At 47.0% G+C, this 1,153,433-nt stretch overlaps 1 protein-coding gene across 3 annotated transcripts; it reads right to left on the bottom strand.

Annotated features, from left to right (window-relative positions):
- Positions 1-194,304: 194,304 nt before the first annotated feature.
- On the bottom strand, positions 194,305-1,141,339 carry CFAP70 (cilia and flagella associated protein 70). 3 transcript variants are annotated; one of them, XM_069210675.1, is made up of 28 exons: positions 1,141,208-1,141,339; positions 1,091,663-1,091,750; positions 1,068,729-1,068,776; positions 1,019,666-1,019,852; positions 988,749-988,847; positions 963,530-963,606; positions 931,051-931,227; positions 899,406-899,588; positions 898,956-899,050; positions 832,220-832,319; positions 831,917-832,051; positions 829,690-829,848; positions 826,432-826,512; positions 786,417-786,508; positions 762,089-762,149; positions 696,690-696,881; positions 666,360-666,491; positions 664,917-665,042; positions 625,580-625,713; positions 575,882-575,997; positions 569,897-570,061; positions 559,728-559,864; positions 412,874-413,026; positions 394,211-394,372; positions 321,844-321,933; positions 314,919-315,020; positions 228,100-228,147; positions 194,305-194,621 (listed from the first exon to the last, which is right to left on the bottom strand). In XM_069210675.1, exons 2-28 carry the CDS (start codon positions 1,091,738-1,091,740, stop codon positions 194,541-194,543), a joined length of 3,210 nt encoding a protein of 1,069 aa, XP_069066776.1. In that variant the 5' UTR covers positions 1,091,741-1,091,750; positions 1,141,208-1,141,339; the 3' UTR covers positions 194,305-194,540. The 3 variants fall into 3 exon arrangements, with proteins under 3 accessions (XP_069066776.1, XP_069066778.1, XP_069066779.1); XM_069210678.1 differs by having other exon boundaries at positions 194,455-194,621; positions 228,100-228,142; XM_069210677.1 differs by lacking the exon at positions 1,068,729-1,068,776.
- Positions 1,141,340-1,153,433: the final 12,094 nt, after the last annotated feature.

Raw genomic sequence — 1,153,433 nt, 5'->3', positions numbered from 1 at the left:
AGATGACACAGGGGCATGTATACCTGTACTTGGCACTCTACAGAGGTGGGGTGGAGTGCCACATGGCCTGCATTATGGAGGGGCCTAGCCTACGGAACTTGCCCTGGCCTAGGGGAACCCACAGCTCTCCTCCCTCACCCAGACACCTCCACTGCGCGTAAAGTCCGCAGAATGATGTTGTACTCACCCCCTTGTGTCTGCTGTGATGCCCTCAAGCGCCCATCCAACTCAGGGTAGGCCACCGCCAGGATCCGGAACATCAGGGGGTCATGGTGTGACGGGCACCCCTCCCACGTTGGGAGGCCATCCCCCACCGAGCCTCCGCCGTCTTCTTGCTCCAGCACCGAATGCCCTCCCATCTTTTACGGCAGTGGGTGCTCTGTCTGTGGTGGACCCCCAGGGTCCGGACGTCCTTGGCGATGGCACGCCAAATATCCTTCTTCTGGTGGGCGCTGACCTACATGAAATGTACAGGGGCAGAAGAGAAGTCATTACCAACTGCACCGTCAAAGTGAGTGGCCCACATCCCTACCCTTGCCATGTGGCACATGCATTCACAGTCCTTCATGCACGCAGAACTGTGGCCCCTTCCTTCTTTCAACCAGCCATCTCCACTCAGGCATGGCCCATACAACGTGCTCGCTGTGTACTTACCTGTTGGTCTGGAGGACCGTAGAGTAGCATGTACTGGGGGAGGACCCTGTCCACGAGCTTCTCCAACTCCTGTGCAGTGAAGGCCGGGGCCCTTTCCCCAGACGCACGAGCCATTGTCCCTTCCAGACCGAGGTCACAGCAGCACTTGCAGTGTAGGTCCTCTCCTGTCGAAGATCAGATATCGAGTGATTGAACAGATAGAAAATGTTGGTCAAGTCCGCGGCGGTGCGTATCATCACCGCCGGCGCACTTCGTCATTGGCTCCTGGGACCCATAGGGTCCAATGTTAACCAATGCAGCATTGCGCAGCGGTCTTCGGCCGCCTACAGCGACGGTGTACAACGCCAGCGCAGTTACCTCACATCCAATTGTCCCACTTTAGAGGTCAGGCAGCCGCCATTTCAGGGGCCCACATGGCCTAATTACCAACTGTGTCACACTTACCTAGGCCTAGACTCAACACACATACAGGCACCTTTTTGGATTATGTTTCGTGTCCTGGTTAGACTGTGGGTACATACCTCTGAGTTGTTTGACTCTGTGGTCGCTGTTCCTAGGCACCGTCCGCTGGGACATGTGAGGAGATGGTGGAATCCTCCGGTGTACAGACCACTGGTGGACTTGTTGACAATGGAGGAGCGACATTTAATCATCACCTACAGGTTTGACCGTGCCACAATCCAGGAACTGTGTACCCAGTTGGAGCCTGACCTGATGTCAGCAATCCGCCATCCCACAGGGATGCTATCATTGCTCCATTTCCTTGCAAGTGGGTCATTTCAAACAACAGTGGCCATGGCATCAGGGATGTCCCAGCCTATGTTTTCCAACGTGTTGTCCAGAGTGTTGTCTGCCCTGCTGAAACACATGCAGAGTTACATCGTTTTCCCTCAGGTGGAGGATTTGGCTACAGTTAAAGGTGACTTCTATGCCCTTGGACATATCCCTAACATCATAGGTGCCATTGATGGGACCCATGTAGCTCTGGTCCCCCCCCACAGGAGTGAACAGGTGTACAGGAACCGGAAGAGTTATCATTCCATGAATGTACAGATGGTATGTTTGGCAGACCAGTACATCTCCCAGGTAAATGCTATGTTCCCTGGCTCAGTGCATGACGCCTACATCCTGCGGAATAGCAGCATCCCTTATGTAATGGGTCAACTCCAGAGGCACCGGGTGTGGCTATTAGGGGACTCTGGTTACCCCAACCTGTCATGGCTACTGACCTCAGTGAGGAATCTCAGGACCAGGGCGGAGGAACGCTACAATGAGGCCCATGGGCAGACTAGGAGGGTGATCGAACGCACCTTCGGCCTCCTGAAGGCCAGGTTCAGGTGCCTCCATTTGACAGGTGGTTCCCTATTCTACTCACCAAGGAAGGTGTGCCAGATCATCGTGGCCTGCTGTATGCTTCACAATCTGGCTTTGCGATGACAGGTGCCTTTTCTGCAGGAGGATGGTCCAGATGACGGTTTTGTGGCAGCTGTGGAGCCTATGGACAGTGATGAGGAGGAAGCAGAGGAAGAAGCCATTGACAACAGGGACTCAGTTATCCAGCAATATTTCCAGTGAGACACAGGTGAGAACACATTCCTGCCTACTACAAGTACTTTCACACTTCACCTCTATCCTGTCTGTCGATTTCAACCAGTATATGGTAACTGAGTTGTACATTTCCATTACAGTTTCACAGGTGTGGTTACCAACGTGTGTCATCTGCTTAGATTCCTCATGGACTTGAGATGTGTGACATAGGTATGTTGACATTACATTTGACAACGCATTTTGTCACTGTCATTGCTAAAACACATTTTCAAAATCACAGACTCACTCTAGATTGTTTTGTGCTTCAAGGGTGTTTATTGAAGTGCTAAATATTGGAGGGGGTGGTAAAATGGTGAGGGGTGATGGTGGAGGAATGTCCATGGCAGAGTCCAGTCTATTAGTCTCACAGGTGCACTGCCCATATGGGCATAGGAAGTGGAGCTGGGGCAGTTCCAATATGGACAGGGCTACAAAGTGGGACAGTGGGATGACAATCAGGGTGGTCTCATTTCTTGGCAGGGGTCTTGGCATCGTGCTCTGTCCTGTTCCTGGATCTCAGGGACCGCTTGCGGGGTGGTTCTCTGTCTGCAGGGGGTGGGGTGCTGGTGTGGTGGTCCTGTGGCAGTGCCTCGTGTCCACTAGCGCCGGCGGAGGTGGTGGGCAGTTCTTCGTCCATGCTGGTGTCAGGGGCCCCTTGGAGTGCCACTGTGTCCCTCCTGGTGTTAAGTATCTCCTTCAGCACCCCTAAGATGGTGCCCAGGGCGGTGCTGATGGTTCTGAGTTCCTCCCTGAAGCCCAAATACTGTTCCTCCTGCAGGTGCTGGGTCTCCTGAAACTTGGCCAGGACCGTTGCCATCCTCTCCTGGGAGTGGTGGTGGTAGGCTCCCATGATGGAGGAGAGGGCCTCGTGGAGAGTGGGTTCCCTAGGCCTGTCCGCCCCCTGTCGCACAGCAGCCCTCCCAATTCCCCTGTGTTCCTGGGCCCCCGTCCCCTGGACCATGTGCCCACTACCACTGCCCCAAGGTCCCTGTTGTTGTTGGGGTGGTGGGTTATCCTGGGTTCCCTGTAGTGGTGGACACACTGCTGATTGACGTGTCCTCGGTACGGAGGTATGGGCCCGCTGGGTGGGTGCTGTGCTGGTGTTACCAGAGGGTGGAAGGTCTGTCGTGGCCTGTGACTGGGAGTGGGGAACCGACTGTCCCGAGGCCCACGATGGTCCGGGCTGGTCATCTGGATCCAGTTGGACAGAGTGGCTGTCATCACTGTGGGCCTCTTCTGTGGGTGGGGTAGAGATGTCTGGACCCTCCTGTCTGGTGACGTTGGGTAGTGGTCCTGCAGGGGTGGAAAAGCATGATTATTGCATCTGGGTGTACCATGGTGTGCAATGGGTGGGTGAGCGTCTACACAAGTGCTAGCATTCCTGTGTGGGGGCTTGTGTGATGATGGTTGGGGGGGTGTTATGGGTATGTGCAGTGGGCATGCTTTAGTAAGGGGTGTCCATGCTTTGTTGTGTCATGCAGGGCTTGGTGTTGGGATGGGTGGTTTGTGTTAGTAGTACATATGTGAGGAGTTGGAGTGATAGGGGAGGGGGTGAGGGTGGGGGTCTGTGATAGCATGCAGGTAGGGTGGGGGATATGATAGTTACGATTTGACTTACCAGAGTCCATTCCTCCACCGACTCCTCCGAGGCCCTCAGGATGCATAATAGCCAAGACCTGCTCCTCCCATGTTGTTAGTTGTGGGGGAGGAGGTGGGGGTCCGCCGCCAGTCCGCTGTACCGCGATGTTGTGACTGGAGACCACAGAACGCACCTTCCCCCGTAGGTCGTTCCACCTCTTCCTGATGTCGTCCCGATTTCTTGGGTGCTGTCCCACTGCGTTGACCCTGTGGACTATTCTTCGCCATAGCTCCATCTTCCTAGCTATGGAGGTGTGCTGCACCTGTGATCCAAATAGCTGTGGCTCTACCCGTACGATTTCCTCCACCATGACCCTGAGCTCCTCCTCCAAGAACCTGGGGTGTCTTTGCCGTGCCATGGGGTGGTGTAGGTGATGTGTGGGGTGGTGGATGTGGTGATGAGTGTGGTGATATGTAGTGGTGTGTGGTGTTTTGTGCATGGATGTAGTGTGGGTGATGGTGTTGTGTGCCTCTGTGTGGTGGGGTTGTCTATGCTGTGCTGTCTCTCTGGCCTTTGTCAAAATCTTTGGTTGTAGGGGTTTGTGGGTGATGCAGGTGTGTGTTTTATATAGTATTGATTGTGTGGGGTGGTGTGTGTATGTTTATCAGGTGTGTGTATTTCGAATTGTCCAATGTGGCGGTGTTTTGGAGATGTGTGTGTATTTTGAGCACGGCGGTGTGTACCGCCAATGGAATACCGCGGTTGAAAGACCGCCACGTGGATTCGTGGGTCGTGATAGCATGGGCGTGTTTCTGTTGGCGTGACGGTGGAGGTTTTGGTTTCGCCAGTTTATCACTGACCTTTGGTGTGGCGGACTTGTGTGGGTGTCTGAATTTTGGCGGATTCCGAGCTGTGGGTCATAATAGCTGTAGCGGAATTCCGCGGCCGCGGCGGTGTGTTGGCGGTCTTCTGCACGGCGGTAAGCGGCTTTTACCGCCAATGTTTTAATGACCCCCTAAGACTCTTTTTACTTTAAAAATTGATATCTTTGTTCATGTATGTTGGATTTTTGTTGTTTTAGTCTTGTTTGGTTTAGGTAAATATTGGCTATTTATCTAATCTGGTGTGGAGTCCTTTTGTGGTATTTTTACTGTCTTGCTATGTGTGTTGGTGCAAATACTTTACACATTACCTCTGCGATAAGCCTGACTGCTTGTGCCAAGCTAACAAGGGGGTGAGCAGGGGTTATCTGGGTTGTGTATCCTTCTGATGGTCCCAACTTGGACAGGGTGTAAACTGACTGACCCCATTTCTAAGACTAGTAATCAGTGGTGAGGATAGGACTTGTATTTGTACTTTACATACAGTGATTGGTGTACACTACTGTTTTTTTGAAGACCATTACACAACCACGTACTCCTTTTCTCTTGGATTTCTTTTGCTTTTCTTTTTGTCCTTTTTGGAATCTTTATGCCTTTTGAGTCTTTGCACCTCTATTAAACCTTATCCACAAACATGTCTCATTCTGGAGAGCTATCATCAGTTGTTGCAAAAGTGGTGTTTGAGTTGGAAAAATTGGAAGATTACACAATGGCCCAGATCGTGCAATTTTGTAAGGAGTTCCAATGCCCAATCAAAAGCTCCCTCCAGAAGGATGAGCTACAAAAGGCGCTTAGGGCCTGGTTGGCAGCAAAGGAGGCTGAGGGGCACACAAAAGAGGAGAATATGGCTGCGGATGAGGAGGTGCAGAGCATGCATGGTGATTTGTGGATAGGACCTGCCTGGAGAGTGGGCCTCTAGGGCAGGTAGCAGTGTTTCTTATAAGGGTCTGACAACAGAGGAACTGAAGGACAGACAAGCAGAGATAAAGCATCATTTGGAGCTTGAGAAACTCAAGCTGGAATTGGCCTATAAGGATGGAGAGGCAGAGGTGAAGAAAATGGCACTGCCCATGGAGGAGTGAAAAAAGTTCTGCACCCCCACCAGGATCCTCCCAACTCACCCTTGCCGCCATCCCCAGAATCAGGAAGAGCACAGCCAGGGGCAGATCCTTCTCTTAGCTCACAGCCCGGACATGGAACACGCTCTGTCTCAACCTCAGACAGGCCGCCTTGTTAAAGCAGTTCAGGAAAGACCTCAAGACCTGGCTCTTTGAGTGAGCAGCAGGCCCGCAACAGCGCCTTGAGACCCCATGGGTGATAAGCTGTGCTCCATAAGTCTCTGATTGATCAATTGATTGAGTTCATGAGCTGAGCTTAAAGGAGCTGGATCTGAATGGCAGGTCCAGCACAGATGGTGGCAGTAGTAGCCTAGTGCAACTTGAGATGAGAGTGTATATTCCCAACGATCTTGTAAAGGATTATAAGAGGGAAGATGACATACACTTGTGATTTAAGGGGTATGACTCAGCACTTCACATTAATCTGGTCCCTGAAGTTCACTGGGTGGGGGGTGTCTGTGAAAGCACTTTGAGGTGGAAAGGAGGGACACCTAGACAGCCCTAGGGGATCCTCAGGGGCTCACATGAAGGATGCCATACACACAAAATATGATCTCACTCCACACCAGTACAAGTAGAGATTCAGGTCTTACAAGAAGGGGGATTCTCAAACTTAGTTGGAATGTGTTGATTATTTTTGCCGGGCACTGGATGGATGGGTGAAGGGCAGCAAAGTAAAAACTTACGAGGGGTTGTACAATTTGATTGCACTGAAGCACTTGTCTAGTCTTTGTTTTCCAGAACTGCACCAGCACCTAATTGACAGCAAGCTGACTGCCCCCAGGAAGCTTGCCCAGGAGGCAGACCAGTGGGAGAGCACAAGGGTCCAAATGAGGTATGGGGAAGACTCCACCAAGGGTGGGCAGGTTCCCCACCAGAAGAAGTAAACGGGTAAGGGTAAACAGGAGGGTCACATTAGGGGGGATCCCAAGTGGGCACTGGCACCCACTGGTGCACAGTCACTGGGTTTGGCCAGTGTAGCGCTTGGGGAGGAGTTGGTTCCAGGAGAAGGGTGGAAGCCAGCTGACATGACCCTTGTCTCACTAGGGAACAGTGAGATGGTCCATAGGACCCTTGCGCCTGAGAACACTAAGAAGTACAAGCAGTGGGTGACCATCAATGGGCAGAGGGTTGAGGCTCTGAGAGACACTGGAGCCAGTGACTACTGTCAGGTGTCACCTGGTGTCTGAAGAGCAAGTGGTTCCCAATGTGCTTCACCAAATAGTTGCGGTAGACATCTCAGAGTACCTTTGTCAGGTGGCGCAGGTTCCCTTTGAATGGGGGGGGGGGGGTCTTAGGTTTCTTGAGGGTAGCTGTGAGTCCAACCATGCCTGTTGACTGTCTGCTAGGTAATTGTCAGAGTCACCAGATCCTCGGGGTCTGCGCATGTTCCCAACACGTCCACCACTAAACAGCTCCAAGACTCTGATAAATAAATCACAGAGGCTAAAAGAGTTCAAGAGGGGAAGAGGGGATTAGGAAGGGAACAGCTGGGAAGGAGACCTATAGTAAGAAAAAAGTTTAAAACACACAATATCAAAAATTACCTCTCATGAAATCAGTACTACACTATGCCTCTAAGCTTTGTCATTCTGAGAACATGAAACAGCCTAAGAGATAGGCTTAAAATGACTTAGTTTAAAGATGGCCAGATAGCTGTAAGGGAATCAAGATGGATTAAATGGAACTTTCAAATGCAAATATTTTCCTTTACATGAGAATCAAGAAAGCATTCTGAATAAATTCTAAGCCAGTCATATGAACCCTTTTTTTAGAATGTATATTAAGACCATACAGTAGTGTATCTAAAAACTCTGGCCATTTGTGTTCTCTTGAAAGGTTTCAACACGAATTGTGCACATTGCGGATTTTCATATATACAGTATATATATATATATATATATATGTATATATATATATATATATATAGTAATCACCATGGAAGACTTGTGCACCATGAATAACATAATTTGAATTCAAGAAATAAATCATTCAACTTGTCAAGTCGAATACTTCCAAATAAATGTCTTAAAATAGTGGCATACAATGAACAACATGAATTATGCTCAAGGAGAGAATCTTGTGTCTTACCGATTTGGAAATCACCATGTAAATGTCCAGAAATGGTAGGACATAATGAATAAACTTATTAATTCAACATGAAACGAATTGCACTTCTTGCCGATTTGAAAACCACCATGTAAATGTCCAGAAATAGTAGCGCGTAATAAAAAACAATGTCAAGTCAACATGAAATGAATCACGTGTCTTGCCGATTCGGAAACCACCATTTAAATGTCCTGAAATGATAGAGCGTAATGAATAACAATGTTAAATCAACATGAAATGAATTGCGCTTCTTGCCGATTCGGAAACCACCATTTAAATGTCACAAAACACTCAAATGTACATTTCTCTCACGCAATGTAATCTGCCAAAAACAAAAGAATTAGGCCCAAGAACATGGGATGTCTCAACAACGGCGTCGGGGGTTTAAGCCCAACCACCGTCTTACCGCCCAGAAATGAGGATCACCAAAGAAGGATGAAAGGCAGAGGTCTGGAAGATCAAATAGGCCACTGGGACAGGAGCTCAAGAAGTAGCTGCTGCTCTGCACCGGATCTCTGAATAGTGAGCACTTGGAGCTGGGCTGACTTCCTTTTTATAGAGTCTTGGCCCATCCCACAACCACAGCCAGGCATATTGCAGGGAAAGTCTCTAGAAGGCCCTGGAAAGGGACCACACCCTAACACACTCTGAAAACCTGCAGCAAAACATTGCAAATGAACAGTATTTGTAAGCACATTAAAATAAGTCTTCAGGATTGAACTCTGCAATGCAAAAGGTTAAACAACAACATATCAACACAATGCATGAATTACGTAGTTTTGAGAGTTCTGGTTTTTGCATTCTAGTTGCCAATAGAGCGTGCAATGCCCTGGTGTTGACAGTAATGACCTGGAGGATTCCCCATGGAGTGAGGTAGAACGCGGTCACACTTGGAGATGTTGGCTCTGCCTGGGTGGGCATACATGATCACCTGGCCTATGGCAGCCAGTCAGGGTGATCAGGTGGCCCTTGGGCCTGAAAGAGTGGCCCAGGTGCCTGCCAGTGAAAGGAAGGGCAAGTGGCACATGAAACCTGCTGCAATAGTTCCCACAGTTCGCGAGGAGGCTGAACCTGAGGGGGACACCCCAGAGCCTATAGGGGAACAAGTGGCTAAACTGGGGATGTGCCCGAACTGACACATTGGCAGCAGGAAAGGGGTCCCACCAGGGATGAGTTCTGCAAGGCGCAGATGTCATGCCCTTCACTTGAGGGTCAGTGGCGACAGGCTGCAGACCAGGCATCTGGCGAGGAGTCTGAATCACACTGGATTTACTGGGAGGATGGCCTTTGTTCAGTGACCCTAAGGTTGCTGAGCCTGGGGCAGCCCATGTGCTGGTGGTATCTCAGCACTTCAGAACTTTCCTACGGGGGCTGGCTCATGATATGCCTTTGGCAGGACATTTGGGGCAGGACAAAACTTTTGAGAGGATTGTCACCCACTTATACTGGCCCCAAATGCTCAGGCACTATGACACCATTTGTAGGCCTTGCCAGACTTGCCAGGCAAGTGGCAAGAGTGGGGGTAGATGCAAGGCTTCCCTCCAACTATCCCATGTTTTCAGCACCCGTTTTTGAGCAGGTGGGAATTGATAGTGTGGGCCTCTGGACTCCAAGACAGCCATGGGCAACACGTTAATCCTGGTCCTAGTGGACCAGTACCAGAGGCCATTCCTCTGAGATCAGTGACAGCCCCCGTGGTGGCCGGGCATTGATGGGGATTTTTTCCAGCACTGGGTTCCCCAAGAAGGTGATATCTGACCGGGGTAGCAACTTCAGCTACCTATATGAAGTCTCTGTGGGGAAACCTACAAGTTCACCATTCCCTACCACCCCCATGGAAATGGGTTGGTTGAAAGATTCAGCTGGACATTGAAAGGCATGATTATGGGTCTGTCAAAATACATGAGGCATAAGTGGGACGCCCTCTTGCCTTGCCTTCTCTTTGCATACAGCAGTGGTTTTCAAACTTGTTAATGCTGCGCCCCCCCAGTGGGAAAAAAATAAATAATCGGGCCCCCTCTTCAGAATTTTTCAGAACTATTCTATTAAGTTGGTAATTTTAAATAAGTCTAGATCCAAGCCCTTGGAGAATCTTCACAAGCAGAATACACAGCAAAGTCCAGTCTTTGTCCTCTTTAAGGCAGAAGCAGCAACTGCAGGCCAACCCAGCAAAGCAAACACAGCAAAGGGGCAGGACTCCTCCTCCAGCTTTTCAGCTCTTCTCCTTGGCAGAATTTCGTCTACATCCAGAAGTGCCTGTCAGTCACACTCTAGCTCTTATGCTTTACAGGTGGACGTGCGGCTTTATTTTTCACTCATACCAGGTACCTTGTGCTAAAACAATGTATTCATAGATTTCTATAGATTAAGAATCTTTTTACTTTAAAAATGCATACCTTTGCTCATGTATGATGGAGTTTTGTCATTTTGGTCTTGTTTGATTTAGATAAATGTTGTCTATTATTCTAAACTGGTGTGGAGTCCTTTTGTGGCATTTTCACTGTGTTACTTTGTGTGTTGGTGCAAATACTTTACACATTGCCTCTGAGATAAGCCTGCCTGCTTGTGCCAAGCTACCAAAGGGGTGAGCAGGGGTTATCTGAGCTTTGTATGTCCCTTACACTGACTAGAGTGAGGGTTCCTGCTTGGACAGGGTGTAAACTGACTGACAACTAGAGACCTCATTTCTAACACTGCCCCTGCGACTGTGAGAGGAGGTTTGCCCTGTGAGAGAGACGTAGTAGAAGGCATAGTGACAGGTGAAGAAGGTCTGCACCCTTCATGGTCAATCTGGGGCTACGAATATGACTTGAGCCCGGACTTGGCGAATCTTCCTCAGAACTCAAGAAATCAATGATATGAGGGGAAACTAATAAAGCAGCTGGGAGCCCGAGTCCATTTGAAACGTGTCTCCCAGTGCCCCCGTACATCGGATACTGGATGCTGCAGAATGACAGGCAGTGCGCATTCTTGTGACTGGCAAACAGGTCTATCTGAGGAATCCCCCACAGCCAAAAGATGTGAAGCACCATCTCTGGATGGAGACGCCACTCGTGATTGGCTGAAAAATGCCAGCTGAGACTGTCCGCAAGTACGTTCAGAATACCAGCCAAGTGATTTGCGACTACGCAAATCAGATGGTTCTCAGCCCAGAACCAGAGTCGTACAGCCTCTCTGTTGAGAAGATATGACCCTACACATCACTTGTTTGTTGATGTACCACATTGCAGTAGAATTGTCTGTCAATCCCTGCACTGACTGACCGCAAATGGAAGGAAGGCCTTGAGAACCAGACGTGTCGCCCACAATTCCAACAGGTTGATGTGCAACAACTGTTCCTCAGTAGACCAAAGAACATTGATCTCCAGATCCCCCAGATGTGTTCCCCACCCTCGAGTGGAAGCATCCATTATCACTGTGGCCACTGGAGGCAGAGGAGAAAACAACTTCTCTTGAGATAGACTGCCGCCCAACACTCTGCCATCGAAGATCTACTGCAGTGTTTCTGGATATTTTGACCGACTGTCAGAGATCTTCATTGTGCTGAAACCACTGCCTGCAGAGGCACCACTTGAGGGCCCTCACGTGCCAGCATGTATGGGTGACCAACAGAATGCAATAGGCTATCAGACCAAGCAGGTACACAACCTTCAGCACTAGAACTATTGCTCTGAGGAGGAGGGTGTGCACAATTCACTGTAGTGTCCAGTACCACCCCTATGAAAGGGCTTTAGGTGAAATTTGGGCATGTTGATGAAAAAGCCCAGATTGCACAGCAACTGAGTTGTCAGCTGTAAGTGATGCAATGCCATCTCTGGAGACTTGGCTTTGATCAGCCAATCATCCAGGTAAGGGAATACTGGTATTCTCCACCTTCTGAGATGTGCTGTGACCACTGCCATCACCTTCATGAAGACTTGAGGTGCAGAAGTAAGCCCAAATGGAAGGGTTGCAAACTGATAATGTTGAGACCCCACCATGAAGCAATGATACTTCCTGTGTGACTGCAAAATGAGAATGTGAAAATATGCATCCTGCAAATCGATTGAAACCATCCAGTCTTCCTCGCCCAGGGCAGGAAGCACCTGTGCTAATGTCAGCATTTTGATTTTTTCCTGTTTGAGGAACCAATTCAAAATCCTTATGACCAGGATCCGATGTAAACGACAGTCCTTTTTGAGAATCAGGAAGTACAGAGAATAGCATCCCTGACCCTGTTCCTGCTTTGGAACTAACTCCACTGCACCCTTTTGAATAATGGATTGAACCTCCTGTTGAAGGAGCAGCAGATGTTCTTCTGAACAAAAAACTTTTTGGAGAGGAAAAGGTGGGGGAAGGACCTGCAAGGGTAGGGAGTATCTATTTTCTACAGTACTCAACACCCATAGGTCGATGTTACGGACCTCCACTGTGGTAGAAAATGAAACAACCCTCCTTCCACTGGCAACATTTGCTTCAAAAAGGTGAAACTAGGGCTGCTTTTTTCTGACTTTGGTCAGGGTAGAAGATTGGGAGGAGGAGGAAGATTGATGGGTGGCTCCTGGCTGTCGCCTTTTGCCACACCCTCTGTAGGAGTTGTAAAGTGCATTGGCAGATTGACGCTGCTGCCGAAACTGCTGTCTGCCATGAAAGGAATAGTTCTGGACAAATCCCCAGAACTTGTAAGCAACCTGTATTCTCTGGGCTGAGAGTGTTGGCCTAAAACTGTTGATGTTGCTTTGATGTCCTTGAATATCTCCAAGGCAGGATCCACTTTGGTGGCAAACAGTTGTACACCATCGAAAGGCAAGTCCAACAGAGTGGACTGCACATCAGGCGAGAATCCATACCCTCTCAGCCAGGTATGTCTTCTTGTAGCGACAGAGGTCCCGATTGCTCTAGCAACCAAATCAGCTGTGTCCAGGGTGGACTGAATAACTTGTCTTGCTGACGCCTGGCTGTCATTTAACAATTCTACAAAGTGCCCCTGAACATCTTCCAGCAGCTTTGTAACCACTGCCCTGGCAGAATCCATCAAGGCATGAATACAGCAGCCCAAGAGACACGTAGCTTTTGCCGATTTCAGAGCTGTACTTCCCAAAGAAAATACCTTCTTCACAGATTGCTCCATTTTCTAAGAATCCGCTTCTGATGGAAAAGTTGGAAAGGACCTAGGAGTCAACTTCGAGGAACAGGAAGCCTGAACCATTAAACATTCGGGTGACTGATGTTTGCTCAAAAGCATAGGATCCCCTGGACAAGTCTAGTACCTTCTGGTATTGGTTTGAGACACTGCCAGAGTTGAAAGGGTTTCTGCCAAATCAAAAACAGGCTCAGATAAGACCTCATTAAAAGGCAATAGTGGTTCTTACACAGAGGAAGCAGAATACAACATTAAGTCAAAAGATTAGGCTTATGTTCTGCTGGAGGAAGGGGCAATCCCAACATGTCAGCAGCTTCCCTAATCACTGCACAATATGATGTGACCTCAGGAGGAGGCGTACCCTTTGGTGCCAATAACTCCAATTCTGTGGAGGTGTCCAAATCACCTGCAAAGTCCAATCCCTCAAAATTTGCATCATGCGAAAGAATTTCACCTTCTTCAAGCTCAGGATCCTGATGAGCGCACAAATGTTGCTCCTCCTCCAAAAGACACTGAGGGGGTCATTCTGACCCCCGCGGGTGGCGGTCGCCGCCCGCGTGGAGGGAGCCGCCATATGGCCGCTACGCGGTCGAAAGACCGCGGAGGCCATTCTGGCTTTCCCGCTGGGCTGGCGGGCGACCGCCAGAAGGCCGCCCGCCAGCCCAGCGGGAAACCCCTCCCCACGAGGAAGCCGGCTCCAAATGGAGCCGGGGGAGTGGGTATGTGCGACGGGTGCAGTGGCACCCGTCGCGTATTTCAGTGTCTGCATAGCAGACACTGAAATACAAAGTGGGGCCCCCAGGGGCCCCGCGGCACCCCCTACCGCCATCCTGTTCCTGGCGGGAGACTCCGCCGCCATGGAGGATTCACAAGGGCAGCGGAAAACCGGCAGGAGACCGCCGGTTTTCCTTGTCTGACCGCGGCCAAACCGCCACGGTCAGAATGCCCTGCGGGGCACCGCCAGCCAGTTGGCGGTGCTCCCGCATCCCCGGCCCCGGCGGTAAGGAACCGCCGGGGTCAGAATCAGGGCCTGAGTTTCCATACGGGATCTTTGCCTTGACTCCAAAAGCGGCACCACAGCAGAGTGGATTGGTGGCATTGACGCCGTAATTTGTGCCAAAAAACTTGGACATCTGAGCAGCCAAATATACAGTAGAGGAACTGGAATAGAACGATGCAGTGCTGGTATGGAGCCTTCCATCGTCGGTGAAGGTGCTATTGGCACTGCTGACTCCTGCTGTGCTAATCAGCGAAGGAGTCACCTTCCTCAGTGCCGGAGAAGTCCAGATTACCCAGGCCATCAGCATGAAGGGTAGGAATGTAGCCTGCTGGTACTGCGCTGGGAAGCTTCCCAGCGAATACGATATCAGACCCATAGGGCCGCAGGCACGCCAGTTGGAGTCATGTCCCGGCCAAAAATGCTATCCATTACATTCATGAAGTTGGAAGAATCTGTTTCTGGAGCCACAAAAACAGGGTACCCTTGCTCCTGTTGAGGGAATGGAGGATGAACTGGAGGAATCACCTCAGGTTCCGGATCAGAGTGCCCGGGCTAAGTAGGCGGTCTTACTGGACCTGAAGGTAACACCAGACAGCCTACAGGAGATGGAGCTGGAGAGCCTTCCCTCGACCTCGGGCGTGGACATGCACAGTTTTTACTTCATTAATTTGATTGTTAAGGCTTCATTGATATTTTTAATTATGTTATAAAATTTGTCATGATTGCTTTAATATCTGGGCTAATTATCAGTGCATGGTGATGGCGCGAGTTATAGTTACCTTAGGTCTTGAGTTATAGTTACTTGAAATATCTAACTATAACTGATGAGTTTCTAAGGTTTTGTAAGAGTAAATTTAGAATCTAACTATAATGTCCCTGTAATATCTGTTTTTAAGTGAATTTCTATGTTTTTTAAAGTTCTGTTTATTAACTCTAATATCCCTGTAACCTTTGGGTTTTTTTCATTGAATGTCTGTGTTTTTTTTAACGTAAAGTAATTTTAATTACTATACGTTAATCCAACCAGTGACGCTCATGGTCTTTGGTCGTGCGCAGCTGGGGTTGCCTGCAAGGTCTGGCCTGCGCCCATCTCCCTATAACCACCCAACCCCTACTGTGCACAGCTGAAGGGTCTTTCTCTCTGGGTTTGAGAGGGTGTCTCTGGGTATGAATGTCTGACTGTGTGTGAGAGTGGAAGCGTGAGGGTCTGAGTGGTCCTGTGAGTGGCTGTGTGATGGTCTGTGGGGCTGTGCTGAGTGTCGCAACGTATTCGTGAATTCGGGCTTCATATATATATTTTAAGGTCATAATTTCACCCTCAGAGACCCCCATATCACAGTCCTGGGGTCAGGGTACCTCCACCATGACCCCTTATGCCATGTTTAATTTTATTTTTCTGCCCCGGGAACCATGTCCTGTTACCTAAAATGGCAGCCACAACTTTCTAGTTAGGTTGCGGTCATCCAGTTACAGCATTCCTATTAGTGCACGCATTCACGAATTCACTGCAATTGCCGCAAAAACGTTGCAATGGATCAGCGGTCCTAAATGTGGCAAATTTGTTTTTCCCTTAATTTGTCATACTTTTGAACAGATTTACACCAAATAACAAAAGTGTAATCTGCGTACCAAAGGCTACCTTGCTGCCAAATTTGGTCTAATTCCATCCAGCAGTTCGGGCTGTAGTCATGTTCAAATTCCCTATGGGAATTACCATGGTGTTAGAAACGGGGTCTTTGGTTGGTAGTCAGGTTACCCCCTGTCCAAGCAAGGACCCTCACACTAGTCAGCATAAAGGAGAATCACCCTCAGTTAACCCCTGGTCACCCATTTGGTAGCTTGGCACGAACAGGTAGGCTTAACTTCAGAAGCAATGTGTAAAGTATTTGTACCAACACACACATTAATTCAATGAAAACACTACAAAATGACACAGCACAGATTTAGAACAATAGGTAATATTTATCTAAACAAAACAAGACCAAAACAACAAAAATCTAACATACACAAGTCAAGTTATGAATTTTCAAAAGAATAAGTCTTAATCCTCAGAAAACAGTGAGAATGTGTTGTTACATAAAGTACCTGGTTAGCGTAAAAAATAAAGCTGCACAGGCGAGCGTGCATCGGAAAAGGGCAGCGATGCATCGATTCCTTACTTGCAAGTAAGGCCATGCATTGTTTCCTTCTCCGGTCGGGTTGGTGATGCATTGTTTTTCTCCCGCAAGAGAGCGATGCATCGATTTCCGGACGGGGCACCTTGGATCTGCGAGTCGGGTGGACTTGAACACCCAAGGACGATGCATGAAAATCCTATTGCACAGTATCAGAAGCCCGCGCTGCTTAGGGTTTGCGTCGATATCAGCCTCCGTTAGCAGGTGTTGTGTGTAATTTCTCCAGCTGCGTTGTGTCGATCTTCCAGTCGCGATGCAGGTGGAGTGTTGATTTCAGCCGTGAAGTTGGCGGTGCGTTGTTTATCAGCCACGTCACGGAAGGTGCGTCAAAAGTTTCCCAGCACGGAGGTCTGTGCATGGATTTTCAGTTCTTGTCTGCCAACTTCACCTTTCAATGGCCCAAGAACTGACTAGGGCACCACCTGGCAGGGCAGGAGTCTCAGTAGAGAGTTCAGGTGCTGGCATGGGAAGTCTTTGATGGCCCTGAGACTTCAACAACAGGAGGCAAGCTGGGTTCAAGCCCTTGGAGTTTCTTCTCAACCAGGAATGTACAACAACGTCCAGTCTTTGTCCCTTTTCACAGACAGAAGCAGCAACTGCAGGATAGGCCAACAACGCACAGTCAGAGGCAGGGGCAGCACTTCTCCTCAGCTCTTCAGCTCTGCTCCTTGGCAGAGGTTCTTCTTTGTTCCAGAAGTGATCTCATTTTTAGGGGTTTTGGGTCCTCTCCTTCTACTCCTTTCTCCCTTTGAACTAAGCCTACTTCAAAGAGAAGCTCTCTGTTGTTTTAAAGATCCTGCCTTGCCCAGGCCAGGCCCCAGATACACACCAGGGGCTTGTAGACTGCATTGCGCGAGGGCAGGCACAGCCCTTTCAGGTGCAAGTGACCATTCCTCCCCTCCCTCCCAGCACAATGGGCTCATCAAGATATGCAGGCTACACCTCAACTTCCTTTGTGTCACGGTCTAAAGAGAGGTGCAAACGGCCTAACTGTCAAACTGACCCAGACAGGGAATCCACAAATAGGCAGAGTCACAGAATGGTTTAAGCAAGAAAATGCCTACTTTCTAAAAGTGGCATTTTCAAACACACATTCTAAAATCCACCTTCACTAAAAGATGTATTTTTAAATTGTGAGCTCAGAGACCCTAAACTCCATATTTCTATCTGCTCTCAAAGGGAATTTGCACTTTAATAATATTTAAATGCAGCCCCAATGTTAACCTATGAGAGAGATAGGCCTTGCACGGTGAACAGCGAATTTGGCAGTACTTCACGTTGGAAGGTATCGCTAAGGAGCTTGCGTTAACCCAGAACTGGAAACCTAGCTCAGGAGCACAGAGGAGGAGCGACAAGGAGTGAGGAGGGATGAGCGTGGGCGCAGACATGTGGAGAGATGGCAGCAGACTCTTCCTTTTGAGGTCAGGGGCCCAATGGGGCTTGTGACTGATCAGCGAAACGAGCGCTGATCTAGCAGGTCTGCGGTCACAAACGCGGTCAAAGAGGCAGAGGTATGGAGAGTATGTACAAAGAGCCAGGGAAGCAGCCTGAAGAAGCGGGGGAGCCAGAAGCAAATTAAAAAGCCAGAAGCTGTGAGCCATGAAAGAGAAGCAAGTAGGGAGTGGCAGGAGGATGCAATCAGGGGGCACTCAGCCCAGCAGGGGTCTGTAGCTGGTTCTCATTGTGGTTCCTTCTTTGGTTCCTTGGCTTCCACCTTTGGTTTCCACCTTGGTTTCATGGCTCCCACTTAGGTTTCCACCTGGCTTCAAAATAGTCCCCCTCCCCTCCAGAAGCGTACAGAAGCCTAGAGACAGAGTTGAGTTGCAGCTGCAGTGAAAGCGCGGCTTGATTACTTAGACAGAGGTGATGAGAGCAGTGAGAGCGGAGAGGGCAGTTAGAAGAGTGCTCATAATTGGCAGAAGTGAGCGGTAATGAGTCTCGGGTGGTCAATATTTTAATCAGTCCACTCAGTTTCAGATTGTCTTGGATCTGTCAAGTTTGCTTTAAATCCTCCCAACCCTCCTGATCCTGCCTCCCGCTCTAGCCCCTGCTCCAGCTCCTATTATCGTACCTGCCAATTGCAGCAAGTTTGTCTGTTTCCAGTTTCTCACCTGGTCAATCTGCTCAACATGTGCCAGCTTTAGTCGATATCACCACATTATTGTATCATCATGTTTTTGCAGCACACTCAGTGGCACAATGAAAGTTCTTACGACCTTCAGACAGAATCCATAAAGTAAAAGAGGCGGGCAGAGGTGAGCGACGGGCTTGAAGTGGAGGAGGCAGAGGAGGTGTAGCACCGTGCAGATGGATAGACTATAAAGCCTCTGGCATCCTCAGAGCCCTTGGTTTTTCAAAAGGATCTACAGGGGTGTGAAGCGTGGGGAAGTTTGGTGCTAACGGTTAAACGTCTGAGGCAGTGTTGCAGAAGCAGCTACTAGTCCAGGATTGTGACTTGCAACCAGAAGGGTTTAAGAGGGGTTCAAGACTGAGTGGTGCTTCATTATTCCATCTCCAGTTTAGTTCCACCTCACCCTCTACTTCATCCTCTATCCCCCCCACCTCCACTTTATGGCCTCTGCATGCTCGTGCTCCTCGACTGTTGAATCGAGGTGAGGTGGCGCATTTTTACCCCTAGAGTCAACAAGTCGGTAAATGTCCAAAGCAAGAAACAAAGTAACCAAGGAAAAAAGTTTATTAATCGGGAGGATGCGCTCAGGGAAAGAGAGGTCATCTCATCCGTTACCAAAAAGAAGCAAAACAAAACAAAAATCTCCAAGTTTACAACCAGCAAAGTTAAAGCATTCATAAAATAATGAGGATGAACGTCAGACCCTGATTTTCCCTATAGCCTGTATGTTTGGTAAGGAAGTAAAGATACCATTCAAATTTGACTTCCTGCGGAATCCAGTGGAGGCGACATATTCAACCTCCAAGGACCAATCAGCTCTTCCTCAGCCTATTTCCCCAATAAACAACGACAACAGTTTAACATTAGAAAACGGGAGAAAGGGGAAAAAATGGGATCTGTGGAGTTATGTGTGTCGCCAAATGCCCTGGGTGTGTTCATTGTTCCCTCCACTCCTAAGGTCCATGGTGCTCCTCAAATACAATTTTCGTCAAATAAATAGGAGGTAAGTGGGGGTAGCTTGAATTACTATCTAGGAAGCCAAGATGGTCTAGAAATCGAGGAGGAGGGGCCAATAATCTCCCCGGGTATACCAATTAAATCATCCATAGATAATATTTGGTGCTCAATTACAGATCTGGAGTTCCTTACCTTAAGATCTCCTACTCCATTAACATCTCCACAATGACAATCGGTCCGCGTGAGAGTTGTACCCGGATTCCTCAAGAGGTGAACATTACCATAAAGAAGGCTTCTAGAAGCCTAAATATAATCACAAATAAAGAACTTCAGGAGGGAGACGATCAATGTTGTAGTTCAATCCTTTGATCTCCCCTCAAGCTTTGAAAATTGTGGTTTCCAGCCTAACAATGGTTAGCGGATGCATAGATAACGGGTGTCCATGTGTACCCATATCTGCCCTGGTAAGTGTTATCTCAATGGCTCTAAAGAAGAGGGTTCATCTGAGCCTGTGAATACATTTCAAATAGCATTGCCCGGTGGATGAACAACCCTAAGAACTTCTCATCTCAAGGTCAAAGAGCTTTAGAAGGCACTGTGTCGTCACAAGCACAAGGGCTGGATGTTCCAGGTCAAGACGCTCCAAGTCAGGAGGAGCATAGCAACCATTCAGAATCCACACAGAATTCTTTAGGGTCCTCTGAACAAAGCAAAGCATGGGACATCTTTTTTAAGACGTCACAATTGACTTTGGACGCTCTATCTGATCAGTCCACAAAAATAGATGTACAGGTGGACCTTTCAAACATGATGGCTCAGTCAGTCTCTGGAACTAATCAAAAACTGGCCGACCTAATGACTCTGATTAAACGAGTTCAATCCTATGCAAAATCAATTGAGCATGATTGTACTTGTGGCCCAATCGTTAGTAAGCTTGTATCTCTACCGGAGGTAATAACTGCATTAATGGACGATTTTAAGGCAAATCTTCCCTTGGGGAAGAGAATTAATGATGAGTTAGAAAGGTGCTCTAAATCTAAACTAAAGGACAATACCCAGAGGAAAGAGGGGGAACAGATGGGTTGGGAATATGGGGGAATGGAAATAGAGAGTAACACTGTGAGAAGTATAAAAGAGGTTAAACAATGTTATGAAAATGAAAATGTCATAGAAATTCCATCAGAAGAGGTAGTCTACATCCCGAAGGAATATCAAACTAGATCTTGCAACCCTCCTCAGTTCCCATTTTCCCGTCTTCTAATGGCCAAGTAGAAAAGCCGTTGAAAATGCCAGTTACCAAAAGACAAAGGACAAAGGAAAGAAAAGCTAGGAAAAGGTTAAAGGGGGCCCTCGGAGCAACCTGTGAAACTATGACCAACACAATAAACCTCTTGAACACCGATAATATGACTGGAACTAGTCAAAAGAATTAAATAGAGGATAATAGTACTCAACCGACTCCCAAATTATTTCCTTTATATAAAATTCAAAAAGGGGGGAATGTCTCTTCAGGCCCTGAGGAACCAAACCCAAGCTCTGGGGAGATAGTGGTAAGAGCAAACAAAGTAAGCCCGGATCACCAAAAAACAAAGTCACAAGTGGGCCAGATTGTTGGTTGTAGAAATCGTAAAGAAGGGACTGAAAAATAGTTCTCAATTGAAGAGAGATTAAGGAAGAGCTCTAGAGCGATGTAAATTGAGAACACCATCGAAAATGTAGCTCTAATAGTAGAGGCCACAGCAATAACTAATCATGACTTAATTAGTAGACAGCTATCTCCCACAGGGCAGGGACTTCATGAAAAGGATGAGTACCCAGGACCTTTTACAGACCACCCAAAATCAGTTAGTACAAATATAAGCTCAGACCAAATCCCACAAGCACGGTCAAACAGGGAGAGGACCCCATTTAACTTAAATAAATCCCAGCAAGGCCACTTGTGAGAAACCAGCCAGGACACCATAACATAACTTTGCCAGCAGGACATGCCTGGGTTAGGGAAAAAGATAATATTCTCACCTCAGTAGCAAACTAGGGGCCCACATGATATATTAAATCGCAGCAATATTTTAAAACTTTTGGGTGCTATACCCTCATTGGATACCGTACCGCTCCTGATATTTAATATTATATTCATCCAAACCACCACTCTAAGAAACTCATGACCTCAAAACTAGTAGTGAAAATGTTAATAGGTTTGCAAGAATCTGATGATCCAGAGCTTCTAATTGTGGGTGATTTCAATATGAAACTATTGCAACCCTTTGAAAGAGAGGAACAGATTGTGCGTCAGGGCCTTCTGTGGTCTGTCCTTCAACAAATCCTAGGGAACAGTGGTACAGGCCCAACTAACACTAAGGGGATAACATTCATTAAGAACTTGGAGGCATTAGGCCTCAGAATCCTGTAATGGAAGTTTCCATCAGGATATTCCCCCTGCACCTACCTGTTGCGACTTTGGGAAGCACTCCGTAATTGATTATATAGTGGTCACCCTATCTCTCCTAATCCTAGTTGTTACATACCATATAGTTATGACAGATCTGAGTGATCAAGGTTTGCAAAGCATGGAAATTAAATATAGTTAACCAATGCATAAATTAGCTGCTACTCATCCCAGAAATATTACCATGACAAATTATAAGAAGCTTTGATGAGCTGGTGATTTGATCGAAGCTATCGGTATTAATTCAGAGTTGCTGTTGAACCAAATTATTTGTAATCAGGCCTTGGTTCCAACTGGAGATCCTAATCACCCAGTGGTCAGCTTTTTTGGACAAATTTGCAACTGACTATCTTTCTGAAAACCATTATAAGTTTCATCAGTATAATGCATTGGGAAAAGCAAGAAATAGAGATAAAATAAAAATAACAACTGTTATCGCCCTAATGAGGAAAAAGAGGAATAGGCTATTAAGACTTGCAAAAAATAATCCAACCGATCCTTGTATTCAGAAAGAGCTAAAAGATTCAAATGACCTTCATAGGAAACAGATGTGGGATGAAAGAACAAGGAAAATATAGGATTTTTGGGTAAAGGCCTTATCTCTAAGCAAAAAAAAAAAAAAAAGAACTCCCAGGTATTTTGGAAAATGGTAAATGTTAGAAATAGAGTCTTTGGTTGGCAGTCAGGTTACCCCCTGTCCAAGCAAGGACCCTCATTCTAGTCAGGGTAAGTCACACACAATCCAAATTATCTTGTGCCCACCATCTGGTAGCTTGGCACTGAGCAGTCAGGCTTAACCTAGAAGGCAATGTGTAAAGTATTTGTGCAATAAATCATGTAATAACACAGTATATCACCACAAAAATACACCACACAGTGCTTAGATAAATATATAATATTTATCTGATAAGATGCAGGTCAAAACGATGAAAATGCAATAAGTATATGCTGAGATATCACTGTAAAAGTGATATAAAGGTAGTCATTACAACCCTGGCGGTCGGTGATAAAGCAGCGGTAATTTTTTTTTAATTACGACCGTGGTGGAAACCGCCAACAAAGACAGCCACTTTAACACTCAGACCGCCACAGCGGTACAAACAAACAGCTTGGCGGTCACCGCCAACAGACAGGCGGAGGACAAAGTACCGCCCACAGTATCACAACCTACCAATCCGCCACCTTTTCCGGGGCGGATTCACCGCATACAAAAACATGGCGGAAACAGGACCTCGAAGGGAAAATCCTCACCTCTACACACCCCACGAGGAACCAGGACGCCATGGAACCAGAGCTGCAGATCCTGCCAGCCCTTATCTTCTTGGTCCTCTACCAGGAACACAAACGCCGGCGGCGAAGACCACAGTGAGTACTGCACCTACGACACAGGGGAGGGGAGAGGGAGAAAACAGGGACACACACATGCAACACGCAACACCCCCCACCCCCACCCTCACCCACGACAACACACACACTAATACGTCATGATTCATTATAGTTACACCCTCAACCCCCCCCGGAAGAATGCAAAGACCAAAGAAAATGAGTGTAACCATTGTAATATATTAAAATGCAGTACTCAAAAATATACATATATACACTATAAACAAAATATACACCAAGAATAGTAGTCCAGGTAGTGCTCCATTGAAGTCCGTGGAACACTGGGCCCACACGGTATGGGCGAGGCCCACACAAGATCACCGACCAAGACCGAGAGAACACTGCAGGGGCATCAGATAGCAATGAAACAGGCACCTCAGGGGGAGGGAAAGGGGGGGCACCTCAGCCGATTGAGTGCACAACGCCAAATCCACGAGGGGGCCACATGCCCACTGTTCAATCCTGGGGAATGCAAAGCCACAGTCTCACAAGTCTCTACAGTGGGTGGTTTGCCCACTGTTCAATCCTGGGGAGTGCAAAGCCACAGTCTCTCAAATCTCTACAGTGGGTGGGTAGCCCACTGTTCAATCCTGGGGAGTGCAAAGCCACAGTCTCTCAAGTCTCTACAGTGGGTGGGTTGCCCACTGTTCAATCCTAGGGAGTGCAAAGCCACAGTCTCTCAAGTCTCTACAGTGGGTGGGTTGCCCACTGTTCAATCCTGGGGAGTGCAAAGCCACAGTCTCCGCTGGTTCTGGAGGGGGCTTGGTGCCCAGAGTGCTTCATCCTGTCTGGAGGGGGCTTGGTGCCCAGAGTGCTTCATCCTGCCAAGGACTGAGGTAGTGGATGGATCTCTCCACTGGTTCTGGAGGGGGCATGGTGCCCAGAGTGCTTCATCCTGCCAAGGACTGAGGTAGTGGATGGATCTCTCCACTGGTTCTGGAGGGGGCTTGGTGCCCAGAGTGCCTCATCCTGCTCGTGATGGACTCAGTAGCGTCAGTGCCCTTGGCGCTCATGGGCCAGCAGTGCATGTGGTGGCGGTGCCCTGTTCAGCGGTGCTTGTGCCGGTGGTGCCCTGTTCAGCAGTGCTTGTAGCGGCGGTGCCCTGTTCAGCGGTGCTTGTGGCGGCGGTGGCCTGTTCAGCGGTGCTTGTGGCGGCGGTGCCCTGTTCAGCGGTGCTTGTGGCGGCGGTGGCATGTTCAGCGACGCTTGTGGCGGCGGGGTCCTTTGCAGTGACTCAGCTGCTGGCGGTCCTGTCTGGCCCAGCGCGGCTGGTGCTGTTGGTCCTGTTTGGCACAGCGGGGCTGGTGCTGGCGGTCCTCTCTGGCCCAGCGGGGCTGGTGCTGGCGGTCCTCTCTGGCCCAGCGGGGCTGGTGGTCGTCTCTGGCCCAGCAGGGCTGGTGGCGGTGGCCTCTTGGGCAGCAGGGCAGGTGCTGGCGGTGGCCTCTTGGGCAGCGGGGATGATGGCGGTGGCCTCCTGGGCAGCGGGATGATGGCGGTGGCCTCCTGGACAGCGGGGATGATGGCGGTGGGCTCCTGGGCAGCGGGGATGATGGTGGTGCCCTCCTGTGCAGGGGGGATGGTGGCGGTCTTCTCCGCCGTGCTGCTCTTCCCAGACCTGCTGACTTTCTTGTGGCCCTTCCCCACCTTGGAAGGTGTTGCAGCTGACTCCACACTCCCACCTGTACCCCTGGGAGCGGCTTTGGTGGCTGGAGTCTTCCCTCTCTCCTGCGGGCACTGGCCAACTTTTGATGCTTCACAGGTGGGGGACTGTCCGTGCTGTGGCTCTGTGCCACACTGGCTGCCCTGGTGGCCGGTGCACTCCAGATTCCGGTGACTACAGGCACCACTGGTCCCGGAGATGTTGTGGCTGAGGTGCTAGGTTGGGACCTGGAGAGTTGGGCCCTAGGAGACAGACAGGGTGGGGGAGGTGTGGGAAAGAGGTCAAGGTTGGACAGGAAAAGTTTTTGGGAAACATTGGAACGGGTAGCTGGAGGGGGTTGGGAGTGGAGGAAGAGGTTGTGGTTGTAGGAGGTGTTCATTTGGTGACTTTGGGTGAAGGTGCATGCGCTGGAGGCTGTCGTGAGGTGGATGGCTGTTGGGTGGGTGTGTGCCTGTGTTTGTGTATCTTGGGAGGTGGCGCCACAGACATACTGGGAGAGGACACAGGGAACGTGTGAATGGCAGTGGGGGTGGTGACTGCACGTGAGCGGGGTGTGGTGGTGTGTGTGCTGGTGATGGCAGTAGTGGCTGTAGATATAGTGCATGCAGGTGTGAGTGGAGACGAGACTGGGAGGGAGGAGGGAGATGAGGAGGATGGGGACACAGTGGAGGCAGTGGATGTTGGTGTGTCTGCATGTGTGTGATGCTTGCGTGAGTGCCTGTGGGATGTTTGGTGCTTATGTTTGCCTGAGGTTCCCTTGTGTGTTGACGTGTGTGCATGCTGGTCTGAAGATGTGCTTGGGATAGGCTGGGGTACAGGGGATTGGGTCTGGGTGGAGGAAGTTGGAGGGGGAGGCTAGACACAGGGACAATGGCTGCCATCAGAGCTGAGGCCAGAGTCTGAAAAGCTTGCTGAAGGGCCGCCTGACCAGAATGAATGCCCTCCAGGAATGTATTTGTTTGTTTCAACTGCCTTTCTACACCCTGGATGGCATTCAAAATGGTAGACTACCCAACAGTGAGGGACCTGAGGAGGTCAATGGCCTCCTCACTGAGGGCAGCAGGGGTGACTGGGGCAGGGCCTGAGGTGCCTGGGGCGAAGGTGATGCCCACCATCCTGGGTGAGCGGACACAGGGCAAAGGCTGAGGGGTTGCTGGGAGGGCAGTGCTGGTAGGGGGGTGGCGGCTGTACCTGTAGATGCGGGGCACAGATGTTGCTGCCACCACAAGGGAGCTCCCATCAGAGGACGAGTCCGTGTCACTGGTGTCAGATCCTGTCCCCGCCGTGGAGCTCCCCTCGCCCTCCGTCCCACTGGTGAACTCCGAGTCTGTTGTCTCACCCTCCAGGGCCATGTGGGATGCAGCTCCCTCCTGCTCCGTTGCCAGTGCTCCTTCGCCTGATGATGCTAATGCACACAAGAACAGGGAGACCACAAAAAGGGGGGGGACGACGACAGAAGAAAGACATGTTGAGTGCATGCATTACCGCTACCGTTGGAGGACACGATAGACACAGAAGCCACCTGCACTACGCCTCGCACTTGGCCTCCACTGTTCAATCCATGGGACATGGCCTACAAGGCTATGGACGACATCTGCGCACATGGATGACACAGGAACCTGACTAGGTGTACTTGGCACTGTACACAGGTGGGATGGGGTGCCACAGGCTCTGCCAGAACAAGGGGACCTTGCCTCCTAAACTCGCCCTGGCCTAGGGAAACCCACAGCCCACCTCCCCCACCCAGACACCTCCACTGCGTGCAAAATCAGCAGAATGAGAGTGTACTCACCCCCTTGTGGCTGCTGTGATGCCCCCAAGCGCCCATCCAACATAGTACACCACTGCCAGGATCCTGAACATCAGGGGGGTCATGGTACGATGGGCACCCCTCCCACGTTGGGAGGCCATCCCCAGCTGGGCCTCCGCCGTCTTCTTGCTCCTGCGGCGAATGTCCTCCCATCTTTTCCGGCAGTGGGTGCTCCGTCTGTGGTAGACCCCCAGGGTCTGGACGTCCTTGGCGAAGGCACGCCAAATATAATTTTTCTGGTGGGTGCTGACCTACACGAATTGTACAGGGGGAAAAGAAAAGTTATTGACAAATGCACCGTCACAGTCATTGGCCCCCATCCCTACTCTTGCCATGATGCAAATGCACTCACCGTCGTTTTATGCACGCCTCAATCTCCCTCCCCCATCTTTCATCCACCCCACTCCACACAGGCATAGCCCATACAGCATGCTCCCAGTGTATTTACCTGTTTGTCTGGAGGACCGTAGAGTAGCGTGTACTGGGGGAGGACCCCATCCACGAGTTTCTCCAACTCCTCCGATGTGAAGGCAGGGGCCCTTTCCCCAGTCGCACGAGCCATTGTCTCTTCCAGACCGAGGTCACAGCAGCACTTGCAGTATAGGTCCTCTACTGTCGAAGATCAGGTATCGAGCGATTGAACAGATAGAAAATGGCGGTCACGTCCGCGGCGGTGCGTACCGTCACCGCTGGTGCACATCGTCATTGGCTCCTGGGACCCGTAGGGCCCAATGTTAACCAATGCACCATTGCGCTGCGGTCTTCGACCGCCTACCGTGACGGTGTGCCACAGAGTGTCCCTCCTGGTGATGAGTACTTCCTTCAGCACCCCTACGATGGTGCCCAGGGTGGAATTGATGGCTCAGAGTTCCTCCCTGAAGCCCAAATACTGTTCCTCCTGCAGGCGCTGGGTCTCCTGAAAATTGGCCAGTAGCGTTGCCATCGTCTCCTGGGAGTGGTGGTAGGCTCCCATGATGGAGGAGAGCGCCTTGTGGAGAGTGGGTTCCCTTGGCCTGTTCTCCCCCTGTCGCACAGCAGCCCTCCCAGTTCCCCTGTGTTCCTGGGCCTCCGTCTCATGGACCGTGTGCCCACTACCACTGCCTCCAGGTCCCTGTTGTTGTTGGCGTGGTGGGTTAGCCTGGGTTCCCTGTAGTGGTGGACACACTGCTGATTGACGTGTCATGGGGACAGAGGTATGGGCCCGCTGGGTGGGTGCTGTGCTGGTGTTTCCAGAGGGCGGAAGCTCTGTAGTGGCATGTGACTGTGTGAGGAGAACCTACTGTCCCGGGGTCCCCGATGGGCCAGGCTGGTCATCTAGATCCAGTTGGACAGAGCTGCTGTCATCACTGTGGGCCTCTTCTGTTGGTGGTGTGGACATGTGTGGACCCTCCTGTCCGGTGACGTTGGGTAGGGGTCCTGCAGGGGTATAAAAGGATGTTTATTACATCTGTGTGTGCCATGGTGTGCAATAGGTGGGTGTCCGTGTACCCCAGTGCTTGCATTCCTGTGTAGGACCTTGTGTGATGATGGTTTAGGGGGGGTGTATGGGTATGTGTAGTGGGCATGCTTTGGTGATGGGTGTCCATGCTTTGTTGTTGCATGCAGGGCTTGGTGCTGGGATGGGTGGGTTGTGATAGTGGGACATTTGTGAGGAGTAGGAGTGATGGGTGTGAGGGTGAGGGTGGGGGTATGTGATGGCATGCAGGTAGGGTGGGGGATGTAATAGTAAAGCTTTGACTTACCAGAGTCCATTCCTCCATCTACTCCTGTGAGGCCCTCAGGATGCAGAATTGCCAAGACCTACTCCTCCCATGTTGTTAGTTGTGGGGGAGGAGGTGTGGGCGTATTTCTGTTGCCGTGACGGTGGAGGTTTTGTTTTCGCCAGTTTATCACTGACCTTTGGTGTGGCGGACTTGTGTGGGTGTCTGAATTTTGGCAGATTCTGTGCTGTGGGTCATAATAGCTGTGGCGGAATTCCGCGGCCGCGGCGGTGGTCTTCTGCACGGCAGTAAGCGGCTTTTACCGCCAATGTTGTAATGGCAGCCAAAGTGTCCTAAGTATTTTAAAAGCAATAAATGTCTCTTTCCAGCACAAAGTACCTGGTTCGCATGCAAAATCTCGGCAAAGAACGATGTCTTGGGCTGCAACACGGCGATGCGTCATTTAGTTTTCAGTCAGGAACAGCTGTGCGTCGATTTCCGGCGCTCAGTCGTGGATCCTCTTTGGGTTGCGGGATTTTCTGAACCCCCGGAGAGGATGCGTGGATTTCCTGCGCTGGCAGGACGAAGTCACAGGAGCTGTGATGATGAAGCGGGCGCTGCGTGGAAATTTCACCGCACGGCAGGCGCTGCGTTGATTCCTCCCTGGAAGTCTGGCTGTGTTGTTCCGGTTCAGCTGTGCGTCGATCCAGTGGGCCGTGTGTCAAAGTTCCAGTCGCTACGCTGGCACTGCGTCGATCTTCTCAATGCGAAGTTGGGCTGCATCGTTCCAGTTCGTGTGGTGAATTTTTCACCACAGTGCCTGGTGTGCGTCGTTCTGTCAGGCTGTGCATCGAATGTCACCACACAAGGAGTCCTTCTTGTAGAGATGAAGTCTTTTTGGTCCTGCGACTTCAGGTAACAGGAGGCAAGCTGTATCCAAGCCCTTGGAGAGCACTTCTTCACCACAGCTAGAGAGCAGCAAAGCAGCAGGGCAACAGCAAGGCAGCAGTCCTTCTCAGAAAGCAGACAGGTGAGTCCTTTGGGCAGCCAGGCAGGTCTTCTTGGCAGGATGCAGGTTCTGGTTCAGGTTCTCTTCTCCAGGAAGTGTCTGAATTGGTAGGGGCAGAGGCTTAGAAGTGCACAAGGTCCCCTTTCAGTTCAATCCTGTCTGCCAGGGTCCCAGTAGGGGGTGTGGCAGTCCTTTGTGTGAGGGCAGGCTACTGTCCTTTGACATGCAAGTGTCAGGCACTCCCCCCTCCCAGCCCAGAAAGACCCATTCAAAATGCAGATGTATGCAAGTGAGGCTGAATATCCTGTGTTTGGGGTGTGTCTGAGTGAATGCACAAGGGAGCTGTCAACTAAACCCAGCCAGACGTGGATTGTAAGGCACAGAAGGATTTAAGTGCAGAGAAATGCTCACTTTCTAAAAGTGGCATTTCTAAAAAAAGTAATATTAAATCCCACTTCACCAGTCGCAGGATTTTGTATCACCATTCTGGCCATACTAAATATGACCTTCCTACTCCTTCCAGATCAGCAGCTACCACTCAAACAATATATGAGGGCAGCTCCAATGTTAGCCTATGAAGGGAGCAGGCCTCACAGCAGTGTAAAAATGAATTTAGGAGTTTTACACAAGCAGGACATGTAAACTACACAGGTACCTTCCCTGCCTTTTATTCCTACACAGCACCCTGCCCAACGGGTTGCCTAGGGCATACCTTAGGGGTGACTTATATGTAGAAAAAGGGGAGTTTTAGGCTTGGCAAGTACTTTTAAATGCCAAGTCGAATTGGGAGTGAAACTGCACACACAGGACTTGCAATGACAGGCCTGAGACAAGGTTAATGAGCTACTTAAGTGGGTGGCACAATCAGTGCTACAGGCCCACTAGTAGCATTTATTCTACAGGCCTGGGCACATATAGTGCACTTTACTAGGGACTTATAAGTGAATTAAATAATCCGATTGGGTATGATACAATGTTACCATGTTTAAAGGGAGAGAACATATGCACTTTAGCACTGGTTAGCAGTGGTAAAGTGCGCAGAGTCTTAAAACCAGCAAAAAGAACAAGTTACTTACCTTCGGTAACGAGGTATCTGGTAGAGACTCTATCTAGCTGCAGATTCCTTACCTTAGAATTCCCTGGCGTCAGCTTCGAATCCAGAGTTTTTTCTGAGCAGTACCCTGCGCGAGCGCCGTCGGACGATGTCGTTCGGATCCGCGTGAGTCGAACAGCTCCGCGTGCGTCGTCAGCGTCGTTGGAGTCGTCTATGACGTCACGGTTGTCTATATAGACGCTGTCTCGGCACGCGTACGTCAGTTCTTTTCCACAACTTCCCGCGCCAGAAGCACAGAGTCATGGAAGAACCAACCAATACACTTTTAACCTCTTTGACTGTTTGGAGAAAAACACTTTCATGCCTGTAAGAAAGGCAAAAGTTGCCAAAATGAAACATATACATATGTTCACATAGAAACATATATACATATATATACACATATGCACATGAGAAAAAATGTCCCCAGAGCGGGGAGGCTTGGGTGGGTGTAAGGAATCTGCAGCAAGATAGAGTCTCTACCAGATACCTCGTTACCGAAGGTAAGTAACTTGTTCATCTGATAGAGACTTCTAGCTGCAGCTTCCTTACCTTAGAAAAGATACCCAAGCTATAACCCATGATGGTGGGTCTGAAGGAGATTTTTTTTTTTTTAATATAAGGAAGTCCTGCAAGACAGAACGGGCAAAATGCCCCTCTCTTCTCACCTGGCTATCCAGGCAGTAGTGCTTCACAAACGTGTGTAAAGAAGCCCACGTTGCGGCCTGACATATGTCCACCACCGGGACGCCATGTGCTAACGCAGTGGTAGCAGTTTTCCCCTAGTGGAATGAGCTCTCAAGCCCTCAGGAGGCTGCTTCTTCGCCAAAGTGTAGCAAATTTTATACAGAGAACGACCCAGCGCGAAATGGATCATTTCTGTACTGCCCGACCCTTCTTTGCACCAACGTACCCCACAAAGAGTTGGTCGTCCACCCAACTCTTTAGTGCGGTCAAGGTAGAACGATAATGCTCTTTTTGGGTCCAGTCGATGGAGACGCTGCTCTTCCTTAGAGGGATGCGGTGGTGCAAAGAAGGTGGACAGGATGATATTTTGACCCAGATGGAAAGGGGTCACCACCTTGGGGAGAAAAGAGGCACGAGTTCTTAACACCACCTTGTCAGGATATATCATTAGATAAGGAGGTTTAGAAGATAAAGCCTGCAACTCACTCACTCTCCTGGCAGATGTAATTGCCACCAAAAAGGATGTCTTAATAGTCAGCAGCCGGAGAGAACAGTTATGCAAGGGCTCGAAAGGAGCACACATAAGGAAGGTAAAAACCAGATTAAGATCCCACTGGGGCATAACGAAAGGCACAGACGGGAACAGATGTACAAGCCCTTTCAAAAACCTCTGTACTATAAGTGATTTAAACAGAGATGGTTGATCAGGCAACTGAAGAAAAGCCGATAAGGGTGCAAGATAGCCCTTGAGACTCCCCAAGAAGGAACCCTGCTGGGCGAGAGACAAAATAAAGAAAAGGATGTTAGACAGAGAAGAAGAAAGAGGGTCAAAAGACCTCTCTGAACAATAAGAAACAAAACGTTTCCAACGGCAGGCGTAGATCGACTTAGTTGAGGGACGCCTGGCTGCCAGAATGACATCACAGACCTCGGGAGGGAGGTCATAAACCATCAACTGTTGATGCTCAATCTCCACGCATGAAGGCGCAGAGTTGACAGGTTCGGGTGGAGAACCTTCCCCTGCTGCTGCGACAGAAGATCCTCCTGAAGAGGCAGACTGATTGGAGGACCGATGCTCATTTTGAGAAGCTCTGGATACCAAACTCTCTGTGCCCAATCTGGAGCCACAAGGGTTACTTGGGCCCGGTCGTTCTTGATTTTATTGAGAACTCTGGGCAGAAGTGGTATAGGCGGAAAAGCGTACAGGAGGCCTGAAGTCCATTCGCAACAAAAAGCGTTGCCTAGCGATAGCCCCCTTGGAAACTCCAACACTCAAAACTGCTGACATTGCGTGTTCTCTGCGGAGGAGAACAGATCTAACCAAGGCTCTCCCCACTGCTGAAAGAGTCCTTGCGCCACCTCCGGATGGAGACACCATTCGTGATCCTCTAAGTATTTTCGGCTGAGTTTGTCTGCTCTGGCGTTCAGAGAACCTGCCAGGTGTTGAACCACCAGGGTCATGCCCTGCTGTTCCAGCCATGTCCAGAAGCGTAAAGCCTCTTGACAAAGGGTCCACGACCCCACACCGCCCTGCTTTTTGCAGTACCACATTGCGGTAGTGTTGTCCGCGAACACCTGCGCCACCTTCCCTTTCACAACAGAAAGAAATGCTTTTAATGCTAGCCGGATCGGCCGAAGCTCCAACAAGTTGATGTGGAGCCCGGATTCCGCCAGAGACCAGTGACCTCTGATCTCCACCTCCCCCAGATGGCCACCCCATCCCAGAAGTGACGCATCTGTCACTACCGTTAGATCTGGTTGGGGAAGGGAGAGGGGTCTGCCCTTGACCCACTCTCATTTTTACTAACCACCACTGCAGATCTTCCGCAGTCCTCTCAGAAATCTGAACCACGTCGGTAAGATTTCCCTGATGCTGTGCCCATTGGAACTTCAGGTCCCACTGCAGAGCCCTCATGCGCCATCTGGCATGCTTGACCAACAGGATGCAGGAAGCCATGAGTCCCAGCAGCCTCAGAGTCTGTCTCACCGAGATCCAGGATAGAGGCCGAAACATCGGAATCATAACCTGAATATCCTGAACCCGCTGATCGGGAGGATAAGCCCGATACTGCACTGTGTCCAGAACAGCTCTGATGAAAGAGAGTTTCTGAGTGGGAGTCAGGTGTGACTTCGGCACACTTATAGTGAACCCCAGCGAATGCAAGAGGTCCGCCGTCGTCTGGAGGTGGGTGACGAGAGCATGGGGTGTAGGAGCCTTCAACAGCCAATCATTCAGGTAGGGGAAGTCTGAAATCCCTGACCTGCGCAAATGAGCTGCCACCACCGCCACCACCTTTGTGAACACCTGAGAGGCACTGGTGAGACCCAAAGGAAGCACAGTAAACTAAAAGTGCTCGTGGCCCACCTTGAACCGCAGTTAACGCCTGTGGCTTGGCAGGATAGGAATATGGAAATACGCATCCTGCAAATCCAACGCTACCATCCAGTCTCCTTGGTCAAGGGCAGACAAAACCTGAGCAAGAGTGAGCATCTTGAATTTCTCCTTCTTGAGGAAGAGATTGATGTCCCTTAAATCCAAAATAGGGCGAAGGCCTTTTTTCTTTTTGGGAATCAGAAAGTAGCGGGAATAACAACCACTGTCTACTTCTGATATCGGGACTCTTTCTATGGCTCCCTTGGCCAAAAGAGCTGTATCTTCCTCGCGGAGCAAAGCTAAATGGTCCTCCATCAGCCATTCCTTTGTCGGAGGGATAGAAGGAGGGAAAGACTGGAAGGGAAGGGAGTAGCCCTTCTGTATGATCTGCAGGACCCACTTGTCCGTGGTGACGGAAAGCCAGTGAGGGAGATGAAAAGGAATCCTCCCTCCAACTGGACGGACGTGATCCCGCAGAACCACACTAGGTGGGCTTGGGCGCAGTGGAGGGGGGCTGTGTGGTGGCCGACCTCTGGCCAGACCCTCTGGGTCTGATGGTACCACAACCACATCCTCTTCTGGGATGCTGTGAAGCCTGAGGACGGTGGCTAAACTGTGACTGGCATGGTACCACGCCCCTCCCGAAGCCTCGGAAGGGGCGAAAGACAGACTGCTGTCGTGCCGGCGTTGAAAGGCCCAAGGATCTGGCCGTGGCTCGAGAATCCTTGAACCTCTCAAGCGCAGAGTCTGCTTTTTCGCCAAATAGGCGAGAGCCATCAAAGGGCATTTCCATCAAGCTGGACTGGACATCCCCTGAAAAACCAGTAGAAGGTAGCCAGGCGTGGCGACGAAGGGCCACTGACGATGAAATTGCTCTGCCCAGCGAGTCAGTCGTATCCAAGCCACACCGGATTGTAAACTTGGCTGTATCTCTCCCATCCTTTACAGCCTGGGTGAGAGTGTCCCGTACGCCCTCCGGGACTTGGGGCAGCACTAGCGCCACTGTATCCCATAAAGTATGGGAATAACGGCCCAATAGGCAAGAGGTGTTTACAGACCTCAATGCCAGGCTGGAGGAAGAAAACATCTTCTTTCCAAGCTGATCCACCCTCTTGGATTCCCTATCCGGGGGAGCGGAAGGGAAGGCACCACGTGAAGTAGACAACCAAGCTCTCAGGCGTGGGGTGTTGTGTCAGGAAACTAGGGTCGCTGGGAGCGGGTGTATGGCGGCAGCCGACCTTCCTATTCACAGGAGCCCCTGTGCTGGGTTTGGACCACGTACCCAGAAGAACGTCTGTAAGAGCCTCATTGAAGGGCTACAACGGTTTCGATGTTGACACCCCCGGCTGAAGCACTTCTGTCAGGATATTTGTCCTGACTGGCATCGTAGGCAAATCTAGGTCCAAGACCTCAGCTGCCCTACGCACCACCATAGCGAAAGAAGCCCCCTCCTCCGTAGCCACATTAGGAGGAGAGAGCATACCAGTATCTGGAGATGTGTCCAGTCCACTGGCCTCCCCTAGATCCACATACCAGTCCTGCTGCAATCCTGATTCTAAAGGGTCCTCAGACCCCTCCCATTCCTCTCCTGCGTCTGGCTGTTCCACATAATGCTCAGACAATGATCTGGGCCGAATCGGCTCAGTCGAAGTCGGAGTCGACGTCGCTCTAGCTCCGGATCATCCGGAATAAGGATGGGGCTGCCACCGGTGGGCGTCGGTGGCGGAATGGTCGACGTCGGACCCGGCGCCGAAGGAGGTCGACTGTGAGAGACCGGCGCCGGTCCAGATCCGTTATCGGATCCTGAGGTCCCCAACGGCGCCGAGACCGAAGCCGCCGGCGTCGAATCCGAAGGGGCCCCTGCTGACCCCGCGGGGCCCGAAGACCCACCCGAGGGTACAGCCAGCTCAAAGACGAGACGCATGGCCTCGTAGAATTCTTTAATTTGCACGGGGTCGATCCGGTCCCCGGAAAGGGGGGGAAGACGCGGAGTCGAGCATGGCGACGGCTCCGCAGAACCGCGCTCGGAATGGCGACGTTCCTAGACGCCTCGTCGGTCGATGGGCGTGGCAAAGACGAAGTCCGCTTGGACTTCTTCTTCTTCTTGTGCCTCTTACCTTCCGATGACCTCGAATGCGGGGAAGAGGACTTGGGGCTCCGGGAGCGATGCCGCGACCTCCTCCTACTGCGAGACCGTGACCTCCGCGGAGTCGCGCCGACTGAAGACGAATGTCGGGCCGCAAGAAGCTTAAGGCATCTCTCTCTCAAGGCCTTCAGTGCCATGGCCCGACAATCGGAGCACAAGATGGAATCGTGGTCCTTGTCTAGGCACCAAAGACAGAGAAGTTGCCTGAGGTTTTTAATAATGCACTGGAGTTTAATGTTATTTCAAATTGGTGGCAGGGTGCAATCATCCACCCAATTTTTAAAGGTGGTACACGTACCAATCTTGAGAATTATCACTTAATCACCCTAACTGACTAAGAATCCAAATATTATGCTGGCTCCCTCTTGGAGGATCTCAAGAGTTGGGCAAACAATAACAACATCATTCGAGTCAATCAGACAGGTTTTATCAAAGGGCCGGGAACAGCAAGTACTATTTTATCTCTTACCACTATTATAAATATATTAAAAATAAGTGTCCTTTGTACGTATGTTTCGTGGACTTAAATCTGCATTTGATCTGGTTCAGCGTGGCCAGTTATGGGCAAAATTAACCCAATGGGGCATACCAGCGCAGAAATTAAGAGGTATTCAGATGTTATACACTGACATTTGGCTTAGGGTTAAAGTAGGGGACGGCTCGTTTTTATCAAGGAAAATTAAGACCGAACGCGGTCTCAAACAGGGTTGTGTTCTTGCCCCTTATCTTTTTTAATCTATTTGTATCTGCGCACCCTCCTAAGATTGGGGAACTCTCTATTTCAAATTTGTTATATGCGGACGATATAATACTTTAAAGTTACACGAAAATAGGATTACAACGACTGATATTTAAATTAGTAGAATTCACCTAACAAAGTGGATGGTTATAAATGAGAAGAAAATGAAGACTATGGAAATAGGTAAAAACATACATAAAACATGTAAGTGGTATCTTTAAGGCCATGAACTTCAACAAGTAAAACACTACAGATACCTGGGGGTGATATTTGATGAGAAGGGGTCTTTTACTCTCCAGCAAGCTGACATACTGCATAAAGGAAATGCTCTGTTGCTTGCCTTCTGTACCCTGAGAAGATCAATAGATGGCCCTTAGCTATCACCCTCTGCTTCAAGTAATAACTGCTAAACTAGTCCCTAGTATCACCTATGGTAGTGAAGCTTTGAGGGGCAGAGATGCAGCTACCCTGAATGGGATAGTTAGTAAAATCTTCAGAGCTCTTTCCCATCTTCCAGTAAATGCATTGCATGCCCAATTAGATTGGAGTTTGGGTATACAAATAAATTAATCGCTAAACAGGGTGCCTATATAAAAGTTTGAAAACAGGTTCAACAAGCAAAGGGGAATGGGTTAAGTCAAGCACTCTTGCCGGAGCTGAGTTCAAACCCAAGCTCTCCATACCAGGTATATTTAGACAGAGCCTTAGACAATCTGGGGACAAATTCTTTGTGGGACGAGAACCTGTCTCTTACTTAAAAAAAAAAAAGGTCAATTGTATTATGAAGAAAAAGTCCTTGGTTATGGGCAAGGGTCTTCTGACCAACCGCTCTCACTCCTGGGTTATAATAAATGAGTATAAAACTATCAAACACCAGCAGTACCTGGAGTCAGGATGGCCAAAAAAGGTAAAAGATCTATTTATTAAATATCGATTTGGCCTTCTCCCAGGAAGTGCTGCTGTCCCCCACAGGAACGTTCTAATTCAAATTCCCCCTGTATTTCATGCAGGAGTGGAGTTGGGAACCTTATACATTGGATCTGTGTATGTCAAGGTTTAAAGCAAGATCACAGAAGATATCTTAAGGAGGCTTTTAACCACAGGAATATACGTACATATAGGCAAGCAGTAATCACCAGTTTTAAATCATCCGATATTAACTTAAACGCAAGACTAACAACATTTTTAATCAAGGTTGCCAAAAAAATGGGTGTTCAAAGTAAGTCAAATTTTAGTGAGGCCACTGTATAAGGTGGTGGTCTTTTAGCATGTTAAATGATATTGAATACATTTACATGGGCAAAGTGCAATAAGGTGGTCGATGCCTGGTAGCTGGCCAATACAGTATACTTGGACTTTAATCAAAGTTTTAGGTTATGAGTACTTTTTACAAACTACATTAGAGATTAAGAATCATGTGTAAAGGTCAAGTAAGGCTAACTTACATTTATAAGCAAAGCAAAACACAAACGCTGTGGGATAGCGTAACTGGATGGACGGAATGCGGAACCAATCAAACATTCACCCCCAGTCACAGATCTGGGTTTAATCCATCCATTATTTTGCTCACCATGCCACCCCAGTTTGAACCCAGCCATATGCAAATCAGTCTTGACCCTGTTCCTCATGGGAACAGTCCAGCCCGAACTGCCAGGCCAGGTTCTCCCTGGACCGGAAACAAGCATCCTGGAACCGGTTTCGGGGTTTCACCCCTCATCAGCCAGGCTAGCTTGAATCCAGTGGCACAGTGAGCCCGGGACCCACGTCTGGGCATACCCGGCGCACTTAGGGCGGCAAAAGCAAAGCAAAACACAAACGCTGTGGGATAGCGTAACTGGATGGACCGAATGCGGAACCAATCAAACATTCACCCCCAGTCACAGATCTGGGTTTAATCCATCCATTATTTTGCTCACCATGCCACCCCAGTGTGAACCCAGCCATATGCAAATCAGTCTTGACCCTGTTCCTCATGGGAACAGTCCAGCCCGAAATGCCAGGCCAGGTTCTCCCTGGACCGGAAACAAGCATCCTGGGACCGGTTTCGGGGTTTCACCCCTCATCAGCCAGGCTAGCTTGAATCCAGTGGCACAGTGAGCCCGGGACCCACGTCTGGGCATACCCGGCGCACTTAGGGCGGCAAAAGCAAAGCAAAACACAAACGCTGTGGGATAGCGTAACTGGATGGACGGAATGCGGAACCAATCAAACATTCACCCCCAGTCACAGATCTGGGTTTAATCCATCCATTATTTTGCTCACCATGCCACCCCAGTTTGAACCCAGCCATATGCAAATCAGTCTTGACCCTGTTCCTCATGGGAACAGTCCAGCCCGAACTGCCAGGCCAGGTTCTCCCTGGACCGGAAACAAGCATCCTGGGACCGGTTTCGGGGTTTCAACCCTCATCAGCCAGGCTAGCTTGAATCCAGTGGCACAGTGAGCCCGGGACCCACGTCTGGGCATACCCGGCGCACTTAGGGCGGCAAAAGCAAAGCAAAACACATACGCTGTGGGATAGCGTAACTGGATGGACGGAATGCGGAACCAATCAAACATTCACCCCCAGTCACAGATCTGGGTTTAATCCATCCATTATTTTGCTCACCATGCCACCCCAGTTTGAACCCAGCCATATGCAAATCAGTCTTGACCCTGTTCCTCATGGGAACAGTCCAGCCCGAACTGCCAGGCCAGGTTCTCCCTGGACCGGAAACAAGCATCCGAGCCCGGGACCCACGTCTGAGCATACCCGGCGCACTTAGGGCAGCAAAAGCAAAGCAAAACACAAACGCTGTGGGATAGCGTAACTGGATGGACGGAATGCGGAACCAATCAAACATTCACCCCCAGTCACAGATATGGGTTTAATCCATCCATTATTTTGCTCACCATGCCACCCCAGTTTGAACCCAGCCATATGCAAATCAGTCTTGACCCTGTTCCTCATGGGAACAGTCCAGCCCGAACTGCCAGGCCAGGTTCTCCCTGGACCGGAAACAAGCATCCTGGGACCGGTTTCGGGGTTTCACCCCTCATCAGCCAGGCTAGCTTGAATCCAGTGGCACAGTGAGCCCGGGACCTACGTCTGGGCATACCCGGCGCACTTAGGGCGGCAAAAGCAAAGCAAAACACAAACGCTGTGGGATAGCGTAACTGGATGGACGGAATGCGGAACCAATCAAACATTCACCCCCAGTCACAGATCTGGGTTTAATCCATCCATTATTTTGCTCACCATGCCACCCCAGTTTGAACCCAGCCATATGCAAATCAGTCTTGACCCTGTTCCTCATGGGAACAGTCCAGCCCGAACTGCCAGGCCAGGTTCTCCCTGGACCGGAAACAAGCATCCTGGGACCGGTTTCGGGGTTTCACCCCTCATCAGACAGGCTAGCTTGAATCCAGTGGCACAGTGAGCCCGGGACCCACGTCTGGGCATACCCGGCGCACTTAGGGCGGCAAAAGCAAAGCAAAACACAAACGCTGTGGGATAGCGTAACTTACATTTATATTTGTGAAATGAATTTGCACTGGAAAAAGTTTTAAGTGTTTTGTATAAGGATATTATTTAGAACTGGGTACTGTACTGCAAAAAATATTTTTATGTGACTCTATGGTATTTTATGAAATGTGTATTGTAAATTTTATCTTATTAGGGATGGTGTAAAGGTTTTTATTAACTATTATGCACCTTAATCAATAAAACAAAAAATACATATAAAACACATTAGTATATGTCCTAACTTAAACATACACTGCACCCTGTCCATAGGGCTACCGAGGGCCAACCTTAGGGGTGCCTTACATGTAAGAAAAGGGAAGGTTTAGGCCTGGCAAGTGGGTACACTTGCCAAGTCGAATTGGCAGTTTAAAACTGCACACACAGACACTGCAGTGGCAGGTCTGAGCCATGTTTACAGGTTTACTAATGTGGGTGGCACAACCAGTGCTGCAGACCCACTAGTTGCATTTGATTTACAGGCCCTGGGCACCTCTAGTGCACTGTACTAGGGACTTACTAGTAAATCAAATATGCTGATCATGGAAAGTCAATTACACATACATTTTACATAGGAGCACTTGCACTTTAGCACTGGATAGCAGTGGTAAAGTGCCCAGAGTAACAAAAACAGCAAAAACAGAGTCCAGCACACATCAACAACCTGGGAAACAGAGCCAAAAAGTTAGGGGAGACCACGCCAACAATGCCAAATCTAACACGTGTCCCCCCCGTCTGGATATTACCCATTAAATCAAACTTCCACAGGAGCAGATGCCTTTTACCCAACTCCCTCCAACAGATGCATGCTCAGACTTTACTGATTATCTGAACCCTGCATCCGTTAAGGGGAATGGGAATAGATAAAGAGAGACCACTTCCAGATCCAGTTCCAGCCCATGTTTCCCACTTGAAGATAGGATATTCAGAGGGTCATTCTGACCCTGGCGGCTGGTGGCCGCCAGGGCCACCGACCACGGGAGCACCGCCAACAGGCTGGCGGTGCTCCAACGAGCATTCTGACCGCGGCGGTTCAGCCGCGGTCAGAAGCGGAAAGTCAGCGGTCTCCCGCCGACTTTCCGCTGCTCGTGTGAATCCTCCATGGCTGCGGAGCGCGCTCCGCAGCCATGAGGATTCCGACCCCCCCTACCGCCATCCTGTTCATGGCGGGAAAGCCGCCATGAACAGGATGGCGGTAGGGGGGGGTCGCGGGGCCCCTGGGGGCCCCTGCCGTGCCCATGCCAATGGCATGGGCACGGCAGGGGCCCCCGTAAGAGGGCCCCGCAAAGTATTTCAGTGTCTGCCTTGCAGACACTGAAATACGCGACGGGTGCCACTGCACCCGTCGCACCTTCCCACTCCGCCGGCTTGATTACAAGCCGGCATCCTCGTGGGAAGGTCGTTTTCCCCTGGGCTGGCGGGCGGTTTTTCAGCAACCGCCCGCCAGCCCAGGGGAAAACTTGTAATACCCGCCGCGGTCTTTTGACCGCGGCGCGGTATTTCGGAGGGGGGAATTCTGGCGGGCGGCCTCCGCCGCCCGCCAACATTGGAATGACCCCCTCAGTGTGTGCTTCTGTAACCTGCACCTTTCTTTTTATTGGGATTTCTTTAAAGGAAGGACCTGCAGTCGGGTGATAAGAGCATAGATAAGTACATTCCTACTGTGCATTCAACTGTTCAGCTATTCACATTCACCCAATTCCATCGTTCTCCTAACCTGGATCTTTTGAGAGACTAGCCTTTCTCTAAGAGAACAAAGTTAACTTAATATCTTCTTTTCACCAGGCGTCAGAGGCATCCATGGTTCTCTGGAGAACAGTTCAAAGGTTCACAAATATACAATCTATTAATGTCTTTTACAGGAAACGAAAACTCCTTCTCAAGGTTCATTTTTCTTAATCACAGTTTCTAGGAATTAGTCTGAGCACTGAGGTTTGTCTCTAAAACTGGCAAGTCTGCAAGGCAAACAAGTTTTGAATGTATATGTACATATATATATATTGGCAAGTCTGAAAATCATACAAAAGGATTCCTTACTGCAGTTGCTTAAAGTTCTGTTAATCCAAAACAAAATCTCATCAGAAAGCCGATAGCCAGTTTTTGGAAGAAGGAAGAAATTCAGCTTCCCCAGAAGGGAAAAAGTAGCTGGTGTGCACACCGTAACAAGATAAAGAATTAATTATTAAAAACTGGAAGAATTCTCTATGAAATAAAGCACCTCAGGAACACTACGCATTCTCCCCAGGATGACAGTTGAAGTGCACAGCTCCCAGAGAGAAACAGCTGGAGGGAAGCTTCAGCACAAGACTAAGGTAGAAACACTAGACACCTCACAAAGATTTGCGGCCACCATCTTGAGTGCAGTTAAACCTGAAGAAGCTAGTTCTAAGAACAGCCTCCGCAGGAGCCATTGATAGTGAGGACGCCGCTGCAAACAACGTGGGTACAAGGAAAAGGGTAATCAATTTTGCTGAGGGAAGAACTTAACAACACTGGCAATAGTTTTCCTGACACCCCCCAGCTGAAAGTGGGGAGGAACTACCCATTCTCATGGGAGTTCTCATCACTAAGGCAGAAGAATCTGGACAAACAATCAGCATTGGCGTGTTCTGTACCAGGGTGGTGTTCCACTGTGAAGTCCATCCCTTGTAGGGAAATGGACCACCTCAATAGTTTTGGATTCTCACCCCTAATCTGCATTAACCATCTGAGGGGGCTGTGGTCGGTCTGAACTCGGAAGTGAGTCCCAAACAAATAGGGTCTTAGCTTCTTCAGTGCCCAGACCACAGCGAAACCTTCACGCTCTATCGCATTCCACCTATGTTCCCTGCGCAGTAACCTCCTGCTAATGAAGTCTACAGGTTGGCCTAGGCCCTCTTCATTAAGCTGTGAGAGTACTGCTCCTATACCATGCTCTGCAGCACCTGTTTGCACAACAAACTCCTTGGAGTAGTCATGTGCCTCCAGCACAGGTGCTGTGCACACGGCAGCCTTCGGGGCATCAAAAGCGGCCTTACAAACCTCGATACAGATCACCTTCTTTGGTTGCTTCTTGGAAGTCAATTCATTCAATGGAGCAACAATGGTGCCATATCCCTTTACAAACCTCCTGTAATAGCCAGTGAGGCCTAAAAAGGCCCGCACCTCAGTCTGAGTCTTGGGAGGCTCCCAAGCCAGAATGGTGTAAATACTTGGCTGTAGAGGTGCCACCTAACCAATTTCTACCTGGTGTCTCAAATACACCACTGAACCCTTCCCAATTTGGTACTTGCTTGCCTAAATAGTGAGGCCTGCCTTTTTCAGGGCCTCCAACACTCTGCAGAGGTGCTACAAGTGTCCCTCCCAAGTGGAACTGAACACTGCAATGTCATCCAGGTATGCAACGCTGAAGTCATCCAGCCCAGTCAACACCTAGTTGACCAACCTTTGGAATGTGGCAGGGGCATTTTTCATCCCAAATGGCATAGCTTTAAACTGGAAGTGTCCATCTGGGGTAGAAAATGCTGACCTCTTCTTGGCCCCCTCAGTTAGGGCAATCTGCCAATACCCAGAAGTCTCATCAAAAGTGCTGAGGTATTGGGCAGCTCCCAACCCATCGATGAGCTCATCAGCTCGGGGGATGGGGTGCGCTTCAGGTTTAGTGACCACATTGAGACCCCGATAGTCCACACAGAACCGGAGTTCTGGGGTAGACCAGGATCAGCAGCTTTTGGGACCAAGGCCACAGGGCTGGCCCAAGGACTGCTAGAAAACTCAATCACCCCTAGGGATCACATCTTAGACACCTCATCTTTGATGCTAGTCATAACCATATCAGTCACCCTGTAAACCTCCTGTTAATGGGTGGACTGTCTCCAGTGTCCACATCATGTGTACACAAGTGTGTGACCCCTGGGATCAGGGTGAACAGAGAAACTGACCCAATACCTGGCAGCAGTTGTTCTGAAGTCAGGGAGGGGGTGAGGTTGACTCCCTCCACAAACACATCCTTCTCCCCAGCAGTCAGGAAGTCCAGAAAAGGCTAACTCTCTTCCTCCACCCCCATCATCTGTTGTTAGGAGCATGGACATTTCAGTCCGCTGAAAGAGTGGTTTGAGACGGTTCACATGCAGGATTCTGAAGGGGTTCCTGGGAGTCCTCAAGTCCACCAGGTAGGTGACTTCGATCTTGCGCTCCACCACCTCAAACGGCCAAGTCCACTTGTCCTAGAGTGCCCTGGGCTCCACTGGCAACATTACCCACACTTTTTCCACAGGCTGAAACTTGACCAGAGTGGCATTCTCTTGTGCAAGAGCTCTGAAGCAGGCACTGTGATTTCTGAAGGCCAGCATGTAGCTAAATATATCCTGGAGAGGTTAACTGGGGGCTTTCTCTAAGCTCTCCTTCACCAGACTCAAAAGTCCCTTGACAGGATGGCCATACAGTAACTCAAAGGAACTAAATCCAAGCCTTTTATGAAGCACCTCCCTGTAGGTCAGTAGAAGGCATGGCAATAGGACGTCCCAATTCCGCCTCAAGGGCTCTGACAGGCCCAGGATCATGCCTTTTAAGGGTTGGTTGAACCTTTCAACCAGACCATTGCTTTGGGGGTGGTAAGGAGTGGTGAACTTATATGTTACCCCACACTTCTGCCACAGAGACTTCATAAATGTAGATATGAAGTTGGTACCCCTGTCAAATACCACTTCCTTGGGGAACCCCATGCGGGTAAAAAAACCCATCAATGCACGACCCACCACAGGGGAAGTGATTGATCTCAGAGGAATGGCTTCTGGGTACCGGGTGGCATGGTCCACCTAGACCAGGATGAACCTGCTGCCCATGACTGTCTTGTAATCCAGAGGCCCCACAATGTCAATACCGACTCTTTCAAAGGGGGTACTGACCACTGGAAAAGGTTGGAGGCTTATATTTCTCCCCACTCTTGCCACTTGCCTGACAAGTCTGGCCAGACCTACAATGAGCATGAGTGCCTGTGCATTACGGGCCAGTAAAATTGGGTGACAAGCCGTTCAAAGGTCTTGTCCTGCCCCAAATATCCAGCTAAAGGCACATCATGAACCAGACCCAGTAGGAAGGCTCTGAAGCACTGGGGTACCAGTACATGGGCTGACCCAGGTTCAGCAACCTTAGGCTCACTATACAGGAGGCCGTCCAATAAATCAGGTGAGATCCTGGCTCCTTGCCAGCCACCTGGTCTGCAGCCTGCTGCCGCAAACCTACTAGAGTAGGGCATGTCCTCTGTGCCTCCCAGAATGCCTCCCTGGTGGGTCCCCCTTCCTGCTGCCACTGTGACAGCTCAGGGAACTCCCCCAGTTCAGCCACCTGCTCCCTTGTAGGCTCCTGGCAGTCCCCTGGGCCACTATTTCAGGCTCCAGGGGGTCCTGACCACCCTGACGAGCTGCCATTGACCTGGTGGATAGGCATACCCACCCAGGCAGACTCAACATCTCTAAGTGTGACCTGTGTTCCACCGCCTTCCAAGGGGAATCCTCCAGGTCATTGCCAAGCAAACAATCCACAGGCATGGTTGGATTCACAGCTACCTTCAAGGAACCTGAGACCCCCTCCCATTCAAAGGGAACCTGCGGCACTCTGCACAGGTGCTCCGAGTTGTCCACTGCAACTATTCAGTGAAATACACATGGATCTATCTGCTCTTCAGACACCAGGTGACTCCTCACTGTAGTCACACTGGCTCCTGTGTCTTTCAGAGCCTCAACCCTCTGTCCATTAATGGTCACCCACTGCCTGTACTTTTTAGTATTCTCAGGCATTAGGGTCTCTGGACCATAGCACTGTCCCCTAGTGAGACAAAGGTAATCTCGGCTGGCTTCCACCCACCTGGAACCAATTCCTCCCCAAGCGCTACACTAGCCAAACCCTGGGACTGAGCACCATTGGGTGCTGGTGTACTCTTTGGGCATTTGGGGTCTCCCTCACATGACCCAGCGGGTCACATGCATATCACTTACCTTGGGGACCTCTTTCCACAGGATTTCATTTGGAGAATCATGGCTTCTTTTCATGAGGGGCTGGGAATCCTTACCCTGGGAACTAGGTTGGGGCCCTTTTGAGAACTCCCCCTGTTTACCCTTACCCCCAGCCCTTTCTTCTGAGAGGGACCCTGCCCACCCTTGGCGGGGTCTCCCCCATACCTCTTCTGGACCGTGGTGCTCTCCCAGTGGTCCTGGGGTCAGTCAGCTTGCTGTCAATTAGGCACTGGTGTAGCTCTGGAAAACATAAAACTCCCAAGCAATTAAATTGTAAAGCCCCTCAAACATTGTCACCTTACTGCCCTTCACCCAACCATCCAGTAACCTGCAAAAAGAATCAACACATTCCAACCATGTTTGGGATTCCTTACTCTTATCGGACCTAAACTTGTCCTTCTACTGCTTGGGGGTGAGACCATGCCTTGTGAGTAGGGCATCCTTCATGATAGAGTAGGTGAGCACCTGAGGATCCCCTAAGGATGTCAGAGTATCCCTCCCCTCTACCTCAAAGTGCTTACACATGATCTGCCCCCCAATGAGCTTCAGGGACTAGATTCATATGGAGAGCAGACTCATACCTGTTGAACCACAAGAATGTGCCATCATTCCGTTTGTAATCCTTCACAAGGTCTTTAGGAATGTGCACCCTCCTCTCAGACTGCACCGTGATATTGCTGCCACCATCCCTACTCAACTGGCTCCTCTGATCCAGCTCCCTGAAGGTGAGTTCATATGCCAGCAGTATCTTCTTCTCCTCTATGGGCATCCTCCTCTCTTCCATCTCCCTTTGCATCCTAAACGTTTCCAACTCCAGTTGGTGAGCCCTCTCTACCTGTCTGTCCTGTAACTGTAACTCTTCAGGAGTCAGACCCTTGGATGACCCACTGCTACCTGCCCCGGAGACTCCCTCCCTGGACATAATGGGGCCACCCACTATACCATTGTGTATGGATTGCACCTCCTCACCCTCATCCTCCTCCTCTTTGTGCTCCTCAGCTTCCTTGGCTGTCATCCAAACCCTCAGTGCCTTCTGCAGCGCCTCCTTCCTCGTACAGCCTTTAATGGGACAAGCAAGATTTTTGCGGACCTGCCTCAACCTCGCAACTGTATAGCTCTCCAGTTTCCCTAGGTCAAAATCAGCTTCAGCTGATGCATCTCCAGATTGAGACATGATGAAGAGTCAACAAAAGTGCAAGTTCCAAGACAGAAAAAAGAATTCCCAATGAAGTTCAAAAAGTCAATCAAAGATCAGCAAAAATTTGGAAGTAGGAAAAAACAATCCAAAAGAGAAAAAGCAAAAACAGTATGTGGTCACGAAATCGTCTGCACTGAAAACAGTAGTGTACACTTAATCATTGTATGTCAAGTACAAATACAAGTCCAATCCTCACTGCTGATCACCAACGTTAGAAATGGGGACTTTGTTAGGCAGTCAGGTTACCCCCTGTCCAAGCAAGGACCCACACTCTAGTCAGGGTAAAGGAGAATCACCCTCAGTTAACCCCTGCTCATCCCCTTGGTAGCTTGGCACCAGCAGGTAGGTTTAACTTCAGAAGTATTTGTACCAACACACAGTATTTCAATGAAACCTCTAAAAAAGGACAGAACACAGGTTTAGAAAAATAGGTAATATTTATCTAAACAAAACCAAAACGACAAAAATCCAACATACATATGTCAAGTTATGAATTTTCAAAAGAATAAGAGTCTTAATCCTTGGAAAACAGTGAGAATGCTGTTGTTACACTGAGTCCATGGTTAGTGTAAAAAATAAAGCTGCATGGGTGAGCGTGCATTGGAAAAGGGTAGCGATGTGTTGATTCCTTACTTGCAAGTGAGGCCATGCATCGGTTCCTTCTCCAGTCAGGTCAGCAATGCGTTGTTTTTCTCCCGCAAGAGAGCGATGTGTCGATTTCCGGACGGGGCACCTCAGATCCGTGTAGGGTCGGGTTGACTTGGACGCCCAGGGATGATGCGTGGAAAATCTGGTCGCACGGTATCAGAAAAATCCGCTGCATGGGGTTAGCGCTGTATCAGCCTCCGTTACCAGGTGTTGCGCATCGTTTCGCTAGCCGCGTTGCGTCGATCTTCCAGCCACGATGCAGGTGGAGCATTGATTTCTGAGCTCTTGTGTAGTCATTTTAGCTATAGTTTCACACTCATTATTTTAGCCAACTAGGCCTGCCGCTGTGCACTTTAACCTAGACATATTTTATTCAGCTTCGTTTTTATTATTTTAACAATAGCCACATTTGCAGTCTTGTTTTAGGTTCTCTATCTAGCTGTTCTTTGCCTAGGCCAACACTGCGTTCTTAAACAAGATATTTCTTTCACCCTGTGCTTTTCCCAAGGCTGCAGAAATATAGGTTGCCGGCAAAAGTGGTACGCTTTGTCTCTAATGTTCATAGAAACATACACACTCTTACGTAGGGATCCGTTCTTGGAACATCAGCTGTTTTATTATAACAACACTACTTTGACCCATGTACGTTAGAGCGAGATTCCAGCCAGATGACCACAATTGTATGCTGATTGCTGAGTGCTTCCTGCAGCTGCTTATGTAGACTTCAGGCCTCTTACTCAGGTATGAGGGATGATGTCTCCCCAGGGGAACCTGAAGGGCAGAATTAGAGCTTAACATGCTGTGCTCTAACATAGCCTAGGCAAGAGCTATTCTTAACAATCTTAGTGACAATATGATAGAGTTATTTTTATCTTTCACTCTACCTGTCACAATTTTAATTCTGTCATGCTTCATCGTCCTAGTTATTGCAATACACGCTTTATTATCTAAGATGCACTTACTTCAATAAAACCTTATTGAACTATACTCTTCCTTTGATTGTCCTTGCATATGTGAAACCAATGTAACTGAGAGAAACAGATGAGATCTGAGTGATCACGATTTCCCTGAGGAGTCAATTGTGTCATGCGATCGGTTGCCCAATCATCCCTGCTCTCGGATGGAGATGAGGCATTGCTAGTTAGCTGGAGCAAAACCCGGATTAGGCCGACAGGTGTCACCTGTAGTGAGTTCAGACTCAGTCCCCTATAGTGGAAGTGACCCTGCCGCCCAAATCCAGTAGTCTCAATAGGATAATGAAAGCCTACGCAACACCGTGCTTGTGTTGAAAAAAGCCCCTGGGTGGGCCAGGTCCCCAGGGCCACTGGGGGAAAAGCTCACAGGCTGTGAAAGCAAAGTATGTTCACAAAAAGGCATTAATCACTAGCGTTCTGTTTCCTTTTTAGTGCGTCATAGTTTTAAGCATGGAAAGCAGGCCACTCTGATAGTGGCAGCTCTTTCGCTATGGCGGAGGAGTATCGCCCCTCCCCTCCCCCCCCAGCCGCCAAAAGCAGCATCAGCTGCAAAACTTTAAAAATAAAATGATAATAAACAATGTTTATTATTATTTTATTTTTAAAGGTGCAGGACCATGGGGATGATGAGCATGGAGTGGGTGTGGTGTGCACTCCCCTCAGTGCGCATGAGTGCTTGGCCAGCCGTCTCACGACGGCCAAACACACATGCGCACTGAGCTCTTTCGAACCTGGCACTGTATTACCAGGTCGGAGAGAGGAGGCGCAGGCTCCCAGTCTGCCTGGGAGCACCAAGTCAGGGCGCTCTGTCCAATCCTATGCCAGCAGCATGAAAGTAGCATTGGGATTGGCCGCAGGGCAGGCTGGGAGCCTGTGACCGCAGGGCAGGCTGGAAGCCTGTGCCTGCAGTGCAGCTTCAAGACCGGTGATGCAGCGGGGGACTCGGGAGTCAGGTAAGTTTATTAATTTTTTCCATTTAATTTTTTGTTTATTTTTTTGCCCTCCCTCATCGCGTGCCACCCCACCCTTTCACTATGCAGCGAGCCGCGACTGCAGGCTGACAATAAGCCTGTGCTCTTGTACTTATGGTGAACATGGATTAAAAGCATTTAGAATCTAACCTACCTTACCAGCAATATTGATAAACTGTGTTGGTACTCGTTATAAAAGGACAGTGGTAGTCAGGCAGTACACAAGCTTTGTATATAGGATGTGTCATAAACTCATTTGTATGAAAGACAAATTTGAAAATGTATGCTGTTGCTGGCAGATTACCCAAACATCGCGCTTTCACATTAAAGAACAGACATGCTGCTGATTCAACTAAAAGGTGTGTTTTTTGTGTATTTGGTCTTTGGCGCGTTAATCGAACAGAACACCTACCACGTTCTGACGGTGGAGATAGGTGTTGAGCAGGCCATAAGGAAGTCCATGACTTCCTGAAGTAGATGAAGTAAAATTATGTGGCTGCTTGCCTAATGAAGCAGTGGCCCATGGGAGTTCAGTATCCATGCACAGCCACTAAAAGGTTTACCCAACGGCAGCTCCCCCTCAGTTGATTTCCCAGAACTTTGCTTCAGTATGATACAACATAAAGCAATTAGGGATACAAAGGCCTGGCCGAGATTGGCACCTGGGACAGCAATATCGACTCTCCTGCAGCTTTCCATGTTTGGAGCACACTTTACAGTGATGACATGGACAATCCTTTTTGGGTGTTTTAGGAATGCGATCAGCAAAGGGTTGCTCCTGCAGCCTTGCCACATCCTCCAGAACATAAGAGGTGGAGGCTGCTGCTTTAGTAACAGCAGTGAGGCTTTACATTGCAGACAACTGGAAGTCAAGTAAAGTCATGATTCTTCCTGTGGTTGACTGACGATAAACAGCATACACATATGTTGCCATCTGGATCAGGTGGGTAAAGAGTTTATTGTAGCAAGTGTGAATTTTACAATACGCATTGTATGTTTTAAGAACCTGGTCGTTCTTGTCCACTCCGCCCATGTACTTATTGTAACCAAGTATACAGGTGGGCTTGTGGACTTCGTCCATCTGACCTCAAACCGTGATGGGGGAAGTGCTCTCATCATGAATTGTAGTGAGCACGTATACATCATGCCTATCAGAGAATTTGACAGCGAGCGGTTTGTTGGAATACAACACAGTACTCTGGGATTTCTGGAGCTTCTTGCAAACAAGCTCCTGTGGGAATCCTTTGCGGTTACAATGAACTGTACTGCAGGCCAGAGTACCAGCTTTGTAGAGCTCACTGAATAGCTCTACTATTGTATAGAAGTTGTCCACATAAAGGTTATAGCCTTTGTGAAGGAGTGGCTGGACAAGTTCCTGTACAATCCTACCTGTGACCCATAACGCAGGAGGGCAACCTACAGAGGCAATCTACAGGGTTTAGGGTGGTGTCCTTCCCTGTATACTCTCTCAAGATGTAGACATAGTCAGAAGAGCTCTCACACAGCATGTACAGCTTGATGCCATAGCCAGCTCTTTTGCTCGCAATGTACTGTCTGAACAGCAACCGCCCTTTGTACAGGATCAAGGACTCATCAACTGCTATATTCTTTCCAGGAGCATAGATCTCTGGAAACCTGGCAGACAAATGTTCGATGACAGGCCGAATTCTGAACAACCTGGCATGGTCTGGATGGTCCCGGGGCAATGCAGCAGATTTGTCAATGAAATGCAGCATGTGGTATGAAGATGGAGGTTATCAAAACTGTGCGGTCCGTCCAGTAGGACTGCAAGGTGGGTTTCTGCACTAAACCCATTTTGAGCGTAAAACCCAAAAATATCTTCAACTCCGCCAGCGAAGTGGGAGTCCACTGGTGTGCCCTAGAACGGAGCCCTAGAGTGCCTCCATGCTCCCTTAGAAATTGTTCTGCAAGCAAATTTGTTTGCTGCACAATTTGCTGAAGGAAATCAACATCCAAAAATAGATGGACGTAGTCGACTAGCAAAAAGTTGCCCGTATCGACTTTACCTCCAGCATCACCAGTAAAAGGTGGAATTTGGGGCTGAACTAAATTGGGGGCAGCCAAGAGAGCACCCTCTCTGTGCTTGCCACCGCATGCACCTGCTCTCCGGGTTGGGCTAACCCACTGTTGTCCCGCTGCACAGACTGTGCTTGCAAAGGGACAGCATGACTGTCCTCATCATCTCCCTCAGAATCACTGGAAGAGATATCGTCAGATGGGATCTCCGTTGACTGAAAAATCACTCCCAGATTCTGCCCCATTGTCCTCTCCCTCAGATGCTTCAACGAGATGCCATCTCTTCTACTGGCTACAGTGTCCCTCTAAAGCACTAGCCTATGTAGAAGGCAGATAAGGTCACAAAATTGCTTGTGGGTGTGCGTGTGTTTCTGATGTGTGCAACAGTAAATATCAAGCCACCTCTCATTCACTTCTTCTCTGAATCAGAAGATTCTCTGAAGACACTGAAAAAACCCCAAAAAGACACATTATTACTTTACCTTACCACATACCCATCATCACAGCCTTTAGCGCTGGTAGCACCCAGTGCGACAGACACACAACAAAGTGCCCTTCATCTTTCCATAGCCCCCTCGCACTTACATTTCATTTGTTTTAAAGTACAGGTAACGCCTGGCTTTACTAATCCACTCAGCTAAATACATATCTATGCTTTGCAGCTGGCAGCTTTATGGCTTCAAAACTGCCAATAGACAAAAACCAGATCTATCTCTAAAAAGAAAGAAAATATATATACATACATATTACTTTTATATATCTGTGGTTTCCCTGGGGGCCGATTGTGGCTCCTGGAAAACAACACATGTAAAAAAGTAATATATCTATCTATCTATAGGTACATATATATATCTCTCTACATCACTTTTTCTTTTAAAATTCATGTGTGTTTTCCCTGGGGCCGATTGAGACCCCACGGCAAACCACACATACATAAAAAAAAATATAGATATGGCCCGATAGGGGGTTCCAACATCTTCTTTTCGAATATATTCCCTAGGGGTGCATTTTTTTTTTTAAATGTACAAATTACACCCCAAACGGTAGGCCCATATGAGGGCAGACCCCACAATTTTTTTAAAGACATTTTCCTCCCTGGGGGTCACGATCTTCCCCCCAGGAGTACCCCAACATTCTTAATTTTCAAAATTCTGCCTCCACGGGGAGGACTGGCCCACTTACCCAGGGTCGACCCACCCTAACAAGATCCCTGTTGTCTAGGGCTGTTTCCTGGCCTTGGATGGCAGCCGCGAGTGGGGAGAGGACGCTCACCTGCTCCTCCGCTGCTCCGGTGGCACGCTGATGTCACAGATTGGCAAGTGCAGGGGCTGGGGGAGACGCAGAAGTTCTTCCGCATCTCCCGGGGTTAAATTTGTTTTTAAAACCTCGATTTTTAAAACCCCTCCCTGGCTTCGGCCACTGATCATAATCCACACCAGGGAGGGTGTGTGTGCGTCGGCCAGTAGCCGACGCACGCATCAAATAGGTTATCACACTTGGAGTTATGGTATGTAATGTTTACAATTACAAAGCACATCAAAACGAAAGATACTTTCAAAGGAGTTACCAGAAAGCAAACTACCTTCTAGTTCGAAACATACTCTAAATAGCAAACAGCAAATAAACAGGCGCGGTTCCTGCACTAGGGCGGAGGAGTGTCACCCCTGCCAGCAGCAGCAGCTGCAAACCTTTTATCAAAAAATTATAATAAACTATGTTTATCAATGTTTTTTGGTAAAAGGGGCAGGGTCACAGGCTGTGATGAGCACTGAGGGGGAGTGCACAGCACTCCCCCTCACTGCTTATCTATGTTTGGCCAGCCGTCTCGGGATGGCCAACCACACATGTAAAGTAGGCTCTCTCAAGCCTGGCACTGTGTTGCTGGGCTGGAGAGAGCAGGCACAGGCTCCCAGTGTGCGTGGGAGCGCCCTGGCTGGGCACTCCCATCCAGTCCTAATGCTGCTCTGAACAGCATCAGGATTGGTTGCCCAGCCCCTATTTAGTACTGTAAACCCCTTCTGCTAATGAAGCCAGCAAGACCCACCCTCAGATGTGAGACAGGAAATTTAAAAATAATGAGGACAAATGGTGCATTTTCCAGCATAACTTTCAAAATGATCTTGTCACAAAGTTAGCAAGTTTCCAGAGAGTTCTGCACAGGTACCGATTAAGTACTCCTAACTAAAGTCGTAAGTGTAAGTAGCTCACCCATAACTATTCAAGTGCAAACTCACATTCACTCCTATTTCAGGATAGCAACTGGGCACCAATAGGTTTTTCACAATATAAATTTTACTGGTAAAGCCTGCACATATCAGAGATCAAACAAACACACTAATCGCACAACAGAGACTACAGAGTTCTCAAGAAAAGCTGGAAATGATGAAAGACTGGCTTGCGCTGGTGTTAGACACACACAACTGCAGAAACACTAAAACCTTCAGGTCGGGCTAGCAGAGGTTATAGATCCATTACATTGCTCCAGGTTTCCATAAGTAGAGTCAGAACTAGTGAGATTGGACATGGCAACTTTTCGTTATTATAGGGCTCCCACTCCTACTTAGTTTGTTACCAGTTTTGCACCCCCCGCAATTGTTACTTTGGTGTCTTCCCTCAGCTTACATATTCATTCTCCTAATTCAGACACTCTGAAGACTTACTTATCTGTTACCTCATCTATGAAGATTGTTCATTTTAGGACTGTTAGACTTAGTAGCCTGTAAACATGGCTCAGACCTGCCACTGCAGTGTCTGTATGTGAAGTTTTAAATTGCCAATTCGACCTGGCAAGTGTACGCCCAAACCTTCCCTTTCGATACATGTAAAGCACCCCTAAGGTAGGTCCTAGGAAGCCCCATGGGCAGAGTGAAATGTATGTTAAAGGTAGGACATGAACTGGTGTGTTTTACATGTCCTAACAGTGAAATACTGCCAAATTTGGTTATCACTGTTGCAAGGCCTATCCCTCTCATAGGTTAACATGGGGTGTGCCTTTACATATCTTTTAATTGCAGTTTCCCTTTGGGAGCAGATAGCAATAGGGAGTCTGGTGTCTCTGAACTCACAATTTAAAAATACGTAAAGTTGTTTTTTAAATTGTCAATTTGAAAATGCCACTTTTAGAAAGCGGGCATTTTTTTGCTTAAACCAGTCTGTGACTCTGCCTGCTTGTGTATTCCCTCTCTGGGTCAGACTGACAGTTGGGCTGTTTGTGAATCCCATCTAGACAGCGAAACAGAGGGAGCTGGGGTGTAGCCTGCATATCCTAATGCACCATTTGGGCTAGAGTGGAGGGAGGAGTGGTCACTTACACCTGAATAGGCTGTGCCTGCCCTCACACAATGCAGTCTCCATTCCCCTAATGTGAGTCTTGAGCCAGGCCTGTGCAATGCAGGATCTTGTAAACAACAAAGACTTTCCTTTGAAGTTTGCCTTCTTCAAGGGCAGAAAGGAGTATAAATAGTGGACCCAAAACCCCAGATTTTCAGATTACTTTTAGAACCCAGAGGAACCTCTGCCAAAGAGAAGAGCTGAAGAGGAGTACTGCCCCTTTGCCTGGGACTGTCCTTTGCTGGGTTGGCCTGCAGTTGCTGCTTCTGCCTGAAAGAGGACAAAGACTGGACTTTGTGGTATATTCCTGCTTGTGAAGAATCTCCAAGGGCTTGGATTGAGCTTGTGTCCTGTTTTGAGGTCTCAGGAGCATCTAATATTTCCTCTGGCAGCACCTAGACTCTATGCTGAGACTTCTGCCCTGCCTATGCTGCCCTATCAAGTGCCTGGGCCCTTGAAAGGTGAAGCTGGTAGAACAAGGACTAAACTCCATGCACAGGAAGCCATGCAGGGAAAATGTTGACGCACCATCTGCATCTCGGCTGCGAAATCAACTAATCACCTGCCTCACGGCTGGAGAAATGACACAAACACCCACTTGTGGCTGCTGAAAATAAAGCAAACCCCACGCATAGCGGTTTTCCATCATTGTGCGGACGGATTTCTCACGCATCGTCGATGGGTGTCAAAATCATCATGAACCTGTGAGGATCCGAGGTGCCCTGTCCGGAAATTGACGCATCACATTCTTTCAGGAGAGAAAAATTATGCATCGCCTACCTGACCGGAGAAGAAACAACGCATGGCCTCACTTTCAAGAAAGGACTCGAAGCGTCGCTGACTTTTCAGACGCACGCTTGCCCCATGCAGCTTTATTTTTTATGCAAACTAGGTACTTTGTGTAAAAACAATGTTTCCATTATTTTCTATGGAGTAAGATTCTATTATTTTGAAAATTCATAATTTCACTTGTGTATGTTGTATTTTTTTTGCTTTAGCTTTGTTTGATTTGGATAGATATTGCCTATGTTTCTAAACTGGTGTGGTGTCCATTTTGTAGTGTTTTCACTATATTAATGTGTGTGTTGGTACAAATACTTTACACATTGCCTTTGAGATAAGCATGACTGCTTGTGCCAAGCTACCAAGGGGGTGAGCAGGGGTTATCTAAGTGTGTATCTCCATTGCCCTGACCAGAGTGAGTGTCCCTGCTTGGACAGAATGCAAACTGACTGTCAACCAGAGACCCCATTTCTAGTAAGGACCATAAGGAAGTGGTCTAATGATGTGGAAAATAATGGCTCCTTTGGGGTCCTGGGGCCTTTCCTGGTGTCTGCATGCAGTCCATTTTGTTTTTAGGTTGAGCCTAGGCAGTGCGCGTGCTTTATGTTTGTACCGCCTTGAGGCTGTTTTGTCCCCGCCCTGAAGATTGACACTATTACATGGATTATTGCATGATCAGGCATATACCTTACTGTCGGCGCACTAATTTTTTTCTTTTGGCTCTCCGCTTCACACTTGTGGCGGTATGTTGTTTCTACATCTGGCATCTCGCTGTTTCCTTGCGGTGTCTGCGCTGACAAAGGCTGCAAGCTGAAGGGGGATTCTTTTTTTTAAATATATATTTAGTGAACTTGACTGGAAGATTGGAGTGCTTTACATGAGTACCGGTTAAATGTGCAGCCCCATTCCTAAATTCTTTCCAAGTTTAGCAGTTGAAAAATATTCAATGTCTTTTTAAGCTCTCTCATGGCTATAGCTTTTGTTTTACAGATTAGAGTAGTTGTGTTTCAAGGGGCTTGATGGTAATAATATTCTAGCAAGCCTGAAAATGTGTAATGCACTATGTCCTCAACGGGCTGAATATATGGTTAAAGTGCAATGCTCTCTGCTCTTCTCTTATCATATGGTTATGCCCTCTAAGGGCTAACTATATGGTTGCATGACCATGTGTCTTCCAAATGCTATTTTTGTTGGGGTGCCCTCTAGGGGATGCTCTGACCATTACAGTCTAATGCCAAGTATATGAAGGAATGCACAAACACAGTTTATTTCTGATAAAGGTCAATGCTTGTTTTTCTTATGAAGGGACAGCTGAATCACTTCCATGGCATATTTATTTTGTTCAGGACGAATTCATATATTAATGGTGTTAGTCTGCTCTTTATTTTAGAGAATGCCTCAGACACAGATGTTACCCAGCTTCCACCATTCTCAGTATGAGTGCTAAGAAATTCCTCTTATAATAGACGACTGTGCGCATTGTCTGTGTTCCCCTCTTTCCATCATGCTGAACTTGAAGCTGTATATGATAATTTGGTGCACAACCTTAATATCATTACAAAAACATAATAAGACAGACTATTGCAGGTAAGAAAATATGTTTTTTTAGTGTCTGATTTCATTTTTTTAATATTGCTGTATATAATAACACATTTTTTTTATTTTATGTTTTATTGCATTTTAGTGTTATAACTTAGTATTATTTTAATATTAATGATATGTAAGTCATTTTGATATAGTTTATTTTATTTTTCCTTTGAAAATGTATGTGCATTTCCTGTATAATGTTTTGAGTCTTTGATTCCTATTCTGAGTAGTATTTGTGTGACTGTGCTCCTCTCTTCCTGAGTACCATGAGATGGACTCTTGTATTTTGTTATAATACTATGTTGGTAAATGGGTTTGCTAGCATATCTCTGGCCACCAAATTACCTGTGACTAACTATGTTTTAGTATTTCCGTGTATTAACTACAGTGTAGTATCAATAATATTTCTTAAATTCATGTTTACTATTAATTTTCCACTACTGTTGCTTTTATTTGTTTATGTTTGGTAGTGGGTGTGTAGGAATAATTGGGTGGGTAGGGATATGTGTATATATATATATATATATCCTACCAGTAGGCAGTTATAGTTAGGATCACGTTTTCATAAGGAATGTGTTTTTTGCCTTGCCTATATCTTTGGCGCCGTTTGACAAATCTTTATGAACTTTTCCCAAAAAAGTGTTTCAGACTATCTTGCTGTACATGGGATGTTTTGGGGTGATCCATCAAGCAGGAGCTGAGAAAACGTTGGGTAAAAAAAGTGTGTTTTCCACTATAATTCTCATAGGGATTTTGAACATGACTACAGCCCAAACTGCTGGAAGAAGCCTTTTAGTTGTTTGGTGGAAATCTTGTAGGAATCTGGCCTGGTGTGTGGTGGGTACCTAAGGTACTTTCACCTTACCCCAGGTCTAGGTATCCCCTATTAGTGTAGTGCAGATAGTGTCTATTAGCCAGGCTCTCTAGAGGTAGCTGCGGATGAGCAGCCAAGGCTTATATCGGAGACATGCAAAGCTCATGCAATACCACTGTAGTCACACAGCACTTACACACATGAAAGAAAACACTCAGGCTCTCATTACAACCCTGGCGGATGGTATTAAAGCAGTGGTAATACCGCCAACAGGCCGGCGGGAACAAAAATTGAGTCACGACCATGGTGGAAACCGCCAACATAGACAGCCACTTTAACACTCCGACCGCCACGCCGGTAGAAACAAACACTGCGGCGGTAACCGCCAACAGACAGGCTGAGGACAAAGTAACGCTCACTGTATTTCAACACGCCTATCCACCACCTTTTCCGGGGCGGAACCAACGCATCAAAAGCACGGCGGAAACAGTACACAGAAGGGAAACCACTCACCTCTCGACACCAAGGAAAAAATTAAATGATTCTAACAAGTGTAATCATGAAAAATCAGATAGTAAAAGTTAAAAAATCAGTATATACAAATATGTACACCAACTACACAAGTCTGGATAGTGTACCAATCATTGTCCGTGGACCAGTGGTGCCAAAATGCATGGGCGAAGCCCACACAAGATACCTGTCTCGAAACGGAGAGAACCCTGCAGGGGCATCAGATGGAAAATACACAGGCACCTCAGGGGAAAGGGGAGGGGGGCACCTCAGCCAGATGAATGCACAAAGCCACTGCTGCTCGAGGGGGCTCCATGCCCACTGCTGTATCCTGGGGAGTGCAAAGCCACAGTCTCTCAAGTCTTTCCAGTGGGTGGTTTGCCCACTGCTGTTCCTGGGGAGTGCAAAGCCACAGTCTCTCAAGTCTTTCCAATGGGAGGTTTGCCCACTGCTGTATCCTGGGGAGTGCAAAGCTACAGTCTCTCAAGTCTTTCCAGTGGGTGGTTTGTCCACTGCTCTACCCTGGGGAGTGCAAAGCCACAGTCTCTCAAGTCTTTCCAGTGGGTGGTTTGCCCACTGCTCTATCCTGGGGAGTGCAAAGCCACAGTCTTTCAAGTGGATGTCAGTCTCCACTGGTTCTGGAGGGGGCTTGGTGCCCAGAGTGCTTCATCCTGCCAAGGACTGAGGTAGTGGATGTGATTCTCCACTGGTTCTGGAGGGGGCTTGGTGCCCAGAATGCTTCATCCTGCCAAGGACTGAGGTAGTGGATGTGATTCTCCACTGGTTCTGGAGGGGGCTTGGTGACCAGAGTGCTCCACATGCAGTGTGGCTGGTCCCATTACGTCACATGGGTGTGTGTGCGATGAGGTTGCCTAGGAACAGGTAGCATGATACGCCATGGAGGCAGAGACATTCCCCACCCTGCTGCGGCTTCGTCTTCCACCTGCAGGTGCAAACAGTGATGAGAGTCATGCCTCATGGAAGCTGGGCAGGGTCCAGGAAGTCTCCTCCAGCCTTGGACGGCTGCCCACTGGGGATGGTAGCCATGTCAGCTGTGGTGCCACTGTCCGAGCACGTTGCAGGACTGGTGGCAGTGCTTGCGGCGGTGTCTGTGGAGGCGGTGCTGGTGCATGTGTCAGCACCTGTTGAGGGACACAGCAGGATGTCTCCTGCAGCCTCGGACGGCTGCCCACTGGGGAAATTGCTGGGGACTGTTGCTGAGGCTTCAGACGTGCAGGTGGCGGTGCAGGTGGCTGTGCAGGTGGCGGTGCTGGTGGCATGCTGGTGGCGGTGCAGGTTGCGGTGTTCGCCGCCGTACAGGTTGGTGTAGTCATTGACAGGGTGACACTAGTCCCTCAGTCTGTGCCACCGTGCCCTGTCCTGACCTGCTCTTTGGCTTCTGTACCTTCACCACCTTTGATGGTGCCGCAGGTGTCTTGTCACTGTCCCCTTTTGTTTTGGAGGAGCCCTTGGTGGCTGGTAGGTGCGGCTTTTCCCTCCGGGATGTGGGCACCTTCTTCACCTTGGCGAAGGAGATGCCCACCCTCCTGGGTGAGCAGGCACGGGACACACGCTGAGGGGCTGCTGGGAGGTTGGTGCTGGTAGGGGGTTGGCGGCTGTACCTGTTGATGTGGTGGGCACAGAGGTGCCTGCCACCGCAAGGGAGCTCCCATCAGAGGAGGAGTCGCTGTCGCTGGTGTATGATCCTGTCCCCATCGTGGACCTCCCCTCGCCCTCCGTCCCACTGGTGGCTTCAGACTCCGTTGCTTCACCCTCCAGGGCCATGTGGGTTGCAGCTCCCTCCTGCTCCGGTGCCACTGCTCCTCCACCAGATGATGCTATTGCACGCAAGAACAGGGAGACAAAACAAAAAGGGTGGGGAAGACAGAAGAAACACATGTTCAGTGCTTGCAACACCACTACCGTTGGCGGACACAACACACAGGGAGCAGCCCTATGCACTAAGCCATGCACTAACAGTTCCTAGCAAATTCACATGCTCATGGGGGACGAGGCCTAAGCCCAATTGCTGCACACCTGGAAGTCACAGGAGCCTGACTAGGTGTAGATGGCTATTACCAGTGGTGGGGTTGGGGAGCCACAGAGCCTGCCTAACAAGGGACCTAGCCTACCAAGATCGCCCTGGCCTAGGGGAACGCACAGCCCACTTCGAGCACCCAGACATCTTGTAAAGCGCGCAGAGTCAGCTGAATTAGAGTGTACTCACCCCCTTGTGGCTGCTGTGATGCCCTCAAGCGCCCATCGAACTCCGGATAGGCAACCGCCAGGATCCGGTACATCGGGGGGGTCATGCTGCAACGAGCACCCCTTCCACGTTGGGAGGCCATCCCCATGCCATCATCCATGGTAGACCCCCAGGGTCCGGACGTCCTTGGCGATGGCACGCCAAATACCCTTCTTCTGGTGGGTGCTGACCTAGAAGAAAAGTGAAGTAAAAATTGATGTTTCTAGCCTGTACATTTCATCTCACGCATTGCCAAACAACTTCCACCCTGGCCCAGCCATACATACACACACAGTCCTGACATGCTGGCTTGTACCCCTCCCCACCCTCTTCCATCCATGACTCTCCATACACTCATGTGCCATCCACCATGCTCACAGTGTACTCACCTGTTTGTCTGGATGACCATACAGTTGATTGCCCTGGCGCAGGACCCCATCCACCAGTTTCTCCAACTCCTCCGAAGTTAAGGCAGGGGCCCTTTCCCCAGACACTGTAGCCATCATCGCTTCCAGACACAGGTCACAGCAGCACTTGCACTCTTGGTCCTCTCCTGTTGAAGGTCAGGTATCAAGTGAGGGAACAGTAAGAAAATGGCGGCCACGTCCTCGGCAGTGCGTACCATCACGTCAATGCTTGTTTTTCTTATGAAGGGACAGCTGAATCACTTCCATGGCATATTTATTTTGTTCAGGACGAATTCATATATTAATGGTGTTAGTCTGCTCTTTATTTTAGAGAATGCCTCAGACACAGATGTTACCCAGCTTCCACCATTCTCAGTATGAGTGCTAAGAAATTCCTCTTATAATAGAAGACTGTGCGCATTGTCTGTGTTCCCCTCTTTCCATCATGCTGAACTTGAAGCTGTATATGATAATTTGGTGCACAACCTTAATATCATTACAAAAACATAATAAGACAGACTATTGCAGGTAAGAAAATATGTTTTTTTAGTGTCTGATTTCATTTTTTTAATATTGCTGTATATAATAACACATTTTTTTAATTTTATGTTTTATTGCATTTTGTGTTATAACTTAGTATTATTTTAATATTAATGATATGTAAGTCATTTTGATATAGTTTATTTTATTTTTCCTTTGAAAATGTATGTGCATTTCCTGTATAATGTTTTGAGTCTTTGATTCCTATTCTGAGTAGTATTTGTGTGACTGTGCTCCTCTCTTCCTGAGTACCATGAGATGGACTCTTGTATTTTGTTATAATACTATGTTGGTAAATGGGTTTGCTAGCATATCTCTGGCCACCAAATTACCTGTGACTAACTATGTTTTAGTATTTCCGTGTATTAACTACAGTGTAGTATCAATAATATTTCTTAAATTCATGTTTACTATTAATTTTCCACTACTGTTGCTTTTATTTGTTTATGTTTGGTAGTGGGTGTGTAGGAATAATTGGGTGGGTAGGGATATGTGTATATATATATATATATATATATATATATATATATATATATCCTACCAGTAGGCAGTTATAGTTAGGATCACGTTTTCATAAGGAATGTGTTTTTTGCCTTGCCTATATCTTTGGCGCCGTTTGACAAATCTTTATGAACTTTTCCCAAAAAAGTGTTTCAGACTATCTTGCTGTACATGGGATGTTTTGGGGTGATCCATCAAGCAGGAGCTGAGAAAACGTTGGGTAAAAAAAGTGTGTTTTCCACTATAATTCTCATAGGGATTTTGAACATGACTACAGCCCAAACTGCTGGAAGAAGCCTTTTAGTTGTTTGGTGGAAATCTTGTAGGAATCTGGCCTGGTGTGTGGTGGGTACCTAAGGTACTTTCACCTTACCCCAGGTCTAGGTATCCCCTATTAGTGTAGTGCAGATAGTGTCTATTAGCCAGGCTCTCTAGAGGTAGCTGCGGATGAGCAGCCAAGGCTTATATCGGAGACATGCAAAGCTCATGCAATACCACTGTAGTCACACAGCACTTACACACATGAAAGAAAACACTCAGGCTCTCATTACAACCCTGGCGGATGGTATTAAAGCAGTGGTAATACCGCCAACAGGCCGGCGGGAAAAAAAATTGAATCACGACCATGGCGGAAACCGCCAACATAGACAGCCACTTTAACACTCCGACCGCCACGCCGGTAGAAACAAACACTGCGGCGGTAACCGCCAACAGACAGGCTGAGGACAAAGTAACGCTCACTGTATTTCAACACGCCTATCCACCACCTTTTCCGGGGCGGAACCAACGCATCAAAAGCACGGCGGAAACAGTACACAGAAGGGAAACCACTCACCTCTCGACACCAAGGAAAAAATTAAATGATTGTAACAAGTGTAATCATGAAAAATCAGATAGTAAAAGTTAAAAAATCAGTATATACAAATATGTACACCAACTACACAAGTCTGGATAGTGTACCAATCATTGTCCGTGGACCAGTGGTGCCAAAATGCATGGGCGAAGCCCACACAAGATACCTGTCTCGAAACGGAGAGAACCCTGCAGGGGCATCAGATGGAAAATACACAGGCACCTCAGGGGAAAGGGGAGGGGGGCACCTCAGCCAGATGAATGCACAAAGCCACTGCTGCTCGAGGGGGCTCCATGCCCACTGCTGTATCCTGGGGAGTGCAAAGCCACAGTCTCTCAAGTCTTTCCAGTGGGTGGTTTGCCCACTGCTGTTCCTGGGGAGTGCAAAGCCACAGTCTCTCAAGTCTTTCCAATGGGAGGTTTGCCCACTGCTGTATCCTGGGGAGTGCAAAGCTACAGTCTCTCAAGTCTTTCCAGTGGGTGGTTTGTCCACTGCTCTACCCTGGGGAGTGCAAAGCCACAGTCTCTCAAGTCTTTCCAGTGGGTGGTTTGCCCACTGCTCTATCCTGGGGAGTGCAAAGCCACAGTCTCTCAAGTGGATGTCAGTCTCCACTGGTTCTGGAGGGGGCTTGGTGCCCAGAGTGCTTCATCCTGCCAAGGACTGAGGTAGTGGATGTGATTCTCCACTGGTTCTGGAGGGGGCTTGGTGCCCAGAATGCTTCATCCTGCCAAGGACTGAGGTAGTGGATGTGATTCTCCACTGGTTCTGGAGGGGGCTTGGTGACCAGAGTGCTCCACATGCAGTGTGGCTGGTCCCATTACGTCACATGGGTGTGTGTGCGACGAGGTTGCCTAGGAACAGGTAGCATGATACGCCATGGAGGCAGAGACATTCCCCACCCTGCTTCGGCTTCGTCTTCCACCTGCAGGTGCAAACAGTGATGAGAGTCATGCCTCATGGAAGCTGGGCAGGGTCCAGGAAGTCTCCTCCAGCCTCGGACGGCTGCCCACTGGGGATGGTAGCCATGTCAGCTGTGGTGCCACTGTCCGAGCACGTTGCAGGACTGGTGGCAGTGCTTGCGGCGGTGTCTGTGGAGGCGGTGCTGGTGCATGTGTCAGCACCTGTTGAGGGACACAGCAGGATGTCTCCTGCAGCCTCGGACGGCTGCCCACTGGGGAAATTGCTGGGGACTGTTGCTGAGGCTTCAGACGTGCAGGTGGCGGTGCAGGTGGCTGTGCAGGTGGCGGTGCTGGTGGCATGCTGGTGTCGGTGCAGGTTGCGGTGTTCGCCGCCGTACAGGTTGGTGTAGTCATTGACAGGGTGACACTAGTCCCTCAGTCGGTGCCACCGTGCCCTGTCCTGACCTGCTCTTTGGCTTCTGTACCTTCACCACCTTTGATGGTGCCGCAGGTGTCTTGTCACTGTCCCCTTTTGTTTTGGAGGAGCCCTTGGTGGCTGGTAGGTGCGGCTTTTCCCTCCGGGATGTGGGCACCTTCTTCACCTTGGCGAAGGAGATGCCCACCCTCCTGGGTGAGCAGGCACGGGACACACGCTGAGGGGCTGCTGGGAGGTTGGTGCTGGTGGGGGGTTGGCGGCTCTACCTGTTGATGTGGTGGGCACAGAGGTGCCTGCCACCGCAAGGGAGCTCCCATCAGAGGAGGAGTCGCTGTCGCTGGTGTATGATCCTGTCCCCATCGTGGACCTCCCCTCGCCCTCCGTCCCACTGGTGGCTTCAGACTCCGTTACTTCACCCTCCAGGGCCATGTGGGTTGCAGCTCCCTCCTGCTCCGGTGCCACTGCTCCTCCACCAGATGATGCTATTGCACGCAAGAACAGGGAGACAAAACAAAAAGGGTGGGGAAGACAGAAGAAACACATGTTCAGTGCTTGCAACACCACTACCGTTGGCGGACACAACACACAGGGAGCAGCCCTATGCACTAAGCCATGCACTAACAGTTCCTAGCAAATTCACATGCTCATGGGGGACGAGGCCTAAGCCCAATTGCTGCACACCTGGAAGTCACAGGAGCCTGACTAGGTGTAGATGGCTATTACCAGTGGTGGGGTTGGGGAGCCACAGAGCCTGCCTAACAAGGGACCTAGCCTACCAAGATCGCCCTGGCCTAGGGGAACGCACAGCCCACTTCGAGCACCCAGACATCTTGTAAAGCGCGCAGAGTCAGCTGAATTAGAGTGTACTCACCCCCTTGTGGCTGCTGTGATGCCCTCAAGCGCCCATCGAACTCCGGATAGGCAACCGCCAGGATCCGGTACATCGGGGGGGTCATGCTGCAACGAGCACCCCTTCCACGTTGGGAGGCCATCCCCATGCCATCATCCATGGTAGACCCCCAGGGTCCGGACGTCCTTGGCGATGGCACGCCAAATACCCTTCTTCTGGTGGGTGCTGACCTAGAAGAAAAGTGAAGTAAAAATTGATGTTTCTAGCCTGTACATTTCATCTCACGCATTGCCAAACAACTTCCACCCTGGCCCAACCATACATACACACACAATCCTGACATGCTGGCTTGTACCCCTCCCCACCCTCTTCCATCCATGACTCTCCATACACTCATGTGCCATCCACCATGCTCACAGTGTACTCACCTGTTTGTCTGGATGACCATACAGTTGATTGCACTGGCGCAGGACCCCATCCACCAGTTTCTCCAACTCCTCCGAAGTTAAGGCAGGGGCCCTTTCCCCAGACACTGTAGCCATCGTCGCTTCCAGACACAGGTCACAGCAGCACTTGCACTCTTGGTCCTCTCCTGTTGAAGGTCAGGTATCAAGTGAGGGAACAGTAAGAAAATGGCGGCCACGTCCTCGGCAGTGCGTACCATCACCGCCGGCGTACATTGTCATTGGCTCCTGGGTCCCATACGGCCCAATGTTAATCAATGCTGAATTGCGCCACGGTCTTCGACCGCCCACCGCAACGGTGTACAACTCCAGCGCAGTTACCTCATTTTCCCTTGTCTCACCTTATAGGTCAGGCAGCCGCCATGTCAGGGGGCCACATGACATGGAAAAAAACTGCGTCACACCTATTTAGACCTGGAATACAGACAGATACATGCACATTGCAATTTTCCAACATTGTGATACCTAAGTGTTGGATGACCCTCTGCTCGCTGGTCTTCTCCATATGGCACATCTGCTGGGACAGGTGATGAGATGGCGGCATCCTCCGGTGTACAGACCCCTGGTGGACCTGTCGACAATGGAAGAGACACATCATTAACACATACAGACTTGATCATGCAACAATCCTGGAACTGTGTGCCCAGTTGGAGCCAGACCTGATTTCAGCTATCCGCCATCCCACAGGAATACCCCCTCTAGTGCAGGATCTGTCTGTACACTATTTCCTGGCTAGTGGGTCTTTTCAAACAACAGTGGCCATGGCATCAGGGATGTCCCAGCCAATGTTCTCTAACGTGTTGTCCAGAGTGTTATCTGCCCTGCAGAAACACATGCACAGCTACATCGTTTTCCCTCAGGTGGAGGATGTGCCCACAGTGAAAGGTGACTTTTATGCCCTGGGACATATCCCCAACATCATTGGTGCCATTGATGGTACACATGTGGCATTTGTCCCCCCCCCCCACAGGAATGAACAGATGGACAGGAACCGGAAAAGCTACCATTCACTGAATGTGCAGATGGTGTGTTTGGCACACCAGTACATCCCCCATGTGAATGCCAAGTATCCTGGCTCAGTGCATGACCCTTACATTTTGAGGAATAGCAGCATCCCTTATGTGATGGGGCAACTCCTGAGGCACCATGTGTGGCTAATAGGTGAGCCCAAGATCCCAACACAGTTGACATAGGTGTCTGGGTATGGGGTTGTCCCTAAGGGTTAGTGTCTGCCTAACAGTTGTCCCTCGACATTTGCAGGTGACTCTGGTTACCTCATCCTGTCATGGCTACTGACCCCAGTGAGGAATCTTGTGACAAGGGCAGAGGAACGCTACAATGAGGCACATGGGTGAACTAGGAGGATTATAGAACGCACCTTTGGCCTCCTGAAGGCCAGATTCCGGTGCCTTCGTCTTACAGGTGGCTCCCTATACTACTCACCGAAGAAAGTGTGCCAGATAATCGTCGCCTGCTGTATGTTGCACAACCTGGCTTTGCGATGCCAGGTGCCTTTTCTGCAGGAGGATGGGCCAGATGGTGGTCTTGTGGCAGCTATGGAGCCTGTGGACAGTGAAGAAGAGGAGGCAGAAGAAAAAGATGTCGACAACCGAAATAACTTCATCATGCAATACTTCCAGTGAGACACAGGTAAGAAGATGTAACTGCTTCCCACATCTCATACTACTGTTGGAGCTAGCATAAGTCTGTCATTTTCACTCAGTGTATGGACCCTGGCTTGTTACTTTGCCTTTCCATTTCACAGATCTGGGTCCCACTTTGTGCCCTCTGCTATGTTTACTGCTGGCCTACAGCTGTGTTACATTGGTATGTGAACAGGTGCATTGACTTTGCTATATTTCAGAGGTTTTGCAATTACACATTAGTCAAAGCACAGACAGACTCCAGATTGTTTGTGATTCAAGTGTGTTTATTTCTGTGAAAATAAGTGGAGGGGTGTGTGAAATGGGCTGGGGTGATGGTGGAGGAATGTCCATGGCAGAGTCCAGTCTATTTGTTTCACAGGTGCATTGTCCAAATGGGCATAGGAAGTTGAGCAATGGCAGTTTAAGGTGGACAGGGTGACAAAGTGGGACAGAAGGGTGACATTCAGGGGTGTCTTATTTCCTGGTGGGGGTCTTGGCAATGTTCTCTGTCTTTTTCTTGGATCTTAGGGACCGTTTGCGGGGTGGTTCTTCCTCTGCAGGGGGTGGGGTGCTGATGGCCTGTTGTTACTGTGGTGGTGCCTCTTGTCCACTAGCGCCGGCGGATGTGGAGGGCTGTTCATCGTCCAGGCTAGTGTCAGGGGCCCGTTGGTGTGCCACTGTGTCCCTCCTGGTGTTGACAAGGTCTGCCACCACCCCTGCAATGGTGATCAGGGTGGTGTTGATGGACTTCAAGTCCTCCCTGATTCCCAGGTAGTGTTTCTCCTGCATCTGCTGGGTCTCCTGAACCTTGGCCAGTACCGTGCCCATGGTCTCCTGGGAATGGTGGTAAGCTCCCATGATGTTGGAGAGTGCCTCGTAGAGAGTGGGTTCCCTGAGCCTGTCCTCCCCCTGTCGCACAGCAGTCCTCCCAGCTTCCCTGTTATCCTGTGCCTTTGTCCCCTGAACCGTGTGCCCACTGCCGGTGCCCCCAGATCCCTGATAGTCCTGTGTTAGTGGGTTTGCCTGGGTTCCCTGTAGTGGTGGACACACTGCTGATTGACGTGTCCTGGGGACAGAGAGATGGGCCCGCTGGGTGCGTGCTGTGGTGGTGTTTCCTGAGGGGGGAGGTTCAGTGGTTGTTTGTGACTGTGTCAGGGGAACCAACTGTCCCGAGGTCCCTGATGGGCCGGGCTTGTAATCTTGATCCAGGCATGCAGAGCTGCTGTCATCACTGTGGGTCTCTTCTGTGGGGGGACTGGATATGTCTGGCACCTCCTGTCCGGTGACGTTTGGTTGGGGTCATGTTGGGGTGTGAATGCATAATGTTAGTATCTGTGTGTGCCATCATGTGCAATGGTTGAGTTAACCTCTACTCCTGTGCTTGCATTATGTCCGTGGCCCCTGTGTGATTGGTGATTTTGGGGCATGAGTGAGTTTCTCTACTGTACATGCTTTGGTGATGGGTGTCCATGCATTGGTGTTATATGCAGGGCTTGATTTTGGGATGTGTGGGTTGTGGTAGTGGGGTATCTGTGGGGTGTTGGGGTGATGGGTGTGAGGGTGAGGGTGGGAGTATGTGATGGCATGCAGGTGGGGTGGGGGGATAAAGTAGTAACGATTTGCCTTACCAGAGTCCAGTCCTCCTGCTACTCCTGCAAGGCCCTCAGGATGCAGTATTGCCAAGACTTGCTCCTCCCATGTTGTTAGTTGTGGGGGAGGAGGTGGGGGTCCACCGCCAGTCCTCTGTACAGCAATCTGGTGTCTGGATACCACCGAACGTACCTTCCCCCGTAGGTCATTCCACCTCTTTCTGATATCATCCCGTCTTCTTGGGTGCTGTCCCACTGCGTTGACCCTGTCGACAATTCTCCGCCATAGCTCCATCTTCCTAGCAATGGATGTCTGCTGCACCTGTGATCCGAATAGCTGTGGCTCTACCTGGATGATTTCCTCCACAATGACCCTGAGCTCCTCCTCAGAGAACCTGGGGTGTATTTGAGGTGCCATGATGTAGTGTGGGTGATGTGTGAGGTGCTGTCTGTTATGATGTGTGAGGGGATGTGTTGGTGTGTGGTGTTTGAAGTGCGTGGATGTTGTATGAGTGATGGTGTTGTGTGTCTGTGGATGCTAGTGTTGTGTTAGGTAATCTCTCTCTCTGGCCTTCTTTCAAAATTTGGGTTGTAAGGGTTTGTGGGTGATGTGGGTGTGTGCTTTATATTGGATTGGGTGTGTGGGTGTGGTGTGTGTATGTGTGTCAGGTGTGTGTATTTTGAATTGTCCAATGTGGGGGTGTTTTGTAGATGTGTGTGTACTTTGAGCGCGGCGTTGTGTACCGCCAATGGATTGCCGCAGTTGAAAGACCGCTGGGTTGATTAGTGGGTCGTGATACTGTGGGCGTATTCCTGTTGGCGTGACGGTGTAGGTTTTGATATCGCAAGTTTATCTCTGATCTTTAGTGTGGTGGACTTGTGTGGGTGTCTGTATTGTGGCGGATTTCGAGCTGTGAGTCGTAATACCTGTAGTGGAATTCCGCAGCCGCAACGGTATGTTGGCGGTCTTCTGCACGGCAGTGAGCAGGATTTACCGCCAGGGTTGTAATGAGGGCCTCAGTGTTTTAAAAAATAAAGGTACTTTATTTTAGTGACACAATTACCAAAAAGCACTGGAGAAGCAATCCTCCAATAGGAGGTAAGTAACACATTAAATATGTACACTAGTAATCAGAAGTAGGCATAAAAAGTTATAGAAAACAGTGCCCAAACCATAAACCAAAAAAATGCAATGCGAATGCAGGACCCTCACCTAGGTAAGTGGGATGTGTAGAGGGGAACTGGAGGAACTAGGAAACTCCAAAGTTAAGTACCACAGTGCCCCCCAGCGACCAGGGAGAAAAGAGTAAGTTGTTGGATTTTCCCCAAACCACCCAAAGGGAAAAAAGAAGATAATTCAACACCCAGACAAGACTGCAAGAAACCAGCAGTGGATTCCTGAAGCAGAAGACATGTGGAAGAAGGGGACCAAGTCCAGAAGTCACAGAAGAGTCCAGTGTGGACAGGAGCCACTACCCACCTCTCTTTGGTTGAAGGAGTTGGTCCACGGTAGGACAAAGAAGGTCAGCAATTCAGCCCTGGAGTTGGTGAAGAGTTCCTGGAGGATGCAGTTGAGGTCCCAAGCCGGATGGATGATTGCAGTCAGTCAGTGGCATGGAAAAGCCACCAACAACGCTTGGCAAAGGCAGAGGTCGCAGTGAAGAAAAAGTGGATCTGCCGGGGACCAGCAAGGTCCAGGAGAACTCAACCCACGGTGGTGTCCTAGGGGTTGACTCAACAAGGCAGAGAGTCCACAGAAGAAAAGACAGCCTCCACAGGAGACTCACTGGAAGAGGAACCAGGAGTCACACAGGAGCCCACGCAGCACAACTGGAGAAGGGTCCCACTCCGCTGGAGAAGCACGCAGAGGGCTGTACATCGCAGGAAGGAGTGCTGGCAGCTGGGGCTACAGGAGCCTGAAGTTCACTTGGAGGAAATGCCAACATGCCTTGGTAGGTGCAAGAGAAGTAGTGCACAGGAAGGCAAGGGCCTATCTCCACTAAAGTTGGATAGCTGACAGAGAAGACCAAGAGGACTATTCAAGACCACAACCTGTGATGCACGATCCATGGAGCTCAGGAGGAGAGGAGATTCACACAGCCGGTCATCATTGCAGTTGCTGCCTGCAGATGCAGGTGAGTGACTTCTTCACTCCAATGGAGATTACTTCTTCCTTCTCACGCAGATGGAGGACTTGCCACCCTCAGAGGATGCACAGCTGGGGAAATGTTGCAGAAGCTTAAAGGAGCGGTGGAAACAATGTTGCAAGCAGAGCCTTCGTTGTGGATGCAGATTCTTGGTTCCTGGAGGGTCCAGTCATAGTTCCAGTGGCTAGAAGTTGAATTAGAGGTTACAGATTAGTCCTGCTGGAATCTTGCAAGCCGGATCGGAGTACTCAACCCAGAGGAAGACTCTAAATAGCCCTGAAAGTGGGATTGGTCACCTAGTCAGCTGACCACCTATCACGAGGAGACTCTGACTTCACCTGCCTGACCTCTCCACTCAGACGCTCCCAGAGGCCTCTGCCCACCTGGGATTCAAGATGGAAGGATCCATGGACCCTCTGGAGGTGCTCTGGGTGGCACCCATGGGGTGGCGATGGACAGGGGAGTGGTCTCTCCCATTTCTATTGTCCAGTTGTGAGCCAGAGCAGGGACTGGAGGTCCCTGAACTGTTGTAGACTGGTTTATGCATGGAAAGCACCAAATGTGCCCTTCAAAGCATACCAGTGGCTTGGGGAGGCTACCCCTCCCAATCCATGTAACACCTATTTCCAAAGGAAGAGAGTGTTACCCCCCCCCCCCCCCCCCCAAAGGAAATCCTTTGTTCTGCCTTCCTGGGCCTGAGCTGTTTGTAGCAGCAAGGAGGGCAGAAACATGTCTGAGGGCAGCCAGGAGCTTGGGTTACCCGGAAAACCATAGAAGGCTGGTAGGAGCAATGCTGGGGGTCCTCTATAGACCCCCAGAGTGCATGGAATCATACTTCCAATACTGGCAACTGTATTGGGGTATGATTCCAACATGTTCGATACAAAACATGTTCAGGTTCGGTACTACTATTATGTAGCTGGACATGACCTATAGCCAGTACATGCATAAATGGCGTCCCCGCACTCACAAGGTCCAGGAAAATTGAACTGCCTTTGCAGGGATGCTCTTACACACAGGTATGTGCACCCTGCCCTCTGGGATAGGAGGGCCTACCATAGGGGTGACTTACAGTGACCTGGTGCAGTGACCCGTAGTGAAAAAGATGCATGCACCTTTTCATGCAGGCTGCAATGGCAGGTCTCCAGTTGCATTTTACATGGGCTCCCCATGGGTGGCACAATAAATCCTGCATCCTATGGAGATCCCCTGGTACTCCAATGCCCTGGGTACCTGTATACCATATTCTAGGGACTTACATGTGGGCACCAGTAAGCCAAATGTGGGGTGTGTGTGGTGTAAGCAACCAAATTTAAAGGGAGAGAGAGCACAGTCATTGGGGTCCTGGTTAGCAGGATCCCAGTGAACACAGTCAAACACACTGACAAATAGGCAGAAAGTGGGGTAACCATTCTAAAAAGAGGCTACTTTCCTACATAACCCTCCTCCCCCCACCAAACAAAGGACAATAAAACCTTGGCCAGATGAGCCTTTATTGCCTAGGTGGAGATAGCTGGAGAGTAGCTCTCATTAGAGTGGTTGCTCCCAGTATCATCCACTGTGTGGCCCCTTCCATGTGGAGAGGTGGACCACACTATCAGTTTGATATCTTCTCCTAAAATGTGTTTCAACTGTGGGCCCTTTAGTTCCCTATTTGGAGGTTGTGGACTAAAGGGTATTAGAGCAGGGCAGAGTGGATGTTCCTGTGGTGCTATAGTAGGGCAAAATGGCTGTCTGAAGGGGTTTAGAGCAGGACAGGGGTGCTGCCTTAAAGGATCTAAAGAAGGACAGGGTTGCTGTCCTATGTTGTCAGGGTTGTCAGGGGTGGGGCAGAGGTGCTGCCCCAAAGTTTCCATGGGAGGACAGCATGTCTGTTCCAAGCTTTCTAAGGCAGGGTAGGATTGCTATTCTACCTTAGTGTTCTCCCAGAGGGATCCATTTACCACTATGAGTTTAGCTGCAATAGTTTTAGGCTAGGCTCCTGTGGTATAGGTTCCACCCTGGGGGTAGTTTCCTTTCTTAGAGGAGTGGGTTTCCTCAGTGGGAGTTTGGACCGGAGATAACGCTGTAGTCTGCCTGTCTTGGATGTTAGGAGTGTACTGGGCCATTATTCCAGGGTTCTTTTCCTCTTTGACCTTTAGCATGTGTTGAGGTTGTCAAGGAGGTGTTTAGGGATTTTCAGCATGGCTGCATGGGCTTGAAACTCTACTTCAGCCCAATCTGAGGTCTCCAGGTCATTACCTAGGAGGCACGACACAGGTAAGTTAAAGGAGACTACCACCTATTTAAGGCCAGTAATCCACCGCAGCTAAAGTCTACGATAGCTATGGGGAGGCTCTGAGTGGAGTTATTTACATCAGTGACTTGGTACTTGTGACCAAGTAGGTTTTGTTCAAGTGACACTAACTTTTCATTTACTATGGTGACACTTGGCACCTGTGTCCCTGTTGGCCTCAGCCTCAACACCATTTACTAGAATATACTGCTTGTACTTATCCATGTTGATGGGACAAGCAGCTAGGGTGGCAAGGCCAGTGCCACCATAAGAGACAAAAGTTGTCTCAGGGGTTTCTATATCTATCCCAGGCCCTACTACAGATCCAAAGGTGAACCCAACTACACTTCTGGGTTGACTACTGCTGGTAGTCCCAACACTACCACTATTGCTAGGGGCACTAGAAGTGTGGGGAGTAGTAGTAGTGATAGGCTCAGTGCCTTTCCCAGGACAGGAGCTGTCTCCTGGCCTATGTCCTTTGTTTTTAAAAACATAGCACTAAGGCTTTTTAAAATTGGCGAAAGAGGAAGAGGTTTTTGACCCAACCCCAGAAGAGTTTTGTGGGCCTGACGAAGACTCCTTACTTTTGTCCTTACCCCACTCTTGTCATGAGACTTACCTGCTTCTTTTTTCTTGTTATCACTCCCAATATGAGCTTTTCTGCTTACCCTAGTTCTGACCCATTTGTCTGCCTTTTTTTCCCAATTCTTGGGGAGAGGTCAGATCAGAGTCAACCTTGTAGAAGGGAACAACCTTGTTTAGATTCCTGGAATCAAAGGATTCCTCCTGATTCTTTGTTCCCTGAAACTAAAGCGGCTGCCACCATGGGGTGCTAACTCCAAACCCTGTCTCTCTCTCTCTCCATTGCCAAGTCCTCCCTAACTAGGGCTAGCTAGGTGCTGCTGCAGCCTCAGCTTGGCCTCCTCCAGTCTCAGCTGTCAGAGTTCCCTATCTAGGGAATCTTCTCCTGGATTTGAACCGTGTGTCCTCTCAGAGACTGAGGTGACATGAGAGTGAGCAAAGGAAGATCAGTTCCTATTCTTAGTGGCCCCCTCAACTAACCCTCAGGGACAAAAGGGGGCCTACTGGTATGGCTTCCCTTCTCACTACCTGAAGTGCTCCCAGCTAGGCTAGGTGATTTACTAGGGACTTAGTGAGCGTCTGAGGGACCCTGCTGACCAGCCTCAGTGTCCAGAGCCTGTCTTTCTAACACTCGGGGGCTAGAGTGTGCATCTTCCTCCCCCTTCTCCTGCTACCAGCATGGTCCTGGTGATCCTTGAGGAGCAGGCCCAGAAGCAGACTCTTGTTAGGTTCCCTCCCTGTCTTCAAGCTCTTTTCTGAGCACATCTCTTCAACTCTTGGAAAGTTAGGCCCACAGATTGTGAATCCATAGCCTGAGATGTGTTCTGCTATGAAGACACGTTGTGTGGTTAGGGTGGTGTATGTGTTCCTAACTACCCTAACTCCTAGTCTCTCCAAAGACGTTTGGAGCAAGGGCTATGCCTAGACCCCTATCTTACCCAAACTTAAGAGACTATCTCCCTGGCACTATGTAGAGTGTGTACACCTAGTCAGTAAGGATAAGTTGCTTACCTGTAATCCTAGTTCTCTTCAAGGGGAATCCTCATAAAAGTCATAAGCACTGAATTATTCCCACCCGCGTGGGGTGACCCCACCCCGGAGCACGATACATATATATATATATATATATATATATATATATATATATATATATATACACATATATATACACATATGTATGTAGCCTATATTATAAAGGTAAAAAGCATGTCTAATTTTCGTTGAGTTTTCCTTTAATACATTTCAAAAAGGATTCCAGATTTTGTTTAATTCAGAAAGAAAGGAGGCATAGATAAAACTGTAATGAAAAGCACAGACATTTTTAGCCAATAGGCTGCATCCAGATTAACATGGTAAAGCAAATAAATGGCACCGTGCCTTTAAGGTCTCAGAGACCTCCGGTATCCCACCATGCCTCATAAGTCTGAGAAAGGTGACAGTTAGGTGACAGTTAAATCAGCTCTTTTTTAACGGTGAAGTAGAGAATGAGAAAACTCCACTAAAACAAGAACTGCTGTATGCAAAGGTTTGCCTGGGGAGGTGGGAGGGTTGCTTATGACTTTGATGAGGATACCCCTGGAAGAGAACTAGGACTACAGGTAAGTAACTTACCCTTCTCTGCTCTGCTTTTTCATCAATAGTCATAAGCACAGCCTAGAGTAGCAAGCCCATCCCATACCTCTGTGGACAAAGCTAGATTAAGCTACACCAGTTGATCAGTTAATTTAAACTGCTTTTGTAACGAGGCCTGTCCCACTTGGGTGTCTGCTCTAGTATCTGTAGGGAGATGGACCACCTCAACAGTTTTGGATTTTCACCTTTCATTTGCATCAGCCATCTGAGAGGTCTATGGTCAGTTTGAACTACAAAGTGAGTACCAAAGAGGTATGGTCTCAGGTTCTTCAGGGACCAAACCACAGCAAAGGCCTCCCTCTCAATGGCACTCCAACGCTGCTCCCTGGGGAGTAACCTCCTGCTAATGAAAGCAACAGGCTGGTCAAGGCCATCATCATTTGTTTGGGACAAAACTGCCCCTATCCCATGTTCAGAGGCATCTGCCTGCACAATGAACTGCTTGGAGTAATCTGGAGCTTTTAGAACTGGTGCTGTGCACATTGCTTGTTTCAGGGTGTCAAAGGCCTGTTGGCATTCTACAGTCCAGTTTACCTTCTTGGGCATTTTCTTGGAGGTAAGTTCTGTGAGGGCTGTCACTATGGATCCATATCCCTTCACAAACCTCCTGTAATACCCAGTCAAGCCAAGGAATGCCCTGACTTGAGTCTGGGTTTTTGGAGCTGCCCAGTCCAGAATAGTCTGGATCTTAGGCTGGAGTGGCTGAACTTGGCCTCCACCTACAAGGTGTCCCAAGTAAACCACAGTTCCCTGCCCTATCTGGCATTTGGATGCCTTGATAGAGAGGCCTGCTGATTGCAGAGCCTTCAAAACCTTCTTCAGGTGGACCAGGTGATCCTGCCAGTTGGAGCTAAAGACGGCAATATCGTCAAGATAAGCTGCACTAAAGGACTCCAAGCCAGCAAGGACTTGATTCACCAACCTTTGGAAGGTGGCAGGGGCATTCTTTAAACCAAAGGGCATAACAGTAAACTGATAGTGCCCATCAGGTGTGGAGAATGCTGTCTTTTCTTTTGCTCCAGGTGCCATTTTGATTTGCCAGTACCCTGCTGTTAAGTCAAAGGTACTTATGAATTTGGCAGCACCTAATTTATCAATCAGTTCATCAGCCCTTGGAATGGGATGGGCATCTGTCTTGGTGACAGAATTAAGTCCTCTGTAGTCCACACAAAACCTCATCTCTCTCTTTCCATCTTTGGTGTGAGATTTGGGGACTAAGACCACTGGGCTAGCCCAGGGGCTGTCAGAGTGCTCAATGACTCCCAATTCCAGCATCTTGTGGACTTCCACCTTGATGCTTTCCTTAACTTGGCCAGACTGTCTGAAAATGTTGTTTTTGACAGGCATGCTGTCTCCTGTGTCCACATGAATTGCTACATGCACTACGTGCAAGGTAAACAGTGGTGCAGGGTGTGGACCATTGGCCTCTGCTTCCATTGGCCTTCGCTTCCATTTTGGTTCACGACTCCATTTTGTCGAGTCTGGTTCTGTGCATAAGGCACTGTTCTGTGTTTTTCCACAAGCTTCGGCAAGCTGCAGGGTGGGGTGTTTTTCTGCTCAACTTCGCTCCATCTGCCTGATACGAAGGGCGCTATTTACATTCCACGAGCTATCAGTTAGGACAACAGGGGGATGCGCCTGTACTCAAGGAGGAATGCAAACTTCACCTTGGAGCCCTCTTCTGGGAACCTGGCCCGTTCTGAGGAGACGTCTCGAAGGGTGAACAAGGTACCGCCGATTGCACAATTTGTAAAGGAGGGGGTCTTTTTCTAGAAAAGACTCCTGGGCGTTAGTAAATACTATAAAGGTCAGGAGCCTGGATGGACTGGTTGAGGAACTCTCTTCTGGGTTGGACGCAACGCCAGGAGGACTGATTGTCCCGAAGGAGACTCCCTGTGCCAGTCGATTTGGGTTCCCCGGCTTGGTGTGCGGCGGAGGGATGCAGAATCTCTTTTCGGTGAACCCTTTCAATTTATAAGCATTGAAGTATATTGTGTGTGCGTGTGTTATAGGCACTTATTCTTGCAGTTATTTTCATGCTATTCTTCATGATATCACAGAGTGCTTATATTCTCACCATTATTCTCATGTTATTCTCTTGATATATATATATTAGTGTGGTTAGTTTTGCCATATGAGAACTTGCCCCTTAAATAAACTTGATTATTCTACTCACTAAGGTGTCTGAGAGTGATTGCTTTACATTGTGCCTTAAACTATCCTGAAGTTCATAGTTCTGATATTCTGAAGAGTATAGCAACACAAATTGGCGTAGTCGGCAGGATTCAAAAAAAAAAAAAAAAGGAAAATGCTTAATAAGATCAAAGCGAGCTCAAAAGCAAGTTCTCATGTAGCAAATCCGGACATAGAAATACCCGGGTGGGAAACTGCCCCGTATAAACTTTTAGCTCAGGAATGGTCACGTTGTGCTGGTTTGTGTGAAAATTGGAATGCGTGTATGTTAAATGCAGAACCTGAAGATGTTCTTACATGTTTACAAAAAGTGTCAATTGACAAGGGAAGGGAGATTTGTACGTTGGGGAGGCGAGGCTGGATCTTGCTTTCTGCGTACCGAAAGTTGTATGAAAAATGTTTACAGTTACAAAAAGACCACGAGCAGCTGGAGAAGGAGTTAGTAGAAGCCCGAAATTCCTCTACCATGTTAGCTTGTCAAAATAAATTGTTAAGTGATAAGCTTGAAATGTACCAGCTGGTTGCAGAGAGAACGGCTGTTAGCGTCGCTCAATATAAACACAAGAAACGAAGAAGGAAAGTTAATAAAAAGAAGGTACATTTAGCTATCTCTCAGGCAGGATTAGCCTTTGACCCTGAATTTTGGGATGGAAACATCTGGGATACGTCTGATTTTTCAGATGAGTCAGAGGGTGATAACTGTCAAGATGTTAGTCAGGAAAAGACAGAGCGCAGGAATGTTGTCCGTGCGCAGCCCATATATTGACGAAAGTTACAGCATAGCCCAGCTAACCCTGGAGGGGTGATGCTGGATGCCCTGGAGGATTATATACAGCAAGAACTAAGTGATGTGATAGACAGATTTTGACAGAGGTCTGGGGAAACATAGCTTACGTGGATGGTGCGAGTGCATGATATGGGGGGAAAGGGGGTCCAATTGGATCACTGCGACGCCCCGAGGCTTTGTATGTTAAGTACAGACCCGGTTATCCAAAATTAGTTTAGAACTTATCCAGAGAATGGTCCCATGACCAATTTGTTGGAGTTAGCAGCGCAAGGGTGTGCTCAGAAGTATCCGACAGAGTCAGACTGGCCGCCTAACGATAAACCTTGGTATACTTTGAGAGATGCAGTACAGAGATTGAAGGAAGAAGGGATGAAAACAGCTATCTTTATGGGTAATGCTCATAATTTGATGAATGGAATTTTAAATGTGTCTGTGCGAAACCGGTTGATTAGGGCCGCTCCTCCTGCATATAAGCATGTCATCATGACTTTGTTAATCAATCAGACTGGTAACCCATTGTCTCAGGTGGTAGAAGCGGTGCGTGAGTTAAGTGATTTAGGGGAGTGGACAAAGCCAGAGAGGAATTCACGGTCTGAGAATCGTACTGATAACAACAGGGTGTCAAGGCGGGATATGTTTCTAGCCTTGCTGAAAGATGGGGTGGCCAGGGATGACATTGATGAGATAACCACCAAGGACATGTGGGAGATGTACCGCAAACGCGGTTTGGATAAAAAGGAGGGGAGCAGGAAAGCGAACAAGAAGGATAACAAGGTGGTGAACCAGAGAAAGGCAGGATGGGAGGAGCGTGAGGGTGAAAAGAGAGAGAGAAAGAGAGAGCCCCACAGTAGAGAGAGATCCCCAGATGATGGAGATTGGGAGCAAGAACACCGAAGCTCAGAGGGAACCCGGAGCAGGGAGAGAGACCGGGAACTGACAGGTTCTGAGAAAACTCGAGGAAGAGAGTGGGAGAGGGAGCTGGTAAGCTCAGAGAGGTTGCGAAGCAGAGACAGGGAGGAGTAGTTCCCTGGGAATTACCGCAAACTGTATCCAGATCTGACTTGGGCAGACTCTGATGTGCGCAGAGTGAAAATAGATTAGGAAACAGGTCAAACTCCAGTGCAGGGATGGGCTCACAAAGATAATAGACCTCATGTCAAAGTAGAAATTTATTGGAAACGTGGAAATGTTCAAAAAGTTCGTGCCCTTGTTGACACCGGAGCGGAGGCCTCTTTGATTCATGGAAACCCAAGAAAATTCAGGGGACAGTACTTCACCATTACGGGATTGGGCGGAAAAGAAACCCCGGCAGTGCAGATAGTGGTTCCCATGAAAATAGGGGCACTTCCAAAGAGAGAATACACTGTCTTGATTGTGCCCATTCCCGAGTACATTATTGGGATTGAAATTTTGAAAGGGATGACCCTACATTTGGAAGATGGATGTTATCAATTTGGTTCCAAAAGATTTGTATCAATAGCCGCCGCAAGGGTGGGGCTGTTGAAGATTCCTCCAGTAACACTTCCCCAAGCCACTAAGGTGATTCAAATGAAACAGTACAGAATACCGGGAGGACATGAAGAGATTAGCCAGACTATACATGACTTACTGGAGGCCAGGGTAATAATTCCCATCACCACTGCGTGGAATAATGCCCTCTGGCCTGTTCGTAAAAGTGATAACAGTTGGAGGATTTGCATTGATTATTGCCAATTGAATAAATATACACCTCCTCTGACTGCAGCGGTCCCAGACACCATTACCTTGATTGAGAACATACAGAAACACAGTGGGACTTGGTATGCCACCATTGACATTGCCAATGCGTTCTTTACGATACCAATAGCTACTGAGAGCCAGCCTCAGCTGGCATTCCAGTGGGCGGGGCACCAGTACACCTTCTGTAGATTGCCCATGGGGTATTTACACAGCCCCACTATCTGTCACCGGCTGGTGGCAGAGCATTTGGATGAAGTACCAGTGGTTCCCGGAGTGCAAACTTCCCACTATATAGATGACGTGATGATGCAGGGAGAGACACAAGAACAGGTGCAGATTCAGCTAGACAGGGTGGTGGAACATTTGCAGAATAAAGGGTGGGAGATTAACCCCGAGAAAGTGCAGGGACCGTCTCAGAGCGTGACATTTTTGGGCATTCAGTGGAATCAGGGACACAGAGAAGTGTTGCCAAAAGTGAAACAAAAGATTAAGGAATTTGCAGTGCCGCGAAATCGGAAGGAAGCCCAGAGTTTTATTGGACTATTTGGGTATTGGAGACAGCATATACCCCATTTGTCTCAGATATTGGCCCCATTGTACAAAGTTACACGAAAGAAGAATGCATTTGAATGGGGAGAGCAGGAGCAGCGCGCGTTTGAATTGGCGAAAGACGCCATTCAGCATGCTTTGGATTTGTGGCCGATTCGGGAGGGAGACATCGAGTTGAATGTGACAGTCCAGGGGCAGCATGCTAATTGGAGTTTGTGGCAAAAACAAGGAAGAAAGAGGGTGCCCCTGGGATTTTGGACAAAGAAGTTACCCGAGGCAAGAGAGTGATATAATCCCTTTGAGAAGCAGCTGCTGGCCTGCTATTGGGCCCTGGTTGATACTGAGCAAATTACACTGGGACTCAATGTGATTTTAAGGCCTGAAATTCCCATCATGCAGTGGGTGATGAGTTCCCCTAAGACTCATAGAATTGGACATGCACAGGAAGCCAGCATTATAAAGTGGAAATGGTATGTCCAGGACAGAGCACGAGCGGGTCCAAAAGGAACAGCCGTTTTGCATGAGCAGGTAGCGCAGGCTCCAGTGGAGAATTCCGAAATGTTGCACGATGTACCTTCAGTGTGTGAATCCCCAGTAGGGTGGGGCCAGCCGTTCGCAGACTTGTCTGCAGATGACAAAAAACATGTGTGGTTCACAGATGGCTCAGCAAAATATGTTGGAGCGAAAAGACACTGGAAGGCAGTGTCCTATAATCCTGTTACAAAGAAGCTTTTGACAACTACAGGACAGGGAAGAAGTAGCCAGTTTGCAGAGCTTTATGCCGTGTATCAGGCTTTAAAGCAAGAGCTACCCGGAAAATGTCACATTTATACAGATTCCTGGTCTACCGCCAATGGGTTAGCTACTTGGCTTCCCACGTGGCATGCACATCAGTACAAAATCCATAACAAAGAGGTATGGGGGAAGGAGTTATGGCAGGAGATCTGGGAAATGTTCCCTCAAAGCACCGTGACTGTCTATCATGTGGACGCTCACTGTCCAACTGATTCATTAGACCGATGGTTCAATTGTCTTGCAGACGATCGAGCCAAGATTCAAGAGGCTGAAGTGGAGGCGCAGAATTCTGATTTGGTGGGAATGGCTAAATGGGCACACCAGAAATGCGGACATCTTGGAGAAAAGGCTACTCACAGGTGGGCAGAGATTAGAGGGATGCATCTTCCCCTAGATTTGATTAAAACAGCAATCATTGAATGTCCCATTTGTCAGCATCCACAGCACAGACCGGTCCCACAGGTGGTGAGAGGCCAGCTAGGCAGAGGTAAATTGCCAGGACAGATATGGCAGATTGATTACATTGGACCAATGCCAGTGAGCAGAGGGTGTCAGTATGCCTGCACAGTGGTAGACACTTACTCTGGTTATCTCATAGCCTTTCCCTGCAAGCGTGCAACCCAGCAGAGCACCTTGAAAACAATAGATCTGTTGATTCTGTACTATGGGGTGCCACTCCAGATTCAAAGTGATAACGCTAGCCACTTCAAGGGCAGACTAGTGCAGGACTATTGTGCACAACACAATATTGAGTGGATTTTTCACATACCTTACTACCCACAAGCAGCGGGACTGATTGAGAGAATGAATGGGTTGTTGAAAGAACAATTGCGTAAACTGTCTGATGGGACACTGAAGGGGTGGAGGGATAATTTGTACGATGCTTTGCAAATTTTGAACAACCGACCCCTTACAAATGCGAGACACCTCTCATGAGAATGCTCACGCCTGCTTTACAGATTAATCCGTTTACAGCGAGCAATACCATTGTGTATTGGGAAACAGCTCCAGGAGCTTTGGCCCCATATCGAGCTACACCAGAATCTGCAGGACTTGACTTGCATGCTTTACACATGCATCGATTGAAGCCTAGAGACATCACTCTGATTGAAACTGGGGTGGGAATTCAGATTCCCCCTGAGCATTACGGTCTGATCGCCCCTCGATCTGGGCTTGCCCTGAGAGGCATCCAAGTTTTAGGAGGCGTGATAGATGCAGACTACCAAGGCGAGTTAAAAGTCATTCTCTTGAACAGTGGTGACGCAGACCTAGTGGTGCAACCTGGTGATCGCGTTGCCCAAATTGTCATCATGCTGGTCTATGGAGGTGTTGTTAAGAAGGGGAGCACCCCAGCTCTTCTCACTGTAAGAGGCAAAGGAGGGTTCGGATCTACTGATAAGAACCCAGGGGCCAAAGTGTGGATTGAATCCCCAAATAACCCTCCTCAACCCGCTGATGTCATCGCCACTGGACCAGACAATGTCCTGGTAGTTATGCGACCTGGTCAAGACAAATGGGAACATGTTCCCGCTGACAAATGCTATTTGCGAGAATGATAATACGTGTTTTGTCCTTTGTTCTTTTCAGATCATCCTGTGGAGTGCCTGTGCCATGAGTGTGGTGTATGGAGCCCGTTCGGGAGACTCCACCGGGGAGCGGGAGGGGCTCATAGCCCAAAAATTCAGCCGTCAGCCGCAGATGCCGACGCTACTGCATCAACCGAACAATGTTTGGATTCATCTAGCGCAGGAAGTGCTGAATATATCTCACTTCTGTATGAGTAACATGCAAAGCGTTCAAGATCTGATTACCACTTGTCTAGTGGCAGTGCCCACTCCTGCTGCTATATTATTGCACATCTTTAACAATACAAACCAGGATGAAATGGTGGATGTGAGTGACGTTCGCTCCCATCTGTCACTCTATGAGTACTGCCGTCATTGCCCGGAGGTGGGCAGGCGGTTGTGGAGGAACATGACATCTATACACACGTTTAACATCTCAAATGGGGATGTGTGCTATTCATTGACCTGTGATCCTATGAAGATAGGTAAATGTACTCAGCTCAAATTGGGGAAAAAAGACGAAAACTTAACTGCTGCACAACGGACATTGTGCCACTCACGGAATGACCTGACCTGTTTGAATGTAAATAATTCAATGTTCTGCCAGAATGTGGTGCCTGCTGCCAGCCACATTCAAAATGTTAAGTTGCCTAAAGGTTGGCTCTTTTCTTGTGGTAACCTTTCTTTTACTTATATTCCAGCCAATCTAACCGGAGGGCCTTGTGCCTGGTCACGCTTAGGCTTTCTCATGTTTCTTATGGATACTGCTCTACACCCTCGCTATACCAGAGACACTATTCAGTTACCTACGGACTGTGATTCTGAAATTTCATTGCTTTCCAAAACAAAATATGTCAGTTTGGCTGGTTCTATCGTAGGGGTGCCAGGACTTGCAGGTTTATAATACCAGAGTTATTAATAAACTTGTATGTTTAGTAGTCAAGAATATTAACTATACATCAGCTGCCTTAGCTGAGCTGTTATTAGATGTACAGGGAATTAGGAAAGCTGCTTTGCAGAATCGCGCTGCTATTGATTATTTACTGCTTAAACACAACCATGCCTGCAGTGATTTTGAAGGGTTGTGTTGCTTCAATTTATCCGACCACTCCATATCAATCAACTCCCATATAGAGGCCCTGCATAAGTTAGTGAAGGGGGTGCAGCAGGATGTTGACAAGGGGTGGTGGGATTGGGCTTTTGGATGGCTGCCTAATTTAGGCCAACTGCGTTATATCCTTGGTGTAATCATTATCGTAACAGTTATTTTAATTTCGTTGTATTCAGTGTGTGCCTAACCTTCTATCTCAGTGTCGCCCAAGAGCATTGCCATTTCAGCTTATAGGATATACTTAGTTGTAAGGTGGCCAAATGGTCCAAGGGTGGAATGTATTCCTACATGCCCTACGTGCAAAGTAAACAGTGGTGCAGGGTGTGGACCATTGGCCTCTGCTTCCATTGGCCTTCGCTTCCATTTTGGTTCACGACTCCATTTTGTCGAGTCTGGTTCTGTGCGTAAGGCACTGTTCTGTGTTTTTCCACAAGCTTCGGCAAGCTGCAGGGTGGGGTGTTTTTCTGCTCAACTTCGCTCCATCTGCCTGATACGAAGGGCGCTATTTACATTCCACGAGCTATCAGTTAGGACAACAGGGGGATGCGCCTGTACTCAAGGAGGAATGCAAACTTCACCTTGGAGCCCTCTCCTGGGAACCTGGCCCGTTCTGAGGAGATGTCTCGAAGGGTGAACAAGGTACCGCCGATTGCACAATTTGTAAAGGGGGGGGTCTTTTTCTAGAAAAGACTCCTGGGCGTTAGTAAATACTATAAAGGTCAGGAGCCTGGATGGACTGGTTGAGGAACTCTCTTCTGGGTTGGACGCAACGCCAGGTGGACTGATTGTCCCGAAGGAGACTCCCTGTGCCAGTCGATTTGGGTTCCCCGGCTTGGTGTGCAGCGGAGGGATGCAGAATCTCTTTTCGGTGAAGCCTTTCAATTTATAAGCAATGAAGTATATTGTGTGTGCGTGTGTTATAGGCACTTATTCTTGCAGTTATTTTCATGCTATTCTTCATGATATCACAGAGTGCTTATATTCTCACCATTACTCTCATGTTATTCTCTTGATATATATATATTAGTGTGGTTAGTTTTGCCATATGAGAACTTGCCCCTTAAATAAACTTGATTATTCTACTCACTAAGGTGTCTGAGAGTGATTGCTTTACATTGTGCCTTAAACTATCCTGAAGTGCATTGTTCTGATATTCTGAAGAGTATAGCAACACACCACACCATGGGTACACAGGTGTGTCTGACCAGGGGTTAGGGAAAAGAGCTCAGCAAACTGCTGCAGGACCTTCCTACAGTCAGATTGCTGTTGGCTAGAGAGGGTGTCTGAATAGATCACTCCATCAACTGAGCCATCTTTAGGGTTTGATGAGAGGAGATCAGGGAGAGGTTCACTCTCAGCTTCCTGGTCCTCATCTGTTACCATCAACAGATTCACATCAGCCCTATCATGGAAGAGCTTTAGGCGGTTCACATGGATCACCCTCTTGGGGCTCCTGCTAGTGCCTAGGTCCACCAGGTAGGTGACCTGACTCTTCTTCTCTAGCACTGGGTAAAGGCCACTCCATTTGTCCTGGAGTGCCCTGGGAGCCACAGGCTCCAAAACCCAGACTTTCTGCCCTGGTTGAAATTCAACCATTGCAGCCTTTTGGTCATACCAAACCTTCTGGAGCTGTTGGCTGGCCTCAAGGTTTTTACTTGCCTTTTCCATGTACTCTGCCATCCTTGAACGTAGGCCAAGTACATAGTCCACTATGTCTTGTTTAGGCTCATGAAGAGGTCTCTCCCAGCCTTCTTTCACAAGAGCTAGTGGTCCCCTTACAGGGTGGCCAAACAGAATTTCAAAGGGTGAGAACCCTACTCCCTTCTGAGGTACCTCTCTGTAAGCGAAAAGCAGACATGGCAAGAGGACATCCCATCTCCTTTTGAGTTTTCCAGGGAGCCCCATGATCATGCCTTTTAATGTCTTGTTGAATCTCTCAACAAGGCCATTAGTTTGTGGATGATAGGGTGTAGTGAATTTATAAGTCACTCCACACGCATTCCACATGTGTTTCAGGTATGCTGACATGAAATTGGTACCTCTGTCAGACACCACCTCCTTAGGGAAACCCACTCTGGTAAAGATACCAATGAGGGCCTTGGCTACTGCAGGGGCAGTAGTCGACCTAAGGGGAATAGCTTCAGGGTATCTAGTAGCATGATCCTCTACTACTAGTATGTACATATTCCCTGAGGCTGTGGGAGGTTCAAGTGGACCCACTATGTCCATACCCACTCTTTCCAAGGGGACCCCCACCACTGGAAGTGGAATGAGGGGGGCCTTTGGGTGTCCACCTGTCTTACCACTGGCTTGACAGGTGGTACAGGAGACACAAAACTCCTTGACTTTCTGGGACATGTTGGGCCAGTAGAAGTGGTTGGCTAGTCTCTCCCACGTCTTGGTTTGTCCCAAATGCCCAGCAAGAGGACTATCATGGGCTAAGGTCAGACTGAACTCTCTGAACTCCTGAGGCACAACCACTCTCCTAGTGGCACCAGGTTTGGGATCTCTTGCTTCAGTGTACAGGAGTCCATCTTCCCAATAGACCCTATGTGTTCCTGTTTTCTTGCCATTGGACTCTTCAGCAGCTTGCTGCCTAAGGCCTTCAAGAGAGGGACAGGTTTCTTGCCCCTTACACAACTGCTCCCTTGAGGGTCCCCCTGGGCCTAAGAGCTCAACCTGATAAGGTTCTAACTCCATAGGCTCAGTTCCCTCAGAGGGCAGAACTTCTTCCTGAGAAGAGAGGTTCTCTTTTTGTTGTTGTGTTGCAGCTGGTTTCCCAGTTGTCTTACCTTTTCTCTTGGTAGGCTGGGCCCTTTTTCCAGACTCCAGCTCTACTTTTTCACCCTGAGCCTTGCACTGTGCCCTTGTCTTGACACACACCATTCCAGGGATACCCAGCATGGCTGCATGGGTTTTCAGTTCTATCTCAGCCCATGCTGAGGACTCCAGGTCATTTCCAAGCAAACAGTCTACTGGGATATTTGGGGAGACAACCACCTGTTTCAGGCCATTGACTCCTCCCCACTCTAAAGTTACCATAGCCATGGGATGTACTTTAGTTTGATTGTCAGCATTGGTGACTGGATAAGTTTGTCCAGCCAGGTATTGACCAGGGGAAACCAGTTTCTCTGTCACCATGGTGACACTGGCACCTGTATCCCTCAGGCCTTCTACACTTGTCCCATTAATTAAGAGCTGCTGCCTGTATTTTTGCATGTTAGGAGGCCAGACAGCCAGTGTGTCTAAATCCACCCCACCCTCAGAGACTAATGTAGCTTCAGTGTGACACCTGATTTGCTCTGGGCACACTGTTGATCCCACTTGGAGACTAGCCATTCCAGTGTTAGCTGGAGTGGAGTTGGAAGTGGTACTTTTCTTGGGACAGGCCTTGTCTCCAGTTTGGTGTCCAGGCTGATTACAGCTAAGACACCAGGCCTTTTTGGGATCAATGTTTTTACCCTTGTACCCAAAATTGTTTTGTGAAGAGGCTCTGGGCCCACCCTCCTGTGCAGGTTTTTTGGGGCCTGAAGAAGACTCTTTACTATTTTTGTTTTGGGATGTCTCCACACTCTTCCCCTGGGGAGGCTTTGTGACCCCTTTCTTTTGGTCACCCCCTGTGGAAGTCTTGGTCACCCTAGTCTTGACCCAATGGTCCGCCTTCTTTCCCAATTCTTGAGGAGAAATTGGTCCTAGGTCTACCAGATGCTGATGCAGTTTATCATTTGAACAATTACTTAACAGGTGTTCTTTCACAAATAAATTGTACAGCCCATCATAATCATTAACACCACTGCCTTAAATCCAACCATCCAGTGTTTTCACTGAGTAGTCCACAAAATCAACCCAGGTCTGTCTCGAGGTTTTTTGAGCCCCCCTGAATCTAATTCTATACTCCTCAGTGGAGAATCCAAAGCCCTCAATCAGGGTTCCCTTCATGAGGTCATAAGATTCTGCATCTATTCCAGAGAGTGTGAGGAGTCTATCCCTACACTTTCCAGTGAACATTTCCCAAAGGAGAGCACCCCAGTGAGATCTGCTTACTTTTCTGGTTACACAAGCCCTCTCAAAAGCTGTGAACCATTTGGTGATGTCATCACCATCTTCATATTTAGTTACAATCCCTTTAGGGATTTTCAACATGTCAGGAGAATCTCTGACCCTATTTATGTTGCTGCCACCATTGATGGGACCTAGGCCCATCTCTTGTCTTTCCCTTTCTATGGCTAGGATCTGTCTTTCCAAAGCCAATCTTTTGGCCATCCTGGCTAGCAGGAGGTCCTCTTTACTGAGGCTATCCTCAGTGATTTCAGAGGTGCTGGTCCCTCCTGTGAGGGAAGCAGCATCTCTGACTATCACAGTTGGAATCAGGGATTGAGGGTCCCTGGGTTCCCTAGTTAGGACTGGAAGGGGGGAATTCTCCTCCATGTCACTAACATCCTCCTCTGGGTTGTCATCCTCAGAGGGGTTGGCTTTTTCAAACTCTGCCAAAAGCTCCTGGAGATGTTGTTTGGAGGGTGTTGAGCCAATTGTGATTTTCTTTATTTTGCAGAGTGACCTTAGCTCCCTCATCTTAAGATGGAGGTAAGGTGTGAGGTCGAGTTCCTCCAAATTCACATCTGCACTAGACCTTATGTTTCTAAAAGTTGGAATACTTTTTAAGAATCTAAAACTAGTTCTAGAATCTAATTCAAACTTTCACAAAACTTTTAAACTCTAAAAGAAATGCTAACAGGGACTAACACAAGGCCCTAGCAGGACTTTTAAAAATTTAGAAAAATAGTTCAAATTGCAAAAATCAATTTCTAATGAAATTTTTTGGAATTTGTCGTGTGATCAGGTATTGGCTGAGTAGTCCAGAAAATGCAAAGTCTTGTACCCCACCGCTGATCCCCCAATGTAGGATGTTGGCTCTATATGCACTATTTCAAAGTAAGGAATAGTATGCACAGAGTCCAAGGGTTCCCCTTAGAGGTAAGATAGTAGAAAAAAGAGATAATACTAATGCTCTATTTTGTGGTAGTGTGGTCGAGCAGTAGGCTTATCAAAGGAGTTGTGTTAAGCATTTGTTGTACATACACACAGGCAATAAATGAGGAACACACACTCAAGACAATTCCAGGCCAATAGGTTTTTGTATAGAAAAATATCTTTTCTTAGTTTATTTTAAGAACCACAGGTTCAAATTTTACATGTAATACTTTGAATGAAAGGTATTGCAGGTAAGTACTTTAGGAACTTTGAATAATCACAATAGCATATATACTTTTCAAATAAAACACATATAGCTATTTTAAAACTAGACACACTGCAATTTTCACAGTTCCTAGGGGAGGTAAGTAATTGTTAGTTCTTGCAGGTAAGTAAACCACCTACGGGGTTCAAGTTTGGGTCCAAGGTAGCCCACCGTTGGGGGTTCAGAGCAACCCCAAAGTTACCACACCAGCAGCTCAGGGCCGGTCAGGTGCAGAGTTCAAAGTGGTGCCCACAACACATAGGCTTCAATGGAGAAGGGGGTGCCCCGGTTCCAGTCTGCCAGCAGGTAAGTTCCCGCGTCTTCGGAGGGCAGACCAGGGGGGTTTTGTAGGGCACCGGGGGGGACACAAGTTAGCACAGAAAGTACACCCTCAGCGGCACGGGGGCGGCCGGGTGCAGTGTGCAAACACACGTCGGGTTTTCAATTGGAATCAATGGGAGACCAAGGGGTCTCTTCAGCGATGCAGGCAGGCAAGGGGGGAGCTCCTCGGGGTAGCCACCACCTGGGCAAGGGAGAGGGCCTCCTGGGGGTCACTCCTGCACTGGAGTTCCGATCTTTCAGGTCCTGGGGGCTGCGGGTGCAGAGTCTTTACCAGGCGTCGGGATCTGGGAAGCAGGCACTTGCGGTCAGGGGGAGCCTCGGGATTCCCTCTGCAGGCGTCGCTGTGGGGGCTCAGGGGGGGCAACTCTGGCTACTCACAGTCTTGTAGTCGCCGGGGAGTCCTCCCTGAAGTGTTGTTTCTCCACAAGTCGAGCCGGGGGCGTCGGGTGCAGAGTTGCAAGTCTCATGCTTCCGGCGGGAAACGCAGTTGTCTTTAAGTTGCTCCTTTGGAAACAAAGTTGCAGTCTTGGATGAACAGAGCCGCTGTCCTCGGGAGTTTCTTGGTCCTTCTAGAGCAGGGCAGTCCTCTGAGGATTCAGAGGTCGCTGGTCCTGGGGAAAGCGTCGCTGGAGCAGTGTCTTTTAGAAGTGGGGAGACAGGCCGGTAGAGCTGGGGCCAAAGCAGTTGGTGTCTCCGTCTTTTCTGCAGGGTTTTTCAGCCCAGCAGTCCTCTTCTTCTTAGGTTGCAGGAATCTGAGTTCCTAGGTTCAGGGGAGCCCCTAAATACAGAATTTAGGGGTGTGTTTAGGTCAGGGAGGGCAGTAGCCAATGGCTACTAGCCCTGGGGGTGGCTACACCCTCTTTGTGCCTCCTCCCAAGGGAAGGGGGTCACATTCCTATCCCTATTGGGGGCATCCTCCATCTGCAAGATGGAGGATTCCTAAAAGTCAGAGTCACTTCAGCTCAGGTTTCCTTAGGGGCTGTCCTGACTGGCCAGTGACTCCTCCTTGTTTTTCTCATTATCTCCTCCGGCCTTGCTGCCAAAAGTGGGGCCGTGGCCGGAGGGGGTGGGCAACTCCACTAGCTGGAATGCCCAGTGGTGCTGTAACAAAGGGGGTGAGCCTTTGAGGCTCACCGCCAGGTGTTACAGCTCCTGCAAGGGGGAGGTGATAAGCATCTCCACCCAGTGCAGGCTTTGTTACTAGCCACAGAGTGACAAAGGCACTCTCCCCATGTGGCCAGCAACATGTCTCGAGTGTGGCAGGCTGCTAAAACCAGTCAGCCTACACGGGTAGTTGGTTAAGGTTTCAGGGGGCACCTCTAAGGTGCCCTCTGGGGTGTATTTTACAATAAAATGTACACTGGCATCAGTGTGCATTTATTGTGCTGAGAAGTTTGATACCAAACTTCCCAGTTTTCAGTGTAGCCATTATGGTGCTGTGGAGTTCGTGTTTGACAGACTCCCAGACCGTATACTCTTATGGCTACCCTGCACTTACAATGTCTAAGGTTTGGCTTAGACAATATAGGGGCATAGTGCTCATGCACTGGTGCCCTCACCTATGGTATAGTGCACCCTGCCTTAGGGCTGTAAGGCCTGCTAGAGGGGTGACTTATCTATACTGCATAGGCAGTGTGAGGTTGGCATGGCACCCTGAGGGGAGTGCCATGTCGACTTACTCGTTTTGTCCTCACCAGCACACACAAGCTGGCAAGCAGTGTGTCTGTGCTGAGTGAGGGGTCCCCAGGGTAGCATAAGATATGCTGCAGCCCTTAGAGACCTTCCCTGGCATCAGGGCACTTGGTACCAGGGGTACCAGTTACAAGGGACTTACCTGGATGTCAGGGTGTGCCAATTGTGTAAACAATAGTACAGGTTAGGGAAAGAACACTGGTGCTGGGGCCTGGTTAGCAGGCCTCAGCACACTTTCAAATCAAAACATAGCATCAGCAAAGGCAAAAAGTCAGGGGGTAACCATGCCAAGGAGGCATTTCCTTACACTAGTTTATGCACAGAGGGCACCAAATGTCCTCTTCAAGGCATAACAGTGGCTTGGGGAGGCTACCCTTCCTAAGCCATGTAGAACAAGTTACTTACCTTCGGTAACAAAGTATCTGGTAGAGACTCTGGCCCTCATTCTGACCTTGGCGGTCGGCGGAGAGGCGGCGGTCGGACCGCGAACAGACCGGCGGTCAAAAAAATGGCATTCTGACCGCGGCGGTCACCGCCGCGATCGACCGCCACTTCCCCACTCCGACAGCCACGGCGGTCATGACCGACGGGCTGGAATCTGCGCACTCCGGTCCGGCGGTCGACCCAAGACCGCCAACGGTATCATGACCCTGCTTACCGCCGTGGTTTCTGGCGGTCGGGAACCGCCATGCGAACCATGGCGGTAGGCACTATCGGGGCCAGGGAATTCCTTCCCTGGCACTGATAGGGGTCTCCCCCACCCCCCACTGCCCCCCCGAGTCCTCCCCCCACACCCTCCACCCCCCTGCCACCCCCCAGAGGTGGTACGAACCCCCTCCCCACCCCCACCCCGACATGCACATACACGCACCCCGACATGCACACACCCCCAACATGCACATATACACACCCCCTACACACACACATACACAACAGGGACACATACCCGCACACATACATGCCGACATGCGCACCCGCCGAACTACACACATTGCCCATAGGCACAGCAGCACTCCCCGCCCGCATGCACGCACTCACACACCCCCTCTACACACTCACACGCACACCCCCATGCACGCACACATCACACAACACCCCCCCACCCCCTCCCCTCACGGACGATCAACTTATCTTGTGCGTTGGTCCTCCGGGAGGCGACAGGAGCCATGGGGAGGTGACCGCCAACAGAAGACCGCCAACAGAAGACCGCCACACAGAAATGTGGGTCGTAATTCTGTGGGCGGTGTTCTGCTGGCGTGGCGGTGGAGGTTGACCAGTCTCCACCTTCCCGCCGACCGCCAGTGTGGCTGCTGGCGGTTTTCCGGCGGAACGCTCCCAGCGGTCGGAATGCACACAGCGGCATACCGCCGCGGTCGGCGGTCTTCACCGCGGCGGTAACTCGGCGGTCTTGCGAAAAGACCGCCAAGGTCAGAATGACCCCCTCTATCTACCTGCAGATTCCTTACCTTAGAATTCCCTGGCGTCAGCTTCGAATCCGGAGTTTTTTGTGAGCAGTACCATGCGCACGCTCCGTCGGACTGCGTCGTTTGGATCCACGTGCGTCGACCAGCTCCGCGTGCGTCGTCAGCGTCGTTGGAGTCGTCTATGACGTCACGGTTGTCTATATAGACGCCGTCTCGGCACGCGTACGTCAGTTCTTTTCCACAACTTCCCGCGCCAGAAGCACAGAGTCATGGAAGAACCAACCAATACACTTTTAACCTCTTTGACTGTTTGGAGAAAAACACTATCATGCCTGTAAGAAAGGCAAAAAGTTGCCAAAATGAAACATATATATATATATATATATACACATATGTACATGAGAAAAAAATTCCCCAGAGCGGGGAGGCTTGGGCGGGTGTAAGGAATCTGCAGCTAGATAGAGTCTCTACCAGATACTTCATTACCGAAGGTAAGTAACTTGTTCAACTGATAGAGACTTCTAGCTGCAGCTTCCTTACCTTAGAATAGATACCCAAGCTATAACCCATGGTGGTGGGTCTGAAGGAGATTTTTTTTTTTTTATATGAGGAAGTCCTGCAAGACAGAACGGGCAAAATGCCCCTCTCTCCTCACCTGGCTATCCAGGCAGTAGTGCTTCACAAACGTGTGTAAAGAAACCGACGTTGCGGCCTAACAAATGTCCACCACCGGTACGCCACGTGCCAACGCAGTGGTAGCAGCTTTCCCCCTAGTGGAATGATCTCTCAAGCCCTCAGGAGGCTGCTTCTTCGCCAAAGCGTAGCATATTTTTATACAGAGAACGACCCAGCACGAAATGGATCGCTTCTGTACTGTCCGACCCTTCTTTGCACCAGCGTACCCCACAAAGAGTTGGTCGTCCACCCAGAACTCTTTAGTGCGGTCAAGGTAGAACGATAATGCTCTTTTTGGGTCCAGTCGATGGAGACGCTCCTCTTCCTTAGAGGGATGCGGTGGTGCAAAGAAGGTGGGCAGGGTGATATTTTGACCCAGATAGAAAGGGGTCACCACCTTGGGGAGGAAAGGGGCACGCGTTCTGAACACCACCTTGTCAGGATATATCATGAGATAAGGAGGTTTAGAAGATAAAGCCTGCAGCTCACTCACTCTCCTGGCAGATGTAATTGCCCCCAAAAAGGCTTTCTTAATAGTGAGCAGCTGGAGAGGACAGTTATGCAAGGGCTCGAAAGGAGCACACATAAGGAAGGTAAGAACCAGATTAAGATCCCACTGGGGCATAACGAAAGGCACAGGCGGGAACAGATGTACAAGCCCTTTCAAAAACCTCTGTACTATAGGTGATTTAAACAGAGATGGTTGATCAGGCAACTGAAGAAAAGCCGATAAGGCTACAAGATAGCCCTTAAGAGTCCCCAAGGAGGAACCCTGCTGGGCGAGAGACAAAATAAACAAAAGGATGTTAGACAGAGAAGAAGAAAGAGGATCAATAGACCTCTCTCAACAATAAGAAACAAAACGTTTCCAACGGCCGGCGTAGATCGACTTAGTAGAGGGACGCCTGGCTGCCAGAATAACATCACAGACCTCGGGAGGGAGGTCATAACCCATCAACTGTCGCCGCTCAATCTCCACGCATGAAGGCACAGAGTTAACAGGTTCGGGTGGAGAACCTTCCCCTGTTGCTGCGACAGAAGATCCTCCCGAAGAGGCAGCCTGATTGGAGGACCGATGCTCATTTTGAGAAGCTCTTGATACCAAACTCTCCGTGCCCAATCCGGAGCCACAAGGATTACTTGGGCCCGGTCGTTCTTGAGAACTCTGGACAGAAGTGGTATAGGCGGAGAGGCGTACAGGAGGCCTGAACTCCACTCGCGACGAAAAGCGTCGCCTATCGATAGCCCCCTTGGAAACTCCAATGCGCAAAACTGCTGACATTGCGCGTTCTCTGCGGAGGTGAACAGATGTAACCAAGGCTCTCCCCACTGCTGAAAGAGTCCTTGCGCCACCTCTGGATGGAGACACCATTCGTGATCCTCTAAGCATTTTCGGCTGAGTTCGTCTGCTCTGGCATTCAGAGAACCTGCCAGGTGTTGAACCACCAGGGTCATGCCCTGCTGTTCCAGCCATGTCCAGAGGAGTAAAGCCTCTTGACAAAGGGTCCACGACCCCACACCGCCCTGCTTGTTGCAGTACCACATTGCGGTAGTGTTGTCCATGAACACCTGCACCACCTTCCCTTTCACAACAGGAAGAAATGCTTTTAATGCTAGCCGGATCGCCCAAAACTCTAACAAGTTGATGTGGAGCCCGGATTCCGCCAGAGACCAGTGACCTCTGATCTCCACCTCCCCCAGATGGCCGCCCCATCCCAGAAGTGACGCATCTGTCACTACCGTTAGATCTGGTTGGGGAAGGGAGAGGGGTCTGCCCTTGACCCACTCGCAGTTCACTAGCCACCACTGCAGATCTTCCGCAGTCCTCTCCGAGATCTGAACTACGTCAGTAAGATTTCCCTGATGCTGTGCCCATTGGAACTTCAGGTCCCACTGCAGAGCCCTCATGCGCCATCTGGCATGCTTGACCAACAGGATACAGGAAGCCATGAGTCCCAGCAGCCTCAGAGTCTGTCTCACCGAGATCCAGGATAGAGGCCGAAACATCAGAATCATAACCTGAATATACTGAACCCACTGATCGGGAGGATAAGCCCGATACTGCACTGTGTCCAGAACAGCTCCGATGAAAGAGAGCTTCTGAGAAGGAGTCAGGTGTGACTTCGTCACATTTATAGTGAACCCCAGCGAATGCAGGAGGTCTGCCGTCATCTGGAGGTGGGTGACGAGAGCCTGGGGCGTAGGAGCCTTCAACAGCCAATCGTCCAGGTAGGGAAAGACTGAAATCCTGACCTGCACAAATGAGCTGCCACCACCGCCATCACCTTTGTGAACACCCGAGGGGCACTGGTGAGACCGAAAGGAAGCACGGTAAACTGAAAGTGCTCGTGGCCCACCTTGAACCGCAGGTAACGCCTGTGGCTTGGCAGGATAGGAATATGGAAATACGCATCCTGCAAATCCAACGCTACCATCCAGTCTCCTTGGTCTAGGGCAGACAAAACCTGAGCAAGAGTGAGCATCTTGAATTTCTCCTTCTTGAGGAAGAGATTGATGTCCCTTAAATACAAAATAGGGCGAACGCCTTTTTTCTTTTTGGGAATCAGAAATCTGCAGGAATAACGACCACTGCCTACTTCTGATATCGGAACTCTTTCTATGGCTCCCTTGGCCAAAAGAGCCGAAACTTCCTCGTGGAGCAAAGCTAAATGGTCCTCCATCAGCCATTCCTTTGTCGGAGGGATAGAAGGAGGGAAAGACTGGAAGGGAAGGGAGTAGCCCTTCCGTATGATCTGCAGGACCCACTTGTCCGTGGTGATGGAAAGCCAGTGAGGGAGATGAAAATGAATCCTCCCTCCAACTGGACGGACGTGATCCCGCAGAACCACACTAGGAGGGCTTGGGCACACTGGAGGGGGGCTGTGTGGTGGTCGACCTCTGGCCAGACCCTCTGGGTCTGATGGTAGGAGGGGGGCTGTGTGGTGGTCGACCTCTGGTAGCACGACCACGTCCTCTTCCGGGATGCCGAGAATCCTTGAACCTCTCAAGCGCGGAGTCTGCCTTTTCACCAAAAAGGCGAGAGCCATCAAAGGGCATGTCCATCAAGCTGGACTGGACATCCCCTGAAAAACCAGTAGAACGTAGCCAGGCGTGGTGACGAAGGGCCAATGACGATGAAATCGCTCTGCCCAACGAGTCGGTCGTATCCAAGCCACACCGGATTGTAAACTTGGCTGCATCTCTCCCATCCTTTACAGCCTGGGTGAGAGTGTCCAGTGCGCCCTCCGGGACCTGGGGCAGCACTTGCGCCACCGTATCCCATAAAGTATGGGAATAATGGCCCAATAGGCAAGAGGTGTTTACAGACCTCAATGCCAGGCTGGAGGAAGAAAACATCTTCTTCCCAAGCTGATCCAGCTTCTTGGATTCCCTATCCAGGGGAGCGGAAGGGAAGGCACCACGTGAAGTAGAGGCTTGGACAACCAAGCTCTCAGGAGTGGGGTGTTGTGTTAGGAAACTAGGGTCGCTGGGAGCGGGTCTATGGCGGCGGCCGACCATCCTATTCAGAGGAGCCCCTGTGCTGGGTTTGGACCACGTACCCAGAAGGACGTCTGTAAGAGCCTCATTGAAGGGCAACAACGGTTCCGATGTTGACACCCCCAGCTGAAGCACTTCTGTCAGGATATTTGTCCTGACTGGCACCGTAGGCAAATCTAGGTCCAAGACCTCAGCTGCCCTATGCACCACCATAGCGAAAGAAGCCCCCTCCTCCGTAGCCACATTAGGAGGAGAGAGCATACCAGTATCTGGAGATGTGTCCAGTCCACTGGCCTCCCCTAGATCCACATACCAGTCCTGTTGCAATCCTGATTCTAAAGGTTCCTCAGACCCCTCCCATTCCTCTCCTGCGTCTGGCTGTCCAAATAATGCTCAGACAATGATCTGGGCCGAATCGGCTCCGTCGAAGTCGGAGTCGACGTCGTATGACGTCGCTCCGGCTCCGGATCATCCGGAATGAGGATGGGGCTGCCACCGGTGGGCGCTGGTGGCGGAATCGTCGACGTCAGACCCGGCGCCGAAGGAGGTAGACTGTGAGAAACCGGCGCCGGTCCAGATCCATTATCGGATCCTGAGGTCCCCAACGGTGCCGAGGCCAAAGCTGCTGGCGTTGAATCCGAAGGGGCCCCTACTGACCCCGCGGGGCCCGAAGACCCACCCGAGGGTACAGCCCGCTCAAAGACGAGACGCATGGCCTCGTAAAATTCTTTAATTTGAGCGGGGGTCGATCCGGTCCCCGGAAAGGGGGGGAAGACGCGGAGTCGACCCTGGCGACGGCTCCACAGAACCGCGCTCGGAACGTCGACATTCCCTAGACGCCTCGTCGGTCGACAGGCGTGGTGAAGACGAAGTCCGCTTGGACTTCTTCTTCTTGTGCCTCTTACCTTCCGATGACCTCGAGTGCGAGGAAGAGGACTTGGGGCTCCGGGAGCGGTGCCGCGACCTCCTCCTACTGCGGGACCGTGACCTCCGTGGAGTCGCTCCGACCGAAGACGAATGTTGGCTTGAATCCTGTCTTTCTCGAAGACATGACTCCAAACAGTCAAAAAAGCATCGACAAACTGTCGAAGCAGGGTAGCTCTTTCCAAAACTGCGCTTAACCGGCGCGGAAGGAAAAGAACTGACATACGCGCGCCGAGACGGCGTCTATATAGACAACCGTGACGTCATAGACGACTCCAACGATGCTGACGACGCACGCGGAGCTGGTCGACGCACGCGGATCCGAACGACGGCGTCCGATGTCGCGAGTGCAGGGTACTTCTCAGAAAAAACTCTGGATTCGAAGCTGACGCCAGAGAATTCTAAGGTAAGAAAGCTGCAGCTAGAAGTCTCTATCAGATACACCTATTTCCAAATGGGGAGGGCATTACCCCCCTCTCCCAAAGTAAATCCTTTGTTCTGCCTTCCTGGGCTTGAGCTGTTTGTAGCAGCAGGAGGGCAGAACCTTGGGCTGCCCAGAAAACCCCAGAATGCTGATAGGAGCAATGCTGGGGGTCCTCTAAAGAGTCCCCATAAAAATGTAACTGGAGTTCATGGAGGGCACCTCTGCTAGTGCAGGTGTACCCTCACACACAGGTACTTTCACACTGTCCTCTGGGCTAGAAGGGCCTACCATAGGGGTGACTTACAGTGACATGCTGCAGTGACCTGTAGTGAAAAAGGTGCAAGCACCTTTTCATGCAGGCTGCAATGGCAGGCCTGCCGTTACTTTACACATGGGCTCCCCATGAGTGGCCTAATACATGCTGCAGCCCATAGGGATCCCCTGGTACCCCAATGCTCTGGGTACCATATTGCAGGAAGCTGGACTGTTGTGTGGTGGGTACCTAAGGGACTTACACCTTATACCAGGTCCAGGTATCCCCTCTTAGTGAATTCTAAGCAGTGTCTAGAAGCCAGGCTCTCTAGAAGTAGCTGTGGATGAGCAGCCAAGACATACAAACCTCATTCAAAACCAACCACTGTAGTCACAGCACTTACACACATGAAAGAAAACACTCAGTTGTACTAAAATAAAGGTACTTTATTTTTTTGTCACACAATACCACAAAATACTATAAGGGCAAGCCTCCAATAGGAGGTAAGTAATACACTAAATATATACACTAGTAAACAGCAATAGGCATAGAAAAGGTTAGAAAACAGTGCAAATGTACAATAGATTACCAATAGTGACCCTAGAGGGAGCCCAAACCATATGCTAAAAAATTGAAATGCGAACACAGGACCCCCACCTAGGAAGGTAGAATATGTAGAGGGGAGCTGGGAGTACTAGAAAACCACAGGGGTAATTAACACAATACCCCAAGTGACCAGAATAGCACAAGTAAATCACTGGAATTTCCCCAAACCACCCTTATGGAAGGAAAAGAAGAAAAGAAGACACCCAGACAAGATTGCAAGAAACCAGCAGTGGATTCCTGGAGAGGAAGACTTGTGGAGAGAGGGGACCAAGTCCAAGGGTCATAGTGGAGTCCAGGAGGAATAGGGGCTACTACCCAACCAGCTGTCAATGCAGAAGTTGGTTTACAGTGATGAAGATCAGGTCAGCACTGCAGTTCTGGAGCTGGGAAAGAGTTCCTGATGGATGTAGAAGATGTTCCACGCTGGAATGAAGATTGCAGACGGGTGTCACTGCAGGAATTCCATCAACAAGCCTTGGCAAAGGCAAACTCGCAGTTAGTACAAAAGTGGTTCTGCCAAGGACCAGCAAGGCCCAGGAGGGGGACTCAGAGGGGACCCTCAGCATCACAGAGAGCCCACAGGAGTGGAGGCATCACCCACAGGACAAGGACACAGAAGTTGCAGAAGAAGCCCACGCAGCATTACAGAAAAGAATCCCACGCCACTGGAGAACCACTCAGAGGGCTGTGCTTTGCAGGAAGGAGTGCTGGGGACTGGAACTACACATTGCCTGAAGATCCCTTGGAGGAGATGTAAACCAGCCTTGGCAGCTGTCAGAGATGCAGTGCATGGGAGTACTGCCCCCTCGTGGGAAGGCAAAGGCTTACCTCCACCAAAGTTGGAACGCTGTCAGAGAGGACCAAGAGAAGTACTCCAGAACACCACCTGTGATGCAGAATCCATGCAGCTCAGGATGAAAGGAGATCCACGCAGCCGGTCGTCTTTGCAGCAGACGCCTGTGGATGCAGGGGAGTGACTCCTTCACTCCAAGGGAGATCTTCTTGTGCAGACTGAAGAGACACCGCCTTCAGTGGCTGCACCACCAGTGGAAATGTTGCAGTTGCTGGCAGGAGCCCTGGAAACAATGTTGCAGAAGTGTTCTTCTTCTTGGAGGCAGATTGTTGGGTCCTGAAGGGTCCAGTCGCAGTTCCGGAAGCCAGAAGTCAAAGTGAAGGTTGCAGAGGAATCTTGCTGGAATCTTGCAAGCCGAATCTGAGGACCCACCCAAGGGAGAGACCCTAAATAGCCCTGAAAAGGGGACTGGTCACCTAGCCAGGGAAGCACCTATCAGGAGGGGGCTCTAACGTCACCTGCCTGGCCACTCAAATGCTCCCAGAGTTCCCTGCCAACCTTGGAAACAAGATGGCAGAACCCAGGGACCCTGTGGAGGAGCTCTGAGCACCACCCCTAGGGTGGTGATGGACAGGGGAGTGGTCACTCCCCTTTCCATTGTCCAGTTTCACACCAAAGCAGGGACTGCGGTCTGTGCAGCGGTGTGGACTGGTTTATGCACGGAGGGCACCAAATGTGCCCTTCAGAGCATACCAGTGGTTTGGGGAGGCTACCCCTCCCAAGCCAATCACACCTATTTCCAAAGGGAGAGGGTGTTACCTCTCTATCCCAAAGGAAATCCTTTGTTCTGCCTTCCTGGGCTTGATTAGATCAAGCAGCAGGAGGGCATAAACATGCCTGAGGGGTGGCAGGAGCTTGGGCTTTCTAGAAAACCCTGTAAGACTGGTGGTAGCAATGCTAGGGGGTCCTCTAAGGAGCTCCCAGAGTGCATGGAATCATACTTCCAATTCTTGCAACAGTATTGGGGTATGATTCTGACATGTTTGATACCAAATATGCCCAGGTTTGGAGTTACCATTATGTAGCTGGACATAGGTAGTGACTTATGTCCAATACACTCCTAAAATTGCGTCCCACACTCACGAAGTCCAGGAAAATGGAACTGGAGTGTGTGGGTGCACCTCTGCTAGTGCAGGGATGCCCTCACACGCAGGTGCCTGCACCCTGCCCTCTGGACTGAAAGGGGCTACCATAGGGTGATTTGCAGTGACCTGGTGCAATGACCTGTTGTGAAAACGGGGTGCATGCACCCGTTTCATGCAGACTGCAATGGAGGTCTGCAGAACCTTTTGCATGGGCTCCCTAAGGGTGGCAAAATAACTGCTGCAGCCCATAGGGTTCCCATGGTACCCCGATGCCCTGGATACCACAGTACCATGTACTAGGGACTTACATGGGGGGACCAGTATGCCAAATGTGGGAAGAAAAAGGTACAGTTACCAAAATCTACAGGAGAGAGCATAACCACTGGGGTCCTGGTTAAAGGGATCCGAGTGGACACAGTCAAACACACTGACAACAGGCAGAAAATGGGGGTAACCATGCCAAGAAAGAGGGCACTTTCCTACACATATACTAGGGACTTACATGGGGGCAACGGTATGTCAAATGAGGTGTGTGTGTGTGGTCCAAGCAACCAAATTTAAAGGAAGAGAGTACAGTCACTGGGGTGCTGGTTAGCATGATCCCAGTGAACAAAGTCAAACACACTGAGAAACAGGCGAAAAGTGGGGGTAACCATGCTAAAAAGAGGCTACTTCCCTACAAATCCATTCAGTAGTTTTTGAGATATTAAAAGAAAAAGAAATATAGTTATCTAGGGGTGCGAAGGCTTCGCAAATCCTCTCGCTCTTGTGCAGAGATCTGATTGGCTACCAACACTTCAACAAGGAAGTGTTGGCAGCCATCTTGGGACTCGAAGGTTGTGAGTGGTGGTGGATGGATGGTTGGATTAACATACAGTAATTAAAATTACTTTACGTTAAAAAAAACCAAAGTAATTCACTGAAAAAAAATAAGGTTACTGGGACGTTATAGTTAGGCTCACATTTCACACGTACAAAACCATAGAAATAAAGCAGTTATAGTTAGCTGAGCTAACTATGACTTGTGCCCCCATAATGCGCTGCTTATGACTTCCTATATTACATTACTCATGACATGGTCAATGACATTCCCCTCAATCGGGACGGCTACATCCTGAAGAGTGGTGCCACACCATCTTGCCTGCCAGAGGGACTGTTCTCACAGAGCCATTGTGACATGGCCTGGCAGTCGAAACATGACTTGGAGTCTCGGTCACGCTCAAGATGCCACAAGCAGACCAAATGGGGGGTCTGTAACCAACATGGCATGGTGCCAGGTGCCACATGGCTTAAATCCTGTCTTCATCAAAGACATCCTCGACATACCGAGAAAAGACATTGACAAAACGTCGAAAAAATTGTCAAAAATCGAAAGAGGGGTAGCTCTTCTTTGGGTCAGCGCTAACTGGTATGGAAAGAAAAGAACTGATGTCCGTGTTTCGAGGAAGCGCCTATATTGGTGACTGTGATGTCACTTCCTGCATGTACAGGGCCAACAATGCTGCACGCAAACTGAACAAAGTGCAGGGGTACTGCTCAAGAAAAATCTTCCAGACCCAGTCTGACGCCTGGGAAATTCAAAGGTAAAGATTCTGCAGCTAGATGGCTCTCTTAGATATAATAATAAAAGAAAAAGTAGAAAAGGAGAGGTATATACTATATCAAAATGAGATATAGGTGGTTATTACAACCCTGGCGGTCAGTGTTAAAGCGGTAACACCGCCAACAGGCCGGCGGAAACAAAATGGAATCACGATCGTGGCGGAAACTGCCAACAAAGACAGCCACTTTAACACTCCGACCGCCACTTCGGTACAAACAAACAGCGTGGCGGTCACCGGCAACAGACAGGCGGGAGACAATGTACCGCCCACAGTATCACAACCTACCAATCTGCCACCTTTTCTGGGGCGGATTCACCGCGAACAAAAACACAGCAGAAACTGGACTTCGAAGGGAAAACGCTCACCTCTACACACCCCATGAGGAACCAGGACGCCATGGAATCAGAGCTTCATATTTTTCCAGCCTTTATCTTCTTGCTCCTCTACCAGGAGCACGAACGTTGGCAGAGAAGACCACGGTGAGTACTGCACTTATGACACAGGGGAGGTAAAAAACAGGGACAATCACACGCAACACGCAACACCTCCACCCTCACCTATGACAACACACACACTAATACAGCATGATACATTACAGTTACACCCCCCAACCCCCCGTAAGAATGCAAAGACAAAAGAAAATGAGTGTAACCATTGTAATCTATTAAAATCCAGTACGAAAATATATATACACTATAAACAAATATATACACCAAGAATAGAAGTCCAGGTATTGCACCATTTAAGTCCGTGGAACACTGGGCCCACACTGCATGGGCGAGGCCCACACAAGATACCCGAACATGACTGAGAGAACACTGCAGGGGCATCAGATAGAAATAAAACAGGCACCTCAGGGAGAAGTGAAAGGGGGGCACTTCATCCGGTTGAGTGCACGACGCCAAATCCACGAGGGGGCCACATGCCCACTGTTCAATCCTGGGGAGTGCAAAGCCACAGTCTCACAAGTCTCTACAGTGGGTGGTTTGCCCACTGTACAATCCTGGGGAGTGCAAAGCCACAGTCTCACAAGTCTCTACAGTGGTTGGTTTGCCCACTGTACAATCCTGGGGAGTGCAAAGCCACAGTCTCACAAGTCTCTACAGTGGGTGGTTTGCCCACTGTACAATCCTGGGGAGTGCAAAGCCACAGTCTCTCAAGTGGATAACAGTCTCCACTGGTTCTGGAGTAAGCTTTATGCCCAGAGTGCTTTATCCTGCCAAGGACAGAGGTAGTGGATGTAAGTCTCCACTGGTTCTGGAGGGGGCTTTGTGCCCAGAGTGCTTCATCCTGCCAAGGACAGAGGTAGTGGATGCCTTTCTCCACTGGTTCTGGAGGGGGTTTTGTGCCCAGAGTGCTTCATCCTGCCAAGGGCAGAGGTAGTGGATGTAAATCTCCACTGGATCTGGAAGGGGCGTTGTGCCCAGAGTGCTTCATCCTGCCAAAGACAGAGTAGTGGATGCCTTTCTCCACTGGTTCTGGAGGGGGCTTTGTGCCCAGAGTGCTTCATCCTGCCAAGGACAGAGGTAGTGGATGTAAATCTCCACTGGTTCTGGAGGGGGCATTGTGCCCAGAGTGCTTCATCCTGCCAAGGACAGAGGTAGTGGATGTAAATCTCCACTGGTTCTGGAGGGTGCTTTGTGCCCAGAGTGCTTCATCCTGCCAAGGACAGAGGTAGTGGATGCCTTTCTCCACTGGTTCTGGAGGGGGCTTTGTGCCAAGAGTGCTTCATCCTGCCAAGAACAGAGGTAGTGGATGCCTTTCTCCACTGGTTCTGGAGGGGGCTTAGTGCCCAGAGTGCTTCATCCTGCCAAGGACAGAGTAGTGGATGCCTTTCTCCACTGGTTCTGGAGGGGGCTTTGTGCCCAGAGTGCTTCATCCTGCCAAGGAGAGAGGTAGTGGATGTAAATCTCCACTGGTTCTGGAGGGGGCTTTGTGCCCAGAGTGCTTCATCCTGCCAAGGACAGAGGTAGTGGATGCCTTTCTCCACTGGTTCTGGAGGGGGCTTTGTGCCCAGAGTGCTTCATCCTGCCAAGGACAGAGGTAGTGGATGCCTTTCTCCACTGGTGCTTCATCCTGCCAAGGACTGAGGTAGTGGATGTAAATCTCCACTGGTTCTGGAGGGGGCTTTGTGGCCCAGAGTGCTTCATCCTGCCAAGGACAGAGGTAGTGGATGCCTTTCTCTACTGGTTCTGGAGGGGGCATTGTGCCCAGAGTGCTTCATCCTGCCAAGGACAGAGGTAGTGGATGTCATTCTCCACTGGTTCTGGAGGGGGCTTTGTGCCCAGAGTGCTTCATCCTGCCAAGGACAGAGGTAGTGGATATAAATCTCCACTGGTTCTGGAGGGGGCTTTGTGCCCAGAGTGCTTCATCCTGCTTGTGGCGGACTCAGTAGCATCAGTGCTCTTGGCGCTCAAGGGCCAGTGGTGCTGGTGGCGGCGGTGTCCTTGGCAGCGGTGCTTGTGGCGGCGGTGTCCTGTTCAGCGGTGATGGTGCAGCGGTGTCCTGTTCAGCAGTGCTTGTTGCAGCGGTGTCCTTGGCAGCGGTGCTTGTTCCGGCGGTGTTCTGTTCACCGGTGCTTGTTGCGGCGGTGTCCTGTTCAGCGGTGATTGTGGCGGCGGTGTCCTGTTCAGCGGTGCTTGTGGCGGCGGTGTCCTGTTCAGCAGTGCTTGTTGTGGCAGTGTCCTTGGCAGCGGTGCTTGTGGCGGCGGTGTCCTTGGCAGCGACTCAGCTGCTGGCGGTCCTGTCTGGGCCTAAGGGGCTGGTGCTGGCGGTCGCCTCCTGGCTAGCAGGGCTGGTGCTGGCGGTCCTGTCTGGGCCAGTGGGGCTGAGTGCTGGCGGTCCTGTCTGGGCCTGCGGGGCTGGTGGTCGCCTCCTGGCCAGCGGGGCTGCTGCTGGCGGTCCTGTCTGGGCCAGTGGGGCTGATGCTGGCGGTCCTGTCTGGGCCAGCGGGGCTGGTGCTGGCGGTCCTGTCGGGGCCTGCGGGGCTGGTGCTGGCAGTCGCCTCCTGGCCAGCGGGGCTGCTGCTCGCGGTCCTGTCTGGGCCAGCGGGGCTGGTGCTGGCGGTCGCCTCCTGGCCAGCGGGGCTTGTGCTGGCGGTCCTGTCTGGGCCAGCGGGGCTGGTGCTGGCAGTCCTGCCTGGGCCTGCGGGGCTGGTGCTGGCGGTCGCCTCCTGGCCAGCGGGGCTGCTGCTGGCGGTCCTGTCTGGGCCAGTATGGCTGCTGCTGGCGGTCCTGTCTGGACCAGCGGGGCTGGTGGTCCTGTCTGGGCCAGCAGGGCTGCTGCTGGAGGTCCTGTCTGGGCCAGCGGGGTTGCTGCTGGCGGTCCTGTCTGGGCCAGCGGTGCTGGTGGTCCTGTCTGGGCCAGCGGGACTGGTGCTGGCGGTCCTGTCTGGGCCTGCGGGGCTGGTGCTGGCGGTTGCCTCCTGGCCAGCGGGGCTGTTGCTGGCAGTCCTGTCTGGGCCAGCGGGGCTTCTGCTGGTGGTCCTGTCTGGGCCAGCGGGGCTGCTGCTGGCGGTCACCTCCTGGCCAGCGGGGCTGCTGCTGGTGGTCCTGTCTGGGCCAGCGGGGCTGCTGCTGGCGGTCCTGTCTGGGCCAGCGGGGCTACTGCTGGTGGTCCTGTCTGGGCCTGCGGGGCTGGGGCTGGTGCTGGAGGTCGCCTCCTGGCCAGCAGGGCTGCTGCTGGCGGTCCTGTCTGGGCCAGCGGGGCTGGTGCTGACGGTCCTGTCTGGGCCAGCGGGGCTGGTGCTGGCGGTCCTGGGTGGGCCAGCGGGGCTGGTGCTGGCGGTCCTGTCTGGCCTGCAGGGCTGGTGCTGACGGTCGCCCCCTGGCCAGCGGGGTTGCTGCTGGCGGTCCTGTCTGGGCCAGCGGGGCTGGTGGTCCTGTTTGGGCCTGCGGGCTGATGCTGGTGGTCCTGTCTGGGCCTGCGGGGCTGCTGCTGGCGGTCCTATCTGGGCCTGCAGGGCTGCTGCTGGCGGTCCTGTCTGGACCAGCGGGGCTGCTGCTGGCAGTCCTGTCTGGGCCAGCGGGGCTGCTGCTGGCGGTCCTGTCTGGGCCAGCGGGGCTGCTGCTGACAGTCCTGTCTGGGCCAGCGGGGCTGCTCCTGGCTGTCCTGTCTGGGCCAGCTGGGCTGGTGCTGGCGGTCGCCTCGTGGCCAGTGGGGCTGCTGCTGGCGGTCCTGTCTGGGCCAGCTGGGCTGCTGCTGGCGGCCCTGTCTGGGCCAGCTGGGCTGGTGCTGGTGGTCCTGTCTGGGCCAGAGGGGCTGCTGCTGGCGGTCCTGTCTGGGCCAGCAGGGCTGGTGCTGGCCGTATCCTGGGCAGCGGGGCTGATGGCGGTCTTCTCCGCCGTGTTGCTCTTCCCAGACTTGCCGGGTATATTGTGCCCCTTCCCCACCTTGGAAGGTGTCGTAGCTGACTCGACACTCCATCCTGTACCCCTGGGAGCGGCTTTGCTGGCTGTTGTCTTCCCCCTCTCCCACCGGGCACTGGCCAACTTTTGATGCTTGACAGGTGGGGGACTGTCCGTGCTGTGGCTCCTTGCCACACTGGCTGCCCTTCTGCCTGGTGCACTCCAGAATCCATTGACTACTGGCACCACTGGTCCTGCCGCTGTTGTGGCTGAGGTGCTAGGTTGGGACCTGGAAAGTCGGGCCCTAGGAGACTGACGGGGTGGGGGAAGTGAGGGAAAGAGGTCAAGGGTGGCCAGGAAAAGTTTCTTAGGAACACTGGGACGGGTAGCTGGAGGGGGTTTGGGAGTGGAGGAAGAGGTTGTGGTTGTAGGAGGTGTACGTTTGGTGACTTTGGGTGAAGGTGCATGCGCTGAAGGCTGTCGTGAGGTGGATGGGTGTTGGGTGGGTGTGTGGCTGCGTTTGTGTACCTTAGGAGGTGGCGGCACAGACACACTGGGAGAGGACACAGGGGATGTGTGAATGGCAGTGGGGGTGGTGAGTACACGTGAGCGGGGTGTGGTGGTGGGTGTGCTGGCGATGGAAGTAGTGGCTGTAGATGTAGTGCATGCAGGTGTGAGTGGAGATGAGACTGGGAGGGATGAGGGAGACGAGGAGGAGGGGCAGACAGTGGAGGAAGTGGATGTTGCTATGTCTGCATGTGTGTGATGCTTGCGTGAGTGCCTGTGGGATGTGTGGTGCTTATGTTTGCCTGAGCTTCCTTTGTGTATTGAGGTGTGTGCATGCTGGTCTGATGGTGTGCTTGGGGTAGGCTGAGGTACAGGGGATTGGGTCTGGGTGGAGGAAGTTGGAGGGGGAGGCTAGACACAGGGACAAGGGCTGCCATCAGTGCTGAGGCCAGAGTCTGAAAAGCTCGCTGAAGAGCTGCCTGACCAGAATGAATGCCCTCCAGGAATGCATTGGTTTGTTGCAACTGCCTCTCTACACCCTGGGTGGCATTCAAAATGGTAGACTGCCCAACAGTGAGGGACCTGAGGAGGTCAATGGCATCCTCACTGAGGGCAGCAGGGGTGACTGGGGCAGGGCCTGAGGTGCCTGGGGCGAAGGAGATGCCCACCCTCATGGGTGAGCTGGAACGGGGCAAACGCTGAGCGGCTGCTGGGAGGGAGGTGCTGGAGGGGGGGTGGCGGCTGTACCTGTAGATGCGGGGGGCACAGATGGGGCCGCCACCACAAGGGAGCTCCCATCAGAGGACGAGTCTATATCACTGGTGTCAGCTCCTGTCCCCGCCGTGAAGCTCCCCTCACCCTCCGTCCCACTGGTGGCTTCAGATTCCGTAGTGTCGCCCTCCAGGGCAATGTGGGATGCAGCTCCCTCCTGCTCCGGTTCCACTGCTCCTCCGCCTGATGATGCTAATGCACACATGTACAGGGAGACCACAAAAAGGGGGGGGGGAGACAGAAGAAAGACATGTTCAGTGCATGCATTACACGACAGACACAGAAGCCCACTGCACTACGCCGCACACTTGGGGTCCACTATACAATCCCTGGGACATGGCCCACAAGGCTATGGCCGATATCTGCACACATGGATGTCACAGGAGCCTGACTAGGTGTAGTTGGTACTGTACCCAGGTGGGATGGGGTGCCACAGGGTCTGCCTGAAAAAGGGGACTTAATTAGCACACTCACCCTGGCCTAGGGAAACACACAGCCCACCTCCTCCACCCAGACACCTCCACTGCGTGCTGAATCAGCAGAATGAGTGTGTACTCACCCCCCTGTTGCTGCTATGATGCCCTCAAGCGCCCATCCAACTCCGGGTACGCCACCGCCACCGCCAGGATCCTAAACATCAGGGAGTTCATGGTGCGATGGGCACCCCTCCCACGTTGGGAGGCCATCCCCAGCTGGGCCTCCGCCATCTTCTTGATCCAGCGGCGAATGTCCTCCCATCTCTAACGGCAGTGGGTGCTCCATCTGTGATAGACCCCCAGGGTCCAGACGTCCTTGGCGATGGCACGCCAAATATCCTTCTTCTGGTGGGCGCTGACCTATATGAATTGTACAGGGGAAAAAGAGAAGTTATTACTAACTGCACCGTCACAGTCATTGGCCCGCATCCCTATCCTTGCCATGTGGCACATGCACTCTCCGTCGTTTCATGCACACATCATTCTCCCCACCCCTATCTTTCATCCGCACAACTCCACACAGGCATTGCCCATACAGCATGCTCCCTTGCAAGTGGGTCTTTTCAAACTACAGTGGCCATAGCATCAGGGATGTCCCAGCCTATGTTTTCCAACGTGTTGTCCAGAGTGTTGTCTGCCCTGCTGAAACACATGCGGAGCTACATCGTTTTGCCTTAGGTGGAGGATTTGCCTACAGTGAAAGGTGACTTCTATGCCCTGGGACATATCCCCAACATCATAGGTGCCATTGATGGGACCCATGTGGCCTTGGTCCCCCCATGCAAGAGTGAACAGGTGTACAGAACCCGGAAGAGTTATCATTCGATGAATGTGCAGATGGTGTGTTTGGCCGACCAGTACATCTCCCATGTTAATGCCAAATTCCATGGCTCAGTGCATGATGCTTACATCCTGCGGAATAGCAGCATCCCTTATGTGATGGGTCAACTCCAGAGGCACCGTGTGTGGCTATTAGGTGAGCACCTGGAAGCAAGTCAGTGGGAATAGTTGTCTGGGGATATCCCTACAGGTTAGTGTGTGTCTAACAGTTGTCCCTCGCCATTTTCAGGCGACTCTGGTTACCCCAACCTGTCATGGCTACTGACCCCAGTGAGGAATCCCAGGACAAGGGCAGAGGAATGCTACAATGCGGCCCATAGGCGAACTAGGAGGATTATAGAGCGGACTTTCGGCCTCCTGAAGGCCAGGTTCCGGTGCCTCCATATGACAGGTGGTTCCCTATTCTACTCACCAAAGAAGGTGTGTCAGATCATCGTGGCCTGCTGTATGCTTCAAAACTTGGCTTTGCGACGACTGGTGCCTTTTCTGCAGGAGGATGGTCCAGATGGAGGTGTTGTGGCAGCTGTGGAGCCTGTGGACAGTGAAGACGAGGAAGCAGAAAAAGAGGACATCGACAACAGGAACTCTGTGATCCTGCAATACTTCCAGTGAGACACAGGTAAGAAGACAAACCTGCCTACTACATGTACTTTAACACTACTACCTCTCTACTGTCTGTCCTTTTCACCCAGTGTATGGTCACTGAGTTGTCACTTTCCCTTACGATTTCACAGATGTGGGTCCCACTGTGTGACATCTGCTTTGTTTCCTCATGGACTAGAGCTGTGTGACATAGGTATGTTGACATTACATTTGTCAGAGCATTTTGTCACTGTAATTGCTAATACACTATTTGGAAATCACAGACAGACTCCAGATTGTTTTGTGCTTCAAGAGTGTTTATTTAAGTGCTCAATACTGGAGGGTGCTGTAACATGGTGAGGGGTGATGGTGGAGGAATGTCCATGGCAGAATCCAGTCTATTAGACTCACAGGTGCATTGCCAAAAGGGGCATAGGAAGTGGAGCTGGGGCAGTTTGAGGATGGACAGGGTGACAAGGTGGAGCAAAAGGATGACATTCAGGGCGGTCTCATTTCTTGGCGGGGGACTTGGCATTGTTCTCTGTCTTTGTCCTTGATCTCAGGGACCGTTTGCAGGGTGGTTCTCCATCTGCAGGGGGTGGGGTGCTGGTGTGGTGGTCCTGTGGCGGTGCCTCCTGTGCACGAGCGCCGGCGGAGGTGGTGGGCAGTTCATCGTCCAGGCTAGTGTCAGGGGCCCCTTGTTGTGCCACAGTGTCCCTCCTGGTGTTGAGGACTTCCTTCAGCACCCCTACTATGGTGCCCAGGGTGGAATTGATGGATCTGAGTGCCTCCCTGAAGCCCAAATACTGTTCCTCCTGCAGCTGCTGGGTTTCCTGAAACTTGGCCAGTACCGTTGCCATCGTCTCCTGGGAATGATGGTATGCTCCCATGATGTTGGAGAGGGCCTCGTGGAGAGTGGGTTCCCTGGGCCTGTCCTCCCCCTGTTGCACAGCAGCCCTCCCAGTTCCCCTGTTTCCCTGGGCCTCTATCCCCTGAACGGTGTGCCCACTGCCATTGCCCCCAGGCCCCTGGTGTTGTTGGGGTGGTGGGTTAGCCTGGGTTCCCTGTAGTGGTGGACACACTGCTGATTGACGTGTCCTGGGGACAGAGGTGAGGTGTGGGCCCGCTGGGTGGGTGCTGTGCTGGTGTTTCCAGAGGGGGGAAGCTCTGTGGTGGCCTGTGACTGTGTGAGGGGAACCGACTGTCCCGAGATCCCAGATGGGCCAGGCTGGTCGTCTAGATCCAGTTGGACAGAGCTGCCGTCATCACTGTGGGCCTCTTCTGTTGGTGGTGTGGACTTGTCTGGACCCTCCTGTGTGGTGACGTTGGATAGGGGTCCTGCAGGGGTGTAAAAGCATGATTATTGCATCTGTATGTGCCACGGTATGCAATGGGTGGGTGACCGTGTATCCCAGTGCTTGCATTCCTGTGTGGGGCCTTGTGTGATGATGGTTTAGGGGGGTGTATGGTTATGTGCAGTGGCCATGCATTGGTGATGGGTGTCCATGCTTTGGTGTTACATGCAGGGCTTGGTGTTGGGATGTGTGGTTTGTGATATTGGGACATTTGTGAGGAGTAGGAGTGATGGGGAGGAGGGCGAGGTTGGGGGTATGTGATGGCATGCAGGTAGGGTGGGGGATATAGTAGTTAAGGTTTGACTTACCAGAGTCCATTCCTCCAGCTACTTCTTCGAGGCCCTCAGGATGCAGAATCACCAAGACGTGCTCCTCCCATGTTGTTAGTTGTGGGGGAGGAGTTGGGGGTCCGCCGCCAGTCCTCTGTACCAGAAGGTGGTGTCTGGATACCACGGAACACACCTTCCCCCATAGGTCGTTCCACCTCTTCCTGATGTCATCCCTATTTCTTGGGTGCTGTCCCACTGCATTGACCCTGTCCACTATTCTGCGCCATAGCTCCATCTTCCTAGCTATGGAGGTGTGCTGCACCTGTGATCCGAATAGCTGTGGCTCTACCCGGATGATTTCCTCCACCATGACCCTGTGTTCCTCCTCAGAGAACCTGGGGTGTCTTTGCCGTGCCATGGGGTGGTGTGGGTGATGTGTTGGGTGGTGTGTGTTGTGATATGTGGGGTGATATTTAGTGGTGTGTTGTGTGGGGTGCATGGATGTTATGTGGGTGATGGTGTTGTGTGCCTGTAGATGCTTGGTTGTAGATTGTAGTGTCTCTCTCTGGCCTTCTTTTGGGATTTTGGTCGTAAGGGATTGTGGGTGATGTGGGTGTGTGTTTTATATTGTATTGGGTGTGTGGGAGTGGTGTGTGTATGTGTATCAGGTGTGTGTATTTGGAATTGTCCAATGTGGATGTGTTTTGTAGGAGTGTGTGTATTTTCAGCGCAGCGGTGTGTACCGCCAATGGAATACCCCGGTTGAAAGACTGCTGCGTGGATTCGTGGGTCGTGATAGTGTGGGCGTATTCCTGTTGGCGTGACGGTGGAGGTTTTGTTTTTTGCCAGTTTATTACTGACCTTTGGTGTGGCGGACTTTTGTGGGTGTCTCAATTTTGGCGGATTCCGAGCTGTGGGTCATAATGGCCATTGCAGATTTCCACAGCCGTGGCGGTGTGTTGGCGGTCTTCTGCACGGTAATAAGCAGCTTTTACCGCCAATGTTGTAATGACCCCCATAGTGTGCACAGAGTCCAGGGGCATAACAGAGGCTAAAGTAGATAATACTAATGCTCTCTTTTGTGGTAGTGTGGTTGAGCAGTTAGGCTTATCAGAGGGTAGTGCAAAGCATTTGTTGTACACACACAGACAATAGGAGAACCACACACTCACTGACTTAACGCCAGACCAATGGTTATTATATAGCAAAAATATATTTTCTTAATTTAGTTCTAGAACCACAAGATTCAAGTTGCAGGTAAGTACATACATTAATAAGTATTTCACATATGTATCAGTACCACTTTGATTGGAATTGGGAAGTTGTACTGTTTTTGAATAAATGGCAATAATCTGTTTTAAAAGTTGACAGTGCAATTTTCAGAAACAGTTCCTGGGGGGAAGAAAAGCTAGTATGTTTTACAGGTAAGTAATTGACTTACAGTTCCAGTCTCTGGGGGTTAGGAAGTCCACAGGCTGGGGTTCAAGTTAACCCCAAAAACCCACCACCGGCAACATGGAGCCTGCTGGGTGCATAGGTCGAAGTTGAGGCAAGTTTACATGGGGGTTGGGGGCACTCGGTTTCAGTTCTGCTGGCAGGTAAGTACCTGCATCTTCGGAGGGCAGACCGGGGGGGTTTAGATGTGCACCAGGTGGGGGGACAGGTTAGCACCAAACACGCACCCTTAGCGGCACAGGGGCGGCCGGTTAGAGGGTGCAAACAGAGCGTTGGGCTCCCACTGCGTTTCTATGAGGGAACTCCGGGGGTCACTTAGATGCTGCAGGCTTGGTCCAGGGGGTTGGTTTGGGAAAACCACAGGCTGGATAAGTAGGAGGGCCACTGCTGAAAGTTGCTGCATGGGTGGTCGGGTTCTCCAAGGCCAGGGGGCTGGGGGTGCAGTGTACCTTTAGGCATCGTACAGCTTCACCCGGAGCTTTCACAGTCAGGGGGGTCCTCATGATTCACACTGCAGTCATCGTTCTGAGGGGCAGGGGAGGTCAACCCAGTGTAGGCACTTGCTCGGAATTGCTTGGGGATCCTCTCTAGCTGGTTGGGCCACCTGGACAGGGTCGTGTGCGTCGGTTGCAGAGTTGTCAGGAATCTGGGATCCGGGGAGGGTCTGGAGTCCTTAGCTATTAGTTCTTCATGTACAGGGCTGGTGTCTGCAGGAGTTCTTGGACCTTTGTGATGAAGGACAGTCTTCTGGAGCTTGGCAGAGGTTGCTGGTCCCACAGGATGCGTTGCTTTTCTTTTGCAGATTCCCTGAAGCAGGAGACATGCCGGTCTTCCTTCTTCGCTGCTGGGGTTCAGCTTAGCAGTCCTTCTTTTTTCTTGTGAGGTCTCCAGGAATCTGGTGAGCTTGGGTCAGGGAAGCCCTTAAATACTAGATTTAGGGGCGTTACAGGGGTCAGAGGGCAGTAGCCAATGGCTACTGTCCCTGAGGGTGGCTACACCCTTCCTGTGCCCACTCCCTTTGGGGAGGGGTGGCACATTCCTAATCCTATTTGTCCCTGTCCTCCAAACCAAGATAGAGGATTCTGCAGGGAGGGGGTCACTTCAGCTCTGGACACCTTAAGGGTGGTCCCAGCCGAAGTAGTCACTCCTCCTTGTTTTTTCTAAGTTTCCCACCGAACTTGCACCAAAAGTTGGGCTTTGCCTAGGGGGCTGGCATCTCCACTAGCTGGGGCACACTAACATGAGACCTGTGCCTTTGAGGCTCATCTCTAGGTGTTACAGTTCTTTATTTCTGGTCTCAGAAAGCACAAAGGCTCTCACCCCATGGGGTCAAACACTTGTCTGCTAATGGCAGGCTGGCACAGACCAGTCAGCCCTACACTAGAGGATTGGGTAAAATACAGGGGCAGCTCTAAGATGTCCTTCTGTGTGCTTTTTAGAATAAAGCCAAAACTGGCATCAGTGTGGGTTTATTGTGCTGAGACGTTTGACACCAAACTTCCCAGTATTCAGTGAAGCCATTATAGAGCTGTGGAGTTTGTAATGACAAACTCCCAGACCATACAATTAATATGCCCACACTGCACTTACAATGTCTGAGAATGGACTTAGATGCTGTAGGGGCATATTGCTCCTCCAGCTGTGCCCTCACCGGTCTTTTAGTGCACCCTCCCATGGGGCTGTAAGGCCTGCTAGAGGGGTGGCTTACGTATGCCACAGGCAGTGTTTTGTGGGCATGGCACACAGAGGGATTCCATGTCGACTTTGCCTTTTTCTCCCCACCACAACACAATCTGCCATGGCAGTGTACATGTGTTTGGCGAGGGGTCCCTTAGAGTGGCACAACATATGCTGCAGCCCTTAGGGACCCTCCTGGCCACAGGGCCTTTGGTAGCAATGGTACCCTTTACAAGGGACTTATCTGTGTGCCAAAGGTGTGCCAACTGTGGAAACAATAGTACAGTTTTAGGAAAAGAACACTGGTGCTGGGGCCTGCTTAGCATGATCCCAGCACACTCTCAGTCAAATCAGAATCAATATCAGGCAAAAAGGTGGGGGGGTAACAGAAACAAGGGCCAGTTTCCTACATAGAGCATATGTGAATAGTCTGTTTGAGAACATGTTTACTTGGGGATTTATCTGATTGGCACATGGCGCTGTGGTGGCCTTTCCTTGCTAATCTTCATATACCAAAAACCTCCACATAGAATGTCGTACCAACTATGAAGGTACAACAACAGGTGATCTCTCTTTACAAAACCAAAGTTTCAGAAAGAATGATCCCCATTCTACAAATTAAATCAAGATCTAGAGGCCATGAATCCACTCTCCAGCTGCCAAGCTACCATTTGAATATCTGGACTGCAAGCCATCAATTCTCTGAGTCTAATGCATGTAAACATATGTGAGGCAAATATATCCAAGGAAAGAATATCTCAGCAGTTCGCAATTGCCCTAATGAAGCGATCATGCTCAGGTCTCCCCTTGCAGTAGTTCCCATATAGTTTCTGCAATCACCCCTGAAACCAGCATTATGGGGGGGGGGGGGTCAAGCGGGTAAGGTCACAAGACAAATCCCTGCAGGGGAATGCTATTCAGGATTTAGGCATGGAGTAGAGGTCACAGTGGTCAGTGTTCTCTGCAATTGTCACTGGAATCTTCTGACTCAAAGGTGAGAATATCTCGTAGGTAAGGTCTAGGATGGGAAATAGGGACACAAGAAACAATGATGGAACAGATTGGAGAAGAACAACGAAAACTAAATAAAATTAGACAAAATAACTAACCCTACAAAATGGTATATGTGAATTATAGCAGTGGAATGAACTGCATGCAGTTGAACATCAAAGTAGTATCCAATCCATGGCAAATACCTGAGTCTTAATCTGTTGTTAATTAGATAATGGCATTCCCTTTACCAAACAAACCACCATCATACAGGTATACCCTTCAAATGATAGACAGTGGAGAACTTCATGTTTTTGTTCTACTTCACATTTACTGAATGTCAGATTTAAATGTCATTGCTGGCCAACAGATTTCTCAGTACCCTGTTCAATAATGACTATAGGTGATAAGGTACAATGCTAATATGCTTCACTCAAACTGGACAGACACCAGTTATTTAAAAACGAATACTTCGGGTCAATCTTTTTTGCCCACATCTGGCAAAATCACTCAGGGCTCTCTCTTATCTCAATGGCAATTATCTTTTAAAAGTAGCTCTGCATGATCTGACTGTTGACCCAAAGTATTGCCCCGGAGAGCGCGGGTCTAAATCAGAAGACACTTCTGCTATCATGAGTAAAAGAAGTGCATTACTTGTAGTTGGACAGTTCCACCACAAGCTACTCAGTATGAAGGAAAAGGATAGAAACAAAAAGGACAAAACACATTAAAAAAAGACTCAACATGTTTTGGATAGACCATGCATAGAAAGGTTGCTAAACGTAAGAGACAAAGGTTTTCTATTCACACCATTTGAAGGAAAAAAAAAAACAGTGAGGGCAAACATACATGGAGGTGTGGGGTGGTGCTGCATAAAATACTGCTGCAAAAATGTGATAAAGGCATGCAAAGCTTGTATTAAAATAAGCTATAGAAACAGTTGTGTGTCCTTCCATTAGATTAAGAATGGGACAGAGATATGATGGGCTTGATGACCCATACTCCAAGAGTCTGTGACAGGTAAATAAATAACAATAGCATTCCATACTTCATAGACTGAGTAAAGGGGGATCACACATACACAAAAGGTGCGACAAGTGCAAAAGTACCCACCAACACCATTCCCATAATCTCACAAATAGTAGCCATAGCATTGCTTTCTGCACTGAAGGCATAAGTCACCAGCCAACAAGCGTGTACTACCCTCTGTGCAGCAATTGTCACAAGTAATGAATCATGCTTCATTTAGGACATGGGGACCTTGGAAACAACCAGATGGATGCCAGGACACCCCAGCCACCTCAGGAACCACCAGCACAGCCATAGTGGTTATCATAGTGGTTATCCTCTGAACCAGCAAGCATATTCCATGGACCAACTCTCCCAACTACCAGCCACACCTTGCTAGCGATCATCCACACCCGAAGACCGACCAGCCAGACCTTGTAACCTGCAGCCACACCTGAAGACCCAATAGCCAGATAAGGTAACCTGCCAACCTGACATCATCACCAGTATACCAACCTTTTCAACCCACCACCCAGACCTCATGACCCACTGAGACCTCATGACTTGCCAGCGATACCTTGTGACCCACCAAAAGGATCTCACAACATGCCATCCAGACCTTGTGATCCTTCAGCCAGATCTCGGAGCCCACTAGCCAGATCTCACAAACCCACACCACATAGACCTTAGTAAACAGTTGCCTGGGATCTGAGCATGCCAGCCAGTCTTCAAAACACATCAGCTAAGCCTCATAATACACCAGTCTAGCTTTAGTACCCATCACTGTGGATTTGGGAAACACTAGCCTGTCCTCAGAATCTACAAGCTGTATCTTGGCACCCACCAGCTAGGTGTCACAGCCCATGAACCATATCTCAGAAGCCACAATTTGTATATCAGGACCCAGAAGACAGACATGGGGACCTATCAGCTGGACCTCAGATCATAGGAGCCAGAGCTCAATATACCCCAGCCAGGCCACACTGCACAACAGCTAGGTATTTGTACTTGTCACACTGGCTCAGAACACAAAGACCAGACAAGAGGAACCATCAGTCAGGCTTCAGAACTGGCCACCACTGTCTCCTGGACCCTCTGCCACACATACCAATCCACAAGCTGGATCCTGGCAGCTTACCAGTCAAGTGTAAGAGACTTTGTAACTCAAAACTCACCAATAGGACCTAGGACTGACCCTACCAGACCCTCTGATTCAACAGCCAGGCCTATGTACCCGTAAGCCATGTGTGCTGACTGCTGATCCCAGCCCCCCACACCCACAATGCTACCATCACAAACAACTCTGCCCCCACCAACCAAATGTCAGTCTTTATCGGCTGGGCTGCGGGACTCACAAGTCAGGCCTTCAGACCTGACAACCAGGCTTGAGGAGCCACGTGGCTGACCTTGGGAACAACCCTTGTCAAAGCCCATCAACTAGACATTTCAAAAGGCCTATCATACCTTACAACCCTTTTTCTTGTCTTTGATACTTAACACCTTGTTCAGCTTACCTGCGAGGGATTCTAGATCTAACATTAGTGACCCTAATAATTCAAACTCTGACTTCAGCTCCATCAGCTAGAACACATCTTCTACCAGATGGACCACATGATCCTTCAGCCTAAAGTCAGGACCAATCAGCCAGTTCCTACAAACTCACAGTCTAACTTTTGAAACCACCAGAAAAAAGATAGACCCTCGATATCTACTAGAAGAACTGCATAAACAAGCAGCCAGAGCTTATGATTCACCAACTGGACCTTGTGACACACCATTTAGACCAAAGGACCCAGCATGCAGACTCCGGAAGTCCACAAACAGGCTCTCAGAAGCATATCAGCCAGATCTCATCTAAAACTAGCATGACCCCAGGACCCCTCAGAAGCAACATCTGGCTATCAAAAACCACCAGTTAAACATCAGGTCCCCGGAGCTGGACCTCAGCTCCCACCAGCCGGATCTCAGGATCCATATTGCTGGCATCCGGAACCTTCAGCCTGACAGCAGGACCTACCAGCGGGACTTCTGTATCCACCAGCTGGGACTTGTGAATCTACTAGCCGAACATCAGCTGCTAACAGTCAAAATAATGCTTCTACCAGCCAAACTTCTCAGTTCTCCAGCCAGACATCTGACCCCTCAAGTCAGATTTTGTAACCCATCAGCCAGACCTCAAGCCACCATAGTGGTTCCCCAACTTCCAAATGGGGAGGACAAACTTTGGTCTGGACGAGAGGCAGTCATTCCAATTTGCAGCAGGATTCCATCTCCACCAAATCCTAAATGTGGCCTTTTATGTCAACAACAGTATTCCAAGCCATTGTGAGTGAAGTTTAAATTGTAAATGTGTTGAAGAATGACAACACTGTAATTTCATTCATGTACACAAATGTAGGAAAGTGCCTCTTTTACATGGCCATGCATCCACTTTTTGCCTGGTTTCTGGTGCAATTTCGACTGAAAGTGCACTGGGTTCCTGATAAACAGGTCTCCAGTGCCAGATCTCTTTCCCACAAAACTGCAGTCATTTTTCCCAATTGGCAAAGCTTTAGCTACCATTGTAAGTCCCTAGTAAATGGTATTACTAGTACCTAGGGCACAGAGTACAAAAGGAAGGCCCCCAAGGGCTGCAGCATGAATCGTGCCACCCTCAGGGACCCTCTCACTAAGTGCATACAGTGCTTGTTTCGCAGGCTGTGTGTCTTGGTGCAGAACAAACATGACATGGCACACAGCCTGTGTGCCCTGTCCCCTTTACACTTCATGCAATATATGTAAGATACTCCTCTGGCAGGCCTTCCAGCCCTAAACGCAGGGTGCATTATATTACATGTGAGGGTATACCTGCATGAGCCGATATGCCCTGCTACGTCTTTGTCGATTCTCAGACATAGTATGTGAACAGGGAAGACATTTTAAGTACATGTGCTGGACACTGGTCATTATGAGTTCCCCAGCTACATGATGGCTTCACTGAAAATAGGGATGTTTGGTATCAAACATCTCATATTACCAAACCCTCACTGAATCCAGTGATGGATTTATTAATACATGCACTCAGAGGGCACCTTAGAAGTGCCTCCTGAAAACCTACCAACACCTAGTCTGGACAGTGACTGGTCAAAACCAGTGCAGCTGCCTTAGACAGAGGTCTGCCCCCCTGAGGTGACAGCCAATGCTCTCGAGGGCTCAGAACAAAGGCCTGCTCTGGGCGGAGATGCTAACACTTCATCCGGGCAGGATCGACATTCCAGGACGGGGAGCTTCATAAACCTTACCCTCTTTGTAATGCGACCCAGACCTCTCCAAATGGTAAATAAGGCCAATCCCCAGTTCCTGACCGCACTTTTGGCTACAGGACTGAGGGGAAAAGTAGTTAAATTAGGAGGAGTGCCCACTTCATGCCAGCCCCACCCCTAACGTGGACGAGCTTAAGTGGACACTACGTTTTAAATTCCTCCATCTTGTTTGGAAGCAATTAGGTCACAACGGAAGTGGTCAAAAAGGGTGTAGTCACCCTGAAGGTGAGTAGCCCATTGGCTACCACCTGGCTCTCCCTATAATGCCCATAAAATCAGTACTTAGGTGGAACCCCTGAGCCCTAGAATGTCGATTCCTGACAACCTAAGAGTCAGAAACTACAGAGTTGCACCAGCAGAGAAGACTACAGATACCAACTGACTTGGCCCCTGCCCAACTGGCCTGTCTACTGCCCTCGACAATCCTACTCCAAAAGACTACCTGTCCTGCAGCCCAGCAACCTCCAAAGCCTTGGGAGGCCTGTCTGCCTTCGACAAAGGTCAACATCTCCCCAGAACAGTGGACCTGTTCTGCATCCAGAAACCAACTTCAAAAGAAAAAGGGCTCTGCTTGAGGAACCGCAGACCAGCCTTCGGATCCACCCCTGCACCCGACGCCCACGGCCTGAGTCCAAGTGGCCCACCGGTCCTGTGAAGGTTTCCCAGCGATAGTGAGTACGAGTCTACTGTAGCCAACCCCTGCCAGCCTCTGCCTAAAAGCATGCAGACTCAAACCATAAACTCACCCTGACCACGACCTGCTGGGTGAGCTGTTCCTGATGACAAAGGACACCCCTGTACCCGGAGCCCCTGGATTTTGAAGATCTGGACCATTATGTCTCTATGTCCCCTAGCATCAAAACGTACCTAGGCAGCTGCGGGCTTTCTTTGTTCAGCCTCCTGGCCCGAGCCTGCAGCCTTTTTACAAAACTAATCTCCCTCATTGATTTGCAATGAGCACTCAACACTGTGTTGATACTCTGCACCGACCTCCCCTGTGCCACTGAAGGTTTAAGTTGGGTGCTGCCTTGTGGCCCCCTTTGTGCTTACCTCAACCCCAGGAGATCGACCCTTAACACCTCTTTACTCACCCGTGAGCAAGAGGCATAAAACGGTTAGAAAACAGTGTAAAATAGCAATAAGCAATGGTAGCCCTAGGAGGAGCCCAAACCATATACTAAGAAATTAGAATGCGAACACAGGGCTCCCATCTAGGGAAGTAAATCGTGTAGAGGGGACCTGGGAGTACTAGGAAACCACACAGGTAAGTAATGTAGTGCTCCCCAGCGACCAGAAATGCAGGAGTAAAACACTGGATTTCCCCAAAACCACCCCAAAGGATGAAAAGAAGAAAAAGAAGACACCCAGAAAAGTCTGCAAGAAATCAGCAGTGGATTACCGAAGGTGGATACCTGTGGAGAGAGGGGACCAAGTTCAGACGTGTCTGTGAAGTCCAGGGGGAATAGGAGATACTACCCATCCAGAGGTACCTTTTGGAGTTGGTCAACAAGGAAGGAAGACAGGTCAACACTGCAACACAGAAGTTGGAGAAGAATTCCTGATGCATATAAAAGGTGTCCCACGCTGGAAGCTGGATTGCAGATGGGTGTTGGTAAAGGATGTGCATCAACAAGCCTTGGTAAATGGAAATTTGCGGTTGGAGTAAAAGAGGTGCTCCCGGGGACCAGCAAGGTCCAGGAGGGGGACCAGCAAGGTCCATGAGGACTCTACCAAGGAGGGGGTGTCACAGGGGACCCTCCGCATCACAGAAGGCTCACAGGAGCAGAGGCAGCACCCACAGGTGTTCCATATGACAGGGACACGGAAGTCGCGAAAGCAGCCCATTAAGCACCACAGAAGTTGCTCCCACGTCGCCGGAGGACCACGCCAAGGCCAAAGAGTTGCAGGAGGGAGTGGTGGGGGCTGGAGCTACAAATTGTCTGAAGTTCCCCTTGGAGGTGAAGCAAACAAGCCTTGGCAGCTGCAAAAGATGTGGTGCATGGGGGTGCTGACTTGCGTGGAGTGGAAAGGACTTACCACCATCAAAGTGCGACAGGTGGTAGAGAGGACCAAGGGAGATTATCTGGACCACCACCCATGATGCAGGACCCATGCCATTCAGGATGTGGGGAGATCCACGCAGCCGGCTGTCGATGCAGCCAGGTACCTGCAGATGCAGGTGAGTGATGCCTTCACCCCAAGGGAGATTCCTTCTTCTTGTGCAGGCTGAAGAGTTGCAGTCTTTTGAGGATGCACGTCCGGAGAAATGTTGCAAAGGTGGCAGGAATTCTGTATACAATGTTGCAGAAGAGTCTTCCACGTGGATCTGCAGCTTGTAGGTTCCTGGAGGGTCCAGTTGCAGTTCAGGAGGCCAGATTTCTAAGCAGAGAAGTCCTGCTGGAATCTTGCAAGCAGAATCTGAGGACCCACCCCAGAGGAAGCGTCTATATAGCCCAAAGAGGGGGCATGGATACCTAACCAAGTAACTATCTATCAGAGAGTGCCTGTGATGTCACCTGCCTGGCCTGGCCACTCAGAGGCTCCCAGAGGTCCCTGACTACCTTGGAATCAAGATGGCAGAACACAGGGACCCACTGGATGAGGTCTGGGCACCACCCCTGGGGTGGTGATGGACAGGGGAGTGGTCACTTCCCTTTCCATTGTCCAGTTTCGCACCAGAGCAGGGACTGGGGGTCCCTGAACCAGTGTGGATTCGTTTATGCATGGAGAGCACCAAATGTGCCCTTCAAAGAAAACCAGTGGCTTGAGGAGGCTACCCCTCCCAAGCCAGTCACACCTATTTCCAAAGGGAGAGGGTGTTACCTCCCTCTCCCAAAGGAAATCCTTTGTTATGCCTTCCTGGGCTTGATATGATCAAGCAGCAGGAGGGCAGAAACCTGTCTGAGGGGTGGCAGCAGCTGAGCTGCCCGGAAAACCCTGAAAGACTGGTAGTATCAATGCTGGGGGTCCTCTAAGGAGCCCTCAGAGTGCATGGAATCATACTTCCAATACTTGCAACAGTATTGGGGTATGATTCGGACATATTTGATACCAAACATGCCCAGGTTCAGGGTTACCATTAAGTAGCTGGACATGGTGACCTATGGCCAGTACACATATAAAATTGCATCCCCACACTCACAAAGTCCAGTAAAATGGGGCTGGAGTTTGTGGGGGCATCTCTGTTAGTGTAGGGGTGCCCTCACACACAGGTACCTGCACATTGTCCTCTGGGCTGAGAGGGCCTACCTTAGGGGTGACTAACAGTGACCTGGTGCAGTGACCTGTAGTGAAACTGGGTGCATGCACCCAATTCACGCAGACTGCAATGGCAGGCCCGCAGAACCCTTTGCATAGGCTCCCTAAGGGTGGCAGAATAACTACTGCAGCCCATAAGGATCCCCTGGAACCCCAATGCTCTGGGTACCTAGTAGGCAATTGTGGGAAGGAAAAGGTTACTAGCAACCAAATTTAGAGTAGAGAGCATAATTACGGGGTCCTGGTTAGAAGGATCCCAATGAACACAGTCAAACACCCTGACAACAGGCAGAAAATGGAGGTAACCATGCCAAGAAAAAGGGCACTTTCCAACAGGCACCCAAATCCGAATTTGACCTCTGCACCCGGCTGCCCCTGTGTCACAGTGGGTGCACTCTTGGAACTGATTTGAACCTTGCCTGGTGTTGACCTAAAAGTCCGAAGACTGGATTTGTAAGTCATGTACTTACCTGCAAAACTGCATTTTTATTTTCCTCCCATAGGCAAACATTGTGGAACTGAAAAAAATGCACTGTGTTGATTTTTGAAATTGCAAAGTATTTATGTTTGTAAATCTACTTACCTGGTTACAAAGTTCTTGGGTTTGAAACATATATAAAAAGAAATGTTATTATTCTAAATTGGTCTCAGATTTTAGTGTGTCTGTCATTTATTGCCTCTATGAGTACAACAAATGCTTAGCACTATCCTCTGAGAAGCCTAACTGCTCACCCACACTATCACAAACTAGAGCACTAGTCCTAACTACTATTGCCTCTGGGATCCTGTGGACTCACTGCACAGTGTACTTCAGCACTCTATAGAGAGCCAGCGTCCAACAACAAACATTTACAATTATTTTTGTCACACATTGCACTTATAAATATATACCTAAAAGCCATCCTCACCCTTCCACAGAGATTGGCAGCAGATGTAGTGAGCAGCAGTTGCTCTGATAGTACGGCAGTTGTTGATGACCCGGTTCCAGCGCTGAAGGTTCCAGACGTCTGGAGGGCTGAAGCGAATGGAGCCCAGCATGAAATCCTCAAGGATCCTGTAGAAAAATGCCACTGTTGGCATGGTCACCCCCCACTTATTGCCTAGTGTTGAGGCCAGCTTTGATTGGAAGTGTGCTGGGACCCTGCTAACCAGGCCCCAGCACCAGTGTTGTTTACCTAAAACTGTACCTTTGTTTCCACAATTGGCACAGCCCTGGCACACAGTTAAGTCCCTTGAAAATGTTACTCCTGGTACCAAGGGTCCTGTGGGCAGGGAAGGTCTCTAAGGGCTGCAGCATGTATTATTCCACCCCGGGAACCCCTCCCTCAGCACATGCACACTGCCTGGAAGCTTGTGTGTGCTGGTGAGGAGAAAAAACAAAATCGATATGACACTCCCCTCAGGGAGCCCTGTCCCTAAACCACTGCCTGTGGCTTAGGTATGTCACCCCTCTAGCAGGCCTTACAACCCTAAGGCAGGGTGTACTATACTACAGATGAGGACATAGCTGCATGAACAATATTCCCCTACAGTGTCAAAGTCAATTCTTAGACATTATAAGAACAGGGAAGCCATACTGAATATATGGTCTGGGAGTTTGTCTTAACGAACTCCACAGCACCATAATGGCTACACTGAATACTAGGAAGTTTGGTATCAAACGTCTCAGCACAATAAACCCACACTGATGCCAGTGTTGGATTTATTGAAAAATTCACACAGAGGGCATCTTAGAGATGGCCCCTGTATGTTAACCCAACTGCTAGTGTAAGACTGACCGGTCTATGCCAGCCTGCCACTTCCAGACGAGTTTCTGACCACATGGGGTGAGTGTCTTTGTGCCCTCTGTGGTCAGAAACAAAGCCTGTCCTGGGTAGAGGTGCTTCACTCCTCCCCCTGCAGGAACTGTAACACCTGGCTGTGAGCCTGAAAGGCTCAGGCCTGGTGTTACAGTGCCCCAGGGCATTCCAGCCAGTGGAGATGCCCAACCCCTGGACGACCCCCAACTTTTGACGGCAAGTCCAGAGGGATAATGAGAAAAACAAGGAGGAGTCACCCTCTGTAGGAGGCTGGCCTGGTTTGTAGTGGGTACCTTGGGTACTTACACCTTACACCAGGTCCAGTTATCCCTTATTAGTGAAATGTAGTAGTGTTCTAGCAGCTTAGGCTGATAGACGTAGCTATAGCAGAGCACCTTAGGCTGAACTAGGAGACATGCAAAGCTCCTGCAATACCACTTATAGTTACACTGTACTTATACACAAGTAAAGACAGTATTCAGTGTTACCAAAAATAAAGGTAGTTTATTTGGGTGACACAAGGCCAAAAATATCTTAGAGGCAATACTCTTCCTGGAGGTAAGTATTATACACAATATATACACTAGACACCAAAATAAGGTAAGTAATTAGAGATAGGATAGTGCAGACAATAGGAAATGCTCTGGAATGCAATGGGAGAAAATAGGTCATGGGGCAAAACAATCCATATACTAAGAAAGTGGAATGTGAATCACAAATTCCCCCCTAGACAAGTGTAGTGTGTAGAGAATCGCTGGGAGAATAAGAATACAGCAAAGGTAAGTAAAATACCCCACCCCAGAGCCCAAAAAGCAGGAGTAAAGTATTGCAAGTTTCCTTATGACACACTACAAGTCGTGATTAGAGTTATTGCAAGAACCAAGCAAGACTGCAAAAAACAAATGGTGGATTCCTGGACCTGAAGACCTGTAAAAGAAGGAGACCAAGTCCAGAAGTCAAAAGAAGTTCCAGGAAGGACAGGAGCTCCTGCCAACCCGTAAGAGGATGCAAAAGAAGGGTCCCAGGTTGGACAAAGACTGCAGAAACGCACCCAAGGAAGATGTCAGCGGGGTTCCTGCATGATGCACTGGATGTCCCATGGAGAGAAGTTGGATGCAGGCAAGTTTTGGCATTGGATTCCTCCAACAAGCCTTGGTTCCGGCAAAGTTGGGTTTTGCGTCAAAGTGGCGCTATTTGGACCGAGGAGGGACCTGGGGGCCTCAACTCTGTGTGAGGAGGAAGAGGGGGCTCTCAGCACTTTAGAGAGCCATTAGAACACCAAAGAGCACCTACGGGAGTCCCAGGACATGGGGACAAAGGAGGTACAAAATGAGGTTGGTGCAGCACTACAAAAGGTGGGTCCCATGCCGCCGGAGGTCAACTCAGCGAGTTTAGCGTTGCAGGATAGAGTACTGGGGACCTGGGCCAGTCTGTGCATGAAGGAATTTTGCAAAAAATGTACAAAGGCCTCAGGACATGGTGCACAGGGGTACTGTCGTTCTCGGGGAAGGCAAGGTTTTACCTCCTCCAAATTGGAACAGCAGGACCTCAGGACAGTCTGTGTCGATGGGGTCCACCCTCTGTGTTCCAAGGAGAATGCTCGTCGCCAGGAGAGGAGTCCAAGAGAACCTTTTGTCGACTTAGAAGGTGCCTGCTTGAGTAGGGAAGTGACTCTGTCACTCCACAGGAGATTTCTTCGGTCCTTCGGGTGCAGAGTGAAGAAAGGGAGTCCTCAGAGCGTGCATACTGTGGAAACTGTTGCAGTTGCTGGTTAAAGCTGAAGTTGCAGAGGAAAAGTAGCCCTTCTGGATACTTTGCTGCTGTTACAGCGGTTCCTGGAGCAGTCTGTAGTTGATCGGAGGTCAGAGGATGAAGTAGTAGTTGCAGAGGATTCCTGCTGGAGAGTCTGAAGAGAACCCACAGGAGAGCCCCTAAAGAGCCCTGAGAGGGGGATTGGCTACCTTATTAGGTATGGACCTATCAGGAGGGGTCTCTGACGTCACCTGCTGGCACTGGCCTCTCAGAGTGTCCCCACACCTTGGAAAACAAGATGGCTGAAGTTTGGGACACACTGGAGGAGCTCTGGGCACCACCCCTGGGTGGTGATGGACAGGGGAGTGGTCACTCCCCTTTCCGTTGTCCAGTTTCGCACCAGAGCAGGGACTGGGGGACCCTGAATTGGTGTAGACTGGCTTATGCAAGGAGGGCACCATCTGTGCCCTTCAAAGAATTTCCAGAGGCTGGGGGATGCTACCCCTCACCCGCCTGTAGCACCAATTTCCAAAGGGAGAGGGGGTAACACCCTGCTCCCAAAGGAAATGCTTTGTTCTGCCTTCCTGGGACTGAGCTGCTAGGACCCGAGGAGGGCAGAATCCTGTCTGTGAGGTGGCAGCAGCTGTAGTTGCATTGCAAGCCTTAGAGAACTGGTTCATCAGTACTGGCGGTCCATGGTGGAGCCCCAGGATGCATGAAATTGGCTCTGCAATGCGAGATTCGGAAAGGGGGGACAATTTCATGATCTTAGACACCTTACATGGCCATATTCGGAGTTACCATTGTGAAGCTACATATAGGTATTGACCTATATGTAGTGCACAATTGTAATGGCGTCCCGCACTCACAAAGTCCCGGGAAATGTCCCTGAACTATGTGGGGGTACCTTTGCTAGTGCAAGGGTGCCCTCACACTTAGTAACTTTGCACCTAGCCTTCATTAAATGAAGGTTGGACATATAGGTGACTTATAAGTTACTTAAGTGCAGTGAAAATGGCTTAGAATTAATGTGTGCACTATTTCACGCAGGCTGCAGTGACAGTCCTGTGAAAGGGTTTGTCTGAGCTCCTTATGGGTGGCAAAAGAAATGCTGCAGCCCATAAGGATCTCCTGGAACCCCAATGCCCTTGGTACCTAGGTTCCATATACTAGGGACTTATAAGGGGGGTCCAGTTTGCCAATTAAAAATGGTAAATAAAGACACGAGCCTATAGTAACAAATTTAAAAGCAGAGAGAGCATAAGCACTGAGGTTCTGGTTAGCAGAGCTTCAGCGACAGAGTTAAGCACCACACACACACACACATATTAGGCCATAAACTATGAGCACTGGGGTCCTGACCAGCAGGATCCCAGTGAGACAGGCAAAAACATACTGACATACAGGTAAAAATGGGGGTAACATGCCAAGAATTATGGTACTTTCCTACACCCTCTCAGCCAGGACCATCCCTAAGGTGTCCGGAGCTGAAGTGACCCCCTCCTTGGGAAATCCTCCATCTTGCTTTGGAGGATTAGGAACGACAGGGGCGACCCTGAACCCAGCTCTTCAGATTCCTGATGACCTCAAGAAAAGAAGAAGGACTGCTGAGCTGAAGAACCTGCAGAGAAGAGAAGGAGACAACAACTGACTCAGCCCCAGCCCTACCGGTCCGTCTCCTGCTTTGAAAAGCTGCACAAGAAGAAGCAACGCTTCCTGCATCACCAGCGACCCCTAAAAAGCCTCCAGGGGGCTGCCTGCCTCACCGAGGACCAAGAAACTCATGTGGACAGAGGACCTGTCCAACAAGAAGACAAAGAAACCATATTTAAAGGGATTCTCACCTCACTCCAGAAGTGTGATTGCAAACTACTCTGCACCTGTCACCCCTGGCCCGTGTCCAGAGTAACCAACCAGCCGGAGAGGACCGCAGGCGATCCCGACCAAGTGTCCACCCTGGGCTGACCTCTCCACCCGCCACAATGATGCCTGCAGAGGGAAATCACAAGGATCCCCCTGACCGCGACTGTCCGGGACAAAGATATCCGACATCTGGAGAAGCACTCCACCCACAGGCCCCAGACTCGAGAGAAATGGACCACCAGTGTAGAAGTGACCAGCAGGCGACCCTCCTCCCTGCCCAGTTGGTGGTTGCCTGAGAAGCCCCCTTGTGCGTTGTCTGCAGCACCTAAGTGACCCGCTGGTCTGCCCATTGAGTTCCATTGGGAACCCGACGCCTTGTTTGCACCCGACCGCCCCAGTGCCGCTGAGGGTGCATGTTTGGTGCCTACTTGGGGCCCAGAGTGCTCCTCTAAACCCCCTGGTCTGCCCTCCGACAACACGTGTATTTACCTGCAAGCAGACCGGATCCGGAGTACCCCCTGTCTCCATTGGGGCCCACGTTATTTTGGCTCCTGATTGACCTCCGCCCCTAACCGTCCCTTTGTTGCTGGTACTGGGTGTTTGGGGTTATCTTGAACCCTCAACGTTGGGCTACCTGTGCCTCGGAGACTGAACCCGTAAGTTTGTTACTTACCTCAAAAACTGTACTTTACTTACCTCCCCCAGGAACTGTTGAAAATTGCAGTGTCCACTATTATAATAGCTTTATGCCATTTTAAAGAAAACTGTGTATATTGTTGATTCCATTCAAAGTTCATAGTATTACTATGCAAAGTACCTTTCACTTAGTGTACTTACCTGCTAAATTAATCTTGTGGTTCTAGAAATAAATTAAGAAAGAATATTTTTCTATATAAAAAAACCTATTGGTCTTGAGTTAGGTCATTGAGTGTGTGTTTTCACTTATTGCTTGTGGGTGTACAACAAATGCTTAACACTACCCTCTGATAAGCCTAGCTGCTCGACCACACTACCACAAATAGTGCATTAGTATTATCCAATATTGCCTCTGTCAAGCCTCTTGGGGAACCCCTGGACTCTGTGCACACTATGAGAGTCATTATGAACATGGTGGTAAACACCGCCGACCACCGTGCTGGCGGCCAACAAAAGACCGCCAGTGGTAGTGGAACGCACACCGCCGTATAACAATAGCAAAAGAAAAAACTCCAAACATTTTGCAATCTCCACCCACCGCCAGGGCCAACGATGGTGAAAACGCAGTATACCTCACCCAGCCACCAACATGCAGACAAATCCGCCACCCACCAAATAATTATGCACAAATCAGCTCGGCGGACAGTGAATGTTGAATGACCATTAGCGAGACCGACCGCCACGGCCAGCAATGGGACCCGCCAACAACAAATGCACACATTGGCAAGTCTTAAAAGCAGCCACCTGACACACATCCCAACCACTATAAAACATACACATACCCACCCTATAATCCTTTCCAACGCCAACAGCACGACAAATATTGACACCACAACATGCATACACGGAACTAACCATCACACAAGTATAGTCAACAAGGTCGACACCGTGGTAAACCATCCACGCACAAGGGATGACATCAGCAAGAGATGGCATGACCTGCAGGGAAGGTGCGTTCCATGGCATCCAGGCACAACATCACCAAACAGAAGACTGGTGGTGGTCCCCCACCTCCTCCCCCCGAATGTACCGATTGGGAGGAGAAGGTCTTGGCTATCCTGCACCCGGAGTGCCTCAATGGAGGACTGGATTTGGGTAAGTTAACTACAATACCCTAACAGTCACCACAACTGTAATGGATGTATCACCCCATCCCTCTCACTACTACCATGCTCCCATCCCCTACCCAACCCACAACACCCACACACTCATATCCGTGTCACCTGCATGCCCACAAACCCCCATACAAATCACCATCCAACCCCCTGTACACAGTCACCAACCCATGCATGTAATGTCAGGAGCACAATGCACCACCCCTCCTCAAAAAATGCATCCAAATGAACACAAAGGGACCCTGCATGCCAGTACATGGGAATATAACCACCAATTACTGCTGACCAATGCTGCAATTGACAAGAAAGTGCAGGACACCCACATCTCTTTTCTTTCACACACAGGCACCACCACCCATGCCACCGGGGCGGAGACGTCAAGGAGTGCCAGTCCACCACCTGAAGACGAAGGCCCCACATATGAGAGTGCAGAGGAATGTCTGGACACAGAGGAAATCCCTGGCCCATCTCACAACCCTGGACAGTCACCCTCCAGAAACCCCACCCAGAACACCACTGACACCCCTACCACTCAGCCACCACCATCAGCTCTGGCCCAACGCACTCACACCAGCCCTGTGCAGGGGACAAAGGCACATGGGGCTAGAGCCTGGGGAGGGTATCCGTGGCCCGGGGGGCCCAAGGAGGGATGCTGCAGCCCAGGAGGTCATTGCTGAGGTCCTGGGAGCATACCACCATTCCCAGGGCAGGATGGGCCAGATCCTGGCCATGTTGGAGCAGAATCAGAGGCTGCAGGAAGCACACCACCAGGAGGCCATGGAACAATGGAAACAGCTCAATGCTACCATGGCCTCCATTGCAGGGGTGCTGCAATGCCAGACAAACATCCAGCCTGAGTCCTCCACCCATCTGCAGGCCCCTTATACCATCCAGTACGCTGCCCTGCCATCTACATCTGCAGCAGCTACTGGACTGGTAGCACTGCCAGAGGACTCACAGGACACCAGCCCAACTTCCCCCTCGCAAACGTGGCCTCAGACCTAGACATCCCACTGAAACACCAGCGAAGACCAATACCACCACTTGGAAGTGACTCAGCCCTGAACTGTCTCCCTTGGTTGCCACTGAGCTACCTTCTTGACATGCCACTGCCATCTCACCATCTTCCAATGGCCCCATGGACGATACCCCTGTGCTACCAACAGCTGAGCAAATGTACCTGAGTATGTTGTTCACCATGTGCCCACTCCCTTCCACTGTCCCATCACTCATGGATGTTTGACTTTGAATAAATACACTTCTGCACTCAAAATATCTGTCCTTATTCAATATGAACAATCAATTGTGAAGGTGAATGCGTTAGCCAGTTACCATCATAATGCCGCTTTTATTGCAGGAGGGGGTCTAACAGACTGTAGTGTCTGAAGTATGTCACACTGTACATTCCATTGCTTTAACACACATCTGTTTCTTCAGTCGTAAAGTTGCCACATCACTGGTAAGGGACACTGCAGCACTTAGTACATTGGTTACCGTAAAACAATGCAGGAAAGCCATTGGCATAATAGAAAATGTGCCTGAGAGTCACTGGAAGTATAGCCGTATTAGCCGGGTTCTGGAGTTTATTTTTTCCCCTTTCTTCTTCTCCATCACTCTCGTCCATCCTCTGAGTTGTCAGGGGTGGTTGGACAGCTTTCTCCTCTTCCAGAAGTGGGATAGCTTTCCTCACAGCCAAGTTGAGCAGCATGCAGCAGACACACCTTGTCAGGGACCTAGAACAGGGATCCCCGAGAGAGATGTAGGCAATGAAATCTTGCCTTCAGGTGTCCTATGGTCCGCTCAATCACCCTTCTAGTGCAACCATGTGCTTCATTATAATGCCTTTCTTCATCTGTCCTGGGATTTCTCACACTTGTCAGGAGCCATGTTTGGGTAGCCAGAATCCCCTGGAAAAATGGGTGAAAGAAAGTCAGGAGGCACACTTTGTACTTGCATACAGCCTGCCTGGCAGGTATGTCACTAATACGGAGTCATTCACACTCACCTATAAGCCAAGCTCTGTCCCCCTGTAGTTGTCCCATAATGTGTGGCACACTGCTGTTTCTCAGGACAAAGGAATCATGGACTGATCCTGAAAACCTTGCATTGACATGTGATATGCACTGATGAGCAGTACACACCAAGTGGACGTTCCTGGAGTGAAAGTTTTATTGATTCCTGAACACCTGTTCATTTACTCTTGGGGGCTATGTGGGTACCATCAATGGCACCTATCACATGGGGGATATTTGCAAAAGCATAGAATACGGATTTGATGGAGGTGAGATCAGCCCTTTGGGGAAACTGGACATAACTTTGTAGGTGTTGCACAAATGCATTCAGGAAGTTAGACAGGCTGTGGCTGAATATTGGCTAAGATACCCCGGCTGCCATCCCCACTGTCACTTGGAATTAGCCGGTGGCCAAAAAATGTAGCACAGATAGTACCTGCACAGTTGTAGGTATGGCATGGGGAGTCCTATTAGCTGGCCTCAGAACAGGCTCCATTTCTGCACAAAGTTCAAGGATTGTTGCTTGATTCAGGGGGTAATTTGTGATGATGTGACGTTCCTCCATCGTGGCCAGATCTACCAGGGGTCTGTAAACAGATGGGGCCCTTCCTGGCCACATGGGTCTGTACCTATAGTGGAAGAAGAGAGACACATTGAGTCTGGGACATACAATTGCATGACATGGTAACACAATTCATGTTCTACATGTGACACAATTGTACCTCACACAGACACAAAGAACGAGGCAATCCTGTCAGGCTAATGTGTGGTGAGGTGTCTTAGTTTTTATGGCATCACAGTGTAGACACACTTCCCACCATGATTCCATGAGGAGGACCACTAATCATGACAATACTTGACAAAGGGAATAGGGAATGGAGCCATGGATTAGGCCCCCGGCCAGGCTACGAAGGTCGGGTGGATGTTAAATGGCAGCCCCCTGCCATACATGTAGTGTAGTGTGAAAATGACTTCATTCCGCTGGTGTATGTCGTCATGTAGGTAGGCGGTGTTCAACGCCGTGCACCTAATCATTGGATAACATGGTTGTCAATGGGGAAGCAGGGCCAATCATGATCACCGCCGGCGGTGACTGCACACTGCTGCGGTATCTACCGCCATTTGCCATGCCTTTGGCACTTGACTCCTGCACCTCAAGTAGGGAAGAACTCCACTGCGTGTGCTGCTGTATCCTGACTCTGATCCCTGAGATGGCACGTGCTACAGGGGAACGAGCCCAGGCCTTCATCATGGAGAAGCTGGAGAAGCTGGTGGACGGGGTCCTACCCCTGTATGCAAAGCTGTATGGGCGACCAGAGGAGCAGGTGAGTTGCTATTTGTCCTGCTTAAAAGTGTGAATGTGGCGAATAAGGCTGATGCCTGTAGGCGTTTTTGTTGGCTGTGTGAATGCTCACCCATAGTGTGCCTGGCATTTTTTGTCTTAGCTATTGTCTATATGTATGTCTCCATGGGCTATGTCAGGTTAAACTGGCATGGCATGTGTATATGGGGCACCCACACTGACATCTGTTTCTTTACTCTGGGTGTCCCATGCAGGTCAGCACCCACCAAAAGAGGGGGCTGTGGCAAGCCATCGCCAAGGAAGTGCGGACGCTGGGGGTCTACAACCGGCAGAGCACCCACTGCAGGAAGTGGTTGGAGGACCTGAGACGCTGGGCCAAGAAGACCAGAGAAGCCCAGCTGGGGAAGGCCTCCCAACGAGGGAGGGGTGCCCATCGGACCCTGACCCCCCCCCAATGGCCTGCATTCTGGCAGTGGCCTATCCGGATTTGGATGGGCGCTTGAAGACAGCAAAGGAGCCACACAGGGGTGAGTACCAACACTGTTGTGATGCTACTATGATGAGTGTAGTTAAGTGGTAAGGGGTGCATGCATAGTGCCAGGCACATAGACTGGTGTGTCCCTGCAGTCCTGCCCCCCTCTACGTCCGTGGGATAGTGCTTTAGGTAGTTATGGCAGGGACTGTGGGCCTGTGAGGGGTCTCCTGTCTGGGCCATTGTATTTAATATAGCCTCATGGACTTGCAGATGTGTTGTCTTGGCATTGTCTGTCATTGTTTCACATTGCAAAGTGTATCAGAGTAGAGGGCCAGGATGGGAATGTAGTGCACTGTGGGATCATGCCAACCAGTCAGGGGCACATTAATTTCATATGTTGTGTCTGCTGAGGGTTAGTGCCTGAGATGGGTGTGAGTGTGTGTCCCAACATGTATATATTTATTCTGGAATTGACATACTTCTTTCTTGTTTTGTGCCCCCCTCCCCCCTGTGCTCTTGTGTCCTTGTGTACTTTAGTATCATCTGGCGAGGGAGCTGAGGCCCCGGCGAGTGGGGATGCTGCAGCCCACGGGACCCATGAGGCAGAGTCGAGCGACACTAAAGGGACCAGTGGGTTGGAGGGTGAGGGGAGTACCACAGGGGAGGCAACTACTACTGGAGGTAGTTACTCCGACACTCCTTGCTGGAGGCAGACCCTAATGAGCACACCCATTCTTTGCCATCTTCCGCCACCCCCATACCATCACCGCCCTCCCAATAACTCCCCACCGAGTTGCCCATGCCCGCTCACCCAGGAGGGTGGGCGTCTCCTTCGCCCCAGGCACCTTATCTCCTACCCCAGTCAGCCCTGCTGCCCTCACGGAGGAGGCTATTGACCTCCTGAGAACCATCTCTGTAGGGCAGACAACCATTGTGAATGCCATCCAGGGGCTAGCATCCAAGATGCAGCAATGCAATGCATACCTGGATGGGATTCATGGTGCCATGTCTGGCCTACAGAGATCTTTTCAGGCTTTGGCCTCCTCTTTGATGGCAGCCAGTGACCCTGGTCTTTCCGTTCCCCCACCCACCACCTCTACCCCTTTCAGCACCCACACTCCCTTCACCCATCCCAAGAACACATACAGACAGCCATGCACACAGACCAACAGACAAGAAGCACACAGAGAAACACAAGCACCACACGTCCCACCACATGCAGGCACACACCCAACATACCAAAGCAGACACACCAACATACAACACCCCCACTGTGTTGCCCCCCTCCCTGTCTGTCACCTCACCATGCACACCCACATGCACTGCACCCTCTCCATCTCCACCTCTTAAACCTAAGCCAAAGACCCCTTCCAAAGCTGAGTCCTCACCCCCATCACCCTCTGATCCCTGAGGTGCCTGGCTGCCCCATAGATGCCCCTATAGAATAGTTTCCTTTTCCATCGTAGGGATCAAGTGAGGGCTATATTTGCCCTTCCGGGCGTTCTATATGGACTGGCCTATGGCTTTGTTTGGACGTTATTGTTTATTTATTCAGATCAAATTTTAGTGTCCAGCAGACATGTTGGCTCAATATTGACCCGTTGTGCAGCATTTCACTGTGGGGGTGTGGTGTACACAGGTGTGTGCACTGATGCAGGTATTTGTTGGCTTGTGTCTGGTAAGTACATTTTGTTAGGGTGTGTATGGCTTGGGGTGGATGGAGGGGTTGGGTGTGCGTTGTGGTGTGGGTGAGGTGGGTGGTTGTGTAATTGTGCCCTTTTCTCCCATGTGTGCTAGGCTGTGGTACTTACCATTGTTGTCTTCGTAGGCGGTCACGGTCCTGAAGGAATATTGCTAGGAGAAGCACCAGGATTATTTCCAACTCTCACTCCATGTCGGCATAGGCGTGTTCTGTGTGCCTCTGGCGAGTGTTTCCCTTTATATGGATCGTTCCGCCAAGCTTTGCGTGGCGGTAGTTACCGCCCCGGAACTGATGGTGGTGTGGTGTTTCATTATATGGTGGGCGGGTAAGACCTTTCCGCCGGGCTGAAGATGGCCTCTGCCGTCGTTGGCGGGACTACCAAAATGGTGGTGGGTGGATGGCCCACTGTCTGTTTCTCATGTTCTTCATTATTTGGCAATCCGGACCGCCAGCCTGTGGGCGGGAGTTACCGCCACTGGCGGCGGTGCAGTGTTTACCACCAGATTCATAATGATCCCCTATATCTCATTTTGATATACTATATACAGAGCCAGCTTCCTACTTTGGTGGATCAGCGTTGGGGTTTACGACTTTCCATTTGCTGGACTACTCAGCCAATACCTGATCACACAACTGAATTCCAAAATTGCCTTTAGAAAATAGATTTTTGAATTTTGACTATTTTTCTAAATTTTTAAAAGTCCTGCTAGGGCCATGTGTAAGTCCCTGTTAGCATCTCTTTTTTAAGTTTAAAGGTTTTTATAAAGTTAAGATTTAGTTACTAGAAGTAGTTTTTAGTTTCTTAAAAAGTAATCTCAACTTTTAGAGACATAATGAGTAACTCAGAGTATATAGTGATGGAGCTCAACCTCACCCCTAACCTGCATCTATGGATGACAGAGCTAAGGTCCCTCTGTAAGTTAATAAAAATCAAAACTGGGTCCAACCCCACCAAGGTCAAGCTCCAGGACCTCTCGGCAGAATACACCAGGGTCCACCCTACTGAGGAGGAAGACCTCCCCTCAGATGGGGAAGAAGTTAGGGATCAGGAGGTAGAACTCCCCGCTCCTAACCTAACTAGGGAGACCAGGGTTCTAAGATCCCTGTCTCCACAGATAAGACTCACAGAATCTGGTTCTTCCACAGGGGAGTCCAGTTCCTCTGTAAACATTGAGGGCAGCCTCAATGAGGAGGACATCCTTTTGGCAAGGATGGCCAAAAGATTAGCTTTGGAGAAACAGCTCCTAGCTATAGAGAGGGAGAGAGCAGAAATGGGCTTAGCATCTATATGGTGGCAGCAATATAAATAGGGTCAGACAGAATACTGACTTTCTAAAAATCCCCAAAGGGTTTCTCTCAAAATATGAAGAAGGTGATGACATCACCAGATGGTTCACAGCTTTTGAGAGGGCTTGTGCAACTAGAAAGTAAAACAGGTCTCACTTGGGAACTCCTTTGGGAACTGTTCACTGGTAAGTGTAGGGATAGACTCCTCACACTCACTGGTAAGGATGCAGAATCCTATGACCTCATGAAGGCAAGCCTGATTGAGGGCTTTGGATTCTCAACTGAAGAGTACAGAATTAGGTTCAGGGGGGCTCACAAAACCTCGAGCCAGTCCTGGGTTGATTTTGTTGACTACTCAGTCAAAACACTAGATGGTTGGATAACTGGCAGTGGAGTGCATGACTACGATGGGCTGTATAATTTATTTAGGAAAGAACATCTGCTAAGTAACTGCTTCAATTACAATTTGCATCAACATCTGGTAGACCTAGGTCCAATTTCTCCCCAAGAATTGGGAAAGAAGGCAGACCACTAATTCAAGACAAGGGTGACCAAGACTTCCAAAGGGGATGACCAAAAGAAAGAGGTCACAAAGCCTCCCCAGGGGAAGGGTGGTGAGATATTTAAGGACTAAACTAAAGAGTCTTCTCAAGCGCCCCAAAAACCTGCTCAGGAGGGTGGGCCCGACCCTCTTCACAGTCCACAAATGTGTAGAACGGTAAAAACTTTGATCCCAAGAAGGTTTGGTGTCACAACTGTAAACAGCATGGACACCAAACTGGAGACAAGGCCTGTCCCAAAAAGAATCCCACTAGCTGTACTCCAGTTAGTAGTGGAATAGCCCGTCTCCACTACAACAACGTTCCCAGAGCAAATCAGGGTTCACACTAAAGCTACTTTAGTCACTGAGGGTGGGGCGGATATAGCCACACTAGCTCCCTGGCCGCCTAACATACAAAAATACGAGCAGCACCTCTTAATAAATGGGACAAAAGTAGAAGCCCTGATGGACACAGGTGCCAGTGTCACCATGGTGACAGAAAAGCTGGTTTCCCCAGGACAGTATCTGGCTGGACAAACATATCCAGTTACCAATGCTGATAATGAAACTAAAGTCAATTTCATGGCTATGGTGACTTTAGAATAGGGAGGTGTTACTTGCCTGAAACAGGTGGTGGTCTCTTCTGCAATCCCAGTAAAATGTTTGCTAGGGAATGATTTGGAGTCCTCAGCATGGGCTGAGGTAGAACTCAAAACCCATGCAGCCATGCTGGGTATCCCTGAACTGGTGTGTGTAAAGACAAGAGCACAGGGTGAAAAAGAAATGCTGGAGTCTGGAATAATGGTCCAACCTCCCAAGAGAAAAGGTAAGAGGACTGGGGGACCAGCCTCTGTATAACAAAAGAAACAGGGCCTCTCTTCCCAGGATGATGTCTTATCCCCTGAGGAAACCGAGTCCATGGAGCTGGAACCTTACCAGGTGGAGCTCTGGGCCTAGGGGTACCCTCAAGGGAACAGCTGTGCCATGGACAAAAAAACTTGTCCCACTCTTGAGAGCCTGAGACAGCAAGCTACTGAACAGGAGAAAGGAGATGTCAATGGCACTCACAGGGTCTACTGGGAGGATGGACTCCTTTTCACTGAGGCAAGAGATCCTAAACCTGGTGCCACTAGGAGAGTGGTAGTGCCTCAAGTGTTTAGAGAGTTCATCCTCACATTTCCCCCTGACATCCCCCTAGCTGGGCATTTGGGACAGACCAAGACATGGGACAGGTTAGTGAACCATTTATATTGGCCCAATATGTCCCTGAAAGTAAGTGAGTTTTGTAGCTCCTGTATCACCTGTCAAGCAAGTGGCAAGGCAGGTGGCCATCCAAAGGCCCCCCTCATTCCACTTTCAGTGGTGGAGGTCCCCTTTGAAAGAGTTGGTGTGGACATTGTGGGTCCACTTGACCCTCCCACAGCCTCGGGGAACCAATACATACTGGTAGTAGTGGATCATGCTACCAGATACCCTGAAGCAATTCCCCTTAGGTTGACTACTGACCTGAAGTAGCCCAGGCCCTAACTGGTATTTTTAACAGAGTGGGTTTCCCTAAGGAGGTGGTTTCTGACAGAGGTACCAACTTCATGTCAGCTTACCTCAAACACATGTGGAATAAGTGTGAGGTGACTTATAAGTTCCCCACACCCTATCATCCACAAACCAATGGCCTTGTTGAAAAGTTTAACAAGACATTGAAGGGCATGATCATGGGGCTCCCTGAACTCAAAAGGAGATGGGATGTCCTCCTGCCATACCTGCTTTTCGCCTACAGAGAGTGCCACAAAAGGGAGTAGGGTTTTTCCCCTTTGAGCTTTTGTTTGGCCATCCTGTAAGGGGACCACTGGCGCTTGTTAAGGAAGGCTGGGAGAGACCTCTCTATGAGCCTAAACAAGATGTGGTGGACTATGTGCTTGGCCTCTGCTCAAGGATGGCTGATTACATGGAAAAGGCATCCGAAAACCTTGAGGCCAGCAAACAACTCCAGAAGTTGTGGTATGACCTAAAGGCTGCAATGGTGGAATTCCAACCAGGGCAGAAAGACTGGGTTCTGGAGCCTGTGGCTCCCAGGGCACTTCAGGACAGATGTAGTGGCCCTTACCCAGTTCTTGAGATTAAGAGTCAGGTCACTTATCTGGTAGACCTGGGCACTAACAGGACCCCCAAAAGGGTGATCCATGTTACCCACAGAGTGAACTTCTCCCTGACCTCTTCTCCACTGACCCTAAAGATGGGACAGTAGATGGAGTGGTCTAATCAGACACCCTCTCTGCCCAACAGCAGGCAAGTCCTGAAGCAGTATGCTGAGCTATTCTCTTTGACCCCTGGTCAGGCACACCTGTGTACCCGTGATGTGGACACAGGAGACAGTTTACCTATCAAAAACACAATATTCAGACAGTCTGACCAAGTCAAAGAGAGCATCAAAGTGGAAGTACATTAGATGCTAGAGTTAGGGGTAATAGAACACTCTGACAGTCCCCAGGCTAGCCCGGTGGTCTTAGGGCCAGATGTAGCAATTTCCAAATTTGTGATTTGGAAATTGCGAGTTGGTGTGACTCGCAATTTCCGAATCGCAAATTCGGATGCAGAACGGTGTCTCAGACACCGTCTGCGAATCGCTATGGGGTCGCAAAGACCCACCTCATTAATATTAATGAGGTGGGTCGCATTTTGTGACCCCATAGCGATTCCCTGCACTCACAGGGATGGTACCCTGCTGGAGACAGCAGACCTCCATGTCTGTGACTGCTTTTTTAAATAAAGCAGTTTTCTTTTTTTTGTATTGCAGCCCGTTTTCCTTCCCTTTTGCGAATGGGTTACCACCAGTGTGACACTGGTGGTAACTGTGAATTGCTTTGCGACCACGTTCGCGGTCACAAAGCAATTTAGCATTGCGGTGCAAGTCGCAAATAGGAGTGGGACACCCCTTCCTATTTGCAAGTCGCATTCACATTTTGCGAGTCGGTACCGACCGGAGCACCCCTTATCTCCATAGGGGCCCATGTTATTTTGGCTCCTGTTTGACCTGTGTTGCTGGTGCTGGGTGTTTGGGGTTACCTTAAACCCCTAATGGTGGGCTACCTATGCCTCGGAGACTGAACCCGTAAGTTTGTTACTTACCTCAAAAACTGTACTTTACTTACCTCCCCCAGGAACTGTTGAAAATTGCAGTGTCCACTTTTAAAATAGCTTTTTGCCATTTTAAAGAAAACTGTGTTTTGATTCCATTCAAAGTTAAGTATTACTATGCAAAGTACCTTTCATTTAATGTACTTACCTGCCAAATGAATCTTGTGGTTTTAGAAATAAATTAAGAAATAATATTTTTCTATATAAAAACCTATTGGTCTGGAGTTAAGTCATTGAGTGTGTGTTCTCACTTATTGCTGGTGTGTGTACAACAAATGCTTAACACTACCCTCTGATAAGTGTAACTGCTCGACCACACTACCACAAATAGAGCATTAGTATTATCTATTATTGCCTCTGTCAAGCCTCTTGGGGAACCCCTGGACTCTGTGCACACTATGGCCCTCATTGCAACCCTGGCAGTCGGTGGTAAAGCGGCAGTATTACCGCCAACAGGCCAGCGGTAAAAAAAATGGAATCATGACCACGGGGGAAACTGCCAACACAGACAGCCACTTTAACAACAGACAGGGGGAAGACAAGGTTCCGCCCACACTATTACAAGAGGCCTATCTGCCACCTTTTCCGGGGCGGTACCAACGCCATCAGTAGTATGGCAGAAACAGTGTTCTGAAGGGAAACCACTCACCTCTCGACACTCAAAGAAGAACCAGGATGCCATGGAGCCCGAACTACAGGTGTTACCCATGATGGTGTATCTTCTCATATACCAGGAGTACCAACGCTGGCGACGACGACCACGGTGAGTACTGCACCTAGTACACAGGGGAGGGTGGGAGGAAAAAGAGAGTGAAACACACATGCAACATGCAACACCCCCACCCCAACACCATACACACAAACAGATGCTATAACATTACATATACACCCCGTAACTCTCAGGAATAAAGCAAGGGCAAAAGGAATGGAGTAAAATGAGTGTAATAGTACAGTTTTAGATATATACGTCCTTAAACAATAAACAGTATGTACAATACATACATACAAAAGGAGGGGCAATGCCCACTCCAAAATGTAAGTGGCCCACTGGGCCATAACACATAGGTTAGTGTGTTTTTACTGTGTCACTGGGATCCTGCTAGCCAGGACCCCTAGTGCTCAAAGATAAAACCCTATTTGTCAGTGTGTTTTGCCTGTATCACTGCGATCCTGCTAGCCAGGACCCCAGTGCTCATAGTTTGTGGCCTAATATGTGTGTTGTCAGTAGTGCTTAATTGTGTCACTGAAGTCCTGCTAACCAGAACTTCAGTGCTTATGCTCTCTCTGTTTTCAAATTAGTCACTATAGTTTAGTGACTTCATTTACCAATTCCAATTGGCACACTGGACCCCCCTTATAAGTCCCTAGTATATGGCACCTAGGTACCCAGGGCATTGGGGTTCCAGGGTATCCCTATGGGCTGCAGCATTTCTTTTGCCACCCATAAGGATCTCGGGCAAACTTTTTCACAGGACTGCTGCTGCAGCCTGTGTGAAATAGTGCACACACTATTTCACAGCCATTTTCACTGCACTTAAGTAACTTATAAGTCACCTATATGTCAAGCCTTCATTTACTGAAGGCTAGGTGCAAAGTTACTAAGTGTGAAGGCACCCTTGCACTAGCTAAGGTGCCCCCACGCAGTCCAGGGCTAATTCTTCAGACTTTGTGAGTGTGGGGATACCATTACACACGTGCACTACATATAGGTCAATACCTATATGTAGCTTCACAATGGTAACTCCGACTATAGCCATCTAAGGTGTCTAAGATCATGGAATTGTCCTTCCATTCCAAATCTGGTATTGGGGGGCCAATCCCATGCATCCTGGGGGCTCCACCTTGGACCCCCAGTAATGCCAAACCAGCTCTCTGAGGCTTGCACTGCAGCTACAGTTGCTGCCACCTCACAGACAGGGTTCTGCTCTCCTGGGGTCTGAGCAGCTCAGGCCCAGGAAGGCAGAACAAAGCATTTCCTTTGGGAGGCGGGTGTTACACCCTCTCCCTTTGGAAAGAGGTGTTACAGGATTGGGAGGGGTAGCCTCCCAGAGACTCTGGAAATGCTTTGAAGGGCACAGATGGTGCCCTCCTTGCATAAACCAGTCTACACTGGCTCAGGGACCCCTTCTCCCCTGCTCTGGCATGAAACTGGACAAAGGAAAGGGGAGTGACCACTCCCCTGTCCATCACAACCCCAGGGGTGGAGCCCAGAGCTCCTCCAGTGTGTCCCTGGTGCTAGTCATCTTGTTTTCCAAGGTGTGGGGACACTCTGGAGATCTCTGAGTGGCCAGTGCCAGCAGGTGGCATCAGAAACCCCTCCTGATAGGTGCATACCTGGTTAGGTAGACAATCCCCCTCTCAGGGCTATTTAGGGTATCTCCTGTGGGTTCCTCTTCAGATTCAGCTTGCAAGTTTACATCAGGAATCCTCTGCAACTCCTGCTTCATCCTCTGACCTCGGATCAACCGCAGACTGCTCCAGGGACCGCTGTAACTGCTACAAAGTATCCAGAAAGGCTACTGCGACTCAGCAACTTCAGCTCCAGGCAGCAACTGCAACAGTTTCCACGGTGTGCACGCCCTGGGGACTCCCTGTCTTCACCCTGCACCAGAAGGACAGAAGAAATCTTCTGTGGAGTGACGGAGTCACTTCCCTGCTCCAGCAGGCGCCTTCTAAGATGACAACCGGCTCTCTGGGACTCCTCTCCTGATGACGAGCGTGCTCCTTGGAACACAGGTGGTAGACCCCTTCGACACAGACTGTCCTAAGGTCCAGCTGTCCAAATTTGGAGGAGGTAAGAGCTTGCCTTCCCCGTTTGCAACAGTTCTCCTCTGCACTGTGTTATCTTCACCTCCTGAGGCCTCTATGCACTATTTGCAAGAATCCTTCATGCACAGCCTGGCCCATGTCCCCAGCACTCTAGCCTGCAACGCTCAACTCGCTGAGTTGTTCTCCAGCAGCGTGGGACCTTCTTTTGTAGTGCTGCAGCAACTGCAACCTCCGTGGGTGCTGCCTGGTCATCTGTGGGTTCCCTCCAGTGTTGGGAGCCCCCTTTGCCTCCTCAGTCCGAGTTGATGCCCCCAGGTCCCTCCTGGGTCCAGGCAGCGCTATTTTGATGCACTCTACGACATTGCTTGAATCAAGGCTTGTTGGACGAATCCAGCACTGCAACTCACCTGCCTCCAACATCTCCACATGGGACATCCTTTGAGTCATGCAGGAAGCCGCAACCATCTTCTTTGGTGCTTTTCTGCAGACTTCTTCCAACTGGCGAATCCTTTTTTGCACCATCTTCTAGGTTGGCAGGGGCTCCTGTCCTTCCTGGAATCTTCTGCAACTTCTGGACTTGGTCTCCTCTCTTTACAGGTCTTCAGGTCCATAAATCCACCATTTGTTGCTTGCAGTCTTGCTTACTGGACCTGATATAAGGTGTAAGTACCCAAGGTACCCACTACAAACCAGGCCAGCGTCCTACAGCTGCCCAAACACCTGTGAATCATTTGTACTTATAGCCTTTTCTGTGAAGTATTCCATTTTCTATATGTACTCAAATACTTTTCTTTATCAAATTGAAGCACTAGCTTGGAAAATCTTATCTCACTGTTGAATGATTGTTGGGTTCTGAGCTTGAGCACCCCGCTACCTCTTTGAGAGGCCTGTGCCTATTCACTGAGTCAAGTGCTGAATGGGTTGTACTTGGCCAATTTTACAGACCTGTAGTAAGACGGACTTCCAGTACATCATAGCTCCTGCATGCCCTGTGCTTTTGAATGGGTTCTGACAGTAAATCGCTTGATTTAGGTCTACTACTGTAACTTCTTACTCAGTTGAAAATAGTCCAAAACATGCCAGCCAGGCCCATTTTTTGCTATCCACATTTTTCCCCAAATCTCTCTATATCTCTTTTCTTTAAATTTACTTCGGAATGACAAGACCATTGTATACAAAAGCCTATGCCTTGTTCATTGTGCTTTTCTCAAACCAGGCCCTGCTTCAGTTCAATCCAGTTTTCTCAGATGGGCCTCTGCAAAAAAAAACTTCAGCGGACCAATGACTAATTTCTGTGGTTTATTTCCTTTGTGGAAGCCATTTTTATCTTTACTAGAATCTATTTGGTCCCTTGCTTTGTCCTCTGGCGTGTCTAAGGTCAGATGACCTCATGTAAACTAACGTACTCTGCTGAGCAGCTTGTAATGTAAGGCTTGCACAAGACATCTCACGTGGTATGCATTGTCTTGTCTGCCCAGAAACAGTAATAGTTAGATTTATCAATGACCATATGTAGCCAAAGTCTTAAGGATTTACATCTGATTGGGTAGGAATTGTGCAGAATCATCCTATTTGCGCATGTACTATGCCCCACTATGGGGCATGCAAGCTATCTCTGTATCACACTTCGATCAAGAGTTGTCATTTAATTTTGTTTGGCTGGATATTTTGATGTTTTTGTAACATCTGTACTTTTAGATTAACAAAATGCCATGTATTTGGTTATAATGCTGAAGTAATCATTATTTCTGTGTTTTATATTTCTCAACAGCTCCCGCTGTTGTGATAAGGCCTTTATTGTTGTATTGGTTTATTTCTCTCATATTCATTGCATTTGTTGGCATTGTTGACAAGGATGATTTCCATTTTGTTGTTGATTATGTGTTCCCCACATTTTGGATATCATGTACTCTTTTTCAGTATTACCACATGGTACCTAGTCCCTCGTTATGTCAATGGTGGTAATGTCCGCCTACCACCGTGGCGACGGCAGCCATACACCATCACCGCGGCTAACTACTGTCCGCCATATTAGGACCGTAGCCAGAATTCTGCCAGAAGGCTGCCGGAATGCCGGCTGCAGCCATGGTGGCGGTCGACGGTAAGGTGGCGCTGCTGCCAGCAGCAGCGCCACCCCCGTAGACTGCCGCAGACTGTATCATGACCCATGATACGGCCTGGCGGTGTTCTGATGGCAGACGCTGCTGGCAGCAGCGCCACGCCCTGTCTCCTGCCGGAGGACCCCCTGCAAGCAGGTAAGTTGGGTGCTCTGACAGGGGAGTGGGTGGGGTGTTGTGTGTGTGTGTGTGTGTTTGTGCGGGGGTGTGGGTGTATGTTACTGTGTGCGTGCATGCGGGTGTGTGGTGTGCGGAATGCATGCGTGCATGAATGGGTGTGAGTGTGCGTGTATGTTGTGTGAATGCATGTGTGCTTGTATGTATGTTATTAGATGTGGATGTGTGCGTGAATGGATGTATGCATGCGTGGGTGAATGTGGGTATGAGTGTGTGTATGCGTGTGTATGTTGGTGCGTGAATGTGCATGTATGTCGTGGGGGGGGGTCTGGATTGGGAGGGGGAGGGTGGGGGAGGACTTTGGGGAGGGGGCGGAGGCGACCCCTATCAGTGACAGGGAAGGAATTCCCTGGCACTGATAGTGCCTACCGCCATGGTTTTGTGGCGGTCAGAAAGCCACGAAAACCGTGGCGGGTCATAATCCTGCACGTGGGACGGTGCCAACATAAGAGACTTACGTGTGTCACAACTTACACACCTTTCAGTAATCAAATAAAGCAAATTATCAGTAAGAAATGGCCTATACTAACCACAACAGGGGAATCATTTGAGCTCCCTCTTTTTGCATTCAGGATAACCCAGAACATCAGGGATCTGGTTATTCATACCAGACCAAGATGTACCACAACCTCTAGTACCACGACAGCACAGACCTGGCTTCCTGTTAAGGGACACCATCCTTGCGGCAACTGCAGTATTTGCTCTCTATCTATGACCACTACTGAGGTTGATGTTGGAGGAACCGGAGTCTGGCACTTACATAGACATACTAATTGCCACACCAACAACTGTATCTATATGATTCAATGTCCATGCAGCCTCTGCTACCTAGGAATGACTACCAGAATGGCAAAAGTCCTCATCAGTGAGCATCGGAGCACCATAAGATGTCAGTGGGCTTTCAATTAATTCCCGCTGCTAATCTACTGCAGCACCCTCCCATGACGATGTTGACACTTTCCTATCCATGTTGCAAATACCTCAGGTTACGTCAGAGCAAAGATTGGAACTAATTGAACCCATTACTTAAACTGGGGTTCAAAATGCCATCATTGACCTTGCTCTGTGAAAAAGCCCTGGCCCGGACAGATTGCCGTCAGAATTTAACACTGCAAAAGTACCATTGCTTGCATCCTGCGTACATACACTCTAAGAGGAGGCGCTTGCCACCACATGCCTCCCTGACACACTATGCAACACATTCCTAATCTCACTACCCAAACCACATAAAGACCCGATGTACCTTCACTTCTACAGACCACTGGCCCTGCTGAACTCTAACTATAAAATCCTAGCCAAAATATTAGCAGACCACCTAGCACACCTGGCCCCCACGTTGGTCCACACAGATAAGAATGGATTTGTGCCAGCTTGCACCACATCGCTGAACATACGCGATTCTTCCGAATCCTCAAGTATGCCCCACTGCATTGGCCTCAATGTCTGACCATGGCTTACTCACTGCTGCTCCTTCACTACTCTGGCGACCTGACACTTTCCAATACTTAAGTATCCAGCTTTATCATTCAGATCTGAATTTACTTGAGGGGAACCTTAGACGTGACAACATCACTCAAATCACAGATGATCTTCTGGAAAACACTACCCTTATTGGTAACAGTTCATGTGACACTACTAAAGAAGGTGGCCCTACCTCAATATTCTACTATTTTGGTAATCTTCCACTATAGGTTCCCGCCTCCTTTATCCGTTTCGTTGACCATGTTTTTTGAGAATTCATCTGGAACAATTCCTGCTGTAGAGTAGCGCTTAGGAAATGATACAGAGCCACTGATCAGGATAGCTCGGCACTCCTTAACTTTGAAAACTACTACCTTGCAGGCCAACTGCAATGGGTATCACAATGGCTAGCCTCCCGCAACCTGACTTGCATGGCCAAAATGTCTCTGCCCTGGAGCCTCCATGACATATTCTGCTTGTTTCATCCCTGTGCTAAGAACCCAGCACCTCAGTCCCAACTTCTTCTTGTAGCAGACTGCTGTTTCAGTAGAAGACTGTATCTTACCAGAAAGTCGATCCCTTATGCACCAGCCATTGCTCCCCTGGGGATGCTTTGAGGCCCTCGCAGTACAACGCTGGTGGAACTGACACTGTGGCATGCTGCTGGCATCCACACACTGGGCAATCTGTGAAAACCTAATTTTCCTTACATATAAACGCTCTAATTGAGGAAACTGGTCTGCCTCCTGGCAGCTTTCTTCTTCATCACTCGCCCATTGGAGCACTGGGTCAAGCATGTGGCGACATGACTCAAGAACCCTCTACGCACTTCATGTTACAATACTTGCATGTTTTTGGAAGGGGCAGTCATTTGGTACATTGGCTGGCAGATTCATTAAGACAACACACTTCACCGTTCACACCACTCCGACACCACTGGGAGGCCACCTAAGGCACATCGTATACAGACAGGGATTGGTCCAAAGTGTTGGAGAGCCCAATGCGAGTACGATGCAAGACTAGATTCCACCTAATCCAATAATAAACTACTCAACGGGCTTACCTTACCCCTGCCAGCATCAATAGATACTTTAATCATGCAGACACAGAATGCCCAGGCTGTCACTTACTAGCCACAGACCTAATAAACATGCTACGGTCTTGCTCACACTTACAACAATATTGGAATGAGGTGGTGACTCGACTGTTACATTGTGTGAACCATACCATCCCTCTCACTTGGGAAGCCTGCTTACTGGGTCTCTTTAACAGGAACAAAAAACACAGAGTTGCGACACGGTTTTTAGACCTGGGCCTCATCTTAACCAAGAGACTCATAACTTGCAGATGGTGGTCATCAGACCCACTGCGATATCATGCCTGGCTACAATCCAAGACAACCTAGGTGCAGGCAGAAAGCGTTGCCCACCACTGAGAAGATAATCTAGGCCTCCATAAATATCCAATAGCCACTAACTGGACCAAGATACTAGCTGATCGACATACACCAGTACTGGCTACACTTTCACATGTTGCCTTAACGTCAGCGGGGAACACTACGGATGACATGGGACTGCCACCTCAACCCAGATCCCCATAGGAGTTGTGTACACTCTACTAATACCTACCCCGCACACTAGAACACACATCAAACCATTACTTAACAATTCTGTTATCAATGCTATACAGTCAGTACTAATGATCTGTCATCACTCCCTCCTGCACAGGTGTGATGATGATTCTGTAACTTGCCTGCTAAAGATCCCAACTAAGTTCCTCCCTCTTATTTTGGATTTCTCCACTCCCAGTTCATACACTTGTTGTACTGTTTGGGTTCAGATATATTTAACTGTTCCAACATAATCTAGTGCCGCTGTCACACATGCATACATACTCGCAACATGCTCATTTGAATCAGTCTACTGAATATCCATGATAATGACTCAAATGCTGATTGATAACGCTCACCTTTACCAACTGTATCACTGTCATGCTATCTCTACTAAATACAGAGTAAGAATACTACAAGTATATGTTATGTACCCAAAGTCACAGCAGAAATATAAATATTGTAATGAAAATAGTGTTAAATGGTTTATCATATAATGGAATAAATAATAATAAAAATAGATTCAAACAAAAAAAATAAATCAGAGTCGGGTATGTGGAAGACATTTTAATCTTCACTAGAATCCAAGTCCCTTGCTCTGTCCTTTAATAGTCAATGATTACAAGGCCTGCATGAGCTGTCTTAAGTCCGATGACCATAAGTAAACTAATGTACTCTGTTGAGCAGCTTGTAAAGCAAGGTTTGCACAAAAGACATCTCACATGGTACGCATTGTCTTGCCTGCCCAAAAACAGCATTAGTTAGATATATCTATGATTATATATAGCTGGTTAGTTAAGAATTGTGCAGAATCATATAATTTGCGCATGTACTTGGCCCCTACTATGGGCATGCAACCTATTTCTGTATCACGCTTCTATCACAAGTTTCCATTTCATTTTGATTCGCTGGTGATTTTGATGATTTTGCCATTTTTGTACTTTTAGATCAACATCATGCCATGTATTGGTTATAATGTTAAAGTAATCCTTATTTTTGTATCATGATTGGATGTACATTTGCATACCCTTTGTGGTTTTCATGAATAAAAGAGCAAATGGAAGTTCTGCATATTGGTCATGCAACTGCCAGCACCTTGTCCTGATGAATTAATGTACAAACCTTTGCCTATGAAATCTAAAAGTTGGCTGTGTTTCTTTTATTGAGGTTCTGCACCTTCTTGTCCTAACCTGCTTGTTTTCCTTTTTTGCCAAAGAAAACCTATGGTTCACAGTCTTGGTTCTTCATACACATACCAACTGTGTCGAGTTGTGGGAGCCTGGTGTATATTGTGCCCAGATCTAGATGTCTCATCTCAAGCATTATGTCCAGTTCTAGATCAAAAATCCAGTGAATTATGTTCAGTTCCAGAAGTAATTTCACTTGAATACACATATAGTACATTTAACCTCCCAAATGTCTAAAACCTTCCCACTGTGGTTACATTTCTAGTGAGAATAGTAAATTGAACCTCCCAAAAGTCCAAACACTTTTCCCAATGTGCTTATGTTTAGAGTGGGAATAGTAAATCTAATCCTCATCATCTCCTAAAAACGTCCAACACTTTTTCCAATATGGTTAATTTTAAGTGAGAATAGTAATGGTAACCCCACTCCAAAAAGCCCAACATTTTCTCCAAAGTGACATTTGAAGTGATAAATCTACGGTCCCATTTCCAAAAGTCCAACACTTTCCCCCAATAGGGTTATAGTTAGAGTAGGAATAGTAAAACCAACTCTTACAAAGTCCTACACTTTCCCCAATATGGTTACATTTGGAGTGGGAATAGTAAATGTAACCCCTCCCCCTGGCCAAAGTGTAAGACTTTCCCCAATTGGATTAAGGCCCTCATTACAACATTGGCCGTAAGTGCCGCTTACCACCATGCTGACTGCCGCCAACATACACACACAAGTCCGCCAGCCCAAAGGTCAGTGATAAAATGGTAGTACCAAAACCCACACCGTTACGCCAACAGAAATACGCCCACAGCATCATGACCCACGAATCACCGCAGCGGACATTCAACCGCGTAAACCATTGGCGGTACACACTGCCACGCTCAAAATACACACACACTAACAAAACTACACTACATTGGACAATTCAAACTACACACACCTGACACACATACACACACCACACCCACACCACTATAAAACACACACAAACACTACTCACAACCCTTTACGAACCAAAGATTTTGACAACTGAGAGAGAGACAAGCCAAGAGCACCCACTGAATCTGAGCCACAAAACACCATCACCCATACACCATCCAGGCACCTCACAGCACATACCCCAACACATCACCCACCACACACTCACACATACCACTCACACTACACCCATGGCACCACAAAGACACCCCAGGTTCTCAGAGGAGGAGCTAAGGGTCATGGTGGAGGAAATCATCCGGGTAGCGCCACAGCTATTCGGATCACAGGTGCAGCAGATATCTATTGCAAGGAAGATGGAGCGATGGCAGAGAGTCGTGGACAGGGTCAACGCCGTGGGACAGCACCCAAGAACAAGGGATGACATCAGGAAGAGGTGGAATAACCTACGGGGGAAGGTACGTTCCATGGTTGCAAGACACCAGATAGCTGGACAGAGGACGGGCGGTGCCACCTCCTCCCCACAACTAACAACATGGGAGGAACAAGTCTTGGCGATCATGTTTCCTGAGGGCCTGGCAGGAGTAGCAGGAGGACTGGGCTCTGGTAAGTTACATTTCTACTACTTTATCACCCTCCTACCTGCATGCCATCACAAACAACAACTCCTACCCTCACCCCATCACCCACCACCTCATATATACCCCACCATCACAACCCACCCATCCCAATACCAAGCCCTGCATGCAACACCAATGCAAAGACCCCCATCACAGACCTGCATGGACACCAATCACCACAGCATGCACACTACTGACAATCACTTAGCCAACCAAATCACAACTCACAAAAGCCAAAGCTGCCTTGCTAATAACAACCATAGAGGGAAACATACCCATGCACAAGATGGCACACGCAGAAACAATAACACTGCACTTACATCCCCACAGGACCCCCACTCAACGTCACCGGAGAGGAGGTGCCAGCCACATCTAGTCCCCCCCAGAAGAAGCCCACAGTGATGATAGCAGCTCTGCACATCTGGATCACGATGACCAACCTGGCCCATCAGGGACCTCTGGACAGTCGGTTACCCAGGCACAGTCCCAAACCACCACAGAGCCTCCCCCCTCAGGAAACACCACCACAGCACCCACCCAGCGGGCCCATCCTTCTGTCCCCAAGATACGTCAATCAGCAGTGTGTCCACTGCTAAAGGGAACCCAGGCAACCCCACAAACACAGGAATATCAGGGACCTGGGATGAGTGGCAGTGGGCACACGGTTCAGGGGACAGAGGCATAGGACAAAAGGGAACCTAAGAGCACTGCTGTGTGACAGGGGGAGGACAGTCCCATGGAACCCACTCTCCATGAGGCACTCACCAACATCCTGGGAGCATAACACCATTCCCAGGAGACCATGGGCCAGATCCTGGGCAAGCTGCAGGAGACCCAGCGGCCGCAGGACGGACAGTACCTGCGGATCAAGGAGGACTTGAGGGACAGCCACACCACCCTCGTCACCATTGCAGGGGTGCTGACAGACATGGCCAACACCATGAGGGAGGCAGTGGCACACCAACGGGCCCCTGACACTAGCCACACCGAAGAACAGCCCTCCACCTCCGCCGACGATAGTGGACAGGAGGCCCCGCCACAGGAACAACAGGCCACCAGCACCTCACCCCTGCAGAAGGAGAATCACCCCGCAAACAGTCCCTGCGATCCAGGCAGAAGCCAGAGAACATTGCCAAGACTCCCGCCAGGAAATAAGACTCTCCTGATTATCACCCTTCTGTCCCAATGTCCACCTTGAACTGCCAGTGCTCCACTTCCTATGCACAATGCACCTGTGATACAAATAGACTGAACTCTATCCTGGACTTTCCTCCATCATCAACCCAGCCCATTGCACATCCCCTTTTACTGCTCAGCACTGAAATAAACACCCTTGGAACTATTCCAAGTATGGAGTCTGTCAATTGTTTGGCATATGTATTAATTTAACAAACTGTAAACATTGCAATTCACATTTACTGTAATATTTACATAGGTATGAACTGTAGTGGGCAGCAATAAACAAACCAGGATTCAGAGTGAGGCACTGAAAATAGAGATGCCAAAGGGTACAGTAAGTGGCCATGGATATAAGGAAATCAGGCTGCCATGTTCAATGTCCAACATAAATCTGCAATGGAAGGTGAAGTTACAGTGTCTTACCTGTGTGTCACTGGAAGTACTGTTGAATTAGTGTAGTTCTGTTGTCCATATCCTCTTCCTCCTCTTCGTCACTGTCCACAGGATCCACCGCTGCCACACGACCATCCCCAGGCTCATCCTCCTGCAGAAAAGGCACCTGGTGTCTCAAGGCCAGGTTGTGCAACATGCAACGATGATCTGCCACTCCTTCTCGGGTGAGTAGTACAGGGATCCACATGTCAGATGGAGGCACCAGAATCTGGCCTTCAGGAGGCCAAAGGTTCGCTCAATGATCCTCCTTGTTCGCCCATGTGCCTTATTGTAACATTCCTCTGCCCTTGTCCTGGCATTCCTCTCTGGGGTCAGTAGCCATGAGAGGTTGGAGTAACCAGAGTCACCTGCAAATATCGAGGGATACCTGTTAGCCACACACTCACCCTTAGGGGCAAGCCCACATCCATATAACTACATCAACTGGGTGGGGACCTTGGGCTCCCCTATTACTCACACCCTATGCCTCTGGAGTTGAGACATCACATATGGGATGCTGATATTCCTCAAGATAAAGGCATCATGCCAGGATACTTTGCATTGACATGGGAGATGTACTGGTCTGCCAAACCCACCATCTGCACATTCAGCGAGTGAAAGCTTTTTCTATTTCTGAACACTTGTTCATTTCTCCGGCGGGGGACAAATGCAATATGTGTACCATCAATGGCACCAATGATGTTGGGGATATGTCCCACTGTATGGAAGTCAGCCTTCACTGTGGCCAAATCCTCCACCTGGGGGAAAACGATGTTGCTGCGCAAGTGTTTTATCAGGGCAGACAGCACTCTGGTCAGCAAGTTTGAGAACATAGGCTGTGACATCCCCGATGCCATCGCCACTGTTGCTTGGAAGGAACCACTTGCCAGGAAATGGAGCCCTGACAGGACCTGCACTAGAGGGGGTATACCTGCGGGGTGGCGGATAGCTGATATCAGGTCTGGCTCCAATTGGAAACACAGTTCTTGGATTGTTGCCCGATCAAGTCTGTAGGTTAGGATAATGTGCCTGTCCTCCATTGTCGCCAGGTCCACCAGGGGTCTGTCTCCATCTCCTATTCATCCTCAGTGGTGGAACTTTAGGGTGAAAAACGGTGAGCTGAAGGTCATATTCACACTAATATGCAATTTTTGCTTTACAGAAACAGTATGTGAACTCGTAAGTCAGTTGATGTGCCAATGTCTGCTGTGACGCAGTTAGATGCCATGGCATGTGCCCCCCTGAAATGGCGGCTGCCTGACCTGTGAGGAGGGACAAGTGGAAATGAGGTAATTCCGCTGGCGTTGTGCGCCGTTGCGGTCGGAGGTCGACGACCGGCGTGCAACACCGCATTGGTTATCATTGGGGCCTATGGGTTCCAGGAGCCAATGGTGATGTACGCCGGTGGTAAAAGTATGCATCGTTACGGATGTGACCGCCATTTTCTATCTGTTCACTCACTTGCTACCTGACCTTCAACAGGAGAGGACCTACACTGCAAGTGCTGCTGTGACCTGTGTCTGGAAGAGAAAATGGCTCGAATGTCTGGGGAAAGGGCCCCTGCCTTCACTGCGGAGGAGTTGGAGAGAGTGGTGGATGGGGTCCTACCCCAGTACCCTTTACTCTATGGTCCTCCAGACAAACAGGTGAGTACACTGTGAGCATGATGCGAGGGCCATGAATGTATTGATTGCTGTGGGTGTAAGCCTTGCGTATGGGGGCTCTGAGGGGTCCTGGGCAGAGTGCTGCATGTATGGTGGTCAATGTATGTGCGTAAGGGGATATATTGGGCCATGAGTATAACAGTCTGGATGGTATGACTAGTACCTTTTCTGCTGTTTTTTTCTGCAGGTCAGGGCCCATCAGAAAAAGGGTATTTGGCGTGCCATCACCAAGGAGGTGCGGACCCTGGGGGTCTTTGACAGGCGGAGCACCCACTGCCACAAATGGTGGGAGGACCTGCGCTGCTGTGCAAGGAAGAAGGAGGAGGCCCAGCTGGGGCTGGCCTCCCAACGAGGAAGTGGTGCCCGTTGTACCCTGACCCATCTGATGTTCCGCATCCTGGCAGAGGCCTATCCGGAGTTGGATGGGCGCTTGAAGGCATCACAGCAGCCACAAGGGGGGTGAGTACAGATTCAGAATCATGACTTTGTGCATGGTAAGGTATTAGCTGGGTGGGGGATGTGGGCTGTGGGTGCCCCTCGGCCAGGGCGAACATGGCAGGGTATGTTCAATGATGGGCAAGCTCAGATGCACTCCAACCCCTATAATGTTAGTGGGCATCTACTACTGGCAGGGTCCTGTGGGTTTCAGGTGTGCAGCTAATGGTGTTGGGCATTGTACCCCATGGGCTGGTGACTAGCATTGTAACTGGTAGTGCATGGCCTAGTGCATAGGACTGTTCCCTGTGAGTTGTGTACGCCAACGGAAGTGTTGTTGTTGGCATTGACCAAGTGCATCATCTGTCTCTCCCCCCCTTTTTGTTTTGTCACCCTGTCCTTGTGTGCATTAGTATCTGGTGGAGGAGCAGGGGCACCGGAGAGAGCTGCATCCCACATGGGCCTGGAGGATAAATCCACCGACGGTGAGGGCACCAGTGGGACGGAGGGCAAGGGGAGCACCACGATGGAGACAAGAGGGAACAGTACCAACAGCGACACCTCCTCCGATGGCAGCTCCATGGTGTTAGTGGACACCTCTGTGCCCACCCCAACTACAGGTACAGCCGCCACCCCCGTACCAGCACTGCCCTCCAAGCAGCCCCTCAGTGCGTTTCCCGTACCCGCTCACCCAGGAGGGTGGGCATCTTCTTCGCCCCAGCACCTCAGGCCCTGCCGCAGTCAGCCCTGCTGCCCTCAGTGAGGAGGCTATTGACCTCCTGAGATCCCTCTCTGTTGGGCAGTCAACCATACTGAATGCTATCCAGGGTGTAGCAAGGCATTTGCAACAAACAAATGCATACCTGGAGGGCATTCACTCTGGCATGGCGGCCCAACAGAGAGCATTCCAGGCTCTGACCAACTCACTGATGGCAGCCATTGTCCCTGTCTCCAGCCTCCCCCCTCATAACTTCCTCTACCCAGTTCAAATCCCCTCAACCCCAGCCTATCCCAAGCACACCTTCAGACCAGCAATCACCCAAATCAACATGCAGAAGTGGCTCAGGCAAACACAAGCACCACACTTCATCTCACAGGCACTCACACAAGCACCATCCCCATGCAGACACACCAACATCCACTGCCTCCACTGTGTCCCCCTCCTCCTCGTTCACCTCCCTCCCAGTAGCATCTCCACTCACACCTGCATGCACTACATCCTCATCCAGTACCTCCATCACCAGCACGCCTATCGCTGGAAGTCACCACCCCCACATCCATGCACATGTCCCCTGTGTCCTCTCCCACTGTGTCTGTGACCACTCCTCCCAAAGTACACAAACACAAGCACTCAGACACCCAACAGCCATCCACCTCCCAACAGCATCCAGCCAGTGGACCTGCACCCAAACACAGCACACAGACACCTCCTACAACCACTCCCTATTCCTCCACACCCAAACCTTCACTCTCTTCCCCCCAGTGTTCCTAAGAAGCTTTTCCTCACTAACATTGACCTCTTCCCTATCCCTCCCCCCCTCCTTTACCTCAGGCCAGGGTGGCCAGAACCCAGCCCAGCACCTCAACCACCCAGTCCACGGCCACTGTGCCACCACCACCTGACAAGGCCAAGAAGGGTCCGCCACCTAGCAAGGGCAAGGAGGGGACACCAGCCAGCAAGGGGAAGGAGGCACCATCAGCCAGCAAGGGCAAGAAAAAGTCACCAACTGGCAGAAGCAAGGAGGCACCACCATCTGCAAAGGGCAGGAAGGGGCACACAACACCAGCCATGGCACTTCAGCCGTTCGAGGATGCAGATGAAAGCCTGGAGGCTACCACCACCACTGCCAGAACCGCAACATGCACCGCTGCCAGCAGCACCACTGGCAGCAGCAGCAGCCCCAGTAGGCAGCCGTCCGAGGCTACAGGTGAAGGCCTGGAGGCTACCACCACCACTGACAGCACCGCCACCTGCAACACAACTGTTATCCACTGAGCAGCCGTCACTGTCGGCAAGCAGTGTGTAGTGGTGACTACATGGGCTGCAGTGCGTCCCTGTCGGTGTGACACCCAGGTGAGAGACTGTGACCTTGCCCCATCCAGGATGAAGCACACTGGGCAGAAGACTCCCTTCAGAACCAGTGGAAGAAGATATCCACTCAGCCCCTCCTTGCCAGGATGAAGCACACTGGGCACAAGGCTCCCTCCAGAACCAGTGGAAGAAGGCATCCACTCAGCTCCTCCTTGCCAGGATGAAGCATACTGGGCACAAGGACCCCTCCAAAACCAGTGGAAGAAGGCATCCACTCAGCCCCTCCTTGCTAGGATGAAGCACACTGGGCACAAAGCCCCCTCCAGAAACAGTGGAAGAAGGCATCAACTCACCCCCTCCTTGCCAGGATGAAGCACACTGGGCAAAAGGCCCCCTCCAGAACCAGTGGAAGAAGGCATCCACTTGAGAGACTGTGGCTTTGCACTCCCCAGGACCAAGCAGTGGGCAAACCACCCACTTGAGAGACTGTGGCTTTGCACTCCCCAGGACCAAGCAGTGGGCAAGTCACATACTTGAGAGACTGTGGCTTTGCACTCCCCAGGACGACGCTGTGGGCATGGAGCCCCCTCCAGGTCAGTGGTGTTGTACCATCTTCCGGCTGAGGTGCCCCCCCCATTCCCTGTCCCCCTGAGGTGCCTGTGTGTTTTCGACCTGATGCCCCTGCAGTGTTCTCTCCATATTGAGGCAGGAGTCAAGTGTGGCCTAGGCCTATATGTTATGGCCCAGTGGGCCACTGACATTTTGGAGTGGGCATTGTCCCTCCTTTTGTATGTATTGTACATACTGTTTATTGTTTAAGTACGTATATATCTAAAACTGTACTATTACACTCATTTTACTCCATTACTTTTTTATCCTTGCGTTAATCCTGAGGGCTACAGGGTGTATGTGTAATGTTATTGCATCTGTTTGTGTGTATGGTTTGGGGTGGGGGTGTTACGTGTTGCATGTGTGTGTCACTCTCTTTTTCCTCCCCCCTCTCTTGTGTGCTAGGTGCAGTAGTCACCGTAGTCGTCTTTGCCGGCGTTCGTGTTCCTGGTGTATGAGAAGGTACACCAGCATTGGAAAAAAAGTGAAGCTGAGGCTCCATGGTGTTGTGGTTCTTCCTTGAGTGTCGAGAGGTGAATCGTTTCCCTTCAGTGTTCTGTTTCCGCTGTGCTTTTGATGGTGTTGGTACCACCCCGGAAAAGCTGGCGGATAGACCTGTTGTAATGCTGTGGGCGGTACATTGTATTCCGCCTGGCTGTTGACGGTTACCGCTGCGGTGTTTGTTGCTACCGCCGTGGCAGTCGGTTTGTTAAAGTGGCTGTTTGTGTTGGCAGTTTCCGCCATGGTCATGATTCAATTTTTTTTTACCGCTGGCCTGTTGGCAGTGTTACCACCACGTATCACCGACCGCCAAGGCTGTAATGAGGGCCTAAGTTTGGAGTGGGAAAAGTAAAATAAATCTGCTAAAGATTGACATTTTGCCCACTGTGGAGAACATTGTGGTAATAGTAACTCTGGCATCCACGCACGTCCAACACTTTTCCTACTGTGCTTAGGTTTGGAGTGGAGATAGAAATTCTAACCTCCCCACAAGTTCAAAACTTTCCCCAAATTCTTAGGGTTAGAGGGTGAACTGTAAATCCCACCCCCCCCAAAAAAAAAGAGTGCAGCACTTCCCCCATTGTGGCAAAGTTTGAAGTTGGAATAGTAATTCTAACTATTCCAAAATCCAATACTTGCCCCACTATGATTAGGAGTATGAATAGTAAATTCAACCTCCTCAAAGTCCAGCACTTTCCCCAATGTGGTTACATCTAGAATAGGAATCCTAAATCTTAGCCCTTCACCCCTGGCCCACATGGGTGTTACACAGACCCCTGCAACCTCTGCGATGCAGGGGGATCGCAACCCTCCTGTGGTCCCCAATTCAGGCAAAGGACAATGAATACCTGCAGGGTATAGGAGAGTCATGGCCCCCCCTTGTCATTTTGTGTAATGCAGCTGCCCCGTCCCCTCCACCCAAACAAAGTCTAATACTTTCTATAATTTTAAATTTGTGGGAAAGTTATATCTACCACTCATCAAAAACACACACACACACACATGCACGCATACACACACAAGTCCAACACATTTCCCTTTGTCATCAAGTTCAGAATAGGAATAACTCAGCTGGCATCTAGAGAAACCTAGCCAACCTATACATTTTTTAAATCTAGACACCTAATAGTATCAAGGGTGGGCTGACTTGCATGGCTCTCACTACATTTTGTTACCCAGAATCAATTGCAACCCTCAAACTTTGACTAAAAAACTAAGGCCCTCATTACAACCCTGGCGGTCGATGTTAAAGCGGGCGCCAACAGGCCGGAGGTAAAAAAAAATTGAATCATGACCACAGCGGAGACCGCCAACGCCTACAGCCACTTTAACACTCCGACCGCCACGGCGGTAGCAACAAACACCGCGGCGGTAACCGCCAACAGCCAGGCGGAAGACAATGTACCGCCCACAGCATTACAACCCGCCCATCCGCCAGCTTTTCCGGGGCGGTACCAACGCCATCAAAAGCATGGGGAAACAGTACTCTGAAGGGAAATGACTCACCTCTCGACACTCAAGGAAGAACCACGACGCAATGGAACCCGAGCTGCAGGTTTTCCCCATGCTGGTGTATCTTCTCATACACCAGGAACATGAACGCCGGTGACGACGACCACGGTGAGTACTGCACTTAGCACACAAGGGAGGAAAAAGAGACACACACATGCAACATGCAACACCCCCACACCCACCGTCACCCCAAACACCATACACACAAACACATGCAACAACATTACATATACTCCGCATAACCCTCAGGAATAAGGCAAGGACAAAAGGAATGGAGTCAAATTAGTGTAATATTAGACATTTAGAGAAATACGTTCATAAATAAATAAACAGTATGTACAATAAATACAATATATACAAAATGAGGGGCGATGTCCACACAAAAATAGTCCGTGGCCCATTGGGCTATAACACATAGGCCAAGCCCACACTTGACTCCTGCCTCAAAACGGAGAAAACACTGCAGGGGCATCAGGTCAAAAACACACAGGCACCTCAGGGGGATGGGGAAGGGGAAGGGGGGGCACCTCAGCCAGAAGATGGTACTACGCCACTGCTCCTGTAGGGGGCACCATGCCCACTGCTTGGTCCTGGGGAGTGCAAAGCCACAGTCCCTCAGGTGGGTGGTTTGCCCACTGCTTGGTCCTGGGGAGTGCAAGGCCACAGTCTCTCAAGTGGATGGTTTGCCCACTGCTTGCTCCTGGGGAGTGAAAAGCCACAGTCTCTCAAGTGGGTGGTTTGCCCACTGCTTGCTCCTGGGGAGTGCAAAGCCACAGTCTCTCAAGTGGGTGACTTCTTCCACTGGTTCTGGAGGGGGCTTTGTGCCCAGTGTGCTTCATCCTGCCAAGGACAGGGTGAGTGGATGCCTTTCTTCACTGGTTCTGGAGGGGGCATTGTGCCCAGTGTGCTTCATCCTGCCAAGGATAGGGTGAGTGGATGTCTTTCTCCACTGGTTCTGGAGGGGGCATTGTGCCCAGTGTGCTTCATCCTGCCAAGGATAGGGTGAGTGGGTGCCTTTATCCACTGGTTCTGGAGGGGGCGTTGTGCCCAGTGATGCAGCACTTGGGGGGTGCCAGGTCACAGTCCCTCATCTAGGTGTCAGAGCCACGAGATTTACAGTGACCAGGATGCACGATAGTCCATGGAGGCAGGGCTACAGTCCATCCGCCGGCGGCTACGGCTGCACATTGGTGGTAGTGCCGGTGCTGGTGGGGGTGCTGCCAATGGTGGGGGGAGGCTCTAGCCCTTCTCCTACAGCCTCGGACGGCTGCTCACTGGGCCTGCTGCTGCTGGCAGTGGTGCTACTGTCACAGTGCCGTGGTGGTGCTTGTGGTGGGGCTTGCGGCGTGCGGCGATGCAGGTGGCAGTGCTTGCCGCGGTGGAGGTGCCGGTGCTGCTAGTGGTGGAGGGAGGCTCCAGCCCTTCTCCTGCAGCCTCGGACGGCTGCCCACTGGGGCTGCTGCTGCTGACAGTAGTGGTGCTTGCGGCGGTGCAGGTGGCGGTGCTGGCCGCAGTGCAGGTGGCGGTACTGGCGGTTGCACTGGTAGCCACTAGGCCTTCACCTACAGGCTCAGATAGCTGAAGTGCCTTGGCTGGTGTTTTGTGCCCCTTCCTGCCCTTGGCAGATGGTGGTGTCACCTTGGGTCTGGCAGCTGGTGTCTTTGAGGTAGCCTTGCTGGGTGGTTGTGGCTCCTTCCCCTTACTGGATGCTGTCCCCTTCTTCACCTTGCCAGGTGGCAGAATGTTCTTTGCCTTGGCAGCGGTTGGTGGCACACTGGCTGGGCTGACGGGTGGCCCCTTTGAGCCTCTGACAGCTGCAGAAACTACAGCGGACGTGGACTTGGTGGCTGAGGTGCTGGGCTGGATTTTGGCCACCCTGGCCAGAGGTGAAGGACGAGGGGGGGGGGGGTAGGGAAGAGGTCAATGTTTGCTAGGAAAAGCTTCTTAGGGACATTGGGCCGGGAAAAGGGTGAAGGTTTGGGAGTGGAGGAAGAGGGAGGGCTTGTAGGAGGTGTCAGTCTGCTGTGTTTGGGTGCAGGTGCATAAGCTGGAAGCTGTTGTGAGGTGGATGGCTGTTGGGTGCTTGTGTGCTTGCGTTTGGTTACTTTGGGAGGAGGGGTCACAGACAGTGGGAGAGGAGAGGACACAGGGGACGTGTGCATGGATGTGGGGGTGGTGACTGCCAGTGAGGGGTGTGTAGTGATGGGGGTGCTGGTGATGGAGATAGTGGATGAGGATGTAGTGCATGCAGGTGTGAATGGAGACGCTACTGGGAGGGAGGTGGATGACGAGAAAGAGGGGGACACAGTGGAGGCAGTGGATGTTGGTGTGTCTGCATGGGGATGGTGCTTGTGTGAGTGCCTGTGAGATGAAGTGTGGTGCTTGTGTTTGCCTGAGCCACTTCTGCGTGTTGATTTGGGTGAATGCTGGTCTGAAGGTGTGCTTGGGATAGGCTGGGGTTGAGGGGAATGGGACTGGGTAGAGGAAGTTGGAGGGAGAGGCTGGAGACAGGGACAATGGCTGCCATCAGTGCAGAGGCCAGATCCTGAAATGCTCTCTGTAGGGCCGACACGCCAGAGTGAATGCCCTCCAGGTATGTATTTGTTTGTTGCAAATGCTTCCCGACACCCTGGATGGCATTCAGAATGGTTGACTGCCCAAGAATGAGGGATCTCAGGAGGTCAATAGCCTCCTCACTGAGAGCAGCAGGGCTGACTGGGGCAGGGCCTGAGGTGCCTGGGGCGAAGGAAATGCCCACCCTCCTGGGTGAGCGGGCATGGGAAACACACTGAGGGGCTGCTGGGAGGGCGGTGCTGGTAGGGGGGTGGCCGCTGTACCTGTTGTTGGGGTGGGCAGAGAGGTGTCCACCACCGCCAGAGAGCTTCCATCGGAGGAGGAGTCGCTGTCCGTAGTGTCCCCTCCTGTTTCCGTCGTGGTTCTCCCCTCGCCCTCCCATCTGTGGATTAGGCCTCCAGGCCCATGTGTGGTACAGCTCCCTCCGTAGCCGGTGCCTCTGCTCCTCCGCCAGATGATGCTAATGCACACAAGGACAGGGTGACAAAACAGAAAGGGGGGGGGAGAGACAGAGGATACACATGGTCAGTACCAGCAACAACACTGCAGTTGGCGTACCAACACACAGGGAGCAGCCCTATGCACTAGGCCATGTATTACCAGTTACAAAGATAGTCACCAGCCCATGGGGTACATAGCATACCGCCATCAGCTGCACACCTGAAACAAACAGGGCCCTGACCAGTAGTAGATGCCCACTAACACCATTGGGGTTGGAGTGCTTCAGAGCCTGCTCAAAAAGGGACCTACCCTGCCATGTTCACCCTGGCCTAGGGGCACCCACAGTCCACATCCCCACCCAGGTAAAACCGTAACACGCACCAAGTCATGATTCTGAAATTGTACTCACCCCCTTGTTGCTGCTGTGATGCCCTCAAACGCCCATCCAACTCTGGATAGGCCAACGCCAGGATGCAGAACATCAGGGGGGTCAGGGTACGACGGGAACCCCTTCCTCATTGGGAGGCCAGCTCCAGCTGGGCCTCCGCCGTCTTCCTTGCCCAGCGGCGCAGGTCCTCCCACCGTTTGTGGCAGTGGGTGCTCCGCCTGTCAAAGACCCCCAGGGTCGCACCTCCTTGGCGATGGCACGCCAAATACCCTTTTTCTGATGGGCGTAGACCTGCAGGAAAAATACAGCAGAAAAGGTATTAGTCATTCTGTCATACTCATGGCCCACCATATTCCTCCCATCCCCTTACGCACATACATTGACCACCATACATGCAGCACTCTGCCCAGGACACCTCACCCCCGTACTTACACACACAGCACTCCATACATTCATGCACCACGCATCATGCGCACAGTGTATTCACCTGTTTGTCTAGAGGACCATAAAGTAAAGTGTACTGGGGTAGGACCCCATCCACCTGTCTCTCCAACTCCTCCGAAGTGAAGGCAGGGGCCCTTTCCCCAGACACGAGCCATTGTCGCTTCCTGACACAGGTCACAGCAGCACTTGCAGTGTAGGTCCTCTCCTGTTGAAGGTCAGGTAGCAAGTGGGTGAATAGATAGAAAATGGCGGTCACGTCTGCGGCAGTGCCTACCATCACCGCCGGCGTACATCGCCATTGACTCCTGGAACCCATAGGGCCTAATGTTAACCAATGCGAAGTTGCGCAGCAGTCATCGACCGCAACGGCGCACAACGCCAGCGGAATTACCTCATTTCCACTTTTTCCTCCTCACAGGTCAGGCAGCCGCCATTTCAGGGGGGCACAGGCCATGGCACCTAACTGCATCACAGCAGACATTGGCACATCAACTGACTCTCGGATTCACATACTGGTTTTGTAAACGAAGCGATGCATCATTATTTCAATAGATGTGTGAATTTGACCCTCTGCTCACCATTTCCCTCCCTAGACTTCAACCGCTGAGGATAAATATGAGATGGAGACATCCTCCAGTGTACAGACCCCTAGTGGACCTAGCAACAATGGAGGACAGGCACATTATCCTGACCTACAGACTTGATAGGGCCAGAATCCAAGAACTGTGTGCCCAATTGGAGCCAGATCTGATTTCAGCTATCCGTCACCCCACGGGTATCCTCCTTTAGTGCAGGTCCTGTGAGTGCATCATATCCTGGCAAGTGGTTCCTTCCAAGCGACAGTGGCCATGGCATCAGGGATGTCACTGTAGGAAAGTACCATCTTGCCTGGCATGTTACCCCCATTTTTACTGTATGTATGTTTGTTTTTGCCTGTGTCACTGGGATCCTGTTAGCCAGGACGCCAGTGCTCATAAATTGTGCCCTGTATGTGTTCCCTGTGCGGTGCCTAACTGTATCACTGAGGCTCTGCTAACCAGAACCTCAGTGTTTATGCTCTCTCTGCTTTTAAAATTGTCACTGCAGGCTAGTGACTCATTTTACAAATTCTTATAGGCACACTGGAACACCCTTATAATTCCCTAGTATATGGTACCTAGGTACCCAGGGTATTGGGGTTCCAGGAGATCCCTATGGGCTGCAGCATTTCTTTTGCCACCCATAGGGAGCTCAGACAATTCTTACACAGGACTGCCACTGCAGCCTGAGTGAAATAACGCCAACGTTATTTCACAGCCATTTTACACTGCACTTAAGTAACTTATAAGTCACCTATATGTCTAACCCCCACTTAGTGAAGGTTAGGTGCAAAGTTACTTAGTGTGAGAGCACCCTGGCACTATCCAAGGTGCCCCCACATCGTTCAGGGCAAATTCCCCGGACATTGTGAATGCGGGGATACCATTACACACGTGAACTACATGTAGGTCAATACCTATATGTAGCGTCACAATGGTAACTCCAAACATGGCCATGTAACATGTCTAGGATCATGGAATTGTCCCCCCAATACCATTCTGGTATTGGGGGGACAATTCCATGCATCCCCAGGGCTCCAGCACAGAGCCCTGGTACTGACAAACTAACTCTCTGGGGTTTTCTCTGCAGCTACTGCTGGTGCCAACCCTCAGACAGGTTTCTGCCCCCCTGGGGCCTGGGCAGCCCAGTCCCAGGAAGGCAGAACAAAGGATTTCCTCTGAGAGAGGGTGTTACACCCTCTCCCTTTGGAAATAGGTGTTAAGGGCCTGAGAGGAGTAGCCTCTCCTGGCCTCTGGAAATGCTTTGAAGGGCACAGGGTGCCCTCCTTGCATAAGCCAGTCTACACCAGTTCAGGGATCCCCCAGCACTGCTCTGGCGCGAAACTGGACAAAGGAAAGGGGAGTGCCCAGAGCTCCTCCAGTGTGTCCCAGACATTTGCCATCTTGAATGCAGAGATGTGAGGGCACAACGGAGACCTCTGAGTGGCCAGTGCCAGCAGGTGACGTCAGAGACCCCTCTTAATAGCTGCTTACCTTTCTCTGTATCGAATCCTCCTCTGAGGGCAATTTAAGGTCTCTCCTGTGGGTATCTCACCGGATAACGAATGCAAGAGCTCACCAGAGTTCCTGTGCACTTCCCTCTTTGACTTCTGCCAAGGATCGACCGCTGACTGCTCCAGGACACCTGCAAAACCGCAACGGAGTAGCAAGAAGACTACCAGCAACATTGTAGCGCCTCATCCCGCCGGCTTTCTCGACTGTTTCCTGGTGGTGCATGCTCTGAGGGCTGTCTGCCTTCACCCTGCACTGGAAGCCAAGAAGAAATCTCTTGAGGTCGACAGAATCTTCCCCCTGCTAACGCAGGCACCAAACTTCTGTATCACCAGTCCTCTGGATTCCCTCTCATCTTGACAAGCATGGTCCCTGGAACACAGGAGCTGGATCCAAGTGTCCCCGACAGTCCAGTGGCCCTTTTGTCCAAATTTGGTGGCGGTAAGTCCTTGCCTCCCACGCCAGACAGTAATCATCTGTACTGCAGCTGCTAGGGCTCCGGTGCACTTTTGCAAGACTTTCTTTGTGCACAGCCTAGCCCAGGTCCCCAGCGCTCTGTCTGCATTGCCCAGCTCGCTGAGTTGGACTCTGACTTTGTGGGACCCTCTTTTGTTGTGCTGAGACGACTGCCGTGCTCAGATCTTCTGAACGCCTGTTCAGGTGCTTCTGCGGGTGCTGCCTGATTCTGCGTAAGCTCTCTGTGTTGCTGAGCGCCCCCTCTGTCTCCTCCTCCAAGGGGCGACCTCCTGGTCCTTCCAGGGCCCTGACAGCACCCAAAATCCTCAACCGCGATTCTTGCAGCTAGCAAGGCTTGTTTGTGGTCTTTCTGCGTGGAAACAACTCTGCATCCTCCAGCACGCCATGGGACATCTTCTGACTGAAGGAGAAGTTCCTGGCACCTTCCGTTGTTGGAAAATCTTCAGCTTCTTCCACCCGGAGGCAGCCCTTTTGCACCTTCACCCGGGCTTTAGTGGGCTCATGCCCCCCCTGGACACTTGTGTGATTTTTGGACTTGGTCCCCTTCCTTTGCAGGTCCTCAGGTCCATGAATCCGTCTTCAGTGCTCTGCAGTCAGTTGTTGTCTTTGCAGAATCCCCTATCTCGACTTTACTGTCTTTCTGGGGTAGTAGGGTAACTTTACTCCTACTTTTCAGGGTCTTGGGGTAGGGTATCTTGGTCACCCTTAGTGTTTTCTTACACTCCCAGTGACCCTCTACTCACTACACTAGGCCTGGGGTCCATTCGTGGTTCGCATTCCACTTTTGGAGAAAATGGGTTGTCTGTTCCCTAGGCCTATTTTCTACTATTGCATTCTATTGTGTTCTACAGTGTTTGCACTCCTTTTCTAAGTGTTTTACTTACCTGATTTTGATTTGTCTGTATATTTTGTGTATTTTACTTACCTCCTAAGGGAGTATATCCTCTGAGATACCTTTGGCATATTGTCACTAAAATAAAGTACTTTTATTTTTAGTAACTCTGAGTATTGTGTTTTCTTGTGATATAGTGCTAAGTGATATAAGTAGTATAGTAGGAGCTTTGCATGTCTCCTAGTTAAGCCTAAGTGGCTCTGCTATAGCTACCTCTATCAGCCTAAGCTGCTAGAACACTACTAATCTACTAATAAGTGCTAACTGGACCTGGCACAAGGTGTAAGTACCACAAGGTACCCACTATAAGCCAGGCCAGCCTCCTACAGTCACACCCTATGTTCTCAAACGTGCTGACCAGAGTGTTGTCTGTCCTGCTGAAAAACATGTGCAGCTACATCGTATTCCCATAGGTGGAGGATTTGGCAACAGTGAAAGCTGACTTCTATGTCCTGGGACATATCCCCAACATCATTGGTGCCACTGATGGTACCCATGTATCATTTGTCCCACCCCGGAGGAATGAACAAGTGTTCAGGAATAGTAAAAGCTATCACTCTCTGAGTGTGCAGATGGCGTGTCTTGCGGACCATTACATATCCCAAGTGAATGCCAAGTATCCTGGCTCCATGCACGATGCCTTCATCTTGAGGAATAGGAGCATTCCATATGTGATGTCCCAACTCCAGAGGCCCAGGTTGTGGCTAATAGGTGAGCCCATGGTCCCCACCAAGTTGATGTAGGTATATGGGTGTGGGGTTGTCCCTAAGGGTGAGTGTATGTCTAACAGGTATCCCTTGAATATTTGCAGGTGACTCTGGTTACCCCAACCTCTCATGACTACTGATCCCAGTGAGGAATCCCAGGACAAGGGCTGAGGGACGTTACAATGAGGCACATGGGCGAACAAGGAGGACCATTGAAAGAACATTTGGCCTCCTGAAGGCCAGGTTACGGTGCCTCCATCTGACAGGGGGATCCCTGTACTACTCACCCAAGAAGGTGTGCCAGATCATCGTTGCATGTTGCACAACCTGGCCTTGAGACGCCAGGTGCCTTTTTTGCAGGAAGATAAGCCTGGAGATGGTCTTGTGGCAGTGGTGGAGCCTGTGGACTGTGAGGAAGAGGAGGCACAGGAAGAAGATGTGGACAACAAAAGATCCCTCATACAACAGTACTTCCAGTGACACACAGGTAAGACACTGTAACTTCACTTTCCATTGCAGTTTTGTGTGTGACATTGAACGTGGCAGCCTGATTTCCCTATATCTATGGCCACTTACTGTACCCTTTGGCATCTTTATTTTCAGATCTCTGTGCCCCACTCTGGCTCCTGGTGTGTTTACTGCTGCCCAGGTCATACCTATGTATACATGACTGTACAGTTGAATTGCAATGTTTACAGCTTGTTAAACAAATACATTATTTGACTCAATTGACAGACTCCATACTTGTATTTGTTTCAAGGGTGTTTATTTAAGTGCTAATAAGTGGATGAAGTATTGCAATGGGCTGGGTTGATGATGGAGGAAAGTCCAGGGTAGAATCCAGTCTATTGGTATCACAGTTGCATTGTACAATGGGACATGGGAAGGGGAGCATTAGCAGTTCAATGTGGACAGGGAGACAGAGTGGGACAAAAGGGTGACAATCAGGAGAGTCTTATTTCCTGGCGGGGATCTTGTCAATGTTCTCTGGCTTCTGCCTGGATCGCAGGGACAGTTTGTGGGGTGGTTCTCCTTCTGTAGGGGGTAGGGTGCTGGTGGCGGGGCCTCCTGTCCAGTAGCGCCAGCAGATGTTGAAGGCTATTCATCGGTGTGGCTAGTGTCAGGGGCCCATTGGTGTGCCATTGCCTCCCTCATGGTGTTGGTCATGTCAGCCAGCACCCCTGCAATGGTGACCAGAATGGTGTGGTTGTGTTTGAGGTCCCCCCTGATCCCCAGGTACTGTCCCTCCTGCAACCGCTGGGTCTCCTGCAACTTGGCCAGTATCTGGCCCAAGGTCTCCTGGGAATGGTGGTATGCTCCCAGGATCCCTGCAAGTGCCTCGTAGAGAGTGGGTTCCCTGGGCCTGTCCTCCCCCTGTCAACAGCAGTCCTCCCAGCTTCCCTGTTGTCCTGTGCCTCTGTCCCCTGAACCGTGTGCCCACTGCCACTGACCCCAGGTCCCTGATTGTCTTCGGTTTGTGGGGTTGCCTGGGGTCCCTCTAGTGGTGGACACACTGCTGATTGATGTATCCTGGGGACAGAGGTCTGGGCTGTGCTGGTGTTTCCTGAGGGGGGAGGCTCTGTGGAGGGTTGGGACTGTTGCTGGGTAACCGATTGTCCAGAGGTCCCTGATGGGCCAGGTTGGTCATTGTGATCCAGGCGTGCAGAGCTGCTGTCATCTCCGTGGGCCTATTCGGGGGGGAGGAATGGATGTGGCTGGCACCTCCTCTCCGCTGACTTTGAGTGGGGGTCCTGTGGGGATGTAAATGCATTGTTATTGTATCTGCGTGTGCCATCTTGTGCATGGGTGTGTTTCCCTGTATGGTTGTGATTGTCCTGTCAGCTTTGCCTTGTGTGAGTGGTGATTATGTGGGCAAGGTGGTGCTCTTTAATGTGCATGCTTTAGTGATGGGTGTCCATGCAGGTTTGTGATGGTTGTCCATGCATTGGCGTGACATGCAGGGCTTGGTATTGGGATGGGTGGGTTGTGATGGTGGGGTATTTGTGAGGTGGTGGAGTGATGGGGGTGAGGGTAGGGGTGGGAGTTTGTGATGGCATGCAGGTAGGGTGGGTCGATACAGTAGTAAAGATTTGACTTACCAGAGTCCAGTCCTCCTGCTACTCCTTCAAGGCCCTCAAGATGCATTATTGCCAAGACTTGCTCCTCCCATGTTGTTAGTTGTGGGGGAGGAGGTGGGGTCCACCGCCAGTCCACTGTACGACTACCTGGTGTTTTGCAACCACGAAACACACCTTCACTCGTAGGTCGTTCTGGGGTGCTGTGCCACGGCGTTGACCCTGTCCACGACTCTCCACCATAGCTCCATCTTCCTTGCAATGGACGTCTGCTGCACCTGTGATCTGAATAGCTGTGGTTCTACCCAGATGATTTCCTCCACCATGACCCTTAGCTCCTCCTCTGAAAACCTGGGGTGTCTTTGGGGTGCCATGGATGTGGTGTGAGTGATATGTGTGAGGGTGTGTGGGGTGATGTTTTGGGGTGTGTGCTCTGAGGTGCGTTGACGGTGTATGGGTGATGATGTTCTGTGGCTCAGATTGAATGAGTGCTCCTGGCTTGTCTCTCTGTCAGTTAGCAATCTTTATTTTTCTTAGGAATGGTTGTGGGGAATGTGGGTGTGTGTTTTATAGTGGTCTGAGTGTGTGGGTGTGATGTGTGTATATATGTCGGGTGTGTGTATTTTGCATTGTCCAATGTGATGTAGTTTTGTTGGTGTATTTTGAGCGCTGCGATGTGTATTGCCAATGGTTTCCCGCGGGTGAAAGACCGCTGCGGTGATTCGTGGATCCTGATACTATGGCATATTTCTGTTGGCGTAACGGTGTGGGTTTTAGTACCGCCAGTTTATCACTGACCTTTGGGCTGGCGGACTTGTGTGGGTGTCTGTATAGTGGCGGATTTCTCTGAGTGGGTCCTAATACTCGTAGCGGTATACCGCCGCGGTCACGGTATGTTGGCCGCCGTCAGCACGGCGGTTGGTGGCATTTACCGCCAATGTTGTAATGAGGGCCAATATCTCATTTTGATATAGTATATACAAAGCCAGCTTCCTACGTGCCCTCACTGGAGGCAGCTGCGCCTCCGACATCTTTATAACAATGCAAACAAGCAAGGAACAGCAAAAACTACATTTTACATCAGGCAAGATGGCAGTTGAACTGAGTCCCTCATAGAAGGAATGGGCACATGGCATACTGGGAAACATAGGCCCTCATTAGGACCCTGGCAGTCTTTTGACCTCCAGGGTTAATATGGCGGTATCACCGCCAATAGGCTGGGGGTGTATACCGCCACATCTCCACTCATTCCGCCATGGCGGTATGAACCGCCGGGCCGGAGATGTACATCTCCGACCCAGCGGTCCACAGAAGACTGCCGGCGGCATCATGGTTTCTGTGGCTGTAGCACCGCCATGAAAACCATGGCTGTAGGGCTACCTGTGACATTGAATTCCTTCCCTGTCACCGGTAGACGGCTCCCTCCCAGCAAGCACCTGACCCCCCCTACACAGGTAGCGCCTCCCACCCCTCCTACAGTCACAGTGCCCTCCTACAGTCACAGCGACCTCCCTCCTCCGTGCATAAAAGCACACATTCCATTCACAATCATCTATACAGGCATTCACTCACACATACTCACACGCATTCAGGCACGCATACACACTGACATGTAGACACGCACTCACTTCAACATTCAGACACGCATTCACTCACACGCATATGACCACGCATACACCACAACACTCAATCGCATTCACAGGTGCAACCACACATTCATACACACATGCAGACACCACACACTCACACACAACACCCCCCACCCTCCCCTGTCGGACGCTTGACTTACCTTGTCTGGCGAGAATGTTGTCCGGCAGGGAACAGGAAGGGCCCCACCAGCATGCCACCGCTAGGCCAGATTAATGGTCTTAATATGGCTAGCGGCGTCCTTCTGGCCGGGTAGTGCAGGTGGTAGCAACACCAGTGCGCAGCCGTCCGCCAGCATGTGTGGCTGAAATCCATCAGTACCCACTATATGGCGGGCAGAAAACCGCCTGCACTGGCGGTCCTTTGGCACCTGGGGCTTTGGCGGTCTCCCAAAGAATGGTTGACTGCCCAAGAATGAGGGATCTCAGGAGGTCAATAGCCTCCTCACTGAGAGCAGCAGGGCTGACTGGGGCAGGGCCTGAGGTGCCTGGGGCGAAGGAAATGCCCACCCTCCTGGGTGAGCGGGCATGGGAAACACACTGAGGGGCTGCTGGGAGGGCGGTGCTGGTAGGGGGGTGGCCGCTGTACCTGTTGTTGGGGTGGGCACAGAGGTGTCCACCACCGCCAGAGAGCTTCCATGGGAGGAGGAGTCGCTGTCCGTTGTGTCCCCTCCTGTTTCCGTCGTGGTTCTCCCCTCGCCCTCCCGTCTGTGGATTCGGCCTCCAGGCCCATGTGTGGTACAGCTCCCTCCGTAGCCAGTGCCTCTGCTCCTCCGCAAGATGATGCTAATGCACACAAGGACAGGGTGACAAAACAGAAAGGGGGGGGGAGAGACAGAGGATACACATGGTCAGTACCAGCAACAACACTGCAGTTGGCGTACCAACACACAGGGAGCAGCCCTATGCACTAGGCCATGCATTACCAGTTACAAAGATAGTCACCAGCCCATGGGGTACATAGCATAACGCCATCAGCTGCACACCTGAAACAAACAGGGCCCTGACCAGTAGTAGATGCCCACTAACACCATTGGGGTTTGAGTGCTTCAGAGCCTGCTCAAAAAGGGACCTACCCTGCCATGTTCACCCTAGCCTAGGGGCACCCACAGTCCACATCCCCACCCAGGTAAAACCTTAACACGCACCAAGTCATGATTCTGAAATTGTACTCACCCCCTTGTTGCTGCTGTGATGCCCTCAAACGCCCATCCAACTCTGGATAGGCCAACCCCAGGATGCAGAACATCAGGGGGGTCAGGGTACGACGGGAACCCCTTCCTCATTGGGAGGCCAGCTCCAGCTGGGCCTCCGCCGTCTTCCTTGCCCAGCGGCGCAGGTCCTCCCACCGTTTGTGGCAGTGGGTGCTCCGCCTGTCAAAGATCCCCAGGATCGCACCTCCTTGGCGATGGCACGCCAAATACCCTTTTTCTGATGGGCGTAGACCTGCAGGAAAAATACAGCAGAAAAGGTATTAGTAATTCTGTCATACTCATGGCCCACCATATTCCTCCCATCCCCTTACGCACATACATTGACCACTATACATGCAGCACTCTGCCCAGGACACCTCACCCCCGTACATGTGGCTTACACACACAGCACTCCATACATTCATGCACCACGCATCATGCGCACAGTGTATTCACCTGTTTGTCTAGAGGACCATAAAGTAAAGTGTACTGGGGTAGGACCCCATCCACCTGTCTCTCCAACTCCTCCGAAGTGAAGGCAGGGGCCCTTTCCCCAGACACGAGCCATTGTCACTTCCAGACACAGGTCACAGCAGCACTTGCAGTGTAGGTCCTCTCCTGTTGAAGGTCAGGTAGCAAGTGGGTGAATAGATAGAAAATGGCGGTCACGTCTGCGGCAGTGCCTACCATCACCGCCGGCGTACATCGCCATTGACTCCTGGAACCCATAGGGCCTAATGTTAACCAATGCGAAGTTGCGCAGCAGTCATCGACCGCAACGGCGCACAACGCCAGCGGAATTACCTCATTTCCACTTTTTCCTCCTCACAGGTCAGGCAGCCGCCATTTCAGGGGGGCACAGGCCATGGCACCTAACTGCATCACAGCAGACATTGGCACATCAACTGACTCTCGGATTCACATACTGGTTTTGTAAACGAAGCGATGCATCATTATTTCAATAGATGTGTGAATTTGACCCTCTGCTCACCATTTCCCTCCCTAGACTTCAACCGCTGAGGATACATATGAGATGGAGACATCCTCCAGTGTACAGACCCCTAGTGGACCTAGCAACAATGGGGGACAGGCACATTATCCTGACCTACAGACTTGATAGGGCCAGAATCCAAGAACTGTGTGCCCAATTGGAGCCAGATCTGATTTCAGCTATCCGTCACCCCACGGGTATCCTCCTTTAGTGCAGGTCCTGTGAGTGCATCATTTCCTGGCAAGTGGTTCCTTCCAAGCGACAGTGGCCATGGCATCAGGGATGTCACTGTAGGAAAGTACCATCTTGCCTGGCATGTTACCCCCATTTTTACTGTATGTATGTTTGTTTTTGCCTGTGTCACTGGGATCCTGTTAGCCAGGACGCCAGTGCTCATAAATTGTGCCCTGTATGTGTTCCCTGTGCGGTGCCTAACTGTATCACTGAGGCTCTGCTAACCAGAACCTCAGTGTTTATGCTCTCTCTGCTTTTACAAATTGTCACTGCAGGCTAGTGACTCATTTTACAAATTCTTATTGGCACACTGGAACACCCTTATAATTCCCTAGTATATGGTACCTAGGTACCCAGGGTAGTGGGGTTCCAGGAGATCCCTATGGGCTGCAGAATTTCTTTTGCCACCCATAGGGAGCTCAGACAATTCTTACACAGGACTGCCACTGCAGCCTGAGTGAAATAACGTCAACGTTATTTCACAGCCATTTTACACTGCACTTAAGTAACTTATAAGTCACCTATATGTCTAACCCTCACTTAGTGAAGGTTAGGTGCAAAGTTACTTAGTGTGAGAGCACCCTGGCACTAGCCATGGTGCCCCCACATCGTTCAGGGCAAATTCCCCAGACATTGTGAATGCGGGGATACCATTACACATGTGAACTACATGTAGGTCAATACCTATATGTAGCGTCACAATGGTAACTCCAAACATGGCCATGTAACATGTCTAGGATCATGGAATTGTCCCCCCAATACCATTCTGGTATTGGGGGGACAATTCCATGCATTCCCAGGGCTCCAGCACAGAGCCCTGGTACTGACAAACTAACTCTCTGGGGTTTTCTCTGCAGCTACTGCTGGTGCCAACCCTCAGACAGGTTTCTGCCCCCCTGGGGCCTGGGCAGCCCAGTCCCAGGAAGGCAGAACAAAGGATTTCCTCTGAGAGAGGGTGTTACACCCTCTCCCTTTGGAAATAGGTGTTAAGGGCCTGAGAGGAGTAGCCTCTCCTGGCCTCAGGAAATGCTTTGAAGGGCACAGGGTGCCCTCCTTGCATAAGCCAGTCTACACCAGTTCAGGGATCCCCCAGCACTGCTCTGGCACGAAACTGGACAAAGGAAAGGGGAGTGCCCAGAGCTCCTCCAGTGTGTCCCAGACATTTGCCATCTTGAATGCAGAGATGTGAGGGCACAACGGAGACCTCCGAGTGGCCAGTGCCAGCAGGTGACGTCAGAGACCCCTCTTAATAGCTGCTTACCTTTCTCTGTATCGAATCCTCCTCTGAGGGCAATTTAAGGTCTCTCCTGTGGGTATCTCACCGGATAACGAATGCAAGAGCTCACCAGAGTTCCTGTGCACTTCCCTCTTTGACTTCTGCCAAGGATCGACCGCTGACTGCTCCAGGACACCTGCAAAACCGCAACGGAGTAGCAAGAAGACTACCAGCAACATTGTAGCGCCTCATCCCGCCGGCTTTCTTGACTGTTTCCTGGTGGTGCATGCTCTGAGGGCTGTCTGCCTTCACCCTGCACTGGAAGCCAAGAAGAAATCTCTTGAGGTCGACGGAATCTTCCCCCTGCTAACGCAGGCACCAAACTTCTGCATCACCAGTACTCTGGGTTCCCTCTCATCTTGACAAGCATGGTCCCTGGAACACAGGAGCTGGATCCAAGTGTCCCCGACAGTCCAGTGGCCCTTTTGTCCAAATTTGGTGGCGGTAAGTCCTTGCCTCCCCACGCCAGACAGTAATCATCTGTATTGCAGCTGCTAGGGCTCCTGTGCACTTTTGCAAGACTTTCTTTGTGCACAGCCTAGCCCAGGTCCCCAGCGCTCTGTCTGCATTGCCCAGCTCGCTGAGTTGGACTCTGACTTTGTGGGACCCTCTTTTGTTGTGCTAAGACGACCGCCGTGCTCAGATCTTCTGAACGCCTGTTCAGGTGCTTCTGCGGGTGCTGCCTGATTCTGCGTAAGCTCTCTGTGTTGCTGAGCGCCCCCTCTGTCTCCTCCTCCAAGGGGCGACCTCCTGGTCCTTCCAGGGCCCTGACATCACCCAAAATCCTCAACCGCGATTCTTGCAGCTAGCAAGGCTTGTTTGTGGTCTTTCTGCGTGGAAACAACTCTGCATCCTCCAGCACGCCATAGGACATCTTCTGACCGAAGGAGAAGTTCCTGGCACCTTCCGTTGTTGGAAAATCTTCAGCTTCTTCCACCCGGAGGCAGCCCTTTTGCACCTTCACCCGGGCTTTAGTGGGCTCATGCCCCCCCTGGACACTTGTGTGACTCTTGGACTTGGTCCCCTTCCTTTGCAGGTCCTCAGGTCCATGAATCCGTCTTCAGTGCTCTGCAGTCAGTTGTTGCCTTTGCAGAATCCCCTATCTCGACTTTACTGTCTTTCTGGGGTAGTAGGGTAACTTTACTCCTACTTTTCAGGGTCTTGGGGTAGGGTATCTTGGACACCCTTAGTGTTTTCTTACACTCCCAGTGACCCTCTACTCACTACACTAGGCCTGGGGTCCATTCGTGGTTCGCATTCCACTTTTGGAGTAAATGGGTTGTGTTGCCCCTAGGCCTATTTTCTACTATTGCATTCTATTGTGTTCTACAGTGTTTGCACTCCTTTTCTAAGTGTTTTACTTACCTGATTTTGATTTGCCTGTATATTTTGTGTATTTTACTTACCTCCTAAGGGAGTATATCCTCTGAGATACCTTTGGCATATTGTCACTAAAATAAAGTACTTTTATTTTTAGTAACTCTGAGTATTGTGTTTTCTTGTGATATAGTGCTAAGTGATATAAGTGGTATAGTAGGAGCTTTGCATGTCTCCTAGTTAAGCCTAAGTGGCTCTGCTATAGCTACCTCTATCAGCCTAAGCTGCTAGAACACTACTAATCTACTAATAAGTGTTAACTGGACCTGGCACAAGGTGTAAGTACCACAAGGTACCCACTATAAGCCAGGCCAGCCTCCTACAGTCACACCCTATGTTCTCAAACGTGCTGACCAGAGTGTTGTCTGTCCTGCTGAAAAACATGTGCAGCTACATCGTATTCCCATAGGTGGAGGATTTGGCAACAGTGAAAGCTGACTTCTATGTCCTGGGACATATCCCCAACATCATTGGTGCCACTGATGGTACCCATGTATCATTTGTCCCACCCCGGAGGAATGAACAAGTGTTCAGGAATAGTAAAAGCTATCACTCTCTGAGTGTGCAGATGGCGTGTCTTGCGGACCATTACATATCCCAAGTGAATGCCAAGTATCCTGGCTCCATGCACGATGCCTTCATCTTGAGGAATAGGAGCATTCCATATGTGATGTCCCAACTCCAGAGGCCCAGGTTGTGGCTAATAGGTGAGCCCATGGTCCCCACCAAGTTGATGTAGGTATATGGGTGTGGGGTTGTCCCTAAGGGTGAGTGTATGTCTAACAGGTATCCCTTGAATATTTGCAGGTGACTCTGGTTACCCCAACCTCTCATGACTACTGATCCCAGTGAGGAATCCCAGGACAAGGGCAGAGGGACGTTACAATGAGGCACATGGGCGAACAAGGAGGACCATTGAAAGAACATTTAGCCTCCTGAAGGCCAGGTTACGGTGCCTCCATCTGACAGGGGGATCCCTGTACTACTCACCCAAGAAGGTGTGCCAGATCATCGTTGCATGTTGCACAACCTGGCCTTGAGACGCCAGGTGCCTTTTTTGCAGGAAGATGAGCCTGGAGATGGTCTTGTGGCAGTGGTGGAGCCTGTGGACTGTGAGGAAGAGGAGGCACAGGAAGAAGATGTGGACAACAAAAGATCCCTCATACAACAGTACTTCCAGTGACACACTGGTAAGACACCGTAACTTCACTTTCCATTGCAGTTTTGTGTGTGACATTGAACTTGGCAGCCTGATTTCCCTATATCTATGGCCACTTACTGTACCCTTTGGCATCTTTATTTTCAGATCTCTGTGCCCCACTCTGGCTCCTGGTGTGTTTACTGCTGTCCAGGTCATACCTATGTATACATGACTGTACAGTTGAATTGCAATGTTTACAGCTTGTTACACAAATACATTATTTGACTCAATTGACAGACTCCATACTTGTATTTGTTTCAAGGGTGTTTATTTAAGTGCTAATAAGTGGATGAAGTATTGCAATGGGCTGGGTTGATGATGGAGGAAAGTCCAGGGTAGAATCCAGTCTATTGGTATCACAGGTGCATTGTACAATGGGACATAGTAAGGGGAGCATTTGCAGTTCAATGTGGACAGGGAGACAGAGTGGGACAAAAGGGTGACAATCAGGAGAGTCTTATTTCCTGGCGGGGTCTTGTCAATGTTCTCTGGCTTCTGCCTGGATCGCAGGGACAGTTTGTGGGGTGGTTCTCCTTCTGTAGGGGGTAGGGTGCTGGTGGCGGGGCCTCCTGTCCAGTAGCGCCAGCAGATGTTGAAGGCTGTTCATCGGTGTGGCTAGTGTCAGGGGCCCATTGGTGTGCCATTGCCTCCCTCATGGTGTTGGTCATGTCAGCCAGCACCCCTGCAATGGTGACCAGAATGGTGTGGTTGTGTTTGAGGTCCCCCCTGATCCCCAGGTACTGTCCCTCCTGCAACCGCTGGGTCTCCTGCAACTTGGCCAGTATCTGGCCCAAGGTCTCCTGGGAATGGTGGTATGCTCCCAGGATCCCTGCAAGTGCCTCGTGGAGAGTGGGTTCCCTGGGCCTGTCCTCCCCCTGTCAACAGCAGTCCTCCCAGCTTCCCTGTTGTCCTGTGCCTCTGTCCCCTGAACCGTGTGCCCACTGCCACTGACCCCAGGTCCCTGATTGTCTTCGGTTTGTGGGGTTGCCTGGGGTCCCTCTAGTGGTGGACACACTGCTGATTGATGTGTCCTGGGGACAAAGGTCTGGGCTGTGCTGGTGTTTCCTGAGGGGGAGGCTCTGTGGAGGGTTGGGACTGTTGCTGGGTAACCGATTGTCCAGAGGTCCCTGATGGGCCAGGTTGGTCATTGTGATCCAGGCGTGCAGAGCTGCTGTCATCTCCGTGGGCCTATTCGGGGGGGAGGAATGGATGTGGCTGGCACCTCCTCTCCGCTGACTTTGAGTGGGGGTCCTTTGGGGATGTAAATGCATTGTTATTGTATCTGCGTGTGCCATCTTGTGCATGGGTGTGTTTCCCTGTATGGTTGTGATTGTCCTGTCAGCTTTGCCTTGTGTGAGTGGTGATTATGTGGGCAAGGTGGTGCTCTCTAATGTGCATGCTTTAGTGATGGGTGTCCATGCAGGTTTGTCATGGTTGTCCATGCATTGGTGTGACATGCAGGGCTTGGTATTGGGATGGGTGGGTTGTGATGGTGGGGTATATGTGAGGTGGTGGAGTGATGGGGGTGAGGGTAGGGGTGGGAGTTTGTGATGGCATGCAGGTAGGGTGGGTCGATACAGTAGTAAAGATTTGACTTACCAGAGTCCAGTCCTCCTGCTACTCCTTCAAGGCCCTCAGGATGCATTATTGCCAAGACTTGCTCCTCCCATGTTGTTAGTTGTGGGGGAGGAGGTGGGGTCCACCGCCAGTCCACTGTACGACTACCTGGTGTTTTGCAACCACGAAACACACCTTCACTCGTAGGTCGTTCTAGGGTGCTGTGCCACGGCGTTGACCCTGTCCACGACTCTCCACCATAGCTCCATCTTCCTTGCAATGGACGTCTGCTGCACCTGTGATCTGAATAGCTGTGGCTCTACCCAGATGATTTCCTCCACCATGACCCTTAGCTCCTCCTCTGAAAACCTGGGGTGTCTTTGGGGTGCCATGGATGTGGTGTGAGTGATATGTGTGAGGGTGTGTGGGGTGATGTTTTGGGGTGTGTGCTCTGAGGTGCGTTGACGGTGTATGGGTGATGATGTTCTGTGGCTCAGATTGAATGAGTGCTCCTGGCTTGTCTCTCTGTCAGTTAGCAATCTTTATTTTTCTTAGGAATGGTTGTGGGGAATGTGGGTGTGTGTTTTATAGTGGTCTGAGTGTGTGGGTGTGATGTGTGTATATATGTCGGGTGTGTGTATTTTGCATTGTCCAATGTGATGTAGTTTTGTTGGTGTATTTTGAGCGCTGCGATGTGTATTGCCAATGGTTTCCCGCGGGTGAAAGACCGCTGCGGTGATTCGTGGATCCTGATACTATGGCATATTTCTGTTGGCGTAACGGTGTGGGTTTTAGTACCGCCAGTTTATCACTGACCTTTGGGCTGGCGGACTTGTGTGGGTGTCTGTATAGTGGCGGATTTCTCTGAGTGGGTCATAATACTCGTAGCGATATACCGCCGCGGTCACGGTATGTTGGCCGCCGTCAGCACGGCGGTTGGTGGCATTTACCACTAATGTTGTAATGAGGGCCAATATCTCATTTTGATATAGTATATACAAAGCCAGCTTCCTACGTGCCCTCCCCGGAGGCAGCTGCACCTCCGACACCTTTATAACAATGCAAACAAGCAAGGAACAGCAAAAACTACATTTTACATCAGGCAAGATGGCAGTTGAACTGAGTCCCTCATAGAAGGAATGGGCACATGGCATACTGGGAAACATAGGCCCTCATTAGGACCCTGGCAGTCTTTTGACCTCCAGGGTTAATATGGCGGTATCACCGCCAACAAGCTGGGGGTGTATACCGCCACATCTCCACTCATTCCGCCATGGCGGTATGAACCGCCGGGCCGGAGATGTACATCTCCGACCCAGCGATCCACAGAAGACTGCCGGCGGCATCATGGTTTCTGTGGCGGTAGCACCGCCATGAAAACCATGGCTGTAGGGCTACCTGTGACATTGAATTCCTTCCCTGTCACCGGTAGACGGCTCCCTCCCAGCAAGCACCTGACCCCCCCTACACAGGTAGCGCCTCCCACCCCTCCTACAGTCACAGTGCCCCCCTACAGTCACAGCGACCCCCCTCCTCCCTGCATACAAGCACACATTCCATTCACAATCATCTATACAGGCATTCACTCACACATACTCACACGCATTCAGGCACGCATACACACTGACATGTAGACACGCACTCACTTCAACATTCAGACACGCATTCACTCACACGCATATGACCACGCATACACCACAACACTCAATCGCATTCACAGGTGCAACCACACATTCATTCACACATGCAGACACCACACACTCACACACAACACCCCCCACCCTCCCCTGTCAGATGCTTGACTTACCTTGTCTGGCGAGAATGTTGTCCGGCAGGGAACAGGAAGGGCCCCACCAGCATGACACCGCTAGGCCAGATTAATGGTCTTAATATGGCTAGAGGCGTCCTTCTGGCCTAGTAGTGCAGGTGGTAGCAACACCAGTGCGCAGCCGTCCGCCAGCATGTGTGGCTGAAATCCATCAGTACCCACTATATGGCGGGCAGAACACCGCCTGCACTGGCGGTCTTTTGGCACCTGGGGCTTTGGCGGTCTCCCTTAGATATAGCCAAAGTCATAATGAGGGCCATAGTCTTTTGTGCAGTAAAGCCCCTCCCGGAAATAGTCCACAGCACCGAACATGCTCGGAGATGTAGTGGTTACATTCACCTCTCAGGTATGACAATGAAACAGTGATGAAGTTTGCCACGTGGCGAATAGGCTAATGTGTTTTTGTTCATAGAGCATGTGGGGAAGTGTATTTCTTTCATCTATAGTCAGTGCACATAATAAATGTAATCGATTTCCACTAAACATTGGAGGGCATGAGGCTAGAATTCCCAAGGAGTCCCAGCTGTGGAATTTACCACATTTCCCATGGAGTCTGCTAAAATAAATGAACAAGTAGTGGATTTTAGTCAGATAGGCTAATGCAGATGTCAAAATGTTGTTTCTTAATTTAGTGGGCAGGTGTTGTGGTGACACACATAATTAAGATCCATTTATTTTATCTGCATGTTGGTCCTGTTCGTACGGAGAGGCAGCCTGAATCCAGCGAGCCTGCCCTTCTGAGGGATTCTGCACTGAGATCAGCATGCACCCTCAGAGATCTCTGGGGCTGGTGGTGGTATACGCCATCTGGTCCAGAAAGAACAGGCAACCCTGGCCAAGATATCAACAGAATCAATTAACATTGACCACTATATTCACCATCTTTGACAATTCATGGTAACATCAAACTCCAGATCTGCCCACTCTGATACAGTTTAGACTCAACCACATTACAGCAGATACTTCTGACAGAACTACTATTCTGAAGTGTGTGGGGGGCACAGCATCCATACTGCTTTGCGTGTGGAGCCGCTGCTTGCAACAATTTGGCGCCTTTGGGTGCATTAAGTGCCGCAGTCTCCCTCTGCGTGGGTCATCTGGAGTGTGCCGGGGGCGGGGCCGACTACAGCATCCATACTGCTTCATGGCAGGAGCCACGGATTGAATCAATTTGGCACCACAGAGTGCATTATTTGCTGACAGTGTCCTGTCCTCATCCGTCAGCGACAGGAAGAAGCAGGGCAGGGCCATCCCCCTTATCCCCAGGGTCAGACCTGCCGCAAGCACCGCTGCCCTGGGGATTATGAGTCCCCGACCGCCAGCCTGTCCATGGCTGTAGACACCGCCATGGAAAGGCTGGCAGTAAGGGGCCGCACGGGGCCCCTGCACTGCCCATGCACTTGGCATGGGCAGTGCAGGGGCCCCCAGGCGTAGCCCTGTCGCGCTTTTCACTGCCCGAATTTCGGGCAGTGAAAAGCGCGACGGGTGCTACTGCACCCGCTGCACATCAACATTGCCGCCGGCTCGATTACGAGCCAGCAGCAATGTTGATGTGCCATTTCCGCTGGCCCAGCGGAAATGTCGGAATAGGGAGGCATAAATACCACTGGCACAGGCGGTATTCTGTTTCCCCCGGCCTCGGTGGTCTTGAAAAAAGACCACCGAGGTCGGAATGGCCCCCATAATCTGCTAAATAAGACCGTGGGGTGGCTAGTGTGTCATTGAGGCTTTCCTCTTGCCCTCACCAGAAAGCTGCTCCATGTGAGGAGAGTCTAAGAAGTGTGGCCTGGATTGGACCAGGCAGGATGGAACAAGATGGCGACTGTCTCATCGTCAATTTTAGATCGATGTCCCTAGTTAAATGCGTCCTGTTTGATGAGCATCTAGATAGGTCCTGTATAGAGGTTCTTTCCTTAGGTTAATTCTCTCTATCCCTGGCCACCCAAAACCCAGCCCTTCCTCATTTGGCTCTTTCTCAACGTATAGAGGAAATTCCCCCTGTGCCCAGATTGCCTTATGGGCCACAGGATGCTCTATTTTCAATTCCAACGCAGAATTACTTCATCATACTAGACGGGGTCAATTGACTGCCCAGGGAAAGGAACCAGGACCTTGCTGGCTCCATGAAAGGTGGGGCAGTGGGGTCTGATTCCGTCCCATGAGGTTTGCGGGCTAGTGCTAGTAATATCCCAATAGCTAGGATGGGTAATCCCAGTCGGCAAGATGCGACCGATAGTTCCATCTTCAAGGTTGGTCCGTGTCCACTAAGTCAGGATATGCAGACAAAGGTTGATAGCTCTAGTGGTGGAATTGAAGTGTTAGCCAATCACCCAGTGTCTCTAGTCCTTGTCCACTAGGCCAGGATATACAGACAAGGGTTGATAGCTCCAGTGGTGGTATTGAAGTGTTAGCCAATCACCCAGTGTTCTCTAGTCAGGGCGAAGTCCCTCAAGACAAAATTGGGGCAAAAAGGAGAACATGATGCTCCCACAATACTGACTGAATCTAGCTGTGGTGAGGTACTGGTGGAAGCATCCAGGTTTGTCAAGGTTTTTTCATGGAATGCAGCTGGGTTAAAGGGGAAACTAGAAAACACTGACTGGGCTGCATTCGCAACCCAGCATGACATCTGTATGTTTCAAGAGACGTGGTTGACAACTGAAATAGAGGTTCCAGGGTATGCCACCTAGTCCAAAGTGGCCAAGAGCAGTGCTGGGGGCCTATCATCTTGGGTGGCTTCAAATCTGGGCTGTTTGGTTAGGCAAGTGGAGACAACTAGTGATGACATTTTATGCCTTTCTATCCTATTTCCAGATGCCAGTGAAGTGTATTTGGTCAATGTGTACTCAAGACCTGTTAGTACAGGTCGTGAGTCTTTGGTGATGTTACCTCTCTGACTTCCTCTCTACTCTGCAGGGGGGGGTCTACAAAGTACTTTGCGGGGATTTTAATAGCATTTTTTAACCATTAAGCGTTTTCACAGATGATTTTGCCTATGAGGAAGATAGGTTATGGGGAATCCCAGCGTTGATGATTGATCCGATTAAGAAATGTACACCACTGGAGCTCCAAATTAATGCCCTTGTATTGAACCGTTCGATTTGAACTTGCAATGGGCGATCTAACTCGGATAAGTGTGGGTCTCATACATTCAACCATCTGGGGTTGTCTTCTACTATTGATTATATATGTGTGGATGTCAGGTTATGTCCTGACTTCATTGACCTGGAAGATGTCATAGTAAGGCATGATAGTGACCATAATGTTTTGTCCCTTGAATTGGCGACTTCATCTGTAGAGGCTAATTTTGGGGAACCCTCTGGATTGGATCAGAGGATAGTCCTGGAGCCTAATAGGCGCACAGTCAAATGGGAGGAGCTCACTCGGTCCCCTGAATCGGTCTAGCAGTTGTATGGAGTTATAAGACTGGCTCTAGAAAAAATGGAGATGTGGTTAGATTTGGCAGAGCAATCGAAACGCTGGTGCGGAATCTTGGCAATGCACCACAAACTAGCGGAGGAACTCAAAAAACAATTCCAAAAGAAGGTTTCTTGGGGGAACTGAAGGAAAATCTGAGCTGGGTGGTACAGTAAACAGTGTAGCATGGCCAAAACTGAACTGTTAAATGCCATTAAATCCAAGAACGTAGTGTAGGTTCAATCCACCAGGAGTAATTACAAACAGTGCCTAACGTACACCAAGAAACAGTGGAAAACACATAAGTGAGAGGCCTTGAATAGGGCACTCAAACATAAGGATTTTAGGCTATTCTGGCAAGTGGTTGCCTCAGGGTCTCCAGGAGTAATAAAGAACAACTTCTCAGCCACACAGTGGTCCACTCATTTTGGTTCCCTGTATAATTTACATATAGGGGACAAGGCTTTGGTGGGTTCCAGTTTCTGTGGGTCTCTAAGCCCCTATGGCATTGATGCATACCCCATGATCACTAGGGACGAAGTGTCTAGTGCCATCTAACTGATAGCTCCTAGAAAGACCCCAGGAATTGATAGAATCCCAGGAGATTTATACCGTTCAGTGTCAGAAATTAGGATCCCCTACCTCACAGTTTTTCCAATGCTATTCTGGAGGGAATGCCCTCTCCCCTGTGTCCTGGGCAGAAATAATCCCCATCTATAAGAAAGGTTCCCCCCTTTCTCCCAGCAAATTACAGTTCAGTCAGTTTGATCGATATGATGCAAAAATTATTTGCATGCGTGATCTTAGGGAGAATACAGGGGTGGATGGATGACAGTAGTGTCCTTAGTCCCCTACAGGTGGGCTTTAGGCAGTCTACTTCTACTATGGATCAAGTATTTCACCTTCAGCTTCTATATTGGAAGACAGTAGTTCTGGATGGGTGTAGCCTTTATTTAATATTCTTTGACTTAAGGCAGCCTTTGATTTGGTCTCCAGAGAATCCTAGTGGCAGGTTAAAGCAGGCATGGGGGTTCCTGGATATCTTTCTAACATCATCCAGAGACTCAATGAGGAGAACTTCGCACAGTTTCAATTTAGTAAGTTAGGGAAACTCACAGACGCGTTCCCTGTAAGAATGGATGTGAGGCAGGGTTGTGTCTTGGCCCCCACATTATTTTTATTGCATCTTAATAATCCTAGAGGTTTACTCAACAACTTTACCAATGATGCACCGAGACTAGCTTCATTAATGTTCTCAGACGTAGGGGACTGGAGATCAATGTGAGCATAACTGAGTACATGGTCTTCAATCCTACTCCAACCACCTGTAAAGGCTCGAAGCTGAATGGGGTTTTCTTGGTGCGGGTGAAGGCATTTGAATAATTAGGGGTATTATTTGGGGAGTGCATGGATTGGTCCCTAAACATTGATAGGCAAAAGCTTAGACTGGCACAGATCACGGGCAGCTTGGCAAGGGTCTTTCAAGACTCCTTTTTTAAACCTGTGCGTTGGGGCGGTTCTGAATGGGGCTGAACTTTGGGGACACAAAGCAGGTACTGGGATACAAAAGCTTGAGAATGTTTTTTTAGACAGCTATTAAGCCTTCCATCAAGCACACCCCTAATTTCGTTGAGGTTTGATCTGGGGAAAAAGACCAACTACTGAAGATCTAGGGCTCAGACCTCTTCATTTTTGGAGGCGACCCTGGGACACCCAGAAATTAGAATCTTATAGGAGAGGATTGGAAGAAATCATGGGCCTTATGGGGGCTAGGAACCTGCCTCAGTTATGTTACATTAGGGATACGTAGGGCAAGTCCAGGTTGTGGGAGGATCCTTCAGTGGGTTGCCAGTCACTGTCTAAGACAGAACTTACAGTTTCATGCAAGCCTCTCAGATTGTCTATGATCTTAGAGATCGGTTCCCTGGGTCCACTGAGCCAAAGATTCTTAAAGTTCAAGGACTACTATGGACACGAAGAACAAGTTACTTACCTTTGGTAACGCATTATCTGGTAGAGACTCAATCTAGCTGCAGATTCCTTACCTTTGAACTCACTGGCGTCAGCTTCGAATCTGAAATCTTTTTGCTGAGCAATAGCCTGCGCGCGCCATCAGGTGGCTTTGTTTGGATCTGCATGCGTCACCCGGCTCTGCGTGGCTTCGTCAGCATCGTTGGAGCCGTCTGTGACATCACGGTCAACTATAAAGGCACCACCCCGGCATGCGTACGTCAGTTCTTTTATCCACAAAAAGTACACGCCATAAGCGCAGAGTCCTGGATAGGACCGACAATTTGTCTGTGGAAAACTAGGGCCCTGAAAAGGATAAATCCTAATACTTCTAGCTGCAGATAGCGACTTCTAGCTCCAGATTCCTTACCTTTAAATAGATACCGAAGCCATAACCTCCTGGTGGTGGGCTGTGGACACTACTCCTTACACTAAGAAGTTCTGTAGGACTGAATAGGCAAAGTGCCTGTCTCTTCGTACCTGACTGTCCAGGCAGTAATGTTTTGCAAACCTGTGCAAAGATGCCCACATTGCCGCCTGACAGATCTCCAGGACTGGTATGCCTTGAACTAGCCCAGTGGTAGCAGCTTTGCCCCTGGCAGAATGAGCTTGCAAGCCCTCAGGAGGCTGCTTCTTGGCCAATGCATAGCAAATTTTAATGCAGAGAACAGCCCAGCACGAAATGGTTTGCTTCTGCACTGCCCGGTCTTTCTTTGCTCCAGCATACCCCACAAAGAGTTGGTCATCCACCCGGAACTCTTTTATGCGGTCAAGGTAGAACGACAATGCTCTTTTTGGGTCCAGTTGATGGAGTCTCTCCTTTTCTTTAGAGGGATGTTGTGACCTAGATGAAATGGGGTTACCACCCTGGGGAGGAAAGAGACACTAGTTCTGAGTATCACCTTGTCTGGGTAGATAGTGAGATACAGTGGCTTTGATGACAGGGTTTGCATCTCACTCACCCTCCTGGCAGATGTTATTGCCACTAAGAAGGCTGTCTTGAGGGTGAGCAGACGGAGGGAACAGTTGTGCAAAGGCACGAAGGGAGCACACATTAGAAATGTGAGGACCCAATTTAAGTCCCATTGGGGCATAACAAAGGGCGTAGGGGGAAACCTATGTACAAGCCCTTTGAGGAATCTATGTACAATAGGGTATTTAAACAGAGAAGGCTGATCAGTCAGCCGAAGAAATGCAGATAAGGCAGAAAGATAGCCCTTGAGAGTCCCCAAGGCAGAACCCTGATGGGAAAAGGAAAGAATGAAGAGAAGAATACCAGAAAGAGAATCAATAGACCTCTCTGTACAATAATATACACATTTTTTTCAAACAGCAGGCATACACCGTTTTAGTGGAGGGACGTCAGGCTGCCAAAATAACTTTACAGACTTTGGGAGGAAGGTCAAAAGCCATCAACTGCCACCACTCAATCTCCACATATGAAGGCGCAGAGTTTACAGGCTCGGGTTCGGGTGCTACTTTGGAAACTCCAACACGCAATACTGCTGACATTGTGTGTTCTCTGAGGAGGTGAACAGATCTAACCAATGCTCTTCCCACTACTGAAAGTCCTTGCGCCACCTCCGGATGGAGATGCCATTTGTGATCAAGTAAGCATCACGGCTGAGTTTGTACGCCCTGGCATTCAGAGAACCCACCAGGCGTTGAACCACCAGGGTTATGCTTGCTATGCCAGCCAGTTCCAGAGATGCAGGCCTCTTGACAAAGGGTCCACGACCCCACATCGTCCTGCTTGTTGCAGTACCACATTGCAGTGGTGTTGTCCGTGAACACCTGCACTATCTTCCCTTTCACAGCAGGAAGAAAGGCTTTCAATGCCAGTCGGATTGCCCGGAGCTCCAGCAAGTTGATACGGAGTCCGGATTCCGCCGGAGACCAAAGGCCCCTGATCTCCTGCTCTCCTAGATGGTTGCCCCATCCCAGAAATGATGCATCTGTCACTACTGTGAGATCTGGTTGGGGAAGGGAGAGAAGTCTGCCTTTGACCCAATCGCAGGTCACTAACCACCAAGGCAGATCTTTTGCAGTTCCCTCTGAGATCTGAACCGTGTCGGTAAGATTTTCCTGATGCTGTGCCCACTGGAACTTCAGATCCCACTGCAGAGCCCTCATATGCCATCTGCAATGCTCGACCAATAGGATGCAGGAACCCATGAGTCCCAACAGCCTCAGAGTCTGTCTCACTGAAATCCAGGATAGAGGCCGAAACATCAGAATCATAACCTAAATATCCTGGACTTGCTACTCAGGAGGATAAACCCGAAACTGCACTGTATCCAGAACAGCTCTGACGAAAGGGAGCTTCTGAGAGGAAGTCAGGTGTTACTTCGGCACGTTTATAGTGAACCCCAGCGAATGCAGGAGGTCCGCCGTAGTCTGAAGGTGGGTGACGAGAGCCTGGGACATAGGAGCCTTCAAAAAACAGTTGTCAAGGTGGGGAACGACTGAAATCCCCAACCAGCGCAGATGAGCTGCTACCACCACCATCACCTTGGTGAACACCCGAGGGGTCTGGTGAGACCGAAAGGGAGCACGGTAAACTGAAAGTGCTTGTGGCCCACCTTGAACCGCAAGTAGCGCCTATGGCTGGGCAGGATGGGGATCTGAAAATACGCATCCTGCAAGTATAATGCTACCATCCAGTCTCCTTGGTCTAGAGCACACAAGACTTGACCTAGAGTGAGCATCTTGAATTTCTCCTTTTTGAGGAAGAGATTGATGTCCCTTAAATCCAAAATAGGGCGAAGACCCTTGTTCTTCTTTGGAATCAGAAAGTAGCGGGAATAACAACCACTACCTACTTCTGACATTGGGACCCTTTCTATGGCTCCCTTGCCAAGAGAGCCGTAACTTCCTCACGGAGCAAGATTAAATGATTCTCCATCAGTTCTTTCAATGGAGGGATAGAGGGAGGGAAAGACTGGAAGGGAATAGCCCTTCTGTATGATCTGCAAGACCCATTTGTCCGATGTTATGGACTGCCAGTGAGGGAGATGAAATCAAATCCTCCCTCCAACTGGACGAACATGGTCTTACAGAACCATACTAAGAGGGCCTGGGTGTTGCAGAAAAGGGGGGCTGGGTGGTGGCCTGGTACCTCTGGGTCTGAAGGTACCAAGATCTCGTCCTTGCAGTGGATGCTGTGAAGCTGGAGGACAGTCGCTAACCTGTGGTTGGTGTAGTACCCCACCTCTCCCCAAGCCTTGAAAGGGGCGATAGGCAGACTGCTGGCAAGCAGGTGCAGAGAAGCCCAAGGATCTGGCCATGGGTTTTGAACCACTCAACGCCAAGTCTGCCTTCTCACCAAAAAGGTGTGAGCCATTGAAGGGCATGTCCATCAGATTTGCCTGGACATCCCCCGAAAAGCCAGTGGTATGCAGCCAGGCGTGGGGATGAAGGGCCACTGCCGAAGAAATCGCCTTGCCCAGCAAGTTGGTCATGTCCAAGCTACATCGAATGGTACACTTGGCTGCATCTCACCCATCCTTGACAGCTTGGGTGAGAGTGTCCTGTACGCCCTACAGGACCTGGGGCAGCACCTGTGACACCGTATCCTATAAAGTATGGGGGGAAATAGCCCAATAGCCATGAGGTCTTTACGGACCTCAATGCCAGGCTAGAGGAAGAAAACATCTTCTTCCCAAGTTGGTCCAGCCTCTTGGATTCCTATCCGGGGGAGCGGAAGGCACCATGGGATGTGGAGGCTTGGACCACCAAGCTCTCCGGGGTGGGGTGTTGGGTGAAGAAACTAGGGTCGGTAGGAGCTGGTCGATGGCAGCGGCCAATTGTCCTATTTAAAGGAGCCTCTGTGCTGGGTTTGTACCACGTTCTGAGCAGGACATCAGTAAGGGCCTCATTAAAGGGTAACATTGGCTCCGATGTAGCAACCCCCAGCTGATGCACCTCTGTCAGGATGTTAGGCCTGACCGGCACCGTAGGCAACTCCAGGTCCAAGACCTTAGCAGCTCTATGAACCACAATGGCGTATGATGCTCCCTCTTCCATAGACACTGAAGGAGGTGAGAGCATACCAGCATCTGGAGAAGTATCCAGTCCGCTGGTTTCTCCTAGATCCTCATACCAGTCCTGCTCCTCTAATCCATATTCCAAAGGGTCCTCAGACCCTTCCCACTCCTCACCTGTGCCTGGCTGATCAAAATAAGCCTCAGGTACTGATCTGGGCCGAGTCAGCACCGTCAAAGTCGGAATCGGTGTCGTACAATGTCATTTCGGATCATCAGGAATGAGGATATGGCTTCCACTGCCAGTGGGCCCCGGTGGTGGGTGGAGCGTCGACATCGGGCTGGGCGCCAGAGCAGGCCGACTGTGAGGAACCAGCACCTGTTCGGATCCGATATCGGATCCTGGAATCCCCAATGGAGCCGGGGACGAAATTGCCGGCGTCGAACCCGAGCCCCTGCTGACCCTGTGGGATCCGAAGTCCCACCTACAGAGGCAGTCCACTAAACAAGGAGGCACATGGCTTCGTAAAAGACTTTTCTTTGAGCGGGGGTCTCTCCGGCTCCCGGATAAGGGGGGGAGACGCGAAGTCGGCCTTGGCAACGGCTCTGCGGAAACATGCTTGGAATGTCGACGTTCCAGAGACGCCTCGTCAGCTGAACGGCTTGGCAAAGTGGAAGTCCGCTTGGACCTCTTCTTCTTGTTCCTCTCCCTGAGGACCTTAAGTGGGAAGAAGGAGAGGACTTGGGGTGCCTGGAGCTATCTTGTGACCTCCTCCTTGAGCGGGACCATAACTTCAGAGGAGTCGCACTGACTGAAGTCGACTGCTGGGCCGCCATGAGCTTTAGAGACTGCTCTCTGAAAGACTCCGGCGCCATTGTCAGAGCATGACTTTGAGTCGTGGCCCATGTTGAGGCACCAGAGACATACCTGGTGGTGGTCTGTCGCTGACATGGTGCGATGACAGGTGCCACACGGCTTGAACCCGGTCTTCCTAGATGACATCTTCCTCGCACAGACGAAAAAATTCTTCAAGAAAAGGTCGAAAACAGGCTTGCCAAAAAAAGCAAAGGGTAGCTCGATTCCAGACCTGCGCTTAACCGGGGTGGAAGGAAAAGAACTGACATACACATGGGGTGGTGCCTTTATAAGCGACCGTGACGTCACAGACAGGTCCAACGATGCTGACGAAGCCACGCAGAGCTGGATGGCGCAACGGGATCCGAATGATGCCACCAAACGGCACGTGCAGGGTATTGCTCAGCAAAAAGATTCTGGATTTGGAGCTGATGCCAGGGAAGTCAAAGGTAAGGCATCTGCAGCTAGAAGTCTCTATCAGATTATTTTCTTAGATAGATTCACCCACTGTTGGCACACAAACTGTACAGTTCAGGCATAGTTCAGTGCTCTTTTTTGTGTGTTTACAAGTAAGTGGAGGGGGGCAATAATTCTCAGGATTTGGCCTGCCCTGCTTGTGGGACAGGAGAGGAGTCTAAGGCCCAAATCTTTTTATTTTGTAAAACCTATGCCCACTCCAGAAATAAGTGTTGCTCCCAATTTGTAGGCTTCTGGGTATTGGGAAATATAAAGAGGCACTCAGAATTTCAAAAATCAATGCCTGGCAACCAGTTGTTTTCTCAGTTGTGATATTCTTATTCACTATAAGGTGTATTTGTAACACCCTGAATCTTGAGCAGTATTGCACTTGTTACCCAAAGGAGCGATTTGTTGATCAATTTTATGTTATTCATGTTTTACATGTATGTGTACAGTATTGCACTTTTTATTAAATGAAGATGCATTGCCGTACAATTCTAATCCAATCACAGTACATATGTATATTTTAAGTATATATTTATTGATTTTATAATGTGCTTTTATGACTGCCAGCCGCAATAAAGTATTTTTTGATCGACTGACTGACAAATAACTATTTACATCAATAAGGGATGCAATATTTGTAGAAGTCTAAGTGTAAGGGGGCTCAATAAGTATATGAAAGAACCTCACACACATTTATTGATGGGGTTAGGGGATCAGTTTTCACAAGGAAAAATGTTGCCACATGAATAAAAAAGGGAGTCAGGAAATGTTAGATTGCACTTATGCCTGGGATTTTCATTTAAGCACACAATCCATTGGTGCAGGGTTGTGCCTGCCAATTGTCCACCAGGGTTATCCCTTCTCACTTTTTAATCAATAGGGTGTAATGCAGTCTTAATATTACCTAGACAAATAACACATGATTCTTCATTTATGCAATGACTGGAATGCTGGATGGAATATTCTGATATGGCATTAATTGCAAAGGGAGTATCTTGATTAACATTGTTTCCTTTTTGCAGATTGCTAGAAGATCCAGTTTACCTTAAAGACCTTGTGTGCGCGCCAAAGATAGGTTAATACTCTTTGGAGCATATGCACTCTGAACTTTATTTTTCAGCCTCCAAAAACTCAATTTTAATATTAATAGTATAAATCAATTTGTAATTTCTTCTAAGCAGGTCATAATAGTTCTTAAACAAGTGATTCTGTATGGTATAGTTTACATACTAGACATCAGTGACTGAATTGCCATTAGTGCAGCCAACAAATATAGAGTTGAAAGCAATTTCACAGTGAAACTAAAAAGAACATTAAAACATAGATTATCAAAGGAACATAGACACACTATGGTTTTATATTTATTTAAAATATAATACAGAGCCCATCTCCATTATTTTAATGTAGTTCTACATCCTACAGACTCGACCATGTCACAAGAAAGAGACGCATCCCCCTTGTTATTGCAGTCCTGGAGTATGGTAGTAACTAATCTTGAAATCCTCTTCCAGACAACCTGGCCTTCTGTTTCCCCTCTGTGACAGAGCTACAGTAAGCCAGTTCAGAATGATGGGTTGCCAAATCCAACCAACTCTTGCATCTCGTGTACCTCTCGGAGTAAAGCTTCATCTTGCAGATTTAACTGTGTTGGGGGAACCAAAAACATGAATCAGTCAAATACATGCCTGAGAAAATACTTAGCTTGCTCATTAAAGCCTTAAAAATATGTTTATGAGGAGGAGGTGGGCAGAGGCGAGAGGGTAAGGTTTATTATAGTTCATCAGCTGGAGTGCAGGAGATTCACTTGCAGGATTAATGGAGGTGATTGCCTTTAGGATTGAGAGCAAATAAGTTTACCTCTACAGTTAAAATAAAGGATCTCTCCAAGGGTCTGAAGGTTTACTTGTTCAGGTCAGAGCAGAAGATTAAATCCCATGAAAACTCATCTCAAAGGAAGCAAGTGGAATATAGCTTACATACAGTGACAACGTTTTACAACAACAATTGTGATCGCAAACCACTGATAAGTTACTAACCCCCGAGCTGGAATGGTTACTGATTCGCAAATGGGATGGGTCACTTTAGGACCCATGTCCTTTGGAAAGCCTGTTGGTAGCCTCAGGTAGAGCAGGCAGTGGTCTGAAACACAACTTAAAAAACCCCAAAAAGCAGCACTGGTTCCTTTTCAGGTCGAGCCTAGACCGCGCGTATGGACTGCCTGCAAGACCTGTTGGAATGAGTAAAGTACATTGCTCCAGCCTGCCACTTACCATAAGTTGAAGGTAGTGTCACTCTTCTTTGCTGCCTCCTAACTGGTTATGCAGCTGATATGTCACTTCCTGTTCTTGGCTGAGGAGCACCGGTCGAGTACAGTTTAATTATGCCTGAATTGTTTTCTATTGTTTGGACTGACTATTTTTTGGGTTTCCTGCCTCTCATGTTTGTCAGTAAGCACTTGTGTTCACACAGCAGTTCGTTTTCCACATTTGTCCTTCACTTGTTCCTTACCTTACATTATCAGTAAATACATGTAGGTGTGTCTTGTGTGTTTTGTACATTTTTTGTGGCTTTATATAGCATGAAATCGACCCAGGTATTGAATCCTCAACAGCGGCTCTCCCTGCACAGCGGGAGAGCCGATACTACAATATTCACTGTACTCAGGGAAACCCACCTCATAATGCTTTGCAGGCATTCCTTTTACAACACAGTGTTGCCCATGACAGCCTGTGGTGGTCCTAGGACAATGGGACCACCACCAAAACATTCATAACGATGTGCTCTTTCTGTCCAGGTCAGACTAGGAGAGAGGGGACCCAGAATGATAACCTATCTCACTATTAAATGTATATTTAAGCTCTCTTATGGCTGGAACTTTTATTTTTTATAGCTGAGAGGAGTTTGTGTTAGAAAGGCCTTGTTTGTAATAATATTCTGGCAGCCCTGCTAGGCCTGCAAATGTGTAACGAACTATGCTCTCCAGGGGCTGAAGGGTGATAAAACTGCCCAAAGGCACAACTAAATCAGTTGAAAGCTACAATTGTAAGGAAATGCCTCCTTGGCATGGTTACCCCCTGACGTTTTTACCTTTTGCTGATGCCAATAATGATTGAAAGTGTGCTGGAACCCTGCTAACCAGGCCCCAGCACCAGTGTTCTTTCCCTAAAATGTACCTTTCTTCCCACAATTGGCACAGCCCTGGCACCCAGATAAGTCCCTTGTAAATGTTACCTCTGGTACCAAGGGCCCTGATGCCAGAGAAGGTCTCTAAGGGCTTCAGCATGTCTTATGCCACCCTGGGGACCCCTCACTCAGCACATGCACACTGCCTCACAGCTTGTGTGTGCCGGTGGGGAGAAAATGACTAAGTCGACATGGCGCTCCCCTCAGGGTGACATGCCCACCTCACCCTGTCTCTGGCATAGGTAAGTCACCCCTCTAGCGGGCCTTACAGTCCTAAGGCAGGGTGCACTATATCACAGGTGAGGGCATATGTGCATGAGCACTATGCCCCTACAGTGCCTAAGCAAAACCTTAGACATTGTAAGTGCAGGGTAGCCATAAAGAGTATATGGTCTGGGAGTTTGTCAAACACAAACTCCACAGTTCCTTAATGGTACACTACATTCTGGGAAGCATGGTATCAAGCTTCTCATCACAATAAATGCACACTGATGCCAGTGTGGAATTTATTGTAAAATGCACCCAAAGGGCATCTTAAAGATGCCCCCGGAACACCAGCCCGACTCCTAGTGCTAGGCTGACCAGTTTCTGCCAGCCTGCCACAACCAGACGAGTTTCTGGCCACATGGGGAGAGTGCCTTTGTCACTCTGTGGCCAGAACAAAGCCTGTATTGGGTGGAGGTGCTTCTCACCTCCCCCTGCAGGAACTGTAACACCTGGCGGTGAGCCTCAAAGGCTCATGCCTTTTGTTACAGCACCCCAGGGCATCCCAGCTAGTGGAGATGCCCGCCCCTCTAGCCACTGCCCCCACTTTTGGCGGCAAGGCTGGAGGAGATAATGAGAAAAACAAGGAGGAGTCACCCACCACTCTACAAGGACATTGACCTGTGGCAATGCACCCTTGTGCCGCTGACTCCAGAGTTAAATATTATTTAAAGGCCTGCTAGGCCTAAAAATGTGTTATACACTAAGCCCTCAAGGGGCTGATTATATGCTTACACTGCTATGTTCTTTGTCACACTTTTTTCATGTGGTTATGCCCACTAGGGGCTGACTAAATGGTTACTGTAGGAAAATGGCTCCTTGTTGCAGTTACCTCCCCCAACGTTTTGTCTGATATTGATGCTGACTTGACTGAGAGTGAGCTGGGACCTTGCTAACCAGGCACCAGCACCAGTGTTCTTTCACTAAAAATGTACCATTGTTTCCACAATTGGCACACCCCAGGCACACAGATAAGTCCCTTGTAAAAGTTACTAGTGGTACCAAGAGTGAGGGCATAGCTGCATGAGCAATATGTCCCTACAGTGTCTAAGTCCATTCTTAGACATTTTAAGTACAGTGTGGCCAAATTAAGTATATGGTCTGGGAGTTTGTCAAAACAAACTCCACAGTTCCATAATGGCTACACTGAATACTGGGAAGTTTGGTATCAAACTTCTCAGAATAATAAACCCACCCTGATACCAGTGTTGGATTTATTAAAAAAAAAATGCACACAGAGGGCACCTTAGAGATGCCCCCTGTATTTTACCCAATCCTTCGGTGCAGGACTGACTGGTCTGTGCCAGCCTGCTACTGAGAGACGGGTTTCTGACCCCCTGGGGAGTGAACCTTTGTGCTCTCTGAGGCCAGAAACAAAGCCTGCACTGGGTGGAGCTGCTTTACACCTCTCCCCTGCAGGAACTGTGACACCTGGCGGTGAGCTTCAAAGGCTCAGGCCTAGTGTTACATTGCCCCCAGGGCACTCCAGCCAGTGGAGATGCCCGCCCCCGGACAAGCCCCCACTTTTGGCAGCAAGTCCAGAGGGATAACAAGAAAAACAAGGAGGAGTCACCACTCCAGCCAGGTCCACCCCTAAGGTGACCAGAGCTGAAGTGACCCCCTCCTTGAGAAATCCTCCATCTTGCTTTGGAGGAATAGGACCAATAGGGATAGGGATGTGCCCCCTCCCCAGAGGGAGTGGGCACAAGGAGGGTGTAGCCACCCTCAGGGGCAGTAGCCATTGGCTACTGCCCCCTGACCCTAACACACCTGACCCTAAACCCAGATCATCAGATTCCTGATGACCTCAAGAAAGAAGAAGGACTGCTGAGCTGAAAACCCTGCAGAAAAGAGAAGGAGACACCAACTGACTTGGCCCCAGCCCTACTGGCCCGTCTCCTACTTTGAAAAGCTGCAAGAAAAGAAGCAGCGCGCTCTGCAGGTCCAGCAACCCTTGAAAAGCCACCACAGAACTGCCTGGCTCTACAAGGACCAAGAAACTCCTGTGGACAGCGGACCTGTCCAAAAAGAAGATCAAGAAACCAACTTTAAAGGGACTCTCAACTCACTCCAGAAGCATTGAGTCCAACTACTCTGCACCCGATGCCCCCGGCCCGTGTCCAGAGAAACCAACTATCCAGAGAGGATCCCCAGGCAACTCCAACGATGTGTCCACCCTGGGCTGACCTTTCTGCACCCCCACGACAACGCCTGCAGAGAGAATCCCGAGGACTCCCCTGACCTCAAATGCCCGGCACGAAGATATCCGACACCTGGAGAAGCCCTGCACCCGCAGCCCCAGGCCCGTAAGAAACCGGCCATCGGTGCAGCAATGACCAGCAGGCAGCCCTCGCCCTTGTCCAATCAGTGGCTTGCCTGAGAGCCCCCTTGTGCCCTGGCTGCAGCGCCTAAGTGACCCTCGGGTCCCTCCATTGAGTTCTATTGAGAACCCAACGCCCTGTTTGCACACTGCACCCGGCCGCCCCGTGCCGCTGAGGGTGTGGTTTTTGTGCCTACTTGGGGCCCCCTCCAGTACTCATCCAACCCCCCCTGGTCTACCCTCCCACAATGCAGGTAGTTACATGCAAGCAGACTGGAACCGGACTACGCCCCTGTCTCCATAGGCACCCACTTTATTTTGGCTCCTGTTTGACCTCTACACCTGACCGGCCCTGTGTTGCTGGTGCTGGGTGTTTAGGGTTACCTTGAACCCCCAACAGTGGGCTACCTTTGCCCTGGAGACTGAACCCGTAAGTGTGGTACTTACCTCAGAAACTGTACCTTACTTACCCCCTCCAGGAACTATTGAAAATTGCAGTGCCCACTTTTAAAATAGCTTTTTGCCATTTTAAAGAAAACTGTGGGCAATATTGATTTAATTCAAATTCCTAAATATTACTATGTAAAGTACCTTTCATTTGATGTACTTACCTGCTAAATGAATCTTGTGGTTCTAAAAATAAATTAACAAAAGACAATTTTTACATATAAAAACCTTTTGGCCTGGAGTTAAGTCACTGAGTGTGTGTTTTCACTAATTGCTTGTGTGTGTACAACAAATGCTAAACACTACCCTCTGATAAGCCTAACTGCTCGACCACACTACCACAAATAGAGAATTAGTATTATCTATAATTGCCTCTGTCAAGCCTATTGGGGAACCCCTGGACTCCATGCACACTATATCTCATTTTGATATAGTGTATACAGAGCCAGCTTCCTACAGTTACATGACCATATTTCATCTAAATGCTATTTTTAATGTCCTGCTCTGTAGGGGCCGTTCGGACCATTCCAGTCTAATGCCAAGGATATGATGGAATGCACAAACACAGTTTATTTCTGATAAAGGTTTAATGTGCTGCTTGGCTGAATATTTCAGCCATTTCACTGAGGACCTGGTATTTCTTCTGCGGCTTCTGGGTTTGAGGGACATTCTGAGCTCCCGATGTCAGAAGAACTTCTGGCAGCGTTCTGTGACACTGCACTCTGAGTGCTTTGGCTCCTGAGGGACATCTAGCCACAACCAGTGGTACAGTACCTTCTGCTGTTGACTCTATAGGCTCATCTGCCATGACCAGCGGTACAGCACCTTCTGTTGTTGACTCTACAGGGAAATCTAGCCATGACCAGTGGTACTGTACCTTCGGCTGTTGACTCTACAGGGACATCTAGTAACAACCAGTGGTACTGCACCCTTGTGCCGCTGACCCCACAGTTAAATGTTATTTCAAAGGCCTGGAAATGTGTAATGAACAACTTACTTACCTTCGGTAACGCAATATTTGGTAGAGGTGCAGATTCCCTACATTAGAATTTCCTGGCGTCAGCTTTGAATCTGGATGTTTTGCTGAGAAATACCCTTGCGCGTGCCATCGGGTGGCGCCGTTCAGATCCGCGAGGCGTCGTTAGCGTCATTGGAGCAGTCTGTGATGTCACGGTTGCCTATAAAGGCACCACCCAGACATGTGTACATCAGTTCATTTTCCACTAACTTCCACACCAGACGTGTAGAGCCATGAAAAGATCTAACCGTTTGTCTGTGCAAAAATGAGGGCCCTGAAAGGGACAACCCCTGACCCTATTAAACGTGTCCACACAGCGGGGAGGCAGGTGGGTGTGAGGAATCTGCAAGCTAGATAGAGCCTCTACCAGATAATGCATTATCGAAGGTAAGTAACTTGTTCATCTGATAGAGACTTCTAGCTGCAGATTCCTTACCTTAGACTAGAGAGCCAAGCCATTAACTCCTATTGGTGGGCTGCGGACTAATCTCCTTATACTAGAGAGTCCTGTAGGACCGAATAGACAAAATGCCCATCTCTATGGACCAGATTGTCCAGGCAGTAGTGTCTTGCAAACATGTGCAATGATGCCCACGTTGCTGCCTGACAGATATCCAGGACCGGAAGATCTTGTGCTACCCCAGTGGTAGCAGCCTTACCCCTGGTGGAATGAGCCCTCAAGCCCTCAGGAGGCTGCTTCTTGGCTAGTGCATAGCAGATCTTAATGCAGAGAACATCCCAGCATGAAAAGGTTCATTTCTGCATTGCCCAACCTTTCTTTGACCCACTTACCCCCACAAAGAGTTGGTCATCCACCAGGAACTCTTTTATGCGATCAAGGTAGAATGACTACGATCTTTTTGGGTTCAGTCGGTGGAGTCTCCTCTTCTTTAGAGGGATGCGGTGAAGCAAAGAAGATGGGCAGGGTGGTGTTTTGATCCAGGTGAAATGGGGTCACCACCTTGGCGAGGAAAGAGCCATGTTTCCTGACTACCACCTTCTCTGGGAACAAGGGGCCAGATGTACAAAGCTGTTTGCACCATGCAAAAAGCACATTGCGATGCTCATTCCCATTTTGCGAGTCGGTAACCTGGTTACCGACTCGCAAAATGGGAATGCGACTCGCAAATAGGAAGGGGTGTTCCCCTTCCTATTTGTGATTTGCATCGTGATGTAGAATTGCTTTGTGACCGCGAACGCAGTCGCAAAGCAATTCGCAGTTAGCAACCATTTCAAATGGGTGCTACCCCATTCGCAAAAGGGACCCATTCCCCTTTATGAATGGCTCTGAAAAAATGAAACAAAAACGTTTCATTTTTTCGTGTGTATTGCAACTCGTTTTCCTTTAAGGAAAACGGGCTGCAAAACAAAAACAAAAACTGCTTTATTAAAAAGCAGTCACAGACATGGTGGTCTGCTGTCTCCAGCAGGCCATCATCCCTGTGAGTGCTGCGAATCGCAAGGGGGTTGCAAATTGCGACCCACCTCATTAATATTAATGAGGTGGGTCTTTGCGAACCCCTTGCGATTCACAGATGGTGTCAGGGACACCATCCTGCATCTGGGTCTGCGAATTGCAAATTTCGAGTCGCTCAGACTCGCAATTTGCAATTCGCACACTCGGGCTTTCCTACATCTAGCCAATGGTGAGATACAGCGGCTTAGATGAGAGCCTGCATCTCACTCACCCTCCTGGCATATGCTTTTGTCAGTAAGAAGGCTGTCTTGATGGTAAGCAGCCAGAGGGGACAGTTATGTAATGATTCAAAGGGAGCACACCTGAGAAATGTAAGAACTAGATTTAAGTCCCACTGAGGCATAACAAAGGGCGCAAGGGGAAAAATATTTATAAGCCCTTTGAGAAATCTATGTACAACAGGATACTTTAATAACAAAGACTGATCAGGCAGTCGAAGGAATGCTGATAGGGCGGAAAGATAGCCTTTAAGAGTCCCCAAAGCAGAACCCTGCTGGTCAGGGATAAGATAAAGAGAAGAATGTCAGAGAGAGCAGCAGAATGAGAATCAATAGATCTTTCTGTATAATAATTTACAAATCGTTTCCAATGGCAGGCGTACACTGTCTCACTGGAGGGACAACTGTCTGCTAGAATAACTTTACAGACTTCGGGAGGAAGGCTGAATGCTGTCAACTGCCGCTGTTCAATCTCCACGCATGAAGGAGCAGAGTTGACAGGTTCGGGGGGAGAACCTTTCCCCCTGCTGCTGCAACAGAAGATCTTCCCAAAGGGGCAGCCTGAACGGAGAACTGATGCTCATTTTCAGAAGCTCAGGATACCAGACTCTCTGTGCCCAGTCCGGAGCCACGAGGATTACTTGGGCCCGGTCGTTTTTGATTTTCTTGAGAACTCTGTGAAGAAGTGGTATGGGCAGAAAGGGGTACAGGAGGCCTGAACTCCACTCGCAACGAAAAGCATTGCTGAGCGAGTGACTCGTAATACTGCTGACATTGCACATTCTCTGTGGAGACGAACAGATCTAACCAAGGCTCTCCCCACTGCTGAAAGAGTGCTTGTGCCACCTCCGGATGGAGACACCACTCATGATCTGCTAGATATCGAAGGCTGAGTTAATATGCCCTGGTGTTCAGAGAACCTGCTAGGTGTTGAACCACCATGGTTATGCCTTGCTGTTCCAGCCATGTTCAGAGATGCAGGGCCTCTTGAAAAAGGGTTCATGACCCCAAACCGCCCTGCTTGTTGCAGTACCACATTGCGTTAGTGTTGTCCGTGAACGCCTGCACCATCGTCCCTTTTTCAACAGGAAGAAATGCTTTCAATGCCAGTCGGATCGCCTGGAGTTCTAGTAAGTTGATATGGAGTCCGGATTGCGCTGGAGACCAGAGGCCTCTGATCTCCACCTCTCCCAGATGGCCACCCCATCCCAGAAGTGATGCATCTGTCACTACTATGAGATCTGGTTGGTAAACTAACCCAATCGCAGTTCACTAACCACCGTTTCAGATCTTTAGCATTTCTCCTTGACATCTGAACCTTGTCGGGGAGATTCTCCTGATGCAGTGCCCATTGGAACTTCAGGCCTCACTGCATAGCCCTCATATGCCATCTGGCATATTTGACTAACAGGATGCAGGAGGCCATGAGGCCCAACAGCCTCAGAGTCTGTCTCACTGAAATCCAGGATAGAGGCCAAAATGTCAGTATCATAAGCTGAATATCCTGCACTCGCTGCTAAGGAGATTGAGCCCGAAACTGCACTGTGCCCAGAACCGCTCCGATGAAAGGGAGCTTTTGAGAGGGAGTCAGGTGTGACTTTGGTACGTTTATAGTGAACCTCAGCAAATGCAGGTTTGCCGTAGTCTGAAGGTGGGTGACGACAGCCTGGGGAGAAGGAGCCTTCAAGAGCCAGTTGTCGAGGTACGGGAAGGCTGAAACTTCCAACCTGCACAGATGAACTGCTACCACCGCCATCACTTTAGTGAACACCAGAGGGGCACTGGTGAGGTCAAAGAGTAGAGCAGTAAACTGAAAGTGCTTGTGGCCTACCTTGAACCGTAAGCAGCGCCTGTGGGCAGGCAGGATGGGGATGTGAAAATACACATCCTGTAAGTCCAACGCTACCATCCAGTCTCCTTGATCTAGGGAAGACACGACCTGAGCCAGAGTGAGCATCTTGAATTTCTCCTTTCTGAGGAAGAGATAGACTTCCCACAAATACAGCGAAGACCCTTGATCATTTTGGGAATCAGAAAGTAAAGGGAATAACAAACACTGCCTACTTCTGACATAGGGACCTTTTCTATAGCTCTCTTGGCCAAGAGAGCGGTAACTTCCTCACGGAGCAAGACTAAATGATCGGCCATCAGCTGTTCTTTCAATGGAGGTATAGAGGGAGGGAAAGACTGGAAGGGGAGGGAATAGCCCTTCTGTATAATCTGCAAGATCCATTTGTCAGATGTTATGGACAGCCAGTGAGGGAGATGAAATTGAACCCTTCCTCCAACTGGACATGTGGTCTTGCAGAATCACACTAGGGGGATTTAGGCACTGTGGAGGAGGGGGGCTGGGTGGATGTTGACCTCTGGGTCTGAAGGTGGCACAACCTCGTCCCCACACACGATGCTGACCCGACAACAGATGGTGGCTGGTCTGTGGGTGGCGTAGTACCCCGCACCCCTTCTGAAGCCTCAAAAGGGACGAAATGCAGACTGTTGATGAGGGGCCACTGAGAGGCCCAAGGACCATGTCATAGCCCGAGAATCACTGAATTTCTCCAGTGCCGAGTCTGCTTTCTCACCAAAAAGACGAGACCCATCAAAGGACATGTCCATAATGTTTGCCTGGACATCCCCTGAAAAGTGAGCGGTACGAAGTCAGATGTGGAGACGAAGGGCCACTGTCGATGAAATCGCCCTGCCCAGCAAGTCGGTCGTGTCCAAACCACACCGAATCGTAAACCTGGCTGCATTTCTCCAATCCTTGACAGCCTGCGTGATAGTGTCCCGTACGCCCTCGGGGACCTGGGGTAGCACCTGTGACACTGTATCCCATAAATTATGGGAAAACCACCCAATAGGTAGGAGGTGTTTACGGATCTCAATGCCAGGCTGGAGGAAGAAAGCATCTTCTTCCCAAGTTGGTCCAGCCTCTTGGATTCCCTATCCAGGTGAGAAGAAGGGAAGGCACCATGGGAAGTGGAGGCATGGACCACCAAGCTCTCCGGGGTGGGGTGTTGGGTGAGGAAACTAGGGTTAGTAGGAGCTGGTCGATGGCAGCAGCGAATTGTTCTATTTACAGGGGCCCCTGTGCTGGGTTTGGACCATGTCCGCAGCAGGGCATCAGTAAGGGCTTCGTTGAAGGGTAAGATGAGCTCCGATGTAGCAACCCCCGGCTGAAGCACCACTGTCAGGAGATTAGTGCTGGCCGACACCGTAGGCAAATCTAGGTCCAAGACCTCAGCTGCTCTAAGCACCACTGTGGCATACGAAGTTCCCTCCTCCGTAGCCACAGAAGGAGGTGACAGCATAACGGTATCAGGAGAAATATCCAGTCCATTGGCTTCCCCTAGATCCTTATACCAGTCCTGCTCCTCTAATCCATACTCTAAAGGGTCCTCAGACCCCTCCCATTCCTCACCTGTGCATGACTGTTCAATAAAGCCTCAGGCACTGATCTGGGCCGTGTTGGCACCGTCAAAGTCAGAATCGGCATCGTATGACATAGTTCCAGCTCCTGATCATCTGCAATGATGATGGGGCTCACACCACCGGTGAGCACTGCCAGTGTGGGGAGCGTTGATACCGGGATAGGTGCCAGAGGAGGCCGACTGTGTAGAACTTGCACCGGTCTGGATCCGACATCGGATCCCGGGGTCCCCAATGTTGCTGAGGCTGAAGCCACTGGCGTCGAACCCAATGGGGCACCTGCTGACCCTGCGGGGTCCAAAGACCCACCTGCGGGGGCAGCCTACTCAAATACGAGGCACATAGCTTCCTAAAAGTCTTTGATTTGAGCAGGGGTCACTCCAGCTCCCCGATAAGGGGGGAGACGCAAAGTTGGCCCTGGCATTGGCTCCGCGGAACCGTGCTCGGAATGCTGACATTCCCGTGACGCCTCATCGGCCGACGAGTGTGACAAATTCGAAGTCCGCTTGGACTTCTTCTTCTTGCGCCTCTTCCTTGAGTGCGAAGAAAAGGACTTGGGGATCCTGGAGCAGCCCCGCAACCTCCTCCTTGAGTGGGACCATGACCTCCTAGGAGTCGCATCAACCGATGTCGACTGCCGGGCTGCCATGAGCTTCAGAGACCGCTCTCTCAAAGCTTTTGGGGGCCATGGCAAGGGCAGTCGGAGCACGACTTCGCATTGTGGGCTATGTCGAGGCACCAGAGACATACCTGGTGGAGGTCCATCACCGAAATGGTGAGATGCCAGGCGCAAACGGCTTGAACCCCGCTTCCTCTATGACATCCTCGCACAGACATGAAAAATCTTTGACAAAAAGGTCGAAAAAAAACCCTGCCAAAAAAGGCAGAGGGTAGCTCAATCTCAGACCTGTGCTTAACCAGCGCGGAAGGAAAAGAACTGACGTACGCGCACCGGGGTGGTGCCTTTATAAGCGACCATGACGTCAGAGACGGCTCCAACGATGCTAATGATGCCACGCGGAGCCGAATGACTCATGCGAATCCAAACGACGCCATCCGACGGCGTGTGCAAAATATTGCTGAGCAAAAAATTCCAGATTCTAAGCTGACGCCAGGGAATTCGAAGGTAAGGAACCTGCAGCTAGAAGTCTCTATCAGATAGGTCTATTGTAGCAGTGGGTAGAGCCTTGGTGATATCTATTCACCTCCGAAGAGAACACGCAGTGTCAGCAGTATTGCACATTGGAGTTTCCAAGGCAGCACAATTGCCCTGTGGTGCATTTCGTCACCAGCGGAGCTCAGGCCGCCTGTTAGCCCATACCACTCCTGTCCAGAGTTCACAAGAAGTTCAAGAGCGACCGGACCCAAGTAATCTTTGCGGCTCCGGACTGGGCATGGAAAGTCTGGTATTGCGAGCTTCTGAAAATGAGTACTGATCCTCTGACCAGACTGCCCCTTCGGGAGGCTCTTCTATTGCAGCAGCAGGGGAGGGTCCTCCACCCAAACCTGTCAACTCTGGGCCTTCATTCGTGGAGATTAAGCAGCGGCAGTGGACAGCTTTCAACTTTCCTCCCGAAGTTTGTAATATTATCTGGGCAGCCAGATGCTCCTCCACAAAAATGGTATAAGCCTGCCGTTGGCAAAGATTTGTACGAAATTGTACAGAGAAGTCTATAGATTCTTTCTCTGCTTGCCTCTGATATTCTTTTCTTCATTTTTTCTCTTGTTCGACTGGGTTTCTCTCTGGGAACACTGAAGGCCTAGCTCTCTGCTCTGTCAGCCTTTCTGAGGTTACCTGATCAACCCTCTCTTTTCAAGACCCCTTTTGTAAATATGTTTCTTAAAGGGCTTGTAAATATGTTTCCACCTACGCCCTTTACCTCATGTGCGCTCCTTTAGAGCCATTACACAATTGTCCCCACCGGCTGCTCACCATCAAGACAACCTTCTTAGTGGTGGTAAGATCTGCCTGGAGGGTGAGTGAGATACAGGCCTTTCAATCTAAGATGCCATATCTCAGAAATGGTAGTGCTGAACACCAGTGCCTCTTTCCTCCCCAAAGTTGTGTGTCAAGCTGTCACCTTGCCAACTTTCTTTGCTCCCAACATCCCTCTAAGGAGGAGGAGTGACTCCACTGACTGGACCCCAAAAGAGTGCTATTGTTCTACCTTGACAGTACAAAAGAGTTCTGGGTGGATGACCAACTCTTTGTGGGGTATGTGGGAGCAAAGAAGGGACGGGCAGTACAGAAACAGACCATTTCATTCTCTGTGTTAAGATCTGCTACACCCTGGCTAAGAAGCAGCCTTATGAGGGCTTAAGGGCCCATTCCACCCAGGTACAAGCTGTAACCATGGTGTTAGCAATTGTAGTTCCAGTCCTGGACATCTGCCAGGCAGCAATGTGGGCATCCCTGCCAAACACTATTGCCTGGACAGTCAGGTCCGAAGGGATGGGCATTTTGCCTGTTCGATCCTACAGGAGTTTTTAGTCTGAAACATTGTCCGCAGCCCACCACCAGGAGAATATGGCTTGGATACCTAACCAAAGGTAATGAAGCTGCAGCTAGAAATCACTATCAGATGAACAAGTAACTAACTTACACAAACAGGTCTGCTGTTGGTGAGGGAGGACGCCCATTACCCAAAAAGACACTGGGTCATCGCTGTCTGCAGGCTGATCTGTTCGCCAGGGTCTGCCCCCCTGGACATACATCCGGAACTGGCATCAGAGTTCCCAGTGTCTTAGCGCAACTGGCTTTGGTGGGGGTTCCCTCGCAGGCGAGTCTCCTTGCTTGTACTTACCTGACCCCCTGAAAGGGGCTGTTTTGATCAAACTCCTGACATAACTCCTGGACAAGCTGGGTGTTACTTCTCATTCCTGCTTGGCGCCGGTGAGGTTGATCCTCTGCTGACAGTTCTAGCCACTATGGTGAAGGATAAAAGCTCCAAGACAGCGCAGGCAAACAAGGTTGTTGATTTTACTCACTCCCCACCACCTACTCCACCAGGTGAGGAGGACACTACCGGTACCCTAGGGGTGTGCAGCTGGTGACTCTACCCCCTCCATGACAGACCTCATGACAATGATCCAGGGCTCCAAGACTGAAGTGGTCAATAGGACTGAAGCGGTCGCCAACCTCAAAAAATTGACAGCACGCCTAAATGAGCACACAGAGGACTTTGAGGGATACTCACGGAGGAACAACCTCTGATTTGTTTGATTTTCCGGAGAGATCGGAGGGACTGTCCATTGAGCTGTTCCTGGAGGAGTGGATAACCACATCCCTCCTACCAACAAGCTCTCCAAATGTTTCACCACTGAACAGGCCCACAGAGCCATGACTCCTCTGCCAAAACCTGGGGCCCTTCCGAGGGCCATCATTGCCTACCTTTTTAATTTCTGTGATCGTGATGCCATTTTACAGTGGGTCAGATTGTAGGGACCTTCGCATTTTCAAGGTAAACCAATATCTAGATTTCTGGACTATACCCAACAAGTACAGGACCAGAGAGAAACTTTCCTGGCTGTTGAAAAGTGAATGAGAGATATGAACTTCAAATATAGCTTCCTGCTTCCTGCGAAGCCCTGAGTACAACATGAAGGATCAGCTTTTTTTTTTTTTTTTTTTTTTTAGCTCACTAGAAACTAGTGATTGACTGGATGCTCTTTCACAGACTGTGGATGAGAATGTGGGCCGCCGGACCGAGGCTCCCCTGACATAACACCAGTCTAAGAGGGGGAAGGGAAGATGGAGGAGTTTAGATAGCAACTAACCAACAGAAAGAATAAAACTTTGTTTGGACAGCACCTTATGTGCACCATCTGAGATTCCTGGTTCCGAGGAGTCTTTATGACTGAGCAGCAGTGCTCCTGATGTCACCAGTGACAGCATTGGCATGGACTGATTCTGGGATCTTGAAAGCCATTCTGAGAGTACTGATCACTTTGGGGGGGGATGCACTGCCTGCATTATGCATGGTGATCCGCATTCTTGGAGTGCACCCCTGGGGGAACTGATAAACCTGGTGAACTTTTGACAGTTATGAGCAGCAGTCGGGTTGAACTGATGTGTGAGGGTGCGGGGGAACCGCATGGGGTAAAACATTGTTAAATGTTGATCTCTTCCTACTGATGTCCTTATAAAGACTGGAGTCTCTAGAAGTGAGTTGTGAGATACAGAGTGGGAGCTTGAGTGTAGTTTGCCTCGCACCCTCCCTGGTATCGTCAACACTAGCGTAGCAGACTAGTTTCACTATTTGTTTGGGGTCTTGATATGTGTATTTTAGTGTCATGGGGTGGCCAGGACAGGCCTTTGGCTAACATGGCTGCTTGGTGGGAGGTCTTGGCACAGCTGCCCATGGGGTAGGGGGAGTTGGGAACCCGTTTTTGGTTCAAAGAGTTGAAGTTTTGGGATATTGTATATTGCACTTATACAAGGTGGATCCAATTACAGTTTCTGGATCAGCAGACCAGCGAGATGCGGGAAGCAAGAATGTATATGTTGGGAGATGGGGAGGGAGTACTAACTCTGGAAGCTGATGAATCAAACAACTACATGTATGACATGGAATGTCCACAGTATTGCCCAGTTGAAAAAACATAGGAGGGTGGATGCCTATCTTAAACGTTATCAAGCCTCCATTGCATTTCTACAAGAGACACATATTTGGGATGACTGTATCCGCTCTCTCAGAAAGCTCTAGAGGGGAAAGATATATGACACTTTTTACTCTGGACATGCCCGAGGGGTATTAATCTGGGTATGTCAAGGGGTCCCCTTTCTTCACTGGGACCACGTTGTGGATCCTGGTGGCCAGTATATGGCCCTTAATGGTTTGCTGGATGGACACGAGATTTGTTTGATTAATATGTATGCACCTAATATCGATTGTCACACATTCTACACAACTGTGGCACAGCCACAGTCCCCTTACTTGCAGCTGATACAATTATGGTGGGAGACTGTAACTGTGTTTTAAATGGCAACATAGATCAAACCCCACCCGCTAACATAATAAACCTCATTTGACAGATACACAAAGGAATATAATATCTGAACTGCACCTCAGCAACATCTGGAGGGCCCAACATCCACACACCCAGCAGTTCTCATGTTACACTCCCACTGCTGTTACCCATAGCCAATTAGATTACTACCTGATTTCCAAGGTCCTAGCACCTTGCGTATCCAATATCACCTTTTTGCTACGATTTCTGTTGGACCTCTCTCCTGTGCTTTTATCTCTGGGGAAAGGCATGGGGAGGCCACCGATCCCGCTTTGGCACCCTCGTGCAGATGTGTTATTGAACCTCTTCCCCCTATCCAGTTGGTTCAGCTACTATAAACAGAATTATGTCCTGAGTAAGAACGGGTAAAAATGTATCAGATTTATTCACTATCTGTAGGGGCAAACGACAGGGATGCCCACTCCCGCCGCTCCTCTTCACGCAAGCGATGGAGCCCCTAAAAAGAGAGCTTCACCAGATACTGAATCCCTGGGGAAACACAGGAGTGGGGGACCAATCATGGGGTCTCTGTAGGAAGCTGGCTCTCTATAAAGTGCACTAAAATGAAGTACACTGTGCAGAAAGTCCAGTGGATCCCCAATTGGTTTTGCAGAGGCAAAAGTAAATAGGACTAATGCTTTATTTTCGGGTACTGTGGGTGAGCAGTTAGGCTTATCAGACGGTAGTGCTAAGGAATTGTACTCACAGAGGCAATAAATGAGACACACACTCAGAGAATAAATCCGAGACCAATTTAGAAAAATAACTCTTTTTATATATGTTTCAAACCCAAGAACTTTGTAATCAGGTAAGTAGACTTTCAAGCATAAATACTTTGCAGTTTCAGAAATTAATAATAAGTGCAATTTTCAGAATCGCTCAATGTTATCCTATGGAGGACAAACAATGTGCAGCAAACATAGGGTTAACAAGGACTTACAAAGTCGAGCTCAGGAAGCAAAGTTAAGTACTGGGTACGAACCAGAACCACACCAGCATGTCACACTGTGAAGCACTGGGGTGGCCGGGTGCAGAGGTGCAGTAAGGCGTTGGGTGCCCAAAGGTTCTTTAAGGGAGTTGGACCTGGTGACAAAAAGGCTGCAGGCACTGGCTAGGAAGCCAGTCAACAACAACAAGCAGATAGGTAGTAGACTTGGGGTGCTTGGGACATAGTTGCACATTTGGTCCTCTTCTCCTGTGCCCAGGGGTGAAGGATGCGGGAGTGTCTTTAGGCATTGTGTTTTCCCGTCTGTGGGCACACTCGCTGTCAGGTGGTCCAGTGTGTTGAGGCTGCCGGCAAGTGTGGACCCAGGGTGGAATCAGAGGTGACTAGTGGTATGGTTGCTGGAGGTGTCGGCTTTCCTCTCACCACAAGGCTGCAAGAAAGGAGGGGCCTATGTGCAGAGGCTGCAGACGTCTCAGGTGTATGGACAGCTGGTGACCCGCACTGGCACCATTGGTTGGTTTCACCTTGGGTTATAGGCGTTAGGTGCAGAGTTCATTTCAGGTGTCGAGTCTTTGGGGTTCCAGCAGCTGCAGAGTCTGAGTCTTTTCTATGGAGTTTCTTGTGGCAGAGCCTGTCTGCTGCTCATGGGAGACTTGAGTTTTTACTGAAGCATGGATGAGTTGGCATTTTGGGCAGAGTCCTTTGAGGTCAGCAGGCAGTCCGGTGTGGTCAGCTGCTTCTTCTTTTCCCTCTTCTGTGGGTGCAACCCTTCCTTGTCCTTGTCTTCATAGGTTGTCAGGATCGGTGTTCTAGGGTTCAGGGGTGCCACCTAAATACTCAATATAGGGGCGTTGCAGGGAGCCAATGGGCTGCCCTCCTTTAGAGTGACTACACCCTTTCTAGGACCACACCCACTGGGAAGTGGGCATATCCCAATCATGGTGGTCTAATTCCTTCCAAACAAGATGGAGGATTTTAAAAAGTACAGTCCACTTCAGCTCGTTCAGCTTAAGGGTGGGACTTGCATGAAGTGCCCATACCTCCTAATCTGCCTAATTTTCCTTCCTGTGCTGCCACCAAAAGTAGGGTCAGGGCAGCTGGGGTCGGTCATCTCCACCATCTGGAGAGACCTGGGTTGCATTACAAATGTGGCTAGACCTTTGAATCAACAAAGACATAGCAGGGGCATATCTGCTCATCCAGATAGGCCTTCACATGTAATAAAATGCAGCCTGCCTTAGGGCTATATGGCCTAATAGCGGGGTGACTTACATATATTGCTTGCTGTGTTTAGGGGATATGGCACACAGGCTGGATGACATGTTGGTTTCAGTTTTGGGTAGCACCTTGTCATGCAGCCTGCAATGGAAGACTCATAAGGCTGGTGCTTCCCTAAGAGTAGCACAAGTGGTGCTGCAGCACTGGGGGGCTTTCTTCAGTACCCATGCCCTAGGCACAAGGAATACCATTTACTAGGGACTTACGGTGGCTGAAGGGCCTGTTCACATGGGGATCGAGTGACCAGGTGTCTTGTTTTAGGGAGGGGATACTGGCACTGGGGACTTTGTGTAGGCAAGGTTACCCCTTTATCTGCCTTTTTCAGTGTGTTTGACTGTGTTCGTTGGGATCCTGCTAACAAGGACTCCAGTGATTATGTTCTCTCTCCCAAAAGTCTGTATTTCACCCACAATTGGCACACTGGTGCCCCATTATAAGTCCCTAGTATATGGTTCCTAGGTAATCAGGGCATTGGGGTTCCAGGAGATCCCTATGGGCTGCAGCATATATTTTGCCACCCATATAGAGCCTAGTCAAAGGGTTCCACAAGACTGCCATTGCAACGTTCGTGAAAAGGTGCAAGCACCCTTTCACTGCCACTTTTCACTACACCAGCTTACTTAGAAGTCACCCCTATGGCAGGCCTTCCAGCCCAGACGGCAGGGTGCTAAGTACCTGTGTATGAGGACACCCCTGCACTAGCAGAGGTGCCCCCACAAACTACAGGCCCATTTTACCGGACTTCATGAGTGCGGGGATGCCATTTTATACGTGTACTGGACATAGGTCACTACCTATGTCCAGCTACATAATACTAACTCCGAACACAGGCATGTTTGGTATCAAACATGTTTAAATCATACCCCAAAGCTTTTGCAGGCATTGGTTGTATGATTCAATGCACTCTGGGGGCTCCTTAAAGGACCCCCGATATTGCCATTACAACCTTCCAAGGGTTTCCAGGCAGTCCAAGCTGCTACCACCTCTAAGACAGGTTTATGTCCTTCTGTTGCCTGAAAAGCTCAAGTCCAGGAAGGCAGAACAAAGGATTTCCTTTGGGAGAGGGTGTCCTTTGGGCGAGGGGTGTTACACACTCTCCCTTTGGAAATAGGTGTTACAGGCTTGGGAGGGGTAGCCTCCCAAAGCCACTGGAAATGCTTTGAAGGGCACATTTGGTACCCTCCTTGCATAAACCAGTCTACACCAGTCTTGTAGGGAACTAGACAAAGGAAAGGGGAGTGACCACTCCCCTGTCGATCACCACCCCAGGGATGATGCTCAGAGCTCCTCCAGAGGCTCTCTGGGTTTTGCCATTTTGGATTCAAGGTTGGCAGGGAAGTCTGGGAGCATCTGAGTGGCCAGTGCCAGCAGGTGACATCACAGCCCCATCCTGATAGGTGGTGACCCAGGTAGGTGACCAATCCCCCCTTTCAGGGCTATTTAGGGTCTCTCTCTTATGTGGTTCCACAGATTCAGATTGCAAGACTCCAGCAGGAATACATTGTGCAGAAAGTCCAGTGGATCCCTAATTAGTTTGCAGAGGCAAAAGTAGATTGGACTAGTGTTCTATTTTCTGGTAGTGTGGGTAAGCAGTTAGGCTTATCAGAGGGAAGTGCTAAGTGTTTGGGGTACTCACAGAGACAATACATGAGACCCACACTCAAAGAATGAATCTGAAACCAATTTATAAAAATAACTTGTCTTATATATGTTTCAAAGCCAAAAACTTAGTAATCAGGTAAGTAGACTTTCAAGCATAAATACCTTGGAGTTTCAGAAATCAGTACTTAGTGCAATTTTCAGAGTTCTCTCAATGTTATTTTATGGAAGAAAAACAATGTTCAGCAACAATGACTTATGAGGTCCAGGGTGCCATGCCCACTAACCACTGCCTGTGGCATAGGTGAGTCACCCCTCTAGCAGGCCTTACAGCCCTAACGCAGGGTGCACAATACCAAAGGTAAAGGCATGGCTGCATGAACAATATGTCCCTACAGTGTCTAAGTCCATACTTAGACATTGTAAGTGCATTGGATACACTGAAGGCTGGGATGTTTGGTATCAAACATTTCCACACAATAAACCCACACTGATGCCAGTGTGGGATTTATTGTAAAATGCACATAGAGGGCATCTTAGAGATGACCCCTGGATTTTACCCACCCTTTAGTGCAGGACTGACCAGTCTGTGCCACCCTGCCACTAACAGACGAGTTTTAGTTTTAGACCCTTTGTGCTCTTTGGGGTCAGAAACAAAGCCTGCTCTGGGTAGAGGTGGTTCACACTTCCCACTGCAGGAACTGCAACACTTGGCTTTCAGCCTCAAAGGCTCAGGCCTCCTCTTACAGTGCCCTTGAGCACTCCAGCTAGTGGAGATGCCCGCCCACCGGACCAAGCTCCCCTTTTGGCAGCAGTTTTGGTGGGAAAATTAGGTAAAACAGGGAGGAGTGATCAGAGGATAGGGACCAATAGGATTAGGAATGTGCCCCCCTCCCCAAAGGGAGTGGGTACAGGAAAGTGTAGCTACAGTTAGGGACAGTAACCATTGGCTACTTCCCTCTGACCCCTGTTACACCCCTAAATCTAGTATTTAGGGGCTCCCCTGAACCTTACTCAGCAGATTCCTGGCGACCTCAAGAAGAAAGAAGAAGGACTGCTAAGAGGGCCCCAGCAGAGAAGACTCCAGACAACTGACTCGGCTCCTGCCCTACCAGCCTGTCGGAGGTTTCAAAGACCCCTGCTCCAAGTAGGCGATGCATCCTGCAGGACCAGTGACCTCTACAAACACCCAGAGAATTGTCTGCCCAGCAGAGGACCAAGAACTCCAGAGGACAGCGGTCCTTTCCAGAAGAAACCTCCAAACAGGACTTCAGAACAGCCCTGGATCCGCGAGCCCTGCCCACTCTGCACCTGACACCCACTGCCCCAGTCCAAGATGCCCACTGGTCTAAAGAAGGTCCCCAGGCGATTCCAACCTTGAGTCCACCCTGGGTTGACCACTCCTGGCCAACACATCAACACCTGAAGCCTGAATCCAGAGGACCCCCCTGACCGGGACTGGTTCCGACAAAGATTCACGACGCCCAAGAAGACCCCTTGCTCCTGCAGCCCCCCTGGCCTTGGGGAATCTGACCAATGGTCCAGCGATGTCCAATGGGTGCCTCGTCTGTCCATCCTTTGGTTTCCCAGAACCAACCCTCTTGACCCAGCTAGCATCTTTTGTGACCCCTGTGGTCCTCCTACTGAAAGGCATTGAGCGCCCATCTCTGTGTTTGCACTCTGCATCTGGCCGCCCCTGTGCCACTGAGGGTGAGTGTTTGGTGTAGACATGTGGCCTCCCCAGGGCTACTCCATACCCCCAGGTCTGTTCCCCAAGGACGTGGATACTTACCTGCCAGCAGATCTTTTTCAATTGCCCCCAGTCTCCATAGGATCCCATTCTAAACCCGACATCAACTTTGACCTCTGCACCTGGCCGGCCCCGTGTTGCTGGTGGTGCATGTTTGGGGTCAACTTGAACTTTGATCAGTGGACATCCTAACCCCCGGAGACTGGAACTATAAGTTGAGTACTTATCTTCAAAACATATTAATACTTTTCCTCCCCCAGGACTGCATTGGTTCCTATGAAAAGATGTCAACTTTTGAAATAGAAAATTGCTACTTACTTGTAAACTGCTTTATCTGCTAAAACCAAAGTACATTTTATATATATGCTTGATACCTAATTACAACTATACTTACCTGCAACAAAGTTCTTCTGGCTCTAGTATCAAAGTAATAAAATATAGTTTTGCTATATAAAAGAATTGGCCTGGAGTTAGTCATTGAGTGTCTGCCTCATTTCTTGACTGGATGTGTGCAACAAATGCTTTGCACTACCCTCTGATAAGCCTAACTGTTCGACCACACTACCACAAAAGAGAGTATTAGTGTTGTCTACTTTAGCCTCTGTCAAGCTTCTGGGGAACCCCTGGACTCTGTACACACTATACCTCATTTTGGTATAGTATAAACAGAGCCAGCTTTCTATAGGACTGGCATGAAGTGGGCACACCTCCTAATCTGCCTAATTTTCCTGTCTGTGCTGCCACAAAAAGTGGGGTCAGGACAGGGGGGGGGGTCGGTCATCTCCACCATCTGGAGAGACTTGGGTCGCTTTAGAGATGCGGCTAGGCCTTTGAAGATCCCTACCCTGGAATGTTCATCCTGCCTGGGTGATGTGAACCCCACCCCCCTCCCCCAGTGTAGGCCTTTGTCTCTTGCCTTCGAGAGCACTGGCTCTCACCTTGGGGGGCCTAAAAAGCATCTGTCCTGGCCTAAATGGTCAGGACCAGTCAGTCAACCCACTAGTAGCTGGTAGGTTTTAAGGGGGCACGTCTGAGGTGCCCTCTGGATGCATTTATTAATAAATCCCTCACTGGCGTCAGTGAGGGTTTATTAATCTGAGATGTTTGATACCAAACATCCCTATATTCAGAGAAGCCATCATGTAGCTTGGGAACTCGTAATGACCAGTGTCTAGCACATGCATTTAAAATGGCCTCCCTGGTCACTTACTATGTCTGAGAATCCACAAAGACAGCAGAGGCATATTTTCTTATGCAGATATGCCCTCCCATGTAATATAATGCACTATGCCTTAGAGCTGTAATGCCTACTGGAGGAGTGATATACATATAGTGCATGCAGTGTTTAGAGTACATGGCACACAGGGTGGTGACATGTCATGTTGTCAATTACGGGGAGCACCTTGTCACGCAGCCTGCAATGGCAGACTCAGGTTGGTGCTGAGTGCCTCAGAGTGGCACAAGTGGTGCTACTGCTCTGAGGGACCCTCTTCAGTACCCATGCTCTAGGCACCGGGGGTACCATTTAACAGGGACTTACAGAGGGCTGAAGTACCGGGTCACTTTGGGATCATTTGACCTGTTTCACTGGTTCTGGGGACCTGGTTAGCAGGAATTCAGTGCACTTCAGTCAAAGTTGCATCCAAAACCCAGGCAAAAAGTGGAGAGTACTGCAACCAGAACACAACTCCCTACAGTCTCCCTATATTCAGATGACATCCTGATATACCTCAGCCGTACAACCTATTCGGTTCTCATACTCATGAATGTAATGCAGGAATTTGGGGAGGTGTCTAGATTCGAAGTAAATCCTTCTAAATCCAAACTTTATCCCCTGGGGTCGTTGACTGGATTACTGCGGGAGGCTCTCCCAACGTTGGAACTTCCTTGAGAACTAAATGATGTTTTTTACCTAGGGATTCGGTAAACACCGACCAAGAAAACCTATCAGGACTTCGACATAGGCAGGGAGGTACAGGGGCTCTGTGCCTCTGTGAAGTTCGGGGGAGAATTACCCCTATCTCTCATTGGGAGAAGTGCATTTGGTAAAATGATACTATTCCCTTGATGTCTGAATGTACTCCAGGGTTCGTTCTATAGCATCCCCAGAAAGTATTTTTAAATTATTGATAGCATAATTGTTGACTTACTATTGGTGGACAAACGCAGATGAGTGGGTCTATCCACAGTACAACGGATGTGGGTTCAAGGGGAACGGAGGTCCCTAACATGGATCTATACTCTAAGGCTGCGCATTTACAACTTGCCATTCCCTGGCTTGAAATGAGAGATTCCTGGGAAAAGACCCTTTCAAGGGGGTCTTATGAAGAGGGGAATCTCCCTTTGGTCCTGAAGAGCGGTTCTAGGCCCCCCCAATACTCCTTATTTCATCAGACAGGTGGTGGACGCTTGCAAGGATGTGGTTAGGTGAGTGATCTGCTGGGCGCCCTTTGCCCAGATTGGCACGTTTGGATTCTGCAACCCTTTTGCAAGATTGCAGAATCCATGTCGATCCAAAGATGAAGGATGGAGGTTACACTACTATGGGGGATGTGTACCCGGAGGGAAGCTTCATAACAATGGCCACTGCGACTGAATCATTCCAGCTGGAGCCCGGCCAATTCCTACAATATAGAAATATTACCCTCAGCGAGGGAGTTATGGCCTACTTTCCCAGATGCCCCTCCCTGATCTGACACATTAACTGCACTCTTGGTGATGGCAGGGGGCCGGCGGCTATTATCGCATATTTATAGAGCGTTGCATGAAGACTTACCTTAGACAACTTTACCAATCCAGTCTAGGTGGGAGGACTTATTGCCAGAACCATTATCCATGGTTAACTGTGACGGGGCACGGAGCTACCCAGGTGGTCAGGAACCCAGATAGAAATCTAATGCAATGCTTCAGATAAGGAGTGATTGGAAACAGTGGGCAATTCCAGATATTGGTGTGAATACAAAACAAAAGTGCTCCTTCTACAGCCATTGGTAATACCGCTACACAGCCCTTTTTTTAAACTCATGCAGTACAATTTTATACATCAAACTTACCTTCCCCCTAGAGCCCTACACGCAAATTACCCTGCGTGCCCCGACATATGCCACCAGCGCACTTGACAGAGAGTAGATATTGTATACATGCTTTGGGACTGCACAGTTCTTTTGATATACTAGAGCTCAGTCCTAGAATCCCTTAATAGAACCTCCAGCTGGCGAATACAATTAGATGTGCGACAACTTATATTAGGCCTTACCCTCTCTCCTAATAAAAAAATAAGCATAAAGTTTGTTCTTCTGGGTCTTACTCTGGCAAAACGTCGACTAGCCATAAAATGGCTATGCCTGGAACCCCCAGATATACAAATTGGCTTCAGGACATTATCAAATGGGCCGTGGCTGAAAAGATCTGTATGAAGCATGCCCGTTTTCACAATAAAGTGGAGGACGATCTGCGAGCCTGGGCACATATGCTCAATGACCTTAAAGACCCTACTGCTGTGATCTCTGATCATGTCGTTAATGGAGGTCCATGCCAAAGTATAGACCATTCTCTACCAAAACTGTCTTATGCATCAACTTAGGGTTATGCTTCTTAAGTCTCCCTATGGACAACTGGCATGTGAGCAGGGGGGATAGTTATGGATGTTAAAGGGCATGTTTTTCATGTTTAAACTTCAGCGAATTTGATCTTTTTGACCTGAGATTTTTCCTACCAGCGACTGAAATGTACAAGATTATGTAATGTATTCCTGCATTTATATATTTTTTTGAAAAATCACTAAAGAGCATATTAAATATTTGTATTTATATTGGTTAGAATGATGAATATTTCTCATTTATTGGCATATTATGCTTGATTAAATCAGGTTTCCAATGATAATCAATTATTTCATGTGACTTAAACAAACAGAATGTAATTAATCCCCATCATACACCGCTTTTTTATTTTTGTATGTTGAAGCCAAGGCGGGGTTATATGGGCTACCCTGCCTTCTTTTGTCCTGCATCACTGCAAATGAGGCACCCTTTTATATTGGTGGCCCAAGTGGGGAGTCAAGAACTGTCAAACGAGTTGTCCAGCCCACTGGCATTTTTTAAATCAAGGTAGAAGGCATCATCACTCTAATAAGGGGGACAAGCAATACCCATCACCCTCATCATCATCAACGCCTTGTGGTGCTCCCTGCTCTAGCACAGGATCACGGTCACAATCAAAAAGATTAAGAAGCCTCTTCTGGTAGGTGCAACATAGCAGAAGCACTGGGTTTGGTCATAGATCACAACGACTAGCTGCACTTTTCTTGTTTCATAGCGTGGCATTGGTCAGAATCGAGCGGAAGTCAGTTCAGGTTCCAACATTGGCACCAGCACGAGAGTAGCAGTTTACATCAGTGTCAACATGGGCCTAACTAGTGGGTCCCAAGGGGACATGAGGTGCAAAGGGTGAACCCTCTGCTGGTAATCAGACTGGAAGCCCCTGAAGTCCATTGGGGCCTGAAGGCATGCCAGAGGGAGGCAGAAACACACCAACAATTTGCAGCTTGGCCACTGTGAAAGCCAGAATCTGCTGCAAGGTCAACAACCGTCTAGGAAATTTGGGCAGTGTCAGGATCAGCTGAGTAATCAGCTTAGTGACTGGTGGCCTTGATGGACTGTAACTTGGGTCTTAAAATCCTGGTACTTTCTCTTCGAAGTCAGATGCATGATGGGGTGCAGTCCAGCTTTGCTTTCTTATGCTTGGACTTAACAGAATACTTTGAGTGTGACACTAAGTGGTAGGCGGAGCAGCCTCAGGTCCAGGACTAGGTCCAAGCCCATGACTTGGAGCGTGAGTGGGACCTATATGAAGCCTGTGATGACTTCTTGTACTTGGTGAAACATAGCTTTGTCTTCGATCTTCAGGTGCCTTAGGATACACTTATCCCATGACTTAAAGATGTGTCCAGAGCACTTGTACCCCAGATATACCTCATGTAGGTCCATGACTAACATCTGCTTCCTACAATCAAAGCATGGCTTGAAACCTGTAGTTTTCGTGGGGAGGGTGGGTGCCTTGTTCCCTAGCACACTGCTGAAACCACTCCTAAGCCACAAGAAAATCAACAAACACAATGAGAGTGGCGCTCTGGATTGGCACCAGAAGGTGTTGAAAGACAGGAACTGATGTCAGCATGCAGGGTTGGCACTTACATGCAGCTCCAGTCTGTCTCCTACGGGGTGGTGTGGAGTGAGACAGAGACCCACTCATCACACAGAGTGGCACACAGAAACACTGCTATGGAAAAGTTTTCCAAATCCAGTGTGAGGCCTGAGAAAGACTCTAAGGTGAGGGGTTTGTAGCCAGAAGTATCCATCAGAATGTGGGTTTCTTTGGAAAGGAGTGTAACCGTGTCTTCCCTCCTTCCTTATGACTTAAACTGCAGTTGTGTTGCCTATGTGTTTTCCTTCTGAAATAACATTATTCCTAAGGATGTAAACAGTTACCTGTAATTACAGTTCTTCACCTTTGAGATATTCCATAGATGCTGCTTTAATATTTCCACTGGTCAGCTTGGAACCCTTGGTAAATACCATTCAGCAGAAGTGTACTTCGGCACGCAATAATTGTCAAAACCCATAAACCAGACCACTTACATCCTATCTATCTGAGTTTAATGACCCAACCCTTCACAAGTGAACAGATGGGCCAACTGACAAAGCTGTCAATGCTGCAGCCAGTATTTCGAAAACGGAATTCTTAATCACAGACATAGACATAGACAACTTACAGATAGCTTGCCGTAGCAGAGCTTGGCATCGTCGACAAAAAGAAAACTTGCAGCAAGTTTCCCATTACTTTAGCTGCCACTGACAAAGAACATGACTGCTTCACAGCTGATAAAGCAGCGAAGCTAGATTCAATTGTGCCCTGATGATGGAATAACGGTCGAAGGAACTGTCACTAACAAGGGGCTTTTTTGTTTTTTTGGCTGGAATTTAGGATTCAACAGAGGAATGTTTAATTTTATGAGAGTGTTTCAAAGGGCTCCTACACTTCTGAGGCAGTTGTTGTGAGGTTAATATTTGTTTTGTTTTTTCCTTCTTTCTTTTTCTCTTCATGTCTCTTCCCCCCTCATTTTATGGGTGACCATACGTTTGAACCTTCAGGATCAAGGGGCCTCCTTTCTGCAATGTGTTTAAGTGAAAGGCATCTTTTTTTTTTTGATAAAGAGATTTTATTAAATTTTGCATAGAACAAATATGAATACAGTACAACATGAAGCCAACGGGCCTCAAAACAATAATGGTCCAGTCCTCGGTCCCTGCCGCTTTCATTACTAATGTTACTCACCATCCCCTCTTAAAGGCCCGCTACATCCTCCCATTTCCCCCATATCTTCTTGTGTTTGTGTAAGCAACCTCTGACCTCGTACACAAGTTTCTCTCGCTGCGCACACCAATCCACTCCCCGTCTCCACTTAGCCAGTGCCGGAGCCACCCTGGCCTTCCAGTCTGCCATTATGTCCCTTTTGGCCACCAGACAGAAAGGCATCTTTAATACTGCCATTACATGCAGAGGCCTCTTCTGATGCTTTACTTGTGCAGGAGTACCGGGTACACGTTTAATTTGCTCCTTTGCTAAACACCTATTTCTGTCCTTTGAAGTTTTAAGACAACTTACACAAATGTCACAAAAAATAGCCATGATCCAGAGCAGACAGAGAATGCAGAGTGTATTCTTGTATCTGTTAATCTTCTTTTCTCTGCATTTTGAACATCCCTTGTACATAGGCTCCTTTAATGCTTATTCCATCATCAGTGAGACACATTGGATCGGAAAAAAAGTTAAAAATGGAAATTCTGAAGGAAAAAAAACACAACTCTTTTCTCAAAATAAATGGAGCAGAGCTCTTGAGGATTCCCTACACTGATGTGTGGTGAAATATGTGACAGCTGGAGCCTCTCATAAGAGTAGAGATTGTTGTCTGTCACTCTGTTTGGCCAAAGTTCAGGTCATACAATGAGGTGGATGGGATGCATGTTGAGTATGTCTTTTCCCAATGTTTTTATGTGTCTAGGTAAACTCCTATAGGTTACTGAGGGGTTCAAGTCTGATGACGTGGAATATTCATACATGTGAACCTATGAAAGATCCACTGCTGAAGAAGAAGCGCCTTTAGCAGAAGGTGGACTTCTCAGAATTACAACATGATTATATAACAAGTCTCCTCTTTTGGTGATAAATAGCCTTAGGCTGTCATGTTGCAAAGAAGTGCTCCACACCCTAAAGAGATGCATCACAGATGCTGCTTACTTCGGTGTTCTGTGTCAGGAATGTCATTCTCTTCATGTTATTTATAGTATCCAACCATCAACAGTTCAGTGCTGAGGATGGAACGGTTCCGTCCTCAGCCACGGTGTACACTGCTTTTCACAAAATAGGGATTTCCAGTTTTGTTTTTTAGCCTCAGGAGCTGGGGAAGAGCTGCCCCTGCCACCCAAGACATTTGTTTTTTTCACTATAATGATGATTGGCATGCATGGCAGCTCATTTCACTTTCACTGCTTTGGTGCTGGTGTGGCTATCTCAGCCCCATAAAGCCCCAAAGCACATGGCAGAGGTATAGTTGGAAAGGGGATAATCTCCCCTTTTCAAAGACACCTTTCCTATGTGTATCCCTGCTTGGTGACTGCCCAAGGAGGGCAAACCCCAAGCAGGGATCCACTCGACTAGGCCAGTGCCAGTGACAGGAACAGATCCAATTGTGGCCAATAAGAGTCTCAACGCAAGGGCTCCCATTGTCCTTGGCTTGATCCGTTCCTGTCACAGCACTAGGTCCAGCCACACAAGTGGAGCAGCACTTTTATTGGCATAGGTGGGGCAATGCTGGATGGTAGGAATTTTGTGAAATCCTGCAGATTTTGAAGTTTCCACCACAGAAATGTATGGAAAATATGTGATTTCAAGAAAAATTGTGAGGTTACCAGGGCATTGTGGGTAAAAAAAAAAAAGGCATGACACTCCATCCTGGGTTCCCCTATGTGTCTAGTTTTCAAACATTTAGAGGTTGGCTAGGTTTTCATAGGTGGCGGCTGAGCTGGGGTCCAAAATCTAAAGCTACCCACCTCGGAAAAAGAGGGTCAGTTGTCGGTGGAAAAATGTGCAGCATCCATGTTGTGTTTTGGGTTGTTTCCTGTAGCAGGCACTAGGTCTAACCCCACAAGTGAGGTACCATTTTTATCGGGAGACTTAGGGCAACGCTTGGTGGAACAATGTTTGTGGCTCCTCGCAGATTCCCAGACTTTTCATCACAGAAATGTGAGGAAAATGTTTTTTTTTGCCATCGTTTGAGGTTTGCAAGGAAGTCTGGTTAAAAGAACGTTGTGAGAGCCATGAAAGTCAGCCCACCCTGGCTACCCCTAGTTGTCTAGTTTTCAAAAATGTACTCGTTCACTAGGTTTCCCTAGCTGCCAGCTAAGCCTGGTCCCAAAATCTAGAGCTACTCACATCTGAAAAATGGGGTCAGTTTTCGGTGGAAAACAATGTGCTGCATCCATGTTGTGTTTTGGGCTATTTCCTGTCATGGCACTATGTCTACCCAAACAAGTGAGATACTATTTTTATCAGGAGACTTGGGGGAATGCTGGGTGGAAGGAAATTTGTGGTTCCCCGCAGTTTCCAGAACACTCCAGTACAGAAGTGTGAGGAAAATGTTTTTTTTTTTTAGTAAAGATTTGATGTTTGCAAGGGATTCTGAGTACAAAAATGTGGGGAGAGCCACACAAGTCAGCCGATTCTGGTTACCCCTCGGTGTCTAGTTTTAAAAAATGTACAGGTTGGCTATGTTTTCCTAGGTGCCAGCTGATCTAGGGTCCAAAATCTAGGGCTACCTACATTGGAAAAAATGGTCAGTTTTCAGTAGAAAAGTATGATGCATATACATGTTGTGTTTTGGGCCATTTCCTGTCACCAACACTAGGCCTACCAACACAAGTGAGGTACCATTTGTATCACAAGACTTGTGGGAGTATATAATAGTCGAACATTTGCTATTACTAATTGGATTTCACTGCATTTGTGCCTTTCGAATGTAAGCCAAGGTATAAGAAAGATGACATTTTGAAAAATACCCTCAAAATCATATGCTAGTACGGATCCCCACAAATTCATAGATGTAGAAATAACCACTGCTACTAATCTCTATATCTTGATCCCATTTCAGAAATATATAAGTTTCCTTGATACCCATTTTTCACTCTGCCTATTTCACTATAAGAATTGGTCTATACTTGGTACTCAATGAAAAACCATTGTACTGTGCAGCTCAGTTGTTTGGTCTGGATGCCTTGGGTTCTTGCAGAACCTACAAACCCTATATATCACCGCAATCAGAAGGGTCTAGCAAATGTAATGATATACTGCTTTTGTCAATCGGCCATCATGACAAAAAATTTACAGATGAAAATGTTGTCACAAATTCCTGTTTTTGCCTACTCATTTTCAATATTTCTTTATTTCAACAATTATTTTCCTTGAAAAAACCTTTAGGGATCTACCTATATTACCCTGTGCTCAATTTGGATTCTGTCTACTTTTCAGAAATCTATAGCTTTTCTGGCTCACCCATGGGTTTCATACTGGATTTTACCACAAACTGGAAGTAGGTTGAGAGCACAGAAATAGAGAAAATGGGCTACCTCTTAGAAAAATGCTAAAACTGTGGTACAATTTTTTGTTTGTTTTTGATTTAGCTCTAGATGTTCCTGAAAAGTGGGAAGATGGTGACTTTAGTACAGCAAGCCATTCGTGGATGCCATTTTTAGGGAAAAACAGAGAACGTTTTCCCTTTATTCTCAGACAACAAAAAATGTAGCTGTATTTTGCCTATTTTCTCAGTCCTCTCTAGGGGAATCCACAAAATTTGGGCACCTTTAGAATTCCCAGGATGTTACGAAAAAGGACACATATTTGGTGTGGATATCCTATATGGACAAAATGTTATGGAGGCCTAAATGCAAACTACACCAAATAGCCAAAAAAAGGCTGAGCATTGGGGAGGAATAGCAGCAAAGGGGTTAAGGAATTTTGCCGTCTCCTTGCGGGGATAGTCTTTTACCCCTAACCTAATTAAAGCGTGATGTCACTGGCCAGAATGGCAATACTGTAGCAGTTTCACGTGGAGTAAAAAATATGTCTAACATGTGTCTAACATCAATGGCACCGTTCAAGGTCACAGACACTGCCTCTGGAAGAATAATTTGAATTCTAAGTACTTTTTGGTGATAGTCAGATAAGAAAATGGAGATAGGCATTCTAAAGTGCTACGGTATAGTCAATTTATTTTCTCAATTGAGGGCATTACTTGTTGTAAAATAACATTCTGAATTTCTCTTTTTGATAAACCTGTTCATTAATGACAACACCAGATTATGCCCTTGCCCTCTAACCAGATTGTACACAGAATATAATCTGTTTTTGCAGGCAAATTAGAAAATGTTTGATTGGACTCCTTGCCACACAAGATGAAAACTCCTTGCTATAACGGGGTAGGTGCACAATATGCAATTGAACAGCAAATGCCTCCTTTGGTATAGAATCGAATTTCAAAGTATTCTTCATAAAATCCAGCACTCCAACATTTACTGGGATATCACTTTAATCCGGAAGGAAGCTAAATATTTACCCTTCAGCCCAGGTGCTGAACACTGCATGGGCTTCAATGTAGTGATGAGGCTACAGGGGGCTGTGGAGCGGTATTACCAATGGCTGTAGAAGGAGCACTTTTGTTTTGTTTTCACACCAATATCTGGAATTGCCCACTGTTTCCAATCACTCCTTATCTGAAGCATTGCATTAGATTTCTATCTGGGTTCCTGACCACCTGGGTAGCTCCGTGCCTCGTCACAGTTAGCCAGATGGCAAGCAGTTTAGCAAACATCAGAACTGCTGGCGCAACAAAATGTATACTCTTTCACTGTTTCTATTTAAGTTTTGCTATCTCCCTTGGAGATGTAGCTGTAGATTTTTGCCTAGTCTCCAGATCATGTGGGTAGTTCCCAGCCTCATCACAATTAGCAAGTGCTTTGGCACACATCAGAAGTGCTGGTGACAAATGTACATTCTTGCATTGTTTATATTTAAGTTATGCTATCACCCAAGGGCCTCACTTGAAATAAAGAACATTGGTACACCATGTTTCTCTGTACGCTGCATATTAGAGAATTGAATTTTACTAATAATTTCCAACAAAATGTCATGGTTATGGGGAGGACAAGAGCTGCCTATGGCCCTATAACCATGCCCTTTTTCCGTCAGAACCTGACAACGGTCTGCCTCTAGGAAGTCTTCTGTAATGGAACTTTTATGTTGCAAGCTTATGAGTTCACTGCTGAAATTAGGATTGCTCAAAGAAAGAACCCATCGCAGTGATGCGTCAACAATGCTTGATGACCTCATAAGGATGATCGATGAGACAGTAGTGGAGGGAGAGAAGGCATAACAGTTCTTTCACAAATCAACCTGAACCAAGGTTGATATACACTTTATTGATTGAATCTCACTGGTGTACTTTGGTTACTGTGTGTTTTTATGACCAGTGATATAATAAAAACAGTTTAAAAAGCGTTCACCGCTATAGTGAACTCGAGAAACTCACCACTTGAGAGACAACCTAATAGCTTCCCTCTACGTGGTCACTGAGGGGTGAATTTCTAAAACACAGTTATGAAAAAAGGAGGCCTTTAAAGGTGAGAGGAGAGATGATACCTATAAGCAAGAGGTCAGTGGGTAAGAAGGAAGATAAGAAACCTCAGAAAGAGTCATCCCCATAAAAACAGAAGGTAACTGTCACTAATACCCTGATAACAGAACGTATCACAAAGGTTGACATTTGAGGCTTTGTGCCACAGCTATGTATTAATCTCTTGAAGTGTGAATAGATTCACAGCATTAGATGGAGGAAAATGCACCCTCATTAAAAGAGTCTCCTCTAGGGAAGTAGGTAAACATTTTTTTAACAGAAGAGATGTTTTTATTTCTAGGGACAATAGCCAAGGATTCTCCTTCGTGATAAACAGAAGCGGCAAATAGAATATTTCTCAACTTTCATAACAGTTCACCCTATGACTGAGGTACGGCCACAGCACAAACAGATAGTGTAAAGCACTGTCTGGAAACTGATGGTGCAATACACACTCACCTTCATCATGTATTTGTAGGATTGTTCTGCTTCCAGCTGTCTTCTAGTCTTGAAAAAATAAGAAGTGAATGGAACATAGAAGTTGTAAGTAAACAAAAGTGAAATAATAGGTAGCCAGGAAAAATTGAGTGCCTATGCTCTTAAAGTCACAGATTTTTACATCACGCCACACTAGGCTTCTTTATGTTTACATTGGCTTCCTGCCCTGAGCTTCTCTTTTTCATGATACTTTTCTATTAATTGAATTCAGGCCCTCCCTTCTAAAGTATATCTCTCCAGGTGCAAAAGAAGAATTCAGTGCACCTTTACATGTATCCCATTCTTTTTCATCATTCACTAGTTTAAAAATGGAAACTAACCAGCTCTGGAATGGCCACTTTACCAGATGGGGGACAGGGGCAGTAAACATTTCTAAACTGAATCGCCCAACAAGCCAGAAACATGTCTGAGATTACTCATGTTCACAGGCAGAGATGACATGGTTTAGGATGTTCTTGCTGCACTGTCATTTTATGGATCAAATCTGTTTATTAATAGTTTCAATATAACAATACACGTATAACATCACAGAATGAGACCGATGCCATATCATACATTAAGTTCTGTAAACACTGTCATTTTAATGGCGGTCCAATACTGATTTGATAACTCTTGATTACTCTTGTGCACAGTGAGCAAAAAATGACGGACTTGGTTCTGGCCAAGAATAATTACCAGTGATGGTTAATGCAACCATTCGTCACATTTTTGTTTTTCTCATTAAGATTCCATGACATCAACACTACGATCTGGGTGGGATGACAGTCACTGGTCACTTACCAAAGGTATACTAATTGTTATAGAAATAATTGAGGACATTACTATTTTAGCCAGAGATATTAAGAGACACTCAAAGGGGAAAGTCACAAGCAGATAGCGAGAGATACTAGTGTGTTTGCTGCCTCTTGTGCACATTTTAGTATTTTAAATTGCAGCTCTCTGCTTTAAAGAGGGGATCGCACAATGGCACACCTGTCTTTAGGCTAGGTCAGTTGGGTAAAATGTTTACTTACTTCATGTGCACTCAAACCACAGTTGGCAAAACAGTGGCAGCTCTATCATATCCACCCCAGACCACGCCACCCTACACCTTATCACCTTTTATATAACGTTAGCTTAACTATACCAAACCCTCATGAACACAACATTGCATCAATCATATCATAGCTATTTGTTTGGATGACAATGTTGCCTAGAAAATAATGAATTACATGGAGCTTTGGCGAACAAGCCATAACTAAGCTAATGAAAAATAGCAGGTCTCCCACCATATCAATTCATACACAAAATTCATTTGAAAGGTTTGCAGCAGGATCAAACTCATTTCACTTTCACATTAACCAACACAAACCATGACTAAACTAGTCAAACCTCCACTAACCATACACATCTAATCTATATAAATCCAAGAATCATATGAAAAGGATACCCAGGTTAAAAAAAAAGAATATGGTGCCAACCTAATAACAGAACGTGGCTATACAAACGTTGATACCATAACAAAATGAAGTGCAACTTGTGTCATAGGATGCAAGCCTCACATCCTGAATGAGGTCAGCAAGGCTGAAGCATGTCTAGGGCTACTTGTGTTTCCATGTATAGGAGACATTGCCTTGTATTTAGTGCTATACTTTTGACTTTGGCCGACATCTGATGTGCAAATGGATAGTCCCTGTGAAGCAGCAGAGTACACAAAAAAAGAAAAAGATAGGCTGGAAAATGCTGGCTCCTCATGTAGATATACATGAGGAGCCGGAGTACCATAGAGAGCAGTACGTTTAAGGGAAGGATGCAAGAATCACAGTCCACATGGTATTTTCTGACGAAGATCACTTCGTACCGCCTAGAAAAATAGGAAAAAAGGGACAACAGCAAAAGTTACAACCAGAATGTGCCAGCAAGACACCAGACCTGTGAACTTGTGTAAAAGGTTGAAAAATGAGTGCTTGCAAAAGAGAGAGTCATTTCCTGAAGCATCTACCATACAAAGCAAGGTGGTAACAGAACATGTCGATCTTCATGAAAAGCTCAAATATATGCTGGATCATTGTATTTATTGTGTATAAATACAAAAAGATTAAAAACAGTTTGACATGAGATTTCTGACACAATTTTTGTTTTTTTTACCTTGAGCCTTAAAGTCAATTTTCAGAGGCCTCAGTATGCCCAAAATGTATATCAATGCCAAAAAGGAATGGGGACACAGTTGCATTAGTATAAGGCAGTACACCACCGATATCGACCTAGGAAGAGACAGCAGTAGGAGTCAGGGTGGGTTTGGGGAGTTTGATCTTATATCAGTCTTCCGTTTTAGTATGATTTGCCCCAGTACATCTTGCGATCTAATGGAATTATCATCATGACTTCTCCAGGCTTCGGACAACCCTGGCACATGACTGAGCTGCTGATTTCACAAAGCAAGTTTTTGATACTGGAGCGGTCTCCAAAATGGTTGACTGCTACCAACTATTGGTCTTTATTGAGGGGGAGGTGGTATTGCTCTACAGTGCTGTGCCATGAGGTCATTTTAGGGGCAGCTGATATGTCCAAAGATCTGTCTCTTTGTTTGGACAATTAAACTCTCAGTTGCATGGTCCATCTTTTGTTACCATTGAGAGGCATGGTCAAAATTGTCTCCTGGACATATGATCCCACAATTAGAACAGGTTACTCACCTGCAGTAACGCTTTTTCTGGTGGGTACTTTATGTAACGCCAGATTACTCACCAGACTGAATCCGGACGATTTTACAGCAGTGTTCCAGTGTCCTGCTAGGTGGTGTCTTGCAGCTCTACATGAGCTTTATTCTGCCCAGAAAGTGAGGGAACGGGGCTGCATATAAGCACTGGCAGCCTGATGTCAGTTTCTTGCTTAACTCATCTTCATCCTTGGATGTGGAGCACAAAATCTTTAGAGTTACCAGTGTGCAGCTCTCTAAATTAGAAACTTTTTAGATGGTAAAAAGAGACCTTCACAGAATGGGGAGGTGAGCAGCAGTGAGGTATTTGTGGTTAGACCGAGTATCCACCAGAAAGAATGTTAACGAAGGCTAGTAACTTGTTCTTGTAGTAGATACTTTTAAACACGGATTTGTCACCTTTAGAATAGATACCAAAGCAGTATATCTACAGCTGGAGGGTCTGTGCAGTGGGTTAAGACCAAAAAGTCCTGCAGGACCAAACAGGTAAAATCCCCTTCCTCACAGACCTGGCTGTAAAGACAATTGTGCTTCATGAATGTGTGCGCAGAGGCCCACATCACGGCCTGCCAGAAGCCCACAACAGGCTTGCCACTTTTAATGCAGTGGTGGTGTTGGAATGGGCTCTCGGGCTTTCCAGAGGCTGCTTTTTGGCCAGTGCTTAGCAGATATTAATACAGAGGACTATCCACCCTGACAAACAAGTTACTTACCTTCGCTAACATTATCTGGTAGAGCCTCTATCTAGTTGCAGATTCCTTACCTTTACCTTTGATTTTCCCCTGGCGTCAGACTAGATGCGGAAACGTTTGCTTGAGCATTACCTCTGCGCGCGCTGTCAGTAGGCTCCATTCGCCTCTGCGTGACGTTGCGGTTACCTATATTGGCGCCACCCAGGTGTGCGGGCATCTGTTACTTTAATCACAACTTTCCACGCCAGAAGCGCAGAGCCATGACAATAACTGGGGCATATGTGTGTCCAAACAAGGGCCCTGAAAAAGGGATCACCCTTACCCTGATAAACAAGTCTGCAGAACGAGAAGGCATGGGTGGGTGTAAGGAGTCTGCAGCTAGATAGAGTCTCTACCAGATAATGTGTTACCAAATGTAAGTAACTTGTTCATCCAACAGAGACTTCCAGCTGCAGATACCTTACCTTTCATTAGCTACCCAAGCCATATCCTCCTAGCCGTGGGCTGCAGACAAATGTTTTCAGACTAGAAAGTCCTGCAGGACCAAACAGGCAAAATGCCAGTCCCTGTGGCCGTAACTGTTGAGGCAGTAGTGTTTGGCAAACGTGTGCAGTGACGCCCATGCTGCTGCCTGACTGATGTCCAGGACTGGTACTCCATGAGCTAAAACCGCCTTCAGTAATGCATTATCTGGGGAGAGACAGTATATAGCCACAGATTCCTTACTTTAGAATCCCCCCATCTACCAGCCTCAATCCGGAAACTTTTCTCCCATACAGTACGTTAGATGGCATAGTGCAACTGAATATCGATGTCATCTATCAGAGGTGACGTCAACGGAGTCCATATAACTCCCTCTCTGACGTCAGTTTCTTCAGTGACTATTTCCGCTCTCAAAATGTGGAGTCACACACAGAAACTGCCTATCGAAACAGTGTGCTTCAAACAAAGGACACACTTTGGTCAAATAATCACTGAATTCTGAATTCTAGATAATGATTTCCAAAATGAAATCCTACTAGACAAAAGAGGAACTCAGTTCGCAGAGCAGAGAGGGTGGAAGGGTCATTAAGGAATCGACGGCTAGATCCTGTCTGTACCAGAGAATGCGTTATTGAAGGTAGGTAACTGTTCATCTGATAGAGACTTCTAACCGCAGATTCCTTACTTTAGAATCAGATACCTAAGCATAATAACTTGGAGGCGGGACTGTGAACTGAGACTCCTAAAAAGTCTTCAAGTATTGTAAAACCCGTCCAGAACCAGAGAGAAAGACCAGAAACCACAGGCAACTATATATATATATATATATGTATATATATATATATATATATATCAAAACCTAGTGGTTAGTTATAGTTAAGACATTGTTTCCAACGAAAGTGCTTTTTTTGACTTGCCTATATCTTTGGCACCGTTTGCCGAATCACCATGCAATTTTCCCCAAAAAAGTGCACCGGTGATTGTTGTTGTGCACAGACCGTTTTGGGGTGATACGTCAAGCAGAGGCAGAGAAAGGGGGGGGGGTTAAAAAAAAGTTTTGAGTTTCCCATGTTAATTCCCAAAGGACCTTGGGACACGACTACAGCCCGAACCGCTGGACAGAATTAGAACAAATTTGACAGAAAGCGAGCATTTTTGATAAGCAGATTGTGCTTTCGCTTATTTGGTATAAACCTGTTCAGTAGTTTTAGCGATATGAAAGAGAAAATAAATTTGTATATCTCTGGCCGCGAATAAATGGCAAATATTCGCAAACGTGCAGGCGAATAGAAGCACTGTAATTGGCTGGCCACAACCTGCCTAGAAAGTTGCAGCCGCCACTTTATGTTATTGGAGAGGGTCTTAGGGGCTGAAAATATAAATAATAAGTGGTATAAGGGGTCAGGGTGGAGGTACCCTCACCCCACCGGTGTGATATAGGGGTGTTTTAAGGTCAAATTATGGGTTTAAAATTATTTTTCTTCATTGTGCGCAATATTTGTGAATATCCTCAAATACTGTCGAATATTCGAGGATATTCGTGAATATGCAAAAAATAAGAAAAAAATAACATTCACAGACTCATTCATACACAAATTCATTCACTGGCACATGCACTCAGACTCACACACCCACTCAAACGCTGATGCACCCACTCAGACCCACTGATAGACTCACATACCTACTTTCAGACCCAGTCAGACACTCACATACCCACTCACAGATCTACTGAGAGAGACAGGTGAACAAGTTACTTACCTTCGGGAACGCATTATCTGGGAGAAACCCTATCTAGCTGCAGATTCCTTAACTATGAATTCCTTGGTGCAGCTTCGAATCCGGAATCTTTTTGCTGAGCAATACCCTGCACATGCCGTCAATGGTGTCGTTCGGCTCCGTGTGTGTCATCTGGCTCTGCGTGGTTTCATCAGTGTCGTTGGAGCAGTCTGTGACGTCACAGTCACCTATAAAGGTACCACCCCAGAGCACGTATGTCTGTTCTTTTATCCACAACACTTCCAAAACACTTCTAGAAGCGCAGTCATGGATAGAACTGACATTTTGTCTGTGCAAAACTAGGGCCCTGAGAGGGATAAACCCTAACCCTACTAGATATATCCGCAGAGCGGGGAGTCATGGGTGGGTGTAAGAAATCTGCAGCTAGAGAGAGTCTCTACCAGATAATGCATTACCGAAGGTAAGTAACTTTTCCAACTGATAGAGACTTCTAGCTGCTGATTCCTTACCTTTGAATAGATACCCAAGCAATAACCTCCTGGTGGTAGGCTGAGGATATTTCAACTTACACTAAGAAGTCCTGTAGGACTGAACTGGTAAAGTACCCGTCTCTTCGTACCTGACGGTCCAGTCCAGGCAGTAATGCTTTGCAAACATGTGCAAAGATGCCCACGTTGCTGCCCGACAAATCTCCAGGACTGGAATGCCTCGTGCTAACGCAGTGGTTGCAGCTTTGCCCCTGGCAGAATGAGTCCTCAGGAGGCTGCTTCCTGGCCAATGCATAGCAGATCTTGATGCAGAGAATGAACCAGCATGAAATGGTTCGCTTCTGCACTGCCCGACCCTTTTCTCCAAAGTACCCCACAAAGAGCTGGTCATCCACACAGAACTCTTTTGTGACGTCAAGGTAGAACGACAACAATCTTTTTGGGTCCAGTCGGTGGAATTGCTCCTCTTCCTTAGAGGAATGCGGTGGAGCAAAGAAGATGGGCAGGGTGATGTTTTGATCCAGATGAAATGGGGTCACCAACTTGTGGAGGAAAGAGGCACGAGTTCGGAGTACCCCCTTGTCTGGATAGATAGTGAGATACAGTGGCTTTGATGACAGAGCTTGCATTTCACTCACCCTCCTGGCAGATGTTATGCCACTAAGAAGGCTATCTTGGTGGTGAGCAGCCAGAGGGGACAGTTGTGCAAAGGCTCAATGGGACACATATCAGAAATGTGAGGACCAGATTTAAGTCCCAATTGGGCATAACAAAGGGCTTAGGGGGAAACATATGTAGAAGAACTTTGAGGAATCAATGTACAATGGGGGATTTAAACAGAGAAGGCTGATCAGGCGAACGAAGAAATGCCGATAAGGCAGAAAGATAGCCCTTCAGAGTCCCCAAGCCAGAACCCTGCTGGGCGAGGGAAAAGAGAAGGATATCAGAAAGAGAAGCAGAAAGAGGATCAATAGACCTTTCTGTACAATAATTTACAAAGCGTTTCCAACGGCAGGCGTATACTTTTTTAGTAAAGGGACGCCTGGCTGACAAAATAACTTTACAGACTTCAGGAGAAAGGTCAAAAGCCATCAACTGCCGCTGCTCAATCTCTGAATCTCTCATGAAGCCGCAGAGTTGACAGGTTCAGGTGAAGAATGCTCCCCTGCTGCTGTGACAGAAGATCCTCCTGAAGGGGCAGCCTGATCAGAGGATTGATGCTCATTTTGAGAAGCTCTGTATACCAGACTCTCCGTGCCCAATCCGGGAGCCACTAGGATGACTTGGGCCCGGTCGTTCTTGATAACTCTGGCCAGAAGTGGTATGGACGGAAATGCGTACAGGAGGCCTGAACTTCACTCACGTAGAAAAGCTGCACCTACTGGAACTTCAAGTCCCACTGCAGAGCCCTCATATGCCATCTGGCATGTTTGACTAACAGGATGCAGGAAGCCATGAGTTCCAACAGCCTCAGAGTCTGTGTCACCGAAATCCAGGATAGAGGCCGAAACATCGGTATCGTAACCTGAATATCCTGGACTCACTGCTCAGGAGGATAAACCCAAAACTGCACTGTGTCCAGAAGAGCCCCGATGAAAGGGAGCTTCTGAGTAGGAGTCAGGTGTGACTTCAGCACGTTTATAGTGCACCCCAGAGAATGCAGGATGTCCGCCGTAGTCTGAAGGTGGGTGACGAAAGCCTGGGGTGTAGGAGCCTTCAACAGCCAGTAGTCGAGATAGGGGAAAGACTGAAATCCCTAATTTGCGCAGATGAGCTGCCACCACCACCATCACCTTGGTGAACACCCGTGGGACACTGGTGAGACCGAAGGGAAGCACGGTAAACTGAAAGTGCTTGTGGCCCACGTTGAACCGCAAGTAACGCCTGTAGGCGGACAGGATGGGGTTGTGAAAATACACACCCTGCAAGTCCAACGCTACCATCCAGTCTTCTTGGTTTAGAGCAGACAAGCCCTGAGCAAGAGTGAACATCTTGAATTTCTCCTTTTTGAGCAAAAAGATTTACGTACCTTAAATCCAGGACACTTGAGGGAATACCAACCACTGCATACTTCTGACATAGGGACCCTTTCTATGGCTCCCTTGGTCAAGAGAGCCGTAACTTCCTTGCAGAGCAAGGATCCTCCATTGGCTGTTCTTTTAGTGGAGAGATAGAGGGAGGGAAAGAGAGGAAGGGGAGGGAATAGCCCTTCTGTATGATCTGCAAGACCAACTTGTCTGATGTTACAGACCGCCAGTGAGGGAGATGAAATCGAATCCTCCCTCCAACTGGACGTATATCGTCTTTCAGAACCATACTGCATAAAAGATTCCTGATTGGAAGCTGATGCCAGGTAATTCAAAGGTAAAGAATCTGCAGCTAGAAGCCTCTATCATATTGACTGTGCATGGCATGGGGTTGGGTGGTTATAAGGGCTTGGCTGCAGGGCCTGGCGGTGGTTGGATTAATGTACAGTAATTAAAATTACTTTGCATTAAAAAAAAAAAAAACATAGAAATTCACTGAAAAAAATCAAAGGCTTCAGGGACGATATAGTTAGGTCCTGAATTTACTGATACAATACCGTAGAAAAGTTAATTGAAATAACTAACTATAACTTGCACCCTAAGGTAACTATAACGTGTGCCTCGCATGCACAGCTAATTACTCCACATATTATTATATCATTGATGACATCTTCTATGGCATCTTTGACATTATCACCGCAACATATGCAATAAAGTTATTGATAAGAAAACTGTGCATGGCAACGGCGCGAGTTATAGTTACCTTGGGGCATGAGTTATAGTTACTTGAAATAACTCACTATAACTTCTGAATTTCTATGGTTTTAGTCTGAGTAAATTGAGCAGCTAACTAACGTCCCTGTAATCTTTCTTTTTTTTTCTGTGTATGTGTGTACACATATATATGTGTATATATATATATATATATATATATATATATATATATTGGAAAAGCAAGGAAGGACCCTGGTTTAGTGGGGGAAACCGAAACAGAGGGCAATATAAGACTCTATAAGTAATAAGAGGCATCAAGATGCACTAGAAAGATCCTCAAGGACAAGGACTATGAAATGGACAAGACGCTCAAGAAAGAATCTGTCAGAGTGTGCTGAAAACATCCAAGGACAACACGCCTTCAAGTGTGAACTCAACTACAATAAGTAGAAGCTAAAGAAAGGAAACTACTACTGACATACCTGGAGAAGAACCCTCACTGTCGGTATGAGGGTCTCTGACCCTAACCATTAAGGAACTCCATGTAAAAAGTAATTGTACCCATATGAGCTATCAACAATAACCTAATCAAACATTACAGATATAAAATCTTCACAAAAAAAGAATCCCTGAAAAGGGTAATATCCTTACAAGGGAAGGACCATGCAGTCTGGCTAAACCCAAAGGGGGGTTCAGCTTGTGAGGGTCTCCGGGTGCTAGGAGCACCATCGGTTCTTCTGGACTCGGGCTGTAGGCTCAGGTGCAGAGGTCTTCGGTCCAGTGGATTGTGGCAGTCAGAGACACTCAGTTTTTAATGCCTGAAAGATGCAGGAAAGCAACTCCACTACTACATGGGAGGTGCTGGCTGCTTGTTTAAGCGCTGGCAGTCCTCCCAGGCTTTTGGAGGTCGCAAAGCAGCAGGATGAGTCTTTGCAATTGTCGGGAGCAGCAGACAGGCCGGTAGGTTTGCCACCATATCAGTCGAAGGTCCTCAGTTCTTGCTTCTTCAGCTCTTCTTTGTCCTTCTTCCTTTGGAGTCAGTCAGATCTGGGTTTCTGGCATCAGGGGTGCCACCGAAATACTGAATTTAGAGGCGTTACAGGGAATGACAGATAGTAGCCAATGGACTACCTACCTATAGAATGACTTCACCCTCTATATGACCACTTCCTGTGGGAAGTTGGCATAAACTTGACCCAAAGGACCTAATTCCACCAAAAACCAAGATGGTGGCATCTTCCTAGTCGTGTGTACTTCAGGTACCCCACCTTAGGGGTAGGACTAGCCTGCGGGTGAACACACCTCCTGGCTAGATAATTTTTCTTCCTGTCCTGGTGCCAAAAGGCAGGGGATGGCATTTCTCCTGTATGGGGGGAGTGTCAGGGTTGCATATCCAAGGCAGCGGAGGCCTTTGAAGTCTCCTGCTTTGATATGCTGATTACCAGTGATCCTGCTTGGAGGAGGTGACAACACCCTCTTACCAGAGCAGACATTGTTTCCAAACTCAGAGAGGGTAGACTCTCACCTCCAGGGGGTAAGAAACACATCTTTGGTGGCAGGCTGGTTAGGACGGGTCAGCCAGCATACTAGCAGTTGATAGGTTTACAGGGGGTACCTCTAAGGTACCCTTCAGGTGCATGTACTAATAAATCCATCAAAGGAAGCAGTGTGGGTTTATGTGTTGGATACCAAACACCATAGGTTTCAGTGAAGCCATTTGTGGCGGGGAAACTCGTTTTGATCAGTGCCCAGTACATACAAAATGGCTTCCATGTTCACTTGTTACTGTCAGTAATTGAAGTGGCCAGCACAGGAGCAAATCTGCTCATGGAGATATACCTTCACATGTTATAGAATGTACCCTGCCTTAGGGCTGTAAGGCCTGCTGTTGGGGTGACTTACAAATAATCCATGCAGTGTTAGGGGATATGGCACACAGGGTGTGTGCCATGCTGTGTTTTCACTTTTTATAGCACCTTCTCATGCAGCATGCAGTGGCAGTTTGCAGGAGTTTGGTACTGGTTCCCTTGGAGTGGCACAAGATATGCTACAGCTCTTAGGGGCCCTCTTCAGTACGTATGTCCTGGGTACCACCTACTAGGGACTTAGAGGTGCTAAAGGCCTTGCCAATTGGGGATCAACTGACCAGTTACATTGTTTTGGGGAAAGAACACTGGCACTGGGGACCTCATTAGCAGGAAGCCAGTGCACTCCAGTCAAAGTTGCATCAAATACAAGGCAAAAAGTGGGGGGAGTACTGCAACACAAAACAGTTTCCTACAGAAATGGTGTGGAATGATTCATACAACTCTTCACTTTATGGTTCAGAGGGGCGGTTGGTGTGTCCTGTTGACAATAATGGCAGCAATGTACATTTTTAAAACACTTCCGAGGGCAGACCAGACTCCAGATATGTCCAGTCTCAACGCTCAGTGTAGTAACTATCAACACTGTGGTTTAGTTATGTCAGCAATGGTAGAGCATTCCACATTGTCCGCTGCTAAGCAACATTTATCTCTCCTTTCTGACAACATGGATTTTCAGGATTTTCTATTGGATCCCAGATCTCGACATTCAAAACGTTTTCTCTAAGCTATGTATAGTTAAGTTTGAAAAGCTTCCCAACAAGAAGAGGCTGAAAGGTTGCAAGTGACAAAGAAAATTTTGAAAAGGCATTTGCTGCTGTTGATAATGACATGACTACACTGTTGACTCACATTTATTCACTGAATAATATTGTGTCATCTGCCTTTGATATTATGGAAAATGACAAGTCTGTTCTGTTACATGGTCAAAATCAATTAAGATCAATTTTGCAATTGAGGTGGACACTGCAGGTTTTACCATCAAACTATGTGCCATGGAAATATTTGAATGCAACAGAATTGTTTTTTTCCCTGCAACTTGTCATGTTTCCAACAAGTCATGGCAAAGAAAGACGAAACATACACTGTTAATATTGGGAAAGTCTATGTCGATGTGCACCATGACATGATCACATATACCATTGAAACAACATCACTATTAGCGAATCCATCCGACATGAACTCTCCATCAACCCAGACTCCAAGATACGTGGTCAGGCAGGCTTTGAGACCTACGTTTGAGATTACTGACTGACAGGACATAGGTGGGGCAGCACATAGCCGGCAGACACAAGTGTGAACAGGAAACTCAGATCAGAGAGGCGCAGCAACAGCACAATGGTCCAAGGAGATTGGCCCCCAAACAACATACATGGTCGGAGGGGTGCACGCATTCCCAAACACCATAAAGTCGGATGCCACATGAAGTTAGGAACACACAGCCAACCAGAACACAGCAGGCATATATGGAACATGTGGGAGGGACTCAATACCATAGGAGGTCAAAGCAGTGGCACCATCAAACATAAATGAGTAGGTTTGTTTAGGAGACAAGCTCGATCACCAGTGACAGGTTGGTGCCTGTGAGATATAGCCCAATTACCAGCGGTAACTGTATCAGGCTTAGCCCAAGCCCCCAACAAAATGTCATGTGGACTTCACTACAAAGAAGTACTGGTTCAACCCCGTTTGGCCTTGATGAAGGACATAAATTAGGGGATCCAAAGATAGTTCCACTGAAGGAAGTGTTAGATCCAAGACTAGAGCAACCCTTCCCAGCATGTAGGCAAGAAAGGAGCTCACCTCTGTAGCAAGTCCAGGGAGGGGGGAAAGTAAGCCTGAGGCTGGGGAAGAATCCAAGTCACTAGCTGCAGCTAAGCCAGCTAGCCAGCTGTCCACTCTATGAGGTTGATGAATATCTAACTCCACTACCACCTCTCCTCCATGTCCCTCAGAAGGATAAACATGAGGGGATTCTCCTGAATGTGGAAAAAGATCAGGGATAACGGGCATGACTGGCACGGTACCGGACGTTGATTGGCATTGAGAAGGTGATTCTTAATGTCAATTTCTACTTCAGACAGAGAGAGGGATTCAACTTCGATTGAAGCCGCCAGTGGAGTGGCTGGAAGCAGCTGATCGCATACCGACACTGACGGTGGAAACCCCGAAGGGGTGTGCACTCACACATAACAGCTTTTTTAACTTGACGCTGAACGCCTAACTGAAGCAGAGGGTGAACCCGCTGGAGTGGACTCAGTCAAGGCACTTTGCACCTCCTTGGGACCCACAGGCGCTCTAGAGGAAGGTGCTTCACTAAAGACAGTGTGAAGGGAAACACTATACTCACCCATCTGGTTTAGAGTCACCCTAGAGCCTGGAAAGGGAGGGAAATGCAGGATAGACTCTGACCTTGACTTCTCAACTGAGGAATGGTGGGAGGCCGTATACGATGAAGTTGGCAACTCCTGTGACCTTGACCCCTTGCGTTGAGACTTACCTCTTGACATCTCTGGAGAATGGCCTCCACAAGAACGACTCTTTGAATGGGCCCACAAACATACGTCAGTATGAGGAGGAGACCTTGGTCGTGAGAAACACGGGACGGCTCCGACAACTGTGCCACCACAATCTTCTTTCTACGCTCACGCAGAGCTTTCAGCCGAAGTTGATGATAGAAGTTGCACTCTGCAGCGTCATGTTGCTCACCAAAGCACCAAATACAAATCAACTGGGGGTCCATAGCAGACATCTGTCATCCAAGGTGTAGAAGGCTGGCCTGGTTTGCAGTGGGTACCTTGGATGCTTACACCTTATACCAGGTCCAGTTATCCATTATTAGTGAAGTATAGTAGTGTTCTAGCAGCTTAGGCTGATAGAGGTAGCTATAGCAGAGCAGCTTAGGCTGAACTAGGAGACATGCAAAGCTCATACAATACCACTTATAGTTACACAGTGCTTATACACAAGTAAAGACAATACTCAGTGTTACCAAAAATAAAGGTATTTATTTGGGTGACACAGTACCAAACATATCTTAGAGACAATACTCCTGGAGGTAAGTATTATACACAATATATACACTAGACACCAACATTAGACAAGTAAATAGTCACAGAACAATGCGAACAATAGGAAATGCTATAGACTGCAATGGGAGAAAACAGGTCTAGGGGCAACACAAACCATATACTAAGAAAGTGGAATGCGAACCATGACTTCCCCCCTAGACAAGTGTAGTGTATGCAGAATTGCTGGGAGAGTAAGAATACAGTAAAGGTAAGTAAATTACCCCACCCCAGACCCCAGAAAAGCAGGAGTAAAGTACTGCAAGTTTCCTTAGGACACACTACACCTTGTGATTTGGATTTTGCAGCAACCAACCAAGTCTGCAAAGAACAACTGCTGGATCCCTTGACCTGAAGACCTGCACATGAAGGGGACAGAAGTCAAAAGAAGTTCCAGGAAGGACAGGAGCCTCTGCCAACCCAGAAGAGGGTGCAAAAGAAGAGTCCCTGGTTAGTCGAAGACTGCAGGAATGCACCCTAGGAAGGTGCCAGCGGGTTCCTGCTTGATGCAAAGAATGTCCCATGACGTGAAGATCGCTGCAGACGTGATTTCGTGTTGGAAGTCACCAACAAGCCTTGGCTACGTCAAAAGTGCATTTTGCGTCAATATGGCGCTGTATGGACCCAGGAGGGACCTGGGGACCTCAACTGTGTGAGGAGGAAGAGGGGGCTCTCAGCAATTTAGAGAGCCCTCAGGATGCCAGCCAGCACTCCTGGGAGTTGCAGGATCCGGGGACAAAGGAGGTGCAAAACGTGGTTGAAGCAGCACAAACAAAGAAAGGTCCCACGCTGCCGGAGTGAGCGTCACAGCATGGAGTGCTGGGGACCTGGGCCAGGCTGTGCATTAAGGAATTTTGCAAATAGTACACAGAGGCCTCAGGAGGTGAAGACGACCCAGTACACAGGGGTACTGTCGCTCTCAGGGAAGGCAAGGTCTTACCTCCTCCAAATTGCGTCAGCAGGACCTCAAGACAGTCTATGTCGCTGATGTCCACCCTTTGTGTCCTTAGGAGCACGTGTGTCGCTGTGAGAGGAGTCAAAGGGTACCGGTTGTCGTCTTGAAAGGTGCCTGCTGGAGCAGGGGAGTGACTCCTTCACCCCACGGGACATTTCTTCGGTCCTTCTGGTGTAGGATGAAGACAGGGAGTCCTCAGAGCGTGCACACCATGGAAACTGTTGCAGTGGCTGACTTGGAGCTGAGGTTGCTGAAGAAAAGTATCTCTTGTGGATATTTTGTTGCAGTTACAGCGTTTCTTGGAGCAGGTTGCGGTTGATCCGAGGTCAGAGGATGCTGAATTAGACGTAGAGGATTCCTGAAGGAAACTTGCACGCAGAATCTGAAGAGAACCCACCGTAGAGACCCTAAATAGCCCTAGAGGGGGATTGGCTACCTTATCAGGTAAATCTATCAGAAGGGGTCTCTGACATCACCAGCTGGCAATTGTCACTCAGAGGCCTCCAGAGTCCCCCCACACCTTGTAAAGCAAGATGGCTGAGGTCTGCGACACACTGGAGGAGCTCTGGGCACCACCCCTAGGGTGGTGATGGACAGGGGAGTGGTCACTCCCCTTTCCTTTGTCCAGTTTCACACCAGAGCAGGGGAGAAGGGGCCCCTGAACCGGTGTAGACTGGTTTATGCAAGGACGGCACCATCTGTGCCTTTCAAAGCATTTCCAGAGGCTGGGGGAGACTACTCCTCCCTAGCCTGTAACACCTATTTCCAAAGGGAGAGGGTGTAGTACCCTGCTCTCAGAGGTAATGCTTTGTTCTGCCCTCCTGGGACTAAGCTGCTCAGACCCCAGGAGGGAAGAACCCTGTCTGTGAGGTGGCAGAAGCTGTAGCTGCAGTGCAAGCCTCAGAGAGCTGGTTTGGCAGTACTGGGAGTCCTTAGTGGAGCCCCCAGGATGCATGAAATTGGCTCCCCAATACCAGATTTAGAATGAGGGGACAATTCCATGGTCTTAGACATGCTACATGGCCATATTCGGAGTTACCATTGTGAAGCTACATATAGGCATTGACCTATATGTAGTGCACGCGTGTAATGGCATCCCCGCACTCACAAAGTTCTGGGAAATGGCCCTGAACTATGTGGGGGCACCTTTGCTGCTGCAAGGGTGCCCTCACACTTAGTAACTTTGCACCTGACCTTCAGCAAGTGAAGGTTAGACATATAGGTGACTTATAAGTTACTTAAGTGCAGTGAAAAGGGCTGTGAAGTAGTCTGTGCACTATTTCAAGCAGGCTGCAGTGGCAGGCCTGTGCAAGGGTTTGCCTGAGCTCCCTATGGGCGGCAAATGAAATGCTGCAGCCCATGTGGACCTCCTGGAACCCCAATGCCCTGGGTACCTAGGTACCATATACTAGGGACTTAAAAGGGGGGGTCCAGTGTGCCAATTGAAATTGGTAAATGAAGTCACTATCTTTCAGTTACAAATTTAAAAGCAGAGAGAGCATAAGCACTGAGGTTCTGATTAGCAGAGCCTCAGTGACACAGTCAAGCACTATTGACAACACATACATTAGGCCACAAACTATGAGCACTGGGGTCCTGGCTTGCAGGATCCCAGTGAGACAGGCAAAACACACTGACATGTAGGTTTTTATCTATGAGCACTGGGGTCCTGGCGAGCAGGATCCCAGTGACACAGTTAAAACACACTGACACACATTCACAAACATGCTAGAAAGAGGCTACTTTCTCATACAAGGACCCACATAGTTTGAACCCCAAAGACATGGACAAGAAAAAGCACACTGTTCAAATGCCGAAAAGTCAAAGTAGGCCGAAAAAGGCCTACCCAACTGTTACCGGATCTACGTTGCAAGCGCAGAAAAGAAGGAACTGACGTTGGCAAATGGGTTATATGGACTCTGCTGAGGTCACAACTGGTGGACGATGTTGCAACGGTGTCGCGCAAAGCCCTCTTCGGACACGCAGACGTGCTACGGGAAAAAAGTTTCCAGATCCAGACTCACCAAAAAGTAAGGACATTCCATGTTGGATCGCACAAAATCAAAAAAGGTTGAAGCAGTGTTTCCCCATAGGGAACCCCAAGATAAATTTAGAAATCTCACTGTGTGTCTACCTCTTGAATGGTTCCTCCAGTTGAAGACTGTGCTACTTGGGGTACGGTTTTTGCTGACACATGTACTATAACATTCGGTACCCCATCAATTGCTGTTTTGCCTATGGTACACCTTCTCTGGATTTTGGGATGAGATTGATTGGCAATTTTGTCACAGTATCCTCAATGATTTTCAGTAATATTAAAGGGGAGGCAGCATCATTGGCAATATGCCAACATCTCATGCCAACCGCTCCTGCTGACCAGCAATGGAATCTTCTTAAAATAATTTCTGGTACCTATGCATCTATAGGTCATGATAATCTGGGAAGAAGGCATGGTAAACTACAACGTAAAACAAAAGTGGATTCATATACCACCAAGCAGACATCTGAATCTTCTTAAAAAAAAAAAAAAAAGGCTGGGATAAAACAAATAAAAAAGAAAAACAGAAAACCCAGAGTGGAGCATTGTTACAACATCGGTACACTCAAACAGCCTGATAGGTATCAGTATACTGATATAAGTCCTTCTCATTCCTTTCAGGACTCATCAGAGAGTAGGACGAGGTGAGCACAGACAGGAAGAGCAAGTGAATCCGAAAAAGGTCTCAAAACCCTCTTCTGACATCATCATAAAAAAAGTAAGAGAAGATTCCACAATGAAGACCCCAATTCAAAAAGTAGAAGATGGAAGGAATTTCTGCTAAATATTCCACAAATACTGAGGATGTTTCTTCTGAACAAGACGTGGGCAAGAAAACTGTTCGACAACGCAGCAGTGGTCACAATAGAATGCCAGACCTTTCAAGAGTTTCTGTTAGTGAGACCTACTAATGATTTCATTCAAGTTGAAACTCAAGATCAGCGGCCCAGCCTTCCAGACTTTTTGATTTGGACGTCCAAATTGAGGCTGATATACTGCATACTATTAAAGTAATATTCTGGTCACACTTGTCTAATGCTTATGACATTCTTGTGGCTGATGTAGATTGGCCACCTGAGTTTGTCTGAGATGTCCCACAAGGGGAGGAAATAATTTTACCATCCTTCTCTAGTTTTGTTCAAGAGGAACTTAAGAAGAGTATGCCACAGAATGTGCTCTTGCGCAAGCCCCTGCATTATATTGCAATGAAACAGTTTGGGATAAAGATTCATATCATCATGTCATACCTATAAGGTTCAGGCCACATGCGCAACCACAGTACCCTATTGTAGGAGGCTGGTCTGGTTTGTAGTGGTTACCAAAGGTACTTACACCTTATACCAGGTCCAGTTATCCCTTATTAGTGAAATGAAGTCAGTGTCTAGAAGCCAGGATGGCTAGGGGGAGCTGTAGCTGAGTAGCCAAGGCTTATCTAGGAGACATACAAAGCTCATGCAATGTCACTGTAGTCACACAGTACTCACACACATGAAAGAAAATACTCAGTGTTACAAAAATAAAGGTACTTTCTTTTGGTGACAAACACCAAAAATACCTTAGAGACTATACTCCCTTTGGAGGTAAGTAATATACACAGTATACACACTAGAATGCAGCAATAACTGTAAAAACAGTTAGAAAACAGTGCAAATAGTGAAAATTGCAATAGGTTGCAATGGGCCTAGGGGGAACACAAACCATATATTAAAATAGTGGAATTCGAAAGTCGGTTTCCCACGTAGGCAAGTGTGGTGTGTAGAGGTGTGCTGGAAGTGTAAGAAAACACCAAAGGTAAGCACTAGAGCCCACCCCAGAACCCAGGAAAACAAGAGTAAACCACAGTAGGTTTCCTCGAACACACAAGAAGTCGTGGTAGTAGATAATGCAAGAACCAGAAGAGACTGCGAGACAGCAACAATGGATTCCTGGACCTGAAGACCTGTGGAAGAAGGGGACCAAGTCCAAGAAGCACTGAAAAGTCCAGGGAGAACAGGAACCCCTGCTAACCTGGAAGACGATGCAAAAGAACCACCACCGGTGAAGAATAACAGTCAGTATTGCACCTAAGAAGACGGATGTGGGTTTCTGGTTGGTGCAGATGATGTCCCACGCCGAATGGAAGATTGCAGTCTGGTTTGCCTATCTGGATTCAGCAAAAAGCCTTGGCCCCCGCAAAGCTTGCGTTTAGGGGAAAATGTCACTGCTGGGGACCAGGAGAGACCTGGTGGCCTCTACCCAGGACAAGGAGACAGAGGGGGCTCTCAGCAACTCAGAGAGCCCTTTGAAGACCAGGCAGCATACACAGGAGTCCACCAGCATGGGGACAAAGAAGGTGCAAATGGAGGCCCATGCAGCACAACACCAAGGGATCCCACGCTGCCGGAGAACCCCTCAGGAAGCTGTGCATTGCAGGAAGGAGTGCTGGGGGCCGGAGCTGTGCTCTGCGTGAAGAACTTCTTGGAAGGTTGCACACAAGCCTTGGCAACTGCAAAACATGTGGTGCATGCGGGTACTGTCTTGTGTGGCGAGGCAAGCTCTTATCTCTACCAAAGTTGGACAGCTGGACCTTAGGACCGTAGGGACAACTTCAGTCCACCACCCATGTTGCTGGATCCATGCACTTCATCAGGAGAGAGGACCCACACCACCAGTCGTCGCTGCAGAGGGGTACCTGCTGAAGCAGGGAAGTGACTCCAAGGGAGATTCCTTTGTTCTTCTGGTGCAGGCTGAAGACAGGCAGTTCTCGGAGGATGAACGACCTGGAAACAGTTGCAGTTGCTGGCAGGAGCTGAAGATACAATGTTGCAGAAGTCATCTTTGCTTCTTTGTTGCAGTTTGTAGAGTTCCTGGAGGGTCCAGAAGGAGTCTTGTCAGTAGATGCTGAAGCAGAGGATGCAGAGGAGTCCTGGTGGAGTCTTGCAATGCGAATCTCAAGAAACAACCAGAGGAGAGACCCTAAATACCCCTGAAAGGGGGATTGGTCAGCTACACAAGTAAGCTGCTATCAGGGGAGTGCACTGGCCACTCAGATGCTCCCAGAGTGACCCTCCACCTTGGAATCCAAGATGGCTAAACCCAGGGACTCTCTGGAGGAGCTCTGGGCACCACCCCTGCAGTGGTGATGGACAGGGGAGTGGTCACCCCCCCTTCCTTTGTCCAGTTTCCTGCCAGAGCAGGGACTGGGGGTCCCTAAACCGGTGTAGACTGGATTATGCAAGGAGGGCACCATCTGTGCCCTTCAAAGCATTTCCAGAGGCTATGGGAGGATACCCCTCCCATGCCTGTAACACCTATTTCCAAAGGGAGAGTGTGTAACACCCCTCTCCCAAAGAAAATGCTTTGTTCTGCCTTCCTGCGCTTGAGTTGCTCAAGCGACAAGAGGGCAGAAACCTGTTTGTGAGGTGGCAGCAGCTGGGGCTGCCTGGAAAACCTCAGAAGGCTGGTATGGCAGTACTGGAGGTCCACTGTGGAGCTCCCAGAGTGCATGTAATTGTAAAACCAATACTAGAATCAGTATTGGAGTACAATTCCCAGGTGTTAGACACCTTACATGGCCATATTTGGAGTTACCATTGTGAAGCTGGACAAAGTTACTGACCTATGTCCAGTGCACGTGTAAAATGGCAGCCCTGCACTAACGAAGTCTGAGAAAATGGTCCTGGACAACGTGGGGGCACCTTTAGTAGTGCAGGGGTGCCCTCACACACAGGCACTTTGCACCCAGCCTTCAGGGTGTGAAGGTCTGGCATATAGGTGACTTATAAGTGACCTGGTGCAGTGAAAATGACAGTGAAAGGGTGCATGCACCATTTCACGCAGGCTGCAATGGCAGCCCTGCAGAAGCCTTTGCATGGGCTCCCTATGAGTGGCAAAAGTAATGCTGCAGCCCATAGGGATCCCCTGGAACCTCAATGCCCTGGGTACCAAGGTACCATATATTAGGGACTTACAAGTGGGCACCAGTATACCAATTTGGGATGAAATACTGGGTTACCAGTATATAGTGACAAATTTGGGAGAAGAGAGAGCATAATCACTGGGGTCCTGTTTAGCAGGATGCCAGTGACACAGTCAAAAACACTGACAAACAGGCCAAAAATGGGGGTGACCATGCAATAAAGAGGCTACTTTCTCACAACTATTAAATATGAAGCTAAATGCACAGTTAGGGAAATTCTATCACAGTTAGAATATCAAGGTGTCACTGAACCTTGTACCTCTCCTATGAATAATCAATTTTTTCCTGTAGTTAAACTATATAATTCCTATCATATAGTCTTAGATTATAGACATTTAAATAATCATGCCCGTACCTTGCAATACAAAGCATTCATAGTACAGATCTGATGAGCAACACTGTTCGTAAAAAGAATACAAAACAACATTGGACCTCTCCAATGGCTTTTTCTGTCAAAATATAGTACCTGAAAGCAGAGATTTGACAGTCTTTACCACTCTAGGGTCACAGAGAAATTTCTGTTGACTCCCTCAAGTTTAATAACAACCCAGGACTTTTTGCTGCCCGTGTAACATCAATTCTACAAGAACTTACTCAGAAGTGTTGTCATACACTAAAGATAATTCCCTAACGGATGATGATATAAGTACACATTTGGCCAGAGTGGATCAAGCATAATCCTAAAATTTGCAGACCACAACTATAAATTCAACTTTCAAAAAGATTGACTTCCTAGTGTCCTGTTCTTAGGATATGAACTATCAAATGAAGGCAGAAGTTGTGCACCACACTTCTTAGAGAAGGGTGCTCTTCTACAACCACCAAATACATTGCTAACGCTACAATCACTGTTAGGCTTTCTAACTGTTGGTAGAACATGCATACCAGATTATGCAATACAGGGTAAATCATTATATGATTCAATTTGTCCAAATTTTTCTGACAAACTTTCCGCTACAAAAAGCACCAATATTCTTAGAACATTGCAAACTGACATGCTTTCATCCAAACACTTACATACTTGTATCAACAAAACAAATTTGATCATCCGCATCATTGCGGGTTCCACTGGCTATACACATATCACCTTTAATGAAGGTGAAACAGTACCAAATGCATATAAATTGCATTTATATTGTAATGCAGAAATGTGTTTTGCATTGATTGAAAAATTCTGACCGCAGTTCAAACAGCTGTTCTAAGGGAGCATCCATTGGCTCAGGGAAAGCAAATAATTGTGTTTTCTTCCACTGCAGCCTTACAGGTTGTTACAAATGTGAGATTTCTTAACGCCAAAGCCTTACATCCATGATGGATAGTGGGCCACTTCCTTGACAGCTACTGAAGTAGATTATGGTTTGACCCTACATTAAAGTGCACATGAATTCCTCCAGTATGAACAAGTGTAGGAAGCTGGGTTCTGGTTGTATAACCCCCCCTACCTTTTGCCTGGTGTCAGTGTGTTTAGACTGGAGTGCCCTGGGATCCTGCTAATCAGGACCCTAGTGTCTGTGCTTACTCCTCTAAATTTGGTTGCTGGTAAACTCTTACACTGCACAATTGGCATATAGGTGCATCCATGTAAGTGCCTAGTATATGGTACTTAGGTACCTAGGGCACTGGTACACCAGGGGACTTCTATGGGCTGCAGCATATATTGTGCCACCCATGGAAGCCCATGCAAACTGCGCCTGGAACCCTGCCATTGCAGCCTGCATAAAATGGTGCATGCACCTTTCACTTCAGATATAAGGCCTGCCTTGTATCACAGTCACTGCATTTGGACATTATAAGACACCCCTCTGGTAGGCCCTTCAGCCCAAGGGCAGGGTTCTTGCCCCTAAATGTGTACCCCAACATGAACAAGGTACCCCTACAAACCCCAGACTCCATTTCCTGGGTCTGTAAGTGCAGGGAAGCCAACTTAAGGTATGTAGTGGACACTGGTCAACACGAGTGGTCCAACTACATAATGGCTTCTCTGAACCGAGGCATGATTGGTATTAAACATGTTGGGATCATGCAACTGCACTGATTCCAGTGCTAGTTGCATGATCCTATGTACTCTGGAGGTTTCCAAGAGGACCCCCCAGTTCTGCCTGTGCACTTATACGGGGTCTGGCTGTCAGCCTTTGCTGCTGCCGATCCTAGACACTGCTCTGCCCTCCTGCTGATGAGCCTAACTCAAGCAGGGGAACGCAGAACAAAGGATGTCCTGCAAGGGTGTTCTGCTTTCCTGCTCTTATCTCATGACCGAGCTTACAGAACTTCTCTGGAATGCACTTCTTAGTTTAAAGAAGACATTTATTGTTATTATTACTTCACCACGAGGTTCCTGAAAGACGAAATTAGTAGATTGGCAGCACATGTTCAAAAGTAGTTGCAGCAATGAAAGCAAAATATATCAAAGTACTTCTCAGTTGCAATGTACATAGCAAATACATGTGATTATATTATAGCATAACTTCAAAGCAAAGCATAAAAGTCAAAATTGCATCACCGTAGGGCAAGGCTGTAGGGCCTATAACTCAGCTTCATCTTTCTGGGGTCTGCAAGTTGATGACTCTGGTTCAACTGCGAGAAAGAGATTTTCTACCCAAACAGGAGACAGGCAACTGACGCCTCCGTTCCTGTCTGAAGTCAAGATAGTTTCAATCTAACTCTGCTGTAGTCCAGAGCCATCCTTAAAGGCAAACTTAGTGTGAGAACCGAAGAAACTTGGAGAGTGGCCAATTCTCCGAGCCTCACTCGTTCTCAGACTGGATTGATAGGTAAACACAAACTCTACGTGCTCTTATCAGCTAGGGTCTGGTGTGAAAAACACAGCTTGGTCTATCTTGTGGAAAAACACAGCTTGGAAAAACACAGCTCATCTGCAATGTCTCAACTGCAATGTATAACCCCATGTTAAAGCCAATAGGCATCTAACCTAAATACCAAATGTAATGTCTAATGCCATGTCAAAGCCAATAGGCAGCTAAACTGAATGCAGAATGTAATGTATAATGCCATGTCAAAGTCAATAGGCAGCTAACCTGAATACCAAATGTAATGGCTAATGCCATGTTAAAGCCAATAGGCAGCTAAACTGAACACAGCATGTATTGTGCTACTGATGAACATTGAGCAACTAATATGCGCAGTGGTGAAACACAAAGTCATTGGTCAAACACAATTAATAGCATCACAAAGGGAGAGGTGTGACCACCTCTCCCTTTGAAATAGGTCTCTCTGGGCTGTGGTAGCCTCTGAGCGCCACCGGACTACTTTGAAGGGCAGATTTGGTGCCCGCCTTGCATAATCCAGTTTGCACCAGTTAAGGAACCCCCTGTTTCAGATCTGGCACTAAACTACACAAAGGACAGGGGAGTGACCATCCCCCTGTTCAGCTCCTCTCTTAGGAAGGTGCACAGAGCTCTGTCAAGTGGCCTGTTGATTCTGCCATCTTCGAAACAAGGTGTGCAGAGGCCACTGAGAGCATCTGACTGGTTAGGCCAGGTAGATGACATCCGTGACCCCCTCTGATAGGTGGGTCACTACAGAGAGAGACCAACCCCTTTTAGGGTTACTTAAGGGCTCCCATGAGTATGGGACCGCAGATTCATCAAGCAAGACACTTCAAGGAACTCTCTGCAACACATCTTCTGCTCCTGGAATGCTGAACTGCTTTTGGAACTGAAACAAGACTGCATCCAGTTGGGAGGGCTCCCACTGCAACATTGTTTCTCCGGCTCCTGCAAGATTTCTGCAACATCTGTGAATGTGCTCCTCCAGGGTCACAATGGCTCTTCCTGCATCTAAGAAGCAAGAAGGAATCTCCCTTGAGTGAAGGAGTCACTCCCCTGTATCTGCAGGCACCTCAAGATGACAACAGCCAGCTGGTGGATCATGCTGTCCACGGACACCAAAACGGCTCTGCTCACAGGTGGTGGTTCTGTGGTCCTCTCCGGGTCCAACTTGTCTGCTGACCAAATTGGGAGATGATGGACCCTTGCTGCAGCCACTGGAACGGAACCCCAGTACACTGCAACTGTTGTTCTTGCCAAGGCTTGTTGGCTCTTCCTCCAAGAGATCTTTGAGCTCCTAGAAGCCCCAGCCTCCAGCACTCTACAACTCCAAAATCAGCTTCTGTGACATGGGACTCCTGTTTTGTTGTGCTGCTGAGGCCTCTCTGTGTCTCCCTGTGCCTGCTGCCAGTGGGTTGCTCGTGGGGGCTCCTCCAACTCCGGCTGACTTTCCTTCCTGCTGAAGGCCTGCCATGACTCCCCTCAAATGGTCAAGTCACACGGTCCTTGCTGGTCCTGAAAAACCTGCAATGTTCCTTGCATCAGCTATCTGCATTTGCCCAGGCTTGTTGGTGGTCCTGCTGGTCACTTACCCTCCTGCAATCCAGCGACGGACATTGGACAGCTCGTGGGTGACTCAAAAGATCTCCTGCATCCCCCTGGAATCCGCAGTTGGACTCTTCTTTCACTGCTCTGCAGAAACTTCACCTCCAAGATGGTGTGCATTGCCTTTTTGCACTGCCTGGACAACTTCTAGTGGGCTGGACTCTGCCCCCTTCGTTTTCAGGTTATTTACATCTGGAATCCACCTTTGGGTTCCACCAAACTGGTCCACGGGTCACGACAGCAGCTAGACAACCAAGGCTTCCACTGACTCCAACAAGGGTTTCCAACGCCAATTCACCCCTTTGCACCTGGGCTCCCTAGTGTAGGTACTCCAGTCTTCTGGGTATCCACGGGTGGGGACACTTCAACCTTTTTGTGCCAACTGATTTTCCTCTGGGTCCACTGGGAAGGGTCCTGAAACCATAAAATCCAACCTGCGATGGTACTGTGTTAGCCTATGGGACACCCGACTCGATAACTCTGCACCAGGGCACCTGTGGGAATTCTAGTACTTACCTTAGTAATTTCCGACACCACTGTCCCTGGGATCCTAACACACTAACCTTGTGAGCACTGCCCCCACCCCATAGGGTCCCATGTATTCCTATGCTTTTGCTGCTTGTTGCTGAGCGTATATTTTGTGTGTTGACATCTTGATATCTCCAGGTGGCGATATTCTAATGTTAGTATAGTCTTAATGTTGTAATAAACAATACTTTATTTTTGCAACACCTGGCGTGGTTCATTCTTGTGTACCAGTTACTGACTGACTACTGTGGTACTGCAAGCAGATAAGCTTTAGCTGCTCACCACAGCTACCCCTAAAGAACTTTTGCTATCTGGACACCTAACCACTATCACTACGGGTTGCCTGGTCTCAGTATATGGTGCCACACCATAGGTGCACACCATAAATTGAGCGAGACTCCTGCAACAAAAATATCCCATGTAGACTGAATCTTTGCCTCTAGATTAGTATGTTTTTATAATATATACTGATGGTTCAGCACAGCCCATGGTTGGTACTAACCCTAAATGCTTGGCAATATGCACTGCAGTGAAGGGTGTCATTAAAAGCTGAGAATTTCAGGCACAAAAAACTTATACAGAAACCTTGGGTGACTTTCCCACTTAGCTGGCTGAATTAAAAGCTTTGGTTCTGGCACTGCCGAATACAGATCCTGAATTCCCAAAACACTTAGGGCCTGATTACAACTTTGGAGGAGGTGTTAATCCGTCCCAAAAGTGACGGTAAGGTGACGGATATACCACCAGCCGTATTACGAGTCCATTATATCCTATGGAACTCGTAATACGGCTGGTGGTATATCCGCACTTTACCGTCACTTTTGGGACGGATTAACACCTCCTCCAAAGTTGTAATCAGGCCCTTAGTGTGTGATTTTTATTAATGCGTCCAGTTCTATAATGATAATTTACATAATTGGCACCTGAATGGATTCAGAGACTAACAGTAACACTATTAAGCCTAAATGGCTTTGGGGAAAGGAGGGAGGCCTAAAAGATGCTCAGTCACAGGCTCATGTAATACATACATTGAGTCATCAGTATGTTGAAATACACGTTGTAGGGAATTCACTGGCTGATGAAGCTCCTAAGGTGGCTGTCCAGACTGTACAAGTAGCTGCGATTACTCATTCCCATGCGAAAACTGATGATGACACCATTCCCAAAACATTTTCCAGCAATATACTTCTATCCGTTGAGTGCCCAAAACATTCACTTTGCTCGCATTCTCAGGGTGGGTGATCGGGTGATACCCTACCAGGACCGCAGGCTAGAATTAATAGTTGCTGCTTATGAAGGATTAGCATCTGCCCATGCAGGTGTTGCGGCTGCACTTTCCTTGTTACGGAAATGTTACTGGTGGCATGGTCTATATAAACAGACTAAACAACATGCCCTCACTTGTGACATTCGCCAACAAATTAAACGTTCCACCACTGCCTGCCCACCCCAGACACCCTCTCTAGTTTCTAATAAACCAAAAAGGTGTCAATTTGGATCACGGTGACCCACTCCATTTGGATAGTACATTTAAATGTATTTTATTGGCTGCTGATTCATATTCTCCATTTCTATGGGTACGGCAAGGCCGATCAGCTGACGCTCAAACTGTTATCAAGGACTTCAAAGTCTTCATCTGTACATATGCAGTAGCAGCATTTCACTTAGGCTAAGGACTGGCTTTTGCCTCTAAGGCTTATCAGCACACTAGAGGAACCCTAGTTGCTGTGCATTATTTCTCCCCCTATCATCTGGAGAGAAATTTGATAGTGGAAAGGAAGAACCGTGAGATAAAACAGTCTCTGAGAGCTAGAGTATTCGCTTCAGGTTGTAGTTGGATCCATCACATGTATGGAGTCTAGCGTGCTTTAAATAACCAGTCTAGAAGATCTTCGGGTGGTAGTACCCTATACAAAGTCCTCTTGCGGGTCCAGATGTATGTTCCAGATTTAGATAACCCTGGCACAGTGGCGGCTGAAGCCCACTTTGACATAAATGAATGTTTTGTTAATTTACAGTATTTACAAGATTTCCGGCATGAGCGCTTGAATGTGAACTCTAAACGTTCTGCCACTGACGAGGTGAAGGAGCAACCAGCAAATTCTGACTGGATTCCTAAGGTTTGGGATCTGGTACGGGAGAAGATTTCAGACAGGAAAGATTTCAGCCCATCATTCAGAGCTCAGGCGTCTGTTCTTGCTGTTCAAGGTACTCAAACTGTGACTTTGCCACCGCTTGCTTGTAATAAACAGAAACAACAAGTTTCCATTAATTTAAACAAGCTCCGCCTTGTGGCCACTCCTAAACAGTAGTGAGGGTATCTGGGTAGTTCCTTTTCTCCTCTCCATGCCCTGCAGAGATCCCTCTACATCCATTAAGCAGTCTTGGTACTTTAATTCACCGGATGGGGTCTTCTGATGCTAGACATGCACTTGCGCCTGTTACTACAGCCAAAAAAGAATATGACTCTGATGTAGGTATACAATGCTCCACTGCTACTCTTGGCAACTAAATTATATATCATCAATCACCTTTGGAGGTAACTACAGATCCCCCTTTGCCTCATACCACTCCTGTGTTTGCATAGACCGCTATTTTGAGAACATTGATGATTTTTCTTCAGATTCTTCGTGCACTTCCTTGCATGATGCACGTGCACAATGGTTTTAGTTGTAAAAAACATATTTGATTCATCCATGGTATTACCTTTTGATTGGTCTTTCCTTATTTTTTCTCTTCTTCTGGATTGGATTTGTTACTGTCCTTCCTCCTGTTGAATGGACACTATCTCCTAGAAGGTTCTTCTCCAGAACTGGTAGTTGAAGTACTTAAGCACCATTCTTCATAATATAAGGTCTGAAGAGCTTGGATTCCCCACTAACACCACTCCGACACTGATAAGAGATGGAAATAGGCAGGGAACTGAGGGGCAAAGAGTGGGAAATGGCGCTGTCCCACCCAGAGAGAGTTTCCTGTATCTCTCAGTTTAAGAATGTTCAATTTCTTCACAGGATGTACCTCACTCCAGCCCAACTGAATAGGTACTATCCCACAGCACAAATCACATGCCCGTGTTGTCCCCAACTTGGTGCAGATTTCACCCACATGTTGAGGACCTGTCCAGTGCTGCATCATTATTGGCCCACGATCCACAACACATTAAAGGAAGTGACAGTAATGCAGACCACCAAACATGAGAAGCCTGTGCCCTGGGTATTTCAAAGAGAAAAAAACACATAAGGTGCAGTTCCACTTCACAGAACTAGCACTCCTGTTAGCAGTACGCACTCTTACCCTGCACTGGCGAACAGCCTCCTCGCCTCCTGTGGAGGCTTGGAGTGGGGCCCTGAATAAATGAGAGGGTGGCGGAGAAAGAAGTACTGCACTGTGAAGAACTGAACGGACTCCATCATTGTCCCATCTATAAACACTGGGTGGTGATTCCTACACATTTTCAGCAACGCACCCTTGGCGACACCTTGCCGCCCTTACACGCAGCACCCAGTACACAATCAGCTGTGACGCCCTCCCACTGGTACAACCACCCACTGCCGCAACAGGGGACAGACCGAATCCACCCTTATAGGTGACCCACTTACCCCTTTGAACCCACTGTCCAATTAGTGTGGTATACATTAACTGGGTCCCCCTCTCTCTCACATTTATTACTCAATAGGTGAAACACCACACTATTCACTTCAGTACAGTACAAGGATACAGCCCATGCCCACTGAACCCCACCCTCACCCAGTTCTACCCAGTTTAATCCCCTGTACCGCATACAGTGCACCATCACATAAATAACTACGTCAAAACTAGAACCCTTATAGATTTGCAGAGAATCCATCTTGTAGTGACGATGACCCAAGACTGTCTCTAGCACTGATATTTACACTTAATAATATCCTCATTTTCATAGCTGCAGGACGGATGATGTAAATGCTATGTCTACATTGTGTGCCAGTTCTGTTTAAATAAAACAAACATACTAATTAAAAAAATATTTATATAAGGTCTGACATTTTTGGTCCCAGAGAAACTTTACAAATTCCGTATGTTTTCAAGATCACTATGGATGGGTTTGTCAACCCTGGTGCTGTTTCTGATGACTTGGATGTCATAACTGTCTCTAACATTGTAGGAAAGTACCATCTTACCTGTCACGTTACCCCAATTTTTACTGGTGTGTCAGTTTGTTTTTGCCTGTCTCACTGGGATCCTGCTAGCCAGGACCCCAGTGCTCATAGTTTGTGGCCTGAATGTGTTCCCTGTGTGGTGCCTAACTGTGTCACTGAGGCTCTGCTAATCAGAACCTCAATGCTTATGCTCTCTCTGCCTTTAAAATTGTCACTGCAGGCTAGTGACCATTTTCTCCAATTCTAATTGGCACACTGGACCCCCCTTAGAATTCCGTAGTATATGGTACCTAGGTGCCCAGGGTATTGGGGTTCCAGGAGATCCCTATGCGCTGCGGCATTTCTTTTGCCACCCATAGGGAGCTCAGACAATTCTTACACAGGACTGCCATTGCAGCCTGAGTGAAATAACGTTCACGTTATTTCACAGCCATTTTACACTGCACTTAAGTAACTTATAAGTCACCTATAAGTCTAACCATCACTTAGTGAAGGTTAGGTGAAAAGTTACTAAGTGTGAGGGCACCCTGGCACTAGCCAAGGTGCCCCCACATAGTTCAGGGCAATTTACTCGGACTTTGTGTGTGCGGGGACACCATTACACGCGTGCACTACATATAGGTCAATACCTATATGTAGCTTCACAATGGTAACTCCGAATATGGCCATGTAACATGTCTAAGATCATGGAATTGTCCCCCCCATGCCAAATGTGGTATCGGGGTGCCAATCCAATGCATTCCCGGGGCTCCAGCATGGACCAATGTACTGCCAAACCAGCTCTCTGGGGTTTTACTGCAGCTACCGCTGATGTCAACCCACAGACAGGCTTCTGTGCCCCTGGGGTCTGGGCAGCCCAGTCCCAGGAAAGCCGAACAAAGAATTTCCTCTGAGAGAGGGGGTTACACCCTCTCCCTTTGGAAATGTGTTAAGGGCCTGAGAGGAGTAGCCTCTCCTGGCCTTTGGGAATGCTTTGAAGGGCACAGATGGTGCCCTCCTTGCATAAACCAGTCTACACTGGTTCAGGGATCCCCCAGCCCCTGCTCTGGCATGAAACTGGACAAAGGAAAGGGAAGTGACCACTCCCCTGTCCATCACCACCCCAGAGGTGGTGCCCAGAGCTCCTCCAGTGTGTCCCAGACCTCTGCCATCTTGAATGCAAAGGTGTGAGGGCACAATGGAGGCCTCCGAGTTGCCAGTGCCAGCAGGTGACGTCAGAGACCCCTCCTGATAGGTGCTTACCTGACTAGGTGGCCAATCCTCCTCTGAGGGCTATTTAGGATCTCTCCTGTGGGCTTCTCTTCAGATAACGAATGCAAAAGCTCACCAGAGTGCCTCTGCATCTCCCTCTTCGACTTCTGCCAAAGATCGACCGCTGACTGCTCCAGGATGCCTGCAAGACTGCAACAAAGTAGCAAGAAGACTACCAGCAACATTATAGCGCCTCATCCTGTTGTCTTTCCCAACTGTTCCCTGGTGGTGCATGCTCTGGGGGCTGTCTGCCTTCACCCAGCAATGGAAGCCAAGAAGAAATTTCCCGTTGGTCGGCAGAATCTGCCCCCTGCTAACGCAGGCACCAAACTTCTACTTCACCAGTCCTCTTGGACCCCTCTCATCTTGAGGAGCGAGGTCCCTGGTTCACAGGAGCTGAATCCAAGTGACCCAGACAGTCCAGTGGTCCATCAGTGCAAATTTGGTGGAGGTAAGTCCTTGCCTCCCCACGCCAGACAGTAATCCTGTGTACCGCGTGAACTGTAGCTGCTAGGACTTCTGTGCACTTTTGAAAGGAATCCTTCGTGCATAGCATAGCCCAGGTCCCCAGCACTTCGTCCTTCATTGCTCAACTTGCTGAGTTGACCACTGGCTTCGTGGGACCCGCCTTTGTGGTGTTAAGACTACCGCTGTGGTCAGTTTTCTTGAACCTGTGATCAAGTGCTTCTGCGGATGCTGCCTGCTTCTGCATGGGCTCTCTGTGTTGCTGAGCGCCCCCTCTGCCTCCTCCTCAAAGGGGCAACCTCCTGGTCCTTCCTGGGCCCGGGCAGCAACCATTTTCTTCAACCATGACCTTTGCAGCTAGCAAGGCTTGTTTGCAGTCTTTCTGCAAAGAAACAACTCTGCATCCTCCAGCACACCGTGGGACATCTTCTGTGCAAAGGAGCAGTTCCTGGCATCTTTCGTTGTTGCAGAATCTTGAGCTTCTTCCACCCAGAGGCAGCCATTTTGCACCTTCATTCAGGGTTAAGTGGTTCCCTTTCTTGGCAGGTCCTCAGGTCCAGGAATCCTTCTTCAGTGCTTTGCAGTCTTTTGTGGTCTTTGCAGAATCTCCTACCACGACTTTAGTGTGTTTCTGGGGAAGTAGGGTAACTTTACTCCTACTTTTCAGGGTCTTGGGGTGGGGTATCTTGGACACCCTTAGTGTTTTCTTACACGCCCAGCGACCCTCTACACACTATACTAGGCCTGGGGTCCCTAAGTGGTTTGCATTCCACTTTCTTAGTATATGGTTTGTGTTGCCCCTAGGCCTATTGTATTCTACAGTGTTTGCACTACTTTTCTAACTGGTTACTTACCTGATTTTGGTTTGTGTGTATATTTTGTGTATTTTACTTACCTCCTAAGGGAGTATATCCTCTGAGATATTTTTGGCACATTGTCACTCAAATAAAGTACCTTTATTTTTAGTAACTGTGTGTATTGTGATTCTTATGATATAGTGGTGTAGTATGAGCTTTGCATGTTTCCTAGTTCAGCCTAAGCTGTTCTGCTATAGCTACCTTTATCAGCCTACACTGCTAGAACACTACTAATCTACTAATAAGGGATAACTGGACCTGGCACAAGGTGTAAGTACCATCAGGTACCCACTTTAAGCCAGGCCAGCCTCCTACAGACATGTTATCTGAACTAGAATCTTACACAGTATTGAAAAATGAGGACTTGTATTTGGACTCTGCAAACTATGGTGAAATGTTTTGCTACCATCATTATGCTGGTCATTTCTTACACAGACCAAGTACACCAGGAACTGTTTTTAACTATGCACAATGGAAGCACCACCTAACACCAACCGCAGGGAGACCCCATCAATATTTGAAAACATTTCCTAATTTTTGTGGTTACGTCCCCACAGACTGTTTCGTTTTATTATTAACACCATCATCAGCAAAGAAAAATATGCTGCCACAAACAAAATTAATTGCTCCTGATTACTGTCTCCCAATTGACAATGAAGGTTTATGAGTACTTGAAAAGAAACATTAATTTCAAATTAATTTGTGGTATAAGAGACTGCCAGGTCCAGGGCATTGATGCTTAATTCAGGGCTTTTGTGATGCCCAGGCAAATTATATAAATATATATTTTCATAATGTTTATTTGGTTTTCTAGCATTTCATGAATGAAGCAGAAAACATTGCACTGAGGCGAAGAACATGCGCCAAACAAGAAATACTAAACAATGAAGGAGGCATGCACACACCCACTACCATGTGTAGGAAAGTGTCCTTTTTCGTGGCATGGTTACCCCCATTTTCTGCCTGTTGTTTGTGTGTTTGACTGTGTTCACTGGGATCCTGCTAACCAGGACCCCAGTGATTATGCTCCCTCCCTTCTAACTTGGTAACTTAGTCATTTTCACCCCACATTTGGCATACTGGTGTTCCCATGTAAGTCCCTAGTATATGGTACCCAGATACCCAGGGCATTGGGGTACCTGGGGATCCCCGTGGGCTGCAGCATGTATTTTGCCACCCATGGGGAGCCCATGCAAAGTGTTGTGCAGGCCTGCCGTTGCAGCCTGCATGAAAGGGTGCATGCACCCTTTTCACCACAGGTCACGGCACCAGATCGTTGTAAGTCACGCCTATAGCAGGCCCTTCTAGCCCAGACGGCAGGGTGCAAGTAACTGTGTGTGAGGGCACCGCTGCACTAGCGGAGGTCCTCCCATGAACTCCAGTTCCATTTTCATGGACTTTGTGAGAGCGGGGACACCATTTTACGCTTGTACTGGACACAGGTCACTACCTATGTCTAGCTACATAATGGTAACTCTGAACAGGCATGTTTGGTATCAAACATGTTAAAATCATACCCCAATACTGCTGCCAGTATTAGAAGTATGATTCCATGCACTCTGGGGGGTCCTTAGAGGACCCCCAGCATTGCTCCTCCCAGCCTTCTGGGGTTTTCCAGGCAGCCCAAGCTGCTGCCACCCCTCAGACAGGTTTCTGCCCTCCTGCAGCTTGAACAGCTCAAGTCCAGGAAGGTAGAAAAAAGGATTTCCTTTGGGAGAGGGGGGTAACACCCTCTCTCTTTGGAAGAACAAATTACTTACCTTTGGTAACAAATTATCTGGTAGAGACTCTGTCTAGCTGCAGATTCCTTACCTTAGAATTTCTTGGCTCCAGCTTCGAATCCGGAATTTTTGTGCTGAGCAGTACCCTGCGCATGCCATTGGGTGCCATCGTTCGGATCCGCGCGCGTCATCCGGCTCCGCGTGGCATCGCCAGCATCGTTGGAGCAGTGTATGATGTCACAGTTGTCTATATAGACACCACCTCGGTGCGTGTACATCAGTTCTTTTCCCACAACTTTCCACACCAAAAGCGCAGAGTCATGGAAGAACTAACAGTATGCAGTTTAGCTTTTTCACTTGACTGTTCGAAGATTTTTTTTTACATGCCTTTAAGAAAGGCAAAAATGGCAAAAACATGAGTGGGTGTAAGGAATCTGCAGGTAGATAGAGTCTCTACCAGATAATTTGTTACCGAAGTAAGTAACTTGTTCATCTGATAGAGACTTCTAGCTGCAGATTCCTTACCTTAGAATAGTTACCCAAGCTATAATCCATGGCGGTGGGTCTGCAGGATACATTTTATACTAGGAAGTCCTACAGGACTGGGCGGGCAAAATGCCCTTCCCTTCTCACTTGGCTATCAAGGCAGTAGTGTCTCGCAAACGTGTGCAAGGAAGCCCACGTTGCCGGATGACAGATGTCAACCACCGGCACACCACGAGCTAACACAGTGATAGCAGCTTTCCCTCTGGTAGAGTGAGCTCTCAAGCCCTCTGGAGGCAACTTCTTGGCCAAAGCGTAGCATAACTTTATACAGAGAATGACCCAGCGCGAAATGAACCATTTCTGTACTGCCCGACCCTTCTTTGTACCAACGTACCCCACAAAGAGTTGGTCATCCACCCGGAACTCTTTTGTGCAGTCAAGGTAGAACGATAACGCTCTTTATGGGTCCAGCCAATGGATTCGCTCCTCTTCCTTAGAGGGATGTGGTGGCACAAAGAAGGTGGGCAGGGAGATATTTTGGCCCAGATGGAAAAGGATCACCGCCTTGGGGAGGAAAGAGACACGAGTTCTTAATACTACCTTGTCAGGATATATTGTGAGATACAGTGGTTTTGAAGATAAAGCCTGCAGCTCATTCACTCTCCTGGCAGATGCAATCACCACCAAAAAGGCTGTTTTAATAGTGAGCAGCCGGAGAGGACAGTTATGCAAGGGCTCAAAAGGAGCACACAATAGGAAGGTAAGAACAAGATTAAGATCCCACTGGGGCATGATAAAAGGCACAGGTAGAAACAAATGCACAAGCCCTTTCAAAATTCTTTGTACTATTGGAGACTTAAACAAAGATGGTTGATCGGGCAAGCGTAGAAAAGCAGATAAGGCAGAAAGATAGCCCTTAAGGGTTCCTAATGAGGAACCCTGTTGGGCAAGAGAAAGAATGAACAAAAGGATATTAGAAAGAGAAGAAGAAAGAGGATCACTAGACCTCTCTGTACAATATGAAACAAAACGTTTCCATCAGCAGACGTAAATCGACTTAGTAGCGGCACGTCTGGCTGCCAGAAAGACATCACAGACTTCGGAAGGGAGAACATTAACGATCAACTGTCACCGCTCAATCTCCACGCATGAAGCCGCAAAGTTGACAGGTTCGGGTGAAGAACCTTACCCTGCTGCTGCGACAGAAGATCCTCCTAAAGAGGCAACCTGATTGGAGGACTGATGCTCATTTTGAGAAGCTCTGGTTACCAGACACTTCTTGCCCAGTCCGGAGCCACTAGGATTACTTGGGCCCGGTCATTCTTGATTTTCTTGAGAACTCTGGGCAGAAGTGGTATGGGCAGAAAGGCATACAGGAGGCCTGAACTCCACTCGCGACGAAAAGTGTCGCCTAGCGATAGCCCCCTTGAAAACTCCAACGTGCAAAACTGCTGACATTGCGCGTTCTCTACGGAGGCGAACAGATCTAACCAAGGCTCTCCCCACTGCCGAAAGAGTCCTTGCGCCACCTCCGGATGGAGATACCATTCGTGATCCACTAAGCATTTTCGGCTGAGCTCGTACGCCCTGGCGTTCAGAGAACCTGCCAGGTGTTGAACCACCAGGGTTATGCCCTGCTGTTCCAGCCATGCCCAGAGGCGCAGAGCCTCTTGACAAAGGGTCCACGACCCCACACCGCCCTGCCTGTTGCAGTACCACATTGGGGTGGTGTTGTCCGTGAACACCTGCACAACCTTTCCTTTCACAATAGGAAGAAATGCTTTTAATGCTAGTCGGATCGCCCGAAGTTCCAACAAGTTGATATGGAGCCCGGATTCCGCTGGAGACCAGTGACCTCTGATCTCCACCTCTCCCAAATGGCTGCCCCACCCCAGAAGTGTTGCATCTGTCACTACTGTGAAATCTGGTAGGGGAAGGGAGAGGAGTCTGCCTTTGACCCAATCGCAGTTCACTAACCACCACTGCAGATCCTTTGCAGTCCCCTCTGAGATCTGAACCACGTCAGTAAGATTGCCCTGATGCTGTGCCCATTGGAACTTCAGGTCCCACTGCAGAGCCCTCATATGCCATCTGGCACGCTTGACCAATAGGATGAGGAAGCCATGAGTCCCAGCAGCCTCAGAGTCTGTCTCACCGAATTCCAGGATAGAGGCCGAAACATCGGTATCATAACCTGAATATCCTGAACTCACTGCTCGGGAGGATAGGCCCGATACTGCACTGTGTCCAGAACAGCTCCGATAAAAGTGAGCTTCTGGGAGGGAGTCAGGTGTGTCTTCGGCACATTGATAGTGAACTGCAGCGAGTGCAGGAGGTCTGCCGTCGTCTGCAGATGGGTGACGAGAGCCTGGGGCGTGGGAGCCTTCAACAGCCAATTGTGGAGGCAGAGGAAGACTGAAATCCCTGACCTGCGCAAATGTGATGCCACCACCGCCATCACCTTCGTGAACACCCGAGGGACACTGGTGAGACCGAAAGGGAGCACAGTAAACCGAAAGTGCTCGAGGCTCACCTTGAACCGCAGATAAAGCCTGTGAGCTAGCAGGATGGGGATATGAAAATACGCGTCCTGCAAGTCCAACGCTACCATCCAGTATCCTTGATCTAGGGCTGACAAGACCTGAGCAAGAGTGAGCATCTTGAATTTTTCCTTCTTGAGGAAGAGTTTGACGTCCCTTAAATCCAGGATAGGGTGAAGGCCCTTGTTCTTTTTGGGAATCAGAAAGTAGAAGGAACAACAACCACTGCCTACTTCTGACATCGGGACCCTTTCTATGGCTCCCTTGGCCAAGAGAACCGTAACTTCCTCGCGGAGCAAAACCAAATGGTCCTTCATCAGCCGTTCTTTTGTCGGAGGGATGGGGGAGGGAAAGACTGGAAGGGAAAGGAATAGCCCTTACGTATGATCTGCAGAACCCACTTGTCCATTGTATAGAAAGCCAGTGAGGGAGATGAAATTTAATCCTCCCTCCAACTGGATGGACGTAGTCCTGCAGAACCACACTAGGAGGGCTTGGGCACAGTAGAGGGGGGCTGTGTGGTGGCCGACCTCTGGGTCTGATGGTACCACAACCACATCCTCTTCCGGGATGTTGTGAAGCCTGAGGATGGTGGATAAACTGTGACTGACGTAGTACCATACCCCTTCCGAAGCCTTGAAAGGGGCAAAAGACACTGCTGTCGTGCTGGCACTGAAAGGCCCAAGGATCTGGCCGTAGCTCGAGAATCCTTGAACCTCTCAACCACGGAGTCTGCCTTCTCACCAAAAAGCGAGAGCCATCAAAAGGCATGTCCATCAAAATTGACTGGATATCCCCCGAAAAGCCAGTTGAACGCAGCCAGGCGTGGTGACGTAGGGCCACTGACGATAAAATCGCTCTGCCCAGCAAGTCGGTCCTGTCCAATCCACACCTGATCGTAAATTTGGCTGCATCTTTCCCATCCTTGACAGCCTGGGTGAGAGTGTCCTGTACGTCCTCCGGGACCTGGGCCAGCATCTGTGCAACCGTATCCCATAAAGTATGGGAAAAAAGGCCCAATAGGCAAGAGGTGTTTACGGACCTCAATGCCAGGCTGGTGGAAGAAAAGAACAAGTTACTTACCTTCGGTAACACCTTTTCTGATGGATACACTAGCTACCTGTGGATTCCTCACCTTATGAATTCTCCCCCGTGCGCCAGCATTCAACGGAATTTTTCTTCCCAGCTCTGCACGTCGACGTCACAATTGCCTGGCTCCACGCGACTTCGTCTGATGTCATTGTGGCAATAGGAGGTCCTCGCTTGCATGCTGACGTCAGTTTTCACCATATTTTACGTGCCTTTGAGGCAAACAGGTGATCACCAACTTCACAAACTCAATATATATTCATCAATCAAAAATAATACATAATATTTATTCAAATAAAAAGAGCAAAAACGAATATACATAAACACCCAAAGAAATCTTGATATGGCCAGACCGGCAACATGGAGGCAGGTGGGACTGTGAGGAATTCACAGGTAGCTAGTGTATCTACCAGAAAAGGCATTACTGAAGGTAAGTAACTTGTTCTTCTGATTGATACAACTAACTGTGGATTCCTCACCTTATGAATAAAGTCCCAAAGCAGTACTGCACTCGGAGGCGGTTCCTGAAAGGTCACACCAAGAAATCCTGCAGCACAGAACATGCAAAATAGCCATCCCTCCTAACTTCTGAATCCAAGCAATAATGCTTTGCGAAAGTGAGGAGGGAAGCCCAAGTTGCAGCCTTACAGATCTCAGCAACCAGGACACCTCTTGCCAAAGCTGAAGTGGCAGACCTAGCCCTGGTGGAATGGGCCCTAATTCCAACAGGAGGAACCTTCTTTGCCAAAGAATAATGCAAAGAATGACCCACCTGGACAGTGTTCTCTTGTGGGCTGCCATTCCCTTCCTCTTCCTCTCATAGCCAATGAAAAGTTGATCGTCCACTTGAAACTCTCTAGTCCTTTCATTATAAAAGCTTAAAGCCCTCCTTGGGTCAAGTCGATGCAGTCTTTCCTCTTTCGATGGATGGGGAGGAGGGTAAAAGGACGAGAGAGTGTTATGGATGGCCCCATATGAAATGGAGTAACTACCTTTGGTAGGAAAGCCGCCCTGGTTCTCAGCACTACCGTGTCTGCATGAAAGTATGTGATTGACCAGGAAGGCAAAGAACAGCCGACAACGCTGATAAATAGCCTTTCATCGTTGCAACTGCGCAACCCTTCTGTGCCAATTAAAGTGCAAAAAGCAAAATATTAGGTAAATGGGCCTTTAAGGGATCAATTTGTCTCTCCCCGCACCAAGTAACTAATTTCGCCCATCTACTGGCATAGACAATCTTGGTGGAGTGTCACCTGGCCGATAAAATAACGTCCACCACTTCTGGTGGGAAAGAAAATGAATTCAGATTGCCCTGTTCAATCTCCAGGCATGTAAGTGCAGGCTCTGGAGGTGGGGATGTAGAACCTGCCCCTGAGACTGCGACTGCGAGAGGAAGTCTACCCTGTGAGGGAGACGGAGAGGAGGGCTCAGTGAGAGTTGGAGAAGGTCTGTGTACCACACCCTTCTTGGCCAATCCAGAGCTATTAAGATAACTTGGGCCCGGTCTTGGCGAATCTTCCTCAGAACCCGAGGAATCAAGGGTATGGGGGAAACATGTAAAGCAACTGGCCATTCCAGGACATCTGAAACCCGTCCCCCAACGCTCCTTGCACCGGATACTGGAGGCTGCAGAACAACAGGCAGTGCGCATTGTCCCGAGTGGCAAACAAGTCTACCTGGGGAATCCCCACATCTGGAAGATGTAATGGATCAGGTCTGGATGAAGAAGCCACTCGTGATCGGCCGAGAAATGCCGACTGAGACTGTCTGCATGCACGTTTAGAACTCCAGCCAGATGGTTTGCTACTAAGCAAATCCGATAGTCCTGAGCCCAGGACCAGAGCGGCAGAGCCACAGAGCCTCTCTGCAGAGAAGGTACGACCCTACTGTAGGAAGTTGGCTCTGTATGTACTATTTCAAAGTAAGAAACAGCATGCAAGGAGTCCAAGGGTTCCCCTTAGAGGTAAGATAGTGGCAAAAAGAGATAATTCTAATGCTCTATTTTGTGGTAGTGTGGTCGAGCAGTAGGCTTATCAGAGGGTAGTGTTAAGCATTTGTTGTACACACACAGGCAATAAATGAGGAACACACACTCAAAGACAATTCCAGGCCAATAGGTTTTTATGTAGAAAAATATATTTTCTTAGTTTATTTTAAGAACCACAGGTTCAAGATTTACAAACAATACTTTAAATGAAATGTATTTCACTCAGGTATCTTAGGAACTTTGAATCATCACAATAGCATGTACAGTTTTGGCAAAAATGGCAATAAGCTATTTTAAAAATGGGCACAGTGCAAAAATCAACAGTTCCTGGGGGAGGTAAGTATTTGTTAGGTTCACAGGTAAGTAAAGCACTTACAGGGTTCAAAGTTGGGTCCAAGGTAGCCCACCGTTGGGAGTTCAAGGCAACCCCAAAGTTACCATACCAGCAGCTCAGGGCCGCTCAGGTGCAGAGGTCAAAGTGGTGCCCAAAACACATAGGCTTGAATGGAAATAGGGGTGCCCCGGTTCCAGTCTGCCAGCAGGTAAGTACCCGTGACTTCGGAGGGCAGACCAGGGGGGTTTTGTAGGGCACGGGGGGACACAAGCAGGCACAGAAAGTACACCCTCAGCAGCACAGGGGCGGCTGGGTGCAGAGTACAAACAGGCTTCGGGTTTGCAATAGGATTCAATGGGAGACCCAGGGGTCTCTTCAGCGATGCAGGCAGGCAAGGGGGGGCTCCTCGGAGTAGCCCCCACCTGGGCTAGGAAGAGGGCCTCCTGGGGGTTACTCCTACACTGGAGTTTGGCTCCTTCTGGTCCTGGGAGCTGCAGGTGCAGTGTGTTTACCAGGCGTCGGGTTCTTTGAAGCAGGCAGTCGCGGTCCGGGGGAGCCTCTGGATTCCCTCTGCAGGCGTCGCTGTGGGGGCTCAGGGGGGTCAACTCTGGCTACTCACAGGCTCGCAGTCACCGGGGAGTCCTCCCTGTAGAGTTAGTTTTCCGCAGGTCGAGCCGGGGGCATTGGGTGCAGAGTGGAAAGTCTCACGCTTCCGGCGGGAAACGTGTGGTCTTTAAGAGCTGCTTCTTTGTTGCAAAGTTGCAGTTTCTTTGGAACAGAGCCGCTGTCCTCGGGAGTTCTTAGTCCTTTTAGATGCAGGGTAGTCCTCTGAGGCTTCAGAAGTCGCTGGACCATGGGGGACGCGTCGCTGTTGCAGTTTTTCTTGAAGTGGGGAGACAGGCCGGTAGGGCTGGGGCCAAAGCAGTTGGTGTCTCCGTCTTCTCTGCAGGGCTTCAGGTCAGCAGTCCTTCATCTTTAGGTTGCAGGAATCTAGTTTCCTAGGTTCTGGGGAGCCCATAAATACTGAATTTAGGGGTGTGTTTAGGTCTGGGAGGGCAGTAGCTAATGGCTACTGTCCTTGAGGGTGGCTACACCCTCTTTGTGCCTCCTCGCTGAGGGAAGGGGGGCACATCCCTATTCATATTGGGGGAATCCTCCAAAATCAAGGTGGAGGATTTCTAAAGGCAGATTTCACCTCAGCTCAGGACACCTTAGGGGCTGTTCTGACTGGTGGGTGACTCCTCCTTGTTTTTCTCGTTATCTCCCCTGGACTTGCCGCCAAAAGTGGGGGCTGTGTCCAGGGGGCAGGCATCTCCACTAGCTGGAGTGCCCTGGGGAATTGTAACACGAAGCCTGAGCCTTTGAGGCTCACTGCTAGGTGTTACAGTTCATGCAGGGGGGAGGTGTGAAGCACCTCCACCCAGAGCAGGCTTTTGTTTATGTCCTCAGAGAGCACAAAGGCCCTCACCACATGGGGTCAGAAACTCGTCTCTCAGCAGCAGGCTGGCACAGACCAGTCAGTCCTGCACTGAACAATTGGGTAAAATACAGGGGACATCTCTAAGATGCCCTCTGTGTGCTTTTTTTAAAAATAAATCCAACACTGGCATCAGTGTGGGTTTATTATTCTGAGAAGTTTGATACCAAACTTCCCAGTATTCAGTGTAGCCATTATGGAGCTATGGAGTTCATTTTTGACAAACTCCCATATCATATACTTAATATGGCCACAACTGTACTTACAATGTCTAAGAATAGATTTAGACACTGTAGGTGCATATTGCTCATGCAGCTATGCCCTCACCTGTGGTATAGTGCACCCTGCCTTAGGGCTGAAAGGCCTGCTAGAGCGGTGACTTACCTATGCCACAGGCAGTATTTTGTGTGCATGGCATCCTGAGGGGGATTTGCCTTTTTCTCCCCACCAACACACACAATCTGCAATGGCAGTGTGCATGTGTTAGGTGAGGGGTCCCTTAGGGTGGCACAACATATGCTGCAGTCCTTAGGGACCTTCCCTGGTCACAGGGCCCTTGGTACCACTGGTACCTTTTACAAGGGACTTATCAGTGTGCCAATTGTGGAAACAATGGTACATTTTAGGTGAAAGAACACTAGCTGTGGGGCCTGGTTAGCAGGGTCCCAGCACACTTCTCAGTCAAGTCAGCATCAGTATCAGGCAAAAAGTGGGGGGTAACTGCAACAGAGAGGCATTTCCTTACACCTACTCCTCTCTGCTTGTTGATGTACCACATCGCGGTAGTGTTGTCTGTCAGGACTTGGACCGACTGACCGTGAAGGGAGGGGAGGAAGGCCTTGAGAGCCAGACGTATCGCCCGTAATTCCAACAGATTGATATCAAATATCTGTTCCACTGGAGACCATTGACCTTTGACCTCAAGGTCCCCCAGATGTGCTCCCCACCCTAGAGTGGAAGCATCCGCTATGACCGTGGCCACCGGAGGCGTTAGTGAAAATGGCCTTCCTTGTGAAAGATTGCCATCCACAGCCCACCAACGTAGATCCACCGCAGCATCTCTGGAGATCGTTATCGACTCCTCGAGATCCCCTTTGTGTTGAAACCACTGCCTGCGGAGGCACCACTGAAGAGCCCTCATGTGCCAGCATGCATGAGTGACCAACAGAATGCAAGAAGCAAACAGAACGAGCAGACGTGGGACCTTGAGGACTGGAACAACTGCTCCATTTCGAAACATTGGAATCAACACCTGAATGTCCTAAATCTGCTGAGTCGGAGGAAAGGCCTGATCCAACATTGTGTCCTGTACTCCCCCTATAAACAGGAGGTGATGAGAGGGCTCCAGGTGAGATTTGGGCCCGTTTACCGAAAAACCCAGATCGAACACCAACCTATTTGTCATCTGCAGGTGATGCAGCACAAGCTCTGGAGACTTGGCTCTGATCTACCAGTCGTCCCGGTAAGGGAATACCAATATTCCCTTCCTCCTGAGATTTGCTGCAACCACCGCCATCACCTTCGTGAAGACTAGAGGTGCTGAAGTAAGACCAAAAGGAAGGACCGCAAACTGTTAGTGTTGCGACCCTACCACAAACCGGAGATACTTCCTGTGCGACTTCAGAAAAGGGATATGAAAGTAACCATCCTGTAAGTCGACAGCCACCATCCAATCCTCTTTGTTCAATGCCAGAAGCACCTGCGCTAGGGTCAGCATTTTTAATTTCTCCTGTTTGAGGAACCAATTCAAAACCCTCAGGTCCAGGATAGGCCTCAAACGACCATCCTTCTTGGGGATCAGGAAGTATCTTGAATAACACCCTGACCCCTTTCCTGCTCTGGAACCAACTCCACTGCCCCTTTTGATAAAAGGACATGAACTTCCTGCTGCAATAACAGGAGATGGTCTTCTGTGCAAAAGGATGGACGGGAGGGAAAGGAGGAGGAAACTCCTGAAAAGGAAGGGCATAACCTTTCCCCACAATGTTGAGAACCCAGGAGTCCGATCTGACTAACTCCCACTCGCGGAGAAAATGAAATAACCTTCCCCCTACAGGAGAAGCAGAAGTCATAATGGGCGGAGAACTAAGGCTGCTTTCCTTGTTGTGTCCCCCCCGAGGAGGAGGCAGTGTGCTGCTGGGTGGACCCTCTTGTTCTAACCCTACCCTGCCCTCCTAAGGACCCATAGGGCAGACTTGAAGGCTGTTGGGCTGCCGACTGAGGTCTCCCACGAAAGGCAGTTACTCTCCCGAATCCCCTAAACCTTCTGAAAGACCTGAATGGGGTGGTAGTGGAAGCCTGCAGGCACAAGGAATTGGCAGTAGCCCTGCTTTCCTTAAAACGTTCTAAGGCAGAGTCAGCTTTAGCTCCAAATAATTTGTCCCCATCAAAAGGTAGGTCTAAAAGGGTCATCTGGACATCCGTAGAGAATCCTGAAAATCTCAACCACGTATGCCTTCTGGTGACAATGGAAGTGCCAATCCCCTGGCCACAGAGTCTGTAGTATCCAGGCCCGAATGGATGACTTGCCTAGCTGCAGCCCGCGCATCCGACAGGAGTCCCTTCAATTCTAGAGGCAGTTTTAGCTGCGTCCATCAGGGCATGAATGTACCTGCCGAATACACAAAACGCACAGGAAGATTTGAGGGCCATGCTGCAGGGTGAAAAGGTATTTTGGCCGACTGCTCCATCCTCTTGGACTCCCTGTCTGAAGGTATAGCAGGGAAGGAACCTGGAGCCGAACGAGAGGAGCAAGAGGCCTGGACCACCAAATTCTCCTGAGTCGGATGTTGACAGCTGACGAAGTCACAGGCTTCTTCCAGACTTCCAGAATGGGCTCCGTAAGAGTATTGTTAAAAGGAAGTAGTGGTTCTGCAGCAGCTGATGCAGGATGCAGGACCTCAGTCAAGATGTTGGTCTTAACCTCTGCAGCAGGTAGTGGGAGGTCCAGGAACTCTGCTGCCTTTTGTACCACCGAATGAAAAGAGGCCGGCTCTTCTGTGTATTGTCCTGGAGAGGCTAGATCCCACTCAGGGGAAGTGTCTAAACCACTTGCTGAGTCCAAGCCCTGATAGTCCCCCAGGGGCTCAGCAATTTCTCCTTCATCCAGGAGATGCCTGTGATATTCCTACTCTTCTAAGAGCCTCAGTGCTCTTCTCCTAGATCTTAATCTGGCCTCTAATTTCGGCGTCGACATGGAAATCGCCGATGTTGGCGACATTGGCTTCAAGTTCGACTGACGACCAGCAGACACACCTCGATTTCTCGATTCATCCGGCAGTGAAGATATCGGCCTCAAAGTTCTTCCAGGCGATACGATCGGCACCGGATCTACACCCTCCGCAGGATAAAAGAGCATAAACGGCACCGGCTTGTATTGAGCCGGAGTGCCCAATGTTAAGGCCAAAGGACCTCTGGGACCAGCCGGTGCACCACCAAGAGCCATGGTGTTAAAGATGCCTTAGGACTCTGTGGTGGAGTCACAGTCAGACTCACCTCCCACGTCATATGACGCCGACTGGATGGAGACCTCGACCGACCTCTATCCGAACGATGCCAGGAATTATGTCAATGCTGTTTCTTGTGCGACTTCGAGGGTGTTCCAGAAGACCTCCGATGACTCCTGTCCTTCTTTGCCTTGGCCAATAATAATTTGGCCTCCCTCTCCTTGAGCACCTTCGGGTTCATTTTCTGGCAGAACCCACACTCCTCCACGTCGTGCTCAGAACTCAAGCACCACAGGCAATCATTGTGTGGATCGGTCACAGACATGCAACCCCGCACTCCCGACAAGGTTTAAAACCGGATTTCCTAGGAGGAGACATTGTAACAACAATCAATACCTCCGACAACAGTAGCCTTTCCCAAGAGCTTGGAGAAAATCGTTATGCTTCGAAGCCACGGAAAAAAGGGAACTGACACCAGCAAGCCGGCGAGGACCTCTTATTGCCACGAAGACGTCAGACGGAGTCGTGGGGAGCCGTGTAATTGTGACGTCCTTGTCGATGTGCAGAGCTGGGAAGAAAATTTCCGTTGAATGCTGGCACATTAGGAGAATTCATAAGATGAGGAATCCACAGGTAGTTGTATTCATCAGAACATTTTCTTTCCAAGCTGATCCAGCCTCTTGGATTCCCTATCAGGGAGAGCGTAAGGGAAGCTCTCCGAGGTGGGGTGTTGGGTCAGGAAACTAGGGTCGCTCGGAGTGGGTCTATGGCAGCGGCCGAATGTCCTATTCACAGGAGCCCCTGTGTGGGTTTGGACCATGTACCCAGAAGGACATTCCTTAGGGCCTCATTGAAGGGCAACATCGGCTCTGATGTTGTCACCCCCGGTTGAAGCACCTCTGTCAGGAGATTCGTTCTGACTGGCACCATAGGCAAGTCTAGGTCCAAGACCTCAGGACTCCAACAACGCTGACAATGCCACGCGGAGCTGGACGACACATGCGGATCCGAACTACGCCACCTGACGGCATGTGCAGGGGTACTGCTCACCAGAAAAATCCCAGATTCGAAGCGGACGCCAGCAAATTCTAAGGTAAGGAATCTGCAGATAGAAGTCTTTATCAGATATAGGCGTTACATGGCTTGGGAGGCACAGTCTCCCTAAGCCACTAGTATGCTTTGGAAGGGCACATTTGGTGCCCTCTGTGCATAAACCAATTTACACTGGTTCAGGGACCTCGAGCCTCTGCTCTGGTACGAAACTGGACAATGGAAAGGGGAGCGACCACTCCCCTGTCCATAACCACCTCAGAGGTGGTGCCCAGAGTTCCTCCAGAGGGTCCCTGCATTCTGCCATCTTGAATCCAAGGTTGGCAGAGACCGCTGGGAGCATGTGAGTGGCCAGGTCAGGCAGGTGACATCAGAGCCCCTTCCTGATAGGTGGTCACCTGGCTACATGACCAACGCCCCCTTTCAGGGTTATTAAGGGTCTCTCTCTTGGGTGGGTGCTCAGATTTGGCTTGCAAGATTCCAGCAGGACTCCTCTGCGACCTCTACGTCGACTTCTAGCCACTGGAACCACGACTGGACCCTTCAGGAATAGACAATGTGCATCCACGACGAGGACTCTGCTTGCAACATTGTTTCCACGGCTCCTTACAGCTTCTGCAACATTTCCCTGGCTATGCATCTTCGAAGGGCAGCAAGTCTTCAGTCTGCATGAGAAGGAAGAAGGAATCTTGCTTGGAGGGAAGGAGTCCGTCCCGTTTCATCCGCAGGCACCAATTGCAACGACTCTTTGGTGGACTCTTTGGTGACTTCTGGACCTGGTCCCCTTCTTTCACAGGTCTTCCTCTTCAGGAATCTACAGCTGGTTTCTTGGAGTACTGTCTGGGTGTTGCATTTTCTTCCTTTTGGGTGGTTTGGGGAAAATCCAGAAGTTTACTCATTTCCTCCTGGTCGCTAGGGGCCACTGTGGTACTTACCTTTGGGGTTTTCTAGTACCCCCAGCTCCCCTCTGCACATTCCACTTACCTAGGTGGGGGTCCTGTGTTCGCATTCCATTTTTTTAGTAAATGGTTTGGGGTTCCCCTAGGGTCACTATTGTCTATCTGCATTTGCACTGTTTTCTATCACTTCCTATGCCTATTGCTGAATACTAGCTAATATCTAGTGTGTTACTTACTTCCTATTAGAAGGTTGCCTCTCTAGTACATTTTGGTACTGTGACACTAAAATAAAGTACCTTTATTTTTGTATCACTGAGGGGGGCATTATGACCCTGGCGGTCACTAGACAGCCAGGGTCACGGGCGTGGTCATAGTGGCGGTTGCCGCGACATTATGACCGTGGCGGTGCCGCCACGGTTAAATCACCGACTCTGCCAGGCTGCCGCCAGCCTGCAGCCTGGTGGTCCCGGCGGTTGTTACTAGCCTGCCACAGTAGTGGTCATAGAGGCGGTCTGGCTGCAGCATTATGACCGTGGCGGAGCCGCCACGGTCAAATTACCGACACCGCCATCCTGCAGCTTGGTGGTCCCAGTGCTTGTAACCCGCCAGGGCAGTGCTGCAAGCAGCGCCTCCCTGGGGATTACGAGTCCCCATCCGGCAGCCTATCCATGGTGGGAAAACACCACCATGGAAAGGCTGGCGGAACGGAGGACTCGGGGGCCTCTGAGGGCCCCTGCACTGCCCATGCATTCGGCATGGGCAGTGGAGGGGCCCCCATGCAAAGCCCCATTGCTCATTCCACTGTCCGAATTACGAGCTGCACCCGCTGCACCGCCACATTGCCGCCGGCTCCATTAGGAGCCGGCTGCACTGTTACACCCTGTTCCCCGCTGGGCAGGCGGGCGGAAACTCTGTTTCTGCCCGCCAGCCCAGTGGGGAAGCCATAATAGGGCCGGCTGGGTTAAGGCTGCACAGGCAGCCTTATGGCGGGATGGAGGCTGCCCGCCAATGTCAAAAAGAGGGCCTGAGTGTTTTCTTTCATGTGTGCAAGTGCTGTGTGACTACTGTGGTATGGCATGAGCTTTGCATGTCTCCTAGATAAGCCTTGGCTGCCCACCCACATCTACCTCTAGAGAGCCTGGTGTCTAGACACTGCCTACACTACACTAATAGGGGATTCCTGGACCTGGTATAAGGTGTAAGTACCTTAGGTACCCACCACACACCAGGCCAGCTTCCTACCCCACCCGATCAAGCACAAAGGACAATTGTATGACGTTTCCATATACAGGAGAAGTCACCATGTTATTTACAGTAACGGACCCACACATCACTACAATACTTTTAATGTCAAGAGAGTTTCAACTCCCTGTGACAGATGGATATCATAGTGTAAGGAAATGCCTCCTTGGCATGGTTACCCCCTGACTTTTTGCCTTTGCTTATGCCAAGTTATGATTTGAAAGTGTGCTGGGACCCTGCTAACCAGGCCCCAGCACCAGTGTTCTTTCCTTATACTGTACCTTTGTCTCCACAATTGGCACAACCCTGGCCCCCAGGTAAGTCCCTTGTAACTGGTACCCCTGGTACCAAGGGCCCTGATGCCAGGGAAGGTCTCTAAGGGCTGCAGCATGTCTTATGCCACCCTGGGGACACCTCACTCAGCACATACACACTGTTTGCCAGCTTGTGTGTGCTGATTGGGAGAAAATGACTAAGTCGACATGGCACTCCCCTCAGAGTGCCATGCCAACCCTACACTGCCTATGGAATAGATAAGTCACCCCTCTAGCAGGCCTTACAGCCCTAAGGCAGGGTGCACTATACCACAGGTGAGGGCATAGGTGCATGAGCACTATGCCCCTACAGTGTCTAAGCAAAACCTTTGACATTGTAAGTGCAGGGTAGCCATAAGAGTATATGGTCTGGGAGTCTGTCAAATACAAACTCCACAGCATCATAATGGCTACACTGAAAACTGTGAAGTTTGGTATCAAACTTCTCAGCACAATAAATGCACCCTGATGCCATTGTTCACTTTATTGTAAAAATACACCCAGAGGGCATCTTAGAGATGCCCCCTGAAAACATACCGACTCCAGTGTGGGCTGACTAGTTTTTGCCAGCCTGCCACAACCAGACATCTTGCTGGCCACACGGGGAGAGTGCTTTTGTCACTCTGTGGCCAGGAACAAAGCCTGTACTGGGTGGAGGTGGTTCTCACCTCCCCCTGCAGGAACTGTAACACCTGGCGGTGAGGCTCAAAGGTTCACCCCCTTTGTTACAGCGCCACAGGGCATCCCAGCTAGTGGAGATGCCCGCCCCTTCGGGCACTGCCCCCACTTTTGGCGGCAAGGCTGGAGGAGATAATGAGAAAAACAAGGAGGAGTCACTCCCCAGTCAGGACAGCCCCAAAGGTGTCCTGAGCTGAGGTGACTCTTACTTTTAGAAATCCTCCATCTTGCAGATGGAGGATTCCCTCAATAGGATTAGGGATGTGCCCCCCTCCCCACAGGGAGGAGGCACAAAGAGGGTGTACCCACCCTCAGGGCCGGTAGCCATTGACTACTGCCCTCCCAGACCTAAACACACCCCTAAATTGAGTATTTAGGGGCTCCAAGAACCGAGGAAGATCGATTCCTGCAACCTAAAGAAGAAGGACTGCTGACCTGAAGCCCTGCAATGAAGATGGAGAAGACAACTGATTTGGCCCCAGCCCCACCGGCCTGTCTCCCTACTTTGAAGAAAACTGCAACAGCGACGCATCCAACAGGGTCCAGCGACCTCTGAAGCCTCAGAGGACTACCCTGCATATAAAGGACCAAGAAGCTCCCGAGAACAATGGCCCTGTTCAAGAAACTGCAACTCTTTGCAACAAAGAAGCAACTTTTATAGACCACACATTTCCCACCAGAAGCGTGAGACTTTCCACTCTGCACCCGACGCCCTCGGCTCGACCTGCGGAAAACTAACTCTACAGGGAGGACTCCCCGCCGACTGCGAGCCCGTGAGTAGCCAGAGTTGACCCCCCTGAGCCCCCACAGCGACGTCTGCAGAGGAAATCTAGAGGCTCCCCCTGACAGTGACTGCCTGCTTAAAGGAACCCGACGGCTGGTAACCACACTGCACCTGCAGCCCCCAGGACCTGAAGGAACCGAATGTAGGAGGCTGGACTGGCTTGTAGTGAGTACCAAGGGGTACTTGCACCTTGCACCAGGCCCAGATATCCCTTATTAGTGTATAGGGTGTCTAGCAGCTTAGGCTGATAGATAATGGTAGCTTAGCAGAGCAGCTTAGGCTGAACTAGGAGACGAGTGAAGCTCCTACAGTACCACTAGTGTCATATGCACAATATCATAAGAAAACACAATACACAGATATACTAAAAATAAAGGTACTTTATTTTTATGACAATATGCCAAAAGTATCTCAGTGAGTACCCTCAGTATGAGGATAGCAAATATACACAAGATATATGTACACAATACCAAAATATGCAGTAATAGTATTAGAAAACAGTGCAAACAATGTATAGTTACAATAGGATGCAATGGGGACACATAGGGATAGGGGCAACACAAACCATATACTCCAAAAGTGGAATGCGAACCACGAATGGACCCCAAACCTATGTGACCTTGTAGAGGGTCGCTGGGACTATTAGAAAATAGTAAGGGTTAGAAAAATAGCCCACCCCAAGACCCTGAAAAGTGAGTGCAAAGAGCACTAAAGTTCCCCAAAGGACATAGAAGTCGTGATAGGGGAATTCTGCAGGAAAGACACAAACCAGCAATGCAACAACAATGGATTTCCAGTCGAGGGTACCTGTGGAACAAGGGGACCAAGTCCAAAAGTCACAAGCAAGTCGGAGATGGGCAGATGCCCAGGAAATGCCAGCTGTGGGTGCAAAGAAGCTGCTACTGGACAGTAGAAGTTTAGGTTTCTGCAGGAACGACAAGGGCTAGAGACTTCCCCTTTGGAGGACTGATCCCTCACGCCGTGGAGAGTCGTGCAGAAGTGTTTTCCACCCGAAAGACTGCCAACAAGCCTTGCTAGCTGCAAATCGTGCGGTTAGTGTTTTTGGATGCTGCTGTGGCCCAGGAGGGACCAGGATGTCGCCAATTGCGTCAGGGGACAGAGGAGGCATCGAGCAAGACAAGGAGCCCTCTCAGCAGCAGGCAGCACCCGCAGAAGTGCCAGAAACAGGCACTACGAGGATGCGTGAAATGGTGCTCACCCGAAGTCGCACAAAGGAGTCCCACTTCGCCGGAGAACAACTTAGGAGGTCGTGCAATGCAGGTTAGAGTGCCGTGGACCCAGGCTGGACTGTGCACAAAGGATTTCCGCCGGAAGTGCACGGAGGCCGGAGTAGCTGCAAAAGTCGCGGTTCCCAGCAATGCAGTCTGGCGTGGGGAGGCAAGGACTTACCTCCACCAAACTTGGACTGAAGAGTCACTGGACTGTGGGAGTCACTTGGACAGAGTTGCTGGATTCAAGGGACCTCGCTCGTCGTGCTGAGAGGAGACCCAGGGGACCGGTGATGCAGTTCTTTGGTGCCTGCGGTTGCAGGGGGACGATTCCGTCGACCCACAGGAGATTTCTTCGGAGCTTCTGGTGCAGAGAGGAGGCAGACTACCCCCACAGCATGCACCACCAGGAAAAACAGTCGAGAAGGCGGCAGGATCAGCGTTACAGAGTTGCAGTAGTCGTCTTCTCTACTATGTTGCAGTTTTGCAGGCTTCCAGCGCGGTCAGCAGTCGATTCCTTGGCAGAAGGTGAAGAGAGAGATGCAGAGGAACTCGGATGAGCTCTTGCATTTCTTATCTAAGGAATCCCAAGAGACAGAGACCCTAAATAGCCAGAAAAGAGGGTTTGGCTACCTAGGAGAGAGGATAGGTTAGCAACACCTGAAGGAGCCTATCAGAAGGAGTCTCTGACGTCACCTGATGGCACTGGCCACTCAGAGCAGTCCAGTGTGCCAGCAGCACCTCTGTTTCCAAGATGGCAGAGGTCTGGAGCACACTGGAGGAGCTCTGGGCACCTCCCAGGGGAGGTACAGGTCAGGGGAGTGGTCACTCCCCTTTCCTTTGTCCAGTTTCACGCCAGAGCAGGGCTAAGGGGTCCCTGAACCGGTGTAGACTGGCTTATGCAGAAATGGGCACCATGTGTGCCCATGAAAGCATTTCCAGAGGCTGGGGGAGGCTACTCCTCCCCTGCCTTCACACCATTTTCCAAAGGGAGAGGGTGTAACACCCTCTCTCAGAGGAAGTCCTTTGTTCTGCCATCCTGGGCCAGGCCTGGCTGGACCCCAGGAGGGCAGAAGCCTGTCTGAGGGGTTGGCAGCAGCTGCAGTGAAACCCCGGGAAAGGCAGTTTGGCAGTACCAGGGTCTGTGCTACAGACCACTGGGATCATGGGATTGTGCCAACTATGCCAGGATGGCATAGAGGGGGCAATTCCATGATCATAGACATGTTACATGGCCATATTCGGAGTTACCATTGTGAAGCTACATATAGGTAGTGACCTATATGTAGTGCACGCGTGTAATGGTGTCCCCGCACTCACAAAGTCCGGGGAATTGGCCCTGAACAATGTGGGGGCACCTTGGCTAGTGCCAGGGTGCCCTCACACTAAGTAACTTTGCACCTAACCTTTACCAGGTAAAGGTTAGACATATAGGTGACTTATAAGTTACTTAAGTGCAGTGTAAAATGGCTGTGAAATAACGTGGACGTTATTTCACTCAGGCTGCAGTGGCAGGCCTGTGTAAGAATTGTCAGAGCTCCCTATGGGTGGCAAAAGAAATGCTGCAGCCCATAGGGATCTCCTGGAACCCCAATACCCTGGGTACCTCAGTACCATATACTAGGGAATTATAAGGGTGTTCCAGTAAGCCAATGTAAATTGGTAAAATTGGTCACTAGCCTGTTAGTGACAATTTGAAAGAAATGAGAGAGCATAACCACTGAGGTTCTGGTTAGCAGAGCCTCAGTGAGACAGTTAGGCACCACACAGGGAACACATACATATAGGCCCCAAACGTATGAGCACTGGGGTCCTGACTAGCAGGGTCCCAGTGACACATAACAAACATACTGAAAACATAGGGTTTTCACTATGAGCACTGGGCCCTGGCTAGCAGGATCCCAGTGAGACAGTGAAAACACCCTGACATACACTCACAAACAGGCCAAAAGTGGGGGTAACAAGGCTAGAAAGAGGCTACTTTCTCACACCGAACTCCAGTGCAGGAGCGACACCCAGGCAACCCTCTGCCTAGCCCAGGTGGTGGCTACCCCGAGGAGTGCCCCCTCTGCCTGCCTGCATCGTTGAAGAGACCCCGAGTCTCCCCATTGATTCCTATTGAAAACCTGACGCCTGTTTGCACTCTGCACCCGCCCGCCCCTGTGCCGCTGAGGGTGTACTTTTTGTGCCTGCTTGTATCCCCCCCGGTGCCCTACAAAACCCCCCTGGTCTGCCCTCCGAAGTCGTGGGTACTTACCTGCTGGCAGACTGGAACCGGGGCACCCCTATTTCCATTGAAGCCTATGTGTTTTGGGCACCACTCTGACTTCTGCTCTTGACCGGCCCTGAGCTGCTGGTGTGGTAACTTTGGGGTTGCATTGAAGCCCCAACGGTGGGCTACCTTGGACCCAACTTTGAACCCTGTAAGTGTTTTACTTACCTGTGAACTTAACATTTACTTACCTCCCCCAGGAACTGTTGATTTTTGCAGTGTCCACTTTTAAAATAGCTTATTGATATGTTTGCCAAAACTGTACATGCTTTTGTGATAATTCAAAGTTCCTAAAGTACCTAAGTGAAATACCTTTCCTTTAAAGTATTGTTTGTAAATCTTGAACCTGTGGTTCTTAAAATAAACTAAGAAAATATATTTTTCTATATAAAAACCTATTGGCCTGGAATTGTCTTTGAGAATGTGTTCCTCATTTATTGCCTGTGTGTGTACAACAAATGCTTAACACTACCCTCTGATAAGCCTACTGCTCGACCACACTACCACAAAATAGAGCATTAGAATTATCTCTTTTTGCCACTATCTTACCTCTATACTTTGAAATAGTATATACAGAGCCAACTTCCTACACATAGTATCTCACTCCACTTCCCATACTTTGTGGAATTTACACAGACATCCCCTACTTTTGTATGTGACCTTTTTAGCTGCCATATATGGCTCCATCCCTCTCTTCCATTCCAGCAGTGTTGGGGCTTCAGGTGCCCCTCAATATCATGCCACATTTTGCTTGGCGACTACCGAATCCAAATAACCAAAAAAGGAGTTGCGCTCTAGGGATGTCAGCATCTTCTGCCTTTTCCTGCAGGATATACTTGGGATCAAGAGGAATACTTTCACCCACCACCTGACTCAATTCGCTCACCACCCGTTGTCCAGAATGTCTGAATGGCCGAGCAGCTCCAAAGCGTAATAAAATAAGAACCCCTCGTGCCCCTGCACTGTAGACAATCTGGGGAGGCCGCCCTCCCCATATTTTGTAGTCAGTCCCTGTCATAATATATCAGATGGAGAATCTAATATTGTAGGAGGAACAGGCAGGATTTGATTTCTACCTCTCTCTGGAGAATCAGGGCTGCCTCCCAGTCCATGTCTTTCAGGGCCCCTACCACTAGGCACCACCTTTGCCTCAATCTGATCAGCCTGTCTGCCATGCTATTATTGAGTGTATTGTACATGAGGGATATAGCCTTGGAGGACAGTTCCTCTTGCAGCAGCTGTCCCTCCAGTGAGGCGAAATCAGGAAAGTCCAGTGTCTCTATGCCCTCTGCCCACCAGGCATGCAGCAACTGGGCATACTTCAGAAAGTGTTTGCTATGCATGGAGTAGTCACATTGGCGAGACGCAAATGGCACCAGCTTGCCATCTTCAAGGAGATCTCCTATGTGTGAGAGCCCCAGTAGGTCCAGGTTCTGAACCCTCTAAGTTTCCCAATCTCCTTCAACAATGCCCCCTCCCAGAACGGCGTTTCTTGCATCATCTTACATGCCCCATCCATAAGGCCAGTGCTCCTCTGTCTGGTCTTTAGTGCCACCTGAGTGGCCGGCAACAACAGTCGAACTCCCTCCCCCCCCAATACAGGAAATTAACATTGGAGCGGCTAGTGAACTGGTTGAGTTCCAACCTGTAGGTGGCACTGGAAGGCGAACACCTAATCGCTCCCTGTCACCAGGTGTGCAGCCTGACTGTAGGCCTTAATACCCGGGAAAGCGATACCCCCATTGTATGGGTTACACTGAAGCATGGAGAACGCTATCCTAGGGTACTTCCCACACCATAGCAGGGAGTGCAGATTGCTCTCCAGCTTGACAAATAGGGCCCTGAGGAGTGTAGGAAGTTGGCTCTGTATATACTAGCTCAAAGTAAGAGATAGTGTGCACAGAGTCCAAGGGTTCCCCTTAGAGGTAAGATAGTAGCAAAATTAGATAATTATAATGCTCTATTTTGTGGTAGTGTGGTCGAGCAGTAGTCTTATCAGAGGGTAGTGTTAAGCATTTGTTATACACACACAGGCAATAAATTAGGAACACACACTCAAAGACTAACTCCAGGCCAATAGGTCTTTATATAGAAAAACATATTTTCTTAATTTATTTTTAGAACCACAAGTTCAAGATTTGAAGTAAATACATAAAATGAAAGGTAATCCACACAGGTAAAATAGGAACTTTGAATTAGAGCAATAACATATACACTTTTTGTTAAAATGGCAATAAGCTATTTTAAAAGTAGGCACAGTGCAAAAATCCACAATTCCTGGGGGAGGTAAGCATTGGTTAGATTGTGAGGTAAGGAAGACACTTACAAGTCTCAGTTCCTGGGCATAGGCAGCCCACCGTTGGGGGTTCAAGGCAACCCCAAAGTTACCACACCAGCAGCTCAGGGCCAGTCAGGTGCAGAGGTAAAAAAGATGCCCAAAACACATAGGCGCCTAGGGAGAACAGGGGTGCTCCGGTTCCAGTTTGCCAGCAGGTAAGTACCCGCGTCCTCAGGGCACAAACCAAGGGGGTTTTGTAGAGCACCGGGGAGAACACAAGTAGGCACACAACACACCCTCAGCGGCACATGGGCAGCCGGGTGCAGTGTGCAAAGCAGGCGTTGGGTTTTGTATAGGAAACAATGGCGGGACCTGGGGGTCACTCTAGCTTGTGCAGACTGGCACAGGGGGGGCTTCTCGGGCCAGCCACCACCTGGGCTAGGTAGAGGGTCACCTAGGGGTCACTCCTGCACTGAGGTTCGGTTTCTTCTGGTCCTGGGGGCTGCGGGTACAGTGCTTGGTCCAGGCGTAAGGTCCCTTGTTACAGGCAGTCGCAGTCAGCGGGAGCCTCTGGATTCTCTCTGCAGGAGTCGCTGTGGGGGACCAGGGGGGTCATCTCGGGCTACTCTTGGGGTCGCAGTCACAGGGGAGTCCTCCCTGTGGTGTTGGTTCTCTGGATCTCGAGCCAGGGGCGTCGGGTGCAGAGTGTGAAGTTTCACGCTTCCGGTGGGAAGACTGAGGTCTTTGATGTTGAAGAAAAGGCACTAAGTTTGTTGCAGGATGTTGAGCAGAGCCGCTGCTCACGGGAGTTTCTTGGTCCTGGAGGTCAGGGCAGTCCTCAGATGCTTCAGAGGTCACTGGTCCCTGTTGGATGCGTCGCTGGTTGCAGGTTTTCGAGTCAGGAGACAGGCTGGTAGGGCTGGGGACAAAGCAGTTGTCGTTTTCCATCGTCTCTGCAGGCTTGTAGGTCAGCAGTCCTTCTTCTTTGGTTCAGGTTGCAGGAATCTGATTTCCTGGGTTCTGGGGTGCCCCTAAATACTAAATTTAGGGGTGTGTTTAGGTCTGGGAGGGCAGTAGCCAATGGCTACTGTCCTGGAGGGTGGCTACACCCTCTTTGTGCCTCCTCCCTGAGGGGGGCACATCCCTAATCCTATTGGGGGAATCCTCCAAAACTAAGATGGAGGATTTCTAAAGGCAGGGGTCACCTCAGCTCAGGGCACCTTAGGGGCTGTCCTGACTGGTGGGTGACTCCTCCTTGTTTCCTAATTATCTCCTCCAGGGGAAACACCCAGAACAACGACTCCAAAACCACAAAGTCGTGAAAAATGAAAGCGAAACAACGCTTTCGTTTTCCACGGCTTCCTGGTTTTGGTATCTGAACCACATACATGCGTGGTTAAGGTACATAAGAAGGGAGTCAGTGTTGATGCGGTGAAGGAGGAGGTAAGTTGGGCTGGGACTGGGGCTGATTTTTGGGGGGGGTGGAGAGGTTCGGGTGATAAGGGTTTGGGGGAAGGGGGGTCAGGGTTTAGGTTTAAGGGGTGGGTTGGGGTGTTTAGGTTTTAGGGGCGGGGTGGGGTGGGAACTCTGGGTATTTTTAGTTTTTGGGGTGGGGTGGGGGACTGGGGGTGATTAGGGTTTGGGGGAGGGGGGTCAGAGTTTAGGTTTAAGGGGTGGGTTGGGGTGTTTAGGTTTTAGGGGCGAGGGTGGGGACTCTGTATTTTTAGTTTTTGGGGTGGGGTGGGGGGCTGGGGGTGATTAGGGTTTAAGGGAGGTAGGGGGGCAGGGTTTAGGTTTAAGGGGGGGTTTAAGTTTTAGGGGAGGGGGTTGGGGTTCTGGTAATTTTGGGGGTGGGTGGTTGGGGTAGTTGCGGGGATGGGGGAGTTGCTGTAATTTTTGGGGGTGGGGGGCTAGGGGGAAGCATGCTGGAACCGTGCATGCTGCTCGCTAATGCCTTTACAAGGAATGCGTTTAAAACGGTAAAATCGTAAATGCATTTGTGGTAAAGGCATTAGTGACTAGAAAGAGGTTGTTGTTCCGACCTCGTTGTTGAGCCACGGGTGCTTGAAGCACCTGTGGTTCCGACATATAACCCTCCTCCAGCCTTGCTGCCGAAAGTGGGGGCAGTAGCCGGAGGGGCGGGAATCTCCACTAGCTTGGATGCCCTGGGGCGCGGTAACAAAGGGGGTGAGCCTTTGAGGATCACCGTCAGGTGTTACAGCTCCTGCAGGGGGAGGTGTGAAGCACCTCCCCCGGTGCAGGCTTTGTTCCTGGCCACAGAGTGACAAAGGCACTGTCCCCATGTGGCCAGCAACTCTTCTGGTTGTGGCAGTTTGGCAGAAACTGGTCAGCCCCACACAAGAAGTCGGATTGGTATTCAGGGGGCATCTCTAAGATGCCCTCTGGGTGTATTTTACAATAAATTCCACACTGGCATCAGTGTGCATTTATTGTGCTGAGAAGTTTGATACCAAACGTCCCAGATTTCAGTGTAGCCATTATGGAACTGTGGAGTTCGTGTTTGATAAACTCCCAGACCATATACTCTTATGGCTACCCTGCACTTACAATGACTAAGGTTTTGCTTAGAAACTGTAGGGGCATAGTGCTCTTGCACATATTCCCTCACCTGGGGTATAGTGCACCCTGCCTGCTAGAGGGGTTGACTTACCTATGCCACAGGCAGTGTGAGGTTAGCATGGCACTCTGAGAGGAGTTCCATGTCGACTTAGTCATTTTGTCCCCACCAGCACACACAAGCTGTGAGGCAGTGTGCATGTGCTGAGTGAGGGGTCCCCAGGGTGGCATAAGACATGCTGCAGTCCTTAGAGACCTTCCCTGGCATCAGGGCCCTTGGTACTAGTTACAAGGGACTTATCTGAGTGCCACGGCTGGCCAATTGTGGAAGCAAAGGTACATTTTAGGGAACGAACACTGGTGCTGGGGCCTGGTTAGAAGGGTTCCAGCACACTTTCAATCAAAACTTAGCATCAGCAAAGGCAAAAAGTCAGGGGTAACCATGCCAAGGAGGCATTTCCTTACACAACACCCCTCCCCCCCAAAAAAAACGAAAGAGGATGAGACTAACCTTTCCCAAGAGAGTCTTCATTTTCTAATTGGTAGAACCTGGAAAGGCCATCAGTATTGGCATGGGCAGTCCCATGTCTGTGTTCCACTACAAAGTCCATTCCCTTTAGGGATATGGACCACCTCAACAGTTTAGGGTTTTCTCCTTTCATTTGCATTAGCCATCTGAGAGGTCGGTGGTCAGTTTGAACTATGAAGTGAGTACCAAAAAGGTTTGGCCTCAAGTTCTTCAGGGACCAGACCACAGCAAAGGCCTCCCCTCTTAATGGCACTCCAACGCTGCTCCCCAGGGAGTAACCTCCCGCTAATAAAATCAACAGGCTGGTCAAGGCCATTATCATTTGTTTGGGACAGGACTGCTCCTATCCCATGTTCAGAGACATCTGTCTGCACAATGAACTGCTTAGAGTAATCTGGAGCCTTCAAAACTGGTGCTGTGCACATTGCTTGCTTCAGTGTGTCAAAGGCCTTTTGACAGTCCATGGTCCAGTTCCCTTTCTTAGGCATTTTCTTGGAGGTAAGTTCAGTGAGGGGTGTCACTATTGATCCATAACCCTTCACAAACCTCCTATAGTACCCAGTCAAGCCAAGGGTTGCTCTGACTTGGGTTGGAGTGGCTGAACTTGGCCTGCACCTACAAGGTGACCCAAGTAAACCACAGTACCTGCCCTATCTAACATTTAGATGCCTTGATAGAGAGGCCTGCTGCTTGCAGGGCCTACAAAACCTACTTCATGTGGACCAGGTGATCCTGCCAGTTGGAGCTAAAGACAGCAATATCATCAAGGTAAGCTGCACTAAAGGACTCCAAGCCAGCAAGGACTTGATTCACCAAACTTTGGAAGGTGGCAGGGGCATTCTTTAAGCCAAAGGGCATCACGGTAAACTGGTAGTGCCCATCAGGTGTAAAGAATGCGGTTTTCTCTTTTGCTCCTGGTGCCATTCTTATTTGCCAGTACCCTGCTGTTAAGTCAAAGGTACTTAAGTATTTGGCAGCACCCAATTTGTCTATTAGTTCATCTGCTCTTGGAATGGGGTGAGCAACTGTCTTGGTGACAGAGTTATGCTCTCTGTAGTCCACACAAAACCTCATCTCTCTCTTTCCATCTTTTGTGTGAGGTTTGGGGACCAAGACCACTGGGCTAGCCCAGGCACTGTCAGAGTGCTCAATCACTCCTAACTCCTGCATCTTGTGGGCTTCCACTTTGATGCTTTCTTTAACTTGGTCAGACTGTCTAAATATTTTGTTTTTGACAGGCATGCTGTCTCCTGTGTCCACATCATGGGTACACAGGTGTGTCTGACCAGAGGTTAAAGAAAAGAGTTCAGCAAACTGCTGCAGGACTTGCCTGCAGTCAGTCTGCTGTTGGCCAGAGGGGGTGTATGAATAGATCACTCTATCTACTGAGCCATCCTTAGGGTCAGTGGAGAGGAGGATCAGGGAGAGGTTCACTCTCTGCTTTATGGTCCTCATCTGTAACCATTAACATATTTACATCTGCCCTATCATGAAAGAGTTTGAGGCGGTTAACATCACCCTCTTGGGGGTCCTGCCTGTGCATAGGTCCACCAGGTAGGTGACCTGACTTTTCTTTTCTAGAACTGGGTAAGGGCCACTCCATTTGTCCTGAAGTGCCATTGGAGCCACAGGCTCCAGAACCTAGACTTTCTGCCCTGGCTGAAATTCAACCATAGCAGCCTTTTTGTCACACCACATCTCCTGGAGTTGTTGTCTGGCCTCAAGGTTTTTGCTTGCCTTTTCCATGTACTCTGCCATCCTCGAACGTAGGCCTAGTACATAGCCCACCACATCTTGTTTGGTCTCATGGAGAGGTCTCTCCCAGCCTTCTTTTCCAAGAGCTAGTGGTACCCTAACAGGATGGCCAAACAGAAGTTAAAAGGGGAAAAACCCTACTCCCTTCTGAGGCACCTCTCCGTAGGCGAAAAGCAGGCAAGGCAGGAGGACATCCCATCTCCTTTGAGTTTTTCAGGGAGCCCCATGATCATGCCCTTCAATATCTTGTTGAATATCTCACCAAAGCCATTGATTTGTGGATGGTATGGTGTGGTGAATTTATAAGTCACCCCACACTAATTCCACATATGTTTCAGGTAAGCTGACATGAAGCTGGTACCTCTTTCAGAAACCACCTCCTTAGGAAATCCCACTCTGGTAAAAATACCAATGAGTGCTTTAGCTACTGCAGGGGCAGTAGTGGACCTAAGGGGAATTGCTTCCGGGTACCTAATAGCATGATCCACTACTACTAGGAAATACTGGCTCCCTGATGCTGTGGGAGGTTCAGGTGGACCCACTATATCCACTCCCACGCTCTCAAAGGGGACCTCCACCACTGGAAGTGGAATGAGGGGGGCCTTTGGATGGCCACCTGTCTTACCACTGGCTTGACAGGTGACACAGGAGGTGCAAAACTCCTTTACCTTCTGGGACATGGTTGACTACCCTCTCCCATGACTTGGTTTGTCCCAAATGCCCAGCAAGGGGAATGTCATGGGCTAAGGTCGGAATGAACTCCCTAAACTCCTGAGGCACTACCACTCTCCCAGTGGCACCAGGTTTGGGATCTCTTGCCCCAGTGTAAAGGAGTCCATCTTCCCAAGAGACCCTGTGTGTTCCACTGATGTTTCCTTTTTCTTGCTCAGCTGCTTGCTGTCTTAGGCCTTCAAGAGAGGGAAACGTTTCTTGCCCCTTACACAGCTGTTCCCTTGAGGGTCCCCCTGGGCCCAAGAGCTCAACCTGGTAAGGTCCTGGCTCCATGGACTCAGTTCCCTCAGGGGATAGAACATCTTCCTGGGAAGAGAGGTTCTGCTTCTTTTGCTGTGTTGAAGCTGTTCCCCGGTCTTCTTTCCTTTTCTCTTGGAAGGTTGGGCCATTATTCCAGACTCCAACACTTCTTTTTCACCCTGAGCCCTGCACTGTCCCCTTGTCTTGACACACACCAGTTCAGGGATACCCAGTATGGCTCCATGGGTTTTGAGTTCTACCTCAGCCTATGCTGAGGACTCCAGATCATTTCCAAGCAGACATTCTACTGGTATAGCAGAAGAGACTACCACCAGTTTCAGGCCAGTGACCCCTCCCCATTCTAAAGTTATCATTGCCATGGGATGGACTTTAGTCTGATTGTCAACATTGGTGACTGGATATGACTATCCAGCCAGGAATTGTCCTGGGGAAACCAGTTTGTCTGTCACCATAGTGACACTGACACCTGTATCCCTCAGGGCTTCTACTCTAGTCCCACTGATTAAGAGTTGCTGCCTGTATTTTTGGATGTTAGGCGGCCAGGCAGCAAGTGTGGCTAGGTCCACCCCACCCTCTGAGACTAATGTAGCTTCAGTGTGAACCCTGATTTGCTCTGAGCACACTGTTGATCCCACCTGGAGACTGGCTATTCTAGTGCTAACTGGAGTAGTAGTTGTGGGTCTTTTCTTGGGACAGGCCTTGTCTCCAGTTTGGTGTCTATGCTGAGTACAGATGCGACACTAGGCCTTTTTGGGATAAAAGTTTTTACCCTTATACTTAAATGAGGATTATGAAAAGGCTTTGGACCCACCCTCCTGAGCAGGTTTTTGGGGCCCTGTAAAAGACTCTTTACTCTTTCCATTGCATGTCTCAAAACTCTTCCCCCAGGGAGGCTTTGTGACCCCTTTCTTTTGGTCACCCCCTGTGGAAGTCTCGGTCACCCTAGTCTTGTCCCAATGGTCTGCCTTCTTTCCCAATTCTTGGGGAGAAAGTGGACCTAGGTCTACCAGATGTTGATGCAGTTTATCACTGAAACAATTACTTAAAATATGTTCTTTCATAAACAAGTTATACAGCCCATCATAATCATTTGCCTCACTGCCATTTATCCAACCATCTGGTGTTTTGACTGATAAGTCAACAAAATCAACCCAGGTGTGGCTCGAGGATTTTTGAGCCCCACTGAACCTAATCCTGTACTCATCAGTTGAGAATCCAAAGCCCTCAATCAGGGTAGCCTTCATGAGGTCATAGGATTGTGCATCTTTTCCAGAGAGTGTGAGGAGTCTATCCCTACACTTTCCAGTGAACATCTCCCAAAGGAGAGCACCGTAGTGAGATTTGTTTACTTGTCTGGTTGCACAATCCCTCTCTAAAGCTGTGAACCACTTGGTGATATCATCACCATCTTCATATTTTGTTACAATCCCTTTGGGGATATTTAGCATGTCAGTATTCTCTCTGACCCTACTTATGTTGCTGCCACCATTGATGGAAGCTAAACCCATCTCTTGTCTTTCGATCTCTATATCGCTAGGAGCTGTCCAACGCCAATCTTTTGGCCATCCTGGCTAACAGGAGGTCATCTTCATTGAGGCTGCCCTCAATGCTTCCAGAGTTACTGGTCTCCCCTGTGGAAGAACCAGTATCTCTGACTATCACTTGTGGAGTCAGGGTTTGAGGGACCCTGTTCTCCCTAACTAGGACAGGAGGGAGGGAATCATCCTCCTGATCACTAGATTCCCCCTCTGCAGGATTATCCTCAGAGGGTGATCCTTTGCAAACTCTGCCAAAAGCTCCTGGAGATTTACTTTGGTAGGGTTGGACCCAGTCTTTATATTTTTCAGCTTACAGAGGGTCCTTAGCTCTGACATCCCAGATGCAGGTAAGGGGTAAGGTTGAGTTCCATCACCATTCTCATCTGTGCTAGACATTATGGCCCTCATTACAACATTGGCTGTAAATCCCGCTTTCCGCTGTGCAGAAGACTGCCAACACACCGTTGCCGCAGCGGAATTCCGCCACAGGTATCACAACCCACAGCTCAGAGTCCGCCACAATACAGACACCCACACATGTCCACCACACCAAGGGTCAGTGATAAACTGCCGATACCAAAACCCACACTGTCACGCCAACAGGAAACAGGAATACGCCCACAGTATCACGACCCACGAATCAACACAGCAGTCTTTCAACCACGGTAAACCATTGGCGGTACAAACCACCGCGCTCAAAATACACACACACTTACAAAACACAACCACATTGGACAGTTCAAAATACAGACACCTGATACACATACACACACACACCACACCCACACACCCAATCCAATATAAAGCACCCACCCACATCACCCACAAACCCTTACAACCAGAAATTTGAAAGAAGGCCGGAGAGAGAGACTACGTAACACAACACCAGCATCCACAGACACACAACACCATCACTCATACAACATCCACGCACCTCAAACAACACACACCAACACATCACAACAGACACCACCTCACACATCACCCACACCACATCATGGCACCCCAAAGAAACCCCAGGTTTTCAGAGGAGGAGCTCAGGGTCATGGTGGAGGAAATCGTCTGGGTAGAGCCACAGCTATTCGGATCACAGGTGCAGCAGACATCCACTGCAAGGAAGATGGAGCTATAGCGCAGAATTATCCACAGGGTCAACGCAGTGGGACAGCATCCAAGAACACAGGATGACATCAGGAAGAGGTGGAACAACCTACGGGGGAAGGTACGTTCTGTGGTATCCAGACACCAGATTGCTGTACAGAGGACTGGCGGTGGACTCCCACCTCCTCCCCCACAACTAACAACATGGGAGGAACAAGTCTAGGCAATTATGCATCCTGAGGGCCTTGCAGGAGTAGCAGGAGGACTGGACTCTGGTAAAGCAAATCTTTATTACTTTAGCCCCCCACCCCACCTGCAAGCCATCACATATTCCCACCCTCACCCTCACACCCATCACCCCAACAACCCAAAGATACCCCATCAACACAACCCACACATCCCAAAACCAAGCCCTGCATGTAACACCAATGCATGGACACCCATCACCAAAGCATGTCCAGTAGAGAGACTCACTCATGCCCCAAAATCACCAATCACACAAGGGCCAAGCCAATAATGCAAGCACAGGAGTAGGGGGTAACTCACCCATTGCACAAGATGGCACACACACATACAATAACTATGCATTTATACCTCAACAGGACCCCTACCCAACGTCACCGGACAGGAGGTGCCAGACATATCCAGTCCCCCAACAGAAGAGGCCCACAGTGACGACAGAAGCTCTGCACGCCTGGATCAAGATGACAAGCCCAGCCCATCTGGGACCTCGGGACAGTCGGTTCCCCTGACACAGTCACAAACCACCATTGAACCTCCACCCTCAGGAAACACCACCACAGCACCCACCCAGCAGGCCCCATCCCTCTGTCCCCAGGAGATGTCAATCAGCAGTGTGTCCACCACTAGAGGGAACCCAGGCAACCCCACTAACACAGGACGATCAGGGACCTGGGGGCAGTGGCAGTGGGCACACGGTTCAGGGGACAAAGGCACAGGATAACAGGGAAGCTGGGAGGACTGCTGTGCAGCAGGGGGAGGACAGGCCCAGGTAACCAACACTCCATGAGGCACTCTCCAACATCATGGGAGCTTACCACCATTCCCAGGAGACCATGGGCACGGTACTGGGCAAGGTTCAGGAGACCCAGCGGCTGCAGGAGGAACACTACATGGGGATCAGGGAGGACTTGAAGTCCATCAACACCACCCTGGTCACTATTGCAGGGGTGCTGGCAGACCTTCTCAACACCAGGAGGGACACAGTGGTACACCAACGGGCCCCTGACACTAGCCTGGACGATAAACAGCCCTCCACTTCCGCCGGCGCTAGTGGACAGGAGGCACCGCCACAGGAACAGGAGCTCACCAGCACCCTACCCCCTGCAGATGGAGAACCACCCCACAAACAGTCCATGAGATCCACGAACACGAAAGAGAACATTGCCAAGACCCCCACCAGGAAATAAGACCCCCCTGAATGTCACCCTTCTGTCCCACTTTGACACCCTGTCCACCTGAAACTGCCATTGCTCCACTTCCTATGCCCCACTGGACAATGTACCTGTGAAACAAATAGACTGGACTCTGCCATGGACATTCCTCCACCATCACCCCAGCCCATTTTACACCCCCCTCCACTTATTTGCACACAAATAAAAACATTTGATTCACTAAACAAGCTAGGGTCGGTCTGTGCTTTCACAAATTTGCCATTGCCAAATCTCTGTAATATACCAATGTAAATTTACTTGTTCACATACCAATGTAACACAGCTGTAGGCCAGTGGTAAACATAGCACATGGCACAATGTGGGACCCAGATCTGTGAAATGGAAAGCCTAAGTAACAAGTCAGGGTCCATACACTGAGTGAAAATGACAAACTTATGCTTGCTCCAACAACAGAATGAGATGTTACATCTTCTTACCTGCGTCTCACTGGAAGTATTGCATGATGATGTTGTTTCTGTTGTCGACATCTTCTTCTTCTGCCTCCTCTTCTTCACTGTCCACAGGCTCCACAGCTGCCACAACACCACCATCTTGTCCATCCTCCTGCAGAAAAGGCACCTGCCGTCGCAAAGCCAGGTTGTGCAGCATACAGCAGGCCACGATGATCGGCCACACCTTCTTATAGGGAGCCACCTGTCAGATGGAGGCACCGGAATCTGGCCTTCAGGAGGCCGAAGGTGCGTTCTATAATCCTCCTAGTTCGCCCATGTGCCTTATTGTGGCGTTCCTCTGCCCTTGTCCTGGGATTCCTCACTGGGGTCAGTAGCCATGACAGGTTGGGGTAACCAGAGTCACCTGCAAATGTCGATGGACAATTGTTAGACACACACTAACCCTTAGGGACAATCCCATACCCAGACACCTATGTCAACTGTGTTGGGACCCTGGCCTCACCTATTAGACACAGAGAGTGCCTCTGGAGTTGGCCCATCACATAAGGGATGCTACTATTCCTCAAAATGTAAGCGTTGTGCACTGAGCCAGGATACTTGGCATTCACATGGGAGATGTACTGGTCTGCCAAACACACCATCTGCACATTCATCGAATGGTAGCTTTTCCGGTTTCCGTACACCTGTTCATTCCTGCGGCGGGGACAAATGCCACATGTGTACCATCAATTGCACCAATGATGTTGGGGATATGTCCCAGGGCATACAAGCCACCTTTCACCGTGGGCAAATCGTCCACCTGAGGGGAAAATTGATGTAGCTGCGCATGTGTTTTTAGAAGGGCAGACAACACATTAGAGAACATTGTCTGGGACATCCCTGATGCCATGGCCACTGTTGTTTGAAAAGACCCACTGTCCAGGAAATGGAGTGCAGACAGAACCTGCACTAGATGGAGGATTCCTGTGGGATGGCGATAGCTGAAATCAGGTCTGGCTCCAACTGGGCACACAGTTCGAGGATTGTTCCACGATCAAGTCTGTATGTGACTATGATGTGTCTCTCTTCCATTGTCGACAGGTCCACCAGGGGTCTGTACACCGGAGGATGTCGCCATCTCATCAGCTGCCCCAGCAAACGTGCCCTATGAAGGAGAACAGTGAGCAGAGGGCCATCCAACAATGAGGTATCACAATGTGTAATTTGCTGAAACATTGGTAATTCGCAATGTGCCGATCTCGGTCTATATTCCCGGCCTAGATAGGTGTGATGCAGTTTTTTTTTCATCCCATGTGGGCCCCTGAAATGGCAGCTGCCTGACCTGTAAGGTAGGACAAGGTGAAATGAGGTAACTGCGCTGGCGTTGTACACTGTCGCGGTGGGCGGTCGAAGACCCCAGCGCTATTCAGCATTGGTTAACATTGGGCCCTATTGGTCCCAGGAGCCAATGACGATGTACGCCGGCGGTGACGGTACGCACCGCCACGGACGTGACCGCCATTTTCTATCTGTTCCCTCACTTGATACCTGACATTCAATAGGAGAGGACCTACACTGCAAGTGTTGCTGTGACCTGTGTCTGGAAGCGACGATGGCTACAGTGTCTGGGGAAAGAGCCCCTGCCTTCACTTCGGAGGAGTTGGAGAAACTGGTGGATGGGGTCCTCCCCCAGTACACGCAACTGTACAGTCCTCCAGACAAACAGGTGAGTACACTGTGAGCATGCTGGGTGGGCAATGCATGTTTAGAGTGGTGTGGATGGGAGATACATGGGTGGGGGGGCTGAGGCCTGTATGTGTGGATGGTGAGTGTATGTGTGGGCATGGGTGGGAACTGGTGGGCAATGAGTATGACGGTCCGGACGGGTGAGTAATATCCTTTCCTCCTGTACCTTTCCTCTAGGTCAGCGCCCACCAGAAGAAGGGTATTTGGCGTGCCATCGCCAAGGACGTCCGGACCCTGGGGGTCTACCACAGACTGAGCACCCACTGCCGTAAAATATGGGAGGACCTGCACTGCTGGAGCAAGAAGACGGCGGAGGCCCAGCTGGGGATGGCCTCCCAACGTGGAAGGGGTGCCCGTCGCACCATGACCCCCCTGAATTCCCAGATACTGGCAGGGGCCTATCCGGAGGTGGAAGGGCGCTTAAGGGCATCACAGCAGCCGCAAGGGGGTGAGTACACTCTCATTCAGCTGACTCTGTGTGGGTTCCCCTAAGCCAGGGTGGACTTGGTAGGCAAAGTCCCTTGTTAGGCAGGCTCTGTGGCACACCAACCTCACTAGTGGTAATAGCCATCTACACCTAGTCAGGCTCTTGTGACTTCCAGGTGTGCAGCAATTGGGCTTAGGCCTCGTCCCCATGGGCATGTGAATTTGCCAGGAACTGGTGCATTGCGTAGTGGAGAGGGCTGCTCCCTGTGTGTTGTGTCTGCCAACGGTAGTGGTGTTGCATGCACTGAACATGTTTTTCTTCTATCTTCCCCCCCTCCTTTTTGTTTTGTCTCCCTGTTCTTGTGTGCAATAGCATCATCTGGCGGAGGAGCAGTGGCACCGGAGCAGGAGGGAGCTGCAACCCACCCTGGAGGGTGAAGCAACGGAGTCTGAAGCCACCAGTGGGACGGAGGGTGAGGGGAGCTCCACGAAGGGGACTGGAGCATACACCAGCAACAGCGACTCTTCCTCTGATGGGAGTTCCCTTGTGGTGGTGGGCAACTCTGTGCCCACCGCATCTACAGGTACAGCCGCCAACACCCCTACCAGCACCGCCCTACCAGCAGCCCCTCAGCGTGTGTCCCGTGCCCGCTCACACAGGAGGGTGGGCATCTCCTTCGCCCCAAGCACCTCAGGCCCTGCCACAGTCAGCCCTGCTGCCCTCAGTGAGGAGGCTATTGACCTCCTGAGATCCCTCCCTGTTTGCAACAAACAAAAGAATACCTGGAGGGCATTCAATCTGGGCAGGCGGCCCAACAGAGAGCATTTCAGGCTCCGGCCTCAGCATTAATGGCAACCATTGTCCCTGTGTCCAGCCTCCCCCCTCCAACTTCCTCCACCCCGACCCAATCCCCTGTACCTCCACCTATCCCAAGCCCACCATCAGACCAGCATTCACACTCATCAACACACAAGAGTGGACATGACAAACATAAGCACCACACATCCCACAAGCACTCACACAAGCACCATCCCCATGCAGACACAGCAACATCCACTGCCTCCACTGTGTCCCCCTCCTCCACGTCCTCCTCCTCCCTCCCTGTCTCGTCTCCACTCACACCTGCATGCACTACATCCTCAGCCACTACCTCCATCACCAGCAAGCCCATCACCACACACCGCTCACGTGAAATAACCACCCCCACTACCATGCACACATCCCCAGTGTCCTCTCCCAGTGTGACTGTGAACCCCCCTCCCAAAGTACACAAACGCAGGCACACACCCACCTAACTGCCATCCACCTCACAACAGCCTCCGGCCCATGCACCTTCACCCAAATTCAGCAAACGTACACCTCCTACAACCACTACCTCTTCCTCCACTCCCAAACCCCCTCCATCTTCCCGTCCCAGTGTGTCTAAAAAAACTTTTTCTGGCAAACCTTGGCCTCTTCCCTTCACCCCCCCCACCGTCCTTCCCCTAGGGCCAGGCTTTCCAGGTCCCAGTCCAGCACCTCAGCCACCAAATCCTCAGGCACAGTGGTGCCAGCAACTGGGGAGTCATCGAGTGCGCCACCCACCAGGGCTTCCAGTGTGCCACGTAGTGAGGGCAAGGACATTCCGCCACCTGCCAAGGTGAAGAAGGTGCCCACATCCCGGAGGGAGAAGCCGCACCTACCCGCCACCAAGGGCTCCACCAAAACAAAAGGGAACAGTGGCAAGACACCTGCAGCACCATCAAAGGTGGGGAAGGGACAAAAGCAGAAGAGCAGGTCAGGACAGGTCACAGTGGCACCGACTGAGGGACTTGTGTCACCCCTTCTGTCCATGACTGCACCAACCTGTACGGGGGCGAACACCACAACCTGCCCCACCACCTTCTCTGCCACCTGCACAGCCACCGGCACAGCCACCGGCACGTCTGCAGCCTCAGCAACAGTCCCCAGCATCTTCCTCAGTGGCCAGCCGTCCGAGGCTGCAGGAGACGTCCTGCTGTGTCCCTCAACAGGTGCTGACCCATGCACCACCACCAGCACCTCCGCGACAGACACCGCTGCAAGCAACGCCACCAGCCCCGTGACGTGCTTGGACAGTGGCACAACCGCTGACATGGCTACCAGTGGTCAGTCGTCCGAGGCTGGAGGAGAGTTCCTGGGCCCTGCCCAGCTTCCATGAGGTATGACTTCCATCACTGTTTGCACCTGCAGGTGGAAGGCGAAGCCGCAGCAGTGTGGGGTATGTCTCTGCCTCCATGGCGTATCATGCTACCTGTTCCTAGGCAATCTCGTGGCACACACACCCAGGTGAGGGAATGGAACCGGCCACACTGCATGTGGAGCACTCTGGGCACCATGCCCCCTCCAGAATCAGTGGAGATTGACATCCACTACCTTAGTCCTTGGCAGGACGAAGCACTCTGGGCACCAGGCCCCCTCCAAAACCAGTGGCGATTGACATCCACTACCTCAGTCCTTGGCAAGATGAAGCACTCTGGGCACCAGGCCCCCTCCATAACCAGTGGAGATTGACATCCACTACCTCAATCCTTGGCAGAATGAAGCACTCTGGGCACCTGGCCCCCTCCAGAACCAGTGGAGACTGTTATCCACTTGAGAGACTGTGGCTTTGCACTCCCCAGGATAAAGCAGTGGGCAAACCACCCTCTTGAGAGACTTGAGAGACTGTGGCTTTGTACTCCCCAGGATAAAGCAGTGGGCAAACCACCCACTTGAGAGACTTGAGAGACTGTGGCTTTGCACTCCCCAGGATAAAGTAGTGGGCAAACCACCCACTTGAGAGACTTGAGAGACTGAAGCTTTGCACTCCCCAGGATACAGCAATGGGCATGGAGCCCCCTCGTGCAGCAGTGGCGTGCATTCATCCGGCTGAGATGCCCCCTCTTCCCTTCCACCTGAGGTGCCTGTTTATTTTTGATCAGATGCCCCAGCAGTGTTCTCTCCGTTTCGAGTCTTGTGTGGGCTTCGCCCATGCATTTTGGGACCACTGGTCCACGGACAATGAATGGTACACTATCCGGACTTGTGTAGTTGGTGTACACATTTGAATATACTGAATTTTTAACTTTCCCTATCAGATTTTTCATGATTACAATCTTTACAATAATTTCCATTTGTCCTTGCGTTCTTCCAGGGGGTAGGGGGGTGTATATGTAATGTTGCTGCATGTATTTGTGTGTATGTTGTGGGTGAGGGAGGGGGTGGGGGTATTGCGTGTTGCGTGTGTGTGTCACTCTCTTTTCCCTCCCCCCCTCCCCTGTGTTGTAGGTGCAGTACTCACTGTGGTCGACGACGGCGTCTGTCCTGCTCCTGACAGAGCAGGAGGAAGACCAGCATTGGTAACACCTGTAGTTCGGGCTCCATGGCGTCCTGGTTCCTCGTTGGGTGTCGAGAGGTGAGTGTTTTCCCTTCTGTGTACTGTTTCCGCTGTGCTTTTGAGAGCGTTGGTTCCGCCCCGGAAAAGGAGGCGGATAGGCCTGTTGTGATACGGTGGGCGGTACTTTGTCCTCCGCCTGTCTGTTGGCGGTTACCACCGCGGTGTTTGTTTCTACCGCTGTGGCAGTCGGAGTATTAAAGTGGCTGTCTATGTTGGCGGTTTCCGCCATGGTCGTGATTCCATTTCTTTTTCCCCCGGCCTGTTGGGGGTATCACCGCTGCATTAACACCGACCGCCAGGGTTGTAATGAGGGCCTATTTCTCTAAAAGTTGGGATAACTTTTTAAGAATCTAAAAACTACTACTAGAACTTAAATCCAAACTTTTAAACTCTAAAAGAAATGCTAACAGGGACTTATACAAGGCCCTAGCAGGACTTCTAAAAATTTAGAAAAATAGCTCAAATTTAAAAAATCAGTTTCTAATGACAATTTTTGGAATTCAGTCGTGTGATCAGGTATTGGCTGAGCAGTCCAGCAAATGCAAAGTCTTAGATCCCACCGTTGATCCACCAATTTAGGAAGTTGGCTCGGTATATACTATTTCAAAGTAAGAGATAGTGTGCACAGAGTCCAAGGGTTCCCCTTAGAGGTAAGATAGTGGCAAAATTAGATAATTCTAATGCTCTATTTTGTGGTAGTGTGGTCGAGCAGTAGGCTTATCAGAGGGTAGTGTTAAGCATTTGTCGTACACACACAGGCAATAAATGAGGAACACACACACACACACATTCAAAGACTAACTGCAGGCCAATAGGTTTTTATATAGAAAAATATATTTTCTTAGTTTATTTTTAGAACCACAAGTTCAAGATTTGAAGTACATACATAAAATGCAAGGTACTCCACACAGGTAAGTTAGGAACTTTTAATTAGAGCAATAACATATACAGTTTTTGTTAAAATGGCAATAAGCTATTTTAAAAGTAGACAGTGCAAAAATCAACAGTTCCTGGGGGAGGTAAGTATTGGTTAGATTGTGAGGTAAGTAAGACACTTACAAGTCTCAGTTCCTGGGCATAGGCAGCCCACCGTTGTGGGTTCAAGGCAACCCCAAAGTTACCACATCAGCAGGTCAGGGCTGGTCAGGTGCAGAGGTCAAAGAGGTGCCCAAAACACATAGGCGCCTATGGAGAACAGGGGTGCTCCGGTTCCAGTCTGCCAGCAGGTAAGTACCCGCGTCATCAGGGGGCAGACCAGGGGGGTTTTATAGAGCACTGGGGGGGACACAAGTAGGCACACAAAACACACCCTCAGCGGCACAAGGGTGACCGGGTGCAGTGTGCAAAGCAGGCGTTCGGTTTTGTATAGGAAACAATGGAGGGACACAGGGGTCACTCTAGTGGTGCAGGCAGGCATGGGGGGGCTTCTCAGGTCAGCCACCACCTGGGCTAGGCAGAGGGTCGCCTAGGGGTCACTCCAGCACTGCGGTTCGGTTTCTTCGGGTCCTGGGGGCTGCAGGTGCAGTGCTTGGTCCAGGCGTCGGGTCCCTCATTACAGGCAGTTGCAGTCAGGGGGAGCCTCTGGATTCTCTCTGCAGGCGACGCTGTGGGGGTCCAGGGGAGGGTCGTCTCAGGCTACTCATGGAGTTGCCGTCGCCGGGGAGTCCTCCGTCTGGTGTTGGATCTCTGGATCTCGAGCCAGGGCATTGGGTGCAGAGTGTGAAGTTTCATGCTTCCGGCGGGAAGAGTGAGGTCTTTGAAGTTGAAGAAAAGTTGCATATTTGTTGCAGGATGTTGAGCAGAGCCGCTGCTCACTGGAGTTTCTTGGTCCTGAGGGTCAGTGCAGTCCTCTGATGTTTCAAAGGTCGCTGGTCCCTGTTGGATGCGTCGCTGGTTGCAGGTTTTCTAGTCAGGAGACAGGCCGGTAGGGCTGGGGACAAAGCAGTTGTTGTTTTCCGTCATCTCTGCAGGCTTTTAGGTTAGCAGTCCTTCTTCTTTAGTTCAGGATGCAGGAATCTGATTTCCTGGGTTCTGGGGTGCCCCTAAATACTAAATTTAGGGGTGTGTTTAGGTCTGGGAGGGCAGTAGCCAATGGCTACTGTCCTGGAGGGTGGTTGCATCCTCTTTGTGCCTCCTCCCTGAGGGGAGGGGGGCACATCCCTAATCATATTGGGGGAATCCTCCAAAACTAAAATGGAGGATTTCTAAAGGCAGAGGTCACCTTAGCTCAGGGCACCTTAGGGGCTGTCCTGACTGGTGGGTGACTCCTCCTTGTTTTCCTAATTATCTCCTTCAGCCTTGCCGCCAAAATGGGGGCAGTAGCGGGAGGGGCGGGCATCTCCACTAGCTGGGATGCCCTGGTGCGCTGTAACAAAGGGGGTGAGCCTTTGAGGCTCACCACCAGGTGTTACAGTTCCTGCAGGGGGAGGTGTGAAGCACCTCCACCCAGTGCAGGCTTCGTTCCAGGCCACAGAGTGACAAAGGCACTCTCCCCACGTGGCCAGCAACTCGTCTGGTTGTGGTAGGCTGGCAGAAACTGGTCAGCCCCACACTAGAAGTCTGATTGGTATTCAGGGGGCATCTCTAAGATGCCCTCTGGATGTATTTTACAATAAATTCTACACTGGCATCAGTGTGCATTTATTGTGCTGAGAAGTTTGACACCAAACTTCCCAGATTTCAGTGTAGCCAGTCGTGTTTGACAAACTCCCAGACCATATACTCTTATGGCTACCCTGCACTTACAATGTCTAAGGTTTTGCTTAGACACTGTAGGGGCATAGTGCTCATGCACATATGCCCTCACCTGGGGTATAGTGTACCCTGCCTGAGGGCTGTACCTATGCCACAATCAGTTTGAGGTTAGGACGGCATTCTGAGGGGAGTGCCAGGCCGACTTAGTCATTTTCTCCCCACCAACTCACAGAAGCTGTGAGGCAGTGTGCATGTGCTGAGTGAGGGGTCCCCAGGGTGGCATAAGACATGCTGCATCCCTTAGAGACATTCCCTGGCATCAGGGCCCTTGGACCAGGGGTACCAGTTACAAGGGACTTATCTGAGTGCCAGAGCTGTGCCAATTGTGGAAGCAAAGGTACAGTTTAGGGAGAGAACACTGGTGCTGGGGCCTGGTTAGCAGGGTCCCAGCACACTTTCAATCAAAACATAGCATCAGCAAAGGCAAAAAGTCAGGGGCAACTATGCCAAGGAGGCATTTCCTTACAAGGAGCAAGCAGTATGTTTTTTGCATTGCATGTAGTAGCTTTGAGAGTGTTATCATTTTAAAGATGACTGCTCTCCCCAGCAACGTGAGGGGTAGCACATGCCACCTTGTCCACGTCCTCCTGGAATGTCTTAATCACCCTCCCACTGTTTCTGGTGAAACACTGCTCCTGGTGTGGTGTCACATACAGGTCCACATACTGAAAGCCTTCTTCAGCATCTGGAGCCCTCGAGGACGGCCGGTAGGGTCCAGAGGGGTACATGGATGGCAAAGCACAGATGTGGTAGCCCAAATGAGACCCATATGCCTTCAAGGTATGAAGGATTGCAGGGATGGTTGTCTCGGGTTCAGTGACGTACAGCAGAATGTCGTCAGCATAAAGAAAGATATTTTCCTCCTCTCTGGCCACCACAGAGACCCTGAACCCCTGAATACTCTGGTGGGAGGAAATCACTGCGCTGAGTGGCTTGATTGGGAAAGAGAACAACAAGGGAGCAGGTGGCATCCCTGCTGGGTGCTACGTTCCACCAGAACAGCAGAAGAGAGAACCCCTTTCGCTCAGACTACCTCTGAAGGGGCCTGGTACAGCAAGGAGGTAGATTGTCGAAAGCAGAGACCGAAACCAAATTTACAGAGGATTGGTGAAGAAAGGGCCAGTGTATGGCATTTAAACGCCTTTTCTGAGTCCAATGTTAGGAAGATATTGGGATCTTCTCTCAGAGCTGCCTCCGACATCCAGTTATGGAGGCATAAAAGGTAAAGTCTTGTGGACCTACCTGGCATAAAGCTGGACTGATCTCTGTGTATGAGCGGGATGATTACTGTCAGGAGTCTCAAGGCAAGAATGGTGGCCAGCACTTTCACCTCGATATTTAACAGAGAGGTGGCTCAATAGGAGCTGGAGATGGTTTCCAAAAATCCAATGTTCTAGGCTTTCGATCTCCTCCTTATGTTTTTTTGGACATACTGTCTTTCAGTACTATTTTATGGGCCCCCCCCAGAGGAACACCGCTGACGCGACTGTCCCCTCGTTTTCTTGTAATTAAAACTCTGAGTCAATGCTGAGTTTGGTCGCAACCTTTGGGTCCCTCCGGTCCCACATGTTCAGCAGCCACCCCGCTCCCAGAGTACGGCCTCTGCCCTCCATCGCAATCTAGAGGTGGGAGTGGTCCTTACCCACCAGCACAAAAAGATATTCTAGCTGAGAAAATGCCTCATGGACCCAAGAGAAATAGGAGTAGTCCCTGCTCCTATGATGCTTCCGTCTCCACAGATCGCAGAGACCCAGCGAGTGTGCAAATCTCCCTAAAGCCGTGATCCCCTCTGGGGCAACAGCTAAGCTCGAGGGGTCCAGGACTGGGAGCATAACGTCATTGAAATCCCCGCCCACAGCATTGACAGCAGAATCAGCCTCCAAAAATATTGCCGTCCCCTGATCAAGTACTGGTTACTGAAGTTAGGTGGAGCGTAGACACTTAACAGTGTGAATCATACCCTACCCCATTGTCCCTGGACTCCCATGTATTGTCTATTCTGGTCTATCCATGCCCTGGACACCAAAAAGGGGGGCATTTTTTCACACGTATCACTACTCCCCTTCACCAGAGGTGTACCTCGCATGCGCTAGTACCATGTTAGCCCCTCAGCTCAGGAAAATACATTAAGTCCGCCTAAGCTGGGTCTCCTGGAGCAGGACCACATCAGGTTGCTGACGTCTTATATACTGTGTGACCAAGCTTTGTTTCACCTTATTGCCCAGTCCATTGACATTCCAGGACATAACTGTATAACTTGGGTAGTCTGGCATCTTACCCTGTGTCATACTGTAGCAGGTGTATGGCGCCAACAGCCCTGTCTACCATTGCAGTAGGTGAGGTGTATCCATGTGTGTCTCCTCCCATAAGTGAACTGGAACTAACTAAAGCCCCCAAATCTCCCAACTTCGCACCCCGCCACCCCTCCTCCAATCCCGTTGCTGCCCCCCAACGAGTATAGGAACACAAGTCAACTAGATAACTTCTTGTGTGTGAGGCAAGAGAGTTCTGTCACCTACCCGCAAGCCCCTGGACACCCAATTAGTGTCTCAACTACGGCAAAATGTAATAATCAGGAAAAATGAAAAGACACATCCACCCCTCCCGAATCTTTATACGAATAGAATAGGAAGAACAAGTAAAGTGAGAGTCAATCCCACAGAAGGGCAAATCAAATGGAGAGAGAAGATTTGGTGGGGTGGGGTTTGTTCACAGGGCCTATGCACCAGCCTGCGCACTCCTTTCCCACCCTCAAGTGCCCCAAATTCAGTTCAAAGAACTGACTTTTCCCCCAACAGATCTTCACCCAGCAGGCCCGGCACAGCCAAGCACATCTAGTAATGCAGAAGCGTCCAATCCTGGACTATACATAGTGGGGGGTTGGTCATTCAATTGCTAAGGGCCTGATTTAGATATGGCAACAATACGTTAATCTCACAGAAGAACAGCTTAACGAAAAGATGCAGAATGGTGCATTCAACACTTCACTTTACGGTTCAGATGGATGGTTGGTGTGGCCCAATGAAACTAAAGACTGAAATGCATGTTTTTCTAAACTCTTATGAGGGTTTCAAAGCTAGCAAACCAGCCCCCAGATATGTCATATGGATAAGTTATGTCAGCAATGGTAGAGCAATCTACGTTGTCCGTTGTTAAGCAACATTTATCTCTCCTTTCTGACAACATGGATTTACAGGATTTTCTATTGGGTTCCAGATGTCCACATTCAAAACGCTTTCTTTATGCCATTTATAATGAGGTTTGGAAAGTTTCCCAACAAGTAGCAGCTGAAAGATTGCGTCAAACTGACACATAATTTTTAGAAAAGGCATTAGTTGTTGTTGATAAAGACATGACTACATTATCGACTCACATTTATTCACTGAATAATATTATGTCAACTGCATTTGAAATTATATAAAATTGCATGTCTGTCAATAAAGATTGATTTTGCAGATGAGTTCAATGTTGCAGGTTTTAAAATCAAAGCCATGTAAGCCATGGAAATATTTGAATGCAACAGAACTGTTTTTGTCTGACAAATTGTCATGTTTCCAAAAAGTCATGGCAAAGAAAGACACAACATATACAATTCTTACCAAAGAGCATTTAGAGAAATTGCCTTTTCACTGTAGATGAGACACCTTGAGATGTGTGGTTAATTCATGGTTTAATTACTTTATGAATTTCTATGTTTCATTTCACGTCTTGTCTGAAACACTTTCAGGTAGGCAGATATGACCAGATGGGTGGGAGTTTACTTCATGAGATATGGTTTCTTCCTTTTAATTACAAATATGTGAGTGAGGCCGGGAGGTTTTTCTAAGTGGGAATAAATGTGGAGTTTCTTTGGGCCATTCACTGCTTTGTAAGGAGAAGGAATCAAATAGCACTTGTAATGCATCCATATGCAACTTGGCGTGTTATTTGAAGGGTGTTCGTGTACCCTTGATTAAGCCAGTTTTTTCCCATTATTTTCAAATGGAAGGTACTTGATCCTGAATGACAAAGGTTGTTGTGGAATGAAGCCAGGTGTCCCCTATAATGTAATAGTTTCCAAGGCCTGTTGTATGAATGTTTTATACTCTCCAAGGGATGCAGTAGGGGAAATAACCTTGTAGCCAACAGTCCCTACTTCCAAAAATAACTTTCATGTGTTAAGCCGACTGAAAGTCCTATTGTTCGATAATGAAGTCGCATTAACATCTGTCAAAGAAACGTTTGATTTCCAAATTGGTCGGTCATCTTCAGAAGCACAAATCACTGCTGCACACTACTTTGCTGCTGCATTTCTGTGAACTTGGGCACCGCATTTTAATGCTTCAAACACCGCTGGTGTAGTACACTTTAAGTCGACTGGGTCTGGGGATTAGTCTCAGCAATTCAGACTGTAATTGGAGAGATTCCATCATTCCTACATTCTTTATTTTGAAGTGTTTTTGAAGGCATTCAGTTGGTACTATTCCTGCTGTTTTGGTCCTATTGTTCTTGCTCTGCAATGGATGTGCCACAAAACGGCCAAATGGTGATGCAAATGCCACACGTCCTTCTGTACTGTAAACGTATGGGGCAGTATTTTGGACTGTCTTTGCTACTGGAATTGAATGACAACTGCTCTTTGTTTTTCCAGCCTGTGCGCTTTTGGAGTGTACAGCCTGTGTTCAACTGTCTCTGATGCTATTTTGAGTGCACAGTAGACATATGCCTTGCTACGCAATTGACCCGGACTATGGACATGGATCTGTTAATGTATTCTCTGAGGATGCACATCCGGTGTTGTCCTATGTCAATACCTGAGCTGAAGGATGCTTATGAGTTGCCCGCACCAGACTGGATGTATGCTTTCGCTCCAAGATCTGTGTTGCCTGGCTCCTCGTCTGGCTAAGTTTGTTCTTTGGAAGTTGCTCTCCAGGCTACCATGGATCTGTCGTCAGCAAATGGGGGATCCCTACAAGACTGAAATGATTTTCTGAATTTGGTGGACCTCCCGGATCTACGGTCCTGTAGTAAGGATGCCTCTTAGACCTTTATTTTGGCATTTTTGCTTTTAAATTGTTTTTATTGATCTTTTAAGTAGTGCAGTGGTATTTATTATATGGCTTTCACTTGTGCTTAAAGTATTACAGTTTTATATTCTACAATGCTATATTATATAAATGGTATTAGGGTCACTAGCTTTTCAAGTCTCCTTATGACCAAGGGGAGTGTGTTCACAGCCTGCATGTAGTTACCAGTTTAGATTCCATTCCTTAAGTCAACATCTCCTTTTCCACACTTTAGTAGGTGAATGTGCTATATGTGCATTTCTGATAGACATTCTAATCTGTACAGCTAGTTCCAGGGTCACACATTATAGAACACAATGTCATTTCTTTGTTTTATTGGTGTGCTCATTAGGAGACACTTCATTTTATCTAGATGAAACGAATGAGCTGCTCTGCGCCTCTTTCACAGTGTGATAGGAACACTACTTTATTATATAAATAGTTTCTGTGCTATGATTTAGCAAGAGGAGCACTTCTATGCAGGGATTATCGCACAACCTCTTCGAGCAGTGACTGAGATGGAGCCCTGCTTACTCCCAACCTCCATCCTGCCAAGCAGGATAACCTGTACTGGCTTTGAGACATCTAACACCAAGGTTTGGGGTGTAGACAATCCTAACTGATCTGGCAGAGGGTACCCTCTGCTATGGTCTCTTTAGTGTAGTATTAGAGACAGATAAGAGTACGTAACCATTAGCAACAATTACCATTGTTGAATTGTTCATATGGTTAGCACAGATCCGGAATCGAGCTAGCCTCTGTCTTTTTTGACAGGCCTTTTTTTACCTTTTTGTCGAAGATCGTTTTGCTAGTCTGTGTAGGAGGTCATCTAGGAAGATGGGGTTCAAGCCGTGTGGTGCCTGCCACTGTGCCATGTCGGTGACGGAACCCCATAAGGTATGTTTCTGGTGTCTGGACCGAGACCTCGACTCAAAGTCATGATCCGACTGACGGGCCATGGCTCTGAAAGCTCTGAGGGAGCGGTCCCTGATGTTCATGGTGGCCCAGCAGTCAACGTCGGTCTGCATGACTCCTCTGAGGTCCCGGTCAAGGAGAAGGTTGCGGGACCACGCCAGGAGTCCCAAGTCCTCTTCATCTCACTCGAGATCCTTCGGGCACTCAGGGAAGAGGCACAAGAAGAAGAAGTCCAAGCGGACTTTGCCTTCACTTCGCCCGTCGGGTGACAAGGCGAGTCGGGAATTCCAACGTTGTGAGCACCGTCTAGCGGAGCCGACGCCAAGGAAGACTTTGAGCTTTCCCCCATCTCCGGAAGCCAGAGCGAGCCCCGCTCTACTCAAGGAGCTTTACAAGGCCATGGGTCTCATATTTGAGTGGGCTGCCCCCACTGGTGCGCCTTCGGGCCCGCAGGGTCTGCAGAGGCCCCATCAGGATCCACACAGACGGCTTCGGCCTCAGGGCCGATGGAGTCTCTTGGATCGGAAATCCACACAGTCGGCCTCCTCTGGTGTTGTTCACAATGTCGAAACTCTCCACGCCACCGGTGCCCACCAGTGGTGTAAGCCCCATCCTCATACCTGATAATACGGAGCCGGAACAGTGTTGTATGATGCCAATGCCTGCACCAACAGCTCCATCAGGGGCCAGATCATTGCCTGAGTCTTATTATGATGAACTAGAGATGGGTGAGGAATGGGAGGGGTCTCAGGACCCTCTTGAGTATGGATTGGAGCAAATGGACCAGTATGAGCAGTTAGGAGAGGCCAGGGGACTGGACACCTCTTCAGATACTGGCATGTTCTCACCTCCCACCGTGGCTATGGAGGAGGGAGCATTTTATGTTATACTGGTGCATAGAGTAGCTGAGATCTTGGACCTAGATTTGCCTACGGTGACAGTTAGGGCTAACCTCCTGACGGAGGTGCTTAAGCCGGGGGTTACCACATTAGAACCAATGTTACCCTTTAACGAAGCCCTCACTTATGTCCTGTGGGGATGTGGACCAGACCAAGCACAGGGGCTCCGCCACCCTCATCCAGCTCCAAATGATCATAGCTTCCTCACCCAACATCCCACCATGGAGAGCTTGGTGGGCCAAGCCTCCATCTCCGATGGCGCCTTCCCTTCTTCTCCGTGGATAGTGAATCCAAGAGGCTGGACCAACTTGGGAAGAAGATGTTTTCTTCCTCCAGCCTGCCATTGAGGTCCTTAAACACCTCATGTCTATTGGGCCATTTTCCCCATAATTTATGGGATATGGTAGCGCAGGTGCTGCCTCGTGTGCCGGAGGGCATGCGGGACACTCTATCACAAGCAGTCAAAGATGGGAGAGATGCAGCCAAGTTTACAATTAGGTGTGGTTTGGACATGATTGACTTGCTGGATAGAGCGATTTCATCGCCGGTGGCCCTTCGTCACCATGCCTGGCTTCGTACATCTGGCTTTTCGGGGGATGTCCAGGCAAACCTTATGGACATGCCCTTTGATGGGTCCCTCCTTTTTTGGTGAGAAGGCAGACTTGGTGCTGGAGCATTTCAAGGATTCTCGGGCTACAGTCACGTCCATGGGCCTCTCGGAGATTCCTCGCCAACAATCTGTTTTTCGCACCTTTCGAGGCTTCAGAAGGGGTGGGGGTACCACGTCCCCCACAGACCAGCCACTGCCTGTCATGTCAGCATCCTGTGTGGGGACAAGCTCGTGGTACCTTCAGACCCAGAGGGTCTGGCCAGAAGTCGTCCACCACCCAGCCCCCCCTTCTACACAGCACTCAAGTCCTCCTAATTTGATTCTGCAAGACCACATGTGTCCAGTTGGAGGGAGGATTACATTTCATCTCCCTCACTGGCAGTCCATAACATCTTACAAATGGATCTTGCAGATCATACAGAAAGGCTACTTCCTCCCCTTCCCCAGTCTTCCTTCCTCTATGCCTCCACTAAAAGAATGGTTGATGGAGGATCACTTAGGGCCTGATTCTAACTTTGGAGGACGGTGTTAAACCGTCCCAAAAGTGGCGGATATACCACCTACCGTATTACGAGTTCCATAGGATATAATGGACTCGTAATACGGTAGGTGGTATATCCGCCACTTTTGGGACGGTTTAACACAGTCCTCCAAAGTTAGAATCAGGCCCTTAGTCTTGTTCCAAGAGGAAGTTATGGCTCTCTTGGCCAAGGAAGCCATAGAAAAGGTCCTGATGTCAGAAGTAGGGAGTGGTTGTTATTCCCACTACTTTCTGATTTCCAAAAGAACAAGGATCTTCGCCCTATTCTAGATTTGCAGGACGTCAATCTCTTCCTCAAAAAGGAGAAATTCAAGATGCTCTCTCTGGCTCAGGTCTTGTCTGCTCTAGACCAAGGAGAATGGATGGTAGCAATGGACTTACAGGATGCGTATTTTCACATCCCCATCCTGCCTGCCCACAGGTGCTACTTGCAGTTCAAGGTAGGCCACAAGCATTTTCAGTTTACTGTGCTCCCCTTGGCCTCACCAGAGGCCTTTGAGAGTTCACCAAAGTGATGGCTCATCTGCACAGGTTAGGGGTATCACTCTTCCCCTACGTTGATGACTGGCTGTTGAAGGATCCTTCACTTCAGGCTGTCATCACCCACCTTCAGACTACGGCAAACCTCCTGCATCTGTTGGGATTCACTATAAACGTGCTGAAGTAAGACCTGACTCCCTCTCAGAAGTTCCCTTTCATCAGAACTGTTCTGGACACAGTGCAGTTTTGGGATTATCCTCCCGAGCAACGAGTCCAACGAGTCCAGGATGTTCAGGTTATGATACCAATGTTTCTGCCTCGATCCCGGATTTTGGTGAGACAGACTCTGAGGCTGTTGAGCCTCATGGCCTCCTGCATCCTGTTAGTCAAGTATGCCAGATGGCACATTAGGACTCTGCAGTGCAACCTGAAGTTCCAATGGGCACAGCATCAGGAGAATCTCCCCAACACAGTTAAGATTTCAAAGGGAACTGCAAAAGATTTGCACTGGGGGTTAGTGAACTGGGATTGGGTCAGAGGCAAACTCCTTCCCTTCCCGAACCAGGTTTCACAGTAGTGACAGATACATCACTTCTGGGATGGGGCAGCCATCTGGGAGAGGCGGGGATCAGAGGCCTTTGGTCTCTGGCAGAATCTGGACTCCATATCAACTTGGTGGAGCTCCGGGCGATCCTACTGGCAGTGAAAGCATTTCTCCCTGTTGTAAAAGAGTAGATGGTGCTGGTGTTCACGGACAACACCAATACAATGTGGTACTGCAACAAGCAGGGTGGTGTGGGGTGGTGGACCCTTTGTCAAGAGGGCCTGCATCTCTGGACATGGCTGGAACAGTAAGGCATAACCCTGGTGGTTCAACACCTAGTAGCTTCTCTGAACGCCAGTGTGGACGAACTTAGCCGTCGATGCATAGGGGATCATGAGTGGTGTCTCCATCCAGGGGTGACACAAGGACTCTCTCAGCAGTGGGGAAAGCCTTGGTTAGATCTGTTTGCCTCCACAAAGAATGTGCAATGTCAGCAGTATTGCACATTGGAGTTTCCAAGGCAGCAATTGTTCGGCAACGCTTTTCGTCACAAGTGGAGTTAAGGCCTCCTGTATGCTGTTCAGCCTATACTACTTCTGCCCAGAGTTCTTAAGATCAAGAATGACCTGGCCCAAGAGGCTCTCGGACTGGGCATGGACAGTCTGATAACCCGAGCTTCTGAAAATGATCATAGATCCTATGATCAGGCTGCCTCTTCGAGAAGATCTTCTGTCACAGCAGCACTGGAATGTTCTCCACCCAAACCTGTCAACTCTGTGCCTACATGCATGGAAATTGAGGGGCGACAGTTGACAGCTTTCGATCTTCTTCCCGAATTCTGCAAAGTTATCTGGCAGCCAGGCCTCCCTCCACTAATACAGTATATGCCTACCATTGGATACACTTTGTATATTATTATACAGAAAGATCTATTGATCCTCTTTCTGCTTTTCCATCTGAGATCCTTCTGTTTATCTTGCCCGACAGGGTTCCGCCTTGGGCAATCTCAAAGTCTATCTTTCTGCCTTATCGGCATTCCTTCACCTGCCTGATCAACCTTCATTGTTCAAATCCCCAATTGTACATAGATTTCTTAAAGGGCTTGTAAATATGTATCCTCCTATGTCCTTTGTCATGCCTCAGTGGGACTTGAATTTGGTCCTCACTTTTCTCATGTGTGCTCCCTTTGAGCCACTGCACAACTTTCTCCTCCGGCTGCTAACCATCAAAACAGCTGTTTTAGTGGCAATATCGTCTGCCAGGTGGGTGAGTGAGATGCAGGCTCTTTCATCCAAGCCACTGTGTATCACCATGTTTCCAGGCAAGGTGATACTCAGAACTTGTGTCTCTTTTCTTAAAAAAGGTGGTGAACCCATTTCACCTGGGTCAGAACATAACCCTGCCTACCTTCTTTGTCCACCGCATCCCTCTAAAGAAGAGGAGCAACTCCACAGGCTGGACCCAAAAAGCGAGTTGTTGTTGTACCCTGACCGCACACAAGAGTTCCGGGTGGATGACCAATTTCATTTCTGAGACAGCTGTGGTAATTTGAAGCTGGGGAAATGTAGAAAATGCCATGGTTATGTGTACTTTTCATATTGGGGAAACGTGGACACATCATGGAAGTAACTGTAACCTAATTGATATCTTTAATTCCTGAAGCATGAGTGTTTGTAATAAGTACCAGACAGCAGTCCTAGGACCTTAAATAACAGCCTTGCATCCTGAACAAACTCCCGATACAGGTAGACATCACTTCTCACACAAAGCAGCACTGAGCTTTTGGAGCATCAAGGATAACCCTTGAGCAGGTATCATTTGAACACTACTCTGGCATACTGAATCAGCACTCCCTGCAGGTTACCATATTTAGTATAATTGTACTGACAAGAAGGCATCGTCATGAACCATTAACTGGCAAAACAGAATAATGGGCATTAAGTTTTAGCATAAAATTTAAATTCTTCCAAGAGCATAGGTTTAGTATGGGTACTTTCTCAGTGGGATACACCATATCAAATACACACTGCTTCTCCCGTGGCACATATATCTACCTGATGTGCATGCTGATTTTTTTGTATTTGTCACATTCATGGAGAAATATTCTTAAGTGCTGCAGAAAGATCCAGATCAATAAGTATTGAAGTAAATTGTTAGTTCCCCTCCAGAACTGCTAATAAATATTATGGCATCTTCACCAAAATATTTTGAAATCATTTTTGTAAAAAGCACTGTTTGGAAATATGTTTTATAATATGGGTCTTCTACACCTTCTGTGTTCCCAGGAGAGGATTACTTAGCCCATAATGATAGTGAGCATAGTACAATGTGGATGGTTTGAAAATGTTTGAAGAATTAGCTTATTATTTTGATGTATTGTTGGGTATGTATAAGTTTAATGGACCGCTTTCTCAATACATTGCATTTTGACTGACTGGCTGTAGCATTCTCCAGCAATGGGTCTTTTGCTGATTCACTTGCTTTATGGAACATGCTCTGGCATTAAACTGGGAATCTGGACAGTGGTTGGTTTTAGGTGGGTTAAGAATAGATGACTGTCTACACCGTTATCAGCAGCAAGCAAAAGCAGTCTTTGTCTGAGGAGAAGAACAAAAAGTTCACCGGAATAGTCAAAAAGTGACTTTGTCCAGGGAATCAAATATCATTATATTATCCCTAGTCCTGATGTCAGCGAATATTATAAAACAGACCACATCACTCTAGGAAAGATACCAATATTGGGAAATCACAGTAAAAGGTAGATAACCAAATTTTGCCTACTAAGAAATTAGAAGTGTTAAACCAAGATAAAAGGTAGATGACCTAATTTTATCTACTAAGAATTTAGAAGTGTTAAACGAAGGAGTCTGACCAGGGAAATAAACAATCTAGACTCAGAAACTCACCTTCAAGCACACCAAGGCAAGGTAGCCCCAAACAACTGCATCACTGTTATTCAGAGTGTTGGCCTCAGCCAGCGCAGCTTCTGCCTCTGCCATATCTCCCAGCTTTAAAGAAAGAAAGAAAAATGACATATTGTTTGTAGGAGCCAGGCAAAAACCCACAAACCTAGAGTAAAGGTGGCAAACATTCCACACAACAGCAACTATTGGGTATTTTTGGCTCACCAAATTTGGACTGAAGAAACTGGATTTCACAATCCTCCATCATTGTCTCTTCATAATGCTTTAATACTACGAAGCCAAGATCCCTTATCAACTCAATCTATGATGCTCAACCACCTCCTTGTTATAATTCAGTTTGGCCTGCTTTCTCTTTTAAATGTATTGTCAACCCCTTCGGAAATGTATTGACTGTGTAACTGAATACAAAAAGCCTGATTTAGAGTTCTGCGGACAAGTTATATCATCACAACCCTGACGGACATGATAATATGCAATGTCACTTGTAATACAGTGGATGGGATATCTATCAAGTTTATGATGGAGTAACCCATCCGCAGAACTCTAAATCAGTTCCTAAGCCTTTAACTCTATTCTTGTAGAATGCCCTATTCAATGATTCTCTTTAGCAACCAAATATGTTAACTAATTTTTATCAATGTCATGTGCCATGGGGCGTTAGATGCTAATTTGTACTCACCCAAGAATGTATCTCAAATTTCAACAAAAGCAGTTGTAGGAAACTGGCCCTTGTTCAGTTACCCGCCCCACCCGCCCCCCACACACACGGTTTGCCTGATTTTGATGCTGACTTGACTGAGAGTGTGCTGGGATCCTGCTAACCAGGCCCCAGCACCAGTGTTCTTTCCCTAAAAGGGTACAGTTGTTTCTAAAATTGGCACACCTTTGGCATGGCACAAAGATAAGTCCCTGGTAAAAAAATACCAGTGGTAACAAGGGCCCTGTGGCCAGGGAAGGTCCCTAAGGGCTACAGCATGTGTTGTGTCACCCTAACAGACCCCTCACCAAACATATGCACACTGCCATTGCAGATTGTGTGTGTTGGAGGGGAAAAAAAGACAAAGTTGACATGGCATCCCCCTCAGGGTGCCAAGCCCACAAAATACTGCCTGTGGCATAGGTAAGTCACCACTCTAGCAGGACTTCCAGCCCTAAGGCAGGGTGCACTATACCACAGGTGATGGCATAGCTGCAGGAGCAATATGCCCCTACAGTGTCTAAGTCCATTCTTAGACATTGTAAGTGCAGTGTGGCCATATTACGTATATGGTTTAGGAGTTTGTCATTACGAACTCCACAGTTCCATAATGGCTTCTGTGAATCCTGGGAAGTTTGGTATCAAAACTCTAGGCACAATAAACACACACTGATGCCAATTCCGAAATTATTCAAAAAATCACACAGAGGGTATCTTAGAGATGCCACCTGTATTTTACCCCATCCTCTAGTCTATGCCAGCCTGCCACTAGCAGACAAGTTTCTGACCCCATGGGGTGAGGGCCTTTGTGCTCTCTGAGGCCAGAAGCAAAGCCTGCTCTGGGTGGAGGTGGTTGACACCTCCCCTCTGCAGGAACTGTAACAATTGGTGGTTAGCCTCAAAGGCTCAGGCCTTGTGTTACAGTGCCCCAGGGCACTCCAGTTAGTGGATATGCTCACCCTCTATAAAAAGCCTCACTTTTGGCAGCAATTTCGTCGGGAAACTTAAGAAAAACAAGGAGGAGTGAACTTTTCAGCTGGGACCACCCCTAAGGTGTCCAAGCTGAAGTGACCCCCCCTGCAGAATCCTCCATCTTGGTTTGGAGGACAGGGACCAATGGGGTTAGGTCTGTGTTCCCCTCCCCAAAAGGAGTGGACACAAGAAGGGTGTAGCCACTCTCAGGGACAGTAGCCATTGGCTACTGCCCTCTGACCCCTGTAACGCCCCTAAATCTTGTATTTAAGGGCTTCCCTGATTCCAGCTCACCAGATTCCTGGTGACCTGGCAAGAAGAAGAGGGACTGCTTAGCTGAACCCCAAGCAGAGAAGAAGAAAGATGACAAATGATTTGGCCCCAGCCCTACCGGCCTGTCTCCTGCTTCAAAGAACATGCAAAAGAACAGCGACACGTCCAACAAGACCAGGGACCTCTGCCAAGCTTCAGGGGACTGCCCTGCACCCAAAAGGACCAAGAAATCCAGAGGACAGTGGACTTGTCCAAGAAAAAACAACAACCAAGGACTCCAGCCTCACTCCGAATGTGTGACTCCTGTCCACTCTGCACCCGACGCCCTCAGCCCGTGTCCAGGTGGCCCAACCAGCTAGAGAGGATCCCCAGGCAGTTCTGAGCAAGTGCCCACCCTGCGTTGACCTCTCCACCCCTCCACGACGACATCTGCAGATGGAATCCCGAGGACCCCCATGGCGCGAAGCTCCGGCGAAGATTTCCGAAGTCTAAAGACACACTGCACCCGCAGCCCCCAGGCCTTGGAGAACCCAATCTCCGGTGCAGCAACGTTCAGGTGGCCCTCCTTCCTGTCCAGCCTGTAGTCTGCCCGAGATGACCCCCTGGACCTCGTCTACAGCCTCTGAGTGACCCCCGGGGTCCCCTCATAGACCAGCATTGGGAACAAGGCGTCCTGTTTGCACCCTGCAATGGGCGCCGTTGTGCTGCTGAAGGTGCGTGTTTGGTGCCTACTTGTGGCCCCCCCAGTGCTCCTTCAATCCCCCCTGGTCTGCCCTCCAAGCCGTGAATACTAACCTGAAATTCAAACTAACTTTTCTTCACCCCAGGAACTGTTTCAGAAAATTGCAGTGTCCGTTTTTAAAACAGATTATTGCCAATAATTCAAAAACTGTATGACTTATCGATTTCAAACAAAGTACTGTTGATACATGTGTGAAATACAAATCTATTGAAGTACTTACCTGCATCTTCAATCTTGTGGTTCTAAAAATAAATTAAGAAAATATATTTTTGCTATATAAAAACCATTGGTCTGCAGTTAAGTCATTGAGTGTGTGCTCCTTCTATTGTCTGTGTGTGTACAACAAATGCTTTGCACTACCCTCTGATAAGCCTAACTGCTCGACCACACTACCACAAAAGAGAGCATTAGTGTTATCGACTTTAGCCTCTGTTAAGCCTCTGGGGAACCCCTGGACTTTTGATATAGTTTATACATAGGCAGCTTCCAACAGCAGTTTTTTGTAACGGACTTCCCAACCCCTAAATAGTCGGCTTGTTCAGTCGATAACCATTACATAAACAAAAAGTGTAACTTTTGGCAGCTAAATTTACTTTCTATATCAACGATGTCTGGCCGAATACTTCACATTCTTAAATTACTACCAATTACATTTTTAGACTACGCCTTGAGGACGCAGATGCCTTCATCTTCTACATTACTGTTATTGACCACTGAATTATTTCAATATTTTGTATGGTTATTTTTTATCTCCCATCATTAAGAAGGATTTTTACAAAGCTTTGTATTGTAGGAAAGTACCCTCTTTCTTGGCATGGTTACCCTAATTTTCTGCCTGTTGTCAGTGTGTTTGACTATGTTCACTGGGATCCTGCTAACCAGGACCTGATTATGCTCTCCCTTCTAACTTGGTAGCTTGCACCATTTTCACCCCAGATTTGGCATACTGATGCCCCCATGTAAGTCCCTAGTATATGGTACCCAGGGCATTGGGGTACCAGGGGATCCCTATGGGCTGCAGCATGTATTATGCCACCCATGGGGAGCCCATGCAAAGTGTTCTGCAGGCCTGCCATTGCAGCCTGCATGGAAGGATGCATGCACCCTTTTTCACTACAGGTCACTGCAGCAGGTCGCAGTATGCCACCCCTATTGCAGGCCCGCCTAGCCCAGAGGACAGGGTGCAAGTACCTGCGTGAGGGCACCCCTGCACTAGCAGAGGTACCCCCACGAACTCCAGTTCCATTTTCATGGATTTCGTGAGTGCGGGGACGCCATTATACGCGTGTACTGGACATGGGTCCCTATCTATGTCCAGCTACATAATGGTAACTCCGAACCTAGGCATGTTTGGTACAAACATGTCGGAATCAGAAGTATGATTCCATGCACTCTGGGGGCTCCTTAGAGGACCCCCAGCATTTTTCCTCCCAGCCGTCTAGGGTTTTCCAGGCAGCCCAAGCTGCTCCCACCCCTGAGACAGGTTTCTGCCCTCCTGCAGCTTGAACATCTCAAGCCTGGGAAGGTAGAACAAAGGATTTCATTTGGGAGAGGGGGGTTACACCCTCACCGTCTGGAAATAGGCGTTACATGGCTTGGGTGGGGTAGCCTCCCCAAGCCACTGGTATGCTTTGGAAGGGCACATTTGGTGCCCTCCATGCATAAACCAGTCTACACTGGTTCCGGGACCTCCAGTCCCTGTTCTGGCACGAAACTGGACAATTGAAAGGGGAGTGACTACTCCAGTGTTCATCACCACCTCAGAGGTGGAGCCCAGAGCTTCTCAAGAGGGTCCCTGCATTCTGCTATCTTAAATCCAAGGTTGGCATGAACCGCTGGGAGCGTCTAAGTGGCCAGGTCAGGCAGGTGACGCCAGAGCCTCTTCCTGATAGGTGGTCACCTGGCTGGGTGACAAACCCCCCGTTTCAGGGTTATTTAAGGTCTCTCTCTTGGGTGGGTCCTCAGATTCGGTTTGCTTCAGCAGGACTCCTCTGCAACCTTACTTCAACTTCTAGCCACTGGAACCACAACTGGACCCTACAGGAACCGACAATCTGCATCCACAAAGAAGACTCTTCTTGCAACATTGTTTCCACGTCTCCTTTCGGCTTCTGCAACATTTCCCCGGCTGTGCATCCTCTGAGGGTGGCAAGTCTTCAGCCTGCATGAGAAGGAAGAAGGAATTTCCCTTGGAGTGAAGGAGTTAATCCCCTGCATCCTCAGGCACCTACTGCAATGATGACCTGAAGTGTGGATCTCCTTTGATCCTGAGCTGCGTGGATCCTGCATCACGGGTGGTGGTCCAGAGTAGTCCTCTTGGTCCTCTCGGCCAGCTGTCTAATTTTTATGGAGGTAAGCCCTTGCCTTCCCACGCAGGACAATACCCCTGAGAATTGCGTCTTCTGCAGCTGCCAAGGCTTGTTTACATCTCCTCCCAGGGATCTTCAGGCTAAGTATAGCTCCAGCCCTCAGCACTCCTTCCTGTGATTCACATCCCTCTGCGTGGTTCTCCTGCGGCGTGGGACCCTTCTCCAGTCGTGCTGCGTGGGCTCTTCTGCAACTCCTGTGTCCCCATCCTGGGGGACTCCTGTGGGTGCTGCCTCTGATCCTGTCAGCTCTCTGTGTCGATGAGGGTCCCCTCTGACTCCCCCTCTTTGGTCGAGTCCTTGCTGGTCCCCAGCAGCTCCACTTCCCGCCAACTGCGACATTTGACCTTGCCAAGGCTTGTTGGTGGAATTCCAGCACCAACACCTGACTGCAATTCTTCTTCCAGTGTGGGACATCGTCTGCATCCCTCAGGAACCCTTCAACGACTCCAGGGCTGCAGTGCTGACTTTCTTCACATCACAGTTGACCAACTCCTGCATCTACAGATGGGTGGGTAGAGCTCCTTCTCCTCCTGGACTCTACTGTGATTTCTGGATGTGGTTCCCTTCTTCACCAGGTCTTCCTCTTCAAGAATCCACTGCTGTGTGTTGCATTTTCTTCTTTTCTTTACTTTTGGGTGGTTTAGGGAAAATACAGTAACTTACTCCTTTTCTCCTGGTCACTGGGGGGCACTGTGGTACTTACCTTTGGGGTTTCCTAGTACCCACAAGCTTCCCTCTGCACATTCCACATACCTAAGTGGGTGTCCTCTGTTCGCACAACATTTTTTTTAGTATATGGTTTGGGCTCCCCTAGGGTCACTATTGTCTAACTGCATTTGCACTGTTTTTTATCACTTTCTATGCCTATTTCTGGTACCTAGTGTATATTTTTAGTGTGCTACTTACCTCCTATTAGAGGGTGGCCTCTCTAGTACTTTTTGGTATTGTGCCACTAAAATAAAGTACCTTTATTTTAGTAACACTGAGGGGGTTATTCCAACTTTGGAGGAGGTGGTAATCCGTCCCAAATGTGACGGATTTACCACCAGCCGTATTACGAGTTCCATAGGATATAATGGACTCGTAATACAGCTGGTGGTATATCCGTCACTTTACCGTCACTTTTGGGACGGATTACCACTTCCTCCAAAGTTGGAATAACCCCCTGAGTGTTTCTTTCATGTGTATGAGTGCTCTGTGACTACAGTGGTAATGCATGAGCTTTGCATGTCTCCTGAATAAGCCATGGCTGTTCATCCACAGCTACCTCTAGAGAGCCTGACTTCTAGACACTACCTTCACAACACTAATAGGGGATACCTGGATCCGGTATAAGGTGTAAGTACCTTAGGTAGCCACCACAGACCAGGCCAGCTTCCTACAGGTATGGGATGGCTTCTCGTGTGAGCTGAATCACACGATGGACGCCATCATGGTTAAACCTTAGTTGACGTCTGTCGTGCAGCACTTTTTCCACTTTGTGATAGACAATGATAACAAAATTGGGGCACCCTCGTCTCTTTCCTCTACTACAGGGACTGCAGAGTAAAAAACATAGAATACCAGTGCAATTAAATATAAATTGAAAAAGAGAATACAAAATAAATGTCAATTTAAAGAAAATACAGACTGGAAAATTAAAGGGGCCTTTGGAACTGTACCTTTCCACCAAAATTTGTACTCTCTCTTTTTCAAACTAACAGGTGCAAGACAGGTCAAAGGAATTAACAAAGTCGATGATTGAATGCAACCTCCATATCCTCCACTTTTGACTTTGTTCTCACATCTATGCCATTCCAACACCCATCAACAATCCTGTTTGAATCCACCATTCCTGGTTCAAGATGCTCTTACCCTGTAACAGGCGATCCCTGTTCCCAGCCAGGTGAGGCATGTTGGAGAGGTCTTACATGCGTGCAGGTATGTGTCCTTGGCCTTTTTGTACTGAGAAGAGATATAAATACAAATAAACAAATATTAGGCTCTCTCTTGGAACAAAGGCAAGAGAAATAAACAAAGATCTTAGGGCTTTCTCTTGGAACAAAATGTATAGTTTTAGCAGCCTAATTAGTTTTTCAAGACAATCAGTGAGAACAAAACTGTACAAGGAAATGTTACTTCCCTGTTATCCTATTTCACCTCCAGGGGATAGCTCATTATGTCGCGTAGGCTCATTATTCTAATGAGACTACTGGATTTTGAGCAGCAAGATCGTCCACAGTGTGAGAGACGGAGTCTGACCCACAGTGGGTGACACCGGTCGCTCCAAATCCGGGTTTTGCATTGGCTAACTAGCAGTGCCTCATCTCTCCCGAGAGGTAGAGATGATTGGGCAGCCGAGCGCATGACATATCATAACTTCTCAGGGTAGTCGTGGTCACTCAGGTCGCATCCGGTTCTCTCATTCACAATTCGGTCTCATATATAAATGACAATGAAAGCAGTAGAAGTTTTAAAGACTGGTTTAATAAAACAACTGCATTTTTTATAGCAAAGTGTGAGCTGCAAAAACCAGATAGACACAACACAACAATATTAAAATGGTGACAATGCGAGTGAAGCATAAGAATAATGCTATCACATTGCCACCTAAGTCGATGGACTATTTTCTATTTAAATCATATTTTGAGCACGGCATGTTAAGCTCTAATTCTGCCTTTCAGGTTCCCCAGGGAGGACATCAACCCTCATACCTGAGCAAAGGCCTGTAGTCTGCGTTAGCATCTGCAGCGAAGCATTCAGCGTACTGTTGTGGTTCCTTGGCTGGAATCTCCCTCTTAACGTGTAATGGGACTAGGATGTGTTTTTTTTTAGTAACACAGCTAATGTTCTAAGAAAATGTCCCTACGTAAGAATGTGTATTTTCTACGAATGTTGGAGACTAAACTTCTACCACGTTCACCGGCAATGTACCAAACTGTAGCCTTGACTGAAGCACAGAGTGATCAAGAATGCGTTGTTTGAGAACACAGTGCTGGGCTAAGCAAAACAGTTAGATAGAAGAAATTACAACAAGACCGTAAAACTGGTTATTGTAAAAATAACAATGCGAAGCTGAATAAAATATATCTAGGTCAAGGTGCACAGCGGCCTAGTGTATTAAACTAACCTGCATGGAGCTATAACTAAAATGTCTACACAACACCCTCCCCTTGTCGGTTGAAAGTGGTTTAAGCCAAAGCTAAAATTTCTCAACTTAAGATATATATAAAACCCTGGTCAATTTTGACAAGTTCCAAGAACACACAAGCATACCACGTGGCAATTTAAAACATAAGCATGTGACTTGTAACCAAATTCGAAAGACTTGTCAATTTAGAAAAGTTCCAAATTAAGTAAGAGTCATGGAAAGTAGGAGATCTTCCACTTCAGCAGATGACAGAACCGGAAAGTCCGTGGCAAAAATGATCGAGGAGCAAGTGTGTTCCATAGCCCCAGTATCAACCAAGGCGGCATCCCGTGGAGTGCCCATTGATGAGTTGTCGGTAACTTCCTCCAGGAAGGGTAACTCATAATTAGCTTCACGTAGCAAACGCAACCTCAGTGCACATGTCTGGTAATGAACCCTCAGCGAGAACATCAACAGATTAGCATCTATTGCAGGGGGGCGCTGCTGTGAAAGACAGATTTCCAGTGCATGTTCGAAAGAGCACCAGAGGCACCGGAACAAGGGCTGCACACAATACAAAACCGGTCTGAACGACAAAGACCAGTCACACTCCAAATGCTCCAGGATTGTTGCTCCAAAATGCTGCATCATACGTTCACGACATAGCTGCGCTGATGGGAGCGCCGTCATTTGTCCTTGTTGCGGTGGGACCGCCATTGCGCATAAACAACAGCAATAGCAGGATGCCGGCTAATAAAGCCAAAGTTATCGGAAATCCCCCCAAAATACTACAGAAAATTGAGTGGATAGCTGTAGGTATTAAACCGTATATGGAGGAGAAGGTGTGAACAAAACCAGAACCAACAGCTTTGAAAAAATTACCTATTCCAGTCGTGCTGGACGCATTAAATATTCGTCCCACGAGTTCACCAAAGTGTCTCAGAAAGTTCGTATTTAACAGGGACTGTATTTCTGCTGATGAACTTGCCACTTGAAGTGAGTAGGTCTCACGTGCAGATGTAAGGGCCACATGCTTTTGAAACAATAAAGCCTTGAGTCTACTCAACTTGTCAACATTCACATTTGAAGTAGCAATGTAAGGTCAGATATCAGCTACCTCCTTAAATTTAGTGGGGGGAAACAGTACGTTCCTGCAGCATGTAACGACCTTAGAGACCGAAACAACGTAAACTATTCCGGCTCGCATGCCACAACAGTCTTCACTATTGAGAAGGACGTAGCTGCCGATTGAAAGCACCTGGAACGTAGGTCTAATCAAGGGGACTGGAACTCCCTTCAAATAACAAGCCAAGTTTGCAGCTGAGGCGTTACACGCCCCATGCAAGGACAGCTGTTTACAAATCAGCAAATGGCTGACAGAAGTCTCGCATTCACTACCGCTAGGAAAGACCTCTTTCATGCCATTGAAACTTTTGTACGAGAAGGGAAGCTCCCACACCTCATGGATGTAACTATCTCCCAGCTTTTCATATCTTGCTACCGGAATGTGTTTCAAACAGGCGGTGAATTGTAGTGTGGAAATAGGCAGATTAATAACCCTGTGTATTAACCACTCTGCCGATGGTATTTCGGCCATGGTAAAAGGCAACTTTTCTAATTTCTTGATGTTAAGCATGACATAAGTCACTTCTTTCTTAGCCATTAGTTGTTGTTGTCGCATTAGATTAAAAGAAGAAAATATCTCCCTTGCACTGACATGCTGTCATGGAACGCGACCCGCCTTCAATGTTTGAAGCGTCCAACCCAACTGCATAATGGACCTGATCTGACTCTGTCCATGGTATAAAGAAGACATATCAGATTGTATAATGTCTATAGCAGAAGAGACAATGTTGTTAATTGTATATATCCGGTCAGACAAGGTGTTAATCCCATTATCCACACAGCTAATGCCTTTTTTAGATTTTCCTGATCTATTTGCCTTAACCGGGGAGCAGCATCTTATTGGGAAAGTTTCCATATTTCATTGTATACTGCATATAGGAAACGCCTCCTACGTGGTGTTCTGGGGCCTGACAAGAAATCTTGTAAGTCGGTGGAGTTAGACAGGAGATTGAGGTGTTCTTTAACCTCGTTTAATGAGGATGATTTTAGTCACTGTTGGCATCATTTCCCTACACTATATGTTGTAATGATATTTGCATGTTCTGGCGATATATAGCCTGGGTCTGGCCTGCTCGTCCTAAACCCCCCTAGGAGTTAATGAAACGTTGATGACACCCATTGGTATCTATTGGCCACAATAACCACCAGCCTGGACGTGTCAGTGAAGCATTAAACGTACCATTCTGGACCCACTCATTGAGCTCATCTTTAGTTGCATTCGTGTATTTTTGCCATTTGTCAAATTTTGCAGGGGCAGGTATACTGGGCATATTTAATTCTCTGATTGTTGCTTAGCCTAAACAACTCCTTTGTTGCACAGTTTCATTTAAGAAGATCATCTGAACAGGAATAAGACATGCTCTAAACAATGTTTCTTTTCCCTTAATTTGCCAATTTTTTGTTCCCCAGACACTCTTCAGATTAATTGATTTGGACCAATATTCATAGCCTTCTATTGATAACCGGGAAACAAAGGATTCCAAATATATAAATTTCGTATTAGTCAATAACATATATATACCCTTAGTAGGTGGTACCTTAAAGTAGTACAACTCCGCATTCTTTTGATTGTGCCCAGAAAAATATGCACATTTTTCTGAATATGTTTTAGAACTCCTATGCGGTGGAGTTGGACAATGTTCCCATTGCGTGTAATTAAATACCATTTTGGGACTGCTCGCTCTATGTATGAAGTGGTGCCCATAATAATTATAGCAAATCAAATCACCATAATTTTCTTTGAATTGGTAAACATCTTTGTTTTCAAAGACAGTATAATATTGCAATTCTGTCATCACAGAATCAACTGTTTTCACATCCCAATCACCAGATACAATGCCTGGTATTACTATATCATGCATTGATAATTTGAACACATACGGTATTTGAATAATTTCCGTGGGACCATATATATCAAACATTACTTTGTCCCAAACAATCCCATCAGGAATTGGCACTGCGGAAATGTTCACAAAAGATTAATCTCTTCGGACTTTATGTGATGAAAAATGTGGTTTCAAAACCTCCTCCACCTGTTCAACTGTTGATCTTTCAGGAAGAAAATTACCATGTATTAATAAGAAAAAGGTAATAACAAAACCAATCCAAAGTAGAAAGGCTAGGACAGTCAGAGAAAGCCATATATAGTTCCATGGAAAAATTAAATATGTTTCTTTAAGCCAGTTTGTTTGTTTACGTGCACTTGACAAATCAGCTGCCGAAGAGGCGAATGAGTCTGAGAAATCATCGCTGAAGTCGGCAAAATAACCAGAGGCAGTTTGTGCAAATGGCGTAGCCGTTGTCAGTGGTGGAGTTGGTGTTTCCTGTGGTGGCACACTACAGACAGCACCATTCGTATGGCTTGTAGTCGAGATGACTTGGTCAAATGTTTCTAAGTTAGTTGATGTTAGTGGAACTAATGCAAGATCATCTTCCACCCTCCCCAAGCTCGGAGAGGTATCAGTGTTGATGTAAACAACTTGTAGTGGAACTTCTTCGCCAGTAGTGAGAGGGATTCGGGAACTACTGGATGTTCCTCTTGGTCGGCTGTGCGGGATCGGCCACATTGTGTAGTTTGACATTGTCAATGGAGACAAAATGATTTTCTTTGGCACCTCCCAACAGTGGTAGAATAACAGTTCTGGTATCGTGTATACCTAGTACAGGGACTGGTGCTCGATAAGAAGGGCCAAATTCCTTTTTCACTGCGACTTTTTCACGCACAAGATCCCCAACTGTGGGAATTGGTAGATGTTATTGGCACATCCTTAATTCCTGTGGAGGCGGCACTTTTGGAAGAATTATCATCACGGAACTGTTGCAATTCCTGTAAGACAGTGACACGTTCATTTATGTCAAAAGGTGTTTCTGCTGCCTCCACGCCAGGACCATCAAGATCCGGAACATACATTCAAGTTCCGAATAGGCACTTATACGACCCCCGAGGGACCTTCTAGGCAGGTTATTTAGTGCTCTCTGGACTCCATACAGGTGATTAAGCCAACTACGACCCGTACCTAAGACTCTGGGTGTTAAGGATTGCTTTAAATTGCGGTTTAATCGCTCCACGACACTATTTCCCTCGGGATGAAATGGAGACAAGTACTGCAGTTGGACCCCCAACGAAACCATGGTGTCCCTGAATGCCCTTGAGGCAAAAGCAGGGCCCTGGTCCAAATGGAACGCTGCAACTGCATGTGTACCGATAAAGACTTGTAAATCTTTAATAACAGTCCGAGCGTCAGCCAAGCGTTGTAGCCACACCCATACAAATCTGGAGCATGAATCAACAGCGACTAATATGTATTTGTTGCACTATCAGGTGATAGGGGACCGCAGTGGTCCAAGTACACACACTGTAATGGTTTGTTTGAAATTAAGAGGGGTGTCTACGGCGGGCGCTTGGCCGTGGAAACTTTGATTTGTTGACAGATGTCACAACAAAGGACATACTGCTTAGTCTCTTTGTAGAGACCTAGCCACCAATAACGGGCCTGTAAGATTGAAATTGTAGCCGCCACACCAGCATGTGCAGATGCTAGCCCCTCATGTGCTGCTTTAATCAATTGTGATCTTATATCTTTGTTAGGGATGTCTCGTACGCCTACGCCAGGTATCTTAACTTCAGCGTTCAGCATACTTCCCATATGATAATGATATTTGTTAGGAAATCCTTTAGGATGGGGCGTACCATCAGCCATAGCTTTCACTGCAGCCCTGATGTCTGTATCTGGTTTAGAACTCGAGCGAGTCACTGCAGCCACAGAAGCTACTGCCACTGCTGATTTTGCGGCTTCATCAGCCAATGTATTTCCAGCAACGTGTATTCCAACGCACTGATGTCCAAGTGTATGCACAACATGGACATTCGGTAGTGTCTCTTTCAGGTCAGCTACTTTCCCCCACAATAGTCTGTGTTTCATGTTGTTGCCTTTGGAGTCTCTGAACCCATTCTGGTGCCAATAATGCAAGTATTCATTAAAGGACTGGACACAATAATATGAATCACAATCAGCTTAGGCTGTGCAGGATCTGTGTGTTCCAGTGCCATCAGTAGAGCTTTTAGCTCAGCCAATTGTGCTGAACAATCCCCTAGGGTCTGTGTAAAGGTATGTAGAGGACAAAATGTATCCCCTTCCATATAGCCACTCACGACTGCGCAAGCAGCAGAATATTGATGTTTAGTTCCAATTGCAGGTTGTGCAGAGCCATCAGTATACATGACTCTATGATACTGATCAATAGGCAAGGTATTTGCTGGAACTGGATATTCTACCTCATATTGTAGGAATTCCTGAGTATCTAATTTTGGGTAAAAAAAAGTAGTCTACATCAGTGGCTGTTAAAGACGTAGCCCATTGTATCCAACGTGGATGTAGTGCTTTTGCGTTCGGAACGCTAGCTTTTGTAACAGCCTCTAGGGCTGGGATTGGAGAAACAACAATAATGAGTTTTCCTTGGGCAAGAGGTCTTTCTTTAATAACAGCCATCTTTACAGCAGTGAGTATTTTCTCTGTGGGAGCAAAGCGTTGTTCAGCTGCTGAATACAAATGTGATTTGTATGCAATCGGGACTATCTCACCTTCATTAAATGTCACATAGGTGAAACCAATGGCCCCAGCTATTACCCTGATGACCAAATGTGTTTTGTTGTCCCTTGTGTGTAAATGTTGTGCTGCAAGCATGTCTGTCTGTAATTCTCTAAGGATGCGTGTATGTTCAGTTGTCCAGAATTTACTCGAAAAATTGTGACGTATTAAGTTGTATAAAGGTTTTATGCGCGTAGCATAATCTGGAATGTAGGTTCTGCCAAACTTTAAGAAACCCAATAATGATTGAAGTTTTTTTAATCGTATTCAGTTGTTGTAACTGTGCGCATTTTTCTAAACATTATGGCACTAGTCTCTTCCCTTCACTTGACAGCTCATATCCTAGAAACAGGACGCTGAGGAAGGCAATTTTTGTTTTTTTTTTAAGTTAAATTTGTAGCCAAATTCGGCAAACCCTACAACAATGCAGGCTACCCGTCTTAAATGTTGTAGTAACTCATCATCCGTGAGATATACATCATCTACATAGGACAATGCCATAGGACAATGCTTCAGGGTCGATCACGTGTAAGATGGCAGTGACACGAGCCGCAAACAGTCCTGGGCTGTTCTTATACCCCTGAGGTAAACAACAGATTTTTTTCTTAGAGCCTAGTGCGCTAAAGCTTGTTAAGTCCCTGCTTTGAGGCGCTATATTCTGGCAGAAAAACCCATTGGAAATGTCTAATGTTGTTTTGTATTTCTTAAGGACTATGTTGTTCATTAGTGCAGTGCTATGTGAATTTTGTATAGCATAGGTGCGTGTATGACTGTTTAGATGTCTGTAGTCTAAGACTATTCTATATGAATGGTCCGGTTTAGCTACGGGGAATAAAGGGTTATTCATTGGCAAGACACAGGGTTCAATCACACCCTGGTACTCTAATTGTGTGAGCATTTCTCTCACTGGTGCTTTTGATTAATGTTTTATAGGATACTGCGGTTGTGGCTGAGGTTCACTTTTAATGGGAATTACATGGTAGGGGGAGTCTTTATCCCATCCTACGTGATTTCTGTATAATGCAGGTGCTTGTGCTGAAGCCCATTCAATGGAATCGGATTCAGCTAGTACTTCTGGAAAAAGGGGCGAGAAGGAAGGCTTAATGACATCTTTTCCACATGGGCAGGTATGGACAAAGTCAGGCGGCCAATCTTGTTCGGCCAACAAGACATCACATTTTACTATTCGACCCCAAAAGATTGCGTTTACTGTGCGTTCAATGTCTCCTAATTGCGGCGTTACTTTGTACACCCTGTCAGCCTTGGAGACACGCATGTCCGCTGTTTCTACTTGTATAAAGTCATCAGTTGCTTTCACCTCCAGATGCTCTATAAGATTCCGATGAACTATTGTGACCTCTGCCGCGCTGTCTAGCAATGCTAGAGCCAAATTCTTGTTCTTCAAGAGGACCCTCTTCCTGTGTGGCATGTCGGGCTGCGACTGCTGCCACCTTTTTCTTTTTAAATTGTTTCTTTTGTTGGGCAGGTTTCTCTTCCTTTTTAACAGAAACATGCGAAGAGCGTTGTAATTCCTATCTTGGTTTCACGTACTCTGTTTTTCGCTCTGATCGCCCACCTCTCTCATTTCTCTTTTCCAATGAGCCCTGAAAGGAACGAGATTGGCGTGTATCAGTACATTGATATCTATCAGGCGTTTTGATATTATCTCTATTTCTGAGATTATACCTATTCTGTGGGGTCTCCGTATGTGGAGATTCTCCCCTTTCTTTTTTAGGCCTTTTCTGTTATTTATCCCAGTGTTCTTATTACCCTCAGGTTGTTGTTTGGAGTTATCTTTATTTGATTCACCCTGGAATTGAAGTTTTTGTGGTCTGGCCCCTAGGCTATCTCGACTGATACTTGAATAAGTTTCTGCTATTATTTTAGGCAGCTCTCGTTCTTGATCTTGTTGTGGAACGTCACGAAGCCGTATGCGCACTGCAAGTGCGACTGCTTCCCCTTTAAGGTTACTTAAAATGATTGAGGACACTGTGGCAAAATTGCCCATCAATTGCATCCCCAAATCTAGGGCCGGGGCAGCCCCATATTCATCTTGAATTTGTTTCAGCACTTCCAGTAAATTGGAAAGTGTTGGTGTACCGTGTGCGGTTGTGTAGAGCGCGGCAAATACCGTACCCCAGGTATTACAGCTTTCTACTGTAGGGACCGTCTCAAAGGGCAAGCACATCATCGTTTCTATGTTTATCCTGAGGTCCCGTATGGGGAAATACTGCCTCCAGCGTATTAATTTTTGTGCTAACCAAAACGGAGTTTCTTCTCGTTTGGCGGGTACTTTACTCATAATCGAATGTACAGTCGCAGGATTTATACCTGGTGTTACTGCATGTGTGTGCGCTGGAGAAGCACGTGCTGGGTTTGTATTCAATGTTTACATCACGAATTGTACTAATCGTCTGTATATTGCTATTAACCCAATGTATAAGCGACAAACCTCAGCTACCGCTAAATTTCCAACCGCATGATGTGGTGTATAGGTGGCCAATAAAGGCCAGGTAGGACCATCATTACTTAGTGGGCCTAACATTACTGGTAATATTGTGGGTGGCATCAAGCCAATTATTATGTTCTTGATAAGATAGAGGTCTCTCTAAATATGCGTATGCTCTGTATTGTCCAGGCGCATTCGCAGGTGTATATTGGTGAAATGTATTAGTGTTCCCATCAACTGCTGGAAATGTGACCCAAGAGTAAAAAAGTTCTGTTCTATAAGCTGCGTGGGCGTCCACCACAAACGTGACTGGACCTCCCTGGGCCGTTAGGCCATTTGCTAATAAGTGTGCTGTGAAAGGTTGTCTCATGTTAACAGCTATTTGTATTTGTTGGGGATTCGCCATGATAGTAACACTATGAGTTCAGAGAAGGCACGCCAAAATGGGGTTTCCTTTTAAAGTTCAAGCTTGAACAACCACCAGTTGTACTAGGATTACCTACAGAGCTGTGGTGGAAATCCTCAATATCACGGACGTCTCCGCATATGGTAATGAGGAGCCATTGTATATAATGAGACAGAGATACTGCGAAGGACCCGAAAATTAGAGCCTGACCAAACGTTGGCAGTGCCATGTTATGTAGGCTCTCATTATTCTAATGAGACTCCTGGATTTTGAGCAGCAAGATCGTCCACAGTATGGGAGACTGAGTCTGACCCACAGTGGGTGACACCTGTCGCTCCAAATCCAGGTTTTGCATTGGCTAACTAGCAGTGCCTCATCTCTCCTGAGAGATAGAGATGATTGGGCAGCTGAGCGCATGACATATCATAACTTGTCAGGGAGGTCGTGGTCACTCAGGTTGCATCCGGTTCTCTCATTCACAATTCGGTCTCATATATAAATGACAATGAAAGCAGTAGTAGTTTTAAAGACTGGTTTAATAAAAAAACTGCATTTTTTATAGCAAAGCGTGAGCTGCAATAACCAGAACGAAACAACACAACAATATTAAAATGGTGACGATGAGAGTGAAGCATAAGAATAATGCTATCATATTGCCATTAAAGTCAATGGACTATTTTCTATCTAAATCATATTTTTAGCACGGCATGTTAAGCTCTAATCCTGCCTCTGAGGTTCCCCCGGGAGGACATCAACCCTCAGGCCTGTAGTCTGCGTTAGCATCTGCAGCGAAGCATTCAGTGTACAGTTGTGGTTCCCTGGCTGGAATCTCCTTCTTAACGTGTAATGGGACTAGGAAGTGTTTTTATAATAACACAGCTAATGTTCTAAGAAAATGTGACTACCTATGGATGTGTATTGTCTACGAATGTTGGAGACTAAACTTCTAGCACGTTCACCGGCAATGTACCAAACTGTAGCCTTGACTGAAGCACAGTGATCAAGAATGCGTTGTTTGAGAACACAGTGCTGGGCTAAGCAAAACAGTTAGATAGAAGAAATTAAAACAAGACCGTAAAACTGGTTATTGTAAAAATAACAATGCGAAGCTGAATAAAATATATCTAGGTCAAGGTGCACAGCGGCCTAGTGTATTAAACTAACATGCATGGAGCTATAACTAAAATGGCTACACAATTATATCCATAAGCACTTAATTGCCAGTTGCGGAATCCAAGAACATTCTGTTTGTTTCTGAAAAACAATAATGACATCTCCCACCCTCCAACATCTTGGGGGTTATTTTATTTTTCTATTCATTACCGCAAGGTTTTACGAGGTAGGGGCAGATAGAAACAAAGAACATTTGACTGTCTGCTTTAAATAGGATGCATGGTCTGATACCCTTACTCTGGCGGTCCCTAATTCTTCAGACCATCGGAGTACGTTTTCTGATGAAGCAGCCAGTGTGCGCACTGCTGTTGATAAACCAAGGGTCCACTTGACTTAAGATAGAGCAGGAGACAGACAGTTTGGCGGACAGGTACTCCGTCACATTTGTTACAAAGTTCACTGTCTGACAAACTCTAAATCAATCCCTTAGTTTCTCCTTTTGCTTGACAATAAAAAATGGGGAGTAGTCACACTGTTTTCACAACAGTGTCTTGACTTTGGGCTAATAATAAACAAAATCTCTCTGCATCAGTCTGACTACTCTCAACTCAGTGAGTTCTTATGTGAAGAGACTTTACTTGTTGGTTCAGGAGGCTCACTGTCGCAAGTGCTTGAAGAACCCTTCAACAAGGCATCTATTGTTAAGTGGAGGAAGGATTTTGATTCTGCAAGTCCTGCTCCGTGAATGAGTTCTCCTCCTAAACCACCTAGACAGCGTCAGTCTCATGGGTGAGGAAATAACTATTGGATAATCTCCATGTTTTGAGATCTTCTGCCACTTAAGTTCCACTTTCTCTTAGAGTGGTCACATTAGCAAGCAACATTGATGCAATAATGAGATACATGATGACATCATTCCTTAGAGAACTTTGTACTTACGGGCAGTGATCCTGTTTTTTAAATGAATGTATCGAGCCAAAACAAAAGGTCTCTTGTTAATTTTTGCAAATGAAACACTTTTAAGGGCTTTTTGCATATGTGTGCTTCCAAAAAAAGTTAGATCTTTCAGGCAACAGAAAGGATTTTGCTACTTTTCGCGTCAGCCAGAGGTGAGTCAACAGTGTTTATATTGCATTGTTCACCCCTTGCTTTATGGGTGCCTACATGAGGAAGTCATCTCCAAGATGACATAGATGGGATATCACTGGAGTCAGGCATTTTGTAAAGTTGTGTGTAGCTGACTTATGGCCAAACAGCAAAGCTTTGAACAGTGTTGTCTGTTGACCATAAATCCTGGGTTTTGTCCTTGTCAAATATGAACTGGTATGTGGAAGTATGAACTGAAGGATGTCTTACAAAGTAACTATTTTGAACCCCTGTTTTTTAATGAAATTATTTAGAGCACTTAAGTCCAGATTAGAGAGCCAGTCTCCTGAATTTTTCTTGATGAGGAAAAACCTGTGATAAAATCCTTCATTTCTCTGAACTCTTGGTACAGGCTCTGCTGCATTTTCAGGAGGACTTTGAAGATCTCTTCCTCAAGGCCTCATACGTATGGGTGACTCTTTCCTTGGGGGACAAGGACCCAATATGGAGTTAACCTCAACTGAATGTCCCTACTGGATAACATTCCACACCCAGCAGTCTGAGGTGATGTTGCGAAACTGAGGATGAAATGCTTGAACTTCTCTCGCTAGTGGCATGGGTGGGTAAGCCAAACATTCAAGTCTGGCAGGTTTGGTCATGGCCTGTAGAAGAGGAGGCCTTTTGTCTTTCCTATTGACACTAAGATTACCCTTGCTAGAAGCAGCCTTGTTTCCAGTGTAGAAATATGGAGGACTGTTGGTAACACCCTCTTTGTAGTACCATATTCCACAAGAATAAGATTGCAGCCTATGTTCATTTTAATGGATTGTAGAATATTTTCTACATATTTTACAATAAGGTGTTTTCCATCAAAGGGCATATTCTACACTCTATAATGCACCTCACCTCTGAAAGATGTGTTGTGGAAATGACCATAGCACCTCAAGGTAGCCCTGCTGATATCATGACAAAGGAGATGTTTGTCGTACCCACTGAGGTATCGATGAAGGCTGCACATGTGAGTAGCTCTTCCTTCAGGATAGCTTTTGCATGTGTGTGTGTGTCTCGCTCTAACACAATTGGCAATCACTTCAGAAGATGTGAAATTCCATGTCAAAATTGTGTGTGTAGCATGGAAAAATAACATAGTTGAGACATTTACAATCTTAGCTGAAGTAGCTGCGAAAACACCAATATATTTTCCCACTGTGTCCAGACTGCGGTCTCCCTTCTCTTGGAGTACAGTACAAGGAGCTGTAAGGTTATGTGATCAAGCCTGTGATGCAGAAATTACAGCCAGTTTTCATATGGTTTAAAAGACAAAGAGTAAAGTTTTCATGGCCTGTATTCCTTCAGTGGCTGCCACCAATGTGGATGCAGTAGACAGGTTTCTCTTCAAAAGAGACCTTGCTTCCAAAGGTGATCTAAAAATCAGAAAGGATCGGATCAACCTCTTGGCCTTGTCTTTAAAGTGAAACAAAAAACTGAATCTGACTCTGGTTGGAATTGGTATATTACATTTTTGAGGAGCACACTCTATGAGGCTATGAAATTTAACAGTGTCACATGTTGGAGGTCCTGTGCTCCGGGATCTTAATCTGCACCCTCAGAATGTATATAAGCAGCTCATTCAGGAGTTTGGTTTTCTGGAAGGGCTAGATCTTGTGGTTCACTCCCCTTGGTCATTATTGGTTTCATCCTTTAGTTCATGACTTTCATTGACCCTGGAACCAGGCATATCTAATCAATTGGCTGGTGAAGCTTATATTATAGCCCAGGAAGAATGGGCTGAAGATCAAGAGCGACTGGTTGAAGAGGTTCTGGAGTAATCTCCAGAGATTGTGTAGTAGGAAGCTACAGCCACTGAGGAGCAACCACTGACTGTGGTTGTGGAGGCAGAGCTGGAGTTGTTTAAGGCCTGTACTACTGCAGGTATGATGCTGTGGAGGCAGTCTGGCATGGAAACCTTGCTTTATATGCTTCAATGAGTCTAGAAAAAAACCCTGTGGGCACCTGTACCATTGGCGGTATATAGAAAGCCCACTGCTCTCTGAAACTTTGTCTATCATCATGTAGACACCAATGATGGTAACCTTCCTCCTCCTCAAAATCATTATGGATGAAATGAATGTCTAGATCCTGATGACTAGTAGCTATGGATTTATCTTGATTGCTCCACTTGTCAACTGAGTAAAGTTCCATTTCTTCATGTGCATCTGTACTCATTATTAGCATTGTACTCCGAGTCATCTTTGGTGTCATTGTAATCCTTGTCGACAAGTTACTATCATTGGGACTGGAGTCAACAATGTTTCTGGTGCTATTGACAATATTGTTATCAGCGTCACCGTCATCGACAGAGTCACATTAGGTGGTTTTGTCTTTGGAAGAATTGTTGTTGACAAGTGTGCCACTAACAGAGATGTCATTGTCAATCGAGCTGGCAACAGCATCTTGCTGATCAATGGAGGTGCTGATGACATTTTCTTCCTTCACGATGGAACTTGCCTCACCTTACTAGTTGAGAGTGTGACAAAGGGATGTTGGCGGAAATATTTATTGTGCATTCTTTGAAGTGAGGCAGGCTGCTTTGTCATCAGTTTTGCAGATTTCTAGAGTAAGAAAAAGACTTGTCACCTACACCTGAAGTATGGTCCTCACAGACAGTACCAGAGGATGCCAGCCCAGGCGAAGTGGAAGACTTGACTGGATTCTTTAAGATGACAAGATCATTTTTTTTTTTTTTTACTTTTGGCCTTAGCTGCGGGCTATAGGGAAGCACTTTTGACAAACTTACTACCAGGAAACTAAGATTTTAGAGCCATGTGCCGCAGTGCTTCCCTGTCTTGAAGGGAATTGGAGCTGAAGGTTGTAAGAAGTTGGCTCTGTATATACTATCTCAGTCCAAGGGTTTCCCTTAGAGGTTGATAGTGGCAAAATTAGATAATACTAATGCTCTATTTATTGATAGTGTGGTCGAGCAGTAGGCTTATCAGAGGGTAGTGTTAAGCATTTGTTGTACACACACAGCCAATAAATGAGGAAGACCCACTCAAAGACTTAACTCCAGGCCAATAGTTTTTATAGAGAAAAATATATTTTCTTAATTTATTTTAGAACCACAAGATTCAAGATTTGAAGTAAATACATAAAATGCAAGGTACTCCACACAGGTAAGTAGGGAACGTTGAATTAGAGCAGTAACATACACAGTACAGGTTAAAATGGCAATAAGCTATTTTAAAAGTGGACACACTGCAAAAATCAACAGTTCCTGAGGGAGGTAAGTATGGTTAAGTTTCTGAGGTAAGTAAAGTACTTACAAGTTTAGTTTCCTGGGCATAGGCAGCTTACCATTGGGGGTTCAAGGAAACCCCAAAGTCACCAGCAACACAGGGCCAGTCAGGTGCAGAGGTCAAAGGAGGGCCCAAAACACATAGGCGCCTATGGAGAACAGGGGTGCTCCGGTTCCAGTCTGCTAGCAGGTAAGTACCTGCGTCCTCAGGGGCAGACCTGGGGGGGACACGAACAGGCAAACAAAACACACCCTCAGTGGCACAGGGGCGGCCGGGTGCAGTGTGCAAAGTTGGCGTCGGGTTTGCTATTGAAAGCAATGGAGGGACCCGGGGGGTCACTTAGGCAATGCAGGCAGGGCACGGGGGGGCTTCTCAGGCCAGCCACCGACTGGGCTAGGCAGAAGGTCGCCTGATGGTCACTCCTGCACTGGAGTTCGGTTACTCTCGGTTCTGGGGGTTGCTGGTACAGTGCTTGGTCCAGACATCAGGTTCTTTGTTCCAGACAGTCGGGGTCAGGGGAAGCCTCTGGATCCTCTCTGCAGGCATCGCTGTAGAGGTGCAGGCGGGTCATCTCAGGTTACTCACAAGGTCGCAGTCGCCTGGAAGTCCTCACTGCAGTATTGGTTCTCTGGAGCTTGAGCGGGGGGCGTTGGGTGCAAAGGGTGAAGTCTCACGCTTCCGGCAGGAAGAGTGAGTTCTTTTAAAAGTTGCTTCAAAGTTGCAAAAATGTTGCTGTTGGTGAACAGTGCCGCTGTTCTCTGGAGTTTCTTGGTCCTTTGGTTCAGGGCAGTCCTCTAAGCCTTCAGAGGTCGCTTGTCCCTGTCGGATGTGCCGCTGTGCAGGTTCTTTGAGTCTGGAGACAGGCCAGTAGGGCTGGGGCCAAGTCAGTTGTCGTTCAGGGCTTTCAGGTCAGCAGTCCTTCTTTGTGTAGGTTGAAGGAATCTGATTTCCTGGGTTCTGGGTCGCCCCTAAATACTAATTTTAGGGGTGTGTTTAGGTCAGGAGGGCAGTAGCCAATGGCTACTGTCCTGGAGGATGGCTATACCCTCTTTGTGCCTCATCCCTGAGGGGAGGAGGCACATCCCTAATCCTACTGGGGGAATCCTCCAATCTCAAGATGGAGGATTTCTCAAGGCAGGGGTCACCTCAGCTCAGGACACCTTAGGGGCTGTCCTGACTGGTGGGTGACTCCTCCTTATTTTTCTCATTATCTCTTCCAGCCTTGCCGCCAGAAGTGAGGGCAGAAGCCGGAGGGGCAGGCATCTCCACTAGCTGGGATGCCCTGGGGTGCTGTAACAAAAGGCATGAGCCTTTGAGGCTCACCACCAGGTGTTACAGTTCCTGCAGGGGGAGGTGAGAAGCACCTCCACCCAGTGCACGCTTTGTTCCTGGCCACAGAGTGTCAAAGACACTCTCTCCATGAGGCCAGAAACTTGTCTGGTTGTGTCAGGCTGGCAGAAACTGGTCAGCCTAGCACTAGGAGTCAGACTGGTATTCAGGGGGCATCTCTAAGATGCCCTCTGGGTGCATTTTACAATAAATCCCACACTGGCATCAGTGTGCATTTATTGTGCTGAGAAGTTTGTTACCAAACTTCACAGATTTCAGTGCAGCCATTATGGAACTGTGGAGTTTGTGTTTGACAAACTCCCAGACCATATACTCTTTATGGCTATCCTGCACTTACAATGTCTATGGTTTTGCTTAGACACTGTTGGGGCATAGTGTTCATGCACATATGCCCTCACCTGTGGTATAGTGCACCCTGCCTTAGCGCTGTAAGGCCTGCTAGAGGGGAGACTTACCTATGCCACGGGCAGTGGGAGGTGGGCATGGCACTCTGAGGGGAGTGCTATGTCGACTTAGTCATTTTCTCCCCACCAGCACACACAAGCTGTGAGGCAGTGTGCATGTTCTGAGTGAGGGGTCCCCAGGGTGGCATAAGACATGCTGCAGCCCTTAGAGACCTTCCCTGGCAACAGGGCCCTTGGTACCAGTGGCACCATTTACAAGGGACTTATCTGTGTGCCAGGGCTGTGCCAATTGTGGGAACAAAGGTACAGTTTAGGGAAAGAACACTGGTGATGGGGCGTGGTTAGCGGGGTTCCAGCACACTTTCAATCATAACTGGCATCAACAAAAGGCAAAAAGTCAGGGGGTAACCATGCCAAGGAGGAATTTCCTTACCAAGGTTATATATGTATGCAGCAGAAAATGTGAGTAATTGAGCCTCTGGTAGGGAGTGGAGCTTTAAATCTTTCAACCAGGTGGGTTAAAGTACAGGTTATAAAATGAGGCGGGTAGACTACATGTAGGCTATAGCTGCTTTAATGATATTTGTGTACATATGTACACTTCTACATTAGCATTTGTTACTGAGGGTTTCCAGCCTGATCTCCCAGAATAGTTCAAGCATGTTAATCTGTGAAGGATCCCATGCAAGGGAAACAACGATTACCATCTTTATAAGTCTTTGGGAGGATTTTCATAATCACCTCATCAAAATTTGAAGAACCTCTTGAAATACGTCTACAAAGATTACCACCAACTGTTGAGAAAAGCTCAATTAAAATTGTTCAGAAATTCTGCAGTTTCAAATTTTCTTGAACTGTTCAAGATGAATATGGTTAACGTAATGTCAGGGATTGTGATTAGTTACTCTACATCTGCTCTGAGTTCCTCTTCTAAGACAGGAAGCATCACTGCATAAGGTCATCTTTCACCTGCTCTGGTGTTCCCAGAAAGGCTGGGTTAATATTTAATTCATCAAAATTGGTTTTACTTTTACCTTGTGTCAGATGTTATATGTTTAGTACCTTCTCATCTTCAGTAGCCATGTCATTGTTCCACTGGCTTAATTCTCTTCTTGATATGGTCTGATCAGGTATTGCCACTGACATATTTATAAGCAAACAACTGCCAATGGTGAGGTCTCATAGTGCTTTTACCATATTCTATGAGTGGCTCAAAGGTGCATGAGCGGAAGGAGGCCTGTAGAGGAGAGTTTAATGATGTGCATGAATGCCAGCAATATGTTATGAATACATCATAGCAAACAGGATGACATGTAGAAGTTGTTGGTCTCACAACCTTTCCTCTTCTGCACAGAAAAGGCAAGTAGCGTTCTTCAAGCTGCTTGCTCTTTTACATCTATGCAGCAGTTTCAGGCCGCACATTCCCCCTCCCCTCCTCCAGGCATTATCCAATAAACATTGCTTATCAAGTTTCTTATGCCAATGAAGATATTTTATCTCTTTTCTCCTTCACTGATTTTACATGTGATCGGAAAGACTACCTAAAGTGGATATGGAATATCGTTAACAGACAGAGCTGTTTGCAATCTGTGTCTGCACAAAGCACTAAGAGGTCAAGTAATTAATTAATGTTGTGCTGATTAACTGGTGCATGCATGGAAGGAGTCCTACAAGGGAAGAATTGGGAGTCACCCATGAGGGCCAGAAATGTGCTCCATGCAGTTTGCTGCTAATCTGATTGCAAATATCAATGAAAGTGTAGCTAGTGAAGAGGTCTTATGCTAATGCATACATCAGTATGTCCTCTGAGTTCACGTTTTAACTGATAATTAGCTATTCAATATAGATGGGTAGGGGTCAAAAGAGGTGTCAGCAATGATGAAAGCATTCAGCCGTGCAATACCGTCCAGGTCAGAAGTTCTCACTTCAGGAATATAGTGTGGGTAAAGGTACTGCTTTAGGAGGGCACCAAGAAATCTTAGGAGAAACAGTGTGGAAAGCTGCTGTTACTTGTCAACACCGGAAAGCAATGTTTTAATAACCCTCTAGAATGATGGGTGGTGTTGAACTCTTTGGATGAGGCCTGGAAAAGAGTTACAGGACTAATAAAATAGTTCCATAGTTTTGCAGTTTCGTTTTTTACTGCAACTGAAGAGCTCTGAATGCATGAAGTATACAACTAGGAGATTGCAATCTGTAGTTGGGGGTTTCTGTAAAAGTTGTGTCAATTCTGGCTGCAACACAACCTCTATGTAAGAAATATTTTTCTAACTCCTAGAATACGGTGATACACACTGCAGAAAGTCTTTAAAGAGAGCATACGAGGCCACTTGCAGCCAGAAGGAGACTTGCAAAAGCCAGAAAATTATAGTCCCAAGGTTGGCGATCAAGAAAGAGTCCTACAATCAAGTAGTGAAACCTCTGAGTTCTGTGTAGCTGTTCATTTGTAGGCCATTGTTTGAGTCCAGATGAAAATGACAAGTGCTACAGTAGTTTGCACCTGCTGCTGAAATCCCAGGAAGGGGATTGTCAGAGTAGAATGAGGTGATGGAAGAAAGATATGACTACAGTTTTGACTTGTGGGGTACAGGTGGGGTTAGTGTCTAAGGTGACTCAGAGGCTCCTCACAAATTCTGAATAGGCAACTGAAGGGCCTAACTCAGTCAGCCAATGGAGTGCTATTTGGACCCGAGACCCAGATTTGCTTGACTGCACTTTACTCTTTTTGATATATATCTTTATAGGTGACCTAGTCATCCAGTCTTCAAATGGGAGTAGGCAAGGTTCAAGCATGCATGTGTCTTAGACAGGTCTCCGTTCTAGTTCCAGGATGACCGGCATGCCATCAGCATATCTGTAGCAGGGGAGGCCAAAGGACTGGCTGAGGATTGAGAATTGGCCTGAGACATATCCTAAAAAGGTGGGGGAAATATCAAAGCCATCATAAATCAGAGATAAAAAGGGGTTAAGAAGATAAAACTGGAAGGAAAAATACTTAGACAGTTTAGATCTGAAGAGGGTGATGCAAGTGCAAAAAATAAGTCTAGCATAATAATAATAATGATACACTATTTACTTAATTAATTACTACATGTATATAGTGCACTATTATTAGTTTTATCAATAGGCACTGATGACAGGCGTTCTTATTACCCAAGTTAATGGCACTCCTTTTTGTCACCCTCAGAAGCATGAAAGTCTCTGTGGACCTGCTGAGATTCACATCTGGGACCTTCAGGGTTACACACAGATCTCTACAATAGATGCATTAGTCCACTGAGCTGCCTTAACAGATGAGTGTTCAGGAGGCTGCGTGTAAAGTGCACTCTCTCCCATACTTGACCTGGCGACTATTGGGTTTTGCCTAAACGGGGCCAACCCTTGGATCGGAGTGATTTGTATCACCCAAACTCGCTCATTAAGTCAGAGGCAAATCTACTTGCTAAAACTGGCTAATCAGTTGCTTGCAGTCCTCCCACATCTAGTCCACCCAGATCAGTGTGGGTTCATGCCCCGTTGAAGCACTAGACATTGCCTTTGCAGGGTGCACATAGAGCTGGAGTGCCTCTCTTTGCTATGGGACCCAACCGCTCTTCTTTTAGATTCTGTGAAGGCTTTTGAGTCTCTTAGTTGGGCCTTTGTGGAAGAGATAATGGCTAAAGTGGTCATGAGGACTTGATTTTGAGCCTTTGTTCTTGCTCTATTCTAACCCTGGGGCCCAGGTGTGGGTAAATGGCACCTTCGTGCCCTCCTCACCAATGCCGGGGCACATACCGAGCTTGCCCACTGTCGCCACTTCTTTGTGCTCTTGTGATCGAGCCACAAGCTACTTGTGCCCTGTGCGCTACTCAGGTCTGGGGCTTTGACTCGGGGGGTTCAACAAATGATTGCATTGCACTAAATGCTGATGATGCGCTTTTGTATATCTGTAGACTATCTCTTATGAGACCTGGAGTATTGTAGATCCTCGCCCTCTATGCTGTCGAATAATGTGAAATGGTTGGCGCGGCTTACGGTGAACAGGCTGAGTTACCTATACTTGGGAATGTATGTGGCTCTGGAACTGGGTCTTACCTGGAGTATTAATATCTGACCCCTATGGTCCCACCTAATGAAAGATCTTACCAAATGGGCTAAGCTTCCTCTTAATGTTCTGGGCTGCATTGTCCTATTTTAGATAATTGCCCTTCAGAAATTTGCTGTATATATTGCAAATGTATCCCTTGCTTTTAGTGCACCTCTGGTGGACCCAGCTGCAGGCCAAAATCCGGCCTTGATATGGATTAATAACTTCCCATCCCCATAAAGCCTATGAGAAATGCACTGAGTCTACCTGGGACGGAGGATTGGGGATAGACAATGTGCACCTCCACTACTGGGCGGCTCATCTGCTTGTGGTCAATGACTGGCAGGGTGGGGGCTAGGGAGGACCTGGCCTTCTGGCTGGAAGTGGCCAGGTTAGGCCTGGATAACATCAAGGGGATGCTGTACTGTGGTCCTAGCCCCTCACACAATCCAGAGCCCACAAGGGTAGTTCTTAGGATGTGGCTTATAGCACTTAGTGGATTGGTTGGGATTGGCTGGTTGACGCTTGTGACTCCCCTCTGGATGGGCAGTTGGTTGGGCCATGCCTACTCTCTAGCGAGGTTTGGTGGTTAGGGCAAGACTGGGAGTTCTACAGTGGGAGATATTTTTGGCAGGGGATGCACTCTAGGTCCGATCAGTAGGAAGAGTTTGACTTGCACAGGTCTCAGCTCTTTAAGTACCTTCAGCTACGCCATGCCATGGAGCAGCACTACCACTCACTTGGGAGTGTTCCCTAATGCAGCCAGTTGGAAATCGCACATGCTTATTGGACACATTGTGGAGAAGCGGATTTTGCAGATTTATAAATCCCTCGTAACTCATAATTCATTCTCTAGATCTATTTTTTGCCCTTCAAGACCTGATGGGAACATTCAGTAAGGCCCCTGGATGCTTCTGACTGGGGGGATGCTGCATGGCTACTTACATATGACCTATAAGACAGGGGTACGGCTTTGGTGTGCAGGTGTGTTACATTCGCTGGTGTGTTGGCGCTTTTTGGGGATGGCTGCTCATTTCTATCACATGGTGTGGGCGTGTCCAGTGATCAATGGGTTTTGGGGTACAGTACTTAATGCACTGCCCAGGGTGAGTGAAAGACTCATTGACAGCTCCCCGGTGCTCGTTCTTTTGGAAGTCCTGGAGTGGGTTAGTTACACCATTGGAGATTGCACTCAGGTGAGGACTGGTGTGGTGTTGGTGCAGAGAGACTGCTAAATGGTGGCAGCTGGCCTCTCCTCCTCCAGTAGCTCCTTGGAGGCAGGCAATAGACTGGTATGCCACACAAGAGAGCGCGATGTAGATGACTTGGGGATGCCCCAAAAACCATGCAAAGGAGTGGAGGAAATGGCTGGATTATCGTTGTGGGATGCTTTGAAGTATATGATTCTGTACGGTGTGATAATGTACAAATTGTGGTATGCTTCCATATTCTGGCTTGTGGATTTGTTGTGGGATGTTTTGTGCTTTAAAATGAATAAAATGCAGTATTTTTTTTTTTTTAAACACCTAGGATTGCCAATGGGAGCACCAAGGGACTTCAATGTCCCTCAATCAAAAGCCTCAGGAGCAGAGGAGGGGTTGTGCTAACTTTACTGCGTTGCATGCTTACCACCTCTCGCAGCTTGGGACGCCCGGGATTGCCATTGGGAATGCCAAGTGACTCACTGTCCAACAATCATCAGCCTCAGGAGGAGAGGAGGGGCTGTGTTTACTTTCCTGCACTGCACGTTTTCAAAAGCGTCTACCACCTCCTTTGGTGCGGGATTGCCAGTGGGAGCGCCAAGGGACTCACTGTCCCACAGTCATCAGCCTCAGAAGGAGAGGAGGGGCTGTATTGACTTTCCTGCACCGTGTGCTTTCAAAAGCACCTGCAGTATGGGATGCATGCAGGCCACGTGAAGCCGGAACCAAGGGAAGGCCTGTCCTGCAAAAGAAAGAGCCAGGGAAAGACCACCCCCCCTTGGCTCCTCCTTCAAGGATCCTACCTCCATCCTTGTAAGTGCTCACCCCAGTTTAAATATCCCTGCGGCACTCTCAGCTTCCAGCTGCATCTGGTCTTTCAGACATTGCTCGGTGATTCCTATGTGGCCATAGAGTGGTGGACAATGGAAATTGTGTACCTGGCTTGCGAGGGCTCATGGTTTACTTGCCGCTAAGGTTGTGCCCTGTTCTCACAAGCTATTGATTGTGGTTGATCATGTCCTTGCGGGGCTCAGTTGCACAGTAAAAGTTGCTCCTGGAAAAGCACCTTTATCTGATCAGGGTGCACTTGTGCTCAGTTCCTTTTGGTTACTGCACTGACTAGGGGGGATTTTGTGTCATCTTGCTTAGCGACTTCTGTGATCCCTGAAACTGGCAGGGCTATTGCTTGAGAAAAGGAAGGGCTGTTGCACCCCCTTCCTCCCCCCAATGCACCAAGCATGTTGTGTTTCTACTGCTGGATGTCCTGTTTGTTTCTAGGAAATCTGTACCTGTGCTTTATCTCGTGAGGAGCATTTATATATCGCCTCACTGTCCTTGTTCCATTTAATCTGCTCCAGTAGGCCTGCTCGTCCCTTAGTCCTCATTTGTCTCAATGTACATCGTCTAGCTGCTCATAATGGGCAAACGCAAGGCCACTGAGTCATCGGGTGCATACAAACTCAAAAGTTCTAAACTGTCAACCCCTGATGCAGCACCTAAAAACCCTCCTAATTACAACATGTGAAGACATTGATACTCTAATAGAGAAGGTGGGGTTGCTGCTGGGAGATGACAAAATTGAAGACAAGTGTGCATGGAAAGGGACTGTTTTTTTCTTAGTCGCTGCTATTTTCAGAGGAAGAAAGGAAAGTAGTACACATACCTCCAAAGCAACTATGTCCACCCACCATGGATGGCCTAGATCTGTCCCAAACACAGATGTCAAAAGTTGTGGGATTTAATGTCATTACCTCCATCTCCTGTCCTACCATTCACTTGGACCAACTATAGTAGAATCAAATAGCCTTACTGTTCTAACGACCAATCATCTGTGCCTGGACCCTGCTGAGGCATTAGCAGGCATTGATCCAACATACAAGGAAAGTCCTCAAGCACAGAATCCACCACAGGCCATGAATATTCAGGAGCCAGTGCCAGCTAGTCTAATGTTAATCCCCGGACTACAGGATGAGATTAGAGGTCTGACTGGAAAAATGGTAGCTTTAAGAGCAAGGGTTGAAATAATGCAGACCGCTAGGAACTGTACATGCAAGTGCCAAGACCCTGCTAACCTATCACTCCTGTTATCCTGCTCCCGCAAGGGCAATTGCCAGGTTAGTTCTACTCAGGATCATGGTATCCACACTGCGCAGGGGTATATGTTCCAGATGATGGTTGTCTCTATCTCTAATTTATATGCAATACAAAGACCCGAACACATTGCCACCTGGCTTGGGCAGACAAAAGGATCTGTCTCTGACTTTAGTGTAGGCAGTAATGCTCATCATCAAGCAGAACACCCCAAACAGTATTTGGAGGGAAGTTTGATTAACAGCTTGAGGCATGCAGAGAGCTCTGGCCCCCCTGGAAGTGTGCATTTGACCAACGTGACAAAACTGGCTAATAGGACAAAAGAAGACATGGACTCCCTAGTGAATACATTTATTGATTTGATAAGGTCAGCTCAGCACTGCCTTTCTATCATCTGTTCAGATATTGTTCATGCAAGAAGGTTCCCTCGGAAGGTCTTTCATTATATTTAATTAAAGATCAAGCATGCTAGCTAACTAGATGGTCTTGTAAACCCTGATTTGCGCAAGAATCCCCAGTTGTCACATCTGTTTTAAGTATAACCCCCCCCCCCAAGTCTGCCCACATAGTCCTGCTCTACTCACCTAGCCCCTAGAGAATCAAAAGCAACATTAGAGCCACCCATGGTTGATTGAATTGAAAAAGGCATAGACAAGGGGCCTTCTGTATTGGAGACCAAGCATTGTAGAGCCACCCCAGAAGAGACCGAGCTTCAATGTAGGTCCCCGCAGGGAGTTCCAGCTAGCTCTATGGCATAAGCTAAGTCCAGCAATTCAACCAGTGTTAATATTATATCATGGAACATAGCTGGTTTTAAGTCTAATTGAACTGACCCTGATTGGGGTACATTCGTAGACCAATGTGACATATGCATGTTCCAAGAACCCTGGTGCCTAGAAACTGTACATAGGAGTGGCTATGTGAATTTCCCTGTCCACACCCAATATAAGGGGAAGTGTCGTCCCTCTGGTGGACTAACTATCTGGGTCCCTGCCTCCTTAAATTGTAAATTAAGTCCCCTTGTTATGGTCTCACCCGACTTTCAGGGGGTAGTTATAGCCTTAAAAGATGATCATCTTTTTATGTATATAACAGCAAAGTAGGAGAGTTAAGGGACCCAAACTTTAAAACATTTTAAGGCCCACACTGAGCAATCTGACCAACATAATTGTATGATTTTAGCAGGTGATTTACTATCACTTTTGAACTTTTGGATTTTGATGGTAACACCATTACAGAGGCCCAGGAATGGGGCTTCCCAGTGATTAATACATCATCAGTGGAAGGCTAGATTGATGCAGTACATCAGCTGCTACCCTTGACACTAACTTATGGTTTGAGAGCCTGCAATGGCCAAACTCAATCGGATTTAAAGGCTCTCCTTACCGATAACTGACCAGGGCTTACTAGTACAATAGTTTATGTCTTGGTGGCTTTACCCCAATGAAAACACATACTAGATGTGAAGGTTCTACCCAGGAGCAATAGCGACCATCATGCCATCCATTGCACCATTCAAGATATATTTAGACATCCAGTTCAAGTACCTCAATATTTATTCTGGGATTCTAGGCCAGCAAACAACAGGCAATCATTGAAATGGCCATGCATGTCTTCTCGGCCAGAGTCTAGAGCCTTTAAAGCCAAGCCTCTGTTTGTTGCTCAAATGGAGCTAGGAAAACTATAGCTCTCTGACATTCACTCGGTTTTGACTGTACATGAGAAGTTTTCCCTGTTGTGGGTGAGTGTTTTCACTGGAACCATCAGAGGGGCTCACTGGTTAAAAAATCTCAGAGGTAGAGGTTTGATAAAGATTGTAGGAGAGCCTAAAATGATCTTTATCAGACCTTGAAAAGTGCCGACACCTACACATTTAAATTGAAAAGTAAAGCACTATAAACTAATGTAGGCTAGGGCTCGCAGGAGCTGGGATACACAACTTTGATCAGACCTTTACAAAACCGGTATGAATAATGATACCAAGAAATGTTGGCACATAGTGGCCAACCAGGGCCAGTGTGGGAAAAATCTGCTGGCTAGTTCAATCCAAACTTACACGTGGCCAAATTATTTCTCCAATTCATACAGACTATGTCCCAAGGCTGGAATACACCCTAGGTGCCCATAGGTGACATGGATTACCTGCATCTGCAATTCCCAGTTAGTTGACCACAAGGAAAGAGTGAGGGCTATCCAAAGTATTGCTCCTGGTGAAGCAGTTGGCCTGCGTGAAATCCCAGATCTCTTTTTTGCTGACACCGCGGCCTAGGCCAAGTAAATCAATAATGAAAATGTCACTTACCCAGTGTACATCTGTTCGTGGCATCAGTCGCAGTAGATTCGCATGTTTTGCAATAGCTCGCCATCTGGTGTTGGGCCGGAGTGTTACAAGTTGTTTTTCTTCGAAGAAGTCTTTCGAGTCACGGGACCGAGTGACTCCTCCTTTTGTCTCCATTGCACATGGGCGTCGACTCCATCTTCGATTGTTTTTCCCCGCAGAGGGTGAGGTAGGAGTTGAATTGTAGTAATAGTGCCCATGCAATGGAGTGACTAAGTATGCACCTATTTAAGGTTGAGATGATACATATATAAATAATTGAAGGTAACTTCCAAACTGCTACAGGCTCCCGGGGAGGCGGGTGGGCACATGCGAATCTACTGCGACTGATGCCACGAACAGATGTACACTGGGTAAGTGACATTTTCAGTTCGATGGCATCTGTCGCTGTGGATACGCATGTTTTGCATAGACTAGTAAGCAGTTATCTCCCCAAAAGCGGTGGATCAGCCTGTAGGAGTGGAAGTAGTCTGAAATAATGTTCTTAGTACGGCTTGACCTACTGTGGCTTGTTGTGCGGATAACACGTCTACACAGTAGTGCTTGGTGAATGTGTGAGGCGTAGACCATGTGGCTGCCTTACATATTTTTTGCATTGGGATGTTTCCTAGAAAGGCCATGGTAGCACCTTTCTTTCTGGTTGAGTGTGCCCTTGGTGTAATGGGCAGCTGTCGTTTAGCTTTAAGGTAGCAGATTTGGATGCATTTAACTATCCATCTGGCTATACCTTGTTTTGATATTGGGTTTCCTGCATGAGGTTTTTGAAATGCAATAAATAGTTGTTTAGTCTTTCTGATGTTTTTTGTTCTGTCAATGTAATACATCAATGCTCTTTTGACATCTAATGTATGTAGTGCCCTTTCAGCTACGGTATCTGGCTGTGGAAAGAACACTGGAAGTTCCACTGTTTGATTTAGATGGAACGGTGAAATAACCTTTGGCAAAAATTTAGGATTGGTCCTTAGGACGACCTTATTCTTGTGTAGTTGTATAAAAGGTTCCTGTATTGTAAACGCTTGAATCTCGCTTACTCTTCTTAGGGAAGTAATGGCGATGAGAAATGCCACCTTCCAGGTTAGGAAATGTATGTCGCAGGAGTGCATGGGTTCAAAAGGTGGACCCATAAGTCTAGTTAGGACAACATTTAGGTTCCATGAAGGAACAGGAGGTGTTCTTGGTGGTATAATTCTCCTAAGGCCCTCCATGAATGCTTTAATGACTGGTATCTTATATAGGGAAGTTGAATAGGTAGTCTGCAGGTATGCAGATATTGCTGCAAGGTGTATTTTAATGGAAGAGAAAGCCAGGTTAGATTTTTGTAAGTGAAGCAAGTAACCCACTACATGTTCTGGAGTTGTGTGTAATGGTTGTATTTGATTAATATGGCAGTAGCAAACAAACCTCTTCCATTTACTTGCATAGCAGTGCCTGGTGGATGGCCTTCTGGCTTGTTTTATGACTTTTATACATTCTTGGGTAAGTTGTAAGTGCCCGAATTCTAGGATTTCAGGAGCCAGATTGCTAGATTCAGCGATGCTGGATCTGGGTGTCTGATCTTTTGGTTGTGCTGTGTCAACAGATCTGGCCTGTTGGGCAATTTGATGCAGGGTACTACTGATAGGTCTAGCAGCGTTGTGTACCAGGGTTGCCTTGCCCAAGTTGGTGCTATCAATATGAGTTTGAGTTTGATTTGACTGAGTTTGTTTACCAGGTAAGGAAGGAGAGGGAGAGGAGGAAAAGCGTAAGCAAATATCCCTGACCAGTTCATCCATAGGGCATTGCCTTGGGACTGTTTGTGTGGGTATCTGGATGCGAAGTGTTGGCATTTTGCGTTCTCCCTTGTCGCAAACAAGTCTATCTGAGGTGTTCCCCAGAGTTTGAAATAAGTGTTCAGGATTTGGGGGTGAATTTCCCATTCGTGGACCTGTTGGTGATCTTGAGAGAGATTGTCTGCGAGTTGATTTTGGATCCCTGGTATAAATTGTGCTATTAGGCGAATTTGGTTGTGAATTGCCCAACGCCAAATCTTTTGTGCTAGCAGGCTTAACTGCGTGGAGTGCGTCCCCCTTTGCTTGTTTAGATAATACATTGTTGTCATGTTGTCTGTTTTGACGAGAATGTATTGGTGAACTATGATTGGTTGGAAAGCTTTTAGTGCTTGAAAAACTGCTAGAAGTTCTAGGTGATTTATATGCAGTTTTGTTTGATGTACGTTCCATTGTCCTTGTATGCTGTGTTGATCGAGGTGTGCTCCCCACCCTGTCATGGAAGCATCTGTTGTTATTACGTATTGTGGCACTGGGTCTTGGAAAGGCCGCCCTTTGTTTAAATTTATGTTGTTCCACTACAGAAGCGAGAGGTAAGTTTGGCGGTCTATTAACACCAGATCTAGAAGGTGACCCTGTGCTTGTGACCATTGTGATGCTAGGCACTGTTGTAAGGGCCTCATGTGCAGTCTTGCGTTTGGGACAATGGCTATGCATGAAGACATCATGCCTAGGAGTTGTAGTACCATCTTTGCGTGTATTCTTTGTGTTGGATACATGCGTTGTATGATGGTGTTGAAATTTCGAATTCTTTGTGGACTTGGAGTGGCTACTCCTTTTGATGTGTCTATTATGGCTCCTAGGTATTGTTGTACCTTGCGCGGCAGAATTTTGGATTTTGTGAAATTGACGGTGAACCCTAGTTTGAAGAGGGTTTGTATGATATGATTTGTGTGATTTGAGCACTGTATTAACGAATGGGCCTTGATTAGCCAGTCGTCTAGATATGGGAACACATGTATTTGCTGCCTTCTTATGTGTGCAGCGACTACCGCTAGACACTTGGTAAAGACTCTTGGTGCGGTAGTTAATCCGAAAGGCAGTACCTTGAATTGGTAATGTATTCCCTTGAATACAAACCTTAGGTATTTCCTGTGCGATGGGTGTATTGGTATATGGAAATAAGCATCCTTGAGGTCTAAAGTTGCCATGTAGTCGTGTAGTTTTAGCAATGGCAATACTTCTTGTAGTGTGACCATGTGAAAGTGGTCTGATTTGATGAAAGTGTTCACTACTCTGAGGTCTAGGATTGGTCTCAGCGTTTTGTCCTTCTTTGGTATCAGGAAGTACAGTGAGTAAACTCCTGTGTTTATTTGTGTGTTTGTGTGTTTGGTTAATTCGATTGCATTCTTTTGCAATAGTGCCTGCACTTCTATCTCCAGGAGATTGGAATGGTGTGTTGTCAAATTTTGTGCTTTTGGTGGTATGTTTGGAGGGAATTGTAGAAATTCTATGCAATAACCATGTTGGATAATTGCTAGAACCCAAGTGTCTGTAGTGATTTCCTCCCATGCTTTGTAATAATGACTTATTCTTCCCCCCACTGGTGTTGTGTGGAGGGGGTGAGTGACATGTGAGTCACTGTTTAGTAGTAGGGGTTTTGGGGCTCTGAAATCTTGCTCTATTTCTAGGGAATTGCCCTCCTCTATATTGTCCCCGAAAACATCCTCTATACTGTCCCTGGTAACTGGACGGTGTTGCTTGTGAGGTGCTGGCTTGTGTGCTCTGACCCCGAAACGCCCCTCGAAAGGGTGTTTTACGGAATGTGCTGTAATTCCCTCTGCTCTGCGGGGAGTAGAGTGCGCCCATGGCTTTGGCAGTGTCCGTATCTTTTTTGAGTTTCTCAATCGCTGTGTCCACTTCTGGACCGAACAGTTCTTTTTCATTAAAAGGCATATTGAGAACTGCTTGTTGAATCTCTGGTTTAAATCCAGACGTTCGGAGCCATGCATGCCTTCTGATAGTTACAGATGTATTAATTGTCCGTGCAGCTGTATCTGCAGCGTCCATGGAGGAGCGGATCTGGTTGTTGGAAATGGTCTGTCCCTCCTCAACCACTTGTTTTGCCCTATTTTGTAAGTCCTTGGGCAGATGTTCAATGAGATGTTGCATCTCGTCCCAGTGGGCTCTGTCATAGCGCGCAAGTAGTGCCTGGGAGTTCGCGATGCGCCACTGGTTTGCAGCTTGTGCTGCGACTCTTTTACCAGCTGCATCGAACTTGCGGCTTTCTTTATCTGGGGGTGGTGCATCTCCAGATGTGTGAGAGTTGGCCCTTTTCCTAGCTGCTCCTACAACGACAGAGTCTGGTGGCAGCTGTGTAGTGATGAAAACCGGGTCTGTAGGAGGCGCCTTATACTTTTTTTCCACCCTTGGTGTGATTGCCCTACTTTTGACCGGCTCCTTAAAGATTTCTTTCGCGTGCCGGAGCATACCAGGGAGCATAGGCAGGCTTTGGTATGAGCTGTGGGTGGAGGAGAGTGTGTTGAATAAAAAATCATCCTCGACCTGTTCTGAGTGGAGGCTTACGTTGTGAAATTGTGCTGCTCTAGCCACCACTTGAGAATACGCGGTGCTGTCTTCTGGTGGAGATGGCTTTGTAGGGTATGCCTCCGGACTGTTATCTGACACTGGGGCGTCGTATAGGTCCCATGCGTCTTGATCTTGGTCACCCTGGCTTATGGTGGTGTTGTAGGAGGCTGGACTGGCTTGTAGTGAGTACCAAGGGGTACTTGCACCTTGCACCAGGCCCAGTTATCCCTTATTAGTGTATAGGGTGTCTAGCAGCTTAGGCTGATAGATAATGGTAGCTTAGCAAAGCAGCTCAGGCTGAACTAGGAGACGTGTGAAGCTACTACAGTACCACTTAGTGTCATATGCACAATATCATAAGAAAACACAATACACAGTTATACTAAAAATAAAGGTACTTTATTTTTATGACAATATGCCAAAGTATCTTAGAGTGTACCCTCAGTAAGAGGATAGGAAATATACACAAGATATATATACACAATAGCAAAAATATGCAGTATAGTCTTAGAAAACAGTGCAAACAATGTATAATTACAATAGGATGCAATGGGGAAACATAGGGATAGGGGCAACACAAACCATATACTCCAAAAGTGGAATGTGAACCACGAATGGACCCCAAACCTATGTGACCTTGTAGAGGGTCGCTGGGACTATTAGAAAATAGTGAGAGTTAGAAAAATAACCCTCCCCAAGACCCTGAAAAGTGAGTGCAAAGTGCACCAAAGTTCCCCTAAGGACAAAATAGTCGTGTTAGAGGGAAAATGCAAGGAAAACACAAATCAGCAATGCAACAACGATGGATTCCTGACTGAGGGTACCTGTGGAACAAGGGGACCAAGTCCAAAAGTCACAAGCAGCTCGGAGATGGGCAGATGCCCAAGAAATGCCAGCGGTTGGTGCAAAGAAGCTCTTACTAGGCTGAAGAACTGTGAATACTGCAGGAACGACAAGGGCTAGAGACTTCCCCTTTGGAGGATGGATCCCCCACGCCTTGGAGAGTCGTGCAGAAGTGTTTTCCCGCCGGATGGACGCCAACAAGCCTTGCTACACGCAAATCGTGCGTTTGGCGTTTTTGGACGCTGCTGGGGCCCAGGAGGGACCAGGAGGTCGCAAATTGGACCTGCAGAGAGAGGGGACGTCGAGCAAGACAAAGAGCCCTCACTGAAGCAGGTAGCACCCGGAGAAGTGCCAGAAACAGGCACTACGAGGATGCGTGAAACGGTGCTCGCCGAAGTTGCACAAAGGAGTCCCACGTCGCCGGAGACCAACTTAGAAAGTCGTGCAATGCAGGTTAGAGTGCCGTGGACCCAGGCTTGGCTGTGCACACAGGATTTCCGCCGGAAGTGCACAGGGGCCGGAGAAGCTTGCAAAGTCGCGGTTCCCAGCAATGCAGCCCAGCGAGGTGAGGCAAGGACTTACCTCCACCAAACTTGGGCTGAAGAGTCACTGGACTGTGGGGGTCACTTGGACGGTGTCGCTGGATTCGAGGGACCTCGCTCGTCGTGCTGAGAGGAGACCCAAGGGACCGGAGATGCAGCTTTTTGGTGCCTGCGGTTGCAGGGGGAAGATTCCGTCGACCCACGGGAGATTTCTTCGGAGCTTCTGGTGCAGGGAGGAGGCAGACTACCCCCACAGCATGCACAAGCAGGAAAACAGTCGAGAAGGCGGCAGGATCAGCGTTACAGAGTTGCAGTAGTCGTCTTTGCTACTATGTTGCAGGTTTGCAGGCTTCCAGCGCGGTCAGCGGTCGATTCCTTATCAGAAGGTGAAGAGGGAGATGCAGAGGAACTCGGCTGAGCTCATGCATTCGTTATCTAAAGTTTCCCCAGAGACAGAGACCCTAAATAGCCAGGAAAGAGGGTTTGGCTACCTAGGAGAGAGGAAAGGCTACTAACACCTGAAGGAGCCTATCAGCAGGAGTCTCTGACGTCACCTGGTGGCACTGGCCACTCAGAGCAGTCCAGTGTGCCAGCAGCACCTCTGTTTCCAAGATGGCAGAGGTCTGGAGCACACTGGAGGAGCTCTGGACACCTCCCAGGGGAGGTGCAGGTCAGGGGAGTGGTCACTCCCCTTTCCTTTGTCCAGTTTCGCGCCAGAGCAGGGGCTAAGGGGTCCCTGAACCGGTGTAGACTGGCTTATGCAGAATTGGGCACATCTGTGCCCAACAAAGCATTTCCAGAGGCTGGGGGAGGCTACTCCTCCCCTGCCTTCACACCATTTTCCAAAGGGAGAGGGTGTCACACCCTCTCTCAGAGGAAGTTCTTTGTTCTGCCATCCTGGGCCAGGCCTGGCTGGACCCCAGGAGGGCAGCTGCCTGTCTGAGGGGTTGGCAGCAGCAGCAGCTGCAGTGAAACCCCAGGAAGGGCAGTCTGGCAGTACCAGGGTCTGTGCTACAGACCACTGGGATCATGGAATTGTACCAACAATGCCAGGATGGCATAGAGGGGGCAATTCCATGATCATAGACATGTTACATGGCCATATTCGGAGTTACCATGGTGAAGCTACATATAGGTAGTGACCTATATGTAGTGCACGCGTGTAATGGTGTCCCCGCACTCACAAAGTTCAGTGAATTGGCTCTGAACAATGTGGGGGCACCTTGGCTAGTGCCAGGGTGCCCTCACACTAAGTAACTTTGCACCTAACCTTTACCAGGTAAAGGTTAGACATATAGGTGACTTATAAGTTACTTAAGTGCAGTGTAAAATGGCTGTGAAATAACGTGGACGTTATTTCACTCAGGCTGCAGTGGCAGGCCTGTGTAAGAATTGTCAGAGCTCCCTATGGGTGGCAAAAGAAATGCTGCAGCCCATAGGGATCTCCTGGAACCCCAATACCCTGGGTACCTCAGTACCATATACTAGGGAATTATAAGGGTGTTCCAGTAAGCCAATGTAAATTGGTAAAAATGGTCACTAGCCTGTTAGTGACAATTTAAAAGTAATGAGAGAGCATAACCACTGAGGTTCTGGTTAGCAGAGCCTCAGTGAGACAGTTAGGCACCACACAGGGAACATATACATGCACACCTATGAGCACTGGGGCCCTGTGTGACAGGGTCCCAGTGACACATACATATAGGCCACAAACCTATGAGCACTGGGGTCCTGACTAGCAGGATCCCAGTGACACATAACAACCATACTGAAAACATGGTGTTTTCACTATGAGCACTGAGGCCTAGCCATCAGGATCCCAGTGAGACAGTGAAAACAGTGACAAACACCCTGACATACACTCACAAACAGGCCAAAAGTGGGGGTAACAAGGCTAGAAAGAGGCTACCTTCTCACACAACCCCCCCCCAAACGAAGGACAATAAGGCTAACCTTGGCCAGTTGAGACTTTATTGTCTAAGTGGTGATAAGTAGAGAGTAGCTCTGCAATAGACTGGTTACTCCCTTTATCACCCACTATATGGTTATTTCCCTGTGGGGATGTAAACCACCCTGTTTGAAGTTTTTTAGCTAAGCAACAATGTGAAGATGTATTTTCAGAGTTTCTATCAGTAAGTTTTAGTTTAGAGCAGTGGGAATTGTCCACTGAACCTATTTGTAGTGATGGAAATGCCAGACAGGGATGCTGTCTCAGAAAAGCCATAGCTGGGCAAAAACTTTGTCCATATGGCTGGAAGAGAGAACAGGGATGCTGTTTCTCTTGGGTTGGAGCAGGGCAGGGATGCTGTCCTATCAGCTCCACACTAGGGCAGGGATGCTGTCCTAAGTGTTGTGAGGCAGTGCAGAGTTTCTGCACTAAAGTTTCTCTGGGAGGGTTGGAGGGATGCTTCATGTTAACTAAAATGGTGCTCTTTTTCTCACCAATGTTAGTTATCCCACAGAGAGGTACTTCCACCTCAGGGAGTCCAGCTTTGCCAGCTGATGATTCCCTTGGAACAGGTGCCACCCCAGGAGAGGTTTCTCCCACCACAGGAATAGTATCCTGAATGGTAGGGTGGTTAGGGGATACTGTGATACCCTTTTTACCTGTTGATGGAGAGGGATCCTGAGTTTTCAGGCCTTCTCTCCTTTGCTTTTTCATTTCACTTGAAATGAGAGGGAACAATTCCTCAGGGATGCCCAGCATGGCTGCATGGGCATAAAACTCTACATCAGCCCAACCTGAGGCCTCTAGGTCATTACCTAAGAGACAGTCTACAGGTAAGCTAGGTGATACCACCACCTGCTTAGGGCCAGTAACTCCACCCCAACTAAACTGAATTATAGCTAAGGGAAGAAACTTAGTGGAGTTATGGACATCAATAATCTTATACTGTTGTCCAATGATGTGTTGTTCAGGAGGCACTAGGTTTTCAGTCACCAAAGTGAAACTGGCACCTGTGTCCCTGTAGGCCAAGGCCTCAACACCATTTATTGAAACTGTCTGCCTGTACTTATCCATTGTAAGGGGACAAGCAGCCAGTGTGGCAAGGCCAATGCCACTAGGTGTGACAGAAACTGTCTTGGGACTGATTACATCAGTTTCCACTATGGACCCATAAGTGAACCCAACTACACCCTTTGCTTGACTGTTGCCAGCAGTCCCACCACTAGTACCACTACTGCTAGGGGCACTAGAGCTTGCTGTATTAGTGGTGGTAGGCTCAGGGGGTTTACCTGGACAGGACTTATCCCCTGGCCTATGGCCTCTGTTTTTACACACAAAGCACCAAGGCTTTTTAATGTGTGCAGGTTGGGAAGAAGAGGAAGAATTTGTTTTATCCCCACCCTCTGAAGAGTGTTTAAGATTTGAAGTGGGATCTTTGGTTTTACCCTTATCCCCATGCTTATCTTGAGATTTTTCACCATCTTTCTTCTTATTGCCATCTTTGTCACCCCCTGTATGAACTTTTCTGTTCACCCTTGTTCTGACCCATTTGTCTGCCTTCTTTCCCAATTCTTGGGGAGAGGTCAGATCAGAGTCTACCAGGTACTGGTGCAACAAATCAGACACACAATTATTAAGTATATGCTCTCTCAGGATTGTGTTATACAGGCTTTCATAATCAGTAACTTTACTGCCATGTAACCACCCCTCCAAGGCCTTCACTGAATGGTCAATGAAATCAACCCAGTCTTGTGAAGACTCCTTTTTGGTCTCTCTGAACTTTATCCTGTACTGTTCAGTGGTTAAGCCATAACCATCCAGGAGTGCATTCTTAAGAACTTGGAAATTGTTAGCATCATTTTCTTTTACAGTAAGGAGCCTATCCCTACCTTTTCCAGTAAATGATAGCCATAGGATAGCAGCCCACTGCCTTTGAGGGACATCCTGTACAGCACAGGCCCTCTCAAGTGCAGCAAACCACTTGTTAATGTCATCCCCCTCCTTGTAAGGGGGAACTATCTTATGCAGATTCCTGGAATCATGCTCTTTTGCAGGATGACTATGGGGAATACTGCTGCTGCCACCATGGGTATCTAAACCCATTTTCTGTCTTTCCCTCTCTATTTCTAAAGACTGTCTATCCAAATCCAGCTGTTGCTTCTTGAGCTTCAGTCTGGTTTGCTCCACTCTCAATCTATTGAGCTCCCTTTCCAACAATCTGTCATCAGGGTGGGTGGGAGGGACATTTCTAGATACAGAGGTATGATGGGAATGAACAGAAGGAGACCTGTCCCTTACAGAGGGCACCCTAACAGCTTGGCTACCAGTATAATGTGAGAGCACATCATCAGTATGATGTGATTCAACCTCTGTACCAACTATGCTAGACTGTCTAGTAATGGGCAGGCTGAGAAGTTTCTTTCCTGAACCTTTTCCTGGGGGAGTCCCTGGATCAGATTGAGAACCATTAGCTACTTTTTCTACAGATTGGGCACTTATGGCCTTATCCTGTACTCTAAGCATATTAATTAACAGTTCTAAGGAAGGATTCTTCCCTACACTCAAACCTCTCTCTATGCAGAGACTCCTTGCTCCTTTCCAGCTAAGGTGATCATATGCAAGTTTGGACAGTTCAACTTTTTGGCCTGTGCCAGACATTTTTAGAGAGAGTTAAAGTGATAGACAAAGAGAAAAAAGTTTTCAGAACTTTTTGGAAAGACAGAAAAAAACTTTTTAAACTTTTATGAACTTTTTGAAAGTTTAGAAGTACTTTTCAGCACTTAGAAAAGAGTGAAAAGAGGAAATGCAAAACTTTTTGGCTATGTGTATATACACTGACCTTGTTTTGTATATTTTTCTCTTATGAAAAGTACAATGACAAGAGTGGTAAGTAGTCTCAAAGCACTTATCCCACCGCTGCACAACCAATGTAGGAGGCTGGACTGGCTTGTAGTGAGTACCAAGGGGTACTTGCACCTTGCACCAGGCCCAGTTATCCCTTATTAGTGTATAGGGTGTCTAGCAGCTTAGGCTGATAGATAATGGTAGCTTAGCAAAGCAGCTCAGGCTGAACTAGGAGACGTGTGAAGCTACTACAGTACCACTTAGTGTCATATGCACAATATCATAAGAAAACACAATACACAGTTATACTAAAAATAAAGGTACTTTATTTTTATGACAATATGCCAAAGTATCTTAGAGTGTACCCTCAGTAAGAGGATAGGAAATATACACAAGATATATATACACAATAGCAAAAATATGCAGTATAGTCTTAGAAAACAGTGCAAACAATGTATAATTACAATAGGATGCAATGGGGAAACATAGGGATAGGGGCAACACAAACCATATACTCCAAAAGTGGAATGTGAACCACGAATGGACCCCAAACCTATGTGACCTTGTAGAGGGTCGCTGGGACTATTAGAAAATAGTGAGAGTTAGAAAAATAACCCTCCCCAAGACCCTGAAAAGTGAGTGCAAAGTGCACCAAAGTTCCCCTAAGGACAAAATAGTCGTGTTAGAGGGAAAATGCAAGGAAAACACAAATCAGCAATGCAACAACGATGGATTCCTGACTGAGGGTACCTGTGGAACAAGGGGACCAAGTCCAAAAGTCACAAGCAGCTCGGAGATGGGCAGATGCCCAAGAAATGCCAGCGGTTGGTGCAAAGAAGCTCTTACTAGGCTGAAGAACTGTGAATACTGCAGGAACGACAAGGGCTAGAGACTTCCCCTTTGGAGGATGGATCCCCCACGCCTTGGAGAGTCGTGCAGAAGTGTTTTCCCGCCGGATGGACGCCAACAAGCCTTGCTACACGCAAATCGTGCGTTTGGCGTTTTTGGACGCTGCTGGGGCCCAGGAGGGACCAGGAGGTCGCAAATTGGACCTGCAGAGAGAGGGGACGTCGAGCAAGACAAAGAGCCCTCACTGAAGCAGGTAGCACCCGGAGAAGTGCCAGAAACAGGCACTACGAGGATGCGTGAAACGGTGCTCGCCGAAGTTGCACAAAGGAGTCCCACGTCGCCGGAGACCAACTTAGAAAGTCGTGCAATGCAGGTTAGAGTGCCGTGGACCCAGGCTTGGCTGTGCACACAGGATTTCCGCCGGAAGTGCACAGGGGCCGGAGAAGCTTGCAAAGTCGCGGTTCCCAGCAATGCAGCCCAGCGAGGTGAGGCAAGGACTTACCTCCACCAAACTTGGGCTGAAGAGTCACTGGACTGTGGGGGTCACTTGGACGGTGTCGCTGGATTCGAGGGACCTCGCTCGTCGTGCTGAGAGGAGACCCAAGGGACCGGAGATGCAGCTTTTTGGTGCCTGCGGTTGCAGGGGGAAGATTCCGTCGACCCACGGGAGATTTCTTCGGAGCTTCTGGTGCAGGGAGGAGGCAGACTACCCCCACAGCATGCACAAGCAGGAAAACAGTCGAGAAGGCGGCAGGATCAGCGTTACAGAGTAGCAGTAGTCGTCTTTGCTACTATGTTGCAGGTTTGCAGGCTTCCAGCGCGGTCAGCGGTCGATTCCTTATCAGAAGGTGAAGAGGGAGATGCAGAGGAACTCGGCTGAGCTCATGCATTCGTTATCTAAAGTTTCCCCAGAGACAGAGACCCTAAATAGCCAGGAAAGAGGGTTTGGCTACCTAGGAGAGAGGAAAGGCTACTAACACCTGAAGGAGCCTATCAGCAGGAGTCTCTGACGTCACCTGGTGGCACTGGCCACTCAGAGCAGTCCAGTGTGCCAGCAGCACCTCTGTTTCCAAGATGGCAGAGGTCTGGAGCACACTGGAGGAGCTCTGGACACCTCCCAGGGGAGGTGCAGGTCAGGGGAGTGGTCACTCCCCTTTCCTTTGTCCAGTTTCGCGCCAGAGCAGGGGCTAAGGGGTCCCTGAACCGGTGTAGACTGGCTTATGCAGAATTGGGCACATCTGTGCCCAACAAAGCATTTCCAGAGGCTGGGGGAGGCTACTCCTCCCCTGCCTTCACACCATTTTCCAAAGGGAGAGGGTGTCACACCCTCTCTCAGAGGAAGTTCTTTGTTCTGCCATCCTGGGCCAGGCCTGGCTGGACCCCAGGAGGGCAGCTGCCTGTCTGAGGGGTTGGCAGCAGCAGCAGCTGCAGTGAAACCCCAGGAAGGGCAGTCTGGCAGTACCAGGGTCTGTGCTACAGACCACTGGGATCATGGAATTGTACCAACAATGCCAGGATGGCATAGAGGGGGCAATTCCATGATCATAGACATGTTACATGGCCATATTCGGAGTTACCATGGTGAAGCTACATATAGGTAGTGACCTATATGTAGTGCACGCGTGTAATGGTGTCCCCGCACTCACAAAGTTCAGTGAATTGGCTCTGAACAATGTGGGGGCACCTTGGCTAGTGCCAGGGTGCCCTCACACTAAGTAACTTTGCACCTAACCTTTACCAGGTAAAGGTTAGACATATAGGTGACTTATAAGTTACTTAAGTGCAGTGTAAAATGGCTGTGAAATAACGTGGACGTTATTTCACTCAGGCTGCAGTGGCAGGCCTGTGTAAGAATTGTCAGAGCTCCCTATGGGTGGCAAAAGAAATGCTGCAGCCCATAGGGATCTCCTGGAACCCCAATACCCTGGGTACCTCAGTACCATATACTAGGGAATTATAAGGGTGTTCCAGTAAGCCAATGTAAATTGGTAAAAATGGTCACTAGCCTGTTAGTGACAATTTAAAAGTAATGAGAGAGCATAACCACTGAGGTTCTGGTTAGCAGAGCCTCAGTGAGACAGTTAGGCACCACACAGGGAACATATACATGCACACCTATGAGCACTGGGGCCCTGTGTGACAGGGTCCCAGTGACACATACATATAGGCCACAAACCTATGAGCACTGGGGTCCTGACTAGCAGGATCCCAGTGACACATAACAACCATACTGAAAACATGGTGTTTTCACTATGAGCACTGAGGCCTAGCCATCAGGATCCCAGTGAGACAGTGAAAACAGTGACAAACACCCTGACATACACTCACAAACAGGCCAAAAGTGGGGGTAACAAGGCTAGAAAGAGGCTACCTTCTCACAGGTGTGAGCTGGGGAGTGTGATGGAGTTCGTGCTGGTGAGACGTTAAGCACGGGCGGAGGAGAGGGTGGTGGGGTAACTCTTTTCACCACTTTTGGTTGTGGTGTCTGTTCAGTTTGGAACTCCAACCTTCTCTTTCTTCTAATGGGGGGAAGGGTGCTTATTTTTCCTGTCCCCTGCTGTATGAAGATACGCTTTTGCGTATGGTCCACATCAGTTGATTGTAGCTCTTCCTCAAACCTATGCTTTTGCATTTGGGAGGTTAGCAAGTGCTCTTCTGTATAAGAGCCTGAAGCTGGGTCGCTTGCAGTTTGTTTCGGCACCGAAACCTTGTCTGCGTGTTTTTTCGGCTCCGAGGTGACTTTTTTCTTTTTCGGAGCCGAAACCTCTCGGCGTCGATCTTCTTCGGTGCCGCTGTCTCGGCGTCGAGCCGTGTCTACACCGGTATCTCAGTGTCGAGGCTTGTCTCCAGCACTTTCTCGGTCCCGAGAAGGCTGCGTGCCAGTGTCTCGACCGGAGTCGGACGATCTCGGCACTGTTTGGGCCTTTTTCGGTGCCGACGGTCGGTCACCGAATTTATGGGTGGAGCCATGGCCTGATGGCAGTGGCGTCCCCTGGGCCTTGTAAATTTTCCTCTGTGTGGTTTTCGACGTCTTACTCACGGTTTGTGTATCGTCGAATCCTTCGGAGTCCGATTCTTGGATCGAGAAGGTACCTTCCTCTTCCTGCTCCTCGAACTCTCGGTGGGCTGTCGGCGCGGACGCCATCTGAAGTCTTCTAAGCTCGACGGTCTCGGAGTGTCTTTCGGGACCGGAACGCACGACAGGCCTCACAGGTGTCTTCACTGTGCTCAGGTGACAGGCACAGGTTACAGACCAAGTGTTGGTCTGTATAGGGGTATTTATTGTGGCATTTGGGGCAGAAACGGAACGGGGTCCGTTCCATCGGCGTTCTTCAGCACGCGGTCGGGCCGACCAGGCCCCGACGGGGGATCGAAAAACTACCCCGAAGGGCACCGGAGCTCTTCGATCTTCGATGCGGTGTTGAATCCGCCGATCCCGAACGCAACAATACCGACGAAAATCTTCCGAAATTAGCTAATTTTCCGTTCCGAAACTCGGAGCGACAGGAACACGTCCGAACCCGATGGCGGAAAAAAAACAATCGAAGATGGAGTCGACGCCCATGCGCAATGGAGACAAAAGGAGGAGTCACTCGGTCCCGTGACTCGAAAGACTTCTTCGAAGAAAAACAACATGTAACACTACGGCACAACACCAGATGGCGAGCTATTGCAAAACATGCGTATCTACAGCGACAGATGCCATCGAACATTGACTTTTATCCTGCTAGGTGCAGAAATTCCATGTATCTGAAAAGGCATGGAAATTATTCCACTCCATAAGAAAGGCTCCAGGGATCTCCCGGTAAATTACAGACCCATTAGCTTAATCAATGCTCTACAGAAGGTCTCTTGTAGACAGATGTTAAATAGATTAGATCAATGGAATGAGGAGCAAAATAGCCTGTCCTTTTTACAAGCTGGTTTTAGGAAACACATCAGAACAGTTGATCTGGTGGTGAGGTTTCTAACTATCTGCTGGAAGTACGTAGTTCTACAGAAGCAACATGTTTATGTTGTGGACCTAAAGTTGGCATTTGATCTGGTCCTACACTGCAAACTCTGGGAATTATTAAAGTATAATGGTGTACCCTTAGATTTACTTGCCATTTTAATTTGTCTTATTAAGGGTCTTTCGCACAAGTTAGATGGGACTCCAGCGAGAACTTATTGAATGAATAGTAATCCAAAACGGGGGCCGGAAGGGGTGCGTCTTTGCCCCCGCTCTATTCTCTATTTACATAAACAATGTTGCAGCCTATTTGGAGAATTGTAACAATGATGCCCCATGCAAAGTCAGCCAAAAAATTCCTATGCTCCTCTTTGCAGATGACACACTGCTTGGTTTCTAAAACCCGGCAGGCCTGCAGGTCCTTGTAGACCGTTTTGAAGCCTTTTGTCCGGACAGGGGATTAGAAATTAATCATTCTAAAACCAAGTTAATGCCTATAAATACTCACAAATCATTTAAAGTCTTTAAAAGGCTGGGCAGTTCTAACATGGACAGGGTCTCCTGATTTGATTATTTAAAAACTAGACTCACACAAAAATGTCATGGTCCACCCAAGTAAAGAAAAGCAGTTAAGTAGTGCCAGCATGCTGGTGCGGTAACTAAATTCTATAACTAATCAAAGGCAAAGCACATCTCTCCAGCTATTAATGTGTACAATGCAAAGGCGGCAGGAAGCATGCTTTATGAGGCTGAGTTAGTGGGGCCTCTCCCCTGGTATCTGTTGAAAATAGCTTCTTTAGATATTTATTATCTTCAAAGCCCTTAAGTGTATGGGGGGGGGGAGGAAAAGGGGAAGAGAGAGAGAGAGAGAGAGAGAGAGAGAGATATATATATATCAAATAAAGATATAAATCGAATGACAGACAACATCAACCAGAGGGCTGGACTCTCTGGATTCAACATTTCTGAAAGCTCAGAATTGATAGCCATCAATGAGTTGGATCGTGACAGCGATGAAGCTAGATGTTCTATACATGATGATACAAACAAGAGCACTGATATGCTTAATCAGATGGGATTTACAACTAACCTCTATGAAAAAAGTAATCTAAAATTGTTGAGTAGATTTAATCCTCCACTACCCAGTGGTAACATGATAGATATATTTCATGAGTTAGTGATCAACGATATTGACAAATTTCGCAATAAAAGCACTTTAAAGATATCGAGAAAGACGAGACCTAATTTTACGCAACAAGATTGGCATGATCTAAACACACTGAGGTCGAACTCTTCTATCATCATCAAGCCCTCAGATAAGGGTGGCAACATTGTTGTCATGGACACAACTGATTACACTAAGGAAGCATATCGGCAATTGATGAATAGAGAGCATTATGAGAAGTTGAAGATCAGCCCCCTATCTCAATACCAAGGGACATATCATGATATGTTAAATGAATGGTATACAAAGCAATTGATGGATTATGATGAGTTTATGTATTTGAAAATTGATCATCCTAAAATTCCTTGTATTTACTTCCTACCTAAAATTCATAAGAACAAAACCCATCCTCCAGGTAGACCAATAGTTAGTATGAATCAATCACTACTTGAGAATACCTCACGATATTTGGACCTGTTTTTATGCACCTTTGTCACAGAATTACCTTCATACTTGCGTGACACCAATGATTTTCTGGCCAAGATACATGACATCCCATGGCATAAAGACTATTTATTGGTCACCATGGATGTAGCATCACTATATACATCCATTAAACATCAATATGGATTACAGGCATGTAGGTATTTTTTACAAACACGATCCATTGAATTTTTGGAACATACCAATATGCTCCTATCGATGCTACAATTCTGCCTGACACATAACCTGTTCCTCTTTGATAATGAAAGTTTCTTACAAAAACAAGGGACAGCTATGGGAGCATCCTTTGCTCCCACCTATGCCAATCTATATATGGGCTGGTGGGAGAAGGAGGTGGCATGGTCAGAAAGCAATAACATCTATATGGATAGAGTGATATTGTGGGTGCGATATATCGACGATCTGTTCATTATCTGGGATGGCACAGAACAACTGCTGTTGGAATACATAAATGTATTAAATAATAATCAATTCAACATTTATCTAGATGCCATCTACATTAGAGATACCATCTCTTTTTTGGATGTCCTACTACAAGTAGAAAACAATCATTTAAAGACATCCATATATCGAAAGCCCACGGCTTGTAATTCTATATTACATGCCAATAGTGGACATCCCCACTCACTGAAATGGAGCATTCCATATAGCCAGCTACTGCGGGCCCGCAGAATATGCTCTGATGAAAACCAATATGAGTTGGAATCTAAGGCTATGGTGAACAGGTTTTTAAGTAGAGGCTATCCTCCAAAAATCTTAAATGATGCTTTACACAGAGTACGGAATAAAAGCAGAGATGAGTTACTTTTTAATAACTCAGTAACTAGTAATGATTTCCAACATTCAGCACCTAGAATATTTCTCCAGTACAATCAACAACATGAGTCACTCAGAACTATACTCCCAAAAAATTGGCATGTTTTACAGAACGATCCCATTATTAATGATCACATAGAAACCCATCCGTCCATAACATTTCGTAAAGCACGTTCTTTGGGAGACTATCTAACTAGAAGTTATTTTTCAGTAAAAACCAATACATCTTGGTTGAGCCAAAAAAGTTTGGGATTTTGGAAATGTGGCCACTGCAAGGCCTGCAAGTATGCTAAAAACACATACAAATACCAAACTTTTGATGGTCGACAGTGCGAGATCAAAGATCGGATTACATGTGACACTGAATTTGTGATTTATGTCATCGAATGTGGATGCCAGAAAAAATACATTGGAAGTACCATTCATAAATTAAAAGTTAGGTTCTTACAGCATTTTAGAGCCATTAAAAATCAGGACAAGACCTATCCTCTGGCTAAACATTTTTGGGAAGTACACAAAGGAGAATGTGGCACTTTAGCTTTCTATGGCATCAAACACATTAAAAACAACTCCAGAGGTGGCAATAGAACACTCGAGCTCAGACAAATGGAATCCAAGATGATTTTATTATTGGGATCTGAGTCCCCATTGGGGCACAATCTTGATGCTGAGCTCTATGTCCATCTTAGATGAAAACACACTGTTCATTGCTGTTTAGATGGAGACTCCCCCTGTGTTTCAATTCCTAAAAATAGTAGTGCTAATTTGGCAGTATGTTATCTATATTTCCTTTTTAGGAAGATGGGTGATAAGATCTTATCTACTTAAATGATCGTGCCATGATGTAATCTGTAAAATAGACATGACTTAATAACTTTCCCTAGTTTGAATTCATATCACAAACTGATGAAACATAGATGGAATTAGTTCGTATACAGATTTGTACTGTACCATTGATGATGATGTTTGATTCCATTTTATTCTTCTATAACTTGGCGACTGAAGAATATTAAATATCATATATAGAGTTATATATGTACATCTAGATTATAACATGGACCAAAAGATCAACAGATCTGACTGTTTTTAATTGGAGTTTTTGTAACACTTCTATGCACTTTATATGCTCTTTTGCACTTATTATTAGTTTAGTTTTTCAGCACATTGCACTTTACGCCAAGGCCTCATTTTAATACAACATATTTATATGTATGTGTATGGAATTACCTAGTATACAGATAAGGACAGTGAGGAACTAGATTTGACTATACGGGCATCCGATAAAAACTATGGTATTAAAACATAACTATTGTCACTACCTAAACATGATTTTAATACAAGACACTAATTAATTATAAATAATTATATGTATATATAACGAATGATAATTTAAACATTGTAAAATTGAAAAAATTGATATTACCGTTTCTTCGTTTATATTTATACTATTATTGTTCTTGTTATTTAATTAATGTTTTTATATGATCAAACATTATGAATTATTGGAAGCAATTGTCTTTTTTCCTAATATATTTATTATTCAATATTTATTCCTTATGACTGTCCAATTTTAACTTTGATGTTATCTGTAAATATTGGCATCAATGTAGGTTTATTCTTCTATTAATTGTTGTATCTATAATAATTATAATTACACACTTCAAAATGGCCGCCGCGTTTGTAGTACATCACAGTGTTATAGAAATAAATGTAGGACGTAATAGCTATATGTAAATGATGCCGGATGATTAGCCAAACTGTCCAGTAGAAGGCATTTTGCCGAAACGCGTTGACAGACATCTCATTCGGGACTCTGAATTACCTATATAAGCTAAATAAATAAATTTATCAACTAAATACGAGCGCTTTGGACTCAATTGACCTCGACACTTGGGAGATACGTGATGGGATCGGTGCAGCCGTCAGATGGCTATCAGTCCATCTGTTGAAGAAATAATATATATATATATATATATATATATATATATATATATATATATATCTGATAGTCTCCAGGAAATGCGTTAAGGCTACTTTTGGGGCTTTTCATTCAGGTCTGGACGTGAGTAACAAGAAGCAATGGACTCTTACCTGTACGTTTATGGCCCTTAAGGAGAATAGTAAATTTGAAGACTTTCTTGACTACATTACTATTCCACTAGCAAAGCAACTGTTCTTGAAGATTCAGTATGTAAATCTCCCAGTTCATTCCCTTTGCTCAAAGTGGGAGAATTATGGAGCACAGAACAATACCTGCCCTGTCTGTTCAGGACAGTGGAGACAGTGCCACATTTTTTATTTTTTCGCCCAGGCTATTTTCGACCAAGAAAGCGCTGGATATTACTTATCGGTAGACAGGTTGCAGACATGATCTTGTGACTCTGAGGCTCCTGCGAGCAGAATCTAAAGAATCAATTGTATGACACCTAGCCAAGTTTCTGCATTGGGCATGGATTATAAGGAGTAAGGCACTAGACTAACCACTCTTGCAGCATTTTCCAGAATTTTGCGTCATACAACTGTAACAAGTCATGACAACTGTGTCATTGTTTTAGCTATATCATTTTCTGTTGTTAATTATAATGTTGTTGTCTTTATTTGTGTCTCTGTGTTTTGTTGATAGTACTGTTCTAAGTTTGACACATTACATATAAAATCTAGGGCCCTCATTAGAACCCTGGCAGTCGGTGTTAAAGCGGCGGTAATACTGCAAACAGTCCGGCGGAGAAAAAAAATGGGATTACGACCGTGGCGGAAACCGCCAACATAGCCAGCCACTTTAACACTCCGACTGCCACGGTGGTACAAACAAACAGCGCGGTGGACACCACCAACAGACAGGCGGAAGACAATGTACTGCCAACCCTATCACAACAGTCCTATCCGCCACCTTTTCCGGGGCGGAACCAACGCGAACAAAAACACGGCGGAAACAGTACACAGAAGAGAAAACACTCACCTTTCCACACCCCACGAGGAACCAGGACGCCATGGAGCCCGAATTGCAGATACTGCCAATGATGGTCTTCCTGCTCCTTTATCAGGAGCTCCAACGACGGCGGCGACGACCAAGGTGAGTACTGCACCTACAACTCAGGGGAGGGGGAGGGAAAAGAAAGTGACACACACAAGCAACACGCAACACCGCCATCACCACCCACAACACCATACACACAAATACATGCTGCAACATTACATATACACCCACCTACCCCCAGGAAGAACGCAAGGACAAAATGAATTGATTTGAACGAATGTAATCATGTGAAATATCATTATCAAAATTCTAAATCCAGAATATACAATTACGTACACCAAATACACAAGTCTGGATAGGGCACTAATCATTGTCTGTGGACCACTGGGCCCAAAATGCATGGCCGAGGCCCACACATGATACCTGACTCCAAACGGAGAGAACACTGGAGGGGCATCAGATAGAAAATATATAGACACCTCAGGGGGAGGGGGGCACCTCAGCCTGATGAACGCACAACGCCACTGCTCCACAAGGGGGCTCCATGCCCACAGTTTGGTCCTGGGGAGTGCAAAGCCACAGTCTCTCAAGTCTTTCCAGTGGGTGGTTTGCCCACTGCTGTATCCTGGGGAGTGCAAAGCCACAGTCTCTCAAGTCTCTCCAGTGGGTGGTTTGCCCACTGCTTTATTCTGGGGAGTGCAAAGCCACAGTCTCTCAAGTCTTTCCAGTGGGTGGTTTGCCCACTGCTGTATCCTGGGGAGTGCAAAGCCACAGTCTCTCAAGTCTTTCCAGTGGGTGGTTTGCCCACTGCTGTATCCTGGGGAGTCCAAAGCCACAGTCTCTCAAGTCTTTCCAGTGGGTGGTTTGCCCACTGCTTTATCCTGGGGAGTGCAAAGCCACAGTCTCTCAAGTCTCTCTAGTGGGTCGTTTGCCCACTGCTGTATCCTGGGGAGTGCAAAGCCACAGTCTCTCAAGTCTTTCCAGTGGGTGGTTTGCCCACTGCTTTATCCTGGGGAGTGCAAAGCCACAGTCTCTCAAGTGGATGTCATTCTCCACTGGTTCTGGAGGGGGCTTTGTGCCCAGAGTGCTTCATCCTGCCAAGGACTGAGGTAGTGGATGCCTTTCTCCACTAGTTCTGGAAGTGGCTTTGTGCCCAGAGTGCTTCATCCTGCCAAGGACTGAGGTAGTGGATGTATCTCTCCACTGGTTCTGGAGGGGGCATGGTGCCCAGAGTGCTTCATCCTGCCAAGGACTGAGGTAGTGGATGTATCTCTCCACTGGTTCTGGAGAGGGCATGGTGCCCAGAGTGCTTCATCCTGCCAAGGACTGAGGTAGTGGATGTATCTCTCCACTGGTTCTGGAGGGGCATGGTGCCCAGAGTGATCCATGTGCAGTGTGGCCAGAACAATACACTCTCCTGAGTGTGTGTGCCACAAGATTGCAGAGGTACAGGTTGCATGAGACGCCATGGAGGCAGAGACATACCCCACACTGCTGCGGCTTCGCATTCCATATGCAGGTGACAACTGTGATGACAGTGATGCTTCATGGAAGCTGCCCAGGGTCCTTGAACACACCACCAGCCTAAGACGACTAGCCACTGGGATGGTATCCATGTTGGCGGAGGTGTCACTGTCTGAGGACGTCGCAGGGCCGCTGTTGGTGCTTGCGGCGGTGCTTGCAGCAGTGTCAGTCGTGGCGGTGCTTGCGGCGGGGTCTGTGGCGGTGGTGCTGGCTGCGGGGTCTGTGGTGGCAGTGCTGGCGGAAGGGTCTGTGGCGGCAGTGCTGGCGGAAGGGTCTGTGGCGGCAGTGCTGGCGGAAGGGTCTGTGGCGGCAGTGCTGGCGGAAGGGTCTGTGGCGGCGGTGCTGGCGGCGGGTTCTGTGGCGGCGGTGCTGGCGGCGGGGTCTGTGGCGGCAGAGCATGTGTCAGCACCAGCTGAGTGAGAAAGCAGGATGTCTCCTGCAGCCTCGGACGGCTGCCCACCGGGGAAGAGGCTGGGGACTGTCGCAGCGGCTGTAGACGTGCTGGAGGCGGTGCAGGTGGCAGTGCTGGTGGCAGTGCAGGTGGCCGTGTTCTCCGCCATACAGGTTGGCGTGGACGTGGACAGAAGGTGTGACACTGGTCCCTCAGTCTGTGCCACCATGCCTTCTCCTGACCTGCCATTCTGTTTTTGGCCCTTCCCCACCTTTGATGGTGGCGCAGTTATCTTGCCACTATCCCCTTTTGTTTTTGCTGACCCCTTGGTGGCAGGTGTTTTCGGCTTCTCCCTCTGGGATGTGGGTACCTTTTTAACCTTGGCAGGTGGCGGAACGTCCTTGCCCTTGCTCCGTGGCACACTGGCAGCCCTGATGGTTGGCGCACTCCATGACCCCGCAGTTGCTGGCACCACTGTGCCTAGGGATGTGGTGGCTGAGGTGCTGGGCTGGGACCTGGAAAGCCTGGCCCTAGGGGAAGAACGGGGGGAGGTGTAGGGAAGAGGTCAATGTTAGCCAGGAAGAGTTTTTTTAGACACACTGGGACGGGAAGATGGAGGGGGTTTGGGAGTGGAGGTAGAGGTAGTGGTTGTAGGAGGTGTACGTCTGCTGAATTTGTGTGAAGGTGCACGGGCCGGAGGCTGTTGTGAGGTGGATGGCTGTTGGGTGGGTGTGTGCCTGCGTTTGTGTACTTTGGGAGGAGGGCTCACTGACACACTGGGAGAGGACACTGGGGATGTGTGAATGGTAGTGGGGGTGGTGATTGCACGTGAGCGGTGTGTGCTGATGGGCGTGCTGGTAATGGAGGCAGTGATTGAGGATGTAGTGCATGCAGGTGTGAGTGGAGATGAGACAGGGAGGGAGGAGGAGGACGTGGAGGAGGGGGACACAGTGGAGGCAGTGGATGTTGCTGTGTCTGCATGGGGATGGTGCTTGTGTGAGTGCCTGTGGGATGTGTGGTGCTTATGTTTGCCTGAGCCACTCTTGTGTGTTGATGAGTGTGCATGCTGGTCTGATGGTGTGCTTGGAATAGGCTGAGGTACAGGGGATTGGGTCTGGGTGGAGGTAGTTGGAGGGGTGAGGCTGGACACAGGGACAATGGCTGCCATCAGTGCTGAGGCCAGAGCCTGAAATGCTCTATGTTGGGCTGCCTGCTTAGAATGAATGCCCTCTAGGTATGCATTTGTTTGTTGCAAATGCCTCGCAACTCCCTGGATGGCATTCACAATGGTAGATTGCCCAACAGTGAGGGATCTCAGGAGGTCAATAGCCTCCTCACTGAGGGCAACAGGGCTGACTAGGGCAGGGCCTGAGGTGCCTGGGGCGAAGGAGATGCCCACCCTCCTGGGTGAGCAGGCACGGGACACACGCTGAGGGGCTGCTGGGAGGGCGGTGCTGGTAGGGGGGTGGTGAATGTACCTGTTGATGCGGTGGGCACAGAGGGGCCCGCCACCGAAAGGGAGCTCCCATCAGAGAAGGAGTCGCTGGTCTCTGCTCCTGTACCCACCGTGGAGCTCCCCTCGCCCTCCGTCCCACTGGTGGCTTCAGACTCTGTTGTTTCACCCCCCAGGGCCAGGTGGGATGCAGCTCCCGCCTGCTCCTGTGCCAATGCTCCTCCGCCTGATGATGCTATTGCACACAAGAACAGGGAGATCACAAAAAGGGGGGGGGGGGGAAACCGGAAAAAGACATGTTCAGTGCATGTAACACCACTACCGTTGGCGGACACAACAGACACAGCAGCCCTCTGCACTACGCCATGCACTTATAGTTCCTAGATTAATCACATGCCCATGGGGTACAAGGCCTAAGCCCGATTGCTGCACACCTGGAAGTCACAAGAGACTGACTAGGTGTAGATGGCACTAACCACTAGTGGGGTTGGGGTGCCACATAGCCTGCCTCACAAGGGACCTTGCCTACCAAGCTCGCCCTGGCCTGGGGGAACCCACTGCCCACCTCCCCCACCCAGACACCTCGTAATGCACGCAGAGTCAGCTGAATGAGAGTGTACTCACCCCCTTGTGGCTGCTGTGATGCCCTCAACCGCCCATCCAACTCCGGATACGCCACCGCCAGGATCCGGAACATCAGGGGGGTCATGGTGCGACGGGCACCCCTCCCACGTTGGGAGGCCATCCCCAGCTGGGCCTCCACAGTCTTTTTGCTCCAGCGGCGCAGGTCCTCCCATCTTTTACGGCAGTGGGTGCTCTGTCTGTGGTGAACCCCCAGGTTCCGGACGTCCTTGGCGATGGCACGCCAAATAGCCTTTTTCTGGCGGGCGGTGACCTAGAGGAATGGTACAGGGGGAAAGGAAATTCTTTACCCGTCTGGACCGTCATACTCATTGGCCCCCGTTCCCACCCTTGCCCTGACGCACATGCACTAACCGTCCGCACATGCAGGCCTCAGCCCCCCCCCATGTATCTTCCATCCACACCACTCCAAACAGGCATTGCCCATACAGCATGCTCACAGTGTACTCACCTGTTTTTCTGGAGGACCGTGCAGTTGTGTGTACTGGGGGAGGACCCAACCACTAATTTCTCCAACTCCTCCGAAATGAAGGAAGGGGCCCTTTCCCCTGACACATGAGCCATCGTCGCGTCCAGACACAGGTCACAGCAGCACTAGCAGTGTAGGTTCTCTCCTGTTAAAGGTCAGGTATCAAGTGAGTGAACAGACAGAAAATGGCGGGCACGTCCGCGGCGAAGCGTACCGTCACCGGTGGTGTACATCGTCATTGGCTCCTCGGACCCATAGGGTCCAATGTTAACCAATGCAGAATTGCGCTGCGGTCTTCGACCGCCCATCGCAACAGTGTACAACGTATGTGCAGTTACCTCATATCCCCTTGTCCCACCTTACAGGTCAGGCAGCCGCCATTTCAGGGGGCCACATGGCATTAATAATAACTGCGTCACACCAATGTAGGCATTGAATACACACAGTTACAGCACATTGCAGATTAATAGATGTGTGCAAATTACATTTTGTTATGTCTCAGTGTTGGCTGACTCTCTGCTCGCTGTTCTCCTCCATAGGGCACGTCTGCTAGGGTAGGTGATTGAGATGGCGGCATCCTCCGGTGTACAGACCGCTGGTGGACCTGTCGACAATGGAAGAGAGACACATCATAGTCACCTACAGACTTGATCGTGCAACAATCCAGGAACTGTGTGCCCAGTTGGAGCCAGACCCTGATGTCAGCTATCCGCATCCCACAGGGATACCCCCTCTAGTGCAGGTCCTGTCAGTACTCCATTTCCTGGCAAAGGGTTCCTTTCAAACAACAGTGGCCACTGCATCAAGGATGTCCCAGCCAATGTTCTCTAACGTGTTGTCCAGAGTGTTGTCTGCCTTGCTGAAACACATGCGCAGCTACATCGTGTTCCCTCAGGTGGAGGATTTGCCCACAGTGAAAGGTGACTTCTATGCCTTGGGACAAATCCCCAAACATCATTGGTGCCATTGATGGGACACATGTGGCATTGGTACCCCCATGCACGAGTGAACAGGTGTACAGAAACCGGAAGAGCTACCATTCTATGAATGTGCAGATGGTGTGTTTGGCAGACCAGTACATCTCCCATGTGAATGCCAAGTTTCCTGGCTCACTGCATGACGCTTATATTTTGAGAAATAGTAGCATCCCTTATGTGATGGGGCAACTCCAGAGGCACAGTGTGTGGCTTACAGGTGAGGACAAGGACCCTATACAGTGTGAATAGGTGTCTGGGTATGAGGTTGTCCCTAAGGGTTAGTGTGTGTCTAACTGTTGTCCCTTGATATTTGCAGGTGACTCTGGTTACCCCAACCTGTCATGGCTACTGACCCCAGTGAGGAATCCCAGGACAAGGGCAGAGGAATGCTACAATGAGGCACATGGGCGAACTAGGAGGGTGATTGAACGAACCTTCGGCCTCCTGAAGGCCAGATTCTGGTGCCTCCATATGACAGGTGGTTCTCTCTACTACTCACCAAAGAAGGTGTGCCAGATCACCGTGGCCTGCTGTATGCTGCACAACCTGGCTTTTCAACGCCAGGTGCCTTTTCTGCAGGAGGATGGACCAGATGGTGGTCTTGTGGCAGCTGTGGAGCCTGTGGACAGTGAAGAAGAGCAGGCAGAAGAAGAGGATATAGACAACAGAAACAACATAATCATGCAAAACTTCCAGTGAGACACAGGTAAGAAGATGTCACTGCCTCCCATATCTCATACTATTGTTGGAGCTAGCATAAGTCTGTCTTTTACACTCAGTCAATGGACCCTGATGTGTCACTTTGGCTTTCCATTTCACAGATGTGGGTCCCACTTTGTGCCCTCTGCTATATTTCCTCCAGGCCTACAGCTGTGTTACATCGGTATGTGTACAAGTAAATTGACATTGCTATATTCCATGGTTATTGCAATTACAAGTTTGTGAAAGCACAGACTGACTCAAGATTGTTTTGTGATTTAAGTCTGTTTATTTCTGTGCAAATAAGTGGAGGGGGTTGTAAAATGGGCAGGGGAGATGGTGGAGGAATGTCCATGGCAGAGTCCAGTCTATTTGTTTCACAGGTGCATTGTCCAAAGGGGCACAGGAAGTGGAGCAATGGCAGTTGAAGGATGGACATGGTGACAAAGTGGGACAGAAGGGTGACATTCAGGGGGGTCTCATTTCCTGGCGGGGGTCTTGGCAATGTTCTCAGTCTTGTTCCTGGATCTCAGGGACCGTTTGCGGGGTTGTTCTTCATCTGCAGGGGGTGGGGTTCTGGTGTTGTGTTCCTGTGGCGGTGCCTCCTGTCCACTAGCGCCGGTGGAGGTGGAGGGCTGTTCATCCTCCAGGCTAGTGTCAGGGGCCCCTTGTTGTGCCACAGTGTCCCTCCTGGTGTTGACAAGATCTTGCAGCACCCCTGCAATGGTGACCAGGGTGTTGTTAATGGACTTCAGGTCCTCCCTGATCCCCAGATAGTGTTCCTCCTACAGCCGCTGGGCCTCCTGAAACTTGGCCAGTACCATTGCCATTGTCTCCTGGGAATGATGGTAAGCTCCCATGATGTTGGAGAGTGCCTCGTGGAGAGTGGGTTCCCTGGGCCTGTCCTCCCCCTGTCACACAGCAGTCCTCCCAGCTTCCCTGTTATCCTATGCCTCTGTCCCCTGAACAGTGTGCCCACTGCCACTGCCCCCAGGTCCCTGATTTTCTTGGGTTGGTGGGTTTGCCTGGGTTCCCTGTAGTGGTGGACACACTGCTGATTGACGTGTCCTGGGGACAGAGGGATGGGCCCGCTGGGTGGGTGCTGTGGTGGTGTTTCCTGAGGGGGAGGCTCTGTGGTGGCTTGTGCCAGTGTCAGGGGATCCGACTGTCCAGAGGTCCCTGATGGGCCGGGCTTGTCATCTTGATCCAGTTGTGCAGAGCTGCTGTCATCACTGTGGGTCTCTTATGTGGGGGGACTGGATATGTCTGGTACCTCCTGTCCTGTGACGTTGGGAAGGGGTCCTGCAGGGGTGTAAAGGCATGATTATTGCATCTGTGTGTGCCATTGTGTGCGATGGGTGAGTAGCCCTGTACTCCAGTGCTTGCATTCTTGGCTTGGTCCTTGTGTGATATTTGGTTTGGGGTCTGTGTGGGTATCTGTAGTGGACATGCTTTGGTGATGGGTGTCCATGCTTTGGTGTTGCATGCAGGGCTTGGTATTGGGATGGGTGGGTTGTGATAGTGGGGCATATGTGAGGTGTTGGAGTGATGGGGGTGAGGGTGGGAGTATGTGATGGCATGCAGGTAGGGTGAGGGGGATAAGGTAGTAAAGAGTTGACTTACCAGAGTCCATTCCGCCATATACTCCTGCGAGGCCCTCAGGATGCAGTATTGCCAAGACCTGCTCCCCCCATGTTGTTAGTTGTGGGGGAGGAGTTGGGGGTCCACCACCAGTCCGCTGAACCGCAAGGTGGTGTCTTGAGACCACGGAACGCACCTTTACCCGTAGGTCGTTCCACCTCTTCCTAATGTCATCCCGATTTCTTGGGTGCTGTCCCACTGCGTTGACCCTGTCCACTATTCTTCGCCATAGCGCCATCTTCCTTGCAATGGAGGTGTGCTGCACCTGTGATCCGAATAGCTGTGGCTCTACCTGGAGGATTTCCTCCACCATGACCCTGAGCTCATCCTACGAGAACCTGGGGTGTCTTTGCCGTGCCATGGGGTGGTGTGGGTGATGTGTGGGGTGGTGTCTGTGGTGATAAGTGTGCTGATATGTAGTGGGGTGTTGTGTGAGGTGCGTGGAAGTTAAGTGGGTGATGGTCTGGTGTGCTTGTGGATGCTAGTATTGTTGATGGTGGTGTCTCTCTGTGTGCTTCTTTCTCAATTGTGGTCGTAGGGGTTTGTGGGTGATGTGGGTGTGTGTTTTATATTGTATTGGGTGTGTGGGAGTGGTGTGTGTATGTTTATCAGGTGTGTGTATTTTGAATTGTCCAATGTGGCTGTGTTTTGTATATGTGTGTGTATTTTGAGCGCGGCGTTGTGTACCGCCAATGGAATACCGTGGTTGAAAGAACGCCGCGTGGATTCGTGTGCCGTAATACTGTGGGCGTATTTCTGTTGGCGTGATGGTGGAGGTTTTGTTTTCGCCAGTTTATCACTGACCTTTGGTGTGGTGGACTTGTGTGGGTGTCTGAATTTTGGCGGATTCCGTGCTGTGGGTCATAATAGCTGTGTTGGAATTCCGCGGCGGTGTGTTGGCGGTCTTCTGCATGGCGGTAAGCGGCTTTTACTGCCAATGTTGTAATGAGGGCCTAAATGTCCGAACACTCAAGAACTACCTGACTGACAGTAATAGGTTGTGGATACCTATTCATAGAAAGAAACAAAACACCTGAGAAGAGCAACTTGAGAGAAAAATGCTCTATTGTTAACATGCACTAGAAACGAAATCCGTGAATATGCTTTGTGATAAAACACCGCAAATCACTGTAAACACAGGTGCCAAATTACATGGTAATAAAATACGAACATGCAGGTCCTTATTATTACAAATATAGTGCCAACCATTGCTAATCACTGTACCCACTCTTACCATAAACTTTTGGGATACGGGCTAGGACTGGGGCTGATGCCCCTTGTAGTCACACACTGTGGAGAGAATAAAATACTCAGGAGGGGGGCATTGGTTCATGTCACCAACTACAAATCTCCTGTTCGAGCCTGGGGTGGGAAATGAAGACAATGTGTGGGCATTTAATGTGACTCAAGAATCTTGCAAAGTAATATTTCTGCATGTATTGTTGTTGCGTCCAATCGCAGGAAGAAATGGAACCAACACCACAGACAAAGGAAGGTTATACCTGCACTGCCATTTATAGTTCTTTTAGCTGGTCTAGCCACTGGGAAATCCCACCAGTGGGCATGGCGGCCCATACCGCCACATAATGAAGCCCCCACCGCTAGGCTGCCTCTGTCAGGCAGGCTGGCGGTGGATGGCACCATTATCCAACAGGGCAGCCCAGCTGCCGGCCCAGAGGAATGTCCATTATACGGCCGGCGGGGGTCACTGAGAAGACCGCCAGCATGAACACGGCGGTTTTGACCGCCATGTTCATAATGAGGGCCTTAGTTTCCAGTGCATGCTAACAACAGAACATTTTTCTCTGAGGGTGCCCTTCTCAGGTGTTTTGTTTCTTTCTATGAATAGGTATCCACAACCTATTACTGCCACTCAGGTAGGCCTTGAGTGTTTGGATTTTAAGTGTTCCTTTCCAGCAGTGGGACAGAATAATATTTACCTCACTTATGTACGGTTAGGAATCTTTGGCCCTGAAGAATGCCCCAACCAGCTGTGGCTGAACGTGAGGGCAGAAACATGTTGGCTTTATTTAACGACGAGGTGAGTCATTATACCCACACATACCGTAAATTCATGTTTTAACCTTACCAACAGACACCACCATTAAAGGTGTGTTAAAACTGGTCGTCTGTTAGGTATTTTTAAATGCGACTGGATCCCTGTATTATCTAGAAAACTTTCTCTAAGAACTCCCTCTGGGTGCATCACACCGGGAGGTTTAGTCTGGCCTGGTGGCATTGTCCTACCAGTGTGGGGATAGGTGGTCTATGATGAAGCATGGCACTAGTAAGTGTGTGAGACCACCTATTCCAGAAGGAGGAATTCCCAGCACAGGTCCCAATATTACAGTCTTTAATACAAACCCCAGATAATACTGACATGATCACAACCGAAGTGGTTGCTGCTGACATATTTATCTTATTTCCTCCACACTTAGGGGGTGATTCTGAGACTGGCGGGCGGCGGAGGCCGCCCGCCAGTCTTCCCCCGACAAAATACCGCTCCGCGGTCGCAAGACCGCTGAGGGTATTTTGAGATTTGCCCTGGGCTGGCGGGCGGCCGCCAAAAGGCCGCCCGCCAGCCCAGGGCAAATCTACCTTCCCACGAGGACGCGGCTCCGAATGGAGCCAGCGTAGTGGGAAGGTGCGACGGGTGCAGTTGCACCCGTCGCGTATTTCAGTGTCTGCTTTGCAGACACTGAAATACTTTGTGGGGCACTCTTACGGGGGCCCCTGCAGTGCCCATGCCATTGGCATGGGCACTGCAGGGGCCCCCAGGGGCCCCGCGGCACCCCCTACCGCCATCCTGTTCCTGGCGGGAGACCCGCCAGGAACAGGATGGCGGTAGGGGGTGTCAGAATCCCCATGGCGGCGGAGCGCGCTCCGCCGCCATGGAGGATTCTCCCAAGCAGCGGAAAGTCGGCGGGAGACCGCCGACGTCAGAATGCTCGACGGAGCACCGCCAGCCTGTTGGCGGTGCTCCCGTGGTCGGTGACCCTGGCGGTCACCGACCGCCAGGGTCAGAATGACCCCCTTAATGTGTATACCCATCTGATAGAGACTTCTAGCTGCAGATTACTTACCTTTGACTAGATTCCCAAGCAGTGCCGGATTAAACCATGTGGAGGCCCCTAGGCAGTCAAAGTTTCAGGGCCCCCTCATAAATTATCTCCTAACGCGTTTTGAATTTTACCAACTAACAATTTTAACAAAGTAATTTTATTACACAAAACTAAACATTACACGTACATAGTTTGCACCACATATTTTTACAAACTGACAGCAGATGAGCTTTTAAGAGACAAACTGTTATGTGAGTCTGATGTCTATAGTTTATGTACTTTAAGTTGTTAATCGGTACATTATATTACTACAGTATTTTCTCTATAGAGTCTCTAATGTAAAGTTTTCGTTTCTTTGAGTGGATTCATTTTTTTCTATCTTTTGGAAACAATTTAAGAAAGCTTGATTGTAATTTTCTTTCAAGATCAAATCAATATTATTTTGATCCGTTGTTGTGGGGCCCATAGGCTTGTGCTTACTTAGCCTGTATGGTAATCTGATCCTGTACCAAAGCCATATCCTCCAGGTGGTGGGCTGTGGACACATTTTCTAAACTAGAAAGTCCTGCAAGACCGAACGGGCGAAATGCCCATTCCTACGGACCTGACTGTCCAGACAGCAGTGTTTGGAAAATGTGTGCAGGGATGCCCATGTTGCTATGTGACAGATGTCCAGGGCCGGAACATCACATGCTAATGCCGTGGTCACAGCTTTTCCTTTGATGGAATGGGCACGTAAGCCCTCAGGGGGCTTTTTTTAAATCCAGAGTGTAGCCAATTTTCATACAGAGAATGAAAATCCCACAAAGAGTTAATCGTCCACCTGGAACTCTTTTATGTGGCCAAGGTAGAATGATAACGCTCTTTTTGAGTCCAGTCAATGGAGTCGCTCCTCTTCCTTAGGGGGACGCGGGGAAGCAAAAAAGGTTGGCAGGGTGAGTGTCCCAAATGAAATGGGGTCACCACCTTTGGAAGGAAAGAGGCACAGGTGGAAGCATCACTTTGTCAGGAAACACTGTGCTATATGGTGGCTTGGATGACAAGGCCTGCAGCTCACTCACCTTCCGGGCAAATGTTATGGCCATGAGAAAGGCTGTTTTGATGGTGAGCAGCCGGAGGGGACAATTGTGTAGCAGCTCAAAAGGAGCACCCATGAGATCCGTGAGAACTAGATTCAAGTCCCACCTAGGCATAATAAAGGGCAAATGGCAGAACATATGTACAAGCCCTTTTAGAAACATATTTACAATATGCTTGTTGCACTACCACATGGTGGTGGTGTGGTCTGTGAACACCTGCTCTAAACTTTTCCTTGACAGAGGGAAGAAATTCCCTCAATGCTGTTGGATTGCCAGGAGCTCCGAGAGGTTGATGTGGAGCCCGGATTCTGCCGGAGACCAGAGTCCTCTGATCTCCACCTCTCCCAAATGGCCGTCCCATCCGAGAAGAGACGCATCTGTCACTTCTATGAGGTCTGGTTGGGGAAGGGAGGGAAGTCTGCCTCCCACCCAATTGTGGTTCGTAATCCACCACTGCAGGTCTTTAGCAGTTCCTTCCGACATCTGAACCATGTTGGAATGATTTTCCTGATACTGCGTTTACTGGAAATTCAGGTTCCACTGCAGCCCCCGCATATGTCATCTAACATGATTTACCAGCAGGATGTAGGAGGCCATGATGCCAAGCAGCCTCAAAGTCAGTGTCACCAAAACCCAGGATAGAGGCCGAAAAATTGGTGTCATAACCTGAATATCATGCACTTACTGTTCGGGAGGATAAGCCCAAAACTGCAGTGTGTCCAGAACAGCTCCTATGAAAAATAGCATCTGAGAGGGAGTCAGGTGTGACTTTGACATGTTTACAGTGAACCTCAGTGAATGCAGAAGGTTTGTAGTAGTCTGGTGATGGGACACAGCAGTCTTTGGCGAGTCTGCCTTCAACAGCTAGTCGTCGAGGTAGAGAAAGACTGAAACTTCTGACCTGTGACCACCGCCATCATCTTCTTGAACACCTGAGGGGCACTGGTAAGGCCAAATTGGGGCATGGTGAACTGAAAGTGCTCGTGGCCTACCTTGAACCGTAGATAATGCCTGTGGCAGGCAAGCTAGGAATGTGAAAATACACTGCCTTTAAGTCCAGCGCTACTAACCTGTCTCTTAGGTCTAGGGCAGACAAGACCTGAGCCAACGTCAGCATTTTGAACTTCTCCTTCTTGAGGAAGAGATTGACAGTCCGTAGATCTAGAATAGGGCAAAGACCTTTATTCTTTTTGGGTATAAGAAAGTAGCGGGAATAACAACCACTGCCTACTTCTGATATCGGGACCCTTTCTATGGCTCCCTAGGTCAAGAGAGCTGTAACTTCCTCTCGGATCAGAGACATAAGATCCTCTGCCAGACGTTCTAATGTTGGCAGTATTGGTGGAGGAAAGGATTGGAAAGGCAGAGCATAGCCCTTTCAAGTGATCTGCTGTACCCAAGCCTCTGATGTAATGGACTACAGTGGAGGAGATGATGTTGAATTCTCCCACCAACTGGGCAAGCATGGTTTTGCACAATCAATCTAGGAGGGCTTGGAGGCTGCAGCTGCTGGGGATTGGGTGGCGGAGGACTTCTGGCTTCCAGACCCTCTAGGTCTGAAGACACTGCACCCACATCCTCGCATAGCTTGGGTAGCTTAACCAGAACGGTGGCTGGCATAGGGCTGGCATGGTGGTACACCCCTTCCGTGGCCACAAATGGGGAAAAAGGCATACGGTGGATAAGGTGTTGCCAGCCCGAGAGTCCTTAAAGCGTTCAAGCGCAGAGTCTGCCTTCTTGCTAAACAAGTGAGTCCCGTTGAAGGGCATGTCCATAAAGTTTATCTGGATATCCCCGGAAAAGCCAGATGTTCTCAGCTAGCCATGGCCCGTTAGACCACTGATGAAACTGCTCTGCCCAGCGTATCCAGGCCACACTGAATATAAACTTTGCTGCATCCCCCTCATTTTTCCCTGCTTGAAAGATGATGGCCAAGGCCTCCTCCGGGAACTGTGGCAGCACTTGAGCAAGCATATTCCATAAAGGGTGTGAGAAACGGTCCAATAAACATGAGGTGTTCACTGACCTCAAAGCTAGGCTGGTGGAAGAAAACATATTTTTCCAAAGCTGGTCCAGCCTCTTTGATTCGTTGTCTTGGGGAGTGGAAGGAAATGCACCATGGAAAGTTGAGGTTTGGACTACCAATCTCACAGGGGTGGGCTGTTGGATGGGGAAACTAGGGTTGTCTGGTGCAGGGAGATGGAGGCAGGCAATCGTCCTATTTAAAGGAGCCTATGTGCTGGGCCTGTACAAGGTTCCCAGCAGGACATCACTAAGTGTCTCATTAATGGTCAAAAGGGGTTCAGAGGTGGAAGCCACTGGTTCAAGCACTTCAGTCAAGTTATTCATCTCGACAGCTAACAAGGGCAGTTCGAGGTCAAGGACCTCTGCCGCCCTATGCACCACCCCTCCTCCTTAGCTACAGTGGGTTGAGAGAGTAAGCCGGTATCTGGAGAGATGTCCAGTCCACTGGCCTCTCCTAGGATCCTCATACTAGTCCATAGGCCTTTCAAATTGGTGTTCTAAAGGGTCCAGTGACCCCTCAGACTCTTCTTCCTTGCATTGTTGCAAAAAATAAGGCTCAGGCAACGATCTGGCATCTGTAGGCACCGTCAGCGCCAGAATCATCATCAGGTGGTGCCATTCTAGCTCCGGATCATCCGGAATCAGAATGGGGCTTGCACTGCCTAAGGACTCCAGGAGCATCAGTGTTGTGATGGGTGCCGGAGGTCACGTGGGTACGACCGGCGCCGTTCCAGAATCAGATCTGTGAGACCTCATCGGAGCCGAGGCCGAAGCAGCCGGAGCGGAACCTGATGGGACCTCCTCTGACCCCGCGTGGCCCAAAGGTGCTCCAGAGGGGTCAGTCAAATATCAGGTGCATGGACTCGTAAAAGTTTTTGACTTGAGTGGGGGTCGCTCTGGCTCCCAGAAATGGTGGGAGTCAGACTCTGCATCGATTCCGTTGAACCGAGCTTCGAACACCAATGTTACGAACTCGCCATGTCGGCTGACGGGTGAGGTGAAGTCGGAAGTCCATTTAGACATCTTCTTGTGCCTCTTTCCAGAGTGTCATGACCACCTTGAATGGAAAGAAGAGGACTTGGGGCTCCTGGAGCTTTGGGGGGGGGGGGGAAGATCGGCATCTCCCTTGAGGAAGGCCAGATCTGCCTACCAAAGGTGGTGGGCTTCTTTGAAGCCTCCTGTCTTGGAATGTAGATTTGCAGATCACCTTGCTGGGAGAGATGTGTAGCACCCCAATGCAGGCTTTGTTTCTGACCTTCAGAGTGCAAAGGCTCTCACCCTTATAGGTCAGAATCTCGTCTGTTGGTGGCAGGCTGGTTAGAACTAGTCAGTTAGCCAACCAGCAGTAGTTAGGTTTTCAGGGGGCACATCTAAGGTGCCCTCTGGGTGCATGTATTAATAAATCCATCACTGGAATCAGTGAGGGTTTATTAATACAAGATGTTTGATACCAAAACATCCCTATTTTCAGTGAAGCAGTCACGTAGCTGGGTAACTCGTATTGACCAGTGTCCAGCACTTGTATTTAAAATAGCCTCGCTTTTCAATTATTATGCCTAAGAAACGACAAAGACATAGTAGGGGCATATTTGCTCATGCATATATGCCCTCACCTGTAATATAATGCACCCTGTCTTAGGGCAGTAGAGCCTGTCGTAGGGGTGACTTACAAATATAACAGGCAGTGTTAGGGGACATGGCACACCAGAGTGCGCCATGTTGTGTTTTCACTTTTTGGAGCACCTTATCATGCAGCCTGCAGTTCCAGTCTGCATGTATTTGGTGCTGGGTCCCTTTGAGTCTTAAGATACAAGGGTGCGGACAAGGGACTTATTTGATGAAAATAGTTATTAGAGCAGATTATTCTTAGTTATATGATGTTCAAATTAGAACATCAGAGGAATCAAACAATGCTATCCATAAGCGCACAGGTTGAGGAAATAAATGGCAAAGAAGCAGGTGTATGAATCCATTATACTATGTATTATTCAAAGAAAAGTCATAATTCAAAATGAATCAAACAGGGGTACACATTCAGAAAACCTTCAGGAGAGCATGGGCAAGGCAACAATTAGATGATCTCAATTAGAGTGACATAAGCCACAGGTCCATGCTGGAGTAGCCCACTCAATGAAGCTCATGGAAACAACAGGTTTTTGTGTCAGGGAAAGTTCTACTGTTCATGAAGAAGAGCTATGGTTGAGGTGGATGGTTCATTGACAATTCTGTCCAAGTTGCAGAAGTGTGAAGGAGCATCCTCAGGACTGTGGATTAAGTGAAGAATGATAACCCCCCTGAGAGAAGTATAAATGATAAGTTCATACTCTACACCTTCATAATGACAAATCAGGAAGAGAAAGAAAGATACAAGCCAACACCAGCAAAAATAAGATATCAAACTCGTGTAAAATAGAGGTAAAAAGCACAGAGTCGTAGGTCAGAGTGGTGTTAATGGTATCCATCAGTGTTTAGTTAGAGGCAAACGGAAGAGATCACAAAAATTCTTTAAGTTTGTGAATACATTTGCTAAAAAACATAACCAATACGTACAGTGCCCAAGCAAGCAACAAGACCAGAATTAATTGTAGGGTATCATGGATTCAAATAATGAATACCCAGTGCGCTGAAAACTGGGAGGACTTAATGTGTACAATTCAATTAGGCAATTGAGAAGGGACCATATGTCCTGTGTTATGATGATGTATTATTCATAGTAAAATGGACTTTCTACCCAGTTGAACAGTAAAATAGCTGAATGTGCGCCAATACATGCAGTGCACATTGACATAGTTATCAAAAGTAAGGGCACCAGAAGTGTGACCAAGCAGTTTCCAGTGTGCTAACATATGAGGACTTACTACATCCATATAACTCAATCGAAAAGGAATCTTGTATCCTATGGAATAACAACATGATCATCTGTATAAACATACCACACACTGCGAAATAGATACAAAACCACTCAGTAGGTTAACTTACCAGGAGGCATAAATATGTCAAGATAAATAGGGGCCTCAAAGTGGAACCCAGAGGCGGCAGGAGCAAGCAGTCTCCTCGCCGTGTGTACTGCGTTCACCATCATCGTCTGATTGCATCGTAAGCCAGACAATGGAGTAAAAGCTGCTGCATCAAAGCATCTAGAATGTATGTTGATGGTCCACCATATTGAGACAAGCTTGTGACAGAACAAACTCCTAGTACTGGTTTTGAGTTTGTCTTTGTCCTGGTGTATATTGATTGCAATACCATCTTTATCTCCCGCCTCTCTGTCTTAAGCGGGGCCCATGTCCACAGTAGGTGTTGTCTCAAAAAAATAGGCTGGTATGACGTGGAAGATGATTGCTGTAATTGCTGCCAAGAATTGAACTAGAAGCTTGATCACTATCAGAATCTGGTCTCAGATAAGGATGTGTGCGCTCCTTATTGTGTCTCCTAATGTCCTTAGGGAGTTTATCTTTTTTTTTTTGTGATATTGATTTGTTCAAAAGCGGTAACAGTAGAGAACCTTTCATCCAGTAGCATCTGGCAATTTGATATGAGAGTAATGTTTTTGATTTTCATTTCCAAGAGCTCAATTTCTTTGAACAAAGTCTTAATATGACAAGTAGCCATTTCAATACTAATAACCATCCAGCATCTAGAGTATTTGTTAGCAACAAAGCTATTGCTGGTCTTAAATTTGTTGTTGTCAGTAAAAAATATCTGGCATGTTCTGAAACTGCAATCCTACAGGGATAATATTTGCATTAAGAAAATCAGTTAACAATTTAGCATGTAGCTCTGTTCTAATCAGTTTTTTCTTCAGGAGATCTCATTGAGCAAGGTCAGTATCATAGGGATGCTGTGTGGAAGAGCCTTTCCTACCAAGTAAGAATGGCCCACTAGCAATTTTATGAATATAATCATTCGTATAGGACAAGGACTCAGGTTCCGACATTGGTGAAAGAAAGCTGATAGTGTATTCACAGGCAATTGAAAAATGTAAAAGTAAAAATTCCAAACAGACAGAATCTGCACTTCCAATAGTAAATACAATAGGACAAATCAATACACCCTTGAGAGCATGGGTATATACATATTAAGATACAAGGGTGCCATCAGCGGACTTATTTAATGACAATAGCTATCATAGGAGATTATTCTTAGTTATACGATGTTCATATTGTAACATCAGAAAAATCAAACAATGTTATCCATAAGAGCACAAGCATGCAGATATGCCCTCACTTGTAATATAATGCACCCTGCCTTAGGGCTGTAAGGCCTGCCATAGGGGTGATTTACAAATATTACAGGCAGTGTTACGAGACATGGCACATGTCGCGTTTTCACTTTTTGGAGCACCTTGTCATGCAGTCTACAGTGGCAGTCTGCATGAGTTTGGTGCTGGGTCCCGTAGAGTGGCACAAGTTATGCTGCAGCTCTTAGGGGCCCTCTTTAGTACCTGCGCTCTAGATATCAGAGGTACCATTTGCTAGGGACTTCCAGAGGTGCTAAAGGGTCTGGCTACTTGGGGATAAAGTGACCAGGTATCTTGTTTTGAGGAAGAACACTGGCACTGGGGACCTGGTTAGCAGAAACCCAGTGCACTTCAGTCAAAGTTGCATCATAAAACAAGCAAAACGTGTGGGCGGGAGGGGGCACTGCAACCAGACTTCAACTTCCTATAGTTGGTATCACTAGGATGCATCACAGTAAATTGGATAGTGTCCAGTACAGTGCTTTACTGTTCCTAGAAAGATGTGCAGTATAGTGGACTGGTGTCCTGTGGCTACACTGCAATGTTGTTGAACAATAGGAGGTAAGTAAATGCACTATATATATATATACACATATATATATATATATATATATATATATACATACACACACACACACATACATTTACATACACTAATACACAGTAAGAGGCACAAAAAGGTTGGAAAACAGTGTAAAGTAGCAATAAGGAATAGTAGCCATAGGGGGAGCCCAAACTATATACTAAGAAAGTGGAATGTGAACACAGGGCCCCCACCTAGGTAAGTAAATCGTGTAGAGGGGAGCTGGGAGCACTAGGAAACCACACAGGTAAGTAATGCAGTACCCCCAGTGACCGGGAATGCAGGATATCCCCCAAACGACCCCAAAGGATGAAAAAAGAAAAATAAGACACCCAGAGAAGCCTGCAAGGAACCAGCAATGGATTACCGAAAATGGAGACCTGTGGAGAGAGGGGACGAAGTCCAGAAGTGTCTGTGGAGTCGAGGGGGAGTGGGAGATATTACCCACCAAGAGGTACCTTTTGGAGTTGGTAGACGAAGCTGGAGAAGAGTCCCTGATGTGTGCAAGACGTGTCCCATGCTGAAAGCTGGATTGCAGATAGGTGTCGGTAAAGGATTTCCACCAACAAGCCTTGGAAAAGGCAAATTCGCGGTTGGAAGAAAAGAGGTGCTTCTGGGGACCAGCAAGGTCCAGGAGGAGTCTACCCAAGAGGAGTAGTCACAGGGGACCCTTGGTGTCGCTGAAGGCCCACAGGAGCAAAGGCAGCACCCACAGGACAGGGACACAGAAGTCGCTGAAGCAGACCATGCATCACCACAGAAGTTGCTCCCACGTCGTCGGAGGATGACGCAGAGGCCCTTGAGTTGCAGAAGGGAGTACTGGTGGCTGGAGATACTCGTTGCCTGAAGTTCCCCTTGGAGGTGAAGCAAACAAGCCTTGGCAGCTGCAAAGGAAGCAGTGCCCGGGGGTGCTGTCTTGTGTGGAGTGGAAAGGACTTACCACCACCAAAGTGCAACAGCTAGTAGAGAGAAGCAAGGGGACCCCTCCGGACCACCACCACCGGTGTTGCAGGATCCACGCCACCCGGGATGAGGGGAGATCCACACAGCCAGTCATCGATGAAGCCAGGTACCTGCGGATGCAGGGGAGTGAGGCCTTCACCCCAAGGGAGATTTCTTCTTCTTCTTGTGCAGGCTGAAGAGTCGCAGTCTTCTGTGGATGCACGGCCGAGGAAAGTTTGCAAAGTTGCAGGAATTCTGGATACAATGTTGGGGAAGAGTCTTCATCGTGGATCTGCAGCTTGTAGGCTCCTGGAGGGTCCAGTTGCAGTTCTGGAGGCCAGAAGTCAAAGCAGAGGTTGCAGAGGAGTCCTGCTGGAATCTTGCAAGCCGAATCTGAGGACCCACCTAAGAGAGAGACCCTAAATAGCTCTGAAAGGGGGATTGGTCATCTAACCAGGTAAGCACCTATCAGGAAGGGGATCTGACAACACCTGCCTGGCCAGTCAGATGCTCCCAGAGTACCCTGCCCCCTTGGAATCAAGATGGCAGAATCCAGGGACCCTCTGAAGGAGCTCTGGGCACTACCCCTGGGGTGGTGATGGACAGGGGAGTGGTCCCTTCCCTTTCCATTGTCCAGTTTCGCGCCAAGCAGGGACTAGGGGTTCCTGAATCGGTGTGGACTGGTTTATGCATGGAGGTCACCAAATGTTCATTTCAGAGCAAACCAGTTGCTTGGGGAGGCTACCCCTCCCAAGCAAGTGACTCCTATTTCCAAAGGGAAAGAGTGTTACCTCCCTCTCCCAAAGGAAATCTGTTGCTCTGCCTTCCTGGGCTTCATCAGATCAAGCAGTAGGAGGACAGAAACCTGTCTGAGGGGTGGCATTAGCTGGGCCCTTAAAATGGGTCTGGAGCTCGTGGGGGCACCATTGTTAGTGCAGGGGTGCCCTCACACACAGGTACCTGCAGCCTGCCCTCTGAGCTGAGAGGGCCTACCATAGGGGTGACTTACATGACTTACAGTGACCTGTAGTAAAAGCGGGTGCATGCACCAAGTTCAAGTAGACTGCAATGGCAGGCATGCAGAACCCTTTGCATGGTCTCCCTATGGGTGGCAGAATAACTGCTGCAGCCCTTAGGGATCCCCTGGAACCCCAATGCGCTGGGTACCCAGGTACCATATACTAGGGACTTACATGGGGGGACCAGTATGCCAATTGTGGGGATAAAACGTACCAGCAACCAAATTAAAAGGCGAGAGCACAGTCACTGGGGTCCTGGTTAGCAGGATCCCCATAAATACAGTCAAATGCACTGTCAAACAGGCTAAAAGTGGGGGTAACCAAGCTAGAAAGAGGCTACTTTCCTACAACTCTGTATAGTGTGCTATTAAAATTTAGTGGCTAGACAACTAGGCAATGTCTTTAAGGTGCGTACAGTGTGGTGGGTTAGTGCCCATTGAGGCTGTGCAGGGGGGCAGGTTACTATTTGTTGGATAAGGTACACTGTGGCAGGTTAGTATCCCCAAAGTACACTGTTGTGGGTCAGTGTCCCTAGGATGCTGTAAATTTTCATGTGTCGACATCTCTAAGAGATATTTTTGTGGATTAATACCCATACCACTATATTCTGCAAGCTCTTCAATTTTCGAAAGCTACATCTCTCCTCAAATTATACTGGCTTCCTATTCACAACAGAGTGCTTTCTGAATGACCTAATACTGTTAATAAATGTTTATTCCGCCACGCTTTGGACTTTCTTAAACCCAGTTTGATCCCATATACGACTGGTAGATCTGCCCTCCTCCAATCTACTTTATATACCTAGGTTGAAGAAATCCCTTAAAAGCTGTTTTTGGTCCTGCCGCCTACATTTTGGAACCAGCTGCTTCTGGAAGTAAGGCTGACTCACTCTCTTCTGTCTTTTAGGAGAAAACTTAAATCTCTTCTATTTCCTACTTAAATGCCCTTCTTCAAAAGCTTCACTACTGTCATGAGACCCTCAGGGGAATAAAGAGCTTGATAAGTGATTTTAACCCAGTATAATTATAAGAAGCTGTACAAAATGATTAACAGTGTCCATAGGATACAATGAAGTGTGACTTAAGATGCTATGCAACATGGAGAGGTAGCCCCTAACATGCACTGCAGTTTACTAGGTTAGTCTTTCCTAAAAGTTGAGATCAGAAGCCAGAGCCTTGACCACACCACTGTTACAAATAGGAATAGAGAGTTGTTGGACTTGGCCTTTTCTGCAGGGTCATCCCAAAACGTTTTGCCTTTACCCTCTTGTTTTCTGAATCCGTCTTCTTAGCTTTGAGGAATCTGAACACTCTATCACTTTTACCCAGTGCTAACGTTTTTGTGCTCTTTCCTTAAAACATGGTAGAATTGGCTTATTCCCAATTGGCATATTTAATTTACTTAATATTACCTAGTAAAGTGGCACTACCTGTGCCCAAGGGCTGTGAATTAAATGCTACTAGTGGGCCTGAACCACTGATTGTGCTACCCTCCTAAGTAGCATTTTTAGCACCTCAGGTCTCCCATTGCATCTGCGTGTGCAGTTTTAAACTGCCATTTTGAACTGCTAAAATAGACCATTTGCCACACCCAAACCTTCCTCTTTAATAAATATAGCACACCCCTGGTGCAGACCAAGGGCAGGCCAGAGGCCAGGGTACAATGTATTTTAAACGTTTTACATGTCCTGGCAGGAAAAAAAACGTTGTTTTTCAATACTGCGAGGCCTACCTCTCCCACAGGATAACATTGGAGTTACCTTATTACAGTTAATAAGCTGCAATTTCCGAATAGGAACAGGTGATCAGTTCATGTTTGATGTCTTTATAATTATAATGAAAAGTCCTAACTTATTGTGAAGTCAGATTTTAAATTACAATTTGAAAATGCCACTGGTAGAAAGTTGGCATTTTCCTGCCCTAGCCATGTGGTGCCTGCAGCCTGTATCTGGGTCAAATGACTGGGTGTATTTGACAGTGAGCCTTTGTGTATACCACATAAACAGCCACACACAATAGGGAGCTTAGGTGTGCCTAGATGAGCCGTCACTGGTAAGGTGGAAAGGAGGAGCTGGGTCTAGCCCCACTCACACTTCAATGGGCTGTGTCCTGCCTCCACACACAGGGATGCATTCTTCCTGTAGTTAGTCTGGAGCCAGGGCCAGTAAGGTAGGTGCACTTCAAAGGCCTGCCTCTGGAAGCGTCTCCCCACTTCAAAGGCACAAAATGGTATAACTAGTGGACATCAGACATCAACCTTTCAGTACACTTCTGGACCTGTGATACCCTGCCAGGAAGAAAGACTGCTGTACTGCTGAAGGGACACCTACTCTGCTGCTCTGAAGGACTGTTGCCCTGCTGTGCTGACCTACTGCCTGCTGCCATCTTGCTTGGGTGAGCAGGACTTGACCTGCAACTCTTGAACCCAGAACCCCAAAGTGACTCCAAGGGCTAGTTTGCTGGTCTCTGGATCTGAGGCTTCAGGGACACAACAAGCATCCAACAATCCTTCACCTGGACTCTGCCACCTGTGAGTCTACCCTGCCAAGTGGTGCCATCCCAGTCCTAGACACTTGCAAGTCAGCTGACTGTGCTCTGCCAGTCTCTGTGGATTCAGAAAAAACATGCATCTCCTCTGCTGTGCAGTGCAACCCGAGCAGAACTGCTGCATCTCCGCTTCTGCATGGTTTGGACCCGTCATAAAGACCCGCATTGCCTCCACAGCCTCATCAGATCCTCAGTGCCGTGATGCGTTCTAGGCACAGACTCTCACATCCCTCATTGACGGCAGCCTCAATGACTATGTTAAACTCCACATCGCAAACTCACAGCTCCTCAGACCCAACGCATCGCCCTGACTGTGCCACACATCCTTGATGCCGGACTTTGCATCGCAAGCTCTCATCGATGGGATCCTCAATGACAGCGCAGGACTTCACACCACAGACTCAATGCAACTCGGAACCAACGCATCGCTTTGGCTGTGCGGTGCATCTTCGACGCGGATCCTTGCAATGTTCCACAAACCAGAATTTGAGGTGCTCTGTTCAGTGGGCCTAAATGGGTCCCTGTGGTGTGCCACGCTCCATTGAGGTCGACCTGTACTTGTAACTTTGTCCTGGTCTTGGGCGACAATACATCAACAGTTGGCGATTTGTGCTTTTTGTCTCCATTTTCACTAAAATCTTTGAAATTACATATTTCCAGTTCTACTGATATGATTTTTGTAGTTTTGGTCATTTTATTTATTAACAAATACTGTATTTTTCTAATCTGGTGTGACATCATTTTTGTGTGGTGTTTTCATCTTATTACTGCTTGAAGCGTTGCACAAATACTTTACACATTGTCTTTAAGTTAAGCCTGACTGCTCTGTGCCAAGCTATCAGAGGGTAGAGCACAGGTTAATTTAGGGTTGGCTTGTGCCTCACCCGGACAACGAATGTTGTTGCTGCTTGTCCAGTGCTCACACCCCAGTCATCCAACCACCCAGTTTCTTGCAGAAGTCCAATTCAAATGGCATACAATTCAATCTATCCATGTCAGGTATGGCATTTGCAAGGCAAGAATTAACACCAATTAGCACCCTTGGACTACTATCTCTTACAGCTATGTGAATATGCTTTTGAAGAGACACTTGAGTTGTACATGCATTACTTTAGCAGCTAAAGTGTTTCGTCCTGACAGGCCTGATAAGGAAATATCAGAGACAAGCCTAAAACAGATCTTCCATGGCTTTCAAAAAACATAAAGTGATACACAGATAGCTTGAATTAGTCTCAGGCACTGGTAATCACTCTGGGCCACAATCTTGTCCCTCATTTTTTGTCCATTTGTCCATTATAACACCTAAAACAGGAAGCAGCCATGTGCAAATCAGCTGTACTCCTTCTCCAATAGGAACAGTACAGATTGAATTGCCAGGCCAGGCCCCCTCAAAACAGGAAGTTAAGAAACCCCAGACTGATTTTAGCCATTTTGGGCTTCGTCAATAGGGTATAGCTTGAGTCCTATGGCACAGTGAGCAAGGCATTCAACAGAGAGGGACACTACTTACTTCCCCTTCCTGCAGGTAGATGGATCCCAGGCGCAAGAAGACTGGGTGAGTTTCGCTTGCGTCCGTCACAAAGCTGAGTGTTCGCTCATAGCAGGCCTTGGCCTCAGTCTTGTTGCCCCGCAGGAAATGCAGGTGCCCAGTCATGGCCCAGACATCAGGGTTCTGGATTGGAAGAGAAGAATCTGAAGTTAGCCACAGCAGGTTGGGCACAGGGTCTAGAAAATTAGGTGAAGGAGGCAAGTACAAGTTAACAGACAGAGGAAGAAAGAGTGTCATGTCACTATGAGGCTTTGTGAACAGGGATGTAAATAAAAGGAAGTTAATATATAAGAACTGTATCTGCATGAGAAGAGGGATCTTAAGCCTAAGCCCTGAAAGCAACTTGTTACAGAAAATTCGCTGTGGAATGACAGAGAGGGGAAGTTTAGAAAAATCAAGACACAACTAGGAGCAGAGTTTTTTCCTTGTTTGCTCTCACCAACGTTAATTTGGCGAGCAAGGAAAATCACCACCTCCTAGTGAGATTTTTTAACGTGGGGGGTCGCGGATGGTCACTACTGCTTGCGTTGAGAAATCTTCAGTTTGCGTTGAGGAAGTTGCCACTCGAGTACAAAATTTACTCGAGTGGCAGAAAAGATACAGCGCCTTCTTGTGCTGCGTGTGGTGCCAGGACGAACACCTGGTGCTAAAAGTCAGCATGAACGGCGTGACCTAATACACTCCACAGCTTGTGTAACTTGGAGTAGCATGGCAGACTTTTTGGGTCACTTCACAGAGTTTCGCCTAGTGGAACACTGCAAACTCCTCCCAGGCCCAGATACAACGAAAACAAGGGTCAGCAAGTTAAAAAAAGATAAAAGAGAGGAAAGATGTGAAGTAAGAGAGGGTATCGTGGAACAGAGGACACGGTGAGAATATACTGACAATTAAAAATTTGGGGCTTTTGTACAGCAAAAAAGGTCTCTTTAGTAGAACACAGATACAACGTGGGAAATGCTTGAATTAATCTTGTGCACTGATATTTACTATGGCCAGAATGCCAGTCGTTCAGTCTAATTCAAGCATTTCCCTCTATTACTGTCCCACTCAGTGAAATTTCCCATAGTGACAGGGGTATGCTCAGATGCCTGCTGAATTCTAAGGCCTCAAGTAGCACCTTGGCTTCCCTCACACACACAACAAAGGTACAGCATGTGCAGCAACAGTGCAAGAACCACACACACACTTTCTCACATACCCTCCCTTCACCTCCCAACACCTCTCTCTAGCCCAGGTTTTCCCTCCACCCACACACACTCCCCATTACTTCTCCTCTCCTCTCATCCGTCAATGTACTGCACCCCTGCGGTCCTTTTTTTAAACATTTATTTTTTGGAGTGTCAGTCAGCAAATCATTGCTGTCCATTCTACCCTTCAAAAAGAAGTTTCACACCAGTGAAATTACATTGTTTTATTCATTAATTCACTTTGGAGTGGCAAATAAAAACAAATAGCACCCTTGTCATTTTGTAGAAACATGCACGTGGTGACACATGCACATACCTACAAAATGACTAAGCAGTGGCCTCTTCTTTCACCTTTATTCTCTTTGGCTGGCAAAAATGCTTGTTGCCGCTGCTGCATAGCATCAGAAATCAGTACTGTCAAAGCCAAAAGGTCCAAAAGGCAAGACTCATTGGCTTTGCAACAGATTGCTTATATTTCTCTTGCTTCAAGTTGACCTGCAAGCCTAGAAATTGGGTCATAAACTTGTAGAGTCTTTGACAAGTAAATCTCTTTCAGTAATCCCAAGATGCTTCTCTGACTTGACGTGCACCTGTAACACTGTGTAGATGTAGACCCCGCACAAACAAATACTAGGACTGGACAAGATTTTTCAAGGCAGAGTAATCAGACATTTGCTAAGGGTATTCTTTCTTGGTACTTGTGTAGTTCTCACTGAACCCTTGGGTGAGCACACTGATATCTAAACCGTGTTCTCCCCCTATAGACCAGTAAGATTGATTTGATGCCTGTAACCAATAACTACATTTCATCTGCTTGCACACAGCATCAGAAGCAACAGGTTTTGAGGGACTTACATTCAAAATAGCTATCTAAGAATAGAGAGTTACTGCTTGCTCAAAATACCTACTCAAAAAGAACAAGTTACCTACCTTCAGTAAGGCCTTTCCTTGTACAGACTCTAGTTAACCACAAATTACTTACCTTTTGAATATCCCCTAGCGTCAGCCGATCTGGAAACCTTTGGCACAGCAATTTCTTCACGCACCACAAGATAGCATTGTTCTACCTTATGCTGATCTGTCCCGCACAAATGTGACTTAGGGAACAGCATATATACACCACCTGCTCACACTGGTGTAAGTTTCTTTCTGAACTCCGTCCACGCCAAGAGATTTGGATCCCAAAAAAAACGATATGAAACAGTGTGCAGAACTTTTTGAGTTGGAATCTAATTAAGACTGGACTGAATGAGACCATTCTACAGAAATGAGAGAAGTGAGAGCAGGTGAGGAATCTAGGGTTAGACAGAGTCTTTAGCAGAAAAGGCATTACAAAAGGTAAAAAAGGTACAAAAGGTAAATAACTTTTCAGATAGATATTTATAACAGCAGATTCCTACCATTTTGAATAGATACCAAAGCAGTACCTCCCAAGTGGTGGGTTTGTGAAATGACTCAGACCAGGAAATCTGGCACTACAGATCAGACGAAACGCCCATCCCACTGGATCAGGCTGTCCAGGCAGTAATGTTTAGGGAATGTATGGCGGGATGCTCACGTGGCAGCCTGACAGTTATCCAAGACTGGCACACCGTGCACTAGTGACATGAAAGCTGATTTTGCTCTAGTGGAGGGAGCACACAAACCTTCTGGGAGCTGCTTTTTGGGTAGCCCATAGCAGATCCTAACACACAAGACATTCTAACTAGAGATGGTTCATTTCTCACAGCAAAACCGACAAACAGTTGTTCATTCTGTTGAAATTCCATATTCCTCTTGATGGAAAAATTGAAGGTCCTATTAGGTTTGGCAGGATGCCGCTGTTCCTCCTTCTTTGATGGATGAGGTGGTGCATAACATTTTGGCAAAGTGATGTGTTGTTCTACATGGAATGCTGCTTTTGTTTGAAGAGATAATTTGTCCGGGAAAAAAGATAACAAATGGTGGAACATAAGGCAAGACGTGAAGCCTGTCACTCATCTGGGAGATGTTATAGTGATGAGGATCACCTTTTTAAATGTGCGTAGATGTTACAAACAATTGTGAATATGCTCAAAAAGCATGCACACCAAATAAGTCAAAACAAGATATAAATTCCATGGAAGCATTATAAAATGAGTAGGTGGGAACATATGAGTCAGCCACTTTGAAAGACACATCACAACAGGTGATTTAAAGAGGAATGGATAATATTGTAAACGTAAAAAGGACAAAATTGCTGATAAGTAACCCTTCACTGTGCGCACAACAAAGCCTTGCTTGGTAGGTGATAAAATAACAAAATATCAGTTAAAGGGACCGATTTAGAGTTTGGCAGACAGGTTACTCCAACACAAAGTTACGAATATCCTGCTCGCCGTATTATAATCTCCATAAACTATTATGGGATTATAATACGCAGACAGTATATCTGCCACGTTTGTGACGGATTAACCCGCTACAACAAACTCTAAATCAGGCCCATAGCTGGATGTGAGGAGAAGAACACCATCCAAAAAACTCCTCTCAGCATCTTGCATAGATATACCTTGTTGAAGGGTACCTGGCTGTCTGAATAACACCAACTACCTTAGGAGGAAGCTTGAATGTCATCAACTGTTTCTTCTCAATCTCCACACACAGAGGTGTAGGTTGTGCAGGCTCGGTGCAATAACTAGCCCTGCTGTTGCAACAGGAGATCCTACAATGAGTTGAGCCCGGTCTCTCTTGATTTTCTTAAGCACCCTGGGCAGTAGAGGTAGAGGTGGAGGTGGAGGTGGAAAGGTGTACCAGCATCCTGAGACCCAATATAGGCAAAAGAAATCCAACATGCAAAAGCTTGGACTTTGCACATTCTTTGTGGATGCAAATAGATTGAGCCAGGGGTCTACCTATTGCTAGAAGATGCCTTGTGCCATCTCAGAGTGTAACCACCATTCATGATCCGCTAGGGCACTGTTGACTGAGTTTGGTTGCCCTTGTGTTTAGAGATCCTGTCAGGAGTTGGGCAATCAGGGGGAAATGTTCTGAGCATTTAGCCACTTCCCAAGGCATATAACCTCCTGGTAAAGGATCCATGACACTACTCTGCCTTGTTTGTTGCAGTGCCACTTGGTGGTTGTGCTGTCTGTGAGAAGCTGCACCAGTTGCCCTTTGATTGTTGGAAGGAACGCTTTCATTGCCAAGCAAATCATATGTAACTTTAAGAAAGTGATATGGAAGCAAGCTTCTGCCAGAAACCAAAGTCCTCTGATCTCCACCTCTTCTAGATGACCTCTCCAACCCAATAACCAGGCATCATTCATAACTGTTACTTCTGGTTAGGGTAGGGTGAGGGGTCTGACAATGGTTCCATTGCAGTTGAGCAGCCCATTGTAAGTTGTTCTCAGTCTCCTTTGACACTTGGATGGAATCCAACAGATTTCCTAAGTGCTGAGTCCACTGGGACTCCAGATTCGACTGTAATGCCTGCAAGTGTCTCCTGTGTGATCCAAACGTAGGATGTAGGAGGCCCAGAGGCCAAGAAGTCCTAGAGCCAACCCCTCTGATACCCAGGCTGCAAAGGGAAGGCACAAAACCGCACCATATCGAAGATGGTTCAGATGAAGGGAAGTTGTTATGAAGGAGTCAGGTGTGACTTTGGCATGTAGATGGAAAAGCCCAATGACGTCAACAGGTTGGAAGTAGTCTGAAAGTGGTTCAGGACTGCTTAGGGGCGAGTCCACCTTCAGTAGCTAGTCATCAGCGTATGGGGCAACTGGTAATCCCAACTTCCACAGATGATCTGTGACCACCACCATCAACTTTGTGAACACCCTAAGTGCAATGGCTAGGCTAAAGGGAGCACAATGAATTGAAAATGCTGTTCAGTGACCTGAATTCACAGGTAAAGCCTGTGAGACTGCAGGGCAGGAATGTGGAAATATGCATCGCATAAGTCCAGCTCTACCATCTAGTCTGCCTGATCAAGAGCAAATAGAACTTGGGGTGTGACATAGATATTGGGGGAGGGGTTAGTCCGCCACAATGGTGATGGATATCCCATCCGCCCGATTTAAATCCCAATGGATATAATGGGATTTAGATTTTGGCGGACAGGATATCTGTCACCACTGTGATGGTGTAACCCCTCCCCCAATATCTAAACAGGCCCTTGGTCCAGAACGAGCATCTTATACTTGTTTTTCCTTAGTAAGAAGATCATATGGCAAATACCTGGGATGGACTAAAAGTCTCTGTCCTTCTTCAGTATCAGAAAGTAATGGAAGTAACTCCCAGGTCAGATTTCTGACCCCAGCACCCTCTCCATTGCTTTGTTAGTCAAGACAGTTAGAACTTCTCCTTGCAGTATAGACAGTGATCCTCCGGGATATGCTGTGGTGTGGGTGGTATGTCTGGACAATAGAAAGGAAGAGTAGGGAGTAACCTTGTTCCACGATCTGGAGCACCCATTGATCCGAGGTTATTGTACTCCATCCAGGCAGGTAAAAGGAGATCCGACCTCCAACCAGTGTCGATCATGGGGTTGCTAAGATTAAATTAAATGGGTTTCGCTGTGGATGCAGAAAGGTGAGGAGGGCTGGGGGCTAAAATGGCACTTGGGAAGAATTGTGACCTTGGGAACCTGAAAGATGTTTGCTAGTTCGTCAACCTCATCCCCCAAGGGATTGAGAGGTCTGTTGTTGCTGAGATGAATACTGTCTTTGTCTTTGCAGATCACTTCTTTCAAAGTCTTGAAAAGGTGCAATTGTTGGAGAAGCTGCTTAACTGATGGAGCTAAACCCAAAGAGTGGACAGTGGCCGTATTCTCCGGGAACCTTTCAGGGCTGAATTTGCTTTCTATATCTGTCCAAATGCATGTCCATAAGTGACTACTGGATATCAATGGAGAATCCTATGGACCAAATCCAGGCTCAGCACCTAAGCACCACACTGTTGCAACTTCTCTCCCTAGATAGTCAGTAATGTCCAAACTTGACATTGCTGAAAATGTTGCAGCATCCTTTCCATCCAAAATCAAGCACTGTAGGATTTGGAAGACTTTATCAGAGGCCACAAGTAGGACATCAGCTACTTTGCCCCATAAGATGTGTAAGTATCTCCCACGGAGGCATAGGCCCTCATTATGACCTTGGTGGGTGGCTGAAGCCGCCCGCCAAGGTCTGACCGCCGGGCGGCCGCAGTCCAGCCGCAGCCATCAGGAGATCCCCGCTGGGCCGGTGGGGATCTCGGCCGCAACACAGGAGCCGGCTCCAAATGGATAGCATACAGTGAAAAGCTGCACGGGCCGTGGCAGGGGGCCCCTGCACTGCCCATGCCAATGGCATGGGCAGTGCAGGGGCCCTCAGTTGCCCTGCGACTCCCCTTTTTGCCAGCCTCTTCATGGCGGTGCAAACCGCCATGAAAAGGCTGGCGGGAGGGGGACTCTTAATTTCCTGGGAAGCGCTGCAAGCAGCGCTGCCCTGGAGGATTACTCCCGCCGGGAGCAAAGTGGCGGGAAACTGCCGGTTCCGGCGTTGCGACCACGGCGCTTCCGCCACGGTCGTAATACAAAGGATTTCACCACCAGCCTGCTGGTGGTGAAATCCGCCAAAACAACCCTGGCGGTCTTTGACCGCCAGGGTTGTAATGACCCCCATAATGTGTGTAGGAGGTTGGCTCTGTATGTACTATTTCAAAGTAAGAAATAGTGTGCACAGAGTCCAAGGGTTCCCCTTAGAGGTAAGATAGTGGCAAAATTAGATAATTCTAATGCTCTATTTTGTGGTAGTGTGGTCGAGCAGTAGGCTTATCAGAGAGTAGTGTTAAGCATTTGTTGTACACACACAGGCAATAAATGAGGAACACACACTCAAAGACTTACTCCAGGCCAATAGGTTTTTATATAGAAAAATATATTTTCTTAGTTTATTTTAATTTTAATAACCACAAGTTCAAGATTTGAAGTAAATACATAAAATGCAAGGTACTCCACACAGGTAAGTTAGGAACTTTGAATATGAGCAATAACATATACAGTTTTTGTTAAAATGGCAATAAGCTATTTTAAAAGGGGACACAGTGCAAAAATCAACGGTTCCTGGGGGAGGTAAGTAAAGGTTAGATTGCGAGGTAAGTAAGACACTTACAAGTCTCAGATCCTGGGCATAGGCATCCCACCATTGGGGGATCAAGGCAAAACCAAAGTTACCACACCAGCAGCTCAGGGCTGGTCAGGTGCAGAGGTGAAAGAGGTGCCCAAAACACATTAGCGCCTATGGAGAACAGGGGTGCTCCGGTTCCAGTCTGCCAGCAGGTAAGTACCCACATCCTCGGGGGGCAGACCAGGGAGGTTTTGTAGAGCACTGGGGGGGGACACAAGTAGGCACACAAAACACACCCTCAGAGGCACAGGACGGGCAGGTGCAGTGTGCAAAGCAGGCATCGGGTTTTAGATAGGAAAAAATTGAGGGACCCGGGGGTCACTCTATTGGTGCAGGCAGGCACAGGGGGTTCTCGGGACAGCTACCACCTGGGCTAGGCAGAGGGTCGCCTGGGGGTCACTCTTGCACTGAGGTTCCTTCAGGTCCTGGGGGCTGCGGGTGCAGTGCTTGGTCCAGGTGTCAGGTCCCTTCTTATAGGCAGTCGCGGTCAGGGGGAGCCTCTAGATTCTCTCTGCAGGCGTCGCTGTGGGGTTCCAGGGGGGTCGTCTCGGGCTACTCACGGGGTCGCAGTCGCCGGGGAGTCCTCCCTGTGGTGTTTGTTCTCTGGATCTCGAGCCAGGGGCGTTGGGTGCAGAGTGTGAAGTCTCACGCTTCCGGCGGAAAGAGTGAGTTCTTTGGAACTTGATTCTTTGTTGCAAAGATGTAGCTGTTTTTGAGCAGAGCCGCTGCTCATGGGAGTTTTTTGGTCCTGGAGGGTCAGGGCAGTCCTCTGAGGCTTCAGAGGTCACTGGTCCCTGTTGGATGTGTCGCTGGTTGCAGGTTTTTGACTTAGGAGACAGGCCAGTAGGGCTGGGGCCAAAGCAGTTGTTGTCGTCCGTTGTCTGGGGTTCTGGGGTGCTCCTAAATACTAGATTGAGGGATGTGCTTAGGTCTGGGAGGGCAGTAGCCAATGGCTACTGTCCTGGAGAGTGGCTACACCCTCTTTGTGCCTCCTCCCTTAGGGGAGGGGGGCACATCCCTAATCCTGGCATCAGTGTGCATTTATTGCGCTGAGAAGTTTGATACCAAACTTCCCAGATTTCAGTGTAGCCATTATGGAACTGTGGAGTTCGTGTTTGACAGACTCCCAGACCATATACTCTTATGGCTACCCTGCACTTACAATGTCTAAGGTTTTGCTTAGACACTGTAGGGGCATAGTATTCATGCACATATTCGCTCACCTGTGGTATAGTGCACCCTGCCTTAGGGCAGTAAGGCCTGCTAGATGGGTGACTTACCTATGCCACAGGCAGTGTGACGTTGGCATGGCACCCTGAGGGAGTGCCATATTGACTTAGTCTTTTTCTCCCCTCCAGCACACACAAGTTGTGAGGCAGTGTGCATGTGCTGAGTAGGGGGCCCCAGCGTGGTATAAGACATGCTGCAGCCCTTAGAGACCTTCCCTGGCATCAGGGCCCTTGGTACCAGTTACAAGGGACTTTTCTGAGTGCCAGGGCTGTGCCAATTGTGGAAGCAAAGGTACAGTTTAGGGAAAGAACACTGGTGCTGGGGCCTGGTTAGCAGGGTCCCAGCACACTTTCAATCAAAAATGAGCATCAGCAAAGGCAAAAGGTCAGGGGATAACCACGCCAAGGAGGCATTTCCTTACAATGTGTTTATTGATCTGAGAGGAAAACTGGTTAAAAAAAGTATATGTGCAAAAACCTCCATTGTCTCTGACTCCATATCTGGAGGAGTGGTAAGAAAAGCCTCCCGGCTTGTACGGCTCGTACATGTCTGTACTACAAGACTCTCTGAAGTGGGGTATTGTAGTAAAACATCTGCCTCTCCAGAAGCTGGTCTGTGCCATCTTGCCACCTGCCTATTAACAGGAAGGCAAGGCCCCGGTTTTGTGTAGGTCCCCCTAGTATATCAATTAGGTCCTCATTGAAGGACAATAAAGGTTTTTGTGAAGATTGCCCTGGGGTTAGAACCTCCATCAGAAGTGTTGTTTTAACCACCTGTGTGGGTAAGAAAGTCAAGGGTCTTGGGTACCCTTCTGATAACTGTGGCAAATGATTAAGTTCCCTCAGTAGCTATCAAACATTTGGGGAAGAAAGGCCACTGTCTGGCGAGGCATCCAGACCTCTGGCATTCTGAAGACCTACAAAAACATCCTCTTGTTCAAATGGATGGTACTCTTCATCAAAAATAAACTCCTCTCGTGAATAATCTGATTCGGATTGGGCCAAGAGTTTAGATCTAGGCTGTGGAATGTGTCTCAGAAACTGAGTAAACAATCTGGTCCTCAAACGGCATTGTTTATGTTAACACTTGTGACACTGCAACCAGCACCATTAATGGAGCAATAGGTGTAATTGGACCCAGAATCAATGAGACTGGAGCTAAAGATGGAACTGGTCTTGGAATGAGGTACAAGGGCAGAGCTGGCGTTGAGGAGAAATCCACTGATGGTAAACCAGCTGGAGGCCCTCTTAGATCTATAGGGCCTGAAAGCACTACAGTGGGATCCGGTGTGGCACCAAAGAGGCTGTCTATATCTAATTTAAGCTGTTGGAGCTGTTCCGGTGTCGCTACTCAATCAGAAGAGATTTCTCACAGAATCAGCATTGAAGCTGACTCTGCTGGGTGAGATTGGCTTTGCGGCCAGGAGATGCTAGGCATGTCATGCAACTCTAAAGGGTGCAAGAGGCGAGAGCAGATGATCCATGTTTGGATTTTTTACCTTTTCGTGGCTCCATTTTGACTTACCTGACTTCAACAAAGACCGGTTATGAAAGTAGCCTTGAGAAAGAGAGCGTGCTCATGCTTTTGACTTCGACAAGGATCGGCACACCCTCGACTTCGATCTGGAGCAGGTCTTTGACTTCCTTCACTCGGCAAAGGCGGGCTTTGCCTCAAGGATTGCCTTTTTGTTCATCTTGGCCCACGACAAGCATTCCTTCCAATCATGATTGGGGCCAAGGTTCCAAAGACAGACGTAACAAGGATCTGTAACTGACAGCCATATGTGACCTTATCGACGATGTCATCAATTATGTTGTTTGAGATGGCATCGGGGATGTCATGCGTGAGGTTGAGAGCAACACACAGCGTGAGCTATAGTTTTCATAAGTAACCAACAGTTTTTACATTTGATTTCATAACCATAATTACCCTTTATCTGTTTTTTTTCCAGTGAATGTCTGATATTTTTTAAACATACTTTTATAATCCATGTACACAGCAGCAAATGAATCTAATGTTCTAAAGTTTATGACTATCAGTGAAGATCCTATGAGGCAGAACCATAACTGACACACAGCACACTTTTTTCAGTGAATCTGTGTGTGTGAGGGGGGGTGGCTGTTGATGATATGCTTCTTGTAGCTCTCAAGTTATTACATTCTCCTCTTATCAACACGTTTTGTAAGCAATTGCTGCTGTACACAGCCTTTGGTTATGCATAGTAGGAGCTATCATGTCACGTGCCCAACCTCCTGTGTGATGGGTAGGACCAACACAGAGGGCATCAACATTCCAATCACAGCACACATCTGTTATCCATATATGCCACAATTGCACTGATTCCATGTAGCAACCTGAGAGCCAGAACCTCACTCACTCAACACAAAAAGTGAGTTGATGAATACTGCAGGAGCTGAAACTTCCCCCCCCCCCCAACATGAAGACACTGCCCGGATAGCTCGCAGTACCCACAAGCACCTATTGGCAAACAGCAATGTTAAAAGGGGCAACAAGCAATAACGAGTTAGGCAGGCAAAAGCAAGACTTAACAAAACCCCAAGCCCTGTATGAAACAAGACAATAGAAGTGCAAAGCATCCAACACACAAGCATCCATCACCCAAGGGTAAGGACATACAGTCTCAGTCCTTCAAATAGCAAGGAAGGAGAGAAGGCATTAATCATACAACTGAGAGCCATTCTTTGCCAACAACCCCAAAGTCCTCTTCCCTGCAATGCAACAAATAGTGGGGCAAGGATGCAATGAAGGAGGTGCAAAGGAAGTAGCCAGAGGCCCAAATAGGATCACCAACACACAGCCTCAGAAAGTTTGAACATGTACAAGTCAAGGACACTCAAAAAAAAAATCAACAATTCAGAATGCTTGAAACTCAGCTACATATAATGCTGACTCAGAGATGCACACTACGATACTGCAGATAGATCCTGAAACAAATTAGGCCCAAGTAGGCAAATACTTTATTGACAACCTAGACAGGCAGAACAGACCCAATAGACTGCTGTACTGAGATGGCTATGCATCAAATAACAGAACAACTGTGATTGTAGGTTGTTGATCATGTAAAACAAACACCCAAAAAATTTAACCTGTTCCCAATATTCACCTGCATGGAATGAAAACTGGTGATGGATACATATGCAAGGCACAAATTATTATTTTGAGCTGATATTTTTTTTTCTTTGAATGCTGTTTGAAAAGGCTACTTTAAATTAAAACATAAAAAACAATGCAGAACAACCCATAGCAAAAATTAGTCTGGGGGAACAAATAGCCAAATACCTCACCAGGAATAGCCCAGATCACTTTCAACAGGATAGAAGTGTCCCACCCTGAGAATGTCTAGTCCTCAAGCACATCAGTCCTCATGCTTTTAGCCCCCATACCAGAACAAAAGGGAAAGGGGTAGGACCCACTTAATAAAACTTTGATTGTGCCATCCGATTAAATTTAACAAATTGGGACAGAGGTTCAGGAAGCAGCACTGAGGCACAGAGGTCAGCATGCCAAAAGCCCTGAGTCCAAGAAGCAGCCCTGCCAAGTTTTCCAGGTCCATGCGTGATGTGTTGCTCTAGTCCAGGATTCTTATTGGAATTCTGAGACTTGTAGTCTTGTTTATCTCATTAAAAAACCTGACCTCACTTCCCAGAATTTAAAGGAGAAAACCTGGGCTGGAGTAGCACCTCACGCATGGACCTGGGAAACTTGGCATCTTTGAAGAAGTGCAGGAAGTACAATCAAAGGAGACCAAAGGGGTATAGGCACCCAACCCAAACAGTAAACAGGATCAAGAAGGTACACAGAACCACTAAAATGAGAGTCGATAGAGGCACCAGGGCAGACCATGACTCAACCACAAAAAAGGCAGTTGGCTGGTCTCAAGCAAGGAGTTCATATACCATTTTACTGGAATTGAAGCAACCAGGAGGAGCCACCACCACTCAACAGAAACTACATAGGGAAAACTAGGGAAGTGACCCGCTAGCCCCTGACCCAAAAGGGATTAAGATGAATCACAAACAGATGGACATGTAGCAGACTTGTCCAAACCAGGACACAACCATCCATCTCCTGGCCTGGCCCAGCAAAAAGTAGAGAAATGTCAAACACCAGAATGCACCTAAAGAGAAATTAGGGTTATAAACGTCAGACAGGAAGGCAGCAGCCCCACACAGAAAATGGGAACACCCCAGCAAATATCAGCCTGGGGGACAGAAGAGGTGCAAATTAAGCACCCCAAATCAAGACAAAAGGAGCCACACCCAGAGGACGTCCATCCCAAGAGTAACACAGAGCGGGAAGTCTGGAATAGCCACCAACATCTCCCACATCAGACACATCAAAGGTTACATAATATAACAAGGAGTGCAAGAACCCTCTTCACAAACACCAAGTCATTGAAGAGTGCTGAGGGTGAAGCTATCCTCCAACACCCCACCCCCACCATTCATTCATAAGCAACATGAAAATCCAAAAAGGGGTAGCAAACCAGGACTCGCATAACAAAGAGAAGGTCCAACAAAGTCCCAGGCACACCAGGAGCACTGGGGACTTCCCATAACAAACCTTTACACCAAAAAAGGATCAGAAAAGGTCATAGGATGGGTGGAAGCTGAGACCCAAAACCCTCCACCTCACAAGCACCAGGCTATCCAGCAAAGGACAAAGTAAAGGCATGGCCAAGCAAGGAATGTCACAAGGGACAACCCATGTCAAACCCTCAGTCCCAAGAACCCCATCAGGCACACATCCCAAAAACCTCTAGCTCAACAGGGTGCACAAATGAAAGCCAAAATCCAGCAAGCACTCGGACAGACCACTTAGGCAGATATACAGTTGTGACAGGCATGTTCTAGGGTGAAACCCTCACTTTATGCTGTGTATACGTGGCCCCCACCTAGGACAGACCATAGTGTACAGTGTGGTATGCTTGTGGGGAAACCTCCAGAATGGTCTTGCAGTGATGGGAGATGATTGGAATGATATGATGACTCCCAGATAGACAGATACTGCACGTGTGATAGGGTACCGGGCCCTGGTAGATCTTAACTATTGGTAACGGCAATGGTCCTGGGATTGACTGATGTATGGAGAGCCCACTACCCAACATGACCTGGTTACACACACCTTTTAGCAGTACATCTCTCCCATCTCGACTATTTTTTGGTCCCCACCACGCAAGTTCGCAGAGTCACAGATCTGGTGCTTCAGGCACGGGCCTATCAGACCATCCGCCACTGATTATGGGGCTTAGTCTGGGACCCAAAGGACTTCCCCTGCGGATGGCATTTATTGCTATGGAATCTACAAAATCCTACATACAAAATGACCCTCATGCTCAGCATTGATGAATAGTTTGCAGTCAACACCGGCACACTGTCAAATGCCATGACGCCCTGGGAAACCTTTAAAATGGTCCTGCACGGATAGACATCAGCTTCTGTGAGGGCAAGCAGAGATTCAAAGTGCAGCACCTGACTGAGCTTGAGACGCAAATGAGTAACATTAAGGCCCGCAGTTGTCAGGCGGATGGAGAGATCTCTCAGCAGCAATTAGGTCTCGCGCAGCAGTATGGGCAGCTCCTCCTAGACAAGACCAAGCTTATGTGGCGGGCGAAGCAAAGCAGAATATACCAGTGGGGTGATAAATCTAGTAAACTACATCAGCTTTGTCAGGCGGCAAATCAACCAGCAGCCCTCCCACTGATTAGAGATGAACAGGCACCCTGGTTACTGATCCTGGGGATATACCTCTCAGGTTTGGTAATGTTCTTTTGGGTGACATATACAAGTCAGGACTCACAACCACTTGCCCAGTTCACAGATTTTGTGGATGTGTGCTCTTACAGACGCTGCCAAATGATGCCTGAACAAAGTTTGATAAACAATTATCCAAGGCTAAGTTTTCATCAGCATTGGCTGGCCTCTGGGCGGTACAGCCCCAGGCTCGAATGGGCATCCAGGAGAATTCCTCAAAGTATTTACGTCTAAATTGGGGAGGCATATCCTGCAGGCTGTCCATGCCTCTGTGAACACAGCGGCACTCCCACCGGATTGGAGACATGCAGAGATTGTAGTTTTCCCCAAGCCGGGCCACCCCCCTGAAGACCTTACATCACATCGCCCGATTTCCCTACTGAATTTAGAAGCCAAGTTTTGGCCAAGCTTCAAGCTAACAGATTGCTCCCATATATCACAGAACTCATGCACCCTGAGCAGGATGGCTTTATGCCGGGATGCACTGCATGACACAATATCTGCAAAACCTCGAAGGCACTCGGATGTCGCCTTGGACAACCCGCTGCTATTCTTTCAGCCAATTTGGATAAGGCGTTCAACTCTGCGAGTTGGGAGTACTTATTCGCCTTACTACAGAGACTGAACTTCGGGTCCAGGTGTACTTCCTACATATGCCTGCTATTCACCAATCTGACAGCAGCTATCCACATTGAATGTCACGTATTCGGGACCTTCCCGATCTAGTAGTGGACATGCCAGGGATGCTCTCTCTCCCCCCATTGTTATTTGCGCGGGTGATTGATCCCTTAGCCGTGTGCGTCAGAATGGATGCTCAAGTATGAGGCTTTGAGTGGAACCCAGAGTGTTCGGACAGAATCTCACTGTATGTAGACAATATATTATTCTTCATGACTGACCCTGAATCTACGGGTCCACACATTCTCCAAGTTAAGCAAATGTTTGGTGAAATGTTGGCCCTCTAGAAAAACATTTACAAATCTGCCTTATTACACTTAAAATGGTACACAGGTCCTTTAGTGGGGGTGCTGGACATGAGTCGCAAGAGAGGGCCTCAAATATCTTGGGGTGTACTTATCCCCTAACAGGGAGTGGTCATGGGCTAGAAATAGTGAACGTGGTCCAGGCACAGGACGAAATTAGGGCATGGTTGCTCTTTCTTTTATCGTTGATGGGCCGATCATCTATCTTTAAAATGGTGGCCCTTTCTCGATTGCTATATCAGATATAAAACTATGCCTATGCCATCCCCAGTGGTTGGTTCTGTCAGATTAACCCCATCCTTTCAGGGTTCTTTTAGAACTGGGGGAGGGATCCCATATTGCTCTTGCTACTTGATTTGAATCCCCCTATAGTGGAAGCATAGCCTCTGCTGAAGTGTACTCTTATTTTGCAGCTTCACAACTTTTGATAATCAATGAATGGTGGTATTGCCATTATGGTGACCCAGCGAGTCAACTGAGAAGTGGGTGATGGGTAACACCCCACTACTTAAATACCTGTATAGTAATGTGAAAATTGACCAACTCCCCCCCACAAAACAGGTAGTCGTCAACACATGGCGAGATACACAACAACGCATGGGTAGGTGAGGCAAACTCACAGAGTTGAAGCCATTATGGCACTCCATAGTCTTACAACAGGTGATCCAAATAGAGGGGTTTGGGAAGTGAGAAATTATATGCATCTTAACCCTTGGTGACATCACGGACGGCACAGTCCTGACACACACACACACACACACACACACACACACACACACACAAACAATATACGGGCACCCAGGGAGGCAGCCATTTTGGCACGCCCCTGCCTTATTAAACTAAAATACCTTCACAAGACCTATTAAACAAGACATCCCCTGCGATTCCCCATTATGCCTCTGGTGTCAGACAACAGATGCCACATTTATACATCCTGTGTGGAGGTGCCCCACACTGGATCACTTCTGGCGGGATGTCAATAACCTTAGTGAGGTTCTCTCCTGGACCATTCCATTAGACCCAAGATTGATCTTATTACACATCTCCAATAGACTAGGGGTAACAGATATAGGTGGGACTTCCCTCTCCAAGTTTTCACCACTGCAAAAAAGACATAGCTCGGGCATGGAAAGTGGATAGTGCACCCTCTCTAAATGTATGGAAGCAGGACCTGAATTACTCTTTGGAGCTCGAAAAATGAGTGTTCCTTGTGAACATCCCAAAATATGTCAGAGATGGGCCGATTACAGGGGTCTAATGCTGGCTCCTGTGCGCACACACAGAAGATAAGGTCAGAAATGATTGTGCCTTATGATGTGATCAGGGTCATCAGATGTGCACAATATAGTTTTGGGCTTCTGGGAGGCTGAAGCAAGGTGGGGGCAGTGGGTGGGTGGCTACCTGTTCTTGATTTGGGTTAATGTTTTGAGTTTTTTTATTGCAAAGTATTTTCTGTACCCTACCAGCATAGGGAAAATATAATAAAAATTGTTGAGAAAAAAAACACCAAACATAAGGAGAAATGGGGTGTGATGGGAGGCACCCAACCAACGTGTTGTTTTGGGGGCACTTACTCCTCACACACAACAGGCATACCTCTTGCCCAAAGTTTAGCAGAGAGCATAAGGGGAAGTTGCTCAAATATAGCTCAGAGTAGGGGTGGGAAACTGCATCCAGCAATCAAGGAGAGCAATCTTAACACCAGCCAGGACCAACACCACACTGCACCAAAAACGCCAACAGAGACAATAACACAGCAGAGGCAATGAAATGGGAAAACAAGGCATGCATCCCACAAACCCCAAGTTCAGTAGGTAGTACATGACAGAACCCATGGGCAGTGGCACCCCCAGCTCCAAAGAGGGGGGGGAGGGACACACAAATACCCAAATGCCACACAGTGCAGGTATGCACCAACCCCAGCCAAAGAGTCGGAAAAGTGCAGGCCAGACAACCAAATAAATAACCTACAACCCCCAAAAACCCTTGCAATGGCACACAACTGAACAAAAAGCCATGACACAGGGAAATGGAGAAAGATCACACATCCAATAAACTGCAAGCCCAACAGCGGCAACAACGAGAAGCCAAAGTCTAGCCCATGTTCCAGAAAAAAGGTGGTCCTTGGGCGAAGGGCGGTGCAACACTACATACTACATACACATCCAGCCAAATCCTGGCCACAAGAACGGCAGGGGAAAAGGTAGCTTGCAAAGAGTGCAACACACAGCAAAAATAAACTGCTGACAGAAAAGAGAACAAGCCCAGACAAGGGCTACAGTGTAAAACTCCCATTCAGAGACAGTAAGAACAGGGTGATTGCCTACTAAATGAGAGAAACAAAGCAGGAGGATTCTAGGTAGAGGTGCAACTTTATAGGCACGTATTAAGTTAGAGGCATTTAAAATATTTCATGTTAGGTAAACAGTGAGGTTCTTGTCTCCAGGATGTAGATACACATTATGAAATGAGAACCAGCTTAGATTATGACATCAATACCACTTGTGAGTTAATAGTAAATATTAAATATAGTATATAGCAAGACAGGTTGTTTAGTTAAGAAAGTGAACAATGCCTACACATTAAAATGCAGGAAGCCAGTTGATACAAACTGCAGTGGTAAGAAAGAATATGGTCTGAGGTGCTAAAATCGCTACTAACGCCAGTATTTCTTAGCCGTTCCACTAATGCCCACTTCAATTGTATCATGTGCTCAATTGAGGATAAGGGGAGGATATTTTTGTGAATGGCATGGACTAACACACAAATAACATCTACAGCACACCCACACTCATTTCATATAGATCTGTAAACAACAACTGGCTAAGCCTAGGGAATGAAAGAATCTTAAGCTCCAATTGACAAAAAATGACTGGCAAACCTACAGTAAACACACAAGCATTTCAGATAAATTGGTCTTAAGGCTAAATAATCTAGGTGATTGAGGTGGCGTAGCTGAGTCCTGTGGAGGTGGTGCAAGGTTGATACACATGAATCACAGTGTCCATTATAAATGTATTTATATATTTTTCAAGAGAGTTCACCCGAAAGAACAAAAGGGGGAAGGCACGGGTGATCTGCTTGTGAAAAAGGAAGATCTTTAAGCGCCTCCAGAATCGAACATAAACAGAAGCAGAGCAGATTCCCACAGAAACACATTCCAGAGTTGAGGAACCACCACTCTGAAGTGACAGCTAGCCAGACTTCTGGGTCTGGATTCAAGGTAAAGGGCCTAGTATGGGCTTAAAGTACAAGGGACCAGACATCTGATTTTCTACATAGCTCTCTTGATATGGAAACGTCTTTAGTGCGCTTCCTGTGTTCTCACCTGGTAGTTGATCTGGGCCGCTGCAGTAAGATCTTCTTCAGTCTCAGCAAACTCCTTTTTCTGCAGATGTGTCTTAGCCAGTGCCAGGTAGTACTTACAGCTTGGCCCCCCATCCTGTGAGAGCAGCTCATGGGCCAAAGCCTGCTGGACAAGCTGAAACAGCAATGAACATAAGACTAAAGCACAAACACAAGAGGAACATACAATACAAAGGATTTATTTATTGTGTGCATGTGAGTGAGGAAGCACAGGGAGACTACGGAGAGCCACACAAAGCACTAAACCATCTATATTCTTGATGAGCTGCAATGAACTAAGCTAGTGTTCCCCCTTCTGATTTCTCTCTCCATCAAGACTTGAAGCCTCCCTTCAGCTGCTCTCCTGATCCCCATTCCCACTCTCCTGTTCAGTGCCACATCGCCACCTAAAACCCTTCTTGTCTCATTTAGATGTGAGAGGAGCCTCATTACAACTGCGGGTGGGCGAACCAACCAGGGCTGGAACCTGGCCCATGGCAAGTGTCTGTTGAGGCAGCACAGGAATGCCAGGACTAAGGAACTCACCCTTACTGTAGGAGGCTGGACTGGCTTGTAGTGAGTACCTAGGGGTACTTGCACCTTGCACCAGGCCCAGTTATCCCTTATTAGTGTATAGGGTGTCTAGCAGCATAGGCTGATAGATAATGGTAGCTTAGCAGAGCAGCTTAGGCTGAACTAGGAGACGTGTGAAGCTCCTACAGTACCACTTAGTGTCATATGCACAATATCATAAGAAAACACAATACACAGTTATACTAAAAAATAAAGGTACTTTATTTTTATAACAATATGCCAAAGTATCTTAGAGTGTACCCTCAGTGAGAGGATAGGAAATATACACAAGATATATGTACACAATACCAAAAATATGCAGTATAGTCTTAGAAAACAGTGCAAACAATGTATAGTTACAATAGGATGCAGTGGGGACACATAGGGATAGGGGCAACACAAACCATATACTCCAAAAGTGGAATGCGAACCACGAATGGACCCCAAACCTATGTGACCTTGTAGAGGGTTGCTGGGACTATTAGAAAATAGTGAGGGTTAGAAAAATAGCCCACCCCAAGACCCTGGAAAGTGAGTGCAAAGTGCACTAAAGTTCCCCAAAGGACAAAGAAGTCGTGATAGGGGAATAAGGCAGGAAAGACACAAACCAACAATGCAACAACGATGGATTTCCAGTCGAGGGTACCTGTGGAATAAGGGGACCAAGTCCAAAAGTCACAAGCAAGTCGGAGATGGGCAAATGCCCAGGAAATGCCAGCTGCGGGTGCAAAGAAGCTTCTACTGGACAGAAGAAGCTGAGGTTTCTGCAGGAACAAAAAGGGCTAGAGACTTCCCCTTTGGTGGACGGATCCCGCTCGCCTTGGAGAGTCGTGCAGAAGTGTTTTCCCGCCGAAAGAATGCCAACAAGCCTTGCTAGCTGCAAATCGTGCGGTTAGCGTTTTTGGATGCTGCTGTGGCCCAGGAGGGACCAGGAGGTCGCAAATTGGACCAGGAGGTAGAGGGGACGTCGAGCAAGACAAGGAGCCCTCTTAGCAGCAGGTAGCACCCGGAGAAGTGCCAGAAACAGGCACTACGAGGATGCATGAAACGGTGCTCACCCGAAGTCGCACAAAGAAGTCCCACGTCGCCGGAGAACAACTTAGGAGGTCGTGCAATGCAGGTTAGAGTGCCGTGGACCCAGGCTGGACTGTGCACAAAGGATTTCCGCCGGAAGTGCACGGAGGCCGGAGTAGCTGCAAAAGTCGCGGTTCCCAGCAATGCAGTCTAGCGAGGTGAGGCAAGGACTTACCTCCACCAAATTTGGACTGAAGAGTCACTGGACTGTGGGGGTCACTTGGACAGAGTTGCTGGATTCGAGGGACCTCGCTTGTCGTGCTGGGAGGAGACCCAAGGGACCGGTAATGCAGCTTTTTGGTGCCTGCGGTTGCAGGGGGAAGATTCTGTCGACCCACGGGAGATTTCTTTGGAGCTTCTAGTGCAGAGAGGAGGCAGACTACCCCCCACAGCATGCACCACCAGGAAAACAGTCGAGAAGGCGTCAGGATCAGCGTTACAGAGTTGCAGTAGTCGTCTTAGCTACTATGTTGCAGTTTTGCAGGCTTCCATCGCGGTCAGCAGTCGATTCCTTGGCAGAAGGTGAAGAGAGAGATGCAGAGGAACTCGGATGAGCTCTTGCATTCGTTATCTAAAGTTTCCCCAGAGACAGAGACCCTAAATAGCCAGAAAAGAGGGTTTGGCTACCTAGGAGAGAGGATAGGCTAGCAACACCTGAAGGAGCCTATCAGAAGGAGTCTCTGACGTCACCTGGTGGCACTGGCCACTCAGAGCAGTCCAGTGTGCCAGCAGCACCTCTGTTTCCAAGATGGCAGAGGTCTGGAGCACACTGGAGGAGCTCTGGACACTTCCCATGGGAGGTGCAGGTCAGGGGAGTGGTCACTCCCCTTTCCTTTGTCCAGTTTCGCGCCAGAGCAGGGCTAAGGGGTCCCCTGAACCGGTGTAGACTGGCTTATGCAGAATTGGGCACATCTGTGCCCAAGAGAGCATTTCCAGAGGCTGTGGGAGGCTACTCCTCCCCTGCCTTCACACCATTTTCCAAAGGGAGAGGGTGTAACACCCTCTCTCAGAGGAAGTCCTTTGTTCTGCCATCCTGGGCCAGGCCTGGCTGGACCCCAGGAGGGCAGATGCCTGTCTGAGGGGTTGGCAGCAGCAGCAGCTGCAGTGAAACCCCGGGAAAGGCAGTTTGGCAGTACCAGGGTCTGTGCTACAGACCACTGGGATCATGGGATTGTGCCAACTACGCCAGGATGGCATAGAGGGAGCAATTCCATGATCATAGACATGTTACATGGCCATATTCGGAGTTACCATTGTGAAGCTACATATAGGTAGTGACCTATATGTAGTGCACACGTGTAATGGTGTCCCCGCACTCACAAAGTCCGGGGAATTAGCCCTGAACAATGTGGGGGCACCTTGGCTAGTGCCAGGGTGCCCTCACACTAAGTAACTTTGCACCTAACCTTTACCAGGTAAAGGTTAGACATATAGGTGACTTATAAGTTACTTAAGTGCAGTGTAAAATGGCTGTGAAATAACGTGGACGTTATTTCACTCAGGCTGCAGTGGCAGGCCTGTGTAAGAATTGTCAGAGCTCCCTATGGGTGGCAAAATAAATGCTGCAGCCCATAGGGATCTCCTGGAACCCCAATACCCTGGGTACCTCAGTACCATATACTAGGGAATTATAAGGGTGTGCCAGTAAGCCAATGTAAATAGGTAAAATTGGTCACTAGCCTGTTAGTGACAATTTCTACAGAGAGAGCATAACCACTGAGGTTCTGGTTAGCAGAGCCTCAGTGAGACAGTTAGGCATCACACAGGGAACACATACCTATAGGTCACAAACTTATGAGCACTGGGGTCCTGACTAGCAGGGTCCCAGTGACACATAACAAACATACTGAAACATAGGGTTTTCACTATGAGCACTGGGCCCTGGCTAGCAAGATCCCAGTGAGACAGTGAAAACACCCTGACATACACTCACAAACAGGCCAAAAGTGGGGGGTAACAAGGCTAGAAAGAGGCTACTTTCTCACACTTACCTTTCCTAATATAGTTTTAAAAACACAAACATTAAAATTGTTAAATGCAGGACAGCCTATCATATATACCAAACATGGGTACTTTTCTAAAATCAGAGTATGTAAATTAATGTCTGCCCGTAGCCTGCTGCACTTTTTAGGGTCGATTGTGGAAAGCGCTCTGTCCCTGTTATAATCTCCCTATGGGCTTGTAACCACAGCCATGTCAACCCCATCAGGTTGGTTGGTTTGTTGGCTTGCCTTTTAAAATGAGCTTGATTTCATTAGTGAAAGGCATGCATACGTCATACCTTTTTCCGGTGTTTAGTCGTCGTCGAGCTCACCGGCCAACTACTGAAAACATACCAGGCTCTATGTTTTCCGTATGGCTTCTGGACTACTTTTTATTTTTATTTCTTAAGCAGCGCGATCTCTCTGGGCAGTAGTTGAGCGCTTTGCATGACATTCAACCCTGTTACATGGATAATTGCACTTTTGCCAATACGTTTCACTTCGAGTTCTGTTTCTTTTTGTGTGTCTGCTTTGCGCTCATGGTGGCCGTCGGCTCGCTTATGTGAAACTGTTTTACTTTTAATTTTCTGTTTATGTGGGAAGAAAAGTCCGGTTAGGGGTTTACAACGCTAATAGCTTTAACTCGTTCTGTTTTGGTTTTATCAAATACACATCTAACACAAACCTAGTTTTACTCTCTTGAGTTTATTGCAGCCTCACCCCTTCCTAATGGTCCGTTGCCTCTCTCCTCAGCCTAATTTGTTACTTGTTTTACGCTCAGGGCAGAGAAGGTGCTCATTGTATAGTGACTGCCCAGGCTCCTGCTTTAATTCTCTCTCACGGTTGCGCATTTTCCCTTTTGTTCCTTTTTAATTGTCATTTATAAGTATATTTGTACATTGACACCTTATAGATTTGTATAGCTGTTTTACTACTTTTCTCCCGTAATCATAATGCTTTTATTGCAAAGCACTTGAATACCCTTGGGCCCTGTTATATAAAGCTGTCAAAATAAATAATTATTAGATAACTTATTGTATGAACCCAGAAAGTTAAAGGCTTAATCAGGGAGCAGCACTCGATCTGGAGGTCACACAGATGCATTTTGCAGAGTAGCCAACCTGTTTTGCTATCTCACAGGGGAAGGTACTGAACAGTTTGTTAAATTCTATTCTCAACCATTTATATAGGAAACAGTTCTCAAAGTAGTACTTAGGTTAACAGCCTTAGCAAGTTTTTAATCACTTGCTTAGCAAAGACAGTGATACAATGGGATTTATTCACAAAGAAATTTTGATGTCTGTAGGTTAGCACGCCTGTAGAACAAATTACTTACCTTCGGTAAAACATTATCTGGTAGAGACTATCTATCTGCAGGTTCCTTACATTTGAATTCCCTGGCGTCAGCTTAAAATCCGCAATTTTTTGCTGAACAACACCCTCCACCTGCTGTTGCTTGGTGTCGTTCAGATTCGCGTGCATCATTTGGCTCTGCATAGCATTGTTGGAGCCACCTGCGATGTCACGGTCACCTATAAAGGCACCACCCCTCGTGCGTCCTCTGTTATTTTACCCACAAACTTCCACGCCGGAAGCACAGAGTCATCCACAGAGCAGGGAGGCATGGGTGGGTGTAAGAAATATGCAGCTAGATGGCGTCTCTTCCAGATAATGTGTTACCAAAGGTAAGTAACTTGTTCATCTGCTAGAGACTTCTAGCTGCAGATTCCTTACCTTTGAATAGATACACACGCCATAACCTCCTGGCGGGGGGCTACGGATACCTCTACTACACTAAAAAGTCCTGTAGAACTGAACCGTACCTGATTGTCCAGGCAGTAATGTTTTGCTAACATGTGCATAGATACCCATGTTGCCGCCTGACAAATCTCCAGGACTGGAACTCCCCGAGCTAGTGCAGTGGTATCAGCTTTGCACCCGGTAGAATGAGCCCTCAAGCGGCTACTTCCTGGCCTGGCCTGATCTTGATGCAGAGAACAACCCAGCGAGAAATGGTTCGTTTCTGCACTGCCCGACTCTTCTTTGTTCGCACATACCCCACAAAGAGTTGGTCATCCACCTGGAACTCTTTTGTGTGGTCAAGGTAGAACGACAATGCTCTTTTTGGGTCCAGTCAGTGGAGTCGCTCCTCTTCCTTAGAGGGATGAGGTGGAGCAAAGAAGGTGGGCAGGGTGATGTTCTGGCACGGATGAAATGGGGTCACCACCCTGGGGAGAAAAGAAGCACACGTTCTGAGAACCACCTTGTCTAAATAGATAATGAGATATGGTGGCTTTGATGACAGAGCTTGCACCTCACTCACCCTCCTGGCAGATGTTTTTACTACTAAGAAGGCTGTCTTGATGGTGAGCAGCCGGAGGGGACAGTTGTGTAAAGGCTCAAGGGGAGCACACATCAAAAATGTGAGGACCAGATTTAAGTCCCATTGGGGCATAACAAAGGGCATAGGGGAAACATATGTACAAGCCCTTTGAGGAATCTATGTACAATGAGGGATTTGAAAAGTGAAGGCTTATCAGGCAGCCGAACGTCTGCCGATATGGCAGAAAGACAGCCCTTAAAAGTACCCAAGGCAGAACCCTTGTAAAGAGAGAAGGATATCAGAAAGAGAAACAAGCAGAAAGAGGATCAATAGACCTTTCTGTACAATAATATACAAAGCGTTTCCAACAGCAGGCGTATACTGTTTTAGCGGAGGGACGCCTGGCTGCCAAAATAACTTTACAGACTTCAGGAGGAAGGTCAAAAGTCATCAACTGCCGCCACTCAATCTCCACGCATAAAGGCGCGGAGTTTACAGGTTCTGGTGGAGAACCCTTCTCTGTTGCTGCGACAGAAGATCCTCCCGAAGGGGCAGCCTGATGAGAGGACTGATGCTCATTTTGAGAAGCTTGGGATACCAGACTCTCCGTGCCTAATCTGGAGCCACTAGGATAACTTGGGCCTGATCGTTCTTGATCTTCTTGAGAACTCTGGGCAGAAGAGGTCTGGGCGGAAAAGCATACAGGAGGCCTGAATTCCACTCGAGACAAAAAGGGTCGTCGAGCGATTGCCACCATGGAAACTCCAGCGCGCAATACTGCTGACATTGCATGTTCTCTGCGGAGGCGAACAGATCTAACCAAGGCTCTCCCCACTGATGAAAGAGCCCTTGCAACATCTCTGGATGGAGATACCATTCGTGATCCGCTAGGCATCAACAGCTGAATGAATCCGCCCTGTAGTTCAGAGAACCTGCCAGATGTTGATCCACCAGGGTTATGACCTGCTGTTCCAGCCATGTCCAGAGACGCAGAGCCTCTTGACAAAGGGTCCACGACCCCACCCCACCCTAATTTTTGCAGTACCGCATTGCAGTGGGTTTGTCCGTGAACACCTGCACTATCTTCCCTTTTACAACAGGAAGAAATGCTTTCAATGCCAGTCAGATCACCCGGAGGTCCAGCAAGTTGATATGGAGTCCGGATTCCGCTGGAGACCAGAGGCCTCTGATGGCCGCCCCATCCCAGAAGTGACGCATTTGTCACTACTGTGAGATCTGGCTGGGGATTCGAGAGGAGTCTGCCTCTGACCCAATCACACTTCACTAACCACCACTGCAGGTCTTTTGAAGTTCCCTCCGAGATCTGAACTGTGACGGTAAGATTTCCCCGATGCTGCGTCCACTAGAACTTTAGGCCCCACTGCAGAGCCCTCATATGCCATCTGGCATGTTTGACTAACAGGATGCAGAAAAGCAGGAGTCCCAACAGCCTGAGAGTCTGTCTCGCCGAAATCCAGGATAGAAGCCGAAACATCGGTATCATAACCTGAATAGCGTGGACTAGGTAGGGGAAGACTGAAATCCCTAACCTGCACAGATGAGCTGCTACCACAGCCATCACCTTGGTAAACACTTGAGGGGTGTAGGAAGTTGGCTCTGTATATACTATCTCAAAGTGAGAGATAGTGTGCACAGAGTCCAAGGGTTCCCCTTAGAGGTTGATAGTGGCAAATACTAATGCTCTATTTTGTGGTACTGTGGTTGAGCAGTAGGCTTATCAGAGGGTAGTGTTAAGCATTTGTTGTACACAGACAGGCAATTAATGATAACACACACTCAAAGACTTAACTCCAGGCCAATAGGTTTTTATATAGAAAAATATATTTTCTTAATGTATTTTTAGAACCACAAGATTCAAATTTTAGGAAAGTACATAAATTGTAAGGTACTTCACACAGGTAAGTATAGAGTTTTGATTTAAAACAGTAGTACACACAGTTTTGGTTAAAATGGCAATAAGCTATTTTAAAAGTGAACACAGTGCAAAAATCAACAGTTCCTGGGAGAGGTAAGTTTTGGTTAGTTTTTCAGGTAAATAAAGTACTTACAAGTGCAGTCTCCTGGGCATAGGCAGCCCACCAATGGGGGTTCAAGGCAACCCCAAAGCCACTGCACCAGCAACACAGGGCCTGTCAGGTGCAGAGGTCAAAGGAGGGCCCAAAACACATAGGCGCCTATGGAGAACAGGGGTGCTCCGGTTCCAGTCTGCTAGCAGGTAAGTACCTGCGTCCTCGGGGAGCTGACCAGGGGGGTTATGTAGAACACTGGGGGGGGGTTGGGAGGGGGGAAACAGAAGCACACCCTCAGCAGCACAGGGGCGGCTAGATGCAGCGTGCAAAGTAGGTGTCAGGTTTGCCGTAGCAAACAATGGAAGGACCCGGAGGTCACTCTGACGATGCAGGCAGGGCAGAGGGGGGCTTCTCGGGCCAGCCACTGACTGAGCTAGGTCCAGGCATCGGGTTCCTTTGTTACCAGGCAGTCGTGGTCAGGGGGAGCCTCTGGATCCTCTCTACAGGCGTCGCTGTGGGGGTGCAGGAAGGTCGACTCAGGGTATCCACGTCGTTGGAGTCGCCTGGGAGTCTTCTCTGCAGTGTTGGTTTCTCTAAACTCGAGCCGGGGGTGTCAGGTGCAGAGTGTGAGTACTCACGCTTCTGGCGGGAAGTTGGAATCTCTTTAAAGTTGGTTTCTTGTTGCTGTTTTGCAGTTGTTTCTGGACAGAGCCGCTGTCCTCGGGAGGTTCTTGGTCCTTTAGGTGCAGGTCAGTCCCCTGAGGCCTCAGAGGTCGCTGGTCCCGCTGGATACGTCACTGTGCAGGTTCTTTGAGTCTGGAGACAGGCCGGTAGGGCTGGGGCCAAGTCAGTTGTCGTCTGCGTCATCTCTGCGGGGCTTTCAAGTCAGCAGTCCTTCTTGTTGTAGGTTGCAGTAATCTGATTTCCTGGGTTCAGGGTCGCCCCTAAATACAGAATTTAGGGGTGTGTTTAGGTCTGGGGGGCAGTAGCCAATGGCTACTGTCCTTGAGGGTGGCTACACCCTCCTTGTGCCTCCTCCCTGAGGGGAGGGGGGCACATCCCTATTCCTAGTGGGGTAATCCTCCAAAACCAAGATGGAGGATTTCTTAAGGCAAGGGTCACCTCAGCTCACGACACCTTAGGGGCTGTCCTGACTGGTGGGTGACGACTCCTTGTTTTTCTCATTATCTCCTCCGGACTTGCTGCCAAAAGTGGGGGCTTTGTCCGGAGGTCGGGCATCTCCACTAGCTGGGATGCCCTGGGGCGCTGTAACAACTGGCATGAGCCTTTGAGGCTCACCGCCAGGTGTTACAGTTCCTGCAGGGGGAGGTGAGAAGCACCTCCACCTAGTGCAGGCTTTGTTCCTGGCCACAGAGAGACAAAGGCACTCCCCCAATGTGGTCAGAAACTCGTCTGGTTGTGGCAGGCTGGCATGAACTGGTCAGCCTAACACTAGGAGTCGGACTGGTATACAGGGGGCATCTCTAAGATGTCCTCTGTGTGCATTTTTCAATAAATCCCACACTGGCGTCAGTGTGGATTTATTGTGCTGAGAAGTTTGATAACAAACTTCCCAGAATTCAGTGTAGCCATTATGGAACTGTGGAGTTCATAACTGACAGACCCCAAGACCATGTACTCTTTATGGCTACCATGCACTTACGGTGTCTAAGGTTTGGCTTAAACACTGTAGGGGCATACTGCTCATGCACTTATGCCCTCACCTGTGTTTTAGTGCACCCTGCCTTAGGGCTGTAAGGCCTGCTACAGGGGCGACTTACCTGTGACACAGGCAGTGGGATGTGGGCATGGCACCCTGAGGGGAGTGTCATGTTGACTTAGTCATTTTCTCCCCACCAGCACGCACAAACTGTGAGGCAGTGTGCATGTGCTGAGTGAGGGGTCCCCGGGGTGGTATAAGACATGCTGCAGCCCTTAGAAACCTTCCCTGGCCACAGGGCCATTGGTACCAGGGGTACTAGTTACAAGAGACTTATCTGTATGCCAGGGCAGTGCCAATCGTGGGAACAAAGGTACAGTTTAGGGACAGAACACTGGTGCTGGGGCCTGGTTAGCAGGATCCCAGCACACTTTCAATCATAACTAGCATCAACAAAAGGCAAAACGTTAGGGGGTAACCATGCCCAGGGAGGCCTTTCCCTACAAGGGGTACTGGTAAGACCGAAGGGAAGCACGGTAAACAAAGTACTCGTGGCCCACCTTAAACCGCAAGTAGCACCTGTGGGCAGGCAGGCTGGGGATGTGAAAATACACACCCTGTAAGTCCAACGCTACCCTCCAGTCTCCTTGGTCTAGGGCAGACAAGACCTGAGTAGTATGTGAGCATCGGACAAATGGTCAAACATTTTTTAGGCATGCCATCTCTTCGAATTACACTGGAAGTTTTGAGCGCTTGTACACCTAGTGCTTTTTGTTCAGAAACTGTGTTACATAGATGTTTTTTTGGTGTGTTGTAATGTGTATATATATGTTTTAGCGATGTTCGTTGTGTCAGGATTTCAAAATATATGTTTTTGTAGGAGAAAGAGTGAGACAAAGTGTGTTAAAATATTAATTTGTGTACACCAAGTGTGAATGCAAAAAAATAATAAGTTTCCCAGTGATCAATTAATCTTTTCACTGGCAAGGTGAATATTTTTATTTTTCCCTACTCTATACCACTTATATATTAGTTTTGTCAGGCACTGATGTGGGCTGTGTTGGCGCCGTTAAAGGTGGAATTTGCGTCGTACAACATCCTTCCAGCTATAGAGCACCCAGAATGAGGATGGGGCTCGCACCACCAGTGGGCACCTGTGGTGGGGGGAGCATCAGGACCTGTGCCGGAGGAGGCCGACTGTGTGGAACCGGCGTTGGTCCGGATCCGATATCAGATCCCGGGGTCCCCACAAGAGGCGAGGCCGCAGCCGCCAACGTCTAACCCAATGGGACCCCTGCTAACCCCGAAGGGTCCGAAGAGCAGCCCGCAGGGGCAGCCCGTTCAAATACGAGACGCTTGGCTTTGTAAAATTCTTCAAATTGAGCTGGGGTCGCTCCGGCTCATGAGTAGGGGGGAGATACAAAGTCGATGTTCCTGTAATGCCCTGTCAGCCGATGGGAGTGGTAAAGTTGAAGTCCGCTTGGGCTTCTTCTTTTTATGCCTCTTTCCTGAGTGCCCGGAGGACCTCGAATGAGAAGAAGAGGACTTGGGGCTACTTCAGCGGTCAGTGACCTCCTCCTTGGGTGGGACTGTGACCTCCTTGGAGTGGCGCCTACCGATAATGACTGTTGGGCCGCCATGAGCTTTAGAAACTGTTCTCTCAAAGCTTTCGCGGCCATGGCCCAGCAGTCAAAGCACAACTTTGAGTTGTGCTCTCTGTCGAGGCACCAGAGACATACCCGGTGTAGGTTCGTCACCGACATGGCGCGATGGCAGACGTCATACGGCTTGAACCTGTCTTCCTCGATGACATATCGCACAGATGAAAAATCTTCGACAAAAGAGTCGAAAAAAGTCCTGCCAAAAAAGGAAGATGGTGGCTCGATCCCTGACCTGTGCTTAACTGACACAGAAGGAAAAGAACTGACGTACGGGTGCCTGGGTGGTGCCTTTAAGATGACCATGATGTCACAGATGGCTCCAACAATGCCACACGGAGCGGAACTACACACGCGGATCTGAACAACACCACCCAACGGCACGCGCAGGGTATTCTGGATTTGAAGCTCATGACAGGGAATTCAAAGGTAAGGAATCTGCAGCTAGAAGTCTCTATTAGATCTACTGTTTCATGCTCTTTCATGCTTTTATGAAGTGGCCTGCCCCTTTCCCATCCCCTGACCCTCACCCCTTGCTGTTGCTCCAGCCATTGTTCCATACCAGGTCCATTTTCCTCCCTTTTACCCTATGTCCCTATCTGTGGTTTCCACTCACTATGTCCCTTTGCAACTCCCTATCCATCTTGCCTTCACACATCTCTGCAGCTCTCTTCTGTTGTTTTCTTTACATTGTGCCATATCTCTTGCACAGCGTTATCATCTTCAGTGTTGTTGCATCCCCCACATACTTCCACCTTTTTCCCTGTCCTCTTCTTTCCATATCACACTCTAGCTCTCTATCCCTCACTGTGATTATGCCTCCTTTGAAAATCCCCTTTGCCCCGGCACCCCACCAAATTCCTTAGTTTGGTTTGAACCATGTCCCGAGCACCACTTGCATGGCACCAAGTTGTAAGTATTCAGGCACCCAACCAAAGCACAAAACTGTTACTACACAGTACCCAGTCATATAGCAGTTCATCTCATGTTAGAACCCCATTCAACCTGACCCTTCCTAAGGTCATATCAGACCATGCTGCAGGATGCTGGGTTGCTACGAGTTATTATGCTTCTTTGCAGCTCAGATTCAATGTGCAGACTATGTAGAGACAGTGTTCTTCGGAGAAGCCTACCTTATTGCGTATTGACGTTTACAATAGGTGTTTTGAATTTATGATACACAGTTCCTCAAAAAAGTTCAAACAAATTGACTTTTTAGTTAAGATGAAATTAGTTATGTATTGGCCATGAAGAAGCAACACATTCAAATTGATTTCTCAGTCTGGAAACATGAGTTGGCCAAAACCTTTGGATATCCATTTCTTTAATTTTGACTAAAGTACGTCAACTTTAAAATCTGAAGAATAATTTGAATTCTTTTTTATGTAAACCTCTTCATTTCAACAACCTGTTCTGCATACTTTTCCTGTATAACTTCCCAGGCTTTACAAGGAAAGCAACCATTCAACCTAGCACCTCACATAATACTACATCACACCACACACCAATACACCCTACTTGACCACCCACAGTATGACACAAAACTATTCCACACTGAACCACTTAATAAAAAAATACCACTTCACACCATAACTCATCCCACAAAAACCTGCAGAATGGAAGGGCACACTCAACATACTGTATGTCACCACCAATGACCCCACCATGATACACCACGTCACACCATATCACATGCTATGACTGACTGACTAAGACATGTCTGCTGTGTGGACATCCATTTCCTTAACCTGCAAGACATTATATTGGTGCAATTGTAAATCTTTAAATGTTGCACATGATATGTTTATATCCTCAGAAATAGCCAATGATCGAGCTTAGAAAGTTCATAAGATTGAATGAAGGCTTTTTTTGTATTGATCACATTACATTTGCCTACAAAAGGGCAACAAAGCACCATCCAATAAGCTTGATGAGTGTGTGTTTCAGCTAAATGCTGAGACACAGAAGTCTTTATGGGCGATTGTCGAGCATTACATTCAATAACAGGCTGAAGCCAGTGAAGCCTACACAGGGTGAGGAGTATATGCTTACTTCTTGAAGTAAAGGGAACACTTTCACAACTGACTTGCAAAATATAATTCATTAAAAAAAAATATTCTGGTAGATGAGCTATTATAGTTTCTATAAATGATTTGCAGAGCAATTAAGAAGTGCATCAATATAGTATTAGCAGGCTGTTTAAATATAACCAAAGTTTTTACGGTCTTTAGTGAACAGCACGTACAATATTATAATTCAAATAATACATATTGCACATTATGTTGCAACAATTAAAGGAGGCAGGGAGATCAAATGGGGTACTGTGGTGAGTCTATATTGACACAGATTAAATGCCTCATCAGAGAAAAGGCAAGTTTTTATAGACCTGTATTTAAGGGTGGTAGGGGCGGAATATCTGTGAGGTCAGGTGTGTGGCCATCCCCTGCCTCAGGGCCAATAGATGAAAAAATAAACCATCACATCACCAAACGGCACCGTAGCACTCTGCCCTTCACCTCCTGCTGACAGAACATGACATATCACTATCAGACTTTAACACACTATATAGACTCTTCACAAACTCACATTACATCATGTGTACTACACACATAGGCCCATTAAACTACTGTTATAACAAACATCACATCATGAAAGTCACCATTCGTATTCTACTCTCCTACTTTTCTTTCTCTTTTCTCTGTCCTCTTCTTTCTTTTTCCATCTGTTCCAAACATATTATCTCCTCTACTCTATCCTCCTCTCTTTTTGATGTCCTGCTTCTCCGTTCCTTTAACCTCTTGCTTACCTCTTCCCCTCCTTCCTCTCCATACTAGTTTGTTCTTTTCATATATTTTATTTCAGCTATTCCCTGCAATGGCCAATTCCTTTTTTTCTATTCTGGTTCTTGCATCTCTTCCTTCTCTGAACTCCCCCCCCTCTCCTGCTTCCTTCCTCATCTTTTTCTTTGCTCCTTCCAGATGATTTGCTCTCTCCTTTCTCCCTCCTCTGCCCCATGTATTTTACCTACTACCTCTTTTCTTATCTGCTTCCATTGCTTGTATGTTCCTTTCTCCCACCCTCCTCGTTCTCTTGTTCTTTTCTCCCCTTGCTCATTCTATTTTTTGATTTGTTCCCTATTTCCACCTCATCTTTGATTTTTCAGTGTTCCCCATTTTAGTCCTCTTCCTTATCCCCCCTCACCATTTCTCCACTTCATCCCCCTCTTTTCTCTCTGCTTTCTTTGCCTCTCCTTTGCTTTATTTCCCTTCTCTCCTTCAGTATTTCTCACTCCACTGTCCGCTTCCCCTGCTCTACCAGACTCATTTTGTCATCTTCTGTCTCCTCCATCCTCTCCTTTCTTCTCTTTCCCCGCTCCTCTGTAAATTGGTCATCACCCCTGCCCAGACTTCTCCTCAGTAATCTCCAGACTCTAATCTGCTTCACCATCTCCTTCAGCTGTATTTTTCACCCCCTAGCTTCGCTCTCTCCTGCTCCCACCCCTGACTGTCTCTGAATCTCAAAGTATCCTTTTTATGTTTGGAAGAGTACGTACAACAAGCATCATACCTAGGGTTCTCCAACGAGTAACTCGTGAGCTATTGGTAGCTCTCCAGATACCCATAAGTAGCTTTTCAGTATGCGGCTCAGCTAAATAAATTAGAATCTTTCAGTTAGTTGAATTCATATGCGTACCAAAATTGAAAAGTGTGCCTTTAAGATGAAACTGTGTATATTTTCAAAACTCATGAGGTCATGTTTGAGGAGACTTATTACTAGTATTAACATCGCAGCTATGGTTGTTTGTATTACCCATGGACAGGGATTCCACACTGACAAAGCATTTTTAACATTACTGCTGGGAACCGCGCCTGATGTACTGATGTGATCTTGCATATCGAGGTCACTAACGCAAATTTGCCTGATGTAGTCGGTGCTAAACCTCTAATAATATTAGAAGCTCAGGATGATTTTCATTGAACATAAGTAACTCTTACTGCAGAAAAGGTTAGAGACCCCTGCTCTAACCCCTCTTGTATGTATATTATGACATTGAGAAAAGCAGGTAATGTGCTTACGTTCTCTTTACCAAAACAATCTTGATCTATATTTGGTAAAAGGGAACATATTTTAGTTGGTTATAAACAGCTGGTATACTCCGGAAATCTTAGACAGCGCTCCGCTTACCCCCCACACCCTCATCCCCCTCACCTCCAGAAAAATGGTGTGTGAGCCACACCCCTACTGGACAAACTTTATGCTAACCCAGCACCAAACCCAAAAATATTGGAGCAGGATAGCATGCCCTTCCAACATATAATATAAAGCTAAATAGCACCTCGATGTAAATAAGGCAGGCCCTATTACAGGCAGAACCAGCCACTCCTGAAATGGCATGATGCAAGAGCTCTGTATCTATACTCACACACATTCAGTCTGTTAACATAGCCAATTTATGGAAAGCTAAAAGAAAACTGAGTGTTTCCTCAGTACCAGTGGTTGCAAACTTCATTTTTCGGGATCAGGTCTCTTCATCATCAAACTTAGACCAGTGGCGTACCAAAAGGACCCCGTGGCCCCTGTGGTGCAGGGGGTGGGGTGAGTTCCAGGGGATCCCCTTAGTCAAATACACTTTACATGAGCTATGAGCCCCTGACTGGGTCCAAGGGGTAGGGGGCCCGTATCACGTACTTTGCAGGGGGCCCCCCTCAAGCTTTGTTACACCAATGACTTCCACCCAGAGCATGAGGTGGAAAACATAAAAGGGGGAAGAAGGTTAAAAAGAAAGGGAGAAAGCAGAGACAGGTTGGGACTGATCTTTAGGGCAATCAGACAGTGTCAGAAGGGCTGGTCTGCCTAGTGGGCCCGGTTTTACTGTTGATTTCAATTGTATAACCACAAACACTGCCTACAGCAAGAACAAATGCAGTTCTCCATACCTTGCAAATCGCCTATAAAGCACAGTTTTAAAAGTTCTAAATTGCCCTGATCTGCAAAAGTGGGCCACGTTTTTAGCTATCTGGTTCGCTAAAGGGAGACTTTTTAGGTCGAGAGCGCAAGCGCTCTGACGTGTTGTAATATATCTGTGGGCTTTTAACCATGCCCACACCATGCCCATCACTATCACTCGTTCATCGGCTTGCCTTTTAAAAATCCTTTGTTATCATTGGTAAATGCTTTACGTTTGTCCCTCTCCTTGGGGCGGTTTTGTTACCACCTTGGCCATCCACACTGTTCCATGGATAATTACACGTTTGCAGATACGTTTGACAGTAAGCAAACTTCTTTTTCCTTTTGTGTCTCTCCTTCGCGCTCATGGTGGCCGTGGCGCTTTGAATCAACTTGCTTATGTCAACTGTTTTCATTTTCTTTTTCAATTTATGTGCCAAGAAAAGTCCAGTTAGGAATCTACAACGCTAATAGCTCTAACTCGAGCAAACGCGAGACCCACTGAATTGCAAATGCTTGTTAAATGTGTCTTAAGACCTGCATCCCAATATTACCCTCTGTGGGATCTTTGCGGTTACTTTGTTTTGCATACCTCATCTATTTTACGATGGTCACGGACGTACTGAGCTGCTAAAATCGGAGTGGTTTTGTCAAGTCAGGGGAAGCAAGTGATTTTAACCAAGTGCCCTGCCTTACTCTTAGCATTGTACTGATGCCTAAAAATACTTTTATATAACGTGTAAGATTTATTTAACTTAATGTGTATTTATTGAACATGAAGTACTATTTTAGCTCATGAAAGGGCTGAACACAATCCACTGTCATTGGTTGTTAAACGGGGGATCGAAGAAGATACCCATCCATGGGGTGAATTGGGCAATGTACAACCAAGAAACATGGTCTCAGATCACACTTGATCAAATTGTGTGATCGCAGGCAAAATCACTTTACCTCCTTCTCAATACATATGACTAACCAATCTGAGAGAACATTGAAGTAATTCAGTTCAGGGTTTGCATTACACAAAAAAACCTAATTCGTAGGCAGTTCAATAGAAGAAAATATTGTTTCACATATATTAACAGTAGTGCCTGTATATACAGCACAAACATGACAAACTGACATTTTTCTAATTTAATTCCTGGAAACCTCGTCAAGACACAGAATTATTCTTGAGCGTTCCTAAATTCATATTTAAAAATATTTCCTAATTAAATGTCACTTCATTCAATTTATACTTTAATGTATTAAAACTAACAATTTACAAATGTTAGCCTAAATACCATTTCATTGAATTTTAAAGAGTGACAAATGTGCCGCCAGCTATCATGCATGTTGTGGTGTTTGTCACAATGCTCGTACCCTGTCATTTAGATCATGACAAATAAGTTCCAAAACAAATGGCTACGTACATACCAGTACTTTCATCTGCTCTACGTCTGCAGGAACAGGTGACAGCCCTGCAAGCAATTTATTTGGTTTTACTTTATGTTAAACACTCAAACCGCAGATGGCCATCTCAGAGTGCTGAGTTGAGGAAAAGAAAGACGAAAATTAAATTTCCGAAGCTGGTAAATCTTTAAATGTGAAGTTATGTGAAAGCTACATTCTATCACTGAGTGCCCCAGTACCATGGTCGGAACGACATACTATGGAAGACAAATTGCCACCAACCACAACAGAAAGTCAACACCTTCTAGGAACTTGATCTCTAAAACAGGAGACAATACCTACAGGACAATACCTATAGGAGCATCATGCAGCATGCCTGTTGTATACATAGGGTACCATATCTTAATGTAACACTCATATCGTCACCAGCTTTCTTTCACAATGTGCTACTACGTCTCACTTCCACTGTCATAAAAAATAACTTAATTAGAATGATGCACATGCAGGGGATACACCTGCAGCCATTCCAGACCCAACACAAGACAAATTAACGTCAGTTCTGTGCACCTGTTCGCCTGAGTTAACACTACTCACACTTATAATGTGTCAAAATCAAGGAGGACAAATGCTGCGAGAAGGCCCAGAAAAAGACAGCATGTCAGAAGGACAAAATATGACCTGAGCGCTGGAGAGACGGTCACAGTTGGTAAAATTGGTGTCTTGGGAGTATGGAGGGTGGAAGGTAGTGTTAGAGGCACTTATAGTTCTGAGGCACTTTTGGTAGGAGGACCTTTTAATTGCATGGGTTCTGGCCAGGCTTGGGTTCTGAGGGGGAAGCGGCCAGAGAGATGTTCAGAAGGTGAGGTGGCAGTAGCCTCCTTTTCACCCCCTCGTTCAAAGAAGAGAAAAGCAGGGCCCTTTCATGTGGAAGGAGGTTTTGAGGAGAAGTGGATGCACCTGCATAGGAGACGTTTCGCAAGCATCCCAGATGAACAGTGTGGCTTGCAGCAATTAAGTAGGAGCACTTCAGCACTTCGAGTGCTGGCGAGGGTGGAACAGGGCCGTCCATAGTGGACCACTAAAGATCACCTGTTGTGATGTGGGACCTCTGGGACGGGATGCGGCAGGACTTAGAGCTGTGGCAGGAGAGCCCCGGCAGGAGTAGAGTGTGGTTGAGGTGTGGGGCTGGCAGATGGTGTAGATCACAAAGCCAGGCCCTCCTCCGTGGCCATCAGTGAAGTGGGGACGGGCCGGGGTTGGGTGAGGATTTATGTTGTCAGATCCTCCTTGATAGAAAAGGTCACAAGAGGCAGTTACGGCAGCGGTTGGCGACCTGGCTATGTCGAGATTTTGTGGATGGTGGCAGAAAAGGAGGGTCATGCCGGGTTTGAAAAGGGCAGAGTTATTTACGGGCAGGAGATAAATGCATGGCAAGAAGGATATACAGGAAATGAGGGAGGATCCCGAGTTTAGGAAACAGACATCGAGCAATACTAGTCAGGCAAAGAAGAAGCTGATGCCACTGGGTTTAGGGCAACAAGTTGATGATATATGCAGTGCTTATGAAGGGAGAAGGGGTTGGAGTGGGGAAAATGATACACCATGGAAGATGAGAGAACAAGTCAGAAACAAACAGCCAATAGGGCAAGCAGATGGGTGTGGTAGGAGGAGGGTGAGGTGGGGCTGTGACTTCATGACAAGTGCAGCTATTCCTAAAGGTAACCTTGTGCGGGGATGAGTAGGGTAGGACTAAGACATCAATGGTACACAAAACTGTGTGGGGTTCGAGTGGTCCCACACCACTAGTCAGAAGGGGTTCCCTGTCATGGCAGTGGACTCTTCAAGACAGTGCCTGGGAGGGTTTAATGCAGCCCCTAGGGGACGCATGGGAATGTCTATTCAGTTGTTTTACAATTGGGATGGTGGTGTGGGACAGTTAGATTTCCTGTATGAGTGGAGCAAGAGAGAGAAAGATGCAGAGGCCACCAATTTGGATTACGATGAGGATGTGAAATTGGAAGAAGGTAAGATTGTGGAGTGTTCATGTGAATCTAATGTGCGGAATACACAGTGGTAGTGACACTGGTGGAGAGGAGGTTTACAGGGCTGCCATGTGCCCGAGGTACCTAACAAGTGGGCAAAGTTATTGTATTACAGGAGCAGAGAGGTGTAAACGTCTTGAAGTAGAAGCCCAAGGAGATTTAGATGATGATGATGGTGGTGATGGAACAGTAAGGTTCAGTGTGGCCCCTGGTTATAAAAGCAGGTATGCTAAGAGAAGGACAGATGGATGTACCAAATGTATTCTCCACTGGTGTACGGAGGTCCCAGATAAGGAAGTCTGTGAATGGAAAAAATTTTGTTGAGAAGGGCATGGGCACCGAAGAGGTTGCAGTGGAGATGGAGAATAAAACAGTGGCAAGTTGTGTTTGTTGGGGGTGGATTAGATTCCAGAGATAAAGCAGGAGGGGACAAAAACAAGTAAAGAAGTTAAACAGAAAAATGTGTCATACATGAGAGTGACAAAGCATTTTGGGGCACATCGGGGGTCTATCTCAAAGGAAAAGATTTGAAAGGGCGAATATGCAGATATTTTTAAATAATTAAATAGGGAAGCATGGGCCAAAGAGAGTTTAAAAAATGAGGAGGGGGAGTTATCAAGACATCCCAAGTTCCAGATATGATTTAGATCTGGATGGCAGATTTCCCATTTATGCCGGCGTCTATTGTAAGAAACACCCAAAGAGGTGTGTTGTGCTTTTTTAATATTTGGATATTATACATAAAGGACGGAAAACTTTTGGGGGATTGACCTGGGTTCAATATGACGAGGATTATTGAGCAAGACTAGCCGAAGATACTGAAGAGAAGTGGGGTGAAGTAGATCAGTACATATGGCTACAGAGGATAGCCCAATTCAGGCCAGTACCTACAACTTATACAGCAAGTGGTTTACCTGTGGTTTATTGGCCCTATCAAGGGTAGTCCACTAAGGGGTGGGTGCAGCTGAGGGAGAACAAGCTGCACAGGTGAAAGAAGGTTGGGCATTTGTTACAGAATACTGCAAATTTAAGTATGAATGTTCAAAGAGTAGCGAAAAAACACAGTGATGCAGTGTTTTAGTCGCTGTTCAAGGGACAGTCGCAGGTAAATAGAGGTAGAGCGGACAGAGACTTTTGGGAAAATGCTCATACTCCCGTAAAGGTGGACGTTATGAAAAGGTGGTAACCATTTATAGGATGAGGCTGAGTATTTGTTCAAAGGTTTTATTGATGGTTTTCAATTAGGTTATGAAGGATCTAGAACTAGGTGGTGGGTAGAGAATTTGAAGTCTGTTAAGGATCATCCTGAGGTGATTCCAGAGGTGGCTTTAGAAAAGATACAGAAGGTAGGGGTTAAATGTACGATGGATGGGTTTTTTGATGAGTGGCCACTGGACAATTTGATAGTGTCCGCTATGTGGGTAGAGCCTAAAATAGAAGGACATTTCTGTTTAATTCAACATTTTCATGGTGAGAGGGGAAATCCATGAATGAATACTTACCAAACACACTTTCCTCTGGGTAGTATGCATTGGTAGACGATGCAGCAGCACTCATGAAAAATGGAGGCAGGGGCACAATTGGAAAACGTGATATATAATTTACTTTTCAGCTGCTGCCAGTTCATCTTGAGGATTATGAGTTATTGGGCATTAGTTTTCACAGCACGTTTTATATTGATAAGGCGCTGCCAATGGGTGGCTCTATTTCATGTGACCTGTTTGAAAAGTTGAGTTAATTTCTGCAATGGTGTTTTATCAAAGAGTCAGGTAGTGTTGTTAGTGTTACACATTACCTGGATGATATTTTCATTATTGGCTCACAAAAGGTGGTGTGCTGTGAGGCACTGAACACACTTGAGAGTCTGATGGACGAGCTTGGGGTGCCTTTAGCACCAGAAAAGATGCTGGGTCAGGCGTCCACTTTGACTTTTTCAGGAATAGAAATTAACTCTGTAGTGATGGAGTTCTGGCTCCCAATGGACAGGAATGTGGTGATAATTGCTTTGTGGAATAAACGTTTGGGATGTAAAGGTGCAGGTGTGATGTGTCCAAGTTATGCAGGGTCAATTGAATTTTGCCTGTCGTGCAGTTAGGACTTCAGCAGGCGATTAGGATTGACAGTCATTGCCACATCAAAGAGTAAGGTTGTCAACAGGATTGAGGGCAGATACCATTTTAAAATGCTAGCTCTTTGATCCTGCAGTTAACAGTATCTCATTGATCCTGCAGTTAACAGTATCTGACCCCCCTCCTCTAAAAAGTGCTGAAGGACCGGCCCATTCAAACCCAGTCTTCCTTCCCATTTAGCATTCTGGACCTCTAGGGCATCAGGTAGAGCTTGAATTAGTAGTTTATAAATATACCTAATTTTATCACAACACACAGCGACTCCTATAATGGGGATTTTACTGGTTGAGACCTGTTCCTTACCCAACTTGTTAATAAAGTCTTTAATTTGCAAGTATTTAAAAAATGTTTCTCTTGTCAAGATATACTTTTCTTGTGACTCACTAAATGAACAGAGCTTATCACTATTGAAAAAAAACTCTCCAAATCTCAAGATACCACCAAGTTCAAAACTTCTACCCATATTATCATGAAAGATAGCAGGTAAGGCTGGAGAGTCCCATAGGGATGTACAGTGGTTAACCCTGGTGATACCAATCCTCCTCTTCACTTGTTGCCAAACTCTATATGCCCTTTTCACAGTTATAAAGCTAGCTTTTTTTTAATAATAACTTATTTCCATGTTTCTCAAACAGCAGCCCTTGGCCTCAGATCCCAACGTGAGCTTATATATATAGTTGGTACCTCAGCCTGGGTTCAGTTATGGGTCTTGCCAGTGATCAAAATCCCCATGTGATGAAGCATACAGGACCAGTAATAAAGTGTGATCCTGGGTACTGCAGACCCCGCACCTGACTTAAAGGGAGTATCATAAATTTAGACGCCCTTCTTGGCTTCTTAAACTGCTAAAGAAAGCTTAACATAAGCTTTCTAACTTAAAAAGCCAGCGTTTGGTTACCTCCAGGAGAATGGTTCTCAAGAAATATAAAACGTTTAGCAAGATAATCATCTTCAGGGCGTTACATCTTCCTACCAAAGATAGGTGCAGATTATTAATCCTGGCTGAATTCTGTCTAATCTTAGAAATCAGGGGTAATAGATTTAAGTCCAATAATTTATCGAAGGTAGATGTAATCTTAAACCCCAAGTAGATTGGGTCCTCTACCCACAGGGGGAACCTTGTACTAATTCCTGCATACTACCTGGGTCTTGCCCTCATTAAGAAGGTACACTGCTATTGACCCAAAATTATTGGCCTCATTCTCGATGGCCGTCAAAGTTCCAATAGGATATGAAGCTACCACACTAATATCATCAAGCCAACACTTTGTATTCTACCTGCATAACAGAGATTGGATGAATCCCAACATTTTTCTCAAGTTGTGAGCTAAAGGGGTCTATATCTCGTGAGAATAACGAAGGTGAACACAGACAACCTTGTCTTGTCCTCCTGGTAATCAGGATCTTTTCTGATTTCGCCCCCATTGTCTGAAGCCTGGCAGTAGGAGCCTGATATAATACCCTAATGGCTTTAAGAAAACCGGGACCAAGTCTCTTCCATCTTAAAACTTCCCAAAGATACCCCAAGAGACTTGGTCAAAGGCCCTTTGGGTATCCAGCAGTATTAGTTCCATAGGCGTCTTTGTTGCTTCAGCAATATCAAATAGGGAAATTACCCGTCGTACATGGACTGTTGTTCCCGGTCCCAGGATAAAGCCATGTTTGTGGGGGGATACCAAATTAGCAATTACCCCACCTAATCGCTTAGCCAATATCTTGCCATAAACTTTAGCATCACTATTCATTAATGATATAGGTCTATAAGACCGTGAATATACATGGGGCTTACCCTTTTTCTTAAACACAATAATGTTTGTAGGCTCATCTTCTGTGCCCACAGAAAAGTAGCAGCCATAACTTTCACAAGCACTGGAAGTAATATCCTATAGAATTCCAAAGGAATCCTATCTGGTCCAGAGGCTTTCCTTAAGGCCAGGGATCTGTCTCTTTCCGCTACCTCTTCGGAAGAAATCAGTAATTCAAGAGAAGCCCATTCTTCATCATTCAGTACGTTCCCAGCTACTGTGCTGAGAAATTCTACACAGCTTTCTGATAACGGAGATATATCCTCCGAGTAAAGATCCTCATAAACCAAGACACCTATGGAACTAATACTGCTGTATGTCCAAAGGGCCTTTGACCGAGTCTCTTGGGGGTATCTTTGGGGGGTTTTCAGATAGAAGATCCTCATTTTAACACCCTAGTGAATTCAGCAGGTATTTCGGTCTTACGCCCTTGTTTATTTGTAATAGCATCTATCCCTCTCTCTCTGCATCTTTTTGTCATATATGGTGTGCCAATAATCTATCAGTATTCTCCCCATATTCAGAACACTCCAACTTGTAGTTTTGAAACTTAGCAGCTACTTCTTGGATATAATGCTGGTTGATTCTAGCCTTAAGGACTGCAGATTTCCCTGCAATCCATTCCCTCTATTACAGACCTTGTCAGAGTTGCCTCAAAGAGTAAAAGATCCTCATGCAGCCCACGATCTGATTATGCCTCTGCTTCTGCTGATACATGCTATAACTGAGGGATTCACCCCGGATCCCAGCTTTTAGTGTATCCCAAACCATACTATCACTGGCAGTACCATAGTATATTACTAGGAAGTCTGTTAGCCATTTATGCATACGACCTACATATTCTGTGTCAAGAAGAAGCTTTCTATCGAAGGTTCAGCTACCTCGTATTTATTTACACCCGTAATTGGAAATCCGAACACCAAAGGGTTAATGTCTATTAGCACCTTGGATATTTTTCAATTTCCCTCTGTCCAACAAGTGATGCAGAGATGACGAAATAATCCAGGTGCACCAGCTTATTATGAGGAATGGAAAAAACACATACCTGGGGTCTGGGGCCATCAACTTATTCCAGGCATCCATCAACCATTGGTCTTTGGTTGACCGTTGGACTGTTCGAAACACCAACGGTTTCCTTCCGGTGTATGGCTGGTGTCCCATGGCATTACCACCAACGTTCATGTGCAGATGGAGGTTGCCACACAGAATATGTGAGGTTGGCCAAGTCAAAAGCTCCAAATGTAAATGACATGAGTACCAGCCTTATCTCAGTTGGAGCCACATATGGAGCATAATGTGAGCTTCCCAGACCTCACATGAAGCTCCAGGATCACTCATCTCCCGGATTTATCTGCCAAGCTCTGAGTTACTGCACAGCATGCTTTGTTGGTGATGACAGCAACCCATCTCTAGATGCCACTCCTTGTGCTGTGCAGCTAAGGAGCGAAAAACCTAAATTCTCAAGCAACCTCCTTTTCCTCCCCAAGGGATATGTGTTTCCTAAATACGTATGATGTCAAATTTCATTGCCCGAATACCAAGAGGAATTCTACCCCCTTTAGACCTATCATTTAGACCACAAGCATTAATCGTGCAAATACGCATGCTATTTAGAGACATTCACTAATCTGATTTGGGCCCTGACATCTGGCACATCAATGAATACCCTTTGATAATCTCAAAAATATCCTTATGAACCTGCTAACATGCACCTATACAAATGACTACCTCAATTAAATCTCAAGATGCATGCCTGCAAAAATTCCATCCTGAAATTTACCTACAAATATAGCAAATATAGGCAACCACATAAGAAATATACATCATCAATCAGAAGCCACCATCAGGCCCTTACGTTCTTCAGTAAGCCCCCCTGCTCCATACCAGACTTCAACCAAGTTTACCCATGACTAATCAAACCATCAAGCCTAGGCCATTTTGTCTTGGGAGCCTAGAACTACCCCAGACTTTTGAAATACTATTTTGCCTTAATTTATTATCCTGCATAATAACTTTTAGTATGGCCAGGTTCATCAAAAACACTTGGGCCCCCTTAGACTGAAAAAGTTGTATCAACTGCCTCAACCACCATCTCCTTTCAGCAGTAGTATGGCAGAAAGCTGTCCTAACAAAAAATGTGCAACTTTCTGCAGTTCGCTTTGAGCCTGGGTGGGCTTTTTCGAGTACAAACTGTCTGATGAGAAAATTTCTAAAAATACTACAACGATATTTGACCTATATTATACCCTGGCTAAGTTATTCAAATGGGGTAGGAAACTTGACTAAATGTCATTGGTGTAGAACAGGCAGATACTCTACAAATGTTTTATTCATGTCCAGGACTAAACGGATACCTTCAAGAAATTTAGACTTTCATTTGGTTGATTATTAAGAGACGCATTAAAATTAGCCCCCTAGCAATACTGTTGGGATTTACCGAAGGTTCTGAATTCTGAAAAGGGGAAATCTTATTTGATATTTGTGGCTATGGCAGTAGCTCGCATGTGTGTAGCCTCGGGATGGATAAGCCCTGATCCACGATCACCCCCCTCCCTCACCCTCCTCAGTACCACCCCCCTTCAGCACCTTAAGACCCTCAAGGGTGAGTAGTGCGCTTTACAAATTTCTGATTGATGGATTGACCTACCTTCTCTGAATGGAGGGCACGATTCCTAGCGATGTATGATATGGAAAAGGGCCTATATGAAAGTAGGGGTTGGGACGCCCAAAGACGGGGAATTTTAATCAGGTCCCCCTTGACCAATTGGATAGGAGTTTAAATTAGGGTGCCTAGGTAAGGGGATGATGTATTGCACTTAAGCACTTTATGATAACGATCTAAGCTGTGGTTAGATATACATTATGACCCTATCTACTGCACTTTTTTGCACTTTCAGCTTTATAGGCCACCATCTAGGGGGGGGCAGATCTTAAATGGAAGATGTACCTCAGAATAATGCATGCATGTGACTGCATTGAAGCACGCTATGATAATGTGTGCCTTAGCCTTCTGACTGGTGATAGGCTATGATATTCTGCATCTGCTGGGGCGTATTGTACTTTCTGATTTATACCTTTGCTATTTGATGGTGATCTGAGAAACTGCACTTGTGCACTTTATCGTGAAATGAACTCTTATCTTGCCATTTTTCACTGCGTTTAAGTCATCCTTCCGTTAATGTCATATGAAATGTGTTAATGTATCACCTCTATATAACTTATAAAAAGAAGTAAAAAAATATATATTTTTAAAAAGATTGAGGGCAGACTTGAGAATGTGATTGACATTTTTGAGGCATTTCAAATTGTAAGAGTCTGGATAGCTGGGGAATGAAGCGGAGTGGAGTATACAATTTACTTTCTGAAGAAGCTAGTGGTATGGGTTTCAGACTGTCTTGGGAAAGGACACGGTGTGTAGAGCAGTTGCAGGCAGGTTGGAAAGAGAAAAGATGCAGCATCACATTTCTAGAATATGTCCCTTTGGTGGTTGCTTTGGTTTTGTAGGGGCAGGTACTTCCTGAATGGCTAAGTTTAGTTGAATGTTGACAACATGGCACTGGCTCACTTGTGCGAGACGCCGCTTCGGAGGGTAGGTCCTCAGTGACGGACCTGGACACAGACGCAGTGTGTTTCCAAGTCCCCGAAACGTGCCTCTCAAGGAACCCTTTCCTGACTGGGAGATGGGCGACCTGACTGTGACGTAGCCAGTTTACTTGAAGTGTAAGTGACCGGTATATATATATATATAATTTCCGTCACCTTCCTCTTTTTTTTTTTAATTGGAGAAGAATTGATATAAAATTTTCGATTGGTCCTGATGAAGCGTCACTGGATCCTGTAGGACCACACGACGCGAAACATGTCGACCCTAATCTGAGTGTACTATTAGAATTATAGTCCCCGTCAGTTTGTTGCTCTTTGAGAGTAATTGAGCATCAATACTCAGTTTATTACTTTCTTTTTGATTTTAATCTTGATCTTCATCCTAGTATATTGATTAAAGTTATGAAATATTTTTGGGATGAATAACGAATTTTTGTCTTACATTCCATTCTCTCCGAGCGTATGCTGGTGCCTGAATATAGGCATATCTGTCTGATTAGGTCAAATTTACGAGCTACCATCAGAACAGTACGGCTGAGTGCCCCCCTTCTTAGGGGAGCCTGTCAGGCGTTGCAGCGCCGGCCTGGCGAGGAGCAATTCCCAATGATGATGCCAGTCATCCATTGTGATGCTTGAGGGCTCTTGCTCCTGACACCTCGGGTGCCCTAGGCTATTTGAGCACGTGTGGAACAGTGTACCTTTTTGTTTATCACATTGTGAACAGACAGTTTTCACAGAATTTGAGGGTTTTACTGTTCCTAAGAGTTTAAATTGTGGGTTGCTAACAATTTTAAATTATGTTTAGAGCACATCATGTGCTGGGAGTAGATAACGAAATTTCAGATGCTTCATCTAGTTCGCGGTGCAGGAGGTTTTGTGACTTGAACCCACTGACTGAGTGTAGTTGAACCTATTCCTTCCAGACAGCCACAGAATAGAGGGATTAGGATACCTGGAGGGGCCATCACTAGCAGGGTGAGGGTGGGAGAGCAGGGTACAGCCCCACTGCCCACAGAAAAGGCTGTGCCTTGCCTTCACATAAAGGACTTGTCACCATTGCATTGTTCATACAGTCAGCTTAGTGCCAGGGCAGGGGAGGCAGGAATCTTCAAACAATTCAAAGAGATATTTCTGAAAACTTCTCCTATTTCAAAGAAGCACTGTAGTGTGGTCAGTTTTACGTATATTTTGCGCATTAGCTTCAGGCCTTAGGCCTCTGTGCACTTTGCCCTAAATATATTTTATTCATTTGCTAACAGCTTAGAGCCTCTGTGCACTTTACTCTAAATGCTTTCTATTAGGCTTCGTACTGTTATTTTACAGAATAGCCAGTTCTACGGTGTTGTTTTTTATTCATATCACACTGTTTTGCCTACTTCAGCACTGGAGTTCTTCATAACATATTCACTCTGTGCTTTAGTCAAGGATACAGTCTGGTACATTGCCGATAGACGTGGTAGGAGTCTAGACTTGCCATTCCTGCGCAGGAACATTTTGTGATCACGATGACATGTTAGTTATAAAATCACTTCCTTGTCCCAATACATGAAGAGGGAGATTCCGACCAGGGAACCACAACTAGACGCTGACTGCCTCGTTGCAGATGCTGAACCAGATCACAGGCCTTTGCTCAGGTATGAGTGTGTCCGTCTCCCTAGTGATACAGAAAGGCAAGCTAAAAGCTTAACATGCTGTGCTCTAAATAGAACAAGCAGAGGGAGAGTAGAAACGGTTAGGAATTATGATAGCTTTATTTCTATGTTTTACTCTCCTGGTTACTATATCAATCCTACTATGTTGTATTGTTCTGGTTATTGCGGCTCACGCCTTAATATCTAAAATACAGTCGTTTTATTAAAACATTATATAAAACTTATACTGTCTTTGTCATTTGTATATGAGACCATATAGTGAATGAGAGAGTTGGTTTGGATCTGAATGACCACGACTTCCCTGAGAAGTTCCAAAGATGTCATGCGCTCGGCTGCCCAATCATTTCTTCCCCGTGGGAGAAATGAGGCACTGCTAGTTAGCCGGAGCAACAACCGGATTTAGGGTGACAGAGTTCCTTACACGTGGGTCAGACTCAGTCCCCCACACCGTTATCGATCCTGCTGCCTAGAAATCCAGTAGTCTCATTTAGGATAATGAGAGCCCACGCGACATGGCACCCAACGTGGGGCCTGGCTCTAATGTTTGGGTCCGACTGACTCTCTCGGTCTCGTATATATTTTGACTCCTCGGTTCCGTATGCGGAGATGTCCGTGGGGCTGAGGGTTTCCGCCACCACAGGTTGGGTACATCCTATTACTTAGTGGTTGGTTGGTCAAGCTTGAACTTTGAAAGGAAATACCCCGATATTGGTGTGCCTTCTCTGTCCTAGAGCTATTATTGTTATACTAATGGCGAATCCAGTTGTAGTAGATATACCGCTTAATATGCGATTTCCGCTCACGGGTCATCTGATAGCACATGGACTGACGGTCCAGGGGGGTCCGGTCACTTTTGTGGTGGACGCCCATGCAGCCTATAGATCGGAACTTTTTTATTCTTGGGTCGTATTTCCGGCAGCTGATGGGGGTACAAATACTTTTCACGAATATACTGTTGCGAATGTCCCTGGACAATACAGGGCTTATGCATACTTAGAAATACCTTTATCTTATCAAGAACACCATAATTGGCTTGATGGCGCCCTCCCACATTCAATAACACCAGTACGGTTAGGTCCGTTGAGTAATGATGGTCCGACCTGGCCTTTATTGGCTACATATGCACCATATCCTGGAGTGGCAAATGTGGCAGTGGCTGAGGTGCGTCGTTTATATGTGGAATTAATTGCAACGTACAGACGATTAGTTCAGTTTGTGATGCAGACATTAAATACTAATGCAGCGCGTGCTGCTCCAGCTCATCCACATGCGGTGGTGCCGGGAATAAATCCGGCCACTGTACACTCTGTAATGGGCAAGGTACCGGCTAAACGTGAGGAGACTCCATTTTGGCTGGCGCAAAAAATTAATACGCTGGAAGCAGTATTTCCCCATACGGGACCTCAGGATAAGCATAGAATTTTGACGATGTGTTTGCCGTATGGGATGGTTCCTACGGTGGATCTTTGTAATACTTGGGGCACGGTGTTTGCCGCTCTCTATACTACAGCACACGGTACACCGACTTTGGCTAATTTGCCAGAGGTGCTTAAACAAATTCAGGATGAATATGGGGCTGCCCCTGCCTTGGATTTAGGCATGCAATTGATGGGTAATTTTGACGTGGTTTCTTCTATTATTTTGAGTAATCTCAAGGGGGAGGCTGTAGCACTAGCAGTGCGAATGCGTCTTCGGGACGTTCCGCAGATTAATCAGGAGCGGGAACTTCCGAGAATAATAGCTGAAACATATTCTAGTATTGGTCGTGATAGCCTAGGGGCTCGACCGCAGAAACCACAATTGCAGGGTAAAAATAATAAGGATAATTCTAAGCAACAGCAACCTGAGGGTGCGAAAAAGCGCTGGGATAAGAAACAGCAAACACCTAAGAAAGATGGTGGGCAGTCTCCGCAACCGGAGACCCCACAACATAAGTATAATCTCAGGAATAGGGATACTTTGAAGACGCCTGATAGATATCAATATACTGATACGCGCCAATCTCGTTCCTTTCAGGACTCCTCGGAGAAAAGAAGTGAGAGAGGTGGGCGGTCAGAGCGGAGGACGGAGTACGTGAAACCGAGACAGGATTCACAACGCTCAGCGGAGGTTTCTATTAAACAAGAAGAGAAACCGCTGCAACAAAAACAGCAGTTTAAAAAGAAGAAAGTGGCAGCAGTCTCAGTTAGACATGCCGCTCAAGAAGAGAGTTCTCTTGACGAACAAGACATGGGCGTTAGCGCTGTTAGACAGCACGGCAGAGGTCACAATAGTTCGCCGGAGTCTTCTAGAGCATCTGGAGGTGAAAGCAACTGATGACTTCATACAAGTCGAGACGGCGGATATGCGAGTCTCTGATCCTGATCAAGTATATCTTGTGACTCTACGATTAGAAGGGGACATTGACCGTGTTGTACACGCCATCTTTTGGGACCATATGGTGAAATCATATGATGTCCTGTTGGCCGAACAAGATTGGCCACCTGACTTTGTCCGCGACTGTCCAGTTGGGGAGGAGGTTATTGCGCCTTCCTTTTCACCACTTGTTCCGAGAGAACTAGCGGAGTCATATGGTAAATCATGGGCTCTAGCACAAGCCCCCGCCCTATATAGAAATACTGTGGGGTGGGATAAACAATCACCTTATCATGTCATTCCCATTAAAGGAGAACCTCAGCCACAGCCGCAATATCCTATTAAATTTGAAGCAAGGGCATCGGTTCGGAAAATTCTTACACAATTGGAGTACCAAGGTGTGATTGAGCCTTGTGTCTCGCCGATGAATAATCCCTTATTTCCGGTTGCTAAACCGGACCATTCCTAAAGGATAGTGGTGGATTACAGACATTTGAATAGTCATACACGCACATATGCTATACAGAATTCACATAGCGCTGCGCTTATGAATAATATAGTGCGTAAAAAATACAAAACAACCTTGGATATCTCGAATGGATTTTTCTGCCAGAATATAGCACCCGAAAGTCGGGACTATACCGGTTTCAGTGCGTTTGGCTCTCAGAAAAAGTTTTGTCGTTTACCTCAGGGGTATAAGAATAGCCCAGGACTGTTCTCGGCTTGTGTGACTGAACTTCTGCACGAGTTGGACCCTGAGGCGTTATCATATGTTGATGACATTTATTTGACGGACGATGAGATTCTACAACATCTCAGTCGCGTATCGCGCATTGTTGTGGGTTTTGCTGATATTGGTTATAAGTTTCATTTTAAGAAATCGAAGATTGCCTTCCTCAGTGTTATTTTCCTGGGATATGAGTTATCGAGTGAGGGCAAGAGCCTGGCGCCAAATTTTTTGGAGAAATGTGCTTTACTGCAGCCTCCTAATACGGTTCGGAAGCTCCAGTCTTTGTTGGGGTTTCTGAATTTTGGCAGAACTTACATTCCTGATTATGCTACACGTATAAAACCCTTATATGAACTGATTCGCCCGAATTTTTCAAGTAGATTTTGGACGATTGAGCATACACACATACTGCGAGAGCTGCAGAATGATCTCTTAGCAGTTAAACATTTACACACGCGGGACAATAAAACTAATTTGGTCATCAGGGTGATTCCTGGGGCTGTTGGATTTACGTATGTCACCTTTAATGAAGGGGAGACAGTCCCGATAGCATACAAGTCCCACTTGTATTCTGCTGCAGAACAACGTTTTGCACAGACTGAGAAAATTCTCACTGCAGTACAGATGGCTGTGATCAAAGAAAGACCGCTAGCCCAGGGCCAACGCATTATTGTCGTTTCCCCAATTCCGGCCTTGGAGGCTGTTACAAAAGCGAGTGTTCCTAATTCGAAAGCTTTACACCCGCGGTGGATACAATTGGCTACGTCTTTGACGGCCACTGATGTGGATTACATATTTGACCCTAAGCTGCAGACTCAAGAATTTCTTCAATAAGAAATAGAGTACCCGGTTCCTGCTGGCACATTACCTATTGACCAATATGAAGTGGTCATGTATACCGATGGCTCTGCGCAACCGGCGGTTGGGACTAAACAACAGTATTCTGCTGCTTGTGCGGAGGTGAGCGGGACTATGGAGGGGGGAGTTTTCTGCCCCCGACATACTTATACTAAAACATTGGGAGATTGCACGGCGCAGCTGGCTGAGCTCAAAGCTCTTTTGTTAGCGTTGGAGCATGCAGACCCGGCGATATTGACCTTGCTAGTCTGTGACTCCTACTACTGTGTGCAATCCTTCAATGAATATCTGCATTATTGGAAAATGAATGGGTTCAGAGATTCTAAAGGCAACACCATTAAACATAAATTGTTGTGGGGTAAGGTTGCGGGTCCGAAAGAGACGCTTCCTAAAGTCCATGTTGTACATACACTTGGACACCAGCGCGTTGGAATACACGTTGCTGGGAATACTTTGGCTGATGAGGCTGCAAAGTCGGCAGTGGCTATCGCAACTGTAGCCGCGGTAACTCGTTCGAGTTCAAAACCAGACATAGAGATTTCAGCTGCCATAAAAGCTACGGCTGATGGCACGCCATTTCCTAAAGGATTCCCTTCTAAATATAGTTACTGCTTGAGTGGTGCACTAAATGCTGTTGTTAATATTCCAGGCGTTGGTGTACGTGAGTTACCGAATAAGATTGAGAGACCTCGATTAATTTCTGCAGCGCATGAAGGGGTGGCATCTGCGCATGCTGGTGTGGCTGCCACGATTTCGCTTTTACAGGCCCGTTATTGGTGGCCTAGTCTCTATAAGGAGACAAAGCAGTATGTCCTTTGTTGTGACGTCTGTCAACAAATTAAAGCATCGTCGGCTAGACGCCCGCAGCAGACTCCTCTTCTGATATCAAATAGACCATTACAGTGTGTGTACTTGGACCATTGTGGTCCACTGACACCAGATAGTGCATACAAATACATATTGGTTGCTGTAGATTCGTGCTCCAGATTTGTGTGGGTCTGGCCACAGCGCTCGGCTGACGCTCGGACTGTTATTAAAGATTTGCGTATCTTTGTCGATACATTTGCAGTTGCGGCTTTTCATTCGGACCAGGGCCCTGCTTTTGCCTCTAAGGCATTCAGGGACACCATGGCTTCGTTGAGGGTCCAACTCCAATTCTCGTCTCCATTTCATCCCGAGGGAAATTCTGTCGTGGAGCGTTTAAATCGTGATTTAAAGCAATCCTTAACAGCCAGGGTTATAGGAACGGGTCGTAGTTGGCTAGCCCACCTGTATGGAGTACAGAGAGCACTTAATAACTTGCCTAGAAGGTCACTGGGGGGTCGTACTTCAAATGAGTGCCTGTTCGGAACACGAATGTATGTTCCTGATCTAGATGGTCCTGGTATGGAGGCGGCAGAAACGCCCTTTGACATAAATGATCGTGTCACTGTTTTGCAGGATTTACAACAATTCCGTGAAGATAACTCTTCTGCAAGTGCTGCCTCCTCTGGAATTAAGGATGAGCCAGTAACACCTACTGGTTGGATACCCAGGATTGGGGATCTAGTGCGTGAAAAGGTCGCAGTAAAGAAAGAATTTGGTCCTTCTTATCGAGCACCTGTCCCGGTGTTGGGGGTGAGCGGCACGAGAACTGTGATTTTGCCGCCGCTGCAAGGGGCCAAAGGAAATCGTTTTGTTTCCATTGATAATGTCAAGTTACAACATGTGGCCGATTCTGCACAGCAGACCAAGAGGGACACCCAGTAGTTCCGGCATCCCTCTCACTACTGGGGAAGAAGTCCCGCTGCAGGTGATTAGCACCGACCATGTTTCCTCTCCGAGCTTGGGGAGGGTGGAAGATGATCTTGCGATTATTCCACAGTCAACGATTGATATCGATTCTTTTTCTCAAGTTGCTGTACGTTCTACTGATGTTTCTGAACATGTGATTTATAGCGTACCTAGGAGAGAACCTCCATCAGCTTCCTTGTTCACTGTTGCACCTTTTGCGAGAACTGCCTCTGGCTGCTTCAACGACGCGGATGCAGCTGTATCCAGCTCTTCGACTTCGCTGTCTTCAATCCGAGGTCCACGTAAGCTACTAAGTTGGCTTAAACGTACATATTTTGTTGTTCCTTGGAACTATTTGTGGCTTTTTATGGCTGTACTGACTATTTTATTATGGTTGGGATTTGTGGTTACCTTTTTTCTGGAAATACATGGTCATTTTCTTCCTGATCGATCAGACATTGAGCACGTGGAGACTGTGTTGAGACCACATTTTTCGTCTCATATGGTTCGAAGAGACTTATCCAATGTGAACATTTCTGCAATACCAATTCCGGATGGAATTGTGTGGGATAAAGTAATGTTTGAAATATATGGTCCCACTGAATTGATTCAAATACCGTATGTTCTTAAGTTATCAATGAATGATATTGTTATTCCAGGTATTGCTTCTGATGATTGGGATGTGAAGACAGTAGATGCTATGCTAAAAGATTTGCAATATTATACTGTCTATGACGATGAAGATGCTTACCAATTTAAAGATAATCATGGTGATATGTTTTGCTACACCTATTATGGACACCACTTTATTCACAAAGCGAGTAGCCCTAAGTCCATCTTTAATTATGTACAATGGGAACATTGCTCGACTCCTCCACAAGGGAGTTCGAAAACGTATAATGATAAATTTGCATATTTTTCTGGCCATGATCAGCGAAGCGCTAAGTCTTACTATTTTAAAGTGACACCGTATTCTAATAAGCAGATTTTGTTGACCGATACTAAATTACTGTATTCTAATTCATTTGTATCTAAACTTTCGGTCGAAGGATATGAATACTGGTTGAAGACTGTTGACTTGAAAAGTGTTTGGGGTACGAAAAATTGGCAGATGCAAGGCACAGATACATTATTTCGAGCATGCATTATCCCTGTGCAAATGATTTTCCTCAATGACACAGTACAACAGACTAGTTGTTTGGGCTTGGCGTCGATTAGAGAATTGACTTTGCCTAGCATACCTGTCCCTTCTAAATTAAATAACTGGCAGCACTATGTGAATGCTACTTTTAGTGAATTTACGCATTGGGTCCAGAATGGTACGCTTAACGCTTCATCGTTACATCCGGGCGGGTGGTTATTGTGGCCTGTAGACACTAATCAGTGTCATCAACGTTTTGTTACCTCTTCTGGGGGGTTCAGGACTAGTAGGGCAGACCCTCGTTACATTTCACCAGAACATGCAGATATAATAACTACATACAGTGTGGGGAAACTTTGTCAACAATGGTTGAAGTACTCCACGCTGGGTGCAGTTAAGTCACACCTCAAGTTACTGTCTAATGGTACTGATTTACAAGATTTCTTGTCAGGTCCCAAGGTGCCCCGGAGAAAAAGGTTCTTATACGAAGTGTATAATGAGTTTTGGAAACTTTCCCAGCAGGAGGCTGCAGCCAGGTTAAGACAGATTGATCGAGAAAATCTGCTGCAGACTTTGTCTGTTGTTGATAATGGCATGCATACCCTTTCTGACCGTGTTTACACGATTGACAGCATTGTCTCTTCTGCTATTGACATTATAAAATCAGACATGTCTTCTTTATATCATGGGCAGAGTCAGACACGATCTATCATGCAGCTGGGTTGGACTCTTCAGACCTTGAAGGCGGGTCGCGTTCCATGGCAGCACATTCGTGCCAGAGAGATCTTTATCTCCTTTAATTTAACTCGTCAACAACAATTGATGGCTAAGAAGGAAGCGACGTATGTTATGTTAAATATTGAAAAGTTGGTGAAACTGCCTTTTACGGTGGCTGAGATTCCGTCAGCTGAGTGGTTGATTCATGGGGTTATTAATTTGCCTATCTCCACTCTGCAATTTACTTCTTGTTTGAAGCACATTCCGGTGGGAAGATATGAACTATTGGGTGACAGTTACATACACGAGGTGTGGGAGCTTCCTTTTCAGTACAGATGTGTTAATGGTTTGCGGGAAGTTTTTCTTAGCGGTAGCGACTGCAAAACTTCTGTTAGCCATTCCATGGTTTGTAAACAGCTGTCCTTGCACGGAGCGTGTAATGCTTCGATTGCTAACTTAGCTTGTTATCTGAAGGGAGTTCCGGTAATTAAAAACACTTTCCAGGTGCTTTCTAACGGCAGTTACATTGTTCTTAACAGCGAACGCTGCTGTGGCATGCGTGCCGGAATAGTTTACATCGTCGTTGTCAACAAGGCCGTTACGTGCTGCGGGAATGTGTTGTTTCCCCCTACTGAATTTAGGGAGGTAGCGGACATCTGGCCTCATATTGCTACTTCCAAGGTTGATTTCGACAAGTTGAGTCGGCTGAAAGCTTTATTGTTTCAAAAGCATGTGGCCCTTACATCTGATAGCGAGATCTACGCACTTCAAGTGGCAAGGTCATCGGCGGAGATACAGTCCCTTTTGAATACTAACTTTCCGAGTCACTTCGGTGAACTTGTGGGACGTATATTTAATGCATCCAGCACTGCTGGTATTGCTAATTTTTTCAAAGCCGTTGGTGTTGGTTTCGTTCACACCTTCTCTTCCATATTCGGTTTGATACCTTCGGCTATACACTCTATTTTCGGAAGCATTTTTGGGGGTTTCCCAATTACTTTGGCTTTATTGGCTGGAGTTTTGCTATTGTTGCTATTTTTTCGCAATGGCTGTCCCGCCGCAACGAGATCCTGTATTGCTGCTCCCGTCAGCGCAGCTGTGTCGTGAACGCATGATGCAGTGTTTTGGAGCAACACTCCTGGCTCATTTGGAGTGTGACTGGTCTTTGTCGTTCCGACCGGTTTTGGATTGTGTGCAACCCGTGTTTCGATGCCTTTGGTGCTCGTTTGAACATGCACTGGCTTTCTGTCTCTCACTGCAGCGCACTCCAGTGGTTGATCTTGATCTGTTGATGTTCCCGATTAGGGCTCATTCCCAGACTTGTGCACTACGGTTGCGTTTGCTTCGTGAAGCGGATTATGAGATTCCCTTCCTGGAGGAAGATGGTTTTGTCTCTTTCCTTGGCACTACACGGGGTGTCGCCCTGAATGGTTTTGGGGCTTTGGAACACACCTGCTCCATGGTACTTTGTGGCGTGGATCTTCCGATATTGACATATCTCGAGGTGGAGGAGCTTCTACGTTCTATTGCTTCTGTCTGACAATTGGATTTTTTTTCTCTCTCTCCCGACTAAATTGACACTATATTGCAATTCGCTCTATCGTCACATGTTTCCTAAATTTATGACTTTGTTGTCTTCTCATCTTGTCGAAATGTTGGGTTTAAATTTAGGTCATGTTTTTTTTTTATGTTGTTAGAACCACTTGCTACCGACAAGGGGAGGGTGTAGTGTGGTCAGTTTTACGTATATTTTGCGCATTAGCTTCAGGCCTTAGGCCTCTGTGCACTTTGCCCTAAATATATTTTATTCATTTGCTAACAGCTTAGAGCCTATGTGCACTTTACTCTAAATGCTTTCTATTAGGCTTCGTACTGTTATTTTACAGAATAGCCAGTTCTACGGTGTTGTTTTTTATTCATATCACACTGTTTTGCCTACTTCAGCACTGGAGTTCTTCATAACATATTCACTCTGTGCTTTAGTCAAGGATACAGTCTGGTACATTGCCGATAGACGTGGAAGGAGTCTAGACTTGCCATTCCTGCGCAAGAACATTTTGTGATCACGATGACATGTTAGTTATAAAATCACTTCCTTGTCCCAATACATGAAGAGGGAGATTCCGACCAGGGAACCACAACTAGACGCTGACTGCCTCGTTGCAGATGCTGAACCAGATCACAGGCCTTTGCTCAGGTATGAGTGTGTCCGTCTCCCTAGTGATACAGAAAGGCAAGCTAAAAGCTTAACATGCTGTGCTCTAAATAGAACAAGCAGAGGGAGAGTAGAAACGGTTAGGAATTATGATAGCTTTATTTCTATGTTTTACTCTCCTGGTTACTATATCAATCCTACTATGTTGTATTGTTCTGGTTATTGCGGCTCACGCCTTAATATCTAAAATACAGTCGTTTTTATTAAAACATTATATAAAACTTATACTGTCTTTGTCATTTGTATATGAGACCATATAGTGAATGAGAGAGTTGGTTTGGATCTGAGTGACCACGACTTCCCTGAGAAGTTCCAAAGATGTCATGCGCTCGGCTGCCCAATCATTTCTTCCCTGTGGGAGAAATGAGGCACTGCTAGTTAGCCGGAGCAACAACCGGATTTAGGGTGACAGAGTTCCTTACACGTGGGTCAGACTCAGTCCCCCACACCGTTATCGATCCTGCTGCCTAGAAATCCAGTAGTCTCATTTAGGATAATGAGAGCCCACGCGACAGCACGAGGTACAAAAATAGGACGCTTAGACTCACTCTTCAGATCACTTTCTGATCTGGACCTGCGGAAAGGCTCTCAGAGGACTGTCTCATGCCGTGCCCTTCTGTGTAATTCAGAAGACTGCTTTGCTGCACCTGGAAGGATTGCTTTTCTGCTGCTTGAAATCTGCCTTGAACCCTCAGAGGCTTGCATATCAGTTTGAGTCCTATTCCACTTCATGAATCCAGAACTACCAGAGTGACTCCAAGGACTAGTTGGCTGGGCTTCTGATCAAAGCCTCAGGGACAGAAAAGCCTTCAACCCTCTTGAACCTGCACCTGGACTCAGCCTGATTGAGTCCTAAACCCTGAGTGGTGCGCCCCTCCAGGCCTGGACCCTTGGCTGTGGTTTTATGGTGTACAGATAGCCAAAATCCAAAACTTGGAACTTACAAATATGTTGGCAAAAAAATGCTCTGAGAACAGAGAGGACACAAGACCAACCTGTTTGTCTATTTGCCCAAGTTGCATCGCCGATCAGCCGGACTTCACAGCAGTTCCACTACGTTCTTCTCTGCAGCAGCAAATCCTGTTCAACAGTCCTCTGCCTCGTGGAACTCTCACCGGCTATAACCTGCAGCTTCGTTCTGCTGGAGATTTTTAGCTTCCAAAAAAGAGACTAAGTCTGAACGTGGAAATCTTTACCACAACTTCGTCCAGCAGTTCCCCCAACGACAACACCTCTTCCTTGGACAGTGCCTGCAGCCTTGCCCTGCTGAACGTCTACCATAGCAGAAAATTTTTCTTAAAATGTCTTCTAATTGCAAAGGTAAGCGTTGACCACGCCCAATCCACTTTTTGTATCCAACTCGCGCTCCATCGCAGTCAGTAATATTTTTTTTGACTGTGACCCAGTTTCGCACAACTAGATGTCTGCGGTTGGCGCATTGATTTTTTATGTGCAAGTTTTAAAATTAAACTTTAAAAATTCATGAACCAGGTTCAACTGATTGGATTTTTGTTGTGTTGCTGTCAAATAATATTACAATTTATTCTATTTTTAAAAATTGGTGTGGAAAGTTTCTTATGTTTTGGACACAATAAAACTCACGTTTATAGGAGATTAGTACTGTAGTACGGCAGGCACTGTCACTGCAATTACTTGCAGTATAACATGCCTTTAAGGTAGTGAAGGAGTGCAAATCTTTCTAGTGCTGCCGTGCTGGTAAGGCATCGATTAATAAAACACGCTTGTATGGTAGCATTTGAAAGAACATCAATAATGATAATAATGGAGAATCACTATGAAACCCTTAAGGCCAACATGTAATGAAAAAAATATAGGGATCCCATTTAAAAGAATGCCACAACAGTGCCCTCAGAGTTCTCTTACCTTGATGCAGATGGATGGCTTTCAGGAATACAAACATTTACAGAAGTGGTCCTGAAAATAAAACTTCTAGCAAAATATTGTGAACTCAATTTTGCAATGTGCCAACATACATGTGTAAAGTAATTTTCTACTTTTTTCTCAATTGGGAAAATATTTCCCATGGAGAAATTCCTTTCCCTATGGTTCCACCTTATTTTTTGGAGGGGGTGGTCCCTTCCCACCCTGTAAAAGGTTCTACTCCTATACTTGTCATGAGTAACAATTATTTTTCCAGGATGGAACTTTGTTCCAGATGAACTATTCCAGCAGTGGAATTACCACTTCCAGCCTGTACACAGTTTTGTTTATATGAAAATCATCATATGAGGAAATCCTTTGGTAAGTGCAAAGCAAACATTTGCATTTGTAACCTTCCCTTTTGGTTCTGACGAGACCTTGCAGAGTTCATCTAGTTTCAAAAAGTAAACCAGTCATCAATTGCTCACAATTGTGGCAAACAAGGGAAAGGAACCACAATAAGATGAAGTGATTTGCCCAAGAATTGCACTGTGTGTTCAATTGGAGAAGGTCAGGTTAGTCTTGTTAATCCTCAGGTGGTAACCTAGAGACCGCAAATATAATCTGGGTTTATTTACAGTAAAGGTTTGTAAAATCAAGTGTATGCTTAAAAGGATATTTGACAAAGCATTTCACAAGATGCTTCCTTAACAATTATAGTCAGAAGGATGGCGGTGGTGCAAAGTATATCCGGAACTCTGTTATAATTTGAACTCTGGCGTATTCAGAGCCCTACTATAATTAAAAGCTGCATTCAACAGAGACCGTTGAGAAAACAAATATGAAACCCAGCATATTCAGGGAGGATATATGCAGATCTCTGATGTGAGAACACTGGCATATTTGTCACCTCACTGAATGACATCAAATGGGCCAAGTAGATTTTTATACAGGGTATGCATATTTACTAATCATGCCACCCTTTGGGCAGTAGATATTTTATAACAATCCTGGGTATTGGGTTGGTGAGGCATTGGTGACAGGACTGGTGTAAACTGTTACTGGTGTAGTACTGGTGGTGATAATGGTTGTAGTGGTATTGGTGGTGGTGCTTGTACTAGCAGTGTTGAATAGATGGTATTTTTTATTTCTGTATGTGGCATTGGTTGTGGCATTTTTATTGATACATATATATAAGGCCTCTGACCTCTATTTGAGTATCTGCAATATTTTATAGGTCTAGGGTTAAAGGTATGACTTTTGGGTGCATCTAATCTAGGTAGCTCCATCTTTTCCATCTTTCCCATTTGGTTATAAGATTATAATAATGAGAAGCAAGGATAAATTGCTTAATTGTAATCCTAGTTCTCTTCCAGGGGAATCCTCATCAAAGTCAAACATAAGCACTGAAGAGCAAGTTACTTACCATTGGTAACACCTTATCTGGTAGAGACAGACTACCTGCAAATTCCTTACCTTAAAACTCTCCCCAGACGCCAGACTGGATCTGCAAAACGTTTTCAGCAGTACCTCTGCATGTTGGTAAATGAGTCATGCGACTCCGTATCGACGTCATCCTCCGGATATGACGTCGACGGAGTCCATATAATTCCTCTCCTGACGCGCTGATGTTAGTTTTTTCTGTGACTAGAATCTGCACAACAACGCGGAGCAACTATAGAAACTAGTAATGTGACTGTGTATCACAAAAGAGAAAGATGCAAATCTGATTTTACAAACACTAAATAAAAAACATGGCAAAAGAATGCCAAGAAAGTGAAACTGAAGTAAGATAAAAACAGTTTGCAGATTGGGGAGGATGGGTGGCTCGGTAAGGAATCTGCGGCTAGTTTATGGGCCTGATTACGACCTTGGTGGAGGAGATTACTGTGCCACAAACGTGACGATATCCCATTGTAGGAAGGTAGCCTCTTTCTAGCCTTGTTACCCCCACTTTTGGCCTGTTTGTGAGTATATATCAGGGTGTTTTTACTGTCTCACTTGGATCCTGCTAGCCAGGACCCCAGTGCTCATAGGTTTGTGGCCTGTATGTGTTCCCTGTGTGGTGCCTAACTGTATCACTGAGGCTCTGCTAACCAGAACTTCAGTGTTTATGCTCTATCTGCTTTCTAAAATTGTCACTGCAGGCAAAGGACTAATTTTACCAATTCTCATTGGCACACTGGAACACCCTCAAAATTCCCTTGCATATGGTACCTAGGTACGCAGGGCATTGGGGTTCCAGGAGATCCTTATGGGCTGCAGCATTTCTTTTGCCACCCATAGGGAGCTCAGACAATTCTTAGACAGGACTCCCACTGCAGCCTGAGTGAAATAACGTCCACGTTATTTCACAGCCATTTTACACTGCACTTAAGTAACTTATAAGTCACCTATATGTCTAACCATCACTTAGTGAAGGTTAGGTGCAAAGTTACTTAGGGGGTCATTCTGACCCTGGCGGTCGGTGACCGCCAGGGTCACCGACCACGGGAGCACCGCCAACAGGCTGGCGGTGCTCCGTCGAGCATTCTGACCGCGGCGTTTTCAGCCGCGGTCAGAAACGGAAAGTCGGCGGTTTCCCGCCGACTTTCCGCTGCTCGGGAGAATCCTCCATGGCGGCGGAGCGCGCTCCACCGCCATGGGGATTCTGACACCCCCTACCTCCATCCTGTTCCTGGCGGGTCTCCCGCCAGGAACAGGATGGCGGTAGGGGGTGCCGCGGGGCCCCTGGGGGCCCCTGCAGTGCCCATGCCAATGGCATGGACACTGCAGGGGCCCCCATAAGAGGGCCCCACAAAGTATTTCAGTGTCTGCAAAGCAGACACTGAAATACGCGACGGGTGCAACTGCACCCGTCGCACCTTCCCACTACGCCGGCTCCATTCGGAGCCGGCGTCCTCGTGGGAAGGTAGATTTGCCCTGGGCTGGCGGGCGGCCTTTTGGCGGCCGCCCGCCAGCCCAGGGCAAATCTCAAAATACCCTCAGCGGTCTTGTGACCGCGGAGCGGTATTTTGTCGGGGGAACATTGGCGGGCGGCCTCCGCCGCCCGCCAATGTTAGAATCACCCCCTTAGTGTGTGCACTAGCCAAGGGGCCCCCACATTGTTCACGGCAAATTACCCAGAATTTGTGAGTGCGGGGACACCATTACACATGCGCACTACATATAGGTCAATACCTATATGTAGCGTCACCATGGTAACTCCAAACATGGCCATATAACATGTCTAGGATCATGGAATTGTCACCCCAATACCAGAATGGTATTAGGGGGGGGGGGGCAATTCCATGCATCCCCGGGTCTCTTGCACAGAACCAGGATACTGCCCAACTTGTTTTCCGGGGTCTCCACTGCAGCTGCTGCCAACCCCTCAGACAGGTTTCTGCCCCCCCTGGGGCCTGGGCAGCTTGGTCCCAGGAAGGCAGAACAAAGGATTTCCTCTGAGAGAGGGTGTTATACTCTCTCCCTTTGGAAATAGGTGTGAAGGGCTGGGAAGGAGTAGCCTCCCCCAGCCTCTGGAAATGCTTTGATGGGCACAGATGGTGCCCATCTCTGCATAAGCCAGTCTACACCGGTTCAGGGATCCCCCAGCCCTGCTCTGGCACGAAACTGGACAAAGGAAAAGGGAGTGACATCTCCCCTGACCAGCACCTCCCAGGGGAGGTGCCCGGAGCTCCTCCAGTGTGTCCCAGACCTCTGCCATCTTGGATTCAGAGGTGTTGGGGCACAATGGACTGCTCTGAGTGGCCAGTGCCAGCAGGCGACATCAGAGACCCTTCCTGATAGATGCTTACCTCTTTCAGTAGCCAAGCCTTCTTTCTTAGGAGCCATACCTCTTTTTCTGACTATTTAGGGTCTCTCCTCTGGGCTATTCCTCAGATAAAGAATGCAAGAGCTCACCAGAGTTCCTCTGCACTTCCCTCTTCGACTTCTGCGAACGATCGACTGCTGACTGCTCCAAGACGCCTGCAAAACCGCAACAAAGTAGCAAGAAGACTACCAGCAACATTGTAGCCCTTCATCCTGCAGCCTTTCTCGACTGTTTCCTGGTGGTGCATGCTCTGAGGGCTGTCTGCCTTCACCCTGCACTGGAAGCCAAGAAGAAATCTCCCGTGGGTCGACGGAATCTTCCCCCTGGTAACGCAGGCACCAAACTTCTGCATCACCGGTCCTCTGGGTCCCCTCTCATCCTGATGAGCGAGGTCCCTGGAACACAGAATCTGGGTCCAAGTGTCTCCCCCAGACCAAGGGCCCTTCTGTCCAAATTTGGTGGATGAAAGGCCTTGCCTCCTCACGCCAGACAGTAATCCTGTGTACTGTGTGATCTGCAGCTGCTCCGGCTTCTATGCACTTTTCCAAGGATTCCTTTGTGCACAGCCTAGCCTGGGTCCCCAGCACTCCGTCCTGCATTGCCTAACTCACTGAGTTGGACTCCGACATCGTGGGACCCTCCTTTGCGACTCTGAGTCGACCGCTGTCCTCAGGTCTTCTAAGTGCCTGTTCCGGTAGTTCTGAGGGTGCTGCCTGCTTCTGTGGGGGCTCTCTGAGTTGCTGGGTGCCCCCTCTGCCTCCACCTCCAAGGGGCGACATCCTGGTCCTTCCTGGTCCCCAGTAGCACCCAAAATCTTCAACCGCTACTCTTGCAGCTAGCAAGGCTTGTTTGCGGTATTTCTGCCTGGAAGCACTTCTGCACCCTCCAGCACGCCGTGGGACATCTTCTCACTAAAGGGGAAGTTCCTGGCACCTTCCGTTGTTGCAGAATCTTTGGCTTCTTCCACCAGGAGGCAGCTCTTTTGCACCTTCATCTGGGGTTTTGTGGGCTCCTGCCCCCCCTGGACACTTGCGTGACTCTTGGACTTGGTCCCCTTCCTTTACAGGTCCTCAGGTTCAGGAATCAGTCTTCAGTGTTTTGCTGGTGCTTGTGGTTCTTGCAGAATCCCCTATCACGACTTCTGTCTTTCTGGGGTAGTATGGTAACTTTACTTCTACTTTTCAGGGTCTTGCGGTGGGGTATCTTGGACATCCTTACTGTTTTCTCACAGTCCCAGCAATCCTCTACAACCTCCCATAGGCCTGGAGTCCCTTTGTGGTTCGCATTCCACTTTTGGAGTATATGGGTTGTATTGCCCCTAGGCCTATGTCTACCTATTGCATCCTATTGTGATTCTACATTGTTTCCACTACTTTTCCTACTGTTACTTACCTGTTTTGGGTTTGTGTACATATAATTTGTGTATATTACTTACCTCCTAAGTAAGGGTATCCTCTGAGATACTTTTGGCATATTGTCACTAAAATAAAGTACCTTTATGTTTGGTAACTCTGAGTATTGTGTTTTCTTGTGATACTGTGCTATATGATATAAGTGGTATAGTAGGAGCTTTGCATGTCTCCTAGTTCAGCCTAAGCTGCTTTGCCATAGCTACCTTCTATTAGCCTAGGCTGCTAGAAACACCTCTATTCTACTAATAAGGGATAACTGGACATGGTACAGGGTGTAAGTACCTCAAGGTACCCACTATAAGCCAGGCCAGCCTCCTACACCCGTCTACAGTATTACAAGTTGCGTAGGATATGATGGAACTTGTAATACGGTGGGCGGGATATTCATCACATTTGTGATGGAGTAATTAGGCCCTATGTCTCTACCAGATAAGGCGTTACTGAAAATAAGTAACCTCTTCATCTGATAGTGACAATTAGCACTGATTCCCTACCTTAGAATTAGATACCAAAGCAATATCAACCCAGGAGGAGGGTCTGCAAACCCATCCTACCCAAGTCTTGCAACCTTTCTTAATAAAGGAGTAGTGGACCAGAAATGAGAGAGACAAAGGTGAGAAGAAGCACTCAGCTCACCCGAAAAGAGTGGACGGCCCACAGAAAATTTCAAGAAAATATGAAATGCCATACGGGCCAGAGCATATGGTAATGAAAATGAATCTGTTGGTAGAGTACAACAACAGGGGAATAACATAAAATGCCCCAAAGAAGGAGCGGCAGGAGTAAGGTGCAAAAACGCTCCAAAAGTCATTGAGATAATAGGAATGGTACACCCATCAAGAGGTAACACTAGAGGATATGAAAAAAGGGAAGTAATGCATATATGCTGCTTCCACGAGGGTGCATGTGCAAAACCTGCAAGAAGCAGGAAGCTTAATGCCGGAAGGGGAAGTAACTCAAAAGACAGAATTTATATCTCCAGGAACACGCAATGGGAAAATCTGAGGAGAGATGTAACAGAACTGAGAGACACATAGAGCCAGTTGACAGAAGAAACAAAAGGTTTGCCATATGCATGCCACAAAATGGGTAAATGAGGAGGTCTGGAAAATACATGCTGAGACACCCATATGCACAGATAAAGATGTAAAGACATGGATATGTCCATACATATGTTGTTTATAGATAATCATATGATCAGGTTAACACAGATGCTGATATAAAAATAGAGACAGACTTATGAAGCAGAAATGATACATGCCTATATATATATTATAATTAGAGAAACATAGAAAGAAAAGAGTCGCGCAACAACACAGGAGTAAAAGAAAAGAGAGGGAGGGAGGAGACAGAGAGAGGGAGGGATGAGAGAGGGGGAGAGAGAGAGAGAGAGAGAGAGAACACCCCTCAAGAAAGAAAAGCCAGCTAAAGAGAAAAATCTGTGCTAGCAGACTAAAGTAAAAATAGGTTGGTAGAACCATCTGCTGAGAGAAACCAACAGAAACCTTGCTGTTTATGAAAAAGATCAACACGAGGCACATGAGTAGATGCTGACCACAGAAAGGGTAAGGCAACAGAAATGACAATCCAGCAGACAGGAAAAAAGTAACTGAAGAAAGGACTGAAGGAAAAGCGGCAGAACCCCAGAGGGACAACCAGCGTATAAGAATATGATCCAATATGTGTACCCAATAATGAAATATAGTGAAATATAAGGTATATGAGACTTCGACCCCCAGAATGGGGTCCTAACACCAGACCTGAAGAAGTCTGCAAGGCCTTATGTGAATGCCCATATACATGCACAACAATCCTAAATACTAAAAGAATACGAGGTAGGAAGGAGGAAATGTCTGGCAGAATGAAGAAATATGATTACTTTCTTGCAGCTGACATAGTAAGGATGAAGCAAATGAAGCAGTCAAAAGATGACCAAGGATTCACACCCAGAAGGGGGAAGAATCCCAGAAAGGGAAAGAAACCACCTAATGGGACAGGAATATAAGGACAAGAACCCATTCTCAATTGGATGATGCCACAGACTTAGAAGAGCAGGGCAGGGGAAACAATAAATAGGCACATTAGCAGTATGGAAAGAATAGCCAATTGTCTTATCAGTGGTAGGATACATCACTTGTCCTGGCCATCGTGTACTCATGAGCACTAGATATTTCCACTGGGCAATAACTCCATACCCAAAAGGAAGAAGTACATGCACATATGGGAAATATATATATATATATATATATATATATATATATATATATATATATATATATATATCTATGGAAAATGTCACTTACCCAGTGTACATCTGTTCGTGGCATGTTCCGCTGCAGATTCACATGCTATGCACACGTCTGCCATCTAGTGTAGGGCTCAGAGTTACAAGTTGTTTTTCTTCGAAGAAGTGTTTTCGAGTCACGGGATCGAGTGACTCCTCCTCTTCGGCTCCATTGCGCATTGGCATCGACTCCATGTTAGATTGTTTTCCCGCAGAGGGTAAGGTAGGAGTAATAGAGTATAAAGAAAAGAGATGTCCATGCAAATGGAATATATATATCTACATATGTACAAGTGTTTGTTTAACTTAAATGGCTACAGGTTTCCGAGGAGGTGGGAGGGTGCATGTGAATCTGCAGCGGAACATGCCACAAACAGATGTACACTGGGTAAGTGACATTTTCTGTTCAATGGCATGTTTATCTGCAGATACACATGCTATGCATAGACTAGAAAGCAGGTATTCCTCCCATAAAAGCGGTGGTTAGCCTGTAGTTGAAGTTGTTTGAAATAATGTTCTTAGTACAGCTTGACCTACTGTAGCTTGCTGTGCTGCTAAAACATCTACACAATAATGTTTAGTAAATGTATGTGGTGTTGACCAAGTAGCTGCTTTACATATTTCAGCCATTAGTATATTTCCTAAGAAGGCCATTGTAGCACCTTTCTTCCTTGTGGAATGTGCTTTAGGTGCAACTAAGAGTTGTCTTTTAGCTTTAAGGTAACATGTTTGGATGCATTTTACTATCCATCTTGCTTAACCTTGTTCTGAAATGGGGTTACCAGTATGATGTTTTTGAAAAGCTACAAATAGTTGTTCAGTTTTCCTGAATGGTTTTGTTCTATTTATGTAGTACATTAGAGCTCTTTTAATGTCTAATGTATGTAGAGCTCTTTCTGCCACAGAATCTGGCTGTGGGAAGAAGACTGGTAGTTCCACTGTTTGATATGAAAAGGTGATACTACTTTAGGAAGAAATTTAGGGTTAGTTCATAGTACATCTTTATGTTTATGTACTTGTATGAACGGTTCTTCAATAGTGAAGGCTTGAATTTCACTAACTCTTCGCAATGATGTAATTGCAACTAGGAAGGCAACCTTCCATGTTAAGAATTGCATTTGACATGAGTGCATAGGTTCAAATGGTGGGCCCATAAGTCGCATAAGCACTATGTTTAAATTCTATGAAGGAACTGGACGTGTTCAGGGTGGGATGATACGTTTTAAACCTTCCATGAAGGCTTTCATAACAGGAACGCTAAATAAAGAGCTCTGCTGTATATTTTGCAAATATGCGGAAATTGCAGTGAGATGTATTTTTATGGAAGAGAATGCTAAATTTGATTTTTGTTATGAAGTAAATAGCATAAAATATTCTGTATTGATGCTGAAAGAGGGGCATTTTGTTTAGATTGACAGTAATATACAAATCTTTTCCATTTGTTGGCATAGCATTGTCTGGTAGTGGGTTTTCTTGCTTGCTTAATTACTTCCATACATTCAGTTGGTCGTTGTAAATACCCAAATTCTATGACCTCAGGAGCCAAATCGCTAGATTGAGTGTGTTGGGATTTGGGTGCCTGATCTGCCCTTTGTTTTGTGTCAACAGATCTGGCCTGTTTGGGAGTTTGGAGTGTGGTACTACTGACAGGTCTAGTAGTGTTGTGTACCATGGCTGACGTGCCCACGTTGTCGCTATGAGTATCAGATTGAGCGTGTTTTGATGCAATCTGTTGACTAGAAATGGAATGAGAGGGACAGGGGGAAGAGCGTAAGCAGATATCCCTGACCAATTGATCCATAGAGCATTGCCCTTGGATAGGGGATGTGGGTATCTGGATGCGAAGTTTTGGCATTATTCATTTTTGCTGGTGGTGAACACATCTATGTCTGGTGTTCCCCATTAATGAAAGTATTTTTGAAGCACCTGAGGGTGAATCTCCCACTTGTGTGTCTGTTGATGATTTCTGCTGAGAATATCTGCTAATTGGTAATGTATCCCTGGAATGTATTGTGCTACCAGGTGAATTTGGTTGTGTATTGTCCATTTCCAATTTGTTTGAGTTAGGAGGGAGAGTTGGGACGAATGTGTCCCTCCTTGTTTGTTTAGGTAATACGTGGTGGTCATGTTCTCTGTTTTGAGCAAGATATTTGTGAATAAGGAGAGGCTAAAAAGCTTTGAGTTCTAGGAAGACAGCTAAGAGCTCTAAGTGATTTATGTGTAGCTGTTTGTGTTGGGCATCCCATTGTCTTTGAATGTTGTGATTGTTGGGGTGAGCTCCCCAGCCAATCATTGATGCATCTGTTGTAAGTGTGGTCTGAGGCACAGGGTCTTGAAATGGCAGCCCTTTGTTTAGATTTGTGGAATTCCACCACTGAAGGGACATGTATGTTTGGCGGTCTATCAACACTAGATCTTGAAGTTGACCCTCTTCTTGTAACCATTGTTGTGCAAGGCACTGTTGCAAGGGTTGCATGTTTAGTCTTGCATGTGGCACACTTGCAATATACAATGCCATCATGCCTAATACTTTCATGATCAATTTGACAATGTACTGTTGACCTGTCTGTATTTGTGCCAATATATTGTGAAATGCTTGTGTTCTTTGCGTATTTGGACTTGCAAGCGCTTTTTGAGTATTTAGTATTGCCCCTAAATACTGTTGTATTTGCGCAGGTTGTAGGTGTGACTTTTGGTAGTTTATGGAGAACCCTAGTGTGTGCAGGGTTTGTATTACATAATGCGCATGGTTTTGACACTGCGTATCACTGTTTGATTTTATTAGCCAATCGTCTAGATATGGAAAGACATGAATGTGTTGTCTTAGGTAGGCTGAGACTACCGCCAGGCACTTTGTGAATACCCTTGGAGATGTTGTTATTCCAAAGGGTAACACCTTGAACTGATAATGCTTTCCTTAAATGACAAACCTGAGATATTTTCTGTGTGCAGGATGGATGTGTATGTGACAATACGCATCTTTGAGATCTAATGTTGCCATGAAATCGTGTTGCTGAAGTAGTGGGATAACATCCTGTAGTGTCACCATATGAAAGTGTTCTGACAGGATGTAAAGATTGAGGGTTCTGAGATCTAATATTGGCCTTAAGGTTCCATCCTTTTTGGGAATGAGGAAGTACAGTGAGTAAACTCCTGTCCCTACTTGATTTTGTGGCACAGCTTCTATTGCTTGTTTGAGTAATAGAGATTTTACTTCTTCTTGTAACAGAGTGATATGGTCTGTGGATAGCCTGTGTGGTTTTGGTAGAATGTTTGGTGGAGTTTGTATCAATTCCAGGCAATAGCCATTGCGGATAGTTGATAATACCCAGTTGTCTGTGGTAATGTTTAGCCAATTGTTGTGGAACTTTTGCAGTCTTCTCCCCACAGGGGAAGTGTGGATTGGAAAGTATTGGCACAAGTCACTGTTTACTTTGTTGTGAGGCTTGTTTTGGTGTTTGATATTTTCCCCTGCCTCTGTGGTACTAGCCTCTATAAGTGCTTTTGAAACCACCTCATTGGTATTGAGGTTGGTAGGCTGGCTTTGGCTGTGATGTGGATGCCTCTGCAGTTTGAGCTCTAAATCCACCTCTAAACTGGGGTTTCGAAAGGATCCCCTGTATTGTGTGGTGTACAGTGCACCCATGGCTTTTGCGGTGTCTGAATCCTTCCACATTGTTTCTATAGCAGTGTCCACTTCTGGGCCGATAAGCTGTTTTTGGTTGAATGGCATATTCAACACTGCCTGTTGGATTTCAGGTTTGAATCCTGAAGACCTAAGCCATGCATGTCTCCTTATGGTTACAGTAGTGTTGATGGTTCTGGCTGCTGTATCTGCAGAGTCTAAGGCCGACCTTCCTCCAATATCTGTTGTGCCCTTTTTTGCTGTTCTTTGGGGAGATGCTGGATTATATCTTTCATCTCGTCCCAGTGGGCCCTGTCATATCTAGCCAACAATGCCTGAGAGTTGGCTATTTTCCACTGGTTGGCTGCCTGAGATGCCACCCCCTTTTCCCTGCAGCATCAAACTTCTTACTCTCTTTGTCTGGTGGGGGTGCATCACCTGACAACTGTGAGCTCGCTCTCTTCCTGGCAGCGCTTACCACTACTGAGTCTGGAGGTAGTTGTTGGGTAATATAGACAGGATCGGAAGGAGGTGGCTTATATTTTTTCTCCACTATAGGAGTAATTATTCTTGCCTTTACTGGATCTCTAAATATCTGATCAGCATGTTTTAGCATGCTGGGAAGCATAGGAAGCGACTGATATGTTGCATGCGTGGAGGAGAGTATATTAAATAAGAAATCATCCTCTAAGGGCTCAGTATACATGGTGACATTATGATAAGTTGCCGCCCTAGTTATCACTTGAGTGTAGCCTGTACTATCCTCTGGTGGTAAAGACTTAGAGGGATAGCAATCTGGGTTATTGTCTGGAATGGGGTCTGGATTATAAAGATCCCATGGATCCACATTGTCCTGCTGCGAATCAAATAAGTGCGATGGTGACTGCATACGTGTAGGACTGGTAGGAGGAGACATATGTAGATGTGGAGAGTGAGGATGAGACTGAGGAGGAGAAAACTGAGGAGGTGGAGGTCTCTCCTTTGTTTTTGGCACTTTAGCTGAAGGCTGTGTAGTGTCCAATTCCCCCTGAAAGGCTAATTTGCTCCTTGGTTGTGGAGGAGGTGCAGTTAAAATTCTGCCAGTTTCTTTATGGATATAAATCCTGGCTTGCCTTTCATCCATTGCTTCCATTTGTGAGTCCTCCTCAGTAGTTTTGTGGCTTTCTCTAAGTGCTTTTGAAAGTCCATGCTCCTCAGTATAACTAGGTTTTTTCGGCTTCGAAGCTGGCTTTTTTGGTATCGAAAAAGATGGGGTTGAAGATGGTCTCAGCTCTGAAAATGATTTTCGAGATTTCGACTCAGAGCGGTGTTTGCTCGGTTCGGAGCCGGAGATTCGGTTTGAGTACGATGGCTTAGGAGGGGTGGACTTCTTCGGTGGTGAGCTGGTGGGTTGGTCACCGAGTGTTTTCTTTCGGGTCGAGCCATGGCCTTCTGGCAGTTGCGTTCCCAAGGCCTTATGTTTGGGCTTAGATGACACAGGGGCAGGCGTACTCACGTGCTGTCCCGCCGTGACCGGTCTGTCCTCCTCGGAATCCTGGTCAGAGTCGGATCCTCGAAAGGAGACTGTGGTCTGCAGGATTTCTTCCTCTTCGATGTCGAGATGTTCGATGCTCTTTGATGCTCTACTGTCCCAGAGTGTCTTTTTCGACCGGAAGGATCTGCAGGCCTCGCAATTTTCTGCTCAATGGTCGGGGGAAAGGCAGAGATTACAGATGAGGTGTTGGTCTGTATAAGGGAATTTAGCGTGGCACCGAGGACAGATTCGGAATGAAGTCTGATCCAAGAGGCTTCCACACAGTCGGCCCGACCAGGCCCGAGTTGGGTGCGTGCGCGCCCCGAAGGACGAGTAAAAATGTTTGTTTCAACGGTACGGAATTGTCAATCGAAGGTGTAACGTGATCGAAAACAATACCGAGGAGAAATGAAGAGTTTTTAAGCTTTTCCGAATCGAACTATTGCAGCGAAAGGTAACACGTCCAAACCCAATGGCGGAAAGAAAACAATCTAACATGGAGTTGATGCCCATGCGCAATGGAGCCGAAGAGGAGGAGTCACTCGATCCCGAGACTCGAAAACACTTCTTCGAAGAAAAACAACTTGTAACACTTTGAGCCCAACACTTGTTGCCAGACGTATGCAGAGCATGTGTATCTGCAGCTACACATGCCATTGAACATATATATATATATATACATATATATATATATATATATATATTTATATATATACTTCAGCAATTAAGGGACTGTCTCCCTGACCGGACCGATAGGTCAGAAGGAGGACGAAAATGTCCAGGAAGAAGATAGAAAGATTAATGTGGCACAATGCCAGAGAGAGAGCAAGTGACAACAAATCAAAGGTAGAAAGTAGTGCCCTAAAAGGACGACATAATATGCTCCCTAGTTCTAGCATATAATAGCCAGAAGAGAGGCATTTGGAATCGAAGAGGTGCCAACATCTCCAACGGAAGCAAACCATGGAAAAGAGGCAGAAAACCATCTCCCGTTGCACCAATGGGAAAGGACACTTGTAAACAACAGCAGTAGAATCCTTGTTGACACAAGGAACTACACTGCCCCCATGAGGAGCAATGAGCAAGCTCCCAGTAGGGAACAGATAAGTATAAAAGAATGATCAAAAGCCTACATTAATTGCTCTAAAGAGCAGGGAATGAAAACGACTCCGACACGAAGAAGAGCCCCATGGAGAGCACTTATGTAGGCAACCCACCTATCAGCAGAGTGCAACAGAGAACCCAATGTTTAGAGGCATGCAACCGAGACAAGGTGAGGAAATAATTATGAAACCTGTCCACCATAGTGGGAAACAGAATCACAACACCTGCAAAGCAGGTGTACCACCTTGAGTGCTAGAACATAATAAGAAGAAAAGCACCTGCGAGGAGCAGGAACACCACACTGGGTGTCACATGATAAACAAGAAGCACACCACGTCAATGGCGGTAGAAAAAAGTACAACAGGAAAAAAAATACAACTGCCACTGAACAAGGAACCAAGCCAGAAGAAAGCTCTGTAATGTGAAGAGGACTTAAAACTGAGTCCCACCATGAGCATCTCTACTGTGGGCTAAGGCCAGGTCAACATACGCCCCAAAAAGGGAGGTGCCATCAAAAGACATATCAAGCAAAGAAGCTTGCACTGCTTCTGAAAAATTGGAAGAACGTAACCATGCCCTTTGTTGCAGCGCTACTGAAGAAGCCATAGTCCTTCCCACAGAATCTGTGGTATCCATACCACATCTAACACTAAGCTTGACAGCCTGCTGACCATCCCGTACAAAAGACGTTAGAGCATTTCTAGCCTCCTCAGGCAGAGAAGGCAAAATGTGCTCCACTGAGTCCCACAAAATGTGGGAGAAGCGAGCAAGGACACAGGAAGTATTGGTGGAACACAAGGCATAACTAGATGAAGCAAAAATTAGCCTACCAGAAGCATCCAGCTGTCTGGCTTCTCGCTCTGGTGGGACAGGAGCAACCTGCGTAAAACTGTGTGCAGCCAAAGCAGTTTGCACCACACAACTTTGAGGGGTTGGAGGCTGCCGGGGTCATGACGGATTCTATGGGGCTGCCCTGTGTCTATGTGAGAAAGAGCACTCCACAGGGGAAGCAGAAACTGGTTGGGTCCAAACTCCCAAGAGGATATCATAAAGAGCCTCACAATAAGGAAGGACCAGTTCCACAGAAGACTGGTCAGGATGAAAGACATCAAGCAAAGGGTACGTGGACAATTGAACAGTAAGAAGTTGTAAATGCAATTCCGACACACACTTTAACATGTCTGCAAGAGCAGAACTAGCCTCTGAAGCCAACCCAGGGGATGATAGGAAGCTGGAAGCCGGCGAGGACTCCAGACAGCTAGAATTGGCTAAATCAACTAACCAATGCGAGGGATGAAGTGGAATGGTTGCAGAATTTGGAGGCCGAGAAAGGAAACCGGGCCCCTCCGATGGAAGAACTGAAGGGTGAGCCTCAAAAAGCACAGATTGAAGACAAGCGACTCCAAAGGCGCCACGCCCGGTGTCGGAGTCGATGTCGATCAACGCCGGGAGGGAGAGACCTTGCATTGGAGGAAGGTGCATCATCCGACTCTGGGGATACAACAATCGGGGCATCAAGTGAAGTCGTAGGCGCCATGACAGCTGACGTCGGCAAGGTAGAAATGGACACCAAAATTAGAGACGTAAGTAAGGAGACAAGTGCAGAAGGTGGAAGCCGTGGGAGGCTGTGCATCGGTACCGATCCGACCTCGGAGTTAAAGTTGAGGGGCTCAACGGGCACTGAGGATGAAGCCAAAGGTGAGGATCCCACCACGGCACCCGCCACCTCCTTAAGGCCCTAAGTTGCTCCAGAGGGAGGGATAGACCAATAAACAGCATAAAAGGACGAGTAATAGTCCTGCATCTGGGCAAGAGTCACCCCAATGATGTGGGAGGCACAAGGTTGACTCCGGCGGAGGCTTGTCCTCAGAGGAACGGGAGGATCTGCAAAGGGGCGGTAAAGCCGGTGGTGGACACGGCTTCAATCCTGGATGACGCTTACCTTAGGCAGTCGCAGGATCTGGAGACATCGAAGGAGCCGTATGTGAGCGACCCCCGGGAACGGTCGATTGGATGGGTTGTAGAAGAAGGACTACTATGCCTATGAGAGGCCTGTGAAGACTGTATCACCCATGTCGCCAGGAGCTTCATCCGCTGCTTCCGCAATGGCTTATGCCTTAACTGTTGACAGGCATGACAGTCGTAAGTCTGATGGTGGGTGCCTAAGCACCAAATACAAACAGAGTGGGGGTCCGTGATCGACATTTGTTGAGCACAGGACCCACAAGGCTTAAACCCAGAAGGCCTAAACGCTGTTCCAATGATGAAAACTGCTGAAAGGGAAGGCCAAAAAAATGGCCAAAGGTAACCGCTTCTCCGGATCCACATTGCTGCGCGGAAAAGAAGAAACTGACATCAGTGCGTAGGGAGAGAAATTATATGGACTCCACTGACGTCATATTCAGAGGATGACGTTGATATATAGTCGTACAACACCCTCTACTTACAGGCAGAGGCGCTGCCAAAAACTTTTTCCAGATCCAGTCTGGCACCTGGGGAGAATTCTAAGGTAAGGAATCTGCGGCTAGTTGTCTATCAGATACGTCCCACACATGCGCTGGGACCCCAGATCACTTTTTAAATATAATAGTATGTGTACATAGAAACCTTGTGTGTAGTACTTAATACATACATATGCACATACACATCTACAGCCTATAGAAAAAGTAAAAACAAAATGGCCAAATTACATTTGCTTTTCCCTTTTAAAACTACATGACTGAATACATTGCATGTTAATAATGAAAAGCTGACCTTATGAAGCCTTTCAGAAACCTTTATTTAAAAGGAAAAGGAAAGGGAATATGTGACATTGTGACCTACTAGGTGCCATTGAAACAGAAAGCATAAAACTAGCACTGTGTCTTTAAAAACCTTACAGTACCCCTGTATCCCATCATGCCCCCAGGTGACAGTTAGGTCAGGTGATTTTTTTATGGAGAACAACAAAAGTATCCTGTATACAGAACTTGTTAAGAACTGCAATGGCTTGAGTCTGAGGAGGTGGATGGGTTGCTTATGACTTTAATGAGGACTACCCTGGAAGAGAACTAGGATTACAGGTAAGCAATTTATCCTTCTCTTACACAGGGTCTTCCTCAATAGTCATAAACAGTGACTAGAATGGCAAGCCCACTCCACAAAGAGTGGATTTAGAAGACTAAAACAGTTCCAACATTTAACCAAGCAGATTTCTCAAAGAAGCCTGTCCTACTTGAGTATCTGCTTTAGCATCAGAATCTAAACAATAATTCCTAGTAAATGTACGAGCAGATTTCTAGTTAGCGGCTTTACAAATTTCAGCAATTGGAACATTTCTCAACAGAGCTGTATTAGCAGCTTTTACCTTGTAGAGTGTGCTCTAGGTCTAACAGGTAACGACTTGTTAGCTAGCTGATATGACAGTATAATGCAAGAAACAATCCATCTGGAAATAGATCTTTTAGAGGAGGCTAAACCTTTTCTCACCAGACCATATTTTACAAAAAGGTGAGTCGATTTTCTAATACTCTTGGTCTTATCTAAATAACATTGTTACACTCTCTCAACATCCAGTGAATGTAATGATCTCCCAACTGGATTAGGGGATTTGGATTTAAAGTAGGTAAAGATATGTTCTGATTTATATGAAAATGTGTGTAGGAAAGTACCCTCTTTTTTGGCATGGGTAACCTCATTTTCTGCCTGTTGTCAGTGTGTTTGACTGTGTTCACTGAGATCCTGCTAACAGGACCCCAGTGATTATGCTCTCCCTTCTAACTTGGTACCATTTTCACCCCACATTTGGCATACTGGTGCCCCCATGTAAGTCCCTAGTGTATGGTACACAGTACCCAGAGCATTTGGGTACCAGAGGATCTCCATGGGCTGCAGCATGTATTATGCCACCCATGGAGAGCCCATGCAAAGTGTTCTGCAGGCCTGCCATTGCAGCCTGCGTGAAAGGGTGCATGCACCCTTTTACACCATAGGTTACTGCACTGGGGCACTATAAGTCACCCCTATAGCAGGCCCTCCTAGCCCAGGGGGCAGGGTGCAAGAACCTGTGTTTGAGGGCACCCCTGCACTAGTAGAGGTATCTCACGAACTCCAGTGCCATCTTCATGGACTTCGTGAGTGTGGGGATGCCATTTTACATGTGTACTGGACATAGGTCGCTACCTATGTCCAGCTACTTAATGCTAACTCCGAACCTAGGCATGTTTGGTATCAAACAAGTCGGAATCATACCCCAATACTGTTGCCAGTATCGGAAATATGATTCTGTGTACTCTGGGGGCTCCTTAGAGGACCACCAGCATTGCTCCTACCAGCCTTCTAGGGTTTTCCAGGCAGCCCAAGCTGCTGCAACCCCTCAGACAGGTTTCTGCCCTCCTGCTGCATGAACAGCTCAAGCCTAGGAAGGCTGAATAAAAGATTTCATTGGAAGAGGAAGGTAACACCATCTCCCTTTAGAAATAGGTGTTATGTGGAGTGGGAGGGATAGCCTCCCCAAGCCACTGGTATGCTTTGAAGGCACATTTGGTGCCATCCGTGCATCAACCAGTCTACACTGGTTTAGGGATCTCCAGTCCCTGCTCTGGCACAAAACTGGACAATTGAAAGGGGAATGACCACTCCCCTGTCCATCACCGCCCCAGGGGTGGTTGCCAGAGCTCCTCAAGAGGGTCCATAGGTTCTGCCATCTTGAACCCACGGTTGGCAGGAACCTCTAGGGACATCTGAGTGGCCATGCCAGGCAGGTGACATCAGAGCCCTCTCCTGATAGGTGGTCACCTAGCTATGTGACCAATCTTCCTTTCTGGGCTACTTAGGTTCTCTCTCTTGGGTGGGTCCTCAGATTCGGCTTGCAAAATTCCAGCATGACCCCTCTGCAACCTTACTTCAACTTCTGGCCACTGGAACTGCGACTGGACCCTCCAGGATCCAACAATCTGCATCCACGACAAAGACTCTGCTTGCAATATTGTTTCCACAGCTCCTTCCAGCTTCTGCAACATTTCCCCAGCTGTGCACCCTCTAAGGGTGGCAAGTCTTCAGCCTGCATGAGAAAGAAGAAGGAATCTCCCTTGGAGTGAAGGAGTCACTCCCCTGCATCCGGAGGCACCAACTGCCACGAGGACCGGCTGCGTGGATATCCTCTCACCCCGAGCTGCATGGATCCTGCATCATGGGTGGTGGTCTGGAGTAGTCCTCTTGGTCCTCTCTGCCAGCTGTCCAACTTTGGTAGAGGTGAGCCCTTGCCTTCCCACACACAACAGTACCCCCGTGCACTGCATCTCTTGCAGCTACCAAGGCTTGTTTGCATCTCCTTCAAGGGATCTTCAGGCTACGTGTAGCTCCAGTACCCAGCACCCCTTCCTCTGATGCACAGCCCTCTGCATGGATCTCCAGCGGCATGGGACCCTTCTCCTGATGGGGCTCTTCAGCGACTCCTGTGTCCCCATCCTGTGGGACTTTTGTGGGTGATGCTTCTGCTCCTGTGGTCTCTGTGTGTCGCTGAGAGTCCCCTCTGACTCACCCTCCTGGGTTGAGTGCTCCTTGGCCTTGCTGGTCTTCTGCAGCTCCACTTTCTGCCAACCATGACATTTGCCTTTGCCACGGCTTGTTGGTGGAATTCCTGCACCAACAGCCAACTGCAATTCTCCTTCCAGCGTGGGACATCGTCTGCATCCCTCAGGAACTCTTCACTGGCTGCAGTGCTGACCTTCTTCACATCCCAGTCGACCAATTTCTGCATCCACAGTGGGGTAGGTGGTTAGCACCTACTCCTCCTGGACTCTTCTGTGACATCTGGACTTGGTCCCCTTCTTCCACGGGTCTTCCTCTTCAGGAATCCACCACTGGTTGCTTGCAGTCTTGTCTGGGTGTTGCATTTTCTTCCTTTTGGGTGGTTTGGGGAAAATCTAGTAATTTACTCCTTTATTCCTGGTCGCTAGGGGGCACTGTGGTACTTACCTTTGGGGTTTCCTAGTACCCCCAGCTCCCCTCTACATAGTTCACTTACCTATCTTTTAGTATATGGTTTGGGCACCCCCTCGGGTCACTATTGTCTAACTGCATTTGCACGGTTTTCTATCACTTTAGATGCTTATTGCTAATACCTAGTGTATATATTTAGTGTGTTACTTACCTCCTATTGGAGGGTTGCCTCGCTAGTACTTTTTGGTATTGTGTCAATAAAATAAAGTACCTTTATTTTTGTAACACTGAGTGTTTTCTTTCATGTGTGTGAGTGCTGTGGGATTTAGTGGTATTGGATGAGCTTTGCACGTCTCCTAGATAAGCCTTAGCTGCTCATCCACAGCTACCTCAAAAGAGCCTGGCTTCTGGACACTGCCTACACTACACTAATAGGGGATGCCTGGACCTAGTATAAGGTGTAAGTACCTTACACACCAGGCCAACTTCCTACAATGTGATACTATCTTTGGAAAAAAACCTCAGTGTAAGGTAACTCCAAACACAAAGCTTGAATTTCACTTACACTATGGGCGGAAGTGATAGCCAACAGAAACTGCTTTCTAGGTGCGATGTTGCAAAGAGGCTTTATGGATTGTCTCAAATGGGAGGACCCATCAGTTTGGAAAGGACAATGTTTAGCTCTAATGGAGGAGAGGGATTCATAACTGGGGGAAACACCTTTTTGAGCCCTTCATGAAAATCGTTTATTTCTGGTATTTGGAAGAAGGATGTTTGAGATGGAGATCTCCTGTAAGTTGTAATGGCTGAAAGGTGTACCCTGATTGTAAAAAATTGTAACCTTGATGTAGCTTAGTAGATACAGAATAATTACATCTTCTTGACATGATATTGGATAGTAACTATTCTGTGTTCCCCACAAGTAGAATCTCTTCCATTTGAATGTGTACGATCTTCTAGCAGAAGGACACCTAGCCTCCCTGAGAATGTCCATACATTCTGTACAAAGCCCTAAAGAACAAGTTACTTACCTTCGGTGTAAGGAAATGCCTCCTTGGCATGGTTATCCCCTGACTTTTTGCCTTTGCTGATGCCAAGTTATGATTTGAAAGTGTGCTGAGGCCTGCTAACCAGGCCCCAGCACCAGTGTTCTTTGCCTAAAACTGTACCTTTGTCTCCACAATTGGCACACCCTGGCATTCAGGTAAGTCCCTTGTAACTGGTACCCCTGGTACCAAGGGCCCTGATGCCAGGGAAGGTATCTAAGGGCTGCAGCATGTCTTATGCCACCCTGGGGACCCCTCACTCAGCACAGACACACTGCTTGCCAGCTTGTGTGTGCTGGTGGGGAGAAAATGACTAAGTCGACATAGCACTCCCCTCAAAGTACCATGCCAACCTCACACTGCCTGTGGCATAGATAAGTCACCCCTCTAGCAGGCCTTACAGCCCTAACGCAGGGTGCACTATACCACAGGTGAGGGCATAGGTGCATGAGCACTATACCCCTACAGTGTCAAAGCAAAACCTTAGACATTGTAAGTGCAGGGTAGCCATAAGAGTATTTGGTCTGGGAGTATGTCATACACAAACTCCACAGCACCATAATGGCTACACTGAAAACTGGGAAGTTTGGTATCAAACTTCTCAGCACAATAAATGAACACTAATGCCAGTGTACATTTTATTGTGAAATACACCCAGAGGGCATTTTAGAGATGCCCCCTGAAAACATACCCGACTTCCAGTGTGGGCTGACTAGTTTTGCCAGCCTGCCACACTCCAGACATGTTGCTGGCCACATGGGGAGAGTGCCTTTGTCACTCTTTGGCTAGTAACAAACCCTGTACTGGGTGGAGGTGCTTCTCATCTCCCCCTGCAGGAACTGTAACACCTAGCGGTGAGCCTCAAAGGCTCACCCCCTTTGTTACAGCGCCACAGGGAATCGCAGCTAGTGGAGATGCCCGCCCCTTCCGGCCACGTCCCCACTTTTGGCAGCAAGGCCAGAAGAGATAATGAGAAAAACAAGGAGGAGTCACTGGCCGGTCAGGACAACCCCTAAGGTGTCCTGAACTCAGGTGACTCTGACTTTTAGAAATCCTCCATCTGGCAGATGGAGGATTCCCCCAGTAGGATTAGGGATGTGGCACCCTCCCCTCAGGAAGGAGGAGCAAAGAGGGTTTAGCCACCCTCAGGGCTAGTAGCCATTGGCTACTAACCTCCCAGACCTAAACACACCCCTAAATTGAGTATTTATGGCCCCCCGGAACCAAGCAAGATAGATTCCTGCAACCTGAAGACGAAGAAGGACTGCTGACCTGAATCCCTGCAGAGAAGACGGAGACACCAACTGCTTTGGCCCCAGCCCTACCGGCCTGTCTCCCCACTTCAAGAAAAACTGCAACAGCGACGCGTCCCCCAGGGTCCAGAGACCTCTGAAGCCTCAGAGGACTACCCTGCATCTAAAAGGACCAAGAACTCCCGAGGACAGCGGCCCTGTTCCAAAGAAACTACAACTTTGCAACAAAGAAGCAACTTTTAAAGACCACACTTTTCCCGCCGGAAGCGTGAGACTTTCCACTCTGCACCCGACGCCCCCGGCTTGACCTGCAGAGAACTAACACTACAGGAAGGACTCCCCGGCGACTGTGAGCGGAGAAAAATCAAATGGTCCCCCATCAGCCGTTCTTTTATTGGAAGGATAGAAGGAGGGAAAGACTGGAAGGGGAGGGAATAGCCCTTCTGTATGATCTGCAAGATCCATGTGTCCATTGTGATGGAATGCCAGTGAGGGAGATGAAATTGAATCCTCCCTCCAACTGGACGGACATGGTCTTGCAGAACCACACTAGGAGGGCTTAGGCTCAGTGGAGGGGGGCTGTGTGGTGGCCGACCTCTTGCCAGACTCTCAGGTTCTGATGGTACACGACCACGTCCTCCCCCAGGATGCTGTGAAGCCTGAGGGCGGAGGCTAAATTGTGGCTGGCGTGGTACTGTGCCCCTTCTGAAGCCTCGAAAGGGACGGAAGACAGACTGTTCGTAGCTCAGGCCCAACGATCTGGTCGTAGCTCGAGAATCCTTGACCCTCTCAGGCGTGGAGTCTACCTTTTCACCAAAAAGGTGAGAGCCATCAAAGGGCATGTCCATCAAACTCAACTGGACATCCCCTGAAAAGCCAGTAGAACGAAGCCAGGCGTGGCGACGTAGGGCCACTGTCGATGCAATCGCTCTACCCAGCGAGTTGGTTGTGTCCAAACAACACCTGCAGAGCCCGAAGACCCACCCGAGGGTCCAGCCCACTCAAAAACAAGGCACATGGCCTCGTAAAACTCTTATTTGAGCAGGGGTCACTCCGGTTCCTGGAAAAGGGGGAAGACGCGGAGTCGGCCCTGGCGACGGCTCCACGGAACCACGCTCGGAACGTCAAAGTTCTCTAGATGCCTCATCTGCCGACGGGCGTAGCGAAGTCGAAGTCCGTTTGGACGACTTCTTCTTCTTGTGCCTCTTACCTGAATGATCGGATGACCTTGAATGCGAGGAAGAGGACTTGGGGCTCCAGGAGCGATACCACGACCTCCTCCTACTGCGGGACCATGACCTCCTCGGAGTTGCGCCGACCAAAGACGGCTGTCGGGCCACTAGAAGTTTGAGGGATCTCTCCCTCAAGGCCTTTGGAGTCATGGCCCAACAGTCGGAACATAAAGTAGAGTTGTGATCCTTTTCCAAACACTAGAGAGACATTCTGTGCAGATCCATGACCGACATGGTGCAATGAAATGCACCACACGGTTTGAATGCTGTCTTCCTGGAAGACATGTTCAAACAATCAAGCTGAAGAACCTCGACAATCATAGAAGAAAAAGGGTAGCTCTTTCTGGATCTGCGCTTAACTGGCGCGGAAGGAAAAGAACTGATGTACGTGCCCCAGGGTGGTGCCTATATAGAAGACCGTGACGTCACAGACGGCTCCAATGACGCTGATGACACCACGAGGAGCCGGACGACGCAAGCGCCCTGACCAGTCCATCAAAAGGGTATTCCCCTTTGACTCTGGCTGGGGGATTCTGGACGCATAGTCTTGGCATTTTCTGTTGTTAATGTCTGCGAACAAGTGTATCTGAGAATAGCTCCATTCTCTAAATTTCTTCACAGATGGCGTTGTTGAGAGTCCATTCGTGATTGTCTTGAAAATTTCAACAGAGGTCGATTGCCTAAATGTTTTGAACGCCAGGCAAATGGACGACCATTATTCTTAGTTTCCAAGATAGAAGCCAATTCCAGACGATCTGAGTCTTGAGTGAGAGAGGGTAAGAATGGGTTCCTTCTTGTTTGCTCAGGTAATGCATGGTCGTAGTGTAGTCTGTCGGGACAAGGACGCTTTTGGTTGTGATTGCTGGAAGGAAATACTTCAGAGCAAGGTGGACTGCTCTCACTTCCAGCATTTTTATACAATAAGTCTTTTACTTGTCTGACCAAACACCCTGTGTGTAAAGGGAACCCATGTGAGCTTCCACCCTTGGAGGATCAGAGTCTGACTTGGTGGGTCCTGATGTAATGGTACCCCTAACATCAGATTGCTTCGCTGAATCCCCCATGGAAAAGACTGACATGCGGCTTGAGATGTTATCAACCTATCCTTTCAGCAGTTGGAGAGCAGGTTCCACTGGTCTTTCAGGCATTTCTGAAGGGGCTTATGTGCAACCTCGCATTCGGGACTATGAAGAGGCACAAGGCGACTGACCCCAGCAGAGTTACTATTTGTCTTACCGAAGAATGGCGAACATGCAGAAGATTGAGACATTTCAAACTGATGGATGATAGTCTCTCCTCCGAAGGATACACTCTCACGGACTCTCTATCCAGTATAGCCCACAAGTAGTGCAGTTTGTGTGCAGGGTGAGCGGTAGACTTCTGTAAGTTGATTTGTAGCCCCAAACGTGTTAGATTTTGTACACAAGTGCGAAAATGCTCCCTTGTTTGAGATGGATAAGAGCTTTGTCGAGGTAAGTATACACAAAGATCTTTTTCTCCCTTAAAAGTGCTTTTTGAAAATGTTTGAGGGACTAACTGGAGGATGTATTGGAGAACTTAGTATTGGTAATGTGGAGATCCTACTTTGAAACAGAAATTTGCAAAGTTTCATGGAAATCAGGATATGGAAATATGCATGATGGAGGTCTATCACACACATCCAGTCCCGTTGCTGAAGTGCACCCTGGACCAATCCCAATCCGGATTCTGCAGCAACCACCGCACCGAAACTGCCCTTAGTGCCGCCACCGACGATATCAGAACCATACTGGACAGCAGCGAAACCGCTACCCTCATCCTCCTGGACATCTCGGCCGCGTTCGACACCATCTGCCACCACACCCTACGCTCAAGCCCAGCAATGCTGGACTGGGTCACCTCCTTTCTCACTGGCAGAACCCAGAGAGTCCGCCTCCCCCCATTCTGCTCGGAGGCCACCAAAATCATCTGCGGCGTACCCCAGGGTTTGTCCCTCAGCCTGACCCTCTTTAACGTCTACATGGCCCCTCTCGCTAACATCGCCCAATCCCACAACCTCAACATCATCTCATACGCCGATGACACCCAGCTGATCCTCTCCCTCACCAAGGACTCCGCCAAGACCAACCTCCATGAAGGAACAAAGGCCATCGCGAATCGATGAAGAGCAGCTGCCTCAAACTCAATTCCGACAAAACAAGTCCTCATCTTCGGCTCCAACCCCTCCGCATGGGATGACTCCTGATGGCCTGCCATTCTCTGAACCACTCCGACTCTTACTGACCACGCACGCAACCTAGGATTTATCCTGGACCCCTCACTATACATGACCCAGCAAGTCAACGCCATCTTCTCCTCCTGCTTCAACACCCTCTGCATGCTCCGAAAGATCTACAAATGGATACCCAATGAAACCAGAAGAACAGTCACCCAAGCCCTCGTAAGCAGCAAGCTGGACTACGGCAATGCCCTCTACGCAGGAACGACAGCCAAACTCCAGAAGAGGCTGCAACGCATCCAGAACGTCTCTGAACGCCTCATCCTAGACATCTCCCGCCAATGCCACATCACAGACCACCTGAAAAACCTGCACTGGCTACCAGTCAACAAGAGAATCACCTTCAAACTCCTCACCCACGCTCACAAAGCACTGCACAACGCCGGAACAGAATACCTCAACAGACTACTTTCCTTCTACACCCCGACCCGGCATCTCTGCTCCGCCAACCTTGCCCTCGCAACCATCCCACGCGTCCGTAGGACTACAACCGGCAGTAGATCATTCTCGTACCTCGCTGCCAAAACGTGGAACACTCTTCCCACCCACCTGCACCAGATCAAAGACCTCCTTTCCTTCAGGAAACTTCTCAACCACTTACCCTAGATCGGGGTGTTCAAACAGGGGGGCAGTCCCCCTATGGGGGCCTCAAGGGATCATGGGGGGGGGGGGGGCGGTGCCAGGAGCTGGACAAAACAAGCAATATGCTGATAACAGGGCTTTGTTTTAAGCTGAAAATTAGCAGCACTAAACAACTCTGTAATGAGCCATTACTAGCATGTTTTGTCATTTACATCCCAGTTGGGAGTCAGTGTCAAAAGGGAAGTGACTTCAAATACTCTTCAAAACCCCCACCCCACGCCCACTTCTAATAATCACTCTGTGGGTACTTTTACATGTTAGTAAGACATTTCTGGCCAGAATAGTATGTTTGGCATCATGACTGCATTTTCAAAACAGTATCAGAACTCAACTGTAATGCTTAAATAAGTGTAGACATATTTAAACATTGCTGATTTAATACAATAATTGTGAAAAAAATTTGGGGGGGCGAGTCTGATGATTGTTGTTTTTCACTAATGTATTTGGGGGGGTAGGGCGCTCAATTAAAAAGTTTAAAGACCACTCCCCTAGATGATCTTCGAGGGTGGAAATGAGAGCATGACTGCTGCTGTTGTTGCTAACAATGAGGGGCTTGAACTCTCTGTTGGAAGATCGCCTGTCGTAGGGCCTGCTACACTTGCAAGAATTCCTTCTTTCTATCCAGGCCTATTGCTTTTAAAGTGTCCTTTTCAACCTCCATACTGGACATCTCTATCATAATGTGAATCAAAAAGGGGCTGAGAAAGGAAGGTTCAAAATCAGATTTTGAACCTCCAGCTTTAGCCCTTTAAGGCGCAACTAGGATGATCTTCTTGCATATATGCCATGTCCATAGCCATCTGCTGCCAAATCCGAGGCATCTACAGCAGCGCTTTTAGGGCCTGATTAAAACTTTGGAGGAGGTGTTAATCCATCCCAAATGTGACAGTAAAGTGACGGATATACCACCAGCCGTATTACGAGTCCATTATATCCTATGGAACTCGTAATACGGCTGGTGGTATATCCGTCACATTTGGGACGGACTAACACCTCCTCCAAAGTTGTAATCAGGCCCATAATTTGGTTAGAGATAAGGTCCCTTTCATTAAGCACCCCCCAGAAGTCTTGCCTATCTTCTTTAAGCAACTTTTCAGTAAATGTGGTTAATGAATCCCAGAGAGATCTATCATAATGTACCAAGAGAGACGAAGAGCTAGCCACTTTCATAAAAGATGCGGATGTATCACACATCTTTTTGCCAGCGCATCCATGTGCTTCCTTTCTTTGTCTGATGCGACCAAAGATAAACATGAGGAAGCCGAATGGGACTTTTGTGCAGCTGCTACTATTACCAAGTCTGGAGGGAGGGTCAGCGTGAAGAAATAGTGGACCTTGATGAGGAACCTTATATTTCTTTAGAATTCTAGATGGCGCTGATCTCAGAGAAGCTGGAGTTAGAAAAAACTGCATTGCAGGTTCTAGAAGGCCCAGCACCTGGGCAAGAGTTGTCTAGAAGCTGTCTTGTGATGTAGGGTTTCAAAAACCACAGAAAATCATGTTGTTGCTGTTGGAGTGTTTATACTGAGTTTCTTAGCACCTCTTATCAAGACATTGTTAAATGTCAATAGGTCATCAATCTGTGAGACTCGTGCTGGAGGTGTGTCCAAGAGAGTAGGAGAGTAGACGTTGTAGAACAAGATGGTGTTTGTCTTGTGCAACATCTGGACCTTCTGGATCTAGATCTAGTTGTTCTATGAGATCTAGAACGGTGTTGAAATAGACTTTTAGATCTTCAGATGCTTGAGGACGTCTATGAGGTGCAGTTCTTGTAGCTGTCGGAGGTACTTTTACTGTATTGGGAGAAAACCTTGGTGAAGGTATTCTTTTAAAATATGGTGTAATAGGACTTGATGGGGACCATGCCTACGAATAGTCTGAGCCTGAATGTTGTAGGCACTGGCCTCTTACTTAGATTCTGAGGCCACCTTGGAGAAACATTGACAGGTGATGAGGACCTAGAGGCTGATCTTGGTCTTGAAGAAGGCAGGCTTATTGATGCAATCGGGACATCGGGAAACTTCTGTAAGGCTTTTGCAACCTGCGCCTCTGTTGACGTTGAAAGTTGCTCTTTCGACGTTGTGCGGTGTGGCATTTCCTTTGTTTTTGACATTGAAGGTTTCCTTGACATTGATGGAAACGTTTCTGTAGCAGAATGCCTCCACTGCCTATGCCTCAATATCGAGGGATGTCTATGAGCTGCCGGCATTGACTTTATTGGCGAAGGGCGCCTTGATGTTGAGAAATGTTTTGTTGTCAACTGGTGATGTCTTGACGTTGAGTATTGTCTTGATGCCAAATGGGTATGTGTCCTCGATGGTGATGCCTCTCTCAACGTCAACTGTAGGGCATGTTCTGACGTTGACAGATGAGTCGACCCCACCTTTGAAGGCATCTTCGACCACAAACAGAGAGGATTTTTTTTCAATGTCCTATCTCCGGATGTTGACGGGGAACTTGTTTTTCACTGTCCTTCAAAGTACACTTGGAAAGCTTCTGGCAGTAAGAACAGGAATTAGGGCAATGAGATTCTGGTAGGCATACAATATAAACTGCATGAGTGTCAGTTTGCGCCAGAAAGGGCACTTCACAAAGAGTGAAGGCATTTTTAGACAGAAATAAAAATGCTTTTCTGTCAAAAATCAGGCTACTAGAACAGCAGATACTGGTACCTGTGAATGAAAACAATTTAAAAAGGTTTTATATGATTTTTCGGACAAAATAGTAAAAAAACAGAGCTCAGTTCTCCAGGATCCTAAGTAAAAGAGCCGGAAAAATGAGCTAACCTAACTGTCACCTGTGGGACATGATGAGATATACAGGGTGCTGTGAGGTTCTTAAAGGCACAGTGTTTTATACTTTCTGTTTCAACGGCAGCCGACTGGGTAACAATTTCACATGATACCTTTCCTTTTAAATAAAGGATTCTGGAAGGCTTCCTATGGTCAGTTTTTCATTATTAATATGCATTGTATTCAGTCATGTAATTTTAAAGGGAGAATAAATATAATTTGGCCATTTTTTAAACATTTTCTATAGGCTGCATGTATATATATATATATATATATATATATATATATATATATATATATATATATATATATATATATATATATATATATATATATATATGTATATGTTAAGTACTATGTAAAACGTTTCTCCATACATATATATTACAGTTGAAAAGTGCTCTGGGCCCCGGCGCGTGGGCAGGACTCTTCAGTGCTTATGACTATTGATGAGAATCCCCTCAAAGAGAACTACCAAGTTTGTGTGGACAGTAATTGTCACAAATATATTTGGAAATATAAAAAGTTAAATTATCATAAGGATTTGGCAGTGAAAAAACATATATTTAAGCAATAAGGACATATTATTTAGTACAAATTGAAAAAAACATCTTAGGAAAGAGGTTGGGAATCTGTTGTTTTTTTCAACCAACTCCTTTTTGCCCTGTACACTGCATGAGGCCTGAGGCTTTCTCAAGGCTCCTACAGGAGGGGATCCCCCTGATTTCATCAGAGATAAGATAAAATACTGAGAGTTTTTGGTCTTGTCATAGGTATAATCTGTAGCAAGTGATTTTGCCTTGGCATCAAAGTATTTCAAAACTGAGGAAACCCAGATAGTTCAGTTTGATCAGAGAGGATGCCAGAGAATGTTATGTGTAAATCTCTTGCAAACTACCAGCTACATAAGAATTTCATCACGAACAGCAGTATGATGAACTACTCCTCGGCTCCCAACAGCACAATATGTGGCGCAGCAATACCACACTGAAAACATGGGAACATGCTTCCCAATAAACCTTGCTCTGACAGTTGTGTTTGTCCCTATGTGCAAGTGAAAAGCAGGACCAGAGAAGAATGAAAACCTGTAACTCTAGTTCTTCAGAATTGGTATCTTTTATAGCTTCAAATGCTTGCCTCATCCATCTCGTCAAACTGGGCGTCCCAAGTAACATCTCAATAGCAGTTTTATGCTAATCTAAACATAAGGCTAAAGCAAAGACTGTTTAGTAGCCTAGTCACACCATTTAAAAGGAAACACGTCAACCAATCAGAGACAATTAGCCTGAGGACTACACCCTGAGATGCCAACATCCTCCAGATTTCTACTGCACTTTGTGTGTGAAGGGAGTCCCCTGACCTTTTCTCAATTCCTCACAGATGAGTGCTTTTCTTTCAACTTCAGTTTTGCTAGTCATTGAAGATTATGCCACATTTTCATAACCATCTAAAAACAGACAATGCCTGCCATTTCGGAAACAGGTTTTTTCAGGCCTTGTGGTAAAAAGGGATAACATTCTGAAGACACTCACAAAAACTCTATTTATTGTCTCTACCCTAATCATAAAGCAAAGGAATGCAAATATGCCTCACCTTCTCAAGTAAAATCTTAAAAAACAAAGAAGGGAGACTTTTAATTTGGTTATAAAAGATGACATTTAAGGAGACAACATCTTCTGAAGAAGACTCAGATCATGCTTTAAAAAATCATAAAATGGTACATTCTGAGGAGAAACCACCTGGATTTTCAAGGTCTGAACAATCTATCTCTTAACACAGTTCAAAAGAAGTCAAGAGAACAAAGTCTTCTTTCATAGGAGAAAGATATCATTGGGAAGTCAAAACCTAAGCCAGTACCTGAACCACTGATGTCAAGGGAAAAAAGCGATTCAAATTCTCAGCAGGACCATCAACAGCGATACAGTCGTTAACAGAATCATCACTGTCGACAAAAAAGCATGAAAACACCCCTCAAGAAAAGGCATCTGCTACGGTAATGGCAATAGTGACAAAAATAATACAGCCAACTTTGTCGATGATAGCAGATCACTTGAGAGAAGCAGACAAACTATCATTCATGCTAGTTTGTCTATCATTTCCCTGTTTACCCTTTGTGTGGTTTGTATCCGTGTTATCTTCATAGTTTTCCCAGCAGACTTCCAAATTTCCTGGTCATTGCCTATTCCAACCTGCTTCAGTCCTCAGCTTCTGCCCTACCTTCCTCCCAGCCCTTAGGTGCTCTCTTGTCCATATAGTTACAATTTCCTTGGACATTTCTTATCCCTGCAGTCAGCAAGCACCCTCCTCTTACCTTGCCCTGTACCAAATGTCAATAGATCCCTGACACTTTACCACTGTTGAAGATATTGTTGTAGAACCCTACATCATTGATGATCAAAAAACTCCTCATCTCCCAAGACTCAAAAGAAGCCTAAGGTCCTGCTAATTTCAGAGAGAGGAACTACAACTATTCTAATGCCAGGGCATACATCTCCCAGTAAGGTGCTGCCAAACTCATCACAACACCCTTTTTGAATTCAAGGGCTCTGAAGAAGATGGCATGTTTGGGTAAGCATATAATCCAACACAGCTCAATATAAAATTTCAGGGTCTAGATGATGACAGTGATGATGACAATCATCCACAATATCTCTAGGACAGACAGGCAGAAATCCCTGCATCCAGAGTTCCTTTTCAAACTTTCCTGGAATATCAAGAACAAGAAAGGCACTACACGCACAAACCTTATGAGGGTAGCACACAGGTCTTGGATCAACCTATGGTGCAGGTCCCAAAAAATCTTGTTAAAGACTTCTATTTAATGCTATAATATTACTCTTCAAGATTCTTTGAACCAGCTTCACTGGCTGAAATGAAACGAGTTCCTCTGCCAGGTTCACCACCAGCAGCAGTGCCAAAAACACAACCCAGCTCTCCCCTAACCCATTCAGGGGTACCACTCAGGCTGTCTGCACTGGTTCACTCACCAGCAGCATCCCCTGTACAACATTCAGGACAGTCTGATAATGATGACTGATATACTGATCCGCAGAAGCATGTGACACTGGCCCGAGGGAGATGACTATATTTCTCCGGAGGAAGGAGATATTGCACCAATTCTCCTCCATATGATTTAGGTGTTTTTCACAGTGTAATAGAAAGGGTGTCTAAAAGATTTAACCCCCTCCCAGCTACGGAAACAATTGAAAGATTTCAAAGAGCCAACCAGGAAGATGGTCAGAGCGAGCAATCTAAATAATAGACCACATATGGTCGGAAGACCTCAAAACAATGAAGAGCACGGCAACAGTAGCAGCTGTTTTGCCAAGTCAGGATAAAAAAGTGTAAAGCCTCTGACAATAATCTAGTGTGCCTGATTGTATAACCATATGCAGATAAGGTGATGACGCAAACAGCACAGAGAAGATCTTGTACGCCAAAGTCAACCTTTTCTGCTCCTTTAGACAGGAAAAAGAGAGGGTAAGATAACATTGGCAAGATATTCTCTGCAATGGCAGCCACTACTATATGAGCATTCAATGCCTTAGCAATTTTAGTTTGCTATGATAGGCAAATTTGGTCTGATATTGCACCATACTTGTAGATGCTCCCTGAAGGTAAGAAAGCTGATGCCAAAGTAATCTTATAGTAGGGAGAGAGAACTTCTGCTATTTTCAATGCCTTAATGGGCATTGCCACAACTATTCTTAGGGAACTTACTGGTACAGCTGTACTAAGAAGGAATGGGTTGTTGAAAGCAACATAATTTTGATCAGAAGTACATGCCTTATGATGATGACTCATCGTTTGGCAAACATGTTGATGAAGCACTTTAAACAATCAAAAACGTCAGAGCATAACCTTTAGGATCGTAACAGCAGTGTCAAACCCAGCCCTTTTTGAGGAGTAAAAGGGACAATCCAGTTCACTTCTAGAGGTGGATACAAATACAAACCTAACCAAATATCACCCTCACCTACAACCCTACTGCCAGCTATATAATCCGCAGTACAGACCACAACCACTAGCGTATCTCCAAAGATAACCTCCTTGCTGAAGACCTGTAATCAGGGTAAAGGTCAAGAATCATCCACATTTTAGTGATAGGTATCTGGCAGCTGAAACATCATGTCTCATCTTCTGTAGTTCAAAAGATCTCTTCTTATATCAGCGGGTGGAAAATTACAACAGACTGATGATTTCTAGAGCTAATAAGTCTGGGGCACACACTGGAATTCATGCAAAAGCTTTTGCTACTATCCAAGAAAAAGCATCAACACCTACAGCTGTTTCAAGCAGAAATATCCATATTAATGTCATTGGTGGTGGGTTATTGATAGTAGTGGGTGTTGGTGATAAGTTATAGTGGTAATGATTATTGGTGTTGGTGGCATTAGTGGCCATTGTATTTGCACTGCTGGCTGTGATAGTACAAAGTGCTGAAGAGAAAGCTTTCATGCTTATCTACGACAGCACCATTTTCTCCTCAGGTGAAAAGAAGTCAACTGTAACACTCTCACCATTAAAGGAACCTAAATCCTTCACACAGTCGGCTTCGGTCGACGACCAATCATCAGTGACAGTGTTGGCAATGAAGAAGAAGCAAACGTTGAATGATGCCCAGAAAATGACAGAATCATGAACAACCACACTGCTGCTGATGACAGCAATGATGATATTTTGGACTGAACTATCAACAACTTGACTGGTGCCAAACAACTCACTGACCAGGGATCCTATAGTATAAAAGAAAATATTACCACTTGCAAATCTGCCACCATAGATATCCCCAAGCAACATACCACCTCAATTGTCTGCTAACCTGTTGGAGACAACACAATGAGTCAGATATAGAAGACTCTTACAATGCACAGGCCAAGTTAAGATCAAATAATAGGAGTGGGGCTACTCACCCCAAAAACAATCTGGATCAATAACCATAAAAGCATCATACGAATTATTCAAGAGTTTAGAAACAGGACTGGCCAGGAGATTGTGCTCAATAAGAACAATACTGCAGGTGGACTATGGAAAAATGCCACAACCAGCCCATCATGCAGGTGCCAGTGGATCTCACTATAAATCTCCAACACATTCTTCCTCTGCCACTGGAGGCACAATCTAAGCAACCAGTTCACATGGCACCACCAGTTCCTGTGACATTGATCCCCCAAGACTTATTCTTGCCAGCAAACCCACGATTCATGATAATTACCAATGGATATATCAGAAGGCAATCAGAGTTTAAATGATGATGCTGAAGAAGGGGAACTTTAAGAGGAATGGGTTGTTACCTGTAATCTTAGTTCTCTCTCAGGACAATCTCCACTGAAGTCATAAGCAGGGAATAGTCCCACCCATGTGTTGGGATCCCGGAACACTTCTTTACAAAATTCCATCTTAAGTGTAGATGTTGGCCTTTCTTCAGTTAGGCCTGGAGAGGTACTTAAGACATTAACGCTTTGCAGCCTATATTATAAGTAAAGCTACATTGGCAAGTTGGTTCAGATTGTGTATTTACAAAAGTGTAATAACTATACAAACAATTCAAGCAACCTAACTGGATTGTTAACTCTAACTGTATAAATCTCATTCACAAACACTTTAAAAAAAAGAAAAAGTTGAAGGAAGATAGGACAATGTAGCCCCATAGGATGCCATTACATAAATGTGAAAAGAGCATCTCCACCTTTAAGGGCTCACAGTCCACCAGTATCCCATCATGCCCATCAGGTGGCATTTGCCTCAGTTCTCTTTTACCAAGACAATGGCAGAATTGTGTAGACAAATTGTTCATTAATCGTCTCCGTTACATCCACTGAGGAGGAGGGTTGCTTATGACTTCAATGGAGATTTCCCTGAGAGAGAACTAGGATTACAGGTAAGGAAACATTCCTTCTCTTTCAGGGGATCTCCACTGATGGTCATAAGCACTAACTAGAGTAGCAAGCCCAGCCCCATAAACTGTGGTGGAAAGAAAATACAGACAACCCACAGACCAGATTAAGCAAACAAGTTTCTCCGAGAGGCCTGTCCTACTTGAGCATCGGTTGAAGCATTTGAGTCCACACAATAATGTTTGGTAAAACTGTAAACAGAACTCCACATAGCCACTTTATGTATTTCAGAGATTGGTATAGTCCTCATTAACTCATTAAAGCAACCTTAGCCACTTTTCCTCTAATGGAATGAGCCTTAGGTCTACCGGACAGCATCTTATTTGCTTTCTGGTAGCATAACAGAATACAAGACGCTATTCAACGGGATGTAGTCTGTCTAGGCGTGGCTAAAACTGTACGGGCTGGCCCATAGTTTACAAAAAATTGGTCTGACTTGCAGATATTCTTTGTTTTATCTAGACAGAACTTTAAAACTAGCCTGAAATCTAAAGTATGGAGAGTTCTTTAAGCTGGAGTAAAAGGTTGCTGAAAGAATGTAGGCAAAGAACTGGATTGGTTAATGTGAAAATTTGAAACCACTTTGGGGAAGAATTTCAGATGAATACTCAATACTACTTTCCCACTATGAAACACAGTACATAGTTCATGACAACAAAACACCTGAATCTCACTAACCCTACGTGCTGAGGTGATAGCTACGAGGAAAGCAGCTATACAAGAAAGGTATTGCAATGAGGATTTATGAATGGACTCGCATGAGATGTGAAAGGATTCCCAGGGAAGAGATTAGTGCCGTATTTGAAGGAAAATCTTTTTCAAACTCTCTAAGAAGCCCTTAATAATAGGAGATTTGAAGAATGAGGTTGGTGAAGGACATTGCCTGTAGCCAGTAATCGCTGCCAAATAAAGGGGGTCATTCTGACCCTGGCAGTAGACTACCGCCAGGGCCAACGACCGCGGGAGCACCGCCAACAGGCTGGCGGTGCTCCCATGGGCATTCTGACCGCGGCGGTACAGCCGCGGTCAGATACGGGAAACCGGCGGTTTCCCGCTGCCCAGGGGAATCCTCCATGGCGGCGCTGCAAGCAGCGCCGCCATGGGGATTCCGACCCCCTTACTGCCAGCCTGGTTCTGGCGGTTTTGACCGCCAGAACCTGGCTGGCGGTAACGGGTGTCGTGGGGCCCCTGGGGGCCCCTGCAGTGCCCATGCCAATGGCATGGGCACTGCAGGGGCCCCCTAACACGGCACCACCAAAAATTTCAGTGTCTGCCAAGCAGACACTGAAAATCACGACGGGTGCAACTGCACCCGTCGCACCCCTTCCACTCCGCCGGCTCCATTCGGAGCCGGCATCCTCATGGAAGGGGGTTTCCCGCTGGGCTGGCGGGCGGCCTTCTGGTGGTCGCCCGCCAGCCCAGCGGGAAACTCAGAATTACTGCGGCGGTCTTCTGACCGCGTAGCGGTATTCTGCCGGCGGGACTTTGGCGGGCGGCCTCCGCCGCCCGTCAAAGTCAGAATGACCCCCAAACTTTGATAGAAGAGAAACGTAAGCCTGACTTGGCCAGGTAAAGCAACTATGAACCAATCACTTCTTCTTGGCAGTTCGTTGGATCAAATTTCTTGTCAGAACACCAGATACAGAACCTCTTCCATTTAAATGAATATGTTGAATGTGTTACTTGATCTTTAGCCTCTTTGAGAATGATCATGCAGTCTTGTGGAAGATTCAAATGCCCATATTGTACTAGCCCAGGAGCCATGCTGCCAAACTCAAAGAGGAGAAATTGAGTGAACCAGATGTCCTCTGAATTTTGTGAGAAGGTCTAGTCTTCACAACAACTTCAAGTGTGGACGCCTGACATGTGGAGAAGGCCTGTGAACCACCATTGTGTGGGCCACTCTGAACTATCAAGATTGCGAGTAAAGTGTAGAGGAATTTGCCAGACCTTTCGATCCATATGCCATTACCCAGCGTCCCTGCCTGGTAGTACCTCGAGGCAAAGTCTGGGCTGGGCATGTTTTGTTTTCTGCGGTTGAAAATAAGTCTGTGGGAGGAGAACCCCACATGCTGAAGATGTTTTATACAACCTCATTGTGAAGAACCCATTCGTGGTTTTCCTGAAGTACCCTGCTGAGGGAGTCTGCGTGAATATTTTGAGCCCCTGGAAGATAAGTTGCAGTGTTTCTCAGGTCTCTGCCTACCAGCCAATGCCAAATTGTCTGACTTTCACGAGACAGTGTCCTGGACCTTGTTCCCTCTTGCTTCTTCAAATAGTACATTGTTGTCATGTTGTCTGTCTAAACAAGCAGGGATTTTGTCTTGAAGATAAGGAGAAAAGCTTTTGGCACTACGTGAACCACACACAGCTTGAGGAGATTGATGGGATAAGACATTTCCCTCAGATACCAAGCTCCCCGGACTTGAAGATGATCAATATGCACTCCCCAACCTAATGGAGAGGCATCTGTTACTATTGTCCGAGAGGGAACATACTGATCAAAAGACATCCCTTACAGGAGATTTGTCTGTGAGCACCACCATTTCAGGGACTATCTTGTCCTCCCAATTAATTGCCTGAGTATTGATCCCACTGATCCTCCAGGCATTCTTGAGGTGGTCTCATGTGGAGATGGGCATTCGGAGTCAGGAAAAAGCATAAAGCCATCAAGCCCAGGAGAAATGCATATTTCTCACAGTGGGGTGAGAGACTTTCATGAGAGAGAGACACTTCAGACAGAACAATACCAATCTCTCCTCTGAAGTATACACTCCTGCTTGTATGGTGTTGATGATGGCACCTGGGTGATGCAGGGACTGTTGTGGCGAAGATTTCGACTTGTTGTGACTAAAATGCAGCCCTGAACGGTGGAGAAAACTGATATTCATCCGATAATGGACTTGTACTTCTTGTCGTGTTTATGCCTTGATAAGCCAGTCACGTAAGGTATGGATAAACGAATATTCAGAGTCTTCTAAGATGTGCAGCAACCACTGCCATACACTTCGAGAAAGTTCCCAGAGCTGATTAGAAGCAAGTACCTTTTACTGGTAGTGATCCTGATCTACTACATATCTCAGGAATTTGCAGTGTTTATCAGAACATGAAAGTATGTATCTACTGAGCAGGGACTGTCTCTCTGGTGAATTTGGGGATACATTTGACGTAATGCTAGCATTCTGTCAAAGCCCAGCTCACCTGAGTCCTTGTTCAGTTCTGATGGAGGTTGAAGACAATCCGACCCCACCCTGAAACTGCTTGTTCCAGCACACTAGTTTTTAAAACAGTGCACTAAGAACAGAAGCTCAAGGGAAGGGGGAAAGTGGATAAAATAAAAAAGAGAGACAACACCGTTCTTGCGTTTTCCACTGTTGAAGTGCTGCACAAATCTGCGGCCCTTTCTGACTTCTGTAGAAACTGGTGCATAATGAAACATAAACAAAGAACAGATAAGTACAACCTATTCCTAAATGGGTTCCTGACTATCCCTTTATTTATTAGAAATTCTCTTCTAAAAGTACCTCTTGGATCCTGGTCTCTAGTTTCCAGGTTTGGAATGTGTTACTACTCTGGGGTGTGCTTTCTATTGCTGTAAAGCTTCTAAAACATTAAACAAATACTGTTATCAGAATTACCAATATCTAACATTCATCTTAATATAACTAAATCCTAAACTCCCAATAGCAGACTCACTTTTCCCATATTTTCAGAATCTATTATAAAACAAATACTGTACTTTTACATCAAAATACAGCATGTAATTTGTGCAAGTCCTTGATTTACTGTTTGTCTTGCTGTTAATGGTTTCCACTGTTCAATTCTTAAAAGTTCCATAAAAAAACAATGTTTGCTTCACAAAGTTCCGCAAAGTATTCTTGTAACAAAGAGTTTGAATCACAATGTTCGTGGAAGGTGTCTTGTTTCAAATTGTCTATACACAAATCCAGAAATTGTTGTCAAAGTTCTTTCAGGTAATAAAACGTTTTGCACTTACTTGTTGCTGGCAAGAGATACTGATCAGTCTAACCTTGTCTTCTTTCTCTTTTGCAGGTTGCTTGTAGGAGAGAGGCTGAGGCAAGGAGGAACCGGAAACCGGAGGAAGGAAGAGCCAGCAGCTGCACCCATTGAAGCCAATGAAAGTCTGTAGAGAGCAGGAGTGCCAGCGCCGAGGGATCTGGTCTCAGGTAAGCGGGAGGTAGACGAGCACAAGCACTGGGTGAGGCTTGGGGGCTGCCTTTTATAGACAGGGCTGGGTGTGGTTCGAAGAGCTGGGTGTGGTTTGAAGGGCTGGGTGTGGTCCTCACATGCTGCACATGTTCTTGAAAGGTGTGCAGAGCTGGGTGTGGTTTGAAGAGCTGGGTGTGGTCCTCACATGCTGCACATGTTCTTGAAAGGTGTGCAGAGTTTCAGTTATTATACAAGTGAGTTGAATTAACACATGGCCTAGGGAGGAGTGTTTTAAAGAAGCCTTGGTAAAAGCAAGGCCCAATGTGTAAACAAAACAGCACATTAAACAACATACACAGAAGCCTAGGGGGGGGGGGAGGTGAGATAACAAGAAAGGCTTTCAATAGTAAGTTTAAAAGGGAGCTATTACAGAACCCACTAGTGCAGTGAGAGGGGACATGCTCTTTGCTGTGCACAAACCCTAACACATTCAGAACTTTTTTCTCCAAATCAATTTGTTGGCTCGTTTGAGATCTAATATGGGGCTGAATTTAAGGCCTTTGTTTTCACCAAAATATACTTGGAATACATTCCCCAGCATCGTTGTTTGGGAGAAACCATCTCCACTGCTTACTTCTGCAGAAGGAGGTATGCCTTTGATCATAGACTCTGTAGATGCTGATTGGATAGTTTTGGTGGGATATTTGCTGGAGAGCATCTTTCAAGATAGATTGTCACTCTGTGAGGACATTAGAGATACTTGCCCCCCTAACTGAGTGAGTAACGGAAGAGGGGATAGCAGAGATTCATTACTTGGAGCCTGCTGGAGGCTTTCCTGGTGGCTAGATCTTCCTTTAGGAGAACGACGCCAGTGTTGCTGAAAAGATCTTTGATGTTGTTGCTGATGGTGACTTTGTAACCAGTAAAGGTTTGAATCATCTGTGGATAACAATGTCGTTCATATGGTTTATAAGTGTGTCTGCGTTGTTCCTTATGTTTTTCAGGACCCACTGCTTTTAAGGTCTACATTTCGGTTTTCGTCCCAGCCATTTCATCACTGGAATGACTGCTGAATAATGCGCTATCTGAAAAGGGTAAATTATGATCTGCTGCTGGTATTCTTCTTTTAGTGCTTTTAAACAAAGCCAAGAATTCCTCCTAAGGGCCAACCTGTGGCAGTATCCGTGTGCTGCTAGCAGTGAAGATTCTGCAGCACCACTAATGACTTGGTTGGAGACCATCATGTTCTCATTAACCACTCCGAGAAAATCTTCCCTTCAGTCTCTTAGGAGGTGTTCTGCAAACTGCTGCAAGGAGTCCCAAAAGACTCTATTGTACCTGTCCAGCAGGGCAGCTGCAGTTGCTGCCTTTATTAAAGTGGCTGCAGTACTAAACACCTTGCATCCTACAGAATTGAGTTCTGTAGAACTTAGATAAAGGAATGATAGAATGCGCCTTTTATGCAGCTAGAATGACCACAGAATCAAGGGGAAGATCAGGACACAGGCATTTTGGGTCTAGCTCCAGAGGTCCATAATTTTTCTGGAGCTCTACAGAGCTGGTTTGGCTGCATCCGGTGTGAGGAACAGTGACATTGCTGGTTTTGATAACCCCAGATCTAAGAGTAGGAGGGGTCTGGACGCTGCTTGCTGGTGAAGCATCTAAAAAATCATTGAGGTTGATGGTGTCTGTCAGGCCACTCACCTGCAGAACTTGTTTGCAAAGACGATATTGGACACTACTCTCTCCCAGCACGCCTGATCAAGGAATGATAACCTCAAAAAAGGCGCTGTCCTAAGAGGGAAGGGGGTTGGGACATAATAATAAAAGAGACAAAAAGATGTGCCCCCTGAGTGGTGTCTTACGCACTATCCTGTTCGGGAATGCCTCAAGTTGGCATGTGTTAAGATAAGCAGTTCAAATAACATTGGCGCAATGAAAACACATACACTCAGAGATGCCTATAACAACACAGAAAAATGTACCCCTTTAGTTCTTGTGGGATAGAAATTCCCACTCCTTTCGTGAGCTTCTGATAACAGTTCACAGTTTTTTTCCTTGTCTGCAGGCACATGGATACTTAAGAATCACTCTGAAAAGTACCCGACTGGAAGGTCCCTAGTTGCAGGCACATGCGTAATTATCAAGCACAGAATAATTACATTAACAGAAAAAGGTCATCATTGAAGCGAGACTTGTACAAACATATGGAACAAAAACATGAAGCTTTTTAGTCAAAACTAGGGATAATTATAAGCACATGGAACATTGTAAACACAAAGATAAGGTAAAAGTTTTGTATAGGCAACAGTGATAACACACTTAGCACAAATACTTAACCTAAATTGTGTGAGATTGAGGAGCAGCTACATGATTTATAAAGCGATGGATGGCTGAACATAAGATACATGCTTGGGCACGAGAATTAGTGATCGTAAAAATGTCGAGCAGACAATGGAATATTTTATTCTGATGCTCCTCTCACTAGCACCATTTGAAAGGTGTTAATGTCAATGATCAGAAGGACCCTTGGCTGAGGAGAGTAGGAAAGAGTAGGCGAATATCTCCCAGTTCTGGATAAAGAAGCTGAATAAGCTGATCTCTGTCATGGCCTTTTCTAGATTTAGATCTGGGCATTGGATGGTAAAGGTGTGAATGCCAATAAGATCACCTTGAAGAAGAGTGCTGAGATGGATGGCGATGTATGGAAGGTGTTTGTGCTACTGACTTATGTCGGGATCTGGAGTGAGGAGATCTTGATTTTGGTGGAGTGGTAAAAGGTCACACTGGCAAAGGTGTATGTGTTCCCACAGGTGTATGTGGTTGTGGGAGAGTTGCTGGTGAAGTAGGTGGAAGAGGTGCTGGAGGCGGTGGCGGAGGGGTATGAGAGTCCGTAAGCAATATAGGCGACAATGGAGGATATGCGCAGGAATATTCAGAGTCAGGAATGGGTGGTAGAGGTGTGATTTTCTAATTCTTTCTCCTGGTCTGGAAATCCTGAATGTCAACAGGCTCCTCAATGTCGATTTTCTTCTATGCCGCAATGCCGACAAACTTCTTGATGACGAACTTCTTACGCCTCGGCCTCGATCTTCAATGTCTCGATGTTGAATGTCATCTCTTCGACGTTGATCCAGCTCTGGATCATTAACATGTAGGGATTGTACCTCATCTTGACATTGACCTGGGATAACATTGTTTTTTATAGTGGTTTCTTTTTTTGGATCTTCAACGACTGGAGTCCTCAAAGGAAAGTGGAAGAGCCCTGGTAGAGGACTGACCCTCTCCTCGTTCCCTGACATCCCACCTTGAGATTGTGCCTGCTGCTGCCTGTGTCATTCTTCTATTCTATGGAGGCAATTCTTCTTCCTTTCCCTCAGGGTGCACCTGGGAAAATTCCTGCAGTGTGAACACCTGTCAGGAATATGACTTTCAGGAAGGAAAATTATGCTGACATCACAAGGGTCTGACTGGTCCTTCTTTTTTCCACAAGCATGACACTTGTCAAATAAAGATGGCATTTTATTTGACAAATGGATTTTTTTTCCTGTCAGAAATTGAAAGGAAAACAGAGGTACTGATGAAATCTGTCTGAAGCAGTTTTCAAAAATGCTATAGTGAAATTCTAAGGAAACAAATGTAATAAAGGCAGAGCTCAGTGCTCCAAAAATTCTGTCACCAGGAGTCATAAAAAAGAACTCATGCAACTGACAAGAGCTGTGCATGATGGGATACTGTTGGGCTGTGAGCCCTTAAATGCACAGATGCTCTTTTTCACATTTACATAATGGCAAAATATAGGGCTATATTGGCCTCACCTTTTAATAAAGGGTTTGTGGATGAGATTTAAACAGTAAAATGTAACGATCCAGTTGAGTTGCCTAAATTGTTTGATATAGTTTTTACACTTTTTTTTTATGGATCAAATCTGTTTATTAGTTTTCAATTATAGAACATCGCATATGCACTACATCCCAATATTGCCAAAAGGCTCGTTATTAGCTTACTTCATGCGAAACAATAGAAAAAAAAGAAGGATAAAGATTTAATACAACTATGTTTCCCCACTTCTGGCTAGCAATGCAGTAATCAAACAATCTCAGGCTCTTATACCATATAAATCTAGTCCTATATATACACATCTCCTTGCAGGTGCAATCTCCTGCACTCAGTTCAAATTCAGAACCCTCAGATAAGTTGGGCATGTCAGCTCTGAAAACTCCCCGGATAGGATAAGTAAGAATGGTTGCCAAAGTTCTTTAAAGTCCCCGCTCTGCTGCTGAGAAGTCAGGGTGAGCTTTTCCATAGCGAGGATAAACCAGAGCTTGTGCAGCCACGAGACTGTTGTTGGGATCCGCTCTGTCCCCTACACAGATAGCAACAGCTGTACTGCAGCATTCAAGGCTAAAGCCATCTGCCGTCCCTTCAATGATCTCAGGGGAAAAGTGAGAGGATTGGGAAGGCCCAACAAGATATAGGCAGGAAATCTAGGGATCTGAGTGTCAAAAGCCCTGTCCACAGTGTCTATTATGTCCTTCCAGTACTGGTGTAGTTTGGGACAATGCCATAGTAAATGTACAAGGGGGCCCCCTCCCCCACAGCCCCTCCAGCAAAGACTAGATTTGTCATGATCCCAAGCATGGATCCTATTTGGGGTGTAATACCAGGAGGAGGCTACTTTATAGGCTGTCTCTGTACCTGCTGAGTTATAAGCTGTGTGATGCGCCCTATAAAAAACACTCTCCCACTCATCTTCCGATAGCTCCCTCTCTAGTTCCTTCTCGCATCTCAATTGACCCTTAGTCTTGGTTGAACGGACCTCCCCCCGTAAGAGGACATAAAGCTCAAACCACGTGCTTATCGCCCTTTTTCATTAGAATCCATTTTTCAAACGGTGTTAACGGTCTATCTATTAATATCCTATTGGCTGGAAGCAGGGCCCAGTGTCTTATTTGATAGTACATCATCCTGTCAGCCTTGGTAAGGCCATATAGCTCCCTCAGCTGGTCAAGGGGGATAACCCCCTGCTCATCGAATTAATATCCCACCCTTTTGCAGCCCCCTCATACCACCGATGCAATGCTTCAGACTGAAGGCCCAGGCCAAAATCGGGGTTCGCGTCTAGGGGAGACATTGGGGACGGGAAGGTCGTCAAACCCACCTTGCCGGCCACCCGATCCCACACTCTCATCGAAACCTCCGTGACTGGGGATATATACAATCCCTGCGCCCTGTGACGGCGCTTAAGCCAGGGTTCCTTCCATATGTGGGAGCCAGCCACTGCCTGGTCCATGAAACACCAATGCTTCTCAGAAGACGGTCGGCTCCATTCCAAGAGGAAACGCAGCTGTGCTGCTTGGAAGTATCGAAGGAGACTGCCAGCCCCCCCACCCTCTTGGGACGATACAGGACCTGCTGCGATAACCGCGCCGCCTTCCCTTCCCATATAAATCTTAGAACCGCCGTTTGGAGGGTCGCTATCATCCGCGGCGGAGGCTCCAGCGGGAGCGCCTGAAACATATAAAGTATACGTGGTAGGATGGTCATCTTCACTGCCGCAACCCTACCCAGCAAGGACAATTTAAGTTTCCCCCATGTCTCTAAGTCACGCTGCACCTCCCGGGTTAGTTTCGCATAGTTCAACGTCGCTGTGCGGGCGACTGTGGAGCCCAGCTTAATCCCAAAGTATGGGAGCCCCGAGGAGGACCATGTGAAGTGAAATCGGGCCTTCAGGTCCCGTTCATGCTCCGCACTGATAAACTTGTCCATAGCCTGCGATTTAAGCATGTTCATTCGAAACCCCGAGACCCGTCCAAATTCCTCTAAAACACCCATTAGCGCCGGTAGTGAGGTCATAGGCTCCGCCAGAGTAAGGATGACGTCGTCCGCATATAGCGATATGAGATGTTCATCCCCCCCAAACTTCATGCCCGTGATCTGAGGGTTGTCCCGGAGCCTCTGCGCCATAGGCTCCATGTAGAGCGCGAACAGGAGGGGCGAAAGCGGACCCCTCTGCCTGGTCCCTCTTTGGACGGCGAACAGCAAAGAAAGTGTCCCATTAACTCGAACCGCTGCCTGAGGCGCTTGATAAATGCAGCGAATCCATGCCATCAAGCCCGATCTCAGTCCGAAGTGTTCAAGCACCTTGAACAGGTATGGCCAGTAAACCCTATCGAACGCCTTTTCAGCGTCGATAGATAGGAAGAGCGCCGCCCTACGAGAGCGTTCGGTTTTATCCAAGAGGTGAAGCAGTCGCTTGGTATTATCGCTAAACTGTCTATGCAGTATAAATCCCGCTTGGTCGGGATCCACAAGCCCCGGCATATAATAGTTGAGGCGATGTGCCAAAATGCCAGTGAATAATTTGGCGTCAATATTCAGGAGGGAGATTGGCCTGTACGAGGTGCATTCCTCTGGATCCTTCCCCGGTTTCGGGATAACCACAATAGTAGCGTCTAACATACTAGGCGTAAGAGCGCCCGTTTGACAAAAAGAGTGAAAGAGTCGCGCCAGAACGGGAACAAGTTCCACACAGAAGGATTTATAAAAAAGCGCAGAGAAACCATCGGGCCAGGTGACTTCCCGGTCTGCAGCCGGGCGATCGCTGATATAACGTCCTCTGCCCTTATAGGTTGATCTAACGCAGTTGCCTCTCTCAAAGACAAGGGGGTGATTGCTATGTCCTCTAAGAAGGATTCTGGAGTTAAGGTACCGGGCTCCTCAGCCCTGTATAGATTTTGATAGAATTCCGCAAAAGCCTGCGCTATTTGGTCACTCGTGTGCGCTTCTGTTCCAGAAGGGGAACGCACCATTTTTATCATTGATGCTGCACGCTGCGCTCTCAACCTATGTGCCAGTAAATTCCCGCACTTGTTGCTTCCTACATAGTACTTTTGTTTGAGGCGGACTACCGCGTACTCTGCCCTGTCCCAGTCCAACCTCCTCAGCTGCTTTCGCACCTTCTCGAGCTCTCGCCATATTCTAGGAGCACCGGTGTGTTTATGTGAGCGCTCTGAAACCCTCACTTGCTGCTCTAGGTCCCCCCAAGTTGACTCCTTGCCTTATTGTCCCTTACACTTTTTTTTTAATGCAATCTGAACCAATTGGCAAATGTAGCCCTCCTCATACGCTTTGTAGGAAGCTGGCCTGGTATGTGGTGAGCACCTATGGTTTTATCACCTTATACCAGGTCCAGGTATCCCCTATTAGTGAGGTGTATACAGTGTCTAGGAAGCCAGAGCTCTCTAGAGGTAGCTGTGGATGAGCAGCCAAGACGTATCTAGGAGACATGCAAAGCTTATGCAATATCACTTCAGTCACACAGCACTTACACACCTGAAAGAACCACACATTGTTACAAAAATAAAAGTACTGTTTTATGGTAACACAAATACTAAAATACTGTTTGGGCACTAGAAGGTGAGTAAACACACTATTAGATACAAATTAGAAGTCAGGGATTGGCAATAGAAACAGTGAAATAACAGAAAATAATGGAGACCCTAGGGGGAGACCAAACCATATACTAAGTAAGTGGAATGCGAGAGACGGCCCCCCCACCCAAGGAAGTGGAATCTGTAGAGGGGAGCTGGGGGAACTAGGAACCCCAAAAGGTAAGTACTAGGGTGCCCCTCCAGTGGTGGATCCTGACAGAAGAGGACCTGCAAAAGAAGGGGACAAGTCCAGTTCGAGTTGGGATGTCCAGTTGGGGCAGGAGCCACTACCCACCCCTCTGGAGTTGCAGGACTAGGTCGACATTGAAGACAAAGAGTCAGCTGTGCAGCACTGGAGCAGGAGATGAGTTCCAGAAGTGATGCAGACGATGTCCCACGACGGAAGAAGACTTGCAGTCAGACAGTAGTGTGGAAAAACCAGCAGCAAGCCTTGGCAAAGGCAAAAGTTGCAGATGAAGAGTTACAGAGCTGCCGGGGACCAGCAAGTGGTCCAGGGGGACTCAACCCAAGGAGGTGAGCCTCAGCAGTGACGAGAGCCAAAAGACAAGGAGGCAGCCCCCACAGGCAACTCACAGACAGCAGGCACAGGAGTCAGTAGTGAGGCCCACTCAGCACAGACTGTGTTGCAGGATCCACGCAGTTTTGGAGGAGAGAAGATCCACGCAGCCAGATGTTGCAATTGGTGCCTGCGGATGCAGGGTGTGACTCTCACTCCAAGGGAGATTCCTTCTTGCTTCTTGTGCATGCTGAAGACTCATCACCCTCAGAGGATGCACAGCCAGGGAAATGTTGCAGTTGCTGGAAGGAGCCAGAGAAACAATGTTGCAGAGCGGAGTCGTCGCTGGAGTTGTAGATTGTCGGTTCCTGGAGGGGCCAGTTGCAGTCCAGGTGGCCAGAACATGAAGTAAACGATGCAGAGGAGTCCTGCTGGAATCTTGCATGTCAAATTTGAATACCCACCTGCAGTAAGACCCGAAATAGCCCAGGAAGAGGGACTGGTCACCGAGCAGAGTGATCATGTATCAGGAAGGGGCTGTGACTTCACCTGCCTGACCTGGCCACTCAGATGCTCCCAGGAGCCTCTGCCCACATTGGATTCAAGATAGCGGAATCAAGGGGCCACCTGGAGGTGCTCTGGGCACCACCCATGGGGTTGTGGTGGACAGGGGAGTGATTACCCCCTTTCCATTGTCCAGTTTTGCACCAGAGCAGGGACTTGTGTCCCTGGACTGGAGCAAACCAATTTATGCAAGGAGGGCACCAAATGTGCCCTTCAAAACATACTGGAGGTTTAGGGAGGCTACCCCTCCCAAGTCATGTAACACCTATTTCCAAAAGGAGAGGGTGTGCCTCCCTCCCCCAAAGGAAATACTTTGTTCTGCTTTCCTCTGCTTGAGCGGGCTATGCAGCAGGAGGGCAGAAACCTGTCTGTGGGGAGGGCAGCAGCGCCGGCTGGCCGGAAAACCGCAGAAGACTGGTTAGAGCAATACTCGGGGTCCTCTAAGGAGCACCCAGAGTGCATGGAATCATACCACCAATACTGGCAACAGTATTGGGGTATGATTTCGACATATTTTATGCCAAACATGCCCAGGTTTGGAGTTACCATTATGTAGCTGGACACAGGTGTCCGTTACATGGGTAAAATGGCTTCCCCACAATTATGAAATCCAGGGAAATGGAGCTGGAGTTCATAGGGGCACCGCTGCTCATGTAGGGGTGCCCTCACACACAAGTACTTGCACCCTGCCCTCTGGGCTAGGAGGGCCTGCCATATGGGTGACTTACAGTGACCTAGTGCAGTGACCTGTAGTGAAAGTGTGCATGTACTTTTTCATGCAGGCTGCAATGGCAGGTCTGCAGACACATTTTGTCTGGGCTCCCCTGGGTGGCATAATACATGCTGCAGCCCATGGGGAACCCCTGGTGCCCCAATGCCCTGGGCACCTAGGTACCATATACTAGGGACTTACATGGGGGCACTAGTATGCCAATTGTGGGGTGTGCTAAGTCCTAAGCAACCAAATTTAGAAGGAGAGAGCAAAGCCACTGGGGCCTGGTTAGGGGGATCCCAGCTAACCCAGTCAAAACACAGTGACAGCAGGCAAAAGGTGGGGGTAACCATGCTAAAAACAGGATACTTTCCTACAGGCTGCAAAACATTAATGTCTTAAATGTCTCACTGAAGAAAGGTGAACATCTACACTTAAGATGGAATATAGTAAAGAGGTGCTTCCAGATCCCCTGCATGTGGGCGGGACTATTCAGTGCTTATGGCTACGAATGCAGATCCCGTGAGAGAGAACCTTTTAGACCACGAGAAAGTAAAAAAGGATGATAACCTTGTCCTGGTGTGGGAACTGGACACAACTCTTTTGATGGACTTACTTACCACCGATTAACACCAGATTCCATATTTCTTTTGAAAAAGTATCCTGACGATTTGAACTTCTGATAACAATCAAGGAAACAAATTGCTTCTTATATGACTTAATAGTGCCCACCAGGAAAACCCGTCAAAGAAATAGCAATCATACTTCATCTCTGGCAAGAAAGCTTGAAACTAATGCAGGCACTGACAATAGTAGTCACGGTAATTCTCTGAATGGATAAAAAGTACAAGATGCCTGATAACACCCTAGCATGCCTTGTTGACAAACCAAAGGTTGAACTGGGTAGTGATGCAGAAGGCTCAAAGAAGTCAAGAAATCCAGACATGCCCTATACAACTCTCCCAGGCAGGGAACGACAAAGAAATGTTGCCATAAGGAAGAAGATCAATTTCTCAGGTAGCCACACTGTTCAAAGCAGCTAACGCCAACGCTGTCTTAGCAGATATGACTAGCAGATGTTATCTTTTACAGCACCTTAAACTGACCTTTTTCCAGAAGCCAAAAAGCAGGGAGCAAAGGAAATTTTACATGAAGGGGGAGAAAGCGTCTGCAGTTATGTCTGAGTCAGTGATGGATGTGGCTAAAGAACGAGTTACTTACCTTCGGTAACGACTTTTCTGGTGGATACATTAGCTACCTGTGGATTCCTCACCTAATGAATACTCCCATGGCGCCAGCATTCGACGGAAATCTTCTTCCTAGTCTCTGCACGTCGACGAGGACGTCACTCTAGCCCACGCGACGCCGTCTGACGTCATACAGGCAATAAGAGGTCCTCGACGACGTGCCGACGTCAGTACCAACATTTTTTATGTGCATGAGAACAACCACCCAATGCAATGAAAGAGCAAGGCAACATCCCATAACCTTGTAAAATACACAATATTGCAATGAATAGCTGTAAATTTAATATAACGAACAAATATATGCCAATCATGTATGTACACAAAGATATATACATATATATATATATATATACAGATAATATACACACGTATCCATATATACAACGTCTATTGCAACCTTGAAGACCAAGAGGAGCGCACTCAAGGATTACTTGGTAAGACCAGAAAGGCAACGGGGAGGCGGGTGGTACTGTGAGGAATCCACAGGTAGCTAATGTATCCACCAGAAAAGTCGTTACTGAAGGTAAGTAACTCGTTCTTCTGATGGATACAACTACCTGTGGATTCCTCACCTAATGAATAGAGTCCCAAAGCAGTATCACGCCCGGTGGCGGGTGCCTAAATGGTAAAACCAAGAAATCCTGCAGCACTGACCGTGCAAAATGGCCGTCCCTTCTGACCTCAGAGTCCAAACAGTAATGTTTCGCAAAAGTGTGAAGGGACGACCAAGTTGCGGCCTTGCAGATGTCAACCACAGGAACACCCCTGGCCAAGGCCGAAGTGGCCGACTTAGCTCTGGTGGAATGAGCTCTAATGCCCTCAGGAGGGTCCTTCTTTGCCAAAGAGTAACAGATTTTAATGCAAAGAACCACCCACCTGGAGAGTGTTCTCTTGTGGACTGCCTTTCCTCTCCTCTTGCCCACGTACCCGATGAACAGCTGATCCTCCAGCCTGAAATCCTTTGTTCTATCAATAAAGAAGCTCAACACCCTCTTTGGGTCCAGACGGTGCAGTCTTTCTTCCTCTTTAGAAGGATGAGGCGGAGGATAGAACGTGGACAAAGTAATTGTCTGAGCCAAATGGAAGGGTGAAACAACCTTCGGGAGGAAAGCAGCCTTGGTCCTCAACACCACCTTATCCCCATAAAAAGTTGTATAAGGGGGCTTTACCGATAAGGCCTGCAACTCACTCACTCTCCTTGCAGATGTTATAGCTACCAGGAAAACTGTTTTTATAACCAAATACCTTAAGGGGCAAGAATGCATAGGCTCAAAAGGGGACCCCATAAGGAAAGTCAGGACCAAGGACAAATCCCATTGCGGCATAACGAATGGTTTTGGAGGATATTTATTTAGAAGACCTTTCAAGAATCTGATAACAATAGGGGATTTAAATAACGATGGTTGGTCTGGAAGACAAATGAAGGCTGACAAGGCCGACAAATAACCCTTAATGGTAGCCACTGCACAACCTTTCTGCGCTAGAGAGAGAGCAAAAGACAAAACGTCCGATAGATGAGCATGTAAGGGATCAATCTGCCTCTCTCCACACCACGCAACAAATTTAGACCACCTATTAGCGTAGATAGATTTAGTGGAGTGTCGCCTGGCCGCTAATATAACATCCACTACATCAGGCGGGAGAGAGAAGGAACTCAGGTTGCCCCGTTCAATCTCCAGGCATGTAGGTGCAGACTCTGGAGGTTGGGGTGTAAAACCTGCCCCTGCGACTGCGAGAGGAGGTCTGCCCTGAAAGGGAGACGGAGCGGAGGGCACATTGAGAGTTGGAGAAGGTCGGAGTACCACACCCTCCTTGGCCAATCCGGAGCTATTAAGATGACTAGCGCCCGGTCTTGGCGAATCTTCCTCAATACTCGAGGAATCAAGGGTATGGGAGGAAACGCGTAAAGCAACTGGCCGCACCAGGTTATTTGAAACGCGTCCCCTAACGCTCCCTGCATCGGATACTGGAGGCTGCAGAATAACGGACAATGCGCGTTCTCCCGAGTGGCAAACAGATCTATCCGAGGAAACCCCCACATCTGGAAGATTAAACGGACTTGATCTGGATGGAGACGCCACTCGTGGTCGGCCGAGAATTGGCGACTGAGACTGTCCGCACGTACATTCAAGACCCCGGCCAGATGATTTGCTACCAAGCAAATCTGATGGTCCTTTGCCCAGGACCATAGTCGAAGAGCTTCTCTGCAGAGAAGGTACGTCCCTACTCCTCCCGGTTTGTTTATGTACCACATCGTGGTAGTATTGTCCGTCAGGACCTGTACCGACTGACCACGAAGGGAAGGGAGGAAGGCCTTGAGAGCCAGACGTACAGCCCGTAACTCTAACAGATTGATATGAAACATCTGCTCCTCTGGAGACCAAAGGCCTTTGATCTCCAGATCCCCCAGATGAGCTCCCCACCCTAGAGTGGAAGCATCCGTTATGACCGTGGCCACTGGTGGCGACTGCGCGAACGGCTTTCCTTGTGAAAGATTGTTGCTCGCAATCCACCACTTCAAGTCCACAGCAGGATCTCTGGAGATCTTGACAGCACCTTCTAGATCTCCTTTGTGTTGAGACCACTGCCTTCGGAGGCACCACTGAAGAGCCCTCATGTGCCAGCGAGCATGCGTGACCAACAGAATGCAGGAGGCAAACAGACCGAGCAGACGAAGGACCTTGAGGACTGGAACTACCGCTCCATTTCGAAACATTGGAACCAATTCCTGAATATCTTGAATCCGCTGAGGCGGAGGAAAGGCTCGACTCAATGTTGTATCCAGTACTGCCCCTATGAACAGGAGGCGCTGAGAGGGCTCCAGGTGAGATTTGGGCTCGTTCACCGAAAAACCCAGGTCGAACAACAACTGAGTCGTTGACTGCAGATGATGCAACACAAGCTCCGGCGACTTGGTTTTGATCAACCAGTCGTCCAAGTAAGGGAATACTGCTATCCCCTTCCTTCTGAGCTCTGCCGCAACCACCGACATCACCTTCGTGAAGACTCGAGGTGCTGAAGTAAGACCAAACGGAAGGACCGCAAACTGGTAGTGCTGCGATCCCACCATAAACCGGAGATACTTCCTGTGTGACTTGAGTATCGGGATATGAAAGTAAGCATCCTGCAAGTCGACAGACACCATCCAATCTTCCTTGTTCAACGCCAAAAGCACCTGAGCTAGGGTCAGCATCTTGAACTTTTCCTGTTTGAGGAACCAATTCAAGATCCTCAGGTCCAGGATTGGTCTCAACCGACCATCCTTCTTGGGAATCAGGAAATACCTTGAGTAACAACCTCGACCCCTTTCCTGCTCTGGGACCAACTCCACCGCGCCCTTTGAAAGGAGGACTTGAACCTCCTGTTCTAGCAACAGGAGGTGTTCTTCTGAACAATAAGATGGGCGGGGCGGGATGAGGGGCGGGAACTCCCGAAAGGGAAGGGTGTAGCCTTTTCCCACAATACTGAGAACCCAAGTGTCCGTTGTAACAGTCTTCCATTTGCGGAGAAAATGCTGTAATCTTCCCCCTACAGGAGAGGAGTGAGTGGGAAATGGTGGAAGCCTAAGGCTGCTTCCCCTGCTGCACCCCTCCAGAGGATGAGGAAGAGGCAGAGTGCTGCTGAGAGGCTCCTCTGGTGCGGGCCCTCCCTCTCCCTCTAAAAGATCTATAGGGATGGGAAGAAGCAGGTTGCTGGTATCTCCCCCGAAAGGAAGAGGAGGAAGAGCCACGCCCAAATCCACGAAACCTCCTGAAAAATCTGGAAGAGGCAGAGGAAGAAGGAGCTTGGAGCCCTAATGATTTAGTTGTGGCCCTGCTCTCCTTAAAACGTTCCAAGGCCGAATCTGCCTTGGCCCCAAACAGCTTGTCCCCATCAAAAGGGAGATCCAATAAGGTTGACTGCACATCCGCAGAAAACCCCGAGTTACGGAGCCAGGCCTGTCTCCTTGCCACCACAGTTGTGCCCATCGCTTTGGCCACCGAGTCGGTTGTGTCTAGCCCAGTCTGAATAATCTGGGTCGCGGCAGCCTGGGCATTTGAAACAACATCCAAAAGACCCTGGGGAAGCTCCGTAAATGATGAGGAAATGTCATCCATAAGAGCATGAATATATCTCCCCAGGATACAAGTTGCATTGGTGGCCTTCAACGCCAGACTGCAGGACGAAAAAATCTTCTTGGACTGCGCATCCAGTTTCTTCGAGTCCCTGTCTCCAGGCACCGTCGGGAACGAACCAGGCGCTGATTTGGATGAACAGGAGGCCTGCACCACCAAGCTCTCCGGTGTAGGGTGCCTAGAAAGAAAGCCAGGGTCAGTCGGTGCAGCTCGATACCTCCTGGCTACGGCTCTGTGAACCGCTGGGGAAGATACTGGTCTCTTCCACACCTCTAGCACCGGATCCAGCAAAGCGTCATTAAACGGCAAGAGTGGTTCCGCCGCAGCTGAGGCCGGATGTAGCACCTCTGTCAAAATGTTCTGTTTTGCCTCTACCACCGGCAAAGGCAGGTCCAGAAAACTAGCCGCCTTCCGTACCACTGCGTGAAAGGAAGCAGCCTCCTCCGTGTATTCCCCTGGAGACGAAAGATCCCACTCAGGGGAAGTGTCCAGCCCACTGGCCGTCTCTAGACCATGCAGTCCATCACCCGAGTCCTCTAGTTCTCCTTCTTCCAGGACTCTTTGGTACTCCTGCTCCTCTAATAAACGGAGAGCACGTCTCCTCGAATGAAGCCTATGCTCGATACGCGGAGTCGACAATGCCTCCGCCGAATTCGAAGATTGGCGCCGATCTTCAGAAGCCACCGACACCACGTCCGGCGCCACAGGTAACTTCGGCGCCGATGAAAGAGCACTCGGAGCGGATGGACCCAACGGAGTCACAGGACGAAATCCCGACGTCGACGGGATGGAAATCTCCGGGGCCAATCCCTCCGACACCGGCGCCGGCGCTGAGCCCACGTTCCCAAAAGGGAGAAAGGGCATAAAGGGTGCCGGCCGTAGAGGCGCAGGATCACCCAAAGAAAAGGCCAAAGGGCCAGCTGGAGCACCCCCTGGAGCCATCTGTTGGAAGATGGTATACATTGCATTTAGGAATGCGGTACTATCGGCTCCAGGGGTGGGGAAAGCCGGATACTGGGGTGCCTGTCTCGAAGGCGACCCCGACGCCGGCCTCGACGTCTGAGACGCCGGAGACAACACTTGAGGCTGCACCACTTCAATCACCGACGCCTGTCCAGGTGAAGTCGGCGACGCCGGAGAGGGCAACGGCGTCGATGGATGCGGCGTGACCGTGGGACTGACCTCCCAAGCCCTCCGGCGCCGATCCGAAGACCTGGAACGAGTCTCCTTGCTTGAATGGCGCCGTGATTCTTTACGGCGCCAGGAGTCTCGATGACGCCGATGCCTTGGTGAAGAAGACTTCTTGTGATGTTTTTCTTTTTTCGACTTCGCCATAAACAACTTCGCTTCACGTTCCTTGAGGGCCTTTGGATTCATGTGCTGGCATGAATCGCAAGTCGCGACGTCGTGGTCGGAGCTCAAACATCAAAGGCAGTCGGAGTGAGGGTCTGTAACTGACATCTTGCCCCCACACTCACGACAAGGCTTAAAACCCGACTTTCTCTGCGACATTCTTACTGTAGCGAAGGACTACGCAGCAAAAATACACTGTAACCACGAAAGTAACAGTTGCTCCCTCGAAGATAACCGTTTCGAATGCACGGAAAAAAGGGAACTGACGTCGGCACGTCGTCGAGGACCTCTTATTGCCTGTATGACGTCAGACGGCGTCGCGTGGGCTAGAGTGACGTCCTCGTCGACGTGCAGAGACTAGGAAGAAGATTTCCGTCGAATGCTGGCGCCATGGGAGTATTCATTAGGTGAGGAATCCACAGGTAGTTGTATCCATCAGAAATGTATTTCCACCAGCATACGGGGCAGCAACAGTATTACAAAGCAATGGCTGGCTTAAAGCGACATTCTTAAGAATGGAGGTCTCAAATGACATGCTACATATGCCCTTTGATAGGGAATTATTATTTCAGGAAATACATTGACGATGCCCTTGGAACACAAAGACTGGCACAGACTCAGCTCAAGCCCTCTGAGTTGTATACTAGCATTACCCTCAAACCTTTCAGGGCACGAGAGGATGAAGACACACAAATCATGGAGGTTACCAGAATTACCGATACCGACTATCAATCACATTAATCACAATATCACCAATGTTGTTACAGGCCTCTCCAACAGCAATCCTATAGAGCACTAAGGGGGTCATTCTGACCCCGGCCGGCGGCGGAAGCCGCTGGCCTGGCTGGGACCGCCAGAATACCGCTGCGCGGTCAAAAGACCGCCGCGGGTATTCTGGGTTTCCCGCTGGGCTGGGGGGCGACCGCCAGAAGGCCGCCCGCCAGCCCAGCGGGAAACACCCTTCCCTGAGGATGCCGGCTCCGAATGGAGCCGGCGGAGTGGAAGGGGTGCGACGGGTGCAGTAGCACCCGTCGCGATTTTCAGTGTCTGCATGGCAGACACTGAAAATATTGGTGGGGCTCTGTTACGGGGGCCCCTGCAGTGCCCATGCCATTGGCATGGGCACTGCAGGGGCCCCCAGGGGCCCCACGACACCCAATACCGCCATCCTGTTCCTGGCGGCCAAAACCGCCAGGAACAGGATGGCGGTCGGAATCCCCATGGCGGCGCAGCAAGCTGCGCCGCCATGGAGGATTCCCCAGGGCAGCGGAAAACCAGCGGTACACCGCCGGTTTCCGTTTACAGCCGCGGTCAGAATGCCCAAGGGAGCACCGCCAGCCTGTTGGCGGTGCTCCCGCAGTCGTTGGCCCTGGCGGTTTTTACCACCAGGGTCAGAATGACCCCCTAAGTCAGTCTAAATCTAAGAAGGGAGGACATCATTACTGCCCATACTACAGCGCCATCTACCACTATTTTCATTCCTGGGAGAGTTGGCCCTGTAGGTTGGAGGATGTCAGCATTTTGGCAGGAGTGCGAGCAAGTCAGGTGAGACAAATGGGTACTGGATCGCATTTGGTTCTCTGAAGTTTGTTCAGTCTCCCATAGACACTGCCATCAAGCTTAAGCATAAACTTCTACTTTCACCAAATACCAAGATCCTTGTCATGCTACGAAAAGGAACTACCAAAGAAGTCTTTTGTCTTTTCTCAACAAAATGAAGAGCTCCAGAGAATAGAAATGTACCAAAACGTTACACCAGCTCAAGGTCTTCCTTGGGAATCAGTTGTTCCACGAGGCTACTCTGCAGAAGTGTTGCATTTGCTGGTGGAAAACTAATTGATAGCATCCCTAGACCTTCATGAACCCAATACTTCCACATGCCCATTGTGGGAAACTGGCATCCTGTTACAGTTCACCCCCCACATTGGTTGCCTGATTGCTTAATGCAACCTGGACTGGACTGCACTGGGATCCTGCTAACCAGGTACCTAGTGCCAGTGTTTGTTCCCTATAATTGCAAAGTTATAGATAGAATTAGCAAACCTTTAGCTGCCAATATAAGTCCCTAGTAAATGGTACTTCGGTATCCAGGGCATTGGGTACTGAGGGTAGATCCCTGAGGACAGCAGCACAGATTGTGACACCCTCATGGGCCATGCATCCAGATGCACCCAGAACTGTCACCGCAGGCTGAGTGCCCTGGTGCAATACTAAAATGCAAACTCGACATGGCCCACAGCCTGTGTGCCCTATCCTCTACACACTACATGCAATATAGGTAAGTCACCCCTCTAGCAGGCCTTCCAGCACTAAGGCAGGGTGCACTATAATGTATGGGTGGGCATAGATGTATGAGCAATATGCACCTACTGTGCTCTTGCCAAACCTAGGACATAGAAAGTGAACAGAGCAGCCATTTTAAATGCACATGCTGGACACTGGTAAGTACAAGTTTCACAGCTACATGATGGCTACTCTGAACCCTGGGTTATTTGGTATCAAACACTTCAGAACAATAAATCCAATCTGGTACCAGTATTGGATTTAATGCAAAATGTTCCCAGGGGGCACCTTAGAGGTGACCCCTTCAAAGCTAACTAACACTGGCATGGTTACTGTCTGGTCACAACCAGCCTGTCACCACCAGACAAGATCCTGGAACCCTGGGGTGAGCGCTCCTGCTCACTAGGTGCCAGAACAAAGCCCTTACCGGGTGGAGGTGTCACACTTCCCTCCTTAGGAACGTACACTTCCCTGCTAGCAAGCTTCAAAGGGCTTACCACCTCTGAAATGTGACCCCCAGGCCTTCTGCTAGCAGCAGATGGCTGCCCCTGTTGCAAACCCCAACATTTGGCAAGAGCAACGGCGGGAAAACACACAAAAGGCAGGAGGAGTTGCCACCACCAGCTTGCACCACCACTAAGGAGTTGTATGCAAGAGGACCCCTCCATTTTATTTTCCTCCATCTTGCATCGTAGGAAAATAGCCTATCAGGGATAGGGAAGTGATCTCTGCCCACAGGAAGTGCTCACCCTAAGGTAAATGACCCATTAGTCACTACTAGGTACTCCCCAAACACCCACTAAATACAGTATTTAGTGGACACTCCTAGACCAGAGATTCATATTCCAAGGACAGAAGAAGACCAGAAATAAAGAAGACCCAAGACTCGAGAACTGAAGTCTTGCTGCATCAAGAAAAAGGTGCCAAACCCTGTCTGCTGCCCCCAGGACTCGACAATCACAGCTGAGGGGTTGCGTGGACATCGGACAGACTCTTTAAAAAAAAAAAAACAGAGGACCTGCACTCTTCTGAAAATCGCCAAAGATCTCTCTTCAGAGTGAAGGCATCACTCTTTTGCATCAAAGACCCAAAAGCAAGTGAAGTCCAAGTCCAAGTGAAGTCCAGGTCCCTGACCGGCGAACCCAGAGGACGTACCCAGCACATGTGCGAAGTTTGGTGTGACCTCCATTGGCTGACCCATGCAATAGCCGGGGGTACTAGAGCCCAACATTGACACCCAGAAGGACAGTCCACTCCGGAATGCAAAAGGACCAGGAGGAAGCCCCAGTTAAGGGACTTCAGAAAACACCAGAACCTCTCACCAGAGTGACCCTGCTTCCAAGGGCACTTTTGCACACAGCTGTTGGCTCAATTATTCGCTCTGCACCCGGCAGCCCTGTACCAAAGATCTAGCTGTGTTCTAAGGGTTCCCCACTCCTTGCGACCTTGACGCTCCAAGGGGACCCACCGTACTCATCTTGAAGTCCTTTTCCAAGTGGTCGCCCGCAGTGGCCTTGCACCAGCTCCAAAGAATTTCGGCAGCTGCTTCCACCGAAACTGGGAGCCACCCAAACTTCTTCAGCTGGTCTACAGGGCCCACCGACGACCTCGATCTACAACATAGGAGACATTGGTAAATGCATTGCCTGATTTTACATGCATTTTTAAAGTATTTCTCCATTGATTCCTTTGGTCCGTAATTACGCAAAGAACTGAGACATTTTCTAAACTTTTAAAATTCATAACTTAAAAGGTATTTACCCAATTCTGATGATCTTGGTCTTAAAATTTTTATATAAAATTGAAGTATTTTTGTAAATTGGACTTGAGTTATCCTTTTGAGTGTGTGTTTTCATTTATTGATACTGTAAGTACAACAAAATGCTTTGCACTTCTCCAAGATTAGCCTAACTGCTCGACCAAGCTACAATATAAATTAGAGCATTAGGTGATCAAGTTTTACCTCTGCAAACCAAGGTATGGTTGCCCCGACTCTCTGCACAGTGTACAGCATTTTGCACACTACATAGAAGGGTAGCCTCCTACACCCATCAATTACAAGCCTGGGGAAAGCTCGAAGATTCAGGGTAGCCTATCACTATTACAATTCAGAGTGCTCTCTTCTTGCCTCAAATCAGCTCTGAGAATAATTACAAAAAAAGTGTCATGAGTGGCGGTATATTTTTGGAGCTCAGACGATTAGGTACAACCATACTTCCACAGCTCGTTAGTTAAGTGCGTTTTAAAAGATGCCAAGAAAAACTATGTAACAGCTTGTACCCATTTATTCAAGAGGCAGGGGCTTACCCTGAAGAATGTATCCCCTTCACGCACTATTCATTTCCTGAATATACTCCTGGTCACTGAAGAGGCAAGGGTGTTCTCTTCACAGGAAAGACAAGTAAACCTGGACACGCAAGCAAGACAGAGCTACAAACAGCCAAAGATCAAATTGCGCTTAATGAAATAAATGATGTGCATGACATTGTCTTGTATATGTCTCATTCCATTTTGCCAACTGAGAATGCCCCCAATACAGGAATAAATGGATCAAGGGCTTAAATATCAAGTTATCAAGTACCTTTTGAAAATCAAATTCAGGTAAGAATGAGAATAAGAAATGCTCTCATGTGGTGGACGCAAAAAATCACTAGTGTGGGTCTGTCATTCCTTCCACGTTAACCCAACTAAGGGCCTGATTTAGAACTTGGTGGATGGCTTACTCCTTCACAACGGTGACAGATGTCCTGTCTGCCGAAATCGAAATCCCATTATATCCAATGGGAATCAGATTTCGGCAGACGGGACATCCGTCCGCCAAGTTCTAAATCAGGCCCTTAGTTGTAACCTTTGACCTCAATAGCGGGATGCAAACCTCAATGGTTGGATGAGAAGCACATCTTCAGGAGATACTAGCCACAGGACTGTAGGCAAGTGAGGAAGTAAACCTACCCACTTATGTGCTAGAATAGAGGACCATTAGGAAAGGCCTACAGTTTTTCCTATGCAACTATGTTTCTTGTCAGTGTTGATCCAGATGGACACACAAGACCAATGTTTTACATTAACAAACAGGGAGGTACAAAAATCTCAATGATGTGCCACTGAGACTTATGGTCTGTAGCACTGGGCCATTGGATGTTAGATCTCGCTGAAAGCAGGACCCCTTCCTGGAACAGGCAATGATAGAGGGCTTCAACAGCCATACAACTCAGAAATGCCACAAATGAGAACTCAAGCACAACCTTTTGAAGAAAATGTTCAATGGATCTGGAAACCCAAGGCTGGACCTGTTTGTCACATGAAAATCGGGAAATACAGTTCTATGCATGGGTATGGACATGGGGTAATGCATTTTCTGATTGATTTGTTATGTACATATTAATACACATTTCTTCCTGTCCCAATAGTACTGAGGGTTAACACGAAGCTGAAACTAAAACCATGCTGGATGATAGCATTCACTTTGATGTGGCACAGACAGATATGGTTTACAGACAAGCTTCACCTAGCTGAACCGCCACCCATTTCAGTGGGCTCTCAGAGGATCTCCTTATCAGATGTCAAGGAAAAATTCCGGCATCACAACCTGGGATCTTTGAAACTACCAGCATGGCGCCCAAGCTCAATTAATTCTTCCATTTATGCAACCTAGCAGACTGTAGAGGCATTCTTGCTCAGGCCAGGTTGCTGTCTTTTAATAATACATATATTTCCAAATAGAAAAGGATTCACATTTAGTGTTCTTCAAAAGGCCTGTGTCCTTTCTTAGTATGACGTCATCAGATGTTACCTTATCCACCGGTACTGGCTTGGTATGTATTGATTATATTACGCCTTGCAGCCATAAGAAGCAAGGTGATCTCTGAACCGTGCTTCATTATGCTCTCACAGGATTCATAAACAATTCATTAGGTCTTTTCAGAGCCTTCCCTCACTCAAGGTATCTTCTAAGATTGGAGCGCAACCCAACTAATACCTTGTTTGAACTGATAAACAAGGCTAGCCTCATATGTCTGGTACTGGCTCTAAGCCAGATGAGTCAATAAAATGCAGGCATTCACAATCAAAGCAACATGTTCAAAATAGTATCACTAAGCACCAATCCACCATTTATACAGAAAGTGTCTTCTGACTTTCACCTCCATGAAACATTTGTACTGAAGTCTGTCTTTCAGAACCCATCAGATGCAGCAGAGATTTGCACCCTTGAAATGTGCAGATGTCTCAATTGCGATCTAGAAAGGATGAAAGACTCCAGAGAATCTTATCTGCTGCTGATGACATTCTGCAATACAGAATGTGTAATCATTTATCAAATTAAGCAATCTCAAGATGGGTAGCAGCAGCAGTCAAATACTGCCATATAAAAGCAGGATGACCACTTGCAGGAACAATAGTTACAGTGCACTCCACAAGAAGTAAGGCAGCTTCAACTGCTCTCTACACAGGAGTGCCCCTTTTGAATAGAAGTCATGGACACACATGGAGAAACTGACTCACCTTTTTACAGCACTACAGCTGGAATTCAGTAGCAGACAGAGATTATAGGGGAGGGGCAAACAGCTTGTCACCATGTTTTCAAATAAGGTGAGCCTTCCAAATGTTTATCCGCATTTCCACAAAGTTGATATATTAATAAGTCACATTGCTTACTATTCTAATTCAATCATGAGAATCTATGAATGATCCAATGCTGCAGAAGAAAAAGTTACTTTCCTCTAACTAAAATTTCAAGTGTTTGTATCTTTCTTGTAAAATTGTCAAGTCTTCGTATTTTTCATAAAGTTACACGTGGCACCGTCTCTTCCCACAACTGAGGTTCATCTTCAGTCATTTTAATTTTTTCATATTCATGCTGAAAATTCGAAGGGAGGTATTCCCTGCGAAGGGTGAGGCTCAGGACATACCTCAGAGGATGGAGTTCAGGTATTTTCCAATGAGAAATGTGTGCTACTAAAGTGGAAACTGGTTTAAGGTCTATCAGGCAAACTAAGCTTTGAACTTGTAAAGGTACTGCAGCACTCCCTTGGGGAATGATTCAAGCATGTGAATCTATGAAGGATATCAACCTTGGAGAACTGTATTTACAGCAAACATTTTTCTTATACAGAGCAGGGTTATAGGCAAAAACGATTAATGTATGATTGATTGGAGGATTGTATGTCTGTATACTGTTTTTTATAGTGCAAACCCAGGTGAAGGGCAGCAAACTGCTTCACAGGGTCAATGTTGGTGGTATTGATGGTGGTGGGTTATTGGTAGTATTGGTGGGGTTCAAATTGGTGGTGTGGGGGACGCAGCCATGTAGTTGATGCAGTGGACTTTCCGAGCATGGACGGAGTGTCAGCACGGTGCCGCCTCACTGGTTATCTATCTGCTGCGGCTCCCCAAATTCTTCCCAAACACTGCAGGAAGGCTGTGAGCCGTGACAAGTCATATTCACAAGCTCACCGCTACTGCTGCTTTTGAGTGGGTGGACTGATGTGCGAGGGGCTGCGAGTATGACAAAGGCAGCAGCTGAGACCTAATGGCTTTGACAGCAGCAGCTCACAAGCATGACAAAACAAGACTTTCAGGTGAGGGGCAGGCCCATGGATGCAGAGCTTTGCTCATAGGGCAGCCCTCAGCTCCCTAAACAACCCCTCTAGTAGCTGTGACGATCTTGGAGCCTAAGACCCCCCACCGCCGGAGTTAGTAAGCCAGCAAACAAGTCAGCAAGTGGGGGGGCAGTTGTGATTATTCCTTGAGGTGGGTAGTCACCCACTCCACATAATATTCTTATCTATTACATATCTTGTTTGTGGGGGTAGAGACCAGAGAGTTACTCTCCTAAATACCAACACCAAGTAGCCAACAGGCATTAAACAACCATTACATTTATCTATGCACTTTGAGGGGGATCTTACTGTCCGCATAGGCTTTCAGTTTGACACTGTTAGATAGCTTGTTTGATAGCCCACTGTGACAGAGGCACCTCATGTTAACTGGACAATTGGGCACTCGGGTACTTGGACAAAGGAGTGAGGAAGACAACTTATGTGAGCTACTGTGCGGTAGGACGTTAGTGGTGCGGAAGTGTCTGGTCTAGTTGTCAGTGCGGCTTGTGCCACAACTGCCCCCTGATCCAGCCCCATTCCCTGTGATGGCTTGAGGTGCTTGAAGCGGAGCAAAGGCCTAGTCAGACTCGTCCGGTGTACATCCACCTGCTCACCCTGCCCCCCGTTTCCCATTAAAGATAACAGAAGACAATGATATCCCAAGGCAAAGGATATTCCCAACTGCCCCCGTGAGGGATAAAACAACAAAGGACAAAGGACTAGGCCGCCAAACAAAAACAGTAAATAGAGGGAAAGGCGGGACAGCGGAGACAACTAGTCATGCCCATGCCCTCTCAACCTTGATCAGGGTTCCTTCACTTAGGTACCTGGACCACTGAGGCCCTTCAGGGTTGCCTGGTGCACAGCATCTAGCATAACGTCTAGTATATTTGCAGGTTGAGAGAAGGTGGCGTCTGTCTCACCAACTCGCTTTGACCTACATCACCCTGCACAGCACGACCATAAAGGGTCCAGATGAGGTCAGAAAGACCTCACCAACCTCTGACTCCCAAAACGAGAAAACGTCCAAAACAAATGGACCTAATGCCGGATAACAAATAGTCAAGGAACAATAAAATGTAGTCTTTTGAACAAGGAGTCCTCCCTGAATATGGTTGTCTAACAGCTCCAATAAAGTCCTCTTTCAGGAAAGCCAATAAACATCATAAATACAAGTTTCTCAAAGATCCTATGACAGCAGTATATGCAATGCCCAAAGTGCCATCAGGCCTCCCGGTATCCTTTAATACCACAACAAACTGACAAAGGTCAGGAGGCCCAGGGGGCAAGCAAAAGTCTCTCGTGGCACAATACAAGAAGCCTCTCTTGGCATAACACAGGAAGCCATTCAAACTACAACACCTCAACTAAGCCCAATAAAAAACCCCAATCAAAAGCTAGGTTGCAGCAACAGAAAGTTGTCCATTATATCAGCTCCTAATATAATTCAAGTAGAAATTCAGGTTCAAGTGTTGGACCAACAGCATTCCACACCACGCTCAGCGGGTAGGAATGATTTAGATCATTTCAAACTCTGAAATAGCAATCAAAGGTTTATAGCTGTTGAAAAGGCAGTCAGCAAAGTATTGAACACCTACTGGTCATGTTCAATCTCCATCTCAAATAATATGGACTCAGTCCAGGCCCTGCAAAGCTAGGACAATAGTTTCAGTCAATCATCATGGTCATACAATGGCTGATTCAGCAGAAATAGAATGCAATCAAATACAAGAAAGGCAAGAAAAGAAACACAATGATCTCACCTCAGAATATGACCCAAACAAAGTAAATAAAACAAACACAAATGTAAACTTAGCAGGCAAAACACCAGCCAGAGGTACACCAGAGACAATAATAGTCCAAATTTTAAATGCTATGGATCCTCTCAGGAACAAAGTTATAAGAAGCCAATGGTAACATTCAATCTAGCAACAAACGAATTACCCTCTAGCTAGCAGGTGGCACAGTAAATCAAGCCACTCAAGTTGAAAAAAAAACCAGATTGGGGAACTTGCTTCTGACAATGTTGCAGTCCTCAATACACATCCTAAACCTCTAATCCAATAAACTGGAGGTCCAGATAGACCTCATGAATCTAATGGCAACACACATCTTAGGTACAAACGCAAAATTGGAAACCATCACAAATCTGACTCAAGAGGTATATCTTCCATCCCCGAAGACGCGCTCCTGTGGCCAGATAATAGATAAACTCTCTACCTTGCCCAAAATATTCTACAGCATACTGGAAACAAAGCATTAAGTATCATCACAAAACAACCAGTACAGCAGGCAATCTTTTGAGTGCCCATTACGGGCAAGAACAGTAACAAATCAGGAAAGGGCAGCCTGCCACTGCACAGTCAAGCCTTGGCCAAGACAACGGCATACATGTAACCTATAAAAAAGAAAATGGGGGCGGGCAAGCCCAAGTATCTCTTTTGGGGACACACCCTCTGCTAGAGTCCAAAGCCATCCCTTCGCCAAATGAACCAAAAGGCAAAGAAAACAACCCAGGGATAAAATACAGAAACCCACAGATGTTGCATCAAACGGGATATATCCAATATTCAGCACGAAACAAAATAATAGTAAAAAGCACTCCATAAGCTGTCTCAAGACTGCTCGGTCAATGAATTTCTAAACAAGTGATTCCATAAATGCTGCAATATTGCCCCTGCCAGAAGGATTAATAAAAATGTGTGAGGGCTGTAAGCAAGTTAACAAATTGGTAGAAATTGAACTCCAATACAAAGATTAAAGACACGCACTCTACAAGTAGCCCAGTGACCTTGAGGCAAGTTATGTGTAAAAGGGCGAGGAGCTCAATCCAGACGGCCACACGTGATCAGGGGGCCTTGTTAAATAGGTCCTCTTCCCGATGGGGTCGCAAGCAAAGTGATGAACCAGTAGAAATTGACAACCACACCTACAATACAAGGATTGAAGATGGGCACCCCACCAGTAGCCCAGTGATCTTGAAACAAGTAATCTGTAAAAGTGCAAGGAGCTCAATCCAGGTGGCCACTCGTGAACAGGTGGCTTTGTGAAATCAGCCCTCTTCTCCACAGATGGAAGCAACTAAAAAATTATCTGAAATACAAAGGCACATGCCTCAGGATTGGACCGCTTGCAAAATGGCTGACAATGTGGCATTACAAATCATGATTACCAATAATAATGCAAAATCACAAAATAAAATGATGGACAGAGTGTTGAAACTTTTTAAACACTAACCCCTAGTCACAGATCTGGGTTTAATCCATCGTTATTTTGCTTGCCACGTCACCCCAGTTTGGACCCAGCTACATGCAAATCATTCTTGACCCTACCCCCAATGGGAGCAGTCCAGCCCGAACTGCCAAGCCAGGTCCTCCCTGGACAGGATTCAAGCATCCTGTGACCATTTTCAGGGTATCACCCTTCATCAGCCAGGCAAGCTTGAATCCAGTGGCGCAGCAAGCAAGGGACATACGTCTGGGCATACCCTAGCCACTTAGGGCGCACAAGGCAAAATCACAAAATAAGATGATGGGCAGAATGTTGAAATGTTTCAAACACTCACCCCCAGTCACAGATCTGGGTGTAATCCATTGTTATTTAGCTTGCCACGTCACCCCAGTTCGGACCCAGCTATATGCAAATGAGTCTTGACCCTGCTCCCAATGGGAGCAGACCAGCCTGAGTGGCATGGTGAGCAAAAGAACGATGGATTAAACCCAGATCTGTTGAATGGGGGTGAGTGTTTGCATTGTTCAGCACTCCGTCCATCATCCTTTTGTGTTGCTAAAGTTGCCCTAAGTGGGAAGGGTATGCCGAGACGTGGGTCCCTTGCTCACTGTGCCACTGGCTTCAAGCTAGCCTTTCTGATGAAGGGTGATACCCTGAAACCGGTCCCAGGATGCTTGTTTCCGGTCCAGGGAGGACCTGGCTTGGGCATTTCGGGCTGGACTGTTCCCAAGAGGAACGGGGTCAAGACTGATTTGCATATGGCTGGGTCCAAACTGGGATGGCATGGTAAGCAAAAGAACAATGGATTAAACCCAGATCTGTTACTGGGGTGAGTGTTTGCATTGTTCAGCACTCCGTCCATCATCCTTTTGTGTCACCAATAATAATGGCCAAGATTGGAGAATCATGATACAACACATCAAGCCGCCAAAATGTTTGACAATAGCTTAAAAAACACACAGCAGTTTGCAGAGCGTTCAATATGCCCCACAGCATCAAAATTCCCTTCATCCAATGAAGCTAATCCCCACAAGCCTTCAAAATAACATAAAAAACAATCTGCATCTGGGTACTTGTAGTAACCAACTGATATTGGTACCCAAACACACCTTGGTAACTTCTTGAGGCTAATAGCAGGGATCCCTGAGTTGAGAGATATAACCTCTCCAGACGTACAATCGGTGGAATTCATGGCAAACAAGAATCCTCAGTTACCAGAACTTACACCAACTACATGGAGATCTGAGGAAATAGTGGCTTCAATTTTTGCGTTCAGATACATTTTCAAACAAGGGGGAATAGCAATAAGGAGAAAACAATGCATCAAGATACTAATTTCCACTGATACAGAGATATAAAATCCTGGCCAATGACAGAATTGCTCCTGCCTATTCAGTCTTGTGAAGCATAGGAAGTAATTTAAGTGTCACAACAGTGGGTCAAAGTCAAGAGGGTTCACCAGGACACGCAACTGAAGGACAGTGGGACTGGATTCCCACAGCAGTAAACCCCTCAAAAACCCATGAATCAGAGCTCAAGGTGTGTTCAGTCCACAGCACTCATCCCTGCGACTAATGTCATGGAATATAGCTGGGGCTAGAACCTTATTGCAAGACGGATCTCGACCGGAAAACTGGAAAACTTTGACATCATAGCACTGCAAGAGACATGGTCTACAGTAGCACTGCCAGTTAGTGGGCTTGTATACTATCATTTTCCAGCCACCAAAATACAACATTATGGCAGGCCTCGCAGTTTACTTATCCCCTAGCTTAGACATCCATATTCATGAGCTACCATAAGCTGGTTCGGGCCTACAAATAATAAAGCTCACCAATTGGTCAAAAGATAAAAGACCAACATTACTTCCATTTAATGTTTATGTTCATCCCGATTCTGCAAGAAAGAAAAGGTTCTTGGCAACAATAGCTTTAACCTTAACAGACCTGAAACAAGAAAACCCAACATGGGACATAATCATACCAGGGGATTTTAATACAAACTTAATCCCCTCTCTGGCCAATGATGACATGCTGGCTGTGGAGCACTCATTCTGACAAGTTCCAGCTCAGGCAAAGCATGCCACTAAATGACGCAAACTAGTTGAAGTAGAAGAATTTGTGAGAAATATGGAATATTCCGGCATGTGAGTGCTGAACGGACGGTACCTTGATGACATCCTTCCAAACTACATGTATATTGACCCAACTCAAGATCGATCACACAATTGTCTCATTGCCATTAATTCCCCTAATTAGGAAGTACAACATTTTATGCTCCACAGAAAGTAATCATTCATATTAAGCACTAACTTTAGGGCTAGCGCCCCAATGCCATACTCTGGTGCCAGTGGACATAGGTTTTCTACATTTGGTCAACCTAAAGCATCTGAAATGTAACAGCAAGTCTACAGTAACACTTGCTAACTGGTAATAAGCCTAGAGTCTAGTGAGAGCATCAGTAGCACCTGCATAGATGCAAGGGCACACTTCTCAGAGAAACTATTCGCACAAGCAGCGTCAGGGAAAACAGAACCACTTAAGGTGAGGCAACAACCAAACATACCCTCTGCCAGGAGTATGGTTCTAAGAAAAGAGCTGAGGAAAGCCACTAGATGATTAAAAACAGGAGCACTTCAGTGATCCCTTTGGGAAAGAGCAAAAGCCCTCAAAAAACAGTTCAGAAAGCAAATCTGTGAGGGAAAAGGGGCAGTCAAAGAGGGATTTTGGACAAGACTAATATTTGATGCTAGGCAGACAAATTCCAGGAAATTCTTGGAAACAATTAATTGCCTGAACAGGCAAGCGAATGTGGTAAGCCACGTAAGTATCCCAGAGCTGCAATGGGTCTCTTATTTAGCCAATGTCTTTTTCACCAAAAATTCCAACAATTACAACTGCAGAAACAATGACGACCACTGTCCAGCATCAAATAATTCTCTTTCGACTGCAGAGACCATATATATAACCTCCAGTGAAGGCGCACCACTCTCACCCTTTGAGGTTAAAAGTCATACTTGCAGGATGCCGCAATGGTGATGCCATGGCCCAATGGTATAGAACAGGCCACATTCAAAGAAGATCCTGGCTACCGGCCCGGAGCTCCATCCGTGCTCTTCAAAGAAGTTCAGACAAATGGAGTCATCCCAGAGAGCTGGCGCTTTCTGGGATGACCCCAAAATTCATTAACCCAACATTCAAAGGAGGAAACGGCCAACCCTGCACAGACTGATTGTTCTCATAGATGGAGAAGCAAAGTAACTGTGCTTCCCTAGTATTAGTTAATCTGATTGACTATTCTACTTTGAACAATATAATTCCACTGAAATAATCAGGTTTCAGGAAAGGCACAGGCACAATAACAAATATTCTAGCAACCATTTTCGAATTGGAGCAAGCTAAAAGATAAAAGGAGAAATTACATCTCTGCCTCATCAATTTCAAAGCAGCTTTGATTGAGTCAACAGGGGGTTACTCAGGCTCAGACCAAGGAAATGGGGAATCCCACCAAAGCTGCTCCGAGCTATAGAACAGCTCTACTCGGACACTTGGATCCTGGTGAAAATAAGGTGACAGAACAAGGTTATCTAGAAAAATACCAGCTCGTCAAGGCCTCCAGCAGGAATGCATGCTGGTGCCTCACCTCTTCAATTTATTCATGGCAGACCTCTTTCCATCATTGTAGGAGGCTGGACTGGCTTGTAGTGAGTACCAAGGGGTACTTGCACCTTGCACCAGGTCCAGTTATCCCTTATTAGTGTATAGGGTGTCTAGCAGCTTAGGCTGATAGATAATGGTAGCTTAGCAGAGCAGCTCAGGCTGAACTAGGAGACGTGTGAAGCTACTACAGTACCACTCAGTGTCATATGCACAATATCATAAGAAAACACAATACACAGTTATACTAAAAATAAAGGTACTTTATTTTTATGACAATATGCCAAAGTATCTTAGAGTGTACCCTCAGTGAGAGGATAGGAAATATACACAAGATATATATACACAATAGCAAAAATATGCAGTATAGTCTTAGAAAACAGTGCAAACAATGTATAGTTACAATAGGATGCAATGGGGAAACATAGGGATAGGGGCAACACAAACCATATACTCCAAAAGTGGAATGCGAACCACGAATGGACCCCAAACCTATGTGACCTTGTAGAGGGTCGCTGGGACTATTAGGAAATAGTGAGAGTTAGCAAAATAACCCTCCCCAAGACCCTGAAAAGTGAGTGCAAAGTGCACTAAAGTTCCCCTAAGGACAAAACAGTCGTGTTAGAGGGAAAATGCAAGGAAAACACAAATCAGCAATGCAACAACGATGGATTCCTGACTGAGGGTACCTGTGGAACAAGGGGACCAAGTCCAAAAGTCACAAGCAACTCGGAGATGGGCAGATGCCCAAGAAATGCCAGCGGTTGGTGCAAAGAAGCTCTTACTAGGCTGAAGAACTGTGAATACTGCAGGAAAGACAAGGGCTAGAGACTTCCCCTTTGGAGGATGGATCCCCCACGCCTTGGAGAGTCGTGCAGAAGTGTTTTCCCGCCGGATGGACGCCAACAAGCCTTGCTACACGCAAATCGTGCGTTTGGCGTTTTTGGACGCTGCTGGGGCCCAGGAGGGACCAGGAGGTCGCAAATTGGACCTGCAGAGAGAGGGGACGTCGAGCAAGACAAAGAGCCCTCACTGAAGCAGGTAGCACCCGGAGAAGTGCCAGAAACAGGCACTACGAGGATGCGTGAAACGGTGCTCGCCGAAGTTGCACAAAGGAGTCCCACGTCGCCGGAGACCAACTTAGAAAATCGTGCAATGCAGGTTAGAGTGCCGTGGACCCAGGCTTGGCTGTGCACGAAGGATTTCCGCCGGAAGTGCACAGGGGCCGGAGTAGCTTGCAAAGTCGCGGTTCCCAGCAATGCAGCCCAGCGAGGTGAGGCAAGGACTTACCTCCACCAAACTTGGGCTGAAGAGTCACTGGACTGTGGGAGTCACTTGGACGGTGTCGCTGGATTCGAGGGACCTCGCTCGTCGTGCTGAGAGGAGACCCAAGGGACCGGTAATGCAGCTTTTTGGTGCCTGCGGTTGCAGGGGGACGATTCCGTCGACCCACGGGAGATTTCTTCGGAGCTTCTGGTGCAGAGAGGAGGCAGACTACCCCCACAGCATGCACAAGCAGGAAAACAGTCGAGAAGGCGGCAGGATCAGCGTTACAGAGTTGCAGTAGTCGTCTTTGCTACTATGTTGCAGGTTTGCAGGCTTCCAGCGCGGTCAGCGGTCGATTCCTTATCAGAAGGTGAAGAGGGAGATGCAGAGGAACTCGGCTGAGCTCATGCATTCATTATCTAAAGTTTCCCCAGAGACAGAGACCCTAAATAGCCAGAAAAGAGGGTTTGGCTACCTAGGAGAGAGGAAAGGCTACTAACACCTGAAGGAGCCTATCACAAGGAGTCTCTGACGTCACCTGGTGGCACTGGCCACCCAGAGCAGTCCAGTGTGCCAGCAGCACCTCTGTTTCCAAGATGGCAGAGGTCTGGAGCACACTGGAGGAGCTCTGGACACCTCCCAGGGGAGGTGCAGGTCAGGGGAGTGGTCACTCCCCTTTCCTTTGTCCAGTTTCGCGCCAGAGCAGGGGCTAAGGGGTCCCTGAACCGGTGTAGACTGGCTTATGCAGAATTGGGCACATCTGTGCCCAACAAAGCATTTCCAGAGGCTGGGGGAGGCTACTCCTCCCCTGCCTTCACACCATCTTCCAAAGGGAGAGGGTGTCACACCCTCTCTCAGAGGAAGTTCTTTGTTCTGCCATCCTGGGCCAGGCCTGGCTGGACCCCAGGAGGGCAGCTGCCTGTCTGAGGGGTTGGCAGCAGCAGCAGCTGCAGAGAAACCCCAGGAAGGGCAGTCTGGCAGTACCAGGGTCTGTGCTACAGACCACTGGGATCATGGAATTGTACCAACAATGCCAGGATGGCATAGAGGGGGCAATTCCATGATCATAGACATGTTACATGGCCATATTCGGAGTTACCATGGTGAAGCTACATATAGGTAGTGACCTATATGTAGTGCACGCGTGTAATGGTGTCCCCGCACTCACAAAGTTCAGTGAATTGGCTCTGAACAATGTGGGGGCACCTTGGCTAGTGCCAGGGTGCCCTCACACTAAGTAACTTTGCACCTAACCTTTACCAGGTAAAGGTTAGACATATAGGTGACTTATAAGTTACTTAAGTGCAGTGTAAAATGGCTGTGAAATAACGTGGACGTTATTTCACTCAGGCTGCAGTGGCAGGCCTGTGTAAGAATTGTCAGAGCTCCCTATGGGTGGCAAAAGAAATGCTGCAGCCCATAGGGATCTCCTGGAACCCCAATACCCTGGGTACCTCAGTACCATATACTATGGAATTATAAGGGTGTTCCAGTAAGCCAATGTAAATTGGTAAAAATGGTCACTAGCCTGTCAGTGACAATTTGGAAAGAAATGAGAGAGCATAACCACTGAGGTTCTGATTAGCAGAGCCTCAGTGAGACAGTTAGTCACTACACAGGTAACACATTCAGGCACACTTATGAGCACTGGGGCCCTGGGTTACCAGGGTCCCAGTGACACATACAACTAAAACAACATATATACAGTGAAAAATGGGGGTAACATGCCAGGCAAGATGGTACTTTCCTACACAACCCCCCCCCCCAAACGAAGGACAATAAGGCTAGCCATTACCTGATGAGTCTTCATTGTCTAAGTGGAAATATCTGGAGAGTCCATCTGCATTGGAGTGGCTACTCCCAGGTCTATGTTCCACTGTATAGTCCATTCCCTGTAGGGATATGGACCACCTCAACAATTTAGGATTTTCACCTTTCATTTGTTTTAGCCAAAGTAGAGGTTTGTGGTCTGTCTGAACAATGAAGTGAGTGCCAAACAGGTATGGCCTCAACTTCTTCAGAGCCCAGACCACAGCAAAGGCCTCCCTCTCAATGGCAGACCAACGCTTTTCTCTAGGGGTCAACCTTCTACTAATAAAAGCAACAGGTTGATCCTGGCCCTCAGAATTAAGTTGTGATAGGACTGCCCCTACTCCTAATTCAGATGCATCAGTTTGGACATAGAATTTTTTAGAGTAACAAGGGCTTTTCAGGACAGGTGCAAAGCACATGGCCTGCTTCAGCTCCTCAAAAGCTTTATGACAGTTTGCTGTCCATAATACCTTTTTAGGCATTTTCTTGGATGTGAGGTCATTAAGAGGGGCTGCAATGGAGCCATAGTTCTTAATGAACCTCCTGTAATACCCAGTGAGGCCTAGGAAGGCTCTCACCTGAGTCTGAGTGGTAGGGGGAACCCAATCAATAATAGTTTGGATTTTCCCCTGAAGTGGTGCAATCTGTTCCCCACCAACAAGGTGTCCCAGATAAACCACCTTACCCTGCCCTATCTGGCACTTTGAAGCCTTGATAGTGAGGCCTGCCTTTTGCAGGGCCTCCAAAACTTTCCATAGGTGGACCAGGTGATCATCCCAGCTGGAGCTAAAGACAGCTATATCATCCAAATATGCTGCACTGAAAGCTTCCAGCCCTTGCAGGACTGTGTTCACCAACCTCTGAAAAGTGGCAGGTGCATTTTTCAGACCAAAAGGCATTACAGTAAACTGGTAATGTCCTCCAATGGTAGAAAATGCAGTCTTAGATTTAGCATCTTCTGACAATTTGATCTGCCAATACCCTGCAGTCAAATCAAAAGTGCTTAGATACTTGGCAGATGCCAGTGTATCTATGAGCTCATCTGCCCTGGGTATAGGGTGAGCATCAGTTTTGGTTACCAAGTTGAGACCTCTATAGTCGACACAAAACCTCATTTCCTTCTTTCCATCTTTAGAATTGGGTTTTGGTACCAGTACCACAGGAGAAGCCCATGGACTGTCAGAGTGCTCAACCACTCCTAGTTCCAACATCTTCTGAACTTCTTGCTTTATGCAGTCCCTGACATGGTCAGGCTGCCTATAGATCTTACTTTTGACAGGTAAACTGTCTCCAGTATCTATAGTGTGCTCACACCAAGAAGTGGTGCCTGGCACAATGGAGAAGAGTTCTGAAAATTGTCCTAGGAGATTTATGCAATTATCTTTCTGCTCAGCAGTAAGACAATCAGCCAAAACTACACCTTCCACAAGAGCATCTTGTTCTGTGGAAGAGAAGAGATCAGGTAGAGGATCACTGTCTTCTTCCTGTCCCTCATCTGTTGCCATGAGCAGGGTGAGATCAGCCCTGTCATAGTAGGGTTTCAGGCGGTTGACATGGAGCACCCTAAGGGGACTCCTGGCAGTGCCCAAGTCAACCAAGTAGGTGACTTCACCCTTCTTTTCAACAATTGTGTGTGGACCACTCCATTTATCTTGGAGTGCTCTTGGGGCCACAGGCTCCAAGACCCACACTTTCTGCCCTGGTTGGTACTGAACCAAAACAGCCTTTTGATCATGCCATTGCTTCTGGAGCTCTTGGCTGGCCTGAAGGTTTTTACTGGCCTTTTCCATGTACTCAGCCATCCTTGATCTGAGGCCAAGTACATAATCCACAATATCCTGCTTAGGAGCTTTTAAAGGTTGTTCCCAACCCTCCTTTACAAGTGTGAGTGGACCCCTAACAGGGTGTCCAAAAAGAAGTTCAAAGGGGCTGAAGCCCACTCCTTTCTGGGGTACGTCCCTGTAGGCAAAAAGGAGGCATGGTAGAAGGATATCCCATCTCCTGCGGAGTTTTTCAGGGAGTCCCATAATCATGCCTTTGAGAGTTTTATTAAATCTCTCCACCAGTCCATTTGTTTGTGGATGATAGGGTGTTGTGAACTTGTAAGTTACCCCACACTCCTTCCACATGGCCTTTAAGTATGCAGACATGAAATTGCTTCCCCTGTCTGATACTACTTCCTTTGGGAAGCCCACCCTGGAAAATATTCCCAGGAGGGCCTTTGCCACTGCAGGAGCTGTAGTGGTCCTTAAAGGAATAGCTTCAGGATATCTTGTGGCATGGTCCACTACCACCAAGATAAACCTATTGCCTGAAGCAGTAGGAGGGTCAAGGGGGCCAACTATGTCAACCCCTACCCTTTCAAAGGGAACCCCAACCACAGGCAGTGGGATAAGGGGTGCCTTTGGAGTGCCACCTGTCTTGCCACTGGCTTGACAGGTTTCACAGGACTTACAAAATTCCTTTGTGTCCTCAGACATCCTAGGCCAATGAAACAATGGTACCAATCTGTCCCAAGTTTTCATTTGACCCAGGTGCCCAGCTAAGGGAATGTCATGTGCCAGTGTTAGGAGGAACTTTCTGTACTCCTGAGGAATCACTAATCTCCTGGCAGCTCCAGGTTTAGGATCCCTATGCTCAGTGTACAAGAGGTTGTCCTCCCAGTAAACTCTGTGTGAGTCACTGACATCCCCATTAGCCTGTTTGACAGCTTGCTGTCTGAGACCCTCTAATGTGGGACAGGTTTGCTGTGCCACACTCAGCTCCTCTCTGGCAGGCCCCCCTTCACCCAAAAGCTCAGCAGTGTCTGCTTCCAGCTCCTCTGGTGTAGGTTCTGCACAGGGAGGGAATTCTTCTTCCTCAGAAGTAGAATCCACTGTAGAGGGAGGGATAGTAGGAAGTGGTTTGCTTCTACTAGCCCTAGCTTTAGGGAGCACTTGGTCCATTGTTCCAGGATCCAAGCTTCCCTGTCCTTTTTGCTTTTTGGCCTGAGCCCTTGTCAAAGCAAAAATATGCCCTGGGATGCCCAGCATTGCTGCATGGGCCTCCAACTGCACATCTGACCAAGCTGATGTCTCCAAATCATTCCCTAATAGACAGTCTACAGGTAAATCTGAAGCTACCACAACTTTCTTTGGACCAGATACCCCCCCCCCAGTTGAGATTTACAACAGCCATGGGGTGGCTTTGTGTTATGTTGTGAGCATCGGTTACTTGGTACTGGTGTCCAAGTATGTGTTGTTCAGGGTGCACCAGTTTCTCAATCACCATTGTGACACTGGCACCTGTGTCCCTGTAGGCCTGGACCTCAACACCATTTATTAGGGTTAGTTGCTTGTACTTCTCCAAGTTATGGGGGCAAGCAACCAAAGTGGCTAAGTCAATAGCCCCTTCAGAGACTAAAGTAGCCTCTGTGGTCTCCCTAATCAGACCAACCCCAACTAAATTACCAAAAGTGAGCCCAGCTACTCCCTTGGATTGGCTATTAGTAGATTTGCTCCCACCACCACTGCTATTAGTAGGGACACTAGGTTTAGCAGTAGGGGTTGTAGTGGTAGGAGCTGTGGTGCCTTTCTTTGGACAACTGGGATCTGTTGTCCAATGGCCTTTTATTTTACATAAATAGCACCATGGTTTCTTTTCCTTGTTCTGATTAAAGGAGGATTTGGGCCCACCACCCCCACCAGAGTGTTTTTGTGGGCCTGATGAAGACTCATTTTTAGATTTGTCCCCACCCTTCTCAGAAGACTTACCATCCTTCTTTTTGTTGCCATCTTTGTCACCCCCTGTATGAACTTTTCTGTTCACTCTTGTTCTGACCCATTTGTCTGCCTTCTTTCCCAATTCTTGGGGAGAGGTCAGATCAGAGTCCACCAAGTACTAGTGCAACAAATCAGACACACAATTATTAAGAATATGCTCTCTCAGGATCAAGTTATACAGGCTGTCATAATCAGTAACTTTACTGCCATGTAACCACCCCTCCAAGGCCTTCACTGCCTGGTCAATGAAATCAACCCAGTCTTGTGAAGACTCCTTTTTGGTATCTCTGAACTTTATCCTGTACTGTTCAGTGGTTAAGCCATAACCATCCAGGAGTGCATTCTTAAGAACTTGGAAATTGTTAGCATCATTTTCTTTTACAGTAAGGAGCCTATCCCTACCTTTTCCAGTAAATGATAGCCATAGGATAGCAGCCCACTGCTTTTGAGGGACATCCTGTACAACACAGGCCCTCTCAAGTGCAGCAAACCACTTGTTAATGTCATCCCCCTCCTTGTAAGGGGGAACTATCTTATGCAGATTCCTGGAATCATGCTCTTTTGCAGGATGACTATGGGGAATACTGCTGCTGCCACCATGGGTATCTAAACCCATCTTCTGTCTTTCCCTCTCTATTTCTAAAGACTGTCTATCCAAATCCAGCTGTTGCTTCTTGAGCTTCAGTCTGGTTTGCTCCACTCTCAATCTATTGAGCTCCCTTTCTAACAATCTGTCATCAGGGTGGGTGGGAGGGACATTTCTAGATACAGAGGTATGATGGGAATGAACAGAAGGAGACCTGTCCCTTACCAAGGGCACCCTAACAGCTTGGCTACCAGCATAATGTGAGAGCACATCATCAGTATGATGTGATTCAACCTCTGTACCAACTATGCTAGACTGTCTAGTAATGGGCAGGCTGAGAAGTTTCTTTCCTGAACCTTTTCCTGGGGGAGTCCCTGGATCAGATTGAGAACCATTAGCTACTTTTTCTACAGATTGGGCACTTATGGCCTTATCCTGTACTCTAAGCATATTAATTAACAGTTCTAAGGAAGGATTCTTCCCTACACTCAAACCTCTCTCTATGCAGAGACTCCTTGCTCCTTTCCAGCTAAGGTGATCATATGCAAGTTTGGACAGTTCAACTTTTTGGCCTGTGCCAGACATTTTTAGAGAGAGTTAAAGTGATAGACAAAGAGAAAAAAGTTTTCAGAACTTTTTAGAAAGACAGAAAAAACTTTTTAAACTTTTAAGAACTTTTTGAAAGTTTAGAAGTACTTTTCAGCACTTAGAAAAGAGTGAAAAGAGGAAATGCAAAACTTTTTGGCTATGTGTATATACACTGACCTTGTTTTGTATATTTTTCTCTTATGAAAAGTACAATGACAAGAGTGGTAAGTAGTCTCAAAGCACTTATCCCACCGCTGCACAACCAATGTAGGAGGCTGGACTGGCTTGTAGTGAGTACCAAGGGGTACTTGCACCTTGCACCAGGTCCAGTTATCCCTTATTAGTGTATAGGGTGTCTAGCAGCTTAGGCTGATAGATAATGGTAGCTTAGCAGAGCAGCTCAGGCTGAACTAGGAGACGTGTGAAGCTACTACAGTACCACTCAGTGTCATATGCACAATATCATAAGAAAACACAATACACAGTTATACTAAAAATAAAGGTACTTTATTTTTATGACAATATGCCAAAGTATCTTAGAGTGTACCCTCAGTGAGAGGATAGGAAATATACACAAGATATATATACACAATAGCAAAAATATGCAGTATAGTCTTAGAAAACAGTGCAAACAATGTATAGTTACAATAGGATGCAATGGGGAAACATAGGGATAGGGGCAACACAAACCATATACTCCAAAAGTGGAATGCGAACCACGAATGGACCCCAAACCTATGTGACCTTGTAGAGGGTCGCTGGGACTATTAGGAAATAGTGAGAGTTAGCAAAATAACCCTCCCCAAGACCCTGAAAAGTGAGTGCAAAGTGCACTAAAGTTCCCCTAAGGACAAAACAGTCGTGTTAGAGGGAAAATGCAAGGAAAACACAAATCAGCAATGCAACAACGATGGATTCCTGACTGAGGGTACCTGTGGAACAAGGGGACCAAGTCCAAAAGTCACAAGCAACTCGGAGATGGGCAGATGCCCAAGAAATGCCAGCGGTTGGTGCAAAGAAGCTCTTACTAGGCTGAAGAACTGTGAATACTGCAGGAAAGACAAGGGCTAGAGACTTCCCCTTTGGAGGATGGATCCCCCACGCCTTGGAGAGTCGTGCAGAAGTGTTTTCCCGCCGGATGGACGCCAACAAGCCTTGCTACACGCAAATCGTGCGTTTGGCGTTTTTGGACGCTGCTGGGGCCCAGGAGGGACCAGGAGGTCGCAAATTGGACCTGCAGAGAGAGGGGACGTCGAGCAAGACAAAGAGCCCTCACTGAAGCAGGTAGCACCCGGAGAAGTGCCAGAAACAGGCACTACGAGGATGCGTGAAACGGTGCTCGCCAAAGTTGCACAAAGGAGTCCCACGTCGCCGGAGACCAACTTAGAAAGTCGTGCAATGCAGGTTAGAGTGCCGTGGACCCAGGCTTGGCTGTGCACGAAGGATTTCCGCCGGAAGTGCACAGGGGCCGGAGTAGCTTGCAAAGTCGCGGTTCCCAGCAATGCAGCCCAGCGAGGTGAGGCAAGGACTTACCTCCACCAAACTTGGGCTGAAGAGTCACTGGACTGTGGGAGTCACTTGGACGGTGTCGCTGGATTCGAGGGACCTCGCTCGTCGTGCTGAGAGGAGACCCAAGGGACCGGTAATGCAGCTTTTTGGTGCCTGCGGTTGCAGGGGGACGATTCCGTCGACCCACGGGAGATTTCTTCGGAGCTTCTGGTGCAGAGAGGAGGCAGACTACCCCCACAGCATGCACAAGCAGGAAAACAGTCGAGAAGGCGGCAGGATCAGCGTTACAGAGTTGCAGTAGTCGTCTTTGCTACTATGTTGCAGGTTTGCAGGCTTCCAGCGCGGTCAGCGGTCGATTCCTTATCAGAAGGTGAAGAGGGAGATGCAGAGGAACTCGGCTGAGCTCATGCATTCGTTATCTAAAGTTTCCCCAGAGACAGAGACCCTAAATAGCCAGAAAAGAGGGTTTGGCTACCTAGGAGAGAGGAAAGGCTACTAACACCTGAAGGAGCCTATCACAAGGAGTCTCTGACGTCACCTGGTGGCACTGGCCACTCAGAGCAGTCCAGTGTGCCAGCAGCACCTCTGTTTCCAAGATGGCAGAGGTCTGGAGCACACTGGAGGAGCTCTGGACACCTCCCAGGGGAGGTGCAGGTCAGGGGAGTGGTCACTCCCCTTTCCTTTGTCCAGTTTCGCGCCAGAGCAGGGGCTAAGGGGTCCCTGAACCGGTGTAGACTGGCTTATGCAGAATTGGGCACATCTGTGCCCAACAAAGCATTTCCAGAGGCTGGGGGAGGCTACTCCTCCCCTGCCTTCACACCATTTTCCAAAGGGAGAGGGTGTCACACCCTCTCTCAGAGGAAGTTCTTTGTTCTGCCATCCTGGGCCAGGCCTGGCTGGACCCCAGGAGGGCAGCTGCCTGTCTGAGGGGTTGGCAGCAGCAGCAGCAGCTGCAGAGAAACCCCAGGAAGGGCAGTCTGGCAGTACCAGGGTCTGTGCTACAGACCACTGGGATCATGGAATTGTACCAACAATGCCAGGATGGCATAGAGGGGGCAATTCCATGATCATAGACATGTTACATGGCCATATTCGGAGTTACCATGGTGAAGCTACATATAGGTAGTGACCTATATGTAGTGCACGCGTGTAATGGTGTCCCCGCACTCACAAAGTTCAGTGAATTGGCTCTGAACAATGTGGGGGCACCTTGGCTAGTGCCAGGGTGCCCTCACACTAAGTAACTTTGCACCTAACCTTTACCAGGTAAAGGTTAGACATATAGGTGACTTATAAGTTACTTAAGTGCAGTGTAAAATGGCTGTGAAATAACGTGGACGTTATTTCACTCAGGCTGCAGTGGCAGGCCTGTGTAAGAATTGTCAGAGCTCCCTATGGGTGGCAAAAGAAATGCTGCAGCCCATAGGGATCTCCTGGAACCCCAATACCCTGGGTACCTCAGTACCATATACTATGGAATTATAAGGGTGTTCCAGTAAGCCAATGTAAATTGGTAAAAATGGTCACTAGCCTGTCAGTGACAATTTGGAAAGAAATGAGAGAGCATAACCACTGAGGTTCTGATTAGCAGAGCCTCAGTGAGACAGTTAGTCACTACACAGGTAACACATTCAGGCACACTTATGAGCACTGGGGCCCTGGGTTACCAGGGTCCCAGTGACACATACAACTAAAACAACATATATACAGTGAAAAATGGGGGTAACATGCCAGGCAAGATGGTACTTTCCTACAATCATTGGATCAGGTAAACTCTCATCTGTCTCGGCTTGGCCCATTACGTTTTTCCCACCTCGCTTAAACGGATGAAATTATGCTTTTTAGCATGATGAAAGTGGGCCTACAAAGACTAGTTAATGTTTTGCCCACTATGTCAAAACAATCTATCTAGAGGTAAACACAACCAAATCAAAAACAATGTCTATCTTGAGCCGTCCAGGCAACTGTGCTACGGTTTGCCTAAATAACTCTTTGTTGGAAGTGGTAGACAGCTAGAAGTAGCTCAACATGTAATAGGATTCAAATGGAAGTTTGACAGCAAAAACAGTATATTGCGCAAAAAGCAAAGACACTAATCCATGCTTTTAGCTCAGTAAGGAAAAATCTGCATGACCCTTCCTTTCAGCCGTTATTTGCAATAATTTCAGCAAAAGTGCTTCCAACAGTCACTTATGCAAGTGCAGCCCTAAAAGTTCAAGAAGCAACCCTATTGAACAAACTGCAGATCCAGGCCTACAGGAAAGCGTTCTCTTTGCCACACAAATCACCAGCTCAAATTTGCCTCGAGTTCGGGCTTAACTGGATAGAAGATCAACTACAATAAAATGCTGCTTTAAAATAGGGCAAGCGCAGGACTTTCCACTAAACAGTGCCCTAAGGGTGGCCTTGCAAAGTGGTCCAAAGTCAGCCTTCTGTGATTATTTAGAAAAATCCATTAAAATACTGACTATGGCAAAATTATGGGCCACAAAATCAACATATGGCTCTTTCAAAAGGGCTGTAAATGAAGCAATGAAACTACAAACTAGCTTGGCAGATAAAATTGACTTCAGGGTCTGTTCTCATGCTTGGATGGCGATTAATAGGTACAGCACTTTGAAATCAGCAGCATGTCTTGGCATCTCCTATCCAGCCCATATAAAACACAGTTTAATGTCCATACCTTTTGTCAATACTCCGGCACTAGCATGCCGGGCGCAATAGGACTATGCAGGATCCCTAGAATGCAGACTTTGTAAAGCCAAAAAAAGGACTTCATCCACCTAGTATGCATATGTCCTATTTTGCACTTCCTTTGATTAAAGGCATTAAAAAGGCGTTTAACAATAGAAACATCCGCACATGCAGGGATGCCATAATAGCGTGCCTCAACCCTCATGATACACAGTTAAATTGCAAATTGGTTAAATATTTGATCATTGCACGTGTTTGAGTGTTCCAACAAATAGCCATTAATAACTGAGTTGCAGAATTTAATGTTATAGAACTAGCAGTCAAACTACAGCAGTCTGCTTTTATCCAAATTGATGTGCACAGATGTGGTTAAATATGTGCTTGTGGCGTATGTTTTATCATTCCACCAAACACCTGTCAATAATTGAGATGGAAAAATTAACACAAGAGCCCTGACAGGCAGAATGGAGGGAACAACATTCACCCAACTTGATGCACACTTTCTCTAGTTATTTGGGGGGCTTTCAATAACTAACTAGAAAAGAGTATGTACTAGTTCATTTAAGATACTTTCCTTTAAGTTATTTTAGATTATGTTTGTAATATTGCTATAGTTCTAATTAACTCAGACAATAAACCTACTGCTACTGGTGGTGTGGGGGGAACTGGTGTTAATGCTGGTGATGGTATTGGTTGGTGGGGACATTGGTAGTAGTGGTAGTGGCTGTATTACTAGTGCTTTTGGTGTTGGCGGTGGTATGACACTGTGGTGATGGCATTGGTAGTTTTCATGCAGGTGGGTAGTAACTGTGGTATTGGTTCGAACACTGGTAGCACTGGTGGTGTTATTAGTGGTACAGGTGGTGGTGTTAGTAGTTGTGTTTTTGGTGGTAGTGGTATTGGTGGTGAGAGAGCGTAATCTAAACATTACCTATTTTAGATGTGAAACATTTATACTTAGTCACAAAAGAGAGTACTGGGTTTTTTGGAAATATAAATGGATTGGAAGTGTGCTAATTGCGTCACCATGCCAGTCCTAAATCTCAACTAGAGATACAACGCGGGGTGGTTCACGGTCTGTGGAGGGGGATTTCCTTTACGGACTAGGTGGTCTCACACACTATATAGTGTCATGCTTCATCATATGACCACCTAGCCCCACCCAGGTAGGGCAATACCACCTGGGCGGACTCAACCTCGCTGTTAAAGGAACAGGAGGGAGTGCGTAAATTTAGTTAGATTTCTGGAAAAATAGGGATCCAGCTATGCTATGGGAATAAAAACACCTACTCAGATACCAGGGTGAGTTTTAATAGAAGGTTCTGTGTGGTGTGTTTAAAAGGAATGGGAGACCAGTGTGAGAACAATGACTCACAAGGTCACCTATCTAGCCGACATGTTTCTGCCCTTGTGATTGAGCTATGGAGGGTCTCTGGGCATTCATCAGGGCGTTGGATCCCTGTTGCGGATGCTAATAGCGCGCTGCAGTTTAATTCGCAATAGGAAAAAACGTGGGAAGGGAAGGAAGGGCCTACCTTAGCCAAGGGAATACCTGGGGAGAACCTATGGTAAATACAATAACAGACCAAAATTGGCAGTGAGAAAGATAATTCACGGCAAACCACGGCACACGTGACAAAATATCATGCATAACACAATAGTAATGATTGCAGATAGAACGGTCGCAGCAATGCAGGTTATGCGCGGCGATTGGTAGGTCAGGGAAGACAATTCCTTACCCTAACAATAAAGGCTACTAGCCTCTGGTATCCTGAAGAGGGAGTGTCCCCTTATAGTCAGACTCTAGGGTTATAAAGGGAGAGAGCAGAAGGGGAGTAACTCCCCTTCTGCTCTCTCCCTTTATAACCCTAGAGTCTGACTATAAGGATACCAGAGGCTAGTAGCCTTTATTGTTAGGGTAAGGAATTGTCTTCCCTGACCTACCAATCGCCGCGCATAACCTGCATTGCTGAGACCGTTCTATCTGCAATCATTACTATTGTGTTATGCATGATATTTTGTCACGTGTGCCGTGGTTTGCCGTGAATTATCTTTCTCACTGCCAATTTTGGTCTGTTATTGTATTTACCATAGGTTCTCCCCAGGTATTCCCTTGGCTAAGGTAGGCCCTTCCTTCCCTTCCCACGTTTTTTCCTATTGCGAATTAAACTGCAGCGCGCTATTAGCATCCGCAACAGGGATCCAACGCCCTGATGAATGCCCAGAGACCCTCCATAGCTCAATCACAAGGGCAGAAACATGTCGGCTAGATAGGTGACCTTGTGAGTCATTGTTCTCACACTGGTCTCCCATTCCTTTTAAACACACCACACAAAACCTTCTATTAAAACTCACCCTGGTATCTGAGTAGGTGTTTTTATTCCCATAGCATAGCTGGATCCCTATTTTTCCAGAAATCTAACTAAATTTACGCACTCCCTCCTGTTCCTTTAACAGCGAGGTTGAGTCCGCCCAGGTGGTATTGCCCTACCTGGGTGGGGCTAGGTGGTCATATGATGAAGCATGACACTATATAGTGTGTGAGACCACCTAGTCCGTAAAGGAAATCCCCCTCCACAGACCGTGAACCACCCCGCGTTGTATCTCTAGTTGAGATTTAGGACTGGCATGGTGACGCAATTAGCACACTTCCAATCCATTTATATTTCCAAAAAACCCCGTACTCTCTTTTGTGACTTAGTATTGTGTTTGGGGAATCGAGTACGATGGGTGCCTTTTCTTACTCCCTTATTCTCTCCCTTTGTGTACTAAACATTTATACTTAACAATGCTGCATTAATAATCATAGAAATATTATTCGTTGAAATGTATTTTAAACATAGAGAATTATTGTATACATATACTAATGTCGACTATAAGTAATGATTGCTTGCACTATGATTAATTGAATACATTAACATCTACGAAGATTTCATTTATTAGAATCCATAAGCCTTAAGTTAGCGTGAGTCGAAGAATTAGCTGTGTAACTCTCATATTAAAGCATATTTTTCTGTTTCTCCAGTGTGCTGACTCGCAAAAGGCCATGACCCAGCATGTGTTCTTTTCTTTGTTTCATGTAGCAAACTTAGGTTTGTTCCCATCCGCATGCTAGCTGCTTTAGTATAAGTTTTATACGTTTTTGTAACAATACTCGAAACATTCAAGGACATTCGACCATGGAAAAGAGAACTTTTGACCCGAAGAACGTGCCAGAAAATGAAGTAACCCCGGATGTGCCACCTACGAAAAACGTCAATTATGAAGACCAATCAAAGTGTTATGAATTATCATGGGGTGACAAGTGCATTACTTAATGTATAATTTGATAGGTTAAACATAGTGGGGTGTAGCGACTATCCAATAGAATTTTGGAGGAAGGTATTACGAAAAAGGGATAAAAACCCATGACACAGAAGACTCAAGAGAATTAGGTAGGGAATGATATCAATTGCATCCAGAAACTCTGTCACTCTGTTTGGTGACTTGAGACTTAATAAAACATCCTCACCCTTAGTTTGCCCCATTACACCTTTCCTCCTTATGAGGGAAGTGCCCCCTGCCCTTAGACGAGATAGACTGATGGTGATCTAACTGATGTCCTGAAGACGAAGACTGATCCTGTATGCTGACTCATTCTGAGGAGGGTAATTATGACAATTGCTATTGTAATTCGTCTATTTGCTTTTCCTTTCTAGGTACCAACTGCTGTATTTTTGGATAGAGACCCTAGTTAGATGTTTTCTAAATTAATGTTCTAAATTGTTTTGCGTGAAGTCCAACATGCTGATGCTAATTAGTGATTAGATTAGATATTCACCTTGACTGACAAACGGACATGACTGACGTTGTTCTATGCTGAACTGGGACTTATATGATATTCTATGCATTCTGATCTGTGTATCTCCTATATTAGTGTTTTCATGTTGTGATCTTTGCATTGTTAAAATCTTATCACAGTTGCCATATCGTGACTATGCTCTTTTGCTTCTTGGTTTTGAGATTAATACATTTTCTATTAGATTGTAATCAATAGGGAATAAAATTCACAAAACTTCAATAACAGTGTGGTTATTCATGAGTGAAAGGTCATGGTTGTGCCGACAGTTTAACCAATGTCTAAAGATAAATATATTGTGGTGATATATGCTGATAATATCATTGATATATTACTTGACATATTGATCAGTTACCTCGTCTTACGGTGTCTCACCACTGGGTCAAAAGATTCATCTGCCTAAAACGAGTCCTAATGTGTATAAATTGACATAGAGGGACGCGTTATCAGTTCTGGTAGCAGAGCGACGGTTTGGCCCTTGGGGGCCCGAGACGGAGATTTATTGTTTAATTTGTTTTTCTGTGATAATGCAGTTTGGAGGTATGATGGTTTCTAAGCTCACCATGGCTTTCCCGGGATCTCGGAGCCTGCCTAAATTAGTTGGGAATGTTCTCGGCGCTATAATGTATGTGGTTAGGGTTTTTGCACTTGCCTAAGCTTATGCATTTTGCAGGGGATTGTGAAAATCTGTGTGTATTTAGGCCAAATTAAGTGTTGTTTAGTAGGAGTGGGCGTACTCCACAGTATGAGAGTAGGGAAGCCGACGTACTTCATGTGAATGTAGCGCTTGTTGCTCAAAATTATCCGCGTGGTTGGTTGATGTGTACGGACCTGTAGAGGTCTAAGACTCCGGAGTATGAAGATAAATGTGGTCTATGTTGTAATCTGTGCGGTTTAATAGGTCAATCGGGTGTGGTTGACAAGTCGAGTATGAGTTCAAATGTGCGTATGAAACCTTCGATGGAGATTTGACAAATTCTAAAGTGCACTAGAAGGAGTCATTGACAAGTCGAGAGTAGAATTTGCTGGTCGAATTCTGCTTGCGTATGCAGGAACTGATAAGGAGAGAGTAGCGGCTGAGGCTTCAAGTGAAATCTCTGGAAAGTTCTGAAGCGAATGTGTTACCCTTCCTGTAGTAAACCAACAGATTTGTGTTGTCATTTTTTTAAGGTGCTTGCAATAATTTTCATTAGTTTATGTGAGTTGTAAAGTTTCAGTGAGGAGCGGACAAGCCGTAAGACTTTGTCAGCCGCAGTGTGTGTGAGTGTGACGTCAGTGGTGCCGCGCTGAGATAGGACAGATGTCGAGAGGGGTCGCGCACCGATCGGCTGCCGTCCGTGAGAGGCAATAGGCTGAGAAAGGCAGGTGAAGAGTGTCTTGGGAACTAAGCCATTTCTGATTAAATACGAAATAAAGGAATCGCAAAAATGAATTTTGTCAAAGCATTCAAGAGCGCTCTAAAGGGAGATGTATATTTTGTAGCAACCGATGGGGAACCTACACCACCTGAGGGCACACCAGCTTATACGGTTATGGAAGAGAAAGGTGTCGCGCCTTGCTTATGGATGAAACAGTGGCGAAAATTGACAGAGAAAGAAGGGTGTCTAGCGTTCCCAGAACATGGGACGTTTAATCCAAAGGTACTAGAAAATCTGAGGTGGATGTTAAGCACACAAAAACCACCTCCTAGACCGGCACAATATGAGGCTTTAGCGATTTGGGACTTGATGGCTCTTAAACATAGACAAGAAAGGTTTCAGAGAAGACTGAGAAGGGCGGAGAAATCCTATGCAGAGGCTAGATGGGATAATGAGAGCAAAATGTGGAGACGGGGAATTGTGGACGGGTTAAAGTTATTCCCAGCAATAACTCAGGGAGAAGAGACACAGGGAAAGAAAGCCTCTTGTAAAACCGACAAAGACACAGGCAAATCTAAAGAAAATAGGAGATCTTGGGAAGAGGACGATGATTCAGACGATGAAGAATTCATGGATAGACTGTTACATGATCGTCCGCCACCGTATGCGGTGAGCGACAGTGCTCCAAGCACTAGCTTAGATCCTGGGAGCCGATACAGTTACAACCTCCACCACAGATAAAGAGAATCTATCCTGATGTCCCACTGCTTGAAACCACCACGAACTTGATAGTACCACCAGACCCGATATATACGAAGCCAAAGCTAATACAGATTGAATCGACTCCGAAATTAATGTCCCAACCACCACAATTGATACCAGGGTATAACCCTGTAGCGGGACCACCGTTAGTACCTGTTCCGGGTACATTGGAACAGACCTATGGTGTCGAAGCTCCAAGAGGTCTGGGTCCAGGTCAGACACCTGCCGCTATATCATTACCCATTACTGTTGGTCCCCCAGTACCATTGTATGCACAGGGTAAAACAGGGGTGTGTGATCAGGGAGTGATGACTCAGGAAGCGATAAGAGGAGGGTCTATGGGAACTCCACAGATAATGGCCCCTGGAGAGCAAGTAAATGAGCCACGAGACCCTTAATGGACCTTAGTCCAGTGGGGGCACCTCTCGAAGCAATGCGTCAAGCAGGTTTGGGAGTTTTAACTCCCCAAACCATGAGTACGAATACCTCACATTCTCCAATGATACATGCAGGGAACATTTCACTGCAGGGGTTTACGGTACAGCAGTTAAATGAATGGTTAGAGAAAACCTATACTTCACAAAAGACTACAGTGACTACAGTTGAACCTGAGAAAGAAAAACAAGACCAATACTTGAACTTTGTACGATTAGGAGCAGAAGCTGCTGAGCTAGTGGAAGGGACAATGGGAGTAAATAGATTGGAGTCATACACAGAAACAGAATTAAGATACTTGTGTCCCAAAATTACCAAGGAGGTAGGCAAAGTATATCAGAGATTGGCAAACTTAGCAGACAAATACAATATCGATATCGGAAGCACTAAACATTTGAAAAGGAGTTACAGATTAGATTTTGATTCAAAAGATTTTGAACACATGAGATCTGCAGGCATGAAAGCACATTTGAGAGAACTGCTGCAAAGTGCACAAATTTGGGGTGCATTGGAAAAGTGGGAAGGCAGATGGGCAAAGAAAAGGAATAAGGGAAAGAGTGATAGCCCAGGGTCCAATCAAGCTAGGACCTCACCTGATTTGGTTTCGGTAAAAATATTACCTATGAGAGAGACAGCTGGTGGTGTTTTAGTACATGTGCCATGGACTAGAGGAGACATTTTATCTTTTACTAATGATTATCCCAGACTGAGGGAGAAGCCGATTGAGTGGTACCAGCAAACGGACAGGTTTCTGAAACTTGCAAAGTGTCTCTGGGAGGACTTAAACACCTTGTTTGAGATCATTGTTCCGCCTGATTTGTGGCTCGAGTGCAAGAGAGGGGTAGATTGGCTGACGAAAGAGTCGGCGAAAGATAAGGTGACCGGAGCACCTTCAGAAGAGGTGATGAAATATTATCATAAAGTGATTGAGTTTTTGAAACAGAAGGTGTCGCCGAAGGTGACTGATTGGCAGAAAATCGACCAGACCTCTCAAGAGGTTAAAGAGTCAATTCATGCTTATTACGAGAGATTGTTGAAAGCGTTTAAACATTACAGTGGTACTGAGACAATTGAACCAAAAGACATGAATCACCTTGTGTTTAGATTTGTTGAAGGGTTGAGACCGGAAGTTAGTCAAATGATTAAGAATCATTTGATTTGTTGGCAAGCTAAACCGATTGATGAGGTATTGCAGTATGCAAAGTACTGTAGTGATGAGATTGAGTTGAAGCAGAAAATGTTAAAGGAAAAGGTGATGGTGATGCAGATCAGGGCTGCACAGGCTGGAATACAGGGAAATGGAGTCCAGCAGATGATACAACAACAACCACAAATGAATGATGTGTTTCAGGCACAACCAAGAGGCAGAGGTCGAGGGTTTGTAAACCGCGGTTTGGACATGAATAATGTTGTTGTCCAAAATGATGTTCAAGGGGTGAAAAAGATGTCACCATGTCACGCGTGCGGGGGCGTGGGGCACTGGAAACGGGAATGTCCGAATATGGTGCAGGATGGTGCAGTTCAGCAGAGCACTAATATTGGTACATTACAAAATTCACGAGGTCCAAAGGTGAGACATCAAAACCCGAATTTTCTGAATAATTTAGTACAAATGCAAGGGGGTACAGCCCATGCAGCAGATGCAAATGCTGCGTTTTCAGTCAATACAAATGCAACCAGTGCAACAGCAGATTCCTATGGTGCCTAGACAGCAAATGCAATTACCAATGGCTCCAATGGGACAGCAACAGGTGATGCTTCCTCAGCAGGTCACAGGTCAGGTAACAAATCAAAACAACACTGTACAACAGTTTCCATTACAAGGAGAAAATGTCATGAATGAGGATTGGTCAGATGATAGCTCAGACAGTGAAGAGTGCAGGCTTGCAGCATCCCTAGAGGTGGATCAGAGAGGCCCATATGTAGAGGGAAAGGTGATGGGCTATAAGGTTTCATTTTTGGTTGACACCGGAGCTACACGCTCTACAGTTTGAAGTGCAGAAGTCCCAAGGTTACCTCTCTCAGGGCGTACTATACGAGTGGTTGGAGTAGCCAATCAGTATCTGACTAACCCGATTACTGATCCAGTACAAGTTGAAATTGGCAATTTTTAAGGGCTGCATAGATTTGTTGTATGCGATTCAAGTCCAGTAGCCCTGTGGAAAAGTCCGAATTGTGCAAGATTTGCGGAAAATAAATGAAATTGTGATAAAATGCTGCCCTGTGGTACCTAACCCAGCAGTAATAATGTTCCAGGTTCCCTGTGATGCTGAATGGTTTACCGTAGTAGACCTATCACAAGCCTTCTTTTCAATACCTCTTCATGAGGACAGTCAATTTTTGTTCAGTTTCAAATTCCTGGATAAGGTATACAGTTGGTGCAGAATTCCTCAAGGGTTCTCAGAGTCACCATCCATCTTCAATCAGATATTGAAGAAGGATTTGGAACCCCTTGTGCTGCCTTTTAATTCAACTCTTGTGCAGTACATCGATGATTTGCTAATTCCATCCAAAACCAGAGACAGTTGTAAATACAACACCATTGCATTACTGAATCATCTGGGAAAGAATGGACACAAGGTGTCACCCAGAAAGTTACAATATTGTCAGAAAGAAGTAAAATACTTGGGACATTTGATTGAGAAAGGGTCCAGAAGAATATCAAAAGAAAGAATAACAGCTGTTTTGCAAATGAATCCCCCAACAACAAAAAGAGATGTCAGGATGTTTTTGGGAATGGTGGGCTACTGTCGTCAGTGGATACCCAACTTCTCAATCATCTCAAAGCCGTTAATAAAATTGACAGGAAAGGAAGTTAAAGATGAGCCATATACTATAACTTTGTCAAAAGAGGAGCTTGAATCATTTGTAGAATTAAAAGAATGCATGTGCAGGGCACCAGCATTGGGAATGCCAGACTACGAGAAACCTTTTCTGTTGTTTTGTCATGAACGTGATGCTTGTTCTTTGTCTGTCTTAACACAGGTCCATGGAGATGCAAATCGCCCTGTAGCATATTTTTCAGCTACCTTGGACCCTGTCGCTGCAGCCTTACCGGGTTGTTTGCGTGCAGTCGCAGCAGTTGGTCAGAGCCTTTTACAATGTGAAGGCATAGTCATGGGATACCCTCTGACAGTAATGGTTCCACATTCAGTTGAAATTCTGTTGACACGAACTAAGAGTCAACACATGACAAATGCACGTCTCACTAGGTATTAGACGATCATACTGGGGTCGCCGAATGTCACTCTTAAGAGATGCACTGTACTGAACCCTGCAACTTTACTTCCTAACGAAAATGCTGAAATCAAAGATGGGGAAGAATTTGAGCATGATTGTCTTGAAGTGACTGAACTCTGTACCAAACCTCGCCCAGACATACAGGATACCCAGTTAAAAGAAAATGATTTCATTATGTTTGTTGATGGATCCCGTCTAAGAGATTCGGCAGGGACATTGAGAGCTGGTTATGCGGTATGTACCATAACTGGCATTGTCGAAGCCTCCTGGCTCGAGAGAGTGTTTTCTGCACAAGTGGCAGAATTAATTGCCCTTACTAAGGCATGCCACGCAGCGGTAAATTTGAAAGTCACTATCTATACTGACAGCAGATACGGATTCGGAATTGTGCATGATTTTGGCCAACTTTGGTCACAGAGGGGTTTTATGACCTCCTCTGGTTCTCCTGTGAAAAACGGTGAACAAATAAGAGATTTGTTACACGCAATTCAGTTACCTCACGAAATTGCCGTGGTGAAGTGCAGTGCTCACATCAGATCACAAGATTTTGTATCTATGGGAAACGGCTATGCAGATCAAGTCGCAAGATTTTGTGCATTGAACTGTATATCGTTTAAAGAACAATGGGAATTGTTACCACAATCTGAAAATGATACATGCTTAAATCTGGCATTACGAGTGGTTGACACCTTAGATGAACAAAAAACATTACAAGATTGTGCGAGCAAAGAAGAAAAACGCTCTTGGCAAAGAATGCAATGTGTACAAAGAGCTGATGACCTATGGGTTTCAGAGCAGGGAAAATTGTTCTTGCCAAATAGTCTTTTGTCACAGTTTGCCCAGCTCTGCCATGGGCAGGCGCATCTGGGAAGAGATGCCATGATCAGGTCCTTTAAGATTGATTGGTTCAATCCAAAATTCAGACATGCCGCAGAAATAACTTGTCACAGGTGCGTCATCTGTCAACAGATGAATGCTGGAAAAGGAACTGTGGTAACTTTGAGACACATTGGGAGGGCTGGAGGTCCATTCAACAAAATGCAAATGGATTTTATCGAAATGCCTGTTTGTGGAGGATTGAAGTACGTGTTGGTGATTGTGTGTGTGTTCAGTCATTGAATAGAGGCATATCCCACACGTAGAAATGACAGTCTTACTGTTGCAAAACTACTACTTAGGGAACTGATACCAAGATTCAGGTTTCTATAGAATCAGATAGGGGAAGACACTTCGACAATGAGGTGATTAAACTTCTGTGTGCCGCACTCAACATTGAACAAAAGCTGCATTGTAGCTATCGCCCTGAAGCATCGGGACTAGTTGAGCAGATGAATGGTACTTTGAAATAAAGGATGGCAAAAATGTGTGCAGCAACAAATATAAAGTGGCCAGATGCCTTACCTCTAGTGCTGATGTCTATGAGAAATAACCTAGACAAGAAAACAGGATTATCTCCCCATGAAATCCTCATGGGCAGAGCAATGAGATTACCAGCAGTACCTGGAAATGCACTAGTGAATATTACAGATGATATGGTGTTGGATTACTGCAAAGGTTTGGCTAACGTGATTCGCTCTTTTTCTCACCAGGTGGAAGCTAACACGTTGCCACCGATTGGCGATCCAGGTCACTCTCTACAAGCCAGTGATTGGGTGGTTGTCAAGAAGCACGAGAGAAAATCGTGTCTAGGACCACGCTGGAAGGGACCGTATCAAGTAATATTAACAACTACTACTGCTGTGAAGTGTGCCGGAGTTCCCAACTGGATACATGCCAGTCATACAAAAAAGGTAACGTGTCCCGTTGAAGAGGAACTTGAAGTTTCCGGTACAGCGACTTCAGAAAGAGAAGTCTCAGGGTCAGAGAACAATCAAGAAGAAACTGAGACTACCGGAGAGCCCACTGAGAATAGCCTTGTCCCTCAAATAGTCAATGAGTTCGAGAGAGGTGACAGAGTGCCTATCTCAGTAGAGGCACCAGGAGAACTAAGCCAAGGAGAGGTTCTCCCAGAAGTAGACGAATACGGGTTAGAATCTGAACCCAACACCGAACCAGAAGAAGAGAGAGAAGAAGAAACTATAGATACAAATCAAAACGTGTCAGAGTTTCACGAACCAGTTGCAGGTCCGTCAAGAGAAAACACCATATCACAAGAAGAGGGTGCAGTCCAACGTTCTGAGGGAAAACATAGAGGAAAGACACATAGGGGGTGATTCCAACTTTGGCGGGCGGCGGAGGCCGCCCGCCAAAGTTCCCCCAACAGAATACCGCTACGCGGTCAGAAGACCGCCGCGGTTATTCTGTGTTTCCCGCTGGGCTGGCGGGCGACCGCCAGAAGGCCGCCCGCCAGCCCAGCAGGAAACCCCTTCCCACGAGGAAGCCGGCTCCGAATGGAGCCGGCGGAGTGGGAAGGGTGCGACGGGTGCAGTAGCACCCGTCGCGATTTTCAGTGTCTGCATGGCAGACACTGAAAATCTTTTAGGGGCCCTCTTACGGGGGCCCCTGCAGTGCCCATGCCGTTGGCATGGGCACTGCAGGGGCCCCCAGGGGCCCCACGACACCCCTCACCGCCATCCTGTTCCTGGCGGTCAAAACCGCCAGGAACAGGATGGCGGTGAGGGGGTCAGAATCCCCATGGCGGCGCAGCAAGCTGCGCCGCCATGGAGGATTCCTCAGGGCAGCGGAAAACCGGCGGGGAACCGCCGGTTTTCAGTTTCTGACCGCGGCCATACCGCCGCGGTCAGAATGCCATTGGGAGCACCGCCAGCCTGTTGGCGGTGCTCCCGCGGTCCCCAACCCTGGCGGTCTCGGACTGCCAGGGTTGGAATCACCCCCATAGAGACGACAATTGGCCAGACAAGTCGCAACCTAAGATAAGAGGGGTATCAAATGACACAATCATAGAAGAGAGTGATACCTCACAAGCAAACGATTTGAGTGAGGGAGAACAACAAGGTGAACGAAGACTAAAAAAAAAAAGAATCGCTAACAGAAGATATACAGGTCCTGAATGGGCGTATGCTACAACCTCTGAATGGCAACAAGAATTCCTAGCATTCTGTTTTGATCGAGAAGTACCAGGCCAATATTACGGTACCTGAACAAAATTTCAGGGAGAAGCTTAACTAAGGTTGAAATTTGGAAACTGAAAGAGAGACTTTATAAACTACTGGAAGTGACACTAAAACCGGATTTGACTTTTGAAGAAAACCTGATTACGACAAGCTGCTAACCTGAATTGACAAAAAGAGGTCCTGGAGTGAGTGAAAACGCTGTAAAAATCTGCAGAGGTTGATTCTCAAGTTGATTGTCGATCTGCTATTCTGATTCTATACAAACATGGCTTATAATAGAAATAGTAGCAAGGAAAGTAAGGTGTGTGGTTGGTTAGGTCTTATAATAGGTGTTGTGTGTGCAGTTATGATTGTAGGAGTGATTGTGGGAATGCCATGGAAAGAGAAAGAAACTATTAACGCAACTTCAAAACCTGAAACTACTACTAAACTAACACAGTGGGAGAGATTTGAGCAGGAAGCAAGACATATGCATGAGGGAACTAATGCAAAAGGGGAACTTTCTACTAATGTTTTCTATCGCTTACTAAACGAATATGTGGAAACCATGGATGCAAAAGATTGTTATGTATGTACTAAAATTCCTTCGTCTGTACAGGAGGGAGTTACCTATCATAGCCTCCCTCTAACTTATGGAATAAGTTGCAGCTTACTACTAAAAAGATTCTATAATCAAGAGCATGTGCAATATTTTTATTCGAACTTGGATGTTGAGTTTTCCTTTGTGCCTGTGATTGAATTTTTAAATAAATTAGCTAAGGAACATGATATAAAAATAGTTAGGGGATTCTTTGAGCCAACAGTTACATTCGGGACTGCTTATGCACATCGCAATAATTTGACTTGCTTATTGTCACCTGTAGAGAAAAGCTTTTTAGATCACACAGACGATAGACGCAAAGCACTGAAAGAAAGATTAGAAAAAGGATTAGAGAAACGTACATATGCAAATGATTGTGCTTATACTGCAATCAAAACACAAGGCAAACTAGCTATAGATGCATTACACGTAGGTAGACTCTGTGTATATAGACCAAAATCTGAGCAATTTGTTTGTGGGTACGAGTGAGTGTAGGCATGTGTTTTTGTTTCAGAGTAAAAGGACCTTTATGCTGAATGGACAAGATCCAGCGATCCCTGGAATCTATTACATCTGTGGGCTAAATGCTTATTACCGTCTCCCTAAGGGATGGTATGGGACATGTTATTTGGGGATAGTATTCCCAAAGATATATCAAATTGATGACTTAAAACAAATACCTAAAACGTCTGAAGTACAACATCCTAGACAAAAACGAGAATCAGTGGCGGCTGTCATTGGTGATATATTTGGAGCTATAATCCCATCAGTAGGGGTTATCTTGAATTCTATGAAAATCCAAAAGTTGTCTACTATAGTGGATAACATGTTGACAAATTTTACAGGGGCTATACTCCTGATGGCTACTGAACTTGCTGCAGAAAGAGCTATGACTCTTCAAAATCGGCTTGCTTTAGACATTCTTTTAGCAAAGAGTGGAGGAGTCTGCAAAATGCTTAATGAGCGTCATTGTTGCTCATTCATACCTGATAACAGCAAGAAAATTAGAAGCATGCTTACTAACCTTACTAGAGATAGTACAGACTTGAAAGATCTGAAAGAACTTGGTGTTTGGGAGAAATTTGGGAAAGGAATTGCCCGAGTGGGAAGCTGGTTTACCAACATTTGGAATGGGGTACTTGCAAAAATATTAATGGGTCTATTAATTATTTTGGTTTGTCTATTAGGATTATGGGGGGCATGTAAAATAAATGATAAAGTAAAAAGAAATTGGACCAAAAGAACCAGAAGAAATGAAGAAAGTGAGAGAGAGAAAATGTTCAATGAAATATGGGAAAGTTCACATAAAGGGCAAGATGTTGAAATGCGCATTATGCGCAAAGTGAAAAATTAGAATTGAAGGATCAAAGAAAGATTGGTGTGATGACGAGCGTCATTAGAGGAGGGACTGAGAGAGCGTAATCGAAACATTACCTATTTTAGATGTGAAACATTTATACTTAACAATGCTGCATTAATAATCATAAAAATATTATTAGTTGAAATATATTTTAAACATAGAGAATTATTGTATACATATACTAATGTCGACTATAAGTAATGATTGCTTGCACTATGATTAATTGAATACATTAACATCTACGAAGATTTCATTTATTAGAATCCATAAACCTTAAGTTAGCGTGAGTCGAAGAATTAGCTGTGTAACTCTCATATTAAAGCATATTTTTCTGTTTCTCCAGTGTGCTGACTCGCAAAAGGCCATGACCCAGCATGTGTTCTTTTCTTTGTTTCATGTAGCAAACTTAGGTTTGTTCCCATCCGCATGCTAGCTGCTTTAGTATAAGTTTTATACGTTTTTGTAACAATACTCGAAACATTCAAGGACGTTCGACCATGGAAAAGAGAACTTTTGATTCGAAGAACGTGCCAGAAAATGAAGTAACCCCGGATGTGCCACCTACGAAAAACATAAATTATGAAGACCAATCAAAGTGTTATGAATTATCATGGGGTGACAAGTGCATTACTTAATGTATAATTTGATAGGTTAAAGATAGTGGGGTGTAGCGACTATCCAATAGAATTTTGGGGGAAGGTATTACGAAAAAGGGATAAAAACCCATGACACAGAAGACTCAAGAGAATTAGGTAGGGAATGATATCAATTGCATCCAGAAACTCTGTCACTCTGTTTGGTGACTTGAGACTTAATAAACCATCCTCACCCTTAGTTTGCCCCATTACACTTTTCCTCCTTATGAGGGAAGTGCCCCCTGCCCTTAGACGCGATAGACTGATGGTGATCTAACTGATGTCCTGAAGACGAAGACTGATCCTGTATGCTGACTCATTCTGAGGAGGGTAATTATGACAATTGCTATTGTAATTTGTCTATTTGCTTTTCCTTTCTAGGTACCAACTGCTGTATTTTTGGATAGAGACCCTAGTTAGATGTTTTCTAAATTAGTGTTCTAAATTGTTTTGCATGAAGTCCAACATGCTGATGCTAATTAGTGGTTAGATTAGATATTCACCTTGACTGACAAACGGACATGACTGACGTTGTGCTATGCTGAACTGGGACTTATATGATATTCTATGCATTCTGATCTGTGTATCTCCTATATTAGTGTTTTCATGTTGTGATCTTTGCATTGTTAAAATCTTATCACAGTTGCCATATCGTGACTATGCTCTTTTGCTTCTTGGTTTTGAGATTAATACATTTTCTATTAGATTGTAATCAATAGGGAATAAAATTCACAAAACTTCAATAACAGTGTGGTTATTCATGACTGAAAGGTCATGGTTGTACCGACAGTTTAACCAATGTCTAAAGTGAAATATATTGTGGTGATATATGTTGATAATATCATTGATATATTACTTGACATATTGATCAGTTACCTCATCTTACGGTGTCTCACCACTGGGTCAAAAGATTCATCAGCCTAAAACGAGTTCTAATGTGTATAAATTGACAAAGAGGGACGCGTTATCAGTGGTATCTGTTTTGGTGCATGTGCTATTGGTGGTGGCACTAGTTCTGGTAGTATAGGAGGTGTGATATTTGCGGCGGTGATGTCTGTGGTGTTGGTATTGATTTGTGTATTTCTGGTGGTAATGATGGTGCTGTTATTGATGGTACTAATGCCACTGCTGGTGGTGATATTGTTGGTAGTGGTATTGGTGGTAGTTTTATTAATATTGTGGTGGCGATATTGATGGTGGTGGTACTTGTGGTGGTGGCATTGTATAGGTGGTATTAGTGATTTTACTGGTGTAGTATGGTTGCATCAGTGGTCGTACTGGGAATTATGGTATTGGTGGCATTGGTGGTACTCATATTGGTATAGGTGGCAATGGTGGTGGTTTTGCTGGTAGTACCAGTGGTGTAGCACTGAAATTGTCACGGTAGTAGCAGAGGTGTTGGTACAAGTGGTGTTCTACTGATAGTATTGGTGGAGGGGCAGTGGTAGTGGTGATAAATGTGTTTGTATAAGTGGTGGTATTTTTAGAAGTGGTATTAGTTGTGGTGATACTCGCGTTAATCTACTGGTTGTGGTATTTGTGATTTTATGGTGGTATTTGTGGTTGTGGCATTGGTGGTGGGAACACCAATGGTCTAAGTGGCAGCATTACTGGTAGTATTGGTGTTCTTGTGATACAGGTGGAGGCACTGATAGTGGTATTGGTGGTATTGTTAGTATTGCTGATGTTGTGACATAGATGGTGGTATTATTGGTGGTATCAGTGGTGTTTGTGTATTGTTCGATGCGGTATTGGAGGCATTGGTACAGGTGTTTTTGTTGGTGACACTGGTGTTACTGTTGGTGGTCTTGATGTGGTATTGGTAATGATGGTGGGACTGTTTGAGATCGTATTTGCATTTGTGGTCGCTTTACTGGTGAAATAGATGGTGGAATTTGAAGTGGTGTGGTATTGAATGCTGTTGTATTGGTGTTGTTTTAGTAGCGGAACAAATGGTACTGTTTTCTGTGGTTGTGTGATATTGGTTATGTTATTTTGTAGGGAGTAATGGTGGTATTGCTGGTGATAGTCTTGGTGTTATTGTTGATGGTATTGATGATGGGGGTATCACTGGTGTAACTAGTATTTGAATTGGTGGTGGTAATTATATGTTGGTGTTACTGGTGAAAATATTCGTGGTACTAGTGTCACTTTTGTTTGTACTGGTACTGTTGTGATGATATTGGTATTATGGTGGCCATTTTCCTCCGAGTCATTAAAGACACTGGGCCTGACTTAGAGTTTGTCAGAGGGGAATACTCCATCACAAATGTGACAGATATCCTGTCTGCCATATCCCTTTATGGGGATGGTAATACGGAGCATGAGATATCTGTCACGTTAGTCACAGAGTATTCCATCTGCCAAAATCTAAATCAGGCCCAATGTTTCCAGTCCTGTACTTTTGTGTGATATTTTTATGCATTCTGGGTGTAGCAGTCTTGTTTTGCTGCTATGAACCGATTAGGCTAACAGAAGTGACATCAATCATTTGTAGATGAAAAGTTCTGGACAAGAGACATTGTCTGAAATGACCTAGAGGGGGTGGTCACTCTAATTGGCATTTTCCAATCTAATAACTGGAAAATAAAACATTACACAGTTCAATGTCTACATCCGAGTTAGATAGTTTTAGACAGTGGTCATTCAGCATATTGTAGAATTATACAGTAAGACACAGTGCCAATAATGCACATCGGTTATCCTCCCTTCCAGCTGAAGTGCCTCCAAAATCCATTGCAATCCTGTGGTGCACCCCTCCCCCCCCCCAGGTTGTGTTGTCCCACTCCATAGGCCCGCAACTCTGCGTCTAAGGATTGGGGTAGGTCTTTGTGTGAATCAACGGCAATCTCCCAATAGCGGGCCAAGCTTCCCCAGACCCTCCTATGTTTCTGGCGACAACCTCTGGCTGCATATACAGGCTTCCATGCACATGTCACCACTCATCTAGAGAGGGCGTCCCCACGACTATCAGTGCTAGCCCTATAAATAAAAGGGTTCTTTTATATCTATTGCCCTCAATGTCTTGTGGGATGTGCAGCAAGGCCATCTTGGAGTTGCTGGCCAGTGGTCGCACCAGGTCGCTGCTCAGACAGGCCAGAACTCCATCCAAAAAGGGCTAAGGCCCTGGCAGGTCCAGACCGTGTGGAAGAAATTTCCTTTACGGGTTCCTTTACGGGTTGTGCAGTGCAGGAAGAGGGGTGAGGTGATTATGTCCATTGGCCCCAGTTTTGAACGTGTGAGGTAGGCCCTATGTAAGTACTTAAACTGTATAATGCAGAATTGAGGGGCTAGAGCCGCATCTCTGAGGGAGTTTAAGGCTTCTCGCCAGTCATCATCACCCAACTGTTCAAGGTCTCTCATCCAGGTTTCTTGTAGGGAATGGAATGTGTCTGGAGTGTTTATGAACACTGATTTGTATATTGCAGACAATCTGTGATGTATCGAGGGCTATAGAATACCTGGACCTCCAGGGGGCTGAACTCAGGGAGGTCCTTCAGATTGGATATATAGGGTTGAAGAGCATGTCTGCTTTGTAGATAGCTGTAGAATGGAGTTCTATGTAGCTTAAACTCCACTTGTAGGCTAGAGAAGGATATACTGGTGTTCCTGTCATGATGTCTCGCAGGGTTGAGATCCCAATGATGTCCCACTCTCTGAATACATCCAGAGATACCACATGTGAATCCCAGTGCCCCATCCATAGTGGGGTTTTCCCTGTAAGGCACCTGCCCCAGCCCTGTGCATGCAAGCTGCCATTCCATATGTACCATTCATACCAGATTCGCCAAGGGAATTATAAGGAGAATGAGGTCTCCATAAAGAAAATGTGAAATCGGATTCCCTCAAAAGGCCCATTGCTCGGATGGATAGGCTGTGTCATCTCTATGCCACCATTTGTTAAGTACAATCAGAGGAGCAGCTCTGTAACATAAGAGGAGGTTTAGTGTAGCCAGCCCCCAACAAAGGTTAACTTGTGGTACTCTGTGTGGTTGGTAATTCCAGAGGAAGGACACAGAGGTTCGCCACAATATATGAAGAAGTTATTGGGAATGGGATGCAGGTAGTTTTTTAGCTGGTATAAAAGTCAGGTGAGCCTAACCATTCTGTAGATTGACGACCTACTCATAAGTGACAGTGGGAGCGTGGGCAGGAAATCGAAATCAGCTTGCAGTCCTACCATATGTTATTGTAGGTTCTCTTCCCAGACCCAGTGGTTGTCCTGAGTAATGTATACAGGTATTCAAAGCCTTCTGTATGTATCCTGAGGTCCAGGGCCCAAGACAGTGTTGGTATCTGACCCTCCCACAAGATATAAAGTAGATTTAACTGTGTTGATGTGCAGGCCAGCATACTCCCTTAAGATCTCCATAATCCGGAGATCCTGTGGTCCTGATGTGGGTAGGTCTGACAGAAAGATCAGGACATCATGGGCATAGAGGACGATCTCATTTGACATGCCAGAGCAAAACTCAAAGCCCTCCATCTGATTGTCCACTCTTATCCACCCTGCCAGAGGCTCTATTGTCAGGGCAAAGAGTAGTGGGGATAGGGGGAGCATCCCTGTCGTATGCCACAGCATGTGGGAAAGGTCTGGGACAATATTATTATTGTTATTATTATTAAATACTTATAAAGTACAAACAGCCACTGAAATAGGGTTTCCGGGCGCCATATCTCACAGGTAGGAGAATTGGCCACTGACGATTAAAAAGGTCATGTTTTCAGCCGTTTCCAAAAGATACTCAGAGAAGTAGAGGACCGAAGTTGTGTAGGTAGTGTATTCCACAGCTTAGGGCCTATTGTAGAGAATGAACAGCCTCCCATGCGAGTAAGTTTAAATTTGGGTACACAGCAGAGAGAAAGTTTGCTGGAGTGTAAGTTCCGAGTTGGTTGTTATATTTTGATCAGGTCAGAAATGTAGCCGGGGCAGTTCCTGCTCTGGCCTTGAAAACATAGCATAAGGCCTTAAACGGAATGCTTTTTTTTTTTTACTTCCAACCAGTGTAATTTACAGTGGAGTGCAGTCACAGAGGCAGACTTCGGAAATCGATAAATCCGTCTTAACCCTACATTCTGTACTACTTGAAGCTGTCTCAGGGAGCCTTATCAATCCCCAAATAAAGGATATTTCCATAGTCCAGACGAGATTGAATTAATGCCCGGACCACTGTTTTCTGAGCATTTTATGGGGAGCATCCAAATTAATTTGCATAACTATTTCAAGTTAGCAAAACAGGTTCCCGCCACCTTGGCTACCTCTGGCTTCATAGAAAGCTTGTTATCAACAAGGAAGCCTAAGTTCTTAGCTTTGGTTACTGGCGAGTTATTTCCCCCAATGTGGACGGCCAATGTTGCAGGCCCAGAGACTGGGATTTTTGCCAAGAATTAACACCTCAGTTTTATTGCCATTTAGCTTCAGCCAAATATTGCTCATCCAGGTAGCCACCTGGGCTAAACAGGAGTTTAAAGAGCTGGAACTGTGATCATGAGAGAATGATACAAAAAAGATTATCTGAGTATCATTAGCAAAGGAAACAATTGTGAGACCCATCTGCTCTACCAGCTCTGACAAGGGCTGGACATAAATGTTAAAGAGGGGATGATCCCTGTGGGGTTCCCGCAGTCAGAGCATGCCGTTTAGACATGACTCCTTTGGACAAAATTTGAAAAGAGTAATCATTAAGAAAGGAGGAGTACCACATTAAAGCTTTCCCCTGTATCCCCAAGTGCCTTAACCTTTCTAACGGAGTAGCATGAGACACTGTATCAAACGCCGGACTGAGATCAAGAAGAATCAGTGCTGCTGTCTCACCAATGTCCAATAGCTTTCTGAGGTGTTCAGTAACACCAAATAGAAACGAACTAGGTGTTGTGACCTGCTCTAAGTCCAAATTGAGAATTGTGAAGGAGTTTTTAAATATGCCACAAAGATAGAAAGCTGTTTACAGAGATGTTTTATAGGAATCTTGGACATTATGGGAAGCAGGGAGATAGGTCTGTAGTAAGACCAAGTACCTGGATCTAAATTAGCTTTATTTTGTATGGGGAGAAACATCGCATGCTTCCACTCCAAAGGAATAAAGCCCTGTTGAAGTGAGCCAATGACAAGATTAACCAAGGCAGTCAATGTGTCAGAATTAAGAAGGCAAAGCTTTGCCAGAAGAAATTGATCCTTTGGAGACCCTCATTTAATTTTGTGAACATAGGTAGGGACAGGAACATAGATAGATCAAGACTATCCCAGGTAGTTAAAGTATGTCTAGTAGCAGAGAGTGTGAACATTGAGCTTCTCACCTGGACAGGCTTCCCAGCTAAATGGGCCATGTGGTCAGTATGGAGGAGTCTAATCGACCTGATGAATGTGGGTCCAAAATTCATTTTGGCAAGCAGGGTGAAGAGGTAAGGCCACTCCACTGAGTCAAAGGCCTTACTAAAGTCGAGGAGTGACTTGTCTCCTGGCATTCAGTCTGTGAGGCCCAGTGCATTGTGAGTGCATCCAATGTTGTGTCACGTGGTCTGATCCAGCATAAAACCGTACTGGTCCAGGTAAACCAAAGAGCACCCCACCTTTAGCAGTCTATTAACAAGGGCGTTCACCCACATCTTAACTTCAGTATTCAATAGGGAGATGGGGGCGATAGGAACAGCAGCAGGTCAGGGGTTGACTCGGCATGGGGATCACCATTATGTAGCCAGGCACATGCCAGGGGGCAGTTGACTTGTTATGTGTGCCCCTTGGGACATGTCTGCATGTATTGGGCTCAATAGTGACCAGTATGCCTTTATGAATTTGACGGGGAACCCATTCAGGTCCGGGGTTTTGCCTGACTGAAGCTGGGCTACAGCTGCCCTAAGGTCCTCCATGGTTTTTCTCCAGAGAAGTGAGGCGTCGGGATGACAGGTCTTTAACAAATGCCATATGTGAGTCAGAAGGCCAGTGCAAAGTAGAGTAGAGTTTGGGGAAGTAGTGAGCAAATTCAACTGTTATCAGGAGAGTGTTCGTGATATTCTTGCCCCATTTGTCCACCAGTTGGTACACTGGAGGGCATGTTGCTGCAGGCAAGCATAGGCGATGGAGGGCTTTATTAGTTTTGTCTCCCCAGTGATAGATGTGACTCTGCATCACCAGCCACAACTGCCACCATTTGTCTAGGAATCATGTCTATCGAATTAAGGATTGGGTGTATCTAATATTTCTCAAAATGACCACCTCAGGGTTGTCCGCACACTGCTGTTCTATTGCCAGTAACTGGGCTTCCTACTCTGCGATCTCTTTTTGGTCACACTGGCGCCTCCCAGACTGATAGCTGATGATGACCCCCCTCAGTATGGCATTGAGTGCTTCTAATAGTGTCCCTGGTGTCCCCTCATCCCATGAAAGCCTGAGTGACTCCTCTAACCCAGGAAGAGGAGGCGACCCATCTGCTCCTGCCACCATCAACCCAAAAGAGGGTATTGTATCAAGACAGCCACATGCCACCGCTGCCTCCAGGACACTGCTATGAGGTGTGTGCCTTCTCCCTCCAAGGGAAGCAGCTACCTGGCCCAAATATGACCAACACACTTTCCTTCCAGCGAAGGTGGCCCCTGATTGAGGCCCAGGAGGCTTCCATAAGGGGCCTATCAGAGCCCAGAACCAGAGTGAGAGACTAAGTGCTATTACCGACTAAAGATTGCTACCCATGAGAAAAAGAACTGCATCTGCACTGTTACCCATGCCAGAGTACTGTAGAGTAAAGCAGTATGGTACATGCAGATCGAGTGAGGAAGGGAAAGAGCCTTACCTGGAAGAATTAGCCTCACTCCTGTACCCTAGTTATTTGAAACGTTTGTGTAGCATTGAGTTTTGCAGTGTAATTAAGTACTTTCCTTTATCAGAGATAAGCACTGGGCTGGACAATCGTGTTATTGCTCTGTAGGGAATTTGTTGAGTGGCTAGTCTTTTGTACTTCCACACTAATGTTTGCAAAAAGCCTGTGACTGTAACACCACCACTGAGAGTAAAGTGCTATTTGTACTTGGCCAAGTTTGCAAAGCCATAGTAGAACAGACCCTCGGATATGAGAGGTAAACAACCCCAAGCCCCACAGCTGTGGCCTAGCATCCTCTGGTTGCCCATGGCCTCTACATACAGGTTTTGACAGTAGCAACAGTACTGGTGCTGGTGGTATTAGTGGTTGTCATGGTGTCATTGGTGGGTGCGTTATTGGTGATGATGATCTTGGTAAAATAAGTGGTAGTGGTACTGGTGGTGGGGCTAATGATGGTTGGGATAGTGATTGCTGTATTAATGGTGAAATTGGTGAAGGTATTGCTATTATGGTGGAATTCCTAGTAATGGGGTGGGGTGGTTTTGGTTGTGGCAAAGATGGTGGTATTGGTGATGCTACTGACAGTGTGGTATTGATAGTGGCAGTTGTTGTATTGCTAGTGATTGTATCGGTGGTGGTTGTATTATAGGTTCTGTAATTGTAGTAGTATTCTTGGTATTGGTGGTATTAGTGATACTGATGATGGTGATAAACTGTCATTGGTGGTTTTGATTAACTGATTACATTTTAATACATGTACATCTCATACATGCACCTCCTAATTGCTTTGTGTTTATCACATCAGGATGGCCTGATCCCAAGATGGTCATGTAAAGTGATAAACAAAAAGAAATTAGGAGGCCATGTTAGTGTAAGATTTGCCCCAGAGCCATAGCACGTGCATTCACACAATGCTTTCTGAGGTACATAATTAAGATCACCTTCTCTATACAACGCATGTATGAAATAAATAATTAAATTTGACAAAATGTGTGCTAAATGTAGGTTTTTCTGATGTAGAGTCTTTCATGCAGTGCCAAGCAAGGCGGAATGATACACCAAATAATCAACAGCTTAGAAATAAATACTCTTCTAAGCTGGCCTAACACCTTATCAACAATGTCACAAGCCAGTTGATGAAAGAGGATGCATCAAGAACAAAGTCAAAGGTTCCTCCTTGGCAATATACATGGCAGTCCTAGTAACTACCTTACTGGGCTGCACATGGATATATACTGAGAGTAATCATTCTCTGCAACGGTGACAGTTGCAGTAGGTATTTACACCCTCGCAAAATCTGTTTGCACTAACCTGCACAGCATTGACTCTGATGAGGAAATCAATAGTCTCCATGAAGATACTGGGTTGATTGGTCATTTGAATGGAAGAATGAGATCCAAGATGCACACCAGGGTCTGATTCCTGTGCAGTCTGAACATCTGCACCTGCTAAGGATAAGATTAAAAAAAAAGGATGAAGAGAGCTCACTTCAGATGCAAATGCCAAAGGTTGCACTTTGAAACTATGTACGTCAAAGTGGAAAACACTATGTTATAGGAAAAAAGTGGTCTACTTCTCACAATAGTTCTACAGAATTAGTATATACTTTAGGTTTATGTACTGTGAGCTAACATGCCTGACCTGGAGAATGGGCCTTAGGACTCTTGACAGTTAACATTTTTGTAGCCCCTCCAAACCACCCAGGTGAGATTTCTAACCACTATGATGACATTTCAGAACATACATCCTATTTATGGATAGAAAGATGGATGACATGGATCATGACCATAAAGCGTAAACATAAGGAACCCCCGGAAACTGTAGAATACTGCTCTTATTGGTAAAATGTTTTGCTTCCATGTTAGACATTAAATATATTCATAGACTGCAAACAGACTCCAGAGCAGTACAAATAAGTTACATGGAAAAAGTAATAGTATGTGTTTTTATTTCGCTAGGAATGGCAGGATTGCCATTACAGTAACAGAACTTAATTTACACAACATAATGTATCCGGCTAGCCCTCGCTTGAAGATAATCCAACCCTCAGATCCACAACATAAATTAACAAATAGTTGTTTTTTAAGCCTAAAGTCTTTTGTCTTGTCAATTAAGCATGTGAGAGCACACCTTTATATTTTAATTTATTTTATTTTTGTGATTTACATAGTGCCGATTAGGCCCATAGGCATCAGAGCCCTTTACAATAAGACCAGAACAAGTGAATCATATCACAGTTATAACTACAAAAGAACCAAAACAAAAAGATTGCACTGTGAGTAACGAAAGTAACCACAGATAGATTAGAGCATAAATAGAGGAGCCTGTGAGGACTGGAAGAATTAACTCAAGTGTCTATCAAAAAGAAGAGCTTTGAGATTTTTCTTGAAGGTGGCATGGCATGTGGTCAGGTGAAGAGACTGAGGGAATGAGTTCCAAATTCCTGTGGCACTTCTGGAAAATGACTGGCTCCTGAATCACTCTTAACTAAAGGTGGGAGGCTCAAGGAAAAGGGACTGAGTGTTTCTCGATCTCTCTGGCTAGCTCCAGATGTAAAGACATAAGGCCTGACTCTATTTTAAGGAAACCGATATTCGATTTTCTGTATTTCTGGAAAACCATCAACATGTCTGCCTATGACGCAGATGTCGTCTGTCTTTGACTTTCCAAGAACTGTGAAAGTGTCAATTAATTTAGGTATAGACATCAACAAAACATCTGATGCAATATCAGCCTGGAATAAGTGCCTTTTTAGCTCAATTTCAAGGACAGTCCAAGAATAATAGTCAAAAAAGCATAGTCTCAATTGTTGTAAATTTACCTTAGCTGTATAAAGAAATGCATCTTAAGCTAGCATCTTGAAGCTTACTGGCTATATGAAACATTCCTAAGATGACACTGAAAATTCCATCTCAGAGAGGATACAATATCAAAGGGCTGTACTTGACGACATGCCAAGAAAGGTCCTTCGCGACAGATTATCACAAGCAAGATACAGCCAGACCATTAGACGATTTTGCCAGCCAGAGATGTAGTCGCCATATTGCGCTTGCCATTGAAAGCTGATATGGAGACTGGGAGTAGTCGACACTGATACTGAATGTGTGTTTGTCTTTTACAGAGAACATGGCCTTCTCGACTTCTCTGATATTTATAGCATTGTGCTATAAACAAAGGAATGCAGTGCGCCCTTTAGCCCTAAGAAAATCTAGCTGCAAGTTATTCTACTTTCTATGCTCTCCTAGCATAGCACATAGAAGTAGAGTTTACGTTTTTAGACATTTTAACCATGTTAAAAATGTTCATTTTATTTTCGTTGGTTGCAATGTGAATTTGTGCTATTTCAATCCTATTCCATGTGGCTATTTTAGATGTGTTAAGCAGCAGGGTACACCTGTTGAAATAAACCTGCTTTTTAGTCAAATTGTCTTATCTAAGTACATCTTGTGTGTGTGTTTTTCAAAACAACAAAAGAGGCTTGTTTCTGATACCACCAAGTTCCTGGAACCCTGTTTAGGGACTGTTAGTAATCCAAAAGCATTGACAACATTTCAGCTATGTATTGGATGTAGTTCTGCAGGGCTACAAAAACCTGTCTCTCACATTCAAGTGTGGTCCATTAAACTAAGTTCATTCGTGTTACCCGTCGGTGTGAAACCAAACCTTGTAGAGCAAAGTCAGAGACTCTGTTTACGCTGCAGCCTAAAATGTTTAATTTCTCTGACAGGTAAGCAGGAGAAGATGAGTGCAGTCTTTTGAGAATGATGCTTGCAGTTTTAAATTGAGCCACGCCTCTAAAGGAAACCAATGGAAGGGTTAGAAGGAAGATGTGGTCAAATTTCCTGTGACTGTCACAAAGCATGCTGCTTCATGTATGACTCCTCCTAGTTAAGCTTTGGGGATGCCTGTTAGGAGTGCAATCCCATAGTTCAGTCTTGAGACAACCAGCACACCAGTTTTAAGGCCCTGTTTTGGGATCAGGTACCTGTTTCTCCAAAGAAGCCTAAGCTGGAACTGGGCGCTGTTGGCTATGGCTGTGATGTGACTCTGAAGGGTGAGATGGCTGTCGAGAGCGAAATCGAGTGTCTTGGCATTCTGAACAATGGAGGGATGGCCCTTCAGGGCAGGGAATATAGCAAGCCATTCCTTAACTGAACGACTGGCTTTTTGCTGGATTTAGTTTGAGTTGGTGATTTGAAATTTACGGTTGATTTTTTTTTAGTGTGCGACATGACCTTCAGGTAGATTTGGGTTTCACTAGCATACAAGCAGAAGATTCCAGAGTTCCTAAGGGTCACACAGAAGTGTTCGAAGTAGAGAGTGAAAAGGGTTGAAGAGAGGATGGAGCCTTGAGGAACCCCTCACCATAGGTTAGCTTAAAGACTGAGTTCCTGATTTTCACTATTTGGGAACAGTTAGTAAGGTAGGAGATGAATAAGTTCAGGAAATGACTTTACATCCAATGTGCTGTTTCTAAGTGTAAATCAGAGCCAGGTGCTTGTCAAATGTAACTGAGATTTCAAGATGAATAAGAAAGCATGGATTTCGTGTATCGAGGATGCAGAGGGCATCATCCACAATCTGAAGAATTTACGTTTTTGTGCTGTGGCCATGACAGGAGCCTGATTGGAGAGTATAAAGGAAGTTTTTTGCTTGGTTGCAGTTGGGAAGCTATGTAACTTTCAATCACCTTACTAGGAATGGAATGGTTGAGACTAGACAGAATTTGTTTAAGTCATTGGTATCCAGAGTTTGCATTTTTTAGAAGAGTAGCGATTTGATCCACTTATAGATGGTCTGAAATCAAACCCCATTCCAGGGAAAGGTTGACCAGAGTAGTCCATACGGGGAGTAGTTATTAGGGGAGGGGTTTACTGATGGAGCCAGGAATAGCATTGTAAAGATGGTTTGAGAGTTTCACTTTGGATATGGTCAGCAGTATGGTCAGATTCTGAGACTGGGGAGACAGAGAACCATGATTGCAGTGCCTTGCAGGGTAGATTTTCCTCAACTTCACAGATGCATGTGGCTGGAAAGGAGATGTTTATGTCCCTGAGTTTCTTGTCAAAGAACTCTACAAATTTGCTGCATAGAGTCACAGAAGGCTTGGGTGTTGGTGTGGGCATCGGACAAGGGTTGTTAGCCTGATTCATTCCATCAAACAGTAGTTATACTTAGAAGTTTCTAGGACGGATCTGATTTTAGATGACATGGCACTAAAAATGTGGTGTTTATACTTTTCCTTTGTGAAACACAGAGTAGGCAGACTGAGTGGTAAGGGAGCTTGTCTCAATTTTTTTCCAAGTTTTCTGTGATGCTTCTGTTCTTCAGAGATGTCTTTTGAGTAACAAAGAAGAAATGATTTAGGTCTGCTGCTTTTGCTCTTGAGGGTAGCGTAATCTTCAATCAATGATTCCATGCAGAAGTTGAATTTGTTTGTGGCCTTGTTGATGTTGAGTTGAAACACTATCGGGACAAGATTTGAGAGGGCCATGTTAACCATGACTTTAATGTCAAGGTTACTTGTGTCCCTAAAACATTTTTTCCTTCTAAGGTTGATTACAGATTTTAGTCCGGGAAAAAAACAACTTGAAGGGGATCTGCAGATGGTTGGACAGACCACTGGGATAGGGTCACTGGTCAAGAGTTGGGGTGTTCATGATATGATCAGATCCAGAGTAGATTAAAGTCCTAGAGGAAGATAATGTTGTCTGAGCTGATTAATTCAGATATGAGGAATGCCATGCATTCCTCAACAGTGTTGGTTTGGCCTGTGGTGCAGTAAATCATATTCATCCTGAGGTTTGGGGCAGCATTTGAGGTAATTGGCACCAGCCTGTACTGGAAGAATTATTGTCAGACTATAAAGTGCTTCTCCATTGGGGAAGTAGGCTGCGAAATACCTTGGTTTGAAGGAAAAATTAACACTACAAGGAGCACAATGGATTCTTGATAGTATTCAAATATTTACTTTGTTACTTACATTTCCTTAAGCTTAAACTCACTGATTAGGCCCAATAGATCTACCGCTGTCATAAGTAAGAGGATGAAAATGAGCTAAAAATGAATGCACACCGGAGTAATACCTAGGTACATGAGTCAGTGGAAGCAGAATCTCTGAAGGAGAAAACATTCTGCCTGCTTTCAAATGGGTGGATGATTCTGGACCTGAAATTACCATTTCCACAAAACCTGGAGTCAGTAATTTCAGTTTTGAAAACACCAGGCCCAGTTAAAGCGAGAGTGAAGCTGGACTCAGTAAACCTGTTTAGCTGGTGGTAAGGGAAGGGCTGCAGGCAGAGACACAGCGCACCTCTGCCCCTTTCCTTCTGAGCAGCCCAGCAGCAAGGGTGAAGCAGACAATGCTCCAGAACCAGATCAAAACTTTCAGACACCTGATACTCTGCAACAACAAAGCAACAAAGCCCTGGGCCAGAGGCCCAGGACTGAGGGGAGCCCCCAGATGCCAAGCAACACAGACAGAGGAAGCCAAAGCTCATCAGCCTGCAGGCGTCTGCCCACAACGCTCTGACCTTCTGACCTGAAATTTGCCACAGCCCCCTCCCCCTCACCTGTTCAAAGCCGGTGGTAACTGGGATTGTTAAGCAGACCAGAATCAGGAAACATACACATAACATGACCCAGAAAAAAGGTCATGTGGGGGGGGTGGGGGTGTAGTGACCCTAGGGGTAAGTAGCCCATTGGCTACAGCACTATCTTAAATTTAGTATTTAGGGGAGCCTATGGCAGTAGGGAATCAGATTCCTCCTGATCTACCAAGAAGGACACTCAAGAGCCACAAAAGAAAAAGCCAGAGGAAGAAGCACCTGACTTGGCACCAGCCTGACGGGCAGTCTGCTGTTCCCGCCAATCTGAGCCAAAGTCAACTCGTTCTGCAAGTAGTTGTGCCTCCAAAAACTTGGGAGGTCTGTCTGCCTTCAACAAAGAACCAGGAACTCCTGTGGAGCAGTGGAGTTGCTTCCCTGCATCTTGCAGACACCCCAAGAGACTTAAGAGGACTTAGGACCACACAACAACTGACACTGGAAACCACTACTGCATCCATTCCGCATAGCCCAAGTTGAAGTTGGCCAACTGTGCCAATGTGATTCTCCAGCCCTCCAGAGACAAAACCCACCTTAGACTTGCCCACTGTGGACTCACCGATGCTGTCTGTATCCTCTGCCCGCAGGCCCCCTCAACCGCGAGAGCTCCCAGCGGAGAAAACCCAGCGACTCAGGACACCTCTGCACCCATTGTCCCTGGCCTGTGGAGAAGAGGACCGAAGGGGCCCCTCCAACTACGAGCATCTCAAGACTTGAACCCACCTGTTGGTTCTGCTCGACTGGATTCCCTGCCCAAACCTGCCACCTTTTTTCAACTGGACCGATTCCCATTGACTAACACTGGGCACCCGACGCTGTACTACACCTCTGCACCATTAGTGCCAACCGGTGTGACCTGTTGATGTAGTCCTGACCCTTGCCCAATACTTACCTTAAGACCAGGAGATTGGTCTCATAAGTCGCTGTACTGTACCTGAATGCAGTACTTGTTTTTCTCTCTGTAGGATAACATTGCTGCTTCTGAAAAATGCACCAATTGTTGACTTTTGAAACCTAAAATTGTTTTCCTTGCAAAACGTACTTACCTGATCCTATTGATTCCGGTGCCTAAACATATTTAAAGATACTTGTTATTTGTGTAAATTGGTGTGGATCTCCTTCTTGAGTTGTGTGTCTCATTTATTGACTGCATATTCCATTTTAGACTCTAACATCAAGGCCCTAGACATTACATTTGATCTCTATGAGGTCTTAAGCGCCTTTAATCGGCTAAGGCAGGGAAAGCCTCCTGGCCCTGACGGGGTCCCCGCTGATCTTTTCAAATCTGAAATTGACCTTTGGGGCCCTTTAGTTACAAATGTGTTGAATAGCGCGGTAAATAGTAACGTACCTATTTCATGGAAATCGGCTATCATTGTTCCCATCTTCAAAAAAGGAAACAGACAAGATCCTTCCTGTTATAGACCAATTTCTCTTATTCATTCAACAGCAAAGATTTTAGGAAGTGTGATCTTATCCCGGTTAGAAGATTGGGTGACTGAGGCCCATATTTTATCCCCAATTCAATTTGGTTTTAGACCCGGTGTAGGCACAGTTGAGCAAGTTTTAAATCTGCATCTGATACTTAGTAAATACGTGACAGCCAAAAAAGAGTCTATTCATATGGCATTTATCGATCTAACTAGTGCTTTTGATATGGTTAATAGGTCGAAGCTATGGCAAATTCTGGGAGTTTTAGGTTGTGATACGTCCCTTTTGGAGCTTATTAAACGCCTACACACAGATTTAACGGTTTTAGTTCAGACTGGTTTATATGGTCAGAGAACTTCTTCTACTCCGTCAACAAGACAGGGATGTATCTTAGCGCCTTTCCTTTTCTGATATATATCAATGGGCTTTACGATTCGCTGGTAAAACATGGAAAGGATGTACCAAAGATGGGCCAGAGACCGCTTCCAGTTTTATTATATGCTGATGATGCAGTTTTAATTGCCTGTACCGCAAATGGTTTACAGGGACTTTTGGACCTATTTTACAATTTTATGTTGAACCTTGATCTGAAAGTAAACTACCCTAAGTCTTTTGTTATGACATATGGCCCACGTAATACAAAGTCTAAACAATTTATTATGGGAGGACATACTTTAAACAAGGTAATTTTTTTTTGTTATTTATGTATGTATATGAGTTCCTCTTTGTCCTGGAAGACACACATCAATTTCAAGTTCCAACAGTTGACAAGGAATAATGAAGCGATTTTTCGCTTTACCAGTAAATTAGGTAACAGACCCCTTGGACAGATGAAAACACTTTACAACTCCAAGTGTGCTGCAGCAGTCTTATATGGGGCAGGAGTTTGCGGCTACAACAAAATACCCTCTCTCCAAAGTGCCAAAAATAAATTCCTGCGTAGACTACTGATAGTTCCAAAATGTATAGCAAACATCATCAGCCATGAGGAAACTGGTCAACGTTTTTTGGAGGACAGGGTCTCTATCGCTCCTCTACTGCTCTGGATTAAATGCTGTTTGAACCCTGCGGCAAAACTTGTTCAAGACTGTATCTCTGATTGCTTACAATTGGACAACTCAAATAGGATTCCCTGGCTTGTGTTTCTGCAAAACTTCTTTGAGAAGCTAGGGCTTAGGTACATGTTTGAAGAACCCCAACTGTTAACCACAAACTCTAGGTCTGTCTTGAAGTCAATTTATTTTGAGCACATATCAGAGCTGAGATTTTATAGCTCCCTGAAACTGAAAGCTTTTGATCCCTATACCCGGATTATAACTGTCCCATGTCTTGAACCATATTTGATCTGGTTTTCAAGTTCTAAACAATCCTCTTATTTAACTTTTTTTAGATTTAATCTGATTCATTTTAAGGTAGCCTTTCCCGAACCATGTATCTGGAAAAAGGATTTACCACCCTGCCCTTGTGTTTTTAAATCAAGGCACAGTACCTTACATTTCTTTCTCCTTTGCTCTTTATATGCTGCTCCTAGAAAGGCTTTTATTTTGCCCATTTTACGTCATCTTAGACCTATCCATTATAAGGAAGCTCTATTATATTTTCAGAGACTGCCAGATATCAAAACCTGTCATCATGTACTAAATTTTGTTACAGCTTCTTTAAGTATTAGGTAAAGGTCTACTTTACTTTAATCTCTATATGTTTGGGAGAGATTTCTATTCTGAGACAATATCTGTAAACTTGTGTTTTTGCGATTCTCATTCATGTTTTAGTATATTTATTTGTTATATGTCAAGGGTTTTTAGACCGGATGTTTACACAGTGCTTTTATAATCTGTTTTATAGTTTTTAATTGTGTTTTATACTATTTACAGATTCGTAATATGTGTCTTTGTATGCACTTTTATGGCAATTGCCGAATAAAGTTCTCTGACTGACTGTGTGTATTTGCAGATGTCTAACACCTCTCTCTGATAAACCTAATGCTGCTCAACCACACTACCCCCCAAAAAGAGCACATTGGGATGGCTAGCGCAAGCCAATGTCCACTAGTAAGGGACCCCCTGAACTCTTTGCACAATCCTCATTTTGATATATCACATAAAGAGCCAGTTTCCTACAGTAGTTGCTACAGAACACTTTTTTGATTAAAGGACCCGTTCCTCAGGCCTTTTTGAAGCCTGTGACAGGTCATTTGCTTGTTAGTATCTTCTGGCGTCTTCCTGCCTGCCATGCATGTGGAGTTTTTCCTGGTCCTTTAATGTTCCATGTGACATCTTCTGACAAAATTCACATTCATCAGTAAAATGAGTCAAATTCTGTCAGAATATTTTGAGGTCGCTTGAAAAGATTTTTCTCAAAAAAAAGAAAAGACAGAGCTAGTTCTCAAGGAACCAAAAAAGAAAAAAAAGGAACTGAATTGACTAGCAATGTAGAGCATGCTGGTATACTGGCCGTACTGTCACTCTTAGAGGAGCGGTGTACTTTTCAGCTAATGAAGGCTGCAGTATAACTACATGGGCTACTGTTTATATATTTACATGATGGCAGTGAAAATAAATACAACTTCTAATGCAGGTTATTCTGAGCCACTGTGCTGTCAAACACATTACAGCCTTGTACATTTATTTTTAAAATGGAGAAGTCAAATTCAGTTTTGTTATCACAGTACACTAAAATTGACATTAGATAAAGACTGTTTACTGCCACACATACTGCATGTTATAGTGTGTTTACATAGGAAACAACTCTCCTAATAGTCAAGAGCCCTCTTCAATGTAATTTTACCCTGGTGAACAAATGTTACCCCTTGCATTTTGGTTTTGATTAAATCCCTATTAAAAACATATACATGTAAAAATGGCATGGCATAAAACACAGATGCTAATTATTACCTACTATTGAAGGAGGGAAATATCATCACACACACACTTGAGGCTTTGCCTCTGATGAGTCTTGGCCTTTTCCCACACTCAACAATGGAAACAAATAACATATCACACTCTGTGCATCTGCATATAAGCTAAATTATATATAGTTGACAAAAGAGAACGTAAAGGTATTGTTAGGTCTGAGTTTCCATTTTAAAGGCACTTTTTGCATTTCTCATAACTTTAGGACAATTGACTAACCTGCAAGAAACTTTCCAATCAAAGAGAAGTATATGGCATGGCAAGGACTTCCATCCTTACAATCATGCATATGAGAAAGGCAGGGAAGAAGAACAGACATATGTGGGTGATTACAATGAGTGATATAGGGAGGGGCAAGGGACATCAAGAGGAAGGGCTTTATAGCTACTGCAAGCTACTTGGAGCTTTACGCTCATTTTAACTTTCTTTGCATGTTTACACAAAAGATATTAACTGTGAAAATGGTGTAATACATTCATACCACATCAAAAATATGCACTAAGTGCAATGTACCATCTTTACCAATACATACCATTCTCAGTGACCTCAGCGTGTGCTGCATTCTCTTTGGTAAAAACCGCAACTGTGTCTAGTGCTGAAGCCCTGTCCTTTTCTATATTTGCCTGTCGAAGTTTGCAAGCTTCTTGGAACGCCATGTCCATCTGAATGTCATTGTCCTGAATTTCATAGAACAGTCCTAAAGATAATATAGGAGGCACAAGGAAGACAGGCAAACAGTCCTTGTTAGAGGTGTGGTGTTAAACAAAAGTCCAATTGCATGAGAGATAGGGGGTGGGGGAGGGATCTACATAGGGATGGAGATAAGACAGCTGCTGGAGACAGCTACTTAGGTGGCATGGAAAGAAAGCAGATGGACAGAGTTGAATGGTGATTAAAGAAAGAAATGCCGTATTTAAGTGCCCCATGCGCACAGCATGCATTTGCACTGACTTTGTGGGGTTGCAGACACTTGCACAGCCCTTCGGTAATCACACCAGCCCTAAATGTGCATTGATTGATCTCAAAGGGTTACATCCTTATTTGCACAGGGGTGTGGCCCCCCACGTCCTTTGCATCAGCACTTTGTTATAGACGCTGGCACAGAGGGAAAGAGGCACACAGGAGACACACTGACTGTGACAAATATAAGTGATGTACAGTCACTGCACCCCTCCCCCACACACACTCCCAAGGGAACCTCTTAAGAGGAGATAAAGATGGTTCTGTGACCTTCCCCAGAACGCCTCTGCAGGGGGTGCAGCCACTGACTACACCTGCCTGCAATAGGATCTCTGCCCTCCTTTAAAATGTAGGTTGGGTAACACAATGCAATGTCCCAGTCTGTACCCAGTGCACAGACGTAAGTGTGCACACCAGCACATAATGGAGCAGTGGGCCACATCCATAATACTACCCCAGGAGACAGTCCAATATGGGGGTAGGCTTTACACGTGCAATTCTAAGAATATGAGTAGCTACTACACAAGGAGATGAGACTTTAAAGCAATAACAGTCTTGTTAAATTGACTTGATGGATCATTTGAAAAGCGTACCTTGGATTTAAAACAGAACCTGGACACCTACCCTTATCCAAGAAATGTTATACAGAAAATAGTGGAGAGAATGAGTGTATTTTTTTAGTGCTGGGAATAACTGAATGTATGATGAATTGATGAGTATATTTTTTGAGTAAACACATTTGTTCAATATGAATTACACAACACTATAGTCTACTGTTACTAGGGCAATTGTGTAGGTATCAAAAATATGCATATAAAGAAATGCTGACACCGATAACTACTGATTCTGCTATTCTGGCAGATAGATTTTGTTGAAATTTGTCCCTATGGAGGACCTTTTTTGATAGATGTTTAACGTAGACAGGGAAACATTAGACAGAGGTTCAGTGAGGTAACAAAGGGGGTAGGCATAAAACATCACATTGAAAAATTGGCAGAGAGCATATGAGATGTTCTACCAGTAAGAAGGTCTGGGAAGTTTGAGAGTTCTTTTGGGGGACAAGCAGACCATTTATTGCAAAATAATGTACAAGTTAATTTGTGATCTATATATATATATGTTATATATATTAAAAGAAAACCAAATTTGTATATATAGGGACGCAGATCCTCAGCAGATCCTCCTTGGATTTGCGAATCCACTCGCCAACAGCAATGCTGTGATTGGCTCACCGCAAACTGAGAGGGAAGTTTGAGACACCAGGACTTGGTTTCCATCTGGGAAAATAAGGAAAAAAGTGATAGAAAGGGTCAGGGTAGAGGTATCCTTACCCCATGGGACTAATGGAGGGGTCTGTGAAGGACCCCTCATGAGCAAGAAATTGTCCAAAACTCTTTATTTTACCATGAAAGGAGCTGCAGATCCTCCCCGGATCCTCAAGCATTTGGGTGGATTCGGGGATCTAGACCCTATTTAAAAAGAAAACAAATAAAAAAAAATACACTCACAGATCCACACACCTACTCACACTCACAGAACCACACACCCACACAGCCACTAAGCACCAAATCGCAGACCCTCAAACCCACTCACACACCCACTCAGAGCTACACAGCTTTCACACACCCACTCACACATCCACTTACATACTCACACACCCATACAGCCATTCACATACCCACTCGCAGACCCACAAAACCACTCACAGACCCACACAGCCACTCCCACACCCACTCACAGACCCACACAGCCAGTCACACACGCACTCACACACCCACCACACTTTCACACACCCACAAAACCACTAACACACCCATTCACACACCCAGGTTGCAGGGATGTTCTAGTTTGGAAACTGCATTAAAAAAAAAAACATAAGAATTAACTGACAAAAAAAAAGGTTATAGGGAGATTATAGTTAGGAAATTAAATGTAAAAAAAACCTTAGAAATTCACTGAAACAACCAAAGTTTACAGAGACGTTATAGGTAGGCTCAGATTTTATTCATAAAAAAACACTGAAATTCAGTAGTTATATTAAGTAACTAAAACTTGTACCCTAAGGTAATTATAACTCACGGCCTCGCCATGTACTGCTAATTACCCCAGATATTACATCAGTCATGACATCTGTAAGAAAGTAGCTTCTTTTCAGCATGGTTACCCCAATTTTTGGCCTGTTTGTCAGTGTGTCTGACTGTGTCACTGGGATCCTGTTAGCCAGGACCCCAGTGCTTATGGTCTTTGGCCTACTTGTCAGTATGATTCACTGTTTTATCAGTATGCTTGACTGTGTCTCTGGGATTCTGCTAACCAGGACCCCAGTGCTTATGCTCTCTCTGTTCTCAAAGTTGTCACTACATACTGGTAACCCAGTATTTCATCCCTGGTACCCCTTTAAAGTCCCTAGTATGGTACTTAGGTACCCAGGTCATTGGGGCTCCAGGGAATCCCTATGGGCTGCAGCATTACTTTCACCACCCATAGGGAGGCCATGCAAAAGCTTCTGCAGGACTACCATTGCAGCCTGTGGGAAATGGTGCATGCACCCTTTCAGAGCCATTTTCACTGCACCAGGTCACTTATAAGCCACCTATATGTCAGGCCTTCCAAACCTGAAGGCTGGGTACAAAGTATCTCTCTGTGAGGGCACACCTGCACTAGCAGAGATGCCCCCCACCTGTCATCCAGGACCATTTTCCCGGACTTCGTGAGTGCCAGGATGCCATTTTACACATGCACTGGACACAGGTCAATACCTATGTCCAGCTTCACAATGGTAACTCCGAATATGGCCATGTAAGGTGTCCAACAACTGGGAATTGTACCCCAATACTGATTCTAGTATTGGTTGTACAATCCCATGCACTCTGGGAGCTCAACAGAGAAACCCCAGTACTGCCAATCCAGCCTTCTGAGGTTTTACAGGCAGCCCCAGCTGCTGCCACCTCACAGACAGGTTTCTGCCCTCATTTTGCTAGAGCAGCTCAAGCCCAGGAAGGCAGAACAAAGGGTTTCCTTTGGGAGAGGGGTGTTACACCCTCTCCCTTTGGAAATACGTGTGACAGGCATGGGAGGGGTAGCCTCCCAAAGCCTCTTGAAAATGCTTTGAAGAGCACAGATCTTGCACTCCTTGCATAATCCATACTACACCAGTTCAGGGACCCCCAGTCCCTGCTCAGGTAAGAAACTGGACAAAGGAAACGAGAGTGACCGCTCCCCTGTGCATCACCACCCCAGGGGTGGTGCCCAGAGCTCCTCCAAAGTGTCCCTGGGTTTTGTCATCTTGGATTGAAAGGTGGCGGGGCACTCTGGGAGCATCTGAGTGGCCAGTCCCAGCAGGTGACGTCTGAGCCCTCCCTGATAGGTGTTTACCTGGTCAGGGGACCAATCCCCCTTTCAGGGCTATTTAGGGTCTCTCTCTTGGGTGGTTCTTCAGATTCGGATTGCAAGACTCCAGCAGGAATCCTCTGCATCCTTTACTTCATTTTCTACCTACAGAACCGCAGCTGAATCCCCCCATGAACTCTATAAACTGCAACAAAAAAGCAAAGATGACTTCTGCAACACTGTACCTTCAGCTCCCGCCAGCAACTGCAACAGTTTCCAGGTCTTGCATCCTCCGAGGACTGTCTGTCTTCAGCCTGCACAAGAAGAACCGTAGGAATCTCCCGTGGAGTGACGGAGTCACTTCCCTGCTTCAAAAGGCACATCTGTGCTGCGACGACCGGTAGAGTGGGTCTCTCTCAAGAGGAAGAGCGCAGATCCAGCAACACGGGTGGTGGACTAAAGTGACCCTGACAGTCCCAAGGTCCAGCTGTTCAACTTTGGTGGAGGTAAGAGCTTGCCTCCCCACGCAAGACAGTACCCCCGTACACCACGTGACTTTCAGTTGCAAAGCTTGTGTGCAACCTTCCAAGAAGTTCTTCATGCACAGCACAGCTTAGGCCCCCAGCACTCCCTCCTGTGACGAACAGCTTCCTGAGTGGTTCTCTGGCAGCATGGGATCCCTTTGTGTTGTGCTGCGTGGGCCTCCATTTGCACCTTCTTTGTCCCCGTGCTGTGGGATTCCTGTGCATGCTGCCTGGTCTTCTTAGGGCTCTCTGAGTTTCTGAGAGCCCCCTCCTGGGTAGAGGCCACCAGGTCCCTTCTGGTCCCGGGCGGCGCCATCTTCTGCCAACCACTGGTTTTGCATGTGCCAAGGCTTGTTGGCGGAATCCAGCAATGCAAACCAGACTGCAATCATCCATCCACCGTGGGACATCTTCTTCACAAACCAGGAACCCGCATCTGTCTTCTTGGGTGCAGTACTGACTTTGTATTCTCACCGGTGGTTCTTCTTTTGCACCTTCATCCGGGTTAGCAGAGGCTCCTGTTCTCCCTGGACTCTCCAGTGCTTCTTGGACTTGGTCCCCTTCTTCCTTAGGCCTTCATGTCCAGGAACACATTGTTGGTGTCTCGCAGTCTCTTCCGGTTCTTGCATAATCTTCTATCACGACTTCTTGTGTGTTTCAGGAAACGTATTGTGATTTACTCCTGTTTTCCTGGGCTCTGGGGTGGGTTCTATTATTTACCTTTGGTGGTTTATTACACTCCCAGCGCCCCTCTACACACATTACACTTGTCTAGGTGGGAAACCGACTTTCGTATTCCAATATTTTAGTATATGGTTTGTGTTCCGCCTAGGCCCACTGTAACCTATTGTGATTTTCACTATTTGCACTCTTTTCTGACTGTTTACTTACCTGTTTTTGGATACTAGTGTATATATTGTGTATATTACTTACCTCCAAAGGGAGTATATTCTCTAAGGTATTTTTGGCATTTGTGTCATCAAAATAAAGTACCTTTATTTTTGTAACACTGAGTATATTCTTTAATTTGTGTGAGTACTGTGTGACTACAATGGTATTGCAAGAGCTTTGCATGTCTCCTAGTTCAGCCTTGGCTGCTCAGCTACAGCTACCCCTAGACAGCCTGGCTTCTAGACACTGACTACATTTCACTAGTAAGGGATAACTAGACCTGGTTTAAAGTGTAAGTACCTTCTGTACCCACTACAAACCAGTCATTACATCTTCTATGACATCCTTCATAATATCACTGCAACATTTGCTGTAAAATTACTGATGAGAAAACTGTGCATGGCGATTCAGCGAGTTATAGTTACCTTAAGGCACGAGTTATAGCTGCTTAAGATAACTGTAACTATTACTGCTATATGTGAATGGTTTTGTACAAATTAAATCTGAGCCTAACTATAACGTCCCTGTAACCTTTCGGTTTTTGGGTGAATATACATATATGGATAATACAGGGGTAACATGAAAACCTTGGGAAGTAGTTTATTGATCATGTCATTGTCAAAACATGGTACACCGAGGATTCTGCGTGGATCCCGTAAGGTTCAGTTAATGGTGAGAATGTCCTCCATAGGAGTGATGTGGAAAACTCAGTTATTGTGGGGTTCTATTGGAGTTATGGAAAACACACAAGTGGGAAAAGCAACTTGGAAAATAGAAAGGAAAGATGTGCAAGACCAAAAGTGACTTCATACCAAGGAGAGTCCAAGCGACAATGCTGGCTGGACCGATGTAGGTGGCATTCTCCAACAAAATCTCAGCTTCTGCATAGTGCTCCTGTAAGACAGATAGGATACCGCACAGAAGCACACTAAGGAGTGATGAGAGATTCAGGATCAAGAGAAGGAGGTGGGAAGCAGATTAGAAGACAGAGGAATTCATAAATCAAGTAGAAACCAAAAATATTAAGAAAGACAGTAGAAAAATGTGGTAATGAAAACGTGAAGTGTGTGAAAAGCAAAAGAGACAAGTAGTCATGTGGGAAAAGAGAAAAATAGGATGAAAAGAGGTGAAGAACACGAGGGGATAGAGCAAAAAAGATGTCAGAAAGAAAAACAATTGTTAAGGACACATGAGGTATGAAGATAGAAGAGGTAAGTACGCAGAATAAGATGATGGAAATAGAAGGAAATTGGTGGAAGAGGTATGAGGGTAAGTGGTGGAGGAATTAACACGAGAAAAGAGATAAATGAGGTAAGTATTTAGAAGGGGATGGAGGAACACAGAGAGGAGAATATGGAGCAAATAAGAAGACAAATGGATGTCCAGAAAGTAAGCAAATTGGAGAAAGTTCCAGAGGTAAACACATAGAAAGAGATTATGCGTGCAGTACAGAACATCAGTGAGGCAGGGAGTAGAGGAAGGAATGGGTGAACACAATCAAAGCAGAATAAGAGGACACAGATAGAAATACAGGAATACAGCCATGAGAAAGAATATAGGCGAAAAAGAAGGTAATGAAATCAGGAGAAGATTATGAAGAATACAGGAGAACGTGGTAGAAGGAGCACACATCGCAGAACACATAAATAGTGAAGAATACACGATGAGAAAAGGGTTTGGACCAAAGGAGAAAGAGGAAAGAAACACAGGGAAATGTGCAGCATATACAGAAAAAGGGATACGATTAGGAGATGTACAGAACCCAATTGGGGGACAAAAGAAAGTGGGGTTTGGGGTTCGTTAGAAGCACAGTAGGTGTAGGATATGAAAGCACAGGAGGAATTGAGGTGGGGTACACCACAGCCGTGGATAGGAACAAAGGAATAGAAGGCAGGGGAGTTTCCGAGGAGTAGGTGAGCAACAAAGATGAGGGTAGGAGGAATATGGTGGAAGAATACAAGAAAAATGGTGGGAACGATGTGCCAAAATGGCGTGAAGCACAAAAAAGAGGAATATAGGAGAGAGTGACAAGTAACAAGAAGTGACAGCAAAAAATAAGCATGTTATTCAGATGTCTCGTTTTCACTGGTAAAATGTGCAAAATAATGGCTTAACCACACACAAATTAATTATAATAAGATTAATTCAAGCAATTTGAGATAAGATACACTCTTAACTGAATGTATACATAATCACACATTTACCTTTATAAATAGTAACAAATATTTGCATGTTAATTCTCTTTTATCAAGTAGACAACATTTGGAAATATAGCTAGGAACGTCATTACAAACTAATCGCAGATCAACAGACTTTACAAACGAAACCATTATTATTCGAAAATTTATGAAGTGTCTTTAATGATTAAAACATTACAGTCACTCAGATATTTGATTATAGTTTCACACACAGCACAGTTGTATCGGTTCCATAGCTCAATATGGAGATTCAAGCATATAAAATGAGGTGGAATGCTGTCTGCAGAGCCGGACTGGGAACCCAAAGCAGCCCTGGCAATATTGTCGGGCAATTCCCCGGGGCTGGTGGGGGGCACGGCTGCTTTTGTGACAGGGGGTAGATATTGCAGCACAGCTGCAAAACCGGCCCCATCCTTCCAGCCTCCTGGTGAAACGCCCGATGCGTACTACTGCCAGTCTGGCCCTGGCTGGCTGACAATCTCTCAGGTAGCGTTCCAACCTATCATTGGGTTGGATTGCCACCCTTAGAGATTGCTAGCCTAAATCCAAAAGCATTCTGCCAATCACCTTTCGCCCTAAGTGGCCAACTGTATGTCACGTTGGTCCTGTGCTCAATGTGCCACTAAAACCAAGCTGCACCAGATTCAAGAGGCCCGAACAGGCTGAGACTGGTCTTGGGTTGCTCGTCTTCCGGTTCAACAAGGACCTGACTTGGCAGTTCAGGCTGAACTGTTCCTATTGTAGCAGGACCAACTCTGATTTGCATATGGCTGGGCCTATTATGAATTGGTATGATGTGCAAAAGAATGGTGGGCTGGAATGCTATCCCAGGCGATTGCCAGTGGTTAGACAAAATGCAAGCATTCCGTCCACTACCTTTTGTGTGTCCAATATCGAGATTCACCAGTATTGACCAATATCAACTCCACAAGATCGCCTACCATGGCGTAAATACACACAGGGAAGTGTAAATTGAGAATTCTTAACTCCACATCTATTATTCTGACGATATAATAGTAGTTGATACTGTGGCTTCGCTAGTACTGCTGTCTACAGGTCGATACTGCACGTACGATATTGTGTTTCCCTCATCATCGTATTTGCCTTCATGAAAAATTACAAAACTTTCTTCCCATTCCGTACAACAGCTGTTAAGGAGAGGTTTCAAAAATGAGAAACACATTATAAAGAATACGTTGGACACAAAACATAATATAAATAAGATCAATGTTGCCTTCCACGCACCGGTCATAAATATTCTGCGAAAATGTAGAGGGGTGCCATTGCCCTTTTTCGAGATGTTTATCCAAAATATTTTTCGAAACAGGAACGGCTGCTTAACAAGAACGATGCATATTTCAAAGAAAAAAGATGGATGTAGGACTTCCAGATGCTGTTGCCTGTATGGCGTGTTTCGTCATCAATGTATAGGCGAGAAACGTGGGTAACAGTCTGTGGGGTAACTCAATATGATAGGCACCCCCAGTCAAATACCTTAAAGGGACCCCGGGACCCCATACCTCACATACAGTCATAAGCTTGAGATAGTTTGGGGTGGCTGAGGGTGTGTGTGTAAATCCCGAGGTAACAGGGCAGTGTCTAATTGTGCCGTGCCTGAGGTCCCAGGATTGTCTTTCAGTTCTCTTTCCTTTGAGCAAGTTTCTAGCTCTCCTCACGTGATAAGCATAAATACAGCTGCCAAATGAAGCTTTTGCTTTCCACAGAAACCGCGCCCATCCTCACGCCTTTCTAGTCAGCTCTCAAGCTACAGCAGCTTCAGGCTTCCACTGGATACCAACGGCCCAGGTAACTGGTACAGTACAGGCACTAAAGACCCGGGTGGAGAATCTATAGTTAGAGTATCCAACTGAAAGAGAGTTACAGAAGGTAAGTAACTTCTTCTTCTCATTGATACTTCTACCATCACGTTTTTTAAGGCTCTTTATTGTGGTTACGAAAAAAAACATATGACCTTATGGCTGAGCATCAACAGCAATGCAAAAAACAGTGTAAATGCTCCAACAATAAGACTTTATCAACTTATTCAATTACCTCCCCCCTTCATCTTGTGCAGATCTTCCCTGATAGTAGAATACACATTATTACAATAAGCATGGGCGGCTCCTAAGGCGGAGGAGTGTCGCCCCACTCGATTGTGGGGAAAGAAAAAAATAAAATGATAATAACGCTACGATAATATCTTTAATTATTTTTCCTGGGAGAAGGGGTGGGGCAAATTTCATTAGGTAATGCCCACCCGGAGACCCCACTGGGACAGTCCATATATCGATGGAGCTCTGCACTCATCCACTTAATGTCTATTCACCGTTTTGCCAAGATCAAACCCAGGAGAACAAACTTTCTACTAAGCTTTCTGTTGGAAGGGGGAGGGGATCAGTCCCAATAATATCTGTCTTATGTCCAATTGTATATGCCACCCAGTGGCTCTGTTCAAATTGTCCAGTATCGCTTGCCAATAAGGAGACAGGACTGTGCAAGTCCAGACCATATGTATAAAGTCTACAGTCGGGAATCAGCACCATGGGCAGGCCTCTTACCGGGCAGGGTAAATCATATGCAGTGTTTCTCAGGAGAGGTATGTTTGGTGAATCTAGTTATATTGGACTAATTTGAATCTAGCATTGAAGCTGGTAGTGCGAACCCCTTCATGTATGTGCAGCCACTCTCTTACACGTCACTAGTCCATGTAGTGTTTCTGCCCATTTATTCTGGACTTGGAGGGCGTCCCCGGTAGGTCGTTATGCAGTGCCCTATAGAGATCCGAGGTCAGCCCGCTTCCCCCTGCCAGCTCCAGTAGTGTTACCTGAGTGTTGGAACTTGGGAGAGCATACGGAAAGGTGGGCCAGATTTATCGAGCTGTAGCAGAGGTTTTAGCATATTGTAGATATTGACCCGTACTGAGGGTAAACGACACCATGGCTTCATCTCGAGGGATGAAACGTCCCTTGTGGTACAAGTCCCCTAACGTATCACACCCGCCATACTTCCACTTCTGTACTGACATGGACTCGGCTACTTTATGAAACAGCTGTAGAATCCAAAGCAGCAGGTCTGGGGCATATGGCTCACACCGGATCACCCATTTGACCGCTCCCTCCCATATCTCAGACACTTATTTATGCACATACGGTGTACCAGGAGAAACCAGAGACCCACACATCAACAAAAAAGGAAACGTATTGTCCGCATGAGAGCACTTCCGAAGGGCCTTCTCCCATGAATCCCCGGAATCAAGCCAATTATTTGCATCTTGTAAGTGTGCCGCCATATAATAGAGATCTATGTTGGGGGACCTCCGGGCCGACTAGGCTCCATGGCTGCTTCAGAGTGGAGAGCCTAATATGTTTCCATTTATTAGCCCACAGCAGATCAACAATAATTGAATAAATCGCCCTGAAGTACTGACTGAGGATTGCATATAGCGTGCCTCAGAGCACATAGAGACATATGGGGAGCATTACCATTTTCACAAGAGCAATACGACCCATGAGGGAGAGAGGTGAATCCCTCCAGATCTGCACAGGTGTACACAGTCCCTTCACTCTTCCAATATTGAGCTCCAAGAATGTTTCTTTAGTGGGAGCCAAACAGATTCCCACATAGCAGACATCGGGAGTCCAACAGCCATTAAGTCCCTCAACTGACTTTCCGGCCAGTAGACTCAGGGGGATTTTGTAGGATTCATCTGAAGCTCAGAGAATCCCCGAAACTCCTGCATCACTTGCAGAAGTATGGTTACAGAGTATGTTGATTGCCTGAGATGTATCAGGGCATCATCTGCATAAAGGAAGACCACATGAGTGGTATGTTCAACAGTAATCCCCCAGACCTCCCATCATTCTGTGCAACTTCTCCACCAGCGGCTCAATCACTAGCGCAAATACAAGCAGGGACAGAGGGCACCCCTGCCTGGTTCATCCATACAGGCTAAACACCACTGAGACCTCCCTCCCTGAGCACACGTGTGCACATGGGTCCATATGTAACAGCTGTACCCACTGTACAAATTTAAGGCCTAGCCCTACTTTCCTCAGCACATGCCAGAGGTATGGCCATCTGAAGGAGTTGAATGCTTGTTCGATACTTAACAGTGCTAAGGCCACCTCGTCTTCAAGGTGCTGAGAAGCATGATAGACATGGGAAAGCTGTCTCAGCTTGTGCAGCGTACTTCTCTTTGGGATGAATCCGATTGATCCATATGTAGGACAAACGGGAGGACGCGGACTGCTAATACACTACTGAGGAGTTTAACCGACATTTAAAAAGAAAATAGGTCTGTACACAGAGGCCATCGTCAGGTCCTTACCAGGCTTTTGGATTATTACTATCAAGGCCTCACACAGCGTGGGCAGGAGGCTGCCCCTTTGGAGAGCCTCCTCATAAACTACTAGGAGTTTACTTGACAATGTATCCGCATATCTGCAGTAGAACTCGGTGGGAAAGGCCATCGCTACCGGGCGTTTTTGCCAATTTTAAGGCGCAGATTGCAGCGAGAATCTCCTCACATGTGAAAAAACTCTCCACTGCATTGGATTCCTTAGAGGTAAGGCTTGGTAGCGGGATCTGCACCAGGTAGTCCGCAAGTTCACTCAGCTGGCATATTTCCTGTCTAGCATAGATGTTGTTCAAATGGGACATAAAAACATTGTTAATGGCCCATTGCGTGCAGACTATGGTGGCCATTATGACTCTGGCGGTATTACAACCGCAGGGCCAAAACGCCGGGAGCACCGCCAACAGGCCATTACCGCCACTATGGCTCCGGCGGATGTAATCCGCCAGGGCAGCGCTGCTTGCAGCGATGCCCAGGGGATTACGACTCCCCAACCGCCAGCCTTTTTCTGGCGGTCTGTACCGCCAGGAAAAGGCTGGCGGTACGGGAGTCGTGGGGGCTCCCTGGGGTCCCCTGCACTGCCCATGCCACTGGCCATGCCACTGGCATGGGCAGTGCAGGGGCCCTCTGACAGGGCCCCATGCGGCTTTTCACTGTCTGCTGTGCAGACAGTGAAAAGTGCGACGGGTGCAACTGCACCCGTCGCACGGCCGAAACACCGCCGGCTCCATTTGGAGCCGGCTCCTATGTTGCGGCTCTGAACCCCGCTGGGCCGGCGGGCGGAAACCAGGTTTCCGCCCGCCGGCCCAGCGGGGATCTCCAAATGGCCACGGTGCGGGCGGCGGTCAGATCTTGGCGGGCGGCAAGGTCGTAATGACCCCCTATGTGTCTTGCCTGATCTTGCAGTTAAAATTGGGTTCTGGGGGTTCTCCTGTTTGATCAGGTGGTCCAGCATCGCCCCAGTTTTATTTCCTTTGCATGGAGTCTTTGGTGGTATGCTGTATACATGTGTTCTTCAAGCCTCCGCCAAGCATCTAAAAGAGCCTTACAGGCCTCCCGCCAATCCTCCAGTCTGTCGGGTGTGTGGGAAGCACACTTACTAAATCTCACAGTTCTCACTCAAATGCCTGAATATACCTTTCTAATTGACGTTTGATCCCATCTATCATCTTGAGACCCTCCCCCACAGAAGAACCAATTTCATTGCCTCCCAGTCCATGGTCCTACTCCCTGATGTTCTCCAATTCTCACGAAATTACTGCATTAATGTGTTGGAGACCGTGACCTCAAATGGGGGATCCATCAATGCCTCCTCCCAAAGGTGCTAGAGAGGTATCGCCCGTTGCCTTCACCTCTTTCCAAAAGACAAAAGGAAAGAGGAATGGTCTGACAGATATCTGGTGACGTAACGGATTCGGGTAACTATTTGTAATACGTCACCATAGACCAATCAAAAGTCCAGACGACTATGGGTCCTGCAGTAGGACTATAGCTGGAGTTCTGTTTCTCTTGGGGGTGTCTATCTCTCCAGATATCAAACAGGCGTAGTTTGCTCATTATGTCCCGTAAAGCATCAGTCAGATGGGGCTTAGTATGCAGTTTGGGAGGGTCTTGATTTAACTCGACGGCCAGGACGCAATCACAGTGGCACGTCAATATAGTGTAAGTGGCAAGACAGGGCAAGGAAGGCATTGCGACCGTGGTATAGAAGTCAGGACAGTCATTATTAGTTGCATAACCATTGACTAAACAGACTTTTCAGCCTTCTAGGGTGCCATATAATACAATGTATCAATCCTCCAGATCAATGAAATGGCCCAGATGAAGAAAGGGTACCCCTGGAGCCACCCAAATCAATACTCCTCGGACGTAGCCAGAGTATGAGGTGGCATATAGTTGCCCTCTCCAGTGCCGTTGGAGGCAGGGTACACAGTCTTCCATGTGTGAGTTTCCTGTAGGAATGCTATTGACATCTTCTAGTGTTTCAGATGCATGGATCCTCCTACACTTTTCAAGCTAGGCGATACATCGGGCGTTCCATGACATAAGCTTAATGACATGCTCTGTCATTTGTGTCTAGTGGTAATTCTACCCCTCCCTCTGAGTGAAACGGCCTTGCATCAGGCAAACCTCTAAAAGTCTGATCCAAGAGCCGTAGCTATTTTTGTAGTGAACAAGAGCTGCTTGCAAGTACCAACATTGCAAAATGTTAAAAACTAAACTTTTACCAAACAACCCTCCTCCCCTTGGGTAGTTGTGCTAGAAACATCCCCCCCCCCCCACCACCACCAACACCTCAGTTGAGGAAAAGCCACGTCCGCCCATTTCCTAAAAAGAAAAAGCAGAAGAAATCAAAAATAATAAATATAGTTAAACTCTATGATGTGTTAGAGGTGAGGACTCAGGAGAGGGTGCATGACAGAACAAACTCAAGCTCCCTCACCATGTCTAAACCCCTCTTCCCTACGGCTACCCGTCAATATAATAGTACTGCAAAGTGAACAAGTCAAATGTACGATGAGTCTTCATCTACCCTACCCCCTGTTTACAGTTCAATAATGATTGTTATTCCCGAGCAAATTACCAGGCAAGTAGAAACAGTTCCAGTGGGCTCAGAAACGGGGACTATTGTAGCCACTGTGACAGATGTTTGTTTCTGGGCTCCCCATTGTCCATACAGATAATTGTGTAAACACTTGGAATCATCCCATGCCTGTGCTGTCACTAACCTTGCCAGGGTTACTGCAACATCTTCAAAAAGAGTCTCTAGAGTCTAGGACTACATCCATAGCCCAGAGCATGCCATCTGAACAAACCACAATCTTGTCTGATTGTTGACCATCATTAAGGCTCCTCCGCCATCCTTCTGCCTCAGGGGGTAGACTGATTGTTTCTGTGTGCTTGAGGGGCACATTTCTAACTTTTCGCACTCTGGCCAGAGGACTGCACCAGGGTGTCTAACCCTTCACTGGCCTCTACAAAACAAAAAAAAAGAGCAGCATTGTCCGTTCATGTTGGACTCACAGCCTGTCTGAAAAAAGCAGGCTGTATTTCAAATTCAAGTTTCAGATATGCTTTGTAATGGATATTAAAGATTTTCTCTGCTCCTGCAGTTTCTGTGTATAGTCAGGAAAGCTAGAGATAGGATTCCGTTGAAACAGTAAGTGACCCATTATATAGACGTATTGAAGATTGGCGTCATTGTCTCAAAAGTTAAACAGGTGGGCAATAATTGCTCTTGGAGGGGCTCCAGGTTTAGGCGTGGGAGCGAGTGCTCTCTGGGCCCTTTCAACCAGGTGGAACTTAGATAGTCTTTTCGGGAGTAGGGATGTAGTGATTCCCTCTTTCTGGACAGCCCACAAAGTACAGGTTATTCTTCTGTGATCTCCCCTCAGCATCCTCTATACGTTCATCCAGGCGATCAGTCAGTTTCTGGAAGTCAGAGACCGTGGTGCGCAGATTGCAGACATCTTGCTGTAAGGTGTCAACTGTCTGTTCTGTAATGGCTACTCAGTGTGATAGCTTTCGGAGGTCCATCTGAAGCAAGTTTACGTGTATGCCGACTGCGTTTATCTTGTTGATCATCTCGGCTCGGGAGTCTTAGATTGCCACCATCAAGTCCGCCAGAGATAGGTCCAGGCTCACTGAACCCGTCAATATGCTCCTTTGGGACCTGTTCGCCATCCTCCTTCGACCGGCTGTAATGTGCAGGTGTAGTTGACAGTTTTGTTGGTTTGCACTGGCTTGGATCCATTACCCATCATGAAGACAGGGGCCTTCAAGGCACCTCAACTATGTGGGGGCGGATCAAAGTAGAGCAGTTTTACTAGGGCCTCTCACATGGGACCAATGGTTGTTACTAGAAGCTGTCAGCCCTACACAGCCTCGGGTATCATCAGGAGAAGGTGGTGTGTAAGGGGTAGGTGTAACAACATTGCAGTTATGGACAGAGTATACATAATTTGCAGAAAGCACCTGGGAGAACGTCAGAACCAGGACCTCCCCTGCACCACTGATGTTCCCAGGGGGGCACATTTCTTCAGGGGAGGGCAGTGCACCAGGGTATTATGATGTGCGTTTTGAACTTTGCACATTCATTGTGGTTCCGTCTCAACCGCAACCGTAAGTGTATTAAGAGAGTAATACGGGAGACAACACAAACAAGCTATACAGCCAACACATAGCAGTAGGAGCGTGTGGCTCAGGTAGCTGTCACAATGGGGGTCATTATGACCCTGGCGGAAGGCGGAGAAGCGGCGGTAAGACCGCCAACAGGCGTTATTATTACCGCCATGGTCATCCGCCGCTTCTCCGTTCCGCCCGCCAGGCTGGAGACCTGGGTCTCCAGCCCGGCGGCCGTCACAATACCGCCGCGGGTATTTTGACCCGGCTTACCGCCGTGGATTTCCAGCTGTAGGAACCGCCATGAAATCCATGGCGGTAAGCACTATCAGTGCCAGGGAATTCCTTCCTTGGCACTGGTAGGGGTCTACCCCACTCCCCACCCCGACTCCCTCCCCTACACCTCCCACCACCCCTGCCACCCCCCAAAGGTGGCAGGGCCCCCCTCCCCACCCCGACCCCCCAACATCACATAACTCACACACACACGACATGCACGCAGGCACCACCAACATACATGCCTACATCCACACACTCAGTCATACATGCACACCCATATACAGACATACACGCACACATCTATACAGACATACATACAGACATACATGCACTCATTCCCAAAACACGCAACACACCCGCAAGCATACAGGCACTCACACACCCCCTCTACATACACAGACGCACACCCCCATGTACCCACACAACACCCCCCCACCCCCTTCCCCTAACGGACGATCGACTTACTTGTTCCGTTGATCCTCCGGGAGGGGACGGGAGCCATGGGGGCTGCTCCGCAGACACCACACCGCCAACAGAACACTGCCGCGCCGAATCACAGGACGTGATTCGCTGGGCGGTGTTCTGTTGGCGTGGCGGTGGGGCAACCTCCACTTCCCCGCCGCCCGCCAGTATGGCTGTTGGCGGCTCTCCGTCCTAAAAAGGACGGAGAGCAGCCAACAGTCATAATACGCTGAGCGGCAAACCGCCACTATTGGTGGTCTTCCGCACAGCGGTCCCTCGGCAGTCTTGTAAAAAGACCGCCGAGGTTGTAATGACCACTTAAGTGCCACCCTCCAACTGTTTGAATCTCCAGGGCAATGCCAGGCTCTTCTCTGCAGTGGGCCTTGGGGTATCCCAGCAATGTTATGGTTCACCATGCAGTTCCAAAGCCCCCAGAGCGGCCCTCACCAGCAACGCCAGAACCCCCAGTACAGTACATTTATTTAACAGGGCATGTGGATATCAGGTGCAACTCAGCATCACACTTCGCAAAGTAGGATGTCAGATTTGATTGGGCCCTCAGCTGCACACCAGTCCAATTAGTAGGGTAATTCTTTAGAGGGATTAATCAATGCAAGGCCTCTGTATCAGCTGAGCATGGCATCCCGCTACCACTGTGGGTCTTATGTCCAGGGCCATCCCAGAGGCTGTTGGAGGCACTATGCAGCACATTATAAGATAATCAAACTGAACAATTAAACTCACAAATGAAGATAGACTCAGTACACAAAAGCCCATAAAGGCCTCAAATAATCTTCTAAATTTTCAGGACTCATCAACTTGCCTTTATTTCAAAGCTTCACAGTGTTAGAAATTGGATCTCTAGTTGGCAGAGGTATACACACCTGTCGAAGTAGGGACCACAATCCTAGTCAGGGTAAGCCACAAAACAATCCAATGTATCCTGGGCTCACCCTCCAGTAGTTTGGCACAGAGCAGTTAGGCTTAATTTAGAAGGCAATTTGTAAAGTATTGTACAATAACTCATACAGTAACACAGAGAAAACACCACAGAGGTTTAGACAAATAGATAATATTTATCTGAATAAAATAAGGTAAAAACTGTAAAAATCCAATGTATACAAGCAAAGTTAAGAATTTTTAAAGATGAAATCCCACTAAAACGCTTAGAAACTGAATAGCTACAAGACGGGCTATCACAGCGTCATTGACAGAGTCGTTTCCAAAAATCCGACACCACAGGCCAGGTGTTGGTCACGGAGTCACACAGACTCCCAGGTACAGTACCTTTGAAAACAAAGATAAAAAGACGCTGCACAGAATTGTGGAGATGAAGGGCCACTGGAACCAGTGCGGCATAAGTCCCTTACTGCATCCGGGGAGGTGAGTTGTTGGTTCCGTACTGTGAGGCAGAGGAGGTGAAGCGTCAGGTCTGTCCGGTTGTAGGGGGAGCTGGTGCGGCGTCGGTAGCGAGGTGTTGGTTCCTTGTGGCCCTGCGGGGTCGAAGAATCCAGTCGGTCAAGATGTGATGAGTCTGCTTCGCAGTGTCGCGATTACACTGCGGGATGTCAGAGGTGTCACAGCAATGTCAGACTTGCGTTGCAGGCTGCAGTCGTTGCGTGCAGCAATGCCCACGGAGCAAGAGCAGGCTGTGGTGTCTGTGCCGGCGTCACTGAAGTTGTTCCTAGCATCGCTGAAGTCAGAAAACTAGCTAAAAGCTAGTCGATGAAGTCTTTCCTGTCCCTGAGACTCCAGAACAGGAGGCAAGCTCTAGCCCTTGTAGAGCACTTTTGGGGAAGGCAGAGTCCTTCCAGCAAAGTCAGAGGCCAGCAGGGCAACAAGCAGGGCAGAAGTCCTTCTCAGCAAAGCAGTCCTGATGAGTCCTTTGGGAAGCCAGGCAGTTCCTCTGACAGAGTGCAGGTGTAGATCCAGAAGTGTCTGATGTGGTAGGGTCAGAGGCCCAGCTTATTTAACCAAAAATGCTTTTGAAGTGGGGAAAACTTCAAAGAGTGGTTTTGAAGTGCACAAGTTCCCCTTTCGAACCAGTCCTGTCTGCCAGAATCCCTGTGGGGGGTTGTCAATCCTTTGAGTGAGGGCAAGCCACTGGCCTTTGAAATGTAACTGAGAGCCCCTACACCCTCCCTGCCCAGGGAGATCCATTCAGTGTGCAGATGAATGCAGATGTGACTGAATGTCCTGTGTTTATGGCTGTCTGGGTGGAATGCATAAGAGGAGCTGCCAACCAGCACAGACCAGACGTGGACTGAAGACAGGATGTAAGGCACAGATGGCAGTAAGTGCAGAGAAATGGCCACTTTCTAAAAGTGGCATTTCTAACATAGTAAAATTAAATCCAACTTCACCATTGAGCAGGATTTTCTATTACCATTCAGGTCATACTAACCATGAAAGGGACAGTCCTTTCAGATCAGAATCTTCCACTCAAAAGTATGTGAGGGCAGTTCTAATCCTACTCTGTGAGAGGAGCGGGCCTCACATTAGAGGAAAACATATTTATGGGTTTTTCACTACCAGGACATGTAAAACACATAGGTACATGCTCTGCCTTTTACCTACATAGTACCCTGCCCTACGGGTTACACAGTGCGTAGCTTAAGGGTGACATATGTGGAAAAGGGGGGTTTAGGGCTTGGCAAGTAGTTTTAAATTCCAAGTCAAAGTGGCAGTGCAACTTCATACACAGGCCTGCAAGCCTGGGACATGGTTAAAGGACTACTTGTGTGGGTGGCACAATCAGTGCTGCAGGCCCACCAGTAGCATTTAATTTACAGGCCCTGGGCACATGTAGTGCACCTTACTAGGGACTAACAGGTAAATTAGATATGCCCATTGGGTATGAGCCAATGTTACCATGTTTTTAGGGAGAGAGCACATGCACCTTAGCACTGGTTAGCAATGGTAAAGTGTCCAGAGACCTAAAGCCACCAAAAATGAGCTCAGAAAAAGAAGTGGAGGAAGGCAAAAGGTTTGGGATGACCTTTCAGAGAGGCCATCTTCGAACACACAGCCTTACTTATGAACGTCTTTACAGGGTACCTTCTGAGAACCAGGAAACACAGATCTGGGAGAGTGAAGAACAAGTTTGGTAACACATTATCTGGTACAGACAGGATGTAGCTGTAGATTCCTTACTTTAGAATCTTCCCCAGGGACAAGCCTATTCCCATAGCATGTCTGCGCGTCAGAATAGGCCATTGCGCAACTCTGTATCAATGTCGTCCACTGGATATGATGTCAGCGGAGTCCATATTTTTTATTTATTTTTTAATATTTTTTTTATTGTTTTTATATAACAGATATATAGTACATGCATTTGTCAAATACACTTGCAGAATCACAGTTATCTGTTTGATCTTTCGTTTGAACAGTTAACCCCCCCATTTACACACATAACTAGCCATTATTACAAACAATGTTAATATTCCTGCTGCAAGGCTTATATAATTGCGCTTGTACTAGAAATCAGAGAGGCTCCCTTTTTAATTACTGTGAGACGCCTACTGTTTATGAACTCACTCCTGTGGGGGACCTAGGTGTGCTTTCTTGCCTTTGTAGAAGGTAGGTAATAGGTGTGCCTGCTTTCCAGGTGTCTTTACTCGTGCTCCTATGATTGTATGCTCGCTCGGGGTGGTCCCGTTTGGGAGGAGTGAGGATGTGTACCCCTAGGACGTTTTCTTGTTTTGGTCATGTACTGTGCTGTTGTGATTAGTTAGGCTTCTGGCGTATGCAGGTTAAGTGTTGTGTAGTCCCCTTCATGGAGGTTTGTCGTCATTTTTTGCTTCGAGTTTAGATACCATTGTTCCCCAGGTGTCGCACCCAGTGTGTGTTTGACCTTCTCGTGTCAGTTTTATAAGAACCTGTTGTTCCGTGCGGGCCCATCGCAATGTGAGGGAGTGCCAGGATTTCTGGTCTGGGGCGTTTGGTGCTTTCCAGTGCATTGCTATAAGCCTTTTATACATCACGAAGGCTAAGTCTATAAATTTGTGTAGGTGTCTGTGCTTTTTTGTTCTTGTCCTCACTCCCAATAAGCAAGATCTAGGGTCTGCTTCCAGTTCTAGGCCCGTCCAGTCTGATAGCGACTTCACTATCCTGTTCCATTCTAATTGCACCCGTGGGCATTCCCAGACCATATGATAGAAGTGAGCAGCTGCTTCCATGCATCTAGGGCATGTCGGTGCTGTGTCGGGGAACATGCGTTTCAGCCTGGCCGGTGAGAGATAGGTCTGATGTATAAAGTTGAACTGGGTGTAACGGAATCTGGGGTTCCTTGATACCCCCCCGGGCGTGTAGCAATGCTTTCGACCAGTCTTCTTGGAGGATCAGGGTGGGGAGGACCTAGTTCCATCTCTCCCTAGCCCTCTCTAAATGAGGTTCTGAGGGCTTGGTAAGTATTTTATATAGGTTAGAAATTGCTTTAGTTTGGGCGTCATCCTGTAACATATGGTGTATTGTGAGGGACGTCTCTGGCTCTTGGGCCCCCATTACCCATGCTTTCTTGATTGCATGGCATATAGTGTGGTATGATAGGAATTGACCCGGGCTCACCTCTGTGAGGGCCTGTATGGCCTCAAATGGCATTAGTTTACCATCTTCAAAACAATCACTTACCAGACGTATTCCCGGCTCCGACCACACCAATGCAATGTGCGATGCGCTACTCTGTTGCTCAAGGAGACACTCCAGCGGGATGTGTGGGGTATAAGGAAGTGTTCCATGTCCCTTCTGGACATACCTCCCCCAGCATGCATATGCCACTGCTAGTAATGCATTGGTGGGCTCATTTTGGGGTGTTTGTTTGACAGCCATGTTAGCAAGCGGACTCCTTTTAACTGAGTCTGTATCCATGCTGCCTCAGCTGAGAGCGGCCTATGGAGCCACAGTTGCAGCCATTGCAAGTGTGCCGCCGCATAATAAAGCTCAAAGTTAGGTGCACCTAGTCCACCTGAGTCCACCGGGCGCTGCAGTGTGGGTAGTGCCACCCGTGCTCTGCCTCCCCCCCATATGAGCTGTGTCAGTATTGTATTCAGATTATTGAAAAAGCTACGTGGGAGGACAATTGGGAGTGCCGTGAAGTAATATAGTAGTCTGGGCAAGATCAGCATATTTGCGATCGCTACCCTACCCGGTGGGGAGAGCGGTAATTTATTCCAGAAACGTAAAGAGCCCTTTATGGAGGTTAATGCTCTTCCCAGATTACCGTCTCTAAGGTCGTCTGTGCTGTGGTATATGTGAACCCCCAAGTATTTAAATGTTTCAAAGCAGCATTTCCGGCGCCCGTGTGGTGCCACCTCCTGTCTTCCTGGTGGCCATCTGGTCAGTGGGAACACACACGATTTGTCCCAGTTTACTGCTAGGCCAGATATCCTACCAAACTCCTCTAGGAGTGACATTATGGAGGGTATCGTTTCCGCGCCTTTCCGAATGTATATAAGTGCGTCATCTGCATATAGCGAGATTACGTGGTGTGTTTTTTCCCTGATTAGTCCCCATTCGACCGCCATAGAGCGCACTTTAGTCGCCAGTGGCTCCATTGTAATCGCAAACAATAGTGGGGAGAGGGGGCATCCCTGTCTCGTACCCCTTGTTATAGGGACACTGTTGGAGATCACTGCACCCGTCTTCACTCTAGCTTGTGGTTTTGAGTATAGTGTGCGGATCCAGCGCACATAATTAGGGCCTATTCCCATCTGTCTCATTGTAGTCAAGAGGTAATCCCATTCCAGGGTATCAAACGCCTTTTCTATGTCTAGTGACAGCACTATTTCGTCATATGCATCAGGTGGGGAATCCCCCATTACACTCAGAAGCCTGCGGATATTTAAGAAGGTGTTCCTCTTTGGGATGAAACCGTTTTGGTCTTCGTGTATTAGAGTGTGCATGATGGAGGCGAGTCTATTAGCCAGTATTTTAACCAATATCTTACAGTCTAAGTTCAGGAGTGAGAGTGGTCTATAGGATTTTACGTCCGTGGGGTCCCGACCCGGTTTGGGGAGTACTACTATCATGGCCTCTGCCTGGGACGGGGTAGCTGTTCGGTGGTCCAAGCTTCCTCAAACACCTTCAGTAGCTGGGGCTTCAGGCGGGGCGAGAATGTAGAGTAATACTCTATTGGGAGGCCATCTGTTCCCGGCGATTTATTCCTGGGCTTCTGCGTTAAAGCTAGATCTATTTCACCCATTGTGAGAGGGGCTTCTAGGGTGTCCCTGTGTGCTTGAGATATTTGCGGCAGGTGGGTGTCCCCCAAGAAGGATTCAAATTGTGTAGCCGTACACGAGGTGTACTTCGCATATAAGTTATTATAGTAGTCTCTAAACTTTCCATTTATCTCTGCCTGTGTGGTAACCGTGGTGTGTGCATCTACCCGGATGGCACTTATGGGAGATTGTTGTTTGTCCTCTCGTAGTAACCAGGCCAACATTCTACCCGACCTGTCGCCCTCGGTTTGCAAACACGTTAAGAAGTAGTTATAGTCATGGCAGCGGAGTCTACTGTCTACTTCGTTATATTTTATGCGGGCTGCTTGTAGTATTGAGTAAGGGGACTCTCCCCGTGCAGCTGCTATTTCCGCTTTTCTTAGTTCCTTTTCTAATTTAACAATTTTGATATGTAGTGTGCGCCTTACTCCCCAACTTGTGGTGATACACTGCCCTCTAACCACCGCTTTATGGGCATCCCATTCCACGGCACGTGAGTTTGCAGTTAGGTCATCTGTTTCCCAGAACTGTCGTATTGTAGTATTTAATACGTCTACCAGTGCCTGGTCCTGCAGCGCATCTACTTGTAAGCGCCAAGCTGGGATCACCCGTCGACCCCCGCCCCAGTCCAGTGACACCCTCAGCGGCGAGTGATCCGAAATTGTCTTCGCTAGGTATTCCGTTCCGACTACCAGTGCGACTATGTCCTGCGTGCCCCACATTGTGTCTATTCTAGTATGTATTCTATGTGGGGGTGAGTAAAATGAGTATTCCCTCTGACTGGGATTTTTTGTGCGCCATATATCATGAAGCCTCATGTCGCCGGCCCAATGTTGCAGTGGGGTTATGATGTTCTTCCTTGCTACTGCGTTCGTTGGGGCGCTGGATCTATCCAAAGTTATGTCTGGTATGCTATTAAAATCCCCGCCCCAAATGGCCGGGCCGATGGATTTGCTAGCAGTGCCGTTGTGAGATTGCCCAAGAATCCAGCTGTACCTCCATTTGGAGCGTATATACCGACTATCGAGAGTTGTCTACCATCTAGTTGACCTTCCATCACCACAAATCTACCACCTGGGTCTATTCTGTGTGCTGTTTGGTTGTATGGGACTCCTCCTGCAATCCATATCAGAACCCCCCGTGCGAACGCAGAGTATGTTGTACCTATCAGCTGCCCGCCCCACTTCGCGCGTATTTCCTGCAAATCTGGTTCAAGTAAGTGTGTCTCTTGGAGGATAGCGATGTGCGTTCCCAGTCGCTTGAGGCGTGCGTGAATTCGGGATCTTTTATTTGTTGTGCCCATTCCCCTCACATTCCATGTCATTATATCATATTGATTACTATTGCGACTGATTTGTGGTGCCATGGGAAGGTGTAGGGTGGTCCATTCGACTACCTCAGTCTTGCTCCCTGGACTTCCAATTTGCTGCCCCTCTGATATCACTGATAAGTGTGACTGCTTGTTCCAGTAGTGATTGCTTGTTTGCGGCGGCTCTATAGTGTGTATTTTTGTTGGATTGCTACTGCCACCCCCCCAACTTTACCCCACTCACTCATGTCTACTAATATAAAACTACTTAACTCGTGAATATAAAAAGAAAAAACCTGTATCCGTTTGGATTTCCATGGTGGTGGTAACTTAGCGGTCCCATGTGGCTTATTAGCGGAGCTCGCACCGGACCGCTGACTACGTCTGTGATTGTTGGTGGACGCCCCCGAGGCTTGTGCACCCCCGCCACACTGAGAAGTAATGCCCGCCCTCGTTCGCGTCGCAACCCCTCCATTTGATAACAAGATTATGCAAAAGATACACATTTTGGAAGTTGCTCCCTCTCCGTGCGCCCACGCGCGCCAGGGGATCTTTGGGACGTTCAGCCCACTCATCCTCTAGTGTCAGATCTTTGAGCAGCTCCGCTTGACCTCGTCAGAGATCTTCGGCAGTTCGGGGGTTGATCCTCGGGCCTTTTGCATCGTCCATTATAGTAGAAACCGAGCTGATCGTATCCGAGTCCGAATTGATCTCAGGTCGCTCCCTGATTGCTTCGAAAGTGTTTTGTGTTAGCAGTGGAGTTTCTTTCAGAACTTTTGCTCTCTCTTCCGCTACTTGTTGGGCGGACGGTTGGACCCTTGTGCACCTTTTTGAGCATTTCCTTGACGTCGAGGTCGACCACTCCTCTTCTCTCTCCGCTTCAACAGCCATTCGCGCGAGGCCTTTAGCGTGTAGCCATGTCCAGGCATCTTCAGGGGAGTTGAATATATGGGTGCAGTCCTCTGATATCACTCTCAGCTTAGCGGGGAAGAGTAATGCATATTTAATGTTGAGTTCTCGCAGGCGTTGCTTAACCCTGACATATGAGTTGCGTTTTCTTTGCACCTCTTGAGTGAAGTCTGGGTATGCGTTAATGGTTGATTCTTGATAGTTAAATGGGCCTTTGTTGCGGAACTGTTGTAGGACTGCATCTCGATCCCGGAAGTTTAGGAATCTGGCGATCAATGGTCTGGATGGTTGACCAGGTAGCGGAGGCCTACCCGGGATTCGGTGCGTCCTTTCCACAGTAAATAGCTTGGATGGTGCCCCGCCTAGCACCTCTTTGATTAGCCATTGTTCTAGAAATAATTCTGTGCTTTGTTGTTGCATATTTTCGGGAAACCCCAAGAATCGGATGTTGTTCCGGCGCGATCTGCACTCCATCTCTTCCGCCCGTTTCCATAGTGCCTTCAGTTCCGCGTCCATGCGCTGGAGCTGTTTTTGGTTATCCTGAACCGTGGGGGATAGCTCTGTCACTCCTTCCTCCACTGTTTTAACTCTTTCCGCCAGCCCGCGGTGGTCTACACGGAGTAGGTTCAAGTCTTGGGATACTGCGTCGATTCTACTCTCCAGGGAAGTTTTAGTATCCATTATTGCTTGTAAAACCCTCTCCAGTTGCGCAGATTGCGATGCGAGTGTGCTCTCCAGTGTCTGTAGTGAGGGGTTTATCGGTTGGTCAGTGGGTGGCGGGCCTTGCGTGGTACGGTCTTGGTTCTTGGCTGATTTCAGCCTACCCGCCATTATGTTCGTTTAGTGGGGAGTCTTGTGGGTTGCAATGGTGCACTACCGAGTGTAGTGATCAGCTGGTCCCGGTGCGCAGCTCTGGTGCCCTTGGTCTTGCCTCTGCTTGCTTTCAGGATGTTGCAGGGGTGTCGCAGCCCAGTAGTCTCCTTTACTGGGAAAGATTATCTGGAGCAGGTTGGTTAGGGACTAGTGGTGCGGGACTAGTGGTGCCGGCCCACTGTTCATACCCCTGTCCACAGCAAGTCCAGCGCCAGGGGGGGCGCACCAGCAGGCGAGCACGGCCGCAAGGGCGCGGGGGGGAGGGAGAGCGCGGATCCGGCCTCGCCGGCCCTACCGTGTTAAGTGGGCCCCGCAGTTATTCCGGGACTCCTCCCACCACAGCTCCTGGTGCACTCCTGCAGCATTTAGGGGAACGAGTCTCTGAGCAGTAGTTCCTGCTCCTGTTGGCCCGGTCTGCTTGTTCTGTGGCAGCACTTCTCTGAAGCTGTGGAGGCCAGTAAATGATTGCCCCGCCTATTTTTACCGTGCCCGGATCTTCCGTTTCCTTTGAGTCATGCAAGCGGCGGGGCCCTGGTCCCTGGGGCTCTCCGCATGGGGCGCTTACTGGATTAAGGTGTCCTGCGGCGTCCTCTTTTCTCGCGGGCCGGCCCTGCGCGCCGCGTCTGCTTGTTGCTGATTTGTTTCGGCTTGGTGCGCTCGCCGCGCACCAAGCCTCGCTCCATATAGTAGGCTCAGGGTAGGTGACCCCGCCCAGCCAGGTGCTCGCTGCGGGGAGCACCTCTCGGCCCCTCTCCGCCTAGTTCTTCGGGGCCCGACAGGCCCAGTGTGACCCGCTGGGGCCGCAGGTCCACGGATCTGTCAAGAGAGTCCCGGAACCCCGGGCTGCGCCTCCGGCCTCTCCGGCCTCAAAATGGCGGGCGTCGCGCGTCCCAGGCTCCGGAGCGGGGGGAAAATCACGGATCGGAGGCCCCCACCTCGGCGGTACCGGGCACCTCTTATATAGCCAGTAGTTCGGGAGTCGCTACCGCCTCCCCTTTACCACGGGGCGTCCTTCAGGATAGTTGTAGCGGGCCGGGATGGAGCGCTCGCACTAGCCATCCATCCCGGTCGCCATCTTGGCTCCTCCCTCCAGCGGAGTCCATATAACCTCCTCGTTGAAACCCAGATGTCAGTTTCTTCCGTGACTATTTTTCACGCACAAAACGTGGAGCCACGTGTAGAAACTGCCTACTGAAACAGTGTGCTAGCACAAAAGACACCCCTTTGTCAAATAATCACCAAATTCTTAATTCAAGGTGTAGATTTCAATAACAAAATCTTCTGAGATCAAAGAGGACTCAGTTCGCAGAGCGGGGAGGATGGGAGTGTCGGTAAGGAATCTGCGGCTAGATCCTGTCTGTACCAAATAATGTGTTACCAAAGGTAAGTAACTTGTTTATCTGATAGAGACATCAAGCCGCAGATTCCTTACTTTAGAATCGGATACCAATGTCATAGTAACCCAGAGGAGGGAGTGCAAACCGATATCTCCCAAAAAATGTCTCCAAGTATCATAAAACTGGTCTAGAACAAGAGAAAAAGACCAGACAATCATAATAATTAAAGTGAGTAGTAATATACTCTACGATATCAAAACCTGTGCAAAGAACCACAGGTAAATAAACCCTAAGGCATGAAAACATGGGAATAACCTCACTCATGTTAGTAATTCAAATGTGTGTCAGAAGTGACCCAACAACAGTGAAAATCTCTAACCAGAAGAAAAATGGTGTAGTAGAAGAGAAATTAACCATGCATTCATAAAAATACTAAGGAGGAAGCACATCCTCTTTAGCAAAAGAACTGTGTAAAGGACCACAGTAATAAAAAGTCATACAAACGTTGATATTATGGAAATAGCATCACCCATGATTGATACTATTAAGAATATGTTTTTAGAACAAAACTGGCATAGAATAATTCAACAAGCATTCGCATAGCCAATAGGTATTGTCTTTGGGACCATATAAGTTTTTAGCCATGTAACACATTAACCTGGGTGCTGTGCTGCCAGGGATTGAATAGCTATACAATTGCTGCATACTGGGTCATGCAGTCTGATTCGGGAATACATGCTTGCTTGATACATGGAATGGAAAATTAATCAAAATGCACAGTTTAAAATATTTTGCAAATGACACGTTGCTGCTTCCGAGCCTTGCAACTAGGTGGTCCCCAGAGAAGGAGCAACAAGACCATGGAGGGTGGCAGGGGTTGTTTGGGATTGTTTAAGAGTTTAAAAGAGCCACGCAAGAACAGTACATTATGCTTAACACTTCAAATGCATTAGATGCCAACTCAAAAATTCTACGCACATAACAGAATGTACAGCAGTCACTGGCAAACAAATTCTCCTTGTATGTGCGAACATCAAAAGTGGAAGCAGAATCAAAATATTATCATCTGCACTTAATATCATTAGCCACGCCTCTGTGTAAAGCCAGAACTCTATATTAAAAAGTATTCATGAAGACCATGCCCGTTCTACCCCGCAGTGTGTGCTGGCGCCGACGGCAACACGAGGGGCATATCCATTACTAGTGCAGCTGCAGATGGAAAAAGGTAAAACATAGCGAACAGCGGAAAGTATTAAAGTATTAAACCCACCTATGTGCCTAACAAGAATGGCTTAGTGTCCAGCAAAGCACCTGTCTGCAGCAGCTACCTACTCAGATGGCCCCTCGAATTCCTTATCGCAAACATTAATGTGATCGAGGGCGACAACAACAGAAACCATATTGCCACGGCGCCTTTAAACAAAGCGACTAAGCTGAAAATTAAACTCCCTTAAGACGTGGACTTTAAGGCCCGCTCGGAATGGGCAGCCGAGCATTATACTTAGCACGTGATATTCAGGATCATAAAAGAGACACAGCCTCAGCATGTGCATATGGACTAAAAGTACAAGTTACTTACCTTCGGTAACGCTTTTTCTGGTGGATACACTAACTACCTGTGGATTCCTCACCTTATGAATTCGATCCTTGCGCCAGCATCCTACGGAAAGTCTTCTTCCTAGCTGTCTACGTCGACGAGGACGTCATAATGGGACGGCTCCGTCTGACGTCAACGTGCCAATAAGAGGTCCTCGTTGGCGTACTGACGTCAGTTTCACCCCATTTTTTCGTGCTCTTAAAGCAAATAGGAGTAAACCGACCATGAAAATTGATAATTAATATAGAAAGATATACGCACACAAAAACCTTGACCATTTAAATCATCCATTCTTATTGAGAGTTTAAATACATGAAAATACACAAATATATAGAGAAATATCACTATATACATATAAATATATACGCATTTATATACATACAAATATATATATAAATATAAGAATAAATATTAAAGCAAAGACTGCAAGATAACCGTGTAATCAGGCAGGCAACAGGGAGGCGGGAGGGACCGTGAGGAATACACAGGTAGTTAGTGTATCCACCAGAAAAAGCGCTACCGAAGGTAAGTAACTTGTTCTTCTGATGGATACAACTACCTGTGGATTCCTCACCTTATGAATAGAGTCCCAAGCAGTACCGCACTCGGTGGTGGGTGCCCGCCTGATTACACTAAAAAATCCTGCAATACTGAGCGAGCAAAATGACCTTCCCTCCTCATCTCAGAGTCTAAACAGTAATGTTTTACGAAAGTATGGAGGGACGCCCAAGTTGCCGCTTTACATATATCTATCAATGGAACTCCCCTCGCCAGAGCCGAGGATGCAGATTTAGTTCTAGTAGAGTGGGCCCTGATACCTTCAGGAGGGACCTTTTTTGCCAAAGAGTAACAGATCTTGATACACAAGATGACCCATCTGGAGAGTGTCCTTTTCTGTACCGCTCTGCCCTTTTGCTGACCTGCATATCCAACAAACAGTTGCTCATCAAAACGAAAGTCCTTAGTCCTTTCGAGGTAAAAACTCAGGGCCCTCTTAGGGTCCAACCTATGGAGTCTCTCTTTAGACGGGTGGGGAGGAGGGTAAAACGCAGGAAGAGTGATATTTTGCCCTATATGAAAAGGGGTGACAACTTTCGGTAGAAAAGCAGCCTTGGTTTTTAGAACCACTTTATCAGGGAGGGAAAAACATAGTGAAAGGAGGCTTAACGGAAAGCGCCTGAAGCTCTCCAATCCCCCTGGCAGAAGTAATTGCGATTAAGAAAACAGTCTTGAAGGCTAAATATCACAATGGACATGAATGCATGGGCTCAAAAGGCGAACCAATTAAGAATGTTAAGACAAGATTTAAGTCCCACTGAGGCATGTGAAAAGGAGTAGGAGGAAAGCTATTCACCAAACCCTTAAGGAACCTATGTACAATGGGAGACTTGAATAAAGATGGCTGGTCCGGAAGGCAAAGAAACGCCAACAGAGCTGCCAAATAACCCTTAACTGTAGCTATAGCACAGCCTTTCTTCGCCAAACTAAGAACAAACAAAAGTACATCTGAAAGATGGGCCTTTAAAGGATCTTTTTGGTTCTCTCCACACCACAGCACAAATTTTGCCCACCTTCCGGCATAAATAGATTTAGTGGAGTGTCGCCTGGACGATAGTATAACATCCACTACATCCGGTGGGAGAGAAAAGGAACACAGGTTGCCCCGTTCAATCTCCAGGCATGAAGGTGCAGGCTCTGGAGGTGGGGGTGTAAAACCTGCCCCTGCGATTGAGAGAGGAGATCTGCCCTGAGCGGGAGACGGAGCGGAGGGCACTGAGAGAGTTGAAGTAGGTCTGTATACCATACCCTTCTCAGCCAGTCCGGTGCCACCAATATGACTTGGGACCGGTCTTGACGAACCTTCCTCAAAACCCGAGGAATCAAGGGTATGGGGGGAAACGCGTAAAGCAACTGGCCGCTCCAGGACATCTGAAACGCGTCCTCCAACGCCCCTTGCATCGGATACTGGAGGCTGACGAATAACGGACAATGCGCGTTCTCCCGAGTGGCAAATAAATTCACCTGAGGAGTTCCCCACATCTCGAAGATGTGGAGGACTAGATCCGGATGGAGACGCGACTCGTGATCTAATGAGAAGTGACGACTGAGAACGTCCGCACGTACATTCAACACTCCGGCCAAATGATTTGACATCAAGCAAATATGTAGGTCCTGAGCCTAGGATCAGATTCGTAGGGCTTCTCGGCAAAGAAGATACGACCCCACTCCTCCCTGCTTGTTTATATACCACATTGCGGTAGTGTTGTCTGTCAGGACCTGAACTGACTGACCGCGAAGGGAAGGGAGGAAGGCCTTGAGCGCCAAACGTACAGCCCGCAATTCCAACAGATTGATATGCAACATCTGTTCCGCTGGAGACCAACGACTCTTGATCTCCAGGTCCCCCAGATGAGCTCCCCACCCTAGAGTGGAAGCATCCGATATCACTGTGGCCACTGGAGGCGGCAGTGAAAACGGTTTTCCTTGGGAAAGGTTGCCGTCCTCTCCCCACCAAAGAAGATCCGCTAGAGCGTCCCTGGAGATCTTTATTGAATCCCTGAGATCCCCCTTGTGCTGGAACCACTGTCTGCGGAGGCACCACTGAAGAGCCCTCATATGCCAGCGAGCATGAGTGACCAACAGAATGCAACAAGCAAACAGACCCAGCAGGCGTAAGACCTTGAGGACTGGAACTGTCGCTCCACTTTGAAACAAAGGAATCAGCGCCTGAATGTCCCGTACCCGCTGAGGCGGGGGTCAGGCCCGAAACTTTGTCGTGTACAGTACTGCCCCTATGAACAGGAGGCGTTGAGAGGGCTCCAGGTGAGATTTGGGTACATTCACCGAAAAGCCCAAATCGAACAACAACTGCGTTGTCATTTGCAGATGAGACAACACAACCTCTGGACACTTGGCTTTGATCAACCAATCGTCCAGGTAGGGAAAAACCGCTACCTACCTCTTTCTGAGATGTGCTGCCACAACTGCCATCACCTTTGTGAAGACCCGAGGTGCTGAAGTAAGACCAAACGGAAGGACCGCAAACTGCTAATGTTGCGATCCGACCACAAAACGGAGATACTTCCTGTGCGACTTGATTATGGGAACATGAAAGTACGCGTCCTGCAAGTCGACAGACACCATCCAGTCTCCTTCGTTCAACGCCAATAGCACCTGCGCTAGGGTCAGCATTTTGAATTTTTCCTGCTTGAGGAACAAATTCAAAATCCTCAAGTCTAGGATCGGCCGCAACTGACCGTCCACCTTGGCAATCAGGAAATATCTTGAATAACACCCCTGTCCCCTTTCCTGCAATGGTACCAACTCTATAGCGCCCTTTGCCAACATGGTTACAACCTCCTGTTGCAACAACAGAAGATGGTCTTCTGAACAAAAGGAGGGACGGGGGGGGGAGGGAGGAGGAAACTCCTGAAAGGGGAGAGCATAGCCCTTTTCCACAATTCCTAGCACCCACGAGTCTGTTGTAATTGACCTCCATTGCTGTAGAAAAAGACTCAATCTCCCCCCTACAGGAGAAGTATGACTGATAAAGTGGGGAAAACTAGGGCTGCTTCTGCTGTTGTCCACCAGAGGAGGATGAAGAAGAAGAGAGCTGCTGGGCTGGACCTCTAGCCCTACCCCTACCCCGCCCTCTGAAGGCACGATAGGGCGGGTTGGCAGGTTGCTGGGCATAAGATTGAGACCTACGAAAGGCAGAGCCTCTAGCAAATCCTCGAAACCTACAAAAAGGTCTGTACAATGTAGCAGAAGGGGCCTGCAAACCCAGGGACTTAGCTGTAACCCGACAGTCCTTAAACCGTTCAAGGGCAGAGTCTGCCTTGTCCCCAAACAGCTTTTCCCCATCAAACGGAAGGTCCATTAAAGTGGATTGTACATCTGATGAGAAACCCGAAGATCTTAACCAGGCATGCCTTCTCGTAGCCACCGATGTTCCCATGGCCCTAGCAATAGAACCCGTGGTATCCAAGCCAGATTGTATAATCTGCTGAGCAGCAGCTTGTGCATCCAGGAAAAGGGACCTAAAAGATTTTTGCATCTCCTGTGGCAGATCTTTTGCCATCTCCTTAGCAGAGTCCATTAGGGCATGGATGTATCTGCCTAGCACACAGGTGGAATTGGTAGCTTTTAGGGCCATGCTACAAGAGGAGAAAATTTTCTTCGAGGATTGCTCCATCCTCTTGGACTCTCTGTCCGTCAGAACACCTGGGAATGTACCAGGGGCAGACTTTGCAGAACATGATGCCTGAACCACCAAGCTCTCCGGAGTCGGGTGACGAGATAGAAAAACTGGATCTCCTGGGGCACTCCTATGCCTTCTCGCCACTGCCCTGTTCACAGCAGGAGATGTCACCGGCTTTTTCCATAAGTCTATAATAGGCTCCGTCAAAGCCTCATTAAAAGGCAGCAAAGGGTGAGCACTGGAGGAAGATGGATGAAGAACCTCTGTGAGCAGGTTAGTCTTTACCTCTGCTGTGGACAAAGGCAAATCCAGGTAATCAACTGCCTTCCTTACCACAGCATGGAAGGAGGCGGCCTCCTCAGTAAACTCCCCCGGAGAAGCAATGTCCCACTCCGGGGAAGTATCCAAACCACTTGCAGTGGCAAGCCCCTGGAAGTCATCAGAAGGCTCTATCTCACCTTCCTCAAGCCTTCTGTATTCCTCCTCCTCCAGAAGCCTCAACGCCTTCCTTCGAGATCTAAGATGAGTTTCCAGAGCCGGCGTCGACAAGGACTCCATCGACGCCGACGATCTCAGACCCTGAACCGGTTCTGGAAGGCTCCTAGATTCAACCGGCGTCGGAGCCGGCCCGAAGTCGGCAGATGACCTCCTCGAAGCCGAATGAACGGAAGGAGATGGAACCGGTCTGGATGAATGACACCGGATGGCGCGGAGAAGGAGTCGGATGAGAAGCAGACGGATCCATGGTCCCAGGCGAAGGACTTCTGCCAGGGGAGACCCCCGGCGACGGACCACCAGGCTCTGTAGGGTAGAAGGGCATGAACGGAACAGCCCTGTACGACGCCGGCGAGCCCAAATTGAATGCCAATGGCCCCGTGGGACCCGCCGGTGCACCAGCAGGGGCCATGGATTGAAACAGCATACATCGCATTAAAAAATGCGGCCAGATCCGTCCCTGGAGTCGGGAAAGCCGGGTACTGCTGTGCAGATGTCTGTTGAACATCAGAATCCCTTGGCGCCGGTGAAAAGTGAAGACTACCTTGAGTGACCTCATAGACTGAAGGCGCCGGTGACAACCCCGGACTCTCCGGCTGAGGCGTGACAGTAGGACTCATCTCCCACGTCTTCTGGCACCGCGACGAACGAGACCTCGAACGAATCCTCGATCGGCTCCGCTCCGAACGGCGCCGAGAGTCATGATGACACCGCTTCTTATGTTTTTTAGGAGAAGCATGGGAGGAAACCTTCTTGTGATTCTTCTTCTTTGCCTCGGCCAAGAAGAGCTGCGCCTCGCGTTCTTTCAGAGCTTTCGGATTCATGCTCTGGCACGAAGAACAACCTTCCACATCATGTTCAGGACTTAAACACCAAATACAGTCCGAATAGGGGTCGGTCACTGACATCTGACCCCCGCATTCCCTACGCGGCTTAAAACCGGACTTCTTCGGAGGCGACATTGTAACTTCGAGAAATCGTTACAGTTACCAACGGGCCAGGAAGAAAAACCATTGGCGTCGAAGCACAGAAAAAGGAAAAACTGACGTCAGTACGCCGACGAGGACCTCTTATTGGCACGTTGACGTCAGGCGGAGTCACGCGGAGCCATGCCATTATGACGTCCTCGAAGACGTAGACAGCTAGGAAGAAGACTTTCCGTCGGATGCTGGCGCAAGGATCGAATTCATAAGGTGAGGAATCCACAGGTAGTTGTATCCATCAGAAATGTAGCGTCAATCGAAAACAAGGACGCACAGGATTCTATATACCATTATGACCTGCGCTGGTCCTGAAGTGGACGTAAAAGCTAAGTCAGCGGAACTAATTTGCCAAGTCTAAGAAGTCCCCAGAACAGCCCTACTGTGGCATAATGTACCCTGCAGCAAATGCCATAATGTGCGTGTTTTCATATGGCCACCTAATCAGACTTATCTCAAGTGCATAGAATTGTAATAAGATTAAAATAAGAGGCAACCATTCAAAGATAGTATCTGATCTTACAGAGTATCTTTCCTTACCTGAAAGCTTATGACCCAAACATGGTCACAAGCAGCAGCTACACGCGTGCCTGGCCCAGGAAGATAAGTCTTCCAAACACCATCTGCAGTTGGAATGACTACCACAGCACTACTGTTGAGCCCTATTCATCCCAAGCTATAGTGCTTTACGTACTACAGTGGACCCAATTAAGTCACCCACAGCAATAGCGTTTGTAAATTCTAAGATGGTTTCTGACCTCATACCCTCAACCTTAGTTAATAAAGGGAAGCCTCCCAATGAAACATGGACGCCCACAGCAGCTATGTGTCCGAGGCGCGTAAGTCGGGATCCTCAAAATACTCTGTCCATTGGTGAAAACCCTTATGCAATTTGGTGTTGAGCCCGCAAAATCCAGATCGGTGGGATGCTTATGGAAGGCCCAAATTATAAGAAGGCTGCAAAAACTGCAACTGCAGAACTTAGCCCAACTGAAATTCGCAGCAACAGAAGACCATACCGCTGGAATGGAACAGAGGTAAGCACAATTGCAGGGAGTGATGCAAATGACCAAAAGTCAATGAAATGCCATAATTAGAGAAACAAATACAAAATTAAACGGTTCTAGTACTGTAACGCGCAAAACAGTAGGACAGCAAAGACAGACATCAGTAAAAATCAACTGAAGGTAATGCAGAAATGCCCTTCCTACAGCTAGAGCAAACAGCAAAACAATTAGCTGAGCCCGAGCAATACATTAAGAAGAGGTGGACGCTAAAAATGAAATTATACCCAGGTTGGCCAGCTTACCCCATAACTTACGAGAATCCTATTCTGCCTTGCAGAAAAAAGGAAAGGCATGCGGCCTCCATGCTGAAACATAAGACTCCAAAATTAGGACTACATAAAACTGCTTAAAAACCACAAATAAACAACTGCTTGCTAGCACAACAAGCTTTCATTCCTTGCTTGCTTCAGAGCTCACTATCAGCATTATTGTTAGCATAGTTAAGTTTCTAAGTTCATGTTTAAAAATAATTACTTTTAACAAATGACTCTGACTGCAGAGATATGATCTGATGTACCAAGGTGAAACGCTTCCCCATATTAAAGAAGTGAACTTTTTGAATTGTCAAAAGACTTTCTCAGATTTGTACATGATGTTTGTACATACCTGTAGCACACTGCTGGACACACCTACACCACCCAGTTTGTCTGCCAACTGTGCCTTACACAAGACAGACTGTTCAGAGTTAAACGCACCCCTACCTTATCACTCAGGCCATCAACTGCCTACCCACCAGGCGCAGAGGGGAGCTGCGTTGAGGCCATGATCAACATAAAAGAGGGACCCCTATGTCGTAGGAGAAGGACCAGCTGAGGCGCTACACATGGAGGACTGCTGCCGAATGAGGAGACACTGGGGAGACAGGAGAGAAGCTTCCTCCAACAGAGGACAATGAGCCAAAGACAAAGGGAAACCGGGAAGATGACGTTGGAGTGGACGGAGAGAGAGACCACTCTTGGAACACTGCCTTTAATTCCAGCGAACCCCAAGCAGTCGTGAATCCCTGAAGCCACAACCTAGGAGGTCTGTGGTGACAGGACTTGCCTGGTTCCAGAGTGTGGGCTTGTTTAAAGGTAGTAGGCTGGGGTACAAGGGGCGTGCTGAGCCACGTACACAATTGGATAACACTGTATCTTGAGCAAACGGGGGCATCAAAAAGACTCTTGATCTTGTGTAGTGTTTTCTTATGTACTGTTCTGTGCTTATGTTTGAAGGCCACTACTCCACCTCCTGAGGGGTGACAAAGATGACAAGATGGTGGTGATGCATAGCAAGAACACAGTTCAAGAAGTTCCAGGAAACCAAGGAAGAAAACAAAATGTTATGTTCTATTTTGTTTGGACATTTTCACAATATAGTGACTGTAGATTTTCAATAAAGACCTTATACTTTCCAACTATAACCCTGCATGTGTCCTTCGGACTACTGGGTATTAGACGACAATTCGAAACTTTTTTTGTGGCTCCGCTCATGTACAGCTCTTAGAGCCAAACCAGACCAGGATCAGCTCTGACTCAGCTCGCCCTTTTCATTTGTTGGTTCGCCCACCACTACATTATGTGCACTGAGCTTTAAGTGGGACATGTGGGTTTTATTGGGCAAGAAGTTGGATGTGTGTATCTTGATGGTGCATGGAATGTTTGCAAGCAAAGGGGGTGTGTATCACTTTCATACTGTAGACTACACAAAATGTATACAATATTATGAAAGCTGGGTATGGCACTCACTGGTATAGGGTTTATGTTGCGTTCCAGTCCTTTAATTCATTGGAAAGAGAGGATGCAGTTCAGTAGAACAAGGTGCAACGGTGCAAATCAATGTGTCATATATTTTTCTGCAGAGAGAAGTTAGGGTACATCAGCTTTTATAGATCAAGGACCCCAATATAGAATATGCATGTCCCCTACTAGAAACCGGAATCCTTGCTGGCAGCCAGGAGTGAAAGATACACACTGCTCAACAATATGAGCCTAGCTAGTGCCCGAGTTATCTGGGAAGATTGAGAATCAGTTGTAGACTGGGGAACACACAAGAATGAACTGTGCAATCCTGCACCAATAGGTCACATCCTTCTACATGGGAAATCTAGGATCCCTGTTCGAAAAGAGGCTGAAAATAGCCTAAATTCGTGTTTTCTTTGTTTAACCAAATCACTTGCTGGTGAAACGGAAAGTTTTTTTTTTTTTTTATGCATGACCATACAGTGCCCTGCCCCGCTGCAGGAAGTGGATTTACGCTAGTTGAAATATAAAAACAACATGCTCGTAGTGACCTTGAGGGAGAGGAGTACAGTGTCGTTACGTGGACAGCTGGACTCTCTATTTTCTGTGTTGCCAAATGCATGCATTGGAAGGGACCGCAGCACAAGACTGCGGGGCTATCTGGGATCCGGAGGAGATGAGCGTAGCAGCGAGTATCTTGGCGGCAGACTGAAAGCCCCTGAACAAATGGAAACGCAGATTAGGGAACCTTTTCATTCAGCAGGGCAAGGTAAAGATGTCATTCCCGAGTCGAGATCCACTGGCCCCGGAGGTGGACAATTGGCTGGTGTCACTGAACCTCCAGGACGCCTATTTCTACCTGCAAGTCATCTATGCCTCCAAACAATGCAGAATATTTTGTTCTTTTAGCAAAAATGTGTCCCCACTCTCACTGACCCTGCCTCCACATTATTCAGGTTCAGTTTCCATAATTTTATTTTTTGCCCTTCTACCCCTGCGCAACAGTTACATTTCAAGAATATGAAGTATGGTCATTAGGCAAAAAAAGCCCCCTCCTTCATTCCCCAAGTGTCGACACACAACACTATATTGCAGCTCCTAGTTTCTGGGTCCTAATCGTTTTAAAAGCATCTCAGAAAGCCTGTTTTTTCTTCTTCAGTCGCGGGCAAAATTGTGCCTGCTGCAGGAAACACACATGACCACAAGCACTACTGCACCTCACTTAGTCCAATCAACGAAGGTGCTGCAGGTCTGCTATCAGCCAGTGGCGAGAAGGGAAAATAAAAATGAAAGCAGATGGATGTTAACACGTAAAGGCCAGGCTCCTTCCACTCACCATGACATAGGAGTATAACGAACAAACGTCTAAGTTGTAGCATCAAAATATATATATTTGTTATTTTATTTATTGATTTTTAAGAGGCTGAATAAAACAGCAAATATAATTGGTAGTGTGGCAGAAACCAAGGTGAGTATGAGACTCTTATAATGATTAAGACTCATCTACAGCTGAAATAGACAGTGTCAATGGTACAAAAACAGAAAATTTACAAGATTCTGAAATAAAAAGATCTATCCGATTTTGTACATTCCGTCATCAGACACCACTTTTCAAAGTGTGAACTAAACCTACAATAACTAAAGTCAGGCAAATGATGAAAACAGTTTAACCTTGATGAGGTATTAACATATAACCTTTTCAAGCACAACAGATATAAATATATTTATAAAGAACAAGTACCCTTAAAGAGGGTAAACGCCTTCCAAAAAGAAGTCTTGAATGCAAATGCCCAAGCACCGAACAACTCCTAAAGAGTCAATAATATTAATTATTCTATACAATAGACTGAATACAATCTATAGAGAGATATGTCTCAATGAGGACCCATGATAGAATGACATGAGCTATAAAAAAGAAAAGAATAATGATGCTCAAAAAACATGTCGACATCTTACAAATGTCTACACCAAACTGTAGAAAATCCATCAAATTGGGATGGCTATCTAATATAAAACCTTTAAGACCAAAATAAGGAAAGTCTGAAAGCCCCAAAGAAAAGTCTTGCTGGCTTCTATAGTATCCAATCTAATAAAAGGAGAAAAACTGAAGTAGATATACACCAGCATTAGTATAGATCAGCAGCTATGTTGTTTAACAGTACAAAAAAGACTTATTAAACAGACACCCTTCATGCTGTAGAATCCTTATAAAGAAACCTCCATGAACAGAGATTAAACAATATACTGACACTCCCAATGAGCTGTTAATATTTCAAGTTCCCTATGAGGGATACTAGTATAATTCAATAATCTCACAAGTGAGAAAAACTAACTCTCTGCCGAGTGATCAACTCTGTACCCTCAAATGTAGGTATAATAGCCCACAAGTTAAGGAATCCCAACTGTATGTGTATATATATATATATATATATATATATATATATATATATATATATATATATATATATATATATAAATACATGCTCACCAACATACAAGCAAATACTCAAATACTCCACTTAGAGTATGGTATATACCATAAAGGTAACAACTCTTAAGCACAAACCTTTCATCAGATTAAAGTAAGCAATATCACCTTTATATCAGGTGTATTAAAAGTGATAACCCTCTCAGAAGCTGTTATTGACAAATCTGAAGCAGTAAATCATCACTTTACACCAAGTAATGACGATAAGGAAAGTAACCGTGAACATCAGGGCATAAAAAAGCCCCGTAGGCTTCCAGGGCACTATACACCTCAATAACAATTTAAGGAAAAATAGCACCTGCCAAAAGTAGAAACACCCAGCGGGTGCCACCATTAGGTTGTAATAGATATTTAAGTGAAAAGCCTCACGGCCCTGGTGAAGCATAGCACTTCTGTGGAATAAGTAAGAACAAATAATACCTTAGTAGACAGTACAGGAGTTATGACCTAGGCCAAAAGGTAGAGAGGAACCAAGCTAATTTGCTGCTCCACCCCCTGCTGAAAGCGCCTTAAAGCAGAGTCTGCCTATGCACCAAATAAATGGGCACCATCAAACGGCGTGTCAAGCAATGTGACTTGGACTGGTTCTGAGACACCGAGGTTCGTAACAAGGCACGGTGAAGTAGTGTAAATGAGAAAGCCATAGCTTGACCCACAGTGTCAGAGGTATCCATGCCACAGCGAATGATTAGTTTAGCTGCCTGCTGGCCATCTTGAATCATAGGCGTAAGAGGGCTCTTGATTTCTTCTAGAATCGTAGGCAGGATGTTCGCTAATGAGTCCTATAAAGAATGAGGGAAATATCCAAGAACATAAGTTGTATTCACAAAGCGTAGAGCAGAACTTGTGAAAGAAAAAAACATGCCTGCCACACACGTCGAGACTCCTGGACTCTATCAGATGGGACATGTGGCAGAGACTCTATATCATGAGAGGCCAAAGCGGCTTCTGTGTCACCAAGCTTCGATGAGTAGGATGTCCTATTAGACAAGCCGAATCACCAGGAGCAGGTTGGTACCTGGGAAATATAGCTTGGTCAACAAGTGTATCAGGCTTAGCCAAAGTCCCTAACTAAACATCATGTAGAGCTTCGCTGTAAGGAAGCAATGGTTCAACCCCTGTTTGGCTTTGATGGAGGACATCAAGGGGATCTGAAGCTAATTCAATTGAAGGAAGAGTGTGATCCAACACCACTGCAACCCTTTCCAGCATGTCTGCAAAAGAGGAGCTCGCCTCCATAGCAAGTCCAGGGGGTGACAGTACGCCTGTGGCTGGAGAAGAATCCAAGCCAAAAGCAGCAGCTAGGTCTGTTAACCAGTTGTCCTCTCTAAGAGGTTCCAACTCCTCTACCACCTCTCCACCATCTCCCTCAGTAGGATAAACATGAGGGGATTCTTGTGTAGGAAAATCAGGGATAACAGACATGAGGCGCTGTTCCCGATGTTGACTGGCATTGAGAAGTTGATTCTTCGATGTCGATTTCAACTTCAAACGGAGAGAGGGATTCAACTTCGATCGGCACCTCCAGCAGAGTTGCCGAAGTCAGCTGATTTGATACCGGCGCCAAAGGTGGGTACCCTGAAGAGTTGTGCACCGGCGCCATAATGCAGTGGCGGCCGGCAGCTTTGGGAGGGGGGTGGGCGGAGCACACAAACACACAAACACACACACACACAGACTCATTCTTTCACACACATACACGCACGCACGCTCATCCATTAACAACACTCATTCCATTCAAACATGCACGCACGCACCAAACATTCATTTTACAAGATCACACACATTAATTCTTTCACACACACACGCACGCACTCACATCCATTAACAACACTCATAACACTCAAACATGCACGCGCGCACCAAACATTCAATGTAAAACATAACACACATACATACATACATCCACACACACACACACACACTTACCTTTAGCCTCCAGGTCCCAGGAGGGTTGGGACTGCTGCCTTCCCTCATTGGCTGACCTTAGGTCAGCCAATGAGGGAAGGCAGCAGTCCCAGCCTCGTCACAGAGTGGGATGGGGTCAGTGAGACTGCTGACCCCACCCCACTCTGTGACGAAGCGTCACTGATTGACACTCTCCCTGGGCACTTCAGGGCTTAAACCTGAAGCGCCCAGGGAGAGTGTCAATGGGTGACGCTTTCCTCGTCACCCAGGGGAGGGCCTCGAGGCACCTTTGCTGGGCCCAGGAGGTCACGGCCATAGGGGTTGTGATCTCCTCAGCCCAGCAAAGTTCAGCTCGGGCAGCCAGGAGTCTGCGCAAATCGCACATGGCTCACTCCCGGCTGCCTGACCTGAACATGAAGAGTGTCTGTCAGGCTGACCCTTGTTCAGCCTGACAGACACTCTTCATGGGGTGGGGGGGTGTGGGGGGGGTGTGGGGGGGCGTGGCCCCTCCGCCCTAAAGGACGGGACGCCACTGCCATAATGGCTTAGTCAAATGATGCTGAAGGCTTAACTGAAGCCGAGGGCACAATCAAGGCACTTCACACCTCTTTGGGACCCACAGGTGACCCAGAGGGAGGGGATTCAACAAAGACAGCTTAAAGGGAAGGGTAATATTCACACATCTGGTCTAGAGTCACCCCATCCCCTGGAAAGGGAGGGAGACACCGGGCAGACTCCGACCTGATTTCCTCGACCAAGGAACAGTAGGTCATATGCGGTGAAGTTGGCAACTGTTATGACTTCGACTGCTTGCGTCGAGGCTTTCCTCCTGCAGACCTGCCAACTCACACGGTGGCACAGTGTGTCACACAATATTGGCTCACTTCACACGGTCTCCCGGTGAAGAGCCAATTCACATGATATAATCAAAAATGGGATATTTCTTGCACAAATGAGCAAATTTTTTTGATTTGTGCAGGAAAAAGCACGACTGTCGGCCGCAGGGTCACACAGCTGCATTTGAAATGCGAATATACACATTCAGCACCACCGCCCACCTTATGGAGGCAGTGCACGCGCCACTGCATCAGAGAACCAGAGTCTGGGTGGGTCGCTCCATGCCTCAGTGTAAAGGCAGCAGCTGAGCGCCAACAACGACAGCAAGTTATGGATCAGGAATATACACTTGCCTAATGCTGTCCCTCCTTGCCTCACCCACTGTCCTGAGTCAGACCAATGATCTGTGTCCTCCCCTCCTAAAGTTCTCCTGCCCCAGCATAGTATGCAGCACCCCTCTAGTCAGAGGAGGAGCGTGTGTTGTATGCTGCAGCAGCACTAGAGTGAACTTTCCTTTGAGTGTGACGCTGGTAAAGTAAGTCTAACTTCTTATTTCAAAAAAGTATAGTAACTGTAAATGTTTTTATGTACAGTCCAATGGCCTCGGCCGCGGAGCCTGTCACTGAGCAGCAGCGCGCCTTTAAACTAAATAATACGTTCACACGCGCCACATGCAGCAGGTGCTGGTAGCTCTGGTACAAAACATGTGGATGACTTGTTTTTTGCCACACCCACTCTGTCCCGAGTCGGACCAATGTTATGACCTGCATCCTCCCCCCTCCCCAGGTTCACCCACCCGCCATGGCATAATGGTGCAACAGCACGCCTGTAGTCAAAGGAGGAGGGTGTCGTGGACTGCAGCACTCTGACAAGGGCTCTCATGATGGCAAGTCTAACTTAAATGATTAAAAAAAAAAAAAAGTGACTCATGTAAAAAAATTCCATAATTTAATTGCGAATCTAATGCCCACGAGCCGCGGAACCTGTCACTGAGCCGCAGTGCACTTTTTAACCTGAATAACACGCACATGTGTGTCTGGCAGTGGTCGAAGTGGGGGGTATCTTTCGACAGGTCCCAGAGTACTGTGGGGGTCATTCTAACTCTGGCGGGCGGCGGAGGCCGCCCGCCAGAGTTCCCCCCTCCGAAATACCGCACCGCGGTCAGTAGACCGCGGAGGGTATTCTAAGTTTTCCCCTGGGCTGGCGGGCGGTCGCCAAAAGACCGCCCGCCAGCCCAGGGAAAAACTCCCTTCCCACGAGGATGCCGGCTCGTAATCGAGCCGGTGGAGTGGGAAGGTGCGACGGGTGCTGTTGCACCCGTCGCGTATTTCACTGTCTGCCAAGCAGACAGTGAAATACTTGTAGGGGCCCTCTTACGGGGGCCCCTGCAGTGCCCATGCCAGTGGCATGGGCACTGCAGGGGCCCCCAGGGGTCCCGCGACCCCCCCTACCGCCATCCGGTTCCCGGCGGGCGGACCGCCGGGAACTGGATGGCGGTAGGGGGGGTCGGAATCCCCTCGGCGGCGCAGCTAGCTGCGCCACCTTGGAGGATTCCAAAGGGCGGCGGTACACTGGCGGGAGACCGCCAGTGTTGCCGGTCCGACCGCGGCTTTACCGCCGCGGTCGGAATGCCCTTGGGAGCACCGCCGGCCTGTCGGCGGTGCTCCCGCCGACCCTGGCCCCGGCGGTCTTAGACCGCCGGGGTCAGAATGACCCCCTGTGTGTAAACAGATAACAGTCCCGGACAGAATTCTGCAAGTTGAAATCCTTCAGCTGATTTGTCAGGCAGGGAATCAGTCTCCTGTGCTGTGAAACTGAGGGAGGGGTAGACAGATTAACATCCCATCTTGCCAAGGTGCCTCCTTTCCTGAATAAAATCAAATGTAAATTTGCACAACTGGTCAATTTGCAAATCTAAAGGGTACTGGGAAGCCGGTATTGTCTTTAATTGATTAAATCACTTGAAACGTTGACACAGGTTTAGTTTTTTGTTTTTTTTGCGGTATTGTAATGGTGCTGCCAGCTAAGATATGAAGTGTATGCTTTTAAAAGACAGTTACAAAAAAATTGTACCATGTACATTCTGGATATTATTAAAGTCTATATTTCAAAAGTACAATTTCATCTTAAACCTATTTCCACATTTTTTAGCAGTATCTCTTAAATTGTGAGTAATGCAAGTTTATAATACTTAATTACATGTTCACAGTGCTTTCTGTCGCATAATAGACTGGCACCTTGCAGCACTATTAGCAACACAAAAGGATGATGGACAGAGTGCTGAACAATGCAAACAATCACCCCCAGTCACAGATCTGGGTTTAATCCATCGTTCTTTTGCTCACCACACCACCCCAGTATGGACCCATCCATATGCAAATCAGTCTTGACCCTGTTCCTCATGGTAACAGTCCAGCCGAGCTGCCAGGCCAGGTCCTCCCTGGACCAGAAACAAGCATCCTGGGACCAGTTTCAGGTATCACCCTTCATCAGCCAGGCTAGCTTGAATCCAGTGGCACACTGAGCATAGGACCCATGTTTAGGCATACCCTTCCCTCTTAGGGCAACTTTAGCGACACAAAAGGATGATGGACGGAGTGCTGAACAATGTAAACACTCACCCCCAGTCAAAGATCTGGGTTTAATCCATTGTTCTTTTGCTCACCATGCCACCCCAGTTTGGACCCAGCCACATGCAAATCAGTCTTGACCCTGTTCCTCATGGGAACAGTCCAGCCCAAACTACCAGGCCAGATATTGCCTTGTGTGCCCTAAGTGGCTAAGGTATGCCCAGATGTGGGCCCCTTGCCTGTTGCGCCACTGGATTCAAGCTAGTCTGGCTGATGAAGGGTGATACCCTGAAACCGGTCCTAGGATGCTTGAAACCTGTCCAGGGAGGACCTAGCTTGGCAGTTCGGGGTGGATGGCTCCCATAGGGAGCAGGGTCAAGACTGATTTGCATATGACTGGGTCCGAACTGGGATGACGTGGCAAGCAACATAACGGTGGATTAAACCCATATCTGTGACTGGGGGTGAGTGTTTGAAAATTTTATTTTGTGATATTATCTTGTAGCACTAAACAAACACAAGTCTTCTCCACTGTATCAATCAGGATTCAATTCTGTGGCTGTCTGGTGCAGTGCATTAACTAATATAGGTTTAATAATGTCTGATAGTGCATTTCTTGCTGATTAAAAAAACTTGCATTTAATTGTCATTAAAGCTGTTTTTAGAGTGGCGTGGCCAAGATGGCGGCGTGAGCGGACGCGTTGGTCCGAGCTCCGCCGCCTGGGCCCTGAAATTGCTTTGTGGGTGCGGGGCTGGCCGGCCGGTGGTGCCCCGCCGTAACTCCTGGGACCGAAGGGGCATTGTGGGCTCTGTGTGAGCCCGAAGAGCGAGAGGTCAGTGCGGCCGGTAGCGTGGAGCCGGGAGCTCCGCATCAGCGCCTGCGGATGGAGGGCACAGAGGGCCGAGGTTTATACCGCGTTGTGAGCCCCGGGCCCGACGGACTGCTGGCTGGGCGCCGGGGTGCGTTGGCGCCCCTGGAGGGAGCTGTGCCCACGCGGAGAGGGGCGGCCGCGTTGGAGGCCCGGTAGAGGCCTGGAGCCGGGGCCCTGGTGACGGCCGCGGCATCCTTGCTGGTCCCTTCCGGGGGAACCCCAGAGAGGAAAGAGAGCAGATCTGAGGGCTTGGCGGTCAACTGGAGCAGGTGCGGAGGTCCCTGAGAGGTGCAGTGGATCAGTGCTGCAGATCAGCGGTGCAAGCGGCCCGTGGGGGCCTTACCCAAAGCAGAGGTGAGCGGTGCTGGGAAGAGGCCCATGGACTGTCCTGCAACGGATGGCTGCTGACCTCGGTGAGGGTCTGAGGCCCGGAAGACGTGGCCTACGGTGACACTGCAAAGAGGCCAGACTGAGATATTTGAGCACCTGCAGTCAGTGGGCAGAGGGGATGGTGGTCTCCAAGCCTAAGAGGGACCAGACGGTGCGAGATATGCTGACTGGGGGGGCGCCAGGTGCCAGGCGGGGCCCCGGAGGAGCTGCCAGCCACGAGGACTCCAGAGACAAAGAGGGAGGTGACAGAGGACGAGGCAGCTCCAGTTACTAAGGGCTTTCTTACCTCCTTGTTCGAATCGCTCCGGGGCGACCTCCAGGAACTCCGCAAAGACATATCTCATGAGGTGAAGGAGTTGAGAGTTGAGCTTTCATCCTTGGGTGAGCGGATGACGCAGATCGAGGATGGTGAAATTGCCCGCGGCGAGGAGGTGGCGGATCTGTAACAGGAGGTTGTACACCTGCGGGAGCAGCAGGATCTCCTTCAGATAACGGTGGAGGACCTGGAGAATCGGTCGCGCAGACATAACATTCCGCATCAGAGGAGTGCCGTACAGGGCTGAGAAGGAGGACATTGGAGGCTTTGTGGTGGCGTTGTTTCGCTCGGTCCTTGAACTTGAGGAGTCCCGAGAGATCACCCTGGACGGAGTCCACCGCGTGGGCCGCCCTGGCGGAGCTGGGGATCGCCTGCCGGATATACTGGCATGTGTCCACAATTTTGAGCTGAAAGAAAGCATACTGCAAAAGGTGCACAATCTTCCACAGGTCCATTTTAGAGGACATCAGCTTCAACTATACCAGGACCTTTCTGTTCGGACTTTGCAAAGACGGCATGAGTTTAAACCCGTCACAGAGCACCTGCGTGCACATACGGTGTCCTACTCATGGTGCCACCCGTTCCGCCTTGTTTTCCGCTGGGAGGATCAGCTTCACCAGGTGAAGTCAATATCGGAGGCTAACCGGATCCTGGGCTTGGAGGAGGATACCCCGGTTTCGGGTTCGAAGCTGGGACCGCTTGGCAGGGATCGCCCGTGCTGGCGGGGGAAGGAAAGAAGAAAGAAACAGCAACGCCCAACTGCGTTGGAGCAGATCTCGGAGCGCCAGTCGGCAGTGAGCAGCGTGGCAGCTGGGACAAGTGCCTAAATGAAGAGTGGTGAGGGCCCACTGGTCGGCTGAGGGCCGCTTGTCACGGTCCTGTGGCTGAATGAAGAGGGTCTGGGCGGCAGAGCCGGCGGACTTGGTGGATGAACATGTGTGGTTCTACGGTCCAGTTGAGACTTTTACCTCTTAGGATGTATGTGAGAGGACTTTTTTGGTATGAGCACCCGTTGTGCATTATGGTTATACGTTTGAATGCTCCCCTGCGAGTTTGGTCACTGATGGTCCCAGAGGTTTGGCTATGTAAGTTGGAGCGGCAGAGGAGCTGCTCTGGATCCTGGCCCCTCCGTAGAACTCCTCCCCACCTGAACAACTGTTTCCCCGTGCCTTATGACGAATAGGTGTTTTAGTTTAAATGTCCGTGGGCTGAATAATCCGACCAAGCGATTAGCGATTCTGTCAGGCCTAGAGAAATCTTGGTGTCATATAGGTTTATTGCAGGAGACACATTTATTGCATAAGGACACATTCCGCATGCGCTCAAGGTGGTTTCCTAGGCAGTTTTGGTCCTCAGCAACTACAAAGCATGCAGGGGTGGCGATACTGCTTTCCAGGACCTTTTCTGGGGAGACAGTGGGGAAGATACATGAAGTACAAGGCAGATTCCTGGCCATTAGAATAAGACTTGGGGATTTCTTTTTCATTATCGCTTCTCTTTATGCTCCGAATGCCCAGCAGGAGGCCTTTCTGAGACAGGCGATCTCCCCAACACTTAGCTCACCAGATAGTGCTATTTTGTTAGGAGGAGATTTTAACTTGGTGATGGATAATGAGCTTGACCGCTCAGGCCAACACTTTGGGCAAGCGGGGGCCTTATCGGAGGCGGGGCGTCAGTGGCTGGTTGATTGTGGGTTGGAGGATGTGTGGAGAAAGTTGCATCCTACGCTCCGAGATTACTACTTTTACTCAGCGGCAACCAAGACTTACGCTCAGCTTGATCTTTTTCTGGCCTCGCAGGCATTTGCCTCCCAGGTCAGGGAGGCTACGATTGAACCCAGAGCCTTGGCCGATCATGCCCCAATTACCGTGGAGGTTACTGTGGGGGTGGGCTGGGTGGGTACTCCGAGCTGGCGCTTTAGGGATTCCCTGCTCCAGAGCAAGACAACGGTAGAGTCGCTTTGACGTGCAATTGCGTACTACCTTAGCTTTAATGATGATGGTAGCACTTCTATGGAGACAGTATGGGAGGCTCTGAAGGCAGTGGTGCGGGCGAGGTGATGGCACTGTCCGCGAGAGATAATAAGGCAAGGAAGGAGATACGGGAGGAGCTGGAGCAGAGGGTGGCTGTACTGGAGCGTTCCCACAAGTCTACTGGTGCGCATCGACTCTGGCGGGAATTAGAGAAGGTGAGGCAACAGCTGAGGAGGCTGGATTGGGATAGAGCGGAGTATGCGATAGTGAGACTTAAACATAAATTCTATGTTGGGCGAAATAGGTGCAGGAAGTTATTGGCGCACCGGTTGCGAGCGCTGCGTGCAGTGTCCGCGATAAAACTGATCCATTCTCCTTCTGGAATGGAGGCGCGTGCGAGTGATCAGATTGCAGAGGCTTTTGCGGAGTTCTACCGGGGTTTATACGCGGCCGATGAGGGAGATGACGTGGCATTGGATTCATTTTTAGAGGGCATAGCAATTACGCCACTTGGTGAGAAGGAGGTGTCCCTGTTGGACCAGCCGATAAGGTTGGAAGAGGTTATATCGGCAATTTCTCGACTAAAAGTTGGGAAGTCTCCAGTCCCTGATGGGTTTACGGCCTTATTCTATAAGAATTTCTGTGTGGAACTCGCTCCGCTTCTGGTGCGGCACTTTAACTCTTTTCGGACGTCGGGAGCCCTGACACCTAGTATGTTGGACGCTACTATTGCAGTTATACATAAACCGGGTAAAGACCCAGAGGAGTGTGCCTCATATAGGCCGATCTCGCTCCTGAATATTGATGCCAAGTTGTTCACTGGCATTCTTGCTTGCCGCCTTAATTTCTACATGCCGGGTCTTATTGATCCGGATCAATCAGGTTTTATACCAAACCGACAATGCAGCGACAATACGAAGCGGCTCCTGCACCTGTTGGATAAAATGGATCGCTCCCGTAGGGAGGCGCTTTTCCTCTCTATTGATGCTGAAAAAGCTTTTGATAGGGTTCACTGGCCCTATCTCTGTAAGGTGCCGGAGCGATTCGGACTGGGCCCCGGTTTTAGGTCCTTGTGTCCGATGCGTTTATCGGTCTCCCAGGGCGGCGGTTCGAGTTAATGGTGTGCTCTCCCTGCCCTTACCGGTTGGGCATGGGACCAGACAGGGATGCCCGCTTTCTCCCCTCTTATTTGCGCTATATATGGAGCCTCTTGCCCAGCGGTTGCGGGACAGTCCCTTGGTTTCAGGTGTGAAGTTTGGCGGAGACCACCACCTCATCACCCTCTACGTAGATGATGTGATCCTTACTTTGGCGGAGCCCGCGACCTCACTGCCAGCGCTTATGGAGATAATAGCCGAGTTTGGTCAGGTCTCGAGATTTCGGGTTAACATGCAGAAGTCTCAGGGTCTCAGTCTGTCGGTGAGACCGGATCATGAAGCAGACCTGAGAGCTAGATACCCCTTTCTTTGGTCGTCCTCGAGTCTCTCCTACATAGGAGTTGAGCTAGCGACCTCTGCTGCTAAGACCGCGAGTTTGAATTATACAACGTTAGTTTGTGAAGTACAGTGGGACTTGGAGTCGTGGGGGAGACATAAACTGTCTTGGCTGGGTAGAGTGGCGGCAGTGAAGATGACAATCTTGCCGCGCATTCTTTATGTGTTTCAGGTGCTTCTGCTGAATCCGCCTCCGCGAACGATAGCCACTCTCCAATCGGCGATTCTGAAATTTATATGGGAAGGGCGGCCAGCGCGGCTCTCGCGATGGGTTCTATACTGCCCTAAGAGTGGGGGAGGGTTGGCTCCCTTGCCTTCTGCGATACTTTCAGGCGACACAGCTGCGCTTTCTTTTGGAGTGGAATCGCTCACTGAGAAACACTGGTGCTTCATGTACCAGGCAGTAGCGGGCTCGCATATATGGAAGGAGCCTTGGCTTCGACGTCGGCACAGGGCAGCCGGACTTTATTCCTCCCCAGTCACGGGGGTAACTCTACGCATATGGGATACAGTGGCCTGCCGATCGGGGCTGACGTCTTTTCCATCCCCGATTACCCCCATAGGCGCAAACCCTGACTTCGAGCCTGGGCTTCGTCTGGAAGGTCTGAGACGCTGGTATGAGGGGGGCTGCAAAAGGGTGGGAGGTTTCTTTGATGAACAAGGGGTCTTGTCTTTTGATCAGATGAGGGAAGCATATGGCTTGACGGAGGCAGATAGACTGATGTATTATCAGATACGGCACTGGTCTTTGCTGCCGGCGAACAGAGCGTTAATAGATAGGCCTTTTACGCCATTCGAGAAATGGCTCTTGTTAAAGAAAGATGATAAAGGAGTCATCTCAGAACTTATCAGCTTTTGCAGGGGGAGCAGCGCCCGCCAATGACTAGAGGACAGTTGCAATGGGAGAGGGAGTTGGAGAGGGAATTCTCAGATGAGGAGTGGGACAGTATTTTCTACAGAATACATCACACAGCCTATAACGCAGCGGGGACGGAGATGTCATATAAAGTGGCCTCCTATTGGTATTACACTCCGGCGCGTATACACGCAAGGGACCCCGTCAAATCTGACCTCTGCTGGGGGGGGGGGGCAGAGGCACAGGTACACTTGTGCATCTGCTTTGGCATTGTCCCAAACTTCATAGCTATTGGAGGGCATTATTGATGATATTGACATAGCGTTCCATACTAAGATCCCCAGATTTCCATCATATATCTTACTGGGGCTGCCCAATCCCCTTACCTTTCCCTTGAGGTCGTTAAAAGGGAGACAGATGGCCCTGGCACTTAACGCAGCCTTACAGCTGATCATAGCTATGTGGGGTACGGATAGGGTTCCGACGTGTAACGCGTGGCTTCAGAAGCTCTGGTTTATCTTTGCCATGGAGAAACTCACACTGGCCTCGCAGCAGCGGATGGGTGACCTGGGTGAACTATGGAAGTCATTTCTGCAGATTCTATCTGCAGAATTTACGGAGTTGACATGTCCGGCTTATTTGAGAGTCCTGAGACTGACCTGAACCTCGACTAGAATGCTAGATGAAAGATTTAGAAGGGCGGCGATTTGGTGGGAGGAGGGATGGAGCGGTGGGGAGACAGGAGGATGACACAGACTCTGGAGGGGGAGCATTGTTGATGTGTTTTATTTTATTTGTTTGGTTTTCATATACGGGACTTGCAATCTGGAAGACCTTTAAACGTGCTCCGCATGCTAACTGGATTGCTAAGAAGAGACTTTTGGCGAGGCTCTTTTGAGCAAGAATTAGAGAATGTCTAGAAAGAATCTTGTCAGTAGACTTGGAGCCTCTGCAGCGGGAATATATACCATCTATTGTACTGTGATGTGCTGTATTTTGTATCTTGTATTTGCATGTTTCAGTGCTTAAAACAATAAACAGATTTGATCCATAAAGCTGTTTTTATTATATATAATTAGTTACTTGAGGGTGAAAGACCTAAAAAAGTTAGATTATTGTGTTTTGTTTTTAGCTCACCTTTTGACCACTCCCCCCCCATTGCTTGCTGGCAGCATCCCAGTTCCCATACTTTTTTTTAAATATACTTCAACCACTGGTACCTGGTACATGTGGACGACATGTCCATGTGGATTCCTAGTGTTTGACTTTGATTTTGTTATGGGGATATCACTCTGCACTGCAGAGTTTAGGGGAGCTAGCAGCCTGGGCCTGTTTTGTTGCCTTTAAGCTGTATGCTTCTGATTTTTATTTTTCTGTCACTTTTTTTGTTTTCCCTTTGCAGTCTTTGGTTTATCAGTAACTTGAAGTTTTTTAAAGCTAGAATTTTATTACTTTTCTATTTGTCACAAGCTTCTGCTGGCGTCCTTGCTGGTTTTTGTAAGGATTGTGCAGGTAATGTTTCATTGCAGCAGATCCAGAATTCGGCAGCATGCATTATACTGGGTCTGCATATTCTTGCTGTTTCTTGATGAGCTAGTACACTGGCTTTCGTTTTTAAATTAATTAAGGACCCTTGCATTATCCATTGGCTATCTCATTGGCTCATGCTTCCTTATGTTCAAGCTAACTTTCAACCTTCTACACTAGAGAGATCTGTGTGATTGCTTACAGCAACTAGATTCTTGACCCCTTGATTTAAGAGGGATTTCTTAACATTTTTATGTGCCTTTCTGTGCAATGTTGCAAACACAGGACAATTATGCTTTTAACTGTAATTATGCAATATTTCTGAGGTGGGCTTCCCTATGCAAGTTCAGTACTAGTTGGTACTATTGCCAGGTACTGATTACTTCATAAAGCCAAGTCACCAACTAAGACATATCTTAAGGAACATTACTCAAAGTAGGGTCCGGGCATGTTTATTTTGCACCAGTAATTGTTGATAATATATATTTTTCTGCTATGCAGGTCTCATGTCAAAAATGTATTAATGGATTGTTCGTTCCCATTATAGAAAAGCAGCAACTTGGATCTAAAAGCCTAGGCTAGGGTTGGACAGAGAATAGAACTGCCACTTTAGTTACCAGACAAGTATTGGCTAGCAAAAGAAACACTGCATAGCTGCTAATGTATATACTTAATTGTTAACAATAACGTAATGATTTCAAGCACAGTCAATGCACATGCAGCTATTAATAAAATACTGCAATTCTCAGAATAAACATGTCATGTTTTATGTTTCATCTCTCACAACACATTCGCGCATGAGCAGCTATGACCACTCCCGCGAATCAGCTGAAGGATCACACTGGAAAATTTTCCAAGGTTGGCAGGTCTGCTCCTGATGTCAATGGAGGATGGCGTCCATGAGAGCGACTCCTTGAACGGGTCTGCGAATAGACGTCAGTCTGAGAAGGAGACCTTGCTAGATGGGAAGATTGGGATGTCTGACATCCGCACCGCCAGAAGCTTCATTAGATGCTACCACATAGCCTTCAGCTGAAGTTGACAACAGGAGTCACACTCTTCACGTCATGGTGCTCACTCAGGCATCACATAAAAATCGAGTTGGGGTCCGTAACCAACATTTGTCATCCACAGGATTTAAAACCCAAAGACATGCAAAAAGAACACTGTTCCAGTACGACGAAAATGTCGAGGTGGGCCGCAAAGGGCCCAACTAACTGTTAGGGGACCCAAGTTCCAAATGTGGTAAGGAAGAAACTGACATCAGCATATCAGCAAGGGGGTTATTTTGACTCCGCTGACATAACATCCAGTGGACTACGGAAGTGCGCAACACCCTCTTATAATGCACAGACATGCTATGTGAAACATTTTTTCAGATCCAGGCTCGCACCTGGAGGAAGATTCTAAAGTAAAGAATCTGCGGCTAGATGTCGCTATCAGATGGAATACATTTACCTGCTCGAGAAGCACTGATGAATGATTTATGAGTGACTTATTATTCTGCCACTGACAGACAGGCTTCGCCCATAAGTGCCAGGATGCCTGATACTCATTGCAGGTGGCCATGACATGAGTACAGGCAGAAACTACCTACAGTGCAGCAAATCTTTCATTAACAGCAGAGGGTAGTACAGGACAGGAAACACCTAGGCGAAAAGCAGACCATTCATGCCTCCAGTTTTCTTACCCTATCTTTCTACTGAGGAGCAAGCAGACCTAGCTCGTTCACATCTAACAGCAAGGCTTGCTCACTTTACAGTGGAGCAGCAGGCTGAGTAGATGAAGAACGAAAATGTTCTCAAGCCACAAAGTAAAGGATCAAGTCAGCACACTAAGGAACTCCAACCTATCTCACATAACGCTGTCTTGGACATGAATTTGAACGAGGATAGTCACTGTAACTGTAATTGCATCGGGTATATGCCCAGGCACTGGGGGCCAGATGTAGCAAACTGTTTGCGAGTCGCAAACGGCGAAAATCGCCGTTTACGAGTCGCAAAAGTGTGTTTGCTATGCAGAAATGCATTTTGCGAGTCGGAACCAACTCGCAAAATGCATTTCAGAGTCGCAAATAGGAAGGGGTGTTCCCTTCCTATTTGCGAGTCGTGGTGGTATGCAACTCCATTTGTGACTGCGTACGCGGTCGCAAATGGAGTCACAGTTACCATCCACTTGGAAGTGGATGGTAACCCACTCGCAAACGAGAAGGGGTCCTTCCCTTTGTGACTGGACCCCAAATTATTTTTTCAGAGCAGGTAGTGGTCCAAGAGACCACTACCTGCCCTGAAAAAATCCGAAACAAAAGGTTTCGTTTTTTTTTTCTAAGTGCAGCTCGTTTTCCTTTAAGGAAAACGGGCTACACTTGGAAAAAAAAACCTGCTTTATTTAAAAGCAGTCACGGACATGGAGGTCTGCTGACTACAGCAGGCCTCCATACCCGTGAGTGCCCAGGGTCGCTATGGGGGCGCAAATTGCGACCGACCTCATTAATATTAATGAGGTGGGTCTTTGCGACCCCATATCGACTCGCAGAAGGTGTCTGAGACACCTTTCTGCATAGCAAATTGCGACTTGCAATTTGCGAGTCGCAGGGACTCGCAAATTGCAAGTCGCAATTTGCTACGTTGCTACATCTGGCCCTGGATTCCTCTGGGAATTTTGCACTGGTGCAGGGAGTCTTATAATTTTTATGTAAACCCTGTGTTAAGATGCCAGAACTTTTAAAAGTTCATTTGTGGGAAAACAGAAACCAGTAATTCATCCAATAAGTCATTTCTCTTGTAACTTTGTAACCTTCTAGATGAGTTACACTTGAAGCTTTAACCCCTTCTAGTTCTACTGCGCCCTGAATCATAACTAATGTGTGCCAACAAAGGGCCTGGGTATTAAAAGGAAACACACATGTAGCTTTTTTAGGGACAGCGTGAAAGAGCGCGAAATACACAAAGGCAATACAAGGAAAGCTTATGGTGTCACTTCAGAAGTAGTATCATATGCAGTATATTTCCAGGCGTGATGACTAACCACATAAAATTAATATATAATATTTAAATATAAAACATTTAAGAACTTATTTTCACTAAAGAGTTATAGAGGCAAAGAAAAAACTTATAGCCTCTTGCTAAACTTGTATGGAAATACCATGAACTGAAACTCACCTGTGCAGGTTTCTTTGGTCAAGGCGCATGGCCTCCTGGAAACACTCCTGAGCTTTAATGTTATCTTCAATTAGAAGGTTAAAGATTCCATAATCAAGCCAATGCTCAACTCTCTGTCGATCGCGAGCCAGTCTCTAAAAAAAAAAAAGGCAAATACAATTTTACAATTAACGACGAGCCTATCAAAGGACACTCCAGCAGAGTCACAAAAACAATGAACAAACAAGGCATCCAGAAACTTACTACCAGCAAAAAAGCCACAGTTTGGTCACCAACAAACGTGATAAAAAAGCTACCTGCGGCATGGCTGCTTACAACAAACTCCCAACCACAGAGAAAGTAGTCAATCACTCCTAAGCTAGAAGGAAAAGTTACTTACTTGTATTCCTAGTTCTGCATCAAGTGCATCATCACTGAAGTCATAAACATGGAATAATTCCCATGTATCTGCTGGGATCCTGGAACACTTTAACTTCAAATCTTGAGAAAATCATTTTTAGGGGGAGGTAATACCTCAGTTCTCAACTTGTAGAGTTACCTCCCAAAGAAATGACAGGCCTGCATTTTTGACTGATATTTCATGTCTGTTGAAGTTATTAAAATGTCAGAAGACCACATTGCAGCACCTGACTTTAAGGCAACCATACATTTAAATAGAAATTATTCATTAGACAACCTGCAGACAGAAAACGAAGCAAAAAAGAGGCCAGTCAGGTCAAGAGCTCACTTAGTGTAAGGAAGAATACACTGTTACTTTAAGAAGCCAGAAGCCTCCCTCCCCAGCATGCGCTGTACTGACAGTTTTCCCCACAGCCTCGGTTCTTTTTGAATGGTAGTAGAATGTTAGGTAAAAGGAAAAACAGCTGTCCCTGTATATACTATATCAAAATGAGATATAGGCTCTCATTATGAACACTGCAGTAAAGACCCAACAGTCAGGCGGTCTGGGCCGCCAAATAATGAAGCACATGAAAAACAGGCAGCCTGAAAACCAGTCACCCACAGGTCGACGGAAAGACCCGACCCGCCCATCAAATAATGAAGCACTAGACCGCTGTCAGTTCCAGGGCGGGAACCACTGCCACGCAAAGCCAGGCGGAAACTAACCAAATAAAAGGAAGCACTCACCGCAGGCTCACACAACACTCCGAAGCAGACATGGAGAGAGAGTTACAAATCATGCCAGTCCTGCTCCTTGCCACATACCTCCACGACGAGACAGCCGACGAAGACGACGACGGTAAGAACCGCATTCTACTAAACAAGGGAAGAAAGGGCACAGTTACATGTTCAATCACTCCACTTACCCTGCACCGCACCCACAACCCCTCACAACAGCACAAGCCATACACACCTGAACAAGAGATACTTAGTCAACACAAGGCCAAGGCAACCTGCCCAAAGTACACACATGTGCACAACACCCCCCCACAAAGAAACAATGAACCACCGATCCAGAATGTGCCAAAACCAAAACTGCCACACAAACTTTTATTAAGCTCCAGGAGCAACTGAATTACAACAGAAGGCCATAGCCCAAATGGCCCCAACTTGACTCCCACAAGTACAAAAGGTACTCAACCATAAAGGGGCATCAATGGGGCATCCAGGCACCTCAGGGAACAGGGGCAGGGGGTGGTGGGGGTGGGGACTTACATCTGGGGGGGCTTGGGTTTACGTTTGGGAGGTGGAGGGGGCTTGGGTCTGGCCTTTGAAGGTGGTGGAATGGCCTTGGCTGGGGTGCAGCAGATGTACCTAGGCCAGCACGGGATCTCTTGCTCACAGGGGAGGTAGCACAGGAATGGGAAGGGCGGACAGGGGCGGGCTGTGATGTGGGAGGAGTGGACAGGGCAAGGAGGTGGGAACGTTTAGGGATGAGACTGGGTGGGCCAGTGGGTTCGAATAGGTCAACACAGGATAGGAAAAGTTTTTTAGTGGCAGTCTGGGTGGACCTGGAGGAAGGTGTGGGAGTGGAGGTAGAGGAAGTGGTCATGACATGTGTAGGTGTATGTGACATGGATGCAGGTGACTGTACAGTATGCTGAGGTGTGGTGGATGTGTGTTGGGTAGGTGTCTGGGAATGTTTGAGTGTCTTGGGAGGGGGGTGGACACAGTGGGACAAGACAGGCTGCCAGTGTAAATGGATGTTGTCTGGGTGTCTGCAAGTTTGGTGAGTATGCTGCAAGTGTTACTCAAAGTCGTTGTGGTGAGTGCAGGTGTGGTGTCTGGGGTGCATGACTGGAAGTCTGATGTTGTGGTGACTGCCAGAATGGGGTCAGCAACAGTGAATGAGGGTGCAGTGCTTGTGAGTGTGCATGTAGAGGTGACCGACAGGGAGGTGGAAGAGGTAGACACGCTGGGGGAAGTGTATGTTGGTGTGTGTGCCTTTGTATGTTGGCTGTGTGTATGCCTGTGGTGGGAAGTGTGGTGCTTGTATTTTTCAGTGTGCTTCTTGTGTTTTGAGGTGTGTGCATGGCTGTCAGAATGTGTGCTTGGGACAGGTGAAGGGAGTGGGGTGTTGGAAGGGGTAAAGGTGGTTGGAGGGGGGAACGGAATGACCAGGGACACCGGCTGCCGTCAAAGAGGAGGCCAAAGCCTGAAAAGATCTCTGTAGGCCAGACACGGCACCGTGAATGCCATCCAGGTATGCATTGGTCTGCTGCACCTGGGATGCTAGCCCCTGGATGGCATTAACGATGGTTGTCTGCCCTACAAAGATGGTCCTCAGGAGGTCAATAGCCTCCTCTGTAAGGGCAGCAGGGCTGACTGAGGCAGGCGATGAGGTGCTAGGGGCGAAGGAGATGTCCACCCTTCTGGGTGAGTAGGCACGGGCAACTGGGTGGGGAGCAACTGGGAGGGTGGTGATGGTATGGGGGTGGAGGAAGATGATACAGAATGGGTGGGCCCACTAGGGTCCGCCACCCCCAGGGAGCTCCCATCAGAGGAAGTATGACAGTCACTACCTTCAGTGGTAGTTGCCTCCCCATGGTACTCCCCTCGCCCTCTAACCCACTGGTCCCCTTGGCGTCGATCGACTCTGCCTCCGTGGAACTGTGGCATGCTGCATCCCCACTTGCCGGTGCCATTGCTCCCTCGACAGATGATGCTGATGTATACAGACAACACAAGAGAACAGGGATGGGGAGACAAAACAGGAGAGACACTTGTAAATTGCTTAATGGAGGTACTTAACTGGTTCACACATACTCCCACCATGCAGCACCTACCTCTATACACATAGCTATGCCCCCGACTTGTGGCCAGACCAGAACCCTGCTTTACAGCCATTTCCAACATCACAGAAGGACCTGAAGTACTGCAGACTTGTCCCTTACAATATAACATCCCATGGGGGCCAATATGTAAAATGATAATAGTTGGAGTCCCTGCCACTAGACAGCATACATACTACAGCACCCTCACACATCCATCAAGGAGGCATACAATGGTTTCTGTACTCACCCCTTTGTGTCTGCTGTGCAGCCTTCAAGCGCCCATCCAAGTCCGGATACGCCACCGCCAGAATGCGGCGTATTAGGGAGGTCAGTGCCCCTTCCTCGTTGGGAGGACTTCCCTTGCTGGGCCTCACAGGTTTCCTTGCCCAGTGCCCCGGGTCCTCCCACCACTTCCTGCAGTGGGTGCTCCGCCGGTTGTAGACCCCCCAGGGTCCGCACCTCCCTGGTGATGGCATGCCAGAGTCCCCTCTTCTGATGGGTGCTGACCTATATTGGACACACAGAAAAAGACCCCCATAGGTCAGACAATGCTGATTAGATACATAGGACGGACACTTACAGCAGCATAACAGGACCTCACACATGCAGCATGTCATGAATTCCACAACTGTACAGTGTCAAAAAGTGCACACATGTTTACAGCCATCTACCACCATTACACACATCCATGCCCCCCAAACCGCCTACTTACCTGTACCTCTGGTCGACCATAGAGCTTGGCGTACAGGGGTAGGACCCCGTCCACCAGTTTGTCCAGTTCCTCCGTGGTGAAGGCCGGGGCCCTTTCCCCTGCCACTCGTGCCATTTCCAGGACCAGAGTCAGGACACAGCAGCATACTCAGTGGAGTACCTGCATGCACGTAAAACGGGAGTCCAGTGAAGTTGGGGTGACGAGATGGCGTACGCTCCGCAGCGGTGTGCACCGTCACCGCCGGCGGCAATCATGATAGGCACATATTCTCCATTGACAACCATGTTAACCATTGAATGGTTGCACGGCGGTGAACACTGCCTTACGCCATTACGACAACCGCTAGCGGTATGAGGTCACTTCCACTACAACATATCTTGATTACAGGGGGCAGACATTTTGTACATTACTACACAGTTATTAATTTTGCTTTGGCCCCATGAAGGCCCTATTGTCCACAGCCCCCCAAAACAAATATACATTTACTCACCAAGACAGTCCATATGTATCATTGACGACATGTCACTCCAGTTTAACAGTGCTGAATATTCAACATGTTGAGCAGATGAATGTGTGTTCCTCACATGTGTTCCCCACTCCTCCTAGGTACACACCCATGTGACAAAGAAGGGCCCCATCAGTGTACAGACCACTTGTTGATTTGGAGACCATGGTGGAGCGTCACATCATTACCAACTACAGACTTACTCGTGCTGCTATTCATGAACTTTATGCATTACTGGATCCAGCACTGAGACCGGCTAATCAGAATCAGCATGCCATCCCTACTTAAGTATAAGTGCTCTCTGCACTCCATTTCCTGGCCACGGGCTCATTTCAGGTGACTGTGGGCAAGGGTGCAGGTTTTTCACAGCCAATGTTTAGCCTCATACTGTCCAGATTCCTGAATGCATTTGTACGACACCTGCAGTCCTACGTGATGTTTCCCCAAAGTGCTGAACTCCCTGCCATCAAGTCAGACTTTTATGCCTGTGCCAACACTCCCCATGTGATAGGTGCCATCAATGGCACCCACATAGCTCTCATTCCCCCAAGAGTAAGTGAACAGGTGTACAGAAACAGGAAGAACTTTCACTCCATGAACATTCAATTGGTGTGTATCTCACAAGTGAATGCCATGTTCCCTGGATCAGTCCATGATTCCTTTGTGCTGAGGAACAGCAGTGTGCCACACATGATGGAACAACTACAAGGGGACAGAGGATGGATCATAGGTAAGTGTGTCTGACACTTTTTGGCGCATAGCTGACAGCCAGGCTGTCTGCAAATTAGGGTTGTCAGTGACAGTCCTGTTTTGCCCACTTTTGCAGGTGATTCTGGCTACCCCAAAATGCATTGGCTCCTGACACCAGTGAGAAATCCTAGGACAGATGCAGAGAGGAATTACAATGAGACCTATGGATGTACTAGGAGGGTGATAGAGCGCACTATATGTCTCCTGAAGGCTAGATACCGTTGCCCCCATATCTCTGGAGGATCCCTGGCCTATGACCCTGAGAAGGTGTGTAGAATAGTGGTGGCCTGCTGCATGCTGCACAACGTGGCTGTGAGGAAATCTTTTCGCCTCTTGGAGGAGGAGGGTGATGTATATCCAGACCTGCTTCCTCTGAGAGGGGATGAGAGTAATGGTGATGATGAGGAGGGGGAAGATGTACACTCCAGGAACCAACTGATCCAACTGTACTTCCAGTGACTAGAAGGTACAATTTGATGCTGTTGTCTGTGCTGCATACTGTCGGTATGCCTTATCCTCTATGGGGGTGTTGGGTCTATAGACATTGTCACTGTGACCAGGTTTGCATGTGACATGTGACCTGATGGACAACTTGTTAGACATTTCTGTTGACACCACCCCATGTTATGCGTGGGGTGCCATTCATGCAATAAAGGTATGAATAAACGGTTTCAGTGACAATTGCATGCACATTTCGATTTGATTCAACAAAGTGACAGGGGACATTAACATTGTTGACGGGTTTTATTTGGTGTCAGGGATGCCACGGTGCTCTTTACAGTGATGGGAGTGGGCTACTGGTGGATGTCCATATTGGCTCCATGGTCTCAGCGATTGCTGGTAGTGGTAATATGTCCACCTGTTATTTACAGGTTTTTGGGTTGCTATTGCACGGTAGGGATGGTGGTTCAATGGCACACTTGGGGGACAGTTCTTGTCAGAGTCACTTCTAAGAGGGGGCCTTGGTCTTGGCAGGTATTCCAGTGCCATATCTGGGCCTAAGGGACCGTTTGGGTGCGTGGTGTTGGCCTGTACGGGTTGAGGTGCTGGTCTCCTGTGTGTCCTCAGATGGTGGCACCAGTCCAGTTGCTGCTGTCTGGTCTGTGTCTTGGTCTGTGGTAGGGGCTTCCTGGTCTGTGGGGGTCTCAGGCTGGGTTGGGACACGGTACAGCAGCGCACATGCTATGTTGGCCATGGTGGTATTGTGCAGGTTCCACTGCTCCATGGTCTCTTGATGTTGAGCTATCTGCAGCCTTTGACTTTGCTCCAGGATGGAGAACATGTGGCGCATCCTGTCCTGGGTATGGTGGTATGCTCCCAGGACCTCAGAGATCACGTCCCGGGCTGCAGCATCCATCCTGTGGCCTCCCCCCTGGGCCAATGATGCCCTCCCACTGGGCCTAGCCCCGTGTGCTTGTGCCCCCCTGCACAGGTCTGGCGGTACCACTTGTACAGTGGCCATTGTCTTCCTGCCTGTTGGTAGGTGGTGACTGTGGCCTCTGTCCTTGTGCTCCACCAGTCTGTGGCCTGGATACACAGGTGTGGGGCCGTTTGCCCTGGGCTGATGTTGGTGGCTGGGTGGTAGGAGTGTCAGTGGTGTCCTGGATGGGGCTGCTGGATGGTGACAGTCCAGGACAGTGTGACGGGACAGGGTATTCCTCACTGTCCTGAGTTCCCTCTCCAGTGTCCTGGGTGGTGCCTCTGTCTCCATGTGGGGCACTGCCACTCCTTGTCCTGTCAGTCAGGGTGAAATGGGTGGTGGTGCCTGTTGGGTGGAATTGACATGTCTGTTACAATTGCATATTCGGATGGGGTGAACAGCGCTGGGCTATTTTGTAAAGGATTTCCACTGTTGGGCCATGCACGGTGCCTTTGTGAGGTTGCCATTGCATTTTGCTTGGGATGTAGAGTTGCATTGTGGGTGGTGTAGTGCCATTGTAATTTCTTGCAGGGGTAGGTGGCTCTGCACAGGGGGAGGTCTGTGGGCCTGTTGGTGGAGTTGTGGCCATGCAGGGTGACTGGATGTTGTGATTGTGGCCTGGGTGGGATAGTAATCCTGGTGGCTGTTGGAGGGGTGGGGTGGTGCATGCATTACAGGTGTGGTGGATATGGGGTAATTGTAGATGACTTACCCAAGTCCATTCCTGCAGTGAGTCCAGTGAGGCCCTCAGGGTGCAGGATGGCCAGTACCTTTTCCTCCCATTCAGTGTAGTCACAGGGTGTTGGTGGAGGTCCTCCCCCAGTCTTTTGGACCGCAATGTGGTGCCGGGATGCCATGGACCTCACTTTCCCACGCAGGTCGTTCCATCTCTTGCGGATGTCGTCCCTCGTGCGTGGATGGTTTCCCACTGTGTTGACCTTGTTGACAATGGTCTGCCATAACTCCATCTTCCTGGTGATGGGTATGTGCTGGACCTGTGCCCCGAATAATTGTGGCTCGACCTTCAGTATCTCGTCCATCATGGTCCTTAGCTCCCTTTCTGAAGTGTGGGTGCTTGGGGGTGCCATGGTGTGTGTTGTGGATGGTGTGTTGTGTGGATCTAGGTGAAGGTGCTGTTGTGTGGTTGGGTGTGTGATTCTGGTGTTGTGGCATTCAGTGTCTGCTTGTGGAGTTCTCAGTCTCAGTTGTCCTATTGGCGATGCAGAGAATTGTGGGGTGTGTCTGTGAGTGTGTTATAGTGTTGTGGATGAGTGTCAGGTGTGTGGGTTTCTAACTTGCCAATGTGTGCATTTCTTACTGTTGGGTCCCATTGCTGGGTGTGGCGGTCTGTACCGCCAATGGCTGTTTGACTTCCACTGACCGCCGCGGTGATTTGTGCTTCATTATTTGGAGGGCGGGGAATTTGTGTGCTCAGCGGTGGTGGGTGAGATGTCCAGCATTTTCGCCGACAAGGCCCTGGCGGTGACTGGTGGCAGGAAAATGTTTGGGGGATTCGTATTTTTGCATCTTTATATGGCGGGTTTCTGTTCACCGCCAATGGCGGGATTCTGTTCACTGTTGCCACAGCAGGGAACGGTGTTTACCGCCATGTTCATAATGACCCCCATAGTGTGCAGAGTCCAGGGGTTCCCCAAGAGGCTTGACAGAGGCAATAATAGATAATACTAATGCTCTATTTGTGGTAGTATGGTCGAGCGGTTAGGCTTATCACCAATAGGTTTTTATATAGAAAAATATTTTTTTGTTACTTTATTTTTAGAATCACAAGATTCATTTAGCAGGTAAGTACATTAAATGAAAGATACTTTGCATAGTAATAGTTTAGACTTTGAATACATTCGATATTGTACGCAGTTTTCATTAAAATGGCAAAAAGCTATTTTAAAAGTGGACACTGTCATTTTCAATAGTTCCTGGGGAGGTAAGTACAGTACAATTTCAGACGTAAGTACCACACTTACAGGTTCAATCTCCTGGGTATAGGTAGTCCACCGTTGGGGGTTCAAGGCAACCCCAAACACCCAGCACTAGCAACACAGGGCCGGTCAGGTGCAGAGGTCAAACAGGAGTCAAAATAATGTGTGCGCCTATGGAGATAGGGGGTACTCCGGTTCCAGTCTGCTGGCAGGTAAGTACCTGCGTTCTCAGAGGGCAGACCAGGGGGGTTTGGAGGAGTACTGGAGGGGCCCCAAGTAGGCACACAAACCACACCCTCAGCGGCACGGGGGCGGTCGGGTGAAGTGGGCAAACAGCGCATCTGGTTCTAAATAGAACTCTATGGAGGGATCCAGGGGTCACTTAGGCGCTGCAGGCAGGGCACGGGGCTTACTCACAGGCCTGGGGGCTGCGGGTGCAGTGCTTCTTCCAGGTGTCAGATATCTTCGTCCCGGGCAGTCGCGGTCAGGGGGGTCCTCGGGATTCTCTCTGCAGGCGTTGTCGTGGGGGTGGAGAGAGGTCAGCCCAGGGTGGACAGGTCAGAGTCGCCTGGGGGTCTTCTCTGGATAGTTGGTTTCTCTGGGCATGGGCCAGGGGCGTCGGGTGCAGAGTGTTGGGGACTCCCGCTTCTGGAGTGAGGCGGGAGTCCCTTTAAAGATAAGTTCTTCTTTCTTGGTTGGACAGGTCCACTGTCCACAGGAGTTCTTGTTCCTTCTTGGGTGCAGGGCAGTCCTCTGAGACGGCAGAGGTCGCTGGGCTCGCAGGATGCATTCCTGTGGTGCAGGTTCTCTGAAGTAGGAGACAGGCTGGTAGGGCTGGGGCCAAAGCAGTTGTCATCTTCCTTCTTCTCTGCAGGGTTTTTCAGGTCAGCAATCCTTCTTTGCAGGTCGTCAAGAATCTAAAATCCTGGGTTCAGGGCTGCCCTTAAATACTGATATTAGGGGTGTGTTAGGGTCACAGAGCAGTAGCCAATGGCTACTGTCCTTGAAGGTGGCTACACCCTCCTTGTACTCCCTCACTTTGGGGAGGGGAGCACATCTTTATCCCTACTGGGCTAAATCCTCCAAAATAAGATGGAGGACTTTCCAAGCAGAGGGTCACTTCAGCTCTGGTCACCTTAGTGTGGACCTGGCTGAGGGGGTGACTCCTCCTTGTTTTACTCATTATCTCCTCCGGAATTGCTGCCAAAAGTCGGGGAAGTGCCCGAAAGGGCATCTCCACTAGCCTGAGTGGCCTGGGGCACTGTAAAAGCAGGCTTGAGCCTTTGAGGCTCACCGCCAGGTGTTACACTTCCTGCAGGGGAAGGTGTGAAGCACCTCCACCCAGGACAGGCTTTGTTCCTGGTCACAGAGTAGACAAAGGCACTCACCCAATATGGCCAGAAACTTGTCTGGAAGTGGCAGGCTGGCAGAGACCAGTCAGCCTAGCACTACCAGTTGGGCTGGCATGCAGGGGGCATCTCTAAGATGCCCCCTGTGTGCATTTTTCAATAAATCCCACACAGCATCAGTGCAGGTTTATTGTGCTGAGAAGTTTATACCAAACTTCTCAGTATTCAGTGTAGCCATTATGGAATTGTGGAGTTTGTTTTTGACAAACTCCCAGGCCATATACTCAGTATGGCTACCCTGCACTTACAATGTCTAAGAATTGACTTAGACACTGTAGGGGCATATTGCTCATGCAGCTATGCCCTCACCTGTGGTACAGTGCACCCTGCCTTAGGGCTGTAAGGCCTGCTAGAGGGATGACTTACCTATGCCACAGCAGTGGGTTGTGGGCATGGCACTCTGAGGGGAGTGCATGTTGACTTAGTCTTTTTCTCCCCACCAGCACACACAAGCTGTGAGGCAGTGTGCATGTGCTGAGTGATGGGTTCCCAGTGTGTCTTAATTCATGCTGCAGCCCTTAGAGAGCTTACCTGGCGACAGGGCCCTGGGTACCAAGGGTACCTTTTACAAGGGACTTAACTGTATGCCAGGGCTGTGGCAATTGTGGAAAAAAAGGTACAGTTTTAGGGAAAGAACACTGGTGCTGGGGCCTAGTTAGCAGCGTCCCAGCACCCTTCCAATCAAAGCTGGCAACAACACTAGGCAAAAAGTGGGGGTGACCATGCCAACAGTGACATTTTCCTACAATATATATATATTTGTATGTATGAAAATGTCACTTACCCAGTGTACATCTGTTCGTGGCATGTTCCGCTGCAGATTCACATGCTATGCATACCGTCTGCCATCTAGTGTTGGGCTCAGAGTGTTACAAGTTGTTTTTCTTCTAAGTGTTTTCGAGTCATGTTAGATTGTTTTCACGTAGAGGGTAAGGTAGGTGTGATAGAGTATAAATAAAAGAGATGTCCATGTAAATGGAATATATATATATATATATACATATATATATATATGTATATATATATATATATATATATATATATATATATACATATACATATGTACAAGTAAATGTTGAACTTAAACGGCTACAGGCTCCCGGGGAAGTGGGAGGGTTCATGTGAATCTGCAGCGGAACATGCTACGAACAGATGCACACTGGGTAAGTGACATTTTCAGTTCGATGGCATGTGTAGCTGCAGATACACATGCTATGCATAGACTACAATGCAGCTTTTCCTCCCATAAAAGCAGTGGCTAGCCGGTAGGAGTTGAAGTTGTTTGAAATAATGTTCTTAGTACAGTTTGGCCTACTGTGGCTTGATGCGTTGCTAACACATCTACACAGTAATGCTTGGTAAATGTATGTGGTGTTGACCAAGTAGCTGCTTTACAAATTTCAGCCACTGGTATATTTCCTAAGAAAGCCATTGTAGCCCCTTTTTTACTTGTGGAATGTGCTGTAGGTGCAACTAAGAGCTGCCTTTTAGCTTTAAGGTAACATGTTTGGATGCATCTTATATCCATCTTGCTAAACCTTGTTTTGAAATGGGGTTACCAGTATGTGTTTTTGGAAAGCCACAAATTACTGTTTAGTCTTTCTAAATGATTTTGTTCTATCTATGTAATACATTAGGGCTCTTTTAATGTCTAATGTATGAAGGGTTCTTTCTGCCACAGAATCTGGCTGTGGGAAGAAGACTGGTAGTTCCACTGTTTGATTGATATGAAAAGGTGATACAACTTTTAGAAGAAATTTAGGGTTAGTTCGTAGTACGACTTTATGTTTGTGTACATGTATAAATGGTTCTTGAATTGTGAAAGCTTGAATTTCACTAACTCTCCACAATTAAGTAATTGCGACTAGAAAGGCAACTTTCCATGTTAGGTATTGAATCTGACATGAGTGCATAGGTTCAAATAGTGGGCCCATAAGTTGTGTGAGCACTATGTTTAAATTCCATGAAGGCACTGTAGGTGTTCTAGGTAGGATAATGCGTTTTAACCCTTCTATGAAGGCTTTGATAACAGGAACTCTAAATAAAGAGCTGCACTGTATATTTTGCAAGTACGCGGAAATTGCAGTGAGATGTATTTTTATGGATGAAAGGGCTAAGTTTGCTTTTTGCAAATGAAGCAAATAACATACAATGTCTTGTATGGATGCTGAAAGAGTGGTAATCTGTAATGCACAATTCTTTTCCATTTGTTTGCATAGCACTGCCTGGTAGTGGGTTTTCTTGCTTGTTTAATTACTTCCATACATTCAGTTGGTATTTGTAGATATCCAAATTCTATTACCTCAGGAGCCAAATCGCTAGATTGAGTATGTTGGGATTTGGATGCCTGATCTGCTGTTTGTTTCGTGTTAACAGATCTGGTCTGTTTGGGAGTCTGATATGTGGTACTACCAACATGTCTAATAGTGTTGTGTACCAGGGTTGACGTGCCCACGTTGGCGCTATGAGTATCAGTTTGAGAGTGTTTTGATGCAGTTTGTTGACTAGAAAAGGAATGAGCGGGAGAGGGGGAAAAGCATAAGCAAATATTCCTGACCAATTCATCCATAGAGCATTGCCCTTGGATAGGGGATGTGGGTACCTGGATGCAAAGTTTTGGCATTTTGCATTTTCGCTGGTGGCGGACAGATCTATGTCTGGTGTTCCCCATTGTTGAAAGTATAGTTGAAGCACTTGAGGGTGAATCTCCCCACTCGTGTTTGTTGATGATCTCTGCTGAGAAAATCTGCCAATTGGTTGTGTATCCCTGGAATGTACTGTGCTACCAGGTGACTTTTGTTGTGGATTGCCCATTGCCAATTGTTTTGTGCTAGGAGGGAAAGTTGGGATGAATGGGTCCCTCCTTGTTTGTTTAGGTAATACATTGTTGTCATGTTGTCTGTTTTGATAAGGATATGCTTGTGAGTGAGGAGAGGCTGAAAAGCTTTGAGTGCTAGGAATACAGCTAGCAACTCTAAGTGATTTATGTGTAACTGTTTGTATTTGGCGTCCCATTGTCCTTGGATGTTGTGAAAGTTGAGGTGAGCCCCTCAGCCAATCATTGATGCATCTGTTGTAAGTCTGTCTGAGGCACGGGGTCTTGAAATGGCCGCCCTTTGTTTAGGTTTGTGGAATTCAACCACTGAAGGGACATGTATGTTTGGCGATCTATCAACACTAGATCTTGAAGTTGACCCTGTGCCTGTGACCATTGCTGTGCACGGCGCTGTTGCAAAGGCCGCATGTTTAGTCTTGCATGTGGGACAATGGCAATACAGGATGCCATCATGCACAATAGTTTCATGACGAATTTGACAGTGTACTGTTGGGCTGGCAGTATTTGTGGCAATATATTGCGAAATGCTTGTATTCTTTGTGGACTTGGGCTTGCAAGCGCTGTTTGAGTATTTCGTGTTGCTCCTAAATACTGTTGAATTTGCGGAGGATGTAGGTGTGATTATTGGGAGCTTATGGAGAACCCCAGGATGTGTAGGGTTTGTATTACATAGTGCGTATGTTTTTGACACTGTGTATGACGGTTGGATTTTATTAGCCAATCGTCCAGATATGGAAAGACATGAATGTGTTGCCTTCTTAGGTAGGCTGCAACTACCGCCAGGCATTTTGTGAATACTCTGGGAGCTCTTATTCTGAAGGGTAACACTTTGAACTGATAATCCTTTTCTTGAATGACAAACCTGAGATATTTTCTGTGCGCTGGACGGATGGGTATGTGAAAATACGCATCTTTGAGGTCTAGTGTTGCCATGAAATCGTGTTGTTGAAGTAGTGGGATAACATCCTGTAGTGTTACCATGTGAAAGTGTTGTGACAGGATGTAAAGAGTGAGGGTTCTGAGATCTAATATTGGCCTTAAGGTTCCATCCTTTTTGGGAATGAGGAAATACAGTGAGTAAACTCCTGTTCCTATTTGATTTTGTGGCACTTCCTCTATTGCTTGTTTGAGTAATAGAGATTTTACTTCCTCTTGCAAGAGGGCAATATGTTGTGTGGAGAGGTTGTGTGGTTTTGGTGGAATATCTGGTGGAGTTTGTGTCAATTCTATGCAATAGCCATTGCGGATAACTGATAATACCCAGCTGTCTGTGGTAATAGGTAGCCAATTGTTGTGGAACCTTTGCAGTCTTCCCCACACAGGTGAGGTGTGAATTGGGAAGGGATGGCTCAAGTCACTGCTTTGCTTGTTGTGAGGCTTGTTTTGCTGTCTGATATTTTCCCCTGCCTCTGGGGTACTGGCCTCTGTAAGTACTTTTGAAACCACCTCGTTGATATGGAGGTTGGTATGCCAGCTTTGTTTGTGAGGTGGACACCTCGGCTGTTTGGGCTCTAAATCCACCTGTGTATTGGGGCTTACGAAAGGATCCCCTGTATTGCGTAGTGTACAAAGCACCCATGGCTTTTGCGATGTCAGAATCTTTTTTCATTTTTTCAATCGCCGTGTCCACCTCTGGACCAAAAAGCTGTTTTTGGTTAAACGGCATATTGAGGATAGCCTGTTGTATTTCAGGCTTAAATCCTAGGGCTGACCTTATCTGGTTATTGGTGATGGCTTGCCCTTCCTCTGCTATTTGTTGTGCCCTCTTCTGCTGTTCCTTGGGGAGATGTTGTATGATGTCTTTCATCTCATCCCAGTGGGCCCTGTCGTATCTAGCCAACAATGCCTAAGAGTTGGCTATCCTCCACTGGTTGGCTGCTTGAGATGCCACCCTTTTCCCCACAGCATCAAACTTTTTACTCTCCTTGTCTGGTGGGGGTGCATCCCCTGATGACTGCAAGTGTGCTCTTTTCTGGGCTGCGCTTACTACTACTGTGTCTGGAGGCAACTGTTGTGTGATAAAGACAGGATCAGAGGGAGGTGGCTTATACTTTTTCTCCACCGTAGGAGTAATTATTCTAGTTTTAACTGGCTCCTTGAATATTTGTTCAGCATGCTTTAACATGCCGGGGAGCATGGGAAGCGACTGATAAGTTATATGTGTAGAGGGAAGTGTATTAAAAAGGAAGTCATCCTCTAACGGCTCAGTATGCATGGAGACATTGTGATAGGATGCCGCCCTAGCTATGACCTGAGTGTAGCCTGTACTATCCTCTGGTAGTGATGGCTTAGAGGGATAGCAATCAGGGTTGTTGTCGGGAATGGGGTCTGGATCATAAAGATCCCATGGATCCACATTGTCCTGCTGCGAATCGAATGAGTGTGCTGGTGATTGTATAGGAGTGGGACTAGTAGGGGGAGAGATAAGTAAATGAGGAGAGTGAGGAGGAGACTGAGGAGGAGAAAATTGAGGAGCTGGAGGTTTCTCTTTGGTTCTTGGCACTTTAGCTGGAGGCTGAGCAGTGTCCAATTCTTCCTGAAAGGCTAATTTTCTCTATGGCTTCAGAGGAGGTGCTGTTAAAATTCTGCCAGTCTCTTTATGGATGTGAATCCTGGCTTGCCTTTCATCCATTGCCTCTATTTGTCAGTGTTCCTCAGTAAGTTTATGGCTTTCTTTGAGTGCTTGTGAAAGTCCATGTTCCTCCGTATAAATTGGCTTTTTCGGCTCCAAAGCTGGTTTTTTTGGTACCGAAAAAGTTGGGGTCGAGGATGGTCTCAGCTCCGAAAACGATTTTCGAGGTTTCGACTCAATGGATCGATGTTTGGTGGGCTCGGAGACAGAGCCTCGGCTCGAGTCCAATGGCTTGGGTGGCGTGGCCTTTTAAGGTGCCGGAGTTGTGGGTTGGTCACAGAAAGTCTTTTTCCGGGTCGAGCCATTGCCTTCCGGCAGTTGCGTTCCCAAGGCCTTATGTTTGGGCTTGGCTGGGACAGGGGCAGGCGTACTCACGTGCTGTCCTGCCGTGACCGGTCTGTCCTCCTCAGACTTCTGTTCGGAGTCGGATCCTCGAACTGAGACTGGCGTCTGCATGATCTCGTCCTCTTTGACGTCGAGACGTTTGGTGCTCTTGGATGCCATCTCGAGTCTCTGTGCTCTTCTGTCTCGGAGCGTTTTCTTGGAGTGGAAGGATCTGCAGGCCTCGCTATTTTTTTTTTAGATGGTCTGGGGAAAGGCAGAGATTACAGACGAGATGGTCTGTGTAGAGAAATTTAGCGTGGCACCGAGGACAAAAGTGGAATGGGGTCCGGTCCATGAAGCTTCCACACGCTCGGCCCGATCAGGCCCGAGTTGGGTGCGGGCGCCCCAAAGGGCGAATAAAGATGTTTGTCCCGGCAGTACCGAAGTGTCGAAAGAAGATGGAATGCGATCGAAACAATACCAACAAGAATTAGAGAGTTTTGAAACTTTTCCGACTCAAACTATCGGAGCGACAGGAAACACGTCCGAACCCGATGGTGGAAAGAAAACAATCTAACATGGAGTCGATGCCCATGCGCAATGGAGCCGAAGAGGAGGAGTCACTCGATCCCGTGACTCAAAAACATTTCTTCGAAAAAAACAACTTGTAACACTCTGAGCCCAACACTAGATGGCAGACGGTATGCATAGCATGTGTATCTGCAGCTACACATGCCATCGAACATATATATATGATACACCAATTGTAGAGAAATGCTGCACACCAATCTTCTTTTAGAATACGCAGTCCTTCAGAGTTAGCTGGAAGGAATAAAAAGACTGTGTAATTCAGCGTGCATTCGGTACAAGGTAGATGGAAGACGCCATAGACCCTAGAAGGGGCAATATCTGTCTGGCTGTTGTATGAGGTATATGAAGTAATAGTTGACATTTCAGAAAAAAGGTGGACACTCTCCCCTCTAAAGAATACACTTTTATTTGGTTGTGCCTGAGATGGCTCCTAAATAATCTACAATTTGGTGTGGCGAAGAAATTGACTTCTCATGGTTGATCTGTAGACTTAATTTTGTCAAGAGATTGGTTGTTATGTTGAAATCCAACTGTGCTTGACAATGAGATTGCGCCTTTATCAGCCAATCGTTTAGGTGAGGAACTGACATGCATTTTGAAATTGTCCTGGAAGCAGACTTGAGGCCGAATGAGAGGACTGTACTGGTAATCAGATTGTCCTACTATGAATCTTTAGAAGTTCCTGTGCTTCTTCGCAATGGGTATGTGAAAATATGCGCCTTGGAGATCAACAGAACAATTCTAGTCTCCTTTTGCCAATTGTGGATAGATTTGATGTAGGGCCAGCATTCAGAATTTTTGCCTTTCTATAAACTTGTTTGCATGCCTTGGGTCGAGAATAGGCCTGAGTTCCAATGGTTTGCCTTTCTTGGGTACCCAAAAATATCTGGAATTGATACCTTTTCCTCTCTGCGAAAAATAAACCAGTTTTATTGCCCATTTTTGAAGTAAGGACTCAACCTTCTTTATTAATAGTGGCAATTGTTATTTTGGTACTCATTTTGGAGGTATTATAGGAGGAGCAACTTTGAACTGAATGGAGTAACCGTTTTGAATAATTTGAAGTACCCACTTGTCTGTGTTTATGAACTTCTACTCTGATAAATGATAAGAGACACTCCCTCCTACCGTAGGATACAGAAGAGAGGGAGTGTGATCCTCACTGTTTTTAGGACGGTCTTGCCTTGGACGAGAATTGTCAGCAAGTTTGATGTTGTTGTTACTTCAGCTATTCCTAGATTGGAATTGTTGTTGATGACATGGCTGTTGGCATACTCAGTATTGAGGTTGCAAAGGCCATTGAGGGGATAGAACTCTCTGTCTTGAGTGAACTTTATAGTCCCTTCAGTAGTAATGGGGACGGTAAAATCTCTTTCTCTCTACCACTACCACTACCACTGCTTTTAGGGTCTCTGCTTCATTTTCATCCTTTCATTTTCCTCGTCAGTGTGCGGACTAAAAAGAACAGCACCAGTGAAATGAAGATTTATAATCTTTTATTGGGCATCTTATTTAAGTGAGGTGAGCCTGAGCCAAGATCAACTGAGCAATATTCAGTTACAAAACTCAAGGAGCTGCTGCTTCAATGGTAAATGGAGAAAGGATTTTTTCTTCTGTAAGCTCCGCAAATCCAGGAACCAATGGTACGGTGGGTCTCAGCAAAACACTAGCTTGTAGAGTTTCCATAATAAGAGACTGAAGCCTGAGGTGTCTTTAATTGAATGTTTAATTTGCTAGCACCTCTAACCAAAACTTCCAGAAAGGTCAAAATGTAATCTATTGGAGATATTCTTGAGGATGACTCTGCCGGAGAGGTAGGTGGAGTAAGAATCCGAGAAATAACTAAATGGTGACCGAGACTGTGAAGGTGGTCGTCTTATGTTTCATCTCCTTGGAATTGAGTGTGTTGCATTAGCAAAATGGAGTGTTCTTCAGTGTGAGGAGACACTGTTAGGGTAGGTATTGGCTCTGGTAATACAGGATGAGGTATTGACCTGATAGGTGAGACAAGTCTCAGAGTTAAATGAAGAGGAGGAAGCTGTTCCTGTAAAGGATCATCTTCAAGGATTATTAATGTTGGTCGAGATACTCTCTCATTATTTGAATGCAGGGAGTCAGAGGTTAGAAAAACAGACCAACCTGATTGTCTCAATGTTGATCTTCTTAACGTTGTGTGTCTCAGCAGTGATCTTGAAGTTGACGCCCTATATGCAGATCTTCTAGACATGGAACGTTGTTGACTTGACATTGAGTGTTCCGTCATCGACAATATCAACGTTGTCGGTTGTAGTGCCTGAGCTGTTGTCAATGGTAAAGAAATGGTACCTGCAGTATCGTCGTCATCGCCAGCAGTGCCATAGTTTTACTTTTCGAGTTGGTGCCAATGAGTGTCTCAACATCAACTGGTGTCTTAAGTGAGGAGAATGCTCAGAGTGACGATGATTATGTCAATCAATCAATCCCTATTTGTAAAGCGTGGCTACTCACCTGTGAGGGTCTCAAGGCGCTGGGGAGGAGGGGCCTCATCCGAAGAGCCACGTCTTGAGGTTCTTCCTGAAGATGGTGAGCGACGGGCTTTGTCTGAGGTGCAGTGGGAGGTTGACCCAACTATTCGCTGAAGTGTAGTTGAAGGATCGTCTGCCGGCGGTGGTTTTGCGGATGCGAGGGATGGTGGCCAGGGCCATCTGGGCGGAGCGGAGGGATCTGGGTGGGTGGGTGTGGAAGGAGACGCAGTGGTTCAGGTAGGCTGGTCCTGCATTGTGTATGGCCTTGTAGGGGTGGGTGAGAAGCCTGAAGGTTATTCTCTTCTCGATCGGTAGCCAGCGGAGGGTCCTCAGGTGTTGGGAGATGTGTTCTTGGTGAGGGAGGTCCAGAATTAATCTGGTGGCGGCGTTCTGGATGAGTTTTAGGATTTTGATGTTCCTGGTAGAGGTGCCGGCGTAAAGGGCGTTGCCATAGTTGAGTTTGAAAGTAACTAAGGCGTGGGAGACTGTCCTGCGACAGTCTGCTGGGATCCATCTGAAGATCTTCTGAAGTTTGCAGTGTGTGTGCCAGCAGTAGGGGGCAACAGAGTTTACCTGGCGGGTCATGGATATGGAGGAGTCGATGATGATTCCTAAGTTGTGGGTGTGCTCAGTTGGTGCAAGGGGGGGCCGCTTAGGGATGTGGGCCACCAGGAGTCGTCCCAAGCTGAGGTGGTGTTTCCAAAGATGATGAGCTCAGTCTTGTCGGAGTTGAGCTTGCAGCAGCTTTCTCTCCTCCAGGTGGGGTTGGCTTCCATTCCTGAGTGGAAGTTCCTTTTGGCTGTGTCTAGGTCTTAGGGATGGAAATGATGAGTTGAGTGTCATCCGCGTATGACACAATGTTCATACCGTGGCTTCTGACGATGGCAGCCATAGGGGCCATGTATACGTTGAACAGTGTGGGACTCAGTGAGGATCCTTGGGGGACTCCGCAGTGGACTCCTGTGGGTCTGGAAGTATAAGGCGGGAGTCTGACCCTCTGAGTCCTCCTGGAGAGGAAGGAGTGGATCTATTTCAGGGCTCTTCCATGAAGAGTGCAGTGGGAGACCGTGTTGAATGCTGCTGAGAGGTCGAGGAGTATGAGTGCTGCGGTGTGGCTGCAGTCTAGTAGTGATCTGATGTTGTCAGTGGCTGCCAAGAGGGCTGTCTCTGTGCTGTGGTTCCTGCAGAAGCCAGACTGGGAGCTGTCCAGGAAGTTGTTGGCCTCGATGAAATTCCGTAGTTGTGCATTGACTATTTTCTCCAGTATTGTGGCCGGGTAGGGTAGCAGTGAGATGGGCCGGAAATTCTTAATCTCTGATGGGTCAGCCGAAGATTTCTTCAGGAGAGGGCATATTTCGGTGTGTTTCCAGTCTTCGGGGAAGGTGCCCGTGTTGATGGAGCAGTTGATTGTTTTCCAGAGCTTGGGGGTATGGATGTGCTCGGTATGATGTATATGTGGTGTGGGCAGGGTCCGAGGGGGCTCCAGAGGAGGTGCTGTTCATGATGTTGACTGTTTCCTCTGTGGTGAGCGTGGACCAGATGTGGATGGTCTGGGTGGGTTCCTTTGAGGGTCGGTTGGTCACAGATTCCGGTGCCAGAATTTTCTGGGAGGAAGCTGTTGTAGATGTTCGGCATCTTGTGGCGGAAAAAGGAGACTGGTTTGTCGCAGAGGTCCTGTGACGGGGATGCTGGTGGCTTCGGAGGGGGGATCTGTGAACTTGTTGGTGACTGAGAAGAGTTCCTTAGAGTTGTGTGCAGAGGAGTTGGTGTGCTCCCGGAGCATGCCCTTCCTAGTGTTCTTGATTTTTCACCGGTGGGCGGTTGTTGCAGCTCTGGATGAGTCGAGGTCTTTGTTGATTTTGCTGTTCCTCGATTTTTTCTCTAAACGTCTGCGGGTACACTTTGATTCTTGGAGTTCAGTGGTGAACCAGTTGGCTTTCTTGGGTACGCGTTTGGCCTGTGTCAGATGAGGGAGGGATTTGGCGAGCGATGAGGTGAGTTGCTTGTTGGTGATTTCGTTCCATTGCCTGTGGGGGGTCCTGGAAGTGCGGTTGCGGCTGCTGGGTGCAGTGATTGTGAAGTGTAGGCAGCGGTGGTCAGTCCAGTCTGGGGTGGAGATGGTCTCAATGATGATCCGGTTGCTTGAGGTGAAGCGGGGGTCCAGTGTGTGTCCTGCGATGTGTGTGGGTGTGGAGACCAGCTGCCTGAGGCTGAGGGTGGCGAAGTTGTCACAATGAGCGTTGGTGTTTGGGTCTTTGCGGTCCTTGAGGTGGAAATTCAGTTTGCAGAGAAGGAGGTAGTTGACTGATGCCAGGGCCTGGGGGGTAGCGATGTCTACAATGTTGTCTATGAAAGCTGGGCGGGGGCCGGGTGGCCTGTACACCAGGGTGCAGCAGAGTGAGGAGTGAGGGTTGGAGTGGACTAGGAAGTGAAGGTGTTCCATGGCAGTGCAGTGTTCTTCTGGGACAGCCTTGACACGTAGTGAGGACTTGTGTAAGATGGGGAGTCCTCTGTATGGGTGGGAGGGCTGGTCCCTCCTTAGGATGCTGTAACCGTCGGGAATGGCGATATCTGGACCCGAGGTGGGGTTTGTCCAGGTCTCTATAAGGAAGGCGATGTCCGGTCGAGCAGTGTTGATCAAGTCCCAGAGTTCGGTGGTGTGTTAGTGGAGGGAGCAGGTGTTGAGCAGCAGGCAGTTGAAGGTGCTGTGGAGGGGTATTGGTATCTTTGTGTGCAGAGAGTATGTTCAGCTTTTTGAGGCTGGCACTGAAGATGCAGTTCCTGCAGGTGAAAAGTCCGTGGGTGTCCTTGGGGGAGATGCTGCAGCAGTTGCTAAGACGTCCAGTGTTGCGGTGGATGAGGGTCTCGGAGAACAAAAGGAGGCAGTCCAGGGGGTGGTTTGACAGAGATCCAGGGGTTTTTGGTGCTGGGCGCGGTCCAGGAGTGGATGGGTACAGATGGGCTTGCCTTTGGCACGCTGCACTGCCCTTAAGAAAGGAAGGGGATGGGGGAGCGGACAGCTGGGGGGCAAGAGGATGGGAAAAGTGTTTCACAGGGTGGAGGGGGAGGGGGCAGAAGAAAGAGGGGAGAAATGGAAAAGGAATAAAGGAAAAACGAGAAAAAAAAAAAAAAAAAAAAAAAAGAAATAGGCAGAAAAGGCAACAGTGAACGAGCGACCGAGAGAAAGAGAAACTTACTTGTGATGGCCATTAGACCACCAGGGATGAGGTGCAGGGATGAGCCTGCGGGTAGAGGAGGTCCTCGAACTGAGTGTCAGGAGACTCTCAGTTCATCCCAGCAAAGGGCAGAGGCAGCAGCCAGAGGAGCTGGAGAGGGCAGCAGACACTGACCAGGAGGTCGAATTATGGTGTTTTTTTCTCAATGGATCTCCCTTTCTGGGAGTCCTTAGAGTGAAGTGTTCTTGTTGCAGAAAAAGGAGCCCCTTCACTGTCTTTTTTTCCTTTGTTTTTTCTTTTCTTCCTCCTGACATAGGTTCTCCAGCTTGTCTCTCAACTGGATGCCCTCTTGATCTTTTAGGGCTCTCTTCGACATTTTCAGGCAGAACTCACACTCCTTGGCAGAATGAGAATCTGGCAGACAGAGCACACACAATGAATGTGGGTCTGAAGAGGCCTTTTTCACCCACATGCTGGACACTTCACAAAAAGCAAGGTATTCTGAAGAAAAAAACCACCATAGTTCGTTAAAAAATGGTGAAAGATATAATAAAACCTCAAAGAAGGCGAATGAGGTAAGAAATTGTAACTTTCAGACTTAAACGGTGAAGATAAACTGGATAAAGTAACTTAAAGAGTGTTCCTGAGCTCCTTTCAGCATATGTCAGAAAAAAGAACTAAGGCCCTCATTATGACACTGGTGGTAAATCCCGCTTACCGCCATGATGACGGCCGCCAACTTACAGCTGCGGTGGCGGATATACGTTCACCATATTATGACACACACACACACCAATCAAACAGAATACAGCCACATACACAAATCTGCCAGACCAAAGGTCAGTGCAAAAGTGGTGGACCCAAAACCTACACCATTATGCCAACAGAACAACGCCCATCACATTATGACCCACGAATCACCACGGCGGACATTCAACTGTGGTAAACCATTGGCGATAGATACCGCCGTGTATACAATGGACACCTACATACAAAACAACACTATATTGGACAGTTCAAACAACCCACACCTGACACCTATACACACACCACACCCACACCACTATAAAATACACACCCACAGTACCCACAACCCCATACGAATACAAATAATTGGTACGAGACTGACACCAAGACCACTGCGACAACTAGAGCCACACACAACTCACACCCATACACCCCTCACGCACTCCACATCACACACCCCAACATATTACCCAACACACCCTCACCAACACACATCACATAACACTCATGGCAACACAAAGGCACCCCCGTTTCACTGAGGAGGAGTTAAAGGTCATGTGGAGGAAATTGTCAAGGTAGAGCCAAAGCTATTTGGAGCACAGGTGCAGCAAATATCAATAGCAAGGAAGATGGAGCTATAGCGGAGAATCATGGATAGGTTCAACGCCGTGGGACAGCACCCCAGAACAAGGGACGACATCAGGAAGAGGTGGAACGACCTACTGAGGAAGGTACGTTCCACAGCAGCAAGACACCAGCTCCCTATAGCGAGGACTGGAGGAGGACCCCACCTCCTCCCCCAAAACTCACAGCATGGGAGGAGCAGGTACTGGCAATACTGCATCCTGAGGGCCTGGTCGGAGTTGGAGGACGACTGGACACTGGTAAGTCAACTCTCAACAACTATCACCCCCATACCTGCATGCCATCACACTCCCTAACCCTCACTCCCGTTACTCCACTCCATCCCACACACTCCACCATCACATCACACTAATCCCAATGCCAAGCCCTGCATGCTGTACCAATGCATGTACACCCCTCACATCCCTGCATGGACACTCATCACTAAAGCATACACAGCATAGGGAAACTAACAATCCCAACATACACAAGTAAAAGCTGGCAGGGCAACACCAACCATAGAGGACAATATGTCATACACATGAAGCATAATACATCATTTACATTCCCACAGGTACCCCAGCCACTGTCATTGGGGAGGAGGTGCCATCACTATCCAGTCCCCCAACAGAAGAGGCCCACATTGATGAAAGTGACTCTGGTCTTCAGGATCTGGATGATCTACCTGGCCCATCAGGGACTACTGGATAGCCAGTCACCCAAGCCCACTCACAGACCACCACAGAGCCTCCCCCATCAGGAACCAACACCACAGCACCTACCCAGCGTACCCACACCTCTGTCCCCAGGACACGTCAATCAGCAGTGTGCCCACCTGAACAGGGACCCCAGGCCACACCTCGCACACAAGACAATCAGGGACCTGGGGCCAGTGGCAGTGGGCACACGGTTCAGGGGACAGAGGCACAGGCCAACAGGGACACTGGGAGGATTGCTGTGCGCCAGGGGAGGACAGGACCAGGGAACCGACTCTCCAGGAGGAACTCTCAGAGATCCTGGGAGCCTACCAACATTCCCAGGACACGATGGGCCAGATCCTAGACAACGTGCAGGAGAACAGGCGGCTGCAGGAGGGACAGCATCAGGGGATCAGGGAGGACTTGCAGGCCATCAACAACACCCTGCTCTCCATAGCAGGGGTGCTGGCAGACATGGCCAACATTATGAGGGAGGCAGTGTCACACCAGCGGGTCCCTGCCACTAGCCAGTCATCGGAACAGCCCTCCACTTCCGCTGCCGCTAGTGGCCAGGAGGCCCCGCCACAGGACCAACAGGCCATCCGCACCCATCCCCCTGCAGATGCTGAACCATCCCGCAAACTTTCCCTGCGAACCAGACAGAAGCCAGAGACACTTGCCAAGACCACCGCCAGGAAATTATAAATCTCATGATTGTCCCTCTTGTGTCCCACTCAGTCACCTTGTCTACTTTGAACTGCTATTGCTCCCCTTCCTGTGTCCCCATGGACCATGCACCTGGACTGGAAAACAGACTGGAACAATACCCTGGACTTTCCTCCAGCATCACCCCATCCCATTGCACTTTCCCCCTCTATATATTAGCACTACAATAAGCACCCTAGGATAAAATTCAACTTCGAGTATTTCATGTATTTCAAAAATGTAATGATTGAAACAGCTACAACCATTGTAAATGAACTGTACATAGAATGAGCATAGAATTAATGACCTGTAGCTGGCTGTTGTGATCACACCAGGCGAATTTGTCAAATCACCAACATCTGCACAATGAATATCCAGAGGGAACAGTAAGTGGGCAAAGAAGTGGGAAATGCCAGCATGCCAATGCCACACAAAATACAGTCATAGAAATGTAAAGTTGCACTGTCTCACCTCTGTGTCATTGGAAGTACTGACGTATCACAGATGTTCTGTTGTCTATATCCTCTGCCTCCTCATCCTCACTGTCCTCAGGGTCCACTGCTGCCACATGGGCTTCTCCAGTCTCTTCCTCCTGCAGAAAAGGCACATGTGGTCTGGGGGCCATGTTGTGCAACATGCAGCATGCCACTACTATCTGGCAGACCTTCTTGGGTGAGTAGCACAGGGATCCAGTTAGATGGAGGCACTGGAACCTGGCCTTCAGGAGGCCAAAAGTCCTTTCAATTATCCTTCTGGTTCGCCCACGTGCCTCATTATAATGTTCTTCTGCCCTTGTCCTGGCATTCCTTACAGGGGTCAGCAGCCATGATAGGTTTGGGTAACCAGAGTCACCTACAAATATTGAGGGACAACATTTAGCCACACACTATCCTATATGGCCCACACTGTATGCATACACCGAAATATACTGGGCGGGAACCAGGGCTCACCTATTAGCCACACCCTGTGCCTCTGTAGTTGAGCCATCACATTTGGGATGCTGCTATTCCTCAGGACAAAGGCATCATGCACCAACCCAGGATACTTAGCACTGACGTGGGAGATGTACTGGTCCACCAGGCACACCATCTGCACATTCATGGAGTGGAAACTCTTATGATTCCTGAACACCTGTTCATTCTGGCGGGGGGACAAATGCAATATGTGTTCCGTCAATTGCACCAATTATATTGGGGATATGTCCCATTCCATAGAATCCGGCCTTAACAGTGGCCAAATCCTCAAGCTGGGGGAATGCAATGTAGCTGCACATTTTTTTTTTATCAGGGAAGACAACACTCTTGTTAGCACACTGGAGAACATTGGCTGTGCCATTCCTGCTACCAAGCTCACTGTCACTTGGAAAGAACCAGTTGCCAGGAAATGGAGACCTGATAGTACTTGCACAAGAGGGGGGATCCCAGTAGGGTGATGGATAGCCGATATCAGGTCAGGCTCCAATTGGGCACACAGCTCTGTGATTGTGGCCCTGTCCAGTCTATGGGTGAGTATTATGTGCCTGTCCTCCAGTGTAGCCAAGTCCACCAGGGGTCTGTACATGGGGGTATGTCTCCATCTCCTATTCATCCGCAGCGGTAGGTATCTAAGGGACAAAAGAGTGAGGAGCCTGTCACAAACTGAGCAATGGAGCCACAACAGCAGTCTGCAATGTGCAAACAAGTAATGGGACAGTGTAATTGGTGACGTATGTGCCTATTTATCCTGTGACGCAGCATTAATCCATAGGCCTGTTCCTCCACACCTGAAATGGCATCCGCCTGTCCTATGTGGAGGGGCAGGTGGAAGTGAGGTAATGCCGCTGACGCTGTGCGCCGTGGCGGTAGGCCGGCACGAACCGCTGTGCAATTCCTCATTGGTTATAATTGGGCCCTATGGGGTACAGTGGCCATTGGTGATCTACGCCGGCGGTGACGGTATGCACCGCCGCGGACGTGACCGCTTTTTCTATCAGATGCCTCACTTGTTTCCTGACCTTCCATAGGAGAGGACCTACTCTGCATGTGCTGCTATTACCTGTGTCTGGAACCTGCCATTACCCGTGTGACCAGGGAAAGGGCCCCAGCCTTCGCTCTGGAGGAGATGGAGCGACTGGAGGATGGGGTCCTACCCCAGTACGGACTGCTGTATGGGCCTCCAGACCAACAGGTGAGTACACTGTTGGCACAATGCATGCGGCATGAATCCATGGAGTTGTGTGTGTGAAGGCCTCGTGTAAGAGGGGTGGGTGGATGTCCTCTTTGCGGTGTAAACATTGTGTGCTGGGCTATGTGTGTGCCAGTGGTGATGGAAACGGGTATGGTGGGCCATTTGTGTTACTGGCTCGACTGTTGGTCTAATAGTGTTTGCCTGTCTGTTTTGCCTCTGCAGGTAAGCGCCCATCAAAAGAAGGATATATGGTGTGCCACCGCCAAGGATGTGCGGACCCTGGGGGTCTATGGCAGGCGGAGCACCCACTGTTGGAAACAGTGGGAGGACCTGAGACGCTGGGCACGGAAGACCATGGAGGCCCAGCTGGGGATGGCCTCCCAAAAAGGAAGGGGTGCCCGTCGGACCCTGACCCCCCCTGATGGCCCACACACTGGTGGTGGCCTATCCTATCCTGAGCTGGATGGGCGCTTGAGGGCATCACAGCAGCCACAAGGGGGTGAGTACAGTAGCCATCATTGAAGCTCAAAGCTGGAGGGGTGGTATCCGGGTGGTGGTTGTGTGTCAGTGGGTGCCCCTAGGCCAGGCCAGACATAGCAGCGTAGGTCCTCTGGTGGCTACGGGTTTGATTATGAAATACTTCTTACCTAGCTTGTTAGTATTCACTACTGGTCAGGGCTGCGTGGGTCCCAGGTGTGCTGCAGTTGCCAGTGTGTACCCCTCATCATTCCTTGCTGAGTAGCCATTTCACTGGTAGTGCCATGCAGAGTGCGTAGGCCTGATCCCTGTGTGTGAGGGTGCTGCCCTGAGTGAGGAGGCTATTGACCTCATTAGATCCATCTCTGTAGGGCAAACAACCATTGTGAATGCCATCCAGGGGCTGGCAGCCCAGATGCAGCAATCTAATGCATTCCTAGAGGGCATTCACGGTGGATTGGCAGCCCATCAGAGATTGATTCAGGCTCTGGCCTCCTCTCTGATGGCAGCCATTGTCCTTGTTTCAATCTTCCCCCCTCCAACTTCCACTTCCCAGTCTCTTTCTCCTCAACCCCAACATATCATAAGCACACAGCCAGACGAGCATGCACACAAAACAACACCCAAGAGTGTCACAGGTAAACACAAGCACCACAAATCATCCCACAGGCACTCACACAAACAGCATTAATTTGCAGACACAACAACATCCATTACTTCCACTATCTCCTCCTCCTCCACTTCCCACCCAGTTATGTCCAGACTCACACCTGCATGCACTACATCAATATCCACTACCAGCACCATCACCACACCAAGCACAACACACACCTCACTGGCAGACAACTCCACAACATCCATGCACACGTCCCCTGTGTCCTCTCCCACTGTGTCTGTACCCCCCCCAAAGTACACAAACGCAAGCACTCAGACACCCAACAGCCATCTACCTCACAACAGCATACAGCCCATGCACCTGCACCCAAATCCAACAAACACCTCCAACAACCACTCCCTCATCCTCCACTCCCATCATTCCTCTCTCTTCCTGCCCCAACATCCCTAAAAAGCTTTTCCTTTCCCAGATTGACCTCTTCCCTACCCCCCGTCCTGCACATTTGGGCAGGGTAGCAAGGACCCAGCTAAGCACCTCAGCCAAACATTCCATGGGCCCATTGGTAGCACCACCTACTTGTGGTGGAAAGGATTCCAGGCCAACAATACTGAAGGGAGAGGAGCCTGCACCAGCCACAAAGAAGGGGAAGGAGCCTGCACCAGCCACAAAGAAGGGGAAGGAGCCTGCACCAGCCACAAAGGAGGGGAAGGAACCTGCACCAAACACACAGAAGGGGAAGGAGCCTGCACCAGCCACAAAGGAGGGGAAGGAGCCTGCACCAGCCACAAAGAAGGGGAAGGAGCCTGTATCAGCCACAAAGAAGGGGAAGGAGCCTGCACAGCCACATAGATGGGGAAGGAGCCTGCACCAGCCACACAGAAGGGGAAGGAGCCTGACCCAGCCACAAAGAAGGGGAAGGAGCCTGCACCAGCAGCTGTCACAGAGCCCCCACCGCCAGCCGTGGTTGTGCAGCTATCAGAGAGTTCAGGGGCTGAGCAGGAGACTCCCACAACTACAACCTCAGTGCAGTCATCGGAGGGTGCAGGGGCTGAGCAGGAGCCTCCCAGCCACTGTGCAGCCGTCACCGCCGGCGGAAGACATATAGTCCAGCCTCCAAGGGCTGCTGTGCGGCCTGCCCCATCCAGAACCAGTGGGAAAGTCACCCACTCCAGAGACTGTGGGCTTGCACTCCCCAGGACCGAGCACAGGACATGTTGCCCACTCCAGAACCAGTGGGCAAGTCATCCACTCCAGAGACTGTGGCCTTGCACTCTCCAGGACCAAGCACAGGGTATGTTGCCCCCTCCAGAACCAGTGGGCAAGTCACCCACTCCAGAGACTGTGGCCTTGCACTCCCCAGGACAGAGCAATGGGCATGTTGCCCCCTCCAGAACCAGTGGTCTTGTTTCCGCATCTGGCTGAGGTGCCCCCCCATCCCCCTGAGGTGCCTGCCTATTTGCCAACTGCAGTTGCAGTGTGCTCTCCGTATGGGGGCAGGATTCGAGTGGGGCCTTGGACTTTGCCCTGTGGCCATGTGGGCCCTGTGAACTATGGACTGGGCAGTGTCCCTTTTTTGTACATTTGTACATATCTGTTGGATTGCCAAATCGACTTATTAATTTTGATGTTGATCTGATTACAATCACTTTAGTCAATTACGGTTGTCCTTACATTATTCTGCCGATTATCGGGGACAAATTGTTTATTGTATGCAGCTGGTTGTGTGTATGGTGTGTGTGTGTCGGGTGTGTCGGGTGTGTGTGGTGCATGTGTGTGTTACTCTCGTTTCCTCCCACCCTTCCTTGTGTGCTAGGTGGCTGTACTCACCGTCATCTTCTTCGCCGCCGTTGGTGTTCCAGGTGGAGCATGACGTAGAAGACCAACGGGAAAACATGCAGTTCGGGTTCCATGGCGGCGTGGTTCTTCCCTGTGTCTCCAACAGTGAGTCCTTTCACTTTTGTGCTCTGTTTCTACCAGGCTTTTGATGGCGTTGGTACCGCCCCGGAAAAGGTGGTGGATTGCAGGGTCAAAAAATGGTGGGCGGTACTTTGTATTCCGCCTGGCTGTAGGCGGCTACCGCATTGGTGACTGTTGTTTCCACCCTAGCGGTCAGTGTGGTACATCGGTTGTCTATCAGAGATATCACCGCCATGGTCATAATTTGGAGGTAGTTACCGCCAGCCTGTTGGCGGTATTACCGCCACTTTATCACCCACTGCCAGTGTCGTAATGAGGGCCTAAGGCTGAGAGGAAAACTGCCAGTACAGTGCATGCTGGGAAGGGAAGCTTCGGGTTTTTTAAGGTAACAGTGTATTCTTCTTTACACTCAGTGAACTCTTGCCCTAACACAACCCTTTTTAATTCATTTTCAATCGCTGCAGTTACTCTAATGAATGATTCCTATTAAAACCTATGGATGCATTGTAGTCAGGTGCTACAATGTAATCTTTTTACTTTATTTTAATAAACTTTAGTACAGAAAATATCAGTCAAAAAAGCAGGCCTGTCATTTCTTTGTGGGGCAACTCTCCAAGTTGAGAACTGAGGTATTACCTCCTACTAAAAATTACTTTCTCAAGATTTGAAGTTAAAGTGTTCCGGGATCCTAGCACATACATAGGAATTATTCTCTGTTTATGATTATCAGTGAGGATCCTACGATGCAGAATCATCAAATAGGGAAAGCAAGATCAATAACATTTGGGCTATGAAGGCACATAAAGATGACAAAGAGATTGAGAATAAAGGAGGAATAAATGGAGAAAGTACACATCATCAGTCAACTATCTAACCAAGGAAAAAGCCATAAAAACACATCATCAACATAGGGGAGAACCACATGAGTGTCCCTAGGGAGAAAGACAAGAAAGTAAATGAGAGAGAAAGTGGAAGATTGCCATTCAACCAGGGAAAAGAAGAAACAGAGACAGAGCACAAAACAAAGAGAGAGGGAGGACGTAAGCAAGAGCTAGAAACACTCACTTATAACTAACAATAGCAGCAATAGTAAAAAAAATACATGCACAGTGGAAAGTTCAGACCTGCAGTTTTCTCGAAACATTTTCAGTCCTACTACAACATGGTAAAAAGCTAAGTATGAGCTAAGAAAATCTGAGCCTGACTTTGTTGTGTGCATTTTTTTTTTTTTTTTAAAGACATTTTTATTGAGTTTTAGCTTAACAGGTGATATATAAACAATACTTTCACAGGCACTGCATATCATTGCATTAAAGCAACAGTCTCTCCCACCTGCACCCACCATTAGCATCATATACAAACATATCAAATCTTCAGCAAACAAAACTAAATTTCATGTATATTTTGTTTAGAGTTCTAATTGCTAAGAATCTCTCCTTCTGATAAATATTGCTATTGCTTTCTTGCCCCATTACAATGTCAATGACTGAAAGAATCTAGGGCTTGCCACGTTCAGAGACCTGTGTCTGAGATAATCTTCAAGTATTTTCCATGTTGCAATAAATCAGAATCTCTCATTCTGTAGATATTGAGTTAACATTTCCCGTGGCCATAATGGTCCAAAGTCTCTGTAGCCAGTTGTCTATATACGGACGTTGTGTTCGTTACCAGACACACACAGTAGCCTTGTCAGTGCTTGTAGTAGATGAAGCAGAAACATCGAGTCATACTTTATCAAGCCTTTCATTGATTCTGGGTGCACATTCAATATTACTACCAATGGATCAACAGGTATAAAAAAAAGTCCAGAGTGCCCTTCATACGGCTAAAGGCTTCTTTCCAATAAGCTTTCCTTAGCAGACCTTGGCCCTCATTATGACCCTGGCGGACGGCGATACTTTGGAGAAAAGTACTGCCAACAGGCTGGCGGTACTATTCCCCAAAATATGACATTGGCGGTTTGGCTCAAGCCAAACTGCCAATGTACCACTCCGTCCGCCAGGGTGGTTACAGCCGCCGGGCTGGAGACTTTAGTCTCCAACCAGGTGGCCATCACTGTCCCACCTGCGGGATTATGACCCTGCCTACCTTTATGGTTTTCGTGGCTTCCTGACCGCCACGAAAACCATGGCCGTAGGCACTATCAGTCCCAGGGAATTCCTTCCCTGTAACTGATAGGGGTCTCTTCTGCCCCCTGCTCCCTCCAGATTCCCCCCCATGACAAACACACACATTCATGCACCAACATGCACATGCATACATACACTCATACCCACAATCATCCACGCATGCAGACATCCATTCACACACACATCCACTGACATACACACAAGCACACAAGCATTCACACAACACAACATACACGCCCACTCACACCCATTCATGCACACACGCATCCCACACACCACACACCCGCATGCACGCACACAGAAACATACACCCACACCCCCACACACAGCACCCCCATCCCCATCCCCTGTCGGAGCACCCGACTTACCTGCTTGCAAGAGGTCCTCCGGCAGGAGACGGGATGTGGTGCTGCTGCCAGCAGCAGCGTCCACCAGCAGAACACCGCCAGGCCGTATCATGGGTCATGATACGGTCTGCAGCGGTCTACTGGCATGGTGCTGCTGCTGGCAGCAGCACCACCTTACCGCCGTCCACCGCCATAGCCGCAGCCGGAATTCCGCCAGCCTTCTGGCAGAATTCCAGCTACGGTCATAATATGGCGGACGGTAGGTAGCCGCGGCGACGGTGTTTTGGCAGCCGTTGCCAAGGCAGTAGGCGGCCATTACCGCCATTGACATAATGAGGGCCATAATCACCATACTTGCAACACTCCTCCCTCTATTCCACCTTGCCTCCAGCAATTTCAATCAGTATTAGGGTGCATTAGTTTTAGACTTTTTGTGGCCATATACCAGTTATACATTTCTATGTATTAGGTTTCTAGATTTTGGAAACTTTTGCACAGTCCCAGGGATGTCCTGACACAATCTGTCCCATTGTGCCTTGGTGAATTCTCTCTCTCCTTTTCAGTCATGAAATAGCCAACCATTTGCAAGCTCTTGGGACTGTATTGAGTTCCTTATTAATTTTGGACATTAGACCCCTAATGGATTCATATTCATTGGAGGACAAATGTTTCTCAAATGGAGTAAGATCTCTCAATTCTGCCTCACTATTCAGTGGCTAGAGGCCCCAACGGTGTAATAGTTAATATGTAAGTCTTTCATGATCGCTCACCAGGACATTTTACTAACATATGTAGTTTTGATCTTATATGCTTGGAAAGGTTTCCTTGAAGATGCCAATCCCCTTTCTTCCTGTCCTAAAAAGTATACCTCTCCAGTAATAGGGTAGAGAAAGCGACAGGGTGAAGAGATCTGGGTGAAGAAGAATTAGTTAATCAATGGTTCTCTCCACACCTTATCTCATGTCACCATCAGTGAACGTGTTAGTTCTGTGACATAGGTCACTGTTGGCCTGTATTGTTTAGGGAGCCATATTCAGGTCCCATAGCAGCATGCCCATTAAAGTGTTCTCAATATGGGACCAACACTTTTCCATCATGCCAAGGAACCATTAAAAAACTATAAATAATATAATAAATTGGGCAGCTATTCAGTATTTCATAATGTTTGGTAAGTTCACACTCCTTCCTTCCCTTGGTGTACTCCACAGTTTTTTGGAGACTCTGGGTCTGCCCCCATTCCAGACAAATGAGCTGCAAGCAGACTTAATTATTTTAAATTCACGTCTGAAGATCATTATTGGGAGGGCCTAAAGAACCTATAGAAAGACAGGGTCAGTGAAGTTATTAGGGCAGTGACAATAATAAAGAAACAGATACCTTTTAATGATGACACACTCATAACGAGCCATACTTCATTTGAAGGAACGTTTTTATGAAAGAGCTAATAAAAAATACAAATTATTCACCAAATGGTTACATACTGCAAAGGATAGAACTAGGATCCTAACGATAGGACTCCCAACGAGCACATAACTGACCCAGAAAAATATAAGAGGCTGGAATTTGCCTCTAACTTTGGTGAACTATAATGGGGTATACATGACCCTGCTTAAAAAAAAAATTGAGAAATGTGCAAAAAGATAAGGAGCGAGTACTGCGTTTGATAGAAAAATATGGCAACAGATGGTTTTCTATGATCATTTCAGCCTTAAATGCAGAATAAGCATTTGACTGCGTTGCCTTGAGACATGTACTGGATACAATGGAATTTGGTCCACAATGGAAAAACTCATATGAGCTGGATGGAATTCCCCGACAGACTATTAATAAGTAGAGTTAGCTTGCCCCCATTTACATTATTGAGAGAAACAAGGCAGGGCTGCCTCCTGTTTCTCATTTTTGCAATGTTGGTAGAGTTTCTGGCACAAAAGCTGTGCCAGGACCCATGAGCACAGTGCATGCCATTTGGGAGAGTGGATTATAAGAACTATGTTTTTGCTGACAATAACTTGCTTATTCCTACAGAACTGAAGAACTTGGGGGCTGATTTATACTTGGCCGTATAGATACTCCATCACAATGGAGTATGTACTGCCAAGATAATGTGCCTCCTGCCAAATTTAAATGTGGGTGGACCTTAGGTTTAATCACGGCAGATACTACTCTGTCACTGAGTGTTTAAACCCATCTGACTGCCCCATGGCATAAGGGCCGCCGGAGGCAGAGCTCTAATTCTGCCCACCTAATTAAGATGGGTGGAATAGGAGAACCTTTATACTGCCTACCACCGCCAGGAAAACCCTGGTGGTAAGGGGCAGTGAAAACTGCTAAATGCTCTCCTTGCCATGGGAGAAGACTCCCAATGTGAGAGAAGCATTTTCTTTTTTAATTTCAAAAAGAAAATCCCGATTCGGGATTTTCTTTTTGTAAATGAAAAAGAAGACAATTTGGTGCAGGGCTCCACCATGTTGGCAGAGCCCTACACCAAACTGTAAACAACTTTGATAGGAACCACGGAGACAGTGGTTCCTGCCAATGCTTTAGAAATGACCATAAGCTTGGTAGACATTTCTAAGTTTGGAAGGTGGCAAACCTCTGTCAGGGTGACAGAGTAATATACTCTGACTCCCTGATGGAGAAACAGGCCATTATTAAAATTAGGCCTTTTGTTCCTAAAATCATCGATATTCTAGACACTTATGTTTATCAGGGTGCAAGGCCAGCTTAGAAAAGTTGGAGATCATGGCAATGGGGCTGGTTTCGGGTACCTGTGAATGTCTAAATGTGGCCTCCTCTTTCAGGCGGGCGAAGGGCAAAATAAAATATTTAGGAATATATACCACATTGACAATTGGGGGATTGTATAAGGCTAATTACCCAGATCTTTTCAGAGCTATTAAGACTGATTTCTGGGGTGGCAACCTTTGTTTATTTCATGACTAGGCAGACTGGTAACTCTTAAAATGAACATCTTACCTAGAACTGATTAGTTGAACCACTGCTGCCCGAAGTGATGAACTTTATTCAGTAATGTGTCTGCCCTCTTCTTGTGTCCTTAGCAGTAATATCCAACTAGCACAGTGACCTGATATTGTCTGTCCAACCTACACTTCAGCCCTCCCCTTCAATATTAATAACACTTGGAAAAAGTAACAACCTTCAACTCACATATGTAAGGTTTCCATAGGCACCAGAAGTGGTGGTAAATCCACTCCTCTTGCCATCCCCCCTCATTGCTATGAAGATTTAATATGTTATGCAAATTGCTTATGGATGATACAGTGCCAAAGTTGTACAAACGGAATTATGAAGATTAAATATGTTATGCAAATTGCTTATGGATGATACAGTGCCAAAGCTGTACAAATGAAAGTGTAGGGGAGCATGAACTGGCCTACAACGACACCATTTAGGCAAGTATTTTACATATGTTTGCGTAGAGTCCTTACTTAAGTGAATGCTGGAGTAAGGGATATACAGGAGATTAACATACTACAATGCTATTATTCAGCTTTGCCAAAAGACAACATGGCTTGGGCTACTAAATTATCATGCTAAGAAGGAATTAAATCTAATTTGTAATGCTATGATGACTGTTAGACAACTAAAAATGACACTAGGGGCCAGATGTATCAAGCGATTTTGCATTCGCAAACGGTGCGAATCGCAAAATTCGGCCGTTTGCGAATGCAAAAATGCTTTCAGAATGTATGAAAGGCATTCGCAGTGCAATTTTAAGGAATCGCTAAAATAGCGATTCCTTAAAATTGCGACCACATTTAGAGCATCGCAAATTGCGATTCTCTAAATAGGAAATCGCAAATAAGGAATCCTTATTTGCGATTTCTTAAGCACATGTATCAAGCATTTCCTAAATGCGAATTGGGCATTTAGGAAATGCAATTATCACCAACAAAAGTTTGGTGGTAACCATGTGCAAATTTAAAAAATGCATTTTAAATGCATTTTTAAAATTGACATGTAGCGCACACATGCCCCTAGGGCATGTGTGTGCTTCACATGTCTGTAAAAATATTTTTGGGGTGCAGCAGAGCCAGCACCCTGGGATTTGCATTTCCTAAATTGCGAATTCCAAAACATTCGTAACAGGCCCATAGGTGCAAATGGGGTCGGATTCTCTATTTGCGATTCGGTAATAGCATTTGCGAATTTTAAGAAATCGCTATTACCGAATCGCAAAATTCATACATACCATTTTGCATTTCTTAAATAGCGATTTCTTAAAATTCGCTATTTAAGAAATGCAATTTCGTTTTTTGATACATCTGGCCCTAGATGAGCAATACTCCACCTGTATCGAGCACTGGAAAGCAATTTATTTTGATGTCTTAAAACTGGGAAAAAATTGTGTTTGTTGCAACAATTCCTGAACAACAGTTATGAGTATGCAGACATTATAACGGCGACACCTGATTCTCCCCTTGCAATAATTATGATTAGTACTTTGTCTCTGAGTTTGTAGAATTTGTCTCAATCAATCTTACTATGCAGATTGTTTCCTCCTTTTTCTAATATTGCAGATGAAACTAACAATAATAAAACGTTTCCTCCTTTTTCTAACATTGAAGATGAAACTAACAATAATAAAACATAACAGATGAAATCATTGTATGATAGTGTTATTAATGCTTTATAGTATTCTGAGCTATTTTGCACTTACTTTATTCCTCTAATTACATACCCATTTATAGAGCAATGTGTACAAAAGAAGCTTGGATGGTGTCATCAGTGATGTCATCAGTGATGTCCTAGAATGTCATGACTAATGTAATATGCAGGGTCATAAGCAGGGCTTGGCGGGGGGTGCAAGATATATAAATATGTATCTGAAAGCAATACCCAAAAATCAAAATATGTGTCAGGAGCTACTATTATTCATTCCAAGTTGGCTTGGATGGCATTTTATCAATCCAAAGGAGTAATAGTGTGCCTGGAGAGGTAAACGGTGTTTGCCATTTTTCAGCTCGGTCTGGAAGGCACTAGCTAACTCTATGCTTAAATCATTGCTGCATAAATGAAAAAATGGCAGAGGACTTTGGGACACGATTCCTGTGATGTGGGGTGGGGGGGATCTAAAGTAGAAGTAAGAACATGGGGGTCAGGACAGATATATTCTGACCCCTTGAGAGTGATAGAGGTGTCTGCCAGTGTCCCCTTATGGGGAAGAAATTGTGGATAAACATTTTTTTTTACATGTGCGAAGATACGTGGATCCACTGCAGCATTCAGAGCGCCCACCGTGAATCTGTGGATCCAGATCCCAATTTAAAAAAATACACTCACAGATACACACACAACCAATCACACATCTATACAGCCAATCACACACACACTCAGAAACCCCAATCACCACTCACACACCCATACTGCCACTCACACACCCACTCAGAGACCCAGAAAAACATTTGCACACCAACTAACAGAGGTACTCACATATCGACTCACACAACCACGTACACATCTATAGAGCCACTCACACACCCACTCGCAGACCCACCGTCACTTGGAGACCCATGCACGCACTCACACACTCACCACAGTCACACGTACACACCTATACAGCCACTCACACACCAGTCATAGACCCACACAGCCACTCACACAATGTACCAAGCAATGTAATAAGCCATATGCCACTTACACACCCATTCACAGACCCATACAGCCACTTGCACACCCACTCTCACACCCATACAGCAAAAACCACTGTCACCCCACTCACACACCTATGCAGCCACTAACACACCACTGCCAGACCCACAGTCACCCATAAACTCACCAACAACACACCCACACAATCATTCACACACCCACTCAGAGACCCAGAAAACGGTGGGGTTGGCAGCATGCAGGGGGGATTGTGGCTAACCGCCCGCTGTACAAGGCCAAAGGCCTAGTGCGGCAGTGGTTGGAATAACGTATTGTAATTAAGCATTACTTTATGTTAAAAAACCCTGGAAATTCACTGAAAAAAACAAAGGTTATAGGGCCATTATAGTTAGGAAATAGAATTAAGAAAAACGTATAAAGTCACTAAAAAACCCAAAGGTTAAAGGGACGTCATAGTTCAGTTCAGATTTTACATGCACAAAACCATAGAAATTCAGCAGTAATAGTTAGGTGAAGTAACTATAACTTGTGCCCTAAGCTAACTATAACTTGCACCCTCACCATGCACTGCTAGCTATCCCCATTTTACATCAATTATGACATCTTCTGTGACATCACTGATGATGTCACTGCAGCATTTGCAGTAAAACTATTGATGAGAAAACGGTGCATGGCGGGGGCGTGAGTTATAGTTATCTTAGGGCACAAGTTATAGTTACTTCAAATAAATATAACTATAACTGCTGAATTTCTATGGTTCCGTGCGTGTAAAATATGATCTTAACTATAATGTCCCTGTAACCTTTGGGATTTTTTTTAGTGTAATTTTAAGTTAAACAAAAAAAAAATCTATTTCCTAACTCTAACTTCCCTGTAACTTTTTCAGTGAATATATATAGGCTTTGCCTCTCTTGAGTCATGGACCCTACCAATACTCAACAATTGTAATAAATAGCATGTTAAACTCTGCATCTGCATCGAGAGAGTGAGTGAGTGTATGTCTGTGTCCATGTGTTTTATTAAAGTGTTTCATAGGTCCCTGTTGCCAGTGTTGACAAATACCAAGGATGCCTATTCTTGCTTCCACCCCATCTGTTTCCAAACCCTTGTATGCTTTTTGTTTTCTCCCTTTTCTGCCTTTCTCTTTCTTGTTCTCAGACAAAGTGTGATTATGAAAATTATGTTTTGGCGCCAAAAATGAGTACAAGTTACTAATGCTTACAATCCCTTGCACAAATTAGGTCTTGAAGTGTACCTCTCGTTTCTTACCTCTTGGTAGTATGTCGCTGCCTGTTCAAAGTTCTCATTGATTTCGGCTTCCCATGCAAAGTGTCGCAACTGCTCAGAGTCCAAGAAGGAGGGTGGGGGCGGACAAGTACTGTCATCGGTTAACATCTGTTAAAGAAAAACAAGGTATTGACTTTTGATAGCTGTGTTCTAATCCTGAGCAGAGTAATGAAAGTTAAGCTCACTGAAGTAAATCTTGAGTAGGTGAAAATGCCTTGAACGCATCAACCTGCAATCAATCATGGCTACTGTTTATGCACAGAAGCTGTGCTGGTGAACTAAGCATACATCATAGTATCCCTTCATCTGGATGTTGTAGGGCACATAGGGGCTTTAAAACAAAATGCTGCCTCACCTACCAGATGAACCATTTGGATTTAAATCCTAGTGTTGTACCAATGGCCTGTTCTTACCAATTAAGGTCAATGACTGTTCTGAGATACTCGCGGAACAGGTCAGAGAGAAGAAACGTAACATGGTCTATGTTAAGGAACAATGGCCAGTTTTCAGATTCATGGTTTGGGAGCATAGAGGATTATTGAACAGTTTAGTAAACTGGTAATCAGATTCTAACCTGCTTGTTGCTTTAATACACAGCAAATGCCTGGTAAGCTCTGAAGTAGCCTCTTCTCCAAGAATCTGCAGTGCTCAAATTATGTATCAATGTATATGGAATATATAGTGTGAAACTAGCTGCAAAGCAATGTAGGCACTGCTTAATGGAAAGTGAGATGCAGAGGGTCATCAGAGGGTATGGGAAGTGTGTTCTTGCAGTAGGAAGAATTACAGTAAGGTGTTGAGGTAGGGATGCATGTCCCGGGTCAAGCGTGAAGGACCTGGTATGGGTCAATCAATAAGGAGTGGGCAAAGCACAACGCTCCTCCCACCAGAGTGGTTTAAGCTGCAGTAATTACACTCCAGTACACAGAAAACTGTGGCGGCATATATGCTGGATTTCTGCCATGACAGCTCTGAAACTGAGTATTCAGTGCTACATTAAGTGCAGTGATTTGGACCGGATACCTCTCACCCAGATCTATGGAATATGTAATGCTCTTCTCAGAGGGGTGCCTTACGTACAATTGGACTAGGACAGGATCATCCCAAAGGGTTGTGGAAGTAAGGGATGACTGCACAGTGTAAATGTTATAGGGTACATCTGCAGAGCCTCGTCAGCTGCATTATGTGAATTGGCATCTGCATTACATTATTGGCTAATCCTCACAGCAATGGGAGTCCTGCAAAGCAGTTACAGAACCATTACCTACAAAGATAGTCTTTAGTTCAATATTTGACAGAAAGGTGCAAACAGTTGGGAAAACAGTGCACTGGCCTGAGCATCATAGAACAGATGAAAAGGGCCAAGTCAGAACAAAAAAAGAGGGCTAAACATGCAGAGAATGTGAGAGCAGCTCTAGTCTCCACCTGATTTAGTGCCACATGCATCTGATCAACCAGATAGACATATAGATCACTCAGAAATGATTGCAGCTTGTCCGGATCCTCAAATGCAGTTGTCTTCATGTATTTCTCTCGCACTATCTTGACCACAGCATGCTACACAAAACAAAGCAAAAAACATTTATGGAATATCTCAGTAATAGGCACTATTACACTTCAAACCCTGCAAAAGTCAACTATCAACCCTCTGTAACTCTTCTGGAACCTCCTAAGCATGTATTAAATACTCTAATGCGCAGGTGGTAGAACAGGGCAAATAATGACAAACAGGTATTTTGTTATTTTTCGGATTATTATTTACATTGGTCTACTTTTAGCGGACCAATTAAGAAAATATTTTCCTATCTGGGTTTCCAGTTTTTATGACAAAAACAATTCAAAACAGATCATGAATATTTACTGAAACATATCAATATGTTTTTTTTAAATATGGAGTAAAAGTAATAATAGTTTGGAGGAGAATTAAAGAGAAAAGGAGAGATAAAAGGATAGTAATTGATGGATGGAATGCAGTAGTGTAGAAGGGAAAGATCATGAGCATGATTCAGAGAAGGAACAAGGGAAAGGACATGAGAAAAGGGTTGAATTAGAGAGAGTTAAATAGTAAAAGAAGAGACAGAATGACTTACATTTGAACAATTTGAAAAAAATGGAAGCGAAAGAAGTAGTAAGAAGGTAAGAAAAGAGTTGGGAGTGAACGTAAGGATGAGGGAGAGAAAGTAGGGAAGATGGTTGGAGAGAAAATCAAAGCAGTTAGAGGAGACAGGGAAAGAAACAGAGGTATATGGTGAAGAAGTAAATGAGTAAGGCAATCTAAAAAGCGAAGCAAAGAAGAAAGGAGTTAGGAAAGAAAAAATGACTTGCCTATAATGCTTCAGTTACGTACCAGTAATTCAATTAGCCTGAGTCTATTCTTCTTTGAACTACTCCATGTTCTATAAGGCCTACCCACATTGTAAAGATAATCTGCCAAGCTGCAAACACCAATCAAAATATCATCCTTAACCTGCCTCACTTCTTTCAGATGTATATTAGGAACTTCTACTCCAACACATTCTGACATAATTCAGCTAATGATTAAAAGAACACCCTCTAAAGTCATAAACTGGCCATACTGACCAATCTGCGTGAGGGAAATGACAATTAAAGCAAGGAAAGATGGACTTAGAGTAATGGAACTACCAGTAAGTAATTAAAACATTACCTCTTCATTCCCTTTCTCGCTCTTGACCTTACTCTATGAGGAATACCCAAGCTTAAGAAGCCAATGGGGCTGGAAAATAAAACAACAAAACACAAATTGCTGCAGACTATGATTTAATATGATGAAGAAACCCCAACACATATTAAATCATAGAAGAGAGAATAGTTTAACAGATGGAGCACCATGTCAAAGTATAATATGGTTGAGAAAAGCCAAAAGAAAGGGCCAATTAGCAGCCCTTGCAGATCTTGACGAATAAGAAGCCTTGAAGTAGCTATGCTTTTTATAGATTTTGCCTGACCCTCAAATGACAAGTAACTCCTGGAATCCTGCTACCTAAAACAATTAAGGATTTGATCCAACAGCTCCTGGTCTGGGTAGAAGGTTTATAACCCTTCTTTGGGGCCCCAAAAAGTGCATTTGACAGTCTAAACGAATACACTCTCTTGAAATGCTCTTTTAACATACATTCAATGCAGATTCACTTCTTCAGGAGAGGAAAGAGATTAAAACAATTCATGCAAAATGATCACCGATTTAAGGTGAAAAGAAGAAGCCTTGGAGGAAATGGAAGGCCCTAACCCTTAAAACTATCCTATCAGAAAAATTCTGAAGGAAGAATGTTTAGAGGGAATGAAGCCTAGTTCACCTAACCTTGTAGCAGAGATGTTTACCACCAGGAAAACACTCCTAAAGAGTAATGTGCCTAATAGCCAGTGAAGGTAAATGCTCAAAGAGAGGTGGCTTAAAAGTCTTCAAAACCAATAGGAAATCTCAACTGGGAACCAACAGTTTCAAAAGGGGAGAAATAATAGAAAAACCTTTAAGAAGGTGTTCAAGCAAAGGATTCACAATCCTTGACACCACCTCAGGATTCCCTAAAGGCCTTAATAGAGGCCACTTAAAATCGTAATATTGCAACCCTGAGGCTTAGGTGGTACTCCTCCTGAAAAAAAAACAGAATATGCACTTCCTCTGTATTGAGGGGATTAATACTTCTTGTGCCACACTATGCTGTAAAAGAATTCCAAAGATGGGCATAAAAACTGAACGATTCATTGATTTCTGGAAGCCTCTACTTCCACTGCTAATTCTTGTGAAAACCTCTTTCCCTGAAAGCCGACCCTGTGAACCTCCAGGTGCTAATTGAAGACAGGATAAGGTTTTCCAACGGAATGAACCAGAAACAAGGGGAGAACACACTGGCAACACCACTTTGGACAAATCTTCATTAGGGTCAGAAGAGGAAATCAATAGATGCAGTGCAGGACATGAGAAATCAGAATTACTGAGGCTCCATCCATTCTTATGGACCTCAAAGCCTTGAATATTAGTAGGAATAAGAGAAAGGCAGGTAATATACATTGAGCAAGAAATTGCATTTATATCCGAAGGCACTTCCTACCTAATTCTTAAACATTAGAAAGACAGCATTTATCTGAGTTACACAGATGACCTGCTACATAATTCTGAAGACCCTGAATGTGAATTCCTAAGATACCAGATGCGTTCTTGAAACACAAGAAAAATCACAGCAGAGATGTTGAACAGGGGTAATCCCCTGTCTGTTCATGGGTTGTAGTCTGGAATATCCAGTAGGGGAATACTGTTATACCTTAAAATCGTAGCCAAAATATTGAGGACCAAAATATCGAAAAATGTGTGCATATACGGAAGTATAGATTTAAAGTTCTTATCTCCAGATATTCATAACTTTTATTTTATATATAGTCATGGTACATATATGTGGAGTTAGGTATAGAAAATCTAAGCACAACTGTAGATTTTTATGTTCTCAATATTTTGGCTATGTAGTTAGATATAACAATATGTCCTAGTCTATATTTTAGACCTACACCCGTTCATGAAAGACTTTGTCATACTTTCGATTCAAAACCTTCCTGCAAAGGAGCAAATCCTAGAACAATCAGATGGATTGTTTCCAGCTCCTTCAATTGGAAGAATATACTTTTCTCCAGGACAGACTATGGGGGTCATTACAACATTGGCGGTAAAAGCCGCTTACTGCCGTGCAGAAGACCGCCAACACACCGCCGCGGCTGCGGAATTCCGCCACAGCTATTACGACCCACATCTTGAAATCTGACAAAATTCAGACACCCACACAAGTCCACCACACCAAAGGTCAGTGATAAACTGGTGAAAACAAAACCTCCACCGTCACGCCAACAGGAATACGCCCATGCTATCACGACCCACGAATCCACGCGGCGCTCTTTCAACCGCGGTATTCCATTGGCGTTACACACTACCGCGCTCAAAATACACACACTCTTACAAAACACTGCCACATTGGACAATTCCAAATACACACACCTGATACACATACACACACAACTCCCACACACCCAATACAATATAAAACACACACCCACAAACCCCTAAGACCAAAAATTCAAAAAGAAGGCCAGAGAGAGACACCACCATCCACAAACTAGCAGCCACAGGCACTCAACACTATCACACACACTACTTCCACGTACAAAACACCACACACCACTACATATCACCACACTTATCACCACATACACCACCCCACACATCACCTACACCACCCCATGGCACGGCAAAGACACCTCAGGTTCTCGGAGGAGGAGCTCAGGGTCATGGTGGAGGAAATCGTCCGGGTAGAGCCACAGCTATTTGGATCACAAATGCAGCACACCTCCATAGCTAAGAAGATGGAGCTATGGCGAAAAATAGTCGACAGGGTCATCGCAGTGGGACAGCACCCAAGTAATCGGGACGACATCAGGAAGAGGTGGAACGACCTACGGGGGAAGGTGCCTTCCGTGGTCTCAAGACACCTCATCGCGGTACAGCGGACTGGCGGTGGACCCCCACCTCCTCCCCAACAACTAACAACATGGGAGGAGCAGGTCTTGACTATTCTGCATCCTGAGGGCCTCGCAGGAGTTGGTGGAGGAATGGACTCTGGTAAGTCAAATCTTAACTATCATATCCCCCACCCTACTTGCATGCTATCACAGACCCCCACCCTCGCCCCCTCCCCTATCACTCCAACTCCTCACAAATGTACTAATTACACAAACCACCCATCCCAACACCAAGCCCTGCATGGCACAACAAAGCATGGACACCCATCACTAAAGCATGCCCACTGCACATACCCATAATACCCCCCTCAACCATCATCACACAAGCCCCCACACAGGAATGCTAGCGCTGGGGTACACGGTCACCCACCCATTGCACACCATGACACACACAGATGCAATAATCATGCTTTTACACCCCTGCTGGACCACTACCCAACGTCACCAGACAGGAGGGTCCAGACATCTCCACCCCACCCACAGAAGAGGCCCACAGTGATGACAGCAGCTCTTTCCAACTGGATCCAGATGACCAGCCCGGACCATCGTGGGCCTCGGCACAGTCAGTTCCCCACGCCCAGTCACAGGCCACCACAGAGCTTCCACCCTCTGGTAACACCAGCACAGCACCCACCCAGCGGGCCCATACCTCCGTCCCCAGGACACGTCAATCAGCTCTGTGTCCACCACTACAGGGAACCCAGGATAACCCACCACTCCAACAACAACAGGGAGCTCGGGCAGTGGTAGTGGGCACACGGTCCAGCGGACGGAGGCCCAGGAACACAGGGGAACTGGGAGGGCTGCTGTGCGACAGGGGGCGGACAGGCCTAGGGAACCCACTCTCCATGAGGCCCTCTCCTCCATCATGGGAGCATACCACCACTCCCAGGAGACAATGGCAACGGTCCTGGCCAAGTTTCAGGAGACCCAGCGGCTGCAGGAGGAACAGTATTTGGGCTTCAGGGAGGAAATCAGAACCATCAGCTCCGCCCTGGGCACCATCGTAGGGGTGCTGAAGGAAATACTTAAGACCAGGAGGGACACTGTGGCACTCCAAGGGGCCCCTGACACTAGCATGGACGATGAACTGCCCACCACCTCCGCCTTGCGCTAGTGGACAGGAAGCCCCGCCACAGGACCACCACACCAGCACCCCACCCCCTGCAGACGGAGAACCACCCCGCAAACGGTCCCTGAGATCCAGGAACAAGACAGAGCACGATGCCAAGACCCCCGCCAACAAATGAGACCACCCTGATTGTCATCCTACTGTCCCACTTTGTAACCCTGTCCATATTGGAACTGCCCCAGCTCCACTTCCTATGCCCAGATGGGCAATGCCCCTGTGAGACTAATAGACTGGACTCTGCCATGGACATTCCTCCACCATCACCCCTCACCATTTTACAACCCCCCTCCAATATTTCGCACTTCAATAAACACCCTTGAAGCACAAAACAATCTGGTGTCAGTCTGTGATTTCGAAAATGTGTATTAGCAATGACAGTGACAAAATGCGTTTTCAAATGTAATGTCAACATACCTATGTCACACATCTCAAGTCCATGAGGAATCTAAGCAGATGCCACACGTTGGAAACCACACCTGTGGAACCGTAAGGGAAATGTGCAACTCAGTTACCATATACTGGTTGAAATCGACAGACAGGACAGAGGTAGAAGTGTGAAAGTACATGTAGTAGGCAGGAATGTGTTCTCACCTGTGTGTCAATGGAAATATAGCTGGATAACTGAGTCCCTGTTGTCAATGTCTTCTTCCTCTGCTTCCTCCTCATCACTGTCCACATGCTCCACAGCTGCCACAACACCGTCATCTGGACCATCCTCCTGCAGAAAAGGCACCTGTCGTCGCAAAGCCAGATTGTGAAGCATACAGCAGGCCACGATGATCTGGCACACCTTCCTTGATGAGTAGAATAGGGAACCACCTGTCATATGGAGGCACCTGAACCTAGCCTTCAGGAGGCCGAAGGTGCGTTCGATCACCCTCCTAGTCCGCCCATGGGCCTCATTGTAGCGTTCCTATGCCCTGGTCCTGGGATTCCTCACTGGGGTCAGTAGCCATGACAGGTTGGGGTAACCAGAGTCCCCTAATAGCCACACCCGGTGCCTCTGGAGTTGACCCATCACATATGGGATGCTGCTATTCCGCAGGATGTAGGCGTCATGCACAGAGCCAGGGAACATAGCATTTACTTGGGAGATGTACTGGTCTGCCAAACATATCATCTGTACATTCATCGAATGATAACTCTTCCGGTTCCTGTACACCTGTTCACTCCTGTGGGGGGGGGGGACCAGAGCTACATAGGGCCCATCAATGGCACCTATGATGTTGGGGATATGTCCAAGGGCATAGAAGTCACCTTTAACTGTAGGCAAATCCTCCACCTGAGGGAAAACGATGTAGCTCCGCATGTTTTTCAGCAGGGCAGACAACACTCTGGACAACACGTTGGAAAACATAGGCTGGGACATCCCTGATGCCATGGCCACTGTTGTTTGAAATGACCCACTTGCAAGGAAATGGAGCACTGATAGCACCTGCACTTGAGGGGGGATCCCTGTGGGATGGCGGATTGCTGACATGAGGTCTGGCTCCAACTGGGCACACAGTTCCTGGATTGTGGCACGGTCAAACCTGTAGGTGATGATCAAATGTCTTTCCTCCATTATCGACAGGTCCACCAGTGGTCGGTACACCTGAGGATTCCACCATCTCCTCACATGTCCCAGCGGACGGTGCCTAGGAATGACAACAGCGACCACAGAGTCAAAAAACTCAGAGGTATGTACCCACAGTCTACACAGAACACCATTCATACACAAAATCTGGCCTGTATTTGTGTTGTGTGACAAGGCCTAGGTCTGTGTGACGCAGTTGGTAATTAGGCCATGTGGGCCCCTGAAATGGCGGCTGCCTGACCTCTAAAGTGGGACAATGGGATGTGAGGTAACTGTGTTGGTGTTGTACACCGTTGCGGTAGGCGGTCGAAGACCGCGGCGCAATGCTGCATTGGTTAACATTGGACCCTATGGGTCCCAGGAGCCAATGACGATGTACGCTGGCGGTGATGGTACGCACTGCTGCGGACGTGACCGCCATTTTCTATCTGTTCAATCACTCGATACCTGATCTTCGACAGGAGAGGACCTACACTGCAAGTGCTGCTGTGACCCCAGTCTGGAAGAGACAATGGCTCGTGCGTCTGGGGAAAGGGCCCCTGCCTTCACTGCAGAGGAGTTGGAGAAGCTCGTGGACGGGGACCTCCCCCAATACACGCTACTCTACGGTCCTCCATACCAACAGGTAAGTACACAGGGAGCATGTTGTATAGGCTATGCCGGTGTGGAGAGGGCTGGTTGTAAGAAGGAAGGGGGCACAGTTCTGCGTGCATGAAGGACTGTGAATGCATGTGCCACATAGCAAGGGTAGGGATGTGGGCCACTCACTTCGACGGTGCAGATGGTAATGACTTCTCTTCTTCCCCTGTCCATGTCATGTAGGTCAGCACCCACCAGAAGATGGATATTTGGCGTGCCATCGCCAGGGAAGTCTGGACCCTGGGGGTCCACCACAGACGGAGCACCCACCGCCGGAAAAGATGGGAGGAGCAAGAATATGGCGGAGGCTCAGCTGGGGATGGCCTCCCAAAAGTGGGAGGGGTGCCCGTCGAACCATGACCCCCCCTGATGTTCCGGATCCTGGCGGTGGCCTACCCTGAGTTGGATGGGCGCTTGAGGGCATCACAGCAGACACAAGGGGGTGAGTACAACATCATTCAGCGGACTTTGCGTGCAGTGAAGGTGTCTGGGTGGGGGAGGAGGGCTGTGGGTTTCCCTAGGCCAGGGCGAGTTCCGTGGACTAGGCCCCTCCGTAATGCAGGCCATGTGGCACCCCACCCCACCCCACCTCTGTAGAGTGCCAAGTACAGGTATACATGCCCCTGTGTCATCTATGTGTGCAGATGTCGACCATAGCCATGTTGGACATATCCCAGGAATTGCATCTGTAGAGCCCAACAGAGCGACGTAGTGCAGGGGGCTGCTGTGTCTGTATTGTCCGCCAACGGTAGCGGTAAGCCATGCACTCAACCTGTCTTTCTTCTGACGCACCCCCCCTTTTTGTGGTCTCCCTGTTCTTGTGTGCATCAGCATCATCAGGCGGAGGTACAGTGGCACCGGAGCACAAGGGAGCTGCATCCCACATGGCCATGGAGGGCCACACCACAGACTCAGAATACACCAGTGGGACGGAGGGCGAGGGGAGCACCACGGCGGTCACAGGATCTGCAACCAGCGACACAGACTTGTCCTCCGATGGGAGCTCCCTTATGGTGGCGGCAAAATCTGTGCCCCCCACTTCTACAGGTACACCGCCACCCCCCTACCAGCACCGCCCTCCCAGCAACCCTGGCTGTCAGTGATAAAGCGGCGGCCAACCCGCCAACAGGCAGGCGGTCAAAAAAATGGGATTCTGACCCTGGCGGGAACCGCCAACACAGCCCGCCACTTTAACACTCCGACCGCCACGGCGGGACAGACAAACAGCGCGGCGGTCACCGCCAACAGGCAGGCGGCAGACAATGTACCGCCCACCCTATCACAACTCACCAATCCGCCACCTTTTCCGGGGCGGGAGCCCAGCCGATAAAAACACAGCGGAAACAGACTACGAACGGGAAAACGCTCACCTATACACACTCCACGAGGACGCAGGACAGCATGGAACCCGAATTAAACATCCTACCAGCTATTGTCTACCTGCTCATCTACCACGAGTACGAACGCCGGCGCAGACGACAACGGTGAGTACTGCACCTACGACACAGGGGAGGGGGGAGGGGGGAGGAGGAAAGCTTACGGGCACACACATACGCCATACACCCACCCCCCCACCCCAAATACCTACACACCAATGCAGAGCAACAAGTCAGAGTGACACCCCCCAAACCCACAGGGATAATGCAAAGTCACAAATAAAATGATCTTTAAAATATATGTATAATATAGCTCCATTGAAGTCATGGGAAATATGCAATATGAAAGATACAAAATAAGGAATGAACATAGTAAAAAATATATACATAGGCAATAAGTCCTGCCCATTCTGTCAAAGTTCCATAGTCCGTGGGCCAATGTGCACAAACACAGGTGCAAAGCCCACACACAAGACCAGATACCATTGGAGAGAACACTGCTGGGGCATCAGATGATAAAACTACAGGCATCTCAGGGGGAAGGGAAGGGGGGGGACCTCAGCCACATGAGTCCACGACGCCAGATCCATGAGGGGCCTCCATGCTCACTGTGCCATCCTGGGGAGTGCAAAGCCACAGTCTCACAAGTCTCTACAGTGGGTGGCTTGCCTACTGTGCCATCCTGGGGAGTGCAAAGTCACAGTCTCACAAGTCTCTACAGTGGGTGGCTTGCCCACTGTGCCATCCTGGGGAGTGCAAAGCCACAGTCTCTCAAGGCTCTACAGTGGGTGGATTGCTCACTGTACCATCCTGGGGAGTGCAAAGCCACAGTCTCATAAGTCTCTACAGTGGGTGGCTTGCCCACTGTGCCATCCTGGGGAGTGCAAAGCCACAGTCCATCAGATGGATTACCGACTCCACTGTTAATGGAGGAGTCATGGTGCCCAGAGTGCTTCGTGAAGCCCTGCTCGACACAGAACCGGCACTGTCAATGGGCCAGCGGTGCTTGAGACAGCGGTGCCCAGCGGAGCGGTGCTTGACAGGAAGGGCCCAGCTGAGCGGTGCTTGAGACGGCGGTGCCCAGCGGAGCGGTGCTTGAGACGGCGGTGCCCAGCGGAGCGGTGCTTGACAGGAAGGGCCCAGCGGATCGGTGCTTGACAGGAAGGGCCCAGCGGAGTGGTGCTTGACAGGAAGGGCCCAGCGGAGCGGTGCTTGACAGGAAGGGCCCAGCGGAGCGGTGCTTGACAGGAAGGGCCCAGCGGAGTGGTGCTTGAGACGGTGGTGCCCAGCGGAGCGGTGCTTGACAGGAAGGGCCCAGCGGAGCGATGCTTGACAGGAAGGGCCCAGCGGAGCGGTGCTTGACAGGAAGGGCCCAGCGGAGCGGTGCTTGACAGGAAGGGCCCAGCGGAGCGGTGCTTGACAGGAAGGGCCCAGCGGAGCGGTGCTTGAGACGGCGGTGCCCAGCGGAGCGGTGCTGGACAGGAAGGGCCCAGCGGAGCGGTGCTTGACAGGAAGGGCCCAGCGGAGCGGTGCTTGACAGGAAGGGCCCAGCGGAGCGGTGCTTGAGACGGCGGTGCCCAGCGGAGCGGTGCTTGAGACGGCGGTGCCCAGCGGAGCGGTGCTTGACAGGAAGGGCCCAGCGGAGCGGTGCTTGAGACAGCGGTGCCCAGCGGAGCAGTGCTTGACAGGAAGGGCCCAGCGGAGCGGTGCTTGACAGGAAGGGCCCAGTGTAGCGGTGCTTGACAGGAAGGGCCCAGCGGAGTGGTGCTTGACAGGAAGGGCCCAGCGGAGTGGTGCTTGACAGGAAGGGCCCAGCGGAGCGGTGCTTGACAGGAAGGGCCCAGCGGAGCGGTTCTTCTCACGGCGGACCCCTGTTCAGCGGTTCTTCTCAGTGGTGCTTCTCACGGCGGGCCCCTGTTCAGCGGTGCTTCTCACGGCGGGCCCCTGTTCAGCGGTTCTTCTCACGGCGGGCACCTGTTCAGCGGTTCTTCTCACGGCGGGCACCTGTTCAGCGGTTCTTCTCACGGCGGGCCCCTGTTCAGCGGTTCTTCTCACGGCGGGCCCCTGTTCAGCGGTGCTTCTCACGGCGGGCCCCTGTTCAGCGGTGCTTCTCACGGCGGGCCCCTGTTCAGCTGTGCTTCTCACGGCAGGCCCCTGTTCAGCGGTTCTTCTCACGGCGGGCCCATGTTCAGCGGTGCTTGTCCTGTGTTTCTAGGGAGCCAGACCTGGCCAAGACTTCCAGCTCACTCGCCATCCCACGTTGTGGTCGCGGGGCCCTCCTGTGATGGAGTCCTGGGCCCGTGGGTGTCGTCCGTCACAACCGGAATGGGGCTGGTGGGGCCCTCCTGGGCAGCTCGCCTGCTGCCTGACTTCTTCGCCCTGCTGCCCTTGCCCTCCTTCGCTGAAGCTCTGTGGCCCTTGCCTCCCTTTGATGATGTGGCAGGTGACGGGGCAAGGCTACTGTCCTTGGTGGTAGCCGTCTCAGGCTTGTCGCGCCAGCCCTTAGTTTTTCTTGTCCTCTTCCCAGGGGGTGGGCTGGCTGTCCCCTTGCTGCTGGCCGATGTTCCTGCCCTAGGAGCTGGTGGACTCCAATAGCCCTGCACTATGGTCATAGTAGATGCAGGGCTGGTGGTGGCTGAGGTGCTTTTTTTACTCTTACCAGATGGAGGGGGTGGGTCAGTGGTTGGAACGAGTTCAAAGTTGGAAAGGAAAAGCACTTTGGAAGGACAGGGACGGGTAGGTGTAGTGGGTATGGGAGTGGAGGAAGAGGATGTGGTTGTAGGAGAGTCAAGTGTGCTGTCTTTGGGTGCAGGTGCTTGTGACGGAGGCTGTGGTGAGGTGGATGGCTGTTGGGTGGGTGGCTGCCTGCGTTTGTGTGGTTTGGAAGAGGGGGTGACAGACACACTGGGAGAGGACACAGGGGACGTGTAAATGGCAGTGGGGGTGGTGACTGCACGTGTGCGGACTGTAATGGAGGGTGTGCTGGTGATGGAAGTACTGGCTGATGGTGGTGTGCATGCAGGTGTGAGTGGAGACGTCACAGGGAGGGAGGAGGGAGATGAGGAGGTGGGGGACACAGAGGTGGTAGTGACTGTTGGCATGTCTGCATCTGGATGTTGCTTGGGTGAATGCTTGTGGGATCTGTGGTGCTTATGTCTGGATGAGCTGCCCTTGGGTGTAGAGGTGTGTGCAGGCTGGTCTGATGGTGTGGATGGGATAGGCAGAGGAACAGGAGACTGGGACTGGGTGGAGGGAGTCAGAAGAGGGAGGCTGGAGACAGGGACAATGGCTGCCGTCAGTGCTGAGGCCAGAGCGTTGAACTATCGCTGATGGGCAGCCTGACCCGAATGAATGCCCTCCAGGTATGCATTGCTCCGATGCACCTCCCTTTCTACACCCTGGATGGCATTCAAAAGGGTAGACTGCCCAACAATGAGCCTCCTGAGGAGGTCAATGACCTCCTCACTGAGGGCAGCAGGGGTAACTGGGGCAGGGCCTGAGGTGCCTGGGGCGAAGGAGATGCTCGCCTTCCTGGGCGAGCGGGCACGGAGCGAAGGCTGAGGGGCTGCTGGGAGGGCGGCGCTGGTGCGCTGGGTGGCGGCTGTACCTGTTGTGGCGGTGGGCACGGATGTTGCCGCCACCGCAAGGGAGCTCCCTTCCGAGGACGTGTCGGTGTCGCTGACGTCTCCACGGGTCCCCGTTGTGGAGCTCCACTCGCCCTCCGTCTCACTGGTGTACTCGGAGTCTGTTGCATGGCCCTCCGGGGCCATGTGAGATGCAGCTCCCTCGTGCGCCGATGCCACTTCTCCTCCGCCTGATGATGCTAATGCACACATGAACAGGAAGACAAAGAAAATGGGGGGGGGGGAGAAATGAAGACCGGTTGAGTGCATGCATTGGCAACACCGTTGGCAGAGAGGACAGACACAGAAGCCCCCTGCACTAGGCCGCGCAATCGGGGTACACTACTCAGTTATTCTGACTAGGCCTACAGGTCTATGGACGACAAATGCACACATGGGTGAGGCCGGACCATGGATAGCTGTACTTGGCACCCTACAGAGGTGGGGGGCGGGGGCACAGGGCCATGCCTAACGGAGGGGCCTAGCCTACAGAATGCGCCCTGGCCTAGAGATAGCCACAGCCCTCCTCCCCCACCCAGACACCTTCACTGCACGCAAAGATAGCAGAATGTGCTGATACTCACCCCCTTGTGTCTGCTGTGATGTCCTCACGCGCCCATCCAAATCGGAGTAGGCCACCGCCAGGATCCGTGACATCAGGGGGGTCAATTGGCGGCTGGCACCCCTCCTACGTTGGGAGGCCATCCCCAGCAGAGACTCGGCGGTCTTTCTGGTCCGGCGGCGGATGTCCTCCCACCTCTTTCGACAGTGGGTGCCCCGTCTGTTGTGGACCCCCAGGGCCCGGACGTCCTTGGCGATGGCACGCCAAATGTCGATCTTCTGATGGGCGCTGACCTATGTGACATGTACAGGGTGGTAAAGGAAATCTCATTACTTTTCTGCCTGGTCAATGTGAGTGGCCCCCCCCTCCCCAACCTTGCCATGTGGCACATGCTCTCATCTTTCGTGCGTTGCACTCCTCATTCGCTCCCCTCCCCACCATCTTACATACACCTCACTCAACACAGGCATAGCCCATTCAACGTGCACCCTGTGTACTAACCTGTTGGTCTGGAGGACCGTAGAGTAGCGCATACTGGGGGAGGACCCCATCAACAAGTTTCTCCAATTCTTCTGAAGTGAAGGCAGGGGCCCTTTCCCCAGTCGCAGCAGCCATTGTATCTCCCAGACCGAGGTCACAGCAGCACTTGCAGTATAGGTCCTCTCCTGTGGATGATCAGGTCTCGAGTGATTAATCAGATAGAAAATGGCGGTCACGCCAGCGGCGGTGCGTACCGCGACCGCCGGCGCACATTGTCATTGGCTCCTGAAACCCATAGGGTTCAATGTTAACCAATGCGGCTTAGCACCGTGGTCTTCGACCGCCTACCGCCACAGTGTGCCACGCCAGCGCATTGACCTCACATCCCACTGTCACACTTCACAGGTCAGGCAGCCGCCATTTCAAGGGCCAACATGGCATAATTTTTACTGCATCACACAGGCCTAGGCCTTGCCTTCCCACTCATACAAGCCTTTCCATGCATAGCGATTCGTGTACTGTGCAAGCTGTGTGAACGAACCTGTGGGTTGCTTGACTCTGTGCTCCATGTTGTCCTTCCTAGGCACCGTCCGCTGGGACTTGCGAGGAGAAGGATGAATCCTCCCGTGTACCGACCGCTGGTGGACCTGTCGACAATGGAAGAATGACATATCATACTTACATACCGGCTTGACAGAGCAACTATACATGAACTATGTGCCCAGCTGGAGCCAGACCTGATGTCCCCCATCCGCCAACCCACAGGGATTCCCCCTCTGGTGCAGGTTCTGTCAGTACTCCATTTTTTGGCAAGTGGGTCTTTTCAGACAACAGTGGCCATGTCATCTGGGATGTCTCAGCCTATGTTTTCAAAGGTTTTGTCCAGAGTGTTGTCTGCCCTGATGAAATACATGCGGAGCTACATTATTTTCCCTGAGGTGGGCGAATTGGCTACAGTGAAGGGTGATTTCTATGCCCTTGGACATATCCCCAACATCATTGGTGCCATTGATGGGACCCATGTTGCCTTGGTTCCCCCCAAAGAAAGTGAGCAGGTGTACAGAAACAGAAAAAGTTATCATTCGATGAATGTCCAGGTGGTCTGTTTGGCTGACCAGTACATCTCCCATGTAAATGCCAAGTTCCCTGGGTCAGTGCATGACGCGTATGTCATGCGAAATAGCAGCATCCCTTATGTGATGGAACAGCTACAGAGACACCGTGTGTGGCTAATTGGTGACTCTGGTTACCCCAACCTGTCGTGGCTACTGACCCCAGTGAGGAATCCCCGGACCAGGGCAGAGGAACAGTACAATGAGGCCCATGGGCGAACTAGGAGGATCATAGAAAGGACCTTCTGGGTCCTGAAGGCCAGGTTTAGGTGCCTGCATATGACAGGGGGATCCCTAATGTACTCACCAAAGAAGGTGTGCCATATCATCGTGGCCTGCTGTATGCTTCACAATCTTGCTTTGCGACGCCAGGTGCCTTTTCTGCAGGAGGATGGTCCAGATGGTGGTTTTGTAGCAGCTGTGGAGCCTGTGGAGAGTGAAGAGGAGGAAGACGATGGGGACGACACGGACAACAGGGATACAGTCATACAACAATATTTTCAGTAGCACACAGGTAAGAATCACCCACGCCATATTACATTTACTTAAGGCCTCATGCGTCTCTACTGTCTGTGTTTACCCCCAGTTCCTGTTAACTGATTTGTGACTTTCCCTTCCCTTTTCAGAGCTGTATGACCCACTGCGTGACTTCTGCTTTGTTTGCCCATGGACTAAAGCTTATTGATATTGGTATGTTGTCATCACAAAGTAACTGGACATTATTGCACCTTTATGTGTAATACATTTGTTAAGAATCCAAGCAGACTCCTGTTATTTTAAGTGCAATAAGTGATTTATTTAAAGTGCTACATATAGGTACATGATTGTAAATCGGTGATGGGTGGGGGTGGAGTAATGTCCATGGCAGAGTCCAGTTCTCAGACGCACAGGTGCATTGTCCATATGCCTGTGGAAGGATGGAGCAGGGGCAGTTAAAGGTTGGACAGGGTGACAATGTGGGACAGTGGGATGACATCAGGGGGTATCTTATGCTGGCGGGGGTCTTGCAATCCTACTCTGTCTTCTTGTGAGATCTCAGGTTCCGCTTGCGGGGTGGTTCTTCTTCTGCAGGAGGTGGGGTTCTGGTGGCCTGTTGTTGTGTGGGGGCCTCCTGTCCACTAGCGCCGGCGGAGGTGGTAGGCTGTTCCTGGCCTGGGCCAGTGACAGTGGCCCTTTGGGGTGCCACATGGTCCCGCAATGTGGTGACTATCTGGTTAAGGGCCACGACTATGGTCCCCATTGCGGAACCGATGTTCCTCAGTTCCTCTCTGAACCCCATGTACCGTTCCTCCTGCAGTGCCTGGATCTCCTGGAACCTGGCTAGTACCGTCACCATCGTCTCCTGGGAGTGGTGGTAAGCTCCCATGATGGAGGAGAGGTCCTCTTGGAGAGTGGGTTCCCTTGGCCTGTCCCCCCCCTGTCGCACAGCAGCCCTCCCAGTTCCTCTGTGTTCCTGGGCCTCTGTCCCCTGGACGGTGTGCCCACTACCACTGCCCCCAGGTCCCTGTTGTTGTTGGGGTGGTGGGTCAACCTGGGTGCCCTGTAGTGGTGGACACACCGCTGATTGACGTGTCCTGGAGACAGAGGCATGGGCCCGCTGGGTGGGAGTTGTGCTGGTGTTCCCAGAGGGGGTTGGGTCTGGTGTAGCCTGTAGCTGTCTGTGGGGAACCGACTGTCCAGAGGTCCCCGATGGGCCGGGCTGGTCATCTGGGTCCAGGGAGACAGAGCTGCTGTCATCGCTGGGGGCCTCTTCTGGGGGTGGGATGGACATCTCTGTACCCTCCGTGGCGGTGTGGTGGCGTTCGGGTCCTGCAGGGGTATGAAGGTATGGTTATTGCTTCTGTGTGTGGCATTTCGTGTGATGGGTGGGTGTCCGTGTACCCAAGTGCAGGCATTCCCTTGTGGGGGCTTTTGTGAGGGTGGCTTGTGGGGGTGATGTGTGTGTGCAGTGGGCATGCTTTGGTGATGGGTGTCCATGCTTTGTGGACACATGCAGGGCTAGGTGTTGTGATGGGTGGGTTGTGATGGTGAGCCATTTGCAAGGAGTTGGTGTGATGGGGGTGGGGGTGAGGTTGGGGGTATGATTTGGCATGCAGGTGGGGTGGGGGGAATGAAGTAGTGAAGATTTGACTTACCAGAGTCCATTCCTCCGCCTACTCCTGCGAGGCCCTCAGGATGCAGGATGTGCAAGACTTCCTCCTCCCATGCTGTGAATTCTGGGGGAGTAGGTGGGGGTCCGCCGCCAGTCTTCTGCACCGCAATGTTGTGCCTTGATACCATGGAACGCACATTCCCACGTAGGTCGTTCCAGCGCTTCCTTATGTCATCCCGATTGCGTGGATGCTGTCCCACCGCGTTGACCACTATCCTTTGCCATAGCTCCATCTTCCTGGCAATTGTGGTATGCTGCACCTGTGCCCCGAAGAGCTGGGGCTCTACACGGACTATTTCATCCACCATTACCCTGAGTTCTGCGTCACTGAACCTGGGGTGTCTTTGGGGTGCCATGGGGTGGTGTGGATGAGGTGTGGGGTGGCGTTTGTGGTGATGAGTGTGGTGCGTGTAGTGGTGTGTGGTGTTTGGTGCATGGATTCTGTGTGGGTAATGGTGTTGTGTGCCTCTGGGTTGTGGGTTTGTCTATTTTGTGCTCTCTCTCTCTAGCCTTCGTCAATAATTTCGGGTCGCAGGGGTTTGTGGGTGATGTGGGTGTGTGTTTTATATTGTGTTGGGTGTGTGGGAGTGGTGTTAGTATGTGTATCAGGTGTGTGTGTTTCAAAATGACCAATGTGGTTGAGTTTTCTATGTGTGTGTGTATTTTGACCGCGGCGGTGTGTACCGCCAATGGAATACCGCGTTTGAAAGACCGCCGCGTGGATTCGTGTGTCGTGATAGTGTGGGCGTATTTCTGTTGGCGTGACGGTGGAGGTTTGGTCATCGCCATCTTTTCGCTGACCTTTGGTATGGCGGACTTTTGTGGATGTCGGGTTTTTGGAGGTTTGCAAGTTGCGGGTCAGAATGACCGTGGCGGTTTACCGCGGCGGTGTTATGGCTGTTTTCTGACCGGCGGTAAGCGCCTTTTACCGCCGAGGTCAGAATGACCGCCACAGTGTCTAGCTTGTACGAAATATTGCTCTTATAAATTCTACATTCTGAACCAGCTCACAGGTTTTCAGGAAAGCATGATTTAGAAGAACCTTTCTAATCCTGATGTCATCTTTGATTGACTGGGATTTGGAGGGACAGTGGTTTAACCTGTCATCGCAGCTTTTGGAATTCCATGAGTGGCTGAATAATCAGGATAATAATCAGCGGTTCACAGAAGAGTATAACAACCACTCAATGAATTTTCCGGACTTGAAAATTACTATTGATGATGTCTGTCACTATATTGCCCAATATACTAAGCCCACATTGAGGAACACTCTCTTAAAATATACCAGTCACCACCCAAGAAATGTAAGGGATAATTGTCCATTCAGGCAGTTTTTGCATATCAAACACAACTGCACCAGAAAGAAGGATTAATTTATAGAGGCTAAGGCTTACTCTTGAAGTTGATGAACAGAGGTTACCCATATCGCTTGGTTAAGCAATCTTTAAAAAGGTCATGGTATTATGATTGAGATACTGTTCTTCAAGTGAAGGAGTGACAGGCTCAGACAAGATTAACATGCGTAACAACCTTTGGTATTGAATCTAAAAGGATTAAAAGGGTCATATTGAAGAATTGGTATTGGTTAAGAACAGCCCAAACACACAGGGAAAGACCCTTGTTTGCATTTAAGAGAGGAAATAATTTGAGGGATTGCTTGTCCGAGTTTATAATGACCCTGAACCAGTCTCATTTTATCAATTGTGAGGTCTAGGACCTGTGACTGGACACTATCTTTGTGGGCATTGTACGGCATGTATGACTGTAACTGTGGTGAAAATGTGTGCTTAATGAGAAAAGTTGGACTTTGAAACATCATTCAAATTGTGATTCTAAAAATGTAATATACTGTATTGAATGTCCATGTGCCATGTTTTACATTGAGATTTTTTAACATTTGTTCTATATCTTCTCTGTATATTTGTATTTCAATATGGCCCCTGCGATTTATACATAACGACGTGATCTCTGCATAGTTGGGAAACACAAAAGGATGATGGACGGAGTGCTGAAACTTTTCAAACACTCACCCCCAGTTACAGATCAGGTCTTATTCCATCATTCTTTTGCTCCCCATGCTATCCCAGTTTGGATCCAGCCACATGCAAATCAGTATTGACCCTGTACCTCATGGGACAGTCCAGCCTGACTGCCAGACCAGTCCTCCCTGGCCCTGAAAGAAGCATCCTGGGACCGGTTTCAGGGTATCAACCCTCATCAGCCAGGCTAGCTTGAATCAAGTGGCACAGTGAGAAAGAGACCCACGTCTGGGCATACCCTTGCCACTTAGGGCAAACAAAGCAACACACAAGATGATGGATTGAGTGCTGAAACTTTTCAAACACTGCTCTTATTGATACTGCAGCAGGCCGGGAGGCTCATAATGGATACCTCTGATGCTCTTAACCCACGTTGAATGTCAATACACAGCTCTCTGATTTGCTCCTAGAGGGATTATCCCAAATAATACCCACTGTCCTTGTTCACAGTTGGAATACATCTTTGTTATATTGTTGGTCATGTTTACTGTATCTAGGTGGGGACTGTGTCCTGGTGGATTTGGGCCACCAATGTGATGGGTGAAGGGGATAGGTTGATGTAATGTTCATCTTTATGATTTAGTTTTTTTGTACAAACCACTCCTCAGGGGCGAGAGTGTGCTATCATGCTCCAAGTGCTGCCAAGCTTATCTAATTACACCCACCAGTTGATTGACAGGTTTGAATCCCCCAATGATGGGAAAAACTTTAGCCTATATGACGTGGAATGTGCAGGGACTTAAAAAAAAAAACCGCAAGATGAGAAAGGTCCCATCATACATCGACCGCCATTTGGTCCAACTAGTGTTATTGCAGGAAAGACATAAAAATCTAAAATAGATGACCAGCTTCGCCTCACCATGAGCTGGGGATCATCTCTTCTCGTACTCTTCATAATCATGGGAGTGGCCTCCTAACTAAATCACGGAGCACAACAGATCCAGCCGGCAGAGTTCTATAAACAATATGCGTCATTGTTAACTCCCTGCCTACTGGTAGTCTATGAGGAGGCACAACAGCCTACTGTCTTCCCTCGCTTCATGAGAGAAATTATCATCATTATGCTCCTAAAGCCTGATAAGGCCCCTCATCTCTGTGACTCGTACTGGCCTTATCTTTATTAAACTTTGATGCCAAGATACTGGAAAAAATGATAGCGAATTGACGTATGCTCTTGCTGCCCTCCCTGGTGAAGCTGGATCAGATGGGCTTTATTCCTGGTCGATCCATCACATACAACCTAAGACCGTTTTTTGCTCTACTGCAAGACCTGAACCCTGAGCTTGATACGGCTGCAGTGTGTTTGGATGCCACTAAGACACTAAGGGAATATATTTTTTATATATTTTTTATTATCATGCAGAGGATGGGTATGTCGCCCGCCTCCTGCACTGAATACGGCTACTTTACACTTACCCCCTTGCCAGAGTGTGCATCACTGGGCTGTTGTCCTGACCATTTGAAGTACTGCAAGGCACTAGCAGGGATGTCCACTCTTGCCTCTCCTATTTGAGCTGGCAGTTGAACCCTTAGCAGTCAAACATTGGTAGCAATACTCAGACAATGCTCTGTGATACATAAATCAGCACATATTAATCTCACTTTAAGCCACTGACATAACTCTTTTTATCTGCAGAAGCTGAATGCAGTTCTTAAAGCAATACTGCCGGAATTTATACAATTTGACACTCTTTCAGGAAATCACATAAATTGGGTCAAATCCCACATCTGCCTCTTGACAGCCAAGACACCACAGTTCTCACCAGGCTTCCTTCTCAGATGGTTTGCAGATGAGACTAAATAACTGGGCATTTGGTTCTCTGAGACAAGAATGTGATCACACAGGCAAACTATGGCACCACACTTAACACCATCACTGACTAGATCACTAGATGGATCTCACTACCATTATCCTGTGCAGGGCACGTGGTGCTTCCACCGAAACTGTTGTACCTATTTTTAAACACCCAGATCCTGCTAACGGCAGCATTTTTCTTTGCACTTAGGTCACAATTAGTCCGCCTGTCATGGGATGAGAAACAGCCCAGAGTCACATGGGAAACACATACTTTGCCCCTATGTTGTGGGGGATTTGAGGCCCCTGGCATGGAACGTTACATGGAACCAGGCACATCATGTGTTTCACTGGTACAAACCTACTCCTTTCCTACCCCACCTGGCGGTAGAGATAGATAGCAAAGCCCTGGTTCTTCTGACATCCTTCATTGGTCTGCCCATATGAGGTTTAACTGGAGATGTGCCAACAGCCAAGTGTACAACTGAAGCATGGGAAAAGCTAAAAAGAACGGTAGACAAAAGACCTGATCTATTCCCCTGACCTGCAATGCTGCCACCCACTGCTGCCAGTCACCTACGAGCAGCTGGTGACATCCCAATTTCGAACAAAGGGCTTGATTACATGGGGTAATCTTTACAAACATGGCACCTCTTTATCACTCACAGAATTCCTGGGTGTTGCTCCCAGCTCATCTTTAAACACATTAATATACCATAGGCTCCATAGCAACTGTAGGAATACTCTCTCTGAATTCCCAAAGGGAAACCTGACCTTCGTCATGTTGGTCACCATCCTAGATGCCATATCTATTAAACATTTCATTACCTCACTCTATCAGGTGGTCCAGGAGGACAGAGGGGACACCTCACAGACCCAAAATGAGTTGGGGAGCTGATTTAGGGTGTGAAATTTCAGAGGAGCCACAGACTGTTCTGGTCTCTTCCAGCAGTAGTCTTCGTATCATACACTATAGATTCCTGCATCACTTTTAATACACACCAGTACACAAGTACAAATTTGGGTTACATAACAATGATTGTTGTGCTAGATGCACCATGCATGAGGTGGGGGTCCTCCATTCAGCCTGGTCATGCTGTAGTGTACGCACATTTTGGAAAGAGGTTACTGCAGCCTTATCTGCTATGATAGACGCAGAGGTGCAATTAGACCCTGTTGTTTGTCTTCTTGGCTGTGTCAAGGACAAAGCTGCCCTGTAAAGGAAATTTACGGGCCATCGCCCTACTACTGCCGAACAGACTGGTTGCCTGCAGATGGAAACGGGAGGAGCACCAAAATGTAAAAGTTGGATTGCAGACTTGATATACAGTCAAGAGCAACTGGAATTATATGCTGAACTGTTCCTCCCTGCATCTAGACCCAGAGATATATGGCAGCCCCTAACTGCATAGCAACATCACCACAAAGCAGATGATACTCACAACTCGTAGTAAAAAAATACTTTGATGGGAACACAGTACAACTTTATGAGTAGAGGTAGCCTGGCAAGAATCGCAGGCATTCATGACACTGTCTCCTGCTGTAACTTTACAATTCTTCTTTTGCACAACCGGCCCTATCTGACCGTGATGCATGTTATTCAACTCCCCACCTATTGAAATACATTCTGCATTGAAAGTACAATGCCTCTGTTATGTAACTACTTCTGTTACTACCTTTATAAGCAAAACTGAAAAATAAAGTTTAAATAGAAAAACACTCTTGGAGCTGATTCGAAGCCACTATACTGTAAACCTTGAGAACCTTTGATGATCCTGGAAGATGGGTATATGCAGATAAGCATCCTGCAGATCTATAGGGACTAAAAACTGTCCCTGAAAAATCACGGAATCACTTTCTGGATTAAGTCCATCTTGAAATGGATAGTTTTACCTAAAGATTGACCAATTTGAAGTTCAAAACTGGTCCAAAGCCTTCTGAAGCCTTTTCTACAAGAACGAGAATTAATTAGATCATTGGCCTTGCTCCAACAGAGTTAGTGGAACTATGGCCTTTATGCTCAGTAAAGCAGATATTTGTCCCCAAAAAGTGCTTTCTGTGCTTGGGAACAGGATTTCAGATGAGACTGGACTATGGAGGCAAAGAGAGGAATTCAATCACATATCCTTATCAAATGATATTTAGCAACCAATGATCCATAAAAACCTCCTCCCAGGTTAGCTGAAATCCTCAGATATGCCATCTAACTGGTTGCGGATCTCTTCCCTCTTTTGACAGTCAGGACCTTTTCTGGTTTTGACCTGATACTTGAGAGACTAAAGCCCTCATTACCACTTCAGCGGTCTTTTGGAAAGACCGCCATCATCGCGGGTGCCCAAAGACCACCAGTGCTGACAGTCCGAAGACCGCTGTATTAGGACTCACTCAAGGATTTCTTCCCATTTCAAGGCAGAAATTCGACACCGTCTGCCTGAGTGGCGCTTCCACTGCAAGCACTGCCACACCAAAAGGACTCTGCCTGCTGTGTTACGAGACGTAATAGGGCACGGCGGTTCCTGCACCCCTATCCCCTCCCGGACAACCACCTCACCAAGACAGGTAGGTGAACAGTCCTAAAGGGGGAGAGGTGGTCGTGCGGAGGTGGGGGGGGGGTTCTTACGGCTGTCGCTGAGCTGGAGGTGCTCACCTCTGGCCTAGCGGTCTGACCGCCCTGGCAGTATCAGCGGCGTTGTCATAATATGGCAGTCTTCACTGCTGGCCCGGCGGCGGTAAGACTGTCACCGCGAGTGTGGCAGTCTGAAGACCACCACACTCGTGATGAGGGCCTATTTGTATTCTTGGCTGATTTCCGTGGCTGGAAGTGATTTTTATATGACAATCGAAAATACTGTTTGGAATCCCAATTGGAGTGGCTTGTGGGGGAGGAAGACTTGCCCTTGAAAAGAAGGGTGTGTTTTTCATTCTTGAAATGTGGTCACCATTTGATCCAACTGTTGTCCATACCGCTTCTTTACACAAAAAGGAATTTTCAATAAGGCTTATTTCTCGGATGTATCTGCTTTCCAGTTCCTTATCCGCACACACTGTCTAGCCAGCAGGGAGGCACCACAGTGCATGCACTCTGAGTGCATCACATGAAATGCCAGAAAGGAAGAAAGCTTGTTGGTCCACCTGAGACAATAAATCCAAATTGTCCTTACTATCTTGCATGGCTTCCGCCAGGAACTCAGAGTCCTTTATCAGCAACCACGCAGTATAGACAGCATAAGCGTGAGCCCTTAGCACCAAATTATTGCCTGCATCGGATATCACTTTTACTTCTCTTGTCCACAGGATCTACAGAAATACAGTCCTCCAGATTTAGTTAAGTACAGCTAGTCATGGGGAGGCAGGATGAAATACATTTTGATAACATGGAGAAAACCTCAACTGCATTCTCTAGAATATAATCTACTGCATAAACCGAGGGATGTTGAATCGGTCTAATTCTTGCCATTCTCTCTGAATTAAGGGCCTTATTCTTGACATGTAAAGGCAAAACCAAGCTTGATGGTCCACTGTATTGAGGAAAAAGGCCTCAGCCATCATCTAATGATGGAACGTCAAGAAAGACCACATTTTTTCCCACATGATCGAAAATCTGGCTCACTTCTTCTTACCTGGTATACTTCCTTAAACTCAAAGTATTTATCTTTACATCCGGAGAACTGGAGAATAAATCAAGGCCTTTAGAGCAATGAGGGTTAGACCTCCCGTTTTCCCTCTGAGGCCAAGGCCTTAGCAAGAGCTTTCCCAATCAATGTTTGAATTGCACTGGCACATGAAGACAGAATGATAAGGAACATTGGAAGAAGACATTTTAGAAGCATCCCAGCTTCCTCTACCCTCTTCCTCATCAGAGGAATGCACTGGAGAAGTGGGCTTTCGTTTGGAAGCTCTTTTACTTTCCAACAGGAACATCAGGAAGAAAAAACTAAAAGACAAGGCTAAAATATAGCTAGGAAAAAGATTGTAAATTACCAATTAGCAGCAAGCTACGGATTAAATAATCTCAAAAAGCATTTTTCCCTTTTGTAACCAGTGACCACACCGAGCTCTGAGAACAATAAAAAAGATAGGACTTCCAGTTACCATGGCACATAAACTGCAGCAGAGCTCTCAAAGTCATGGAGACACTGCACAACTTGCTGATGGGTGTAAGGCTATCCATTTTCTAAGAAGCTTTGTATTGAATTTATAAAACGAGTCAAGACACTCAATGTAAAATAGGTACATAAATACAGATTAACATAGAGCAACTTCATCAATAGTTGATAATGATACACATATACCACCGAAGTCAGGCTATTCTTTATTACAAATGTCAGACTACGTATCCCAGGTCCTACAACGACTGGCCCTTTGCATTGCAGTTCACCCTCTCCTCCATGGCACATGGTTATTTGAAGGCAAAGTAATACCTCTTTAAGCATTCCAGGTAGCCCATTTCTTATAATATTTCCCTGGGCACCACCTTGCCAATTACACTGACCTCTTCAGGCTCAGGCATTGATCCAGGCCATTCTTCCAGTGGCCAAGTGTTGGGGGCTCTGCGTCTTTCCAGCGCTGGGTGATGTCCCTTTCTGGTGACTAGGAGCCCCTCTAATGACTAGTAGTCTACGGGTTTGGGTTCACACTCAGTGAGATCAGAGGAAAAACAGTCAACATTGATGAAACTGTATTTATCTATAATAATAATGTACCATGACAGAATTCATTTGTATCACTCTAACAAAAAAAATGAGCCACTTATGGTGTTCTCAGCTCATCTGACTCCTGAAGTTCTTGCTCCCGAAATTCGATCACAGGATGCAGTAAAATCAGCAAGAACCATTTTAAGAAATGTCCTGAAAGATTTAGATTTTGAACTCAATGATGCATTTTATGATGCCCCAGAGCTCTGCAAATCATGGGAGTCAACAAGAATGTGTGATGTTGTCTTAACATTTTTTACATCATGTTTAATATCAGCAAAGCAAAACATTGATGATGGCTTTGAAGATATAAGTGAAGAAGTGTAAGACAATCCCATGAACTGACGGGCTTATGCTGTGCAAAAAGTACTGTCTTTTCCAAATCATGTTTTATGAATTATAAAAGGGCAAAAAGAAAACTCAGTGGCACATGACAGCCCACACAATCTATGACAAGTGCAAAAGTAGAGAGCTATTTACTTCAGTGAATAGGATTGGTGTATCAACAAGTTATAATTACATAGTACAGAGCATAAACTTGTTAGCACCGTTTGCTGTAAAATCTTGTGAATCCAACAGCACACACCTTCCAAGTCACTTTACCAGGAAAGGATTTGCAAGTACTGCTCTTGATAGTTTTGATTTTGAAGACAGCTCATCTTTGTCTGGAACATCCATCACACGATACTGCCATGGTACCAACTGTACTGTACCAATGAAGTAGCTGCTTGAAAACAAGCTGTGTCAGCTATAGTCATAAATAAACGAAGCTGCAAACGTATAACCCAACTGCCTTGCCAACGTGTGCAAAATTACTACAAGCCATCAAAACGTCCAAGTCTACCAAAAAGTTTCAAAGTGGCTGAGGACATGGATCTTCTTCTACCTGATGATGCGGTCCACAAAGCTGATTTCACTGAATTTATCAAGTTGCTTATTTGATGTGGGCTGGACAATGAAGAAAAGCCATCTCCTTGAGGGCTGGAATTCATGCTCTGATCTCCCAGAATAAAGTCCCACTGAAGAAAGTTGTTTTTTTTACCAGTAATACCAACTCCCGGTCAAAAACTACATAACAGTATATACACAAAAAATTCCAAAATGTGCTTTCATCAACTTGAAAACTAGCCTATTCTGCCAATTTTCTGCAATGCAGGCGTTTTCCAAATTTGATGATCTTTAACCAATGATGGGCATTTTCCACATGACAAAAGTTGTGCTGCGGTGCACAGGAAGTTATCTCAGGGGATGTAGCATAGACAATGCACTTATTGAGGCTGAACTCTTTGGAAGCAAAACTACTGTCTAGTCAGTGTTGAGCATAACTCATTATGTTCGTCAGTTACAAGGTACGCTCATCATCTCTGAGGCTACAGAAACATTGTTGGAATGCTTTCTGGAACATGAATGAATGACAAATTAGGTTTTGCACCTCTTATCTCAGAAGTGAACAAGGCATAGGGCACATTTAATTCAAAAGACATAATGCAAAGTCAGGCAATGTTCAATACACTCATTTCAAAATGAGAAAAACAGGTTTGTGGAGTTTGTCAAAGAATGTGAAAAAAAATCTGAACTTTGCAAGTACTGGGGAAATGTTTTACACATGGTAGCTCTAGTGAAAAGCTTGGTACATGCTGATCCGGAAGGTGATTGGGAGCAGCATGTGAAGACGATGGAGTTACTGATTACTATGTTTTGCGAATTTGATTCCATGAACTACCTGAGATAGAGGTCCTGGTATTTGGAAGGAGTGAAGAATCTAGAGGTGGAAAAACCATACCTCCACAGAAAATTAATCCAAAGATATTTTGTGGCGAAAGACAGAGAAGGAAGGTTAAATGCTGTGGTTCCAGATAGGAAACTGGAACAGACGATCCAGAGATCACAGAAAAGCTTCAAGGGAATTGTTGGTCAAACCCGCAAAAGTGAATATGTTGCTGAGTGGCAGCTAGTTTACCATGAAGTCCTTTCTATCTGCAATGTTTTCAGAGAGATGACAAATTCAAAATTAATGGACCATTGTGAAACTGTTCCTCACCACAAACTTGCGGGAAAGAGAGGGGAACGTTTTAATAAACAAGTTGACAGCCTTCTTTTCATGCAGCAGCAAGGAAACACCTTTGAAATGACTGAGCCTGTGCGACTACACAACTTCGTGACCAAACAATATGTGGTTAAAGATATAAAGACATGTCTACTAGATGTCCTAGAATATGGATCAACACTATGCACCAAACCGAAGCAGGAGAGATTTGTATTGAAAGAGAAAAAACTGTTTAATATAATCACTAAAGCTAAACTCACATGCTTTGATTGCCATAATAAAAATTTCGTCCAACCAGCCACTACAAAACAGGTTATAAAAACACAACTTTTGCAAGCACATACAGAGATGGATAGCAAAAGAAAGGGGTGGATTTATAAAGGACATTCTGTCACATGATCTTCTTCAACAAACGCATTATTTGATGGAGATGCTGCAACCAAACCAGTGAAGCACAAACTCGTACAAGAGCTCGAAAAAAACTTTCACCTGAAGAATTTCAATTTGAGAAGGTGTCCTTATTGAAAACTGCTGCTGTTGTGGACTATATGTCACAATTGCGAATGGTCGAGATTGAATCCATGGAAAACTTCATAGAGGTCGTTCAAATTGTTCAACAGATATCAAAGTCAGGGGGCACCTTTCCAGAACTGCACATTGTCTTTGACAGTTATCTTGAAGTATCTGTCAAAGAATGTGAGAGAATCAGACGAATGTCTACAAGTGGAACAATTGATCTTGCCTGCATCAAAAATTCAACAGCTATACCTGGGCAACTTGATAAAAATCTTGTCATCAACTTCGAAAAATATTAACTTAGAGATGTAAAATCTCCAGAACATTGCTGATGCTTCAGTGAACACTGAACTTCCAATTATTGCAAGTGAAATGATTGTCAGTGAGTAATTGGTGCCTACAGAGATATATTCAAAAGGTATGAGTCAAATTGTTCAAGAAATTAACAGCAAATTGGAGGAAGCTGACCTTCTTGTTGTGCCACATGTTGAGTGGGCTGTTTGAAATGGTTCCAATCGAGTCATTGTACTGTCAAATGACACAGATGTTATTATTGTGCTGCTTAGATTTGTTGTAATGTTCAGAAGTCCAGGTTTGTCAGAGGTATTGATACGTTATAGAACAGGCGAGAAAAGACACTCACTCCGTCTTCATTTTCTGTACAAGAAACTTGACCCAAAGGCACCCAGTGTTCGTATTAAAGCACATATTCTTACAGGTGATGACACTATGAGCAAAATTGAAACAAAGCTTGTAGCTTTAACTGTTGAACCTGTGAAGTTTCTAAAAAGATTTGTTGAGACAGAAGAAGAATGTGACTTTAAAGACACAGAAAAATAACTTGTGCATGTGTGGAAAACGAGTTCTGACTGCCACACATTTGATGATATTCGGTACAGTGAGTTCAAGAGATCAGTCCCGCTAAGTGACCTTCCACTGACATCATATTCTGTGTGTGGACACATTAAATAATTGTTCTACTTGATCAGAAGATGTGTAAATATTTTGGATCATGCAAATGTAGAGAAAGATCTGTGTGAATTTGGTTGGGAATATATTGTTGGGGCTCTAAAACCTACAAGGGTTCTAAAGCCTCTACCCACATAACTCACATATACATGTACTTGCAAACCTGTGCAGGTGTCCCTGTTGATATACATATATACTCTTCTCAAATGCTTAACATTTTGCAAATGTACCACAAGCGACTGCCGAAACAAATAAAGTTAACTATTAAAATGTGTCTAAAACAAGAGAGATCAAGATTATTGTTTTCATATTCAGATCATAAACATTGTTTGGTGTATACATAAAAGGATTAAAAACCATTATTATTTGCTACATTTAATTTCTATATATGTCTCTTCTCCCTCTATTATAGTCATCATTTTGGAAAATGGCGGAAGGGTTGCGCTGAGGAGTTATTTTCTGTCTCTATAATACTACTTGGCCCACAAAACCTATGATTTGACACCAAAATGAAGTATATAGGTCACATGTTTTCTGAAATATTACATCATCACTGCAACAAATTTGCCATTTAAAAAAAATGTTGTACAAAAAAATTCAGCCAGGATCAGCAATGTCTACCCGAGCTAGATTAATTCTCTAATGATACAAAAACACGAATAAAAAATGAAAGTCTCTGGACAACAATTTTTTTATGGAGGTATATCAAGGGGCCACGACTACAAAGCACAAGGGAGTTAAAATGATGTATGTTGTAGCCATTGCTCTATACTCCAATGAGGGGGAAAAAAAGTAATAAAAAAGAATTGTATTGTAGTTATTCCGCCAACTGGATTGGATTGTGTCCATAAAGACAGAAGCTAAACAGGATGTGCTGGTTGTGGGATGTCCAGATATGCTCCCGCAGGAAGTGAGGCGGACTAAGGGAGACATTGATTGGTATTTGCAGCTTGGTAGACTGCCTGTAGGAGATTAATCCACATCATAGGGTACGCATTAGAACAAAGAATGGGATGAAGAAATAACAGTAGTTCTGTCTTACATGTACTTTCATCATATTTATAACTTAACCTCCCCACCCCTCCCTACCATAGATATCAGAGAAAGATGAGTGTTGGTGACAAATATGGTCCAATATATAAGGTGAAACTGCCTGCAAATGCACACCATTCCATGGCCCCTTGCTAGGGTGAATGTTCCCTCATAACAGCATAAAGGCCCTTGAAAACATAGTATAAGTTCTCTGGATGTGAAGAAAATAATTATGCTTCTGAATATATGAATTTTAAGACTTCATGATAATGAAGCATGGAATAATGGATGGACGAAACACAAGAGTTAAGATAAGCAATGGAAAAGGAGTAAGGAATAAAACAAGTAATAGAAGAAAGGAGTTGAGGATGAATTATGGCAGCAAGGAATTAATCGTAAAAGCAAGCAGATAAGGAAGTGAGGTAAAGTCATTTAGGAAGTAAGGAGAACAGAAAATCAATTTAGAGAAACATTAAGTAGGTAGATACCTTTAGCTGCTCCTTGAAGGCAAAGTATTTGCCGGTACAGTTAAGCTCATAGTTGAGTTGGCACTTCTGTTCCTCCAGTGTCTGGTTATCTAACACTTTTCCTTCAGCCACCTGTTGCCCAAATAGGACACGGTATTCATTCAGAATGGAGTTGGTTATGCTGACAATCTGACTGTGGTAATCACTCTCAGCCTTGGGAAAAATAAAGAAACAATTGGTATAAGAGAATATGCAACCACACTGAGGTGTAGAAGGCAAAGCATAATACAGTTCAGCTCATGCTAGAAGCTTTAGTGCTGATGTCATCACTAGATGCTATGATTGGTCCATACATTTGAGCAGCAGCCCCACCTTCATCCTTTGTAATAAAAGCCAATTGGCTTCATATCCCTATTACTAAGGAGAGTTATGTGCAAATGTGTGGACCATAGACAACTGATGCGTTGCTAAGTATGCAACGTTCAGAACTTGGTCAATAACTGATGAGTAATGCCCACAACAATATGGAGGAACTACACTTGCTATGAGAAGTGAAGTATCTTTGAAATCTTTGAAGCATTCAGAATAGCAGAATATCAAAAGAAAATATTCTTTGGGAATGTCATGCCAAGTGGGAGAGGATGTGGCGTAACGGCCTGAGCTGTCTACTTCGAAGCTGGGGGAACCAGGTTTGAATCTGCGCCTGCTCAACATCCTGTGATTTTGGGAAAATCCCTTAATCTCCCCATGCCTATGACATAGCACCTTGAGAGCCTCAAGTGTGATTTGCCACGCTTTACAAATCCTGGATTAGAGGCGAAAGGCCTCAGAAATACATTGTCACCCTTGATAACAATTATAATCAAGAAAAGATTGTAATATAAGACACAAGAAACTACCAGAGGGAAGAGAACAAGGAAAAACAAAGCAGAAACTGGACTCAGGGAAAAGTAGGACTGGAATCATGGTCATTAACAGGACTGGAATACTCAGAACTGAAATACTGAAAACAAGACTATGAAAGGTCTACAGCAGTGATAATCAAAGTACGGCCCAAGGCCCACTTGCGGCCCTCTTGACCTCTATGTGCGGCCCCTCCTGGTAAACAGCAGCACTGGCTAAGCACTAATTATCAGAAAAAAATGTCAAAGAAACGGGCACGCATTTATTTGCAGGTTATCTGAATTCATGAAGTAACTAAGGTGGCGTCCCGGGTATTCTGGTTTCACATTGTGGAATTCAGCCACTAGATATACATGCTTTGCTTCCCCTACAACCATCTTACACAATCCCTGACCCACCAGGATCCCCTACAGCCACTCTGCTGGCATCAGTGCGGCCCTCGGTCACACAACAGACCATACTTTGTGGCCCTTGGGCAAATGTTTGTGAGTAACCATGGTCTATAGTCTAACAAGGCAAGATAGAAATATTCAAACAGGAATAAAGAACACAAGGCAAGACGTCTGCATGTATCAGGCGATATCAAGAATAGGGCAGACAGGAGACAATGAACAATGGCTAAAAAAAATGTAAAACGTAAACTTCGCACCTGTATAGCGCACTAATCACCCGTTAGGGTCTCAAGGCGCTGTACGCAAACTGCTGTGGAACCCCTCCTGGCTTTTCCCTGTGAGGCGCCCACTCCTGGGCAACCCCCAGGGTGAAGCCAGACATCCAAGCACTGTCAGGGCCGTTGTGGAGATTAAGCAAGCTATTGTCCAGAGTTACAGAGTGGGACCCATTAATTAGATTAGGCACCAAGGCGAGAATTATCTGGTCCAAGGGAATTGAGCCCAAGACCCGCTGAGGCGGGAATTGAACCCTGGTCCCGGGCCAGATCTCTGCATCAGGGTCTGCCGCTCTAACCATTGTGCCACACTTCTACACATGGCTATCACACGAACAGAGGTGCAGGAAAACCAGGGACAGAAACAGAAGCTAGAAAATAGCTAAAAACTGGAAAATAGGCTTAGGAAATTAGAGAAACAGAATCAAAGAACCAGCCTGAAATGAGAGCAGTAGGAACATGAGAGAGCACAAGGAGGCTCAGCAGATGTCAGTTGTGAGCCACTGCACTCTGGGCTCAGAGGACTAATATAGCTAGAGGCAGAGGGAAAAGTCACAGGTGCAGGGGGAGAGCCAGGTGCAAGGAATCAGGGAATTGCCAATGAAGGGAAAGCAGAACTGGGAGTGGAAAGGGGAAGACCAAGGAAACCAGCAGGTACAAGGCAGGAAATGGGAAATCTAGGAACTGCATATGGGTTGTAGCAAAGCGATTAAAAGGTCCAAAAGGCAAGTATTAAGAGGTCAGAAAGGCCATGGGATCCAGGAATGAAGAGCGAATAGACATGGTCAGAAAGGCCATGGGATCTAGGAATCCAATGAGTAGACAGGAGCATAATCCTATTAAGGGATAAAGGCAGGACCTCACAGGGCCTTTGTGAGCGCCACCTAGTGGTCAGATGGTAAAATCCTGTCAGATATGGAGAGAGTTGTGAGAGAATCCTGTCTGATGGTGATGGTCCTTGGATACAGCTGTCTATTGATAACAATACTGCGGTCTTGCACAGTCTCCTCTTCCAGGTAGCAGTTCTCCCAAAACCTTTAAAGTGAATGAGCCTTTTGTTCTTGCACTAATTATGTCAAGAGTTAAACATGAAGGGCAGTCAGTCTCCTTCTCCCTTAAGGCACACAAACAGCAGGCCTTAATCGTGAATCCTCAAGTGTTGCCTGTGCCAACTTTATGCCTCTGTCCAGACCTTTCTTCGAACTTGAGCACAGAGCTTCCAATTGAAGTCAAAGGTGAAACTGATATTTGGTTCACAAATCATTAAATCCGATCAGGTCACTAGCCACATTATTGTGTTCGGGCCTATTGTATATTATGGAGGGCAGCCCGTTTTCCCGTCAGGGTGACAGAGTAAATTACTCCATTGCCCTGACAGAGGTGCCGTCTGGCAAATTTGTAAACAACCACCTAGCTGGTGGTCCTTTCTAAAGCATTGGCAGTAACCGCCCTCACGGAGTCTCCTGTCAATGCTGTCAACAGTTTTCTGCGTGGCTAGGGCAACATGAAGGAGTCCTGCATCAAACTATTTTCATTTTTATTTTCAAAAAGAAAATCCTGAATTAGAATTTTCTTTTTGAAAAGAAAAGGCTCCCCTTCCATGGGAGACCTCTCCCAAGGCAGAGAGCGCATTTAGCAGTTTTCACTGCCCCATACTGCCAGGGTTTCCCTGGTGGTGATGGACTGTGAAAACAGACCTCTAATTCTGCCCATCTAAATTAAGGGCCCCATTATAACCCTGGTGGTCATGGGTCCGCCAGGGCCGAAGTGGAGGTCAAACGGCTGCCAAAGCATAGGTCCGGCATCCACATTATGACTGTGGCAGAGCTGCCACGGTCGGACCGCCGACACTGCCAGGTTGCTGCCAGCTGACAGCCTGGAGGTGCCGGCAGTCTCCGTCAGCCAGGGCAGCTCTGCTTGCAGTGCTGCCCTGGGGATTACGAGTCCCCTTTCCACCAGCCTTTGCATGGTGGTAGCCCGCTGGCAGAAATGGGGTGCTGAGGGCCCCATGGGGGCCCCAGCATTGCCCATGCATTTGAGGGGCCACCACGGACATGGCCCTAATTTGGCCTGGGCAGTTAAAAGCGCGACGGGTGCTGTTGCACTCGACGCACCGCCACATTGCCACTGGCTCAATTAGGAGCCGGCGTCAATGTTAAGGCCCTGTTCCCTGCTGGGCAGCCGGGCGTAAATGCCGTTTCCACCTGCTGGCACAGCAGGCAACTCTTAACAGGGCTGGCGGGAAGGAAGACCAGCGTGGCGGTCGTCCATGCGAATGAGATAGGCGGGCGGCCTACACCGCCCGCCAAGCTCGTAATGAGGGCCTAAATGTCTGGAATTAGAGGTCTGTATCTGGCAGCCATTACTAATATCACAGCAGAGCTGGAGTAGTCTCCACCATGATTAAACCTAAGGTCCACCTGCATGTAAATTTATCCAGAGTTATAAATCGATCTCTTAAGCAGCAGTACAAATTTTGGGGGGATCCCATCATGTCCCATCATTTCCAAATGCATCTTCTTTCCGGCATAGTTCAGTCTCATGATGATTAACATCCAATCAAGTTCACGTTGTCTCCATATTTATTGGTGATGGCAGGAATTTCATAAAGCATATTTATTTATTTGAGGCAGACCTTCAGCCATCAGGGGCTGCTGCTAGGGCTTTAGCTCTCTTGTCAGAAAGGATGAGGGGTACAGACAAGCAAAATACTCCTTTATTCCGGTGAGAAGATTGGTCATGACGTTTTGCCACTGTCTTTATTAAAGTATTACTCCTTCCTGGCCACAAACCAAGACAAACAATATGGCTAATCCAATGAGGCTGACACGAAGGGGCCTTTTCACAAAGGTAAATCTATAAATGCAGATTTACTGATATTAAATCTACTCTTACACTTTTGAGTGACTTTACTACTTACAGCTATTCACAAATTCCAAATATAAAGTTACTCGTGAGTGCAGACTTACACGTCTCCACCTTGAGCCAAATTAATGAGCCTAAAGTAACTACTGCCAAAAAAGAGCACTAGTAAATCCAGCGCCACATGAGGCCAACCACTGTTATTGCAACACCCTACTTAGAAAATAATGGAGGTAGGTGTAGGAAAATACCATCTTGCATGGCATGTTACCCCCATATTTCACTGTATATATGTTGTTTTAGTCTATGTGTCACTGAGACCCTGCCAGGCAGGGCCCCAGTGCTCATAAGTATGTGCCCTGTATGTGTTCCCTGTGTGATGCCTAACTGTCTCACTGAGGCTCTGCTAACCAGAAACTCAGTGGTTATGCTCTCTCTGCTTTCCAAATTTGTCACTAACAGGCTAGTGACTAAATTTACCAATTCACATTGGCATACTGGTACACCCATATAATTCCCTAGTATATGGTACTGAGGTACCCAGGGTATTGGGGTTCCAGGAGATCCCTATGGACTGCAGCATTTCTTTTGCCACCCATAGGGAGCTCTGACAATTCTTACACAGGCTTGCCAGTGTAGCCTGAGTGAAATAACGTCCACGTTATGTCACAGCCATTTACCACTGCACTTAAGTAACTTATAAGTCACCTATATGTCTAACCTTCACCTGGTGAAGGTTGGGTGCAAAGTTACTTAGTGTGTGGGCACCCTGGTACTAGCCAAGGTGCCCCCACATCGTTCAGGGCAAATTCCCCGGACTTTGTGAGTGCGGGGACACCATTACACGCGTGCACTGTACATAGGTCACTACCTATGTACAGCGTCACAATGGTAACTCCGAACATGGCCATGTAACATGTCTAAGATCATGGAATTGTCACCATTGGGGGGACAATTCCATGATCCCCCGGGTCTCTAGCACAGAACCCGAGTACTGCCAAACTGCCTTTCCGGGGTCTCCACTGCAGCTGCTGCTGCTGCCAACCCCTCAGACAGGGTTCTGCCCTCCTGGGGTCCAGGCAGCCCTGGCCCAGGAAGGCAGAACAAAGGATTTCCTCTGAGAGAGGGTGTAACACCCTCTCCCTTTGGAAATAGGTGTGAAGGCTGGGGAGGAGTAGCCTCCCCCAGCCTCTGGAAATGCTTTGATGGGCACAGATGGTGCCCATCTCTGCATAAGCCAGTCTACACCGGTTTAGGGATCCCCCAGCCCTGCTCTGGTGCGAAACTGGACAAAGGAAAGGGGAGTGACCACTCCCCTGACCTGCACCTCCTGGTGGAGGTGCCCAGAGCGCCTCCAGTGTGTTCCAGACCTCTGCCATCTTGGAAACAGAGGTGTCTGTGGCACACTGGACTGCTCTGAGTGACCAGTGCCAGCAGGTGACGTCAGAGGCTCCTTCTGATAGGCTCTTACCTCTCCTGGTAGCCAATCCTCCTTCCTAGGTAGCCAAACCTCCTTTTCTGGCTATTTAGGGTCTCTGCTTTGGGGAATTCTTCAGATAACGAATGCAAGAGCTCACCAGAGTTCCTCTGCATCTCCCTTCACCTTCTGCCAAAGTATCGACCGCTGATTGTGCAGGACGCCTGCAAAACCGCGACAAAGTAGCAAGACGACTACTAGCAACCTTGTATCGCTTCATCCTGCCGGCTTTCTCGATTGTTTCCAGGTGGTGCATGCTCTGGGGGTAGCCTGCCTCCTGTCTGCACCAGGAGCTCTGAAGAAATCTCCAGTGGGTCGACGGAATCTTCCCCCTGCAGCCGCAGGCACCAAAAGACTGCATCACCGGTCCTCTGGGTCCCCTCTCAGCATGACGAGCGTGGTACCTGGAACTCAGCAACTCTTTCCAAGTGACTCCCACAGTCCAGTGACTCTTCAGTCCAAGTTTGGTGGAGGTAAGTCCTTGCCTCCCCACGCTAGACTGCATTGCTGGGTACCGCGTGACTTGCAGCTGCTCCGGCTCCTGTGCACTCTTCCAGGATTTCCTTTGTGCACAGCCAAGCCTGGGTCCCCGACACTCTAACCTGCAGTGCACAACCTTCTGAGTTGTCCTCCGGCGTCATGGGACTCCCTGCTTCTGTGAGGGCTCCCTGACTTGCTGGGTGCCCCCTCTGTCTCCTCATCCAAGTGGCGACATCCTGGTCCCTACTGGGCCACAGCAGCATCCAAAAACCCTAACCGCAACCCTTGCAGCTAGCAAGGCTTGTTTGAGGTCTTTCTGCGTGGGAGCACCTCTGCAAGCTTCTTCACGACGTGGGACATCCATCCTCTAAAGGGGAAGTTCCTAGTCCTCTTCGTTCTTGCAGAACACCAAGCTTCTTCCAACAGGTGGCAGCTTCCTTGCACCCTCAGCTGGCATTTCCTGGGTCCTGCCCACTCTCGACACTGTCGCGACTCTTGGACTTGGTCCCCTTGTCTTACAGATACTGTTGTTGCATTGCTGGTGTTTGTTCTTCTTGAAGAATACCCCTATCACGACTTCTGTGCTCTCTGGGGGTAGTAGGTGACTTTACACCTACCTTTCAGGGTCTTGGGGTGGGCTATTTTTCTAACCTCACTGTTTTCTTACAGTCCCAGCGACCCTCTACAAGCTCACATAGGTTTGGGGTACATTCGTGGTTCGCATTCCACTTTTGGAGTATATGGTTTGTGTTGCCCCTATACCTATGTGCTCCTATTGCAATCTATTGTAATTTTACACTGCTTGCATTACTTTTCTTGCTATTACCTGCATAATTTTGGTTTGTGTACATATATCTTGTGAATATATCTTATCCTCATACTGAGGGTACTCACTGAGATACTTTTGGCATATTGTCATAAAAATAAAGTACCTTTATTTTTAGTACTTCTGTGTATTGTGTTTTCTTATGATATTGTGCATATGACACCAGTGGTATAGTAGGAGCTTTACATGTCTCCTAGTTCAGCCTAGGCTGCTTTGCCATAGCTACCTTCTATCAGCCTAAGCTGCTAGAAACACCTCTTCTACACTAATAAGGAATAACTGGACCTGGCACAAGGTGTAAGTACCTCTGGTACCCACTACAAGCCAGGCCAGCATCCTACAGTAGGCACTTAAAATTGAAACGCCATAGGGGATTATTTTAAATTCATAATGAATAAATGTAATTTTGTTAAACATATAAAAATCATAATTTTCTATTAACATTTAAAAAATAATTTGTATATTAAAAAATAATGTAACATTTTTTACTAAATATTCTTAAATTACGTTTATTTAATTCTATGCATCACTTTTAATAATTATGAATACGTAATATTTTTTTTTCTCTTTAGGTTAGATTCTTTTACGATAAATCCTTTTAAAGAATCACATTTAATTTACCATATTATAGTTAATAAATATTTATTCACAATTAAGGTACTAGTGCTGTAGCACTTTTATTTTGTTCTATGTATTAAATAATTCCATAAAATGTATCTACATTAGTATTTAACATAAAATATGTTTTAAGATTTTTTGAAGTTGAATAAACTTTTAAAACGTTCCCTATTCTTTACTATAGGGAGATCTCCAACTCAGTAGTGGAGATCTCCCTATGGTATATTATATATGAAAGTAAAAAAAGTTTAATAAATCTTGACAGCAATTGTTAAAATATTTTTTGCTATAAATTAATGTAAATTATTCTTTAAAAGCTTTTATATATAGAGCAGAATAAAAAGTTACAGTAATCACTTATTTGGACTTTTAAAATGTAAATATTATGAATATATTACATTAAAATATTTTCTGAAGCGTACATTAAAAATTAATTGCCACCTGAAGAAAATATTTATGCTTTTTATTGTGAAGCAATAATTATTAAAATTGATGTCTAGAACGTCCACAATTAAATAAATGTATTTTACTAAGAGTCTAGTAACAATATTAATTTTTAAATTAAAAAGGCTTAACAATTATTTAAAATAAAAAAAAAATGTAAACACTAAATGTATTTATATTTGTTCTGATTTTAAATAATTTAATTTAACATTATTTGCTAAGGGGTTTTAGTTTAAGTCCCTGTCTCCATAATTTTCTCTGAGAAGGTGCTGCAGCACCAGTGGGTGGCCATGTAGCTTGAGTAAGTTTACTATTGTTTTGGGTTCTTTTTGGCTCAAGTAACTTTAGAAGTGCAGTTTGTGAATAGGAAATAGCTTTCTCTTTTGTTGGTGGGTTGCACCTTCCTGCCTGATCCCCCCCAAACCTTCATGAATCTTACTTACTCCTACCTTAACCCCACCTATTTTGTAATAAAAACAGCCCATTTCTCAACCACCTGCCTCATCCCACATCTACCACTGAGTAGTATACTTACATTGGTGAGGATCTTTCCATAGAAATGATGGGAGAGGCCGAGGTTGAAATTTACATTAGAAGGTCTGTGAACAGCAGTTTGTAATACTTTTTGCTATTGTAGTGCCACTAAATATATTATAAAATGCAGTTTGTTTATAGGTCCCAAAGAAGTATTTCATTTTCCATTGACAGTTACGTAGACCTAACCCAGGCACATAATAATCCTAAAAGCAGTGGCCCGTGCACATAGAGGTGAGATAAACAAGATAAAGAAAAAGTTACTTACCTTTGGTAATGGATTATCTGGTAGAGACAGTATCTAGCCACAGATTCCTTACTTTAGAATCTTCCCTAGGTGTGGGCCTGGATCCAGAAACCTTTTGCATAGTACATCTGCACATCGGTAGAGGGTGTTGCACAACTCCGTATCGACTTCGTTCACTGGAAGTGACGTCAGCGGAGTCCATATAACTCCCTGCCGACATGTCGATGTCAGTTTGTTCCATGACTATTTTCCAGGCTCAAAACGTGGAGCCACAATAGAAACTCCCTAACAAAACAGTGTATTTGAACATAAGACACCCTTGTGTCAAATAATCACTGAATTCTTAATTCTAGGTGTTGATTTCCAAATTGAAATCTTCTGAGACAAAAATGGACTCAGTTCGCAGAGTGGGGGAGGATAGGTGGGTTGTTAAGGAATCTGTGGCTAGATCTTGTCTCTGCCAGATAATGAGTTACCAAGGGTAAGTAACTTGTTCATTTGATAGAGACATCTAGCCACAGAATCCTTAATTTAGAATCAGATACCAAAGAACAGTAACCCAGAGGAGGGACTGCAAACAGACTCTCAAAAAAGTCTCTAAGTATCACAAAACCAGCTAGAACAAGAGAAAAAAGACCAGACAATCAAAATAATTAAGGAGAGTAATAATATACAACATCAGAACCTGTAACCTCAGGTAAATAAAACCATAAAACATGACAGCATGGAAATAAGCTCATCCATGTAAGCATGGCAACTGTGTGTCATAAGTGACCTTACAACATTGAAAGTATTTTATCCAGAAGAAAACTGGTCTAGTACTGGAGGAATAGATTACGCACTCATGATAATACCTATGCGGAACAACATCCTCGTTAGTAAAAGAACTGTGTAAGAGACCACAGTTATAAAAAGGTATAAAAAAAAAAAAACTTTAAGAGTATGGATATAGACCACCCATGATCGATACCATCAAAAGTATGCCCATAGAACAAAAGCGGTCAAGAGTGATGCATAAAGATCAGCATTCATAACAAGCATTGGCAAAGCCAATAGGTCTCAGCAAGGGGCAACCTATTACCTTTTGCGATGGGGTCAGGGCAGTGAACGAGAGTGCGATGAGAGAGAGGGTGAGTACGTATTAAAAGGCGGTGATAGCGAAGTATCCTCCTAGACGGCAGTATAGGCAAAAAAGTGGTGACACTTTATGGGACGCCTTGCTGCACAGAGAGACAAGCTGCTGCTGTGTTAAAACTGTTTTTCAATTGACACAAAGGGCACACATGGTGTCAGTGTGTTGGTGTGGATAACAGGAGGGGACACGAAGGAGGAGGCTCTTTCCAAACAGGCTCCGGTTTCAACAAATGACTATTTCCCGACAAGGCAATTAGGAAAGAGGGTCTATTTAAAGAATAGGCCCCCATATCTGAATTTACCTGTTAAGGGGTTCACTCCCCTTCCCCCCCACCCCAGAATCTGATTCCTGCTGGTCAGCGCCCTGTAACAAGGATGGGCAAGGGGCGAGTACTCTGTGTTTGTTTTTGATTAACTTTTTAACTGTTACAATCTGCTTCTGGTTTTTATTTTTATTGAAAAGTATGACAGTACTGGAAATAGAAAAGAGTGCCTGCCGTCTGTTTAAACAACTTGGAGAGTTCTTCAATTTCTGTGGCACCTCTCGGCTCCAGGTTCAAATCTATGTTGGCTAATTCAGCCTGCCATCATCCTGCCGAAGATGAATTAATGTTTACCCTACAGTTGGTTTTGAGCAAGGCCAAGGTATATCGATTGGTAAGCTTTGCAAAATATCTCGGGAAACCAGAACTCTGCCTATGAGTTTGTGATTAATTGCTTGACCACCTCTTTGACTTTAATGAACAGGACACTCACATATCTCCTGCAGGAACTCCTTAGGCTTCACCCGGCCAAGCTGTTGTTGCTGCCCTTGCTGCTGTGGCTGGCTTGTTGTGGAGGTGGATCATGGCGGAGGCAGGGGTTGTTATGCACCAGGCTGCGGAAGGAGCAGAGAGAGGGGGGCAGCTGGCAGGAGATTGAGGGGGCATCTGTGTCTAGCAGAATGCCATCACATACAGGGAGGAAGTGGCACACCAGGCATGCTGGGAAAAGAAGCCCATCAGTGACTCAGAAGTGATAGAGGGACGATCAGAAGAAACCCTGAGTTAAAGAGGCTTTGCAGAACAGATAGATACGGCTATTGGGAACAAGGGAAAAAGTGGATAAATAAATAACATTTGGCAACAATTAACCTAGAAAAGTATTTAAATTATAATGGATATGCGCTCCCTGCAGTTCTCTGCTGCTTGGCTTACCTCTGAGTGTCTTTAAAAAGCATGCATTGTCTTACGGAGGGCTCTCTTTCCTTTGCACATGAAATCTGTGGTGAGAGAAAACCCTTTCAAGATGGCCACTGAAAAGTGCACATTTATCTCTAGACGTCTTGCCGTACCTTTCCACTTCTCTGTAGAATATCTTAAATAATGTGGAAACACTACAGCTGGGAAGTATAAAACAGACTAGCCCTTCCTTTAGAGAAAGAAAAGTAAACGGCCTTCAGTAAATAGCATCTGATATTTTGCCTTGCTTTTTAAATGCACAGTGAAATGGCGCTAGGAGCGAGCGCTCATGTAAAGCTCTAAATATCAATGAAAAAAGTAGTCCCAAGAACAGTTGCTTTAATGAGGCTTGTGGAAGAATAGTAGTAATTGTTCCCTGCTCTCAAGGTGGTTAAGCAGGTGCAGAGGCATGACGTATGCAATCAATGGGCAAATGGGAACAAAGAACTGAAAAGCGACTGTGGTGGCAACAAATGGGAAGCCTTTGGGCCGGCTGAAGACCACATACTACAGGTCTCTTTTCGAGACTTAAAAATGTAGGTGAGCCCTAACATATTTCACAACTAAAGACTCCTGGAAGGAACATTTATGCATATATATATATATATGTATATATATATATATGTACACACACACACACACACACACACACACACACATACAAACACACACACACGCACATTATGTTTTTCAAACTGTAAAAGGTTCCTTGATAGAGCAGCAGAAACCAAGGTCAATACATGACTCTTATAATGAATAAAACTCATCTACTGATGACTAGGAAGGGTTTCAATAATAAAAAACACTAGAAAATTTACCACATTCTTAAACAAATAGAATCTGGCCGAGTTTGATGAATCCATCCTATGACAACTCTTCTCCTAGTGTGATCCCAACTTACAACACTAAAGTGATGTAAAAATGAAAACAGTTGTATCTATATAAGGTATCAATAATTAACCTCATCAAACACAACATGTATAAATATCTTCACAGAGAAGAAGTTCCCCTGAAAAAGGTAAAATTCTTCCTAAAAGAAGAAAGTTTTGAATGGAATTGCAAAAATGTAGAACAGCTCCTAAAGAGTCCATATATTAATTAGCCTACATAATAGACTAAACAGAATCTACAAAGAGATATACTTTTACGGAGGCCAATTATCAACTGACATAAGTCATGAAAAGAAATAACAATGTTCAAAGAACATGTTGCACCATAGAAAAGTCCACACTAAAGTGTATAAAATACATACATTGTGATGAGTATCTAATATGAACCCTTAAAGACTAAGATAAGGTCTGCAAGAAGATATGCCTATACAGTATCTAATTTACCAAAATGAGAAGAACTGATATTATCATATCACATGTAGGAGTAAATGTACCCTTCAATTAGTGTAGATCAACATCTAACAATGATATTAGAAAAGGGACTAAGTAAACAAACAACCTAAGTGTTATAGAATCATTATAAGAAATGTCTTTGAATGGAGAATAAACAATATACTGACACTCCCAAAGAGCTTGTAATATTTCCAGTTCGCTATAAGGCATACTAGTATATTCCATAATTTCATAAGTTACAAAAAAGTTACTTTCTGCAGAGGAAGCAATTCTATACCCTCCATTGAACGAGTAATAGCTCACAAGTTAAGGATTGTACGTCATATGTAAATGCGTTCTAGCATACTGGCAAATACTCAGACATTCCATTTAGAGTATGGTATATACCATCAAGTTAATAACTCTTAAGCACAGGTTTTTCTTCAGAGTAAAGTAAACAATATCACATTGACTGAGGTGCAATAAAGGGTGTTAACCCTCTAAGAGGTTATTATTGACAAACTTGAAGTAGAAAGTCATTACTTTAAATCAAGTAATGATGACAATGAAAATAACCTTGAACATCAGGCTTGAAAAGCTCCTTATGGTTCCATGCCACTATATCCCTCCAATTACAAAACACCCACCAGTTGCACCAATTAGGTTAAAATAAAAAAGACCTCACAGCCCTGCCGAAGCAAGACTCTTATGTGGAGGTTTTTTAAAACAAGTAACACCATACTAACAGTACCAGAGGTTATGAACTAGCTTAAAGGTAGCGATGAACCAAGCTAATTCAGTGCTCCATCTCTACTGTCCCAAAATTGCTTTAAAGCTGAGCCAGCCCAAGTACCAAATAAATGAGCACCGTCAAATGGCATGTCAATCATTGTAGATTGGACTGGCTCTGAAAACCCCCAAAGTGATGCCTCCCCAGTTCTTTGGGCTGAAAGGGCCTGCCACAGGGGTGACTTACAGTGACCTGGTGCAGTGACCAGCAGTGAAAGGGTGCATGCACCATTCCACGCAAGCTGAAAATGGCAGGCCTGTAGCCACAGTTTGCATGGGCTCCCATGGGTGGCATAATACATGCTGCAGCCCATGGGGGACCCCTAGCCCACCAATGCCCTGGGCACCTAAGTACCATATAATAGGGACTTCCACGGGTACACCAGTATGCCAACTGTGGGGTGTAAAGGGTACCAAGGCAACCAAATTTAGAGGAGACAGCACAATCAGTAGGGTCCTGGTTAGCCGGATCCCAGTGAAAACAGTCTAAGCACAGTGATAACTGTCACAAAGTGGGGGTAACCATGGCAAAAAGAGTGACTTTCCTACAGCGCGGAAGGAGAATGAGCAATAAATATGCCTTTACATTTTATTTTTGTCTTGTCAAATTTGCTATGCATTGAAAGACAGAGGTCAAATGTCAGGCAATACCTTCTGACAAAATTCTGCTTATTCTTTTAACATTGATGTTGATGTTTACTTTTTATTTTCTGACTTCAAAGCGACAAGACTTTTTACAGTGACAACTATTACAATGAGGAATATGCTGTCTACCATTAAAGTGTATTACCGCACCATGCTTTAGTAATATTTCTGCAACAGTGTGCTCCTAAATGCACCACCAGCTACATACATTCTTGTTAAATGTGTGTGGTTCACTTGCTATATTTCTTCATGTGACGCTTGGATTTTTCGCAATCCCTATGAATTCAGCGATGCACATTGATGGCAGCATCTCAACTCAAAACTGTTTCAGCACCAATGAGAGACAAAGGAATTCCCAATTCAACATCAATAACACACATTAACTTTCCCTCAAGCATTCCTAGAAAGACTACCCCTCTTTCCCACACCTAAATGGAAGCACACAACTCCCCACCCACTTTAGGCATACAGAAACCTCTCACACATGAACAACAGTCATAATGAGTCCAACACCAAGGAGTGGAAGAATAAATTGGTAGAGTCCACAGAAGAGAAACATTTTACCCACTTGTTCTACTCTCTGCCTCTCTGGGTGGTCCATCATTGCATGCAGCCCCCTTGCCTACAAACTTTTTTTTGCATTGCCATCACTTCTCTCTTCTTGGCCAAACTACTGGGACTCAAATCTGGAATGAACAAAAAACAGCCTTCTTCCATTAAACCAGTTTTGTTCTGGAATGCCGCCTTCAGAATTTTATCTCTAAACTGTGGTGAACAAAGCATCACCATGACCACACCTGCCCATTCTTTTATTCCTCACTGATGCTGGGGAGTAGTTGTATTTCTTAGCAATCACATGACTGCCTGAAATTGTTTGGTCTCCTAGCAGGTCAGCTACCATGTCTACCTTAGACCACAAGTCTGCTTCAGTTGTGATCTCAGAGGCATACCCAACACTGGAGACATGTTGCTCCAAAGCTTGTGAACCAACACCATACATTTTTCTTGCCGCCTAATTATTGCCTCTGAAATAGTCCTCTGCAAAGAAGGCAACTCCTACAGTTCCTCAGTATTGTTAGCCACTTGGCCCTCAAGCAAGATTAGTTGACTCTACCTTGCCTCCTTAAACAAGCCCTTCAGCTTCAGCTGTGCCTGGAGTGGTAAATGGCTTTTGTAATTTTACAGCTCGGCAAGGTTGACACTGTGTCAAAACTATGCTTAAAGACTTTGCTGTACAAATGGCAAAAGACTTTGTCACTATCTAGCTCGGCGTGGATAGCACTGTGCTGATCCAATGCTTAAAAACTTTGCTAGATAAACAGACATTTGAGGTGAGCAAATCTAGAGTATCACTGGTGTTGCAGGGTGCTCCTTACTAGAGCTGCTCTCCACCTAAACTTGGGAACTACCCAGAGTTCTCTATTATTTTTTGCATATGGAAAATTTCACTTACCCAGTGTATGTCTGTTTGTGGCATGTGTAGCTGCAGATTCACATGCTATGCATATATTCCGCCCATCTAGTGTTGGGTTCGGAGTGTTACAAGTTGTTTTTCTTAGAAGAAGTCTTTTTTTCGAGTCACGGGATCCTCCCTTCGGTGATAGTGTGCATGGGCATCTACTCCTTTGTTAGACTGTTTATCTGCAGAAGGATGTAGGAAGGAGTAATAGAGTGAAAGAATATAAATGCACAAGTAAATGTAGTAAGTAGATAGGATGTCCATGCAAATGTAAAAAACTTATGTATACATATGTACAAATAAATACTGCAAAGACTACAGGTTTCCGGGGAGGAGGGAGGATGCATGTGAATCTGCAGGACTACATGCCACGAACAGATGTACACTGGGTAAGTGACATTTTCCGTTCGGTGGCATGTGTAGCTACAGATGCAGAACCGTGGCTAGCCTGTAGGAGTTGAAGTAGTTTGAAATAAAGTTTTAAGTACAGCTTGATCAACATTGGCCTGCTGTTTTGAAAATACATCCACACAGTAATGTTTAGTAAATGTATGTGGAGTGGACCATGTGGCAGCTTTACATGTGTCTGCCATTGGTATGTTACCTTAAAAAGCCATGGAAGCACCTTTTTCCCTAGTGGAATGTGCCTTAGGTGTTATGAAAAGTTGTTTTGCTTTAATGCAACATGTTTGGATGCATTTAACAAACCATCTAGCTAATCCTTGTTTAAAGATAGTATTTCCTTTATATGGTTGCTGAAAAGCAACGAAAAGCTGTTTAGTTTTCCTAAACTCTTTTGTTCTATCAACATAGTACATTAGAGCTCTTTTAAGGTCAAGAGTATGAACAGCTCTTTCAGCAGTTGAGTCTGGCTGTGGGAAGAAGACTGGCAATTCCACTGTTTGGTTAATGTGAAAAGGAGAAACTACTTTTGGCAAAATTGTTGATTAGTGCTAAGTACTACTTTATGTTTGTGTACTTGGAAAAAAGGTTCCTCCAGAGTGAATGCTTGTATTTCACTAACTCTTAATTATTCTTAATGAAGTAACTGCTACTAAGAAAGCAACTTTCCAAGTCAGAAATTGAATATCACATGAAAGCATGGGCTCAAATGGTGGTCCCATTAGTCTTGTGAGTACAATATTTAGATTCCAAGCAGGAACTGGTGGGGTTCTTGGTGGAATAATAGGACTTAGTCCTTCCCTAAAGACTTTAATAACAGGAACTCTAAAGAGAGAGGTATCTTGTATAGTTTGTAAATATGCTGATATAGCAGTGAGATGAATTTTAATAAAAGAGAAAGCTAAATTAGATTTTTGTAAATGAAGTAGGTAGCATACAATATCTTGTATGCTTTAAGTGGGTCTATATTTTTAGGTTGACAGTAGTAAACAAAACGTTTCCACTAGTTAGCATAGCATTGTCTAGTTGTAGGTTTGCATGCATGTGTCAGAACTTCCAGTCATTCTAATGGAAGTTGTAAGTATCCAAATTCTATGACTTCAGGAGCCAAATCGCTAAGTTGAGAACACTGGGATTGGGATGCCTGATCTGACCTTTGTTTTGTGTTAACAAATCTAGTCTGCTTGGAAGTTTGCAATGAGGTACTACTGACAAATCTAGGAGTGCTGTGTACCAACGTTGCCATGCCCACATGGAGGCTATGAGTATCATGGTGAGAGAGGTGTGACACAGTTTGTTGACTAGAAATGGAATTAGCGGGAGGGGGGGAAAGCGTAAGCAAATATCCCTGACCAGTTGAGCCATAGAGCATTGCCCTTGGACAGAGGGTATGGGTGCCTGGATGCGAAGTTTTGGCATTTTGCATTTTCACTTGTTGCGAATAGGTCTATTTCTGGTGTTCCCCACATTTGAAAGTACTGTTGAAGTACCTGAGAGTGAATATGTTGCTATGTCCTGCTTAGCAGGTCCGCTAGCTGATTGTGTATCCCTGGGATGTATTCTGCTAGCAAGTAAACGTGATTGTGAATTGCCCACTTCCAAATTGTTTGGGCTAGAAGGGACAGTTGCGATGAACGTTCTCCCTCCGGTTTCTTCAGATAATACATTGTTGTCATATTGTCGGTTTTTATCAAGACAGTTTTGTGCTTGAGAAGAGGTTGAAAAGCTTTTAGGGCAAGGAATACAGCTAACAATTCTAAATGGTTTATGCACTAAGTTAAGTGTATTGAATTCCATTCCCCTGGTATGGTAAGGTTGTTGAGGCGAGCTCCCCAACCTATCATTGATGCATCTGTTGTTATTGTGGTCTGAGGCACAGGGTCCTGAAATGACCGACCCTTTATTAAATTGTTGTGATTCCACCATTGAAGAGATTTGTGTGTTTGGCAGTCTAACAACACTAGATCATGCAACTGACCCTGTGCTTGAGACCACTGCTGTGAGAGGCACTGCTGTAGTGTTCTCATGTTTAATCTTGCATGCAGTACTAATGTTGTGCAGGATGCCATAATTCCCAAAAGTTTCATGATAAACCTTACAGTGTAATGTTGATTTGGCTGTATCTGTGATATGAGATTTTGAAAAGCTTGTATCCTTTGTGTATTTGGATAGGCTAGGGCTTTCTGGGTATTGAGAATAGCACCTAGGTAAGGTTGAACCTGTGCTGGTTGAAGATGAGATTTTTGGTAATTGATTGTGAACCCTAATGTGTGTAGGGTGTCTATTGTGTATTGAGTGTGTTTCTGGCATTGTATAATATTGCCAAAAACTTATTAGCCAGTCGTCTAGACAAGGAAAGAGATGTATGTGTTTTCTTCTTAGGTAAGCTGCTACTACCGCTAGACATTTTGTGAAAACCCTTGGAGCTGTTGTTATGTCGAATGGAAGAACTTTGAATTGGTAGTGGTTTCCTGTTATTACAAACCTTAGGTATTTTCGATGACTGGATGTATGGGGATATAAAAATATGCATCTTTGAGATTTAATGCAGTCATGTAATCTTGTTTTTGTAGTAGTGGAATGACATCCTGCAGAGTTACCATGTGAAAGTGTTCTGACAGGATTTATAGATTTAGTGGACTGAGATCTAGAATGGGTCGGAGAGTGCCATCCTTTTTGGGAATGAAGAAGTATAGTGAATATACCCCTGTTTCGTGTTGGGATTTTGGAACCAATTCTATTGCTTCTTTTAGTAGTAGCAATTGTATCTCTTGTTGTAACAGAACGTTGTGTTCTGGGGACAACCTGTGATAACGAGGAGGAATGTTTGGAGGAGTAGAAATGAGTTCTAGGCAATAACCATTGCGGATAATTGAAAGTACCCATAGGTCTGTGGTGATATTTTGCCATTGGGAGTGGAATTGCTGCAGTCTGCCCCCCACAGGAGATGTGTGGGGTTGAGGTATACTGAGTAAGTCACTGTTTTGATGGAGTGGTGACACTCTTTGAGGCTTGAAATTTGCCTCTGGCTCTAAAGTTTTGACCTCTATAAGAGCCTCTAAATGATCCTCTTTGGTATTGCTTTTGGCATTGTTTAGGTTGTGAGGTGGAAGTGTCTGCAGTTTGGGGCTTGAAACCTCCTCTAAATTGTTGTTTATGAAAGGAGCCTCTATAAGGTGTAGTGTGTAGAGCTCCCATAGCCTTAGCAGTGATAGAATTCTTTCTTTCTGAGCTTCTAAATTGTGTTAACCTCAGGACCAAATAGGTGTTTTTTTATTTTTATCAAATGGCATATTGAGCACTGCTTGTTGGATTTCTGGTTTGAAACCAGAAGATCTTAACCATGCAAGCCTGAGTACGGTTATGGCAGTATTTACGCTTCTAGCTGCTGTATCAACAGCATCAAGAGCAGATCTTATTTTGGTTGTTGCTTATTGCCTGACCTTCCTCAACAATTTGTTGAGCCCTTTTTGATGTTCTTTTGGCAGGTGTTGTAACAATTCCTGCATTTCGTCCTAGTGTGCCCTGTCATATCTAGCTAGTAGGGCTTGTGAATTGGCAATGCGCCATTGGTTAGCTGCATGTGTAGCTACCCTCTTGCCAGCAGCATCAAGCTTCCTGCTTCCTTTGTCGGGGGAAGGGGTATCCCCTGAAGATTGGCTATTGGCCCTTTTCCTAACAGCACTGATGACAACAGAGTCTGGTGGTACCTGTTGCGTGATGTAAGCTGGGTCTGTTGGTGCAGGCTTGTATTTTTTGTCTATTTGTGGTGTTAAAATTCTAGCTTTAACAGGTTCTTTAAATATGTTGTCTGCATGTCTGAGCATGCCAGGCAACATTGGCAAGCACTGGTATTGTGAGCAGGTGAAGGACAATGTATTGAAAAGAAAATTTGCTCACTATACATCTGTACCCGATGGTACGCAGCTGCTCCCGAAATGACTTGTGTATATGCTGTGCTATGTGGTGCCGAGGGTTTGGAAGGATAGAGGTCTGTGTCATTTAGTGGTATGGGATCAGGATTACACAAAATCCAGGGATCAACTGTATCACCATGCAAATATGTATGGGAGTATGTTGGTGAGGGCAATGGTGGTGGGCTAGCAGGTGGTGGTGAGAAAGAAAGGTGTGGAGAATGTGGTGGAGAAATTTGTAAAGGTAATGGTTTCTCCTTCCTTTTAAAGTTTTTTTTCTGGTGATGGAGCAGTATCAAGATTTTCTTGAAACGCCAACTTTCTTTTGGCTTTTGGAGGAGGTGAAGCAATGATCCTCCCAGTCTCTTTTTCGATATGTATCCTTGTTTGTTTGGCGTCCATGATTTCAAGTATAGGCTGAATATCTGATTCTCCAGAAATATATTCTGATGTTTTAGGCAATTTAGAGGATTGATCATCGAATGTCTTTGAGCTGTGCTTTAATCGGTTTGAAAGTCCTTGTTCCTCTGTATAAAAAGATTTTTTTGGCTCCGAAGTGGACAACTTTTTGGTCCCGAAAATACAGCCTGTGGTTTCGGCTCCAAAGCTGGACGTCGAACTTTCGACTCTGAAGAGTGTGGACATAGGCTCGGCTCAGATGTGGAGCCTTTAAGAGATTTACTCAACCCTGGCATTGAAATGGGTATGGCCTTTTTTTGGCGCCGAACTCGAATGTCGGTCGCCAACGCTTTTCTTTCGGGTGGAACCATGGCTCTCTGCCAGTGGTGTACCCAAGGCCTTAATAGGTCTCTTGGAAGTGGGCGTAGGGGCAGTTGTGCTCACATGCTGAGCCACAGTGAGCAGTTGGCTGTCTTCGTCCGAGTCTGCTTCAGAGTCGGTGTTCAGGATCGAAACTGCCGTCTGTGTCTGTTCTTCTTCTACGGTGTCGTACTCTGTATGTTTTGACGCCATTTCAAGTCCCCCGCTCTCTGGTCACGCTGTGTCTTCTTCGACCGGAACGACCAACAAGCTTCACAGTCTTCTTCTCGATGCTCAGGAGAGAGACAGAGATTACATACCACGTGTTGATCTGTATATGTGAACTTTGCGTGACATCGAGGACAGAATTGGAATGGAGTCGGATCCATCAGGCTTCGGCGTGGTAGGCCTGAACAGGCCCGAGTTGGGCGCGCGTGCCCAAGGGGTGTTTTCTGGTTTCCGCCGGTACTATCAGCTTGATTACAGAAAGAAACGTGATTGAAACAATACCGACGGTGAAATAGAGCTATTATAAAGTTTCCGAATTGAAATTCTCAGAGCGAGAGGACACATGTCCAAACTCAACAGTGGAAAGAAAACAATCTAACAAAGGAGTCGATGCCCATCCACACTATCACCAAAGGGAGGAGTAATTCGATCCTGTGACTGTGGCTCAACACTAGATGGCGGAATCTATGCATAGCATGTGTATCTGCAGCTACACATGCCACCGAACATATATATATATAGCCACTAGGTAGTTATAGTTAGGACCATGTTTTCCATAGACTGAGGGGGTCATTACGACCTCGGCGGTCTTTTCAAAAGACCGCCGAGGCCGCGGGAGACAGAATACCGCCATTGCGGCGGTATTTCTGTCTCCCTATTATGACATTTCCGCTGGGCCAGCGGATGGTAACAGTGTTACCGTCCGCTGGCCCAGCGGAAATGTCACATCAACATTGCAGCCGGCTCTTAATAGAGCTGGCGGCAATGCTGATGTGCAGCGGGTGCAGTAGCACCCATCGCGCATTTCACTGCCTGAAATTCGGACAGTGAAATGCGTGACGGGGCTATGCCTGGGGGCCCCTGCACTGCCCATGCCAAGTGCATGGGCAGTGCAGGAGCCCCCAGGGGCACCCCAAGTCCCCTTACCGCCGGCCTTTCCATGGCGGTGTGTACCGCCATGGACAGGCCGGCGATCGGGGACTCATAATCCCCAGGGCAGCGGTGCTGGCACCGCTGCCCTGGGGATTATGACCGCCAAGCAGAATCCTGGCGGGAAAGTGGAGGCGCCGGCGGTATGGCCGTGGTAATTCCGCCATGGTCATAATTGCTGACGGAACACCGCCAGCCTGTTGGCGGTGTTGCCGCCAACATACCGCCGGCCGCCAGGGTCGTAATGACCCCCTGAGTGTTTTTGTTTTGTCAAAAACTTTGGCGCTCTTGATAAATCTTCATGACATTTTCAAAACGTATACTTTGGTCAGTTCAGCTGCTGTCTTGAAAGTTTCAGGGTGATCCGTGAAGGGAGAGGTCAATATAAAGGCGGGGGTCCCAAAGAACAAGTTACTTACCTTCGGTAACAAGGTATCTGGTAGAGACTCTATCTAGCTGCAGATTACTTACCTTAGAATTCCCTGGAGTCCGCTTCGAATCCGGAGTTTTTTGTGAGCAGTACCCTGCGCGTGTGCCGTCGGACTGCGTCGTTCGGATCCGTGTGCGTCGACAGCATCGTTGGAGTCGTCTATGACATCACGGTTGTCTATATAGACGCCGTCTCGGCGCGCGTACGTCAGTTCTTTTCCACAACTTCCTGCGCCAGAAGCACAGAGTCATGGACGAACCAACCAATACACTTTTAACCTCTTTGACTGTTTGGAGAAAAACACTTTCATGCCTGTAAGAAAGGCAAAAGTTGCCAAAATGAAACATATATATATATATAGATACATATATATATACACATATGCACATGAGAAAAAATTTCCCCAGACCGGGGAGGCTTTGGCGGGTGTAAGGAATCTGCAGCTAGATAGAGTCTCTACCAGATACCTCGTTACCGAAGGTAAGTAACTTGTTCATCTGATAGAGACTTCTAGCTGCAGCTTCCTTACCTTAGAATAGATACCCAAGCTATAACCCATGGTGGTGGGTCTGAAGGAGATTTTGTTTTAAATTATTTTATATAAGGAAGTCCTGCAAGACAGAACGGGCAAAATGCCCCTCTCTTCTCACCTGGCTATCCAGGCAGTAGTGCTTCGCAAACATGTGTAAAGAAGCCCACGTTGCGGCCTGACATATGTCCACCACCGGTACGCCACCTGTTAGCGCAGTGGTAGCAGCTTTCCCCCTAGTGGAATGAGTTCTCAAGCCCTCAGGAGGCTGCTTCTTCGCCAAAGCGTAGCATATTTTTATACAGAGAACGACCCAGCGCGAAATGGATCGTTTCTGTACTGCCCGACCCTTCTTTGCACCAACGTACCCCACAAAGAGTTGGTCGTCCACCCGAAACTCTTTAGTGCGGTCAAGGTAGAATGATAACGCTCTTTTTGGGTCCAGTCGATGTAGACGCTCCTCTTCCTTAGAGGGATGCGGTGGTGCAAAGAAGGTGGGCAGGGTGATATTTTGACCCAGATGGAAAGGGGTCACCACCTTGGGGAGAAAAGAGGCACGAGTTCTTAGCACCACCTTGTCAGGATATATCATTAGATAAGGAAGTTTAGAAGATAAAGCCTGCAGCTCACTCACTCTCCTGGCAGATGTAATTGCCACCAAAAAGGCTGTCTTAATAGTGAGCAGCCGGAGAGGACAGTTATGCAAGGGCTCGAATGGAGCACACATAAGGAAGGTAAGAACCAGATTAAGATCCCACTGGGGCATAACGAAAGGCACAGGCGGGAACAGATGTACAAGCCCTTTCAAAAACCTCTGTACTATAGGTGATTTAAACAGAGATGGTTGATCAGGCAACTGAAGAAACGCCGATAAGGCTGCAAGATAGCCCTTGAGAGTCCCCAAGGAGGAACCCTGCTGAGCGAGAGACAAAATAAACAAAAGGATGTTAGACAGAGAAGAAGAAAGAGGATCAATAGACCTCTCTGAACAATAAGAAACAAAACGTTTCCAACGGCAGGCGTAGATCGACTTAGTTGAGGGACGCCTGGCTGCCAGAATGACATCACAGACCTCAGGAGGGAGGTCATAAACCATCAACTGTCGCCGCTCAATCTCCACGCATGAAGGCGCAGAGTTGACAGGTTCGGTTGGAGAACCTTCCCCTGCTGCTGCGACAGAAGATCCTCCCTAAGAGGCAGCCTGATTGGAGGACCGATGCTCATTTTGAGAAGCTCTGGATACCAAACTCTCCGTGCCCAATCCGGACCCAGAAGGATTACTTGGGCCCAGTCGTTCTTGATTTTCTTGAGAACTCTGGGCAGAAGTGGTATAGGCGGAAAGGCGTACAGGAGGCCTGAACTCCACTCGCGACGAAAAGCGTCGCCTAGCGATAGCCCCCTTGGAAACTCCAACGCGCAAAACTGCTGACATTGCGCGTTCTCTGTGGAGGCGAACAGATCTAACCAAGGCTCTCCCCACTGCTGAAAGAGTCCTCGCGCCACCTCCGGATGGAGACACCATTTGTGATCCTCTAAGCATTTTCGGCTGAGTTCTTCTGCTCTGGCGTTCAGAGAACCTGCCAGGTGTTGAACCACCAGGGTCATGCCCTGCTGTTCCAGCCATGTCCAGAGGCGTAAAGCCTCTTGACAAAGGGTCCACGACCCCACACCACCCTGCTTGTTGCAGTACTTCATTGCGGTAGTTTTGTCCGTGAACACCTGCACCACCTTCCCTTTCACAACAGGAAGAAATGCTTTTAATGCTAGCTGGATCGCCCGAAGCTCCAACAAGTTGATGTGGAGCCCAGATCCCGCCGGAGACCAGTGACCTCTGATCTCCACCTCCCCCAGATGGCTGCCCCATACCAGAAGTGACGCATCTGTCACTACCGTTAGATCTGGTTGGAGAAGGGAGAGGGGTCTGCCCTTGACCTTGACACACTCGCAGTTCACTAACCACCGCTGCAGATCTTCCGCAGTCCTCTCCGAGATCTGAACCACGTCGGTAAGATTTCCCTGATGCTGTGCCCATTGGAACGTCAGGTCCCACTGCAGAGCCGTCATGCGCCATCTGGCATGCTTGACCAACAGGATGCAGGAAGCCATGAGTCCCAGCAGCCTCAGAGTCTGTCTCCCCGAGATCCAGGATAGAGGCTGAAACATCGGAATCATAACCTGAATATCCTGAACCCGCTGATCGGGAGGATAAGCCCGATACTGCACTGTGTCCAGAACAGCTCCGATGAAAGAGAGCTTCTGAGAGGGAGTCAGGTGTGACTTCGGCACATTTATAGTGAACCCCAGCGAATGCAAGAGGTCTGCTGTCGTCTGGAGGTGGGTGATGAGAGCCTGGGGCGTAGGAGCCTACAAAAGCCAATCGTCCAGGTAGGGGAAGACTGAAATCCCTGACCTGCGCAAATGAGCTGCCACCACTGCCATCACCTTTGTGAACACCCGAGGGGCACTGGTGAGACCGAAAGGAAGCACGGTAAACTGAAAGTGCTCGTGGCCCACCTTGAACCGCAGGTAACGCCTGTGGCTTGGCAGGATAGGAATATGGAAATACGCATCCTGCAAATCCAACGCTACCATCCAGTCTACTTGGTCTAGGGCAGACAAAACCTGAGCAAGAGTGAGAATCTTGAATTTCTCCTTCTTGAGGAAGAGATTGACGTCCCTTAAATCCAAAATAGGGCGAAGGCCTTTTTTCTTTTTGGGAATCAGAAAGTAGCGGGAATAACAACCACTGCCTAATTCTGATATCGGGACTCTTTCTATGGCTCCCTTGGCCAAAAGAGCCATAACTTCCTCGCGGAGCAAAGCTAAATGGTCCTCCATCAGCCATTCCTTTGTCGGAGGGATAGAAGGAGGGAAAGACTGGAAGGGAAGGGAGTAGCCCTTCCGTTTGATCTGCAGGACCCACTTGTCCGTGGTGATGGAAAGCCAGTGAGGGAGATGAAAACGAATCCTCCCTCCAACTGGACGGACGTGATCCCGCAGAACCACACTGTCCTGCCTATTGGCTTAATTTTATTTTGACCAATGACTTTGTGTTTCACCACTGCGCATATTAGTTGCTCAATGTTCACCAGTAGCACATTGTATGTTTTGTTCAGTTGAGCCGCCTATTGGCTTTGACATGGCATTAGCCATTACTTTCTGTATCCAGTTTCGCCGCCTATTGGCTTTGACATTGCATTAGCCATTACATTCTGTATTCTGCCTATTGGCTTTGACATGATATTATATATTGCATTTTGTATTCAGCTCAGCTGCCTATTGGCTTTGACATGATATTATACATTGCATTTTATATTCAGCTCAGCTGCCTATTGGCTTTGACATGATATTATACATTGCATTTTGTATTCAGCTCAGCTGCCTATTGGCTTTGATATGACATTAGATATTGCATTTGATATCTAGGTTAGCTGCGTATTGCCTTTAACGTGAAGTTAGACATTGCAGTTGAGAATCCAAGCTGTATTTTTCCAAGCTGTGTTTTTGCACAAGATGAACCAAGATGTTTTTCTCACAGTAGACTAGACCTGATAAGAGAGGGTACACTGGTTGTTTTTCTCCGCTTGAGCTTGGGAAGAGGAGTAGTCTCGGAGACCTGGCCAGTCTCCAAAAGGCTTGCTCAGTTTTCCCAAGTCTGAGAGGAGGGGGCACACCTTTGTAACGAATGTCACAGGCTGCAGAGATTCAGATTCGAATCTGCCTGACTTCGTGCTGGAACTAGGCGCCAGTTGCCAGCATCCCGTGTGGGTAGATGAATCTCTTTCTCGCAGCTGACAGGGAGTCATCAGCTTGCAGACCCTAGAAAGATGAAGCTGTAAATAGTTTCCCACACGGTGAAGTATTTGTTTTGCTTTGCATTCAATATCTTATAAATATAACCTGCTGTGTATATTGCAAACTGTGCATTGACGTGCGCTTGAAATCTACTAATCCGTCAGTTACATTGCGGTTGGGGAAGAATTAACAACAATAAAAGTCTTCTTTGAACTCAGAAGTGCATTTCTGGTGTGTTATGTAAGTGCTTAAAAACTAGACAAAAGCAAAAGCACTACATTTGGTACCAGGAGTGGGGTCGGTTAAGAGTAGAGGTCGTTAAGAGGTGATTAAGGGGTTTGACGAATTGGTAGATTTCTACGTGCACACTTTAAAAGTGTAATTGTTTTTGTTGTTTGGAGAATTACAGAAATTGTTTTTGTTTGGAGAATTACAGAAGCACGGCAGACCATGTTTGAAAATGCATGTGTAGCTAAACTGCCTGATAGTGCTGTGAGAAATAATTTCTGTTGTGCATATTTAGAAAATGTGTCTTTTGGAAGTAATGATGACAGAAAGGTCTGGATACCTTTATCTGCTTACAGAGAAATGCAGGAGAAATGTAGGCAGTTGGAACATGAAAATAGGAATTTACGTGATAAAAATGCTGTTTTAGAAGAATCTTTCTTTTCCCATTCCAGTAATGAGGGGGTTAAGACAGCTCTGAGCTGCTCTGATCCTTTGTGTGAGACAGGGTTTTTGGCAGCCAAAATGCATTCCTTAACTGATAACACGGACGAGAGAGCTCAGAATGTGATTTACGAGTTACCGTTGCAAAATGCACAAGTAAAACGAAAGATTTTAGAGCAAGAGACACCGAGTTTCATTAGCTTGTTTGATTTTTGGAAACTGAATAGCCCTCATTTGAGTGAAATCCTAACACTTTTGTATATGGTCACTGTGAAAAATAATATGCAGCTGCGCGCTTCTGATTTGGCAAATGAAATAATGCAGACTTTAGGTTTCTGCGCAGTGCAAGAAGGAAAAACTGATGTACATGTAAATCATGAACAAGGAAAGAAAATAGTGCCCCTAGCTAGAATCATACACTGGATTTGGTACTTGCAAGACAGGGCTAGAGTACCACAGGTAAAAGAGTTACCAGTGAAATTGTGTGCACCATTTGAACTCGTGTCCACTGAGGATAAAAAGCATGTTTGTTTGACTAATGATTCATTGACTGAAATGTTGTTTTCTGCAAAAAAACAGGGGGAACCCTATCACCCTAACCTGTCTAGGGTTAATACAACATTAAAAAAGAGAAAACGACAGGTAGGGACAAATTTAATCCTGAATTAAATCAACAGTCATTAATTCTGTTAATCCTGAGTTTAATTTCTTTCTCTTATTTATTTCAAAAAATTATGTAGTCAAAAAGGAACTATGGTTGTGTAATCCAAAACCTAATACACATTACATCAATTACTAAGCTATTGTTTACAATACTCTCAAATAAAACACAATAAAACACACAGTGAAAAAAACCTACACAAAGTCATACCCTACACATTTAAATAGTGGTCACTATTATACAACTCCCAATGTGATCCACTTCTATTAACTAAGGCAATGGGCTTTTCATGCACTTAACTATCACCGCATTGTGTATTTCTTTCACACAAGCGTGAACTAGTGCATTTTTAAATTTTTACAATATAGTCCATTTGTTCGACGAACCCAATGCACTTGTAAGGAGAATGAAGTCAACGCGTTTCGACCTGCTGATTTAGGGCCTCATCAGGACTGGATAAGGGCACAAGTGATTTTGTGAAAAAAGCCCGGAGACGCCCATTAGTTGTCTCTCATTCTAGAGCGGTGGGACAAGCTATTATTGCTTATATTTGGCCAAAGAAACCATTGAGGCTCATAAAGCCCACCGGCTACGGAGTGTGCTGGTATCGCTTAGTTCTTCGTCTATACTGTCTCGGAGCGCGTCTTCCGCGTCTGGAAGTTGCTAAGCAACTGAGCCTCGATGGTTTCTTTGGCCAAATATAAGCAATAATAGCTTGTCCCACCGCTCTAGAACGAGAGACAACTAATGGGCATCTCCGGGCTTTTTTCACAAAATCACTTGTGCCCTTATCCAGTCCTGATGAGGCCCTAAATCAGCAGGTCGAGAGGCGTTTACTTCATTCTCCTTACAAGTGCATTGGGTTCGTCGAACAAATGGACTATATTGTAAAAATTTAAAAATGCACTAGTTCACGCTTGTGTGAAAGAAATACACAATGCGGTGATAGTTAAGTGCATGAAAAGCCCATTGCCTTAGTTAATAGAAGTGGATCACATTGGGAGTTGTATAATAGTGACCACTATTTAAATGTGTAGGGTATGACTTTGTGTAGGTTTTTTTCACTGTGTGTTTTATTGTGTTTTATTTGAGAGTGTTGTAAACAATAGCTTAGTAATTGATGTAATGTGTATTAGGTTTTGGATTACACAACCATAGTTCCTTTTTGACTACATAATTTTTTGAAATAAATAAGAGAAAGAAATTAAACTCAGGATTAACAGAATTAATGACTGTTGATTTAATTCAGGATTAAATTTGTCCCTACCTGTCGTTTTCTCTTTTTTGATGAAATGTTGTTTTCTGGCACAGTAGAAGGAACAGCGTTGTACAATGTGTGTCAGATTTTAAAGCAAGAGCTACGTGAGATGTGTCATTTTTACGCTGATTTTTGGTTCATTGCTAATGTGTTAGCTGCTTGTTTTTCCACATGGCTTGCACCTAACTGGTTCAATTACCTTGCAGATGTTAATGAGAAAAAAACAGAGAGAGAAGTGTTCACCCAGAATTCTGCCTTAGTGGGGATGGCTAAGTGGGTGCCCCAGAAATGTGAACAGCTGAGAGAAAAAGCCACTTACAGGTGGGCAGAGATGAGAGAGATGCACATTCCCCTAGATTTGATAAAAACTGTGCAGCACGCACAAAAGCAATCTGTCATGCAAGCAGTCACAGAGCAGTTGGGGAGAGGAAAGTTGCCAGGACCGAAATGGCAAAGTGATCAGGTTTTAGGGAGAGTGATTGCTGCAACTTACCAAGGAGAAATCGAAATTATGCTGATAACTAGAAAATAATCTGATTCATTCATACAAATTGGAGACAGAATGGCCCAAATTGGCAAAAGTGCAGTGAATGGAGGTTTGGTAAAGAAGGAGTCTGCCCCAGCCCTTCTGACAGTGCAAGAAAAGGGAAGCTGTGGTGCAGCAGATAAAAACCTCAGTGCTGATGTGTGGGATGAAGCCCCAAGTGACCCTCCAGAACCTGCAGAAAATAGAACAAAGGGCCCCAAAAACGTCCTGCTGATTATAAAACAGGGAAAGAAAGAGGAAGGGTGCAGTTTAAATGAAAAATGTTATTTGCAAGAAAAGTCATACTTGTTTCTTTTGCAGATCCTACCACGTTTCGCCAATGTCCCTGAGTGTGCTGTGTGGTCCCCCTTCCGGTGTGTGCGTGTGGGGTCGGGGAAGGGACCGAACCCCCAACCTGAACCTGGCTGAGTAAAGTGCCAGCACCATGGATCCATTTTGCGCAAACTGCGCCTTCAGTTCAAGTTCAACTTGTTTGATTGCATTCTTCCACTGGAACTAAGCTGTGTTTTTTTTTTTTCCCTTCTCGTATGGAACTCTGACTTTTGCTTATCTTCCAGCAAACCTTTCAGGTGGACCGTGCACCTTTACATGAGTAGAACTCATGCCACATCAAATTGCTAACACTGTTGAATTAGAGACTCATTCAGAGTACAAATTGCTCAGTCTTTTCTGTGTAGATGTATCTGATGTGAAAGGTTATGAAATCAATGTGTTAATCCACTTCTATTGCTTTACAGGGATTGCTTTGATCATTCAAATCTGATTTTCTGATAATGTTTTTTTTGTGCTGATGTTTTTTGTTTGAAACAAGAGATATGTGAAACAAAAATTCATTGGTCAAAGGGCGGAATGTCCTGCCTATTGGCTTAATTTTGTTTTGACCAATGACTTTGTGTTTCACCACTGCGCATATTAGTTGCTCAATGTTCACCAGTAGCACATTGTATGTTTTGTTCAGTTGAGCCGTCTATTGGCTTTGACATGGCATTAGCCATTACTTTCTGTATCCAGTTTCGCCGCCTATTGGCTTTGACATTGCATTAGCCATTACATTCTGTATTCTGCCTATTGGCTTTGACATGATATTATATATTGCATTTTGTATTCAGCTCAGCTGCCTATTGGCTTTGACATGATATTATACATTGCATTTTATATTCAGCTCAGCTGCCTATTGGCTTTGACATGATATTATACATTGCATTTTGTATTCAGCTCAGCTGCCTATTGGCTTTGATATGGCATTAGACATTGCATTTGATATCTAGGTTAACTGCCTATTGCCTTTAACGTGAAGTTAGACATTGCAGTTGAGAATCCAAGCTGTATTATTCCAAGCTGTGTTTTTGCACAAGATGAACCAAGATGTTTTTCTCACAGTAGACTAGACCTGATAAGAGAGGGTACACTGGTTGTTTTTCTCCGCTTGAGCTTGGGAAGAGGAGTAGTCTCGGAGACCTGGCCAGTCTCCAAAAGGCTTGCTCAGTTTTCCCAAGTCTGAGAGGAGGGGGCACACCTTTGTAACGAATGTCACAGGCTGCAGAGATTCAGATTCGAATCTGCCTGACTTCGTGCTGGAACTAAGCGCCAGTTGCCAGCATCCCGTGTGGGTAGATGAATCTCTTTCTCGCAGCTGACAGGGAGTCATCAGCTTGCAGACCCTAGAAAGATGAAGCTGTAAATAGTTGCCCACACGGTGAAGTATTTGTTTTGCTTTGCATTCAATATCTTATAAATATAACCTGCTGTGTATATTGCAAACTGTGCATTGACGTGCGATTGAAATCTACTAATCCGTCAGTTACATTGCGGTTGGGGAAGAATTAACAACAATAAAAGTCTTCTTTGAACTCAGAAGTGCATTTCTGGTGTGTTATGTAAGTGCTTAAAAACTAGACAAAAGCAAAAGCACTACACACACTAGGAGGGCTTGGGCGCGGTGGAGGGGGGCTGTGTGGCGGTCGACCTCTGTCCAGACCCTCTGGGTCTGATGGTACCACGACCACGTCCTCTTCCGGGATGCTGTGAAGCCTGAGGACGGTGGCTAAACTGTGGCTGGCGTGGCACCACGCCCCTCCCGAAGCCTCGGAAGGGGCGAAGGACAGACTGCTGTCGTGCCGGCGTTGAAAGGCCCAAGGATCTGGCCGTGGCTCGAGAATCCTTGAACCTCTCAAGCGCGGAGTATGCCTTTTCACCAAAAAGGCGAGAGCCATCAAAGGGCATGTCCATCAAGCTGGACTGGACATCCCCTGAAAAACCAGTAGAACGTAGCCAGGCGTGGCGACGAAGGGCCACTGACAATGAAATCGCTCTGCCCAACGAGTCGGTCGTGTCCAAGCCACAACGGATTGTAAACTTGGCTGCATCTCTCCCATCCTTTACCGCCTGGGTGAGAGTGTCCCGTACGCCCTCCGGGACCTGGGGCAGCACTTGCGCCACCGTATCCCATAAAGTATGGGAATAACGGCCCAATAGGCAAGAGGTGTTTACAGACCTTAATGCCAGGCTGGAGGAAGAAAACATCTTCTTCCCAAGCTGATCCAGCCTCTTGGATTCCCTATCCGGGGTAGCGGAAGGGAAGGCACTACGTGAAGTAGAGGCTTTGACAACCAAGCTCACAGGAGTGGGGTGTTGTGTCAGGAAACTAGGGTCGCTGGGAGCGGGTCTATGGCGGCGGCCGACCGTCCTATTCACAGGAGCCCCTGTGCTGGGTTTGGACCACGTACCCAGAAGGACGTCTGTAAGAGCCTCATTGAAGGGCAACAACGGTTCCAATGTTGACACCCCCGGCTAAAGCACTTCTGTCAGGATATTTGTCCTGACTGGCACCGCAGGCAAATCTAGGTCCAAGACCTCAGCTGCCCTACGCACCACCATAGCGAAAGAAGCCCCCTCCTCTGTAGCCACATTAGGAGGAGAGAGCATACCAGTATCTGGAGATGTGTCCAGTCCACTGGCCTCCCCTAGATCCACATACCAGTCCTGCTGCAATACTGATTCTAAAGGGTCCTCAGACCCCTCCCATTCCTCTCCTGCGTCTGGCTGTTCCAAATAATGCTCAGACAATGATCTGGGCCGAATCGGCTCCGTCGAAGTCAGAGTCGACATCGTATGACGTCGCTCCGGCTCCGGATCATCTGGAATAAGGATGGCGCTGCCACCGGTGGGCGCCGGTGGCGGAATCGTCGACGTCGGACCCGGCGCCGAAGGAGATCGACTGTGTGATACCGGCGCCGGTCCAGATCCGTTATCGGATCCTGAGGTCCCCAATGCCGCCGAAGCCGCCGGCGTCGAATCCGAAGGGGCCCCTGCTGACCCCGCGGGCCCGAAGACCCACCCGAGGGTACAGCCCGCTCAAAGACGAGACGCATGGCCTCGTAAAATTCTTTAATTTGAGCGGGGGTCGATCCGGTCCCTGGAAAGGGGGGAAGACGGGGAGTCGACCCTGGTGCCGGCTCCGCAGAACCACGCTCGGAACGTCGACGTTCCCTAGACGCCTCGTCGGTCGACAGGCGTGGCGAAGACGAAGTCTGCTTGGACTTCTTCTTCTTCTTGTGCCTCTTACCTTCCGATGACCTCGAATGCGAGGAAGAGGACTTGGGGCTCCGGGAGCGGTGCTGCGACCTCCTCCTACTGCGAGACCGTGACCTCCGCGGAGTCGCGCTGACCGAAGACGAATGTCAGGCTGCAAGAAGCTTAAGGGATCTCTCCCTCAAGGCCTTCGGCGCCATGGCCCGACAATCGGAGCACGAGGTGGAATCGTGGTCCTTGTCCAAGCACCAAAGACAAACTCGGTGCGGATCCGTCACCGACATGGTGCGATGACACGCACCACACGGCTTGAATCCTGTCTTTCTCGAAGACATGACTCCAAACAGTAAAAAAAAACGTCGACAAACCGTCGAAGCAGGGTAGCTCTTTCCAAACTGCGCCTAACCGGCACGGAAGGAAAAGAACTGATGTACGTGCGCTGAGACGGCTTCTATATCGACAACCGTGACGTCATAGACGACTCCAACAATGCAGACGACGCACGCAGAGCTGGTCGACACACGCGGATCTGAACTACGCCGTCCGATGGCGCGAGCGCAGGGTACTGCTCATAAAAAACTCCAGATTCGAAGCTGACGCCAGGGAATTCTAAGGTAAGGCAGCTGCAGCTAGAAGTCTCTATGAGATACACTTTTTCTCCATTCTGTGAATATAACTTCCCTATTTTTATATATATCAGTGTCGGTCACTAGTCACCACATAGTAGTTATAGTTAAGATGGTGTTTCCATAGGACATGTATTTTTTGGTTTGCTAGTATCTTTGGCACCATTTGATAAATATTTCCAAAAAGTCGCTCTTCTTTGCTTAGCTTCTTCGTGGAAGGTATTGGGGTGATCCATCAAGCGGGGGCTGAGAAAAAGGGTGGCCCCAAAACACAAAATCCCCATGCATTTTTCACAGACTTTTTTTTTTTTTTTAAAAGGACTACAGCAAAAATGGCTGAATGTAATTACACCAAATCTGGCAAGAAGCTAGATCTTGGGCCAGAAAGTGTGCTTTTCATGATCTGGTGTAAATTCATTCAGTAGTTTTTGAGAAATGAAAGTTCAAATATATTTGTATATCTGGATGGTTTGGTTTGCTAGTGCCTCACAAGAGTCCAGTGGCCACGCAGATTAAAAAATGGAGCCATCTGAATGGTTGTGGGGCTTTTTGTCAAAGTAGGCTGTCACCCTCTGATTGGCTGTTGGCAACATGAAGAGAAATGTTGCGGACACCATTTCAGGACACAGGAACTTTGTACCCGTGTCCTGAAATTAAAAATAGAAGTTTAAGACGGCAGGGTAGTGGTAAACTGACACCCTGGACCATGTGGGGGGATCTCAAATGTAAAAAAATAAATAATAAATGTGATCCTGCGAGAACCAGCAAGGGCCCCTGGACTCTTGTGGGTGCTTCTAGTTGGACACCTATGGGAGCAAAATAATATATATAAAGAGGCAGTGCAAGTCGGGGGGTAGGCCAGATTGTGGGGACAACCCTGGCCCGAAGGCTGCGAGTGGCATGGGTGGGCTTTACAAAGCGTAATCAAATGTTATTTAACTTTACAAACTAACACTAGAAATTCACACACAAAAAAAAAAAACAAAGTTAAAGTAACGTTATTGTAAGAAAGCACTCTTTTTGACATGGTTAGCCCCCACTTGTTGCCTGTTTTTTGAGGTAGCTATGCTGTTAGTGCCCTTGGTCCCTGCTAAACAGTACTAAATGTATTCCCTAAAACTGCACAGTTGTTTTGCACAATCGGCAAACTCTTTAGCTACCACTGCAAGTCCGTAGTAAATGGTAGCCCTTGGCACCTAGGGGCCTGGGGTACTAAAGAAGGTATCTGAGGGCTCCAGCACCAATTGTGCCACCCTCAGGGACCCATCACCTAATCCACAAGGTGCTGCCACTGCAGACTGCGTGTGTTGGTGCAGGTTAAATTGAAAACACGACCTGTCACACATCCCTGTGTGCCAGGTCCCCTATCACTGCATGGGCCAGGTGTAAGCCACCCCTAAAGCTAGGTGCATCCATGCATATGTAAGTGCATATATGCATAGCAGATATACACCTGCTGTGTCTCTCAATTCTGAGACATAGTAAGTGCACAGCGAAGCCATTATAATTGCATGTGCTGAACACTGGTCATTACGAGTTCCCCAGCTACATGATGGTTTCTCTGAACCCTGGGATGTTTGGTATCAAACATCTCAGAATAATAAACCCTCACAGATCCCAGTGATGGATTTATTAATAAATCCACACAGAGGTCACCTTAGAGGTACCCTCTCAAAACCTTCACAGCTACTGGTGTGTTCACTGACTGGTACAAACCAATGCAGCCACCCTAGAATGAGTTCTGGCTCCCTGAGGTGAGGGCCAACCGGCTTTGGTTGGAGGTGATAACACCTCATCCAGAGCAGGCTGGACATTCCAGGGGGGTTATACTTTTTTGCTGGAGTGCAGGCAGTGTGCTCCCTCTCTTTGAAACTGTCTTTTGACGGCTCCCTTGAGCCACGGCTGACAAGCCTTGGGAGGCACCTGTGCACCATGAGCGGTACTTAAACCCGAGAAGACATTTGGCGGCATTCCAAGCAAGCCCCTAGTCCACGCTGCTCCATGCTGATGACGGGCTAAACCCAGAAACACGTGTACAGGGATGTACAGCACTTGCTGCACCTACGGAGGTGAAAGACTCTTTTTACTTTTTGAACAGACTACAAATTTACTGCATTTACCATGATGCTTTGGGGTTATACGTTGTTGCTGGAGTGCAGGCAGTGTGCTCCCTCCTCTTTGAAACTGTAGCAGATCTTTATACAGAGAACGACCCAGTTCGAAATGGTTCATTTCTGTACTGCCTGACCTTTCTTTGCTCCCAAATATCCCACAAAGAGCTGGTAATCCACCTGGAACTCTTTTGTGCTGTCAAGGTAGAACGGCAATGCTCTTTTTGGGTCCAGGCAGTGGAGTCGCTCCTATTTCTTAGAGGGATTCAGAGAAGCAAAGAAGGTAGGCAGGGTGACAGTCTGTCCCAAATAAAATGGGGTCGCCACTTTTGGGAGAAAAGAGACACGGTGTGAAGCACCATTTTGTCAGGAAATACTGTGAGATGTGGAGGCTTGATGACCAGGCCTGCAGCTGACTCGTCCTCCGGACAGATGTAATGGCCACAGGAAAGGCTATTTTGATGGTGGGCAGCCTGAGAGGAGAGTTGTGAAGTGGCTCTAACGGAGCGCACATGAGGTACGTGAGAAACAGGTTCATGTCCCACCGAGGCATAATAAAAGCCGAAGGGGGAAACAAATGTATAAGCTCTTTTATAAACCTATTAACAATAGGGAACTGCCAGGCAAATGCAGAAAAGTGGATAAAGCAGACAGCCCTTAAGAGTGCCTAGAGCAGAGCCCTTCTGGGCAAGAGACAGAATGAAAAGAAGAACATTAGAAAGAGAATCCAAAATAGGATCTAAAGGCTTCTTTGTACAATATTTTACAAATTTTTGCCAATAGCAGGCGTACACCGTTTTGGTGGAGGAACACATGGCTGCCAGAATAACATTACAGACTTCGGGAGGAATGTCAAAGGCTGTCAACTATCACTGCTCAATCTCCATGCATGAAGGTGCAGAGTTGACAGGTTCAGGTGGAGAACCCTCCCCTGCTGCTGTGACAGAAGATCCTCCCAAAGGTGCAGCCTGATTGGAGGCTCAATGCTTATCTTTAGAAGCTCGGGATACTAGACTCTCCTTGCCCAGTCCGAAGCCACAAGGATTAATTGGGCCCAATCATTCTCGATCTTCTTGAGAACTTGGACAGGAGTAGTATGGATGGAAAAGCGTACAGCAAGTCTGAGCCCCACTCGCAACGAAAGGTGTTGCTGAGCGATTGCTGCCTTGGAAACACCAGCACACAATACTGCTGACATTGCATGTTCTTTTCGAAGGCGAACAGATCTAATCAAGGCTCTCTCCACACTGCAGATAGAGTCCTTGTGCCACTTTTGAGTGGAGACACTACTCGTCCCTGCTGTTCTAGCCATGTCCAAAGATGCAGGGCCTCTTGACAAAGAACCCACGACTCCACCCCGTCCTGCTTGTTGCAGTAGCACATGGCAGTGGCATTGTTCATAAACATCACCTGCACTAACTTTCCCTTGACAGAGGGAAGAAATGAACTTGATGCTAGTCGGATCGACTGGAGCTCCAACAGGTTGATGTGGTGCCCGGATTCCACCGGTGACCAGATTCCTCTGATCTTTACCTTTCCCCGATGGCCGCCCGATCCCAGAAGAGAGGCATCTGTCACTACTGTGAGGTCTATTTAGGGAAGGAAGAGGTGTCTGCCTCTGACTCAATCACGGTTGTTAATCCACCACTGCAGGTCTTTCACAGTTCCCTCCAAGATCTTGACCAAGTCAAAGAGATTTCCCCGATTCTGCGCCCACTGGAACTCCAGGTCCACTGCAGGGACCGTCCGCATATGCCTTCTGCCATGATTTACCAGCAGAATGCAGGAGGCCATGAGGCACAACAGCCTAAGAGTCAGCCTCACCGAAAACCATGATAGAGGCCAAAACATTGGTATCATAACCTGAATATCCTGGACTCGCTGCTCAGGAGAATAAGCCTGAAACTGCACTGTGTCCAGAACAACTCCTACGAAAGAGAATATCCGAGAGGGAGTCAGGTGTGACTTCGGCATGTTTACAGTGAACCCCAGCTAATGCAGGTGGTCCGCCGTACTCTGAAGATGGGAGACAAACATCTGGGGAAAGGCTGCCTTCAACAGCTGTCACTGAGGTAGAGTAAGACTGACACCCCTAGCCTCAGCAGATGAGCTGCGCCCACTGCCATCAGCTTGGTGAACACCTGAAAGGCGTGGGTAAGGCCAAAAGGCAGCACAGTGATTTGGAAGTGCTTGTGGCTTACCTTGAACCGCAGTTAACGCTTGTGGGCAGACAGGATGGGGATGTGAAAATATGCATTGTGCAAGTACAACACTACCAACCAGTCGGTTTGGTCTAGAGCAGACAAGACCTGGGCCAACATGAGCATCTTGAACTTCTCCTTCTTGAGGAAGAGATTGACAGTCTGTAGGTCTAGAATAGGGGGAAGGCTCTTGTTTTTTTTGGGAACCTGAAAGTAGTGGGAATAACAACCACTGCCTACTCCTGATATTGGGTCCCATTCTATGGCTTCCTTGGCCAAGGGAGCCTTAACTTCTTCTTGAAGCAGAGACAAATGATCCTGGGCCAACTGTTCTAATGTTGGCGGTATTAGGGGAGGAAAGGATCAGAAAGGCAGGGCACAGCACCTCCAGATGATCTGCAGTACCCAAGCATCCAATGTAATAGACTGCCAGTGGAGGAGATGGTATTGAATTCTTCCTCCAACTGGGCAAGTATGGTCTTGCAGAACCAAACTAGGAGGACTTTGAGGCTGCAGCTGCAGGGGGCTGGGTGGCGGAAGACTTCAGGTTTCCAGACCCTCTAGGTCTGAAGGCACTGCGCCCATGTCCTTGCATAGCCCGGAGGGGTTGCACAGGAGAGAGGCTGGTATAGGGCTGGCACGGTGCCACGTCCCTTCCATATCTATGGAAGGGGTGAAAGGCATAAAGCAGACGGATGGTCGCTGAGAGGCCCAAGGACTCGGCCCTAGCCCATGAGTCCTTTGAGCGCTCCAGCACCGTGTCTGCCTTCTCGTCAAACAAGCGAGTTCCATTTAAGGGCATGTTCATAAGGTTTGCCTGGACATCCCCCAAAAAGGCAGATGTTCTCAGCAACATGTGATGCTGAAAGGCCACGTTGACCCAACTGCTCTGCCCAGGTATTCAGAAGTATCAGGCCACACCAATTGGGGAACTTTGCTGCGCCCCTACCCTCTTTTACTGCTTGGGAGATTATGGCCAGGGACTCCATCTGGACCTAAGGCAGCACATGTGCAATGGCATCTCAAATGGTGTGTGAGAAACGGCCCAATAAGCACAAGGTGTTCATTCACCTCTGTCCCAGGCTGGTACAATAAAACATCTTCTTCCCAAGACGGTCCAGCCTCTTTGATTTACTGTCTGGAGGAGCAGAAGGGAATGCGCCATGGGAAGTTGAGGCTTGGACTACCAAGCCCTCAGAAGTGGGGTGTTGACTGAAGAAACTAGGATCACCCGGTGCATGGCTATGGCAGCAGGCAACTGTCCTATTTACTGGAATCCCTGTGCTGGACTTGGACCAAGTTCCCAGCAGGACGTCAGTAAGTGCCTCATTGAAGGGCAGGAAGGGTTCCTAGAAGCCCCAGGCTGAAGCACTTCAGTAAAGATGCTTGTTATGACAGCCACCAAAGTCAGTTCAAGGTCGAGGAGCTTTGCTGCTCTACACACCACCATTGAATAGGAATCTCTCTCCTCCATAGCCACTGTAGGGGGAGAGAGCATTCCAGAACCTGGAGAGGTGTCCAGTCCAATGGCTTCCCCAGTATCCTCATACCAGTCCAAAGAGCTTTCTACCTGGTGTTCTAAAGGGTCAAGTGACTCCTCCCAATATTCTCCCATGCCTGGCTGTGAAAAATAAGGCTCAGGCAACAATCTGGGACCCGTGGGCACTGTTGGCGCAGGAATCTGTGTTGTGTGATGCTGTTCCGGCTGAGAATCATCAAGAATCAGAATGGGGATGGTGCCACCAGTAGGCGCCAGGAACATCAGCGTCAGGACCGGTGCCGGAGAAGGTCACCTAGGTATGACCAGAGCCTGTCCAGATCTGGAGCTGGATCTATGAGACCCCATCGGAGCCGAGGTCGAAGCCGTCAGCACAGAACCTGATGGGGCCTTCTCCAACCCCACGGGGCCCTAAGGCATGCCAGAGGTGTCGGCCTGCTCAAATACACAGCGCATGGCCTTGTAAAATTACTTTACCTGAGGAGATGTCGCCTCGACTGCCGGAAACAGAGGGAGGCGTGGAGTTGGACTTGGCAATGGTTCCACAGAACCTTGCCTGGAACGCAGATGTATCCCACTTGTCGCATCAGGCAACAGACAAGGTAAAGTCCGCTTGGACTTCGTCTTCTTCTTGTACCTCTTCACCGAGGGTCCCGTGGACCACGAGGGTGACGAAGAGGACTTGGGCCTCCTGGAGCAGTCCTGTGACCTCCTTCTCAACAGGGACTGAGACCTCAGAGGAGTCGCGAATGCTGGAGTTGACTACTGGGCCGCAAGCAACTTTAAGGACCCCTCCCTTCAAGTTGTGTTCGTGCTCAAGATACCAGAAGCAGATGAGGTGAGGATCTGTAACCAACATGGCGCAATGACAGGCGCCAGACAATTTGAACCCTGCCTTCCTGGATGAAACGCACAAAAAAGAAAGTCAAATAGTGACGGTTGGGCAAGCTCTCTCCGGATCTGCACTAACTGGCATGGAAAGAAAAGAACTGATGTCAGCATGCCTGGGTGGTGTTCATATAGGTGACCGCGATGTCACATCCGGCACCAACGATGCCCATGACACCATGTGAAACCGAATAGAGAAACCTGATAGAGGGGTACTGCTTGAGGAAAAGTTTCCAGATCCAGTTTGACGCCTCAGGAAATTCAGAGGTAAGGAATCTTCAGCTAGAAGTCTCTATCAGATAAAAACCTTAGAAATCCACTGAAAAAAATAAGTTAAAGGGGCGTTACAGTGAGGTGAAAATGTGAGATAAAACATAGCATTTTAAACTTAAAAAAGCACTGAAATATAGCAGGTATATTTCTCTCAAGTAACTACAACTCAGTAAAGTAACTATAACTCGCGCCCTTGCCATGCAGTACAAATTATTTCCCATGTTACATCACTCATGATATGCTCTATGACATCAGAGGTAACATTATTACAACATCTGAAATTACATTGTTGAAGACAACACTGTGCATGGCTGGGGCACGAGTTATAGTATGAAGAATGTGAGTTTTTTTTTTAGTTTACAAAAATATGTTTTAAATGACATTTTCACCTAACTATAAACTGTACATTGATGTTTTTGTTAATCCAATAACGTTATCAGAGCATGTCATAACAGAAGTCCTGGAATGCAAGTTAAGTGTAAAAAAAAAAAAAACTCTTATACCTTTATTATGAGTGCCCACTTAAATCCGATGTGGTCAACAGCGGGAGCTACTGGTCACATTAGAATGACAAAATCCAGATGAACATTGCACACACTTTGTGTTTCCATTTGAAGCTGCCAAAATCTTTGGGTGATTAAAAACCACAGGGAAAATCAGATGCTGAATTACCAATTCCCCAGTATTTCTTCATTTTTTCAGTGGAACCTCATGGTCCTACTTGTAATCCCCATTAACACCAACCCCAGAGTTTGCGGGTTTCAATATTCCTGGTCTCAGTAACCTAGGAATTATGGATGCAGGAGTGGGCTGCACAGTTAACCTCCAAACTCTCGAGCACTTGTGATCAGCTGAGCTGTCTGCTATAAGCTATACGTTACACAGCGATGTGGAATTCCTATAACCCAATGCCCACGACATATTGATTGGTGTCAAGAAAAAGTTACTTACCTTTTGTAATGAATTATCTGGTAGAGACTATCTAGCTGCAGATTCCTTACTGTAGAATTGCCTGGCGTCACCTTCAAATCCGGAATTTTACCCTGCGCGCACCATCAGGTGGCGTCGTTCGGATCCGGGAGCGTCGTCCGGCTCTGCGTGGTGTAGTCAGCGTCGTTGGAGCCGTCTGACATCATGGATGTCTATATAGACGCCACCTCAGCGCAGTTCTTTTTCCACATCTTTCCACGCCAGAAGCACAGAGTCATGGAAGAACCAACAGCATTTCGTTTTTTCACTTGATTGTTTGAAGAAAAAGACATGCCCTTGAGAAAGGCAAAAAAACCAAAACTTATGTGTATATATATATATATATATATATATATATATATATATATATCCCCAGAGCGGGGAGGCTTGTGTGGGTGTAAAGTATCTGCAGCTAGTTACAGTCTCTACCAGATAATTCGTTACCGAAGGTAAGTAACTTGTTCATCTGATAGAGACTTCTAGCTGCAGATTCCTTACTTTAGAATAGATACCCAAGCTATAACTCCAGGTGGTGGGTCTTGAGGATATATTTCATACCAGGAAGTCCTGCAGGACCGAGCGAGCAAAATGCCCCTCTCTCCTCACCTGGCTATCCTGGCAGTAGTGTCTCGCAAACGTGTGCAACGAAGCCCACGTTCCCGCTTGCCAGATGTCAGGTACCGGCACGCCACAAGCTAACACAGTGGTAGCAGCTTTTCCTCTGCCAGAGTGAGCCCTCAAACCCTCCGGAAGCTGCTTCTTGGCCAAAGCGTAGCAAATCTTTATACAGAGAACGACCCAGCGTGAAATGGACAGTTTCTGTACTGCCCGACCCTTCTTTGCACTAACGCATCCTACAAAGAGTTGGTCATCCACCCGGAACTCTTTTGTGCAGTCAAGGTAGAACGATAACGCTCTTTTGGGGTCCAGCGAAGGAGACGCTCCTCTTCCTTAGAGGGATGCGGTAGCGCAAAGAAGGTGGGCAGGGTGATATTTTGACCCAGATGGAAAGAAGTCACCACCTAGGGGAGGAAAGAGGCACGAGTAGTTCCGAGGACTACTTTATCAGGATATATTGTGAGATACGGTGGTTTCGATGATAAAGCCTGCAGCTCACTCACTCTCCAGGCAGATGTAATTGCCACCAAAAAGGTTGTTTTGATAATGAGCTGCCAGAGAGGACAGTTATGTAAGGGCTCAAAAGGAGCACACATTAGGAAAGTAAGAACAAGATTAGGATCCCACTGGGGCATGACAAAAGGCACAGGTGGAAACATATGCACAAGCCCTTTTAAAAATCTTTGTACGATGGGAGACTTAAACAAAGATGGTTGATCGGGCAAGCATACGAAAGCCGATAAGGCAGCAAGATAGCCCTTGAGAGTCCCTAAGGAGGAACCCTGTTGGGCGAGAGATAGAATAAACAAAAGGATATTAGATAGACAGAGGATCAATAGACCTTTCTGTACAATATGAAACAAAATGTTCCACCAGCAGGCGTAAATCGTCTTAGTAGAGGGACGCCTGGCTGCCAGAATGACATCACAAACTTCAGAAGGGAGGTCATAAACCATCAACTTTCACTGCTCAACCTCCACGCATGAAGCCGCAAGGTTGACAGGTTTGGGTGAAGAACGTTCCCCTGCTGCTGCGGCAGAAGATACTCCCGAAGAGGCAACCTGACTGGAGGACTGATGCTCATTTTCTGAAGCTTCGGATACCAGACTCTCTGTGTCCAACCGGAGCCACTAGGATTACTTGGGCCTGGTCGTTCTTGATTTTCTTTAGAACTCTGGGCAGAAGTGGTATGGGCGGAAAGGCGTACAGGACGCCTGAACTCCACTTGCGTCAAAAAGCATTGCCTAGTGATAGCCCACTTGGAAACTCCAACGCACAAAACTGCTGACATTGTGCGTTCTCTATGGAGGTGAACAGATCTAACCAAGGCTCTCTCCATTGCTGAAAGAGTCCTTGCGCCACCTCAGGATGGAGATACAGTTTGTGATCTGCTTAGCATCGTCGGCTGACTTTGTCCGCCCTGGTGTTCAGAGAACCTGTCAAGTGTTGAACCACCAGGGTTATGCCCTGCTGTTCCAGCCATGTTCAGAGACGCAGAGCTTCTTGACAAAGGGTCCACGACCCCACACCGCCCTGCTTGTTGCTGTACCACATTGCGGTGGTGTTGTCCGTGAACACCTGCATTACCTTCCCTTTCACAACAGGAAGAAATGCCCTTAATGCTAGTCTGATCGCCCGAAGCTCCAACAAGTTGATATGGAGCCCAGATTCCGCCAGAGACCAGAGACCCCTGATCTCCACCTCTCCCAAATGGCTGCCCCATCCCAGGGGTGACACATCTGTCACTACTGTGAGATCTGGTTGGGGAAGGGAGAGGAGTCTGCCTTTGACCCAATCGCAGTTCACTAGCCACCACTGCAGATCCTTTGCAGTCCCCTCTGAGATCTGAACCACATTGGTAAGATTTCCCTGATGCTGTGCCCATTGGAATTTCTGATCCCACTGCAGAGCCCTCATATGCCATCTGGCATGCTTGACTAACAGGGTGCAGGAAACCTTGAGACCCAACAGCCTCAGAGTCTGTCTCACTGAAATCCAGGACAGAGGCCGAAACATCGGTATCATAATCTGAATATCCTGGACTCGCTGCTCGGGAGGATAGGCCCGATACTGCACTGTGTCCAGAACAGCTCCGATGAAAGTGAGCTTCTGAGATGGGAGTCAGGTGTGGCTTCCGCACATTGAGAGTGAAGTCCAGCGAAAGATGGAGGTTCGCCGTCGTCTGGAGATGGGTGACGAGAGCCTGGGGCGTGGGAGCCTTCACCAGTCAATCGGCAAAGTAGGGGAAGACTGAAATCCCTGACCTACGCAGATGAGCTGCTACCACCGCAGTCACCTTTGTGAACACCTGAGGGGCACTGTTGAGATCGACAGGGAGCACAGCAAACTGAAAGTGCTTATGGCCCACCTTGAACCGCAGGTAACGCCTGTGGGCAGGCAGGATAGGGATATGAAAATATGCATCCTGCAAGTCCAACGCTACCATCCACTCTCCTTGGTCTAGGGCAGACAAGACCTGAGCAAGAGTGAGCATCTTGAATTTCTCCTTATTGAAGAAGAAATTGACGTCCCTTAAATCGAAGATAGGCGAAGGCCCTTGTACTTTTTGGGAATCAGAAAGTAGCGGGAATAACAACCACTGCCTACTTTTGACATCGGGACCCTTTCTATGGTCCCCCTGGCAAAGAGAGCTGTAACTTCCTCGTGGAGCAAAACCAAATGGTCCTCCATCAGCTGTTCTTTTGTCAGAGGGATAGAGGGAGGAAAAGACTGGAAGGGGAGGGACTAGCCCTTCCGTATGATCTGCAAGACTCATTTGTCCATTGTGATGGAATGTCAGTGAGAGAGATGAAATTGAATCCTCTCTCCAACTGGACGGACATGGCCCTGCAAAACCACACTAGGAGGGCTTGGGCGTAGTAGAGGGGGGCCTGTGTGGTGGCCAACCACTAGCCAGACCCTCTGGGTGTGATGGTACCACGACCACGTCCTCTCCCGGGATGGTGTGAAGCCTGAGGATGGTGGCTGAGTTGTGGCTGGCATGGTACTGCGCCCCTTCCAAATCCTCGAAAGGGGCGGAAGACAGACTGCTGTTGAGCTGGCACTGAGAGGCCCAAGGTTCTGGCGGTAGCTTGAGAATCCTTAAACCTCTCAAGCTCGGAGTCTGCTGTCTCACCAAAAAGGCGAGAGCCATCAAAGGGCATGTCCATCAAACTTGACTGGACATCCCCTGAAAAGTCAGTTGAATGTAGCCAGGCGTGGCGATGTAGGGCCACTGTTGATGCAATCGGTCATGTCCAATCCACACCTGATAGAAAACTTGGCTGCATCCGTCCCATCCTTGACAGCCTGGGAAAGAGTGTCCCGAACGACCCTGGGGCAGCACCTCTGGCAGCACCTGTGCCACTGTATCCCATAAAGTATGGGAGAAACAGCCCAATAGGCAAGAGGTGTTTACTGACCTCCATGCAAGGCTGGAGGAAGGAAACGTTTTCTTTCCAAGCTGATCCAGTCTCTTGGGTTCCCTATCCGGGGGAGCGGAACGGAAGGCACCATGGGAAGTAGAAAGCTCTCAGGGGTGGGGTGTTGGATAAGTAAACTAGTGTTGCTCGGTGCGGGTCTATGGCAGCGGCCAACTGTCCTATTCACAAGAGCCCCTGTGCTGGGTGTGGACCATGATCCCAGAAGGACGTTCGTTAGGGCCTCATTGAAGGCCAACATCGGCTCTGATGTAATCACCCCCGGCTGAAACACCTCTGTCAGGAGATTCGTCCTGACTGGCACAGTGGGCAAGTCTAGGTCCAAGACCACAACTGCCCTATGCACCACCATAGCATAAGACGCTCCCTCCTCCGTAGCCCCATTAGGAGGAGAGAGCATACCAGTATCTGGAGACGTGGCCAGTCCACTGGCCTCCCCTAGTTCCACGTACAAGTCATGCTCTTGTTCCAGGTCATACTCTAAAGGGTCCTCAGACCACTCCCACTCCTCTCCTGTGCCTGGCTGTTCAGAATAAGGCTCAGGCAATGATCTGGGCCTAATTGGCACCGTCTAAGTCGGAGTCGCCGGATCATCCAGAATGAGGATGGGGCTACCACCGGTAGGCGCCGGTAGTGGAGGAAGCGTCGATGCCGGTCCGGATCTGGTATCGGATCCTGGGGTCCCAACGGCGCAGAGGCCGAAGCCACCAATTTCGAACCTGATGGGGCCCCTGCTGACCCCGCTGGCCTGAAGACCCACCCGAGGGTGCAGCTGTTCAGGCTCATGGCCTCGTAAAATTCCTTTATCTGAGTGGGGGTTCCCCCTTTTTCAGGGACCACAGCAAGATGCGGAGTCGACCCTGGCGACGACTCCGTGGAACTGCGCTCGGAACGTCGACGTTCCCTAGGCACCTCGACGGCCATGACAAAGTCGAAGTCCGCTTGGACTACTTCTTCTTGTGCCTCTTACCTGAGTAATTGGATGACCTCGAATGCGAGGAAGAGGACTTGGGGCTCCGGGAGCATTGCCATGACCTCCTCCTACTGTGGGACCGTGACTGTAAGGAAATGCCTCCTTGGCATGGTTACCCCCTGACTTTTTGACTTTGCTGATGCTAAGTTATGACTTGAAAGTGTGCTGGGACCCTGCTAACCAGGCCCCAGCACCAGTGTTCTTTCCCTAAACTGTACCTTTGTCTCCACAATTGGCACAACCCTGGCACCTAGGTAAGTCCCTTGTAATTGGTACTACTGGTACCAAGGGCCCAGATGCCTGGGAAGGTCTCTAAGGGCTGCAGCATGTCTTATGCCACCTTAGAGACCCCTCACTCAGCACATACATACTGCTTCACAGCTTGCGAGTGCTGGTGGGGAGAAAATGACTAAGTCGACATGGCACTCCCCTCAGAGTGCCATGCCAACCTCACACTGCCTGTGGCATAGGTAAGTCACCCCTCCAGCAGGCCTTACAGCCCTAAGGCAGGGTGCACTATACCACAGGTGAGGGCATATGTGCATGAGCACTATGCCCCTACAGTGTCTAAGCAAAAGCTTAGACATTGTGAGTGCAGGGTAGCCATAAGAGTATATGGTCTGGGAGTTTGTCAAACACGAACTCCACAGCACCATAATGGATACACTGAAAACTGGGAAGTTTGGTATCAAACTTCTCAGCACAATAAATGCACACTGATGCCAGTGTGCAATTTATTGTAAAATACACCCAGAGGGCATCTTAGATATGCCCCCTGAAAACATACCCGACTTTCTAGTGTAGGCTGACCAGTTTTTGCCAGCCTGCCACACACCAGACATGTTGCTGGCCACATGGGGAGAGTGCCTTTGTCACTCTGTGGCCAGGAACAAAGCCTGCACTGGGTGGAGGTGCTTCTCACCTCCCCCTACAGGAACTGTAACACCTGGCGGTGAGCCTCAAAGGCTCACCCCCTTTGTTACAGCGCCACAGGGCATCCCAGCTAGTGGAGATGCCCGCCCCTCCGGCCACTGCCCCCACTTTTGGCGGCAAGGCTGGAGGAGAAAATTAGGAAAACAAGGAGGAGTCACCCACCAGTCAGGAGAGCCCCTAAGGTGTCCTGAGCTGAGGTGACCCTTACTTTTAGAAATCCTCCATCTTGTGGATGGAGGATTCCCCCAATAGGATTAGGGCTGTGCCCCCTCCCCACAGGGAGGAGGCACAAAGAGGGTGTAGCCACCCTCAAGGACAGTAGTCATTGGCTACTGCCCTCCCAGACCTACACACACCCCTAAATTCAGTAATTAGGGGCCCCAGAACCTAGGAAACTAGATTCCTGCAACCTAAAGAAGAAGGACTGCTGACCTGAAGCCCTGCAGTGAAGACGGAGACAACAACTGCTTTGGCCCCAGCCCTACCGGCCTGTCTCCCAACTTCGAAGAAAACTGCAACAGTGATGCATCCAACAGGGACCAGCGACCTCTGAAGCCTCAGAGGACTGCCCTACAACTAAGGACCAAGAAACTCCTGTGAACAGCGGCCCTGTTCAACAATCTGCAACTTTCTTGCAACAAAGAAACAACTTTGAAGACTTCACGTTTCCCACCAGAAGCGCGAGACTTTCCACTCTGCACCCGACGCCCCCGGCTCAACCTGCGGAAAACCAACACTAGAGGGAGGACTCCCCAGCGACTGCGAGCCCGTGAGGAGCCAGAGTCGACCACCATGAGCCCCCCACAGCGACGCCTGCAGAGGAAATCCAGAGGCTCCGCCTGACCGCGACTGCCTGTAACAAGGGACCTGACGCCTGGAACCAACACTGCACCCGCAGCCCCCAGGATCTGAAGGAACCGAACTCCAGTGCAGGAGCGACCCCCAGGCGACACTCTACCTAGCCCAGGTGGTGGCTTACCCGAGGAGCCCCCCTGTACCTGCCTGCATCGTTGAAGAGACCCCCGGGTCTCCCCATTGCTTTCTATACTAAACTCAACGCCTGTCTGCACTCTGCACCCAGCCGCCCCTGTGCCGCTGAGGGTGTACTTTCTGTGCCTGCATGTGTCCCCCCCAGTGCCCTACAAAACCCCCCTGGTCTGCCCTCCGAGGATGCGAGTACTTACCTGCTGGCAGACTGGAACCGGGGCACCCCTGTTCTCCATTGAAGCCTATGTGTTTTGGGCACCTCTTTGACCTCTGCACCTGACCGGCCCTGAGCTGCTGGTGTGGTAACTTTGGGGTATGCCTTGAACCCCCGACAGTGGGCTACCTTGGACCCAATTTTTAACCCTGTAAGTGTTTTACTTACCTGTGAACTTAACATTTACTTACCTCCTCCAGGAACTGTCCACTTTTAAAATAGCTTATTGCCATTTCGTCAAAACTGTACATGATATTGTGATTATTCAAAGTTCCTAGAATACCTGAGTGAAATACCTTTCATTTGAAGTATTACTTGTAAATCTTGAACCTGTGGTTCTTAAAATAAACTAAGAAAATATATTTTTCTATATAAAAACCTATTGGCCTGGAGTAAGTCTTTGAGTGTGTTTTTCTCATTTATTGCCTGTGTGTACAAAAAATGCTTAACACTACCGTCTAATAAGCCTACTGCTCAACCACACTACCACAAAATAGAGCATTAGAATTATCTCTTTTTGGCCACTATCTTACCTCTAAGGGGAACCCTTGGACTCTGTGCACACTATTTCTTAATATGAAATAGTATATACAGAGCCAGCTTCCTACAGTGACCTCCTCGGAATCGCGCCGACCGAAGACGGCTGTCGTGCCACAAGACGTTTGAGGGATCTCTTCTTCAAGGCCTTCGGAGCCGTGGTCCGACAGCCGGAACACGAAGTGGAGTTGTGATCCTTCGCTAAACACCAGAGACACACTCGGTATGGATCCGTAACCGACATGGTGGGATGACATGCACGGTTTGAATCCAGTCTTTCTAGAAGGCATGCTTCAAACAATCAAGATCGGAAAACCTCGACGTTGGTTAAAGAAAGGGGTAGCTCTATCCGGATCTGTGCTTAATCGGTGTAGAAGGAAAAGAACTGACGTAAACGCGCAGAGGTGGCATGTATATTGACAACTGTGACGTCACAGACGGCTCCAACTAAGCTGACGATGCCACATGGAGCCGGATGACGCACACGGATCCAAATGACGCCACCCGACAGCGCGCGCATGGTACTGCTCAGCAGAAAAATTCCAGATTCAAAGCTGACGTCAGGGAATTCAAAGGTAAGGAATCTGCAGCTAGAAGTCTCTATCAGATCAACAAGTTTTAATTTTAATTTTGTTCTTGGGACAAGCAGACCCAACTTCCGCAGCAAAAATGTTTTGGCTGCCAGTTTACAGGACATTGTTAATGCTATTCAAAATTGTATTTATGGGTCATTAAGGCACAGCCTTTAATATTAGGACGAGTGCTCTAAGGAAATGTTGTATGCCTCGGACTGCACTACTGACAGTGGGTACAGTATAAAATGTATACTCACTTTTGTAAAGGTTAACAATATGATGCTACAGGATAATGCTCCCATAATGTCCTCTGATTATTGATGAATCTTTGATTTCAGAAATTACTGTTCACTAAAATGCAACTATGAAACAAAACGTTTTGCTAAGCTACTGTGAAAGTTTAGGTACCATTTCTTTGAAGCATCATTTAGTAAATATTGTTGATGCATGCTAGTGTTTCCAAACAATATCCACAATGGAAAATTAGGGTAACAAGTTCAACAGAATTATAGAAAACATGAAAATAAACAAGCATTGGCAAAGCCAAAAGGTCTGACATTGGTGGTCAGCCTTTTGATTTTGTCAATGCCTGTCTCGTTTTGACAATGTTTTTTGTACAACTTTATATCTGTGGGAGCTGCTAGGCCCTCACCATTACCCCAAACATTGATAAAAGTATTTGTTTCTCAAAAAGCACACATTGCCACAATGTTCTTGGCACTGATTAAAACTACTTTGTGTGCTGATATGCTCCTTGTGAAAGATCAGAATGCAGTCACTCACACTGAAGCAGTCAGTAGATATGCAGAGATAGAATTGTAATGAAAACTAAAGGTTTTGGTTAACGCCAGGCCTAATTACAAGTCCACTTTTCCTCCAACCACTTTTTTTCCCAACTCTGGAAGAAAGTTTACATCTGCCCTTGTCAGGAGTAAATTTTTAACCTTTCTCAGAATGGGAAAATATTGAGATCTAGTGAAAACCCATAGAACATGCAAGTTATTAGGTTTCCACAGACTCAAAATGGCATTCCAACACTGGAACTATTAGTTACCGCTATCTCCAGTATGTGGTTCTATGGAAAAGTGGCAATAAAAGGAAAAGGCTAATATTCAAACCCTACTATAGTATAGGCCCTAGCATAACCAGAAAGACTATAATCAGAGCTCTTATATGATGAAATTGCTATGATACTTTGACGCCGTAATTTGTGGCACCAAAAGGACAAGTGGATTTTCTTTTTCCAGGGCACGCAGATTTATGAAGCAACTGGTTCCATGGACTGGTTCCATGGACAAGCAGATATTTTATTAAATTCCAGATATTTTATTAAATTCCACATCCCTGGATACAACTAGAGAATGGAACACTTGCTCTGGAGAAGTTATACACCATTCTTAATCAGTCACTTCAAAGGTTTGGGACATAAGCCAACACAACTCAGTGTAACGAACATGCATGAACATGCATTTAGCACCTCACAGACACACAATTTTCAACAACAGAGAAGTCAGCAGACAGAGCATACCAACAGGGTAACGGAATAGAAGAAAACCTAAACACAGCAGCAGTAGGGAACTATGTATCACATAAATTGTAGAAGCACATCACTGCCACAACACAAAGTAACAAGTAACACAAAATTATACTGCACATCCGGTATGCATCACCATCAATCTCAAACAAGGTTAAGAAAAGCACGCTGTGCAAAGACTGCCATCTTGCCCACCAAGCAAAGGGACAACTACCTGATATCTCAACACCCCATCCGTCGAGTATAGCCACAGGTATAGCATATTAGCATATTGGAACAACTAAAACCGGAGAGGGGCCCAACAACTAAATAATGGCACATACACACTCAAATACCAACTCACCAGCACCCAGGGTACAACAGTCAAACCATAACAGCATGACCATCTGCATTCAGAAGAACAAACACTTCCATCTACTGCACATTCACCAAGCAAACAATCAGATATGTCCACAGGGAAATACTGAGTTGACAAGGGCAACAACAATGAAACAGATGGCACTGGTTCACAATAGGTGGGTATTACAGAAGAAACAGTCAATTCTACAAGTAATGCAGGTTAGCAGTTCAGTATCAGAATGACTTCACAATAGGGCCACCAATACCAAGGGTTGCTGTAGTATAATGATCTCTGCAGAGCAGCAAACATGCTCTTCTTTGCTGCTGTAGCTGATGTAAGTACTAGTTTCCAAACTTTAATTGGTAAATTATATTGCAAATATTGTTTTCAGTTTTTGCTGAAAAGCCTCCAGAGGTCTCTGTTATATTTTTTATGGTGCTTATATCTGGTAAACATTTTTCTCTCGCATGTTTATGATGTATTAAATTTTTGTAATTGTTTTTTTACTTATCATGATCTGGCAGTCTGTGGAGGCATTTGGCCTCTTCACACACTTGATGTGTGGAACCAGCTTCGATTTCAATTGAGATGTACGAGCTTCTTATCAGCGGTTACTGCTTCACCTTAGGGATGTTCCTAACATTATTGTTAGAAATGGGGTCTCTAGTTGGCAGAGGTATACACTCTTGTCCAAGTAGGGACCACAATCCTATTCAGGGTAAGTCACAACACAATCCAAATTACCCTGTGCCCACCCTCTGGTAGCTTTCCACTGAGCAGTCAGGCGTAAGTTAGAAGGCAATGTACAAAGCATTTGTGCAATAAACCATACATTAACACAGTGAAAAAAAACATAAAAACAAACCATACAGGCTTAGAAAAATAGGTAATATTTATCTGAATAGAATGAGGTCAAAAGGACAAAGATCCAATAAGCACAAGTTGAAATATCACTTTTAAAAGGTTTAAAAGAGTCTCAATCCTTATAAATAAACAATTGTCTCTTTGTTACACACAGTACCTGGGATGCATCAAAAATAACAATGCACGGAGACCGCAGAAGAGGAGGTGCATAGAAAAATAAGGTGTTTCTTTCCACAATGCAAAAGGTTTGTGTCGTTTTTCGGTGCACAGTCCTGGTTCCTCACTGCGATGCGGGATATTTTGACACCCAGGGACGATGCATTGAAAATCCTTGACGCACTGGAAGAAGGCACAGGTGCTGCATCGATCTGGTAGGCGATGCGTTGAAGTTTGCTCGTCGGATTTCCAGTCGGGCTGCATCGTTCCGGTCGGCTGTGCGGCAATTTCTCGGCTGTAATGCAGGCTTCATGTCGATTTTCGATGCACAATGAAATTCTTGAAGAGGTGAAGTCTTTGTTAACCTTGAGCCTTCAGAAACAGGAGGCAAGTTCCATCCAAGCCCTTGGAGAACACTTTAGGAAAGGCAGAGTCCTTCCTGCAAAGTCAGAGGCCAGCAGGGCAACAGCAGGGCAACAGCAGGGCAGCAGTCCTTCTCAGCAAAGCAGTCTAGATGAGTCCTTTCGGCAGCCAGGAATCTCCTCTGACAGGGTGCAGGTCCAGAAGTGTCTGAGTTGGTGGGGGAAGGCCTCACAGTAGTGGAAAACGAACTTAGGAGTTTTTCACTACCAGGACATGTAAAACACATAAGTACATGTTCTATCTTTTACCTACATAGCACCCTGACCTATGGGTTACCTAGGGCCCACCTTAGGGGTGATTTATATGTAGAAAAAGGAGAGTTTAAGGCTTGGCAAGTAGTTTTAAATGCGAAGTCAAAGTGGAAGTGAAACCGCACGCACTATCGCGCCGCACCACGCGGCGCGAGCCGAGCATTCAGCTCGCGCCGCACAGCGCGTCCTCAGGACACGGCGCGCCCCGAGCCTTCTGTGCACCTCGCGAGGCCCCAGATTTTGCTAGGGGTCTCGCTCTGCTTTTCCTTGTGTCCCTGGTACCCCCTGACCCCTCCTTACTTGTTCTTTTTTCTTCTTTTCTTCTTTGGGGCATTTTATTGTACTTTCTTTATGTCTTTTCCCCCTTCCCATGTTACCTTTTTCTTCCCAGCATTCCTTGTTCCCTATTCTCTATGGTTCCTACTCTATTCTGTCCTATGTACTTTTCCCTATCTAAGATGGTGTCCTTTTACTTCCTGTTGGTCATTTCCTGTTTCTTGGTATTTAAGGGCTCTGTTTTCTTCCTTTCCTTGCGCTGCAACACTATCTGCTCTGATTGTGTCTTCGCTCCTGATTCTTTGCCTTCGGTTCTGAATCTTGTCAAATTTTGTGTTTACCTGCATTTTTGTTTCTTTTTGATTCCTGGTTTTTGTTCTTGTTTCAGGAATCTACTGTTTCGAGGTTTTTTCCCCTTTTTAGTTTTTTTTTCCCTCTGGCACTATTTCTAAAGGGCACGGTCTGTTCTTGGCGTTTCCATTGCCTACAGCACCGTGGCTACTAGAAAGAGTCGCCCCTTTCTGGGCCAAAGCCGAACCTTCAAGACCCACGCCACTCGATCTGCGGATTCCAGGCATAAGCAGCACGTGAGTCGTGACAGATTGCAGCGCCAAACCATTCCGATGTCTTCTGACACCATGGATGATACAGTGGCGGCTGCTGCAGATCCTGATCAATCTCTTCTGAATACTATTCAGCAACAAGCTCAGGAATTGCAACAACTACGCAATGAGAATGCTGTGTTACGACAGGCTTTGGCCTTCCGCAGTGGCGATGTTCCGACTATCTCTGCTTCTACTCCTCGTTTCTCTGGTGAACCAACTAAACTGCGTGAATTCCTTGATGCATTAACGGTGTACTTCGCCTTCCGACCTACCCAATTCTCCCATGACAGGACAAAGGTGGGATATCTTATCAGTGCATTATCCGGTCCTGCCTTGGCCTGTGCAACCCCGATGGTGTCATCCAATGATCCGGTATTGTCGGACTACTCTGCTTTCGTGACTCGCTTCAAACAAATGTTTAGTCGTCCAGGGTTGGAGGCCTCAGCGGAAGAAGCCTTATGTGACATCCAGCAAGGCTCCCAAGATGTCCTTCAATATATTACACGTTTTCGTCAACTAGCGGCAGAGACCACCTGGGTGGAGCGTACCCTGGTGACTTTGTTTCGCAGAGGACTTAAAGAAGAAATAAAAGATGAATTAGTACATTCCACCAGAGTTGAAGATCTTCGTGGCCTGATGGATCAAGCACTTTCCATCGAGTATCGTCTTCAAGAGCGACAAATGGAGAAGAGAAGGAGTAGAGGGTCTTCCCAGCCAAGCACTTCACGGGTGTATCTGCCTCGTTCTGAGGAATCTCGTCCTCCTGCTAGAGACATAGAGGGGGAACCCATGCAAGTGGATACTACTAGAGGGCCGCTCTCCGCTAGTGAGCGGGAAGACAGACGTAAGAAAGGATTGTGCCTATACTGTGGTTCTGCTGGTCACATGCTTCGTACCTGCCCTGTACGTCCACCAAGACCCTCGGGAAACGCCACTTCCCGTCCTCTGTAAGAAGGGAGGGGACGGGATCATCGGCTATACCTTCCATCAGTTCATTTAATGACAATACGACATACTTGTTCATGTTACCTGTCATATTACAACTACCTGATGGCCGTCAAGAAAGAACTATGGCATTACTAGATTGTGGTGCTAGTGGTATTTACATGGATAAGACTTGGGCCACTAATCAACAGATTCCAACACAACCCAAAGACATTCCTGAACAAGTGCACACAGTGGATGGATCCTTGATATCCTCTGGTCCAGTCGATACTACGACCTTGATGTTAAATTTACAGTTTGGTAATCATCAAGAACACATCTCCTTTGATCTCATTTCATCTCCCAACCATACCATCATTCTCGGAATTCCGTGGTTTACAAGACATAATCCGTATGTGAACTGGGTAACCCGGACTATTTCCTTGTCCTCACAGTTTTGCCATGAGAACTGTTTTGCTTCCGACAAATATTGGTCACCGAACAGATTAACACCTATTAAAAGTACTACGGAATATTCCATCAATACAGTCCAAGGAGTCCCTGAACACTATTTAGAGTTTCAAGATGTGTTCCAAAAACCATCCAGACCTGTATTACCTCGACATCGAGAGTACGATTGTGCTATTCCCTTGGAACCTGGAACTGTCGTTCCCTTTGGGAGGATGTATTCTCTCACGGAACCTGAAAAGGAAGTTCTAAAGGAGTATCTGGAGGAAAATGTACAGAGTGGTCTTATTGTTCCATCGTCTTCTCCGGCAGGGGCTCCTCTCTTTTTTGTACCCAAGAAGACTAAAGATCTTCGTCCTTGCCTGGATTTTCGAGGCCTGAATAAGATAACTATAAAGGATCGTTATCCTTTGCCCCTCATCAAGGATATTCTAGAGGCAGTCAGAGGGGCTCAACGTTTTACCAAATTGGATCTTCGGGGAGCCTACCACCTCTTACGTATTAAGGAAGGAGACGAGTGGAAAACAGCATTCAGGACACCATTTGGTCATTTTGAGTACAAGGTCATGCCTTTTGGTCTTACGAATGCCCCCGCATTATTTCAAAGATTTATGGACTCAATATTTTCTGATCTCTTGAACCAGACAGTTGTAATCTACTTAGACGATATCCTTATTTATTCCAGACATCCCGAACTCCATTCTTCCCATGTGAAACAAGTCCTTCAAAGACTCCGGGCACATCAACTATCCTGTAAACCCGAAAAATGTGAGTTCGATAAGACGGAAGTCAAATATCTGGGTTATCATTTAAGTCCCACCGGCATAGCTATGGACCAAGAAAAAGTACAAGCAATTCTCGATTGGCCTTCTCCCTCTTCTATTAAAGAAACACAATGTTTCCTAGGATTAGCAAATTTTTATCGGCAGTTCATTCTAGACTTTGCTAAACAGACCAGCCATATAACTCATACTTTAAAGAAGGAAAATTTAAAGAAGGGGTTTGTCTGGACTAAGGCGGCTGAAACAGCTTTTCAAGATTTAAAGAAGGCTTTCACTCAAGCCCCCATCTTAAGACATCCAGATACCAACAAACAGTTTATTGTAGTTACCGATGCTTCCGAAAGAGCTATTGGAGCTGTCTTACTCCAACAACAAGAAGATGATGGTCTTGAACATCCTGTTTTCTATCTGTCCCATATACTCTCTACAGCAGAACAACATTACTCAGTACTAGAAAGGGAGTTATTAGCTCTGAAAACAGCCTGCCTAGAATGGAGACAGTTTCTGATGGGTTCCAAGGAGCCTTTTGAGGTGAGAACAGACCACTGTAATCTACAATGTCTACGTAATTTTGTATGCCAGAATAGTCGCCAGGCCCGTTGGGCCTTTTTCTTCTGTCAGTATGATTTTTACATCACCTATATTCCTGGATCCCAAAACATTCTGGCTGATGCTCTGTCTCGCCGTTATCCAGATTGTACTCCTTCCCCATCTCAGTATCTACTGGAACCTAGTAAAATCATTGGAGTTGCTCAATCTTTTCTGGAAGAGGTACAACTGGAGTACTCCAGCGAAGTAGAGAAACTAAGAACCTTTTTATGCAAGAAGGAAGGATACTATTATCATCAGAATCTGTTATTCCTCCCTACTAACAGAGTTCGAGACAAGGCTTTACAGATGTGCCATGATTCGCCGGTTGCTGGTCATAGAGGCATCAAGGCCACACAAGAACTTCTCTCGCGATCTTTCTGGTGGCCTACCTGGAAGTCAGATGTTGAAAGATACGTTCAGGCTTGTCCCATATGTGCTCAAGTCAAGATTCCCCGTACCAGACCTGCAGGATTACTACAGCCTTTGCCTGTTCCACCAGCTCCATGGCATACTATTTCTACTGACTTCATGTGTTCACTTCCACCATCAGCTGGAAACCAGGTTATCATGGTCACTGTTGATTCCTTTACTAAAATGGCTCACTTCACTGCCCTAAAAAAGTTACCTACATCCCAAGAATTGAGCCAGATATTTATCGACCATATTTTCCGTCTCCATGGACTTCCACATACCATTGTATCTGACAGAGGACCTCAGTATATTTCCCGGTTTTGGAAATATTTTTGCAAGACACTAAATATCAATATAGCACTATCATCCGGTTTCCATCCTCAGACCAATGGACAAACCGAGCGTCTGAACCAAGGATTAGAACAATACCTTCGCTGTTTTTGTAATTCTACCCAAAGCAACTGGAACACTTATCTCCCTATTGCTAAATTTTCCTACAACAATACTGTCCATAGTGCCTCCAAGGTCACTCCTTTTTTCTGTTCCTATGGCTATCATCCTACCTCTTTTCCTACTTCTCCTCAATCTACCTCTCCTCTGCCTGCGATTACATCTTTTTCCAAACGTCTCCTGCAAATCCATAGGCTACTTAGATCTAATTTATTGAACACCAAGAGATATATGAAGAAGGTCGCAGATAAGAAACGTGGACCCACTCCAGATTATCACCCTCAAGATAAAGTCTGGCTTTCCTCCAAATTCTTGCCCTCACGCCTTTCTCTTAATAAGTTCACACCTCGCTATTACGGGCCTTTCTGTATTCTTCAGTTGATCAATCCTGTCACTGTCCGTCTTCGCTTGCCTCATACTTTGAAGATTCATCCGGTCTTTCATGTGTCCCAGCTCAAACCTTATGTACCTGACCCTTTCTCTCGTCAGTTTCCTTGTCCTCCTCCTGTGTTGGTGAATTATGTACCTGAATATGAGGTTCAGGAAATTTGTGACTCTCGCCTTTTTCACAGACGTCTTCAGTATTTGATTCACTGGAAGGGATATCCTCTTAGTGAATGCTCTTGGGAAGATGCATCTTCTGTTCACGCACCTCTTCTGATTTCTTGTTTTCATCGTTTGTTTCCCTTCAAACCTGGGCCTTCGGGGGGGGACCTACTGTCGCGCCGCACCACGCGAGCCGAGCATTCAGCTCGCGCCGCACAGCGCGTCCTCAGGACACGGCGCGCCCCGAGCCTTCTGTGCACCTCGCGAGGCCCCAGATTTTGCTTGGGGCCTCGCTCTGCTTTTCCTTGCGTCCCTGGTACCCCCTGACCCCTCCTTACCTGTTCTTTTTTCTTCTTTTCTTCTTTTCTTCTTTGGGGCATTTTATTGTACTTTCTTTATGTCTTTTCCCCCTTCCCATGTTACCTTTTTCTTCCCAGCATTCCTTGTTCCCTATTCTCTATGGTTCCTACTCTATTCTGTCCTATGTACTTTTTCCTATCTAAGATGGTGTCCTTTTACTTCCTGTTGGTCATTTCCTGTTTCTTGGTATTTAAGGGCTCTGTTTTCTTCCTTTCCTTGCGCTGCAACACTATCTGCTCTGATTGTGTCTTCGCTCCTGATTCTTTGCCTTCGGTTCTGAATCTTGTCAAATTTCGTGTTTACCTGCATTTTTGTTTCTTTTTGATTCCTGGTTTTTGTTCTTGTTTCAGGAATCTACTGTTTGGAGGTTTTTTCCCCTTTTTAGGGTTTTTTTCCCTCTGGCACTATTTCTAAAGGGCACGGTCTGTTCTTGGCGTTTCCATTGCCTACAGCACCGTGGCTACTAGAAAGAGTCGCCCCTTTCTGGGCCAAAGCCGAACCTTCAAGACCCACGCCACTCGATCTGCGGATTCCAGGCGTAAGCAGCACATGAGTCGTGACACGCACAGATCTTGCAATGGCAGGCCTGAGACATGGATAAGGGGCTATTTATGTGGGTGGCACAATCAGTGCTGCAGGCCCATTAGTAGCATTTAATTAACAGGCCCTGGGCCCTTGTAGTGCACTTTACTAGGGAATTACAAGTACATTAAGTATGCCAATTGGGTATCAACCAATGTTACCATGTTTTAGGTAGAGAGCACATGCACTTTAGCACTGATTAGCAGTGGGAAAGTGTCCAGAGTCCTAAAGCCAGAAAAAATGAGGTCAGAATAAGAGGAGGAAGGCAAAACGTTTGGGGTGACCCTCAGAGAGGCCATTTTCCAACAACTCTAGTGCACATTCCCTGCCTCATCTTTCTCGCCCAAGCACCCTGAACAGGGCAACATTGCAAAGCGCTCCCCCACTGCCTGCCATTGGAGCTGGGGTGAATTTCTGTTTCAATCTATACTTCACAGCTACTAAGTCTTCTGTATTCCCTTGTTAGAGAACAGATACTTTTTATGCTTACGTTTGTCAGAATAGTACAGGCTCTAATCTTTAGTTTGGGGGATTAGAAGTAGCAGATATATTTTCAAGTTGTTTATTTCTTCATAAGATATACACAATAAAAGAAGAAAAGAAAGTACATAATTTAATTCTAATAGTTTCGAACACTCCTATTTCTTGTGGGTTTTAGCTGTTCATCGTTTTCAAATTTGTCTTAAAAGGCACAATATAGATGGCTTTGACACAAATGGCCTAAGAAAACTTTAAATTAATAAACCTCCACTGAGGTGAGACAAGGTGAATCTTATTCCTTGGAAGTTGAGGATGGTCTAAAAGGTCATAAAATACAGCAGCCTACCAATGAGGAGCAAATGACTGTAGATGAGGTCATTAAGTTAGTGGTGACTGCATCACTTGTCTCTCCGCAGGACGCAATGGGCCATCCCAATGCAGCTTTCTTCAGTAAGTTGATAGATCATCTGCCCCCCTTGTCCTAGGGATGCAACCTATTTCTCAGGGGCATCCTGGCAGCAAACATTCCTCTTTGAGGAAAAGAAATGGTGCAGTATCTCAAACTTAAGAAGTTCAGAATCCAAATTATAACACTGTTAAACAGTTTAGGAATGTCACTTTTCTGGTGGATCCCTTTTTGAAAGAGTCAGGCACAATAGCTTTAGCTCTGGATCCTTCAGAAATGGATGTGGTGTTTTCCTACTGGTCATCAATAGGACGACGATGATGAAGATATGGACAACTTTCACACTTCCAAGAATACTCTTGGCCTTGCAGCAGGAAGATTTTGTATTTAGTCCAGAGATAACTGCACATTCTAGGAATTGGAAATGTGTTCCTTCTCCCTCAAGTTCACAATTTGTAGCCCACTGGGTAAGGAAACCTATGGACAAAATGAATACACAAACTGGCTGTTTCCAGAGGCTAACCTAGTAATTAACTCATTTGTTGCCTAACAACATAAAGGAAAAGACCATAAAAAGGGTGTTGAATATCCCTTTGAGTTTGTTAGGACTTGCTTCTTTTCATTTCAGGATCCCTAACTCAGATCATGGAGTGCACTGAATATGCTGCAAATAGTTATTTGTCTGTTAGGTAATGCTAACACAGCCATAGGAGCAGAAAGAAGGAAGATGCTTGTTGATGAGAACAGACCCCAAAGTGTTGGGACATTTGTTTGGTTATCACTTTGTTAAAGATGTCTTGTCTTAGGTACAGACTTTAATATTACTGGACAAAGCCCAGCAAAACCTCAAAGAGTGTTTGCTACATATGTTTTTGGAAGAGCTAATTGAAGCAAAGGTCTTTTTTTCGGTGCCTATGAACAGCGGTCTTATTGTGGAGGAAAGCATAAGGCTGGTCCCAATGAAAGAGAAGGACCTGGGGCCAGATGTAGCAAACTTCCAAATTGTGACTTGCAATTTGCGAGTCCCAGCGACTCGCAAATTGCAACTCGCAATTTGGAATGCAGTACGGTGTCTCAGACACCGACTGCGACTCGCTATGGGGTCGCAATGACCCACCTCATGAATATTCATGAGTTGGGTCGCTAATTGCGGCCCCATAGCGAGTCAAGGCACTCGCAAACATGGAGGCCTGCTGTAGTCAGCAGACCTCCGTGTTCGTGACTGCTTTAAATAAAGCAGTTTTTTTTTTTTTTAAGTGTAGCCCGTTTTCCTTAAAGGAAAACGAGCTGCACTTAAAAAAAAAAAACGAAACCTTTAGTTTCGGTATTTTTTCAGGGCAGGGAGTGGTCCCTTGGACCACTCCCTGCCCTGAAAAAATATTTTTGGGTCCATTCACAAAGTGGAAGGGGTCCCATGGGGACCCCTTCCAATTTGCGAGTGGGATGCCATCCACTTCAAGTGGATGGTAACTGCGACTCCATTTGCGACCGCGTACAAATTGCATCCCACTGCGAGTCGCAAATAGGAAGGGAACACCCCTTCCTATTTGCGAGTCGGAAATGCATTTTGCGAGTCGGTCCCGACTCGCAAAATGCATTTCTGCATAGGAAACTCACATTTGCGACTTGCAAACGGCAATTTTTGCCGTTTGCGAGTCGCAAATCGTTTCCTACATCTGGCCCTTAGTCCCTTCTCCCCTCAGAGAGAAATCCACTTAAGAGGCAGTTTCATTATGGCAGAGGACATGCTTACTCCAATGTTGATAGTTCAATCCTTTTTAAAACGTTGTCCTCGTGGAAGGTTGGGTAGAAGACTTGGCCTCTTTCTACACAATTGGAATTTAATTACAATTGATCAGTTGATATCACATATGATTCACAGATACAATGTAGAATTTTCAATACAACTGAATTAATTCCATCCTGTGATTTTCACTGCCCTTAAAAGGGAGTTACCATCAAAAAGGGGAAATAGAGAAGAACTTAATGCACTCCTGGGGTTTTCTCAGAAACCTTTTTTTTTTTTTTTTCAGCTTGGAAGATAGACAAAAGTTGTTGCCCAATGAAAAATCAGAAACTGTTGAATGTCTTGCTGTTTTCAACCCCATGGTATTTCACCAAGTTTATGAGATCAGTGGTAGAACTGTTAAGGTCCCACAGGGATCGCAATACTGTTCTATTTAGACAATATGTTACTGATGGCCAACTCCAAATAACAGCTAGGCAAAGAAATGCTATGGGCGGTTTCCCCCCTCCAACAGATGGAATATGTGATAAATCAAAAGTAGTCAGTATTAATTCTGTCATAGACTATTCAGCTTCTTGGATTCACAATTGATAGTGTGAAAGCATCCCTTTGTTACCTGCAAACAAAAATAAAGTTAACTAAGAAGGAGATTCCCTCAGTACCCAGGCTATGGATATTTTCTGCCAGGGGGTTAGCTTTGCTGTAAAAAGTTTAGATCAGTACAAGGAAAAGTGTTGTACTTTTCTGTGAATGAAGAACTTCTCACTCTCCTATATATAAACAAATTGGGAGGTCTAACTTCAAAAGGCTTACAAGCCATGAAATGTTCACATCTGTGCCTGTACAGAGAAATTAAGCTTTTGGGTATCTCCCAACATCTTTCCAACTCAGTAGCAGATTGGGGTCGAGATTTCTTCCAGACAGAAATGACTTGTTCTTAAATTGGAAGGTTTCGAAAAGAATGTTGTAACTCTGGGGTCCAATTCAGGTAGATCTTTGTGCCTCTCACCTGAATCACAAACTTCACTAACTTTTCAATAGGAGACTAAGGCCCTCATTACCAACATGGCGGGTTGGCCCGCCATGCCGGCATTGACGGCTAAAACTGCCTGCCGGCATGGCGGGCCAACCCACCATATTCTGAACAGGGTGAGGGCCGCCATCAGCGGCCCCCACTCACCGCCAGGCTTCCACTGTCAGGCAGCCTGGCGGTGAGTGGAAACACTATCCGCCAGGGTAGATGTGCTACACTGTGGATAATGTTCCCATTTCCACCAGCCTTTTCCCGGTGGGTTCGCCCGCCAGGGAAAGGCTGGTGGAGGGGGTGCCCCGGGGCTCCCCTGGGGGCCCCTGCACTGCCTATGCACATTGCATGGGCAGTGCAGGGGCCCCGGTACAGTGCCCCATCGTGCAAAATCGGGCAGTGATCTGCGCGACGGGTGCACCTGCACCTGCCACAAAGAGGCATTGACGGCGGCTCCATGTGGAGCCACTGTCAATGTCCTGGCCGGCCTTTCTGTGAGCCGGCGGGCGGAAACAATGTTTCAGCCGGCCCACAGAAATGTTCAGAATTTGGCCGGCGGGGTTCCGGGGTCGCTGGCGGTCAGTGTTTTGACCGCCAGCATGACCACCTAAATCTGGATGGTGAAGCAGTGGTGTTTTTCTCCAAAGGAGGGATCGCCTCAAAGGAATATTTACCCACCTTTCACAGTGATCCTCAGAACCCTAATTTACAAACACAGAAATCCGATGACTGAGGTCATTGTGACTCCTTTTTCTGGCCAGCTCTGGTATTGTATCCTAAACACCTAGAACTCTCTATTCACATTTTTCCTCTTTCACTCTGGGACCCTCAGGATTGTCCCTACAAGCGTATTCTTCAGGGCCATCTTCAACTCATGGCTTGGAAGATTTCAGGTAATTTATGCTTGCTGCCCCTAGAAATTACACTTCTCTCTAAGACCTACTGCACATTACTTTTTAATGGTGGCTCCGATTTGTCATTGTTGCTTGGGAAGATCATTGAAGTAGAAAGATGGAGAGCTTTCATGCAAGGTTTGGAAGCTGATTTGTGCATAGTGCAGGCACATTTCTATAAGCTCAGGATAAGATGGGTAGCCAGTAGAGGTGATATGATGCCTCTGAGAGATATGGTTATTTCCTGATGCCCAACCTCATTCTTAATATTTTGTAACTGAAGGTAGCGGACACCAAAGTTGTTGATGCACACATACTGAAATGCAGTAGTTGATGTGAAAAATGCTGATTGCCTGACAGGCAGTAGTTTATCAATTGAGGCAAAACCTAGTATGTTTTCTCAGAAATGCTGAATTGCTGTTAGTGGTTTGGTCAGGAGAGGGGTTGTTTCCAAGTAAAAAACATCCAAACAATATACTGAGCATGCTACATTCTTATCATGATGGAGGTGGGGTACTTATTTGTCAATGTAGGTAATGGTAAAGACACAAACTGTGCCATATGAAGTTTAAAACAAGTACTTGAATAAACTAAGAAATTCTTTATTAGAGTGGTAAACTTTACATGGATATTCAAAGTAAAAGGCATATACCTGCATAGCAAATGTTTTATGGGGCACATGTCAATGAATTCTCAGCTCAAAATACCAATCTCGAAGCATAAATATGAGAAGGTGTACTGTATCAATGGTTACCAACTTCAAATAATAAAAAAAACACTCAATACATGTGTGCCTTTTGTTAATTAGAAACAATATGTATTCTTTGTGGATATGTCAAAAGCAACCAGGAGCCACGGAGACATCTCTAAACCTTTTTTCTACATCTGGAAACTGCAAGCAAATAAGCCTCTGTTATATTAAAACAAAGCGTAACCAGGCGAGGCAGGTTAAGGTGAAGAAAGTTTTTTTTCTAAAGTCTGAAGATCCACATTTCAATCCATTGTAGTGTTAACTTTCACTGCCCACAACATATGATGCTCCCTCAACCTTTCAACATCTGCTGAGAAAATCTTTTTGGGGAGCAGTTTAGTACTGAATTCTCACCTGTGAATCCTGCCATGCTCTGCAACAGTATGAGCACAGAACTCCAGTAGGGGAGAGCCTATGTAATACATGTTCTTACCTTCTTGGCTCCTGCAGAGCGGCGCATCAGTTGTGGTCGTGGAGGTAGAAGCTCATTGACTCTAAGAATAAGAAAGGAGATGTTGAGAGTCCCAACTGACGCATGGTAGTTGTGTTGTCTTTAAGGCATTTAAGTTTGATAGTAATGCCTTGTGCTACCACAGTCAGGGCTATTTAAGCAGATGCGGAGTACAGGTGCAGAGCTTAAAAAACAGGTGGATCCAGCAAAGGTAGATTTAACTGCATGCAGCTTACTTGAAGAACTGACCAGTATGGAAAAACATTGTTTTCTTACATATCAGAGGGGAGCACAAAACTGAGCAGAGATCGTGGATGACACCACAATGAACAAGGGTAGCCAGCATTACTTTCCTTACCTGTAGGAAAACATAATTTTGCATAGTGACGAAAACCGCAGCACTCAGCTATTTAATTCATAAGTTTCTCATGACTGTAATTTGTTACTATACATACCACTACATCAGGAATCACATTATATCACTGAGAGTACTTTGGGAGCGATTTTACATTGGGAAATCTTCTACTTTACATCACTGAAAGTAAGTGAAATATATATATATATTTATTTATGTTTTCCACAGGCCCGGTCAAATGCAGTTACACCTTTTTCTGAGGGCTTGAAAGGCAGAAACATGTTTACTTATTCCAGTGACACACCCAAGCAGGGTTAATCAACCTCTGCAGTGTTTTTCTTTTAACCTTGACCCAGGGCACCAATGAATAAAGTTGGATGCATATCTTGGAGTCACTTTTAACTACCACTAAACTGCACACCTCACCACCCTGCAGCTCACGAAAGGGCTCCCTAATATTCTTTGAAAACATATAAAGATCTCCTCCTTCTCAGTGAAGGAGTTGTAGCCCACATTGTGATCAGCTGTCACAGTGCGAGGAGATCCCCAATGATGAAGCATTCCACCTCTGGAGGGTGAGGGAATTCATCCTTAAGAAGGGATATCCCCATCCTGTTAGGTTACTTTTCTACTCACTTTCTTCAAGACCCAGTTGTTTTTCTGTGCTTGTGAGTGCTTGTAGAGGCATTTGTATATATTTAATTAAAGTACTATTGTGTACTTTATTTAAGACTTTGAATTAAAAAAGAACAGTAACTCTTGTATAACTGGTTAATTGTATTAACTGCATAATTATTATACTATAAATTAATATGTTAACTTTCAAATTATTTTTACCAATTACACTTATTTAACATCTTAATTCTTTAGCTTCAAAATTAATCTTTAAATTAATAACTTTATAACTATTAACGTAATATTAACTTCTGTTTGTAAGAAGTTGGCTCTTTATATGATATATCAAATGAGATATATCGTACAGAGTCTCCAGGGAGTTCCCTTACTTTTGGACAGGGGCTTCCTCTGGCAATCCCAAGGTGCTCTTTTAGGGGGTAGTGTGGGTGAGCAGCCATGGGCTTATGTGGTGAAATGTGTGTTTTGACCACTGACTTCGTGTTGCACCGCTTTGCACTTGGCTTGGCTGTCTACCGTCACACTAGTGATCACCAGTTACAGACTACATTTTGTATTCAGTTCAGCCTTAGCTTCATTCTGCCTATTGCCTTTATCTTAGCATTAGACACTGCCATGTTAAAGGCTGCCAGTGATTTTCGACGTTGTCTGTCTTGTTTTCGTACCTCTTCCTAACAAGGGCTTTGGTTGATAAAAATGCACTCAGACGGCAGGGAACGGCCTTGCTTTGACTTGACATCTTGGGATTGTGCCAAATCCCAACTTGTTAGTTTCAAAGTGTACCTAAACTAGTTAGCATTTTGAATCAACTTGAGGGGTTTTCCCAGAAAGCTCCTTCTTCAGTATTTTAAGATATAAAAGAGACCCAGATTGACAGTAGGAGATTCAGAGACCTCAATCAGGACTCAGATGTTGGATGCCTGATATAGATTTCCCGTGAGGGTAGAGATCTCTCTTTCTCGCACTTGAACGGGGTCATCAGCTTGCTGGCAGGAGAAAGATGAAGAACCTGGCAGGCCCTACGGTGATGCATTTTTATTAATTATTTGCTTTGCATTATAATATAGATACATATATTTGCTGTGTATATTGCAGTGGAGAATCATTCGTGTATGTCTTCATTTCATTGTTGTGACTATTTTTAAACGTGTGCTTTCAACATGCTAATCTACTTTTAGGAACCTTGCGTAGTGAAATAATAAGAAGTGCATTCCAGAGAGTTTTTGTCAGTGCGTGAGTATTTCAGCTCGGTCATTAGCAAAAAGCAAAACAACTTATCAGAGAGGAGTGTTAGACACCTGCAAATACACACACAGTTAATAAATGAGATGCACAATTCAATAAAGAGATCCACACCAATTTACAAAAGTAACAAGTATATTTATATATGCTTAGGCACCAGAATCCATACGATCAGGTAAGTATGTTTTGTAAGACAAATCTTTACAGTTTTGAAAAGTCGACAGCGCAATTTTTGGAATCTGCAATGTTATCCTATGGAGGAAAAACAAATACTCCAAACAGATATAGTAAGCAACTTATGGGACTAATCTCCTGGACTTAAGGTAAGTATTGGGAACGGGTACGGACCACACCAACAGGTCACACCGGGCGTCACTGGGGCGGCTGGATGCAGAGGTGTAGTATGGCATTGGGTGCCCAGTGCTAATCAATGGGGATCGGTCCGGTTGAAAAGAGGCTTCAGGTTTGGTCAGGGAGTCCAGTCAAGGAGAACAGGTGGGTTCAAGTCTTGAAATGCTCTAGATGTGGGGACACCTTAAGTCCTCTTCTCCACAGGCCTGAGGCGACGGATGCAAAGGTGTCTTGAGACACTAGCTTTTCTCCACCAGGAGTACTCGCAGTTGAGGGGGCCTGCACGCAGAGGCTAAAGGTGGCATGGGGGAGTTCACAGTGGCTCTGTCTCTGGAGGGCTTGAGGACCACGTTGGCACACTTCAATTCGGGCTAAGTTGCACAGGTGCAGTGGTACTTTCCAGTGTCAGGTTTCTAAGGTCCAGATTCTTCTCAGGTCTCTTGGGATGCCTGCAAGATGCAAGGAAGCAGTTCTGCTGTTCCTTGAGTTCCTGGTTCTTTATTGAAGACAGGCAGTCCTTCCTTTTGTTGTAGGCACAGCAGCTTGCAAGATGAGTCGACTTTGGCACAAATCAGCGGGAACAGCAGACAGACTGACAGGGCTGGGGCCCAGCCAGGTTCTTCTTCCTCAGTCTTTGCTTTCGCGGCTCGAGTGTCCTTCTTCTTCGTAGGTCAGCAGGAATCTGATTTCCTGGTGCAAGGGAATTCCCTAAATACTGAATTTAGGGGTGTTTAGGGTAGTAGCCAATTAACTATTTACCCTTGGGGGTCACTATAACCCCTATATGATCACTTCCTACAAGAAGTGGGCATAGCCCTGTCCCAGAATTCCTAAATCTGTGAACACCAAGATGGCAGACTTCGAAATGTTGTATCCACATCAGGCAGCACACCTTAGTAGTGGGACTGACCTGAGGGGGATACACCTCTCTAAATACTGCATTTCCCGCGTGTCCAGGGGCCAAATGCACCCTGGGGAAGGGGGGTCGGCATCTTTCTTTTGAGTGAAGCATACTAAGGATGGTGGGCTGCTTTGAAACCCTTTGCCTTGAAATGCAGATTCTCAGGTCATCCTATTGGATGAGGTGTATAAACACCTCTGCCAGATCAGGCTTTGTTTTAGACTGCCCGAGAGCAAAGGCTCTCGCCCTTGGGGGTTACAAGCATGTCTTGTGGTGGCAGGCTCGCTAAAACTAGTCAGTCCGCACACTGGTAATCGGAAGGTTTTCAGGGGGGACCTTTAAGGTGTCCACTGGGTGCATGTATCAATAAATCCATCACTGGCATCAATGAGGGTTTAATAATACGAGATATTTGATACCAAACAGCCCTGTTTTTGGTGAAGCCATCATATAGCTGGGGAACTCACAGTGACCAGTGTCCAGCACATGCACTTACAATGGATTCCCTGTTCAGTCACTATGTCTAAGAATCAACAGACAAAGACATAGCAGGGAAATATCTGCTTGTGCAGATGTGTCCTCACATGTAATATAATGCTCCCTGCCTTAGGGCTGTAAGGCCTGCTGGAGGGGTGACTTACATATATTGTGCACAGTGTTAGGGGACATGGCACAGAGGCTGTGCGCTGTGGCATGTTTTCACTTTTAGTTGCACCAAGACACAGTCTGCAAAGGCAGTCTGCATGTGCTAGGTGAGGGGTCCCTGAGGGTGGCACAATACATGCTGCAGCCCTTGGGGACCCTTTTTGGATCCATGCCCTAAGTACCAGGGGTACCATCTACTAGGAACTTACAGAGGGGGCAAAGGTATTGCCAGTTGAGGAACAATTGCACAGTTTTAGGGAAAGATGGTTAGCAGGAACCCAGTGCACTCTAAGTCAAAACTGCATCAATTACTAAGCAAAAAGTGTAAGTGACCATGTCAAAAAAGGACACTTTCCTACACACTTTATTTTAACTCATGTACGTAGAAATATATAAATACACAGACAGATATATATAACACATTGGCAGTCACCACTGTGTAATTATAATTAAGTCAGAGTTTCCATAGAAAATGAATTTTGTGTTCCTTTCATCCTTTAATCATTTTGGTGCCATGTGACAAATCTGCACAACATATTCCAAAACAAAGGTTCATTGACATTGGTTCCTTCATGGGAAGTTTAGAGCCAATCTGTCAAGCAAGGGAGGAAGTTCCAAAAGTGCAATGTCATATGTTAATACTCATTTGAAAATGTTGTCCCTCTAATCAGGAAAACACAGCTTAACAGAATTACACCAAATTTGGCAAAAAGTCAGAACTTTACTCAGAAAGCATACCTTCTGTTATTTGGTATAAATCAGTTTGTATGTTTTGAGAAATTTGTGTTTAAAGTGGGGCTTGGTTTGGTCATAAAAGAGAAAATCTGGAAGGACCTCCTAAAACAGGGTGTGTCAAATCAATCTGCTGTACGGTGTAATCAATTGGCAACAAACACTATGCTACTAAAATAGTAAACAATGTATGTAGAGACATTCTCACATATTGGAAACATATAAATGCACCCAGAGCACCACTTTATCCATTAAGGGTCTGCTTCACTGAGCAGGACAGGTACGATTTATTGGTGAAAAATGACTAATCCAATTAACGATTGTTTTTAACATTAGAAGGCAGCCATAATATTTCCAGCATTAGAAGAAAGCCGACTCGTGTTTCGTCTTAGATGACGTTATCAAGACTTAAGTATGTAAAAACCAGGTAAGGTAGCACGTAATGATATTAAGTAAATATTCACTCGATGATCCAATAAAGTATGCAGGAATCTCTGAGAAGCAGAGTCGGGTCCAATCGTAATCTTGGTTATAGTGATAATGTAGCCATGATAAAGCCCCTCTGTAGTATAAGAGAGCGGCAAGTTGCGTGTTAATTCAGATTGTAACAGTCAACTGTGCCATGTCTGAAATGCCCAAGTAGCATGACTGAGTGGACTCCCCTGGGGTATGGAATAAAACATTATTTAAACAAAATTAGTAGAGTTTGGTCATAGTCCAGGCCCTGTGGCCAACTGTCATTGTGCATGCCATAGGCCTTGTGCAATGAGTGTTGGCCACGTGCAGAAAATTGGTGGTAAGGCCTACCCACTGATGCACACTACAAAAGGCTGAAGAGGTTAGAGGGTCAGAGCGCAAACATATATGCAAATGATGGGTTTCCGGGACTGTAACTTGCAAAGATGTGAAGGTTAAGAAACAGTTACTTAACTGTAACTAAGGTTCGACAATGTTGGTATTCACATGCTCAAATTATCTCCTGGCAGGCTGGCGGCCCACAATAGTCAATGTTTCTCAATACAGCAACTGACACTGAAAACAAAGAATAAACCTTCATAGACAACACTCAGGTGCTCATTCCGACTTCGGCGGTCTTCTGGTGAGACCGCCAAAGTCAAGGACGCCAGAGGATCGCCAGTGTTGGCTGTCTTCTGACTGCCATATTTCGAGTACTGAAGGACTTCTGCCTCAATTTAGGTGGAAATCCTCCAATAGTCGTGCTGGTGGTCGGCGGTGCAGAGGCGGTCCCACCGCCGGCCGTGCCCTGCCGAAAGGACTCCGCCAGCCATATTACGACCTGTAACACAGCCTGGCAATGTCCTGGTGGCGGTGCGGGGCCGGCGGTGGGAGAGCCGAGTCCCGTCCCCTCAGGGATGTGTGAATGGGTGTGTGTGAGTGTGTGTATGTGTGTAATGAATGGGGGGTTGGAAGGGGAGTGTTTGTGTGTGTGTGTCTGTGTGTAACTGTGGTGATGCGTGTGTGAGTGTAAGGGTGTTGCGAATGTGAGTGTGTGTCAGGGTGTGCATATGTGTATTTGGGGGCTGGGGTCAGTATGGTGATCGGGGGTGGAGGGTATCAACTGGGGGATTGGGGGGGTCTCTACTGGGGTGGTGGGGGATCACTACTGGGAGTGGGGGGGGAGGGGGAGGAGTCATCTACTGGCAACAGGAATGCAAATTCCTGTTGCCGGTAGCCTTTCCGCCAGGGATTTTGCGGCGGTGCTACTGCCATGGAATCCCTTGCGGAACAGGGACTCAGAATACCGCCAGCAGTATTGGGTGGCCCGCCAGGTCAGAGATGCTCGTCTCCGGCCCGGCGGGCCCAACCGCCCTGGCGGTAGCAATGGGGAAATGTGCCAAACCGCCACACTCGTTATTTGGCGGTCTGCACCGCCGCCCTGGCGGAGGTCAAGAGACCACCGCCAGCGTGGCATTTCAGTTACCACCAAAGTTGGAATGATTACCTCAGTCTCTCCATCTCAATATGTGACTCAAGGCCAGCCAATTAAGTGGAAGGGCTGCAGACTCGAACCCTACAACTGCCAAATGTTTGTAGCTTGTAGTGGCAACTAATGTGAATGTGAATTCATGAAAGTTACCAATGAGAGATAACTGTAGTTAGAGATCAGTAACTTTCTTTCTGCAGCACTAGAATCTTTTTATAGATGCACATGCTTGAATAATTACCCTGAAAGCAGTACGACAAAGAAATTAGGCAGAAATGAGGCTTAATGTATCAAAAAAGGCTAAGCAATACTACTTGATCAACAGCTGTCGTAGCAGATGAGTGGACATCTAGATAATAGTGCTTGGCAAAGATGTGCGTTGGCGACCAGGTTACTGCTTTGCAGATGTCCTATAGTGGCACTCAAGCAAACAGTGCTGCTGTTGCTGCCATGCCCCTCTCATACAGTGCTCTCCATTCTTATACTTCAGAGGACTGTCAGCTTCAACATGACAATTGGATATACAGGAGGCAATCCATAAGGATATGGTTCGTTTCGACATGGGACATCCTTGGTTTGAATTTCTGATGGTGTCCACTATCTTCCTCTGCAAGCATGGGGCCTCTTGCACTATCAAGTTGATTTTGGGTCACAAGACCCAATGCCATAATTTATGTGCTTCCCCAGACAATTGTCTATTTTCTTCTTCTTTGTTTTCAGTTTTAACTTGTCTGTTGTCTGTTTCTATCTTCACATCCTTTTGGAGTATTAGGGGGTGAAAAAGGCTTCTTAGCAAGTTCAACACTTTCAGCTCTAGCGTATTTATGTGTCGGTTTTGTTCTTGCAGGGACCATAATCTGCTTGCCAAGAGATTCTTCAACTGTGCTCCCCAACCTTCTCTTGAGGAATCTAATATCAAATGGAGGTAAGGTGTGACCTCTTACATTGCCTAACCTAAATAGATGTTGGCTTTGTCTTTCCACTAAAGCATAGCATGTTTCATTCATTCTGTGACTTGAACATAGTCATCTCAGTGGCCATTTACTTGTTCAGACTGTTTGTCAAGTTCTTATTGAAGAGGTCTCATTCTTAGTTGGCATTGAGGTATAAAATAAATACAGGACAATAGGATACAAGAATATTGTGTCTTATTACTGTTATCCAACTTCTCGATGTTATTTCTTGTGGTAAGAGGGATGGGAAATCCTTTAAGTGGTCCATACAAATTTTCTCACCCAAGAATTGAATATGTTTTGCTGGCACTAATACTGACATCTTGTAACTGAGAGTTAGGCCTAATTGTTGCATAAGAGTTATTGTTTGGCTGAATGCATCCACTGTTTGCTTTCACAAATGTGCTTTGATGAGCCACTTGTTAAGATATGGATATTCTCTTATCCCTTGATGGCACACATGAGCAACTATAGGCACCAAGCGTTTTGCCAAAATCCTGGGTGCCAACTTGAGGTTACAGATAATTCCTGTGATTGTGCTGGATGGGCTGATGGACGTATGCAGCCTCCAAATCTATAGAGGTTATGAAGTCTTCTTTGGTAACGGATCGTAGCACATACTGAAGTGTTAGCATTCTGAATGTTTGTTTTCTTATGTATTTGTTTAGTTTCTTAGATAGGTCACCAGTCCAAGTTCTTTTTCTGAATGAGGAAACAAAGCCCCAGGTTCATTTCGTTGTGGGGTACTGTCTCTACTGCAGCTATTATGAATAATATCATTTCCTGCTCAAAGGTCTCCAAATGACAATGGCATTGTTTGCTTGAAGGTGCTACTTGTGATAATGATGCAAACTCTATCGTATGTCCGAAATTCACTATATCTAGCACCTAATGTTTTGATGTCATACTACAGCCATCAAAGAATTTCTGCACCTTTCCTCTCAACTGGTACAGGCAAGGAGCTGGACAAGATGTATTAGCAATCGGGTCTGACATCTTCTTTATTGGTCCTTGCTAAAAGGTATTAGAAGGTGGGCCACCCAGGTTTTTCCTGCCTTACTCCTTATTGTCGCTGGTTATGTGAAGTGATGTTTTGTTTCTGTGTATGATAGCCCTGTCTACAGAGATGAAAGGAAGACTGACATTCTGATTTAAAAGTTCTCAGGCCTTAGTGATGCCTTCTAAAAAAAAATAAAGGAGAATTGTTGCCTCTTTTGCAGCACTCCCAGTAGCTTGTCTGTATCCATATCTGTCTTGATTGTTTGAAAAGCATCATCCACATATTTGGATGAGGATAGGGTCGGAGACTGTGTCAAAAGCTGCAGAGAAGTCCAGGAGGTTTAGAGCTGCAGTGTCTCCTCTATCCGGAGTCATGGGAATGTCATCCATGGCAGTGATGAGGGCAGTTTCCAAGCTGCTGTTGGGTCTGAAACCAGACTGAGTGGTGTTGAGGAGTTGGTGGTCGTAGAGGTGTTCGGTGAGGTGTCTGTTAATGATGTTCTCTAAGACCTTGGGTGACAATGGGAGCAAAGAGACTGGTCTGTAGTTGGCAAGCTTTGAAGAGTCCACAGAGGGTTTCTTCAGCAATGGGAGGACAGTTATGTGGAGTAAGCAACAGCTGGAGTAAGCAAATTTGCAGGAATGCAAAACAATGGCTAGTGGGTACCTTGCAAAATAAAGACATAGAATAAGTCACAATTAAAATGTACTAAGGCTCACTATGTTGCATCTGAGCAGCCTGCTAGTGTGCTATGCCCCATAGGTCAGTCTGTGTATGAATACTCAATTCTTGTGCAGTCATAGCAATGTTTGATAAAAAGTCACGGTGTTCACCAAAAGTTCAGTCAATGTCTGTCAGGCATATGATACTACCTGATGTGGTGCGCACTTGTGCTTACCAAGCATAGGTGGGATGATGGTTGAGGTACTGGACAAGCATTTACGCTCACAGGGCTTGTTCAGGCAATCCCACATCATTCTTTCCCTGGTTAGCTGGCTGGCATGGTAGTGGCTCCACTAAGACATCTTCAGAGGTCGGCTCCAGAAGTTGAGGTGGAAGGATCGCCCTCTTCTGGGCCAGGATACTGATGTAAAAGTTGAACTGCATGAAAGTATAAGGTAGAGTCCACACAGGACATCTGCGTCTTTCTCCACAGTGGTCTCCAAATTAGGCAGTCTGTATTTTGCAGCTGACACTGGCAGTTGTCCTCAACTCCTCATTTGGGCATGGAGATCTGGGGGGAGTTGGGTGTCTCAAAGTTCTTCTGGACACTTTCCTTAATTTTCTCTGCTCCTTCTAGGCCACTTGTCACACTGAGTTTGGCAGCTGGGTTTCTCTTCATGGGTAGGATTTCTGCTCTCCCCTCTCAGCAGGCAAGCAACTCCCAGGGTAATAGGCAGACCCACAGTTTTTTTCCAGCAAGACTTTTACTAACTAGGCAATATCCTTGACCCCTTGCTAAAAATGTCACAGAAAATTTCTAAAGGTAGTCCTGTATTCATCCCTCTACACTTCTCTATCAATAATTACAGCCTTATTCTACTAAGGAATGCAGCCAATACACTTTCACTGTTTGGGACTGTTTCACAACATCCATCTTGTGTCGTTTCAGATCGTTGGTAATTGAAAATGGATTCCACTGGTAACAGCAAACACACGCACTTGCAAACAATACTGAATCTTGCTACTATACATTGACACACATTCGATATTCACACTGGGATGTCTACGCAGAGTCTAGTCATGACATGAGTAGAACTTTACTCGAGCAGGCCTGCGGGCATTGCACTCTTATTCTTGAACAGATAAAAAGGACAGTTCAACTACTGATCAGTAAGAAGGAAAAGTTACATACCTGTAGTCCTAGGTATCTTCATTGATAGTCATAAATGTTGAATAATTTCCCCGCAGCTTGCCCCAAACCAGAACACCTTCATTAATATATTTAAACTTTGAGGAAAATGTAATTAAAGAATGTTCATCATTGAAAATAATTTTCCATAAACTCAGTGATGTATTTTCCCTTCTGAATACTATGGAAGAATAGTTGAAAACTATAACATAGCCTTTGAACGCTCAACACTTTATCATGGAAAAAAGGTTACCTGTGTATCAACAGCAAGAAGAGAAAATGCAGCCCGATAGGCTAACATGGATAGAAGATACAAAAGATGCCTGTACCTTTAAGAACTTCAGACGCACCCTATTTCACAATGCACTGTAGTGGAAGTTTGCCTGTGAGAGTTAATCATTTTAGGAAGGAGGGATGTTTATGACTTCAATGAAGATATTTACTATACAGAACTAGGACTAAATGTATGTAACTTTTCCTTCTGCATCGTAGGATCTTCATTGATAGTCATAAACATTGAATAGAGTAGCAGGCTGAACAGAAGAACCCCATACTGAGGCTGTCAGGTATTTGTAAGCGGTTTAGAAGCAGCCAAGCTTTGTCTTAAAGAGTCATAGTATATAAAAGGATAGTTAATTTTTTTTTTATACCTTTTGATTTGTCTGAATAGAAATGCAGCACTCAACATCTAGAGAATGCAGAGTTCTCTCCGCAGCTGTAGTGGGGTTACAATAAAATGTAGGGAGTGTGATAGATTTATTATTATGAAAATCTGATACCACTTTAGATAAAATGAAGGGTGTGTATGCAAAACTACTCTATTAAAATGGGAAATTGTGAATGGTTCCCAAGATGACGAAGCCTGTAACTCACTAACAGAACATGCAGAGGTAATGCCTATTAAAAAATATTTTTTTATGACAAATGTTGTAATGTTCACTTATGGATGGGGTTGAATGGAGGGCCCATCAGCTTTGACAGTACCAGGTTTAATTTCCAAGGAGGAGAAGGTCTCCTAACTGGAAGAAAAACGTTTTAAAGTCCTTCAAAAAAATCTGGGACCACAGGAATCTTGAAGAAAGGTGTTCCATTGGGGATTTTATATATGCAGTAATCACTGTTAAGTGGACCTTAATTGAAGCAAATTATAGACCTGATCTGACCATGCGCAGTAAGTACGGGACAATGACCTTCTCTTGTTTCTTAATAGGATCATGGCCATTGTTTTGACACCACATACAAAACTGTTCCCACTTGAGGGCATAACATGATCATGCTGGCGGTCACTTTGACTCTTTAAGAATCTTTAGGTAGATTTAAGTAGCGATATTGTGTGATTTCAGGAGCCATGCTGCAAAACTCAAGGCTTGGATCATTGGATGCAAAATTTGTCCCTCGAGCCTGAATAAGAGATCTGCTCTGAGTGGAAGGAATCTGTGATGTGTTATGGAAAACCAGAGATCTATGTACCACCTCTGCCTCGGTCAATCCTGTACAATTAGAATCCTTCTAATGTTCAATTTCTGGATTACTCGTGGTATGAGCAGTATTGGTGGAAAAGCGTAGAAAATTGAGTTGACCAGTTGATCAAAAGGGCATTGCCCAGAGATCATGGTTCTGGTACCCTGCATTTTGTGGTTTGTATTGTGGCAAATAAATCTAATGTTGGTATACACCATTCTTTGAAGATGTTGTTTACTACCTCCTCGTTGAGAACCCACTCGTGGTTTTCTTCGTGAAACTGACTGAAGAGATCTGCTTCTACATTTTGGATTCCAGGAATGTGGAAGGCTGTAATAGATAACACTCTTGCAAGTGCCCAATGCCACATTGTCTGAGCTTGGAGTGATAATTGTCTTGATTCTGTTCTACCTTGGTTGTTGACATAACACACTGTAGTGGTACTGTCCATTTGAATCATTGGATCTTTGGAAGAGAGAGAGATGGAAGAAAAGCCTTGAGAGCTAGATGTACAGGTTTGAGCTCTAGCAAATTTCTGTGAGAAGACTTCTCATTTTGAGGCCATCGGCCTTCAATTGTGAGGTGGTTCATATGTGGGCCCCATCCTGAAAGTGAGGTGCATGTGATGATACTCTGTGAGGGTGTTTCCTTCAGAAAAGTTACTCCTGCTATTAATTTGTGAGACTTGGTCGACCAGTGAGAAATTGATGTGCACTTTCTGTTAGATAAATTCAATCTTCCCAACAACTAGCTATTTGTGACTATTTATCCTCTAGACAAATTTGAAGAGGTCTCATGAAGAGTTGTGCGTTTATGGCTATAAATATTCAGGATGTTGTTGATCCCAGAAGGGATGCTATCTGACGGACAGTTGGTTTGACTTACTGCATAAAGTCTACACACTTCGTCTAGATTGATGATACTCTCTCCTCCGAAAGAAACACTTTTTCCTTTTGTGTATCCATTTCTACTCCTCAAAACGTGAGGCAGTGAGCTGGTGTGGAGGTCAACTTCTAGAAATGCATTTGTAAACCCAGCTTGGATAATGGGGTTGTTGTGACTGTGAAATATTTCTCTGCTTTTTTAGAGACTCTACTTTTATTAGCCAGTCGTCTACGTATCGATGCAGAAAAATCCTTTCTTTTTCAAAAGTGCTCCTACTGCTGCCATGCATTTGGAGACAGTTCAGGGTGCTGATTTTAGGCTGAAAGGAAGCACAACGTATTGATAATGATCTGTTCCTACTAGGAATCTTAGAAATTGTCTGTGATGAAGACCTATTGGAATATAGAAATATACATCTTTTAGGTCTACAGCCCAGAGCCAGTTCTTTTTTTTTGTGCTTATGTGTGGATATATTTGATGGAGACATAGCATCCTGATTTTTTACCTTTTTGATATACTTGTTGAGGAATCTGTTACACTAAAATAGGCTGAAACTGCTTGGAAAGACTTTTCTTTTGGACTTTAAAGTACCTTGAGTAGATACCTTTGATGACCTGATCTGAGGGAACTTTCACTATTGTTCTTTTCTGGAGCAGAACAGTTATGCATACCCATTTTGTATGATATTTAAAACCCATTTGTCAGAGGATATGGCTTTCCACTCTTCCAGAAAAAAAAAATCACTGCTCCCTCCACAAGTGGAAAACTCTGAAGGAGTGTCTGATTCTCCTTGTTTGGTGTGTGATGAGTTCTTGAATTTAGATTGTGAAGGCTTTGTTGGAGTGGACTTTCATTTCTGAAAATGTCTTTGATATGGCCTTTGAGGTTGCCGCTGTTGTGTATATTGATAAGGCCACCTATGGGTAGTAATATCACCTGCCTCTAGATTCATACTGCTGTTCGAAGGGTTTCTTTTGTTCTTCAAGGCCTATGTCCTTTAGTGTTTCCAACTCATTCATCATCCTAATCATCTCTTCCACAGTATGTTGCCCAAATGAAGAGGAACCTCAAAACAGTAAATCTGCGATCTGGGCATCAGGCTTTAGTGTAGATATCCTCAGTCAGGATGTTCTTCACATGGAAATGCCATGACAGAATAATGTAGCTGAGAGTTCAACTGCATCCACTGCTGAACTCATAAATTGGCTGGAAATTAAGGGAACACTCATTCACCATTTCTAGGAAGTCTTGTTGCCATTGAGTTTATAAATTGGACATGAGGGCCTTCATTCCATCCCAGATTTCTCAATTATATCTGCCTAGCATGGTAGTAACATTTACATTTAAAAAATGGGTGGAGTCTGTTCCAAAGATCTTTTTTCCAATGTCATCCATTTGCTTGCTTTCCCTATCTGGTGGAGGCATGAATTCAGGTGCAGAAGCATGTCTTCACCCTACTGCCGTACAATTCTTGAATCCGGTTTCGGATCCGTCCTTAGAAAATCTGGATCTGGTTGCAGAGGCCTGAACATTTTTAATAGTCTTGGCACAGCAGGCTTTACTGTGGCTGGAGTAAGGAACATTTTCTCTACTACATCCAGAAGAAAAGGAAGTAGAGGAAGAAGAGGTACTTGAGTCATTCTTGGCTGCATAGTTTCTAAGATCAAAGATGCTGTTGGATGAGGTCTATTCACAAACATTTTTCAGTTTCGTAAACCTTTACTAATGCATTTTGAATTGTACGAATGTTGCCCACTGGTGAAATCCTAGCAGGGGACTGAGGTGGAGTAACTGGAGTATAGGATGAATGCTTGGAGGTGCAATAAGATGATCGATCTTGACCTTGATCTGGAGCATGAGGGGGTCATGGATCCTCTGTCAGAAGGCACCCTGAGTGGCACTGCCCTAATCGGAGAGTAACTTTCCATTTTCTGATGGGCGACATGACGTGGCTTTTGAAAACCTTTCAACTGGAGATAGATTCAAGGTGCTTAGAGGAATCTATAAAGGATGGTCTGCAGGTGTTATGGGCCTTATAGAAAGAAGTGTAGTATATGATTGAGCCAATGGAGCCATCTTTTTGACATTGAATGAGTCTTGTCTTTGACGTCGAGTGGTGTGATTTTGATGCCGAACGTTGGGATCTCGACGTCGATCAGTGAGTTTTTTACGTTGACCGAGAGTGAGGCAGCAGTGAAGTTGGAGCTGTTGTAGTCTTCAATGTTGATGGTGGTGATGATAATTTTGTCACCGTCTTGGACACCAAGCGGTAATGATGGTGCGTTGACTTTGACCCTTCCTTGGACGGTGAACAGGTCAGGGCTAAACCACTCAACGGCAATGTCTATGCTCCTGACGTCAGTGAACAGTGTAAATGAGAATGGCATTGTTGATGATGCCGTGAAGATTTTCTATCTCTAGATATCCCTCTATGAGAGTCCATTGCAGATTTCTAATTCTTTTCTCTAGATAATGAAGGGCTGATGTTTCCATTCATTTTCTTTTCTTTCTCTCTTCATCTGCCTTCGTATCTTGCATCAGACCTCATGTCTTTAAGAATCATCTTTGACATTTTCTGACAAATGTCACATCCTTTTGTCTGGATTGATGGTAAAGAACGAGTTACTTACCTTCGGTAACGACTTTTCTGGTGGATACATTAGCTGCCTCTGGATTCCTCACCTAATGAATACCCCCATTGCTCCAGCACTCGACGGAAATCTTCTTCCTAGCTTCTGCACGTCGACGAGGACGTCACAGTTGCCCACGCGACGCCGTCTGACGTCATACAGGCAATAAGAGGTCCTCGCTGACGTGCCGACGTCAGTACCAACATTTTTTACATGCCTGAGAATAATAGGCCATTGAGATGAAAGAACAATAGTAATATTTAATGATATTCCAAACAAACACATCATTCTGAGAATTCAACCTTTGTTAAAAAAAACAAGTAAATAAATATATGAACTATATATACACATATAAACATATATACAGAATATATACAAGTCCTCAAACCCAAGAGGAGCACACTCAAGAATTACTTGGTTAGACGAAACAGGCAACAGGGAGGCGGGTGGGACCGTGAGGAATCCACAGGTAGCTAATGTATCCACAAGAAAAGTCATTACCAAAGGTAAGTAACTCGTTCTTCTGATGGATACAACTACCTGTGGATTCCTCACCTAATGAATAGAGTCCCAAAGCAGTACCGCACTCGGTGGTGGGTGCCTGAATGGTCAAACCAAGAAATCCTGCAGCACTGACCGTGCAAAATGGCCATCCCTTCTGACCTCAGAGTCCAAGCAGTAGTGCTTCACAAAAGTATGAAGGGATGACCAAGTTGCGGCCTTGCAGATGTCAACCACAGGAACACCCCTAGCCATCGCCGAAGAGGCTGACTTAGCTCTGGTGGAATGAGCTCTTATACCATCAGGGGGTTCCTTCTTTGCTAAAGAGTAACACATTTTAATGCAAAGAACAACCCACCTGGAGAGTGTTCTCTTGTGGACTGCCTTTCCTCTCCTCTTTCCCACGTATCCGATGAAAAGCTGATCCTCCAGCCTGAAATCCTTTGTTCTGTCTATATAAAAGCTTAGCACCATCCTTGGGTCCAAGCGGGGTAGTCTCTCTTCTTCCTTTGAAGGATGAGGCGGAGGATAAAACGTGGATAGAGTAATTGTCTGGGCCAAATGAAAGGGTGAAACAACCTTCGGAAGGAAAGCAGCCTTGGTCCTCAACACCACCTTATCCCCATAAAAAGATGTATAAGGGGGTTTTACAGATAGAGCCTGCAACTCACTCACTCTCCTTGCAGAGGTAATTGCAACCAGGAAAACCGTTTTAAGAAGCAATAATCTTATGGGGCAAGAATGCATAGGCTCAAAAGGGGACCCCATAAGGAAAGTTAAAACCAAGGTCAAATCCCATTGAGGCATAACAAAAGGAGATGGAGGGAATTTATTCATAAGGCCCTTCAAGAATCTAAGCACTATCGGAGATTTAAATAAAGAAGGCTGGTCTGGAAGACAAACAAAGGCTGACAGGGCAGATAAGTATCCTTTAACCGTAGCCACTGCACAACCCCTCTGTGCCAGAGTCAATGCAAAAGACAAAATATCTGACAAGTGAGCACGTAAGGGATCAATATGCCTCTCTCCACACCAATTCACAAATTTAGCCCACCTATTAGCGTAGATAGATTTAGTGGAGTGTCGCCTAGCCGATAAGATAACATCCACTACATCAGGCGGGAGAGAAAAGGAACTCAGGTTGCCCCGTTCAATCTCCAGGCAGGAAGGTGCAGGCTCTGGAGGTTGGGGTGTAAAACCTGCCCCTGCGACTGCGAGAGGAGGTCTGCCCTTAGAGGGAGACGGAGCGGAGGGCACAGTGAGAGTTGGAGAAGGTCCGAGTACCACACCCTCCTTGGCCAATCCGGAGCTATTAAGATGACTTGGGCCAGTCTTGGCGAATTTTCCTCAACATTCGAGGAATCAAGGGTATGGGGGGGAACGCGTAAAGCAGCTGGTCGCACCAGGTCATCTGAAACGCGTCCCCCAAAGCTCCTTGCACCGGATACTGGAGGCTGCAGAATAACGGGCAGTGCGAGTTCTCCTGGGTGGCAAACAGATCTATCCGAGGAAACCCCCACAACTGGAAGATTAGCCGGACTTGATCTGGATGGAGACGCCACTCGTGATCGGCCGAGAAATGGCGACTGAGACTGTCCGCACGTACGTTCAAGACTCCGGCCAGATGATTTGCTACCAAGCAAATCTGATGGTCCTTTGCCCAGGACCATAGCTGAAGAGCTTCTCTGCAGAGAAGGTACGACCCTACCCCTCCCTGTTTGTTTATATACCACATCGCGGTAGTGTTGTCCGTCAGGACCTGAACCGACTGACCGCGAAGGGATGGGAGGAAGGCCTTGAGAGCCAGACGTACAGCCCGCAACTCCAACAGATTTATATGAAACATCTGTTCCACTGGAGACCAAAGCCCCTTGATCTCCAGGTCCCCCAGATGAGCTCCCCACCCTAGAGTGGAAGCATCCGTTATTACTGTGGCCACAGGCGGAGATTGCGAGAACGGCCTTCCTCGGGAAAGATTGCCGTCCGCAATACACCATTTCAAATCCATGGCAGCATCTCTGGAGATTCTCACTGAGCCTTCGAGATCCCCTTTGTGTTGAGACCACTGCCTTCGGAGGCACTACTGAAGAGCCCTCATGTGCCAGCGAGCATGCGTGACCAACAGTATGCACGAAGCAAACAGACCGAGCAGACGTAGGACCTTGAGGACTGGAATGACCGCTCCACTTTGAAACATTGGAACCAATACCTGAATGTCCTAAACCCGCTGAGGCGGAGGAAAGGCTCGATTCAATGTTGTATCCAGTACTGCCCCTATGAACAGGAGGTGCTGAGAGGGCTCTAGGTGAGATTTGGGCGCGTTCAACGAAAAGCCCAGGTCGAACAACAACTGGGTTGTGGACTGCAGGTGATGCAACACGAGCTCCGGAGACCTGGCTTTGATCAACCAGTCGTCTAGATAAGGAACTACTGCTATCCTCTTCTTTCTGAGCTCTGCCGCAACCACCGACATCACCTTTGTGAAGACTCGAGGTGCTGAAGTAAGACCAAACGGGAGGACCGCAAACTGATAGTGCTGCGACCCCACCACAAAACGGAGATACTTCTTGTGCGACTTGAGTATCGGGATATGAAAGTAAGCATCCTGCAAGTCGACAGGCACCATCCAATCTCCATTGTTCAGCGCCAAAAGCACCTGAGCTAGGGTCAGCATCTTGAACTTTTCCTGTTTGAGGAACCAATTCAAGATCCTCAGGTCCAGGATTGGTCTCAACCGACCATCCTTCTTGGGAATCGAATAACAACCTTGGCCCCTTTCCTGCTCCGGAACCAACTCCACCGCGCCCTTTGAAAGGAGGACTTGAACCTCCTGTTCTAACAACAAGAGATGCTCTTCTGAACAATACGATGGGCGGGGCGGGATGGGGGGCGGAAACTCCCGAAAGGGAAGGGTGTAGCCTTTTCTCACAATGCTGGTAACCCAGGAGTCTGAAGTTATGACCTCCCACTTGTGGAGAAAATTCAGTAACCTCCCCCCTACAGGAATGGAGTGAGTGGGAATTGGTGGAAGCCTAAGGCTGCTTCCCCTGCTGCACCCCTCCAGAGGAAGAGGAAGAGGCAGAGTGCTGCTGAGTGGCTCCCCTGGTACGGACCCTACCCCTCCCTCTAAAAGATCTATAGGAGAGAGCAGAGGTAGGCTGCTGGAATTTCCCACCGAAAGGAGGATGAGGAGGAACCACAACAAAATCCTCGAAACCTCCTAAAAAATCTGGAGGAGGCAGAAGAAGTGGCTTGCAAGCCCAGCGACTTGGCCGTGGCCCTGCTCTCTTTGAACCTCTCTAAGGCCAAATCTGCCTTGGCACCAAAGAGCTTGTCCCCATCAAAAGGAAGGTCCAGTAGGGTCGACTGCACATCTGAGGAAAATCCTGAGTTACGAAGCCAAGCATGCCTCCTCGTAACTACAGCAGTGCCCATTGCCCTAGCAACCGAGTCAGTTGTATCCAACCCAGATTGGATAACCTGAGTTGCAGATGTCTGAGCGTCCGATACCAGACTTAATAGCCTCTGAGGGACCTCCGTATGTGTTGATGCAATTTCGTCCATCAGGGCATAAATGTACCTTCCTAAAATACATGTAGCATTGGTAGACTTCAATGCCATGCTACATGAAGAAAACACCTTTTTGGACGCCATGTCCATCTTCTTGGAGTCTCTATCTGAGGGCACAGATGGAAAAGACCCAGGAGCAGACCTTGCCGAGCAGGAAGCCTGGACCACCAAGCTTTCAGGTGTTGGATGCCTGGTAAGAAAACCTGGGTCTGCCGGTGCAGCCCGATACCTACTAGCCACAGATCTATTGACAGCTGAAGAAGACAGCGGCTTCTTCCAGACTTCCATAATAGGGTCCAGCAGCGCCTCATTGAACGGCAAAAGTGGTTCTGCCGATGTAGAGGCCGGGTGCAACACCTCTGTCAACAAATTCTGCTTGGCTTCAGTCACCGGCAAAGGAAGCTAGCTGCCTTCCTGATAACAGAATGAAAAGTGGCCGCCTCTTCTGTATACTCCCCAGGAGATGACAAGTCCCATTCGGGGGAAGTATCTAGGCCACTAGCAGTGTCCAGCCCATGGAGACCCTCACGAGAGTCCTCAATCTCTCCTTCCTCCAGGTTTTGTCTCTGGTACTCCTGCTCTTCAAGGAGGCGGAGAGCAAGCCTCCTCGAGTGTAGCCTCTCCTCTATCCTCGGCGTCGACATGATGTCAGCGGACATCGAAGAACGACGCCGATCCTCGGATCCGTCAGACGCCGGGTCTACAGGCGCCATAGGTCTCTTCGGCACCGAACGAGGAACCGGATGGAGAGAAGACTGCTTCGGAGTCGTAGGAAGTCTAGACAGCGTCACTGGTTGAAACATCGAAGCCGCCGGAGCCGAAGCTGTCGGAGCCGAAGTCTCAGGAGCCACCGGAGCTGATACCGGCGCCGAGCCCACGTTCCCCAGGGGGAGAAAGGGCATAAAGGGTGCTGGTCGAAGCAGAGCCGGAGCACCCATGTTGAAGGCCAAAGGGCCTGAAGGACCAGCCGGTCCACCACCTGGAGCCATCTGCTGGAAGATGGAAAACATTGCATTTAAAAATGCGGTACTATCAGCTCCAGGGGCCGGGAAAGCCGGGTACTGGGGTGCCTGGTTCGAAGGCGACACCGACGCCGGTCTCGACGTCTGCAACGATGGAGAAAACATTTGAGGCTGCGGAACCTCAAACACTGAAGGTGGTTGGCCCGATGACCTGTGCGAAGTCGGTGAAGCTGGAGAAGGCAACGGCGTCGACGGCTGGGGAGTGACAGTGGGACTGACTTCCCAAGTCTTCCGACGTCGAGTTGATGGTGACCTCAACCGAGACCTCTCTTTACTCGACCGGCGCCGTGATTCTCGACGACGCCGGGAGTCCCGATAACGCCGAGGAGACTTCGGTGACGAGGATTTTCGATGATGTCTCTTTTCCTTCCTCTTCTACTTCACCAGAAAAAGCTTGGCCTCGCGCTCTTTCAGGGCCTTAGGATTCATATGTTGACAAGAATCACACTTGTCAACATCATGATCGGAACTAAGACACCACAAACAGTCAGAATGTGGGTCCGTTACCGACATTTTGCCCCCACACTCACGGCAGGGCTTGAATCCTGACTTTCTTTGCGACATTGTAATCTCAAAGAAAAAATAGATCCAAAAAACACACTGTAACTGTCGAACAGCAACAGTAGCTCCCTCGAAGATAACCGTTTCGAATGGCATGGAAAAAAGGGAACTGACGTCGGCACATCAGCGAGGACCTCTTATTACCTGTATGACGTCAGACGGCGTCGCGTGGGCAACTGTGACGTCCTCGTCGAAGTGCAGAAGCTAGGAAGAAGATTTCCGTTGAGTGCTGGCGCAATGGGGGTATTCATTAGGTGAGGAATCCACAGGTAGTTGTATCAATCAGAAATACACTATATGGACTGTCTGAGCATCATAGCTTGCCTTCCTTCTTCAATACAATGGGCATTAGGTAAAAAGAGAAGGCATTCTGAACAGAAAATCCTGTCAAAAATAGGAAAAATTAATTTACTTGACAGAAGGGATGTCAAAATGTTGAGTGCAATGCTTTTTACAAATGCTGAATATTAAAAGTAATACTTTAGAGGTATAAAAACACCTGAGGCTCACAGGAGAACTGCAACTACAGTGCATTATGGGATAGGGTGCTTATGAGGTTTTTAAAGGAGGAACAGGCTATATTTTGTAACTTCTAGCAGTGTTAGCCTATCACGCTGCATTTTCTGTTCATGCTATAGGTATGCAGACAGTCCTATTTCGATGACAAAGTGCTGCACATTCAAAGGCTATGTTATAGTTTTCAAGCATTCTTCTGCATCATTCAGAAGGAAAATACATCACAGATAAACTACACTGAGACTTTAGGGAAAATGATTTTATTATTATATTTTTCTCAAAGTTTAAATATATTAAATAATGTGTTCCGGGGTCCACACAGGTGTCTGAGAAATTATTCAACGTTTATAACTATCAATTAAGATAATATGATGTAGAATATGGTATGCTATCACTGCTCACTGTACATGGCCACGGACACAGAAGGTAGTCTATTCCCCAATCTAGAGCTCTGGGCCTTATTGGAAATTTAGGGCCTATGTTTGGAGCATGCACTCAAGATTTTGTATGTGCTGAGTCCAAAATAATGTAATGATACCAGATTCACTTGTAGTTGGGCCACTTAAGGCAGGCGTACATATCCTTTACTTTGCAGGGGGACAGGGGACCAATCAAGGTCATGTATCCCAAAACCACCCAAATCTGATTGAGTTGTAGGTATTCTATGTTTTATGTCAATACGCAGGACAGAAGTCAATTCTAAATCGTTCAGCATTGTTTCACTGGAGAAAATCCGAGGCACAGAAAACAACGGTTATTAGTGATATGGTTCTGCATCGTTTGACTGTTTCTGCAGCTGTCTGTTAGAAGCAGCTAAACGTGTTAGATGGAAGGTCCTCAGAGGCTGTAGTTCTCTTCCAGTGAATTAAATGATGAGATGTCCTCAAACAACCAGGCAGAAAAATCTGACATTTATGGTACAGGAAGCAAACTTCCCTCAGTAACATGCTGAGATCAGAAAAGTGGAGGAAGGTCCTGCAGGGTGTTGGTATCAGCATGCCATCTTTTGTAAATCCTTTTTTGCCAGTGTATGAGGAGACAATATGATGCAGGTTTCCCTACATTTTCTTTAAAAAGAAAAAAAACCCTGAAGATTTCTTAACCACAAAATCCACGACCGCAAAAAGTTGTGGAGAATATGCTACCAAACATTCAAAACTGAGAATTTGGTTGTGAGGCTTTCAGGCAGGTGTCAAAAAATATTCACACTGTGGTTAAGACACAAAACCAGATATGGTAGATTTTTTGACATTACGAGATAAACACTGTACCCCTTGACTGAGAACTAGAATCACATTTTGGAGATTTGCCTACATCTATTATTTTATCACTTTTTTTCTACTACTCCAGTGCATAATTTTCCCTGGTTGTCCTTTTTTTTGGGTACTAGATCTTTAGAATTTATTTTATATTTAATATATATGTCATATTTTCTATCATGTTATTTTCAAATTATATTGAATGATATTCAATTGATTTATTACTGATCCCTTTGCACATCTGTCGGAAAACTGTGAGCTGTATCTATTTAAAATAATGCAGCACCACAAAATAAAATGAAGTATAGAGTGTTGAAACTTTTCAAACACTCACCCCCAGTCACAGATACAGGTTTAATCCATCGGTATTTTGCTTGCCATGTCATTGCTCGCCACGTCATCCCAGTTTAGACCCAGCCATATGCAAATCAGTCTTGACACTGCACCCCATAGGAACAGTCCAGCCCAAACTGCTAAGCCAGGTCCCCCCTGGACCGGAAACAAGCATCCTGCAACTGATTTCACTGTATCACCCCTCATCAGCCAGGCTAGCTTGAATCCAGTGGCACAGAGAGCAAGAGACCTATGCCTGGGCATACCCTAGCCACTTAGGGTGCACAATGCAGCACCACAAAATAAAATGATGGACAGAGTGTTGAAACTTTTCAAACACTCACCCACAGTCACAGATATGGGTTTAAACCATCATTAGTTTGCTAGCCACATCTCCCCAGTTTTGACCCAGCCATATACAAATCAGTCTTGAAACTGCATCCCATGTGAACAATTCAGCCAGAACAGCCACGCCACGTCCTCCCTGGACTGGAAACAAGCATCCTGTGACCGGTTTCGGGCCATCCTTTTGTATTGCTCTAGTTAAAATAAAACAAGCATGGAGACTTCATTAATGCACCTCTCTACCTTATAATAGAAAGGCCTTTCTTGAGCTGATTCTAGGGGCTGGTAGAGGGAGGATATGAAGTGGATCCCAGCCTTCACATCCTTTGACCTTAAGGACTAATCTTAGACTACATGTTTGAGCTCCTTTTTGGTGTTTTCGTGGGGTCCACCGTGACATGGAGACAAGTACCAAGTTGCCTTTGGTCTTTCATTACCTTTTTATACCGTAGATCTCTGCCTTGCTGTTCTTAAATCAATCGCCAACCCTCTCCTTTCCCAAACCTTTGTTTGCTGATAGGCTCTGACAAGGAACCCCATACACTGCCATTCACTATTTCCAATGCAGCATGTTAGATTAAAATGCTATAAAATAAAATTTAAAACTCCAACACTCACCGCCTTGCTAGCTCCTCTGGCTCACGCTTGGGTACGAGGGGCTTGTCCAGCAAGAGCTCCAGCACAATATATGTTCCAGAGTCAACATATTGCTGTGAGACATATAATAAAGAGCCTTTTATTGCTGTATTCTTCCAAAGGGTATCTGTTATTATTATGCAAGAATTTCTTAGACAGTTGGCTTGTGTGTGATACATTCAGGGAGATTAAAGGAACTTAGACACAGCTCCATAACATGGGAGTAGGATGGAAGAAAATGTTACTTACTTGTAGTCCCAGTTCCGTATTGTAGGAGTCTTCATCTAAGTAATAAGTGATTGAATGATATCCAGCTGTCTGCTTGGACCTGGAGCACCTTACCAGATATATTGTTCATAGAAGATAGCAAAGGGTGCCAAAGTGCGTTTGTCAATAGTTACCTTAGAGCACGAGTTACAGTAATTTGAGATTATTCTAACTGATTAATTTCTATAGTTTTGTACAACAAAATTCAGACCCTAACTATAACATCCCTGTAACCTTTGTTTTTTTTAAAAGTTAATTTCTATGTTTTTTTTTTTTTTATCCAATTTTGTTAGAAATGGGGGGCTTCTGGTTGGCTTGGGTATGCATCTTACCTAAGCAGAATTCACCCACCCTAGTCAGGGCAAGTCAAATGCATGCAGTGAAGTAACCTGTGCTCACCCTCTGGTAACTTGGCTTTGGCTGTCGGCAGCGTCAGTTGGCCGCAGGGTGGCCAACCCCCCCTATAACCACCCAACCTTGCACAGCCTTCAGTGGGGTTGGTCACAGGCCCTCATTTAGTAATTGCCAGGGGAGGTGGCAGTTCCTAGGATTGCGGGATGGGGGGGCATGCAGCACCCCGCCCAGATTGACTATTGACTATGCCCCAGGGAGATAGCGGTCGCCGAGTCTGCGGGGGGGACCGACGGCCCTCGCATTGAATACTGATAATGCCCCAGAGAGGTGGCGGTCCCCAGGATTGCGGGTGGGGGGGGCTGCGCCCCCACATGTAATTTTATTTTGTGCCCTGGGGAGGTGGTGGTCCCTGGGATGGCCCACCCAGGGGCTTCTAAAAAACAAGCGTGCACATCTTTTTTTCCCCAAATTCACGACAACTGGAATTCTTTTTTTAAAAAGTGTATTTTTTTTTTATCTCTGGCAGGGACCCCAGCACCAGGACAGAGGTGTCTGTGACTCTACCCTGGACACTTGTTTTGTTTTTGTTTTTTTTAACTTTTTTGTGATACTTGGCTGAAGCAGAGTCCCAAGATGGTTGTCAACACTTTCTAGTTTGAAGTGTTGGCAGCCAATCAGAGCTACGTGTTTCCCTGCACGAGCTCATTACTATTCACGAAGTAGTCACGACCACAGATATACAAATTTGGATTTTCCTTTAATATTTCTTAAAGTACTTGACAAATTTACACCAAATAAGCAAAAGCGTAATCTGTGTACCGAAAGCTAGCTTTTGGTGTAATTCCGCCCAATGTTTCAGCTGTAGACGTGCCTAAAGGTCCTATGGGAATTAAGAGGGGATATGCTACTTTTTTGACCCTACCCCCTTTTTCTCCGGGCCCCACTTGACAGATCACCCTGAAACTTTCTGGATGCAACAAGAATAAGAGGGGCACTTATTTTGGCAAATTTCATGAAGATTCGTCAAACGGTCCCCCTATGGACCGTCCAGGCAGGAATGTTTGGTAAAAGTGTGCAGGAATGCCCATGTTACTGCCTGACAGATATCTAGGACTTGAACTCCACGTACTAATGCAGTGGTTGCAGCTTTAGCTCTTGTAGAATGAGCACACAAGCCCTCACAGGTTGCTTCTTAGTCATTGCCACACATTTTAATGAAGAATATGACCCATCTGGAGATGGTCCGCCTCTTCTTTGCACCCACATAACCGACAAAGAGTTGATCACCCACCCGGACCTCAATGGAATGATCAAGGTAGAATGCCAACACTCTTTTTGGGTCAAGGTGGAGGAGTGTCTCCTCTTCCTTAGAATGATGCCGGGGTGTGTAAAAAGTAGGCAAGGTAATGAGTTGGGCTACATGGATGGGCGTAACCACTTTTCAGAGAAAGGTGGCCCGTGTGCAAAGCACCACTGTCAGGATAGATGGAAAAGTAGGGTGGCTTAGATGACAATTCCTGCAGCTCACTTACGCTGCAGGCAAATTTAATGGTAACAAAGAAGGCTGTTTTCAAAGTGAGAAACCTTAGAGGACAATTGTGGAGAGGCTCAAAAGGAGCACACATCAGGAATGTTAGAAACAAATTCAAGTCCCATTGGGGCATGATAAATGGGGAAGGAGGAAACATATGAGTAAGGCCCTTAAGAAACCTATGTTCAATAGGGAATTCAAACAAAGAAGGCTGATCAGGCAGCCATAAGAAAGCAGAGATTGCACGCAAATAACCTTTGGGAGTGCTGAAAGCAGAGCCCTTCTGGGTCAATGAAAGGGTAAGCAATAAAACCTCAGAGAGAGTGGCAGAGAGGGGGTCAACAGACTAGTCTGTGCACCATGCCACAAATTACTTCTGACAGGAGTACACTGTTTTGGTGGAGGGACGCCTGGTTGCTAAGATCACATTACACACTTTGGGTGAAGATCTAAAGTGGTCAACTGCCGCCCCTCAATTCCCACATAAGAAGTCGGATATTCGGATAGTCGGAGAACCCTCCCCTGCTCCTGAAGCAGCAGTTTGATCAGAGGATTGAGGGCCATGCTCAACAGCTTGGAATACCAGACTCATTGTGCCCAGTCCAGAGCCACAAGGATTACTTGTGCCCAGTCGTTAGTGATGTTTTTGAGAACTCTGGCCAGAAGTGGTATAGGCAGAAAGGCACTGAGTGAGTGCCAGCTTGGAAACTCCAACGTGCAACACTGCTGACATTGCAAGTTCTCTGCGAAGGTGAACAGATCTAACCAAGGCTCTCCCCACTGCTGAAGGAGACCTTTGGTCACCTCCGAAAGGAGACACCATTTGTGATTGACCAAGAATTGTTGGCTGAGTTTGCATGCTCTGACGTTCAGAGAACCTGCCAGGTGTTGAACCACCAGGGCTATGCCTAGCTGTGCCAGCCATGCCCCGAGGCACGAAGCATCTTGACAAAGGGTCCACGACCCCACCCCCACTTGTTACAGTACCACATGGTGGTGGTGTTGTCTGTAAACGCTTGCACTATCTTCCCTTTGAGAGAGGGAAGAAATGCTTTCAATGCTAGTCAGATCACCCTGAGCTTCAACACACTGATGTGGAATATGGACTCTGCAAGAGACCAGATGACTCCGATCTCTGCCTCTTCCAGGTGGCCGCCCCATCCAAGGAGCAACAAATCAGTCACTTCTGTCAGATCTGGTTGGAAAAGGAAGAAGGATCTGCCTCTGAACCAATCGGGGTTTGTTAGCCTCCACTGTAGATCTTGCGCAGTTCCATGCGAGATCTGGACCATGTCGGAGAGATTCCCCTGATGCTGTGCCCACTGGAACTTCAGGTCCCACTCCAGAGCCCGCATATGCCTGCTGAGCTGTGTCACCAATAGGATGCAGGAGGCCATGAGGTCTAGCAGCCGTAGAGTCATTCTCACCAAAACCCAGGTTAGAGGCTGAAATATCAGTATCATAGCCTACATATCCTGGACTCGCCGCTCCAGAGGATCCAGAAGTCAGAATCTGAACTGTGTCCATAACAGCTCAGATGAAAGGGAGCATCTGAGAAGGAGTCAGGTGGGACCTTGGCACATTTATAGTGAACCCCAGAGAATGCAGGAGGTCTGTCATAGTCTGCAGGTGGGAGAGGACAGCCTGGGGTGAGCTTGCCTTCAACAGCCAGTTGTCGAGATAGTGGAAGACTGAAAAACCCGGATGAGTTGGGATCACCACCATCACCTTGAAGAACCCCAGAGGGGCACTAGCCTACTGTGAACCAAAAGTATTGTCTGTGGGCAGGCAGGACGGGAATATGGAAGTAAGTATCCTGCAAGTCCATCGCTACCATCCAGTCTCCTGGGTCCAGGACAGGTAGAACCTGAGTCAGAGTGGGCATTTTGAACCTCTTCTTGAGGAAGAGATTGAGGATCTGAAGGTCTAGGATAGGGCAATAGCTGTTGTCCTTTTTGGGCACCAGAAAGTAGCAGGAATAACAGCCACAACCTACTTTTAGCACAGGGATCCTATTCTATGGTTCTCTTGGCAAAGAGAACCGTAACCGCCTCATGGAGAAGTGTCAAGTGATCCTCTGTCATCGAATCGTAGGATGGTGGCATGGATGGAGGGGTAGTTTTGAAGAGGAGAGAACAGCCCCTTTGGATTAGCTGCAAAACCCACCTGTCTGATGTGATGGACTGTCAGCAGAGCAGTTGATGTGGATTCTGCCTCCGATTGGCCTCCGGTGGTGAAGTGTCAGGCAAGGAAAGTTTGGAGGCAGCGTCGGGGTGGACTGGCCAGACCGCTGGCTCCCTGATCATGAGGACAGTAAACCAAAGTCCACGGCCATGTAGAGGCTGGCCAGCTTGCGCAGCACAGTGGCTGGTGGCGAACTGACATGGCTGGGCACCCGTTCCATAGCCACAAAAGGGGAAAGAGGGTCTCAAGGACCTGGCCATAGCATGAGAATCCTTGTAGCGCTCAAGCACGGAGTCTGTCTCCAAACAGATGGGTGTCATTAAAGAGCAAGTTCAACAGATTGGCTTGGACATCCCCCAAAAAGCCAGCAGTCCTCAACCAGGTGCGGCGCCTAAGTACCACTGCTGAAGCAAACGCTCTGCCCAGTTAGACGGTCATGTCCAGTCCATATTTGATTGTGAGCTTTATTGTGTCTCTCCTACCAGCAACAGCTTGAGAGAGTACAGCCCTAGCCTCCTCAGGGACCTGTGGCAGCACTTGCGCAACCATATCCCACAGTGTGTGGGAGTAACAGCTCAAAAGACATGCAGTGTTCACGCAATGCCAGTCTGGAGGAAGTAAATATCTTCTTCCCAAGTTGGTCCAGCCTCTTGGATTTCCTATCCGGGAGTACAGAAGGGAACGTGGCCTGGGATGTAGAGGCTTGGATAAGCAAGCTCTCAGGGGTGGGATGTTGCGTTAGGAACGCTGGGTAAATTGGAGCAGGTTGATGGTGGCGGGCAATAATCCTGTTCACAGGAACCCCTGTGCTGGGTTTGGACCAGGTACCCAGCAGGACATCAGCAAAGGCTTCATTAAAGGGTAATAGGGGTTGAGAGGATGAAGTCCCAGGCTGAAGCACCTGTGTCAGGAGGTTAGACCTGACTGCCAGCAAAGGCAGCCTCAGGTACTAGACTTTGACCACTCTTTGCACCACCATAGAATAGGATGCTCCCTCCTTTGTAGCCACAGTAGGAGAAGAAAGCATGCCATTGCCAGGAGGAGTATCCAGACCACTGGCTTCACCCACGTCGATACGCCAGTCCAAAGGGTTCTGTAACTGGTGTTCTAATAGGTCCAGCGACCCCTCCCATTCATCAACATACCCCAACCCATAAGAATAAGGGTCAGGATCCGACACAGGGGCCAAGGCCCCTGTCGAAGTCAGGAACAGCATTGGGCGACACCAGTTCAGCTCAATGTAGGAGTCGGCAATGAGGATGGGGTCGACGCCCCCGGGGCACGGGCAGCATCTGGGGCGTCAATGTGAGAACCGGCTTCGGGGAAAGTCAAGTGAGTACGACCAATGCCGGTTCGGATCCAGGAACGGATTCAAGGGTACCACCTGGAGCCAGGGCCGAAGCAACAGGCACAGAACCTGAGGGGGCCCCTTCTGACTCCACAGGCCTGAAGTTGCCTCAGCAGAGTGGAACTGCCCAAAGATGAGGTGCCTGGCCTCATAAAACTCTCTGAGTTGGGCTTGAGTCGATCCAGCTCCTGGAGACACTGGGAGGTGCGGAGGAGACCCAGAAGCAGGCTCAGAGGATAGAGGTCTAGATCGAAGATCCTACTTTTCCCCTGTCTTGTCAACCAACGGATGGGGTGAAATCGACTTCTTACTGTGCCTTGACTTACCCGAAGGACTTGGAGCGGGAAGATGATGAAGAAGGGCTTTGCAACCATTGTCAGGACCTTCCTCTTAACCAAGATCGGGAGCGATACAGAGCTGGGCCGCAAGGAGCTTTAGGGACTGCTCCCTAAAAGCTTTTAGATTCATGGCCCCAGCACTTGGAGCACGGGTCAGATTTCGCTCCAGACATCATAGGCACACGAGGTGTGGATTTGTCACATATATCGCCTGATGGCAGGATCTGCAGGGTTTTAACCCGGTATTACACAAAGACGCCTGGTGGAAATTCTAAGGTAAGGAATCTGCAAGAAGATGTCTCTATCGGATTCTAATGTTACTTTAACCTTTAGAGTGGCATTGTGTATGTGTGTGTGAGAGAATAAAAATGTGTGCAAGAGATATAGTTAGAAAGAGTGTGTGTGAAACCGAGAGGCATATTTACAATTTTTGTGATGTTCCGGTGGCATTGTACACTGCGCCGTATATACAAGGCGGCATGCCACATTTTATGGCTTAACGGCACCTTGTAAATATGGACCCTTCACATGCATCATTTTGCGTGGAAGGGGCGTGAAATAGGTGTTGCTGTAGGCATTCCACAGCAACACCCATTGCATTTTGACTTTTCCCCAGATTTACAAGAAATCATAAATCTGTGGCAGCGCCAAAACCTAACGCCACCCCAGAGGTGGCATTAGCATGGTGCAACTAGGAGAAATGCTTTCATTCCTTTGTGGTTTTTGCTCTCTGAATGTGTGCTGCATTCTGCAGCACACATAGAAAGAGCAAATCGCCACTGAAGATTGTTTTTGTGCAGGAAGGGGTCACTTCCTGCACAAAGACAATCTCCCCCGCAACACTGCGATCCTTGCACCATGGCGCAAGGGCGGCTGCGTTGACGCTAGGCAGCTAATTTAGCACTGGCGCAGGGGGAAACACAGGGATGCACCGTCTTTTTTATAAATACGGTGCATCCCTGTGTTTCAAAATTGACAGAGCAAGGCGCTGTCAATTTTGGAGCAGGCCACACCAGTTCTTTGTAAATATACCCGAGTGTGAGAGAGAATGACAGAGAATGTGTGTGTGTCAGTATGTGTTTGTGTGTGTCAGTATGTGTTTGTGAGTGCATGTGTATGTGTTATGCTTGCAAGTGTGTTTCTGGTCTGGCATACTGGAGGTTATTCTTGCCTCAAACTGTCTTAGAAAGCCACTAAAGCAGTCATACCCAGCAGCAGGGACACAGAATACGTGCCACCACACCTGGCCGAAGACCCTGACCTGATGTACGTAGTTCTTAGCATTTGGGGTGGACCCATAGCAAAATGTTAGAACCAATATTGGAGGTAATTCTTATCATGAGATTTCCTGTACTCATTTTATAGGGGTTGTCAATGGCAAAATGCTAACCCTTGTATTCCAGAGGGAATCTTTACAGGTACCCATGACTATGGCTGATAAATTTCTAGCACTGTCATATTGTATACGCTCCCTGGCATAAGGGACTCACCCATGCAAAATAACCTATCTATAGAAATATGGTCTACAGTGTAGTTGATGCATACTGTAAGCATGTCAAGATGCTTTAGAACTATTACTAGCCAATACTATCATCACATAGTAAAGAAGTCTTCCCATTGCTGACTGTCACATCATTATGTTTTTAAGGTGACTGAACTCCCCTCAGGATCCAAGAGGTGTAGGACAAGCACTGTTTCTCAATGGCAGCACATGCCTTCTGCCCAATCAAATATTTTACTCAAGATAACCAACATGTGGGCAGAAACAAAGCCCTTCTCTTAGTTTTGATCCTCAAATCTCTTTTTCTATTGATTACACATGCTGCGATGTACATCCAGAGCTAAAAAGTAAAAATCTGAATTTCAGAAGCTCTGAAACACATCCATTAACTAAAGTATTTTTTTTTTAAAAGTGCATCACAACTCTATATAAGTATCTTAGCTTTTCCAGACTGATGCATGAAGTTATGTCAATGGTTACAAAGTATTAGTCATTATCCAGAAGCTGTGCAGTGGCGTATTGCACTCTGCTTTATTAAACATCACAGTGTTTTCAATCATTGCCAATAATCATGTACAGTTCCTATGTGCACCCATTCTGCCTTTGAGTCATTGAAATCTTCGTAAGTGGATGGCAGTGACTATCAGGAACTAGGTAGAGCACAGTTGTCCTATCAGAATATGTATCCTTTCTACCAAAGCATATTCATGCAACATTGTATTTTTCCTAAATTAATATGGGCTCACTTATACTTTGTTCACTTCATACATGTTTAGTGGACTCCATTAAATGTGTCACTGCATGGATACTAAACTGATGCATATTTGTTCCTCAGTGAGTAATCATTGAGCTAAATATATATTCTTTGCAATAATTGCCCATGTCTGTACAGCACATGTCTACAGGAATAGCCACTGCTCAACCTTTGTATGGTAAGCAGCATGGATGTTTAATTTTCTTTTCTTCTGAAGAACTTTCTACTTCGTGGCCAAAGCGTAGCAGATCTTTGTACAGAGAATGACCCAGCGCGAAATGGACAGTTTCTGTACTGCCCGACCCATCTTTGCACCAACGTAGCCCACAAAGAGTTGGTCGGCCACCCAGAACTCTTTTCTGCGGTCAAGGTAGAACGATAACGCTCTTTTTGGGTCCAGCCAACGGAGACGCTCTAAGAAAATGCCTCCTTGGCATGGTTAGCCCCTGACTTTTTGCCTTTGCTGATGCTAAGTTTTGATTGAAAGTGTGCTGGGGCCCTGCTACCCAGGCCCCAGCACCAGTGCTCTTTCCCTAAACTGTACCTTTGCTTCCACTATTGGCACAGCCCTGGCACTCAGATAAGTCCCTTGTAACTGGTACCCCTGGTACCAAGGGCCCTGTTGACAGGGAAGTTTTGTAAGGGCTGCAGCATGCCTTATGCCACCCTGGGGACCCCTCACTGAGCACATGCACACTGCCTCACAGCTTGTGTGTGCTGGTGGGGATAAAATGACTATGTCGACATGGCACTCCCCTCAGAGTGCCATGCAAACCTCACACTGCCTGTGCCATAGGTAAGTCACCCCTCTAGCAGGCCTTACAGCCCTAAGGCAGGGTGCACTATACCATAGGTGAGGGCATAACCGCATGAGCACTATGCCCCTACAGTGTCTAGGCAAAACCTTAGACATTGTAAGTGCAGGGCAGCCATAAGAGTATATGGTCTGGGAGTTTGTCAAACACAAACTCCACAGTTCCATAATGGCTACACTGAAATCTGGGAAGTTTGGTATTAAACTTCTCAGCACAATAAATGCACACTGATGCCAGTGTGCAATTTATTGTAAAATGCATCCAGAGGGCATCTTAGAGATACCCCCTGAATACCAATCCAACTTCTAGTGTAGGGCAAACCAGTTTCTGCCAGCCTGCCACAACCAGACGAGTTGCTGGCCACATGGGGAGAGTGCCTTTGTCAGTCTGTGGCTAGGAACAAAGCCTGTACTGGGTGAAGGTGCTTCACACCTTTCCCTGCAGGAACTGTAACACCTGGCTGTGAGCCTCAAAGGCTCACCCCCTTTGTTATAGCACCACAGGACATCCCAGCTAGTGGAGATGTCCGCCCCTCCGGCCTCTGCTCCCACTTATGGCGGCATGGCTGGAGGAGATAATTAGGAAAACAAGGAGGAGTCACCCACCAGTCATTACAGCCCCCAATGTGCCCTGAGCTGAGGTGACCCCTGCCTTTAGAAATCCTCTATCTTAGTTTTGGAGGATTTCGCCAATAGGATTAGGGATGTGCCCCCCTCCCCTCAGGGAGGAGGCACAATGAGGGTGTAACCACCTTCCAGGTCAGTAGCTATTGGCTACTGCTCTCCCAGACCTAAACACACCCCTAAATTTAGTATTTAGGGCCACCCCAGACACCGGGGAATCAGATTCCTGCAACCTGAGCTAAAGAAGAAGGACTGCTGACCTACAAGCCTGCAGAGACGACGGAAGACGACAACTGCTTTGGCCCCAGCCCTACCGCCCTGTCTCCGGAGTCGAAAACCTGCAACCAGCGACGCATCCAACAAGGACCAGCGACCTTTGAAGCCTCAGAGGACTGCCCTGACCCCCAGGACCAATAAACTCCCGTGAGCAGTGGCTCTGCTCAACATCCTGCAACAAAGTTGCAACTTTTCTTCAACTTTAAAGACATCACTCTTCCCACCGGAAGCGTGAGACTTCACACTCTGCACCCGACGCCCCCGGCTCGAGATCCAGAGAACTAAAACCGCAAGGAGGACTCCCCGGCGACTTCGACCCCGTGAGTAGCCTGAGACGACACCCCTGGACCCCCACAGTGACGCCTGCAGACAGAATCCAGAGGCTCCCCCTGACCGCGACTGCCTGTAACATGGGGCCCGAACCCTGGACCAAGCACTGCACCCGCAGCCCCCAGGACCTGAAGGAGCCGAACCTCAGTTCAGGAGTGACCCCCAGGTGACCCTCTGCCTAGCCCAGGTGGCGGCTGGCCCGAGAAGCCCCCCCTGTGCCTGCGTGCACTGCTAGAGTGACCCCGGGTCCCCTCCATTGAAACCTATACAAAACCCGACGCCTGCTTTGCACACTGCACCTGGCCGCCCCTGTGCCGCTGAGGATACATTTTGTGTGCCTACTTGTGTCCCCCCCCAGTACTCTACAAAACACCCCTGGTCTGCCCCCCGAGGACTCAGGTACTTACCTGCTGGCAGACTGGAACCGGAGCACCCCTGTTTTCCATAGGCGCCTATGTGTTTTGTGCACCTCTGTGACCTCTGCACCTCACCGGCCCTTAGCTGCTGGTGTGGTAACCCCAAAGTTACCACACCAGCAGCTCAGGGCCGGTCAGGTGCAGAGGCCAAAGAGGGGCCCAAAACACATAGGCGCCTATGGAGGACAGGGGTGCTCCGTTCCAGTCTGCCAGCAGGTAAGTACCCGCGTCCTCGTGGGCAAACCAGGGGGGTTTTGTAGAGCATTGGAGGGGACACAGGTAGGCACACAAAACACACCCTCAGCGGCACAGGGGCGGATGGATGCAGTGTGCAAAGCAGACATCGGGTTTTGTATAGGAAACAATGGAGGGACCCGGGGTCACTCTAGCGGTACAGGCAGGGCACAGGGGGACTTCATTGGCCAGCCACCACCTGGGCTAGGCAGAGGGTGGCCTGGGGGGTCACTCCTGCACTGAAGTTCGGTTCCTTCTGGTCCTGGGGGTGCAGTGCTTGGTCCAGGCGTTGGGTCCCTTGTTACAGGGAGTCGCGGTCAGGGGGAGCCTCTGGATTCTCTCTGCAGATGTCGCTGTGGGGGTCCAGGGGGGTTGTCTCGGGCTACTCACGGGGTTGCAGTCGCCGGGGAGTCCTCACTGTGGTGTTGGTTCTCTGGATCTCAAGCTGGGGGTGTCGGGTGCAGAGTGTGAAGTCTCACGCTTCCGGCAGGAAGAGTGAGTTCTTTAGAAGTTGAAGAAAAGTTGCAAGTTTGTTGCAGGTTCTTGATGAGAGCTGCTGCTCACTGGAATTTCTTGGTCCTGGGGGTCAGGGCAGTCCTCTGAGGCTTCAGAGGTCGCTGGTCCCTGTTGGATGCGTCGCTGATTGCAGGTTTTCGACTCAGGAGACAGGCTGGTAGGGCTGGGGCCAAAGCAGTTGTCATCTTCCTTCGTCTCTGCAGGCTTGTAGGTCAGCAGTCCTTCTTCTTGATTCAAGTTGCAGGAATATGATTTCCTGGGTTCTGGGGTGCCCCTAAATACTAAATTTATGGGTGTTTTTAGGCCTTGGAGGGCAGTAGCCAATGGCTACTGTCCTAGAGGGTGGATACACCCTCTTTGTGCCTCCTCCCTCAGGGGAGGGGGGCACATCCCTAATCCTATTGGGGGAATCCTCCAAAACTAAGATGGAGGATTTCTAAAGGCAGGGGTCACCACAGCTCAGGGCACCTTAGGGGCTGTCCTGACTGGTGGGTGACTCCTCCTCGTTTTCCTAATTATCTCCTCCAGCCTTGCCGCCAAAAGTGGGGGTAGTGGCCGGCGGGGCGGGCATCTCCACTAGCTGGGATGCCCTGGGGTGCTGTAACAAAGGGAGTGAGCCTTTGAGGCTCATCACCAGGTGTTACAGTTCCTGCAGGTGGAGATGTGAAGCACCTCCACCCAGTGCAGGCTTTGTTCCTGGCCACAGAGTGACAAAGGCACTCTCCCCATGTGGCCAGCCACTCGTCTGATTGTGGCAGGCTGGCAGAAACTGGTCCGTCCCACACTAGAAGTTGGATTGGTATGCAAGGGGCATCTCTAAGATGCCCTCTGGGTGTATTTCACAATAAATTCCACACTGACATCAGTGTGCATTTATTGTGCTGAGACGTTTGATACCAAACTTTCCAGATTTCAGAGTAGCCATTATGGAACTGTCGAGTTCGTGTTTGACAAACTCCCAGACCATATACTCTTATGGCTACCCTGCACTTACAATGTCTGTTTTGCTTAGACACTGTAGGGGCATAGTGCTCATGCACATATGTCCTCACCTGTGGTGTAGTACACCCTGCCATAGGGCTGTAAGGCCTGCTAGAGGGGTGACTTACCTATGCCACAGGCAGTGACAGGTTGGCATGGCACTCTGAGGGGAGTGTCATGTCGACTTAGTCATTTTCTCCCCACCAGCACACACAAGCTGTGAGGCAGTGTGCATATGCTGAGTGAGGGGTCCCCAGGGTGTCATAAGACATTTTGCAGCCCTTAGACACCTTCCCTGGCATCAGGGCCCTTGGTACCAGGGGTACCAGTTATAAGGGACTTAACTGAGTGCCAGGGTTGTGCCAATTGTGGAAACAAAGGTACAGTTTAGGGAAAGAACACTGGTGCTGGGGCCTGGTTAGCAGGGTCCCAGCACACTTTCAATCAAAACTTGGCATCAGCAAAGGCAAAAGGTCAGGGGGTAACCATGCCAATGAGGCATTTCCATACAGCCGCCCCATCCCAGAAGTGGTGCATCTGTCACTACTGTGAGATCTGGTTGGGTAAGGGAGAGGAGTCTGCCTTTGACCCAATCGCAGTTCACTAACCACCACTGCAGATCCTTTGCAGTCCCCTTCGAGATCTGAACCACGTCGGTAAGATTTCCCTGATGCTGTGCCCATTGGAACTTCAGGTCCCACTGCAGAGCCCTCATATGCCATCTGGCATGCTTGAGCAGCAGGATGCAGGGAGCCATGAGTCCCAGCAGCATCAGAGTCTGTCTCACTGAAATCCAGGTCAGAGGCTGAAACATCGGTATCATAGCCTGAATATCCTGAACGCACTGCTCAGGAGGATAGCACCGATACTGCACTGTGTCCAGAACAGCTCTGATGTGAAGGTGAGCTTCTGAGAGGGAGTCAGGTGTGATTTCGCCACATTGATAGTGAACCCCAGCGAGTGCAGGAGGTCCGTCGTCGTCTGGAAATGGGTGACGAGAGCCTGGGGCGTGGGAGCCTTCAACAGCCAATCATCAGGTATGGGAAGAGTGAAATCCCTGACCTGCACAGATGAGCTGCTACCACCGCCATTGTCTTTGTGAACTCACGAGGGGCACTGGTGAGAACGAAAGGGAGCGCGGTAAATTGAAAGTTCTCGTGGCCCACCTTGAACCGCAGGTAACACCTGTGGGCTGGCAGTATGGGGATATGACCATCCAGTCTCCTTGATCTAGGGCAGACAAGACCTGAGCAAGAGTGAGCATCTTGAATTTCTCCTTCTTGAGGAGGAGAAGGACGTCCCGTATATCCAGGATAGAGAGAAAGGCCTTGGTTTTTTGGGCAATCAAAGTAGTGAGAATAACAACCGCTGCCTACTTCTGACATCGGGACTATTTCTATGGCTCCCTTGGCCAAGAGAGCAGTAACTTCCTCACAGAGCAAAACCAGATGGCCCTCCATTAGCTGTTCCTTTGTCGGGGGGATAGAGGGAGGGAAAGACTAGAAGGGGAGGGAGTAGCCCTTTTGTATGATCTGCAGAACCCATTTGTCCGTTGTGATGGAAAGCCAGTGAGAGAGATGAAATTGAATCCTCTCTCCAACTGGACGGACGTGGTCCTGCAGAACCACACTAGTAGGGCTTGGACGCAGTGGAGAGGGGCTGTGTCGTGGCCGACCTCTGGCCAGACCCTCTGGGTCTGATGGTACCACCACCACGTCCTCCTCTGGGATGTTGTGAAGCCTGAGGACAGTGGCTAAACTGTAGCTGGCGTGGTACCATGCCCCTTCCGAAGCCTCGAAAGGGGCAAAAGACAGACTGCTGTCGTCCTGGCACTGAAAGGCCCAAGGATCTGGCTGTAGCTCGAGAATCCTTGAACCTCTCAAGCGCGGAGTCTGCCTTCTCACTAAAAAGGGGAGAGGCATCAAAAGGCATGTCCATCAAACTTGACTGGACATCCCCCGAAAAGCCAGTTGAACGTAGCCAGGCGTGGCGATGTATGGTCACTGACGGTGAAATCGCTCTGCCGAGCGATTCGGTCATGTCCAATCCACACCTGACCATAAACTTGGCTGAATCACTCCCATCCTTTACAGCCTGGGTGAGAGTGTGCGGTACACCCTCTAGGACCTGGTGAAGCACCAGTGCTACCGTATCCCATAAAGTATGGGAAAAACAGCCCAATAGGCAAGAGGTGTTTACGGACCTCAATGCCATGCTGGTGGAAGAAAACATTATCTTTCCAAGCTGGTCCAGCCTCTTGGATTCCCTATCCGGGGGAGTAGATGGGAAGGCACCACGGGAAGTAGAGGTTTAGACTACCAAGCTCTCAGGAGTGGGGAGTTGAGTCAGGAAACTAGGGTCGCTCGGAGCAGGTCTATGGCTGCGGCCGACTGTCCTATTCACAGGAGCCTCTGTGTTGGTTTTAGACCATGTACCCAGAAGGACATCCGTTAGGGCCTCATTGAAGGGCAACATGGGTTCTGATGTTGTCCCGGTTGAAGCACCTATGTCAGGAGATTCGTCCTGACTGGCACCATAGGCAAGTCTAGGTCCTGGACCTCAGCTGTCCAGGGCACCACCATAGCATAAGAAGCTCCCTCCTCCGTAGCCACATTAGGAGGAGAGAGCATGACAGTAATTGGAGATGTGTCCAGTCCACTGGCCTCCACTAGATCCTCATACCAGTCCTGTTCCAGGTCATATTCCAAAGGGTCCCTAGACCCCTCTCATTCCTCTCCTGTACCTGGCTGTTCTAAATAATGCTCAGACAATGATCTGGCCTGAATCGGCGACAAAGTCAGAGTCGCTCCGGCTCCGGATCATCCGGAATGAGGATGGGGCTACCACCAGTGGGTGCCGGTGGTGGAGAAAGCTTCGACGTCGGACCTGGCGCCAGAGGAGGTCGACTGTGACGGACCGGAGCCGGTCCGGATCCAGTATTGGATCCTGGGGTCCCCAATGGCGCAGAGGCCAAAGCCACCAATGTCGAACACGAAGGGGCTCCTTGTTACCCCACGCGGCCCAAAGACCCACCCGAGGGTGCTGCCCACTCAAAAACTAGATGCATGCCTCGTAAAATTATTTTATGTGAGCGGGGGTCGCTCTGATTCCCGGAAAAGGAGGAAGACGTGGAGTTGACCCTGGCGACAGCTCTGCGGAACCGCGCTTGGAATGTCGACGTTCTCTAGACGTCTCATCGGCCGACGGGCATGGGAATGTCGAAGTCCGCTTGGATTTCGTCTTCTTCTTGTGCCTCTTACCTGAATGATCAGATAACCTTGAATGCGAGGAAGAGGACTTGGGGCTCTGGGAGCAGTGCTGCGACCTTTTCCTACTTCGGGACTTGTGACCTCCTCGCAGTCGCACTAAACAAAGACGGCTGTCGGGCCGCAAGAAGCTTAAGGGATCTCTCCCTCATGGCCTTCGGAGCCATGGCCCGACAGTTGGAGCACGAGGTGGAATCGTGATCCTTGCAAGGCACCAAAGGCAAACTCGGTGCGGGCCCGTCACGACATAGTGCAATTACATGCACCACACGGCTTGAACCCAGTCTTTCTCAAAGACATGACTTCAAACAGTCAAAAAGATGAAAAGGCCTTGACGAACATTGAAGAAAGGGTAGCTCTAATCCGGATCTTAACTGTCGCGGAAGGAAAAGAACTGACGTACACGCGCTGAGGTGGCATCTATATAGACAACCGTAACGTCATAGACGGCTCCAACGATGTTGACGACGCCACGCAGAGCTGGATGACGCACACGGATTCACACGACGCCACCCGACGGCGCACGCAGAGTACTGCTAAGCAGAAGAATTCTGGATTCGAAGCGGACGCCATGGATTTCTAAGGGAAGGAAACTGCAGCTAGAAGTCTCTATCAGATATTGTAATTTCCTTCACTTACAAGCAGTCTGGTTCTGAGTTTCCTCTGTCTGTTAAGGCTCATTCTACTCAGGGTATGGCCACCTCCAAGACAGAATGGGCAGGGGTTTCTGTGGAAGATATTTGTGCTGCTGCAACCTGGGCCTCTCCATCCACATTTGTGTCCCACTATGGGCTGCATGTTGCTCAGTGCCCAGAGTCTGCTTCTGAGGTTCATACTAAGGCTCCTTCCCAGATTCCAGGGTGAGATGTTCAGTTCGGGGTGAGTCTGGTGTGGCCTTTCTTACAGAACGGACATTAGGGGCATGTAAGGTGGTGTGTTTTGTTTTCAATACAAATAACTGGCACCTGCATGTCTGAGTGTCCTGGTTTTCTGTTGATCTGTGTGAGTTGATAAGAAAGCCTTTTGCTTGGGTATCTCCTAATTTAGTACGGGCTAGGATGAGTGAAGGAAGCTGGCTCTCAATGTAGTGCACTAAAATGAAGTACACTGTGCAGGATGTACAGTGAATACCCAAAGTTTTGCAGAGGCAGAAATAGATAGGTCTAGTGCTCTTTTGGTGGTAGTGTGGGCGAGCAGCTAGGCTTATGAAGGAGTTGTGTTAAGCATTTGTTGTACTCACAGAGGCAAGTAATGAGACACACACTCAAAGAATAAATCCAAGACCAATTTAGAAAAGTAACAGTTGCTTTTATATATATGCTTTGAACCCAAGAACTTTGTTACAAGGTAAGCAGTTTTTAAATTAAAAATACTTTGTTGTTTCAAAAATCGACACAGTGCGATTTTCAGAGTCTTCAATGTTAACCTATGGAAGGAAAACATGAATGCAATTTCTCAGTTAAGTACACAACTTACAACCCTAGTCTTCAGGGTTTCAGGCTAGCACCGGGCAAGGTTCAGGTTGGAACCGAGAGTGCACCCACAGTGGCACTGGGGTGGTTGGGTGCCAAGGTCGAAGTCAGTGCCCAATGTTAGTTTATTTATATGAGATGCTGGATACCAAACATCCCTATTGTCAGTGAAGCCATCTTGTAGCTGGAGAACTCGTAATAGCCAGTGTCCAGCACATTTACTTAAAATAGCTGCACTGTTCACTTACTATGTCTGAGAATCGACAAAGCCATAGCAGGCACATATCTGCACATGCAGGTATGCCCTCACATGTAATATAATGCATCCTGCCTGTAGGGCTGGAAGGCCTGCCAGAGGGGTGACTTACATATATTGCATGCAGTGTGCAGGGAACAGGGCGCACAGAGTGTGCCATGTCGTGTTTTCATTTTAGGTTTGCACCAAGACACGCAGCATGAGAAGGCAGCACTGTGTGCACTCAGGTGAGAGGGTCCCTGGGGGTGGCACAATCTGTGCTGCAACCGTCACAGGCCTTCCTTTAGTACCCCATGCCCTAGGTACCAGGGGTACCATTGTCTAGAGACTTACCATGGCAACTAAAGGCTTGCCAATAGGGAAAATGACTGTGCAGTTTTAGGGAAAGAGATTTGTCATTGGGGACCGGTTTAGCAGGGACCCGGTGCACTTTCAAATGAAATTGCACCAGAAAGCAGACAAAAAGGGTTGGGGGTGACCATGTCAAAAGAGGCACTTTCCTGTATGACTCCCTGGTTTCCTGGCCTTCTTATCTTGGCTTCATTGAACTATGCTTGGGTAGGGCTCAGGAACTGCTGGGGATTAGGGTGGGTTTTATGGGAAGAGTTTGGAGGGAGACTAGAAATAGAAAAAAGGTTTGGTGAAGGTGTGGAAAAAGGGGGCACAGGAGGTAAAACCTAATTTAGTAAGTACTCGGACGAGGAAGAGCGAATCAGAGTAATGAAAACTGCGGATAAGTAATCCGGTCAATATATACATACGTATATATCGTAAACCATATAACTCAATAAAAGAATAGAGAGCGCGAGAGAGAGAGACAAATCAGAATCAGACATAACCAGAAAAGATGTGAAGTTACATACCTAAGGCAAACATGCCCCGTAACTTGGCCAGTCCAACTGCAACATCAGCTTTTTGCCATGTGTCCAGGCATTAATGGTTTATGAAAGTATGGGCATTAACCCGCATGGTTGCCCTGCAGATGCCAGGAAGCGATACCCGGCAAACAGGGCTGAAGAAGCAGCGACCTTCCTTGTGCAGTGTGCCTTCACTTCTGCCAGCAGTGGTCTCCCTGCTTTCTCATGGCAGAACGCAATAACCGCAACTACCCAGCGAGCAGGACTCATCTTTGGTAGAGCTTGTCCTTGCCTCGGCGAAGCAAAGGAGACTAAGAGTTGATCAGATTTTCTGAATGATTTAGTTCTGTAAGGTAAAACTTAAGATAGTGTTTAATGTCCAGTGAATGTAAGCCCCTTTCAGCTGGCAAAGATGGGTTACAGAAAAATAATACAATATATTAATTGAGGTGAAAAGTTGTTGGCAATTTTGGGATGAAACTGGGGTTGGTTCTCAAAATGACCCTATCCTCTCGAAACTACAAATATGGTTCATGGATTGTCAATGCCTGAATTTCGCTTATTCTCCTTGCAGAGGTGATAGCTAAAAGAAAGGCAACTTTCCAGGATAAAAGATTTCAGCTTTATGGATCGGTTCAAAAGGAGCTCTTATCAGCTGAGATAAGACTGTATTCAATTGCCAAGCTACCGGCGGAGGTTTAAACAGAGGATAGGCCCGAAAAAGGCCCTTCATAAACTCCTTAATCAGTCTTTTGGACCACAAAGAGAGCTCTCTTTTATGTCTCCTGAATCTTGATATTGCCTCCAGGTGTACCTTAATAGATGAATAGGTCAGACCAGACTGCAAGCTGCAGAAGATAAGGAGGAATCTGTTCTGGAGAGCAGGAAATGGGATGCAGTGACTGAGAACCCCACCAGGCACAAAACTTCTTCTACTTTGCAGAACAACATTAATTCATGGCCCCCTTGATCTTGTCAAAAAATTACTCTGCAGTCCTCTGAGACACTCACTGTTTCGAACTCAGTGTTGTGAGGAACAAAGCAGACAAGTAGGAAAGGCCTTTGCGATTTCAGTGTCTGTACCTGTCCCCAGAAAAACTGCTTACCTTGATGTAATTAGTGAGGCTTGGAGTTTCGAAAAGCTTCAGACAAGCAAGAGTTGAGTTTCTGGCCGAAAGAAAGGTGGGTGGTGCCCGGATCTTTTTAGAAAAGCCACCACCAGAGCCATGCATTTCGTGATGTCCCTTGGGGTGGATAGAAGGCCAAAAGGAAGCACCTTGAATTGATAATGGCACCCTGCCAACTGGAATCATAGGAACTTTTGATGCTTGATGTAGACGGGAATATGGAAATACACATTCAGCAGATCCCGGGATGTAATGACATCTCCTGGATCTACAAGCTGTAGAATTTCCTGTAAGAACAGCAACCTGAAGAACTGTTTCTTGATAAATTTGTTTGAAAGCCTTAAGTCCATCACATGCCTCCACTTGCCTCTTTCTGATGAAGAAAAGGTTAGAATAGAATCCCTTATTGTGCTTATCCAACATGACTTCCTCTATTCCACTTTTGGAGAGAAGCAAACTGATCTCCTGTTTCAGCAGAAACAGATGCCGATGCGTGTTGGAATATGTGGAGACTTTTTAACAAATTCCAGGGTGTGACCATGCTGGATTATCTCTAACACCCATTTGTTGGAAGAGATCTGTAGAATTTGGAAAGGAAATTGCTAAATTGTTGATGTGGGACTGAGATGGTCGGTGCTTGGAATATATCATTGTCTTCTGGAGGAGTCTTGCAGTTTTCCTCCAGTCGGAGGACCTCTCTGTGCTGGCTGCCAAGGGTACTTGAAACATGCTGCCTTGTAAATTGCTTGGGAAGGATAAGCTGACTGAAATCCCTGTTGGGAACCTGGCTGGTATGTGGTCTTTTGGTTAAGTGGTTGAGGTGAACTGACCTCTGCCTATTCCTCCTTGAAAGGAAAGAAAACCTCTCTGTTGGAGTGTGCCCAGTAAGCAAATGGTTTCAGTGGCTGATTTAATGGGCTGCTGGGCATCATCCACATGATTCCTGAATAGATTTTCAGCATTGAATGGCATGTCCAAAATGTTTGCCTGAACTTCTGGACGGAAAGATGTTGCCTTTAACTAACCCTGACATCATAAGACCACCGCTCCAGCCGTTTGACCGAAAGCAGAAGAGGAGATGTCCATTGCGGCATTAATAATATTTGAAGAGAACATTTCTTCCTACATTAGTATCTCTCTTGCCTCCTTTCATTTGTCTTGCGGAAGATATTCTAAAACTCTGACATGTCAGACCACATTTGGCAGTTATATCTTCCCAAAATTGCCAGCCATGACTGAGAACCTTTTACTGATGTTATCAAGCCTACAACCTTCTTTATCAGGCGGAGCCGAGCAAGGAGAAGAGGAGTTTTTAGCTCTCCATTGTGCCACCTGCATTATAACAGAGTCAGGTCTAGGGTGACCAATAAGGCACATTGGTGCATTGTCAGGGGCTCTATGGGCCACATGTACAGAAGGATTTAGCAGTTGCAAATGTCTAATTGGGCTTTTTGCGACTGCTAAATGGCTTACTGACATGTACCAACCCTATTTTGCGAGTCGGTAACCTATTATCGAGTCCCAAAATAGGGTTTGCGATTCGGTATTAGGAAGGGGCGTGTAAAGGGCGTCCCTTCCTAATAGCAACTCGCAGGGCCATGTATGAATGTTTTGAAACAGGAATGTGGTTGCAAACATTCACAGATTACCACCAATTTCAAATTTGTGGTAAGCAATTTGCAAACGGCAACGGGTCTCCAAGGGATGCTTTTCCCTTTGCGCCAAAAAATTTTCACAGCACCTACTCTTAAAAAATTAAAAGAAAACTTTACATTTTTTTGTTTGAAATGCATCTGCTTTTCCTTTCAGGCAAACAGGCTGCATTTAAAAAATAAAAATAAATAACTGCTATATTTGAAAAGCAGTCACAGACATGGTGGTCTGCTGAACCCCAGCAGGCCACCATCCCTGTGAGTGTGGCCATTACCAATGGGGCAACTCATTTGGGAATCACAATCAGTGTCTCAGACACAATTGTACATCACATTTTCGATTTCCTATTTGCAAATCGCAAAAAGTCACAATTAGGAAGTCACAAATCCATGCAATAGTACATGTGGCCCTTTATTTATTTTTTTCAGTATTGACACCACTGCTCCCAGTGATGCCGGTGCCTTCATCAGTTTTAGCCCCTCTTGCCAGATGTATTTCACAATTGGTATTGGATCTTATCTTGCGCTGAGCTGTGTCTTTGATATCAAATAAGAAGCACTCTGCATGCTAGTTGGGAGCGGTAAATCAAAAAGCTTGGACGCACGTCCCAAGAGGTCATGGAAGCCACATATATCCGCTGGTGGTGAGTCAGCTGGAGGTGGAATAGGTGAAGCAGGCAGGAGAGCTTTGTAGTCATCGTACTCAGGATTTGTCCCCTGTTGAATCAAAAGGAATCTCACCTTCTTCAGGTAGCTGGTTGCCATTGCTATGTGCCAAGGTATCCCTGATAGTGATGGGCGGTGAAATAGGTCTCTTTTTATAGGGATGACGTAGGGCTTTTCTGGACAGGAGCTGTCTCAGAGAGATCTATTTGCATCAACGTTTGTAGTAGTCGTTGATCATGATACGTAGATCCATAACCAGAGAGACAGGGACTGCGAAAGGGGTCCCTTGTGCTTGATGTTCTTTCTCAGGTTCCTCATAGGGATAATGTTCTTGAAACATATCATTACCATGAGCAGACTCTCTGCCTCCATCTCTAAAATAGTAATCACCGTTGAGATAGGTAGAAGGACTCTTGCCAACATCCTCATCTTCAGCCTCTTGGCACTTGACATTTAGTTCAGAAGTCCTGCATCTCCAGTAGTCTAACCGGAGGCAAAAGTGCCACTTTGGAAATGTCAACTTGAAGAGACAATAGAGTTAAGAATGATATCCTTAACTGCAGTTGATAGGGTCATCAACGGTGCCACCAATATGTATGGAATCTTTGTCAATGGGAGACTGCGTAGATGGAATCACAGTTGAGATTCTAGCTGCAGACGACGGTCTTGTCAACAAGGATGTAGTCGTCATTGTCTTCGATGACGAGGCAGTTGTTGTTGCTCTCATGGTAGGCATCATCGACGCTGCTGTAGCCACTGGCGTTGCAGTAACCTGCATCGTCAGTGCTGTCGATAATGAAGCTGTCATCAACGGAGTGGTTTTTGTCGACAGATCTGCAGAGGGATGATTTTTTGAGCAGCTGGTTCCTTAAAGGGGGTCACTGGAACTGATGCAGATGAAGAGGGAGATCTTCTGTGAGAGAGAGAGACGGTCCAGTTTGATCCTTATCACTCAACCTCTCAGAACAGGTTTCCATGGAATGGAATATAGCCCTCTTAGAATCTTTGCCTGAAGCTGTCATCGACGGAGTGGTTTTTGTCGACAGATCCACAGGGGGATGATTGTTTGAGCAGCTGGTTCCTTAAAGGGGGTCACTAGAACCGATGAAGACGAAGAGGGAGATCTTCTGTGAGAGAGAGGTGGTCCAGTTTGATCTTTAACACTCAACCTCTCAGAACAGGTTTCCATGGAATGGAATATAGCCCTCTTAGAATCTTTGCCTGAAGCTGTCATCGACGGAGTGGTTTTTGTCGACAGATCCGCAGGGGGATGATTTTTTGAGCAGCTGGTTCCTTAAAGGGGGTCACTAGAACCGATGAAGACGAAGAGGGAGATCTTCTGTGAGAGAGAGGTGGTCCAGTTTGATCTTTAACACTCAACCTCTCAGAACAGGTTTCCATGGAATGGGATATAGCCCTTTTAGAATCTTTGCCTGATGAGGAAGGATCCTCATTTTTAAGTAGAAGTGTGCCCTCCTTCTTTACTGTCAGAATCAGAGTCTGATTGGGCTTTCTTCTTGTTCCTCTAGAGTCAAAGAAGCAGTTTGGCCTCCCGGTCCTCAAGAGGTTTGGCTGAGAAAGTACAGCAGTACTTACATTCCTTTGGCTTGTCCTGGGTGTATATGCTGTATAAATACTCCTTGCAGGGATCTTCAGAAAACAACCTAGATTTCACACAGGATTGACAAGGCCTAAAAAGCCTGTTTTTGGAGCCCTCAGACAATATCAAAATAGGAAAAAAAAATCAAAAACTGTACCTCAGATGTAAATGGAGGATCAAGAGTCACAAATAGAGCTGACAGGTCAAAAGGTCAAAGCTGAGACACTGTGACTGAGCAGAGCTCAGGCAGACTCCCTAACACAAGACACGCTGTAAGAAATCTGTGGTATTGTGGTTATGTAGGGAAAGGGAGCTTCACGGTCTCTGCTCTGATTGGCTGAAGTTTGGATGCATTAAAACAATGTCAATGGGTTAACGCTGTCTATTGTTTTCAATGGGTTTTCTAAGGCCTATCTACTAGCATTGCTTTTATATTGCTGTGATCGTGGGACTTCCACCACGACAATGGGGAAGATTCAATGCATATTAATCTATGATAGATATAATACCGAAGAATGGTGCAAGGTCATGCCATAACTAGTAACTATGGTGCACACATTAGCGATCTTTATAGAAGACACCAGGGAACTCACTGTTTTGCCCCCATATTCTCTCACAAGCTGCCTTCTTTATATGAAAGAACCGTACATGTAGATATAGGAGACTTCAATTGGCAAGACCATCATCCCACAAATAGTCAAGAACTGTTATTCATCCAACTGGTCCCATAGGTTTGTCATTTAAAGAAAACAGGAGTTTTTCACCACTGCTAAAGGCCAATTACATTTCTCTGAGACCCTTTCTACTAAAGAATCATAGGAACCATCTCCTCATCTGGAGGAGAATCCTTAAGAACAAACTCGGAGAAAGCATCATCTGGTGCGGTAAGCATATGCCATTCAGGCATATGAGTAAGGCTTTTATCATGCTGAAGCTCATCATTCAAATGGTCTCTTCAAGGACTCAGGTTGCCATAATCCTGTGAATATTTTCTATCACCTTTTTAACAATCAATATCGCTGTCACCTTTACCGAACACTGAAGAATCACCTGCTGTTGAGACACACAGTTGTGCTTCTGATGAAGGAACAGAAGAATGTGCTAGTCGGACCTACCAATAAGCCTGTGGGGTGCATAAGTGAAACTTGCACTACTGGATAACTCCCTGTCAACGCTTTCATCATTCCTTGTAATGAATTCAGCAAATCCAGAAGGACTTGCACCACAGGCACAGAAGGTTGAAGTACATATTGCTTGTCGTGCCCCTCGCCTTAGACGCAAGGTGAATGCAGAAATGATTATGGTTTGCACTTAGCTCGGACAGTGATATGAACCTTCTTCTCTTCATCTGGTTTATGCTCAATATATGGAATCCTCAGCTGCTGAGGGGTAGTCATTACTTGGTCATCTTCATTCACATCAGAACTAGAAAATGGCTCACGCTGCTTCTTCACCTAATTATAGCTATCTTCCGATTGATCATTCGCAATGATCACTTGTTCTTGTAGGATTAGATCCTGGATCTTGGATGAAATATTCAGAGGAGAGATCATAAGTAACTGGATAAGTAAAACTAGATAAGCAAATCTGAAGGTACTGGTGATATATCCTATGCAGTAAAGACAGGTTCAGTAGCTACTGATGTTAGAATTGTCTGTGATAAAGGCACAACTGCTGATAAAGCAGCTGTCAGAGAAACTGATACTGCTGACTTTTTCATTGTCACAGTTGATGCACTGCATTTCATGGTGCCACTGTCGACGGTGAAGCAGCTGTCATTACTGCAGTCAACGATGCAGGAGTCGTCAGGACAGCAGTTGATGATGTTGCAGGTGAACAGGTTGAAGGAATATGCTTGTATGCAGGTGTTTTTTTTTGTTTTCTACAGCTGGAGAGGATGAAGAAGACTTGTGTTTCTAAGCATGCAGTCAAAAATGGCACAGGTTATTGTGCAGCTTGTTTATATTTAGCTGACAGACTTGACTTTTCTGGTGCTTATGAAGTTGATGTAATTGACGGAGAAGTGTCCACTGACAGCAAGTTGTTTTTCACAACTAACTAGACTCTGGAAGATGATTTAAAATGCTTTTTGATAGGAATTGAGCCTCTTACTTGACTTTGAAGCACATTTTGCTGTGGGGCTGGCTCAAAAAAATTGATAAAGTCTTCGTCTTTGCTGCAGGAACATGACAGGCATGAAGAATGTGCCTTCGAGGCATGCTTAATATGCTGGTTTTGTCACCTTAGAAGTTGTTTGAGCAGGCCTGTTTTTTTGATTATGTGACACGAATGTCACACATTTTTGGATTGTGGTTAGGGTGTAAACAAGAAATACTTCTTGTGTCTTTATATCAAACATAAAAAAAAATGATGGTTGAAAGATGACTCAGCCATTTAGTTGCAAATTATATGTTACCACAAGGAATTGTAGCTGAAGTAGTAAAATCTATTCTGCTTAAGTGAAAGTAGTAACTTAAATCTGACAAGAGCTTCTAAGCATTCCCTCACACTAATGTGCAGTACAAAATATGGCAGCTGGAACCAAGGTGAGGAGAATAAACCTTGCTGCCTATCCACATGATTGGTCAGGTCTTAGGTCATGAAAGGAGGTGGATAGGTTGTATTTGTCTACAGCGGTTTTCAATCTTAAAAAGTGCTTTATTAAATATTTGTACATAAATTTGTTTACCGAGGGCCTCCATCCTGATGATATTAAAGCATGTGACTCTGTGAACTACATAATGCAGAAGAACCCTGCTGTTTGAAAATACACTCAAGGTGTTCAAAACTAACTTATGACTGAAAGATGTAAAGGGATAAATCAAATTGTAGGTCATGGGCACCCCGTCCTAGGAATATCCCAACAGTGGAAATATAAGCAAACGTTTCTGATGAGATGTAAAGAGATTCCATTTGTCAATCCCACCACATTAGAAAAAAATGCAACTACATCCAGATCAAGACACCATTCCTGTAAGGACGCAACACTTGTTTTTCTCTGCCAAGTAAGTAGCCTATACATAGATGCCAAAGGGGACTGAACACTACCATAACATCTTTGCTCCTTTATACAAACTCAACAAGTCAATTCCCCTATCCTAGCTGACAGTGGCAGTGGCACTGTGAAAGAAAAAACATCAGAGCCAAAATTATCACTTTGAGAATGAACCCACTTAACATACTGCTTGGAATGTGAATGAATTTCACACACAATCTGATTTGTCTAATGCACCAACAACCCTGCATGGAAGGCAACTATATCCGCTTGAATCTGGCAACTGAAAGAGACAACTCCTAAATTTCCCATAGTTTTAGTCCTGCTTTCCCCGTGGTCGGTCTTGGCATCATTCAGATTTACGAACAGAAGATCTGCATGCTGGTCCAAAGTTGCCAATAATTCAGCTGCAAAGAATTCTGTATCATTGTTTCTGTTTACTACTGGAAGGTCTTTTGAATTTCCTCCCTATAGCTGCATGGCAAGAAATATTTCAGTTTACAACTACTGAGAAAACTTATAGAATGTATTTCTATTTTCTCTACAGCTAAAGAAAAAAGATGCTCAAAATATAGTGGATTTCCAGATATTTCTCATTAAAAAAGATTCAGGAGCACATACTTCGGACACTCGGAGTGTTATTGTTTCACACATAGGCGGTCATTCGGACCGCGCCATGCGGTCACCGCCGAATGACCGCGGCGGCCATTCTGGCTTTCCCGCTGGGCCGGCGGGCGACCGCCAAAAGGCCGCCCGCCGGCCCAGCGGGAAAGACCCAGCAACGATGAAGCCGGCTCTGAATGGAGCCGGCGGAGTTGCTGGGGTGCGACGGGTGCAGTGGCACCCGTCGCGATTTTCAGTGTCTGCAAAGCAGACACTGAAAATCATTATGGGGCCCTGTTAGGGGGCCCCTGCACTGCCCATGCCAGTGGCATGGGCAGTGCAGGGGCCCCCAGGGGCCCCACGACACCCGTTCCCGCCATCCTGTTCCTGGCGGTAAAAACCGCCAGGAACGGGATGGCGGGAAGGGGGTCGGAATCCCCATGGCGGCGCTGCAAGCAGCACCGCCATGGAGGATTCCCTGGGCCAGGGGAAAACCGGCGGGAAACCGCTGGTTCCCCTTTTCTGACCGCAGCTTTACCGCCGCGGTCAGAATGGCCCAGGAAGCACCGCCAGCCTGTTGACAGTGCTTCCGCGGTCCCCGGACCTGGCGGTCATGGACCGCCAGGGTCGGAATGACCTCCATAATATGTAAAACCCTGGTTTCGATGGGAATCTTGAAGCAAATATGCCTATTTGATACTTGTGATTCATAGCTTGTATCAAGACAAATTACCTTCCTTTACATTTCATATAAGAAATGAGTTATTAGCTGATTAATTTTCTAACATGTACAGGATCTACTTCAGTTATCATTCATAGCGCCCAAGCCCTATCAGTTACAGATTTGAAGACCTGAATGGCATGATCAGCTCTTTCTGTAACAGACCACTGTTATTAAATGGAATATCTAAGGCTCAAGCATGGACATCATGCCTTATAATAACTTCCCATTACAGTAACAGTGAAAACTTGAATACACATGGTAGGGTGACTTGTTCATTTTATGTTTTAAAGTTAACCTGCCCCTTGAAGGTACACCCTTAGCTTTAATATGGTAACTTGGGAAGAAAGGAATTAGCTCTGAAATGTATTCTCCACTTACAATTGTATGTAATCATTCAGAATGCACATAGCTCGGTATTGCCCTTCTCCTACAGCTTTCAACAGTTGGTATCGTTTGAAATAGAACCTCACGGTACAAGGTTAAATGGTCTTCATAGAGATAGTTCTGCTATGACCAAACCTGCTTTAAGCACACATTGAAAACAAGAAGCATCATCTGAGTCCTCCTGTTTAGCTTTTCAGCAAATTGTTGTAAATGGGATGGAAGATGGTGATTTAATTAGGGCCTATCCTTTTTCCCAAAAAGATTTCACAGCAGGCAGTCATGCAGCATTTTCTCTAGCTCATCTCCCAAGGTGAACATGACAGTTTGAAGCCAAATCCTTTTGTATGATAAGGCTACATTTGATAAATAATTTCTGTGTTAAAAGCAGTTTAAATATTGCATGTTCCTATGAGATAATCCGGAAAGTTTTTGGCTACAAACTTCTTGGTACAACTTAGTCATCCCAAGAATCAGTAGCTCCTTGCAAGTCGTCATAATGGTAGTCATGCATATAGCCTAATTACTCAGGAAAACAATTGTATTCATGTTCCAGGTAGCCAGGTACATCATACAGAAGATGAGGAGAATAAGGTTGAGCTTTATATCCCCTTCCCATTCCTGAAGAAACACCTGCAAAGATGTTATTCATTCCTCGTACTACTGTAGCTCTGAAAGAAGTGGCATTGCCAGCATGAGGAAGAAGGGTGATAACTGGAGATTTAGCAATTGGCTTTTCAGTGTCTTTCGAAATTTGAAGTATCATTTGCTCCTTTTCTCCTACTTTCATTTTGTTCCCTTAGGGTATTTACCCATTTTTCTAATGGAGGATTCACAGTCCGGCCATAGGAAATATAAAATTACAATTTATAGTACTAATACAAAAGGGCTCCATAATATCCTTCTGTTGTTTCCACGCACTACAAATAAAAGCTACACTAAACTTACCAGCTTCAGGACAGAACACAGAGTGTGACATTCTATTAGAGAACAACAACTGGAGCAACTTCCTAGGAGTGAAGCCAAGCTACCACAGCTTGATGCAAACATTAGTCAAAACTTTGTTTCAACTGAGGCCAGAAATCTCAATGCTAAGGCACTAATCGGAACACAAACAATTGTGCACATCAAGTAGAACAGTAATGACCATGGAAGCAATATCAAGGTGAAAAAAACATATTGACTGCTATGTCTTTAAGGTAGCTCATGAAGAGAAAGGTCAATTGTCGATTGTGTATACTTCTCACTAAACTGTAACAGTCCTAATGACAAATAGAGAAAGGCCATAGGTCTTAAACCCTAATTCTGAAAGACAATGGAATAATGAGGCAAAAACAAGTAAGTCCTGATCCCCAAAAAGATATAGAGCTAGGAAGTATAAAAAGAACTAGAGAGACAAAGGGGACATCACAAAACCAGTATAAGCCATAAACTACTTAGAAAATGACTCAGTGAAGTAACATTCACTGCTACTATATGTTGTGATCTGCAGGTCACAAGTTTGAATTCAGACAAGACTATTTGAGCCTTCCAGGCTTCTCAAGTCAGAAACTTAAATACCCGTCAAGTGTGTTAGAGCAAATCCTGTTATTTAGAGCTCTTAGAAGGGCAGAACTGCCCTACGAAGAGCTGCAAAAAAACACGGTGCCCAAAACACATAGCTGAGTTGTCATACAAATACACCCCACTTCTCAAGTGAAGGGATAATGAAGATTGCAGGCTAGTGAGGAACGCAAGGGGAATAAAGAGAACACCTGTAAACAGGCTAAAAAATAAACCATGATAACTAGCAAACGTATATTCCAGACTAAGAAAAGTCTTAGAATACATTCCCTTCACTGGAAGGAGAGACCTAAAGAAAGCTGAAGAAAATGAGTTACTTACCTATAACTTTAGCTCTCCAGTATTGGAATCTTTCATAGATACAACAATACAACAGCAGCACGACAGGAAGGCCCACACAATAAAGATCTGGTACAAAATAAGTAAAAACACTGTCAGCCCGCTAGTAGTGGCACTATGGAATTCAGTAAACAGCAATCCTAACTCAGTATACAACAGGTACCTGAACAACTCCTTGCAAGAGACGAAAGCAAAGTACCTATGGGATTCTAACATCTCGTATTCCCTTTTGTGTCGAGCGATAAAAAAAGGAAATAAGTATCCAATCTTTTCTAGATGATAAAGCTAAACTTGCGCAACGCTCACACACATGGCTGGAAATGCATACTTATACCACCATGGCCCCATCACAATACCTGGCCGCAACCTTTGCACTTCACATCAAGCATCGCTTTTTGACTCTGCGTTTGGGAGCATCTGCTGCTAGAGCGGATCAACCATCGTGGAAGAATAGAGGAGAGACTTCCTGCAGGCTATGTAAAGGCCCGAAAGAAGATATGGTTCACCTGATTTGTATTTGTCCAGCCTTAAAGGAAGCCCGCAGACAACTATTAAAACCGCTTTTTATGAGAAATGGGACTCGTCCTGTCGGTCAGTGGTGATGTCAATGTTTGATCCTAATGATGCACAATCAATATGCAAATTTATCAAATTCTTGACTGCACACACCAAAGACGTAAACCTGCTATACGGGATGTATGCTTAATCACGCACTTTTTGCACCTTAGAGTTAAGAAACTGATTTTAGATCCTCGCATGGTTTCATGGCCAAGGAATTTACGGAATTTTATAGAATTTTATAGATTATTTTTCTTTATATATGATGTATTATGAGATGATTGTTATGGTTTTTATTAACTACACAATAAAGATTATTCCACATGCTTGAATCATTCCCCGTCATTGAGATGGGAGACCCAAGTACCTTTATAAAGTAGTGTTAAAACAGGCCTAAACCCAAAGGCTCTAGACCCCTTAGTTTATTATTCTATCAGAGTCATTTTGAGAAAAGGACTACATTTGAGAGTCTACCAATCAGGTAATATCACTCTTTAGAACACTCCTGAGAGATGCTTCAGTCACTCAGATTTTCTGAGCACTAGTGCCTATTCATAATACTAATAATAGAGGTAATGGTGAGCTTCTCCAGGGAGAAGGGTGGGTCATATGTGAATCTATGAAAGATTTCAATACTGGAGAACTAAAGTTACAGGCAAGTAACACAGTCAAATTAACAGCCTAACTACCCTGTCTTTCAGTTTAGAAGGTAAAGGTATAACATAACTTGCAATCCTTTGCGGAGTGATCCAGGTAGAGGCAGTAGATACAATTCTGGTGTGGGTCCTCAGAATGTAACCACTTTTTACCACATGTTTTACAGGGTCTGAATAGCCTTTCATTTTCCTTGTCAGTCACGGTAGTCTTCTGAGAAGGTGTATAGGTAAAAACTAAAGGCAAAAAAATCTTTAGAACCCAGATGAAATGAGGCAACATCTTCTGAATGTCCAGTAAACAGAGAAAAGCTGAGCAGAGCTTAGTGGGGACTCCCTAGCACGACGTGCGATACAAACTCTGAGGGACTGGAGCTTCTCCCAGGAGTGTTCTAAAAGGGTGGTGTCGCCTGATTGGTGGACCTTCAAATTTAGGCATTTTCTCAAAATGACTCTGATAGAATACTAAACTAAAGGGCCTAGGGCCTTTGGGTTTGGGCCTATTTTAACACTACTTTATAAAGGTTTCAGGGACTCCCATCTCGAAGACGGGTAATGATTCAAGCATGTCAATCTATGAAAGTTCCAATACTGGAGTAAATATAGTTAAAAGACAGAGCCTACTGTCAAGAGATGGCTGAATGCTACACAAAGTTATCACCACCCTCTGCCCACCCAAAAGATATCTCGACCCCATATAGGTCTTATCTCCTCTGCAATTCAGCATATGTTCCTACCCCCTGCCCCTGTGATTCACCGTCATTGCTTTATTAAATTACCTAAAGGATATTACAGGTTTTGTACTGCTAACAACCAATTATCTGTGCAGTCACATCAAATAATGTATCTTTGTCCACCATGAACTGTTGCACTGACACACACATGTATATAAGAGAGCAGACGCTCAAGGTTAAGGACTGTATGAGAATAGCTTGTCTTCACTGTACCACAGGCCCCTTGCAAACATCTGTAATATTAAGGAGGGAGTAGAAAGTACTGTAGGAAGCTGGCTCTGTATACACTATCTCAAAATGGGGTATAGTGTGCACAGAGTCCAGGGGTTCCCAAGAGGCTTAACAGAGGCTAAAGTAGATCATAATAATGCTCTCTATTGTGGTAGTGTGGCCGAGAAGTTAGGCTTATCAGAGGGTAGTGCAAAGCACTTGCTGTACACACACAGTCAAGAAATGAGGCACACACACAATGACTAACTCCAGGCCAAAAGTTTTATATAGCAAAACTATATATTTGTTACTTTATTTTTTGAACCAGAAGGTCTTTGTGGCAGGTAAGTACAACTGTCAATAGTTATCATTCATACGTATCAAATGTACTTTGGTTTTTGAAGGTAAAGCAGTTTACATGTAAATAACACTTCTGTTTCAAAAGGTGACAATGCAATCTTTCATAGGAGTCAATAGAGTCCTAGGGAGGAAAGTGTTAGCACGGTTAACAGGTAAGTACACAACTTACGATTCCAGTCTCCGGGGATTAGGATGTCCACAGGTCAAAGTTTAGACTCACCACAAAAGTGCACCACCAGCAACACGGGCCGGCTGGGTGCAGGGGGTCAGAGTTGGTGTCAGGTTTACAATGGAATCCTAAAGAGGACTGGTGGTGCTCAGTAGAAAGCAGATTGAAGGTAACTACCCTCAGCAGCTCACGAGCGTCCAGGTGCAAACATAGGGCTAGGAGCCAAATGCTTTTCAATAGGGGGCCCTGGGGTTCACAAATTATGCTGCAGGCTGGGTCCAGGTGGTCGGTTCCGGGAAACCAAAGGCTGGACAGGTAGGGGAAGCGCCTGCCGGACATTGCTGGACCATCAGTCAGTGTCCTAAGGCCATGGGGCTACTGGTGCAGGGGTCTCCTTGGGTATCGGGTATCTTTGTTGGATCCGGTCACAGTCAGGGGGTGCTATGGATCTAGGCTGCAGGCGTCACTGTGTTGGCCTGAAGGGGTCAGCCCAGGGAGGACTAGAGGTCGGAATCACCTGGGGACCTTCTCTAGACTAGTGGGCCACCCCGACTCGGGCAATGGGCATTGGGTGCAGAGTGGGCAGGGCTTGCAGATCTGGGGTGATTCTGGAGCCCTTTTTGGAGGTTTCTTCTGGACTGGGCCGCTGTCTTCTGGAGTTCTTGGTCCTTTGCTGGGCAGGCAGTCTTCTGGGGGGTCTGTAGAGGTTGCTGGTCCTGCAGGATGCATCGCATTCTTGGAGCAGGTGGCCTTTGAAGCTGCAGACAGGCCGGTAGGGCTGGGGCTAAGTCAGTTGTCATTTTGAATCTTCACTGTTGGGGTTGGCCTTGCAGTTTTTCCTCTTTCTTCTTTCTTCTTGAGGTTGCCAGGAATCTAGTCAGTAAGGGTCAGGTGTGCTCCTAAATACTCAGTAGCCAATAGCTACTGTGCCTGAGGGTGGCTACACCCTTCCTATTCCCCTCCCTTTGGGGAGGGGGACACATTCCTATTCCTATTGGTCCCTCTCCTCCAAACCATGATGGAGGATTCTGCAAGGAGGGGTCACATCAGTTCTGGCCACCCTGGGGGGGGGTGTCAGCTGAAGTGGTTATTCTTCCCTGTTTTTCCTAATTTCCTAACCAGACCTGCTGCCAAAGTGGGGCTTGGTCTGGGGGACGGGCATCTCCACTAGCTGGAGTGCCTGGGGGCACTGTAACAGGAGGCCTAAGCCTTTGAGGCTCACCACCAAGTGTTACAGTTCCTGAAAGGGGGAGGAGTGAAGCAACTCCACCCAGAGCAGGCTTTGTTTCTGTCCCCAGAGAGCACAAAGGCTCTCACCCCATGGGGTCAGAAACCTGTTTGTTAGTAGCAGGCTGGCACAGACTAATCAGCCTTACACTAGAGCAGTGGTTCCCAACCTGTGGTCCGGGGACCCCTGGGGGTCCGCGAAGCTCCCTCAGGGGGACCGCGACTGCTTAGAAAATGAAATAATATTAACAGATTAGGTCCCCAACTCCACTAGTGACTCAGTAGGGGGGTCCCCAGGTTCAAGTAATGATAAAGTGGGGGTCCACAAAAGTCAAAAGGTTGGGAACCACTGCACTAGAGGGTAAAATACAGGAAGCATCTCTGAGATGCCCTCTGGGTGCATTTTGCAATACATCCAACACTCGCATTAGTGTGGGTTTATTGTGCTGAGTAGTTTGATAACACATTTCCCAGACTTCAGTGAAGCCATCATGGAGCTGTGGAGTTCTTAATGACAAACTCCCAGCCCATGTACTTTATATGGCCACACTGCACTTACAATGTCTAAGAATTGACTTAGACACTGTAGGGCATATTGCTCATGCAGCTATGCCCTCACCTGTGGTATAGTGCACCCTGCCCTAGGACTGTAAAGCCTGGGGCGACGTACCTATGCCACAGGCAGTGGTTTGTGGGCATGGTACAGTGAAAGGGGTACCCTGTTGACTTTGTCTTTTTCTCCCCACCAACACACATAACCTGCAATGGCAGTGTGCACATGTTTGGTAAGGGGTCCCTTAGGATAGCACAATATATGCTGCAGCCCTAAGGGATCCTCCCTAGTCACAGAGGCCTCAGTACAACTGGTACCTGTTACAAGGGACTTAGCTGGGTGCCTTGGGTGTGCCAATTGTGGAAACACTAGTACAGTTTAGGGAAAGAACACTAGTCAAGTTAGCATCAATATCAGGCAGAAAATGGAGGGGTAGCCATGCCAAAGGGGGCACTTTCCTACAAGTACAACTTGCCAAAGTTCATTAAACAACACCACTATGGGGGAACACCACTATGGGGTGCAAGGAAATCCCTATGACGGAGGAAAGCAAACTTCAAAATGACTTTTGAGGGAATACACTGTAACAGAACTGGATCGAAAGTCTCTATGCAGCGGACTATTTATTTCGTAAAGGTTGAAGGAGCAGCAGCTTCCCTCACCCCAAGCTACCAAACCAATGTGGGCCTCACAGTTTTCTGCTGTGAAAAATCCCAGAAGATCCTGAGAAGTGGAGGATCCAAGAAAATTCTGTCAGACAGAAGTACCAAGTCTGGCAGAGAAACCTGAAACAACCCTGGCAATGAAGGTAACCTCCATAGCACATGGAATGCCTTTTTAGGAGCGGGAGAGAAAGAGAGAAAAAAAAAAAAAACAGAGGCTGGCTATCAAACTGGAGGTCCAGTCATTAACCAGAATGAGAAAAGTCTCATTGTCAACCGGACATTTACATGGCCTTGATCAACCTGGCACAGTCTTCTACCTCACGTCTGCAGTCATTATTTTAATTACAGTAAATACTTTATTATTTTACTTATTGTTGTAATAGATTTTGCAGCTTGAATGAAAATCACCCTGTATTAGAACACAGTGGCTTCTGTGTCAAGGTTTATGGAAGCATATTGTTTTATGGTGAATTCAGAAACCTGCACTACCATGTAATATGAATGCCTCACAGCAGTTACAAAAGGAACAAAAGCAAGTTTTTTGAAAAAATGAAGGGGTGAGGAAAAAAGTGTCAAAGGTCTACTACAACAATCTGGCCTGAAAATAGTTAAGGATATTTTTGAGAAAGGTACTTTCATCTCATGGCACAACTTTTATACTCATCTTGACCCGTTGCCATTCGCTCCCTTCGACTGCAGGCAGCGGCCAAGGCCAGATTCCCTTTATCCCCTGAGGAGCTACAAGAGAGGTCTCTTCTTACAAAATATTTTGATCTGGCAGATATGGGGCACTCTGTCACCTACTTATACTCTAGTTTTATCTTCAGCACACTAGGCACACTCTTGGACGCCAAAAGCAAATGAGAAGTCTTGTTGGGCTACCCTATATCTGATAAGACATGGGCATACTGCTGCAGACAGGTACAGAATACCCCAGTAAGTTACAAAAACGAAATTTCCATTTTAAATACTTGCATCACTATTACTATACACCTAAGCATATGGCTAGATTTACTAGATCTAAGAATAGTAAGTGTACGAGATGCAGTTTAGTTTCTGATGATTTCCTGCACGTCTTGGTCATACCCCACCCTTACCCAACACTGGCAGGAAGTCTTTTCAGTCACAGCCGAGGTCCTTAAGACCATCTTTGCCCCAACACCTTAGACAACTTTGCTGGGTGACACCTCAGCATTATCAGTGGGCTGCCGTCATTATGTCTCCATCCTCTTTGTACTTGTGAAAAGATGTGTAGCAATGGTTTGGATGCAAAAGAGAATTCCTATAGCTAAAAAATTGTTACAAGACACTGCCTACTGTCAAGACATGGCTGAATGCTACACAGAGTTATCACCCTCCTCTGCCCACCCAAGAGATATCTGGGCCCCATTTAGGCCTTATCTCCTCTGCAGTTCAGTATCTGTACCCCACTCCTCCTGAGATTCACTGTCATTGCTTCATTAAATTCCTTAAATGATATTACAGGTTTTCTACTGCTAACAACCAATTATCTGTGCAGTGGCTTTACATAATGTATCTTTGTCCACCTTGAACTGTTGCTTTGCAAATTATTGTACAAGCTGTGACCTATATAAAATCAATAAAAAAAATATAAAAAAGAAAGGAACAGGTAAAATGCCTACTACCCCATTTTCATTAGGTGTTTGATAAGCTAGAATTCACAAGCTTAGCAAAGTGTATAGAGGTCTGTCTGCCGTCTAGAGCTAAAAGCCAGAGGAAGGGATGGAGAGACCACCAGTTAAGGGACAGGTAGGCCGGCTTTCAATCAAGGACCCCATAAAAGTCCAGAGAGGCGGCCTCTGTTCAGAGAAGGGTTTCAATTCCCACAAATTATTACTTAGCTTCAGAATGAGAGACCGCTAGATATTCCAAATAAATCAGTTATGTAATGTCTGAAAACTACATACAGTAATCCTGATCTGCAATAACTGGCGTGTGTGCACTGCAGGAAGAGAAAGCAGCATGAGGGCTTTCTGGAGTCATTATATTTGCCACTAGGCCTTTTACCAGGGCATGCATTGCACCTTTGTCCGACAAATTAACTTTGGACTATTAATAAACCTTTGCTTGGAGGAGAAATCATCATCCTTTCTAACTAACCACTTTATTGTTAAAGTCTCAAAAATGGGCAGTGCTACTCCCAGCGCGTGCTTCATGAAAATTTGCACAGCTGAGATGATCCCAATCCAGGCCGGTCTGGTGCCTTTTACCTTTTTCATTAGCGTTTCCCCACTTCTATCTGGTATACTTGTAGAAAGGAGATGTATTAACTCTCTAGATCGATATTCTTTTAGAGAACGTTGACGTGGCTCACTGAAGAACAAGCCATTTGTCCCCAGTCACCTGAAATCTATTGAAGACTGTAGGAGTGCCACCAGAGTGAAGTGGTCAGGGCTTAACTGGAGAAGGCTTACTGTGAGGGCTTGCAGCTCCTTTGATTAGGGCCACCACGGATAAATGCATCTTACTTGAACTTACTTGGTGTGTTAATGGCCACTGTGTCACAACAGACCTTTGAGGACACATGTGGCCTAAAAATCTGGGCATGAATGGGACATCATACCCTGGGCAGAGACCTGAAAGGCAGCAAACTTACAAGGGTTACCACCAGAGTCTTGAAGAGGAACAACTGCTAGTTTGTGAAAAGCGAAACCACATGGCAAGCTTAAGTGGGAGGTCACTCTGAAGCAGGTGTACTACAACATGAGGGAAACAATTAAATGAAAAACCTCTGGGGTACAAAAACACGTATGGTGTTTTAGGCACTTGACCCTTAAAGTAAATAGCACGATGGGTAGCAAAATTGAGGTCCAAAAATGCATCACTACAGGACCTCAGAAAAAAGAAAAAGTACACCCAACAAGTCTCTGGGGAATCAACCAAGGGTAGCTCCAGTGTTTGCAAAGAAAACCAGGCAAGAGACAATAGACACCAAGTCCAAAAATGTGCACTGGTCTCCATGACCCCACTTTTCTTGGAAGCCTAACATATACAAGCTGAACCCTGAATGACGAAGAGGAAAATTTGTGCAAGGCCTGTGTGTTATATTAGGTAGTAAGAATAATATCTTCTGTTTGGCGTGGTGTAGGATACCAAGTTGTAGAAAGTACCAGAGTTGTCAGATGCAAAAAACAGAGCTGAGGAACGAGGTACCCCCAGACACAGGCAGCAGAATTATTTTGGCCAGAAACTTCTTGGGCCACTGTCTAAGCTAAGACCCAAAGCCCTCTTTAGAGGACCAAGGGCCTTGTGATTGAACTCACTAGTATTTGGAAACAGCTCTAATGAAGTGGTTAATGAAGACAGCACTCAACTGAAAGCCAGAATTAAAAGGTAGGCATTCAGATCAGAGAAAATAAATATAGTAGAAGCATTTAGCTTTTAGGGAATGCAACTTATAACTCACCAAATCCAAAAATGACAGAAAATCACAGGTTTAGTTTAGTTTAAGATTTTTATAAAGTGCATGGCTACCCTGAGGCCTCTGAGCACTAGGTGAAAAGGTGAATGGCCTCACTAAATTGTCAGACCAGCGACCCAGTTGTGGGTTAGTCTGGAAGGAATTATCGAAAAAAACAAGGCTTTAAGCAACTTTCTGAACCTACGTTCACGTTCCAGACATCTTATATTCAATGGTAAGGCATTCCAAAGTTTGGATGCTGGATAGGTAAATGATCTACCTCCCCATCTGGTTCTTCGAATAGGTGAATGGGGGAGGGAGTCAATGTGACAAGCTACATCTGTGAAGTGGCTGTGGATAATGGCATTGTTTTTCTAGTGGTGGAAAAGGTGTAGGAAGGCTGGATTTGAGTACAGGTTTAGGACTGCTGGCTGTATTGATCAATATATGTTAGTATAGATTGATGTATTATGTAGGAACACTGGCTATGGGGGATGGTCCAATAGCAAAAATTGCAGGGTTTAGTGTAGAAGTTTTCAGTGTCATGTATGATGTAGCAGAGCTGACTTTGGAGGTTGCTGCAGGTACATTTGCTTTGATGAAGGTGTTTAGGCACAATGTGGTGGATGAGGCAGGAGAGCTGGCCGCAGTGGACAGTATGAAAAGTTGAATTAGGGAATGTAAAAGAGCTGACTGTGGAGATTCATATAGAAGGAATGGTTTCTTATCTGTAACTCAAGTTCTCTCATAAGGGAATTTCCATGATAAGTCATAAGCACTGAATAGTCCTGCCCACGAGCGGGGACCCCGGAGCACTTCTTCAAAATACCTTCTTAAGTGGAAGTTTTCACCTTTCTTCAAGAAGGCCTGTAAAGTCAATTAAGTCACTTAGGAAATTAGGGGTTTCTGAGGGTTTGTGAGGAAGATTCATTCTGTTGACAAATTACTCTCAAATTATATTGTGCTAGCCCTTTCTTTGATATAAGATGCAGAGTTTAGCAAGCGTAGCCTTTGTACATGGGCTGCATTAACTGTCCATTTCTTAAGTGACTTTACAGGCCTTCCTGAGGAAAGGTGAAAACTTCCACTTAGGAAGATATTTTGAAGAAGTGCTCCTGGGCCCCTACACATGGGTGGGACTATTTATTGATAATGACTATACATGGAAATCCCCTATCGAGAAGTGCTGGTTATGGGGATGATGTATGAGATCAGTGATTAACTGCAGGACTCAATGAAATCACAGTGATGCGTTGCCTGTGAATGTGAAAGAGCAATGGCAGTGAGGCATGGTGTACAAGCAATGCTGAGGGAGGGTAATATAGGAGCGCTGATAGTGTATTTGTGTGGGCATGCTGTGGAAATTCTGGATATGGGGATCGGGTAGGGATTGTGGAAATGCTGCAAAAGACGATGAATGGGTTGCAGAAGCTGACAAAATCATTGTGACAATTTCATAGCACCACAGTTTTGTTTACCTGGCCCTCCATGTTCTGAACGGTCCCTGGCCCCTCTGACTCAGGCACGATTGACTCTGATGTCTTTCCTGTGATGGACATCTAGAGATAAACAACAGAGTTATAGCCTTCAACTGCACCACTAGAAGGCCATTCAAAAATTACTACTTTAGCAAAAATGAGAAAGGCATCAGGGTGGAGGTGACTGACCTGGACTATACAAGGTCAGCTCCATGTGGACTAAATAGGTTATCTTCACTGCACAATATTTTAATCCTCACTGGATTAACCAGAAATCCTTGACATAAGATGTGACCTGAGAAACTTCAGGACATGTGACCTGAGAAACTTCTGTCCCAAACAAGAGGCTACAATGAGGCATGGCATTCATTCCTTCAGTCTGTATGCACTAGCAATGGAGGGATGTGGGCATGGGCATAAAGAGAGAAATCAAGCTACTCTCCAAGAGAAAAACAAAACATTTTTTGTCTATTTCATTGTAGTCAATACTTAACAGAGAAGCATGCACATCTTCCAGAGTTAAAAAATGCTTTCATATATCTGAAAATTCAGGACCATTATCAAAGCAATACAGATGTGAGTAAACTACTGGACAAAAAGTGCACACTGGGGGGGAAACATCTTTTTCAGCGTGGTTTTTACCACGCAATGCCTTTACCACAAAATGGTAAGTATATTTCAGGTAAGTGTATAGAGTTAAGGGATGGGTAAGGGTGTGGAGTGGTAAGGGTATTTTTAGGGTTTAGGGATCAGTAAGGTATTGGGTGGTAAGGGTTGTTTTAGGGTTTAGGTTGAGTAAGGGAATGTGGGTGGTAAGGGTATTTTACGGATTATGGTGGGTAAGGATATTTGGGTGGTAAGTGTATTTTTAGTATTTAGGAGTGGGTGACGGTATTTGGTGGTAAGGGCATTTGTAGGGCTTAAAGTGGGTAACAGTATTTGGGTGGTAAGGTTTTTTTTATGGATGAGGGGTGGGTGAAGGTATTGAGTTGTAAAGATATGTTTGGGGTGGGTGAGCATTTTAGGAGGTAAGTGTATTTTTAGGGTGGGTAAGGGTATTTGGGTGTTAAGGGTATTTTTAGGGTTTATGGTGGGTAACAGTATTTGGGTGGTAAGGGTATTTTTAGTATTTAGGCATTGGTGAGGGTATTTGGGTGGTAAGGGTATTTTTAGTATTTAGGAGCGGGTGAGGGTATTTGGGTGGTAAGGGTATTTTTAGTATTTAGGAGTGGGTGAGGGTATTTGGGTGGTAAAGGTATTTTTAGTATTTAGGAGTGGGTGGGAGTATTGGGTGGTAAGGGTACTTTTAGTGTTCAAAGTGGCTAAGGGTATTTGGGTGGTAAGGGTATTTTTAAGGCTTAGGGGTGGGTAAGAGTATAGGATACTAAAGGTTATTTTTAAGGGGTTGGTGAAGGTATTGAGTGCTAAGGGTATTTTAGGATTTCGGGTGGGTGAGGGTATTTGGGTGGTAAGGGCAGGGTTTAGAGTGGGTGAGGATATTTGGGTAGCAAGGGTAGTTTTAAAGTTTAGGGTGGGTAAGGGAATTTGGGTGTTAAGGGTATTTTTAGGATTTAGGGGTGGCTGGGGTTATTGGGTAGTAAGGGTATTTTTGGGGTGGGTAGGAGTTTTTGGGTGATAAGCGTATTTGAGGGATTAGGAGTGGGTGAGGATTTGTGGGTGGTAAAGGAATTTTTAGCATTTGGGTGGATAAGGGTATTAGGGGGGCATAAGGTTATTGGCTAGTAAGGGTATTTTTAGGGGTGGGTTTGTTTAGGGATCGATAATGGAATATATATATATAGTGTGTATGTGTGCGTGTGTGTGTATATATATATATATATATATATATATATACACACACACACACACACACATAATAGGGGTTTCATGAGTGGTAAAGGCATATGCGTGGTGAAAACTTGCATGGTAAAGGCAATGCGTGGTTAAGGATGTATGGTAAAGGCATTGTGTGGTTAAAGATGCGTGGTAAAGGCATTCGTTGTGAAAACATACATCTGCACACTGGTAGTATCTGTTGAAAACAACATTGACAAAGCCAATCCTTTTGCATTTGGCATAGTTACAAGATTTACCAAGTTTCTCTGACATGCACAGACAGTGGTAAACTTTGCTATTGGCGGAGTGTAAAAAGCTGACACAAATTCTGCCAAGCAAGCATCAAAGCAAACCAGCCCACTTCCAACAGGCAGACTCCGGGGTGGGTTCTGTCCCTTTGAAAATATGAAAAACATTACCCTAAATTGTGCATTTTACAGTACAATTTACAAAGAAACTTACTAAATAGCAACAGGCTTTACAGACCGTGTTTATGAAATATTGCAACTCTTTGCAAGCCAAATATGTACGATCAACACACAAAAACAGAACCACTAGCAATGGATCAGAGCCGCATTCTAAACCACTATTTTTCATGCAGTGTGCCATTATAGATGTAGAGTACCTATATGTAAGTTTTGGAGCTGCTTTAAGAAACCTCCAGGCCACATCCCCTCCAGATGGATCTCAGGCAAAGCATGAATTGCTTATTGTTAGCAATTAAATAATAGCCTAAAAAAACAATAAAGCATAAATAGCTGACAAGCTGAAGGAGGCCGTGGCTGAATACCAAGAGTTTAATGACAGTGGGAAACCAAGTCCACTACTGCTCTGGGACACACTAAATGGGCTGGTGATTGTTTGCATCCTCTAGGAGATATGTGGTTGATGAGGCACTCCTTGATGCATCTGCATTCTCTGGAGTGTTACTTCACTTGATACACTACATGCAGTATTTCAAGCCCAGCTCCCAAAACCTACCTGCAACTTTCTGCTGAAGATGAACAAGTTCCCAGAAACATGTGCCTAGAAATGCAACCATCAGCAGTACCAAAGCTGGTGGAACAAACTCTTTCACTTCTGAGTAATTCAAAAACACTATGAACAGAATGCAGTGGGAGAACTGGTGCAGACGTGCTGGCAGTGTGCCAAACAAAAACTAAATCAAGCCCCAAAAAAGGTGGAGTGTTAGAAGCAGTCCATATCTGTGTCTAGTTAAAAAAAAAAGAAAAACATTGTAGGCTTGGGCAGCTTGTGACACATGGTTGCGGACAGGCCTAGACATGGAGTGGGGCTGCCCACACTGGGGTCCCCACAAAATTATTTGAGTGACGTCTCTTTAAGAGAAGGTCTTGCCTGTTGTGCAGATATTTCTCTGCCAACTATGAGCCAAAAAAATAAACACAGAATACCTGTTCTCACCTTGCGCATAGTGTCCTTTAGGGCCTTGTCCTCTTTTTGAGCCCTACTAGGAGGTCCTTTGGCATGAGGGGAGCCTACTCCTGGAGGGGCAACCCCCAGTCTACTGGCTAAGCTGGTGCGACGCAGAATATCACGCATGACACTTGTATGACATTTTGTCTAAAACAAAAATGAGAGAAAATGTGTAAAACGAATAAACAACAAAAGAAAAATCAATGATAATAAGTAAATATAGGACCAAAGTTAGAAAGAGAAAGCTGCAAAAAGAGAAAAAAATAAGGGAAATAAAGTGAACAACTGGCCAGCGAAAACAAAATAAGACAAAGACAAGGAGAAAACTACGAAAAAGGACAGAAATTAAGAAAGGAAATTGATCTATTAATGGGAATAAATAAATAAGAATCAGACATTCAAAAACTTTAAAAAATGCTCCAAGAAAGAAAGGGTCCAAGCCACAAACTTCCTGTATAAAATGCCTTTTTTGTAGGCGTGGGAGCTTAGCCAGAGGACATGGACCCTAGTCCTCCAAATGAAATACACTAGTAAGAAGAAGGTAAGGTCCCACTGAATGAATGAAATTATTAATGTCTGCATGCCATAAATTCAGTAAAGTTCATAAAAGGAACCGTGAAAAGAACCTTTATTGCTCCAATTTGGGTTTTATTTTGGAAGACAAATAACTCTTGGTTGAGATACAACAGGATGGATCCCTCAGAAAAGAAGAAAACACTCAGCCAACACGTGTTTCGGCCCACAGGCGCGTTCACCAGGGCTTTCTCAAGGCTGAAAAAGAGAAACGACATACGACTAAAAAGATAGTTCAGTTGTATTAAGAAAAAACTTTGAGGAGAGAAAGCAACACCGAAATGTGAAACCCAAGGTCCGTAAGAAAGATAGTGCAACGCAGAACATAAATCTTCATTCCAAGAAAGGCATGCTGGAGATCCAAGAGAATGGGAAGTAGAAAACTTAAAAGAAAAAGTAATTACAAAAGCTATTTGATGTGGCTATTGCAGGCTGTAATTATGTGTAATAAAGCAAATAAGGAATAACAAGAACATGCAAAAGACTGTTAGAAAAGGTGTGACCAGAAAAAATAAAAATGTACAACAAGAAAGTAATCATGAAACAGTCATGTAATATGAGGCACCAGTATTTTGATTGTTTTCTTTTCCTTTTAAGACATTTTCTGTTTGACTACCAATGGTACTTCCTGGATTATGTTAATGCTACAAGCCGACCATATGTATTCATATTGCAGATTATCTATTGAAATAGTGTCTATACAGCAGATTACTTTGCAAGTCAAATATTGTCCACACAGTATGGTATGTTGCATTTACTTATTTAGTTACAATTTTATCCTCTTCTCTGTATAATGCTTATGAGCACAACTTTGCAACTCTCCCACACCGACTTCAGTGTCAGCATCAGCACTATCATCACTGTTTCATGATTACTTTCTTATTGTACATTTTTTTTTTTTCTGGTCACACCTTTTCTAACAGTCTTTTGCATGTTCTTGTTATTTATTATTTGCTTCATTACACATAATTACAGCCTGCAATAGCCACATCAAATAGCTTTTGTAATTACTTTTCCTTTTAAATTTTCTACTTCCCATTCTCTTGGCTCTCCAACATGCCTTTCTTGGAATGAAGATTTATGTTCTCCAATGCACGATCTTTCTTACGGACCTTGGGTTTCACATTTCAGTGTTGCTTTCTCTCCTCAAAGTTTTTTCTTAATACAACTGAACTATCTTTTTAATCGTATGACGTTTCTCTTTTTCAGCCTTGAGAAAACCGTGGTGTACGCACCTGTGGGGCGAAAAACGTGTTTGCTGAGTGTTTTCTTCTTTTCTGAGGGATCCATCCTGTTGTATCTCAACCAAGAGTTATTTGTCTTCCAAAATAAAACTCAAATTGGAGCAACAAAGGTTCTTTTTACTGTTCCTTTTATGAACTTTACTGAATTTATGGCAAGCAGGCATAAATAATTTCATTTATTCAGTGGGACCTTACCTTCTTCTTACTAAAAACTAAAAAAATAATCATTTAGAAAAATTAGAAAAAGAGCATAAAGGAAAGGCCAAGAAAAAAAGAGCTATATAACGAGGAAGCAATGATGGCATACAGAGCCTTCTAGGGAGCACCAACATAAAACTACATAAGCAAACGCCAAGAGGCATGCCTGGAAGTAGGAGAGTAACATCCAAGCAGCTTACCTTTGCCACCACCTCAGATTCATTGAAAGCATAAACACGAAAAGCTCCCCGCATCCTCTTCACACCAGGATAGAGAAGAGGAACCAAGTTCACGAAGGCCACACCATGGAAGGCTATTGGAATTTCCTCTTCTGACTAGAGAAGCAAAGGGCAAATGAAATTGATAAATATTGATCTTGCTAAGGACATATGATTATCCACATTGGCTGAGGCGTGGGGAAATATGTTTATCCTTTTAAGCCTCATAGCTAAGTCATACTAATCTGGATCTTGAACCTGTAGAGAAGTGTGGTGAATGCTCACCTTATCAGCTTTTCCAGCTTTGCCTTTGGTAGTGCTGGCGAGTGGGACCCTCATGATCTCAACAGGCCAAAACCGTCTCTCAGCAATACGCTTCTGTAAACTGCAAAAGAAAGGAAGGAGACAGTGCTGCCTTTCCATCATATGGTTTCGCATGTCCATACAGGGGAAAAGAAGGGATACCAAAACTACTACTTTTATTGATTGCTACAAAAGGACAGCTCTTCCCTTTGTGGCGAGGTGATAATAATAAGGAAATATAAATGAAATAGTTACTTGTAATCTTAGTGCTCTTCAAGCAGAATCTTCATAATATTTATAAGCACTGAATTGCCCCACCCACACACAGGATCCTGAATATGTCTTATAAAATATATGTGGTGTACTGTTTTTTGGAAAGTAAATTTTAAACAAACCCAAAAACTATGTTTTTGGCGGCCTAGAGCAGGCTATATTGGCCAATTTCTCCAAGTTTTCTTTTAAAACATAGCTAGTTATGAAACCATGGAATTATTATAATATTTAAATCAAAGTGACAAGAATAGTCTTTCACCAACCCTTTTGAAAGGAACAAAATATGAGAAAAGATTGGCAAATGAGCCAAGTAACCTGCAGCTTACAGAAGCCTAAAACTGGTACTGCTCCTTTAGGGGGGAAAACAGAAAGCACTCCACCTGTACCCCATGAAAGTTAGGTCAGTTCTCTCTTAAGTAAAGGATCCTGTGAAAATTGTAGCTAATTTCAATGTCTCATCTCCAGGTATGCGGGAGGGTTTCTTATGACTAGTTGAAGATTTCCTTAGAGAACAACTCAGATTACAGGTAACTAGTTTTTGTCCTTCAGAGGAACTTCTTTCATGATCAAAATCACTGAATTCAGAAGCAAGACCATCCCTTCAATATGCAGTAAAATAGACAATAGTAGCTGCTTTACATCTTGTAGTTTGGGTCCTGTATTTACTAGACAACAGTTTGTTGCCATTACAATAACACAGTACAATACACAAAACAATTCATTTAAAAAGAAATTGATTAAAAGTGGTCAAAGTTGTACAAAAGAGCCATTATTAAAGAAATAATTGTCTGATTGTCTCAAATCCTTAGCATGATCCTAAGAACATTTTTAAACCATTTCAACATCTAGAGAATGTAAAGACCTCTCTGCAGGGGAAAATTAATTCTGAAAAAGGTCAGATGACAAATAGTCTGACTTACGTGAGTCTAACACAATCTTTGGGAAGAAATAAAGATGAGTTTCCATAAACACTTTAGTCTAGTGGAAAACTTTATGTGAATCAATACCAAATAGTGCAAAATCTCGCTAACCTAATAGGCAGAAGTGATAGCTACAGGAGAGCTGATTCAAAAAATATACGCTTCAAAGTAGCCTTAAGGTTTAGTTTAAAAGGGCGACACATCAACTCTGAGAGCACTATGTTAAGCTCCATAGAGGTGAATGTCTTTCTTTGATGAAAACCTTCATAATCCCTTCAACAAATTCTTTTTAACAAGGATTCTAAAACAAAAAAGTTTTGAGAAGCACATTCTTCTATAAAGAATAACAAATACCTTTACCGAAGAAAACTGCAGTCCATATTTGCCAAATAAAGATATGAGGGCACTACCACCTCCTGTCATCTGGCAGGGTCAATATTCTTGTAGATGCACCAGATGTAGAACCTCTTGCACTTAAAAGTGTATGATGTCCAGGTGGTTGGAAGGCTAAATTCCTTTAAAATGTACATGCAGGGGATGGAATCAAGATGGCGGACGGATAGGATATATTGTTTGGTCCCTCCATGCCTGCCACGCATTCCATAGCGGTTTTGGGGGGATTCTGGCAATGCGGACCCCCGTGAACCTCCGACGCATGCTGCAGCTGTAGTCGTGCCCCAATGGGTGCCTTCCTGTGTGAAGCGGACTCCTCAGTTGCTGCTGCTCATCCAATCCCGTGTGGGCCAGGTGCCACCTAGCGCAGTGGGTGCAGGCCCTATTCTCCACCCGGGCCAGCCTGGGGAGAGGCGATAGTGGCCTGATTACTCCTATGGCCGCAGCAGTGAATAGGAGGACGTCGGACCGGGAAAGCGGAGCCTGATCGCTTCCCAGGACAGCACACGTCGCTGAGCCCAAGGCGGAGGTCCAGCCTGATGCAGGGGCCGTGGTGGCTCCCATCCGCATGTTGCTGGGGAGGCCATGCCAACAACAAGACATCAGCGGGCCCGAGGGGTGGCGGCGGGGCCTGGATCGACGGTGGAGCCAACGCCATAGGCTACGGGGATATCACCCCCTGCAGCAGAGCAAGAAGGACAACACCACCCTCCAGACGCCACCATGGGGTGTAGAGGTGATGAAAACATGGTGGCCTAGGAGTCGGAGGATTGCGGGGGAGCAGGAGCCCACTGCGTGTTCCCTCTTTGGCCACGGTTGGGGGGCCTGCCCACCCCAGGAGCCCAGGAGATTTCCCCTGGGTTAAAACTTTGCTGGGGTGGCGGGCACAGAACTTCATCTAGGGCACAGGCCCCTAGCCAGATCCAGCAGGCCTGGTGGGCTATACCAACGAGCAACCTGCTTGGTGGCCCCCCACTACTTGGCAACCATCTGGACGACAGGAGAGGGAGGTGTGAGATGGCACAAGAACCCGTGCGGCACCCCACAGCACAGAGCACACATTCCGCTGCAGCTCCCCAGCACCGGGATCTATAGCAACTGTGTCTGGTCACGGCTTAACACCTAGATCAGCATGACGGCGGCCCATGCTAAGAAGGAATGCACCCTGAAGGAGATGCTTTCCAGACCCACGGAAACCAAAAACGCCTGCACCCAAGAGGGCAAGGGACAAGAGGATCAGGTAACGCGCTCGTTCTTGGAGACCCTTTTCTCGCCTCTTAAGGAGGACCTGCAAGTGGTGAAGAACAAGTTACTTACCTTCGGTAACGAGGTATCTGGTAGAGACTCTATCTAGCTGCAGATTCCTTACCTTAGAATTCCCTGGCATCAGCTTCAAATCCGGAGTTTTTTCTGAGCAGTACCATGCGCTTGTGCCGTTGGACGGCATCGTTTGGATCCGCGAGCGTCGACCAGCTCCGCGTGCGTCGTCAGAGCCGTCTATGACGTCACGGTTGTCTATATAGATGCCGTCTCGGTGCGCGTACGTCAGTTCTTTTCCACAACTTCCCGCGCCAGAAACGCAGAGTAAAGGAAGAACCAACCAATACACTTTTAACCTCTTTGACTGTTTGGAGTAAAAACACTTTCATGCCTATAAGAAAGGCAAAAGTTGCCAAAATCAAAAATATACAAATGTACACATATAAACATATAAACATATATATATATATACACACATATCCACATGAGAAAAAATTGGGCGGGTGTGAGGAATCTACAGCTAGATAGAGTCTCTACCAGATACCTCGTTACCGAAGGTAAGTAACTTGTTCATCTGATAGACTTCTATCTACAGCTTCCTTACCTTAGAATAGATACCCAAGCTATAACCCATGGCGGTGGGTCTGAAGGAGTTTTTTTTTTTTTTGTTTTTATACAAGGAAGTCCTGCAAGACAGAATGGCCAAAATGCCCCTCTCTTCTCACCTGGCTATCCAGGCAGTAGTGCTTTGCAAACGTGTGTAAAGAAGCCCACGTGGCGGCCTGACAGATGTCCACCACCGGTACGCCACGTGCTAACGCAGTGGTAGCAGCTTTCCCCCTAGTGGAATTTGTTCTCAAGCCCTCAGGAGGCTGCTTCTTCACCAAAGCGTAGCATATTTTTATAAAGAGAACGACCCAGCGCGAAATGGATCGTTTCTGTACTGCTCGACCCTTCTTTGCACCAACGTACCCCACAAAGAGTTGGTCATCATAGAACGATAATTTGGGTCCAATCGATGGAGACGCTCCTCTTCCTTAGAGGGATGCGGTGGTGCAAAGAAGGTGGGCAGGGTGATATTTTGACCCAGATGGAAAGGGGTCACCACCTTGGGGAGGAAAGAGGCACAAGTTCTTAACCCCACCTTGTCAGGATATGTCATGAGATAAGGAGGTTTAGAAGATAAAGTCTGCAGCTCACTCACTCTCCTGGCAGATGTAATTGCCACCAAAAAGGCTGTCTTAATAGTGAGCAGCCGGAGAGGACAGTTATGCAAGGGCTCGAAAGGAGCACACATAAGGAAGGTAAGAACCAAATTAAGATCCCATTGGGGTATAACGAAAGGCACAGACGGGAACAGATGTACAAGCCCTTTCAAAAACCTCTGTACTATAGGTGATTTAAACAGAGATGGTTGATCAGGAAACTGAAGAAAAGCCGATAAGGCTGCAAGATAGCCCTTGAGAGTCCCCAAGGAGGAACCCTGCTGGGCGAGAGACAAAATAAACAAAAGGATGTTAGACAGAGAAAAAGAAAAAGGATCAATAGACCTCTCTGAACAATAAGAAACAAAATGTTTCCAACGGCAGGCGTAGATCGACTTAGTAGAGGGACGCCTGGCTGCCAGAATGACATCACAGACCTTGGGAGGGAGGTCATAAACCATCAACTGTCGCCACTCAATCTCCACGCATGAAGGCGCAGAGTTGACAGGTTCGGGTGGAGAACCTTCCCCTGCTGCTGCGACAGAAGATCCTCCTGAAGAGGCAGCCTGATTGAAGGACCAATGCTCATTTTGAGAAGCTCTGGATACCAAACTCTCCGTGCCCAATCCGGAGCCACAAGGATTACTTGGGCCCGGTCGTTCTTGATTTTCTTGAGAACTCTGGGCAGAAGTGGTATAGGCGGTAAAGCGTACAGGAGGCCTGAACTCCACTTGCGACGAAAAGCGTCGCCTAGCGATAGCCCCCTTGGAAACCCCAACGCACAAAACTGCTGACATTGCGCGTTCTCTGCAGAGGCGAACAAATCTAACCAAGGCTCTCCCCACTTCTGAAAGAGTCCTTGCGCCAACTCCGGATGGAGACACCATTCGTGATCCTCTAAGCATTTTCGGCTGAGTTTGTCTGCTCTGGCGTTCAGAGAACCTGCCAGGTGTTGAACCACAAGGGTCATGCCCTGCTGTTCCAGCCATGTCCAGAGGCGTAAAGCCTCTTGACAAAGGGTCCACGACCCCACACCGCCCTGCTTGTTGCAGTACCACATTGCGGTAGTGTTGTCCGTGAACACCTGCACCACCTTCCCTTTCACAACAGGAAGAAATGCTTTTAATGCTAGCCGGATCGCCCGAAGCTCCAACAAGTTGAAGTGGAGCCCAGATTCCGCCGGAGACCAGTGACCTCTGATCTCCACCTCCCCCAGATGGCCGCCCCATCCCAGAAGTGAGGCATCTGTCACTACTGTTAGATCTGGTTGGGGAAGGGAGAGGGGTCTGCCCTTGACCCACTCGCATTTCACTAACCACCACTGCAGATCTTCGCAGTCCTCTCCGAGATCTGAACCACGTCGGTAAGATTTCCCTGATGCTGTGCTCATTGGAACTTCAGGTCCCACTGCAGAGCCCTCATGCGCCATCTGGCATGCTTGACCAACAGGATGCAGGAAGGCATGAGTCCCAGCAGCCTCAAAGTATGTCTCACCGAGATCCAGGATAGAGGCCGAAACATCGGAATCATAACCTGAATATCCTGAACCCACTGATCGGGAGGATAAGCCTGATACTGCACTGTGTCCAGAACAGCTCTGATGAAAGAGAGCTTCTGAGAGGGAGTCAGGTGTGACTTTGGTACATTTATAGTGAACCCCAGCGAATGCAAGAGGTCTGCCGTCGTCTGGAGGTGGGTGACGAGAGCCTGGGGCGTAGGAGCCTTCAACAGCCAATCGTCCAGGTAGGGGAAGACTGAAATCCATGACCTGCACAAATGAACTGCCACCACCGCCATCACCTTTGTGAATACCCGAGGGGCACTGGTGAGACCGAAATGAAGCCCGGTAAACTGAAAGTGCTCGTGGCCCACCTTGAACCACAGGTAACGCCTGTGGCTTGGCAGGATAGGAATATGGAAATACGCATCCTGCAAATCCAACGCTACCATCCAGTCTCCTTGGTCTAGGGCAGACAAAACCTGAGCAAGAGTGAGCATCTTGAATTTCTCCTTCTTGAGGAAGAGATTGACGTCCTGTAGGAAGTTGGCTCTGTATCTACTATTTCAAAGTAGGAAATAGCATGCACAGAGTCCAAGGGTTCCCCTTAGAGGTAAGATAGTGGCAAAAAGAGATAATTCTAATGCTCTATTTTGTGGTACTGTGGTCGAGCAGTAGGCTTATCAGAGGGTAGTGTTAAGCATTTGTTGTACACACACAGGCAATAAATGAGGAACACACACTCAGAGACAATTCCAGGCCAATAGGTTTTTGTATAGAAAAATATATTTTCTTAGTTTATTTTAAGAACCACAGGTTCACGATTTACAATCAATACTTCAAATGAAAGGTACTTCACTTAGGTATCATAGGAACTTTGAATCAGCAAAATACCATGTACAGTTTTGGCAAAAATGGCAATAAGCTATTTTAAAACTAGACAGTGCAAATTTCAACAGTTCCTGGGGGGGGGTAAGTATTTGTTAGTTTTGCAGGTAAGTAAACCACCTACAGGGTTCAAAGATGGGTCCAAAGTAGCCCACCGTTGGGGGTTCAGGGCAACCCCAAAGTTACCACACCAGCAGCTCAGGGCCGGTCAGGTGCAGAGGTCAAAGTGGTGCCCAAAACGCATAGACTTCAATGAAGAAGTGGGTGCCCCGGTTCCAGTCTGTCAGCAGGTAAGTACCCGTGACTTTGGAGGGCAGACCAGGGGGGTTTTGTAGGGCACCGGGGGGGACACAAGTCAGCACAAAAAGTACACCCTCAGCAGCACAGGGGCGGCCGGGTGCAGAGTGCAAACAGGCGTCGGGTTTGCAATAGGTTTCAATGGGAGACCCAGGGGTCTCTTCAGCTAAGCAGGCAGGCAAGGGGGGCTCCTCGGGGTAACCACCACCTGGGCAAGGGAGAAGGCCACCTGGGGGTCACTTCTGCACTGGAGGTTGGATCCTTAAGGTCCTGGGGGCTGCGGGGGCAGTGTCTTTACCAGGCGTCGGGTTCTTGGAAGCAGGCAGTCGCGGTCAGGGGGAGCATCTGGATTCCCTCTGCAGGTGTCGCTGTGGGGGCTCAGGGGGGTCATCTCTGGCTACTCACAGGGTCGCAGTCGCCGGGGAGTCCTCCCTGTAGTGTTGTTTCTCCGCAGGTCGAGCCGGGGGCATCGGGTGCAAAGTGGAAAGCCTCACGCTTCCGGCGGGAAACGTGTGTTCTTTAAAAGTTGCTTCTTTGTTGCAAAGATGTTTCTTCTTTGGAGCAGAGCCGCTGTCCTCAGGAGTTCTTGGTCCTTTTAGATGCAGGGTAGTCCTCTGAGGCTTCAGAGGTCGCTGGACCCTGTTGAACGCGTTGCTGTTGCAGTTTTTCTTGAAGTGGGTAGACAGGCCGGTAGAGCTGGGGACAAAGCAGTTGGTGTCTCCGTCTTCTCTGCAGGGCTTTCAGGTCAGCAGTCCTTCTTCATCTTAGGTTGCAGGAATCTATTTTCCTAGGTTCTGGGAGCCCCTAAATACTCAATTTAGAGGGGTGTTTAGGTCTGGGGGGTTAGTAGCCAATGGCTACTAGCCCTGAGGGTGGCTACACCCTCTTTGTGCCTCCTCCCTGAGGGGAGGGGGGCACATCCCTAATCCTATTGGGGGAATCCTCCATCTGCAAGATGGAGGATTTCTAAAAGTCAGAGTCACCTCAGCTCAGGACACCTTAGGGGCTGTCCTGACTGGGCCGGTGACGACTCCTTGTTTTTCTCATTATCTCCTCCGGCCTTGCCGCCAAAAGTGGGGCTGTGGCCGGAGGGGGCGGGCAACTCCACTAGCTGGAGTGCCTTGGGGTGCTGTAACAAAGGGGGTGAGAAGCACCTCCACCCAGTACAGGTTTTGTTACTAGCCACAGAGTGACAAAGGCACTCTCCCCATGTGGCCAGCAACATGTCTGGTGTGTGGCAGGCTGGTAAAACTGTTCAGCCCACACTGGAAGTCGGGTATGGTTTCAGGGGGCATCTCTAAGATGCCCTCTGGAGGTTTATTTCACAATAAAATGTACACTATGCCATAGGCAGTGTGAGGTTGGCATGGCACCCTGAGGGGAGTGCCATGTCGACTTAGTCATTTTCTCCCCACCAGCACACACAAGCTGGCAAGCAGTGTGTCTGTGCTGAGTGAGGGGTCTCTAGGGTGGCATAAGACATGCTGCAGCCCTTAGAGACCTTCCCTGGCATCAGGGCCCTTGGTACCAGGGGTACCAGTTACAAGGGACTTACCTGGATGCCAGGGTGTGCCAATTGTAGAAAGAAAAGTACAGGTTAGGGAAAGAACACTGGTGCTGGGGCCTGGTTAGCAGGCCTCAGCACACTTTCAAATCAGAACTTGGCATCAGCAAAGGCAAAAAGTCAGGGGGTAACCATGCCAAGGAGAAATTTCCTTACACGTCCCTTAAATCCAAAATAGGGCGAAGGCCTTTGTTCTTTTTGGGAATCAGAAAGTAGCGGGAATAACAACCACTGCCTACTTCTGATATCGGGACTCTTTCTATGGCTCCCTTGGCCAAGAGAGCCGTAACTTCCTCGCGGAGCAAAGCTAGATGGTCCTCCATCTGCCATTCCTTTGTCGGAGGGATAGAAGGAGGGAAAGACTGGGAGGGGAGGGAGTAGCCCTTCCGTATGATCTGCAGGACCCACTTGTCTGTGGTGATGGAAAGCCAGTGAGGGAGATGAAAACGAATCCTCCCTCCAACTGGACGGACGTGATCCCGCAGAACCACACTAGGAGGGCTTGGGCGCAGTGGAGGGGGGTTGTGTGGCGGCCGACCTCTGGCCAGAACCTCTGGGTCTGATGGTACCATGACCACGTCCTCTTCCGGGATGCTGTGAAGCATGAGGACGGTGGCTAAACTGTGGTACCACGCCCCTCCCGAAGCCTCGAAAGGGGCGAAAGACAGACTACTGTTGTGCCAGCGCTGAAAGGCCCAAAGATCTGGCCGTGGCTCGAGAATCCTTGAACCTCTCAAGCGCGGAGTCTGCCTTTTCGCCAAAAAGGCGAGAGCCATCAAAGGGCATGTCCATCAATCTGGACTGGACATCCCCTGAAAAACCAGTAGAACGTAGCCAGGCGTTGCAACGTATGGCCACGGACGATGAAATCGCTCTGCCCAGCGAGTCGGTCGTGTCCAAGCCACACCTGATTGTAAACTTGGCTGCATCTCTCCCATCCTTTACAGCCTAGGTGAGAGTGTCCTGAACGCCCTCCGGGACCTGGGGCAGCACTTGCGCCACCGTATCCCATAAAGTATGGGAATAACGGCCCAATAGGCAAGAGGTGTTTACAGACCTCAATGCCAGGCTGGAGGAAGAAAACATCTTCTACCCAAGCTGATCCAGCCTCTTGGATTCCCTATCCAGGGGAGCGGAAGGGAAGGCACCACAGGAAGAAGAGGCTTGGACAACCAAGCTCTCAGGAGTGGGGTGTTGTGTCAGGAGACTAGGGTCGCTGGGAGCAGGTCTATGGCAGCGGCCGACCGTCCTATTCACAGGAGCCCCTGTGCTGGGTTTGGGCCACGTACCCAGAAGGACGTCTGTAAGGGCCTCATTAAAGGGCATCAACGGCTCCGATATTGACACCCCTGGCTGAAGCACTTCTGTCAGGATATTCGTCCTGACTGGCACCGTAGGCAAATCTAGGTCCAAGACCTCAGCTGCCCTACGCACCACCAAAGCGAAAGAAGCCCCCTCCTCCGTAGCCACATTAGGAGGAGAGAGCATACCAGTATCTGGAGATGTGTCCAGTCCACTGGCCTCCCCTAGATCCGCATACCAGTCCTGCTGCAATCCTGATTCTAAAGGGTCCTCAGACCTCTCCCATTCCTCTCCTGCGTCTGGCTGTTCCAAATAATGCTCAGACAATGATCTGGGCTGAATCGGCTCCGTCGAAGCTCTGGATCATCCAGAATAAGGATGGGGTTGCCACCGGTGGGTGCCGGTGGCGGAATCGTCGACGTCGGACCCGGCGCCGAAGGAGTTTGACTGTGAGAGACCGGCGCCGATCCAGATCCGTTATCAGATCCTGAGGTCCCCAACGGTGCCGAGGCCGAAGCCGCCGGCGTCGAATCCGAAGGGGCCCCTGCTGACCCCACGGGGCCCGAAGACCCACCCGAGGGTACAGCCCGCTCAAAAACGAGACGCATGGCCTCGTAGAATTCTTTTATTTGAGCGGGGTCGATCTGGTCCCCGGAAAGGGGGAAGACGTGGAGTCGACCCTGGCGACAGCTCCGCAGAACCGCGCTCAGAACGTCGACGTTCCCTAGAACTTCTTCTTATGCCTCTTACCTTCCGATGACCTCGAATGCGAGGAAGAGGACTTGGGGCTCCGGGAGCGGTGCCGCGACCTCCTCCTACTGCGAGACCGTGACCTCTGCGGAGTCGCGCTGACCGAAGACGAATGTCGGGCCGCAAGAAGCTTAAGGGATCTCTCCCTCAAGGCCTTCGGCGCCATGGCCCAATCGTGGTCCTTGTCCAGGCACCAAAGACAAACTCGGTGCGGATCTGTCACCGACATGGTGCGATGACACGCACCACACGGCTTGAATCCTGTCTTTCTTGAAGACATGACTCCAAACAGCCAAAATAGCGTCGCCAAACCGTCGAAGCAGGGTAGCTCTTTCCAAAACTGCGCTTAACCGGCGCGGAAGGAAAAGAACTGACATACGCACACCGAGACAGCATCTATATAGACAACCATGACGTCATAGACGGCTCCATCGACGTTGACGACGCACGCGGAGCTGGTTGACGCACGCGGATCTGAACGACGCCGTCCGGCGGCGCACGCACAGGGTACTGCTCAGAAAAAACTCTGGATTCAAAGCTGACACCAGGGAATTCTAAGGTAAGGAAGCTGCAGCTAGAAGTCTCTATCAGATACAAGATCTCTCCCAGGATTTAAGAAGGGTCCGGTGCGAGGTATCAGAGTTGGGCATAAGGGTCTCCTCCACGGAGGATAGAGTGATTACACAAGATGGGGACACAGAGCTGCTTCAACAAGAGATCCTCTTCCTAAGAGGGCAACAGATCGACCTCTAGGCGTAAGCAGAGGATTTGGAGAACAGGTCCTGCAAGAACAATATCAGGAACAAGGGGGCCCGACTGGCGCAGAGGAATCGGACATACAGGCCTTTGTCACAGCCCTAGTCCTTCAGCTGCTGGAGACACCACCAGAGGAAGGCATCAAACATGACAAGGTTCATAGAGTAGGTCCCCCTGCAGCGGCAATGCCCTGCCAGCTGACATCCTAGCCTGAGTTCATGACTTTCAACTTAAAGAACTGATCTTATGCAAAGCTAAAAAATAAGCACCCAGGGAGGTCAGGGGCCATACATTGCTTTTCTACCAAGACCTATCCTTCACTTTGCAAAAGTGCAAAGATTTCAGACCGGTCACTAAGCACCTCAGAGAAATAGGAATAGCATACTCATGGGGCCACCCATTTTGACTCATCTTCAAGTTGGATGGAACTGTGCACCGGCATCGCTTGCTGGAGGTGGCCTGCAGGCTCATGCGAATAGAACACCCTCCAGGAACTAACCCGGTTGGCCACAAAGGAGGACCCACAAAGCTCCAGGTAGGCGGAGACGGCGCAGCCCGAGGGCATCATTGGGTGCACTCCGCCTGGACCCAGAGACTATGGCAAACGAGAGGAGGGCGGTGCTAGAGTCCCTGTCGGGGAGGCAGAGGGGTAAAGATTATTGGATCACAAACCACCTCTGGCTATTTGAGTGCCAAGTACAGAGCGGGCGTGGGTGGGGGACGGAGGGACCAACGGAAGGAGACGGGATACTTAGGTAGGATTAGACCTTCATTTGTAGGACTGCACACAGAGACTATTCTGGGTTAGTCCGGAGCTGTTGAACTATGTTTATGTTGTTCTTTCAGGGTTGGGGATTTTCTGTTCTGGGGTGGGTGGGCACATTCACACCTGCAGGTGAATAGCCAGCAACGTAAGAGGGCCAGAATCATAGGAGGACAAGTACTGGGAATTCCTTTCACTCTCCCTGGGTTAAACTACTATATTGGAAGGATCCCACTCTTACGTCCCTCACGATAAGTTAACTGTAATGGCTCTTAACAACCCAGTCAAGCACAGGGCAGTCCTTTCATACCTAGAGCATTCAGAAGCCGACATATGTCTCTTACAGGAGACTCATCTCTTAGTCGGGGACTTGCATTGATTACAGTCCAGATCCTTCCCTAACCTGTATTTCTCTTCAACAGACAAACAGACATCAGGGGTAGCCATACTAGTTTCCCGCTCCTTCTGGGGTAAGGTGGGAGATAGGGTTTTGGAGGTCAAGGGGAGGTTTCCGGCCTACAGGGTACACATTGCCAATTACACTATTGTGGTGGGGTCCATTTATGCACCAAATGAGGGTCAAGAACGATTTATCCAACATACTCTGTCGCAGATGACAGCCATTCCAGACAAATTGCTTCTACTGGGAGAAGTTTTAAACCTAGTCTTCCATAATGAGATGGACAGATTGGCACCACACATAGGGGGAGCGGGAACGTAATGAGCAGAGGGGGCTAGGCGGGTGGGGGAGCTGGGACTCCAAGATCTGTGGCGGGACTATCAGCCGCAGTCTAGGGACTACACCTTCTACTCAAATGCCCATAAAGAACAAGTTACTTACCTTCGGTAACGCTTTTTCTGGTGGTTACAATAGCTACCTGTGGATTCCTCACCTTATGAATTCACCATTGCGCCAGCATCCAACAGAAAATCTTCTTCCCAGCTCTCCACGTCGACGAGGACGTCACAATTGCACGGCTCCACGCGACTCCGTCTGACGTCACCGTGACAATAAGAGGTCCTCGCCGGCGTGCTGACGTCAGTTTCACCCATTTTTTACGTGCCTTTGAGGCAAACAGATGAGAACCGACTCCACAATAACTCCAATAAATACATGTACACAAAATATACAACATAACCAAAACCATCATTTATATATACAGGAAAAATATCCTGGTGCAATCAGACAGGCAATGGGGAGGCGGGTGGGACTGTGAGGAATCCACAGGTAGCTATTGTATCCACCAGAAAAAGCGTTACCGAAGGTAAGTAACTTGTTCTTCTGATGGATACAACTACCTGTGGATTCCACACCTTATAAACAGAGTCCCAAAGCAGTACCGCTCTCTGAGGTGGGTGCCTGTCTGATTACACCAAGAAATCCTGCAACACAGATGGTACAAAATGGCCATCCTTCCGAACCTCAGAGTCCAAGCAATAATGCCTTGCAAAGGTGTGGAGGGATGCCCAAGTTGCTGCCTTGCAAATATCCACCACCGGACCCCTCCTTGCCAGGGCCGAAGTAGCGGACTTAGCCCTGGTGGAATGGGCTCGGATACCCTCAGGGGGAACCTTTTTCGCCGAGTAGCAGATCTTGATACAAAGGATAACCCACCTGGAGATTGTTCTTTTATGGACTGCTCTTCCCTTCCTCTGTCCAATATACCCCACAAACATCTGATCTTCCAGGCGAAAGTCTTTCATCCTTTCAATGTAAAAACTAAGTGCCCTTTTAGGGTCCAAGCGGTGAAGCCTTTCTTCCTCCTTCAAGGGGTGAGGAGGAGGGTAGAAAGATGGAAGGGTAATAGTCTGCCCTATATGAAAAGGAGTGACAGCTTTTGGCAGGAAAGCCGCCCTGGTTTTCAAAACCACTTTATCTGGGAAAGACAAGGCAAAGGGGGGTTTAACAGAAAGAGCCAGAAGCTCACTAACCCATCCAGCCGAGGTTATGGCAACAAGAAAAACAGTTTTAAGCGCTAAAAACCTTAACAGACAAGAGTGCATGGGCTCAAAAGGTGACCCCATTAAAAAGGTTAAAACAAGATTTATGTCCCACTGAGGCACATGAAAAGGAGTGGGAGGAAACTTATTAAGTAAACCCTTAAGAAACCTAACTACAATAGGTGATTTAAACAATGAGGGCTGATCTGGGAGGCAAAGAAAGGCTGACAGAGCAGCTAAGTAACCCTTAACCGTAGCCACTGCGCAACCCTTCTTTGCTAAGTCCAAAGCAAACAAGAAAATATCAGAAAGGTGGGCCTTCAAAGGATCAATTTGCTTTTCTCCACACCAAGCCCCAAATTTTCCCCACCTGCCGGCATAAACTGACTTAGTGGACTGTCACCTGGCCGATAAAACAACATCCACTACATCTGGTGGGAGAGAAAAGGAACTCAGTTTGCCCCGTTCAATCTCCAGCCAGGAAGGTGCAGGCTCTGGAGGTGGGGGTGTAGAACCTGCCCCTGCGACAGTGAGAGGAGGTCTTCCCTGAGAGGGAGACGGTGTAGAGGGCACAGTGAGAGCTGGAGAAGGTCTGTGTACCACACCCTTCTTGGCCAATCTGGGGCTATCAAAATAACCCGAGACAGATCTTGTCGAACCTTCCTCAGAACCCGAGGAATTAAGGGCATGGGAGGGGGGGAAACATGTAAAGCAACTGGTTGCACCAAGAGATCTGAAACGCGTCCCCCAAAGCTCCTCGCTCGATACTGGAGGCTGCAGAATGACTGGCAGTGCGCCTTCTCCCGAGTGCCAAACAGATGTATCACTGGAGAACCCCACATCTGAAACATGTGCAGGACCAGATTCGGATGGAGATGCCACTCTTGATCGGCAGAAATATGCCAACTGAGAGAGTCCGCATGCACATTGAGCACCCCGACCCAGGTGATTTGCTATCAAGGAAATCCGATGGTCCTGAAGCCAGGACAAGAGACGCAGACCTTCTCTGCAGAGAAGATACAACCCTACTCCTCCATGCTTGTTTATATACCACATCGCAGTAGTGTTGTCCGTAAGGACCTGAACTGACTGACCGCGAAGGGACGGGAGGAAGGCCTTGAAAGAAAAAAGTATCGGCCGCAATTCTAACAGATTTATATGAAAAGTCTGCTCCACTGGAAACCAACGACCCTTGATCTCCAGGTACTCCAGATGAGGTCCCCACCCTAGAGTGGAAGCATCCGTCATGACAGTGGCCACCGGAGGAGGCAGTGAAAACGGCCTTCCTTGAGAAAGGTTGCTGTCCAATCCGCTGCAGCAACTCTGGAGATCGTTATCGACTCTTCGAGATCCCCTTTGTGTTGAGACCAATGCCTGCGGAGGCACCATTGGCGAGCCCTCATGTGTCAACTTGCGTGAGTGACCAACAGAATGCAAGAAGCGAACAGATCGAGCAGGCGTAAGACCTTCAGGACTGGAACAACTGCTCCATTTTGAAACATTGGGATCAACGCCTGAATATCCTGGATCCGCTGAGGCAGAGGATAGGCCCGATTCAATGTTGTATTCAGTACTGCCCCTATGAACAGGAGGCGTTGAGAGGGCTCCAGGTGAGATTTGGGTCCATTTATCGAAAAACCCAGCCTGAACAACATCTGAGTTGTCATCAGCAAGTGACGCAACACAAGCTCTGGAGACTTGGCTTTGATAAACCAATCGGCCAGGTAAGGGAATATCGATATCCCCTTCCTTCTGAGACTCGGTGCCACCACTGCCATCACCTTTGAGGTGCTGAAGTAAGATCAAATGGAAGGACCACAAACTGGTAGTGTTGCGAACCGACCCCAAACCGGAGATACTTCCTGTTCGACTTGAGTAAAGGGATATGAAAGTACTCATCCTGCAAGTCGACAGACACCATCCAATCCTCTTTGTTTGATGCCAGAAGTACCTGCGCTAGAGTCAGCATCTTGAATTTCTCCTGTATGAGGAACCAATTCAACATCCTCAGGTCAAGGATCGGTCTCAAACGACTGTCCTTCTTGGGGATCAGGAAGTATCTTGAATAACAACCCTGACCCCTTTCCTTCTCTGGAACAAAATCCACCGCACCTTTTGACAATAGGGTATGAACCACCTGCTGTAATAACAGGAGATGGTCTTCTGAACAAAACGAGGGACGGGGAGGGATGGGAGGAGGAAACTCCTGAAAAGGGAGAGCATATCCTTTTCTCACAATATTTAGAATCCATGAGTCTGATGTAACTAACTCCCACTTGTGGAGAAAAAGACGTAATCTTCCCACTACAGGAGAAGTATGATCGATAAAGGGGAGAAAACTAGGGCTGCTTCCCTTGCTGTTGTCCTCCTGGATAAGAGGATGCCATAGGGTTGTGTTGGGTGCCCCCCCCCATGTCCTAACCTTCCCCCGCCCTCTAAAGGACCGATATGGGAGGCTGGTAGGCTGTTGGACCGAGGACTGGAGTCTCCCTCGATAAGCTGCTCCGCGCCCAAACCCCCTGAACCTCCGAAAGGACCTAAAAGGGGTAGCAGAGGAGGCTTGCAATCCCAAAGACTTCACCGTGGCCCAGCTATCTTTAAAGCGCTCTAGGGCAGAGCCGCTTTATCCCCAAACAGTTTTTCCCCGTCCAAAGGTAAATCCAACAGAGTGGTCTGTACATCTGCAGAAAACCCAGAGGACCTCAACCAAGCGTGCCTCCTGGTAGCAATAGATGTACCCATGAGAGCCTTGAGAGCCATGCTGCAAGACGAGAAAGTCTTCTTTGCGGATTGCTCCATCCGTTTGGATTCCCTGTCTGATGGAACCACAGGGAAGGAGCCTGGAGCAGACCATGTTGAGCAAGAGGCCTGAACCACCAAACTCTCCGGGGTAGGATGTGATAAAAACCTCGGATCACCAGGCGCTACTCTGTATCTCCTTGCCACAGCTCTATTCACAGCACGTGACGATACCGGCTTCCTCCAAAGTTCTAATATGGGCTCCGTAAGAGCCTTATTGAATGGAAGCAAAGGGTCTGCAGAAGCCGAAGGAGGATGCAGGACCTCCGTTAAAATGTTCGTCTTAACTTCCACAGCAGGCAATGGAAGTTCTAAAAAGTCTGCTGCCTTCCTGATCACTGTGTGAAAAGAAGCTGTCTCCTCAGTAAATTCTGCCCGGTGAAGACAAGTCCCATTCCAGGGAAATACCCAGTCCACTGGCCAACTCCAGGCCTTGATAATCTCCCAAGGGCTCGACAATCTCTCCTTCCTCCAACAACTGCCTTTGATACTCTTCCTCCTCTAAGAGATGCAAAGCGTATATGTGTGACCTCAATCGAGCCTCCAACCTTGGCGTCGACATGGAATTTGCCGACGTCGAAGACACCGGCTTCAACACCTGATGTGGAACAGGAGAGGAAGGTTGATTCCGTGCGAATCCATCACTCAGATCCGGCGCCGGCATGGATCCTAATGGCGCCGAGGATGCTCGCAGCTTCACCAACGGCGCCGGCTGACGGGGTGATGAAATCGGCACCACAGATCTAGAAGGCGACGTCATGGGATCCACAGGGCCTCGAGACGATGTCATCAGCGCCGGTCCGGTACCCTCAGCCGGGTAGAATGGCATAAACGGGGCCACCTTGTACGGAGCAGGGGAGCCCAATGAAAATGCCAATCGACCCGTGGGACCAGCCGGTGCACCAGCAGGGGCCATTGCACTGAACATAGAACATGGCATTTAAAAATGTCGCTGGATCCGCTCCCAGAGCCGGGAAGGCAGGATACCGCTGGTCTCCCTGATGCACCTGTGCTTGCTGAACATCGGACTCTGGAAAATTGAGGACTGTCTGGAGGCACCACAACCTCAAAGACAGATGGTGCCGGAGAAGCCTCAGGGCTCTGGGGTTGAGGAGTCACCATCGGACTCACCTCCCACGTCGCACTGCGCCGATGAGATGGAGATCTCGATCGGCTCCGAGCCGAACGACGCCGGGTGTCAGGACGGTTCCGTTTCTTATGCTTCTTCAAAGAAGCATGGGAAGAGGATCTACGATGGCTACTACGACCCATCTTCACCTTAGCCAAAAAGAGTTTGGCCTCCCTTTCCTTTAATGCCTTTGGATTAATGCTCTGGGAAGACACACACTCCTCGACATCATGCTCAGAGCTAAGGCTCAAAAGACAATCTTTATGAGGGTCAGTGACCGACATCCTTAGTATCGGCCATCGATATTCAATCCAGCTGCTTGTCGGACCACTCTGCAGTATCCTTGTCCCTGAAGCTCCCTCATCTCCAAAGACAGTTTTGCCCATGGTGACTGAACAAAGCTCTTTTACAGCGCCCACCAGTCATTAAACAAATAGAACAAGATATTTCCCGATATTTGGCACTCAATGATGAGGCTGCTCGGTCTCTCTTCTGTGGCAGGCTCTAAAGGTGGTTGTAGGAAGTTGGCTCTGTATGTACTATTTCAAAGTAAGAAATAGCATGCACAGAGTCCAAGGGTTCCCCTTAGAGGTAAGATAGTGGCAAAAAGAGATAATTCTAATGCTCTATTTTGTGGCAGTGTGGTCGAGCAGTAGGCTTATCAGATGGTAGTGTTAAGCATTTGTTGTTCACACACAGACAATAAATGAGGAACAAACACTCAAAGACAATTCCAGGCCAATAGGTTTTTGTTTAGAAAAATATATGTTCTTAGTTTATTTTAAGAACCACAGGTTCAAGGTTTACAATCAATACTTCAAATGAAAGGTACTTCACTTAGGCATCATAGGAGCTTTGAATCAGCAAAATAGCATGTACAGTTTTGGCAAAAATGGCAATAAGCGATTTTAAAACTAGACATTGCAAATTTCAACAGTTCCTGGGGGAGGTAAGTATTTGTTAGTTTTGCAGGTAAGTAAACCACCTACAGGGTTCAAAGTTGGGTCCAAGGCAGCCCACGGTTGGGGGTTCAGGGCAACCCCAAAGTTACCACACCAGCAGCTCAGGGCCGGTCAGGTGTAGAGGTCAAAGTGGTGCCCAAAACACATAGGCTTCAATGGAGAAGGGGTGCCCCGGTTCCAGTCTGCCAGCAAGTAGGTACCCGCGACTTCGGAGGGCAGACCAGGGGGGTTTTGTAGGGCACCGGGGGAGGACACAAGGCAGTGACTCCTCCTTGTTTTTCTCATTATCTCCTCCAGCCTTGTCGCCAAAAGTGGGGCCGTGGCTGGAGGGGGCGGGCATCTCCACTAGCTGGAGTGCCCTGGGGCGCTGTAACAAAGGGGGTGAGCCTTTGAGGCTCACCGCCAGGTGTTACAGTTCCTGCAGGGGGAGGTAAGAAGCACCTCCACCCAGTACAGGCTTTGTTACTAGCCACAGAGTGACAAAGGCACTCTCCGCATGTGGCCAGCAACATGTCTGGTGTGTGGCAGGCTGGCAAAACTAGTCAGCCCACACTGGAAGTCGGGTATGTTTTCAGGGGGCATCCCTAAGATGCCCTCTGGGGTGTGCTTCACAATAAAATGTACACTGGCATCAGTGTGCATTTATTGTGCTGAGAAGTTTGATACTGATACCTATGCCCTCACCTATGGTATAGTGCACCCTGCCTTAGGGCTGTAAGGCCTGCTAGAGGGGTGACCTATCTATGCCATAGACAGTGTGAGGTTTGCATGGCACCCTGAGGGGAGTGCCATGTCGACTTAGTCATTGTCTGGCCACCAGCACACACAACCTGGCAAGCAGTGTGTCTGTGCTGAGTGAGGGGTCCCCAGGGTGGCATAAAACATGCTGCAGCCCTTAGAGACCTTCCCTGGCATCAGGGCCCTTCGTACTAGGGGTACTAGTTCCATGGACTTACCTGGATGCCAGGGTGTGCCAATTGTGGAAACAAAGGTTCAGTTTTAGGGAAAGAACACTGGTGCTGGGGCCTGGTTAGCAGGCCTCAGCACACTTTCAAATCATAACTTGGCATCAGCAAAGGCAAAATGTCAGGGGGTAACCATGCCAAGGAGGCATTTCCTTACAGCGGTCATTTGAGGAGAGTTCATAGCAATTATAGGTGTCAGAACTAGAGAAGATTCATAAGCGCACCAGGGTGCTGAGATCTGGAGACGATTGGAGGCGGCTCGTAAACAATTGGCAGGCCTAGTTTAAGACAGAGTGGAATATGCACTCCTCCGGCTGCGCCATTCCTTCAATGTGAGGGGAAACTGCACGGGTCAGCTGCTGACTAGTCGCCTCCGAGCCCTACGACAGTCCACTGGAGTGAAGTCTCTCAGATCGCCCCGGGGACACACAATCAGAGGTCACTGTCCGATTACTTCGGCCTTACGACAATTTTATGAAACCTTGTACACTGCCGACATAACAATGGGGGACGTTTCTGAGACCTATCTCAGGGGTGCTCCCACTGCTCGTTTGACACCGGATCATGTGGCACATTTGGAGGGCCCAATTAAAATAGACGTTATCGTGGCAAAAGCTAAAACCAAGCTTCATAAATCCCTAGGGCTGGATGGGTTCCCTTTTGCGTTTTATAAAACTTTCTGCTTCCAATTGGCGCCCATCTTGACACGCCTACTATATCAGGCCCAGATTTCATTCCACCCTTAATGCTGGAGGCGTCCATTGTGGTTCTTCCTAAACCCGGGAAGGACCATCAATCATGCGGATCCTACTGGCCACTATCACTCCTCAATATGGACATCAAGCTTCTACCTGGTATTCTGGCTACCCGCCTGAACCCGCTTCTACCGGGTCTGATTGACCCAGACCAAAACGCATTTGTGGTGCACCGCCAGTGTGGGGATAACACAAAACACATCTTCCATTTAATAGATAAAGCAGGCTCGCAGAGACGTCATGCTTTTAACCTTAGATGCGGAGAAGGCCTTCCACAGAGTACATAGGCCTTACTTGATCGCAACATTAACCCATTTTGGTTTCGGACTCGGTTTCTAATGTGGATCCACAGCACCTGGAGCAAACCATGGGCGACAGTGCAGGTTTAAGGGACATTCCTCTCAACCATTTCCCATATGCAGAGGCACCAGACAGGGGTGCCCACTGACGCCCCTACTATTTGCTCTTTAAATGGAGTTGTTTGCACGAAGAGTGCGACTGAATCCAAATATCATAGGTGTGACATTTGGAGGTAAAATGCACACCATGGCTTTATACGCAGATGCTGTTTTTGTGGCCTTAGATGGCCCAAATGGGGCGCTTCTGGCTCTTCTGCAGGAGATAGAGGAGTTTGGGAAGATTTCTGGCTTCCACGTACATTTTCAGAAATCCCAAGCCCTTAATATCCCGGTCCCTCTTATGGACCAGCAATATCTGGAAAGGCAGTTTCCAATATGTTGGCAAAGTCAGGGTATCCCTTACCTAGGGCTCCAGCTTGCCCCAATCATCTCGGACACAACCCTTATTAACTACAGTTTATTGGTGCAGCAAGTAGGATGCGACCTGGCCATATGGCAATCATACCCGATTTCAAGGCTGAGCTGCATTGCCACCCTTAAGATGATGGTCCTTCCGCGAATCTCTATCTCTTTCAAATCTACCGGTCGAGCCTCTGCAGGGAATGCTTCAATCATTACAGAAAGATTTTTACCACTTCATTTCGGCAGGGAAGCGGCCTCGCCTGAATCGCACACTATGCTATCAATAACCAGCACATGGTGGGCTAGGGGTCCCCAATGTACTGCACTATTTTCAACCCACCCAATTCAGCTATTTAGTATGGTGGTTGAGAGAAGAATCTGAAAAGAGGTGGTTGTTTATGGATGGGGCACTCTCAGGCACATACCTGTGGAAGATCCCCTTCCTATCCCATCCACAATGTCCTTGGGGGTCTATATTCTTCTCCAATCACACACTCATTTATGAGAACGTGGGTCTCAACACGGAAAAACTTTACTACATTTCCCTCACCCTTGACACCGATTGCTAGCAATCCGTTCTTCAAACCTGGTATGAACACCCTGGCCTACAGTAGCTGGTTGCAACCAGAGTGTTGCTCTGTCAGACATCTATTTGATGTCGAGGGTATGATACCTTTTGACACTCTGAAATCTGAACATGTACTCTCCGAAACAAAGTAGATGCGCTGCTTACAAATTTGTCATTACGCCATGCATTCAGAGATTCGAGACCAGTCAAAAAGATCCCTTACAGATTTTGAAAAAATGGCTGCTGAAGAAGACTTTAGATAAAAGATTAATCACTGAATTGTATAATTTCCTTCAAAAGGCCTCAATACACAGAAATCCCCAGGACAGTGGTGACTGGAAGCTGAAATGGGTAGATTTTTCACATATAGGGAATGGGAGGACATACACTACAGGGCACGTCACACAGCTAAAAATGTGGCAAGCATAGAATCTGCGACTAAAGTTGTTACATACTGGTATTTTACTCCTGCACGTATTCACAAAGGAGACTCTTCACGCAACTCCAGGTGTTGGAGGGGTTGTGGCACCTTAGGCACCCTGACACATTCTATGGGAGTGTCCGAAGCACACATATTACTGGGGGGCAGTGCTGCAGGACATTGACTCACATCTTGATACCCAGCTCCACTGCTTCCCGGCATATATATTGTTGGGCCTCCCTAATGTCATTACTTATCCTCTGAAGTCCAATTATGGCTGACTAATAGGGTTGGCATTGAGTGCGGCCACTCAAAACATACTCACTCAGTCGGGTACTGATACTTTTCCCACGCACCCAGGATGGATACACCACTTGTGGCACATCTTAGGAATGGAGAAGATTACTTTGACATTAATGAGCCAAGCGGATTCTTTCCACGAGTTATGGGGTCTTCTTCTGACGCTCCTCTCTACAGAGTTTAGGGAACCCGCATGCCCCAGATATCTCCGGCTCCTGAGGCTCCTTGAAGGGGTCTAAGCACTAGTGTTGTCTCTCATTGTTGCTGAATTATTGTTGGGAAATGTCATCCAGGTGGAGGGGGGGAGGTGGGCGCTTTATTTACCTTTCATTACATTCTATGTTTTTACTGTTAATACAGCTATATAACTATCATCACTATACAGCCTCCTTCAGGGCAGGTCATACAATGCGATTGCTGTATATTGTTTCATACTAATAAAAATTATTTGAACCTAAAATGTCCATGCAGGGCTGGGGTGTGTCCAAGATGGCGCCTAGATGGTAGCACCCTTATGGAGCTCCGCCACCTACTCCACAATGAAAGCAGAAGCGGCGTGCCCTAAGCCCTTAGAGGCTCCCTAAATATACAAGAGATTCCCCAGACACAGGGACTGGCCTCAATCACAGGTCCCTGTCAGCTCTGCTGCAGTTTAGATGCCTGGCTTCCCCAGGCCTCGAATCACGATCCCTTAAGATGGCGCCTCCACTGGCCAGACAGATAAGGACACATCAGTCACCCAGGACTTCTTAGAAACTCTATCTGGCATGCTGCAGGCCAACATAGCGGCCCTTAAACAGAAAATGTTGATTGATATCAAATACATTAAGAGAGACACTGGTGTGCTGGGTCAGAGAGTTGACACCCTTGAACAGACCAGTGACCCTTGTGAAGAAGAACCTGACACTTATAGGCGCGAACTGCTGGAACAAGAAGACAGAAACGCTAAACTGCAACACCAATTAGAGGACCTTGAAAATAGATCTTGATGGGCCAACATAAAAACTAAAGGGGCCCCTCTTCCACCAGCAACAGTGATTTTGGAAGACTATGGGGGTCATTATGACCCCGGCTGTCGGTGTTATAGTGGCAGTAGTACCACCAATAGGCTGGCGGTACATACAGCCATATTATGACATTGGCGATTTGACAAAAGCCAAACCGCCAATGTACCACGCCGACCGCCACAGCGGTAACGACCGCCGGGCGGGAGACTACAGTCTCCAGCCCAGCAGCCGTCACTAGGCCGCCCACGGTAATATGACCCCACCCACCGTCATGGTTTCCAAGGCTTTTTTACCACCACAAAAACCATGGCAGTAAGCACTATCAGTGCCGGGAATTCCTTCCCTTGCACTGACAGGGGTCTCCCCCGCCCCCTCCCCAGAGTCCTCCCCCACGTTCCCCCTCCCTCGTCCGACCTCCCCAAACATACACACACCTACACGCACAGACATACACATGCATACACACACAAATACCTACATTCACCCACGCATGCATACATCCATGCACACACACTGACATACATAAAAGTACACATGCATTCACACATCACAACATACACGCACACTTACATCCATTCATGCACACATGCATTCCAAATGCCCCACACCCGCATGCACGCACACAGAAACATGCACACAGAAACATATATACACACACACACACACACACACACACACACAACACACCCCCACCCCTCTTGGAGCACCCGACTTACCTGCCTGCAGAGGGTCCTCCGGCAGGAGACGGGACGCAGCGCAGCTGCCAGCAGCAGCGTCCACCAGCAGAACACTGCCAGGCCGTATCATGGATCATAATACGGTCGTCGTCGGCGTTCTACTGGTGTGGCACTGCAGCTGGCAACAATGCCACCTTACTGCCATCCGCCGCCAAGACCGGAGCTGGAATTCCACCATTCTTATGGCGGAATTCCGCCTATGGTCATAATATGGCGGACGGTAGGTAGCCACGGTGACAGTCCCGTGGCAGTCGTCGCCGTGGTGGTAGGCAGCATTTACCACCTATGTCATAATGAGGGCCTATGTCTGATGGTTTTTCCCCATGTGGTGCCGATCTCATGCCTTGTGAACTGCTTACATTACTACAAACAGAAGGAGGCAATAATGCTGGCTGCATCAGACCGCATTGCCATCGACTTCAAGGTTTCCAAGTTATGGCTGCATTTGGACTATCTCCCATCACCCTACAGCATCGACTTATGCTAAGGCCTGTTACAGAACTGCTGCAGGAATGGGAGACCCAATACCGTTGGGGGTACCCCTTCAGCCTCACCTTTACTTGGAATAATGAAACACGGACCATACGCACCCTAGAAGAAGCTAAAGCACTGTTGGGCACCGATAAACTCACAGATGCCGGTGCCCCTTGTTCATCACCGCGGACCTGCTCCCGCCCATTAGCAGGTCCGAGGCACTCCACGAGATTGAAGGCGAAAGGACCAGCCAGACCTATAGCAGTTGAGTCTCGCAGGGAGTGGGCAGCCCTCCTCCGTCAATTTTAGAACCAGGAGGCCATATCAGAACCTGACAATGAATAACATACGACACTCCGGCAGCACCATGATCATAAACCATCCCCAAGGTGGTCACAAATGTGGATGATTCTGTGTAACTGTGGGCATGACATACAGACCCCGCTTTCCCTTAATGGTTTAAATTGTTCCAGTGGCAGAGCTCCCTAACCTCTCAGACTGATGCAAACTCGCATCTGGCAGCCACGACATGGACCCTACCCACTTTACACATCTCACTCCCAAGATGGGACCCTGGCAGTTATGTTAATTGTTGTTGTTCCACCTCATGCTTTCCTCACCCCATTCCTCTCTTTTACCTATCTACAACTGCACGCACAGATGCACCACCTCACAACAGCTCCATGCATCCCACCGCCACAGCTTTCCAGTAGAGGCACTGAATATTCATGAAGTAGGTCGCAATTTGCGACCCCATGGGGAATTGCCACCCTCACAGGGATGGAGGCCTGGTGGAGACAGAAGACCACCAGGTCTGTGACAGCTTTCTTAAAGGAAAACGAGATGCATTTCAAAAACAAAAATGAAAAGTTTTCTTTTCATTTTTTCAGAGCAGGCAGTGGTCCGTGGGACCACTGCCTGCTCTGAAAAAATATTTTCGCTGCCATTCACAAAGGGGAAGGGGTCCTGTTTGCAAATGGGTTAGCACCGGTTTGAAACTGGTGCTAACTGTGATTGTTGTTACTGCATTCAAGGTCACAAAACAATGCTATGTCTCGCTGCGACTCGCCCCTTCCTAATTGCGACTCGCAAACCTATTTTGCGATTCAGTAAATAGATTACCAAATCACAAAATAGGCTCTGTACATACCAAAACGTTTTTTTCCTGTCGCAAACGGTCCGATTCTGCGAAACGGGCCGTTTGCAACAGGTAAAATGGTACGTACATGTGCCCCCAAATTTGATATATGGCTGCTTCAGGAAACACACCTTCTTAAAGCGGTTTGGAGATGCTGGCTATCCTGCTGGTTTGATCACCAATACTTCTCAACCAGCACGAGGAAGAAGGCATGGGTAGCAGTTTTACTGGCCTTTCATTTCCCTGGCAGGATGAGTCAGACTCAAGCTGACATCCCTGGCAGACGCTTCTCTTTGCATATTGTAAAGACGTATACGTTCACACTTACCAATATATATTCCCCGAATGAGCACCAAGAGGCCTTTATCCTCAATGCATTGGGGCAGGTAATGGCCACTATTGACACTGATGTCCGAATTCGGGGGGGGGGATTACAACCTGGTCCCGGATGCTAACCTAGACAGGTCTGTGCAAAGGGTGGGTGAGACGGGTGCACTTACACCACAGAGTCACCAGCAACTAGATGGTTATAGGCTTACAGATGTGTGGCAGAGCCGCCATTCCACAGAGAAGGATAACACATTCTTTTCAACTGCTCACCAGACGTGCACGAGGATTGATTACTTTCTTTCGACCCCGCGTCTCCTGATGTCCACCACAGCAGCTGACATTGAAGTAGCCACACTCTCCGATCACTGTCCAATTAGCCTCACTATGCACCTACCTGGCCTCACCTCTCACCAGTGCACCTGGTGTCTCAACCACAAACTCCTAGCACAGGAGACAATTGGCACTGAGGTAAAGAATGCAAACTTTCTAGAGACCAGGTACACCCCTGACATATCTGTAGCGTTCCTATGGGAAACTTTAAAGGCTATGCTTCAGGACTGACTTATAGCTATAGCAACCTGCCTCAGGATAGACAAGAGAAACAAACCGGCTTGAAGGAGCTGGAAGAGGTGCACAAATGGATGGGCTCACACAATGTGCACCACTAGCTCAATACTGCGTGCATGTATCCTAAAGCACTAAATATGGACTGGGCAGAGTATGCTCTTGTCTGTACCAAGCAGATACACTATACGGGCGGAACAAAGCAGGGTGCCTTCTGGCTCTTCGACTCAGAGCCCAGGCTGTTAAACAGTGGGTATTTGAACTTGAAGGACGCAAGGCGTTGGTCTATTTCAAGATGAATAGATCACTCAGGCCTTTGAACGCTTCTACGCCATGCTCTACTCAGCTGACATGTTAAAGGAGGAAGATGCTTCCTCTGATCTAGCCCAAGCCCCCTTAGATCAACTAATCCCACAGGACGCCTCACACATGGATCGTGATATCCAGGTGGATGAGGTCATAGCAGTAATCTCTCGACTCAACCGGGGAAGGCACCAGGACAGGATGGCTATATGTAGGAAGCTGGCTCTCTATATACGATATCAAAATGTGATGTAGTGTGCACAGAGTCCAGGGATTCCCCAGAGGCCTAACAGAGGCTAAAATGGATAATACTAATGCTCTCTTTTGTGGTAGTGTGGTCAAGTAGTTAGGCTGATCAGAGGGTAGTGCAAAACATTTGCTGTACACACAGAGGCAATACTTGAAGCACACACTCAATGACTAACTCAAGGCCAATGTTTTTTATATAACAAACATATATTTTGTTACTTTATTTCTAGAACCACAAGATTCAAGTTGCAGGTAAGTACATTTGCAAGTAAGTATCTAAAGCATGTATCAATACCACTTTGTTTCAATTTGGCAAGTTAAACAGTTTTCGAGAAAATAGCAATTATCTGTTTTAAAGGTTGACTGCAATTTTCAGAAAGAGTTCTGGGGGGAAGAAAAGCTAGCACAGTTGCAAGGTAAGTACAAGACTTAGAATTCCAGTCTCCAGGGATTACAGACTGGGGTTCAAGTTAACCCCAAACACCCACCATCAGCAACAAGGGGGCCGGCCGGGTGTAGAGGTCAAAGGTGAGGTAGATTTAACATGGGCTCTTATGGAGACCAGCGGCACTCGGAATCAGGCCTGCTTGCAGGTAAGTACCGGTGTCTTCGGAGGGGAGACCTGGGGGGTTCAGGTGAGCACTGGGGGGGGGGCACAGGTTAGCACCAATCTCATACCCTCAGCGGCTCTGGGGTGGCCGGGAGCAGGGTGCAAACACAGCGTTGGGCTCCCGATACTTTCCAATAGGGAAACCCTGGGAATCGAAAAAGATGCTGCAGGGTAAGTCCAGGGGGTAGGTTCTGGAAAACCAAAGGCTGAACAAGGAGGAGGGCTGCTTGCTGGATGTAGCTGGACCAGTGGCCAGATTCCTCAAGGCCAGGGGGCGGCGGGTACAGTGGTACCTTTGGGTGTCGGTATCTTCGTCCAGTTCTCTCGCCGTGGAGGGGTGTCCTCTGGATTTAGGCTGCAGGCATCTGGGGGGTCAACCCAGAATGGACACTAGGTCAGAATCCCCCAGAGACAAACTCTAGTCAGTTGGCTCACCTGGACACGGGCCGTGGGCGTCGGGTGCAGAGTGGGCAGAACTCACTGATCCAGAGCGTTTCTGGAGTCCTTTGTTGGTGTTTTTTCTAGACAGGGCCACTGTCCACAGGAGATCTTGGTCCTTTCAGGTGCAGGCAGTCCCTATGCGGCTTTTAAGAGGTCGTTGGTCCTGCAGGACGCGTCTCCTTCTTGTAGCAGGGCTTCAGAAGTTGGAGACAGGCCTATAGGGCTGAGGCCAAGTCAGTTGGTGTTTTCAGTCTTCTCTGCTGGGGGTCAGCTTAGCAGTCCTTTTTCTTTCTTCTCTTGGGCTCGCCAGGAATCTGATGAGCTTTTATCAGGAGAGCCCTTAAATCCTGGACTTAGGGGCATTACAGGGGTCAGATGAGAGTAGCCAATGGTTTCTGTCCCTGAGGGTGACTATACCCTTCCAGTGTCCACTCCCTTTGGGGAGGGGACACAGACCTAACCCAATTGGTCCCTGTCCTCCAAACCAAGATGGAGGATTTTGCAAGGAGGGGGTCACTTCAGCTCTGGACACCTTAAGGGTGGCACAAGCTGGAGTGGTCACTTTTCCTTGTTTTCCCTAATTTTCCCGCCAGACTTGCCGCCAAAAGTGGGGCTTTGCCTGGAAGGGCGGGCATCTCCACTAGCTGGAGTGCCCTGGGGCACTGTAACAGGAGGCCTGAGCCTTTGAGGTTCACCGCCAGGTGTTACAGTTCCTGCAGGTGGGAGGTGTGAAGGCTTTGTTTCTGGCCACAGAGAGCACAAAGGCTTTCACCCCATGTGGTCTGAAACTTGTCTGGAAGAAGCAGGCTGGCACAGACCGGTCAGTCTGCACTAGAATTGTGGCTAAAATTCAGGGGGCATCTCTAAGATGCCCTCTGGGTACATTTTCCAATGAATCCAACACTGGCTTCAGTGTGGGTTTATTGTGCTGAGTAGTTTGATGCCAAACTTCCCAGACTTCAGTGGAGCCATCATGGAGCTGTGGAGTTCGCAATGACAAACTCCCAGCCCATGCACTTTATATGACCACACTGCACTTACAATGTCTAAAAATTGACTTAGACACTGTAGGGGCATATTGCTCATGTAGCTATACCCTCACCTGTGGTATAGTGCACCCTACCTTAGGGCTGTAAGGCCTGCTAGAGGGCTGACTTGCATATGCCACAGGCAGTGGCTTGTGGGCATGGCACCCTGAGAAGGGATGCCATGTCGACTTTGTCTTTTTCAACCACACAACCACCTCCTAAATGAAAGAGGATGAGACTAACCTTTCCCAAGAGAGTCTTCATTGTCTAAGTGGAAGAACTTGGAAAGGGCATCTGCATTGGCATAGGCAGTCCCAGGTCTGTGTTCTACTGAAAAGTCCATTCCCTGCAGCGAGATGGACCAACTCAAAAGTTTATGGTTCTCACCTTCCATTTACATCAGCCACCTGAGAGGTTTGTGGTCAGTTTGAAGAATAAAGTGAGTACCAAACAACTATGGTCTCTGCTTTTTCAGAGACCAAACCACAGCAAAGGCCTCTGTCTCAATGGCATGCAATGCTACTCCCTGGAAAGTAACCTCCTGCTAATAAAAGCAACTGGCTGGTCATGGCCATCATCATTTGTTTGGGGCAGGACTGCTCCTATCCCATGTTCAGAGACGTCTGTCTGCACAATGAACTGCTTAGAATAATCTGGAGCTTTAAGAACTGGTGCTGAGCACATTACCTACTTCAGGGTTCAAAGGCCTTTTGACAGTCAAGAGTCCAATTTACTTTTCTGGACAATTTCTTTGAGGTCAATTCTGTGAGGGGGTCACAATGGATGCATACCCCTTCACAAACCTATAGTAACCAGTCAAGCCAAGGAATGCCCTGACTTGAGTCTGGGATTTTGGAGCTTCCTGGTTCAGAATTGTCTGGATCTTGGGCTGTAAAGGTTGCACTTGGCCTCCACCCACAAGGTGGCGCAATTATACAATAGTGCCCTGACCTATCTGGCACTTTCATGCCTTAATAGCGAAGCCGTCTGATTGTAGGGCCTGTAAAACGTTCCCAGGTGGATCAGGTGATCCTGCCAGGAGAAGCTGCACTAAAGGAATCCAAACCAGCAAGGACTTGATCCACCAACCTTTGGAAGGTGGCAGGGGCATTCTTTAAACCAATGGGCATAATAGTAAACGGAATATGCCCATCATGTGTAGAGAATGCGCTCCTCTCTTTTGTACAGGTGCCATCCTAATTTGCCAGTCCCCTGCAGTTAAGTCAAAGGTAATGAGGGATTTGGCTATATCTAACTTGTCGATTAGTGCATCTGTTCTTGGTATAGGGTGACCATCTGTTTTAATGACAGAGGTAAGACTCCTACAGTCCACATAAAACCTCATCTCTCTCTTGCCATCTTTGGAATGAGGTTTGGGGACTAAGATCACTGGGCTAGCCCATGGACTGTCAGAGGGCTCAATAACCCCTAAATCCAGCATCTTGTGGACTTGCACGTTGATGCTCTTTTTGACTTGGTCAGATGGTCTATAGATTTTTGTTTTGACAGGTAAACTGTCTCCTGTGTCCACATCATGGATACACAGGTGGGTCTGTCCAGGGATCAAAGGGATCAAAGAGAAGAGCCCAGCAAACTGCTGTTGGACTTGCCTGCAGTCAGCTTGGTCGGTGGGCAGTGAGGGTGTCTGAGTCGACAACTCAGTCAACTGACCCATCTTTAGGGTCATTTGAGAGGAGGTCAGGGAGAGATTCTGCCCTGTCACAATGGAGCTTTATGCAGTTTACATGGATCACCCTTTTGGGTGTCCTGCTGGTGCCCAGGTCTACCAAGTAGGTGACCTCGCTCTTTTTCTCTAGGATAGGGTCATGGCCACTCCACCTGTCCTAAAGTGCCCTGGCAGTCACAGGCTCCAGAATCCATGCCTTCTGCCCTGGTTTAAATTCTACCAGTGCAGCCTTTTGGTCATACCACTGCTTCAGGAGCTGTTGGCTGGCCTCAAGGTTTTTGGATGCATTTACCGTATACTCAGCCATTCTTGAGTGGAGGCCAAGCACATAGTCCACTACATCTTGTTGAGGCTCATGAAAGGGTCTTTCTCCGCCTTCTTTTACAAGTGCAAGTGTTCCCCTTACAGGCCAAACAGAAGTTAAAAGGGGGAAAACCCTACTCCCTTCTGAGGCACCTCTCTGTAGGCAAAAAGCAAGTATGGCAGGAGTATATCCCACCTTCTTTTGAGTTTTTCAGGGAGCCTCATGATCATGCCCTTCAATGTCTTGTTGGATCTCTCAACAAGTCCATTGGTTTGTGGATAGTAAGGTGTGGTGAACTTGTAAGTCACCCCACACTCATTCCACATGTGCTTCAGGTAAGCTGACATGAAGTTTGTACCCCTATCAGAAACCACCTCCTTAGGTAACCCTACTCTGGTAAAGAATCAGGTCCTTAGCTACTGCAGGAGTTGTAGTAGACCAAGGGGGAATTGCTTCAGGGTTTCTGGTAGCACGATCCACTACCACCAGTATGTACTGATTTCCTGGGGCTGTGGGTGGCTCAAGTAGACCCACAATGTCCACATCAACCATTTGAAAGGGAACACCTCACCCCAGGGAGTGGAATGGGGGGGGGGGGGTTGGGTGGCCACCTGCCTTACCACTGGCTTGGCAGGTGACACAGGAGTTACAAAACTCCACCTTCTGGGACATATTGGCCCAATAGAAAAGGCTGACGGCTATTTCATGTTTTTGTTTGTCCCTGATGCCCAGCTAGGGGGTTGCCATGGGCCAGAGTTAGGATAAACTCAGTAACTGCTGAGGCACTCCCACTCGCCTGGTTGCACCATGTTTGGGGTCTCTGGCCTCAGTGTATTGGAGTCTATCTTCCCAACAGACCCTGTGGGAGCCACTGATGTCTCATCTCCCTTCTCCTGTGCAGCTGCTTGCTGCCTCAGACCTTCAAGAGTGGGACAAGCCTTTTGTCCCAGGCACAGTTGTTCCCTTGAGAGTCCCCCTGAGTCCAGGAGCTCTACCTGGGAATGATCCAGCTCCATGGACTCAGTTTCCACAGAGGATAAGAATTCTTCCTGAGAAGAGAGGTCTTGTTTCTGTTCCTGCACTGAAACTGGTCCTCCAGGCTTCTTACCCTTTCTCTTGGAAGGTTGGGCCATTATTCCAGGCTCCAACACTTCTTTTTCACCCTGTGCTCGACTCTGTGCTCTTGTTTTTACACACACCAGTTCAGGGATTCCCAGCATGGCTGCATGGGTTTTGAGTTCTACCTCAGCCCAAGCTGAGGACTCCAGATCATTCCCTAGTAAGCATTCCACTGGGATTGCAGAAGAGACCGCTACCGGTTTCAGGCCAGTAATCCTTCCCTATTCTAAGGTCACTATAGCAATAGGATGGACCTTAGTTACATTGTCAGCATTTTAACTTGATAAATTTGCCCAGCCAAATACTGTCATGGGGAAACCAGTTTTCTGCCACCATGGTGACACTGGCACCTGTATCCCTCGGGGCTTCTACCTTTGTCCCATTAATCAAATTAATCAAGAGATGCTGTCTGTATTTTTGCATGTTAGGGGCCCAGGCAGCAAGTGTGGCAACATCTACCCCACCCTCAGAGGCTAAAGTACCTTCATTGTGGACCCCGATTTGCTCTGGGAACACTGCTGATCCTACCTGGAGACTGGCTATACCAGTACTAACTGGAGCAGTGCTGGGGGGCTCCTTTTGGGACAGGCCAAGTCTCCAGTTTGGTGTCCATTCTGTTTACAGATGTGACACCAGGCCTTTTTGGGGATCAAAGTTTTTATCCTTGTACCCATTTAAAGATTGTGAAGAGGCTTGGGGTCCACCATCCTGAGCAGGTTTTTGTGTCCCTTGAGAAAACTCTTCATTATTGTCCTTAGGTGTCTCTCCACCTTTCCCCTGGGAAGGCTTTGTAACCACTTTCTTTTGGTCACCCCCAGTGAAAGTCTTGGTCACCCCTGTCTTGTCCCTGTGGTCTGCTTTCTTTCCCAATTCTTGGGGAGAAATTGGACCTACGTCTACCAGATATTGATGTAACTTGTCATTGAAGCAGTTACGTAAATGATTATCTTTCATAAACAAATTATAAAGCTCATCGTAGTCCTGCACTCCACTGCCAGTTATCCAACCATGTCATATTTTCACTGAGTAGTCTACAAAATCAACCTAGGACTAGCTTGAGGTTTTGTGAGCCCCCCTGAACCTAATTTGATACTCCTCAGTGGTGAACCTAAAGCCCTCAATCAGGGTAGCCTTCATGTGGTCATAGGATTCAGCATCTGCACCAGTGAGTTTGAGGAGCCTATCCCTACACTTACTATTAAACAGTTCCTAAAGGAGAGCTCCCCAATTAGATTTTGTTTTTACTTTTCTGGTTGTACAAGCTCTCTCAAAAGCTGTGAACCATTTGGTGATGTCATCACCTTCTTCATATTTAGAGACAATCCCTTTGGGGATTTTTAGGCCATCAGAATGCTCTCTGACCCTATTTAGATTGCTGCCACCAGTAATGGGTGCTAAGCCCATTTTTGCTCTCTCTTTCTCTAGCTAGGAGCTGTTGTTCCAAAGCTAATCTTTCGGCCATCCTTGCTAAAAGAAGGACCTCTTCATTGAGGCTGCCTTCAATGTTCCCATAGAACTGGTCCCCTCTGTGGAAGATCCAGATCCTGTGAGCATTATCCTTGGAGATAGGGGCCTTTGGGCCCTGCTCTCTTTAGTAAGGCGAGGAGGGGCGCGATCATCCTCCTCATCTCTAACATCCTCTCTATCTGAGGGGAGGTCTTCCTCCTCAGCCTTGTGTACTCTGCTAAGAGCTCCTGGAGCTTGACCTTGCTAGGGTTGGAACATGTTTTAATCTTTTTCATTCTACAGAGGGTCCATAGCTCGCCTATCCCTAGATGGAGGTAAGAGGTCAGGATGAGCTCCACAGCCATATCCTCGGAGCTTCTCATTATGTTACTAAAGTTGGGGATTACTTTTAGAATCTAAAAACTACTTCTAGTTACTAATCCCTATCTTCTAATAAAACTTTTTTAATCTAAAAAGAAATGCTAAAGGGGACTTAACCAAGGCCCTAGCAGGAGTTTAAAATTTTTAGAAACGTTTGGAAAATTAAAAAATCAGTTACTAAAGGCAGTTTTGGAATTTAGTTGTGTGATCAGGTATTGGCTGAGTAGCCCAGTGAATGCAAAGTCATAGACCCCACCGCTGATCCACCAATTTAGGAAGCTGGCTCTGTAAATACTATATCAAAATGGGATGTAGTGTGCACAGAGTCCAGGGGTTCCCCAGAGGCTTAACAAAGGCTAAAGTACATAATACTAATGGTCTCTTTTGTGGTAGTGTGGTCGAGCAGTTAGGCTTATCAGAGGGTAGTGCAAAGCATTTGTTGTACACATACAGGCAATACATGATGCACACACTCAATGACTAACTCCAGGCCAACGTTTTTTATATAGCAAAATATATTTTGTTACTTTATTTCTAGAACCACAGCATTCAAGTTGCAAGTAAGTACATTTGCAAGTAAGTATCCAACATATGTATCATATGTATCAATACCACTTTGTTTCAATTTGGCAAGTTTAACGGTTTTCGAGAAAATAGCAATTATCTGTTTTAAAAGTTGACCGTGCAATTTTCAGAAACAGGGGAAGAAAGGTTAGCACAGTTTCAAGGTAAGTACAAGACTTACAATTCCAGTCTCCTGAGATTAGGATGTCCACAGGTTGGGGTTCAAGGTAACCCCAAAAACACACCACCAGCAAGACAGGCCCGGCCGGGTGCAGAGGTCAAAGTTGAGATATATTTAACATGGGCTCCTACGGAAACTGGGGGCACTCGGAATCAGGCTGCACGCGGGTAAGTACCTGAGCCTTGGGAGGGCAGACCTTGGGGGTTTAGGTCAGCACATGGGATCACAGGTTAGCATCAAACGCAGAGGGGCGGCTGGGTGCAGGGTGCAAACACAGCATTGGGCTTCCAGTGCTTTCCAATAGGGGGACCCCGGGGTCACAAAAGATGCTGCAAGCTAAGTCCAGGGGGTCGGTTGCAGAACTCCATTTATATATTAATTAGAAGGGCCGCCTGCTAGACGTCGCTGGACCAGTGATCAGATTCCCCAAGGCCAGGGATCTCCCAGTGCAGTGGTACCTTTGGGCGTCAGGTATCTTCCTCCGGTTCTCTCGCAGTCAGGGGGGGTTCTCCGGATTTAGGCTCCAGGCATCGGCACATTGAACAGGAGGGGTCAACCCATGGTGGACACTAGGTCAGAATCGCCAGGGGACCAGCTCTAGTCGTTTGGGCCACCTGGACACGGGCCATGGGCGTGGGGTGCAGAGTGGGCAGAACTTGCAGATTCGGGGCGGTTCTGGAGTCCTATGATGGTTTTTCTTTCTGGACAGGGCTGCTGTCCACAGGAGATCTTGGTCCACTGAGGTGCAGGCAGTCCTCATCAGGCTTTTAAGAGGTCGCTGGTCCTGCAGAGTGCGTCACCTTCTTGTAGCAGGGCTTCAGAAGCTAGAGACAGCCTGTAGGGCTGGGGCAAAGTCAGTTAGTGGCTTCAGTCTTCTCTGATAGGAGTCAGCTTTGCAGTCCTTTTACTTTTTTCTTCTTGAGTTTGCCAGGAATCTGACGAGCTAGGTTTAGCAGAGCCCTTAAATGTTAGATTTAGGGGCGTTACAGGGGTCACAGGATCAATAGTCAATGGCTACTCTCCATGAGGGTCAATACACCCTTCCGGTATCCACTCCCTTTGAGGAGGGGAACACAGACCTAACCCAATTGGTCCCTGTCCTCCAAACCAAAATAGAGGATTTTGCAAGAAGGGAGTCACTTCAGCTCTGTTCACCTTAGGGGTAGTCCCAGCTGAAGTGGTCGCTCCTTGTTTTCCCGAATTTTCCCGTAGGACTTGCAACAAAAAGTGGGGCTTTGTCCAGGGGGGTGGGCATCTCCGCCAGCTGGAGTGCCCTGGGGCACTGTAACAGGATGCCTGATCCTTTGAGGCTCACTGCCAGGAATTACAGTTCCTGCAGGGGGGAAGACTGAAGCACCTCCACCCAGTGCAGGCTTTGTTTCTGGCCACAGAAAGCACAAAGGCTCTCACCCCATGTGGTCTGAAACTTGTCTTGAAGTGGCAGGCTGGTACAGACCGGTCAGTCCTGTACTAGAATTTTGGCTAAAATACAGGGGGATCTCTAAGATGCCCTCTGGGTGCATTTTCAAATAAATCCAACACTGGCATTAGTGTGGGTTTATTTTGCTCAGAAGTTTGATACCAAACTTCCCAGACTTCAGTGGAGCCATCTTGGAGCTGTGGAGTTCTGAATGACAAACGCCCAGAGCATGCACTTTATATGGCAACACTGCACTTACAGTGTCTAAGAATGGACTTAGCCCCTGTAAGGACATATTGCTCATGCAGCTATGCCCTCATCTGTGGTTTAGTGCACACTGCTTTAGGGCTGTAAGGCCTACTACAGGGGTGACTTACCTATGCCACAGGCAGTGGTTTGTAGGCATGGCACCCAGAGAGGGGTGCCAGTTCGTCTTTGTCTTTTTCTCACTACCAGAACACACAAGCTGTTAAGGCAGTGTACATTTGCTTGGTGAGGGGTCCCCCAAAGGAGGCATAATACATTCTGCAGCCCTTGGGGACATTCCCTAGCCACAAGGCCCTTGGTACCATAGGTACCTGTTACAAGGGACTTAACTGTGTGCCAGGGATGTGCCTATTGTGGAAACAATGGTACACTTTTTGGGAAAGAACACTAGTGCTGGGGTCTTGGTCACCAAGATCCCAGCACACTCTCAATCAAATTAGCATCAATATCGGGGAAAAAGTGTGTGTGGGGGGGGGGGAGGATAACCATGGTAAATGGGGCACTTTCTACACAATACATCTGATTTCTACAAACTTTTTGCAACTTCGTTGGATCCACCCTTACCCGGCTACACAATTCATTCAACACCACCAGCTCGCTCACTGACACTAAGAAAATGGCTACCATCACAGTGCTGCAAAAGCCCGGCAAGGACCCTAGACAATGCTCCTCATATCGACCAATCTCATTACAGAACGTTGACACAAAAATGTTTACCTTCATACTGGCGGTACGCCTTGCCCCTTATATGCAGAATCTGGTGGACCCAGATCAATTAGGGTTTACACCCAAGAGGGGGTGCAGCGGTAACACTAAACACCTTTGTCACCTATTAGATAAAACCCAGCACTCCCGAATACCTGCACTTCTGTTATTGGTCAGCGGTACACTGGGCCTACCTGCAACTGGTCCTCCGCAAGGTGGGTCTTGGTAAATGGTTCAGAAGGTAGGTTTGATGTACCTACACAGGTCCCCGAGGCTTGCCCTTTATCGCCGCTACTTTTTGCCCTATACATGGAGCCCTTCGCAGAGCGCATACCTAGAAACCCTATAACTACTGGTATCACAATGGAGGGGAGGGACTACAAAATTGTGCTTCATGCAGAAGACTTTATGGTGGCCTTGACGCACCTCCTCCAATCCCTGCCCCCAAGTGGGTTGAAGGCCTTCGGGAAAGCTCTGCGTTCAAAGTTAAGCTTCAGAAATCGCAAATTCTTAACCTCACCTTCCCTAGGCCTGGCCATCTCACACTCATGCACCTCTTCCCCTTCACATGGGCTATGCAGGGTATGAAGTATTTAGGCATTCATATCCATTCTACTCCAACGCAAACTGCTGAGAGTAACTGTACTACCCTCCTCACGAAAACCCAATCAGATTTACATACCTGGAAAAGTTACACCCTCTTATGGCTGCGGCATCTCACGGCTGTCAAAATAACACTGTTGCCTAAAATCTTATACATCATGCAAACTCTACCTCTGCAGCCCCCACTACAGGTACTGAGTAAGTTATAACATCTTATAGATGACTTTATCTGGGCAGGCAAGAAGGCCTGTATAGCTAAAAAGCAGGCATATCTACCCCCGGCAGAAAGTAGTCTGGGAATTCCCCCACCTCAAACAATATTATCAATCTGCACAGTTAGGCTACTTGGTGGAATGGACTAAGCCCTACTCGGAGAAGCACTGGTGTTTAATTGATCAAGCAGACACAGGCATCCACATTGGTAAAGTGTCCTCGCAAAGGTGCATCAGGGCACACAGTCAGTCTGCGTCTTCAAGTGGGTTCACATCTGTCTCCCACCTCCCTCAAAGCCTCCCTAGTGTATGAAGTGTGTTTTTTATCATCCTAGGGCAGAGTCAGAAAACTGTTGTATGTGTCAATTCATCTCCCAATACCCGGTGGAGTATGGTCCGGCAGGTCTATCTCTAGCACACAGTCTTTCCGCAGGGTGTTTAACAATTGGAGGTAGCGAAACCGTTGTGTCCCTTCCAAGTCATATTCCTGCTGTAGTGCCTCGAAAGTTATGAAGTCCCCCGTCCCCCAAGACAACATCTCCAAGAGTTTTGATCCCAATTTGCTCCAAGCCTCTAAAGCCTGCAAGCCCATTTGTCTCGGGTAACAGGGTACCTCTTCAGAGGGGGGTAACTCAGGTATATCTCCCCTTCCATCCGAGGGCAGCCATAGCTTCACTCCATTCCCTAAACGCAGCCTTGGTTGGGCCTGGCAGCCAACCTCTGTGTTTCCTCCCATAAATATTGGACATGGGATGTAAAACCTTGTACACGTAAATCGGGCAGTGACCTGCATGATGGGGCACTGCATGGGGGCCCCTTCACTCCCCATGCCAAGTGGCCCCAGAGCACCCCTTCCACCAGCCTTTCCCTGGGGGGAGAACTGACTAGGGAAAGGTTGGTGGAAAAAGGGATCATTATCCGAGGGTCAGTGCTGCTTGCAGCGCTGCCCTGTCGGAAAATGATTCCCTCCACCGTCAGGCTGCCTGTCGGCGGCAGCCTGGCGGTGGAGGAAGGCCACCATGGGCGGCCCTCACTGTATCCATTATATGGCGGTTCAGACTGCCGTGTCGGTGGCGGTCTTTGCCCCCGCCGCCGGCACGGCGGTCTGAACCGCCGGGGTTCGTAATGACCCCCTATATTTGTATCTTTAAAACAACAAAAATCCCAAAAAGGGAACCGGAGATATGAATTTTTAAAGAATGAATGTTTTCTAGCATATAGACATCAAAAGCGCCAATCTGGACATGTGGTCGCACTTGACCAAGGCAAAGTCAAAATTTGAGGCTGATTGCAATGGAGCCCCGCTTGGCTACAGTGAGCAGGAGGCCTCAGTCAAAGTTTTACCTTCCAACTTAGTCTTTTCTTGAAGACTTTCTTCACTGGGATGAAGTCACAAGTATGATCTAACCTCCCTGGAGCCCTCTCCAGATACGCGCCATAGGAGATCTCAGTGAAGAAGTCTATGTTCAGACTTAGATGATTTTTTTTCGTGACAGAGGGTTAGGACTCCAACTCCAAGAAGGCACGTAGTTCAAATCCAAAAATGACCACTGGTCAGCTAGTCAGTTTCTTTAGGACTTGATGCAGGGGACTCTGGTCTGTTATTTTCTACCTGAAGCCAACAGGAAGTCCCTTCTTGAAGCAGTAGAAGACAGGTAAAGTCCTCTTAGTGAGGAATCCCAAGTTTGCATCCGGTGCAGTTCTTTAGAGTGTAGTGTCCAGGTGCAAGTCAGGGGTCAAGCAGGGCAGTCCTTTTTCTTCTTGTCTTGTTCCTTGTAGGGATCTGAGGTGGGGTGCAGCTCTGCCAGTTTTATGCTTGCTCCTGGGGGTGCAAAGGCTTCTGTCCAATCATATGCAGGCCATCACCCTCATGAGTGATCACTTCCTGGGAAGTGTGGTTAAAATCAATCCCAGGGAAAAACATTCTCTTAAAATCCAAGATGGTGAAAATTCAATCTCAGAGGCTGGCTGAACCTACCCAGTGGTGTGGCTTATTTTACCTACGCACATCCCTTTCCAGCCCATTCTTAATCTAATCAGGGTGCACCTGGCTGTCTGGGTTTGCAGGAAATGGGGGAGGTATACGGTTGATGTCCCAAATGTCCTTCCCTCCTTTGAATACCAGTTTAGCTGCTCTCCCTCATCCTGTTTCATCATCTGCTGAGGCAGATCTCCTTTGTATCAGCCCAGGCCACTTTACACCTCATCAAGGCAGAGGCTGACCAATCAGTGAAGAGCAGTACAGAGGCGAAACTGGTAACTTTTAGAAAGAGTTCTAAAATACTTTCTATGTACAAGTTATATTAAATTTAACAGCAGAAAGTTGTTGGAGTTTTCATAACTTTTAATTTAATACCAAACATTCCATATTTTGCTCCTTTCTAGGGAAAGTAAGACTTTATTATTTTAAAATAAAGTCCCCCAATGTTAGCCTATGGAGCCCATTCACTACAATGGGGAAAAACAAACTTAGCTACTTTTCCCTCACCAGGGCTTATAAAACATCTTGTATAAAGTCCCTGCTTATAGTTACACTGCACCTAAGTCTGGGGGAACCTAGGGCACACCTTAGGGATGACATATATGTAAAGATAAGGTAGCTTAGGACTCTGGAAGTACTTTTAATTCCAAAGTCAAATTTGGAGTTAACTTTAACTTAAAAGTGACACTGAGCACCAGAGCAGTGTACCTATGGGTGCACTACCTATGTTGGGGTCCCTAAACCTACATGCCCTACCATAACTAGGGACTTATAGGTAGGCTGATGCAGTTATCATAATTAGCCTAATTTGCATAATCCATTTTACACATAGCACTGGCCCTGGGATTGGTTAGCAGTACCCAGGGCATAACAAAGAGTCAGTAACCACCAGTATCTGTCCAAAATGTTTGGGGAAGACCAAGGCAAAAAGGAGGACTTTCCTACAACCATTATACTTTCTTTGAGATTTTTTTACAAATGTTCCTGGTCCACTTGAGAAAGTTCATTAACACAACATTGAACAGAGTCTCCTAATTAATAATTGCATCTGTCAAGAAATGCTGTGCTACCTGTTGCTTTCGTTGCAGTTGTTGATTTTCTATTCTTACGAGAACCCAGGAGAACGTTAGTGGTTCCTACTCAGGGAGGAGAGAGAAAAAAGAATCTAGTGGGGCTGTAGGATGCAATATACTTGACTAAATCCCTACAACCCTTACATTTTCTGGCCTCAACAGTAGGGTCAGAGAATATTCACGGTATGTCAGCAAGGTGACACAAAACAACAAAATTGTAGTTGTTTTTATTGGTGACCATCACCCACTCTAGTAGTGGCATGCTTAATCATCCGGTGGCATCCTGGTCTCTAAAAACCAGGATGGACTCAACCATGATACAGTAAGTAGTTTGGAGATAGACTATTGTCTACCAGTGTCCAGTATAAAAATAACTGGAAACACCCAGGTGTCCCTTTAATGAGGGTGTTCCATGTACAGATAAAAACAGTATCTTGGGTTATACAGTAAAGGGAAATTTACAACCCTGCACCCTAAACTAAGTTGACATGTTTCAGCCTTAATTGGTGAATGTCTCAAAGGGTCCGTGGGCGTTCATCAGGACTAGATAATGTACCCCTTGGTGGAAATGAGGAGGATGTAGTTCGGGCAATTTGCCTCCTAAACTTGAACGTATGCCTTATATATGCCTTATATATGTCAGACAGCCAGTACAAACATACAAAAGACAAAGGACCTGAGGGTGAGTCAGGCTCTTTGGATTACTTGTACTAAACTGAACAGTATACAGTAACTCCAATATGGGCATTGCCATACATTTTGCACCTACATACCCTACTGTCCTAATTTAAGGGAACATTCTATAGAGTTTTCTTGGAATTTGCAGACTGAATGCTAAACATCAACAGTCTCCACTGCCTCAGCTTTAGCTAACCACATTTATTTACTTTTTTGTCCTGTTTCTGCTCAGGATCTGAATCTAATAGGTTGACCACATGTACGCTAACAATACAAATTCATTATTCATACCACCCTTGAAACTGTTATTCTGATAAAAATACAGAATTTATTTCACCTAGTTGAGTAACGAGCCACCAAGTATTGCACTTTCATTTTTTTAACTATGGTGTAGTGAACAGAAACAGAACATGACAATTTGCCCTGGTTTAGCCATAAACAACCAAGTAGAACAAGTTACTTACCTTCAGTAACACATTATCTGGTAGAGACTATCTAGCTGCAGATTCCTTACCTTTAGAATTTCCAGGCGTCAACTTGGAATCAGGAACTTTTTGCAGATCAATATCTTTGCACGCGTCGTCGGGTAGTTATTCGGATCCGTGTGGCTTTGTTGTTTAGCTGTCTGTGATGTCACGGCCGCCTATAAAGGCATCACCCAGGTGCGCATAAGTCAGTACTTTTCCATAAACTTCCATGCCGGATGCACAGAGCCATGGAAAGAACCAACAGTTTTGTCTGTGCAAAAAAACTAGAGTCCTTAAAGGGACAGTCCTTAACCCTAGGAAACGAGTCCGCAGAGCGTGAAGGCATGGGTGGATGTAAGGAATCTGCGGCTAGATAAAGTCTCCACCAGTGTGATGCTATTAATTGTGTTTGACCAATGACTTTGTGTTTCACCACTGCGCATATTAGTTGCTCAATGTTCACCAGTAGCACATTATATGTTTTGTTCCGTTCAGGTGCCTATTGGCTTTGACATGATATTAGACATTACATTCTGTATTCAGCTTAGCTGCCTATTGGCTTTGACATGATATTAGACATTACATTTTGTATTAAGCACAGCTGCCTATTGGCTTTGACATGATATTAGACACTACATTTGATATTTAGGTTAGCTGCCTATTGGCTTTGACATGACATTAGACATTACATTTGATATTTAAGTTAGCTGCCTATTGGCTTTAACGTGGAGTTAGACATTGCAGTTGAAACATCGCAGATGTCTGTATTCTTCCAAGCTGTGTTTTTCCACAAGATGAACCAAGCTGTTTTCTTCACACCAGACTAGACCTGATAAGAGAGAGTACATTTGGTGTTTTCCTTTCTGCTCAGCCTTGGGAATAGGAGAAGTCTAGGAGATCTGGCCAGTCTCCAAAGGCTTGCATAGTTTTCCCGAGTCTGAGAGGAGGGGGCATGCTTTTGTAAGGATGACTCTGGGCTACAGTGAGTTAGATTTGAATCTGCTTGACTTCAGGCTGGAGCTAGACGTCAGTTGCCAGTCTCCCGTGTGGGTAGATAATCTCTTTCTCGCAGTTGGCCGGAGTCATCAACTTGCAGACCCCAGAAAGATGAAGCTGAAGATAGGTGATGAATTTTGACTTTTATGCTTTGCTTTGAATCTATTATATATTTGCTGTGTACATTGCAACTGAGAAGTACTGTGATATATTTTGTTTTCTTGCTGCGACTACTTTGTGCTTGAAATCTACTAATTCGTCTCTCAAGAACTTGTGGGTGGGGAGAATTAACAACAATAAAGGTCTTCTTTGAACTCAGAAGTGCATTCCAGAGAGGTTCTGTAAGCTCTGATATGAGATATGTAGGAAAGCAGAACATTTTGGCGTAGCCGTCAGTCTTGAAAGTCGAATTATAGATTTCTACGTGCACAATTTAAAAGTGTAATTGTTTTTTGTTGTTTAGAGAATTACAGAAGCACGGCAGACCATGTTTGAAAATGCATGTGTAGTTAAACTGCCTGATGGTGCTGTGAGAAACATGTTTTCTTGCTGTGATAAAGCATATTTAGAAAATGTGCCTTTTGGAAACAATGATGTTCCTTTTGTTTTTGACAGAAGGGTTTGGATACTTTTATCTGCTTACAGAAAAATGCAGGAGAGGTGTAGGCAGTTAGAACATGAAAATAAGAATTTACGTGATCTTCCGACACCGGATGGGATCACCGTCTCGCGCTCCGCGGGTCTGTGGTCTCCCGCGAACCTCCGGCTGTGATCTGTCCCGTGCCCTCCCACTCTCCCGGAGACACCTCTCCCTTTCTGCCTCTCCCTCCCCTTTTCGCCCTCGCACTGCAGCCTGTAAATCCGACCCAGGCAGAATCCGCTCACTCTCGTCGAACCACATGATCCCATAAAACATTCATCACTTCTCAATCCCTGATCCAGCCCCATAAAACATTCATCTTTGCTTTTTACTCTCGCTGCCTTCGCCCGGTTCGGTGGCGGGGAAGGAGAGGAGCGGACCCGGCGCCCGGAGCGCCCGCCCTGCAGGTGGAGGTGGGATCTGTGCAGCCCGCGGAGGATGGACACAGCGCGCTGAGCTCAGTTTGGACCACTCTCTGTGCTTCTGTGGACGCCTGTGATTTCAGGGGTCCGAACGGCTCCTACATCCGCCTGAAGGCTCTTGTGTGGGACCCCAACACACACTCTAGGCTTCGGGTGCTCTCTCCTGGGACTTCTGGGTGAAGTTGGACTCAGTGTTTGCTCTGGTTTTGGAAGGATTGCACCCGCCTCGTGTCTTGAGACTCCGTTTGCTTTTCCAGAAGCGCCTCGCTCGCAGCCTGCGATGAGGGGGGGGTTCGGAGGAGCTACAAAAACAGAGCTAATGAAGGAAAAACCATGTTTAATTTTTGTTCTTAAAACAACTGCTTTCACGCGCGTTTACCTGCACCTGGGGCCAAGAAGGAGGCGGCGGCATCACAGTAAGGGGCAGGAGCCCTTTAAAACTTGAACAGCACTCCCGCCTCACGGGACGCGCGTTTACCTGCACCTGGGGCCAAGGAGGAGGTGGCGGCATCACAGTAAGGGGCAGGAGCCCTTTATAACTTGAACAGCGCTCCCGCCTCGCGGGACACGCGCAGGCGCGCCCGGGCCAAGGGCGGGCCCGTCCTGTGCCCATCAGAGACCGGAGGAGGCTGGGCTGGGCCCCCCCTCTTTCATCTGTAATGTAATAGCAGCAGGCTTGCCAGTGCCTGGTTAGTGCCTGGTGGGACCCCCTAGTCCCAGGCACCCCTGCTCTCCTTCTACACCTAGGGCATCCTCGCAGGCTGGGTCATCACTACTCAATTTTCCTTTTGTTTTTGGGGGCCCCAGTCCTTGGCTCGGCCACGCCGTAGTGAATAATGGGGAAGCGTAAGGCAGATGATGTCCCTGCGCCACCTTCCGGCGCTAAAAAACACAAGAAACGAGCTGCTCGGAAAATTGATGACCCTCCTAAGCCCATTAGGAACCAATTTCAAGCTATTGACTCCTTGTTTGAGGAAGTAGAGGAAATATTGAGGAGTCCATCTATCAACGCTCCTTCCATTCCGGCTACTTCGACTCTTAGGAAGATCCCGGATCTATTTACCAAAAAACTACGGACACCACATTTGTTTGTGGAAGCGGACCTCCATCCCCCTCCTATATCTAAGGCTGCAATTCCTTCACTGCCAATGAGGCCTACTTAAAGTGCTGAAGCTGCAGAATGTAACCAATTTAGGGACTCTCTGCATTTGGGCTCCAAGTCTGTAGTCTCCAGTGATATTCCCTGCTCAAATAGATTTCAGCTCCAATCCACTACTAGCGAGAGCCCAGGTTGCTCTCCGCCTTTAATTTCTGTGAAACCTGATACAGAGGAATTGGTCTGGCAGGTCCAACGCAAGATGTCACTCGAATTGGAAAATGTTTCCCAGAAGCTGGACAATTTAAAATCCTTGGTAATGGTTATTTTGGGTAAAATTTCTGGACTATCTGAGATGAAGGTATTGTGTAATTGTAAATCGCTTAGCACGAATGACCACCTTCCTGAGCTGACTGGAGGGCCTAACGTGCAAGCTACATTAGATACTGGGGATAACTTAGTTTCTTACCCCAAATGTCCAAAGCTGGGGGCCAAGTCTATGAATATGGCAACAAATAAAAAGGGAAGTTGCCTCTCTCTATCTGACGACAACCCCACTAACTCCGTTCGCATGCTTATTCCCGCTTCAATAAATAATGATCCACGTCTTCCCTGTATAAATCCCCTGCCCATGGGAGCTATGGTTGGGAAGGGTGCACAGGCGCCCGCAAGTCCACCCAGAGTCTCACGCCAAGGTCAATTTTAATTTATTCAGGCGACAGATCCAAAGGGGAGACATGACCAGAGTAGGAAGGATGCATACATCTACATGACAGGGTCCCCAGGTTATCTGCTGGGCAGAGAGAGTCCCATGATTCTCTCATTAACAAAGTTGTCTATTGGTTTCGCATACAGAGGAAATGTCTGTCTGTTATCCGTTCTGATATTTGGGAGGCACGTAGATATGCTCAACCAGACTCAGATCTTGATTATATTTCAATCCTCTTTTTTTGACACCTCTATGGTCGATAACCTTATGGCTTTCAACCTACGGACCCATTCTCTGACATCTGGTAGAAATATTGGAATTGGCCTCTGCATGTATTCTCCGGGGGGGGAGCCACGAAGGACTGATAGACCTTCCAACACTCACGTGGGAAGGGCTCAGGGTCCACCTAATAGCAATCGATCAGCTTTGACCAAGATCCGCTCCCCTCGGTTATCTGATTTAGATTGACTAAACGATGTTCCTCCCTCAGTGTTCCCCACTTCAGTTGCTATGTCTTATAGAGGCAAACGATCAAGGGCTCTGAACTCAATCTCATCCCCGAGAGTTAGACCCATACTTGTGCCCTCTGTACTTAATATCTTATCTTGGAATGTGGCTGGAATAAGGAAAAAGATGGGAGATCCTGGATGGGTTAACTTTATCTCTAAGCAGGATTTATGCCTCTCAGGAAACCTGGGCGGAAGAGTTAATATATGTTGAGGGGTTTACAACTTATTCTGTCGCAGCCCAGCCTGCCTCTGGAGGCTTTGGTAGGCCTATGGGTGGGCTCATGATCTTAGTGAATAAGAAACTGCAATGCAACCATTCTGTATTACCCCTTAACTCATTAGATTTATTGGGTGTTAGACTCATATTTCACCCTGGTTTCACAGTGACCTTGGTCAACGTGTATGCGTGATTCGTCCTCCCCAATATGGAATCAAGGGTACTTGCTCAGCTAGCTGAGCATAGGGAACTTTTGCATCCTTCTAACCATCTGGTGATAGGGGGCGATATAAACTGTTCTTTTATATCCAAGAACCTTGTAGGTAATTTAACAACTGAAGAAGATAAATCCTGGGGTATTCCCCAAGTGAAGGATGATTCTCTTAGCATTGGTTCTTGTGCCGCTACACAGATGGCTTCCCTTTGCCTACGCTATGGACTCAGGGAATGTAATGGTCGGACTAGATCTGATCTAAATCGTGCCCCCACTTTTAAGCGGGGGTGCTCTTCCAGCACTATTGATTATTTTTTTGTTGGCATCAGGCTTTGGTCACACACTCTGGACATAAAGGTTGAACTCTGTCATGATAGCGATCACTACCCTCTATGTCTTACTTTATCCAACATAGCATTTGGGAGAACACAACACCTAGAGACCACTGATGTCCCGATCCCTACCCTAAACTCCAGGCAAACTCGTGTTAGTTGGCCAAAGGTTACATCCAACCCACTCCTGGTCAAACAAATTTATTCTTCCTTTCTACAGCTGTTCTCCGGTCTTGAAAAGCAAGAGGTCGATAATCTTCCAATCCTGAAAATTCACTCTGAATTGATAAATATTCTACAGAATGTTTTTTATAAAGAAACCACTGTGAGACATACTTCAGATACTATCCGATCCAGAGAATAGTTCAACAACGACTGCGACCTTGCTAGGCTCAATCTTAAACTGGCCCTCCGCAAGCACTCACAGGAGGAGATCAGGGTCGCTAGAGTTAGCTACACTAAGGCCCTGAATCTAGCGAAGAAAAATTGGGAATTTGAGATCTGGCAGAAGCTGCTGGAGGCAGTCGAAAACCGAGATGAGGGCTCTTTTTGGAGGTTGTTGACTCACAGGCATAGAGAGAGGGTAATGCTATTCCTAATTTTCAAATCCAGCCTGAAAGATGGGTGGCCCATTTTTCCGAGATTTATGCTTCATCCGTGCAACAGTATCACGAGGACTATATAGGTGGCAGACGCAGACCTCTCATTGAAGGCCCCATGGAGGGCATTGTTTTTACAATTGCTGAAACCACAGCAGCTATCAATTCTTTGAAACCCGCTAAGGCTCCTGGTCCTGATAAGATACCGGGGAACCTGTTTAAGTCTGAACCCGTTATTTGGGCGTGGTACATTAATACTTTATCAAATGCCATCGCAGCAGGTAGCCCCAATCCGGACTCATGGCTCAGAGCCAAAATTATCCCTATTCACAAAAAAGGAGATGTGGGACTGTCAGCCAATTACCGCCCAATTAGCCTCATTGATAATCTTCAAAAGATCTTCTCTAAGCAAGTTCTAGACAGGCTAATGGACTGGGTCCAAGCTAATCAGGTCCTATCTCCCCTCCAGGCTGCTGTTCGTCCCAAAATTAGCACTATGGACCATGTTTTTAGATTTTTTTTGCTACTTTGGAAATACGCTACCTTGGCCAAACAAAATTTGTATGTTGCTTTTGTTGACCTTAAGTCCGCGTTCGATCATGTTCCAAGGCAGAAATTGTGGGAAGTCCTAAAGAAAATTGGCGTCCCAATGAACTTGGTGCTTCTAATTCAAAGATTGCACAAGAACCCCTATGCTCGAGTAAGATGGGGCAGTCAGGGGGAACTTACTGATCGCATTAATATCAGGCGGGGGTACGCCAGGGCTGTGTCTTGGCGCCCACTCTCTTTTCGCTGTTTATCAATGAAGTACTGCAAGTTGCAACCGACTGTCAAAACGATGCCCCTTCTTTGAATAATTCAAAAGTTCCAATTCTCTTATTTGCTGATGACTCCCTCTTGATCTCTAAAACACCTATGGGCCTTCAGGTCCTCCTGGACAGGTTTAGTGTGTTTTGTGCAGACCATGGATTGGAACTCAATTCTAATAAAACAAAACTTATGATCTTTGGTCCTGGTAGCTCAAAACGATGTAACATCCTGTATAATGAGGTTCCCTTGAGCAAGGTATGCTCTATTGATTATTTAGGGGTGAGAATCAGCAACGATATGAACTGGCAGGCCCAGGTAGGGAAAAGCTTAGCCCTCCTAGCACACAGGTCGGGGGCAATTTTGCGCTTTCAAATGTCTAATACTGAGAAAGTTGTTTCCCCAGCTATTAAAATGTATCTAGCCAAGGCTCAGAGTGCCGCGGTCTATGGTGCTGAGGTCTGGGGTTGCTCCAAATCTAGCAAGTTATCTGTGGGGGAAAATAATTTTGCAAGATCACTCTTGGCATGTCCTCGTAGTACGCCCCAGGTTCCAGTGTTTTTGGACCTAGGGTTCCCCCGCATTTCTGATGTAATAGCTTTAGGCCCTTAACTTTTTGGGTTCGTATCTGGACTATCCCTGAATTAGCCACTTACAAGGAGTCTTTGCAAGACTTATTGGATAGACCAAACGTACTTTCTATCCCTTGGTTCAAGTACATTTCGGAATGGTTCCATACCTTGGGACTCAGTGATTTCTGGAGCCAGCCCAATAATTTAAGGAGGGCTCACAAGGACCATCTGAAATCTGTTTACTGGTCCCATGTTAGGGAAAAATATCTGCTCTGTACTTAACATGGTAGGTCGACGTCTCTTTTCCTCGATTACAAGTGGTTTCCCCACTTTGAACCCTTCCTGGACTTAATCACAGATCACCTAAGTAAAAGTTTGTATGTTCGATTTAGGTATGGATGCCTCCCTCTGAAGTCCTTTTCTAGTTCATGGAGCTCCACCCTGCTATCCGATAAATGCCCTTGCTGTAATGGTTCTGTGGAAACTGTAGTGCACTTTATGTTTATTTGTCCTGCCTATGGCACTGCCCGGGGGAAATGGCTTAGTCCCGCTTGTAGAAATATTGGGTTGAGAACGTGCAAAGATGCCCTCAGGCTGATGTTGAGAGATTGCTCCTCTCTCCTAATTTGTGCGGTCAGCAAGTTCCTTGCATCCGCCTGGTATATACATACATATTTTTAAAAAAAGGATTACAGTGATTTGACATTAATTGAACCCTGAATTTACCTTATTCAACTCAATTGTTTTATCCATTGAATTTCTTATAAATTATCGATGAGGAAGCTAAAGGCAGCCAACACAAAGGAACTTTGATACTTCCCCCTCATTTATAGACGGGATACACATGTGAAGATTTATATCAACTTTTTCTCTCTGTACACTTGCAGATCCCTCATTTTATTTTATATCTCATCCTCATCACTAATTTTCTAATCTTGTTATTATATATTTATTATGTATAGATTATGTTTTTATTGTTTTAAGTTATTGCTTTGATGGTTAATTAGACCGAATAAAGCTTGTGTGACTGACAATTTACGTGAGCAAATTAGCCAGAATACATTAATGCAAGATGATGCTGAAAGTTATACAACTGCTGTTTTAGACGAATCTGTCTTTTCCCATTCCAGTAATGAGGGGGTTAAGACAGCTGTGAGCCAGTCTGAGCCTCCATGTGAGCTGGACTTTTTGGCAGCTGAAGTGCATTCCTTAACTGATAACACGAAGAACAGAGCTCAAAATGCGATTTACGAGGTACCCTCGCAAAATGTGCTGTTACAGGCACAAGTAAAACAAAAGATTTTAGAGTTTCTTACTGTTTGCAATAAGCAAGAGACACCGAGTTTCATTTGCTTGTGTGATTTTTGGAAACAGAATAGCCCTCATACTTTGGTATATGGTCACTAGGAAAAATTATATGCAGCTGCGCGCTTGTGATTTGGCAAATGAAATAATTCAGACTTACGGTTTTTGCGCAGTGCAAGAGGGAAACACTGATTTACATGTAAATCAGGAACAGGGGAAGACTGAACAGGTACCACAAAAGCCCCTTTTCAGGATGTGGAGAGGGTGCAGGGAGTACCACAGGTAAAAGAGTCACCAGTGAAATTGAGTGCACCATTTGAATTCGTGTCCCCTGAAGATAAAAAGCATGTTTGTTTGACTAATGGTCCATTGACTGAAATGTTGTTTTCTAGCACAGTAGAAGGAACAGTGTTGTACAATGTGTGTCAGACTTTAAAGCAGGAGCTGCGTGAGATGTGTCATTTTTACACTGATTCTTGGTTCATTGCCAATGGTTTAGCCGTTTGGTTTTCCACATGGCTTGTACATAACTGGTTCAATTCCCTTGCAAATGTTAATGAGAAAAATTCAGAGTCTGAAGTGTACACCCAGAATTCTGACTTAGTGGGGATGGCTAAGTGGGTGCACCAGAAATGTGAACAGCTGGGAGAAAAAGCCACTTGCAGGTGGGCAGAGATGAGAGAGATGCACATTCCCCTAGATTTGATAAAAACTGTGCAGCACGCACAAGTGAAATCTATCCCACAAACAGTCAAAGAGCAGTTGGAGAGAGGAAAGTTACCAGGACAGAAATGGCAAATTGATCAGGTTTTAGGGGGAGTGATTGCTGCAAATTACCAAGGAGAAATCAAAATTATGCTGATAACTAGAAAAGAATCTGATTCATTCATACAAATTGGAGACAGAATGGCCCAACTTGTCAAAAGTGCAGTGAATGGAGGTTTGGTAAAGAATGAGTCTGTCCCAGCCCTTCTGACAGTGCAAGAAAAGGGAAGCTGTGGTGCAGCAGATAAAAACCTCAGTGCTACGGTGTGGGTTGAAGCCCCAAGTGACCCTCCAGAACCTGCAGAAATTATAATAAAGGGCCCCAAAAACATCCTGCTGATTATAAAACAGGGAAAGGAAGAGGAAGGGTACATTTCAGATGACTAATGTTATTTGCAAGATCAGTCATACTTTTTTCTTTTGCAGATCCTACCACGTTTCGTCACTGTCCCGGAGTGTGCTGTGTGTTCCCCCTTCGGGTGTGTGCGTGTGGGGTCGGGGAAGGGACCGAATCCCCAACCTGAACCTGATTGAGTAAAGTGCAAGCACCATGGATCCATTTTGCGCAAATGGCGCCTTCAGTTCAAGTTCAACTTGTTTGATTACATTCTTCCACTGGAACTAAGCAACTTTAACAGCTAACTGTCTGTGTTTTTTCGTGTGGAACTCTGACTTTCACGTACATTCCTGCAAACCTTTCAGATGGACCGTGCACCTTTACAAGAGTAGAACTCATGCTACAACAAATTGCTATTTTAGAGACACTATTATCTCAATCAGAGTATATAAGTTTCAGTCTTTTCTGTGTAGATGTCTCTGATGTGAAAGGTTATGAGATCAATATGTTAATCCACTTCCATTGCTTTACAGTGATTGCTTTGATCATTCAAATCTGATTTGATGATAATGTTTTTTTTTGTGCTGATGTTTTTTTTGTTTTTGTTTGAAACAAGAGATATGTGAAACAAAAATTAATTGGTCATAGGGTGGAATGTGATGCTATTAATTGTGTTTGACCAATGACTTTGTGTTTCACCACTGCGCATATTAGTTGCTCAATGTTCACCAGTAGCACATTATATGTTTTGTTCCGTTCAGCTGCCTATTGGCTTTGACATGATATTAGACATTGCATTCTGTATTCAGCTTAGCTGCCTATTGGCTTTGACATGATATTAGACATTACATTTTGTATTCAGCTCAGCTGCCTATTGGCTTTGACATGATATTAGACATTACATTTGATATTTAGGTTAGCTGCCTATTGGCTTTGACATGACATTAGACATTACATTTGATATTTAGGTTAGCTGCCTATTGGCTTTAACATGGAGTTAGACATTGAAGTTGAAACATCGCAGATGTCTGTATTCTTCCAAGCTGTGTTTTTCCACAAGATGAACCAAGCTGTTTTCTTCACATCAGACTAGACCTGATAAGAGAGAGCACATTTGGTGTTTTCCTTTCTGCTCAGCCTTGGGAATAGGAGAAGTCTAGGAGATCTGGCCAGTCTCCAAAGGCTTGCGTAGTTTTCCCGAGTCTGAGAGGAGGGGGCATGCTTTTGTAAGGATGACTCTGGGCTACAGCGAGTTAGATTCGAATCTGCTTGACTTCAGGCTGGAGCTAGACGTCAGTTGCCAGTCTGTCATGTGGGTAGATAATCTCTTTCTCGCAGTTGACTGGAGTCATCAACTTGCAGACCCCAGAAAGATGAAGCTGAAGATAGGTCCTACTTGCTCATACGGTGATGAATTTTGACTTTTATGCTTTGCTTTGAATATATTATATATTTGCTGTGTACATTGCTACTGAGAAGTACTGTGATACATTTTGTTTTCTTGCTGCGACTACTTTGTGCTTGAAATCTACTAATTCATCTCTCAAGAACTTGTGGGTGGGGAGAATTAACAACAATAAAGGTCTTCTTTGAACTCAGAAGTGCATTCCAGAGAGGTTCTGTAAGCTCGGATATGAGATATGTAGGAAAGCAGAACAACCAGGTAATGCGTTACCGAAGGTAAGTAACTTGTTCATCTGATGGAGTCTTCTAGCTGCAGATTCCTTACCTTTAGAATAGATATCCAAGTCATAATATTCTGGCAGTGAGCTACAGACAAACTGTCCTCAAACTAAAAATTCTTGTAGCACCAAACGAGTAAAATGTCCATCTCTGTGAACCTGACTGTCCAGGCATTGGTGCTTGGCAAACATGTGCAGAGGTGCCCTTGTTGCAGCCTGACAGATGTCCACAACTGGTACACCTCTTGCTAAGGCAGTGGTAGCAGCTTGGCCCCTGGTGGAGTGAGCCCTCAGGAGGCTGCTTTTTGGCCACAGCATAGCATATATTCATGGACATAACAACCCAACGCGAAATGGTTTGCTTTTGCACTGCCCGACCTTTCTTTGCTCCCACGTACCCCACAAAGAGTTGGTCATACAACTGGAACTCTTTTTTGTGCAGTCAAGGTAGAACAACAATGCTTTTTTTGGGCCTAGTTGATGGAGTCACTCCTCTTCCTTAGAGGGATGCTTAGGAGCAAAGAAGATGGGCAGGGTGATGTTCTGACCCAGGTGGGATAGGGTCATCGCCTTAGGGAGGAAAGAGGCATGAGTGGGAAGCACTACCATGTCCAAAAACATGCTGAGATACAGAGGTTTTGATGGAAGAGCCTGCATCTCACTCACCCTCCTACCACGTGTTATTGCCACTACCTGTCTTGATGGTGAGCAGCCGGAGGGGGCAATTGTATAAAGGCTCGAAGGGCGCACACATGAGGAAGGTGAGAACCAGATTAAAGTCTCACTGAGGCATGATAAAGGCACCTTATACCAGGTCCAGGCAACCCCTATTAGTGAATGCAGACAGTGTCTAGAAAGCCAGGGCTCTCTAGAGGTAGCTGTGGATGAGCAGCCAAGACTTATCTAGGAGGAGTGTAAAGCACTTGCAATTCCACAGCAGTCACACAGCAGCTTAGCACACCTGAAAGGAACCAAAGTTACACAAATAAAGGTACTTTATTACAGTAGCACTGAACTAGATTACTTATAGGCCGTCCCCCAACTGGAAGTAAGTGCACACTACATATATATATATATAATTAGGAATTAGCATAGGAAACAACAAGCATTGGTAAGAAGCTATAGAAAATAGCTAGGGCCCTAGGGGAGTACCAAACCATATACTAAAATAGTGGAATGAGAAGTGAAGTCCCCCACCCAAGGATATGGAGTCGTTATAGGGGAGCGGAGCTGGGAGAATATGGGACCCCAAGAAGGGAATACCAAAGTGACCCCCAGCGACCAGGAAAGCAGAGGTAAGTACCCAAGGACTACCCAGAGGACTTAGAAAATGGATTGTGCAAGAACAGGACTAGTCCAATAGGAACCCAAAGGTGGAATCTGGAAGAAGAGGACCTGTAAAAGAAGGGCACAGTGTACAGTCCACGATGGAGAGTCCAGACAGGGCAGGAGCCACTACCCACCCTTCTGTGGATGAAGATTCGGGTCGACGGGGGAGGTAGAAGATCTGCTGTGGAGCCCAGGAGCTGCAGGGAAGTCCTTGGAGCCATGCAGATGATGTCCCACATTGGTTGCCGGGCTGCAGTCAGTCAGTGGTCATGAGGACCACTACCAAGCCTTGGCAAATGCAAGTTGGAGGAGGAACAGCAAGGTCCAGGGGACTCGACCGTTGGAGGGGAGTCCAGGCTGACCCTCAGTAGTCGGGAGAGCCAGCAGATGCAGTTGCAGCCCCTACAGGCAGCCCACTGGCAGCAGGCACAGTAAGTTGCAGTGAAGTCCAATCAGCACATCTGGAGAGAAGTCTCATGTTGCTGGAGCAGCAGATAGGAGACTGTCCTTGGAAGGGTGAAGTGCTAGAGGCCGGGGCTACTAGGTGCCTGAAGATCCCTTGGAGAAGGAGTCAACAAGCCTTGGTTGCCGCAAGAGTCGTGGTGCACAGGGGTACTGTTCTGCAAGGAGAGGCAAGGGCTCACTGTCTCCCAAAATGGACAGAGGGCAGAGAGGACCAAGGGGACCACTCTGGACCACCACCTGTGTTGCAGGATCCACACAGTTCCAGAGGAGGGCAGATCCACTCAGCCAGACATCAATGCTGTAGGTGCTTGCAGATGCTGGAGAGTGACTCCTTCACTCCAAGGGAGATTCCTCCTATCTTCTTGGTGCAGCTGAAGTCTTGCTAACCCCAGAGGATGCACAGCCCGGGAAATGTTGCAGTTGCTAGAAGGAGCTGGGTAAACAATGTTGCAGCACAAGGTAGTCTTGGTTGTTGCAGTCTTGTCGGTTCCTGAAGTGTCCAGTTGCAGTTCCAGTGGCCAGGAGCAGAAGAGGACAATGCAGAGAAGTCCTGGTGGAGACTTGCACACCGAACCTGGGGATCCATCCGCAAGGTGTCCCTAAATAGCCCTAACAAGGGGCTTGGTCACTTTGCACAGTGACCACCAATCAGAGAGAGTCACTGACGTCACCTTCTTGTCCTGGCCACTCAGATACCCCAGGGGCCTCTGCCCAACTTGTTTTCAAGATGGCAGAACAGGGTGGCTACCTGGAGGCGCTCTGAGCACCACCCCTGTGGTGGTGATGGACAGGGGAGTGGTCACTCCCCTTTTATTTGTCCAGTTTCACGCCAGAGCAGGGTCCAGGGGTCCCTGGACTGGTGCAAACTGTTTTATGCAAGGAGGGCACCAAATGTGCCCTTCAAAGCAAACCGGTGGCTTGGGGAGGCTCTCCCTCCCCAGCCTTGTAATACCTATTTCCAAGGGAGAGGGTGTTGCCTCCCTCTCCCACAGGAAATCCTTAATTCTGCCTTCCCCTGCCGGAGCTGGTCAGGCAGCAGGAGGGCAGAAACATTTCTGAGGGGTGGCAGCAGCGTGGGCTGTCCGTAAACTCAAAAAGACTGGTAGGAGAAGTACTGGGGGAGTCCTTTAAGGAGGCCCCAGAGTGCATGGAATCATGCCACCAATACTGGCAACATTATGATTCCGACATGTTTGACACCAAAAATGCCCAGGTTCAGAGTTACCATTATGTAGGTGGACCCCGGGTAGTGAGTGACCTGTGGCCAGTACACAGGTAAAATGACTTTCCCGCACTTATGAAATCCAGTGCATTGGAACTGGAGTTCGTAGAGGCACCTCTGCTCATGCAGGGGTGCCCTCACACACAGGAACCTGCACCCTGCCTTTGGGCTGGAAGGGCCTACCACAGGGGTGACTTACAGTGACCTTGTGTAGTGACGTATGGTGAAAGGGTGCATGCACCTTTTCACGCAGGCTGCAGTGGCAGGCCTGCAGACACATTTTGTATGGGTCTCCCATGGGTGGCAAAATACATGCTGCAGCCCTTGGGTGACCCATGGTGTCCCAATGACCTGGGTGCCTATGTACCATATACCAAGGACTTATAAGGGGACACCAGTATGCCAATTGTGGAGTGCACAAAGGTCCAAGGTATCCAAATTCGGAGGGAGAGAGCACAATTACTGGGGTCCTAGTTAACAGGATCCCAGTGAACACAGTCTAAGCACACTGATAGCTGGCAAACAGTGGGGGTAACCATGCCAAAAAGAGGGTACTTTCCAACAAAGAATATCAGAGAGAGAAGCAGAAAGAAGACCAATAGATCTTTCAGTACAATAATTCACAAAGTGTTTCTAATGGCAGGCATATACTGTCTTGGTTGAGGGACGCCTGCCTAACAGAATAACTTTACAGGCTTGGGGAGGAAGGTCGAAGTGTGTCAACTGCCACTGCTCAATCTCCACGCATGAAGGCGCAGAGTTGACAGGTTCAGGTGGAGAACCTTCGCCTGCTGCCACATAAGATCTTCCCGAAGGGGCAGCCTAATAGGAGGATCGGCATGGTCCATTTGAGTTTTTTTAATGTTCATATACGACAGCCTGATGAATTTGGTGGGACCTCGTCTGGGAACGTTAGGTATCTACATCAAGGCCAAGACGTTGCACAGAGAATCAGTATGAGGAATGAAGTTACCAGAACCCGGGACTTGGAGGGGGTGGATTGACACTATGTAGAGAAATACAGTGAGTGCTTAGATAATCCCTCAAATGCTACTATGATTATGTTAGACCATGAATGGACTAGGTACCTGGCTCTGTATGATTTTATCCTGTTGCAAGAAACCTGGTCAGATGGGCAACCTGCCTGGGATGGTTATCATAGGTTTGCAGTTCCGGCTATTCGGCCCCAATGGGGGTTTAGATACTTTGATTTGATTTTCTAAAATAGCGAGAGCATTCCAAATCAATTGTAACCATCAGGGTATACTGATTGTGTGAGTGTTTTTTCCTAACAAATGTAATGTCCTACTGATAAATTTTTACAACGCTGTCTGGGACTCTGGGTGTCAAATTAATGTCCTCTTCTCGGTTCTCCAGACACTTAGGGGCAGAATGGATGAGGTGGGTGTGGAATTCTGTGCTGTTGTGGCAGGAGATTTCAATGCAAAGACTGGGCAGTATAGTACAGTGGTGAACCCTTTTGAGGTAGATCAGGAGGTATATACAGCCGATGGATCACAGGACCCCAGGGGCAGAAGTTTGATCAAGGGCAATGGGCCTTATGAACTTCTGTGATATTTAAGCTGTGGGTACTTATCAGGTTCCAACTTTTGTAGGTAGGGGTTTAGGCACAAAAACTGATTATATATTTGTTTCTCCATCTTTAAAGAATTTGGTCAAGCATGGGGAGGTGGGTGAGAAGTATTTTAGTGATCATAACCCCCTCACAGTTCGTTTTAGCTCCCCAGAGATTTTACATAAATCCGGAAGGGGAGGGCCAGTCTCAGCAAGGGCAAAGGATCAGGGTAGAAGACGTGGCTGGAGGCAGGTAAATATCCAACTAGTGGCAGAAAGGGTGGTGGGTGATAACCTAAATCTGTTCACGGGTACGCTTCTGGCAGAAACCCCCAGTTCAGTGGAATTTATGGATGCTATGTTTAGAGTGAACAAAGCTTTAAAAGATTGTCTAACTGCAGCAGCTCAGTCCTCTAGCAAGTGTAAGGGTGGTTGGTTTAGTAAGCCCTGTTACAAGGCTAAGAAAGTTCTGAGGAAGGCCCTAAATGAAAACCCTAGAGATAAGGCCCATGTTAGAGTAGCTAGAGCTCAGTATAAATCTGTTGTAAGGGCAAGGAAGCTAAAGCTAAAGGAGCTAGCCAGGGAGAGTCTGGAATGTGCAGTAAAGTCTAAAAACCCTAGCCTATTTTGGAAGGTTGTTAATAGGGGTCCCATTGAATCAGAAACATCGGAGGGGCTGGGTTGTAATATTGCATCCGAGGCTTGGGTCAGCCATTTTTGTAGCATTTTTCAGGGGAGTCCTCTGGGAGGGAAAGGGGAGAGAAAATATGTAGGATACCCTAATTTAGATATTAGGTTCACACTTGAGGAGGTTAAGGAGGCGCTTCAGGACAGTGCTAGTAATAAAGCCCCTGGTCCAGACTCTATCCCAATGGATCTTTACAAATCTTGCCCTCAGCTATGTGAGCAAATTTTGTTAAATGTCCTTAATGCCGCAGTGAGTATGGGTATCCCGGAAACCTGGAGATCGCCGTGTATTATTCCTGTCTATAAGAAGGGAGATCGGAACGACTCCAAGTTGTATCGTCCTATTTTTCTTCTAGATTCTTCAGCCAAAAGTTTGGGCCGGATTATTTTGAGGTGTTGAGGCTTGGATGGCTGAAAATGCAATTCTAAGCCGGGTACAATATGGTTTTACGGAAGGGCTTGGTACCCAGGAACAGTGCCTAAATTTGTTGATGGTGATTGGGAAATATACTCAAGCTAGGAAAGGCACCTTATATTTAGCATTCATGGATCTTAGCTGTGCTTGTGATAAGGTCAATCGGTCTAAGCTATGGGAGAAGCTTACCCGGCTGGGAATGGACTCCTCAATTGTGGAGTTGCTTCAATACCTCCATTTAGGAACGTATGCCAATGTGAGGGTTGGGGCAAATGCGGAATGTTCGGATGTGTTTGAGCTTGGCAGGGGGTGCGCCAGGGATGTGTCCTGGCTCCCACCCTTTTTCTTCTGTACACAAATGGGCTGTTCAACTTTTTGGCGGAACACTGCAAGGATGCCCCTAAAATAAATGGAAAGAACATCCCGGATTTGATTTATGCGGATGATGCAGTACTTATGGCCCGCACTATGAATGGCCTTCCAGAGGTGGTTAGAGCTCATGAAACCTTTATGACAGCCCTGGATTTAGAGATAAATTGCAATTAATCACACTTTATGGTGTATGGGAATCCACTCAGTAGGGTGGGGGAGGTGAAGATCAATGAGCAAGCGATTAGCAAGGTTCAGGAATTCTCTTATTTAGGGATACATTTCGATGATAAGGGTTCCTGGAAATCTTGTATTGCTGGGAGAGTGGCGCTTTTCAATTCAACAGTTGGTGCCACTTTTGAGTTTGCTGCCAGGGTGGGTAATAAACCTATCAAGGCTCTGTTTGAAATTTATAGGCAAAAGTGTCTCCCAGTCATGCTGTATGGGGCATCTCTGTGGGGGTACATAGAAAAGAGGGTCCCTGCTATAGAGGAAAATTGTTTCTGTAGGAGGTTGTTAGGAGTTGGCCAAAACGTTTCCAGCTTCTGCTTGCATGCAGAATTGACCCTAGATTTTATAGAAGATACCATTAAGATTGTTCCCATTATGTTATGGATCTCTATCTGGGCGAATGAGTTTCCCGCTTTTAATAGAGAGATTTTGCGGGCCTGTATGGCAAGTGAGTGCGTGAAGGATATTCCCTGGCTGATGCATATTAGAAAAGTATCTCCCGCTTTGGGGCGGCCAGGTATATATGAGACTCCAGAGAGTCTGATCAAATCTGATAAACGTTGGGTTAAGGAGAATTTGTCCAAACTTTTGGGGGCCAAGAGGGAGGCGGAGGAATTAAGGAAGGATACAATTAGGGATTTTATAATGTTAAAGATTGGGGTGGGTCCTGAGGCCTATCTTTTGGAGATAAGAAATGTGAGGGAAAGGATTCTTATCTCGCGGTTCCGTTTTGGGGTTATCAGAAGCTATTTTTTTTTTCCCGCTTGGTCAGTTTGATGAAGAAACTATAAAACCATGCCCCTGTGATGGAGTGTCTTTACAGACTCTAGTCCATTTTTCTCTATTTTGGGCTTTTTATGACCCGTTTTGGCGTTGGTATCTACTTTCCATACTGAAGGAGAGAGGTTTTGTGCCATACCGCCCAGCCTTCCAGTGGCTGTGTATGGCTTCGGATGCGCTGTTGTGGCAGAGGGTGGGGTCTTTTCTAAAGGGAGCAATAACTTGGTAGACCTTTTCAACCTGAGTCTTAATCTGTATTTTTATTGCAATATTTTATATTTTTAGCAAAATTCTGTAATGTAATTTTTTATACGTGTAAAATGGCAAATTGGTCTTTGAATCTGGTTTAATGATCTGTTTTTAATACTTTGTTTTAAGTATTTAATGGATAGGGTATGTGCAGGAATGTTTATTTTGGATAATGACTTTTGAAAGTGTATTGTATTTTGTGGTTTGTTTTATTTGTATGGTTGATAATTTTCATACCGAATAAACAGAGCAGAAGAAATAGGAGGATCGATGTTCATTTTCATAAGCTCAGGATACCAGACTCTCAGTGCCTAGTCTGGAGCCACCAGGATTACTTGGGCCCGGTGGCTCCTGATCTTCTTGAGAACTCTGGGCAGAAGTGATATGGACCGAAAAGTGTACAGGAGGCCTGAGCTCCACTTGTGACGAAAAGCGTCACCAAGCGAGTACACCTTGGAAACTCCAAAGTGCAATACTGCTGACATTGCACGTTCTCTGTGGAGGCGAACAGATCTAGCCAAGGCTCTCCCCACTGCTGAAAGAGTTCTTTTGCCACCTCCGGATGGCGATGCCACTCGTTATCTGCTAAGCATCGACAGCTGAGTTTGTCCGCCCTGGCATTCAGAAAACCTGCAAGGTGCTGAACCACAAGGCTTATGTCCTGCTGTTCCAGCCATGTCCAGAGATGCAAGGCCTCTTGCTCTTGGCAAAGAGTCCATGACCACACACTGCCCTGCTTGTTGCAGTACCACATTGAGGTGGTGTGGGCCATGAACACCTGCAACATCTTCCCTTTGACAACAGAAAGAAATGCCTTCAATGCAAGTCAGATCGCCCGGAGCTTCAGTAAGTTGATATGGAGACCAGATTCCGCCAGAGACCAGAGGCCTCTGATCTCCACCTCTCCTAGATGGTCACCCCATCCCAGAAGTGATGCATCTGCCACTACTGTGAAATCTGGTTGGGGATGGGAGAGGAGTCTGCCCCCAACCCAATCGCAGTTCCTTAACCTCCATTGCAGATCGTTTGCAGTTTTTTCAGAGATCTGAACCATGTCGGTGAGATTTCCTTGATGCTGTGCCCACTGGAACTTCAGGTTCCACTGCAGAGCCCTCATATGCCATTTAGCTTGTTTTACTAACAGAATGCATAAAGCCATGAAGCCCAGCAGCCTCAGAGTCTGTCTCACCAAAATCCAGGAAAGAGGCAGAAAGATTGGAATCATAACTGGAATATCCTGGACTCACTGCTCGGGAGGATAGGCTCAAAACGGAACAGCTCAGATGAAAGGGAACATTTGAGAGGGAGCCAGGTGTGACTTTTGCATGTTTATATTGAACCCCAGTGAATGCAGGAGGCTCGCCATAGTCTGAAAGTGGGTGACGACAGCCTGGGGCAAAGGAACCTTCAATAACCAGTTGTCGAGGAAGAGGAAGACTGAAACCCCTAGCCTGCACAGATTAGCTGTAACTACCGCCTTCACCATGATGAACACTTGAGGGACACTGGTAAGGCCGAAGGGTAGCACGGTAAACCAAAAGTGCTTGTGACCTAACTTGAATCGCAATTAGTGCCTGCGGGTAGGCAGGATGGGGATATGGAATTACGCACTGTGCAAGTCCAATGCTACCATGCAGTCTCTTTGGTTTAGGGCAGACAAGACCAGAGTGAGCATTTTGAATTTCTTCTTTTTGAGGAAGAGATTAACATCCCACAAATCCAGAACAGGGTGAAGGCCCTTGTTCTTTTTTGTGTATCAGAAAGTAGCAGGGATAACAACCACTGCCTACTTCTGATATCAGGACCCTTTCTATGGCTCACTTGGCCAAGAGAGCCGCAACCTCCTTGGTGATCAAAACCAAGTGATTCTCAATCAGCCGTTCTTTTGAGGGAGGCATTGGTGGAGGGAAAGACTGGAAGGGAATAGCCCTTCTGTATGATCTGCAAGACCCATTTGTCCGATGTTATGGGCCGCCAGTGAGGGAGATGAAATTGAATCCTCCCTCCAACTGCATGAACATGGTCTTGCAAAATCACATTAGGAGGGCTTGCACACTGTAGAGATGGAGGTCTGTGTGGCGGACGTCTTCTGGCCAGACCCTCTGGGTCTGAAGGCCCCACGACCACATCCCTGCACAAGATGTTGACCTGGCGGAGGATGGTGGCTGGTCTGCGGATGGAGTGGTGCCACGCCCCTTCCAAAGCCTCAAATGGGGCGCTAGACAGACTGTTGGTGAGGGGTCGCCGAGAGGCTCAAGGACTTGGCTGTAGCCCAGGAGTCCTTAAAGCGCTCCAGCAGCGAGTCTGCTTTTCTGCCAAATAGGAGGGACCCATCGAAGGGCATGTCCATGAGATTTGCCTGGACATTGCCGAAAAGCCGGATGTACGACGCTAGGTGTGGCGTCGAAGGGCCACCATCAACGAAATCTCTCTACCCTGCAAGTCAGTCATGTCCAAACCACACCTGATGGTAAACTTTGCTGCATCTCTCCTGTCCTTACCCACTTAGGAAAGAATGGCCTGCGCATCCTCCGAATCCCACAAAGTGTGGGAAAAATGGCCCAAAGGGCATGAGGTGTTTGCCAACCTCAATACCAGGTGGTTAGAGGAAAACATCTTCTTCGCAAACTCATCCAACCTCTTGGATTCCCTATCCAGAGGTGCAGGAGGGAAGGTGCCATAGAATGTAGATGCTTGGACTATCAAGCTCTCTGGGGTAGAGTGTTCGGTGAGGAAATTAGGGTCACCCAGAGCCAGGTGATGGAGGAGGCAGATTATCTGGTTTACAGGAGCCCCTGTGCTGGGTTTGGACCACGTCCCCAGCAGTACATCTGTGAGGGCTTCATTAAAGAGCAACATCAGTTCCGATGTGGACGCTCCCGGCTGAAGCACCTCTGTCAGGAGGTTAGTCCTGACTGGCACTGACGGCAGATCTAGGTCCAGAACCTCTGCTGTCCAACGCACCACCATTGCATATGATGCACCTTTCTCTGTAGCCGCTGTAGAAGGAGAGAGCACACCAGTATCTGGAGAGGTGTTCAGTCCACTGGCCTCTCATAGTTCCTCATACCAGTCCAATGGCTCCAAGTGGGTTTCTAGAGGGTCCAAAGACCCCTACCATTTTTCACCAGTGCCTGGCTGTTCAGGAAAATGCTCAAACATAGATGTGCGACCTGTGGGTGCTATTGGCGCCGAAATCAGGATCATACAATGTCATTCCAGCTCTGGATCATCGGTGATCAGAATGGGGCTCGCGCCACTGGTGGGCACTGGTGGCTCCTGAAGCGTTGATGTCGTGAGCAGCACAAGAGAAGGTGGACTGTGTGAGGCTGGCGCCATTCGGGATTCGGATCCATGAGGCCCCATCAAAGCTGAGGCCGAAGCCACCAACGTGGAACCTGATGGGGACTCTGCCGACCATGTGGGGCCCAAGGGTACTCTGGTGGGGCCAGCCTGCTCAAACACAAGGTGCATGGCCTCATAAAACTCTAAGATGAGCTAGGGTCGCTCTAGCTCCTGGAAAAGGAGGAAAGTGCAGAGTTGGCCCTGCCATAGATTCTGCTGAACCATGCCTGGAACGTCTACATTCCTGAGTTGACTCGTCGGCCAATGGGCAAGACAAAGTCAAAGTCTGCTTGGACTTCTTCTTCTTGTGCCTGTTCCCCGAAAGCCCGGAGGAACTCAAGTGGGATGAAGAGGACATCAGGCTCCTGGAGCAGTCCCACAACCTTCTCCTCGACCGGGACCGTGACCTCCGAGGAGGTGTGCTGGCCGATGTCGACTGTTGGACCACCATGAGCTTCAGGGACCGCTCCCACAAAGCTTTTGGAGGCATGGCCTGGAAATCCGAGCACGACTTCAGATCGTGGTAGCGCTGAGCTTAAACTGCATGGAAGGAAAAGAACTGACATATGTGCGCCTGGGTAGTGCCTTTATAGGCAACCGTGTCGTCACAGATGGCTCCAATGATGTGACGACACCACACGGATCCGAACTATGCCACCCGATAGTGCGCAAGGGTACTACTGAGCAAAAAGTTCCGGATTCCAAACTAACACCTGGAAATTCTAAAGGTAAGGAATCTGCAGCTAGAAGTCTCTATCAGGTTTGTATTTTCATGACTATGGCGCTACAACATTTGTAATAAATGATGCGCATCAGCCCACTACTTCCCATGTACCAGAGTTTTGGAACACCGGTGTCAGCTTTATGTAGTTCTTCAAATAAGGGAACTACTGCTCCCATCATGGCCATCGCACTACGTGCTATGCCATAGGCCGTGGTGCTGTCCCACTCATTATGTGGTGACGAGGAAATAGGCTTGGAGCTTACTGCAAGCCGAAACAACTGAGCCAAACGCAGCCAGGAAGTGACTAGGAGTCACTGTAGGTGTCAAGAAGCAGCATGGCACCCTTGAGGACATAAGTAACCTACTTTTACTTGATGATGTTGACTGATAATACAAGTTATTTTACTCTGGGAATGATGAGGCACTGGAGTTTGCTTGGTGATAGCATTTACTAGGGCTTATCAATCTTTCCATAGTAGGGTCTTTATGGGTGTGACCTATGTGAGGACAGGAATGTGGAAGGAAATTGAAAAATGAACAGACCCATCAGCGGAAATAGGGAGGATCCTTTGATGAAGCTGGGATCAACAAAGATGCACTTAAGTATCTTGCGTTTGTTGTTTGTTGGTGGGAACATTGTTGTGTATGGAGCTATTTGTGGAGGTGAGCTAAGTTTTCTAGGATTGCATAGGTTTAGGGATGACACAGTCTACATTGAAATTCCCTATGGTAAGTGTGCAGGTGGAAAATGTTGGTAGAAGACCATGTGATGGCACTTTTAAGGCTTTCAAATATGTCATAGCTTGTGGTGAGAACCTGTAATAGAGTGAGTCTTTGGGGATGACTTATGTTGCCACCTAATTTTTACTACCTATAGGAAGGGGATGGTTTGAATGCTTGAGGGACTTAGAGGTCAATGTTACTTTGGGAATGTGCATTTAGTCAAAATTCAGTGATGCACATAATATTGAGAATGTCTTTGCACCGAACTAACCTGAGCCAATCTCCAGAATATAGAGTGCAGAAACTCACTGAATGGTGGTTTTCCAAAAACGGAACAGAAGCCCTTGCATGAATTATTAACTGACAATTGTCCAATATATAGAATACAAAGGAAAGGGCAGTACAGTTATTCCTCAGGAAGGAAGGGTGGACCTGAATGACCAAGCCACCAAATTGGTAAGTTCCTGAAATAGTTGATTTATGCATACTGCCAAAAGGTAGAAAAATGGAAATGTACAGTGGCATGGAAGTAGCTGAGGAACCCTATGTACGAGAAGGATAGTCCAAACTGGGACTCTCTTGAAACTTTAAAAGTGACAGCTTTCCTTTCATAAAAACATTTTACAGACCTGCTTCTGGGCATAGGGAATGCCCGATCAGCTGAATGATGCATCAAAGAGTAATTTATACATCTACGTGGGCTCCAAATCTTCTATTTTGATTAAAAAACTTTTATAATGGTATTCAGACTGTTAAATTCCTCTAGTTTCCATTGTTTGTTTTGGGGTAGAGGAGCTTAAGACATTAATAACATAAAAATATACTTTGAGCTTCTGCAATGTCTATCTTTCTCTTCAATTGACTTGATAATAAATCCCTTACAATTATAACCTTTCCTTCCACATAATCATCGCTTGCATTCTGGAGAAGATTCAATAGCTTCACGTGACCGTGGCTACTCACCTTATCACTGCACCAGGATCTATATAACAGGATCGCTCAATGTCCCAGGTGACCCTTTTCTTCACAGTCTCTGCTTCTGTCCGGTGATCTTTGTCCTAGGTTGGAAGCAATGGTCAAAGGTAAAAACTATAAGGATCATGGTGCATTAAAGGGACATTTGTGACATCAGTGTGCTGTGGTAGTAGATTTTGTTGCTGGTCATGGCTGAGACACTAGAAAAAAATACCACTACAAAGCAGAAACAAGGTACATGGTTGGAGCCATACATGGCCTGCAAGCACCCCAGCACAGGTGGTAGCACACTGCATGGCAAGATATATTTTTACAATAAAGCAATGGTAGAAACCAAGGCCCCATTTTCAAGGAGCCTTTCCCTCAATCTAGACCTTTGTCCTAACCCTGGTCTTCCAATAACAACCACATTTGAAGAGCCTCTTGTTGATTCCTGACCTCTTTAAGATTGAGCTCTCCATCCTCCTCTTCATATAATCCTCCAGTGATGAAGGCATCAGGAATGTACAGCGCCCCAGAAACCTGAACATTGCTTATGGGCCATTTCTTTGGTCGTGGGGTTGGCTCTTTTTCACCTCCAAGTTTCAGTGTCCCATTGGAAAACACAAGCGGATTCTCCTTCTACAGAGAAGCAATACATGGAAATACCTTTTAGAAGCATAACAGGAAGACAGACCAGGAATTCAACAAAGGGCTTAAGTATCTACAAAACAAAATGCACACACACGTCATATACGGAAAACACCACCAACCAAGGTATTGTTATTTCAAATTACTTTAGACCCTTGGCAGGGTGTCACAAAGGAGATTTAGATGTCCCCCAGGCACAAGGTAAGTGGGACATCATGCAATTATACAAATTTATCACACTCATACTGGCATGCTTGCATGTTACATTTGCACAAACCCATGTGTCTCCAAACCTTAACCCTTTTCTGCAGGATTCTAATATTGTGCTTGACTCATTAGGCAGAGGATATCATGAGGCTCCAACAACCAATCAAAAACAGGTTCATGGTCTTTGGTATCACCATAAGAGGCGCTGCTGCAACTTGGTGTAGCCTTACTCTCCTAGGTTGGGCTACATTGTCTTGGTGTGTTCATGTGTCCAGAATACTGCAATAATCCAACCAATCATCTTGTGGGTTCCTGTACTTTTGGTACAATGAAAAATCTAAATTATTTCAACCAACGCATGTATTCTGTGTATTTGGGACTAAAACATTTGTTAATGTGTTTTAAACAAGATTTCTAACCACATAGGCCACCAAACCAGGTTTGGCAACATTCAACATTGATTACACCATTTGTGGTCCTCATAAAAAGGAGTTCTAACTTCTAAATGAAAAGATCACCAAATCAAGCATGATGGCATTATTCATTTCAGACATATCTGTGGGTGTTCACCACTATTTTTCGTAATTTGGGCATTTATATACAATGTGTGTTTCCATGCATCTTGGTATGTATTTGGTTTCATTTTTCATGGCCATTTGCAGATTTAATGACTCTCATCATTAGGTGGACACGCTTGTTTTCCAATCAACTGATTTTTAACTGTATTGCATTATGCTACAATTTCATTATACTAAGCAATCTTCATAAGAGAAGCTTTGTGCTGAGAACTACCAGAAAATCAGGCATTTATAGGTTGTTGCTGCTTACCCTCCTGTGCTTAGTCTTAACTCCTCATGCTCCGGCCCTCCAGGAGTTCATATTCGTAGGCTGAGAAGGCATATTTCACAGCTAGACATGAAGTGGTTATGGTTTTATAGCATGCTGGAGAAGGAGCAAACTAGAAGGACTTGGTAATCACATTTTCTTCATAAACCTGTTTCTAGGTAACAACTAGTAATCTTAAGGAAATAATAAACGGTAAGGACAGAGATGTTCAAATAATAGGCATCCATTGAAGCAACAGTGCTCCTTCAATCCCTTTTTTGCCCCTCTGTTATAAGTTAGAAATATGAATGAATTAACTAGGTATAACTTGCGAGCTAGAGTAAGGAATGCATTTTCAGGCATGTCATGGGTTATTTGCCATTAGACCGGAAGAGACTAAGGGGGAAGCATGCAACGTGATTCATCAGTCTATTTGTGTTTCTTTCTGTGGTGATATAGGGGAATCCAGAGTCATTGCCACAGCAGGAAAGTGTGAGTAAACCTTATCACCTGGAAATGTGAGAATTCCCAGGAACAATACATGAGGGAGCACAACACAAGGGTGTGCTTGCCAAAATACTTATCATTATATTCAGTCACCCATTAAGTTCCTGAGTCACAACGCAGCCTTTAAAAAACAAACAACGTAAAAAATTGAGTCAGCAGAAAGCAGTTGTAAAAACATCAAGCACTTGAGTAAAATGATGAGCTTTTAAAAGGGGCAAAATATAAACTTTCCTAGGTACTTTAAAATATTTACAGAACATGATAAAGTGCATTGTAACCTGCGGGGATGTCTGGCCACAACCACAGGGAGCTAGGGGAAGAGAACCCTGCCAACACAGAGGGAATGTAAGCAGCTAGAGTAGCAAATTTAACATGAACCTTGTGAACAGGAACTGGTCATGATTAACAGTACCCATAGTGAGGTATGGCTCCATGGATAGGGTGGATTTCAACATCAAGTAGCTTGCCCCGAAGGCTTTTGTAAAGCCACCTGCTCTCTGTCCAGGGACCTCATCTTCAAAACATTATCCTTAATCCAAGTACAGTCAGCCTTGACAATCCCCTCTGGGTTAGTAAAGAGCTTTACCCTGCCTTAGTTCTGACATGAGGCCTTAATATATTTTTGAGCCGAGGTATGCAATAAGCACGATCAAGGGACAAACAAGCCATTAAGATTGCTTTGTTTAACTGGGGTCCACCCTTAGCCCACGAATCTAGCCAGCATAATAAAGGACGTAGGGCTATAGAGTTTGTGAGGTACTTGGCCCCTAATTCTTCATGGATTATATAGGATGGGATGCATTGTGGGACCCTGAGGAGTTGCCTCAGAAACTCGTTTTCTACCACCTGCAGAGCGTTGCTCGACGTAACCCCAAATGTGACTCCCATAGGAGTCACATTTGGGGACCCATAGGAGGCTTTTGAGACGCTATTTGCCCCAAACACCTGCATTAAGGCACTAATCGGCTTCCTTCCCATTCAGACTGCTGCATTGATTCTTTCCATGTCAGCCATTTTCCTATTACGCAGGAGTCCAGCACTACCCCGAGTCAAACATGACACCCATATACAAGAAAACGTTGACTCAGGATAGAGCCTGTGTCCGCACCTTAAAAACTTGGGTTTTTGTAGAGCTAGGGCCCACCACAATCACATGGGATTTACCGCTGTTGTTGCTTAAATCTAGCTCATGAAGTACTGGGTTTTTTAGAACCCAGTGGTGCCAGGGAACACACCCTAAGACTTCGAGTCCTTCCTGTTTCAGACTACAGAAACACAGAGTCTTCTTGGTGAAGTCAAAGATCTTGTTTATTGGCTGCAGCCAGTAACAGGTATCCTAGAAGTACAACACGGTGTATATTCTCAGGAGACTGCTGCTCTTGCAAAGCTAACCTTCTCTTTTATACAAAATATTATGCTTTGGGCAAACATTCCTTATTTTACAGTTGACCATTCACATATTTTCACTACAAAGAAATAGCAGGGTTATGATGACAAGCCCATATTTCAGTTTGTCCAGCCCTCAATCAATTACCCGGCAAGGCTCAGTACTTTCATCAGATATCAACGGACCCCCAATATAAACAGGCACCTCCTCCTTGTAAAGCAAGTCATAAAGAAAGAAACAGGGACAGGTGCGTGTAAGATTAGGCATGGTTTGTGTGTGATGAAAGGTTTTATGAAGTGTTGTGCCTTGATACTAATCTCATTCGGCCACTGGGAAAGAAACTGGCCGAACAGGTTTGGCTTCAGGCAGTGGCGTCAGCTTGCCCAGGTCACAGAGGAGTCAGCAAAGATGTACGTGTCCTTCAGACTCGTTTTCAGCATTAGACATTGGCCTATGTGAGGGCAATCACAAAATGGCTGTCGTTTAAATGGAACACGAGGGTTCAGGACGGAAACTCTGATATTCGGGTGATTTCATTACCCGAATATGAATACAATGCTTGTGCATACTATTCTAATCATTCTCGGTCTGCTGATACCAAAATCGTTGTGATACGACAATGTTTATAACACGGGTCCAGAATTTTCAGTACCACACTCATCTGTGAATCTCTCAAAGGAGATTAAAAGGTCTTAGAGACCCCTTAGAGTTTTTGCCATTAACACTGCATCATCTGCGTATAGCAGAATGGGGAGTGACTGATTTCCAACCTGCGGGCAATCTACCTTGGCATTCACTAAGGCCTGTTTGAGGTTGTTAATATATAAGGAAGAGTACAAGGATGCACCCTTGTCAGACCCCCATTGATGTTAAATCTGCATGTACAGGTCAAATCGTTAGTGTACCTAAAAGATGCTATTGTGTGGGCATGAAGATCCCATAGGTCCGTAGTATAAAGGGTTGTCTTAATCATCTTTCTTTAAAAATCGCGACAATGATAGAACTGGCCCTGGAGACAGGGCAGCTTAACAGCTGCATTTAAAGGGTGAGTCAAGATCAGGGTCCATAGGTCAGGGTCACTCAGGTGCAGGTTGGGTGCAATCCTGTTCGGCCCAAGTTCTTTGTTTCTAGTCAATCCAGAGATTCCCTTCCAAACTTCATCTAGAGAAAACACAGAATTCAATGACATCAAATGTTGGTATATCCAGAGAGGATCCAATTCTGAACTCACCATTAGATAACCCTTCAAAATGGGAAACCCAATCCTCCGCCACAATATGGTGTGAAAGTGAGGGGGCATCACCCGGGGCTAAACCTGGTTGATTAATAATGCCCCAAAAGTTTGTGCTGTTCTTGAGACATTGTTGGTCCAAAAAAATGGCCAAAGCGGCATCGCTTAAAGCTTTTTTTTCAATTCCTTACTTCAAGCTTATATCTCTTCCCACAGGTCGTGATATGGGTGGGGTCTCTGGGGTTGGCTTTAAAAGCCTTTCTTAAGTCTCTAGAAGCTTGCGAACATCCTTTATCAAACCATTTAGGACCAGAGGGAGACTTTGTACCTGTCTGGAGGGTGAGGGACTCTGAGATAACATTGGCAATGGAAACAAAAGTATCTAGGACCTCATTTAGACATGAAGCATTGTTTAGACAAATCCAAAGTTTGCTCACACAACTAGATAACAAAACCTGACCACAACACTCAGCAGGTACCAGAGTCTCCTACCTTGCCTTGAGGGTTTCCTTGCACCACAAACCCTGTGACCATTCTCCCCTCTCAAGAATCCCCAACTAACTGATGTATAGATGTGATTATGATCACTAAAGTGACCATAATCAATGCCAACCTTTGAGATCATAGGGTAAGTAGGGGATGAAACAAAAACAAAATCAATAAATGAGGCACAACCACTGGCTATGAAGGTCGGGTTGACCCTTGGCGAGTCAGAATGAACCGTTTTTCTCAAATCAAGAGATTAGGTCATGCATATTTAAGATTGAGGTTTGAATGTTTCCTTGGGAAATGTGTTTCATGTGGAGGCCTTCCGGGAGCAAGCATCTTTGCTGTCTGTTGGCAGGGGCAGTGGGGGTCTTGCACAGATGACAATTAAAGTCCCCTGCCAAGATAACATGAGTTGAGGCCCATTTGGACCCCTCAAGGTTATTTGAAAATTGTGCATGTCTTGGGGGTATTGCTTGGCATTATACGACTTCAACAGCAAGATTTTGGGAATGCCCACACAGGAAAATGAAATTGCTAATAGACTCTTGCAAAGTCAAGGACACAAAAACAGCCAAACCAACCTTGGACCGACCTGACCTGGATTCACCTGCAGGAATGGAAAAGGTTTTATACCCTTCCAAAAAACAACTAGTGGAGACCCAGGTCTCCTGTAGACAAATCACTCTAAAATTAATCACATAGTCAAGCCAGGAAGGCTCATCAGTCTTGGTTGCTAGGCCTGCAATATTCCAACTAATCAAATTAAAGGTGTTGGCAGCAGGTTTCGCAAGGTCAGCAATGACAGAAACACCAGGGTCCCATGTTGGGCTACATGGGGGATAAAACTGGCTAAGTTAATCACAGGAGTCTAGAGAGCCAAATGGGGCAAATATGTGTACAGAGGTCAGGATGTAAAGAGTCCAAGATACTTGTGTCCCATTATGGACACTGCAGGGTGGACTGCCTTCGTTCTTGGCCCCTCAGATCGAATGCAAGAACACGCACAGCAACATGAGGCTGATTAAAATTGATGATCATGCAATCTCCTATACAAGCTTTCCTTTTGCTGCCAATCAAGTTGACTCTTCTCACCATGTTAATCCAGTTGCACACATAAGGTGTCAGGGAAGAATGAAACTTCATCCAGTGGGTAAACTTACTTTTGAGCTGAGAATAACCCTCCATGCTATTATTCTGGGGAGAGGGCCCATTATCTAACACCACCACAGAAGGAGTAGATGCAGGTGAAAGATTAATAATGACCTCAGGATTGGGTGAGTTCAGTCCAGCTCTATCGGCAAAGACAGAGTCCTTACCTGAGAGCCCTTGCAAGAGTGGCTAAGAAAGTGTGCCATTAGCTGGCCTGTCCTGAAAGGAAGTTTCTCCAATCACCACTGAGCTAGGTGTAGGAACATGTGAGCCAAGGTTGCCAGTCACTTTAGGCAAAATGCCTAACCACTGGGGGGGCCCCTGTGATGGGATTATATCCGCTGCATGCTCCTTCCCACCTGGGTTGGTGTGGGGCCCTCCATTGTCTGGCATTGGCTGGGTAGAGTGATACGACGGGCTTGCCATTTTCTAAGGCCAATTTCTCAACCTGCCCCAGACAAGTTACAATGGGCTCCAAAAGGCTTTTGAATACAGTCTCAACTTTCAAATAAAAATCATCCAGAAGCTCCTGTAACTTAGCACTCCTTCCCAGGTTGCCCTCATGGGCACTGAATCCGGAGAGAAGTTGACGGTAAGAGGTTTCAATCTGGAGCCCTCTTTTTCCCCTTTTTTCCCTTTTAGCAGCCGGCAGTGCTGGTTCCAGAGAAGACAGTTCCCAACTAGCAGATGTATTAGGAGGAGCTGATGCACAAGTGCCTGGGTCTTAATAGTGGCTCCGGTGCCTGAAGGAGGAACAGAAACCAGGTTTCTGCAGCTAAAGCAGCGTTATCTTGGGGAGAGGGTGAGGACCGAGTAGAGTGTGAGTGGCTGACATTTGCCTGCAAGAATAGTTTCTCTTGCTCAATGATAATTTCGTCAGTGAGTGCCCCCACCGCTGAAGACAGGAGAGAATAGATGACTTACCCCAGGTAAGTTTAACAAATGAGCCCTCTTTCTCAATGTAGGGCTCTGGCAGTGCAGTAGCTTTCTATTTGCCCATTGTACAACTCTTGAGGCAGTCCACTGAGTTAATCCAAATGAACAAGGGGGTGCTGGTCCGGTCTTGTTCAGGCTAGGATGGGAGCAGATGGGCTCACCCTTGGCCCAGATGCATCCTGCACTGAGGGATGTCTCTAGGAGATTTATAGTGCAGGTGGCAATGGTGGGAATGCAGCGATTTGCTTGCTGCTCCTCCTTGGGCCAAAGCAGTCCGATCACATGAAGGCCCAGCAGAAGTGGCGTCCCCATACACGTAAAAACTGCACACCCTAGAATTCCTACTTAAGTCTCTTGGTTAGTCTTTTCCACTCAGTTCTGCTGATCTTTTTAACTAAGAAGCTTTTTGACATTCTATTTTTTTGCAGAACACTTATCTTACTTGTATATTGCTTTCATCTTATTTCTACCTTTTCTCTTGCTCTGGCCTTAGAGACAGACATCATTTGCAACAACAGGTCCTTTTACTGAGCCCTGTCAAAGGTTCCAGAATTTTTTTTAAACAGTGGACAAGCAATTAAACATGGATGAGTTTCCCCTGGACAAGAACAATTAACGAACTGTTGTGTGGCACATCTATGGTAGCACCATGTATATATGAGGATAGAACTACTGACAGATACCTTGTGCAGTACTATATTGTCAGAACATGGTGAGCTAGGTTTTTAGCTGAGCTATCCAGGGTTCACACTCACATGCTTAAGTCACCTCCATGTAGATTGCAAGAACCAGCTTTATGGGAGTCCGTGCTTGCTAGTTTTATGTCCAAGCAGACAAGTATATTTCACGGAAGTAAAATATGAATACTTTGGAACTTACCAATGGTTTAGGAAGAATGTATATTATTCTTCCATTACCCCTGTCTATACAGCATTGGTTTAAATCCCTTCAAACTGATATTTGTTTCTATGTATAATAGCTCTGAAACCTCTAACCTGTGAAAATTGCCGGGAGCAATCTAGAAGAGCAGCTTTCTGCCTGTGCTCCAGAGTGGTCCTTGCTACTCAGGCCCAGGATGTCTGGGAAGCCATTCACTTCTGAAGAATTTTGCCTCCACCCCCAAAAAACATCCCCTCCCAAACCTTCTTAAAGTGCTCATGGATGGCAACTTGGGGGTCTCTGTCCCTGAGACCCCGACAGGTTGACCTGCTGTATGAGTGCAGCTGAAGTGAGGATCTGCTCCGTGCACCTGCTGCTGTGTGCCACATTCACAGAGAGGAAAAGGGCAGAGAACTGGCTGAGTTGTGGGGTGTTGGTGTTGACCAATGTAGAAGGACTAACTGCCGGTTCGGATGCCACTGGTGGTGCTGGAACAACTGGTTTCATCTTCTGACGTGAGGCATGGAGGCTCAACAGAGTCAAGGGAGAGCATCGACTGAGAGATCCAAGAGTCGCTAACAAGAGAACGGGATCATTGAATACAATGAAACAACATTACTGAGGTGAGCAGATGGAGCACCAAGTGTTAAGGAAACTAGAGGGCTCAGAGGCCCAGCCAATGGCAAAGGATGGCTTTGATGACTTATGCTCACATCCATGTGGATTGTGGGATTCAAGACTGTTTCTTTTTTTCAAAAATTGAAGCTGGAGACAGTCCATTGCAAGAACTGAAAGTAAGCTAGGACAACACTGAACAGTGAACAATATGAATAATGGTTGAACAACAATGAATTATATTCACTGTATGACTGGGGTCAAGGTTAAACCCCATGACCAATAAATTGAGTATTAAACTGACTTTTAGTAGGCATCTGAGTTGGCTAAAATAATTAAAAAACAGTGGAGATAAAATCATTTGTCTCAGTATCTCTTGCTTATGGTGGCCGCTTTCTCAGTCTCTGCAAGCTGTCTTTAAAGACTATGAAGAATGACTTCTCACTGTGCCCAAGTAATCTACATATTACTGTTATTATCTGTATAATGATGCAATCTAAGAGACAGGGGAAAGGTCCGCAACCTGAGCTTATCATTAAGGTTGGGGGGGGGGGGGGGGGGGGGAAATCGCTGTCCCAGTACTGAACTAAGGTCTGTGATGAGGTTCCCAGAGGCGCTTAAGAAAAAATCATTGGACCAGTGACTAGCTCTCTATACCAACTGCCATAGCTGGAGACTCTTGCTACACAAAAAGGCAAGAGAGAGTTTGATGGAGAAATCTGAGGGTTCTCATCTCCTGATGGGTGTGACAGCAGGGGTCCAAACTGATATGGGGAAGGATTTAGTAACTAGTAGCAAAAATTGTGAAATAAGATTTCAGCCAAAATGGCCAATATGGCAGCTCAGGAGCCTGGAAAAGCAGATACTTTAAATCCTTTGGGTCTACATTTGATATAGTTATCAAATGTAGACCCAAAGGATTTAAAGTATCTGCTTTTCCAGGAGAGGATTCCAGGAATAGGCCTGGTTATGTTATGTTATTACCACTTATTACAGTGCAGCGACTCACACCCAGAGGTGTATCTTAGCGCTTAACTAACTTAGGACTAAACTGCCACAAGATTAAAGGACATGTGATCACTATTGTCCGAATGTAGAAAACCCAGTTTTGCAGCCTTTACTGTCTGAGATCATATTTGAAAATACGGGGATAGAATTCTATCAAATCTTTCAAGAGCTGCCTCCAGACTGCCCCCTCTCCCCTCTCATGTTCATCCTGACAGTGGAACCATTGGCAATTAAACTGCAGGCAACAGGGGGTAGACTAGGTGATACCGTTGGGAGACGTATTACATACCATCTCCTTGTATGCGGATGGTGTGTTACTATACCTCTGTCCCTACCGCACGGACCTCAGGCCTATCGCCTGCGTACTGGAAGCCTTTTAGGACCTGACCAGCCTGCAGTTTAGTGCCACAAAATCATGGTTGTTCCTCTGAGATTGAGTGTGGCTGCATGTGAGCTTACTTTTGGATCAGACCATATTCAATGAGCATCTCTATCCTTTAAATACCATGGCACCAAAAATTTCTATCCACCGAGAGACCTGCTGAAGAGCAATCTTGGTAGGACGGAGACCTGCTGGATAGGAAACTTAGTATGACTATACAAACACTCCGGGCTCAACTAGTGTTTTGAAACACCCTCCCAATAACAATTATGGGTCCTAGAACCCTTTCTAAAATGGTCGTCCTCCAAAGCTTAGTTTCCTACTTCACAAACCTCCCCAGTCATTATTCCAGCATTCAGCGTTTCAAACAACCTACTACCAGGACTGCACAGCATTAGATATCCTTAGCCAAGCTCCTGCTCCTAGAGACAGATGGGGCCTTTGTGCCCCTAACTTCCATGCCTATTATTATGCTGCCCAAGTGCAACTGCCCACCTACTGACTGGCGGGTCATCATTTGGCCACAAAGAACATGTTACTTACTTTCAGTAATGCATTATCTGGTAGAGGCTATGGGGGTCATTCTGACCCCGGCCGGCGGCGGAAGCCGCCGGCCTGGCTGGAACCGCCAGAATACCGCTGTGCGGTCAAAAGACCGCCGCGGATATTCTGGGTTTCCCGCTGGGCTGGAGGGCGACCGCCAGAAGGCCGGCCGCCCGCCAGCCCAGCGGGAAACACCCTTCCATGAGGATGCCGGCTCCGAATGGAGCCGGCGGAGTGGAAGGGGTGCGACGGGTGCAGTTGCACCCGTCGCGATTTTCAGTGTCTGCATGGCAGACACTGAAAATCTTTGTGGGGCCCTGTTACGGGGGCCCCTGCAGTGCCCATGCCTGTTAGGGGGCCCCTTTAAGATTAAGATGCTTGGCAGACACTGAAAATCGCGACGGGTGCAACTGCACCCGTCGCACACCAGCAACTCCGCCGGCTCCGTCCGGAGCCGGCTTCCTCGTTGCTGGGGCTTTCCCGCTGGGCGGGCGGGCGGGCGGCCTTTTGGCGGTCGCCCGCCAGCCCAGCGGGAAAGTCAGAATGACCGCCGCGGTCTTTTGACCGCTGTACGGTCTTCTGGCGGTCAGAATGACCCCCAGTATCTAGCTGGAGGTTCCTAACACCCATCCTTGCCTCCCTGCTCTGCGGACAGATTTGTAGGGTCAGGGTGATCCCGTTTTCAGGGCCCTAAATTTGACACACAATGTACAGTTTGCTTCATGGCTCTGGGCTGCTGGCGTGGAAAGTCGTGAATAAATTAGCTTATGTCTGCATGCCTGTGTGGTGACTATATAGGTGACCGTGACATTACATCTGGCACCAACGACACCGACTATGCCACCCGGAACTGAACAAAGTCACCAGATAGCGCACGCAGGGGTTCCGCTCAAGCAAATGTTTCTGGATCCAGACTGACGCCTGGGAAATTCAGAGGTAAGGAATCTGCAGATAGATATAGGGGGTCATTCTGACCCTGGCGGTAAAATCCGCCAGGGCCAACGACCGCGGGAGCACCGCCAACAGGCTGGCGGTGCTCCCATGGGCATTCTGACCGCGGCGGTACAGCCGCGGTCAGAAACGGAAAACCGGCGGTTTCCCGCTGCCCTGGGGAATCCTCCATGGCGGCGCAGCTTGCTGCGCCACCATGGGGATTCCGACCCCCATACCGCCATCCTGTTCCTGGCGGTTTTGGCCGCCAGGAACAGGATGGCGGTAAGGGGTGTCGTGGGGCCCCTGGGGGCCCCTCCAGTGCCCATGCCAATGGCGGTGCTTCCGCGGTCGTTGGCCCTGGCGGTCCATGACCGCCAGGGTCAGAATGACCCCCACAGTCTCTACCAGATTATGTGTTACTGAAGGTAAGTAACATCTGATAGAGACTTGACCTGCAGATTCCTTAACTTTGAATAGATATCCAAGCCATATCCTCCTGGCGGTGGGCTGTGGACAATTTTCTAAACCAGAAAGTCCTGCAGGACTGAACGAGTGAAAAGCATGTCCCTGTGGACCTGACTGTCCAGGCAGCAGTGTTTGGCAAACATGTGCAGGGATTCCCTTGTTGCTGTGCGACAGATGTCCAGGACTAGGACTCCATGAGCTAACGCCATGGTTACAGCTTTTCCTCTGGTGGAATGGCCTCATAAGCCCTCAGCAGGTGGGCAATTGTAGCCAGATCGTAGCAAATATTTATACAGAGAACGACCCAGCGTGAAATGGTTTGTTTCTGTACTGCCCGACTTTTCTTTGCTCTCACATATCCCACAAATAGTTGGTTGTCCACCCAGAACTCTTTTGTGCAGTCAAGGTAGAACGACAATGTTCTTTTTGGGTCAAGTCAGTGGATTCGCTCCTCTTTCTTAGAGGGAATGGGGGAGCAAAGAAGGTGGGCAGGGTGACAGTCTGACCCAAATGAAATGGAGTCTCCACCTTTGGGAAGAAGGAGGCACAGGTGCGAAGCACCACTTTGTCAGGAAATACTATGACACTTGGAGGCATGGATGACAAGGCCTGCAGCTCACTCGCCCTCAGGGCAGATGTTATTGCTACTAGGAAGGCTGACTTGATGGTGAGCAGCTAAAGGGGACAATTGTATAGCCGCTCGAAAGGAGCACACGTGAGGTACATGAGAACTAGGTTCAGGTCCCACTGAGGCATAATAAAGGGGGAACATATGTACATGCTGTAGGAAGTTGGCTCTGTATGTACTATTTCAAAGTGAGAAATAGCATGCACAGAGTCCAAGGGTTCCCCTTAGAGGTAAGATAGTGGCAAAAAGAGATAATTCTAATGCTCTATTTTGTGGTAGTGTGGTCGAGCAGTAGGCTTATCAGAGGGTAGTGTTAAGCATTTGTTGTACACACACAGGCAATAAATGAGGAACACACAGTCAAAGACTTATTCCAGGCCAATAGGTTTTTATATAGAAAAATATGTTTTCTTAGTTTATTTTAAGAACCACAGGTTCAAGATTTACAATCAATACTTCAAATGAAAGGTACTTCACTTAGGTATCATAGGAACTTTGAATCAGCAAAATAGCATGTACAGTTTTGGCAAAAATGGCAATAAGCTATTTTAAAACTAGACAGTGCAAATTTCAACAGTTCCTGGGGGAGGTAAGTATTTGTTTGTTTTGCAGGTAAGTAAACCAGGGTTCAAAGTTGGGTCCAAGGTAGCCCACTGTTGGGGGTTCAGGGCAACCCCAAAGTTACCACACCCTCAGCGTCACAGGGGCGGCCGGGTGCAGAGTGCAAACAAGCGTCTGGTTTGCAATTGGTTTCAATGGGAGACCCAGGGGTCTCTTCAGCGAAGCAGGCAGGCAAGGGGGGGGCTCCTCGGGGTAGCCACCACCTGGGCAAGGGAGAGGGGCACCAGGGGGTCGCTTCTGCACTAGAGGTCGGATCCTTCAGGTCCTGGGGGCTGCGGGGGCAGTGTCTTTACCAGGCGTCGGGTTCTTGGAAGCAGGCAGTCGCGGTCAGGGGGAGCCTCGGGATTCCCTCTGCAGGCGTCGCTGTGCCGGCTCAGGGGGGTCAACTCTGGCTACTCACTGGCTTGTAGTCGCCGGGGAGTCCTCCCTGTAGTGTTGTTTCTCCGCAGGTCGAGCCGGAGGCGTCGGGTGCAGAGTGGAAAGTCTCACGCTTCCGGCGGGAAACATGGAGTCCTTTTAAAGTTGTTTCTTTGTTTCAAGTTTTGGTTTCTTTGGAACAGGGCCGCTGTCCTCTGGAGTTCTTGGTCCTTTTAGATGCAGGGTAGTCCTCTGAGGCTTCAGAGGTAGCTGGACCCTGGGGAACGCGTCACTGTTGCAGTTTTTCTCGAAGTGGGGAAACAGGCCAGTAGGGCTGGGGCCAAAGCAGTTGGTGTCTCAGTCTGCTCTGCAGGGCTTCAGGTCAGCAGTCCTTCTTCGTCTTGGGTTGCAGGAATCTGTTTTCCTAGGTTCTGGGGGCCCCTAAATACTCAATTTATGGGTGTGTTTAGGTCTGGGGGGTTAGTAGCCAATGGCTACTAGCCCTGAGGGTGGCTACACCCTCTTTGTGTCTCCTCCCTGAGGAGGCACAAAGCTCAATGCTCAATGCTTCCAGAGTTGCTGGACTCTCCTGTGAGAGAAGCAGCATCTCTGACTATCACATTTGGAGTCAGGGTTGGAGAAACCTTGGTCTCCCTATCTAGGACTGGAGGTGGGAGTTCCTCCAACTCACTAGTGTCCTCCTCTTTAAGAGGCCATCATCAGAGGGGTTGTTTTTAGCAAACTCTGCCAAAAGCTCCTGGAGCTCTACTTTGGGTTGTAACTAAATATGAAGATGGCGATGACATCACCAAATGGTTCACAGCTTTGGAGAGGGCTTGTGCAACCAGAAAAGTAAACAGATCTCACTGGGGTGCTCTCCTTTGGGAAATGTTCACTAGAAAGTGTAGGGATAGACTCCTCACACTCTCTGGAAAAGATGCAGAATCCTATGACCTCATGAAGGCTACCCTGATTGAGGGCTTTGGGTTCTCAACTGAGGAGTACAGGATTAGGTTCAGGGGCCTCAAAAATCCTCGAGCCAGACCTGGGTTGAATTTCTCCCCAAGAATTGGGAAAGAAGGCGGACCATTGGGTCAAGACTAGGGTGACCAAGACTTCCACAGGGGGTGACCAAAAGAAAGGGGTCACAAAGACTCCCCTGGGGAAGAGTGTTGAGACATTCAAGGGTAAAAGTAAAGAGTCTTCTACAGGGCCCCAAAAACCTGCTCAGGAGGGAGGGTCTAAAGCCTCTTCACAATCCAATTTTGGGTACAAGGGTAAAAACTTTGATCCCAAGAAGACCTGGTGTCGTAGCTATAATCAGCAGGGACACCAAACTGGAGACAAGGCCTGTCCCAAGAAAGGTTCCACTTCAAACTCTACTCTAGTTAGCACTGGAATAGCCAGTCTCCAAGTGGGATCAACAGTGTGCCCAGAGCAAATCAGGGTTCACACTGAAGCTACATTAGTTTCTGAGGGTGGGGTGGACTTAGCCACACTGGCTGCTGGCCCCCTAATATGCAAAAATACAGGCAGCAGCTCTTAATTAATGGGACTAGTGTAGAAGGCCTGAGGGATACAGGTGCCAGTGTCACCATGGTGACAGAGAAACTGGTTTCCCCAGGACAATACCTGACGGGACAAACTTGTCCAGTCACCAACGCTGACAATCAGACTAAAGTACATCCCATGGCTATGGTAACTTTAGAATGGGGAGGGATCAAGGGCCTGAAACAGGTAGTAGTCCCCTCAAATATCCCTGTAGACTGTTTGCTTGGAAATGACCTGGAGTCCTCAGCATCGGCTGAGGTAGAACTCAAAACCCATGCAGCCATGCTGGGTATCCCTGAACTGGTGTGTGTCAAGACAAGGGCACAGTGCAAAGCTCAGGGTGAAAAAGTGGTGTTGGAGCCTGGAATAATGGCCCAACCCTCCAAGAGAAAAGGAAAGAAGACTGGGTAACCAGCTTCAACACAACAAAAGAAAGGGAACCTCTCTTCCCAGGAAGAAGTTCTGCCCTCTGAGGGAACTGAGCCCATGGAGTTGGAACCTTATCAGGTTGAACTCTTAGGCCCAGGGGGGCCCACAAGGGAACAGTTGTGTAAGGGGCAAGAAACATGTCCCTCTCTTGAAGGCCTTAGGCAGCAAGCTGCTGAAGAGACCAAAGGAAAAATCACTGGAACACATAGAGTCTATTGGGAAGATGGATTCCTCTACACTGAGGCAAGAGATCCCAAACCTGATACTTAAGTACCTTTGACTTGACAGCAGGGTACTGGCAAATCAAAATGGCACCAGGAGCAAAAGAAAAGACAGCATTCTCCACACCTGATGGGCATTATCAGTTTACTGTTATGCCCTTTGGCTTAAAGAATGCCCCTGCCACCTTCCGAAGGTTGGTGAATCAAGTCCTTGCTGGCTTGGGAGTCCTTTAGAGCAGCTTATCTTGACGATATTGCTGTCTTTAGCTCCAGCTGGCAGGATCACCTGGTCCACCTGAAGAAGGTTTTGCAGGCCCTGCAAGCAGCAGGCCTCTCTATCAAGGCATCCAAATGTCAGATAGGGCAGGGAACTGTGGTTTACTTGGGACACCTTGTAGGTGGAGGCCAAGTTCAGCCACTCCAACCCAAGATCCAGACTATTCTGGACTGGGTAGCTCCAAAAACCCAGACTCAAGTCAGGGCATTCCTTGGCTTGACTGGCTACTACAGGAGGTTTGTGAAGGGATATGGATCAATAGTGACACCCCTCACAGAACTTACCTCCAAGAAAATGCCTAAAAAGGTAATCTGGACTATAGAATGCCAACAGGCCTTTGACACCCCGAAACAAGCTATGTGCACAGCACCAGTTCTAAAAGCTCCAGGTTACTCCAAGCAGTTCATTGTGTAGACTGATGCCTCTGAGCATGGGATAGGGGCAGTTTTGTCCCAAACAAATGATGATGGCCTTGACCAGCCTGTTGCTTTCATTAGCAGGAGGTTACTCCCCAGGGAGCAGCGTTGGAGTGCCATTGAGAGGGAGGCCTTTGCTGTGGTTTGGTCCCTGAAGAAGCTGAGACCATACCTCTTTGGTACTCACTTTGTAGTTCAAACTGACCACAGACCTCTCAGATGGCTAATGAAAGGTGAAAATCCAAAACTGTTGAGGTGGTCCATCTCCCTACAGGGAATGGACTTTATAGTGGAACACAGACCTGGGACTCCCCATGCCAATGCAGATGGCCTTTCCAGGTTCTTCCACTTAGAACATGAAGACTCTCTTGGGAAAGGTTAGTCTCATCCTCTTTCATTTAGGGGGGGGGAGGGTTGTGTAAGGAAATGCCTCCTTGGCATGGTTACCCTCTGACTTTTTGCCTTTGCTGATGCCAAGTTATGATTTGAAAGTGTGCTGAGGCCTGCTAACCAGGCCCCAGCACCAGTGTTCTTTCCCTAACCTGTACCTTTGTCTCCAGAATTGCCACACCCTGGCCTCCGGGTAAGTCCCTTATAACTGGTACCCCTGGTACCAAGGGCCCTGATGCCAGGGAAGGTCCCTAAGGGCTGCAGCATGTCTTATGCCACCCTGGGGACCCCTCACTCAGCACAGACACACTGCTTGCCAGCTTGTGTGTGCTGGTGGGGAGAAAATGACTAAGTTGACAAGGCACTCCCCTCAGGGTGCCATGCCAACCTCACACTGCCTATGGCATAGATAAGTCACCCCTCTAGCAGGCCTTACAGCCCTAAGGCAGGGTGCATTATACCACAGGTGAGGGCATAGGTGCATGAGCACTATGCCCCTACAGTGTCTAAGCAAAACCTTAGACATTGTAAGTGCAGGGTAGCCATAAGAGTATATAGTCTGGGAGTCTGTCATACACAAGCTCCACAGCAACATAATGGCTACACTGAAAACTGGTAAGTTTGGTATCACACTTCTCAGCACAATAAATGCACACTGATGTCAGTGTACATGTTATTGTGAAATACACCCAGAGGGCATCTTAGAGATGCCCCCTGAAACATACCGACTTCCAGTGTGGGCTGACTAGTTTTGCCAGCCTGCCACACACAAGACATGTTGCTGGCCACATGGGGAGAGTGCCTTTGTCACTCTGTGGCTAGTAACAAAGCCTGTACTGGGTGGATGTGCTTCTCACCTCCCCCTGCAGGAACTGTAACACCTGGCGGTGAGCCTCAAAGGCTCACCCCCTTTGTTACAGCACCACAGGGCATCCCAGCTAGTGGAGATGCCCACCCCCTCTGACCACGGCCCCACTTTTGGTGGCAAGGCCGGAGGAGATAATGAGAAAAACAAGGAGGAGCCACTGGCCAGTCAGGACAACCCCTAAGGTGTCCTGAGCTGAGGTGACTCTGACTTTTAGAAATCCTCCAGATTCCCCCAATAGGATTAGGGATGTGCCCACCTCCCCTCAGAGACACAGTGTAGCCGCCCTCAAGGCTAGTAGCCCTTGGCTACTAACCCCCCAGACCTAAACACACCCCTACATTGAGTATTTAGGGCCCCCCAGAACTAAGCAAGATAGATTCCTGCAACCTGAAGATGAAGAAGGACTGCTGACCTGAAGCCCTGCAGAGAAGACGGAGACACCAACTGCTTTGGCCCCAGCCCTACCGGCCTGTCTCCCCACTTCGAGAAAAACTGCAACAGCAACGCATCCCCCAGGGTCCAGCGACCTCTGAAGCCTCAGAGGACTACCCTGCATCTAAAAGGACCAAGAACTCCCGTGGACAGCGGCCCTGTTCCAAAGAAACTGCAACTTTGCAACAAAGAAGCAACTTTTAAAGACCACACGTTTCCCGCCGGAAGCGTGAGACTTTCCACTCTGCACCCAACGCCCCCAGCTCGATCTGCGGAAAACTAACTCCACAGGGAGGACTCCCCGGCGACTGCGAGCCCCTAAGTAGCTAGAGTTGACCCCCCCCCTGAGCCCCCACAGCGACGCCTGCAGAGGGAATGCAGAGGCTCCCCCGACCGCGACTGTCTGCTTCAAGGAACCCGACGCCTGTTAAAGACACTGCACCCGCAGCCCCCAGGACCTGAAGGAACCTAACTCCAGTGCAGGAGCGACCCCCAGGAGGCCCTTCTCCCTAGCCCAGGTGGTGGCTACCCCGAGGAGCCCCCCCCACTTGCCTGCATCGCTGAAGAGACCACTGGGTCTCCGACTGAAACCTATTGCAAACCCGACGCCTGTTTGCACACTGCCCCCGGCCGCCCCTGTGCCGCTGAGGGTGTACTTTCTGTGCCTACTTGTGTCCCCCCCCGGTGCCCTACAAAACCCCCCTGGTCTGCCCTCCGAAGTCGCGAGTACTTACCTGCTGGCAGACTGGAACCGGGGTACCCCTATTTCCATTGAAGCCTATGTGTTTTGGGCACCACTTTGACCTCTGCACCTGACCGGCCCTGAGCTGCTGGTGTGGTAATTTTGGGGTTGCCTTGAACCCCCAACGGTGGGCTACCTTGGACCCAACTTTGAACCCTGTAAGTGCTTTACTTACCTGTGAACCTAACAAATACTTACGTCCCCCAGGAACTGTTGATTTATGCACTGTGTCAAATTTTAAAATAGCTTATTGCCATTTGTGCCACAACTGTACATGCTATTGTGATGATTCAAAGTTCCTAAGATACCTGAGTGAAATACCTTTCATTTAAAGTATTGTTTGTAAATCTTGAACCTGTGGTTCTTAAAATAAACTAAGAAAATATATTTTTCTATATAAGAACCTATTGGCCTGCAATTGTCTTTGAGTGTGTGTTCCTCATTTATTGCCTGTGTATGTACAACAAATGCTTAACACTACCCTCTGATAAGCCTACTGCTCGACCACACTACCACAAAATAGAGCATTAGATTTATCTCTTTTTGCCACTATCTTACCTCTAAGGGGAACCCTTGGACTCTATGCATGCTATTTCTTACTTTGAAATAGCACATACAGAGCCAACTTCCTACACTCTGCATATACTGTATCAAAATGAGATATAGCGTGTAAGAGTCCAGGGGTTCCCCAGAGGCTTAACAGAGGCTAAAGTAGATAACATTAATGCTCTCGTTTGTGGTAGTGTGGTCAAGCAGTTAGGCTTATCAGAGGGTACTGCAAAGCATTTGTTGTACACACACAGACAATAGAAGAAGCAGACACTCAATGACTTATCACCATATCAATGGGTTTTATGTAGCAAAAATATATTTTCTTTATTTTTAGAACCACAAGATTCAAGTTGCAGGTAAGTACTTCAATAGTTTTGTATTTCACACAAGTATCAACAGTACTTTGTTTGAAATCAATAAGTTATACAGTTTTTGAATTATTGGCAATAATCTGTTTTAAAAATTTACACTTTTCAGAAACAGTTCCTGGAGGAAAGAAATGTTAGTTCGATTTGCAGATGAGTACAACACTTACAGTTTTAGTCTCTGGGTTTTAGGAAGTCCACCGGTTGGGATTCAAGTCAACCCCACACACCCACCACCAGCAACACGGGGCCGGCTGGGTGCAGAGGTCAAAGATGAGCAATTTTAACGTAAGCTCCTATGGAGACGGGGGTACTCTGAATCAGGTCTACCTGCAGGTAAATACCGGCAGCTCGGAGGTAAGACCAGGGGGGATTAAAGGAGTACTGAAGGGGCCACAAGTAGGTACCAGGCACACACCCTCAGCGGCAGAGGGGGGGCCAGGTGCAGGGTGGATACAGCACTTTAGGCTTCCAATGCTGTTCTATGAGGGGACCCTGGGGGTCACTCAGAGGCTGCAGGTGAGGTCCAGGGGGGTGTCTCGGGCACACCACCGGTTGGACAGGGAGGAGGGCTGCACTGGGTGTCGGTTTCTTTAAGGCTTGGGGGCTGCGGGTGCAGTAGGATCAGATATCTTTTTTTTTTTTAAACAGATTTTATTGGTATTTTGTTCAAAGACATTCAATTTCCAAAAGTGGCACAATGTCTATATACATATATCTTTTGTCACAAGACATAGCAGTGTTAAATACTTCTCAGTGTTTGCTATTGTTACATATTACAAAAACATATAGGTCAATTCAGAAGAGACATATACCTTCCTCCCCCACATTCTCAGCCAGGCAGTTGGTAAATTGTTCTTGATCACGGAAACGTTCAGATATTGTGCTCTTCTGATTGGGCCGGTTCCTGATATGTGTTCGTGGGAGGGTAACGTTTTTATGTACGTCTCTCTTGTCAGTGAACTAGGATAAAGTGTAGATCAATGCCATTTAACTCCCAATTGCCCCCCGTTTTCCCACCGCCCCTCCGCCCCTCCGCCCCCAACATTGTTCAGTCATTTCTTGATGCGCCTATGCATGTGTTGTGTCATGGTGTCTCTCAGAGTACTTAAGTTTGTGGCTCACTTATGTGCGCTGCTCTACGCTCTGCCTGTCTTCCCCTTTGTGGATGTGGTGTGGTCTCATGTTGTAGGTGATGACATGGTCCCATTTCCTTCTGTATAGTGTGTCCTAGTCTCCTCCTGCAATGTTGCGACAATTTGTTCCCAAGCATTTGTTATCTCTGGGGATCCCCTTCCCTGTCCGCGGTCCCTTTTCAGCACTAGACTTTCGTACTCTACCCAGAGTCTCAATTCCCTCTTCCAACATTGAAGGTTGGGACCTATTGGACTTTTCCAGTTCTTTGTTAACTCTAGTTTGTCCAGAGTATATGCAAGATCCTGGAATTTGCTAGTTGCCTTATTCTTAGGAGTGTGGGGGAACCAATGTAACAAACAATGGGCTGGAGTGCACGCAGTTTCACACTCCGTGATTTCCGCCACATATGGCATCACCACTCTCCAGTAGGTGGTTAAGTATGGGCAGGGCCACATCATGTGAATAAAGTCCGCCCACTCTTCTCCACAATGGGGGCATTGCACGTCTATTACTCGAAGGTGATCCTGAAGCCTTTTTGGGGTGAGATAAGCTCTATGTATTACGTAAAAATGTGTATGTTGAAACAGAGTGTTTCTGGAGACCTTCGGCGCCCTCTCCAGCATCTGTTCCCAGGCCCCCTCCAGTATTGGGGTACTCAGGTCTATCTCCCATTTATGTCATAGGTCATCTAGGGGGCGCATTGCTCTAGTGCAGATTGCTCTGTATAAGCCAGTGATGGCTCTATGTGTGCCATCTGAGGTCATTAGGTAGGTGCTGGGCCCGTGAGGTTGGGGCTTGGTGCTTCCGTTTACCAATGATGCGGATAAGTGCTCGGTGCGGTAGGTCATGTACCTCCTGGAAGTCTTCGAATGGCATCAGGGTGCCCTCTCAATATACGTCCTCCATCAGCACGGCCCCTGCTTCCCCCCAGGTCATCAATCTCCTTCACTCACCTGCCTGAGGTAGCCATTGAAGACACGTCATTGGAATCTCAGGTGTGTAAGGCATGGTCATACCTGTCTTATGGAGGCATCGTCTCCAGCATCGGCGGAGGGCCTGAATCTCCGAAGCGGGCACTGGGTCCGACCTAGTGTGGTTAAAGAATAGGCACGCCAGCACTGAAACAGGAGGAGTCGAGGTGACCCCGCCATCTACTCAGGCCCTGCGCTCTGCCGCCCATCAGATCAACTACTGCAAGTGGGCCACCAGGTAGTAAGATTCAAAGTCTGGGACAGCAAGGTCCCCCTCCACACGCGGTCTCTTCAGGGTGGCTAGTGCCACTCTGCACCTCCCATCTCCCCATATAAATGCCGAAAATTAAGGAATCCAGTTCCCTGAAAAGCGTGACAGGGACCCAGACTGGTAAGACCGCAAAATAGTATAAGAGCCTCGGCAGCGCCACCATCTTAATGTGCAATTCTTCCACCCACGGACAATGGGAGTGACCTCCAGACGCCCATATTGGATTTCAGTGCCCTAATGGGACTCCCTATATTGCCTTCCAGGATGTTCCCTCTAGTATGGTACACCTGGACTCCCAGGTAGGTCATGCATCGGGGCTCCCAGGACACATTTCTCAGCCCTTCGGGTGGGTCTCGGTCCGCAGATAGTGGGAACAGGAATGATTTCTGCCAGTTTACCTGCAGTCCTGCCAGATGGCCAAACTGCACCAAGAGTGCTTGGGCTCCCTTTAGTTCCGGCCCAGTGTCTTGTAAGAACAGGAGCAGATGATCTGCATACATCGCTATCGTGTGACACCGGTTACCGTGCTCTAGCCCCCAGTACCAAGTGGCGGTTAGTGCTTGGGTAGCTAAGGGTTCCTTGCCAAAGCAAATAATAATGGCGAGAGTGAACAACCCTGCCTGGTGCCCCTTTCTACTGAATATTGCTCTGAGATTGTGACACCGGTTCTGACCCGTGCCTTAGGGTCTGTGTATAATAGTTTTGTCCATTTGCTAAACCCCACACCCAGTGGCATGTGTTTAAGGACTGCGTATAAATGATCCCATTCTAAACAACGAATGCCTTGTCTATATCTACTGCTAGTATATTCACCGTACCTACGTGTGGGGGTGATGGTGTCTAGGATACGGATAGCTTGTCGGATATTCTGGGCTGTATTCCGGGTGGGGAAAAACCCTGCTTGGTCAGTGTTTGCCAACCATGCCAGCAGTGCACCTGCTTTATCCCTCTCTGCATGTGCCCTCATCATGTAGTTTTTATAATCAAAGCATCGGAGCCTCTCAGTGTGCTCTGTTACTCTCCCTCTAGCCTTGTGCACCTCCCCCGCAGCTCGGGGCGTTCCGGACTTCGTTTTTCCAGTGTTCGCAGCTCCTTCTCAGCTATCTCTATTTCTCGTATAAGTGTCCTCCTAATTCCCATTGATGCAGCGATACATCGTCTCCGAATTACCACCTTGAATGCATCCCAATGTATCTGGGGAGAAGGGGCTGTAGCCTTGTTCTCCTCAAAATAGTATTTAATGTGTCCCCTTATTTGATCTCGAAAGGCAGGGTCTTCTAGGGATTCGGGTTTTAGGCACCAGGTAGGTATGCATGTATTAGTTTTTTCACAGGGTAAGTAAAGAAGAACAGTGTTATGATCAGAAATTGTTCTTCCCAAGTACTATACATCTCTGAGCTGAGTATGTACCTCAGGCGTGCATAGAAAGGTGTCCAGTCGCACATGTAAGTCATGTACCGCAGAAAAGAAGGAGTAATCCCTGGTGCTCGGGTTAAGGTGTCTCCAGGAGTCTAGTAGTTGCCATTCGGCCTGCCACTCCTGAACTTATTTAGCTAGAGCGCTCACTGGTGGTCGGCCACACAATTAAAGTCCCCCCCCCCCCAATCAGTACTGCATGAAGAAGGTGAGGGGCCAGGGCGCTCGAGAGGTGATCTAAAAATGTGCTCTGATCTGTGTTCGGAGCGTATACATTTATTAGCGCGATGTCTAGTCCCCCCAGCCGGCCAGTGACCACTACAAAGCACCTATTAGGATCTATAAGTGTACTGGTCATTTGGAATGGTACTCCCGCTCTTATCCATATTAGAGTGCCCCGTGCATACGCAGAGTAGGTTGTGTAATATACTTGGCCCCTCCACCTTCTCTGCAGTGCCGTTCCCTCCGCTGCCATCAGATGTGTCTCTTGCAGCATTAGTATGTGAGCCCCTCTCCTCTGCAATTAGGAGTATACCTTATATCATTTAGCCATACTATGCATGCCTCTTATATTCCAGGAGACCACCTTCCAATTTTGTAAATCATCCATGAGAAATGAATAATACCGTTTTGTCTCTGTAAATCCGCTTGTCGTGCATTAGGCGCATAATTACATTGTTTACCTTCTGAAGTACTTGTCGGATGAGGTAGTGGGTGGGTTTTCTTATAACTGCAAACAACAAATTCCCCTTCCCCAGGACAGTTGTCAGAACAGCCCCCCATCCAAACTATGACAAATTGATATCAGTACTTAAGGGGTGGGTGAGATTAGTTCCCCAGCTGTGCGGAGCTCACAGCGCCAAGCACTCCCCTGTCCTGTTTCTTCGAGCATCGGTGTTTCATTTCTCATCTGGTCCCGGATTCGTCATGGCAGGACCCTACATAACAGCATCAGTTCCTGGCCATGGTGTCAGATTATATCATCAAATGTTCCCAGTGTCATCACTGGCAGTTCCACACTCATTACCGTCAAGCTCTCAGATTCCACGTTGGAGACCAATCCTCGCGCTTCTCTCGTCACTGCAGACTGTGGGCTAGCTTCTCCCCGTTAGCGATGCCACTGCAGCAGTGGTGCCCTGTCTCTCCTCTTGGGCTTCCTCTAAAGTGAGAGCTACTCATCTGTGCCGGGGTCCACTGGAGAGCTGTTGCCTGCTCCTGGGTCTGGTTCTGCAAGGTGCTCTCGTGCCTGTGGGACCTTCGCACTCATCTCACCATTCTCTTGCTTCTTGAGGTGTATGAAATAATTTTGCCCCTCGGCCGTCTGCCACCCTCGGTGTAGCAGGAAAAAGCATGGCGTACGGGAGGTTTAATGTTTGCAACTGTGTCTTGATCTCTAGGAAAGTGGATCTTTATTATTGCACCTCACAGGAGAAGTCGGGGAAAATTCGAACTGAGTTGTGTTCCACTCGCAATTCCTCATCTTTTCGAGCTTGAGCAAGGATGTGGTCCTGGTCCTTATAGTGCAGTAGACGGGCCACCACCGGCCGTGGTGGGGCCCCAGGGGGAGGAGATCGTGCAGGCACCCTATGTGCCCTCTCAAAATCAAAGAATCGCGACAGGCCCTCCAGTGCGACCTCAGTGGTCTAGGTACACTGTAAAGTCTTTTAATTCAACTTTCTCAGGTAGCCCCAACTATGCAGATATTGTTTCTTCTTGATCTGTTTTCAGCATCCTCTCCGTGGGCCATTAGGGTTCCTACTTGCTTCTCCAGGGTCAGGACACGGTCTCCCGTCGCTGATACTTCTGGTTTGAGCTCCTCCATATTTCGTTCCGTTGTTGTAACTCTTTCTGCCAGGCGTCTTTGGTCCTCTCCCAGTAGACCCAAGTCCGTAGCCAGTGTGTCTATTTTAGACTCCAGAATTTCCCTGAAAGTCGTAAGGGCCTGCAGTATGTCTCCTAAAGAGGGGCCCGCACCAGGCCGACAAGAGGCGCTGACTGTGCAGCATTTGTATGTGAGGAGGTAGGGCAGGCATGTTGCAAGCTGGTGTCTCCAGCCATGTCCTTTTTCCTGTTGATTTTGCCCATTGTTTGGTGAGTCTCGGCTGTTCCAGCCGGTTCTTTCGCGCATTGAGTTCACAGCAGTCTCTGTCAGCAGGGGAGGGTTCCCTGAAATCTCGCCAATGCCTTCCTCTCAGCTCGCTGCCTTCCTTGCGCAGTCGGGCTGCGCTCTGTCTCCTGAGATGCGGGGGTGCAACACGCTTCACTCCCCACTGTTGTCTCTTAGATGCAGGGGTCGTAGGCTAGGCAGCCCCGATCCTTAGGATCCCCTCCTTACTCCTGGTAGAGGGCACTTACCATGACCGGAGAGGGGCGGGGCCACCAGCAAAATCCTCCTGGGCCCAGTGCATCCGCTGGGCCGCAGGTCACCCCTGCAGATTCTGTCCGCGTACCTTGCCGGGGTCCCTCTCCCGCCAGCCGGACTCAGCGGCCCTCGGGGGCCGTGCGCGCTCCTCGCACAGCCGTGCCGGTCACGGCCACCATTTTGCGAGCGAGCGGCTCGGTGTGCTTTGTCATCGTGGGCTGTCTCTGGGCCCCACCGCCACTCCAGTGCCCTGTTTTTCTAGGTGCCCACCCCCTCCTGGACCTTGGGGGGGTAAGGTCAGTCAGAATCCGGGGCTATGGCAACAGGATTGATGCAGACGGGGGGGTCCCGGGCCAGGCTCCTCGCTTTCGCCGCTCAATCCATGGGCTCCAGGCCATGCCCCCTTGGCGTCAGGTACCTTCGTCCGGAGCTTTCACGGTCAGGGGGGTCCTCGGGATTCCCTCTGCAGGCGTAGTCGTGGAGGGGTGGAGAGATCAACCCAGGGTGGGCACTTGCTCGGAATGGCCTGGGAATCCTCTTTATCTGGTTAGGCCACCTGGACATGGGCTGTGGTCGTTGGGTGCAGAGTGGTTAGGACTCATGCATTCGGAGTGAGATGGGAGTCCTTAGTGGTTGGTTTCTACTTGGACAGGGCCACTGTCCGTGGGAGTTCTTGTTCCTTTTGGGTACAGGGCAGTCCTCTGGAGCTTGGCAGAGGTTGCTGGTCCCACTGGATGCGTTGCTGTTCTTTTGAAGGTTCTTTGAAGCAGGAGACAGGCCGGTAGGGCTGGGGCCAAAGTAGTTGTCATCTTCCTTCTTCTCTGGTGGGGGTTTCAGCTAAGCAGTCCTTCTTCTTGTTAGGTCACCAGGAATCTGGTAAGCTGGGTTCAGGGAGGCCCTTAAATCCTAGATTTAGGGGCGTTTTAGGTGTCAGAGGGCAGTAGCCAATGGCTACTGTCCCTGAGGGTGGCTACACACTCCTTGTGCCCACTCCCTTTAGGGAAGAGGAGTACAAACCTAATCCTTTTGGTTTCTGTCCTCCAAACCAAGATGGAGGATTCTACAGGGAGGGGGTCATTTCAGCTCTGGACATCTTAGGGGTGGTCCTGGCTGGGGGGGGGGGGGGTCACTCCTCCCTGTTTTGCCTAATTTTCCCACCGGCCTTGCTGCCAAAAGTGGAGCTTTGTCTGGGGGGGCGGGCAGCTCCACTAGCTGGAGTGCCATGGGGCACTGTAATCCAAAGCTTGAGCCTTTGAGTCTCACCACCAGGTGTTCCAGTTCCTATAAGGGGGAGGTGTGAAGCCCCTCCACCCAGGACAGGCTTTGTTTCTGACTGCGGAGCGCACAAAGGCTGTCACCCTATGTGGTCAGAAACTTGGGTGAAAGTGCCAGGCTGACACACAGGTCATTCCTACACTAGCAGTTTAGCTAACATACAGATACCCTTTGTGTGGATTTTCCAATAAATCCCACACTGGCATCAGTGTGGATTTATTGTGCTGAGGAGTTTGATACCGAGTATTCAGTGAAGCCATTATGGAGCTGTGGAATTTATAATGACAAACTCCCAGACATATACTCAATATGGCTACACTGCACTTACAATGTCTAAGAAAGGACGTAGACACTGTAGGGGCATATTGCTCATGTAGCTATGCCCTCACCTGTGGTGTAGTGCACCCTGCCTAAGGGCTGTAAGGCCTGCTAGAGAGATGTCGTACCTATACCACAGGCAGCGGTTTGTGGGCATGGCACCCTGAGAGGGATGTCATGTAGGCATTGCCTTTTTCTCCCCACCAGCACACACAGGCTGCACAGGCAGTATGCGTGTGCTTGGTGAGGGGTCCCCTAGGGTGGCATAATACATGCTGCAGCGTTTAGAGACCTTCTCTGGCCACATGGCCCTTGGTACCATGGGTACCTTTCACAAGGGTCTTAACTGTGTGCCAGGGTTGTGCCAATTGTGGAAACAAAGGTACAGTTTTTTTTAAAAAGAACACTGTGCTGGGGCCTGTTTAGCAGGATCCCAGCACACCTTCAATCAAAGTTGGAATCAACACTAGGCAAAAAGTAGGGGGGGTAACCATGCCAACAGTGGCACTTTCTTACAGTCTCTGAATTTTTTTTTCTCATTGAATTTCTATGTCCTGGCAGTCCCAATAGAAAAAGCATTTTTTTGACTTGCCTATATCTTTGGCGTTGTTTGACGAATCTTGATGAATTTTTTTTAAAAAGTGTGTGGTTGATTCTTGCTGCACATGGAACGTTTTGGGGTGAGCCAGTCAAGCAGGGGCGAGAAAAAGGGGTTAGGGGTCAAAAAACATGCGTTTCCCAAGTTGATTCCCATAGGACTTTTGAACACGACTACGGCCCAAACTGCTGGAAGGAATTACAACCAATTTGTCAGAAAGCTAGATTTTGTTCTGCAGGTTGTGCTTTTGTTTTTTTTTGGGTGTAAATCCGTTCAATAGTTGCTGAGGAATTTAAGGAAATCTAAAATTGTATATCTCTGGCTGTGACGACTTTGCAAACAATAACGAGCCTGTGCAGAGATCTGCAGAGCCATGATTGGCTGGCAACACTTTAAGCAGGAAGTGTTGGCAGCCATCTTGGGACTCCGCTTCAACCCCGGGGACGGCCCACCCGCAGCCCCAGGGACCTCCACCTTCCCAGGGCTTAAATAACATAGAATTGGGGGGGGTCATGAGGTCCCCCCGCAGCCCCAGGGACTGCCACCTCCCTGGGCTTTAATCATAATGAGAGTGGGGCGGGGGCCGCGCCCGCATCCCCGCCTCTTGCAGACCCGGGGACCACCACCTCCCTGGGACTTAATATATTAATTAAGGGGGGGGTGCACAGCCCCTGCAGCCCCGGGGACTGCTACCTCCCCGGAGCTGTATTTAAAGAAGGAAGGTTGTCCGTCATGGACCCCTGTCCACGGGGACCACCACCTCCCGGGGCTTCTTCACGTTGGAGGAGGGACAGGCAGCCCTCCTCAAGGAGCCAATGATGGCCCTGAGGATCACCACCTCCCTCCCCCTACCTCCCAGGGCCGGCTCCTGCTATGTTCCGGGGTGCCCACAACAAGGACATAGCTGTTTGCATTTGCTTGGTGGGAGCTGTCAGCAAAAACAAACAAACTCTGCTTTCTGCAGATGAGAGCTGTCAAACAGCTCCTGCTTGCAGAAAGCAGAGTTTTCATCTGTTTCCCTGCATGCAAATATGCATGCAGGAAAACATATGAAAACATTGCTCCCACAAGAAGGGAGCTCATATTTCAAGCTGCTCCCTGCTTGTGGGATTAATACTGGCTCCCAAAAGAATCGAGTGCCGGCTAGGATGCGGGGGTCTTGTGGCTCACACCGCTATCCGGTAGCTTTATTAAAAAAAATGTAAAAATGAAGTTACTTCTGGCTTACTGGTAAGGCTATTGGACTGTCACTCGGTAGGTTGATGGTTCAAGTCCTGGTAGCTCATGCAGTGTGTCTGTGTATTTACTAGTGTTTTGAATGCTTGTCTGCCTCTCAAATCATATGGCAGTAAGTGGAATGCAACTACAAGATCTGATTTTTGTCCGACCTGTAACCATAATTCTGAATCCACTGTACATTTTATGTTTTTATGTCCTGCCTATTTGATTGCGCGTCGAAAGTGGTTACGGCCAGTGTGTAGAAATATGGGGGTAAGACATTGTATTGTTGCCTTAAGAATTCTGATGAGGGAAAGTTCCCCCCCCTTACCCAGTGCGGTTAGTAAGTACATTACAGCTGCCTGGCATGTACGTATTAATCGCTTGGGGAAAATTGCTGATGCGGAACTTACTTCAAAAATAAGGACAATATGAAAAATTGACAATGGAATGTTTTAGTCATCAAATCTTAACCACACACCTAGACTGGAACAAAACCCCATGATTAATTTGGAGATTAGGTGTTTGGTTTTTATGTGTTTTAAGGCCGTAAAGGATGTTCTTTTTTATTCTTCTTATTTCCTTTTTTAACTTAATTTTTACTTATCTTTTATCTTTTTACCGGTGGTTGTTTTGCTTTTATGGTTGAAAGTATTGATGATGAATGCTAAACATTCTTAGTGATGCAATTTTTAAGTCTTTCGCACCAAAGTAATCTTTGGATTGAATGTCAAAGTTAAGTCTGGACGCTATACACTAGCAAGTCATCTACGGACTAGTGGTTAAGGTCCCTGGCCCTCACACTGAAGGTCGGTGAGGGTTCCAGTCTTAGTGTGTGTCTGGTTGTTTGCCTAATTTAACTTCTTTTCAACTGAAAATGTTTGAGGTATATCCAGAATGGTGATCTCATTCTTTTTATTTGACAATTACATTTTTTATTTAAATTTGTCCTAAAATATATCATTGTAACTATATAATTAAATAATGTTTAAAAAACTCTCTGGGTGGTTACAAGGAGTTGGGTGCAAGGCCTGGCCACAGGCCGGCCTTACGGCCAAACCCTTCTGTGCATTGCCAAAGGCCATGGAAGGTGCGGGGTTGGGAGGTTATGCGAGTTGGCTGCAGGGCCATGCCACAGGCCAGGGCCTGCAGCCAACCCCCACACCAAACAGCCTTTGGCTGTGTGCAGTGCAGGGCTGGGTCATTTTAAGGGTTGGCCACAGTCCAAGCTTCTTAGCCAAACCTTGCCACGCACAGCCTTTGGCCATGCTCGGTGCAGGGTTGGGTGGCTATAGGGATTTGGCGGCAGGCCCTGCGGTTCACCTCCGCTGTCTATGGCCAAAGGCTGTGCTGCAGTGCTAAATGTATAGTCATTAAAATTATTCTACGTTAAAAAAAGACATTCACTGAAAAATACCTAAGGTTACAGGGACGTTATAGTTAGGAATGAGAATTTAAAAGAAGCTTAGACAGTCACTTTCACTCTTGCACCCTCACCATGCACTGCTAATTACCCCAAAAATTACAGCACTAATGACATCTTTAATAACACCACTGATAATGTCATTGTAACATCTGCAGTTAAATGATTAATCGGGTAACTGTGCATGGCGGAGGCACGAGTTATAGTTACCTTAGGGCGCGTTATAGTTACTTGAAATAACTAACTATAATGGCTGAATTTCTCTGGTTTTGTGTGAGTAAATTCAGAACCTAACTAGAACATTCCTGTAACTCTTGTATTTTTAAGTGAATATATATATATATATATATATATATATATATATATATATATATATATACACACACACACACATACATGTGGATTTAGGAACAGCAAATTTATAATTACCTATATGCAGTAACCATCTAGATCTTTTGGTCCTCAATATTTTCAATGTGCTATTATGGTAGCACAATGTTTTTGAAACAATATGTTGACCTATAACCCCATGGTGGCCACCAACATAACTCATGATGGGGAGAGGCACATGCCAACATATCTCCTAATGGTTAGTTAAGCTCTGTACAGCTCACAAATCTGCACCAAAGAAGAGTTGCAGCCACCACGTTTCCCCACACAATAAAGTGCCAAAATATGGCCAAACTGTCCTGCTGTATTTGTGCAAACAATTCCACAGTTCATGCACACAGAGAGTGACAAGAGTTTGTGAGCACTCACTACACACTGACAAAGTGAGAAGCGACGTCACTACACCAGCCTAGTCATATGGAAAATGATACAGTCTCAAAGAGAAGCTAAGATCCTCTTCCATAGTAGTACACACACACACACACACACACACACACACACACACACACACACACACACACACACACACACACACACACACACACACACACACACACACACACACACACACACACACACACACACACACACACACACACACACACACACACACACACACACACACACACACACACACACACTTTTTTCTATTTATTTGCAGCTTCTCACCTCTTCAAAGTTTGGCAGTTGCAGACTGACCACATAGTTGTACTGGGGTCCAGTAGGGATCCACGATTCAGGGACAGAATAGGCTGCCTCAAGGGTGACCTTCAGCAAATTACCATTCAACAGTTGTGTCTTGGATAGCAAAGGCTCGTGCATGGACACTGACACTTCTAGTGATGGCTGCAAAAGAGCAAGAAAAAGAGGGAGATTCAAATACATATGTAAACTGCAGCAAATAGGCATTCAATCTAGAACAGATTCTGTTCTGATTCATCAACATGCCCAACTACTTTTATGGAGGGTGTCAAGAGAGCAGGAAAACAAGAGGACATCGATATTGAGAAACAGGCAAGATATTATTGGCAACCAGACTACTCAGAGACCTATAAATAAAGTACTGGGGAAGATATAAGGGTTTCAAGACAGGTAGAGCATTGACCTAGGGACAGATAGAGAGCCAGGGGTATGGCACAGATAGAGGATATACTCCAGCATTGGTGTAGAACAAACTCAGCTCATGGGAAGGCCAATTACTTCCAAAGGAGATTTTAAAACATACGTAATCAAGATACCTTGCAGAAGAGACAATCAATGTTACTTTTAATGTAGAACTTCAAGAAAGAGGGTAGATGAGAGAAAGCAGAAGTTAGTCACTTAGAACCCAGTTATTCACTTATGGAGCTGCAATGAGACTTAGAGGGAACAAAGACTCTAAGAAAGGCAAAGCAGTGACCTATGCACAGAAGTAACAGGCTCCTGAAGATGGCTGGAGCAGGGGTTGAATGCAGAGACAGCAGGACTTTGGTGATAAATGAAAGAGAAACTCTGCATGTGACTGAGTAAAGACCATGAGGAAGAAGGGACTTGGGGGACAGAGGGTACATGGACTCACTGATTGACGAAGAAGATACATGGGAAGATTTCGCCTTCAAAGCATACCTACATGAGAGTAGCAATACAATAGTTAAAGACAACTACACATCTCACAATACTTAAAGATAACAATACCAAAAATCGATCAGTGGAATCAGAAGAACTGATTCCTAACTTCCAAACACTGTCACAGCAGAGCAGGAGGAATCAGATAGATTCACAAACAAGTCTTTGTGGTCTTCTGACCAGTTAAGGTCAATTAGACACTATCAATCAAGTTCTAGCTTTATATGATCAAGTTGCTTCGTTTGAACGAAGCTACTTGATTCTTGTTATAACGTTCAATGTTTCCTAAAATAAATACATAGACAGATAGTACATTGAATGTGTGGATGTGTTTTAACACGTTTTGCTATTTGGCCAATATGTGATTAATTACTCTGGGTTTAATTTGGCCATTTTTTAGATCCTTAAGTATTTTTTTCCAAATTAGTCATGTACTGTAAATTCTTTTTTAAGAAAATCTAAACAATAAAGTGCATTACTTACCTTTAATGGCATTAGCTAAGGGCTTTCAGGTGAGCGCAAATAAATGAGGTGCAAGATGGCAACCCTGCCTAGTACATCTCTCAATTGTTTTTGTATAGAATCACAATTCAAGTGATTGCTAAGTAATTGCAGGCCATAGAAATGCGTTGCTTACAAAGGTGCCAGACTTCTTCATAGCGCAGGGCCTCACCCTTGGTCTTCCCCAATTTCCGCATCGCCCCATGCCATGCAGCCATTGATGTCGCTTTTTCTGCTCTCTACTGCAGAGTAAAGACTCTTTTAGCGAGCAGGAGGAACATGCAGGCAAAGCGCGTTCTCACCCTGTGGCACTTCCTACGCTTGAAGATGCCAAGGGCACAGGTCTCCCACGTGTTAATGTCAGTAATTTCATTGACCTCTTGTAACACATTACTAACAGAATGTCAATGAGAGGACAGTGTCGGGCAAGGCCACAACTTATGCTGTAAATCAGCAGAATAGCAACGGGGGCAACTAATGTGTGCATTAGGAAGTAGCGGTTGATTGATCTGTTCTGGCATCAGGCCGACTCGGTATCAAATATAAAATTGTATGTTTTTAAAGCGTACATTTGTAGACAGATCTTGGGAAGATTACAGAGCCTGATCCCGTTTGGTGTCATGTAGCGCACATCCTGTACCATCCTCCCATTTGCCACGCAGGGTCAGCAGTGAGAACCCAATTTGTTCCCACACGGCTTTATATATCCACGTTATCAGGCAACGTCCTGTCCCCATGTGTAGCTGAGTCTGTATAATGGGGTGTGTTTCGGGTTCTTCGTCGTGTGAGCACAAGAGAAGGCAACATGTATTACCTCCCGTCCCTCCCTCGCCTTCCTTTTAAACCAATGAGGCCTCCCGCCTCCCCCTAGACCCTCCCTTCCCCTTTAAAAACCCCCCCACCCTTACCTCCTCCTGTTTCTTTCGTCTAGACGTTTTTTTCTTTCCCTTACCTGCACGGCGGGGCCTGGAGGTCTTCGTTAAAGGTGCTCCTCGGGGTGCGGAGCTCCACGAGGAGTACGGCAGCTGACCGCGTTGGTAGGAGAGCAGCTGGGCTGCTCAGAACTACGCGGAATGAGGGCCGGCCGACGGGGTCGACCGGCCCTTTGTGGCTGGGGCTTTCATTTCCGGGTTACCACGCTACTGAGCAGCGAGGAGCTGTGGGATGGCGATTTTTGGGCTGAGATGCCAGGAATCGGCTGGTAGGACGGGCGTTCTGCCCGCAGTTTTATTATTTGGCCAGGAATGTTTGACCTTTTTGGGGATTGGTTTTTTTCTAGGGGGCAGGTCCTAGTCACTATATATGGGGAGTGATTGGGATGTAAGACAGTGTTTATTGGATAGTCATGCCGAAGGTTCAGGCAAAGAGGCGTAGGATTGTCTCATCTTCCTCCTCCTCTGAGGAGGGTGCTGCTGGAGTTTCCACTCCTGGGGGCTCACAGTTACAGGATAGGGGCACTCCCCTCATGTCCAGGGAGGAGGTGCAGGAGCTGATTGAAGTGGCTGTTACCAGGGCTCTTCAAGTAGGGGTGATCAGGACTGGTCACTCTAAGATTTCTCATTCATCGGCTGCTACAAGGAAGTCCTCGTCAGACAGTGAGGGTGATGAGGTTCCATCTACATCATCTGGGGGTAAATATGTATCCAGAGAGGAAATGTGGGAAGTGATGGCACATGTTCGGGACAATTTGGGTTTCCCAGTGTTTCATCCTTCAAGCTCGGATTCTCACTTATTTCCTCAATATCAGACCCCTTCCAAGTTTGCCATGCCTTTCCAGGGACCTGTGAAGGATATGGTGTTTCGTGAATGGAAAGATGTGGATAAAGCTCAGGTTCCACGATTCCTGCAGAAACTGTATTTACTTGAGGGTGAGGATGTATTACCTCCTTCGGTCCGCCTGGATTCAATTTTAGCTACCCTGATTGGTAAAACGGCGGTAAATCCGGAGGATTGTGTGCCTACGGATGCCACGGATCGTAAAGTGGATTCAGGTCTTAAAAGGGCATTTGCCAGTGAGAATCTGGCACTAAGGGCAGGTATATATTCTGCTTATGCGGCTCAGTCGTTGGTGCAAGACTTTGATAAGCTGGCGGTGGCTGTTCAGGAAGGTGCAGAATGTTCAGAGCTCCTGGCTGTTATGGAGCAACAGGCCAGATTGGTGGCGGATGTTTCTTCAGATGTGGCCCGTACTTCAGTGCTGGCCTCTGGGGCTTTGATTGGGGCTCGTAGGTCCCTCTGGTTACGTTCCTGGAAGGCTGACCCAGGGGAGAAGGCGGCCTTGCTGAGACTGCCGTTTGAAGGTCGTAACTTGTTTGGAGAGCAATTGCCATCCATGCTTTCCAAGGCGTTTAAGGAACGGAAACATGCCTTACCTTATAAAGGGGGTTCTACTTCTAATAAAGGGTGGAAGAAGCATTCCCGATCTTCTCCGAATAGGGAGGCCAAATCCTTTTCATTTAGGAAACAGCGTTTTCAGCCGCGTTTTTCTCCTAAGAAGGCTGCTCCTGCGAACCGGGGTGGTTTCAAGAAGGGGTCCTGACATCACTGTGGGCCTGGCATAGGGCCGGTTGGGGGGAGGCTGAGTCACTTTCTTTCAGCTTGGGAGGAAAGTATCAACGATCGTTGGGTGCTAGACATTGTGGCCAATGGTTATGTCATCGATTTTGTGAGGGTTCCTCCAGATTCAGGGGTGCGTCCCACCCCTCTGCCTTCAGGGGGGTCAAGGAGAAGGGCATTATTGGACGGAGTAAGGGACTTGTTGGTCAAGGGGGCCATTTCCCGCGTTCCACTGAAAGAAAGGGGTCGGGGAACTTATTTGGTCCTCTTTCTTGTGCAGAAAGTTTCAGGGGGTTTTCGACCAGTGCTCAATCTGAAGAAGTAAAAACTTGGATCAGGACAGTGCATTTCCGCATGCTGTCTCTTCAGACTATCTTTCCATTGGTCAGGCAAGGGGACTTTCTTGTGTCACTGGACCTGCAGGATGCTTACCTGCACGTGCCTGTGGCAAGATCTTCTCAGAGGTTCCTGAGGTTTGCTGTGGATCAAGAACACTACCAGTTTTGCGTTCTTCCTTTCGGTCTGAAATCTTCTCCTCGGATTTTCACAAAGGTGCTGGCCCCCTGGTGGCTTTGCTACATGCAGAAGTGGTGTTTATTCATCCATATCTGGACGATATTTTAATTCATGCCCAGTCACGGGTCCTGTTGCAGAGACAGGTGGACCAAGTTCTGGGGGTCCTGCAAAACCACGGGTTTTTAATCAATTGGGAGAAATCAGATTTAGTTCTGTCCCAGGATCTGGTTTTTCTGGGGGCTCGGTTTCAGACTCTTCTAGGCTTGGTATCGGTATCAGAGAAGAGATTGGGTGTACTCCAGACCTTGGTCAGGAAGGTTGTATTACTGACTGCACCACGAGCTCTTCTTTGGTTGCGACTGCAGGGTCATTTGGCATCAGTGATATTTCTGGTTCCTTGGGCGCGTTTCCATCTCCTATGCCCGATGACGTGGTTCTTGAAAAGGTGGACTCCGGGGTCCGGTTCTCTGAAGGACAGGGTTCCGGGGTCCAGATTGATTCGCAGGGAGTTGCAATGGTGGTTGGATGCAGATCATCTTCGGGTAGGGGTGAAGAACCAGAACCTTTTTGGGCCTGGCGGCGCAGGGTACGCCTAAAATCTCCTTGGATTCACCTGCCTCAACTAACAGAGACACGGGACACTCTGTCAGGCGTAAAAGATCAGATTTTATTAGCTGCAGCTAGTACAGTTGTCCAAGAAGTACACAAGGTATGTTCTCAGGAGACTGCCACTTTACTTTGTGGCGCACAATCTTATATACCGTATAAAAACATTTATTAACTACATACACTCCCAGAACACATAGAAAGGAGCCAGTAAGAATGATGTAAAGATAGAGCAGAGTCAATAGAAATGTCGGAAAACAAGACAGAACAAAGTATCAAGTGACTTAAGGTTGCCTCCCCTCCAGCTGTGTTTGTCACCCCTCCCTTGAACTAATTCATTAACCGATCCACAACGAAGTTGCATGTGGTGCGATAAGTTTGTGTGCGTTTGGAAGACAGTTGTGAAATGAGAGAATACTAGCAAAGGACAGCGAAGGCCAGACGATAAGATAAGATCGGCGGAGAATAGTGTGAGCCTACAGATAGTTGAAACAAGGATTAGAAAACCAGACAGGGATTAGTGTACTCGGTCAGACCTTAATACCAGCCTTGTAAAGATAGAGGCAGAAAGCTGTTTTGAACACCATGTTGCAGAATAAGCAGAAAAGGCAGAATGGACTTCGTTCGCTGTGCTGCCTGAGTGAAGGCAACATAAAATGGCGGCGGGCCACAAAATGGCGGGTCGATACGATCGTATTAAAAATTGAATTTCCTCAGGGGTTTCTTTATCTCCTCTGAGGCCCGTGGTGGTGACTACGGATGCCAGCCTCTCCGGTTGGGGTGCGTGGACAGGGTCGGCTCAGGTTCAGGGGTTTTGGTCCCCTCGGGAGGCGAGTCGGTCATCGAATTGGCGCGAATTGAGAGTGGTCTTTCTGGCTCTGGTCCATTTCCACGGGTCCCTGAGGGGGACGGCGGTTCTTATTCGGACGGACAACTTAGTGGCCAAAGCTTATGTCAACCGACAAGGAGGGACCAGGTCAAGGGCTCTGTTCAGTCTAGCCAGGGAGATTTTTGTGTGGGCTCAGGAGTGGGTTCCTTCTCTCAGGGCTACGTACATTCGGGGGTGGTCAATGTTCGGGCGGATCTTCTAAGCAGGGTGATTCCTTCGTCTCAACTTTTCTCCCTCCGAAAGTCTCTGTTTCTGCATCTGGTTCGGCTTTGGGGGCTTCCAGTGTTGGATGTGTTTGGGTCCGCAGAAATGCGAAGTTGGATCGCTTCTGCTCCCGGTTTCGGTGTCCCCAGGCCTGGGAGGTGGACGGGATGTCATGTCCTTGGCCGAGGGGTCTGTTGTATGCATTCCCTCCGTTTCAACTTCTCAGGGCTTTTCTGTTGAGGGTGAGGGATCTGGGCTCCAGGGTTATCCTGATTGCACCTCTTTGGCCGCGAGCGAATTGGTTCCCGTTGTTACGGCTGATGGCAGAAGGGTGGATGTGGCCTCTGCCTCTTTGTCCATCCCCCCTGGAGTTTCCCTGCCTCTCAGTGGTGTCGTTGAGGAGGTTGCACTTGACGGCCTGGAAGTTGAACGGCGGGGCTTGACGGGTCTGGGGGTACCTGTAGCGTTGAGTTCTACATTGTTGGCTTCCAGGCGGCGTTCCACTTTACTTTCCTATGGTAGACAGTGGCGGGTTTTTTCTTTTTGGTGTTTGAATCATGAGTTGGATCCTACATGCGCATCTATCTTTGAGGTGATGCAGTTCCTACAGGACGGCGCACAATTGGGTTTGTCAGTAGCATCTCTGAGGGTACAGTGGGCGGCGATTCAGGCATTCAGAGGTCCGTGGCGGAATCTTCAGGATGAAGGGCACCTGATGCCTAGATTCTTTCAGGGTCTGGTTAATTTGTTTCCTCGCCCAGTACGTTCCTTTCCTTCCTGGGATCTTTCTTTGGTTTTGGATGTTTTGACAGAGGCCCCGTTTGAGCCACTGGGGGACTGTGATTTACGCCATCTGTCTTTGAAGACGTTATTTTTGGTAGCCATTACTTCGGCTCGTCGGTTAGGGGAGTTGGGGGCATTGGCCTGTTCCTTTCCTTTTTTTAAGGTTTTTCCCGATCGGGTAGTTCTGGTTCCGGTTCCTTCCTTTATTCCGAAGGTCAATTCTTCATTCCATTCCCGTCAGGAGGTGATCCTTCCTTCATTTTGTCCTGATCCCTCCTCAAAGGAAGAGGTCCGTTTGCATTCGTTGGATGTACGCAGGGCTTTATTGGAGTACCTGCGGGTGGTGGCTTCTTTTCGTAAGGGGGATTCGCTTTTTGTGAATTTCGGTCCGGCACGTAAAGGTGAGAAACCTTCCACGGCTTCATTGAGTCGGTGGGTGAGATCTTTGATTCTGTTGGCCTATTCCTTGAAAGGGGTAGTGCCGCCTCAAGGGATTCAGGGTCGGTCTACCAGAGGTATGGCGGCTACAGTGGCAGAACTACAAGGGACCTCCGTGGTGGAAATTTGCAGAGCCGCCACTTGGGCTTCACCTTTGACGTTTGTGCGTCAATATAGGCTGTCGGACTTGGGTAGTTTGGAGTCGGTATTAGGTCACCGGGTCTTATCCTCTATGAGGTAATAGGGGTAGGGTGTTTTGGTGTCCTTGGGGCAGGATATGAATAAAGGTTCTTGCAACTCAGTGTCTGTCTCCTGTGTTTTTCTTGCTATGTCTCATTGGTTTAAAAGGAAGGCGAGGGAGGGACGGGAGGTAATGCGTCCATTTTCTTGCGATAATGGCATTACTCCTAGTCCTACTCCCTCGCCTTCCTTTTCCGTTCCCTCCCGCCCTCCCGGTACGGACTGTCCGAGTTGCTGCTTGGGCTTGGTTTTTGTACAGGAGGAGGTAAGGGTGGGGGGGGGGGGGTTTAAAGGGGAAGGGAGGGTCTAGGGGGAGGCGGGAGGCCTCATTGGTTTAAAAGGAAGGCGAGGGAGTAGGACTAGGAGTAAAGCCATTATCGCAAGAAAATGGACACATTACACAGCAGTCTCAATGTGAGAAACCGCCCATATGGAATAGCTTGGTCAGAGACAAGTCGGTTGAAGGTAAGGGGTGGACATCTGCAAAGAGGTCCCCTCCTAATGTGCTCAGGGATTGCTCATGCCAGCTCCTCAAGTCAGTGGCTGAGTAGGATCTGGGAAATTGTGGAAGGCTGCAGGAAGTGCTAGGGTGTAGGGTGGAATGCGGCGTGGGAGGTGGGAGACCCTAGCAAAACATTTACGGGCAATCATGACTTGCAGTGAACTTGTGGTCAGGGGTGCAACTTTGGGGAGTAGAAAACCACAGAGCATAGATGGTGTAAGGGGGGGAGCGGGTCCGTTGCACTTCTCTTCCATGAATGAACCACCCCGCTAACCACTGTGAAACCCACTGTAATTGTGCTACTAAATAGTAAGCATCAGAAGATGGGGCTCCGAATCTACGGCTGCATACTTGGTAGTTGCAACCTTTTCAGTGCAATGCGATGGTACATGTCTCCCCACATAAGCTCCTCTGACATAGTATCAAGATCCTGGAAGAAGCATCCTGGGGGGATAAAGGGAACATTTACAAAATAGTAGAGCAACCTAGGAAAAATGATCATTTTGGATAGGGCTATTTCCCCGGTTTGTAGCTAAGGGTACATTTTTCCAGACCTGCACCTGCGATTTTAGGGCAGAAACGTTTCTCCTTTGGTTACACTCATATAAATTAGCTACACCAGTCAGTCCGCTGTCCCCAGAGGTCTTATGAGTCCCCTGTGGCTGCTGCAGAGTGGTCAATAAGAGGAGGCAAGTCCCCCACACCCTGTCAGAGTAGCAAAGTATCTTAGGTGCTTTCGGCAATGCCTTGGTATATAACTCAGAACGATGGTGGGCCCTGATGGTCTATAATAATGTCTGCAAGGAGGAAGGGAGGGACAAGGTCACCCACCACCAAGAGAGTCAGCTATGAGAATTTAAAGTCTCTGCCAAGTTCTACAGTGGGGGGCCCCAGCCTAGCAGTCCACTCTGCTGCAACAAGAGTACCATTGCGGGGGCTAAGGCAAGTTGCCAGGTGCCCCTCAGCAGCCGCCTCCACTGTCCACACTGCTCCAGATGGCAGAATCCTCAGGCAGGGCTGTGCCAGCTCACGGGTGGGGGCCATTCAGTGGTGTCCAATGTCGAGGAGTTCCAGACCCGGCACTGCAGGCCACTTTCTCAGTCCGCTGGGCCCTTTGCCTCCCCTCCTATCATCTCTGTGCGCAGCAGAAGCCCGCCACGCTCCTGTGCCATAGGTCGTCAGATTTTATGGGGAAGCCACAGGTGGCAGTTAGAAGAGGGAGCTTATCTGCTTGGTCATACCTGGCTTGGGCTTGGTAGGCAGGCTAAAGTTTTCTCCAAGCAGCCCACTGCCCAGTCCAGCAAGTCACCACCTTTGTCTAGCAGCCTTTCCTCTCTCCGCAGCTTCTCTCTGTGGGTAACGCCAGTTTGGGCGCCCTGCAGTTGGGTTCCCCAGCTCACCTCGTTCTCCTGTGGAGCTCAAACCATGGGTGGGAGGTGTAGCCTACCATCAAGTGTCACTGGACCCAGATTTTCAAACATGGGCTGCAGCTACGCCAGTCCCCGCCGACCTGAGAGGACCTCACCCACAGCGCCAGGGAGTGACGGTTGACAAGGGCACCCCACTTTCAAGGGTGCCGTAGGCAGCACAGTTAACAGCTGATGCTGATCCCCTGTATTTAATTTGTAAGGATTGTAGGGCCAATGGCGCGGAGCTGTAACAGAGCAACCGCCATCTTGGCCTGTCAAGCAACACCCCTTTAGAACTGCTGAATATTGAAGGATTCTGACATCTTTTCATGGTTCATGTGCTTTGAATGATTTGTTTCCCATCAGGGTCCATTTCAAGAACCGGTCACCAACTCTCAGTCTTTGCAAAACACTATGGGCCTGATAACAAGTGGCTCTTAATATTCCGACCAATGAGTTAACCTCTGTTTATGCATGGGTTGGACTTAGGAGTTTAAAGCTATTTAACGCAACCGATATCTATCCGATGCAGTAAATAACTCAACCTTTGTTACATTTAAGCAGGTCAAACCTGTCGAAATTTAGCAGGGAAAAACATACGATATTTACTGTATAAGGTAGAGTTTGGTGTGTTAAACATAAAACATCCGCACGCTATTCCCCATAAACTTGTAAGAGGTGGCATTTAACGCACCCACTAAACAGTGTACTCTATGGTATCGTTATTTATCAAAGGTGATAAAAATGCTTCTACTTGTAATCAGGCCTTTTGTATCCAATGTACCCTTTCAAAAGGTTTTGCAATGCTTAGAGACAGTAAAAGTTGATTTGTACGTTTCCTCTGGGTATTTTCTATTATATGTAATAGGTTTTTAATGTTATTGCCATATTGTCTATCATATTCGAAGCCTGACTCGTCGGCATGAACTAATTTGGCCATCATCTGTCTTAGTCTGGATGCCAACAGAACAGTAAATAATCTGAATTCAGCAAATAAATTGGCCTGTATGAAGCACAGAGGTCTTATCTTTCCCTGACTCTGAGGCAAGGACAATCGCTACCTTTCTGATTCATTCTGTGAACTTGTCCTCATCTCCAAAGCTGTTACTTAATCTGGCGAGGATAGGTGCTGAGGAGGAGCATAACATTTGATAAAAGGTATTAATAAACACGTCAGTACATATTGCTTTGCCCAGTTTCAATTTACATATATAGCGCTCCCGAATTCAACAATTTCTGTGAGTTTGTCTAGTTTCTGTTGTCACTTGAAAGGGATTGTGCGTACTTCCTAGTACTTACTTAAATCTTCTATATCAGTGGTTTGCTTGCTATAAGGAGAGTTATAGAACTGTTTAAATATGTTACAAACTTCTTGGTTCTCTAGTATTAGATTGCCTCCCTCATCTTTGATTCTATATACTCTAGCCAATGTAGACTGCACTTCTGGTTGCACCATCAGGAATTTGCCATATCAAATCTTTGTTTAGTGCGCAATGGCATATATTCTGCTTTGTCATAGTCTAGGACTTGATGCCATGTTTTGTTAGACCCTGTTAGTTGTGTGGTCTCTTTAGGTCTGTCGGTTTTGCTTTTAACCCTTTTCTGACTCTCTTCCTAATGTGTTTCACGCAGGAGGCTGTTATTATATGAAGTCTCATCACCACCGTAAGAGCTTCCGACAGCACCTTGATGAATACTTCTGGTGTATCTTTTTCCCGCAGATAATCTACATTTTTTGTGTTAGATCTATTTTAGTGGCTGGATCCCTCAGTAGCTTGTCTTTTAGTCTCCGGTTCCCACTACAAGAATCACATTTTGCTGCATGAATGTGTAAGGGTATCAGTGCGGGGGTCAGACAGAGATATTAACTATATAGGCTTTGCTAGAAATGGGGTCTTTGATTGGCAGTCAGGTTACCCCCTGTCCAAGCAAAGAACCTCATTCTAGTCAGGGTAAAGGAGAATCACACTCAGTTAACCCCTGCTCACCCCCTTGGTAGCTTGGCATACGCAGGTAGGCTTAACTTCAGAAGCAATGTGTAAAGTATTTGTACCAAAACACACAGTAATACAGTGAAAACACTACAAAATGGACACCAAACCAGTTTAGAAAAATAGTAAATATTTATGTAAATCAAACAAGATCAAAATGACAAAACTCCAACATACACAAGTCAAGGTATGAATTTTCAAAAGAATACTAGTCCTAATCCTTAGAAAACAGTGAGAATGCTTTTGTTACACAAAGTACCTGGTTAGCGTCGGAAATAAAGCCGCATGGGCGAGCGTGCGTCGGAAAAGGGTAGCGATGCATTGATTCCTTACTTGCAAGTGAGGCCATGCGTCGTTTCCTTCTACGGTCGGGTCGGCGATGCGTCGTCGTTCTCCCTCTCAAGAGAACGATGCATCGTTTTCCAAACGGGACACCTCGGATCCGCGCAAAGTCGGATTGACTTGGACATCCAGGGGCAATGTGTGGAAAATCCAGTCGCACAGTGCTCGAGAACCGCGCTGCGTGGGTTTTGCGTTGTTAGCAGCCTCCGTAAGCGGGTGTTGCGTGTTGTTTCTCCAGCCGCATTGCATCGATCTCACAGCCGCGATGCAGGTGGAGCTTCAATTTCAGCCGCAAAGCCGGCGGAGCGTCATTTATCAGCCGTGTTGCGGAAGGTGCGTCGTAAATTTCCCCGCACAGCATTCTGTGCATGGATTTTCAGTTCTTGTCTGCCAACTTCACCTTTCAAGGGCCCAGGGTCTGGATAGGGCAGCACTTGGCAGGGCAGGAGTCTCAGTAGAGAGTCCAGGTGCTGTCAGGGGAAGTCTTCGATGGCCCTGAGACTTCAACAACAGGAGGCAAGCTCAGTTCAACCCCTTGGAGATTTTTCTCAAGCAGGAATGCACAACAAAGTCCAGTCTTTGTCCCCTTTCACAGGCAGAAGCAGTAACTGCAGGATAGCCCAACAAAGCACAGTCACAGGCACAGGCAGGGGCAGCACTTCTCCTCAGCTCTTCTCCTTGGCAGAGGCTCCTCTTGATTCCAGAAGTGATCTAATTTCCAGGGGTTTTGGGTCCGCTACTTATACCCCATTCTGCCTTTGAAGTAGGCAACCCTCAAAGGAAAGTCTTTCTTGTTTGTAAGATCCTGCCTTGCACAGGCCATGCCCCAGACACACACCAGGGGGTTGGAGACTGCATTGTGAGGGCAGGCACAGCCCTTTCAGGTGTGACTGACCACTCCTCCCCTCCCTTCCAGCACAGATGGATCACTAGGATATGCAGGCTACACCCCGCTCACTTTGTGTCACTATCTAGAGGACAGGTGCAAACAGCCCAACTGTCAGTCTGACCTAGACAGGGAATCCACAAACAGGCAGAGTAACAGAATGGTTTAAGCAGGAAAATGCCTACTTTCTCAAATTGGCATTTTCAAACACACAATCTAAAAACAAACTTTACTAAAAGATGTATTTTTAAATTGTGAGTTCAGAGACCCTAAACTCCATTTTACTATCTGCTCCCAAAGGGAATCGACACATTAATAATATTTAAAGGCAGCCCCCATGTTAACCGATGAGAGAGATAGGCCTTGCACAGTGAAAACTGAATTTGGCAGTATTTCACTGTCAGGACATATAAAACACATTAGTATATGTCCTACCTTGAACATACACTGCACCCTACCCAAGGGGAAACCTAGGGCCTACTTTAGTGGTGCCTTACATGTAAGAAAAGGGATGGTTTAGGCCTGGCAAGTGGGTACCCTTGCTAAGTCGGATTGGCTGTTTGAAAACTGCACACACAGACACTGCAGTGGCAGGTCTGAGCCATGTTTTCAGAGCTAATAATGTGTGTGGCACAACCAGTGCTGCAGGCCCACTAGTAGCATTTGATTTACAGGCCCTGGGCACCTCTAGTGCACTGTACTAGGGATTTACTAGTAAATCAAATATGCCAATCATGGAAAGCCAATTATACATACATTTTACATAGGAGCATTTGCACTTTAGCACTGGATAGCAGTGGTAAAGTGCCCAGAGTAACAAAAACAGCAAGAACAGAGTCCAGCACACATCAACAATGTGGAAAACAGAGGCAAAAAGTTAGGGGAGACCACGCCAAGGATGCCAAGTCTAACAGGCTTTTTCTATTGGGACTAAATGTCTGTCAGAATCCAAAAAGTAACCAATTTGGCTTTATGATGTATGAGCTGCTGAGTAGAGCACATTGTCTGTGTTCACAGGATACAGATCCGTCTGGCTGCCTACCACACCCACTTCTCTCAGCCAGTTTGTTTCATCTCTAAAGTTACTACCTGTTTCTCATCATTTTTCTGATATGTGCGGTCTTTGGAAGGATCGATTGCCAAGTTGGAGCAGGAAGGATCAATTGTCAAGTAGGGGCAGCATCCTACAATACGTTCTCCCACAGCTAATTCAAATCATTCTGTGATATCCTTTTAAGTAAGGCTTTTTGTTGGTCATTAGTGGCACAGAGGGACAGAATAGTATGTTTGTCCCCCCCTCCCGGTCTATCTCTGATCCATCTATCCTAACGGACTTATCCACAAATGTGTTCAGTATCCTCCCTTTTAAAGGTGGTTCAGTATCCTCCCTTGAAAAGTGGTACTACAAAGAATCGCTACTCACTCTCTTTTTGACACAGAGGAGGCAAAGAATTGTTGTGGGAAAAGCTTAGATTTGGGTCTGTCTTGGTGTTGTTTCAGAGGAAGGGTCTCCTGTAACAAAAATATCAGCCTCTGTTAAGTGAAGGAAATTCAACACAGTCAGTCTCTTGTTTTAACCGAGATGCCGGGTACCAACCCACCCTTCTTCTTAATGCCACTCCTTTGTAATATTAATAGGGTAAACAGTGATAGTTAAGCAACATACAATCCTATTCATAAATGTCTAACACAATTATGCCACCTACTTCTCCTTTATGGTGTTGGTCATATTGAGCTATCTCCTGCACCAGGCTCTGTTTTTCATGACGCCCCCTGGGCTGGTTGTCACTCATTCAGTGTGTTTAGTCATTGTTTTCAGGGTGATATCATTAGCTTCGGTCATATATACTTTCAAGTGGCCTCAATGCCGGAGCACACATGGAGTTTAGTCACCTTATTTTTTTTATTTATTTATTTTGTTGAAGGTAAGAATAGCATTTAATATTAACACCTCATCTAACAGCTATCCACTGGTCGCTATCTTCCAACTGTCCCCACATTCCAAGGCATCACAGTGTTCTAGGATTGAATGATGCCACTGTGACATCATATCATGCCACAAAATTAAAACTATCACTTTTTGAAGAAATAAGATATTCCTGAACAGGATAGAGAAACGAAATATAAAAAAAAGAAACTTGAACAATAAAAATGCACTGAGGTGAGCAATTGTAAGGTTCAGGATAAAAGCCAGACTCATTACAGTAGAAAATCCTTCGGGTGTAATAGTTTCGTAACTTTCCTGTCATTCTTCCTCCTGGCATGTGTTACTGCTGAAGGCGATCTGACTTATAACTGATCTCTCATCCTCTCTTCCAGCCCGTCCCTTTCCCCATGTTGTGATTCATGTTAAAGGGAAAAAGGTGCATAATGAAGAATGGCCACTCTGTTTTTATTTCATATGCAGCCATCATTTGTTTTTACTGCATACTTGATTTGTTTTTTTATTGTTTTATTGCAAACGTACATTTTAACACTATACAAGCCATGCCATTACATCATTGTGAATCTATTTGTACAGCACATTAATAGGTGATTATACAGGTGATTAATGTATACCATATAACCATGAGAGGGACAGGCAGATTATATGGTCCAATGTACAGCCTCCGTAATAATAATACAAATCAAAAAGATACACCGTTCCACAAGAAAAGACAGAGGTCAACTAGGCACTTCTAAAAGTGAAGCAAGAGATTGGATGTCATGCTTCATCATAGGGCTTGCTCCTCATCAGACTGGCGCTGCAATGTCTGACAGACCCCGCAAGGGGGCTCTTTGCCGGTGATCATAATTAGTAGTGCATGCCGTGATTAAAGAAAGTAGGGATGAATTCAAACCTACAGGCAAAAAAGGAGCTGGAGAGAGGAAAGTTAAAATTGGCTTAGTTAAAAAAGTTGAAATGACCATAAAGGGTCTCGGCCAAGGTTAAAAACACTAGGGAGTGGAATGGAGATAATGTTCCACCACTCTACCAAAAGACAGTGGGGTGGAGGAAGCGTCTTCCTTCAACCACTAGTGAAGGAACCTTCATGATCAATAAAATAGAGATTTTTGAGATTCTCAAGCTAATTTTAACTTTCCTCTCTCCTCAGCTCCTTTTTGCCTGTAGGTTTAAATTAATCTCTACTTGCTTTAACCACGGCACGCACTACCAATTAAGATCTCCGGCAAAGAGCCCCCTTGCGAGGCCTGTCAGACACTGCAGTGCCAGTCTGACGAGAATGTGTGAGGGCTTTTGCTTCTACTTTTAGATGTGCCTAGTGGACCTCTGCCTTTTCTTGTGGAACAGTGCATCTTTTTGATTTGTATTAATGTATGCCCTCTACGCTTCTGCAACTGTTAACTCTCAGAACAGTAACATCAGATAACAGCAGATTAACAACACTGCCTTCTCCTCACCCGTATTGAGTATTGGCTTGTCCCTTTCCCCTCTGTCCTATCAATCAGACCATTCCAACAGATTTGCAAATGCTGCAATATATTTTGTCTTCCTCCTTTAGTGTCGTAATTGGCCTTTGGATTGACTATTTCAGTAGTTATAGTCAATTTGCCCAACGGATAGGTCTCTAGGTTGTGAGCTGGGAAGCAACAACTCAGCATAAGTTTCTATCTGCTCTTTACAGTATATCAAGTCAAGTATCAAGTCTTTGAATTTAGGCACCGGGCCTCTTCCCCACATACAGGCCACTCTCTTTTTTGCCAACAGGAGACTTAAGTCCAAATATCTACGATGATCAAACCCCATTTCCTCAGTGTAACCCATCACAGCCATCTGGGATGTGAGCGTTAGTGGTGTAGCTATCATGAGGGACATAGCGTTTTCAACTCTTTTCCAGAATAGCAGCACCAGGGGACAAGCCCAAGCCAAATGTAGAAAACCTGCACACTCTCTGCTGCAACTCGCACAACAGTAATCTGCCTGTAAGCTGTACTTATGAAGCCACATTGGTGTGTAGTATAGTCTGTGGAGGAATTTGCAGTGTATAATTCTCGATCTGCTGCCTGCTGTGATCCTACCAGTTTGTTGTCAGCAACGGACCAACTGTTTAGCTGACAAAGGTATCTGCAGTTCCTGGTCCCATCCTTCCCTCGCTCCACCATGTGTTATTGGCTGCTCTTGCTGTGCAGATTGGTAAAGTGTTGAGACTAAGTATCGTCGGCTGTCTGCTTGTAACAATGTGTGAAAAGTGTTCACCCGGGGTGGTTCTAGGTGGAAGTCCGGCGTGATGTCTCTAATGCTCCATTTAAGATAGATAAACTAGAAATTGTCAAGTGGCGTCCTCAACTTGTCAACTTGGGAATGTGTCCCGGTCCTGGAATTGGCCCTATTTATATAAGTCACCTCATGAGTGAAGGGCAAGTTTTGTCAGCAGTTTTCTACCTGCGGATTCACACGTAACTGGGATTGCTCCCTGGTGCAAAAGTGGCATATTGGCGAGTATAATATTATAGCCAGGCTATTTGTGTACAGGCCACTGTGGAATCCTGTGGGGGGTCTTGGGATGGGGGGAGTTAACTCCCATGTCGGGCCTCCAATATGCAAAGGATGGGTTTGGGGCCATGTAACCCTGCTCTACTGCCAGATGCGGCATGTACGGTGGAGGTCAGTACCAGTAATACGCGAACTGCGCCTGTGCGCAAATAGAGTAGAGTTCTCGATCAGGGGCTTTGAAGCCCCCCTCAGGCAAACAGTTGGGTCAGGATTTCCCATTTCAAACACGGCTGCTTTCCAGCCCATGCTAGTCGAATTAACTGTTTTTTTAGCAGTTGGAAAAGTGTCTGGTTGGTGGGAACGGAATGCTTAGGAATAAGTACAGTAATTTGGGAAGTATGACAATTTTCATTAGCGAGATACGCCCTGTCATCGATATAGGAAGGGTAATCCAGCGTGCAATGTTGAACTGTATATTTTCTAGCGCTGCCCCATAATTTACACGCATTAGCTCCCTGTCTCTGGACAGCTCTATGCCCAAGTATTCAAGATTTGTGTCATTCCATTGAAGGGGTAAATCTGGACTGAATCGGTGCATGTTTGCAGTCAGTGGGTAAATTTGCGATCTCCCCCAGTTTATTCGGATACTGGACATATGTCCAAACTTTATAAACTCCTGCAACACTGGGTTTAAGCTCTCTGCAGGGTTTATGAGGTATAATGTTACATTTTCTGCGTATAATGAAATTAGTATATGTCTACTAGATGTGTGGATCACAAATGTGCTGTGATGTTGGCAGGGTTTGGCTGCAAGCAGGTCCATCGCAAGCACGAATAGCAGAGGTGACTGGTCCCAGGGCTATACGGAAGGGCGCAGAATGCGCACCGTTAATCTTCACACAAGCCAAAGGATTAGAATAGAGCAATGCAACCCAGGCCATGATTGCTGGCTGGAATCCCATGCGTCTCAGTATGACCACGAAATAGTCCCATTCGAGGTAATCAAACGTCTTAGTGGCATCTAAGAAGACCGCTGCTGAGGGGATCCTGGGGCCTATACTTTGTTGTACTGCAAAGAGTGTGCATAAATTATGCGAAGTAGCCCTGCCTGGAATGAACCCTGATTGGTCCGGCCTGGTCAGAAAGGTCACTAATAGGCTTAATCGATTGGCTAACATTTTGGTCAGTATCTTTATGTCACAGTTAATGAGCGATAGTGGCCTGTAGGATTCACAGCTAGAGGCTGTTTTATTTGGTTTCAGTAGTGTAATGAGCAGGGCTACCCTCATACGGGGTAGAAGCTGTTTCACATGTCTGGCCTCAGTATAGACCTCTTTTAATAGTGGAACAAGTATATCCACATAAGATTTATAGAAATCCGCTGGTAGGCCATCGGGGCCTTGGACTTTAACTGACTGCAGTTACATTATGGCCTCTCGTATCTCATCATGTTCAAGGTCAGCTGCCAGAAACCCGCACTGTAAGTCACTGAGCCAACCCAGCACAACATCTTCTAAATAGTTGTCTGTGTCTGGTGGTGTTTCCCTAGTGGAGGAGTAGAACTGCTCATAATGTATCACGAACGCTCTAAGTATATCCGAGATGTCTCGGAGCATGTGGACAGAATGTTCACATATCTCCAAAATAGTGCTGTCGGAGCATGTTGCACAAATTGTGGTGGCTAGCGCACGTCCCGGTCTCTCCCCTTCTCAGTAAGAACGCACCTATGCATATTTGCCCCTGAAGAGGACCTCCCACTCCGCCGTCTCCTGATAGTCAGTCAGTGCCACCCGGAGTCGCTGAATTACGTCAGCAGTTTGTGTTGTTGCCAATGCAGACTCTAGGTCTCTAATTTCTGTCTCTATACGAGTTATGGTGGACTGGATATCACGTAGGATACCAGCGCCCTTTGCTAAACAGAGGCCTCGCATTGTAACCTTGAAGGCCTCCCATATCGCGCCAACTTTAGATACTGAGCCCGGGTTCCTGTAGATGAATTCCACTATCTCCCTCCTAAGTTCATTATGAAAGGGGTCGTCCAATAGAAGTGCTGGGGATAGTTGCCAGTTAATAAGTGGGGAAACAATGGCCAGCAATTCAAGCTTTAAAGTGACCGGAGAGTGGTCAGAGTATGTGTGGGCCAGATGAGTGACCTCCTTAATCCAGGGCACTGGTGTTTGGGATATTAACCAGTAATCCAGCCTGGACCAGCTAGAATGTACACTAGAATAGAAAGTGCCCACCCCTGTCATGAGGCTGTAGCCAGTGCCAGCTGTCTATCACACCATATGCGGTCAAAACAGTGTGCTGGCGATCTGCAGCTCTGGTAAAGGATGAAGCCGCGTTGGTTTGTCTGTCCATGGATGAGTCAAGAGGCAAGTGAAAGTCCCCACCCCAGAGTGTTTGTGTTGAACCTATATTCACCACATGAAACCAGATGGCACTGAAGAAAAAGGGGTTGTCTACATTTGGTCCATTGCAGTTAACTATGGTAACAGACTGTTGTGCTAGTCTGCCCCAAAGGATTGTGTATCTACCCTGCGTGTCATTTCTAACACTCTGAGGTACGTATGGGGTGCCCTTACGGATCAGAATCACGATTCCTCAGGAGTAGGAGGAATAAGTGGCAAACTGTTGATAAAGAGCCCAGCATGTCGCGAAAAAGGCCGGCATCCCAGCTGCGAAGCGAGTCTCCTGTAATAAAGCCGGGTGAATGTTGTGCCTCTCTAAGTATGCTAGTGTGTGTAGTTTCTTGCGTGGGTCAACCCTCTTACATTCCACATGAGGCAGTTGAATGTATAGCCAGATTTAGAGGGCTGACTCTCCGTCCCACCTATCGGCATCTAATGATAAGTGTACAGTCCAGTTGATAATGGGGAGGGGTGAAGTGCGTGAGCAACCATCAGTATTGCATGTGTGTAAATTAACTGTGTGCGCATGTGGCATTTGATAACTTGTAAACTGTCCCTCCCGCCCCCTCCCATGCGTACTTACAAATCCACCAGGAAAATCCCTCCCTTTGAAATCTCAAATCATATCAAGCAGAATTATCAGTAGAATTTCAAAAGTTAAAGTAATATTCCCCAATGGGGTCATCTAAAGGGTCGGGCGGACACCCCTTTAAGTAGAGAGGGTGCCCGGGTAAACTGTATTGGACCCAGAGGGATCAAGCATTGCCATGTCCTCTTATATCACCAGTATAAGGCGGGGTGGCCTGCATACAAGCAATTTGTGATGTCTTTCTTTGTGCATCTGTAGTCTGGTGGGTGTGGTGAACCAAGGGGCTACAACACCCTCTCTGAGACTCCCACGGGGGAGTCTTCAGTCCTGAGCACAGCTGACGCGGTCTTTGTCACCCATTCATTCAATCCTGGTCTGACATGGCAGGAGATGAGCCCGGACTGGAATGGTCCCAATGATGTGGTTTTTCAGTCTCTCGGCTGCGTTTTAGATATTTGCTGGCCTTCTGTGGGGTAGCAAAGATGTGATCTTTTCCCTTGTGGGTTATCATCAGTGGGGCCGGGTCCAGCATTGCGAATGGGATGTTTGCTTGCCTCATTTTCTGTTTGACTGATGCGTATTTTTTCTGAGCTTCCTGGTTCAGCAGCGTGAAGTCTGGATAAAGTGAGAGATGGTTACCTTCAAATTTCAGGGGGCGCTCTCATGAGCGATTCTTAGTGCCGCCTCTCTGTCTCTGTAATTCAAGAGGAGTGCAATTATCGAGGTGCACCTTGCGGCGGGCTCAACGCCATGTCTCTGTGCGCTCCTTCCACCACTACTATCTTTAAGAATGCATCCGCTCCAAACAGTGTGGTAAGCAGGCGTTCTATGTACTGTTCCATGTGGCTTGGTATCTATGAACCCTGGGATACCCACTATTCACAAGTTGTTCCTCCTTGACCTTGCTGCTCAGCCTCAGACAAGCGTCCAGCATGACTCATCAGCTAATTGGTGAGCAAGACCAGCCTGGTGCACATGTTGTCCATTTTACTGTCTATTGAGGACAGGCTGGACTGCATTGTTAGCAGAAGAGTTTTCATGTCCCCAATGTCTGAGACCTCCCCCAGTACTTGCAGATTGTGTGTGTTACTTTCCATATCGTCTGATTGCAGCCTGGTTGATTTCTTGGCCCCGAATTGCAGTTTCATTGTTTTTGCGTCTGATTTCCTCATCTACGCCGATCCACACAACAGGTTTTCCATTCATGGATATCCACTGGTCCGAGGCAGACCTGCTGCCGCTGCAGCTCATACCGAGGCAGGCAGGGTCCAGAGCCCTGGATCACCTTTCCACCCAGGAGGCTCTCCTCTCTCCCTCTGTGCACCTTCAAACAGCATCGCCTAGCACAGCATGCATGTCTAAGGTCAACAGGGAGGGCACCAGATAATTTGGTCTACTGTAGGGCCCCGGCCCCCCCCAGGTGGGGGCCTACCACATGCGGGGTCTGGTCCCATACCCGTAGTCCTGCATGTAAGTCTTGAGGTTGATTAGCGTGTCTGGCTCGTAGCAGTATCCGGTGAGTCCCCTCAGCCCAGGCAGCACATGGCGCTCGAGGCCACGGCACCCACAGCCTGCCTCGGTCCAATCCCAGGCTGTGAGTGCCGCAGTCCACCACCAGTCGTGCCACCCCCAGGTCCGGGCTGACTCACAGCCTCCATCCCTCTCAGGCTCCAGGTCAGCCCACTCACCCGCTCCAATATCCTTGTGGCCGGGCGGGTAGGCATGGCTCCAAACTCTCGATGCGGGCCACGACATGTGTCCGCAGTGTTGCTCCTCCGACATACGCCATCACCCAGTACAGGCCCAGTGCCTCCCGGGGACACGCTCCCAAAGGAGCCAGGCACAGCACTGCTCTCTCCCCTGCCGGGCTCCAGCAGCATCCCTTGGCCGCCCGGACTCCCCAAGGCCTCACCCCACCACAGCCTCCGCAGCACCAGTCATCCGTGTCCACACCACTGCTTGCCCCACACACCTCCGGGATTCCGCTGGCTACCTCTCGGTTGGTCGCAGGTGCTGTCTCCACACACCTCGGCATCGGAGAAGTCGTGTCAGCATATCAGCCTGTCTGGGCCACCCCAGCTCACCTCACTGCCCGTGTAGGCCTGTCTGCTCTCGAGCAATTCTCTCTGCCAGCTCACATCTGCACTCGCCGCTGCACAGATTTTAAATCAGCAGCGGGTCGCAGCAAGTGCCGGGCAATGCCGATGTGGGAGTTGAGTTGTATTAGTACTTCCCAAGGGGAGGATTATACTGGATAGAGAATCTGCGCTGTGAGTGCTTCACAGACTTCATTAATCTTGCTCGCCGGCACTCTAGTGCCACCTAGTCACTTTATTGATAACCTCTTGTTTTGTTTTCTCTATTTCTTGTGGCATTAGAGGACCAGGCTGTCTACAGGATTTGACACCCAACCACATTCTTTTGTATCATTGTTTATTTGACGTTGATAGCTTGTATCATTGTGGGGTTCCGTTGTCAGGAATGCTCAGTAACTCTTTAGCTGTTTTGGTGAATTTGAGCATATATACTTTAGAGTTCCAAGTAAATATGAGTCTAAACGGATGGCCTCATTGGTATGAACTTTTGTGTTTCCACAGGTGTTCGGTAATTTCTCTGAATTCTTGTTATTGTCTTAGTGTGCTAGCTGCTAAGTTGTTCAAGAACAGAAGCTTGTGGCCTTGGTAATCCAGTAGAGTGATGTTGGGAACCATTTCCCATATTTCCTCCTTGTCATCGTAAAAATGGATGTGAGCGTTCAGGCCCAGGGGAGACTTGCTGAACTTCCTTAGCTGCTATTCTGTGCACTCTAGCTATACTTACCAGGGGATCCTCCAGGCGATTTCTGATAATGTGTAGTAGCTTATGCACATATGCTCAAGTGTAATCCGCCTCTGTTCCTCTATGTAGCTCATGTTCTTAAGTTATTCCGCTGCAACTCATTTTCAATATACTTCTGTATGAAAGCTAAGTCTTCATATTGTTCTTCTAACATCACTATCTTATTCCTGGCGTAAAGGGAACTCTTCTGATTGATTGTCCATTGTGGACTCCAAAACATCTCCTCATTTGGCTATCTCCTGTACATCTTTTTGTATCTCCTTGAGGTATTCTTTTAAGTCTCCCCAGATCATGGCTACTTCTCCCTTCATTTTCTTCAAGTGTTGAAGATATTGTAACATATGGGGGGCTGGGTCTAAGGCACCATATCTATCAGGAAAGAGGCCACTCGATGTTTCCTTTTTTCTGTTTAACTCCCTTATGACTCTCGGAAGAGAGCAAGCTCTTAATTGAGACATCCCTCCTTAATCTGTTGGCAGCCATGGTTGAATGGTCTCTCTATGTCTTGTAATCGACTGGGGAAATCAAAAATCTTCAGTATACAGTAACACTATTACATCGATTGCAGTCCATAATTGTAGAGATTACTCCGGGGATTTATATGTTCTGTAATTCCAGCGATTTGTTTTGCAAGCATGACAACCATTACCATTTGGGCCACTTCACTCCATTGCCGAAGACTGGAGTTCATAGTTCTAAGGTATGATTAGAGCTATGATGCAGATATAAAATCCTTTAGTCTCTGTTGACCATGCAAGTATTCTCATACGACGGGCCACTTGAAAACTCTTGTTGGGGACCAGCATATCCTATTCATAGTAGCCTCTCCGATGGATGAAGTTTAGATGATGAGGACCACCCCGTCCTTTTTTCTCCACTTTCAAACTTAGAGGCCCTCAGGTATCTGGGTTTCTAGGTGTTTCAATGGTTATTGTGGGTATGGTTACAGCAGTATCTTTATTGTCTCTTTTCAAAGGCCCTTTGTGTATTGCTCTTCACTCATCCCATATCAGGCTCATCCGGACTCTGGAGGCTGAGACAACCTGTCTCTTTGTTTTGGGAAGTCTGCAACCCATGAATATACCCATCGGCTTGTTTCAAGTAAGCTGCACAGACTCACCAGTCTCCTTTGTTGTTCCGAAGTAGGAGGTCCTGCCTTTAGGCCTCCACTATTCTCCTGGTCACTGCTGAGTCTGCTGGTGTAACCAGCAACTCTGGACAGAAGCACAGCCTTCTGTTCACTGCCAAGTCACTGCTGCATAGAAGTCTCACTCGAAGCTCGGCCTCTCTCAGAGTCACAGTCCTGGATCACACGGGACCCAAGGCCATACCCCGACCACAACACCCAGGCCCTCCTCTGAAGACATTGAGTCGGTCTCCATCCTTGGAGAAGAGCAACTGTTAAGTGCTGCAATCGGACACCGTCCCACTCCTCTGGCTTCCATGGCATAGTCCAAGACCACCACCAATATCTTTGATATGTCCCCTAGAGTTTTCACCACTAATGCAGGCCTTGGGGTTGTTTTAGGTATGCTTGTATGGCGCCTGCAACAGAGCTGCAAGACCCTATGTCTACTCCACTGGCTTGCTGGCTGTGCCCTCGCCTCCACTCTATTAATATAAAGTCCTAGGGCTTCCACTACCCATGGCACCTTGTATTCGAAGTTGCCTCAGGTAGCCAGTTCTTTTTCAAACAAAATTGTGGAGATTAGGATTATATTTCTGTATACTAGCTTCTCAACAGAGAGGTTAATATGAGGAATTGAGGAAACTTTGAATATAAGATTAGCCAAAAAGTTTCCTCAGTGAAGCTTAACCAACACTAGAGTCAGCTTCTGTACTGGAATCAACACAATAGTGTCTTGTAAAAGTGTTCACTGAATCCCAAGTGGGTTCCTTCCAAATGTCTGAATAAGGGTTGTTTCTCAGCAAGGCTGGGGTGGCTGCCTTCTCTCTAGTGGAATTGCTTGTAGGCTGTCCTGGCAAGACTTTAGCCAATTTTTAGCATAGAAATATGCAGCCTATAATCTGAGGAGAGATTAATTGTTTTGAAGACGCCAAAGCCCGGTGAGGCTGGCTACATTTGCCTAAGGCATTTGTGTTATCTAGATAGAAATGAAGAGCTCTCCCGGCACCCAGACAGTGTAATGAACACTCTCATGGAGCAGATGTATTGCTATAGAAAATGGAGAGAGTAATGGTCTGAATAGAGAAAAGGCTTAAAGGGTGGACCCATAAATTGTGACTAAACCAAATTGAGCTCCAAAGCAGGAGGTGTGTCCTTATGGAGAAAGAAGACTTTCTTCAGGCCTTTTAAAAACTGTTTAATGACAGGAATTTTCTAAAATGATTTTGACCAGACATTGTAAGTTGTTATAGCAGTAAGGTGGACTTTGATACAAGAAAACTGCAATTCTGATTAGGCCAAATGTAATAGGTGTGGCAGAATCACTTCTTAGCAGGTGATAGGTGATTTCAAATGTAATAGGTGTGGCAGAATCACTTCTTAGCAGGTGATAGGTTTATATTCTTTCTGCTGACACCATAAGCAAAACCTCTCCCATTTTAATGAATAGTAAGGCTTAGTCGAAGGGCATTTAATATTCTTTACAATGTCCATGCATGACTGGGGCACATTTAATGTTAGGCGCATTGGTTGCAAATTCAAGAAGATGGCATGGCAATCTCTAGTGACTCACATTTGTAACAGGTCTGGGCACTACCAATGGCTTAGCCAGTCTAGAACAATGAGGCTCATTGTAGCTTTGAAATTGTGAATTTCAGTTTGACGGTGAGTATCAACAATCAGAGAAAACACAAACAGCAATGTTCTTGGTTGATTTCTGTAAAGGGCATTGCCCAGTGAACCTTGTTCTAATAGCCTTGGTTTAAACTAAAGACTAAGCAATTTTGGTTTTGAGATGCTGCATAAAGGTCTATTGTAGGAAAGGCCGAATCTGAAAAAAATCAATGAAGAATGCCATCATCCAGAACCCATTTGTGACTCTCTTTGTTAAATTGACTCAGGAAATATGACTGTTAGTTTAGGGAACGTGGCAGGTGAATGGCCTTTATTGACAGGTCCTGGTCACACATTCTGTGGCTTGAGAGATGGTGTTCTTGTAATGTGCACCATTGTTAGTTCAGGGAATGCATGGATGCTATGTTGTCAGCTTGAATATGTATCTTGCTCGTGATCAGAGAATGCATGAACGCACTGAGAAACAGGTGGACTGATCAGAGTTCCAGGCTATTAATATGGTGGGAATTCTAGTCTGACCAATGACCTTGCACAGAGAGAGCTCCTCGATGAGCTTCCCATTCTGATAGAGCTGCATAAGTTTCAATCCGTTGCATTAGAGGTCCTGCTGAAATAGGACACCTTGGAGCAGATTGTTTATTTTGTATTACCGCAAAAGAGATTTCTTTGCTATTGTTGGGATACATAGTTAGTCTTGTTTTGAGACCGCTGATCTTCAAGGATCTAATGGAGAGCTCTCTTAAGCAGTCTTTCATTTGGGACAATAGAAATAGAGGAATTTATGGACTCTGGAGGAGATAAGTTGGGCTGAGGGATTGTAATTCTTCAGGAAGCATTGACATTTCTGCCAATTTGACGACATTCTCTCCTTCAAAGACAATGGATTTACTAGCACTGTGTCTAGGGATGTCCCCAGATAAAATAGAGCTTAGATTACCGACCTCTGGATGTTTATCTGTGCACCTAGACTGAGTAATAGAGATTTTGTTGTTTGAAAGTATTGCTAGACTTTTTGGGAGGTGAGAGCCTTTATCAGTCACCATCTAGGTAAGGGTAGATGAATATTCCTCGATTTCAAAGAAAAGTTGCTACTACTGCCTTCCATTTCAGAAAAATTAAAGGGGTGGATTTCAGACCAAACAGAAACCCTGCATATTGGTAGTGTGATGTTTGTATTACAAAACACAGGTGCTTTCTATGCTTCTTTAGTATCATAATGTGGACGTAGCTTGAGATCTACAATGCACATCCAATTCCCTTGCTTGAAGCAATGGAAAATTTGATGAAGGGCGAGCATGAAAAATGTTTCCCTTTCGATCCAGTTATAGGCCGTGTGTAGATCCAATATTAGTCTCAATTCCTTTTTTGGGGTCTTTTTTTCTAAATTGGAAAAGTTCTTGGGTAAATCCCTCTCCCCCTGTGTAGGACAAGAAGTGGTATGATTGCATGTTCTCATAGCAATATTGAGGTTCCTTTTCTCAGGCTGAAAAGTTGAATTCTCGAAGATGGCTTTAGTGGAACAGGCAGCAGCAGTGCCAAGAAGTGCAGAAAGATGTAAAGAAATCCAGATGTAAAGAAATCACTCCCTCCACTGGAGGGGAAAATGGAGAGTGGGGTACTGAGTGATCAATGGCTAGTCGGGGGCATATGCCCAAGGTGTTGGCAAGTTGTGATTTAGTTTTTGACCATCTTCATTGATAAGGATATTGTTGGCCCTGCTGCTGATGTGGTTTCCCATAAGGCCATTGAGGGGACTGAACTCTTTCAGGGTGATAACTATACTCTCTGTGCCTGTGTGGAAGCTTGAAGTTTTCTTCTCCTCAAGACACGCAGCCTTAAAAGTCTAGACCTAATTCTTTATCCTTACCAATTCCTCTCCAGTATATTGATCAAAGATGGTTCTAAGAATAGAAGGTTGAGAATCTTGAGTTGTGAATCAGGTTTCAGGGTAGTGAGATATAGTCATGATGAATGGTGTAGGGTGGTGCTATGGCAGTACCATGATACTCCCAACTCAACTGAGCCTATATCCACGTGAATAACCTGGTTGGACACCGGACATCCTTTGCATACCATCTCTTGAAAGTTCTGCTTCTAGTGTTTTTGTAGATCTTGGGCAAAGGACTTAAGACCATCCCAAATGTCTTGGCGGCAAATCCTAGGAGTGCTGTGGCAGTGGTTGTCTTTAGTGCTGTAGCTACTGTTTCACGCCTCTGCCTGCTAGCTGTTTCTATTCTTATGTGCTCTGTCTCAGATGATGCAAATGTTTCAGGAGCAGAAGCATATCTTCTAACATTTTTCAAAATTTAAGAATCTGCCTTGAGATCCATCTTTAATAAGTGCAGATCTTATTTCTTCAGTGGATGTAAAGTTGCTGCTTTGACAACGGCAAATGTGAGGAATTTATTCCATTAAGCCTGCACTGTGAGAATGAAGGGACCTGGACATGGATTCAGTTGACACGAATGTCTGAAGTGCCTTCATGGAAATACTTCATTTTGATGCTCCTTTCACTAAGAGATCATGGAGAATGGTTATATCACCAGCAGAGAGATCCTTGATGGTGAGACTACAGGAGGTATGTTTGAGTATGAAAACCTTGAATCCCCTTCATCTGAATGTGACAAAGGAGGTGACACTGATGGAGGTCTGTTTTGCTTGCATCTAAGTGTGTGTGGAGGGCCTGAATCCGTCAAAGGAAATTGAAGGATTTGAAGAAGAGCATGCTCACCCGGAGGCTTTTTTGGTAAAAGAGTCAGTTTTTCATGTGTGCCGTTAAACCAGTTTTGGAAGCAGAGGGAGATTAAGAACTGCAGTGGCGTCTGCAGAGAATCCTATGCAAGGATGACAACACAACACAAGGAGACTCCTAAAGGTTGCTAGAGATCACTCTGCACTTGGTGATAGCTTTAATCTTTTCATAGGTTTCATGAAGTTCTAAAGATACGGTAGATGTAGAAACTCTTGGCGATGTTGAGAGATGGCTTGATGGCAACAACGCTGTTGATGAATGTTGTGGCCAATGGATGCATTGCAATCAATAGTGAAGAAGATGCCATCATGCATCTGGAAAGCTTCAAATTAGACCCTAAGGGGGACATTACTGTGTGCTACGGGTGTGGTGTGGTGGTGCTTTAGTGTTGCACAGGTTCATGATGCAGAGCATGTCTGGCAATGATGTGGTGTTTGACAGTAACGGAACACTGTCACTGAGAATGGTGATGACTATGTTATTTTCTCATCTCTTCCTGAACGTTTGGCTCTGGATTTCCTATTGTGGAGGCCTGGGGTATTGTAGGCCCCATATCAGTGGAAACAGAGGACCCAATTTGGTTTGGTTTTAAGAAGGGGTAGTTTGGTGAAAGAGACAGTCTAAAATTCAGAAAATGTTGCCTCTGATAGGCTTTTGGAGATTGCTCCACAACATCTGGGAATCTGGGCTCTTTACCCTCTTCAATGACACATGGACATTTATATTAATATGAATTGTTCTGGGGTCCCTACACACTACTGGAATTATTCTAAATGTAGTACCACAGTGAGGCACCCTTAACGAACATCACAATTTCTGTCATCGGTGTTCAAGTTAAGACCGGCTTTATCTAGGAGTCCACTTTGATGCAGGCAGTAAATTTGTTCCTTGTGTTGGGAAATTTGCCCAGAAGGGACAGTATAAATTGTGTGTGATATCAGTGTAGGAAAGGATGTCAGCGTTGTGGGTGCAGACTATGTTGGCCAAAAATGACACGTAGATGCTGAAGAGGGTGGAGCTAAGGGAGGAGCCCTGAGGTACTCCACAGATGAGTTCCCATGCTTCAGAGGAGTAAGGTGGAAGGTGACTGTTTGAGTTCTTCTGGTTAGGAATGAGTAAGTCCATTAGAAGGTAGGTCCCTGAATGCAAGCCCCATGCAGCCATCTCATCAGGATGAGGTGGGAGACCGTGTCAAGCACAGTTGAGAGACCCAGCAGAATGAGAGCCATGGTTTCTCCTCTGTGTAGGTTAATCTGGATGCTGTCTGCTGCTGCAATTAGAACTGTCTCTCCGCTGTGGTTTGGTCTGAATCCTGATTGCATATGGTTGAGGAGCTGGTGGTTGACAAGGTGTTTAGTGAGGTGTCTGTTGGTGGTTTTTTGCAGCACCTTTGCTGGGTAGGGTTGGCCGGAGATTGGTCGGTAGTTAGCAAGCTTGCCCAGATCTACGGATGGCTTCTCCTGTATGGCATTGACAGTTGTGCGCTTCCAGGCAACTAGGAATGAGGATGTATTGATGGAGGAGTTGAGGATGTGGGTGAGGGCTTTGCTGATGTGTGTGAGTTGATTGTTGAAGGCTTGGTAGGAGCATGTGTCTCTTGGGCCCCCAGAGTGACTGGACTCATCGTTGTTGCAGTTTCATATGCAGTGATGGTGTCCCAAGTGGTTATGACGTGTTCTTCAGCCAAGATTGACAGACTGGCTGCAATGTTGTTGGGGTCAGGTCGATACAGTCTGCTAAGGTCTTCTGCTTGGTATACCAGATTTGCTTGTGGTAGAGTCTCAGGGCTGATTTGAAGGTGTCTCTATCTGGGCCTTTATGGCTCAATCTCCAAATGCGTTCAAGTCACTTGCAGTGCTGTTTGCTCATCCTGAGTTCTTCCATGTATCAGCTGGCATGACTTTGTGTTCTTGCTGTTTTTCCTTGCTTGCAAGGGGCCAGAATGTTTGTGTAGGTAGGGATCCAGTCATAAAAGTTCTTGATGTCTACTGGTAGGCTGTCTGCATGCCTGGAGTGGCTCTTGGAGAAAGTTGGAAGCCCAATCCTTCTCTGCTACATTCTTTACATAACAATGGGTCTGTAGTGGTTTTCCTACTATGGTGTGGGATGTTGATTTTGAAACTGATGAGGGCTTGGTCAGTCCAAGCGACAGGTGTAAGGTTGTTGGTCGTGATGTCACTGCATGAGGTAATAACTCGGTCTAGGATGCATGGGTGGGGTTCGATACATGCTGGATGAGTTTGAAGTTTCCAAGGCTTTCGAGGAGGGTGACTGAGTTGGGATATGCGAAGTCCTACAAGTTAAATTTTAGGTCTCCTATGAGGAAGAAAGTGCTGGAGTCAATGACAATGCAATGAATTGCGTGATCTTGCTATGAAGCTAGTGCAGGGTCCTGGAGATGGGTAGCCCAGGTTGCTGCATAGGGTGAATTTGGCAGTAAATTGCAACTTAAAGTTGAGGTGCTCCATGTAGTGGTTGTTGTGCCTACAGAGACAATACAGTGCTGATGGTGTCCCTGAAGATGATAGTGATTCCTTCGCCAGGCCTGAGTTGGTGGTCTTCTCCGACGATCCTATATGCATTAGGAATGGCTGTGGTGACATCTGGTGCACATGCTGGGATCAGCCAGGTATTTAGAGACTGAAAGTATATTTTTCAAGCATGTTTTTTAAACTGTGCTGCATAGATCAGCCTTAGCTCTAGTTTATTACTATGCACAGAGGATGGTGTTGAGAGTCAAACTCCTTCCTAAAACTAAAGAGGAGGCAAGTTAATATTCACTGGGACACATTTTGCACTGTTTCTAACCATGAAGCATTTTTCTTGTGCAACCTGAGGACTCCAGGTATCTCTAACCTTAAGTCTCATAAGAATACTTGCTAGATTGCCTTTAGGGTTCTCCCTGTGATACTTTATAAATCACAGGAAGCACTGTAGAGATATTATCAGGCTGATATTCTGAAGTTCCTGAGACAGCTATGATTTCTGAAGGAAGGGGTGCATCCACAGAATCACTTGTGGATATTTCTGCACTTTGTTATCCCCCTCTGCGAGGGAAATTAGACCACAATATTCTGCTTCGAATTTTTCACTTCCACCAGAAGCTGAGATTTTTTTAAATTAAAATCTAACTGCAAATAAGGCCTACTTAATCCACACTACCTTGTCTCTTTTCTAATTTAGTCTTTTTTAAATTCAGCCTCTGAGGTTGTTGTACTGCTCAGTATGAATTACAAGTGGTATCTCTCATCTCTAGTGTAAATCTTGTCTGTGGCTTGTTATTTGTTACAGTACAGTGGAAACTACGAGTTTTACATTTTCCTTATAAGAACTGCTTTACCAAAAGTACAGAGAGGCTGTAATTTGCAGTTAATATTTGCATCATTCTCGTTGGTACTAAATTTACATCACTCACCCTAGCACCTGTGCCACAAGCTACTCCTGTGGTGCCCTCCCTTTGTCATTACAGCAGTTGTGTTTGATCTTGGTGAAGTCCTGAGTACATTTGTGGGGTTTTCTTTTCTGCTGTGGACCCAGACACCTTGGCTGATAAACAGTGTACCGTTCACACCTCCTAAAGTCACACGCCTGAAATGGATCTACTAGTCAGTTTAATAGTCTTCCAATTAAACTACTCTTAGCAGAACAGAACGCAGGTGGAACTCAAATGGATGAGGAGATCTGTCAGAGAGATATCAAGAGCTGGATGTATTCATGTTCAAACCATACCTTCTTAATCAAATCATTTTCTCTTCAAGAACCTCTGTAACTCTGTTACACCATAGAGATGAGTCCACCTACTTTATAATTATTATCCCACTCCCTCACAACAGACAGACACTCAAGCCAAACAATCCTCCCACTAGACACATTGCATTGAGGCTATTTATTCACCTTATTGAGGCGTGAAATGTCCAGAGGAGAAGATGGAATGACGTGCAATGGCACCATCAGCTTCAAATTGCTCTCACCTGCAAAAAAATGTTTTTGAGTCATTTGGGATTCAAGTCTTTTGGCAACAATATATTGATACATTTAGCAAAGAGGAGAGACATCTACAGAGACTTCTCAAAGCTGATCAGAAGGTATTCTGTGGGACAGAGCATCAAGTTGATGTTGAATGTTTCTTTGGGCCACAAAATTCTAATGCTATGCAAAAAACTACCTGATGAACAAAACGCAGTGTAACAAAGCATATCTATTTAAATGTCTATTATTAATGCACTCACTGATCCAGAGAGCCAATGACAGCTTGGTTTGGCTAGAAGTAAATATTTGGCTGTGTTTATGAAGAATGAGCAGACTGATTTAGAGTCAAACCAATCATATTACTTTATTATTATGTAAAATTACACATATGTGGAGTGTGGGGGGCGGTGAGAGCTTTGATCATGGCACTGAAGCTTTCCCTCATGTTACTGTGACTGGTGCTGTTGTACATTTAAACTATATATATCACAAATATGGTGTGTGCTTTGGCTTCAGAGTCAATAACTGACCCCCTGACACTTTGGTGAATATTCAAGGTTGCCCATCTCTATGTTTGTATGTAAATGTACATTATTTGTAACCTAATTCTGCTGACATAGAAAGCCTTTGTGCTCTAAAAAACATAGCAGGATATAATTTGTAATCTGATTTAAGATTCTGGGCATTTAACATCACTAGTCACTTAAACATGAATGGAGTGACAGGTGACATTGCATTCTTTAGTCAACTGACAGTGACCTGGATACATGGCTGAATAAAGCTATACCACAGTTTAGAGGCCATCTACATCTATTATATATACAGAGCCTTGTGAGTGCCCTCTTAATTCAGTTTGGGCCGGTAACCTCATGGGTTGGTGCTTTTCACCTAGGGACACTACCTGCTAAAAGTAACTCTGGTTTCTAGGTGAAATATATTAGTGTGGGGAAGGGGAGAAATGATGAGTAACCAGGGGAATTAGTACCACAATTGGTGATCTGGTTCCTCTAGTAATTGGTCAATTCTCAGGAGACCATTATGGTCCTACATGTAATAGTCAGTAACTCTGCCCAGAAGTTACAGATAACTGTGGTACTGTTAACTCCTGAAGGCAGAGTTATCAAACAATAACTAAGCAGTCCTCAGAATGAGATCAACAAAATAGTTTTACATATGTATGGTGGGCATTGGCTATTACTCACCCATCCATAATGGACTTTAAGCATATATTTACCATTAGTTGGTTCTGTTTTAAGTGACGTTCCCTGTGATATATTAATATAGCATTTAATTTAGTTTTCCCAGCAATCTAATTTTGCTGCAAACAGTTTTATGCAGTGGTGTAAATGAAAATATTCCACTCATTCTGATCTCTACAACCTAACTCATATTTCTTAAATATAAACACATTTATTAATGTTGTAACTGTCCTGTACAGCTTACTGCAAGTACTAGATAATATCCAGCAGAGAGTGATAAGCTTATGAATAGTTATTGAAGCAAGCCTAGAAACCGGATGGGTTATAGGATGGATGTGCCTAAACTGAGATCCCAACCACCTCTGACTATCGGCACGTCCTTCCAGAAGGAGACGATCAAGCTAAATTACTCACTTCAAATGATTTTAATCAATCATTTTTCGATCCCAAAAACATAGATTTGAATGTTATAGGATTTTTGTACAGTCCATTGATCACTGCTAAATGTATGCTACAAGGACATAACAATAATAATAATTATTATTATAATTTTGAGTATTGCATGTTATTCCGATTCAAGCATGTGAATCTATGAAAGATCCAATACTGGAGAAAAAAATGAGTTACTTACCTATAACTGTGGTTCTCCAGAATTGGCATCTTTCATAGATTAACATGGGTCCCACTCTCCTCCCCTTAGAGGCGTTCCTCAGGCATACAAATAATTATTTCACACTCGTACTAGAAAACCTGAAGGATTCAACCACTGCTGGGAGTATTCTAGAAAGTGCTGTTGCCTGATTGGTTAAAGTTCAAGTTTTTATGTTTTTTTTTTTTTTTAAAGAAAATGACATAGATAGGCTATGGCAGTGACTGTTCATTGCCATTAGGGCTTATGGTAGCTTTATTAAAGATACCGTTGGACTCCCACTACGACGTCTGGGATTATTCAAGCACGTGAATCTATGAAAGATACCAATACTGGAGAACCACAGTTACAGGTAAGTAACTAATTTTCTTACTTACCTGCAACTGTAGTTCTACAGCATTGGTATCTTTCATAGATTTACATGTGACCTACCCTCCACTCAATAGAGGCACTTGTGCTGGAAAATCTGAGGGTCTGGACCTTCTGTGGTGAGGTTTCTAAAGGGTGCTGCCGTCTGATTGGCGGGACTTTGGGACTTTTAAAATTATGTGAATAAGCTATTGAAGTGAATGTCTTAACACGGACTTCTTTCTATGTAGGTTTTTCACTAACGCTTTCTATTGCAATGTGGGACTCCCACTTCGACGACGGTGAATGATTCAAGCATGTGAATCTATGACAGATACCAATACTGGAGATCTACAGTTAAAGGTAAGTAACTTATTTTCTGCCATCCTTCTCCATATCAGTGTCTAGGGTTACACCCCTCCAGCCACAGGGATGTAAGTGCCTCATTTTCAGTGTCTAGAGAAACTATATCCATTCGCCATCTTGTGCCATGCTAAAGCAGGGGCAATCCAAATTGGACACGTGATCCATGCAAACATACAACAGTCTCACTGTCAGGGGCGGCTCCTCTGCTAGGGCGGTGGAGCATCGCCCCCCGCCAGCAGCAGGAGCCTCAAAACATTTATAGTAAAAACATAATAAATTCTGTTTATTATGTTTTTACTATAAAAGTGAGTAGGCCACAGGTGTGATGGGGAGGGAAGGGGAGTGCACAGCACACCCCCTCAATGCACATGTATGTTTGGTTGGCCGTCTCAGGCTGGCCAAACATAGAAGCGCAGTAGCGTCTCTCAGGCAGAGGCTCCCAGTCTGCCTGGGAGCACCCCAGCTGGGCGCTCCCATCCAATCCTGACACTGCTCAAAGGCCGCAGGGCAGGCTGGGAGCCTGTGCCTGCAATGACTGAGAAGAGCAGGGCAGATGGAGTGGTGCGGCGTGGAAAAATTGTAACTTTTACTTATTTATGTTTGGGGGTCCCCCTCACCCTCCCTGCCACACGCTGCCCCACCCCTTTTCTCTCCTGCGAGCCGCACCTGCTCACTGTGATATATTTGCCACGCATACACAATGTACACATGTACTCGACAGGCAGATGGAAGGCAATGCCACCACTTGTCAAAAACCCTGGACGTGGACAGTAGTTCCAGGACAACAAAAGAGGGTGCCCTTGGTGCACCCCATCAGGTCACAGAACCAGGTCTGGACCTTGACTTTACCATGGACAGCAAATAGATTAGATTAGTTTATAACTCAACCAGTAAAAAGTAAGGGTACCATCTCACTCAGGGCAGGAGTGCATATCTGTGTACAATACAGGAAAGATTCAAGTCCTAACAGCTGTCAAGCAGATTTCAAAGCTGTGCCCCGTCAGATGAGTGAGGCTCTCTTGCTTATGCTGATGTTATCTCCTTGGAGTATGAGAACTTTTCATCAAACCTTCATTTGGATCCATGAGTTTTGTGTTGTGAGAAGGACCTCCCTCCATCTTCTCAAAACCATCCAATGTGAGCTTTTCTCTATCGTCTGCTTCATCTTCGCGTGCATTCCCACCCTTCCGTTCCCTAAGGTGCTGTTATGTGTTCATTTCTCTTCTTCCTTACTGGCTGCCAGGTGTTTTAGGCCACATGGTAACCAGCTTTTTCGGCTGTTTTGCTAAAGGCTTTAAAGCCTCATTGGTTCCTGCACTGTACTGCTAAATTGAGTTGTTGATGGTCTCTGAGAGTCCTACACCCATGGACTATAATGTATAGTATTCATTTCCTTCCTCTTCTGGTGATCCTCTCTGTGCGCTACTTCTTCCGCTACATTGGTCATAGATGCAATGGCTCACTTCACCCTACTTTACATAGAGGAGTGCTGGTGGAGATCTATACTTTCACAGCAAATGCAAAATAAACAGTAACTGAAGGTGCTCACCTCAACAGTAATGCAACACTACCTGTCTACTTTTCAAGGGATGTCGACCTCCACGAAGCTATGGAGAAGGCACAACCACACTTGAGATTACTGTTGACTCTTAATCAGTGCCACCAATAAAATTTTGGGTTACCCTTGGCTCCACCCACTCATGCTGCCGGACTGACAGGAGTGTGAAAAAATATAAATATCAGACGAATCAAAACAGCATTGATGGAGGCCTTCCTGCCATGAGCAGAATCTGGGGAACTGTAGGACCAACAATTGTCGCCAAAGCTGTCATTTCTCTGAGTGCTGCTTCCCAACACATTGTTTGATGCAGCAGGGACAATGAAAGAGGATTGCAGTCTACACTGCCCCTGGACACCTTAATATCCCAATACTGGAGAAACAATGCTAGCCTTAGAAATTCTATGAGGATCATTTAGCAAGAGACTGCTCATAAGATGCTCCTGAGCACTGTCATTTTGTAGATGGTTGAGGACAGAGGAATGACTCAGCAGATTCTAAGGCTAAACATGAGGAAGTTCCTAGGAGGAGTGGTCCTTTTGTCTGTCCTATATTGCTACTGCAGAACGGCTGATAACAGCCAGGTACAGTGTCTTCACACTTCATTGTGCCCATGTTTTAGACACTCCTGCTTGCTAGCATCATCGCTACCTACTGTTTTTTATTTTTTACAAACACTGTCTCTGCACTATAGTCAGAAAAAATCATTTGAAAACGAATCCCAATCCAGTTGCAGTACCTTAGAGGGTGGATTCACACCACCGTCTGCAAAAGAATGCAAGCGTGAGACTAAAACCACTCAATTTTGTTCTAGTTCCAAGTTTTTCTTGGCGAAAGAAGAGAGAAGCCAAACAGATCTTAAAAATCTGCTGTGTGAACATGGCTGATGCCGTCATGACAGCTGATGTCCCAGAAGCGAGGGTCATCATGTCTGCACAACTTGTAGGAGATGCTAAGTGTCTTTCTAGTGCCTAAACGATGGCCTGCATGCTCAGAAAGGGATGGTGCAATAAGAGTGCTTGGCCCTGGAGGAGGAGAGATTGTCCAGAAAGAAAAGTCATCTGTGTTCCTGACATGTGGAACACACATCTATAGCTGACTACCAGCAGGAGCAAAGGCAGTGCTAACTCAAGTCGTAAGGGGTTGCTCAGTGCACTTCCCATAGTGCACTACATAAAGAAGCTGTCAGCCAGAACAATATCATAAGGCCTGGCACCCCTATTGCCGAAAGATGTGATGCTGCCGCTGCCTGGTGTGGTGTAACCCTGAGAGGAACAGTCATCGCATATGAAGCAGATATCGTGCTCTCAACCTTGAGACCACAAATGCAGAAGAGGAGTACAGTCTGCATCTGGACCAAGCACTGCAACTGTCGAAGAGGAGAATCCATCTGCACTTGGCGTAGAGGCCACATATTCAAAAGATGAGCACCCATGGAGCAGTTCTGCTATGCTGCTCATGAAAGTGAAGACCCAGAACCCTATCCAAGGTCCCGAATCACTGGCGCTGATGCAGAAGGTGCAGGATCATTAACCTCACCACTTAGAGCTGCCAAAACAACATCTCAGTTGAGCAGGTAACGTAGCCTGTTGATTACGTTACTGGATCCAGAAGATTTTTCATTAGCAGGACAACTGTGCACCGGTAGGTGGCATCGATCGGCTCTAAACAGCGGTGGCATCCACAGCAGAAGTGAAGCATGCGTCCCCTATTTAGGAGCCACTTCAGCACACTGACGCTAATAGCTCGCAGCCATGAAGTGCACTGACACTGGTGTGAACAAACTAAGGCCCTGAAAGGGATAATCCCTAAGCCTATAAATCTGTCCGCAGAGCTAGGAGGATGTGTGAGTCTTTAAGGAATCTGTGGTGAGATACTATCTCTACCAGATAAGGCGTTACCGAAGGTAAGTAACTTCTAGCTGCAGATTCCTTACCTTCGAATAGATACCCAAGCAATACTGTCCCCAGAGGTGGGTCTGCGGACAAATTCAAACTAGGAAGTCCTGCAGGACCAAATGTGCGAAATGCCTTTCCCTGCAGTCCAGGCAGTAGTGTTTGGTAAACATGTGCAGGAATGCCCACGTGCTGCCTGGTAGATGTCCAGGACTGGGACTCCTTGTGGTAATGCAGTGGTCGTGGCTTTGGCTCTAGTAGAATGAGCCCGCAAGCCTTAGGGGTTGCTTCTTGGCCAATGTGTAGCAGAGTTTGATGTAAAGAACAACTCACCGTGAGATGGTATGTTCCTACACTGTCTGACCTCTCCTCATACCAACATACCCCATGAACAGTTGGTCATCCACCCACAACTCTTTTGTGCAATCAAGGTAGATTGGCAATGTTCTTTTTGGGTCCAGACAGTGAGGTTGTTTGTTCTCTTCAGAGGGCTGTGAAGGTGCGTAAAAAGTGGGCAATGTGACAGATTGGCCCACATGAAGTGGTGTCACCACTTTCAGGATGAAAGATGTCCTAGTGCAAAGCACAGTTTGTCTGGAAAAATAGACAAGTAGGGAGGGTTGGATGATAAGGCCTTCAGCTCACCCACCCTCCTGGCAGATGTTACTACCACGAGAAATGCTGTTTTGATTGTGAGTAGCCAGAGGTGACTACTGCGTGAAGGCTAGTTAAAATTAAAAATATAAGAATCAAATTAAGGCCCCAATAAGACATAATAAAAGGAGAATTGGGGAACATATGTACAAAATCTTTGAGGAACCTATTTACAATAGGGGACTTAAACAAAGAGGGTTAGTCAGGCAGTAGCAAGAAGGCGGACAGAGCAGAAAAGTAACCCATCAGAGTACCCAGAGCAGAGCCCTGCTGGGCAAGGGTAAGATTAATAAGCATTTGCAATGCAATAGATCTTGCAATAGGTCTTGCATTTGCTTTAGTTAGAGCTATTAGCATTGTAAATTCATAACTGGACTTTTCTTGCCACATAAATTGGTCACAAGGACAATAAAACTTAACTTCTCCCAGCTGTAAAACAAAAGTTCCAGCCATCAATCAATCAATCAATCATAGTATTTATAAAGCGCGCTATGTACCCGTCAGGGTTTCGAGGCGCTGAGGGGGGGGGGGGGAGGGGAGGGGGGGAGCGCTGCTGGTTTAGCGGTCGAAGAGCCAGGTCTTGAGGAGCCTTCTGAATGCGAGGAGGTCCTGGGTCTGGCGAAGAGATGTGGGGAGAGAGTTCCAGGTCTTGGCGGCGAGGAAGGAGAAGGATCTGCCGCCGGATGTCTTGCGCTGGATTCGGGGTACGATGGCGAGGGCGAGGTTGGCGGATCGGAGTTGACGTGTTGGAGTGTAGAAGTTGAGTCTGGTGTTGAGGTAGGAGGGTCCGGTGTTGTGAAGTGCCTTGTGAGCGTGGGTCAGGAGTTTGAAGGTGATCCTCTTGTCTACCGGGAGCCAGTGGAGTTCCTTTAGGTGAGGGGAGATGTGACTTCGGCGGGGTATGTTGAGGATCAGTCGGGCGGAGGCATTTTGGATACGTTGGAGGCGTTTGATGTCTTTGGTTGGGATGCCTGTGTAGAGTGCGTTGCCGTAGTCAAGTCTGCTGCTGACGAGGGCCTGGGTCACCGTCTTTCTGGTTTCTGTTGGAATCCACTTGAAGATTCTGCGGAGCATTCGAAGGGTGTTGAAACAGGAGGAGGAGACGGCGCTGACCTGTTTGGACATGGTGAGGGCGGAGTCCAGGATGAAGCCGAGGTTTCTTGCGTGGCTGGCAGGGGTGGGTGGGGGTCCGAGGACGGAGGGCCACCATGAGTCGTTCCAGGCTGAGGGAGTGCGTCCGAGGATGAGGACTTCTGTCTTGTCGGAGTTGAGTTTCAGGCGACTGTTGTTCATCCAATCGACAATGGATTTTAGTCCCTCGTGGAGGTTTGTTTTGGCGGTGAGCGGGTCTTTGGTCAGGGAGAGGACGAGCTGGGTATCGTCGGCGTAGGAGATGATGCTGAGATGATGTTGGCGGGCCAGTTGAGCGAGGGGGGCCATGTAGACGTTGAACAACGTGGGGCTGAGGGAGGATCCTTGGGGGACGCCGCAGATGAGGTTGGTGGCTTTGGAGCGGAAAGGGGAGAGACGGACTCTCTGCGTTCTGTCGGAGAGGAAGGATGAGATCCAGTGGAGGGCTTTATCTTGGATGCCGGCTTCCTGGAGGCGGGTCAGTAGGGTGCGGTGGCAGACGGTGTCAAAAGCGGCTGATAGGTCGAGGAGGATGAGGGCTGAGGTTTCGCCGTTGTCCATTTGATGTCTGATGTCATCTGTGGCGGCGAGGAGGGCGGTCTCAGTGCTGTGGTTTCAGCTGAATCCGGATAGTGAGGGGTCCAGGATGGAATTGTCTTCGAGGAAGTGGGTGAGCTGAGTGTTGACGATCTTCTCGATGACTTTCGCTGGAAAAGGGAGGAGAGAGATCGGACGGAAGTTTTTGAGGTCGTTGGGGTCAGCCTTGGGTTTTTTGAGGAGGGGTTGGATTTCTGCGTGTTTCCAGCTGTCCGGGAAGGTGGCAGAAGTGAAGGAGAGGTTGATGATCTTGCGGAGTTCGGGGGCGATGGTGGCGTTGGCTGAGTTGAAAACATGAGCCATGAGAAAGCTTAAGAAGATAATCAATGGTGGTAGGGGTTATTACTTTGGATTCCCCACTAACATAGGGTGGGGACCAGAGATAATCTAGACAGAGCACATCATGGTCAATGTACTGAAGGTGGTCCCACTGTCCTAGGTCCACCACCATATGTACTGTAGAAGTAATGCTTGCAAATCATTATGGGACATGTTTCCATGCTATGAATATTTTAATATGTTGATATGACATTAATGCTTAAAATAACCCCTAGAGGACACCACAATGAAAATACCATTTGTAAGAACCATGGTCATGTAACTATATTGATAGCCCCTAGAGAAAATAACCACACAAAAAATGGCAATAAATAATACAGTATAACCATACATTTAATCTCTAGAGGGAATAGTGCATTATATATATATATATATATATATATATATATATATATATATATATATATATTCAGGGGTAGCAGGCCTATAAGAATGATTTTACAAACAAGGCCCTTAAAACACAAGCTATTCCCAGCTGAAAAACAAAAGTTTCAGCCATGAGAGAGTTTAAAGAGACACTGAATGGTGGGATGAGTTATTATTTTGGGATCCCCGCTAATCTAGTGTGGGGACCCAAAGATGTTGTAGACAGAAAGAGCGCATTGTAGTGAATGTTTTGGTGGTGGCCCCACTGTCCTAGGACCACCAGAGGCTGAGTTATGAGCAAAAATGTTTTGTAAAAGTAATGCTCTGCAAAGCATTATGGGTAGAGTTTTCCTGAGAGTAGTGAATATTCTAGTATTCGCTCTCCCACTGTGCCCGGACAGCCACTTTCGCTCTGAGGATTTCTGTTTTACGTAAAGCATTCACCAATTTTAAGTCTTTTAATTTGAGAGCCACAAGAAATTACTCTGATTAGGTAATTGTGAACAATGTGGCCATTGCTTCAATACCGCCAATCGAGTTCACACTGTTGTGCCTGTTCACACTGTGAGCGCCATGGCCGCTATACAGCACGAAAGGGAGCTGAAGTATTTTGGCAGTTGTACAATATTCCATGTAACAGAGGCAGTCTGCAAGGTGTGACAAAAACAACTTTAAGGTGGGACTGTCGCGTGGGCTCTCATTATCCTAAATGAGACTACTGGATTTCTAGGCAGCAGGATCAATAACGGTGTGGGGGACTGAGTCTGACCCACGTGTAAAGAACTCTGTCACCCTAAAATCCAGTTTTTGCTCCGGCTAACTAGCAGTGCCTCATTTCTCCCACGGGGAAGAGATGATTGGGCAGCCGAGCGCATGACATCTTTGGAACTTCTCAGGGAAGTCGTGGTCACTCAGATCCAAACCAACTCTCTCATTTACAGTATGATATCATATACAAATGACAAAGGCAGTATAAGTTTTATATAATGTTTTAATAAAACGACTGCATTTTAGATAATAAGGCGTGAGCCGCAATAACCAGAACCATACAACACAGTAGGATTGAAATAGTTACCAGGAGAGTAAAACATAAGAACAAAGCTATCATCGTGTCTAATAGTTTCTACTCTCCTTCTGCTTGTTCTATTTCGAGCACAGCATGTTAAGCTTCTAACTTGCCCTTCTGAATCACTGGGGAGACATCAGCCCTCAAACCTGAGCAAAGGCCTGTGATCTTGGTTCAGCATCTGCAACGAGGCAGTCAGCGTCTAGTTGTGGTTCCCTGGTCGGAATCTCCCTCTTGCGTGTATTGGGACAAGGAAGTGATTTTATAACTAACATGTCAGCGTGATCACAAAATGTCCCTACGCAGGAATGCCAAAGACTAAACTCCTACCACGTCTATCGGCAATGTACCAGACTGTATCCTTGACTGAAGCACAGAGTGAACAGGAATGTGTTATGGAGAACTCCAGTGCTGAAGTAGGCTAAATAGTGTGATATGAATAAAAAACAAGACCGTAGAACTGGCTATTTGAAAAATAACAGTACGAAGCCTAATAAAAAGCATTTAGAGCAAAGTACACAGAGGCTCTAAGCTGCAAGCAAATGAATAAAATACATCCAGGGCAAAGTGCACAAAGGCCTAAAGCCTGAAGCTATCGCGCAAAGGATACGTAAAACTAACCACACTACAGGACAAACGTAAAGTATTTACCAATGACATCAAGTGATTTTTGAAAGGCAAGCATATACGAGCGAGTAAAAGTGATGAGCGTGACATGGGCGTGGTTAAAAGCCCACAATACTTTCAACAGGTCAAAGTGATTGCACGCTCGACCTAAAAGGACATCAGAGGGAGAGGCAGAAAGAGGGTCAACAGATTTCTCTGTACATTATAGTACAACTTTTTCCATTGGCAGGCATATACAGTTTTGGTGGAGGCACATCTGGCTGACAGAATGACATTACAGACTTTAGGGGGAAGTTCAAAAGCTGTCGACTGTTGCTGCTCACTCTCCACGCAAGAAAGTGGAGTTGACAAGTTTGGGTGGAGGACCCTCTCCTGTGCTGCAACAGAAAATCCTCCTGGAGGGGCAGCCTTATCAGAGGATGAATGCTCATGTTCCGAAGCTCGGGATATCATACTCTCTGTGCCCAGGCTGGAGTCACAAGGATTACTTGGGCCCGGTCGTGTTTGCTCTTCTTGAGATCTCTGGGCAGGAGTGGGATGGGCTGAAAGGCATACTGGAGGGCCTGAGCTCCACTCAAGATGAAAAAGTGTCTCAGAGAGATAGCTGCCTTGGAAACCCCAGTGCACAAAACTGTTGACATTGCGCGTTAAGGTGAACAGATCTAACCAAGGCTCTCCCCTCTGCTAAAAGAGACCTTGCGCCACCTCCGGAGGGGTCTGTCTCTGACCCTGACTTTAACCACCACTGCATGTCCTTTGCAACTCCCTCTGAGATCTGAACCATGTCGGAGATATCGCCCTGCACCCACTGGAACTTCAGGTCCCACTGTACAGCCTGCATATGCCATCTGGCATGCGTCACTAGCAGGATGCAGTAGGCCATGAGGCCCAGCAGCCTCAGAGTAATTCTCGCTGAAATCCAGGGTAGAGACTGAAACATCAGTATCATAGCCTGAATATCCTGTACTTGCTGCTTGGAGGATAAGACCAAACTTGTGTTGTATCCAGAACAGCTCAGATAAAAGGGAGTATCTGAGAAGGAGTCAGGTGTCACTACAGCACGTTTATATTGAACACAAGAGAGTGCAGGATGTTTGCGATAGCCTGGAGGTGGGAGTCAACAGCCTGGAAGGAGCCCACCTTCATCTGCCAATAGTTGAGATAGGGGAAGGCTAGCACCCCTGATCGCCACTGATGAGCTGTGACCTGCAAGTACAACGCTGCCATTCAGTTTCCTGGGTCCAGGGCAGACAAGACCTGAGGCAATGTGGGCATTTTCAACTTGTCCTTTTTGAGGAAGAGATTGAGGGTTCGCAGATCTAGGATAGGCCAAAGACCTTTGTTCTTTTTGGAATCAGAAAGTAGCAGGAATAGCAACCACTGCCTACTTCTGACACCGGAATTCTCTCTATGGTCCTTTTGGCAAGAGATTTGTGACTCCCTCATGGAGCAAGGACAAATAATCTTCCCTCAGCTGATCATGAGATGTCGGCATGGGGGAGGGGAGGATTTGAAGGGGAGGGAGTAGCCCCTTCGAATGATCTGTAAAACCCACCTTTCCGATGTTATGAACTGCCAGTGGTAGAGATATGTCTGATTCTGCCACCAACTGGAATCAATGATCCTGTAGGGCTAGATTAGGGGGGCTTAGGGGTTGCTGTGGCTGGGGAGGAATTTCTAGTGGCAGACCTCTGTTTACCTGGCCCACAGGGTTGATAAGTACCGCGCCGTCTTCCACGCAGAGGCTGGGAAGCTTGTGTGGGCCTGTGGCAGGGATAGGGTTGGCGCTGTTGAACGCCCCTTCCATAGCCACAATCGGAGCGAAAGGCAGACTGGGGATAACGCAAGGCAGCTGGGAGGCGTAGGGACTTGGCCGAAGCTCTCAAGTCATTAAAGTGCTCCAGCGCTGAGTCTGCCTAGTTCTTGAAGAGACAATTACCATCAAAGGGCATGTCCATGATGGAAGCCAGCTATTCTCAGCCAGGCGTGGAATTGGAGCGCCACCGTCGTTGCAACCACTCTGCCCAGCGAGTCGGTGGTGTCAAAACCACAGCAAATTGTGAACTTTGCTGCATCTCTCCCATCCTTGACCACTGGGGAGAGAATGGCCCAGACCTCCTCTGGAACTTGTGGCAGCACTTGCCCAACCGTGTCCCACAAACTGTGGGAATAATAGCCCAATAAGCATGTGGTGTCCACTGACCACAATGCAAGGCTGGTGGAAGAAAACATCTTCTTTCTGAAGCTATTCAGCCTTTGGATTCCCTGTCCGGGGGTGTGGCAGGGTACACACCCTGGGAGGTAGAGGCTTGGACTACTAAGCTCTCAGGGGTGGTGTGCTGAGTGAGGAGGTGTGGGTCCCCAGGTGAAGGGTGGCGGTTGGCAACTGTCCTATTCACAGGAGCCCCTGTGCTGGGCTTAGTCTAGGTTTCCAGCAGAACATCTGTTAGTGCTTCATTGAAGAGGAGCGGGGGTTCAGAAGAGGAAGCTCCCAGTTGTAGCACTTCCATCAAGCTGTTAGTCTTGACTGCCACTGAGGGCAACATGAGGTCAGCTGACCTCTTCACCACCATAGCATATGTTGCTCCCTCCTCTACAGCCACAGTAGGGGGGAGAAAGCATGCCAGTATCTGGAGATGTATCCAGTCCACTGGTATCACCCAGTTCTTCACACCAGTCCATACCTTCTAACTTGTATTCTAAATGGTCCAGTGACTCCTCCTGTTCTTTTACAAGGCCTAGCCCTACAGAATAAGGCTCAGGCACTGACCAAAGAAACACAGGTCCTGTCTGAACTAGAATCAGCATCAGCTCTGTGTCGGATTTAGGGGACTAAATGGGGCTGGCGCGGCTAGTAGCACCAGGAGAATTTGGGTCAGCATTGGGGAAGGTTGCAGTGGCATGATTGGGCCTGGTCCAGATCCATGATCAGAGCCATAGGGGACCATCGGAGCTGGGGTAGGAGCCACCAGGGCAGAACCTGGGGGGACTCTTCTCACACCATGGGGCCCGAAGGCCCTCTGGAGGAGTCAACCCACTCAAAAACACAGCACATGACCTTGTAAAATTATTTTATTTTAGCAGGTGTTGCTCTAGCTCCCAGAAAAGTGTTGTGGCACGGATTCAACAGTGCCTCAGATACCGATGTTCCATTGTTGCGTCAGCCGACGGACGAGAAGTCGAAGCATGCTTTGACTTCTTATCTTTCTTGTGTCTCTTTCCCAAGTGTCCTGATGACTGAGTAGGACGAAGAGGACTTGGGGCTCCTGGAGAGGTCTATGAACTTCCTCAACTGGGACCAAGAAGTCTGTGGCGTTGCCTGCCGGTCAGCTGGCAGCTTTAGGGATTGCTCCTTCAAAGCCTTCAGTGCCAAGGCCCAGCAGTCCAAGCACGACTTGGAGTTGTGGTCACGCTCGAGACACCACAGACACATGAGGTATGGGTCTGTGATTGACTTGGCCCAGTGACAGGCACCACGTGGTTTAAAACCTGTCTTCATAGGAGACATCTTCGACACACCAGGAGGAATATTCCTCAAAAAGGAATTCAACAAAATGTTGAAAAAAGCCTGTCAAAAAACAACAGAAGGGTAGCTCTTCTGCGGATCAGTGCTAACTGGTGCGGAAAGAAAAGAACTGACCTCAGCACGCTGCGGTGGCACCTATTTAGGTGACACAGAGGTCACTTCTGGCTTGGATGACGCCTACTGGCATGCAGAGGTACTGCTCACAAAAAATATTCTGGATCCAGTCTGATGCCTGGAGAAACTCACAGGTAAGGAATCTGCTGCTAGAAGTCTCTAACAGATATGTTATGTTAAGTTGATCTGTATAGCGCACTAATCAACCGAGAAGGTATCCAGACACCTGAACTCGCAAAGCCTGAACTCACAAAGACAGAAAGACTGTAGGATGGTATCTTGATCATGTAAAGATGAACCTGCTATTAGAATGCTAAGCTTTGCAAGTGTATACTCTTATGACTTAAAGAATTATTAAAGTGATTGAACTGACTTATCAACACCTTTTGCTTAATCAATGACGATCCCTGTATCTTTGCATAAGTTACCTCAGACATTGTGGAACTTCCTAGGGTGGGGAGAGGGCACCGTATTATGTGCAGTGCTTCACTAGAGTGAGATCGCAGCCTTTCTAACTCAAACCGCATTAAAGAGCATGACATTTTGTTTTGCGCTGAGATTAGAAGTACTTTAAGTAAAAGTTAGGCACTGTGCTGAACAATATGCTATTGTGTCCAAAGTTTGACTTTCAAGTTCTGAGCTCTTGTGCCCTGGACTACCCTTTGACTGCTCGCTCTCACTACCATAAGACTCAAGAGAGTAATTTAGCCCTCTTTGCACAGCCATAGTAGGAAGAACCCCAGCACAACAGAGGCAATTGACCCCACCAACACATTTGTGGCCCCATAACCTCTCTGAAGTTTGACAATAATTAAGTCAGAAACCGCTTATGAGTACAGACCTTCAAAGGAGGGCAAAGTATATGACTGTAGAGATTGAGCCTAACATGCCCTTTCATTAGGGTCCCAGAAAAAGGTTCCATTAATCCTGGAAGTCATCCCAGAACAGATTGCTGTACCTCACAAGTCCAATTGCAAGTATAAATGGACACTTGTGGACCCCGAGATGGTGTCTAGTTAGCACAAAGAGCACCATTCTTGTGAATTAAAACTATGATCTCCGCTGAGAAGAGTAAAGTGATTCTGCTAGGAGAGGATCTCAAGGTGGGGGGGTTCTGTCAAATTCAGAAAAAAAGGCCGGTAGTGCTTTAGGGACATCTTCATTATAGACACTGGAAACGTTTGTGAACACATTAACAGCCCTAAATACACCAAAGATATTTATGGAAAATGTTCAGTGCTAGCCCTTTTCGAAAGGTTTGGCCCAGCAGTCGGCAATCGTCAAGCCACTTTTATGACCAAGGCTCACAAGGATCTCAGTACTCCTGTGGAAAAGGCTAGGGGAAGGACTAATGCCAAAGTCAGGGAATTTTTTTCTTCAACAGAGGAAGGTTGCATGCTCTTCACCACTAGGATAACTGCTGAGGCATAGGACACATTTGTAGGAGGAGGCGTGAGAGCAGAAAACATGGTGGCTAAACAACATGGAGGCCTTGAAGGAGAAGACAATTTTCAGAGGTTCCTTGTTGGAGAGACGCATAAATCACTTCAGTAGAATAAGGCCAATGTTTTGGAGAATCTTAGCAGAGATGTTTGCCACTTTTGCCATGACTGAGGAATTTCAGTGCAAGTTGAGTATCTCCTAAGCCAAACAACGTACAGGTGAACAGGAACTCTGGGCTTCTGCAAGATTACAACAACTAGAACCCATATACAAGGATGCTCTGGCTGTGAATGATAGATGGGGTTCATCTCAGGATGGACTTGATCACTGCACAGCTGAATGCCCAACTTCCAGTCTTCTTCAATTGGAGACCAGAAGCAGAAGTGAATACACTGTTGCAGTGTTGGAAGGAAGTAACAAATTATGCCTGCCTGTACAGATGAGAAGGCAGAATGCAGACGTGGTGTTACTTTCACACATCTTGAAGTCTCAAGTGTGGTTTTCAGCTTTTCTTAAACTTTCTTATAATCTTCTTATCTGATTTTCACAGGTTCAGGTAGCTCCAACAAAACTGTTGGGGGTGGGATCTGCACCACTAACGATGGGTGGCATTTTACATCTCACTGGGCTTGAGGACATCAGAGATATTGGCAAGTCCTCAGACTTTAAATATGAGCCTTTTATAGATCAGCATGGAAGTGATTGGTGTATGTAGAGGGACTTTGATCCCAAAGGGGTGGATGTAGTTCACATTCTGAATTCTTTGTCCGAATTTAGTGGGCTTTAGAATGGCCTAAAGAAAACTGAATTCCTCCTGCTCGTTGATTTCAGCTTGTCACGTTCCTATTAACAGGTCTCTGGTGGCAATTCTTCCCACAGTGTGTCAGCTTCTGAAGGGCATTTGATTGTCTAGACCACCAGTAGCTAAGTACTGTTTTCTCTGGGTTATAAATGAAGCACTGAATCTGTTGACATCTTGGCCAAGTAATGAGGATTTATCTCAAATGGGTATTTCACCTAAGCTGACCATGGATTTTTTTTGTTAGAGTGTTGGATAGTAGAGTATTTACCTCAGAGACAGTTATGTCATACACATAATCCATTTAAATTCCTAGCCGCATTTCCCAAGGGATCCCACGTAGATCTTTTGAGGATTAAGGGCCTATGAAGCTGCCATGTTGATTATTAGACATATGGGGGTAAAACAATTACACATTTTCTTCATGATCCCATTAGACCGGTATCCTCACCTACTTTCGCTTGATAGGTATTCTGGATTGGAGGGGAGGTAGGTCTGGATTCAGAGCACACTCTATGAGAGATTCATTGGCATTCAAGACATTCTATATTGAAGGCAGGTTGGAAGACATGACGGTGGAGGATCATTCACCGGATTCTAAGTTTACCTTTATTTTAAGCCAGTTGTTGATACTGATTCATTAGTTATCAGTAAGCTTTAACCTAGCATAATCATAGCATCCGGTCTAGACACTTAATTAAAATAATTCCTAACTGCTGTGAAAGAAAGTTTATGTTCTTGTAAGGACACGGAGGTGAGAATCATCCTGCTCTTCTACAACAGGTCAAAGAGGGCTGCTGTAAAATAACTTGCCCACATTTTTTGCTTGAAATTTGCTTATAAAATATAATTCTTAAAGTGCTGATGCAATGGTATGTACAATTATAAATGGAAGATACAAGGGGATTATTTCCACAGTGATTGTTTTTCCTGTCATAGCTTCAGAGCAGAAGCAAGAGTGATGTCTCTCCTGGAGTATGGGATTAACTGGATGGCATGAGGTTTGCTTCAAAGAAAAAGGATAAAATGGAGAACCCAAGAGTTGCTATCAATAGTGTGGCACTAGGACTGCACAATGGGCCTTATTAAAAATGTGTTGTTTACTATGGTCACATTTAACAAGTGTTGAGTGTTAGTGCAGAAAAGTTAAGCATAATCATTGTCACAGTGTTCTTAATAGAAATGAAATGTTCTGCTAGACAATATTTAATTTACCTGCCTTCAGGTGTTACACAGCCCAAAGACTCAAACCTACCCTGCATCCCTTTTAAGTTCCATGCAAGAAAGTTCACTGTGGCAAGGCTGGAGAAAACAGTTTGTTGGAGCCAGGTGGTGGTACTGGGCTTCATAATGGAAGGATGACTGTTCCCTAAAAAAATGTTGGTCTCCATTTTGCTGTTTATTGCCAGAATTCTGTGTATCTTGCTAAAGCAGTGGTTAATGTTAAATTAGCCTCAGAAATAGTATAGATGTCTCTCTGCTCAAAAACGCAGGTGCTGAATCTCTAAGGGTAAAGCTTGGGACAGAAAGAAAGGTTAATCTATTTTTTTGTAACGGATACAACAACAAAGGTGCTGTGTATGCAAATGGCCCAAGTGAGTAAACATGAACCGGACCAGACAATATCAAGAGTCAACAAATGGATCTGGGAGTTCAGCTTCATCTCAGGGGATGCAGAGAATAAAGCCCAGTGCAATAAAGTGTTCAGAAACTAGATATTGTGGACTTTGATCAAAAATCACCTTAAACAATTAGTGCAATACGTGAAGCTCTTGGCCAACCAGCTACTGTCATCTCATATCTTGTTCACCCAGACCACTGGGATTTAGCAATGGAAAATTGCATAGCTCTCTATGCAGACGATGTCCTACTGTTTATGTCTCATCTAGCTGAGATGGGCCCATAATTCTTCAAAAACCTAGGGTTCTTAAGAGGGGCGTCCGGGTTATGCATTAAATGGAGTAGGTCCATGTTGGTCCCCCTGAGAGGTGATAGATGGGATGAGGCCTGGCAATTGAAGATCCCAATAAGCTGGGTTAGTTTCCAATATATTCGGGTGCACCTCTCCTGGGAGCCGGACCCAACGTTGAGTTTGAACCTTTGCCCCATGACATGCAAAACTCTGGAAGACATGATGCACTGGACCAGTTTTCCCTTTAACATCATAGGCAGAGTTGCGTTTTTTTTTTTTTTTTAATGGTTCTTCCAAAACCATGCTATGATGTAGAAAACTAGCCCTTACACATCTCACGCGCAAGGTTTGACACTATACAAGCCATGGGATGCAAATTCATATGGGCCAGTGCAGCCCCTAGGGTGGTCCTTGTGAAATGCACTGGAGCGAAGTATGACTGTGGACACATCTCCTTCCCATTAATGACTGGTTGCACCCGGGGTTGGGAGGTTTAGGGGTGGTAACTCCACCTACAGGGGAGAACTGGCCAAGCTGGGTCTGGAAAAAGAGATGGGCATCCTTTATGGTGCCTCTCACCCCTCCTATCTTCCAGAAATTACCCAAGTGATGTTCAGAGCATGAAGGGTCGAACTTCGGTGGACAGGTAAGAACCGTAAACTTATGTTAGAGACTCCGTCATTGGAGGGAAGATGCCTATCCCAAGGTCAACTATGGAAGGATTCAGAAGCTGGGACTCTATAGGACGCTCAAAGACAAGTGATGTTTGGGGAAGAGACCATATGAAGGCCTTTCAGGATCTTTGAACTGAGTTCCATGTGCCGACCTCCCAATTGTTTCGGTACCCACAACTTCGTCACACCCTCTCCTCTTACTAACAGAAGTTAGAAAACATTCCTGAATACTATCCCCTAGAATGAAAACTATTCATGGGCCACTTGGGTAAGTAAGGGTGTCTCAGATCGACAGGTCACTAGTAGCACTCTCTTGTATTGCTGGACAATTTGAAGGAAAAATGGGGGGGCTGGTTTGGAGCTCTCGATGAGGAAGACTGGAGAGACGCTTGCATGTCCCCTCGGATTCTGGTAATATCCACCAGACCCATACCTGATGCAGTTCAGATATCTGCATCAAGCATGCCTGACAGCCCCTCACATGTGAATAGTGGGCATTCGCGAATCCCCAGCCTGTTTGCAGATTCCATGGTCGTTTTATTTTTTCATGTAGTATGTAAATGCCCGGTAATATATGCTTATTTGGGTTACCTTTTTAAATGCTTTCTATGCTGTCATAGGGCCCCCAACAAAACACACCCACAAATTGCGCTGCTGGGCATCACATATGACGTGGGTGGGCCCAGGGTGGGGCAGAACGATGGGTCTGGGCACAGTAATAGCTGAAAGGGACATAGCACGACATTGGACATCTTCCACAGCCACCTCGGTAGAAGCATGGACAAAAGACATGGACTGGTGTGGAAAGGTAGAAGAATCAATTTACGAAGCAAGAGGCTGCCCTCCGAAATATACTAATGTGTGGAAAAATTGTGAGACTATCTTGGACTGGAGAGTTAGTAAGGGGTAGTGGTATCAACAATGTGTCTGGGGGGACAATGTGATTGATGGGATTTGGGATTGTAGCATCATGGTGGATCAGTCTGTAAGTGAATCACAGATGAGTAGAGAAACAGTTTTGCTTGTACGTTGTAAAAATGCAATACATTGTTTCTATAATAAAAATAGTGCCATCCAACATAAATAAAAAAATAAAAAAATTGTGATGCCTCTCAAAAAATGCGATAAACATACCAAGACTATTATAATACAGATTAAATTAATAAATATGCCCAACCTTCCAAAAATATGTTTTGTTCAAATGTTTTGCTTTTTTGATGGAAAGGGGATTGTTAAAACTCAATTTATGTTAAACAGTTTTGTTTTGAAATCTAAACCAATCAGTAAAGAAGGAAGGGATGATGCTGGAACTGGAATGCCCCCTGCATTGTACAGAGGGGTGTTTCCGTAACCTGCGTGCACAACTGCACACATATCTGGTATCCTGATCTTTTCTTTTGTCCCTGGGGTCACATTAATCTACTCGTGGGGACAGATGCCCACACCTGTTCCAGACTATGAGATGTTTTAGACCTGCCCTGTTACCTGGAAGGGAGCACCAAGCTTTTCCTCATTTGTGACATCAAACTTTTTTTTTACATCAGACTACTGCCATTTTCATGGGGTTAGAAAATAGAGAGGTGAAGGGAGCATACCGTGTTCAAAATAATCAATAGTGTGACCAGACCTTTTTATTTGTCACTTGGAGTGAGGCTTAAAGGACCACTTGTGTAATGTTTCACTTATTCGTTCTTGTCCAGACCCTCATGCTAATATCCTGTGTGCATGTTAAGTGTGTCTGTGCATGTCACCATTGTATCACATTCATAGTCTGTGAGCCAGCCAGACTAATGGAGGACTGGGGCATACACTTGGGACATGCCTGTCTAAGCCTAGCACAAGATGGAGGATTAAGACTGTGCTCTCATACAATGAAAGTGTATTTCTTACATTCTTCCATCTGGAGGAAGGGGACCCAGACACTGAAAGGAGGGAGTGGAGCTAGGCCTAGCTTGAGATGTTCTGCAAGCCTTTTGGTTAGCTGGGAGCTGCTGATTAGTCTTTCTGAATACAGCTATATGGTGAGTGGTTGCGGTGAGGGGGTAAAACTACAGTCTCTGTTATGAAAGGTGAAAAAATCTCTAGGTGAGGTATGCTGTTTTGTCTTTCTCTGATTGCTCCTTCAGCTGAGCTGATGACAGGCAAAAGCACAAACCTTGCATCTCTTTTTCTGCCTCTGTTGTGGGTGACCAGTGATGGCCCAAGTGCAACCTGCTGTGAAAAGCTCCATTTTATACAAAGGCTGTGTCAGGAGTAGAGCCTGGAAAAGACACTTGAATGAAGAACCGACCCAAACATTTTCTACACTTTGAAACAGTGGCTTCACATCCTCGGTCTATAGGTTGTCTATAAAAGTGGGACTCAGAACTCCCCTGTCTGTTTCAGTTTCAAGTCCTCAAAGACCAAGGAAGGGAGTGCTCCACGGAGTACTCAGAGAACAGCTATGCAAAGGGGTTTGGTGTCTGCCTGATAGCCAGCCTCCCCAGAGATGAGGGGACATCATCTGAAGTTTGGATACCTTGCTGGAAGAACTGTGTTCCCCGAAGTGCCTAGACACCGGCCAGCTGACAAAGGGAAAGTGCCTCCTTTGCCCTGCAGAAGGAAAGACTCTCCAGGAAGAAGCGAGGTCCATTTTATCGCTAGTGGCTATAGGGCACCCAGGGAGATACAGACTGTACAAGAGTGATCTGAAAGGGCCACAATGTCTGGGGTCCCCCAGACTCTCACTCCCGTTCCTGGCATGGACAGTGATGCTTGCCCAGTCGGGACTGCAACTGTCTATTCGCAGAAAGCCCAGTCAGGATGCAAGTGCTGAATTGAAGAAGGCCTAGTTGGGTCTACATTTGCAGTGGTGTCAAAGAGGATGAAGCCTGCAGCTGGCGTTTGCGAGGACCATCTGCATCCACCTACGGGCTGGTCGGGACTGCATCACTTCAGGACTACCGATCTCCTGCCTCATCTTTCAAATGCACAGGAAAGCCACATTTGGGTACATAGTGACAGTGGAAAGAACTAGTGACAACTCATCTAACATAAAAAGTGTGGGAAATCAAACAGCACTCGAGTGGGATGCATGCTACTCCTGGTCGTCCTTAATGCTATGTGAAACCCAGGAAGAGTGCCTTTGAGGGAACTACGAGGGAACAGAGCATGTGTAGAGCCTACATGATAGAGCTCCCTGAATCACGGACTTGTTTATGGGTAATTAAGTGTATTTAATACAACTGTGTGAGTAGAGTAATTTCTTTCTGGCAAAGATAAGTGCTGGGCTGAACACTCACTTTAAAGACCTGTTGACTGGCTGTTGAGATCTGAGCTCAAGCACCCCCACGCTACTTCCCTGAGAGGACTGCGAATGCTTGCACTCGCTGCCCTCTAGAATGGGCCCGAGGACATCAGTGGCAAAATGACTTTAACACCCCAGTGACCCCTGCCTGCCCCGTAGCGTCCTGAACTTGGTCTGACAGATATTGCCAGACATACAATTACATTTATGTGCAATTTATTTGAAGTACATTAGAAGAAGCCAGGGGTCGCCTTGTTTGGTATATTGAAATTAAACTGCAAGACATGTTTTCAGTATACAGTTTCCACCGTGACGTACTATAAAAAGATTTTTCTAAAGATTTTATATTCAGCCGCCCTTACTTGATAATGCTGTTTGGAAAGCAGTTACTTCCTGTGTAACATCCCTTAAAAGGGAATACAGAAGGCCTATGCAAGAAATACGGTGCGAGTTAAGACAAGGCAACCCTTTCAAACAGAAAGCTCAAAGTGGTTTAACACATTTTGAGGAGATGACATGCCACAGCTACAGCAATGTGAACCATATGTTTGACAAAATCGAAGCACCACAATAACTGTCAAGCCTCTGTTAAGATGCTATGCAAAATTGTCATGTCAGCTAGGATTTAGAGGAAGTATTTAAGTTTCCTACGGTCTACGGGGCACCAAAGAAGTTACAGTAGCTGTCGAAACAAGGAATTATCCTGGCGAACGTTCATCAGTAGAGGAGCAGGTGATCTGCATGTGTTTGTCAGTAGACTTGCAAGGGGTAACATCTAACAGAATGCAACTACATGCGTTTCTAGGATCCTTGCTCAAACAATATAAGTAACTCCTTTGTGATTTTGCCCGCTTTGATTTTGCACTACAGTGTCATCAGATAAAACATACTTATTATTTATCTAATTTTGCAAGCAAAGCATCAGAGCTATGCAAATTTAATCTGTGGTTCCTTCTGGCCGACATGCGGCAAGAAACAGTCTGATATACGTTTTTTCAGGAGTCATTACTGAGAAAAGTACTAGGGTTTTGATACTTGCTTAAATCGGGGCAAGATACCAATAGTTGACACTGACTTAATGTTTTCACCCTACTGCTGCAGGTCTGATGTTCTCATTTAAATACATCCAATTATTCTGATAAACCCGGTAACAGTAATTACTATGTCATGGGAATCATGAGGGCTGCAGAAAGATGCTGACTTGCCTGACTCGTCTATCTGATGTCACTCAGAAACCCTTTGAAAAAACCCATCTATAATTCTATAAACCTCTGAGCCAATAATGGCCCCACCAATCCTGACCTTCTTTTGCTTTTCACTTTCTGGCCAGGCTCTTGTCTGTACATCCAGATATCAGTTAGATGATGCCCTAATCTCATTCAATTGAATGCTCTTGGCCATTTGGAAGTCAGAAAAAGCACATATTTTAATTTACCTTCTGATGCAATAGCCATATTATTAACCAATCTGATTATATGATACTCTGCTTTGTTCTTTTTTTAGAAAAGCATTTGCTCCTTAGGAACTCAGCGCTTTTCATTTAAATTAAACTAGCTTCAATCCATCCAGATTTAAATACCTTTGCCCAGGTCTCACATAGAGGAAATATCATCTGCATATAATCTACAAGGTTATGGGAAGCCATATCAATAAACTGCTGCAACTGAGAAGCTTGATACATATGTTGAAAATCACCTGCCATATACATAAGCACTAGGGGACTGACATAGGTTAGAGGGGGCTTAATGTTTACAGGCACTATTCTGGCACTCTACATTATGTTTCGACACTTACACCACTTCCTGATGAAGAGGATTGCATGAGAGCACGATCAAAGCCAACATAATGCTTGAACGCTGATAAAGAGCGGTTGAAATCCGTCCCAAATGGCCAACACATTGTTAAGGTTTCAATCATAATTGTAATCTGGGATTTTGTTATCTTTGTTATGCTCTCTATATCCAAAAACCAAACGCAACAAACCATATTGTGAAAATCTCGATAAAGCATCCATTCTCTTCAATCCTTGTCACTCCAATTGTCTAACATGACTTATTTACAGGTGAAAGAAAGAGGCATGAGGGGGGCACGTATAAATTCATGGTTTTGTACGAGGAGAGTGTGAACCATACAAGGCGTAAACAACCAATACCCAACTCTCTGCGGACAACGTTGATGGGAGTAGAGCCACTCAGGACTAGCACTGGCCTCTAAATACAGGCTTCTAAGTTGGGTAGTCCCATGCAACACACTTTTCTTTGTAGGAATCACACACTTCTCATTTGTCTTACCTTTCTTTTTTAAGCAAGGGAGGAGGCATGGAGGGGATAGGGAGGTAAAGGAGGCACATGGACACTTGCGGCAAGAAACACATTAGGAAGTGAAGGCATGGAAAATGAAGGAGGGTCTATGGAGGAACAGCGAGGTATAATGAAACAGTAGACAGGATAGGGACCCAAGATGAGTCAGGGGCTAAAAACAAGGGTATCTGTGGAATGTACACACCTGTGGGTATTTGTGTAAGGAAAACAACACCCTTTGAAAAGGCTGGTACCGTAGGCTTTGTGAAGATATGGTTGAAATTAGAACACTCACCCTGGAGTAGAGGAAGCATGCCCATTGTTGCTTGTGCCAGAACCAGTGTTTTCTCCTCCTTCTGTTTCTTCTCTTTTGGCAACACCTCAATAACAGTCACTGATGGCACGAAAACAGAACAAGACACACATGGTTAACTGAAGTAAGGGCTATGTATCATATTTAGGTTCACAAGGTACACCTATGGATCAAAAATTGCAGCTACTGAAGGCAAATTCATGACATCCCATATTGCCACCTGTGCAGATGGTGGTGAACAGTAAATGCATTTACCAAGTATACCATTCTGTAATGCATTTCAATTCATCAACACATGTTTGACAAGTAGGTCAATTCTCCACTCCTGCGATCACCAATGACACAGTTCATCTGACGCTTTGCCTAATTTGGCGAATTGAGCACTCGCTGCCGCACCAAGTCCCAAGGACAATGTGTAGGAAGCTGGCTCTTTATATGGTTGACCAAAAAGAGGTACACTGTGCAAAGAGTCCAGACTAACCTCAAAGCAATCACAGAGGCACACATGATACCCCAAATGCTCTCTTTTGTGGTTGTGTGGGTGACCAATTAGGCTTATCAGAGGGTAGTGCTAAGCATGTAAAGAACCCACCCAGGCAGTAAGCGAGACACACTCAAAGAAGAAATATGAGACCAATTTATAAAAATAACAAGTACTTTTATATAATTTTAGATACCAAGATCTTCTAGACTTAAGTTGAGTACAGGGCAAGTTTCTAGGCCACAACAACAGGTCGCCTTTCGCAACAGTGGGGCGGCTGAGTGCACTGGTGCAGTTCAGCGTTGGGTGTCCCATGGAGTCAATGGGGATTGGTCCGGCCAGAAAGATGCTGTAGGTTTGGACTGGGGGACCAGTCTGGGTTCACCAGTAAGGGGGTTCAGTTCTTGCTATGCTAGGGGGTCTAGGAACACCACTGGTCCTGTTCTCCTTGCTCCTGGGTGGCTGGGTGCAGGGGTGTCTTCCGGTTTCCATCACTGTTGGCGGTCGCAGAGGAGGGGGCCTGTGGAACAAGGCGGCAGGCATGGACTGAGGATCCTGTCTGACCGAACCAACAACTGGGTTTAGGTCTCACCTGCCTCAGGGAAGTAGGGACACCCGTGGTCCTCTTTTCCTTGGTCCGCGGCATCTGGGTGGAGAGGTGCAGTGGACCAGCAAGGGAGTTCAATTCTTGTGATGCTCGGGAACATAGGGACACCAGTGGGCCTATTCTTCTTGCTCCTAGGCAGCGAGGCTGCAGGCATGGACTGAGGGTCCAGTCCAACTGAACCAACAACTGGGTTCGGGTCTCACATGCCTCAGGGAAGTAGGGACACCTGTGGTCCTCTTTTCCTTGGTCTGGGGCATTCGGGTGCAGAGGTGGAGTGGACTGTCGAGTTTCTGTCACCGTTGGTGGTTGCGGTAGAAAGGGGTCTGTAGAAACAGGCTGCAGATGCTGACGGGAAGCCCACAGTGGGTGAACTTAGGGTGGGCATCATCTCCAGAGGGCCTGGGAAGCACACTGACACCATTGGCCCACTTCAGCTCAGGCTCTGTTGCTCAGGTGCAGTGGTACTGTCTGCTGTTGAGGTTTTGGCAGTCTGGGTCCTGTCAGTTCTTTCTTGGTGCCTGCAGATGCAGGGAAGCAGCTTCTCTGCTCCAAGGGAGATTCTTCTGGCAATTGGTGAAGCACTGTCAGTTCTCTGCGTTTCTTGGAGTCTAGACAGCGGCTGGCCAAGACAGTTGCTCTACAAGGGTTGGATGCAGCAGGCAGGCTGGCAGGTTTGATGCCAAGTCAGTCGTGCTCCTTGGTTCACTTGTCAGCAGTCTTCTCTGTCCACTTCTTCAGGGTCGAAATGAAAACTAAAGCCCTGGTATCAGAGGGTCCCCTAAATACTCTCATTTAGGGGGGATAAGGGGTAGTATTTAATAGGCTACTTACTCCTCGGGTCACTACGCTCCCTAGATGACCACTTCCTTTAGGTAGTGGACATCACCCTGTCCCCTCTTAAAGTTATGTTCACGTCAGGCTGGTCACCCTAGGGGTGTGTCCAGTCTGCAAGTGCAACACGCCTCCTGTATAGTTGATGTTCCCACATGTCCAGGTGCCAAAAGGGCCCTGGGGCAGGGGGTTCAGCATCTCCCTTCTAAGGGAAGCCAGATCTGCATATCAAAGGCAGTGGGCTCCTTTGAAGCCTCCTGCCTTGAAATACAGATTTACAGGTCATCCTGTTGAGAGTGGTAAGTAACACCCCTGCCAAAGCAGGTTTTGTTCTTGATCTCCCAAGAGCAGAGGCCCTCACCCTTGGGGTCAGAAACCAGTTTATTGGTGGCAGGCTGGCTCAAACTAGTCAGTCAGCATACCGGTAGTTGGTGGCATTTTTCAGGGGGCACCTCTAAGGTGCCCTCTGGGTGCATGTATTAATAAAACCATCACTGGAATCAGTGAGGGTGTACTAATATGAGATGTTTGATACCAAATATCCGTAGTCTCAGAGAAGCCATCATGTAGCTTGGGAACTCATATTGACCAGTGTCCAGCACATGTACTTAAAATGGCTTCCCTGATCACTTACTATGTACGCAAATCGGAAAAGACATAGCAGAGAACATCTGTTCTTGCAGATATGTTGATACACATAATATTGTGCACCCTGTAGGGCCTATAGGCAACCTGTGTGTCTACACATGTAATATTAGAGCTGTAAGGCCTGCTGTAGGGATGACTTACAAATATTACATGCGGTGTTAGGGGACATGGCACACAGGCTGTGTGCCATGTTGTTTTTGTCAATTTTTAAAGCACCTTTTCATGCAGCCTGCAGAGGCAATCTGTATGAGTTTGGCACTGGATCCTCCTTTCTTCCCAACCCTGGGACCGTCAATAAACTCAGAAATATTTAGGGCATTCCTTCACAGTAGTTTCCCAGAATAAATAAAAAATGTTTTCAGTTTAAGTCACATTAAATGAGAAGACTGACCCAACAGCAGCCACTTCTGTTTGCTTGAGGAAGCCTGTGTGCATGACTACACACATAAAACAGGGAGGATGTATCATTTGATTGAAACTACAGAAGAAATCTAAGACTGAAAACCATTATTTCATGTAAAAAACATATTCTCCTAGAGAAGAGAATTATCAACACAGTCAAAAGCCATAGAATAAACTAGCCAGCAAAAGCCAAGGAGAGGGTTAAGGTCAGGTCACTGAGGAAATAGTCATCACAACAGCCAGAAAATAAGCCAGAATTAATTGACTCAGACTACAGACTATGGTTATTCTGTGGCTTATGGAACACAAACCAGGCACCAAAGGGCATCAAATTCCAGTACATTAAAGTAGGGATGGGCATAATTCGCTTAATTCCATGTAGTGTAATCATGCGGAATTAACCAAAAAGTTTCAGTGAGATTATGTGTAATTACGTGAGAAGAGTAATTCTGCATTTAGCACTATTTTGTATTGCAAAAATGACCCATCACATCCTAAATGGACAGAAAGATGCATTTTTACATTATGAAATAGTGCTAAATGCAGTAGAACACAATTAGCAAGCAGCCGCTGGAGCATCGGTTTTGGTGCAGCTGGAGCGCTTGGACATGAGCCCTGAACCACGGGGGTGCTTCCCGGCCTGCAGAATGCATTGGTCAGGAGCTGGATGAGCCGTCCGGACTGGAGCAGCGTGACAAGCCGAAGTAGTTGGAAGCCCCAACCTGGGCCTAAGGCAAGTGGCAACGCAAGTGGGGCCAAGTGGGGGTCGTGGTGGATGGAAGCTTAGGCTGCAGGCAACCAGTCTTTGGAGGAGGCAGCAGGTGTTAGGCCAGTGCGGCTTGTCAGGGCTTTGCTGCTTGGCGTCGTCTTGCCCACCACCTCTATTTTGGCATCCGTTTCTCATCTTTAATCTTCTTCATCTATATGGTGTTTAAAGTTTTCACTCGTTTTTATGCAACGTTTTGACATTACTGCCTAAGTGCCACATAAGAGCCGCATAATACTACACTGAGGAATCTACTCACGGACATTTACTACTTTTTGCCTAAGATGTCCTTAATTTGAAGGAAGGAGTGTTGGAACTGTTTGTACTATGAGGTCTGGCAAAGTAAGAAAGGAGCATCCCATTGCTCACAAATGCAAGAAATGCAGCCGGGGTGACGCTGTGTGCAATGTTACATCTCACCTGTCGCAGGCTCCTGATGAGCAGGCCTACCTTTTTTTGCCTAATTCCATTATGGCGGTACCTCCTTTGAAAGATTTCACAAGTGGCCGAATCATTTAACTCTGTAGTTTTGAACTCTCAACATCCTGACACCAATCCCCCTCATTTAAGTTCTTTGAAGCTCCGTAAGCCCTCCCTTCTGGCCTATTTTAAAAAGAAACCTAAGGTGGAATCTAAGGTTAATGGTGGGGATACCCAGCCCGTGACGGGTCTGGGCAAACCGTCGGCGTCTGCAGTTACGGAGGCTTCACCAACAGCTTTTGGACCCTTGACAACAGCTGCATTAATTCGCCAACCTACTTCTCCAGTTACCTTTATGAACTCCCAGCTCGTTAACCCCCCTAGAGGCAGGGGTCTTCACTTTTACTCAGTTAGCCTCTCAAGATGAAGAGAGTCCATCGGGCAATCTGGCTATGATCCCACTGAAGCATGAGCTCTCCCGAATTGTTAACTCAAGTGATCACTCCTTTGATGTCAGGGAGTGGGTTGAATCTCCAGCAGCTTCTTTTCAGCAGAATAGGTAGGCCGTGAGCAGTCAAGACTGCCAGCAGGACTGCAGTATAGCCCTCTTAACTAGTCCTCCAGCCACACAATGGATCCGTAGTCCAACTGGCAGCATTCTCCCTATGCTACTCACAAGGTCATCCAGTGGGGTCAGCGACAGTAGCTCTCAAATTTAATTCAACAAGGGCGAGCTCAACGATCAACTGCCTTTGGATCTATCTTGTCTTCAACCTGAATTTATGGGTGGTGCTGAGATGGAATCTAATTCTGTGCTCAATTCCAAGTTGCTGTAAGTGGTTCCATTTGACCACAGCTTCTTCAAACCCTTCAATGAACTGCGCTGGCCTTGAAATATCACTGTGATAAGCTGGATTTTCAAGTTGATTGGTTGAATAAATTGGTTACCTATGTAGCTGGGATTGATCATAAAATAGAAAATCTAAATCAGTTAGTTACTAGAGCACAAACAAGTTCCAACTTAGTTCAAGTAACCTGCTTCTGCTCTCCAATTATTGAAAGTCTATCATCTATGTCTACCTTTTTAAGTTCTGTTTTAACAGAAATTAAGAGGCTCTCTGCAGCACCTGTGCCTATGGCGATTTTGCCGAACTTGAGGTCTCATCCAGACCCGGCTCAGAAACCAACTAAATTAAAAACATTGGACGACTGTTTTCTTCCAGCAAAGAGTTCAACAATCATCAAGTCACCCGGCCTGCTGTGACCGGAGTTCCTGAGCAAGGTACTTTGGCCAACCAGGTTTATAGTAACTATGGATCCAGTTCACTTCTTTCATTCCTGCACTGTGCCACAAACTGATTTACTACAATCACTGCTACCGGGAGCTGATCCTGGAGTTCAGCACCTGCTGAGCGAGAGGGAAAAAAAAAGGCTCCGGAAACAACAGAACAAAATGCGGAGCCTTCCTCCTCTAGGGACCCCAAATAATGGCCAACAACTGGTCCAACTTGATGCGCAGCAGTCGCAGAAGGTGTCCAATGTGATCTCATGGACTAATTCTCTGATGGTCAAACAGGGTGTTTTTTTTGTTTTGTTTTTTTTTTAACCATTCAGCGAGCCTATGCAGGGCCCTTCGGTTAGTACTATTCTGAAGGAAGTCAGATCTCCCCCCAAGGAACTTCTGATCACTGCTGAGGAAGGCAAAACTTGCAGTCTGGCCGCTCTCGCTGTTACAAGCAGGGGGTGGGGCCCCATCAGTATCGCAGTAACCCTGTCAAACCACAGAGCAGTCTATGAAATTACTGTTGGTGAGGCCACGGGGCCAGGACTCTTTATTACCTCTAAGTTGCCTTTTGAAAGTCACGGGAGCCACCCCCCTGCCCTGCTATCATGCCACCAAGCCTCCTTTATCTACACCCCGGGAATGTGGAGTGAGGTTCTTCTGGGCCTGTACAGTACAGTGGAACAGCCACACCCAAGGCCTTTTTTGTACCACCTAAAGGCCTCATCGGGGTGTGCAACTGCAACCTGACAACCTACCTTACGGCCAGTTCTTACGACCACGCCGTAATTGTAGTAATATCCACACGTTTGACTCCCAAGCAAAAGATCTCTCTAAGAAACTCAGTGATCGCCATTATCCAGATCACATGGTGCATATGACCTACAAGCGAGTCAAACATTTCAACAGAGATACATTACTATCTACGACCCCTCGTCCTTCGGACACCAAACTCACTTGTGTGTCTACATTTACCCCGATGTCCAATTCTGTAAAGAAAGTGGTAATCAAGAGATGGGCTATCCTCCACAGTGGAGGTGCACAGATTTCTAAACCCCTCTTTGCCTTCAAGAGGACGACTAACATTAGGGATATGTTAGTCCATACCCGTCCTCGCCCTGTCATTCGACTTCCTAAACATAAAAACACTATGGGACACCCCACCTGTTGTAGGACATTTCCCCTGTGGGAACTGTAATGTGTGCGCCCTTACAAAACGACTACGGACTCTTGACCTTGAACCTATAGGTACATGGCGTCTATTAACACACACCAACTGTAATTCCCGCAACTGAGTATACTTGATTGCGTGCCCTTGTGGTCTGCGCTATGTAGGTATGACCACTCGGGCAGTCAAATTAAGAATCAATGAGCACCGCAGTAATATTAGATGCGGGCGTACCGCAACAAAATTGAGTATCCATTACATGGAAATCAGGCATAATCCGGACGACATGTGGTGGATTGTTCTACAGACCAGCCCTCATGAACATACTAGAACACTTTTTGAAATGGAACAACACTGGGTGTTCAAATTGGGCACTCATATAACTGGACTGAACTATGACATTACTTGGATTAGCTTGGCTAAATAGTGTTATTAGGTGTCTTCATCAGGTGCCTTGAACATACTTTTTCACTGTAGTTTTGACTGTTTGACCAACTTTTCCCTACTTCAATCTACTTGGTTTCCTTTTTATATCGCAATCTAATTATGGCTGCAATCAAACCATATTGAAACATTTTTCCTTCCATTTCCGGGTTCATCTCTGTTACATCTGGAATTTACCAGTTTTCCTGTTTATATCAACCCGTGAACTTGCCATTACGGGTTATTCTCTGCCAAACGAATGCGTTTATACTATGAGTCTTGTTTCACTTTCTATCCTACATCGTCGTTGCTCCTCCGTCTAACCCACGCTGAGCTGGGTAGCCTGGCAACCCGAGCCGTATTCTTGTGGGCTGACTTCCGGTCTACGGGTTTTTCAGACACCGGAGCCATGTCATCCCAATTCTTCCGGGAGCACGGCTTTGGGTAGGTTACCCGCACCGTCGATGAGCGCCACAAGTAAGTGATAGCCACGTATTTCGTGCCTATTTTACTTTGTGTGACTGTGACTACTGACACGCAGGCCAGCGAGTTTCTACTTATTTTTCTCGGGAGCACTTCCTGCAGTTAAATCGTTTTTATAGAGACAGCCGCTTTGTTTTTGCCCTGTTCACGATCGCGTACATGCGAGTCTCCTATCTGTGACAATGTTCATGTTTACCACTTTCTTTGAGCCATTATCAAATAGTCTGCTTGCTTCTTTATTCTGTAGTATCCTCTGCAGTAAAACTTTTTTACGGGCATAAATAATCCACATTCCCCGCCAATGGAGATTGTTGACATTTTTCTAATGCCTTGCTTTTCATGGTCTGACACTATCAGGGATATACAAAGATGTATATATATTTTTTTACCAACTCCGAACTTGGGCCTTGATTAGCATATAGACACCCCGTTATGAGATTTAGACCAATAATTTCTGGTAGAGATATATCTCCAGGGTGGGTTTTAGCCATGGCGTAGTTACTGTTTTATTAGACGGTTGCCTTTTACAAGTTGTACATATACTTTGTTTGACTTAATCCTGTTCATATAATAACGGCCTGCACCACTGTTTTTTACCGTCCTATTATCAGAGTGCTAGCGCCCGGCTTGTGGCCGTTGCCATCCCATGAGGCCCGTTCCTTGATAGGGAGGGTGAGTTGGTACAAATTAATTTCTGTTTTGCATGCGTGTGCCACTATCTCCAGCCCCACTATTTTTGTTCAAAGTTCGACACCATCTGACCTATGATAGGGACCCGTGAAGTAATTGTAATGGTAGCCAATGCTGCTTTTACCTAATATAACCTGTATTTATTTCACTACAGGGCGACATTTAAGAATAGTTCTTTCAAAGTCTGTTACGGACTAACTGTAAGTGACTGGATATACCATAACTGATTTCAGGTGACTACAGTCCCCCTTTTTTTGACACTTAGGAGAAGCATGTAACCATTAGGTCCTGAAGAAGTGTCGTAGGATCCGGCTGGACCGTATAGACGCAAAACACGTTGACCCTTTTCTGAGGGTTGGTTTGATAGTTTCCCACCCTCATTGTGTATTTCTGTAGGAAAGAGTGATTGACCATTGTCTCTGTTTCACTCCTTCTTCCTCTTCTTTTAATCTTGGCCTCAGCCCTCCGTTTGGATCAATAAAGTTTTTCTTGGTCTGTGAGCCAATTTTAATCCTCTTATGACTCTCCTAGTTTTGTCTTGTCCAAACTCACTCTTGGGGTCTTGGCATCATTGAGAAAAGATCTCCGGCAAAGAGCCCCCCCTTCATTGGGGGAGCCCGTCAGACATTGCAGTGCCGGTCTGACGAGGAGCACAGCGATGATGAAGCATGACACCCATCTGGGTGTGTGAGGACTCTTGCTCCTAAAATTTAGGACTTCCTTTCTTCCTTTCACCTACTTTCATTTGGAACAGTGTATTTTGTTTATTCGTATGATACTTATTCCGGGAGGGCTTACACTGGACCATTATTCCCTCTGATCCCTCTATTTATTATTCTATCTGGGGAATATCCACGTGCTGATTACTTTATAACTGGGGATTTTAATACGAACTTCTTTCAGGATACCTCCAAGGCTCTTGAAGGCCCTCATCTTTGTAATCGTCAGTTAGTTCCTGAACAGCTGAGACACCAGGGTTGCCAGCACTGTCCACTGGGAGAGTACGTAGTAATGCATTTAAGTAGAATGGGTTTCAAATTTCTGAATGGCCGTTTGCACGACAGCGCTCCTCCTTGTTGGACAAGATCAGATGGTCGATCCTATTCTTATTTGGACTATATCATTTATAACACAGAATTGTTTCCCTTTATTGAGAAGTTTTTGATTTCCACCCGGTGTGAGAGTGATCACTGCCCACAGATTGTAACTATAAAATGTAGTTTTCATTTCCATGATGTTCTGTGGGCTGTGCTGTTTGTTCCGGGACACTAAAACATATAAAATGGAACCCTCCTATTAGTGGTACAGTAATGGTTGAATGTGTAAACTCCCTAGATTCAGAAGGATATGGTTGTGTGTCACCAATTAAGTTATGGGATAAATTTCCTTCATTTTTATGGTCAAGGTGTCACCATCCCACACGTAATTCCACCTCACTTCTGCCCTTTGCTATTTCTAGGGAAACTCAAAGTTTAAAGAAAGCTAGGGTAATTAGGAAGACCCCGACTCGGAGAGTCTACTAATCAGATACAAGGAACTGCGGAAAGATTATATGAAGGCAGTTTATGATGACCATCAGAGACACTTTAATCGGTTTTAGGCTAAACTTATAAATGTGAGTAAGGATCCAAATTCTAGAAAATGTTGGTTCCTTATTAACAATTTAACAAACAATGAGAGGGATCTCGGTACTGTTAATATCTCGGAAGGTGACTGGATGACATACTTGATTAGACATTTCTCAGCAAGCGAGCTCAATGGGAATCTGTTGAGTGAGGGGGCTTACTCCACCACAGCAGTCCCGGTCAAGAGTATTTCTTAGCCTGCTGTGTCCTTGTTTTCTCCCCATGAGGGAAAGACCTTTTCACAGCTTTGTTTCCTTCGTATAATTTCCAGGGCAAAGCGAGATGGATCCCCAGGTCCTAACGGTCTTTTGCAGATGCTGATCAAACAGGACATGTCCCTTTGAGCAGTTCATCTTGTGCATCTGTTTGAGTATTGTCTTTTGACTTCAACAGTTCCTCAGTCCTGGAGTGGTGCCATACTTCAACTGCTAAATAAAAGTTGTTCAAGGTTGGACCCAGCTAATTTCAGGTTGATAGCCTTGCTTGATAACAAGGCCATGTTTTATGCTAGTCATCTGTTGCAAGATCTTCGTGACTGGGGAGAACTGAAGGGATTAATCCCCATTGTTCAAACAAGGTTCTTTTCTGCTTCGGGTACATCTACGTACTTATTAGCCCCATCTATTTTGATGGACATGGCAATTTTATCAGGCTTTGTGTTGCATTGCTGTTTTGTTGATTTCAAGGCACCATTCGATCGGATTCCCAGGAGCGCCTTGTGTGCTAAATTACAAAATTGAAGAATTTCATCAGTGCTTTTGGGTGCCATTATAGAACTACACACAGATACCTGGGTCCGTATTAAATTGGGGGATGGTTGTTCCCTTTCCAGGAAAATTTCCACTGGTCATTGTGTGAAGCAGGGTTGCGTGCTTTTTAACCTGTTTATTGCAGATTTGTCATCGGATCTTGATGCTGTTAATTCCCCCCCTCCCCAAGATCAGTGGCCTTAGGCTCAGCCACTTGCTCTATGCTGAAGAAATGGCAATGTTTAGCTACACCAAGATTGGCCTTCAACGACTGCTTAACCAAATTGAATCTTATATGGTTGAGAATCAATTATAAGTTAATCTGTTCCAAACCAAAGTGGTCTCCTTAGGCAGGAAAAAGCATTTGGGAATCAGCTGGTACTATAAGAGTAGTAAACTTGTTTGAGACCAGTCTTATAAATATCTAGGGTTGCATCTTGATTCTAGGGGTCGTTTTATTAGACATAGGAAGGAGATTGAACTTAAAGCTGTGGCTCTGCAGGTGACTTTTTCTAAATTATTTACAGCTCTTAAGAGGCAGAATCTCCTCCCACTAATTGAAGTTATGAGAGCAAAGATTATCCCTTCACTGTCTTGTGGTCAGGAAATTATGCTGGGTAAAGGCTCATGTTTGTTAAATAGGCTGGTCAACAAGATTTACAAGAGGGTCCTTCATGTACTGCATCTTTCTTCTCCTGCACAAGTGCAGTTGGAATTTGGGCTTTTGGATCAACAGGCAGTAGGTGCTGGTACCTTCCTGAAGCTTTGTCATAAGTAACGCCGGGCCAAGGAGGGTAGTTTGGAGTCAGTCCTGTGGCTGGATATTAGTGCGCCCAAAGCGAAGGGGTCTCACTATACTTTCTGGCTGATTACAAACAGCGATTGAAGGCTGAGGACCTCTGGGCAAGTGACCTTCCCCATCCTATTTTTTAACTGGGTGTCAAAAAGATCATACAGCTATGCTCGTATCACTTGGATCGATCCCTACTTGCCAAACGTAAGCATGCCTGGTCGGTAATTAACTCATTTAAGCCAGGAACTCCAGCTGGCTATCTTTCTTGCTCAAACGGGTTTTGTCTGAAAAGAGGCATTTATGGTTTTAAGGATGGGCGATTGGGTTTTTCTGAAACATCTACCCACATGGGGGGTCAACTCCGGAGGAGGATGTGATTTGTAGTGGCTGTGGCTGTTGGGAAGAAACTATTGAAAACGTGGTTTGTTTGTGTCCAGCCCTGTTCAAGGAATGTAGCTCTCTGCTTAGGAGTAAGTGGAATGAATTGGGGATCCACTCCTGTCAGCAGGCTTTTATTTTGCCTTTGGATCCTGTGAACTCAATGTTGAAAGTTTTATTGACCAAATTCATTAAAGCTGCTCAGACCAAATTTAGGGGCACTACAAGCAGTGGATAACAATGTTTGAAATGTACCCCTGCTCTTGCCCCTTTTGGGTTTGAATTAACTTTCTCAAGTTGCTGAGCTTCAACCTTGCACTATGAGGTTTGATCTCTGTTGGTAGCTAACTTATGATCATTTTATGCACTTATGCACTTTCAGGGCCTTGACTACGGTGGGCCCCTTGTTGATTATGCAATATGTGGTGTTCCTGTTTGTGGAGGCCCGGTCAATCTTATTTGGAGGTCATGCAATACTATTGTTAAAATGCTTTTTACTGATGTTAGCGTATATAAATTTAGTATTTTAGTATGTATTTAATGTCTGATTTATTAGCTTGTAGGCGCAGCTGGGCTTTTTTTTAACTCTATGTAAATGTATCATTTTTTTTTTTTTATTGTATGGGATTTTATTATCTGTACAATAAACTACTCATGCATTCACTCACTCTAAACTCAACCCATTCCTCAACTCTAAACACCCTTTAGTACTCTTAAATACTACTTATCACTGACACCTAATCTCTGCCTAGCTGTGAATCATAAAAACCCCTCTCAACCCCTATACTCCACCTATTCCTGATTGCCAAAACCTCTTACCCATTCCTGACACCTAAAATCCCCTCATCACCCATTTCCTCAACCACCACAACCCTCACTACCCCAAACCCAACTTAATTTCAAAATAAATTTTGATTTTTCCTTAAAATTATTTTTACTTTAAAATTTAAAACTTTTCTTTTGTGTTTCCTTAGAAATGTATTTCCTTAAAATTGATTTTCTGCTGCTGTTCAAGCAATCTTTGGCCTCCTGAGCAGTATTCACTCCTCACAACTTTTACAATCTGGTCTTATGAATTTGAGTGCAACAGATGATCTGCAGTTCCTGAAGTATGTTTAGAGATTGAAGGGCTCAGAGACACGTACCTTGAAGTATTGTACCTGGAAGGAATTAATCAATAACCCCAAAAGAACAAGTTACTTACCTTCGGTAATGCTTTTTCTGGTGGATACATTGACTACCTGTGGATTCCTCACCTTATGAATTCGATCCTTGCGCCAGCATCCGACAGAAAGTCTTCTTCCTAGCTGTCTATGTCGACGAGGACGTCATAATGGCACGGCTCCACGTGACTCCGTCTGACGTCAACGTGCCAATAAGAGGTACTCGTCGGCGTACTGACGTCAGTTTCACCTCACTTTTTTCGTGCCTTTATGGCTAGCAGGTGTAAACCGACCATGAAAACTGAAATATATAAATATATACGAACACAAAAATCTTGTCTATTGAAACCATATATTCATATTATCACCTCAAATACATGAATATACCAAAATATATAGACAGATATATACAAATATATAAATATAAGAAGAAATATTAATCCAAAAACTGCAAGATAAGAGTGTAACCAGGCAGGCAACGGGGAGGCAGGAGGGACCGTAAGGAATCCACAGGTAGTCAGTGTATCCACCAGAAAAAGCGTTACCGAAGGTAAGTAACTTGTTCTTCTGATGGATACAACTACCTGTGGATTCCTCACCTTATGAATAGAGTCCCAAGCAGTACCGCACTCGGTGGTGGGTGCCCGCCTGATTACACTAAGAAATCCTGCAATACTGAGCGAGCAAAATGACCGTCCCTCCTCATCTCAGAGTCTAAACAATAATGTTTCACGAAAGTATGGAGGGACGCCCAAGTTGCCGCTTTACATATGTCTATTAACGGAACTCCTCTCGCTAGGGCCGAAGATGCAGACTTAGCCCTAGTAGAGTGGGTCCTGATACCTTCAGGAGGGACTTTTTTTGCCAGAGAGTAACAGATCTTAATACACAAGATGACCCACCTGGAGAGTGTTCTTTTCTGGACCGCTCTGCCCTTTCGCTGTCCAGCATACCCAACAAACAGTTGATCATCTAAGCGAAAGTCCTTAGTTCTCTCTAGGTAAAAACTCAGGGCCCTCTTAGGGTCCAACCTATGGAGCCTCTCTTCCTCTTTAGACGGGTGGGGAGGAGGGTAAAACGTGGGCAGAGTGATAGTTTGCCCTATATGAAAAGGGGTGACAACTTTCGGCAGAAAAGCAGCCCTGGTTTTTAGAACCACTTTATCAGGGAAAAACATGGTAAAGGGAGGCTTGACGGAAAGTGCCTGAAGCTCTCCAATCCTTCTGGCAGAAGTGATTGCTATTAAGAAAACAGTCTTAAAGACTAAAAATCTCAATGGACATGAATGCATGGGCTCGAAAGGCGAACCCATTAAGAATGTCAGAACCAGATTTAAGTCCCACTGAGGCATGTGAAAGGGAGTAGGAGGAAATCTATTCACCAAACCCTTAAGGAACCTGTTTACAACTGGAGACTTAAATAAAGATGGCTGGTCCGGAAGGCAAAGAAACGCCGACAGAGCTGCCAAATAACCCTTAACTGTAGCTATCGCACAGCCTTTCTTAGCCAGACTAAGAGCAAACAAAAGTACATCTGAAAGGTGGGCTTTCAAGGGATCTTTTTGTTTCTCTCCACACCAAAGCACAAGCTTTGCCCACCTACCGGCATAAATCGATTTAGTGGAGTGTCGCCTGGACGATAGTATAACATCCACTACATCCGGTGGGAGAGAAAAGGAACTCAGGTTGCCCCGTTCAATCTCCAGGCATGAAGGTGCAGGCTGTGGAGGTGGGGGTGTAAAACCTGCCCCTGCGACTGCGAGAGGAGGTCTGCCCTGAGCGGGAGACGGAGCGGAGGGCACTAAGAGAGTTGAAGCAGGTCTGTATACCATACCCTTCTCGGCCAGTCCGGTGCTACCAAGATGACTTGGGGCCCGGTCTTGACGAATCTTCCTGAAAAACAGAGGAATCAAGGGTATGGGAGGAAACGCGTAAAGCAACTGGCCGCTCCAGGACATCTGAAACACGTCCCGCAACGCCCCTTGCATCGGATACTTGAGGCTGCAGAATAACGGGCAATGCGCGTTCTCCCGAGTGGCGAATAAATCCACCTGAGGAGTACCCCACACCCCGAAGATGTGGAGGACTAGATCCAGATGGAGACGCCACTCATGATCTAATGAGAAGTGACTGAGACCGTCCGCTCGTACATTCAGCACCCCGGCTAAATGATTTGCTATTAAGCAAATCTGATGGTCCTGAGCCCAGGACAAAGTCGCAGGGCTTCTCTGCAGAGATGGTACGACCCTACTCCTCCCTGCCTGTTTATATACCACATTGCGGTAGTGTTGTCCGTCCGGATTTGAACAGACTGACCGCGAAGGGAAGGGAGGAAGGCCTTGAGCACCAAATGAACTGCCCGCAATTCCAACAGATTGATATGCAACATCTGTTCCGCTGGAGACCAAAGACCCTTGATCTCCAGGTCCCGCAGATGAGCTCCCCACCCTAGAGTGGAAGCATCCGAAATCACCGTGGCCACTGGAGGAGGCAGTGAAAACGGTTTTCCTTGGGAAAGGTTGCCGTCCTCTGCCCACCAAAGAAGATCCGCCACAGCGTCCTTGGAGATCTCTATTGAATCCCTGAGATCCCCCTTGTGTTGGAACCACTGCCTGCGGAGGCACCACTGAAGAGCCCTCATATGCCAGCAAGCATGAGTGACCAACAGAATGCAAGAAGCAAACAGACCTAGCAGGCGTAAGACCTTGAGGACTGGAACTGCCGCTCCAATTTGAAACAATGGAATCAGCACCTGAATGTCCCGAACCCGCTGAGGCGGGGGGAAGGCCCAAAACATTGTTGTGTCCAGTACTGCCCCTATGAACAGGAGGCGTTGAGAGGTCTCTAGGTGAGATTTGGGCACATTTAAAGAATAACCCAGATCGAACAATAACTGGGTTGTCATTCGCAGATGAGACAACACAAGCTCTGGAGACTTGGCTTTGATCAGCTAATCGTCCAGGTAGGGAGAAACTGCTACCTCCCTCCTTCTGAGATGTGCTGCAACAACTGACATCACCTTTGTGAAAACCTGAGGTGCTGAAGTAAGTCCAAAAGGAAGGACAGCAAACTGGTAGTGTTGCGATCCGACCAAAAAACAGAGATACTTCCTGTGCGACTTGACTATGGGAACATGAAAGTACGTGTCCTGCAAGTCGACAGACACCATCCAGTCTCCTTCGTTCAACGCCAATAGCACCTGCGCTAGGGTCAGCATTTTGAATTTTTCCTGCTTGAGGAACAAATTCAAAATCCTCAAGTCAAGGCTCGGCCGCAACCGACCGTCCACTTTGGGAATCAGGAAATATCTCGAATAACACCCCTGACCCCTTTCCTGCAACAGCACCAACTCTATAGCGCCCTTTGCCAACATGGTGACAACCTCCTGTTGCAACAACAGAAGATGGTCTTCTGAACAAAAGGAGTGACGGGGGGAAAGGGAGGAGGGAACTCCTGAAAGGGAAGAGCATAGCCCTTTTCTACAATTCCTAGCACCCACGAGTCTGTTGTAATTGACCTCCATTTCTGCAGAAAAAGACTCAATCTTCCCCCTATAGGAGAAGTATGGATGATAAAGTGGGGAAAACTAGGGCTGCTTCTGCTGTTGACCACCAGAGGAGGATGAAGAAGAGAGCTGCTGGGTTGGACCTCTAGCCCTACCTCTACCCCGCCCTCTAAAGGCACGATAGCGCGGATTGGCAGGTTGCTGGGCCTAAGTCTGTGACCTTCGAAAGGCAGAGCCTCGAAAGAACCCTCGGAACCTACGAAATGGTCTATAAGGCGTTGTAGTAGAGGTCTGTAATCCCAGGGACTTAGCTGTAGCCCGACAGTCCTTAAACCGTTCAAGGGCAGAGTCTGCCTTGTCCCCAAACAGCTTTTCCCTGTCAAATGGAAGGTCCATTAAGGTGGATTGTACGTCTGATGAGAAACCAGAGGACCTTAACCAGGCATGCCTCCTTGTAGCCACCGATGGCCATGGCCCTGGCAATGGAATCCGAGGTATCCAGGCCAGATTGTACAATCTGCTGTGCAGCAGCTTGAGCATCCAAGAAAAGGGACCCAAACGGTTTCTGCATCTCCTGTGGCAGATCCATCGCCATTTCCTTGGCAGAAACCATTAGGGCATGGATATATCTGCCTAGCACACAGGTGGAATTAGTCGCCTTAAGGGCCATGCTGCAAGAAGAAAAAATCTTCTTTGAACTTTGTTCCATTCTCTTGGATTCCCTATCAGTCGGAACTCCAGGGAATGTTCCAGGGGCAGTCTTTGCAGAACATGACGCCTGAACTACCAGACTCTCCGGAGTTGGATGACGAGACAGAAAAAACTGATCTCCAGGGGCACTTCTATGTCTCCTCGCCACTGCTCTGTTCATAGCAGGAGATGTCACTGGCTTTTTCCACAAGTCCAAAATGGGCTCAGTCAAAGCCTCATTGAAAGGCAGCAAAGGGTCGGCAATGGACGAAGAGGGATAAAGTACCTCTGTGAGCAGGTTAGTTTTTACTTCTGCCACGGACAAAGGCAAATCCAGATACTCAGCTGCCTTTCTCACCACTGCATGGAAGGAAGCGGCCTCTTCAGTAAACTCCCCCGGAGACGCAATGTCCCACTCCGGGGAAGTATCCAAACCACTTGCAGTGGGAAGACCCTGGAAATCATCAGAAGGCTCGATCTCGCCTTCCTCAAGCTGTCTGTACTCCCCCTCCTCCAGAAGTCTCAACGCCTTCCTCCGAGATCTAAGATGTGTTTCCAAGGCCGGCGTCGACATAGAATCCATCGACGCCGACGATCTCGAACCCCGAACAGGGCCAGGAAGACTCTTCGGCTCCACCGGCGCCGGACACAAAGTCAGCTGATGACCTTCTCGAAGTTGAATGGCCGGAAGGTGATGGAGCCGGTTTGGACGGAGACAACAACGACGCCGGATGGTGCGGAGAAAGATTCGGTTGACGTGCAGGCGGATCCACAGTCAGAGGTGGAGGAGTCCTGCTAGGGGAAACCCTAGGCGCCGAACCGCCAGTCTCTGTAGGGCAAAAGGGCATGAATGGAGCAGCCCTGTATGACGCCGGTGAGCCAAAATTGAACGCCAATGGCCCCGTGGGACCCGCCAGTGCACCAGCAGGGGCCATGGACTGAAAGATGGTATACATTGCATTAAAAAATGCGGCCGGATCCATCCCTGGCATCGGAAAAGCCGGGTACTGTTGCGCAGAAGTCTGCTGAACATCTGGATCCCTCGGTGCCGGCGAAAAGTGAGGACTACTTCGAGTGACCTCAAAAACTGAAGGCGCCAGAGACAACTCCGGACTCTCCTGCTGAGGAATGACAGTAGGACTCATCTCCCATGTTTTCTGGCGTCGTGATGAACGAGATCTCGACCTCGACCGGCTCCTCGATCGGCTCCGCTCCGAACGGCGCCGAGAGTCATGACGGCACCGAGAGTCATGATGACGCCGCTTCTTATGCTTTTTGGGAGAAGCATGGGATGAATCCTTTTTATGTCCTTTCTTCTTTGCTTTAGCTAAGAAGAGCTTTGCCTTGCGCTCCTTCAGAGCTTTTGGATTCATGCTCTGACACAAAGAACAGCCTTCTACATCATGTTCTGAACTAAGACACCAAATACAGTCTGAGTGGGGGTCGGTCACTGACATCCGACCCCTGCATTCTCTACACGGCTTGAAACCGGACTTCTTCGGAGGCGACATTGTAACCTTCAAAAATCGTTACAGTTAACAACGAGCCAGGAAGAAAAACCGTTGGCGTCGAAGGCACAGAAAAAGGAAAAACTGACGTCAGTACGCGGACGAGGACCTCTTATTGGCACGTTGACATCAGATGGAGTCACGTGGAGCCGTGCCATTATGACGTCCTCGTCGACGTAGACAGCTAGGAAGAAGACTTTCCGTTGGATGCTGGCGCAAGGATCGAATTCATAAGGTGAGGAATCCACAGGTAGTTGTATCCATCAGGAACATTCTTCATTAAATTTACAAAGAATTTAAAAAGCTGGAACTTGAGGGCAGCGTGGCTAGAGGGAGCATGTTATAGAGAATTTAAAATCACTGTAAAACGAGCAGCAGTAACGGCAACTCACTCCAAAAAATACAATGGAGTTTAGTAAGCTCTAACATGATGACTTGCTACTTCCTTGTACTACTCACCAGGAGTTCAGGATTAAGTGTAAATGAGGTTAAATCAAGCAACAAGAATAAACTATATGAAATTGAGGTTTTTACAGACCTCTCTGGCATCCCTGTAGTAGGGTCAATCAAAGATAAAGAACTGGAACTGTAATTGCTGCAGAGGCAAGAGCTGTTTGCACTTTGTGAACTGTCTGGAAAGATGCTCTAAAAGGTGCAGGCACGATTGTACTGTGCAAGTTCCATTGAACACAGGGTGCTGTTGTATGATTTTGGTATTATACCCATGTTAGGAATTATGGGCCAGATGTAGCAAAGAAACATTTTGCGACTTGCAAATAGCGAGTCATAGCGACTCGCTATTTGCAACTCGCAAAATGTTATGTAGTACGGTGTCTCAGACACCGTCTGCGAGTCGGTATGGGGTCGCAATGACCCACCTCATTAATATTAATGAGGTGGGTCGCAAATTGCGGCCCCATACCGACTATGGGCACTCGCAAACATGGAGGCCTGCTGTAGTCAGCAGACCTCCATGTTCGTGACTGCTTTTAACCTGATAGGTGCGGGCGTCGGCCACTGGCCGACGCCCACACACCCTCCCTGGTGCGGGTCACGACCAGTGGCCGACACCAGGAAGGGTATCAATAAATCCTCGGGTGCGTCGCACCCGAGGATTTTTTTTTTTTTTAAACCCCCCCTGGGAGACACGGAAGCTTCCGTGTGTCCCCCCGCCCCCCACCCGCCCCTTTGTGACGTCAGCGCGCCTCGCGGCGCGCTGACGTTGCAAAGGTGTTTTCCCCATCAAAGCAGGAAGCAGCCTTGCGGCCGCTTCCTGCTTTGATGGGGAAAACGGCCTTTCTCACGTTCGGGAAGGCCTCGTAAGAAAGGGGAGTGTCTCCCCTTTCTTACGAGGCCTTCCTGAAAGTGTTTCCTGGCCCCCGATCGCAGCACAGCTGCGATCGGGGGCCAGGAAACACTTTCAGGAAGGCCTCGTAAGAAAGGGGAGACACTCCCTTTTCTTACGAGGCCTTCCTGAAAGTGTTTCCTGGCCCCCCGGTCGCAGCTGTGCTGCGATCGGGGGCCAGGAAACACTTTCAGGTTTCCTGGCCCCCCGATCGCAGCACAGCTGCGATCGGGGGCCAGGAAACACCACTAGATGCCAGGGATTTCACTTTGGGGGGGCGGCCCCCTCGGAAAACGGGCCGCCCCCCCCCGGGGCATAATTAATAAAAATAAAAAAAGGTAGGTGCCCCCTGGGGGGGGGGGCGCGATCGCGCCCCCCTCCCCCCAGGGGATTGTTTTTTTTTTTTTTTTTAAATAATGAAAAAAAAAAAAAAAATGACAGGGGGTCGCCCGTCGGCAGGGTGACCCCCTGTGGGGGCAATTTTTTTTTTAGATGTTGTAGGGTTTCCCTGGGGGCCATTTTGGCCCCCAAGGAAACTATACAACAACTAAAAAAGATAGATCTATATATAGATCTATATTTATATATCTATGTAGATAGATATATCTATGTACATGGATATATCTATAGATATATCTATGTACATAGATATATATATATATATAGAGGTAGATCTATATATACCAAAGAGATTTATAAAGTGTGCTACTCACCTGTGAGGGTCTCAAGGCGCTTGGGGGGGGGGCGGGGGGAGGGAAAGGGGCTGGGAGGTTCACTGTTCGAAAAGCCAGGTTTTGAGGCCCTTCCTGAAAAGAAGTAGGTTTTGGGTCTTGCGAAGGTGGGTTGTGAGGGCGTTCCAGGTTTTGGGTGCAAGGTAGGAGAATGATCTGCCCCCGGTGGTGGTGTGTTTGATGCGGGGGACAGAGGCGAGAGAGAGGTCAGCTGAGCGGACGTTTTGTGTGGGGGTGTGGAAGGTGACTCTCGTTGAGGTAGGCAGGGCCTGTGTTGTGGAGTGATTTGTGTGCGAGGATGAGGATCTTGAAGGTGATCCTTTTGTCAATGGGGAGCCAGTGGAGGGATTTGAGGTGTGGAGAGATGTGTTCGTGTCGGCGGAGGTCGAGGATGAGTCGTGCTGCTGAGTTCTAGATGCGTGTAGTTTGCGCTTGAGTTTTAGAGTGGTGCCGGCGTAGAGGGCGTTTCCGTAATCAAGCCTGCTGCTGTGTGCGTGAGTGACAGTTTTTCTGGTCTCTGTGGGGATCCATTTGAATGTTTTTCAGTATACGGAGTGTGTTGAAGCATGAGGAGGTGAGAGCGTTGATTTGTTGGGTCATCGAGAGGGAGGAGTCTAGGATGATGCTGAAGTTGCGTGCGTGGTTGGCGGGGGTGGGTGCAGGGCCTAGCGTGGTGGGCCACCATGAGGGGTCCCAGGTGTTTTTGTGTGGGCCAAAGAGGATTATTTCGGTTTTGCTTGAGTTGAGTTTCAGGTGATTGGCTGTCATATATATATCACTTTTGTCAATATGTGTGTGGTTTCCCTGGGGGGAAAAGGGTCCGACTTGTCTAGTGGCAGTTTTAGTGCCATAAAGAAGCGCAGAAGGTTTATATGCCTACTGCAAAGAGCAAATCTGTATTTTATGTAAATAGCTGAGTACATTAGCAAAGTCTATGGAGAGATGAAGGGCACTTTTGCTGGGTGGTAATGAGGGAATCCGAGGAGGAGGGAGTGGGAGCACCAATAATGATTGTTGGACTGGGCGCAGGAGGTGCTAAAGACTGTGACGAATGGTATGTGACAAGGTGTTTTTTGAGTGTCTTGAAAGTACGTGCTGATTGAGGGAAGAAGCGCAGGTAAGGTGGCCTCTACTGTTGCACGTATCTCACACACCATCGATTTTGTGACTGTCTACGTAGGCTAGTGTTTTAGAGCAACAGTTTAGCCAATAGCAGAGATGGCATCTTGATGGATGACTGCTGCCTACACTCGGGTTATAGAGGACCGCTCTGACATAGGATCAGAGACTGAGACATCAGATACTGAGACAGCATCTGAGGGATAGGACAATGGCGCAGACTCTGGGAGTGATTTTTCAGTCAGAGGAGTCCCATTCGATAACTCCTCTTCCAGTACATTATGAGGGAGGTGATGAGGACAGTCCTGCTGTCCCTTCGCAAGCTGTTTGTGCAACTGGGTAATAGTGGGTTAGGTCAACCCAGAGAGCAGGTGAATGTGGCGGCAAGCAGAGAGAGAGTGCTCTCTTGGGAGCTCCCCAATTTAGTTCAGCCCCAAATTCCACCACCCAAATCATATTGTGGAGACATCAAAATTATCCATGGCAAAACAAATTGGTTTTGTAAGGCAGGCACCTGTGTTTTTGGTCCTGGATTCGGCGGCCATATAGAGAAACACACTAAACCCAAACATTTCTGGAAACTAGACATTCGGGGGAGTCCACAGAGGTGTGACTTGTGTGGCTTCCCCAAAGTTTTCTTACCCAGAATACCCTGCAAAGCTGAAATGTTGAAAAAAAACTAAATGTTTCTCGCATTTCTGTCACACAAACTACAGGAATATGCTGGGATCCACAATATTCCTACCACCCAGTGACTCCTCACCTGTCCTGATAAAAACACTACCCCACTTGAGTGCCTACACCTAGTGTCTGTGTCAGGAATGGATCACCCCAGGGTCAACAGCTGCCTCACGTAAGGACCAACATTGACCGTTGTGTGATCTATTCCTGTCGCAGGCACCAGGCCTAACCACACAAGTGAGGTATCATTTTTATCGGGAGGCTTGGGGGAACGCTGGGTGGAAGGAAATTTGTGGCTCCTCTCAGATTCCAGAACTTTCTGTCACCGAAATGTGAGGAAAACTTGTTTTTTTAGCCACTTTTTGAGGTTTGCAAAGGATTCTGGGTAACAGAACCTGGTCCGAGCCCCGCAAGTCACCCCTCCTTGGATTCCCCTAGGTCTCTAGTTTTCAGAAATGCACAGGTTTGGTAGGTTTCCCTAGGTGCCGGCTGAGCTAGAGGCCAAAATCTACAGGTAGGCACTTTGCAAAAAACAGCTCTGTTTTCTGTGATGTGTCCACGTTGTGTTTTGGGGCATTTCCTGTCGCGGGCGCTAGGCCTACCCACACAAGTGAGGTATCATTTTTATCGGGAGACTTGGGGGGACGCTGGGTGGAAGGAAATTTGAGGCTCCTCTCCGATTCCAGAACTTTCTGTCACCGAAATGTGAGGAAAACTTGTTTTTTTAGCCACTTTTTGAGGTTTGCAAAGGATTCTGGGTAACAGAACCTGGTCCGAGCCCCGCGAGTCACCCCATCTTGGATTCCCCTAGGTCTCTAGTTTTCAGAAATGTACAGGTTTGGTAGGTTTCCCTCGGTGCCGGCTGAGCTAGAGGCCAAAATCTACAGGTAGGCACTTTGCAAAAAACAGCTCTGTTTTCTGTGATGTGTCCACGTTGTGTTTTGGGGCATTTCCTGTCGCGTGCGCTAGGCCTACCCACACAAGTGAGGTATCATTTTTATCGGGAGACTTGGGGGGACGCTGCGTGGAAGGAAATTTGAGGCTCCTCTCCGATTCCAGAACTTTCTGTCACCGAAATGTGAGGAAAACTTGTTTTTTTAGCCACTTTTTGAGGTTTGCAAAGGATTCTGGGTAACAGAACCTGGTCAGAGCCCCGCGAGTCACCCCATCTTGGATTCCCCTAGGTCTCTAGTTTTCAAAAATGTACAGGTTTGGTAGGTTTCCCTAGGTGCCGGCTGAGCTAGAGGCCAAAATCTACAGGTAGGCACTTTGCAAAAAACAGCTCTGTTTTCTGTGATGTGTCCACGTTGTGTTTTGGGGCATTTCCTGTCGCGGGCGCTAGGCCTACCCACACAAGTGAGGTATCATTTTTATCGGGAGACTTGGGGGGACGCTGGGTGGAAGGAAATTTGAGGCTCCTCTCCGATTCCAGAACTTTCTGTCACCGAAATGTGAGGAAAACTTGTTTTTTTAGCCACTTTTTGAGGTTTGCAAAGGATTCTGGGTAACAGAGCCTGGTCAGAGCCCCGCGAGTCACCCCATCTTGGATTCCCCTAGGTCTCTAGTTTTCAAAAATGTACAGGTTTGGTAGGTTTCCCTAGGTGCCGGCTGAGCTAGAGGCCAAAATCTACAGGTAGGCACTTTGCAAAAAACAGCTCTGTTTTCTGTGATGTGTCCACGTTGTGTTTTGGGGCATTTCCTGTCGCGGGCGCTAGGCCTACCCACACAAGTGAGGTATCATTTTTATCGGGAGACTTGGGGGGACGCTGGGTGGAAGGAAATTTGAGGCTCCTCTCCGATTCCAGAACTTTCTGTCACCGAAATGTGAGGAAAACTTGTTTTTTTAGCCACTTTTTGAGGTTTGCAAAGGATTCTGGGTAACAGAACCTGGTCAGAGCCCCGCGAGTCACCCCATCTTGGATTCCCCTAGGTCTCTAGTTTTCAAAAATGTACAGGTTTGGTAGGTTTCCCTAGGTGCCGGCTGAGCTAGAGGCCAAAATCTACAGGTAGGCACTTTGCAAAAAACAGCTCTGTTTTCTGTGATGTGTCCACGTTGTGTTTTGGGGCATTTCCTGTCGCGGGCGCTAGGCCTACCCACACAAGTGAGGTATCATTTTTATCGGGAGACTTGGGGGGACGCTGGGTGGAAGGAAATTTGAGGCTCCTCTCCGATTCCAGAACTTTCTGTCACCGAAATGTGAGGAAAACTTGTTTTTTTAGCCACTTTTTGAGGTTTGCAAAGGATTCTGGGTAACAGAACCTGGTCAGAGCCCCGCGAGTCACCCCATCTTGGATTCCCCTAGGTCTCTAGTTTTAAAAAATGTACAGGTTTGGTAGGTTTCCCTAGGTGCCGGCTGAGCTAGAGGCCAAACTCTACAGGTAGGCACTTTGCAAAAAACAGCTCTGTTTTCTGTGATGTGTCCACGTTGTGTTTTGGGGCATTTCCTGTCGCGGGCGCTAGGCCTACCCACACAAGTGAGGTATCATTTTTATCGGGAGACTTGGGGGGACACTGGGTGGAAGGAAATTTGAGGCTCCTCTCAGATTCCAGAACTTTCTGTCACCGAAATGTGAGGAAAACTTGTTTTTTTAGCCACTTTTTGAGGTTTGCAAAGGATTCTGGGTAACAGAACCTGGTCAGAGCCCCGCGAGTCACCCCATCTTGGATTCCCCTAGGTCTCTAGTTTTCAAAAATGTACAGGTTTGGTAGGTTTCCCTATGTGCCGGCTGAGCTAGAGGCCATAATCCACAGGTAGGCACTTTGCAAAAAAACAGCTCTGTATTTTGTGAAAAAATGGGATGTGTCCACGTTGTGTTTTGGGGCATTTCCTGTCGCGGGCGCTAGGCCTACCCACACAAGTGAGGTATCATTTTTTTCGGGAGACTTGGGGGAACATAGAATAGCAAAACAAGTGTTATTGCCCCTTATCTTTCTCTACATTTTTTCCTTCCAAATATAAGAGAGTGTGTAAAAAAGACGTCTATTTGAGAAATGCCCTGCAATTCACATGCTAGTATGGGCACCTCGGAATTCAAAGATGTGCAAATAACCACTGCTCCTCAAAACCTTATCTTGATCCCATTTTGGAAATGCAAAGGTTTTCTTGATACCTCTTTTTCACTCCTCATATTTCAGCAAATGAATTGCTGTATACCCAGTATAGAATGAAAACCAACTGCAGGGTGCACCTCATTTATTGGCTCTGGGTACCTAGGGTTCTTGATGAACCTATAAGCCCTTTATATCCCCGCAACCAGAAGAGTCCAGCAGACAAAACGGTATATTGCTTTCAGAAATCTGACATCGCAGGAAAAAGTTACAGAGTAAAACATAAAGAAAAATGGCTGTTGTTTTCAGCTCAATTTCAATATTTTTTTATTTCAGCTGTTATTTTCTGTAGGAAAACCTTGTAGGATCTACACAAATGACCCCTTGCTGAATTCAGAATTTTGTCTAGTTTTCAGAAATGTTTAGCTTTCCGGGATCCAGCATTGGTTTCACACCCATTCCTGTCACTAACTGGAAGGAGGTTGAAAGCACCAAAAATAGTAAAAATGGGGTATGTCCCAGTAAAATGCCAAATTTGTGTTGGAAAATGTGGTTTTCTGATTCAAGTCTGCCCGTTCCTGAAAGGTGGGGAGATAGTGATTTCAGCACCAGAAACTTTTTGTTGATGGCATTTTCAGGGAAAAAACCACAAGCCTTCTTCGGCGGCCCTTTTTTCCCATTTTTTTGGAAAAAACTAAATTTTCACTGTATTTTGGCTATTTTCTTGGTCTCCTCCAGGGTAAACCACAAACTCTGGGTACCATTAGAATCCCTAGGATGTTGGAAAAAAAGGACGCAAATTTGGCGTGGTTAGCTTATGTGGACAAAAAGTTATGAAGCCCTAAGCGCGAACTACCCCAAATAGCCAAAAAAGGGCTCAGCACTGGGGGGGAAAAGGCCCAGCAGCTAAGGGGTTAAATAAATCAGTTTTTTTTTTTTTTAAGTGTATCCCGTTTTCCTTAAAGGAAAACGAGCTGCACTTAAAAAAAAATCCGAAACCTTTAGTTTCGGTATTTTTTCAGGGCAGGTAGTGGTCCCATGGACCACTACCTGCCCTGAAAAAATAATTTGGGGTCCATTCACAAAGAGGAAGGGGTCCCATGGGGACCCCTTCCAATTTGCGAGTGGGTTACCATCCACTTCAAATGGATGGTAACTGCGACACCATTTGCGACCGCATATGCGGTCGCAAATGGTATTGCATACCACTAGGAATCGCAAATAGGAAGGGAACACCCCTTCCTATTTGCGATTCTGAAATGCATTTTGCGAGTCGGTCCCGACTCGCAGAATGCATTTCTGCATTGGAAACACGCATTTGCAGATTTTGCCGTTTGCGAGTCGCAAAGTGTTTCCTGCATCTGGCCCTATGACCTATGCAATAAATGAGAACTGCTGTTACTATTCGATGTAAGCAATAATTTTAGAAGAGTTTGGACAAGACTAACTCCTAAAGGTGGTGAAGGCCTTAGGTTAAGGCTATGGATAGTTACACATACGTATTGACCCTTTTAATGTCTAATTCTTTGGATATCCATTCCTTTAGACCCAAAGACTAATATTAATTGCATCTGTACTTTTCTTTTTTTAGCTGGGCTGGAATCATACATAAAGAGACTTGAAAGTTAATCAGTTTCAATTAGATCAATCAGTTATTTGGTCATGAATTCATGATGTAGGAGTATTTTGGTCCATGTACTTAGTAGTATTGTAGATGCACGTTATTTCTTAGACTCAAAGATTAAGATTTATTGCACCTGCTCTATATTTTTTAGCTGGGATGGAATCATTCATAACGGTACTCGATAAATAATTACATCAACCAGGCATTTGTTTATAAAATCATAATGAAGGGAGGGTTATGGTCAAAGTGTTTACTAGGATTGTGAGTGCATTTTATCATTTCCTTGAACCAGGTTGTTACCTTTTTTATGAGGATGTATTATCCAATGAATTATTAGTGGTTTTGTTTGTAATTATTTGAATTAATCAAACAAATCAACTAATTATAATGCTGCAGTGAGCAGAAAAAAAAAAAAAAAAAAAATATATATATATATATATATATATATATATATGATGACTTTTTCCTTCGTAAAAGTGAGATAGCGTTCTTTTACTGTGAATCTGTGTATTTCCCTGATGTAAGCACCAAGAGAATCAATGTTTTGCAAGAAAGGATTTTTAATAGTTTTCAATGGATGGGTTTGAACTGAGGCAACATGAGCTGGCTGAGCACAGTATTAAGTACCATGGTACTGGTAGCTGCCGTTCTCAAGTGAAAGCTCTTAAAAGCCCAGTCATAAACTGCTTTATGATCCTTTGTGAAAGTAACATGGTTAAGCTGTTCTGCATTTTCTGGAACCTTGAGATTGCTGTCATATGGACTTATATTGATAAGTATCTCAGTCCATCATTTGCCAGGCTCAGTAAATATTGAAGTGTTGGTGAAGGGTCACTGTTAATGGATAGAATCCTTTGGATTTGCATCAAACACAAATGTTTCCATTTGGCGTTATAGATTCTTGTGATGGGTGGCGCTTGGGCTGGCGCCCGGGTGTCTCTACTAGAAGTCAATGGTGTCTCAGATCCACCTTTGTGTAATTCTTGCTGGACAGGTCTCAACCTGAGCCTGGAACAGGTACTTGATCTATGCAGGGGGATATCAGGCCAACCAGGGATTTGCATTGCCTTACTTTAACACTCTCCCATGAGAGAGCAAAAAGGGAAATTCTCCCTCCTATCTGCGGAGACGGTGGGGGATGCAAGAGGTGGTAGCTGCGAGAAGTCAATAAAAATGTTTATTGTCCTGGGAGCATGACAGGGAGGTGCTCTTTTATCACCCAGATGAAATGTTATGCCCTTGTCTCATGTTTCTGTTGGGTGTACAGCCCTGGTTGTAACCATTGTGTCTCAATGGGTAATATGGGCAGCCTCGACTTCAGTAGTGGTTGAAGCCAGTTTTATCTATTGTGTCTCCTTCAAATTCTGGCAAATAGTCGGCATCCAACTATGTAGAGCTATAGCCAATCTGCAAAAGCATCTTGTTTGCTGCATTCACCTTCCAATTCTGAATCCAGAATTTGTTCTGGAAGTTTTTTCTTCCCTTGTGAAAAAGTGACTGGTGTGGAAAAAAAACTGTCATCATGTGGTTGTCAACGGGTTTGATGTTGTTGGGTTTGATTCCAAAGAGGTAGACATCTATGGAGTCGACATTGGGAGCAAGGAATTTCTTGGGGTTTTTGTTGATGATGATCTCACCGTCGATAGTAGTATGGTTGTTGTCAGTGGTCTCGACATTGGTGTTCTGGTCGTTGACATTGGTCGATGACAGTGGCACTGAAATTGTTGGAGACGACAGTGGATTTTTCAACATCAACAAGGATGAAGACACCTGTACAGGTTGAAAGTTAGTCTGAGGGCCCAGCTAGCTTCTTTTGCGCAAAGTTTTGCACAGGCTGGTGATCATCATGGTTGGAGATTTTTCTGCAGAAGTTAAATTCTTTTTGAGTGAGAAGGCGGCTGCAGGTGCTTTAAGTTGAAGGTTCAGCTCAGGAAAATGTGAATGTTTTCATTTTTTTGCACCATCATCGTGGAAGTGGTTGGAGGAGCACTTTTAGTGGAATCATTCCTAGAAGAGGTTTCCCTCTTAGAAAGAGGGTTTTTTGTCTTTGCTATTAGATAAAAAAACAACTGCCTCTGTCTGATCTTTAGTGGTTTAGACTGAGAAGCACGTCAAATGTCACAGCACAAAGGCATGTGCACTGAATAAAGGCAATAGTGTTGTGGTTAATCAGTATAGATTTCCTTCTGCACACATGATGGACAGGACTTTTAAAGAGAGTTCTACTCTCTCTCAGCCATGGTGATAGTTGATGACAGATGAAGAATCTCCCTGTCCCAGAAATAAAAGGAGTTTACCCTTAATACAACTTAGAGTAGTCTGAAAGTTAGAAGAAGGGCTGGTGCAGTCCCAGGGTAAACCAGAAAAATGACAGAATAAGGTCACTGAGAGGTTAGAATAGAGCCCTGCCTGCGAACTCCCTCACACACAACATGTGACAGAAATCTGCGCTATGGTGGCCTCTAGGGAGAGTAGGAGAGCTAGCACTTCCACTTCATTGGCCGAAGTGTGGGTTGCTTCAAAAGGGGTGGATGTGTTACTAAACAAACTCTGTTGAGGACTCTGGCCATTTAAGCACAGTTTATTGCTGTTTTAATGTTCCCTGGGATTCCTAAGCGTGAAGATGGGGAATGATTTAAGCATGTGAATATCTGAACGATCTAATGCTGGAGACACACAGCTTCCTAGAAAACAAATCTATCTTAATAGTGACTATGTGGCTCAGCCAGGAGAAGTAAAGGTATGACCAGGTGGTCCATCCAGGAACTACAATTGTGGAACTAATGGAAGAGGAAGACAGAGTTACTACAGATTATATGGCCTACTCTTTAATGACAAAGCTAAAACTAGAGGAGACACAGTCTCCTGGTTGAGGTTGTTTACGAAAATGAAGGCGCATGACTGTAGGTGTTGGTGACTGTGGTTAAGGAGAGGAAATGATGCACACATTGGCCTAGGGTTTTAATACAAAAGCATCATAAGTGTTTCAGATGTCTACATGCTGGGGGTGGAATGGGATAGTAGAAATGCTGGTCAGGTTTAGAATTAGGATGTGATGAATTAGAGAAAGAGCAGGGACACTAGGCCTGAACCCTTCCAGTCTTGAACAGGGACAAACAGGTTTTTCACCACAGGAAGTCACCTTCAACCTGACTGCTGATTATTGGATGTGCAGTTTTTCCTGCAAAAATCAAAATCCCAATTCTGGTGGAAGCTCATGCTTGTGCTTGCTTTTTGGCCTTGCATGAAGGGATGTATGACTTAAAAATGGGCAGGCTGATCTCATCAGTCAACAATGGGATCTATCCAATCATGATGACTGTTCTCCTCAAACTGAGCCCTAACCACACAGCAATGTCTGGCAACTGGGTAAACATGGAAATAAGATGGTCAAGGGAAGTGTATCAGCAAGTGCGGTAGTTCACATGGCTTGGAAACTGAACATGGTAGGGCTACTGGTAGCAAAAAAGTACCATCACTCACACATGGCTGTAATAATACTCATTTCTCTCTTGTTTTTGATTTACAGTGATTCTGACTAAATTTGGAGGTACTTTACATTGAATACATGTCAACTAATACAGCATGCATCTGCAATCTCAAAAATCCACTGAAACACCCCTGTAGTGGGTTTAGATACAACCATGTGAGATCTTTTCCCACTCAGAACTCTCACACACTCTTTCATACTTGTTCTGCAATCGTCCATATCACATTGTGCTTAACATGCCTTACTTACAGATGACAGGCTTGTGGGCGATGTCGTCCAGAGAGATCGGACCTTCTGCATTACATTCAAAACTGCTTGTGAAGTTGTACTCTACCGCTTGGCCAGTAGAGAGCTCATGCTTTGAGGAGTCACCAAGGTGAATGTTGTTAAACTCCAACCGCACAAAAGTAACTGTGCTGTCTCCTTTAGCACCCTTCTGTGGATGGCAAATGGTAAGGGAAAAGGATGGTACACAAATGTTACTCAATGTCACAATTCACAACTCCTGGTCCATAGACTCCTTTGAACTATTAAAACTTGGGAACCTTAGGTCAGGCGACAAACACTGAAGAACATTAAGAACATCATCCCATTCCATTCTCCCTTCTCCTCACACCCCATGCATGTCACACCGTTATTTACAGCATTGCATGCAAACTACTCTGAAGCAAACTTATTAAGGAAGTTTTGATGTTTACATTATTAGAGTTACTAAAGTGAATACATAGTCTCTACTTTGGGGCTTATTTGGAGTGCTTCGGTTTTTCATGTAGGACTACCACACCCATTAAATACAGGTACCACATCATCTGGTACTTACTTTACTATACAGTTATACATTTTCCTGCTTGAAATTAGTAATAACATGTGGAATCAGAGTTTTGCAAGTACAGTTCCACAAGTTTTGTTTCTTTATAAGCAGCTATATTTTTCTAGTATGAAGAAATGCGAAAGCAGAAAATGATCTGTTGTTCATTTTTTCTCACAAAATTCCACTTCTGGTGCACACTTGCACTTTTGTCAAAAATCTGTATTCCCAGAGTACTCATATTGAATCCATTTTTTGCTGGTGATCCTCCTATATTAGCACTTATTGGAAACAGGTCATCTTAGCATGTGCATTGGCTTCACAATAATGCAATGGCAGGTCCCCATTAAAAAGTACTGAAAACAACAATTTGACCACAATGGGATGGAGCATCCCACGTATAGTGCTCTAGGATGTCCTAGAAGTATCCCAGAAAACAGTAATACATGCCCCTGGGTAGTGCAGTGGTTGTGTTGGAACAAGCATGCATACCATGAAAACCCCATGAAGATGCACAATTAAGAACTGAATGGTTTCTTACCTGTAATCCCAGTTCTCTCTTAGGGCAATCTCCATTGAAGTCTAAGCATTGAATAGTTCTGCCCATGTGTGCTGATCCCAGAGCACCTTTTCATAATATGTCTACTTAAATGTAGATGTTTGCCTTAATTCAGGAAGGCGTGTAGAAACACTCAAGACAAGAATATTGTGGAGTCTACAAGGAAGGCTACAATGGCCAATTTCTTCAGATTGCCTTTAAAAAAGGTTAACGAATACCAATGTGTGTCTAATATATATATGTATATATATATATATTGTAAGGAAATGCCTCCTTGGCATGGTTACCCCCTGACTTTTTGCCTTTGCTGATGCCAAGTTATGATTTGAAAGTGTGCTGAGGCCTGCTAACCAGGCCCCAGCACCTGTGTTCTTTCCCTAACCTGTACCTTTGTCTCCACAATTGGCACACCCTGGCATCCAGGTAAGTCCCTTGTAACTGGTACCCCTGGTACCAAGGGCTCTGATGCCAGGGAAGGTCTCTAAGGGCTGCAGCATGTCTTATACCACCCTAGAGAACCCTCACTTAGCACAGACACACTGCTTGCCAGCTTGTGTGTGCTGGTGGGGAGAAAATGACTAAGTCGACATGGCACTCCCCTCAGGGTGCCATGCCAACCTCACACTGCCTATAGGTATAGATAAGTCACCCCTCTAGCAGGCCTTACAGCCCTAAGGCAGGGTGCACTATACCATAGGTGAGGGCATAGGTGCATGAGCACTATGCCCCTACAGTGTCTAAGCAAAACCTTAGACATTGTAAGTGCAGTAACCATAAGAGTATATGGTCTGAGAGTCTGTCATGCACGAACTCCACAGCACCATAATGGCTACACTGAAAACTGGGAAGTTTGGTATCAAACATCTCAGCACAATAAATGCACACTGATGCCAGTGTACATTTTATTGTGAAATACACCCCAGAGGGCATCTTAGAGATGCCCCCTGAAACCATACCCGACTTCCAGGGTGGGCTGACTAGTCTTAGCAGCCTGCCACACACCAGACATGTTGCTGGCCACATGGGGAGAGTGCCTTTGTCACTCTGTGGCTAGTAACAAAGCCTGTACTAGGTGGAGGTGCTTCTCACCTCCCCCTGCAGGAACTGTAACACCTGGCGGTGAGCCTCAAAGGGTCACCCCCTTTGTTACAGCACCCCAGGGCACTCCAGCTAGTGGAGTTGCCCGCCCCCTCCGGCCACGGCCCCACTTTTGGCGGCAAGGCCGGAGGAGATAATGAGAAAAACAAGGAGGAGTCATTGGCCAGTCTGGACAGCCCCTAAGGTGTCCTGAGCTGAGGTGACTCTGACTTTTAGAAATCCTCCATCTTGCAGATGGAGGATTTCCCAAATAGGACTAGGGATGTGCCTCCCACCCCTCAGGGAGGAGGCACAAAGAGGGTGTAGCCACCCTCAGGGCTAGTAGCCATTGGCTACTAACCCCCCAGACCTAAACACACCCCTAAATCGAGTATTTAGGGGCTCCCAGAACCTAGGTAACTCGATTCCTGCAACCTAAGACGAAGAAGGACTGCTGAGCTGAAATACCTGCAGAGAGACGGAGACACCAACTGCTTTGGCCCCAGCTCTACCGGCCTGTCTCCCCACTTCAAGAGAACTGCTACAGCGACGCGTTCCACAGGATCCAGCGACCTCGGAAGCCCCAGAGGACTACCCTGCATCTAAAAGGACCAAGAACTCCCAAGGACAGCGGCTCTGCTCCAAAGAAGAAACATCTTTGCAACAAAGAAGCAACTTTGAAAGAACACACGTTTCCCGCCGGAAGCGTGAGACTTTGCACTCTGCACCCGACGCCCCCGGCTCGACTTGTGGAGAACCAACGCTACAGGGAGGACTCCCCGGTGACTGCAAGCCCGTGAGTAGCCAGAGTTGACCCCCCTGAGCCCCCAAGGAGACGCCTGCAGAGGGAATCCAGAGGCTCACCCTGACCGCGACTGCTTGCTTCTAAGAACCCGACGCCTGGTAAGGACACTGCACCCGCAGCCCCCAGGACCTGAAGGATCCGACCTCCAGTGCTGGAGCGACCCCCAGGTGGCCTCTCCCTTGCCCAGGTGGTGGCTACCCCGAGGAGCCCCCCCTTGCCTGCCTGCATCGCTGAAGAGACCCCTAGGTCTCCCATTGAACTACATTGCAAACCCGACACCTGTTTGCACACTGCATCCGGCCGTCCCCGTGCCGCTGAGGGTGTACTTTTTGTGCTGACTTGTGTCACCCCAGGTGCCCTACAAAATCCCCCTGGTCTGCCCTCCGAAGACCCTGGTACTTACCTACTGGCAGACTGGAACCGGGGCACCCCCTTCTCCATTGAAGCCTATGCGTTTTGGGAACCACTTTGACCTCTGCACCTGACTGGCCCTGAGCTGCTGGTGCGGTAACTTTGGGGTTGCTCTGAACCCCCAACGGTGGGCTACCTTGGACCCAACTTTGAACCCTGTAGGTGGTTTACTTACCTGCAAAACTAACAAACACTTACCTCCCCCAGGAACTGTTGAAAATTGCACTGTCTAGTTTTAAAATAGTTTATTGCCATTTGTGTGAAAACTGTATATGCTATTTTGATAATCCAAAGTTCCTAAAGTTCCTAAGTGAAATACCTTTCATTTAAAGTATTGTTTGTAAATCTTGAACCTGTGGTTCTTAAAATAAACTAAGAAAATATATTTTTCAATATAAAAACCTATTGGCCTGGAATTGTCTTTGAGTGTGTGTTCCCCATTTATTGCCTGTGTGTGTACAACAAATGCTTAACACTACCCTCTGATAAGCCTACTGCTCGACCACACTACCACAAAATAGAGCATTAGATTTATCTCTTTTTGCCACTATCTTACCTCTAAGGGGAACCCTTGGACTCTGTGCATGCTATTTCTTACTTTGAAATAGTACATACAGAGCCAACTTCCTACATATGGTAAATGTCACTTAACCAGTGTACATCTGTTCGTGGCATGTAGTGTTGTAATTCACATGCTATGCATTATTCCACCATCTAGTGTTGGGCTCGGAGTGTTACAAGTTGTTTTTCTTTGAAGAAGTCTTTTCGGAGTCACAGATTCGAGTGACTCCTCCTCTTGGTTATACTGCAAATGGGCGTCGACTCCATTGTAAGTTTGTTTTCCTGCAAAAGGGTGTAGGAAGGAGTGATAGAGTGTAAGAATATAAATGTTCTATAAAATTAGTAAGTAAAAATAGATGTCCATGTAAATGTATCTACATATGTACAAATTATAAAACTGCAACGACTACAGGCTTCCGGAGAGGAGGGAGGGTGCATGTGAATCTGCAGCACTACATGCCACAAACAGATGTACACTGGGTAAGTGACATTTTCCGTTTGATGGCATGTGTAGCTACAGATACACATGCGAATAGACTACAAAGCAGTTACTCTCACGCAAAAGTGCGGTGGCTAGCCTGTAGGAGTTGAAGTTGTTTGAAATAATGTTCTTAAGACAGCTTGGCCAACATTGGCCTGTTGCTTTGAAAATACACCTGCGCAATAATGTTTTGTAAATGTATGAGGAATAGACCATGTGGCAGCTTTACATATTCCTCACATTGGTATGCTTCCTAAGAATGCCATAGACGCACCTTTCGTTCTAGTGAAATGTGCTCTAGGTGTGATCAAATGTTTTTTTGCCTTAATTTAACATGTTTGTATGCATTTAACAATCCATCTTGCTAATGCTTGTTTAGAGATAGGATTACCTTTATGGGGTTGTTGAAAAGCAATGAAAAGTTGTTTTGTTTTCCTAAATTCTTTAGTTCTATCTGCATAGTACATTAGAGCTCTTTTGAGGTCAAGAGTATGAAGGGCTCTTTCTGCAACTGAGTCTGGCTGTAAAAAGAAGACTGTCAATTCCACTGTTTGGTTTATGTGAAAAGGTGATACCACTTTTGGCAGAAATTTGGGATTTGTTCTAAGTACAACTTTATGTTTGTGCACTTGGAAAAAGGTTCTTCAAGAGTTAACGCTTGTATTTCACGAACTCTTTGCAATGAAGTAATAGCTACTAGGAAGGCGACCTTCCATGTCAAAAATTGAATCTCAAAAGAATGCATGGGTTCAAAAGGTGGGCCCATGCGTCTGGTGAGTACGATATTTAGATTACAAGTAGGATCAGGTAGCGTTCTACATTGAATAATACATTTTAATTCTTCCATGAAGGCTTTTATAACTGGAACTCTGAATAGTGTGTTGAATAGTCTGCAAGTATGCTCATATTGCAGTAAGATGGATTTTAATGGATGAGAAATCGAATAATTCTAAATGGTTTATGTGAAAATTTCTCTGTTTCGAAACCCATTCCCCTTGAATGGTAAGGTTGTTGAGATGAGCTCCCCAACCCATCATTGATGCATTTGTTGTTATTTTGGTCTGAGGCACAGGGTCTTGGAATGACCGCCCCTTCATTAAATGGCTGAGATTCCACCATTGAAGGGACTTGTGCGTTAGGCGGTCCATCGACACTGGATCTTGCAATTGGCCCTGTACTTGAGACCATTGTTGTGAGAGGCACTGTTGTAGTGTCCTCATGTTGAGTCTTGCATGTGGTACTATTGCTATGCAGGATGCCATCATTCCTAGGAGTCTCATGATAAATCTGAAAGTGTATTGTTGATTTGGCTGTATTTGTGGTATGAGATTTTGGAAAGCTTGTATTCTTTGTGTATTTGGATATGTTAGGGCCCTTTGCATATTTAAAATAGCACCTAGGTAAGGGTGTACCTGTGCTGGCTGAAGATGAGATTTGTGGTAGTTGAGAGTGAACCCTAGTGTATGTAGGGTCTCCATTACGTATTGAGTGTGTTGTTGGCATTGTATAAAATTGCTCGATTTCATTAGCCAATCGTCTAGATATGGAAAGACATGTATGTGTTGCCTTCTTAGGTAGGCTGCTACTACCGCTAGACATTTTGTGAATACCCTTGGAGCTGTTGTTATGCCGAATGGTAGAACTTTGAACTAATAATGTTTTCCTGCTATGACAAACCTGAGGTTTTTTCTGTGAGATGAATGGATGGGTATATGGAAATACGCATCTTTGAGGTCTAATTCAGTCATGTAATCTTCTTTTTGTAGTAGGGGAATGACGTCCTGCAGAGTTACCATGTGGAAGTGTTTTGACAGGATATATAGATTTAGAGATCTGAGGTCTAGGATGGGCCTCAGAGTGCCATCCTTTTTGGGAATAAGGAAGTATAGTGAGTATACTCCTGTTCCTTGTTGAGAATGTGGGACCAATTCTATTGCTTGCTTTAGTAGTAGCGATTGCACTTCTTGTTGTAATAGAACATTGTGTTCTGGGGACAGCCTGTGGTAACGTGGAGGAATGTTTGGAGGGGTAGAAATCAATTCTAGGCAATAGCCATTGTGGGTAATTGACAACACCCAATGGTCTGTGGTGATGTTTTGCCAATGGGAGTGGAATTGCTGCAGTCTTCCCCCCACAGGAGAGGTGTGGGGCTGAGGGATGGTAAATAAGTCACTGTTTAGATGGTGTAGTGGCTTGAGGTTTGGAACTTTCCTCTGTTTCTAAAATATTGGCCTCTGTAAGACCCTCTAAATCCCCCTTTATTGTATTGCTGCTGCTGTTGTCCTTGCTTTGCCTGAGAGGTAGAAGAGGCAGTGGACTGTGGCTTGAATCCTCCTCTAAACTGTTGCCTGAGAAAGGAGCCTCTATACGGTGCTGTATATAATGCTCCCATTGCTTTTTCAGTGTCTGAGTCTTTCCTCAGGTTTTCTATGGCTGTATTAACTTCAGGGCCAAACAAATGTTTTTTTTATCAAAAGGCATGTTGAGTACTGCCTGCTGGTTTTCTGGTTTAAAACCAGAAGAACGTAGCTATGCATGTCGTCTTATAGTAATCACAGTATAGACACTTCTGGCAGCTGTATCTGCAGCATCAAGGGCAGACCGTATCTGATTATTGCTAATAGCCTGCCCTCCTCTACAATCTGTTGTGCCCTTTTCTGATGTTTCTGTGGGAGGTGCTGTAGGAGTTCTTGCATCTCGTCCCAGTAGGCTCTATTGTATCTCGCTAGCAGGGCTTGCGAGTTTGCAATTCTCCATTGGCTGGCCACCTGTGTGACCACTCTCTTGCTAGCAGCATCAAATTTTCTACTCTACTTATCAGGGGGAGGAGCATCCCCTGATGATTGGCTATTAGCCCTCTTTCTAGCCGCACTCACTACCACGGAGTCTGGAGGAACTTGGGGTGTGATATAATCAGGGTCTATAGGAGCAGGTTTGTATTTTTTGTCAATACACAGAGTAATTACTCTAGCTTTGACTGGCTCACTAAAAATTTGATCTGCATGTTTAACCATACCAGGTAACATAGGGAGGCACTGATTTCTAGAGTGGGTGGAGGATAGAGTGTTAAACAGGAAATCTTCTTCTAGGGGTTCAGTGTGCTTAAGTACCCCATGGTAAGCAGCTGCCCTGGAAACAACCTGCGTGTATGCAGTAGTGTCCTCTAGTGGAGAAGGCTTGGAGGGGCATAAGTCAGGGTCATTGTCAGGAATAGGATCTGGGTCGTATAGATCCCAAGGATCCACTGTATTACTATGTGAATACTGCAAATGCGTTGGTGAAGGTAAAGGTGGTGGGCTAGTGGGTGGAGGTGAAAAGGAAAGCTGTGGTGAACGAGGGGGAGAAGTAGGGGTAGGTGCTGGCTTCTCTTTCCGTTTGTACATTTTTACTGGTGGTTGAGCAGTGTCTAATTGTTCCTGGAAGGCCAGCTTCCTTTTGGTTTTCAGAGAAGCTGCAGTAACTATTCTGCCAGTCTCTTTGTGGATGTGAATCATGGATTGTCTCTCATCCATAACCTCCAGGATAGGCTGAATCTCAGTATCCTCATCAGAAGGTCTTTAAGATTGTTCATGCAGTGATTTCGAATTCTGTTTAAGATGGTTTGAAAGTCGTTGCTCTTCTGAAGAAGAAAAGCTTTTTCGGTCCCGACTCCGATGTCGATGGAGGAGTGGCATTTTTCATCGCCGAACCCGAAGGTCGTCGACGAGAGTCTTTTTTCGGGTTGAACCATGGCCCTCTGGCAGTGGTGTACCCAAGGCCTTCTATGGTTTTTTATATGTGGGCATAGGGGCAGACGTACTCACGTGCTGTCCAGCAGTGATAGGCCTATCTTCTTCCGATTCTTGTTCGGAGTCGGGGTCTCGGATGGAGACCGCTGTCTGCGTCTGTTCTTCCTCCATGATGTCAAGGTGTCCTGTACTTTTCAACGCCATTTCCAATCTTCTGGCTCCCCGATCATGCAGGGTCTTCTTGGATCAAAACGATCTACAGGCCTCACAATCTTCTTTGTGATCGGGAGAAAGACACAGATTACAAACAAGGTGTTGATCTGTGTAGGGAAATTTAGCGTGGCACCGAGGACAAAATCGAAATTGAGTCCGTTCCATCAATCTTCGATGCAGTAAGCCCAAACAGGCCTGAGTCGGGCACACGCGGCCAGAAGGGCGAAATCTAGTTTCCGACGGTACTATCGGTTCGAGGCAAGGTGGAAACGCGATCTAAACAATACCGACAATTAAGGGAGTTTTCTAAAGTTTCCCATTCGAAATCTAGGAGCGAGAGGAAACACGTCCGAACACGACAGCGGAAAGAAAACAATCTAACAATGGAGTCATAGCCCATGCGGAGTATGACCGAGAGGAGGAGTCACTCGATCCCGTGACTCCGTAAAGACTTCTTCGAACAAAAACAACTTGTAACACTCAGAGCCCAACACTAGATGGCGGAATAATGCATAGCATGTATCTGCAGCTACACATGCCATCAAACATATATATATATATATATATATATATATATATATATATATATAGAGAGAGAAAGAGAGATAAAATGCCACTTCCCCAGTGTACATCTGTTCGTGGCATGTACTGCTGCAGATTCACATGCTGTGCATTAGTCCACCATCTAGTGTTGGGCTCGAAGTGTTACAAGTTGTTTTTCTTCGAAGAAGTCTTTTTGAGTCACGTGATCGAGTGACTCCTCCTCTTCGGTTCCATTGCACATGGGCATCGACTCCACTGTTAGATTGTTTTCCCCACAGAGGGTAAAGGAAGGAGTGATAGAGTATATAGGTATAAAGTAAGAGATGTCCATGCATATGTAAATGTATATACATATGTACAAATGTTAGTAACTTAAACGACTACAGACTTCCGGGGAGGAGGGAGGGTGCATGTGAATCTGCAGCAGAACATGCCACGAACAGATGTACACTGGGTAAGTGACATTTTCCGTTCGATGGCATGTGTAGCTGCAGATACACATGCTGTGCATAGACTACAAAGCAGTTTGTCCTCCAATAAACTAGCAGAGGTCAGCCTGTAGGAGTTGAAGTTGTTTGAAATAATGTTCTTAGAACAGCTTGACCTACTGTGGCTTGTTGTTGTGATAATATGTCTATATAGTAGTGTTTAGTTGATGTATGTGGTGTTGATCATGTAGCTGCTTTACATATTTCAGCCATTGGTATATTCCCTAAAAAAGCCACTGTTGCACCTTTTTTCCTTGTAGAATGTGCTTTGGGAGTAACTGAAAGCAGTCTTTTTGCTTTAATATAGCATGTTTGGATGCCCCTTACAAACCATCGTGCTAAACCTTGTTTTGATATAGGATTGCCTGTATGAGGTTTTTGGAACACTAGAAATAGTTGTTTAGTCTTTCTAAATGGTTTAGTTCTGTCTATATAGTACATTAAAGCTCTTTTGATGTCTAATGTATGTAGAGCTCTTTCTGCCACAGAATCTGTCTGTGGGAAGAAGACTGGCAGTTCCACTGTTTGATTTATATGAAATGGTGATACAACTTTTGGTAGAAATTTTGAATTTGTTCTTAGTACAACCTTATGTTTGTCTACTTGGAAGTAAGGTTCTTCAAGAGTAAAGGCCTGGATTTCACTTACTCTTCTTAAAGAAGTAATTGCCACTAGGAAGGCAACTTTCCATGTTAGAAATTGAATTTGGCACAAGTGCATAGGCTCAAATGGTGGTCCCATAAGTCTTGTAAGCACTACATTTAGATTCCAAGAAGGAATTGGTGGTGTTCTGGGTGGAATGATGCGTTTTAAACCTTCCATGAAAGCTTTAATGACAGGAACTCTAAATAAAAAACTATGTTGTTTATTTTGTAAATATGCTGAAATTGCAGTAAGATTAATTTTTATTGAAGAGAATGCTAAGTTTGATTTTTGTAAATGAAGTAAATAACATACAATATCTTGTATTGATGCTGTACGAGGGTCTATATTTTTGGATTCACAGTAACATACAAATATTTTCCATTTGTTTGCATCACACTGTCTAGTAGTGGGTTTTCTTGCTTGCTTAATAACTTCCATACATTCTGATGGGAGTTGTACATATTCAAACTCTATGACCTCAGGAGCCAAATTGCTAGATTCAGTGTCTTGGGATTTGGATGCCTAATTTGGCCTCTATTTTGTGTCAAAAGATCTGGTCTGGATGGGAGTTTGGAGTGTGGTACTACTGAAAGATCTAATAATGTTGTCTACTGCAGCTGACGTGCCCATGTTGGTGCCATGAGTATCATGTTGAGTGAAGTTTGACGCAACTTGTTGACTAGAAATGGAAGGAGTGGGAGAAGGGGAAAAGCGTATGCAAATATCCCTGACCAATTGATCCATTGAGCATTCCCCTGGGATAGGGGGTGTGGTTGTCTGGATGCTAAGTTTCTGCATTTTGTGTTTTCGCTTGTAGCGAATAGGTCTATGTTTGGTGTTCCCCACTTTTGAAAGTATTTTTGAAGTACTTGAGGATGAATCTCCCATTCATGAGTTTGTTGGTGATTTCTGCTGAGGATATCTGCCAACTGATTGCCTATCCCTCAAATGTATTGTGCTAATAGATGAATTTGGTTGTGGATTGCCCATTTCCAAATTTTCTGGGCTAGAAGGGACAGTTGGGATGAATGTGTCCCTCCCTGTTTGTTGAGATAATACATGGTTGTCATGCTGTCTGTTTTGATAAGAACATTCTTCTGTGCAAGAAGAGGTTGAAAGGCTTTGAGTGCTAGAAAGACAGCTAATAACTTCAAGTGGTTTATGTGTAGCTGTTTGTGTTTGACATCCCATTGCCCTTGAATGTTGTGATTGTTTAGGTGAGGTCCCCAACCAATCATTGATGCATCTGTTGTAATTATGGTCTGAGGCACAGGGTCTTGAAATGGCCGCCCTTTGTTTAGATTTGTGGAATGACACCAATGAAGGGACATGTATGTTTGGTGGTCTATCAACACTACATCTTGAAGTTGACCTTGTGCCTGTGACCATTGTTGTGCAAGGCACTGTTGTAAGGGCCGCATGTTTAGTCTTGCGTGCGGAACAATTGCAATACATGATGCCATCATTCCTAAAAATGTCATGACAAATCTGACAATGTATTTTTTGATTTGTTTGTATTTGTGTGATTATATTTTGGAAAGCTTGTATCCTTTGTGTATTTGGATTTGCTAGAGTTTGCTGAGCATTTAGTATTGCACCCAAAAACTGTTGTATTTGTGCTGGTTGAAGGTGTGATTTTTGGTAGTTTATTGAGAAGCCTAGTGTGTGTGTAAGGTTTGTTTTACATAATGCGTATGATTTTGGCATTGTGTATGACTGCTTGATTTTATTAGCCTATCATCTAGATATGAAAAGACATGTATATGTTGTGTTCTTAGGTAGGATGCCACTACTGCCAAGTGCTTTGTGAATACCCTTGGCGCTGTTGTTATTCCAAAGGGTAACACTTTGAATTGGTAGTGCTTTCCCTGAATGACAAACCTGAGATATTTTCGGTGTGCAGGATGGATGAGTATGTGAAAATACGCATCTTTGAGGTCTAAGGCTGTCATGAAATCTTGTTTTTGTAGTAGTGGGATGAGATCCTGTAAAGTTACCATGTGAAAATGTTCTGACAGGATGTAAAGATTGAGGGGCCTGAGGTCTAATTTTGGCCTGAGGGTGCCATCTTTTTTGGGAATTAGAAAGTATAGTGAATAAACTCCAGTTCCTATCTGAGACTGTGGAACTAATTCCATTGCTTGTTTGAGTAGTAGAGATTGGACCTCTTCTTGTAACAGAATCGTGTTCTGTGGATAGTTTGTGTAACCTTGGTGTAATATTTGGAGGAGTGTTTATCAATTCTAGGCAACAGCCATTGCGGATAATTGATAGCACCCAGTTGTCTGTGGTAATATTTTGCCAATTTGTGTTGAACTGTTGTAGTCTTCCCCCCACAGGAGAGGTGTGGAGTGGAAGGGAATGAGGGAAGTCACTGCTTTGGGTGCTGTGGAGGCTGCTTAGAGGCCTGAAATTTTCCTCTATTTTTGGGGTATTGTCCTCTATATGTGCCTCTAAAACTACCACGTTGGTATTGCAGTTGATAGGTTGGCTTGGTCTGAGAGGTTGATGACTCTCAGGGCTGTGTTCTGAAACCACCTCGAAACTGAGGTTTACGAAATGACCCCCTATATGGTGCAGAGTAGAGTGCACCCATTGCCTTTGCTATGTCAGAATCCTTTTGCAATTTTTCGATGGCTGTGCCTACTTCTGGCCCAAAAAGATGTTTTTTGTCGAACGGCATGTTCAACACAGCCTCCTGTATTTCTGGCTTGAATCCAGAAGATCGGAGCCATGCATGTCTACGTATAGTGACTGCAGTGTTGACACTCCTAGCAGCGGTATCTGCTGCATCTATGGCAGATCTTATCTGGTTGTTTGTAATGGCTTGCCCTTCCTCCACTACCTGTTGTGCCCTTTTCTGGTGTTCTATGGGGAGATGCTGTACTATGTCCTGCATCTCGTCCCAATGGGCTCTATCATGGTGAGCTAATAGTGCTTGCGAGTTGGCTATCCTCCACTGATTTGCTGCCTGGGACGCAACTCTTTTCCCTGCAGCATTGAATTTCCTCCTTTTTTTTTTTAATCAGGAGGGGGTGCATCTCCTGATGAGTGACTATTTGCCCTCTTCCTGGCAGCGCTAACTACAACAGAATCAGGAGGTACCTGATGGGTGATATAATCAGTGTCAGAGGGTGCAGGTTTATATTTCTTCTCTATTCTAGGTGTTATGATGCGTGCCTTTACCAGTTCGTTAAAGATATGATCTGCATGTTTTACCATGCCTGGGAGCATCCTGAGGCATTGGTACCTAGAATGTGTTGAGGAGAGAGTGTTGAATAAAAAATCCTCTTCTAGTGGCTCTGTATGCATGGTAACACCATGATATGCTGCAGCCCTAGTTATGACCTGGTTATAGACAGTACTATCCTCAGATTGCCTTTCATCCATCATTTCTAGAATTGGTTCTACCTCTAACTCCTCTTCAGAGGTTTTGTGGCTTTCTTTAAGTCTTTTTGAAAGTCCATGCTCCTCTGTGTATGTTGGCCTTTTAGGCTCCGAAGCGTGCTTTTTCGGGATCGAAAAAGATAAGGACGAAGGTTTCGGCTCTGAAACTAGCTTTCTGATAGTCAGCTCTGATAATTGATGTCTACTGGAGTCGGAAACTGAGCTTTTTGTTGTCTCCGATGTTTTCGGAGGAGTGGCCTTTTTTGGTGCCTTACTGGGAGGTCTGTCACCAACAGCCTTTTTTCGGGCCGAGCCATGACCTTCCGGCAGTGGCGTACCCAAGGCCTTTTGTTTTTTTCTTTTGTGAGGGCGCAGGGGCAGATGTACTCACATGTTGTCCTGCTGTGACCGGTCTGTCTTCATCTGATTCCTGCTCCGACTCAGATTCTCGAACTGAGACTGCTCTCTGCATCAATTCTTCCTCTTCTACGTCGAGATGTTCCCCACTCTTCGACCCCATTTCGAGCCTTCTTGCTCTTCGGTCTCTAAGAGTCTTTTTCGATCGGAGGAATCAACAGGCCTGGCAGTTTTCTTTCTGATGATCTGGGGAAAGGCAGAGGTTGCAAACCAGATGCTGGTCTGTGTACGGGTACTTCGCGTGGCACCGAGGACAGAATCGGAATGGAGTCCGATCCATGAGGCTTTCCACGCGGTCAGCCCGAATAAGCGAACAAAGTTGTTTTCCCGACGGTACTGCTGTGTTGATGGAAGAATATGAACCCGATCGATACAATACCGACAAAAAGAGAGTTTAACAGTTTTCCTAATCGAAATCTCGGAGCGAGAGTAAAGACGGCGGAAAGAAAACAATCTAACAATGGAGTTGATGCCCATGCGCAATGGAACCGAAGAGGAGGAGCCACTAGATCCTGTGATTCAAAAATACTTCTTCTAAGAAAAACAACTTGTAACACTCCGAGCCCAACACTAGATGGTGGACTAATGCACAGCATGTGTATCTGCAGCTACACATTCCATCGAACATATATATATATTTATATTATTTATTTATTTATTTAAGGCCAAAAACTTCAGTAGTATACTTAAATCAAAACGCAAAAACAGCATCTGTGCCTTTAAGGGCCCAGACACCACCAGTATCTCATCATGCCCAGCAGGTGGCAGTTGCTTCAGTTCATTTTCATGAGATGTGACAGTATCATATAGGTCCAATAATCGTCTCTTATCATCTCCTCTGGGGAGGAGAAAGGGATGCTTATGATTTCAATGGAGAGTCCCCTGAGAGAGTGCTGGGATTACAAGTAAGAATCCATTCTTTCTTTCTCAGAAAATCTCCACAGATAGTCATAAGATTTGAATAGAATAGCAAACCCATGCCCACCATAATTGATGGATAAAACAGAGGAATGACCAAACAAAGAAAATACATTTCTCAGGGGGGCCTGTCCTACTTGAGCATATGTTCTAGTATCTGAATCCAAACAATAATGTTTGGTAAATGCATGAACAGTTCATGAAGCCGCTTTACATAGTTCAGCTATAGGGACATTCCTCATTAAAGCAGCACTAGCCACTTTCTCTCTGGTGGAGTGAGCTTTAGGTTTCTTAGACAAAACCTTGTTTGCCTTCTGGTAGCATATTAGGATGCAAGATACTATCCATTGGGATATGGACTAACTGGACGTAGCTAGTCCTGTACGGACTGTCCCATAGTTTACAAACAATTTGTCTAACTTTCGGGTATGTTTTGTCTTGCCCAGATAAAACTTCAACACTCACTCAACATCTAGCAGGTGTGGGAGGGTGCTGAAAGAGAATAGGCAAGGAAATGGTCTGATTGACGTGAAAGTCTGAAATTACTTTACGTATAAATTTTGGATCAGACCTCATAACCACCTTACTTGAATGAAAAATAGTGTATAGTTCATGACAATACAACACCTGGATTTCCCTTACCCTACACGCTGATGTGATGCTAACAGGAAAGCAGCTTTCTAAGAGAGATGCTGCAAGGATGATTTGTGAATGGGTTCAAAAAGGGCCTGAATGAGGTGTGAGAGGACTATATTCAGCCACCAGGGAGGAAATGTATGCCTTATGGGAGGGAAAACTTTTTTTAACCCTTCTTAATAAATGTTTGATAATTAGAATTTTGAAAAAAAGGAGATTTGTGAGGGACATTTTCTGTAGGCAGCAATTGCTGCCAAATGAACGTTTATGGAAGACAATAGTAAGCCAGGATTGGCCAAATGAAATAAGTATGGAAGAATCAAATCATCTTGGCAGGTTGTTGTATTCTCGTTCTTGTTAGAACACAAAATGTAAATTCTCTTCCATTTGAAGGAATAAGCTAAACGTGTTGAGAGTCATTTAGCCTCCTTGAGAATGTTCATACATCCTTGCAGAAGGTTCAAATATCCATACTGAATTAGCTCAGGAGCCATGCTGTGAAACTCAAGGAGGAGAGATTGGGGTGAACCATCTGGCTTCCGAATTTCATGAAAAGATTCAGTCTGCATGGCAGTTTGAGATGTGGACGATCTGACCTGGGGAGAAAGTCCATGAACCACCACTGACATGGCCACTTCGGAGCAATCAAGATTATTCAGGCCGTCGAGTACGATGGTTTAATGAAAACTGACAGGATCAGGGTGATCAGAGGAAAGGTGTAGAGAAATTTGCCGGACCAGTCTATCCATAGGACATTCCCCTGTGTCCCTGGTTGGAAGAACCTTGAGGCGAAGCCTGAGCATTTTGTGTGTTCTATGGTGGCAAATAAGTCAAAGTGCAGAGCGCCCCGCATTCTGAAAATGTTTCACAGGACGTCATTGTGAAGGACCCATTAATGGTTTTCTTGAAAGACTCTGCTTAGGGAGTCTGCTTGAACATTGTGAACATCTGGGAGATGAGTCACAGTGAACCGCAGGTCTCTGGCTATCAGCCACTTCCAAATTGTCTGGGTCTTGTGAGATAAAGATCTGGACCTCATTTCCCCCCTGCTTACTGAGGTAGTACATAGTTGTTGTGTTGTCTGTCTGAACAAGCAGGGATTGTGTCTTGAAGGATGGGAGAAAAGCCTTCAATACTAGGAGAACTGCTCTTAGCTGGAGGTGATTGATGCAATAGATCATCTCTCTCGGAGACCATGTTCCCTGGATTTGGAGGAGATCCACGTGAGCTTCCTATCCTAACAATAAGGCATCTGCTACTATGGTCTGGGAAAGGACATCCTGATGAAATGGCATCCCTTGCAGCAAATTCATCGGAGAGCACCACCATTTCGGAGACTGTATTGCATCGGGGAGAGTGAAACCTTGTCCTCCAACTGCCCTTAAGTTGGTCCCAGTGATCCTCGAGACAGATGTCTCTTGTGTTTGCTTGCCGCTCTGTTAGAATATGAGATAACACCCCCTACGGGAGTGGGTAACAGAAGAAGGGGAAGTAGAGATTCATTGTTTAGAGCCAGCTGTAGGCTTTCCACCCTGAGCCAGCTGTGGAGTGGCTCTTCCTCTGGGTTGACAATATTGTTGCTGTTGCTAAGGTCTCTGCAGTTTGTGATACTGGCGACCTTGGCACCAGTGAGGGGTCTGAACTCTCTGTGAGTAAAAATGTTGTGTGTAAGGTTTGTAGGGCTTTTGATGTTCTTTCTGCTTTTCGAGACCTACTGTCCTAGGGTCTCCATTTTGGACTTCATCCCGGTCATTTCATCATTTGTACAGTGTAGATCTAGAGAATGGAAGGTTAAGAATCTGATGCAGGGATTCATGTTTAAGGGCTGTAAGGAGGAGCCATGGATGCCTTCTCAAGGTCACCCCATGGAAGTATTCGTGGGCTGATAGTAATCATGAGTCAGCAGCAGCACTGATGGTTTGGTTGGCGACCATCATCCCCTTGTTGACCATTAACTCTAGGTAAGTCATCTGCAAAAAAATGTATGTCTACCTCAAGGATGTGTCGTTTCTGCCCAGGAGACTTCAGACTGTGCCTGTGTCGGTCCTCTGTACCACGGAGACAAATCTTCTCTCTTCCCCCCCCCAGGGTACGTCTGGAAAACTTCCTGGAGTGTGGACATCTGTAAGGAACAAGGCTTTCAGGAAGACAGATGATGTGGACATCATAAGGGTCTGACTTGGTCTTCTTTGTCTCACAGGAAGGACACTTGTTAAACAAAGATGGCATTTTATTTGACTAATGAGAAAACATATCTGTCACAAAACTATAGACAAACACAGAGACAGATGAAATCCGTCGAGTGAATCTATTTTCAAAGATTTCCCAGTGAGGTTTTTGATTAAAACAACCAAAAAGGGCAAGCTCAGTGCTCCAAGATCCTGTTACCAGGAGCCAGAAAAAAGAACTGAAGCAACTACAACTTGCTGGGCATGGTGGGATACTGGTGGTCTCTGGGCCCTTAAAGGCACAAATGCTATTTTTGCATTAACATAATTACAGCCTATAGGGCTATACTGTCCTCTTTTCCTTCATCATCCTCTTTTAAAAAAAGGGGTTTGTGAAAGAGATTTAAGTATACTACTAAGGTATTTGGCCTTAAGTATATATATATATATATATATATATATTGATATTCATTACCATTTTTTAAAGACAAGCCGAAGAAATTGGCTATTATAGCCTTATAAGCTGCACAAAATTCTTGTCTTAAGTGTTTCTACAGGCCTTCCTAAAGTAAGGCGAACATCTACACTTACGAAGACATTATAAAAAAGTGCTCCGGGATCCACACCCAAGGGCGGGACTATTCAGTGTTTATGATTATCAATGGAAATCCCCTGAGAGAGAACTCAAGACAAAGTGTTGGGCATCTTCAACTTGTCACAAAAAGCCCAACAGTTAGAAATTATTATGTGATTACCATAAATACTCAGATTGTATTACGTTAAGGTTGTCAAGGGTGGTGGGATGCAAAACTAAATAAGGCAGAAAACATGATCTTCTGGTGGATATATCAACATCTGAATGACTAATCAATGGCAATGAATCCTTTTGGTGAAACAGTAAAGTATTTGAAGTTCTGAAACAGGATGATTCTGGAGGTTCACCCCAGGGTGACCAGGTTAACAAATACTAAAACAAAACATTAGTAAGTGGCAAGGAACTCACAGGAAAACTTTCAAAGAATGGCAAAAACAATATTTAAATCCCATTTTGAATGAAGTTGGAAACCATAAGTAACAGATGTAGACATCCAATGAACTGACTGTTTATTGGATTGGACAGATGGTGGAACAACAAAATCGTTCAGTTCTGTTTTACTCAACACCCTTTGCTGGAGTGTAGCATGGTATTCGTGTAGCCCGTGGGAATGTGCACATCAATGGGATTAGCTGTATCTCAGAGGCACTACAAATACACCTATGATGACACAATATTAGATACAAGAGCTGAGACCCACATCCCAATCCCCAACGCCCATCCTAATGTCGATCAAAATCGTTTTCAGGAGTATGATATATAGTTGTATGAGTGTACAAATAAAGACAATGCATAAATGAATAAGTTACTTACCTTCGGTAACGCTTTTTCTGGTGGATACAGTAACTACCTCCTCACCAAAAGAATTCTCCCCTCGCGCCAGCCTCGACGGAAATTTCTTCTAGCTCTGCACGTCGACGATGACGTCACAATCGCCCGACTCCACGCGATGCCACATGACGTCATCCAGGCAATAAGAAGCCCTCGTCGACGTCAGTTATCACCATTTTTTGCGTGCCATAAAGGCGAACAGGTTAAACCTAAATAGTACACATTCATCCAGAATAGATGAAATTGAAAATATTTAATATAAAACTCAATAAAAATCACAGTTATGCGTGCTCAATCCGGGACAGAACTAAATATATATATGTACAATTCCAGACCAAAATGTCCTTTCCACTATCTTAAATTGCAAAGGAAAAGTATATACAAACAGTACAAGCATATGCATGTGAAAGCTATATACATATAAAAATATACAAGTCCAAGGATGCGCACCCAAAGAGATCCTGGTTTGACCATTCAAGCAACGGGGAGGTGGGTGGGACCGTGAGGAATCAACAGGTAGTTACTGTATCCACCAGAAAAAGCGTTACCGAAGGTAAGTAACTTATTCTTCTGATGGATACACCTACCTGTGGATAACCTCCGGTGGTGGGTGCCCGAATGATCAAACCAAGAAATCTTGCAGCACCGAGCGAGCAAAGTGGCCATCCCTCCTGACCTCAGAGTCCAAACAGTAATGCTTGGCAAAAGTATGGAGGGATGCCCAGGTCGCTGCCCTGCAGATGTCAGCCACAGGAACACCTCTAGCCAAAGCCGATGAAGCCGCTTTGGCCCTGGTAGAATGGGCACGAAGCCCCACAGGTGGATCTCTCTTCGCCAAAGAATAGCAGATCTTAATACATAGAATGACCCACCTGGATAGCGTTCTCTTGTGGACTGCTGTACCTTTCCTCTTCCCCACGTATCCAACGAAGAGCTGTTCATCCTGTCTGAACTCTTTCGTCCTGGCGACGTAGCTCAGTGCTCTTCGTGGATCCAGCCGATGGAGCCTCTCTTCCTCCTTGGATGGGTGAGGTGGAGGGTAAAAGGAAGAGAGCGTAATTGACTGCCCCAGGTGAAAGGGTGTAACAACCTTCGGTAGGAAAGCCGCCTTGGTCCTCAACACCACTTTATCCTTGAAGAAGGAAAGGAATGGGGATTCTACACTAAGAGCCTGAAGCTCACTAACTCTTCTGGCAGATGTTATTGCCACCAGGAAAACAGTTTTAAATACTAGGAACCATAAAGAACAAGAGTGCATGGGTTCAAACGGGGCCCCCATAAGAAAAGTTAAAACTAAGTTAAGGTCCCACTGAGGCATAACAAATGGCATGGGCGGATACCTATTAGAGAGTCCCTTTAGAAACTTTAAAACAATTGGTGACTTAAAGAAGGATGGTTGATCAGGAAGGCACAGAAAAGAAGATAGTGCAGACAGTTAACCCTTAACAGTGGCAACTGAAAAACCTTTCTGTGCTAAATAGAGTGCAAATGACAAAATGTCAGATAAACCGGCTTTTAAAGGATCTAAACTATTCTCTCCAGACCAGCTTGTAAACTTAACCCAACGATTTGCATAGATTGACTTGGTGGAGTGTCGCCTGGCCAATAGAATAACTTCCACCACATCTTGATGGAGAGAAAAGGAACTCAGATTGCCCCATTCAATCTCCAGGCATGAAGAGGCAGGCTCTGGAGATGGGGGTGTAGAATCTGCCCCTGCGACTGCTAGAGGAGGTCCACCCTGCAAGGGAGACGGAGCGGAGGGCACTGAGAGAGTTGGAGTAGGTCTGAATACCACACCCTTCTCGGCCAATCCGGAGATATTAAGATGACTTGAGCACGGTCTTGGCGGATCTTCCTGAGAACTCGAGGAATCAAGGGTATGGGAGGAAATGCGTAAAGCAACTGACCCTTCCAGGTCATCTGAAACGAGTCCCCCAAAGCTCCTTGCACCGGATACTGGAGGCTGCAAAACAGCGGGCACTGAGCATTCTCTTGAGTTGCAAACAGATCTATTTGTGGATAACCCCACATCAGGAAGATATACAGAACTAAATCTGGATGAAGACGCCACTCGTGGTCGACCGAGCTGCATCGACTGAGAATGTCTGCACGCACATTAATGATTCTGGCCAAATGATGTGCAATCAAGCAGATCTTGTGGTCCTGAAGCCAGGACCAGAGTTGAAGAGCTTCTCTGCAGAGAAGATACGACCCCACTCCTCCCTGTTTCTTTATATACCACATTGCGGTCGTGTTGTCCGTTCTAACCTGGACTGACTGACCGCGAATGGAAGGGAGGAAGGCCTTGAGAGCCAGCCGTACTGCCCGCAATTCTAACAGATTGATGTGTAATTTCTGTTCTACTGGATACCAAATGCCTTTGATCTCCAGGTCCCCCAGATGAGCTCCCCACCCTAAAGTGGAAGCATCCGTTACCACTGAGGCCACTGGTGGGGGTAGGGAGAACGGCCATCCTTGAGACAGGTTGTCGACCGCTGCCCACCATTGAAGATCCACTGCAGTGTCTCTGGAGATCTTTATCGAGTCTTCGAGATCCCCTTTGTGTTGAAACCACTGCCAGCGGACGCACCACTGGAGAGCCCTCATGTGCCAGCGTGCATGAGTGACCAACAGTATGCAAGAAGCAAATAGACCGAGCAGATGAAGGACTTTGAGGATTGGAACCACCGCTCCATTTCGAAACATCGGAACCAAAGCCTGTATGTCCTGAACCCACTGTGGCGGAGGAAAGGCCCGATTCAATGTCGTGTCCAATACTGCCCCTATGAACAGGAGGCGTTGAGAGGGCTCCAGGTGAGATTTGGGTACATTGACTGAAAACCCCAGGTCGTACAACAAATAAGTCGTCGACTGGAGATGGCACCGCACGAGCTCTGGAGTATTGGCTTTGATCAACCAATCGTCCAGATAGGGAAACACAGCGATCCCCTTTCTTCTGAGCTCTGCCGCTACCACCGCCATCACCTTCGTGAAGACTCGAGAGGCTGAAGTAAGACCAAACGGGAGGACAGCAAACTGATAATGTTGTGATCCCACCACAAAACGGAGATACTTCCTGTGCGATTTGAGGATCGGAATATGAAAGTACGCGTCCTGCAAATCAACCGACACCATCCAGTCTCCTTCGTTCAACGCCAAAAGAACCTGTGAGAGGGTCAGCATTTTGAACTTTTCCTGTTTGAGGAACCAATTCAAAATCCTCAAGTCTAAAATCGGTCTCAGCCGACCATCCTTTTGGGAATTAGAAAGTATCTTGAATAGCACCCCTGACCCCTCTCTTGCTCAGGAACCAACTCTATTGCACCTTTTTGAAATAGGGATAATACCTCCTGCTGTAACAGGAGAAGATGGTCTTCCGAACAGAAGGATGGGCGGGGAGGGAGGGTGGGAGGAAATTCCCGAAAAGGAAGAGCATACCCCTTCTTCACAATGTCAATGACCCAGGAGTCTGATGTTATGACCTCCCACATTGGAAGAAAAAGGTTAAGTCTCCCCCCTACTGGAGACAAATGGACAGGGAATGGTGGAGGACTACGGCTGCTTTCCTTGCAGCACCCCTCCCGAGGAAGAGGAAGAGGCAGAGTGCTGCAAAGTGGCTCCTCTCGTACGGACTCTGCCCCTGCCCCTGAAGGATCTGTAAGGCAGGGTAGAAGCAGTTTGTTGTGGTCCTTGCAGTCTTCCTCGAAAGGAACCACGACCAAATCCTTTAAATCTCCGAAAGCCTCTAAAGGCGGATGAGGCTGACGACTGGAGTCCCAAGGATCTAGCTGTCGCTCTGCTCTCTTTAAAGCGTTCTAAGGCAGAGTCAGCCTTAGAACTGAAGAGCTTTTCCCCATCAAACGGGAGATCAAGGAGCGTAGCCTGCACGTCCGTCGAGAAGCCAGATGATCTAAGCCAAGACTGCCTTCTAGAGACTATGGTCGTGCCCATAGCCCTAGCCACCGAGTGCGAAGTGTCCAAACCAGACTGGATCACTTGCGTCGCAGCCGCTTGAGCATCCAAAAAGAGTTGCAGCATCTCCTGTGACACATTAGGATGGCCCTTTGCCTCTTCCATAAGGGCGTGTATGTAACGTCCCAGTATACATGGAAGATTTCAGGGCCATACTGCACGATGAAAATGTCTTTTTAGCAGTATGGTCCATCTTTTTCGACTCTCTAACAGCAGGAACCCCAGGAAACGAGCCAGGAGAAGATCTAGAGGAACATGAAGCTTGGACCACAAGGCTCTCCGGAGTTGGTTGCCTGGAGAGAAACACCGGATCCCCAGGCGCTGTCCTGTAACGCCGAGCCACCGCTCTGTTGACTGCAGCGGTGGATACAGGCTTCATTCAAATATCCTTTATAGGGTCTAGCAAAGCCTCATTGAACGGAAGAAGAGGCTTAGCAGAAGCAGATGTTGGATGGAGGACCTCAGTCAATACATTTCTCTTAACCTCCGCGGAGGGAAGAGTAATATCCAAAAAGTCTGCAGCTTTACGGATGACCTTATGGAACGTAGCTGCCTCCTCTGTGATCTCTCCAGGTGAAGCTAGATCCCACTCCGGGGTAGTGTCAAGGCCACTAGCTGAGTCTAGACCCTGGAAGTCACCTGAGGGCTCAACAACTTCTCCTTCCTCCAGGTGTTGCCTCGCGTACTCCTCTTCTTCCAAGAGACGGAGGGCCAGACGCTGTGATCTAAGTCTGGACTCCAAGCCTGGAGTCGATAAGGCGTCAGCCGACGCCGAAGACCTCCGTCGGCGCCGAGGCTCGGATTCGTCCGAAGCCGGTGGCTCCGGCTCTACAGCGATCTTGGACGTCGATGGGATCTGAGGCGAATCCACCGGCGCCGTAACAGGTGTAGCCATCCTGGCCGACGTCGTAGGCATCGGCGCCGCTTCAGACGCAGTAGACATAAACGGGGTGAACGGCGCCGACTTGAAAGACGCCGGAACACCCAAATCTTAGGCCAAAGGACCAGACGGACCTGCGTGACTTCCACCCGGCGCCATGGAAGCAAAGATGTTAAACATAGCGTTCAAAAACGCTGCAGGATCCGATCCCGGAGTCGGGAAAGCCAGGTACTGTTGTTGCTGCACCGGCGCCGGAAAAGCTGCCGAAGAGGGTCCAGGTAACTCCTGGCCAGGAGAAGCTTCAGGCCTCTGGAGAGGCTCTACCTCAAAGACCGACCCGGGTGACGTCAGGGTCGTCGGAGGAGGAGGGGTGACAGTCGGGCTTATCTCCCACGTCGGACGACGCCGAGACGACGGAGAAGCCGATCTAGACCTGAACCGTCCCTTGCTCGATCGGCGCCGAGATCCATGACGGCGCCGAGAGCCACTATGATGGTGGCGAGACCTCGAGGATCTCGGCGAAGACTCCCTCCTATGACGCCTCTCTTTCGTCTTCTTGGACCGAGCCAAGAATAACTTCGCCTCTCTTTCTTTGAGCGCCTTAGGGTTCATGCGCTGGCACGAACCGCACGCCTCGACCTCATGATCTGAACTAAGGCACCAGAGGCAGTTATCGTGGGGGTCGGTAACCGACATCCGACATCCGACCCCCGCATTGGTTACAAGGTTTAAAGCCGGATTTTCTAGGCTGCGACATCGTAACCGTCAGTTGGTAACAGTAGCTCCCTGTGAGCCTCGAAGAAACAACCGTTATTCGGGCACGGAAGAAAGGGAACGGACGTCTGCACGTCGACAAGGGCTTCTTATTGCCTGGATGACGTCATGTGGTGTCGCACGGAGTCGGGCGATTGTGACGTCATCGTCGACGTGCAGAGCTAGAAGAAATTTCCGTTGAGGCTGGCGCAAGGGGAGAATTCTTTTGGTGAGGAATCCACAGGTAGGTGTATCCATCAGAAACATGATTACAAAACTGGTGGTGTTTCCATTCAATAAAATCGTAAAACAAAAGCCAATGAACATTTAATCAAAAAATGTAGGTCTTCTGAATCACATACACATTGTTTGTCAGGCAGATAAAGCTATTCATCGAATACCTATAACATTGTGTGTAACACTGTTTATCAGTAAGGCCCTCTCAGCAAGGTACTGAATATTTGTGCCTTGGTAAAAGCCGCCACAATATTCCCCTTCAGAGGCTTTATATCAGGGGGATTTTACAACCCTCTCCCATGTCCCTTAATAGTTCTCAATTAGATGAAAGAGGAAATTAGACTTTACAAGGATTCTACCTACTAGGATGAGATCATAGTCTTGGCAAGGCAACATTCTCAAGCGTGATTAGAACGTCTGTATTATAATGGCACCTTAACAGGGGGTTTAGTAAGCACTTCTGTTTCTTCGATGTTCGCTTTCTTATCGCATCAGTACTATTGACATTACAGAGATCAAGCAGGTTGTACATTAGAGTATAGCTCTCATTTTGGGATACTCATTATGTGGACTCAACAACAATTGCAGTTGCAAGTCCGTCATTTCTTTTTCTAGTCTATCAAGCTTAGAAACCATCCACAAATACATTTGCTGCGCTGTTCGCCATTATTCTACATCTTCCAGGCATTGCCTTACCTTCTGTGCCTCAGGGTGAACCATTTAATAGCAATACGTCTCTTGATCAACGTCGGAACAGACATGCCAGATTTCAGGTTTGTAAGGCCTGTATGCTTTCAGTGATGGTGATTAATAGACCTGTTCGTGTTTGAATTCTATCTATTGTTTGCTCCCAGTAATCATCTAATATAATGCAGCTCAATTTTATCTTTGTATAACCGGCCTGGTCCAGCTCACATTTTTTACAAGTGTTACGTTAGGATCTATTTTGTGTAATACACATGCTGCTACATATGTTGTGTGTAAAAATTTAAACTGTGTCAGCTTGAACCCTGTGTTTCTAGATGCGTTCAAGACCTATTTGCAGGCTCGTCCCTAATCCATGTCTGGCAGCCCCACCCTCAAAGTCCTCTTGCCACCTGTCTAATCCTCTTTCTATCTCCTATGAAGAAACCCATTGCTCACTTCCAAAATATGTGAGCTATGGAAGAGCAAAACACCCCAAGGCATGCTCCGCATAACAAAGAGCAGGCCCTTTCCCTAAAGATAACACACCAGAACTACATCTTCACTCCTGTAGGGATATTCTATATTTGCCTGCTGGAGTTTTGTTAGTGGTGACAGCAGGGGTAAACGGACCTTCAAGGTGTAAGCCTGACTCTTTCAATGCATGTTTTGTGGTTCATAATGGTCCCACAAGCTGATTTCAAGTGGTTTAAGAAGGTGTATTCATTTCTCAGTGGGTAGTAGTGACACCCCACATAGTTGACTGACTTGAAATAAATTATATGGCTGTGCAAAGCACATGCGTTTCCTATGTACACAATACACACAAAAAAAAATGTTCACAAGAACAGCCCGACATTTTCATCCACACCTTCTCACTCGGTACCAAAGGAGACTAGCCAATAGAGTAACAAGGCTCTCACATCTTCCTCTTTCACCGTTAGGAAACCAAAATAATATTTTCTGTCTGCTCACACTTTACACAGGATTCTTTCCTCCTACAAAGCCTAGCTCAGATGGGCCATGAGTCTATTGGCAGGAATTCCCGGTTCTCTGCAGTTGTTGAGCTCTATGTTGATAAATGACTCAGCCATTCTCCCACATGGACTATCGGCTTCCTTTCTCCTTACAGGCCACTTGTGGCACCTCAAGCATAGAGTGCCACCATTACTAAGCCCTTATGAATGACATCAAGCAATGTGTCACATTGTGCTGGACTACTCAAGTTGCCCACTCCACTCTAGTCCACACAGTTTAGCTTTGGAGAACAGGTGTCATATAGTGAATAAATGATAAACATGCTGACAAATATAACCAGACCACTTTAGAGCACTGCTATCTACTTGACTGCATGCACGGAAGAATAAAATAGACAGTATGAAACTCATACACTACATATCCCCCACATTAACACATTTCACACATTATTTAGCTTGAAAAAATGCATAGTGTAAAACAGTAAAATAAATGAATGGGCAGCATTTTTAGGTAGCTGTAAAGATATTCACAGTCCATCGACAACATTGACTCTGTTAAGGAGACATGATTCAGGACCCCTTCCTATACTTTCATAGTAAAATGGCAGTATTTGCTTGTTCAATTAGAACATAACTGTGGCACGTCTGCGTATGTACCAAAATAAAACTTAACTGGAGATCCAGGAGAAAGCCTTTCAGGGCAAGAATCGACAACAGGAAGTCCTGCCCCTCGAACACAATTGCCCATCTTCTCAACGATGAACTGGCTATGGTCACTGATGAGAGAGGGTTGTTAACATGGAAAGAGGCTTTTGAGGAGATTCATATCACAGATGATAGTTATTTTTCTAACACTACTGAAAGAAGAGTTCCTTGTACAGCTCCTTTACGTTGAAGATGATTTTTCAAATCACAAGGCTTTCTGGAATGAATAAGCAGAGGTCAAAATAGTTGAAAACTGAGATTCTGCTCTTGTTGAGTAGAACCCTAAGTGCAGGAGCAATGATGACAGATCGGGGATCATGAATGTCTACATGAATTTAAACCTCTGGAAGAACCTCAGGAAACTCCTACATTATGGCGGCTGTTAGCTAAACAAAGGACACCTTGCTACAGTACTATATTATTCTGTGGCATCTTTGGTGGCCTGCAACTACCATAACAATAACGGTAAAGCCACCTGGGAAAGCTTTGAGACCAAAGCTGTGTGCTTTGAGAACAATGTCCCAGTACATAGACTGGGAGACAATTTTTTTTATTTCCTGATGAGTCTTTACAAGTAGACATCAGTATTTTCTCTGTCAGCTATTTAGTTCCATGCAACTACTGTGATAGCAGACACAGAAAATTGGCTCATTCACTAATAGCACCAAATACAAGTTGTAGGACAAGTGACCTGACAGTGTTGCCATTGCTGTTGGGAAAAAACGTTTCGTAGGATTTTGAATTATGGAGTGACAATGACACGTCACACATTTTTGGGATGTTCCCTAACCTTCCCACACTGATAAAGGATGTATTGCTATCCTTGACAGGAGCAAATATCCCACCTTGGCAACAATAAACGTTCAATCATTTGAAGGGGAGAAGGGGAGGAGCAGTTAGAGACGAGTTTGAGAATTCTTGGTTTTTGGGCATTCCCAAACTTACCAAGGAGGCAACAACCTATAACATCCAGTCACCACCCTTCAAGTTGTATTTTTACTTTTGCACACCATCATGGGTAATATCACACATGAGAAGAATGAGCGCAAGGTATTTTCTGTGAATCTCTTGAATCCATTCATTCATTCATTCATTTATGCCTGTAAGTCAGGCTTACATGCACATGAATATGGCTATGTAAATTCAGCTCACAGTGTTGTGGTCAGATCTACTGATGCATGAGAAAGGCAGAGACACTTGTAAAATTTGCTGGAAGAAGTAGAAAGTTCTAGAATGCTCTCAGGCCTGAGGATGGACTTGAAAACAGTCTGTATGTTCACACAAATCAAACTGGTAAGAGAGACGGAGGCAAGTCCCCTAGGGACAGCTCTGATGTGGGAATCAGAAACATTTGTGGATCTACAAATATACCAAAAAATGAATTGAATTGATAGAGCGTGGCGATACTAAAAAACGGTGTCTAGCACCCATATGAATGGACATCACCAAGAAGACACTAAGCAGGTGTAGGGAAAAGTCAAGTTTTAAGCCAACCAATGGAATTCAAGCGGGACAAAAAAAGAGAAAGCTATATATTTATCCTTGTCTTCAGACTCCTAACAGCTTCTTGGTTCTCCAGAAGACGGAGAGGTAATCAATTCTATTATGGTCTCACACAGCAACATATTTAGCTCGCTGTTAGCAAACAGACGTAGTGCATCCAACACGGAGTAGTTTTGTGTCCATCCCTTACGTGTGCTTCATAGGCTTTCTTTTCTATCTGAGTTCCTACTCCCGATTTCATGGTGTCCCTCCCTATTCTTGTGTTTGTCCGATACAAGGAGCATTTAATTCTAAATATATTTTGATTGGATGAGTTTTATCCTTCCACTGTGGATGTTAAAAATTTTCACTGCAATGCATGCAGAACTACATTCTTTCAGTTTGACTCTCCCTTCCCCTGTTCTCATTTCACCCCTCCCACTTTAAAAAAAAAAAAAAATTATAAGCAAACACAGTTTCTGCTTTTCTGACAGACCCATCACACACTCACCGCTGTCACTACTATCTGGCACTGCTCTAGCCAATGAACATCTCTAAATGGCTCTAAAACAATTCTAAGATGGCTGAGTGTGCACGCAGGCACATGTGCAGCGGCCATCTTTGAATTGTTTTTTCTATTGCATTCAGGAAAAAACATTAAAAGATCACTGCCTCCCATGTGCATGCATGGTGGGCATCTTGAAACGGTTTTACTTTGTTTCAAAGAAAAACATTTAACAATTGATGCTGCTCTTGCATGAGCACACCCAGCAGCCATCTTTGAATGCTTTTTCTTAGCACAAAAAAACAGTACTCCAAGATGGCCACCACGCATGTGCAGTCATGCAAATGGCTGTCTGGAGAAAACAACCAAGTGCTTATAAATACTGAGTTCTCTAAAATCATCATATTTTTCATTGCTACCTCTTTAAGGAGGGAAATGTTGTCGTTGTTTGGTGTCCGAAGTTCCTGTGGCTAAATGTAGAGAAGGAACAGCTGAACACTTTCCACAGCATATGAAATAAGCCCAAATCTGTTCTTAGTCACATTTACTATCCTGATTGACCCAAATTAATATTTTTTAAATCTTCCTTTAAAGCATTTATAAACAAAGAAGTACAGAAGTTACAAAATTTGAAACCGAGAGTGTAATCTCGACACTTGAAAATCATACAACAGAAGGTGTTTCTAAGCGCAAGTAATAACAAGTATTTGCAATGCAACGGGTCTTGCGTTTGCTCATGTTAGAGCTGATCGCGTTAAACTCCTAACCCGACTTTTCATCTATCGGCAAAAGTGCTTTTATGTACGCAACCCGAAAAAGTGAAATTAACTGTGTAAAGCGCTCGACTTCTGCCAAGCGAAATCACGCTAAGAAAACAGAGAAAAAGTAGTCCACGATCCGACAGAAAACAGCGAGCCTCGCATGTTTTCTGTACTTGGTCGCTGCGCTCGAGGAGGGCTAACCACCGGAAAAGGCATGACGTGGGCATGCCTTCGACTAATGAAAGCAAGCAGATTTTACTAGGCAAGCCCACGAATCAATCAAACACAATGACATGACGTCGACAGGGCTCCGAGCCCTTTTCTAATAACTAAAGCGTCAAGCGCATGCAACGCAGGCTCGACCCTAAAAAAGGAGAGAAAGGAGAATGAGAACAGGCAATTGCAATGCAACGGGTCTCGCATTTCACAGAGTTAGAGATATTAGGGTTGTAAACTCCTAACCTGACTTTTCATGCCACATTAAATGGTGGAAAAAAAACAAGACGAGCACGATCGCGCTGTCTAAATAAAGAGAAAAAGTAGTCCAGAAACCATACGGAAAACATGGAGCCTCGTATGTTTCCAGTTGTTGGTCGGTGCGCTTGAGTAGGGCTAAACACTAGAAAAGGCATGACATATACGTGCCTTTCACAAATGAAAGCAAGTGGATTTTAAAAGACAAGCCCACAAACCAATGTAAGGGACTGACGTGACATGGGCGTGCTTAGAAGCCCAAAGAGAGATTACATCAGGGGACGGAGCGCTTTGCGCTCACCCCTAAAAAATAGAGGCGGTAGGATAATGTTGGAGTTTAAAGTATACATGAAAGAGGAAATACAGTCAAAGAGTGAATGGGGATGGGATGACACAGTAGGAGCAGGTAAATAATGAGCTACAAGAAAAAATCCGGTCACAGAGGCAAATGAGTCTTTTCCACATCGTCTTCAGGTATAGGAGTTAGCAACAGGAGATAGTCTCTGAGTGGCTGTCATATGTCTTAGAGTTCACTTGTGGTACTGCAATAGGACATATCCTGCATCCAAGCTGCCACTGTAGGGCGTGTGCTGCTACACCAATGGAGAGCAACCTGTTGCTTAGCTAGCAGCAGCGCAAGAGCAGTGAAGCATTATATGCCCACGGGCAGGTGCTTAACATACCTGAATGGGGACAGAAGTGAGTCAGGAGTAAGCACCTGTTCTATCATGCTGGATAAAACAGAATGTATGTCTTCCCAAAATGTGCGGATTGGGGCTCAGTTTCAGGCTAAATGAACAAAGTCAGCATGTTCCATTGTACATTTATGGCAGCAATTCGATCTGTTCGGGTCCAGTTTAGCTAGCGTATTAGTAGTGGTGTAGGCACGGTACAGATATTTATAATGTAACAGTTTATGACAGTGATTATTTGAAATCATCTTTGTTGGTGTGCAGCAATAATACCATGTTTTATCAGGGAGGGGTGCCCCAAATCTCTCTCCCAATCTGCCCTCAACTTCTCTGCCCCAATAGGCCTCAACTGCAAGGAGGAATGATATAATCGGGGGGGGGGGAGAATTCCTTCGGTTTTCCAGTTAAGCACAAAAGAAAATCATGGCACCAGAAATCACAGGGGGTTTCTAGAGATCCTAAGGATATTTTTAATCCACCATGCTTCAAGCAGAAGATGTAAACTTAAGCTGACCTCAGTTTGTAGAATTAAAAATCCACACTTGCATATGTGGTATTGATTAAAAATGCAAGCATATTGTGTACTGTTGTAAGAAGATGGCTGTTATCAGCCCCTACACCTGACCTTCTCACTGTTTTTAGCAGTGTTAGCCAGGCAATACTTGACCCTGTTTTGTGACCTTTGTCACTAGTTCTCTAAATTCCTTGTTCATTGGAGGCCAGCTAGAGAGCTAATAATGGCTGATGTCCCTTATTAATTTTAATTGGCCTGAAGCCTGGCTTTCTGCTCTCGTTACTTAAATTTGGAATGGATGGGAGATGGACCTGAGAATAAGGAAATTTTACTTTTCCCTATCTGAAGTCCCCTTATGTCCTTAGGATCCGAGTGTCCATTCCTGTTTTAGTTGTTGTCCTGAGAGGTACAACCAGGTGTGTCTTCCAACTTGGGAACTGTTGAAGAGAATGTGCAGGACCTGTTTCACGCACACATACAGAGGATGTAGACATAATGTGGGTCTTGTGTTTTTGACATGTCCTAACTCAGTTTCATGATTAGCAAATTTACTGATAAGTAAACATTGCTGAGGGTAGGAAAGCCTGGTGTGCCTGGGAGTCTGATGCAGAGGTTCAGCAAGAAGCCAAGGGGAAGCTGGGGCAAGGTCTCTTGACTCTTCAATGCCTATCCCTATAAAACGTTTTTTGTTCTTTTTTATTGCATCCAGTTTTCCTTTTAGGAAAACGAGATGCATTAAAATACAAAGATTTATTTTATTTAAAAGCAATCACAGACATGGTTGCCTGCTGACCCCAGCAGGCCACCATGCCTGTGACTCTAGCAAATCATAGTAGGTCACAATTTACAATCTACTGCATGCTTTTTAATGAGGCTGGTCGAATTGTGATCCAGTAAGCTTCGGTAATTTGTGACCCAATCTATTAATACAAAGATTGCTTTACAAAATATCAATGCATCTAGTAGTAGTCGGTATACAAATTGCAACCACTTAAACCAAATAAATTTGAGTTTATTCTAAATATGAGAAATTGCAAATTGTGAATTGCTGTTATTTGCAAATGATGATTTCTTATTTGTAAGATTTATGTAGGTACGCCACAATCAATATATTGTTAGGTTCTATCATTAAAAGGCAACATGTGTGAAAAATAACGCTTCTGATGTCCTCTACTGCAGGATTATAATAAACACAGGCACGGCAAATATTTTTTCCGTAAGGAGTCTAATATCAAATCTACATTTAAAATGTAAGAGTATTTTGTACAGTTGGTTTTGTATAGTTGAGCAGTGTAACATAGATATTTTAAGCATTTGAGAACAGACTACAAAGAGTAGTCACTATGCAATTCTGCCAACTGGTTTTGACAAGGGAATCACATTTCCTTTTTAGGTCACAGCCTACCACACAACACAGTGGTCTAGTTTGCTAACGACATCTTGGGGACTTTCAGAAATCTGACCCAGGAATGCGTTCTGCCCATTGTTTGCCATTGGCTTTGTGGATCATTACTCACATTTTCCGGCTTTTCATTTGCTGGCTTTATTTGCTTTAGGCTCTCCAGCTCATGTTCGTACCTTCCCTTGCCAAAAACGTGTTTTCTGTTTCCTTCAGCGAACTTGTTTTCAATTAAAAGGTTTTCAAATCTTGTTCTTATCTCATCACATTTGCTGTGCATTCAAAGATGGAAGCCAAATGTCAGGCCCTGTCTTTCAAAGGCACACAGTGTTTACTTTGCCTACTGACTTTAAAGTGAGAGCATTTATAGGACAAGCATTTGCAATGCAATAGGTCTCTTGAGTTGGAGCTATTGTAAATGCATACCTGGACTTTTTTGCCACCTTAATTGGCAACCCTGCTGCATATTGGTCCTTTCTGCCACATAATTCCAGTGGCCCTGGATATAACTAAAGTGCTAGTAAGCCTACTGGAATATTTTTTAAAGAAGGCCCTTAAAACACAAACTACTCCCAGGTGCAAAACATATTTACTTGGCAGTTGGTACAAGCGACATCGCCAATGAATAAATAATTGTACTCCAAGAATGCATGCTTACTGGATCACTGTCCCTTTACTGCAGTCTGTGGAGTCTAACAAAACACCCATGATTTTTCACACACTTGAACTGAAATATTAGTTATAAAATATTGACCATTGTACAGCATAATCAACTGTAAGCTCTCCTCGAGGTTAGTTTTATAAATACATGTACACACATCTCAAGTTTCACAGACTCAAACGTGTGTAGTTCATCTAGTCAGGTTTCTGCTTTGTATTCGCAGCTTGTATCACGTTATGAAAATATAACTACAAGTCCCAGAATGCAAAGCTGAAACAAACTAAATGAGCGAATCAAGCATCGAACTGGGGTGCTGGACAACTCTACGAATACTACTCCAAGGGCTGGTGTCCAGCTTGTATCACGTTATAAAAATAAAACTACAAGTCCCAGAATTAATATGTGTGCTGCAAAGAACATGTACTAAGCAGATTAGAGTGCATATAATGTAAAAATGTTGAAATAACTCTGGTGAATAATGTTATTTTTGGAGAGAGAAAGTACTTTTGTCTAGTGGAAGTTTAAACTCAATATAAGGTAGTGCAGAGGGTTATTTTTCTTTCTGGAGAGAGAATGTACTTTTGTCTAGTGGAAGTTTGGACTCATTATAAGGTAGCACAGAGGGTTAATGTGCCTGCTGCAAAGACTGTCTGCCAGGCAAATCACAAAGTGCATGTAATGTAAAACTGTCAAAATAACTCTGGTGATTTATGTTCTTTGTGGATAGAGAACATACTTTTGTCTAGTGGAAGCTTGGAGTCATCATAAGGTAGTGCACAGGGTTAATATTCCTCCTGCACAGAATTTGTTCTAAGCAGATCAGAGTGCATATAATATAAAAATGATACTGTTGATCAAGTTTGTGCTCTGGGTGCTGTGAGCACCATGGAAGCCAAGAGAATGTACTTTTGTCTAGTAGAAGCTTGGAGTCATCATAAGATAGCGCACAGGGTAAATGTGCCTGCTGCAAAGAAAGTGTATTAGGCAAATCACAAAGTGCATGTAATGTAAAAATGTCAAAATAACTCTGGCGATTTATGTTCTTTCTGGAGAGAGAACATACTTTTGCTTAGTGGAAGCTAGGAGTCATCATAAGGTAGCGCACAGGGTTAATAATCCTGCTGCAAAGAATGTGTACTAAGCAGATCAGAGTGTATATAATGTAAAAACAATACAGCCGATCGACGTTGCGCTCTGAGCGCTGTGAGTGCCATGGCAACCAAGAGAATGTACTTTTGTCTAGTGGAAGCCTGTAGTCATCATAAGGTAGTGCACAGGGTTAATATGCCTGCTGCAAAGAACATGTACTAAGCAGATCAGAGTGCTATAATGTAAAAATGATACCGCTGATCGAGTTTGCGCTCTGATTGCTGTGAGTGCCATGGCAGCCACTAAACGCGGACAAAAGAAAAAAGTAGTTTGCCCACGCGGATATATATATCGGAAATCATGAAATTAGCCCGGTAACAGGGTCAGTGTCGAACGTGGTAAACAAACCGCACCAAGACGGGACAAACGTAAAGCATTTTCCAATGACATCAAGTAGTTTTTGAAAGGCAAGCCCATGAACAAATGAAAGTGATGGGCGTGAGCTGAGTGTGGTTAAAAGCCCACAATACTTAAAACAGGTCAAAGCGATTGCGCACTCGACCTAAAAAGGGAATGCAGATTGCTCTCCACATGGAGTAGGGGCATCATGGTTCTTTTAATGGCTTCCCCGTTAAATAGGAGCAAGTGGACCTGGGCAAATCACTTTTATCTGTCATCTGGCTGTCACCCACACTTCTATTAGTTTATGCTTGCATATTTAAGATCTGTAGAAGCATGCTGGGACGACTATCATGTACTTACATTTCTGCACTCCTCCCCTTGTGAGAAAGTATATGCATAGCCTGGATCAGAAGGGCCCTTCATCTTGAAACTCTGAGTTGTGAATGTACTGTGATAAAAAAAAGGGACTTCCTGGGTTTTTCATGTTGTTTTAATTTCTTTACGTGTCGTTTGTGCAAAGTATTGGTTAATGACGAGGGGGTTAAAGCCCATTTCTGGGTTTTTTTCTGGAGGATGTTGCAGTTTTACAGATAAAGATTTATCTTGTTCAACTGGTCTTGGCACAGCGGTAGTGGTGCCCCATTTCATAGCACTTTCTTTCCATTTTTAGTGCATTTCTAATGGATTGTCTCACTTTCCACTTTACTCCTCACTGGCAGCTTGACTTCTATCTAAAATGACACTTACAGCCAAATAACCTAACTGAATGTAAAACTATTAATACATGTAATTTGACTGTAAAAAGTGCCCACCTGGGCTCATGAGTCCCATATTGCAAACCAGGATGAGCTAAAGAGTCAGCGCAGGCTAAAGGTGTCCCAGTGGGGGGCTGCACTGAACATTTTTACCAATGCTTGCTTGTTGTCCGATCCATACTGGAGCAGGGGAACCACCTTCCTTAAGGATGCAAGTTGTCTAGAACCAATGGAGCTTGTGTGTTCACCATGCTGGACAGTGCTTTTCGTAAGGGGAGTGTATGTGTTGTGGGGGAGGAGGGCGCGAACCACAAATTCTAGTCTTGTTGTCCATTCTCTTAAAGTGACATTTTAAAAGAAAAACCTGTGAAATACAGTTCATCCAATCTGTACACCAGAATAATAAAATTTATGATAATTGCTATAGTTTTAGGACAGATATTCAAACATACAAGACTCTATTCAAATGTAGAACAATCATCTAAAAAGCATTTTAAACAAAATTTCTGCAAGCAAAGTAAACAGAAGAAACATATACTAACTATTTGTGATATTTTGTTGCTCACTGAAATGTCGCACCTCATGAGCCGCTAGAAAGAAGTGATGGAGCGGTGGGGGCTCTGATATGGCTTTGTTTAAGGACTCTTACTTACACATCTATATCGCACATCCACTTGTTTGCAGTGCTTGTAACGGGAGGGTACCACCACCTCTCTGCACAGATGCAGTGCTTGTAATGGGTTACTGGATTTGGGCAGTAGGATCACCTGAGCTGTGGGTACTTAGTACAATTCCATACCAGTTGACACCTGTCGCCCTAATCCAGGGTTTTCCGGCTAACTAGCAGTACCCCATCTCTGACCGAGATGATTGTGGCAACCGGGCTCATTATAAGATAGACTCCCCAGGGAATCGTGGTACATCAGATCGAATCCCTTTCTCTCAGTTACCAAGATCTCACTCAGGCAAAGACAATGGAGGCAGAATATATTTCAACAAGTATTTATTAAGATATCTGCATCTTGGATAAAAGCAAGTGTATAGCAATAACATGGATAATTAAAGACAATAGGAGTAGGCATGTGACTAACAGTGTAAAACACAAAAAGAGTCCTACCATGCTGTCTAAACAAGGGAGTGGATCAATAGCCCCTCACCTACGCCAAGTATGAGCACGGCATACTAAACCTAATCTGCCCTTTGGGTTTCCCCCTGGGAGAGCATCATCCCTCATATCTGGAGAAGAGGCGTGAGGTCTAAAGAGACACAATCCCCATCTGGTTCAGGGCTCGGTCGTCTAAACAAGTAGCTGTAGCGAAGGTTGCAGCAATCAGCATACAGTCGTGGTCCTCTGGCTAGAATCTCCTTCTAACGTGTCAGGGACTAAGTGGTGTTTATATAATAAAACAGCTGACATTCTAAGAAATGGTCCCCATGTATGAGTGTATTTCTGTGAATGCTGGAGACACAGCATACCACGTTTGTCGGCAACCCTATCTGACTGTAGCCTTGGAGAAAACACAAAGTGAACTACACGTACTACTAAGAACACATTGCTTTCCTAGTGGAAAGAATAATAAGATAGAGAGAAAATAAAATAGCACCGCAAATCAAGTTATTGCTATTAAAATAAAGCAATGCAGTATAAAATGTAATAGGGTTAAAGTGCACAGCGGCAGGCTTAGTTAGCTAAAACAACATGTCTAAAACCTGGCTAAAATAGCTATACAACATGCAATGGAGGGCACCACCACTTATCCGCACAGTTGCAATGCTTGTAATGGGAAAGTAACAGCACTTCTCAACACAATTGTAAAACTTGTAATCGTAACGGCTCTTCTGCATAGTGAACAAGTACTCTGTGACAGTGAGTACCAAGGAGCCCTTTTTGGTTTCCAGCACTGCTAACATCATTTGCAATGTGCTCCAAGACCGCGCTCTGCAAAAATACGTAATTTCTGACTTTTACTGTAGAGCGTTTTAGAATTAGCCCCTTTTTTCATCGCAAAAAACAAGATATGATCTAGTGGGTGAAAAAACACATTAATGGAAACTATCTGGCGCCTGTTGTGAGATGCGACTGCAATGTTGTTGTAGCAGTTCAACACAAAGGTGTAAATGTCAATGCTGTGGCCGGTTGCATCGGACTCCATTTATACCCAGCCAAGGACACAACATAGAGCTCTGAGGGGGGAATGTTCCCTTCTTGAGATCTTCTAAATACGTTTGCCCACCATATGACAGGTTTCAGCTCCAGCATATCATAAAAGTCTACTTCTCTCTGAGGCAGGCTGGGAGTGAGGCTCCTGCCGTTACTGAAATATTGACAGCTGCCTCTTGAAGTGAGGGACACTGCTGTTACTGAGATGCAGAAGTCATGCAAGATGTTAGAGGTCAGAATGCCATTAAGTCGCAGAGTCCTTTATAGAGCACTGGGTAGAGCTGCTTTTTTAGGTTTGACTACAGACAACTTTAGTTGCGTCAAAAAATAGAATCAGTAGTAGAGACAGCGTATTTGCATTTTTTTTTCATGGCTTGCCATTGTATGAGTGGGCTGTTTATCAATATTGTTGCATTTTATGGATGGTTGCATTGTCACTTTTGTTCTCCATTAGGTGATAGGGAATCAAGTTGTCATTTTGTTAAACTACAACCACGCTGTGTGTTTTAATGTATTGACGTCACTGACACAACAGTATTTTAGTTGCTGTTTCATGGTTTTGCATAGTAAATGCCTGCTGTTTGGATGACATAGCCTTTCATAAAGATGGAGTTCTGTTTAATAATTGTCCATGCACACTCATTTGTTTTACTTTGCTGTCATAACAGTGGATTTACAGCTTTTTTTGTTCACAGAGTAAAGACACAGATAGGCTTTCTTAATAATGCCACAAAACACCAGTCTACTGTCAAAAGTATCTTCTGTGCAATAGTTTGCTGTGCCTGCCGTTTAAGTTACTCCAGTCTGCAGCACTCCACTCTATGACATTGAACTCTACACCACTGCAGTCTACTCTGCCCCACTCAACTCTACATACCTCTACATCACTGCACTCTATGCCAATGCACTCGACATCACTTTACTCAAAACCAGTGAACTCTAAACCAATCTACTCTACACCATTGTACTTTAAGCCACTTTACTCTACACCACTCTACTGCATGCCACTCTATGATGCTCTCTACTCCATTAAACTCTGCTACACTGACACACTCTTCCACTCTTTACCACTCCACTCTACAGCACTCCACTCTATGCCATTCTACAACACTACTCCACTATACAAATCTCTACGCAACGCCCTCTATGCCACTCCCTCAAACTGTACTCCACTCTATGAGACACTACTCCACTCCATGACAATCTACCCTGCTGAAAGCCACTCGACTCTACAGCACTCTACGCAATACCCTCTACACCAATCCATGACACTCTATGCCACTCCAAGACACTCTACTCAATTCTGACACTGTGCTCCATTCTATGCCACTGAACTCTATGCCCTTCCACTCTAAGACACTCTATCCCTCCACAACAATGTACGCTATTCCAAGACTCTCCACTCCACTTCTCTCTTCTTCACGCCACTCTACACCATAATTAACAGCATCCACTCTGGGGTACAAAAATTGCTAAAACATATGGGCAAAGCCAATAGCTCTTGCATAGGCAAGACCTATTAGCTCTGCGAATGCCTGTTTACATAGCGGTCTCATTTTAGCTTTCAGGATCTACAACTACTAGGATCCCATTGCTCACAAGATAACCCCCAGAATCAGTGTTTATAGGTATCTCAGTACATTAGGTGGTGCCATTCTGAAAACCAACTTTCTTGTAGTAAGGTGAAACCATTTGCTAGGATGTTAAGTCGAACTAATGGTTCTGTGTAAGAATTTCCCCATCATATCATTGTTATTAATCCTTGCATGAGCATCAACTGGCTACATCATGACAGCCCGCATCTTAGGGTGTCCGTATGGACTCCAGTTTTGCTTAGATTGTCAAACCTTGTTTTTTTCAGCTTGCATTTTCACAATTCCAGCCCCTACCTGCATAAACATTGAGCTGTATTACAAGTTACTTTGAAATTTACAATGTCTCTGCTACTACAACTATGGGTAACAAATTGTTACAAATTGTCAACGAGAAAACTTTTAAACAAAATCACCCGCTCAACTTTTTCGAAAGTGGCCTTACCTGAAATGTGGAAGACTTTCCTTGACTTCCTGCCTTTATGCTTAACTTTCTTTCATTTTTTGTGTTTGGTTACAGCTTAACCCTCAGAGGTAGCATAATCAGACGATTCACAAACGGGCCCTATACATCTGCGCAGCCCCCTATTTCCAAAAGGAGAGAACTGCACCTGTTTAGGCAAAGCTGTGAAAAGTGTACTGTGAACCGAGCCACTTCGTACTGCATTCCTTTTATTTATAATTTTAGTAAAGCCTTTGCATACAAAGAAGCTACAAATCACTCAAAAATAATATTGGGAGATATGAGGCATAAAGGAAGACATTAGGGGATTAAAAACAGTTAAAAACCAAATGCCTTTTCGGATGAAAAAAGCAGGAGCAGAAAGGTTCAAAGGGTGAAGCCACTGGGAATGTAGCGGGTGTTTCCATTAATCATTTATACATTGACTCGGGCAACAATAAGTGATTCTGGACAGCCAGCCGATGCCATCTGACACTAAACCTTAAATCAGACACCCTTAAACCCTATTTGTCAAACCTTTAGCCATCAACCATATCACTTTAACACCAACCCTTCCTCCATACCCTTAACGCTATACCCCTAAACCTTAGCTCTTATGCCCAAAGCCCTTAAACCTCGTCCATGTACCCCAAACACATTCACCTAATCCTATATATACCCCACACTCTTAATCCTATACCCCATACCTCAAGCAATATAACCTTAACTCTTGGGATAAGTGCTTACTCTTGATCTCTGTATTCTAAACCTTCTAGTCTTAACCCTGTAATCGAAGCCCCTAACCACTATAACCTATTCCCTTGACCCTATATCCAAAGCCCTTAACCTAAACTCATACACCTACAACTTTAGCCCTCTATCCTTAAGCCCTAACACCAGGTTATTAATATATATCATCTATACCTTTAACTCTTTACTCCTAGCCTTAACTCCTTACCCTTAACTCCCTAAATGCTGACACCTACTGATACTCTGCACCCTACACCCTTCACCTATACCATACCCTTACCCTTCACCCCAAATCCTTCAGTCTTTCCATCTCTATTCACTGCCCTTACCTCATTATATTTTGGGATCAAACACATTGGGAAGCGTTTCTTTATTGAAGTATTTATTTTTTTAGAAGTAATGATAGAGAAGTACAAGTTACTTATCTTTGGTAACAATATTTCTGATAGAGACATAATATAGTTGCAGTTTCCTTACCTTTGAATTTCCCCAGGCGTCAGACTGGATCTGGAGATTTTTTTTCGAGCAGTACCACTGTCATGTGGCGTCGGTTGACTCCGCTGGTGTAGTTGGCATTGTGTTTGCTGTGATGACATTGCGGTCGTATATAGGCACCATCCCGGCGCGCTGATGTCAGTGTTCTTTCCCAACTTTCAACGCCAGTAGTCCAGAGCCATGAAGGACACTAAGAGTGGTGTGCCGAAACTAGGGTCCTTAATGGGCAGTTTCTGTCCCTAGAAATCAGTTTTGACAGCGGGGAGGATAGGTGGGTCGGTAAGGAATCTGCAACTAGAATATGTCTCTACCGGATATATCGTTACCGAAGGTAAGTAACTTATACATCTGATAGAGACTTCTAGTTGCAGATTCCTGCCCTTTGAATAGATACCCGAGCAATACCATCCCCTGTGGTGGGCTGCAAATCAAGATCACACCAAGAAGTCCTGCAGGGCCGAATGGCCAAAGTAGCCGTCCCTTCGGACAGGACTGTCCAGGCAGTAGTGTTTGGTAAAAGTGTGCAGAGATGCCCACGTTGCTGCTTGACAGATGGCCAGGACTGGAACGCCCCGTGCTAGTGCCCTGGTAGCAGCAGTAGCTCTGGTGGAGTGAGCGCACAAACCTTCAGGAGGTTGCTTTTTAGCCAAAGCATAGCACATTTTGATGCATAAGAGAACCCATCGTGAAATGGTCCTCTTCTGCACTGCCTTCCCCTTCTTTGCACCCACATATCCCACAAAGAGTTGATCGTCCACCTGGAAGTCATTGGTACGATCAAGGTAGAACGCCAACGCTCTTCTTGGGTCCAGACGGTGAAGTCTCTCTCTTCATGAGAGGGATGTGGGGGTGCATAAAAGGTAGGCAAGGTGATTGACTGTCTGACATGGAAGGGTGTCACTACTTTAGGTAGGAAAGAAGCCCTCGTGCGAAGTACCACTTCGTCAGGATGTATGGCCAGGAAAGGTGGCTTAGATGACAGAGCCTGGAGCACACTTACTCTGCGGGCAGAGGTAATGGCAACTAAAAAGACAGTACTGATGGTTAAGAGCCGTAAAGGGCAGTTGTGAAGTGGCTCAAACGTGGCACACATTAGGTATGTTAATACCAGATTTAGATCCCATTGGGGCATGATGAATGGGATACGAGGAAAGAGGTGTGTGAGGCCATTAAGAAACCTCCCAACTATAGGAGATTTAAATAAGGAAGGCTGATCTGGTAACCTCAAGAAGGCAGAGATAGTAGAAAGATATCCCTTAAGAGTGGCCAGGTTTGAACCCTGCTGGGCAAGGGACAGAATAAAGAGGAGGACTTGAGAAAGACATAGCAGATAGAGGATCGCCAGATTTGTCGATGCACTATGCCACAAATTTCTTCCAACAACAGGCGTATACGGTTTTGGTTGAGGGACACCTGGCTGCCAAGATAACATTACATACTTCAGGTGGCAGGTCAAAAAACGTTAACTGTCGCCACTCAATCTCTACGAAAGGAGGCAGAGGGTGGACAGGTTCAGATGGAGGGCCCTCCCCTGCTGCTGTGACAGAAGATCCCCCCGAAGAGGCAGTGTGATCGGAGGAGCTATGGCCATGCTCCACAGCTTGGGGTTCCAGACTCTTCGTGTCCAGTCCGGAGCCACCAGTGTAACTTGGGCCGGTCTTGCCTGATCTTCTTTAGAACTCTGGGCAGAAGTGGTATGGGCGGAAAGGCGTACAGGAGGCCTGAATTCTACTCAAGATGAAAGATGTCGCCGAACGAGTGTCACCTTGGAAACGCCAACACGCAAAACAGCTGCCATTGCGCGTTCTCAACGGAGGCGAACAAGTCTAACCAAGGTTCTCCCCACTGAAGGAAAAGACCTCGCGCCACCTCTGGATGGAGACGCCAATCTTGATTGACCACACATCGTCGGCTGAGTTTGTCTGCTCTGGCATTCAAAGAGCCCACCAGGTGTTGAACCACCAGGGAAATGCCCTGATGTTCTAGCCAAGTACAGAGGCGAAGAGCCTCTTGACAAAGGGTCCACAACCCCACTCCGCCTTGTTTGTTGCAGTACCACATAGCAGTGGTGTTGTCTGTGAACACTTGCACTGCTTCCCCTTGAGAGAAGGAAGGAATGCTTTCAATGCTAGTCGAATTGCAAGGAGCTCCAGATGATTGATATGGAACTCGGTTTCCGCCGGAGACCACAGGCCTCTGATCTCCGCCTCTCCCACGTGGCTGCCCTATCCCAGGAGTGACGCATCTGTCATGACTGTTAGATCTGGTTGGGGAAATGAGTGATTTGCCATTGACACAATCCTGATTTGTTAACCACCACTGCAGGTCTCTCGCAGTTCCTTCCGAGATCTGGACCTTGACGAAGAGATTCCCCTGAGGCTGCGCCCACTGGAACTTCAGGTACCACTGCAGAGCCCCATATGCCATTTGGCATTTTGAACTAGCAGGATGCAGGAAGCCATGAGGCCCAGCAGCCTCAGAGTCATTCTCACCGAAATCCAGGACAGAGGCTGAAACATCGGTATCATAGCCCGACTATCATGGATTTGCTTTGGTAAGGCCAAAGGGGAGCACGGTAAACTGAAAGTGCTTGGGACCTACCACGAATCGTAGGCAAAGTCAGTGGGCCAGCAAGAGAGGAATATGGAAGTATGCATCTTGCAAGTCTTACACTACCATCCAGTCTCTGGGATCCAGGGCAGATAGGACCTGAGCCAATGTCAACATTTTGAACTTCTCCTTTTTGAGGAAGAAGTTGAGGGACCAAAGATCTAATATAGGACGAAATCCTTTGTCCTTTTTCAGCACCAGAAACTAGCGGGAATAGAAACCACGACCTACTTCAGGCAACGGAACTCTCTCAATAGCTCCTTTGGCCATAAGGGCTTGGACTACCACACGGAGAAGCGACATATGATCCTCCGATATTCGATTGTATGAAGACGGCATGGCTGGAGGAGGTGTCTCGAAGGGGAGGGAGTAGCCCCTTCGGACAATCTGGATGACCCACCTGCCTGAGGTAATGGATTGCCATTGGGGCAGGCAGGTGATGGTGAATCCTGCTGCCAACTGGTTCCTGGTGTACCTGCGGACTTGGAAGGTTTGGAGGGTGAGGAGGGGCGGGGGTGGACTGTGCGACCCACTGGCTCCCTGATCCCTGAGGGTGTGGGATCCCACGTCCGTTGCTGCGCAGGGGCTGTACAGCATGCGCGAGTCGATGGCCAGGGGGGAAAGGACACATTTGCGTGTCCCTTCCGTAGCCACGAAATGGGCAAAAGGTGGGCTGCTGGGGTTTAGAAGCGGGCATGAGGCCAAGGGACCGGGCCGTGGCTCGGGAATCCTTAAAGCGCTCAAGTGCCGAGTCCGCCTTGTCCCTATCTGGGGGTGCCGCAGGAAAATGGGCCAGATGAAGAGGAAGCCTGGATGACAAGGCTCTCAAGCATGGGGTATTGGGTGAGGAATTTCAGGTCTGATGGTGCAGGCCAATGGCGACGGGCAAACGTCCTATTCACAGGAGACCCTGTGCTGGGTCTGGACCAAGTACCCAAAAGGACATCTGTCAGTGCCTCATTAAAGAGAAGAAGGGGTTCGGAAGAGGAAGACCTCGGCTGAAGCACATCGGTTAGGATATTAGGCCTAACCTCCACAGAAGGTAGCTCGAGGTCAAGGACCTCAGCCCCCCTTCTCACCACCATGAAATATGAGGCACCCTCCTCCGTAGCCACGGTAGGAGGAGAGAGCATACCAGTGTCAGGGGAGGTGTCTAGACCACTGGCATCACCCAAATCCTGCACCCAGTCCATTTGGGGGTGAAGCTGGTATTCTAAAGGGTCCAGCGTCCCCTCCGTACTCTCCCCGTATCCATACCCATAAGCATAAGGGTTTGGATCAACCTTGGGCCCAGGAGAGCCCATAGAGAACAGACTCAGTGTCGAGCGACGTTGTTCCGGCTCCGGGTTGTCAGGTATGAGGATGGGATCGACGTCGATTGTGGGCCCACCCGACATCGGGAGCATTGACGTCTGACCCGACACCGGGGAAGGTCTCTGTGGCACGACCAACATAGGGACGGATCCGCGTTTGGATCCGGAGGGGCCCTCCAGAGCTGTGGCCAAAGCCGACGACTTCGAACCCGAAGGGGGCCCCACCAACTCACCTGTGCCCAAGGGTGCTGAAGGTGGGTCGGTCTGCCCAAAAATGAGGCGCATTGCCTCATAATATTCTTTGAGCTGGGCAGGGGTGGCTCCGGCTCCTGGGAAGTGCGGAGCCAACCCAGATGAAGGCTCCTAGGACAGAGGCATTGAGTGTCGAAGCTCTTCCAGCGCTGCATCGTCCGAGCGACATGGTGAAGTCAAAGAACGATTTTCCTTCTTCTTTTTGTGACCTGAATGTCCCAATGACTTTGAGGATGAAGAGTGTCGGGCAGCCATGAGCTTTAGGGACTGCTCCCTCAAAGCTTTCGGGCCCATGGCCCGACACTCGGAGCACGACTTTGGGTTGTGATTGCGCTCCAGGCACCAAAGACACACGAGGTGCTGATCCCTCACCAACATCGTTCGGTGACAGGAGTCGCAGGGCTTGAATCCAGTCTTGCGGGAAATCCCTTGGCGCATCCACAAACTCGTCAAAAGAATTCAACAAAAGTGTTGACGTAGTCAAAAAATGACTGAGGTAGCTCTCTCCGGATCTGCGCGTAGGCTGGCGTGGAAAGAAATGAACTGAAGCCGGGGTAGCACCTATATACGACTGCGACGTCGATCACGGTGAACACGACGCCAACGACTCCCACTGAGTCGACCAACGCCACCTGACGGTGTGCAGAGGTACTGCTTAAAGAAAAATCTACGGATCCAGTCTGACGCCTGGGGAAATTCAAAGGTAAGGAACCTGCAACTAGGAGTCTTTATCAGATATGGAAATGTTAGTTTTAGAAGTATTTCTTTGGAAGGTTTGATGCAATGCCTGGGACTTTAGTTTTACGGTCTGATGCACTAAAGGCATGTTTTAAGCCTTTAGTGAATAAACATCTTTCCTTCATTTTAAACAAGAAATACTCTCCCTCCTGTGAGTAACCAGATCCTCAATCTTTGCGCAGGCTGCACAAAAGGCCCACCAGGTCTTCACTCTTCATTTAATTGTGGGTTATCTCATATATCATAAAAAATGCCTGTGTTTGAGAAGCAGGGAGTTAAAGAGGTGTACAGTCACTCTTCAACTAGGAGGCAGGAACACTTTTGGAGGAGCCTGTTATTTGTTCAATCCATACTTTAGGATGAGTGAATTAGAGGAAGGAGAGCACACGCCTCCAAGCCTCTACGGTGTGGAGACCTCGGAATAGTAGATTTAGAATATCATAGGTGGAAAAAACAATTGACAATCTCCCCCACCAATTCAAAGCTGACAATTCTAGGAGTTAAAGAACATAAGTATTAGGTTTGGGAAAAGTGATTCACAGGAATATAAACTACTGAAATTAACAAAGCTTTAAAAATACTTTTTCCTACTTGGCCACCAAGCCTACTATCCCAGGTGGGAAAAAAAAATGAAAGAAACAGGCTACCAAGAATAGCAATGTATTTAATCTTTCTTGCATGCCCTACCCATTTTTTACTTTCACCTATTTTCACTAGTTGTTCATATGCACTGCAAATCTTTTTTTTTACTGAAACTGTAAAATGCCTGTCTTAAGGAAGCCTGCTAGATATGTCCCTACTTATATACTAATTATTACTTCAAGTCTTGAGAAGTTTTAAGACAAAGGGAACGTGGATGATGTATGAGACTATTATACACATTTTGCAGGGAAATGTGTTTATGTTTCATGCAACATGCATAGAAAATTATTTTAGGTCAAAACAGTACCTGACATATGAGAAATGGGACGATGTCACAAAGAGTTTTTGCAGTAACATTAGTAAGCTGCTGCTGGGTTCCGATAACGAACACACATATCACTATCCCCGAGTATTAGATTTAAACACATTTAGAATTTGGATAAGGGTGTCTGTGCTCTGTCAGTGACCTGGCCAAACAGGGCACGAAAGAGCTGAAACTGGATCATACATGAAAGGATGTTCCGCACAGGTGCCCCCAAAATACATTTGTCCGAAGGCCCCCAAAATCCTTAAAATGTCCCTGTTCAGGGCTCCTCAAAGGTCTCAGCTGCTTGACAAGAGAAGAGTGAGTTTTGAACTCACAAACCAACTTTGGATTTTGCTGGGGCAATGTATGCAGGCCTTGGGCACCTCCAGCCAAGTGCTGGAGGGTTAATTACTTCATGATCAGCCCTCTCATTGATGAAGAATGAATCAAGCATGTATGTTCTTACTAATTTCCCCCATGCTGCAAGGTTAATTCCAAAACATATTTTTCAATATGCAGGATGCCTAAGTGGAACTCTTCAAGGGACGATATTAGGGTATTGGAGGTGGGGGAGGGAGCGAGGTCGGATAGGTGTACCAGTGACATGTATTAGTTCAGTAAATAGTGATATAGCTCGAGAGATTATCAATAAATATCTCGGGGAAGCACTGAGAGACATAAACGCGTGAAAGATCAGATAGCTCCAATGCAGCTTCTGACATTAGTTCCAAGGCAACAAAACCACGAGGAATCTGTGCAATCCTGTGCTGCCATGCAGCAACACGTTATGCCAGGAATCCACCTTCTGAACCGGAATTTCTAGCCCCATATATATGGCAGCTCCCAATACCCAATAAAGGGTACATTTTACAGTTATAGATTTCCGCTCTAGCTTCAAATAAAGCAAACCAGTGCCCTGTAGGAAACGGCGCTGCCACAAGCACACCAGCAAGGAAATACTTTTTCGACTGAAGCTTTTCTTTAAAAATTCTGTCAAATGATTAAGCAAAGTAAATAATGTACTATCCAGGTTTGTTTTGTTTAACCTGAAGCTAACAAACAAGGATCTTGTTTTTGAGGTAACAGTCAAACCGCTAAAACAACAGTAAAGGTTTTTTTTGTATATCGCTGTACAAATGTTTTGAAGATGTTGTTTGCCTTTTAGAGGTCTTGCCACTGCAGGTGGTCCAGGCTATTACTTGAGGTAACCATTTAAAAAGTCCTCTCCCTTTTTTGTAATAGTTTGAACACTAGAACAGGTATGAATAGTAGACCACTAGTTCACTAGAACAATTTAGCTGAGCTTATATAAGAAACCATGTTTATCACCTGTACAGAAAACAGAGTCTGCACCAGGCTTAAAATATGTGAATGAATCGTTTGTGCCATGGGAATCAAGTCTGCATGTTCTGGATTGCCAGTGAACATTTTGATAGGAAGAAAGTCTGGACTTGATGAATTTCAACAGCGTTTCAATTGCCAGCCCTGCTTATTATTGCCAATGTCACATTCTGCACTGTGTTGTTTTGAGAAAGGTTTCAGAGCCTTTACATTCAATTTATGACTGAGTAGCAACAGTACCAAAACTTGAACTTCTTTAATTCTTCGCTCTATAGTTCTACCCCACAGCTCTCTTTTCTCTATTCTGCTAAACTCGCCTGCGTGGTGACGTAGATCAAAATATAAGAGGTACTCACAATTCAGCTTTTCTTCTCAACATTCATGACATCTCATCTGGATAATTAACAGATGCTACTATAACTCACGGGTTCACTGTAATGACAGGAAACTCACCGACTGCCATGAAATCTTCTTAGAGCCTGATACCTCCACTAAGTCACCCTAAAGTAAACACAAGTGAAGAACATTCCTTTTTACATTGCATATTCTATTAACAGAGGCCCCGCTTTTAACTTATTTCTATGCCACTATGTGTATACTAGATCACTGCCTGACACTAATGACAGTGGTTTCTGAATACATTTTGCAAGAAAGTGAGTTCCAAATGTTGCAAGCATTAACCCGAGGCAGGTCTCAGATAACTGCAGACTGGGGGTGCCATAAATTCCAGTGGGACCTGCTAAGAGAAAGGAGGTGTGAAAAGATGGGAGAATATGTGAAATCAGTTGTAATGCTTTTGGCTGGATCCTGTCTGGGGTTAATGGCGTGGAGACATATTGAAAGTTTCTTCTGCCTATGCAACCAGATTTTTTTATCCTGTATAACAGGGGTATGGGTTTCTGCATAATGTCACCACTTAGCTCCTGCTTACATACTCGGTTGTCTACATATTATGTTTGGTTTATCATCAAGAAGGGGGACTTACCATTTATTCCACAGTACCCTTCTTGTGAATTGTGCAATAAGATGTTCTTACAGATTCATGGTGCATAGTCTGATCTGAATGAGGCCCATCTGTTCAATGTTATAACATGCAAAATTATTTGTGATGTACACTTGAACATATCATTAACATCAGCCTTTGCTCACAGACATAGGGGGTTATTCCAACTTTGGAGGAAGTGGTAATCCGTCCCAAAAGTGACGGTAAAGTGACGGATATACCACCAGCCGTATTACGAGTCCATTATATCCTATGGAACTCGTAATACGGCTGGTGGTAAATCCGTCACATTTGGGACGGATTACCACCTCCTCCAAAGTTGGAATAACCCCCATAATCTCTTATAACATAGGTATTTTCTGTGGAAAATAATTTATAGTCCACAATTTACCACGATGTTGGAATCGCAAAAACAGCTTGGATTTTTAACAAAGCAGTGCCGAGAATCCTCACATCTAAACCCTTGATGTAATGGATCTGAAGCTAAATTGTTCCCATGCATCCTGCAATTTATGTGCAGAACAGCTCTGCGTCCATATCATGCAGCCTTCTGTCTTATCTATGGCAAAACATTTTCATTTTAAATGGAAATTCCACTTTGAAACGGTGCATAAACATGCGAAAACATGGCTATACTTACAAACGCATTCATTTATCAAAGTAGGTTTTATTTAAAGCCTTCTAGATATGAGCTAGCATCACCCTCACATGGGAGGCGATTCCAAGTTACCTAACTAATGGCTCAAACATTTCTCGATCCATCTAATCCAAATATAGGTCTCCTGTTTTAAACTACTATATTATCACCTTTGCTTTTATCACATTTATATAATTTATGGTCATTCCTGTAATCTTAATCCTTACTCTTCCTCCTTCACAATTGGATGCCCATTGCCTGCGAGGCAGACAGAATTGGAAAAAGTATCTAAAAATAGAACCTAGTCATTTAAAAAAAAGTTGAGCCTCCGTGTGTTAACATTCTTCTGCAAGCTCTATTTCCTTATGTATGCCTTACCTGCCACCACACAAGTTAGTAGCATACCGTATGGTATTTATAGGGCAGGAGGGGGGCGGGGTGGCTTGTGAAGGAGGGAGAATAAACGTTAAGAGTACATTAACATTCCTTACTTTTTTATCTGTTTTCCTCCGCCACCAATGGGTTAGAAAACAGACTACATAGCTTAAAACAAGTAAATTGCTGAGTAACCTGAACTCTTATGAGTCATATGCTCTGAAACAGAAGATCTCAGCCACTTGGCAATTTTACCTTTAGCAACTTTGTTACCTAGGTTGAGACAATCATATGTGAGAGACATGCTATGAAAGTGAGGTAACATTTCTAAGAACTAGAAATGTATAGATTACATCGGATTTCTTCAGCTGAAAGGGCATGGTGTCCAGGCTGAAAAACTGGGAGAACTGCGTTTTAATCAAAATGATGATTTATTAAAGCTTAGAAATGAAGGAAAGGACCATTTGAAGTATAACACTGTCTTGAAGTATATCACTGTCTTTGTGGAAAACAATCATAAGATCTTGGTAAAGAAGAGCCTGAAGTTATCTAGTTCCTCTGGCAAATATTAAAGTCAGCAGCAAAAGCTGCCTTCCAAGTCAGCAGATCTAGTTCACAAAAGGCACTGTGCTCAAATGGCTAATGCAGTAATATGGAAAAACAGAGAGTGAAATCCCACGAGGCAGGGTTTGTAAAAGGAAGATGGAGATGTAGGGGACCATCAAGTGTCACCTCAAATGCTCATTTGTTAAAAGAAAATGTTACAAAAGGAATATTTAAGCATGTCACAATTATAGATAATGAACCTATGTATATGTTATTTATAGAAAACACATTTAGTCAGAAGACAGGGTCAACAGCAATTAATCAGTCAACTGTGATTGGAGAGGTAGCTGGTTTCCAAGACAAAAGTGGAATGTTACTGCATTGTGATATGTCCTTAAAGAAGTGTGTATGGGAATCAGCATTGATTGGCATAGAGGCCTAATGTAAAATGAAAGACAAAACATCATTTAAAGATGCCTTCAAAGAGTTTGTCACCTCTACAACTCAGTTCAGAACTCTTCCTCTTAGCTATATGGTTTTACATTGCTTCTGAGTTGAATCTTTTGAATCTCCAAATATGAAGCCTACACTCTCTTTCAATAAAGCCACACATGCATAAGCCAATGCTAGGCTCTCAAGTTTAGCAGTGGAAGTTAGAGATGAGGTATCGTGCTCCCAGCTGAACCAGAAGATGACAAGAGGAAGAACCAAAAAGTTTCCCCAGAGGAGAATGATTTCCGTGTATCATATTTGACAAGGTCAACAGAGGAAAGATTTGATGGAATTACAACTCATGCATACTGATATCCAACCCTCTCACCCCCAACCAAAAAGTCCAGAAGAACGAGTTACTTACCTTCGGTAACGACTTTTCTGGTGGATACATTAGCTACCTGTGGATTCCTCACCTAATGAATACTCCCATGGCGCCAGCATTCGACGGAAATCTTCTTCCTAGCTTCTGCACGTCGACGAGGACGTCACAATTGCCCACGCGACGCCGTCTGACGTCATGCAGGCAATAAGAGGTCCTCGCCGACGTGCCGACGTCAGTACCAACATTTTTTACGTGCCTGAGAACAATAATCCAATGCAATGAAAGATAAAGGCAACATCTCACAACATTGCAAAAAAATGGCTATAGATTTAATATAACTTTCATTCATTTTTTTTTTCTTTTTTCTTTTTAAATCAAAACATATATACACTAAATATGTATATACACAAAGAAATATATATACAAATATCCATATATACATAATCTATTGCAGTCCTAAAGACCAAGAGGAGCACACTCAAGGATTACTTGGTGAGACCAAAAAGGCAACGGGGAGGCGGGTGGGACCGTGAGGAATCCACAGGTAGCTAATGTATCCACCAGAAAAGTCGTTACCGAAGGTAAGCAACTCGTTCTTCTGATGGATACAACTACCTGTGGATTCCTCACCTAATGAATAGAGTCCCAAAGCAGTACCGCACTCGGTGGTGGGTGCCTGTATGGTCAAACGAAGAAATCCTACAGCACTGACCGTGCAAAATGGCCGTCCCTTCTGACCTCAGAGTCCAAACAGTAATGCTTCGCAAAAGTGTGAAGGGACGACCAAGTTGCGGCCTTGCAGATGTCGACCACAGGAACACCCCTAGCCAAGGCCGAAGTGGCCGACTTAGCCCTGGTGGAATGAGCTCTAATACCTTCAAGAGGATCCTTCTTTGCTAAAGAGTAACAGATTTTAATACAAAGAACAACCCACCTGGAGAGTGTTCTCTTGTGGACTGCCTTTCCTCTCCTCTTGCCCACGTATCCAATGAACAGCTGATCCTCCAGCCTGAAATCCTTCGTTCTGTCATTGTAGAAGCTTAACGCCCTCTTTGGGTCCAAGCGATGTAGTCTCTCTTCCTCCTTTGAAGGATGAGGCGGAGGATAGAACGTGGACAAAGTAATTGCCTGGGCCAAATGGAAGGGTGAAACAACCTTCGGAAGGAAAGCAGCCTTGGTCCTCAACACCACCTTATCCCCATAAAATGTTGTATAAGGGGGTTTTACCGATAAAGCCTGCAACTCACTCACTCTCCTTGCAGATGTTATGGCCACCAGGAAAACTGTTTTAATAACTAAGAACCTTAAGGGGCAAGAATGCATAGGCTCAAAAGGGGACCCCATAAGGAAAGTCAGGACCAAGGAAAAATCCCATTGAGGCATAACGAAAGGTTTTGGAGGGTATTTATTCATAAGGCCCTTCAAGAATCTAAGAACTATAGGTGATTTAAACAACAATGGTTGGTCTGGAAGACAAATGAAGGCTGACAAAGCAGACAAGTAATCTTTAATAGTAGCCACTGCACAACCTTTCTGCGCTAGAGACAAAGCAAAAGATAAAACATCTGACAAATGAGCACGTAAGGGATCAATCTGTTTCTCTCCACACCATACCACAAATTTAGACCACCTATTAGCGTAGATAGTTTTAGTGGAGTGTCGCCTGGCCGCTAGGATAACATCCACTACATCAGGTGGGAGAGAGAAGGAACTCAGGTTGCCCCGTTCAATCTCCAGGCATGAAGGTGCAGGCTCTGGAGGTTGGGGTGTAAAACCTGCCCCTGCGACTGCGAGAGGAGGTCTGCCCTGAGAGGGAGACGGAGCGGAGGGCACAGTGAGAGTTGGAGAAGGTCCGAGTACCACACCCTCCTTGGCCAATCCGGAGCTATTAAGATGACTTGGGCCCGGTCTTGGCAAATTTTCCTCAACACACGAGGAATCAAGGGTATGGGGGGAAACGCGTAAAGCAACTGGTCACACCAGGTTCTCTGAAACGCGTCCCCCAAAGCCCCCTGCACCGGATACTGGACACTGCAGTATAACGGACAGTGCGTGTTCTCTCGGGTGGCAAACAGATCTATCCGAGGAACCCCCCACAACTGGAAGACTAGACGGACTTGATCTGGATGGAGACGCCACTCGTGGTCGGCCGAGAAATGGCGACTGAGATTGTCCGCACGTACATTCAAGACTCCGGCCAGATGATTTGCTACCAAGCAAATCTGATGGTCCTTTGCCCAGGACCATAGTCGAAGAGCTTCTCTGCAGAGAAGATACGACCCTACTCCTCCCTGCTTGTTTATATACCACATTGCAGTAGTATTGTCCGTTAGGACCTGAACAGACTGACCGCGAAGGGATGGGAGGAAGGCCTTGAGAGCCAGCCGTATCGCCCTCAACTCCAACAGATTGATATGAAAAATCTGTTCCTCTGGAGACCAAAGCCCTTTGATCTCCAGATCCCCCAGATGAGCTCCCCACCCTAGAGTGGAAGCATTGGTTGTGACTGTGGTCACTGGTGGTGACTGCGCGAACGGCTTTCCTTGTGAAAGATTGTTGCTCGCAATCCACCACTTCAAGTCCGCAGCAGCATCTCTGGAGATCTTGACCGAACCTTCGAGATCTCCTTTGTGTTGAGACCACTGCCTTCGGAGGCACCACTGAAGAGCCCTCATGTGCCAGCGAGCATGCGTGACCAACAGTATGCAGGAGGCAAACAGACCCAGCAGACGAAGGACCTTGAGGACTGGAACGACCGCTCCATTTCGAAACATTGGAACCAATTCCTGAATATCTTGAATCCGCTGAGGCGGAGGAAAAGCTCGATCCAATGTTGTATCCAGTACTGCCCCTATGAACAGGAGGCGTTGAGAGGGCTCTAGGTGAGATTTGGGCACGTTCAACGAAAAGCCCAGGTCGAACAACAACTGGGTTGTTGACTGCAGATGATGCAACACAAGCTCCGGGGACTTGGCTTTGATCAACCAGTCGTCCAAGTAGGGGAATACTGCTATCCCCTTCCTCCTGAGCTCTGTCGCAACCACCGACATCACCTTCGTGAAGACTCGGGGTGCCGAAGTAAGACCGAACGGGAGGACCGCAAACTGATAGTGCTGCGACCCCACCACAAACCGGAGATACTTCCTGTGCGACTTGAGTATTGGGATATGAAAATAAGCATCCTGCAAGTCGACAGACACCATCCAATCTCCATTGTTCAACGCCAAAAGCACCTGAGCTAGGGTCAGCATCTTGAACTTTTCCTGTTTGAGGAACCAATTCAAGATCCTCAGGTCCAGGATTGGTCTCAACCGACCATCCTTCTTGGGAATCAGGAAGTACCTAGAGTAACAACCTCGACCCCTTTCCTGCTCTGGGACCAACTCCACCGCGCCCTTTAAAAGGAGGACTTGAACCTCCTGTTCTAACAACAGGAGGTGTTCTTTTGAACAATAAGATGGGCGGGGCGGGATGGGGGGCGGAAACTCCCGAAAGGGAAGGGTGTAGCCTTTTCCCACAATGCTGATAACCCAAGTGTCTGATGTAATAGCCTCCCACTTGTGAAGAAAATGCAGTAACCTTCCCCCTACAGGAGAGGAGTGAGTGGGAATTGGTGGAAGCCTAAGGCTGCTTCCCCTGCTGCACCCCTCCAGAAGACGAGGAAGAGGCAGAGTCCTGCTGAGAGGCTCCCCTGGTGCGGGCCCTACCCCTCCCTCTAACTGATCTAAAGGTGAGAGAAGAGGCAGGCTGCTGGAATCTCCCCCGAAAGGAAGAGGAGGAAGAGCCACGTCCAAATCCACGAAACCTCCTAAAAAATCTGGAGGAGGCAGAAGAAGCGGCTTGCAGTCCTAATGATTTGGCTGTGGCCCTACTTTCTTTAAACCTTTCCAAGGCCGAATCCGCTTTGGCTCCAAAAAGTTTGTCCCCATCAAACGGGAGGTCCAACAGGGTCGACTGCACGTCCGCAGAGAACCCTGAGTTGCGAAGCCAAGCCTGTCTCCTCGCAACCACAGCCGTGCCCATTGCCCTAGCCACTGAGTCAGTCGTATCCAACCCAGATTGGATAACCTGGGTTGCAGCAGCTTGGGCATCCGAGACGATATTCAAGAGTCCTTGGGGAAGCTCCGTATGTGATGATGTTATTTCGTCCATAAGAGCATAGATGTACCTCCCCAAGATACATGTCGCGTTGGTGGACTTCAATGCCATGCTACAGGACGAGAATATTTTCTTGGACAGCTGAGGAAGATACCGGCTTCTTCCACACCTCCAACACCGGATCAAGCAAAGCCTTGTTGAATGGTAAAAGAGGCTCCGCTGCGGTAGAGGCCGGATGTAGGACCTCAGTTAACAAATTCTGTTTCGCCTCCGCTACCGGCAAAGGCAGTTCAAGAAAGTTAGCTGCCTTTCTTACTACAGCATGAAAAGTGGCTGCCTCCTCGGTATACTCCCCTGGATATGACAAGTCCCACTCAGGGGAAGTATCCAGCCCACTAGCTGTATCCAGACCATGAAGATCCTCACCAGAATCCTCAATCTCTCCTTCCTCCAAGACCCGTTGGTATTCCTGCTCCTCCAAGAGGCGGAGAGCACGTCTCCTAGAATGTAGCCTCTCTTCAATACGCGGCGTCGACATGGCATCCACCGAAGTCGAGGATCGGCGCCGATCTCCGGATCCATCTGACGCCATGTCCGGCGCCACAGGCAGCTTCGACGCCGAGGTAGGAGCCGGATGAAGAGAGGCGCGTCTCGGAGTCTCCGATGGTCCTGTCGGAGTCACTGGTCGAAACCCCAAAGTCGACGGGATGGAAACCTCTGGGGCCAAAACCTCTGGATCCACCGGAGCAGACACCGGCGCCGAGCCCACATTCCCTAAGGGGAGAAAGGGCATGAAGGGTGCTGGCCGTAGCGGCGCCGGAGCACCCAAGGTGAAGGCCAACGGCCCGAAGGACCAGTTGGAGCACCGCCTGGAGCCATCTGCTGGAAGATGGTATACATTGCATTCAAAAATGCGGTATTATCGGCTCCAGGGGCAGGAAAAGCCGGATACTGGGGTGCCTGGAACGAAGGCGACCCTGACGCCGGAGAGAACATCTAAGGCTGCGTCACTTCAACCACTGAAGATGTCTGCCCAGACGAAGTCGGCGAAGCCGGAGAAGGCAACGGCGTCGATGGATGTGGAGTGACTGTGGGACTGACCTCCCAAGTCTTTCGACGCCGAGCCGAAGGCGACCTCGATGGAGACTCCTTGCTGGAATGGCGCCGTGAATCCCTACGGCGCCGGGAGTCTCGATGACGCCGATGAGACTTCGGCGAGGAGGACTTCCTATGATGCTTCTTCTCCTTCCTTTTTGACTTCGCCATGAAGAGCTTAGCCTCTCGCTCTTTTAGGGCCTTGGGATTCATGTGTTGACATGAATCACATGTTGCGACGTCGTGGTCGGAGCTTAAGCACCATAAACAGTCCGAATGAGGGTCAGTAACGGACATCTTGCCCCCACACTCTCGACAGGGCTTGAAACCAGACTTCCTCTGAGACATAGTAACCTAAGAGAAAAATCACGCAGCAGAAAAAAACACTGTAACTTCGAAAGCAACAGTAGCTCCCTCGAAGATAACCGTTTCGAATGCATGGAAAAAAGGGAACTGACGTCGGCACGTCGGCGAGGACCTCTTATTGCCTGCATGACGTCAGACGGCATCGCGTGGGCAATTGTGACGTCCTCGTCGACGTGCAGAAGCTAGGAAGAAGATTTCCGTTGAATGCTGGCACCATGGGAGTATTCATTAGGTGAGGAATCCACAGGTAGTTGAATCCATCAGAAAGAGAACATCTCCTGAGGACTTCTCCACAAATCCAGGGGGAAATGCAAGCTCTGGGCATTCAGTGACGATTTCTTTGGGAAAAGATCAATCTGTGAAAAGCTGAAGTTCCTAAAAATAGTCATTAGAAGCCTCTATTTAATTGCCCACTAATGTGGAGTATATTGTAGCCAGCCAAGGAAATCTGCATCCACATATATCTTCCACTGCAGATGTAATGCAACATGCAGAAGCTAGTTGTCCGAAAACTACTACCAGATCTGAACCCAAGACTAAGTTCCCACCTGTCTATTTAAGTAATATATTGCAGTGCTGTCGTTTTGTGAGAACATGAATGTTAAGGTCCTCTGCATGGTACTAGACATTCACCCATATACCTAATGCCCAACTGGTCTGATGTCTGAATCCCTAATGCTCATTTTTGTTGTCATAGGCAAACACAGTTCATGAGTGTGCACCATGACATAGGTCTGTCTCATGGATTGTGGTCTTGTTGGACTGGGAGGGGTGCTCAAAGCACTACTCTCATAATGGTGGAAGGCTAATGCCTTCACCTGGAGTTAAGCAGCACTAGAGTCAGTGGCAGCATACTGTGATGTGTTCAGTAGAAGTGAACAGGTCCTTTTTTTAACAGGTTCACTCATTTGAAATTTCAGCTGCTGTAGACTTAATTCACCCTTGGCCTACATTGATACACTGTGAAGTGCTGCGCAGCGCAGGAGTGGTGGATCTGCTCTGGGTGCATGTGTGCCTAGGAAGGGGACAATACAGGGATAATGCAGTACTGAGCAGAGCGTGCATGGTGAGAGCATGTGCTGTGTGTGCGCCCATAAGGGGTACAATACATGGAGGGTGTAGTGATGTGCATGCAAGGTGAATGCATGGGCTGGATGTATGTGTGCATATGAGTAGGCCAGTACATGAAGGACGCAGTGTTATACAGTGTGTGCATGTTAAATGTGTGTGTTAGATGAATGATGTGTGCCTATGAGTGGTACAATACATAAAGGATACAGCACTGTGTATTGTGTGCGAGTTGAATGCATGCATTGGGCGCATGTGTACCTGTGTATGGTACAATACATGGAGGGTCCTGGGTTCCATTTGGGGATGCCCAGGCCTGTATGGTGAAATATGGAGAGAAAGTAGAGGAATCTCCCAGACAGATGTATATTGCTGCTTTTCTGGAAGCTGGGTGGGACACCCTCCAGAGAGATGAGTCAGGCTTCCCTTGTACACTTCAAAGGGTGCTCTTTGATTCACTGAGAGGTCACAAGGAAGGGGCAAGATGAGGCTGATGAGAGAATAATAAAGAGTACAGCTGGACCCTGGGCTAACCTTTAACACACATATCACTATGGCTGACATCCAGGTGTGAATTCTAGACACTCCAATTGCCTGTGTTGTGAGGATATTAACTTTGGAGTCACTCCTGCTGTGACAAACTGGTTTTCAAAAGGAACAGATAGCAGAAGAGTGGCCACTTCAAAAGAAGAAGAGCCCCATCATAAAACTTCAAAGACTCATACCCTAGACACATAAACCAAGGAATCCAAAATCACATGCCCGGGAGCCTGGAGTGAAAGGACTGCCTGCTTACCAAGACAAGTGTGCGTTGTGGAAAAGATGATATCACTGTACAGAGCGAGTGTTTGAGGTGGCTACTGCATCGATCGAGTTGTTGCCCAGGTGGAGGACAAAATTTGTATGCCAGAGGAGGGCTGCCGTGAATAGAGCGCTGCGTCAATTGGGACAAATTCCATGCATAGTAGTGAGTTGGTGACCCCCTATGCCAGAAGGGGGCACTGTGAAAAGACTGCTGTGTGGTAAGGGCCGTAACCTTGTGTGGTAGCAGGCCGCAAATCTGTATGTCAGGAAGAGCTGCTGCCAAGGACTTCACAGTGCCGTTCGGGCAGGAGCCTTTGTATTGTGAGGATACAGTGCCCTCTTATGCCAGGAGTGGTCACCTGGAGAATCAAGAACTGCGATCCGATCTTTAACCCCCGCTGGAGAAGTGAGGACACGATGGGAGCACCTGCGTACCATCACCCAGGCAGAGACCTGCATCAGGATCATCACAGCAACCCCCACCAGGAGATGGATCAGACACTTACCTTGCAGGAGGCGCCACAGAGAACCTCTGGTTGCATTGGGGGAGTGACCATTTGTGAGGCACTCTGCACCCGCTGACTAACCTGAATTCGTCTTCTGCCTCTTTAAGTGCTCGCTACAGGGGTGCACTCAAGAACTCCAGACACTTTATGCCTGTCGGTGTGGATAACTCTGATTTCAGGCCTGTCTGTTCCAGGGGAACCTGCTGCTAGTGCTGCATCGCTGGAAAATTGAAGACTTTATATTAGAGTCAAAGTGGAATCTTGAGACTCTAACTACTAGTGGGACATACCCTGGCCAACAGTGGATGGGGAATAACCACTATTGCTAGAGCAAGGAGGGCGTTGGACAAGGAATTGCCAAGGAACACATGAGCCCCGACCTAGGGGGGTGGGGGGAGGGGGGGGTTGAGTTGGTGATGGGATATTTTTTCTTTGTGTTGGCTAGTTGTAGAAATAATTAAGAATTTACTACACTTTTTCATAAAAGTGAGTATTTGACTGGACAATGATTTCTGACTGCTGCTGCTCGCATTTCGAGTTGTGAGCCTATGTTCTCTATCCCGTATCCATCTCCACCTTTCTTTCCAGCCCTCTCAAACCACTGATGGAGCCATGGACTGCTCAACCACGTTGTGACAGAGTCAAATGCAGAAGGGGTACCTGGCCCAGATGTACAGGATCCATAGTAGGTTGGGCCCTGGGACATCATGGGTAAAAGGCTCCAAGCCCCACGGCTGGGCCCAGTAGCCCATGCATGCCTGTGGCCCTCTGAAAGGGGTTCTGACAATTAACAAGTTTGCACTCTAGAAGGATAAAAAAGGACCTCAAGTCTAGGAAAATACCCTTGAGCAATAAAAATATATGGTTAAATTCTCCTTAAATTACAACTCCCATTACATTATGCCACATCGAAGTTATCCAATCTAAGAATCAGACAAAGTCCCCAACAAGAGTTATACTCTAGGTGCAAACTCATCAGTAAATATTGTGGGGATGGGGGGGAAAGTGGGGGAAGAGAATTACCAACATTAACTAAGTACACATCATCATGAGCTCTACATTAGCTCAACAGGAGGGCAACTGGTTGGATTCTCTAGCAATTCATTGACGATCTCCATCAGCCAGTTCCCTTGTCTACCTTAGTTCCTTCAGCATGAGAGCTCGCCCTCTTTCTGTCCAGCAAGGCCCTCGCCATGTGGAGGTTAGTAAAGACATGGATCTTTCCTCCATTCTGCACATGTAACTTTGCCAAGTAGCACATAAATGTCCTGAAAGCATGTCTTTCCTAACACTCTGCAGTTCCATTCTCCCATTTTGCATTATATTAGCAAGGTTGGGAAACATCAACTTTTTGTTTTCTCTGTAGATTAGACTTCGTTTTTAGAGGCTAGCAACCCCAACTGGACCAGAACACCCCCTGTCTCTGACCTCTTAACTGCAATCCTTCATGTTAGTAAGCATAGCCCCCTACACATTTTCACCTTGGTGGCTGCCTTGGGTCTCAATACCTGTTTGGAGGAACTGTCGTACAATATTCCTTAGGTCCTCAGCCCCTTCTACCTAGGGAAGGCCTAAAAGAACTACACATGCTGCCCTTACTTTGTTGCCCATTACCTCCATCTTGTGTTCTAAACAAGTCATGGTAGAAACAGCACATACCTTAAAATCCTCATAGATTTCCAATGTTCCTGCCTGCTTCCGAACTGGACTCTGTATCCAAATCCTGCTATTTGAAACTCACGTTTGTCTCATATTGGTACACTCTCGCCTTTGAATCTTCTAAGGAACCCTCTAGTACAGTGACTTTGTGATCCATACTTCCCATAGTATCTCTCATTTTCATAGTAGCCCTAAGTTAAGCTGTGCACGAATGGCTCCATTTGAGTCTAACTGGCAACACAAAGCTCCATAGGTCCACCAACAAGAGGCCATCTTTGCCCGACACAAGGGAAAAAAGTCCTTTGTGTCTCTGGCAGATCTCTCTTTCTGCACCTTAGGATGCACACTGCACAACAAACAATGACTTGGTAATTTTCCAAACAAATGCCTCTTTTCGCAGGGGAACTGCTTCAGACAACAATATAGTTGTCACTTGAGAGGGTTATCTCACTCATGCCTCCAAGCCCCGGCCCACTCTCTATCCAACACACATCTCTTCTCTTCACCTCTACCTTCTTAACAAACTGAACCTTAGGCGTAAGGATTCCATGTTCCCAGACCAATTCCTCAGGAATTCCTCAATGAAAAAGTGGCTCCCATTCTTTGTTCTCCCACCTCATGCACATCAGCAGTTATACTTGTTTGAGTTTTTAAGGTGCCGCATTTTTTCCTTTGCTGTAGACACCAAATGAATGCACCATTTTATTTTCGCTGGAGGAAGAGTGGGGAAGCCACCTTGCCACATTATATGAGCTCACTGTTGAGTCGTGAGAGCCCTGGAACAGCCTGCCTGATGCTCCATGGGTTCTGTCAACTCTGCTCAACTTCATGGGGCTCAGTATGGGAGCCTCAGCTGAGGTTACAAGAGGTTCACTGGGGTGCAGAATCTGCAGGACATGTGTGCACGGAGCATTTAGGGGACACAGAAGTATTGATGATGCAGGGATCTCAGGAGAGCATGGAGCCTGCAGGTATCTCAGAAGCAATGAAGCTACAGGGGTCTCAGAAGCAGTCTGCGTAGGTGCCTTGAGGCTGCAGCGGCTTCAGAGAGACAAAGTTGCTACAGTGGTCGTGCGAGTTCTGAACCTGCATGGGGTTCAAAGTAGCACCAATACTGAGGAGGTGAAGGTGCACTGAGGCTGATGGGGGCACAAGAGTACTGAGGCCGCCAAGACTGCAGGTGGTTGAGGAGCATAGAAGAGGCCCTGGGCTCAGCTTGTATGGAGTATGTAAGTCCCACTGAGGCTCAAGGTGCTGAGAAGGAGTATTGAAGCTGCACAGGGGCTGGCGTGCATAACGGTTGCACACAGGTATTGAGGCTGCAGGGGGGGGCAGATAGGCACCGAAATTGCAGAGTGCACAAGTGCACTGAGATTGCAGGCAGTTTCATATATGCGCCGCCGGAGCTGCAAGCAATTGTGGGGCACTGGATCCAGGTCTGATCGCTCAATGAACTAATGCATGCACTTCAGTGATCAGTGTTTGACTCAATGTTCACAAGCTCTAACCCTAGTCGCTCCACTCAGACTTTTGTTGTTTGATGTCGATAACATGAGTGTCACTGTATTGTGCTGCAATATCCATCTGTTTTATAGTGCCAAGAAACCGATAGGTGACCATGCACTTTACAAATGTATGTTATTTCACGTGTGCATGAGTTTCAAAGAAGCTCTAAGTCGCACAGGTTCAGTTTCAGGGCAAAGATGACCAAAATGAGGTTAGTAGGAGGCTTTGTGTAACACAAAAACTGTAGGAACAAGCAGAGGAGCACAAACAATGAATGGGGGCAGAGCAGTTACTGACCCCATGCCTGGCTAGCGCATCCAGACCATGCTTTTTCTTTGGATTCGGTACTAATTAATCCTGTTTATCCTGTCACCTGGGAAGCTGGAGCACTCAGGACGGTGTCGATGGAGCAGTGGATCTCCATACTCGCTAACCTAGTCCATTCTGAGCACTGCTAGCATGGGCTTCTCTGCAGAGTTCGGAGTTGAGGTAACAGACAAAGAAATGAAGAACACCAAACAGTGCCAGCCTGTTCCTTCATATCGGCTGTATCAACACAATGTGAAACAGCACTTGTCAGAGACGGTACTTTATTCCCTGGGGTCTTAAGGCTGCTTGGAAGGGAGTCAAGGAGTGGGAAAGGGGTAACAGAGCGAAAATAAATAGGAAGGAAAGTGAGATTTTATACAACATGAGCTTAGAGGTATTGTCTGTCTCTTGCACCGTGCCCAGTACTTAGGCACTGCAGCCGTTTATATTGGTGTGCAAGCTCCTCCTGGAAGTTTCTGCAGCACCGTTTTTGTTTCTCAGTAGAAAAGGTCGTGGGCCGGCGTTTCCTAGTGCTAGTCACCGAGGCCCTGTCACGTGCCGTTTTTGAAATGCTGCCTCATTTTTGGCTTGTTGTGCCTAGAAACCCCCCCTATGAAATGACTGTTGAGAGCCCCCCCTCACCAGTACTATCACAACTTCAATATAGGACATTGTTATGCCTAAAAGGAGGCACCAGATTGCATTTTCCAGCGACCGCAGGCGTCTCAAAACACGCTGCCGATTAAAGGGGCGGTTTCTGGCTTGATGGGGTGCACCCGTGGTGTAATGGTGGCAACTGTTGGTATACTTCTAAGCCTAATAATGCCCCTAACAAAATGGTGACACATTGTGGGCATCTCTGGCGTTTGCCAAGATGGTGCCCATTTCTCGGAGAATGCTACCCCTTAAAGCATGGGTACTCGCAAACATTTGCCCAAGGACCACAAAGTATGGTCTGTTGTGTGACAGAGGGCCGCACTGATACAGCAGCTTGGCTGTAGGGTGTCCTGGTGGGTCAGGGATTGTGTAAGGTGCTCGTTGGGGAATGCAAAGCATGTATATCTAGTTGCTGAATTCCGCAATGTGAAACCAGAATACCTGGGATGAATCTCAGCCTTCCCCTTGATCAAACTGTGTGATCCTAGGCAATTTTTTGCACTTTTCTTCTTTTTTCATCATTATGACATATAAGAGGACCTCAAAATACATGAGTTCTGAATGTGTGCTGTACAAAACCTTTTCCTATCTTTGATTATAATGTTGTTCACATGTATTATCAACCTAGGCCTACGTGCAAATGACAACTGATTTTACTCTTAGTGCACTATTGGCATTGTTGTCAGGGTGGGGAGGGGAAGTAAAGTATAAATATTTCTGAAGTCATGTTTGAAAACTATCACTTAAAATACATCTCAATGCAGTGGCATGGTAAAACGCTTCTGCATGTTAATGAAATACAGTTTTTTTTTTTTAAAGAAACGTAATCTTATTTTTACACTTTTATTACAGTATGTCTTTAAAAATAAACGTGTTCCTAAAGTTAAGTGGTGTGGTACACCACCTTAGTTCATGAATGCAGGTAATCTGCAAATAAATGCGTGCCTGTTTCTTTAACATTTTTTTTCTGATTATTAGTGCGCAGCAAGTTACAACAGCCAGTGCTGCTGTTCACCGGGGAGTATCACTGCCTTAAAGAATAGTGGGGCATAATGATGGCAATTATTGCCATATTAGGGGATCTGCTACATGATAATGTGCAATGCTGGCCCTTGATTAATAGTGGTTATTCATGGCATATTCTTGGCAACCACAGTAAGGTGGTGTTCATCCCTGACATGGTGCTCACCCTCGCACAGTGTTGGTAACCTATGGCATATATTGGGGCATCCATTGCATGATGGCGCCCATCTCTGACAGTAATGATAGCTTGTAATATTTAGAATGTAAAAGGAATGTTTTTTAATGTAAAGGTGACGCATATACATCTCAGGAATAACCTGTGTACTGGCATTTGAGTATCAAACTTAAATTCACTGCCAAATAAAAAGATGGTATTTTAGGACACCATTATACTTTTTGCTTTTATGACTTGGACTTAATGGTAATGTATGGATTTTTCCAAAAACTGACAAGCTGATTTTTTAAAACAAAATAGTTGCATTTCAGGTTCAGTGTGGGAGACCTATTTATGTTTTTTTTCTCTTGGTGCCATAGGGCACTTTTTGCTATGTATGGCTTTTATTTCATGAGTAATTTAGACATTTTATCATCTGTAATTGCTAACGCTTTTTATGTCATTATGGTTACTACTCTTTGAAGCATAAGCCTGCATGATTTGAAGTGTTAGCTCTGCTTTATGAGCTCTTATAATCTATATCCGTGGTCTATGGCTGAGAGAGAGAGCTCTGTGCAACCTTTATCATTTCCAAGTAGACTGGCAATCTACTTGGAAGAGGCAGGGCAGAAAACTAGAAGGAATTTAAACCTAGAAGTGAAAGAAAATAATATTTACATTTTAAAAATAAATAGGAAATGTGAAATTGTATACATAGATGTTTTAAACTGACAAGTACCCATAACATTCAGTGAATTCGTGCTGAAAATGCAGATTTGACACTGTTTTTCAAAGGTTTCTTGGGCCAAGTGAACCACAAATAGCCCCTGAAAACACCAGGAATGCCTGGCAACCAAGTAAAGTATTAACCTTTTTCATGAGTGTGCTTTCAGGCTCTATGATGTTTTTAACCATTTTAGTTATTACTTCATAATAATTAAGCACACTTTTCTGTGAAATCCTCTAAGGGGAGAACCCACTGGAGCAATCAATAGATGTGTAATCTTCACCAGGTATTTAACCCCTACTACTGTTAGACTTCACCAGCTGCTAATATTAAAAGCTATCTTGTATGTCAATCCCAACCCTGTTAGAAAATGACCTTGGCACCCTTTAGCAGCATTTTGCTGCCACTGGCTTGAGAACCTACCTCTCCCATTTATGTCCTAGATTGCTTATTCGGCTATACCAATACTGCTATTTAGCATGAAGTCAACACTTACTATTTCCCTTTTTGTTTACATCTTCTGCAGACTAATGGGCACCCACCCAACAGTCCATTCTGCTGCTTCTACTTTGCCACATTTAAATGGTAATCTACCCTCGTGCACCCATGGCACCTAGTGCAACAGGCTGTCCTTTTCAATCCCCTCCATACAATTTCCTGCAGGTAGGACCTATATCAGTCAGGCTCCATGCAGTTACCACACAGCTCTTAATTCTTTTAAGGTTACACCATTCCTTTCTGTGAGTAGCAACTGGATGAAGTCTGAATGCAGATACCTACAGGAGGGGAAAGTGTGATTCCCTTGGGTGTAGTACTCCTCAGACAGGTTATCTTGGGTTTTAATTTCTTGAAAGACCAGGATTTAGGGATCGATGTCAGTCGGGGTGATCGGCCTATCCTCTGCCTGGTGGAGGTCCCGACTACCAAATTTTGAAATATCGGTCGGTCCAGCAGACATTTCAAGCTTTGGATGGAACCACAGTCAAGGAGGTTCCTGCCATGCTTTGTAACTTTGTTGGACAGCTCTGTCAAACATGACGAAGCCGTACAGCAGTAACAATGTTTTTTTACTTTCAAAAGGAAAATCCTGAAGAGGGATGTTCTTTCTGAAAGTAGACAACAATAAAAAATTCCCCCTCACCATGGGAGGTTCCTCCCATGGGGAGGGGGGGGGGGGGCAATGAGCACTTTTCCGTTCCCCTTACCTCCAGGTTTTTCCTGGCAGTGGTGGGCATTGACAAACTTACTGCCCGTTAGAAATGGGGTCTCTAGTTGGCAGTCGGTTTGCACCCTGTCCAAGTAGAGATCCTCACTCTAGTCAGGATAAGGGAGATACCCGCTCAGATAACCCGTGCTCACCCCCTTGGTAGCTTGGCACAAGCAGTCCGGCTTACCTCAGTAGCAATGTGTAAAGCATTTGCACATAACACACAGTAGTAAGTGAAAACACTACAAACAGACACCACACCAGTTTTAGAAAAATAGCCAATATTTATCCATATAAAACAAGACCAAATACAATAAAAATCCAACATTCAGTAATAAAAATATGAATTCTGCAAGATTTCCTTGAAAATACAGTTCCTTGAAGTTGATAACTTCACCTGGGGCTATCACGGCATCGTAATGAACAAAACCAACAGTTCATGCCCGTGAAATCGTAGCGGGCCAGCTATGGTGTCGGGAAGACCCACAAACAGTACTTTGGATTTGCAGGGCGTTGTGATCCTCGCGGTGAGCTCCAAAGAGCGGCGTCGCTGACTTCGCGGAGTAGGTTCCGGAGTCTGTGCAGGAGTTGTCTGGCCCTTGAGGTCAAACGCGTTGCTGATCGAACTCCAGGCTGATGAAGTCAGGTGCGCCGGCGTGGATGGCACCGGGGCTGCTGTGCGAAGCGGGACTATGAGACGTGACGTGCCCACAGGTCACGGTGCAGGCAGCGGCTCTGTGACACCATCCAGCGGTGTTGGTGAGACCAGGGCTGCGGTGTGAAGCTAGGTGGTGCGACGTGCAATGTCCACAGGACATGTGCAGGCAGCGTCGTTGTTGTTGCTGAAGTGCTGTCATCGGTAGGCCCAAGCCAGCGGTGCAGGATGGGATGGTGCTTTGTGACCCTCACAAGCGGTGTCCACAGGCCACGGTGCAGACAGGATGCCTGGTGACAACACAGGAGTCGATGGTGCTGGCGCCGGTGTCAGCAGGAGCGGCGTCATCGGGGATGCCCAGGCTGCGGTGTGAGCAGGCAATGCCAGAGTGTGGGGCCCACGGGTCACGGTACGAGCAGCAGCTTGGTGAAGTCATCCGATAATGATGTTGGGGAGACCAGGGTCATGGTGCGAAGCAGGGCAATGCGACTCTGTGTGGCATCAGCAGGTCACGGTGCAGGCCAGCAGCGTTGTTGGCTTCGTCGTGGTGGTTTCTCCTCTTGAACAGCACAAAACACACAGTTCCCTGTGCTGCAGGTCGAGGAAACTGAAGTCTTTGGTGTCCCTGAGACTTCCAACAGGAGGCAAGCTCTACACCAGGCCCTTGGAGATTTTTCTCAAGCAGGACACACAGCAAAGTTCACCCTTTGCACTCTTTTCAGGCAGAAGCAGCAACTGCAGGGCAGTCCAGCAAAGCAACACAGCAAAGGGACAGTACTCCTCCTTCAGTTCTTCAGCTCTTCTCCTGGGCAGAGGTTCCTCTTGGTTCCAGAAAGATTCTAAAAGTCTGGGGGTTTGGGGTCTTATTCTTATGCCCAGTTCTGCCTTTGAAATTGGCAAACTTCAAAGCAAAGTCTCAAATGTTTGCAAGATCCTTGCATGTCCTGGCCAGGCCCCAGAGGCACACCAGGGGGTTGGAGACTGCAGTGTGTGAAGGCAGGCACAGTCCTTTCAGGTGTGAACAACCACTCCTCCCTCCTCTCTAGTTCACATGGCTCATTAGGATATGCAGGTTACACCCCACCCCCTTTTGTGTCACTGTCTGGAAAGGTGCAAAACAGCCCAATTGTCAAACTGACCAAGACAGACAATCCATAAACAGGCATAGTCACAGAATGGTATAAGCAAGAAAATGTCTATTTTCTAAAAACTTCACTAAAAGATTTATTTTTAAATTGTGAGTTCAGAGTCCCTAAACTCCACATTTTCATCTGCTCTCAAAGGGAATCTGCGCTTTAAGGATATTTAAATGCAGCCCCCATGTTAACCTATGAGAGAGATAGGCCTTACACAGTGAAAACCGAATTTGGCAGTATTTCACTGTCAGCACATATAAAACACACTAGTATATGTCCTATTTTAATATACACTGCACCCTGCCCATGGGGCTACCTAGGGCCTAACTTAGGGGTGCCTTACATGTAGTAAAAGGGAAGGTTTATGCCTGGCAAGTAGGTACACTTGCCACGTCGAATTGGCATTTTAAAATTGCACACACAGACACTGCAGTGGCAGGTCTGAGACATGTTTATAGTGCTACTAATGTGGGTGGCACAACCAGTGCTGCAGGGCCACTAGCAGCATTTGATTTACAGGCCTTGGGAACCTCTAGTGCACTTTACTAGGGACTTACCAGTAAATCTAATATGCCAATCATGGCTAAACAAATCAACAGTACACTTCACACAGAGAGCATATGCACTTTAGCACTGGTTAGCAGTGGTAACGTGCCCAGAGTCCGAAAGCCAACAAACACAGGTCAGAAATAATAGGAGGAAGGAGGCAAAAAGACTGAGGATTACCCTGCAAAAAGGGCCATTTCCAACACTGCCCATCTAAGTTCAATGGGCGGATATATAGCCAATTCTTCAATGGTCCCTACTTCATCGGGCTGTCAGAGAAGTTTCACCACTGTGGAGACGGAGTACTCTCCATGGTAGCCAAACTATGCTCCTGGGGAGTTCCCGCTCGCTAAGATCAAAATCAGGCCCATAGTCATGATGGAAGGGCACCAAGCTGACATGTGAAAACTAATTTGTGTAACATTCTCAATATTCTTTTGCAACTTGTCAAATAGCCATCTGTTCCTTTTAATCATTTAGAAATTTAGACAGATTGCATAATCCTTTTTTGGTGAACTCTTCATTTGTTGGCAGTTTTAGGTTTTTGATTCAGAATGTCAAAAAATATCGGATTTCACCGTTTTATTACTAGTGTGGAAATGAAAATACAGGCCAGGCCATAAATTACCAGCCAAGTGACAACAACACTATGGTGGTCATTCTGACCCTGGCGGTCTTTGACCGCCAGGGCGGAGGACCGCGGGAGCACCGCCGACAGGCCGGCGGTGCTCCAATGGGGATTCCGACCGCGGCGGTAAAGCCGCGGTCGGACCGGCACCACTGGCGGGGTCTCGCCAGTGTACCGCTGCCCCATTGAATCCTCCGCGGCGGCGCAGCTTGCTGCACCGCCGCGGGGATTCCGACCCCCCCTACCGCCATCCAGATCCCGGCGGTCGGACCGCCGAGATCCGGATGGCGGTAGGGGGGGTTGCGGGGCCCCTGGGGGCATGGGCATTGCAGGGGCCCCCGTAAGAGGCAGACAGTGAAATACGCGACGGGTGCAACTGCACCCGTCGCACAGCTTCCACTCCGCCGGCTCGATTACGAGCCGGCTTCATCGTGGAAGCCTCTTTCCCGCTGGGCTGGCTGGCGGTCTGAAGGCGACCGCCCGCCAGCCCAGCGGGAAAGTCAGAATTACCGCCGCGGTCTTTCGACCGCGGAACGGTAACCTGACGGCGGGACTTTGGCGGGCGGCCTCCGCCGCCCGCCAAGGTCAGAATGAGGGCCTATGTGTGGTATGAGTGTGCACCTCTTCCTACTTCCCATTTATGGGACAATTTTATCATTCTCTCTCCCCGAGCTCTCCTTTTTTCTGAAGTTTCCACTACCTTGAAAGGGGCTCAGGCCAGGGCTGCGTTAATAGTGTCACTTAACATCCCAGATGTTGTTAAAATCACTTTGAATTTTATGTACATTTACTATGGTCGGATGTAGGCTACTACGGCACAAAGTTACAAAGAACTAGCCATTTATTATTGAGGGAGCGCTGCCACTTGGTGGACAGTGAACTTTGATGCCAACAATTAGAGATGGCGATGCATCACATTATAAGCTGACTTATGTCAATTAATATTTGGAAATATATCCACTTTAAACTGAAAATATGGGCAGAATTACAGAGGCTTCTTTAAATTTTGAGGTCTGATGCCCACCATTATTCAGAAGCACTTTTCTATACCATAACAATGCAGCTGTCGTAGCACCAGTGGCTTACATGAACACAAGTGTAGTTAACTATGTTCTGGCCCATAACTCCACACTAACTCAGTGTGCGGTCCTTTGGGATAAGCCCATCAGGTCCCGGGCTAGGATTTATAACTGGGGAGGCTTTCTGTTACCTAAAGATGGACACTCTTGCATCTAAAATATCCAATCAGTAACTCATCAACAAAGTGGCAAGTGGACAAAGCTACAAAACAGTTAACTGCCTCACATTGCTTTTCCATTACAGGGTATATCTTAACAGGTACAAACATAGAAAGTTCATGTATGGACCACCAATCACAAAGTCTCAACCCAGTGCAGGCATCCAAGAGAAGTATTCAAAAGACACAAGGAATGTTTTGCCTGCTGGGGAGAACAGGTCATATATGTTGTACCTCTGGCAGCATTGTTCCTCCTCCAATATAATTTTACACAACAGTCATTTTCATTTGCGTTCCCAGCAATACAAACATACATTTAAGCAATAGGGAATTGTGGTACAGTTTCCATTTTTTGTAATACTGTGATGGTGGTCCATGCAGGAGATGGATATACTACCAGGTCACTAACAGACAGACAGAATGAGTTGTGCTGTTGGCGATACATTTTAGGGTATTTTGTACACCTTTATGTAATATCCATATATTGGCCTGTGATAGTGCTGCCCTGTGATCAGATCTTTAACTTGATCATTCCTTCTTCTTGCACCTTCTAGGCCTCCATCTTCTCATCATCTACTCCTGTGTGCCTCTACCACTTTTTATATATATGTTTTTTAAGTCAACTTACCAGATTCATTCCTCGCACCACTGTTATCTGCACTGGTCCATTGCCACGGGGTTTCTTTTCTCCTTGTGTCGCCTCCATGGTGCAAGACCTGTGCATAAATGAGCAAGCTGTGAAATAGACAATGCTTTCTCCATTCGGTCTTCACATCTTTGAGCAATACTGCAGCCAACGCAACAAGAGAAGGTTTCCAAGCATATTTGACTATTAATGCAACCAACAATGTGTGAGATATTTTCAAAGTCAACATTTGACCTCAGTAAAACAATTTGAAATTACAAGTGAATGAGTTAATTTTTAGTTTTAATTGCTCACGGGTCTTGACTCCGGAAATAAGACAGAGACCACTAATACTCTGGTTACAATAATCAACTTACCAATTCTGTCCCTTACCGTATTTTCTATTATTGAAAGCCATGGCGGAATCTTAAGAGGCAGCTTCTGGAATTTGTAATAACTGGAGTCTCATTTTCAGGAGGCTAATGCAGTTTGCTAGGAGGGTGATGCCACTGAAGATTGAGGGAATATAGAATTGTTTTAGCAGGGTGATCTCACTGAAGTTTATGGGAAGACATTGTTCCATGCAGGAACGTAACGGTTAAGACAGTAACTATAGTACAAGCAAGGCTGATAACCTTGCAGTTTTGAAAATGTCAGTAGTGCTGGCCTTCATGCGTTCGAGCGACCTGACGAAGAATGCAGGTGCAGCTAACCACTTTTGCTGTGTCTTCACTGTAGCCTGTCCAGAGTATGCAGTTTTGAGACATAAAGGGTTGTCCAATGTCACAATCAGTGAAACATCAGTGGTGGGTGACGCCTTCACTGCAGTTGTCGAGGTATAGATAATGCACCATCACACAGCTCAAAGGTGCCAACTTACAAAAAATCATAAACTGGATGCCTCTCTCTCACACTTCTTCGTCCATCACGATTCTAAGTGCTATGTCCCATAACACGATAACTGCACCTTGGTGGCCACCTCACACTACATGGAAATACTTCCCATGTAGGACCAAAACAGAGAGAACACACTTCTAACCAACCACCCACCCTCCATGGTGGAGAGTGCTATCCATGAAGGCAAGCTCTTCAGTACCCTACAATAGGAAGAGGCAGTAAATGCTACATAAATGTTGCCTTCAATACAATACAATCACACAGAATGTCAAATTAACTTGCAAACCTGAAACATGGGTTGTTAGAACTTAACAAGTAGTGGTCTTAAAATGACAAAAAAGCAGTAAAAATGGACTAAGTTTAGGAACGGGACCTTGAAAGGGGTTCTTATAAGTGGCGCTGATTCTGAGTTGTAGGAAGGGATGATTAATCGTTTTTCTACTTTTGTAAATATGGTAAAGGACTACAATTATTATAAAATTCCCCAATATTATTTAAAAATATACATTTTTTTAAATTAGCAAAGTTTATCAAAGGCAGTAGCGGCTGGTGAAATTTGAAGGCGCCGGGGTGTAAAAATCATTCCTGACTGAGCAATCAAAGCAAAGCTGAAAAAGTAGAGTGTAAAATGATGCATTTTCCAGTACATTTTGATTAAGAATTTGATTAAAATGCCGTAGGTTTAAAAAGATAGTTTTATACTTTTGTGCCAGGTAGAGTGCTTTCTCCACTAAATGCTCACTTGCAGGAGTGACATAGGTTAAGCTTTGCACGATGTAACACACACATACTAACAAACATGAAGCACTGTCCATGGAATCAGTCCATCAAGCAGTCTGTATTCGTCTGTTTGTACTTGAAGCGCATCGGACTGCGAACCATTCTGTACTTCCAAATGAATCCGCACACATAGTGGCTAATACTTGTGGAGCCCAATGTTTGTGTCTGGCGCTATTTTTTCTAATGTGCTTTGTGGATTTCTTTCACAAAACCATTGACAGGTTTTGCATAGAGCAGGAGCTGCGACTATCATGACTGCATGGGTATCCAGGGCTTTTCGGCCTAAATTCCAATGTCAAACGAACTCTTTAAGTGACTACTTAAATAAGCAACTGCTACATACTGTATCAGTTAACAATTAGTGACTGGTTGGTTTGAGATTAAATCGGCCTCCAAATGATGTTCTGAACGACATTATCTGCAAAAAAGTGGATATTATTTATCCTTTGAGTTACTGGTTGAAATATATGCAAGAACAGCTCACTGGAGCAATGCATATTTTGACAAAGTTATGTGTAAGGATTTTACCCGGTCCTTAATTTTTGGCCAACAGTACATTCAAGGAAGGATGTTTGAGCTTCGGTGTTAAAAGTGAAATACAAGTCCAAGATATAGGAAGCTGGCCTGGTGTGTGGTGAGCACCTATGGTGTTTTTACCTTATACCAGGTATCCCTTATTAGTGAGGTGTAGACAGTGTCTAGGAAGCCAGGGCTCTCTAGAGGTAGCTGTGGATGAGCAGCCAAGATTTTTCTGGGAGACATGCAAAGCTTATGCAATACCACTGTAGTCACACAGCGCTCACACACATGAAAGAGCCACACAATGTTACAAAAATAAAGGTACGTTATTATAGTAACACAAATACTAAAATATTGTATAGGCAATACTCCACTAGGAGGTGAGTAAACACACTATTATGTACACATTAGAAGTCAGTGATTAGCATAGAAAGCCATAGCAAATAGTAAAAGCAATAGCAAATAGTGAAGGCCCTAGGGGGAGACCAAACCATATACTAAGTAAATGGAATGAGAAAGACAGTCCCCCACCCAAGTAAGTGAAATTGGTAAAGGGGACCTGTAGGAACTAAGAACCTCAAAAGGTAAGTACCAGGGTGCCCCCCAGTGACCAGGAGAGAAGAACTAAGTACCTGGTTTTCCCCCCCAGCCCACAGGAGAGCTTTGGAAAAGGACTGTGCAAGACCAGAGAAGACTGGAAGAAACCAAAGGTGGATCCTGACAGAAGAGGACCTGCAAAAGAAGGGCACCAATGGCCAGATGTATCAAAGGGGTTTATCCACTCTGTGCCTATGGGAAAATGTGTTCATACATATAGCCCCAAGCCCAGTTTGAGTTAGTGTCCGGCTGTGGCAGGAGCCACTACCCACCCTTCTGAGGATGCAGGACCAGGTCGACATGGATGAAGAAAGAAAGTAGTGCAGCACAGGAGTGGAAGAGGAATTCCAGAAGTGTTGCAAGTGATGTTCACTTCGCAAGGTCAAGATGCAGTCAGTCAGTGGTGCTGGAAAACCACCAACAACCTTGGCAAATGCAAGTCAGAAAAGAAGGTTTTGCACTGCTGAAGAGGACCAGCAAGCCCCAGAGGACTCGACCCAAGGTGGGGAGACCCAGGTGACTCTCAGCAGCTGGGAGAGTCAAAAGAAGAGGAGACAGGCCCTACAGGCCACCCACAGGCAGCAGGGACAGGAGTTGCAGTGAGGCCCTCTCAGCACACCTGAAGAGGAGTCCACATCACTGCAGAAGCAGGCACGAGACTGTGTTTTGCATGGAAGAGTGCTGGAGGCCAGGGCTACACGGAGCCTCAAGATCCCTTGGAGGAGCAACAACAAACGAGCCTTGGTAGCTGCAAGATTTGGGGTGCACAGGGATGCTGTCCTGCAAGAAGAGGCAAGGGCTTACCATCTCCCAAGTTGGACAGCTGGTAGAGACGACCAAGGGGACCACTCCAGACCACAATCTGTGATGCAGGATCCATGCAGTTCCGGAGGAGAGAGGATCCACACAGCCGGTCATTGTTGCAGTTGGTACCTGTGGACGTAGGGAGTGACTCCTTCACTCCAAAGGAGATTCCTTCTTGCTTCTTGTACAGGCTGAAGACTCGTCCCCCTCAGAGGATGCACAGCCAGGGAAATTTTGCAGTTGCTGGAAGGAGCTGGAGAAACAATGTTACAGAGCGGAGTCGTCACTGGAGTTGCAGACTGTCGGTTCCTGGAGGGTCCAGTTGCAGTCCTGGTGGCCAGAAGATGAAGTAAATGATGCAGAGCAGTCCTGCTGGAATTTTGCACATCAAATCTGAAGACACACCTAGGAGGGAGAGCCTAAATATCCCAGGAAGGGGGACTGGTTACCTAGCAGGGTGAGCACCTATCAGGAGGGAGCTGTGATGTTATCTGCCTGACTTGGCCTCACAGATGCTCCCAGGGGACTCTGCTCACCTTGGATTCAAGATGGGACAATCAAGTGGCCACCTGGAGGAGCAAGGGCACCATCCCTGGGGTGGTAATGGATAGGGGAGTGGTCACTCTTCTTTTCAGTCTCCAGTTTTTCACCAGAGCAGGGACCGGGGGTCCCGGGACTGGTGCAAACTGGTTTATGCAAGAAGGGGACTAAATATGCCCTTCAAAGCATACTGGTGGCTTGGGGAGGCTACCCCTCCCAAGCCATGTAACACCTATTTCCAAAGGGAGAGGGTGTTGCCTCCCTCTCCCAAAGGAAATCCTTTGTTCTGCCTTCCTCTGCTTGAGCTGGTCAAGCAGCAGGAGGGCAGAAACCTCTCTGAAGGGGGTGGCAGCAGCGCGGGCTGCCCGGAAAACCCCAGAAGACTAGTAGGAGCAATGCTGGGAGTCCTCTAAGAAGCCCTCAGAGTGCATGGAATCATACAACCAATACTGGCAACAATATTGGGGTATGATTCCGACATGTTTGAGTTACCATTATGTAGATGGACCCAGGTAATGACCTGTGCCGGTACACGGGTAAAATGGCGTCTTTGCACTTACGAAGTCCAGTGTCATGGGGCTGGAGTTCGTAGGGGCACCTCTGCTCATGCAGGGGTGCCCTCAGACAGAGGTACTGCACCCTGCCCTCTGAGCTAGGAGAGCCTGCCATAGGGGTAACTTACAGTGACCTGGTACAGTGACCTGTAGTGAAAGGGTGCATGCACCTTTTCAAGCAGGCTGCAATGGCAGGCCTGCTGACACATTTTGCATGGGCTCCCATGTGTGGCACAATACATGCTGCAGCCCATTAGGAACCCCTGGTGCCCCAATGCCCTGGGTACCTAGGTACCATATACTAGGGACATATGGGGACACCAGTATGCCAATTGTGAGGTGTGTTAAGTCTTAAGCAACCAAATTTAGAGGGAGAGTACAATTACTGAGGTCCTGGAAACAGGATCCCAGTGAACACAGTCAAAACACACTGACCCCAGGCAAAAAGAAGGGGTATGCCAAAAAGCGGAGCGGGTACTTTCCTACACAGAAAAAAAATTCAATTGTATAGAAATGTTTTAATAGCGGCAGATGTTAGACAGGACATGTAAATTAAAGTTAGTTATGTCGATCGGAGTGCCTTCTCCATTTATAATTTTTTTAAATCATAGCCATTAGAATTCCCTTTGGTAAAGTTGATCCCAGAACTGGGCACCAGTAACAGTTTAACTCCCAATAAGCCAGTCAACCTCATTTATATTATAGCATTACCCACATTCTCCTGAAGAAGTTTCCCAAATTTAACACCGCCATCTGCTGCAGGTTTTTTTCTCTAGTTTTCTCTCTTTGGCACATAATTTAATTTCTCTCCAGGGTGGTGTACCCGCTTCCCCATAATATGTCACTTTGTCCACACGCCATTTGTAAGTTGCTCGCTTGTACATGGGGAGGCTCTGTTTACAGCAGCCAGTGAGCTGCAGTCCACTTGGTGGTTTTGTTAGTGGCGGTCGTCGGTAGGCAAGTCTTACAGTGGAAGGGGAGGCATGCTGCCCAGACCCCTAACTCCCTTTTTCTTCTGCCAGTTTGCTGTCTTTTTCCGCCTACTCCCTAAAGGTAAGAGGTGGGAGGAAAAAGGCAAGAGATAGGCAGCAGCAACGCAACATTGGGTACAGTGTTTTAGTGGGCATTCCAGCATGCAGACAGAGTCTTAGGCCTTAGGCCCCCTCAGTGGAGCGGAGACAGCTGGCATTAGGCTAGTGCAGCTTGTGCTTCCTGGAGGGGGGCCTACTCTCTGCACATATTTTCGTATATTGCTAGTCCTTTCATTTGCCTTTTAGGCACCTGGCCCTGATTTCTATCCGTTGCCTGCTGATTACCCACTCACTATCACCACTACCACTGCTTGTATATTGTTTCATCTGAAAACGACCACAGATCCACGGAAGCAGCCCAGCTGGGTCTTGTGGTGCTTTTTCACAGTGATATAGCTGATGCAGGTTTATTCAGGTTTATTGGTATTATGGTGCGTTTTCTTATCAGTGTGGGTGAGCACATTTTTCGGTCTGTTTACCAGCCAATAAGGTTGCAGGCGCGGACTTTGAAGGTGGGTTTGTGAGAATATGATGACAGAAGAAAGTGCGCTCTTGGTGAGTAATTTCTTCCTCCCCAAGCCAAAATCCAAAAGTAAAGAAGTTTTCCCATGGTGCTAGAAGCTCCCAGCAACATTTTTTCAAATCCCAAGTGGTTATTACTGGTTTCTTCTGGAAAATGTCTTAAGTTGGTTCTGAGGCAGTGACCGAAGACTCTGGCTGTCATCCTATTGTCCGTCCCCTCTTTGCTATGTCCTCTTCTGGGGCTCTTGGATGTCTAAAGGGGGTCAGTGTTGACTGTGGGACTTTGATGGCCGGTGGTGCAGAGGTGGGTCAGGTCCATCCACCTCCAACTGTTTCTTCAGAGTCTCCTAGGGGGTCACCTGCAGCTGCCCAGTTAACATTCTTTAACTCCTCCCAATAGCATCATGAAAGACTGCTGTCATCTACGTTTACCCCTAGAGGGTGGCAACAGTGTGGGGGGGAGCCTTGTGCGGCCCCAGAAGTATCTCCGAGAAGTGAAATCAGTGATGAAGCAGCTAGAGTTGCCAGCAAAGAGGCGGTGACTAGTGATGACTTTATGCTCACAAACATTTACATTGATCCGCATTTGGAAGGTAGTGGGGTTCCCTGGATGGTGGTTCCTTCCTGAAAATGTCGGATGATGGGGGCCTGCCAAATTCAGTTCCCCCCTCTTGCTTTCGGTGCCCATCCTTACCTCCACTGTACCCTACTTCTTCTCTCTTCGAGGGTTCACTTTCTGAAGTAGATCATGATGTCTTCCTCAGAGTGCACAATTGAACACTTATAATGGAAGGGAGGGAGCTCCATCTGGTATTTTATCTTTTATCTTATTTTCTACCTTGTCTTTATTGGTAAACACTGTGCTAAGATAAGATCACGTATTGGAAATGATGTCTACAATTTTGTTTGAAGTGCAGAATGTAAACAAGTTTGGCCCTTCCAAGTCAGTCAGCAGTAAATCCTTTAAAGGATAATATTGTGAAACAAAAGTCCCATGTGGTTGTGCCCTTGGTGGAGAGGGTGTTAAGAGGTTTTTGTTCAAGCTGATGTACCATTGCATTATATGCGGACCCCAAAAATGATTGTAATCATGAAAATGAAGAGCTATGTTTAAATATGTTGTTTGGGGACTCCGATCAATGCACCTCTCTGGGTAAAGCTAAGATTGAGATCATCCTTTAAAAAGGGGTCGAAAAGGGCACTAAAAAGTTGGGAAAGTAAACGGATCAGCAATGCAGTTCATTGTGGGGTTGTAAGGGGAGTTGGCAATTGCTAGTACCAGAGTCAAGTGATACACCAAGGAGGGCCCTGATGAAGGGTAAGGTGGAGTCACCTGTAAGGAGTCAGAAGGGTATGATTAAGAAAAGGAAAAATAAAAATAAAAATAAAAATATTTCCTAAATGGAAAACAAAAAACATGCAATTCCCTAAGGTTACTGATACAAAGAATTTGGGGGCGGGGTGTTGATGAAAATTCCATCTTAAAGGCAGTGCCACTGCTGTGTCCACTACATAGAATTTCCTGTATGACAATCCTGCTGGGATAGAGGTGAGACTGGAGTAGTGTTGACTTTTTCCACTTTGCCCTTGTTCACCCTTCAGGGGGCCTTGCTTCCCATATCCAACCTTCCGCTTGAGCCTCCATGAGTAGGAGGGTAAATGGGAAGTCGGGCTCCTTTGCCGGACTTACGTTCTAGCAAATATTAGTCATCCGGTTGGGTGGTTTTGAGAGGAAAGTCTCCACTTAGGAGGGGCAAATAAAGCATATCACATGTCTATTCTATCAAATACAAGAAATGCAGGTTATGGCATCACAATAGCATCTGTCTCACACACGCATCCCATGCTTAACTACGGGGCAAAATCCTTTTGTTTGAAGGCTGGTGAATGCATTTGGATTCCCCTGATAAGCCCTTCACAAAGGACCTATGTGAAGGACAGCGCTATGTCATCTGTCTTGGATTTTATTCTGTTATTTGATAAGTCTTCCCTGGTAAATTGAAGCTCTATTCTAAATTCCTTCACGGATATTGGTGCCTTAAAGTTGGTGAAAAGTGGTGAGATCACAAATGTGCCTATTCATTTGTGTGGCGAGTCCACCTATTCCAGAGTCATATTTGGCTCCCTGGTGATAGCAAATTTGGTTGTTTAGAATTGTGAATATTTCCTAAAGCGTGGGATTGGTATTTATTCTACCCGACCCGAGTATCGGGAACCCTCATCCAACAATCAAATGGTCTAAAAGTACTGAAGTCAATGGTGATTGATGCAATGGGGCCTAATTCTGATTTCATACACAGGACTTCCAAAGAAATAGTTATTTCACTAGGACAAGGTGGTTGAGTAATTAATGTGGTGGTGGGTCCTGAAACCCATTCCCGGGCTTCTGATTTGAAGGACGATCATTTCCAGTGGAGCTGGGTGGTGTGTGCTTTGGATAACACTCGCACTTTACCCAGGATCAATGAGACCTCGAGGTAGCCTGGGTGGGCTATTTCTGTCATGGAATATGTCCAGGTTGTGACAAGATGAAGAAAAACTAAATATTCTGAAATTGTTTTATCCCCTAATCATATGCCTATAAGAAACTTGGTCATGTACATAGTTTCATTGCAATGGTTATTTTGTATTCTCCTTTAATGCAAGGAGTTCTGAAAGGGGTCATGCTGGTGGGGGGGATCTTGTTCAAGAACACTGATAACTGGGAGTGTGGAGCCAACAAGATGGCCAACTAGATGTGTTTCTTTGAGCTCCAGCCAGCCCCCTTAAGAATCCTAAGTAATCCTGAGCAAAATCCTGTGTGCAGCCACGGAACATAGCCAGGGGATGACACCCGGCATGCGAGCTGCTGAGACGATCCCCTGCAGGCGGCCGACAAGGCCTAAAATTGGTGCAGGCGAGGCCTGGTGCAACACTCCAGGCGGTAGCTGAAGCTGCGGCCTACCCCGGCTAGGGCAGGCTGCGGTGGAGCAGCGCTCCTCTGAGCCGAGCCATGCAGCACATACGGCTCGACCTGACTGCTGTGCCACCTGAGGTCGATGACAGTGACCACCGGGTAAGTGTGGCAGCCCCCCGAGACAGTGTGGAGATGGTGGAATGAAGCGATGTGCCGGCAGCCGGCAGGGGTGAGCTGGCAACTTGGGGACACTGCTGAGTGGAAGCTGCAGACCCGGTAATCCTTGGTACCACCTGGAAGCAGGGCAAAGTGCCCCCGCCGAAGTAAGGAGATGGAAGGCAAAGTCAGCGGAAGCGGTGGAGAGTGGGGCCTCTGCTGCAGGTAATGGTAGGCCTACAGTTGAAGAGCTACATGTAGAGGAAAGCCGTGGAGGTACTATAAACAGCGACTGGGTGGGGAGGGGGGGGGGCGCTGAGACCAGGCTTTGCTCACCACCACCCCCCCATCCAGCCATCCAGCTTATAAACTATGTGGCATTAACTAAATGGGCCTGGAGTGCATGAACAGCCAAAAGGCCCTGTAATCGTGGCTTTGATACCTGGAAGCATGGGGGAATGAAACAATCACCAGTGCTAAGGTCACTTGAGCTGGGGAGTAAAACTTGTACAGTGGAAGCCCATGCGTGTGACAGGAGGGGGCATGACACAACAGATCGCAGTGGCTAATTGACTGCTGGATATCTGAGGGAGCTGCTGGAGCTGTGTTTTGGGACTGAGAAGACTTCTAGCAATTGCCCAGCAGACTACTAGAAAGACTTGTGAAATCATACTGTGCTGGTTCTGGCTGAAGTGTCAGAGGCTAGAGCTGGAGAAATGGGCAAGGAGAAAGTAGGGCATCAGTCCCAGGCCAATAAGATTGTTAATTATGCACAAGTCACCCATGGTGAAGACAGGACAGACATAAATACCTGATGACACTCGGGGCAACCAGAACACTGTGGAGAGCCACGTCTCCCAGGAACCCTCCATGACTGACATTCTAAACGAAATAAAAGGCACACGCACTGAACTGGTCACCAAAATCGACACAGTAGCAGTGGATGTTACATTACTGTGAGCAGACCTGTGCAAAGTGCCGGAGAGAGTGAAAGAGGCGGAGGACGCCATTGGAGTGCTTAACCAAGAGGTGGATTCCCTGAAAGACACTGTTTCATCGCTTCAACGACTTACGGTGCAACTTGAGGGGCAGATGGAAGACACAGAGGGCAGGTCCTGCCGAAATAATCTACGCTTCATGGGGTTTCCAGAGGGAGTGAAAAGGACGAAGCGTGGTGACATTTCTGGAAACATGGCTGGTCACAATAGTCCCCTTGGAGAAGCCTTACTCCTTTTCAATGTTGAGCGCACCCATAGGGCCCTGATGCCTCTCCTGTAGCCGCGGGCGCCACCGCATGCCATTATTGCCAGTTTCTTTCACTATGGGGACCGTGATGTGATTCTCCAACAGGTGCCGAACAATGTGCCAAGCTATGATGGGCACCAAATATTGGTGTTTCTGGACTACATCCCAAAGGTGCAGAATCTCAGAAAATCCTTTATGAACATCGAGAAAAGGATGCAAGATTTAAATCTACCCTACAGCTAAGTGTTTCCGGCCAAACTCAGAGTAATCCATTATAACAAGCTTCATTTTTTTTTTTACTGACCCTCAAGAAGTGAGCGAATGGGTGGACATGGTGTCCCCAAGTGTGAGACCCCATCGAGTTTCGGAGACAGACAGGCCGGGAGCACGTAGGGACTGGCATGCAAGGAAATGTGCTCAGAAACCATTGCAGAGTGGCGCCCCGGCACTAGCTTCAACGGGTAGAATTACTGTGCAACCGGATGGAACTCTGGCTGATGAAGGGGACAAACTGTATGGTCAAGACCAAAATGGAGAGCAGCACAGACACTCTGACTCAGACACAGATGTTACAGGGGAATGACAGCCTTGATAGTGTTGAAAAGACAGAACTGCCTATGGAGCTCGGGTTCTAGGAAATGAGTTGGGAAATTACACCAGATACATGAAATGAGGATGACGGCACGGGTCCTGAAAGTGACTCCTGTTGGCCGAATCTGTTTAGGCAGTGCAAGAGGATTTATGTGTTAACAAGAAATGTTAAATGTCGTATACCAATGTGCAGGGGTGGTTGGCCCTCTACCCCCACAGGGGTACATGCGGAGTCCTGACTACTGGAGGCTCTGCCTCGTGGTCTGGCTCGGTGATGGTCTCTGACAAAACGTAATGATACACATATTTGGTTAATAGGTTACTAATCTATTCTGTTTTTATTGCCTACTTGGGTCATAAGGCAGGCCATTCGACCTCTAACCCACTTTTTTTTATATGGGAAGGGGCCGGGTCACTGCTTCTGGGTGGGGGAGAGTTGGGGAATGTTCATTTTTTATGTTTTCAACAATGGTCTTTACTGCTTGAGATGGTTTTTGGGAAAGTGTACTGCTCGGTCCTGATGAGCAGAATAATTGTTTTACAGATATGCACTAAGTTGTAATTATGATGGCCGCTTATACATTAATATCATGGAATGTGCCAGGTTTGAACCAGTCAGCTAAGCGGGGCCAGATCGCGCTTCGATAGCAATGCTACAGTAGACACATACATGGGAGAGTTGTATCCCTAGTCTTCAGAAACATTGGAGGGGCCAATTATATGCAACTTCTTATTCTGGCTATGCAAGAGGCGTATTGATTTGGATAGCCCCTGGAGTCCCATTCCAAGTCAAAGGCCATGTGCTAGATCCAGATGGCAGATATGTGGTGTTGTTTGGTACCCTGGAAGTCCGGGAAATATGCGTGATAAACGTATAGGCACCAAATGTAGACAGTGGGGCTTACTTTGGGGGACGTAGTGCAGGCTGCCTCCCCATATCTAGCAGCAGAAGTTATTCTGGCAGGAGACTGTCACTGTGTCCTGGATGGTACATTAGACCAGGACCCCCCCGTGGCAGCGTACGAAACCCCACCTGACTAGACAAGTGGTAGATACCATGCATGAGCTTCAGTTGCAAAATCTCTGGCGTCATAGGAACCCCACTCTTAGAGAGTACTCTTGTTACACCCCAGCTGCAAATACTTACAATAGACTGGACTATTGCTAGGAGTCTGAAACCTTGTCCCCGTTGATCCAGGCCATTGCATTCTTGGCCCATTACATATCCGATCACTCCCTGGTTGCGACCGGAAGTCTTGTCGGATGCTCCGTTTGAAGGGGCAGTCTGGGACAGGCTAACACAATACTTTGACGGAAACTGGGGAACATCCACAACCAGGGGATGTGACTGGGAAGCAATGAAGGTTTTGCTCAGGGGTCTTTGAATGCAGACTACATATGGCGTTAGCTTGAGAAAGATGTTCTTGATCACAAGGCCAAGCTCCACGACTTGGAGAACTGCCTACCAACACAGCTGCAGAGACTGGATGAATGACAGCAGACTCAGCGGTCGCTCTTAAATGACTGGAGTTGACTGGAATTATATGTTTATAGGGCATACCACCAATGGCTGCATGCGGAGGGTGATAAGGCGGGTGCACTTTTGGCGTGCTTGCTCAAACAACAACCTAATCTTATACCTGTCACTGCCCTAGCAGATAATACAGGTAGAAGAGTATGTACGCAGGTAGCAATCAATATGGTGTTCTGGGATCACCTTGATGGGCTATATGTTTTGCCCAGGGGTGCCCCCCTGGAGGCTGGGATGGCCTTCCTGGACAGGGTCACACCTCCTCGACTGATGCGAACTACCAGGGATCTATCAGATGCTCCTCTCGAAAGGGAAGAAATACAAGGTGCCATAAACAGTTAAAAACATCAAAAACGCCTGGTTCTGATGGACTCCCAGCAGAGTTCTACCGAAAATATGTTGATATCCTTTCTGATAAACTGTTGGCAGTGTACCACGAGGCATCTGCCCGTGGCTTCCTGCCAGATTCGATGAGGGAAGCCTAGGTGGCTTTTATTCCTAAGCTGGATAGAGGTCCGACGGATCCCACTGCATATAGGCCACTGTCACTCCTGAATGTGGATATTAAGATACTAAGTAGCGTTCTGGCGGTGCGCTTGCTCCCTCATTTGGCCTCCCTTAAACATGAGGATCAATGTGGATTTATACCCCACCACAGCACAAAGTTTAATATTCGTCGCCTTGCCCATATATATCACACATACCTGCAGTGGAAGGAACCAGTAGTGTTTGCGCTCCTGGATACAGAACAGGCTTTTGGGGGATTGGGGGTATCTCTGGCAAGTTATGGCCAAATTAGGTCTTGGCCCAAAGTATATTGCTTAGGTCCAACTATTGTATCAGTGCCCAGTCGCTCGTGTGTGAACTGGGGAAGTAATGTCAGAAGCTGTCCAATTGAAGAGAGGGAGGAGACAGGGATGCCTGATGTCCCCTCTTTTATTTGCTGTGGCAATGGAGCCACTGGCGGCATATTTGCGTTAGATGCTGAACCCTTGGGGCTGATGCATTGGGGGGACTACTCATGTGGCACCCTTATATGCAGACGACGTGATAGTCTATGTGCGGCACCCAGAGGCATTGATTCCTGTTCTTTTACATGCCTTGGAGAAATTTGGGGAGTGTTCCGGACACTGCATAAGTCTCCATAAGTCCTAACTGTTACCCGATGGGCGATATAGCTAGGGACCAGATCGGTACACTTCCGTCTGTGGGATTGCCATGGGGAGCTGAGAGTCTTCGCTATCTAGGGATACGATTGGCACATACTGCTGAAAAATATTATGACCTCAATCATGGCAGAGTACTGTAGGGATTGGAGACTTCTGTCAGGTTTTGGAAGGACTTGCCGCTTTCTCTGATGGTCAGGGCGGCCGTTATTAAGATGGTGTCCTGCTGTGCTACTTATCATGGCTACAGAATACTCTATACGAAGTGTCTAGATCACACTTTGCACAAATAGATTGCCTATAGCAACTCTAGGATTAGACTAAGACAAAGAAGAGGGTGGGACTGGCCATGCTGTGACAAACATGGGACAGCGGGGGAATTGAGATCCCACATATGGAGCCACTATGGATGCATTGTTGTCCCTAGGAGAAAGGTGGAGGCTGAATTCTTGCATTTAAAGCACTGAAAGAGGATGTGCCGTGTATTACCCCGGTGGCGCAGTGTAGAGTGGGACAGTGTTGGAGGAGATTTCAGCCAAAGACTGGAAACGTATATATGAGGGGACTAGGACCAGCAGTTCCAATGCAAGGTTCAAAATTCTGCAATATAATTATAATCACCAGGCGTACCTAGCTCCCAATATCCTTCAGCTTATATACCCAGTGAGATCCTCTTGTTGCCAACGCTGCGCTATGGCTTCAGTAGACTTCTTCCATATTGTAAGGCAGTGTAGTGTGCTGGCCTCATACTGGGAGGCTATAGTGACGGCATTGGAGGGGTCCACTGAGTGGAGGCTGGCTCGTACCCCCAGAGTGATACTGCTGGGGCTGCTTCCCACACGTAAGGGGAAACATTTAACTCGTAAATTTATAATGCTGGGACTTTTATTGGCAAAGCATCACATTGCAATTACATGGTTCAACCCCACTCCACCCCACTGAGATATGGAGACTGGTAACGTGACTTCAGTGAATGGGCAATAGGGGAAGAAGTCCAGATGAAACATGTTCACACAGTTCCAAAGAATACAGATGATATAATGGCTTGGGCACAGATGGTGCAAGATCTAAAAGCGCCAAATAACCCACCAAGAGAAGTCGGGGAGGCTTAGAACATCGGCAAGCACTGGGAATTACAAGAGTGAGCTGTGGTATCGGGCGGCAGAAGCGGGAATGATAAATGTTTATGTATCTGATAACTTTGCAGATTTAATGCAGCAGGCATAGCTGATGAGGCTAAAATGTACAACGATATGGAAAGTAGACACTAAATATACTAATATGTTAGGACCTGAGAACTTACCAGAAGGGGTATTGGGGGGTGGGGGACAGTTGGGGGATTTGAATGCACTTGCTTATTTGAAGTTACAAGGTAAAGAGAAACAATGATGATTGCCTCAAGCATTACGGCAACCCAGAGTAATTATCATCTGTAATATTGTTTATATGTGGTGTGCTACTGCAAAAAATAATAAAATATATTTTAAAATAAAAGAACACAGATAACGTGAATCATGTAGTGTATATATAACCCTTGAATTTGTGTTTATGCTTGAAGTTGACTTTCCTGGGTTACCATAATGGTCCATCTTCCTTTTTATTAGTGAACATGTATATTCTAACTGGGAAGACATTTCCTGGTTAGTTCATTCTTTTCTTTTGTTCACAATATTTGTACCATGGAAGATTGCCCTTTAGTTATAATCATGATAGACCTAAATGCTAAGGTGGGTAATTCTGCGTCTGCAATCTTTGCCAATGTTGATCAAAGATGTATGGTCCATTCTGAAGATTCAGTTCCCTGACAAAATTAAAATAGATAAGCGTGGATTTCTACTACTCTTAAAAAATTCGACCTGATTATATTAAATGGATGATATCCTGTGGGTGAAGCTGCTTTGCATACCTTTCATGCCTCCTCCACTCAGCGTCCACTTGATTATGTGGTAGTTTCCTTTGAAATGTTTGGAGTTTGTGAGAAACTCGCTGTTTTTCCAAATGATATGACTAATCACGATTTAGTTGGTACATCTGTGGTCCTTAGGAGTTATACTAATCTAATCTGGGAAGCCTTGATTAGGTACCATTGGTATCAATAAGTCGAATGGTCATTCCTTTTGGAAAACTAAGAATACAGTTGCCGTAAGTGTTAAGATCAAGGAGGTTTGTGACGACCAGGTGAGGCTTGTTTGTGGTGATCCTTTTCTTTTTTCTAGGCCCATATGGAAGAGTTCCATTATTTAAGGTCTAGACCAGTTGGTTCTCAGATGCTGATGAAGTGCAAATCCCAATTTAAGGTAATGAATCAGGAAGTTTAGTTTCCTTGGGATGACAGCATGAAATTGACCATCTTAAAAGTTAAGAACCTGAAGCAAACTCCAAGAAAGCAGAAGAAAGTGTGATTCGAAATGAATCAACTTAAGGGAGGCTGCAAATGCTAAAGACTCTAGGACGTTCTAGGACGTTTGGCATTTGATCGCCAAATATTGTGATTCTAGGGTGAAGGCATAAGCAATTCCTATTTCTGAAAGTACTTGGGTGTACTATATCTCCCAGTTTTATGGGAGTAATACAGAGTCGGATATCTCTGTGTGGTTGAGGTATTGTACTCTGTGTGTGGTTACCCTTTCTGAGGATGAAATTGTGGGGTTTATAAGGAATGCCAGAACATAAGGCTCTTTGGGAACTGATGAGGTTCCCATTGCGGTTATTAAAAAGGAGGGAAGGGAAGGTTTTGACAGATAGCATTGCTGGATGCCTCTGACAAATTATTTGGCAAGAGTGTACTTGTCATTTACAGTAGTGCGCTCAAGATCAGAATATTTTTCAGCTGAAAGAGCCGGTTTTAGGAGGAATCACAGTACACTGGATAATTTTACAGTCATTCAAACAGTAGTGGGAAAATATGCTATTTTGCGAGGTATGCCAGTATATACTGTGTTTCCTGGTTTCTTTCTCCAAAGCGTTTGATTGAGTTGATCGCCAAGCACGTTGGAAGAAGCTTCTTTTGGGTATTCCACCTCTTGGGTCTTTTATGGAGCTACACGCAGATACCTAGTGCCAAATTTTGATATGAGGATACAGGGTTTATCCAGTAAGGTTAAAACACATAATGGTCTTAAGCAAGGCTGCTAGTTGGCTCCCTTACCGTTTTCTTTAAATATTTTTGATCTTCCAGGCACCTTAAATCAAGCGAGGGGCGATCCTCTCAGAATTGGTGTGATGCCCATTGGCTCCTTACTATATGTTGATGATGCAGCCATTATGAACTAACTTCTATTGACTGACAGTGCCGTCTTGTAGTACTGTCAAAGTATGTATAAGTCCTCTTTCTGAAGATTATTATTTCCAAAGTAAAATCCTGATTTTTCACAACAATGGGTCAAGACTAAAGAGGAATTTTAACTGCCATTTGGGTACTGCCAAACTTGAAATAGTGGACTTGGTTCTTTATCTGGGGAAGGTCTTTTCCAAGAATGGATGGGACATTGATCACACGCATCTTTGTGCAAGCGGGGCCCTTTCTCAGGCTAATGCCTTGTACAGGTTTTACAACATTTGTGGGAGACATCATTTTGGGCATATTCTGTCAGCTGTCTTTTGAGGGGACTGCGTGTCAAATTTTTCAACAGATGTGCAATTTGAATACACTTGCAGTCCCTCATGCTTTCTGTCCTAAGTTTGGCTTAGTATCCTATTTTCCCTTTACTCTGGCTGCTGTTTTTAGGTGGGGAAACTCCTTTCTGTGTGCAAAGGCAGGAACATTACGGGCAGTCTTGAAGTTCAAAATTGTTTCCCTGCTGAAAGAACGCATTGTGTTTTTTTAGGCCTTTTGAGTGGGCCAATTAAACTTTGGGGATAGATTTGAACATAGATTGTTTTATGCCCAAGCGCGCTCTGAAGAGCCTAACAAAAGGCTCAGTGTCCCAAATAAATTTGGCCAGAGATATTGCCCTGAGCAAGTTAAATCCACTTAATCAGGTTGTGCAGGAGATCAATCTGGGGAGTAAACCTCAGCCCTTTCTAATATGGAATCTGCCCTATGGGATCATAAGGCTGATCCTATTGCTGAGACTGGACTTGTTCCCTTTATGGGTGATTACTGGCATTTGGAGCACAATACCGAAAAAGAATAGAAGATGCGAGTTGTGTCAGTTACATACTCAGGATCTTAACCACATATTATTTGTGTGTGTTGTGTTACAGAATGTTTGTCAATGCTTTTTAAAACCTCTGTCTATGATACATAGACATTCTTCCTTGGAGCATTATTAATTTGTAATGTGTCACAAGAATGAAATGATACGTAATAAGATTTATCATTTTTTTAGATCCTTCATGAATATCTATTAGAGCCATGAAGTAGGAATGGTGGGCATTTTAAAAATTGTCCAGATGTTCTTAGAACATCCATTAGGGCCCTAGTATATTATCGGTGGGTGTTTTAAATTAACGTTTCTTCCAAATAATTTGATTAGTAACAATATCTATTAAAATTTTTAGATCCTTTTTTTTCCTTGATTAGGGCTGCAGCTCCTCATAGGTAGACGTTTTTCAATAATGTCAATGTTCGTCTAGAATACCATGGTGGAATGTGCTAGAAGGTGAATTCTTTGGTTATGTTTCTTAGACATAGGATACTGGTATATTTTAATTTTATATGTATGTATGCTGCCATTCTTCCAGGTTGCACTCATAAGAATGTATTATGCATTATTTATAGAATATTCTATTCTTCAAGGCAGCATTTTTTGTACTTGCATGTTGCACTTTACAAAGATATGAAAATGAAGATATCAAACATGCTACTTTCCTTATTTCCCTTGGTGTTCATTACCTCCTTTGTGAGGTTGGGAATAAGTGGGCCGCCTAAGGTGGCCTAGTGTTTAGACTGCTTTTAGGGTTTTGTCAACTGTTATGTGATTGTTATACATTTTTTATTGCACTATGCACAATGACATCTGCAAAAGGTTGTACCCATAGAACTGCAGTTATATAATATACTTCGTGTGGTGCTATGCATGTCATCACTTTTCAAAGGACAGGTAATATCATTCCTAAATGATGAATATATCAGTCTGGAGGTTTTATACTTTTAAATTGTTGATTTTAATATGTACTTTGTATCATTGTTTTATTACTGTTTTATATTTATGTGGACCTCTCTAGAAGGTCAGTGTCATAATAAATTATGCTGAAACTGAACAGTTACCCTACAAGGAGGATAAAACTAAATCTCAAATTAAAAAAACTAAATCTCATCACATAACACATTCTGCAACCAGTAATGCTTCACAAAAATTTTAGCGGAAGCCCATGTGGTAGTCCTATAGATCTCTGAAATGGACAACCCTTTAAACTCTGCCCAGGTAGCAGCAACCTCTATGGCAGACTGCCCCTGAACCTCGCCCAGAGGAGGCACCCCAGTGATATCACCTGCTTGATCCAGTGACTAATAGACCTGGAAGAAGACTTATCTCCTCTGAAAGAGGAACCAAATGAGACAAACAAAGAGCCTGTCTTATAAAATGACTTTGTCCTGTCCAAATAAACCAGCAGGGCCAGACGGAAATCCAGCGGAGACCAGAGAGTCTCAGAAAGAGACTCATACTCATCCACCAGTGCAGGAAGAATCACTTCCTGGGACCTACAAAACTGGGAGACCACATTAGGCATAAAAGAGGGACCCAACTAGAGAACCACTCCATACTCTGAGAAAAACAAATATGGTTCTGAAGCTATCAATGCCCAAAGCTCCCAAATACGCTGAGCAGAGGTTATGGCCACCCAAAAACACAACCTTGAAGGTGACAAACTTAATGTCTACCAAGTCCAACTGCTTAAAAGGAGAAGACACCAACACCTTCAGCACCAAGTAATGCCAATGCTACCATCACAGAGCAGGACTGAAGGTCCATTTTGCCTTGCCATCTGAAGATGTAGCCTTTCTTGTGTCATATACCAGTAATACAACATTTTGAAGACTAAACTAATTCTCTGTAGGGAATACTTCTGTGTTTTGGGAATATCCCTCCATAGTGTTTTCCAGTCCTCGTCCACAATGTCGCTGCTCAGTATCTTGAACCAACTTTTCTGATTTCTCAACCTATTCACCTCTTTCTTTTCTATTAAGATTTTGCATATACCTAAAATCAGGCATTTGGGATTAGGGGCCATATGTACGAACACTTTTTCCCATAGACACAGAATGGGGAAAAAGCTTTGCTACATCTGGCCCTAGGTTCCCAGTTGGGTTCATGCAAATGTTTTTATTAGGATCAGGGCTTTTATTGTTCTTGGCTTGATTTGTAGCTGTAACAACCAAGTGTCATAAGTGGAAATATTTGAATCTATTCCCCTATGTTATTCTAAATTCCTTTTTGTATTCTTTGAACAATTTTACTCCCTTCTATCCTAAATATGTCTGATATGTGTGATGTGCTTCCTTGTTCCACCTTTGGTAAGTCTCTGATGTGTGAGCAGGAGTGAATGAAGATGGGTAGTCATGTATTGGAGTGTTAGAGGATGGAGAGGCCATTAGCCTGTCTCCTCTTTTAACTCTATCCCATATTTCTAGTGCTGGTTTTACTAGGGTGGCTCCAGAGCTTTTCCCCATTAATGAGACTTCCAGGAGTTGACCAGGACCTCGTGCTGAGCCAAGATAATGATGTTGCATTGCAAGCCGGCCTGAAGAGGATCCACACTCGACGATGAGAGAAAAAGTTCCAGAAAAAAGACTAAGTCAGGTGGTACAATTTTGACCCACGCCTACCGCTCAGTGTATCCGACTTGGCCTCCATTGTGGTCAGCCTCAAACTTTGACTCTGCCCCGGTCAAGCATGACCAGATGAATGCAGTTGGCAATTTTTGCTCTTAGGCACTAGAAAGCACATTTTTACATTTAATCTTTAAAAGTTCATATCTTCGGTTCCCTACATTGGATTTTTGTCATTTTGGTTTCATTTTAAAGATAAAAATATTTACTATGTTTATAAATTGGTGTTGGATTTGTATTGTGTGCTGTGTTTTACTTATTTACTGTTTTGTTGATAGTAAACACACTTCTCTCCAAAATTAAGCCAAACTGCTCATGGACCAAGCTACCAAGGATTGAGCATGCATTAATTTATTGAGAACCTTGAACCGACCTTATGTGAGATTGTGGCCTATTACTTACTTGCCCTTACTAATAATCTACTTTCCAACACCCATTTGATGGCAAGTGCCTCCTTTTCTATGTAAGCATATTGCTTATTGGTGTCAGTGAGGGTCTTGCTGGCAAAAACAATTAGTGCTCAGCAACCGCCATCAGCTCGCTCCACAGGACCACGCCGAGGCTGATGAGGCTAGCATCCTCAACCAGTTGAGACTCTTTTGTCGGACCAAAGTATGCTATTACTATATTATGAAGGAGGATGCACTTGATGGCTTGGAATGCTTCCTCCTCAGCTTTTCCCCACGTCCAGGGAGTGGGCATTTTGGTGAGGTGTCTCACTGCCAGGTTGGGGATAAATGTCCTACAGTACTTCACAAAGAAACTTCAGACTCTGGCAGCAGAGGATGGTGTGGCTGAGGCCTCTGTGCTAATGCTTTTAGTCAGGGGTCAACCATTTCTGGGCGGAAGAACCGATACTTGGTCTGTTGAGGGTGAGGCCAGCTGATTGTATCTCTAGTTTGCATCAAGTTCCGAGAACCATTCAAAGCCATTGATATTGGTGATCAGGTCATCAATGGATGGGGAAGTGTAGCATTCCCTTTTTATGGTTTTGCTGGGAAGGTGCATATCAATACAGATGCAAATACATCCTGGCTGTCTGGGCTTGGTTGCAACCACTATGAGGGACACCCTTGAGGTGTTTCCCAAAATCTTCTAGATTACTACTGCATCTTCAAGCTTTTGCAGTTCAGCCTCCACCGCAAGGCGAAGGTCGAATGGGACCCTCAGCTGTCTCAATGCCACCGGGTGCACTGAGGGATCCATGTGGAGTAACACAGGGGGCTGTTTGAAGCAGCCAAGGCCGGAGATCAGGCATGAAAAGTCGATGAGCAGGGGGTAGGTGTCATCGGAGAGATCACCAATGGTGGCAGTGAAGCAGACTAACTGGTGGCGCTTGCTGTCACAGCTGTCCTCAGAGCCCCACAAGGTGAATTTCATGGGGCAGACATGAGTCCTGTGGGAGATGAAGCAAGTGAACATCCCTGCGGTTTGATGGGTGTTGAGCTGCCATTTGCAAATATCTTGACTGAGATGGGCAGAACAGTGAGGCACAGCTGGAGAAACTGCACCAGGCTGGCCATGATGACAGATGTGCCTGTATCGATCAGAGAAGTGACTGGCATGTGTCCGAACGTTACATGGCAGATAGGGTGGGTCTGCCGTGGGGGTACCCTGATTCTAGCGTGCAAAATACTAGGTCGCTTTTGTCGTCTTTGTTCTTGGATAGAGTGTTGTTGATGCCTGTCACAGTGGTGGTACTATCGAGGTTTGTTGACTGATAGTGTGTCACTGCTCGCACTGCTCGCACTTCTTGGCAACAGGGTTTGCATTGCATTGCCCAACTCAGCAGACGTTTGCAAAGTGGTTGAGACTCTGGCATGTTGAGCAGGTCTTGCCTCTGCCTGGGCACTCGAGAAGAGGGTGTGAGGAAAATCTGCAGTTGCCACAGGAGTAGTTGACAAAGTCTTCAACATACCCAGGCATGGGTATGCTCCCTCATGGAGGCCTTTTGAGATTGTTGCCGCCTCTTCGGTTTTGACTCATCTTTATGTGATTTCTGCAGTTTTCATAGAGCTTCTAAAAATCCATTTTGATCTGGTCTGCTAGGTTAAGTCAGGCGAAGAAGGTGGCGGATGCCAGAGAGCGCTTGCACATCTGCAAAGCATATGTCAATAGTGAAATCCGAGCGAAGTCCTAAAATTTAAACAATATGGTGTTGGGTACCAGGCTAGCCCTAACACCTGCCACCACAGGTGTCGGAGGGCCACACACTGAAGAGTGGGTGGTTGCCTAAATATTGAAAGAAGAGTGGCCAGGGCACACCAATAGCATGAATCCTGAAAATGTTCAAGAATAAGTAGAAAGTTCGTTCTTGGAAGATGATGTGTAGATATTTATTATAAGTGCAGGTAGAAAGTAGAAATCTCAATCAAAAGACTGCGTTGTACAAAATGACCATGTGTCTAGAGCAGCCAGATGGTGATAAATGGTCAAAGTTACAATAGGATGTTCAAATGTAACAATAAGTCCATACAGCAAAACAGCCAACACGTGTTTCATCTTCAAGACTTTGTCAAGGCTTCAGATGTATATAAAACATTATATGTAAACACGAAAGGTACATAGATCAAGCTGCTGGTAGTCATGAGTCCTTGGGAGAAATCAAATAGTAAAGGCAAATGATGGCCATGATAAGCCTCAAGTATTTGTGGAGCGAATAAACCCGTGCCGTGCATGTCGGGGTTTTGGCAGAGTGTTGGTCTACTAGGTTGTTGGACTGCTCATGGGAATAGGACGAAGAATGTGACATCTTAGTGCTGCAGACTGGCAGCCTTGTCTGAATATCTGGCAAGAGCTCCCTGGAAGATGGTTGAGCCCACCCTGACCTTTAAGAGTTAGGGTGAACCAGATGAAGAATGCCACTATTAGAGTGGGTGAGGGTTATATATAAAAAAAAAAAATTATTTCCTTTCCCACACCTAATGGTGTGGAGTACAGGTGTGGGAAGCTACCTTCCCTTGTGTTCCTCTGTCATCCTCAGTGTGTGTTAGCAAGTTCTCAGGCAGAAGTGAAAAATGAGAAGTAGTGTCCTCGCATTGCCATGCTTCACACAGTTTGAATCGCTGAAAGTTTGGGTTCATTTCAGGGTCAAATTATGCATTGGGGCAGTAATGGCGTCAGCACAAGTGCCAGGTAAGTTGCAAAAGTTTGAAGCTCTCCTCGCCTGCATAGTGGACAAGCAGAGATCATTTGGTCTCGCCATCAATCTCTTTTGTGGCTTTGAAATAATTGTTCAGGCAGGCCACCCGTATGTGCCACTGTGGAGTCCCATTTGCAGGATTGCTGAGTTTACTTAATGGTGGTAGAGGATTGGACAAACCATGACCGGCATGTGCAGGTACGACACGTTGTGACTGAAGTACCGCAGCATGTTGTGCGGGTAGGGCATGCTGGTTAGGCACAGCATGTGCATCTTCTTGTTAGGTAGTGCTCATTTTGGGGGTCTAAGGTGGATGCAGGAGTCAGAGTGCCAGGTGAAACACCCGGAACAACGACTCCGAAACCACAAAGTCGTGAACGCTTTTGTTTTACCTTTCATCGTACCTTAACCACGCATGTCTGAACAATGTACATGCGTGGTTAAGGTACAGCGGAACAGAGTCGGAGTCGAGGTGAAGGAGGATATAAGTTGGGCTGGGGCTGTTTTTTGGGGCGGTGGGGCTTGGGGTGATTAGGGTTTGGGGGGCGGGGTTTAGGTTTAAGGGGTTGGTTGGGGTGTTTAAGTTTTAGGGGCAGGGTGGGGACTCCGGGTATTTTTAGTTTTTGGGGTGGGGGCTGGGGGTGATTAGGGTTGGAGGGGGAGGCATGTTGGAATCGTGCATGCTGATCGCTAATGCCTTTACCAGGAATGCGTTTACAATGGTAAAATCGTTGTAAACGCATTCATGGTAAAGGCATTAGTGGTTAGAACAAGGTTGTTGTTCCGACCTCGTTGTTGAGCCACCGGTGCTGGAAGCACCCGTGGTTCCGACATATAACCGAGTGCCGGGAATCACAGCATATAAGGCAGGCAGAATCTGGTCAGATCGTTAGAGTCTGTTGCAGGCACTCATCGGGTGAGGGCGGCAGGCTTCAGGTAGCCCCTGGAATGCCAGTAATGGGGGTGGGACGAGGTATCAGGATGAAGTGAGGCAGTATTTCCTTGCTGGATTGCATGACATGGCACTCAGCGGCAGAAGGTACTGGTTGTCAGGGGCACATTAGGCAAGTGCTGCCTGGTGCCATAATGCACAGCTGGGATGGGGCGGTGTGAGAATTATGGCAATGACTGTCACTCCACGGGGAACGTGATTGGTGCATTTTTAGTTTTTTTCACGTCGGCTGTGGCCAGCTCCATCTCCATCTCGTCGCCACTGTAGTGGTGCAGGGCGAGGACAGTTTCAGGCATGTGGAGAGAATACACAGTAACTCTGATCCCTGTAGTGCTGCCCCTTAAGAGACAACATTATAACATGACCCAGGGTAGGGGTGACAGTATGCCCCCCTCCTCCGACGCAGATGGTACATCTGAAGTAGCGTCTGATAAAGCATAAAATGTTGAGAGGAGAAATGGGCAGGGTCCTAGAAGTACGATGTATTGCAATAGAGGTCTTTACTATTACTGCACCCGGTGTCAGTTTGTTGAGGCCTACTCTACATTGGTGAAAAGGAGGTCATGCACCCAGCAACACGTGCCTCCAATCACCATAGCCTCACACTTGTTGCCTGCACTGCTCCTGGAGTGATCGCCTAGGCCACTTGCCTGCCCCGTCCCTTGTCGGGCACAGGCCTGCATCCAGACACCTACGACCCATGGCGACCCAGCCTACCTCCATTCCTGAGCATCAAGCCTCCAGTGGCGGCCTCCTGTTGGCCCCTGCAGTGTTTGTCTTCCACTCTGTGGCTGTCTGATCTGCTGCTCAGCTTCTGCCTGCTTCGCTGCCAGCACGGCCTGCTCCTGCTGTCTGTGCCTCGTGCTTTGCTGCTGGTGTGCTCCTCAAGCCGCCTAGCGCCACCTGCACCTGGTGGCTGTGCCCACTGAGCAGTGACGCTTACTTGTTGTGTAGTGAGATTCTGTGGCTTCCTCGCCAGTTTCTAGCCGGCAATTGGCCATGGAAGGTCCATCCCAAAGCTGCCTGCCTAGTTTATTTTTTTCTTTGCTGTCCAGGACTTCCTTCTAATTGCCTGCCTGCCATTTACATAGTTTTTGACTGCTCACCAGCTGATGCAACTGTTTGGGGACCTGCCCTTTCAACCATTGAGCCCACAGGCCACATCATTGATTCGGGTATTTGTGAACAATACAGTAGGCCTCATCTCTTCGTTTGCTGCTACCACTCACCTATGTTTGACCTGTCCCTTGCAAAGCACCTTGGCTGGTCACCTGCTTGCTCTTAACACTTCACCATGGCTAGCATACCGCCTTTGAGCCTTTTGCTCTCGATGGGGCCCCTCCCACACAGGCTGCCTGTTCAAGAGCGTGGGTTGAACATTTGAAAACCTATTTTGAAGCCCTTGGCATGGCGGACGAGAAGACACGCCTCCTGCTCTTGCACCTGGGCTGGGCTGATATTCATAAGATTTCTATAGTGGTGGTTTAGGAGAGTCCCCCCCCACCCCACGTACGCCTTACTGAACAACACCATTGCTGCACATTTTGAGCCCTATGCTAACCTGGGTTATTAATGCTTTTTTCTATGACAAGCATGCCAGAAACACAATGAGTCTGTCGACGTTTTCTATAGCTGCCTAAAGAAACTAACCAGTACCTGCATACTACCAGATCAGGAAGATGAAATAAGGATTCAGTTCTTTCAAGGATGTGTGTTCTCCAAGCTCCACAAACACATCCTTCAGGAACCGAACATGAGGATGAGGGCCATTCTCACCCTCGGCAGGCCATAAAAAACTGTCAAATGTATGTGTGGTGCACATGTAGCCCGTACCAACCACTTATGTCAAAAGAGAGCCTGTCGATGCTGTCTGCAAAGAGGCTGCTAAACTCAGCATGAAGCGCCCTAAATCAGAACCTGGGAGCAAGTTCCCTAGATGGTGTGGTGTGACCCTTCCCCATTCCTGCCAGAGGAAAGTCTTGTAGCGCATGTGGCAAATGAAAACATTTCCCCAAGTGGGTCACTTTGCACCTAGGTCTGCAGTCAACCAGTTCCAAGAAAATCAGTCATAGCAGTCAGTACTCTCCCGCAACGTTCTTGGACAGTGATATGGATGATGATGACCAAGAGTTTGCCCACACTGTGAGGGCAATTGATCTCAAGGGAAACGTTCATCGAAGGCTACCCACATGCCAGGTGGCAGTGCACGGACAATCCATCTCAGTTCTTACACGCACCGGAGCCTCCATCATCCTTACGGCTGTGGAGGTATAACACAGCCTAGCCAATCCACCTGCCCTCTGAGCCACCAGAGCGCAAGTTCAAGCTTTCGGCAACCTTCAACCACAACAGTTGCCAGGCGTATTTACAATAAACATCACCCACAACACTACGAGCCTAACGTCCAAAGTGTATGTAGACAAAGAAGGATCTGCTTTCCAACTCAGCTTCTTGGCAACCCAGAACTGAAACTAATCCAGTATCCGTGCTTCCAATCTGTAGGAGTTAGTACGGGAGTTTGTGCCACTCTTCGAATCATAGGGTGTCTGGTGGGCCCTCCTCTTATTTTGCACATAGTCAACTCTGTCACCCCTGTGGCACTCAGGCATAAACAAATCGCCTTCCACTTCTTCCCCAAAGTTGAATGTGAGCTGCAATTCCTTGAACAGTCAGGCATTATCAAAAATGTATCTGGGTTCATCCCCTGGCTATCCCCCTTGTAGTCACCATGAAGCTGAAACAACCAGTTGCGGTACGCATCTGTGCGAACATGAGGTGCGGAACCTGTCCATGAAACACAGTTGCGGCTTGCTGTGCTCACAAGGGGCGGGACGGCTGAGGCGCACTTCTGAATTGCTGGAGTGAAGGGGCATTCCTGAGGTGTAGGGGAGGTTGTTCCAAGCCTTGGCTGGCAGATGCGAGAAGGCGCATCCTCTGCTGTTGGCTTGACAGATCCGTGGTGTGTCTGTAAGAGAGAGGAAAGCTGATCGGAGGGGTCTGATCAGTTAGTGGAAGGTCAGGATTTCATTGATGTATGCTGGTCCTTTATTGTGCTGGGCCTTTTAGGCGTGAGTCAGAATCTTGAACTGGTATCTCTTCTGAATCGGGAGCCAGTGTACTTCCTTGAGCTGGGGTGTGATGTGGGTCCTTCTAGGAAGGTTGAGTATGAGTCTTGCAGATGAGTTCTGTATTGTCTGGAGTCTCTTCAAGAAGCGTGCTGTGATTCCTACATCCACTGTGTTTCCATAGTACAGTCTGCTGATGAGGGCCTGCATGATGGTCCTTCTGGTGTTGGCTGGGAGCCACTTGAAGATCTTGCAGATCATGCGAGGGGATTGGAAGCAGGTGGAGGAGAATTCTTTGGCTTGTTTCTTCATGGATAGTTTGCTACACAGGATGATGCCAAGGTTGTGGGCATGGTCTATTTGGATGGGGGTGTGCTAAGCTCTGAGGGCCACATTGTGTTAGTCCATAACAAGGATTTGTTCCCAAAGATGAGGACTTCAGTTTTTTCGGTGTTGAATATCAACCGGGCACTTGCAACCCAGCAGATTTTCTGTGATGGCAGGCTCGTCCTCCTCACAGCCTCTGAAGCCCAAGAAGAACAAGACATGGAAGAATATGTCTGGCTGGCGCTGGACAGAGCGACCCCATCCCCCTCTCGGAAGTAGTGGAAGTGACCAAACAAGACGACTACCGACAGCTGGGTATTCAAGTCACATTGTCTGCTGACTGGTGGCCTATACAGTGTCCAGCGGCCTACCACACCGATGAACCCAGATCGACGCTTCATTCATTCCTTCACGTCCCCCATGAGCCGTCGGTCACTGAAGATGGCTGCCTCTTGCGAGGCACCAACCTAGTACTCCCGGCCAGTCTGAGACTGAGAGCAGTCTTGCTAGCCCATGGCACCCACAAGGGGGTTGTGAAGTCAAAACACAAACTCAGAAGTAAAGTATGGATCCCCATCCTGGATCAACAAGTGAAAGATGGTGGTCAAGAGCTGCCTTGCCTGCCAAGCTAGTGGACAACCAGACCCACCTGTGTGGGTCATCGCTGAAGATGGCCCCCATGCCCTGTGCAACGCATCAGTGCCAATTCCGGGAACCTTTCTGATGACTCCCACATGCTCATCATTGTGGATGACTTTTCCAGATATTCTTAGGTTGAGATTGTTTTGACCACTTCAGCTTCCGAAGTCATCCCAAAATGAAGGCTACTTATGGCCTGTTCAGTGAAATTATTAGCGATAATGGGCCCCCTTTAACAGCCATGAGTGGACAGAGTTCCTCCGCTCCCAGAACACAAAACATCATTGCTTCACGGCTTGGTGGCCTAAAGCTAACTGAGAGGTAGAGCTCAATTTAAGGACTCTAACCAAGTCATTCGTATTGCAGTGGCGGAGGCACACAGCACTGAAAGAGCCATCTATAATTTTCTCCAAGAATACTGACTCACAACCAATGCCACCAATGGGGTTGCTCCCAGCCAGCTGTGTTTCAGAAAGGTTATGACCAACTCCATACCACACCATCACATGTGGGCTGCTCAGCCGAACCCTACAAAACAATCATTTGCGAGAACACACAACAACTGGTATGCATTGAGGCGAAGGCGAGCTAAGCAAAATGCCATACAAGTGGGCGACAAGGTGCTTGTCAAGGATTGTCACCTAGGCGGGAAGTTTCATTTTCCTTTCAAAGCCAATCCCGCTGTAGCTGTTAAAGGCAAGATACTGACTGCAGAGAGGGACTGCATTTAAGGTGGTGGATCCTCCCAGGATTGCACTGCCTCGAATACCCCTAAACCAGTAGCGGAATCTCCACCTACCTCTGGAGTCCTGTCACAGCAATCCATGCCTTAATCCAGGGAGCCCAGCAACAAAAGGGCTCATGTTCTCAGACGGACCCGTGGTGAGACTTTGAGCAAGGGGCGAACCAGGGTGGTAGCACCTCAGAGCAAACCTTGACCGATCCAGGTGTTATGCTGACTTCCTGACTAAGTGAGTAAGGAGGATGCCATGCTGATGGGCTTCCATGTTTGTGACTTATACCATGGTCAAGGTTGTGTCACCTAAATGTAATGTCTTGTGTTGGCATGTTGCTATGTGTTTTCTTTCAATTTCTAGGTAAGGGAGGAATGTAGTGTTGCCCCTGTAAGGGATGCTACCATAACATAACCCCGGGGAGGGGAGACAGTACGTCCCCCCTCTCTCCTCTGTTGCAGATGGCACATCTGACATAGCATCAGATAAAATATTCAGCAGGGAAACAGCTGGGGTCTTTGGTAGATGTATGGTATATTGCAATGAAGGTCTTTACTACTATTATTGCACCCAGTGTCTGCACAATTTGTTGAGACCTGCTCAACATTTCCCCTTTTATTCAGTCACCCATTACCTCTGGCGTGGTCAGGATATGCGTGCATAACAGCGTGACGTCACAGGGCATAACCCTGTGCCGTCATACAAATGCAACAAGTTGCTTCTTTAAAGTTGCTTAAATATCAATTTCTTATATTTAACAAGTGCTTGAAAAGGTCTGCCTGCTGGCTTCTGTATTATGTTGTACATTTGATTTAAATACTTAAAAATGAAAAAGTTTTATCTTCATGATAAATAAATCACCTGAGAATGGTTCCAATCATGTGACCAAAAACCCACTAACACACCTAATAAACACTGATTTGTAAATTGAAACATTCACCAGTGTCCCCATGTGACGGGGTCCCCCGAATAGCCAAGGCATTTTTTATTTTATTTTTACAGCATGAACTTCATTTTTAGGTTGAGCATAGCAGCGCGCAAGCACAGATTTTTGACATATTGTAATCTATTCTGTGGGCTTAACCACGCCCATCACTTTCATTGGTTCCTGGGAGTGCCCTTCAAAAATCCCTTGATGTCATTGGTAAGTGCTTTACGTTTGTACTGCCTTGGAGTGTTTTTGTTACCGCCTAGCAGAATGACCCTGTTACATGGATTATTGCACGATCTGCCACATATTTTAGTGTGTGTGCACTCATTTTTTCTTTTGTCTCTCCCCTTCGTGCTCCATGGCGGCCATGGCGCTTTGAAGTGTCATGCAGCGCAAACTCGATTGGCTGTAGGGCACTTTGCATGACTACCAGTTCATAAACATGCTGCAGGCAACTACAGGGGAAAAAAGTTGTTTTTGATGCTTTGTTCGCTGTACCGGCGAGGGTACTCTGACTGCCTGTGACGGAGTGTTAACGTGAGGATCATTACAATCTAGTCATACTGTACCGACAGTGATACTGATCCCAAAGGATTGTATACTATTCGCAATCGCTTTCTAGGAATATGCGCCCGCACCCAGGACTACCCATCTGCGGGACTCCAAGGAATGAACATGCCCATCGGGAGTGACGAGAAAAGGTGCGTCTTCAGTCTCACCTTCAACTATCTTTGTGTGTTAGCTTATCTTTTTTACGTATCATGCTTCTGTGACTCACGCCACCTTGGCTGCCATTTTGCCTGGATAAGGGCTTGACAACCCGTCTAGGAATATTGTAGTATTAAATATGTCAGTATGTGAACATGCTGGCACACCAGTTACTCGCCCTCGCCATTACTTTAGGCTCCCCTTTGCAATATGGGCTTATCCGTTCCTGCATTTTGATTGTGTATTGTATCCACAATAACGTAAATGCTCCCTCCATAATAGCTGTGTGAGATAGATGATCTCAGTTAGTAGTTGGCAAGAAGAACTGTAGTGCTTTATTAACACAATGCTTCTTGCATGATTTTCGAAGGGCTCTGGTTTGCACCATGGGAGTCAGTCTTGTCTGGACTTAAACCTGTGGCCTGTGGGTGACCGCATGACTCGGCTACAAACGCTCAACGTGATGAGCCACTCAGACGGGTAGACCGTGTTTTTGGGGGGAATTTTCTTTTGCCTAGTCCGCGCTATAAATTTTCAGAGCAGATTTACGTTTCTTAGCTCCAATAGCTTCAAAATATAAGAGATAGTGATGTGTGTTTTCAATGTTGGTGTGAGGACAGAGGAGGCGCTCGCTACACTATGCTGAGAGACGCTGAGAGAGGGGCGGGGCTTTGGCTTGGAGCGAAGAGCGCAGACCGTGGAAGCCGCGTAATCACAGAAGCCGTGTGGCAAGACCCCAGTACCCCCGTGCCCCCTTGGTGCCTGCGGACCCCCAGAGACAGCTCTAGAATATTCCAGCACACCATCTTTTCTGTCTGCCGCCTAGCTTTGCCGCATCAGACTCTCGCGGCTCAACGCAGCCTCCCCAAATTCCCCCAGCCCCTTTCAACCCCCCGTCAAAACCCCCTCCAAAAAGTCCAAGAGCCACTCACTAGGGGATCGGCATCAGCCCACCAAAGGAGGCCGAGTGGTGGTGGCAGTAATGGAAGGTGAGGGGGTGGATAGAGCATGTGGTGGAGTGGTGCAGAACAGGCCAGTGGGAGCCCGCGGAACCAGAGTGGCCCTGAGAGGGGAGGGGTGAGTACAGAAGCTGCTATCAGCTTCTGCCAAGTGCGTGCCGCAGAGGTCCTGCGGAAGCGGCCTGGCTAGCGCTGGGTGCGGCTTGCAGGGCTCCGGTAGGCCCCGCTCGAGCCCCCATGCTCGTGGCTATGCCCGTGCCCTCAGGCTGAAAACATATGCAAAACTGCACACCTAAAGTACTGAGGCACACTTGAAGCGCGCATCGCTCCCGCCAACCATTCCCCTCAATACACATTTCCAACACCCTCTATCATAACATAACATAACATTGTTGCCACCACTTCACTGACAGGGATTAATACGCATTACCATAATTAACATAATGCCTCATTTGCGCAGCCGGCACAAGGCCAGGAGCACCAGCAGCAATACCACCAATATTGAGGGCAACACCAGAGGCCCCAGCTCCAGCTCCAACAGGCTTTCGACCCAGTTTAAAAGACCAACTGCACATGTACTTACCTGGAAATTCTCCAGCCTGCTGTCCTTCCGCCGATGAATCAAAGAAACGTCAAATCATTTTAAAGACAGATACTCCTGGGGGCGGCCTCCCAGCTCAGCAAAGGCATCACCAAACACCCACCAGGGAGGGTGAGTTAGGGGGTGGCAGGGAGAGAGATGGAGGGGAACACGCTCAGACACCATCAGCGTGCCACCCCCCCCGCCCCACCCCCCCCCCGCTGAAGTTCCCGCAGTCACACAGCAACCCCAGAGCCCACAAGAGCGGGCAATTTAAAACTGCACCGGATGAGCAGCCAGCCTCCCAGTACAGAGTTGCGAATAACGATCCATCACGCCTAAGCACTACAGGAATAAAAGTAGTAATAAAGCACAGAAAGTTAGCAAAGGGAGCTGCCCAAAGGTCGGTTCTGGACTTCTTCACAAAAGTACAGAAATCAATCCCATCAAATTTACCTAATCTGGATCAAACACTAGGTTTGCCACTCATTGGGAATATCCCAAGTATCAAGAATTCTGCCAATCAAAGCCCATCAACATGTCAGGACTGAGGGTCAAATGGGTCGGTCCAGCCAAAAGACGGCACAATCACAGAATTGTCAAATACCGTCCAGCCAGAGGATGGCACAATCATAGAACTATCATCAAACACTGTCACAGATAATACATTGGCGGCAGTGGCAGACCACACTAATTGCGGAGATAGGATTGGGCTTGATGGCGGTGATGCCGGCAAGGTTAGTTTGCTAACTGACATAGCCTTAGCGTTTGTTCTAAACGACCGGGAGCTAAGGTCGGCAGCCGCAGCTGCCTTCCACGCTGTGCCAACTCTGCTAAAAAGCAGCCCATTACCGGAAAGAGTCCGCCCAGGCTCTAACGGAGGGTTACCTGAGCCGCTGGCTCACACATCTAGCATGTCACATGAAGAAGGAAGTATACAGACGACCGCCACAGCGAGAACCTGCAGCAACCCCTGCGCCAGCGTCAGCTCCATCCCATGCCATATGCCAGTCAACAAAAGTGAGTTGGACTTAACTGAAGCCCAGGTGAAGGCAATCCCTTTGGCAATTCAAACTAACATAGACCCCAATAATTTATTGGCCTCAATTAATACTACCCTGACAGCCACAATCAGTGCCCTCACATGGCAATCGGAAAAGCTATAAATGAAACTGGATTTAATACATTCACTAGCAAACTCCATCATTAGAATAGAACCAAAGCTAATAGCTATAAAACAAAATGGGCGACGCCTAGATACTATAGCACCTGTATTTGTCTGGACGCCACTGGTGGACAAATGGTCATCTTTACTGGAAGTTTTGACTTTGACCAGTATGATTACGGAATGGAAAGCAGCTTTGCACAATTCAAGCGTGGCCAAACCTCCAATACTAAAGACAGCGCTACCTAGACAAGCATTGCACATTCGATTGATGGAACCAGTCCAAACAGATCTGTGCACTCTGCCAGCTCCGCTTGCCTCACCGTCACCCCAATTAAAAGACCTGCCCACCGCTACAAATGTTAGCCCGTATATACATAATGATCCAAAGATCACGCTACAGCATCCACCCATTCCACCTCAACGGAGTGTGGAAATGGGAAGGAGCAAAATCTAGCCAAATGATCAAACAAACAGCGGCACCCCTAGTGGGCTAAGAGACAAGAAAAGGCTGAAAAAAGCTAAGAACAAACTGAAAAATGAGACATGACAGGCAGTGCAAAAAAGAAGCCCTACAAGTGTACCTTCAGATGAACTAAGAACATACCCGATCTTTAAATATACAAGGACGTGGGGAAAATAAAAACTCAAGGCAACCAGGAAGTTTCCCAATCAACGGTTAACCAACACTCACTACTACCGGGCCCAACAGGCGTACAATAACATAGGCACAAAACTACACGGTCCTCCTGTCTATTCAGCCTCCCAGTCAGCCGACAACCAATTCACACAGACACTGGCCCTAGCCAGTTCAAAGGGCAGTACAAGTGCTATACCAAGTGAGCCTTCGGGCAATCCAAAGCCCACGGAAAGTATTACGGAACCCAAGCTGGTCAGCCCAGTAGGGACGAGTTCAGACTTCCCGTAGCATAAGGAAAAGCCCGGACCACCAGACTAATCACCAGATGAGCCCAAATTCGCCACCTGAAACAGGAATAATTCAAGAACACCAAATGATATTGATACTGAAACTCACTTGGCAATTGAACAGGGAAATAGCATACCTACACTAAAGCTAGTCCAAATGCTCCTATACCACTCTGAGGCAACCATGACATCCTGATCCGTGCAAACTTGCTAAGGCTGTTTAAGACCCTACCAGAGGCGACTAATATAAAATCGGACGATATCATGAGAGTAGCATTTAATGTGCAGCCCGAGTACAGTAACCATTGTGAAGCCACTATACTGACTGGCACTAGCAGACACAATACTGAAAAACAAATAATACCTGGAAGAATGGGGCATAAAGATAGAACCCATGGCTCACCAGAAATACTCAAAACATCACGCCAAACTTTGCACCAAAAAGCCAGCACCCACAGCATTTTAAAAGGCATCGCCCCTCACATGGCAGCCAAGTGGCACACCAAACTCTCTATATCCTGTACCTATCCCACCCCAATGAGCAGCATCAAAAAGGTGTATTTTGATCATAGCACCTATCCCACCCCAACGAGCCACAAAAGAAAAGTGTTTTTTGATCACGGAATGCAAGTAGCCCAAACTGGAGCATCAATACCCCAACCAGAAAACCCAATATTATGCCTAACAACAATGGTGAACATCACTTACAAATAATCTCTTGGAACGTCACGAGCCTGAAGAGACTCCTAAACCACAACGCAGCTCAACAACTCTTAACAAATTGGGATATATTGTGCATACAAGAAACTTGGCTAACCTGTTTGTTAGAAATGGGGTCTTTGGTTGGCAGTCAGGTTACCCCCTGTCCAAGCAAGGACCCTCACTCTAATCAGGGTAAAAGAGAATCACCCTCAGCTAACCCCTGCTTACCCCCTTGGTAGTTTGGCACAAGCAGTAGGCTTAACTTTAGAGTTCTAGGTGTAAAGTATTTGTACCAACACACACAGTAACTTAATGAAAACACTACAAAATGATACAACACAGGTTTAGAAAAATAGAAAATATTTATCTAAACAAAACAAGACCAAAACGACAAAAATCCACAATACACATGTTAAGTTATCAATTAAAAAGCAAAGAGTCTTCATGTAGTTTTAAACACACACTAACACTGTTAGTGTGAAAATGTACCTTGGGTGCGTCAAAAATAAACCCGCACGGGCGAGTGTGCGTCAAAAAGGGCTTGTGATGCGTCGATTTCACTTACGAGTGAGACCTTGCGTCGTTTCTTCCTTCGTTGGGTCAGTGCGTTGTGTTTTCTCTCCACAGGAGAATGATGCGTTGATCCAGTCAGCACTCTCAGGTCCAGGCAGGCCTTGTGTTGTTTTTACACGCCCAGCGGTACTTGTGTCGGAAATCCAGCTGCACGATAATCCAAAAGCCACGCAACGCGGGTTGCAATCTCACCAGCCTCCGTCAGCGATGATGCATGTCGTTTCTCTAGCTCCATGCGTCGATTCTTTGGTTGCGTTGCAGGCAAGCGTCGATTTTCAGCCACGAAGTCGGCGGTGCGTCAATTTTTCAGCCGCAGATCGGATTTTCATTGATCTTTTCCCCGCACGGTGTTCTGTGAGTAGATGTCTTCCTCTTAGGCTACCAGCTTCTCTTTTCAGGGTCCCAGAAACTGGATGGGTACCATAGCGCAGAGTAGGAGTCTCTCCAGAGACTCCAGGTGCTGGCAGAGAGAAGTCTTTGCTGTCCCTGAGACTTCAAACAACAGGAGGCAAGCTCTAAATCAAGCCCTTGGAGATCTTCACAAGAAGGAACGCAACACAAAGTCCAGTCTTTGCCCTCTTACTCTGTGTAGGAAAGTACCATCTTGCCTGGCATGTTACCCCCATTTTTCACTGTATATATGTTGTTTTAGTTGTATGTGTCACTGGGACCCTGCCAGCCAGGGCCCCAGTGCTCATAAGTGTGCCTGAATGTGTTACCTGTGTTATGACTAACTGTCTCACTGAGGCTCTGCTAATCAGAACCTCAGTGGTTATGCTCTCTCATTTCTTTCAAATTGTCACTAACAGGCTAGTGACCAATTTTACCAATTTACATTGGCTTACTGGAACACCCTTATAATTCCCTAGTATATGGTACTGAGGTACCCAGGGTATTGGGGTTCCAGGAGATCCCTATGGGCTGCAGCATTTCTTTTGCCACCCATAGGGAGCTCTGACAATTCTTACACAGGCCTGCCACTGCAGCCTGAGTGAAATAACGTCCACGTTATTTCACAGCCATTTACCACTGCACTTAAGTAACTTATAAGTCACCTATATGTCTAACCTTTACCTGGTAAAGGTTAGGTGCAAAGTTACTTAGTGTGAGGGCACCCTGGCACTAGCCAAGGTGCCCCCACATTGTTCAGGGCCAATTCCCCGGACTTTGTGAGTGCGGGGACACCATTACACGTGTGCACTACATATAGGTCACTACCTATATGTAGCTTCACAATGGTAACTCCGAATATGGCCATGTAACATGTCTATGATCATGGAATTGCCCCCTCTATGCCATCCTGGCATAGTTGGCACAATCCCATGATCCCAGTGGTCTGTAGCACAGACCCTGGTACTGCCAAACTGCCTTTCCCGGGGTTTCACTGCAGCTGCTGCTGCTTCCAACCCCTCAGACAGGTTTCTGCCCTCCTGGGGTCCAGCCAGGCTTGGCCCAGGATGGCAGAACAAAGGACTTCCTCTGAGAGAGGGTGTTACACCCTCTCCCTTTGGAAAATGGTGTGAAGGCAGGGGAGGAGTAGCCTCCCCCAGCCTCTGGAAATGCTTTCATGGGCACACATGGTGCCCATTTCTGCATAAGCCAGTCTACACCGGTTCAGGGACCCCTTAGCCCTGCTCTGGCGCGAAACTGGACAAAGGAAAGGGGAGTGACCACTCCCCTGACCTGCACCTCCCCTGGGAGGTGCCCAGAGCTCCTCCAGTGTGCTCCAGACCTCTGCCATCTTGGAAACAGAGGTGCTGCTGGCACACTGGACTGCTCTGAGTGGCCAGTGCCACCAGGTGACGTCAGAGACTCCTTCTGATAGGCTCCTTCAGGTGTTGCTAGCCTATCCTCTCTCCTAGGTAGCCAAACCCTCTTTTCTGGCTATTTAGGGTCTCTGTCTCTGGGGATTCCTTAGATAACGAATGCAAGAGCTCATCCGAGTTCCTCTGCATCTCTCTCTTCACCTTCTGCCAAGGAATCAACTGCTGACCGCGCTGGAAGCCTGCAAAACTGCAACAAAGTAGCAAAGACGACTACTGCAACTCTGTAACGCTGATCCTGCCGCCTTCTCGACTGTTTTCCTGGTGGTGCATGCTGTGGGGGTAGTCTGCCTCCTCTCTGCACTAGAAGCTCTGAAGAAATCTCCCGTGGGTCGACGGAATCGTCCCCCTGCAACCGCAGGCACCAAAAGAACTGCATCACCGGTCCCCTGGGTCTCCTCTCAGCACGACGAGCGAGGTCCTTTGAATCCAGCAACTCTGTCCAAGTGACTCCCACAGTCCAGTGACTCTTCAGTTCAAGTTTGGTGGAGGTAAGTCCTTGCCTCCCCACGCCAGACTGCATTGCTGGGAACCGCGACTTTTGCAGCTACTCCGGCCTCCGTGCACTTCCGGCGGAAATCCTTTGTGCACAGTCCAGCCTGGGTCCACGGCACTCTAACATGCATTGCACGACTTCCTAAGTTGTCCTCCGGCGACGTGGGACTCCTTTGTGCGACTTCGGGTGAGCACCGTTTCACGCATCTTCGTAGTGCCTGTTTCGGGCACTTCTGCGGGTGCTGCCTGCTGCTGGGAGGGCTCCTTGTCTTGCTCGACACCCCCTCTGTCCCCAGACGCAATTGGCGACATCCTGGTCCCTCCTGGGCCACAGCAGCATCCAAAAACCCTAACGCACGATTTGCAGCTAGCAAGGCTTGTTGGCGGTCTTTCTTCAGGAAAACACTTCTGCACGACTCTCCACGGCGTGGGGGATCCATCCTCCAAAGGGGAAGTCTCTAGCCCTTGTCGTTCCTGCAGAACCTTCAGCTTCTACTGTCCAGTAGCAGCTTCTTTGCACCCACAGCTGGCATTTCCTGGGCATCTGCCCATCTCCGACTTGCTTGTGACTTTTGGACTTGGTCCCCTTGTTCCACAGGTACCCTCGAGTGGAAATCCATTGTTGTTGCATTGCTGGTTTGTGTCTTTCCTGCAGAATTCCCATATCACGACTTCTATGTCCTATGGGGAACTTTAGTGCACTTTGCACTCACTTTTCAGGGTCTTGGGGTGGGCTATTTTTCTAACCCTTACTATTTTCTAATATTCCCAGCGACCCTCTACAAGGTCACATAGGTTTGGGGTCCATTCGTGGTTCGCATTCCACTTTTTTGAGTATATGGTTTGTGTTGCCCCTATCCCTATGTGTCCCCATTGCATCCTATTGTAACTATACATTGTTTGCACTGTTTTCTAATACTGTTACTGCATATTTTGGTATTGGGTACATATATCTTGTGTGTATTTGCTATCCTCATACTGAGGGTACACTCTGAGATACTTTGGCATATTGTCATAAAAATAAAGTACCTTTATTTTTAGTATATCTGTGTATTGTGTTTTCTTATGATATTGTGCAAGTGACACTTGTGGTACTGTAGGAGCTTCACTCGTCTCCTAGTTCAGCCTAAGCTGCTCTGCTAAGCTACCATTATCTATCAGCCTATGCTGCTAGACACCCTATACACTAATAAGGGATAACTTGGCCTGGTGCAATGTGCAAGTACCCCTTGGTACTCACTACAAGCCAGTCCAGCCTCCTACACTCGGGCAGAAGCAGCAACTGCAGGATAGCTCCACAAAGCACAGTCACAGGCAGGGCAGCTCTTCTTCCTCAGCTCTTCTCCAGGCAGAGGTTCCTCTTGGTTTCCAGAAGTGTTCTAAAGTCTGTGGTTTTGGGTGCCCTTCTTATACCCAATTTCTCATTTGAAGTGTGCCTACTTCAAAGCAAAGTCTCACTTAATTGTGAAATGCTGCCTTGCCCAGGCCAGGTCCAAGACACTCACCAGGGGGTTGGAGACTGAATTGTGTGAGGGCAGACACAGCCCTTTCAGGTGTGAGTGACCACTCCTCCCCTCCCTTCTAACACAGATGGCTTATCAGGAAATGCAGACTACACCATAGCTCCCTTTGTGTCAATGTCTAGTGTGAGGTGCAACCAGCCCAACTGTCAAACTGATCCAGACAGGGAATCCACAAACAGGCAGAGTCACAGAAACAGTATAAGCAAGACAATGCTCACTTTCTAAAAGTGCCATTTTCAAACACACAATCTTAAAATCAACTTTACTAGAAGATGTATTTTTAAATTGTGAGCTCAGAGATCCCAAACTCCACATGTCCATCCGCTCCCAAAGGGAATCTACACTTTAATAAGATTTATTTCACTGTCAGGACATATAAAACACATTACTATATGTCCTACCTTAACCATACACTGCACCCTGCCCTTGGGGCTACCTAGGGCCTACTTTAGGGGTGTCTGACATGTAAGAAAAGGGAAGGTTTAGGCCTGGCAAGTGGGTACACTTGCCAAGTTGAATCTACAGTTAAAACTGCACACACCGACACTGCAGTGGCAGGGCTGAGACATGATTACAGAGCTACTTATGTGGGTGGCACAACCAATGCTGCAGGCCCTGGACACCTCTAGTGCACTGTACTGGGGACTTATTAATAAATCAAATATGTCAGTCATGGATAACCCAATTACATACACATTTTGTAAAGGAGCACTTGCACTGTAGCACTGGTTAGCAGTGGTAAAGTGCCTAGAGTAACAAAAACAGCAAAATCAGAGTCCATCAAACATCAACAACCTGGGAAACAGAGGCAAAAAGATAAGAGAGACCACACCAAGGATGAAAAGTCTAACACTGTTCACTGGCTATTCCAGGCTTCCAGGAAATACAACAGTCAGCTACAAAAAGAAACATCTTCTGGAGACCCTCTGGAGGCCTCTCGATCTACTTAAACGTCAGTCTAGAAATCATAGTTAGTACAGTACCCACTAATTATCAAATGCTACAAATAATAAGATCGGAAATCTCGACATCAAAGGACCACAAGTCAAAATTTCTTATAATTAACCTCTATTTTAAAATATTTGGCCAAGCAAAAGTAGAAAGCATGGCACAACTAGTCAATACCCTGGAGGGAGCAGTCTAGATCACATCGGCATCAACATCATAATCTGCGGGAACTTCAATGTCCGATCATTAGATACAACTGCGGACCCGGCCTTCCGGGAATGTCCCGCCAGCCGCCAACTCCAACAATTCTTTAAAAAACATGGCCTCGTTTCCATTCAGCACTCCCAAAAAGTCAGTGCCCCCCGCACAATATTTTCGAAAACTTTCCAGAACAAGAGCACCCTAGACTACAGGGAGTGCAGAATTATTAGGCAAATGAGTATTTTGACCACATCATCCTCTTTATGCATGTTGTCTTACTCCAAGCTGTATAGGCTCGAAAGCCTACTACCAATTAAGCATATTAGGTGATGTGCATCTCTGTAATGAGAAGGGGTGTGGTCTAATGACATCAACACCCTATATCAGGTGTGCATAATTATTAGGCAACTTCCTTTCCTTTGGCAAAATGGGTCAAAAGAAGGACTTGACAGGCTCAGAAAAGTCAAAAATAGTGAGATATCTTGCAGAGGGATGCAGCACTCTTAAAATTGCAAAGCTTCTGAAGCGTGATCATCGAACAATCAAGCGTTTCATTCAAAATAGTCAACAGGGTCGCAAGAAGCGTGTGGAAAAACCAAGGCGCAAAATAACTGCCCATGAACTGAGAAAAGTCAAGCGTGCAGCTGCCACGATGCCACTTGCCCCCAGTTTGGCCATATTTCAGAGCTGCAACATCACTGGAGTGCCCAAAAGCACAAGGTGTGCAATACTCAGAGACATGGCCAAGGTAAGAAAGGCTGAAAGACGACCACCACTGAACAAGACACACAAGCTGAAACGTCAAGACTGGGCCAAGAAATATCTCAAGACTGATTTTTCCAAGGTTTTATGGACTGATGAAATGAGAGTGAGTCTTGATGGGCCAGATGGAAGGGCCCGTGGCTGGATTGGTAAAGGGCAGAGAGCTCCAGTCCGACTCAGACGCCAGCAAGGTGGAGGTGGAGTACTGGTTTGGGCTGGTATCATCAAAGATGAGCTTGTGGGGCCTTTTCGGGTTGAGGATGTAGTCAAGCTCAACTCCCAGTCCTACTGCCAGTTCCTGGAAGACACCTTCTTCAAGCAGTGGTACAGGAAGAAGTCTGCATCCTTCAAGAAAAACATGGTTTTCATGCAGGACAATGCTCCATCACACGCGTCCAAGTACTCCACAGCGTGGCTGGCAAGAAAGGGTATAAAAGAAGGAAATCTAATGACATGGCCTCCTTGTTCACCTGATCTGAACCCCATTGAGTACCTGTGGTCCATCATCAAATGTGAGATTTACAAGGAGGGAAAACAGTACACCTCTCTGAACAGTGTCTGGGAGGCTGTGGTTGCTGCTGCACGCAATGTTGATGGTGAACAGATCAATACACTGACAGAATCCATGGATGGCAGGCTTTTGAGTGTCCTTGCAAAGAAAGGTGGCTATATTGGTCACTGATTTGTTTTTGTTTTGTTTTTGAATGTCAGAAATGTATATTTGTGAATGTTGAGATGTTATATTGGTTTCACTGGTAATAATAAATAATTGAAATGGGTATATATTTTTTTTGGTTAAGTTGCCTAATAATTATGCACAGTAATAGTCACCTGCACACACAGATATCCCCCTAACATAGCTAAAACTAAAAACAAACTAAAAACTACTTCCAAAAATATTCAGCTTTGATATTAATGAGTTTTTTGGGTTCATTGAGAACATGGTTGTTGTTCAATAATAAAATTAATCCTCAAAAATACAACTTGCCTAATAATTCTGCACTCCCTGTATATCTTCTCCGCTGAGGAAGCTATTAACAACCTGACATTTTTTTAAATTTCAGTACTAAAGGCAAGTGATCACCTTCCTGTTATAGTAAGCTTTGAGATATTTCCAAGTAGTCCAAGAAACGTATAAGCCAATCAGAATGCCTCAGGGGGAAGAAGAATCACAAATAATCAGACGAATAAGATGGGGACCCACTGTATCCCAAGCATTCAACTCATGGTTAAGCGTCAATGGACCGACTCTGTTGTCACTGACGAGCGACTCACTCAGAAATAAATGGCCAGATATCACCAACGATTTCCTGCAAATGCAGGATCCTCTACCAAGCCCCAACGGCATTTTATGAAAAGTCCTCAACATGATTCCATAGGTGCGAGTAACTTGAATCTTGGAAGATTGAGATTACTTGACAAAACGAGCGACCCCATAGGAAAAAAAAAGAACTAGCATCAAAATCTCTGAAATACACTAAACAACACAAGCAGCTGATTTGGTCTATAAAACGCCAACAAGCGGAAAAGGAATCTGTTCACATCTACACCTTGATGAGAAAACACAATCATGGTGAACTATGGAGATACATTAAAAATAAGATTAGTCAGACTGATCAGCAAAATAATGCGATAAGTGAAGGTTCTTGGGCTGAACATGCAAAAAAAACTCCATGTAACTGACCAACTCTTACAGGCACAACCAGAGAGGAAGCCAGATACCAATGAGCATCAATTAGCCATGGGACTCGCTCCCTCTCCAGTGGAGATTTCCATCATTCTGCGTAGAATGAGATCGTCGGGGACCCCGGTCCAAACAGAATTCCCACATACATCTATAAGGAAGATTTGAAGCTCTGGTCACCAATCCTCTCTGTACTGCATTGCTCCTGCCTTGACTGCCTGGAAGTACTACCGAACTGGAGAGGCTCTTTATTACACCCTATCTACAAAAAGAGGGACAGAAAAGACCCAGCCAATTATCGCCTTATCGCTCTCCTGGACATTGAAGCAAAAGGATGTGCTTCAAGTCCTTCAGGAAGAACTACATAGCTGTACCGAGGCTAAAGAGATAGTTTCACTAAACCAAACTGGCTTCAGGGCGAATTCTGCAACCAGGAACAACATCGTAACCCTTTCTTTTATAGCTCACGAGGCTGTGGTTAAACCCCCCCCCCCCTTTGCATGCTTCATAGACTACTCAGTGGCATTTGACACCGTTGAAAGGAACCTGCTATGGAACAAGCTAAAAAACTGGGGCATCTCAGACAAGCTTCTAAGAGCAATAACATTGCTATATACATCCACTGGGGAAGGGTCGAGCTGTCACCCACAACAGTCAGCAAGGAGATTCCCACCACCAACGTGTTAAAACAAGGCTGCATTTTGGCACCGCTTCTATTTAACCTCTACACTGCAGATGTCACCGGCACTAAAACAAGCCAATTTGATTCCACCAAAAAATTGGTAACCAAAAGGTCACCTTGCTGCAATACGCAGACAACATTGTCATGTTGGATCACTCCAAAGTCGGCCTACAAAAAGCACTAACAGCATTGCACGGCTACAACTTGGCAAACAAAATGAAAGCAAACGCTACTAAAACTAAAGTAGTAATCTTTGGAGGGTCACTGAAACATCAGCATTTTCGCTGGAAACTGGGGCCACTCACCATCTTCAATTCGGATGTGTACAACTACCTGGGAGTTTGTCTTTCAGTCAAGGGAACGCCCAAAGCCCAACTTTAACACTTGAAGGCAAAGGCCGACTACATAACAATTAGAATATGTCAGCTCAATAACTCAATAGAAAGCCCCTCAGCAGAATAAATCCTTCAAACTCTTAAAGCCACTTTTCTCCCGGGAATGAATTATGGTCATGCAGCATTTCCTGGCCAATCCGTCACACTGATTGCAAAGCGCCAAGTCAAAATCTGCAAGAGAGTCTTCAAGTTGCCACATTACATAAGGAGCCACCTGATAAGGCTGGAATTTGGTCTGGAGGGCCAGCATTGGGGCTTGATGGGGGCCTTCCTGAACGACAATCACAGGAAAGTCATGGCCCCACCTAACACCTTAAAGTCAGTCCTCTTCTAAATCTTTAATGCAAGTTTGAACCCCTGGTCACAATACTTAACGTCAGCTTTAAACAATCTCCAAGTTGATCAAGTAGAGCTGATCAGGTTGGCCCAATCACACATCGCAATCAAATCCGTGCTGATAAGACAGACAAAAATGCTTTCCCGGGCACACGATCTGTAATGAATGAACAAGACTCCTGTGCACTAGCTGCTTCTTTTAACAACACCACACAGCTTTTGGAACCACAGCCATATCTTACCCACCCTATTAGGAAAACCTGTGTGACACAAATTGCTTTTGCGAGATTGCTCAGCCTGAAGAAAAAAAGAGCTAAACCCGAAATGGAACTCCCTTACCGTCATCAGGGGTTGCAGGCTTTGTGAATATAAATCTGAAACCTTCACCCACTGTAGGAGGCTGGACTGGCTTGTAGTGAGTACCAAGGGGTACTTGCACCTTGCACCAGGCCCAGTTATCCCTTATTAGTGTATAGGGTGTCTAGCAGCATAGGCTGATAGATAATGGTAGCTTAGCAGAGCAGCTTAGGCTGAACTAGGAGACGAGTGAAGCTCCTACAGTACCACTTAGTGTCATATGCACAATATCATAAGAAAACACAATACACAGTTATACTAAAAATAAAGGTACTTTATTTTTATGACAATATGCCAAAGTATCTCAGAGTGTACCCTCAGTATGAGGATAGCAAATATACACAAGATATATGTACACAATACCAAAATATGCAGTAATAGTATTAGAAAACAGTGCAAACAATGTATAGTTACAATAGGATGCAATGGGGACACATAGGGATAGGGGCAACACATACCATATATTCCAAAAGTGGAATGCGAACCACGAATGGACCCCAAACCTATGTGACCTTGTAGAGGGTCGCTGGGACTATTAGAAAATAGTAAGGGTTAGAAAAATAGCCCTCCCCAAGACCCTGAAAAGTGAGTGCAAAGTGCACTAAAGTTCCCCAAAGGACATAGAAGTCGTGATAGGGGAATTCTGCAGGAAAGACACAAACCAACAATGCAACAACAATGGATTTCCAGTCGAGGGTACCTGTGGAACAAGGGGACCAAGTCCAAAAGTCACAAGCAAGTCGAAGATGGGCAGATGCCCAGGAAATGCCAGCTGTGGGTGCAAAGAAGCTGCTACTGGACAGTAGAAGCTTAGGTTTCTGCAGGAACGACAAGGGCTAGAGACTTCCCCTTTGGAGGACGGATCCCTCACGCCGTGGAGAGTCGTGCAGAAGTGTTTTCCCGACGAAAGACCGCCAACAAGCCTTGCTAGCTGCAAATCGTGCGGTTCCGGTTTTTGGATGCTGCTGTGGCCCAGGAGGGACCAGGATGTTGCCAATTGCGTCAGGGGACAGAGGGGGCATCGAGCAAGACAAGGAGCCCTCTCAGCAGCAGGCAGCACCCGCAGAAGTGCCAGAAACAGGCACTACGAGGATGCGTGAAACGGTGCTCACCCGAAGTCGCACAAAGGAGTCCCACGTCGCCGGGGAACAACTTAGGAGGTCGTGCAATGCAGGTTAGAGTGCCGTGGACCCAGGCTGGACTGTGCACAAAGGATTTCCGCCGGAAGTGCACGGAGGCCGGAGTAGCTGCAAAAGTTGCGGTTCCCAGCAATGCAGTCTGGCGTGGGGAGGCAAGGACTTACCTCCACCAAACTTGGACTGAAGAGTCACTGGACTGTGGGAGTCACTTGGACAGAGTTGCTGGATTCAAGGGACCTCGCTCGTCGTGCTGAGAGGAGACCCAAGGTACCGGTGATGCAGTTCTTTGGTGCCTGCGGTTGCAGGGGGACGATTCCGTCGACCCACGGGAGATTTCTTCGGAGCTTCTAGTGCAGAGAGGAGGCAGACTACCCCCACAGCATGCACCACCAGGAAAACAGTCGAGAAGGCGGCAGGATCAGCGTTACAGAGTTGCAGTAGTCGTCTTTGCTACTTTGTTGCAGTTTTGCAGGCTTCCAGCGCGGTCAGCAGTCGATTCCTTGGCAGAAGGTGAAGAGAGAGATGCAGAGGAACTCGGATGAGCTCTAGCATTCGTTATCTAAGGAATCCCAAGAGACAGAGACCCTAAATAGCCAGAAAAGAGGGTTTGGCTACCTAGGAGAGAGGATAGGCTAGCAACACCTGAAGGAGCCTATCAGAAGGAGTCTCTGACGTCACCTGATGGCACTGGCCACTCAGAGCAGTCCATTGTGCCAGCAGCACCTCTGTTTCCAAGATGCCAGAGGTCTGGAGCACACTGGAGGAGCTCTGGACACCTCCCAGGGGAGGTACAGGTCAGGGGAGTGGTCACTCCCCTTTCCTTTGTCCAGTTTTGCGCCAGAGCAGGGCTAAGGGGTCCCTGAACCGGTGTAGACTGGCTTATGCAGAAATGGGCACCATGTGTGCCCATGAAAGCATTTCCAGAGGCTGGGGGAGGCTACTCCTCCCCTGCCTTCACACCATTTTCCAAAGGGAGAGGGTGTAACACCCTCTCTCAGACGAAGTCCTTTTTTCTGCCATCCTGGGCCAAGCCTGGCTGGACCCCAGGAGGGCAGAAACCTGTCTGAGGGGTTGGCAGCAGCAGCAGCTGCAGTGAAACCCCAGGAAAGGCAGTTTGGCAGTACCAGGGTCTGTGCTACAGACCATTGGGATCATGGGATTGTGCCAATTATGCCAGGATGGCATAGAGGGGGCAATTCCATGATCATAGACATGTTACATGGCCATATTCGGAGTTACCATTGTGAAGCTACATATAGGTAGTGACCTATATGTAGTGCACGCATGTAATGGTGTCCCCGCACTCACAAAGTCCGGGGAATTGGCCCTGAACAATGTGGGGGCACCTTCGCTAGTGCCAGGGTGCCCTCACACTAAGTAACTTTGACCTAACCTTTACCAGGTAAAGGTTAGACATATAGGTGACTTATAAGTTACTTAAGTGCAGTGTAAAATGGCTGTGAAATAACGTGGACGTTATTTCACTCAGGCTGCAGTGGCAGGCCTGTGTAAGAATTGTCAGAGCTCCCTATGGGTGGCAAAAGAAATGCTGCAGCCCATATGGATCTCCTGGAACCCCAATACCCTGGGTACCTCAGTACCATATACTAGGGAATTATAAGGGTGTTCCAGTAAGCCAATGTAAATTGGTAAAATTGGTCACTAGCCTGTTAGTGACAATTTGAAAGAAATGAGAGAGCATAACCACTGAGGTTCTGATCAGCAGAGCCTCAGTGAGACAGTTAGTCACTACACAGGTAACACATTCAGACACACTTATGAGCACTGGGGCCCTGGCTGGCAGGGTCCCAGTGACACATACAACTAAAACAACATATATACAGTGAAAAATGGGGGTAACATGCCAGGCAAGATGGTACTTTCCTACACCCACCTATTGTACTGTTGGCCAGCCCATATGAATGCACGTCGCTCTCTCCTAAGACCCCTCTTTCTTCATCATAGACTAAGATCCTACATAGAGACTACATCCCTCATGTTCGCTCCAAAGGAATAGGCCGACCTGGCCAAACTCGGGAAATTCATCAAGCTGCTTCAGTGTGAACGGACGGCCCACACAAAGGGCCATTAGACTGTACTCCAAAATCTTATTTTTTTCTGACTTAGCGCCTGAGAAAGGCAATCAGCCCAGGCTTTTATTCCATGTAACAATCTATTTTAAGAACCCATACCTGGGCGATTGCATTCTGGAGAGCATGTTTATGTACATTCATTTTTTTCTGTATATTTGTTTTGTCTTATGTACAACTTGTCTTGTTTGCGAAGGTTTTAATTAATCATGCAATAAATGGTAAGTACTGCAAATAACCTCAGTGACACCTTCACATTTCTCGTTTGTGAGGTCCTGTTTTGATCTTAAAGAACCTTTTTATGGGTGCTCCATAAAACAAACACATTTCTCTGAAAATGCCAGTAACAGCTCCTAACACATCACCCACATTAAAAATATTATAAGAAAAGGGTACGATAAACCAATCTAATAAATATTCAAAGTCAGAAAGCAAGACTCTGCACTACATGGAAGTTTCTTAGTTATTTGCAGGGCCACTGGAATTATGTGGCAGAAAGGACCAAATTATGCTGCAAGGTTGACCAATTTATATGTCAAGAAAAGTCCAGTTATGCATTTACAGCCCATTAGCTCTATCTCGTGCAAATGCGAGACCTATTGCATTGCAAATGCTTGTTTTTGTAGGCACAGGGAGAGTAATTGGTTTGCCCACAGTCACAGGATGTTGACATGTTGAGCAAGGCCGAGATTAGAGGCTGGTTCCCCAGCTCTGAAGTCGGCAGCTCTCTGGTCGTTACCCCAGATCCTGTCCCCTGAGAGAACTTGACAAAAGTGAGCCGCATAACGCGCTGAACAAAACGTAAGAAACAAAGTACAATAAATGGCAATAGCCCGACAACTGACACAAGTACGGAATTTAGAAGACATATCAACACACATAATTTGAGATGCAATAAATAAAAGCTAGATGAACCAGAACGAGGCTTGACACACACGGAGTGGGTGGGGGGCTTTAGGCAGAAAGTAATAACAGGAGACGGGTTTACTTCAGGGGACCAAAGAAACAACCACTGTGAATGGGAATGGATGCCCCCTTTTCTACAACACTTTTTTGCCTCCTCTCTCCCTCCACCCGCGAAACAGCATACACGCCCCGTTCTTACCTAACACTGCTTCCTCTCTACCGCTCGCTCGCAGCTCACGTCTTTACTGTGTGGAGCCGCGTCTCCTGTCACCACGGCAACCATGGCGTTGACATCACAATGCAACGTCGGTGCGTCAACGTTTCAATTGTCTTTTTTTTGTTTATTTACTAGCGCTGTGCTCTGAAACTTTACTGCTTAAACGGAAAGGAGTTGGAGGGTCACTGTTACAATCTAGCAAAGTATGTTTAGTATTAAGCACGAGAGTACTAAGTGGTATGGTAACATTGCGAAATGCGCATCACGTTCATCTTGCCTACTAGTCTTTTTTCCTCATAAATATTTCCACTTTGCAGAGCGGCAGTACATACATGCCATCATTTGGAAGTGGGAAAAGGGTTTTTTAAAAACAAATAGAAATAGGAGTAATTAACTTTATCTTTATTTTTAATTTTTATCTTTATATCGGATTGTTTTAAACCCATAAAAGCCCATTATACGCCCAAATCATAGAAGTATATATATACGACAGACATCATACGAAAAGATCGAGGCTTAAATCAAAATCAAAATTTACAGAACTATTATATAATCATATATAAAACCAATAAAACAAATTCACCTTCGCACTATAATCATAAAGCATCTATTAATGGTATTTTCTTGCTAAATCCTTTTAAAAACATACAATAGAAAAACATATTTTCGTCATTCAGCAATTGCAGCAAATACAAAGCTGGTCGAGCGTGATTAAAGTGGCAGCCTCGTAACAACTGTGTTATGAAATTCCTTCGAAGTTGCCTCAAAAGGAAAACAATGGAAGAGTTCCCTGTAGAGAAACAGAGTCGCAGCCACAGTGGCCTACATTTTTAGGTCTCGGCTAGACAGCGCATGCGCTGCCTCGAAGAGACGTGTTGTTTACAGTCTGTGGGCTTCAACCCACCCGTAGGCCTACCATTGGCTCGCTCTATTGTCGCTCTTAGATTCTTTGACTCTATTTGTCCGTGGCATGCATGTGTCATGTCTCTTTATGTGTTTAGTCCTCCTGAGAGCATGGACCAAGTACTTGGATCGATCCCCTGCTGCCTTTTGAGGAGCTATTTTTTGAGCACACAGTGGTCTCTGTCTCCTCCTACCCACTCCACTTCACCAAATCCTCCATTGTTTTTTGTAAGGTCAGCATGTTTTAGATTTGTTGTTAATGCCGCATGTGGATGGCAACAGGTCAGAAGAATCTTTTACAAACAGCAACATGTTTTGTTCTCTTGTTCCGTCTTCTCCCACTCACTCCCACCCCACCAAATCCCCCATTGTTTTTTATGTTGGCACGTTTTCGATTTTTTTGTTAATCTTGCACACAGGCAGCAATAGGGCAGAAGTATTTTTTCAAACAACAGCAACAAGTTTTGTTCTCTTGCTCACCCCCACCTCTACCCCACCAAAACCCCATTGTTTTTTGTAATGCCAGAATGTTTTTGATTTGTTGCTAATGCCGGCGCAGACGGCAACAGGGCAGTAGTATTTTTTTCAAACAACAGCAACAACTTCTAAATCAAGCGACTACATGATCTTGACCAGTCAGCTAATTTCACCAGTCCCATCAACTCCGAAAAAGGGAAGGGTTTTTAGCGAGGCTGATATTTATGGTGCATCATGACTGAGACTTCCCTGCAACAACATGAGCCCAGTGTGGATCCTGTAGGCAGTGGGGTATTGCATGGGGGCGTTGTGTATTTCCATATAGAAATTAGCTATTAATTTGGGTCTACCCCAAAACAAATGAGACAAAACAAATGCTTCCAGGACTGTGATAAGGCACTTCATTTATTAATAGTTTTTGAGCTATAGCGTGAACTCAGTCTGAGGGGCAGAACACAGGGGCTGCTGCCAGTACTCCTCTCCCATGAACGATCAGTAGCTGGGTTCAGTGTCTAGCCCATGGATCTGCTGTGAATTAAGGAAGTGAGCCACTGGGATCAACCTGAGCCAAAGCACCCACACCCCAGCATTGAGAGAGAGAATGTTTATTTTATTAGTTAATTAAAACCATAAAATATTCCTTTGACGTAAAGTTTAACAGAACAATCTTGATGCACTAAAACATATATATTAGATAACATTTTTTTTTATAAAAACTGAGAAAAGCTAAATAGATTCTACAATTTGATTTGTTCCTACTCAATTCTGATTGCTGGTACAGGGCTTCATGTCGGTCTAGCTGTGTAACCCGTGATGTTACCTAAGAACCTCCCTTTCTTTGGTGTATTCACTCATGGTAGATGGTTTTTGTTTCTATGTACACCCTCCCTTACACTGGCTTGTTTCGTCAGAAGTAATTTTAGCGGAAAAGATTTCCAGAAATTGAACCAATCTAATATTCAATATGGTGTTTTGTGGATTGATTGCTTCAGTTAGTGCATGTTTACAGGATCTGATCCCTAAGCTATTTAGTACTCTTTTTCAGTAAGCGTCTTCTTTCAACAGCCAGGGCTGGGCAAATGCAGACCACATGCCCCAGGTTTTCTTCCACAAGATGACAAAGGAGGCACTCAAGGACGCCCGCTCATGGTCCCTTCTTCCATTTTGGCATGAGGTCTAGCGTTGGGACTTCACCCAGCCCGAGCTTTAGAAAGCGTTGGATTGATTTTTCGCGAGTAGGGGGCGGTCATAAGTGGTGATTCTTTGAGTATTTTATATGAGTTAAGAATCAACCAGCCATACGACCTTTTAGCCAGAGCCTCCCTGTCTTCTAGCCAGCTATGAAGTTTACTTGATTTATTCACTGCTTTCTTAAAAGCCGGCATGGGGAGCGACTGGTCCCATGCGTCACTTAAGTTCAGAAGACTTATACTCTTTTCCAGATACCTTTTATAGTTGCTATTCCCTCTTTCTAAATTGATTTCCTGCCAGACTAGATTGGCTAAAGTCCCTTTTTAAGTGCGCCTCAGTTTGTAACAGCATTTGATGAACACCGCAGGACGGGCCAGCGACTTCTTAACCAACATAAATTCTTGTCTGACCTGGGCTGCCGAGGCATGTCTTGCTAGCCGAAAGACATGCTTATATGTCTTTAACAGAAGCTTATCCAGGAGAACTACTTCCGTCCCCCTCATTATTTTGGCCCCATAGGCGAGTGTTGGCAGTAATTTTGCTCTCATTATGGCAGTCAATGGGTTCAGGGTGTGGCCACAGATTGAATTTGAGAGCTTGCAAAAGGCGTAAGCAAGTTCCTGCGCCTTATTTTTTATTGCTTCTTTTTGTAGCGCATAGTTTTACCTGGCATCAACCACGACTCCTAGGTATCTGTAGGAGCTTACTTCCTCCAAAGTCTTTCCATTCAGGTACCATTTACCCTGGCTGGTCGGTCTACGATTTAGAGTAATCATTTTAGATTTATTATAGTTGGTTTCTAATTAATTTATTCTTGCATACTCTTCTAATTTGTTTAGCAGTTTTTGCATGCCTATTCTGGTGTTAATTATAAGTATTAAGTCATCTGCATATAACATATTAGATAGTTCCTGGCCACCCAAAGAGGGAGAATGGGATGATTCACCATTTAATTTGGCCGACAGATCTGCTATATACAGGTTAAGGAGTGTTGGGGCCATAACGCAGCCTTGTTTAACACCAACTGTTGTTTTAACCACCCTGGATAAGTGTGAGCCTCCCCCCAATGTTACCTTCACCCATGTATCAGAGTAAATCATTTCAATAGCATTTAAAATAGTAACTGGTAACCCCCAAAGCTGTAGTTTAGCCTGCAGTTTGCCACGAGGGACACAATTGAAGGCAGCTTTAAAGTCAACAAAATACAAATAGGTGGGAGTCCTGGTTGCTTCTGCTCTGTTGGTAATCAGTCCCAGTGCCATAAGGTTTGTTAGTGTTCCTTGATGCTTGGTGAAGCCGCTTTGATTTAATGGCAGAATGTTTTTATCTGTAATCCAAGACTCTAAGTGGTTTAACACACAAGTTGAGAAATACCTGAGGTCCACATCTAAGAGAGTGATAAGTCTGTAATTGCTTGGGGAAGCCCCGTTCCCTCCTTTGTAGATGGGGTGAATTCTTGAGCATCTCTAGGTTGCTGGGACAGTTCCTGTTGTGAGCACATAGTTGAACATTGCAGCCAGGAAATTGGCCCATCTTTCTGTTTCCTGTTTAAACAGAGCCTGCGGTAAACCATTTGGTCCTGGTGCACAGTCTGTTCGCGACTTCCCAATGATTTTTGTTACTTCTGATGCTGAAATCTTCAGGCTTTCTGAAACATCTGTTTCTAGGTTTTTGGTAAACACCTGGGATTGCGTAGCTTCTTCGGTGGCCAACTCCTTTAAAAGTGACTTTAAATGGCACACCAATGCTTCCTCTGTTATATTTGCATTATTAGCTGCCTTTGGACCCTTCTCGATTATATTAATGATTTTCCAGAATCTTTTGGGGTCTGATGTTTTGGACGCAAAGTGTAGTTTGGCCCAAAGCGTCTCCTGCTGGTGTTTTTTATAGGTCCATAGTTCCCTTTTAAGTTGTTTCCTTTGCTCTCGCATGGCAGCCAATAATGATGCATTGTCTGGGAATTTACCTATTTGCCTTAGTAGTTTACCTACAGCTGCTTTCCTTCTATGGACTGGCTGCGGTAGATGTAAGCCTTTTTGATAATTCAATTGTACTCCCTTTCTTGTGTTTCCTGCGATGTCTTTGTTTAAAAAGTCGGTTGCAAAGTTCTCCCAGACCATTGTCAATTTTGCCCTGCTTGTGGCCATTGATTCTAGCCTTATTAGAGCCCCTTTTGCTTGGCTTTCAATAGTTTTGGATGACCATTTAAGTCGTTTTAGATTTTCAGTGCCAATCGCCCCTTCCAGGGCTACCACTTTCTCCGGCTTATGTGGTGATGAACGAATGACGAATACCTGCGGCTTATGATCACTTTCTATGCAGTCAAAAATGCTGAAGTCGTTCACTAATGTATACAGGGCAGAAGTTACCAGTGTGTAGTCAAGGTGAGAGACCGATTTCCAAGAGGATCTTGTCCACGCTGGAGGGATGTCGAACGGCTCCTGACCATTTAGCCCAACTTCACAGGTGTGTAGGAAACTTTCACCTAACTTGTCTTTCCTGCTTTTTATTGGGAGAGATTGGGCGGGCACCGTTGCCACTGTTTGAGTATGCTCTTCACCAGGGTTGTGGAAAAGGTAGAGATTGAAATCACCCGAAATTACCCAGTATGCTGATTGCACTGTACTTTTCATCATTATCAGCTTGTTTAATAACTTATTTGCTTCAACTGTTTCATTTTTTGGATTACTCTATATATTTTGACTAGGATCAGTGGTTCCTGTGTATTCTTTCCCTATTCATCAAGCCTACATTGGTAGAAAGGGTAGATCATCCTCCTTGTGCTCTGAAATCTTCGCTAGGATGCTTGTGCTAATGTATGTCGCTAGGCCTCCCTTTGACCGGCCAGACCTGTTGGTTTTTGTGGCTGGACTGAGATATTCTCTAAATCCTATTAATGGTATTGATTCCATTGTCCAGGATTCCTGTAGGAGTATAATATCAAAGGCACTAAAAAACGTTGTTACTGCTGGATCCTCCACCTTTGCCCGCAGGCCACTTATGTTCCAAGAGCAGATGTTCAATACACCTTGTGGGGGGTTTTCTTCAGCTATTCAGCTGTTGCCCATCGCTCCTGGGGGAGGTGCTGTCGCTACCCACTCCCTTCCATGGTGGGATCTCTGACCTAAAACCAGTCTTTTCCTCCCTTCTTCTTTCCATATTTGAACTTTCAACGGGGTCTTGGGTGGTCTACTCTCGCTAATCATTTCTTCAGTGACTCTGTTGTGAAGGATGGCCGTGCGTGCTCCATGCAGGATGGACCACGTTCCTTTAGGCATTTGCAGATGTTGAGAGTCTAGTAGCGGGGTGGATATCGTTCGCCTTTATAGACGACCACCTCAATGCCCCAGGCTTCCAGAAGGTCCCTTCTCTCCATAATCTGTCTGGGTAGGACCGGCCGTGTACAGATAGTAAGTGTTGGGCCTGTGTGTTGGCTGCCTCTTGCTTGAATAAATTTGATTGCAGCAATGTCGTCGGAGGCCACATACTGTAGGTCCGGAAGTGCTTTTATGAGTCTTAAAATAGTAGAGCGATTGAGGACATCTATGGGGGACCTTGCAGTGAATTCCGGAATCCAAAGCAGCTGGTAATTTGGTTCGTCATTTTTTGTACCTGTTTGAGAGGACTGCTTTTGCTCCGCATGCTTGTTTTGTTCCTTGTAGCCCGTTTCACCCAGCCTAGTGGCATGGTCATTCCTCTTAATGCTGAAGTTTACCTGTGATAGTTGGCTGAATTGTCCATGCATAGTGGTTGTTGACTTTATACTGTGCTGGTTCCTTAGCGGACTTGTACAATTGTCCATATATTTGCCAAGTACTCCGGGGGGGCTCAAGGGGGACTTTGTTGGCTGTACAGCCCCTGTTGAATCAAAGGAGGTCTTTACATCTACTTTTGTATCAGTACATATACTTGCGGGGACAGAAATGTCTCTGTTATGCCTTCCACTTGGTGCCGTGTGCTCCTGGCATTGTTCATTAGGGATGGTTTCAGTGGTTTGTACAGTTGATAGTTGGAGAGATCGTGCAGACCTTCTTCCTTTTCTTGCCTGTTTTCGTTCTCTTCTGGCTAGCACCCGAGTTAAGGGTTTCTCAGAGCTCCCATGTTTGTTGGTAGCTTGTTACGGGGAATGATTTTTCATGGTTTCCATGCTGAGGCTTACTGAAGCATTACTTTCTGCCACAGATCTTTTCTCCCTTACGGTTGACGATGAGGCTGTTTGAGGGGAATGGGACATCTCCTCTTGTTTTTGCACAGGTGGATCGGATGTTAGCATAGTAGCGAGGGATTTGGTATGTGTGTGTTCATATTCCGGGCAGAGCCAATTTCTTTTAATATTCCTTCTAGGATTAAAGGCAATTGAGAAAGTTTATCTACCACTTCCTTGCAGGACCAGATAGTGAAGTCATTAGCTTGTTTAGCTTGCACCCTTGTTATTAGAGCATTTAGCTCTTCCAGCTTGTTGTCGATTCCGGAGACGAATACCGCCATTGTATTTAACAAGTCTACTTGGATATATATTTTATTTGAATGGAACTGCAGAGCCATAACCGTTGCTTGCATTGAATTCAGGATTGCAGCCCACACATTGTCTGCCCTGATTGCGTCCAGGGGTCGTGGTTGTGATTGTGATGGTGATTGCGAGTTGGACTTGTGATCCCTGCTTAAGGCACCTTCAGTTGTTGTTGCTTTATGAGGATAATTCTGTGCGGCTGTCTCTATTTCTTCCTTGGGTGATCGATTTGGAGAGCCCAGTTCCGTATCCCAGAGCTCCAGCTCCTCACTTTCACATCCATACGTCGGAAAGGAGTGGAGTTTGAGACTTTGGCATGAGAAGCCGCCTTGCAGGGAGTCTTGTTCTTGTTCTAGGATTTCCGCAGTTGCTACCATCTCTGAATCCAGAATCGATAGATTTACTGAGCTGGATGTCCGGTGGTGCTTGGCGGAATCTGCACTGGTGCTCCTTATGATTGTCTCTTGCCTGGGAATATGGGGAGCTCCTGTTGCAAGAACAAGGGCAACGTGGGCTATGCACGAAGAGTCTACTTTTAGAGGCTGCTTTCTCACGATCACTACTGTTGGTGAAAGAGGAGGGGGGCAGGCAGGTTCACTGTAGCTCTCTCTTCGAAGCTCCCTTGAGTTTGCAGATCGTAGATGGGAGATATGCCACCCACTAAGTTAAGTTTGCTTGGTGCCGGCGATTTGGTCCTTTTTTTCCACATCGAGAGTTCTTACGGCAGCAAAGTAGTCAGTTGTCTTGCGGTGATTGAGTGGAGGGGACCCAACTTTCCAAAGGTCGGTTCTCCCTGGTTTGATTCTTCCATGCTGGAGTTTTGCTCAGTCAAGCCCCTGCCAGTTGCGTTGGCTGGAGACTGTCTCCTGGGCGGGTTGGGGCGATCCAAGTCACTACTTACTCTCCTTTTTGCTACTACTCCATCCGAAGCTGGTTATCTTTTCCTTTTTCTCTTTGTTTGATTTATAGGTTGATTGGTGGGATTGCTTCGTGCTTTACCTGACCTCATACTCCTTTCCCTGATTGGTCGATCTGTTTACTGGGTGGTAGGGTAATCTGCTTGAGGGGGCCTTCCATTGGCCTTCAGTTGGGCCTGGTTTGAGGATAGGCAATGGGAATGTTCACTAGAACTTTTCTAGTGCTGACGACTTGCCCCAGAGTACTGTCCAACTGCTGGCTTGCACCACCTGCTTTGGAGTGTGGGAAATGTACAACATTACTCCTTGCGTTACTGAGGGTCGGGCAGGGGTTGAAACTGCTGGCCTGTGGTGATAATATACAGTGGTGCCTGTGGTTCTGGTGCCGATGCTCACAGGAGCTAGCGGGGCTGCCTCCTACCACTTCTGTTCCTTTGTGGATTGTGACCGTAGATCGTCCGTAGTTTCGTCTATGGATCCGTTTGTACTCTGGGTCGGCGTTTTACACTGCTCACTGTCTTTAGCCCTTCGCTGAGCTGGCGCCCTGTCCTGTAGTAGCCCTGTAATTGCCCTGTAGTTGCACTTCCTCAAGCCCCTTCAGGCTCGCTGAGGGCAGACGCCTAAAAGTGTTGCTTTCCCCTCCTGCTGCTCCTGCTGCCCGCCTGCTTCTCGCCTGCTTCTCGAGGGTGCTGGGGGTCACTGATCGACTTAGGGCTTTTTGGGCTTCTAGCGTGGGCTGCAGTGTGCTGCAGTGCCAGCCAGCCCCTGTGTCGTCTGTTCCTTCCAGCTACCTTCCAGCCAGATGAAAGGGAGGAGGTTTTCACACGCTTGGAAGCCGCACCTGTGGTCAGGGCGCTTCCGCAGGGGGTCGAGGAGAGGTTGCAGGAAAAAACACTAGCCACTGCCTTGGACTACCGCTGCCACTCACCTGGAGTTAAGGCTTCAGCCTTGGACCTCGGTGCTCCGGGGCGAGTGTGCGGCTGCGGAAAGCAGGGAGACCGCTGTACCGTTCCTCTGCTCCAAACTCCGAGGGGGGGGAGCTGCGCACCACCGCTGCCGGGCTGGGGGTGCGGATGCGACCGTGGCTGTGGCAAGCGGGTGGACCGCTCTACCATCCAAGTCTCCCGACGAGGAAGGAGCTGCACGCCACCGCTGCTGTCAGGCTCTCCTGGAGGACAGAGAGGACGGACCAATCTGACCGGGAACGCGGAAACAGAGAAGCGTCACAGGTCTGAGGCTGAAATGTGTGGTTTCACACACTGGAAACTTACAGTCTACCAGCTAAACTCTAGCTACACACCCCAGCATTGTCTGCTACTTGGGGCACACTGGGGCTGAAACATAACACACCCTGGCACAGCTTCCACCAGTCACGACTGTAGAGTGCTACTTCTATTGTTTTACCTAAAATGGGACTGCACAAATGGTTAGAACAGATCCAAATTTCACTGGGCAACAATAACAGTTTGAAATTTAAAAAAAATCACAGGAATCAACACTTTCTATTGCAACTTGGTGTTAAATGATGCCTATATCATCACTAATGGTGTGGGGTAGTAGGAACTGAAGATAAGACTAGGTCAGTCTTTTTTACAGTGGTGTTAATAAGGTCACTATAGATCCTCAGGTCGGGAAGTCATAGTTGGAAGAATGTCCAAGCTAGGGGGTGCTGTGTTGTCCTACAGGGGGAGGGGGATTTCCCTTACGGACTAGGTGGTCTCACACACATAATAGTGTCTTGCTTCATCATATGACCACCTAGCCCCACCCAAGTAAGATGATACTACTTGGGCGGACTCGACCTCGTGGTTAAAAGAACCCGAGGGAGTGCTGAAATTAAACTGGCTGGATAGTTACATTGATCCAGAAGGGGTGAATAATAAAATTACCAAGCATGTCGCCAGTGGCTTCTGCTAATTTTAATAAAGGTGCATGCTGGTAAGGCTAAAACTAAGGGGGAAAGGCTCGTTGGAGAGTAATGTCTCTTGGAGTCTAAAAGAAAAAGTGGATGACCAACATGTTTCTGCCCTCACTCAGTGCTGGTAGGTCAGTGGCATTCGTCAGGGTCTGAGCACACACAATAAGTGGGGTACTCAAAAAGTGAAAAAATGTGTATGGCCTACATGAACGGGTAGTTCACGGTGGGGTAGGCCTGTAGTAGATAAAAATAAATGCATCAATAGATAAGCCACTGATAGTTCAAAAATATATGGGGTGAAACAACCGTGGCAAACCACTGCAAAGCACACAGCAAAAATGTGAACAAATTGTGCCAAGCACTCACAAACACATGCAAGGGTGACTTACCCCAGAGTAAGCGGCAATCTGCCTCTGGTCTGGCTAGTGCCGGGGGGGGGGGGGTTCCCTTGTAGTCACACTCTGGGGAGATTAAAGGGATTAGGAAGGATAGAGGTGAAGGGTCATGAGATGAAAAGAGGAAGCACAAGACTTAAGGGAAAAAGTAGACAGAAGAGAACCAAGCTTAAACCAGAGGAAAAGCACATGGGAAAAAAGAGAGACAAGGAAGCAGGAAATGGGGAAAAGAGAAGGGGGTGGAGGGAGAGCGAAGGGTTGCAGAAGGGAGGGGAAACAGAGAATAAACAGAAAAAAAGAGAAAGAAAACAGGCCCCAAAGGGGCCTCACTTACCACTCCAAAGGGAATACCAAGGGGGGGTACCTACATGCCGGAGCCAGGCCGCTCTGGTGCTGACTGCATGGTAGGTCTGGAATATATGTGGATCAAGAGCCAATCAGCGGGGGGCGCCGGGCGCAATCTAATTAAGGATTGTCAGGTGGATCGGGCATCGTTACGGGACCACGCCCTGAATCCGGCCGCACCCTCTCGGGGGCTGTGCCGGTATGCAATGCTTGAATTAGCCACCCGCTCGATAAATATGGCCGTCGGTATTAGACCCGCGGGACCGTTGTGTTATAGAGGCCCGCGGGTTGGAGTGTGCCAAATAAAGAAGTGACGGGCTCGAGTCGAGCGTTTGCGCCGCGATGCGGTTTGCAAACGCGGGGGGCGCCCTGTGATGACGCGCCGCGGGGAGCGCGGCGCGTCCTAAGGGCACACGGGACTCTGGGAATTGGAGTCCCGTGTTGCCGGTATACGTCGTCCGGCTCAGACGACATGAAAAAAGGGGGGGAGGGGGGGGGAAAAAAGTACACAAGGAAAGAGCGAGGGGGAGGGGGAGGAAAGAAAACGGGGGGAAAAAAGGGGGGGGAAAAGGGGAGGGAAGGGAAAAAGAAGCATACAAGAAAAACGAAGAAAAAAAGGGAGAAAGAAAAAAAGGAAGGGGTTTAGGTGGAAAGAGAGGATGAAAAGAAGGAAAGAAGAGAAAAGAAAGGAGGAAAGGGAGACAAAGCAAGCAGACAAAGGAGGCAAGGGGAAAAGAAGGAAAGAAGAAAAATAGAGGGCCTACAAAGGCCTATACAAGAAAAGAGAGAACACAGAAAGAAAGGGAGAGGGAAACAGTGGGGGGCAAAGGAAAAGAAAGGAGGGGGGGGAAAGGGGGGAAAAAAACACAGGGCAGAGGAGGAGGGAGGACTCATAATAGGTGGAGAGAAAAGGGAGGAGCGAGGGGAAGCTGGGACCTGGAAGCGGAAGTACAGATAAAGAAATGACTACATTCAACCCAGCGTCTAATGTGATCAAAAAGATACTCAACGAAGATTGGAAAATCCTCACATCTGGGGGTCTTCCCTTTCAGATCCCAATGAATGCTTATAAAAAAGCTAAAAGTATCCGGGACATGATTGTACATACCCGCCCGCGTGTAAACCTCACCCCGAACAAACAAAGGACACTCTGGGACCTCCCTCCCGCTAAAGGCCACTTTCCATGCGGCAGCTGCAGTGTCTGCGCATTTACCAAAAAAACTCTTACACTTGATGTGGGACTACGGACACCCTGGGAACTTAGACAACTCACGAACTGTAACAGCAAAAATGTGGTGTATATGATCACATGCCCCTGTGATAAAAGATACATTGGGATGACGACAAGAAGAGTGGGCACACGCATCTGCGAGCATAGGAGCACCATCCGATGCAAGAGAGATGCCACAAGACTCACCGAGCATTATGTGTCCAGCAATCACCATCCTGATCACATGCAATGGGTAGTGTTGGACCAACTAAAATCAACAGCAACTAATGCCACACAAAAACTTTTACTGTATGAACAAAGGTGGATATGGAGGTTGCAAAC

This window comes from Pleurodeles waltl, chromosome 10 (genome assembly GCF_031143425.1).
Source record: "Pleurodeles waltl isolate 20211129_DDA chromosome 10, aPleWal1.hap1.20221129, whole genome shotgun sequence".
Taxonomy (NCBI): Eukaryota; Metazoa; Chordata; class Amphibia; order Caudata; family Salamandridae; genus Pleurodeles; species Pleurodeles waltl.
Note: the sequence above shows the minus strand (reverse complement) of the source record. Positions and strands in the feature narration are given on the sequence as shown.

Bases quoted from the DNA above. Each gene is read 5' to 3' on its own strand.
- CFAP70 (XM_069210675.1), bottom strand. From the start codon at position 1,091,740: ATGGAGGCGACACAAGGAGAAAAGAAACCCCGTGGCAATGGACCAGTG. The intron at 829,849-831,916 runs GTAAGCTGCTTG...TTTTTGTTTTAG, and splicing joins AATCTGAGGTGGTGGCAAAG to ACAAAATGTCATACAAGTGT. The intron at 762,150-786,416 runs GTGAGTGTTGGA...TCTTATTCTTAG, and splicing joins CCAGAGGAGCTAGCAAGGCG to AGTCAATGAGCTTCTACCTC.